Source organism: Diorhabda carinulata, chromosome 8, assembly GCF_026250575.1.
Source record: "Diorhabda carinulata isolate Delta chromosome 8, icDioCari1.1, whole genome shotgun sequence".
In the NCBI taxonomy this organism is placed as follows: Eukaryota; Metazoa; Arthropoda; class Insecta; order Coleoptera; family Chrysomelidae; genus Diorhabda; species Diorhabda carinulata.
In genome coordinates, this window is record NC_079467.1 from 2635581 (window position 1) to 3612982 (window position 977402).

At 32.9% G+C, this 977402-nt stretch overlaps 27 protein-coding genes, 3 long non-coding RNA genes and 1 other non-coding gene across 57 annotated transcripts; 10 read left to right on the plus strand and 21 right to left on the minus strand.

The window, feature by feature from the left end:
* Positions 1-3692: 3692 nt before the first annotated feature.
* Positions 3693-4873, minus strand: LOC130897634 (KRR1 small subunit processome component homolog). The gene has a single exon (XM_057806585.1). The coding sequence runs from the start codon at positions 4729-4731 to the stop codon at positions 3706-3708; it is 1026 nt and encodes a 341-aa protein (XP_057662568.1). The 5' UTR covers positions 4732-4873; the 3' UTR covers positions 3693-3705.
* Positions 4874-5178: 305 nt separating this feature from the next.
* LOC130897542 (WD repeat-containing protein 20) lies at positions 5179-9798 on the plus strand. Its single transcript, XM_057806458.1, has 2 exons — positions 5179-6357; positions 7477-9798. Exons 1-2 carry the CDS (start codon positions 5356-5358, stop codon positions 7768-7770), a joined length of 1296 nt encoding a protein of 431 aa, XP_057662441.1. The 5' UTR covers positions 5179-5355; the 3' UTR covers positions 7771-9798.
* A 1687-nt stretch (positions 9799-11485) lies between these two features.
* On the minus strand, positions 11486-21550 carry LOC130897541 (dipeptidyl peptidase 3). Its single transcript, XM_057806457.1, has 8 exons — positions 21057-21550; positions 18145-18438; positions 17161-17459; positions 16157-16383; positions 15120-15272; positions 12657-13021; positions 12348-12583; positions 11486-11751 (listed from the first exon to the last, which is right to left on the minus strand). The coding sequence occupies exons 1-8, from the start codon at positions 21384-21386 to the stop codon at positions 11550-11552; spliced, it is 2106 nt and encodes a 701-aa protein (XP_057662440.1). The 5' UTR covers positions 21387-21550; the 3' UTR covers positions 11486-11549.
* A 3118-nt stretch (positions 21551-24668) lies between these two features.
* LOC130897099 (paired box protein Pax-2a) lies at positions 24669-73792 on the minus strand. The gene is made up of 5 exons (XM_057805690.1): positions 73626-73792; positions 57853-57894; positions 43057-43277; positions 27418-27637; positions 24669-25197 (listed from the first exon to the last, which is right to left on the minus strand). The coding sequence occupies exons 2-5, from the start codon at positions 57863-57865 to the stop codon at positions 24728-24730; spliced, it is 924 nt and encodes a 307-aa protein (XP_057661673.1). The 5' UTR covers positions 57866-57894; positions 73626-73792; the 3' UTR covers positions 24669-24727.
* A 25621-nt stretch (positions 73793-99413) lies between these two features.
* Positions 99414-102362, plus strand: LOC130897215 (uncharacterized). The gene is made up of 2 exons (XR_009059673.1): positions 99414-99662; positions 102128-102362. It is a non-coding gene; the product is annotated as an uncharacterized LOC130897215 (long non-coding RNA).
* A 2509-nt stretch (positions 102363-104871) lies between these two features.
* LOC130897248 (uncharacterized) lies at positions 104872-108809 on the plus strand. Its single transcript, XR_009059678.1, has 2 exons — positions 104872-105068; positions 108622-108809. It is a non-coding gene; the product is annotated as an uncharacterized LOC130897248 (long non-coding RNA).
* Positions 108810-114063: 5254 nt separating this feature from the next.
* On the minus strand, positions 114064-116364 carry LOC130897407 (uncharacterized). Its single transcript, XM_057806244.1, has 2 exons — positions 115912-116364; positions 114064-114183 (listed from the first exon to the last, which is right to left on the minus strand). Exons 1-2 carry the CDS (start codon positions 116362-116364, stop codon positions 114064-114066), a joined length of 573 nt encoding a protein of 190 aa, XP_057662227.1.
* A 9510-nt stretch (positions 116365-125874) lies between these two features.
* Positions 125875-133737, minus strand: LOC130897408 (protein starmaker-like). Its single transcript, XM_057806245.1, has 2 exons — positions 133635-133737; positions 125875-126494 (listed from the first exon to the last, which is right to left on the minus strand). The coding sequence occupies exons 1-2, from the start codon at positions 133735-133737 to the stop codon at positions 125875-125877; spliced, it is 723 nt and encodes a 240-aa protein (XP_057662228.1).
* Positions 133738-151851: 18114 nt separating this feature from the next.
* On the plus strand, positions 151852-163467 carry LOC130897046 (skin secretory protein xP2). The gene is made up of 3 exons (XM_057805546.1): positions 151852-151983; positions 156656-157510; positions 163056-163467. The coding sequence occupies exons 1-3, from the start codon at positions 151933-151935 to the stop codon at positions 163269-163271; spliced, it is 1122 nt and encodes a 373-aa protein (XP_057661529.1). The 5' UTR covers positions 151852-151932; the 3' UTR covers positions 163272-163467.
* Positions 163468-194658: 31191 nt separating this feature from the next.
* LOC130897200 (dynein regulatory complex protein 1-like) lies at positions 194659-216421 on the minus strand. Its single transcript, XM_057805939.1, has 8 exons — positions 216135-216421; positions 214735-214895; positions 214138-214531; positions 209967-210581; positions 206828-207163; positions 202849-203048; positions 199542-199751; positions 194659-194998 (listed from the first exon to the last, which is right to left on the minus strand). Exons 1-8 carry the CDS (start codon positions 216296-216298, stop codon positions 194706-194708), a joined length of 2373 nt encoding a protein of 790 aa, XP_057661922.1. The 5' UTR covers positions 216299-216421; the 3' UTR covers positions 194659-194705.
* Positions 216422-224185: 7764 nt separating this feature from the next.
* On the minus strand, positions 224186-237564 carry LOC130897018 (proteasome subunit alpha type-5). The gene is made up of 5 exons (XM_057805492.1): positions 237432-237564; positions 237076-237347; positions 236811-237016; positions 236527-236756; positions 224186-224332 (listed from the first exon to the last, which is right to left on the minus strand). The coding sequence occupies exons 2-5, from the start codon at positions 237345-237347 to the stop codon at positions 224252-224254; spliced, it is 789 nt and encodes a 262-aa protein (XP_057661475.1). The 5' UTR covers positions 237432-237564; the 3' UTR covers positions 224186-224251.
* A 2343-nt stretch (positions 237565-239907) lies between these two features.
* Positions 239908-245128, minus strand: LOC130897019 (ras-like GTP-binding protein Rho1). 2 transcript variants are annotated; one of them, XM_057805494.1, is made up of 2 exons: positions 244875-245128; positions 239908-244358 (listed from the first exon to the last, which is right to left on the minus strand). In XM_057805494.1, the coding sequence occupies exon 2, from the start codon at positions 244351-244353 to the stop codon at positions 243775-243777; it is 579 nt and encodes a 192-aa protein (XP_057661477.1). In that variant the 5' UTR covers positions 244354-244358; positions 244875-245128; the 3' UTR covers positions 239908-243774. The 2 variants fall into 2 exon arrangements, with proteins under 2 accessions (XP_057661477.1, XP_057661476.1); XM_057805493.1 differs by lacking the exon at positions 244875-245128 and adding an exon at positions 244477-244660.
* Positions 245059-251100, plus strand: LOC130897017 (tRNA selenocysteine 1-associated protein 1). Its single transcript, XM_057805491.1, has 5 exons — positions 245059-245307; positions 245363-245717; positions 247562-247827; positions 249944-250037; positions 250832-251100. Exons 1-5 carry the CDS (start codon positions 245269-245271, stop codon positions 250954-250956), a joined length of 879 nt encoding a protein of 292 aa, XP_057661474.1. The 5' UTR covers positions 245059-245268; the 3' UTR covers positions 250957-251100.
* A 1220-nt stretch (positions 251101-252320) lies between these two features.
* LOC130897325 (uncharacterized) lies at positions 252321-259400 on the minus strand. The gene is made up of 6 exons (XM_057806111.1): positions 258598-259400; positions 257675-257877; positions 256089-256327; positions 255190-255405; positions 254717-255132; positions 252321-254067 (listed from the first exon to the last, which is right to left on the minus strand). The coding sequence occupies exons 1-6, from the start codon at positions 259199-259201 to the stop codon at positions 252866-252868; spliced, it is 2880 nt and encodes a 959-aa protein (XP_057662094.1). The 5' UTR covers positions 259202-259400; the 3' UTR covers positions 252321-252865.
* Positions 259401-260343: 943 nt separating this feature from the next.
* On the minus strand, positions 260344-261455 carry LOC130897162 (phosphatidylinositol-glycan biosynthesis class X protein-like). Its single transcript, XM_057805829.1, has one exon. The coding sequence runs from the start codon at positions 261365-261367 to the stop codon at positions 260651-260653; it is 717 nt and encodes a 238-aa protein (XP_057661812.1). The 5' UTR covers positions 261368-261455; the 3' UTR covers positions 260344-260650.
* Positions 261456-263527: 2072 nt separating this feature from the next.
* On the minus strand, positions 263528-282680 carry LOC130897052 (dimethylaniline monooxygenase [N-oxide-forming] 4-like). Of its 5 annotated transcripts, none has more exons than XM_057805559.1 (7): positions 282536-282680; positions 267089-267278; positions 265803-265941; positions 264852-265151; positions 264569-264719; positions 263977-264140; positions 263528-263916 (listed from the first exon to the last, which is right to left on the minus strand). In XM_057805559.1, the coding sequence occupies exons 2-7, from the start codon at positions 267274-267276 to the stop codon at positions 263611-263613; spliced, it is 1248 nt and encodes a 415-aa protein (XP_057661542.1). In that variant the 5' UTR covers positions 267277-267278; positions 282536-282680; the 3' UTR covers positions 263528-263610. The 5 variants fall into 5 exon arrangements, with proteins under 5 accessions (XP_057661542.1, XP_057661545.1, XP_057661544.1 ...); XM_057805562.1 differs by having other exon boundaries at positions 267089-267295; positions 282536-282582; XM_057805561.1 differs by lacking the exon at positions 282536-282680 and adding an exon at positions 282125-282340 and having other exon boundaries at positions 267089-267295.
* On the minus strand, positions 275455-282141 carry LOC130897051 (GPI ethanolamine phosphate transferase 1-like). Its single transcript, XM_057805557.1, has 2 exons — positions 281857-282141; positions 275455-280960 (listed from the first exon to the last, which is right to left on the minus strand). The coding sequence occupies exon 2, from the start codon at positions 280947-280949 to the stop codon at positions 278268-278270; it is 2682 nt and encodes an 893-aa protein (XP_057661540.1). The 5' UTR covers positions 280950-280960; positions 281857-282141; the 3' UTR covers positions 275455-278267.
* A 4909-nt stretch (positions 282681-287589) lies between the features above and the next one.
* On the plus strand, positions 287590-312394 carry LOC130897449 (somatostatin receptor type 1). Its single transcript, XM_057806305.1, has 8 exons — positions 287590-287632; positions 289623-289861; positions 295518-295640; positions 300538-300705; positions 302590-302773; positions 308059-308203; positions 310565-310821; positions 312038-312394. Exons 2-8 carry the CDS (start codon positions 289690-289692, stop codon positions 312342-312344), a joined length of 1356 nt encoding a protein of 451 aa, XP_057662288.1. The 5' UTR covers positions 287590-287632; positions 289623-289689; the 3' UTR covers positions 312345-312394.
* Positions 304628-304948, minus strand: LOC130897455 (uncharacterized). Its single transcript, XR_009059702.1, has 2 exons — positions 304732-304948; positions 304628-304686 (listed from the first exon to the last, which is right to left on the minus strand). It is a non-coding gene; the product is annotated as an uncharacterized LOC130897455 (long non-coding RNA).
* On the minus strand, positions 305368-305441 carry Trnan-guu (transfer RNA asparagine (anticodon GUU)). The gene has a single exon. It is a non-coding gene; the product is annotated as a tRNA-Asn (tRNA).
* An 11454-nt stretch (positions 312395-323848) lies between the features above and the next one.
* LOC130897454 (uncharacterized) lies at positions 323849-401798 on the plus strand. Of its 3 annotated transcripts, none has more exons than XM_057806319.1 (5): positions 323849-324014; positions 372000-372100; positions 384485-384619; positions 391047-391194; positions 399858-401798. In XM_057806319.1, exons 3-5 carry the CDS (start codon positions 384489-384491, stop codon positions 400035-400037), a joined length of 459 nt encoding a protein of 152 aa, XP_057662302.1. In that variant the 5' UTR covers positions 323849-324014; positions 372000-372100; positions 384485-384488; the 3' UTR covers positions 400038-401798. The 3 variants fall into 3 exon arrangements, with proteins under 3 accessions (XP_057662302.1, XP_057662300.1, XP_057662303.1); XM_057806317.1 differs by lacking the exon at positions 323849-324014 and adding an exon at positions 366746-366974; XM_057806320.1 differs by lacking the exons at positions 323849-324014; positions 372000-372100 and adding an exon at positions 372434-372836.
* Positions 333221-459565, minus strand: LOC130897446 (probable beta-hexosaminidase fdl). 9 transcript variants are annotated; one of them, XM_057806296.1, is made up of 6 exons: positions 459409-459565; positions 349192-349349; positions 339797-340680; positions 337536-338043; positions 334223-334501; positions 333221-333545 (listed from the first exon to the last, which is right to left on the minus strand). In XM_057806296.1, exons 1-6 carry the CDS (start codon positions 459430-459432, stop codon positions 333470-333472), a joined length of 1929 nt encoding a protein of 642 aa, XP_057662279.1. In that variant the 5' UTR covers positions 459433-459565; the 3' UTR covers positions 333221-333469. The 9 variants fall into 9 exon arrangements, with proteins under 9 accessions (XP_057662279.1, XP_057662278.1, XP_057662280.1 ...); XM_057806295.1 differs by lacking the exon at positions 459409-459565 and adding an exon at positions 440795-441170; XM_057806297.1 differs by lacking the exon at positions 459409-459565 and adding an exon at positions 435966-436112.
* Positions 436023-479382, plus strand: LOC130897451 (uncharacterized oxidoreductase YjmC-like). 4 transcript variants are annotated; one of them, XM_057806309.1, is made up of 11 exons: positions 436046-436145; positions 460304-460846; positions 460914-461368; positions 463077-463202; positions 466510-466665; positions 467512-467700; positions 471366-471481; positions 472647-472745; positions 474799-474994; positions 475101-475255; positions 478953-479382. In XM_057806309.1, the coding sequence occupies exons 4-11, from the start codon at positions 463091-463093 to the stop codon at positions 479109-479111; spliced, it is 1182 nt and encodes a 393-aa protein (XP_057662292.1). In that variant the 5' UTR covers positions 436046-436145; positions 460304-460846; positions 460914-461368; positions 463077-463090; the 3' UTR covers positions 479112-479382. The 4 variants fall into 4 exon arrangements, with proteins under 4 accessions (XP_057662291.1, XP_057662292.1, XP_057662290.1 ...); XM_057806308.1 differs by having other exon boundaries at positions 436023-436145; positions 460304-461368; XM_057806307.1 differs by lacking the exons at positions 436046-436145; positions 460304-460846; positions 460914-461368 and adding an exon at positions 462347-462621.
* On the plus strand, positions 467916-470465 carry LOC130897450 (adenylate kinase 7-like). Its single transcript, XM_057806306.1, has one exon. It carries the CDS (start codon positions 469068-469070, stop codon positions 470415-470417), a length of 1350 nt encoding a protein of 449 aa, XP_057662289.1. The 5' UTR covers positions 467916-469067; the 3' UTR covers positions 470418-470465.
* A 5212-nt stretch (positions 479383-484594) lies between the features above and the next one.
* Positions 484595-535959, minus strand: LOC130897452 (phospholipid phosphatase homolog 1.2 homolog). 6 transcript variants are annotated; one of them, XM_057806314.1, is made up of 4 exons: positions 535549-535959; positions 497052-497229; positions 488461-488939; positions 484595-485627 (listed from the first exon to the last, which is right to left on the minus strand). In XM_057806314.1, exons 1-4 carry the CDS (start codon positions 535600-535602, stop codon positions 485334-485336), a joined length of 1005 nt encoding a protein of 334 aa, XP_057662297.1. In that variant the 5' UTR covers positions 535603-535959; the 3' UTR covers positions 484595-485333. The 6 variants fall into 6 exon arrangements, with proteins under 6 accessions (XP_057662297.1, XP_057662298.1, XP_057662295.1 ...); XM_057806315.1 differs by lacking the exon at positions 535549-535959 and adding an exon at positions 518624-518815; XM_057806312.1 differs by lacking the exon at positions 535549-535959 and adding an exon at positions 505789-505943.
* Positions 535960-553754: 17795 nt separating this feature from the next.
* On the minus strand, positions 553755-670557 carry LOC130897445 (myosin-10). 2 transcript variants are annotated; one of them, XM_057806293.1, is made up of 26 exons: positions 670131-670536; positions 656872-657018; positions 652128-652383; positions 620006-620155; positions 615503-615599; positions 609054-609109; positions 592552-592776; positions 592066-592392; positions 585685-585977; positions 579155-579412; positions 576511-576664; positions 576174-576440; positions 575966-576118; positions 575585-575913; positions 575342-575530; positions 575046-575241; positions 574765-574985; positions 573864-574650; positions 572993-573721; positions 571874-572134; positions 571628-571812; positions 571392-571449; positions 570359-570952; positions 568131-568291; positions 566307-566454; positions 553755-564829 (listed from the first exon to the last, which is right to left on the minus strand). In XM_057806293.1, the coding sequence occupies exons 1-26, from the start codon at positions 670412-670414 to the stop codon at positions 564737-564739; spliced, it is 6618 nt and encodes a 2205-aa protein (XP_057662276.1). In that variant the 5' UTR covers positions 670415-670536; the 3' UTR covers positions 553755-564736. The 2 variants fall into 2 exon arrangements, with proteins under 2 accessions (XP_057662276.1, XP_057662277.1); XM_057806294.1 differs by lacking the exon at positions 592552-592776 and having other exon boundaries at positions 652128-652395; positions 670131-670557.
* A 4585-nt stretch (positions 670558-675142) lies between these two features.
* Positions 675143-850868, minus strand: LOC130897401 (protein Wnt-7b). Of its 2 annotated transcripts, none has more exons than XM_057806237.1 (5): positions 850784-850868; positions 728191-728426; positions 686552-686823; positions 677637-678000; positions 675143-676128 (listed from the first exon to the last, which is right to left on the minus strand). In XM_057806237.1, exons 1-5 carry the CDS (start codon positions 850807-850809, stop codon positions 675977-675979), a joined length of 1050 nt encoding a protein of 349 aa, XP_057662220.1. In that variant the 5' UTR covers positions 850810-850868; the 3' UTR covers positions 675143-675976. The 2 variants fall into 2 exon arrangements, with proteins under 2 accessions (XP_057662220.1, XP_057662219.1); XM_057806236.1 differs by lacking the exon at positions 850784-850868 and adding an exon at positions 823037-823512.
* Positions 850869-867321: 16453 nt separating this feature from the next.
* On the minus strand, positions 867322-869256 carry LOC130897025 (ataxin-10). The gene is made up of 4 exons (XM_057805501.1): positions 869012-869256; positions 867998-868961; positions 867870-867933; positions 867322-867560 (listed from the first exon to the last, which is right to left on the minus strand). Exons 1-4 carry the CDS (start codon positions 869140-869142, stop codon positions 867370-867372), a joined length of 1350 nt encoding a protein of 449 aa, XP_057661484.1. The 5' UTR covers positions 869143-869256; the 3' UTR covers positions 867322-867369.
* Positions 869257-870533: 1277 nt separating this feature from the next.
* LOC130896974 (60S ribosomal protein L15) lies at positions 870534-872629 on the minus strand. Of its 2 annotated transcripts, none has more exons than XM_057805420.1 (5): positions 872571-872629; positions 872171-872351; positions 871980-872116; positions 871806-871916; positions 870534-870775 (listed from the first exon to the last, which is right to left on the minus strand). In XM_057805420.1, the coding sequence occupies exons 2-5, from the start codon at positions 872340-872342 to the stop codon at positions 870581-870583; spliced, it is 615 nt and encodes a 204-aa protein (XP_057661403.1). In that variant the 5' UTR covers positions 872343-872351; positions 872571-872629; the 3' UTR covers positions 870534-870580. The 2 variants fall into 2 exon arrangements, with proteins under 2 accessions (XP_057661403.1, XP_057661404.1); XM_057805421.1 differs by having other exon boundaries at positions 872575-872607.
* Positions 872630-873376: 747 nt separating this feature from the next.
* LOC130897304 (protein MIX23) lies at positions 873377-874352 on the plus strand. The gene is made up of 3 exons (XM_057806080.1): positions 873377-873488; positions 873629-873895; positions 873952-874352. The coding sequence occupies exons 1-3, from the start codon at positions 873459-873461 to the stop codon at positions 874051-874053; spliced, it is 399 nt and encodes a 132-aa protein (XP_057662063.1). The 5' UTR covers positions 873377-873458; the 3' UTR covers positions 874054-874352.
* Positions 874353-874893: 541 nt separating this feature from the next.
* On the minus strand, positions 874894-969994 carry LOC130897303 (phosphoinositide 3-kinase adapter protein 1). The gene is given in 18 exon segments (XM_057806079.1): positions 874894-875113; positions 876240-876312; positions 878888-879025; positions 881542-882104; positions 882203-882361; positions 884388-884457; positions 886247-886300; positions 886302-886447; positions 886545-886686; positions 888007-888303; positions 890619-890797; positions 892534-892772; positions 895806-895941; positions 899236-899462; positions 900781-901011; positions 906472-906622; positions 912615-912720; positions 969828-969994. Coding segments are annotated over 17 exon segments (2946 nt in total). The 5' UTR covers positions 912625-912720; positions 969828-969994; the 3' UTR covers positions 874894-874982.
* Positions 969995-977402: the final 7408 nt, after the last annotated feature.

The following is a 977402-nucleotide window of genomic DNA, read 5'->3' on the forward strand; positions in this document are numbered from 1 at the left end:
TTCTCTCTAACCTTTTTTAACCTTCAAAACCCAACTATATTATTTTTCTGTGCTGCCATTTATTATGGGGTTTGACAACTGTGTCTTCACCTTTATTTTATATTTATATAGATTTCTATTTTCTAACAGTATAGTGCAAGCAGTACAGTGAACTAGTCCTCAAATTTGGGCGACAAAACTAATGCCATGTACAAAGAATTTAGTCGTTGATTTTCAAAATATCTCCTCGATTTTATTTATTCATTTTTTTTCAAAGCCAAATCGCATAATTCACTACAAACAATTGAAATAAAACCGCAAATGGCTAGAAAAGAAGATGATTTATGGTGTAATTTGAGAAAAATCGATAATCATTTAAAAATTTGGAATTTTGATCTTGGTGTCGGTCTTGTGAAGAATTGATAAATATAGTGGAGTTGCACATTAAAAAAAAATAAAGATTTAAGATTGTTATTTAACTATAGCGGCTTAAAAATATATCGGACGTAGTAGGATTAAATAAAAAAAACAGAATTAAAGAGATTAGTTGATTGATCGATAAGTTTCCATACCCATAGATGAAGCAACCTTTTTGAAACGTGATTTCTTGTAATACATCTAGAAAATATAAGTTGAAAAGTTGAGTAAAACATTATATGCAATAATATTAAAAAAAAACATTAATTTTCTACGTTCAAACTGTATTTCAGTTTGATATAATCCATTTACTAACAGCATAATTACTTGATAATATCATTACTTTCAAAATGGTTGCTAAAACTAAATCTTTATTGTAGAAAGAGAAGAAAATTCGCAATGGAAAAAATATATTTTATTATTATAATTACATTTTATAATCTTGGAGGTAACACAAGGCTAAATGTAATTTTACCGATTCATTTAACAATTTTTGTAATAAAATATGTTAATGTAAAAAAGTGTTTCAGTTAGATTAAGTTTACAGCTTGTAAAACGTAGAAAGCCCCATTACCTAGTAAATGCATACTGAACACACTATCTGATGCGCGTTTCGATAACCAAGTTATCGTCTTCAGAGATTGCAGAAAACTAAAACCTATTAACTGGATTTACCTATTTTACACTAAATTTTCCTACCAATAAACCTTCTCCCGCGAACAATACTATTAGTATAGTGTAAATAGTGTGTTCAGTTTGAATATCACCAACGGTTCCAGAAATTCCAACTCAGTTGAAGTCGGTAATTTGTTTATCTTTGTTATTACCTGGTTACCAACGAAAATCAAAATGAAGAACAAGAAAACGTTGCTTTGATACCTTTAAATCTTGTTTATACATAGAGATTGGAATGAATTAAACAGAGTGCGTTCAGAATTGGTTTATAAATCTAGCTCTACATCGAAACAATTATTGGGTAATACCAAAGTATCAAATATGGCACTTATTTAAAATATCATTGGACCGAACATCGAGTATTGCCACCACGCTGTCAGTTATAATAATGAAAACAATGTAAATACTCGGAAATTTCCTGCCAAAGAGATTTTTCCTACTAAAATTATTTTTCGCGGCAGAAAGCTTATTGATGGAAAAATTTAGTATTGATATTGATAGTTAGGTCAAGTTGATAGGTTTTTTCGTCCTACATGCACCAGGGCACTCCGGGTCGTCCAAAGTACTCATAGTGTAGGTATATATATAATAAACTAACCTGACCAAAAATTTTATTCGTCCCCAATTTCCCCAAACAAGATATGCCACAAGTTTGAAAGTATTAAAAGTCTAACCCACTACATTCCCTCAAATCCGTATGTTACTGATGTTTGTTCAAAAATAAGAGGCTTAAGTGGTGTTGACTCAAGCATTAATGCAAACCACGTAGCTACCGCCATCTATCAGAAATATTTCAAACTTTCTTATACATAGAAAAATTAGTAACTCTATGAATTAAGAACTATCTATGACTTGGAAACTTTGTTGTAGAAAAACTCACCTTTATATCTTAAGAAAATAAATTATATCACATTTATTATAAGGGATTGTCTCTTACAAAAACAATTTATATATTTATAATAACATAATTCACAAATTATGAACGTTACAAATCCTACAGAGTGAAAATACTGAATGAAATCAATTTATTATTTCGGTTAAGTGTGGAGGTGGGGTCATAGATGACCATGTCCACCTATTTAAGTTTGGCAAGAAAGGCAGAAGGTCCATCAATGTGCTCCTTAGATTGTCCCATGCCAGGTATTTCTATATATTTCTACAGAGCCTGCCTTGCAAGCAAACCATTGAGAGACGTAATAACAATTCTTTTGGCTACATCAAGAATGAGTTCTGAGCCTATTGGCGGATTTCCAGATTTCAAAGTGGTGAGCGAGTTCGCTTCGTTGTTGCCGTTGCCTAACCTAACTACTTAGTAAATGCAAAGAACTCATTCTTAAATTGTATTAGTCCACTTCATATCGTTGGTATAGTCCTAGTCCTGGATATTAATTGAAAATATTTCAGTTTTTAGATTATTCAAAAGTGATTTTGCCAAACAATATGCCATTCAAAAGTTTTAATACATCTAAATGGTGAAATTATACCTAAACAATGTATTAGAACTTTTTAAGCAAGGAGCAGAAGCTGGAACTCTCATAATAAATATCTCCAAGTGATTTTGGAATATCCAACATCGTAGTGGTCGACCAAATGAAGTGAGGACTCCAGAAATGTTGAAGAAAAAAGAATTTTTGCACCGTTTCATAAGCACTTCGCATTCGAAACAAAATAACAATCAAAACAATTAACTGAAAAAGGCTTCAAAGAAGGCAAAGACCATTCCATCTACAGGCAAGGTCATGGCGTTTTTTTGGGATGTGTGTGGGATAATTTTCATTGACTATCCTGAATAAGGAAGAAAGAGTTGTTTCATCGAGACAATGCACCAGCTCACACATCCCTTATTGTAATGGCCAAAATTAATGAAATAAAGTTTGAATTGCTACCTCATGCACCTTATTTGCCAGATTTGCCCCCTTGGATTATCTTCTATTCCCAGACTTGCAAAAACGGCTCGGTGATCAAAGAATTTCAACAATTTTCTTATTAAACATCACTGGGAAAATGTATGGAGCTAAAAGGAGATTACATTAAAAAATATATTTTTTTCCAAGATTTTTGTGTTTTTCTTGTTGGGACCATCCTCGTATATCTACTATATTCATCCACGTTAAAAGAAAAGAGCACCAAAGTCGCTTCACTATTACAGTAGAACAATTATCTCGTGGAAAGGTGGAGCTTCCAGAGTGCAAAGAGAGAAAATGTTCAGCCAGAAAACTTTAATTCTTCAATTGTTAACTCTAATGTATGTCTTTCCCACCTTTTATTTGGTCCTCGGGCTATAGGGTAGTGTAAATAAACAAATTCACATCAAGATTGTATGTATCACCATATAAAAATATGAGCTCAAAAACTATTTTGAAAAAACACGTCTACATGAAGTATTGACAATTTGAGTGATTTTTTAAGTTAACTAGGTTAATAAGTAGTAAAATATACAACAAAATACTACAAGAATAAATGCAAGCGATAAATCTATAAGCAAAGAAAATTATAGCACGTCTAAGGAATATTAATTTTTCTCAATATTCTATTAAAATGACATCAGCTGTGTATGTCTCATTTACAAGTAGATTTTATCATATTGATAGAAATAAATACAAGAGTATAAAAACACGAAATAGTTTGTTATCATTATTTTTTATTAAATATCTTTGAACCTTTTCTAGCTTTCATAATTTTTTCTTTCAATGCCGTTATATCTACTTTACTACTTGAAGTAGGTTGAGAGCTTGATGGAATTGGTTCTTCTGGAGGAATAAAAGCTTGATTTCTTTTCTCTTCCCTTTTCTTGGCAGCTTCAGCATGTTTATCATCTTTTTCTTTCTTCTTTTTGTCTTTCTTCTGAGTTTTATTAAGAAAATATTCACCAGTAGCTAATTCTTTATCAATTTTACTTTCTTGCTGCTGTGGTGGAAAAGGTGTGTATGGTTTCTTTTGTTTCTTATTCTTAGGTTGTTTACGTTTACTAATGTTTTGATTAACAAATTTGGGTAGAAATCGTTCCCAATTTTCATTTTTCAGTTTTGGATCTTTAGCAAGTTCCCTTTTTATCATTAAAGCTTTAATATTGTAAATAGGGTGTATATTTTTCATTGTATCTTCCACAATTTTCCTTACTTGCTGTAATCCCTTGTAAGGCCCTAAAGCTGATACAGTCTGTCCTTGCACCAAAACATAACAATTAGTTAATATCTCTATTGACTTTAAAGTAGAACCATTTGGCCCTATCAATCTTTGACGTCGTTTAACAAATTTCTCTTTATTTCTTGTGATTTTTCCTATTTTTATTATATCACAACCAATATCATCTTGGAGCACACGTTTTGCTTGTTCATAAGGCACACTTCGAGATATTAATTTTATCATATCTCTAGCTTTAATGATAATATAAGGATCCCAGGTTTTTCTGGTTGTACTAACTGTCATACTACCTTCTACAACATCCAATTCAGCTTTAATATGATGTTCTCCTAAAGTTTTTTTAACTAATGGCCATATTTCGCGTATATACTGTTCTCGGTATTGAGGAAATAACGTGGCAAAACTACTTTCTTCTAGTAATCCATGAGGGTTATCTTCTGGTTTGAACTGTGGAATTTTCATTTGCCATGCGTTATCTATAGGCCCCATAACTGTATCATCTTCTGATAGAGACATTTTGAAATGTGTTATAACAGAATTAAAACTTATAAAAAACAAGCTAATATTTATGTTTCGTTATTTATATTACTATCAACCGCAAAACTTAAAACTGAATCAAAAATTGATGTTCGAAAAAGAAGTACAAATATACTTTCTCTTCTTCTTTTTCATAAACTACGATTTACACTTATAATTAGAGCTCCCAACTTTCAGAAATCTATCTCCCTAAAGCCCCATTCAAAAACCCCTAAAATCCCCACAATTTTTAAATAAATAACATTAAAAACAATAAAATAGTATTAAGCAAATAACCTAAATATTTGTTTTATTTTAATAAAAAATAAATATAAATTATATTTTTCTCAGCGTTACAATATAGTGGCACAACAGTATGTAGGATACATGACGTCATTACCACTGACTAGTATACTGACGCATAATTAGGAATGTGCTTTAAAAATTAAATATCCTGTGTCATACTTGAGTTTATAACCCTCAAAATTTGACAAATGGTTATTATTGAATCAATGATAAAGAAAAAAATATGTAGAGAAAATAATTTTCACGTAGCAATTGTCTGCAATGGCATTGTTCATTTGAAGCATAAATTTTATATTAATTTATTGACAATCTGTTAGAATGGCACGGCCAGATACTTTGTGTAATCAATCACTCCTTGAAGCTGGTGATCGGTCTCTAGATAGAACAATTGGAGAACCTGGAGATGTTAAAACACAATTTGTTACGAGAGAAGGAACTTATAGACTTTTAACTCTAAGCGAATACTCTAGACCTAATAGAGTAGGATATCAGCCACAAGGCCAAACACCACCACAAGTGCGGGTATCTCTTGTAACTCTTCCAGATCAAGGAGAAAGAATATGTTTTAACCACGGTAGAGAATTATACGTTTACGTGTATAAAGGTATAAAGAAAGCACCAGATTTGAGTAAACCTTTAGAAAAAAAAGTATATAAAGGTACAAATCCAACCTGCCATGATTTTAATACTACATCTGCTACTAATGAAAATGTGAGTTTACTTATCGGTTTTAGTACTGGACAGATACAGTTGATTGATCCAATAAAGAAAGAATTAAGTAAATTGTTTAATGAAGAAAGGTTCATTGATAAAACAAGAGTTACCTGTTTACGTTGGGTTCCAGGAAATAAATCATTATTTTTAGCAGCCCATGCTTCAGGACAGTTTTATGTATACAATGAAGAATTACCTTGTGGTTCAGCAGCACCCCATTACCAACCATTTAAAGCTGGAGAAGGTTTCTCTGTAAATACATGTAAAACTAAGTCAACTAGAAATCCTCTATTTCGGTGGTTGTTGGGTACTGGTGCTGCTATCAATGAATTGGCATTCAGTCCTAGTGGGTCTCAATTAGCTGTAGTATCACAAGACGGTATGCTTAGAATATTTCAGTACGACAGTATGGAATTATTAGGATTTGCAAGATCTTATTTTGGAGGATTACTATGTGTAGCATGGTCTGGTGATGGGAAATTGATAGCAGTTGGTGGGGAAGACGATTTGGTTACTGTTTATTCAATGGAACAAAAGAGGGTGGTGGCTAGAGCTCAAGGACATAGGTCTTGGGTTTCTGCAGTGGCTTTTGACTGGTATTTAGAGGTAAGTTTCATTTATACATAAAATTTCTAGCACAGTTTAGTAAAGTTTACTTGAACTATATGCAGGGTATAATTAAACTTTTTTGCAAAACAATATGATTGTAAATCTGTGGTCGACATTTAAAAAAAGTAGGTAGATATTCCATATTTATGAAGAATGGCTTTAGAAAATTTTGGAACACATTATTAAGGATTTTTAGAATCCAAATTGACCATCGACACAGTTATAGTTTAAAAAAATACATGTTGAGACTATTATGTGTACTTATCTAACAGTAATAGTAACAGTTTTAACAAAAAAATTAAGGAATGCTGAGGCAAGACAGAAGTCCTACTGTTTGTATTCGTAGATTTGTTCTTACTTAGGTTGATACATTCAACAGATCTTTGGTTATATTTTCCCAGAAAAATTTTTGCCTGTCTCAGCCCCTGTAGGTTGTTCCAATAATTGGTTTTGCTCATATCTACCTTCTTCTCCAGTGCTTTTTCCATTGTTATGTAGCTAGCACAGAAGGGTTCGGGTCCCATGAAGGGATTGTCTGTGTCCTGGATCCAATGTGGGGTAATTTTATATTTCTTGCCTAGCTTGTTTAATTTTTATAGGCAATCCCAAACGAGTTTGCATTTTATGATATTGGAGCTTAGAGCTCTGATGGCTGCTTGACTATTGGATAGGATGATGATCTCCTGTTTGCAATAGTTGCTCTCTATATTGAACTGAAAACATTTTTCAATTGCATAGATTTCTGCTTAAAAAATGCTTGTTGTGCTGCCCAGGCTTTCATTAGTTTTAGGCCCGTAGACACTCCTATTCCAGTTGCCTGTCGTTGTTATAGTAATGACGAACTGCATTCTTCTAATGCTTACCTAGATTTCTACCTACTTAGTAGGTACATACAATGAAATTAACGTATTTCACTTTCCTGTCTAATCCGGAAAGAATGTACTTTTCGAACTAGGATGCTACGCTTTCTCAAAGAAAAGCGTCAGGAAAATAGGTTAATTTTCTCTTTAGTTTGTTATTGAAAAATTTAAATAATAGTAATTAACCTCCTTGTGAACTTAATTTAAAGTATAAATTTTATTATATATGTTTTTATTGAGAATTTATATTTTTTAGGTGGAATCTTGCTACCGGTTAGGTTCAGTAGGTCATGACACTCAGATATGTCTTTGGGAACTTCCAGAAGATAATCTAGTCCCTCCTCGACCGAGAGTAAAAAGAAGACCGGATCCATTACAATTGGTTGGAACACCAGCTTGTCCAAGATTAGATGAGTGTCCAAATCTTGAACCATTAGTTTGTAAGAAAATTGCTCACGAACGTCTAACAGCTCTTGTTTTTAGGCCAGACTCTATTATAACTGCGTGCCAAGATGGATATGTATATACTTGGGCGCGTCCTACAACGTAGAGTACAACATTGTAAATAATATTCATGTCAAATTAACAAGGCTGCAAATTGAAACCCATTGTATATGAACAAACATTGAAATTTCTTTATTGTTTGATCTTTTTTAGTTTATTTAGTGAAATATGTGATAAAGTATATTTATATTTTAGGAATATCAATTAAATATTTTTGTAGTTCTTACAAAAATACAATGAAATGAAAATAGAACAAAAAGAACTGAAAATTTATGGAAGATTGTTTTCTTTGAGATTAATTCTGAACTTCATATTCAGAATTTAGCCACAATTTTTGGAAATAATAATAGACTTTTTTTTTAAATATGTATAATTGTAATGAAAATGACTTTACTTAGATTGTGACTAATTAGATTATGTACAACTGAAAAGTCACATTTTCATTTAAAAATTATTTCGAAAATAAAAAAAATTGTGATATAAACATTTTATTTATTATTTTTTAAAATATTTGGACTAAAATTGTTGGATATTAATGTTTACAAAAAGCCTTCTATTTAACTATAATTTTTCTATAACAAACTTTTATTAAAAATCACAATATTTATTTAAATTCACTCACAAATAATGGTAATAGACAATCAATTTTTACCGTAAAAGATAAAATGGAATATAGATTCAAACATGTAGATTCTATATTTTGCTTTAAAATACCCTGTATATATACACTACCGGTCAAGTTTTGCTCATCTCAAAATCCATTCATTAAATTTCAAAAAAATACACTCTTACAAACCAAAAATAATAGTGTCTATTATTTGTTTACTTTATACTTCAACTGCGAATTATTTCTTCGGTGTTTATGATTGTAGTTTAGTCCAGAATTAAGTTGCTCTCGAGTGTAAGATAACCTGACATCTATAATGTCTTGATGAGATTTACATCCAGTGAAGTAACCTCTAATACCTCATACTAGGTCTATTGGCCAATTTTTTCAGTCTTTTTGCGTTTCTGGGTCTTAACAATTCCTCTAGTAGTTGATTTGGGTGGGTTTCTATTATTTTGTATTGTTTAATGATCCTTTCTTGGAGTTTTAGATAATCTAATATCTATAATGTCTTGATGAGGTTTACATCCAGTGATGTAACCTCTAATACCTCATACTACATATTTTGACGGGAGGATACTTAACTGAAAACTAGGGTGCTTTTCCATTATTAAATCAGCTTTTCACCAGAATTTGCGAAAAAAATGTTTTTGTAAAAGATAAAAATAAAAAAACAAAAACTTGGTTATTTCAATATATAGATCTTTTTATTATCTACAACTTTGCTATTTGACTTTTTTCCATAAGATTTCTAGTTTCACCAGAAATCGAGATAGACCGTTGTTTATCCTTCAAACTCACCCCCCTTATTTTTCATTTCTATTATAATCTCCTTTTTCAATGAGTTTTATCCTACTGTTATTTTTTTGTTTTAAAAATTATCGACCCTGGTGTATTTGTTTAATCATGAACACATTTTGCAAAACCATTTCCGATCATATATTTTTAAAAACAGCACTTACCATATCTTCTGTATGGTTAGTCTTAGACATTGACAGTATTTTTGCCGAATAATTAGCTCATTACTGATACAAATCTTCTATTTACGAGTAATAAAAGTTCAGTAAGACCCTATGTAAGTGTGGAACATTCCTATTATAGTTCATACGAGGGCTGTTCAAAAACTAACATTGGTTAGCGTTGCCATCTTGACGTTAGAATTTGAAACTAGACTTTCTAATTGATGTTTTCACACCCTCATAGGTGACAAATCGAAAAGATTGTAACAAAATTACGATACAACTCTAAATTAGAATGGCGATTATGTCTTAACTTTTTGCAGAGCCCTCGTGACTATTTTATTTGTCACACAGTAAGTTGATTTGACATGAAGATAGGATATATTTTTCTAATCTATCGAAATTTTGTATATTTTTTTGTATAAATGTTGCATTTTGTAAGTTTTAAATTATTTCTAATGTAATTAAATTATGTATAAATTTTTTAATTATACAATACAATAATCAATTCAGTTTTTAATAACTTGTTCCACTTTATTATGCTCAATACTATGATTTTATAGTCCTCAGCTGGGGACACTTTGTGAAGAAGTGATAGTAAGCCTCAGTTAAAGTACTCCAGTGGGGTGAATAATTTTGAATTGAACCTCACCAGCTTCTTCACAAAACGAAATTAAAATAAAGAAAAAAACGTAGAAAGCTGAAGACACCTTTGTAAAAATCGAATTAGTTAGAACTATCACCTAAAACGATTTTCAAAATATACACAGGGGACCAAATGTTTACCCTAAAAACAATAATCAAGACCAGATCTAGAACTACATCTACCGTTCATGGGTTATAAGCAACTTACGGTACAATAGAGAGGACAAAGTTGTATGGGGCTTTAGAATTCTTAAGTGTCCCAAAAAATGGTGAAACTGACTCCGGATTGAACTAAGATCAAAGTAATGTCTGAAGTAGGGCTTTAAGGTTAACTTTTTAAGGGAAAAGAAGGCTGAAGCAGGGGGACCCCTTATCCAATTTTTAACCTCACATTGGAAGTAATCATAATGTTTGTTCTATAACTGGATGCATATGCAGACAACATTGTATTACTAGCCAGATCCCGGGGGAAGTTGGGAAAAGTCTATAATAGATTGGAAAAGGAATCAAAAAGATTTATCCTCAGAATGAATGACAAAAAGATTAATACGTGGAAATGGGAATGTAAATTAAAAACCAGGGGGAAAACAGACCTTTCAAGAAAACGAGGAATATATTTAAAAAGTTGAATCCTTCGACTAACTGGGTAGTAAAACAACGGTATTCTTGAATGAGATTCTTAAAGGAAAACGAATTCTCCAAAGCAGTAAAAAACGATAATTAGGCCAACTGTACTGTATGGGTGTGAGTTCTGGGTACTAACCCTGAAGAGAGCTAAAAAAATATAAATGTGGGAGTCAAAAGTACTCCGAAAAAAAAAAACTGGGGGACGTGAAAATGAACAATGAGTCATGAAGAAGAAGGGTTGAGTTGAAAAATATATAGAATAAGCCCAATATTACGAAAGAAGTCAGACCCTAAAAGGCCAAGGGGGAATTGATAGAAAAAGAAATGGATAGGAGAGGTAACATCTGATTTGAGAAGAGTTGGAATAACTGATTAAAGAGAAAGAACAGAAGACAGAAACGGATAGAAAGGTATTATAAAAACATAAAAAACGAATACAAGCAGTTAAATTGAGAGGGTCTGAGGTTCGTTAGTTTTTTTGTGGTTTGGAAGAGGACCTTATTTCTTTATTTGTCTTTATACTAATATACATCTGAGGATTTGCAAATTATCGACGAGCAAATATGAGTTGATCAGCTGAAGTAGGACTTGTTTTCAAAGTTGAAAGAAAATAAGATAATTCAAAATATTTTAATAATCGAAAATTATACAAATCCATTTGAAAATATAAGAAATTGAAAAATGTAAATTATGTATATAAATATCTGTTAAAAAAAAACAATTTTTCACCTTTTTATTATTTATTCTTCTTTTTCGAGATACCCCACAAAACACGCCGAGTGGGTACACTCTCTACAGTTTAAGTTAAAATAATAATGGTATTAAAGGCACTATTCCCATATCAAGGCTAATATTAATAGCAATGAACTCGAATGGGTTTAATACTTAAATAAAAAATAATTTCCTCTTAAATCCACTAAAAATTGTTGCATCAATAAGGTTAATTAATTATCGATAGTAAAACATAATCTGTTAACAGGAAATTTCTTAAAAATGATTCGCGTCTGCTTTGGAAAGGTCTAATAAGGCTTTGTAAAAACTTTGCGGTTCTGAAAATCTCTCTACCCAAGATTGCACCAAACCTTCCAAAGATGCATCATAATATTTCAATTTTACAGCATTTTCTTCAACTGAAGTATTCACTTGCACAAACATTTTTCTGGCTTGTTTGTTTGCCAACACTATAGACCTAAAATATAAACAAATTCGTTAAAAATTGTTAATCAATAATACATTTAACAAAAAATGGTTCTATAATTGAATTACTGGAATAACCTAAAATGAAATCGTTGAATTATAAATTTTCCTTCAAATTTTCTTCACTGGTTTTTGTTAAGACGTGCAAAAGAATTATGAAATTTAGTAAAATCGTAGAAGAGCAGCTGGTAAATTCAGGAAGGACGGGATAAGAAATGGCAGAATAAGGGAATCAGACACATTTTAATCGATAACATCAAAACCAAATAACTCACCTGGTATAGTCATGTAAAAAGGTCAGAGAACAGAATACCTAAAGTGGACACCACAAGGAAATAAAGAGGAAGACCATGGAAGCTGGAGACATACAATATCCTAACCTCCAACTTAACCAAGGTTCCAGGACATCACAAGAAAAAAGAGGAAGAAGAAGACCACTGAGAAGCTGAAAAGAGGGCATAGAAGGATAGAGATAGATGGCGGTTAGAATATCGGATGTATTCGGTAAACATTGTAAACTGATATGTATTCAAAGAAAATATGTATGAGAAAAACACTTCATGTATTCCATCATCAAAGTATCCTTACCTCCAACTCAACCAAGGTTCCTTTACTTCTGCGTAATGATTGTATAGAGCTTGAGCTTTTTCCAAATCGCCCGTTGCTTTATAAACTTGTAGCTGCAAAAGAAATTGTCCGATAGCGATTCTACCAGCACCTTTAATAGCCGAACGATCTAAAGTTACCAAGAGATCAGTTTCGGTAGGTTGAGTAACTGATGCTACTCCAGCTTGAATTAAAACCCTAGCCAAAACAAAACGCGCCTGAAAAGATATTAGATTATTAGTAAGATATTAGATTATTATAGATTATATAGATATGAGAAAAAAAACTAACTTGTGCGTGCGCTTGTAACCATCCTCGACCGGGTTCCCATAGTTCAAGTCCCTTACCAGCCCCCGCCCAAACCAAAGACAACCAATTCACATAAGTAACGATATCCGCTTGTTCGCCTTCGTGACCGAATATCTTTAAAACGTTTGGTTCGAGACTTAAATACAGTCCTACTGCTTCCGCTCGACATTCTTCGTAACTTGAGCTTAGGGGTCCGAATTTGGTGTCGTACGTATCGCCTGGTTCGTAGAAAGAAGAAGGTGGTTTGCCTGTTAAGGGGTCTAATAAAGTCGAAGGAAAATTAAAGGTGCCGTCAAGTTCTTTTCTCAACAATTTTCCAGAACCGTGTCCAAGAAGTTCGTGGAGTCCTACCTAGTTAATTAAAAGAATTTTTATTAAATCGCCTTAGAAGTTGCTGGTAAATCTTGAATAATTTACTATACATTCAATATATAGAAAGTCTGACAATCCATAGAGCTATATACTAATTAAAATATACTTCTTGACCCGAGACACTCACGTTATGAGCATCTCCCATACGTTGAATTTCAAATTTAATGATTTATTTATCTATGGTCCTCGATAGTTGAGTTCTAAGGTACATTTTTAACGAACTTTGCGAATAGCGGTTGCCACCCACTGCACTACGCCCCTCAAAGAGCCTTGGCCTCGTCCACACATTCCCCCAGTCATCACGGTCCAACTCTCCACCCCCTTACACCTAGCTCCCGAAGATCCTCTTCGACATCAACCACCTATCGTTTTCGCGGTCACCGACCCTCAGGCTTTGTGTACTCCCCGGTCCTCAGACATATGCTCCAAGTAGCTTAGCCATGTGAGTATGGTCCTCTTGACTTCTGTCACCAGGTTTACACATGCGCCTTGCACCAGTTTTACATTTTTTGAGGTTAACTCTAATTGGGTCATCTTTTAATATGGATACAAAAATGAACGATGAATTTCTTTCGCAGAAACACTATTTCAGATTATTTGAAATTCAAATACTACAAATGATAACTCAACCTAGTGGGAATATGTCATGCGAGGCACGAATTTCAAAATCTTGGGAGCTTCCAACTTTTGTGGACCGTATCAGCACGGTTTTGAGTCATGAAATGTTCTTATGGTTAGTTGATTGCATAATTGAAGATGGTAGCCATGATGAAATATTGAGAGCATTTTCGTTGAGCACCAATCGTAACGAATTGTGGTTATAATGTCTGTACTGTAATGTATCTTCGGGCTAACCAATGATTTTTGACCATATTCTTTATATTAAAACTACTTTGGAATAAACTATTTATTAAACAATAAAATGACTAGTTAAAATTGGTTTCAATAATCCAACGACCATACTCGACGAATGCCATACCTCGTATCAGTTTCCAGACCGCTTTTAGGCACTAAAATCCTATTGTACAAAAGGTTATAAATAATTATATATATGGTCGTTAGAGTCATATCGATATAAAATAAAAGTAATTTGATACGTTAATGGAACTTCAAGTGTCTAAAGAACACTTGGAGAAGTCAATTAACTATGATATGGGTCCCCATTAAGATAGTGTACCATAAATCTTAATAAATACAATAATTTTTAAGTTATGTAGTTTAACAGATCCTAATGGTTCCCATCAGGAGGCGAAAGACACAAGAAGTTGTATCTCTGTCTGCAATGTTTTTAAAATTAAATAGGAAATTATTATGTCAAAACAAGTATTGTTAAAAAATTTTGATTTTCTCTGTAGTCTAAAATATTTATTTAGTATCAATCAACACGGTAATAATACTACAAATGAGTGAAACTTCATAATAAAGCTTTGATTGATTATCCTAAGTAGTCATATCGATTCGAAATAATTAATGTCATTATTCGTGACAGTTCAATATGTCTCACTATGTACTCCGGCATCTGTTTGACTTTGATGACTCGTACTGGAACTTTAACTTTGAGTCTTGTGCACAGGAAGCTCCTTTAGTTTTTTTTTGTAATTAACCGTTTAGAATCCTTTAAAAACTATATAGAGTTCGGGGTTTCTTTATTCATTTTCTGTAACTTTCCATTTGGGCTATTCATTCACTAATTATACTTTAGAATTTTTATTTACTTTTGGTTACTCCCTCTATATTTTTTCTCCCGCCTTTTATATATTTTTCAACGTTCTGTCATGATGTATGTTATTAGTAATACACGTAATCGTAATTTTTCTTTTTTTATATAATTATAAGGTCACTGAATTGACAATGTAAGATTCAACATTAATATAATTGATTCCTTCATCTCTATAATTAATTCTATGTAAATATATAACCTTAATTTATCATTATTATAAGGTTCCTCAAACTATTAATTTTTCTGAAACAGAGTTTTAATTATGTAAAGAATTGTTCAGTTCTAGTATTTCATTACCTAAAGGGTAAAGCATGCGTAGATATCAAGATTTATCACTTATTAGCAATAATTACCTACCTGTAGTTCAAATGCAGGAACTCTCCATTTCTGAAAAAGTTCTGCATCTTCAGCTGTTAAAAATGGTGTCACAGCTGACTGATAACTAGCTGGAATGACATTTCCTAATGAAACATTTTTGAATCCTTCACTTTGTCGAATTTCATCATCTGAAATTTGGATCCACTTAAGAGACTTGTGAGGATTTACAAGAAACAATAAACCAAAGAATAAGTAATATAATGTCTCTACAATTCGGTTTATAAATATATAAAAAAAATATTAAACAGTTGAAAACAAAAGTTAGTGTGATCGTGATAGTTTCAGTTGATACAACTCCATTGAACTGTTTCGAAAAATAATTGGAGGAAATATTTGAATTTGAAGTACGTCGTCAAAAGCAGAAACGAAACTATTGTTCGTCATGTACGTTGAGTAGTGCTCATGACCAAGAGATGGCGCTAAAACGAGAGCTCGAGTTGGCTGTGGTTCATCTAGGGACTACCCCTCCTATATCTAAGAGTGAGAGATGCAATCCTCACTTTTATATATTACAAGAATTTTTTACAGCTGCAGATTCAATGATAAATTGTAGTCAGGATTCGAACAATTCTTGTAGTCAAGCGTTGTGCTAAAGAGCTGCTGTGCGTTGTGGATGGAAGTTTGGAATGGATAGACGAAAGAAAAGTACATGGATTTTAGAAAAGTTTTGTTTTCACTTTGAATTTAATTTAATTTAAATAAACCAACTATAGTATACCTAAACGGTTTATTATGTTTCCGAATAAGATAAAAAATTAGTTTAAAATATTTGTAGCGTCAATCTCACGTAAGGGGAAAGGAGGATCCAGGCAAATCTCACCTAAGGGGGAGAAGAGTGTAAACTGATCGAAACATGGTTCACGTAGTCACTAGATGCCCCCTAACAGGCTTTTAATTTTTGAAATATTCCTTTAAATCCCGGTTTTGTGATAAATATACAAGTAAAACATAATTTATGTTACTTAAGATCTCATAATGTAAAACTTTTTTAGATCTTATATGTTCAACTTACAATTAGGTATGTTGATACCAGCAGGGATACCACTGCCAGCAAAGGTGAGAACGTCCAGAGATGTGAAATCAGGTTTTAAAAATTTGTCTTTTTCAAAACCTTTATTCCAAGGAAGTAAAGTTAAAAATTTCTCCGCATTCGATACTAATGTGGAAAATTTGGCAGACATCGCCCTATTTACAACAGCAACAAATCCCTCGAATTCTCCTCGAACTCCTGCAGGATCCCTGTAATAGAAACAAGTTTCAAACATAACATAAACAATGTCAAAGAAAGGGACAAAGAAGAAATAAATAAAGTATTCCAAACAGGAATGTTTATGTCATTAGCATCGCATCAACTTTTTTCCAAGTTCTATTTAGTTTTTTCCGAAATAGGGGATGATTTGTAGGGGTCGAAAATTATAAATTAAAATTAAAGTCAAAAGAGATAAAAATGGACATCATCTAAAATAAATAAATCATCAAAAAGAATAGATACGTCTAATAATTGTCAATTTAATATAAGTAATCTACCACAAAGTAATTAATTGATATTTTTTTAATTTTATATTAACCGGGGATGCATTATAAGGGATGGAATACATCAAGCACGGTTGAAAAATTATAAATACTATATTAAAGCATTAAACAACTTTTATTCAAACCTTAAAAGTGTTTTTCTACTCATTATATGCTTATACTTATAATTTTATTGATTTTTTGCACTAAGAGGTAGTTTTCACCCCTAAGAGTAATAATCACATATCGGCATAGGGTAGATTTTTATACAAATCGATGAAGGTTCATGAAAATTGGAGATAAAACCTCATTTTTACCTTGATTGCCTGAACTATTTTATTTCAAACTCTAGTTACAGAATGTAGATAGGTAGAGGACGTTTTAGTCACGAAAATGTAATTTTATTAAATTCTTCTTGAGTCGGTTCATAGTGGTATATAATGAAAATATACATAATACAATACACATTAATTAAATTTACATGAATTCAATACAAGTATTTACCTGTAAGTTTCTATAAAACCTATATAACTTTCCACCGCAGGTCCCTTATCTTTAATCCAATACCTAGATCCCAACTTATGATCATCTAACGAACCAGTTTTGAAAGAGGAAATGTACGCTTTGAGCATATTAACTTCATTTTCATTTGCTGCATATTCAATAGCTTGTTGTAAGTCTTTAGCTACTTGACCTATTAATGGGGAATAATCCCCACAAGTTATTTGATATGTTGTATCACCTTCTGTATGAGTCTTTAGAAGTTTCTTCTCTTCCGAAGCCAGTCTTATTTCGTATGTAGTCTAAAAATAATTAGTTACATGATTCGTTCATATTATATAAATACATAGTTGAATGTAGAAATAGATTTTCTAGTGAAAATTTAAAATAAAATTTCCGTTTTTCTCTCGGTTTGTTTTCACATATTCCCGGTTGAAATTTCGTACACTTGAACATTTATTTTAGAAATACAAGTATAATAAAACAACAGAGTTATTTTTTAATTTAACAACTACTGTAAGCTGTTTTTGAGAATTACACCAGGGTCGATAATTTTTGAAACGAAAAAAAAAAAAAAATAATAGTAAGATGAAACCTATTGAAAAATGATGAGAATATAATCAAAATGAAAGGAAAAATGATGAGAATATAATCAAAATGAAAGGAAAAATAATTTACGAGCGATTTGAGATCAGGAAAGGAAAGGGGGTAAGCGTTTAAGGGTTAAAAACGGCTTATCTCGAGTTTATAGAGTGTTTTGATGCCGCGCAATCAGTCCTCACCAGCAATTTGTTCTACATCCCATGTTAACTGGTTATTTCTATTTATATTATTATATTATATATGCTAATTGTCTTACGCATTTCTTAGTTGAGCCAATTGATTCAAACTTTATTCAAACATGTATTGAGATCATTTCGAAAGACTCTAAATTCTAATAAACTTTGTTTATTTTATATAAACGCACTCAATTTTACCTGAAATTACCTTATTATCAGCAGATACAGTTTTAAATAGTCTTGTATTGTAACATTCAATTTTTTCAGATTTGAGCCAGTTTTGTACCTTCTCATTGTCTTTGGGGGTACAGTTATGAGATAAATAAGTGGTAATTCCACTAGGGCCGTATCCAAGACAACTTTTACCATTTTCAAGATCATACAATGAGTCTTTGAACTGTTTCCATAAAGGTTCAAGTTCGGACCAAATTGGACTAAGTTTTAATAGGGCTTCTAAACGCTGTTTTTCAATATTTGGAATAAATTTGGTGTCTCCAAAACCCTAAAACCAAAATAAAAAATTTAAACATAATGCTTACTCTTTACTATCACTACATACTGTTTACACTATCAGTAAACAGTATCCGTTATTTCCAAAATTGGATTTTGTTCTGTAAACACTCCTCAAATTTTTAGGTTGTGACCTAAAAAAATATCAGACCCAAACTAGCTCTTAATATTCACATTAACCCCTACCTAGATCAAAATACATTTTCTATTTAAATAACATTGAATTTTTGTAATTTTTGAAGTTAATTTTTTTACACTGAAACAAATGTAGCTGGATATACTTGAACAGCTATTTATTGTAGATTTTGTGCTCTATAAAAAAGATGTAAGGGCTTTTTTCGATAGAATTAACTGTTTAAAAGTTATTCAATAATAAAATTGTATTAAAATACAAAAAAATGTATAAAACAATCCCAAGCGTTAAATGCTATTTTTGATGAAATTAGGAAAGAAAAAAACTGTACCCAGAATTTGGTTTTATCACTTACTACTCGTTGGGGTTCGCACTTGTTTTGCTTATAATCGATGTCTGTTTGTAAAGAAAGTCTGCCTTGAATGAAGAGGTTAGTACTGGGTCACGATAAAAAACAAACTCTCTTGAATGACCACAGCTCTTTTCGAACCAATAGTCAACTGGAATTCAAAGTTAAAAAGCAACAAAGACACAATACATCTGTGTTTCACAGCATTCAGTGAAATTTAAGAAAGGTTAGTGAAAAGCTTACTGTTCTCAATGTTACAGAAAAGTGAGGAGGAAAAATTTATGGATACACTTAAGTCTATCCTTAAAACAGCTCTTTTAGAGTCAAAGGCGCAAGGTTGCTACCTAAGTACTGAAGAACAACTTGATGCCATTGAATACACAGTTAGCTTCACAAGAATCTCACATTTCTTTGATGATACTATTTCTCCAATAATGAACAGTTGCTTATTGCAATTGAGACACACGAAGGGGTGTGGGCAAAAGATTCCATTTGGACTGTTTCATAGAATGTAACACCTGTCTTTTGGTGGAAGGGGATTATTGGTGTGATCAGTTATCAAAAGTGGCAGTGAAAATTCTTCCTGTATCGGGTACTTCAGCTTCTACTGAGCGAACTTTTTCTACATTTTCTGCAGTTTATACCAAGAAAAGAAACAAGCTAACAACTCAGCGTGCAATAAAATCTAGTACAACAAACATAGGTCCATGGTTTAATGTTTTATTTTAATTTAGGATAACAATTTATTTGTTGATCTCTTCAGTGAAAAAAGGGAGTAAACAGCATGTTCAATATTATTAAATGAAGTTTTATTTCCATCAATTTTCAATTCAGAATTATTTTTATGAGCTTTTTAAGAATTTGGTCTATACTTATGCATGTATTATATATAAGTTGCTCTCCAATTTATTAAGCACTTTGAGCACAAAACCCATGGACTCGAAGCTCATAAACTTGGCACACAAAAATCAATTAGAACAAACCCAGTAGGTTTCATGTCAAAACATTTCACATATTATTTGTTTATTTGTTGCCATGTCAGAAATACAAGATACTTGATTAACTAAATATAAAATACAAATACTATGGCAGCAGTTGAGATTATACTTTTTACTATAAATACCTTCTTAGGCCGTTTTTATAGTCTTCTTAATAAGTAATAATGAACATTCCAAATTTGTTTCTGAATCCATAATATAAGAAAATTTTGTCTTAAGCAAACACAAATTAGAATTTAAATAAATCGAAATGACTTTGAACATCGTTTCTACAGTGTGTGTTTAAAGCACAATTTTGAAGCTAATGAAGCCCAAAAATTTATCAGGTGTTCGAGGAAAATTTAATTGTGCTCAACACACAGTTCTTCAAAATGACAGTTTGCTAGTGGGTTTGAAGCATTGTGCACCCATGTGCTCAAATTGTGTGAATGGAATTCAAGGATTCAATCCTTGTATTGTGTTCAATTCGTATGGTTTAATAATCACAAGAATGCTTTACACAAATATTTGCTTTGTAATTTTCCAGAAAATAATTAACATAAAAATTATCTATAAATAAACTATTTGTGAATCGTTGATAAAAGAATGTAACTAAAAACATGTTTATAATACTTGAAAATAATGGTTGATGACTTGGGGTTTTGTGGTACTATGTTTATACAATGTTATCTTATTAAAATTATTCATATCATTTGATCTTTTTGCTTTATGGGTAGTGAGCATTGTCATTGGATTCCTAGAAATATTTAGTACTTTTTATTCAATTATTAAATTGATATCTTTCCTAATTAGGATCTTGTTTGCTTTTGTTGAACTGTAGTGGATATGTAAATAAAAACTACCAAATCATTCAAATAGTTCTTACAAACAAATATAAAATAATAATGACATAACTTACTATCTGAATCAGAATTTTCTTTGACAAAGTGGCGATTAAATAAATTTGGTTAAAATGTTCAAGTATGGGAATACTAATAAAAAAATTATTTCTATCAATGTATGGACATTTCAAACGAAAAATTGATTTACTCAACTAACTTAGTTATTACAAATAGTTATACATTATTTATTAAATTAAATTGATTTTTACTTATTTATGGGAGATCTTTATAAATGAAATAGTTTCTTACCTTGTAATTTCCAGCGTTGGTAAATACACCACATGCATAAACGAAAAGTGCTGTTATTTCATCCTCAGAGAATCCCGAGTTTAGGGCTATACTTTTGAATTCAGTCGGTGGTTGAGCAGATAGGAATTTATGTAAAAAAACAAAAATTGGACCTGATTCTGGACTAGTTTGTAAAAGTGTTATTAAGCCACCGTGCCACGAAGCTTTACTGATATAATGTGCATACAGTTTTTCTTTTTCAGTTAGGCCTTCGAATGCGGATTTCACTTCTAAAGACACTACAGGTTGGTCATTCGGGAGAATATATTGCGAATTATTCTTGTTACTCATTTCTAAATAAATTTTATAAACGTATTATGCTAAAACCGAACAACTTAAGATAGTTTCTAACTTTGTTCTATAATATGAGATGTTAGATGGACGATCCTGTCACAGGATGACAGAACACTATAATGTCGTCTGTCAGACGTATTGGGTCTTGATTGGTTAACTATACTAAATCTATCATGTTTTTCGCCCTTATTGCTCATGTATATAAAGCGAAAATTGAAAAAGGAACAGTGAATATATAGAATGTAAGTTATACAGTACGAAACCATTAAATCTTATACAGGCTGTACTCGCGGTAGACAAAAATACTAGTATATGTACACATATTTTAAAAAATAGAAATTCAAGGATGATATTATTTACAATTACTGTAAAATTATCGATTTATACTTTTCTATTCTTAAGCCATTACAACCATGACGAATTAATGAAAAACTAGTACATTTCAGGCCTTTTAAACTAACCAGGGCAAATGTCAAAAACCCGTTCTGTATTGGTAAAACTAGTAAAAATGGTCACCTTAATGGAAAGTCATATTACGAATGATGAAATTAAGCTCACCACACGTTTTGGCAAATATTACGTTGAACAATATCGCTCTTTTTATAACTAGTTGCGTAAATAACTAAAAACAAAGTAGTTTTATTTATATTTATATTGATTTAACAGTTTCACAAAGAGTAAGGTTACTACAATTAGGCAACAAATAAAACTCTACACTTTTTGTCTTTTAATTCAAAACGTTTTTGTTGGAACAAGATGTAAGCCAAACTTTGAATCAACTTGCTATATATGAATAACATAAATTGTCTTTAGTTGATTTTTATAGAAACTTGGATCATATCTTGTCTCTCACTATAATTCCTACCTTACATATTTACAATTTAAATATAATATTTGAAACGATGGTTTTGTTTAATATATTTTTTTACTGTTGTAAACGTAAATATATACAGAGTATGTTCAATTATAAATGTCTTAATGGAATGAAAAAATTGACACATATTCTTTCCAGAGGAATGAGTTTGTTTCAAGATAATTTAAGATATTGAAATATATCTCAATTTACCAGATTTATCTACTGATAAATTTTCATAGATTTAAGTATAAATATACGATTTTTGTCTCAAAATAAATATTATACCAGACGTGTTAAAAAACAGCCGAATGAATTTCTACAGCAGCAATTACTGTTTCAACTAATGTGTCTTTTATTTTCATATGATTAAACAAGCAGTAAAAAGATTGAACCTATTGATCGACTCTGTCTAAGGTGATGATGTAGAAGCAATTTGAAATGTCAGTTGAGGAATGCTAGGGGCGTCCATCAACCTCAAAACAGATGAAAATACACGAAAGATAACAAATTTGTTCATTCATGTGATCAACTATGGGGATTGGGTATTTGATTATGATCCGGGTCTTTTCCTATATCTACGTCATTATCAATCATTAATATGATCCAAACTGCCAAATATCACCGTTCTGGAGAGATTGAGGGCAACCGCTTTCAGTGTGTGATCCGAACTCTCAAAGACAAGATTTTGCACTACAACAATGCACGAGCCTTTTCCTCCTGTAAGAGCTTTCGTCATCATGTTGGAGTAGAGATGGGCAAAGAAGCCGTTACCGGTTCCAAAAGAGTTTACGATTACAAACACTTCTTTGAATCCTTCAAGTTAGGTTAGGATTGTTTTGAGTTGAACAATATGTTATTTATTTATGATTTCTGGAATTTAATCGAAGTGGTTAATTAGTTTTCGAAGTAGTAATAATGTAACTGAAATTTGATAGTCACGGGTAGTTATCACCGACTATCTTGGGAATCTTCTTCGTGGTTTGCGACTTGTAGTTATTTATCCAGATACAGATTTTCTCGGTAGTTTCGGGTAGTAGGAGTGTTTGATTATAATATGTAAACAATACAAGGAGTGGAAATGATGCTGTAGTACTTCGTATGTTTACTATTTTTGTGAAGAGAATATAATTAGCTCATTATTATCTTAGGTAATTGCCCTTGGTTAGGTGATGTGTGCGTAGACGTTTGAGTTTCCTTGCAACATGGCATTGTTGACGTTCTTTGGTATGGTATTCAGTTCATCATTTGGATTCTTCTGTCGAAGTAATCTACTCTTAATTTTGGCTTTCTTGTAAGCGTTTTTTCTTACTGATATACTCTTTGGTTGAAGTAATAATAAGTCAAGTAATAAATATTTACCTTACCTATTAGAAAAATTAACATCTTAAAAAATTAATAATTAATTTTAATTTCATTATAGCATATTCTAAAGCGAGAATCTTAGGTCTATCACAATAAATAGAAATAAATATTAATCTTGAAATTTTTATAAGAGCAGGTTCCTAAGTGAATTGTTTATTAATATGATAATATTTTTTTATTTATGTTCCAGTTCACACGAGTTTATAGGTTAAAAAAAAGTTATTATATATTTTCCAGTCATTTCTAAATATTTTAATTTTGAATCCACGTTAATACAACAAAAGATTCATAAACTTGACTTTGTGTTAATTTTTTACGTTTCCGGCTACGTTTAGTTATCTATTTATAAAAAAGCATCGAAATGCAGAAGAGTTTTTCCCCTCTCATAACAAATTGTGTATTATACTACTAACTTTTAGCTTTCGGCTTTTCGTTTTCCGACGACCTCGAGCTAAAATCTAGTACTTTCTCTTGCCGGGATTTCGCTTTTCGTCCCTGGTATGCGGGACAAAAGTGGCCCGGAAAGAAATTTCTTTTGATCCCAACGACTATTTCATCGAAATGTTCACTCTCGATGACAGTTTCCTTTACACGACATTTATTATTTATTATCGTGATAATTTAGATGATTCTAATGATAGTGAATAGTAGGAAAGGGAGGAAAGTAGGGCATTTTGTCACCCGAGCCGAGCCGAGCATCAACTCAACTTTTGTTATCTTAAGTTGAATCGATACAAATGTTGAAATGGATTATTTCCAATTTTTGTATGACTATTTCCGTCAAATAATACATTATGATTTAATTTTGACGTGACTTTTGACATAACGATTCAATAAGATCATTCCATCGAATTATCAATATTATTCAATTGACAATTGACAAGAGTAAGAACTGTCATTATTTGTCAATATTATTTAGTAATCCATAGATCATGTGGTAGTTCTAGATTGAAACCATTCAACGCAGTTATGTCATATTTTATTTTGGAAATCCCTGTATGTAATGACTATCTGTCATATGATATTCATTTAGAAATAATATACTCGAAATATTTTCAAAATAAAATGAAACCTGCTCTAATATTATCATCAATTGGAGGTTAAATATCTAACAATAAATTTAAACTACTTCTATTTTAATATCTTGTTCTTGTTCACTATCACTTTCACTATGATAAACATTAATTTCCTCATTATGAACTAATCCCCCATAAGGTTGATGAACTCCAGTACAACTAAAATTAAAAGGTTTCACCCTCGTGACAGGTTTCTTCAATAGCTCCTCTATTGAATAAGGGTTTTTCTTTTTCGGTTCTCTTTGTTCTGTGTCCGTCGCGGAAATATCCTTTCTGTTTTCATCCACGTAAGGAGAAGTTTCTTTGGTTGTAGAAGTTTGATAAGGAACAATCAGATTCGACCAGTTAGTTGAAGGAGAAATATCTAAAGGAGAGGTGGTGGCTATGTGTAATTGCCGTTGAAGGGAGGAGTATCGGTTGGTTGTTGTTAAAGAAGGGTCGTTTAGGGTGGGATAATAAGGTATTGGTGTTGCAGTAGGTGATACGGCTTTGGAGTAAATTTCGCTTCCTATATCTGAAAAAAAAAAATATTATATTAGTAAGGAAAAACTAGAGCCGTAAGAATTATAATGATTATTACTAACTTCTTATTACTTTCTCCATCAATAAATTCTTCTACATTCAATCTTAATTTGTTTTTGATGATTTTTTTGCCAGATTATCCAATTTCTGTCGTAAATTGGAGTTATTTTGGAAAACTTGACTAAATTCGGATCTATTTTGAACTACATGCCGATTTGTAAGTTTGATATTAAGAATGTTCAGGCGCTGATCACAATAATTTAAATACATCATTTTTTCACGAATTTTTCAACAAAAAATGATGATTTACTAAACATCAACTAATAGACAAGGATAATAAAGTTACCCCGCAATCGATTCCAGAATAGGTACACTGGAGTGAAGACGTAATAGCTGACAGATTCGTTAACTTTATGGGACCAGCTACAGAACAATAAAGAAAACATTGAAAAAGAAGACAGCTAGAGGTAAAACCAGCTACTGGGACAATCTACAGTAGTTGAGAGAGGCAAAGACGCTAATGGAAACTATAACCATAGAAGGTTTGCTGTATGTATGAACCTAAGTAAGGCAGCCTACGAATACTACAAGTCTTTGTTGTTGATTCTGCTGCTCATAGGAAGAAACCTCTATTCACATTCTCTCGAAGTGTGATGGAAGACCAAAGCATTACACCTTGGAGCTTATGAAATAAAAGACGAAAATTTTTGGGACAACTAGAGAAATTCTACATTCTGAACTTTATAAGAGGAATGGTATTATAAATGAGCTATTGGTGGACATAATAGATCCTTTGTGACCAGGTATACATGGTACTCTAATACAGACTCTTCTTCTTCTTCTTTAAATAGGACCAGGTCCTGTTCAATCCTGTACGCTTGGCCCTCTTCCTAAGAAGCTGAACTTCAGCTCTCGTACCACCTCTTTGGTGGTCTGCCTACAGGTCTGCGTGTGTTCGGTCTCTGAGTTTTAGCCCACTTTGCCCATCTGTCTTCTAGTATTCTTTCTACGTGAATCCTTTTCTTGCCCTGACCCATCTCACCACATCCTGTACGCCCATTTCTCCTCTTATGTCATCACTCGTTATTCGTATTTCACTTCCAGCTAGTTAAATCTTGATACCTGCTGTATTATTCCGTTATCGATTGCCAATTTGCGTCTAATAGGATTTTTTGATATTACCATTGATCGTGTCTTGTGTTTCTTGTGTCAAATATACTTTAACTAATATTATTGAACGACTGAGAACTGCGAGATCTCCACAAATAGATGATTATCTTCCCTCTGGTAATAATGGCTTCCACATACAATTCCAATCATTAAACTACTATCTGCAAGCAAAAACTACTTGAAAAAATTATGTCTTTCCATTCTCGAATTTGTTGTTATTTCGTAAATTTCTAAAAGAACGTACAATGTTACTTAGTGCTTTAATCCTATTGACTGCGCCACGAAAGGAGGTATATGTAATTATCTTCTGAATTCACACCTTCATCACATATTAAGAAAACTGATACGAGGGTTACTGGTTAAGTTTTGACATATGACAACACTGATGCGAATATGTCAAATCTGACATCGCCATCATTAAGTTTTGACAGTTTTAATAGTAAAAATACTCAGAACGTGTTCTAATGCGAGTGAGATTTTTTTTGGATTTCGATGTGGATCAAACCAACAGCGGTGTGCCTATCAGCGCTCGCTTCGACTTTTTTAATGAAGCACCATCTCGAACCGCCGTGTGTTGTTCGCGTTGGATATCGCATAATTTGACAATCGCTCAAAAAATTCAATCGTTGTGCTTCAAAAGATGTTTACAAAATCGTCACAGGCGACGAATTATGGATCTACGCATATGAATAGTATTTTGAAGAACAGTAAAGCAACATGCAACTATAAATATTTGTTTTTATCCCAAAACTTGAGTAGCAACCCTCGTAGAATAGAAGTATCCGTATTCGAAAATATTTTGAGCTCTTGTAAATAATAACCTATGAAGTAATGTAACCAGGAGTCTGGAAAATAGTATTTAGATAATGTTTATAATCTTAAGATACTTCATCCAGAAGCCAATTGCTTTTACACCGAAAGTAGTTTACATTGATTGAAAATAGAAAATTTATCGAAGAAAACGGTACTTCCCGGCCCCCCTTTGTACTAAATACTGATTTAGATCTGTGGTATTTTAGAGTAGGAATTTAACAAATCTCACCTGAAGGATGAGTGACTCTATGATGTAACATATCCGATGAAGGATCCGGCCAAACGCCGCTGTTCCTCAAAATGCGATTTACTGAACTAACTGACGGGATATTGTGGGGTTCGCATATCCTTTGGGATATAAGTTGTTCTCGTATTTCCCATGCAAACATTCCGGGATTTTCTTGTTTGAATCGCAGAATTTTTTTGACAACTGTTGGAGTAGCTACTTGCTGAAAATAATATTTGCGTTAATACATTATATTTCAGCAATTAATTTGCAGAAAGGATAATCGCTATTAGAAACCATGTCAAAATTTATTTTATTTTTGATACTGATAGTATAAAAATACGAAAGTTTCTTATCAACTTACAACTACTAAATACAAAAAAAAATAAATACGAGTAGAAGTAGGAACATTCTCATTCGGCAAAAAAGGTTTTTGATTCATAACACACAGAACCTTTTTTTTTGTAGAAAAAGCAATCTAAAAAAGGATGCTCTTATGTGTGGTGTATTCCCAAATGCTCTTAGCTGCTTCTACCTAGTATACAGTTATAAGTAACTAATAACTTCATACAGAATAGAGAAAGCACGTCTCAAATATCGAAAACATTGTCTTCTTCGGCTGGGTGTCAATTATCTTCTTCATCTGCATCTGTTCTTAGTGGGATAAGCCGCTATAAAGTTGCTTTATCTTTGTATAAACTATCAAAGCTTCATAAATAGCAGACTTCTTCCAATTTTACACAGTTTAGAAACACTGTGCAGTGCTTGCGGGAGGAATGTTTCTAGTTTTAAGAAAGAGTCAAATTTTTCATATCCAAACGAAAACCATCCTGTAAATTGTCTGTTTGCGCCAGATCTTGTAATGTTGAACTGTTGAAATAGAGTCAGCTTCATCTTTTTTTTTTCACCAGGCATCAGTCCACTTCTAAGTCGAGATTAATATAATTTTCGTCTAGTTTAGGATAAACAGCACTTGTAAAGGTTTTCCTTTTTGCCTACAAAACTTCAAAATGCGTGTAATTCCTTTCATCAACTTGCTGGAACAGTGTGTGTCCTAAGATCCAAGCTAAAGCATACTCAATGTTTTTACAAGTTGTTAGCTTTCGACCATTACTTATAAGGTTTCTAGCCGTGAATCAAGATTTGCTGTCAAAACTTCCATTAGAGATTTCTTTGAAAACAGAAATAAATTTAGAGAATTTACACTGTCTTCACTGATTAAGAATTTTCCATAAACAACACCATGTTGCATCAAAATCTATGACGAAATTAAAGATCTTCATTACATCTGGTTAACTCACAAATCGATAATATTTTTATCATGAAGATTGATTCCCGGCAACTAAAAAATCAGACACCTACGATGCACAATTTTCGTGTTAGGTTAGGGTTTATATGTACAACGTCGGTCTGTTACATGTTTCTCTCGTCTGTCGGCATCTTACTGACAAGCCACAAATTCCTTTCAATCATGCATGTGACATTTAATGGGTTAGTAAAGAGAATGATCAAGACAAATCATGTCCTTCCCATAAAGTGTGTCTAGTACTGACATTTTGATCGATGCACCAGCTAAATCTGAGAGTGAGGCCAATTCATCAGAGGATGAATTCATTCCAGGAAGACGAAATGAACCGCAGCTGTTTACCAAAACAGAATTAGATGATTTGGTTAAAGATTTAAACGGATCGAATGAGGAATCTGAAGTTTTAGGCTCAAAAAAAACTCAATGGCCCTCTGTTGTAATATTCCTGATCTAATGAAATGATTCGGCATCACGAAACGTCTGAGTGGAGATTTTTTATTGATTCTTCATAAAGTTTGAAAGAAGCTCTTCTATATAATGGCAATAAATACGCCTCCATTCCAGTTGCTCATTTTGTTCACTTGAAGGAAACGTATGAAAATGGTGAAAGCCTATTGGGCAATATCAAATATTCGGAGCGCCAATAACGTGTGGCGATTTCAAAATGATCTTCTACTAAATCAACAGCCGGGTTATAGGAAAATGCAGTGATTCTTATGTGAATGGGACAGTTGAGCTCTTCACAAACACTGTAAATAAAAACTGTGGCCTTAACGATGAAAGTTTTACCGTTAATTGACCCTAAGAAGATTTTGCTGCACATAAAACTCGGATTGATAAAGCAATTTGTGATCGCTTTATCAAAAGAACTGCTTCAAGTATCTTTCAGAAAAATTTCCTCGCATTACCTCAGAAAAATCAAGGTGGCAATTTCCGTGGATCCACAAATTTTGATGGAAGACGCAAATTTTGAAAAAAGTATGGATCAGAACGAAAAACTAGCTTGGATGAGCTTTGTGAAAATCGTGCGCGGTTTCTGGGCCACCTTGAATATTTCCCTGATAATTTAGAGGATTACAGTGAAGGGCAAAGTTAAACGGTTCCACCAAGACATAAAATAAATGGAAAAACGGTATCAAGGTAGATGGAATGAAAATATGATGAAGGACTACTGTCGGAATATCAAGAGGGATTGCCAAGAAGCCCATGAAATCAAATAAACGAATGTTGGAAAGCTGAAATAAGATAATTTTATGTTACTATTTTATCTAGGTTCACATACTTTAAATTACCTTCATGATTTTTCTTAAATTACTCTATACACGTAAACTAATATTAAAAACAAAATTTGTATTGTTGATGTATGAAAAAACGTGTTTTTATTCGTAAAATAAATGAGGAAATCAGTATAAAAAATATTTCAGAAGCAACTATTACCATTGATTTATGTAAAATTTTTTGGTAATTATACACTTTCACGGTCACCTGGTTTTTTGGCTCTAGAAAATCGAAAAACGGATGGATTTTAATGATCTTGGTCTCAAAATGTTCCATTTTACGACGAATTTATGAAAAACAGGGGGGTAGTGGCTGAATTTGCGGTTTTTAATAGTTTTAAACCTTAAATAGTAGAAAAACTTTTTTTTTCTTCAAAATATTCATTTTTTTATGTAAATTGCGAAAAAAAATATACGAACTTGATTCCACGACGTCAGAAACAGTTACGAAGTTACATTTTTTTTTGCATTTAAAGTCATGAAACTGTAAAAAATATTTATTTTTTTTAATTTTCGTATTTTTTTTTATAAATCCGCCGTAAAATGGAACATTTTGAGACCAAGATCATTAAAATCCATCCGTTTTTCGATTTTCTAGAGCCAACCTAACCTAACCTAACCAAACCTAACCAAAAAACCAGGTGACCGCGAAAGTGTATAATTACCATAATTTTTTGTAAAGGATTATTTTACAAAACCGTTTTTTTACGATTTAAAACAGTAAAACTATGAGAAATTTTCATTCCAGCTATTTCTACTAATTTTTTTTATAAATCCGTCGTAAAATGGAACATTTTGAGACCAAGATCATTAAAATCCATCCATTTTTCGATTTTCTAGAGCCAACCTAACCTAACCTAACCAAACCTAACCAAAAAACCAGGTGACCGCGAAAGTGTATAATTACCATAATTTTTTGTAAAGGATTATTTTACAAAACCGTTTTTTTACGATTTAAAACAGTAAAACTATGAGAAATTTTCATTCCAGCTATTTCTACTAATTTTTTTTATAAATCCGTCGTAAAATGGAACATTTTGAGACCAAGATCATTAAAATCCATCCATTTTTCGATTTTCTAGAGCCAACCTAACCTAACCTAACCTAACCTAACCAAAAAACCAGGTGACCGCGAAAGTGTATAATTACCATAATTTTTTGTAAAGGATTATTTTACAAAACCGTTTTTTTACGATTTAAAACAGTAAAACTATGAGAAATTTTCATTCCAGCTATTTCTACTAATTTTTTTTATAAATCCGTCGTAAAATGGAACATTTTGAGACCAAGATCATTAAAATCCATCCATTTTTCGATTTTCTAGAGCCAACCTAACCTAACCTAACCAAACCTAACCAAAAAACCAGGTGACCGCGAAAGTGTATAATTACCATAATTTTTTGTAAAGGATTATTTTACAAAACCGTTTTTTTACGATTTAAAACAGTAAAACTATGAGAAATTTTCATTCCAGCTATTTCTACTAATTTTTTTTATAAATCCGTCGTAAAATGGAACATTTTGAGACCAAGATCATTAAAATCCATCCATTTTTCGATTTTCTAGAGCCAACCTAACCTAACCTAACCTAACCTAACCAAAAAACCAGGTGACCGCGAAAGTGTATAATTACCATAATTTTTTGTAAAGGATTATTTTACAAAACCGTTTTTTTACGATTTAAAACAGTAAAACTATGAGAAATTTTCATTCCAGCTATTTCTACTAATTTTTTTTATAAATCCGTCGTAAAATGGAACATTTTGAGACCAAGATCATTAAAATCCATCCATTTTTCGATTTTCTAGAGCCAACCTAACCTAACCTAACCTAACCTAACCAAAAAACCAGGTGACCGCGAAAGTGTATAATTACCATAATTTTTTGTAAAGGATTATTTTACAAAACCGTTTTTTTACGATTTAAAACAGTAAAACTATGAGAAATTTTCATTCCAGCTATTTCTACTAATTTTTTTTATAAATCCATCGTAAAATGGAACATTTTGAGACCAAGATCATTAAAATCCATCCATTTTTCGATTTTCTAGAGCCAACCTAACCTAACCTAACCTAACCTAACCAAAAAACCAGGTGACCGCGAAAGTGTATAATTACCATAATTTTTTGTAAAGGATTATTTTACAAAACCGTTTTTTTACGATTTAAAACAGTAAAACTATGAGAAATTTTCATTCCAGCTATTTCTACTAATTTTTTTTATAAATCCGTCGTAAAATGGAACATTTTGAGACCAAGATCATTAAAATCCATCCATTTTTCGATTTTCTAGAGCCAAAAAACCAGGTGACCGTGAAAGTGTATAATTACCAATTTTTTTTAATATAAATGGTGATGCAATCGATGTAAGAACTTTTTGGGCCCCCTTGGACCGGCGGCCAGTCTGGGTCTGATGAAATTCCATACCACTGTAATTACAATACATTTTATAATTTTATAAATGTACGTACAACCATTAATTTTCTATCCCTAGTGCCTTTTCTATACAAATTACTGCCATTTTCCGAGGACACAACCCTTTAAACGATAAGCAAATATAAAATATAGTAAAATAAACACTAATAGACTGCCGGATAATTATACGAATGACAACACGTTATACACCGACACACGAAAACATTAAGATCATCTTCAGTTGATAATTATTTTTATTCATCGTCACGTCATTCGCTTTTTACATCAGATATAACACTTTATCACTAACCCTGTCAAACTTCAATATCTTGTTTTCATAATGGCGAGGAAGTTGTACGATATATAATGAATTTTAATTGTATGGACATAAAAGTTACTTTATAGTATGAAAATTCGTCGTCTTACTTACAAAAGTCCGATTTTTACGATTTATATATAAGATTTTGATACAATTGTTTAAAGCGGCATCTATCGGACAATCGCGAAACCTTTTCTGTCGTTGCATTTTGCATTCGGTCGTCATTCTTCAAAATTTGTTTATGATTTTAAACCAAATACAAAGAAAAATTTAAGAAAGTTACTGTTTTCATAAAGTTAGGTAGCTATAATTACCTTTTAAATGTAGACTATTGGATTTTAAGTTGCTAGATTTGATTTACGTTGTTTTATGACAAAATATTGTTGAAGAATAGACTTCTGTGGTTTTGATTCAAACGATATGATTACAATCTAACTTGTGATATGATGTTAATATTGAAAATTACATAAAACTAATGGCATTTATTAAATAGAACTATACAGGATTTCGGTCGAAAAAGTCAAAAGTAGATACATTTATCAAATTTCTAAAAAAGCTCCGATCTCCCAGTATTTGACGAAGTCAGTAATTAATGTTTAGCTTTTGTAAGTCATTTTAAGATTACTTGTTGTATATCGCTGTAATATTTGGCATCGTAGAGATGATCTTCAAAAATTGAGTATTTAATACATAGAAAAAGTAGGTTCAATATTAATTAATATTACTATTGAATTAATTATTTAATAATAATTAATATTAACTCGACCTCCTGGACGACCACCTATAAAATGGTATGAAAGCTGGTCCTCAGCATCCCAACTACTTCTGGCGAACCCTTGGTGAAAATACAGGACCTAGTCCTAACGTAAGAAGAAGAAGAAGAAGAAGAAAAAGAAGAAGAAGAAAAAGATGAAGAATATTATGAAAGTACCACGTTCAAAAACTGACAAGGAATAAAGTTTTGTTATTAAAGATGAGACTGAAGAAGGATTAAATTTGTTAAATAATGTTTAAGTTGAATTATTCCTAATTACTAGCTTCTAACTTTCTCAAAGTTAACCGAGAGTTTGATTAATTATTAAAATTTTGACCTTAAATTACGCTTTTTATTTTTCTACACCTAAATTAAACCTTTTTTTTCATGAACGTTGAAAAAATATTGTATGCAAACTCGGCATATAGTGGACGCTTACTTTTTGCACTTGTTGCGTGAACAATTATTATTTCATTCTTCTAATTTCCTTCGTTACTCAATTATAATTGGAATATGGTCAGTGTTGTGAACGCACCTCGTATATATGTATATTTCTTTCGTGTTATGAATCTGTTCGCCGTATATACTGAATTTTGTTACCATGGCAACAAGCTGTATTGTGGTTTTTATACTTAGACCTTTTTTTTGCTTGTCTAGTCGGTTAAAGCTGGGCCAAAAGATAAATAGAAAAAGGAATGTAACACTTGCTTTTTGGCCTTGGTAGCGTGTGTGTGATTATTGGCGCGCTACTATCTTATATGTAATATATTTATATTTTATGTATTTTGGTTGATGTCAATTAGCAAGAGTGTATAAATGTTTTAGTTTCAATGTACAATTTAGTTAAACAGTAAATACAGTCCACTACTTATTGGTTTATGGTTTAATGATGTAGTAAAGGTGAATAAGAAGAAAGTTTAGTGTTTTATTTGCCATTACAAATGAACTAAAAAATAACGTAATCAGGAATCTCCTGTACAGTCAGAATTGAAAACAAATAAGTCTCTAGAACGTCTGGCTATAAATTTTATAATTATATTTTTTAGTAGAAATCATTCTAAACAAGTCATAACTAACTATAATTATTGGTTAATCAAAGATCAGTTCACATAGTTAGTGTATCGCACCTCATACATGTTTCTCATAAAATTAGTCAAAACTGACTTAGGAAGTTTTGAAAGTAAGTCGACGCATTGTTTTTTGACTAAATGAACTACCGCATCGAGATGAAAGTATTCGTCTCTATGGTACGCTTATTTTAGATGAATATTTTAAATTTTACTTAGTTATAATGGTAAATACTATATCCATTTCTGACCTTAATAACGTGTCTTTTTTTGAATAGCTTTATATAGACCACTGTACCACTATTAACAGTCAAAAGTTTTTGTCCATCCCATTATCCCCTACATTAAATTTCAAAATAATAATACATCAAGGTTCTCTTTCATCTTGTTGAGCGAAAGTCGAAACGGTGTATTAAAAACAAAAAACTTTTCACGACCACATATTTATTATATTATAATCGGCGAGTGCGACAAGTTAAAACGTGCAAGTACCTAATTTGTTTATTATTCTTCAACGGTGAATGATTTCTTTGGTGTTTATGATTGTAGTTTAGTGCCAGTTAGGTCTGTGAGACGCGAGAACGTGCTGTGATTCGTAAATTCAGACTTGGAACTATCGGTTGAAACTTGTGCATTAATCGCAAGTATTCATAGTCTTGGCAAAATGCATCCATTATGAGCTTTGGCAATAGAAAACGTTCAGGACGGACTTGAAAAACCCCCACCGGTGAAAATAAACGTAAAATAAATCCAGAGATAGCAGATCAGATCAATACATCTAGGAATCTGCCTTTGAGTACTTCTACAGTAATAAGGAGATTAAGAGAAGCTGGGGTTTTTGGAAGATGACAGTGAGGAAACCTGTCAAAATAAAAGAGCTGGCTAAAGAACATAGAAATTGAGCGCACGAAGAGAGGGATAGAGTTTGATGGAGTGATGACTCAAAATCAAAAAAACGAAATGTGTACGAAGGTCAGAGAAAAAACGGATGATAGACTCATTTAATAATGCCGACTGTAAAATACGACGAAGGGTTCGTGATGGAATGGCGATGTTTTGGTGACTGGAGACCTAGTAAAAAATTAATGGATTTTGATGAAAGAAGGTTAGAAAAATTTAGTAAGTTTTGGCCAGCGCCTGATCGCCAGAAAATTTATCTTCTAGTATAAAAACGTATGCGGAGACACAAGGAGATCTAATGGAGGAGAGGGACTGGAAGGCGAAGGCAAGAAACAGAAAAGAATGGTAGAAAATTATTACCACGCTATGGGCCTAGATGGCCTGTGTGCAGCCTATTTTAGACCAATCTTTCTATGATCTTAGATAACGTGGGAAGGAGTGCAATTAATTGGGTGATAATTCGATGCTTGATTTTTATCTCTTTATATTCAAAATTTCTATGTATTTGAAAAGTAAAAACCAGTGTTTGGAAAACGATTTATTACCTATTCGTATATTTAAAATTTCAGCCCAACAAAATTACATACTTCAATAATTCTATAAATGCAATGAAGTTTCGTGTATTTGTGAAAGTGAATTTTTCAGTAAAAAGTTTTAATTTCTAAGCACATCAATACTCGAAAATAAGAGTTTAATTAATTAATATCTACCTCCAGAATCAACAAATATCTTTATTGTGAAGCAAATTATTTTTGCAATTTAGAGATAAGCTATAACTTATATAGCTTTTAAATACAGTGTGTTCATAACACTGTATTTAAAAGGCATCTGTCCATTGGAATTATGCAGGGCGATTTTTTTTGTGTAACCTAAATATTAATCTTTTTCAATTCCAATCGGAGTTTCTATTGCACGTAATATTTCTTAGATAGTTTCAAAAACAACTAACAGTCTAAAGTATAGAACACGCTGCATAATAATTATAAAAGGAGACCTTTGAATTGGTGGGTCCAAGGTGGAGAGCCCTAACTAATAAAACCACGGATCAATAAGAAATCCAATCAGGGTATAACTGTCAAATTTCTTTCAACATCGTAATATGACATCTTTAAAAAATAAACTTACTTGCCTCACCCAGTTTCATGTACTACATATGAATAACTATGATTGAGGTGAGAGCTTAGATTGAGCTTGGAGGTCCAATGACAACGTCATTTCGATGGCGTTGAAATCGTTGTTTGGATATAAAACTGATAATCGATTACAAATTAATGTACGAGTGCTGTATGCCTTTGCAAACAGACATTAATTTACAGTCTATACTATACCAAATCGTAATGATCCATGTATAAACAAAATATGAGAAATTAGGGTTTCGGGTGATATTCGTATATATATATGATTGATGATGTATGTAAACTGCACGAAATGTTTATTTTTACCAGTCAACGTTGATGTACATAATTTAGATTTTAACGCGATAATTTATTTAAACATGAATATGTGAGTCTTGTCATGTCTTCAAATATATTTTATTGCCATTTTACATAATTATAGATGTTTGATTTTGGCTAGGTATATATTTGTAGATATTCATTGCTAAAAGTCCCCAGGACCTCCCGTACGTGGGTTATATTCTAACGATTTTCGTCCTCAGTGGAAACAACAGACTAATTGTTATTTGTTGAAAATTATAGACACAAGCTTTGTTGCTGTTAATCCTTCGTGAGGCATGTTTCAAAACAACTTGACTGAGTTGTCGTTCGAGCTCTACTATAATAAAATGGATCGAAGCAGCAATTTAATATAACATTTGGAGATGAATTTATTAAATTTATTTTAAATAATAGTATCTTTGGAAGAAATTCATAACCTAGACTACAAAAATTAAATGCATTTCATAAACTAACTATACGAAACAACCTAACCTTATCTAACCTATAAAAAGTCAACGTCATTCATAGTCTAACCAATGAAAATTAATAACGATTTTTATAGTAACCAGAAACAATATTGCAGCCAATTAATTCTATGAAGCGTTAATTTGATTTATGAATTTTGAAATCCACGAATGTAATGTTTTTACAAGTGTAAATCATAGTATCTTTGGAAGAAGTTCATAATCTAGACTACAAAAATTTAATGCATTTCATAAACTAACAATACGAAACAACCTAACCTTATCTAACGTATAAAAAGTCAACGTCATTCATAATCTAACCAATGAAAATTAATAACGATTTTTATAGTCACCGGAAACAATATTGCAGCCAATTAATTCTATCAAGCGTTAATTTGATTTATGAATTTTTGAAATCCACGAATGTAATGTTTTTACAAGTGTAAATCAAAGTATCTTCGGAAGATGTTCATAATCTAGACTACAAAAATTTAATGCATTTCATAAACTAACAATACGAAACAACCTAACCTTATCTAACGTATAAAAAGTCAACGTCATTCATAATCTAACCAATGAAAATTAATAATGATTTTTATAGTTACCAGAACCAATATTTCAATCAAGCGCCAATTTGAATTTTGAATTTTGAAATCCGTGAATGAATGTTTTTACAAGAAATAACACTTTTTTAAACCACAAAATCTTAATTATTGTTAAAGATATATTGAAGTTTGTACTAATTTTTCCAAATTCCCATTACGTAACCGTAAATTATGAACGTTTTCGTATTAGGATTGTGGCAAAATAGTACACCAATGTGTACTAACTCTAATATATTTCCGAGTTTTCGAATACCTATGTATTTATCGTCTGGAAATTAGTTATTTGAGAATTGCGGTGTTTTTTCTAATATATTTTTCAGAATCAATAAGTTTAATATTTTTATCAAGTGTCAATTTGAATATTGAATTCTGAAATTCCGTTTTAACAAGAAATAACACAATTACAAATTACTAATTATTGTAAGTGAATTTTATTATTGTTATACATTTATAAATATTTTTATATTGTACTTGATCATAATGTTAGTGCCAGACGATGAATATATTATCATTCGAAAACTCGGAAATATATTAATATTAGTACACTTTGGTGTTTAATTTTGCCAAATTCCCAATACGAAAATGCAAATTATGAACGTTTTCGTTTTAGGATTGTGGCAAAATAGTACACCAATGTGTACTAACTCTAATATATTTCCGAGTTTTCTAATACTTATGTAGTTATTGTCTGAAAATATTTAAGAATTGCGGTGATTTAAATTTTGTAATATATTTTTCAGCATCAATAAGCTTAATATTTTTATCAAGTGTCAGTTTGAATATTGAATTTTGAATGAAAATATATTACAAAATATAAGATACCGAAATTTTTAACTAATTAATCCTTTTCAAAATTCGTCTTGTATTGTATGCAACCGTTTTTAAATGGTTAGTTGTAACTACTTTTGTTCGTTATCAAAATTAGGCTATATAATAACAGTAATTTAATTTTTTCGATCGTGGCAATAAATGTCATTTGAACAGTTAGAATATATTCATTCACCGTGGTAAAATGTTTAAATGACCACTTTCCCCAATACAATTCTATCTAGATGGACAAGTTTCACGAAAGAGATATTTTAATAACAAAATTAATAATCTCTATAATCTCAATTCGTAAAACATAACGTGTACCCATAATGTTATGAACGATGTTCTCGGTTATTTTGTCTCATAATTATGTTTAGGACATGGAAAAACTTTGTGTTGAAAAACAGGGCTGGACCTGTCGATAAAGCTTAAAAAAATATTTATTATTCATAGAGAAAAATTGTAAAATATGTCTTTCATGTAATGCGCATGTGAGACTGGAAAAAAGTTACAGGGTGATCAATAAATAACTGGATATTTACACATATTAAGAACTAAACTGCAGTTTCTGGAATAGTTGTTTATATTAACACTGTATGTACTATTTACTAGTACCACTACATAAAGTTATTGTTTTTGAAAGGTAATTAATCTTTACAGACATTAACTTGATTCTTGGAACACGCATCAGACAGAGTAATTGTAATTGCAATCTTCCAAAACATCCCCAAAGAGTCTCAACGCGTTCTGAGCGTTTAATATTTGGTAGAATCTTTCAAATCATCCACATTGAGCCTCAACGCGTTCTGAGCGTTTAATATTTGGTAGAATCTTCCAAAACATCTACAAAGAGCCACAACGCGTTCTGAGGGCTTAATATTTGGTAGAATCGGGTATAGCTGTTGATGATTGGTAAATAAATGAAAGATGCATAATCATTGACATTATATTGTTATTTAAAATTAATGGTAGATCTAAGAAATGAAATTAAATTATTTTTGATAGTAAAATTATTGTATATTTATATTAAATTTATACTGATTGTAGTCTGCGTTAGCATTAGTCTTAAATTTCTAATTTTCGTGTTTGTCGATTGATTCTGCAACTTTTTCTGAATTGGCTTCTGTCTCTAAAGTATCCAGTGACAATGGCGGAATGGTAAATTCCGCGTTGTGATCTTTATTATGGCCACGACGCGACGGGGTTCTCTGCGTAGAGCCACGTCGTGTTATGAATGTGTGAGAAAAATCCCCAAAACTGTCACTGGCCGGTTTTGATTTTTTGTCGTAACATTTATATCGAAAAATATTTCTTTTCTTTCATAATGTCGGTTGATTATATTTAATTTCTTTCTTTTAACATACTCAGAACATTTATTGAAGATTACAGAATAATGCTGGTCATAGTATAAACAGAATACTGTTCAAGGAATTAATCTCTTATCCAAATTGCTATATCAGGTAATAAATACTCAATTACAAATGTCTTAACTTGCGTAATCTATTTAGACATTATCAGTGTGCTTCGTTATTGACGCTTTTCGAAAGCATCTAGCTAAAGTACCTCGATCCGATCAGTACTTTCACTGTTGGTTGTGAAAGCGTGTAGCGAGGATTTTTGTTTACTAGAAACTGAATTTGAAATTCATAATCCAGATCCGAAAATATTTGGAAAACTAACAGCGTTTTTTATACGCTTCATTATTGTTTATTGTGAAAGGTATATCTAAATGAAATTGATCTTCAACTTATAATTTGTGAAGAGTCGAATATATAAAGCCTCAAAAGTATGTATTTATACAAAAAATATTTAAGTTTGAGAAGGTTTTGTGCTGATGAGATAATCATCGAGAGTTGTTAACTCCTGGAAAGTATTTATTCGTCAAACCTCCCTCGTATACTCACAAATGACCTTGGAATTACATAAAAACAATTCTCAACTATTATTTAACGTATCTAGAATTACTTAATTCAAACAATGGTTTTCGAATTTTAATAGAGACAATAATTTCGAATGTATAACAAATGTAATTATGTAATTGAATGAAATAAAGGTATTTGGATAATAAATGTTTAACTGATATCAACAAAAAACGATGTTTGCGAAAAATCCTGCTAAAGAAAATATTATATTGCAAATTAGTTTCGAATTATTTTCGTATGAATATCGAGATTAATTTTATTTTGTATTCGATGGCTTAAGCCAATCCTGTCGAAACGGAAGCCATCTCTAGATTTGTTCTTATGATAAAATGGGGGTTGACATTACAAACACCGGTCTCATGTGATCTTGTCACGACCGACGGCCTTTGCTAGTTAGCTCCACCGACATTGGACATCGCTAACTCACTTAAGCATGAAGGGTTGTTGCAGGGTTCGAAGCACTCGACTAGCAAATGACCTAATAACGACGAATAAAACGTTGACGATTCAAGGTATATTAATTGTTGGAAGTTATTCGAATCTAAAAAATTGTGAGAAAATAAAAAAATTATTCAATAGGTAATTAATCGAAATATTTGAAACGTACGCGGAGACCAAAACAAATAAGTAACCAAGTAATCTGAGTCTGGGAAAAGAAAATAATCCGAGGGGGTTAAATCTGGCGAATAGGGTACATGAGGTAGCAATTCAAATTTTAAATACAGTGAAACCTCTCTATCTTGTACATCTTTGGTTCCAATTATTTGTGTACAAATTTACAGTTACAAAAAAATTAATCCTCCAACAGATAAATAATTAATTAACAGTTTTTAAGACATCACTAGCTTTTGCTTGTATCATATTCTTTTTAAATATACCATGTAATTACGGATTTTGTCATTTTTTATGGTAATTTGTACAACTTGAGAGGTCAAACGAATCATTTTTATGGCGAAGAAGTTGTACAACATACCAAGACAGAGAGGTGTACAAATTCTCCCATAAAAGTCAATGTATTTCATTTGGTTCTATCAAAATACGTACAACATAGGGAAGTGTACAACTTAAAGAGGTGTACAACTTGAGAGATTTCACTGTATTTAATTTTGGCTATTGCAATAACGTATGTGTGAGTTGGTGCATTGTCTTGATAAAGCAACACTTTATTCTTAGCCAAATGCGGTCATTTTGCTTGATTTTTTCGCTCAAACGTTGCAATAAGGTCCTCTTTCAACATAGTCAATAAAAATTAACCAACTCGCATCCCGAAAAACAGACGCTATGACCTCGCCTGCAGATGGAACAGTCTTTGGAGCGGATTCTTCCTTTTCAGTTCATTGTTTTGATTGTTCTGTTATTCCGGGTGTAGGTAATGGACCCACGTTTCATCCTTGCTTATGAAACAGCGCAAAAATTCGGTTTTATTACTTTGTAACATTTCCAAACACTCGATGGAATAATCACGACGCTGTTTTTGTTTCATTGTGAGCAAACGCGACACCCATCTTGAACACAGCTTTTTCATGTCCAAATTTTCAGTTAATATGCGATGTATTTCACTTTTTGAAATGTCTACTGTGTCTGATAGTTCGCACACTTTCAATCGACGAACATCCAGTACCGTTTTGTGGATTTTCTTCAACATTACACTGGGGTCGTCACCTCATTTGGTTGACCACAGCGACGATGGTCTTCGCAGACTGTAAGTAGAGTAGAATCTACTTTAGCTTTTATATTGGTTGGATGATGACTTGGTGGATGACCAATTTTTCCACGTTTACTAATTCACTGAAAGCGTTCACTATTGATGATTGCCAAACAGATTCTTTATAGATTGTGTACTTTTTAATACAATAGTACTTTTAAGCAACTACCGCCATCTCTAGGTCAGGCCAGGTACTTCTGGAACCATCCTCGTATATGATTCCAATATCACGGATTTTTGAATTGGTTTTCATAAATTCCATTCAACGTCGATTATTGATGGATTCTTCATTATTTTTTTGAGTATTCATAAATATTTATTGACGATTCTGAGTTATTAAAATTGTCCAAATTCTTCATTGAAATCTACACTGAAATTCACTAGCATTTTTCAATTTTTTCTTTATCTAAAGAAAATTAATAAAATTTGGTGGAAAAGAAATGTATATAATATCTAAATGGAATTAATTTGATACATATGATATATTTTGAGTGTCAAATGTAATATACTTGACCACAAGCCTCAAAAGTAGGTTTTGGGCTAAACTTTCATTTTAAATAAGTGAAATGGTTATAAGGTGCTCAAGTAACTAAAAAACAAATAATTTTATAAATAATTAATGAGAAATATGTCACGTTACAAAAAACCAAGAAAATGAAGTACCTTAGTTTTGGAGCCTCCAATGGATCCCGGCCTAATCGATCCAGTTTCATAAAATCTAGTTAAAATTTTAGAAACGCAACCGTGTGATACTAAAAGTTGCCTCGAAATATCACATGGTCTCACTCCCAGTAATGCCAATTCGACAATTCTTCTTCTTACGCAGTCTGGTAAAGGTCTGCCGTTGACAAAAACTCCTCCGAGTTGATTAACGCCCGCTTGTCCTACAACAATAAATTTGATATCAAATTCGAAGAAATTCATTGATTTTTCAGATTTCTTGGAAATTCAAATGATAACTATTCGATGAAAATGATGAGTTCATGAAAACCGAGTTATTTTGTGGGTCTGGACAAGCTTAACATTATTTTTGGCAGCTCAATATTTTCTTTTCGAACAAAAAGTCTTTATTACGTATCTTATTTAGACTAGAAAAATGAGAAAATATACGGGCAACTTTTGTCTTTTGGAAAAGGAGAATATTCTCTGGAACCTTGTGGAACGCTGTCGAAATCTAGCGAATATTTTGAACTGTTTCAGAAGTATTTATTAGGTGGAATTTCCAACGCATGGCTCATAGATAAAAGCATGAAACATCTTTAGGGACGGGACTTGCATTGCTTTTTGATTTTTAAGAAAAAAAAATTATTTTTAACGTTAAATTATGCTAATATTAAATAAACAATATGGTGAATACATTTATAGGCCTCTCACCTTTAGTATTTTACTCATAGATGTCACTATAAGGAATAAAGAAGATTAATAATTTTATTAAAAAAACTATTATGTAGCAATGACTAAATATCAATTTATATTCATGTATCTAAATATTCTTGATTTTAGTTCTCTTTTGATTTAAAATTTAGTTTTTTTAATAATTTTTGGAGGATAAAATTTGACGTTTAGACTTTTCTTTGAGTATTTATCAAAATATGATATTGACACTGACAATTTACATATTTATATTGATCATTAGATCACTTTCATCATGATTATCAAAATAAGAATAAAATCAAAATAGAACTTTGTTCTAGAAAGAAAAATGAATTTTTCCATAGTCCTTACATCTTAAATATTGCTACATATGGAAAAATTCATTTTTCAAAGTTCTATTTTGATTTTATTCTCATTTTGATATTCATGATGATGATGGAAGTGATCTATTGATCAATATAAATACGCAAATAGTCAGTGTCAATATCATATTTTGATAAAGACTTAAAGAAAAGTCGAAACGACAAATTCTATCTTCCAAAAATTATTAAAAAAATAATTTTAAATCTGAAACTGAACTGAAATCAAGAATATTAAGATGTATTAATATATCAAAAGGTATAAGAAATAAGATATTAAAGAAATTTTACCAATATATATTGACTGTTTAATACTATTAATCACATTAACAGGGTCTGATTAAGATTTATAAGGCCCGAGACTGAAAGAATCGCGGATACGTTAGATTTGTGGTATTAACACATCAAAAAATGCAGAATGTTTTCCAAATGACAGGGTCCTCTTGGACCTGGGGCCAGGGACAATAGCCCCCAAAGCCTCTAGCTTAATCCGGCCCTGTATACTAAGTATGAGATCATAATATAAGAATTTTGGTGCTTAACGATTTGAAACAAAATTGCGATGTCGGTCACATTTCAAGTGATCGCGGTCTCAAGTCTTACTTTTTTTTATCTATAAATTACATAAATTTATTGTAACTGCTTATAATTGTTTTTTACACTTCTTTCTATGTTAATTCAACTTAATCGATTATCTACATATTAAAAGTGATAAAAATCGCTTCCTGTCGGTTTTTTTTATTACTTTTGCTAACGTCTAACGAATCGTACGATATAAAGAAACGTTCATGCAAGGTACATAAATGGGGTAATTATTATCTATGATCAGGGACAACATTGTGCAACGTATGACTTATTATGTTTTTTTATTTGTTTTGAAATGGTAATTTTGAAAAAATTGATAAAAGCAACGGGTAATTGTGCGAAATTAATTTGAAAATTTTACACATTTCATTTTCTCCTATATCTATACCTTTGACAGCAATAGAAAATCCGGACCTTTTTTATCGTTCAAGAAAATGTCTTTTATTCATAATCAGACTACACATAGTCAGTAGCTAGAGCGAATAAGGTCATAGTCAGAGAAAGAACCGAAAACATCAGACGATGGATAGGATCAGCGAATGGGTATCACATCGAAAAAAAAAAAAAATAATGAAACCAACATATAAGTCGAATGATAGACGATAGAATGGTGGAAATAGCAAGGGATGAATCTCCAATTGGAACAAGCAGTAGATGACGACCACGAAAGAGGTGCAGTAACAATCTAGAGCTAGGATGTGGAAAGATATAGTAAGAGGCGTTAGGTCTATTATGGAAGAAAGAAGAAGAAAAAAAGTCTGGTTGATAACAAACTTTTTTCGTTTTTATTAAAAAAATACATACTTTTTGAGCTATTGATTTTTTTATAAAAAATTTGACCGTTGCAGACCCTCATAAGTTATTTTTTTACGAGGATACCCTTAAAGATATGAAAATGGTTTCTATTCGATTCCTTTTAGCAAGGTCAGGCGTATTCATTTCATACAGGGTGTGTATAAAAAGTGTTCAAAGTTTAATTTCATAAATATCAAATTTCTTTATTTTTTTAAATAGAACCAACCGTTTTTTTTTCTGTTTTATTGCATTCAGAGGTAAATTTTTAGAGATGCAGGTGTGGTCTAAATTTTATTTTGACCCGTTGATACAAGCACTAAGAAATAAAAAAGTATTTTTCTTTATCTTGTCAAGGTCTATGAAAAAATCAAAATCAAAATCGTTGAAATGGCTCGTTCTCAATTTAATAACAAAGATTATGTAAATTTGCTTTCAATACATAGACCACGGCCAAACTCGCGTAATTTTTGGAACAAAATTATCGCCTCCAGAGACTGAATAACTAGACCTACCTACATATACTAATTTTTTTCACTAATGAACCTCTCACGAAAAACAACAGGAGAAACAACTTCGGCAGAAAATTTTACTCAAGTCTCTAATCAATAAACTATAGAGTTAACTGTACTTTTTACTGCGACGCCCTCCCATAGTCGGGCCAGTGAAACTTTCCCGGATTTCCCCATTTTAGTAGATCTAGATGAATGTTCCGTGCTTGCGGAGCGCGAGATTTTTAACATTTGACTGCCCATTTCTGTTAAATCTCTTAATGCACATAATTATAGAGAAAGTATCATCACTAAATATGAGATACCGAATGGGACAGAATAAAAGAATCAGCATGGTATGCTACGCCGACGATGCAGACAGAGACAACTACACAAATTCTGCCAGGTCAGCCAACCTTTGCTAAAGAGCCCGTACGATGTGAGCTGGTAGTTCAGGACAAAATCATCGAACAAGTCTCACAATTTAAATACCTGGATATGGACCTGTCGACTTATTACGACCCAGCGAACGACCGAAGAAGCCGGATCACCAAAGTGACTGCCATGTAGGGCTGCTTAGGGCAGATAATATGGGCGAACGAATACATGCGAAAGGATAGCAAAGTCTAAGACTTGTATCAGGCCAATCATGACATACCAATAGAAACCAGAGAGGTAATCAACAAAACGAATAGCATGTTTCGGGTAGCCGAAATGAAAACGCTCTGGATTGGAAAAAACAAGAGTAGATCGAATCAGGAACACTGACATTAAGGAACAATGTAAGAAATCGTAGAAGAATGGAAAGAGTAGACTGCCACGCATCGTACTTGAAGGGAAACTAATAGGAAAAAGATAATCCGGACGACCACAGACAGAGAAACCTGCAAAACTAACAGATACAAGTGTATTTCCAGATTCCATTGTTACAAAAGAAATTAGTAGTTTTGACAAACAAAAATCGGTATTTTTGACTCTAGCTGGAACTAGTAAGAACAATTTAACACCTTTGGAAATGGTAATGTATCGGAATATAATAGCCAAAATATCAAAATTAATAAACTGTTTGAAGAATAACAAAGATCAGTTGAAGATATTGAAGAAGATGTTTCAAATTTGAACATTTGAGTGCAAAGAAGAAAGTTTAAATAATGTAAAGAAATAATTCATAGTCAAAGTACGGCAAATTGATACGGATTATACAGGATACAACTTTTGCTCTTTATATGTACAAAAGAAGTTTCTAGAAACTTTTATTTCAACTGTAATAAATTGATATAGTTTAGTCATTTTATTGCTGTGATCTTTTATGTATATATGGTACCAATACTGCTCATTTTTGACACATGTTGGTGGACAGATCGACTTGAACCTTTTAACGTACAGTTTATGTTCTTTGGCTCACTTGTATTGCAATATTTTTTTGGTTAGATCTCAAAGTGATACTCTTATATCATTGTAGTAGCTAGTATTTTTCTTATTTTCCATATTACACTTTTCACTTTGCTTGTTAGAAAAATCTGTGTGGAATTGTAATGTTTTCTACTAATTTTCCTTGGTTTAGTTGAACGCGTGTCAGTTCTAGGATAGTTTTTATCGTGAATTCGGGAAACTGCGGAATCAGAACTGGGTGGAAATGAATAATATAGAATACAGTAGATATTCTGTACCGTAAATTTAAATGAACCGCGAAAATTAATTAGTTCTGCCACGTTCCATCGAGGGTACTGGCATAGGAGATCTGCCATGTTGTTTACATCCACTAAGTTTACATTTTTTCTTAGGATATGCTTTGTGGTTCATGCCGATTCGAATTAAAATGAAAAATTGTTTGCTCAAGCACAAAAAACTGCTAATATTAATTCAGAAAATTATTCCATGAAACACTTTCTGAATTGAAAAGTTGGTTCAAAAAATTAAGCTTCAATTTTGATATCTGTTAAATTGACAAGTAATCTAGATAAATATAATTTTGATAGATGAATACTCAGAATTAAAATAAACCGAAGCTGGCGTTCCTCAAGTTTTTATAGTTTTTCATTTACACCTCGTATTTATTAATTATTACACGTATCTAAATTACTTGTCTCTCAACAATCGAGCTCTGCTGACGTACCTTAACAACTAGAATAAGTATGTACAACCTTCCTAAGATTATATATACGTAATATTGAAAAAAATTTCGCGTGATTCAAAAGTAGACACCTGCCCAAAGGCAGAGCGCCCAGCGTAGATTTTTTAGTCGGTAAAAATTAGCTGAAATTGAGATCTGCAGTTGCCCCTATAATTACAAAATTCTAAAACCTATCACACATCAGAAGGAGCGACTGTCGTGTTTAAGTGAAACGAAGGATTCATTCAAATGTGTAACAACATTAATTATAATTATTTATGTCATTCAAGTACATTTTATGAATGATCTTCGGGTACGTAGATCAAGATTGTCCAATTTCAATTTGTTTCACATCCTTCAATTTTTATGTTTTAATCGATTGTTATAAATTACAAAACATTTGATCACCCACCCGTTATTTACTAAAATAGATTAAAAACAAACATTTTTTTAAGATATTTGACGCTAGACTAATGTTGCTATAAGTCAGGCAATAAATTTGCATTAAGAGAAAAAAATGTAACGTCAAAATAAATTCATTGAAAGAAATTATTCGAAAAAAGGGTTACTTTACTGTAAGTGTTCAATTTGATGCCTATCTTGATCAATACATTCGGACGTCGGAAAAGTGCATGGTCTTTGAGAAGGTCCCACAAGAAGAAATCACAAGTTATCAGTTCACATGACTTTGTGGTCCACCCAAAGAATCCATTCTCCAAAATAAACATTAAGGTACTTCCACACGCATAACACTCGATCCTGCATGAAATGACGGATGTTCGCGAGTGTTGGATCGTTGTCCACGTAAATCTTCGAGCATTTCCAGCGAAATTTGACCCTCAAAAAAGTACGGACCTACGAGATCTCTCTACTACCTACCTACTCACACCCCAGGAAAATTCAATCTTTCTTCAATGAAGTCGTAAGGAGGATTCTTGTCGTTCCAGTACATCCAGTTATGTCGATTGACCGTACAGTTCAGCTTGAAGGCTGCTTCACTCGACCACAAAATGGAATACTGAAACTGTGGATCATCCTGACTGCATCCGAGGTACAAATCGCAACATTCCAATCTGCGATCAAAATAATCCTCGTGGAAAAGACGTGGAGGCTAAACTCGATGGTGCATTCGTCATAAAGAAGATCGGATATTTGAAGTACTCCCGTTAGACTTACGTTACGGCTACCGGCATACAGAACGCGGCGCGTCGGCAACAGAGCTCGTTTTAAGGATTTCTTGTACGTCCTCCACAACTATCTGTATCACGAACATGCTTCGTTTTAATCTTTTTCGACACCGTTGCCAGACTTATGAGCCTAGCCTGACTTATGCCGACCATTAACTAGTATGCTATACATATTATAATTAACGGTTCTAATTTTTCAGTCTCAAGCGTAACTTAGAGATGATCATTAGCAATACATTAGTGAGAAACCGCTCCTATTCAGCTGTTTAATTGCGACTTAAAATCGTTGAAATGATCAGTGACACTAGACTGAATAGGTATCGCCAGGTGTAATTCTTAATTCAAAAATAATAACATATGGGCCATAACCTGCTTATATACAGATTCTTCTTCTTAAAAGGAGTTTTTAAATAAACATTTGAATTTATTAAGATTGTTTTGCTCTTGAGTTTGTTGTTTAAGGTAAAGAGAATAAGTGTCAGCTGGAGACTAGTTTGAACAAAATTTTTTTTCAAATTATAATTTTAATTAGTGACGTAAAAGGATATGGGGCTTAATAACGCAAATAAAACCGATGAAATCGATCTAGGATACATTGTAAGCAATGAAAAGAAACTTTTTTTGTTATTAGGGGTATAATTTGATTGAGTTTAGAAAGACAACATAAAAATAGAATCTTCACCCATAATTTTATTTAGCTGTTTGGGTACTTTAAAAAAATTTTAAAATCTTGTGATTTTAGTGAAATTTCAAGTGTGTTGCGCTAGCTGGGGGTTAGGTATATATTTTGGCCCACCCTAGCATACAGATCTTTTTATGAGCAGTTTCCGAGTTCCAAATCAGTCCGCGATGTTCTGGAAGAATCTGATAATACCGAAATTGAAGAGTAAATTTGTTTTTTATGTATTATGTGTTTTCGATGAATCGTTTGTAAAATGTAACTAAATTACTTACCTGATTATTTACTTTCCATTATTTATATTATATTTTTAAGAATTTATTGCCTTATCTTGTGTTTAATAAAAGTTTTTGGAGTTTACTCTTTAAGAATCGATTTGCATATATAAGGGGCCCGGTATGAGAAAAATGTGAGGAGTAAAATCTATCGATGAATGACCTCGTTACGTTTTTGGTGCGCAACTTTCTAATTTGTCAGTGTCGACATACTTATATTGTTGTTTTTATTATAAATATCAATAATTAATATTGTTATTGTGAAGTTTTAATTTTTATCATTGTGTTCCGCTAAAGTGAACTGAAAGTATTTTCAAAAAACTGTGGCAGAAAGAGGTGTAGACGATATTGCCGGAACGTCTAATAAACACGTGGTTGCAAGGTACGTTATAATTCATGTATTATATGTATGAGCATGTGCAATTTGTATTTATTGAATATTTTAATAATTATCGATGTAGTTCATATAAATATATATTTGAAAACAACACATAAAATTAGATAATCAACCCAATATGAATTATCGAGCGCATCTACATAAAATAGAAAATTTCTAACCTAACCAAAAATTAATTTTTTTGTCGATGTCTATAAATTCTTCCACGTTATTATGATTTATTTTATAAATAATTTTTAAATACTAACAACTGTAGTCAATAATTCGATAATATTATCAGAAAAATCGACAATATTTTTTCATTATAATAATGTTTTTATATAATTTTCTTTCGAAAAGTTATTTTTTAGCTTATTTAAATAATTTTCATGTACTATTTATTATTGTATGCAAAATATTTAGTGACATAATTATCTTTTTATAACCATTTTTGTTAATTATTAAAATAATATTATATTTTAAATAAAAAATTAATTATAATAATTTAAAAAAAATGTTTATAAAAACCTTTTTTTATCAATTTTCTTAAAGTCGGTTAAAATTTTTATAATTTTCAAATTTTTTTTTATATTTTTTGACTAGGAAAAAATCTAAATCTCCAAAAACTCCAGCCGAGAGACAGCGAGCTTACAGATTAAAAAAAATTAATGAAAGAAACCCAAAATATTCTGGCAATCAATCAATCTTTTTTAAGTTAAGTAAACTCTTTTGCGTCTGGTTAGACTATCGAACTTAAGGAGTAAACTCCAGTCGTGCGTCGGAGCTGACACACACAATTTTTTTTTTAATTTTATCATTCATTATTATTAATTTTTATAGCAATTTTGTATCCTAGATGAATGTAAAGTATCGAAAATGAATGACATGAAACTTCATTGCAAACTATCGAATATTTTCTAAAATTTCGATACTTTACCTTAAATTCAGTGACTTTCGACCAAAAATTTCCATTTTGGTAAAGTAGCGAATATTTTTAAACAATTATTATTGATAATTTTACAAATAATTAAAATTAAAATGATACCTTCAAACGATAGTTTTATACTCAAAGATATCTATAAAAATTGAAAATAATTAAACGCGTCAGGTGGGAAAAAATTATATTCAGTGTTTTGTCTAACCAATTTTCACATTCGTAATTTTAGCATGGTGCTGACGATAATTTAAAATTAAGTAAATTAAGTTTCTATACCACCAATTATATTTTGGTTTAATTTTTCATATTATACTTTTTTGACGTGTGTGACTGACGCCCAGATGGCGCTGCCATTGTCATATCCATATAACGGTTATTATGAAGTATAAACATTCAAAAGACTACGCGTAAAATTTCATGACATTGCGATTAGTCAGAAAAAAGTGACAGCCATTTAAGTGAGGTTACTTTTGTTATTTTCAAAACAATTTCGTGTATTAATTTATCATTGCTTTTTGATGGAAAAAATACTGTACAAGCTCAACAATGGCTTCAAAAGTGATATCTGGACATCGAAAAGAAACATTTTTAACATGGTCGTACGGACACCATTGATTGTGAACGTTCTGTTCGTCCAATAGGCTTGTTTCCACTAAGAATAAATCGGATGGCTTTGAGTTTCTATTGATTAACCATGATAATTAGTAAATAAAAAAACTACTTTTCTACAATCACGTGACATTAAACACCAATTAGAAAAGCGTGATGTCACACCTCGCGAAACACTTATAGAAATAATTTGTGGAATTAGATGATAAAGTATGAGCATATTGCCTCTTTGCCATTTTTTACCACTTTCTTCGTATTTCTTTATTGTTTGGAACGTATATGAATCATTTGTCTGGCGTTTTTATCATTGTACTTTCACATTGGGACACTATACAGTATTTATAATACGAGGAATACATTATTTATTAAAAAAACTCAATTGACTGTCATAAACAAAAACAAGTGTTTCGCGAGGTGTGACGTCATTCAAGACGCCATGACAGTCTTGGCCTTTTTCGCGGTCAATTTCAAATTCATTTCTAAAAACTCAAAATCTTAACCTATTTTTCTTAAAACAATATATTTTTGGGGTGAAATAGAAGCTAAGCTATAGTTTTAAACTAATTCCCAAATTTTGTCAATTAGCCTATTGTGGTGGTTACTCCAGAAAACATCAAAAAAGTCCAGAAATTGGTTATATCTAATCGTAAATTGAAATTGCTTGAGATAACTGAGGCCATAAAGATATCAGAAGGCAGTGTGTACACAATTTTGCATGGCACTGCCATGTTCATATCCATATGACGTTTATGAAGTACCAAGTTTCAAAAGACTATGTGTAAAATTTTATCACATTACGATTGGTCAGAAAAAAGTGACAGCCATTTAAGTCAAGCAACTATTTTCAAAACAATTTCGTGTGTCAATTTATCATTGCTTATTGATGAAAAAAAAAATACTGTACAATCTCAGCAATGGCTTCAAAAGTGATATCCGGACTCCGCTCCATCGAAAAGAACCATTTTTAACGTGGTCGTATGGACACCATTGATTATGAATGTGAATATTATGTTCGTGGTGGTTACTCCAGAAAACATCAAAAAAGTCCAGAAATTGGTTATATCTAATCGTAAATTGAAATTGCTTGAGATAACTGAGGCCATAAAGATATCAGAAGGCAGTGTGTACACAATTATGCATGAGCATTTGATCATGAGAAAGTTTCTTTCAAAGTGTGTGACGCGTTTATTGATTGATAATTCAGAGCAGGGTTTGACCATGTTTACACCTAATATATAAAATTTTTTGCATCGATATGTGACAATAGTTGAACCATGGATCCATCACTTCATTCCGGAATCAAAACGATCATCATCTGATTAGACTACAGCTGGTGAACCACGGGTAGGTAATGGCTTCTATATTTTGAAATACGCTTGGAATATTGTTTATGAACAGTGTTCTTACATTGCATTTATCTATGGTTAATTATTGCCTTGCGACAGATGATGCGCCCATTTTTTCCAAATCTACAAATTGTGATTTATGTGAATTATGATAAAATCTTTGATTTAATGTTCATTAATAAATTATGTAAATATACCTTGAGTTTTGAATATCAAGTACCCCGCATGTAATCTAAAATACTAACTCTAGTAACTAAGTAGGTATTTATAATTTTTTAAAACTTCCGTTAAAATCTATTTGAATCGTATTTTGTTAATAGTATAAATGTCAACTTTACAACAGCCGTGATAGATGTTGAAATGTAGGCGGATGTTGATGCGAATGCAAAAAGGGCAAAGGTCTCGATTCTATATGCGGGAAAAAACGTTAAAATTTATAGCTTTACAAGGTGTTTGGGAAAGAAATTAAGTTCGATACATTATAACGACTATTAAAACAAAATATAGAGGATGCCACTTGAGTTCAATTAATTTTTTCATGTAATTGTTACAAAACATTGTAAATTATTGTTTAACTATCTTCGTTTTCTATACACTCTACTATTAATTGTTTTTCCTTGACATAACATTGAATACAAAAGTACTGTGCCTAAATCTAATACCACTGGGTCATTAGCGTCATTAAGGTTTACAAATAATGCTCTGTTTAATTGAATTAAATCTAATTGAATCTCTGACCATCTATCGATTTTGAAAACTCTTTCAAATTATCCACATCAGATGAAGATCCCAAAACTTTTTAGCCAAGAGACCCCTTTTCCTAACTTAACTGATATCTCAGACCCCCGCGATTACTTTACAATTAATTAAAAAATTCTATCTCTATTTTTTTTTTCTATTGATACAAAATACTTATTTTTTGAAAAAACATTTAAATCGCAAAGTAAAGATAAAAAAATGAAAAATTCAGTGCGATGGATGAATCTGGTGACTATCTACCAATCTAGCTAAATTCGGTTCAATATTGGTGAGTTGCAGCCTTAAATCGCCACGTCCGGTACCTTTGTTTTGTCAAAATGTTTGTAACCACACTGAAGCCTTTTTCGACGAGGTAAGTTCATGGAAAAGCGATAAGGTATTTATCAGCAATGTTCCAGAATTCAGGATACTGTGTTTTTATGTTACGTTGCAACCACAATTTCTGATAGCCTTGGTCGTCCTTAAGATCCTCGTCCGTGCTGATGGTAATCATATCATTTTTTTTTGCACGTTAAATGAAAAAAAGGCAGAAGTTCGAAAGATTTTTGCGATTTCAGAGTGGAGCACAGCGAGGCTGAATTTTTTTTTTGAAAAATCGCGTCGACAGTTTCGAAGAGCCCTTTCGATTCGCTTTTTTAGAAGCTCTGTACGATTTTTTTTGCCCGAGAAATCTACAGTATTATCATTCAAGCTCCGACGAAATAGAAAACGCAAATAATGCACTTTTAACATAAGTGGCAAGCGTGTCCTATAGTCAAATATCCGGAGCATTTTTGGACTTTGACTTAATCATAATCTCGTTCGGGTTAAATTGCGTATATGCGCCTAAAACGCCGTGCAAATCAAACCATGCCTGAAAGATTTATACGCTTGAACGCATTATATTATCTTACAGGAATTTTTCACGCTTTTTAAAAAGTTAACACGGGCCGATTTTTAGACGTCGTCGATTCCCAAAAACTGTTTTCGTTGATGTCGACCCCTTGGAAACCGATATCGACACCAAGAGGTCAATATCGACCACCTTGGGAATCTCTGTCCTAGAAGGTCTGATAGTTCTCCAGAAAGAAGTTGCGCCTGTTGCAGTTTGGTTGTTAATTGGGAACACTGAGTAACTCCATTTTGGTTTAGTATCCTTGCTGAAAAGTTGGCCGTGAAATAGCTGGGTGGTGGATGGCCAAGCGGTGGACGAGATAGCAGTACTTGGTCGATTTTTAGGTATCGTAGACCAGGGCTTTGTTTTTTGATTTTATATCCGCACTCAAAGTTTTCGTTGTGTCGCTTTCTACGGCTTCTCTAGCGTATTTGTCTGCTTTTTCGTTACCATGTATTCCTATATTGGATGGGATCCATATGAAAGTGAAAGTCTTGTAGTTTTATTCAGTAAAATAAAATTCTTTCTTGATTAAAGAAATAATGGGATGTTCTGGGTAAGTGGATTGTGTGGCTGTTGATGCAATCCAGAAGAATGATGTGGTTATTTGTTTCAAATGCATTTATAAGGATCAAATCTAGATAGTACATACAGTTCTGCTGAGTAAATAGAGCTAGTTGATGAAAGCTCAAACATAAGAGTCGAAGTTGTTGTCACTACAGCTATTCCTCCTTTATTGGAGAGCTTTGAAGCGTCAGTATAATTGTGAAGGTTATTGGAAAATTTTTTTAGTATGCTTTTCAGCCTAGACTTTTCAACGTTATAGTTCACAGAATATTCATTCCATCAAGGTAAGCAAGATTGGTGATACAAGTTGGGGACGCTTCCTGTGACGCAATTGTGATATGTAGGGCTGGAAATGTTTTGTCTTGTTTTAGTTGTGTTATATACCAGACTTAAATACGTTGTTCTGTCTTCTAGAGATGGCTCTCCAGCTTGACTGTAAAGGCTCTCGATTGGTTAGGTGTCGTGTAGGTAATTGAACCATACTCTAACATGGATCTGATTAAAGTGCGATGTTAGTTAGTTAGTTAATTTGTTTTTGACATATCAGAAGATTATTTTTGTGCCATTTCCTGGTGAAGGGTTCGTTAGAAGTCATACACGAAAATAGATGATTTCCATACAGGTATAAAGTGAGGTGCTCTTAAGCTTTCTTCTTCGAGAAAATGATGAACTAAGATTTTTGAGTTGAGAAGGTAAAGCCTGTTGGTTCTGTCCAATTTTTTTGAGGCTATTACTTTTATAGTGAAGGACTGGGTCATGGGCATATAAACGAGCTTTCAAAGGCAGTTTTCATCCTTGTAGGACATCATTCATTGCAACTAAGAATAGTGATGGACTCAGTACTAAACCTTGCGGAATACTTTTTTTGTTTTAAGTCAGATATTATATTGATTACTTTGACTTATCTATCTTAAAGGATTTTTCTGATGAAGAATAAAAAGTTTCCTTGTATGTTCAATTATATAACCACACCGTGTCAAATGCTCTAATAATATCGAAAAGAAGAGCTAAAATTTTACTTTTTAGTGCAAACGTTTCATTAATGTCTCATTCAAGATCGAAGATGTTGTTTAACGTTGTGGCGGGTATTTCATTGTATCAATTGGAAGATTTTTCCAATGTTATAAACAATATAAATTGTGCTAATATATAACGAGTCGTTAGTGAAATAAATTCAACGGAAAATGGAAGATTTTATTACATCTATAATGTATACTCTAATCAATTATAAAGACATAATTTATAAAGAGGAATATGATAAATAGATTCAGTTTTGGGTAGAAAAAAAAAACCAGTTCAGTTTGTAACAGATGGTAACGAAGACATCGAAGGAAGTTGATGTTTTTTTATTGGTAATTGGCTGATTATCAGAACGAGATTCAATGAAGTACATTTGATAGTTTGATTTAAAACAGTTGCAATTTTGCTTTGGTTTATAAATATTAATGTTCGCACGACATTATGTATATTCATTTAAATCGATTCGCGAACAATGTGGTAAAATAGGAAGTAATTTGAAAGAATTTAAATGAAAAATAATAACTTGTAGATATTTGATTGGCACATATTATGTGACTCTTCGATTTTCATTTCCCATTTTTTGTTTTTGTTTTGTTGAAGCAGTTTCATTTTTTTCAGTATAACACGCTGTCCTCTTTAATCAGCCACTGAAAATTTCTATGTCAAAACACATATTTATCTTCAGGTTTCAATGTAACCTATTCTGAATATATTTACACTAGAAAGTGACAAGTCTAAACCTGTTAAAGCATGCCTACTGTAAAAGACCAAGTCACTGTATCAAAAATATCACAAAAAAAAAGTATCACAAAAATAGTTGAAAATTGTGGTGTATTATACCATGTGTCTACTCGACGCGAACGTTTTTTATTATGACACAGACACAACTGTCTGAAGCACGAATAGGCTCCGTTTTGATATTTCTCGACAGCGTTGTCAGACTTATGAGCGTTGCCGGATTTATGCCGAGTTTTCGGGAGCTTTGCCTGAATTGTGCCGTCCTCTGTATGATAGTTTAGGTAGGATAATTTACATGAAGATTTGAGGGAGACATTCTATTTATTACGAGAATTTATTATTACTGAAAACATGAATGATATTAAAAGAAATACTTACCAGTGTGTGGCATATTGGGAATAGTTGAATATTGCAGAATATCTGAAACAAGAATATTATTGTACATGTCAATTGTCGAAGAAAATATTAATTTTCTTATATATTCCAGACTTGGATTTCGTCCTTGAGTTGTAGGGAATCATTTCTAAAGTACGCGAGTCAGTGGTCAAAATTAATCCATGACTATAAAATTTCAGATTCCTAATGTTATATACATATAGACATTATAAGGTATAGAAATCAATTATATTTCATCCATTTAAGCTACAGAATCACGAGATTTGTCTGAACTACAAGAAAATTATTCGCTGGCCCTCAACATCCCTACCCCTATCACAAGAGTTGACAGCCTTCTTCCGAACTTGAAGACCAGATTCCTCGACAAAACGTCCACGACAATGTGTTGGAATCCAACATGAAGAAACTGGCTATGACCCAGATAGCGAGTAACCAGTTGGATCGGCGAGACGTCAGAAACATGGTAGATGTGATATTTCAGGATACCAGTGTCCACATATTAATTTGCGGCTATACACCCCATCAGCAGCACGTAATGAAGACGGTGCCCCCTGTTATTTCCATATGACCGAAAAGTGCAGGAATGGGTCCAGTCCCGGCTATACATACGTTCCAGAAAGAACTTTCTTCTAAGGAGGGAGTAATGTTATGAAATAATCAAGGACATGAACCCTGAAAGCCCCCGAGCCAGGTACAAATTTCCAATTAGAAGAATACAGTATGTTATGACCGTTTTTGAAACAATTGATAGGAAGGTTTTTTGTTTGTTTATTTTCTAGAACCGAATTATCAAGAAATCCGTTTTGTATAAATAGGCGTTCGTTTCACAGCGAGGATGTCAATAAATAATCTGATGTCATCCTCAACACATCGGAATAGATAAGTAAAAGACGATTTGAAATAAATTAATATGTAAAAAATTAGATAAGTGTTATAGTGATAAGTTTTAGTGTGTAGTTTAGTAAATAGTGACTAACTTAGTGTACTTAGTGAGTAAGAAACGTTTATATAACCCCACAGTTAGAAACATATATTTTATTGCATGCAAATGAGGAAGCGTCTTGAAATAATCAACAGCTTCCTAGAGGACATGTTCCTTGAAGAAACTTCAGTGTCTTACAGGGGTTACTTAGAATACGTGAACTAGTAATCTTCACTACTTTTGTCGTGGGAATGATTATTATGAGCGCTTCTCTAATACTCGATCTGGTATATCAGTCGGTATTAACTTTTTTTTAGAGTATAAGGGTCGTAAATGGATTGCGTCCAAAAGACCTTCCAAAGAATGTGGTACTAAATACTTTTATAAACTAATTAGACTTCACAGGATTATCGATATCTAATTATCGAATTCTGGTTAACCATTTTCTTACATGAAACTAAAATAAAATCCGTATTACCAACTTATTAATTAAAACACTTCCTCTTATGTTGGGATAACTACCATGGATGGAGATAAGTTTAAAGTAGTTGGTTGAAATTTTATGTTCACACACATAACCTAACTTAACCTATGTTGGTGTAATTCTTAGTCCTGTAGATAAGAAAATGATTAAGCCAGACGCAACTTGTATGCAGCTCTATTATATTTTATTTGTGGTATTTGTGAAAAATTTGGTCCATCAATTTCTGTCGCTATTGTGGTAAATCTTATTATTAACTTCGACCGTCACAAAATGCTGTTTTATTTATTTATGATTTTCTACTTTTAGCGCTATTAGATCTAATCTATATAGACGCTTGTAACTAACTACAAGTTATACAAGGGTATGACCGAATAACATTAAATTCGTCGTCCAAAATTATAGGCCCATGGATACTCGTGTAAATAGTCGATAAAATCGTCTCATTCATTTCAAATCAATTTCAAAAACAGTCTCTCGCTATTGTAAACAAATAAGTATAGCCGTAGCTTGCATTCAATGCGTGTTTGTCATGTGTTTACGAGCAAATTTGATGACCAAATTCAGAAATCCGAGCAGATGCAACCTTCGATTAATAAGTTTTGGTACAATTGTTAAAATAAGAACCATTTTAACATGCAAAAAAATATGCCAAATTGATTCTTGAAGTTTCATGTTTGTATTACAAGAATCGGAGTAATGCCTTTTCAGTCTGTGCAGCTATGTGTTTTTTTTACCTTTAAAGTTTTCTACGTATTCCTCTGCTAGATAAGTTGATTTTGATCTTTCATTTTTAGATTTTAAAGGTGAAAATACATAGCAATAATGATATATACGAGGATGATCTCAGAAGTACCTAGCCTGACTTAGATAAGACGGTAGTTGCTTGAAAAATACCACTGGATTAATAAGTAATGAAGTACGCAATATATACAGCATTTGAATCAAGTTTTAAGATGCCATAGTGACTGTTTTCAGTGCATTTGAAAACATGGAAACAATACAATACTTTTATTTGAAAGGCTGTAGTCCAACCAATATAAAAACTGAACAGGATTCTACTCTGGGTAAGACTGCTCGTTATCAACAGTAAAATATTGGATAGCCGATTTAATGAGGCTGTATGACCTGCGAAAATGAGCATCGTAGTGGTCGACCAAATAAGGTGATGACTCTAGAGAATCCACAAACATAGTAGGCATTTCAAAAAGTGCGGTACATTGCTTAATAACTGAAAATTTGGAATTTGGCCATGAGGAAATTGTAATCGAGATGGGTGCCGCGTATGCTCACAATGGAATGTCGTTTTATAACCATGAATGAAACGTGGGTCCATTACTTCACATCCGAAACAAAAAACAATCAAAACAATGGACTGAAAAGGAAGAACCGCCTCCGAATAAGGATATTACCGTTCCATCTGTAGGCGAGGTTATGGCGTCGGTTTTTTTGGGATGCGCGAGAGGTAATTTTCATTGACCATTTTGAAAAAGGAAAAACTAATAACGGCGAGTATCATGCGACCTTTTTGCAACGTTTGAGCGTAGAAATCAAGCAAAAGTAGCCGCATTTGGCTAAGAAGAAAGTGTTGTTTCATCAAGACAATGCACCAACTCACAAATACGTTATTGCAAATACCAAAATTAATGAATTAATTACTTCTCGCTAGATTTAGCTTCCTCTAATTATTTTCCGTTCCTAGACTTGAAAAAATGACTTGATGGTCAAAGATTATCAAACAATAAAGAGGTGATTTCTTCAGCTGATAAATATTTTGAGAAGCTTGACGATTCTTATTATAAAAAAAGTTTCAAACTTATTGAGCATCGCTAAAAGGAGAATAGTTCAAAGTTTAACGATAAGGTTTAGATATAGGAAAGTATAAATAGATTTTCCTTATTTGTACCCCTGAATACATGAAAATAGTAAAAACCGGGTGGTTCTATTTATAAAAATAAAGAAATTTGATATTTATGAAGTTAAACTTTCAATACTTTTTATACACATCCTGTATAAAATGACAACTTTTTCAACATAGATTCGAATACATAGGACCTTGCTAAAAGTAAAGAAATAGAAACCATTTTTATATCTTTAAGGGCATCCTCGTAAAAAAGTAGTTTATAAGGGTCTGCAACTGTCAAATTTGTTACAAAGAAATTATTAACTCAAAAAGTATGCATTTTTCGAAAAAAGTTTTTAGACAAAAGTATACTAAAAGTTTACAGTGTGTTCTATTAAAAACAACAAAGTTACAGTCGAATTCCGGTGGAACCATCTTTGAAAACATAATAGTTAAAAAGATCATATCCGAAAACTCGAAAACATGTAGAAATTTTCATGATTTTACTAAAAGTATTTTGCCATATACAGATAGTTTTAACTCGTCGTGGGACATCCTGTATAAATCTCTGAAGAAACTTAATGATGAAACATTTTTGTTACGAATCTATCTATTGAATGAAGCGCCTTTCCTGTATTTCATGAATTATAATCAAAATTCCTACAAAATTTTCATCCAAGAAAAAAAATTCAATTCAAATCAAAGTTTAGAATTCAGTAAATCGAAATAAGGAATCTCAACTCAAATTATACAAACTTACTAATATATGACGACTAACTGGCCTATAATACATATCAAAACGATTAAGGGTAGAAAAATGCGTGATAGGGGATGCAAATGCGAGTTAACTACCTGAATAATTTTAGTAGAACACGTTGCGCTTATGATTTTGATTTACATTAATTTCATATTTTTCAGCATAAAGGGTAATCAATATTTAAATTTACACAGGCCATAACTCTCCACCGTAACCTGTATAATTACGGTCACGCTTTTTACGACTACTAATTTTTTTCGTGTACAGTTGGTATGTCTGTGAGTGTTCGTGATTGTAAAAGCTTACATTGGTTTAGTCTACACTTTTGTTTCGTTTTAAATATGTGTTGCCGAATGTGTTGCAACTTGAATCCTGATGAACTTTTTAATAAAGAATTAGGTGTTATTACAATGTGTTATGTGTTACAGCCAAAGTAAATAAATCCGGATAGTATACTATCCAGCCTTTATTTGGATAAATGATCTTTGAATGTAGAAAAATTGCCAAAAACCTACAAAAATCCATAACTCCACGTTGAATGTCCGCACCTAGCTCCGCTCCAACTCAACCGATTTAAGAGTACAAGAACTCAAAAGAAAGAAGGTATCTCAGCGAGTGTTTTCAAACCAAAACGAACTCTGTAGCTATATTAGAACCTGAGATATAGATCTTTGAATGTAGAAAAATTGCCAAAAACCTACAAAAATCCATAACTCCACATTGAATGTCCGCGCCTAGCTCCTCTCCAACTCAACCGATTTAAGTGTTCAAGAACTCAAAAGAAAGAAGGTGTTTCAGCGAGTGTTCTTAAATAAAAACGAATTCTGTAGCTATATTAGAACCTGAGATATAGATCTTTGAATGTAGAAAAATTGCCAAAAACCTACAAAAATCCATAACTCCACGTTGAATGTCCGCACCTAGCTCCGCTCCAACTCAACCGATTTAAGAGTACAAAAACTCAAAAGAAAGAAGGTATCTCAGCGAGTGTTTTCAAACCAAAACGAACTCTGTAGCTATATTAGAACCTGAGATATAGATCTTTGAATGTAGAAAAATTGCCAAAAACCTACAAAAATTCATAACTCCACATTGAATGTCCGCGCCTAGCTCCTCTCCAACTCAACCGATTTAAGAGTACAAGAACTCAAAAGAAAGAAGGTATCTCAGCGAGTGTTTTCAAACCAAAACGAACTCTGTAGCTATATTAGAACCCGAGATATAGATCTTTGAATGTAGAAAAATTGCCAAAAACCTACAAAAATCCATAACTCCACATTGAATGTCCGCGCCTAGCTCCTCTCCAACTCAACCGATTTAAGAGTACAAGAACTCAAAAGAAAGAAGGTATCTCAGCGAGTGTTTTCAAACCAAAACGAACTCTGTAGCTATATTAGAACCTGAGATATAGATCTTTGAATGTAGAAAAATTGCCAAAAACCTACAAAAATCCATAACTCCACGTTGAATGTCCGCACCTAGCTCCGCTCCAACTCAACCGATTTAAGAGTACAAAAACTCAAAAGAAAGAAGGTATCTCAGCGAGTGTTTTCAAACCAAAACGAACTCTGTAGCTATATTAGAACCTGAGATATAGATCTTTGAATGTAGAAAAATTGCCAAAAACCTACAAAAATCCATAACTCCACATTGAATGTCCGCGCCTAGCTCCTCTCCAACTCAACCGATTTAAGAGTACAAGAACTCAAAAGAAAGAAGGTATCTCAGCGAGTGTTTTCAAACCAAAACGAACTCTGTAGCTATATTAGAACCCGAGATATAGATCTTTGAATGTAGAAAAATTGCCAAAAACCTACAAAAATTCATAACTCCACATTGAATGTCCGCGCCTAGCTCCTCTCCAACTCAACCGATTTAAGAGTACAAGAACTCAAAAGAAAGAAGGTATCTCAGCGAGTGTTTTCAAACCAAAACGAACTCTGTAGCTATATTAGAACCCGAGATATAGATCTTTGAATGTAGAAAAATTGCCAAAAACCTACAAAAATCCATAACTCCACGTTGAATGTCCGCACCTAGCTCCGCTCCAACTCAACCGATTTAAGAGTACAAAAACTCAAAAGAAAGAAGGTATCTCAGCGAGTGTTTTCAAACCAAAACGAACTCTGTAGCTATATTAGAACCTGAGATATAGATCTTTGAATGTAGAAAAATTGCCAAAAACCTACAAAAATCCATAACTCCACGTTGAATGTCCGCGCCTAGCTCCTCTCCAACTCAACCGATTTAAGAGTACAAAAACTCAAAAGAAAGAAGGTATCTCAGCGAGTGTTTTCAAACCAAAACGAACTCTGTAGCTATATTAGAACCCGAGATATAGATCTTTGAATGTAGAAAAATTGCCAAAAACCTACAAAAATCCATAACTCCACGTTGAATGTCCGCACCTAGCTCCGCTCCAACTCAACCGATTTAAGAGTACAAAAACTCAAAAGAAAGAAGGTATCTCAGCGAGTGTTTTCAAACCAAAACGAACTCTGTAGCTATATTAGAACCTGAGATATAGATCTTTGAATGTAGAAAAATTGCCAAAAACCTACAAAAATCCATAACTCCACATTGAATGTCCGCGCCTAGCTCCTCTCCAACTCAACCGATTTAAGAGTACAAGAACTCAAAAGAAAGAAGGTATCTCAGCGAGTGTTTTCAAACCAAAACGAACTCTGTAGCTATATTAGAACCTGAGATATAGATCTTTGAATGTAGAAAAATTGCCAAAAACCTACAAAAATCCATAACTCCACATTGAATGTCCGCGCCTAGCTCCTCTCCAACTCAACCGATTTAAGTGTTCAAAGACTCAAAAGAAAGAAGGTGTTTCAGCGAGTGTTCTTAAACTAAAACAAAGTCTCTATCTTGAATAGAACCTGAGATATTGAGGATAGAACGTGTGTATGTGAAAAACTCCCACAAGTAATGTACAGGGGGAAATCGCATTTGAGTATAACTTGAGAATGGTGAAAATTAGATGAAATCCGATGGTTGATGGCTGATCTGTGCATCAATACCTTCCATTGAAAAAAAAAAAAATTGAGCAAATCGGTTGGGTAGAACGCCTGAACGGACTCGGAATGGAAATCATCAATTTTTTTAATATATAAGTTTTCAATATACCGAAGAAAACCATAATATAAAACCATGATACAAACGTAGAAGGCTTGTGCTGCAAGGAAATTGCAGCACAAGCGGTAAGACCTCTCATATCATAAAACAACAATAAATACTATAGCTAAGTTGAACCCAATTCATTATTTTGGTGAAATTTGGCCCGCAATTATGAATATTATCCGGCGAGAAAATCTTGGGGACGACATAGTTATAAAATTTAAAAAAAATAATTTATTGAAAAGCGTGCTTCGACAGATTTAAAGCCTAAAAGTCGTAGAAGTATGTTTAGAGACAGAAATACCGTTTGTAGTAACACATTCAAGAAAGAACAGAATGAGCAACAGGAAAAAATGATGATTGGCCCAGCATAATGAAAATTTCTTCGAATGTTCTATTGATAATTCGAAATAAAACTTGTATTATATCGAGCAATCAAGTGTGGAGTCAAAACTGTTCTCTGAATTTACTACAGAGTGTAACAAAATAATAGTTAGTACAAATATGCATACACACACATTCCAAAAAGTAAATTGGTTTTTCCTAAAAAGGTCAAGGAAAGTTTAAATAATTAGAAAAATGTCTAGCAAATTTTCCATTATTGAAAAACTTATCAGGTGGATGATGATGATTAGAAAGATTCTAGGTGAGTCTAGGAATAGTTCAATGAACGAAAAGCTATTTTTGCAGGTTAAGTTTATGAAAAAATTGTCTAGGAAGCTTCTAATAATTATCCTATAATTTCTAGGTAGAAATTTTTGAATGATTTATAGAGTATCTATTGTGTGTGCTTAGGAAAGTTGCCATTATTAAAAAGTGTCTTGTAAAGATTCATTTATAAAGAAGTATCACTAGATGATCAAGCAATATGTGTATTAAGTTCAGTGGAATGCACTTGAGTCCAATCATGTAAATCCTACACATTAATTTGCTTCATCTACAGGGTGTTTCTATATTCGAACGACAACGCTCTACCACATAGAGATCTCAATAAATGATTCATTTTGATATAGGAATACGATTCCTTACGGGGCCTATTTGCTGAGATATAGGGTGTTCAAAATTTTTAATCAAAATCAAAAATTTGCCATAAATCTAGAACGCCTCCAATTTTTTGTTCAAATTTCGTGACTTTAATAAAGTAATATTTTGACATAAATAAACTTTGGAAAAATTTAACCAGTGGCGCGCTGTCGGGGTTGATTGTCACTATTTTTAACGCCACTGGAGCAAATTCTTTTTTAAAAGTTGTTTTAAATTGCCTGATTATTTTAGTTAAAAAACTAATAACCTTTTGTAGAGCTAAAATGAACGATGGGATTGAATGATTTCTGCCGCAGCTTGAATTCTAGCCATTAGATCTTGTTCAGATTGATGATTGTTTCGTACAATGAGGACTTCATATAGCTCCATATAAAAAAATCGCTAGGATTTAAGTCAGGTGATTTTCGGGGCCAATAATTGGGTCCACCGCGACCAATCCATTTTTCTCTAAAACGTCTGCTTAAGTAATTTCTTGCCACTGCAGCAAAATGAACAGATGCCCTATCGTGTTGAAACCACATGTGATGTCTAATATTTAACAGTGTATTTTCCAACATTTCTTCAAGAAAGTGCGAAGAAATTGCTTCATTTAACTTATATGATAACATGTAAGGTCCGATTAAGCAATCTCCAACCATACCCACCCACACATTAACAGAGTATTTATGCTGAAATCCCCTTTCAGGAACAATTGAAAATTTTGGAAAATTTCAATCTTCACGAAACTTTCGTAAATATCAGTTTGAAAATTCCATGTGCACCTGAAAATCTCTAGGTTCTAATGCTTGAAGACTGGCCAATTTGTATGGATTTAACACTTGTTTTTTTAAAACGTTCCATACAGTAGAATGATCCACTCTTAGGCCTCTTTTATGCACGCGTTTTTTGTCGCTGGTCGCGGGGCGACAAGAAACGCGGTGTTATTTTATGAAACAATATCCCAGCGTTTCTTGTCGCGTGCCGCTTTCAAATTTGATCAGTTTCAACTGTTGCAAGTGGATCACACAACGGCAGTGATTAAAAATGGATCCGTGTGTTTTTTACGTATTTGATATATAAAAATTTCATTGAAAAAAGACGCCAGAGACGTTGGGGTGTGCATCCAATTGATATAGCAAGATTTTTCAGAAAAGCTAAAAAGCACTTTTATTACAAATGTGGAGTTGGTACGGGAATTTGCTTTAGAACCAGGGGAAATGTTATCAATGATGTTGAGGTAAGTACAAACAAAAGACCATTATTGAAAAACAAAAGGTAAAATAATAGTGTTAATGAGTAGATTTGTTTGAATCAATAACAACGAATTCGGGAATGATGATTTCGTTAATTTCCTTTCACGCATCTCTTTTCAATCGCCTGTTTTTGTAATCTTCTGATGATTAATCCCACAAACATGTTTTTTCTTTTATTGCGTCAATAAAAAATTCAACGTCCAGATTCCCATGGTACTTCTTCATACATCAATACAACTCTGCAAACTGACTGACATTTAACAACATGCTTTTAGAAAACGTCGCGTTTCTTGTCGCCCCGCGACCAGCGACAAAAAACGACCAGCGTTATTTCTTATAATTAACAAGCTTCCGGTTTCTTTCAGCCTTCTTTCAATACTTGCAAATGAAGAATGATGTGGAATTCGACGATTGCGAAATCTTTGTTGGTATAAACGAGCTGCCATTCTACAGTATTTAAATATCTAAAGACTTTTGTTTAGAGTCTAGAGCTTTCATTTTAGCTCCATAAAAGGTTATTAGTTTTTTATAAATGAATTTACTCCTAAATTTTTTCAAAGTATGTTTATGTCAAAATATAACTTTATTAAAAAGCGTATTGGTTACCAAATTTGGAAAAAACATTTAGAGGCGTTCTTGATTTATGGCAAATTTTTGATTTTGATTTAAAATTCCTCGTATTCCTATTTCAAAATGAATTTATTGAGATCTCTCTGTGATTGAGCGTTGTCGGTCAAATATAGAAACACCCTGTATGTACTTATTTCAGTAATACGTTCAAACACCTCATTTTTGTTGGTATAATTCAATATAACAGAGTAACTATTATCCCTGTGATATTTTCGGGTGTTTGTTCGATATTTTTTTTGGTATAAAAGATAAAATTGAAAAACAATTTAGAAATAGCTACCGTCGTTCACATACATTTAACATAAAATAACCATCTAATCTCAGCGTGATATGCTATTCAAAAAAAAATTTGAATAATTTATTTGTGGGAACCAATCGTCGACATATAATTATATAAGTTACGGTAATAATTAACTCGAGTGGTTAATGAAGCCACCCAGTAGCCGTAACGATATATTTCAATAATTGAATTATTTATATGACGTTGTCATAGTAACAGACATATTTTATGTTGGTATGATTGATAGATATTTGATTTGTCTGCATAATCACCGCAGATATATTCTATGATATTTTGATTAGGTATACGTTGGAATTAATATTAATGCTGTTCGTTTATAAATGTTGCTTAAATTTACATATTTTGACTAATATGGCATTCGAATTTAATGCGAAATTCTTTTTATTTTTTTGTATAATGCGATACCACGTTATTGTCAACAAGATATATACAAGGTGTTACAAAATAACTCTCTTTCCATTATACATCATCGATCTACTCGACAAAATTGCAAACCCGATCTACACACTACCAGTTCCAGAACAGAATTTTTGTACATCACCAAACGCCACTTGATAAGTTCAGAACAGGTCGGATATGAAATTGCCAAAAACCTCATAACGGGGGCGCGTGAAACCTTTTGTAACGTGGGGTAAACCTCAAATAAGCGTAAGAAGTTTTGCAGGCCGGAAAATCCTCGTAATTTTTTTTAAAACGAGAGGGATGATTGGGATAAGTGAAGAAAAAATTATGACCAGCCTTGGATGTTCATTTTATATTATTTACGTTTCTGATGTTAGAAAATTTTACTTAATTTTATTTGTTGATCATACAGCTCTATTCTATTCCTTTTATTATAATATTGTATCTAAAAAGGATCATAATCAATTAAAAATGAAATGCCAGCATTAGATAAGTAAATACTTTAACGCATTTTTGCAATTATCATCTTGCCTCGACGTTTCTCAAAGTTTCTTGGGGTACCACGAGTCGTTACTCAATACTGAGCAACTTTATCAAAAAGTATAACTATTTCCAGGAGTTTTCAAAAAAAAATTTACTAAAATCAATTGATAATTGGCGCAGTAAATGAATTTAAAAAAATTAGAAACCCGTTTTTTGCGTTGTTGACGGAGTAGGTGGAAATATAATAAAAAATAATTATATTTCAGTGAATTTTCATCGTATCCTGATGATTTTTTTTTAATTTCGGGTAGATCAAACAGATATTTTGAGTAGAGACATCAAAAATAATTTTCCATTAAGCCGAATACGAAAAATTTTCATTTCAAATACACGCCGATTTTCTTCAATTTTTTCGGAGGTTTAAAAGTGGCGTTTGGTGATGTAATAAGTTGGAGCCGCCAGTTTACAAGCTTAAATGTACCTTATCGACTCTGTTTTTTGTAGCCAGCTTCCCGTCTATACAAACTGATGTCGTCGTTCAAATAAACCAACACTAAAATCTGTAAATAGCAATAGATCATCATCATCGAACTCGATCTTGAAAACATTCTAAATAATCCGGTAAATTTAGACGGTCGAAGTTACATAAATTCTCATCAAGCTGAAAATCAGTAAAATTATTTAAAATACAATTGAATATAGAATTTGAATGTTCCCCATCATTTCCGTGAATGGATGAAAATTGTAGATCATAAAATTGTCTACAAAAAACGTATTAATACTTTTTTCCTACTGTTTCTGAGATATAATTTTTCAAAAAGTTATAAAAGTTGTCGTATTTAATGGTTTCACCAATATATTTTCAGTAGGAAACATTGAAATGAACCGAGACTTGTTGTATTTGTAAAAAATTCATCAAATAAATTATCAATTGACGAAGATGTTGCTAAAGTTCGAAGATGCTGTTCTGCAGCTTTGGTATTTCTCATGCAATCATTATAACCATTAAATACGACAGTAAATCTGAAACATTATAACTTTTTGAATCGTTATATCTCAGAAACGGTGGCTCGTAGAAAAAAAAGTATTGATACGTTTTTTGTAGATAATTTTATGATCTACAATTTTTATTTGGAATATTTTTATGATAAAACTTACAGTTCTGCTGATAATCGCAAAAAACTCATTTAAGTTTTATTTTTAATTGTATTTTAAACAATTTTACTGATTTTCAGGCTGATGGGAATTTATGTAGGTTCACTCTTACTTTTTGGTCGAATTTGACCGGACTAAAAGTGGAGAGGAAGTAATCTAATTGAGTTTAATGCAGTAAAAACTCAGATTGTTGCATTTACAAAGAAAGCTGGAACTGCAGCTCAAGATTTGGTATTCAGAACGTGTTGTCATGGAAAAATATGATTGAATCGCGGATAATTTCGTGCATTTTCTATAAATCTCAACGTGGATTGAACCAACAGCAGTGTACCTATCAACACGCTTCGACTTTTGGTGATGGAACAATCTCTCCAGCTACAGTGTTCCGAATTCAATGTGCCAAATCCAATAAAAGTTGGACAAAACACTTGCTGATGCGAATGGTCGTTTTTTCGGAATAGCTGGACATGTTACCACCGTTCCATTAGAGAAACGTAGAACTGTCAATTCTGAATGGTACACCAGCAATTGTTTGCCAGATGTGTCCGAAAAAAATAAGGTAAACCAATCGCGGAAGACGAATCTTTTTCCACAACAATAATGCGAGCTTTCACAAATTAGTTCATTCAACGTTTTTCAACAGTCAAAACAACTGAATTGAATTTATCTATTTTATGAAATATATATGATATATATAAACTTTTATAAAAAAAACTTGAAAAGATATAAATTATTCCAATTATTACCAATTAAGATTTAAACATACAGAATTTTTTTTCTTTCGGTGTGGTTTAACAGGTGATAGTTGAATGGAAATTGAAATAACTCGATTAAAAAGTACCACCAGAAGTTTAACGTCGACATAGCAATTTTATATCGTACTCAACATCTTGAATTCATTAATACGGAATTCGTATTACCATAAACACGCATATATTTATTATGATTCAGAATGGATTTTTGGGAGATTTGTTTACTTTTTAATTCATTCTTTCGAGCAGTAAGAAGGAAGTTATTTTAACCAGTAATTTATTAATATTAATTTATGCTTCTAAATGTTTTTGATTTTAAGTATCTTCTGATTTAAAATTAGTTCTTTTCTAATATTTAAGATAGATTCTATACAGATAAAAATTTGACGCTTCGACTTCTCTTAGTCTTTATCAAAATTATAGTCGAAACGTCGAATTTTCATCTGAAATTTTTATTATTATATGAAAAAACTAATCTTAAATCAGAAGAGACCTAAAATCAAGAACATTTAGAAACATAAACATATGAAAAGGTCTAAGAAATAAGAAATTAAAGAATATTAATTTATAAATTTCTTTAATTTCTTATTTCTTAGACCTTTTCATATGTTTATGTTTCTAAATGTTCTTGATTTTAGGTCTCTTCTGTTTCAAAATTAGTTTTTTAATAATTTTTGAAAGATAAATAAAATTGATAAAGCCTTGAAGAGAAGTCAAAACGTCAATTTTATCTATGTTTAAAAAATTTTGCATTTTTGCAAGACTGAATGACAAATATGGAGAAAACAAAAATGATCAAGTAACTTCTGATAGGCAAATTGAATCATATTAACACAACTCTAAAGTGATTTTCATGTTCAAATCTTAACAAACACAGACCGAAACGATTTATGGTTTTACCGAGTTTCGATTACTGGAGAAAATGCATTTAAAATACAAGCGAATCCGAACACGTGAAGTTAGATTAACTTAAGTTACGATGACACGCAGAGCTGTCAACCATTCAGAACGAAAAAAACTAGAAAGAGTCGCCAAAAAAATATCTAACCGAGAGTCGGGATTATTGATGACAGTACTGAATGACACGCAGGGCCGCAAGGTACTCAGAACCAAAAGAAAACTAGAAAAAGTTGCTGCAAAAATATCTAACCCAGAGTCGAGATTCTTGTTGATAGTACGGAATGACAGGTATGGCCGCCAGTCACTCAGAACGAAAAAAACTAGGAAGAATCGCTACAAAAATATCTAACCGAGAGTCGGGATTATTGATGACAGCACTGAATGACACGTAGGGACGTCAGCTACTCAGAACGAAAAACAACAAGAAAAAGTCGTAACAAAAATATCTAACCGAGCGTCGGGATTCTTGATGACAGCACTGAATGACAGGCATGGCCGCCAGACACTCAGAACGAAAAAAACTAGGAAGAATTGCTACAAAAATATCTAACTGAAAGTCGGGATTATTGATGACAGCACTGAATGACACGCCAGCTACTCACAACGAAAAAAAAACTAGAAAAATCGCTGGAAAAATATCTAATCGAGAGTCGAGATTCTGGATGACAGCACTGAATGACAAGCATGGCCGCCAGCCACTAAGAACGAAAAAAAAATATCTAACCTATAGTCGGGATTCTTCAACAATTTCTAAAACTCCAAATGGTAAATAGAGAAACATGGAACAATGGTTATTCAGGAAGTTTCTTATTTGGAGAAAATAAGCATAAAAAATTGTTTTATCATCAATGTTAGGCTGGTAATGTAGTACAGGTAATCAAAATACAATTTTACAATTACCTTTTCTATTTGAAAATTTTTCAATCGAATGAATAGATGAAAATATGAAGTTTCGTCGTATTCTAATGAATTTTCTGTTATTTCTGAACAGATTTGTCCTCGATAAATATAGTAATTACAAAAATATCAGTTCTCATTTCAGTATTTCAATACGGAAAATGGATATTAATAAAGAAGTTGATTGATTCCTTTTATGGTAGAAGGACATCGTCCATTTAGCCACGAACTACATTGTTGAATATATTTTCAACTACACTAATGAAGAAATTTGAAGCATAACTAAATATTGAAGATTACACCCATGGGTCTTTCAGTGCAAGTCGCAGAAAACGTAGACTTTGATCAAATTCTTTACGATAAATAACAAAGGAGTCGTTGATATTACAGTTTTAGATTTAATTTTTATTAGTTTTCTATATATTTCAGAATTAGTATTTCAAAAAAAGTTACTACAATTATTATTATTATTGTGACCTTGACCTGATGTTTCACGGAAGCGTTGTCCGTCTCCATTTTTCCACAACGAAACAAATTCTACTTCTATCCACTTTTTTCCAAATCTTTTAAAATATTTTTGTGATCATCGCGTATTTAAAAAAATATGACATGAAAAAATAAATAAACTTTTCCTATAACTTCAACATCCTATGAATGACAAGTATAACCCCTGGAGTACATGGCTGTGTTTGATAAATGTCTCCATTTTAATTTCATTTATTTTTATTGGAGGAATTAATGAAAAAGGAAACAACATGAATGAAATAAAGAATTTCATTTTAAAGTTTAATTAAATCATTTAAATGTACGATAAAAAAATAGTATCTTACCCAAAATACTCCCACTACAGCACAACTCTCGCGTTGGCAGTTCAATTTCGGCACCAGGAACGGGATATTATTGAGTAGCAGGATCAGGACATGCACTTGTGTGTCGTATAAGCGCGACAATAAACGGAAGACCGGCAGTCTCTGTGACGTCCACGGTATATTCTAAACGGTCTTCTTCTTCGGATTCGGAACAACCGTGTCCGGGAAGCGTGTGCGTTCCGAGGGTCGTGCCATTTGCCCGCCCCTTTTCGATGGGCCTGCCCTATAAACCGGCGGAATATATCGTCGAGGAGATTCCGACTCGGATGATGGTCTCATTTCTTTGGTGATGGGTAGATATAGTTTAAATATAAATAAACGGTTAAATATAAGCTAATATTTACTAAATAATAATAATACCTTGTCCGTTATAACCAAACTGAAATAGAACAATTTCAAGTTTGTTTCACTGAATCAAAAATAAGAGTGTGGGGACAAAAAATCCGTAAAAATCGTATATTATAATTATACACATTAAATTAAGACATACTGAATCTGGTGTTTTCTCAAAATTTTCTTTTTTAATTATTCTGGTTTAGCTGCTTTCAGTTGGGAAATTTCCTTAACTTCTGAACGGAATATCAAGCTAGGCAGAGGCTCCCACAGCGTCGAAAATTTCCTTCAGGATGTTTTTTGTTATGAACTGCATTAATCTAGATCTAACAGACTCGTTTTTCATATATTTTAACGATTACAGAGCTTCCAGAAGGATGATTGTACGCCGAAGAGCGACAACGAGAAGATACCGTCAACCCTAACTTGAGTTGAATTTTTTGTGTGTTTTAACTTTCTAATTCACTTCTTCGCTTTTCTGATAATAATAAGTTTAATTTTCTTCCGTCTAAAGTAAAATATGACTCGTCGTCGATAATTATTTTAAAACCTGAGACTAAGTTTTAATTTTTGGTACATTTGGTGCTACTCAGAATCTTTGGGTGTCGATTTTCTTTATTTTTTAACTACAATTGTTAGTCACATATTTTTCAACGATTTTGAATTTCCTGCGCAATTTTTCGCAAGCTAATTCCCAGTTTTCTGTGAGTCGCTTTAACCAAAGCTACCCTCGTCTTTTTTGTACTTTTTGGGCTCCATCGAGTGGAAGTAAACAATACAACTTTGTGGATTTTCTTCAATGTTTCTTGAGTCGACCACTGCGATCCTGTCTTGGCTGTCTGCTATCGAATATTTTACTGTTGATAACGAAGGAGCATTTTCACCCTGTGTAGAATCTAGTTTGGTTTCCATTGGTGGGGCTAAGGCTTTTCCATTAAAAGTATTGTATTACATAACGATTACCAATTTGTTTCCATGTTTACAAATTTAATGGAAACGTTCACTATTGATGGCTGCCAAACAAATACTAATCAACCAGAAAATCAGATATTGTAGATCACGCTAAAAGTCATTAACATAAATCATTGCAGTGCGTCATTTGAAATTTTCCTTCCTCTATACCCAATATTCCAACGCAAGATTCTTCACTCTGCGATACATCATAACTTAGATGAGTCTTCAGCTAGACCAGTAATCTTCCGATTTGGTGATAATTGCAGCTTTCTGGGAAGGCATTAAAAACACTTCTACTTCAACTAAACAGTGATATGCTTCGTTCGTACCATTGTTTCAATCCAACTGTTGTCAATTCTCCTCGCCAAAAGTCCTGTACGTTGATTTTATTCTGTGGTTAATGTCTAAGTCTTTCATCTTATCCAAACACTCTCTTAAGATCTCTTTTTTTCCTAGCAACTCCACTCCATAGATCACTACTATATTACCTGGAGTTTTCTTGAATGTCCAGGTTTCGCACGGCTCAAACGCTCTTTATTTGTGGTATCCTCAATTTGAATATGATCTTCCAGAAGCGCGCAATGTTAATTTGACTCGTCTATCCTGATCAGTTGATCCAGATATGGGTGATTCCGTTCTAACTGTGATTTTTTGTATTCAAAATTTCAAGATTTTAAAATTTAACTTTTCTAACTTTTTTATGCATATTATTCATCTATTTTACTGTAAAAATAAAACTCTAAGAGGAATTTACTACAACTTCAAAGTATCACGAGCAAGACACAAATGTCGGATTTTGAGTTCCACGGTACTGACTCATTTATCCACGGTACTGACATGGTAACTTAAGATATTAAACAACAAGTGCATCAATTTTCCTCAGTTTGATCATAAACATTAGAATTTATAAGGTAATTAGTTTAAATCATTTGTTACGACAAAAAAAATTAATAATTTATCGGTAAATTCTAGGAATGGACATGACACGGTACTGACATTCAAGTGATGTAGTATAAGTTTTCTTTAAGTGGCAAGTTATATTGTATAAAAATAATGTTTAAATATCTTAAGAATTATTCAATTAACACAAAATTTTTATTAATTGATTATTAATTAATGACTAGTACAAAAAAACAATACAGGACATTGAATATCACAGTTAGAACGGAATCACCCATATGTATTCTTCCACTTCTTCCAATACCGTATTCTCCATTTGTACATCAGTTTCTTGCTACATTCACCAGATCCATTTTGAGACCTACCCCATTACTCGCGAGTTTAGATCATTGATTTGTTGATGTAACTCCTCAGGACTGTCTTTAAACTTGAAACATATTCTTAGAGCAGTCATTGAAGTGAGAAATAGTGTCTTATCTCCGAATTTTTTTACTGTGAAGCAATTTGCATGAAATTTTGGAATTAGGTTCACCTTACCCTTAACTTCAAAAGTGAAAATGATCTGAGCTCCGCCTATTATTTTTAAGGGGTGTAAAGAATCCCTTAATGGAAAAATTGACATTGAGCCATTTTAACGGTAGAAAACGTGTTTAATATTAAGGGGCGAAGTTGTAAATACAATTACCTTATAATAAAATCATTTTCAACCCCTTATAAACCTTACAACGCTTGCAAACAACCCCTAAATTGGAAAAATCTCAAAAAATTACTTTGTTATGACATAAAAAGATTTAAATATAGAGTAAATAATATTTAATGTTCTCTATCTTAATTATCGAATTTTTAATCCCCTTTCGATCCTTAAAAACAACCCTAATTGATAAAAAATTATCTAAAAATGTTATTACACGTTCTCGAAAATGATTAACATATTCTCAAGCTTTTCAACCCTTTAAACCATCCCTAAAATAAAACGGTAAGTATATATGATTACAAATTTAAAAATAATTCAATTATAGAGTAGGAAATCATCATTTATTGAATTATAAACTTACAAGCTGTCTAAAACTGTACCAGTTTAAATTAGTAATATATTTTAACACGTTGACTGCCAAGGCAATTTCCACAATTCCATTTAATCGCATTGAATCATAAAAAATGTTAATTTAAATAGAAAGTTATCACTGAAAATGTGGGATTTTAAAAAAAATCTTTTATTTCTTAGTTGAATTATGTGAAAAAAACTCTTCAGGGGAGGTGAATTATGAGTTATTTTGTAGTTGGCAGTCAACGTGTTAAAAAATTTTGCAACAAGAGCATGAAAGTGCATAAAAAACTCCGAAATTTTCAGTTTAAAAAGTAGAAAAAATACTATTATTTTTTGGACCATAACTCCTTCAATTTTTATGCTATCACAACTTATAAACAACCATTTTAAAGGTAATTAAAAAAGCTATAATAATATATATAGTGAAACACCTTTTATTTCAATACGATGAAGTGTCGAAGGTCTATCTTTCATCATTTTTGATATATTATGGAAAGAAGTTGTTTTTCTTAAAAATTCGAAATTTCTTTTTTCTTATAATCCCGATTTTTTTGAAAACTATGTGTCCTAAAGAAGCCAAACTGCAGCAATTTATCAAACTCTTTATATTATAGTTAATTCTAGACGGAATACGATTAATTTCAATTTTGGTGGAAATGGCACTTATGAAACCCGTTGATTTAAAAGAAAAAACCATTAGATGTTCCAATTATTTGCATTACAGCTCACTCATTTTATGTGCAAAAGACTTTTAACATCACTCATTTTAAAGCTTATTTCAAGCACTACAAAATCCCATTTCAATAGAATACATAAAATGTATCTGCTTGCCGCTAGATGGCATTAAATACATCGATTAAATTTCAGACAAAATAAAAAACTGCTTTGATCTTTAATATCTCGCTTGATATTGCATTTAGAACACTTTATGAAAAACAGATTCGTTCAGTTTTTTACCTGATACGATTTTTTCATCATAAAATTTTCGTTAAAATGTAGATATTTGCAAAAAACCGATGAAAAATGTGAAAAAATTTCGAATTTTCAATTGCCAATAACTTGAAAAATATTGGTTGTATTGAAAAACTTTATACAACATTTTTTTCTCAAAATTAGGCCTTCTATCGATATCTGAGGTTATTTTGAGAACAAAATTGGTGGTAACCACCCCCAGAAATAACGCTTCAATGACTGCATTATCTGTATAGATTGTATATTTTCTAATACAGGGGTATTTTTCAAGCAACTACCGCCATCTCTAGATCAGGCCAGGTACTTCTGGGACCATCCTCGTACATTCATAATATTAGTAATTTTGTGAAAAAAAGGTGATAAATATGTCACTGTCGGGACGAACCTCTAAGTCGACAATGTATTGATTCATATTAATTTGGGGCAAATATCGAGATCTTGGACATTATATTCGTAAATTTGAATCAAATATTGTTAGAATGTATGAAAATGTTTCCAGAAACTTAGTGTATTAATTGCTGAATGCTCAGTGAAGTATCAGCATCTGATAGTTTCAGAATTGGATTTTTTTGAGTCTGTAGAAGATTTCTTTCAATTTTTGTCTCAGGGTTATAGGTACAGACTTTCGTCGTCAGTTTTTATTTGGATAGTTATTTCCGGATTTACATGAAGACGATATGAGAATGCCATACAAATAAATACACGATTTTCGTACACTTTTTTCCACATTTTCATCTATTTTTCTCAAATTACAACAAAATTTCATGCATTTGAATAAATACAGCGTGAGTAATTGCTGCTTTAAGAAATCATTCACTGTATTATTCACGCATTCACCAATATCATTTGTAGAAACAAGCTCTTTCGCCAAAGTTTAAAATATTGATTGATTCTATACAGCGTGACTCATTTATTATAAAGATACCTATACATGTTCGTTATTTGAAGAAATTTATATTTAATTGATGTTAAAAATTACAACGGATTTAAGAAGATTGCCTGAAAAGCTGCAGACACTTTTTTTTTATAATAATTTTTATTATTCCACATAGTTTATACACTTTTTGAGCATTGCTCCAACTTTTTTAAACATGATGATTATTGCCGTCTTTCTATTCAAAAAGGGCGGTGTCGTAGACGATAACGTCCTCGTTCGATAAAAATCTCTCTCCCGAAAATAAAATTTAAGGTTAGAAAATAGCACAAAGTCTCTGGGGGCCAGATCATATGAATAAGGTGGTTGATCAACCAATTCGAAGTTTAATTTGTAAATTTTAGCCACGGTAATTATTGAAAGGTGAGAAGGAGCGATTTCCTCGTGGAAGAGTACTTCGTTTTTCTTCATATGCGGACGCTTTTCAACAATTTCCCCCTTTATCATATAACCCTAAGACTAGTGCCCATATATTTTCCGTTTTCTTGGATTTGAAGTAGATTAAACCCCTTCGAAAAACTGTTCTTTTTCAACATTGTTAGTCATTTTGTTAACAACTAAGTACAGATTTATAGAGTAATAAACTAGTGGCAGAGACGCTAATTCAAGAATAAGGTTATATTACATTCAAATAGGTCACATGACTGTATAAATATAGCCTATTGGTTAAAATAGACTTCGTACTTTTTGCTACATTTTTGGATGTAATATACTTTAGCACACAATCGATTTTAGTTCTATTATTTTCAAATGGATGTAATTGAAGTTTGTATGGCGTGAAGGAGAGAAATCTTAAATAGACAACACAAAATAGAGAACAAAATAGAATTTTTGTAGATTTGGTACGTTTTGGAAATAAGCTTCTAAATGTCAAGAGGGGTTCAAAGAAAAATAACTTGCTTGAAACAAAAAGTAGTGCGATTTAAACTTTTCAAGAACAATCAAGTAGAGTAGATTTTGAAATTAAAAATGAACGGCGACAAGAAAATGTAACTCGCACCAATAGTAACATCTGTTTTAGTAAAAGTGACTTTTCATTAAAATAAATGAAACTACATACAGTTGCCAAATTGGATTTTTAGACGACGTCATTTGAAAGTTGTACATTCTGTATTCATTTACATACCGAAAGTTGCGTTTTGAGTGTTCCATGTAGTGACATTGACAGTTCCGTACTGCAAAACACTTTCGGGACGTTCTGGAGTAGCCACTTCAATGTTGACAGTTGACAGTATGATTTTGCATAACTTTCTTTCACCACAAATAAGAATCAATCAACAAATTGTATCGAAATCACAAACGCATCTACAGAGATTCCGTCAACATCTAGTAGAGATGTACATATTTCATCTGCATCCAATCCAATAAATATTAATAATTGTCCTTGAGGTACATTCAACATTACTTTTTGCAAATAATTAATAAATTAATAATGACATTGCAGATATATTAAGTACATTATATTGTTCAATAAATAAAATGTTTATAATTCTCTATTATTTATTTTCTTTCCTCAGTGTAATTGACAAAGTTTTGGATCTTATGCGTCGTCTAAAAAATGTTGTGTACGCCGCGGCTGCAATACTACTTTGTTGGACTATTTCACTCCCTTAATCTCTTATTGGAAGAATATATCGATCTAGACATGTATAAACGATGAAATAATCGTCTTGATAGTGAACATTGAATATTTAATACCCTGCAAAACGACTAAAACCATGTTTAGTAGATAAACAAACGTTCACCCCTTCTGGTTACGCCCTATTGGTGTCGACCCTTCCCATTCCCAACAGACAAAAAATTGAAAAAGAATCAAAAAGCGTCTGCGTTCTAAACCGAAGCTTCGACAAGACGGTAGCCCGGAAACGAATTATTTAGCGATGAAACAGCGTCATCGCCCCCCCGGTCGTAAAAGGGTGTTTCGCGCGTGCCACTAGCTACTCACGATTGGTCAATCGAAGAGTGGCGCGCGTCTTATTGGCGGCGCGTGCCCTTTATGTTAATCTGTCGGCCTTGCAGATGCGGACGGATGAATTATTTGGTACTTGAGGTCGAGTAGCGAGAACTGGAGGAATGTTTTAATTGTGTTATAGACACGCGTATTCGAAACTTGATTCGAACAAAAAAGTGTAAACTGAAATAATACGTTAAGTGTGAATAAAAAAAGTCGATAAGTCGACAAAATTAATTATTAAGTGGTTTGCTTTTTATAAAAAACTTTTTAAATAATGATGATAATAATTTAGAATCTCCGATGTAATTCACCGATACATTGAAAAATCCTTAGTCTACTATAGAACCAAACAAAATTTCAATGTCAAAATATTTTATTACTCAACGAATTCTCCTCTTAACCAGACCTCCACAGCTTTTATTACCTCCTCGTTGGAAGAGAATTTACGACACTTGAAACTTTTTTTCAGTTTAGGAAAGAGATGATAGTTGGACGGAATCAAATCTGGTGAATAAGGAGGGTGTTCTGGTAATTCAAACCCTAAATTACGAATTTTTTGCACGGCAACATGAGATTTGTGTTCAGGGGCGTTGTGCTGCAAAAACAAAATACCTTTGGATAGTTTTCCGCGTCTTTTCTCTTTAATTTTTTCCCGTAGAGTGGTCAGTGATCTCGAATAGTAATCTCCAATTATTGTTCTACCCTTATCCAAAAAATCAATCATGATTACTCCACGGCAATCCCAAGAAGCTGAAGCAAAAACTTTTCCAGCAGATTTTTGAACACGAAACTTCTAAGGTTTTGGAGAATTAGAGTGTCACCATTCCATCGAATGTTGCTTTGTTTCTGGATCGTAGAATTGTACCCAAGTCTCATCCACGCGTTCGTATGAAATATTCAGTGCTTCAGATATCCGTTTTAGTCCAATTCGACGGTCTGATAAAGTCATGTCATGAACTGCATATTTTCGGGGACTGACACAGAAACTAGCCTTTCCTCTTTTGAAGCTTGCAGTCCAATTTTTTCACGGTCGCATACGAAGAACATTAATCACAAAAGGTATTAAGCAAATCTTCGTGACTCTGCTTACCTCTTAACCCTTTTAAATACAGGTACTTGATGATGGCTCGATACTCCAATTTTTCGATTTTCACAATTTCGCTGGACACATTTTTTCTTTTAATTTATTGTACAGCCCGGGTTTACTTTTTTGACGTCAAACTTTACACTTACACTTCACTAAGTTATTGTTCGTTGCTATGGTAACGCAATATTTTGTTTATGCATGGAACTGGTCTAGGCTAACTAGATATCAATACATCCTCGTATATTGAAATATCCTTGATACAGTTTCTCAAATTACTATATGTATTGTGTATTAATCTTTATCTATAATCAAATCATCGAACGTGCATCGGCGTCTACATCTGATATAAAGCAATAAAACGAACGACGCAGCTTTCATAATTATACTCATAACAGACACCCTTATTACTATTGATATTTGAAGCAAATCTAATCATCCATTTATATTTTAAACATTCTTTAGTCGAACTATAAATCGCTAGTTTCTCAAAGGTTTCTGCTGTTTTTCTGTAACATGGTGAACTTGTTCATCAGCCAAATGGCCCATGGTAGGGAATAATTTAGACTCAGCTGTTTCTGCCCTTATACAATTCCACCTACTCAATACAATCCAAAAGCTCTTTATTTTATTGACCCATTTTGTTGGTTTTTGTTTTATTGTAATTTTCTTTCCTTAAATTCAAAGTTCTACGTAATAGATACGAGTAGCGTACGCACACACATTTAGTCATCTCATCATCAAAAAATCGTCCCAACTCCATCCTTGCAGAGGAGCAATTTTTCCTATATCAGGGCTATTCCTAAAACAATCATATCCTGCAATATAATGCCTCTATACTCCTCAATAAAATTATTTTGCTCACGTTTTTGTAGCAACGACGTTCTTTGGGAAATTTCAAAGACGATCTTTTCATCTTGGTAGAAGAAAAAATATTATACGCTCCACGGGGGAATAGTAGAACATCTGCGCCCACGTTATTATCATTTTGGACTTTTGCTCGTGGGCTGGGGATGCCCTACTCTCCGTAGAAGCGTAGGGTATATACGTTACAACCATTCTTTAATAATTTTAACTTTATCACATTCTACGTTGGTATCAATAGCAGATTTTTCGGCAAATTATTAGAAAGTAATCATGAGGAAAGATGTTTATGCCTGTTTTATAGACTACGAGAAAGCCTTAGATCGAGTTAATCATATCATCCTCCTGACATTACTACAGAAAAAAGTAGTACATATTTAACCAAGAAATAGACCTTGACGAGGATTAGAATGAAAATTAACGGCAGGACATTAAATAACATAAGCTATGCAGACAAGACGGTTATCATTGCAGACCATCCAGAAGCCTTTCAACGTCTAATCAACAAAGTTGTAGAAATAGGAGATCAACTAGGAATGAAAATTAATGTAACAAAGTCAAAAGTAAGGGCCATAACAAGACTCCAAACCCACAACTGAGCATAAACATCTATGACACCGCAATAGAGAAAGTTGCATAACGTCAAATGTAGACCATGGCGTCGAAGTACAACTACTATAGAACAAGTTAGAGCCTTGACCTTAAACTTAAGAAACGGTTTTGTATGGAGCAGAAACTTGGACATTAAAAGTGGATACCAGGAACAGACTCGAAGCTTTTGTAATGTGGATCTTCGGTAGACTACTAAAAACATCATGAACTCAACAAATACTTAACGATGAAGTGATTAGACGTATGGGAAAGGAAAGAGTTACTTACAACACTGAAGAGGAGAAAGAAACATTCATGGTTGAAAAACATACGCGATTGGACATCATCTTTAATTCGCACCACTCAGGACCGAAATTGTCACCAACCTTCATTAAATGGAGATGGCACCTGAAGAAGAAGAAGACAAGGATAGTATGAAAAATTTCCGACATCATTACAAGACATTCATTTGCATAATAATTTTATTTTTTCACGTAGTGCGTCTACTATTTCAACCAACCTTTTTAACACTTTCAAATAATAGTTGCCGTCTTTATCTTTAAAATAGGCGTTTACGTATGCGATAAAATCCTCGTCTGAACTTTAAGGCTAGAAAACAAGAAAAAGTTGTGGCAACCATGTGCACTGGATTTCAATAATAATTAATATAGATACACATTTTTCCGAACAAACTTCTTCTATAAAACGACAATCCGTCCACCCTTGACTGACCGATACCTGATCCAGGAAATTCTAAGTAACCTTCTTAATGTCCAAATAGCATATAATTGAAAAACTGATCCTCTCCGATTTACTTAAGCTTAAAAGGTGGAATAGGCCAAAAAGTCGCGCGCCGTTTATAAAAAAAATCCTTATGGAAATTGGGCTTGAGGAAATTTTTCTAAAATTTGACACAATGGTAATTTGAAAAAAGCTGATCAAAAGTCTCCATGGGCACGAAACCTCAAAACCCCCAGCCCCTGAAGTATCAGAAGGTACCATGGGAGGAAGGGAATTGGTTTTGACAAATTGTTCTGTAATGGGCTCCCTGGTTAACGCCCTTATTTATGAGCGTTTTATCTCACTTTAATGTCACTCTTATTTAGTATTATTCATATGAGTTTTTTCAATTTTTTTGGATATCCTTGTCTTCCGAATTCTTCTGTTATTTTCTCTCTTTTTATTGAGTCGAAAGCACTTCTGAAGTCAATAAAGACTATATGTATTTCTCTTTTATATTCCGCTAACTTTTCTATCATTTGGTCTATTCTATAGTGTGGATTGCGTCTATAATTGATCTTCCTGGTTTAAAGCCGTTTTGATAATGTCCTAGTTCTGTCTCTGCTAATTCCTTCAACCTTTTATTTATTAAATTTGCCTGTATTTTGTAGGCGATATTTAGCAGGGCGATGACTCTATAGTTCTCACATATTTCTTTATTACCTTTCTTAAATATTGGGGTGATTATGCCTGTGCTCCATTCGTCTAGGATTTTGTTTCGTTTCCATATCTACTCCTACCATTTTCTCCACCATATTTAAGAAGTTTCCATCTTAATAGTTTCAACAAATAATTTTCAGTGAATCTATACTGTTTTCATTTGTGATTATTATTATTTCTATATTATGAAAGACTTTAATATTGATTCCACTAATTATAGATAACGTGAGTAGGTACATCGAATAATATAATGAAATTTAAACGGCGTTTTTGTATATAAAAGCTGTGCAAATTACGGAGATCCTCAAAACGTTTCGACATTCCAACATGACGTGTAGATTCTCGTATCAATACCACTTTTTGACGACGACCACATATTTTATTCTTGCGATTGATGTTCTGAAAACTGTTGACTCGTGCACGTTGCTGATGTGAGATAAGATAACGCCGTACCGGCCAGGATGACTGAAAAGGGCAGATATTATTTTATGTTTTCGGGCTCTATCTCATTTCTTAATCAACCCTAATTAGGTAGGTTGGAAGGCGGGTGCCAAATTGATGAGCACGTTAATGTACCTTTTGGTATTTCTTTACACAAAAGCAATTAAAACGTTACATTTATTACAATAACTTTTTAGTATAAAAAGCGTATTTTTCCATCAAAAAAATATGTTCACAAAAATACAGTTTTCATAATAAATTCTTTTTTATATTACGCAAATATTTTGTAAAGAATTTTTCTGTAATAAACGAAAACTTTGCAATACTGAAAGCTTATCTATTGCTCATGAAAAACAAGGAGTATTCAGCAAAAAAGAAAATATTTTTGAGTCGTATATGGAGAAGTTTTTCCATTGTCAACTGGTAGTAGCTTTTATAAGGATATAATGTAAATTCATTTCTCTATTACCATCTTATATGCAATGTAACGGAACAAAAAATTTAAATGTAAATTCCGTTGACGTGAGTCAAGATGTGCAAAATGTCTAGTGTTCATAATGAACACACTGTTTAAACTACCACTACACCAACATTCACAATTCACTAACTTACGCCCGTTTCGATAACCAAATTATCGTCTTCAGAGACTGAAGGTATAATAAAAGCTGTTAACTTGTTTTACTTGTTTTATACGGGATTTTTTCACCAATAAACCTTCTACCGCGGAAAATAATTCGTTAACTTCTAAACTATAGAGTAGATCAGGAAAAGGCTACGTATTGTTTCCATTTTATTCAACATAAGATGGTCAGTCGCCTTTTCTTGGTACATCGTTTAATAAACTTTCCACTTAACATCGAGGGATACAATGAGGAATAGACGATGTAGCTGTACTAGGTTACAGAAATCTCCAAGTGAAACCACGATTCTCCAAAATCAAAATGAAAAATAATAAAAATTGGATCTGGTACCTTTCAATCCTGTTTATACAAAGGGATTGGAAGGAATTTATAACAGAGTGGGTCTAAATTGGTGTATAAACCCCACAATACATTAAAACAAATATTTTGTAATCTTAAGGATAAAATACCAAATTATATATAAAATTAGCTGTGGTGATTGTGACGGAAATTATATTGGGCAGACTAAGAGATCCGTTTTTGTCCGGTTTAAAGAGCACATAGCTCATTTCAAATATGCAAAATTGTTGAAAATGGTGTCCAATAATAAATTGTTGGATGCATTTGAAAGCATTGAAATTGCTTGATATAGGAGTAGCTTAGATGAGGACAGAGGGCCGATTTCTTACAGCCCTTTCTATAGTTTAGTAATCAAGGAATTAATGTGAATCCTAAAGAGGTTTTCCCGCTGGAATTCGTTGTCGCGAGAGAAGGTTCATTGGTGAGAAAATTCAGTATAAGATCGGTAAGTCAAGTTTAGTTTACCTTCAGTCTCCAAAGACGATAGCTTTGGAAGTTTAGAAAATGAATTGAAAAATTTTGTTGTATTTCAATTTAGAAAATATGGAGTCCAAGAGTTTTGCCACTGTGTGGGAAAATTAATCAAATGGTCTTATAATTAATTTTCTGGGGGTATATTTCTTGTTTCTGAATGTTTGAAAGTTTTATAACGGGCTGGATTATTGAAACTGGACATTAAATATCTTATAAGATAATCCTGAGATCCAGCATCAGGATCGTTGGTCTGTAAATGTGTCATGCAGGAATCTAGGCTGACAAATAATTGGGGCATTTTTTTGATGAAACAGTTGACGGAGAAATATATTTAAACTTTTTAAGATACAGTTAACAGCGGTATTAGACAAGGAGACTCTCTTAGTCCCATGTTATTCCACATAAATAACGGAAAAATTCATAAAAAGTTACGGCTAGTCGAAGGCTGCGGAATGAGTGACGGAGAAATCAAAATCCTGTGCTATGTGTCCATAATATGTGCCGCAAATGAAGATGATCTTCAAAGATAGATACCTTTGATCTTACACGAAAACATTAGACACAACAGAGTAGAAAATAATGAATCTAACATATAAATCGAATGACTAGTTCAAAATAGCGAAGTATGAAGCCAGGATTAGGAAAAATATCGAACAAGAAACAGTCGATGGATCTTTTATGGAAGAAGAAGAATTGCTACTTCATTTAGAAGATCATCTAGATATTCGTCGCGACATGTTCCTACAAAATGATGGTTGCCCGGAATTTTTCCAGATTAAACAACTAGAACAAAGAAAAATACTTTTATCTTGTAGGTTATAAATGCAGCATCTTAATATAAACTTATTTTGAATATAATGAAGATTTTGAAATATCTCATGCTCTCTAAAGAATGTCCATGTTCTCTCTCTACTGTGTTGATTATCATGAAAGCCCGAAATTCGTCAGAAATAGGAGAGAATAATTTAAACTATTGCCGTTCTTGGTGAAGGACAGTCAGAAGCCTCTACCGTCTAGCTAACTACGTCTGGCTTTTCGGATTTAGTCTTCTTACAGCAAGCACAAGAGGGTAAACTCTATTACACTCGAGTAGTTCGAGTGGTGTCTGCCTTGTGAAGATACCTGTGGATATTGATCTTGAACTTCTTCTATGCTCTAAGCTTTCCAAGTCTTTTGTCAATTTTGGATCTTCTATAAGTCGAACTGCTCTCTTTTGAATGGAGTCGAGCTTCTTCAGGTTATGCTTGGAATCCGAGCCACAAATGTGCTAGTAATATTCTAAAAATGGACGAAACTGGGACTTGGTAAAGGACTAGAAGCTGTTATGGGGTATATAGCCCATATATATAGAAGTTGCTAAATCTAAATACCAGGACGTATTGCTTCCAACTTCAATACCCAATAAGCGAATTTACACTGATGGTGGTATGTTATGTCCAAACAGCACCAAATAGTATCCTGGGTCTTCCACCTCATTCCAGAGGCTGATTTGAACGACCAGTGTGCTATAGTCGGCGAAGCTATAGATCGGGTTTGTAGTTTTTTTGAGGAAATCGTTGATGTACAAGAGAGTTTCTGTAAGAGCTAGAATATGAGGTCTCTTCGACTGCAGATGCTGGTGTACAGCACTTATATTCGTATTAAGACCTCGTATATTGAAATATTCCTCAAAATTTGTTATATAGATCTTTTAGACCAGCCTCCACCCGGAGATTCGAACTGAAGGCTAGTTTAGCTCCGGTATATTTTGGTCTAGAAAGTGCCATCATGCTATATTCGTTTTCCCTCCCTGTAAGCCGGAAGCATTGGAACAGTGACGAAATTTGGAACCCTTAGAACCAATTCACGTCGCCTAGATCTAGCAGAGCGATGCGAGTGGGTTACATCAACCACTCTATAACAACAGTTTATCTAAATTCTGTTTAATTTACCAGAAATATTTAGGAACATTCTAGTACCTCCAAAACTATCAATTCTACCTTCCAGTTTGAACTTATGTGCCGTAATTTGCTTTCTCAGTCAAATAAACGTCTCGAACTCTATATTCTGACATCTTGAACAAAAAAAATCAACTTATATAATCCAATAAATCATTTTTACAGGTTTTTATATCAATTAGTATATTACTGATTACCCCGGTATAAAAGAAAGCTCAAATAAATCGTATTCCTTTAAATATTCGTATTTTTTAGATATTTGATTCTTCGACATTAGGTCCCTATTATAAAGATGAATTAGCTGGCCTATTTCGCTGGGTTCTTCGACTTAATGACAATTTTGACAGTAATTATAAAATTGGACGTGCAAGGAATGGGATATTATTTTCTCAATTTGGCCAGATAAGTAGAGAGTCAAACTTGACACGCAATGATTCTTTGTTATTATTCAGAAAATTACGATTGATTTTAATCATTATAAACGATGTTCACCTGCCGAACAACATGCAAAGAAAAGTATTTTCAAATTCTGGTTGGTGTTGAACTCCTTTCCGTGAATGAGGCATCAATCACTACGATTTTCTCACAATATAATAACTTTGATTATAATATTTCCTACAACTCTTCTTCAATTATAGTCCGGGAGATTGAAATGTATTTTGGTTAAGTGGTTAACAACATTTTATTTACGAATAGCTACCAAGACTAATCATACCTTCACAAATTTTACTGATATAGGTAATTGAATATGATAACAACCATAATGTATCATTGTACAAAATTTTTGGATAAAAAAGGCATTTTTATATTCAACAATACGTTTATACACTATTTTTATAAAATATCAAAAGTTGATACTGCTTTTGATTTGTTCACGACTGTTGTTTGTTTTTATTTTAATATGTAGTCGTTTATAGATCATCAAAGGAGTCACCCTTAGGGACAGAATAAGGAGCGATGACATAAGAGAAGAATTGGGCGTACAGGATGTGGTGAGATAGGTCAGGGCACGAAAAAAATTCAATGCCAGAAAACAGATGGGGAAAGTGAGTTAAAACTCAGAGACTGAACACACGCAGACCTGTAGGTAGACCACCAAAGAGGTTGTATGAGAGCTGGAGTTCAGCTTCTCAGGAAGATCCAGGAAGAGGGCCAAACGTACAGGATTAAACAGGACCCGGTCCTATTGAAAGAGGAGGAAGAAGAAGAAGACAGATTGGCAGTTTACAACTTGGACAATCAAAATGTTCTTTGTTATGTTTGGGAAGAAACTCGAGGAAAAAAAGGATCAGTTGAGATCTCTTCTTACATTCTTGCAGATCAAAATAATATTAAGAGGTTCTCATGATGTCCCTCGCTTGGGGCCTTCAAATTTTCTCAACTCATCCTACTCTAAGTTAAATTTTTTGAAACTAAGACACACAGAGAAACTAAGTGCGACTCAATACATTCAAAAATAGAACTGAAAACCAAATACTTTCTATTGTATTCTGCAGAAGGTTGGACACAGAAGACTTTCTTAATTTTAATGCGCGTGGGATAATTTTCATTGATTATCTTGGAAAAGGAAATGAATGCGAACTTTTGAACGAAACAATCAAGCCGAAACGGTCGCATTTGGTTAAGAAGAAGCTGTTGTAAGCTGGGTAAGACAATTAATGGTATTAATCCTATTCGCCAGATTTATCTCCCAGTATTGAAAATATGGTTCGGTGCTCAAAGACAAGGTGATGTCGACGGTTGATGGCTATTTTAAGGATCTGGACGATTCTTATTATAAAAAGGGAATCGAACTAACTAAACATCGCTGGGAAAAGTGTACGGAGCTAAAAGGAGATTATGCTGTTGGGCCAGGTAATTCTGTTACCATCCTCGTATATTTTAACAAGGTAAAGTATTGGTTAGTGGTTCAAATTTACTCAGCAGTACAAAATTTAAACTGTTAACTAGTTATCACAACTCAGAAATGACATTTCTGTGGATTAGGAGTATTCACCTCTAGAGCGACGATTTTAGGGGGTGGAAAGTTTTATATCAGAGGAAATAACTAAAACATAAAACACAGTGGAAAGTCTTATACTACATAGTGGAGACTACCACCTGATATTAATGTGGTTTTAGTTGCATAATGTGATATTTAAATGTTAATAGATCTAAGAAAACTAGATTATATATAATGTTGGAAATTCCAATATAATATCGAATTAAAATTACTGGGTAAGCGTGAAAATTTCGAATAATTCGTATTGATACAGAGACGTCTCCATTTCATTGGTTGCTAAAGGTTAGAAAATTTTCAAATTAGATTTTACAAGTTCTATTTTCGTTTTATCTTTTTTTATTTCATATTGAAGGAAGTAATGGTTCAGACTCAACTAAATTGCAGAAAACTGAAATATCGGAAGTATTTGTTAGATCACACTTTAATATTTGATAAACACTGTTAGGTAAACAACTCCTCGTACGTAGTTGGATGGTCCAAGAAAAACCTTCAACAAACTTTAATAACCGTTTAATCAAATTTAAAAATAATTATTTGTCTCCGTAAAATAAAAATATTGTTATAGCTATAGGTTAATTTTATTATTTATTATATTCTCTCCGCGTATTTTCTCGATATTTGTTGGAATTGTAGATTGTGATTAAAATAAATTTTCAACCAATCTGAACTTGAGTGACCTTTAATTTTTGCAATAAAATCTTGTATAATAAATTATTCATGATTTAAAAATCTCCTCCTAGATAAATAGCTCTCCAATTCATGATTATAATTTATTAGTTTTCAGTCAGCTCTACAGTAACGTAATAAGCTGAAGAGATTTATGATTTTTTTTAAAATTAATAGATAAAATAACTTAGTTGATAACTTAGAGTTTTTGATAATAAAAGTATGTGCATTTCAAACTGTCTATTTCCTTTATTATAAAAATGTTTTATTATAGAATGTCTATCAAGAGCAGTTGGAAATAGTTGCTAAACATTGATGCATAATTTTTATTTTTATTATAATTTTCGAGACAGTTTTGTTGATAGTGCGTTTAGTTTTTGTCCTAATTTTATTTTGTTGTTTGCTTTTGTATTTTCAACGAAGATAAATATAACTCAATTTTATAAGAATCGTCTTCATCATCATCGTACGTTAGTCCTGTGTTTGGATCAATGGTTGCCTAGCTGCAGCTGGGATGGTGAATACCAGCTTTCATATCATCTTTACATGGTCGTTCTGGTGGTCGGGATGTATTCGGTTTTTTTTCCTTTGCAATCTTTGCCAACCTGTCATCCTGACATTCTGTCCTCGTGGTCTCTCCATTCCCTTCGCCGATTTCTTGCCTATCTCACTACATCCTGGATGTTCTCTGCTCTGATCTCTATCGAGTATGTCATTACTGGTCTTATACATGTCTTGTATATTCTGAATTTGCTCCTGGTAGTCATATATTAAGTCCACCAAATTACATCTCTCATTTACCCTGATATTAATGACACCTTTGTTGTTTGAGCTTACACTTTCTTTACTTGTTATGATCGCTACTAGATATTTGAATGATATCACTTGTTCTACAGTCTGATCCTATATTGCGAGATTACATCTTCTCGGTTCTCTGGACACTGTAAAAGATTTGGTTTTCTTCAAGGATATTTGCATGTTGAAAGCTTTCGCTATTTGTTCAAGCCTATACAGTAGCCAGGATTTTCGTCTTCTCAAATAACCACTGCGTTATGAACATATTATTTTTATTTCTTTGTTTCCTATCCGGTATCCTCTTCCAGCTTTCTTTATCTCGTTTATAATGTCATCCATTTCACAAGAATAATGGTGTTTATATCAATAGTATTCAGCATTCAGAAAAGAATTTCCTGACAAGTCCAGGGATGACGTCAGAAAATTTGGAAAGGAAAATATGGAAGTTCTATCTTTTAATTTGGACCTACAAGCAGTTCTTACAACACCAAAAGATCCAGCAGGTCAAATTTTTTATTTGAGAAAATGAGCCAACTACAATTTGTCAGTTTACGACTTGGTCAACTAAGATGTTCTTTGTTATGTTTGGGAGGAAACTCGAGGAAAAACAATTCTCGCAGATCAAAATAATATTAAGAGGTTCTCATGATGTCCGACGCTTGGGGCTTTCAAGTTCTCTCAACTCATCCTACTCACAAAATCAAATTTTTTTAAACTGGTCACAAAGAAGCTGAGTGCGACTCAATACATTCAAAAATAGAAGTGAAAACCAAATACTTTTTAGTGTATTCTGCAGAAGGTTGGACACAGATTACTCGTAGTGCAAATCTGACATCCGTACGAAGACTTTTCTTATTTAATGCGCATGGGATAATTTTAATTAACTGTCTTGAAAAAAGAAAAACTATCAACGGGAATGCGAACTTTTGAGCGAAATAATCAAGCAAAAACGGCCGCATTATGGCCAAAATTAATGGATTAAAGTTATCCTATTCGCCAGATTTAGCTCCCTCGGATTTTTTCTCCAAGAATGGAGAGGTGATATCGAGAGTTAATGGCTATTTTGATAAGCTTGACGATTCTTATTATAAAAAGGAAATCGAACTAATTGGATACTGGATACTATAAAAGATTTGGTTTTTTTCGGGGATATTAAAAGCATTCGCTATTTATTTAAGCCTATATAGTAACTAGGATCTTCGTCTTTTCAGATGATCACTGCATCATCAGCATAATATACGGTTTCTATATGTTTTTTTCCTATCCGGTATCCTCTTCCAGCTTGCTTGGAATAATGGTGTTTATTTCAAGTCGATAGGATTAGTATTAACAAACTTACAAAGTTTAGAAGTTTGGTTATATTTTGTACCGTCCGAGATCCGTCCGTCTGAGATCAGCTCAGATAGAATGAGGCACAAGCAAGAAGATTCTATGTGTATGGAATTCAATTTAGTAAATGCCTGATAACTAGCAAAATATGTCAACCAACTTACATAGAAAATGTTGTTTTATGAAAGTTTTTATAAAGAAAAGAATATGGCCGTGCATTTTGACGATTTCTTCATGAAAATCAGACATATGGTATTGTTTAATTAAAAAATACTCTAAGGGTCAAATTTGTTCTATGTTAAACAATAATTTTAAAAATTATTAGTTCTGAAAGGTAGTGTCCGTTTGAACCTTAACAATATTTAGGTTAAATCTCGTATGACAATGAAAAAGAAAGCAAAAAAATCAAATCACAATTAACACTTTGAATCACTACATTAGTGTTATTATAGTACGTCAAACCCAAACCCAGTATCGTAAGTTTTAAGTTTTTAATATACTATTTAAAAATTGAAAATACCTACAATCCACCCAATTCTGCTTGTCCTGACAGAAATCACGGGTGTAATAAACTCCGTAAATTCAACTCATTCCTGAATGGCTCAAACTGAATAATATGATAGATTTGTATATTTAACAAAAAAAAAACCTTCAGCTGCATGTAGGATGACGGAAAGTCCTTCAGCTGATACACTGAAGGTCCCCACGTATCAGATAATTTATAGAGTAATTCACGGGTAGAAAGTATTTCAGTTATGCGATCAACGCTAGTCATGGGGACCTTCAGCGTATCAGCTGAAAGACTTTCCGTCATCCTACATGCAGCTGAAGGTTTTTTTTTGTTAAATATACAAATCTATCATATTACTCAGTTTGAGCCATTCAGGAATGAGTTGAATTTACGGAATTTATTACACCTGGATCAAATGGACTCGGAGCTACCTTGCTAGCTGAAGGTCATTACGTTCACTCCTAAGGTGAGTTCTGTCAGGACAAGCAGAATTGGGTGACTGCAGCTGGCTCCCGGATTATTAGGATTAATTTCACTTTAAAAAAATTCAATTTCTTCAGTTGGATATTTAAAGAAAAGATTTTTATTTGGTGTTACTATCGTATTATATGCAACAATGCTAAGAGTGTAATTTGGATTAAATTATAAGGATTGTTTTTTTTAATCAATGGATTAGTATTATCTATTACAATTTTCTACATAACTACATACAACAATAATGGCATCACTGTCCTTTTTATCATTATCTTCACATAGTATATAAAAATGTACAAAATTATAGAAAACGAGTAATCAACTTATGGCATTTATTTATTTCTATCAAATAAACGCTTCAATATTCTCCCATTTTCTAGTAACAGCTAAAAATTTATCAACACTCACTTTGTATTGGTGCTTTTAGCTCTTCAGCATTTGCCGAGTTGATCTTGAAAATTTGGCTTTTCGAATACTCATGTATGAAAAAGTATAACGGATGGAGATCTGGAGATTTCGGTGGCTATAGAGTAGAGCTTCTTCAACCATCTTCCTGGACATAAAGAATCGAAATACCCATTATTCAAACTAGATATATCTATTCGGGGCCAAAAGCACCAGCTAACGCAAACAAAGTAACTCTAATGTCACTATTTGGCCTCGAAGGTTAACTAGGTAATGAGGAAGTAGACAACCTCACCAAAAAAAGTGATAACGGCAAATTTTGCACCAGAGCCTCACAGTAGTTTGAATAAGTTTAGGAGAAATATATATTTCAATCGGTTTTATGAGGTTGTAGATCTTTCGATGCGTGATTCCCAGACATCTCTATCATTCTTGTAATTTGTCCTTGTTTTATGATTTATTTTGCTCAACAAGTTTCTTCTAAATCTTTCTCTTCTTCTTCCCCTTCCTAATTTTTATTCGGTAACTTGCCAGTTGTCCGTCTTTGAGATTTCCCACTCTTGTATGTTTTGCTGCAATTACAATGTAACGTTTTTTGTATTTATTCACATTCTTTTTATTCGTGGAGTGAATTAATAAACACTGTCTTTTACATTCTTAATTTATTTACACACTATACTATACACTTAACTTCTAATAATTTACTCATAAATATCACTTAAATAATTCTTGCGATTACTTTTACTAATTCGTTATTTTCATTACCACTATTTATTTTAAACTATCCCTTAAGAATTGACTTATTTGTTTTGTTTCTTTTTGCTCCTTTTTGGAAATTATTCAAAAGAAACAATGTAAATAAACCACTTGCTATAAGAAATTGTTTACACTCAAACATCAAACAAAAATTTCAAAATTCCATAGTAGGTGGACAGGGCCGGCCCACGGGACCATTTCTCGAACTTGTTCGTAACAATATTTCTGATTTACTCCGTGCTAGATCCACTCTTTGCGATCCAACCGAAATCATCTGTTTAATCATCCGTCGATTATTCATTATATTGTTACTTACCAGATTACTCGCTAAGTGCCATTTTTTATATTTTTATTAGAGTCTTCCTTTGACCCAAACGACATCTTTTTTGTGACATAACCATGGTAACTGGAAAGCTTAGGAGACAAATCACTTGCGGCTCTGACTAATTTCCTATAAATTTGAGACATTATATTCCATTGAGAGATTTATCGAAGTATATTTGTCTTGTAGCTTGATTTTTTTACATTCTCTACCCAAATAATCACTTTTCCCGGGCCTTTTCTCATCTAGCGTGGATTCTCATTCATCCAATATCCACATAAAATGTCTCCTTCTAGAATCTATAATGAGTCTAGTAGATCTTTATTCTAACAACAGAATCTTTGTAGATTGTAAATCACAACAAAACATCCCCTGTTTGATATTTATACTCTCGGTTTATCAAAAAAAGAATATGTCTTAGTGTACATAATACAGAGAACTGGAAAGCAAAATGCCGGAACCGAAAGGAATGGAAAATAATAACAAAAGCAGCCAAGAGAAACGATAAACTATAAAGAAAACTAAAATAGAAAACAAGGATTAATTTACTTCAAAAAAGGATTTTTAAGCGCTAAAAGCCATAGCCATAATCCAAAGGATTGAAAGACTTGATGATGATGATGATGATGATGATAAAGACACAAAATTTTTCAGTTTCAGCTTAGTCATAACTCCTTATGAATAATTATCAAAAGTAATATTTCCATTGTTTCTTAATCGAATAAGTAGTAAAACCGATTTGTTTTTATGATCTACTTTACCTTGAGATAATCATATTATGCAAAAAGAAAAACCCATCATAAAAATTGGAAAATGTGGTTAGATAAGTAGAAATATTTACATTACCGAGGAAATGTGCCGCATACCATTCTGACATTATTTCAAAGCGCATTAAACAATCTACCGAGATTACGAGGGATTTTGTTAAATTCTCTATTTGAGTATTTATATATTATACAACTTTCATAATTTTATCATAGTTCATAATAAAACTATGATAAAATGAATGCACCATATCTTGACGACGAGAATACCTGAAATATTTGGAGACAAAGTTCGAGAGCACATTGAGTGAACATTATTGCTGAATGGTAGTTGTCAGTATGGTTGAACATCTACTCAAATAATACTGATGTTATTACCTTTACTTCGAGAGGTAAATTCCTGCCTTTAATTAGAGATTCTGTGGTGGACTAAGGTACTTGAGGTTATCAAAGATCTTCCTACTCATCTGGTGATAGATGAATTAGTCCATCAGTCCTAACCATCGAAAAGAACTTTACCATTTACCACCCAAATTTTTAAAATGAATAAATTGATTCTGACAGTGAAACTGCTATCTAAGCACCAAGCTACCACGCTGTCTTTAGAAACTGAAAAGGCCAAAATAATGAAGTTTATATAGTGCGAGTATCTATTAATTCCAAAGAAAATGAATGGACAGATACATTCACAAAGAAAATGCTTCTATCAGGAAACGTTTTGGAAGAAAGAGAGAATCTTTCTTGAGGTACTGCGAACATAAATACTTATTAATAGATCTTGCACAACTCCTGATATATCTTATAGTCGTTAGGTATGTAGATGTTGAATTTATGAATTAAAAAGCTTCCAAAGCAAAATCTTTTTTGGCTTTTATTGAAATACATGCTAAAGATGCACTATGTAGTATAATTAACAAATTGGGAGGTTACACAATTCACAAGCACTCAAAAATTAGTAAAGTTAAGTTACTTTGTCTCAGAGGTTTAGATAAAAATATTCCACTGTGCCCACCATGAATAGTGTTTGTGAAAAAAATCATATATTTGAATATTTCGACTACATAGTTCTTAGTCACTAGAACCACCATCATTTAAACAATAATTTTCGTTACTTCTATGTTCCAGATTTCATATAAAAAAAATTTATCTGATTGATAATGGCAGTACTAGGCTTCTTATTTTAAAATGACAATCTTGTATTTTTCAGTTTTACAAAGTCCTTGCTTTTCTTACAGTTTTTAAAATAATATTGTCATGGTATTAATTTCCAAATAACAGAAAAAAAATGCCATCACAGTGTGAATTATGTGATTATTTTAAAACTTGAGAAAAAATTAGAAAAAATATGGCTTAACTTCCAAAAAACGCTAATGAAATTTTACAGGTTACGTCGATATTTTTGAAATTCAAGCTTAAAACATTTTTTATTTTTAGGCTCTCATATTATTCAAAAATAACATCATCCCAGACACATACCCTCCCAAAAAACCTTTTTAAAATAGCAACAATTATGTCAACAGAGGCTCAAGCAAAAATTTGGGCCGTCAAAAATAATCTTTTGTCAATAGATGGTGCAGCAAGCACAACCAGTTAGCTAAATGGTATGATGATGGTACCGTTTTTGACCACTTCAGATGTTTCGAAAAAATCAAAGGCAGATCGTTCCACCATAAAGGTTCAACGGCAGAAGACACATGGATTTTAATTTTCATTTGAGCAGATGATAAAAGAGGCCTCAAACTTGGAAACAACAGTTTCGTCAGAATCAGTGAGCGACGTCTTCAACTGTGCCCGTGAAGTTTGTATGGCCAGTTTAGACCGAGCATATGAAAATGAAGGCCAAATTGGTGGGGATAGTTGCGTCGTTGAAATAGACGAATGTAAAATCGGACGAAGAAAATACAATAAAGGGCGCATGGTCGAGGGTCATTGGATATTAGGAACGATCGAGCGTGGCGGCGACGGCTACCTATTGGAAATATGTCCTGATAACTCTAGAAGTGCCGAAACATTGATGGAGCTGATAAAGAAGCATGTCCAAGTCGGCACTATCATTCATACTGATTGCTGGAAAGGATATTTGGCGCTAGAAAGTGAAAGCTACCAGCACTTTACAGTCAACCATCAAGAACACTTTGTTGACCTTGAAACAGGGGCCAACATCCAAAATATTGAAACCAGCCGAAAGCACATGAGAAGAAGAATATCGAGGGGGGGAATCTGAAATAACTTGGACCTGCATCTTTGTGAATTTTTCTGGAGACGGCGAGTCCAGCGAAAAAATGTGGATCCACTCGATGCAATCATTGTAGATATAAAATTTTTGTATCCTGGAAAGAATGATCGACCTCCTATGGAAAGGGATGAGGAAAGTGACTGAATTTTTGTGGAATATAATTGATTTTCATTTATTTCTATTGCTTTTATTGCTCTTTCGGAATCGGGATGATGTCGATTCGGTCAGGTTAGGTCAGGTTAGGTTAGGTTAGGTTAGGTTAGGTTAGACCCGGTGCGTCTACTGTGGTATTTCTATTTTTCTTTCCTTTTTCGTGGCACGAATAGTCTTTTTTGACCGAATTTGTAATTCACGTTTGTGTCCTTATTCGATTGTGACCATTCCCTATCATTTTTACCTTCGAACTCCTCTTGGCGTTTTCCGGAAGTTTGTCCAAAAATATAATTAAAGTCTCGGGAGTACAGTTAGAGTTGACTTATTTAAAATCTCCCTTGTATACTATATTAAAAATATTATTACTATTTCGGTAATTCACAATAGTCATAATGGGTAGTTAAAACACCTAATAAGTATTCAACGTCGTACCGTAATGTAATTTCTCGGAATTAACTACAAATAAATAATGGAATTATTATTATTGAATTCTATGCAGGATTACAATGTATATAAGCAGTACCTCGAGTTAGTATTGGCATATTCTTCTTTTTTACCTGGCGATAAATACATTCTACAAATATGAAAACTTTGGTTATTGTTGCTGCAGTTCTTCTTTGTGTTGCTTTAGTTTCAGCAACCGATGATAAAACTACAACAGCTGATGTGAAAATTCTGAGTAAGTGTTTTTTATTCATTAAAGAGATTTTGAAATGAATTTTCATTGGATAGATGTTACTCATTTATTATATATTAACAAAAAACTTCGAAATCGATGCGTATAATTTGAATATTCTTTATTTCAAAACGCCTTACTCGAACTGATAAAATTTTAAAGTTAATTTTTTACGTAGAAAATTTCATTTTTGATAAATTATTTATCTGTTTCAAGATTTCTCTGTACAGCAAATTATTTTAGATTTTTGAACATTGGTAACAAGAAAATTTTCATCTGTTTATTCGTACAATAATTGATGTTCACATAACACGGATTAATTATTATTGAACTCATCATTGGTGTAAGAAAGGTTCATTTTAGAACATGAAGTGTCATAAAAATGTCTGATTCTACTTTACTTACACGTTCCCCCTTACACGCTCCCCCTTTTTTCATTCTAATGTATAATTTCACATACAAAACATTTACTTACCCGTTACAGAATATTTTATGAATTCGTGAGTTTTTTATAAGAGGATGCTCCCAGAAATACCTGGCCCAACAAAGAATTTTAGAAAAAAATTTATTTGGTTTTCATCATGATCTCCTTTAAGCTCCGTACACTTTTCCCAGCGGTGTTCAATACACTTTTTATAATAAGAATCGTCAAGTTGTTCAAAATTGTCATTAACTGTCAACATCACCTTTCATTGTTGGAAAATCTTTGACCACCGAGACATTTTTTCAAGTTTGCGAACAGAAATAATCCTAGAGGACGAATAGGATGCATGAGGTAGCAATTCCTTAATTTTGGTCATTGAAATAACGGATATGTGAGCTGGTGTATTGTTTTTATGATACAACACTTTCTTGTTAACCGTATGCGGCCGGTGTTTGCTTGATTTCTTCGTTCCAACGTTGCAATAAGTTCGCATAATGATCGACGTTGATAGTTTTTTCGTTTTCATTGTAGTCGATGAAAATTATCCCACGCGCATCCCAAAAAAACAGTCGCCATGAACTTGCTTGCAGATGGAACGGTCTTTGGTTTCTCTTGAACCGGTTCTCCCTTTTCAGTCCATTGCTTTGATTATTCTTTTGTTTTGGGCGTGAAGTGATTGCCAAACACTCGATGACGCTGTTTTAGTTCTATTGTGAGCAAACGCGGCACCCATCTTGCGCACAGCTTTCTCATGTCCAAATTTTCAGTTAATATGCAACGTATTGCATTTTTTAAATGCCTACTGTTTTTATTAGCTGGCGCACTTTCAGTCGACGATCATCCAGTACCGCTTTGTTGATTTTATACAACATTTCTGGAGTCGTCACATCATTTGGTCGACCATAGTGATGCCGGTCTTTGCAGGTCGTACGGCCTCGTTTAACTCTGCTATATTATATTATACTGTTGATAACGGAGGAGCAGTCTCACCCCGAGTAGAATCTCAGTTCTATATCGGTGGAAATTCACTAAAAACTACCACCATTTCTAGGTCGGGCCAGGTACATTTGGAATTGTCCTCGTAGACCTCACTGCCTACTAAACAGTTTCAATAATTCTATGACAATCTAAGCCTGATTTATGACATGATTTGAATATACTATCAACTCATGATTTTGAAGGTGCTCTATAGGAAAAAATCGAAAGGTTTAAGGTCCAATCCAGGTCTTCAAAAGCAAGCAAATAAATAGTTTTAAATGCGACACACTCACGTTAACTTATGTTTCGGGTATTGTCTTCCTTTCACAGTTTGAAATCAAAATAGAAAGTTCTAGATTTGGATTAACTACTTTTTGATCTAGATCATCAACGCAAGATGCAATAGAAATCTGCATGACATGGAGCAAGATCAAATTGCTGTTAGTCTACAGAAAAATCTAGTTACTTTTGATTCAACAACCAATAAAATGTTTAATAAATTTGATGATTTATTGGAGCACTTTTATAAAACTAACTTTTTGTGTGTTTTGTGGAAAATTTAAATTTCTATAATTTTGGATAGCGGGAAGCCATCAACATGATACTGAGTATAGTTAGTGGCAGCTATGAGGCAACGACGTATTGTTAAACAGCGTGCAACATCCATCATATACAATATTTCATGTTATTGTCTTGCTCTATATCAAACGGTGTTGAATCTGTTTTATTTGTAGTTCAAATCACTTGTTTATTGATCCGTACAATGTTATTTATATTCGCAAACTGATTTTAATATTTCATCAATGTAATTACGGCTAAAAGACATTGGTAATCATCTTGTATTACTTTGAGGATACAGAAGACTCTATCTACGAAAGACTTTATCAAATTTTTTATCTACAATTTCAAACAGTTTATTTTTATTAAAAGGAGACATAAAATTAAGACAAATCATCACGAAAAACATATAAAAAGGTCTAAGAAATAAACAGTTAAGAAAAGAAATATTTTAGACAATAACTATCCTTTGAAATACAACTAACTCTCATTTTTGTTTCTTTTACAGATGAAGGTGATCCATGTAAAGATGAAAACGGGAAACCAATACCCCAGACACAATGTGGACCAGGCTTAAGATGTTGTGGATATTTCAAGAAATGTGTTAAAAACGATGAAAAACATTAAATATATTTGACTACACTTTCTCATAAAACCATGCTTACTTTAAATATCATTGAAACCAAATAGTTTCTTTTAAATGTGTACTAAATAATAGTTATAATAATAAAGAATCAAAAATCTCAAGTTTGTTTCAAGTATCATTCAATAACGTTCAAAATTTTTTATTAGAGAAAATCTTTTTAATTAGCTGACCAACAATAGTCCCGGCTTCAACATTTCGTTCTTATAACTTCGGAAGAAACTTTTCGAAGCTTACAGAAGCTTCTGGAGTTTCATCCAAGATTTTAACAAATTATTCATTCAGCACTAACCGGTGGTGTTAACATTTTTCTCCATTTCAACAATGAGCTCTCACTTAACGTTCTGTTTTTCGACTCAAAGTTCTGTTATATTCTATTCCATAAGCACAGATCTTCTCTTCATCCGCTTTGCAGTACTATTACAAATACCACTGTCTTAAAACCTCCAATCAGTTGGAAATTCGCGCTACTCAACAGATTCAAGCAAGATTCTCAAGCAAATTCTATCACCTATTGAAGCTTTAGTTTTTAGTCGTTGAAATCTTCTAAAATGAGATGGCGTTTTGGTTGTTCTAATATAACTTCTTTTAGAGCTAAGATATGGGCTACCCTTCGGCTAAATTTCTGTAATAATGAAGATTTCAACATGTTTCTGCTCTAAGGTAATCAAAGGTAATCTAAGAAAACAGTTGATCCACGTCAAACTGGTGACCGTGGGGCAAATAATTGATTTTCTCGTACATAGCATTGTTGGCGGCCAAGGGGCCGTTGAGCACATAGGCCTTCAGATAGGCCCTCGTGCCCCACTTGTTACCAAAGGTCGATGTCCTTCTAGGAGTCGATCAAGCGCTTTGGCTTGAACATTTTGTGTGATAGCTGGGTACTCACACATGACGTGGCCTGCAGTTTTTATGTACTCGTTTTAGCTTTTTTTTGTTTTGAGAATTGTAGTGTCTTTTCAAAGCAGTATCATACATTAATTTCAAGTCCACAAATTCCAGAAAACTTAAATTACTCCTAACCGTTAAAACTAATCTGAATTGCTTCGTCCTTTCATTTAGTTTCCCAGCACAAAGACTCATGAACATAATGATAATCCTTCTTTGAATTAATGTAATTGAAATAACAATATTTTCATATATTTTATACCTCTCTTATCACGTGCTGCTTTTATAACCAATCCAATTCTTTAATCTGATCTTCAAACACATTCTTCTAGATTAATCAATAACTGCGTAACCATATATGCAAAGGAAAGTTGAAGCGAATAGAAGAATCATGTACGAGGTTATCCTCAAAACAAGTTCCGTTTGGTTTTATAAGAAAACGTTAACAGATACAGAAAAAATATTTATTGGACAAAAATCTACAACTAATTTTCTACATAGCTTCCGACATTTTGCGCAGTACAAGTTTTTGTGTGCCTTGTTCATAGAAGGTTCTTTGAGTGTTGACTACCAAGGAAAGATCTTAGATTCGCTAGGAACGAGATGCAGGCTGTATCAAAGATCTTCCATCACATTCCAGTCAAATGCATGTAGGAAATTTTTATCCAATTTATAGTGTGGTATCGGGTGATATCGTAAAAAACAACACCATTTAATAGTAATCCTCGATTAGGTGGTTCGATGGTTTTTTTAGAGTCATCAAGAATTGCTTAGGCTTAACTTTCGTTGTGGTCGAAGTGGCCTCCATTCCATTGATTGCCGTTTGGTTGCTGAGTGTCGTAAAATATTCAATTTCATCCACCATGACTATCCAAAAATCATCCTTTTTGTATTGTTCGGTATGAATTTTGAGTACCCAGACGTAAAGGTCTACCTTTAGAGGTATAAGCTTTTCAAACTTTCTGTCGTTTCTTTTTTAGATAGCTATAATAATATATTTTGACATATTCATAGTCTAAGAACCAGTGAACGGCATACCACACAAAATTTAGAAAATCTTAAAGTTTCCTCATTAAGTCTGTTACACCTACCGTCCAAGAAATGGATTATCACATCTGTCGCATCTTAGTGTAGCTCGAGCTACCGTGAACGTGCTTAGCAGCTCCACATCTCAAATAACAGAAATTTTCATGCTTTTTTAAATTATGTGTGGTCTGCCGTTCACTGGTTCTTAGACTATAACGAAATGCGTCAAAATCGCAATTTCTAGACTTGTTGAAATCACATTTTTGAGTACAATCTAGCGGTTATTTGTAGAAGTAAAAACTTCAATTTGATCGCTTAGTATTTCTGAATCAAAATTTATTAAAACATTCAAAAATGAGTATCATAAAAACCAAACTTCATACTAAAAAAAACTATTTTCTTTTTGTTTTTGTGTATAGTTAACCGATAAATAAATTTTAGGATAAAGAGTGAAATTTTTTTTGGCGTTTTATCCACAAATTATAATTGTTTTTCTAAAATATAATATACGATAATAACTTTCTAAATTCCCTGGTATTGTTATTGATTCAGTTATTTCCAATACGATTAAGAGATATTTAAAAAAACCGTGATAAGCATTCATTGGCACTTGGGAAAGTTTTTCTTAAAATAATTAATTAAATAACAATAAATTCTGGAAATTCCCAGTATCATATTTTATGCGGAATTTCAATATATATATATATATGCGAGTATATATAGCTGGTAACCCCAGTAAGTATTGACTATATATATTTATTGTCTTTCAAGGGTAAAGAACATTCAGCAAATATGAAAACTTTGTTTATTTTCGCTGCAGTTCTTTTTTGTGCTGCTGTAGTTTTGGCACAGAGCGATGACAATTGTCCACCAAATGATTGCCAAATTCTTCGTAAGTATATCGGTTTAGATTTAGAGTTCTAGCTGAATAATTAAGTATTTGATTAATTTGTTTTGTTAAGGATACATTTTTGATTGAATTTACTGTATCATTTTGTTGCGAAGAAATGTCACTTATGTATAACATGAAATGTTTTGAGAAAACTTTTTATTTGAATATTGGAATATAGTAAGTTTTCTATCATCATTTGGATACAAAATCTATTTTGTCTTGCTCTGTTATAAAATATATTAGTTCACTATAATGCAATTGTTAAATATTTCTATACTTTAACCGGAAACAAATTGAATTAGCCACCAAAGAAGCAAGAAATTCATAATATACTACCATGAAATATTTCGACAGTTTATTAATAAGACAAATTGAAAACGTTTATCATCATTTTCTGAGAGTATTTAGAAAATTAAATGAAGTATACATACACGAGGAAAAATTAAATATTACTTTATTTATATATATTTATTTTGTTGAGGTTCCCTTCATCGTTCTTTTTATGATAATTTTATATATTAAAAAAATTGATTTCCATTCCGAGTCCGTTCAGGCGTTCTACCCAACCGATTTGCTTAATTTTTTTTTTCAATGAAAGGTATTGATGCACAGATCAGCAATCAACCATCGGATTTCATCTAATTTTCACCATTCTCAAGTTATACTCAAATGCGATTTCCCCCTGTACATTACTTATGGGAGTTTTTCACATACACACGTTCCATCCTCAATATCTCAGGTTCTATTCAAGATAAAAACTTCGTTTTGATTTAAGAACACTCGCTGAAACACCTTCTTTCTTTTGAGTTTTTGAATACTTAAATCGGTTGAGTTTGAGAGGAGCTAGGCGAGGACATTCAATGTGGAGTTATGGATTTTTGTAGGTTTTTGGAAATTTTTCTACATTCAAAGATCTATATCTCAGGTTCTAATATAGCTACAGAGTTCGTTTTTGTTTAAAAACACTCGCTGAAACAACTTCTTCCTTTTGAGTTTTTGAACACTTAAATCGGTTGAGCTGGAGAGGAGCTAGGCGCGGACATTCAATGTGGAGTTATGGATTTTTGTAGGTTTTTGGAAATTTTTCTACATTCAAAGATCTATATCTCAGGTTCTAATATAGCTACAGAGTTCGTTTTTGTTTAAAAACACTCGCTGAAACAACTTCTTCCTTTTGAGTTTTTGAACACTTAAATCGGTTGAGCTGGAGAGGAGCTAGGCGCGGACATTCAATGTGGAGTTATGGGTTTTTGTAGATTTTTGGCAATTTTTCTACATTTAAAGATCTATATCTCAGGTTCTAATATAGCTACAGAGTTTGTTTTTGTTAAAAACACTCGCTGAAACAACTTCTTCCTTTTGAGTTTTTGAACACTTAAATCGGTTGAGCTGGAGAGGAGCTAGGCGCGGATTTTTACTGTGGAGTTATGGGTTTTTGTAGGTTTTTGGCAATTTTTCTACATTCAAAGATCTATATCTCAGGTTCTAATATAGCTACAGAGTTCGTTTTGGTTTAAGAACACTCGCTAAAACACTTTCTTTCTTTTGAGTTTTTGAACACTTAAATCGGTTGAGCTGGAGAGGAGCTAGGCGCGGACATTCAATGTGGAGTTATGGGTTTTTGTAGATTTTTGGCAATTTTTCTACATTTAAAGATCTATATCTCAGGTTCTAATATAGCTACAGAGTTTGTTTTTGTTAAAAACACTCGCTGAAACAACTTCTTCCTTTTGAGTTTTTGAACACTTAAATCGGTTGAGCTGGAGAGGAGCTAGGCGCGGATTTTTACTGTGGAGTTATGGATTTTTGTAGGTTTTTGGCAATTTTTCTACATTCAAAGATCTATATCTCAGGTTCTAATATAGCTACAGAGTTCGTTTTGGTTTAAGAACACTCGCTGAAATACCTTCTTTCTTTTGAGTCTTTTAACACTCAAATCTGTTGAGTTGGAGAGGAGCTAGGCGCGGACATTCAATGTGGAGTTATGGGTTTTTGTAGGTTTTTGGCAATTTTTCTACATTCAAAGATCTATATCTCAGGTTCTAATATAGCTACAGAGTTCGTTTTTATTTAAGAACACTCGCTGAAACAACTTCTTCCTTTTGAGTTTTTGAACACTTAAATCGGTTGAGCTGGAGAGGAGCTAGGCGCGGACATTCAATGTGGAGTTATGGGTTTTTGTAGGTTTTTGGCAATTTTTCTACATTCAAAGATCTATATCTCTGGTTCTAATATAGTTACAGAAATCGTTTTGATTTAAAAACACTCGCTGAAACATCCTCTTTCTTTTGAGTCTTTGAACACTCAAATCTGTTGAGTTGGAGAGGAGCTAGGCGCGGACATTCAATGTGGAGTTATGGATTTTTGTAGGTTTTTGGCAATTTTTCTACATTCAAAGATCTATATCTCTGGTTCTAATATAGTTACAGAGTTCGTTCTTTTCCATTATAATGATTTCTGATACTTATTTAATGGATTCTATGCGAGCGAAACCGCGGGTAAAAGCTAGTCAATTATTAATTAGATAATAGGTAATGTAAATAAACTCAAGAGTCGCCTATCGATCTTCACCCACGAATTTTTTCAAATAAATTCCAATTTCCTTGAGCAGCTATTTTTAATGCTTAATTTTATTCCATAAAAGTAGTTACTTTGTTTTCAGATAAATTGATTATATAAACAGTTATATAGAGTGTTTAAAAAACCTTTCTCTAGTATACGCAGAAAACTAATAATTTGGGTTTCATTAGTGAAAAAAGTATACATTTTTTAAGATTTTGTCTTAACTACTGGCAACATTGTAATAAAATTTCATATGAATATGTTCTGGAAGCCGAAACATCGCACGAGTTCGTTTTTATATCTGACTGTCATAGAGGGCGCTAGTTACACAGTATGTACCAATTTTTTCAAGCTGGTGAAATTTCAAATCAGTTCTACACCAAAAGGTACTCTTGGTAAGCCCTATACTGTTTCCGAAATATTATTAGTAATTAGTGTGTATTATGTGTAGAAACTTGGTGAAAATTGGTGAAAATTTACCTTAAATCTCTGAAGACGGGTATAGAAAGGCGCGTCAAACAGTTTAATAGTGTTTTTTTTGGTGGTAATGTAAACACTAGGTTCCGTACGATATATGAAGAAAAAAATGGAACAACGGCTTTCGTTTCATCCAAACAACTCACTATATTACAAGTTGATTTGAATTCGGGGATTTTTGTCCGCCAAACGTATTCCTATGTGCCATGCCCATAACCATCTTTCTCGCCAGATTTAGTACCATGTATTTCCCCAATAAGTTGATAAATATAGTCAAACTTGTATTCAAAACATTTAACGCCCCAATGACATTTCGACTGTTTGCTAAGGTTTATTTTCTCACTCTGTATAATTAATACTAATTACTTTTAGTAAAATGTGCCTTTTAGAAAAATATCTTTTAATCTTATAATATATGAAATGAACATTTTTCTCTTTCATATGACTATTCATAAAATCTTATTTTTTCTAAAATATCGCAGATCGCTGTGATAATTTTTTTTTTAATTTATAGCTCTTGATGCTCCTTGCAAAGATGAAGGTGGGAAACTAATCCCACATACTAAATGTGAATCAGGACTAAGATGTTGTGGATATTTAAAAAAATGTGTTAAGGATGAACATAAGCATTGATCACTATCCCAATTCAACGGTTTGGTTGTTTTCGATAATTAGTAATAAAATATTGAAAACATATAACAATCTTTTCTTATCAACCTATAGAAAATGTTTCTACATACGGTATACATTGGTTATGAGACAAATGTACAAAGTTTATACCAATATTTTATGATAATACCGAGATCAACGACAAAAAGATTATGATTAAACTTGACCTCTACAAAACATAAATTGAGTATTTATGTTGATTTCGTTTTTAATTTATTTAATTTATTTAATGTAATTCGAGTTCTTAGTGTTTGAAAAATATCTTTAAAAGCTGAATAGAACTTTTTTTTATATTTTTTTCTTTTTATCTTTAACTGGTGTCGTACTGACACCCAGTACGATACGCAAAATTTGAAGTTTTACTGTTGGCAATGATAACTTGTCACTGTCAAGTGTCAAAAACGTCTTTTTCATAAAACTGACGTTAAGAGTGACATTTGTTAATTTATAAAACACTAATTACAAAATTCTGTATATTTAACATTAACTTGTTTTATTGCAATGCAATACGTTTATTTGATATAACAAGTATTTTGACATGTATTGTTGCTTCTTGAAGATGGTACTAGTTCAGAGCGCTTTTTATCCCTGTTTAAAGAGATTGCAGCTGATGATTCAACAGGACACTCATCACACAGATTGGAAACGGAAAGAATGCTGCCAGTAACTTTATTCTTATTACCTCAGCATTCATTGAGGATTTCCATCCCACGTTGATCATCTTTAGAGCCAGTTCCTGAATTAGTAAGTGAAGATGCTGTCGATCTTCGAAAGCAATCACCAGTACAGAGCTTCGAATCGGATCATCATCATGAAATAAGCTTCATTTAAAAATTTATCGATTGGTTAGGTTAGGTTAGGTTTGGAAGGAATTTGTGCTATTTGCTGATGTTTTTTCTTTCTCAATCATCTAACTGGCTTTTATCATGGAATGATTGGACCACATTGTTAAAGATTTCTACAGCCAAAAATACAGTTTCACCAAACTTTCCTTCAATTTAAAACCGTTGCTCTGTTCACTGTCTGTTCGATGTCCAACGGTTCTGAAAGAGTATAAATCCTATGTATATATGGATATGGATATGGATATGGATGGGGTATTATGTACACGAACACCCAAAGGATCCCTTTTTTTCACCCCTTTCACGTGAGATGGCTACCAGAGATCTTCTTTTATTTCATACGCTCCCAGATGTAGTCCTCCGTAGTGTTTCACACTTCGAGAGAATGTGGATGAAGGTTTCATCCTTTGTACAACATCTTTAGATCTTCAGATGTTTGTTGAGGGGACAGTGCCTCGCTAGGACTCCTGTTAGAATTCGTACATTATTTTTACTTGTTGTTGATACATTCAACAGGTTCTGTAGTTGTGGTATTGCAATTGTATGATGATAATGATGATGATGATGATGATGAAGGACATAAAATGAACTACCGTAAAACGAAATTCATGGTAATATCGAAAACTAGTATTAATAATGTGTCGCTGTCAATTAATAACCAACCCGTAGAGAAAGTCGCTTCTCACAAGTAATGTGGCTCTTTAGACGGATCCTTAAAATACCATGAACGGATCGGGTAACCAACGACGAGGTGCTAAGACGAATAAACAGAATGCCTTGTTACAGCTGATCATGGAAGGGAAGATAGAAGGCAGGCGCGGCCTGGGTAGAAAAAGATTTTCATGGTTGAAATACCTTCGAGATTGGTTCCACATACGTGATGCTGTATATCTAAAACGCATGACTGAAGATCGTGAGGAATTCCAAAGGATGATTGCCAACCTTCTTTAGAATGAAGCAGGCACTGGAAGAAGAAGATGATGATGATGATGATGAATAAGTAGTAATTAGAATAAGCAGCTTTCGATAAAAAATTCTGAGATTACTACTTACAAACAATATTCCAGGTAATCATTTATATTTTCTTGGTAATTCGGACACTATGTATGATAAGATTATTCTTCATCATTCTCTACCAGTTTTATATACTCGTATATTCGTATCTCAAAATTATTTATTTTTCAAATATTTGGCTGTTGGCATCTACACCTTGTAATTATCATTCTGTAAATACGGCTATTTTGACAAGATGTGTTCACAAATGTCTTTTTTATTACACTACCGTTTTCAAGTAACATTACCAGCAGAAATAATTTTTTTACTTCAATTTTGGACACAGCTGTATGTACGAATATACATAAACTCAATATTAAGCTGATATTAATTGGAGGTGACAACAAAAAACTTTTAAAAAAACTTGCCAATTTTATTATAATGATAATTGAGGAGCAATATTCCGAGAGAGAACATACTAATGCAATATATATTTAATTATATTCGTGCGTGGCCAGAGTGAGAATTAGTTTTTCAAGGTTAGGTACGTTCTGTTAACTTAAAATCGACTCTTTGCCTTTAATTTCAAAAAAACGATCGAAATTATTATGATATGAGTGGTACTTTACGCGATTTTCACAAAAAATTATTGATTGATTATTCAATTTTCGATATAATCAAAACTATTAGTTAAATTGTATATTATATTATTATACGACATAACATGAATAAATTTACACACTATATTATGGATTATATGTGAAAATTTAAAGTTTCATAAGATTTAACAATAGAAAAATTTCTTAACTACTTGAAAATAGCTTTTTGAAAACTATTTCGAAGGTCTCTTGATCCTAGTTTGAATTCAAAATAGAGATTTATGTACAAATGATGGAAAGCTATCAATTCACTGGCCGACAAGACACAGGCTAAGCCTTAATTTTTAAAATGAAAATACCCGTCGAATAATAGAAAAAATATTTATTAAGCCCTAGCACGTACCACTTTTCAATAGCTTAATTATTCCTGTAATTTTATAAGGGTGCGGTTAATATCGGTAAATTTTATGGCCGAAAAAATACCTGAACTGTATTATTCAGAATGAAAATAACTTTAAATATAAGTAATCTGTTGAATTTCATAATAAGTGGTTTTCTGTTCATAGTGCAAAAAGTGATTATAAAGATGAAAATGTTGAGTCAAACGCGCCGCAGCTGCCAAACTTCTCCTGACAAATTTTGCTATATTTGTAGAGAATTTATGGTGAAATTGCAAGCCAAAATGTGAAAAAAGCCTATTTCAAAAATTTTGATACTTTAATTGGAGACCAAGACAAGTATTGGGCCCCCACGCGTGCTGTGTTAGTTCTGGCTTGTCACAGGTGCAGTGGATGAATGGTAAGCGAAAAAGCACGTTTTTTGCAATTCCAATGGTATGGCGGGAACCCACTAACCATTTTGACGACTGCTATATTTGTCTAACAAAGACTGAAGGTTATTCTAAGAAAGGGAAGCACATAACGTAGATTTACCAGTACCGATTGCGTTTCGGGCAGTTATGAGATTTTTGACTAAAGAAAGACTAAGGCCCTCCGCACACGAGTCTACTCATTTGCAATTTGAGTTTGCAACTTGATTGCGCAACGCGCAATCGAAATCGTGCAATCGGAATCGTGCAATCGGAGTTGTGCAAGTGGAGTCCGTACACAGGGGGGCCATGTTTGCAACAATTTTACTTTATGTAGTGCTAGTTTTTGAAAATGCATTCTTGCAGTAATGTGTCTGAGGTAGAAATGAGAGATTACTATTAGTAATCTTTTTTCTTTGAATAACCAGGAAGGTGGTAGTTGTACATGCTTCTCCACCTCTTCAGCTAAAGAAATATTGATTGATTCAGATTGATCACCCATTTTAAATAATATAAGGCCCTCCGCACCCGTGATCCTCTATTGTACGGCACGCAACTACACTACTGAGATTGCAGGCGACCGGGAGTCAGCGTTGCGTGCAACTCAAGCGATTCACGTTGCCATCTGGATTTGAGTTTACGACTGGCAGTTGGCCCGTGTGAGGACTCCCACTGTGAAACACAAACAAGGTTGCGCGTGACTCCCATTGACAACTCGAATTGCAAATGAGTCGGTTTGTGTGCGGAGGGCTTAACACCAACATAAAACAAAAATAGGCTGTTTAAGGTGACTTGTGTCCATCATTTTCAATAATTCAAAATTAATTTAAGTATTATTAGATGTTGATCTATGTGCGGGAGGTCCTGTGACGGTGATTACTCCAGAACACATTAAATTATTGGTCTAAGTTACCGGCGCTTAAAAACAAAAAAAGTAGCAACACAAATCGGCATTTCCAGATACTACATGAGCATTTAAAAATGACAAAATTTAGTTCAAAGCGGGTGCTTAGACTTCTTAGTACAGTGATTGTAAAATCAGCGTCGAGTAAATTAGTGATCGAGTTTTAGAGCTTTGCTGCTAGGGCCAAGAAAGTGTAATTCGATGGCCATCTTCTATGAACCCACATTCAAAAGAAATTCGCTCCCGTGGTCGTCTATCTTGGTTCTGTAATGCGAACTACCTGATCTAAAGACATCTACTGATGATAATAGGTCAAAAGTGAATGTCAAAGGAAAAAAATTCTGTCGTGCGACTTTCTGAAAGAACATAATTGCTATAATCTACAATTCCTGTACTTAATAGCTACTTTCAAGTTTGTTTTTACAAATATATATATAATATAAATATATAAATAATATATAGTAACATATAATATAAAGTATCGGCTTTTGATTAAGAGAATGGAAGACATTTAGGAACAATATTGTAGAAATCATCCAAGCAGCAAATATTGAGTTTAAATTTGCTTCTTCAATCCTATTCGAAACTTTGTTCATAAACATCCAAGAATCTTCATCATTTTTCAGGAAAGAATCATTTTGCATTTCTACTAAATATTGGAATATTAATTGATAATTTTTTTCTCATGCACCCGTAACAACTGTCATGACTGAGAATAGTCGTATTGTTAGCACCCCGTATCACTAAAATGTAAACTAACCATAATATTTGATAGGGTAGCAAGTATTCAAAATCGGTGGTGTATGACACTGTTAACAGTTTGAGGTCTCGCTACAATGAACACTCTATATCCCCGAACGTGTCAACATTTACAAGATACCCTATTTATACCGGATAATAAGTTATGTTACTCTTGGGTTTCTATCGAATAGCTATATAACCATAATCATTTAGCCCAGAAGAGACGATGTAATTTCTAGCGAGATCACTCACATTTAGAATTAAAGAGGAAGCTTGAGTGTAGATAAATCTGTCAAAAATATTAACAAACCTAAATTAAACAAATCATATTTTTGAAGTATATAATATTATGTATCTCTAAAATAAAATAAAAGTCATTTAATATAAAAATAGTTATTATTTATTGCTTTTGACAAGTTCCATTTTTTTCCGCAGAAAAGACGTTCTGCACATTTACTGAAAGTTGGTGCGAAACTTCGAGATAAAAGTATTTGAGGTCGTTTGCACTTTTGTCCTTCATCTGAAACAATACAATACATAAAAGCGGGGAGGTTTCATGTAAATATTATGATAAAACATTGGAACACAAGCCATATTTATTTAATTTTTGATTCGTTATAAGATCCGAATAAAAAACGAGAAAAAATACCCTATCATGCATGACGAGGTAACGAATTATATGGTACGATAGAAGATGATACAGAATTGTTGTTACTTAGAATATGCGGTAGGTTTATGGGTGTTTCAATAGAAGCGCAAAATTTGAATCACGCGCCATGTTTGACAGTCATGATATCACATAATTATGACATCGAAAGTTGACAGTTGGGAACATAGAACGTCTTGATTGTCAAAAATTATTATCAAAATGGTGAACGGTGATTGCTACTATTTGTAAAGTGCGTCCAATGTGCCTAATTCATCTACTGTGAAAAGTAACAGTTTGCGAGAGTGTAACAGAAAGGCCAGAGACGTCAATTCGCTTTCAGGCACAAGAACTAGACATTTCAACAGGCACCCTTCAGAGCATTTACAGCTGCATGCCTACAAAATCCAATTGACCCAGCAACTTATGCCAGTGGTCCCTTGTGAGACGTTTATAATATGTAATTACTTGGAGTAAACGACTTTTATCTTTTTTTATATTACATTCTTTACCTCATTTTGCTTCGTCACTTTGATGTGAGTGAATCCGTAATCTCGCAACACAATTTTGAGGTATTTAAATACCTCAAATCGTTTTCAACAATACAAAAGTTTGATAATTCATATTAAACCTTTTAAATTTAACAATTATATGTTTACGTTTAATTTCACCTTATTTTTCGTCGCACGATGAATGTTTCAAATATCTGTAAACAACTCAAATAGCACAACACGTTTTGAGTACGTCCACCATTAAAAATGTCATTCACATCGGTGTTGCCATATCTCAAAACTTAAGTAACAACCCTCGAGTAACTAATACCACCTCGAGAATATATTTCAAGTATATGCTAAAGTCTTCACTCAAAGAATTTTACGAAACATATCTCTCAAAAGTCGGATGTAGAACAAAATATTGTCTATGACGTTGTTATATTACAACTGAACTTATAACGATGAAATTTCACTTTCTTGTACAGATATTAACAATCTTTGATGAAAAGAAAGATAATAATATGTTGAAATCGACGAAGCATAGCTAAAAATTCACTTTTATTTTAGTATGCATATGATTTGGATAATTGTTGATAGATTTACCATTCTTCATATTAAGCTTCTAAAGGCCGCTTGACATGATGCAAGACAAAGTGCAATGCAATGCAAGATGCAATATTTCTTGATCAAAAGCATGCGCAGATGAAGTTCAGCTCATACAAGATGTCGCATTTGCAACATTATCGGTTTTGCGTCATTTTTGTTGCGTACAAGTTGCAATTCTAGTGAAAAATCTAGTTACTTTTTACACAACAACCAACTTCTCCATCAGGCTCTAAAAGTAAGACAGCAGCAGATATAATTATTGACAGCGATTCACTGACCACTTATTCACTTCGTTACTTACTTAGAAGAATTGTCTTCTTCTTCTTCTACTTCTTGGAGATCTGTCGATCTGTTAATTCTGAAGCTGCCTCTGCATCTTTTCCTGAGAGTTGGATTGCCAACTATCTTTCCATCTTTTAGGTGGTCTCCCGGGAGGCCTTGAGTCGGGCGGGTTGTTTTCTAGGACTATTCTCGAAAGTCTGTTCTTGTCCATCCGTCTTACATGGTTGTACCACTGCCTCTTACGTTGTCTTCCCCATCTCATAATGTCTTGTATCCCGCATTGCTCTTTGACATCTGTATTTCTTACTCTGTGTCTTCTTGTTTTCCCCACTATTGTTCTTAGTGTTTTCATCTCGGCCACCCTCAGCATTTGCTTCGTCTTGTTGTTGTCCTCGCGGACTTCCGTACCGTACGTCGTGATGGGTCTGATACAAGTCTTGTAGATTCTAATTTTGCTATCTTTGCGCATGTACGGGTTGGACCAGACTATATCTCGTAGGCATCCTGATAGTGAGGATGCTTTGTTAATCTGGCTTCTTAGGTCTTTAACTGGGTCGTGAGTATTTGATATATCTATGTCCAGATATCTGAATTGCATAACTTGTTCTATGGGATTGTCCTCCACCACCAGCTTACATCTGAGCGGATCCTTCGCGATTGTCCGCCTGGTCATCTGATGGGTGGATTGAGTAGCTCTTCGGAAGACACTGCCGGTCCTAAGCTTAGATAAAGAAGGAGGTTCTCAGGCGAGGTTAGCTACCTACCTGGGGTAAAAGAACCAATTGGCTCACAGAACTGAAGATACAGCCTAGATTTGTAATTCTCATTTTCAAACCGGCCAAAAAATATTGAACAAAAATTGAGGTTAGAATTTGTTTGCTTTTACTAATAGAATTTTTGTTGGTGGCAGTCATAATGCAATGGAAAGAGACTTGCATAATACCAAGTGACGTGCAATATTCAATTTCTTTCACGTTGTCTCGCACCATGTCAAGCGCCCTTAAGTATGGGTCTATAACTTAATTCGTGCGGTTTGATAAGAGATGACGTAACTTGTATAATATTACATCGTTCCAATATTCCGAAACTGCGTTGAAAAGTTACTGTTATTGTACGTCTTTTCAGTATATGTCATTAATTTGAAGCGTTAACAACAGTATTTTTTTTTTCACTCAAATATGTCGAACTTTGTTCCTAAAAAAGTGTTTTTGCGGGGAGTTCTTCTTCATTACTTCAATATGAAAAAAAAATGCTGCCGAAAGTCATAGTTTTTTGGTGGTTGTTTATGGTGAACATGCTCTAGCTCAGCGAACGTACCAAGTGATTTGCACGATGTAAAATTGGTGATTTTTGGCTTGGAAGACGATGAACGTCCTGGGCAGGCAAAACAGTTTGAAGATGAAGAACTGGAAGCATTACTCGATGAAGATTGTTACCAAACACAAGACGAGATCGCAGAATCTTTGGGTGTCACCCAAGCAGCCATTTCAAAATGTTTAAAAGCAGCTGGATATATTCAAAAGCAAGGAAATTAGGTTCCACATGAACTCAAGCTGAGAGACGTCGAAAGGCGATAGAAGGAATTCATTTTTGCATCGGATTGTTACTGGTGATGAAAAATGGATCCATGACGATAACCCCCAGCGCAAAAAATCATATGTGAAATCCGACCAACCAGCCAATTCAACGGCAAAGTCGAATATCCATGGCGCGAAGGTAATGGTGGGATCCGAAGGGTGTACTGTATTATGAGCTGCTAAATCCGGGTGAAACCATCAATGGAGAACGCTACCGAACAGAATTAATCCGTTTGAAGTGAACAGTAGCCGAAAAACGCCCGGAATGTGCAACCAGACACGAGGCAATAATTATCCATAATGACAACGCTCGGCCCCACGTTGCTATTCCAGTTAAGAACTATTTGGAAAACAGTGGATGGGAAGTTTTACCTCACCCGTCTTATAGCCCAGACCTTGCCCCTTCTGACTACCATTTGTTTCGGTCGATGCAGAACGCCCTCACTGGAAAACGGTTCTCATCAGAGCAAGATATCAAAAATTGGCTTGATTCATTATTGGCTGCCAAGCCGGCGCAACTCTTTAGGGATGGGATCCACAAATTGCCAGAAAGATGGAGAAAGTACATAGCTTCAGATGGGCAATACTATTGTACATGTTTTTCTTAAAGAAACGTTCAAATTTTAAGAAAAAACCGCACTAATTAAGTCTTCTTCATTTGATATGATTTGACAATAATTTTTCAGAATTTATTTTATTATTTTGTACAGTCTAAGCCCTGAATCGAAAAGATATTTTAATTTGTACTTACCATTGAAATATTTTCAGATCATTGTCATTGCATCTTGAATAATAAATTTTATTAAAAAATTGGAGCGTTCAATATTACTTCGCAGTTTTCCCCATCGCCGTATTGATACAATAATTAACAGGTTGATTATTACTCTGTGCTACACCATTTTCTGGTCGAGCGATCACCCCCGATCAAGTCACATCTGTTGATACCATATGAATAAGATTTTCGTTCATTTCGCTCACACTGGTCATTATAAATATGATAAATATATCCGCATAACACGCTGTTGATTCGGTTGGTGGTTTTAAATCGTGGGGGAGAGTTTTTAATAAAAGAGCAAAAACCTTGAAAATATAAAAGAAATGAGTATGTCAACACTTTATAGGATATCTGTTATATTTTCATTACCCAATCAAGACATAGTGATGTGAACGTGCAGGTATAATTTGATTAGAATTATTTTGAACAAGAATATTAGTCCGGGCGCTGGCTACGGGCTCCAGTAGCCCTTTATGGGTCGCCACGAAAAAATGATCGATATCTATGTTTTTTGACCCGGAGGATCGATTTTTGGGGGTTGCGACGCCGGCACCCTGGTTAATTTTTTGTTATTAACATTAATTGTTTAAACGTCCATAATTTATTATCTGCAATGGTTACGGGGTTTCGGATGAAAGAGTCTGGTTGTAAATTTTTTAAGGAATAATTCCGTTTTTGAATTTTGAAAAAACATTTATTAGAATCAAAATTATAGGCAAAGCAGTGTAAAAAATGCAAAAATGCGCTGATTTCTCTTTCAATCGGCCGTATTTCGGTCTGGGCAAATTCAAATGAGGATCCATTTCAAAGGAAATACTTTTCCCTTCAAAACGTACATTTTCAAGCATTTGTAACAGTTTTATAGCACTAGGAAAACAAAATTTTTATAGGAAAATGATACTCTTATCTATTTATAGGCCAAAAAAGAATATTAGAACAATATCGGAGTAGCTTTTTGAAGCTATATTGTTGAGCCAGGTTCATTTCAATATGGGTGATTCCGTTCTAACTGTGATTTTTTGTATTCAAAATTTCAAGATTTTAAAATTTAACTTTTCTAACTTTTTTATGCATATTATTCATCTATTTTACTGTAAAAATAAAACTCTAAGAGGAATTTACTACAACTTCAAAGTATCACGAGCAAGACACAAATGTCGGATTTTGAGTTCCACGGTACTGACTCATTTATCCACGGTACTGACATGGTAACTTAAGATATTAAACAACAAGTGCATCAATTTTCCTCAGTTTGATCATAAACATTAGAATTTATAAGGTAATTAGTTTAAATCATTTGTTACGACAAAAAAAAATTAATAATTTATCGGTAAATTCTAGGAATGGACATGACACGGTACTGACATTCAAGTGATGTAGTATAAGTTTTCTTTAAGTGGCAAGTTATATTGTATAAAAATAATGTTGAAATATCTTAAGAATTATTCAATTAACACAAAATTTTTATTAATTGATTATTAATTAATGACTAGTACAAAAAAACAATACAGGACATTGAATATCACAGTTATAATGGAATCACCCATATATCAATAAGTGCGCGTAAGGATTAAATCAAATAAGATTGTAGTATTATCCTTTTATGCATAATGCCTTTTTTAAAAAGTTGTTCCTTTCGAGAAATATTTTGTGTTTCTAAATTTCAAGAGGTGGTGGTAGTTGCTTGAAAAATACCACTAATAGAAAATACACAATCTATACGGTAAATGCTTCAAGTTTGAAGACACCACGTTGTTTAGTACTTCATTGGCAGCTATCAAAAGTGAACGTTTTCAGTGAATTAGTAGCTAATGGCTATTTCGAGGAGCTTTTTATAAAAAGGATATCGGACTCATTGTTGAAAAACAATTATATTTTCTGTTTTTCTTTGTCAGATACTTCTGGGACTGTCCTCGTATTACTTTCATAAGATGGTGACTAAAATTGAGTTTCTATTTTCTTTCTAAATATGTACGGTTATTCACGACACGTTGGCTATGTTTTTTGGCTAGAGTTGGTTATTCATTCATTAAGAATAGTATTATTTTTCACTCATTGCTAGAAAACTTTTAAATAATGGTATTTATTTTTTCTCTCTGCAGTTATTGGTTTTGGAAAACAATTTTAAAATGAATCAATATATTCAAATAAAACAAGTATTCGGAGTTCTTTGCGAGTGCACGAAAATTACAGAATCTCAACTTTCTAGTTTAGAAAAAAAATTAACAAAAAGTCAATTTTATTCATCACCTTTCAAGAGTGATATTTTGTAAATTGGTGAGAAAAAGAAATTTTGTTTTATAAGCAATTATCTCCTGAATACTCTGTTCAAACTACCACTACAGACTGCTGTATACGTATAAAAATAACCAAACGTTCAGAAAATTCCAGCTAAGGCTGAACCTGTGAAAACTTGTAGACAATATGTTGATTATTCAAAATTTATTCCAGTTACTTCCTTGGCGTGTCTTTTATAAAACCAAGTTTCTCTGCAATGATTCTATTTTAGCCTGGAGAATGATTTAAGACCTGATGAAATAGGTAAAAATTTGAACCAATCAGAGATGGATTTTAGGAAAGATTCACGATGAACAAAATATTCGATGTTCGATAATATCAAGAAGTGATGATGGTCTCCGAGCATTTTACAAAATATCGCTACTGCTAGCAAAACCAAAACAGCCCACTTTTGAAGAAATATTTCCAGTAGCTCCTTAATTTACCTTAAACTTCATGCCTTTCTAAATTTTCAGGTTCAGGAGTTGAATTATTGCGTGGGCTCCACTTTCCACAGCTTTCCACATTCTTTTCTTTATTGAGTCTTTTGTTTTATTTCCATTCCTTTTATTCACCTCCTCCCCAATCTTACTTACTTGTTTTTGTAACTTCGAGCTTCTTACATCTTTCTTCTAGCATTCTCAAGACGTAGACAAACCTTCGTAGTTCACGAGCCTCGATTTGTTTTAAAATTTGTTTTCGATTTTTTCCCTTATAATGCCATTCTTTTTTGTGTTGTATCTTGATTTATTTCAATATTTTTTGTTAGAAATTGCATTTATGTAGGTACTCTGTATTTTCCTTTTCTGGTTAAACTTAACTACTTTCCCATAAATTTCTATTTCAATTTGCTTTTGCATTTTTTTTGACTAGAAAGTATTTCTTAATTACGTTGAATAATCTTCCAGTTGTGAACCTTTCAAAACACCACAAGGATTTCGTCAAGGCGACTCTCTATCAATAGAAATGGTATTATATTTAACAGAAGTCATTAACGCTTAGCTTATGCCAATGAAGGAAGCCTGAAGAAACACAAAACAAGTATCAACAGCAGCCGAAGAGATAGGCGTACACTTCAATAATCACAAAACAAAATTTATGGAAATAAAGAACAAATGTGGAAGAAATTTCAATATAAATATGTTGAGAGGTTAATAGAAAGTAGAAAATTTCGTGTATTTGGGTGTACTACTAGATGATAAATGACCAGAAGAAAAGGAAATCGAAGTAACAGCTATACAGGTAGCCTTAGAAGAATATTAATATAGAAAGAGATATCCAGGCTTAACAAAAATCGAATTTATGAAACAATTTAGAGACCCACCCTAAAAACCTGAGTAATAACGAATGAAACTAAACAAAAATTAGAAATCTGGGAAGGAAAAATATTTAAGAAAAAATGTTTGAAGGAAAGCATACAGAGTTATGATGGGAGAAAAGATCAAACCATGAAATTTACACACTTTTCAATGAGTCACCAATCAACGCGTTTATAAAGACAAGAAGGTCACTTAGAATGAATGGACGAAGACAGGCTCTTGAAATGACTTGCATGGGAGATACCAGAAGCAAGAGGTAGACTAAAAAACGGTGGAGGGAAGTTGTGGAAGAAGACTTTAAAGAGAAAAACATCGAGAACTGGAGAGAAAAAACGAGGGACCGAAAGAAGTGGAGAGAAATTACAAGGTTACGGACCAATGGTCTACGTAGGTCTCTTTTCATTTAAAATTAGATTCTTTCATAATTTCTCGAAGACAGATAGAAATTTGACGCTTAGACTTCTTCTTAGTCTTTATCAAAATATATTTGTCTGGTGGAAAAATATTATAATCAAATATTTATTATCATCATCAAATAAATTCCAAATATTGAAAGATTATTATGAAAGCAGCAGATTTTCTACTAGTTGATGTGAAATTTTATTGAATTGATCGTCATTATATTAAAATTTTGTAAGAAGCACAGTTTTTTTATTGACACAACTTTTTCAATATTATTAGAAATTACTTCTCCCGATTAATAAGCTTATTTATAAGTCACTTTCACATAACATTTATACTTTATAAACATCTGTTGTTCCTGAAAATTTGTAAATTCAATGTATACGTATTTGAAATAAGTCCAATATAGACATATACACAGCATATGTTTGGCGAAATCAATAAAAAAAGGAAAGTTAAACAATTTCAACAATTTTATATAATACAAGCACTTGCACATTGGATACATACTGTTTATCAGCATAAAAAATATATTTTTGAATTAATTACGAGGTCTGGTTATTAAATAACGAGACTTTGTACCTAGAGGGCGTCCTAGACGGGTGAGTAATTCGTTGGGTATCTAGAAATCTCGTCTATGCACGTTCCAAAACACGTTTCCGTCACTATTATAATATTTGTGTAGTAGCGATTTCAAACGAACGTGTCTTTTTCTCGTGCCGAAAACCATCTGTGACGAAAAAAATCTCAAATTTCTCGTTAAATTGAAAAAAGCTCCAGCTGAGTGCTATAAATTGTTGCTAGGAGACAATTCTCTATCTCGTGCGCGTGTTTTTGAGTGGTGTAAGCGCCTTAGTGAGGGACGAGAGAGCACTGAAGATGACCGGCGCCCAGATGGCCCTGCGACTAATTAAACTCCGGAAACAGTGACCAAAATCAACCAAATTGTGCGTGCAGATCGTCGAATTACCATCCGGATACCATCCGGATGATTGCCGAGGCTGTAAATGCCGATACAGAAACAGTTAGAAAAAATTTACACGAGGAATTACACATGGAAAAAAAGCCAAAAAATCTGACTCCTTACCAAAAGCTTTTGCATCAACGGATCTGCTCAGATTTCCTTAGAAAAAGATCTGCTTTGAAAGGGACCCGTTTGTCAATAATGGAAAAAGGGCATACAAAAATATTTGTATTTTTTACGATTCACATTATTATAAATCATAGATACTATTGAGTCATCTTCTATATTAAGAATGGCTAAACTGTTCAATCGTTCTGCACTGCAATTTGTTACTGCAGTGCACAGAAAAATGATTCCTTTAAATCCTTTTCCTTAATAAATAGGTTGAATTGCCACAAACTCATTTTGTTTTCACACGTCAAGAATCGTTTTAAAAGATCACATTCTTCTTGTAATTCATCCGCAAGATCCAGTGGGTATAATTTTTGGCAGTTACTGCATCATAAGAAGTTTTGCGTCTTCTCAACCCGCTCACCAATTGATCCCATATTGGGAAGGTATTAATCTTAGAATGATAACGTCTTTCTCTTGTGAATACTTCTGTATTCTTATGAGCATTTTCTTTTATCATCTTCTTTACAAGCATGGAAAGATCCCCTTTTGTTTCCTATGAAAGTGATGAGGGACTCGTAGAGCCTGGAAACTACCTCTACATCTACCTCGACACCTTGTCAAAGTTTAGAGACTATATTAAATTGTTTTGATACAGATCTCCAAAATTCTATAATATAGTCATTTCTAGACAATTTAGTTGTGTCAATAGCCTTAATTTGCCTGTACTATTTGTTAAGTCAGTGCGTAGAAAATGAAGTTTCATTAAAACTTATTCTCAAGTGTGTGAAACATTTCTATATTATTGTTAAAAATTGGAGATAAATCTCACTTACCAAACATACATGAAAAAAATTTAAAGTCTGCAATCGTTATCTCTAGAAGATTCTATTCTTAACCATTTATCTTCACGTGATTAGAAAGATATTTACATGGTATTATAAACTTGAACAACACTATTGTTTTCTCAATGTACCTTGTCCTAGATTTCTTTGAAATCTAATTATACTTTAACGAGTCCTTGAATTCTCTTTTTCTTATTTTTTAACGGTGTAACGTACAGATTGTGAAGTAATAGGATATTTGTACCTCTATTTCAATTACAAATAACGAACGAAATTATCGAGAGTAATAAATTGTCTCTAATGAGATTTCGAAAACTATTTGTTACCCAATGTCCAGTTTATTCTTATGAAATTTACATTGTTACCAAGTTCGCAATTTGCTCTAGATGGAGAACTGCGAACCATAACATGCAGATAAATCTATTCTGAACAAATGGACAAAGTATAGTCGAGGAAAATGGAGGTTGAGCAGTTTAATGTCCTCATTGCAGTATCATATATTTATAACGACAAAATCTATCATAAAGTTTTAATACTATAGGGAAACACAGAGGTCGGCATAAGAAAAATCGGCAAAAGTCCGGCAACACTCATTAGTCTGGCAACGTTGTCGAAAAAGATTAAAACGAAGCATGTTCGTGCTTCAGACGGTTGTGTCTGTGTCATTATGATACGTGTTCGTCGAGTAGTTGCATTTTCAAAAAAAAGGTTTTTTGTTACGTTGTATCTGGATATTAGCAACAATTTCCGAACTCGCCGCTTCAATCAATCGTTCAACAGTGTGGAAGACGTACCAGAAATTCTTAAGAACGTGCTCTGTTGCCGACGCACCGCATTCTGGACGACCGATATCTGTTACTTTTTGAGGGTCACGCGACGGGCCAAAGTTATCTGGAAATGCTCGAAGATTTACATGGGCACATCGATCAAATTCTCGTGAGCATCCGTCATTTCATGCAGGATGGAGCTTCGTCACACTACGCGTTATGTGAGCGAGAGTTTCTTGATGTTCATCTTGGAAAATAGATAGACGAGAATTCATGTGAGCTGACAACACGTGATTTCTTTTTGCAAGAGGACCACCACCCTTCCCGACCTCCAAACTGCAATTGAAGAAGAAGCTGAAACTCTTCGCGGACAGCTTGACATGCTTTGCCGGACCTACTTTTCCGTTGAGAAACGTTGCCGTAAATTGATCATCATGGGCATCAATTTGAACACTTCCAGTAACCATCTTTCGAATCTTTTTTGTAATTTCTTTAGATACATTTATTTTGACGCTGCATTTTTTGCTCTCAATGCAGATTTGTTGTCTGACTTTTGCCGACATGTAGAAATATGATCTCTTTGAAAACCATGTTAAACTGCTGGACAATCCTTTGAGAACCGGTTTTATAGAATAAGATATTTTATATATATTTCAAAATCTTCAATTTCAGTACTAATACAAGTTATAAATTAAGTCGCATGAAGTGATTCCAAAAGAATCAAATTTGGTTTAACAAACAGAACAGTGAATTTTCTCATTTGTGATTTCCGTTTCGGTTACTATTAATTTTTTCTAGGATTAGATCTCCCGTATGTCTTCCGTTAAATGTGTGACATTTCAAAATAACTTCAACTCTGTTAAATTCTTCATTTAAACCGTGCGTTGTTAGACTTAAATAACGAAATGTTTGAACTTGGTTTACTCCAAATGTCCGTTGTAAATGAAATTTTGTCATATTGTTTCAGTGAATAATTTATTTTTTTTGCCAATTTTGCATACAATTCTCCACAAATATGTTTTGTAAAAAACTGTCTACCCCTTAACTGGTACTTCGCCACCACTAACCGCATAAGACGTTTAAATCCAATGCCTTCTACGAAATTAGGACAATCTTGGGAACAAACCATTTCAGAAATCGATCTATCTATTTCCATTGATTAAGAATTAAAACTGCACATACTTCTTCAGTATCTTCAGTATCTTCAGAATCTTCAGTATCTTCAGTATCTTCAGTACCTTCATTATCTTCAGTATCTTCAGTATCTTCAGTATCTTCAGTATCTTCAGTATCTTCATTATCTTCAGTATCTTCTGTATCTTCAGCATCTTCAGCATCTTCAGCATCTTCAGTATCTTCAGTATCTTCATTATCTTCAGTATCTTCTGTATCTTCAGCATCTTCAGTATCTTCAGTACCTTCATTATCTTCAGTATCTTCAGTATCTTCAGTGTCTTCAGTATCTTCAGTATCTTCAGTATCTTCAGTATCTTCAGTATCTTCAGTATCTTCAGTATCTCCAGTATCTTCAGTATCTTCAGTATCTTCAGTATCTTCAGTATCTTCAGTGTCTTCAGTATCTTCAGTATCTTCAGTATCTTCAGTATCTTCAGTATCTTCAGTATCTTCAGTATCTCCAGTATCTTCAGTATCTTCAGTATCTTCAGTATCTTCAGTATCTTCAGTGTCTTCAGTATCTTCAGTATCTTCAGTATCTTCAGTATCTTCAGTATCTTCAGTATCTTCAGTATCTTCATTATTAGTGACTTTAATAAAATGTCACATAACATTCATAACAAACTCGAGATTAAAAAAAATAACAAATGAACCGTTTTTCAAATACGAAATGACAGGTGACCAAGTAATTAACAGAATGCGTACGGCGGGATTTTCCGCGTGACAAGTATAAACCTGTTCAGACAGTACACGCTGCCTATTTCGTCGTCTGAATTAAAAGTATCAGAACTGAAGTCGAATTCGGAGTTTTAATATCAATCGAAAGTTCTGACTTTTCGGAAGTGGAGTCGAATTTCCGTACACATAAAAATTTTCCCAATGAATATACTTAGTAAAATAGAAACTAAGCATCCAAAATGAGTGGAGTTTTAGTGAGTCACTCAATACCAGCGTATATAAATAAAGTTCTGACGTTTTTTCAGGTCGGAATTTTCAGGTAACCCCGATAAAAATTTTTAGGTGAACAGCATTCAAACCAATTTAGTAGGTAACTACGAGTAGAAAGCAAGTTCTATTCGTTCGTAAATTAACGTCAAACTGATATTGATTAGAGAAACAAAAATATATGATGTACATTCGTTATATAAACCAGATTATTTATTTATTAGGTAATAGGTTAAAAAACAAATCAAGTATTCTCAATCTAACTTCCAGCTGACTAGTAGATGAGAATTTATAAAGGAACCTATAATTAGTAAATAAAATCGTGGTTTGGAAGTTAGCGAATGCTTCGATTATTGCGATTGGAATTATCAATGAATTATTACTAACAGATTAAATTGATTGATTGTGATAGCTACAGAAATAAATAATTATTATAAAATATTTGGCATGGCTGGTGTTCATCAAAAATTCCACCACAAATTTTCTTCTATTCTTTATGGTTTCAGTACTAAATTGTCCACAAAATTTGAAGTTTTCACATTTTTAAAGCGATTATCTTCTGAGATATAAGACTTTAAAGTTGAATATTCGTTTTATTATATGTCTAGTTTAAGTAATTTCAATCGCGAACGCAATCTCGATTTTTTCACAAACGAATTAATACTTTTAGAACATTATACTGTAAATTCATATCAAAATTTTTGTTATTTTTATTTGTAGGATTTTCCAAATAAAATCATGTATTTTCTTCGCAAATCATCATATAATGGTTTAGTACTATGAAAAGTTCAGTACGATTCATTTCTCGTTATTTCTTTTTATTTCTATCAATTTACAAAGAATTTGTATAGACACTGTGAAATTTTTAAGTTTCTAAAGTCATTATTTTTCGAGATATAAGACTTGAAAGTTGAACATAATTTTTTCACTTGATTTTTCATGTGTCTACTTTAACGCTCTGTATCTTAGAAATTTTTATCACGAACGCCATCTCGATTTTCTCACAAATAAATTATTATTTTTAGAACATTATACTAACAAATCAAATCAAAATTTTTGTTATTTTGTATAATGACACGGTCCTAATTTGAATAATCAAAAAAATTAGTGACTGATACTAATACAGCTGCTTGTACTAGCATAGATATAGTAATTGTAAACAAAAAAAGTTTTGGCTCTGTATACATACATATTGATGAAATTTGAATAAGAAAATTTATAAAAAATATAACTATTATTTTTAAATACCTACCACTTTGTAGTTATTATAATTTATTGAATCTCTGTTCTTTATTGAAGACTTATTTTAATAAATAACTGAACGAAAATTATTTTTTTGTACAACTGCAATCAAAGTTGAGTTTTGTAATAATATGACGAGGGAATCTTATACATAGAGGACCCTTGGTCGGCCTAAATAAAACACTGGTTTATACCCTTTTGACATTTGCTCCAAATATTGATATATTTTGTGAAAAACTGGAGAAATTATTATTCTTTTTTGATATTAAAGTCTTGTATATCAAGGAATATTTAGCTCGAGGTAATTTTTTCGAGTAGGTCGTTAAAATTTCCCACAGTTTCGTTAATATTTTTTTCAGTATTTACTGATATCCACTTCAAAAATTAGTCATATGCTTTATGTATAAGTCTCCAAACTTTCTCAGTTTAACATTAAGTTTTCAGCTTTTACTTCGTTTTCGTCAGAGATTTCTTATATAAATCCGTTTTTGATTTTTGAGGTTGGTATAAGAAATATTTTAATACTAACTAAGGAAAACACATTTTTTTCCCAAAAATCGATTTTATTCATTAATGTGATCTCTTTCAGAAGCTATACAATCATTCCAGCGCTTTCCTAATTTCTCGATGCCGTGCTGGTAGAAGGATTTTTCTTTTGCCTCAATATAGGCTTCAGTTTCAGCAATCGCTCCTTCATTTGAGCTGAATTTCTTACCGGTGAGCATTTTTTTGAGATCAGCGAATAGCCAGTAGTCACTGGGGACCAGATCTGAACTATAAGGTAGATGAGAAAACGATTCGAAGTGTAATTCGTTCAATTTAACCATCGACTTGTAAATCAGAGGTTTTTTTTTCGACATATGAGGCCATTTTTCCTTGATTTTTCCATTCAAACGATCCAACAACTCTATGTAGTATTCTGTAGTGCCTTTGGACGCTTCGGACGTGGTTTACCAGCTGCTTGTGTGAAATATATAGTTCAAAATTTCTGTCTCATTTTTTAAGCTTCAAATTCATCGGGAATAAAAAGTCGATTTTTTTCTCTATTCCCAGATAAATATAATCATAATTTAGTGGAAGAGAATGAAGAATTTCTGGTCTTAGTCAGACGGTTGGATTTATTTCCTTATCTAAATAGGTTAATTTAGATTGAACATGTCTCAGCGTGTTGCCGTTAGATTATTCATGTTATGGCACATAGAAGTTGTATATTTTCTCTCTAAAGTTCTGTTATATTTTTGGTGAATATACAGTGAAAAGTCAACAAAGAAATATAACTGATTTTGTGTAGAAGACTTATTTTGCTTACTTCAAATTAATACTTGGTGATCAAGACAAAGCATGAGCTCCTCATAATGTGTGCAGAAGATGTGAGGAAGATCTGCGCTTGTGGTTCAAGGGTAAAAAAACTGCATTTCGTTTTTACTTTCCTATGATATTGCGTAAACAGAACCGACTGTTATTTCTGTTCGGTAGACGCGAAGGGATTAACCTTGATTCAGCTATTTGTCCAGTGTCCAGTTCCGCAACCACCTTCTAATTTGCAAGATATCCCGCGTGATACAAAGGACTCCCCAGAACGAATCTATCTCAGATTTCTCAGTTGACGTGGAACTTCAACTTTTTCCTTAGTTTGAGCTCGATGACCTAGTAAGAGACTTGGCTGTTCTAAAAGATGCAGCTGAATTACTAGGATCAAGGCTAAAAAAGAAAAACCTTCCATCATCTGATACCTCATTTTTCTGGTATAGACATCGAGAGAGAGAGAGAGAATTTACTCAGTATTTCACCAAATTTGGTTTATTAAAAAGATTCATCGGAATGGTGATAATTCGTTGATTCATCCATAACTAGCTTCAAAGTAGTCTTGTTCATAATGGGAATGTATTTACATATTTTCCAAAGGAACACTCAGTTCATATGGAAGGAAACTATAATGAATTGCTACGATTCTTGAGAGAATCAAATATGAAGGACATCAATGGTTGTTGGGTCAACAGTGAGGCTACACAAAACTTGTTTTCTATGTTTGTGGGATAGTAGAGCCAGAGAGCTCCACTGGACAACAACTGACTGGCTATCCTCTTCATAGTAAATTGGGGCTAATTGAGCAGTTTGTGAAATCATTGTAAAACATGGGGATTTGGTTAAATATATATGCTCCAAGTTGCCGAAATTGTTTGAAGAAAGAATTTTCAATGGTCTCGACATAAGGCACATTTTGTCCGATCCCTTCTTCTGAAGGGATTCTCCTGAATATAAGACGTATACTGACAGCTTATAAAGCTCAAAATAGTTCTGTATAAAATACGCAAGTGCATTGCAAGTAATTCCATACTTATAAGTTGTCATTTTAGTGTAAAAGGAAGATTGTTTTGAAGGTAAATTTTCGAATGATGTTATTTTAGTGATCCCCACATCTAAATTTTCAATCTATAAAAAATTGGATGTAATTAAAACAAAATATTATAGTACGATATAATGTAGTTGTAAACTATGTTATAATCATGGGGTGAATAATAGAACTGATTAAAAATCTATTCAGGAAACGTTTGCTGTCGTTTTTAACGAAGTTCATGCGATGTAAATGATTTAACATTAAATGGTTATTATAGAGAGATAAAATTTGTTTAAGCACTTATAACGTATTTTTCGTTGAAAGCATCCTTTCAAAACTAATGGCGATTTTGCGAGATAACGTACCTAATAAAATAAAGCAAGTTAGTAGCAGCCTCGTAAAACTTTTATGCTCTTCAATGTATTGCAGGTGTATAATACAAATGAAATTTTCACAAGAAAAATTTTACTACAAGAGAGCTCATTGTGCAGTTACATTATAACACAGTTTACTAAGCGTTAAGAAAAATAGTAACTACTAAAGATTTGGAGAGGAAAGATTTATTTTTCAACGTAATTTCCTTTTGGCTCCATACACTTGTCCCAGAGATGTTCAATAAGTTCGATATCCTTTTTATAATAAGAATCGTCAAGCTCCTCAAAATAGCCATTAACTGTCTACATTACCTCTCCATTGTTGAAAAATCTTTGACACCCGAGACAAGTCTGGGAACAGAAAATAGTCCGAAGGAGCTAAAGCTGGAGAATAGGGTGCATAATGTAGCAATTCAAACTTTTGTTCATTAGCAATTGTTCATGCAATAACGGATGTGTCAGCTGGTGCATTGTTTTGATGAAACAACGATTTCTTCTCTCAAACATTGCAATAAGTCCGCACAATTCTCGCCATTGATAGATTCTGCTTTCTCAAGATAGTCAATGGAAATTATCCCACGCGCATCTCAAAAAACCGATGGGATGACCATGCCTGCAGGTGGAACGGTCTTTGCTTTCTTTGGAGCCGATTTTCCCTTTTCAGTCCATTGTTTTTTGTCACATTGCCAAACACTTCATGGAGACGAAGCCCCCATCTTGTGCACAGCTTTCTTAAGTTCAAATTTTCAGTTAATATGCGATGTATCACACTTTTTGAAATGCCTACTATGTCTTCTAGCTCGCGCACTTTCAGTCGACCATCATCTAGTTCCGCTTTGTTGATTTTCTTCAACATTTCTGGTGTCTTCACTTCATCTGGTCGACCACGGCGATGGTGGTCTACGCATGTCTGTTTAAACTCTGCTATCCAATATTTTACTGTTGATAACGAAGGAGTAGTCTAACCCAGAGTAGAATCTAGTTCAGATTTTATATTGATCGGACTGAGGTGTTTCAAATAAAAGTATTGTTTCATATAACGATGACCAATTTTTTCCATGTTAACAAATTCACTGAAAACGTTTACTATCAACACGTTGACTGCCAATTAAGAAATAATTCCTAATTAACCTCCCCAAAGAAATGTCTATCACTTGATTCACCCGAGAAATCTTTTAATATTCTACGTTTCGGATACCTTTTCGTGATAACTTTGTGTTTAAATTGGAAATTTTAATTATATAATACGATTAAATAAAATTGTGAAAATTGCCTTGGCAGTTAACATTTTAATGACTGCCAAACAAATACTAAACAACGTGGCGTCTTTAAACATATATTTTTCAATATAGTGATATCTTTCAAGTACCTACTGCCTGCTCTAGGTCATGCCAGGTACTTCTGGAACCATCCTCGAAGGTCCATGTTTGAGGAAAAAATATTAATAATGCATCAGTCCTGACAGAAAAAACTTATTTGGAAACTACGATCTAAATGCATTGTTAATAAAACTACGAAAATTTATATAACTTTGATCGGTGCCAAAGACCATAAGACTTCTTTACACTTTACACTGACACTTCTAATAAGTTTTTGTTCGTTGCTATGGATTGATTACAACGAATTTTCACAAAGAGTTCCATCAAATATTAGACATATAATTTTTTCACGCGATGTTTTTAGGTTTTTTTATAACTAAATTAACGTTATATGATTTCTGGCAATTTTGGCGATGTTAACGACGCGAGCTGTAGGGATAAACGAAAATTTTCAGATGCTATCATAAATAAAGGCCGATTTCAATTTAAATTTTGATAAAAAAACCTAGCATTTTTATATTTATTCTTTAAAAATGTCAAAACTTAATGATTCAATTTCATGAGATGAATCGGTATTTTATTAGAAAGACAGTTATGAAAAATGTCTGAAAATATATTTATGTAAACATTTACATTTCCTATTCGCAGGTGGGTGATATTTCATGCTTGGGGTAGTCGAGATCATCCACTATATTCACCGACAGGTGTGTTTTATAAAAAAAATTATAACAATTTCATACCAAAACGATACTTTTCAGTTTACACCTATTGAACTTATCATGAGGTACTAATAACGCAGATATCGTTCTCATGGCGTAATTTGGGATAATTTTATAATTTGGCACTAAAGGGGAAGATTTTACGAACCCGTGGGGCCTGATAGGTTATGTATATATTCGTAAACGGGCAAGGTGCACTTTTAGCAAATTGGTAGGAATTTAGAGAATTATTATGTCAAGTTTATATGAAGCCACCGGGCACTCTGTTAGTTAATTATTATAAGAGATTGAAATCAACTATATGATGACACGAATAAAGAGATAAGTTAAGTAATAATCGTTTATCGCAATTTACTAGTTTGTAAGTGCTACTTTACCCCTATAAAATAAAATTAGAACATTAAATATTCAACAATATGTAGGTATATTTCTTCATTTAAGTATTTTTATGTTTATTTTTAAATTTTACAAGCTTTTGTCTATAAATTGTAATAATTTTTTGACTATAAAGCATTTCTCTCTCCCTCTTTCTTTCGTTCAAAGATATTTCGACTGATTCACTACATTGGTATTGTCGTTGGTCAAAAATATATTAATTTCTTCTTTATATCATATTTATTGTCTGACCTAATGTTTTGAATCCCAACTTTAAGTCTTGTTACCAAGTTTACTAACTCGTGATATCCACAGATATCAAATAACGCGTCCACCCCGTAGACTTCTTTTTCATTTCTGGGTTATTTATAAAAATAGGGATCACATTTGCAGATGTCAAGATTTTCTTAGTACGTACTCAGTGAGCACTCTTGGTACCATTTTAGCGCACATTCCGATTTGGCCTTACTCGAGTTTTTCAGCTGTGGTAATCGAGAATGGCCGTCCAGCGCGGTTCCCATAACCCACTTCTTCTCGACCTTCTAAAAAAGCCTTATGCCACCCCAAATACTCGCCAATCTGATTTGAGACCTCCTTCGTACGCTATATTGAGCATAGAAACAAACTTTGATGAGTTTGTTCCACGCTAAACATGATGGCAATTATTTTTTTTTATACTAGACTTGTTTAAGCTGCTCCAACGTGCAGTTGAGTCACAATGAAGATTACTTTCAGGACATATAAAGAACTTTGCATCAGGAATCAAAAACTACTCACAACAAAATATAAAAATATCTGTACAATCAGCCAATTTTTTTTGGAAGCATGTCATTAAGACCAAATGCTGAATCTGTTGAATTGGGAATTGAAGATAGAAAAGGCAAATGCTAGAGCTTGCCATTTGCTATCCACTTTCTTAATTAGCAGCCTATTTTATTTCATATATTGGGACAATTCTCCAAATAACTTTTATCTTAAGATGAATCCCTTCACTTCTCTTAGAACGTTCCATTTTTGGTTCCAGTTTGTTCCTTGCATATTCAGGGTATATCTGCAGTCCTACATTTTGTTTACATTGTCAAAAAGTACCTTTGAAACCCTTAAATTACTTCAAATATCGCTTTTCACTGTTTCTTGTAATTCATCTTTATCTTTGTCTTCTTCGCAATTCAATATTAATTATTTACATTTTGCTATTGTTAATTCGATTCCATATTCATTTAGTTTTCTTCTATAAAGAATTTGACTTTTATTCTCGAGACAGTTGAGGTTAATTAACAGTTTGAGGACTTGATAGCTCAGAACGGAAGAACTCATCTCCCCAATTAAATTCTGATCTTATTTTGTTCATAATATATTCTGTTAGCACATGGAAGATTTTTATTTATTGCAAGATTCTTGAGATGAAATTTTACCCATATTTGTTTTCTTCAAACTATAGAAGTCTGTTCTAATTGTATATTAGATTTCTTATAGTTACATGCAACTAGTAAGTGCGATGATGATCCCAGAAGTACCTAGCTTGACCTAGAGATTGCAGTAGCTGCTTGAGAAGTACCACTGTATCAAAAAGTACTTGTTCAGTATTTATTTAGTAACCATCAATAATGAACGTTTTCAGTGAATTGTAAACATGGAAAGAATTAGTCGTCGTTATGTGATACATTAATTTTAATTGAAAGACCGTAGCCCATTCAGTGGTGGTCTACTAAATGAGTTGACGATGACGAAATGCTGAAGAAAATTCTCAAAGTGGTACTGGATGATCGTCGATTGAAAGTGCGCGATCTAGCAGTCATAGTTAGGCACTTCAAGAAGTGAGGCACGTCGCATATTAACTGAAAATTTCGATATAAGAAATCTGTGCAAAAGATGGATGCTTTCATCATCAGAACAATGGGCTGCATGAAAAGAACCGGCTTCAAAGAAGGCAAAGACCGTTTCATCTGCAGGCAAGGTCATATCGTAGGTTTTTTGGGATGCGTGTGGGATAATTTTCATTGACTATCTTGGAAAAGGAAAAACTATAAGCTAAAATGAGATTTCGTTGAAAAATAAACATCTTGTTGTCTTTGTTAAACCAGAAACTTTTGGAACTATCCTCATATATAGTATATTTATCTATAATATATATAATATAATTCAATGTTCTCGATCGTTTTACCGTTTAGCTTTTCCCTTTAGTAAACACGTTTCTATAAAACTATATTTCTTTGGTGGATCTTCCTCTTGATATCTTTCACAGTACAATATTTTTTTTTAAATATGTATAGGTTATATCGATATAAAAGATACTTTAAATCCTCTGATAGTGTCTTCATAATTTTTATCTACAATAAAAAATCAATTTAACCGACTGATTATAATCTTGAGAACGGAATTACAGCATCGGAATGATCTGCAATATTATAAATCTCACAGGTAACCATTATCAGCTTTTACTGTTTTCACAGGTAAAAATTGTGTAAAATAGGCGCTACTACATTTCTTTCACCTGTCTAGCTAGAGGCAATCTCACATGCTGGATAATATTTTTTTGTTAAAAAGCGATGGTCATTTAAGTGGAACAGTGTAGTCACATCAGTGTTTATATTTGAATCAGAAGATATTTCCTCAATAAATCAACTAACTTACACTCAATATCCTCATAAAACCAATTATACCAAGTGAAACCTACCCTACTACATTCATACAATTAAATAGTTGTTAAAAATAGTTGTTTGCGTACGTGGTATGTTTATAAAGTAAGTTTGATTCCAAAATACGATAAATATTAATGTATCTAAATGTTCTTTATTTTTGTTCTCTTTTGTTTTAAAATTAGTTTTTTTATAATATTTTGAAAGAAAGATAAAATTTGACGTTTCGACCATTTTTCAAAATAGCTCATACAAGTTTTTTTTGTGAATTGAACGATTAGATACCATATTATTCTAGCTCGATATCGTTGCTATACATACAGAACAAAATTTCAGATACCGAAAGTTCCTAGAAACTACGTCGGGATTCGATAACGTGGAGCCCACATTATTTTCATTGAATCCTCTCATCGCTTTTTCTTTATACATTACATTACAGATTTTTCGACAAATTTCAGTTACTTCGACGCTTCTTGCGTTCAAAAAACTAATCCCTGCAGATTTCTCTCTACATTTTAAATTAGCTCTAATAAGTGCACACAACCAACAGCCAGTTCCCAATGGCATTTTGTCGTTCTGGTTAATACCAAGTGACTACCAAGGACAATAATTGGAGCAATAGATTTTCCACGATTCTCTACTTTCGTATCTCCGTGACCTCTTTAGAATATGAACGTCACCGTCACCGTTAGTTTTGATCAATCTAATCTCATTATGTGGAATATATGAGAACATCTGGAATGAGACACAGATAGCGCGAAATTCAATTGATACGATCATCCAAGCCGCCATCTCTATGCCACTGGTCCATGGAAATAAAGAATATATAGACCACGTTCTGGGTAAATAATCAACACTTTTATGTGTGAGATTCAAACATGAACAAGGCTTAAATTTTGTTCAATAACGTTAAAAGGTTCAGGCCAAGGCGCCTGATTAGCTTTCCAAAAGACATAAACCTCTGGTAGTTTTAGGTAGGTATGCAACAAAGATGATGAGCATCATAACTTTGTTTCAAGAGGTCACACGATAACTAAAGAATACTAAGTATTATAAAAGCTATAATTGTTTGCTTCCCACGACAGCAATATTTGAGAAAACACCAAAAAAACTAATGCGTCGAATGCATTGAAGGTAATTCTAAAAACTTCAATTTTTCCAACAGAACTGACGATGAGAGAAGAAAAGCTGAAGATTTTGCAAACAATCACGGACTAACCCAACTCAACAATGAACCAACCAGCCAACCAAATGTTTCTAAATGCTTCTAGCAACAGACTCTGATCTATACAACGTGACCGTACAGCAACATGCGAATAAGAAATCTAAACTCATGATCCACCTAGACTACGTAAAGTTTGGCATTATAGATCGGCCAAATAAAAGATTTCCTTATTATGTTTGCTTGTAATGATGTTTCTTTCCATTCCAATGATCCTTCAGTGTATGCTTCTAGATATGGAAGCCAATATTCCTTAGGGTTTTGCCGAGAACAATCCATGGTTTGATAAAAATTGCACCAGAGCAGTCAACATTAAAAATGACTTTCCAATCCTAGTACCGAAAATCTTCGTTGTCTCAAAAAATATCTGCAAGCAGACCATAGTTGCTTGCAAGGAACGATATAATAAGAGAGTGAAAAAAAAACTTATCAATGGTCCGAATGGATCAAAATCTTTCTGGTCTGCAACAAATACGGTCAGGCAATGCTTTTGTAAGTCAAAAATTCCACCTTTGACTGGAGAAGATGGGTCAATCGTAATGTCCGCAAAGGAAAAGGCGAACTTGTTGGGTCCCGTGTTTGCTTCAAATTCAACCCTTAATTTGTAGAAAAAACTATCGTCCAACCTGTCTGGTGTTGGTAGATCTATAGCAGAAATAGAATTTCGATACCAAGATGTGGCAAAAGGTTTCAAAGGCATGAATAGCAATGAAGCGACTAGCCCAGATGGAATACCACTAATCGTATTGAAGAATTAAGCAGCTCTACTAACAAAACGCTTTTCTCTATCATATAAAAAAGGTCTCTTCCCTTGTAGATTGGAAAATTGCTCGGGCTCAACTCATACCAAAAAAAAGATAGTTTCCAATAACTACCGCCCAATTGCTTTATTCCCAGCCATTACCAAGGTCATGAAGAAATTCCTTAACAAGCAAATCTTGAGATATCTTGACTCTGCTTACATCATCAGCGACTATACCTTTAACTGTCTTACATGGGGATTCGCTGGTCATAAGGCATCTTATTTGTCAATTCACTGGAAGGTATCATGTTCGATACCGTAATTGATAAATGTTTCATCGACGCTACTGAGAAATCAGAATTTACATTCAAATATCAATCTTGAAATAACGATATTACGTAACAATTAGAATTAGAGTAAAATAATTTCACTTAGAAGGTTTTAATGTTATTACATAACATTATAGATAATATATCATTCAATATAAAATCAGCATCCTACATTATATCCTCTATTCCAATGACTTTCTTGTAGCAAGCAAAAATAAATTCAATGTAGCATAAATCGAAACAACTAATACGTATTTTGAAATATTTATCACACTAAGAGTGCATTCTAGAATCAATATGGATAGAAACATTTATTTTTCACAAAATTCACACTACAAAAATACCACGTCTTCAAGTATGATTCTCTAGAAAGTTACGCTTCTCATTTATAGAGCAATAAAGGACTTAGTGCGTGGTGGGGCAAATCGAAAATTTATCAATAAACAAAAACAACATTTAATTTTAGATCTTGAATATAAACAACAATCCTATAATTGCTTCCACGATTCAAAGTTTCCTTGGTAATCGTCTGAAGTTATTACATTTTTAATCATGACGTTGAGTTCCTACGTGATTTTATCTCAAGATATAGACAAATTCGGAAGAAGGGGCAGTATCGGGACTATATTCATTCAATTCATTCATTCAATCACCTTCACTTTGGTTGGATGTTCCTCAGCCATGCCAATGCTAACTGGTCGAGTACGAGTACTAAGTATGCAAAATTTTGAAAAATACATTTTTCAATATAGTCCAATGACCAATCTACGCTTCAGGTTCTTTAACAGAACCCTAAAATTTATTGGACCCAAATTTCAGTTCGAAGAGTGAGTTTGGAATCAAAAGAAGTCGCACTGGGCTAAATTTGGAGAACATGTTGCATAGAACTGCAGTTCGTAGCCCGAGTTTTGCATCGAATAGACGATTGACGATTGTAAATTATACCTTGTGAATCTTATAAATTAGTGGCCATCATCTTACCTACTAATAGGAAAATTTTCGTTTTCTTTGCAGTACCTTTGCCGGATGAAGTCCACAGTCTCTGATCCTTAGTCTCTGGTGTGTACCAGTGAATCCATATTTCGTCGACTATACGACGTAGTAATTTCTTCAAATTTGACTAAAACAGAGTCAAAATTTGCTGTGAGGTAGTCTTTCCGTTGCGCTAGTTGATCGAAATGCGCAAACGCGGTACCCATCGCGTTAAATATCTACCATCTTACCTATCTAGCGTATTCTCAATCGACGGTCTGTCCTTACGAGACAGTAGATTTTTGTAAGGCCAGGGTGGACGTGTTTCATAAAAAATCGACATACGACCACGTTAAACTAATTTTTGACAATTTCCATCAGGAAGAATCACCATAGACTGCATCCAGGCGCTGCACGATTTCCGTTCGAAATCAACACTGACTCAATCAGCTTCAACCACCGTACTGATACCGGTCTAACAAACCCCTATAGATCCCTTTTAGCATTTGTTTGTTACCAACTTGTTGGTGGTTTTTCTATTGATATTGAACTCATCAGACAATGCACAAATAATTAGACACCGATCAGATGTGCGCGCAAATGTTTGATATTCGCGTCGGTACAAATGGTTACAATGGTTACAAGAGTTCCGTCAACAAGTTTTTTTTTATGTACACTTATAACCACAAGATTTTTCGCCAGATTTCACCATAAGTTGAATGAAGACAAGTTGTACATTGAACATTGAACATTAATCAAATTTTTTCAAAAAATACGAACGAAACACGAAGCGAAAGTGTTCCTTTGACAGATAGATGTGGTCAAAGTGACGCAGGGTTACTAATTCTCGAATTAAAACTAAATTCCTTGAACTGAATAATATTGTTTCAAACGGCTATCTAAGGGAGAAGAAAAGACGATGAAGCATCTGGTCTGCATTGATAGAGAAACTTTATTCAAAAATGCTTAGAAAAAGTTATACAAGTTAGGAGGGTAGTTAGTTTGTTAAAGAGTAATACAATGGTCCTCAGGTCTTCAAGAGAACAATCTAGATCAACCTAACCAAAATTTTATATAACCTGAAGGTCCATCTACAATAATTAACTGCAGAATAGAAGCACCATATTTTAAATAGATTATGTGTAATGTATTTCACCAGATTATACTAGCACCAGATGCATCTTGACCAAACAAGCCGTTCTTTCTCTTTATCCAGCATTCTCAACTATCTATACAAAATCTGTATGTCTCATAATAGTGAAAAGAGATTGAAGAGGTAACAAAGTTTAACTATCTGGTAACTTGGTTATGTGAAGACTTGTCAACAGATGAAGGGATCAAGTTCCGGATAGAAAAAGCAAAGAGGTCATTCATAAAATTTGAAATTGAAAAATGTGTTTACGAACTCTGACTTTGACCTCAACCTCATTCACAAATTGCTACGTATGGTCCGTGATATTGTACGGTATGGAAAGCTGCACACTGAAAGTTAACGAACGAAAAATTTTGAGGAAAATAAACAAACGTGAATTGCTGGGCTCGATAAAACGTACGAAAACAGCATACTTAGGACACGTGATACGAAGCGAGAGGTACCGTTTTCTTCAACTGTTGATAGAGGGAAAAGTAGAGGAAAGAAAGGGATTGGACATAAAGAGGATATCGCGGCTTCACAATATTGAAAATTGGACAGGTGTAAGAACCACAGGAGCATCAATTCATACCACTTGAGATAGGATAAAATGGTCAGAAGTGAGCGCATTAATAGATAGCAGAAGAAGAAGAAGAATATGGAATATATCGTCCAAATGTTTAATCAAAACTAATTTTAATTTCTAATTATTAATAACAAATGTAAATAGTATACATATATTACATATATAATACCTTCATGGTTGATGAAGTTTTGAAAGTTGCTTCAATGAAATTTGTAAAACCACGTTAATGAATTCAATTTAATTAAAAAGAAATAGTAAAGTTCCTAAATCAATTTATTTAACACGTGCATATCAACAATTTAATATAATTAATTGAAGTAAAGCGGATAAAAATATTCCGAAAGTTTTTCATCGAGTCTGTATCATACTTGAGGTACAATATTTAATTAGAATGAGCCTTATAATTTCCACGTGAAAATAAATATTTATGACATAAATACATAATTGGAACATACTTTTCCCTTTCATTAACTTTAACAGTAAAATTATATTTTCACAATTAGAAATTAGTACATAATGTAACTTTGATTGGCAAAAATGCTGTCAGTTTTTGCTGTAAATCAAATATTGAGTCGATATCAGTTAATTTTTCACCATCTAAGAAAGTGACTAGCTTCCAGTTAATATATAAGATGCAATATAATCGACTTTACTCTTGACTTGATCCTAACAAGATCGAATAATGGATTATCTCAACGCTTTTGTCTGTGTCAGTTCATTTCGAGCCATGAAACAGTGTGTATTATAAAATTGGAAAGTGTATTTCAAAATGTCTACCAAACAGCGCAAATGGCTTCGCGTTGCGCTAAAAATTATAGTGTTTACTTAAAGTTAGTAAAACGAGGCCACGGAAAATACTTTTCATTGAAAGACACTTTTTTAATGAGTATCCCTAAAAGTACAGTTTGGAAAATTGCGAATAATTCTCTACAGGTTTTTAAAAAAACACGAAAAGTTAATGATGATCCAAAGGGAATTAATTTCTTCGAAAAAGACTTAATTCGGCGAAATTATCAGGAAAAACTATGCAGAACAAAAATTGCCATTGTCAAAAAAAAAAAATTAAGAGGGATATAGCCAAAATGGAAGAAAACAGATGGGTGAAAAGGGCTTTAAAAACGTGGAAAAGGTACAAAATTAAGGGCGTCCACGAATAGCGAACTGGCGCAATGCAGTCATGAACAAAGTTGGAGAAAAGACTTCAAGCCATGGGTTCATAAGGCCTACTGTGCTGTTTTTAATAATACGACATAATACATCTAATAAGGAATGGGTTGTGTTTAATGAATGTCGTAAATCACAAAATAATATACACAAATCCTATATTTTTTCATTATTTATAGTTTGTTGTTATCGATTCACTTGTAGAATTATAAACAATAACAGTTTCTATCTATTTGGAATCATTTATATACGATATACGATTCTAGACCTCTAGATCTTTTTAAACTTTACCTTATAGTCTGTCATTAACGTTATTCGAAATTAAAATATCAAACCGCATCAAAAACAACGTAGAGCTATAAAATCTGGAATGTATCGTACAATGTAACAGACAATATCCTGCTGTAAAGGTATTTGATAATACCTAGAAATTAATTTTATATTTAGTTAGGTTAAGATACTTACTTAAGTTACACTTACTTAACACGTTGAGCCCCGGTGCAGTCCCAAGGTCCGCAACTGAACTTTCCCCACAGCCCAGAGCGGTCCTGTGGACTACACGACTTATTTTACTTGAAACCTTCTCAATGGCTCAAGGGAATATATTTAAATATGTGTAACAGTGTAGTTCGACCGTCCTGGTACTCGAAACTTTACCCTACACTTGGTCTAATTGATTTTTTTGCATGATCTTCAACTCCATTGTGAAACCATTACTCATCATGTTATTTTCTTCGACATAATTCGAATAATATTTGGCTAAAATTTTTCATTTGTGTCAGCTTCACGTTACCTTGATCTCATATAACTTTTTTCAAAATACGTCGAATAAATCAGCGTTCAAAAGATGAAAAAGCAAACAAAATTTTGTTTTTTCATACTGCAAGTATGGTGGAACTTTAAAGAAATATAATGCCAAGATTTATTTCGAGTAAAAAGTGAAAAATATGATATTTTTTGTCCATATGACTAGCTCTAGGCACTGGGGAAAGTTTATCAAGTTTGGTTGGGGCTGAATGTGTTAAGATATCAACGTTTCTAATAAATTAATTTACCGTATTTTTTTACCGCACCTCGTATATAGTACAAAATTAAGTGAATAACGAATTTTGAACATTGTAGTTTTTGTTAGTTTCTTTTAGGTTGTTTTTTCTTCTTCGTTAACTTTTTGCTCAAATTATTTTGTTTGTATATTTGGGTAGGATAAAGAAATTTTTTATCGAGAGGAAGGTTTATTGAAATTTGACCCTGATATAGGAGTTGGTCCTCTGCAGAGCTGGGGTTCTGATAATTTTATTCATGATTGTACTGTCCTGGCTGAAAAAAGAAGGAAAACGGATAACCAAATGGCCAGAAGAAGACGCAAAAAGAGCTCCAGCTTAAGTCAAAACGGTTCCTTCCAATTTGGGGATACATTTTGTGATTTTTTTGTTGTTTTTCTGTTTTTTTCGTTTTTTTTTTAATAGGCCAGCAGGTAATTTGGGAGCGAGCGGTTACAGCTGCGGATGCATCATCATTCCTTATCGTAGGCCATTTGGCTGATTATAGGAAAACCGCAGAAAACATTGACGATAGTGTCTAGGTTCAAAATATTATTTATTTACCTATATGTATATGATTCCCTCAAGGAAATAAATAAAATATACCTCCGATCGCTCCGTGCAAACACTACGCGGGCAGAAGAAAGCGGGCATGCGCTGTAGGAGACTGCGAAGCTCTCGCACTACACACTCCGCCATTGTTGTTATTCAGGCGTCAGTCGGCGTTGTGTTACAGCCACGTAAACATGTCCGGTATTATTGATACTCCCGCCAAGTGTGAATTGCGTAGTGTGATTCATTTTCTACAGGCTGAAGGTCATAGCTGCAGAAATCCGTCGGAGAATGAGTCGTGTGTATGGAGAAAACTTCATGAGTGATGGTGTTGTTCGTGAATAATGTCGAAAATTTAAAAATGGTCGTAAGTGCATGATGAAGGGGGCCAAGGACGCAAATCTATCGTTTTAGATGACCTGGTTCAACAACAAATTGACAGATTCATCATTACTGCTTTGTCTACGAAATTACCAGAAGTTTCGAGGTTTGTACTCTACTTGTATTCATTGGCGGTAACTTTCTTTAAAGAAGGTATTGAAAAGCTTGTCCACAGATATGACAAATGTCTCAATCACCAATCTTTTGGTAATAAAATTATTGTTTTATATGCTTGCTTTTTATTTATAGTCATACCGACGTATTTTAATGAAGTTTCTTTCTATTGTTAGTCCGACACTGGTTAAAGACATCACTTTTCTAGTATATCACCGTCTCTAGTCTTCACTTTGCGTTATGCCATGACCGAAAGCTAGGAAGCAATGCACTTTTTTTCAATTCAGGAAATAATTCAAGTGTCTGCTTGAAATAGATAATTGTGGATTTAATGATTGCAATACCAATTATGGTACTATTTTTAGTGAAAGAGAATTAGAGCACATTATATTAGTAGTAATTTCACATTTTCATTAATATTCATTGCTCTGCACGATATTACCACGTTAATTTGTTATAGTAACTAACAGGCAAGAAATAAAAAGCATTAAATATTATTTAAATCATAGAAAACGTTTAACAGTGATGGACTTGAGCTCAAGTCCAGTTACAACACTAATATACATATTTCAACGTATTGTTACGAAAAGTTTGCAAAATGGTTCCTTAGGCCAGCCCTGTCCACCTACTATGGAATTTTAAAAAATCGGCGAATTCGCACGGCATCTTGCACATTTTTTATAAATGACGGAAGCGTCTTTGATGTTTCCTCTTAAAACTTTTTCTTATAGCAGACTATATATTTATAGTATTTCTATTTTACTAATAACTTCTATGAAAGTCAGAGTTGAATAGTAGAAAATATTTATTTCGATATATGACTTGTTGACTTGATTTTTCATTATTATACAATTTTTTTCATCAAGAAACATTCGCGATTTTGAGATCGGAATTAATGATAGTAAACTTTCCAACCAGATTCAATCAAGTTTTAGCGAGTCCCCAAAAATTCGGAGTGATAATTAACGATCGCTAATCATAGGTCAATAAAAATCTCCCGCAAGCTCTAAATCTATCTCTCTGGTACGCATTCGGCTCGAAATTGGCTCAAGGAGATGGACTGGGTACTTCTGGATCAAAAGACATATCTCTAAATATAGGAACCCCGCTAAAAAGTACATCTACATTCTGTCAGACAGCTAAGCGTCCTTGAAGTACTCGAAAGCTTTTGAGTGCACATTCAAATTAGTGTGGGAATGCAAAAAAACTTTCAAAGCTCTAGATGACAAAAACAAAATAACCTAATGCGGTTTCCGGACCACCAAGATACACCAGGAAATAAGCAAGTACCCAGCCTTGCCAAAAAAGGGGATACCTTGGACCAAATCCCTAGAGGGAACATCACGAGATACCACATCAATAACGAACTAAACGAATGGCTAAAGAATCAGATGAAGACTTACTGGAGAGACACTTCAGGCCTAAGACAATCCAAAATATTCATAATAATATCATCCAAGAAGTCTAAGAAACTACTCGTGTTGATCAGAAGTGACATGAAACTGGTGGTCGGTCATCTGACAGGTCAAATACCACCTTAAGACGATGGGCATGGTAGAGTACGACAACTGAATATTCTGCGAGAAAGCCATGGAAACAGCAGAGCATCTTCTTTTTGAATGTCCTGTCCATTTAGCTAAAAGTGTTGAGTATCATGAAGGAGTAGGAAAGTCGGACAGAAGAACGCCAAAAAAGTTGGCTTTTTGGGAGGAGCTTATGTATTTTGGAAGCAAAACAATAAGATGTAGATTCTTATCTATCTAGATATGGGTACAGAGTGGCTATAAAACCAAAACGACTTTCCAAAATAATATATTAAATAACGAGACTGGTTACGAAAAAGGTTTTATTATAAAAATTATTCCATATTTGAATGTTCCCCTTCAATATACTCCCCATCCATCGCCACACACCTTTCCAAAAGTTTTTTCCATTGATCGAAGCAGTGCTGGAAGTCTTCTTTAGTGAGCGCCTTCAGGATCTCTGCCGTTTTCTGCTTTACCGCTTCCATCGACTCAAATGGGGTCCCTTTCAAAGCAGATCTTTTTCTAACCTTTCTAGCCTTCCAAGGAAATCTTATCAGACCCGTTGACGTAAGAGCTCTTGGTCAGGGGTCAGATTTTTTGGCACCAGTTTCGCTTCGCACAGACTTTTGTCATATGTAATTCCTCGTGTAAAATTTTACTAACCATTTCTTTATCGGCGTTTACAGCCTCAGTTATTATCTGGATGCTCATTCGACGATCTGCACGCACAATTTGGTTGATTTTGGTCAGTGTTTCTGGAGTTGAAACAGTCACGGGGCCACCTGGGTGCATCTTCAGTACTCTCTCGGTCCTCACTAAATCGCTTATACCATTCAAAAACACGCGCACGAGATGGAGAATTTTCCCCATAGGCCTCTTGCAATAATTCATAGCACTCAGTCGGAGTTTTTTTCAATTTAACGAGAACTTTGAGATTGATACGTTGTTTTTCGTTATACTTGGTGATAAAAAACACGCTCGTTTCAAACCGCTAGTGCACAAATACTATGATAGTGACGGAAACGCCCTCTAGGCTCGCAGTCTCGTTATTTAATAGCCAGACCTCGTATCCCAAACCTTGCAATAGAGTGCCCCTAACTAGAGTTACATAGTTTTCAAAGCTAACTTGACATTTTGTTTATAAATTGAAATCGAAAAATATTAGTTTACAGAAGGCCCAGTTTATAGATGTACAAAATTTCAAAATGTGTCATTAACTAATTTGGAGTAGGTACTACACCTATCAACTACGACGAAATGAAATAATTTCGGTTAAGGTTAGTTTTCAATACTGCCACAACAAACACTGATGAGTCACTACAAGAAATATTTTATTCGAGCTTTCGTCTTAATGTTAGTCTTTCGGGTCCTAAAAAATCAGTGCCACAATGATTTTATTTAACACAATATGTTTAAAGTTTTTATTTACGAAAAGCTAATATTAATAAATCACCTTTTTATACTTCAACTGATCACCAACTTATTTTAACCCCTATGTGAACACCCAGTCGTTACAACGTTGTTTAATAACCAGAGTATCTTTGTACCAGCATCAGTTATTTATTCCATTAATAAATGCCTGGACACTTTAACTTTATAACTCATTTAATTAGAGATTACTTATAGCTAGTTGACTGTCTAAGAAATAATGTTTCCACAGAAATATTAACCTTTAGAAAGGAAGAGGTAGAAGAGTAGCTGAAATTTTTTGTAGCTGCTTAGTTTGCGTCACGTATAGTGGTTATTTTCAAACTACTTGGAGTAGGTACACGTTTAAATATTTTGTGACCACTTTGTGCATATTTTTCTGGAAATTATTTCATTGTACATTTTTTCAGTTAAATAGATATGATTTAAAATAACTATTCAAGCTATAACTATAACTATAACAAATCAAGCATCAATGAAAGCATCAACTGTTTCTTCAGGTGCAGATCAAATCATTGGGTGTCAAACAAGGACTAATGTATCGCAAGTCACCGGTTAAAAAACCGAAATTGTATTTTTCTAAGCAAAATCTCAATGTCAATAGTTTTAGCTACAAAATAATATGAAATATTATGTTTCTTTCTCTCACAATATGTTTTGATCGATGACCACTCTATATATACTTATAAAAGGTTATCTACCTGACCCACCACTATCAGTTAGTCATCATACGTCAATCGATACACACAACAAACAAGAATTCTACCTTAAATTGGGCACAACAAGTAATAAAACTGCCCAATCAGTCACCCTATTGCGACAAGGCCAGAGTCAGCGATAAGTGGCCAATGCGCTGAACATGAGTCAGTCTACTGTTTCCAGAGTTTACCGTAAAGATCAGAGAAACGCAATGAATGACTGCGAGTGACTGGTCAATCAGGAGAAGGCTTAAAGAAACAAAAAAGGCGAGCTACTGGCTTCAAATTAACCTCAACCCATTCACCATTTGCCATAAAACACATTAATTAGCCTGACGAATAATGGGGCTCCGTTTTCTTGTTAGAGGAAAGGAGATTGTGTCTAGAGATAGGAGAGGACGAGTTTACAGAATATCTGAAGAAATATTTACGCAGTATTACAAATAAGAAAACAAACGTGGCTTCCAAAGTAGGTTCGTGGACGGTTTGAACAGGCATTTCAATAGAAGCAAAAACAGAGAAATTACTGCCAAAGCGATACATGAAAAACATTTTAGGGAGCTTGTCCACATACTGGAGGTTCCGTACAGCAATTTTTAAAGGGTGTCGAAATTGCCGCTATGGATTGAACGGACTTAAGTCTCATAGACCACTCATTATAAAGCTAAGACTAATGGTTTAGATATACTAGAATCAGAAAAATAAATCGACCTCTCACTGGGACTAAAGTCCAACAAGAGTTCAGAGAAACGCCATGAATGGCTGTGAGTGGCTGGAAAATCAGAAGAAGGCTTAAGGAAACTAACCTTGAGCCTTGAGCCATTTGCCATAAAACACGTTAATTTGCCTGACGAATAATGAGGCTCCGTGTCCTTCTTAGAGGAAAGCAGAGTGTGTCTAGAGATAGAAGAGGACGAGTTTACAGAATATTTGAAGAAAGATTTGCGCAGTATTACAAATAATAAAACAAACGTGGCTTCCAAAGTAGGTTCGTGGACGGTTTGAACAGGCATTTCAATAGAAGCAAAAACAGAGAAATTACTGCCAAAGCGATACATGAAAAACATTTTAGGGAGCTTGTCCACATACTGGAGGTTCCGTACAGCAATTTTTAAAGGGTGTCGAAATTGCCGCTATGGATTGAACGGACTTAAGTCTCATAGACCACTCATTATAAAGCTAAGACTAATGGTTTAGATATACTAGAATCAGAAAAATAAATCGACCTCTCACTGGGACTAAAGTCCAACAAGAGTTCAGAGAAACGCCATGAATGGCTGTGAGTGGCTGGAAAATCAGAAGAAGGCTTAAGGAAACTAACCTTGAGCCTTGAGCCATTTGCCATAAAACACGTTAATTTGCCTGACGAATAATGAGGCTCCGTGTCCTTCTTAGAGGAAAGCAGAGTGTGTCTAGAGATAGAAGAGGACGAGTTTACAGAATATTTGAAGAAAGATTTGCGCAGTATTACAAATAATAAAACAAACGTGGCTTCCAAAGTAGGTTCGTGGACGGTTTGAACAGGCATTTCAATAGAAGCAAAAACAGAGAAATTACTGCCAAAGCGATACATGAAAAACATTTTAGGGAGCTTGTCCACATACTGGAGGTTCCGTACAGCAATTTTTAAAGGGTGTCGAAATTGCCGCTATGGATTGAACGGACTTAAGTCTCATAGACCACTCATTATAAAGCTAAGACTAATGGTTTAGATATACTAGAATCAGAAAAATAAATCGACCTCTCACTGGGACTAAAGTCCAACAAGAGTTCAGAGAAACGCCATGAATGGCTGTGAGTGGCTGGAAAATCAGAAGAAGGCTTAAGGAAACTAACCTTGAGCCTTGAGCCATTTGCCATAAAACACGTTAATTTGCCTGACGAATAATGAGGCTCCGTGTCCTTCTTAGAGGAAAGCAGAGTGTGTCTAGAGATAGAAGAGGACGAGTTTACAGAATATTTGAAGAAAGATTTGCGCAGTATTACAAATAATAAAACAAACGTGGCTTCCAAAGTAGGTTCGTGGACGGTTTGAACAGGCATTTCAATAGAAGCAAAAACAGAGAAATTACTGCCAAAGCGATACATGAAAAACATTTTAGGGAGCTTGTCCACATACTGGAGGTTCCGTACAGCAATTTTTAAAGGGTGTCGAAATTGCCGCTATGGATTGAACGGACTTAAGTCTCATAGACCACTCATTATAAAGCTAAGACTAATGGTTTAGATATACTAGAATCAGAAAAATAAATCGACCTCTCACTGGGACTAAAGTCCAACAAGAGTTCAGAGAAACGCCATGAATGGCTGTGAGTGGCTGGAAAATCAGAAGAAGGCTTAAGGAAACTAACCTTGAGCCTTGAGCCATTTGCCATAAAACACGTTAATTTGCCTGACGAATAATGAGGCTCCGTGTCCTTCTTAGAGGAAAGCAGAGTGTGTCTAGAGATAGAAGAGGACGAGTTTACAGAATATTTGAAGAAAGATTTGCGCAGTATTACAAATAATAAAACAAACGTGGCTTCCAAAGTAGGTTCGTGGACGGTTTGAACAGGCATTTCAATAGAAGCAAAAACAGAGAAATTACTGCCAAAGCGATACATGAAAAACATTTTAGGGAGCTTGTCCACATACTGGAGGTTCCGTACAGCAATTTTTAAAGGGTGTCGAAATTGCCGCTATGGATTGAACGGACTTAAGTCTCATAGACCACTCATTATAAAGCTAAGACTAATGGTTTAGATATACTAGAATCAGAAAAATAAATCGACCTCTCACTGGGACTAAAGTCCAACAAGAGTTCAGAGAAACGCCATGAATGGCTGTGAGTGGCTGGAAAATCAGAAGAAGGCTTAAGGAAACTAACCTTGAGCCTTGAGCCATTTGCCATAAAACACGTTAATTTGCCTGACGAATAATGAGGCTCCGTGTTCTTCTTAGAGGAAAGCAGAGTGTGTCTAGAGATAGAAGAGGACGAGTTTACAGAATATTTGAAGAAAGATTTGCGCAGTATTACAAATAATAAAACAAACGTGGCTTCCAAAGTAGGTTCGTGGACGGTTTGAACAGGCATTTCAATAGAAGCAAAAACAGAGAAATTACTGCCAAAGCGATACATGAAAAACATTTTAGGGAGCTTGTCCACATACTGGAGGTTCCGTACAGCAATTTTTAAAGGGTGTCGAAATTGCCGCTATGGATTGAACGGACTTAAGTCTCATAGACCACTCATTATAAAGCTAAGACTAATGGTTTAGATATACTAGAATCAGAAAAATAAATCGACCTCTCACTGGGACTAAAGTCCAACAAGAGTTCAGAGAAACGCCATGAATGGCTGTGAGTGGCTGGAAAATCAGAAGAAGGCTTAAGGAAACTAACCTTGAGCCTTGAGCCATTTGCCATAAAACACGTTAATTTGCCTGACGAATAATGAGGCTCCGTGTTCTTCTTAGAGGAAAGCAGAGTGTGTCTAGAGATAGAAGAGGACGAGTTTACAGAATATTTGAAGAAAGATTTGCGCAGTATTACAAATAATAAAACAAACGTGGCTTCCAAAGTAGGTTCGTGGACGGTTTGAACAGGCATTTCAATAGAAGCAAAAACAGACAGATTAATGCCAAAGCGATACACATACTGGAGGTTCCATACAGTAGTTTTTAAAGGGTGTCGAAATTGCCGCTGAGGATTGAGCGAACTTTAATCTCATAGAGCACTCATACATCCATGAAAAAACGTTTGAAAGTTATTATTAGGGCCCGGTAATAGATACTAAATATTGAAAGAATTATATAAAATTATTATCTTGACGAATTTAAGCTTGTATAATTTTCTTTGCTGTTAATTATAGCCCCTTTTCATTGTTTGAGATTCTTTTAGTTTAATAGTTTTTGACCGTGATGGTGCAATTTTTTTGTTCACTAGTGTATATGGTATTAGGAGAGATTTATCATTCTAAATAAACTTTGGTTTTTGAACGACAATTTGTAGAAAGATTCACCTTATAAATAGATACGTTATTTACAACATTTGAAATATTCGAAAAATTTTCTGTGCATATTCACGATACGCTCGTTGCTCTCATTGCATAAGAAGAGGATATGGAAGTGTAATATATTAACCAAGTGGTAAACGACGGTTTTATAGAAAGTATGTGTTCGGGAGATAGGTATATATAAACCACAAAGACGAATGATATATACACAAAGCCTTCCTTCTCTTGCGATCATCATGAAGGCCTTGGTAAGTGTTATAGTGATTTATGTTGTGATTAGTGGTAATACGTGCATTAAATTTTTTCGGAATAATACAGTGTTCTTAGTGCAATCTATCTATAGATAAAGTGTATCATTAATTTAATATAAAGAAATTGATTCTAAAGATTTTCCTATGAATTTTCTTCAAACTTTAGTCAAATATTTATAGCCTACAAATTTTTTTAAAAAACGATAGCGCTCCGAAATATAATTATTTTTTTCCTTACATTTTTTAAATTTTCTTTAGATGAAAACACATTTTTCTTCAAAAGAAATTTCTTAGTTTTATAACCATATTTTTCTTGCAATAACTATTCATGAAGTGGAAGTTAATTGATTTCTATTAGTTGTATTTTTAACCCAGATATAAAAAATTTATCATTCGATCATCGAAAAGGCTATAATATACCGTGATATTGAGAAACACTTTAGTCTTGAGGTGTATGCACTAATTTAAACACTTGGGAAAAATTTATAAGAAAAACATTTAACGTTTCTCTAATAGTCTGGCCTTGACTGATATTTAAACATATGTAGAACTATAACAGAGTATTATTTTATTTTTAAATGCTTTAATATAATTATAAATATCACAGTTTCAGAACTTGAGCCTAAGCTTAAGTTAAAAAAGTCTATTCAACATCTAGGGAAACGACGTTGAATAACTTATGAATAATTATTTCCTAGGAATTAAGAAATTGAACTAGGGCTGTTTATTCTTCAACTTTATTGAATATATACGAATTTAAACTCTTTTTATTCATTTATATAGTTAAAACAAAGCTTATATAACATATTCTATAATGAAATTTTCTTGGATAAAAATAACTTTTAATTATGTACAGTTAGTATCTGTTAAAATATACTAAATGACATTAGAAAATGATACCAATTGAAGTTCTATGTCCCAATAACGATACGTGAAAAATATTTAACCAGATTTGATACAAAATCTATAGTTTACCTCATTGTATAAACCAAAACCATAATTAAATCAATTTTTTTCTTACGCGGATATAACCACTGAGTAAACTCAAATTAACTTTTTTGCCCCAATTACACGCTTGAATTCTCGTTTTATTTACATAAAATTTTTCAACAAGAACGAATTTACAGACGGAATCCAATAATTTAATGTTTATGATGCTTCCAAAAAATCGCTAGTTGATTAAAAGTATTAGTTAAATATATACCTGTTAATGCAATGTTTACTTGATTTGACCTATATGGGCACTTTTTATTTTTTAATTTGAAAGAAGTCTTTGGTTTCAAATCGAACATATTTATATTTTCTTCCAACTTTTCCTAGTATTAACGTAATTGGTTCACATAGACATATTTACAACACTGCAAGCCTTTAAATCCCATAACTTATTTTTCTTTTTCCATAGATCTTCAATTTATTTTACAATTTTCTTTATTTTTGCATTGGAATCCAGTTGTATCTACATTTTTCTACTTTTACCTTCTTTTATCAAACTGCATCCATCCAACTTTTTGAGCTTTCATGAAATCTGTTACTGCAGAGCTAAAGATTCTTCAGTTCTTGCTTAGTAGCTCTTCTCCAAAACCCACCATTAATTTTTATTCCTCCAAAGATTCTCCTCAACACTATCCCTTCCCTTATAACAAGTTTTGTTGTTCTAGATAACTCCTGCTATACTATTAACTAACTCAATGATCCTGTGGTAGTCTTCTATTTATTTTGGTCCGTTCTCCATTTTTATTTATCAATGTAGATCTCGATTATTCTAATTCAAAACTTTTTCCCTCTTAAACTTTCTCTTCTCTCATTAATCTTTATATATTTCTACCAACCCCATTCTGGCTTAGTATCCCACTTTATTGGCCAGTGCTGGGGTGCAATAAAGTCCTACAACATTTGGTGAGTGATGACTGCAAGATTCAGCTCCTTTGGGTGCTTGGTCACTAGAGCAACAAAGACAACTCACTCGCTAGACCGGGATTGGTGAACTCGCCCAGAACCTACACCTGGTGTAGCTAAATTGTTGTTAAAGTGACTTTTAATGGTCTTCGTGCAAGACGGGCTAGGTAGAGATAGAGACACCTGTCATGAGTCAAGCAAAGGTACACAAAGATGGACCTTATACGTCTCACACCAAATAATTACTCCAATTAAATAAACGCAAAATCCAACTAGTGACTGGACTTTTAACCGGAGTGTCGCTGGTGCATGAAAGAGGATGAAACTACAGTCCCAGTCATTTGTGAATACCCAGAACTCACACGAGCGTGGTTCAAAAACTTGGGCAAGTTTCACAGCTTACCTAATGACATCAAAAGGTTTAAGTCAAAGAAACTCGGCTTCTCAAACGACATCGGTCTTCAATAACGTCAATTCTACTATGAACTATGAATTCTACTTTATTTTCTTGGTCCATAATTTGTTAAAGCCTCTTTCAGTTTACAAAATGCTTTGGATATTATATTGCAAATATGTGTCTGAATAATTCATATTCTAAAATTATATTAAGATTGTTTGACATGTTTTTGAAAGAAACTTTGAATTTTTGAAGGTTACACGAACTTATCTCTTCCTTTTTTGCCTGTCAACGTAACTATAGACTGGTTAAATTATTCGAATTTTTCAATATAATATCTCGAATTGTAATATTTCAAGCAAGTTCTTACTTAACACTTAGTGGTAATTGAAGAAAATAACCTATTTAATCTTTGTTTACATTTCTAACTTTTCCGCTTCCATCGGGAGAAACTTTTATAACCATAAATAGATTCATCATTACATTAAACAGGGACAGAAATATCGAAGTTCAAACAATTACCACATCTAGCATATGGTAAACACATTTAACACTTTCTCTTCGTTTTCATTCGAAAATATATTGATAGCTACCAATTTATACTATTTTTAATCTACTTATTTTCCTAATCAATCTTTTTCATTGAGATAATCTGCCTGTCAATTTGTTTTTATTTCAAATTTATTGCTCCACTTTCACTTTGAATACAAAATTGAATGATATTATACTGCACTTATTAAATGAGGTTGAATATTTCAGTGCTACGATTTTCTCCTGCTGATTCTCGATTCAAATACTCAAATGGATTTAGGTGGTTCTTCAAAATTCCTATGTCAGCACTAATTTCTCTTTCTATTTACTACTAATTCACTTAAATTCATATTCAATATTTGAGTATAGACTATGATGTTTTGTTAATTTCAATATCCCAAAATTTTGAAAAACGATCTAGAATTTATTCTTCGGTTAAACACCTAACTAATCCATGTAATATTGGTTCGCAAATTATTGATAAATGATAAAACGTTTGATCAAAAATTGATTGAATTTGTCCTAAGAAACATCGTGGATTGTTTGAACAAGTTTCAAATCGTCCTGGTAATTATTTACAAGATGATATTCATTAATTAGTTTATTAATGGTAATAACAAAGACATTAACAGCTAACATATACACTGAGAAATAGTACCTAGGTAATTATTTCTATGATCTATAAATAAATAAATTTACCGAATTTGATGCTCAATGCTTCAACGTTTAGAAGTTGAAAACTTTTAAGGTTTTTAGGTTATAGAAAGAAGAGATCCTTGTTTGGTTCAATCACTGCGCTCAACTAAAAAAAATCTTATTAAGATAAAGGCTTTGCTTTGCTTAAAAAGTATTGAGGTAAATCTTCTACAAGAAAATTAACAATAAATAACTAGTATGTGGATATAAAACGTAGTCACGAAAATGTTTATCGGTCCAAAATAGTAGGTTAAAAACATAGTCAGGAAAATCGTGATAAAAAAACATAAACATAATGCGGAGAGTTATCATATGAAACTGTGTACTTCCTAAAGAAAAATTTGCGTCAATAAGTGATTATTGATGAAACGTGCATAGACCACAAAACGTTTGCATCAAAACGGCAATCATCTGAGAGGTTTGGACCCAGTGAGAGCCGTCAATGTGCGAGCAAAAACGCAGCACTCACCTGGCAAGGTTAATGCCTCAGTATTCTGGTAAACACATTCATAGACGAAAAAGACTATGATTGTATACTATAGCATCGACTGGAAAAGGAAATTATAAGTGTTTCCACGTGCACAAAAACACGTTTTCTTCAACACAACATATCGTGTCTTCATTCAATTGAACCGATGATTAAATTCAATGAAGTACATCTGCAATTAGTGCTGGGTCAGTGCTAATGTAGGAAATATCAATTCAATAAGTAAGTCGTACCTAAAACAGAAGCCTATTTCTAGACCAAAGAAAAATCATTAACCATTAAAACAGTTTAGAAAAGGTATAAGGCATTGGACTGATTATATCACTAGATACACTTAAAAAAACTTTTTTTTCTCGTTGAAATACAATTTGTCAATTGGAGCAGGCTCTGAAGTTCCATACCCAAAAATAAATATTCTCAAAATTCTCAATATATTTTCGACATCCTATGGATATCCAGATTGTGTGAGGTATTGATTGATAAACTTGAAGCGATGTTGTTTTTAATTGTCGACCAGAAAGAAATCACGCGGTTTTACGTAATCTAATCATATAATATTAATTTCTATCGTTTTTTGCAAAAGTTTTTAATGTTATTACCACTATTCACAACCTCAAATGAGTTATGAAATTATTTTAAAAATTGTGTCCATTTCTTTAAAGGTTATCCTAAGCGTTGGCTTATGCTTAACTCTAGCTGCGGAATCCGAGAAGAAGGAGATAGCGCAGGAGAGCAAGAAACAAGAAAAACGCGGCCTTTATGGTCTTGGAGACCATGGGGGAGGATTCGACTTTGGCGGCCATGGTTACGGAGGAGGTGATTATGGAGGTCATGAACATCACGAGCACGTCAAAACAGTAGTGGTAGAAAAGAAAATTCCAACTCCTTACGAAGTAATCAAGCACGTACCTTATACTGTAGAGAAAAAAGTACCTTACGAAGTCAAAGTACCGGTACCACAACCTTATGAAGTTATCAAGAAGATACCAGTGCCAGTAAAAGAAATCATCAAAGTACCAGTAGTTGTACCACAACCTTATGAAGTAATTAAGAAAGTTCCTTACGAAGTGAAAGTACCAGTACCCAGACCTTACGAAGTTAAAATCCCAGTACCTCAGCCTTACACTGTAGAAAAGAAGATTGGAGTACCAGTCAAAGTGCCAGTTCCACAACCCTATACTGTTTACAAGAAAGTACCTTATCCAGTCAAAGTTGAAGTACCAGTACCACAACCTTACACTGTCGAAAAGAAAGTACCATATGAAGTGAAAATCCCTGTCGACAGACCATACCCAGTCCATGTACCAAAGCCATACCCCGTTACAGTTGAAAAACATGTACCTTACCCAGTAGAAAAACACGTTCCCTATGAAGTCAAAGTACCTATCGATAAACCTTATCCCGTTATTGTACATAAACCAGTACCTGTACATGTGAAAGTACCAGTACCTCAACCTTATTCTGTAGAGAAAAAGTATCCAGTAGAAGTTGCAAAACCAGTTCCAGTACCAGTTAAGGTATTTATTTTATACACTAAAAATTTTTAAGCCTGTTCATACAACACGTGTTCATAATGTAATGTTAGTTAGTTATGTTTTTAGGTTAGTTATGTTAGGTTATGTTCTTTTCTCTTATGACTTTGACTTGACCTTTGCCTAAATGATTAAGCGGATATCGTATAATATATGAAGATGGTCCCAGAAGCACCTGGTATAACGCCTTTCCAGCGATGTTCAATAAGTTTTTTATAATAAGAATCATCGATCTCTTCAAAATAGCGATTAACTTGTATTGTAGGAACATCTTCGAACCACCAGCCATTTTTTCTTGTCTGTGAACGGAAAATAATCTGAGAGTTCTAAATCTGGCCGGTTTTGCTACGCGCATACCAAAAAACCGTCGTCATGATCTTACCTGCAGATGGAACGGTCTTTGCCTTCTTTGGAGCCGTTTCCCCCATTTTTTTGATTGTTCTGTTATTTCATGTGTGAAGTGATAGTTATAAAACGGCGTTATTTATGTGAAACATCACCATACATTCGATGGAAACATCTTCACGACACTGCTTTTGTTCCATTGTGAGCAAACGCGGAACCCATTTTGGGCACAGCTTTCTCATGTCCAAATTTTCAGATAACATGCGATGTACCGCGCTTTTTAAAATGCCTACTATGTCTTCCAGTCGACGATCATCCATATCGTTCTGTGGATTTTCTTCAACATTTCTGGAGTCATCACCTCATTTGGTCGACCACTACGATGATTACCTTCGCAGGTCGTACGATCTTGTTGTTAACAAAGCAGTTTCACCCTTCTTGGACTATCCTCGTACTGGATGCGCCGTGATGGTTGAAGATTGAGAGATGGGTTTAGAAACAAGTCAAAATTTCAAGTAGAAAGTTGATTTTTCTTTTCAAATATAAGCTAAAACCTCCCATATTATTCAAGGCTTGTAGTTAATTGCTTAATCTGGAATAATTGATAATTTTTTCTGTTTTTATTCAAAAAACTAACCTTAAAATGAATTCATGATAAAATATAAATTCCTGATCTTCATTCAATTAAATTTTACATTCTCCAAGGAATAATCAAGTCTTCTAAATCTAGTTATGATCGAATTCCATATTTTTTCACAACCCAAATATCATAGAATTTGAGAATTGCAATGACATATTTCCAATTTTCCAAAATATTAACATCAAAATAACTATCCCTATATTACTTAGTAACTAAAATTATAATCAATTTACATTTAATCTTATCTTCAAAATTCCACTCGTATTTTTCTTTGATCATTTTTGCCAGCTCTGTTCGATTAAACATAATCCTTGTGGTGCATTCAATTAACCTCATAACACACTGACCATTTGCGTAAATATAAATAATTTTTTACTTGACATATTAATGTACCAGCATGATTAAACGGGGAATGTAAGTTTTAGATAAATTTTCACCTTACTTTTAACCACCCATTGACAAATAAGACTAATTATTTGCATCTGCTAAAACTGGCATTTAAACGATACTATTAATAAGCACAGAATTGCCCCTATGCAAAAACGGTGTTATGTTCCGATAGAGATGGGGAATGCCTTTTTTATTCCCTACATTTTCGCAATTACTACGATTTGATAAATGTTAAAGTTGCTGTCATATCATTTATTTTCACCTTTATCATTTTAAGGATAAAAGTATATCTCATTTAAGGTTATTATCTTTTACAAACTTTGCGTTCACATGAAAGTTTTATAAGAACGGAAACATCTTTCAATAAGTTCCCATATCGTACCATTTTATTCATCCCATACAGCACAGGTTGGCTACATAACTATCTTGTAAATGCGTAACTTGACGGCTCTTGAAATATCTTTTAATAGTCCTCCTAGAACTCCAAAAGTTTTGTTTCGTCTAGTCCGGTTTCACCTCCTTCGTCTGTCACTATCACTTCCAGGTATTCGAACTCCTGGACTTTATCAAATCTATTGTATTGCTCTGTCGTCACTTTCAATTGGTTGCAGCTCATCAGATCCCTTTCCATCTCCATATATTGGGCCTCTTGTTCACTTATGCGCAAGAACATTCTTTCTAGATCTTTTTTTGTTCTCTTTATAAGTACCACATCATCTGCGTAGGCAAGGCTTTGTGTTTTGTTATTGTAAATCATCCCCTGGGTTCGGATGCCACTACATCTCAGGATCATTTCTAATTCAAGGTTAAGTAGCACTGTTGATAGTGGGTCTTCTTGTTTTAAACCTCTTTTTGTACCAAACTTTTCCGATAGGCTTCCTTTGGCAGCTACTTCATTCACGGTGTTATTCAGTGTCATTTTTATCAACTGTAATATTATCTTAGTTATTCCGAGGGCTGCGAGCTTGAAATCCACAAAGAGAAGCTTCTAGTTCAATCCTTCTGGATAACCTCCAAGCTTAAAATTGTTTAATCGATACGTTGCGCAGACTCCATAGCGTTACTAGTTTCTTTACATTCCTAGTTCAACACAAGAATTCGTCAGAAATTGTGGTTGTCAACATTTTCTGTAGATTTGATTCTGAATAATGTTATATTACAAATAACTCCAGTATCTGAAGTCGACTTCAAGGAGGATTTTATTGAAGACTGTTTGTGCGAGTGATTAAAGATGGAATTGAGTAGGGGGGATACAATTATATTCAAATTTATTGAGGCATTAAAGTCTGCATGCGTAAGAAATTTCGAAAATGTCTAGTACTGTTATCCAGGGATAATATATTTAGTAAATGGCTTCCACCAGATTCATTTCTATTTACATACAGATTCTGCAACACTTTCTTCTTCGATTAATCCTTCTTTTTAGTAATGAGTTGATTCATAATGATGAAAACGACACAGTTTTTATTTAATTCTAATTCAGCCATTAGATCAAGAAAGACCAAACTTGGAAATCTCACAAATAGTAAATTTGCTTCACGAATTTGTGTTACGGCAGTTAATATGTCCACATATACATCACTATGTACCGCAAATCCTTTGACATTTATTGGAAAACTGGCAACTTCCGGATAAAAACTTTTTATACTAGTCTAGTTCTGGAAGAATCCCTTTGACTTGATTTGAAACTCTTCCTTCTTTCGGACTACTTTTTTGGCAAACATATTTGGAGTTTACAATCTTTTCAATATATGTAAACAATTAATATGAATACTCAATTGAACCTAGTCAAAAGGTCTGTCGGTTTGAAACGTTTTAGGCAGCGCACTTCACCTGTTGACTTAAATAACTCACTCGTAATCACATTTGGATGGGATTTAATCCTATCTCTATATCTCTCACTGCAGCGTTGTATTTTACTTTTAATATTGTAGGTCTCTTTCTATGACAGAATTTGACACGTGCCACGAACATTAACTAAAATTCTCAGAACCTTATTTTGAAATCTTATCTATATTTCTTATGTCCAAGTGGGCTTTATAATTGTTTTATCATATAGGTAATACTCCTACATGGACAGTTTCTATAAGTGGGAGCTGTTCCGACTAAGGAAGACAGAATTATAACGATTTCTCTATCCTCCGAGGTTCCAGCTCGGTTCGGCGCATTCTCAAGCATACGCAGTATATATAAAGTGTCTCGAACGAGAGAGAAAATGAATATTATTAGTACCGCAACGTAGAGACGTTTTTTCCCATACCAACTCTCCATATAGGAGTATTACATAAATGGGTTTTATAAACTAGAATTTTATTTTGTACCAATTACCCAGTAAAGCTCTTGAAGTCCAAGTCCCATTTGCTTTCTTTTATTAAATATGTATGCATACGCTGACAGTTATTTAGTGTGACTGGAGGGCACTGGTCTCTTTTCAATGTAAATGTAAGATTTTAATTTGTTGCCGTTTATTTTCCGTTTCTTCAGCCATGTTTCTTCTTTGTTTATAATATTTTATAGATTTCTGTTTGCTATTTCTGGGTTCTATTGTATTTGGCAAGTCTGAGGTGAACAACAAGTCCCAGAACGCTTCCTTGGTATACTCCGGACGCAATTTGTTAGTCAATCAGTATATTCTGACTTATGCTTTACTAGAAAACATCTATTAAGCAAGTAGGACCCCAATATTTCATAAAAGTGATATCGTAGCATTTTTTTATTATGTTGTACAACACACTTGGAAGCCATACTTCGTGAAAGGCTAGGTTGATATCTATGAAGGCGGCGAAGCAATACCTTTTTTATTCTAGGTCATTTACCTGCTTGAGTACTTGATAAATTTGCTTCATGCTTTTTACGAAATCCGAATTGATAATGAGCAGTAATATTTTTGTTGAGTAGTATAGGGTTTTTCAAAAACTTTGGATCAAATTGGTGTAAGGCTTTTGAACCTTTACGAAATCAGTTTTGTTGTATTTTTGCCAGGCTTCGGGAGTATTATTACCCCAGCAACTTTCCATTGTTGGGGAAAATGTTTGAGTCTAATAACTGCTTTGAATATTTCTTCAATTACTTTTATTTTTTCTCTTGTTAGCTTCTAGAATACTGCCAATCATGAGATCATAACCTGGTGCTTTTTTACGATTGATATCTTTTAGAATCGTTTCTTTGATTTCTTGGTGACTGAAATTCTTTATAGGTTTATCAATTTGAGAAGTAATCATTTATTTCTTCCATGTCTTCTTTATGTAATTTGATAAATGTTCAGCAGACCCATCAGCTTCCTCTCTGTTATTTCTGGATTATTTTACTGTGGTATATTTAGTTTCCTAGTTGCCCGCCACAGTGATTAGTTGGTTGCTTCTATTGGGGTTAAATTTTCAAGTAATTTTTGTTATTTAATAATAACTTTTTAGATATCTGCTAGCTTTGTTTAATTTTTGCTAGTTGGTTTGTGACTGTTGTCATATCTTCCGAATTCTTCTTTTTTCAGCTATTTCCATCTTATATCTTTCCTTACATCTAACAAACATATTAACCGCGTCGTTTACATTGATTCCGAATTCCTGGGAACCAAAATTGAACATTCTTTCGTTAGGTTATTGATTTTTCTACAGATTTCTGATTTCGATTACGTGACAAATCATGTCTTGAATAATTTATGTACATCATTGTATGAACTAATGCTGGAAAAGCCTTCTGTTACGAGTAGTTTATACTATTTTCTCTGTTCCGACTTGTATATACATTATTTATTCATAGACAAATTATTGAACATAGACATTAGGGAAATTACACCGTGACCAGGTAGTCGGTTGGTACCACTGATTCATGTTTGACGGATGGATTTGGAAATTTATGATACATAACTTAAATATATTTAAATATACTGAAATTTCTTCACTGTAAATTTGTATGTTTTGTCCATATTTGATAACTACATTTACTTTGTTCAAATAACTTAAATTGAAATATCCTCACACATATGACCGATTAATGCATCGTCCAATCTCCAATCAGCTGTCAAAATGAAATTATTATTCAGGGGTATTAACCCGCTATAGATATTACTAAAAATCGTTTAAAAATGGAGTCTAATGAATGAAACGGAGAAATTGTTTTATTTAAGCTTTGACACAAATCACGATTAATTTTCAGGTCCACGTTGACAAACCTTATCCAGTTATCAAAGAAGTGCCTGTTCCAGTAGAAAAAGCCGTACCTTATCCCGTCAAAGTACCAGTAGCGGTCCCTGTACATGTCCCTCATCATCACGAAGAAATTGGAGGTGATTACGGCGCCCAATCTGATTTTGGAGGTAACGGAGATTACGGCAGCCACGGAGACTTTGGTGGTCATGGTGGTTACCATTAAAAACTTCGTTAATGTTGTTGTTAGGTCTTTTAAATTGATATATAGTAAATAACAATTTTGGTTAGTTAAATCGACGTAATCAAAATTGTTAAGTACTATAGAAAAAATGCCACATTCTCGTTATGCGATGTTGTTAACATTAAGGAATACTCTATGTCGATAATATCTAATTTTCGAATTTTCTCGAAACCAAGAAGCGTACAGTATTATTGATAGAAACTGTGTTATTTAGTATATTTAAATATAAATAATAAATAAAATATTTCTTCAAACTTTCTTTTATTGTTATCATGGTGCATAACTAAACATTTCCCAAAGTCTTCCGCTTCCTTTCCCCTAAATACCCTCCTCAAATCATAAGAAACGACGGTTTTAGGATTTTTTTAAGGTGTTGATCTTAAATTTTCTTAATTCTGATATTTTTAGATAATTTTTGGGTATTTTGTTGTTTCTAGAAAGTTTTATTGTGGCAATTCATTCATACCCTTTATTACATGTGGAATTTTTTAAAAAAACCTAAATGAAAGTTTTAATTTTTGACAAAATCTAATTAGTAATTAGTGATAATACCATAACAGGTTAGTTTCCGTGGTCTTGCATATGTGATATTGGTCTTGGACTTGCACACAGTTTTGCACTTTTTCGGTATATAGAAGGCATTTTTTACGAAAAAAAAAATGGAAATGAAAAGTTTTCCAAGTGAATAAAGAAATGAAGAATGAATTGTTGTTGGAATGAATATAAAAAGTTTATAGAAATGCGTGTGAATTATCTTATATAGGAAAGTTTTTAGTAATCGGACACAGTGAAATGCAATGTCCTATACATGCAGCCAAAGTCAGGGAATTCAAGCATGCTTGAAAGATAAAAGATAAAAATACTGTTGCCAGAAGTTTGGAAGAATACTGCGCACTAATGTTGTAGAGTTGTCAAGGACACGCAACGCAAGTTGAAAAAGTGAAAGATTTGAAAGCTTTTCTCGAGCAACTACGGCATTTCATCACAGCCTCAACAAAAAACAGTGCAGTGAACTTTTCTTCTGCCAACCGTTGTTGCCTTAGACGAACACAAAAATATGCTATTATCAATAGTAGCTTGGAAATAAAAACTACGAGCAACAGACTAGGGAAGGCATTTCAATGAAGGTTCATCACACCCCGTATAGATGAAGGTGCGGGTGCAGAAATCTTGGATTGTACTTCAATTTCAGTTATTCTGGGTGCTCGGATGAAGACTGCAATAATAGTCCCCCAGTAATTGAAGAGGACGAAGACGACATCGACTTCGATGAAGATAAAATTATTGAGCCAGGTTTGTAAATTTCCTTGTATGTAATGCGTGACTATGTATGTAAATGTATATGTTAATATATTTTTTTCTTTGGAATTCTACTTTCTTTCTTATTAAATTATATAATAATTGATATGTTATTAAGGGTTGAAATAGCATGAAATTGTATCCTACAGCATACAACAATCCTTATTCAACTAATACAAGCCAAATTTGACCCATGTTAGGGTTTAAAATTTTATTTTTTACATTTAGGGGTAGTTTTCAACATTCCAAAACAAAAATAGTACAACGGCACAATATAAAAAATAAACTAGAGGGTGAAATGAGTCTAATCCCAAATTTTTGTACAAATCAATGCAAGACAAAAAGGTTTTAACTTTTTTGAGATTTATTCCCTGGACTAAAATATCTATATTCCTATTGATTTTGCACATCTGTGTGAAATTCATCAAATTTGGGAAACGTACGAGAATTTTCCTTCATATTTTGACTCAAAATATCAACTAGTATCTTGGTAATACTGGAAGTTTTTGACACAAAAGTAAAATTTCTTGCTATGAATCTCCAATAGGAAACAAATCGTTTCAAAGAAACAGAGCTTAACTCTTTTTTAATCTTTCAACATTACAGATCTTGAATTAGTGATAACTAAAGAATTGTGACGTCTCTAAGTCGATCTGATACTATCATATTCATCAGCCTGGTGGATAATGGGAAGAAAATAATTTTAATGCTGTAGAAATTAGTTAATCTTTGAAAAAGAAGGTGTATGATAATGAATTATTTAAAAATATATTTGTAATGCAAATCCTATTAGAAAATTTGATATATTGGGTAAATTTTTTGAGTTGACAGTCGAAACTATTTGAATCGTTGCTGATATTCATAATAAACATGCTCAACACTCAGTCCAATTACACTGGAATGATTAAATACAATTCGTACCACAACTAATACTCTTCAAAAAGAAAATAACTTTCAATATTTAACACCAGCATTGTTCTTTATTCAACTGTGAATAGAGATAAGTTTGTTTAAAAAAATTCCATTGAACGTTTAAAGAGAAAACCATGTGACTGAACAGTACGTTGCATATTCATTATTCTACTTTAGTTTCGTCATTTATTTTTTTTTTATCGAAATCAGGAAGTGAACATTGTTATTACGGAGAAATTGTTTTAATTGGTGTGTGTATCAATTCCGATTTAATTACAATCTTATTGCGTTACTAAGGAAATACGAGAAGTAAAAGTAGACTGCGAATGTACATACGAGATCACTTAGAAATGTTTATGTAACTCTATGACCCAACTCAGTTTAATTGGGATAGTGATAAATACAGATATAATCCAATGGATTGATCCGCAGTTAACTTATTAACGTCTTTTTTTATTTTTTCCAGAAAAAAATAGGTTTTCACACTTTTTAAAATTATTACCGTGAAAAAAATTGTTTTCCAATCTTTTTTATTTTATATTCTCTAAGTTCTCTAGCTTAGTTCAAAATCGCTATGATCTTAGAGAAAATTATTTGATTGCGACTGCTTTGTTTATTAGTAGTTCTTTTTATGATGATGGGCCGAGAATCTCTGGTTCATCATTTACAATAATTTTCTCCATTCTGCAGTTCTCAAAAGTTTGGTTTCAGCTGCTGCTCGAGGTTGAACACCTAAAATTTTTGCCAAAAACCACTTCCATCTTCGTCCCCTCAATCTTCGTCATTTAGGATGCCGGTGGTTTAATATTTCTAGTGATTTTTCTATAGTTAAGCACCTTTACCAGATGGTAACACCTTATTTTGTAACTCTAGCATAACGAATAACATATTATAAACCTTTTTTTATAACCTCAAGACGGTTACAATATTTTTAAAATGGAAAAGTATATACTTGTACAAAATTTAACTCTATGGAATTTCCTTGTACTAACCAAAAATATCATGTAAACTACTAGATTGATGCCCGGTCTTCATATGGATTTTTTTTGGTTTTCACAACTATTTTGAAACTGCAACGAAAATATTTAAGGGGTTCTACACTCGTGTTAAAATTTGACCGAACGCTAGGCGTTAATGGATTAATAATAAAACAAAGAACATGAATTTTTTTTATGATTGACAAGTTTATTGTTATCTTTTCTTCTTCATTTTTTTCCTGATATGATACTATATAAAATGCAAAATTTTTAGAGTTGTTTTATACCAGTGAATAAATTTCCTTTTTTTCCCTAGTATTACAAGGTCTGTTGAATAAATCGACTATTCACTGAAACAACACACTACTCCTGTCAATAGACATCTGTCATATGAATCTTGTCAAAATTTGAATAAACTACGTAATTTAGTTTATGTTTCATAGATATAGATGGCAGACTAGCTCGTGATTTGAAAGGAATATTCTGAAAGACCAGAAGAGGTCTCTGTCCCGAAATAATCTAAATCAATGAGGTTATAGTATTAAATGATACCATAGTACAGTGTGAGAGATTCAGGAGTCCATAGGCTTCTCGGGTGGCTCAAAGGTAACAATATTACTAACCTTAATATCAGAAATCATTCCGCAAGATGGGTACTGCGTTTGCTCAGTCACAAAAGCAATTTTGTGACTTTTCAGAAGAGTTTTTGTGGCGTTTTATAACCGTGGACAAAACGTGGATTCTCTCCATTCATCAAACAGCACTCAAAACAATAGGTTTCTCGGTGCCAAACAGGCGCCAAAAAAAACCAAGGTAGGTAAGGTTTACCAAAAAGTTAGAGAAATCAGTTGCAATTAATAAGCCAACTCACTTGAACGATTTGTATATGTATAACTATAAAAACCGATAATTGATTGTCTGCAAAAGTATTATAAGCAATTATAAGAAATTTTCCGACGTTTTGGATTCCACTTTGAAGCCATCATCAAAAAAAGTGTCGTTATACTTTCAATGATCTAAAAAGTTATCCGATTCCGTGGGTCTTCTCTTATTGGAATAGAGAGAGATTGCATCGGAAATGCATCGATCACAATTACCTTGTCTGACGCGCGTTTCGATAACCAAGTTATCGTCTTCAGAGCCTGAAGATAAACTGTTACCTTCAGTCTCTGAAGACGATAACTTGGTTATCGAAACGCGCGTCAGACGGTGTAATTGTCATTGTTGGTGTAGTGGTAGTGTAAATAGTGTGTTCAGTATGTTCTAAGATTAGTTGCAATCATTATTTCGTCTTAAGCAATTATGGATGGTGTTTGTCGTGTCGCGGTGTTTGTAATTGAACTCCTCCGAAACGGCTTGAACGATTCTAATGAAATTTTATGTGCATATCGGGTAAGTCTGAGAATCTAACAACATCTATTTTTCATCCCCCTAATTGTTAAGGGTAGTCCGCTTTTAATTGTTTTTATTTTTTAGATGAAACCCTGTACCATCAAACCTTATTTTTTATTTGTTAATTATAAATAAAGATTTTTATTTTGTCATGACTAAGTATAAAGAAATTCATATTACTCTCAATTCAATTTTTCACCCTTCTACGATCAACCCCTAATATTCCATCGCGATTTTTTATTTTATCCACAGATCCGCAATGGGATTGCAAGATGGCAATCAAACATAATAATTATAGTACGATAAATTCTTTTGATTTTTCTTCACGTTAATTTTATTCTCATCGTAAATTTATCATCAAGTTCCAGTGCAATAATTATTTATTAATAACTTAAAAGTCAGTTTTTACTCTCATGTAAATAAACACGTGTTATGAGCTCCCACTAACAACGCCCATTATCGTACCTGTACATATTGTACTTAACATTTTTTGAAAATAGTTTTGAATCAGAAGCAGAAACTTATACGTGATTTATTATTGCGAAAGGCGAGGGAAATAATAAGCAAACGACTACAATATTGAGTCACTGTTTTTCTCCAATAAATATTATAAATTGATTTATTGAGACCAATTCGAGTCGTCGAACAATCAAATCTAGAGTCATACGAGATGTATCATATAATCACAATAACAAGAGGCACGAGATGAACGAAATCAACAGAGACAATTAGAACGAAAAAAAAAACGCGAAGAATCATAGTAAACAGACTTAGACGATGCCAATAAGTTCTTCGAGTATTTACATCAGATTTACTCCTTCCACTAGCATTCCAGTATGAGTCTGATGTAGAATATTAGGCTCCGTTTAAAGTGTTTATTGAGCAATTATATATGGGATATTCTTCTCCCAATTGGTAGTAAAATTATGAATAATCAAGAATTTCAATTTTGCCGGGTCAGCTAGTTTATGAATAAAATATGGTATCATCTAGTGATGGTCTAAGGAACTCTATAAGGATCATATTCGAACTTCAAAACAAACCAATTCCCTTCAGATTAAAATGATTCATAAAAGAAATAGAGTATAAAAAAATTTTATATAATAATCTTCCCTGTAATTTTAAATCACGTATAAATTTCTGTTATAAAAAAAAATGTTTAGCAATACTATAAATAAATAATTAATTTTCGCTTATCTCGAATTCGGAACCGTCTGCCAGATGTTTTGCATTTAATTATTATTGATTGCGTTCACGATATTCATAACTCCATTACCTTTTTGGATCATTTACGATGTTAAACATAAATCCAACATGAACGTTAATTACATTTTGTTCGGATTGATTTGGTGAAAGTAACACCGACGATAACGATGCCGCAGGTAGAGAGATGTATCATCCGTTTCGAACTAATTATGTATTATGTTGTGATTCTGATAATAATTCTTCAATACTTAACAATTCGTTTCGCCATATGTCACTTGTAGATTTAAAAAACTTTGTTTTATTAGAACATATATATCAATTAGAAAATTATGAATAGTAATATTTGGATAACTTAAGTTGGCGGAGACAAATAAATTTTTTTTCTAAATCGTTTGTTCTTGATTGTTCGATCAAATTTGATGTTTGTTCGAAATTCATTTTTTTATAAATTATTATCAAAATTTTGGCCTTAACCCTTAACTCAAACTCAGTCAGTTATCGTTTGTTCGGTCAAAAAATATGTTTGTGCGATCGTTTTATTCTTGATAATTAATTTTTCAATCCCCTAGCAATCCAATCCACAAGATTTCGCGGTTCATTTGAATCTTGTTCATAACAATCAACGTGAACAATAATAATTTATTAAATATAATAATAATCAATCAACAAAAGACTAGGATTCTGTATGTAAGATTGAAGATGTGTGAAAAATAAGAAAAAATTTACTTGGGTTCCGAAAATTGTTCATTCAGGAAAATTTGAATGTTTCGAAATATTTTTTGAGAAAAAAAAAAAAAGAAAATAATTCACTAGTCAAAATTTTTTTGTGTATGGTTGAATTAGAATAGAATTATTATTGTTAAAATTATTTCTTTTCTACAAATGATTATTATTTATATGATTAATAATTAATTGAATGCGGGAATATGAAACGATCCGATTAATGTTTTCATTTTTAACATTATAACAACTTCAATTTCTAGTAATTTTCAAGGATTTTTTGCTATTGACACAGACTTTATTTAGATCCATAAAAATCTATAAAATGTTTTACATCATCAAAACGCAATATTCTACGATTTTTTAACATTTATTCAGATTTTATACGATTTATGATCAAAATAAACTTTAGACTTATATTCGGCGGATCAAAATGCATGATAATCATATTGCAAAAAATTTTTTTATTACCATAACTGTCGAATTCTCTATATCTTGCATTCTCAGTGGAAACCTAATTTTAAAAAAAAAAAAAACAAAATTTGAAGTCGTTGAAACTGCGAAAAATAACGAAGCACGTGACTTAAATGACCTACCAGAAGGAGACTTCCAGCACTTTTTCAAACAATGAAGGGTTTGCGTGGAGCGTTGTAGGGATTGTTCTTGATTATTCTTTATAAACCCGGCAGATGGCGCTGCAGTCAGTATCTAGGTTATTTATATACAGGTGCAATCAACGCAAGTCATTATCTAATATTTTATTTTTATACACGATTAATTTCTTTTTGTCTTAATTATATTTTTACTTTGTAGGTGCAAAAATCAGCAATAAATTGAGCGAGATGAACTTCTACGCATATCGGTTGATGAAAAAATATGGTATAATAAGAAAAGTTAAATTTTCCTTAGTCCTTACGTCTCAAATATGTAGCAGTACTCAATTAATCAAATTATTTGTAGTTTTATTAGAATTTGCAAAATATAGCTATAAATTTTACTTAAATTATTAAGGTCTTTTATTCCATTTACACCTTTTTGGTTCTTATGAATGTGAATCATTTCAAAAAATTCTCTTTTTCGTGCATTAGATTCCGTTTCAAGAATTTTTGAATCTTTATAATTGAATTTATGTTTTTTTGATATTTAATATTTCATGGTTCGTAAATGCAGTTTTATTTTTATTATCATATTGATGACCTTTTAGTCTATTTTCTAAATATTGAGAGGTCTGCCCTATGTAGACAGCGTCACAATTAGTGGTAAGGCAAAATGTATTACTTCACAATCTTGTTATTCAAGAGATCAGTCACTCTTCAAACGATTTGCCTAGTTTTGACGACCCCCTGAAATTAAAATACTTCGAAAGAAAGTAAACACTATTGAATTTCCCTTGAACTTTCACGACAAGTGCAACTATAATGTTGAAACAACCCGAGATAACCATCTACTAGTCAATTATAATTCACGATTTGACCTAAGGTGGAATAACTAATAATTCCTTTTTATTCATTGAACAAGCTAAATCATTGTCGATTACAATACAAAGAAGGTAAAAGAAAGGTAATAAGAGATCAAGTTTATTTATTTATAGAAAATCGAATGCAATTTATGGATTGTAAATTAGCAAACATGAGAATACTATTACTATGTGATAAAAATATTAAGTAATAGGTACCGAGTGCTTAATTTCAATACGCTATAATATTATTTATATTAAACTCATAGTTATAAAAGATACATCAAATGAAATATCAGCTCATCAAGTTTTACATTAAAGCCTACAAGTGTTTTAAACTCTCCCCAAACTTTCCTCAACAAAGCAACCCTTTTCATTGGGTCCTTTCTAGTACGTCCAGGATTTAAGCCATCAGAGTACTTCCATATGTCTCATTAACTTGCTCAAACAAAAAATTCTCGATTCATCTTCTTCCGACTGAAGAAAGAGCCATAGTACCAAGTTAAAATTACTTCAGTGAAAAAGTGAATCTCATGACAAGTGTTCAATATTTAAGCAGCGTCACACCTCGAGATGATATTCCAACTTCCTCTCGAACAATTGTAGCAAAAGCTGCTTCAAAATTTAAGAGAATTATCTGATAATGCAGACACAACCTTCTATGAACATCCAAAAGGAAAAATCCCTCGGCGTCAAATCGAGTAGCCGTAGTGGCTATGGACAACAAGTCCTGTCATCAAAAGTTTTTGGTTTTGATATAATTTTATTAGTTTAACGGATTCGATGTGTCTCAACGTTCTAGTTTCAATTTTGGAGGCACGTACTAATGAAGGAATGTATCCGACATCGAAATTTAATCTGTTTGCTTTTTGGAATTCTACTAGAATGCAATGTACTGAAAACGATACAAAAATTAAACATCTTCTTCTTGAAATGTCGTATCTTAATGAATATAGGTGATCAATATATAATTTTTGGTCAGATTTGAAGTCTTTGAAGCTCCTAGAATCTCTTCGGCAGATCTTACCTCCCTTGATGGATTTCTACTAGTACATCTAGTTCTTAATCTCTATTTTCATCATAATTATATGGTTAGATAATCGACCCCACATTTTGAAAAAATTAAGATAATCCATCGATTCCTTTGATTTAGTACGTCTCCACTTCATTTCTTATAATTATGATTTATTATTAAACAAAGACAAGTTGAATGAAAAATTGCTCCAAATGAGTTGGAAGTTGTTGGAAACTTCATTAAAGAAAAAAGGAACAGACTATAATAAAATCGAAAACATTTGGTAAGTACACAACAATCAATAAACAATAAGAAGAAGAAACCACATAAATAGGTGGAGTATTCAATTTTTTGATATGAGATGAAACGTGAAACCAGTTGAGGAACCATCAAAAGACAATTTTTTTTGTTTAGAAGAAGAAAATACATAGTAATGAAGAAAATGAATGATATCAAGAAGAAAATAAAGAAACGACGAAAAAGCACAAAAAATCAAAAACGAGAACAAAGGAATGAGAAGGGAAATTCATTTACTAAACAAAAAAGTGGAAAATATGGAAAAGAAGAATAGAAAAGGAAATTTGATTATAAGAATTATATCTAACAATAAAGATAAGAAATAAAAATATAAACAAAAAATTAAAGAAATTACAAATAGTAGTCAGTGTTTATAGAAAAAAGTATTTCGGCATATCTTAGCAAACTTAGCACTAAATATGAAGCATCATCTTAAATTGTACAGTAGAAATGATCGAGAAGGAGAATAGACATTACGAAGAACAATGAGAATGTAAAAATCAAAGAAAGAACGTAGAAAAGAGACAGGACAGAAAACAAATAAGTTATTGGACTACTTCTATTTAGACTATTCATGGATACGACAGTAAAAACATTTGAAGAGGCCAACCAGGAACTGGAGATAGTAACTTGGTTAGAATAGTAGTAGCACAGAAAGAGAAAAACAAAAAAGACGTGAGCAGCAGTCAGCAATCTTATTTCTTTATATGGAAAATTTGCTATTCCTCAATAACTTTTCATTTCACAAGTTAACTCTCTCGCTCTCTCGAATGAAAATTCATAATTTCAATAGACCCGGTGGTCTCGAACCCTCTTGTTCAATCCCAATTGACAACAAAGAAAAAATTGTCATAATGACAAGAAATTTCGAAAATGGGAAGTAAAAAAAATCACCCTAGCAATGATCATACTCGTATTATTCATTAAATAGGAGGCGGTCCAGTTCAACAATCACAACGATCAAAATGATTTCGGGCGTTTTGTGATAGAAAAACTGAAGAAGAAAACTTTGAACTTGAGAAAGACAATTCTTCAACATTGCACGCGAAGTTCGAACCCTCTAGTTAAACTTTTTCTGGCCAAAAAATAAGAAAATATAACAAAAATGACCATAAAATGGAGAGGGGTGGAGATGGAAAGTTTCGACTTTAGACAGCAAATCATCTCGCAACTAATTGAACCTGGTGAGTGAGCAAAGGTCGAAAACCACTTTTTTTGCACTGCGACCCCTCGAAATATTCATTTGTTTTCAACCAAACTCTAATAGCATCAATCCGCCGCCAAAAAAACCATGTATGCTAATTTTGAACCAAATCGGACCCATAGTAATTGCTCGAGAGACGAAAATAAACTACAGACATTCGAAATACCATCATAATCGTGTTCAGGAGGTCTCAAAACATGGGAAAAATGATGTGCTCCCCATTTTTCTTCTAGTCATGCCTATGAAGTAGTGGAAAGAGTCCAAAAATGGATGAAAGTGAAAACTCATACCCCAATACTCTGATACTCAAAAGGGAATAGGGAGTTTTGGAGAAGGAGAAAATCCTTACAAAAAAACTGTAAGTTTCGTGTCACATTTGTTTACTAATAAATTGCTTGTGGTAACTCGCATTGATAAATTATAATGATAATAAAAAATGTATATTCTCTTAACATGAAAATCATGATTATACCTTTTTTATCCAATTCAATCGAGATATGCACACGTTATAACTATCACCAAATCCTTTATTACAATTTCATATCAATATTTACAAACTCACTTCAATGAATGACACAATACAAAAAAATTTACAAGCAAAAACACGTTATTGTATATTGTAATTCAAAAACGCTTTGCTCTTTTATATTAAATATTTAATCCATTCAACTAACATAACAAGACACGCTAATCTCGCGTTAAACGCCCTTCGTGCACGTGTAATGTTTAAAAAACCATCCCTAATCTCAAATTCGCCCCTGAGAAAAATACAGGACAAAAGTCACCGCAAATGCTGGGTGCAGATAGTGCAGAAAGGATGCTCTCAAGTGTATTAAACGATGACAAGAGGTTGACAACCAGGAGTGGAATGATTATGAGGGGCGTGAGTGCCGCGTGTTAGGGATTGACCTGTTGACATCAGACCATAATCTTTTGTAAGGACATCCAGTTATCTTCGATGACCAGAATATCCTGGGAATTGTGTAAATGATCACTCATGATTTTATTCGTTTTATATAAGTTGATACAGCGACGTACCATAATTTTTTCTATAAAATATCATCTGGTTGATTCAGAACACAAAGAGTTTATTCTTACTTCTAATCGGGTGCGTTTTCCGATTTTCGACAAATCAACCACAATTAGACTTCCTTTTGTTAAAAATTTCACTTGGAACCTCTTCGAAATGGAATAGTTGTACTGATATGAATCTAAACGTAAAAAACCTGTTACCTAATAATCAACTGTATTTTAAATTTTAGTGGGAAGATTAAATCAAGATCTAATTGATTACCTCTTAGTGAATGTTGAGGATCGTTTTAATTGTAGGTAAACTCTTTTGACTCTAATTCCAATGCTTTAAAAAAATTAGGTCTGCTTCTTCATATAAAGAGCTGGGATAAAAGAATGAACATAATATAAAGACATTTAGAAGTATTTTTAGGTTAGTACGTGGCTTGAGGTAAATTCTATTCAGTGCCACGGTTGGTGTCACATCTTTGATTAACGGGGGGGAATGGAACAAGTGGACGTTTGACTGCTTTCAAGTTCATATTGAGACATATGTTATACCTCGTTATACCTCTAATCTTGTCTAGGAACTGGATGAGTACACGAAATCAAGAAGGATCTCGAAGAGCAGACCAAATTCGTCAAATAAAGCAAAATAGAGATCTGCTTAGACTATACGAGGATATATTGAAAAATTCTTAGCCTACTATAGAACCAAACAAAATTTCAATCTCGAAATATTTTATTGCTGCAAACCAGACCTCCATAGCTTTTATTACCTCCTCGTTGGAAGAAAATTTACGACGTTATAAACTTTTTTCAGTTGAGGAGAGAGATGATGGCCGGACGGAGCCAAATCTGCTGAATAAGGGGGGTATTCTAGTAATTCAAACCCTAAATCACGAATGTTTTGCACAAAACACCTTTGGATAGTTTTCCGCGTCTTTTCTCTTTAATTTTTTCCCGTAGAGTGGTCAGTGATCTCGAATAGTAATCTCCAATTATTGTTCTACCCTTATCCAAAAAATCAATCATGATTATTCCATGGCAATCCCAAAAAACTGAAGCAAGAACTTTTTCAGCAGATTTTTGGACACGAAACTTCTTAGGTCTTGGAGAACCATAGTGTCGCTATTCCATCGATTGTTGCTTTGTTTCTGGATCGTAGAAATGTACCCAAGTCTCATCCATAGTAACAATTCGGTTTAAGAAGTCTACATCGTTTTAAAATCGAGCACAGATCGAACGCGATGCTCCTACCCTTGCACGCTTTTGGTCAACATTCAAACAGTTGGGGATCCATTTTGCAGTAATTTTTCTCATGTCCAAATTGACGTGAACTATATGATGAACGCGTTAGTATGAAATATTCAGTGCTTCAGATATCCGTTTCAGCCCAATTCGACGGTCTGATAAAATCATGTCATGAACCGCATCGATATTTTTGGGGACTGACACAGAAACTGGCCTTCCTGATCTACCTCTTTTGAGTCTTGCAGTCCAATTTTTCACGGTCGGATACGAAGTACATTGATCACCAAAGTTTTTAAGTATATCTTCGTAAATCTGCTTACCTCTTAACCCTTTTAAATACAGGTACTTGATGTTGGTCCGATACTCCAACTTTTTGATTTTCACAATTTCGGTGGACATCTTTTTTCTTTTAATTTATCGCGTAACTCTGGTTTACTTTTTTGACGTCAAACTCTACACTGACACTTCTAATAAGTTATTGTTCGTTGCTAGGACATTTGAAGGTCGTCGGGTTTTTCGTACAAAACTGTTTAATATCTCATAGTTTTTAATAACAAACAATTCACAATTAGAATGATATACAGTCAAATAATTCAATACTAAAGTCGATTCTTAGAACTCGCTGAATGAATAGGTGAATGAAATGTCTAAGACTGATCACTACAATGTTCCAAATTGAATTGTTTACATTTATCAAATGTATCAAATCAAATCAAATCTGTCAAATGAAAGAATTTTTACTTTTTAATATTTACGAGGATGCTCTTAGAACTACTTGTTCCAACAAAGAAAATACAAGAAATTTGGAAAAAAATTTATTTTTCACCGTGATCTTCTTTTAGCTCCATACAGTTTTTCAAGAGATTTTGATAATTTTTAATAAGAATCGTGAAGCTCCTTATTAATTTAACCTAATTAAATTAACTGCTGATAACACCTCTTCACTCTTTGATCTCTTCGACCATCGAGCCATTTTGGTCTGGGACAGAAAATAGTCCGAGAGGGTGAATAGGATGTATGAGGGAGCAATTCATAACTTAAATCATTAATTTTGGCCATTGCAATAACGGATATATGAGTTGGTGCATTGTCTTGATAGAACAACACTTTCCTCTTAGCCAAATGCGACCGTTTTTGTTTGAATTTTCGCTCAAACATTGCAATATTTCCGGAGAATACTCACCGTTTTTACTTTTTCGATGAAAATTATCCCACACGTATCCCAAAAAACCGATGCCATGCATATAGTGGAAAGGTCTTTGCTTTCTTTGGAGCCGGTTCTCTCTTTGGAGTCCATTGTTTTGATGATGAAAACATCTTCACGACGCTGTTTTTGTTCAATTGTGAGCAAACGCAACATCTATCTTGCGCACAGCTTTTCCGTGTCCAAATTTTCAGATAATATGCGATGTACCGCACTTTTTGAAATACCTACTATATCTGCTAGCGCACTTCCAGTTGACGATCATCCAGTACCGCTTTCTTCAGCATTTCTGAAGTCGTCACCTCATTTGGTTGACCACTGTCAACAGTACAGCTTCGATTAAACTGAACTACCTAAGATTTTACTGTTGATAAAGAAGGAACATTCTCACCTGGAGTATAATCTAGTTCAGCTTATATTGGTCGGGCTGAGGCCTTTCAAATGAAAGTATTGATGGCTGAAATGAAAGCATTTTCACACAAAATCTTATCAAAATGTTGCCGAAATCGTGAATATCAATATAATATTAGACCTATTCATAAAAAAATTGGTAAGGAAAACAATAAAGTCAACAGAAAGTTGTTGGATACGATTAGCATTACGTTTTGCTTGAATCCTTCACAGCTTCATTATGACAAACGAGAAATTTTGCTAATTCATCCCATTTTTTTTTAATTTCTACTTCTTTTTGTAATAACTTTATCATCAATTCCAAGACTGGAACTTCAACCTCATCAATGCACTCGATGCCTCGACGATCTTCTGGATTATCTCAATATTTTGGTGGTTATCATCAGCAATAAATCCTCTACCAGTATCACAATTTGAAATTTCTATACATTATTTTCTCTTGCACAGATTGGTCTCTGTTCATATGAAATTTTGAACACACATTCGTTATTGTACTGGCCAAAATAATGTACCCGTGTACACTATTCGCCATATTCAGCCCCGTCGGATTATTTTCTATTTCCAGACTTCAAAAAATGGCTCAAAGATCAAAGATTTTTCGTCAATGAAGAGGTGATGTCGGCAGTTAAAGCTATTTTGCATCTTTGTACTTCTGTGACCATCCTCGTAGTTGAAATGACATAACGTAATCTAACAAATCCACATAAGCAATACACAGATTTTTCTCCGGCCTTGGTGATGTTAATTTGAGAAATGTATACCGGGAATAATCTGATTCTCAAATTACAAAATATACGCGTGCCCGTAAAACAAAAAAAAAATGACAAATTGGTCCAACAAGCGTTAAAGTTATTTAGTCGAGCACCTTGCAGAAAAATAGAAAACCAAACTAACCTTGTTAACTCAGTTTTGATATAATGGAACAGATTATGGGTATAATTTGAATTAAAATTACTCCTCAATAAGCTGACGACTTTCAATTTCGAGCAGATTAGTACATAGTTGCATATAAATGGCTTATGAAGCTCCATTTAATTATATACGTACCATGTTATTAATCGTTATAGGATATCTTAGAGATAAAAGCAATTGCTTGGATGACAAAAATACGATATTAATTCAGAATACTAAAACGTTAATATCGTTTGAAAAATACTATATTCAATTCAATCAGGTGCAAACTGTTGATTGGGGATGATTACCTTTTCAAAACAATTCTGACGAAAATAAAAATTTGATACCTGATTATCAATCGTAAACCATATGTTCAAAATAGCTCGCAATATACGGGAAATGGATAAAAAAAACAAATTTTGAAAAATACTAAATTTTTCAATGAGCCTTTATCAACCAATCAAATGTTTTAGTAATTTCGTTTCACATTCCAAATATTCCAAATAAATTTCATATTTCTGGGATTGTAGATGTTGTCGTGGAAACTATAATGCGGACGTTATTGAAAGCCGCTTCTATGTACAATAGGCTTGTTTCCACTAAGAATAAATCGGATGGATTTGAGTTTCTAATGATTAACCATGATAATTAGTAAATAAAAAAACAAATTGTCTACAAAAATAATAAAAGAATAACAATATTTTTGAAAAATAAAATCGACAAAATGAGGCGCTTAATCAAGTGACATTAAACACCAATCAGAAAAGCGTGACGTCACACCTCGCGAAACACTATGTTGTAGCTGTCATTTTCGTATAAAGTGACCAGGTTATTTCTAGTTTTCAACAATTATTGTTAAATTGATAAAGTTCGTTTTTAGTTTAATCTTGAAAGACAGGTATAATTTGTCATGAAATCAGGATTTAACAAAACAGTAATTTGTCCAAAATTGACGCCGTTATGCTTGACAAATTTTTTGCATTGCAACACCTACTTTTGTTCAACGAAAGTCCGCAGAGTTAAAACTTATATGTAAGTTTTATGTGAAGAACAAACAAATTCTTAGATATTTAATTAGCACTTACCAGTCAGAGAGTCGCGTTTACCCTCTGTGGAATGAAAATTCTTAACTGATTTTGAGGTTAGCGAATACAAAGTTTCAATAACTTTAACTTAATTAAGTCGTAACATTTTATATGTTATGTGTGGTATATTATAGTAGATTTTCCAAAATGCATTCCTTTTACTATACATTTACAAATAGATACATCAAGTTTTGTTTCATACTTACATCAAAATGATCTTTTTCGTATTTCTTTTTTGTTTGGAATGTATATGAATAATTTGTCTGGCGTTTTTATCGTTGTACTTTTACATTGGGGCACTATACAGTATTTATAATACGAGGAATTCATTATTTATTAAAAAAACACAATTGACTGTCATAAACAAACAGATATTTCGCGAGGTGTGACGTCATTCAAGACGCCATGACAGTCTTGGCCTTTTTCGCGGTCAATTTCAAATTCATTTCTAAAAACTCGAAATATTAACGTAATAAACCTATTTTTCTTAAAATAATATATTTTTGGGGTGAAATAGATGCTACGATATAGTTTTAAACTAATTTCCGTCAACTAACCTATGCAACGTACTTTATGTAATCCAAATAAGCAAGCAATAAAAAATTGTACTATACAAGAAATAAGACTATTGAAGACACTGAAGCTGCACTGAACCGAATTCATATTTTTGAATAGCGAAATGCAAGACCAAGACTGAGTTGTGCAAGACTTTTGCAAAGTCAAGGTTGACCTGCAACATTTTTGCAGTCTTGCTTTTTTTCATTCATTCAACAATTTTCCAAATTAATTTTTACAAAATGTGTTTTTTACCTCAAAATATCATGGAAGCAATTTGAGTTTTTACGCGGCGTCTTCAAACTTGAAACATATGTTGTGTAGATTTTCTTACGGTGGTATTTTCCAAGCAATTACCGCCATCTCTAGGTCAAGACAGATACTTCTTAGTACATATATAACGTTAAAGATTTAATTTATAGATTTACGAAAATATCCTAGCAAACCTAAAAATTTCATTTCGTTGCTTGTGGAATTGCGCATTTTTTTCTGGATATACACCGTCTGGTATGACTATGACTATGGACTGCAATGCATTTTAAACGCCATCGATTGAATAGGAAGAGAGATGGATCTAAATATTAACTGTTAACAGACAAACATATTAAAGAGTGTCCAGTTTCAGATATCTTGATTGCTATCAGTGGCCGCCTAGCGTGCTTTGGAGAGTCCTTGTATCAAAATTAGTTGGGGGGCCCAAATGAAGGGTGAAATTTTTTCACAAAAGAAACAAAAATGCTTGCATTAAATCAAAATAAATATTTATTGATTATAAGTTATCGCTTTCTCCTAGAAATTGAACTAGCCAAACAATTCAAATTCAATGTACAATTTTCTTGCCTTTTTTGGCAAATTGATTTATTAAATCATCTATAGCTGAAGACGATTCCAGTTTTTCTACCATTTCTACCTCTATAGACAATAGTGACAAGTCTGCCGTTCCTACCCCATCGAAGTCCTTAGGTAATTTTTTATTTTAATTTTGAAAAACTCCTTTCAGCTGTTGGGGTCGTAACTGGAAGTGTCAAAAATAGAAAGCATGCTGTTATTACCTCTGGAAATCTTGACGCTAGGCTATTGAATCTTATCAGCAATTATTCCACGAGTCCATGAAATGAATTTTTGAATTTATTTAGCCGACAGGTTTCCGGTAGCATTTCTTATCACTTCGTTTGAGAAGATAGGAGTTGTAATACTTCGAACATATTACTCAAGTCACAAAGGCTCTCAAATCTTTGTTTAGTTTCAGAAATTAAATATCTAAACAGCCATAGTATACATTGACTTTGAAATTCTCTCATCTTGTGATAACTCATCAAAAAAACGCTTCGTTATCTTTCGTCTTTTATTTTTAAAAACAGTTGTTACTTTCCATTCTTTTACTAAATCTCTGGACTCATTTAGCGAAACTATTGAATGAATTTTGATTTCTTATTTCGCTCAGATAATTTAATAAAATACTAGCTTTCTGTAAGTTATTATTTTCATGCTGTAGAGCTTCAGAAACAGGATTAAATATTTCAAGTAGTAAAGAAACAAATGTGACAAGCACTAAGAAATCATAACTCTCTAAAATGTAAATTATATTTTTAAATTCTTCACGTTCATCTTTTTTAGTAGAAATTAAATTTAGTTGGTACAAAGTTTTAATGATTAATAATTTTTTTATCGCTCGTTTTTTGAAAACCATCTAGTAGGGCTTACCTTTTTAAAGGTAATTTTATATTTTTCAGATGAATCGTTACTCAACATTGCCCAGCGTTTTATACTATTGCTAAAAAAAGTCTATTTTCTAAATTATCGAAAAAAGTCGACACTTCAATAACATGTTTCGCAGCATTGTTTAAAATTAAATTTAATGCGTGTGCAGCACAATGAACATAATCGGCATTCGGAGCATGCTCTTTATTAAGGGCTTGTAATCCTCCATATAAACCCGACATAACATTTGCTCCATCATAACCCTGTCCTCTACATTTGGACAAATCAATTCCATATTCTTTAATCGTATTTAAAATTTAAGTTTGAAGTCCTTCTACATTGGAATCGGATACTGCTATAAACCCCAAAAACGACTCACAGATTTTTAATTCTTTAGGTTCATTATCATCATTTTCTGTTATCGAGATGTATCGAAAAACTACAGAAAGCTGGTCAATTTTTGACAAGTCTTGTGTTGTATCCAAAATAGTTGCCAGAAATGGAAATATTTCACTAATTTTTGTTTACACACGTTAGGGGCCTCTGTTGCCCGGGTTCTCTGTATCATTGATACGGCAGTAGCTACGCCCCAGATTGCTACATTACTGAATAACTGGTTCCTGACAAGGAAACAAAAAGTAGAATAGAAATCTACCATTAATCGCTTAAAGGCTTTTGAAAGAGACAACAGACCAAATGCGGTTAGTGAGTTGGTGGATAACATTAAATGTAGGAAAACAGCTTACTTGGGACACATGATACGTGGTAGCCGGTTTAATATCCTCCAGTTAATTACGATGGGTGGAGTTGAAGGTCGTAGAGAAATTGGAAAGAAACTAGCCTCTTGACTGAAGATTATTAGAGAAGCAGGACAGTTATTTAGACTAGCTCAAGCTAGAGAAATGCCATACTGATCGTCAACGTCAAGGAAACTGGATACGGCACGCTAATAAAAAGAAGGTGTAACAATGTGACCAAGGAATGCAACTTTATCTTTCAAAATTACAAATTTCTCTAGCTTGTACCTTTAAGTTACTTTCTCGTATTATCTGTAAAATTCTCTTTTAATTGACCATGTGTTAGATAGCAGATTTTATTTATAAATTCTCTTAAGATATTATCCATTACTCTTTGAAAAATTGAGTGCCCGTTTTTTATTTCAAATGGTAATCGAAGATATTCAGTATCCGTTCTCTATACTGGAAACTCTTTTCTTGATATGATCTAAATCGAATAAAAAGCACTAGCAAAATCAAAAGTTAAGAAAATTGACCGCGATCAAGTTTATCGAAAAGAGATTAGGGTTTGACCAGCTTTTTGGTCTAATTTCTGTTAGTTGTTTCTTTGGAATTTTAGTGTTGATTTATACTGAACCACTACACCAACACTCACAATTACATTTTCTGACGCGCGTTTCGATAACCAAGTTATCGTCTTCAGAGATTGAAGATAAACTGTCGAACAGTATAATTGTGTGTGTTAGTGTAGTGGTAGTGTAAATAGTATGAATATCAACAACGACTCCAAAAATTACAGCTTTGCATTGATTCAGTTATCTTGCAAGATTGTTTATATGGGTGATTCCGTTCTAACTGTGATTTTTTGTATTCAAAATTTCAAGATTTTAAAATTTAACTTTTCTAACTTTTTTATGCATATTATTCATCTATTTTACTGTAAAAATAAAACTCTAAGAGGAATTTACTACAACTTCAAAGTATCACGAGCAAGACACAAATGTCGGATTTTGAGTTCCACGGTACTGACTCATTTATCCACGGTACTGACATGGTAACTTAAGATATTAAACAACAAGTGCATCAATTTTCCTCAGTTTGATCATAAACATTAGAATTTATAAGGTAATTAGTTTAAATCATTTGTTACGACAAAAAAAATTAATAATTTATCGGTAAATTCTAGGAATGGACATGACACGGTACTGACATGGTAACTTAAGATATTAAACAACAAGTGCATCAATTTTCCTCAGTTTGATCATAAACATTAGAATTTATAAGGTAATTAGTTTAAATCATTTGTTACGACAAAAAAAATTAATAATTTATCGGTAAATTCTAGGAATGGACATGACACGGTACTGACATTCAAGTGATGTAGTATAAGTTTTCTTTAAGTGGCAAGTTATATTGTATAAAAATAATGTTTAAATATCTTAAGAATTATTCAATTAACACAAAATTTTTATTAATTGATTATTAATTAATGACTAGTACAAAAAAACAATACAGGACATTGAATATCACAGTTAGAACGGAATCACCCATATGTAGTTATTGATAATTTGTATTATTAGGGTATTCATGGTTTAAGGCCGGGACTCACCCATCATGCATCCTTCCGATCCGACTACGATCATACAGTCGGACGAGTGTCTGAGAGGGAAAAGAAACTAGATTTAGAACGACACGTGTCCTATCCCAATTCTACACGATTTCTTTCATACGTCCGACTGTTTAACAGGAACTAGTATCAAGTTCTGTATGACCAATAAAAAAACTAGTACCGAAACGTCGACTACAAAGAACTGATCTGCGTTTACCTCTGTTCTCCATGAAATGTCTCAGGTTCTCTTCATCTTTCTTTTATACACACATACCATGACTAAATCGCAGTGGCTGAAATTGTTGAACATTTAACGTACAGATTTTAATTGAATCAAGGAGGTGAATGTATAGAACCGGAGCTGTAAATCAAAATATTTCGATAAAGACTTCAAGGAAAGTCGAAACGTCTTCGTTCTTTCTTTTAAAAACTATTAAAAAAAAAACTAATTTTGAAGAAATTTATATATATCGTGTTTTATAAATATATCGTGTATTTCAATTAATCACTTCTCCTTATTACATAATTCAATTTCCAATCTAATCAAGGTACAACAACTCTAGAAAGCCTTATGGGTACGTAATAACCCAGTTTCTAAAATAACTTGGTCAATTTATTGCGTTATAACACAATATCAACTAAAGACGCAATATTCCCATTTTTTTTTATATGAATTCATTAATAATAATTGTGACATAATGATTTCAGAACGAGGAAAAGAGTATAGTAATTATTAATTTCGAACCACTTAAATCGAATCGGTAAGTAGGTCTGTCAATGAGGCGGGCGCATTTACATTCACATATCGTGCCAAACTGCAATTACATGATTTAAATTATGAGCTCGATTCGTAGTTTTGCTAAAAATTGTCATTAACAATTATGTTTGAAGAATTTCGGAAAGTCGTTCTACTGCAATTCATCAGTAATTCAAATATTGGGCGAGATCGCGAGTTTTATTGGAAAACCTCCTAATTTTCCACAGCATTGTTGTAATCAGGATGTACTTGAGGTTGAACCGATGTTTTGAAAATTCTCACGTGATCGGGAGATTTCTAGGAATTTTGGTTTTAGCATCGGGTAATTTTATTAGAAAGGCCGGATTGGAGTTTTGCATGTCATCAATTTTCAATATTCGACGTTTATTAAAAGGCTAAACCAATACCTAAAGCAGCCTAAAATAAATTAAGAATTAAAACTATTTCTATTTTCTTCCTATATACAATGCGGTCCATATGTACGGAATAAATCCAATTTTAGCGTTGTATTATGTGAAGATAACCTCAATTTTTTTCAATTTGGTGCAATCATAATAGAGAAAATTTAATTTTTAAGATATAAAATTTTTATAAGGTCTCCAAGGTAATAATTTCGCATAATATTTAGAATGTACTTTCCAATGTACATTACTATTAAATTAAATGTTCAAAATGACCACTATTTACTTCTTGACAATGACCGAGGCGATTTTGGAATTCACGTACAACATTTTGTTAATTTTTTTCGTTATCCCAACTTTTAAATCAGCAATCTTGTCCGGTCCATTAAAATATACTTTAAATTCTAAATAACTCCATAAGAAGTAACCGAGAGGAGTCAAATCGGGGGATCCAGCCGGCCATTCGATCATTCCACGTCTTTCAATCCACTTATTGGGAAAAAACTCGTTTAAATAATTTCCAGCTGTACGTGCAAAATGCACGTTGGAGTTCCGTCTTGTTGATAGTGATTTATAGATCGATCTATCCCATTTTGATAATTAATATCAGGATAAAGTTTTTGTAATGTAAGCACTAAGAAGTCAATTAAAAAATCTAAATAAACCTCACCATTAATTTTATTGTTAATGATACCAACCTAAACGTTTTTTTTTTTTAGGATTTCCACTGCTCCATTATATACAATTCTAAGTTGGAATTTCGAAATACTAAACAGTTTACCTTCGGTCTCTGAAGACGATAACTCGGTTATCGAAACGCGCGTCAGACAGTGTAATTGTTAGTGTTGGTGAAGTGGTAGTGTAAACAGTATATTTAGTATCTACAGTTCTGTTTGTTAACCGTTCCGTTTAAATGAAACTTCCCTTCATCAGAAGAAACTATTTCGTTTATGAACTACTAATCTGCGTTCATTTTGTCCATTTTCAATTCACAGAATTCTTGTCTTCTATCAGGATCATCTTCATTTAACTCCTAAAGCAACTAAACTTTGTACAATTTATGCAAAACTCTCAAAATAGACGATTTACTCACATCATTGTCGATGGCAAGCTGTCGAGTTGTCTTAAGCGGTTTTACGAAACTTTTTTTCAATTTTGTGTAGACTGCGAAACGTGTTGACCAGGGTATTTACGAGGTCTGGCTATTAAATAACGAAACTACGCGCCTAGAGGGCACCATAGACGGGTAGGGTAGTGTGTTGGGTATCTAGATATCTTATCTATGCACCTCCCACAACAAGTTTCCGTCACTATTATAGAATTTGTGTAGGATCATATGTGAAGGAGCAACGTATCAATCTCAAATTTCTCGTCAACCTTTTCACTGCGACGCCCTTTTATAGTCGTGCCAGTGAAGCTTTCCTTGCTTTACCCCATTGTAATAGATCTAGACGAATTTCCTGTGGTTGCGGACCATCCCTAAAGTCACACTCAGGATTTTCAACATCTGACTGCTGCAACTGATTAAAATAGTCCCATAAACGCATTCTAATGGAATTAGGAGATTATCGAATAAGTAATACCAACAGTGAAAAGGTTAAACTCGATGTTGAAACAAAGATTAAATCATGGTAAATTGGGTTTCTTATCTGATATCAACAATGCTCTAAACTGAGAAAGAAGACTGAATGAAAATATCAATAATTAACAACCATATTGGAAACATTTCAAAAGTTTCCAGCTCAGGTTGTGTAACAGGCTTAAATTAATCTAATTTTGCCAGTGAAGCTTTCCCGGCTTTGTCCCATTGTAATAAATCTAGACGAATATTCTGTGCTTGCGAACCATCCCTAAAGTCGAGCGCAGGATTTTCAACATTATTGCAACTGCATAGTCCCATAAATGCATTCTGATGAAATTCAGAAATTATCGAAAAAATAATACTAGTAGTGAAAACGTTGAATTGAAGAAAACTCCGCCTGAGTGCTATAAATTGTTGCAAGAGTCCTATGGAGACAATTTTCTAGCTCGTGCGCGTGTTTTTGAATGGTATAAGTGCTTTAGTGGGGGGCGAGAAAGCACCAGCGCCCAGATCTCCCTGTGACTGTTTCAACTCCAGAAACAGTGACCAAAATCAACCAAATTGTACGTGCAGATCGTCGAATAAACATTCGGATGGTTCCCGAGGCTGTAGACCCCGATAAAGAAACGGTTAGAAAAATTTTACACGAGGTATTATACATGGCAAAAGTCTGTGCGAAGGTGGTGCCAAAAAATCTGACTCCTGATCAAAAGCTCTGCTCAGATTTCCTTTAAAGATTAGAAAGGTTAGAGAAAGATCTGCTTTGAAAGGGACCCAATTTGAGTCGTTAGAAGTGATAAAGCAAAAAAAGGCAGAGCTTCTAAAGGCCCTCATCAAAGAAGACTTCCAGCATTGCTTAGATCAATGGCGAGGAGAGGGAAGTATATTGAAGGTGATCATTAAAATGTAGAATAATTTTTATAATAAAATCCTTTTTCGTGACCAGTCTCGTACTTTGGCCGATTACCATTTTCCGATGAAGTTTTCGCATCCAGTTCTCTTCAATCCTTTTCAAAATAATAAAATTACTTCATTGTAAGTCGGGATCTACATAAACAGACACAATAAATAACAAAAAGAAGTGTTTGTTGTAACGATAATACCACTAAGGGTATGTAAAAAATATGTCGTGTATTTTTACCAATATTAAATTGCAGAGTAATGGGCGCCCGCACAATTACTGTGAAATAATGAGCCATAATTTGAATATATACCCACACATCAAGATGTAATTAAAAATATTTTTTCATTATAAAGTACCAATATGGAAATTTTTTATTTTCGAAATATATCGACAAAATTTTTTTGGCTATGAAAGCAGCAGATTCAGGAACTGTATTTTAATGTTTTTTTTTTAGTTATTTAAATGGGGTTAATTAATAAACAATGTCTCTTACGTTCTTAATTATTTAAATACTATTCACTACACTTAACTAACTTATAATTTTTTTTATATTTAATATATAATCTAATTTGGTCTGTCCACTACGACTATTTATTATAAACAAACTAAACTGCGCTACACTAATTCGTTATATTTCCGCCCGCTGTAATAAAAGTTTATTCAAAACAAACATCAAACGGATTCCGCGGTTAATAAAAAGTACCACGCGCCTTCGCCGAGATTTAGAATTTCACTACATCTAGCCAGGACCGGCTCCAAGGTGGAGACGCGTTCGTAACACTATCAAATTTTAGGGTATAAGCTTGGAATGTGGATGGTACGTAAGTTTTGGGATATGGCAACACTAATGGAAGATTTACGTGCGATGATTTTCTATGACTTTCGACGTAGATTAAGCAAACAAGTCGCTTCGACTTTTGATAATGGAGCACCATCTCCAACCACCGTGTTTCGCTGAATTACCGAATCTCAATCGTGGTCGAACTTTGCTACAAGATTCCGTGAAAGTCGTCCAAAATCGCCACCGTTCCATTAGAGCAACATAACAAACATCGAATTAATGGATCATCCTTCATTCAGTGTTTGTTTGACACCCAATGATTCTTTCTTATCGTAGATCGAAAATAATTTGCAAGGTCAACGTTTTTTAACACCCGAAGAAGCGGTTGATGCGTTCAAATCATATGTTTCGGAGGTTCAAATGCATGCAAACATTTATTGATCGTAATGGAGATTATTTTGAAAAATAATAGAGCCATATCCAATTATAAATATTTCTTTTCATTTGTCAATATCAATAATTGGTTTTCAATCAAAGAATTTCATTAACATACCTAGAATCAAGAGATAAACTACACATTAATGGATGCATATGATTTCAAAGAACCCGCAAAAAAGGAGGAAAGGACAAAGTTTTCACATAAATGCAGGATGAAATTGGAATTGCAACGAAATGATATGGAAGAGTAAACAACAACGACGAAGTATAGAATGATGTTTAGGATAACAAGAAGAGAAACAAATATGGTAGCTACTTAATAGAAATCTAACTAAATAACGAATTAAAAATAGGAAATAAAGCACATCTCAAACACAAATTGATTCACAAATCCTCTTCCCAACTAAACAAACAGTATATAATATAAATTAATTACTGACTATTTGATTAAAACGTTGCTTTTTCCAGGCCCGTAACTCGCTACATTTACAAAAGTCATATGTTTATTATCAATAAATCATCCAGTGACTTCCGCTGATTAAATTATTAATGGTTTCGTTGGTATCAAAAAAAACTTGTACTAAAAATGAAACAGACTCTCTGAAAGAATGCTAATGAATTAAACAGTTAATGGTCATGTATTTACGTGTAAATACGAACATTAATTTACGGCCGTGTATCTTTAAATTTATTGATAAAAGGTGTTAATATTCAGGTAATATTGACAAGATATATATATATATATATACTCAGTTATAATATCAAGAAATCTTCAAAAACGTAATCTGTGAAAAATCAAAAGAGCATAGCTCGAATGGCTTTTCAAAGATTACGTCGATCCAGGCCAAGATCGACGGAGAGCTCACCGAACCAATCCCTGTGGAAGAGGAATACGACAGGGCGACTCACCGAGTCCATTCCTTTTCAAAATAATTATGGATGAAATAACAAAGCAAGTAGACGATGGTGTGCTAGTTGCAGAAAACGAAGACGACCTTCAAAGGCGGATAATATCGCTTTAATTGCACAGCAAAATCTCTAAATAAGATGGTTTCTGCATCCAAAACAAAAAGCCGGACAACATCAAAAATATCTCTTAGATGCAAGCTGGTCGTAGAAGAAAAAATAATCCAGCAAGAAATGAAATTCAAATATCTGGGTATAGAACTATCCAGATATGGTGATATTGAGACAGAGGTAAGGCAGCAAACAAAAGCAGCAACAAATACATAAGTATAGAGGCCAAGTCAACAACCTACAAAACTGTAATCAGACCCATAATGACGTACACAGCTGAAACTCGGCCTGATAGAGCAAAAACAAAAAGGCTCCTGGAAACATACGAAATAAAAGTCCTACGAAAAATTACTGGAATAACGCTCCAAGATAGGGAACGTAGCAACGACATAAGGCAAAAATGCAGAGTGGAAAATGTGGTACTGAGCAAAAAGCGCGAATGGGACGAACACATAAGTAGAATGAGCGAGGAAAGAATAGTAAGGATAGCACGAGACAACTCACCACCGAGAAGAAGTATGGAAAGACCACGAAAAAAATGGAGTGATAATCTTACCATCAATTGAGGCAATAGGCAAGCTGCGAAGAATTAACAGAAAATCTGGCTAAAATGGAGTAGGAAGAAGACGTTTTTGGTTTTGGGTTGAAGGTCCTGCATAGACAACGTGTTCTCTTTAAAGCAGTTGATAAAAAAGAAAACAGAAAGAAATAGACCAGTTCACCAAATGTTTATAGATTAACAAAAAGCCTACGACAACATACCAATATCAAAATTATAGGATGCTCTTGAGCATACAAACATGAATCATATCCTCACAAAGACCATTAAGAGTTTATAGAAAGCTATAAAGTGGAAAATAAGGAATTCTTCACAGTGAACAAAGGCCTGAGACAAGGGTGATGCATCTCACCAACACTTTTCAAAATATATGTTTTAAAATCTCTAATAACTAAATGCAAAGAAATAATGATTCAAATCGACGATGCTACCTGTTCATAGACCCTCCAATTTGCAGATGATCAGGCATATGCAAACGACAGAGATGACTTAGAATACATGGCACGTAAACTAAAGGAAGAATACGGAAAATGTGGACTGCAGATGAACGTAGAAGAAACACACTTATATATAGAAGAGGATACAACCGATATACAACTAGGAAACAGAGCTGGGACATATGATATAGTTGAAAAAATATAGAATGAACAGAGGAATCACTAAATGGAATACTGTGGAATACAGATATCCAGCACATTTTTCTTCAAACACATTTGCTTTTGTTGAAGATAGTAGAATCCCATGACTATTCCAAAAAATGTTCGCAATCACTTTTCCTGCCGATAGATTCACTGGAGCAGGTTCGCTCTTTCGATCCACTGTCTTGACTGATTTTTTATTTCGATAGTGCAGTAGGGTAACCAGTTATAAATTGACGCAAATAATCCAACTTTTTTGCTTAGACTTCGGAAATATTCATTCAAATATATGGCAAATACATTCGTTTGTTATGCTGATAGCCTCTTTGATCTCTCTAACCTCTATCTATTGGTCATCCAGCATCAATTAGTGAACTTTTCGGATAATATCTTTGGTTGCCGCAGTTTTTTCACGGACCAAAACGGTCGTCGTCAGTCAAGTGATATATCCACGTTTGGCTGTTAAAAATTTCATGGTTCTAAATGGTGGCAGTGCTCAACTATTCACATCAACTCACTTATACGATTGTCAACTAGAAACTAAGCGTCCAAAACGGCTGAAACTTTTGATTGGTGATGGCATCTTCAGGTCGAGGTCGGAAACTTTGCAGACGAAATCAAAAATAAAGTTACCGATATGTATTTTGACGAAAATTTTGTTAACAAAATATACGAGAACATGTAGTAGAATTTTCTGTTAAAAACTATGGATTGGACAAAGTCAGATAGTGAATGAAACTGAAGAAACATAACTTACGTTACTTAGTCACCGAATTTTGAAAACAACGAATTTCATTTAATGATTGTAGTTCATACTTTGTAAAGAGGGTCTTGAGATTTCAACTAAGAAATTATCCTAAATCCTAAAACTTCGAAAGGAGTAATTGATTGGAAAACAAGTTGATAAAATCGTAATAAAAGGCACTTAAAAAACGATAATACAAACGTTGACAGTATTTTATCTTGAAATATATTTCCACACACTCCAGATAACAAAATCCACAGTTGAATTATTCTGAAAATATGAGAGCAATAACAAAAGCATTGAATGTGAACTACTCTGACGAGTGGATCGATTGAAAAATAAACGCTGATGCTTTTCAATTAATGTTCAAAAATGGAAAATCCTCCTAAACCGTGCACCATTTCACTGAAACCAAAATGAAACTGTCACAAACTACGCCCGACCAAACGAAGTAATCGTTATAAAAAGTATGAAACGTGTGTCAAAACTTGTTCGGTCGAACGTTAGGAATAAATTTCAATTTACGCGATATGACGATAAGAATTGAGCGCCATCCAGTGGCTTTGTATTCTTTAGTGCTGCCAATTACTCTGTTAAACTCCGAAATCCCGGTTACAATTACAATCGATTTTTTCATCTATTAGAGAACTTCCACCAACATAATTTAATATTTACTAAAACTAAAGATAACGGGAATATCATTAATATTGAGAAATTGAGAAAGTGAAATTCTATTTTTGTCGTTGCCAGGTAACTAGAAAACAACGAGCCTAGACCAGTCTTGCTGGATAATCCTCTACTTCCATGGCGTGCACTTTCTGGATTTGAAAAGGGTAAATAAGCTGGAGAATACGTTAAATTGTGGTGACAATTTGCCTAAAGCTGATGTCGTATAGTTCGTAGAGAAAATATAGTTAGACATTAACTCTGATATCGCAACTTTAAATGCCTATAACCCAGAAACGAGGCGTCGTATGAAAAACTGTTTTTTATGTCACAGCATTATTTTTACATCATCTGATCATTCCCGAATTATTTGCATCAAGTCCCGGAACGCAAATTAAACGTATATGTATACAGTGGGTTCCGTGACAATATGAGGAAAATTTATTGGAATTGGCCCCGATATAGGAGTAACTCCTCTGCAGGGTTGTGATTGTGGTTATTTGTTTGTGATTGCACTGCCAAACGGGGGAAGAAATAAGAAAAAAAGAAAACCTCCAGCCTAAGAAAACGTTTATTTCCTGATTTGGAGATATATTTTGTGATATTTTTTGTTCTTTATTTAATAGGATAGCGGGTAAATTTGGGAATGATATCGTTACTTATTTTATTTTTATTTACAGGTTCTTGTCTACACATTGTGTACAATTTTTTGACAATTAAGCATTCTTCTTCTAGCTCACGTCATTTATTTATACTAACTATTTACTAACACTTACACGTTAGCTATTCACTAACACTTAACACACTATACTATTCACTAACTCTTACCACACTTATTTATTCAAATTCATCGTTCAGTTTACTTTTCACTATCCCGATGTATTTACTATGAAAATAACTTGTGCACTAACTGCTCGAGACTCATTTATATACTATCATCCCTTCCCAGAATCTTCAATTTTCTGGAAATATCAATTAGCCGTGAAAGAAATAGGAATACCTTCTTAGAAATTGTCTCTATAAGAACATACTTCAAAAAAGCTTCTTACCATCCAGGATTGGTATAACCGGTGCAATCACTTTTAGATTTAATTAGCATATTAGAACAGGACTGGCTTCACTGTCTATATCAATCGTCTAATTCGTACTTTCTCAATCACTTTCGACCGTATTTATTTTAAATTTTCTTCTAATACTTTAAGAAAAGTAGAGTCAAAAATGAACTTAACATTAACTACATAGTCGCTGTTTATGGTTTTACCTTTTTTAAGACGGTCAATGAGTATTACATCATGCGCATTCCAAAATACTGTATTTATGACCTTGCCTGCCAACTTTGGCATCTTTCCATGCTTTAGAATCGTTCATCACGTGCTTTCCACTCGGCTGAGCGTCGATGGCACTCCGGTTTGGAATGATACAATCAAGTTTCATCCATTGTCACATATGGAAACAAAAATTCGGTGTAATACGATTGAAGAGCTCCAAACAATGCTCAGTAACATCAAATTGTTGTTTTTTGGTCGATTTTGAGCAAGCGCGACACCTACTGAGAGCAGAGTTTCCGCTATTTATATTTAGCACAATCGTTTGATATCTTTAGGGTCTTAGCTGATCGAGATCGAGATCAGCTTCACTTTATGGTTATACGAAATTATTTTTTGAGCTTTCTCGATATCGTCCTCGGTTCTCATCTCTAGGTTCATCTCGTGTGAACCACTTCTCAAAAGTTAATCTTCCTGAGGCTAAGCTGAATAATGTTCATCATGACAAGCTTTGGCTACAATAGTATTTTTTTATATACGTGTCTTTTGAAGGTTAAAATCGTATGGATATGACTAGATGCGCCATCTATGTATCAGTCTACGAACTTTATACTCGCTACAAAATATCAAAAACTGCACGGGGAATTTATACCCATATACATTCAAAATTACTCGGTAGATATGTTTATTTTTAAAATAGACTTGATAATGAGTAAGAAATAACTTATCGTGTATAATTATTGACGCAAATTGGCGGCAACAAAATGCTACGGTCCTGATATCTTGCTAATTTTTTCTTCAATTTTGCATTAACTTTTCTCATAGCTGTTACTTCTAATGCTACCGTCTTCCTTTCTTTCAACACCTCGTGGTAGTACTTTAGGCCTCTTAGTAAGGCATCCCACACTTTTAAACGACTTTCGTCGTACATAAGGCGTACTCTTTGCCAGTAATCTTCTATTTCTGAATCTTCTAACAAACGAGAAACCGTTAATCTTTGTTTTCTCAATCTTTCACCTAAAAATCTCATCGTTAATACAACAATATGGAAAAATGAGCTTAGTAGAGTCTAACTGTTCATTTAGATCAGGTTAGATTAGGTTTGGTTAGTACAAAGCGTTGCTTAGAAGAAGGGAAGATTGTGGAACAGAGATTAAAGTAGCTAGTGCTGAAAAAAGAATCTAACACTATAATACAAAAAGAAACCTAATATATTCCATTCGATACCAGATAATGATTAGTTATCAGTATTACTAAGGTCATCTTCAGAAGAATCGAAGTTATCGTTATCACTGTTGATGAATATAGTCAGTCCATCAACAACTTTTACCATCAAAGGTTTTCTCTTCATGAATTCCCTTTCGAACTGCTTCGCTTTCTTACAACGCGATTTCTACTGCTCCACGGAAAGTTATTGAAAGAATACATCCACGAGATTTACTTTTTTGCATGTTCTTGTAAACGTCAACGTACAACACATCGCGTTGGTTCTAGAATACAGTACACTTAATCCTACCCGCCCAGCAGACCTGACGCCTCTTCTTCCTTCTTAATCTAATCTCTGGACGACACCTTGATATCTGGAGTGTAGTAATGTATCCAAGTACCCATCTTCCGTCTGTGGTAAAAATTAAAAGTTTGGGAACCCATCGCGCTGTTGTTTTGCGATATTGAAGGTGTTCGTGGATGACATTTTTCGGCCCTCCGGTCGGCGATCATGCGGCTCATTCCAGACTCATTCAGGCACTCACTACCGAATTGATATCCTAAATGCCGAACAGTTTTCGTGTTTTTGATGTCTTCCCACACCAAAAAATGAATGACAATACGTTGCGCAACAGCGGTCAGCACTTGACGAAAACAAAAACATTTTTAGGTTAATAGCAGCAACGTCAAATTCACGAAGTGTAGATATAAGGAGTCTGAACGGTATCGGGTTTTTCATAGTATTCATGTACATAAAAATAAATCTAAATCATAGTTTTTGAGCTAACTCGCGAATGTTAAAATGAATTAAATTAAATATGAAATTTTATCTCATTTACCTTATATATTAAAAAAATTGATGATTTCCATTCCGAGTCCGTTCAGGCGTTCTACCCAACCGATTTGCGTAATTTTTTTTTTTTTTTTTAATGAAAGGTATTGATGCACAGATCAGCCATCAACTATCGGATTTCATCTAATTTTCACCATTCTCAAGTTATACTCAAATGCGATTTCCCCCTGTACATTACTTATGGGAGTTTTTCACATACACACGTTCTATCCTCAATATCTCAGGTTCTATTCAAGATAGAGACTTCGTTTTGGTTTAAAAACACTCGCTGAAGCATCCTCTTTCTTTTGAGTCTTAAACACTCAAATCGGTTGAGCTGGAGAAGAGCTAGGCGCGGACATTCAATGTGGAGTTATGGATTTTTGTAGGTTTTTGGCAATTTTTCTACATTCAAAGATCTATATCTCAGGTTCTAATATAGCTACAGAGTTCGTTCTAGTTTAAGAACACTCGCTGAAACACCTTCTTTCTTTTGAGTTTTCGAACACTTAAATCGATTGAGCTGGAGTGGAGCTAGGCGCGGACATTCAATGTGGAGTTATGGATTTTTGTAGGTTTTTGGCAATTTTTCTACATTCAAAGATCTATATCTCAGGTTCTAATATAGCTACAGAGTTCGTTCTGGTTTAAAAACACTCGCTGAAACACCTTCTTTCTTTTGAGTTTTCGAACACTTAAATCGATTGAGCTGGAGTGGAGCTAGGCGCGGACATTCAATGTGGAGTTATGGATTTTTGTAGGTTTTTGGCAATTTTTCTACATTCAAAGATCTATATCTCAGGTTCTAATACAGCTACAGAGTTCGTTTTAGTTTAATAACACTCGCTGAAATACCTTCTTTTTTTTGAGTTTTTGAACACTTAAATCGATTGAGCTGGAGAAGAGCTAGGCGCGGACATTCAATGTGGAGTTATGGATTTTTGTAGGTTTTTGGCAATTTTTCTACATTCAAAGATCTATATCTCAGGTTCTAATATAGCTACAGAGTTCGTTTTAGTTTAATAACACTCGCTGAAACACCTTCTTTCTTTTGAGTTTTCGAACACTTAAATCGATTGAGCTGGAGAAGAGCTAGGCGCGGACATTCAATGTGGAGTTATGGATTTTTGTAGGTTTTTGGCAATTTTTCTACATTCAAAGATCTATATCTCAGGTTCTAATATAGCTACAGAGTTCGTTTTAGCTTAAGAACACTCGCTGAAACACCTTCTTTTTTTTGAGTTTTCGAACACTTAAATCGATTGAGCTGGAGTGGAGCTAGGCGCGGACATTCAATGTGGAGTTATGGATTTTTGTAGGTTTTTGGCAATTTTTCTACATTCAAAGATCTATATCTCAGGTTCTAATATAGCTACAGAGTTCGTTTTGGCTTAAGAACACTCGCTGAAACACTTTCTTTCTTTTGAGTTTTCGAACACTTAAATCGATTGAGCTGGAGTGGAGCTAGGCGCGGACATTCAATGTGGAGTTATGGATTTTTGTAGGTTTTTGGCAATTTTTCTACATTCAAAGATCTATATCTCAGGTTCTAATACAGCTACAGAGTTCGTTTTAGTTTAATAACACTCGCTGAAATACCTTCTTTTTTTTGAGTTTTTGAACACTTAAATCGATTGAGCTGGAGAAGAGCTAGGCGCGGACATTCAATGTGGAGTTATGGATTTTTGTAGGTTTTTGGCAATTTTTCTACATTCAAAGATCTATATCTCAGGTTCTAATATAGCTACAGAGTTCGTTTTGGCTTAAGAACACTCGCTGAAACACCTTCATTCTTTTGAGTTTTCGAACACTTAAATCGATTGAGCTGGAGTGGAGCTAGGCGCGGACATTCAATGTGGAGTTATGGATTTTTGTAGGTTTTTGGCAATTTTTCTACATTCAAAGATCTATATCTCAGGTTCTAATATAGCTACAGAGTTCGTTCTTTTCTATTATAATGATTTCTGATACTTATTTAATGGATTCGATGCGAGCGAAGCCGCGGGTAAAAGCTAGTTTAAAATTAATTTTAAGAAAACAACGGGAAGGTGTTGTGCTGTTCATGGTTGTCTTAGTGACTGAAAGGCATGTAAGAATGTAGGAAAAGTGGCATGATTCAAAGTACCAAAAGTGAGTATAACCTCAAAGTAATATTCAAAATTTATGTTATTAACAATTAACGCGATAAATTTATTGAATAAATGCATAAAGGTGCGTTAATTTATCCTAGTGAACAATTATTTAATTTAATTAGAAACTTGGAAGAAATAATATTGATGGTGGTTGATACAGAAACATTACAGATTGACACAATGTTTGACATATTAGATGCTGTTTTGTCAAAAAGAAATATCTCGTTTTTTGTTAGCTGTAATAAGCATAAGAAAGAATTAACGAAAAAGATCATCGATAATTTCTTAATGATGCGAGGACATTTTCTTGTCAAATGTTTCAATAAAAGTGCTACAGAAAGAAAAATTGAATTTAAAAAATCTCGTAAAAATTCCAAATTATATTATTAATAAAATTTATCACTTTTAGATAAATATTTAATTGGATTTTTGAATATTTAACATGTTTTGTTTGTATCTTATACTATTTTAATAAATAACAAGTTTGACAATAATTTTATCAATTATGTTTATCGTAATACTGAAAAGAATAGGCAACATTTGGTAATTTTCAAAAATATGTTAACTATTAAGTTTCTTAGAATATTTTTTACAGAGAGGTGTAAATAGCAAGACTTCCCGCGTAAGAATTTAAACGAGTAGGTACTTCTTAAAAAATGGCGCACTCTACCGGCAAAAAAATCTGTCCCATATATTGAGACCATTCGTTCAACATTACGTTCAAACTCCTTATATCTATACCTCGTGGTCAAGAAAACTCAAGCTTATGAATCGGCCTTTATACTATTTTTATAACATACAGAGTTGACTCTTGTAGTCTTGTGATCCGGCCGGCATTATGGTGGTATTTATATTAATGTCAGATATTCCCTTTTTCCGGAAAAATAATGAACTTTGTTATTTCAAATAGATCACCCCGTATTTTTTTCGCTTTTCGAAATCCTTAAGAAATACTTATTATTTTTCATCTTGTTCCCTATATCTAAATGCCATAATTTCGGAGTTATAGCTACATTTGATTGATGATATTAGGATATGGGGATAAGCGTAGAAGTCATCGATAAACGTTTAATAATTTATATCCTAACCGAAAACCCATAACAACATCTACTGTCAGTAGATCAAAACGTAAATCGGCATAATTGTAAATGAAAAATAATAATTATTTCTCAAGCATTTCGAAATGCGATAAATATACAAGTTCATTATATTTCTGGAAAAAAAGAAAGGTCTGGCAACAATGTGCGTACCACCATAATACCAGCCGCATCACAAGAAATCGTACAAGTCGTTTCCGAGATAATTTATGCGTTTCATACATAAAATTCACTCTGTATTGTTAAAGGGTGGATATTGGAATTATAAACTTGAATGATTAAAATCTACTAACCAGTGGTTGGTACAACGACTATATCTGCATAATAAGCTTCCACGAACTGCCTTAGAGCTGTTAGTACATAAATTGTACTTATAACCAACGGATGATGAAGCTCACATCTCAATTTATATGTACTCGCATGTACTTTCCTTCTTGGCATCAACGATTTTCTATTCGATATACTTTGCTCTTCATCTCCAGGAATATTTAATAGAGTGGTTCCTAGAAATGGTACCTTTTAATTTGTCTATTCTTCTAATAGGGAATAAACATTTATTGTTTTAGTACTTATCTACCACAATTGAAAAAACTAAATACGTCTAAAAACGTGCGAAAGAGAATACAGTGGAACTCGAACCGAAAACCTCGAAAAACTCGAAAAAAATTCAATGTACAATCACAGCCTGAAGAGATAAAAGTTAGAATTGAAATTTCTGGCAGTACATTTTATAAAATGAAAAACCTCAATAACGAATTAAATAAGAGAATGATGAAATAAAACATATACTCGATCCTTCTGTACGGAATAGAGCCCTAGAAGCAATAATGAAAAAACTGGAGCCCTTTGGAATGTCAATATTGAAAAGAATACTACGAATACCATGGACAGATAGAATCGCAAATGAAGAAGTTTTACGAAATGGCAACGCAAAGAGAATTATTGACCACCATAAAAACCCACAAATGAGGGGACAATGATACGAATTCCAGAGATTGATTATGCTAGGAAAGATAGAGGAAAAGATAGGTATGACGACCAAGATGGCACTTTAATAAGATGAGGAATGTTAGAATAATAATAAAAACTTCAGGAACACAAGATTAAACAGGATATTTCTTCCAAATATAACCAGCACCCTGTTTGGACCTCCATATATCCAGTACATCATGACCAAATTTGAATTTCGCTCGCTGTACTTATTAATCATCATTTAATACAATTGAGAACAACGGAAGTAAGAAACCAAGCTACAAGAGCCTCAAGAGCAGCAGCATACCTAAATGACACAATCTGGAGAAATAAATACATTCGAACTGAAGCAAAAACCCGCATATACAAGACCGCAACCAGATCTATATTATCCTATGCAGCAGAGACCCGACCTGAGACCTCCAAAACGAAACGGATATTGGAGACTACAGAAATGAAAATAGTTCGAAGAATAGCAGGAAAAACACTAATGGATAGAGAAAGGAGTGAAAACATAAGACGAATATGCGGGATAGATAATATCAATGACTGGGTACTGGATAGAAAGATAAAATGGAATGAGCACATTGACCGCATGACGGAAGAACGAATTGTGAAAATATCAAGGGACAAATCACCAGCAGGACAAAGAAGCCTTGGAAGACCTAGGAAAAGATGGAGTGACAACCTCCCAGGTGACTGAGCAGAGGCAATGACGTGAAGAAAAACAGGCAATGATGCCTATACACAGCAGGAAGAAAAAGAAGAAGAAGAAGAAGAAGAAGAAGAGAACAACTAAAACGGAGAGATAATTATTACAACTATAATGTCTCCGAGAAAAAATAATCGAGTTTTAGTGCGGGCATTCAAGCTCAAAATAATGTCAAACCTCCGAATTCTTTAATGCTGCCCCGATTTTCCTAAAAATTTAGAAATAAGCTCATCTTACCCTCCATATCAAGATCTACATGGTCGCAATGTGTGCAAATTGTTTTTAAGGGGTGAAAACCACCCCTTATCGAAAAATACCAATATTATAGTTTTTCCTACTTTTTTTCAATTCAAATGTTTTTCGTTTATGCAGCATAAATATCTTAACATATTGTTCAATAGAAAATTTGTACATTTTTGAGTATCAACCCTCAAAAATCTTTAAAAAATACCCTTCTGATGAAAATAATATAGAAAAGAATCTTTTAACGATTTAAAACGTTGCAATTTCATTTTTACTGCGAAAAATTCATAGCAATTTAATAAAATTCAATTGGTTATTAATTTTTATTATTCAACCCTTAAAAACTACCCCTTTGAAAAGAATGAAATAAAAATAAATCTGATGACTGCCAACTTTCAGATTTTGCATTATTTTTGATATTAAAGTTTCTTGTCTCTACTTGAAGTAATTTTTATTTGACTATACCCTTTCAACCCTTAAGAACCACCCTTTTGATAAAAAATAAAAAAATTTTAATCACTGTTAATGTTTTGATATTGAATTCTTTCGGTATTCAAATGTATTTTCCAAACACGAAGTGATTTTTCATTCTCTACACCCTGACACCCCTTGGTACTCTCAAATGTACCTCCAACCAACTTAGCATCTATAGAAAAAATCCGTGCGCCAAAATTTGGAACTGTTTCATATCCTATTATTCACGAAGAAATTTCAAATCATTATTTTTTTGCAACTCCGAAAATTTTGAAGCTGTCACATCCCACAAAAAACCATTTTGAAAGTAATTTCTATGGTTACAAGTCTATGTATGTTAAAAGGGCTGGAGGTTCTCCACATTTGATTAATAAAGGGTCAAAGGGCTGTGGATAAGCAATCCTCCCACTATGGTGAAATATTAATTTGGTTATAACTCCGTCAAATTTTATGCTACAAAAAAAATAAAAAAAGCAAAATAATCGTCATAGAAAATGCTTTAATTTGATTATTTATTTGTTTTTGTATATTTTCTAGTTATCGAAAAAAAATGAGCAAAAAAATTTTTTTGAAAAATAAAAAAAAGGATTATTTAATGCTTATTTTTTTCGAAATTATACATTTCTAATCAGCCAAACTTTCAAATGTCGTGAATAACAATCAAATAAAGTATTTCGTATAAGAAATAAGTTTAATTTTGATTTTCAGTTTCAGTTGAAACGACTTTTTGTTGAAAAATATACCCTATTACTTGCTTTAGGTAGAACATTCAGATCTTAAAATATAGCTCAAATTATTTGGTTTTTTATAAGCTTAATTTTTGTGTTCATTACACTTCGATAAAATGCATCTTTACAGAGTTATACGTAAAAAACTATTGAGAAAATGCGTTTTTTTTTACGAAAAATCGTATTTTTCAATTGCAATTAACTCAAAAACTATTGATCTGGCGAAAAAAGTTTATATGATATTTTTTACTTCAAATTTGCTGATATTTCGATTTCTGGAGTTATTTTGGGGGGGTTGTTCACTTCGGCCCATATAGATCTCCCTTTTTGGATACACACCTATCATCTCTCAAAATTTCAAATAAATCGGTGCTGCATTAAAGAATTCGGAGGGAAAATGCTTGAAAACCTGGCCTATTAATTTAAGCTACATACAGATTCCCTATTGTGAAAAAATATTCGGTGGCATACCCAACGATATTTCACTATCAGATGCTAATGGTTTCACTTTAACATCGGTAGCAAGTTCCAATACGGCAGATTCAATTGCATCCATGGATCCATGCGTGGATTTAAAAGCTTCACTCAAAGTCGAAATATCACCATAAGCCATAGGACTTCTTTCTGTGATTGCGATTGAATATGAATATGTCAGAGCCGATATTTGCGATCTAAAAATTAGTTAATTTTTAATATTTTACGTGTTTGCAAATTTAAATATCTCATTGTTTCCAATAGAGTAAAATCAAACCACCAGTTGTAGGATATCTACTAGAAAAGCGAATGTTTTTCAAATTATCGTTTAATCTTAGAATTTATTTTTATCCTTCCATTATAAAAAAGCCAAAGATTGATTCTGACACGTTTTTTTTATGGAACAATCCTTTATTTATAACTTTTTTTCTATAGTACAAATAAATACAATTCTCTAATCAGTACTTGAAGCACTGGCCTTGAGATTTTTAGTAATTTGTATGTGAAATTAGATACCAAGGCTACTACAGTAAAAGATTTATTCACGAAAGCTGAAAATCTTACTTTCTATTTGACATTTAACAAATTTATTGTTTTTTCTTCACTACTTCTGTAGACAAATAGTACAGGTAAAATAGGATTAAACCCGAACTTAATTGGGCGCTTCTGATTTTCTAGATTCTCCAGGGTTTTCGGTTACTGAATGAACCTAACAATTCTTAACAAAATTACATGCAAGGGTTTTTGAAATTTTAACTTTTAACTCAAAATTTTTTTTAAACGCTAATAACTCGAAAACTGAGAGAAATTCGAAAGAAATGCCTAAATAAAAAATGTAGAGCACACAATTTTCTATAAAAAAGGTTTGTAGTAATTTTTTTCGTTGGAGCACTAATTAAAGTAAATCTTCTTCAAAGCCAAAAGCAATTTACGTTTCAAAAAATCAAAATACATCATGATGGTTAAAATCTCTATTTTCTACTCGGGTAATTTAGCATGATTTTCGACTTGGGAAATCTTCGACAATCTTGCGAGATCATCATTGTCAATATTTTCATGTATATAACACAAATGAAATACTTATTGTTGTCAAATGAATTAACTCTTAAAAAACGCGATCCTTCTCAGTTGATTATTATTATTTCAATATTAACAGACTTCTTAATAGTTTTTCTTTCACATAAATGTGGATACTCATTTTGAAGTTTAGAAAGCTTAGACACATTCTCGGGATGATGTATCCTTATTTTTACAATTTTGAAAATGTATAGAGAGTGCAAAATGTCCTGTTTTTTCGTATATATGTTCTTAAATATCCAAGAGTAAGTTTATTCAAAAATTTTATGTTGTATTAGTGAAAACACGTTACACACATCGTAATCAGATATTTGGTTTAACACGTTCAGCCCTTGTGCGGTCCATAGGCCCGCAACTAAATTTTTCCGCACAGCTCAGAGCGATCCTATGGACCACACAACATATTTTATATGCAATAAATAATCACTTTTTTACTTAGGACTTCAGAATAATTTTTCACTGTATCCTACACCATCTCTTCTCACCTTTTGGCTTAGACCTTCTTTCTTTACCAAGCAAGGTTTTTTTTTTTGGTTTTGGAGTCTCTTGATCACCAGCATCCATAGTTTCTTTCTTCGATAACTTCTTTGCTGCACTTAAAAAATCAGTAATTGCTATATTCTCTTTCTTGTTATTCTTTTATGAAGAATATTGCTGTCAAAAATAACAGATCAGTAGCAACGTTCCTAAATCCCATCAACGTTCTTCTCAAAAAAGTGTTGTAACTTGCCATTTGGTCAGAAAGATATATACAAGATTTGCTTTTGTTACAATCGATCACGGTTCGAGGCTTTACGAGTACAACCACTCTTGATCGTCTGTCAATTCTTATTGTCTGAAAGTCTAGCGGTAAAATTTACTTCGAGCCCAGAGGGCGCCGATGAACCGAACACCAGAAACTTTATTTTTTCGTACTTTCTATTTCAAATCAAAGTTTATCAATTCTGGTTGGGGCTCAACGTGTTAAGAGAACGAACTCGGGATGGGTATCGATGGTTCGATATTATCACGAAAACATCGATGTTTTTTCAATCGATTATTTTCTTTCGATGTTTTGCAGTTATCGATGGTTTCGAATAAACATCGATGTTTTGGTAATTTCAATGATTACTAGTTGTTGAAAAGCTACTTCAATTAATGAATTTCAAATTAGCCAAGACTAATTATTCCATTATATGAATAAAGAAGGTTGTGGTACGTTTTGAGTGAATTCAGAGCACATGGCAAAAAAAGAAACAATCGATAAATCAATGCTCGAAGAACTTTTGTTATACTTAAGTTCCCCAAACGAGAAGATTTAACAGAACCCTCTGGTTTTCTGGAAAATGATGAAAGACACTTACCCTACTATTTTTCAATTAGTATTCAGTATGTGCCTGTGGAAGCCACTATTCGCCCAAGCAGGTCTGATTTTGAAATCTCTCAGAAATCGCCTCTCAGAGGATATGAATGCGAAACTTTTCTGCATGAACTAGATGACAAATTTTTGGCAATTTAATACTCAATATTCTTATTTCAAAATTTTTATCTTTCTAATATTAATTGATCAAGTGTTCTATATTGTTTTTTTTTGTTTTTAATTATTATTACAACTTGAATTGTAAAATTTATTTCTTTTTAATAAAGTTTGTTTTGAAGCTCATAATCTTGTTTTTCTCCTAATTATTTTTGTGTAATAATGAGTGAAAAATTACAGATGATTATTAATTAGGTAATACAGCTAAATACACATTAAAAAGAACTGGGTTTCGTTTTCAGGATTTTCTTTACCAATGAATTTTAGAGAAACAAAAACTTGTATTTACCTATCAGCTATTACGCAAAATCAGTTAATTTACAAACCGAAAAATCAGTTATTTTACAACGTTTCTTTCATATTTTCATGAAAATATGATCTTAATTGTTTTTTTATTCCTTTTTTATTGTTTTAGGAAAACATCGATGATTTTATTCCGATGATTATCAACCATCGATGTTCAAAAAATGAGAAAACATCGATGACAAACATCGATGTTTTGTCTATAGATACCCATCCCTAGAACGAACGTTTTCTTCTCGTCTCTTGTCCAATCTTGCCACCTGCAGAGATGATCACCGACAACCACGAGCGTGCGCAGACAACGCGACGTGTTAGAAGTAAACAGAAACCGAGTCAGTGTTGCCAGAGCTAGTACATTTTTCCTTTTTTCTAATACATTTTCCCACTGGGAGCATGTACTATACCCGAGGCGGGATTTTTTTTAATCAACGTTCAGTGTTATGAAATATAGAATACAATTTTATTTTTGAGTCTGAAATTTTTTTTTCATTTCATTACTTACCTTTTATCTTTATCGTTGATTTCTGCAAATATAAAGTTATTTTATATTTTCGTTTAATAAAATATACTAGAAATTGTACTAGATTGTAACAATAATTACAAAACAGAGCCAAGTTGATTTATATTTAGATCGTGAGATTTTTGTACTGCATTGCTAATTTTATCGGTAAATATTATATAAATTTTTCATCCTTAAAATAATAATTGACACAGTCTATAACATTTTTGGAAAAAAAAAATTAATTTAAACTTATATTTATATATCTTTCTATAATTTTATTAAATTTGTTTGAAGTTGGTACAATCTAGTACATTTTCTAGTTCAATTTTTACATTCAGCTTTTAAATTGTGGCAACACTGAGCCGAGTCCGTACTGCATTTGTTACTTTGATACTGATTGATTTCGATTTAAATAAATAGGATACTTAAACAGTGGGTAAAATGTAGTGGAAAATGTTTATCATAATTTCTCAGACGACAATGTATTGAAATTCACTCTGGTAGACTGTTGAAATTGGAAAATAAAAATAACTGAAACAACTTAACTGTGGGTAATGAGGAGAATATTGTTTACTAACCCGACGCTCCTCTCGATTTGTTCACCATAAGAACAGAACCGGCAATAACAATACGGTAAGAAATATTGTAGAATAATATCCAGGTACTTCTCGTCCATAATATTCAATGAATGAAAGACGTTTTCTAAAGTTACCATACTCTGCTGTTCGTCTTCATAACGGCTTATGAGGAACTTCAGTCGTTTTTCTGTCAAAAATCCTGATTTGTCTGATAATTTCGTAAGAATTTGCTTGAGTAATTTCTTGTACAAGATCGATTTATTTGCTGGGAATCCTTCTAAACTTTTCAAGGCTTTCTCCATCGGTGTATTCGAATTTATGAAAGATAATGCTCTCCTGAAAATATTTTTATTATTTTTTTTCACAAATTGTACTGAAAAGATCCCGATCTAACAAAAAAACAAGACATAAATACAGTCGCCGTCTTCCTCCTAAAAATAGACGTTTTCGTATGCCATAATGTCCTTGTCTGATTGGAAATTAGTCCAGTTCCCAGAGGATTTCACCTTACAAAAGGTGGGGTGGAAGATTTTATTTTTTGATTGCATTTTAATATGGGTTTAAAAAGTAAAATATGACTAAATCTGGGCTCGGCACAACTTTTGGTAGCCAAAAAACCTCGAAATTTTCGGAAATTTTTCGATTTTTTTCACAATATCTCGAGAAGGAGTGGTTCTAGCAAAAAATTCTAGCATTAAATTCCCTACGACTAATAGGGAGTGAACTACAGCATCTCAAAGATGGACCATTTTTCTCAAAGATGGACCATTTCTCTTAAAATGATAAAAAAACCAAGTAACGCCTTCTTGTGTGTGTGTTATTGGAACCAATTCATTCTTTGATTCTATTTTTGACTTAGATTTTTGTCGAATAAGGTTCTCCAGACCCCCCCTTCTCCTTAATTACTATTAAAACAATGAAAAATTGTCCAATGAAAAGAGAAGTTAACAAGTTCGCTCCCTATTAGTCGTAGAAAAAAATTTGTAGGAAATTTAATGCTCTACAACTTTGTATAGGAACTATTTTTTGCTAGAACCACTCCTTTTCGAGATATTGCGAAAAAAACCGAAAAATGTCCGAAAATTTCGAGGTTTTTCGGCTACCAAATTTGTGCCTAGCCCAGATTTAGTCACATTTTTTATGTTTTACTCTAAATACCCATTAAAAAGGAAATATAAAAATAAAATCTTCTACCCCATCTTTTGTAAGGTGAACCCCTTTTTTGTTCTCTGGGAACTGGACTAAATGAAACTTTACGATACAGGAAAAAGTTGCCAGATGATGCGGAATACGAGGATCGTCCCGGAAGTACCTGGCCTGACCTAGAGAATTGCTTCAAAAATACTTCTGTATTAAAAAGTACACAATCTATCCAGTGTATGTTTCAAGTTTGGAGATGCCACTTTGTTTGTTGTTTGTTGGTTTGGCAGCCATCAATAGCGAACGTTTTCAGTGAATTTGTAAACATGGAAAAAATTGGCCTTAGCACAACCAATATGAGCTGAACTAGATTCTCTTCTGGGTGAGACTGCTCCTTCGTTGTTAACAGTAAAATATTGGGAAATTTTGAAAAAAATCCACCAATCGTCGACTGTAAATGCGGGAGCTAGCAGGCATTCGAAAAGGTGAAGTACATCGTATATTAACTGAAAATTGAACAAAAAAATTGTCGTAAAGATGTTTCCATCGAGAGATTGGCAATGTTTCAAACAAATAAATTTTTTGCACCGATTCATAACCATGGATGGAACGTGGGTTCATCACTTCATATTCTAAGGAAATGAACAATAAAAACAATGGACTGAAAAGGGAGAACCGATTTCAAAGAAGGCAAATAACGTTCCATCTGCAGGCAAAGTCATTGAGTCGGTTTTTTAGGAAAATTTTCATTAACTATCTTGGTGAAGGTAAACTCATTAACAGTGATTATTATACGAGCTTATTGCAATGATTAAGCGAAGAAATCAAGCAAAAACGGCCGCATTTGGCTAATAAGAAAGCGTTGTTTCATCAAGATAATGCACTAGCTCGCAACTCCGTTATTGCAATAGCCAAAATTAAAGAATTAAAGTTTGAATTGCTACCTCATGCTCTCTATTCGCCAGATTTAGCCCCGTTGAATTATTTTCTCTTCCCAGACTTGAAAAAATGGATCGGCGGTCAATCGTACATCTGTTGTCTATTAATTTATGAATTTTACAGTTGGTGGATTTTATATACGACTATTCTGTGTGTGAGAAGGTGCGTTGTCCTGACAAATCCTGCATTTTATTTTATTTTTAAATGCGATGACTTTCTTGCAACTTCCTCATCTATTGTTTCATCTTTCTGAAGATAGTCGAAGTCAAATGGAACCGTTCTTGTCTTTTTCTGATCCTTTTGCAGTCAACTGTCTTGATTGTTCATTTTAGGATGTAGAGATGGATTGAAATTTCATCTACAGTTGTGAATAAATGCGAAAATCTGACTTATTACGTTTAAACCGCACCAATAAGTTCTAGAAAATGTTTCCAATACACTTTTGGTTCAAAGAGACCACAACGCGCGGATAGCTTATACATAATTCCTCAATGATATGACCAATGCCTTCTTTTAATATTCCGATGGATCCTTTTGTATCTCTAACCTTAATTCAATACCATTTAGTGAACTTTTTCGATGTAGACGTACATCGTGAAAAACATTTGCAGTGCATCAATTTATACCACTGGTGAATCTTTAACAAAAACTGGTTAGATTAAGGAAGGTTAAGTTTCACTTGGGAGCTGCAAGGCATTAAATTTGATGGAGAAGCTCAGTAAGTATCTCTTCTCGAGGTAGTGAAGCTAAGAAACAGATCAAAACGCTCGGTGAGACACTGATTAGTTCACTATACCGACTAGAGGAAACTGGCCTGAAATCTGTTTAATATTGTATCCCAAATTTCATTCTTGACAGATGACTTGACAATAAAAAATGGGATAGGAGTTGGTGTGTTTGTCGAAGGAACAAAACATCTGAAAGTTTAAGGTCTAAAGGCTGCCAGACTGTTAACGGAAAATGGTGAATGGAACAGAAATACACAAAAACGTCCGTAGTATTAATAAGTTTGATATTGAATCAGCATTATCTAGATACAAAAATAATATAAAAACGTTACCCATAACTTTCCATAGTTGAGTTGTCCATAGAAAGACATCTCGGAGGTAACCACTCTACAGCCATCTGTTGTTCGTGTAATATTCTATCGATATCCATAATTTTATTCAAGAGATCGAGACATTCTTTCTTATTAATTTCCCATAATTGATGAAATTTTCTATCATTAATCGAACTGAAGTTATCAGCTTTTACTTCAATATCTAGTATACTTTTTTGTAGCTTTTTGATCGTTTCTTTATATTTCTTTATTTGATTGGAACTGGATTTCTTGTAATCGTATACCTTCTTTTTCAAATCTGTTATTATATCTTGTAATTTATTGATCCTCCTCTTCTGTTGTCCTTTTAGAATAATATTCTCCTCTTCCCTGCATGATAATATCATGTAGTTGTAGTCCAACTTTTCGCTGTTAAGTAAAGCGATACTTTTTATAGTCTCAAATTGCTGTCGTGATGTATCTATGACATTGGATAGTTGAAGATTCCTTTCTCTGAAAAGTTCGTCGAAATTTTCCCGGATATTTTTCATTCTCGTTTGGAATTCTTCTAGAGCTCGAAATTGATCTTCCGAATGTTTTGCTTCCATCGCGCACATTTCTTGTTGCATTTCTGACCTATCGAGAAGACAATGCCGTTTAACATTAATAAGTAAAAATCAGAAGTGTTCAATAGCTGGTTTCGTAGGCATACCTACAAGAAGAAATCATGATGGGAAGATCTGGAAACGAATATGATGATAAGAAAGGTCTTAATTGTATACTGTTAAACTCCACCATATACACAATATTTCAATGAGTGTTCCAAATACTTTTAGAAAGAGGAAACTCTGGAGTTTTACGTTGTTTTCGCTAATTAGCAATAGCTTGCTTCTATAGTTACCAAAATGGTGGAACAAGATTGTACATGTAAGAAAGTTTTGAGATGGGTAGCTTCCTATACATTTTGGTGACTTTTATTTCAAGTTTTTTATTTAAGGGTTAGTGCTTATGGATGTGCTAAAATTACAGCTCAAGGAAAGGATAAGTGTTGTTCATCCATGACCTTAGATGCTCCTTTTTCTCTGGAGTTGGGAAACTTACTGTGGTTGAATGGTTATTCCTTTAAGAGGAAATAGTGTTCATTAATAAACTTCACAGATAACCAGATAGATTTGGCTTCAAACTCTCACAATATATACGAGGTGTATGATATTGGAAAAGAAACAAAGTTTTAAAGTCATCGCCATTGTACACAACAACCTTTTGCCGGTTTCGCGTTGTATCGTTCACCTCCAAGTTTACCGGACCTTACTATTAGTGATTTTTTTGTGAGTGTTTGTGAAGAACATTCTTTATCTCATATTGAGCACTTGTTAATGATATCAGTTGTACGAGGGTTACATACATCCTCGTAGCATTTCTGAACAAAAAAGATAATCATCCCCTGTAGAATTGTGATATATTGCGACCCATTTTTTTCTGTCTTCAACCTTTCCCAGAAAGATCAGGTGCGCGTTGTGATATTTGATAGCTACCTGGCATCACATGTCCGAAATAACTAACCCTTCTTGATCTTATTACACTTAGGAACTCATTCTCGGGATTTTGAGGATTTCCGATAGCATCACATCTCGAACGCTTCTATTTTATTCATGGTGCTAGCTCTAAGCGTCCATGCCTCACATCCCTACAAAAAAATACTCCATACGTGATAGCAGTTTTCTTAAGCGCATCTGAACTGTGAGGTTTCTATCAGTAAGAGTTGGTTTCCATTTGCTGAATGCCTTCAACAATCGCTATTATCTCTTCGTTGCACGTTCTGTCATTGTTCAACTTGCTACCCAAATATTTGAATTGGTTGTGTTTATTCTAGCATCCATTCCGTTTCTCTGATGTTCATATTAATACCCTATCCACGAGCAACCTGACGAATTTCATCCAGCAGCAATTGCAAGTCTTCCAGGTTTTTTGCGATGATGGCAGTATCATTTGCGATGTTCAAAATTTCTCTATCCCTCTGTTCTGCCATATAAAGTCTGACAAAATATGTTCTTTGAATAAAGATTGATCTATAGGGGTAATAAAATGGTTCCCAGTCGTTTTATTGATTGATTTGTTGTTGTTGATAGTCTACGTTACATGATTTTAAATATTGGAAAAGTTTCGTGTGTTTGACTCGACCAAACTCTTTTTCATAGTCGATAAAGTATATTTTCGAGAAAAGGGCGTCGCGTGTGCCTAGTCCGCTACTAAATCCAAATATTGTGTTTATATTTGGCATAAATTCTATTGAGGAGTATGTTTAACTAAAATTTAGTAAGCATGGTATATTACCTGAATAATTTAGACTTTTGTTCTATTTATTTAACAAAATATAATTTACAAATTCAATACGAATGAATATCTACACCATTATAGAACTTATGTAACTACCCGATTTCATTGACTCTCCTAACTCATTTATATGAAATTTGTTAAAAAAGCTTCCGTTCCTCAAAGCATGCATTTTGGAAGAGTTTGGACTTGGTATCTGAATGTATTTGTTAAAATTTTCCATGATATTCTTCTTAATATTGTGTACGTTTTTCCTTTATTTCTGTTTTTGAATATTTGAGCTACCCCCAAATTCTTCTCATAATTTTAATCCACGAATTGTACAATTACAATTTCAATTTAGTTCTTTTGATAATAATTTCCGTTATTAGAAAAAATATATGATATAATATTGTTACAAACTAGTCATTGATATAGACCGTGAAACCGGTCCTGTCCTAATGTTATCGAAGCTAAAGTATGGTGGATAATTTTTTATGAAATGTCTGTTCACCTTTTTTGTGATTTTTTTTCTAGAGGCAATTTCTAAGAAGTTAGTTTTGTTTGTTTACGTCAATTTAGAGATTTGAGAAATTCGAAGGTTCCAGAAAGCAGTTTCAATAAGTCGTAAGCCGTAAGTCAATAAATAATTTGATGACGTAGAGAATACATGGAAACAGAGACAAGGCTATATATATATATATATATATATATATATATATATATATATATATATATATATATATTAATAATAATAAAATAAATTAGAAGTTAAGTGTAAGTGTGTATATAAATATCTGTGAATAGTTGTCGTCAGTGAATAGTGTGTGAGTGTGTGTGTATAATCTAAGAAGCAGACTCAAGTGAGAGATCTGCAAACAGTATTAACATAACACCACTTTAAGTTGAATGAATTGAGCAAAGGTCCAAAGGTCAAACTTCTATATTCTAATTATATTAAATTGCTCTAAATGAATATCTTTAAAAACATGATTCGATTTCTAAATACAAAGAAAGTTGAAGCAATAAACAAATCTACGAGAATCAAAATATGGATCAGTTAGTTCAATAAAAGACTTGATCACGTACACCATGTGAACGGATGTCTTTGGTTACTGAAGAACTGGTTCACGCAATCGGATAGAAATTAAAGAAAACTGTAAGTTTACATAGAGTGCTCTTGCTAAGGGACTTTTACAAATCTCACGATCACTAATGAGAAACTGAAATTTCGAAAACTCTGCTAAAATTGGGTACTGAAAATTCTTACTCAACAACACGAAAGACAACAGGTCAATCACCTCAGTTTTTGACATACTACAATGATTTTCTTGAATTATCAATTCAATGGTCGAAGAAGAAAGTTAAGCATAAATAAATGAAAAGGCATTTTGCTGATTCAAGTCTAACCACGAGACCAAACAATCAATGCATTTGTTTACTGCGCGACCATTAAGAAACTGCTTCTTGTTATGCAGAACAAGCTCCAGGGATTACTATCAAAAGGTGGGTTTTTTTCGTTTTTTTCCTCGATAATGGCTGAGCTCACACTGTGAATATGACAAAAAAAACACTTACAAGGATTTGTTTCGGTAGTATGATCATCTTCCGTACATCCCGGACTCGCTCCTAGCGACTTCTGACATATAAAATATTTACTTGGTGATCAACACTTCAAAATGATAACGAGCTGAAAGAATATGTTACCATTTGGTTGAAAATACGAACGTCAACCTTCTAGGAAGAAGGCATACACAACCTCGTGTAAAAAATTAGTTCACAAGCTGTAGAGTTTTGAACAATACATATTTTTTATGTAACCAATCGGAATTTGCTTCCTGAATATAACTCATAACTGTGTATAATTTCAGATACAAACCATTTAGTGTACGCGCTCTCTACATAGTTTCCTTTTAGAGCTAATACGATATCCGATATCAAGTTAAACTGCGTCTTATAAGCAGCCTTGGAAATATTTAACTGTTTCTCAATTTTTCTTGTAAGTTCGTTTATATCTTGTATCTGCTTCGCTTGCTCTTTATCATATTCTCTCGCGGATTTCAACAATATATTTTTCAGTTCTGCTATCAGTTCGTCTTTACGTTTTATCACACTCATACAGTTGTCTTTTTGAGTTTCGATATTTTGTTGAATGTGATAAGGGTCATTGAACTTATTGATGAGAGACCATTTAACAGCTATTTCCTCAAAATCATTTTGAGCGTTTCTTGCTTCTTCTTCTAATCTTTCCAACAATTGTTTTTTATTGACACCTATAAACCAAACCAAATAAATTTGAGGTAATTGAGCTGCAATAGAGTTTGAGGATAGTGAATTATTTCTTAACAGAATGAAATAAAATAAGAAAGAACAATTCTGATAGCTTATGAAAATACAAAATTATATTTGGAAAATATGTAAAGTTTTATGATGATAGGTAATATTTAGATAACATTCAGAAAATTATCAATATTACCATCTTTATCACGTTTTTCAACTTCTCTATCATTAACCTCTATTCTAGCCTTATTCAAATCTATTTCCATATATTTCCAGTTTTTTTGTAAAAGTTTTTCACTTTTTAATATTTGTTTTCGTATATGTCTATTTTCTTCATCGAAATTTATTTGGTTTGTTCTAAAACAATGGTAAACAACTTTAAAAATTATAGGAAAATTGCAATTTGATCCTGGATCCTTCTTATTTTATAATTTGGAAAAAAAGTCATATGGACAGAAAGGTATTTATCGGCCAAAAGAGATTTGTAGTATCATTATTGAGAAGGAACATGATTCCCTTGGGACAAAAAAAACAGTGATGGGCTTTTTAATGCCGGCTGAACCACTGGTCTGCGACTGAGACCTCCAAATTTATGTCTTGTCATTAGCTTAGGCATTTTTTTTTTCAACTTGAAATTAAACTTAATGGTACTTAAGTACTCAGGATACATGCTTCACGACAGAGAACCCAACCACATCAGGTTTATCCATATACGTCGCCCGTACCTCTAGAGGAGTTTCTTGAGATCCTTACAGTGAAGAGTAAGTTGAATTATCTTTTCTAATCAATCTTATATGCGCCAAAATATTTTTCACAAAGAGAAATCTGCTGGCGTGTTATTTTAGTAGAAGATCCAGCATGTGTTGGCGAGTTCGTGTAGTACACAGACAACGTACGATGGAATATCAACAAAAAAAACGATAAGCTTTGCAATCAATCATAACATTGATATCCTCGCTTTTGTTGGACGTTCTTCGGCCATTTCTACTCACTGCCGACTTGGTTTATGGGTTCGCAATCCCTCTCGATTATCCAGGTCTCATCTTCAGTTATGACCAGCTTTTGTGGAGGATCTAAATGTGGCATTTTAAAATTGTTTCTTTAGAAAAAGACATGCTGTTGACTTCAGGTTTAAAGGAAAACTGGTGAAGAGAGCTCCTTTACTAGGCGAATGTGGATGAAGTGACCAGTTTCCAGGTTCACAAAATAATAACAATGCTTTTCTTCAGTTTCCCACCAGTGTCTTGGACTTGTTACTGGAAAAATCGTAGGCTACTGGACATTTTTAAATGATTCCTGGCATCTCTTACTGATCACTATAAATGTGAATGAACTCGTTTAAATGGGAGGTTCTACCTTATCCACCCTATAGTCTTAGAGATCACCACTTTTCACAAGAATGAAGAACTAGCTAATAGTACTTTGCCTTAATTTGTTTAAGATGTACGTATTAATTTTTTCCTTCAATTTTTAATTATTCAAAACGTTCTTAACATTATGATTAGTCCTCTTGAGTCTTCTAAAGGTTTTTCCTTTCTTTATCCTTGCTAAAGTTATTCCAAAAATTGCCCTCTTTGTAATAATAACAATTCTTACTGTGATTTAGTTAGTGATGCGTCCGAAGTTTGATTATTGTGTAAATTAACCCTCCTTTCTATTCTCAATCTTCTTGCAAGTTTCCTTTCTTCAGGATCGTCGGAATCAACGCGCAATTCTTCGTGTTTAATTAGTATTTCAGGAGTATCTGACGAATGATGCATTTTATGATAATAAATTATTTTCCTATAAAATAAGACTGTTTCGGTTCGTTATATATTTGTATGTATATGAATCTGTAAATTATCAAAAATTAAGCAGAAAAAAAATATAATAATACATGTCAAATTGACCGTATGTCAAACGTAAACTATTATATCGGATCAGATAAATCAGCTGATTGCAGAACGAGATTATTTTCAAAGTTTCCGAACGTTGCGTTGATGATAGGTGGAAATTTCCAATTTAAGACTGAATTCAATTGATTTTTCCATGATATTTCATGTTCGTAGACCTTTATTATTCAGTTTTATAATAGATCCTATGTGTACAAATATTATCAAGCAAGTATCAGGGATTTAACTACACACACTAATCTCACATCAAATTTTAATACCAATCAGCTAACGATAGTAGCCATCACTAACACGAAGGATTCTAGATAAGTTTTGAGATAGATAATTAATAACAGATATTTATTGGATTTGGCTTTAATGTTTTTCAAAATATTCTGAGATCAGTAACCTTTTGCATGCGTTTTAACCAATTGTCAAAGCATCATTTTTTCCATTCTGATTGGGGTATCTCTAAAACATGTGATTTGGATGCATAAACGACTCCTCCAGATGTAGAAAAACGTTGACTCCGCATTTTATTTTGATCTGCAGGAATACAAAGGAATCATTAGGTTTCAGACAAGAACTGTACGGTTGATGACCCATCAATTGGGTTTTGTTTGAACTGTGTGGTGGGAAATGATCCGATTGATTTTCCTTATTCTTTCGAACATATGCCGATGTACCATTCAGAATGACTGTCCTACATTATTCGGTGGCGACGTCCGAACTTCGTGCCTTGTGCACGAGCAACTTTTATTAGATTTAGCTCGTCTTGAAAGACCCATACAGTCAATTGATTTTTGGTTTCGAGTTCATATGCATAGATCCATAATTCATTGCTTGTCGCGATCTTATAGACGTATTTTGAAGCACAGCGATTGAATTTTTTCGGAATTTCTTTGCACCAATCAATAAGAGCTTCTTTGAGAAATTTTAAAATTATAAGGTACCAAATATTTTTGACAGCTAAATGTTCATGCGATATTGAATGTTAGCTAGTGGAACTAATGCCCAAATATGCCAAAGTTTGTCACATGACGGTCTCACAACATCAGTTTAAGCCCCGCATCGATGTTTTTTGGCACAACACCCAATTTTAAACGACCTTAACCTGAACTTAAATAGCACTCGTATGACAACACGTTCTGAGTACGTTCATCATTAAAAATGTCAAACTCTATGATGATTATGTCAAATTTGACGTATTCATATCAGTGTTGCCATATCTCAAAACTTAAATAGAAACCTTCGTATTTAAACTATAGAATTAAAACACCTCTCTTCAGAGGGCTATTCAAAATACTAGGAGATTCGAAATATATCAGCTAATCCTTATTATCGGATTGACCACTGGTCACTTATACACGGTGAAACGTCTAAATAAAATATAAATTTCATTAATTTCTTATTTCTTACACCTTTTGATATGTTTATGCTTCTAAATATTCTTGATTTTTGGTAGCTTTTGTTTTAAAATTAGTTTTTTTCTAATAATTTTCGAAAGACAGATAAAAATTGACATTTCGATCATATTTATAAATAAGTCGAAACATTGATTTCAAAAATTATTAAAAAAAAAACTAATTTTAAAACAGAAAAGACCTAAAATCAAGATATTTAGAAGCATAAAAAGAAAATTATACTAGATGTTCAATGTCCAAGGTACAAAGGTAAGAAGGACACTCCAATCTTCGTATTTTTAGCTGCGCTCCTTTCCGGTGTAGTTGAAAGGACATCCAGGGGGAGAACATCAAAATTAAGAAGACTTCTTTGCTTCGAATACGAAATATGTCTATATAACTTATTATCCAATCCATGAATTGTCCTTCAGTGAACTGGGATACCATTACTGAATTCCAAATTAAAAAACTAAACAATCATCAGAATATATTGTTAATTTCCTAATCTTCTATTGCTATACCTTGAGACCGATTTGGAATATGTGCAAAAATGGTCAGACCCTAATTATTCCATATTTACATACAGGTAAAATTTAATGTCTTCTAAGGACGCAAATCGTATGAAATCAATCAAATAAATTGTTTATAATCTGTCATTCTGATTTTAAATAAATATTTTTTTGAAAATATCAATTAATATGAGAAACTTAAATAATGCGTGTGCTAAAACACAGCGTTAAGGATTTCATATTAATTAGATTTTAATTTTATCCAAGAAGTCAGTAACTTCTCGATCGACCAGTATGTATCTTTAGAAATTGCGACAAGGGTGAAAGGATAAGGCCCTCGCTTTAGGCTTTAATGAGTGATTTAGTAGCACAAAGCATGTCTCTGGAGGCTTCTATCAGACAGATCCAGACGCGAGAAGACCCTGGCACGCCTCTATTCAGGACATTAATAGAACCTCTCGCTCGGTATATGTCTGTGATGCCATCAACCATGAATTAAAATGGATATTTTGGAGAATTAACTGTCAGTCAATTTAAGGAGAAGTATTAGTTACAAGTTCTTGCCGCTGATAATATTGTATATAGTGTCTCCATAAATTGAAATGATGAAATAATACAAACAATTTTTTGATGTTTTGAATTGAATTTATTATTCATTTAAAAATAAATTTCATGAAAATTCCTAGCAGCAGTTGCTGGGGTTAAAATGGTATATTTAATGGTACAGAATATATGTGAGGATACATTTTTTAACATTGATACTGTAGATATATATTTTCTATATTGAACCATTAAACATGCGGTGTATATAGAGTATACTAATTTTTCAGTACAATCCAAAAATTCTAGATATTTCTAGAACATTTTAAGTCGATCATAATAAATTGCACTCATTTTGGAACTTGCAGACCATTCGTGAAATTTGTAGAACGTTCTCGAACATTCTAAATAGTTAATAATAAACTTCACTCAGTTTGGAACTTTCTAGATCATTCTAGAAATTTCTAGAGCTTTCTGAATCGTTTTAGAAATTTCTAGAACTTTTTCGAAGATTCCTAATCGATCATAATAAATTGCACTCATTTTGGAACTTGCAGACCAGTAGGGAAATTTCTAGAACGTTCTCGAACATTCTAAATCGATCATAATAAACTTCACTCAGTTTGGAACTTTCTAGATCATTCTAGAAATTTCTAGAGCTTTCTGAATCGTTTTAGAAATTTCTAGAACTTTTTCGAAGATTCCTAATCGATCATAATAAATTGCACTCATTTCGGAACTTGCAGATCATTCGGGAAATTTGTAGAACGTTCTCGAACATTCTAAATCGATCATAATAAACTTCACTCAGTTTGGAACTTTATAGATCATTCTAGAAATTTCTAGAGCTTTCTGAATCGTTTTAGAAATTTCTAGAACTTTTTCGAAGATTCCTAATCGATCATAATAAATTGCACTCATTTCGGAACTTGCAGATCATTCGGGAAATTTGTAGAACGTTCTCGAACATTCTAAATCGATCATAATAAACTTCACTCAGTTTGGAACTTTCTAGATCATTCTAGAAATTTCTAGAGCTTTCTGAATCGTTTTAGAAATTTCTAGAACTTTTTCGAAGATTCCTAATCGATCATAATAAATTGCACTCATTTCGGAACTTGCAGATCATTCGGGAAATTTCTAGAACGTTCTCGAACATTCTAAATCGATCATAATAAACTTCACTCAGTTTGGAACTTTCTAGATCATTCTAGAAATTTCTAGAGCTTTCTGAATCGTTTTAGAAATTTCTAGAACTTTTTCGAAGATTCCTAATCGATCATAATAAATTGCACTCATTTTGGAACTTGCAGACCAGTAGGGAAATTTCTAGAATGTTCTCGAACATTCTAAATCGATTGCAATAGTTTGCACTCATTTTAGATTTTCCATATCATTCCAGAAATTATTAAAACATTCTAAATCAATATCGCGCCTAGATTATTGAATGAAGTTTTTCAGTTTAGTGAAGAACAATAAGAAGGTTTGGATTGGTGAAAAGCTCTATATTTTGAAGATTACATAGCCGTATCATGAGATGTAGAAGTACCTATTTACCAAGAAAAGTGACAAAAAAATTTATTTTGATTCCAAGAATCTTTTTCCGACAATTTTCTCGGAAAATACGATTTTAGGGTTTTTCATAAAGTGAGGAAGTCCAAGTTCCAAGTTAGACTTGGAAAATAGTTTTGAATTAATCATCAAAAAATTCAAAACCCTTTTATACCATATTTATATATTATATTGGTCAATTTTCTAGTGCTTTGATTGCCACATTGAATCTGCCATTTTAAGTTTGGGAAAAATAATATCAAAATCATAATCTGCAAGTTCAAAAATCCTTATTAACCATTTTTTGTTCCAATCTAACCATTTTGTTAATTTAGATCCGCCATTTTGAATCCACTATTCCAAATTTGAGAAAAATAATATTGAATTCACGAACTGCTACTTCAAAAAGCCTTATTAACCATTTTTTGTTTCAATCCAATCATTTTGTTTATTTAGGTAAGCCATTTTGGATCCGCCATTTCAAATTTGAAAAAAATAATATTAAATTCATAATCCGCGTCTTCAAAAACCTTTATTAACCATTTTTTTCTCAATCCTATCATTTTGTTTATATATTTTCGCCATTTTGGATACGGCATTTCAAATTCGAAAGAAAAATAATATTACATTTATAATTTGTTACTTCAAAAACCCTTATTAACCATTTTTTGTTTCAATCCAATCATTTTGTTTATTTAGGTAAGCCATTTTGGATCCGCCATTTCAAATTTGAAAAAAATAATATTAAATTCATAATCTGCGATTTCAAAAATCCTTATTAACTATTTTTTGTTCCAATCTAACCATTTTGTTAATTTAGATCCACCATTTTGAATCCACTATTCCAAATTTGAGAAAAATAATATTGAATTCATGAACTGCTACTTCAAAAATCCTTATTAACCATTTTTTGTTTCAATCCAATCATTTTGTTTATTTAGGTAAGCCATTTTGGATCCGCCATTTCAAATTTGAAAAAAATAATATTAAATTCATAATCCGCGTCTTCAAAAACCTTTATTAACCATTTTTTTCTCAATCCTATCATTTTGTTTATATATTTTCGCCATTTTGGATACGGCATTTCAAATTCGAAAGAAAAATAATATTACATTTATAATTTGTTACTTCAAAAACCCTTATTAACCATTTTTTGTTTCAACCCAATCATTTTGTTTATTTAGGTAAGCCATTTTGGATCCGCCATTTCAAATTTGAAAAAAATAATATTAAATTCATAATCCGCGTCTTCAAAAACCTTTATTAACCATTTTTTTCTCAATCCAATCATTTTGTTTATATATTTTCGCCATTTTGGATACGGCATTTCAAATTCGAAAGAAAAATAATATTACATTTATAATTTGTTACTTCAAAAACCCTTATTAACCATTTTTTGTTTCAATCCAATCATTTTGTTTATTTAGGTAAGCCATTTTGGATCCGCCATTTCAAATTTGAAAAAAATAATATTAAATTCATAATCTGCGATTTCAAAAATCCTTATTAACTATTTTTTGTTCCAATCTAACCATTTTGTTAATTTAGATCCACCATTTTGAATCCACTATTCCAAATTTGAGAAAAATAATATTGAATTCATGAACTGCTACTTCAAAAATCCTTATTAACCATTTTTTGTTTCAATCCAATCATTTTGTTTATTTAGGTAAGCCATTTTGGATCCGCCATTTCAAATTTGAAAAAAATAATATTAAATTCATAATCCGCGTCTTCAAAAACCTTTATTAACCATTTTTTTCTCAATCCTATCATTTTGTTTATATATTTTCGCCATTTTGGATACGGCATTTCAAATTCGAAAGAAAAATAATATTACATTTATAATTTGTTACTTCAAAAACCCTTATTAACCATTTTTTGTTTCAACCCAATCATTTTGTTTATTTAGGTAAGCCATTTTGGATCCGCCATTTCAAATTTGAAAAAAATAATATTAAATTCATAATCTGCGATTTCAAAAATCCTTATTAACTATTTTTTGTTCCAATCTAACCATTTTGTTAATTTAGATCCACCATTTTGAATCCACTATTCCAAATTTGAGAAAAATAATATTGAATTCATGAACTGCTACTTCAAAAATCCTTATTAACCATTTTTTGTTTCAATCCAATCATTTTGTTTATTTAGGTAAGCCATTTTGGATCCGTCATTTCAAATTTGAAAAAAATAATATTAAATTCATAATTCGCGACTTCAAAAACCTTTATTAACCATTTTTTTCTCAATCCTATCATTTTGTTTATATATTTTCGCCATTTTGGATACGGCATTTCAAATTCGAAAGAAAAATAATATTACATTTATAATTTGTTACTTCAAAAACCCTTATTAACCATTTTTTGTTTCAATCCAATCATTTTGTTTATTTATGTTCACCATTTTGGATCCGCCATTTTGAATTTTGAGATAGCAATAGATTCATAATTAGCTATCTTGAAAACTTTTGAATACCGACTACCGATTCGAAATCTGTCATAAAATTTACAATGTCCTTCAAACCTATCCCTATGACCCAAGCTACTTTCCTTTAATAATAGGTGAGTTGCTTTTTCCACATCTGCCCACAGTCCCTGCGGACTACACATCTCCCATATTCAACCAAAAAATTTTATTAGATTTTTGGCGTCACAGTCTGGACTTCACCACGTTCTTCTCCTCATTTTTCTTTTTGTCCTCTCTAGGGCGTCCGAAATATATCCATCATCCATTTTCTCCATCTTTTCCCGTCTGTGTCAGTATCATCATTTGATTTATTGTCTGTTGCTCTTCTATCCAAATTTTTACTAATACTTCCATCTTTCTGTGATTCTCTGCCATAATTACTTTCTTTGGTATTCCATCCATTGTGATGATCAATAGTGAGCTCAGACTGACCCTTATTTTATCCCCTTTTCCACTATAACCCCTCTGATCTTTATATAAATCATTTCTACTTTCCCTTTATAAACTTCTGTGATAGTTATTATCTTTTTTGCTCCAATTTAATATATTCCACATGTTTTTTTCTGGATTGAGTTGAATGCTGCTCTCAGGTCTAAGAACGTCAAATGTAGTATTTCTCCTATTTGGTAACGTCTTTCAAATATATTTCTTTTCCTTTTCAATATACTACTTGGTCCTCTTCCTACTTCTTCTCTTAGTCTTCCTTCCATTATCCTAGTTTATATCTTGCAGAACACTATAGATATATTGGTCTGTAGTTTTCCCAATTTGTTTGTTCTCCTTTCTTGTGGATTGGAATTAACAAATTCTCCTTCCACTTCTTGTGCTATTATTTCTGACCACCATGCTTCCTTTATTACCTCCCATAACTATATCTTGTCTTCTTCTCCCAGATATTTAACCATTTCTGGATCTATTTCATCTGCTCCGTCCATTTTGTTAATTTTGATCTACGTATTGCCTCTTCATAGTTGATTTACCCCACATTTGCATTTTTTCCTTCTTCCTCTTCTGCCATGTTGTATGTTTGGTCTGCTTCTTACTATTTCTTTGAGTTTTGTTCGAAGTTTGTTTTCTATATATTCAATTCCTTACTTTTATTTCTCCCCAATGCTTTTATGCTATGCCAGAATTTTCTGTTGCTATTATCATATTCTTCGTTAATTTCTTCTTCTTCTGTTTCGCTTATTTTACTTTTTTCTTTACATCCCTACTTTGTTTTTCACTCTTCATTCATTTCTTTTTTTTTTCTTGTTTATTACTGTTCGTATTTCTTTTGTGTAAGGGGTATATAAACATGAAAATACAATTGGTACGAAAGTTTATTAGTGAAAAAATACATTAGAAAAATCAGATAAAAAAATGAGAGATTATATAACGTTAGTAGATTTTTTGAATGTGCTCAAACCTTGGGGATGTTCTGGTTCCACACGTTGCGCTGTTTTAATAGCCTGAAAACAAAATGGTAATTAAAAACAATGCCTACAAGGAAGTTGTAGATCTACAGAATGTTCAGGGATTGAGTAGATGATGTGAAAAAATAGACACGGATTGTTAACCATTGGACATGAGCCGTCTCTGGTCTTCTGGTCGGATTTCGCAACTTTAAAGGCATATAACTCAGAAACGAGGATGTTTCATGTCGCAGGATTATTTTCACGTCATCTAATCAATCCCGAATTTTTTACATCAAGTACCAGAACACACTCTATAAAAGAGTAAACAAATTATTAAGTTACTGCAAAATGTATAATTTAATAATTTATTCAACTCTTGTTATACCAACTATGAAAAAAATAAACAAATTAGTGAGTTATTTCAAAATATTTTCAATTTTGTTGGAATATTTTCCATAATTTGATTGGTCTTTTTCAACTATTAAAAGATCTTTAAAGGGGTTACACGAAGAAAAATGAAACGTTTTCAACTTGTATAATTGTACTTTAGGTTATGTACATTTGGGGGAGTCACTCATTGACGGACACTTCGTTGAAGAATCTCGACGCTATTTTTGTAGCGGTTGTTTGCGGAAATTGCGGTTTTTCGTTCCGAGTAGTTGGCTGCTCTGCTTATGACATTTAGTGCTGTCATCTTGAATTACCTTTTCACTCCAGATGTTCCTATTCGCTTGTATTTTAAATTCAAATACATAAAACTCGATAAAAAGCGAAGACAAATGAAACGTTGTCAACTTGTATGACTGAGATTTAGGTTATGTACATTTGGGGGAGCCACCCATTGACGGACACTTCGATGAAGAATCTCGACGCTATTTTTGTAGCGGTTGTTTGCGGAAATTGCGGTTTTTCGTTCTAAGTAGTTGGCTGCTCTGCTTGTGACATTTAGTGTTGTCATCTTGAGTTACCTTTTCACTCCACATGTTCCTATTCGCTTGTATTTTAAATTCAAATACATAAAACTCGATAAAAAGCGAAGACAAATGAAACGTTGTCAACTTGTATGACTGAGATTTAGGTTATGTACATTTGAGGGAGTCACCCATTGAAGGACACTTCGTTGAAGAATCTGGACGCTATTTTTGTAGCGGCTGTTTGCGGAAATTGCGGTTTTTCGTTCTAAGTAGTTGGCTGCTCTGCTTATGACATTTAAAGCTGTCATATTGAATCACCTTTTCACTCCACATGTTCCTATTCGCTTGTATTTTAAATTCAAGTACATAAAACTCGATAAAAAGCGAAGACAAATGAAACGTTGTCAACTTGTATGACTGAGATTTAGGTTATGTACATTTGGGGGAGTCACCCATTGACGGACACTTCGTTGAAGAATCTCGACGCTATTTTTGTAGCGGCTGTTTGCGGAAATTGCGGTTTTTCGTTCTAAGTAGTTGGCTGCTCTGCTTGTGACATTTAGTGCTGTCATCTTGAGTTACCTTTTCACTCCACATGTTCCTATTCGCTTGTATTTTAAATTCAAGTACATAAAACTCGATAAAAAGCGAAGACAAATGAAACGTTGTCAACTTGTATGACTGAGATTTAGGTTATGTACATTTGGGGGAGTCACCCATTGACGGACACTTCGTTGAAGAATCTCGACGCTATTTTTGTAGCGGCTGTTTGCGGAAATTGCGGTTTTTCGTTCTAAGTAGTTGGCTGCTCTGCTTGTGACATTTAGTGCTGTCATCTTGAGTTACCTTTTCACTCCACATGTTCCTATTCGCTTGTATTTTAAATTCAAGTACATAAAACTCGATAAAAAGCGAAGACAAATGAAACGTTGTCAACTTGTATGACTGAGATTTAGGTTATGTACATTTGAGGGAGTCACCCATTGAAGGACACTTCGTTGAAGAATCTCGACGCTATTTTTGTAGCGGTTGTTTGCGGAAATTGCGGTTTTTCGTTCTAAGTAGTTGGCTGCTCTGATTGTGACATTTAGTGCTGTCATCTTGAATTACCTTTTCACTCCAAATGTTCCTATTCGCTTGTATTTTAAATTCAAATACATAAAACTCGATAAAAAGCGAAGACAAATGAAACGTTGTTAACTTGTATGACTGAGATTTAGGTTATGTACATTTGGGGGAGTCACCCATTGACGGACACTTCGTTGAAGAATCTCGACGCTATTTTTGTAGCGGCTGTTTGCGGAAATTGCGGTTTTTCGTTCTAAGTAGTTGGCTGCTCTGCTTGTGACATTTAGTGCTGTCATCTTGAGTTACCTTTTCACTCCACATGTTCCTATTCGCTTGTATTTTGAATTCAAGTAAATAAAACTCGATAAAAAGTCATAAATTATGTAAAAAATTTGCTGATTTATCGATAAAAACAGATATTCGTGGGATTGAAGAATGTTCTTTTTGGGAAAGATTTCGTTTCGACAGTACATGGTATAAAGAAAAATACCAATTGCCAAAAACAAAACTATTTTGCCAATCAGTAATTTTACGAAGGTTTCGCGATTTTGTTATGTGAGTTTTTCTTGTAAAAATATTTTAAATAACGAAAAATATATCATTCCAAAGAACAAAATTGTATGCGCCATAATAATTCATTCATTAGTAGCTAATCATAATTATAACTTATAAAAACACTAACATACCAAGACGTAAAAAACATGCGGGCGAAATTGTGATATTAAAATTAATTTGAAAAAAACAATCACATGTAATAAATTGAGCAAGTACGCAGTGTGTATTTCTTTCAAGGACATCATGTCTGGAGGATTCAAAAATGGGTTAGGAAGGGTATGCAGACAAAAATAAAGAGGACGTTGAAATAAACATGAGGGCATCCAGTATCGGAATAAGTTATAGAAATGTTGCAAAAGAACTCGATAAAATGAGGATTTAAATTACCATACAAAAGAGAAGCCTACATTTTCTAATATATATTAATTTGAGCGTAAATTCAGAGGGTTAAGTGTTGGATTCCAGGGTAATTCAATTACGAGAAAAAAAAATTTTTGATGCTCGAGAAAAATATTAATCTACATATACAAAAAAAAATTCTCACCAAGTTCGAGCCCTTAATGTCAATTTTGAGTACTTACAATTTAAATATAAAGTTTTACCATTTGGAATTTATGCAAAAAATATTTTTTTTCTTCACTGGGTCACCAATAGGAGAAAAGTCTTTTTTTCAAAAACTGTACTGTAATGAGTCCTATTGGTGAACCAGTACGAGTTATACAAAAAAACTTCAAAGCGATTTCGAAGAGCATAAAATTCCCCACAATGTGCATCAAACTGATTTGCATTATTGTCAAAAGTGATAATTATTAGAAATTTGGAAAAAAATTTAGAAGTAGAAGCCGTACGAGGTTAAAAGTTGTATGAAAATAGTAATAGGTTAGGTTAAGTTAAGTTAGGTTAGGTTAAGTTAGGTTAGGTTAAGTTAGGTTAACACATGGCATTTAACGTGTTAAGCAAAGTGAACTCTAAAAGATTTAAATAGGAGACAAAAACAGAAAGGAACAAAAATAAGTGAAAGACGAAAATAACGCAAAGGAAAAAACTTGAAAGAGGAAATAGATAAGAGTAATCGAAAGACTACAACAAAGGATATGACAAGAATTTATATTGTATGTTTTTTTATTATAAATACGCGGTATGAATAATTACGTTCTATAAAGCTAATACGATCCTGTTTACTTTTATAATTAGTTAAAATAAAGTCACCGATGTTATTGATGCTTTTAATTCGAATGATTTAAACGTGCTAAATTGCTTACTAAGCAACAACATTTTTATTGTAATTGAAGTTTTGCTTTTACCTTTTTTATACATATGTGGGTCGCGAAGATAACAATAACAGCAGGAAACAGATGGTTGTGTGGGTACTATTTCAACGAGAGCTTTGAGAAATAATAAATAATTATATCGAAGATTTAAGAATTACACAATTAGAATCGTCAAGAAATTGATTGTAAGAAAAACATCTCGGTACATTAATTACAATCGTCAATACCGATTTTGTTGTTCTTGATATGAGAATAATTTTTAACATATTGATGGTCACAATTTAAAAAACTGATATTAGTTTTTCAAGATTCGGTCTCGCTTTTTTTGAATCTTTATTTGATAGTTTGAAATAGGTACAGAGGAAAAATTCCACTACATATGTTATACTTCAATGAAACCCCTTTCATTCTAAAAATCAGTAGTCCTCTTTGAGCCCAAAAAAATCTTCTAATCCTCTACGAGGCCCAGATTCGTCCATCTTTAGAATATTGCTAGCACATTTGAAGCTCGGCTCCCAAGCATACCCTGAAGATGCTCAGTTCAATAAAGAAGAGAGCTGTTCATCTTATGGGCGACCTAGAGTTGACCAGAAACTTGGACATCTAATAGTATAGAAGAAAAATCTCTGAACTGACTCGGTCCAACAACCTAGAGCAGTTTTTGCAAGACCTACTCTACAGGCAGACGTGGATCATGAGTTCGCCTGCAGACGCCAAGAACGTCAATTTATCGGAACGTGCAAGCGTGTGGAATCAGCTACCAAGACACGTTTTCCTCCATCTCCTCTTGCCTTCATGTCACAATTCCATCGACCTTTCCACCACCACATTTAAATCCTGTTGGAAGCTCGGCATACCCTGTCAAGGATATGCAGACGACATAGTCATCTACGCAAAAGGATGCTTTTGGAATACACTCTATAACATAGTTCAAAGAGGATTCAACTATACAAAAAGGTGGTGTCGATCGGTGGGCCTAAACGTCAATCCGAACAAGACCTATCTAATTTCCTTCACTAGGAAGAAAAAACTCAACCTCAAGCCCATAAAGCTAGACGGGTAAGTCATCGAGTGGCAAACAGAGGGGAAATATCTGGGACTCACACTAGACTATAAACTTCTGTAAAAAACACATAAAAGCCCTGATGGTGTGCAGAAACTTTGCAGGGAGGAATTGGGGTTGTAGCCATAAGATGCTACGGTGGATGTACATGGCAATTGTAAGACCGATCATCACATATGGGGCAGTGGTTTAGGGTACTAGTACTAGTCTGAATACCACGAGGAACAATCTATCGAAGGTACAAAGACTGGCTTGCTTATGTGCAACTGAGGCCATGAAATCTTGCCCAACAATAGCACTAAATCTCTCAACTTTCCACATAGTTCTGGAAAGCGTGGGGGAGAAAACGTAACTTAGAATGTTCAAAAACCTGAAGACGCTAGACCGAGCAGATGATTCAGCGTGCAGGTTTTGTTGCACAAAGAATGATACCTCCAGAGCACTACACCTGGGAGCGTATGAAAAAGAAGGAGATCACTGGCAATTAAAGCCATTATGTATCAGCTGTAAACACTGGGTTCTGCAGGATCGCAGAAAGATAGGGTAATAGAATAGATCCTTTGGGTCGTAGTGTTTACAAGACCCCAAATCCATACATACATACATTATACTCATATTTGCTCCTATAATCTGCAAGTTTATCGGCTTATTTTACAGAATTTCTTCATAATTTGAGCCTGTTTAAAGCGAACCTTCACAATTGAGTTGAACATTATAATGTTCTATTGCTTTTTTTAATAATATAAAGAAAATGAGCCAGCAATTATGGAAAAGGAATCTCAAGATTTGAGTATTAGCGTAGGTCAGTAGCATATTTACCATAGGGCCATGGGGACCATGGCCCGGGGTGGCAGGCTAAATGGGGCGGCAATTAAACAAGCCAGTGCTGTCTCTATAGTGGCGCAGGGAGACAGTAACAAAATACAGAACACGAGACTATGGTCAGCCCAGGACAAGTTAATATCGGTTCAGAAGATATAAATAGTGATTCCACAGAAGGCTTTAGTTAAAAATGAAGCTTTTCGCTCAATTAAATTGTCTAAAAATGGTCATATTATCGGAATTTTGAGAATATAGTCTCTAATCTTACAAGGTGTTGACGCAGATGTAGGGCTCCAAGCTGATCACTTTCATAGAAACAAAAGGGAATCATTTGGTGCTTTTAAAGAAGCTGCGGAAGGGAAATGCTCAGAATAATACAGAAGCATCCACAGGAGAATAATTAAAAGGAAGAAACTAGACAAGGAAGTAACCATTTTAGAGTCGATACCTTCTTCCCAATATGCGATTGTTGAGCGCAATTATTCTTATGATGTAGTAACCGCCAATTTTGCATTTGTAGGCAAATTGGATGCAATATCTGAACCGAAAGTGAGAGCTAACGTCATAAGACTCCAAGAATTATACCCACTTGATCACGAGTTTAAGGCAACTTAACCTATTTATTAAAGAAAGACATTTGTGCATCACTAAAAATGTAAATAGTTGATAAATGGTGTTATTTCTGTTGTTGGCTCCCGGACTAATAAATTATTTAGTTTAGACGAATTGAAAGAACAACTGTTGTGATGATGGTACAATTATGACGCTAATAATATAAGTAGTACATTAATGTACTACTATTATTTATACGAAAGGTGTGGGTTCATTTATGTTCCAAAATACAAAGAATTATCGATCCGTGTATTAATTTTTAAAATTTTACCGGCTTTAGATACAGCACTATCGAAACAAATTCAATTAGAACAAATTATAAGAAAATTAACATCATTTGAAGAAACTCAATCACGCCAGTACTTTTCGATTAATGCTATCTGTACCATCTAGCGTCGGTTTTCCGAAGTATATTATAATGTGTACCCGATATTTAGGAGATACCTGTTTGTTAATAATAATCAATGTTCGCGATAATTACGAAGTGAACAACATCTGTTAATTTTATTTCAAACTTTAATATAGGTGATTAGCGAAGCTAGAATTTTATTGTTTTATAAATAATGGCAAACCAACAACCTGCTGGCCGCGAGCAAGCATATCTATTTAAAAAATTTTGCAACTTGAAAATTTTTACGAAAAAATATGTTTTGGAAGCTGATACATCCATCAAATGAATTTGTTTTAATGCCTGACTCTCATAGAGTATTGAACATAACTTTTTCAATATTAGATTTATTAAGCAAAATTTCAAATAAACATCATTTAATTTTACACTAAAAAGGTACTCTTGATGAAACTCGAAATATTGATAAAGTTATTAATTATTATTACACTGACGAGCAAAAAAATTGAGGTCACTTCGCAAATTGCGAATAATTTTAGCGTCAATATTGACAAGAATTAGTAGGCGTTAAAGTAAATTTTTTCCAAGACTTGACAGCTGTCATTATCTGTCATTCGATGTATAAGAGTACGACTTTGATGAAAAATGTGCCTTGGTGCTAATTGAACATTCACACTTCCCTTGCCTGTTTTCCAATTTACTGTTGATTCTTTGTGTAAAACCTAACGATTGCAAAGTGTAGTCATTTAACAAGCCCATAACGCCTTTAGATCCGATTGTTGTGGCAAGAATTGTGCTGTTACAAGATGGTCGGGGGCAACCTGAAACTGCAAGAACTGTTGGTGCTAGTCTTTGTGGTGTGCAAATGGTGTACCAGCGCTTTCTGGAGACTGGCCTGATCACAAGAAGACCAGGGTCTGGGCGAAAAAGAGTTACCACTCAACGAGATGACCGTTTTTTGATGTCCACAAGTTTGCGACATAGGACAGCTACTGCGGTTTCACTGCGGGATCAGTTGGAAGAAGTAAGATATATAAACGTTAGTGAATGGACTGTTAGAAGAAGACTTCACGCTGCTGAACTGTCATGCAGAAGAATGGCTACAGGTCCCCCGTTGCAACGCCAGCATCGGTCTGCAAGATTGACGTTCGTTGGAATGATGATGACTGGAGTTGGGTATTTTTCTCAGATGAGTCGCGTTTTTGCCTTACTAGGTCAGATGGACGTCGACGAGTGTGAAGAAGACCTGGGGAAAGATATGCTGAAGTTTGCATTGACGAGCGTCTTCCATTTGGCGGTAGGTCAGTTATGGTTTGGGCGGGAATCCCTGCACAAGCTCGTACAGAGTGGGTCCTCATAGAAAATGGCTTCCTAATCTCTCACAGGTACATTACGGAGGAGCTAGAAGACCATGTTATGCCTTTCATGGTGACTATGGGGGATTTTTATGCAAGATAATGCGGGACCATATGCAACCAGAATTGTCAGGGAGTATCTGGATGAGGTAGAAATTAGGCGGTTTGACTGGCCAGCCCGCAGCACAGACATGAATCCCATAGAACATGTCTGGGACGAGTTGGGACGACTCGTCCGCAGACACACGCCAGCACCAAGAACTGCTCAGGAGCTGAGAAGATTGCTGTTGCAGGAATGGGATAACATCGACCAGAATGTGATTCGCAACTTAATTTAAAGTATACCGCGTCGACTTCAAGCAGTCATCAATGCAAGCGGAGGGAATATACGTTATTAGTGTCAAGTTTTTTTATTTTGTTCGCTTCATATCTTCCCTAACAACAAAATGTTGAATTTCGCCCAAAATGTTAATTTTTTACTTTTTCAGAATAGATCATTAAATCGAAGAAAAAAATGCATTTTTCTTTAGTATAGAGTATCACATTCAGCTTACAAAGGCACATGCAATGATGTACAGTTTGCGAATACTATCTGAGAACGTAAAATTTCAAAGAACATGTAAATTTTAAGGTGGCCTCAATTTTTTGCTCGCCAGTGTATTATTATTATTGATTAGTAAGCATTTTGTGAATTAATTGAAAATTTTGAGTCGTGGAAATGAGACCCCATCGATAGAAGATATATATTAAAAAAAATTGGGACTGAGGGCTTTCGTTTCTTTCAACTTTTCACAGAAATCCAGTCTAATTAGTACAGGATCTTGTTTCTCAAAGTATGGGCACTGATCTATTGAAGGCCTTAGTATGAAACAAATAACAATTTGATGATCATGTATGCGAGACTCAAACTGTTGTTTGTTTCGTACTAAGGTCCCCAATAGCTGAGTACCTATAATTATTTAACTTTGAATTTTACAGGGCAATAGCATTTTCTCTGAGTTTGTTACGGAAAACTGTCATTCATTGATAGTTATGACATTGAGTCAATAATAATTCGGAAACCTTGTTATTTGTTCAATTAGATATTGTTAATCAAAATGTACTCAAATTTGTTATTAACATTAGACGAGCGTTTGGGAAACTCTAATGCTGCTGTTACACGTTATGCGGAAAATTTTTCTTGAAGAAACTTACCAAGTAAAAATACATTTAGAGCCATTGAACGACGTTGTCGAGAAACTGGGAATTTCTTTAATTTCTTATTTCTTAGACCTTTTGATATGTAAATGCTTCTAAATGATCTCGATTTTAGGTCTCTTCTGTTTTAAAATTAGTTTTTTTCGATAATTTTTAAAATAAACATAAATTTTGACGTTTCGACTTTTCTTTGAGTCTTTATCAAAATATGATATTGACACTGACAATTTGCGAATTTATATTAATCAATAGATCACCTACATCATTAACATCAAAATTAATTTTTTCTTATTAGAACATTTTCTATTTTGATTTTATTCTTATTTTGATGTTTGCTTGAGTCTGTGAAGTGGTTGTTGATGCTTCAAGCGGGGATTTTGTCTTTTAGGGGACCAATAACGACAATAAGCGCTTGTTTCACTTCCATTCCAATGAAAATGGGCTTCATCACTCCGAAAGATAGTGTTAAATGAATGAAATTTAAAATCCTTCTTCAATATTTCGTGCACTATAATTTTTGGAAGCCCCAAGGCAGCCGCTCTCTTGCAAACGAATTGACGCGAATTATCGCGCAAACTTGCCGCGACGAGTTCAATGTTTTCATTCGTTCTCGACAGCCTGCTGGGTCCCGGTCATGGGTCGTTTTCTGCTGAACTTGTTGCTCGGAACCTTCGCACCAATGATCTAATCAAATCGTCACGTAATCGTCGACTATGGTAACGTGAACAAAAACTTCTACGAGCAATTGCTTACGAATCATTAGCTTCGATGGCAAACGCACGTTGTTCAACCGTCCACTGCGACTTCGCGACTAAATAACCCGCACAAATGACGATGCCAACGCTGCCTCCTCTCCGCCCCTCCGATCAAAAGTTACGGTGAAATTCGACATTCAAATCCTAATTCTGCCACCGGACACCCTTTACAACTCTCTTGTATTTGTAAGTAATGCTAGATTGGCCCTATTAGGATAAGCAGAGCCATCTATGATTACCATTAGAAAACCACCATTTTAAATCTTGACTTCTTTTTAGCTTGACTAATTATAAAAAAATACACTCATGATGAGAAAATCGACAAGATAGCATATCGAAGCAATTAGCTTCATAATGAGTGGTCTACGTTGTTAATGAGTAATTTTTTTAGGGGTTATAATTGACAGTAAATAAAATACAAACTTAAGTACATCAAAATTTATTTGAGAGTAACCTATCAATATTTAATGTTCCCTTCCCTGGCCCTAACAACAGCTTCCAATCGCCTATTGAATCGAATAAGTTTCTTTACTCGATCTGGTTCGATGCTTCCCCATTCTTCAGTAAGCGCCGTTTTGAGGTCCGATTTCGTGGCTAATGCAGGATTACTAGCCCGAAGTTCATAAATTCTCGATAGGATTTAAGTCCGGGTCACGCGCTGGCCATTCATAGCATCAATTTCGACATCCTGTAAATACTACCGTACATAAACTGCAGTATGAAACAGGCGTATAGAACGACGTGGTCTCCTAAAATTTCTTCTTTGGATGGTTCGTCGTTAATCCCCTCGGTCCATCGCCAATTTCGATAAAAATCAACTCGGTTTTTGCTTCCGTTGAATTACCCGCCTAAACCGTCCAGGAGCCTCCTCCAAAAGTCACGCAACACTGCAGGAATCTTTCTCCATTTCTCGGAGTCTCGTCGTTCATCAGTTCAATTAACTTGTTCTCTGGAACATCGTAGACGGCATGCTCGTTGGGCTAAGGTTCATTTGAGACCAGTAGCTGGCTTTTTGGCCCAAGATTAGCTTTCTTAAGTCTTTTTCTGACTGTTCAGCCACTCAAAGGCATTCCTCGAGTTTCACTAAGCTCTTATTTGACTTAAACACCAATAAGGGCCAGATTTCTCAGCGTTGTGCTGACAATTAATCGGTCATCTCTCTTGGATGTGCAGCTTTTTCTTCCGGAACCTCGTCTTCGATGAAAGTTACCAGTCTGTTGGTAAACTCTATAAACAGTAGATTGACCTCTTGCTGCCTCTGACCGTGTCGCAATAGAGTGATGACTTGAGCAGCTTTTTCACTTGTTGTGTCCATTAATGGAGATGTATATCAGTTGACGTTTGATGGCTAAATGATAGTGGTGAGTCAGGTAGATCACCTTTTATAATGATTAGTCGCCCTTAATTAACACTATTGTTAAGAAGTATAATATATTGGTGGTCTCTCCACCCCAAAAACCCCTGAAGAGTCCAAGGGTACTTTAAGAGGAGGAGTTTCGGTCAGATATTCTGAAACTTGACACGATGATAATTCAAAGCAAACTTATTAAAAGTCTCCATGTGTTCAAAACCCCAAAACCTTTATAACTATCCATGAGGCGTCCAAGGATACTTTGTAAGGAGGGGAATTGGTTTAAGCCAAACTTGGCATAATGCTAATTCAAAGAAAAATATTTATAAGTCTTATATAAGGCAATTAAATCATGTAAGAAAAGATTTTTGACACTTTTGATAAATCAGTTGAATTGAGACTTTTAATTAGCTTGTTTCAAACTATCATTGTGTCAAGTTTCAGCAAAATCGACCGAAGCCTCTCCTGTTATGATACCCTTGAACTTTTTAGAGGTATTTTTGAGGCTTTTAAACAACTTACTCCAAACTCTAAACTATCAAGTTTCAGAAAAACTAACCAAAGTCCAATTTCTATAAGGATTGAGCACAATCATTTTATAAATTTCAAGTATTTTAACTAAAATAAGTATCTACAACATAATTTAATATGTATGTATAATAATATATGAAATATAATAAAATGAAAATAATGGTATAAAATTACACACTCGAGTCAGAAATGATAAAATATTAGTTTCATGGACCTACATTAATAAATTATAAATGTTCAAATATGATTTGTAGACACTGGGTATTTTGGAAAGAGGAAAGGTTGAAGAATTTCCATTTATTCTATTTTTTTTTTATTGTGTATAAAGAAATTCTTATAAACAAATCTCATTTACTCCCTCTTAATCATTTTGAAATTCTTAAAAATCTACTTAAGTTTAGCAATTACCTCTTCCACCTGTTCCTTAGTAAACATATGAAACAAATCTTTAGGAGTCATTGTCATAACTTCAACATTAGACGAATTAAGTTTTTCTTCCATTACTTGCTTCAAAATTGTCAAAGCAGTAGTAGTAGCTTCTTCCAAAGTCATACTACGATGGTAAGCTTCTTGTAAGCTTTGTTGAGCTCCCTCTGAACCTGATCCAATAGCTTTGGCATCAAACTGTACATATGTACCTGAAAATTAATAACTTTAGACATATTCAGTCATCTTGGTATAATTTAACATACCGGAGGGATCCATATGATATAATTGAGGTCCTTTTTCATCTATACCTGCAAATAAAATGGCCACTCCAAATGGTCTTGACATAGCCGCACCATCATCATCTGAATCACCAAACTGTATAGCTAAATTTGATACTCCTTGAGCACAGGATTCTACACTTATATTTTCATTGTAGACGAACCAGTGATTCTGACATTCTACACGGGCTCTGTAATCAGAAATTTTCATTATTATAGCTGTGAAATATCCCTTGTAGTGATGATTTACCTATCTATCATGGTCCTTGAATCAGCCATAAGACCTGACACTGCACATCCAATATGCTTGTCAACTTCCACAATTTTTTCAATGGTAGTAGCTTCCATTAATGGAGAAGTAATACGTTTTTCCACTGCCAATACTACCCCTTCACTGGTACATATTCCAATAGCTGTAGAGCCTAATTTAATAGCTTCTATAGCATATTCTACTTGAAATAGTCGTCCTTCCGGCGAAAAGGTGTTTACTCCTCGATCATATTCGCTTCTAGTTAGAAACATCTTAAAAATTAGTAGAAATTAGGTTAGCTAAATGACAAAGCGGTAAAATACGGTTTTCAGAATATTCCTCAAACGAAAACTCACTTTGAAGACTGATCAAATAGAAATAAGAGGTGCTTCAAAAATTAATTCAATAATTGCCCAAAGTGTAACTTGAAAACTAAAAACAGCTAAAAATTGCAAGTAACAACTTTGAAATGACAAGGGCCACTTCTTCTTTTTCCTGTAAGTAAACTCGTATAGCGTTTAGATTTTTATTTACAGCTACTATTGAGCTAAAACTTGTAACATTTGATATAAGGAAGACACTCCTTTTTCTGTAAGTAGCTAGATTTAATTTGTACATCTTTACATGGGCTTTACTAATATAACTATACTAATATTGATTCAATAATTATCTAAAGTGACACAAAAAACAAAAAACTTCTTCTTTTTGTTGTTAGTTGAATAGTTTTTTTTTATTTGAGGTTTAATTTTTGTAACTAATGAGTTGTGAAAGAAATAATTACATGACGAACAAAATTTCGGATTCAAATTATATATTATTTATTTACCTGACAACAAACTATAAATTTACCTAGCTATATATAGTTGATCTATGTAAATGTCATGACTGTCATATTTTGTGACATATTAACGTGAACCTCAACAATACGTTCCATGAATATCAAAAGAAAATATTTCCGTATTTTAATAACTTCTCCCAGTATTATCTATCCGAATATTTCCTCAATATGTGTTTATCAATTTTTGGATTCATACTAATATTGGTACTGTATAAGTAGACCCAAAATTTACATCCCTTTAGTTTAGCTCACTTTATGTACTTACTGTAGCTTTGTTAATGAACTTTGTTCTGGCGAAAGAAACTGTCTAAGACAATTTTAAAGTTAATGCTGAATAAAAACTAATATTTCTCAATATATAAACTACAATCATAACTCCACATGCATATACACCTATTTTGTAAAATTTTTATTTAAAAATAATGGATTTAAGTACAGATAAACGATAAATTTTTATTTTGCAAATTACATATTTTCTGCGCTATATCTACGTAATTTAAGGAAATATGTTGTTAGTATCCCACTAAAATGTATTGGAGTGTTACATTGTTTTTCGCATTTTGAAAATAAAACTATTCTTTATTAAGATAAAATTATCTTGATACCAAAATTTAATAAACTGTATATACACATTAAAAAAATTTATTTCGGAGTAATAATTGAACGTTTTCACATTATAACAAAAAAGTAAATACTATACTTTAATGTAAATAATAATCAGATGAGTCACAAATAATTTTAAAGCGCTGCAGAGCCGAACTAGCGACATTGATGAATAAAAATTTATTTAATTAGATAACATAACATTGTATTGTTTGAGCAATTTGAATTATTTTTGTAGTCACAGTAATTTGAGGAAAGATATGAGTAAATTTTAAACGGAAACATTTTCTTCCGGAGATTTCTTCTATTGATTTTTCCAGAAAATGATGCATTTGCAACTTTTTTCACAGAAACTCTTCTGCGCGCGCATCAATAATCATGACTTTTCACACACACATAGATCTTGATGAGATTTATTAAACAAAGTTATCCATGGTTCGATATCTGTTAGCCCTTCTGAGATAATGGCCATTTCTGGTATATCCGGAAGTAAATATTTGCTCATAAAATAGATATGATAAATTTCTCCTATCATCAATAGTCTATGTATAGAGCTTCATGATGATCGTTGTGGAGTGGCTTATCATACTTGTGCCTATTTATACTAAATGTAAATTATGAAACACGAAACTTAATTTAATGGAAACCTAAAACTTAAAGCTTCATCTAAATGTATTATGAAACCAGCCGTTAAACTAATTACTAAAACTTTCTTTGAAGTAGGGCTAAATAAAGTGTTTTACATTAAAACCCAAATTTCAATCCTGGATCCGCCCCTGGTTGATAATACTGATTAATTTCAGGTCTTAACAAGATTAGAGACTCCTCATTGATGATAAATATACTGTTGTATCTGCACCTTTTTGTATATATATTAATTTTTTTGTAAATATTGTTTGTATATTTTATTTCTTGACTTAATTACTTACCCTGTATAAGTTTTGTTAATACATGTTTTTGGTAGCATAAAAATCCAGAGGGTATTAACTTTCGAACTGTAACCTTGAATTTTAAGATTGTACATACCTGTTGCGTGAGTCATCAGGATGTTGAATCAATAAATTATTTTACTATTTACCAAGGAAATCTTCTGTTTTTTTTTAAATATACAAGCATTATAGGAAAACAATTTAATTTTCATTTTTAGAATACATTATATTGAAAAATTTAAAGCTATTACAATAATAGGCAACTGGCTTATTACATTTCTATAAATGTTGCCAAAGAAAAAAATAAATATTCTATGTAAAAAAGAATGGTAAATATCTAGGTTAGGTTACACCCCTACGATTTCGTTAAAATTTTAGTTTGTTATATAGAAAATTACGCCGAACAAGAATATATATACGAGGCCTTTTTTTTCAACATCCGATAGATAAATAAAAGACAAGTTCATATGAAACAATAATTTTATTACCAAAACATTGGTACTTTTCGACATAATCACCAAAGAGATTGAGACATTTGTCATATTTGTGGACAAGCTTTTTAATACCTTCTTAAAACTTCTGAAAATTCCATAGACAAAGCAGTAATGGTGAAACTGCGGTTTTCTTTAATCATTCTGTCAACTCGTTGAGGTCATCCCCGTAGAAAACGAGTTGGAGGTTGGAAAAAAAAAACAAAGAACCAAATAATTGTAATAATTTTTTAGTGATGGTAATATTTAAGTTAATTCTTGAAAGAAATAAAAGGGAGACAGAATAGGACAGTGTAATAAAATTGGCCTAAACTTTAAACATCCCCCTTCCCTCCCCAAACCCTACCGGTTTGTCAACTATTAATTTTTGAGTAATAATTTAATCAAATTCAACGATTGTTTTATAATAATCGATAGTTAAGATGGGTAAAAGGATTTGGGGAAAGGGAGGGCGTTGTTCAAACTTTAAACTAATTTTTTACACTGTCCTAATCTGCCCCCCATTTTATTTCTTTCAAGGATCCATTTAAATATTACAATTACTAAAAAATTATTTCAATTATTTGATTCTTCGAACGAAAAAAATTACCTGAAGGGATGGTTCTGTATATCAGATGGGTGTAACCTAATCTAGATAATTACCAAAAGAATACAGAAAAGAAACCATTTTAGAAAGTACATTCCATTATTTTTTAAATAAATTTAAATTAAGCATAAATTAATCTCCTTTCAACAACATCCTACTTATCACAAATTGTTCAAGGAAATGTTTTGATAATTTTATACTGATAACTACTACATTAAGCAGAATAAAGTATATCATGAATAATTAAAAATATCCATTGTTATTTGTAAATTTATGCTTGTCGAAATTTATAACAAAAATAATTAGGTACCAAAAACCAACTAACATGGTATCTTTAAAGACGGTGGTCACAAAGCTTTCAGAATAAGTCTTTAATCCACTAGATTCTTATCAAACTCGATTTAGACACAAACGTAACAATATAAAGTATTTTTAATACAGATATTGTTGCACTAAGGACCACTCGGATTAGATCTTTTCTTACCAAAGAAGGTTAAGAGGGTTTACGAGGCAACTAAAACACACACACATTAAAACGTCCAGACTAAGAAGACAAGAATGTATAGCCAACTCTTAAATAGATAGACTCTCCCTTAGAACTCAGAGGAGATGAAGGAAGACCAGACCTGTCAAAATGACAGAAGGTGGTGGATCCATTCGCGGATTTATCACATGTGTGTGTATATTTTTGCACCCAAGGATCATAGTATGTCTTCACGACCTAGCAATATTGTCGATCGTCAGAATGGTCGAGGAATGTGGAAAGTTGTGTAATTATATAATTTGTTTATGTTTGGAATAATTAGTTTTCAACTGTATACAACTAATGAGAAATATTTATGACTTGCAACAGGATTTGTGTTAAAAATACTGTAATAATAAGGCCTTAGGATGAACGCTATAACCACGGGTTTTAATTTGAATATCTGTAAATTATATAATTTTCTTAAAATAAATTGTTTGGAATACATATTTAATAAAAATAAAAGGTGGTCCTGAACTATTAACATTAATTTCTAGAGAACATACTACGTCTAAAAATAAGGGAAAATCAAGATTTTAACACGTTAACTGCCAATGCAATTTTCACAGTTTTATTTATAGGGGTATACTGATCTAGAAATTTAAAAAAAAACATTTTTTTTGCATATTTCCAATGTTTAGACCCTTAAGAATGTCTCCTTGAACGGATTTTTAAAAATTCATTAGATGGATGGAGATACAGTAGATTTTGTGAAATAGCATCTAAGCTGGACGAGTGGAACGAGTTATTGTTTTGTAAACTTTTTGTTTCTCAAATTTTCTGGAAACTACTATATCTCTCTATCGCGTGTAGCTTGGATTTTAAAAAATTTCAATTTTGAGTATTTTTAAAAATTTTGAAAAGGTCAAAAAAATATTTCATGTCAAAATCATTTTTTTGTTTTAGATCACTACAAGAGTTGGAATCATGTCAACCAAGGTGCACCGTTTTTTTTGTAGCCCCCACTTTATCGCCCTGTAATTCATTAAAATTCTGTTTTGTTTACAATTTTTTATTACATTTTCAAAAAATTAATAAAAATCATAAAAAAATGGATAGTAGAAGCCAAATTTAGTATTCTAGACCAGAACACCCCTTTAATTTCATAATTAAAAATACTAATTTAAATCATCACTGAAATGTATAGAAAATGTAGGCTTTTCAAAAAAACTTTATGAGTTATTTTGTGCTTGGCAGTCAACGGGTTAAAATTGTAAATTGAGACACTAATTAGTTGCATTATATCTTCGAGTTTAAATATATCGACAATGATATATATTGAAGTATTAACACAGCATCTTTTAAGCAGAGGAAACAATTTTGAAAATAATTCCTTCCAACCCACCCACCGATATTATCCTGGGTTAATATGATATGATGTAGTTGAGACATGAAATTATCTTAGTGTATTAACGGAGCTCGTTAATCAAATCTATTTGGACAACTATTGTAAAAAAAAGTTCTCAATTTACCCTTTCAAAGAGTTATATTATTCTTATTATTTAAGAAAAAAGTTTATTTTTGGACATACTATCAGCTATAGGAATTAATGTACCAGATTTCTCTTCTTCAAATTGATCTTCCATTTAACTTTGTACAAAAAAGATACAAAAATCGAATATATTTACAATGTGGATAATAAATTGAATGCAACTACAACTTTTGAAAAACCTATTTTTGGTAGCACTCTTCCTAATAATTTCAAATATATATTCGTCTAAAGCTTCAATTAAATATCTCAACAATTTTTAAAAAATTACCACATAAAAACCTACTGGAGAAATAAATAAGTAAATTGGAAAAAATTGCTCAAAATATTCACAATTATTAAAAATTTGTAATAGTTTTCAAAATAAGAGACAAGTCCATATATTTATGAAAAAAGTAGCTATTAAAAAAGTCATTGTAAAAAATGAGAATGTACTCAATATATTTTCCACACCAACATGTTTTATATTGTGAAATGGTTTTTGAAAAAATTTTACCAATTTGAACAGCTTTTATATATATTTTTTATTGTATTATTAATAAAAAAAATCATGGAGTCAAATTGTAGTGAAATACCAGCACTTAATTCTGGATCACCTTGTATATATTATATAAAATGAATAATTTGTTGGTTGTATATTTTAATTAGTACTATAGATGACCTAAGTGGACGTTTGTACATTTTGTGCACATGACACTTTTGATAATCGTTGAAAGTAAAATGGAAACTACGTTAGAGTTACATTCCTACTTGATTATATTCAATATTTAGAGAAACTCACAAGCTTTTTATAAGAAATCAATTTTTCTGATTATTTCAACTCTTTCTAATTGTAAAAATACGTGATTTTTAAAATAAAACATGGATGAATAATAAATTTCTATTTCACATAAATACAAATTCAGTGAAAAACAATCATTTGTAACAAAAATATACTAAATATTGACAGGTTTTCAACTAGATATGTTTGTGTTAAATCGTTGTGTATGTTTATTAAATGAAAATATCATTTAAGTATGTAATTAGGTTTTGTAACTCTAACTCTAGCCACAAAAAATGGTTAGATACAAATGATAATAACTAAAATAAACAGTAGTCCACTTTAATGACAAAAATAAAAATAGAATAGAACTAAAAAAAGAAAAAAGGGGTTTATTTTGTTAGTCAATACATCATGCAGAAGCCCCCTTCAAATTATTAACACACAACGATTAATATGAAATATAGAATATAAAGTTTCTTAAAATATTACACAACGATGCTTCTTCCTCTTTTTCACTTGCAATGCAGCTCTAGTAGCATTTTCAAATACTTCTCTGACACCTTCCTTACTTTTAGCAGAACATTCCAAATATGCAAAAGCGTTAATTTTTTCTGCCATGGACCTTCCATCTTGAGGCTTTACTGGTTCCTGTTTCATTTTTTTGAGTTCGTTGATTGTATTCGGATCATTACGTAGATCTTTTTTATTCCCAACTAGAATAATGGGTACATTCGGGCAAAAGTGTTTTACCTCGGGAGTCCATTTTTCCGGGATATTTTCTAACGAATCTGGAGAATCAACTGAGAAGCACATCAAAATTACATCTGTGTCTGGATATGATAGGGGTCGCAGACGGTCGTAATCCTCTTGTCCTGCGGTATCCCACAAGGCGAGTTCTACCTGCTTACCGTCCACCTCAATATCCGCCACATAATTTTCGAAAACTGTAGGTACGTATACCTCGGGAAACTGATCTTTACTAAAAACTATTAGAAGACAGGTTTTTCCACAGGCTCCGTCACCAACTATCACCAATTTTTTTCTTATTGCAGCCATCGGACCTACCAAAACACACAAGTTAACGCCTATTCAACTACCATCTAAAATGGCGGACATTAAATATAAATCACGAACAAGAGCGGGGATAACGGGAAGATAACGATCATGCAAAAAACGCACCTTTTCCGTAGTCCTCTTTATCAGAACAGAAACAAAACATTCAGGGCACTTGTTAATTTCTAGCAAGTAAACACCCTACAGTTGCTTACTACTATTTTTTATACTGGAAAATGAATTCTTAAGATAAACAAGTGAAATAAAAACTTGGTTTTGATTGTCAGTTTTCTGCGTTTGCGCCAACGATTATTTGGGATTTGCTGTCATTATCTAACAAACAGATTAATGCTCTTTTCCTTTATAGCAATCTCGTGAATAGTATGAGATCATGTTCTTATAATAACCATGGTTGAATAACTAACAATCATTAAATATACGTTTTCTTTTTATGAGTAGAATCTGCATATTGAATGGATCACAGATCACCCTTCCAACAAAACTTATAAATTATTAGAACTTACCTTTTTTATCAAATCGTTATCTTCGTTAACATTGATATCAACATTACAAACAAGAACTTATTTTACAGCGCAGCTATATTAATAAGTCATAATGCATGTTTTAGATAATATAAAGTTAAAACACTTGTCAAGTCAAACTACATATAAACAATGATAAGTATATTGAGAGCTACTTTATTTTGTAATCCTTAATTTATAGTGCTTATAAAATATATCTATGGTCATTATAATGCAAGTTCTTTTGGCTATTGCCTTTTTTGGCATTTACTTCTTGGTTTAAAAAAGAAGAATTTGATATATATAAAAAAGAAGATTCGTGTCAGATTTGTATATGTTTTACATTAGAAACATAAAATAGTACCCGGTTAAGAAATTATTTTAAAATAAAAATAAAATGACTAGTATGGTACATTGTCAGTTGTGGATGGGCAACGTATGTATTTAATCCGTGGTATGAAATTATAATTATATTTTAGAAATTATTTTAGTTGGAACCCTACATGACTGAAACATTCATATTAACGGCTTTTCGAAAAATGGGAGAAAATCCTATAAGCGTAAAAATTATGCGTAGTAAATTTACTGGTGAACCTGCTGGATATTGCTTTGTACATTTTGCTAACGACGAAGAAGCTATTGATGCTATGCATAAACTAAATTCAAAACCGATTCCCAATACAAATCCCATGGTTAGGTTCAGACTAAACAATGCTAGTAATACAGGAAGGTCGCTTATCGATAGAGAATTTTCTGTTTGGGTTGGAGACTTAAGCCCTGATGTAGATGACTATAATTTATATAGAGTATTTTCTTCAAAATATAATACAATTAAAACAGCTAAAGGTGAGATTTACTTCACAAAGCAGAATGCTACGGTGTTTTTCTTAATTTTAATCAACAGATTACTTGTGAGTGAAGTTTGATCTGGATTATATGAACCACCATTATATTAAATATAATAAAGTAAATGCCAATTAGTGTAAAGTACCCGGATATTTATAAATCTGGGTAAATAACGTAGATATTTTGCAAATTTCATTTAAAATCATATCAATCAAACAAAATATTCTATTTAGGATTTTTTTTATTTATAGAGAAAATGAATTTGAATTTCAACATACTTTTATGTGAAAAAAAGTAAACTGAATTTTTAGAATGAAAACTTAGTGTAAAAATGGACTCTGATCTGAGTCTCATCGCTATCAATGCTGCTGTCTTCAATTTCCTCTTTGCTGCGTTTTTGCTTTTATTTTTGTGGTTTTTCAATTTTATTTAGCAGATTCTGTTCAGTCCCTTCAGTTGTTAACTGATTCCTCTTTTTTTTAAAGATACTAAAAGCACTTTCAGTGGCAGTAGATGTTACTGGAGCACCTAAAATTCTTAGAGCAACATCAGCTACCATACATGCTCCCTTCAAGCCCCTCCACCACAACACTGGACTATTTTCTTTTTCGGTGTTTTTTAAACCTTCCCAAACAAAATGTTTGTTTAAAGTTCATTAAACTTTTCTTCCATGCTACTGCTAACTTTGTAAACAAACTCAATAACCTCCAGTATTCCAAATTGCAACCTTAAAACTAAGGATTTAAAAAGTCTGCAGTCAGATGAGATTCAACTTATGCCAAATTTCACATATCTTTTAAGATAATCTAAAAAGGTTTTTCTTTAGATTCTTGAACAGAGTATTTAGGAATTTCTTATTTGAGAGTATTTTGCAAGCTGTTAATTTTGTGTACACTTTATGGATCATCTGAGTGTAATAATGATTGTATCTAGGATGTTAATTAGCTTTTGAACTCAAATCCAAAACACTCCATCATTAAGAAGCTTTTTTTCTAACAAACTTTGTAGACAAAACAAGTCTCACCTAGTTTGCCCAGGAAGTTTCAAAGAAATTTTGCTTTTGAATTTTTGGTTCTATTGAATCTGATCAAATAACACTTTCAAGACATGGCTATTTTTCACACTTTTTACAATGCTAAAAGCAATTACCCTGAATGATTTTATGGTGCTACATTTTAAAATATCTTCTCATAAAAGATGCAAGAGTTGAGCAAGGCAACCAAGTGATTATGATTATTATGATTAATGGATAACGGATAACTGAGACCAAAGCAACTCGCATGTTGGAAGCATTATCTCTAATAATTACTAGATACTTATCAGAACCATATTTTTGAATAACATTGATTATCTGCTCAGCTAAGTGTATTATCTCATTTGTTGCTCCACATAAAGTGGTTTTGGTTTTGAGATGAAAAAATGACTGACTCATTTCTGATCTTACTCTAACCGTCACAATGTAAATGTTAGTGTTTCAAATCATTGAGACTTCATTTCACATTTACGTTTACTGAGCTATGGTTGGTGAGATGGACGAAGCTTTTGAAAGAATCCTAATCACAATGGATGTTCTACCATTGATAATGAAGCTTTGGTTAAGGCTTTCCTAAAAAAATAAATAAATACCCACATTATTAACCTTCTGTTTGTGCACTGAAAATTTAGTGTTCACAGGGGTCTAACGAATATATGAAATAATCATTGGGGACCCTGTGCACCGATTCAAGATTAAGCATGTCATATTGTTATCATAGGCTACAAAGTTCAAAAATTGAAAATATCCTTATTTTGGGTATTTAAGAGATCACTGTGTAAATACCAAATTTATATTCACTGTGTTTCAGTAATTTTGGATAGCAGTGGATTCAGTAAAGGGTATGGTTTTGTAAGATTTGGCAGTGATGAAGAGATGAAAGATAGTTTGAGTACAATGAATGGGTACATAGGTCTTGGAACAAAAGCTCTGAAAATATGTAATGCAGTACCTAAACCGAAAGGTGCATTAACACCTGGATCTAGCAACTCAAACACAACAAATCAAAGTAGCACTGATTTCAGCCAGTATTATGATCCGACTACATACTGGCAAAATTACGCTTCTTGGCAACCGGTAAGAACAATAATCAATCTTTGGAAATAAAATACATGTATCAAATGTACTTTCTTGAGGATGTAGTAACAGAAACATGAATTTTTAATGAAATGCTGGTTTTGTTGTACTTATTTGGCACATATTCAGGAACTTGCACCATTTTTTTAATTAACAGGCGTTTACAAAAATTTCCGTTATTATTTTTTAATCTACGTTTAATTCTATACCAATTAAAATTAACTTACCAAAATTGTTACTGTCGCTCTCACATTGACTTCTTAATTTTTTTAGTTTTTTTGTAATTTGTTATACTTCATGCTACCTCAAGGTAATAATCGAAAACACTCAAACCAATAAGGTTAATAAAAAATTGAAAGAGGATGTCTAGAAGGAAATATGGAAAGAATTTAACTCTGCTAGGCCTTTATATCAATGTGATATTGAAAGTTGAAAATGTATTATGAAAATAAGAAAAATCAGGAAAGAATTGAAACGAGAAACTTTTATTACTGGTGGTGGTAGTCCACCATCTTCACTTTCACCCTTGGCTGAGAAGATACTTGATCTAATGAAAAAAAAATTTGGACTTTCTTTGGTTAGGTTAATGGTGATGATGCAAACCCCCAGCAAGCTCAGTGTAGTGGTAGTAACTGTTGTAGTGGCATACATTATGAATTGATGTCTATGGATGGTGTTATGGTTTTTATTTTAAAAATTTTAAAACAACTATTGTTGTACAAAAGCCTCGAAAGGAGAGTTGTTAATCTCAAACAACAAAACATGTCCAATGGACATTTGTTATATACAGAAGGTTTCTAAATTCATGCGTCAAAATTCAGAAGGTGATTACTCGTGTGAAGAAGGGTCTTTCCTGTAACAAAATTTCCTCAGCCCACCCCTTTCTGAGATATCACTCTTAAAAGATGGTGACTAAAATTGAGTTTTTATCTTTTTTTCTTTTTCTAAACGTGTACAACAATCCATAACACGCGGGCTACGTTCATATATTTCAACTAAACGAGGTGGTTATTTCCAGCATTTATTATGAGTTGTATTAAAATTTACCTCTTCACTGTTTTCCACTCAATTTATTGTTTTTCTCTGCAGCTATTGGTTTTGGGGAAATTTTTTTTATTAAAAAAATATTTTTAAATAAAATAAGAATTTCAAGTTACAATTTTATTTCATAAAACTTCATCTTGAAAAAAAGTCTTGATATGAAATAAAGTTGGGGTTGCTAATTTTTTCATCCACGTATAATGTAACAGGAATATTAAAAAATTACCCATAGTTATTCCTTTGTGAGTGCACGAAAATTACAGAATTTTAAGTTTCTAGTATTATGAAATTTTAGGGAAAAAAATGAAAATTCAATTCTAGTCAACAGGTTTAAAGGGTGATATCTCTGAAAGGGGTGGGCTGAGGAAATTTTGTCGCATGAATATAGAAACACCTTGTATGTATATAGAACGTTTTAACCATAATTGGACTAATCTGGATGTCGACTGTACTTCGTATGCATATTTTGGATTCATCATAATTATAATATATGTATAATTCTATATACCTACAAGTTTGGTATATTATATTCCAAAGTTTGCTCTATCATTCCAAGAATGAGGGCTGCTATAAGTTTGCTAACTCCAAATGTTTTGAAAAAGATATAATTGGCCATATCCCCCCAAAATATATCGTGACATGGCGTTTTCTATGCGGACCACCACTTCCAAGGAATTCAAAGACTTCTAAATCATCGTGAATTAAGTCGCCCCCTATACAAAATTCAAAACTTTTCAAATAAAACTGAATAAAATTTAACAAAAATGCCATATAACCTCAAAAATTATTACTACTACTACCAATGGCATTACGGCCTTTAAAGAGCAAAGAGCCTTGGTCTCGTCCACTACATTACTCCAGTTATCACGGTCCAATGCTCGGCGTCTCCAATCCCTCACACCTCTGTCACCAGGAAGTAGTCTTCATAAAGCCGGTAGAGCTCTATTAGAGTATTAACTTTCAAATTGAACCAGAAAAATTGGGCGTTTCAAGTTGAACTACAAATAATTTATGATGAGGTGTTTAAAATCAAATGATACAACTCACTAATTATGTTGTAATATGCTATTTTCAGCAAGGTTATTATGAGCAAACTACTGATCAACAAATCACTCATGAGGGTACAAATTCATATGCCGAGAGGAAAGAGGATGATTTAGATTTAATCGGTAAGTTCATTTTCTCGTTTTGTTTTGATATCCATGTTGATAATGTCAACTAATATATTGAAAAATGTCAAAATGGAGCTTAAATAACAAAACCAGGGTGTCTAGAAGCCTTGAAAACCAAGAAAAAGACCGGAATTTTCTAATAAACCAGGCAGTAGTATTAAAAACGACTACGATTGCTCTGGGATCCCTACGAAATTCTATTCAGTACGATGGCTAGAAAACATACCGGTTTTGGTCACTATACCTGCACTTGAAAAAAATTCATATCAGCCCTGCAAAACACGAATCAAAAGCCATCATGTGAAAGTTTTAAAACCGTGATAAAGTTTTGGATAATGAACTACTATTGGTTGAAGTAGCATTTTTTCAGTCCTTACTTGAAGAACTAAACCATACCTTAAAAATTTTCAAAGTAATTGACCCCTAACTCTATTTCTTTATATACTATAAGAATTCATAGTATCTAGAGTTTTGTAATGGGAACGTGGTAATATAAAATAATTGAAAAAAGAACATAGATACTATCATAGAAAAAATATACCTACTTTTTAGTAATTAAACAAGGCGAGTTATAAAACATTGAATTTTAACTTTTGAAACAAAACTCAACATTTTAAAGGGTGAAATTACCTCTATTATACGACCAGCTAGTGAAAGTGCATCATCTTATGGTCATTATTTTAATCTGATGTCTTTAACAGGACATTATATTAAGTCTTCTTCAAAAAGTCAAACCCCTACCATGTTTATAATAAATTTATAGCTACTTTGTTTAAAATATTGTGTTTCAGAACATACTACCCCTTTGGATATAGATAAAATGAATAGGGATAAAATTGATGCAGATTGTAACCTGTGGGATGCTCTAGAATGTTCAAAATGGTTACCATATGAAGCATTAGAAGCTGCTCAATGATTTCTAAGTATATATTCATACTTTTACTTAAAATATATGTCAACATAGTTTATTTGAATTATGTCACACTAATCTTGTAACAAATTAGTAGATATGAGATTATTGTGAAGTTAATTTGTAATATATTTTGACCCCAACTCAAAATCTTGTTTCATTTCATCTTCAATCACTTAAGCGCTTGTCAAAGAGCTCAGTCTAGTTAGTAATTAAGCTAAAACTGTGTGGAGAGTGGACGATCCAATAACAAATAATGAATCTTATAAAAGCGGTAAATAGATTCAAACATCTCGAAAAATATAAACAAGCACTGCCATACAAAGTGTGAACCTGAAAAACAAACTAATAACAAAAAGAATGAAGTTAAAAATATACAGGACTCTAATAAGACCAATTGTAACCTGTGGCAGTAACTGTTGGATGATTACACAAAGGGATAAAGAAAAATAAAGAATATTTGGGAGAAAAATTATCAGAAGAATATATGGAGTAATTAGAATGAACGAAGCACGACTGGAGTATCCGAAATAATAGAGAAATCAATGAAATACTAGGCAATGAAAATATCAGTTGATTCATTAAAGCTCAGAGGTTGAGATGGTTTGACCACATTCAAAAAATATACAGCAGAAGAAAAGTACAAAAAGAGGCAGACCCCAAATCAGATCAAGTTCACGGAAACTTTTACACTGAGCCATAGTGCTAATAGGGTACTTGCTTGGTTTGAAAAAAAAATAGTTTTGGATAGTTTATATACAACTTTTATTATAACTTTTTTTAATTCTTTGATCAATAATTATAAAGTAAAAAATATTGACAATTCAAAAATTTAATAGGTAGTTCAAACATTTCAGTAAGGCCGCCATATTGCGTGACGTCATAGGTATAAAATAAATACTGAACATATGATACAAAGCGAATAAAAATAACACAAAAAAGCACCCGATAAAGTTTTTTTATGATGATTTTTGTTGACAGGATCATTTTATTGTAAATCAGATTCAAATTTAGTCCGTGATTTTCTGCGAATCAGGGAAAAATGCCCAGAAACAGTTACACCCAAGGGATGACCTGTCAACATTTTTTTATTATTTTGAATCAAATATGTTTGATTGGTTCAGTTGACAGGAATAAGAAAATCACGGATAATCGATGACATTCCTTGCATTTTCATACATCTTAGAATTCTTGCAACTCTCGTACCATAAAATTTTTCATAATAAACTCTATGACATCCTTCTATTAACTTGGCAGGAATCAGAAAACTGCGGCAGGATCCATTTTTTAGCAAACAAAATCTCTATTTCCCAAGAAAATGTCAATGGTAACTTGAGGAGCTTTCCACGAATCTTAAGTATTTTCTATACTTTTTCAGTAGGAATCAGAAAAGATTTCTAACGGCTAAGATGTATGAAATATCATCGATTTTCCGTTATTTTCTGATTTCTACCCACTAAACCGATAAAACATATTTAATTAAAAAAAATTAAAAAAAAATGTTGGCAGGTCGTCGCTAGGGCGTAACTGTTCCTGGGCCTCAGAAAATTCTCACCACAAGTTCGTAATTTTCCGATTCCTATATTTTTATGCCTGTGCAAATCACGGAATAATCAGGGGAAAATTTTCCGATACCAAGCAATAAGGACGACCGCCAACATTTTTTTTTTATTATTATACATATGAAGGATGATTCTTAAAATGCGGTTACTTTTACACCTATACAATGTTACCTTTTGTGGTTTGTATTAATTTTTTGATATTCAATTTACTGTTCATTTAAACAATCACAAACGTTACAATTCTCTTTTTTGGTCATATACAGTGAGTTAAAAAAAGAACACAGCTCTATAGGTAGTAGAACAACCAAAATTTAATGTCATGATCTATACATAGTCAAACTTGAGGATTACACCTAGGAACTATCCAACACTTCTGTTCTTGAATTACTCAATTCACCTTCTAATTTCATACTAATACCATCATTATCGACTTCTAAAACTATTTCTGAATTCATAGATATAGAACCCTCTCCTTGATTTACATAAATAAAGTCATGATTCAAAGTAACAGCATCCGATTTTGTAGCTATAACTTGAGCATTTTGAGAGTTTTTATCTTTTTCTAAATTTCTATGATCAGTCAGTGGTTCAATTGAAATAACTTTGACAAGCTCTTCACTAGTATCTTCAATTTCATCTCTATCATCAGTTTCTAAATTATTTTCCACTGTGTTGTCTTCTGAACGACCGATATCTCCATTAAAATTCTCCTCTTCAATAGTTCCTTCAGGTAAAACTAATGTGCTATCCATACTGCTTTCTTTCTTTTCAGTTTCAACATTTTGTTCATCATTGTTGTCAACATTTTGTTTAATTTTATTAATTAATTCACTTCTAAGTGTGGTAACGTTTTCATCAGCAGGTATAGTTATATTAGTTTCCATATTCTTATCAATGTTTCTCATAGTAGTTATGTTTTCATCTGCCGATATTGTAATGTTATTTTCAGCAATAATTTCTTCGTCGTCTGTAACATTGGCAGATATGGTCATGATGTTTTTGGCGGACATTCCTTTTTTGAGTTGTATAGCTTCGGCAACATCAGAGGGTACATCTAAAGGAGTAGCTTTTTGTTCGGGCGTAACCATATAAAGTTTGTACACAGGTTCTCCATTAGGACCGATTTCGGTGATAACCATTATTGATCCGGGTTCAATGTTTTCTGGACGATCTTTATCTGGTATTTTGTTTCGTTTCATTAGAGATGCTATGCTGGAAAATTCATTGTCATACCTTTGGGTTGCTTTCGGTACTCTCCCGGATCTAGTTGGTTTATTTGATAATACTACATCTTCTTCTGATTCACTTTGAGTCGCCATGTCCGATTCATCTGCATCACTATCTGACATGTAAGTTTTTATTGATAGCTTCTGCTTTTTAGATCTTTTAGGGAGTTTAGGTCTCGAAGAATTGTCTTTGTTTGGTTTTTCTTTTTTCGTTTTTTGTTTCAACGGTACCTTTTCTTTTGTTTTCGTTTCCACTAATTTTGGGATATCTATCTCAGAAATTGGTTTTGGTTTTGGAACATAAGTTTTCGGGTTGTTCAATTCGGCAGCTAAAACATATATTATAACTTCAATTCTAATGTGATAAAATATGGAAAATTATTTTTGGTTGGCAGAATATACAGTAAGAAACACAACAGAACAGGAAAAATTTATAGACATCAAAGGGTAGAACTTAAATAGATAAATACTGATTTGAGGAGCATGAATATTAAGAACTCAGATAAAAGCGAAATATAATTATGCAGAAAAATAATGATATAAACGTCAAATTTAGGGAGGACCTAGGGGAGCTGAAGTTCCAGGCCCCGCAAAATTATTACTTTGATCATTGATTTTAAAAGCAATATTGGAATCCGCAGCAAAATTCGCATTTTTTTATTTTGATTTTCTTAAATAGGCTCCAGATAGATTTCTTAATCCAATACTGAATGAGAAAGTATTTATGTTCGACTTTAAGTCAGATTCTCAATTCATAAAGTTGAAATTTTATTGATAATTTCATTGAAAAAAAAATGTTGTACCAAGGTATCGAACTGCAGAGATCATCTGCCACTGCATGGAAATTTATTGTCATTTATATATCTTAGAAGTCATTATCATATCATATGAAGTCAGAGTGGTTAAATGTATTAATAACTTGTAAATTATTTACAAAATTATCAATATATCTTAGAAAAACTACAATTTTCCCCTCACCTTTTCTTTTTTGATTTTTCTCTGTGAGTAATTTCTGATTTTCTTTAGCCACTTCTTCCTTCAATTTCTTCAGCTCCTCTTGATGTTTTTTAATCGCTTCCAATTCTCTTTCTTCTAGTTCAATTTCATTTTTCAAATCTTCAAAATCAAAATCGCATGGTTGTGTTAAGGCTTTGTCAATCAAATTCCTATTTACTTTTTCTTCTTTCTTGAATTTTATTTTCAGTTCCCGTCTAGTTCGGTTTGGAAAAAGTTCGCACATTAGAGTAAAATCTGTTCCAATGGTATTTAGAGCTTTGTAAAAATAAACTGTTTCGCTAGCAGTCCAAAATTTTGTTCGTTTGTGTTTTTTGTATATTCCATAACCAGTTTTTATCTTGTCTACATCTAAGACTTTAGATTTTTCCATTTCCTCTCTAAAAACAAAAGATAATACAGTAGATTAGTACTTATTTGATTTCATTATGTGTCACCTTTTTCTTTGTACTTCTTTTCTTTCAATCACAAGACTTTGTTCATCAAGGATAATCTCTCCAGATGGACCGATCTTTATTTGTGGTACTGGCATTTCGTTTTCTTCATCACTTTTTGTGTCATTTTTATTACTAGGATCATCTACATTTTCCTCTTCATTTATGGTATTATCTACTTCGATTTCAGTGTTGTTTTCTTTAGTATTATCTTCATTTCTAAAATTTCACACGAAAACTAAATAAAAAATACTATATTACTTCACAAAGATGTTTTTTCTTAACTTAGGTAAATATATATGAATCAAATTGTAAGTAAAAAAAAATATCTGAATATTTTATTTTCATTGCATAACCTGTGAACAAAACAGGATCAAAATGGAACAGAAACTGTCATCAAACATTTCCTAATAGAAACTTGTCATGGAAAGAATTTAGAAAAAGTACAGAAACCATAAAAGTTTGTTAATGAGATAGCATGATTCCACAACCAATAACTGAGAAAATCGATTTCATATTATGTCATCTTGATAAAACACTACCAGGTTCCCTTTGCTTGATAATTAAGGTCTAAAAAGGGTTAATAGAAGGAATTATGAAAATACAACAATTTCTCTTATTTAATGGGTTTTCTACCAACCTTAAATGAAATGAAATATGAGGGAAAGAAAAGTTTGAAAGCAAACAATAGAAAAATATCAAAAAGCTCCTGATTTCATATTTACTTTAATAAAAATGAAGATTAGAATGAGAATGATCAAAATACAACCATTTCTCTAATTTTATGGGTTTTCTACCAACCTCAGGTGAAATGAAATATGAGGAAAAGAATTTTTCAAGCCCAAACAATGAAAAAATATCAAAAACCTCCTGATACATATTTAATTTAATAAGCTACCTACACCATTGGATTTGTATCTGGATTATAGAAAATAAGATCCATCATAGTGAGTCTATTTCTTTCCGGTTTGTTAAATCCAAATCTTCTAACAAACTCTCTTCGGGCTTCCGCTATTTTTCTTGTTTGATCTGAGCGAACTGTACTTTTTTTCGGCTGAGAAATTGCTATTACTTCTTTAGGGCGTTGAGGCGAAAAGCATTCCGTGATTGATTCTGTGATTGCAGATGTTGTTGAACAAACCTGTAATATGTTAGATATGTTAGATTCCATGTAAATTGATGGATAAATGTTACACAAAATGTATTTGCTAAGATAGACAGATAAATGCTTCAATGCTGTTCTGACAATATCATATTAGAAACTATAGATCCTCTTTGTTTTATTTTGATACTAATGGTGATTAAACTAAGGATGTCCTTGACTACCTAAATATCAATATGTTGAGTAAGTTGTTTGAATCAATTTTTATAAACTTTTCTATTTTGTATACAAGCAAGTGTGGAAGATATTAATCTAGAAATACCAAAAGAAGCACATGTAAAAGAGTAAATTTGAATCAGCCACCCCAATAAATTCTGCTAACATCCAAATCTGTAGGTAGTAACAAATCACTACCATCAATACCGATCTCGTTAACATCCTTGAGTTGGTTGGAAGCAATTAGATTGAGTTTAATGTGGTAAAGACCAAGGCTGCTGTTTTTATAGAGAAAGCTAGCACTGCGGCTCAGGATTTGGTCCTACATGAACGGAAATACTACAACCTACAGAAGTTCAAGATCAATATCCACAGGCATCTCCACATAGCAGAACTGTTCAATTGTAATAGAATTTGCCCTCTTGTATGGAAAGTACAACAGAATTGACAAAGATCAAGAGGCTTCATGATGGAAAAAGGGATAAAACAAGGGGACAGTCTAGACACCTAAAAATGAACATAGGAGACCATGATCCCAATAAACAGACATAAAGATGGAAGCACTAATAATATTTTGGATAGAAGAGATAGAAAAACTGCAAAGGGATACTAACAGAGAAAAATGCAAAAAAATGATCATAAAAAACATAGAAACAAAGTCAGACTAATTTTGATGAACAAATATAACATCTTTTGAATATCTTGGAATAGTAATTACAGACGATGGCAAAATATAAGCAGAAGTTCTAGTAAATATAGAAGGAAAAACTAGGATGGATAGAATAAAAAATGGAATTATAAGAAGCAACTTATGACAAGAATCAATCAAAGAAAACATTGATAATAAATATATTCCCGACGCCATAGAGAGGGCAAATGGAAAAATGAGAAGAAGTAAACAAGTATAATAATTGAAATTTTAAATTCGTTAACATATACACACATTAAGCAAATTTAAGCTTCTTAGTATTTTATATTGTATATGTACCTAGAGTTAGATTAAGCTAAAATACTATAAAACATCATAAATCAGTATATGCAAGTATTTTTTCACCCTAAAGAAAACCACCTTGTGCACATTATTGTAATTTTTTCTACCTACTGAAGGAATGGACTATAATCATTCAATTATCTAGTCAATTTTGAAATAAAAAAAATTTCTATACTTACAGAATCATTCCTGTTTCTATTAATTTTTCTGCTCTCATCTTCAGATTCACTAGCACTAAAACTAGTTTTTCTGTGTGCTAGTCTCGGTATAGGTTTTATCCTAGTTCTATTGGCTTTATTAGGACTGGGTGGAGGTAAAGGATATTCAGTATCAGAAAGTGAAGTATTATTAATTACTGATGCAGGTTTTTGGAAAACATTTTCTAAAAATTATAATTAATATACATTAATATTCAGCTGACAATTTTTGAAAAAGTAAAATTATAAAAATATAATTTAATCTAAAATGAAGTTTGGTTCATGCATCCAAAATTGAAGTTAACATTAAACTAAATTTTCTTGGTGGGAATTTTTTGATTTATGCAGTAAATTAAGGATCATAGTAAATTACTAGTAAACTAATAGAAATTCCTTATATGGAACTGCTCAATCAAGAGCTTTTTGACTAGTTCCATGTGGTCAATCCATGTTCTATTCATTTTTTTTTAAACTACAGTTCCTTGCATATTTTGGCTTCTTCTGCTATTTTTCTCCATTTTTTTCTGTCTTGGGTGTTACTCCACCATCCATGGACTCTCATTTTGTTCACATCATTTAATACTTGACCTTCCCATTGCTTTTTGGTCTTCCTCTGGCCCAGTTTCCTAAGAGTTTCCATTCTGTTATTCTTTTAACTTCATTATTATTTTTCATTTGTTCTATGTGTCCAAACCATCTTATTTGCTGCAGTTTTATAAGTCTGGTGATAGTTTATTCATTTAAGTCTTCTCTAATTTCAGGTGTGAACTACAAGTACCGTTTCAGTGTCTTTTAACTACTAATTTAATTTATTAGTTTAATTTTTGCTGCATAAACCAAGCTTAAAATAAGAATTCTGTAAATTGAATTGAACTTTATCACGGCAAAGCAAAAGATTCATTTACCTGTTTTTTTTGTTCCAGTGGTTACAATACTTTCTGATGTCGAAATTGTAATTCTCGGGGTTGTGTCATCAGGCTTTTTTTTATTTTCGGTAGTAGATAATTTTGGAGTTTCCGACTTTACATAATTTTCATTTGATTTGCTCAAATTCTCCTCAGTATCAATTTCTTGTCTTTTTTCGGCAACTGATCTTACTTCTTCAGTTTTTTTCCTCTTATGAATTGCACTTAGAGACACAGAACCTTTTAATAATTTTCTTTTAAATGTAATAGGTGGTTTACTGCTTGTTGGAGGTACTTTTACTGATGGAATTTCCTCTGTAATAGTTTTTTTCTCAAAAGTTTCCACATGGTCTGAGACACCAATTAAAACTTCATTAGAGTCGGTATGTTCTTCTGAAAGATTGGGCAATCCTTTATCTTCTGAAAGACTTTTCGTCGTATCATCGTTTATAATAGTTAAGTTGCTATCATTTACCTCACATTTAGATTCCAATTTAGCTTCAACACCTAATTGATCCTTTTTTTCTTCAATTTTTTCATTTTCTGGTTTACGTCTCTGAGGAATATTTGCGATCCCTTTAATTCTACTTCTTCGTGTAGTCATGATTATTTTTTTCTTTTAAAATTCCACCATGTTCATGTTATTTTAATCTTATGTATCAGATTCCATATGGAACAGGCAATATCATAATCTTATTAATATTTGTATGAACAGATAACTAATTATAGTGTACTGCATGATCAATTACTGCAGTGTTATTTTTGAAGTCCACGATGAAGTATTCCCCTTTATGAGCTTTGATGTTCGCTATTCCTCTTCTTTTTTATGTACTCTAATTTCATAAGTCTCTAGGCATCCTGAAAATGAGTCACTTCTAAATTTTATATTTTTATTTTATTTCATTTTGAAAACAATTCCCAGAGAACTTCATTACATTTTTTATATGAAATATTCAAAATTTAATTATTCCTAGCAGCATAAAAGCTTTAACCTTATAATTACATGGAATAGGACAATCTACCTAATAAAATCTGTCGGCAGGGGTGTCAGATCTCATGATTTATCACGAGATCTCACGATTTCATTTTCTATGCTACGATATTCTCATTTTCACGATTTTTTTATTTTTGAAAATATAGATGGTAAATTTATAATACTCGAACAACATTGACATAAATACATGAAACCAAAATTAAAATTTTCTTACGTGACCTGCATTATTTGTTTTCTGTCAGACAATTTAACGACATCTTTCGACTCATGAATTGGCCCCATGGACTCTATACTATATGAATACTATAATATTTTTAGTTTTGGTTTCATGTATTTATGTCAATGGTGTTCGAGTATTATGAATCTTTTCAAAAATAAAAAAAAAATCGTGAAAATAAGAGTATCATAACATAGAACATGAAATCGTGAGATCTAATGATAAATCATGAAATCTGGCACCCCTGCAGACAAATTTCTTAGATCGTCCTATTCCATATCCAGTCTTTCCAACGTATATTTTTGTAACCATATTAATTTGAAAAAAGACCCAATTAAACTTGACCCAAAAAACTGATGCCAAGGTGTATGTGCAAGCACTGTTTGCAAAGCTTATTAGAAATGGCCTAATTTTACATCAAAGTGCGTGCCACTTCGCCCACAAATTGCATTAGAAATGTACCCTAAGAGTTTTTGTAAATGCTCATTAAGATCATTAACTGTAATGATATTTGTTTTGAAAATAAGAACAATAATTGAAGTGTTGAGACTTTTATTTCAAGCTCTTAAATTATACAATTTTACAAGTCTATACTTTGTTGGGCTTTATTCAATAGATGATTCAGCTTCAAAATACTTTTCCAACTTAAGTAAGAAGAAAATTATGTCTTGTTGCAAATTGTATTTCAGATCTTTAGTTATATCATAATGTTATATAACTTCTTCAATAATAACATTGTTCATCATTAGTTATTTCATACCACCAGTTAATCTCTTCTTCAGCTACTCGTTTAAGTAAGAAGCTATTATACTTCTTGCTTATTTGAAATTGCTAGAGTTTTCTTATAAATGAGAGCTTGATAACACACTTAAAATGTAAATGCAACCAGCACAGCCTAAAAGTAGAGTAACTATCGATACTAGAGGATAATGGTCTAAATCTCCTACTGGAACAAACAGTTCTACATTATCAAAGTAAGAAGAATAAGAAACATTTCTCCATATACATAATTCATTATTGTTTTCATCACAGGGAGCTTCAACCTTGAGACCTTTATTACAAATTTGATTTAAGCCTTTGGGGCACCTAGTAAGTAAACTAGGATTTCGAAAACCCACTTTACCATAATCACCTGCAATTTGAGCTCTTTGATATCGAAGATGGAATGGTACAAAAACTTGCATTTTATCAATCATTGAATTATTCAAAAATATATATAACACATGTTCGTTTGCTTCATGAGCAGCTGCTTCTATATCTATTTGGCCAACTATAAGTGCACACAATTCTCCCATTCTTCTCAATTCTCCAATTTCATCTGGATTTATAAACATACCACTAGTAACATCTAAGCGAAGAATGAGTTTACATTCTGAATTTAACCAAACGTCTGTGCTAGGTTCGGATGTTTCCAACAGCCACCAAATTTCCCTATGAAAACCTTCATGTTCAATTTTTTGAGTTATTGAAGTTTTTAACGTTAAGCAATCTGATGATTCACACGTCACTTTTAATATTTTTATACAAATTATGAATATCGAAACTACCAAGGAATACATATTAATTACTATTAGTAGTAGATAGGTATATTAATATATAACATTCCAAAAACTTCAATGTTTATTTGAGGTTAGATGGCTCTTCTTATTCGGGATTAACCTTTGTCATATTTGCTTCAAAGTTTCCAATTAGAATGTGGGTAAATGACTTAGCATTTATGTTCCAGACCAAGGCCCAAGCTACAGATACCGATTTTTTCAGGTTTTATAGATGGTGCTTACTGACAAACTTCAGTTTAAACGTTACTAGCGGTCTGTTTAGTCAGTTTAATATGAAACGGAGGATCCGAACATAACTTTTACATATTGTTTACATTTTTACAATATTATAAAGGGTAGAATGATGATTGAAGATTCGCACTTTATAGTTGATGAACTCGACGATGATGATGAAATTCTTCCTTCCTTCGAAAGCAATTCCTTGTCTTTTTTCACTAGGTTAACCAAAGGTATGACTTCATTGCCAGATAAATTGCATTTAAAAATTGTTTTTTGTCCATTTTTGTTTATAAAACTTTCTCAAACAATTATTCATCTTTAATTAAAGAACGAAGGAAATTTTGAGCATTATTACTTACTTCTTACTACAAGCATCCAAAGGATCTAAAAGTACATTCGAAATATTGACTAGGATCTCAAAATTCTGGCATTTTGCCGCCCTAGGACTGGGCCTCACAAGCGTAGGTGTAAATCCATCACTGTATGTAAGGAGAATTGATTGCTTCGAGCGCTTTTTGATTGAAATTATCACTGTGTATATAGAGAATTGATTATTTCGAGGCGCTGTTTTGATCGAAATCATCACCGTGTAAACAGAGAATTGATTGTTCCCATCATTTTTTAAATCTAGATCATCATCACTATGCGTATAGAGAATTGATGGGTCCGAGCGCTTTTTTGATCGAAATAATCAAGGTGAAAACAGAGAATTGATTGTTTCAAGAGCTTTTTTATTGAAATCTTCACCGTGGGTATAAAAAATTGATTGATTCAAACCATCACTGTGTGTATAGGGAACTAATTGTTTCGAGCGCTTTTTCTATTTAAATAATCACTGTGTAAATAGAAAATTGATTGTTCCGAGCGCTTTTTTGATATAAATAATAACTGTGCATATAGAGAATTGATTGTTTCGAGCGCTTTTTGAATGAAATTATCACTGTGTATATAGGGATTTGATTATTTTGAGCTTTTTTTTATTTAAATAATCACTGTGTAAATAGAAAATTGATTGTTCCGAGCGCTTTTTTGATACAAATAATCACTGTGTATATAGAGAATTGATTGTTTCGAGCGCTTTTTGTATGAAATTATCACTGTGTATATCGAGATTTGATTATTTCGAGCTCTTTTTTTATTGGAATCTTCACTGTGTGTATAGAAAATTGAATGTTCCGAGCGCTTTTTTGGTCCAAATCATTACTGTGCATATAGAGAATTGATTGTTCCGAGCGAATTACAAATTGATAATTATTTTTTAATAATATTAATATGAAAAATGCGCTATATTTTCTCGCGCCGAGAGATCGACGACTTTTTTACTTCTTTGGGTTTGTTAATGTTTCTATCCCAGTTATTTTCGTACTTTTTCCTCAAAATAATGTTTGGTGAGCACGTAAAACCCAGTATCAGCACATGTAGCAGAGTTATCTGGGATTTTATGCCTCTATGTTTTGATAAAATTAAAAAAGGAAACGCCATCGACAATTCAAACACAAATAACACCATGGTACGCCACACTAGAAAAATAATCAGTAAACGGTTGATTTTGGATATCGCTGAAGCGCATGTCTGATCATCTGACCTGGTTACTATTTTCATTTGGCTAGGCTCTGGAACGCGAACGTCGAACATAAAAATTAGTCATCTAGCAGCGCGAATTTGAACGCGAGCGTTTGTGTTTGTTTATGAATGACACTTCGTAATCTGTTCAACGCAGGAACGAGGCCGTCAACGCGGGAACGAGGACGTCCACGCGGGAACAATGTTTTCAACGCGGGAACGAAGGCGCCACCTCAGAAAAGTGGGCGCCAACGCGGGAACGAGGACGTTGACGTGGGAACGAGGACGTTGACGCGGGAACGAGGACGTTAACGCGGCAACTTGGCTTAATACATGTTTGTTTCCTAGTATTTTTAGTGATTTAAATAAAAACGTTACTTAGTTTCAAGTTTTGTATTAATGCAAACATGGCAGGTTACATTACAAGAATATTATGTCTGTAATTTGAATTTTCAGTTACATTAAGATGACGTTTTTTGGTTATCATCTACAACAATAAATTCTTCATCGTTAATTATTTTATAAGACCAATGAATTTTTCCTTTTCCTATGTCATGTACGTATCGGTACATTTTTGAATACACCGGAGGAATTTTTTTAATGTTTGCCGTTGTTGCCAAGTCGTCCAGATAATCTCTTTGTTCTATTCCTAATAAATGAGAATGGTCTGAATTGTTTCGTGTCTCCATATGTTTTTGGAGATCTTCCAACATTTCTTTTTTGGTGACCGAAAAATTCCCATTCAGATATGCCAAGAAGAATCGGATCTAAAAATAAAAAAAAATCATTTCACTTTTTGAATACCATTTAATAGTAATATTAGTCACCTGAATACCAAAGAGTACAAATGGAAATGTCCTAAAGGGAATCCCAATGAAAGCCATAGTAGGATGGTTGATATTCATAATTTGTTTGTACAAGTATTTCACCCATCTACCCTCTACTTCCATACTACATTCTTTACATAGAAATGGGTAGCTATATTTATAACCTAAAATGATACAGTGAATAATGAAATATACTCCAAATTCAACGACAATGTAGAATATACAAAGTGAAATATAGCTCATAACTCGTACATACAATCATTCCAATGTTTCTCTAACTTCTTGATTTGAGCATTTGAGCCCATGCGCTCACTCTAGTCAGTATTTCAAGAGCGCCTACCCAGCTAGCAAGCTATAGTCGATTTGATGTTAAATGTCTTTTTGGTCAACTCACGTCAATGACATCAAAAAGACATTACGAGAATGTATTGATATCTAGTTAGCCTAGACCAATTCCATGTATAAACAAAATATTGCGTTACCATAGCAACGAACAATAACTTATTAGAAGTGTAAGTGTAAAGTTTGACGTCAAAAAAGTAAACTAGAGTTACGTAATAAATTAAAAGTAAAGATGTCCACCGAAATTTACCTGTGCAGAGTATTACATCATCAATAGTTGCCTCGGAACCATCCGAGAATAAAACAGAATGTTGACGAAATTCTTGGATACCAGTTTTTCTCTGGATACCATCTGGTAAAGGAACAATTGGGTTGATGGGGCTCCTGTGACAAATAATTACCTGCAGATATTTACCTATGGTTAAATTGAAAGTCGTGTATTATTTGTTGGAGCGAATGAAATTATCACATTACTATAATATGAGGATGAAATTTTGTGTTCTATTTAAAAAATAATGTATCCTTCTACTTACAGTATCTGCTACTTCTTTAACTAGTCTAGATATGTCAATTCCCGACGATCCGCTACCAATAACCAATACTTTTCTATTCTTATAAACGTCCGATTTTCTAAAATCGTGGCTGTGGATTGTTGTGCCTTGGAAATTTTCTAGTCCCGGAAAAGTTGGTATTGATGGAACTGAAAAATTGCCGATGCACACGACAATTGCATCAAATTCTTTGGTATCGACGGTCTTTGATTCAAGATCTTTGACATCTACAGACCACCTTCCTTTTTCCAGAGGAGATACTTTTAATACGTGTTTAAAAAACTAAAAAAAAATTACTTGTATTTGATTTTTTATGTAGTATAACACAATTAGTTCGTTGGACTTTTATATCAGAAGTTACAGGTTATATGGCTACGAACTCCCCACTGATATAGACCGTGAAGCCGGTCCTGTTCTAATTTGTTATCGAAACTAAAGTTTGGTGGAAGCGTCGATTATTTTTAGACATCTACTTACTTTTTGTGGCTGATTTTTTAGAGACAATTCCCAAGAAACGACAATATAGAGATTTCAAGAATGGGAATGTTCCAGAAGATCGTTTTAATATATAAAGCAATAGTTTACCAACCGTAAGGGAGTCAACCATTTGATGGTAGGTATATTGAATACTTAGGGACAGGAAATGGATTTGCCGTTTGCCATTGAAATACTTTGTATTGTCTGTCATCTTTTGTCGTGGGTCTGTTGGAGTAAATTAGATCTTTTATTAGGCTCCACAAATAAAAATCGAAGCAATTTAGGTCTGGAGATCAGGGTGGCAAAATAAATAAACTTCCACGTTGTGTCTTTGCTTCAGAATAATAAACGTTAATCGCACAACCGAATTGAGCGTCTGTATACCAAAGAGAGAAAAATAGGATTCAAGGAGACTCAGATATGAAAAATTTCTATCGTAGTGCCAGTAAAACTTACCTTAATGTGGGGTAGCAAATTGAAGTGTGCAGCATAGTCATGTATATATTGTAGAACTTCGGGTTGCGTCACATATGAATGATCGGGTTTAGAAAATGGGAATCCTTCAAACTGCATTAGCTCCTTTGGTAAATTTGTCCTGAAAATATTTCCCAATCAAAGGATCTATGTAGCCAATAAGAATGGTTCTCGGTCATATATCCGAAATTAATTAGTTTTTTTATTTAATACACCTTTTACCAATGGGTTATAGTCGAAGAAATTAAGTAAAAAAAGGGCAAAACCTACGAATTTCGGATCAAGATACAAGTACATCTCGAATGGTTAGAGAATGAAAAATTTATAACTCCGGAAATATTGCCAGAAATGAGTTTAATTTTACTACCTTACGGTTTACGAAATCGCTGAAGAGGAATATCACGAAAAGGTCTATGATGTACCTGGTGCACAGGACGGCCGACATCTACATCGTCTACTGAAGTCCCGTGGACATGAAATATACCCTGGAGGTTTTCGAGATTGCTGAATACGAATATCACGACGGCGATGACCTGCGAAGTACCAATATCGTTCGAATGAGCTTGAAAAGAGTTTAATTACAAGTGCAAATGTGGCTATGTGGAAATCGATGCAGCGAGATTCCCACTGATTAGGAATGGGAACTGAAAGCACCACATCGAGCGCCGTGAATATATTGTGCAGATTAAAACCGATTGTAGAAATGCATGTGGATGCAGGAAGCGTGGTTTATATTGCAGTGTCGCAAACATAGAGCATTAATTGTACAAATGTTGAGAATTATTTTGCCAAAAAAACTGCAGAGGAAGAAAATGAAATGGGAGGCGAATAAAATTGAGAAACAAAATTATACTGCACCAAAATAATGAACATTAAATAATTTTTCGTAAAAAATAAATGAATTTTTATAATGAAAGATGAAACTGAACTAATTACTCTTAAGTTAAGCGACCTCCGCGAATTTCCACAGGACTACAGTAGTCGACGTCAACTTGGGTACCAGGTACATTACAGGTCATTGCAGGTCAAAAACGAATTGGGTACAAAAAGGGCACAGTTCACGTCTGGTACTTTGTTTAAACCAAACACCCTTACAAGCAGGTACATTTTACTCGTCTATTTATTTATAAAAATAATAAATTTATAAAATGAGGTATCTAATTGTCGGCAAGGGTTACGGATGATTACTGATATATGATCGAAAGCCATACAAATTTCTATTAATTCAAATTAAACTAGAAAATATTTGTTTCTGTGGTAAAATGTACCTCAATCCTTGATACATTGAAGTATGAATAGGTAAACCATATTCATCAGATCCAGTTTTGTCGGTATAATTCCACGTGCCTCCTATTAAACCGGTCTGTTCAAAAACTTCACAGTTATGATGTTCATCTAAGCTGTGCTTCAACGCTGCCAGTCCAGCAGCTCCAGCTCCAATAATACCAATCTTCATATCTGTAAATCAACCGAAACTGAAAATGATTCACAAATGAGTCTCGATAATCAGATAATTCACAACTTTTAAAGTAGTCCACTACTTGTGTGTTTTTTACGTATACATTTATATTAGGTATACTTTCTACGAGAGGTTTCAGTTATATATAACTATAAATTTGGAAATATAATATTTCAATTACAAAAATCAAAAACTTTTTCTGTATATGTATCAACTTAATAGATATTTCTGGTTTCTAAGCAGCTTCTCCTACGCTTCAAGGTGAGGCAGCAGCTACTACAAGAGTAAATTGTTATCGTACAATTTATCCATTAACAATATAGAAAATGGAGAAGCAGTAAACTACGTGAGGCATGAAGGTGATGCAAATAGAGGCGCTAACCTGCATATATAAATTTATCGAACGATAAAACTGGTAAAAGACTAAAATTCATCTTCTTTTCTAACAACTGCAGCGGTCAACAAATGAACAAGTACGTTTTTGTGATATACACGTTGTGTTTAAGAAGATTCAAAAACATTGACTCCATTTCTGATAAGTTCCTTGTCACTGGTCATACGCAAAAAGAAAAAGCAATCAAACGGACAAGAAAATCTGGACGAATTCGTGTTCCTAGTCAATTTGTATAAATAGTTAGAACAGGAAAAGTTTCAGAGCCTTTCTACACCACAAATGAGCTGAGCTTCAATTATATTGTTGATTTTATAAACGCGACCAGCTTTTTGGGGAACAGCTTCAATGTGGATGATTTCAAAAGCAAATTTTCATTTTCTGGAATAAAATTTTTCATGATAACTAAAGAAAATCCGAAATTCTTTTGACTCTTCTAACATCCTCCATCAAGCTACGTCTCAACCAGCTCAAGTCCGGAGAACTACAAGAAAGAAAGCTTACGGATCACCTATTGGTATTTCTCAAAACAGAAAGAATGACTTATTGACTTTAGTAATCAGTGGAGTTGTTGTTGAAATATATCGAAAATTTTACGAGAATCTACCAATCCAAAAGCTCAATTAGAAGAAAAGGCCAACTGTATCAATCGAAGAAGACTGATTTCGTAATTATGTATATTTTACATTTTGTTTTAGAGCAAAGTACCCGCTGCGACAGTCCTCAAATTATTGTTTGAGCTAATGAAAGACTGAATCCATGTTATGTTCCTAACGTTAACTATTGTTCCTTTAAGTTATGAAAATAAGTTTCTTTTCAAAATAAAATATTGATTTTAATATTACTCTTAAAAAACTTATAGTTTTTACATTTCCTAATTTTTATATTTTTATACAATAAAATTTTAAAAATTCGATATTTGTTATTTATTTTTCCTATATTTTGACTATTTTTCCCATAAAGGAGAAGGTGTAATATGTATTATTAAAACAAGTTTATAATGCTGAAAAAGTAATAAAAAATATAAAACTGACATCACAATTTGAACCATACTTTCAGTCAAGACTATGACAACTCAAAAATTTTTTGTTAGTTTTTTAAAAACCATTTTTGATTGAAAAAATGTGAGTTATCTCAACTTAAATAAGGCATTCAGCTAAAATATCGGTTGAATAAGTAGAGAAAAAATCTTTCACAAATGCTAAATATCCATCTTGAAAGAACTGAAAAAGTCGATTTTCTTTTTTGAGTTGTCACAGTATTGCTCTCAACGTGCGATATTTTGATAAACTGAACGAGTTGGGGATTTTATAAACTAAACGGTAAATTTGATAAATATCAAATAATTTATCACATTTACCAAATTCCCGATTTATGATTTTTACTGTAACATATATAACTTCAGCAATATCTGAAACTAATGAGAATCCTATAAACCAATACCTGCAGACCTAGATCTAATCTAATTATATGTTATAAAGCAAAGTTATTAGCGATTAGATGCGAAGGGCTAGATGGGGATACGAAAATTAGGAACAAGTTTGAAAGCAAATGTAACTTGAAGAAGAAGACAAACATTAACTATGAAATAATCTGCAAAGGAGCGAATGATAAGGAATGCCGAGTTGATCAGTACTTAAAACAAATACGTATGATGTTTTGTGTACCATAGATCAATTCAGTAACTGGATGTGAAAGTCGCATCAGTTATTTTCTATCTGGAAATTACGGTGATGAAATGCTGTTGTCATAAAAAAAATTCTCACAGTAAATAAAATTGACTTTCTGATTATTTTCCACAATATTCAAAAAAAAAAATTCTATTAGCAATGCAGTATTACCTTTTCGTCTGCTCGTTAGACATCTTTGTATTTCTTTATCTTTCATGTAGTTTTTCCTGTGCATAGGAATTATCCAAAAAGGGCAAACAAACTGATAATTTGGTATAGTCATTACTAGTAATTTCTTAATTTTGAATGTTTAAAAAATTAAAGTAAAACCCGAAAAAAATATATCTTTCGAACAATAACATTTCATTTGTCATATCAAGAATTCATCATCGATCGATATAATCGATTATATTTACATGGACAAAGTGACGTTATTCGAAATTTGATTTCTGTCTAAATGACGTTAGATTCAACCGTATATAGATCGAGTACCAACACAGTCTTACCAACAGATCTTAAAACGAAGGTAGTGTGGCATATATTCGTTATCTCTCTCGTTCGAGACACTTTACGTATACTGCGCATGCTTGATTTCTGTCTAAATGACGTTAGATTCAACCGTATATAGATCGAGTACCAACACAGTCTTACCAACAGATCTTAAAACGAAGCTAGTGTGGCATATATTCGTTATCTCTCTCGTTCGAGACACTTTACGTATACAGCGCATGCTTGATTTCTATCTAAATGACGTTCGATTCAACCGTATATAGATCGAGTACCAACACAGTCTTACCAACAGATCTTAAAACGAAGCTAGTGTGGCATATATTCGTTATCGTTCGAGACACTTTACGTATACTGCGCATGCTTGATTTCTGTCTAAATGACGTTAAATTCAACCGTATATAGATCGAGTACCAACACAGTCTTACCAACAGATCTTAAAACGAAGCTAGTGTGGCATATATTCGTTATCGTTCGAGACACTTTACGTATACAGCGCATGCTTGATTTCTATCTAAATGACGTTCGATTCAACCGTATATAGATCGAGTACCAACACAGTCTTACCAACAGATCTTAAAACGAAGGTAGTGTGGCATATATTCGTTATCGTTCGAGACACTTTACGTATACTGCGCATGCTTGATTTCTGTCTAAATGACGTTCGATTCAACCGTATATAGATCGAGTACCAACACAGTCTTACCAACAGATCTTAAAACGAAGCTAGTGTGGCATATATTCATTATCTCTCTCGTTCGAGACACTTTACGTATACTGCGCATGCTTGATTTCTGTCTAAATGACGTTAGATTTAACCGTATGTAGATCGAGTACCAACACAGTCTTACCAACAGATCTTAAAACGAAGCTAGTGTGGCATATATTCATTATCTCTCTCGTTCGAGACACTTTACGTATACAGCGCATGCTTGATTTCTATCTAAATGACGTTCGATTCAACCGTATATAGATCGAGTACCAACACAGTCTTACCAACAGATCTTAAAACGAAGCTAGTGTGGCATATATTCGTTATCGTTCGAGACACTTTACGTATACTGCGCATGCTTGATTTCTGTCTAAATGACGTTAAATTCAACCGTATATAGATCGAGTACCAACACAGTCTTACCAACAGATCTTAAAACGAAGCTAGTGTGGCATATATTCGTTATCGTTCGAGACACTTTACGTATACAGCGCATGCTTGATTTCTGTCTAAATGACGTTCGATTCAACCGTATATAGATCGAGTACCAACACAGTCTTACCAACAGATCTTAAAACGAAGGTAGTGTGGCATATATTCGTTATCGTTCGAGACACTTTACGTATACTGCGCATGCTTGATTTCTGTCTAAATGACGTTCGATTCAACCGTATATAGATCGAGTACCAACACAGTCTTACCAACAGATCTTAAAACGAAGCTAGTGTGGCATATATTCATTATCTCTCTCGTTCGAGACACTTTACGTATACTGCGCATGCTTGATTTCTGTCTAAATGACGTTAGATTTAACCGTATGTAGATCGAGTACCAACACAGTCTTACCAACAGATCTTAAAACGAAGGTAGTGTGGCATATATTCGTTATCGTTCGAGACACTTTACGTATACTGCGCATGCTTGATTTCTGTCTAAATGACGTTCGATTCAACCGTATATAGATCGAGTACCAACACAGTCTTACCAACAGATCTTAAAACGAAGCTAGTGTGGCATATATTCATTATCTCTCTCGTTCGAGACACTTTACGTATACTGCGCATGCTTGATTTCTGTCTAAATGACGTTAGATTCAACCGTATGTAGATCGAGTACCAACACAGTCTTACCAACAGATCTTAAAACGAAGGTAGTGTGGCATATATTCGTTATCGTTCGAGACACTTTACGTATACTGCGCATGCTTGAGAATGCGCATAACCGAGCTGAAACCTCGGAGAGTAGAGAAATCCAAGGTTACTAGAATAATAGAAGGTTTGTGACATGCACATGTTTTTGTAAACAAACGATCCGCTGCTAGAACACCAGCTACGTCATTATGTTTACATTTTTGTTTTGTTTATATTTTTATTTCAAACATAACCTCACTAACATTATGTTCGAGTTATGAGGATGTGTGTTATCTCTTGCTGATCTGGCTATACAAACGAATATACTTCTAACTAACGAATTCATTGAGACTAAATTGATGAGCAATAAAAATTTTGTACGCCTTTATTGCTCTATTAAATGAAGGAATGAAACGTAATATGTAAATTCATATCAATCAATCTTATATGTATGCAAATTTAATATTAAGGACATTAATTTAATAGTGTCTGTCTGTATTCGCTGTTCAAGAATTTGGAGTATTTAAAACGGGAATAGCATTTGTTTTTAAAATGAATTTTGGTTTGAGATTCAAGGGTTCTGCCTTTATATCACGCACATAATCTTCCTTTAAAAAATGGTCCGAACAAATCCGTATACTATTGATTTTAACATTCGATCGCAACTCACAGATCAATCGATGGTCGACAACGACTCCTCAAAATTGAGTGCTATTTATCTAGGTCAAAAAATAGAACCATCTATTGGATTAAATCTAAATTTTATCAAGTGGTAACATCGTGTGCATCTTACCAACACTTTTCAAAATATCTAACAACTTGGAAGAAGAAATGCAATGGAATGGGGATCCAAATCGACGATTGATATCAGTTTATATACCCTCCAATTTGCATATATTATGACCAAATGACAGAGTTGTCTTAGAATATATGGGATGCAGATGAACGTGGAAAAGACACAGTACATATGTGTAGGAGAGGAGATGGGACAGATGATATAGAAAAAACATGTAGAATGAACAGAGGAATCACTAAATGGAATACAGAAATTGGAAGACAACGAAAACTACACTGCAATGATTGGAATTCCGTTGCATACAGATCGAAAACGTGGGGAGTAAAAGAAAAATAAAGAAAAAAGAATAGAATCCATGGAAATGGACGCAAATGAAGCGACAAAAACAATTTTAAAACATATTGAGGAAGAGCAGTTGATTTTCTGCGGGAACGTTCAGAGGATGGGAGAGGAAAGGTGGCCAAAAATTGAGTTATCAATTAGATCCCACAGGAGAACAGAAAGAGAGGAAGACCACGATTATCATGAATGCATGAAATAAGAAAATCACTGAGTGTACAAAATTTGAACAATAAAAACTGCAGCGATAGAAAAGAGTGGAAATTAGGCATCGGATGACGTCGTAGGACTCGAACGGCTTAAGGAGACGATTTCTTACTGTTGATGACACAATAAAGCGGTCATGACGAGCGGTTGTAAATCGCCCCAGTCTTCTTTTAACGCCGACACACTCTTCGAATCGCTGCGCGGGTCATATCAAATTGTTCAGTAACAGCAGCTTGTTAACCAAGTCCATTTTCGATTGAAACCATAACTTGGGTGGCTTTTTCTGGTGTATTATGCATTAAACTAACACACTTGAACACTATTGAGATTAGAACCAATTTATATTCACACTAACTGACCCGGCAAACGTTGTTCTGCCATATAAATTATATTTATGAAATATTTTTCTAGTTCAATACAAATAACTAGCTTACTATAAGTGTATAGGGATGTACTTGTAATCGAAAACGTTGTAGATAATGAAAATATGCATTATTTACGTTAATAAATCTTAAATTACAATTCTCGATCGCTATCTAAACATCAAAAATAATTATTCATATTTTTACTATTAATTATGTCTCAGTGCATTAGAATGTACAATATTCTTGGTTAGTACGTCTTTAGCCAACACAAACAAACTGGATGGTTTTCCCACGCGAGAACATGTCCGTGTCCGTGGTGTTTCCAAATCTAAGCCACATACAGACAATGTCTGGCCTTGTGCCTTATTGATCGTCATAGCCAATGCCAATCTAATTGGGAATTGAGTGCGTTTGAATTCAACTGGCACATCTGTAGGAATCTTAAAGATTCGTAGCATTGATGGCTTCAATAACGTTTTCATTAATTACACAGTTGTGATGGGTTCAAAGTTACGAAGCAGAATGATCGGAGATCCAACCTTCAATTGTAAATGGTGTAGTGGCATGCCTGACAAATCCAATGAATTTAAAAATTCAATTGGATAATTCACACTTTCGTTTGGTATCGCAAACTGCATCGATATATTTGTATGACACCAAGTCCCCAGGCAACAACTGTTGTATCTTCAAATTTAACTTATTGACTCTTTCCGTCAGCCACTTATGATTTTCATATTGTGTGTGTACATCGGGAAATATGTTATCGATGAGAATATTTTGCGATACGATGATTGTGCCGCAGTCCGCCTGTAATTTTATGGATCATCCAGTATTTTCATGTACAGCAACTTTCCCATCGCCAATATCTAACAGTTGTTTAGAGAAAGTTTCGGCGGATGGATCCTGAAGCATTTGAACGCGATGGTTTTAAGCAAGCGTCTATTTCATCAGCTTACGTGGAATAACGGGATGTGTTTGTCTAAAATCACCTCAAAAGAGTAACAAAATGCCGCCAAATTGTTTTTTATATCATTTAATGTCCTATATGCCATAATGCATTTATCCCTGATAATAATTTTACATTGTTTCAGCACTGTAGACATAGACGATTGTTTTTTATGTTGCACACTGCATCTGAATATCTTTGAATGTCCAATGGCAGCTTAAATGCTGAATGAGTTGTTCTGTCTACAGCTAATAAAGTTTCTGCGATACGAGAAGACGCAACGGCCAATGCGGCGCCATTTTGTGATCGTTTCGCGGCAAGAAGTAACGAAATAAGGAACGTTTTGCCAGTTCCACCTGGTGCATCCAAAAAAAGAATCCTCATTGTTCTAGCGAATCTGCCAGCTTAATGCGGTCGTAAATAATTTTCTGTTCATCATTTAATAGTGAAACATTGGGACAAACAATGCCTGCCATTTCTACAGTATCGTACTGTAGTTCACGAATCACATCTGTAATGAATAAATCAGATGCGTTCCGATTCGGTGTACCTTGTACGATGTCGATACAATCAGTCATTGAATCTTTGTGATTATTCCTAAACATGTTTGTTTCTGTGCAGTTTAATGCTGCTCCAGACTGTCCCAATGATTGTCATCTTCTAGCAAGCCTAGTGCAAGGCGTGTATATCTTGAAATGACAGTTGTCCGGTGACATTAACCAACAACAGTCGCAGATCAAAGCATTCAGTCTGTCTTGGATTGACTGTATATACGCGAGCCAAACTAATTGATTTGAATAAACCGGGGCACGCATCAACTGGTCCCTTGAAAAATATCGCGGTGGAAAAATAGGGGTTGATCTTAGAGGGGTGAAAAATTCAGAGTAATGATATTTTTTTCTTCTAAATTTCATGAGGATCGGTCAAGCCGTTTCGGAGGAGTTCAATTACAAACACTGCGACACGAGAATTTTATATATTAGATTAATAAAGCATATTAAATTGTCTTTTAAACAGCATATTCCTTTTTTTCTGATAGTTAAAGTCAAAAGTTTACAGTGGGCCGATTTCTTTGATAACTTTTAATGACCATACGATCAGAAATAAAACAATTTTTTCAACAATATAACTTTATTAAATAATATAAAACGTACAAAATATACAGAAGATAGTTAACTTCTCCAGACCAACAAGTTGCTTATCCAAATTTTAATAAACATCGAATTGCCGACAATAATAGAAAATATTTAGAAATATGAACTATGGACACTACGAATTTTTATGTTTATAACTCCGATGGTATTTCTCTAACTTATTCGGTATATTAAAGCAAAGTTGCCAGATGGGAATTTTGGCAGAGGTTTGCAATATATTGGAAAGTATCGACAGACTATAAAAATCCACTGGAAACCGACCAAAAGGAATGTCTCTTATTCAACAACTCTAGCTACTAGAAATGGTTAGACAAAGCTTACTACGAAAAGTGAAAATTTTTTGATCAAGTTACTTGTTTCACATAGGAAAGGAAAAGTATGAAAATTCCTTCATGCATTGAATACGCAACTGCTATAGACACAGACAAATGTCTAAGTCAATAACCGAATCACATAAACAATTGTTTTATTTCTATTAATGGATTCACGTCAGGTGTTTGCTTTTATTGTGGCATACGAAATTTCCCGAAAACGGAGAGTGAAAATAATTGTCTGTTGGGTGAGAAAATGGGTGGATAGAAGAAATGGATTAGGATCGTGTTCCACACACGTAAATGAGCTGGAAGTAAAAGATGCGCAATAATTTAGAAATTTGATCCGGACGTTTGCAGTGCATTTGAAAACCTTCAGACTCGAAATGCGATTCCTCCTCAGATTAATGGTTACATTTCGATTTATGGTTTCAGGTAAACATGATGATTATTATTATTATTATTATACAGGTTTCGTCAAGTGTGGATTTCCCACTGACCTTCAATCCCGTAACAATTTTGTCAAAAAGTGATTTTTATACATTAGGTATATGTTGGATATTCCATAAAAACTCATGCTCCTCATAAAGATGAGCTCCTTGACTCGTCCATCCACACTCTTTTATCTTTCATCTCTCATTTTAAAGAACAAATTTTCAACACTTAAATCTCCAACACTTCTGAAACTTTTCCAACACGAACATCTGCGACTCGAGTCTCGAGACTGTTTTGTCTCAGATGGACAAGTACCTTAGCATGATCATTCCTTTGTAGTATGTCAGTAATATAATAGAATGTTTGTACGATAACACATCGTCGAATGAGCATCAGGATGATTGTCGAGGCTGTAAACGCCGATAAAGAAACGGTTAGAAAAATTTTACACATTACAAAAGTCTGTGCGAAGTGGGTGCCAAAAAATCTGACTCCTGACCAAAAGCTCTTGCGTCAACGGATGTGCTCAGATTTCCTTGAACGATCTGCTTTGAAAGAGAACCGATTTGAGTCGATGGAAGAGGTAAAGCAAAAAACGGTAGAGCTTCTAAAGGCGCTCACCAAAACAGACTTCCATTACTGCTTCGATCAATGGAAAAAACGTATGGAGAGGTGTGTGGCAAGGGGAAGGAAGTATATTGAAGGGGAGCATTCGAATGTATAATAATTTTTATAATAAAAACTTTTTTCGTAACCAGTCTCGTTATTTAATAGCCAGACCTCGAAGTTGCAAAAAATTCTGCTCGTTTACTGCAACTACCATTAACAGAGGAAGAGCTCGAATGATATTTTTTGATGTTACCAAGAGTGTTTTATAATTTGTTTTAATTTTTTTGTTATTGCGTGCACTGAATTGAACTTTTTATCTTTACTTAAAAATTTATTTATAAGTGTATTTACTACAAGTACGTCTTTAAGTAATTGTGTGTAATAAAGCAATTTAAAAATAACAAAAATTTAGATAATTACCCCAAAATTAACCCGACTGTAAGATTTTTTGGGCTCGCCCGACGGAGGTTAAACCATTACCAAGGGATGAAATGAGCAGAAGAAAGAGAAGAACCTCCCACAGAAAATTGGATAGAGTGCAAATAAAGCAAAAGATGGGCACACGAGAATTGGGGGAGGGGTCGTGCAAAACCGATATGTTGAAGTTTCACAGTTTTTATTAGGAATTTGCAAAGACTATTGTTGTTTAGAAATTTTTTTTATCATATTCCAGACTCTAATTACTCAAGTCCCTCAATGTAACGTGAAATCTCACATTTTTCGTGCGGAAAAATCGAATTAACAACTAAAAATTGTACGTAATGATTAAAAAAAATTGTTTTCGACTTTTCTGAAACAGTTTACTATGATGATGATAAAATTTTTCACACCATCAAGAAGTAGAGATTTTAATAAATAGAAAACTCACCAACTTTTTCAAAAAAGCTGATATTTTGACGGGAGAATTTTCGTTCGAAAATTAGGGGGCTTTTACGATATTATGTCAAATTAACGCGAAAAAATAAACATTTCGTGTGTATATGGGACCTAAAAAGGTAACTTTTCAAAAAATTTCGACAAAAAATGTTTTTTGGAAAAAAACGAAAAACTGGATTTTTTTAATTTTTCATATAAATTTTGAGGTTATGTGAAAAAAGTGTGAATACAAAAGTTGTAGATCTTCTTATTGCCTACAAATTTGCTATTTGACTTTTTTCCATAGGACTTGTAGTTTTACCATAAATCGATGTAAACCATTTTTTTTACCCTTAAAAACTCACCCCTGTCCCATCCTCACCACAGATCACCCGTAAATTATTTTTACTTTCATTATATTCTTGTCTTTTTTCAATGGGTTTCATCCTACTACGTATTTTTTATTCTTTTCCTTAATATATTTGTCTTGCCCGAGTTTCCCCTACATTAAAAATTTTGGTACAAGTTTTCGTGTGATAAAATAAATTTTGTCGAGTAGTGTTATTTGAAACGATAGTTTACAGTGGTCAAAAGATAAGCAACTCCATAGAGTAACAATAAGACTGTTACGAAAGCTTCCATTATAATAAAATGAGACAAACTACTACCAATATCTAACCAAGATCCGACGTTAGTGATCAAATACAAAAATTGTAATACCATCAAATCGGAAAAAATTAAAATGATACAAAATATATTCATGACGTTCAATTTACCTATTTCGTTAATCGCACGAAAAATACTACAACTAAATATGAAAGGAACAGTGAATTTTAAAAGAATTAGACCCATCATTTTGAATGGACTGAAGATGGTGAGGAAAGCTCTAACCCACATTGGATCAAAGGAGTTCATACTCGCTATATATCCTGTACCGAAAAATCCTACGAAAATAAATGCCATGAACAAAAAGGCTCTTCTAAAATCGTCGGAGCAAATGGAAGTTCGACTACTGTATTTATCGAAACGCAAAAAGTAAATAATTTTATGGGAAGACTTATATCGGAATGTTTTAGATTCAATCAACAACCAAGTGTAAAGCAAAAATATATAAAATACAGAACACAAAACTTCATAATTAGGAGATACTAGTAAGTAGAAAGGCGCGAAACCAAATACTGTTGAAATTAGTCTTAATGCAATAAATCTATCAGTTAAAGGTATAACTAACAAAGGAATCAAAGTTATTAACCAAGATAAATACTTCCAATTGGAATCGGACGAAATATATTGAAACTCTATCAAAAAAATGTACACAACCGATAAATGCAAAAAGAAAAACTGTACCAACAAAATATTATATTGGAAATTAACATTTTCTAACTTTTTATAATATTTTAAATCAACGAAATATATTTTGGCAAACATTATTAAATACCCCGTATATCCAGCGAGATACATGGGGACATTAAAAGCAGTTTTCATAACAGGTAAACACGGAAATACAGATAATACTAAACTACAAATAATCCAACAGATTTTTTCTGTTTTTGATGAATTATCTCGAAGGGATTTAGACACAGTCACCCAAGTAGCAACCAAAATCATAACTACAGTAAACGAGGCGCGATTAAAAAACCCGTACACAAGCAATTCCAAACCTACCAGATAATATACCGTTTGAAGGAGAGCTGATACCGAGAGTTTAAAAGGAAGTTTAGTATAATCTTTATCTCTAAGTAATATAAAATATGCTAAAAATGGAAAATTGAAATATAAGTAATAAGAAAAATTAAAATTACTTACAGCACATAATACAGTGATTACAATTACGACTGGTATAACGAACTTGTTGCTCCTATTGTACACTTGTGAATTTTTTACATCAAAAATAGACACATATAAAAACACTATCCACACTATAAATCCTAAACTAACAGTTATTAACACCGGATATTGATAATAATTGTGATAATAATTTATACCATTGATGAGAAAGTTCATAAATTTTTCATATTTCTCAGTTTCGATATCATCATCATCATTCAATGATTCACTTTTAACCAGCAAATTTGATAGTTCCTCATTCAAATATCCATCATCGACGTTTTTGTAGGGTAGATAGATTAACGCATGTTTTTTGGTTCTTTTACGTTTTCGATCGAATATTGAAGCTAATTCCAATACGTTAGAAAACAGCATTAATCTTAGATTTTTAGTACTGGAATCGATGTAATCAACAGGAAGTATACCTAAAGAATTTATAGGGATATTAATACCGATTAGCGATGATAATAACGGAGCTATATCTATCTGATTAACATCTCGTCTCAGGTGATTCTTGCGTATACCAGCTCCCCAAGCTACTAATGGCACTTCTGTTTCATGATTTGTTCCAGCACCATGGGAACCCCAATCAGTCATTCCATGATCAGCAGTAAAAACAAAAGCGGTTAAGTTATCTTTATAAATAGAATTGAATAATTTACTGATCCTTTCTACATTACTATCGACTAATTTTATATTGTTTTTATATTCTTTTGAATGAGGTTTATACCCGTGTCCTGCTGTGTCAATTCCAAGTAAATGGAGAAAGTAGATGTTACCTTGTGCGTAATATGGTTTGCAGTTTATTATGCACGTTGCGATTTCAGTCCTCAAAAATTTGTCTACTTTTTGAAACACCCAAGTATCTAGTAGTCCTGTATCATTTTTACCAAAGTCTTCTATCCTCGAATCATAGGAATGTATATGAATGTTCGGTAATTTATCTCTGTTGAATATAGTGACTATATCTGGACTTCCCCAAGCCCAAGCATTAGTACTTTGATTGATGACAGAATCAAAATTAACTGGATTAGATTTCCAACCTTTTAAAATTGCACTGGGATCTTCATAAATTCCAGCAAGCATTGCGACATGTCCCGGTCTTGATTCAGTAGGTACTCTAGTGTGTGCTAGTCCCCAACTTCCTTCATTTTTCAATACGTGAGTTAGAAAAGGTGCAAGTTTTTCGTTTTCCTTTCCGAATATCGCTTCGGCTCTTAATCCATCCGCGACAAAAAGTACAAGTCTTTTAGCTGGCGGATTGAGTGTACTCAAGACGGGAGACATTCCATGGTCAATTGGACTAGCAAAGTATACATCGAATACAGCCAAAAGTAATAAGAAGTGAATTAATAATCCGGAAACTATTATTTTGTACCTTTTAAATTTACCATCTGTATCATCTTCCTCTTCCATTATGAAGAAGTCTACAAAAAGAAAATTCATTTCAGGGGTTAACTGTTATACCAAATGAGATGAAAAGATAAACTATAATGAAATTAAACAAAAGTTTAAGTACCGGCTGTTACTACTAAACTTGACAGTATCTGTGGGCTATTATCTAAAAAAAATTGTCTCACCACTTTATCAGAACAGCAATATTTAGAAAAATGTCTCATATTAATATTAAAAATGGTCTAATGAGTACTTTTAGTTATGTATATATGATTCACATTACAAGGTATTAATTTTGACACACAAATAGGAAATGAATAACTGGAGAACTTGTTAGATTGTTAGTATTTGAGTTTAAAGCACAAGCAATGCTAAATAAAAAATGAAAAACAGTGAAAAAGGATTAGTTAACAAAAATAAATTAATCAGAGCTAGTAGTAGAAGCGTAGTTAAATAAAACCCAATGAAACAAACATTGAATTATTACAAAATTTTTCTATTTTTCAAGTTGTGTGGATTTTAATTGTATATTTTTAATATGTTCAAATATATTATAATATATAAAAATGATCTTTAGATCTACTACAATCGAAACAGCTTGTATAATATACTTTAATATATATATTTTTTTAATTCAAAGTGCTTGTTTACTTAGCATCAAATTACTTAAAGTCTTTAGCACATTCCTCATGTTTAAAAAATTTATAATCCACTAGAATTTGTGTTTCAAAAGATAATATTTAAATTACATTTTCGTATTTGTAGATGTGGAAAAATTATTATCTCATATTTTTTTATCAATTGCATAATATGAAATTATTAGAAATTGTGGAAATTATTTATAGTGTATAGATACAAGGAAAATCAACATTTTTATAAATAAACATATATATATTATTACATTATAAATATATATAAATAAACTCACCTGTTTTACTCAAAATAGAAATAAAAACATGACAGATTAACCTCACTTATCACTGCCGGGCACTGTGTAATCGATCAATGTCGAATAACCATGACAACATAGTTGTCATGAACCAGGAAACGTTATAGAATTATAATTAAATAAATCATAATTAACCATTTTATCAATAAACTTTGCGTTTTAATTAGATGTTATTATAATTCTATTTTAACACTTACATATTAATATCGAAATATTTCAATAAATATAATAATTGACTGTAACTTACTTTTCTAAAGCGGCAACACTGTTATTGAATATACCAGATGTTTTATTTGATTTGTATGAAAGTATATTATCTACGAAAATATACAATTGTTGAAAGTAAAGGAAGTGGAATATTTATTAAGTATAATTCGGAACATAATGCAAAATCTAGTTTTGTTTATGCAAATAAAAAAATTGTTAATAAACCATGAAATTAGTTTGCCCGATTATCGAAAAATGGAAATTTATATTTATCCGTGGAAAATAAACATTGGTAATCGACATATTATAGTACGAGAAAAATAATGTAAAAAATGTAAAAGGGAAAAAAGACCTTGAAAGTTATATAATCAGTACAGCGACGAGTACCGGATTTTAATACGTATTGGAAAATTGTAATTGCTGAAAAATGATATAGCGTAATGTTACTTACTTTTGTATTTTTTCGTCAAATCAAATTGAAAGACTTTTATTTATATCTAATTTAATGAATTTAAAACTGAATATTTATCTTTCTTATCTGTTAAAACATGATAACTCTTATATTTATTCATATTCGCTAACAAGTCCGCAATTTCTATAGATATAAAAATGTTGCACTTTAAACTTTTTCAACTAACAAGATACAAAGGAAGGTCATTTCATAATTTCGCAGTCCCCTCGTTTTTTTGGCTCAAGAAAATCGAAAAATTATCCGATTTCGATGAATCTTCTTTTAAAATCTTCGTTTTTACGGCGAATTTACGAAAAATATTATGGGAATAAAAAAATGAAAAGTTTTATTCGTTTCGGGGCTTAAAATTTTCTTGAAAATGCACTCGTTGTATAATTGTTGATAATTTTTTAACAAATAATCAAATAAAGTTGTTATATTTATACAAATATGTTGATATATCATGTTTTTACTATTAAAAATAATAACAATTTCTCTTAAAATTCACCTTTTCTCACATATAATTGTTTGTACCTTTTTTATTAAGTAATCTTTAAAGTTATATGAACAAAAACATACTCAAAATATATTTAAATTGTTAGGTTAGGTTACGTTAGGTTAGGTTAGATTGGGTTAGGTAAGATTAGGTTATGTTATGTTAGGTTAGGTTAGGTTTCTGCAGCGCATACCGAACTCTATCGTCAATAGCGCTGCAGTAAACCGCGGGGGCTATACCCATACACATTTTAGTGGACGAGAGGATTAGGGTGCATGAAAAAAAATATAACAACTTCATTTGACTATTTGGAAAAAAGTTATCAACAATTATACGTGAATGAGTGCATTTTCATGAACATTTTAAGCCCTGAAACCAATCTAAGTTTTCCGTTTCTTTTATTCCCATAATTTTTTCCATAAATCCGCCGTAAAAACGAAGATTTAAAAAAAAATCATCAAAATCGGATGATTTTTCGATTTTCTAGAGCAAAAACGAAGAGACCGAAAAAATCATTTAATGAAGGACAACTGTTTTCATATGAATTTGAATAATGTGGGTATTATGAAACAATTTTTTTTAGAAGTAAAAGTACACTAGAAGTAAAAAATAACGACAGATTAGTATCGTGAAGACAAGGTTGGTATGAATGGCGTTAAAAGTTGGTAATAATTAGAATTAAAAATGTATTACAACAAAACCAAAAGTGTGGGCACTTTATGCCATGATAAGAGGGCTGCTACTCAATTTTCGAAATAGAAAAACAAATAATTGGATATAGCTTTCTTGCTTTTCAAAATATTTTCCATTAAGATCAATACCTACACTTTTGCATGCGTTTGAACCAATTGTCGAAGCATTTTTTCCCATTCCGATTGAGGTACCTCTAAAATTTGAACAAACAAACCGCTTGGATGTAAAAAAATTAAACTCGCAATCAATTTTTGATCTGCGAGAATAAAACGAAATCGTTGAGAGCCAAACAAGGACTGTACCTATAAATTGTCGTTGAGGAGAATAATTCTTCTTCTGCTATTGGTTTCTTCTTCTGGCAAACAATTGCTGGTATACCATCCAGAAATGACCTTTCTACGTAGCTCTAATGAAACGGCTCATCGTGGCTCATACAGTCGACAATCCGGAAATAGATAATAATTTGTATTAAAAATCAATAAAAACATTAAACCAGTGCGTACTATGTTCTGAATCAAATATATATATATATATATATATAAGTCGTTTATAGAGGAGAATAAACTTTCCAGTGAATATGCCTTCAAATATTATAGATTTGATTTCAATTGGCAAATGATTGTGCATATTTTTGCATTGTATACTATTGAGCCCTTAACTAATGATGAACCGTGTAAAAATCTTTCTGAAATTGGAGAAGCGTGCTCACGAATTAGACAACCGGACTCAAAGATGATTATGGAAGGAAGCATTAATATTTTGAATCTTTCAAAGAAATCCCGGTTGTAAGCTCTGCAGAAGAAACAAAATTGGTCGTAGTACTGAGCCTTGAGGCACTCCTCATTCTATTGAATTGTAAAAAGGACATCGTTGTATCCCTTACAAGCTGATTTTTGTTGGTACGGTATCGTGGCGAGATACTGAAACCGCAGTACTGCAATTTTTTAATTAAAATATTATGATAAATACAAACGAAAGCCGTAGAAAACTCCGTTGGAAGAATTGCCCTAGGGCCATAATTCGATGCTTGATTTTTATCTCTTCCTTTATGCAGAGGTATATTTATTGCCGTTTGAAGGCAATTCGGAAAAGTGCCATTTTAAGGTGATTTGATGTGGATTCCTGCAGACACGAAAACATTTTCAATGTAAGTCCTTTAGTACCAGATGAGGATTTATTTCTGATGTCATTAATTGTACTGAAAAGCTCTGCTAAAACGACGGGAATAAAGAAAAAGCTGCATAAGTTAGCATTAGGATCAGGGAAATATGATAGCGGATCATAAATTTTTGGCTACAACCACAAAGTAATTATTATGGTTATTAGTTGATGTCTGAAAAAAAAGGCCCGGGGCATAATAGAAAAATACAAAGGATCAAAACTGACGTTGAAAAAAACGCTGTTTCCCACTATTTTGGTCATATGAGTGTAATAAACATGAATCACCTTGTGCATGTAGGACAAACAATGCGTGACGGACCCCGAGTGCGGTGGGGAGCATAAAAATCTGAATATTGTGAAATAGAGCAAACCCCAAAGCACCTTAACCGATTGCAATCCCCAGAAAAAAGAATGGAATGTGGAATAGAGCAAGGTCGCGTGCTCTTGTTCAGAAAAAATTGTTAATGCCTCTACCTAAGTCTAATTATGCGTAAATTGTTTTTGCACGATCATTTTGGGTATTTGAATAAGATAAAAAACACAATGAAGTGATTTTAATGAGAAATTACGCTTATCAATTATTTCATTTTTAATCAAATCGTTTATCTTGATATAAATATCTAAATGAGCATTTTATGTATCTATACCACTTGTTATCGTAGTTACTACGGATAAAGAGAAAAATTAAAATAATTCTCTGTATAATTGTACTGATTCTATCGACTAACACTTGTTTCATACATAATCTACGTATTTTACTTTTTAGTTAACCGCACAAAAATGAAACAGAAAAAAAAACATAAAATCTGGTCGTACTGCTGCATATTTACTTAATCTAGACACTGAAAAAATGATTGAGTAAAATATTCTGAAAAATCGTTAGTGTAGTAGTAATGGAGTGTGTTGTCGTAATGCAGTATTATTGTACGTTTGAAAATGAAATATTTCATCCCCGAACCTGCGTTTTATCAAAATATTTGAACCACCTTCGTATAAACATTACCGTGAAGTTGTTGCTTGATGTAAATAGATGATGTATACGATGATATATAGAAAAATTCTTAGAGTAAAATAAAATTTCAATGTCAAAATATTTTATTACTTAACATATTCTCCTCTTAATTGGATACATTTATTACTGCGATCCTGCAACATCTCTAGACCTTTCAAAAAAAATGTTTCTTCTTGCTCTGCAAACCAGACCTCCACAGGAAGAATATTTACGACCTTTTAAACTTTTTTTCAGTTGAGGAAAGAGATAATAGTCGGACGGAGCCAAATCTGGTTAATAAGGGGGGTATTCTAGTAATTCAAACCCAAAATCACGAATGTTTTGGATGGAAACATGAGATTTGTGTGCAGGGGTGTTGTCTTGCAAAAACAAAACAACTTTGGATAGTTTTCCGCGTCTTTTCTCTTTAATTTTTCAGTGTTCAGTAATGTCGAATAGTAATCTCCAGTTATTGTTCTAATCTTATCCAAAAAAATCGATCATGATTACTCCATGGCAATCCCAAAAAACTGAAGCAAGAACTTTTCCAGTAGATTTTTGGACACGAAACTTTTTAGGTCTTGGAGAACCAGAGTGTCGCCATTCCATCGATTGTTGCTTTGTTTCTGGATCGTAGAAATGTACCCAAGTCTCATCCATAGTAACAATTCGGTTTAAAAAGTCCACATCGGTTTCAAATCGAGCACAGATCGAACGTGATGCTTCTACCCTTGCACGCTTTTGGTCAACATTCAAACATTTGTGGATCCATTTTGCAGTAATTTTTCTCATGTTCAAATTGACGTGAACTACATGATGAACGCGTTCGTATGGAATATTCAGTGCTTCAGATATTCGTTTTAGTCTGCATCGATATTTTCGGGGTCTGACACAGAAACTGGTCTTCCCGATCGGTCATCGTCTTCAATGGAAAATTTACCTCTTTTGAAGCTTGTAGTCCAATTTTTCACGGTCGCATACGAAGAACATTGACCACCAAGGTTATTAAGCATATCTTGTTTATGCATGGAACTCGTCTAGGCTAACTAGATATCAATAAATCCTCGTATATGATTTAGTTTTTTAGAGAAGCGACAGATCGTATCGTTTATGTGCGTGTCTGCGTACGAATTAACTCGTAGTTGGCTTCCGTGAAGATTTATGTTACACCTTTTTAAAAAAACGCACATTTTGTATGCTTTTTATGATAACTATGCACTAGAATTTGAGTTTTTAATAATGTAATTAAATCAAATTTTCATTTTAAACGGAATTCTGAACTTTGCCGTGGCAGTCAACGTGTTAAGAAGTCGGTACCCATTTCCATATACTTGGTTTTATGTTCGTTGACACGTAGGCCATATTTTTTTTCATTTGGATTCGGACAACAAAAATTAAAAAAAGCGTTTCACCGTGGAAAACTTTCCCCTATACATTTTCACCAGAAAAGATACAAATACCAAAATGTATATTAACTAATTTAATAATAGGTCCATACGAAGTATTTCTAAGTATGTTATTTTTATATTTATATGTTCAACGATATGAATATCCGTTTTTATCCGAAAACATGGAAAAGTAATTATTCAAATGATGTTAACAGAATAATCTTAATCATATAAGCCCACTCATTACAAGGGAGTACAAACATTTAAGCCATTGATTTTTTGATATGTATCTGCTGAACTTTTAGTATAGTAGTAGTATAATATAGAACGTACATGGATTAATCAAAATTGGAATAATTCCATATGCGGTAAGTGAAAATCATTTTTGGAAAATTTCAAGTTGAGTAAACAAAAAAAAAACTACAAGAACCTTTGGAGATCACAGTTTTTGCTATGATGTGAATTTTTATAAATAGTAAGAATTACTAATTAACCAGTAATGTTGAAATACGTGAATTTATTTGATGTTAGACGTAGCTGGCTAATAAATCGAAATTTTTATCTCCAACCCCCTTGCTGCAAAGCTATCAACATTTTTATTGAATGCAATATTATATAGTGTGTAGAATTATTGGAAAAAACTAGTCAAAAATCTAAGCATTATTTGTCTTTTACTCATTTTGTTATTGGGAAATGAGAAAAGATTTTTTTGGAAACAAAAAACTTTCAACTACATATAGGCGCTAATCTTAGTTTCGAGCATTACGAAGAGGTTGTACAATCAAAGTTTCATAACTAAATTAATTACTTTCACTAGAGTTATTACTTAAGTTTTGATAAATAAAAACAAATCTTTAGTGTCCATTCTGATTGAGGTACCTCCAAAACATGTAATTTGAACGCATCAATCGTCTTCTGCGATTTGTTTCCCTGATTTTTTCGATCATATCTGGCAAAAAAATGATGGTGTCTCATCCAGAATTTACCATTCTACGTTGCTCTAATAGAATGGTGGCGACACGTCCAGTATTTCGAAAATTCCATTTACTTCGAAGTATTTCGGTATGTCGCATGTCGATTCTGCAATTTGCAGTTTAGGGGGTCATCCCATGTATAGGGATTTTTTTCTACGACCAGTAAGTATAGATAGAGCTTTAACTTCTAATCTGTGAGCCTAGATGCACGGAATGGATTATTATCAAATGAATCTACAAAAAATTGGACTTTGATTGAATGTGCCCTATAAATTTCAAGTCATTCGGTCAAGCCGTTTTTGAGATACGATGGAGGAAAGTTTGAAAAACACAGTTTTGAGAAAAACGCGTTTAAAGTTTCGAGTCCATTTAGAAATATGGAAATCTCAACTTACCCTCAATCTGCGATGCCTGGTCCATAGAGTATTCCTTACTCTTGCTCTTGAAACTCTTGTTAAACTTAGTTAAAAACTTGTCTAAACTTGTATGAATGTATATATGTATAAAAGGGGGGCCAGGTATAAAGTCGATGGTACACAGACCCCAACTGCCAGCTCAGCGCTCCGAACAGCTCTTTCTTCTACCAGCTGTAGTTTTAAAACGGCTTCGAATTTTCACAAATCACATTACTACCGTATTGTAGACACGTGGAGAAAGCAATTTATTGAAAAAAAATCGATTCTTTGAGCCCATCACATGGGATGACCCCCTTTACGCACACCATCGATGTTTTCTGGCACAACAGTCGATTTTGGAAGTAGTGAAGTGCGACCACTAATGAATTTAGCAAACCCGCGAAACACGTGCTTCATCACCAAAAGTCGAAGCTAATTGATTATTTTTAGTCAAACTTAATGATGATTGACATATTCCCATTAGTGTTGTCATGCCTCAGAACTTAGGGAGCAACCTTCGTACAAAACTTTGAATCGCCGATGGTTCCAACTTTCGACCAAAAGTTTTTTTTTTTCTTGGGATGAACTCAAGCGACGAATTAAATCCTGGTCTAATCCGATGATCTTGTAAGTGCATTTTTTCCTATTCGTTAGTTATATTGATTGTACCGAAAGAGAGAGAGCCGATCTCTTAGGCAAGAATGTTGGTAGTCGTAAAGAAATAAGACTATTTGCTGGTTGTTGGACTACCGCACCCGCACAATTAGTCATTTTCGCTGTTGGCGGTTTCCCTTTCACGAGAAACGATCCGAGGAACCATCACTTCACCTAAACCCTTCGCGGTACATACATTTTTCGCCCATGGTACTAACAGTACCAACTCTTCAGCAATTTAAGAACCCTCGGCTTTATAATACTGTAGCTTTCAGTGCATAATTATCAAACTACTACCTTTGATACATGAATAACTATTTCTGTTTGTTTAATAGGGACATGCGAAAAATATTTTAACCCAGAGTATTCTGCATCCAATTTATTACTTTGAGAAGGAAAAAAATGGGTACTTCTTTCCTCTTATTTGAACAATATTTATATGTTTATCAATGTCCACCTCGAGAGCATTCCCCTGATTGGGATGAATATTCCTTCGAATTTAAAGATCATTGGGAACCATGTCATGATCCCGATAACAGGAATGAACCTGATTGGGCCGATGAGCCGAAAACAAGTAAGTGGAAACCTTAATTTTTATGGTGAATCTTCATGTTTCATATTTATTTAACTGAAACGTCATCTAGAGAAGATTATTTAAATCGGTGTTTTCCAGTCTTCTTTAAGCCATGGCCCACCTCAACATTTCTAAAATTTTTGTTTTCCATACATAATTTTAAAACAAAACCCAAAAGGCTGCTCGACATAATTAGTACAGTGAATCAAGCAAATCACCTCGCAATTTTAAAGACGTTCATGGTTTAGTTTGAAATTTTGACAGAAGTTCAAAAATGATACAAATAACAAACCTGATTTGGTGCCAATGTATGCTTCTACCCCAGTGGTGAATTCCACCCTTATTCGGGGGTGGAAATTTCAAAATAATACCGGAAATCGATAGAGAATTGAATTTTATGAAGAAAATGTGGAATGAAGTTTTTTATTTATCACAATAATTTCTGAGTTATTCGCGATTGAAAATTAAAAAACAACACAACATTTTTTCAGGAAAAACTCGAAAATTACGCATTTTATGGAAAAAATTATTCTTATCAAAATTGAAGCTTATAAAAAAATAAAGGAATTAGTCAGTTTAAATTACATTTTGTAAATAATAATCAGAAACTTATGAGTCCCTGAAAGCCAATTTTTTCTTTTTCGTAAATTTATGCAGAGGTTTGAGCTCAAATAACGGAAAAACGATCAATTTTTCATAAAAAATTGTAATAAACATTTTTAAAGTACTTTTTCAGACCTTTAAAATGAGCTTTTATAAATCCGTCTAGCATTAAAATTAACCGAGTTATGATGAAAATAAGTTAATTAACTCGAATTTGCGGCAAAATTAAAATTAATCGTAGCCCATGTAAAATTATCTTTGTTTAACCCCTAACAACACGTTCCAAATGTTTGACTGGCTTGGAACACGTATATTTTGAAAATAAAAGTTGTTTAATGTGAAATTTTTTTTCGTTTAAAAAAAAAACGTTATTTTTTCAAAATACCTCAAAAACTATTGGATCAACGAAAGAATTTTTCTATAACTGAAATTTAGCTTTTATTTTACTGAACATTTTGCTTTTTTTTAAAACTCACGTAGCTTGAAAATTACCTTTTTTACAATTTAACATCAAAATTCTCTGAAGAAAAGGGCCTAGGAAGGTTGCACCTCTCATGGTTTTGTAGCTTATGAAATTCACTACAAAATGATGTTTAGATGAATGCAAAAAGCTTAAAATTATTATTAAAAAACTAATAATAGATGTATATTATGAGTTAAAGATATAAAATAAAGGTGTGCTTCTTCCGTTGTAATTCTTAGAGAGGGTTTTCAAGCTTTTTGGTGGTTGCATTATTAAAAATATTGAGGGTCAGATTTTTTATACAAAATTCTCGTATTACGATCCAAAATAAAAAAAAATTTCATGTTTTTCACCACATTTTTTAAATAATCTTTGTATGAGGGGTTGTTTTTAAGGGTAGGTGAGCTGTAAAATATCAAAATATTGAAGTCATGATACAAAACAATCAACATTTATTATATTTGAACATAACTATAGCCCATTACCGCTTTAATTCATTAGTTTTAAATTTATTGGAGTAAGGGGTGATTTTCACCCCTTAAAAATAAAAATCATACTATGCGACCAAGTGAGGTTTGAAGAGGAGGGTAAGATGTACTTAATTCCAAATTTTCAAGAAGATCGATGAAGGTTTTTGAAATTGCGAGGTTTCGGTTGATTTTTGGCTGTACTAAATGCACGTGCAAGAAATCGCATGCAAGTCTCTGTAAACAGTACAAGTAAACAAATTCCTAACCTCAAATTTTTACTAATATTTTGTACATAGTTTAACAATGAAAATAACGAAGCTAAGTTTTACGAAAGTCAGCTGATCTGCATGCTTTTGATCAATAAATATTGCATTGCACGTTGTATTGCATCATGTCAAGGTTAGAAATATAAAAGATAAGTTTTAGGAAAAAATCACTATTAGATTGTTATAAAAACATCGTAAGTAAAATTTCAAAACATATAATGAAAACTGAAATTCAAAATAATTCATTTCAAAAACAACTCAAGTCAAAAAAATCCAATTTTTCAGTTGAGACAAAAGGGTAAATAAAATAAAAACAATTTTAGTTTGATAAACAACTTTCTAGTTACTAATATACCATCCCTTTTTTTGTTTGTGTCCTATTTAAGACCAATGTATAAAGACACTGCGACACCTTTCGTCCAAAACATTCATTCCCCACATATTTTTTCTTGTAATATTCCACCAAGTGTTAAAATCCAATATCTGAGATGTTTGAATCATCAATACAAAAAAATTGGAGCTTGCTTTCGCCACCATAGAGGAGTATTCTTCTGGAATATATATTCCATCGATATATAAATAATATATAATAATAAAATATCATTTTTTGATAAAGATTAAAAGAAGTCTGAAATTTTTATCTGACTTTCAAACATTATTAAAAAAACTAATTTTAAAACAGAAGGGAACTAAAATTAAGAACATTTAAAAAAATAAACATATCAAAATGTCTAAGAAATAAAAAATTAAAAAAAAACATCTTTTGTCATAATTGAAAATATGCCATTACGAGAAATATTTTAAACAAAAACAGAAATAAGAAAATTAATTATTTTTGAGGTATCACTAAGAACTTCAAATTATCTTCAAATATTTGAATTACGCACTATAAAATTTTCTAGTAAATTATGAAGGATAGTTTTTTATTATAACTTATTATAATTATCTACGAAGGTAGTAGTGCTTTCTAATCTCTTATATAACAACAGTTCTTCAGAAAAAAGCCCTTCATCAATGTATCTTACATAGGTTATCAATACTGCCTCACTGTCTCTCAAAGTTAGTACATCCATTTGTACAGAGAAATTTCTTGTTTTTGGCTATTCAACAAGTTGTTTCTCAATATCTTCACTCATTTCGTCTATTCTTCTACTAACAGTATTGTTCCTAAGTGGCATAGCTTTTACATAGCAAGTGGGATCAAAACACCATACAAGGAATGTCATTAAATGGTTGGATCAAAAACAGGAATAGGAGTGAAGGGTCCAGAACCAAACACTTTGAAAGTCCGGGCAGTGCACCAAGCATTTTTCAAGCAAAAATCTCTTCAATTGAAAAATGTGTTCAGTTCAATCTAGAGAGGAACTATCGCAAACAGGGAATCATAATCCTGTCCGATAGTCAAGCAGCTATTAGAACTCTAAGTTCCGATATCATAAAATCGTTTGGGATTCTCTAGAAAAATTAAACAAGAAAGATAAAATTACCCTACAATGGATTCCACTATATCGTAGAAAAATGAAATAGTTCAAGCTGGGACAGCTAAGCCCTTCATGGGACCCGAGCCCTTATGTGGTATCAGCTACAAAGCAATAGGAAAAGCACTGGAAAAGAAGATAGATAGCAGCAAAACCAATTATTGAGACAACCTCAGGGGATGAGACAGGCAAAGACTCTTCTAATACTAACAGGAGTTCTATCGGGACAATGTCGCCTCAACAAACATATGAAGACGCTAGACCTAGCAGAGCCATCTGACTTTTTAAGAGGAGAGGGTTTGATGGATCAGCTGTAAACATTGGGTTCTCCAGTCTCGCAGCAAGGAAGGAGAATAAAATAGATCCTTTGGGTCGTAGTGTATACGAGACCCCAAATCTATATATATACATAGCTTTTAGATCTTTTTCATATTTCCCCAGAACCATTTTAAGAAATGTTGATATTGTTGAAATTCTCTCCTGCAGTGTGATTTTTTTTCCAGTTTTAGCGATTAATAAAGAAATTTGATAACTATCCTCTGAAAAAATCGGCTCAAGACGACTTCGTTTCATGGATTAGATGGTCAAGCATTTCTGGCATAAAAGAGAAACGGCAACCGTTCTTCGTGAGCGGTTGTTTACCCAAATTTTAAATATTCCTTCCAATATTTTTGTGTTTTCTTTTATTTCTTCCACTCATTTTATTATGGGCTAAAGAATCAATTAAAAAACAATATGTGTTAAAATTAATTCCATATATACGTGAAGAAACATATTTATTCAAATGTATATAATACGTTACCGATCTTTTTTCTTTCACTTGATAAAATTAAAAATATTTTTGTTGAATCAACGATTAATTGACGGACACTTATTTCAAATTAAAGGCCGCTTGACATGATGCAATACAAAGTGCAATGTAATGCAAGTCGCAATATTTCTTGATCAAAAGCATGCACAGATGAACTTAATCTGATTTTTTCATTCATGATCTTGACATTATCAAGTTACAATTTAGTTACATTTGGCATAACAGATCGGGTGAATTTCGGAAAACTTAGCCTCGTTATTTTCATTGTTAAACTGTGTACAAAATATTAGAAAAAATTTGAGGTTAGGAATTTGTTTACTTGTACTGTTTACAGAGACTTGCAGGCAATTTCTCGCAAGTTATATTGAATTATGTCAATCGGTCACGTTCCTGATTGAAATTAAAAGGATTTATAAACATAGAGAAATTACAGATAATATATAGTAGATATCTCTATAAATAGAGTTGTCTTGAAAATAAAAAGAGAAAAAATTACCTATGTATTTGGATCTCTTTCTTTCGTTACGTATTGCACATGCGTGATTCTGATTCAATTGATTCCACGGACAAAAGTGCCTAGCCTGTACACCTGTAAATAAATATCTAGAGTTACTTGGTTAAGGACGTTAACTACATTTAGTAACATTCGTCAGGGATGTACAAATTGATTTTTTATAAGGTTTGGACCGTTCTTGAAAGCGTTTGATTTATATTTTCGCGCAACGGTACTTGTTATCAGTAAAGGAAACAGAACTATTTGTATAACTGTAACTGACCTTTTGGGATACGTAATCTCGATATCAAGGACGGTACTTATGCGAAATAACAAGCATAAAATATAAAATTATTTCTTAAAAATGATATATGGAGTTTACTGAAAACATTTTGACCCATTTTTTGACGATGGTCTCCTTCAATTTGGATATAATTTTGTTTCTTTCACGCAGATTCTACTTTGAAAAAAACCGCATGAAAATAAATCAGCTAGAGATAGATTTGGGCTACGGGGAGGCAGTGGAATATTTTTCTACTATTGCAACCCCTTAAAATGATGTGGATCTGTGTAAAAAATATCTTATAGCAGTAGTTAGTGAATCATCACGTGCTTTTCTATCTATCTACTTTTAATACACTCACACCTTTTAATACATTATGCACTCATTGCATTTGAAATCTTACGATTAATGCTCGTTTTGAATTCCTTAATTCCCTATTAGAAACTATTTTAAAGAATGTGCCAATGATTTAATAAACGATGTTTACTCTACGGCGCCCCGTTTAAGAATGATAGCTGCTACCACGCATTCAAAGCTCAGAGAAGATTCGTTCCAACCAATCAAAAAACCGTCCTTGGTATGGTGACGATTCTGCGCAATTACATGTTCAAACCGAAGTTTCTGTTTTTTGTTCCAACCACTTAGTTATCGTTACAAGAGCCGTGCGGAAATTGCGCAGAAAATATCATTTAAACACTTTCAATAGCCGTTCCAAGAACGGTCCAGATTAGTAGATTGGAACAAACCTAAGGTGTAGCTAAGTTTTTGTATTTAAAACAACAATTTTAGATTTGATCCTATATTCAGTTGTGACAACAATAATATGCTGCTTTGGGATTCTTGGAAATACTCTTTCATTGATGGTTTTAAGAAGAAAAGAATTTGTGGGATCCGTATATACCTATCTAGCAGGTAAGTTAAACTGATTTATTCGATATTATACAGTGCTGGTAATGAAAACTGAAGCTACAATCACCTTTCGTATGTTACTGATTTAATTCTTTTGGCATGGTATCTTCATGCTTTCCTGATTAGTTCTTGAAAGATGTTTAGTAATTATATTGACTCTGTGTCATCAGTAGCTTAAACAAAAGGTCTAAAAACGAGTATTGATTTTACGTTATATTGGATGTATTATCGATCAAATTTTTTTCTTTTCGACTACTTAGCAGCTGCAATGCAAAAGTCTCCCATCCTTTTTTCCTAGTTTTGGGTTTATAGGAAAATAATGTTGAAAATAAAAGCGTTACAAATGCCTTCTTAATGCTCTTGATAGCATTAAGCATAGCATTAATGTAGCAGATGCTGAAAAAGTTCTCCATAGCTCCGAACAGCTTCGGCTGGAATGTTATTTGATTCTACTGTAATTCCAGTCCAATATTAGCTAGTCTGTTTTGCTAAACATTATCTTCTAGTGATCCTCAAGGTAAATTATCTAATAGAGCTGAATCTGGGGATCTTGGTGGCAATTACAGTGATACAAAAATGTAGAGAAACTATTCTGGTTCACTGTACTCATTCTTATTGACGATACCTCCCCATATATTTACTTTCTGAGGACGATACGTATCACACATACCAACTGTGGGATATATCTTTAGTTGAAGTTTATTATTCTCATTCTCTCCTCTCAAAATTGCAAACGACAGTTTCCAAAAGCTCTTGGTTGAAAAATATTTTATATGGGTGATATTTTTTCTGTTTCTATATATTCGTGCAGATTCAGCATAACATTGGACCTATGTAACCGTTGACAAATGTGAATATTTCTGCAGAGATAATGCGATGTCCAATTTATGGTTTCTGCAGGCAATTTCTGACCAAATTAATATTACTAACAGTATTCTATGACATACAAACTTTATTTTATATAAAAGTTTTATAACGTTAAATTCTGCATTGAATGATTTGTCTTCCTTTCCCATACTATTGCACATCACAGTTGGAGCAGCTTTCACAATTTTCGAAAGTTGTTTTAACGTTTTTTCGTTAATATTATCTAAATCAATCTAATTATTGTTAAAGTAATTATCATAAAAGTTGAAGAGGAAAATATTCTGAGTAGATTGAAACCAACAATAAACTTTTTCGACCAACCATCTCCGTACAATATAACTTTAAATTAAGATCCTTTCTTATCATAGATATGATGACAATTGATATAAAAACGGAAGCGGCATAAAAAAGAATATAATACTCATTATTAATTTATGATGATTTTTGGTGAAAGTAGATGAAAAAATGAAAGGTCGTTGGATCACACAACTCCTCTTTAATACCTCTTCGGAGTCGGTCGCCACATAAATGTAGTCCAGATCTTCTGGCTCTTCAATTTCTTGAGAGAACTTGAGAAAATTGGTGAAATCGCAATTCATTCAAATTATCTTGTTCTCTACCATCATAGAGTGTTATTCAAAGAGGAAAATCAGATTCGACAATAGCTTCATGTTGAGTGTGTTGTTGTTCGAAGAAAGGTTTGATTTTTTCGAGAAGAGATTCATTTTTCTCCAACCTTTTTCTTACCGAGCTTACCCTTTAAATTTTTAATACCTCTTCGAAGTACGTCGCCATATAAATGTAGACCAGATCTTCTGGCTCGTCAATCTCTTCAGGCTGGAGGGAGTTGGTGCAGAAATTCCTTTTGCAGTTGACACAATTCAACTAGCACTTAATTCCAACGAAACAACACCCACAACTACCTGCACACACCTTGTTACATTTGCAGGAAATTGTCGAAAGAAGTAACTGGGGAGGTAGCAAGATCAAGATCAAACTTTGAATCCTGCTAGCCCAAGAGAAGTGGATCCATCTGATGTCCCAGCACCAGTTGTACTTGTATGTACGTTCTCAAGCTATGTTGGTGGTTGTTGCTTCGGATGTTGGTGGTAGGAGTGCCAGGTTGATTTTAAACTCCAATTAAGGACTTGAGAAAACATGTAAAATCGCAATTTATTCAAATTATCTTCTTCTCTACTACCATAGAGTGTTATTTAAAGAGGAAGAACAGATTCGACAATAGCTTCATGTTGAGTATCGTGTTGCTCAAAGAAAGGTTTGATTTTTTCGAGAAAGTTATGTGCATAAAATTCACTATTTTTTGTCTATGCGTTATTTTTTTTTAACAATAAAAACACCAAAAAATCGGTACAAATTGTTTATAATTTGGTTAATTTTAAATATAAAGGTTTCTTATTCACTTAAAACCGAGATCTAAAAGTACTTAATTAATGCTCTAAAGATGGGCCCTGCGCTCTTATAGTTTCTACAAAATGGCAATTAAACCGTAGGAAGCCCTTTTTTTCAAAGGGCCATTCTTGCTCACCTTGCTATCATCTTTTGGAAAGTCGCGTTGGAAAGAAGAAGAGTTGAACTGAAAATCCCTCATCTCAGTTTTTTGATTTTTTTTTACCTCAAAAAGTGTTCAAAAAAGGGGTAAAAAAATTTATAAACAATGTATTGTTTTTTAAACATTTTCTACTATTAATTTTGTCACCAAAAACCTTTTTTTTCGTAAGTGCCCTGGCCTAATAACATAAAAAAACATTTTAAAGGAAATTTTAAGATCTATGAGTTCATGTAAATGAAAAATCTTTCAAATCCTTAATTTTTTAAAGGGAAAGGATTGAAGGACTAGAGACAGGTCATTTTTCCACTAAAGTGCATACTTTAAATGGTAATATCTCCTTTATTTTCGAAGTTACAGAAATATATAGAACCAAAATATTCGTTAAAAAAGCTACATTTTTGTTCTTTATAATTTTTATGTATCTTTCATTGTTTCAGAGGTATTAGCAATTGTGGCAATTTTGTTTTAAAAATTAAAAATACGTTTTCAACTTTTACCGTACATTTTTCAAAAAATACATTTTCTAAACCGGTCTAACTTCAGGACGCTATGAATAACACTAAAATAATACTAATTGTATGAGGTCTAGGTTCAATTTTAATTCTGATGGAAATGATACAGCTGCAACTGCTAATTTTTCTTTAAAAAATATGAAGAACAAATTATTTTTGATTATAACTTCTTCAATTTTAATCCAATTAACTTTTATAAAAGCTTATTTTAAAGGTATTTTTGAATACTACAAAAAACTTTACAATTATTATGCATGTAAAATTAACCTCTTTTCCATTATTTGAAGTTGAACCCATCAATTCGAGCACTCTCCCCAAAATAATTAATTCTCTTTTTACTAATCATATATTGCTTTGTATTGGACGTAGAACATTTTTTAAAAAATGATTTTCTTAGTTTTTTCATAGGATATAATTTTGTTCATAACTTTTTTTCTCATTAAATGCGTAGTTTTTGGGTTATTCGCGAAAAATACTTTAGAAACGTGGTTTTTTCACACAAAATTCCAAGTTTTCCATCATGAATAACTAAAAAGCTTCTTTTTATTCAGAATTTGATTCTCTATGGATTGCTGACGTTATTTTTTAAAAATAATTTCCACCCGCATAGGGGTGGAAGCGTCAATCGGCGCTATGTCACTAATCGGTTCTGTTTCTAAAAATTCGGAGGTGAAAATCTTCACTGACTGCACTATAAGTTTGTCTGGAAATATTTCTAGTGTAACATTGGCATTAAATGAGAGCTTTGCTTGGTAAGAGTGCAATATCCTCTTTGGATTTGCATTAGCCCCAAGAGCGGATATAATTCCAATGATTTCCTTTAACGACGTTTTGCTGGCAGCTTCGTCCTCAATTTATTTTTCTTGATTAAACGACCTATTTTGAAATATTGCTTAAATCATACGGGCGGTGGGATTTATAATAAAAAAGTAAAGATATAAAAGGGATCATAATAATTCAGTGTATATTATACAAGGGCAGAAAGTCGGAAGAGTTACTTTACTGTAAAAAAATATTTTGTTGTCAACGAATTTCCTTCGTAATGGTGTACACAAGTGTCATCTACTGTAATATATCGACGGAAAAGTTTATGTCAACATCTGACGTCTATTACGAGGTCATGAACGCAGATAGATTTTCACCGTGGTTCCACATCCACCCAGCAACGTGTTGAGGATAAGTCAATTAATGTAATTCAAAACGCTTTCTGTCCAAGTCTTCGGTATCGTACGTGAAAAATGATGATTCTGCTACCAAAGCAAAGTTAAAAGTTTGATTAAATCTATTGTGGTTTGAAGGAATAGAATTTTGTTTCGATTTTTGGATAGAGGGTAGTCTTCTATTTTGTTGACTCCTCAAAAAGTTGATTTTTATGATTATCGTAGGAGATACATTTTTGCAGGGCTTAATCGAGAGAATTTATTTAAAAATGTGATAAATATTCACAATATGGCTCGTTAATACCAGTGCAAAACGTTTTGAGAGTAATATTTTCAAAGTATGGGGTTTTGAAATTTACAGTTTCTATATTATCATTAAGAGCTATGTGTTGAAGCAAATCATTTAAATTATTAGAGATTCTTTGGTGATATTGGTCATAGGTCTCATTATCGTAGATAATTGAGTTAGTAAAATATCTTCGGAGCGTCGATCTCCGTATTTAGATAGTAATGCTGGACGTGCATCAGTCCAAAGTTTTAAATTTGTGTAGTTTAAAAAATCTCTAACTAGAAATAACGCGTTCTATGTGAAAATGAATTTAAACTTTAATAGATATAGAATACAAAACTCAAAACTTCAAAAACTTAATTGTTTGTCTCTACACATTAGACGGACAATTTGCAATAAATAGATGCAGAATAAGTGATTGCTGATATAGAAATTCATTCATCTGAGACTTCTGGTGGTAGCTGAAACTCCGTCTGAAACAGTACAACGATCAATTTTTCAGTTTTAGCTGCTACGGATTTAGCGCTATCAATAACTTATTTCTTGGGAGGATTGGCCCATGGAGTTTTTCATTCAACTTCCTGGGGTGCGTATGATGTCTTAATTGGCTTACCTCTAGGAGGAGCGATTAACTCTATGGGAGTATTGGCCACTGCTGGATTAACAATTGGTAAGATGTATAACTATCAACAGCTCTGTTTCTTTTTGAATCTTAATAATTTGAATACAGAGCTGATTTTTATTATATTTACTAGTAGAAATGTTTGAATTCTTTATTTAAATCAAACAAAGCAGACATTTTGTAACTTTTGTAATAATACTTCCATCTTAACTGTATCGAAAGCTTTTTGAATCTGGAGGGAGGGCAACTAAGAACGACCTGTCCCAGTTTTTGGTTAACTCTAGATCGCCTGTAGGTTGAATCGCTATTTTTTCTATTGGGTCGATAATCTTGATAGCCGAGCTACAAATGTACGAGCAATATGTCAAAGATGGACGACTGGGCTATGTAGAGGATTGAAAGCTGTTGTGGATTATATAACTTTCTGGTCTTAAGAACGGCTCCAAGTAGCTGAATCTAAATCTGTACGTGGTTATGCCAGGACATATTGCTCACAACCACCCTACAAGCGAATTGGCGATGATGGTGATATTATGTCCAGACCTGACCAAACAGCAGCGTTAAACTCAATCAGATCGTCTCCAATCCACTCCAGAATGTTTTTAAGATCGGTATTGATGTTGATGATCTGTTGCTGTCTACGGATTTGGGTGTTTGCCTAGTTTATTGAGGCAGTTGATTCGAACATAATGCTGTCTACATCGAATAGATTTTGTGTATATTACCAGTATTCACACTAAACTAGAAGGAACAATAAATTCGATTAAATAAGTCGATTAGTTATTTGTATGGCCAACACACTGTATATGGGCTTTTTAATAACCAAATTATCGAATTCAAAGACCAATGTACGAGGTGGTCTACCGAATTTAGCGTATATTGTGTCGACTTAGAAGAACTCGATAGGATCACCTGAAATATTATGATTTGTATTTTGAGAATTATTTTATTGTTTATTAATATGCTGATCTCTAGAACGTTCGGTCGAAACATCATTTCAGTAGCAATTTATTGGATTATGCACCATAGTCCGGTCAAATTCGACCAAAAAATAAGAGTTAAGTTACATAAGTTCCCATCCCAAGCTGAAAATCAATAAAATTGTTTAAAATATAATTAAAAATAAATTTTCAAAGTTCCCTATCATTTCCTTGAGTGGAAAAAATGTTATTCAAGGTCAAAGGTGAAAAAGATAAGTTTTTCGCAATTTTCAGAAAAACGGTTGGTTTTATCAAAAAAATATTCAAGACAAAAATTGTAGATCATAAAATTATCTACAAAAAACGTATCTATACTTTTTTCCTTACAAGTCATCGTTTCTGAAATATAACGATTCGAAAAATTGTAATCGTCAAAAATGCAACTTCAACTGAAAAAACTAGCTCAACATCAATCGGAAATCTATTAATCAAAAAATTTATCTACTTTTGGAAAGTGACAAAATCATGTACTATTTTTACACGCAATAACTGTATGTGACATGACATCTGCCTTTTACAGGAAGGGTAAAATAACAATTTTCAAAATGTTTGAAAAACAAGATTTAATTCAATGTGCTGAAGTTTTTAAAAACAATAATTCAACTCGACAACCTGAGTTGCTGTTCATCAACATCTTTTTCGAGTATATTAACAAGTTCAAGTGTGGCTTGGTTATCAGCTAGACTCTACAGAGTTGGTCAACAATACGTTAGAACCCGTTCATACTTTACTCCAACCACACACAATTTTTTGCAACCTCATAAGGGATGTAGTGCTAAATGTGATTGCAAAAAGTCTGTTTTGTTCTCTGAAATATGAAATCTCTTATTTGCAACAAACGTATTTACCATCAAAAATGACTGATTGGAATAATTTCAATTGCTGTATATTGATATCTTAGAATGCTGGGGAAATTTGTTGAACTCAATGTCTTGATTAAAATTTGTTTCAGACAGAGTTCTCTTTCTTTGGAATCCGGTTCAATGTGTAAAACCAAAATTTTGTAATCCAAAAATTGCCAGGGCTCTTATGGCAAGTGGAGCAGTCCTCTCAGTTCTACTTAATATACCGTATTGCTTCATTTTTACTTTGAAGTTTGATGGAACATTGGCACAATCAGATTTTTATTTTTCTAGGTAAGTTGATTTAACTTATTACGAGCTGGGCGTGAAGTTGTTCGTTCGATCACTGGATAAAAGTTGAAACAGCTTTAAAATGATCTATTATTTTATTTACTCCGATATATACATACACTAATATTTACAACAAAGTCCAATGTTCTTAATCTTCACACCAATGTCTACTGTACACTAATCCTAACTGTCTTGCCTTCAACACTGTCCGATTGAAGCTCAATGTTAATTACTTTCCACTAAATGTCGTCAATAAGCAAATAAACTCACAACTCAAAGACAAGGCACAAATTGCGACACGTATAACACGTGTTAGGTAGCGTGACACGACTCGTACATGGAACACGTGCTGCGTGGTGAACCGAATGTTGAGACACGCGTTTTCAAATAGAAAACGGTGGGGTTTGGATTTAGATTAGCAGATCGCGATTAGTCGGCATCAAAAAATGTCTGTCATTCTTGAAATCGAACAAAACAATTTTTATTATTGAATTTTAGTTAAGTTAAGAATCGGATGATGCTGAGGACGAAATATTGTTTTATTCCTTGATGAAGAAGGAATTTTCTCCTAATAAATTTATTCTATCGAAGAAAAATCATTATTTTTGGTCAGATTACAAAACTACGTGTTATACTACGTCATATCACACGTGCTATACGTGTCCTAATTGACGCCTTGCCAAAGACAACTTACAAATAAACACACGCTGTTACGAAATGTTCAGCCTTCGTTTCTTAAAACTCACATGTTATTATTTTTTATTTGTATCGCTTTTACTGATCTTTCTTCGTTTTTTCTTTACCTTCAGTTAGTTTTTAAGTGTATCGCTGTCGAATTAAGACTATGAGTCAGCTAGCTTTGAGCCGGGCTCAAACGACTTGTGTAATTGGAAATTAAACAATTATTTGAGCACTTGGCTAGTATACGAACTGCTGCGACAAGCAGAGCGCTCGCACGACTTGCTCTATTTACGCCTGCGCGAACGTTTGACAAATGATGTGTCAATATGGATACTATCTTCGCTCTATAGAGTCTTAACAGTACCTGTGTTACTTGAATCAGAAAAAGTGTCGAAGTGTTCTGAGACTCGTGATCATTGTATTCGGGCCGACCAATATGAAAAGTGGAGAACCAACTTTCATGAAGACTTCCAAATAATATTATTAAGCAATGATTAAGAGTATATTAAGGGAATGTATAATATGTCTTCCTTCTACGGCCATGTCTGTAAACGTCAAAAATCGCACTGTCAACATTCCTTGTAAATGACATTTGTCTACGCCCATGTCTGTAAACGTCAAAAATCGCACTGTCAACATTCCTTGTAAATGACATTTGTCTACGCCCGTGTCTGTAAATGTCAAAAATCGCACTGTCAAAATTCCTTGTAAATGACATTTGTCTACGCCCGTGTCTGTAAATGTCAAAAATCGCACTGCCAACATTAAGAATAACATGCAGGTAATGAGATCTCATAACATACACGTGCGTTTCGAAAAAGAAAACTTAAACCTCTCGTTTTAATTAAATTAAAATCAAATTTTTATTTACGTGAGGCTTTATTTGGTCTATTTACACAAATTTAGTAATTTAAAAAACATTAAAACTTTTGGCATTACGCACTTATGAAATTTATGCACCTGCCGCTGCTCATGCGTAATGGATTACTTACAATTCTTGTTACGTAATATACTATTTCGTTCGCAATGCATTACAAACCAATCTGTTACGTATATGACACTTCACAGTGCCATGTACTAGCTTGAATGTTCTATGGTCATCTGGCAAGTGACAGTTGGGAAGCGGGAGCCTGAGATAGTTAGGTTAGAACATATAGAAGATCGAAGTAAAACGTGTTCTCAAACTAATCGTGTTTTATTTAAATAATAATATCAAAGCTAACCTGAAACACAATCTAAATAAGAAAATCAAATTGTTCAATATAAAGGGTGTTCCTTACTTAATATTATGGAAATTTGGTTCGAGATATGCCCCTCAGATGTAGAATATTATCGCTTACTTTTCCCGTAGCTTTTCTTACTTATACTCTGAATTTCGATTATGCAACCTTCAAGGATTCTATCAATATCGACGCTTTCCATTTCACACCGAGTGTCTTACGAGGTAAGACCAATTTTGTCAGGAAACAGTATTGAAATTGACATCTATGAAATTTGACATTTACGAAATTTGACATCTACAGAATTTGACTTAATATTTGATAGAATCGGAAATCGTTAGTGTGTACGTGCAAAGAAACGTTTTGCAAAGCTGTGTTGCCAGCCTGTGACAATAAGTTAACTCAAAAATAAACGGAGATTTTAAGTTTAATGGGATTACATTTAAAGCGACCCCGAGAGGTCCCTTTAAGTGCGAGACCGTGAGGGCCCACGCTTAGCTACGCCACTGTATAGATCTCTATATTTATAAGTGGATATGAAAAGAGTTAGCGCTTGTTGATGATGAATAAAACAAAATAAATTTCAAATAAGCATAATTGTGACGATTTTTTCAATTGAACAAAAGAAAATGATAAAAAAAACTGTCTAGTTTATAAAGAAAAATAATATAAATTTCTTTATAATATAAAAAAAACCGCCCCCGGGTGGGCTCGAACCACCAACCTTTCGGTTAACAGCCGAACGCGCTAGCCGATTGCGCCACGGAGGCTACGACAATGATTGTATTTTTACATATATAATAAATATGCAATTCAGATCTTTATCAATATAAAACTTGAAAAATACAAGGCTTGTACTCATTTTAAAGATAAACCAAGATAATGGCTACAGTTCTAAATACTTAAAGTTTACAATTATACTCTATTAACATTTAGAAAAATTCTCCGGAAGTGTAGAAGTTCTAGGTGGCCACTTCGAACATTTATTAGTTTTTTTTTTAGATTTTATTTGATAAGTTGTAGACTACCCGACTGATATATTATTATTTTTCATCCATTGCCTTGCATTTTCAGTGCGTTTACGATTATCTTATGGTTAGACATTTTATTATTATTTATACCAGTCCAGTGTTTTATTTTGCGTAAGCATGGCATCAATTGGGGTATTATATATCTTTCTCTTCTAAGAACGTGAGCCAAGTATCCAACCTTTAACACCTTGATCAAGTTGAACAACTCTTTCTCAGTCTTCGCTTTTCTTAGTACATCCTCGTTCCTTACTTTGTCTGTTCATGGTATACACAACATTCTTCGAAGGGTCCGCATTTCGAGAGCTTCTAGTTTATTGATGTACGATATCTTTTACATTTTTGCATATTACGAAGAAAAGAATTTTTAGATAGAGAAAAACTAGTGGATTTGTTGCTGCAGTATTGCCTTCTCTTGTATCGAGTATTAAATTTCAGACTAGGAAGGTCCAGGAGAATTTTGATATTCTGGTTTTTAAGTGACTGTTGCAAATACAATATTGGTAGTTCAAGTATCAGTGCATAATTAGCATCTATCAGATATCAGAGATGGAAATAACATCACCTTGAATGGTTGATCGTGAGTGTAGTGATGAATTTTTACCTTGGAGAGCTGAGTAATAGCATTTGATGATGTATCTGGAATTGCGAGCAATACCTCTCGCATGGTTTAAGTCATACTTTACCATCATAAGTCAGCTTGTAAGGGTTGATACAACGATGTCTTCGTGCAAGCCAATCGAATGTGGAGTGCCCCAAGGCTCAGTACTGGGCCCTATTTTATTTCTTTTGTTGATTGACGTCGTTGAATCTGTAAAATTCTTAGGGTTTGTTTGGACATTTCCTTGAGATGGGAGTTATATATTGCCGCCTTATCTAAAAAATTGAGTTCCTCGTATTTTGCGCTGAGATCACTTTCCAAAGATCTGAACTTATCCACCTCCTTAACACTCTATTATGCCCTTATTGAGTCGCATCTTCGATATGCCTTTCCCTTCTGGGGTACGTGTGGTACGACTCAATTTGAGCGAAACTTCAAACTACACAAGAGAGCTGTTAGATATTTATTCGGACTAAACGGCAGGGCTCACTGCAGGGACTTCCTTAATAGATTGAAAATTCTGACTCTTCCTTATTTATCGTTGAATCCGTTTTCCTAATTCGCGGAAGCATGACCTTTACCTACCATCTGCACGTTCACAATTAGTTAAAGGCTCAATCTTTTACAAAGGAAAAAATGCACAATCATTTACCAATTGAAATCAGATCGATTTTATCTTTTCCTGATTTCCGCAAAAATTTGAGAGTGAATTTACTGGAAAGTGTCTTCTACTCTGTAAACGACTTATATTCTGATAAAAATATCACAATCCGGTCATGTCGCAAACTGGTTTAATTTTGCTATGGACTTATATATACTAATTATTACCTATTACCTATAGTTTTGTTCCTCATTGTGGTTTTCTTCTGTATATTGAAATTTCATTTTATTTGTTTATTTATTAAATTAATCTCACCAAGCAACGCCAATGGTTATAGCAGATTCTCTTGCAGAAATATATGGAAGAAATTTTGTACATACGGCTTCGGCCAATAGAAATGTGGGTGATTCCGTTCTAACTGTGATATTCAATGTCCTGTATTGTTTTTTTGTACTAGTCATTAATTAATAATCAATTAATAAAAATTTTGTGTTAATTGAATAATTCTTAAGATATTTAAACATTATTTTTATACAATATAACTTGCCACTTAAAGAAAACTTATACTACATCACTTGAATGTCAGTACCGTGTCATGTCCATTCCTAGAATTTACCGATAAATTATTAATTTTTTTTGTCGTAACAAATGATTTAAACTAATTACCTTATAAATTCTAATGTTTATGATCAAACTGAGGAAAATTGATGCACTTGTTGTTTAATATCTTAAGTTACCATGTCAGTACCGTGGATAAATGAGTCAGTACCGTGGAACTCAAAATCCGACATTTGTGTCTTGCTCGTGATACTTTGAAGTTGTAGTAAATTCCTCTTAGAGTTTTATTTTTACAGTAAAATAGATGAATAATATGCATAAAAAAGTTAGAAAAGTTAAATTTTAAAATCTTGAAATTTTGAATACAAAAAATCACAGTTAGAACGGAATCACCCATGTATTTATGTGTACGATTCGATGTTTTCTTTGGTAAAAAGTGATAATGAGTCCACGTGGACTGGCAGTGTGTAAGATGTTTACCGAATTTTATACGAGGACTAAACATTATTTTTCATTTCTCAATTTATTCGCGTCGAATAACTCGCTGCATGAAATCAATGTTTTGACATGACACAAACAATTTATGTTATGTTTTTCAGGTTATATGCTAGTTACAATTGGTTTATGTTGATTATTTTCACTATTATACCAGGATTAATATTAATTTTGGGAAATGGAATGTTAATATTATCGTTGCATAAAGCAAGACAAATTAGATCGCGATGTACAGGGAAAATCAAACGGGTATGTAAAAACATTACATCTAATTGAAATTTAAAGAAATTTTTAGAAAATCCTTAGCATTAGGCATCAACGATTTCACCATGATTCAACTACACTCGGGAGCAAAAAAATCGACTCAGGCGATAACTCTGTAATCGCAAGTCATTAGCAAAAAAACTGAAGATATAGTAGCTTCAAAATAGAAGATGCAGTTCCGGAAGAATCACGTGCACAATCGAGAGAGATGACCGATTCATTATCAGCCAATCGCGAAAAAATCGGGCCTAAACTGCTGTTCAAGACCAACAAGAGCTCAGAGAAACGTGACTGGAAAGTCAGAAGAAACCTTGAGGCAGCTAACCTTGAGCCACTTATTGGCCCCACATTAACCTACGATTTGCCAGGGAACACGTTAATTGGACTGACGAACAATGTGGTTCCGGTCTCTTCTCAGCTGAAAGTGGAGTGTGTCTGCATGGTAGCGATAGAAGAGGACGACTTTACCGAAGACCTAGAAAAGATTCGCGCAGTGTTGCCTAAAAGAAAACGTGACTTTTGGAAGAAGTTCCTGGATAGTTAGGTTAGGTTAGGTTACCATAGCAACGAACAATAACTTAGTGAAGTGTAAGTGTAAAGTTTGACGTCAAAAAAGTAAACCAGAGTTATACAATAAATTAAAAGTATCGAGCTATCAAAAAGTATCTGTATTTAAAAGGGTCAAGAGGTAAGCACATTTACGAAGATATGCTTAAAAACTTTGGTGATCAATGTTCTTCGTATGCGACCGTGAAAAATTGGATTGCAAGCTTCAAAAGAGGTAAATTTTCCATTGAAGACGATGATCGATCGGGAAGGCCAGTTTCTGTGTCAGTCCCCGAAAATATCGATGTAGTTCATGACATGATTTTATCCGTCGAATTGGGCTAAAACGGATATCTGAAGCACCGAATATTTCATACAAACTCGTTTATCATATAGTTCACGTCAATTTGGACATGAGAAGAATTGCTGCAAAATGGATCCCCAAATGTTTCAATGCTGACTAAAAGCAACAATTGATGGAATGGCGACCCTCTGGTTCTCCAAGACCTAAGAAATTAAGTGTCCAAAAATCTGCTGGAAAAGTTCTTACTTCACTTTCAGGTAGAACAATAACTGGAGATTACTATTCGACATTACTGAACACTGAAAAATTAAAGAGAAAAGACGCGGAAAGCTATCCAAAGGTGTTTTGTTTTTGCAGCACAACGCCCCTGCACACAAATCTCATGTTGCCATCCAAAACATTCGTGATTTTGGGTTTGAATTACTAGAATTACCCCCCTTATTAACCAGATTTGGCTCCGTCCGACGATTATCTCTTTCCTCAACTGAGAAAAAGTTTAAAAGGTCGTAAATTTTCTTCCAACGAGGAGGTAATAAAAACTGTGGAGGTTTGGTTTGCAGAGCAAGAAAAAACATTTTTTTCAAATGTCCAGAGACGTTGAAGGTTCGCTGTAATAAATGTATCCAATTAAGAGGAGAATATGTTGAGTAATAAAATATTTTGACATTGAATTGTCGTTTGGTTCTATAGTAGGCTAAGAATTTTTCAATATATCCTAGTAGCTATAGAGTTAATATTTGGATTGGCATTAGTCAATGCCAACATCTTACATTTACTCAATATACTCAAAACAAAACGTCCATTACCAAATTCCGAGAAGAAGTTATCAAGGGTCTTATCAAATGTGAAGAAATCCTCCAGTATGAAGAAGAACAAGTGCCTGGACACATCCTAGAAGAGCGAGAAGAAAAGATAATGTTACCGATATTATGCTCAAATTTCAATAGAATCTGGTGGTCAAGTCGCAAAAAATTGAACATCAAAGACTAAATTTCGCTGTAATATATGCCAAAAAAACCTGTGTTTCAAATGTTTCCTCGATTTTCACGTTGCATATTCTAAATAAATGTTTTTTTGGATATCAAAAAAGCTTATATTTGATCTAAATAAATGTGCTTTCAAAAATTAATTATGGATCTATTATTTTTCCGTTTAAAAATATGTGATGACATCTAATGCTAAAACCAAATATATCCCCGTTTTGCCCAAAAACATACTCAATAACATCCCATATCACTTACACTGAAATATTGCATCAGACGCGACCAGAAATATTCTTTAATATGTCGGATAACATCGATCCCCCATAAGGGGATAAGGTTGATTCCCCATGGCAGTTTACGTGTTAAGTGACACATTGTAGATATAGTACACGTTGTTTTAGATTCTTAATACATACTACTGCATACTAATTGACCAGACTAGTGAACAATACCAGTAAACTCTAAGAAATTTTTCCATTTTGACTATTTTTAAATCAAATCTTTTCATTTTAGGACAACAAAAACCTCACAATAATACTAATTTCAATAATTGTTCTATTCATTCTGGCCGAAATACCTTCTAATTTAATTTCAAAAACAAGGGCTGTAACTTTGATTTATTTTGGAGAATATGCCGACGATGAAAATTCAGTGGTAGACATAATTAGAGTAATTTGCACCTTATTGGGCGCGTTTAATGTGGCCGTTAATTTTTTATTCTATTATCTGTTTTGTCCCACATTCTATAGAGCCCTTAAGAAAATGTTCAGGTGAGTTTTTTGTGCTCATAATTTTTAATCAACTCAAAAAAATATAAAGTTAATGATATGGTTTCTTGCAAAATGACTTGAGGCGGGTACTATCCACTGATGGGTCTCCGTAGGTTTCCTGGCCAGCGCCTTTTCAATCTTCTCTGTTCCATTGGATCAGTGGAAGGCCCGCCGCAAATTGAACCAAGCCCACGCAGAGCATACGCGAGGGCCAGACCCAGCACATGTCCACGTTTTTTAATTGTAACGCATATTGAACACAGCCCACGCCAAAAGATTCATTATGTTGCAACTACCAACAAAAAAAAAAGAAGTAAAACAAAGGAGTATTTAATTCTTTTGTTATGTTCTCCCACAAATCATCCTTCAGTTTTACTCTCATATAATCTTCATGAGTAGAATCATAGAGTACAGGAAAGGATCTCACAATTTCGATTAATTTCTCCATTTTTGAATCAAAAGAAAAACTGTTTGGTAATGGATGGTTTATTTAAAAGTAGCTACCTACGACCCACGAAACTGTGTTGCAAGTACAACTCGGTACCACGCGAACCAGGTTGGGTCGGAGCTGGCCGTGGGCTGGGTTCAATTTGCGGCGGGCCTAAAGCTTGGATATTAGTGGATTTTGAAGGTTTCCGTTGCGGTTTTTGTTTGGAATACTGAGGTGTGAATTGTGTGGTTGCTTATAAACCATGGAGCATTAGCGAAGTATTTTAGATTGAAGAGTTTGCAGTAACTTGGTGTTCGATGGTTTACTGCAACCCCATACCTCTATGCTATATATCCATATTAGTTTCAGGATGATTTTGTATCTTATTTTCCATTGTTAACTGCGATCGTCTGCCGATTAGCCACTTCATATTTTGAAGTTTTAGCTTTAGTTGTGTTTTTTAGCTTGTATATGTTAACTTATGGTCCAAGTGTAGTTTGAGGTATTTGACTTCTGTTTTCACTGGAATCGGCATATCGTTAATGGTCACAAAAGGGGACAGACACCTCGTTTTGTGGTGAACGTGGATTTGTCACTGTTGACTTCCATTTTCCACTGATGTAGCCATTCTTGTAGAACATTTAGGTGATATTGTAGCTTTTCTGATACTCTTGTAGGGTCTGTACCTGAAGACATTATTGCAGTATCATCTGCGAAGGTAGCGATTAGTTTTTTACTTGTGTTTCTTGGTGGCGACTGCAAGATATAATAAATACTTTTTTTCAGGGGTGGAACTTCTAAGAAGACGGAAAAAGTCCATGTTAACTTTATTGTGCTTAACGAAAATTTAAACATGAAACATATGAAAGCTAAAGTAATTGAAATTACCAAAAGTCTTAATGCTCCTCTATACAAAGTAGACGAAAAAAAAGGTGACGACGTGCAGAATTGCTGTTCAGAACAGATGGATTCGGAATATATTGAAGTCATCGATGAGTATAAAGGAAACGGATTCCTTTCTGGAAGCTCTTCACAACCCCTTGGTTATGATAACGCATCAGAAGTCACTATTATTAAAGACGGCTATAAATGAAATTGATAGTTGTAATATTTTATTGAATAAATGCATATTATTTGATTAAATGTACTCAGAACGTGTTTACGAGTGCTATTTGAGTTGTTTACTGATATTGGACAAAAAAATATTTTCGTGCGTTGTTCGATTTTTATAAACTGATATTGCAAGATAATCATCTGACAAACCGTGAGATTGGGGCATATTCCAATCGTGTATCTATTTATATGAACTCGAAACTCAACAACAATTGACTGTTCAAGACGAGCCCAATCCAACAAAAGTTGTTTGCGCACTAAGAACTTCGATACAAATAGTCGCCCGTTTTTTGGATTGACTGGACATGTCATCACCGTTCCATTAGAGCATAGAACATAGAACATAGAAATTCTGAAGAGGATATGAGCATTTGTTTGCAAGAATATTCTGAAAAATCAGGGAAACCAATCGCAGAATCATTCTTCATCATTCTCACACATCAACTCAAACCGATAAAATCAAAACATCGAATTAATGGGTCCAGGTCGTTATCGATTGATATACCTCATTAAGGTCAACAATGGTATTCCTCAGGGATGCATCTTGTCACCTACTCTTCTCTTCCAGTACATCAACGATCTACTTGACAGAACTTTAAACCCGATCTATAGCTTGCTGATGATAGCACTCTGGTGTCGTCGTTCAAATCAACCACCCCAACTACTACCTACTACAGATCATCACCGATCTTGAAAACATTCTGGAATGAGGTGGAAGCAATCTGATTGAGTTTAAAGCAGTAAAGATCCAGACAGTTATTTTTACAAAGAAAGCTAGCAGTGCAGCTTAAAATTTGGTCATAAAATATCACTATCATCGCAATTTACCCTGGCATAGTCACGTAGCCGATTTATCCAAGGTAACTTCACTTGGAGCTCTCTTCAAGATCAAAAAGATATACATCTGATACAGCTTATAATGCTCCCAAGGCCCAGATTCGTCCGTCTTCCAAGCGTACTCTGAAGATGTTCGACTCAATACAGACGAGAGCAGTTCGACTTATAGGCGATCAAGAGTTTACTAAAAACATGGACAGCTTAGAGCATAGAAGAAAGGTCGCCGATACTAGCACGGCAAATGCTTTTCCGAGTTGTTCAACATATCCAACCTAGAGCAGATTTTGCAAGACCTACTCGACAGACAGGCGCCTCGAACTATAATTTATCGAGACTGATTTCTTTGGAGGAATGCAAGCCCGTGGAAACAGCTACCAAGGCACTTCTTTCCTGAGCACCACAACCTAGAGAAGTTCAAGATCAATATCTACAGACATCTACGGCTGTCACTACTCGAATTACCCTCTTGTTGTACAGGAGTTCAAATATGTGGTAGTGTATTGGAGTAATACTAATAATTTCAGTTGTAGTATCAGCAGATTCTAGTAAGGGAAGAATTTGAATTATTTTGCGAGTAAATTGATGCTAAGGGAATTGAAATGGGAAGTAGAAAAACAAAAAAGTATCAACAGTTAGTCAGAATTACGATAGACGAAATTTTATTTAACACAAATTGTTAAAATATGATCCTTAGTAAAAGCAAACTACAAGTCAAGGATTCTTATCTGAAACTGTTAATTAGGCTAAAATGTCAAGGTATTAGATATAAAAGAAAAATTGTGTACAAGCGTGGATGAAATCTCAATCTATATTCTTTCCGGGGTCACGAAATATGGAATAAGAGTTTTAGCAAAATTTGACTTGTCAATTATATCATTGTGTCGAAGAATAACTTTGAGCGGAGAATTGGATTAACGTTACGTAAACGAAATTCTATAACGTTGCGATATCCTATGCGCTTCTATATTCTAAATTACCCCCTAAGGTAAAGAAGTTTCGTCGACAGGTTCTCGAAGGACTGAATGTTACTGCATAAAAATTGAAATTTCCATATTCACTTTCTACCAAATAGAAACGTGGAAACAAAAGTAAATTAAGTTTTATGTTTCAGTGTTGTGTTTATTTGAATTTTGTTGTGATATATCTTTAAAAGTAGCAGGAACAAGGTCCGATTCCCAATTCTCTCATCAATTCGGTTATATTTATCTTGGTGATTATGAAGAAAGTTTGAGAATCAAGTGAAAAATATTAATAAACTTCTTTTCACTATACAAGGATGGTCTCAGAAGTACCTGGCCTGACCTAGAGATCGGCCGCATTTGGCTAAGAAGAAAGTGTTTCTGTTCCCAGGCTTGAGAAAATCCCTCGGTAGTCAAAGATTTTCCAACAATGAAGAGATGAAGTTGGCAGTTAATAGTTATTTTAAGGAGATTGACGATTATAAAAAGTGTATCGGACTTATTGAACATCCTTTGGAAAAGTTTATGAAGCTTAAAAGAGAATACGTTGAAAAATAAATATATTTTTTCACCAAAATTTTTGAGCTAGGTACTTCTGGGATCATTCTCGTATATACCATTCATTTTATGGATAACTGAAGAACCTTTTATGTGTTTTTGGAGAACAGAATAAAATGTGTTGGTTGAGTATTTTGTTAAGGCAAATCTTCTCCATAACAATTTGGAGTTGAAACCTAGCCGGACAAGCACAACGACAATTAGGTCGTTACACACAAAAAACATAGTCCTAAAACTAGACACCGTTACATTAGTTTTTACACATCCTCATAGTTTAGCGAAAACAACAACAGATTGATTATTGAGTGCGTTATTTGGAAATTCCGTTTGGAAAAGAAAGATAACTATTGGATTCACCACAACACTGAATCAAAATGGTAGGTACTTGATTCGACCGGGCGAAAACCATCCAAAACGTGCAAATTAAAAATTACTGCCTCAAAATTTTCGATAAAAATAGTATATTGATAGAATGGGAAGAAACTATTTTATTAATAACTATTCACTATGCGTTGTATTATTCACGAATATGCAATTGGTCTGAAATTATTGTGATGGGAAGACATCTGCAGGTACTAATTATAATTTATTGTAATAAGTAGATGGCTCCATCTTCGCCATGTTTATTTGGTCATGAAGTCACTCAATGGCATGCTTTAAAAGGTTAAAAAACAACCAAAAGTAGTAGGTTTATAGATGAAGATGATTATGTTTCCTTGGAGGAATAGTAATGATTTCTTTTTTCATATCCTATCGTATTCTGTATTCATATATTTTTTTGTATATAATTGTTCTAACTTATCCAATGTTTTTATCAAATAGTTTTTAATATCTAACCTATTGGTAGTGTGAATGCAATTGGGATTAGGAACAACAATGACTGTTCAGAGAGTAGATATTTTACTAAAGAACGAGGTTGTTGATCATCACTATATCTTACTTCAATAGCCTTCTTAATGAACATTTTTTTTTTCTACTGGTACCAGTCACTTTCTTAATAACTGGACATGTCTCCACCATTCTATTAAAGCAACGGAGAACGGCTGATTCTTAATGGTACACCAGCAATTGTTTGCTAGAAGTGTTTTGGAAAAAATCAGGGAAACCAATCGTAGAAGACTAATCATTCTCCACCACGACAATGCGAGCTCGCAGATCAAAAATTGCTATGTCAACGTTTTTCTAGATCTGAAGAAGCGGTTGATGCGTTCAAATCACATGTTTCGGAGGTACCTCAATCTGAATTGGAAAAATGCTCCGACAATTGACTCAAAAAGTGCATTGATCTTAATGGTGAATATTTTGAAAACAATAAAGTTATATCCAATCATAATTATCTGTTTTTATTTGTTTATCTCGAAACTCTCGTATTTAGCCGCTCATTACGGACTTATTGAACCGCGATATGGTGCTAGCAGTAATAAATCCGGCATTATATTGACATATACGCAGACGCAGTATAAATTTTATTAAAGTTACTGCTAGACTTAAGCTATGTTGGAATAAAGAAAGCAGTATTTTGACATCTACCTAATGATTAAAAATAAGCTCTTGTATTTTTCCATGGAAAGGTAAACAAGATTAAAATTTACTTTCGAAGATGATGTAATTTATTACAAACAAACCCATTGTACATAATACAAATTGGGAAGTAATACAAAAGCAGTTATCCATTATAACAGGAAAAGTATTTTCCATTAGAACCATAAAATAACATATTATGCTGCTAATAGAGATTTTTTTGAGAAAGACAAAAGAGGAGGAAGTGTGGTAAGTTTTACCACCTACCTATATCTATGTGCAGGAAATTACACTTTAATTTTTGTTATAAAAAAACAGAAACCAGCCTCTCGCAAAGTAAATCTGTAACTGAAAATATTTTATTCTTGTAAGTTTTCACATCTAAATGGTATTTATAATAAGGTCGGGTAAAGAAATGCCATTTACCGAAAAGCTACTACAAGAGGTTTCAAGTTTATGCCGAGAAGCCAACTACAGTTTTAAAATACCCAGAAAGAGATCCGCACTAAGTAAAGAGCAACAGTTGTACGAACTAGGAAAAAAGGCAAGAGATGATATTTGTTGTGGTTTTAATAATTTGTGATATTGATTGTGTTGATTTTCCAAATATCTTCCTCAGTTCACTTCACCGTGCAAGATAAGAAAGTCTTCTAACAAGAATGCACAATGTAGTTAAACCTGAAATAAATAAGGGTGTGTGTTGAATTTCCTGACTTTCCCTGACCAGATCAAAAAATTCCGAAACCATTTATTTAGAAACAAAGTGATGAATAATTAAATATAGTTTTTAACATTTTCCTTCAATTTTTATCTAAAATAAAATTCGTGTAGGACTAAAATTTGAGTGATTCATGAATTGTGTCCCAGCTCAGGTCAAAAATGGGATGAGGAGGTAACTACTTCTTACCATCTACGCGATCACCACCTCCTGAAATAACTATATGGGTGATTCCGTTCTAACTGTGATTTTTTGTATTCAAAATTTCAAGATTTTAAAATTTAACTTTTCTAACTTTTTTATGCATATTATTCATCTATTTTACTGTAAAAATAAAACTCTAAGAGGAATTTACTACAACTTCAAAGTATCACGAGCAAGACACAAATGTCGGATTTTGAGTTCCACGGTACTGACTCATTTATCCACGGTACTGACATGGTAACTTAAGATATTAAACAACAAGTGCATCAATTTTCCTCAGTTTGATCATAAACATTAGAATTTATAAGGTAATTAGTTTAAATCATTTGTTACGACAAAAAAAATTAATAATTTATCGGTAAATTCTAGGAATGGACATGACACGGTACTGACATTCAAGTGATGTAGTATAAGTTTTCTTTAAGTGGCAAGTTATATTGTATAAAAATAATGTTTAAATATCTTAAGAATTATTCAATTAACACAAAATTTTCATTAATTGATTATTAATTAATGACTAGTACAAAAAAACAATACAGGACATTGAATATCACAGTTAGAACGGAATCACCCATATCTGGAATTCTTAGGTAAAATCTTAGTAATTCTAAATGTTCCCTTCTAGAGCGGAGATTATTCAGAATTTTTTCATCATATTCCGCCTGCCAAAATGATTGCTTCCAATGCTTCTTCCATTATCAGGAATAAATAAATTTTAAAAAAAGTAAACACTCATACAACACCTACATTTATAGGTTAGAAATAAAAACAACTTTAAATGAGAGTCTCAGTAACTCTCTTTGTGAAAAGCCCGTTAAAGCTTAGCACTATAATAATAAGGGATTTTCTTATTTACTGCCAGCACTATATCGCGGTCCAATAAGTCCCTATTATTTACTTATCGGGGACAAATAGTTTTGCAGAAATGAAAGCGTTCTCTGGGACTATTTGCTACTAAACACACTATAACAATATTTACAATTACAAGCGTGGTCGATAACCAAGTTATCATCTTCAGAGACTGATTGTGACAAGAGCTATGTTGGGCAAACTAAGGGATATGTTAATGTTCGGTTTAAAGAGCACATAGTTCATTCGAAATATCGGGTAACGCCGAGCACGCTGTTAGTTATAGTTATCAAACAAATATATACAATGTAAAAATGTGAAAAATAAATCCCACAATAAATTTGATTATAATATCTGCTTGGTTCGTTTATTCAAATCTTTTGGCTTTACAAAACTAAATTCCCTTGCTTAGATAGGCAATTTTTGACATGGATGGAAAGTCCATTCACTTTCCCAACACTGTTGGGGTTTCTAATAGCATTTCTTTTGTAATTATTTCTGTTAATAGTTTATCCTATTCAGAAATCATGAATTCTTTTATCATAGCGAGAAATGAATCATCAGATATCCATATTAATGTTGTAAAATCAAAATCGTATATTATGTTAATTCATATAAGAGCAAGATTGATTTCCTGTTTGTTTCCTTAATATAATCTGGTTACAATTTAATTTTTTTCAGTTTAAGTGACGGGGGATGTACTTAAATCTTTAATATTTTACCAAAATCTAGATTTGAAGAGGCTGCAATATGACTTCTTGGTTTGTTACAGAATATTGTCTTGTTAATAAAATTTTCATTTTGGTGCTTTTAAATGCGGTTAGTAGAACAATCCTAGTCTGAGCTCGCTCCTTCTAAAATGTATCCGTCAGAGAACGATGCATTTCGGGAAGAGCTTCTTTCTGGTCCGATGGGATCGTCAGTTTTTTCTGCTGCTCCCTTTCCACCGTACTTTTAGTGGAAGTGTCCGCATATCATGTTTTCTTCATGGTATTACAATGTACTTTACTATTCTTTTTGGGGCTCTTGTTGAGTGGGTGTTATTCACAGCATCTACCAATTATTAGTCTTGTTTAACCCTCTGACCGGGAAATAATTCTGTATCCTGTGACACGGAACATCAGTCATAAGACCGCTATGTCTTAAAAGACTATTTATTATTAGTTGTTTTCTTTTTCTGGGGAATGTAATCTTTGTCAATCAATGTTTCTTCTTCAGCTACTACTTGGGGTATTAATTTAGAGCTTCAAAACGAATTTATGTTTCAAATAAGAACAAATCACACAAACAAGAACCTTTCTTACTGGTTACGTGAGGAGTAGTTACTTATAAGAAAACAAAACTTATCTCAATAAAAAAATAAAAAAGAAATGAACCTTGTTACTCAAAAAAATCACATTAATCACCAAAAATAACTCTGATGGCATGTTTCTGGATTTATACCTTCATATAAAGTTTTTGCAAATTTTTCTTATACATTCAGCACATGCAGGCTGGTCACACATTTATATCCTCCCTTTTTATTCTTTTGGTAAGGGCAAAATCGGCAATTTACTCTGCTGTGAAGTTGATCTGCTGAAGGTGCGATAGAAGATGTTTCTTAACGTGGGTTTGAAGCACCACTGTCATTTCAATTTAGTTGCCTCTTTTGACGTGAATCTGAATTATGTTCTAGATGGTTTCAAAGAAACTCTACCGATCCTACCTGCGTGAACCAACTGGAGCTGTCAAAGAAGTCCATCTCGCTGGTACCAATACTAGCATCCTAAGCAGTGATTATAGTCAACCAGATGGTTAAGTTGCCTCTTTTAGTTGGTTTCAAAGAAACTGTACCGATCCTACCTGCGTGAACCAACTGGAGCTGTCACAGAAGTCCAGCTCGCTGGTACCAATACTAGCATCCTGAGCAGTGATTATAGTCAACCAGATGGTTAAGTTGCCTCTTTTAGTTGGTTTCAAAGAAACTCTACAGATCCTACCTGCGTGAACCAACTGGAGCTGTCACAGAAGTCCAGCTCGATGGTACCAATACTAGCATCCTGAGCAGTGATTATAGTCAACCAGATGGTTAAGTTGCCTCTTTTAGTTGGTTTCAAAGAAACTGTACCGATCCTACCTGCGTGAACCAACTGGAGCTGTCAAAGAAGTCCAGCTCGATGGTACCAATACTAGCATCCTGAGCAGTGATTATAGTCAACCAGATGGTTAAGTTGCCTCTTTTAGTTGGTTTCAAAGAAACTGTACCGATCCTACCTGCGTGAACCAACTGGAGCTGTCACAGAAGTCCAGCTCGCTGGTACCAATACTAGCATCCTGAGCAGTGATTATAGTCAACCAGATGGTTAAGTTGCCTCTTTTAGTTGGTTTCAAAGAAACTCTACAGATCCTACCTGCGTGAACCAACTGGAGCTGTCACAGAAGTCCAGCTCGATGGTACCAATACTAGCATCCTGAGCAGTGATTATAGTCAACCAGATGGTTAAGTTGCCTCTTTTAGTTGGTTTCAAAGAAACTGTACCGATCCTACCTGCGTGAACCAACTGGAGCTGTCAAAGAAGTCCAGCTCGATGGTACCAATACTAGCATCCTGAGCAGTGATTATAGTCAACCAGATGGTTAAGTTGCCTCTTTTAGTTGGTTTCAAAGAAACTGTACCGATCCTACCTGCGTGAACCAACTGGAGCTGTCACAGAAGTCCAGCTCGCTGGTACCAATACTAGCATCCTGAGCAGTGATTATAGTCAACCAGATGGTTAAGTTGCCTCTTTTAGTTGGTTTCAAAGAAACTGTACCGATCCTACCTGCGTGAACCAACTGGAGCTGTCACAGAAGTCCAGCTCGATGGTACCAATACTAGCATCCTGAGCAGTGATTATAGTCAACCAGATGGTTAAGTTGCCTCTTTTAGTTGGTTTCAAAGAAACTGTACCGATCCTATCTGCGTGAACCAACTGGAGCTGTCACAGAAGTCCAGCTCGCTGGTACCAATATTAGCATCCTGAGCAGTGATTATAGTCAACCAGAGGGTTAATTTGCCTCTTTTAGTTGGTTTCAAAGAAACTCTACCGATCCTACCTGCGTGAACCAACTGGAGCTGTCACAGAAGTCCAGCTCGCTGGTACCAATACTAGCATCCTGAGCAGTGATTATAGTCAACCAGATGGTTAAGTTGCCTCTTTTAGTTGGTTTCAAAGAAACTCTACAGATCCTACCTGCGTGAACCAACTGGAGCTGTCACAGAAGTCCAGCTCGCTGGTACCAATACTAGCATCCTGAGCAGTGATTATAGTCAACCAGATGGTTAAGTTGCCTCTTTTAGTTGGTTTCAAAGAAACTGTACCGATCCTACCTGCGTGAACCAACCGGAGCTGTCACAGAAGTCCAGCTCGCTGGTACCAATACTAGCATCCTGAGCAGTGATTATAGTCAACCAGATGGTTAAGTTGCCTCTTTTAGTTGGTTTCAAAGAAACTCTACAGATCCTACCTGCGTGAACCAACTGGAGCTGTCACAGAAGTCCAGCTCGCTGGTACCAATACTAGCATCCTGAGCAGTGATTATAGTCAACCAGATGGTTAAGTTGCCTCTTTTACTTGGTTTCAAAGAAACTCTACAGATCCTACCTGCGTGAACCAACTGGAGCTGTCACAGAAGTCCAGCTCGATGGTACCAATACTAGCATCCTGAGCAGTGATTATAGTCAACCAGATGGTTAAGTTGCCTCTTTTAGTTGGTTTCAAAGAAACTGTACCGATCCTACCTGCGTGAACCAACTGGAGCTGTCACAGAAGTCCAGCTCGCTGGTACCAATACTAGCATCCTGAGCAGTGATTATAGTCAACCAGAGGGTTAAGTTGCCTCTTTTAGTTGGTTTCAAAAAAATTCTACCGATCCTACCTGCGTGAACCAACTGGAGCTGTCACAGAAGTCCAGCTCGCTGGTACCAATACTAGCATCCTGAGCAGTGATTATAGTCAACCAGATGGTTAAGTTGCCTCTTTTAGTTGGTTTCAAAGAAACTGTACCGATCCTACCTGCGTGAACCAACTGGAGCTGTCACAGAAGTCCAGTTCGATGGTACCAATACTAGCATCCTGAGCAGTGATTATAGTCAACCAGATGGTTAAGTTGCCTCTTTTAGTTGGTTTCAAAGAAACTGTACCGATCCTATCTGCGTGAACCAACTGGAGCTGTCACAGAAGTCCAGCTCGCTGGTACCAATACTAGCATCCTGAGCAGTGATTATAGTCAACCAGATGGTTAAGTTGCCTCTTTTAGTTGGTTTCAAAGAAACTGTACCGATCCTACCTGCGTGAACCAACCGGAGCTGTCACAGAAGTCCAGCTCGCTGGTACCAATACTAGCATCCTGAGCAGTGATTATAGTCAACCAGATGGTTAAGTTGCCTCTTTTAGTTGGTTTCAAAGAAACTCTACAGATCCTACCTGCGTGAACCAACTGGAGCTGTCACAGAAGTCCAGCTCGCTGGTACCAATACTAGCATCCTGAGCAGTGATTATAGTCAACCAGATGGTTAAGTTGCCTCTTTTAGTTGGTTTCAAAGAAACTGTACCGATCCTACCTGCGTGAACCAACTGGAGCTGTCACAGAAGTCCAGCTCGCTGGTACCAATACTAGCATCCTGAGCAGTGATTATAGTCAACCAGAGGGTTAAGTTGCCTCTTTTAGTTGGTTTCAAAGAAATTCTACCGATCCTACCTGCGTGAACCAACTGGAGCTGTCACAGAAGTCCAGCTCGCTGGTACCAATACTAGCATCCTGAGCAGTGATTATAGTCAACCAGATGGTTAAGTTGCCTCTTTTAGTTGGTTTCAAAGAAACTGTACCGATCCTACCTGCGTGAACCAACTGGAGCTGTCACAGAAGTCCAGCTCGATGGTACCAATACTAGCATCCTGAGCAGTGATTATAGTCAACCAGATGGTTAAGTTGCCTCTTTTAGTTGGTTTCAAAGAAACTGTACCGATCCTATCTGCGTGAACCAACTGGAGCTGTCACAGAAGTCCAGCTCGCTGGTACCAATATTAGCATCCTGAGCAGTGATTATAGTCAACCAGAGGGTTAATTTGCCTCTTTTAGTTGGTTTCAAAGAAACTCTACCGATCCTACCTGCGTGAACCAACTGGAGCTGTCACAGAAGTCCAGCTCGCTGGTACCAATACTAGCATCCTGAGCAGTGATTATAGTCAACCAGATGGTTAAGTTGCCTCTTTTAGTTGGTTTCAAAGAAACTCTACAGATCCTACCTGCGTGAACCAACTGGAGCTGTCACAGAAGTCCAGCTCGATGGTACCAATACTAGCATCCTGAGCAGTGATTATAGTGAACTATATCTGTCAAACGACGGATGTTGCGATCAGAGGGTTAAGTTGTTCCCACTCGAGATCCTGGCGATCTACGGATTGGTTCGGTGGCCTCTTTCTTTGCATTGTTTTCTCCAATTTGTTAGCTTGTCATAGTTATTCCATACAAAGTTATAAACTCGTGATTAGTCTGTAGTATATAGAACTTGCGAAGAATGTGGTCGAATAAAATAATTTTTAGATATCGAGAAAATTTTGTCTTTCCAATGAGAATATACTGAGAAAACATATTATATCAATTGAAGTGAACCCTTCAAATAGATAGATATAAGTAAAAAGTTGGAAAATTTTATTATGTGACAAAAAAATTGATCTACGAAATTTTGTCTAATATTTCTTATCTATGACGTACTTCTGAAACTGTTTACGTAATCAAAATGCGTCTGCGTCACGTGTACGAATGCTACAGGTGGCAAAAAGAGGCGGAAGGGCCACGCTCTTTCGAATCTAGTTTAGTATTTAACTCCCTCAAATTATGGAAGGTTTCACGAAAGTTTGAAATTGTATTGTCGCGAGTGAAACACGTGACACGTTCGAATTTTCAATAATTCATCCACGATCAGGTAAACGTGATATTGAAAAGTGGAAGTTTGTTTCGAGAGAGAAAAATATAGTGTAAGGTAATTTATTAATTTAATTTCTTCAATTTCTCATTTCCTAGATTTAAAATCAAGAACATTCAGATGCATTAATTTAGCAATTTATATACATTGGAGAGTAAAAAATTGAGGTTACCTAAAAATTTTCATGTTCTTTGAAATTTTACGTTTTCAGATGGTATTCGCAAATTGTACATCATTCCATGTGCTTTTTTAAGCTGAATGATTTATTCTGAAAAAGCAACAAATTAACATTTTGGACGAAATTCAACATTTTGTTGTTAGGGAAGGTATGGAACGAACAAAAAAACTTGACACTAATAACTTGTCTTCCCTCCTCTTGCATTGATGACTGCTTGAAGTCGACGCGGCATACTTCGAATTAAGTTGCTATTACATTCTGGTCGATGTTATCCCATTCCTGCAATAACAATCTTCTCAGCTCCTGGGAACTTCTTGGTGCTGATCTGCGCATCAGTCATCCCAACTCGACCCAGACATGTTCTATGGGATTCATGTCTAGGTTGCTAGTTAAACCGCCTAATTTCTACCTCATCCAGATACTCCCTGACAATTCTGGCTGTATGTGGTCTCGCATTATCTTGTATAAAAATGCCACGTTTCCCCATATTCACCATGAAAGGCATAACATGGTCTTCTAGCACCTCCGTACTGTACTTGCGAGAGGTTAGGAAGCCATTTTCTTTGAAGACCAACTCTGTACGAGCTTGTGCAGTGTGTGAACTTCAGAATATTTTCCCAGGTCTTCTTCACGCTCTCCACTCGTTGACGTCCATCTGACCCAGTGAGGCAAAAACGCGCCTCATCTGAGAACAGTACCCAGCTCTAGTCATCATCATTCCAACGAACGTGATCTCTGGCAAATGTCAAACTTACGGTCCGATGCTGGCATTGCAACGGGGCACCTGTAGCCATTCTTCTGCATGGCAGTCCAGCAGCATGAGGTCTTCTTCTAACGATCCATTCACTAACTTTGACATTTCTCATTTCTTCCAATTGATTTCGCAGTGAAACCGCAGTAGCTGTCCTATTCCGCAAACACGGATATCTCGTTGAGCGGTAACTCTGTTTCGCCCAGTCTAGTCTTCTAGTGATCAGGCCAGTCTCCAGAAAGTACTGGTACATCCTTTGCACACCACAAAGTCTAGCACTAACAGTTCCTGCAGTTTCACGTTGCCCCCGACCATCTTGTAACAGTGCAACAATTCTTGCCACAACAATCTAAAGGCATTATGGGCTTGTTAAATAACTACACTTTGCAATCGTTAGGTTTTACACAAAGAATCAACAGTAAACTGTAAAACAAGCAAGGGAAATCAAAGTCGTACTCTGATACATCAAATGACAGGAGTCAAGTTTCGGAAAAAATTTGCTTTAACGCCTACTAATTCTTATCAATATTGACGCTAAAATTATTCGCAATTTCTGAAGTAACCTCAATTTTTTAGCTCGCCAGGGTATTATTTATATTTCATAAAAAATTATTTGAAATTATAATAGAATGGGAATGTATATAATTGGGGTCATATATTTTACTTATACTACTAGCATTTTAAATTGTAACAACTTTCTTAGATTCAGGTAATCTTCTAAAATCTCTGGTTGTTTCTTGATCTTGTCAAAATCTGACTTAATATTTATTACTATTTTATATTTTCTACTCCCGAATTCCAATAGAAAGCTTTAGATCCACTACTTTTCAAACAAAAACAAATAATATTATGTAAGTCCAATTATAACATTTTCGGTTTTTGAAAAGTTTCTTTCTGAATTTTTATAATGAAAATGTTATCTCCAGGAGATCAAATTGAGTATAATTGAAAAATTTCTATTCTAACAATCTATTATGCATTGAATTCAATTCTATAAATTTAATTAAATGATTAACTAACAACAAGCAATCATTCTAATTACATTTTAGACAAACTAAAGATATTGTGTATGCTCAAATCTTTTTATAAGTGTGCTGAAGTAATTTGTTTCAACAGTTGCACAGTAACTTTGAAAATGAAGTAATATACAGCTCTGAATATTTTATGCAAAACGAAATAATTTTTCTTCGAAACAAACCATTCCTTCTACCAACATATAGGCTACGTTTCCTTTTCCTTACAATTTTTGATTTAGTTCCTTTAATTTTGCTGTAGTGAATTTAAAACTATTGCAACCATTTGTCAGGATGATTTATGCCTAAACCATCTAGGATTGTATCTATTTCATTCTAGCAGAATGCAAAACGTCTCAACACTACACCTTTGGAAAGCCATCACACTTTATTAAGAAGATGGAGGTCAGGATACTGAACCTCCATTTCGTTTAATAATTCTTTAAACTGGCTATTAACAATATTGATTACCAAACTTCAGAATTTTTTGGTTTATTTTGCTCTGAAGAATCTTTGTTGCCCCATTATTTCTTCATGTCATACTTCTTGCTCAAGCAGTTGTTACCCAATTGATCCTATTGTCTTTTAGTCATTTTTTCACGGCATTCTCTATATCTTCTCCTCTAGTTTCTCCCGAAAGCCGTATCAATCCTAGAAGTTCTTGTTTTGGACTTGGGGAAGACATATATCTAACAATAAGAGCAGCTTGTGCCGTGTCTTTTATGTTCCATGACTTATCGATAGCAAGTGATAAGGCAGAACAAACTTGAATATCTTCCACCTTCAAATATGTTGTTACATTTGAAGACATTTCAGCTTTACCATCTTGTATTGTTTCAGCGGGAAATCCTTTTCCAAATTTCTAGTTTGTTCTCGAAATTACGAAACAGTTTTTTAGATTCACCATCTGTGAATAGTTTTTCTTTTCTCGCAATTGCCAAGGATACCACAAAGCTTGCCAGATTAATACTATTTATTACTGTATTTGTTGTTCTCTTCGACAGCTTTATTTTGTTCTTCGTTGGCTGGTGGGTATGATTTTTAGTGAAGTGTTTTTCGTAACTTGATTTCTTATTGTTTGCGAGTTTTTTGCGGCATATGAGACAAGCCTTTGAGTTGCAATCCCGTTAATAATATTAATAGATTCAGAACGATTTTGAAATATCTTTTTGGTTGATATTTGCGTATAGAATTAAAGATCTTGTGAATAAGGTTAATAAACGCTGAAAATGAAATTGAAGTGATAGATGACAGGCTTTTCAGAAATCCATTATGGAAAACGTAGTCAAACTAAATGAAACATTTGTACGAAATATTCACAACTAGAAGTTACATTTCAGTATCTAGGTTAAAAATCTGAATAGAATTACATTTGGTTTTTTTTGCACAGCTCTGTCACAGAGTAGAGTTGATTTGAATTGAAATAAAAGTTTACAAATCCGGCTTTTGCTACTTTTATATGGAAAACACAAATTCCAAAAGTCGTAAATGCATCCTTTAAAGATTAACTTATTGTAGTTTTATAATATACTTTTAGCAAAGTTGTTAATCATGCAGATGTTTGGGAATGTTTATAAACAGATTATAGGAATTTATAGAAATATTTTTGAATATAAAATTTTTTTACCTTTAAATTTACGATCACAAAGTGCATTATGGTGAATTAAAAATATGAACTTATTAACTAAATGTCAAATTTGTTTTTTATCGGTGAAATCTTGTAATTAATTTGAAAGCTTCGAGCTATATGAGAATTCGAGTTTGTGCGACATCATTTTGTAATTTAATTTAAGTGAGGACCTAGCGGGAAATGAGTTTTTTCATTATATAAAAAAGAAAAAAGTCCTTAATATTCGAAAATAAGGTTATATTAACACATAACAAAATTAGGGACAATATTCAGATTTATTTCCATAAAATTCACGTTTATAGGTTAGTTTTTTTGATGTTAGACTTATTCCGAACATATTTATGCTCAAAAATAATGAAACGATCAATACATTCGGAAGATTTGCTTTGGTTTTATGTTAAATTTTAATATTTATCTCATAATACGTTCAAATCCTAACAAATATAGGGTGTTTCAAAAAAAGGTGAACCCGTCTTTAGGATAGAGAGAAAACTGGAAAATATTTAGGGTTTGCTCGGTGAAAAATTAGGGATTAAAAGGAATTAAAATCGCATGACCAAGGTGGCCAATGAATCGGAGCTTCTGCACCTCTACTGATCCATCGATTCGGAAAATGGTTACTCAACCAATTACGACACCTTCTATCAATGTTAATAACTATCTAATGTTAATAACAAATTTGAGTACATTTTGATTAAAAATATCTAATTGAACAAATAACTAGGTTTCAGAATTATAATTATTATTGAATCAACGTCATAACTATCAATAAATGATAGTTTTCCATGGTAAACTCAGAGAAATTGCTATTTTCTTGTTGGTTCTCAGCTATTGGGGGCGTAAGTATGAAACAATTAACAGTTTGAGTCCCAGAATCACAATATATGATCATCAAATTGTTGTTTGTTTCATACTAAGCCCTCCAATAGCTCAGTGCGAATACTTATTTAACTTAAAACAAGATCCCATACTGATTAGACTGATTTTTGTGAAACATGATAAGAAAGGAAAGCCCTCAGTCTCAATTTTTTTTAAATGTATCCGTTTTATCGATGAGGTCTCATTTACGCGACAAAAAATTATCAATTCAGATCATGCTTATCAATTATTCACCAATACTTTATACCAGCAAATAAATTAAATAATTTTAATAAACAAAAAATTAAATCTAAAATATACATATTTTTCTACCCTGTTTGTTGATGTGGTCGTTTGGTTTCTTTTATGAACATTTTAAAATCAATTAATAAGCTCTGATAAGTAATATTTTTCGCGTGTCTTTTTTCTTTAAAATATATTTCATCAGCAAAAAACAAAGCTGTTTGAAAAACTGAAGAGTGTTTGATTTACTCTCAGAATACGTCAATTTTTAGTGTTCGATTCGACCACTTAACAGTCGGACATTTTTGAGAAAAATGGTCATTAAACCACATTTGTACTGTCCAGTTACTAAACCAATATCCATCGTAGGTTTACATATAATTACAAGATACTCTGCAATTTTGGAACCCGTTGTAAACGTTTTACAAGGAAAAAGTATGGATTTGGTTGTGATGAAGAAACATATTGATAATATTCTAGATGTAATCAAAAAAGATCGAAAATGTTTCTAATGATTTATTTAAAAAATCACTTGGTATCGGAGATAAATTAGGGGTTGAGCTGTCAGTACCACGAGTCACTTAAAAGCAAGTACATAGAAGTAATCCACCATCTGAGTCTGCAGTTGAATACTGGAAGCTTTCAATAATCATCCCCTATCTTGATTGTTTAACTTGGTCTTTGAATACTAGATTCTCTGACGAAAATACACCTGCTTTTGCTTTAACTTATCTTCATTCTTCAAACATGCTCAGAATGGCTTCAAAAGATTTCAAAAATAATATAGAATCTTCCATGGTATTTTATGAGTTGGGTGACGTCTCTGCAGAATTAGATTTGTGGTATAATATGTGGAAGAAAAAGAATTTAACAGAAGACGAATTAAAGGACGTTGAAGCGGCTGCACTATGGAGGAAGCTAATGTTTTTTCCCTGCGACAAGGCACGCACTGCTAATATTAAGTGCTTTTCCATCCACTACTGCTACTGTGGAAAGATCGTTCAGTGCCATACGAAGGGTGATAGCCTGGCTCAGGAGTACAATGGGTGATGATAGACTCACTGGGCTGGGTTTGGAGGAAAATCAGGACTGTATAGTGAAAAAAGTTTTAGAAAAATTTAGTTTAAGCCCAAGATAAATGTTATTACTTTAATGTAAGTATAATTAAAATCTCAAAGTTTTGTTTCCATTTCTTTTTATCCTAAAATTTTACATTTTGAACGACCATGGACTATGACATGGTTTGCCCCCCCCACTGTTATAAATCCTGGCTACGCCCATGTACCAGCATCGATTATTACTTCATAATTTTCAAATCCATATATTCCGAAAACGGTATCGATGATCTATCAAACACAATAAATTTTTAAAGAGCTATTATAGAAGTTTGATTAAAGAAACGCTCTGCTATTTCTGATATGACCTCGAAGATCGTGATATTGGATGAGATATCAAAAATTAGTAAGAATATTTTGGAAAAGATGGACGCTATCCACAAAATCCAAACCAAATGTCTTGAAGACACCAAATCTATTTAAATAGAAAATATTGTTATTATGATATATATTCATAGCAAGGGGGATGTTTATGTTTTCATTATTATGATGATTTACTAGTTTCTAATTAATTAAAAACCGAAATACGAGGTGGGGCAATTCAGGAATTTAGTCCTAGCTTACAACATTGCGTTACGTCGTCCACAGCTTCCTAGTAAAAGGTTTTTTGTTCGGTATCACCTGTAATCATCAGCATGTTTTGTTTCTGTGAATGCATATTTCTCTAAAAAGTTTAGCTTAGGAACAAATTGGGAGTAAATGGACTAAGTAAATACTTCCACGAAATGTATGTAGTTATTATTTACATAGTACATTATTCGTTATTCTATATATATATAAAAATGAAAAGTAATTTGATAATATTTAAAAATGCTAGTTAATAAGCTTGCTAAATAAATTCGCGCATAGTAGCTGAAATTCTTCACTTCACATACCTACAAAGAGATCGAGTGAGTTATTTTAAGGAGACATCACGAACCAATTCAATGTATTTTACAAAGAAAAGATAATATGACACGCTCATCGGAGTACACTGTGACCGTTAATTAGTATGTCCTTTCTTCTACAAAGCCGCAAAAATTATATATTCATGTTTATATCTACAATATTATGACTCCTCTGATATTCTGTTTGATTTGAATTACACTATTCTAGACCGTATTCGAATCACTTATAAATTATTCAGTATTTTCACAGAATTGTTTAAGTTAACTACTAATTTGGACAATATTCATATATAGGGCGTACCACTAACTAAAAGTCATGAGTTTTTAATCTTCTAGGTCAAATATTTCTGGCCAAAAACAAGATTCTAGACTTGACAATTTTTCTACTAAATGCTAGATCATTATGGATTGTTATTCATCTGTAGTTGAGGAGAGTTTGGTAGTAGCCCCACCAAATTTCCAGAGTAATTCTTGGGGCGCACTTTTACACAAGCCAAAAGCCATACAAGTAAATTGAAACAGTCCACGACTCATGATTCAAAAACTCTCGAGATCAAGAGATATTTACCAAACGAAAACTTTTTTTAACAGTGAAAACATTGTTGGGTCATCTGCCGTACAGTCCTTGTTTGACACCCAATGATTTCTTTTTATTACCGCAGATCGAAACTAAATTGAAAGGTCAACGGTTTTCTACACCTCAAGAAGCTGTTGATACGTTCAAATCACCTCAATCGAAATGGAAAAAATGCTCCGACAAATGATTCAAACGCATGCAAAAAGTATATTGATCTTGATGGAGAATATTTTGAAAAACATTAAAGCCATATCTAATTATAAATATTTGTTCTTATTTGTCTATTTCAAAATTTAAGCAACCGTCGTATAACAATGTAAAACAGATACAGGTTACGACGCCTGTCGCCTGTTGCTTGTCGCCTGTCGCTTGTCGCCTGTCGCTTGTCGCCTGTCGCTTGTCGCCTGTCGCTTGTCGCCTGTCGCTTGTCGCCTGTCGGTTGTCGCCTGTCGCATGTCGCCTGTCGCTTGTCACCTGTCATACACCTGGAAGTTTAAGGGCGGTCTTAGAGAGAGAGAGAGATTCGTTTGTTTGGAGTGGGCCCTGATATAGGAATTGCTCCTCCGCAGGGCCTGGATTGTGGTGGTTGCGTAGGATTGTCTTTGTTAACTTTTCTGAAGGAAGAAAGGCAAAGATTTAGGATTTTTGACTGGAATAAGTCGAAAAAGGAGTGGGCATATAAAAACGTTTGATTTTCTTTATTTTTTTGAAACATTTTATTTTTTTTTATTGTTTGGAAAATGTTTTTGTTTATCTTAAATTTAAAAGAGGTCGGGGGGTGAGAGTACAGCTGCGGCTGCTTTATTCCCTATCGTCGACCATTTGGCTGAGGACGGGGTTCACCAGGTTACAGGGAAGCCGCGGAAAATCTGCAACACTGACGATCGACAAAGAGTGTGTGTGGGATGTACTTCAGTGGAAGGTAGTTGCTTTTTGGGTTGAAGCTAGTAACGGTACAGTTGTATCCGTAAAAAGGGGAAATGAGGCGTTGTAGCGTTTCGGCTACTAGCACGTTAGATGTGGGGATGGCATTCATTATTGTGGTTACCAGAACTTTGATTAGGATTTTGGTATCGGTAGAAAAGTCAAGTCAAGACTGGGGCAGTTCCTTGGGGGACACTAGGGATTTTTAGCCTTTTCGGACAACGTGAGTGGCGCCCTGAGACTATTAAGTATTAGTTATATTCAACTGAGACGGATCAAATTTGTAGCGTCGTCGATCAGTAGGAATATCAATGGCCTAAAACTGCGATACCTCGTATCTGATATTTTGGCGATTCTTAGATTATCCGTGATTCAAGCAAATTGAGTTGCCTACTTTCATGGTATGCTGTCAGCTGAACACATGGGGCGGGAAAATCGCAAAATTTTAAAAAAATACCCCGTATCTTTCTCCTTTAAAAATCTCTAGAAAATAACCCGTTTCTGTAAGTTGGTCAATGGTTTTAAACTTGTGTGTATCACTTGTACAACAATTTTTGAGGTTTGAGCTGTTTAGTCAAAGGTAAGAAGGGTTCGGGTCCCATGATGATCTCCTGTTTTCGATAGTTTCTCTCTAGATTGAACAGAACATATTTTTCAATTGGATAAATGTCTGCTTGAAAAATGTTTGGTATGCTGCCCAGTCTTTCAGAGTAATTGGTTCTGGGCCCGTACAGTCCTATTCCAGTTACGTCTGCTGTTTTAGATTCATCCGTATACCATTTAATGGCATTTCTGTTCATTTCTTAATGGTGTTTATCCCACTTGCCTTTACAGTTTATTATTGAGGTGAAGTTTTACTCAAAGTTAAACTTTTTCGATGCAACGTCAACATTCTAAGTGATGTTTTCTATGCCACGCTTTCCAGTCCTATGTGGAGAGGTGGTAGATTTAGAATCACTTCTAGTGCAGCTGTTGGGCAAGATTTCATGGCCCCGGTTGCACAGTTGTTAAACATTATCATACTTGTAAGAAGTCCTTCTGAAAGTTTAATAGTGTGTGTGTGTGAAAAATAAATAAAACTACAATATAAAATTTTCAGTAACATTTTATTATTTCTATAAATATTAAATCCTATGAAATGTTTTTTTATTTCCTAAAAATATACTATACAAATTTTAAAAATATGAGATCAATCTCCAAAACAATTCAGTCATGAGAAAGCACTCAGCAACAAAATTCCATTGTGGTAATCGAAAAATGTTTTTATATTTATTAAACTAATATCACTTGTGAAGGAATAAACTTTGAAGATATCTTCTAATGTACGCTTGATATGTCAAAGGCACATACCGGGATTTTGGGAACACCATTCCGGCCAAAGAGCTTCAGCACGAATGCCCCTTTTCACTAACCTGTAACAATGAATTGTGTTAATTATTTCACACCACTTTATTTACAAATATGTTTTGCATTGTGTGCACCTCGCGGTTTCATCTCAGGCAGAAACATTTTGGACGTTATTGGACAAAGAATCTAATATTAACTCATACATCATTGCATAAGGATGAAAAGAAGTAAAAACTAGCATGTATGAAGAGTTTAAGTTTACAAAGTATTAAAATTGCAATAGCGGAATGGAAAAGATAAATATCCAACTAGTTAATGAACTCATTTGTATACCAAAACACAAAAGAAGGTGCCTACATGATCTGGATGTATAGCAGATGGGTGTGGAGCTGAAATGATACTGTATACAAAATGTATCTCAAATACGACCTGTCCTTTTTTGTGAAACCAATACAAAGTTTTGCGTGTTTTCATTAATAATATATATATCGTAGGAATCCCTGAAATGTTAAGGATGTAGGAACGTATTTGATGGTTGTTATTTATTATGAAATACAGAAAAAAATGTCTATGAGTGTATTGTTCATATTGATTATCCTCGAAAACTTAATTAAACTCCAGCTCCCTAATAAACCATTCAGATACCATAGCTTTGAACAAGAAGAACCAGAAAATTCCTTTTTCTAACATGATAATAAAGGTAAAGAGGAAAATTTGTAATAAACGTATATTTTACACCTACCTATCTCTGTGAGTATTTAATCTCGTGTATACATCTTCTGGAATGGAAAATGTGGAAATATCGATTTGAGGATCGCTCCACATTCTTTCTCCGAATGCAGCTGCTCTAGGCCATAGTCTCGCATCTAAAGATCCTTCGTCGAACTGCTCGCTCCAAAGACAAGCTTCTCCTCCAAGAATTAGTTGCTTATTGAGATGCAATTGCTGCCAGGGTCTGTGATTATAAACAGTTTGCCACGGACGGTATGGGTCACAAGCGGCATCACCAGTTTCTCTCCAACTTAAAAATAGACATGAATTATATGTTAATGCGATCTTCATAAATATACACCCCACAAAAATTATCGCATCACTCATTATTTTTTAAATATTTCAAATGTGTTGCCTGTTTGTCGAATTTTTTTATTATTACGAATTAAAACACCAATAGATACGCCTTTTGCAACATTTATTTTATATCATTTTAATCTACAGAGGACAAAAAGTTTGATTTTCCAAAACATAGAAAATATCAAAAAAATTGTAAAAAACATCTATACAAAAAAATGAACGGTGTTTAAACTAAAACCAGTCAATGAATTTGTAATAGCGTGTGTTGCCACCCCTCGCTCTAATTACAGGTTCCATTCGTCTTGTAAGTCTTCTAAACAGGTTCTGGACGTATCCTTGCGGCATTTTTTTCCCAGAAGTTAAAAAGAACATTTTGAAGATCATCTAGTGTTCTTATTGGTGCCGGATGCTGCTGAATTTGCCATCTTAGATGGTCCCAGACATGCTCTATTGGGTTAAGGTCCGGGCTACGTGCAGGCCAATTCAGGATGGGTATCTCGACCTCTTCTAAGTACTACCGAACTACTCTAGCAGCGTGTGGACTAGCATTATCGTGCATTAGCACAGAATTATATATGAGGCATATAGGGGCACTATATGGGGCTCTAGGATATTGGTTATGTACCTGTCAGCATTTAGTCTTCCATCATTCACTGTTTTCCGTGCGACCCTCGAAAGAAATTCCTTCCAAAACCATGATAAAGCCACCACCAAAGCTTTCAGTTTGACAAATATTAACCTGATTGTGCCGTTCACCACGTCGCCTATATACTGGTACACGCCTATTTGTTGAATACAGACAAAATCTTGATTCATTCGTGAATAAAATATTGGACCAATCTTGCGTGTTCTCGAGCAAATTCCATTCTTGCTACTCGATGATTTCTGCTAAGACATGGACCTCTAGCTGGCACTCAGGCTCGTATACCTGGTTTTTTCAGCCTATTTAGAATTGTTTATAGGCTTATTCGGACATTATGAGCAGCCAACAGATCTGTTTGCAGCCTTCGAGCGGTGGTATGTCTAATTCTTAACGTTAATCTCAAATAACGATCATGTACTACCGAAGTTACCCTTCCGGGTCCTCTGGTTAGCTGCCCTGTTTCTTGGTAGCGAATAACAACTCTGGATATGGTGCTTTGTTGAATTCCAATTACCCCGGCGACGTATCTTTGACTGAGGTCATTTTGTATGAGCGCGATGATTCTAGTGGCTTCTTCATTCGTCACATGTCTCATTAATCTTTGAAGCACATCCATTATCAACAAAATAAATTTTCACCATACAATAACACAATTTGCTTAGAAACTTATCGATCTCAATGCATTCACCAAGACAGAAATGATTTTACTCGAGCATTTTTGTTTAAAAAAAAATTTGTAAAAAATTGTGATATTTTTTTGCCCATGATAAGAAACCAGAAATATCTATCAAGTTGATACATATACAGATTGTCCCAAAAAAACTAAAATTAAATATTAAAAATATCCTAAAATACCAGTGATGCAATAATTTTTGTCGGGTGTTTATTTTGGTACAGAAGAGTATCACCAAAATTTTGATCCTCAAAATTAGTGGCGTGTTGTAACTATAATGAAGTGATTTTAGTAATGTTGAGTTTATAACTTTTCTATATAGCAGTAACAGCTCTAACTGCACTTCTGAAATTGCCATGAAAATATTGAAAAGAATATGAAATGAGAAACTATTTGTTTAAGATAAAATCACCGCCATTTCACAGCTGGAAATCTGTTTGATACATGGCGCCGGGTATGTTACTCATCTCTTGCTGGATACTCTTCATTAATTGGAGTATTGTTCTTGGTTTTTTCATGTAGACTCGTCTTTTAACAAGAGCCCCACATAAAGAAATCAGCTAGAGAAGAAAGGTCTGGGTTGCGGAGAGGCCATGCAATATCTCTTCTGTAGAAGATCAATTTGTTTGAAAACATTTCTTTAATTAGAAGAAGCTTTTGTGAGTGGTTTCGCTCCAAAATTGTGTAACTTCATAGTACGGTCAATTTAGACATAAAAATAGTGGGAAAACAAAAAAAATTCCCGGAAAGCCAAATATTGGTAGAGATCTGGGGTTTACCATTAAAAAAAATGAAGTTTTAAAAATCCCCATTGATCCTATGTGTACTACAAAATTATTTGGGGTCAAAGGTCAAAATTTTACGTGTTTTGAACGTTTCTCGAAAACGATGAATTTTATTAAAAAAAACCTCAAACCAAAATTGTAGATTTTCAAATTCTTTACAAAAATTAGATCCATATTCTTTTTTCTAAGAGTTACCATTCCTGAGATATCGCGATTCTGAGTCACTTTATACATGATATGCACATCAGGCTACAGTGATTCGACAAAGAATATTAAAGCTGCACCTACAACACGTTCAGTAACCTTAAATATGAACATAATATGAATTAATACTTTTCCGCAGTTTTTTGTGTTCAAATACTTGACAATAAAAAACAAAATTTTGATGTTTTTGTGAATGCTTGCAAAAAAATAGTTTCAACAAGGATTTAGATACATTAGCCTTAAGTCCCAAGTCTTAAATTTACACTTTATTTCTAAACGACCCTTTTGTCGTATAAGAGTACAACAAAAATGAATAATTTCACGCTGAAATTTTTGCTACGGCACTGGAATAGCTGCGAGGTGAAGAGCTTACTGGCACAAAATGAGCTCTCGACATATTCCGATCCACATGACTACCGCGCATCCAAATCTCAAGTCTCAAGCTACACTGGTCGATGTATAATTAGTAAATCATTGATTTTGCACGCGTTGCTCTCCCGTGAAGCGATCCGTTGTAAATGAATTTTGGAAAAGTATCGCACCGCGAGAAAGCAAAAGTGCAAAAATTTATAGCCCACCCTGTATTGACAAAAAATGGGTAATCGTAACTACTTTTGGCAAGTTTTTCACTTATTAATTATTATTATACCCTGTATTTAATATCACAAATTGTAATTACCGTCCAAAACCGCAATCCAAATACCAAGCATCTACGTGTGAAATGATTACTTTATAGCCATCAGCAATCAAATCTGGGGTATCACTCCATTGACTTCCTCCCCAACTTTGTACAACAATTTGCGATTTATCCAAATATTTAGTGAGATAAGGTCTTTTAGTAAGTTTGCTGGACCATAGTATAACGTGAGGTATTTTCTTTCCACCATTCGCCGCTGTCAATTTGTTCAAAGCTTTCACTGTAAATTCCCCCCATAGATCATGGAGATCTGTATAATTATAAGCAGTACTCGATTTTTGCATATGCTGCGACCAGCATTCTAAATTGACTTCATCACCTCCAAGGTGGAAAATCTCAGTCTCACCACTGAGAACCAGTAGATCTTTATACAGTTTTCCTAAAATTTCGTATACGTGTGGGTTCTCGGGATTAAGTTGACCACAAGGTGGTTCACCGCAGTATAAGCTCCATGGACGTTCGTTTATACAGACTGCGAGCTCACCTAGTCCTGAAACATAATATTGCAGAAAACTTATTTAATGAATTCTCAGAACATTAGGCAGCAAGATTATTAGTTTTTTTCTGGTGGATGAGATTATATGATTCGTGATTCTTATAGCAAAACTAAATGAGAAAAATAAAAAGAGTCAAGTCAAAAAATAAATTTATTGTTTTGAAAAATCTCTGGTATTTATTACTCCAGTTTTATTATCAGTAATAAAATGTTTCCTTTGACCATTTCAGTTAAAGATTTCACCATTTCACTTGAAGACCAATAATAGTCTGCAAACATTGCTGGTTACCATTTTCTTTGGTAGCGTTTTTCAATTGTAGCGATATCTTGATGGAAGCGCTTTCCATGCTGCGTTAGCGTCCATATTTACCGAAAAATCTTTATGAGGGAATGTGAAAAGTGTATTTTCAAGGACACATTAAATCACAATTTATAATATGCATTGAGCATTTCTTTGATGAGGTCAGAATATTGATCAGATTTGTAGATACCCAAAAAGTTTTCAGCAATTTTGACAGACCACTACCAAGCTTCTCTTTTTTTCATTTAAGATGGTAATGAATGCTGAGATCTTTGAATTTGAATTGACATCGAGTCCAACAAATACACCTTCTTTTATTTTAGTGTCACTAAAATAAAGAAATTTTTTTTCTAAAAATTTGATACTAATTCCTTCTTTGTCCATGGCTTTCACATTTTTTTTAATTACACTAGTTTCATAATGACGCATGTTTCTGTTAAATTAACTCCGTAAGCTAAAGATAGTGATTGAAAAAATATTTCCGTTATGGAGATGTACAGACTTGACTTTGAGGAATCAATGAAGAGTCTCCATTCCTCTGATCTATGTTTAACATCAATCCCTCAATGTCTTTACCGTACACTGAGTCATTATCTTTAGAAAACAAATCAACTCATGAACTGTGACGTTTACTGTATATCGTAACTTCCGTCTTAAGCAGGCTTCAAAGGTTTTTCTTTGAGCAAATCCAAATCTCCATTGAGATCGTTATGCTCCAATTGGTTAATCAAATGAGGTGTTTGAGGTCTGACAGGAGCTGTAATTCTGTTTCAATTTCTTCGTTTTCGGAATTGCTTTCTTTAACACCATAAACTGGAGAAGACACAGCAACTTGTGAATGAGGGATTGCGTGAAGACACCTCCGCGTATTGTATCGTATGCTTCGATTGCCCCAAAAAGCCGTTGATATTGGTGAAGCAAAAATAATATTCGCTTAAGTGACTGGTAGATTCGCGCCAAAATCCTGGTTCACCAAAAGGCTTTGCTGAATCTTGTCCATTAAACTAGCCGGTTTAATAATAGCAAATTTGGAGCCTCTTTAATAAAGAAAGGTCCGATGATACTTAGATGTATGAAACGATCCCACAAACATTCACTTTTTTGAAATATCTTCTTCCTTCAATTACTTAATGAGGATTGCCATCGCAATTATTAATTTATTAAAGCTTCGGTTTTCTAAAATTGACTCTATTAAAGAACTGTAAACGTCTTGCTCCGTCACTCACTTTTTTTAAAGTGTAACAAATTTGGGATACGTTTCACTGTTTAAAACAATATCAATCACTGGACGCTTCCAAGGTTTTCCTTCCAATGTTAACATTGTATTTAAAAAAATTGTTACAAATTAATCTTTAATCAAGCAGAGTTATACCATAAAATATGAATTTGTCTTTTCGGATAAATAACATAATTCATTTTTGAAAATTGGATTTTAGTCTTACTCACCTTCAGTGGGTCCCCAATCCCATCCATTACCAACGTGTCCAGGAGTATCAACTTCCAAAACGATTCTTATACCTTTAACATTAGCGTATTCTACTAAAGCTTTCACTTCTTCAGGACTATACGTCATATCTGGTCCGTAAGACCCAGTTTTCGATAGCAAAGGTACACTAGGTACGACCAAAGGGAAGCTTTGACTGTCAGAGATATGCCAATGGAACACGTTTAGTTTACTAGCAGCCATACCATCCAAAACTCTTCTAAGACTATCTACAGACATAAAATTTCGGGACGTATCAACCATAAGGCCTCTGTAAGGGAAGGCGGGTTTATCTTGCACCGTAGCGCCTTTTATAACTTTAAGCATTCCACCATTTGTATATGGATCCCACCATATCAATTGGGATAATGTTTCCAATGCGCATCTCGCTCCGAAAAATGTTTTCGATGTAATGTTGGCCTTAATAGTATTTTCCTGCGGTTTTAAGATCAGAGTATAACTTTCGTCGGTGCGCAATGTCAGTTTAGTAACATCCGGATGAGTTATTTTAACTTTTATAATAAATTGTTTCAAATCCGATTGATCTTTAACGTAATCAGATCTTTCTACTAAACTTATGATATTGTTGTTAAAAGAGGCGAAAGCTTCTTGAAGTAAATAAAAAGCCGGTTTGACGGTTTCGCTTTCGAAAATAAATTGATTATGATTGAATGTTAGTGCTCTGCTACCTAAAGTAACAGGGCCGGTAGGCTGAGGCCAGAGCTGCGTTGAACTGCATAGCATGCTGCATGTTGCTAAAGAAACGGGCTTTTGAGAGTCTTTCGTGTATCGTCTTTCGCATCGTTGATTGATACAGTCCCATGTCCATTGCGAAGGAATGGATTTCCTGAAATAATACGGATGTTAGTCTGTAGTCGTTCAAACATTGTTCCATGTTCTAATATAAACGAATTTTGCCATAAATACAGAGTCAAGGACTATAAAATACGTCGGGGTATGCTTTCACTTCAAATGTATTGAAGTATTTTTGAAAAGGATATAATATAGTAAAATATAATTGATAAAGGATATATTGACTAATTTGAAATACATACTGAAGCCGGTCCTGTTTCATTATTTCAAAAGAGAGTTTTTCGAATGTTGACATTCTCAGATAGTCAATTCACATGTTTTTATATACAGCTGTGTGTTTATATTTTTCACTTTCTAGAACCGAATTATCAAGAAACTCTTTTTGTATAAATAGTCACTCGTGTAAAGAAGCCTTTGAATTTGATTAAATTATAAGAGTTGGCGAATAGTCAAGCATCAACAAGTAGTTAAGTGTTTAGTGCCTAGTTTATTGTTTCTATTGTAAGTTATTTAATAAATTGAGCAAATAAGAAACACTGTGGGGGTAAAAATGGTTAAATTAATGTCCACTGTCCACTGATAAGGGGCGGGATATGGTGAATATTTATACCAAAAAAGTACACCGTGTATATTTTTAGCAAATACTAGGTATGTATTTGAGCTATCTCGTACTGCCGCTTGTCATACGTCTTATTGATTAAATAATTTTTCTATCTGTGAACTTTTCTTCAACAACCCCTGCTGCCCTTGAAAATAAAGTACTTAACCTCCATTTAGTTTTGTAAAATACTCACGTGAGGTGTTTTATTAGTGGTTTCTGTATAATAAATTGAAACTTGTGAGTAGATAATTCATTTTAAACTATCGTGGCTAAAAAACATTCAGTTACAAACATATTTTTGAAAAAAAAAGTTGAAAGAAATATAACCCTGATGACAATAGGGCAGTATACAAATATATTGAATAAAATAAGAGAACATCATCAAAAAAGGCCAATGAAAACCTAAGTAGTCGCCTAAATAGATTCGAAAAAATTTTATTGCGAAATATGAGGTCAATGACGTGGTTCAATGAGGTATTATTAGTAGGTTAGTGAGGATGGAATTTCAGAGAGAGCTTACGAAAATATCGGTCACAAAAGATTAAGCTAAACAGCTAAAATGTACTGTGATGTATCCAGAAGCATCCATGAGGAATATTTGATGCGAACTAAACTAGAAATCAAAGCAGAAAGGGTTAGTACTGCGATCAATAACTTCGACAGGATTTAACAAAAGAAAGCAAATTAATTTAATCGCTATTCAAAGCGAACCGGATGGTCTCTATAATTTTATACTGAATTATCTAGACCATTTCCTAAAAGGTGTATTTCTTAGAATTTTCAAAACTTATTAAGCCTAGGATTGTTTATAATATTATGGATATTATTAGTACTACTGGTCCCCATGTGCAGACATGTCTGAAGCAAAGGCCGAGAATACATTGATAGAGTAAACCAAGATTTGCTCAATCGCTTGTTTGCAAGAATCTGTCATTTAAATGGATTGAAATTTGCGTCGTTGGAGAAGGACTAATCGCTTTACAGAGACATCCAACATACTGTGTACAAGGTTATATTTGGCATTTGATTTGACAATGTTTGACTGAATCAAATATTGAGGAGTGAAGGAGCTAGGAGATGAGAAATACTTATAGACTTCAGGCGACTCTAAGCTTCTTTACCAAATAACGATAACGACACCGACGGAAGCAGCAGTGATTTAACAAAAGATGAAGATACGCAACATATATATGAGCTAGGAAATAATGCAGCAAAAATTCATTTACTGGTGTAATTGAATAAAATAACAATTTTATTCGATTATTATCATAATAATGAGGAAAATTATTTTATATAGAAAATGAAACTCGTCTAAAATTAATAAATAAACATTTTTATTTGTCTAAAAAGGACAAACGTAGAAAATGAATTTCAGGTTGGTTAATAATATATTTGGATTTAAAATTGCTTTCAATATTCTTGTTTTAACAGATTTGATTCCCAAATAAATGCTCATAGATAATTAGATATACCAAATTCGAGACAGAATAAGGAGCAATGAAATTAGAAGAATGTCTGACGTTCCGGATATAGTGAGATGGGCCAGAACTAGAAGAAGAGCATGGAGAGATCATGTCAATAGAATGGACGACGATCGACTGGCGAAAATCGCAAAGGAAGAGAGACCACCAAAGCGCTGGTGTCTTAAAGTCTTAAAATAAGAAGAAGAAGAAAAAGAAGAAATTCGGTTTGTGGACTTTGTTGCAAAATAATCCAATTCTTCTGAAGGTTTTCTTCGATGCAACTATCATAAACAATGTGGTGGTAAATGTGTAAAGAATAAGACGGAATGTAATAGTAAATTGTTGGAAAAAATAATAGAATAAATTGAGGTTAGGTTGTTGATTGACAACGGAGTGATCTAGAAATCCGCATTCCGTACCATGATCAAATTACGTTGGACAGATACATATATGTATCATTGTTTTGGAATCTGGTGAGTCTAGTAAGGACAAAAATCGCAAAATGTCTTCGACCACGAGTCAGATTCGTCATCTGTCTCTAACATGTGCATTGTATATGTTTCTTCATCTATTTTGAGGTAATGGTGTATTTTTTGTTTTCTCATCTCAGCTTTAACGGTAATTTAAAGGTTATGAGTTATGCTGCAATGACAATTCAATTTCGTCCATCTATTACAGATAATTGGGGAGCACAACAAAGATAAAGATATCTTCGTCTAATTACTATCACAAAAAGTAGTGCTTTGATAAGTCTTACCTTCGATTGTTCATCCGGTATGTTGACTAAGACTGTTACATTGAGCAACGTCAGTACTGATTGTACATATGCCAATTGGCAAATCTTTATGTCTTACGAGATAATGTTTGTCAATAAGATTGTAGATAGGACTTTAAAATAATTAATAAAATAAATATTTTTGATTTTATGTAGGAGTTAATTGTTTAGAAGTATTCTAAAATATTTAAATGACGAAACTATGTCAATATAGTCTATGTTGCTGTTTGAAGACCACCACAACTTAAAATTTTGATAGAATTCGTATTTTCTATTAACACAATTACGTGATACCAGATTTCATCTGGTGTGGCTGATGAAAAAATAAAAAAGACGCGTTCTTCGTTTACCTGAAATATCCCCGTGCCGAGTTGGCGCATCTAAATTTTACTTCCAAACTCAAACCATCCATAGATTACTATGGAAGGAATGGTTTGGACACATTTATCCTATGATGCACAAAATGGAAGAAAATATCCAAACCTGATTTTAATTTAGATGTTTATGACCTTTTTTTTCGAAGGAACATATCATCGGTGTTGATTATAAGGATCATACATACGTCTCAAAATTATAAAACGAAAAGAACAAAAACGAAGAAAAAAAACTGTGAACTGAATGTTTAATTGTAGACAGTACAAAAAGAAATGTAAATGTAAATATTGGTAATTTCTATGAGATAAAATTTAAAATGAGAAATCCTGTAGCCTGCGCTGTGAAGACACTTGAACAAGACAAGTTGAAGGGTCGAAAAGAAACGAGAATAAAATCTGATTTGCACCATCGAAGGGACGTAGTATGAAATTTTTATCTATAATAACTCAGCATTTCTTTGAATAAGCTCTATGTACTTGTGAGTGCGTGAGTATCTAAAAGAAGTTTGTAGTTGCTTTATAAGTGACAGATTTTGGAATGGAAACTAAACAAAAATGATACATTAAATATAGAAGTAACTGTTCGAAGGATGTGGAGTAGCCAATATTATATCACATCTTGAGAATGTTATAAACATAATAACAACAAATATGGACAAATTAAAACAAAAACAGAAAGTCTCGGAATTTTTGACAAAACTGCACAGTCTTGTTAATAGATTTATAGTAATATAGATCAAATGTTCATGGAAACATATCATGCTCCAACAGACCAATACACATATTCATGAATTGGCCGAGATTAATAGATGGATGTGACAGTATGCAAATAGATTCATACATTCAAACTCTATTCAAGAAAAGATACTATACGAGGGCTGCTACTTAAGTTTTGAGACGAACAAATGAAAACAATTAATTAAAATTGGATATGTGTGAGGAATGTCGTGGTGGAGCTAGTGCACTATCTAGAATTGAGCTTTCTACGTTGCTCTAATAGAACAGTGACGATATGTCTTTTGAAGCACTTTGCACCAATGGATATGAGCGTTTCTGAGCCTAATCTAATCTAACCTCACCAATGGATACCAGCTTTTCTGAGCGAATGATAAATTATGGGGTATCCAACGAGAACAAATATTTTGCAATATTAACTGTATGGGAGGAGGTTTTCTGACACAAGAGTCGATTCCCGACGACCTTCATGAAATTCATCCTATAGCTAAGTGTGACCATGATTGAATTTAGAAAACCAGGATAACTGAAACAGAAAAGAAACCAGACACATCTCGACCTCATGGACGACCACCTATAAGGTGGTATGAAAGCTGGTCCCAGCTACTCCTGGCAAACCCTTGATGAAAATACAGGACCTAGTCCTAACGTAAGAACAAGAAGAAGGAAAACTCGGTGGCTAGAGATGATGTTATATCACCAGAAATCCGTTTTTTGACCAAGATGAATGTTTTAAGAATCTGTAAACAACTCAAATAGCACTCGTATGACAACACGTTCTAAGTATGTTCACTATTAAAAATGTCAAACTTTATGATGACAATGTCAGATTTGACTTATTCCCATAAGTGTTGCCTTATCTCAAAATTTACGTGGCAACACACTGTAACATACCATTCGGCTTGTTTGGTTCTTTTTTAAACATTTTGAATATTGTTTTGATTACGTATTGTGGCACAGTTTTTTAAAAAATTAAATTGTTATCGACCTCCTACTACATTAAATAAATCCGATAAAAACTCGGAATGTATTCTAAATCGTCCTCTACCTATCAACACTCAAGTTTAAATCAAAGTGAGTTCTAGTAAATTTGTGGTGATATTATTCTTTATATCTGCTTTTCAAGTTTTCAAATATCTTCTCAGCTTTTTTATTATAGTGCTCAGAAGTCATCTACTCACGAATTTTTTGCATCAAGTCCTGAAACATCTTTTATATTACCAAAAATATAGATGAAGCAGAGGGAGAAGAAAGTACACCAAATAAGAGACAAATGAGATTAGAAGGGAAAAACAGATTGGCAAAAAGAAAGGCAAACGAAAATATTACAAAAGGAAATTAGAAATTCAAAGAAAATCGTCAGAGAGCAATGAATTAATTAGAAGTGCTAGATAGAGATACAACATTAAACAACATACTAGTCAACAACATAGAAATGGAAACGAATAACGTAAAAACAATTTAATTGACTGTAATATATCATTCGGCTTGTTTGGTTTTTCTTCAAGCACTTTGAATATTTTTTTGATTACGTATTGTGGCACAGTAGACACTATTTCAATTCCTACATTCCAGTTTTTTGAAAAATTAATTTGTTATCGACCTACCACTATATTCAAAAATTCACTAAAAGCTCGGAATGTATTCTAAATCGTCCTCACCTATCAACACTCAAGTTTAAATCAAAGTGAGTTCTAGTATATTTGTGGTGATATTATTCTTTATATACTCTGGTGATTTTTCAAATTTTTTTCTATTATAGAGCTCTGAAATCATCTACTCAGGAATTTTTTGCATCAAGTTCTGAAACTTTTTCCTTTTATATTACCAAAACTCTAGATAACGCAGAGGGAGGAGGAAGTACACCAAATAAGAGACAAATGAGATTAGAAGGGAAAAATCTCAAGTTTGAATTTACCTACGAGTATTATTAATAAAAAGAATCACTGGACTATTTTTCTTGAAATTTTCTCATATTACGATCTCAACATACAATACTTTCCATGCCCTTAAAACCTCAAATTGGTCGTTATTTCCATGTTAATAATTTACGACCAATGATCAGATTACACGATCTCTTACTTCGGATGTCGTTGTAAAGTAATACGAAAAGAATAAAAAATGATGGTTGACCCCACGTGGAGATTTTCCAAAACAAGCCTAGAATGATGGTTGAAAACATTTTATAAGGGGGTATAGTGAGTCGTATTCTTAATTAAATAATTCACAATGGCTATTTCGGTCTGAAGTTATTTTCTAATATAAAATTTACGAGGAGAATTACTTATATAAAGAATTATTTGCATGCGTAATATACAGATACTGTCAATATGAGAACTTGTATAATGTATGGAAATAATTTGAAAATAATGATCATGCAGAAACAGTGGCTGGTCTTCCACAGCTGGAAAATAGACGTTTCGATAAATGTATTGGTACGACCGCGCTATGTATTTGAAAACACAGGTACAGATTTCCCCGAACAACCCAATAAAACAACAATCATTCTAGCTCAGAATTCCAAAATGTCTTCTTTTGATAATTCCAAGTTATCTTTCTTTTAAAACCTTATTATTGATATCCTAATAGCATACAATTCACTTGATTCTCTCCAATTTAAGTGCATGTTTTAGGAAAAACCAACTTATTTACATCTTTCTACCATCCTATTGTTTCCTACGTACACGAGCCCAAGTAAGACGTTTATATAAAAGAGAAATGGATTCTGTGGGAATATTGAAAGCAAAAATCCTTTTTTTTTACTTTCATAAAATTGATTTTAATATGATTTTTGAAATAAAGTGTTTTACTTTGAAACATAAAACACATTTTAACCTTGTCAAAGAATATATTTTACAAGGTTTTCGAGCTACAGGTCATAAAACCAGGTATAGGTTTATGTAGAGAATTGATAATAAAATCCAGAAATGTATAAACGTTAGGAAGTTGGTATTCTAGTTCTCTCCGACCATTAACGTTGTAAGGACATACCTCCAAAACTCAAAGTGAAATAATCTTCCAATTGATAATGTATTTATTTTTTTTTATAAATACACTGTTACTTTATTCATAATTTTAACAGATTCTTTCTCGAAACAGCGAAGCGAGCGGGTCTCGAATGCCTAGATCTCTGCAGAGCTACGCTGCTCCTGGAGATTCAACACGCGTGAGTTTTCCGAATGTACTTTTGTGGATATTATTTAACAAATGTTACCGATGAGAATGTCAGCGCTGTAGAAAAACTCACTTTGGAAGACGGACGTAGGACTGTACGCGATACGGGGTTAAAGAATTGGGCCTCAGCCTAGTTAGTATTGAAAAAATAATTCATGGCAACAATAAAAAAATACTTCGATTTGCTCCCACAAACGACTATTTTCAAACATACTAGATAAAATATCCTGAGAAAAGGAATATCAATTGAATGAGGAAGTTTGTCGATCAAATCGCACAGATTAACAACTAGCAGCGTTTTTATACGATTGCAGTACAGATTTCTGCGTTCGTATTGAACCAATTAATATTGTTTACGAATATTGCGACGCATTGAAGATTTTTTAAGAAACACCAGAAATTTACGCTCTAGTGAGACAGTCAAATTGCCATTATTAATTCTGTAAAATGAGCCATTACATTTATTACGTCGTGGCGAAATACTTGAATAAAGAAATTTTCTAGCAAACACTCAAAAACACAATGGTTGTTTTCAAAAGATTAAATCCGACATTTAAGATGATGATGTTCCGTTTCCGAGGATCCCTTGGATCCCAACCAATTTGCCATGTCCATGAACAAATCACAAGTACAATATTTGAGATGTTGTGGTCTGAATTTAGAAAATCCAAGTTTATCCCATGGTAAATTAGATTTGGCATGTTCACGGGTGGGAAGACCATCTGCGTTATTTGTTCTTGCGTCTGATAATGAAGCAGAAAATATCATCTATCACAAGGTGCGTCTAAGTTAGCTATCTACAGTTTTAAGCATGAAATCGGGTGAGTGTACACGAAATTATAAATCACAATGGGAACGGGAAGGTTAGCTTTGAAAAATGCACCAACCACAATTGTGCAACGAAACGCGCTTGGTGGCAAATAAATTGACGAACAATGTGATTTACGTAACGATACTCAAGAGAAAATTTGAAAGTTATGATGTTCCCTTTCAGAGGATCCTGATGATCGCAACCAATTTGCCATTTGAGTTTAAAACAGTTGAATTTTCCGATCCGTCTTGCATTCGTTATGACCATGAACAAATCACAAGGCCAATCTTCGAAAGTTTTTAGTCTTAATATAGAAAATCCTTCCTTTTATCATGGTTAATTATATGTGACATGTTCATGGGTGGGAAGACCATCTGCGTTATTTGTTCTTGCGCCTGATAATAAACCAAAGAATGTCGTCTATCACAAGGTGCTTCAAGGGATGCACCAAAATACCTAGCCATAAATGAATCATTGAAATACTCGATTTTTTTATTCATATTTATTATTCTGATGAAAAACTGAACTTAATGTTCAAGTTAAAGTTCAAATTCTGCTCATATGAGTTAGCTAATGCATATCTAAAGTTATAAGCATAAATATCTTACTAACTTTGAAGTCGGGTGACTGTACTTGAAATTATAAATCACAGTGGGAACGTATTTGGTGGATTGTTGCCAATATAAGTAGAAAAAAAGGAAAATGCAGAACAGGATAACAAGTAGAAGAGTCCGTCGCAGATCTCCTTGCTTCATCCTTCCGCCTGATCTCTGAAACAAAAAATATATTACTATAAATTATTACTAAGTAACTGTTGATTGGTTATTTGTTATTGAATCAATAATTGAAATCTCATCTGTTGAGCGTCAATAACTTTCGTACTATTTGGTTCTCTACGATCAAAATAGTTTTAAATTTCATTTAATATCTTTCCGTGGAGAGATACAGATAATTATTTTGTCAGTACTTCCTCACCTTTAATTATAAATAGTCAATTTATATAACGTTTTTATCAATTATGTTTTTAATTTTAATTACATTCTTTTCTTCATTCTGCTTCGTTGTTTATGAGTAATTGAATCCTCAGTCTCTCAACATAATTTTGATTCAAATAATACTTAAAGAACTCATTTCCTTTCAAACTTGGAGTTTGAAAAATTTTCTTATAGTTCGATGTAATCAGACTTTTTTATTTAATATTTTAGTATCTTCAAGTATGACTAATTTACTATTCTTAAGGCTTAAACATTTCATAATACATAGTTTAGTTCATGGATAGCGATGGGCATGCACACGCAACGTCTCCATCGTGATCCCTTAGAAAGGGCTAGTATATGATGATTACAGAAAAGCACGTGTTTTGCAAAGACATCTTTTATTATCCACATCCTTCAAATATTCAGGGGGTTCGAATTATGTTGCTGAAAATAACTAATATCTATTAGAGGTACTCCGGTGTTGCTGTCTAATTGTATGGATAAGAAAGACTTCCTTTGGAATCAAAGGTAGAGGTAGAGTATTTGGAAAAATACCAAAAATTGGGAACTTGAATAGGAAGAGACAAATTGGAAATTGGAATCTACCTTACTGGTCATATGAACACTCATAATGTGCGGATTTGGGCTCAGAAAATCCTCAATGCATGTTGTGAGTTCACCCTGATATTTTTTGTATTATATGCCATCGGAAATATAATTGGCTTTACTTTTTAGCACCTCAAATTCTTATTTTGATACTGTACTGTGTTGGTTGTTTTCTCATTTAAGTTGGAAGAGAAGTTACAGAGCTTAATTTTGAAGCAAGATGCTGGATCTTATACTAAGTGATTTCTATTAATGAGGATTTATGAAAAGAAAGTTGTTTGCGTCTCTACCATCAGCTGACCTGGATCAAAACTAAAACTGAAATAATAATTACTGTAGAAAAACTGTTTAAAGGTACTCACATTCAACGCTTATGGCTTTCACGTACGATTCTTTGACTCGCTCTGTTTTAGATGGATGGTTTTAACAATTAATCGTCACCTGTTTAATTGGAGAAGGAACTTCCAAATTTACCAATTGTCTTAATCGTTTTTCATCATCTTATATAAATTGATAAGAATATTTCGAAAACAGAATACAACGTTTTAATAAATAAAGGGGTTTTATTGCTTGATCATATTTATCATGTTAAATACGAGGATGGCCCAAAAAAGAAAACACAAAAATTTTGAAAATTATTTTTCAACGTTATCTTCTTTTAGGTCCATACAATTAGCTCAGCAATGTTTAATAACTTCGATACCCCTTCTATAATAGGAATCATCAAGCCATTCACTCACCTACTCATTGTTGGAAAACCTTTGAAAACTTTTAATTCATCAATTTTGGCCATTACAATAACGGATGTGTGAGCTGGTGCTTTGTCTTGATTAAACAGTACTTTCTTCTTAGCTAAATGCGGTCGTTATTGCTTGATTTCTTCGCCCAAACTTCACAATAAGTTCGCATAATATTCGCCGTTTTCCATTTTTCAGTATAGTCACATCACAAAAACCGATGCCGTGATTTTGTCTGCAGATGGAACGGAATTTGCCTCCTTTGGAGCTGGTTCACCATTTTCAGTCCATTGTGAGAAGTGATTGACCCATATTCCATTCATAGTTATAAAACGGTGCAAAAGCTCAGCTTTATTTCTCAGAAACATTACCAAACACTCGATGGAAACATCTTCACGACGCAGTTTTTTTCCATAGTGAGCAAATGCAGCACCCATAGTATGTTTGCTATCTCGCGCACTTTCAGTCGACGATCGTCCAGTGCCGCTTTGTGGATTTCCTTTTTCTGAAGTCGTCATCTCATTTGGTCGGCCACTGCGATGATGGTCTTCGCAGGTACGACCTCGTTCAAAATCTGCTACCCAATATTTCACCGTTGATAACGAAGGAGTAGTTTCACTCATAGTAGAATCAAGTTCAGCTTTTATAGGCCTTTCAAATGAAAGTATTGTACCACATAACGATGATCAATTTTTTCCATGTTTACAAATTCACTGAATCTCTATTGAAGGCTGTCAATCAAATACTAAACAGCGTCTTTTTCAAGCAACTACCTCCATCTGTATGTCAGGCCAGCTACTTCTGGGAACGTCTTCGTAGTCTAACGGATAGGGACGAGTTTTGCACGTCATTGAACAGTGGTGGAAATTTTTGTTAATACTACTGCTTGGGTGTTTTGAGGAATGTTTTTTAGGGTTGCTGACAGGGAATAAGGGTTGAAATGAAGTCGCTTACATAACATGATATCAATCCTCCAAACCATTCCTAACAACACCCAAACAAAAATATAGAATAAAATCTTCACAACTGTTCGATAACTCGTCTCAATCTTTTAGACTATTTAATGTGGTCAAGCGTTGAAACCCCGTTATATATTTTTGAGACCCGGTATTTGTATATCATTTTATTTTCATCACCTCATTTAAGGTGTGTAAAATGATTAAGACAATGGGTAAATTTGACGATTAATTGGTGATACCGCGATAAAACTGATTATCCTTATACGCCAAGCTAAAATTATCTTTGTGGCTGGACCGGACTAGTTTCGTTTGTGTTACTCGACATTGTAGTACCAAGCTTCAAGTGAACATTTTTTTAATAGAAACCAAACAAAAAAATTTGTTTTGGAGACTGCGACTTTCAGTAATCCCTTCAAACTAACAATATTGAGAGCTGTTCAGCTTCTTAACCTAAACCAATTACTTTAGTCAATCGCATATAAACTAGCTTTCCGTATAATCAACATTTTCTTCGCAAGAAACAGCTACATTTCTACGTAATCTCTTCTTCTATTATATATTTTTCCCAACGAATGTTCCAGTCGACGGTTGTTGATTTCGCTCCCAAGTGCTTTTGAATAAAAGGTGCTACCAGTTTCTGCTACATTGCAGCTGTTGTTTGATGTTTCGAGTTGCCATAGACTTTACTTTATTCGCAGACAATCGTGTCTTTTACGAAGTTCTCTTCGTTCTTCTTTCTCTACTCTATACTTGCATGCTTTGATTCGAAACTGTGAACGAATTCGACTCAATTGAGAATTGAGAACTCGAACTGATGACGATTCATTTGACATTATCCTAGCTGCCACCGAGTACTCACAAACTTTGAAGCTTTAATCTTCCAATTCTTCCATGAACTTACTTAGATTCGTTTCACCAAATCTTTATTCTTGACATAGTAAAAGTAACTTCCCCAGTATGAAAAAGCTTCATAATTACGCGTTGCTAAATGATGATGGACAAATTCTTTTACTAATGAAAACAAATTCTTAAATCGAAACGTTTTTTGGTAAAAATCACCAATCGAATCAACATCTTTGGTTTACCTTCAAACTTCAAACTTATTTGCCTACAAACAGGGCTTGGAAACAATTTCTAGTTATTTATATATTTTATTTAGAGGAAGGGCGGCACTTAGGACTATTTGAGGTTTCAAATAATAAAGTATAATTAAAGAAAAATTGGTTAAATGTATATACAAATTTGTATTTTTCAAATAAAATTTAATGAATCGAAATATAGTCCTCAATATTTAATAAAAGAGTGAAATAAAAAGTGAATTTTAAATTTTTATTTCTTGTATTTGAAGAAAAGTTCAATTATTGACAATTTACGCAATTTAAATTTAGATTGGGAGAATGTTTCTGCACAGTAAAAGCAATGAGGATTATTGTCTGTATTATTTTCAGAATCACTGCTATCATAAGTTTTTAATTTTGTTCTTGCCCTCTATTTTATTCCGCATTTTTTATTTTCAGTCAAATTCTTGCATACTTTTTTTAAGTCTACTAGTGATTCCTCAAGTCGTTTTCGTCTTTAGCTATCATCAAATTTTTAAAAGGTTAATTCTTCAGAATGTTGAGGTAAAATTCAATAAATCGAAATATCACATAATCAAAATAGGCCCCTTTGTGCCCCAAAGACAGTAGTTGCGAATAAATCACGTGACTAGTTTATAATAAAATATTAGTTATTACAATCATATACTATATTCTTATATGTTGTAGCTCAATCACAAAATTCGTTTTTAAGTAATTATTATTATATTAATTTGCGTAAATATAATTCAATAAATTTTTTTACGAACGTACAATGGCGTCTGTACAGTGTTGCCACGTGGTTCCCAAATTCATTTTAATCAATTTGGTTTGAACTGAATAGAATAGAAATAATTGTTTGTCATCAACCTACTGAACCTTGATGGTTTTAACACCATGGACGAAATATTTCTACAAATAAAACCGATTTGATGAAATTTCTTTTGTAAATAGTATCTCAAGTTATTAGTTTTAGATCGTTACAATATTTCAACAAATTCCAAACCTGGAGTGGTTAGTGTACGGTTCATTACAGTAATTTATTTTTGTATGGAAGAACAGGGAACGTTTGATCGTAAAATTTTCATTTCACTTAAATTGAACCAGTGAATTCCAATATTTATGATAGTTTTATGGTGCGATCGTAAAGTTTTCAAATGAAATGTCGGTTTCTATTGAAGATATAAGGGTGTCTCTGTACACAAATAATGTTCGCGTTTCCATCGGGTTCAAATACATGTACAAGTTTTTCATGTAATATGAGATTATACAGAGTGTTTCAAAAAAAGGCGATCTCGTCTCTAGGATAGATAAAAAACTGAAAAATCTTTGTGGTTCAAGATAAAGGGCGTTGATTAAAAAAATATACAGATTTTATACGATTTTGCCTCAGCTATTGGCAACATTGTATGGAAATTTTATACGAATATGTTTGGGAAGCTAATACCTCCAATGAATTTGTTTTTATGTCTGACTCTCATAGAGGGGGTTAGTTACACGATTCGTATCAAGTAGTATTGAACATAACTTTTTCAATATTAGATTTATTTAACAAAATTTAAACTGAACTTGAACATCTTTCAATTTTAGACCAAAAAAGTACTCTTGGAGAAACTCGATACTGTGTACCGTTATCGGAATATTTTGGTTTGAAAATTATAATTATTATCATTCATCAGTAAGCATTGAAGCAATGAAAATTTTTTATTTATTTATAGGTATTTATAAACACAGGTAGCTAGTTCGTATAACTCTTAAATGAATTATTTTTTAATTTATGAATTGTTAAATTAGTTTGGACTTTTATTAAGAAACTGAGACGTCTCCTTTGGGGCATTGGAACACTGTTTGAAGATCATAGACCGCTACTGAAATATTTTTGTTGTTCTTATCTCTTTTCAAAACGAGAAAAATTCTTTTCCTCAAGTTGTAATTCATAATCTTTTTCTTAGATTTTTTCTCTTCATCTGTGATGTTTTTATATGCTTCGCATATATCGTATGGATCTTTTTTAAGAGTGAAAAACGAAATGTTGAAATCTTGTGTGAAAATACGATAAAATGTGAGGTAGATTCCATAGGGGACGTTATGGGATTTGCATTTTTCGACACAATCTCCATGAAGATCTGTGACTAAATTTCTATTAATACATATGTCTTCCATATCCCCCATATTAGCAGATTACGTATGTTGAGGATATAATTATCCTTTCCATATGAAGAAATTCATAATTAGCTATTTTACTTTAATAGTTTCCATCTTCATATATTATTATGGTGTCAAAAGCTGTAGGCCTCAAGTAAAATCTATTCACTAACGCTTTGAACTCATTATGTATCTAAATTGAAATAAATTGCAAGACATTTCAAAAGAAAAAAAAAACGTTTCCAATTCTGTAGACTATATTTCAAAGATTCCTTTATGAGTTATGATGGAGAATGTATAGGAGCAATTAGTAGTATAATGTGGTAGTATTATTATTTATTAACGACTATTTTAAGTAATTCATTTTTGAAAAACGAATAAAAATGATATTTTAGAATGACGATAAACACTAAAAAATAGATAAACTGTTTCATATCCATATCCATTCCTCTGTTTGAATTGGGAATATGAATTTCTCAGTTACTGCCATGTTCTGTATAAGATAATGTTGAAAATCTCATTAAATTATGTGTTTATATGTTTTTTCTCATTAAAACGATACAAAAGAGACATTTTCTGATAAAATAAATGCTTCAATAAAAAGAATTTTGTCTTGTCACTTTATATTTTAGTGAATAATCTACAAGAATCATCTTGATACACATATCAATGATATAACGTTCAAGACACAAAATAAACTGTACGTTTCCAACGTAATTTTAAATTATTTGAATTGGTGGTCTCTTTAAATAGTTGTTCTAAGAAGAAAGTGTCTTATTATTTCAATGAGTAGCCTCAACCTACTCAAACTGTGCACGATACACACCCTTAGGTTAATTGTCTAAAAAAATTAATTACATACAGAGCCACATATTGTCGCTTGGGATACTGTTATTGTCTGAAAATTTCTATTACTCGTAATGAAGATTTTTAAAGTAATTGAAAATACTTGGATGTGGAAATATGCGAGCCAACTCAGATATAATACTAGTTTCTAATAAACCTAAATACGCCGAACCATTCAAGTTACCCTATATGAAATAGGGACAAATTCTTTTGTCGCCTATTATTCCAGCACATACATTCAGTTTACGAGATATTGGGTGTGGGATTCACGCATCCAACGAGGATTGTTACGTGAACAGTATCTACAATTATGTCGATTACTTGAAAAATTTGTATAGTTTAGATTGTAACATTTTTCAATCATTAGGTCTGCAAACTCTTCACGTTTATCAAAATCGTCATTTGACAACTCTGGAACCAACGTTACTTTATATGGATGGAATTTATTATCACGTAAATTTTTAATTACAGATGATTAATAAATATCAAGTTCCCTGGATATTTGTCTAGTACTCATTGTGTGGATCATCTTCTAACAGGACACAAACATCTAAAGATTTATTTTATTTCAGCGCCCTGATTTGGATAAATCTTTTACTGAACCAGTTTCGTAAAACTTTTTTACTAATTTACTGACAATAGATCTTGTTATGGGACTTCGGTTAGGATATATATTATTAAAATTTGTTTATTTTATCTTTGGCGAAGATAAAATGTAGCTTAACTCCGAAATTACGACATTTAGGTATAGGGAACATCGGATGACAAATAATAAGTATTTCTTAAGGATTTCGAAAAGCGACAAATATACAGGGTGATCTATTTGAAATTACAAAGTTCATTATTTTTTCGGAAAAAGGAAAGATCTGACAACAATATAAATACCACTATAATACTGGCCGTATCATAAGACCCTTTATAAAAATCGTTGTTTCCAAGATAATTAAGGAGTTCCATACATAAAACTCACTCTGTAGGTCAATTATAATGTGGACCTAGTAAACTATTCTAATTATTCGAATTTCATTGATAACATCGGATTTTCTATTTCAAATTTTCAATATGAATGTTTTCTCAATAACTATGAACAATTAATTGAGTACCACAAACATTACTAAACAATTATTATCCTGGCGTTTAAACCAACATAGAATTTTTTTTGTTTTGTCATTTAATGGAAAAAAAATGTTCTACACCATGGCAATTGCCTCTATGACGAACTTGTTTTTGTATTTTTACGAGATCGTCCCCGACATGAAGCCGGCACTGTCCCGTTATAAGGGAATTCTAGGATTTAGCCTCTTGATATTTTTTTAAATAAGTTTTTTCATAGCATGCGATTTGCTTACATTGTTTCTTTTGAACTAATTTATTTGCTTCGTTTTTTCATTCACTATAATTTTTGAGAACTTAGTTGTAGATATATAAACGAGATTGTTTAGAGTTAGTTGGTTTATTATCATAAAAGTTAGTTATGTGTAGTGTAAAGTTTTTAAATAAATTTAATAAGTGAAAGACAGTGTTTATAAGTTCACCAGACGAATAGAAAAAAAAACATTACAGTATAAAAATTAATGGCTAGTTTGATTAGAGCTTTCGAACGAGAAGGTGTCAGACCGCTCTGAAGTAGTTCTATCAGATCGAAACCGATCAACGAATTGACCTCATCTCCCCCAACTTTTCTTCGAAAGAGATGTAATTCAATATTCATTGTTTTATTAGCCAAGAAAGTAGTTGTTGTCTCCAGTAGTTTTTAAATTGTTAAAATTCGGAACAATACAATTTAAGTAGTATTTATTAATTATTGCCTGTGTTTTGCTACACACAATCATCCAATATGAGGTTGCCTCTTTGCCAAATAACACTTTCAAATAATTTTCAGCTTATATCTTCAGTTTCGGCTTTTATATGAAATTTATAAAAATGAAAACGTTCGCTATAAAGAAGAATTCTGAAGAAAATTATCATAAATTAAGTGTTTCTGCAAAATTTATAACTTCTTCGTTCATACCTATATTAGGAATGTAGACAGTTTTATAAATTACGTTTATATCTATTCTGTTATAATTAAATAGTTCAAGGAATCACAAATACACTTTATTCATATAGTAGAATGCAACGCTAATAAATAAATTCTAATTAGAAATATGAATTATACGTTTTTTTCATAAATTACACATGAGCAAAGTTTGGAGCTGGCCGCTATTATAATGTGGAAATAAAAAAATCGTCCATATGTATTGCGTGGAACAACGATGAAGTGGGTGATTTGCGGTAATTTGCGTTGGAGGTTACATCGATTAGATAATGATGGATGAACATACAGATTGCAATTAAAGCACTTTCTCAATATATTCATGAGTAAATCCATCTTCCTAATGGCGGGTTAACACCACACAGATAAAACAAGAAACAGGATCAAAACTGTTCTGTGAGTGTGAGTGGACAGTTTTTAAAACATTTTCGTCTTCCAAAACTGTTTCAGCAAATAAACAATTTTTCCATCTCGAGACGGTAAATCAAAAAAGATCAAAAGGAAGTACAAGGTTCGTTCTTCCTTTTGATCTTTTTACTTTTCATAGTTGTTCAATTCAAATTCAATGAGTTCATCAAATAACACAATTGAAAACAAGGTGCATTGAAAGAAAGATGAACTCTGACTTTAATTGAACTATATCGTTAACACAATATTTTATGGGACTGTAAAAATAGGTTTAAAAAGCAAAATTCACTCAAGGAAATAAGTGATATAGTTCAAATGTTCACTGACGAAGTTGATCGGGAAATAAAAAACTTAATCAGTCAATACGTTTTTTTCTTTGTCTTCTGCTATCTATTAATGGATGTTTACGATCACTGCTGACCATTTTATCGTGTTTCTGATGGTATGAATTAATTCTCCTGTGGTTTTTATCCCTGTCCAATTTTTGATATTATTTCTTTCTTTCTTCCTAGAGTAGAGAAGCAAATGGAATCACATGTCCTAGGTTATGCTGTTCTCCTACGTTTTATCGTGCCCAGATATTCAAGTTCTGTTCCCGTTCTCCTCAAAATTGCTTCATTTGGTTTCTCTTGCAATCCATGGAACCTTCCGGTAGATCCTTCACATCTCAAATGCCTCCAATCTGTTCATGGTGTTAATTACGTACAGACCATACGTAGCATTTTGTGAATCTTATTTTGAGGTTGAGGTCAAAGTCAGAGTTCGTTAATACATTTTTGAATTCCATGAATGAGCTCTTTGGTTTTTCTATTCACCATTTGATCTCTATATCTGATGGCCAGTCTTCACATAACCAAGTGACCAGATAGTTAACCTTCGTTATCTCTTCGCTATTATGTGATAGTTTAACATTCTGGAACTCATCTAATTTGCGGGCGATTAATAGGAATTTTGTCATTTTTATACTTATATTGATTCTCATAAGCGATTGTGTATTCCAATTATGTCCAGGAGCGTTTGGAGATCGTTTATGAGTTATCTGCTATCAGGATTGTGTCATCGGCATATCGTATATTATTAATCCATGTGCCATATACTTTGATACCTATTTGTTGACCCTAGAGGGCTTTTTAAAGATATTACTATATCTTTCTGGTCTATGTCAAGTCGCCTCAGTATTTTAAAGAGTTTATGCTGTCACACTCTGTCAATAGCTTTTTCGTAGTCTACAAAACCAGTACTTGGATTTAAAGTGCCTCTTTAGTACCGAGACCCCTTTTACATCCGAATTGAGACGAACCAATTGTAAATCAAATCGTTACTACAACAATATCTACCTCGTAGTTTTTTATTTTCTAGCTTAAGCACTGATCTAGTTTTGGAAGAGTCAGATATGCAATTATATTAAACTATAGTAACTGAACCATGTTGATTGCCTTCAACAAACCCTTGAAGATGTTTTTTTATGTGAAAAACAAGCATAAGAGGGTAAACCCTATTACATTTGAGTGGTTCGAGTGGTGCCTACAGTAAGAAGATGTCTGTCGACATTTTTATTGACTTGTGTAGGCTTTAGAGGGCTCCAGGCTTTTGTGAAGCTAATTTGACCACGTGATTATGCTAGGACATATTGCTACCAACCACAACAAGTGAATTTACGATGATGGTAATATTTAATTTCCAGACAGGACCTGCTCCTGAGCTGCTCTGCAAATCTTCTTTGTAAAAACAGCCGGGTTTATTAAGGCTGTTGATTTGATGAGTGTCCATCGATAGTCACCTGGATGGATCGGTCTTTGAGAAAGCTACTAAACCAGTCGGTAAGCGAGGACGATAAACCGTACGATCTTAATTTATTTAGTAGAAGATTGGCATGCCTTCGATATGTCGAGCGATTGCATTGGATTTTTAGCTTTAGTCCATAAGATGGGGACATGGGCAAGGAGATCCTCGGTGGATCTATTGCCGTATTGATGGTTGCTGATAATGTGAGAAGATTCAAGATATGTCAAGATTTGCTGGTTAACGACATTGGTAATGGATGGGACTAAAACAATCTAACGGTAATTGTCTTTATCCTCTTTATTTATGTCCAAGCCTTCGAGAAGTTTTGCCAAATCTCGGTGACAAATTCTATTTCTGTCATCGATGTACCAACCCACGAATCAAGAGTTGAATTTTAATGAACGGTGGAATTTTTGACTCATGAAAACCACAGCTGATTGCTTTTCACTCTTTTATTATATGGTTCCTTCCGAGATTATGGTCTGCTTGAAGGTATTTATCGTTTGAAATGCAGAAAAGACTTCTTCGTTTTTAGAGACATATTTTCACTAAAAGGAACAGAGTCCTAAATGACATACTGTTTATCTAACTTTCAAGTCGAATGCATTCGAAATCGGAATTTAGAGATTCAATGATAATCCAAGACAACATCTATATCAACAGACAAACGATGAATTAAAGTTTCTGCAACTTGTTTTCAATCTTAATTCTGTGACAGCTCTATTTTCGAGGATCACTGGAAAAAGCACACTTTCTATATATTGACTTATTTACGGATTGTGTTTGTCAATAGTAATAAAATATCTTGAAAGAGTACGCCATCAAGAAGAAAATAGGAAGGTCTAATTCAATTCATTTCCGATCGTTTTTTTGAATATAGAGATCGGAAATATTTAATCTTATTAAGAAAGTTATTTTGGAACTGGTCTGTAGTTATAAATTATGAAAATATACAAGTATAATATTTCACAAGTCGAAATCTACTTTAGAAATTGTTAAAAAAGTCAGTAAAAAACTGATAAAGTCATTAAATCGGTATTTTTTGCTTCAGTTTGTATTTTAGTTGTATATGCTGGCTTCGAATCAGGAATGGTTAGTTTCTTATTTCGTTTTGACCATTGGGTGTGCGTCTAAAATTTTGGAAAACCCAATAAAAATCAAACAATCACAGCCTTATTACCGCTCTGTCAATTTTTGATAAATCACTCGTATATAAACAAATCCTGAAACTGGTACGGACGGTATTCAACTATGGGAATATGCCAGCGAAAACAACACCAAAATAATCCAGAAATTCCAAGATAAATGAGTGCAGTTAATGCACCCGGGTAAATTAGAAATAACGATCTTCATCGGGACCTGGAGCTAGACACTGTGAGGCAGGTCTCCACTAAATTTGTCAAGAGTCACAAACATGTGAACATCGATGCAATCCAGCTGCTGGTCAACACCAACCTAGAGAGATGACTGAAGAGGGCGAAGCCTTTTGAGTTAGTGCTTGTTGTAAACGCAGAATGAAGTGCGGAATCTCATATATCAGTGTTAGTGTTAATTATAATAATTGAAGGAGCTTCTATTGAGTAAGACCCTTAATTTACAGACAGTTAGAGTAATTTAGGATAGAACAAATTTATTCATTGATCATTATGATGATCAGATCACAATGGTAGGGAAACCTTCCAGGTTTCCTCAAAATAAACATTCTTCAGGAAGAAAACACCTGCATTTCATCCCACATATTTCGCCACGATCTTCTTTTTTTCGACTTTAGTTACATTCGGCTTCCGTTTTAGTTCAACACGAAGTTTTTTACGCGAAGTTGCCAATTGGCAACTCATTTTGTTCCTGAAAAAGATTCCTGTCTTTTGATATTTGTGAGCGGTCGTTGTGAATGTGTTTATTTAGTTTAGCCTGGAATTGAGAAGCTGGATGTGGATGAATTTAAACTGGAGGAGGATGAACGTGAGTTGGATGAACTTGAAGTACCCTATGATGATGATCGACTACTCGTCGGCATAATGTGATACAATTGAATTCGATGTAGTCATATTTCCTCATTTGATTTGTTTCTACATTTAGACTGACATTTTCAGCTGATATCTCAATCATTATCAATATAAAATATTAGTTACAAGAAGAATTTCTAGCAAATACCAACAACCAATATCCATGATAAAATAAATTAGTTATTTCCATCTCTATGCCCAAGTTTCCTGCGAAGATTTTCAAGTACTTTGACGAAAACTTGTAGTTCAGTTAGTTGAAGTTATTTATTTTATGAAATATGGTTAAGTGATTAGGATCTAACTCTTGATAGCACAAAGTTACTGATTAAATGTGAAGTTTTCTGGATTTATCTATCAACTTTTCTCTTCGTTAAAAATCAGGATCTTATTTTTTGCCAGAAAAAATTCATTAAAGTAAAGAAGTTTCAATGTAATATAGGGTTTTCAGGAACTCATATTTAGGGATATTTTCTTAATTATACGTAAGAAAAATAAAATTTTCAAATGGATGATAACGTATCTTCATGAAGTGTTTGACGGAATAAATAATTATACACTACTATCTGAATAGCAGAGGCGGCTCATGCCCATTGGTTAACAATCTGTAACTTTTACAAGGACAACCTGTACAATCTAAAGATAACAATAATAATTTTTCAATCATTTTTGGGATAAAACTCGATAGAATGTACGGTTTAGGAGATATTGTTCATTTTTAGATCGTTGTACATATCAAGGAAACCGTTCGTTATAAAAATACATTCTAAAGAAAAATATCATAAATTGGAATTATTTATTGAAAATAATTACATCATATTCCCAAAAAAACAATCCTTTTTTGTTAAAAAATCATTTTTACTGTATTTATATTGTACATGTTGTCCTTGTAAAAGTTACGGATTGTTAACCATTGAGCTTGAGCCGCCCCTGGCCTTCAAATACTAGTGTAGAATTATTTATTCCGTTAAACACACAACATACGTAATCATCCTTTAAAAATTCATAATGTTCGAATGTATAATCCTGAAAATATACTTCAATATAAGATCTGATTTCTCAACTTTAAAGGTTTATAACTCAGAAACGATGAGCCGTGTTTTTTCATGTTACAGCATTATTTTTATGTCATCTAAGCACGAATTTTGTGGCCGGGACACCCTGTATATCTAGAATCAATACATACAAATACTCAATAATAAATTCATTTGGAAAATATACAAATCAACACTTATTTGTTATCACGAAAAAAAATGTGTTGAACTGGGAATGAAATAATATTTGAGAAAGCCTATACTGAAGATATGGTTTGTTTTCTGGACATTTAACTTTTTATGGCACCACAATATTTTTATGGTACAAATAAAAATGACATGGACGACGACATCATCATTTTTTTAAAGACAAGAATTATTACCAGTTTCATCGATACATTCGGTTATTCGAGATAATAGTCCAGTGAAATTAGATCTCCATTCCTCCACTATCCAAGAATGAGCTATATCAAAGATGTAAAAGTAATTTTCGTGTCGTTTGTTTTATTGATATGAAAAAAAAAGGTTAAAGAAATGACTAGGTTCAAAATATAGAGTGAAAACGAAAGAGATTGTTGGATGTGCATGAAGTTAGGAGAATATCAAAATTTTTATATATTTGGGTGATGTACTGATGGAGAAGAAGGAAGAAAAAAAATAAATAAGGAGTTCTAAGGATGCTGATGAAATTGTTTGGGAAAATCAGTCAGCATTTTTTGACATAAAACTGCAACAGAATATTTATATACTTGTGTGTTATGAAAATTGAAGGAGTAGAAGTTGAGAATGTCAAAAGAACATTTATAAACACGCATCATGTGAATACTCAGCCAACTCGTCGTTTAATACCTCTCAAAAATCTCCCAGAAGAGCAGGAAAGACATCGAAGACTATTTGGAACACAACAACAATAAAGGCTATCACGAAGACTAAAAAAGTTGGCATAGAAAAGAAGACGATGCTCATCTGCTTCTTTGATAGCTATGAGGTGCTCCATAAGAAAAATCGTTCCACCTGGACGTAATCATGTATTCTATCACAAAGTACTTGCTAGATTTCGAGAGGAAGATTAAACATTTGGGTGCCGTTTCACGTCAATGAACCCTGTCACTGGGTAGTGACGCAATTTTCAGTTTACAGAAAGATTCCAATGTAACCGCAATCATCTATTCGCTTGATCCATCGCCCTGCAACATTTTGCTCTTTCTTAAAATCGGAAACGTGGTCGAATGAACGCATTTAGAACCAATTGAGGACAACGAAAGAAATATGGCGAAGAGAATGTTGAAAGTTGTAATTTTAAACTTTTAAAACACTTGGAAATATCACATGGAATCGGTATATTAAGGCGCATCATGTTTAAAATTTGCTTTGGAGGTATATTTTCCATAAAATTTGGAATATTTAGTGCAGGAAAAATAGTAAATCTTCATAAACTTTCACTGATTCATTTTTCCACTGTCTTTATAATCAAATTATCTTCCAAAGACTAGTTTTTTTATTTCATCCTATATACGTTGTATCTACTATCGTATTTTTTTAATACTGAAACGAACATTCTAATATTTGTATTGAATAGAAATGTATAGAAATTAGATAAAACTTTTCCGATTTGCCACGTCACTTTTACATTTTTAATCCCTTCATGGGAACAAAGAGATTGTAACTCGACAAGTGCTTCCTGAATTATGTATCTAATCTATAGCGGTTATAAACCAGTAACTGAATCGTGCATTTATCGAAGCGGTGCAGTATCCATCAACTGTTATCGATAATAATATTAAAAATCGTTTACGTTTGGATTGCATCCCATGAATCGTCACGGATGTTTTTAAAATAATCATAAAAAATTTAATAATTACTCTAAAATAGTTTTACTGGTACTGAAATACTTTTTAAATCATAGCATTTGCAAGTTATGTCCAATTTGGGCAATGGATTGTTGTAGCCTTTGACGGAAATTGGCCTCAATTCTTTTCAGCACACCAGACAGTCACCTTTGGGCTATGAAGTAGTCTCTCGTGAAGCTGATGTGGTGGATTTCTTTCTGCCCAATACTCATTCACACTCATTAACATCATATTTTCATTTTCTTCAAAAATGGTAAGTATTTGTCGACAAAATTGTAATCGCTGTTGGGAATCTTGCTCTTTTAACTGCTGCACGACGGCTATCTTGTAAGCATGGAAATTTAGATCTGTATGCAGAATTCGTCTTACCCTACTTGTGCTCATTTGAAGTGCTGCCGAATGCCTCTGAATAGAGCGGCGTGGGCTTCTGACAAACCCTTCCCTTTCGTTCGTTGGGGACCTGGTGGTTTTTTCTTTAATATTGATCCACTTGTTCGAAGGTTGTTCACCCATCGCAATATTGTGTTACGAGAAGGGACACTTGCATCGATGGATATTAAACTGACGACTAAAATCTCGCTGAACAGCAGTTACGGATTCGTCATTTCGCACAAAACTGTCAAGCGTTGACATAGCGTCCACGGCTCCATCTCAATGACTGAAATGTAAATGCTATGAAGAAAGGAAACGTTGGATACCAGTCAAGTGCTCCTCCCACCATGAGCACCCGAGTACAACCCACTTCAAAAACATCCGGTTCACGTGAATGACCCTGTATGAAACAACCATAAATGGTATTTGCCACTACGGAGTCGGAGCATCGATACTCACTCGGTAATGAGCGCGCTATTAAGATGTTAGTAAACATAAACGTAGTTATTGTGATTGAAAGTATGTTCTCCGGCTAGTTGGCTACCATCTATTGTCGAGTGTAGATTGAAAACGGATTGAGATTGAAAATGAATTTGGACACGATGAAAAGAGTATTTGAGGAAAACCTAACCTAACCTAACCTAACCAGCGTTGTACAGAGTCGACTTCGTACAATCATCTCTGTCCGAAGTCCGCCAATCTCGGCTTCGTACAAAATGGCTTGTACAGATCGGACTTCGTACAAATTCATTGTACGAAGCTCGACTCCGTACAAGATCGGGCTTGGGACGTAACATATACATCAAATAGATATTAACGTGACCGTCCGTAATATCGTACGTCGATAATATAGTATTTAGGGTTTGAACTTCATTACTGTATGTTAGATGGCGCTGAAGTAGCAAAATGTTGATATTTGTTAACAAAATGCTTTTTTATTTTTGTAAAAAATATTTTTTTTTAATAAAAAGAATACTATGTTACTTCTAGTACCTCCCAGAATATGTGTACAAAGTTTTATGATGATTCGTCAAGTAGTTTTTGCGTGAAAGCGTAACAAACATCTACGCTTCCACATTTATAATATCAGTAAGGATAATGTTTGTGTCTAGTTGTAATGATAATGCATTTTGCTTAATATACAGTCACATTTGAAGTGAATTTGAAAAATATTCATCAACAAACGAAATCAAATGAACATATTTATATTACCTTCACAAACCATTTTAGATAGATAATTTTTTTCTCGGTAAAAACACCCACAGTCACAAAACCCGCACATTAACAGTAGTGCATCAATTTGACGCGGTATTTTTCACCTTTGATTCCAAGCTTGATCTGAATAGTTGTAGTCAATAGCAACTGATGTAATAACATTACCATTTACTGCCCCTTAACCTGGACATATTGATTATTTCTGGAAAAGTCAGTTCGGTTCCTACGTTCGATAAGGGTGTAACACGGGCAACAAGGGAGATTTTAAAATTAGAATGGAAAATTTTTGAATAAGTTTCAATCGTATTATTTATTTCGATACGATTTAAGTGCGACTTTACCTGGTGGTGAGTAATTTGTATCTTGCTTTATTTCTCGTGAAGTCATTCTACTGACGCTACTCGATAACTACAAAAGTCTACATGAAATATGAAAAATTAGTATAAAGGGTGTCTTAAACTGATATTTTTTTACTTTAAACACTAACCAATCATTTGAATCGTTTCCAAAAAACTCCTTCATTATTAAAATTAAAATTGTGGTGTCGTGAGTTGGCTCTAACAACTATTGTACAGATTCTACTTCCAACTTTTTATTCCTGTGTTGATCTGGAAACATTTTGATATTCTTTGCATTTACTTTCGTTTTTGTATGTTCAAGTGTTATTTTCCTTAGGTTTTTTTTGGAATACTAATATCGTTCATAATGCTGTAGAAATGTTTACGGCATCGTAATATTTTTAGGAAATCTATGAAGACTAAGTAAACTGGTAGATCCTATTCATGTGGTCAGTGACTGATCTTCTCGATCTAAATCCGCATTGGTAGTCTCCGAAAAAGTATTCTCCATATTCTCTCAGACTTTTATCTTAGTCAAAATTTTGTAGGTTGTATCTGGTAGCGTTTCTGCGTTTATTTCTTTTCCTTTCATGTGTATTGGTATCATTATTGCCATTTTTCACACGTTTCTGGTATTATCTCTTGTTTTCATATACTGCTTATTAAATGATAAATTCTCGTCTTTAGTGCAGTTCCACAATACCGGAATAATTTCGGCTCTAATTCGTCCTTTCCCCCGTTTTTTCGCCCCTTAATTATTTCTAGTATTTCCTCCTTCGTTTGTGGCAATATAAACACCCCGCAAAAATTATCGCATTACTGGTATTTTAGGATATTTTAAATAATTAATTTTAATTTTTTGGTACAATCTGTATATGTATCAATTTAATAGATATTTCTGGTTTCTTATCATGAGCAAACAAATATCACAATTTCTTACAATTTTTTTTGGAAGCAAAAATGCTCTAGTAAATCATTTTTGTCTTGGATGTAATGCATTGAGATCGAGAACTTTCTAAGCAAATTGTGCTAATTGGAATTCAACAAAGCACCATATCCAGAGTTGTTATTCGCTACCAAGAAACAGGGCAGCTAACCAGAAGACACGGACAAGGCCGCGGAAGGGTAACTTCTGTAGTAGATGATCGTTATTTGAGGTTGGCGGCGTTAAGAAGGCTGCAAACAGATCTTTTGGCTGCTCGTAATGTCCGAATAAGCCTATAAAAAGTTTGAAATAGGCTGAAAGAAGCAGGTATGCGAGCCAGAGTGCCAGCTAGAGGTCCACGTCTTACCAGAGAATATCGAGTAGCAAGATTGGAATTTGGAATTTGGAATACTGATAGGTACATAACCAAAATCCTAGAACCCCATGTAGTGCCCTATAGGCCTCTCTCTGTGCTAATTCACGATATTGCTCGTCCATACGCTGCTAGAGTGGTTCGGCAGTACTTAGAAGAGGTCGAGAGACCCACCCTGAATTTACCTGCACGTAGCCCGGACCTTAACCCAATAGAGCATGTCTGGGACCATCTAGGATGGTAAATTCAGCAACATCCGGCACCAATAAGAACACTAGATGATCTTCAAAATGTTCTTTTTAACTTCTGGGAAAACATGCCGCAGTGATAAGTCCAGAACCTGTTTAGAAGCTTTCGAAGACAAATGGAAGCTGTAATTAGAGCGAGGGGCGGCAACACACGCCATTAAAAATTCATTAGCTGGTTTTAATTTAAGCACCGTTCATTTATTGCACAGATGTTTTGTAAAATGTTTTTGATATTTTTTATGTTTTGGTAAATCAAACTTTTTGTCCCCTGTACATTAAACTGATATAAAATAAATGTTACAAAAGGCGTATCTATTGGTGTTTTAATTCGTAATAATAAAAAATTCGAAAAACAAGCAACACATTTAAAATATTTAAAAAATAATGTGTGATGTGATAATTTTTGTGGGGTATATATTTTCGATATTATTGCAAATCTTGGATTGTAAGCTCCGCGTTTATTTTAGTCGATTTTCTGAGACCCAATATTTAATACATTAAACCTATAAGTTCGTAACGGTTTTTCGTGAAAAACCGCTTGAAGCGCAAATTATTTTACAAGGTTTTTCCAGTAACACCTTTTAACAATATTGAAATATGTAGGTCATTCAGCTGGTTCGGTTTTAATTAAATGCAAGATCAATTAGCGTGAGATACTTTGAGTAGTTCTAGTTTTAAGTCGAATGAGCAAACAACAAACAACTGTTTTCAAATTGAATTGAACTAAAAATAGATATGGTAAAATTAATTAACCGATCTGGGAATTATTGTGTACTGACCATCAGAGTTATAATAAATATACAGTTTGGTGGATCAAATAAATTTTAAGGAAAAATGAAACCCGTCCATGTTTACTCATATTATTAAACAGACTATTCGTAAGGTACTCAGAATTGTGTTATGTTTGGAAATTATTTCCAGTCCTTAATTGCTTGCTTTGATAACATTCCTAAATAGAGAATGAAGAAAACTTTTAAAATCGATATTTCACAGGTCTATTTGTAACAGAACTGGAGAAGTACACATCATCATTAGAAGGTTGAAGGTATCGATCGTATTTCCAGGATAAATAATGTCAATCTATAATTTATGTCTTACAGGATTTTCTATTAATATATACAGTAACGAAAATAATGAATCTATTCCATTTAGATTTCACACACTGTATATATTCAAACTTTGAAAAAATGTCATAAAAAATCGGTAATTATTTAGTTTAGGTTGCATACGCCCGATTTCCTTGATATTTTAGTATGTTATACAGTTTTTTATGCTGAAAAAGAAAAAAAAATGTATAACATACTAAAATTTCAAGGAAATCGGACGTATGCAACCTAAACTAAATAATTACCTACAAAATCTGATATCCAAAATGTGAATAGTGATTAGATTAGTATTATCTGCCCTAACCGACTCCTTTTTTGCCCCGTTTGCTAATTATGTGATAAACACTACAGGCTAAAAGTTTGAGACCACCATAATTAACGTAGGAAAATTAAATAAAATTCGCTAAGCTGAATCTTATGTTGATAGTGTCTTGTGTTATATTTCTTTCCGCGAAGATGGGCTTCAATCACCTACGTTCCTATCAAACTCTTTCAATCGAAGTTCAATGGGTTGAGATCCGGAATTTGAGGAGGCTGAATCATGTTTATTAATACCCCTTGTGCCTTTTTCTTTTCCCAATATCATTCTCAATTCATTTTTGATCAAATCGCCAGTTCTATCGCTAGAAAAGCAGCCATAATATCACCATACTTGATTGTTGGGACTACACAGTCTATCATAATGTTTTCTTGGGCACTGCTATAACGTAATTTATTCATTTAGAATCGAATATCTCAAACTTGGATTCATCGGTCTACAGAACTTTTTTAAAATTTTCTTTAGTCCAATCTCAAGGTGCAAATGTCCACTGCATCCTCGTTTTTTGTCATAAGCAAAGGTTTTTGAACGGCGACACGACTATACAACTTCGCATCTCTTAGACACCGTTCCACTATAATCAATGGTAAAAGTTTATATGGGTTTTGTTTCCTTACATGCGGATTTCTGGTGCTGTTAACAAAAATGCAATTATCTTCACTTGACGTGGTAGCTCTAGGCCTTCCCGAGCGTGGACGATGTCCCTGTATCAAGTTATTGCGCTATAATATTAACGATATTAACAATAGAATATGCAGGTCTCTCTGTCTGGCATTGCGCCGGCTTTAAAGGGCACACCCAGTGTGAAATTTTCAAAAAAATCGATATTTCGATAGGTTATACCATTAAAAATGACATACTAAAATTTTAAATAGATATCTTAAATAGTTTTCGAGTTACAGCCATTTAAAAGAGTAGCCGCTCGGCAGTTAGATAGTTGCATTGGCTACGGAACATACCATTATTTTATCTTTAAACGCGTTTTACTCGAAACAGCATTTTTCGAATTTGCTGGAGTGATTACGATGACCCTCCAGTTTTTTGATCTGATCAAAAATCGAATTTTGGCAGACCAAAAACGACCAAAATTTTGGGTAAAAATCAACTTTTTTTTTTCAACATGCCGCCATTTTGTCAATTTGTGATTTTTTTGTTCGCCCGAGGGTCATCGTACAGACAATATGTTTTACTTTAACGAGAATTTTTTTTGTTGGGTTTTATTAACGGAGAAGGCTGCAATCAGGCCAGCAGTGGAGGACCTTTTTTTGGAGCCGCCGGAGATCGCGTGTCATTTCAAAAATATCTAATATTTTATTTCAAAAATTTCACTGTGTATTCTCAAAGCATGTATAAATATACCCTCAAAATTTTAAAACGATTGATTCACTAGTTTTTTTTAATGCCCAAAAATTGCCTTTTTAGGCTGTCACACTAAGTGTGCCCCTTAATTTGAGTACATATTCTTGCTGTATTCAATACGCCTCCAGGTGTAGACATCTAAGATTCTTATTGTGTACAGATATTTCTTCTTCTATCTGACAAAAATATGCAGTAGTCTCTTTCTGCTAGTTTCAATTTCCTCACATATCTAATCGCCGAAAATATTCCTTTAGAATCATTGATAAAACTCTTACTGCAAACCTGCTTTGGCTAATACATTCTTACGATATATTTTGGTCGTAGGTACACAGTAATCGCTTGCAACTAAGTACCTCCAGTAGTCCTATTCCTCTCAAAATTGTATTAATGTTCTTGCCCCTTCATTTTCCAGTTTACTCCAGTGTGAACTGGTAACCACATCATCGTAATAATTAAATTCTTGCCTATTTAGCTAAGTATAAGAAGATCATTTTGGATTTGCGTTTTAATGGCAACGCAAGCACCTGTCCGCTTGGAATATGCTCGAGGTTTCTAGTTCGTGATTGATTCTAGTAAATATTTTTTATAATTGTACAAAAAACCTTCAAAAATATCATTAAACAATTCTATGCACGTCCCTGAGTTTATCGTCCTATTCCCGTCAAGGGTTTCATTGAAATTCAGTGGTGTTTTTCTGGTTTCAGAGTTTGGAGTTAAGAGTCCTTATTACATTCAGAATGATCTCTGAAATATTGAAGAACAGTTGACGTGCAAAAAGGAGCAGCAGTACGGCTCTCTATAACAGGTACTAAATACTTCAGTAAACAAGTTTAAACTTAGTCCTTACTTTGTTCTTTTGTAATATACTATTCGCCTTTTGAATTTTTTATGCTACATTCTTGTACTTTATTCCTTAGCGTGTTTTTGGGAAATTTCATAAATTACAAAGTGTCGTTTTTAGTTCATTAGATTTCAATATAGAAAAACTATGGGAATAATTATAGATTAAACTTTATAATATATTTCCTTATACGACGGTTGCTATTTGAGTTTTGAGAAACAAAAAAAAATATTTATAATTGGATACGACTTTATTGTTTTCCAAAAATATTCTCCATTAAGATTAATATAATTTTAGGTGCCAACCAATTGTCGAAGCATTTTTTCCAATCCGATTAAGGTACCTCCAAAGCCTGTGATTTGAAGGCTTCAACCGCTTCTTCAAGTGTAGAAAAACGTTGATCTCGCAATTTATTTTTGATCTGCGGTGATAAGAAGCAATCATTGGGTGCACGGCAATGACTCATCAATTCGATGTTTTGAAAAACGTTTTTTTTTGAATTGTAGTGTGAGAGCTCGCATTGTCGTGATGTACCATACCAAATGCTGGTGTACCATTGAGAATTGGCCGTTTTTGTCGATTTTGAACGACCTTCACGAAATTTATCCTGTAGCGAAGAGCGACTACGATTGAATTTGGAAAACCAGTTAAACGCGGTGTCTCAAGATTGTGCTTCAACTGTAACCAACACTTTATAATGGTAATGTCAGATTTGACATATTCACGTCCATGTTGCCATATCTCTAAACTTTATTAGCAGCCCTTGTAAATCATTATACATAGAAAACAAGTTTCGATGGCATTGTTTATTAGATTAATCAAATGTATTCCCAATATTAAAACATGTCAGATTTGTCTACCGTATCAACCGAGTTTCATATCGATTTTGTACAATGTCGTTATAAATTATATATATACTTTTTCAGGAAAGTTTTTGCGCTTTTTCTGAAATTTGTGCTCTCATATTTGACTGCTGTTCGTACATGTTGTCATGTGGGAGATTTCTTCAAGCAAATATCAATTTCGTCAGCTGACTTCAGATTGACAAATAATTCAAGCTTTCGTCTTATAAGATTTCTTTCGATATAATCGCTTTGTTTGTCCAAACTGTTCGTAATAAGATTAGGTTACATTTAAGCCCATTGAGTCGTATTTTTAACGTAGATTCATCACTGTAGACAAAACCTGAATCCACTTGAAATGAAAAACAGTGGGTTGTCAATGGCGAACCTGCTCTAAATGAAGTAAAGAAGGTTTCATTAGCCGGAGAAGTGCTGGCAACAGTTTTTTATTTGGGGAGGATACTCATGGACTATTTTCAAAAATATGATAATAACAGAAGAGTATTAGGCATCATTACTTGATAAGGTAAATGAAGAAATTGCATTTGAAGAAAAATAAAGTGATCAGGACAACGTACTGTCTCATTCATGCACCTCGAATTGGTTGACCATCTATATCCACCAGATCTAGCTCCCAGCGTCTTTTTACTGTTTCCGTACCTCGAAAATTCACTTGCAGGAGAAATATTTTCATCAGAAAAGGTTGTTATCGCATCCGAGATCTTCTATTTTGAAGAGAAAGTATTAAAATTTACACTTAAAAGAGTATGTTGAGTAATATAAAGAATTATGGAAAAAAATGTCTTGTTTCTATGCTAAGTAGAAAACTTCTTAAGCAACTCTCGTATAAATGTCACTGATCTAAATGAAAATAGATGAAACTACTGAATATCAAAATATATAGTAGAATAATTATTCACTGCTATAATGGTTAGTTTTCAGCACAATCTCTCTGTAATCGATCGTCAAAATGTGCGTGTAATGGATTATTTCTGCTGGAGACATTTTCTATTTATCAGGAGGCTGAATGAATTAATTTAGGAAAAGTTTATACTTTATGTGAAGAGTTTTCTTCCTTACATCACGAACAGATCAAACAACTAGACTCATATACATTTGTTATTCAAATATTTATATAGTTTTCGGATTTATGGAGCATTGATTTAGTTTCCAGTAAGGATATGTTTTCATAATTTATGTTTTACTACCTGTTTATGTCACAAATAACAAATATTCAATCACACTTAGATTTTATTCAAATTATGTTGTTGGTATAGTTTTATGAAAATTTGTTTGTGTAGAAAATCACTTAGCCGCATTCATTATTAGATGTTTCTCCAATTAATCTATTTAGGCAACAATTTTACATTAAAAGAAAATAATGAAGCGTCAAAATGAATTTATTAAAAGAAATTATTCGAAAAAAGGTTACCGTAAGTGCTCAAATTCATGCCCATCTTGATCAATGTATTTACAGCAACGTCTCTCAATGGAGAGGCAGATCCACCAAAGCATGTCAAGCTATCCGCGGAGTGTTCCAAATTCTTCTTCAATTGCAGTTCGTAGGTCAAAAAGGGTGCATGGTTCTCATGCAAAAAGGCGGTATTTGAGATGGCCCCACAAGAAGAAATCACATAGTGTCAGGTCACATGACCGGGCGTGCCACTTAACGAATCCTCGTCTGCCTATCCGTTCTCCAAATTGAACATTAAGGTATGAACATTAAGAATGAAATGATGGATGCGAGGGTTGGATCGTTCTTCATTAGCTCTCAAAACCTTCGAATATTTCCAGATAACTTTGTCTCGACCCGCATGGATACCTGCCCACACACACACACCCCAGACAAGTTTAATTAAGACGTGAGGATTCTGTTCGTTCGAGTACACGCAGAAAATGTGTTTCAGCATTCGTCGTAAAGAATGATCGGTAAGTTCTCCCGATAGCTGAACTGCAGATTGGTTCGACTGCTCAACTAACACCAGAGCTACTGTTCCCATGTTTTCGTTAGTTGTAATAGATACCGGTCGATTAAAACACGGCGCGTCGGCAACAGAGCCCGTTTTCAAGAATTTCTTGTACCGGTTATTCATTCTGAAAACGCTTCTACTCGACGAGCACGTATTATCACGACACAGAGACAACTCTCTGGAACACTAACATGCTTCGTTTTAATCTTTTTCAACAGCGTTGTCACACTTATGGTGACCTCTGTACTATAGCTCCACCGACGATAGCACACTGGTGTCGTCGTTCAAAACAGCCGCCCAAATCCGTAGGCAGCAACTGATCTCCACCATTAAAACAGATCTTGAAAACATTTTGGAGTGGGTTGGAAGCAATCTAATTGACTTCAATGCACCAAAGATCCAGGCTGCTGAATGCTGGCACTGCAGCTAAGGATTTGGTCCTATCTGGACATCAAATATCGAATTAGTGTCTTTTTGTTGGATCAGTTGTTTCAAAGTATCATGTATTTGAAGTTTTTTGAATAAGTATTTTCTCCAAGTTGGTGTTTCAGATATTTTTGTAATAATTCTATCCTTTCGTTGCTTTCAAAATTTATAAATGGACACTTCTATAACTATATTCCGAATATTTTATTGAAATTTTCATACAGAAGGCCATCATCTACCGTACTTTTAACATTTAAGTTGACATATGCACGATTAAATTGAACTTTAATTTCACAGGAATATAATTAGATGCTAGTGCCATTTTTATGACATAAATTCAATTGATTAATATCGCTTTTTATTGCTTATTATTACAGAATGAATAATTCTACGTATCATAATTTCACGACTGTACAACAGAAATGTAAACAGTAACTAAAATCATTTACAATCGTGATAATACGATCTGCCGATCGTAAATCTTAATTCGTTCAAAACAAGTTTAGTGCTAATTGGTTTGATATTGGATAGTAAATATTTTTCACTTATTATGGTAACATACAGTTGTTCCCAACTTCAACCTGAAGATGTCAGCACTCGATAGGTTTGTTCCAATCAATCACATAATCGTTCTTGGTACGTACAGATTTAGGAATCGTTTGTGAATCGTTTCCGGGACTTTCTTCTCGAAACTTGGTTGATAGCAAGTACTGTTACAAAAATCGTGCATAGCCGAATATTGCGCAGAAAAAAAAACATTTAAATGCTTACAATAACCGTTACAAGAACAGTTCAGATTATCAGGTTGGAACAAACTATAAGTTGAGAAATAATTTGTTCAATCGTTCACTAAAATTTCAGCCATTTTGGTCACTTAGTTTCTGGGAGACCATCGTTCAAGTAGGTCGTTGTGGAGATGTTTTTGAAAATGGAAAAAATCGGAACGGTCAAAATTTGCGGCAATCAGCGGTATCATCGAAAACTTCCAGCTTCCATTGAATCTGTTCAAGCAGACCAAGTCGAAGTAATAATTATAGATGAAATTTGAATCCCTACTACACTCCTGAAACGAAGAAACTGTCAAGACATCGGATTGGAAAGGGTGATTCTGCTCCGAGAATAACAAAAACGATTTGATCAGCCGGAAAAGTGATTCCAACCGTTTTTTTTTTGGGATATTCATGAGATTGTCTTCATCGTCTATTCTCCAAAAGCTAAAACGGTAACAGGAGAGTATCGAGCATATTTGCTTGATAAGGTGAAGGGAGAAATTATGGAAAACCGAGCGTATTTGAAAGAGACAAGAACGTGATTTTCTACCAGGACAATGCACCTTCTCATACGGTGAATCCTATGGCTAATTCTCACGGATTATATTTCAACTTGGTTGACCACGCGCCGTTTTTCACTAGATCTAGACCCTAGTAACTTTCTGTTTCACAGTAGATAGAATCTCATCTCTGGATTGAGTGTATAGACTTGAAAGGAGATTATGCGGACAACTAAAAATCTTGTTTCTAGTACTTAACTTGTTTTATTGGATGAAATAACTAGAAAATTTAAGAGAGGAATAAAGAAAAGTGTTTATCCAAACAACTTCTACCATTTTTCTCTTTCATAATAGTGTCTTGCATTAATTCTATACAAAAAATTTCCGATTCCAAACTTAATCAACTGGTTGTATATATATTTTTTATATTCCTTAACATTATTAAATCAGAATATGATACTATTTCTGCCTTTTATAATCTCGTTAAGAAAATATGAAATATTAATGCAGACCATATCCATCAAGTTCAAATTTTAATGCCACAATAAAATGAAAATAGACTGATAAGTTGAAAGTAGTAGGTTGTCATCATATTTTATAGACCTTCATGGTTGAACTTTAAAGAAAGGCTCTATCTGATGTTAATATAAGGAAAATAAGAGCAGAAGTACAAGAAAATATGAAAAGAATCGGAGATTAGAATTTATTTCTAGGCCAGAAATGTTTTAGTTCACTCGATTAACTTGGAAATATGATTTTTATTTTACACCTTAATCTTGACATTCTAATAGTTGAGTCAAACGTCTTCTAAAATTTTAAAATATACTGAAGGTCAAAGATAAAAACGAAAGTATTACTTCGGTTTCTTTTGCTCCAATGACCTATAGTAGAGTTTACAAAGAATCATACTTGGTAATTTTTTTTCATGCACTTTAACGTACTAGAGGTGACAACACTGGTAAAGAAGGTAGATAGGAGCAAAACTAATTATTGGTACAACTACCAGGGGCTGAGACAAGCAAATACTCTTCTGGGAAACTATAATAGATCTGCTAGATAGAGTAGATAGATACTAACAGAAGTTCTATCGGGGCACTGTCGCTTCAACAAACACCTGAAAACGCTAGACCTAGCAGATAATGCGGCGTGTAGATTCTGTTGCACAAAGGACGAAACCTCTATGCACATTCTCTTGAGGTCTAAAACACCAAGGAACTCTATACCTGGGTGAAATAGATGACGAAGATTTCTGGCAATTAAAACCATCCCGTATTCTAGACTTTTTAAAAGGAGTGAAATTAATGGATCAGCTGTAAACACTGGGTTGTCTAGTATCCCAGCAAGACAGGAGGATCCAATAGATCGTTTGGGTCGGTCCTTCGTATCTAAGAAGTTGATCATGTTGGATTTGCTAATTATTTATAGTGAAATATATAAATATCAATACTGAAAACACATATTTTTCATATCAACTTGAATTTGGGACTTCTGTACCAAGCATAATCCAAAATTATTAATTCTAGCTCGGGCATGACCCCTCAAAACACAAAGCCATCACCAATCCGAATATTACACTGCTCAAAGTAATAAGCTAAACACACTCCGCCGCAATTATCCTGGATGTCTAGGTAGCACCCAACTAGATCTATTCTCAACGTACCGTTCATACTACCACTACACCAACACTCACAATTACACTGTCTATATCAACGATCATTAATTAAGTATATAAAGACGGTAACTGTCTATTTTATTATCCATTTCCTACCGAAGTCAACTTTATAGATGAAGAAGTTCCTTTTTCGTATTGAATATACCTGTACCGTACCCTGGGAAAATACTGAAACTCTTGACTGATTTGCTTTTCAAAATGACTCATAAATACTTCAGCCAAAAACGGTAATAGGCAAATGCCCATGGTGTTTCCGCGTCTTGTTTGTAGAATTCCATACGTATTTTCGTTAATTGTAAATATTCTTGTATCACCTCCCATATTGTTAGATCTCAGTAAGTCCTGAAGGTACTTCAAGCTCTGCAGGATCGGCGCATCGGGAAATACGATTTATACCAACACTCATGATTACACTGTATGACGAGCGATTTGATAACCAAGTTATCGTCTTCAGAGACTGAAGATAAACTGTCTCTGAAGACGATAACTTGATTATCGAAACGCGCGTTCGATTTCCTTCGTTAACCATCTGGAAATATTATAACTAGGTGTATAAATAAGTCTCAGTGCCTTTCAGGTCTATGAGTTTTGGGAAGGCATTAGAACTTTGACTTTGATTTTTAATATGTTGTTGTTATCTTCTATTCAGCTGATTCTTTGATATTTTGGTGTATGTAGAAAAATTTATTATAAAATAGGCAAGTCATGTTAATAGTATGAAAGTCTATTGTGAAACTGCTCAACCATTTTCTTCCTTAACTAGCGTTCTTTGGAGCTCTATATTTGCTCTAATTGTATAAATCATTCATACGTTTACAATCGGGGATGCACTAGATCCGGAAATTCCGGAACCAGGACCATATCCTTTTCATGAAATTTTCCGTAACTAAATTGCAAAGCGGCTGCCCTATGTCCTCGATAGCCTCACGAATTCCATCTTTGAGGTCTTGAATCGATGCTGGACTGTTGGCGTAGACCTTATCTTTCACGTGGCCCCAAAGGAAAAGATCTCGGTGGCCAATTATGATCACCTCTTCGAGAGATAACACAGTTCGGAAATTTTTCCCGTAAAAGATCGATGGTTTCGTTGCTTGTGTGGCACGTAGCGCCGTCTTGTTGAAAGTAAACGTTGTCCAAATCAATACCATCCAATTCCGGCAATAAAAAATCATTAATCGTCTCTCGATAGCGCAATCCATTCACCGTAACTGTTGCTCCAGCCTCATTTTCGAAAAAGTAAGGTCCAATGACACCGCCAGACCATAAACCGCACCAAACAGTCACGCGTTGAGGATGAAGAGGATTTTCAACAATAACTCTTGGGTTTTCCGAGCCCCAGATTCGACAATTTTGTTTATTGACGTAGCCACCAAGGTGGAAATGGGCCTCATCAGTTAAGATGATTTTTCGATGAAATTCCGGATCATTTTCATGCATTTCAAGGACCCAATCAGCAAAGACACGACGTTGTTGATGATCGGCCGGCTTGAGTTCTTGTGTTAACTGAACTTTATAGGCCTTAAGACCCAAGTCTTTATGCAAAATACGATGTTATGACATTTGTGGAATGGCTAATTCCAAAGATCGACGAGAAATGGACAAACCTGGGTTTTCTTCAACACTTTGGGCTACAGCAGCAATATTCTCAGTTGTTCTTGAGTTGTTCTTTAATAATTTCAATGCGTTGTTGAAGCGTGTATCGTTCTATTTTCATTAATGGCGTAGTTTCTACTTGTCAAATGTCAAAAAATGACATTTACCGAAATAGCGGGCTGTTCAAAATAACACCTCTTATTGGAAAACCCTTTATTATTGTGAAAAAAGCGTCTGGAAGCACAACGTTCTAGGCACGAGAAATTTGGAATAAAGCGCTCCACGCCTTTTTCACAATAATATTAGTTTTTTCATTCATTATTATTTTGAGCTTATTAATAAAAAAACTTTTTAGTTGATGTGCTTTAGAAGGTTTTTTTTTGGATTTTTAAAACTATTTTAATTTTACACTTTTTAGTTCGATTTATTGTCAATAATAAAAGTTCTATTCATTAGTTTGGTAAATCTCCAACAGAAAACAGACAGTTGTGATTTTTTTTCCTTGTAAACAGAAAAGTTACATTGATAATTTCTAATTTGCCGTAATAAAATTACAGCGTGAACGGGATTTGAGCCCACGACCAGCGAATTCGGAGGAGACGCTCGGCTAACGAATGCATTTAAAGTGGTGGGATATAGTAACAGTATAATTAATTTTGACGTTGTTTTTTTTTCTCTTAATGCAAATTTTCGCCAGCCTTATTTCGACTTCTGTAAAGACAGAGAAGATTTTATATTTATTGAATCTATAAATGAATGTTTGTAAAAAGATAAAAGCTCATCGTAACTATTCAATTAACAGCTGTCCTCAAAGGTGGTTATTGTTCACATGATATGCGTATGCATATGAATTGTCTGAAGCCGCAGACTACGTACAATTGTAATGGAAATAAGGCCTCCCACTGTGTTAATTATTATTATACTATTGAGGGTTCAAAAGTCCTAAACAATAATAAATATTACTTTGGAAGGCTGAATACATCATTAAATACGAGGTGTGATGAAAATATTGTCAAGGAATGACATGATGGGTTTTTTCACCAGATCAGAGGTGGGTATTGTTAAGTAAATGTCCAAATTGTTTGCCAAGGTCATGTACAGACCATTAGGTAGGAAACCAAATTATTGATCTTTCATTTTTATGTTTAAAAAGAATAGGCAATAGATGGATTTTCATTGATAATAGCTATTTTTAGAAAGCTAGGCAAAAGCCCATGATGATGATTAGAGAACATAAAACGTTGATTATCACTTCTGAAAAATTTGAAAATAACTTAGCTTATAATCCATCGACGCCGCAGGAAGTCTGATCTGAGGCAGAGATTGTCGAACGGATTTTGTTTCTCAAATCATTGATAACAGACCAAATTTCTTTATAGGAATTGTTAGCTCTAGAGATGCGATTGTTGTAATAGTTTTATTTAAAAGTTTTGATAGTGCTCTGATAAAATAATTGATATTTATTCATATAATTGAGTATATGAGGATTGTTTTGAACTTTTTAATAAACAAGAGTGATCTCATATTCTTGGATGAAGTACGTGTTCCTTTCGTAGACCATGATTTGTGATGATTAGTTTTACGAAATCGAAGGGAAAGTGCTGTATTGAAACACCTGAAAATTTTACCGAGAAAATCCGGAAATTTAGAGTCAATATCTTCAGAAAGTTTAATCTAATCATTTGCTAAACATAAGTTATGAAATTTGGTGAAGTTTTATTTAGAACAAATCCTCACCAACTGCGTGTTTTTCTTAAGAGGTATTAGAAATCCGGCGAGAGCTGCTTCAAGGTCAGAGAGATCTCAATCAATTACTGATTGATCATATCATATTCACCTGAATATTTACCAGAGACTCGAATATCACAATAATTAGTAAAGTCAATGTTAAAGTGACCGCGTTTGCTCTTAATAGGCAAAGTGTCTAGTAAATTTAGAAGGTTCTCGAAGGAGGAAGTCTATAAACACAAATTATATATAAATCGAATAATTTTGTGGTAAATTTACGAAAAACTTAAAAGTATTTTTCTACTAGCTAGAAATCATAATTTAATAAAGCCGAGAAGTCCTCGGTGGAAGACAAAATTAGAGCTGAATTAATCCTCTCATATCTGCTAATAACTTTGAATCTTTCAATAAAAACTAGTTCATTTTCACGTAGCCAGTGTTCAGCAATAGCAAATAATTTCTCCAAAAACAAATACGAGTACAACTCTTCCGTTTTGTCGCGTATGGACTGAATAATAATTAGAACCATCTCAATTTACAGTCCTTAAAACTAAACGAGGATTTTAGTTCCTCTGGACATGTCCTATTATCTAATTATATATATAGCCTTGTTAATAGCCAACGTTGGCAACGGATAAAGCAATGAATAAAGAAGAAGCAAGTTTATTGATGTCTAGTGATGAGCATTTTCATCGAAATGTCACTTTACATGTTTTTATTATATACGGTTATTGCTCACTTAATATCTATTATGTCGTTTTCGAATTTTATTGTTGGAAAAGAAGATTGGAAATTTTTAGTAACGTTATTTATAATATATCAGATTTTGAATTATTTTCATTTTATTGAACTATATATTCTTCAACAAATAATCCGTTATAGTATGAAGACGTGTACACGAAATCAATTTAAATCAAATTAATTTGTTACGCTCTCATAAAAAATTATAACGATTTCCGTTGTTGTTGTTTGTGTATCATTATAGCGTGAAAAAATTCCTTAACAAGGTAAAAAATGAATGACGATTCGACAAATTCAACATAGGATTTTAGTAGTCATTACCTACTTATTTGAATGAAATTATATCGATTTTTTCACACAGAATGATAATTTAAAGATAGGAAATAATGACACTAAGATGTTCTGAGAAACTTCTTTGTTCTTTCGATAGCTTAAACCCCCAGGGTTATTAGTAAGAGAAGACACAAATTTACAATATGAGTAAGGTCCCAGAAGTACCTTGTCAACAAAGAAAACATAAAAGTGTTAAATAAAAACATATTTATTTTTCAATTCAATCTCTTTTTAGCTCCAAACATTTTTCTCAGTGATGTTCAATAAGTTCGATACCCTTTTTATAATAAGAATCATCCAGATCCTCAACATAGCCATCAATTACCGACATCACCTTTTTAATGTTTGAAAATCGTTGATCACCGAGCCATTTTTTCAAGTTTTGGACTAGAGAATATTCCTAGGGGGCTATATCTGGCGAATAAGGTGCATGAGATAGCAATTCAAACTTTAATTTATTCACACAAACTAAAAGGAACAGTGTAGAAAAATAAATTGCGAGTTAAACGTTTTTATACGTTGAAAGAAGCGATTGATGCTTTCAAGTCACACGTTTTGCTTCGACAATTGGTTTAAATGCATGGAAATGTGTATCAAACTTAATGGAGAATATTTTGGAAAATCCGCTATAAATATTTACTTTTATTCGTCTCAAAATTCAAATAGCAACTCTTATTATCGTTGCACAATAGGGTACTTGACTGATTTTCTTGGCCAAAAATATTTCTGATGTTTAATTCATTTTATTCGATTCGATACGCTGAAAATAGGTAATATATGAATATAGGAATGGGTTTTAAGAAAATAATAGAGTTTTTGCTGTTTTAAATAAAAAATATCTATTAATGTTAGGTATAACACGTTTATTTTCATAAATAAAATTAACTATCAATGTTCACCGACTAGATTTCTTCTACTACATCATTTGCGTCCATTCCTTCTTTATCAGATAATTCCTCGTCGTCAGATGACTCATCTTCGTTAAATGACTCATCTTCTTCATTTAAAGAAAGAAAACAATATTTTGCTCCGCAATGCCAGGAAAGTTATATTTCTGCTCAGGTGGTAGAAGCATGTCTATGGTTTCCTTCAGGAAGGATTTGGTTTTTTTTCCTAGGTAGCGACCTCAATCCAGTTAAGAGAGGATCTGAAGTAAGTAGAAGCCTATTTATGACATTTAAATTGCAAGCTTCTGTCGAAAATTTTCTTGAATAACTCTGTCGGTAATCAAAGTTCTTATTTCTGGCTTCGGCTGCTTCTTCTTATAATTGCTCTATAGGCAAGATAATTGGCCCATGTACTAAAATCTTGTACAAAGTTGGTGTCGTAGGATGCCAACCATACAACCGGACATACAATTTAGCTGTATTTGTTGTATATTCTGGAAATTTTTCAATATGGATACGATGACCACTGGAAATATTCATTTTGATGCGATTTATGAAAGTCTAGCCCAGTTATTTCGGCTGCTAACATTGGGTCTGCAAAGAATCTTCGACTCGTGCGGCCGTCATTTGTGTTGCCGAAACCAGGCTTAGGGATTTGTAGGCCAAATGTCCAACGCGTTGGACAAATGAAACCTTGACTAAACAAGTTGTATTATCGGTAATGTTCAATATTTATGAACTTAAAAATCTTTATCAAAACTTTATAAATTCAATAAGATAGTTTAATGGTTTGAGTTTAACGGTATAATATTAATTTATATTGAAATACCATATCAAAACCTTCTATTAAGCAAAAGATAAAATAAGATTAAAATTTGTTTTGCAGGTGCATGTCATCGATTAAAAAGTTTGCCCTTTTGTCAGCTGTAAGACAAGATGGGCGATTGAATTTTACCAATATGAACCCCACACCAGGAACACCTCCCGGTCCGGTGCATGGGGTCAACGTTATGTTGGGAGGGTAAGTATAATAAAATGGGATAAAACCAGAGCGTGTATATATTTCATTCTTTTTCAAATTATATGATGAGATTCATACTTTGTATCTTTAGTGAGTCTCTATAAATTGTGGATGAGGAGTACTACGAAGCTCCCTGCTAAGAAACAGCTAGCACAACGACGCTTGGAAAATAAAATTCCATATAATATTCTGCTTTCAGAACTTTAACATATGAGCTCTACTACACTTACCGGCGCCGCTGGAATATCAGCAAATATCGTAAACTTTTTCCACATTTCATCACTATGAAGCAAACCCTCAAAAGAGGAACTTTCCCACCCTGAGATCAAACCTTTAGGTTACGATAATGAGCAGTTTAAACGTTATTTAATATTATTATTATTCTTCTTCTTCTTCAACGTATTGTAAACGTTAGGCCTGTAGTTTCAAACTTGTCATCCTTTAGGTGTTGATATCCATGAATCCATCCATCTTTTTGGAGATTTTCCTAAAGGTCGTCGTGTCCCTGGTTTACCGTCTCGCGTGATCTTTACTTATCTTTCTCTGGTCATCCTTTCCACGTGTTCGTTCCAAGCTCTTCTACGTTTACGTCCCCATCTGACCACCTCACATTCGTGTCTTATGTATATGTTTCTCTTTCTGTCTCTTAGTGTGTATCTGAGTAATTTCATTTAGTTTTTAGTTATTTTGTTGTCCGTTTTTGTTTCTATAGCATATGTCAATATGGGTCTAACGCAGGTTTTGTATTTTCTATTAATAATAAGGAATTTCGAATGTTGTCAATCTCTGAAAAGTATTCTTTTGTCAAAATGCTTTCATATACGATGATGGTACCAGAAGTACCTAGAGTTAGAGGTAATTGCTTCAAATATGAGAAAACCACGTTGTTTGATATTTGTTTGACACCCATCAAGAGTGAACGTTTACAGTGATTTTGTAAATATGGAAACAAATTGATGATCGTTATGTGGTAGAATACTTTTATTTTGGAGACCTTATCCCAACCAATATAAAAGCTGAACTGGATTCTGCTCTGGGTGAGACTGTTTCTTCGTTATCAACAGTAAAATATTGGGTAGCAGAGTTTAAAGGAGATCGTACGACCTAGGAAGCCAAGCATCGTCGTGGTCGACCAAATGAGGCGACTCCGGAAATGTTGAAGGAAATCCACAAAGCGATACTGGAAATAATGGATCGAAAAGAGAGAACTGGATCCAAAGAACGTAAAGTCCGTTCCATCTGCAGTCAAGGTCGTAGGGTCGGTTTCTTGGGATGCGCGTGAGATAATTTGCATTGACTATCTTGAAAAAGGAAAAACTATCAACGGCGAGTATTAGTGAACTTATTTCAACGTTTGAGCGAAAATATTAAGCAAAAACGGAGCATTTGGCTGAAACGAAAGTGTCGTTTTTTCAAGAAAATGCACCAGCTCACACTTTCGTTATTGCAATGGCCAAAATTAAAGAAATGAAGTTTGAATTGCTACCTCATGCACCCCCTTATGGCCAGACTTAGCCTCTTATGATTACTCTATGTTCCCAGACTTGAATGAATGGCTCGATGGTCAAAGATTTTTTAACAATGAAGAGGTGATGTCGGCAGTTAATGGCTGTTTTGAGGACCTTGGCGATTCTTATTATAAAAAGGATATCGAGCTAAAAGGAGATCACTTAAATATATTTTTTTTTCAAAATTGGAAAATGTGGAATCACTGAAATGAAATACCAACTTTAGTAAACAATACATAACAGCGAAATTTTTCTATCAAGTAATCAATTTATTGGAATCGATTATGATCCATTACCTCCATTCAGAAGTTGCTCCAATGAATGGTTAATTTCTAAACGAAGTTTTTCCGTGCCATGACTACGTTGAGGAATTGAGAAAACTTGTTAAAACTTTCGCGAACAATAATGTACAGACTTTTGTTATCTTACTCAGTACTTTGTTACTTACTAAAGTTTTTAATATTGTAAGGTTTGATTGATATTTATTTACTATCTAAGACCAAAATAAATTAATTTTTCTTCATAATTTATCCGCGGTGAACATTTATGTCTATTATCCTCGATTAGCGTTGAGTGATAGATGCTCGTTATTATTTAAAACATATTCAATCATCCGAAACAGTGATTCTCAAACATCCGCATTAAACTTGGGGCAAATTGGTATAACAATAACGGATGTAAATTATAAAGCTAAAATATTGTGAAATATAAGACCTTGAGAATGAAGTAAATGGTGTTTTAATGACACAGGGAGAAGTTTGCAAAACTCGCGAAATACAATTGATCATTTTTCACTTTGTTTTCTTCTCATCCGGTTGTGCCATTAAGTACCAGATAGGAATATAATTGATATAAAAACTAATATGAATTGAAGATCTTATTCGATGACGATTTTGCAAGCAAATAGTTTTGGATAGTTCATACACAATTTTCAGTTTATTTTTTTTTAAAATTTTTTTCATTATTTACATAGAAGATTATAGAAAATGCGAAAATTTTGTAGGTAGTTTAAATATTTCAGTGAGCCCGCTATATCATAAATATAAAATAACTTTTTTTTCAAGTCGGTTTTTTGCACTTTTCAAAATTATAAGATGCCGCAAAAAATTCGATCTTATTCAATAACGATTTTGAGTCAAATAAAATAATAAGTTATTTGCATGGTTTGATAAGCAAATAGTTTTGAATAGTTCCAAACTTTTCTTAAGATTTTTTTATAATTCTTTGATCAATATTTATAGACAAGAAGATTATTGAAAATTCAAACATTTTGTAGATAGTTTAAACATTTCAGTGAGGCCGCTATATTACTTGACGTCATAAATATGAAATTATTTTTTTTTCAAGTCGGTTTTTTGTACTTTTCATAATTATAAGATATCGTAAAAAATTTGAATTTCGATTTTTTTTGTTTTACATTACTAATTTGACTTCCTATAAATGAATATTTCTCAAAAAATACTTATTAACATAACCAAGCGGCTCTGAGATCACTATCGTCTACGGCAGTGAGATCTAGGTCAGTGGTGAGCTGTCGCGAAGCCCTGTCATGGATTCGTGACTGAAAGGTTACGCTCTGCTGGATACCTAGACACACCAATGTAGAAGGGAATCGTATGGCAGACAAACTAGCCAAATTGGGAACGACCAGGAGCGGGGACGAAGCAGTGGGCTTGCCACTACCACCGATCAAATTGCTGAGAGACACGATAGATAGAATATTAGAGGGAGAGTACGGCAAGAGATGGAGTGATTCAGTAAAGTGAATAGAAACATTTATTTTATTTTAAATAGAAAACGAGCGCGATTTCGTTAATATGCCATGATAATAGAGTGTGGCAGTAACTCTAAGCCTCAATTGATTAAAACAACCCATTTGACTAAAAAAAATTTCTTCAAACTGATTTACTTGAACAACGAAGCACCCATATTTTTATTTATTTGGTTTTTCTGATGAATAGCAGTATCGGAGTCAATCAGTAATCTGCTATTATTAAATTTGATGAATTTAGTATCTACACCGCAGATCTATTAGCAATTCAATAGTTATTTGTATGCCAAGGACTGAAAGTGCTACTTTAGAGTCTAGCAGAGTCAACAAAGTAGTATTTCAGCCGCGGCGTACACCACATTTTTTAGACGACGTATAAGATCCAAAACTTTCTCATTTACACTGAGGAAAGAAAATAAATAATAGAGAATTATAAACATTTTATTTATCGAACAACATAATGTACTTAATGTCATTATTAATTCATTAATTTTCTTTTTCATCATCATTCATTGTTATTCATTAATTCAGACAAAACTTCGGATAAAACAAATAATTTCAGAAAATAAAAAATTTAAGGTTATGCAAAATCATCAAAGTGAAACTGTAAACTGTCAACTGTCAACATTGAAGTAGCTAGAGTCACATTTAAGGAAGTTAAAATTGTCTACTCCAGAGCGTCCCGAAAGTGTTTTGCAGTACGGAACTGTCACTTTCACTACACGAAACACTCAAAACGCAACTTTCGTTATGTAAATGAATACAGAACGAACAACTTTCAGATGGCGTCGTCTAAAAAATATATTGAAATCTAATTCAAATTGACAGATCTAAACAAATGGCAATATAAATAAATTGGTTGCAAACATATTATATTCTTTATGTGATTGTATACTAATCTAAATCATCATTGACACTATTAAATATAAACGTTGGAAGTATTTGATATACGTTAAACTCTTCTAGATTTAAATGATAGCTAAACCACTTTAACGGATTCGAAGGAGTACCAGATTTCAAAGTCATAAAGTATAAATTCAATTTGTAACATCGTCGATCAGTTGTGTTGAAGAATTTTGCAAAACTATTGCTGTGGGAAGTGACGTAAGCTATTGAAGAAGACCAGGAAGAGAGATTGCATCAGAAGAAGAGGTGGTCACGGAATATCTCGTCTCGTTTTGGATTAGCTTACTGATAAAGGCAAACAAAATTATAAAATGACACTATATATTCAATTTCATTGTTAAACCAGAAGGTCGTTAAAAATGTTAATTGTAAGCTACAATAAATCAATATACGTGTAATTCGCGAAGACCCAGATGTTTACTGGGAAACTGATATATCGCCGAGGTGACATTGCATGGCTCCGAGAAGAAATAGCAGCTATTCCCCGCGCAATGTGCCAGCGTGTTTTTACCAATTTGATATCTAGATTCGAGGAATACTTGCAGCGCGATGGTGCACACCTGGAGGAATTTCTCGACAAAACTTTTTTTTGTTCCATACGCGTTTAGTAACTAAATTTCTAGTGTTAACTAGGCTTTATCTTCAACGGTTCTTAATCGATATTTTAACTTCATTCATGTTTCATATAAATTTATGTATTCAAAATAGATGAAATTCGTTACAAATAACATTATGAAATGTCTATTAGGAAATTATAAAGGGAGGAATTAGAGCGTGGCGTCAGGAAAACTAGAAAACAATTTATCATTTAGCTACTAATATTTACTCTTGTCTTGTACATTATAAGATCAAAAAGTGTCCGTTCAAAGGGAGCAAATTGAGGTGAAGCTTTAGTAGTAAGAAAGTAATAAGATTTTGAAAACTGCATCAGAAATTATTAGAGTAGGATAGTAAATTTAATTATTACTTAAATGTAAATAAATTTAGAACAATATAACTACTAAGGTTTATAAAAAGCGTGTTAATATCAATTCACTAGCCACGTTTTGTTTTTATTTTCAAAGGTTTTAATCAAGGGAGATGTGCCCGAGAATTATTTTTTTTTCTAAGTTATTTTTGTGATTTTTGGGCTAAAATTTTTTTGTTAAATGAGAAAATACCTAGCTGAACAATATCAAAAATTAATAAAACCCTAACTGGGTTTTTAAGTTGAGTACTTTAAAAAAAACAACTGGGGTATTCCTAGTTATACCTAGTATACCTCGTTACTTGAAGTTAATAAATATAATATTGATTTTATTTGTCAAATAAAGATTATTCAATCTGAAATTAACCGAAGTTAAAAATATAGAAAACATAAATATTATTGATAAACAAAAACCAAGTTACAAAGTGAGGGAGCTACTAAATACAAAATTCACATAAATACTGTTTTGTTTTGATTTGGAGCGAGAAAATAGTCCGTTGCAAAAGATGCAGGCTGTATCATCTTCATCCCCACTGATCTCTCTGTCTGATTTATCTTCCATTGTTGATATTAAACTAATCGCAATTATAGCAGATTTTCTAGGTGCAGTATTTGATCTTTATGCATCATTTAGTGATAATGCAGCTTTTTTTAGCAATATTGCTTGTGTCTTTAGCTTGAAGAAATATCCATCCTTAAAGCTATTGAACTGAAACTAAGCATTCTGTTTACTACAAATAGACCAACACTCCTCATAATTACACAACTAAGTTATCGACTTAAATTCACCTTCAGTATCTAAAAACGATAATTTAGTTATCGAAATGTGCAATATTGTTGGAATAGTGGTTGTAAACTGTGTGTTCAGTATGAATATTCAGATTTTACAGCACATCAGTTTTATCACTTTTTCTTGAAGACATGAAAAAAACCTCGAAGTTAACACGTTTCATTGGTTGAAATGCATGCCTCTCGTACGTTTTTCTCAACAAGATTTTTCTTCTCATAACTTAATAAATGTTTTTTAACCAGCACTATAATGGCTTTTCATAGTTCTTTAGCTTATTCAAAAGTACAGATATTTAAAAAATAATTCCTAAATGCTTCCATTAGCATGAAGAAAACATAGAAAATTGGAGAAACCTAGTAATACACAATTCAGAACTAGAGAGAGAATTTGGAAAAATTTAACGAGTATGCGAGAATGAGATAGAAAATCCTGAGCAGATAAATGAGAAAAAATGATTTATTAATATAAATTATTTGTGATTTCAGAGCAATGATTAGTGGTATTCTTCTAGTATTATTCATTATGTGTTATTGTTGCAATAAAACCAATAGAAAATCACAGCCACAATTGGGAAGTTACTGGAGAGATCCGGGATTATCGATGGAAATATATACCGTCGAATCAGCCCAAAACGTAAGTAACTTATAGAACTTATAAATTCCAAAATTTATTAAACAAGTTGCCTCAATTAAAGTATCTGTTTACAAATATTAGTATTACAAAATGACACATATCTAGAACTGAGTCAAACAGCATCAATTCAATCGGGGTTAATAACTAAATTTCAAGTAAATTACAGGATAAAAAGAGAAGTAAAATAAATCGTATAAAATTTCAAACCTTACATTACGAGGATGGTCCCTGAAGTACCTAGTCCAACAAAGCAAACTCAAAAATTTTGGAAAAAAATATATTATTTTTCAACGTAATTTCCTCTTAGCTCCATACACTTTGCCCAGCGATGTTTGTCTGGTAACAGAAAATAACCCGATGAGGCTAAGTCTGGTGAATAGGGGGCATGAGGTAGCAATTCAAACTTCAATTCATCAATTTTGGCCATTGCAATAACGAAAATGTGAGCTGGTGCATTGTTTTGAAGAAACGACACTTTCTGTTCAGCCAAATCCTGCCGTTTTTGCATGATATTTTCGCTCAAATGTTGAAATTAGTTCGCTAATACTCGCTATTGATAGTTTTTCTTTTTTCAAGATAGTCAATGAAAATTATCCCACGCGCATCCCAAGAAACCGTCGCCATGATCTTGCCTGCAGATAGAACGGTCTTTACGTTCTTTGTAGCCTTTTCGTCCTTTTCAATTCATTATTTTGATTGTTCTTTTGTTTCGGGTGTGAAGCAATGGACCCACTTTTCGTCCATGGTTATGAAACGGTGCAAAAATTAGGCTTAATATCTGTGAAACATTGCCAAACACTCGATGGAAACATCTTCACGATCCATTGTGAGCAAACGCGCACAGCGTTCTCAAGTCCAAATTTTTAGTTAATATGCGATGGACTGGAATGCCTACTATGTCTGCTAGCTCGCGCAATTTCAGTCGACGATCATCCAGTGCCGCTTTGTGGATTTCCTTTTTTTGAAGTCGTCATCTCATTTGGTCGACCGCTGAGATGCTGGTCTTCTATGATGACAAGCAGTAATTGTTAAATTTTGAACGACTATCATTTTACTTTTACAGTCTGGCTAAGCTTTTTTCCATAATATGTTTCCTTCATATTCTGCTGTATTTTGGTTTTACGTTTTGGCATATGACACAAACATCACACTGATATTTCTTCGGCGAGAAAAGAAAGATTGTATGAGTTGAAATAAGTATGGCCAAAAGCTAATTCCTCTACATTTTGATAACTATATATCATCACAATCACATATATCATATATATATATCATCACATCACAATCAAATTGAAGGCTTGAAATGATTTCGGACCATGTGTCAAAATTATTACTTTGAGGAAATAAAAGTTTTTGGTTTTCACAATTTTTTTATCTCTTAAAAAGTTATATGAATATGAATGTATCTATTATTGATATCAAGATCAATATGTTTTCGAAATTTATACAATACTAAATATAAAAAAAGTTTTTGTGAAACTACCGAACTGAACATTCATGAAATGGAAACCTTTTTTTAATATCAGTGTATGCATTAATAATTTGATGTCAATCACAATGAGTGTCAATCAATCATTTAATTTCTGTATAAATACTGTAACCTATATCACTGTCAATCTCTTTAATGAATTCTATTCCCCAGAATTATATAATACTAATATACCACCACTCTTGTTACTGCACTAATTAATTTTGACAAAACTTTTAATTGAATAGCTAATAAATTCTATGCGAAATATTTATATCATTTTCCCTCGAGTGATAAGTTGATATGTTTGTTCATATTTTTCTTATTCATAGTTATTCACAAAAAATACAACTTTTTCCGAATGTTGGATTTTATTATCCGATTCGTCCGTACTAAGTTGGCATTTTGGCGCTCACAATTACACTGTCTTACGCGCGTTTCCATAACCAAGTTTTCGTCTTCCCTGAAGGTAGACTTTTCTTTTGACTGGTAGCGTGATCGGCAACACTCGATTTTTTAGTTCATCCATAGTTTAAATGAGCTATGTGCTCTTTAAACCGGACATTCATGGATCTCTTAGACTGTCCAACATACTTCCCATCATAATAATCACAGCTAATTTCTTAGATAACACTCTTTTCTCCAAATTTGTTATTTCATCCTTAGGAATAATAAACAGTGTGTGCAGTACAATTCTTCATCATTCTCTATACTTTCGATTTTTATTTTCTATATTTTCATTGCTAAGTATTTTCCTAATCCCATCCTAGATCGTTAATCATTTAAGCTTTCAACTAGCTTAAGAATGATTAATGTGGAATTCTATAATTCTGCTAGCTCTATATAGGATTCTTCTCTTCGGTAGTGTTTGGTTGAAGACTTTTCTTAAATTTTACGTGTGATGCATATTCGTGACGTATACTATTGTTGGAATAAACTGTAATGAGGAAAATATAGATAGAGAGGCAGGTACTGGTACCTTTTTTGCAGCAAAGACACTTTTTTTTAGTTTCCTTCTTTCACCGGAATTCTATTCCATACAAGCATTCTTCTACTTCACAAAACCATAGAAATAGACGCCTGTGATCCTTTACTAGCCACTCTATGATCCTCTTTATTCCCGTATGTCCCGGAACTCTAATTAAAGAGACTAATATTTAGACCTACTACATTAAGTTTTCTACAATAGTTCCAACTCAATTTTGAGTCCATAGAAATGTTTTATTTCTAACTGTAAGAGCCTAACGATGACACCAGTTCCAAATACTACAGCCGTAAATGTCATAAAGCACGCCATAAAGAAAGTTATGATGATCTATAGTCTAAATTAAGATGAATAAATAATGAAAAGTGGATTAGAATATTAATATATACATATATGATAATATTCAAAGAATTTTGAATTTTATTTTAGTATTTTATAGTATCGACTATAATCATTTGGCAAAATTTTATTGAAAATAGTGGTGTGTGATTAATTTCTCTTTCAGTCAAGATTTATTATCGTCTGTAAAGGTTCAATGAAGCATAATATTTTTAATTGGAAATACTGTCAGGAGTCTTCCGAATCTCTTTGATTTCGTGATAGAATATATTTAACTGATTTATAACAATGTAGGCTACAAATATATCGATGTTTCTACCCTTATTACACAATAATGATATCAGATTGAGATTGAAAATAGCTCATGTTCGGCTTTCAAGTTCTCAAGTGATTAATAGCAGAAAAGAGACAGGCTCTAGTAAAGTGGAAAAGGAGCCACGCTCCTGCAAACAAAAACAACTATAATCGTTACAAATTTGTTGATGAAATTGATGAAAAATTCACAAAAGCGTAAGATATCAACCCTACCTGTATGAATAAACGAGCCGTGGGCAAGAAGCCAATAGAAGATCACCTCACAACCGGTTTCCAGTCACGAAATAGATCAAGAAGTAGACCAAAACAAAATCCAATAAATCAATGAGTACAAAAGTAGTACATATTGAAATAAAACTACTAAACCCGACCGAAAAAATCATCTAGTAACAACCTAATAATCGCCAAAATGTTGTATAAATTACTAGGATAATGGCCAAAATTATTTAAAATTGTACAAATTGATTGGTAAACCAGGCAAAGACCTGTTGTCTAATAAGCATGTTTGTACTAACAATGTACAAACTTCTGGAAAACTACTCCAACATTCTTCTAAAGGAAAGCATCCCCTGCCATCAATTTGGATTCAGACATAAACAATCGACAGTGCAACAAGTCCAACGACTCACGCTGAAAATAAACAAAGACATTGGATTTTTACATAGTGTGACAACAAAGACTGCTTTTCAAAATAAAAATAACTTTTTCCTTCAACCATTATCTACCTCGAAAATTTTTCCAAACAAATATTAACGAGGAAAAATACAAACTTTTTCATATCAATCAAGAACCATTAACTGGAAATATCACATCACAAAAAAACAACTTGATTTAAAAGCAAGAAGAAAATATCAAAATTCTCACTAGATAACAAAGCCCTTATCTGCAAATCTTTCATCAAGCCTATATAGACATAGAATTGAGCTATGGGGTTGCGTTTTAACATAATCAGATCCAATCGACTCCGTAAATTAGTAGATAGATTCTCCATGGTATGTATCGAGTTCCACCATTTATGTGGATCTGGGAGTGCCCACAGTACAAGAAGTTATCCAATAGAGGATCACCAAACATCATTAATCCATAGAAAATCACCCAAATCCATTACTAGACAAATTGTTAAGTCCAGGAAACGCGAAAAAACTGGAGGAAAATTAGCCAATAGACCTAGTTTAAGGTATTAGGAGTTACATCACTAGATGTAAACCTTATTAAGAAATTTCGGATATTGATTGGTAAACCAGGTAGAGACCCAACCAATTTGTCTTCTCACTACTCCAACTTATAATCACTGAAAACATTCCTCTGAAAATCCCGCTGAAATATATAAAGCCCTGGAGAAAAAAAAATACTGCTCTGCTGTTTTTCTTGATATCGGATTAGATTTTGACATAGTGCGACGCCAATGACTGATTTCCGAATGTAAAAGAACTTTTTTCTCAAACCACTACCTATTTCTAAAATATTTCCGAACGAAAAAGAAAAAAAGTACAAATTTTTTCATATTTCAGCAGGGTTGCCTCAGAATCATTAACTGGAAACATCACATCTCAAAAGAAAACAACTTGATATAAAAGAACTACTTTGGTTAATAGGGAAAAATCCAAAATCTCACTAGATAACAAAGCAAAACTTTCATTAAGCCTTCATTTTGTATATTCCTTTGTTCACGTACTGTGACACAGTAGTCACTTCTGATTTATTTATTCTAACATTCAAGTTTTTGAAGAGATTAATGTGTTAAGGACCTCCTATTTCACTCCAAATAAAAATAATTTTGTGGTGATTTTATTCATTATAATCGCCGGTAAGTTTCGTCCTTGCCATTTTTATCATTGTGTTTACAAAAATACCAGTAATCATTATTAATTTCCTTTTTGTTCTAAGCAAATTTTGTATGATAGTTTCCATATAAATTCGTATTTTCTATTTATCTGGAGAACAGAACGAATAGAATAGGACAGTTTTCTGTATGGTTACCTTAAAAAAAATATAATTTCGATTTTTTAATATTTTAGAGCATTCGAAAGTCCATGCCCATTGTAGAAATGTTAAGCATTTCATTATCTTTTTTTCAACACACCGTATATAACATCTCATATTTTGATCCAGTTTACCGTTCCAATGTTTCATTTTTTTAACTTAGTATCAGAATAAATAAATCCGTGACTACTGTCCCACAATAAGTGAACAAAATGTTTGAAGAAAAACGGTACACGCCGAATGGCATGTTAAAGCCTATATAGACATATAATTGAGGTGTGAGGTTGAGTTTCAAAATATTCAGATCCAGGATCTCAATAGAAAACTAGTAGATAGATGCTCCATGGTATATATCGAATCACACCATTCATTTGGACCTAGGCCCTAGGCCCACAACACAAGTTATCCAAGAAAGAATCATCAAATATCACAAAACTATGGAAACTCATCCAAATCAACTTCTAGGAAAATTGTAAAAATCAAGAACGTAAAAAGACTGAAAAAAATTAGTTTATAGACCTAGTATGAGCCCTTAGAGTTCACATCAGTGTATGTTAACTTCATCAAGACATTACAGATGTTAGATTATCTTACAATCCAAGAAAGCATCATCAAATATCACAAAACTATAGAAACTCATCCAAATCAACTACTAGGAAAATTGTTAAAATCAAGAAACGTAAAAAGACTGAACAAAATTAGTCAATAGACCTAGTATGAGGTATTAAAGTTCACATCAGTGTATGTTAACTTCATCAAGTCATTACAGATGTTGGATTATCTAACAATCCAAGAAAGCATCATCACACATCACAAAACTATATAAACTCATCCAAATCAACTACTAGGGGAATTTTTGAGATTAAGAAACGCAAAAAGAATGAAAAAAAATTAGTCAATAGACCTAGTATGAGGTATTAAAGTTCACATCAGTGTATGTTAACTTCATCAAGTCATTACAGATGTTGGATTATCTAACAATCCAAGAAAGCATCATCACACATCACAAAACTATATAAACTCATCCAAATCAACTACTAGGGGAATTTTTGAGATTAAGAAACGCAAAAAGAATTAAAAAAAATTAGTCAATAGACCTAGTATGAGGTATTAAAGTTCACATCAGTGTATGTTAACTTCATCAAGACATTACAGATGCTAGATTATCTTACAATCCAAGAAAGCATCTTCAAACATCACAAAACTATATAAACTCATCCAAATCAACTACTAGGGGAATTTTTGAGATTAAGAAACGCAAAAAGAATTAAAAAAAATTAGTCAATAGACCTAGTATGAGGTATTAAAGTTCACATCAGTGTATGTTAACTTCATCAAGACATTACAGATGTTAGATTATCTAACAATACAAGAAAGCATCATCACACATCACAAAACTATATAAACTCATCCAAATCAACTACTAGGGGAATTTTTGAGATTAAGAAACGCAAAAAGAATTAAAAAAAATTAGTCAATAGACCTAGTATGAGGTATTAAAGTTCACATCAGTGTATGTTAACTTCATCAAGACATTACAGATGCTAGATTATCTAACAATCCAAGAAAGCATCATCACACATCACAAAACTATATAAACTCATCCAAATCAACTACTAGGGGAATTTTTGAGATTAAGAAACGCAAAAAGAATTAAAAAAAATTAGTCAATAGACCTAGTATGAGGTATTAAAGTTCACATCAGTGTATGTTAACTTCATCAAGACATTACAGATGTTAGATTATCTAACAATACAAGAAAGCATCATGACACATCACAAAACTATATAAACTCATCCAAATCAACTACTAGGGGAATTTTTGAGATTAAGAAACGCAAAAAGAATGAAAAAAAATTAGTCAATAGACCTAGTATGAGGTATTAAAGTTCACATCAGTGTATGTTAACTTCATCAAGTCATTACAGATGTTGGATTATCTAACAATCCAAGAAAGCATCATCACACATCACAAAACTATATAAACTCATCCAAATCAACTACTAGGGGAATTTTTGAGATTAAGAAACGCAAAAAGAATGAAAAAAAATTAGTCAATAGACCTAGTATGAGGTATTAAAGTTCACATCAGTGTATGTTAACTTCATCAAGTCATTACAGATGTTGGATTATCTAACAATCCAAGAAAGCATCATCACACATCACAAAACTATATAAACTCATCCAAATCAACTACTAGGGAAATTTTTGAGATTAAGAAACGCAAAAAGAATTAAAAAAAATTAGTCAATAGACCTAGTATGAGGTATTAAAGTTCACATCAGTGTATGTTAACTTCATCAAGTCATTACAGATGTTGGATTATCTAACAATCCAAGAAAGCATCATCACACATCACAAAACTATATAAACTCATCCAAATCAACTACTAGGGGAATTTTTGAGATTAAGAAACGCAAAAAGAATGAAAAAAAATTAGTCAATAGACCTAGTATGAGGTATTAAAGTTCACATCAGTGTATGTTAACTTCATCAAGTCATTACAGATGTTGGATTATCTAACAATACAAGAAAGCATCATGACACATCGCAAAACTATAGAAACCCACCCAAATCCACCACTTGAGTAATTTTTAAGACCAAGAAACGCAAAAAGAAAAAAATTGACCATTAAACTAGTATGAGGTATCAAGACATTACAAGAATGTAAATAAATATTCCGATTGTTATGAAAGAATTTCTACATAGAATGTACTTGTATGGATCTGCAATATATTGCAGATTTCGTATCATTCATATAATATACAACAGAACATTAGTTCTGTAGAATAGTTTTGTACATATCACACGAAGCAAATGTACTGTGAAACAAAAAATATCCTGACAGAGTCTCGTTAACTTACCATAAATAGGTACACGTTACTGGAATATTTGAAAAATCCTACGAGAGTTCCCTTCCCGTTACGGAAAGTTCCGTTGTCGGTAGCTAAATTTGAAGTTTACTAGTTGAAATGTCAGAATGCTATTCCCAACTCCCGACTTTCTGAAAGGTCAACTTCACGTCATTGCAAATGCAGTTCCAGAATAAAACTGAGTTGGTAATTAAAGTTTATATCTGATGCCACAAATGTACGCTTTAAACATTTGACTGACAGTGTGACGATAAAAAAATTTCTTTAAAAATGTGAAAATTTTCGTTCGGAATAATTGTAATATGTGACATGGAGTTTTTTGTTTTGAATAAGTCGACGAATATATTATTAATAAGGATATTAAATGTAATGACGAACGAAAATTCATAACTTAATCTAGCTAGGAACTGAAAACCTGAATACTTCTCACGTAATTTATTATTAAAATTTCAATTGGTGTACAAAACAAATAGGGAAAAATGCCAAATAGGAGAATAGAGAGATTTTGGTTAAAGCTCAGTAGCCACTACTGAAAATCAAGGAATCCATAGAAATTTCCAAATATACAATAAATATCAGATCACTAGTGCCATTTCTCCTTATTAGTCAATCAATGTGTTCAGTTTGGATTTTTCACCATTCTTTCATATATTAGTTTCATTTTTTAAAGTGTGTAATGACTAACTGCATTTTTGGTTTAGTGGCTGGTATCAGAAGACCTCTGCAACGAAATTCATCGACCATCTACGCCTGGTCCGCCACCAGCGTATGAAGCAGTTGTTCCAATTCATACTAATGACCAACAAAACATCAAACAAGATGACAGCGGCCTACCGAGCTATGAGACTGCAGTGCAGCATCTAAAGAGTTTTAAATCATAATTTTTATACTAAACTGGACCATAAGTTGAGAGTTATCAGTGATTGTTTTTTCGTTAAATTAAATACGTCAAAAAATTGAAAACAATAAGAAGTTTTTTGGATAATATTCACTGATATCATCACCAGCTAACCTAGTTGTTTTTTACAGTCTTATCTATTTATATATTATCCTTTTTATGTATAGAATAAATGCGTTTTATATTGGGATTTCATATTGGGATGCACAACATGAATCATTTTAATATTTGTTTACCGTCCAATCTGTACCAAATTCGAGGCGCATTCCGAAAACGGAAACAGATAAAGAAATTTTTCCTTTTGTTCATGAGATAAATGGAAATAACTTATGTTTAGAATTTTTTTTACAACGTATATCCATCTGACGATTCGTACACCCAACGAAATTTTAAATACGGACCTAGATTTTTTGAATTCTATCAATCACCAATTTAATTTTTGTTAGATATACTAAGTTGGGTTTAAGAATTTAATCCGTAATCAGTCATGATGATATAATTATGAGTGTTTTCAATACTACCTTTCATACACTTTTCTATAGCCGTAATCAATCAAAATCAAAAATACTAATAGTCCGCTGAAATAATGTAACATCAACTTTTCCCTATAAGGAGTATTATGTCCCTAATCAACCCACGATTATTATCTAAATTCACTGAATACACAGTTTACATGATCACTACACCAAGTTATCGTCTTCAGAGTTTACCTTCAATCTCTGAGGACGATAACTTGGTTATCGAAACGCGAGTCCGTCAGTGTAATTGTGAGTATTGGTGTAGTGGTAGTGTAAACAGTATGAATATCACCAACGGTTCCAGAAATTACAAATTCTTCAATAAATTTCGCTATAACTTGCGATTTAAAAAAGTATTCAACCCTTTATTTCACGAAAACATGGAATAGAGAAGCTGGCGTTTTCCAATTCTGAACATTCAAAATAGCAACCACGTAAAGTGACTGTATCATTTCATGAAGATTAACAATTTTGAGTTGTAATTTAATAGATTATATGAATAAAATTTAAAAAATTTCATTTACAATTCTTTTTTGAACTTCAACTGAAAAAGATTTTCTGTTGAAAAAAGTATCTTCAAAAACTACAAAATTTGAAAGAAAAATCAATTTTGAATACGATCAGTGGATAAAAAACTCATGAACGAGATTAAAAGTAAACATTTCCAAAATTATCTAGATCGAAGCAACCGACCACTCACTGTGGAAACTCAAAAAATATTTGAGGCCTCAATAAATGGAACATCCCCAACGTTGGATTTAGGAAGGGTCTAGGAGGGGGCTGAAGCCCCAGGCCTCAAACAGGTAGAGGCCTTGCAAAATATTAATTTGAATTATTTTAAAAGCAGTATTGAATCCGTGGCAAAATTTACATTTTTTCTAAAAATTGTTTGAAATATTACGTTTACAAAAGTTCGGAATAATTTTAATTTCTTTAAGTACGCCTCGAGTCGATTTTAACCCCAGGACTCCTCTACTTAATCCGACGCTGAACATCTAATTAAAAATAAAGATAGAGACTAGGCAAAAACTAATAAGGATCAAGCAATAGTATTCAAGCAACACTTGCAAATTGTACTTAAATCTTTTCCTATGGGAACATCTCAATAAATGACGCAAGAAACAAATAATAGTGTAAATACTAAATATCAAAAAAAAATTGAATGAATTAAAAAGACGTAATTAAAAACTTTTATTCTACACAATCTACTAATAAAGCTACACCAATATTCCATGCAGTATTAAAACTGCATATTTTCCTAATGAATGCAAAATTGTCAAAAAATCATGAATCCGAAAACAAGTAAAGCACATAAATGGGGTTATGAAGTGCTTGTATTGAGTGGAGTATCCAGATTTTGTTACGATTTTGACTTTTAGTCTGGAACTACAAACCATCTTGTTACCTTCTTGTTCTCAAAGAAGAACACCTTGCTGTTGATTAGGGGACCATACCAACAAAAGCTCCATCAACTTTAAAACAACACAACGCCAAAAAACCACATAAATGGGGTTATAAAGTGTTTGTATTGATTGGAGCATCCAGATTTTGTTACGATTTTGACTTTTAGTCTGGAATTACAAACCATCATGTTACCTTCTTGTTCCCAAAGAAGAGCACCTTGCTGTTGATGAGCGTATCATCCCAACAAAAGCTCGAATAAATTTGAAACAACGCAACCCCAAAAAACCACAAAAATGGGGTTATAAAGTGTTTGTATTGATTGGAGTATCCAGATTTTGTTACGATTTTGACTTTTAGTCTGGAACTACAAACCATCATGTTACCTTCTTGTTCCCAAAGAAAAACACCTTGCTGTTGATTAGGGGACCATACCAACAAAAGCTCCATCAACTTTAAAACAACACAACGCCAAAAAACCACATAAATGGGGTTATAAAGTGTTTGTATTGATTGGAGCATCCAGATTTTGTTACGATTTTGACTTTTAGTCTGGAATTACAAACCATCATGTTACCTTCTTGTTCCCAAAGAAGAGCACCTTGCTGTTGATGAGCGTATCATCCCAACCAAAGCTCGAATAAATTTGAAACAACGCAACCCCAAAAAACCACAAAAATGGGGTTATAAAGTGTTTGTATTGATTGGAGTATCCAGATTTTGTTACGATTTTGACTTGTTCCCAAAGAAGAACACCATGCTGTTGATTAGGGGACCATACCAACAAAAGCTCCATCAACTTTAAAACAACACAACGCCAAAAAACCACATAAATGGGGTTATAAAGTGTTTGTATTGATTGGAGCATCCAGATTTTGTTACGATTTTGACTTTTAGTCTGGAATTACAAACCATCATGTTACCTTCTTGTTCCCAAAGAAGAGCACCTTGCTGTTGATGAGCGTATCATCCCAACAAAAGCTCGAATAAATTTGAAACAACGCAACCCCAAAAAACCACAAAAATGGGGTTATAAAGTGTTTGTATTGATTGGTGTATCCAGATTTTGTTACGATTTTGACTTTTAGTCTGGAACTACAAACCATCATGTTACCTTCTTGTTCCCAAAGAAGAACACCTTGCTGTTGATTAGGGGACCATCCCAACAAAAGCTCCATCAACTTTAAAACAACACAACCCCAAAAAACCACATAAATGGGGTTATAAAGTGTATTGATTGGAGTATCCAGATTTTGTTACGATTACAAACAATCTTGGGACTAGTGGTAAAGTATTTCTTAATAACTGGATGACCAGTGTTTCATTACTGATATATCTAATGAAAGAGGGCAAAAAATGTATCCCCTATCATAGGTACCAGTCTAAGGAATACTTTGCAATAACATAGGACATCTCCTGAATGGCACGACGATCACCGGAAATATAAATGAAATGGAATCGATTAGTTTTCTGTTATAAATGCAATGATACTTTAACAAGAACTGAAATTGTTGAAGACGTTTTCACTTGGATTACTTTGAATAACATTAACAGAGTCAATAAGTACCTGATACAAGACATATAAAGAAATTTTTCGAAAATAATGGTGAGTGGTTAATTTAATAAAGCAGTTACAAGCTATTTACACTGAATTTGGTGTTTTTCTTTTCAAATTTGATGTTCTCAAAAATTTACAGGCTCGTACTGAAAACAATTCTAATTATATTGTGTCGTAACAATGACGACAGTTTAAATAGGAAGCAATTTTTCTAACCTATACTGCTTTAAATGACTATATAAAGCACTGAATCAAAAATCCTAGCAGACTTGTTTTAAGTTGAATAATTAGGAACTAAATACTTGGAATATTCCTTAGATTCGACATTTTGTGACAATTCAATCGTCTCTTTATGTTTTCGAGATCGACCGACTAGAATTTGGAACAACTGGTACAGTTTTAGAATTATTATCGATGATTCATTATCATATCACTGATAACTTTGAAAACGAGTATTAAAATAGTGAGAATATAAATCTTGACTAATAAACATGGAAAAAATAAAAAAAAAACAATAAAAATTAATTGTCACAATCAGGAACAGGAAATGCGGGTGAACGTAACCAAATTGATTAGAGGTATAAATTCAAATGAAGCTAAATCTGCATCTGGTTAATTCACACACAATAGAATTGATGTAGCACGTGTAGAAATGATGAGCACACATTTTTTAAAATTAAACCGTTAATTTAAAAGTATTTTTTTTTGTTTATTCACAATTACGAGGATTTTCATTTTGAACAAAAAATCTAATAGCAGTAATCAATTATTTATAACTAACTGTTAAATTAGAAGTGAAACTGTAGAAAAAAAATGATAAATAATAAAAAAATAATTCGTATATCCAAAAGTGAATTATTCTTATATTTATCAACAATTTTTTCATGTTATTTGTTGTTTGTAAGCATTATAATCAAGTAAGATGACACTATACAGCATTTTTTTACGCATATACGAGGGTTGTTTTCTTTTTCAACCGCCGATCGTACAGTATGAAGTCCAGGAATTTAGCAGGTGAGTAGTAGGCGATTCCGCATCCTGTTGAGTTGCAGTCACATAAACATGGCTGTCGATATTAATTGTCCCGCTGAATGTGATTCCCGAGATGTTATTCGATTCTTGCTGTTAAGGATGGTCAAACTGATGTTCTTGATGAAAGGGTAAAGGAGGCATGTCTGTCGCTACAGATGACACTGTTCAGTGAGTTGATCAAGCGATTAGGGAAACTCAAGGTTCATCATGAGTGAATTATCGAGGCAATTTCCGAAGTTGCTCTACAAAAAAAATTGCGCTCGCTCGGTTCCAACGATGTTGAAGGACAACCACAAGACTTAATGGGTACAACATTGGATGCACGTAAATTCTTCGATGAGACCAAAAAAATTCGAAGGAACCTTCAAAATAAGTAGCTTGGATCAAAAAATAAAGCTTACGGAGAGATATTGAAAACAAACGAAGAGACAAGCTCACTTCTGGAATTATTCTGATTCACAACAGTCGTGTAAGTGAAATATTCGAATACCCACCGTACAGTCCCTTGTAATTTTTATATTTTCTTTAATTTGAAGCAGCGGTTTGGAATGCGGCGCTTCCAAACTAACATGGAGCTCAAAGAAACCGTCAAAAGTGATTTCCAATCATTTGCGACTAAATATTATGAAGAAGGTATTGGAAAGCTTGTTCACAGATATGATACATTTGATTATAATCTTTTCTACATAGCTCATTGGTTGAAAGTTGAAAAAGAAACAACCCTCGTGATTACTTGAACAAAATACTAGAGCCAGATCGAAACCAGTCCAAGTAATTGCCTGCCACCAGGTATGTCAATATCAACAAAAAGTTCTTTAACGATGTAATTCAATATTCATACTAATATTAGCCAGGAAAATAGGTGATTTGTCTCTCAAGGAATAGTCAGACTACATTTTAGAATTCTTAGAAAGTCAAAACCAAATCAGAGACGCTTTCGTGATTCTAGTCATACCTTTCATCCAACTGAAACCATTTAACGCATTTAAGAGTTGTGGCAATCAATTTTTTATACACTGGGTCTATAATGGGGCGTCTAAATATAATTTAATAATAAATATTATAGCAGGAAACTAGTAGGATTACTTGTGAAATTTTTTGGTAAACTCTTTATTTCAAATGACGATTCATTTGATTAGAATTATATGTCTGAATTTTTGCAGAAATAATTTTTTAATATTCGCACAAATAATTTTTCAAGTAGTATTTAATGTTACTGAGAAATATTCATTCATGACCATAGTATCCGGAATTTTTCCATAGGTTTATGTTAAGGAGAGAAAATATTATTAAACATTATACATAAGTTGGAATCATATAACTTACTAGTACCTCTACAACACTCACAATTTTTTTAATGTAAAAAGCAGGCACAATATAGTGAACTCTTTCACAATCGAGTAATTCCAGTGGTGCCTGCCGTGTGGAGATGCCTGTGGATATTGATCTTGAACTTCTTCTATGCTCTAAGCTGTCCAAGTCTTTGATCAACTCTTATAAGTCGAACTGCACTCTTCTGTATTGATTCAAGCATCTCCTGGGTATGCTTGGAAGCTGAATTTCAAATGTGCTAGCAATATTCTAAACATGGAGGAATTTGGGCCTTGTAGAGGATTTGAATCTGTTGCGGAGTATATAACTTTTTGGTCTTTATGATGACTCCAAGTTGATGTGAAGCTGCTTTAGTTAATTCTGCCACGTGACTATGCCAGGACATATTGCTTCCAACATCCAACAAACGAATTTACGGTGATGGTGAGCTGCAGTGCTAGCCTGTAAAAATCAGATCGCTTCCACCCCATTCTAGAATGTTTTCAACATGTATTGATGGTGGTGATTTGTTGCTGGCTAGTGTGATATCGTCGGAAGAAGCTATAAATCGGGTTTGTAGTTTTGTCGAGGAGATCGTTGATGTACAGGAGAAAGAAAGTAGATGACAAGATGCACCCAAGCGTTGACTTCAAACCTTTCAGAGGTCTGTTTATCGAGAGCGATCTGGAGGATCTTTGATAAAGTTAGTGAGCCAGTTGATAAGTTAGGACGACAAACCATAGAATCTCAATTTATTTGGAACGTTGTCATGAGCGTTTCCTTTCCCAAATGATCGTCTCCAGAGACAGAAGTTCAATTGTGAGTGTTGGAGTAGTGGTAGCAGTTAACAATGTATTCAGTAAATAAAATAAAGTTCAAGATATTATAGCCAAATTTATAGTTTTCTCTAGTTTCGATATAATTACACCAAGTAGTTTTATTAGATTCGATGTTGCGGCGAAATCGTAGAAAATATGTTTTTATATAGTTTTCAGTTGTTTTATCTATCCTAGAGACCGGATTACCTTTTTTTTAAGTCGATTATGGTTTAAGAAAGTGAGAACATCTGTGATAATATTTCCGCTATTTGATAACCGGTATTATACATTTGACAGTCATGTGGTAGTTGGGGTATGAATGTATGCTGAAGGTTAATCATTATTCACATAATCGAATCACCATATTTTTCTTCATTGCAAGAAAATTATTCACATTTTTTTGTACATGATTCACCTGAACATGTTCTGGTAAACAGATCTCATAATCTTGTAGATATTGTTGTAGAACATTTCGATCAACTTTTATATTATAAACATATAGTTTATCGAATAAAATCTAAGAACATAAATGACCTTAAATAACACATTTGTAGTTTTACAAACCATGATTAAGATCGTCAGTACAAAAATGGTATTAATAAGCTTTGCAGCTTGCATGGACTCTGCAGGAAATAACTAGACTTGCTGTAATTTTCTTTTTTGAATTGCATCAAAGGTATTATAGTTAAACACATGATGTAATGTTAAATATAGGACTGTTGAATGTGATAAATATAATTTATTTACTTTTACCATTTAACGCAATTGTTTTTTATATAATTATGTTATAAAAAGAAAGAGGTAGTGCCTTGAGACACCTGGTATCAGATTATTTGAACTATAGTGTACCTTATTTTTGATTTTAAAAAATAATATCAGTGTCATTGTTAATAAAATACTAAATTTGTATTTTGAATGTTTCCACTTGAGTTAGCACAAACTCATAAGTAAGTTAAGATAGAGCACTCTATTATTTTTTATTAAATATATATATATGTTCCTAAGGGTGGATCTTGAAAATGGAATTTATTGAAACGTCCTCTAAAAAGCTTCTTTTTGATTGAAAAATACTTGGATTTCTTTTTTAATTCAAAGCAACACGTGCCTTTACACGATCTAATTTAATTAAACGTTAAACTAACGCAAGAATGCAAAACAATTCCTCGTTCAAATCTTGGATGGTTATAGAAGAAAAGGCATTATAAATACTAAAGAAAGCTTACTTGGGGCTTTGAGTGAATAAATCTAAATATATCTAAATGTTTGTACTAATGTAATTTGAAAATAAAAATATCTATTTGAATATCTTTCATTTGTTTATTGAATAGGCTGGATCAACTGGGAAATTTTTTTAATTTAGATTTTTGTTTACAATTTGTAGACAAAAATTGTGAAAAGTAAACAACAAATATTGACATAATTAGATAAAGATACAAATACAATAAATAGTTTGAAGATTCGCTCAAATTGAGTCGCACTACACGTACCCCAAAAGGGTACGGCATATCGGAGATGCGACTCAATAAGGGCATAATAAACTGTTAAGGAGGTGGATAAGTTCAGTTCTTTGGAAACTAATCTCAGCGCAAAACAGGAGGAACTTAATTTTTTAGATGAGGCGGCAATACGCAACTCCTATTTCAAGGAATTGCCCACAACAAACCCTAAACAACAACGTCAAGAAGGCATCGTTGTATCAATCCCTACAAGCTGACTTCTGTTGGTGAGGTATGACTTAAACTATGCGAGAGGTGTTCCCCTGAAACCGTAATACTCCAATTTGTTAATTAAAATATGATTAAAACAATCGAAAGCCTTAGAAAAATCACAAAAAAAGTTGTTGTAGTGGAGGCTGTTTAGGCTAGAGTAGACATTATTTATAAGGGATAATATAGCATCATTTGTGCTTTTGTTACTTAAAAACCAAAATTGATGGATAGTAAGTATTTTAGAATTAAAAAACAATCTTTCCATGATCTTAGACAATGTGGAAAGGAGTGCAATTGGGCCATAATTCGAAGCTTGATTTTTATCTCTTCCTTTAGGCAGATGTATAATTATAGCCGTCTTAAGGCAATTGGGAAAAGTGCCATTTTGAAATGAAACGGTAATTTAAGTAATAAGATGATTTAATGTGCAATCGGGCAGACACGAAAATATTCAGTTCCAGATGAGAATTTATTTTTGATGTCATTAATTGTACTGCTAAAATTACGGACATAAAGAAGAAACTGATTATAGCGAAAAATCAACTTAGATCACGTAGAGGCACGTATCATTTTGATTTTAAAAATAAGTTGAAGTTTGAAGGGCGTTGCAAAATGCAAAATATTTATTTTTTAACGACCACCCTAATGTTTCCGTTCTATATCATTGTACCAAAAATGACGAGATTTGTAAATCGGGATTGATTAATTACGAAATTTATTTAGATCTTAAGATAAAATATAGATGTAGTTCGAATGTTTTGATTTCAAAATCGTATTTTTATAGCTATTCATAATATTGCAGTGATAAGCGCTATCTGTTTTTCAAACTTCAAAATATATAAAAATTAATCCATTAATCCGGGTCTAGAAATTTTTCATTAGGCCTGATTCTCTAGTCAAAATCTCGCCGGCCGCAGTTCATTTTGGAAACACGCAGCGTTACAGTTGGATGCTTCACTTCGCATATATACCCCCACGTCAGAAAATCCATCTTTCTGGCGATATTATGTTAACTTCGGTTGTATATCATAAGAAACTTCTCTATGTTTACAGTCATTCCTATTTAAATTTTTTTGTTTCTTATAGTTGCTTGAAGATGTATCTTGTTTGCTTTTTAGAAATTTGCCACGAGGGTCTAGAAAGTGTGATCTTCTACTATGATACGATTTCCAGGAGAGATTTGATGGAGTGGAATCGGAAAGAAGAGCACGAGCTAAAGAAAAGCAAAAGTCACGAAAAGCTCCAAAAAAATGATAGCTACAACATTTTTGAACTACGAGAATATCCTTTTGATTAAATACAACCGTGACGGGGCATATTATTTTCAATAAGGCATTGCTTTAAAAAAATAATGAAAAAAGGCAAAATCAGCCGAGAGGAACGCTTGCTTCATTAAAATGCACTGCTTTCCTTTTCAAGGCTACTATACACGAATGTGGCTTCAACAAGATTGATCATCCACCATAGAGCCCTGATTTGGCTCTGACTGTCTGAAAATTATGACTCATTACCTCATTACCTTTCTTTCTATTGTAGGCTAAGAGCTCATGGACCGCACTACGTAAATATCTATTTTTTTAATGCTACAGGTAAACTCAACCAATTAGATCGAAGACCTATACTGTTGTGAGACCTATTAACCAGCAAAACTAGCAGAACCAGCCTGTAGACAACGAGAAACAACTTCTCCAAAATCAATGGGTGATCTTCATATAAACTACAGAAGAAATAAAAACATGTTATACACGCTTCTGGGTGGAAAATCCATCCGAAATAATGGAACACAGAGTGAGTAGACATGGACTCGCTAGTCAAATAGGAATCCTCGAACAAACTGCAGGATGGAATGCAAATATGTATAAACAAAAAGGAGTGGAGGACATTAGGTCATTACTCGACAGGGAAGGAATATCTTCAAATGATAGACAGACGATTCAAAAACAAAAAAATTAACGCGATTGGAAGAAGCACCTAGTTAGATATAGAAGACAGAAATACAGGGTGATTCAATAAGAATGTCCAATCTCTGTAGATTCTAGACCTCAAAATATGATGATTCTGCTCAACATGCCCTATGCAAATATTGCTGGTTTCCAAGATACGGGGTGTTCAAAGTTTAAATTTTGATTTTCGCAATAGTTTTTACGTTTTTAGGCATGAGGAATCATAATTTGCATTCTAATATAACATTGCTAATAGAGGGCGCTAGTTACACTTGTTTGTGTTAATTAAATCAAAGTAAAATTTATTTGGGCTAAACTCACAACTAAAATAATAAAAAAATATGAAAAAGCGTTAAATTCTACAAAAAAAGTTACTCTTATTTGATTCGTGTAACTCAATCGGCTATCGAATTATTTGCTTCTAAAAACTTCAATAAATTTTAATTTTTCCATAAAAAAATTTTATTATTCCTTAAATATGTAACAATAACAAATTTGTAAACAAACACTTAGCAGACGAAGAATATTTAATTATAAAAATAATCATTTGTGGGATTCTGAAAATCCACATGCTATGAGGGAAACACATTTTCAGCACGAGTTTAAGGTTAACATTTGGTGTGGTGTAATATGTGGGTATTTAATAGGTCCTTTTGAACTGTCAACCAAATTAAATGGACCTCTTTATTTAGATTTTCTTCAAGAATATTTACACGAATTACTAGAGGATATACCTCTCGTTTTAAGACAAAATATGTGGTTTTTGCACGACGGAGCACCACCACATTATTCTTTACAAGATCGTTAATACTTAAACGAACAGTTTCCGCATCGATGGATTGGTCGTGGAAGTGAGTTTGCTTGGCCACCTAGAGGGCCTGATTTAAATCTTCTATTTAAAATAGAAGAAGCCGCGGATGTAATTAAAAATAATAGACAAGGATTATTTGATATTAACAGATCTTTACGAAAGCGGATTATGAAGTGTATTAATAATAAAATTTTTTTATGAAAAAATAACTCGATAACCGATTAAGTTACACGAATCAAAGAGGAGTAACATTTTTTTTATAGAATTTAACGCTTTTTAATATTTTTTTATGATTTTAGTTGTAAGTTTAGCCCAAAAAAAGTTTACTTTGATTTAATTAACACAAACAAGTGTAACTAGCGCCCTCTATTAGCAATGTTAAATTGAAGTGCAAATTATGATTCCTCATGCCAAAGAATGCGAAAATTGCCAATTTTCAAAGAGAAATTGTGAAAACATAAAAAATTATTGCGAATATCAAAATTTAAATTTAAACTTTGAACACTCCGTATCTCGGAAGCTAGCAATATTTGCATAAGGCATGTTGAGCAGAATCTACAGAATATTTTGAGGTCTAGAATCTACAGTTCAGAGATTGGACATTCTTAATGAATCACCCTGTATAAAAGGCAGATAATAATAATCAGGTCGATTATTCAAGTATTCATTAAAATGCTAAGTTTATCTGTAATTAATTCCAAAAAACAGTTAGGAATGCTTAGGCACACTTAACGAACTAGACAACAATAACATAGTTACCCTGTTGTGTGTATCACAAGGAAAATATTTATCCATTTAGATAATATAGTAGGAGTAAGATACTGCTGAAAGTATCCAAGTCAGATACTGCTGAAATACGACATTGATCAGAGCCGACATGTGCACTAATGAGGTTCGAATAGTACATTGCTATCTGGTGGACACCTCAAAAAACTAGTGAGAGGAGACGTTTACGGATTCTGCGGGTTAAAGAAGACATGAATGTCAGGTATTATAGGACTCTCACGACTGAATACCTGGGAGCATATGAGAACTAGAAGACACACCTAAACTGAGGCTGAGCTACTAGTTTCACTATAGAGGAGACAATCCATATGAATCGAATTGATATTAATATCAGTACATATAATTTCAGTTCTCACAAAGTCTCTCACTTCATTCTATTATATGATTTCGATTTTTGTGGATTCGATTTATATACATATAATTTTATATGGATATATATTCGATTGGTATATATACAGTGTGTTTCTGAGGAAACCGGCCATACAATTTCCCATGTTACCATTTGAAATCCTTGTTAACTTCGGGTCGCCTATTTGCGTGGCCTTCTCGCTTCGGGGTCGCCGAACTTTTCGGGTCAGTCTTTCTATCTGAATTTTATTGTTGATACATTAAATAACAATTTTTTTTGTTCATGACGCTATGAAATTACATTTATTTTGGTTTTTGAATGAAAAAAATCAAACAACGTCAACAAATGACAGGTGCGATTAATAGCTTGAAACTGTTTAACGCTACTTGACTGAATTTTCATTTTGTTAATTTTTTATGTTTTTTTGCTTTATCCAGTTGGAACTTTCTTATTTTATAACAATTTATTTTAATATTCGATCAGAGAAAAGTTAAAATTTTAGTATCTTATAAAGAAAATTACGCTGAACAAGAATATACGAGGCATACTTTTTAAGTAAGTACCGTTTTGCGATTCCGCCGCCGCAACCCCAAGGCCGGCGTTCCGCACATGGTTAGGTTAGTTAGTGCTGGTTACCTACATCTTGTCTACGCACTGACGCCATTACAGTCTGATTCTTCATTGTGTACGTTGTTTACTGAGTGTTTAAGATGCCTCCGACAATCTTGAGTCCCGCCGATTGCGAAGTACGGGCTGTTATTCGATTTCTTAGTGCTAAAGGCGTAAAACCGATCGATATTCATCGTGAGATTTGTGAAGTTTACGGACAAAACATTGTGAGTGATAAAATGGTAAGGAAATGGGTGGGAGCATTTAAAGATGGCCGCACAAATGTGCATGATGAAGAACGGAGTGGGCGTCCTTCGGTCGTTAATGAAGATTTGGTGCAGAAAGTGGACGTGCGACTACTTTCCTTAATATTCTCGTAGTGTTTTGTATCGCATTGTGACCGATATACTTGTGACTTGAAATAGCGGAAATTGTGTTCACGTTGGGTTCCAAAAATTTTTAGGAATTCGCACAAAACCCAACGTTTAGGCAGTGCATGGACTTTCCTTGAACGGTACCACAATGAAGGTGAAGATTTTTTAGACCAAATTGTTACTGGTGACGGAACATGGGTGGCCTACGTCACACCAGAATCGAAACAACAATCCATGGAATGGCGACATTCATCATCACCCAAAAAAGTGAAGTTTAAGCCAACAATTTCTACCCGGAAAATTATGTGCACAGTTTTTTGCGACAGATAAGGAGTATTGCAATTGGAGTTTCGACCTTGTAATGAGACAATCAATGCAGCGTCTTATTGTGAGACATTGAACAATCTGCGTCGTGCAATCCAGAACAAAAGACGTGGCAAGTTGAGTAAGGGTATGTTTTGTTGCATGACAATGCCCGTCCACATGTGGCTAATCGGAGCAAAGATCTCATCAAATCTTTTCAATGGGAAACGCTAGATCATCCTCCCTACAGCCCTGATCTGGCGCCCAGCGACTACCATTTGTTCCTGCACTTGAAGAAACACCTGGGCGGTCAGCGTCTTCAAGACGATAACGAAGTTAAAACAGTTGTGATACAGTGTTTAACAAGTCAAGCCGCACAATTTTTTAAGGAGTGTATTCAAAAACTGGTGCCACGTTATGACAAGTGCCTCGATATTCACGGAAATTATGTAGAAAAGTAGATTAAGGTACAGGCTTTCATGTAAAAATAAAATTATTATGATATCTTCTTGTTTTAATTCCAAAACGGTACTAACTTAAAAAATATGACTCCTAAATATATATATATATATATATATATATATATATATATATATATATATATATATATATATATATATAGGGCGCGGAAATCATCCCTTCAAGTAGTTTTTTGCGTTTAAAGAATTAAATAATTGTAATGAATGTAATATTTAAATTAATCATTCAAACCTAACCTAACCTAACCTAACCTGACCTAGCCTAACGTAATCTGACCTAACCTGACCTACAAAATGAAATCCAATCACAAGCAGGGGTTGCTGTTATCGAAAACTCTTCCATAATTTTTTCTTGATGAGGTGGTCGACAATAAATAAAATAAGCGATGATTCTACATACAGTTTGTATTTCTATTTGAATTTGATTAAACCAAGTGCCATTTAAAGCACTTATTGCCCAATTGCACCACCTTTTTTTTCTTCCGTTTTCGCTTAGCACTGAAATATGTATAAGTACAGCGAAACTTTAACGTTTTACGATTTAGTGAAATCATGGAAACACTTTTATAACAAATAATTTCACTTCTTATCACTTTACAATCAATTAAATAATTTATTAATTGATCACGATCATCAACTATAGCTAAAAATTCGTACAGTTTCATCTTTCACAGTGTCACGTTTAAGAGTGATGAATCGTGTACAAATTTTAACTAAGAATATTGATAGAATATCAATCAATAAACAGCAATACACAAAAATTCATAGAACTAGACTAAGTTCTCTGCAAATTTTATGATACATGATGACATCATTAGGTAATGAAGACATGCGAAACTATGATGTATAAATTATTTTTCTTTTTCTGGAACTTCAAAGTTGAAAAACTATGTGAAGGGATGATTTCCGGGCCCCACATATAAATATCAAATTTTTCAGTATATAAATGATATTTCATAGTGTTTAATAAAATAGCATTAAGAAGATAAAAAATTATGAACAAAAAAATTATTATTTAATGTATAAACAATGAAATTCAGGTAGAAAGACTGACCCGAAAATGTCGACCGCCCCCCCGGAGAGAGAAGGGTCTGGCCGCGCAGGTAGCCGTCCCGAAGTTATCATGGAGTTTAAATGGTAACATCGGAAATCCTATGGCCGGTTTCCTCAGAAACATACTGTATATTCCCTTCACGTAGATTTGTTTCGGATAAGTTCAATTTATATGAAATACGTCCTTCGTACATATCTGGTAATCATTAGTTATCAACAAAATCAACAACTGTTCAAATATACAAGTGGTATTTGTTAACACTGACTAAATAATCGGTAAATTCGCGCATTCATATGCCGTTCCTTTTTATTTAAGTGGTCGTCCGATAGTTGGTTTTCCGAAAAGCTCTTCAAACTATCATTTCCCAATTCGAAAGCCTTAGAGCGCTTGTTGACGTCCGTTTCTTTCACCGGATAACGGACCGTGGTTTTTGCCGAATTCTCGGTGGTCTATGATTTATAATGTATGTGTGTAGATGCACCGGACATCGGTCCGGCGAACTATATGTCCGGTACATGTAGACACAAACTACCTTATTATAATGACAGAATCTTCAACTTATCGTCTTGGGTTGAGTTCACCTTCAATCTATTGCCATTATAATTCCTGGAAGCTAATTTGCTATTGTTTGGTTCGTTTTTTATTTATTTCAATCTAATTAAAATTATTGAGGACTTTGTAAAATTATGTAAAAAAATAGATTATACTAAATTGTTATATGGAATTTATTTAAAAAAAACTGTTTGCATTACATCAATTTTTATGAATCTTGTCCAAGCAAGGCAAACAGAAATGAGTTTCTTCATTACAGTCTCTAAGAATTGTCACCACTTTATTGACCTGGTTTTTCCTTTCTCTGTTGTTTCTGATAACATCTTCTACAGTACTTTCTAATTCTATGGAACTGAACTTTTCTTTCTGAATCTGTGTGATTGAAGAGACCTCCGCTTGGCCGATGTTGAAGCTTCCGCTTGCACTTCTACGCAGTAGCCCTCGTAAAACTTCTTTGAACTCCTTAAAAATTATCAAAGCGTTGACTCAATGACTAATTTATGATACCATTCCACAGTACGTCCGTAACTGGATGGATACAACGACATCTAATCTGAAGTAATTTCACTTTTATTGTATTTAATGACCATTTTAGGATTTATCACTTTTTGATCTCGTTTGCGTTACCCCTCCACAAATTCTTTACTATGTTTTCTTTCCTTTTCGATACCACAATTCCTCTATCCATTTCTCTAGCCACAATTTCATCCTTCTTCAATTTTTTAATTGTAATCTCTTTGGGATTACCTTTTCTGTTGTAACGAAGAGTACCCAGAAGATGATTTTTCCTATCTAATAATCAATTTGCTAAATTGGAGGAGTTGTGATCAGTGACAATTATTGCTTTGGAATTTCATGTGTATCCATGTAAAGTTCAAAGTTTGAAGACCTTCACCACGTACTCACTCGCTTTATTTGGTATGAACGTCTTATCGCCAATTGATCTCTAAAGGATACTAAAGATTCGTGTTGTCAATACAGATTATTGTGATTGTGCATTTTTTTGCACTCTCAAATATTGAGCCCTTCACTAAATCTGAACATGGAGTATGTAGGTGAAGGTCGTGCTCCGCGTTCCTAAGTGGATAGCCGTGCAGCGAGCTTTCTGAAATTGGAGAAGCGTACTCATGAATTAAGCAAGCGGATTCAAAGATCTTGATGATGATGAATGTATGAACCTGTCGAGTTATCACGACCCAGTGAAGGACTCAAGAAGCCAGATCAACAAAGCGACTGCCATATTGGGCTGCTTAAGGCAGATAATATGGGTGAACGAATACATGCGAAAGGATAGCAAGGTTACGATCCATAAGACTTGTAACCGAAAAGCATGCTTCGGGTAGCCGAAATGAAAACGCTCAGAACTATAGTGAGGAAAACAAGAGTAGATCGAATCAGAAACACTGACATCAGAGAACAATGTGGGGTGCAAAACATCGTAAGATGAGATGCACAAAAAAAAAGATACTGTTACGTCCACGTGAGAACAATCGAAGAGACTTGACTGCCACGCATCGTACTTGGAGGGAAACCAATAGAAAAAGAGAACCCGGCTGACCACCTAAGAGATGGATGGATATCTGGCGATCCACTTCTCAGGAACTGATCCAGAGGAACCTGCAAAACTAACAGATCATGAGATCTTCAAAATGAAGAAGAAGAAGGATGAATGAGGCAGAAATAATAAGAATTTCTAATCTTTTAAAGAATTCACTGCACTATTTAGTCCAAGTAAATATCTAACCGCTCTCTTTTGTAGTTTGAAGATTCGCTCAAACTGAGTCGTACCACACGTACACCAGAAGGGAAGGGCATATCGGAGATGCGATTCAATAAGGGCATAACAAACTGTTAAGCAGGTGGATAAATTTTGTTCTTTGGAAACTGATCTCAGCGCAAAATACGAGGAACTTAATTCGTATTATATGTAACTCACATTTCAAGGAATTGTCCAAAACAAACCTTAAGAGTTTTGCAGATTCAACAACGCCATTGGTGGTGTTATTCAATAAAAAAAGCAGCAATGTATTTCCATATGATAAAATTTTAAGACAGAGAAGTCTCGAATCGAAGCATGATTTAAAGGTGATTATGTCACTAGATATGGTCCTATGAAGTGTCGTGAGATCAGAGTTGCTCCAAGAGAAACTAGTATTGTCTCTAAATAGACATAATTTACAAAATAGGGCATAGTACTGAGCCTTGAAACACTCCACATTCTATTGGTTTGCAAGACATCGTTGTACCAACCCTTACAAACTGGTAAGGTATGACTTAAACCATGCAAGAGGTATGATTAACACAATCGAAAGCCTTGGAAAAATCACAATAAGTTGTTGCAGTGCAGTGATGGCTGTTAAGGCTGGAGTAGATATGATTTAGGAGGGAGGATATAGCATCATTTTTGCATTTGTTACTCAAAAATAAAAATTGATGAGTGGAAAGTTTTTAACATTTAAACGGAAATGATAAAAGCTTCTTTTTGACCAATTTTTCTATGATCTTAGATAACGTGGGAAGGAGTACAATTGGGCGATAATTCGATGTTTGATTTTTATCTCCTCCTTTATGTAGAGGTATAATTAAAACCGTCTTAAGGTAATTTGGAAAAGTGCTATTTTGAAATGAAACGAAGGATGTTGTAAACAAAACAATAGCACCCATATTTAACTAATGTATTCTGTGCTCATAACCTCACAAAATTAAGAAATTAAACTAAGAAGTTGAAAGATGACGAACTCTTAGTTTAATTTTATTTTACTGTTAATTTTCTGCATAAAATACAAGTAGAATCTCAGTTTCTTTCAACTAGTATTTTAATTTGTTAGTTTAATGGTAATTTTTGAATGTTGCTGCATAAACCAAGCTCCATTCTAAATCACTTTCGCCCTCTTGTCAAATAAAATTAGTCACCAGGAGGTGGACGTTTATTTTCTATATTTTTATTATGCTTAATGCTCGATGATTCTACTCAAGTATGTGAGAATACATCCTCGATTTAATTTATTTAGTTAATTTGTGGATGTACTTACTTTTTGTTTTATTTATTTTTAAAATTATTCTTCTGAAAAACTGTACGTAATATGACGTTCCTGTTTTGTGAATTTATGAATTTTCAATCTGTCACGTTAACGATTATGTGCAGATTCTTATGGCTATTGCTTCATTCATATTGAAAATAAGGAATCACTCACTTGTTTTTATTTTGTTAAAGGCGCGCGGCGTACACCTTGAAATATCACTACACAGTTAATTTCAAACAATAGTTGACGCTTCTATTTCCGTTATCGTATTTCTTATCTCTGATAACTGTACAAAATTAACGACAGTCATTAAAAGTATTTCAAAAACGCTATAATAGTAACCATAATTTTAAAAAAGCATATCGATAACTTATTTATGTAAAAACAATTATTTGAAACGTGTTATTGATAGTGCCTTGAATCATGATAAAAAAGCGAAGCTACGGGGGGTATCTATAATTTTTTATGTTTCTAAATCTTCATGATTTTAGGTATCTTCGGTTTTAGTTTTTTTTGATAATTTTTTAAAGAGAGATAAATTTTTTTTATCAAAATAAAGACTGTATGTAGTCGAAACATCTTTCAAAAATTATAAAAAAAACTAATTTGAAAACAAAAAGATCTAAAATCAAGACTATTTAGATAAATATATCAAAAATACCAAAAGGACTAAGGAATAATAAAGTAAAGAAATTTATAATTATTCATACATTCATTTGTATAATATGTTTAAGCGGGTTCTTCAAGCCCCGTATTTAGATAATGATACCTAATGAAATTTTTAATGTAATCAACTTATTAAATTATTTATTTATTTCATTCGAACATTATCTAGTGAAGTGTGGGACACTTTGTTACAATTTTTAGCAAGGTGTCAATATGACAAAAATAATCATTTATACATTTGATTTTTAGTTGACAGTTGACACCTGACACATGTCATTGTCTACGTCATTCAAGAAGTCATGACATTATTCAGCGTTTTCAAGGGAAATCTGAATTGTTATTTTTAAATACTAAATACGCGATGTAATTATTGCTTTTTCTTGAAAATTTAGCTTTTTTGGGAATATAATTAAGCAAGTTTTCAAATTTAGTCATTCATCCTAATCTACTAATCGTTAAGTGATGAAGACTTAGTGCTTAGACGCAAATTTATTATACTTAAGTAGCAGACTAATTCACACCAATATGGAAACAGTTACTTTCAATCAACTTAACGAGCTAAAGATATTGAGGTGAGAAATTACTCAACTTTTTTGGCTTATTTTAATCAAATCCGTTATGAAAATAGTAAACGTCAATATTTGTGCGATATATCAGTTTAAAGTGCCTCGATATCGCTGGCCATTGCCATAAAAATAATCACATTATACATAAGTTAAATAAAGGACTGTTAAAAAATCTATTATAATACATAAATTAATTATATTTTCTCATACAGCTTGGTAGCGTTAAGAAACTACGTATAATTTTCTTCATTTCTGACGGACTGTTGAGTGTCTCCTTGAAGTTGGTTTTCATATCAAACTGCTGGTATGCAGAAGATTATTCTCTGCAGTTAGTGAGGATGTGCTTAACAGACACAGGAAAGTCACAACTTTGGCAGACAGGACGACTTTCTGACGACATCAAATAGAAGTTTTGTGTGGTTGATGCGGAGTCTTCTTATAGTCACAGCTCCTCTCCTACTCAAAAAGCTTAGGGAAAGGTGAGAATTAGATGGGATGGAAGCTGAACTGGAATTTCGCGAATTCTTTAGCATAGCGATCTACAGATTCGTTTCCAGCTATTTCAGTGTGCGATGGAAGCCAGATGAGAGAGACTGTTATATCAAGAGCAATGAGAGTTTCGTAGATGTCGTAAATTTTTTGAACTAATGGATGGTCGCTGAATATGGTTTTGATTGACCGAGGAGAGATAAATTTGAAAGCTTGAAGGTTACTGTATAATTCATTCGGTGTAAAATAAATCAGAACCCATAGTTTAGGAGCTATTTTGAACAGAAGTTTCTTATGTCAAGAAAAAAGTTGTTGTACCTGCAGTCTGTTCAGTGAACGATGTTTATAGTTTACCCAAATAGAAAGATTCTATTTTTAAAATTGTTTATAAACTAACGAACTTTATTTCTAGTTTTAGCTACTGCAAAAATTTGTACTCAATACCATCGACGATATTCCCATGTATGAAATTATGAAATTCCCTGTATTTTTTAGACGTCAAAAAATTCATTAGGTACATATTGTAAATTAACTCAACATTAAGCACACACATATTTAATTAGTGTATGTACCAAATTGTAATAAAAAAATCCTCTAAGCACTGGAAGCTTAAAAATGCGATAAAAGTATTTATATGTAGCATTGTAGTAATAGAATTTGTTAGGAATTGTATAGAGGACCACTAAGGGTGAAAGAAAAATCAAGTTATAAATTCAAATAATTTATTTTCTTATTATTAATATATTTCTCGTATCAAATAAACTAGAATTAATATACTTCATTCCCGGGTACCTTTTTCTAAACAAATAAATTAATCAGAAGATTGAAACCTGAGAATTATACTACACATATACAGGGTGACAAATGGAAAGTTGCCTAAAGTATATGCATCTCTTTCTCCCTCAACTCTACCATATAAGGCTGGGCCCACGATGGTATATTTTAGAATGTTGTCAGTTGTAGGTGTATCTATTCGAATGCTTTTATTTCGTACCAAATTTGGAAATAAAAGAGTACTCAGTAAAAATGGCCTTAGAATGTAAGGATGAAACAATATATATTTGACTCGATGGTATTACGAAGTTTATGGTGAACGTGTCATCGATTTAGAATATCCCTAGTTGACACACACAGGTATATAATGGCCCCCGTATTCACTAGACTTAAACCCGTGTGATTTCTTCTTATGGGGCTTCCTGATTGATTACTGTTATGCAGAAAAACCCAAGACTAAAGATGAATTGGGAGGAGCCATTAGAAAAGGAATTTCTAATATTTTTTCATCTACAATTGAACAAATTTTCTATACTTTTCAAAAACGATTTGAATATTGCTCAAGTTCTCTTCGAAAATATTTACCATTAATAGTAATTATCTAGCCAAATTTTGTCATTTTGAATGGTTTAAACAGTAAAATTTGAAAGCGCTTACTGAATATCAGCGCCTCTAGCGGCAAATATTAGGAAAACGGAAAGAAATTTCGTTTCTACGTCGATTGTCTTTTATCATCTTCGAAGTTGTGACATTTAGAAGTTTATGAGGCTTGTTCATTTCCAAATAATTAAATATTGGACTATTTTGGCAATTTGGGATCAAATATCGGAAGAGTATATCCGGCATTGCATGTTTTTTGAGTTTCACAAGGGTATTAAAATTTCTCAAACTCCAAAAATTAGACAACGACATGTTAAGGGAAGAAGTAGAAGCAAATCTATGCCATCTATGACAGATAAACGGGGAGCTCTCAAGCACCCTTAAACAACTTTGTTCGACCATCCATTTGCAGCATGGAAAAATAAGCAAAGAGAACAAAGCCAACCGATCCATCACATGCAACGTATTGCATCAATGGCACCATAAAGAATAAATTTTTTTATTGATTGATTCATGTAGACCATATGATAATCTAAAACGCATAAGGCAGTAGCTCTCCCCAAGTGCATAGGCACGAAGTACTGCGAAGCAGGATTTACATCCCAAAACAACGCTTCTTTGTATTTGTTTTATGATAAGTTTCTTATTTTGAAGTGCGAAAACTCATATAAACTGTTAATGTTAATTGTTGTGAACAATTAGATCGAGTGAACTCCATCCAGCGCTGGTCAACAGAAAATACAGTCTGCAACACGACAATGCAAGACCACACGATGATATTTTTTTGATAAAATCAATATATAAAAAAGTTGTTGCGCAAAAAAGGAAATTTTCTCACTTTTTTGCTGTTAATTTTCTAAATTTTGGATTTATGACAAAAAGTTATTAAAACATAATTGTAGGCAAAGCAATTTGATACAAAATATGTCTCCACAAATTTTTTGCATGATTGATAGTTTCCGAGATATCGCGAAAAAAATGTTATCACCTCTTTTTCCAAGATAGCTGGTGACAAAGGTGGCACAAACTTGGGGTTAAGCTTGTATCAATCCCCCCTACAATAGACTAGATCACAAGACATTATTTTGACACTGATGATCGACTTTTCAACTTTCTGGTTATAATTGGTAAATTTTTCAATTTTGTCAAATATGACTAATAAATTTGGTAATTGAACATTCAATAATTTAATTTTTGTACTATTAATTCAAATCAATAATACATCCATAAGGAAAATTGTCATTTAATAAAAGAAATAAAAATTGTTATTTTCTCAAATTAATTAATAGAAATATATTTTAATTTGACCACCACATCTAAAATCTTCTAGTTAAACGACTGATAGGTGAAATACATTAATTATGTTATTCTTCAAGGTTCTTTATACAATTATATTCATACAATTTTTTATTATTATTGATACTGTTTACGTTGATAGCAATATTAGGTATACTAGTTTTCGTTGTATATAAACTGTTTCAATATATGAAATTGTTTTACTGTTAAGATACATGATGTGATTAGAATAATTGGTACTGATGGAGTTTTAAATAGATCGGAAATAAACGTTTTTTATTACACAGTCATTTTTATTGTTAACAAATATCATACCAACAGTAAAATAAAGCACAAGGTCAAAAATAAATAGTTTATGTTACAACTAATCCCATTAAAATTTTCATAGGGTTTGTAAAGTTGTATCTGATTCAATTTTCTATTATCATTTTCAAGAAAAATCAAATTGAACATCGTCATGCTTTGATAGTAAATAAAAAATACCATAGAAGGTATCGATTTAAACATTTATCAAAAATAGAGAAAATATTAAAAATCGAATATAAGGAATCAATTTAAACATTAGAGAAATAGAGAGCCAGATTATAAACGTTCATACAAGGTGTCCAGAAAGGGTATCGGGTATTTGTAAGTTCAAATAAACAAAAAATATTTATAAGCAATAAAAACTTTTATTGGTTTTTGATACCATATGAATTGGAAAATTATTTGGAAAAGATGATGTTATACAAATGATGACCGTTACGTTGCTGGCACTCTTCTAAACGGGAACGAAGATTGGCGATAACACGTCGACACAAAGCTCTTGATATTGCTACCATTTCTGACCTGATGTTTAACTTCAATTGGGTTAGGTTCGTTGGATTATTTTGATAAACCTTACTTTTAAGGTATCCCCTTACAAAATAGTCAAGCGGGCTAAGGTCGGGGCTTCTGGGAGGCCAGTTGATGTTACCCTTCCGCAAAATGACTTTATTAGGGAATAATTCATTCACAACTTCCAACGAGTCATTCGAGGTATGGCAAGTGGCCCCATCTTGCTGGAACCACGTTCTTGAGTTGAAACCTGCAAACTCCTGCAACTCTGGGACCCAAAAATTTCGCAACATATCGTAGTAACGGTCACTAATCACATTGATTGCTCGGCCTCGTTGATCTTCATGAAAATAAGCACCAATAATTCCTTTAGCAGACATAGCGGCGCAAACAACGACCTTTGGGCTGTACAGGGGTCGTTCATGCTTTCGTCTCGGATTCTCGACTGTCAGTACCAACAATTCTGCTTATTAACATGACCATTCAGGTGAAAATTTGCTTCGTCGGTGAACAGTATGTTTTCAAAGTTGTTAAATCGCTGCATCATTTCGTTCGCAAAATTCAGTCGATTAGCATAGTCCGTATCCTTCAATTCTTGAACCAATTAAATTTTATAGGTTTTTAAATGCAAATCTTCCTTTAAAATCAAATGTAAGGACGATTTTTTGAACTTTAACGCTTGGCTTCGCTTTCGGATGGATAAAGATAGATTTCGACGAACCGACGCCTCAACTTCTTCAATTGTTTCTTCATCGCGAACTGAACGAGGGCGACCAGAGTTTTGAATTTTAACTGTTGCACCTGTATTCTCGAACATTCTGATCCATTTCCTAATGCTACCGTCACTTGGCGCGTGGCGTGTACGATATTCCGCACGATACAGACGTTGAGCAGTTACTATTGAATCACCGTTACGATAATACGCTCGTACGCAAAATGCGCGATGCGTCCCCGAGTACTGTTCCATCGTGACTAAAACTCCACAAAATGGCGGATGCCACGAGCCCCTTCCCGCTCCCTTTCGTCGCTCCGTTTCGAATGTGGCGCGAAAACAAATACCCGATACTCTTTTTGGACACCTTGTACAATGAGAACCCCGGAAACCAGATTCAAATTTCCGGATCATGGCTTAACATTGTATAATCCATCATTAAATTATAAATATATAGCAGCTCCTTGTTCTCTAGCATGCCTGTCCACTTAACTAAACTGCTGTCCTATCCACATTTTATAATAAAGCCTCATTCACACGACTTGAGACTCTGGGCTACACTTGCGATGAATATTTACATCAGACTCGTCAATAAAGTCTCCTTCATTCTCATATTTATTGAGGAAAATCGCGATCAAAACAATAAAAACAATTTAACTTTTCACTAATCAAAGAGTATTTTGATGCTGGGATTTACGACACTTTACGTACTAAAGAAGAAACACAATTAATTTTTTACCTTGGGGGACTTCCATTAGGATCCTTTTCTGTCATTTTCACTATTTATTTTCACAATTTTCATTCAACAATTAACGTTAAAACTTTACACGTGCACTAATAAGATGTCTTTTGCCGTCTGTCTGTTTTGCTCCGAGGGCGCCCTCTACACCCGTAGAATCTTCGGCTGATGTATTGAAGAAACTCTTCCAGTAGAAAGAGGTTTCTTTTTTGTAATGGATACCTATATAGAGGTTGATGCGTTAAAACCAAACCCTCGAAAATCGCTAAAAGATTTAAGAAAAAAATGTCGTTTTGAAGCTCTTGGCGAGTTTTCAAATTTTTGATAGGAAACCGAAGGTTTTACTAACTTATTTGGGGAGGAAATTGAAGCCCGACAACTCAGCTACAAAATGTATGCTTTAGTTTTCTCATTATTTTGCGGAAATGGCTGTTATTCAACAACTTATAAAAAAGTAACCAAACTTGTCAACTATAAAAAAATCTAACATTAGTAAAAGTAGTTTTTTTCCTATCACAGAGTGAGTTCAAAGGTATAATTGGTCTAATTTTAAAAGTAATTGACGATCTCAAGCAAGGGTTCGCTGCTGGGTGTAGCAGAGTCACAGACACATGTGTTTTAAGTTCACTCAGGCAACCAGCAAAAAACAATACCGTTCGTGTTGTTTTCCAAAAAAATTTCACAAGTCTGAATTTTTTTGCAGATGCAGTTGAAAAGTAGAGACTCTAACGAGTAAAATGCACTTTCTTTCGTCCCGAAATGTTGAGTTTTCGAGGAGCAGTTTCTTCTTCAGCCGGGGACGTAATTTCCCTCAGACTCTACGTGGCGCGAAAACTTTTCAGTAAGATGCGACCCCGAAGTTTGAGCGAATTTTACAAAGAAATTATAGCTCTTAGGGAAAAATCCCAAGGAACCTTTTTTATAGAAAATGTCTAAAACTATATTTTTGATCCTTCGCTTTTTCCGAAATTTGGCATAGATTTCGAGTTATTTGCAAAATTCGGAATTTTGAAAATTTAAACAAAAATATATCGCTTAGCGGCTAAAATTTTGATGTTAACTTTCACTGTATCGATAAAACACTCTAAGAGCTACCTAAATCTAAAAAATTAGCATAACATAACTAATTTTCGTGGGCCAGAAGCTGTGATCCCTGGACTAATTGAGATACATCAATAAAAAACGTAAAAAAGTAATAATATTCAATTATTCAATACTGAGCGCACTTAATACCAACTTTAATATATTTCGCAGATTAACAAATTATATTGGGAGGAAAATTATTGTTATTATATCCCGTCTTGCGACGACCTTCAACATACATGCACCTATATTAAAAAATACACAGATTAAAATTGCTATCTTTTCATTCGAAGGTAACTTTATGACTAAATAACAATTATGTACATGATTTCACAAAATAATTGGTTCTGCATGCTTATTGTTGTTTTCATGATTTCATTTTTAAAAAATACATGTTAATATATCGGGAGTGGCATTGCAGTTAATGATAGACATAACAGCGATATCGATAGAACTCTAAGAACGTGGTAACAAAGATTGTAGAAAGAGATAACGAAAGCAGAAAAGACAAACCGCCTGAACGGGTAGACTGCGAACATCGCACAACTGACTACATCTTAAGTTTTGTCAGAACATGGGATGTTCCGCCTTTATGTGAAAGTATTTGAAAAACTATAGACACCGTGGAATACTCTATTTTCAATTACATTAATTGGGAGCGCAATAGGAACGAAGCATGCCGAATAAATCGCGAGATAACATCGAATAACGATGATAAGAAACAAACGAACAACCCTTAATCATCATTGATGAAAGGATGCAGGAGGGAAAACACCGATGCCATTCTAAACAGCATCTACGCGGGCGGTTCAAAAGGGCCACTTGACTAGAACGCGCCTTTAAAAAAATATAAATAAACACATTTGCAAAGTGAATATATCATAGGACTGTATTTGAATACAACAATTTATAAAATGATAATGAGAAAGTGAAAGTCTGGAAGTGACAAGGCCTAAGCTTCCAGTGGAATCCCCTTATAACATCTTGAACTATGAGAAAGGAGAAAAACTAAACATGGCAGACAAAATAGGCCGTGGAAATACTGAAAATAAATATAAGAGAAGTAAAAACTATGGTAGGCCCAATTAACAACCGAGCGAAAACTCTGAGGTAGAAAATCGTTGGTTTAAAGCCAGCTATTCACGGAATATTCTCCAATTCTGGATATATGTGCGGAAAAAATTCTTTATCAGACTTACATTCAGTAATTCACGCCTAAACGAAAAACTTTGTGTCATTTATTGCAAAATAGCAGATATAACAACAATAAAAATAACAAAATCTATAATTTTTGATACGAACATCGCTAAAACATTTAAGAAAAAAATGTCGTTTTGGAGCTCTTGGCGAGTTTTCAAATTTTTGATAGGAAACCGAAGGTTTTACTAACTTATTTGGGGAGGAAATTGAAGCTCGACAACTTAGCTACAAAATGTATGCTTTAGTTTTCTCATTATTTTGCGAAAATGACTGATATTCAACAACTTATAAAAAAGTAACCAAACTTGTCAACTATGAAAAAATCTAACATTAGTAAAAGTAGTTTTTTTCCTATTACAGAGTGAGTTCAAAGGTATAATTGGTCTCATTTTAAAAGTAATCATCTGATTGACGACTTCAAGCAAGGGTTCGCTGCTGGGTGTAGCAGAGTCACAGTCACATGTGTTTTAAGTTCACTCAGGCAACCAGCAAAAAACAATACCGTTCGTGTTGTTTCCAAGAAAATTTCACAAGTCTGAATTTTTTTGCAGATGCAGTTGAAAGGTAGAGACTCTAACGAGTAAAATGCACTTTCTTTCGTCCCGAAATGTTGAGTTTTCGAGGAGATACAGTAGGAATGTATGAAAAGATTCCGATCTCCACCTGAAGATAACAGCACTTCTCAATATAATTTATATTTGCGAATGCGTTGAGATATTCTCACTAAAATTTCAGCCATTTTGGACGCTCAATTTCCGTTTGACAATTTTAAAAGTGAGTCGTTTTACTAATAATGGGAAAAATTGAGTATCCAGATGTTATTAAATATTTTTTATATTGTCTGTGTACAGGAACTTTGCACAATTATTTACAGCCGTATTGTGTTATTAAGCAGAAAAATGCAATTTCAATAGAAAGTTTCCAGATATGCTTCCAATTATTTTAGTGTAGTGTATTTTTATGCAGACTGACTAAAAACTACTGTTTTTAAGAAAAAATTTGAACGTATTCTTTTATTAAGACTTTTATACTAGTCTCCAGATTGGGCCACCGCCACTTCCTTTTGAAAAGACCTGAAAAGGGAGAGTTACGACTATAAGAATAACCCAGCAGTCAAAGACAAAACCTACTAGAGATTTCCACAAATAAAAAAAACAAGTTCAACGAAATTAAAATGAAAGTAATTGTAAGTCTAACTTTAAAAATAGAATCAGCTATTGAAAAGGAACAGGTTTCTTCCAAATATAGTCTCATTTTATTGTTTACTCATATATAAAACCAACGCGTATAAACTGGGAAATCTTTTACATCCATGGCAGGTACCTACTTTATTGACTTTGCGTATGTACAAGTAGGTTATCATTGTTGGCAATGTAATTTATTGATTTTTGGCCTTCTATTACCGTTTCTGGGATTTATATCACTGAGTGACAGTTAAGTTTTCTCCAGAATTTTTGTATTTACAAAATATGACTTACACACTACACATAATACGAACGAATAATGAAATTACTTCTAAACCATTCATTTTTGGAGTTTCAATTATTATATATGAAGCGTAATTTTGATTTTTACTGTAGATTCATGTATTCTGACAAACACTGAGCTAATCTGTGATTCTTCAAAAATATTTATGTATGAAAAACAACGAGAAAAATCAAGCAATATAAATATAGGTCAAAAACAAATTGATACGGGAAAAGAAAGCAATAAGAAGACCCCTCCGATTGGCTTCAAATATACCAAATACTCCATCACAGACTAGATGATTGTACCCGAAAGGATTTTTGACGTCTCGCAAAGAAAGGGGATAAAAAAAAATATTTCCTAACCTAACCACGCTACTGATATTTAGTCCATTGAAATGTTACATCAAAGAAATTTTTCTCTATATTTTTTTTTTAATTTCATTCATTCAAAACGCTGTTACAGCGGTCAAAGTTGATATTTAACTTATTTTTTATTTTTTCTTATCGTAAATATATTCTTAAAAAAATTTTGTTAAATTCGTACAACTTTACTTATTCATTACTAACTGTTTTGCTTACCATAGAACTAATCAAATTTATTTAATGTTAAGCATTTAGAAAAGGTCTGATACAAACGATTTGCCAAGACAGTGACTAAAAATTCATTTAATTTGTCATCGCTACCTCCAACACAAGATGCAGCTGGTTTTCACAGTCTCCGAGTATATCATCAGGTACAGTTGTGGCTAGGAAGGTATCAATATCCCGAAGATTGGGGCTGGAAAAAGCATGCAAACGTTTGGATGCCAATCCAAATGTAAAGGAAACTGTGGAGGCATGTGTGGCTGCAGAAAAGCAAGCCTGAAATGCTCTACAGTATGCCTCCATTGTTCTAGCGAAACATGCAGCAACATCATGGAAATGTCAAAGTTAATGGAATAAAATGAATGAACTTCCAACTATGATTCCAATTGTAACTCACATCATTCTTCCAACTTTCACATTTGACATTAATCTAGATTCTAAGCCACAGCCTAGACTACGGAAGAAAAGTAGATTGGAGTAGCTAGCTAATAAGTGATATTATGATGTCGTGAATTACCTTATAAACAAGATGTTCGTAGAGTAGACCTACTGGGGATATCACGTAAAAAAACGAGCCTACAGACTCTACCTCCTAGGTGGCGGGCAAAAGAGTTAAACATTTCCTGTTGACTAGATTCTCATGAGCATTGACGAACCCGGTCAATTTTGCAGCGCTGTTACAGCGATTTAAATGGATGGAATTAGAATTACACCGAAAAATTTTCTTCAAAATATCATCAAATTTTTTTGTAAAATGTATAGATAAAAAGAAAATTTTTTAATAAAAATTTTCTTACTTTTTTGCTTATAACTTAATTTTATATTTAGGACAAAAAGTTATATAAACCTATTTGTAGACAAAACAATTTGCAACAAATTATGTCTTCACGTACTTTTTTGTAAGACGCATAGTTTCTGAGATATCGCGAAAAAGGTTAAGCTTTTATTGACCCCCACACATGTTCGAAAAATAAAATTGCGTCCTCTAAAAAATGCAATAAGCAATCCTTTTTTTATGACACAAAAAAACTCCGCAAATTCCTTTATTGTGGATTGTCAGATTTTTTCTATGCTTTTTGCAATTTTTTTTTTAGATAATAATCCCATTTTTTTACACAAAAATATTTAACTAAAGCTGATTGAATGACAAGATGATTGAATATATTTTGATGAAGACTGAAAGTAGTCGAAACGTCAAAATTTTTATCTATCTCTCAAAAATTATTAAAAAAAACTAATTTTATAACAGAGACCTAAAATCATGTCGATTTAAAAATATAAACATATATAAAAGTTCTAAGAAATAAGAAATTAAAGAAACTATCAATTTATTGATGCGAGGAATGTTTGAAAAGATTCTGATCTCCACCTGAAGATATCAGCACTTTCGGGGGTCGAAAACTATAAAAAAAATTTAAAAAAAAAAATTTGACTCCCTTCCCTTGCGAGATGCAATCAATCCTTCTAAGTACAATCATCTAGTGCGTGATAGATTATCTGGAGCTCATGGGTGAGTTCCCGTATGAAGTTTATCTTCAGTTATAATCATCAGTATTTGATAAATAATGTTTTTACCTAAGTCTAAGCTCTACAATAAATTCAATTATAGTTTCATTTCAACTACCTTAACGCTTTTTTCTTCACCTCAAAATATTTCACTCACTCATATTATCCAATCTAAATGAAACAACCCCTGTATCTGTTCACTTACCTAAAAATGATTTTCAAATTCACTATCACACAAACCACTTTCTGTATATACGAATAATCGTTTTTACAACTATAAAAATAGCATTAACAAAACATCCGTTCAAATAGTTTTTAATTCGAGTAAAATATAACAATAGATAAGTGCAACAGAATCGAAGCACTATGATAGATGTACTGATGGTAGTAACAATAAAAAAAGGAAGCTTTGCGATACGCGATGAGGATGTCGTATTCACTAGATATCATTTCCTCTATCTGTTGTTACATGGATGAAACGAACACAGTGATTAAAATAGGTAAATATTTGCACATAATTTATACAAGACAAACGATGATTTATAATTAACAAAAAAAAAAATAAAAGCTGAGTTTCCACACATAAACGATTTTATAAATACACTCGCGGTCAAAATTAACGCACCACCCCGATTTCTGAAAATATTTATTGAAATTAATATTGCTATTGTTTAATAGTCCAAGGGGCGACCGCCGTGAAAGGGTGGTTAACCAGAATAAGTACTAAAATATATTTTATTAAATTTTGAATATTAGATTAATAATAAACCATTGGTCTGGCGGTCTTTGACGTGTTCAAATTTTGTTATTTTAATAAAATTTCTAATTTATTTTTTCGTAAAATCGATCTACGTAACTTAAGTATAATTTTTCAGTTTACGATGGCGTTTTGACTAGATAAATACAGAAATTCAAGTCTGACGTTCTTGTTCTTGACGCAACTGTGTGACAGTCAGTCCCCAACAAACTTATAACAACAACAAATTTTCTATACAAGGTATAAAAAAAATTAAACGTCAAAATTTTTATCTTTTATTCCTCTTTCAAATAGAATTGGTCTGGTACGTGAATACTTGACCAAAAATTTGCCAGACCAAGATTAAATACGTTCTTCTCTCCTACATGTTAAACGCGAGGTTTTTATTTTTTAGTCTATTGATTTTTTTATATCTTTACAATTTTCGAAGCATATTTGACGAACGATTTCTACAAAAGCATTATTTTATCTTCATATTAAAAACGAAAAGATGGATTTTGTAAGATTTTTTGCAAAATTCTATCTTAACATTGTGAGAAATAATTTTGTAAAGGTTAAAAAAGTTTTCTGCAGTATTTTAAAATTTTATCTTCCAAATAACTAGATTTGTATGGGTCAAATTTAATATCATTGGAATTTTTGTCTGCCATTTCAATAAATAGTGCTTTGTAAAATTTAAATATGTCAGAGAAATAAAATACTTTTTCCTGGTTAATTATCTCCTTTTTAATATATTCGGAAATTGCTTCAAATGCGTCTTTATGTATTTCTCTAACTTTGTGCCAGTTTGTTTCTTCAGTTAAAATATCTAACGTTTTTTTGTATTGTTTTTGGTATTTTAATCTACAAATTGCATGATAGAAAAATACTGAACGATTGTTGAGCTTCTCCAATAATTCAAAGTCATCAAACGCATTTGCATAAAGTTTGATGTTATTTAATAGCTTCTCGGTCGTACATACTGATAAATTTTGTCTATTACTTCCTACTCATTATCACTTTGTTCTATTTCAGGTTTTAATCTATTAGATGATGTATTTTGCTCCGGCTAAAATTTTTAACGATCATTCAAATACTTTATATTTTTGAACTGTTAAAATTTTATCTATTCACGAACTGAAAAAAGATAATTACAAATTTAATTTACCAATTGATTTATAGTATTGTCAACATTTTCATCTGATTGTGATAATGGTAGTATTTTAGATGAACCAGCAGAATCGGTAACAACGTCAGTTAAATTGGAAGAAGTATTTAGTTCAGCCTAAGAATATTAAATGCACTTAAATAAATCGTGGAACGATCGAGACAGTATATACTTACATTAACAAATTTATCTTTATTTGTATTGACTTTTTGTGAAGATTTATTATATTCGTCAACAACAGATTTTTTTTACTAGATTACGGTAACATTACAAATGATAACCTGCAGATGTTTGTAATTCAGGTATTAATATTAAATCGCCGTACTTGAAATGATTCTGTTTTCTTATTTCAATAAACAAAAACAAAAAAAACCTCGCGTTTAACAAGTAGGAGAAAAGAACTTACTTAATCCTGGTCTGGGAAAATTTTGGTCAAGTATTCACGTGCCAGACCAATTCTATTTGAAAGAGGAATAAAAGATAAAAATTTTGACGTTTACTTTTTTTTTATACCTTGTATAGAAAATTTGTTGTTGTTATAAGTTTGTTGGGGACTGTCTGACACACAGTTGCGTCAAGAACAAGAACGTCAGACTTGAATTTCTGTATTTATCTAGTCAAAACGCCATCGTAAACTGAAAAATTATACTTAAGTTATGTAGATCGATTTTACGAAAAAATAAATTAGAAATTTTATTAAAATAACAAAATTTGGACACGTCAAAGACCGCCAGATCAATGGTTTATTATTCATCTAATATTCAAAATTTCATAAAATATATTTTAGTACTTATTCTGGTTAACCACTCTTTCACGGCGGTCGCCGCTTGGACTATAACCTCTTTTCAATCATTTAGACGCAATAATTAGAAATGTGTAGTAATTTTATGTTATGTTATCGTAAACTTCCGATCATGAATTATTTTTAAAGTATTATATAGATCTCAAGCTAGAACGGCTGCCTTTATACAACGCGAAGTATTTGGCTTACCACCTTAGGGGTCATCCATAAATTACGTCACACGAATTTTCTGATTTTTCCCCTCCCCTCATCCTTGTCATAGCTGGTCACATTTCTGAGACTCCTCCCCTCCCTATTGGTGGCGTTACGTTCATATTTTGTAAATTTACATTTAGAAATTACCGAATGAAATCAGTTTTATTTCCATTTACTTTATTTTCTAATAAAATTAACATCAAATGAAACAATTAACAAAACAAAAAACGATTAATTATCTTAATTAAGGAATTTAACAAAATAAATAACATTAATAGAATTATATTAATTAATCTTCTAAATTTTGAGTCCATGGACTCTCTTTTAAATTATTTACAACTGGCATAGCAACCACTTCGTTCTGGTTTGGATTGTTGATGTCAAGAACAGTTGTGCCAACATATTTTTCATCTGATCATCCAGCATCATCGTCATCATCCACACAAAGGAGTCTGGCAGAAACTTCGTGATAGGTAAAACCTCTTGTGTTTCTTATGTAATTGCTTGTGTTGATTAGTGGATTTATATAGTGCCATCATTCGGAACTTGCTTCAAATGTGATAACTCTCGAAAATACGAAGCTAACTGAAGTAATAGTGAAGCGAATATACATTCGGACTAATCTTTTCCTGAAGTTACGTACCCGTTTGACGTCTGACTAATGTCTAGTATCTCTTGGCACATGATCGATTGGCTCCAAATATTGCAATGCATGCATTCGCAAAGTTTCGCTTTTCTAACTCTAAATCAATAGTTCGATTACTAGAAATGTGAACTGAAATTGTCATGTTTGAATACAACACCAGTAAGTTCGCATCTAAGAGGTGCCATTCGTCGTTCCACGCTGTTGAAAACATTTCCTCCCGGAGTATTTATAGCATCTAAATAAAAATCTTTAAAATGTTGTATAGCGGAAACTATAACTCGCCCGTATCGTGGATTTTCGTCATTGCAACTTTCCACTACGAATTGATATGTATGTAGACCCAGAGTGTGTCGCAGTTTCAGGTTTCCCTTCACCATCTTTCTTTATTACTATACCTGCATAGACAAAGGGAATGAGTTCTTCTATTCTTCTGAGACCATAAGATCATCGTCATGTTATGTTACATAATATTTAAGGTGCATAGATATTGGTGCTTGTGAGTTTGCTGCTGAAATACCAAATTGCACGCGTGTTTTATCTTCCAATGATAAAAAGGAAACTGGACCCAAAATTGAGGCTAATGATTCAATGTTTCTTATCGTAGCAGTAGAGAATCGTATCTTATATTTACACACAGATATAGTTGTACATATATGTTTTTGAGGTTTTTGTAAAGTAATAGTTTATAGTTGGTGTTTTGAGAGATTGAGAGAGAAATGCTTTATTGTCAAAAAATTGCTACAATTTGTAAACCTATTGTCTACAAGAAGTCCCTGCAGTCAGCCCTGCTGTCTAGTCCGAGTAAATATCTAGCAGCTCTCTTTTGTACTTTGAAGATTCACTCAAATTGAGTACACGTACCCCAGAAGGGCATATCGGAGATGCGACTCAATAATAAACTCTTAAGGATATGGATGAGTTTAGTTCTATGGAAACTGATCTCAGCACGTAACATTTATATTATAATAGATTTTGAAATTTTTTTAGATTTAACTACGCTGATGATTGTCGAATGTTGAATTCAAGATATATTTTAGTTTGTCCTAATCTGCGCGTTTAAGATTCAATAATCTACAAAAGAACGAAATACCACGACATAATATAATATAAATACGGTTTATGTTTTGATTGTGAACTAATGTATTATATACTTCAGTGAAGTAAAAATGTATTACGAAATGCATTGCTAATAATAATTTTAGAATACTACTACTTGATACAGATATCACTTACTAGTTTTAACCGGAAACGCATATTTCCATCTATATAATTGGAAATGTGTTATTGAATGAAAACATTTATTCGCGTTAAATTTGTAAATGAAAATGTTAATCACATTCTCATTATGACTGATGTGAAACTGTGTCGAACTATAACTGAAAGAAGATTAAGGAGAAACCTTATAGATTACAGGTTAGTAAAACATTGACTCACTTTCCATTGTTTAGAACATAGTTCTAGTTTTTTTTTTATTTTTAGCAAACATTCCTATTCTTAGAAAGCAAACAATAGGTTTCCGTTTGTCATTAGAAATAAATTAATGGGAATGTTTTATTGTTTTTTGTCTGCTTTTATTTGGATTAGACTAGTCTAAAAATTATTCAATGTATGACAAATTTTTTATGGCATCATAATTACGAAAATTCAAGGTTTTCTCTTATAAATGATCAAAAATTACTTAACGCTGGAATTAAAATATCTAAGTTTTATCTATATTTATACAGAAAAAGACAGATGTTAACAAATTATGTATGTTTTTTGTTGGTTGGCAAAAATTATCTAAATTAGGTTAGGTTCTACTCAAGAACACTATTTATACAACATCTTTCAGTGCTCTTGTAACACCCCCGCCACATCCCTCGATTCTTTTCTTACCCTATTTTACCCATAAATGAATACTTATTGAATTTTCAATTATAATAAAATAATACTTACTTACCTCAATAACTGTTTATAATTCCACTGAATTAATTTCATATATTTTTCATAAATTATTTTCACTATTTAGCTATATTTTTTGTTTATATATTTTCAGATAAAATTTATAATTTGTTTGCACACGTAATTTCGAAAATGTCATATTTTTATTCTTTAGCCCTCTCTATTTTTTAAGAAGGGATGACCGACGACTGGAATAATTTTTTTAGTGTTCAGTACACTTTTCTTCATCACCCCCCATAACCATAAGTCGATAGGGGGTGGGGGATGATTTTTAGATAATCACCAAATACTATACAAAACAAAAAGAAAATACTAGATTTTATCAATACCGTAGTGTGTTTGATTCTATTTTTTTAAGTAGAAGTATCTTGCCCAACAAAGAAAACACAAAAATTTTGAAAAAAAAAATGGATTTATGTTTCAACGCAATCTCCTTTTAGAATAAATACCGTCAATTGATCAAAATATGAAAGACAGAGCTAAATAGGAAAACGAATGGTTAGATTAGGTGTGTGGTGTACGAAAGGCGGGATGCGAAAAAGAAAGCTGTAGACTCCTGTTGTAAATATCTCTTTTATTTATCCTACCACGATTTCATTTTTCAGCAGTAATGCACGCAATCAATTTACTAATTTATTATCTAACGAGCGGAAATGTTAAATACTTCAACACGATTATAATAATAATAAGATACAAATACAAAGAAAAAACGTTTATTCACAAATATTGATAGTTTCCTATAACATTTCGTTGAAAGTTTCAATTGTTTCCAATGTCATTTTGTTTATCAATAAAAAGAGGTTTTTATAATAAGTAATATGAATTGCGATCAATATGAAATTTGGTTAAGATATTGTAGGAAACAAAAAGTTAGACTGGTCGCAATAGCAGCAAGGAATATACAAGAAATTGAAGGCAAAGACACAATTAATGAACTAACGGCACAGCGTCGATTTGAACATTTTAATAGTGGAAACTTGACGAAGATCGTTCGTTCTCAGATCGTCCAGCTGCCTGTCTAAAGATACCACACCAGTGTTATCCCAGAAATAACTGCTTCAATAAAGAAAACATAAAAATTTTTGGAGAAATCATGTTTATTTTCCACGTAATCTTCTTTTAGCTCCATATACTTATCCCAGTGATGTTCAATAAGTTCGATACCCTTTTTATAATAAGAATCGTCAATTTCCTCAAAACAGCCATTAACTACTGGCATCACCTATTCATTATTGACCACTGAGCCATTCTTTCAAGTTTGGGAATAGAAAATAATCCGAGGGGTTAAAACTGGCGTATAGGGTGCATGAAGTAGCAATTCAAATTTCAATTCATTAATTTCAATAACGAATATGTGAGCTGGTGCACTGTCTTAATGAAACAAAGCCACATGCGACTTTATTTCGTCACTCAAACTTTCCAATAAGTTCGCATAATACTCGCCGTTGATAGTTTTTATTTTTTCAAGATTGTTAATGGAAATTATCCCACGCGCATCTCAAATAACCGACGCCATGACTTTGCCTGCAGATGGAACGGTCTTTGACTTCTTTGCTTGTTCTTTTGTTTCGAGACGACTAGAGTAGTGGACCCACGTTTCATCCATAGTTATGAAATGGCCAAACACTCGTTGGAAACATCCTCACGAAGCTATTTTTCTTCTATTGTGAGCAAACGAGGTACCCATCTCGCGCAGAGCCTCTTCATGTGCAAATTTTGCCTACTTTGCCTACAAGCTCCCTCACTTTCAGACGACGATCATCCAATTCCGCTTTGTGGATTTTCTTCAACATTTCTGGAGTCATCATCTCATTTGGTCGACCACTACGATGCTGGTCTTCGCAGCTTTAATATACTTTGGACCAAGGCTTTTCAAAGTATTGTATTATATAACGATGACCAATTTTTTCCTTATTTACAAATTCACTGAAAACATCTACTATTGAAGGCTGCCAAACAGGCTAGATCAGGCCAGGTACTTCTGAGACCATCCTCCTAGTCAAGGGTCGATGATTTTCTGTTTATTTTCTCTTAGAGAAGGTGCAAATAACATATCACTGAAGTTAGCAGAGCAGAATGAGCAGATAGATGTTAGGTTAGGTTAGGTTAGGTTTAGTTGAGCGGAATATTAGAGCAATGTAAGTTAAATGTGCAAAATCAATAGATAATAAAAGAAGAATGCTTCCATAATTAAATGCTTGATTGATAGAAAAAATTTTTTGTTTTCAAAAAATTTACTATTTACTATAAAATTGGTGTCTATTTTCGGAGATATCTAGAAAGGTCTGTAATTTTTCAATAATGATAATGTCTCCAAATTGAAATCTAGGCTGTATAGATTGTGTACTTTTTAATACTGTGGTATTTTTGAAGCAACTGCTGCCATCTCTAGGTCAGGTTAGAAATACAGTACCATTTTGAGGAGTTGTACGATTCTCATTTTAAAAAAGGATATCGAACTAATTAAACATTGCTAGGAAAAGTGTAGGGAGCTAAAAGGAAATTACGTTGAAAAATAAATATATATTTTTTTATTTTTTCCAACATTTTTGTGCCGAGCCTGCTAATATTGGGACCATCCTCGTACATACAGTTGTCAATTTTAAGTGAAATCTAATCGTTTTACTTCGTCCTCGTCCTCAGCTTATGAGGTACAAAATTAAAAATTCCAATGTCAAATGTTTCGTACTCGGAATTTACAGTAGTTCCATATAAAAAATAGAAATATTACTTACATTATAAAGAAACAACAATTATTTCACATGTTTGAACATAATGAGCCCTATAACTGCTCCCATTTAGTAATTTGCAATTTTTTTCCATTCCGAGGGGTGGTTTTTGGTGGTTGTATTATTAAAAATATTGAGGGTCAGATTTCTTATACTAGAAAAAATTACCATCTTAAATTCATGATTTTCACTACATTTTTTAAATAATCTTTTTATGAGGGGTTGTTTTTAAGGGTAGGTGAGTTGTAAAATATCAAAATATAAAAGTCATGATTCAAAACAATCAACATTTATTATATTTGAACATAACTATAGCCCGTTACCGCTTTAATTGATTAGTTTTTAATTTATTGGAGTAAGCGGTTATTTTCACCCCTTAAAAATAAAAAACACACTTTTCGACCAAGTCAGGCTTGCAGAGGAGGGTAACTTAATACCAAATTTTCAAGATCTTCTTTAAAATTGCGAGGTTTCTGTCGATGTTAAGCTTGAATGGCTGTACTACCAATAAACTCTCTAAAAACGAGTTTCATCAAAACGTTTTGATGACTATTTATCGCAGTTGATTTAATTGGTAAGGGATTTAATGTTTTTGACAACATTTGACACAGATTCTTCGATTAGATTTTTTTTTAAGAACAAATTGCCAAGCGATCCAAAGTACATCAAATTTCTATACTTGTCAAAAAAACACCTTCTTAACAAAAAATTAGAAACAAACACACTGTGTACTGTATTGATAAAAACAAATATTTTATTTTTGTTATGAAATGGACATGAAATCAATTAGATGATGAACGTTTTCCCTTGCTGGATAATACATATTAAATACAGTACTTTTTGGTTTTAGTTCAAAAAAAGACAAAAAATTAAATAGGTTCAAGTTTTATACAACTTGTCAAAAAAACAACTTCTTAACAAGGGTAAGTTAACACCTTCTTAACAAAAAATTAGAAACAAACACACTGTGTACTGTATTGATAAAAACAAATATTTTATTTTTGTTATGAAATGGACATGAAATCAATTAGATGATGAACGTTTTCACTTGCTGGATAATACATATTAAATACAGTACTTTTTGATTTTATACAATAACAGCATCTCTATGTACAGAGTATGTTGAAAAAAATACGTATGTAATTATGTAAAAATATATTTGTTTAAATAAATCAAACATAATTCAATAATTGTTTCAAAACGATACAGCAGCACATCCTTGAAAGGGAATGGAAAGCCCCATCATATTATCATGCAAACAATGAATTTTGTTGCTTGAATTTAGAACCGTCATATAAACAATTCACAATTGTAAATTTTTTTAATTAGAAATGTTAATGTTTAGGTAAGTCGCGTTAATGTATTTGCCATAATAGTTATCGTCATACTTACATAAAACTTTAGGATAATTAATCCCAATACACACATAATCAGTAATTTTTTCAAGAAACATACTAGCACAATCTACGAAACTTTTAGAACGTACACGAACAGATATAGTTCCTCGAGTCTCGAAAAAAAGCAAGAGATAATTTCAACTTTATCGAGCGATCTAATTTTTAATTGGCACATAAATGAAAATTATGTACGCGGTAGACAGAAGAGTGAAACTCTAGTTCTAAATGAGTTAAGCGATTCGCGCTGTAAGATTTATCTATTTTTAAAAACTTGAATGTTTCTTAAAGTTGGCAACCTTCGTAAGTACATTACACTATTATGGATGAAAATTCAAGTTAAGTTAGACATAGAGAAAACAAATTGTAATGTTGTGGATTCGCTTTGTTTGTTTATGTAATGTTCGCGGTCGGTATGATTCAACCAGATCATGGATTAAAATAGAATTATAGATACGAGTCGAAAATACGGAATCTAAAATTAATGGAAGTAGTAAAATACGCTACCTACACAGGATGTTCAAATACAGGGTATGAGTTTTAAAAATAATAGGAGACAAATTAATTACAAAGGGCATGTGAAAAGTATCCGATATCTTTTTGGTAATAAACGATATCTTCACATAGTTTTTTAGGTTTGAAAATTGAAATTTTTATATCTTGCAAACATTCAATATTCGTGAAAATATTGTTCAGGGCGGGGCTGGGGGCTAGGTAAGGTTAGGTTTTTCGTATACAGAAAGAGAAAATGCATTTTTTAACGAAATGTCGGCAGTGTATCCTCTAAAAATTGATGATTTATTGAATAATTAAAAGAACAAATAATTGTAACCACGATGATGTCAAAGCGACGTTATTGGTATATGTGGCAGAATTGTTTAAAGACGGAATTGAAAAGCTGTTTTATTATTGGAAAAACTTTTTTCGAACGATTGTGTATGAAAATGTCATTAGTTTTTTTTTATAAAAATGCACTTAAAAACACATTTCGTCTATTTATGGAGAGTTCTTCATTCCACAACAATAAAGAAAGCAGAATTTTTTATTATTGCTAACTTCACCTGATATAAATTAACACTAAAATGCCATATGATGAAACACATCATATTTGTGAAGGTTTCATCCTTCTTATCCCTTAAATGGATATAAATTTTGTACAAAATTACCAATATTTTACTGAGTCAATCTACATGTAGAAATTAGAAAAATAGAAAAATGATAGATCCAATTTGGAGAAGCTATTAATTTTGAAGATAACTAGAAATAAGAATTTCTAAAGTGACTACTAGAAGTTTTATTTTTTTTTATTGATACAGTACATCAACACGTCGATAAACCAATAAAAATATCTCTAGACTGTTCCGACTTGTATGTTTATTTTAAGTTTTGATCCCAATCTCGCTACTAGAGTAGAGGGTAACCGTTGACGTTGTAAAACATTTGATGTTTCCGTCATAATATGTGGGTGTAACTATGACGTTGTTTTGGCAGTTCGCCTTTCAAAAGTGCGTAAAAATGAGCGATACCCATATATCATACGCGAGGTAAAGTAAAAGTGAAACCTACGGTATATAACCGAATGATATTGATTGATATTTAGTTTAAATAAAGTGATGAAGCAATATGATAAAAAGCACTAAAAGAACAAAATTTTCACAGAATATTTCTTATCATACATTTATTAAAAATATAACATAATGTGGGTATATAAATCTGAGAAAATTATGGCATTTCGATTTCCACAATACAATGATACACAATGATGATTCATATATTTAGTAGACTGCGGTGGAACTGATTTTCAATCGTTCTTTTCACGAATTCAATTATAGATATCGTCCACAAAAACTCAATTCTGTTTTTCCCATAAGTCACATTAAAAAAAATACCATCGTTACCATGGGTGTACCTTGCACCCTGAGGTCATCTTCCCGAATTTTTTGCGAGGAACCGATAATGACCACACCCTGGTAAGGTGAAGGTTAGTATAACCTGACAAGGACCTGATGAGGATGTAACGCAGATCACTTACGAGGTCCTGATAAGCTTTACCTCATTATGGCCCTTTTAGGATTACCTAATATGGTCCTGATCAGAAAGGACTCATAAAATCCTTATCAGAATAACCTCATGAGATCCTTATCAGGATTACTTTACATGGTTCTCATCCGGATTGCCTTGAATTGTTATAATCAGTATATCAATATAATATTCAGGACGAATTGACTTCTCCAAATTATATAATTTTTCCAGTAAGGTAAATCTGAGAAATTCCTTGTAGGAACATGATCAGGAAGACCTTATGACAAATAATTCATTTAATGTGATCCTAGTGTGGACTTCGTCAGGATACTAAAATATAAAGACTATTTCTTATAAGATTATAACAAATTAGAGATTCCTTGCGAGGAAATGACCAGGATTGCCTGAACAAAAATCAATTTATTTTCAATAGGTTCAACCTAATATGATCCTAATGTGGACTTCGTCAGGATAACCTGATTAGAAATATTTTTATTTTCTTTTCTTTATACGGACATGGTCAGGAAAACCTGATTGTAAATTAATTTATTTGAATTAGGTTTATCTGATGACCTTGTTAACCTTGTCTTGACATGATAAGGTCATTTTGTCGCCTCTATCGCTCCGTTAACACAAAATTTGAGTTGAAAGCATCAAATTCATAAATTTAAAGTACAATTAAAATGACACTTTCACTTTTTCTTTTGTGTTCATAAGTACTTTAACTAAATAAACCCCAAATATAGTCTCACATCATGTTTTCAAATACATTGGTCTTGATAATGTTGTTCGAATCTCATAAAGTCCTAATGCAAACGTTCTCCTTGCTCCCATGTTTCTAAATTTATCTGAATCAGCACGCCTGCCGCATAGATATGTACTCAAATATTCAAATGCTTCTGAAGTTTCATCCATTTTTCGACAAATTTCTTCTGCGGTTCAAATTCCACCATTCAACTGGACAATGGAAAAATGTTATTCACTAGAAACGCAGGGTATGTTTTCATGTTATTGCAACAGCAAAACGTTAATAATGTCTCTTGCCTTGTCCGCTCATCTAACAGCAAATAAAGTAAGGAGCTATGTGTTTGTTCTCACTAATTGTCTATTCTTCATAAAACTTTAGTAGTACTTATCTGTTTTAATTCATTTTGATAACTTAATCTGACCTGACTCACAAAAAATATGAAAATTTCCGACTTAGAATAAAATAGTTATCTACCTTCATAACTTTTATAGTCTTTACAATTTTCATCTTCTGAAATTTTAGCGAGCTCTACTAGATGGTTCTTCTTCAAATGTATTTTTTGTATCTTCATAATCTTAATTCTTTCCAAACTGTCTTCTCCAAAACGCAACATTTCTTTCAACAAATAAAAATTTAACGAATAATAGTCACCAAACATCGAACAAAAATAAGCGCGTGAAATAATTCAAACTCTAGAAAGATTATAAGTGAAAATCAGTATTTGTTAATACTAATTGAGATATTTGCACAGCATATTCCAACTCAATTTCTACAAATGTTTTTGGTCTTTTTGGACCATTTTTCAAATAGTAATAATAAGTCGATGCTGTTATGAAATTGTACCCATTATTTTTAGATGTTAAATTTAACAGGACACATTTGCAGCACGCAGTTTGTCTGATTAATTATATTAACTGTCGTCGCATTCTAATAAAAACTTGGTATATTTTGGACCACACAATTTATTTTTATCCCGACTTACGTCACCAGTATTTTCTGAATATAACACATCAGACAATACAGACCAGTCTAAAAAATTCTCAATGATTCTCGTCAGTTAATCTAGTCATTAATTATAGTGGGAACAGGCTCAATATTATCATTCAACTAAACGAAATCGAGATCTAATTTATTGTGATAGATATCTGAGCTGTAATTCTATACCAAAGTTGATTATTCTTTTCATAATCTATCAAGATTTGTATCTTGTTCAATGCCATGTCGATACGAATTTTGCATCGTGGCAAATAGATCCATCGAGTTTGCCAGGCGTTAGTTCATCGATGCCATTTAGACACAGACATGTGGCAGACAAAAGTCCTGGACATCAATAAAGCCACTGGCCCCGCTTGAATACCAATCCTATTGAAGAAATGTGCAGCTAAGCTAAGAAATTCGCTATGGGAAGTCTTTTCCTGTATACATTTTTTGTTTGAAAACTTTTTCCGAAAAATGCATACTTTTTTGTAAAAAATTGGACCGTTGCAAACCCCTATACATTATTTTTTTACGAGAATACCCTTAAAGATATGAAAATAGTTTCTATCCGGTTGCTCTTAGCAAGCTCAGACGTATTTGAATCTATGTTGAAAATAGATTCATTTTATACAGGGTGTGTATAAAAAGTGTTCAAAGTTTAACTTCACAAATATCAAATTTCTTTATTTTTTTAAATAGAACCTCCCGGTTTTTTCTCTTTTAATGCATTCAGGGGTAAAAAATCGAGTATCTAGTATTTCCACTTTCAAGTTTCAGTTATATATTAAATACGAATTTACCGTATCGACGGAAGGAACATTAAATGTTTGACCCACGAGTTTTCTGTATGGAAAAAATTTATTTCTTTTATTTATTTTTCGTCAATTTTCAAATGGGTCCAGTCGTTCTTGAGATACAAATTTTCGAACAAACCCGAGTTATTTTCTTATATTAGTTTATAGGATAAATCTAAGAACTGGCCTAAATAGAGTAGCGAACTTACGACAGACATACTGAAAATAAAAAATGTACCAGGCACTTATTTTTGACTGACACAAAAATGTTTTTAAGGAATACCTGACGTCAAATCTGAAACTACTGCTAAGTAATTACTTGTGCTTTTAGTGTTCCAACAGTTACATAATACATTCGGCATAGAGGTGGGAGAGTTATTTTATAACGGAACTGGCAACAATGCTTTATTTGACAAATCAATCATTGAACAGCTGATAGTAGCTTTTTGTTAAGTTTGGTTTGACGTTTCATTACGGATAGGCTTGAACCAAAATGAATAAATGCGTATCCATCATCAGGGATATAATCAAACGATGCGATAAAACAAATTTTTCATAAAATTTTGAAATCCTTATGTTCAAAAAACAACATTCAAAATGACAATGAGACATAAATATTTCATAAAAATTTAATTTTATCCCAATTCTGGTTTAATTATTTCCTTGATGATGAATACGTAGTAATTCGGAAGCTTGGAATGCATATTATAAAGAATAAGTACAGTTTGGTGTGTGATTGCCACAGTCCCACAATATTATCCCCACATCATTACGCTTAAATCAAAAAAACAATAATAACTTAAAGATTTTCTCGCTAACTGTAATTATAAAGAAAAGAAATATATTTAAAACGAAATTAGTTCTATTTTCTACATCTTCTGTTTCAGTATGATTTAAGTTCTGGTTTCCATACCCAACTGGTTGGCAAAGACTTGGGTTTCTTCTATCGTAGGCAAAATGGGTACAATCCACACGTTTTTTAAAAAATCATTAATATTTTCTTCAACCGAAATAATTTTCCCTCTTTCCCCTACGAAACGAATAATAAAATCATATGGTAATATCTGTCGACATTTATTTATTCATCAGTGTGTAGAAATGATTTCAGGATTGGATTAAATACTTAATTCCCTAATATTTCGAAACAAAATTTTGGTAACATACCTCCAAGTTATTTTTCTTGTTTAGATCTTAGTATAACGACTAACTTTTACCAGCGGCTTCGCTCGCATCGAATCCATTAAATAAGTATCAGAAATCATTATAATAGAAAAGAACGAACTCTGTAGCTATATTAGAACCTGACATATAGATCTTTGAATGTAGAAAAATTGCCAAAAACCTACAAAAATCCATAACTCCACATTGAATATCGGCGCCTAGCTCCTCTCCAACTAAACCGATTTAAGTGTTCAAAAACTCAAAAGAAAGAAGGTTTTTCATCGAGTGTTCATAAACCAAAACGAACTCTGTAGCTATATTAGAACCTGACATATAGATCTTTGAATGTAGAAAAATTGCCAAAAACCTACAAAAATCCATAACTCCACATTGAATATCGGCGCCTAGCTCCTCTCCAACTAAACCGATTTAAGTGTTCAAAAACTCAAAAGAAAGAAGGTGTTTCATCGAGTGTTCATAAACCAAAACGAACTCTGTAGCTATAATAGAACCTGAGATATAGATCTTTGAATGTAGAAAAATTGCCAAAAACCTACAAAAATCCATAACTCCACATTGAATATCGGCGCCTAGCTCCTCTCCAACTAAACCGATTTAAGTGTTCAAAAACTCAAAAGAAAGAAGGTGTTTCATCGAGTGTTCATAAACCAAAACGAACTCTGTAGCTATATTAGAACCTGACATATAGATCTTTGAATGTAGAAAAATTGCCAAAAACCTACAAAAATCCATAACTCCACATTGAATATCGGCGCCTAGCTCCTCTCCAACTAAATCGATTTAAGTGTTCAAAAACTCAAAAGAAAGAAGGTATTTCATCGAGTGTTCTTAAACCAAAACGAACTCTGTAGCTATATTAGAACCTGAGATATAGATCTTTGAATGTAGAAAAATTGCCGAAAACCTACAAAAATCCATAACTCCACATTGAATGTCCACGCCTAGCTCCTCTACAACTCAACTGATTTAATTGTTCAAAAACTCAAAAGAAAGAAGGTGTTTCATCGAGTGTTCATAAACCAAAACGAACTCTGTAGCTATATTAGAACCTGACATATAGATCTTTGAATGTAGAAAAATTGCCAAAAACCTACAAAAATCCATAACTCCACATTGAATATCGGCGCCTAGCTCCTCTCCAACTAAACCGATTTAAGTGTTCAAAAACTCAAAAGAAAGAAGGTGTTTCATCGAGTGTTCATAAACCAAAACGAACTCTGTAGCTATATTAGAACCTGACATATAGATCTTTGAATGTAGAAAAATTGCCAAAAACCTACAAAAATCCATAACTCCACATTGAATATCGGCGCCTAGCTCCTCTCCAACTAAATCGATTTAAGTGTTCAAAAACTCAAAAGAAAGAAGGTTTTTCATCGAGTGTTCATAAACCAAAACGAACTCTGTAGCTATATTAGAACCTGACATATAGATCTTTGAATGTAGAAAAATTGCCAAAAACCTTCAAAAATCCATAACTCCACATTGAATATCGGCGCCTAGCTCCTCTCCAACTAAACCGATTTAAATGTTCAAAAACTCAAAAGAAAGAAGGTGTTTCATCGAGTGTTCATAAACCAAAACGAACTCTGTAGCTATAATAGAACCTGAGATATAGATCTTTGAATGTAGAAAAATTGCCAAAAACCTACAAAAATCCATAACTCCACATTGAATATCGGCGCCTAGCTCCTCTCCAACTAAACCGATTTAAGTGTTCAAAAACTCAAAAGAAAGAAGGTGTTTCATCGAGTGTTCATAAATCAAAACGAACTCTGTAGCTATATTAGAACCTGACATATAGATCTTTGAATGTAGAAAAATTGCCAAAAACCTACAAAAATCCATAACTCCACATTGAATATCGGCGCCTAGCTCCTCTCCAACTAAACCGATTTAAGTGTTCAAAAACTCAAAAGAAAGAAGGTGTTTCATCGAGTGTTCATAAACCAAAACGAACTCTGTAGCTATAATAGAACCTGAGATATAGATCTTTGAATGTAGAAAAATTGCCAAAAACCTACAAAAATCCATAACTCCACATTGAATATCGGCGCCTAGCTCCTCTCCAACTAAACCGATTTAAGTGTTCAAAAACTCAAAAGAAAGAAGGTGTTTCATCGAGTGTTCATAAACCAAAACGAACTCTGTAGCTATATTAGAACCTGACATATAGATCTTTGAATGTAGAAAAATTGCCAAAAACCTACAAAAATCCATAACTCCACATTGAATATCGGCGCCTAGCTCCTCTCCAACTAAACCGATTTAAGTGTTCAAAAACTCAAAAGAAAGAAGGTGTTTCATCGAGTGTTCATAAACCAAAACGAACTCTGTAGCTATATTAGAACCTGACATATAGATCTTTGAATGTAGAAAAATTGCCAAAAACCTACAAAAATCCATAACTCCACATTGAATATCGGCGCCTAGCTCCTCTCCAACTAAACCGATTTAAGTGTTCAAAAACTCAAAAGAAAGAAGGTGTTTCATCGAGTGTTCATAAACCAAAACGAACTCTGTAGCTATAATAGAACCTGAGATATAGATCTTTGAATGTAGAAAAATTGCCAAAAACCTACAAAAATCCATAACTCCACATTGAATATCGGCGCCTAGCTCCTCTCCAACTAAACCGATTTAAGTGTTCAAAAACTCAAAAGAAAGAAGGTGTTTCATCGAGTGTTCTTAAACCAAAACGAACTCTGTAGCTATATTAGAACCTGAGATATAGATCTTTGAATGTAGAAAAATTGCCAAAAACCTACAAAAATCCATAACTCCACATTGAATGTCCACGCCTAGCTCCTCTACAACTCAACTGATTTAATTGTTCAAAAACTCAAAAGAAAGAAGGTGGTTCAGCAAGTGTTCTTAAACCAAAACGGAGTCTCTATCTTAAATATAACCTGAGATATTGAGGATAGAACGTGTATATGTGAAAAACACCCATAAGTAATGTACAGGGGGAAATCGCATTTGAGTATAACTTGAGAATGGTGAAAATTAGATAAAATCCGATGGTTGATGGCTGATCTGTGCTGATCAATACCTTTCATTGAAAAAAAAAATTAAGCAAATCGGTTGGGTAGAACGCCTGAACGGACTCGGAATGGAAATAATCAATTTTTTCAATATATAATATTGTTTTGTTTATTGTCGTTATTGTGAGACTGTGGCAATAAAACACACCAAACTGTACTCCTTTTTAACAAGCTTTCGAATGAATATGTATCCATCATCAGGGTATTATTATTTTATAAAAAATGTACTCTACCGCAATAATGGTTTAATTAATTCTCTAATGACGAATACGTAGTTATTCGAAAGCTTGTATACATATCATTAAAAGTAAAAAAAAATTATTTATACAAAAAATAATCTTTCAATCATAGGAAAAATTGTCATGGCAGTCAGGTTTTTCAAAAAATGTGAATTCTTCTATACTTTACCAAGGTTTCGAACGAGTCTGCATCAATTGTCAAGGCTGTAATAAATACCAAAAAAACTGGTTCAAATAATAGTGATTTACTGAAATGTCATAACTTGTACTTGAGATTGTAAGACAAAACTCATGCCTAAAAAATTTATAAGGAAAACACATAATTAAAAATTTGTTATGAGCCTTCAAGTTAAAACAGAATTTTGATTTATGTATGAAACATTTTTTCTTTTTCAGGAATTTTAAAAAAACTAATATTATTCATTACCTCCGATTTGTTGACAACTTATTTTGAATCTATTTAAAAACTTATATATTATATTTATTTAAAAATTATTGCACGGAGTGGGAGTTTGATGAGAAATTGTTTTTCTTATTTTTTAAGATGTAAAATAATAGGTTAGTAAAGACTCTGACAAAAAACACTTTATTAAAGTTGAAAAATTTTATTGTTTGCGTCCTAAAAATTGATAAAAACAATATTTTTCATTAAACTCCCACTGCGTACATTAATTTCTGAATACTCACAGTGAAGGAGTTTCCAAATTGATTCAAAATCGAAGGTAATAAGTAATATTAGTTTGAAATTTCTTCCAAAAAATTATTTTATACTTAAACCAAAATTCGGTTTTAATATTGATGCCTAGAAGCTCACAACAATTTTTTAGTGTTTTCCAGTGAAATTTTACGTCATGAGTTTTATCTTACAAAGTGTCAAGTACAAGTAAGTTTCTTTGGTATTTATTACAGCTCTAAAAAAGGATGCAAAGTCGTCCGAAAGCTTGATATAGTATAGAGGTTTTCACATTTTTTAACAGCTATTTAAATTTTTTCCTTTACTGCTTTCCCCATTATTGAAAGATTGTTTTTGTAGAAAATTATTGTTTGGAAATCGGCAGTAAAGAGAAGCATTAATGTCTATTGATCGCTAGAAATCGTCAGTGAAATTACTTTTTAGTGCCTAGGTACTGAAGTAACTGACCTGCCATCCGCTCCATATTCGACAGCAGTGAATTACATATCAACTAGCTTACAACATTTTAACATTACGGATAATCCAAACTGTTCTTTTACCATTAATATAGATAAATGAAGAGAAATAATATTTGCATGTCAGTTTTGTAAAAAATAATCATATTATTCAACTGTGTAACTAGACAAGGGACTCATAACCTTTTCTGCTTGCCTCAATTCGAAATATTTTTGAATTTTTTTTGAATATGGGCGATTTCGAAAGCATCAGCAACTAATCTCCAGTCTCGGACCAAAAAGTACGACTTCAGTACCTTGATATATAAATTACTTTTTCATTATTTTGTTTTATAACTAATCCGTCGTAACTAGTATAACCATTTCTTATACTGAACAGGCAAAAAGGATACAAGCCAAAACTTTGTTAATATTTTTGGCAATTGAAATAATTTTTTCTCTTTTTTCATATGAAACGAATAATAAAAGCATATGATGATATCTGTCGATTTTTATTTATGTAACACTATGTAAAAATGATTCCAGGATTTAATTAAATATCTCGAAGCAAACTTTTAGTTACTTTTTTCCACCAAGGTCTTCAATTAGAACCCCTCCGCCGATACCACTTGAATTCAAATGCTTTTAATTACTTATAATGTAGTTGAATTATTTAATTTCTAGTTTAGTAGCCTATAAAGCAACCTAAGTGATTCTTAGAACTTATTATTCAGACTACTTATAGTGCGGCAACTACGGGAGGTTTGTTTTTTAATGCGTAGAATCGATTTTTCGAGGGTGCCGAGCCCAAATCTAGTCGAGTGATTTGTTACAAGCAATTTAATTGTTTATAAAGCTATAACTCTTAAATAAAGAACTATATGAAATAATGTTTGCAGTAAAAAAGTTTGGTTTCAAAAAGATCTATAAAAAAGATCTTCACAGTTTTTTGCAAAAAATCAATATTTAAAAAGTTATCGCCAAAATAATGCGAAATTGTCGTTTTTTCTCATTTTATCAGTTTTTACTTGGTTCTTACATGACGTAGAAAGATTTAAAGCAGCTCATTTTAAACGTTAAAGCTTGAGCTTCAAAATGAGATTTGAAATATCATCTGTTTAAAAGTTACAGAAAGTTGAATGTACAAATTTTTATGAAAAAAACACCGTATTTTGTATATATGTGTTTTAAGGGTATATAAATTAAAAAAAATATGAAATTCCCCTTATAGTAACTTTACATTTTGACCACTTCCAATTATGTTTTCGACTCTTAGTTATAAAGTTATGCAGTGCCCGCGATTACTTGTTTACAGTAATTTAATTGAAGTTCTTTATGATCTCAAAAATTTTTTTAAAACTTATTTCGACGAAAATTACGACAAACATTTTAGTACCAGTATGTTCAATCTATTTTCGTATCATAATCGTTTTTACAAGTGTTTGTTACATTTACAATAAGACAGGCACGGTAATTGATTAGGGTATATTTTAAGAAAAGTTTACTATGCGGCCCTTAACCGAAAACTAAAAAAAAAGATAATTTTTTATTATTGTGTTGATTTGGTGCCTGTACTGTACTGTAAGTAACTAAGTCATGATTGAATGGTAGAAAATATTTATTATTAAAAAAAAATTCTATTCAAATATGTGAATAATATATTATAGTTTTCAAGTACTGCAGTGTAATAAAGATGTTAGTTTACAGAATATATACGTTGTAGTATTATTTTTCTTTCGAATATAAAATGAGTTCAATTTCAGAGCTACCCGTTTTGGTTTCAGAAGTACTGACTTTCACAGAACTACCCGTCAGAATATACCTTGTAATTTATACTGTTTACATATACTGTATTACATTTCATGAAATTACAATTCAGTGGCAATTCATGAGCTGCGAAGCTACTTTTTTTGGAATTAAAATAGTTTCATCTATCTCAAATCCAAAGTCTTATGGGTTTAATATATTACGTTGTCATTTTAAAATGTTAATTTGCTCGTAAGTAGCATAGAAAACTCTTGAAATGTGGTATTTGATAGAATTGGATGTTGATGGCAATTCCATATAGTCCTACATTCAAAAAAGTATTGCTAACACGTATATTTAGTACGCCCAAAGACCGAAAACGGCCAGTGGCCGTTTAAACAGCCACAACGCGCTCTGTGCAGCTTCCGTTTGCCGAAACGCGTTGTGGTTGTTCTGATATAGCCAGAACCCGAATGAAATTATTCAAGATTTGGAAGACGTCAGCCCACGTAATATGATACTGCTTAATAATAACAATAATTTGATAACAAAGTAGTACAACACTCATTATTTGAATGAATGTTCAATGACAACGGTTTTATATCCATAAAGTCAATAGTTAAATATAACTAACCTAACATAACCTAACATAAAATTCAATCAAATTCAAAATGCCACAATAATTCCTTAGGCAAAAACAAAAAGTTACATTAACTATTGACTACAAACTATGGATTATTAACTGTAGTTTTAATGTAAAAAAGTATATGACTAAAATCAATCTTCGCTGCATATTCATTTATTTGTTTTTCATAGGAATTATTGTGGCATTTTGAATTTGATTGAATTTTATGTTAGGTTAGGTTAGTTATATTAACTATTGACTATATGGATATAAAACATATATAAAAACCTTGTCGTCAAACATTTATTCAAATATTTATTATTGTAATATTTTGTTACTAAATGATTATAAATAAGTAGCATTTTATTACGTGAGCTGATCGTCTTCTAAATCTAAAATAATTTCATTCGGGTTCTGGCAATATCAGTACAGCCACAACGCGTTGTGGCAAACGTAATGCATACAGAACGCGCGTTGTGGCTGTTTTAAACGGCCACTGGTGGTTTTCGGTCTTTGAGCGTCACATATATACGTAATAATTGAAAATGTTAGGTTTTGACCAAAAAGGAAGTTAATATATTTAATAAAAATGTGGAGATACGAAAATACCAAGTTCTGAATTGAATTTTCTAAAAAAATACTCGCAAGGATAATTCTGATGCAACAAACGATTAAAATTATTAAATTTAGATTTAGATTGTTTTATAAATTAAAAAATAGATATTTGCGAGGTGCAATAAAACAATGAAATAATAAATATATTGTAATAATAATATATTTTTGAAACCATGAAAAATGAACTCTAATTAAATTACTGTAAATAAGCAATTACAGGCGCGCACTTTAGCATTTGATCACGCAGTTTAAAACGTAAATAACTTTACAAATAAGGGTCGAAAACATAATTTGACGTGGTCAAAATGTTCGTATTTATAAGCACTTAAAGCTACTATAAGGTGCATCTCGTTTTTTCCAAATTAATATACCCTTAAAACAAATTACGGTGTTTTTTTTTCATGAAAATTTGTACATTCAATCATTAGTAACTTTTTAACAGATGATATTTAAGGGGTCTACTATATCTCATTTTGAAGCTTAAATTTTAAAGTTTGAAAAGAGCTGCTTTAAATGTTTCTACTTATATAAGAACCAAGTAAAGACTAATAAAATGAGAAAAACATCAATTTTGCATTATTTTGCCGATAACTTTTTACATATCGATTTTTTGCAAAATCTGTGAAGATCTTTTTTATAGCCCTTTTTTTAAAACAATTCTTTTTTGATATCTATTTTTGAATAAGAGTTATAGCTTTATAAACAATTAAATTGCTTATAACAAATCACTTGACTAGATTTGGGCTCGGCACCCTCGAAAAATCTATTCTACGCATAAAAAATAGGAAAACACTTCAAAACTAAAGGGTGTATGAAACAACTATGGGTTCCCATAGCTTTTGAAAAATGTTGTGTGTTTTTATCAGTTCAAAATGTTGTATATTTTATTTCAATAATTATTGAAATAACTTATAAATCTAAAACATCTGTGTACTCTCAACTAAATTGTCGAGTAATTTCAAAATCACTACAGAATTTTTTAAATACAACTTCTTTGAATTTCTTGGAATTAACTACCTCCCTCAAAGCAGCATATTAAGTCAATAACCGCAGAATTAGTAGTTAAAAATTATAAACAAACCGTCCGTAAATTGATTCGAATATATAAAACAAGTAATTTTTACTTACAATGAAAACCAATACCAATATAGATTATTTGATTAACACTTAACACAAAATTTCACGTCAAAAACCGGCACTTCTTCGGTAGCATGTCTCGAGAACTTGGCACTACCGTGTATACTACCATCTTAGTATTCTTCTTGCACACCTGAGAGCAGGTAAACAACTTTAGAAAAAAGAAATGGCTGAGCTGGGCATCAACCTTGTCGGGCAACGCTTGATTTCACGACTAGCCGGTCTTTTAGTGAGTTTTTATGGTTTTGATTTTACTATTACGACGCCAACTTAATCCTCTAATCTTATTATTGGATGTATGAATGTTGAATATTTAATGTAAATCATCCTACCTTATTGTAAGTCTATATTTGAAGTATTTTAACGGGAAATTAAAAATGGAATAATAGGCCACAACAATAACTCATTTCTGATACCGCTAATTTACTAAACATATTTCTAAAGATAGAAGAAATGTTGTAAGCAATTTTAACCACAAGAATTAATATAATTATCACCATTTTACATATATATGCATATATTATAGAACCAGATGTTAGTCATTGTTCAGATTTCACAATATCATATTATATGTTTTTACTTAAAGTCCTACGCTCTCTTCTATCGTAAACAAATTATTTCGAAAATCAGAATTTGAAAAAGGATATTAGAGATATAAAGATATTAACAATGATACCAAATTTTATGCAACATACAGCAGATTAAAAGTTTATGGTTTCAAAAAATAAAAAAGAAAAATATTTGTCCATCTAGCTTGGCTATCTTTCAGATACCAGTCAAGAACTTTGGTTGGAATTTCTGGAACCGTTGGTGTTATTCATACTACCACTACACCAACACTCACAATTCACTGTCTGACGCGCGTTTCGATAACCAAATTATCGTCTTCAGAGAATGAGGGTAAACAGTTTACAGAACGCGCGTCAGACAGTGTATTGTGAGTGTTGGTGTAGCGATAGTGTAAACAGAGTGTTCAGTATTCAAGAACTTATTCACTTTCTTGATAAAGTGTACCTAGTTCAATTCTGTAGAACTCTATGAAGTTTGACATAAACAGTAATATATTATACGAGTTCAAAAAACAAACTAGATTTAACTAACTCTAAATTCCACACAGATTGGTGGTGATTGTTTACCAAGCGAACTTTGTGTATCAAGACAGAATCTAAAAACATGATGATCTATATTCAGAGAAGGAATCTACTTAAAATGGTGGCATATAGAATGGAGAGATTGAAAACTTGGTTACTGATGAAGAGACTGAACCATTCTGGCAAAAAAGTGCGAGAAAAGCAAAATAATTCGAGAATAGGATTACACAGTATTAGCACTAGAACTACCAAAAGAAAACACCATAAAGAGGAGTGATCATCCTTTTTATTATGGTCAATAGTGATTAATAAGATTGTAGGAACACTAGAAGGAAGAAGAATCGAAGCAAAAGTGATGTAGATGTTTCAATTTCAGATAAGCACCCACAAATAATTAGCGACATCATGAAATTGTATTGGAAGATATCACCTTGCGGGTGGAAAATAACAGACTGGGATTCAGATCTAAAAGCACGGATTTAATTTTGTACACAAGAAAATACAAGGTAAGTTCACGGTACCAAATGTGAATGAACAAGAACTTTGCCTATCAAATGAATCTGAATACGTATCATACTAAACTCCAAACATTCATGGATACGGAATGAAGAGAATAGAATGAAAAAAGACATTATAACTTTCTACATCCGTAGGTGGAAAATGAGGACTAAAACCAAAAATGATATATTGGAGGTATATAGTAATCATAAGGCCTCTCATGATCTGTTATAAAAGGAATCCTAAGCCTTTAGCCTATAAAATCGTCCATAAAAGGTGTAGCATCAAAAAGCGCTTTCCGGTTGAGAGAAAACAACCTTTGGAGGGAAAACGAGATATTGACATACAACTATACCGCATGGAATGAGAAAAAGGGGAGAAAAATAAAAGATCTACCAGCTTAGGAGACTATACAAAAGATAATCTGTAATGTTTTACCATTATTAGTCACAAATTCTTTTTATAAACCGTATACGGGATGAACGTCTACGGGATGAAGAAAATCAATACGATTGGTTGTGATAAATCTCATTAAAAAACACTCCTTTTACTTCTAAGTATGTAACCGGTAACCATTTTGACCAATAATCGTCATCTGTTTGGTTCCATGAGTTTTTTGGGATATTCCTTGATGTGAAGTCGAAGTACAACACTGCTTTGTGACTTCCCTGTCCTATTTGTCCAACAACAACTCAATCAGACTTAAGTCGAGCAACTGTAACGGCAAAATCATTGCTTTTAGTACATTCTTCAATTCCAATTTTTTCAAATACTCTTTACACACCTTCAAGGAATGCCTGGGATCGTTGTGACGCTAGAAGATTTATTTCCTGCCGATTAGACGCTGCCCAGTACATACCTTTAATATTTTTTTCATAGCTTTCAAAATCCTTTCAATTTTTACTAGGAATCCAGTCGCTCTTCCTCCAAAATATTCTCAAAACATCACCGAGCCTTCACCGTGTTTTACAGTCGGAATTACACATGAAACTAACATCCTCCTACTCTTCATGAGTCTGATTTTTTTGCTCTGTAGCCCATTGCAACTTCTCAAAGTAGATCCTTAGATTCATTGATCTCAGCTACTATCTCTGGACCCGTGAGTCGTCGATCAAGTTTACTGATCAATACAATATGTATGTCTTGAGCTTTTGTGGTTTTCGGAGCTGAATGTTTTCTATCGGCAAAGCTCCTGATGGATGTAAATTTTTTTACGTCTACGGTACCTGGAGATATTTTTAATTCGGCGGCAATGGTACGGTAACTTTTGCCTAGACTATGAAGACTTGCGATTAATGCACAACGTTCAGCCTATAGTTCCTTGGTTTTACCTATTTTAAAACTTACAAGTGTGAATTTGCAAGAAAAAAAATTCGTATATGAATTTTACAGATGTCTTAGTCCAAAAAAGTATAAATCACAGCACGTTATTGCATCTCACTGGGAGGAAACCTCAATTAAAAAACCCGCAAAAAATAATATAAATAAATCAACCGGTACTTGCAAGTTTCAACTTGTCGCACTCATCGACAATTTTTGATTATTTTAAAAGTTAATAAACGAATTATGAGGTGGCCAAAACTTTTAACCAGTAATTTGTTTGTTTTCTTATAACATAATTTATATGATAATATCATTTGAGATTAGGATCTAAGTGTACTCCTAAATGTTTTATAATTGTTGTATCATATATTTCAATCTCATTTTAAGGAAAGTTATTAGTTTAAGTTGGAATGTTTTGGAACCGTTGGTGATATTCATACTGAACACACTGTTTATACTACCACTAGATTTACATTCAAAATTACACTGTCTGACGCGTGTTTCGATAACCAAATTGTCGTCTGCACATTTATGATATATAGTATGCCATCCGTAACTAAATAACCAACTTATGGTCTTCAAAGTGAAGGTAGTGATTCAGCAAGTGATTATTTGATATGGAGCAATAAAAACTTACTTTTTCCAAACTTTTGCCTACTGTTTTGAGTGGAGCTTTCTACCCACAACACATTTTGAGTAAATTAGCAAATCCCACAATAAGATTTGACGACAAAGGTCGGACATACAAGAAAGCCATCGCCTTATGGGTTTTACGAAAGAACTATAAACAAAAAACTATAGTCTATCTATTCAGTGTGATTTTACATGACTAATATAGGCACGAAATTTTTGGGCCTGCTTCCAGGGCCAGATTAAGCTAGGGGCTTGGGGGGGCTATAGCCCCGGGTCCAAGAGGGCCCTATCATTTGGAAATCATTCTGTATTTTTTGATGTGTTGATACCACAAATCTAACGTATTGATATTATTTTGTGAATTTTTTCGGGTTTTCGAATTCCATAAGGGGGCCCCGTCATTATTTTAGCCCCGGACCTTATAAATCTTAATCCGGCTCTGCCTGCTTCGAATAAAAGGGAAAGATTAATTAACTGTATTGTTGTACCATATGTTTATAAAATTGTTGAATTCGAATAAATGTTGCCTACTACTTTCAATTGTCTTGTACAAAAATATGAATTCAAAATTAAAATATTTTGTTTTTAAATACCTGAGATTATTTCAGAAACAGGTTCCGAAGTGGGATTGACAAACAGAGATTCTTCAAATGCAGATCGGTTTACTATACATAGTAAACTAACTTTTAAACATAACCATGCATCTTTTCGTCGATAATTTGTATAAATATTAATCAACTCAATTCAAAATTTTGAAAGCTCATTCATGTATGTAAATATTTACTTGTGATCGGCATAATTCGGCTTACCCGAAGTATCCAAAGCGATGACATTGGTAGTGTTCCTATCGAACTAGTAACTAAAACGACTTTTCAATAAATTCTTGAAGAAACATAACAGGATAACATTTAATAACAACAAAGGATTCCGCAAAATAACTGAGGTTAGAAAATCATTCGTAAAACTAGGCATATGTGGGTAGGTCATGACCATCTTGAAAAGAAAGATCAATGTCGGTAACGCTTGCTCTCTTCTAGCCACTGTTGTCGCGTTTAAAAGGAGAATATCCTTAGATTTCAGTTCTTATAAACGAAAATACGATTTGACATTATTTAACGGGATATTTTTTATCACAGTTATTTCTAATTGAATATAAATGAATATTTTTCTAGCGTGAAAGCTGCGGCTTAATCGTTGAATGTCTCTATAATGAAATATTCTTTTCAAGTTCACGTACCAGTTAACTTTATATCAGTATCGATTGAAGTCTTCTTATCTTCTCAATTCTCCTCAAAAACATAGCGCTTACGCTCATAATTGCTTTTACTCTGTTTACTTCCATGCGACAGATTTGTGTTACACCGATTTTAACTGGTTAAAACGAAAAGTTTATATTTGGCGGCGTTTTTGTCTTATGATTGAAGTTCGTAGTAACGAATTTCGTTCTCTTCTCAATGTTTGAGTCTTACAATGACAAAAAATCGTAAAAATTGGTCCAAATGTTATTAAATGAAGTTTTGCATGCATAATTATTTAAAATAGGCATAGTACTAAAGATTTTACAATAAAAATGCTAAAAATTCTCTGAGGTTAGGTTTTAATGTTGTTGTTTGGAATGAGTGTCATATTAGTAATGCCCAGGAGTTAACATATACAAAATGGAGAAAAACGAGAGTACCTAACGCTGGTATATTTTCATTACAGGAACTAAGCAAAGGAAAAGTCTGACGGAGAAGAATCTGAAGAAAGTAGCATCGATGAAAAGCAAGGTCCGTCGAATATCAGTAAAAAAACCTCTTCGTCGGGTTTGAAATGGATTAAAATGCAATTTGAGTGAAAAGACTTGCCAAAAAATTTCACAAATGATAATGTAGCCGGAGGTTTGAGTCCTTGAGGTTACTACAACAAATATTTAAATGACATTTTTTCGAAGTTGGAGCAGTACCGACATCTAGATATCATTTATAGCAAACTGGAGGAGAGATAAAACCAAAATTACTCTAGAAGAGATCAAACAATTTTTTGGCACGCATGCTGTCATTTGGTGCTTTAAATTTCCTAGAACTCATAATTACTGGAGTATTAAGTATCAGCAAACAATTATTGCCGATGTAATGAATCGGGACAGATTCTAAGAATTTCGTACAAATTTTCATGTAGTAGATAACCTTGCGGTCTCCGAAGATGTCAAAAAACTGAACCACTTGTGAAAAATTCAACCAATGATTGATCAAGTCAGAAACACATGTAAAGATATTGTCAGGCCAATTGGGGGGAACTTTCTCAATTGATGAGCTAATGATTCCATTTTTAGGACTCGGTAATTTGTAAAGAATAAGCCAAGACCCTTAAATTACTGAATGTGAAACATTTTTTTAAAACCAGAAAATGTACATTTAAAACATTTAAAATAGCTGGATGGAATATAGAAATGATTGCGTAATGAATAAATTCAAGTCCAAAGATATCATGGATTTTTTGATATTCCGTTTAAGTTTAGGAGAGTTTTTAGATTGTGGCATAAAAAAAGGGAAAGAGAAAGTGAAGACACTGATGTAGGAGAAGAAGATGCGAGACCAAGTTCTAAGAAAGCTAGATGTGCTCCACTTCCTTGTGAAGACAAACGATTTGATGGCTTCAATCATAGGCCAGTTAATGAGAACCAAAAAAATCCAAACATGTGTATGGTGATTTTGTTATTATAAAAGACAGTCCATTACGACAAATGATATAATTTATTTTCGTAAGACAGTTTCTAAAGACATAAAGGTGAGTTTTTCTACAAGGAATTTCTAAGGTCATAGATAGTTATTAATTCATAGAACTTTTAATTTTTCTGTGTTTAAGTAAGTTTCAAAAATTTTTTATAGATGGCGGTAGCTACGTCGTCTGCACTAATACTTGAGTGCTCGCCACTTAAGCCTACTATCATTTTTATGTTCACAAGAAAGGCGAATCACCCAATATACTAAAAATAAGTAATACAAATTTACGCTGATTTTTGTCCTGTAATTTTAAATAATACAAAATTACCTTTTAACTTTTGGGTGTCATAGGTTATATGGCCGTGCGTCAACTCGTGATTTTAATACCCTTCATAAAATTTTAACATCTGTTACAATGTGCCAGCTCGTGATATTGTTTGTCGTGAAGATTAGACAACTCCTGACGGAAGATTATGTAGCTAGAGATTCTAATCATGAAATGAGCTCAACATCATTAATTACCAGCAATTTGTTTCCTTACTAGCCTAAAATCTACTACTAATGCAATTTTTAACTTGTCACAAACACCCACAACACGCTATCTGTTTGAAGAATGAAGAACGGAGCAACGAATTTATTATTTTAATTTGACAAAAGGTGGTGGTAATATTGGGGATAGAATTTTTACTAATTGCAATTGTGCAAATTTTAAAAATTCATTTCCCTATTGTATATTTATAGTCCTACCTATGTACCTCAATCACGAGTATTATGTACTCGAACTACCTTTTCGTTTACCTGAAATATCCCCGTTTGGAGTTGGCGCATACTTATCCTAACGTTTTAAAAATCGTTCTGTAAAAATCCATCTATATCGTTCTGTACTTAATTTAATAATCTCTAATGATTTATTTCAAACGTTTTCTTCACAGCAACAAACCGTGAAATATGAAAACATTAATTGGTAATAAATACTTACATACCACGTATTTTGGTACAGTCTGGCAACATCTGTATGACGTTACACACTTGAAATTCAAACTAGAAGGTCAAGTATGATACAACTATTAACTGGAGTTCAGTACAATATCATTTTAAATTCGTTCATATAAACGATTACGTTGGTATTGTTTGAAGTTTATATATTGTTGCTATATTCATGGAAAATCTTCGCTAATTATTTATCAAACGTTTATAGCAATCTGCCAATATCTATTTCAAACTCGAAAATAATAATTTCATTAATACGGTTCCGGAACTGGAAGGTGACTATAAAATTTAAATAAATAATAAGCGAAGATTTGGAACTTTGAAAATGTGAGTACAAGTGTTTTCTATTTGATACATTGTCAAATCTTTCATTTATCAGAAAATGTAATTAATTTGTTTTTAGACTTATGAGAAAATTACTGACAATATTTCAAACAAAATCACATGATTTTTCAGTTAAAACTGAATGAATATTCAAATAATATTAAATGAATAATATATTTTTAAAAACGTGAACGCATTACAGGCGATTATAGAGTTTGAAATTTCAGTGTACTTCAATCCAACAAACAAAACTTTGAAACATTGTAATTAATGTACATTAGAATTAATTGATCTTATTTATCATTATTCTTGGATTAGGGCTTTCCTAATATTTATTTTTAGAAACCGTCCACAACAATAATCATTATCAATTAATTATTTCATTCAACTTAGGTTTACCGTTCTTATCTCTGTTTTAATACCGATAAGCATTTGTAAATGATAACCTTTTATTTTAGACTTATCATTAAACATGTCATCAGGAATCAAATTATTAGTTGAAGCCAAGCCACTATTTACAAGTTATTGTAGGCGAAGGGCAGTAGGATTATTCCATAAAAAAATGTCCTCATTAAAGACTAAAGGTAAATCGTTTATTCAATTATTATATATACAGTATAATTCACTTTATGAAATTGAAATTAATCTGTAAACAAATCTAGCTATCTTTGTTATTTTTCGTTGAAAATAATGCCATTTGTTACCAAATGGTTATGAGAGAAATGAAATAACTTTCCGTACAGAATCCTCCTGTGGTATCAGCTACAAAGCATTGGAAAAGAATATAGATAGGAGCAAAACCAATTATTAGGACAAACTACAGAGGCTGAAAAAGGCAAAGACCCTCCTTGGAAACTATAACCAGAGAAGATCTGTTGAATGTATCAACTTAAATAAAAATAATCTACGAATGATAATCAGAGTCCTATCGGGGCATTGTTGCCCATACATAGCAGATAATGCAACGTGCAGATTTTATTGCACAGAAGATGAAACCTCTATCCACGTTCTTCCGAAGTGTGAAACACTACAGAATTCCAGAGCACTACACCTGGGAACACCTCTGATAGCTACAGCCATCCGATATTCCGGTTTTTTATAGAATGGGTGGGATTAACAGATCAGCTGTAAATACTGGTTTAATTACAATTCGTCTTAACATAATTTGTTGCCTTTCAGCATTTTCATCATTATCAGGTTTTTTCCTCAGATTCCCATTTGGAATTAAAAAAATACGTTGATACTCAACATATCAATATTGGTCATCAAATATGATCAATTCATTCGACTATAGCGCCAGATCAAACGATTCCCGTATTAGTTAACAGTTTCACTTTTGCTCCAAATCAATGTTTGCCTAATATTTCATATTTGTGACATTTATTAATCATTTAATAAGTAGTGATAATAAAAAATTTTATCAGCTTTTTACTCAGTGGACAACATAAGTAACTTAGTTTGTGCTAATGAAAAAAATTTTTCATACCAGTTTATTTCTATTTATCTATTTATTTTAGTACCCAACGATTTAAAACGCCTTCTAACTGATAAATATATTTTTTCCATATCTGAATAATGATTGGTCAAAGGAAACTATTGAGAATCAAATAAAGGATAAGCTCAAGGGATAAATATCTTCCCGTATATACTAGTCAAATTAACAGACAATGTAACAAACCAATAAACATAATGATATCCAACCAATCCTTTACCTGATGTACCTAGCCGATCGACTCTCATAGCACCATATATGACACTCCTATGATAAAATTTCCCAGTGTTCCAAACCTGGCCTCCAACATCCTACAAGCTACCCTGAACAAACTACAGTGTTGGCTGAAAACATGAGATAGCAAAGTCCTACAAAGAGAAATATGTCCACTGGTAAAGATTAACAATAATAAACTTCCACAAGCATACTAACTAGGTAAGCACTTGGATAAACGTCTAACCTGAAGGATACATACATTTACAAAACGTGAGCAACTAAGCATCAAACTAGATCAAATATAGAAGCTTATTGGCCAAAAATCGTAACAAAATTTTGTTATATAAAACTTCCTTAAAATCCATATGGACATATGATGTAACTATGGGGTACCGCCATCCTTTAAAGGTTCCAAATCAAAGTACTACATGCAATTGTCGATACACCGTATTATGTCCGTAATGAGGTATTTCATCATGACATCCTCCTGGGATCCGTCAAAGAAGTAATCGTGCGAGATTAGTGAAAACGTATCAGCTCATCCCAATGTGGTAGCCAATCATTTGAATGTGCGCGACAATAGTGAACTACGAAGGTTCGACTTCGAACTATGATCACACACATCAGCTTAGATATTGATTAAGATATATAGAAACGAGAGAAAAACTCCAGAATACGATTTAGATTGAGATTAATTTGAAAGAGGTTACTCGGTAGAATAATTTTGCACACGTCATCCTTTCATTCATATCAAGCTTATTGCTATAAATTTACAAATCAGCTTTTCAAGAACTTCACAACCTAAGACTTTACTGAATAAAGAAGGACAAGAAAATTGCTAAATTGTCACCCTGTTATATGATACTGCAGGTTGCATTGAAATTAATTCTTGTGAACGCAGGTATTAAATCACCGCGCATTGCGCGACACGATTCTACATTAGACACGCTCTAAAATTCAGACTTGTTAGTTTCTGAATACAATGTTTAAACTACACCGATACTCACAATTACATTGAACTAAAACAATTTACTTTCAGTTTCTGAAGACGATAACTTTGTTATCGAAACGTACGTCAGACAGTGTAATTGTGACTGTTGGTGTAGTTGTGATGAAAACAGTGTATTCCTTACTTAGTTGTCAGTTTCTATACATAACGTTATGATGAATAATTATTTTAATCTTTAAATGGTTCAGGGAGAGGAAGAATCAGGACTGGTATATCTCACAACCTAGATTCCTCTATAGTTTCATACTTATTATAATTATCATAGGTGTTTGGTCTATTCTTAGTACCATTATTTTGATACCTGCAGGATCTTTAGAATAATGATAATAATGATAAGTAATCACATTATCTGGTGAGTCTAAACAATGTTATCAACAAGGGAAAAACTTTGAAGATTGGTTTTTAAGATGTTATCTTATCTGACCAAGAACTTGTTTTGATACAGCCTCTAGGTCTGATAATACTTTCAAGTAGATGATATACAACAATGGTAACAATTCCTGTGAAGAAAAAAAAATGAAGAAAACGCGAAAAAAATGATTATACAGTAACACTTTAAATTTATCTATTTTGGATGACAGTTAAATAGTTATTTGTATGTCAAGGACTGAAAGTGCTACTTTGTTGGAGGAGTCTGAACAACAGACGAGTCCACCAAATTAGTATTTCAGTCGCGGCGTAAACAACATTTTTTAGACGACGCATAAGATCCAAAACTGAGGAAAGAAAATAAATAATAGAGAATTATAAACATTCTATTTATTGAATAATATAATGTACTTAATGATATTTGCAATGTCAATATTAATTGATTAATTATTTGCAAAAAGTAATGTTGATTGTACCTCCAGGACAATTATTAATATTTATTGGATTGGATGCAGATGAAATATGTATATCTCTACTAGATGTTGATGGAATCTCTGTAGATGTGTTTGTGATTTCGATATAATTTGTTGATTGATTCGTATTTGTGGTGGAAGAAAGTAGTACCGAAAGTGTTTTGCAGTACGGAACGTTCACTACATGGAACAGCAACTTTCGGTATGTACTTAAATGAATACAAAACGCACAACTTTCTTGGGGCGTCGTCTAAAAAATGTATTTGAATAACTGTGTGCTACATTTTTTATTAATATTGAATTTTCCATTAAAATACTTGTTTTTGTTTTAGAAAAGCCAAAAATTACCCCATTGGAAGAATCTCGCCGATTTATGATAGATTGTTTCAAAGCAGTCGGCTGTAATCAAAATCACGCCGAAATAATATCGGCAAATTTATTAGAAGCAGATTATAGAGGACACTATAGTCATGGAATGAATAGACTGGGTACGTAGGAACGTGTATGTATAGGTTTGAAATACGAGTATAAAGAGTTTTCCCAGATTAAAAGAATAAATCAAATTAAGATATTTGTAGAATACAAAATAATTATTAACCCTTGTGCAGCGCACTGGCCACTTCTCGCTTATTCTGGCCTCGATGCAATAGGGTGATCCCTAGAGCAGCTTCATCTCTTGTTTTTTCGATTTTCAAGTAGAATTCTTGTTTGTTGTTACCGGAAATGTGTATCCGTTGCAGTTAGATGGCTAACTGACAGTGGTGGGTAGAGAGAGAGAGAGACTCGTTGTATATACTTTGGCCGGGATGAGGAATTTTTTATGGTGAGTAGGATTCATTGGTATTGGCCCTGATAAATCAATTTCTTCTCTGAAGGGCCGGGTTGTAGTTCTTGTTTGTGGCTGCATTGATTCAAGCCGAAAAAAAGAAAAAAGGAACGATCAAACAGGGTTTGAAGAGAAAAGAAAAAGCTCCTGCCAAAAAAACGGTACGGTTGTTGGTTTTTTGTTGTTTTTGTTTTAAATTTTTTTATTTTCTTGTAGATAACCTGTTATAAGGGTCCGAGACCTCTAATTAGCCCTATTGAAAGCAAGCATAAAAAGGGTGGTTATCGATCATAAATATTATTGGAGGCCTGAGTCGATTTTTTTGCTCACGAGTGTATATTCACCATTATTTTCTCCAATCTTATGTTAATTAATTATCATAGCAAATTAATTTATGCCAAGAGTTCATTACAAAATAATTTAAATAGATTCTCATTTATTTAGATATTTGAAAAATTCCATACTTATTAATATTTTAAATAGACTTAATTTGCCTTTTGTATTTTAGAAATGTATATTAATGATGTTAAGGGTGGTTTAACCCTTCCAAACGCTGTACCAACTATTGAAAAAGAAACAGTAGCAACTGCTGTTGTTAATGGAAATAACGGATTTGGAGCAGTGGTGGGACAATATTGTATGGATGTAGCAATAGAGAAAGCCGCAAAGGCAGGTATTGGTCTGGTTGTCTGCCATCGTAAGTACATTTTCAAAATTAGTACAGAAAGAATATTGGTTTTATGATAAAGAAATTTCACTTCTTTGTTGTTCTAGACATATTCAAGAAATGACTCCTCTGTTTTAAAAGATATTCCACGGTCTTATAAGATGTGATAAGAAACAATTACATTTGATATTAAATTCAAGCAGAAAAAATCATTTATTGGTAAATAATATTTATATGAAAACTTATTAAACTTTGTTGTAATCATTTTCTTTGTGATTTCCATACTGATAAAATGACAATTCTCTTGTAATAGCCTAAATTAAATGATGAGCGTAGATAGTGACATTTAAGACACGAGTGGCAATGTTTATGTACAATATTTCTTCCAGGAACCACACGCCATTGATTACCAGTATCTTCATGATTCAGTTCAGTCGAGTTTTTTTAATATTTAACCATCGGATTTGCTGTTTAGTATCAACCATCAAAGACTTGATAAATATTAAGAGTGCCGTGTCTGTTTTGTTTGATTTTCTTAGATAATAATTGTACATACACATTTTCGGAAAAAGACTAATTGATTCCTTTTTATTTTCGCCATTTTCCATGAACTGATTATAGCAAATTTGATACACTTTCGCAAATTCAGGAATGAATGTGAAATAGCCACGCTCGTCAATGAGCGTTACTAGATGATGGTAGTAGGGATTAGTACGGTCCCTCAAGCAGGTATACTTAACTACTATTGTCAGTTCTATTGTTGAGACTTGAGACTTTTCAGTAAAAGATTCAAAGTAGTATTCTTAGCCTCTTCTGTGATATTTGGCGATGTACATTCTACTAACCATTCATCACTTGAATCCATATATATCCATATTTTTATAGGATACAGCCCCTTAAACATAGACAAAAATATATTATTCGGTATATATCTACTTGTTCTAGTTTTGGAATCTCATCTGAATTTATCTGAATTCTTATTGCCACTCATATAATTTGCCTTCAGACCTACAGGTGCATTAGAGTCAATCGAATATGAGTTGACAGATACTAACTTTTACTATGTCGTGCTTTGTATTCCTAACATACGTATGCGTTAGGAATTTTCAGACACTTTCTTATAGGGTCGTGGGAAAAAGTAGATTTTGATTATATCGAACGGGACACCTTATTTCTATCGTCTAATTTTTAATATTGTTTGACTGTTTAAAGAAGCTCTGTCATTATAAGTCTTCTTAGAATTCGATAAATTTAGTCTAACTGATTAGTTTTTGCATTTAGAAGTTGCATCCTTGTATTTACTTAAATATTATGAAAATACCGTAAATAGCTTATTACCATAGTTATCGCCCTGTCAAGAGGTATCATTGACATTAAAAAGTGTCGATATTAACACGATGCAAAAACGTCCAAGCAAAGAACTCAAACCCCTTAAATTAGTACTTTACGGCCCACCAGCTTCAGGCAAAACTACTTTGGCAGAAAGAATATGCCGTCGATATGGAGCCCATTATATTTCAGTCAAAACTATGATCGAAGAAACTCTAGAAGAATTAAGAGAAAGCGTCAGAAAGGAGACTCAAAAACTTCAAGGCAAAATAGAGAAAGATAGAGATACTACTACTGATGAAGAAGATGAGGAAAAAGTATCGGTAGAAGAAGACGAAGAAGTCGAAACTAAAGCTGCAATAGAAGATTTACAAGAGCAAATAAAATATTTAACTCATACTATGCAAAAAAGTGTTAATAAGAGACTACCAGATGAAGTTGTGGTGCGTCTTATGAAGGCATTTTTGGGGAAAGATATTTGTCAGACTCGTGGTTATGTCTTAGATGGATATCCGAAAACTTTTGACCAAGCAAGAGAACTATTTGGACAAGTAGCTGAAATGGATCAAAGTGAAGCTGCTCCTAAGGTACCTTTGGGCATTGGAGCTGGAGAGGGAGGTGAACCTGGCGAAGATCAACAAGTAGGTGATTTGATCGGAAATGCTAGCATCAACATAATGCCTGATTATGTGGTGAGTTTAGAGGCTACAGATGAATTTCTTTGCGAACGAGTTATGAAACTTCCTCAAAAAATGATTGAAGGGACACATTACGATGAATTCAATATGTTGAGAAGATTAGCAGAATTCAATGAGTACAATTCACAAGATAACACAGTCTTAACATTTTTCGATGAAGCCGAAATTCATCCAATCGTAGTTAAAATTTTTGACGAAGAGACCGGTAAACCATTAGACACAGATTGTATTTTTGATTGCGTTTATGAAATATTTGGGGAGCCTATCCCAGGATTTGGGTTAACTGCCGAAGAAGAAGCAGAGATAAGAAAACTAGAGCTAGAGCAAAAAAAATTATTGGAAGAAGGCGAAAGGCTGGAGAGAGAGCTTTTGGAGAATAAGGCTAGGAAGGAATACGAAGAAAAAATGGAAAGATGGACTGAAACTTTGGAAAAACTTCAGATAGAAGAGGAAAAAATTTTAGCCGCACAAAGCGAACCATTGAGATTTTATTTAATGAAATATATCTTTCCAACACTATCTAAGGGTTTGGTTGAAGTGGCTAAAATAAAACCAGACGATCCGATAGATTTTTTGGCTGAGTATCTGTTTAAAGAAAATCCCGAAGGAAAAATGTTTGATCCGTCTTACACTCAAGAAGGTGAAAGAATTTTACAGCAATATCAAGAAGAAGTAGAAGAAATAATAGATCAATCAGATAGACACAATGTTATGGTGTGATATTAACACATTTGTGACATTTCAATAAAGTTTTCAATTTCCATTGAATGAAGTAATTGAACTTATTACAGGAGAGAGGATGATTAGTAAACAGATTATCTATATTTAACTGGTTAATGACAACTTCATTTATTTCCACTATATTGACGCCATCTAGAAGTCTAAACATTAACTACCAATTTGACATCCGTCACTATATAATTAAACTTTATTAATAGAGCGAAATTCAAATGTTATTATACGGTGGTTGGTGCCACTAAGTCAGAATAAATACTTTAACATTCATAGTTCCTCGTTGTGAAAGAAGGCGATTAAGCACGTAGGCCAGCTAATAGATCCGTTCTGCCTTACTCGAAAGTACTAAAGGCATTTGTTCTTGGAAAAAGTGTGAGTGCTGGGCACATACCGATGAAGTGGTGTGCAGTTTCTTCCTCCATACACCAACGGATCATCCATGAAGCTTATAGCATGGAGTTATCTTCTTAGATGACCGTGTCCGATTAAAAAACCAGCCAATAGTTTAAGTGGAACAGTTGTGTGATACGACAGGCAGATGGTCCATCTATATCTTATCTTGTCTCATGTCTGGTGTTTTCACCCATCTTCTTGAATACTGCTTCACGAGTAATCTTTGCTGAGATGTGATAGCTACACTTACTACTATTTGAAGTTTACTCTGGGACCACAGGTGGCTTTGTTGATCCCAGTCTGGCAAACGAATCTGCTAGAGGAGCAGGCACCCAACGATCAGCTATCACAGCTCATGTTGAACTTTTTAGCACACCAGCACGAGCCTAGAGATGTTATAGCTTTTATTGCAGCTCGACTATCTGAGTAGATTGAAACGATTCAGTGTGAAAAAACGATTGTTAGATTTAATAAAATTTAGGATGAAATAATTAGGATCAAACATTTGTTGCTTAGAATTTCTCGAGTTATGTGTTTTAGATTCAAATCATTATGGGATAGCCGGGATGTATGCGTTGCAAGCTATCAAGAAAGGATACATAGGATTTAGTACTACTAATACCTCACCTCTAATGGTTCCAACCAGAGCAAAGCAGGTAATTGCGTTTTTTTTTTATAGCGGATGTTTATAGTCTTGGGTCTATCTGGACAACCAGGCATGGCCCAGAGTTACAAACCATGTGAGGGACATTATTATCATCCCTGAGTTTCACCAAGCCTGGTCCAGGCTTGCAAACCAGTCTTGGGTCTATCTGGACAACCAGGCTTGGCCCAGGGTTGCAAACCAAGCGAGGGACATTGTTATCATTCCAGAGTTCCGCCAAGTCTGAGCCAAGAATGACTTACAAGCCAGGTCCAGAGTTGTACATACTTGGCACAAGTTTGGGCCTTACTGGGCCCATAGTAAAATCCTATATGGGAGTTTACGGGTGCTTTAAAGGTTTTTTGGAGGAAATTGATTCGAAATATGAAGATTTGTTATTACATTCTGGAATACGATGGTTAAATCGAGGCAAAGTTCTTAATAGATTTGTAGAGTGTTATGATGGTATACAAATATTTTTTCACGAAATTGGTGAAAATAATCTTGAACTCAGTGATAAACAATAGTTTTTAAGATTTTTATTTTTAACAGACATATCGAACCATTATAATAATTTCAACGTACGACTCCAAGGAAATAACCACACAATTTTGAAAATATATAAGGAATGGAAGAGTTTTACTTTAAAATTGATATTATTTGAAAAACTAAGAAATTTAATTTCTTTACCTTATTTAAAAGGAAACACGAAAAAGAAAATATCAATGAACGCAATTTAAATTTGTTCGAAAGTTAGATTTAGGTCATTAAAACTGAATATGAAAGACGGTTTCAAGGTCTTAAGAAACATGGAGACAGGTTTACATTTATAAATAGAAATGATGGATTTTAAAAGTTCAACATTATGGATGGATAAATTCGACCTACGACGTTTTCATCATGGATTTGCCATTTTGTACACATTCGGATCCACTTAAAAATGTGAGCAAATATTTTCACAAATGGATTTTATTTTAAGTAAAAACAGGAGCAGGAAAAAATTCAGTTGTGTTCGACTTAAAACAGCTAAATATAAACCAGACTTGACTAAATTGACGTCTCAAGTTCAACATCAGGGTAGATATGGTAGAAAAAAATTATAAATAAAGTTCGTAACTCCTTAACCAGACTCCTGGTTAAATGTATTCGTATTATTATATTTGATATTTCATTTTTAGGCGGCGCTAGGAACAAATCCAATAGCTTTGGGAGTGCCAGCACTCAATGGGGATAGTTTTGTTTTGGATATGGCAACTACAGCGGTTGCTTTAGGAAAGGTGAGGTTTGTTACGAGTACAAATATTTCTTTAATCAATTTAAATAGCATGTCGAAGCGATAAATACCCTCAAAAGCTTTATTAACTCCAATGAAAACTAAATATACGATCTAGAATTATTGCCTTTAGGCATACCACATGCCACTCTGCATCCTTAAATTATGTGGCTTTTTTTTAAATTAAACAGTTACAAAATTGTATACAGACAAAAAATTACAAAAACATTTTTTTATTGGTATATTCAGTGTTACTCTACGTCCTACGACTATTCACAGAACTTGGAACAGGGTTCTATTAGCAGACATCGACGAACTCTTATTGTCAAAAGTCTGTAGTCAGCTATAAGGTTGTTGAAAACTATTGTTACGAACTCGTCCACGTCATGGAACGTGAAGCCGGTCCTGCTCGGTTATAATGGAAGTCTAAATTTTGACGAATACGCCGATTCGTTTGATGTTTGTTTTTATACATATTTTTATCATATCGGCGTCTTTGATATATTTCTTATAAATAGCGGAGAGTTGTTCATATTATTTCCTTTAAAACTAATGTGTAGAAAAGTCTTTTTATTTTTTTGTTTACTTTCTAGAATTCTAGAAATTCCTTTCTGATATATATTCGAGCTCGTTTAGCAACGAAAGTTATTTTATAGTTAAAAGCCATAATGAACAAAATATAAAAGTAACTAGTAATAGCTAATTATATAAGTTAGTTAAGTCTAGTTTGTTTAAATGAATTACGTAAGTAGACAGTGTGAATAAATTTACCCCATCGTTGAAAAATAGACGTTAACAGACGTTAAGAATATTTTTCACAAGTTTATAATTTTATTCTGGATGTGAGGCTATTATATAACCAGAAAATCAAGGGAAGAATCATTCTTTATGTATGTAAAACATGCAAATTTCACTATTTTTATAGAAATTAACCAAAGGGGACTGGCAGGGTTTTTGATAATTCGTCAAATAATCTCTTAGGATAAGTTAACAGTCTATTACCTCACATTAATTGCTTTGTGAGTGTGCCTTTTTGTTTTTTAGCGAGATTTCAAAAACTTCATAACGATTTTTTGTTAAATAAATCTTTTATATACGCTTTTAACCATATGAGATCACAAATGCAAAATAGCTTGTCTAGCTCAATGGTTTGTAGGTGCAGCTTACAATAACGGGTTCGGTAATGAAACGGGAAGATTTGGGGTGAGGCTTGCAGCGCGCGGTGAAGTGGTAGGGAAGACATTTAGTCTACAATGGAGCGCTGGACGGATAAGCATCGCGGCTAAGCAATCAAGTAAACAAACAAAATTTCAGATACTGGGGGGAGGGGAACCCTCGTTTGCTTCATGAAACACCTCTTCATGGAAACATCGGTCCGTATTTTTTTGAGGAAGAGGCTGAAAATGCCGTTACCGTTAATTCTGAGTGATACGTTCCAATGATTCGGAACATCCTAACACCTGAAGTTCAGCGCTTTCCAGTTAATGAAAACACGCTTTTTCAACAAGACGTTGCAACAAACCACACTGCAAGAATTTCAATGAATGCGGTGAATGCTTCGTTCCTAAAGAGTGTCGTGTTTAGAAACGGGGATATCGCTCGGTCCTCTCGGACTTACTGTGTGCGACTTCTTTTTATGGGATTATCGAAAAACGAATGTGTTTGGAACTGATCTACCCCCAACGAATTCGTGACGAGATTGCAGCAATACCTGTTGATATGCTGTGAAGAGATATTCAGAACTTTCAGGCTTGATTCCATGAATACAGGAAGGTGGCAACGGAGGACATTTGGCAGATGTAGTTTTCATTTCCGAACCCTACTATGATTGCTCCCTCCTACACCTTATTCTCAGGAATCCGCCCTACGTGATTATTCCTTGTTTCTAAGTAAATCTAGTTTGTAATACAGAGGTTTGATTCCAACGATGACATTAACTTATAAACAAATACCTATTTGATGACCTCGACATATCTAATTAATCTACAAGTATTGACTCGTCGTCGAATTTACAATTTAGTATCTCAAAAATTTAATTATTTTATATATGGTTTTAGATAGAAATAGCACGAAGGAAGAATGTCCAAATTCCTGAAAGCTGGGCATTGAATGAAGAGGGTAAAGTAGAAAGTGATCCAGACGTAGCGTACAATGCAACTAGACTGCTCCCACTTGGAGGAGAGGAACTCAATTCCGGCTATAAAGGATATGGATTGGGCATGTTTGTTGAAATATTTTCTGGAATTCTATCAGGTATGAGTAAAATGATATTTTTTTAAGAAATTTGAAAAATCTATTGTTAATTTAGGAATATTATTTTTCTTTTGCATAATCAATTTACCGGCTTTTCTTCACTTAGGTTCAACGTATGGTCCAAACATTAGACACTGGGCGAATTACGAAAAAGAAGCTAATTTAGGACAATCATTCCTGGCAATTGATCCAAATGCGTTTGCTCCTGGTGTCGAACATAGAATGAGCGATTTAATGAATCATATGAGAAATATGGAACCTGTGAGTATTTCACGGTTGTTGTTACTTGTTTTGCTAAAAATTTTCAAGAAAACTAACTGTAGCATAGTTCAAATTCAAGTTTATAGTTCCCGGATGGAACCTACTCCTCAGGAACTGCAAGTTACAGTATACAGGGTGTCCTACGACGAGTTAAAACTATCTGTATATGGCAAAAACTTTGTAATTTTAAATAGAACACCCTGTATATTGATACATTTTTGAAATCTACGTAAAATTTTAGTATACTTTTGTCTAAAAACATTTTTCGAATAATGCATACTTTTTGAGTTATTAAATTTTTTGTAACCATTGCAGACCCGTATAAATTATTTTTTTACGAGGATACCCTTAAAGATATGAAAATGGTTTCTGTTCGGCTTCTCTTAGCAGGATCAGACGTATTTTAATCTATGTTGAAAAAATTTTCCTTTTATACAGGGTGTGTATAAAAAGTGTTCAAATTTTAACTTCATAAATATCAAATTTCTTTATTTTTTTAAATAGAACCACCCGGCTTTTTTCTATTTTAATGCATTCAGGCGTAAAAAATAAAGCAAATTCATGTATATTTTCCTTACCGTTATCAAGATAGTAAATGTTATCTGTAAATTTTTAGAGATGCAGATGTGGTCTAAATTTTATTTTGATCCGTTAACTTTTGCTTAACATGAACCGTAAAGCTTCAAATTGTTGAATATTCTTTTCACAGTATGCGAGTTTGGTCTTATTGGAATTGACTTATGACAGTTAAATAAGTGTCATTTATTACAAAGCCTACTAAAAGTATATATAAAAAATGAAAACTTGTTAAAAAATAAAATAATAATTTATAACCTCAAATATCTCGGAAACGACTAAAAGTTGGAATAGGATTGGTAAATACAATTTGATTTGATTTTTTTTCACAGACCTTGACAAGATAAAGAAAAATATATTTTGATTTCTTAGCGATTTTATCAACTTGCATCTCTAAAAATCGGGTACTCAAAAAGTATGCATTTTTCGAAAAAAGTTTTCAGGTAAAAGTATACTAAAATTTTACAGTTACAGTCGGTAGAACCGGAACTCGGTCATATTGTCATATTTTAGTTAAACCCAAACGTAGAAATTTTCATGATTTTACTATAAGTATTTTGCCATATACAGATAGTTTTAACTCGTCATGGGATACCCTGTATAACTGGTAATTAGATGGGTATAACGATAAATGTTAAATTGGACACCATCACCTGTTCAACTAAACCAAATATACACACAAAATGGGGAAATAATGGAAACACCTCATAAATTATTCACTTTATTTATATTAGGAAAACTATCCCCGAATTCGATTTCCAACATCAATATTTTTTTCAGCACCGACAAAAAATTTACTAATTAACATTATCTTATTACGAGTCATAAAATTAAAAAAAATCACACGACAGAATATTTTTCTAGTGCTGTCAAAACTGAATATTGAGGCAAATTCTTTGGACAGACAATTTTGACCCGTTATTGTCAGTAGGTGTCTTTAAATCGGGCATTACAGAACCAAGATGGACTGGGAGGGAAATCCTGACATGGAAAACGAAGGTAGGTGTATAGTACTATCAAACTTTTTGAAAATTGTATTCTTTGGAGTTTGCTGACGAAACGAGCACATTTTTCTCTATGGTCTTCTGCAGTTGGAGTCCTATACAACCTCTTACATTATAAGAGTACGTCGCATGGATATTTATCACCAGCGCTGTCAACATTTTTCGAGAAAAATAACAAAAAACATTATATTTGCATGTTGCCGAACATAAATGCCTTGGAGCTATAGTGACACTGTTGTATGTTCACTGAGATGGGGCCTACATGTATGCTGCTTTGCTATCTTTCGTGTTACATGCGCTTAATCTTCACCGAGGTCAGCGCACCATCCTTTTGTTGAGAAGAGACACCAAGCGTCGCAAAATTAGGGGAACCGAAGGAGTGGGTAGGTTGTGGCGCGAGGTTCAGCCGACAAATAGTTACATGATTCGTTTGTGATAGCAATTATAGATCGTTGCATTTTATGGGGATACCTCCTCTTCCTTCTCTATAATAGACTTATAACTATGAGTCAAGAATTGTCGTGTGGGAAAATAGAATCGATGAATAGAGTTACTGAAAGAAACATCGGAAAGGACTTGATTTGAAACTTTCGGAACGACTAGAATTTTTGTAGCTCTATGCGATGAAGCATTTCGTTATATAATAAAAGTAATGCCAAGAACAGCTGCTTCATGGAAACTATAAGTGATTTATACGCTGCGTTACGCCAATATTCTGTGCTTTTCACGAAAAACGTTAACATCACAAGTCATAAATGGGTGATTCCATTATAACTGTGATATTCAATGTCCTGTATTGTTTTTTTGTACTAGTCATTAATTAATAATCAATTAATAAAAATTTTGTGTTAATTGAATAATTCTTAAGATATTTAAACATTATTTTTATACAATATAACTTGCCACTTAAAGAAAACTTATACTACATCACTTGAATGTCAGTACCGTGTCATGTCCATTCCTAGAATTTACCGATAAATTATTAATTTTTTTTGTCGTAACAAATGATTTAAACTAATTACCTTATAAATTCTAATGTTTATGATCAAACTGAGGAAAATTGATGCACTTGTTGTTTAATATCTTAAGTTACCATGTCAGTACCGTGGATAAATGAGTCAGTACCGTGGAACTCAAAATCCGACATTTGTGTCTTGCTCGTGATACTTTGAAGTTGTAGTAAATTCCTCTTAGAGTTTTATTTTTACAGTAAAATAGATGAATAATATGCATAAAAAAGTTAGATAAGTTAAATTTTAAAATCTTGAAATTTTGAATACAAAAAATCACAGTTAGAACGGAATCACCCAAATACCCATGCGACATACTCTCATGATGTTGAAAGGTGCATACGACTAAAACTACAGAAGATCGGATTGAAAAATGTCTCTGTTCGACCAGAAAACTGAAAAGAGTACAATTTTTAAAAATTTTTACAACACGATACATTTTCCGGATCCAAAATACCAACTACCTGATCTAAAAACACCTACTGAAGATAACCGATCAAAAGTGATATTACCTGGAAATTAAGTTTTATCATCTCTAGAAAAAAGTCTGTTGCGCGATTTTTCTAATTTTTTTATTTTCTAAAAGGGCAACAATTTCTCAAAAAATTCTGTAATTTTCGCGACTACAAATGTTATAATTTATATTCCTGTGCCATCTTCAATTTGCCACAGATAGAATGGACCTATAAGGGTCTAAACATCGATATTCAGAGGTTGTAGTAGATAGAATACTGCCTATTATTACTTTTAGACATGCTCAAATTTCTGAAGTTGTCCATACCCGAGATTGGATCAGAGATTCCGTCGTGCTACCACCAAAGAATTACTGTTATGCCCGATCCAAACTTTTTACGAGGCTACACAAGGACATGCGATTGCGAGGGTGTATACAGGTCGCTCGTGTCTTCCTCCTAGTGTCGAGAGCTTACAGGAGGCGCTTCGCAAGAGTCTGGATCGAAAATCATGGATTTTTACCGTCTCTTCGATAGACTCTACAAATAAAGTTATGAAATCTATACTAAATTTCACATATGAATATTAATAGATCGATAGATTCGATTACTTATGGTTGATATTTTAGTATTTTCAACGGAACTTTTGTTACAGGCGGATCCTAAATTACCTGTATTAGCGCACGGCGATCCTGAGAGGATTCACATGGAGAAAGTCCATAGAGATGGAGGACTATGCTACGTTGAAAATCAGCATGAAACCAATTTAAAGTTGGCTAAAGAATTAAATGTTTCTCCAATGGTGTCTAATTAAGAAAATATTTTACAGTTTTCATAGGAGAATTTTAATAACTTTTTTATATCGGAAATTTGTATGTATTCTACCTTAATTTTATAGATACGGATATATCAAATATATACAAGGAAAATTAGCAACCTTCATTTTATCTATTAATAAAAAATTTCGAGATTTAGTTTAATAAAAAAAATATTGTCTGCAATGCGTGTTTTTTGATCTTTGAAGTTTTTTCTAGTTTAAATAGGGAATGAAATAAAACGTCTAATATATTGTTTTCTACCGTCAACACGTAGTTTAATTCTTGGTAAAGAATAAGAATCATTATACAGGGTGATTCGAAACGTTGGCATGCGAGTTATATCAATGCATTAAGCGAAAAGAATCGATTAAAAATCACCAAACAATCACATGTCTATAACGCAAAGTTCAAAAATGCGGCAGCAGCTAAATACTTTTATGGCTCTCTCGACCGCTCGATAGGGAGAAACTTAAACGTTCCACAAGCTTTGATTGGCTAAACCTTATTGATAATTTGCGATTAATCTATGCGTTATAGACATGTGTTTGTTTGGTGATTTTTTATTGATTTTTTTCGCCTAATGCAGTGATATAACACGCATGCGAACGTTTTGAATCACCCTGTATAGGTATTTTTCTTTGTTTCTCCAAATATAATGGTTCTAGGAGTGTCGACCATAATACTTCACCATGGGAACAAAGTGTGAAATAAATTTTGTCGGCGGGATCCAAATCATCGTTATTTGCGCAATGGAAATATTTGAAAATGGTTAAGATCAGTCCAGGCGCATAGAATATTTTACTAGCATGTTGCCCATATCCTTGCCTGAGTCCCAATAAAATTTCTTATCAATCAAAAATTTATATCCAGATAAGATAAAAATGGCAAAAAACGTTTTTATTTCATCAGTCGTGAGATTTGAAGGCGGAACAGTTTTTTACTTTCTCAACAACCAAGAATTCAAAAATTTCGGTGGAAGTTAAATTTATAAATAGCTTCTCCCTAGCGTTAATTTTTTGGAACTTCTTTATATTGTCGTTATTGAGGTTCTTGCTTATGTAGGTTCAAATTTTCTTCAGCTTCTCACTCAGTTTCGTTCGTAGTGACTAGTGAAGCTTTTGATTGGTTTCTCGATGAATTATCGACCATATCGCCGCCGACCTCGTCTCCAGAATCTTCCTTGCAATTACAACCGCCATCCGGAGGCTCAATGTAAATCTTATCTACCTACAGATCATCATCAAAGCCTCTTATAAAGTTAAACCACCTCTGGAATAAAAAATATTTGATCAGTAACGGATGTATCACATTTAAAAAATAAAACTAAGTTAGTAAACAAAACAAAAATCTAATTATTAGCTATAAAAACTATGGCATGTGAAAAATATAGTTTTTTTAAAAAGTCGACAGTCCAAATTATGAGCTTACATAATTTTTTAACATATTTTATAATACTTACATGAGCTTTGAGTCCATATTTTTAGCAGTAATTTACAACTAAGAAACATAAACACCCCCACTGGTCACAAACATGCGATTTACTAAAATAAATCACGTGCGGTATAGTACAAACAGGTTCATAATAAAGTCCGCAGCGCTATCTCTTGGAAAATATTACAAGTTCACAAACAGGAGCTGATTTACACTGTGGCTTGTTTTTTGTTATCAAATGGCAACGCCAAATCTTTGAGGGTTAAAAAACTATGTATATAAAATCAATGTGTTAATTATATATTTAACTTTCGAAAGTTTATTTTTAAAAACTTTATTAACACAAAAATTTTTAATTTTACAAATACTGAATGAATATAATTAATCTCAATGATTGAATTAACTATTCATTGAAAAGTGTTTACAGCAAAACTATTTTTATATAAAAATAAATACTTTTTAGAATAATCTAGATTTTTCGTTCTGTAAATTGTCTTCCTTTCTTATATATCTTTTTGGTACAATTAAATAAATTACAATTAAATATATCCAATGGCTGATTACTTTCCTAGTTATTCCTTTCCTTCCAATCTCAGCTTAAGTACGTTTTTCTGGGTGCAAAATAAAATATGAAACTTTAATAAAAAATATTTATTGCATGGGGTGATATGAAAAATGAGTTTATTGAATAAATAGATCTATTCTACTGATGAATACTTCATTTATTTGAAGTATAGATGTTTTATAAAAACATCTATGCTATATACAAATGTACAAAACATCAAGTTATGAAAATATGAACATTCTTACAACTTAAAAAACAAATAAAGAAGATTATATACATTTTAATGAGAAAAATTTAGTTCTTTTTGTGCAAGAATTACAATTAATCAATCAAATATCATTATCCTTAAATTTTTTGGAAAACACAGAGGTTTTAAAATTTTGTGATTGCTCGAATCTTAAAGATTGAGTTTAGATTTTTAAAAATATGTTTTGGAATGTTTTATTTTAATTATTTAGTGATGGAATTCGAGCAAATTTGAATATTAGAATAAGTTATATACTAGAGGTGCAAGCTTAGAGACATTTACACCTACAAGAGACAAACTCTTGAACACTGGTCCAAATAATGGATTACTTCAGGTTCGAGGTGCTTATTTACGGCTGTGCTACGATGGGGTCATGCATTATCGTCGTCGTGAATCGAATTTTAACATGATATATTTGTTTATTTATAATTTGATTCAATAAAAATGTATTCTAACATGATTTAGTCTATGATCATGATATAAATGTGTTTGGGAAAAAATGTTTGACTGTTGAAAACATTTATTAGATCTCAGAAACGTTACCTTCGGCTTGGTACACTATTCTCTCGTTTCAAAAAAATGTCTCCTCACTTGCAAAACAATCTTTTATTGTAATGTGATATATTATGTGAAACTGAAACTTTATTAAATTATATTTGACATATACTAGGGGAACTGAAGACAAAACGGAATATGCAGGTAAAATGGAACGGTTAAATTACTTAGAGGCTAGTAAGGCCATCTATTTGTTGAGTAGTGTACCTAATGTGGGTCAGTGGCAGTGAAAGTGTTAACAGCGTAATTTTATCACGAGAAGAGCTTTTTTCTTATTTTTTATCAGCCTGTATTTTTATTGTATTTTAATATCTAGAAAATGAAAATAGGTTAAATACACAATCTCAAAATTTCACATTGATTCACCAGTGCCTAAGTGGTTCGTGATGCCTTCATAAAATTGGAACGTTGATTTGAAGTTTTGTTCTATTAATTGTTCTAGATGTTTAACAAATATAGAGAAAAACTAATAAGAGAGTCATGGGACGAGGAGGATATTAGAAAAGCTATCATCGAAAATTTAAAAAATAAAGAAATGGGATTTTAAAAGGCAGACGCAATCTATAACGTACCACAGTCTACATTAAAACGACGATTCGACACATATAAAGGAACAAAGTATCTAGAGCATCAACAATGAAAAAACTAGAAAATTTCAAGCAATTTTTTAGCAAGAAGCAAGAAAGAGAACTGGGTTTGTATCTTAAGGATATGGAGAATCATTTATTCAGCTCAACTTCGAAGACCTCAGGAGACTTGCCTATGGTGTAGCAGAAAAAAATAACTTTTCTCACAATTTAGAACATGACACAAAGATAGCTGGTAGATAATGAGGTTGAAAATTTGGAAATAAACAAGCGGGTTTGTTGATACCTGCGGGACGTGGCCAATTGGTAACCGTCGTATTTTGCATAGAAGTTGATGCATCCCTCACGCCACTAATGTTTGGTTTCCCACGAAAAATAATGAAGAATGATTTAATGAGAAATGCTCCACGAGAACCTTGGACTGTGTTATGAGTGTGGTTAGAAACAGAAGGATATATTCACGACATGGTTTAAAAAATTCATTCTGCGTTAACGAGCATTTCCAGATAATCCTGTAGTGCTCTTACTTGCCAGTCACGTCAAAAATTTAGACGTTGTTGAAATGGGACGACAGCACGAAGTACATATCCTGTCATTTCCGGCGTATTGCACACACCGTCTTCAACACTTCCCATTTCCATTGCAGATAATTTGCCAAAAATGAAAGGAGGATAAGATATAAATTAATTTAAAATTGCTGATCTGGTTTCAGAAGCTTTTCAGGAAACTGCTCACTACAGCTTCCAGTGCGTATGAAAACGTCTCTTTAAATAGGAATTGTTTCAAATAGGCTGATTTTTGTCGACTTCTACAAATGATATTGCATCAAATGACAGTGACACAGTCGATGAAAGCCCTGATGGCTAACAAACCCCAGCTACTTACTACAAGTAGAGCATCTCAGTTCCGTGAAACAATTTGAAATAACTGATTGATAACGAGCCCGTCCACTTTACGAGCTACTCAGGACTCTGCAACAGACCAGGAAATCATCGTCTCAGCCGTTTACTTCGGTGGATTTTAGAGTCACAAATCAAGCAATATATTACTGGCAATTGATAACAATGTAAAAGATTTTTCATCAGAAGAACCACCAATTTCAGCATTATCTCCATTTTTAACCGATTGGAATGAAGAAGAAAATAGCTAGTTTCTTGTTAGTCCAAAAATGACAATGCCGTTTCCATAAACATCTGCCCCTATAAAACTATAAGACTTGGCAAAATAGCGGTAGTATATCATATCAAACAACTGATTCTGAGAGTGAAGAAGAAATTGGATGCTAAAAAAACACCAATAAAGGAACAAAGATGAAAAAAACAACACAAAAGCAGGAAAAAAAAGCATGAAGGGTTTAACATCTGATGAAGAGGAAGACACGGGGTGCTTTTATTGCTCTTACCTCTTTTTCGAATAGAACGAAGGATGGGTGGAATGCCCGATTTGTCTCCTCTGGGCATATTGTAGTTGTGCCGGAGTTGACGACGACGATGAAAACACGAGATTTGTATGTGAAAGGTGTTTCTCAGATTATGGAGGGTAGAGGTAAAGAGAGCCATCTCTGTGCTACAGAAAGTGTCCATCAAATTCTTTACATTAAGGAGGCGCTACTATCGCAAGAGTATAAAATTTAAATAAAGCGCTAGAAATTTAAGAATATTCAATAATAAGAACAGAGACAGAAAGAAGTGATAAATGACACTTTCTTTCTTATAAATTCACAATAATTAATTAACATTCAGCGTTATCTCACAGTAGTTTTTCTAGGTTTACATTTACAAAATTATTTTGTACCACGTGAATAGTTTAGAATTTGTATACCAATATTTAATTAACGATTCTAGTCATTTGAAATATAAAATTTTCTAACATTGCATACTTCACTCTACCTAAAATAACTACGTTCATATGATATCTCGTCCGACAGGAGCGCCATTCTGGTCTGAGATGGTCCTCCTTACCTCTACCCTCCATACCACAGATTTGTCTGCGAATATCCGTCTTTAAGTCCATTTTGTTTTTTTTACGTGGTCCATTTTAGAAGGCAAAATTCTCTGATTTAATTGAAGTGTGATTTATAAAAAATATAGACTAATTACTAATAAGTATATTTTATAAAAATTTCCTAAAATAAAGATATATTTTGTTGATTTTCTTAAATATATTATTTTACCTTCAGTTCCCCTACATTTAATTCGTATCATATGACTAATTCAATCCACATTCAAAACTTGTCGAGAAATATTACAAAGCAATATAGAGAACCTAATTATATTTATTTTCATTACACTTTTATTCTTAAGAGTCATATCGAAATCTACGTTTTATATTTAGAGCTCAGTGACAGTCTTAGTGCGAGATTATCATTTTTAATACTTCATATCATTGTTTAGAAGTGCAACTTTTGGACCTCTGACATACAACAATAAAAAAACATAATATACTCCATATACTAATAAATAATCATCAAATTTGATTGTTAACTAAAACATCATCAACATTGAGATACATTTAATTACTTAATCAAATTAAGTCAATAAAAAAATAATACTTTCAACAATTTTGAAATATTAATGATGTCCTTTACAAAAAATTAATTAAAGCTAAATTATTTTTTGCAATGTTCTTCCAATAACTATGAAATATTGGAATTTTGATGTTATGTTATAAATATTTCTCTCATCTTTCCCTAGTTAGAACATCTGAGAAATATCATTTACTTTCAGACATCAGTTGATCAGTAGAGGGTTTTATAAATAAATTAAACATATTAAACCTCTCTACCAAATAAATATTCTCACTTCATGACAGCAGATTTAAAAAAAAAGTAAACTTATATGATAACACTTGTTGCATCTTTATTTTTAATATCTAAAAGTGTCGTAGTGGATGTGGAAACTTTAGTGATTTCGTCTGTTCCGAAAATCTTCTTGTGCACTAGTTTTATTGTATAAAAGGCTCCAAGTATGCCTAAGGCTGATCCAGCTAGAACGTCCCACCAATGATGCCGTCTATCAGTTATTCTTGTCATGGAACATAAAAAGGACCAACTAAAGCAAATCGCTATAAGGAATGGCTTTAGCAACCTTCCAGTGTAAATTGTGGACAACCTTGTCTGGATAACATACTGAAATAAAGAAATATAATTATTTAAAAAATGTACTGAATTTATTACTATATATATTTCTGATTTATTAATGCTTCTAAATGTTCTTGATTTTGGGTCTCCTCTGTTTTAAAATTAGTTTTTTTTAATAATTTTTGAGACATTGATAAAAAACTGACGTTTCGACTTAACTTCAGTCTTTATCAAAATATATCTTGATAAAGACTGTAGTTTTTATAAATCTCTCGAAAATTTTGAAAAAAAAAACTAATTTTAAAACAGAAGAGACCTAAAATCAAGAACATTTAGATACATTAATATATCAAAAGGTCTAAGAAATTAAAGAAATTTATTTCTGATTTTACAGCAAAAAACGAGTGTCTTTAGTAGTTGTGTAAACTAATTCTATGTTTTTTCTAAATACCTTTCGTTAAAATTAATATACTTCTCCCTACAATTGGATCAATTTTGAAGCACTTTTTTTCAATCTAACTGAAGTTGTTCCAAAATACGCGCATTTATTGCAAAAAATCTTTAAGTATTTGATATTAAAAACCGTTGACCATGCAGTTTGTTTTTGATGTGCGAATTTGGTACCCAAAGTCATTGGGTACCAAATTCATGTTGTTTGATCAACTCGTACTTCTGGATGGTTTCAAATTCAATTTTTTATTCCTCAGTACTTTATTTTCAAAAACTCTTGGCGAATAGATGGTTTTGAACCAATACAAGTTGACATTTATCCAACACTACTGTTGCTTCTTCTTCTTCTTCTTCTTCTTTCTAACATGGATGACCATATTAATAGGCTACTGCCTGTTCATTCCCAGCAAATCTTCCCTGGAAGACGAAGTCCAATATTCTCGAGATCACTTAGATGGTTTTCTTTCTTCTGAATTGTTCATTTTTGCGTTCTTAACAAATTTATTGTCTTCCATTATTTTAATTTGTTTGTTCCAGAATTTTCGTCTGTGTCTCACCCACCTTCCTATATCCTGTATTCCGATTTACTGTTCAATATATTCATTCTGTATTCTGTCGTACCTTTGCCTTGTATACTTCTTAGTATTTTCATTTCCATTGTTATCATCGTCTGTAGTGTCCTACTCGTATCTGGTCTTGTTTTTGATGCATATGTGTTTATCTTACTCTCTTATAGCTCTTATAACTCTAAGTTAATTAGTCTTTTCTCTAAATATTTCTAAGAAATCATTTAACCTCAGTCTGTTAAAGCTTTGGTTATATCGCCAAAGCATATACATATTTGCAGATTTATTGTATTCAAGAGATTTTTCGGATACCTGATTTTCAATGAATATTGCGTCGATGATGGATCAGTTCTTTCGGAATCATTGTTGTTTTTCTCGTATACTTACGATTTCAATGATTTCTTCCACTAAAATTTTTGTAATTGCTTTGGAAGCGCTCTCAAGCAGTGTTATTTCTTGAAAATTTTTCTGTATTTTGCCTCGTTATCGGTAATCATTTTTTAGTAGCGACATCATAATGAGGTTATGTTCAGCAATGTACAAGTTTATGTTGAAGAAAATTCACAAAGCGGTACTGAATGATCGTTGAGTTATTATGCGTGAGCTAGCAGACATAGTAGGCATTTCCAAAAGTTCTTCACAGCATGTTAACTGAAAATTTGGACATGAGAAAGCTGTGTGCAAGTTGGGTTCCGCGTTTACTCACAATGGAACAAAAATAGCGTCGCGACGATGATTCTACCAAATGTTTGGCAATGTTCAACAGAAATATAGCAGAATTTTGGGAAGTTTCATAACCATGGATGAAACGTCGGTCCATTATTTCACACCCGAAACGAAAAAACGATTAAAACAATGGAATGAAAAGGAAGAACTGGCTCCGAAGAAGGCAATTACCGTTCCATCCGTTTTTTGGGATGCGCGTGGGATAATTTTCATTGACTATCAACGGCGAGTATTATGCGAACTTATTGTAACATTTGAGCGAAGAAATAGAGCAAAAACGCATTTGGCTAAAGAGAAAGTGTTGTTTCATTAAGACAATGCACCAGCTCACATATCCGTTATTACAATGGCTAAAATTAGCGAATTAAAGTTTTAATTGCTATCTTTTGCGTCCTATTTGCCAGATATAGTCCCCTTGGATTATTTTCCGTTTCCAGACTTGAAAAAATACCTCGGTGGTAAAAGATTTTCCAACAATGAAGAGGAGATGTCGGCACTATTTTAAGGAGCTTGACGATTTTTATAATAAAAACTTTTTGTTTTAAATTTTTGTGTTTTCTTTGTTTGCTAGGTACTTTTCACCATCTTCGTATTGTGCTATGTTTGGACACAAATACATTTTTACGTTAATGTAGTAGATGAATCATTATACTTAAGAAACAGAAATGCGGTCTCAACATAGATTTCATCCGAGAAATATGATTCCAAGAACAAAAAAATCTTTTTATTAGGCCATAACCACAGTATATTTGGGATCGAGATATAATATTCATTAATTAGTTAGAAGAAGGCATAAATGGCCATTATTATGCTAATTTGCCAAAACATTTTATGGTCCTGTTCATTTGTCTGCTATTGGTGCAGAAAAATTAGCCGAATCGGCTTGGCGCGTTCAAACTAAGGGATGAACAAAGACAAAACGTTTGAACTTCCGAAAGATGGTTTGTTGGATAGTTGACGAGAAGAAAAAATTAAGTGTCTAGAATTGATGGGAGATTTTTTCACGGTAAAATGAATTTAATCATTGTAAAGAGGCTCTTCCCCCATAACCCTTCTTATAACTCTCAGTGATATATCATTATTGTAGTTACCCATTTTAATTCAATTAAATTTACATATATTATAAATATAATACTTACAGCCGAAAAAGTGCCTATGAACCAGGATATGGACGAATGGCCGGATGGAAATGATCTAGAACTGTCCACCAGAAAATACTTGCTATAATTAGGATTTGTACATGTGTATGTGTCAATGTACTCGGAAGGAAGACAGTTTTTAGCTGTATCCGGTGCGCAAACGTCAAAGAAATGTGGTCGATGTTCACCCACCAGGATCTTCGCCACTTCTGTCAATAGAAGTACTAAAATGCATCCAGTCGCACATTCTCGATAGTAGTACCATATTTCACGGTAGTTAATTTTTTTAAAAGTCTTTTTCGATAATACTTCACCAGCTATTAATGCTAATAAGGGGATTAAAAGGGATCCGAGGCCTAATATTAAAGGCGATATCACCTCCCCTTTGTACTTGTGGGATATTAACGGATCTTGGCAATAAAATCCTAGCTTATTCCCTGGTATAAATCCATATTCCAAGAGAATTAGTAGAGCCAAAACTGAAAAAAAAATTATCAATAGAGCTAAAGAAAAAATATTTTAGTTAATAACCTAGGAGAAAAAATATGAACTTACATACGAAAAACCTGTCGATCCGCATATGGATTGCCACTTTTCTAGAAGGCTGAGAAAAAATTTCGTGTTAAAAACTTATAAATCTGTTGTATCTTTTCCAAAGCGTTTCAGGTTTATAAGTGATAAGTGCTGATGATGCAATAGATATGTGTTGACTCAATTGAAAGCGTATATACAGAATGACCCTACATCAATGAGGAAATGAAGAAAAAAAGAAAACAACGTCGCTTGGTATGAATATTAAAAAAATCGTTGAAACTGAATATCCAGTTTTCAATATTTGAAAATACATGAATACGAGGATTGCTACTCAAGTTTTGAGATAGACAAATAAACAAACAAATACTTGTTTTCCAAAAGATTTATTCTTGAGATCAATATACTTCCAGAACGTGTGATTTGATCGCAAAAACGTTGACCTCGCAATTTATTTTTGATCTGCGACAATAAGAATAATTCATTGGGTACCAAATAAGGACTTACGGCGGATGAACCATCAATTCGATGTTTTGACTGTTTAAAAACGTTTTTGATACTAATATATGAGAAATCGTTTAGTCGTAGTGGAGAATGATTCTTCTTCTACAATTGGTTTCCTTGATATTTTCGAACACGATACAAATTCGGATGTAGCATTCACAATTGACTGTTCTACGTTGATTTTTTGAGTCAAATTATGCGATATCCAACGAGAACAAAGCATTTCGATAGCCAAATCTTCACTGAATATTGAATGTAGAACTAATGCTCAAGTATGCCTCAAACTCACAGGATGTTAGATGACTATCTTGCAATATCAGTTTACGCACGGCGTCGATGTTTTCTGGCATAACTGCCGATTATGGACGACCTTCACGAAATTCATCCTGTAGCGAAGTACGACAACGATTCAATTCAGAAAACCAGCGCTCAAGATGGTAGTTCGTCACCAAAAATCGAAGGGATTGGATCGCTGTTGGTTTAATCCACGTAGAAAATCATCACACGAAAATATTCATGATTTAATTCCATTTTTCGACAAACATGAAAGTTTCAAGTATCTGTAAAACTTAAGTAGCAACCCTCGTACTACATGAGTGCAAAATAAACCTACTTCTAAATTGTGGAATATATAGACGTTGTTGAGTCTCTACACAAAAATAAATCGAAATAAACTGATTTCAAAAAACGAATGCCTTAACATTGCAAACACTGCATTATTCTTTTAACCATTTTGAGCGAGGTTCGTCCGAATAGAAGAGAATCGCTTCCCAAATTTATATGTTGTTATAGTTGAATAAAATAATATCAAATATGTTCAATCTTTTTATGTATTAAAGAATTTCTTTTATAGAAATCATATAGTTTTATTTCGGAGTAAACCGTATGGAAAACAACCAATTTTTAGCCCAAAATATGCACATTTATGTAATAAATCTAGAACTCGGATCTCTAATTATCTACCGTCCCCTCCAGATTGCACCCTTCGAAAAACAATTCTATGCAGAGCTCACAACCACCCCTATTTTATCCGAAGGGGTTGCCAAACTTTGCGTCTCATACTTTTATGTATTTGATGGATGTATCTGATGATCCTCTGATTCTTTTCAGTGTCATGAACCTTTTTTATTCAGTTTCGACATTTTCGTTGAGTGTGTGCTTTAACAGACGCACTACGAGTAAAAACGATCTAAAAGAAAGAGTTTACTAGAATTATCTTTAATCAAAAGAATATCAGGTCATCTAGTCATCTTCATTCTTGTTTTTTTGGTGTTTTTACTGGTAGTCATTTAACTATTATCTTGGCATTGAATGACTGACATAATCGGTGTAGTCGATCAGCTCCACAAGTCTTCGAACCTTCGAACTCTTAACGATTTTGTATGTCATGCTAATCTTTTTTTGTGCTGTCGAACTAAGTAAGATCTCTTGAGATGTGAATATGTCTTACTTGACATTGCCATCATAAGCTTTGACATTTTTAACTCTAGAGAATCAGACCGTCGTAATATTTATGAACGCGCGTAACTTATTTATCGCAGCAGCCTGTTGGTTTCAATATCTTCTTTGATTCTGAAAAACTATATGCTGCTGTGGTTAAATAGTTTCTTGAGTTCCACAATTTAGGATTATTGACTATTTCTCATAAATATGACGACGGTTTGGTGCTTAGGGAACACTATTTTTTTTTGGTTGTTTTAGTAAAAGGTAAGTGTTTCTTTTGCATTTTGCGTAAGATACAAAAAATGGCATTCATATAAAAGTATAGAGATAACCGACCTCTTACTGATGCAGTAATTTCGGCAGAAGTCTAAAAAATAATGACTGGTAGAGATGATGATGATTCAATAAATTATTCTGAGGATTGTAATGATTTATAAGACAATAATATCAGAATAAATCTTATGGACGTGGATGACTTTTTTCATGAAATAAATGAAATGATCGATTCAAATAACGAAATTGTAGAGTCGAACAGAGATGAAGAGAAAAATATTCCACTGTCTCGCCTTATCAAATAATCTACGATAATAAAACGTGGCAAAACACAATTGAAGGGTAAGAATAAGCACAGATGGTCAACAATACAACTGTCACAATCAAAAAGGGTATCTAATATAAATATAATTCATTTTATCCCAGCGCCGAAGGGTGCAGCTAAGCAATCTTCTGTATCCTAAAGAAATTTTTTTATATCTTATAAATGATGGCGTAGTTGGAAAAATAATTGTATTTACAAATCAAGGAATTTCGCGTAAAGCAGCCAAATACAAGATTCAATGACTTCAGAATCATCTAAAGATAATATTTTGGCTCTTTTGGGTTTATTGATTCTTACAGCTGCTATGAGAAATAATCATATGAATGCAAATCAGCTAGTTGACCGCATTTTTTCGGGAAGTTTGTACAGGGCAACAATGAATGGCTTTCGTTTTCGTTTTCTCTTAGATTGCTTAGAGTTTGACAGCAAACTTACTCGCAGAGAAAGATTACAAAACGATCTATTTGCTCCAGAAATTCGGGATATTTTGATATCTACTTGCAAAACTTCATACACACCAACATCCTACATTTCAATTGATCAACAGGTTTCCGAGGTCGATGTGCATTCAGAATGTATATTCCTAACAAACCATCTAAGTATGGACTGAAGCTTGTAATGACTTGTGATTCCTCAACAAAATATATGATAAATACCGCGCCATATTTAGGAAAGAAAACTTATCACGGATGTCTGCCTTTAGCTAATTACTATGTAAAACATTTAACAGCAACTTTGTACAGTACCAAGACATATAACCATCGACAACTGGTTTAGTGAAGTGCTGATGAACGAGCCTTATAATTTAACTATATTAGGCACTATGAGGAAAAACAAAAGGCAGATACTTCGGGAAATGAAAAGTAAAACACTTGTCTCATTTATGCAGAAGAGAAATAAATTGGTACTGCTACTGACGACTATGCATGAAGGTGCAGTGTTAAATCCAACAACAAATAAACCAGAGATTATACATTCCTATAACGCTGACACAAGTGGTGTTGACTCATTTGACCAATTATGTTTAAATATGAATTGTGATAGGAAGACTAGATGCTGGCCATTGACAATTTTTTACAATATGTTAAATATTGCTGCAATCAACTCTTTCGGAATTTATAACTTCAACAGTCATAAGGTAAACAATAAACCAAATTCGCGCAGAAATTTCATCCTATAAATGAGAAAAGAACTTATAAAGCTCTGATTAGAAATGAGCAAAAAATGTAAAAGTTTGAGGCGACCAATATTACAAGATATTCATTTTATTTTAAATCAAGATAACCCAGAAGATACACCAACTAATTATTGCATTGACTGCAAAAAACCCATATGCGGTAAGCATCGCGCTAATTGTTGAGTGCTTTGTGTAATAGACTGATTTTTTTTGCAATAAATATATCAATTCAACATCTGTATGTCTAAGCTAATAAAACTCAATAAATTAAACTCATTAAACTATTTCAAACTGAAGACATTTGTCTCAATATCAGTTATCTGGTAATCGGTACACTTGCAGATAGGTCTGGTACTCTAAAGTTAATGGTAAACGTACTCAGAACGTGTTGTCATACGAGTGTTTATAGATACTTGGAACATTCAACTTGGTCAAAAAATAAAAAACGCGTGAGATAATTTTCTACGACTTTCGACATGGATTAAACCAACAACAGTGTGCCGATCAACTAATTTCGATATTTGGTGACCAAGCACCATCTAGAGTCAACGGGTTTTTCGATTTCAATAGTGGTCGCACTTCATTACAGGATGAATCTCGTGAAGGTCTTCCTAAATCGGCTGTTGTACCAGAAAGAGCCAAATTGAGACATACTTGGGTATTTCTACGACTTTCGACATGGATTAATCCAACAACAGTGTGCCGATCAACTAATTTCGATATTTGGTGACCAAGCACCATCTAAAGTCAACGGGTTATTCGATTTCAGTCGTGGTCGCACTTCATTACAGGATACATTTCGTGAAGGTCTTCCGAAATCGGCTGTTGTACCAGAAAGAGCCAAATTGAGACATACTTGGGTATTTCTACGACTTTCGACATGGATTAAACCAACAACAGTGTGCCGATCAACTAATTTCGATATTTGGTGACCAAGCACCATCTAGAGTCAACGGGTTATTCGATTTCAGTCGTGGTCGCACTTCATCACAAGATGAATTTCGTGAAGGTCTTCCGAAATCGGCTGTTGTACCAGAAAGAGCCAAATTGAGACATACTTGGGTATTTCTACGACTTTCGACATGGATTAAACCAACAACAGTGTGCCGATCAACTAATTTCGATATTTGGTGACCAAGCACCATCTAGAGTCAACGGGTTTTTCGATTTCAGTCGTGGTCGCACTTCATTACAGGATGAATCTCGTGAAGGTCTTCCTAAATCGGCTGTTGTACCAGAAAGAGCCAAATTGAGACATACTTGGGTATTTCTACGACTTTCGACACGGATTAAATCAACAACAGTGTGCCGATCAACTAATTTCGATATTTGGTGACCAAGCACCATCTAGAGTCAACGGGTTTTTCGATTTCAGTCGTGGTCGCACTTCATTACAGGATGAATCTCGTGAAGGTCTTCCTAAATCGGCTGTTGTACCAGAAAGAGCCAAATTGAGACATACTTGGGTATTTCTACGACTTTCGACATGGATTAAACCAACAACAGTGTGCCGATCAACTAATTTCGATATTTGGTGACCAAGCACCATCTAGAGTCAACGGGTTTTTCGATTTTAGTCGTGGTCGCACTTCATTACAGGATGAATCTCGTGAAGGTCTTCCTAAATCGGCTGTTGTACCAGAAAGAGCCAAATTGAGACATACTTGGGTATTTCTACGACTTTCGACATGGATTAAACCAACAACAGTGTGCCGATCAACTAATTTCGATATTTGGTGACCAAGCACCATCTAGAGTCAACGGGTTATTCGATTTCAGTCGTGGTCGCACTTCATTACAGGATGAATCTCGTGAAGGTCTTCCGAAATCAGCTGTGGTACCAGAAAGAACCAAATTGAGACATACTTGGGTATTTCTACGACTTTCGACATGGATTAAACCAACAACAGTGTGCCGATCAACTAATTTCGATATTTGGTGACCAAGCACCATCTAGAGTCAACGGGTTATTCGATTTCAGTCGTGGTCGCACTTCATTACAGGATGAATCTCGTGAAGGTCTTCCGAAATCAGCTGTGGTACCAGAAAGAACCAAATTGAGACATACTTGGGTATTTCTACGACTTTCGACATGGATTAAACCAACAACAGTGTGCCGATCAACTAATTTCGATATTTGGTGACCAAGCACCATCTAGAGTCAACGGGTTATTCGATTTCAGTCGTGGTCGCACTTCATTACAGGATGAATCTCGTGAAGGTCTTCCTAAATCGGCTGTTGTACCAGAAAGAGCCAAATTGAGACATACTTGGGTATTTCTACGACTTTCGACATGGATTAAACCAACAACAGTGTGCCGATCAACTAATTTCGATATTTGGTGACCAAGCACCATCTAGAGTCAACGGGTTTTTCAATTTCAGTCGTGGTCGCACTTCATTACAGGATGAATCTCGTGAAGGTCTTCCGAAATCAGCTGTGGTACCAGAAAGAACCAAATTGAGACATACTTGGGTATTTCTACGACTTTCGACATGGATTAAACCAACAACAGTGTGCCGATCAACTAATTTCGATATTTGGTGACCAAGCACCATCTAGAGTCAACGGGTTATTCGATTTCAGTCGTGGTCGCACTTCATTACAGGATGAATCTCGTGAAGGTCTTCCTAAATCGGCTGTTGTACCAGAAAGAGCCAAATTGAGACATACTTGGGTATTTCTACGACTTTCGACACGGATTAAATCAACAACAGTGTGCCGATCAACTAATTTCGATATTTGGTGACCAAGCACCATCTAGAGTCAACGGGTTTTTCGATTTCAGTCGTGGTCGCACTTCATTACAGGATGAATCTCGTGAAGGTCTTCCTAAATCGGCTGTTGTACCAGAAAGAGCCAAATTGAGACATACTTGGGTATTTCTACGACTTTCGACATGGATTAAACCAACAACAGTGTGCCGATCAACTAATTTCGATATTTGGTGACCAAGCACCATCTAGAGTCAACGGGTTTTTCGATTTCAGTCGTGGTCGCACTTCATTACAGGATGAATCTCGTGAAGGTCTTCCTAAATCGGCTGTTGTACCAGAAAGAGCCAAATTGAGACATACTTGGGTATTTCTACGACTTTCGACATGGATTAAACCAACAACAGTGTGCCGATCAACTAATTTCGATATTTGGTGACCAAGCACCATCTAGAGTCAACGGGTTTTTCGATTTCAGTCGTGGTCGCACTTCATTACAGGATGAATCTCGTGAAGGTCTTCCGAAATCAGCTGTGGTACCAGAAAGAACCAAATTGAGACATACTTGGGTATTTCTACGACTTTCGACATGGATTAAACCAACAACAGTGTGCCGATCAACTAATTTCGATATTTGGTGACCAAGCACCATCTAGAGTCAACGGGTTATTCGATTTCAGTCGTGGTCGCACTTCATTACAGGATGAATCTCGTGAAGGTCTTCCGAAATCAGCTGTGGTACCAGAAAGAACCAAATTGAGACATACTTGGGTATTTCTACGACTTTCGACATGGATTAAACCAACAACAGTGTGCCGATCAACTAATTTCGATATTTGGTGACCAAGCACCATCTAGAGTCAACGGGTTTTTCGATTTCAGTCGTGGGCGCACTTCATTACAGGATGAATCTCGTGAAGGTCTTCCGAAATCGGCTGTTGTACCAGAAAGAGCCAAATTGAGACATCCTTTGGGTATTAGATCCATTGGCATACATTGAATATTACAGGCTGGCAAAAATCTTTTTTCGCGTTAGATACCGTATAATTTGATAATCCGTTAAAAAAGCTCGTGACGATAGGTGCAAAGAAAAAACGTCGATAAGATCGTGACAAATAAAGAATTTCTTATTGGGAAAGTATTTGAAAATTTGCATTTATCTAAATGCCATTTAGAGATGGTTTATTCGAAAAACAAAAAACAAATTTATTCCTTGGAATTTTATTTAAGACAGTGACCGGTTCCTCTTTGTATCTTGGAACGAACTATATGTATTAATTATATTTCTAACGATAATTACATAATCCTAATACTCACCTTTAATAAAACGATTATTTATAAATACATTCAATGGGGTCATAATTTAAACTAAAGAATAATAACAAAAGGTATTGTTGCAGCTGAAATGAATCATTTTACCCGAAACATTTATTGCAGTAAAACAACGTCATTGTTAATAATTACCAATAACGTTGACGCAATTTACCTGATAAGCGATTCATTGTCATATTTCGTCACAAATCCATAACGTGAAAACAACAAATCATATGATTGAGAAAATTACGTAAACACAAAGTATATTTCACTAAATAGCACAATTTTTTGGAATAATAATATTCTTACCAGTTAAAGCGACGATTAAATTCGATAAAAATGGAACAGTTATTCTCTTGCGCAGTCTTATCTTCGTCGACTGTTTATTCGGTGTTTTGTCGACTACTGGTGTTGCTGGAATATTGACTCGTGCAGTCGGCGAACTCGTACGATCAGAGGGCGCTGCGTTAACCATTCCCTTATTGTCCTGCAACAATATTTCTAATTAAGGACGTTGAGAAATCTATTTTCTCTGTTATTTCATCCTTGAAAATTATTCATTATAGTTTTAAAACTTTCCACCGGTCCTTTTTTCAAGTGAAACTTGAACGAGTAGGAAAGTATGAAATATGATAATAACTAATATAAAAAATATATTTATAAACGACATGAATGTCTGAAAAGCACTTTTATAACAATGTTTTGAATATACATGAACTCTATATGGATATAAGATTAAAAAATTTGAATCACCCAGTTATTTATAAAAAATATTCTGGTACATACGAAAAATTATCCTTTGGTAATTGATACATTTCTGAACTATAAAATATATTACCTTGAAACTGTTAATCATGTCTATCTCAGATGTGAGTCTGAAATGTTGTCGAATAATATAGATCCTTAAAAGGTTAACGTCGCGATTGCAAAAAATAATAACACGAATTAGATGAATCAATGATTTGATAAGATATGTAGTGAGATTATTGAATTTTTATATTGTCATTAAATTATTGAAATGAAAATCTCACAAAACCCTTATTGCACATTCTTCGGAAGCCTTTTATAGGAATTAGAAGCTGCTTAGAACGAAGATTTCTACAATTATTCATATTTCTAGAGGACCTGACAGACGTTGTGCTGCATCAGGATATTAAACAAAGTATGAAATGAGAGAAAAATAATATAATAGATTCATTATTCTTTATTTTGAAATAATATCAATTTTTCTAAAAACAATTCGTTTTAATCGATGACGTTTGTTTAATTTTATCCTAATTCGAGTTGATGAACAAGACTTGCCGTCAATTCCTAAGGAGTATAAATGAATCATTTTTACGGTTTTCCAACTGGAGTCCACGCCACATGTAATTGGTCATGTGAAAAACCATACAAAAAATTGAAATGTCGTGTTAACAAAACAAATTCGATATAATACACTCAAATTAAAATGGCAAAGAATGAAAGAAATATATATCTGTGTTTCAAAAAAGGTGACCCCATCACTAGGATAGAAAGAAAACTGAAAAATATTTGGGGTTAGCTCAGTAAAAAATTTTCGTAACCCCATCCGTATTCAAGATAAAGGGCGTTGAAATATTCTGAAAACGGTACATAGTATTGAGTTTCATCAAGAGTACCTTTTTGGTGTAAAATGAAATGATGTTTATGTACACTTGAAATTGTGCTTAATAAATCTAGTATTGACAAAGTTATGTTCAATACTACTTGATACGAACCGTGCAATTAGCCCCCTTTATGAGAGTTAGACGTAAAAACAAATTCATTGGAGGTATTAGCATCCAAAACGTATTCGTATAAAATTTCAATACAATCTTGCCAATAGTTGCGGCAAAATCGTAAGAAAAGTGTGAAATTTTTTTCTTCGACACCCTTGAATACGGATACCCCAAATATTTTCCAGTTTTCCATCTATTCTGGAGACGTAATCAACTTTATCTGAAACACCCTGTATAAAAAATTTAAAATGATAAAATAATATATTCAACATCAACTGCCTTTAATGGTACTAGTATAGATCAATAATCCAAAAACGGATCCATTCGTATGCGCACAAAAATGCAACGCCATCTACCATGCTGATTTAAGAATGTAAATTTTCCAAGCCACTAATAAATAACCTAGAGACCAACTGCAACTCCACCTGCCGGGCTGATTTATGAATCTAAATCATCCAGGTCTCCACTTGAATGCATACACAAAAGTTCATTCAAGTAAATCCAGTTGTTTAGTTGCAATATAGATAAATAACCTGCAACATCATCTGCCGAACTAATTTGTGAATCTAAATCATCCAAACGCATACAAAAAAATTCATTCAAATCGATCCAGCCGTTTAAGAGGAGTTGTGATATCACACGTAGAATAGAATTATATATAGAAATATTTGAAAAATCATAACTTGAATTATGGCAAATATATTTTCTATTACTTAAAAATATATATACAATATAATATATTGTGTATTATTCTCACCTCTTTTTATGTACCTACGTTAAAATAATTTCACAAATTTGCAAATTTGCACGATTACCTTGACAAGTCGGCCAGTATAGCATGTAACGTAATCTTATGGTTGTTTTGTCGCCCATATAAAATAAATATAAATTCAAATTTTGCATACTTGTCAAGGATCGAAGCTAAATTAGAAATTCTGACCCATAGTCCTTATAAAGTTCATAAGGTTTATTTATGTATCTATGTATTAGGTTGCCATGTACACCGCGACCCAAAGAATCTCTTCTGTCTACTTTCCTTTCTGTGACTCTGGTAATCTTCATGGTTTACAGCTGATCTATTAATCCCACTCCTCTTAGAAATTTCTGAATGTAGGATGGCTCTAGCTGTCAGAGATCTTCGTATTATATTTCATACTGCGAGAGAATATGTATAGATGTTTCATCCCCCGCGCAACAGAATCTTCACGTAGCTTTCTGTGCTTAACCTAGCACCCTCAAGTTTCCATTGCAGCGATAATTTCCCTTCAAGCTTCCCAGGAATGTGTTTACTTGTCTCAACCCCAATAGACTGTCCTAGTAACTAATTTCACCACTATCTACCTTTTTTCCAAAGAGTTCTCCATAGATCTGTAGATGATTTTGTTAGATATTTTGTTTCGCTCCACTCCAGTGTGACCCGGAATCCATTGGAAGGTAACTTTATTATTCTTATCTAGCTCATTTAGTTAGTACAGGCATTCTCAAACCAGTTTGGATTTTATCACATTGGAGCTTAGAGATCTAATGGCTAATCGGACAAGATGATGATATCCTGTTACAATAATTCCTATCTAGATTGATTGAAGGATACTTGGTGTGTCGCCCATTTCAGAGTGTTTGGTTCTAGGTCCATATCCTCCTATTCCTGTCTACTGTTTTGGAAATCTCCTTATACAATTTGATGACATTTATATTCTTTTCTCGTATTTTGTTTGCTTGTGTAGACGTCGACAGGGAGTCTACTATAGTACAGAATAGATGAATCAAAAACTTAAAATATATGGCGTTAAATTAGTAGAAAAATTTATGAGTTGGTATCAATCCTTTAGAAAGTGCAAGGCTAATTATGCTATCAGGTTTTGTCTGTTTGTTGTCTTGTGTCTTGTGTTGGTGTACGACTAGAATAACTTGCTATTAGCTCCATATAAAGGTGAAGCATTACGTGAATTGATGGGATTGCGAAAAATTCATAAAACGATCTGATATTCTAGACATGATTATAAGAAAGAACACTGAAAATATGGTTTTATAGTCAAGAAAACTTAAAAATGGAACTATATATAAAAATAATATTAGCATTGAACACCACACGTAATGTGATGTAAACTTTTTCGTCATTCGATTTATTCTTATATCAAAAATTATTCCCAACCTTTTTATTATTCCATACTGCACTAAAAACAACAAAATTTTAGCTTCATTTAGAGACATCAAAGATTTATTAGAGATTTTGAAAAATGCTAAAGAATTTGTCATTAATAAATGATGCGGCAGTAACACCAAACATTTCAACAGCCTCTTTCGTGAGGTTTTTATAGCAAAAAAAATCCAAAAAACAAGAATTTAGTATATTTATTTGCTTTGCAGACTTCAGTTATATTTACTATTAGACACGGTTTTAAATCCACTTGAAATCTCAGGAAATATTAAAAAACAACCCCAGAAACTATTGAGGATATTTTCTGTCAAAATAATATTTGATGAACTGTGACAAACATTCGGATTGAGATAGTTTACTAATAGAAAGCTTTTGTGAAATTAAACTACACGTACGAGTAAAGTATCCAGTTCAATAACCTCAATCTGCTTTGGAAAATCGTAATTTTCATCTTTGACACTTTCACTTTCAGTCGATTCTGATTCTTCAAATTTTTGATTTTGGTTAGATTCCTCAAAATACTCTTTGGATGGCACTAATGATATTCGATGTATTTCAAACTTATACATATCACTATTAAATGTCTTAAAATCAAGATTTCACTATTCCTATTGTATTATCATACTGATTATAAATTATCAGTTAATGGTAGGGTTTAGTATTTAACACAATTGTAAACGAGATGATCTTATTGATAAGATACAAATATTTATTTAAACCTTATTTACAATGTTTGCAAATAGGGACTATTTCAAAATATAGATCAGACAAAATGTATTTTTCATAGTAATGATTCCGAAATCTAACACGAAACATTTATCTGGCATACGAATAAAACTGTAAATCCTTTATTTTTTAGTATAATCAAATAAGCTTCTATAGTTAACGAAAATTAAAACTAGAAATATTTCTCAATATAAGAGTTAAAAGATTACCTAAAGATTGAGCCTTCTAATTCTTCTATTCGTATACTATCTAAGCATAAAGCAGAGTTTAACACGGCCAGTAATTTTGTAGAGTTGCAAGTACTTTAGTATAGTAGCTTGGAAGAGTAGAATCCATCACCACGTCCAGCTAAAGTGCCACTAAATCAAGTCTCGGCACATCTTTAGTCAAGCTTATTCGTTTACAACACAAAATAGCAAAATTTCGCGCTGGAGACATTCAAGTTTCTTAATAAAAATTCAAATTCCACGCATATGCCATATTGGAAAAAGCCATGAATATTGCTGGATTTTCGGGAAAAGATATAGAGACCAAATTAAAAAATATCAGTGCAACATATTCACTAGAATTGGAGGAGATGTAGGAATGTAGATGAAACTATGATCGGGTTAACCACATCATGATCTGAATCTTCGGAAACTAAGGTAATCGGGTCGTAGTCATATGATATGATCTTTTCGATTCTAGTAGATAAATGCGACGGGTTATTTGATTCGTCTATGGTTTTTTGAAGTTTTAAGAGTTATTTATTTCTCTCAACTAACTATTTACTATTAATTCTCATGTATAGCGTCATTGATAGATTACTGACTTTTAGAATATTCTAGCATACCCTACAACATTATAGATTTGCTTAAGGCTACTGGATATCGATTTGATATGTCTTAGAATGATTTTGAAGCATCCTATATCATTTCAGATCTTTTTTCTCGTGTTTTGATTCATTATAAAGCCTTCTAGAAAACTTTCCAGAATTCTAGAGCCTATTAGAATATTCAAGGATACCCTACAACATTATAGATTTGCTTAAGACTACTAGATAGCGATTTGATATGTCTTAGAATGATTTTGAAGCATCCTATATCATTTCAGATCTTTTTTCTCGTGTTTTGATTCATTATAAAGCCTTCTAGAAAACTTTCCAGAATTCTAGAGCCTATTAGAATATTCAAGGATACCCTACAACATTATAGATTTGCTTAAGACTACTAGATAGCGATTTGATAAGTCTTAGAATGATTTTGAAGCATCCTATATCATTTCAGATCTTTTTTCTCGTGTTTTGATTCATTATAAAGCCTTCTAGAAAACTTTCCAGAATTCTAGAGCCTATTAGAATATTCAAGGATACCCTACAACATTATAGATTTGCTTAAGACTACTAGATAGCGATTTGATATGTCTTAGAATGATTTTGAAGCATCCTATATCATTTCAGATCTTTTTTCTCGTGTTTTGATTCATTATAAAGCCTTCTAGAAAACTTTCCAGAATTCTAGAGCCTATTAGAATATTCAAGGATACCCTACAACATTATAGATTTGCTTAAGACTACTAGATAGCGATTTCATATGTCTTAGAATGATTTTGAAGCATCCTATATCATTTCAGATCTTTTTTCTCGTGTTTTGACTCATTATAAAGCCTTCTAGAGGACTTTCCAGGATTCTAGAGCCCATTAGAATATTCTCGGATACCCTACAAAATTACATACAATACAATCTATACTACAACTTAATATGCATCATGGAAGATATAACGCACAAAAAAGTGATAAAAATCAAAAGTTTCGGTAGATCCTGTTTTGAATTAAAATTTTCACCGAAAATTGAACACAACGTTCGGAAACTGTGATCTAAACGTCGTTCTATGTTGTAAGTTTCGAAAAAGTCCTCAATATCCGGCACCGGGACTGATTCTGTTTTCCTATCAACGATAAACTGGTTTCAAATATCTGACGATATATTTCAGTAAATTAATATGAACCCAAAATGATTAGTGGATAGTTGCTACTAAACTAAATTACTCGCCATCTGACTAAACTAATAGTCGTGTCTGAGCCTGGCGTAAGTGCTACTACATGAGTTTGTGCAGTAGTGAACAGCCGGGAACCAAAATAATGAGCAGTATAATCAAGACAGACATTTTGTGGAATATTGAGTTGTTCTTGTGTATTGCGAAAGTTTTGAATGAGGTTGATTCTGCTAGAAATAATTTAGATGTGACCAAATAAGCAAGTACAGCTAAAAACGTCCTAAGTTCTTCTCAGAACGAGCTGTTTGATATAACCAAATACCCACACCGGAATTATTACAGGTGTAGTAATGAACGAACTGTTCATTCAAAGTTACTACACGTGTTAAAGAAAAACTATGATTCCAATGTATTATGGAAAATATTCATACATGAATGATAGTTCTCATCTTGAAATATTTGTTTTTCTTAATTCTCTTTATGATGAAATATTTTCTATTTAATTGCATTGTAGGCCAATTATTCGGTAGAAGAAGAAAAACCTTCAAATATTTCTCAAATTTATCTATTATAAGATTATATAAGAAGTTATATTAAAGACTTTAATGTTTTGATGAGTTTCGTAACAACGAAGCCCAATTTGAAATTGTTGGTTATCAAATAAAATTGCAAGTTTTGGAGTATAAAAAGTCCTTAACTAAAACAACAAAGATCTTTACTAAGGCGATGGTTGAAGCAGCAAAATCGTCAAAGGGCATAATTGGAATATGGTAATTCAGTAACTGTTTATTTTGTGGAATATATTAAAATTACAGGTTTTCGAGTAGAAAAAATCCTAAACTAAAATACTAAAGATCTCTACCTAGGCGATGCGACGGTTGGATCGGTAAAATCTGTAGAATCAATAGCTATTTACTCTGCAGAATACGTGAAAATAAGATTTTTTGAAACCATAGTTACACTATTTGGGGATTCCAAGAATACACCATGGATGCAGAAAGATCGGGCAACCTGCCATACATTCAAAGAGAGTTTAGTTATACTTTAGTGTAATAACATATTCAATGGGATTCATGTCTGGTGAATTTGCTGGCCAATTCATTATTTGGATATCTCCTTCTTTATTTTGTACCATTTCCGTGAGATGTGGTCTAGCATAATCATCTAGAAAAATTAAATTTGCTCCATATGCATTGCGCAGGTGCTTAACTATCGGTCTTATAATGTTTTCAGCGTATATGATACCTATCATTGTTCACTCAACGCAAACATCATGGATCCGCCATGATAGGAACAACATTTTTGGTTAAATTGAGTCGTCTCTGTCTACCTGGGTCCCTCCAAACCCTTTTCCACCGACTATCACTGTGGAAACCAAATCAGGACTCATCGGAAAAGAGAACGTGATGCCATTGTTGTAAAAATCAATCCCTGTTCTTCGCCTCATTGGAGACAGGCAGCTATGTGTCGTTGTGAAATATAGACACCCTTAAGGGTCTTCTAGCTATTAGATTCGATGAATATAATCTCCTTCTGATAGTACTTTTCGAAACTGCCCTTCGGTATAAATCGGTTTCCTCGGATAGAATTATGTAACGCTCTTTCCTCTCTGATGTAACTCTGGGGCGGCCTTTGACCGTTCTTGTGCAACGCTACCAGTTTCCTGGATAAGTGCCACTATCCGCCTTACCGTGACATATTCAGACAAAGGGCAATGTGGTGATTGGATAAACCTTCTTGATGATCAGAAATAATGTTAAATCTGTTTTCTTGTAGAAAAATTCATATATTTACGGAAATAATTTTTTGTTACGATATTCTTTTTATTTTTATGATGAGCAGCCAAAAAATAAAAAATGGGCTCTATACATAGGCAAAGTTAAAAGTTTACAAAGAGGGCCAAGACTTTTGGAGATGTGTGTATTATATATAAAGTACCTTGTAATAATTTTATAGTTGCGTTCATAGGACAGACATTTCAGTATTTGGAAAATAAATTAAAAGGTTATCTATTTGGAAAAAATTAAACTGCGTCAATAAAAGTTGAAATATCAACATATTTTCTGTAATAGAAAATGTTTGCAACAGAATCAAAGAGAGGATTGGTTCATATACCTAAATAGGAACGAAAAAGCTGTCATATTTCTGTTTTATAAATTTGAATGTAATTACGAATACATTAATTGATGGCTACTACATATTTTTCAAATATACCAAGCGAGAAAAAATTATTTTTTGATTTAATCGGATTTTTATTTTGACATTCAGCTTGTAGATGATCTATTGATTAATTTAATTATCCAAGTTGTCAATGTTAAGTAATATTTTAATAAAGACTGAAACAAGTCGAAACGTTAAGGTTTTAACTATTTTTAAACGGAGTTTCAATTACCAAAGACCCAAAATCAAATCAATCCAACAACTAAGAAATACTATAAAAAAAACTAACCTCTAGTTCAAATGAGATGTTGATATTCTCCGAGTTTGTCTTATTAGCCATGCTTAAGTCTACTAAAAACCAAAATTGGAAGAAATATTCACTCAACTACCAAACACTGTAACAAATCCGAACATTTCCTTCTCGCAATGAGCCTACAAATGGCCAATTAGCAACACTGTTCAGATTCAGTTGTAGAGAGGATGTATACATTTAAACTCTTATAAAAGGGTTAAATATAAAATTATTTGTTTGGATTGTTTTCGAATATTAAGCACAGAGAAAAAGTACCTAGAGTGTGCTGCTGTTATTACCGAGTGAACTGTTTATTATCTACGTCCAAGATACCTAAATCATATTGATCGGGGAGAAGTGTGTGTAGAATTATTAAAATCAAGTTTTAATAATTGACCAATCTTAAGATATGTCTTTAAGAATACAAAGCGACAGTAAATCTAACAAAGTATTGTGGTCTATAATTTAATTCGTGCGTTTTTTTTTTTAAATTGAACGTGTATTTAAGAAAAAGTATTGCCCATCTGAAGCTAAGACCTTTTTTAAATAAGTTAAAAAAATGTTCAAACAGTGAATAAAATGGCAAAGTGAAAATTGAGCATTCGAAAGTTATGTGAAGAACAATGTACGAAGAAAAAGACTTGTAAAATGGGTAAATCGCTTTATTATTCATCATGATAATGTGCTGTACCTATTCCCGAATATGGGAAATTTTCTTTAGAGGAAACTGTTTCGATACTATTATTGACAGAGCAAATGAAACGCTTACTTCCTCACGACCAATCTAAAAAGATTGATCTCAATTTTCTGTGATTTTAATTATAAGTAAAATTGACATGGAAGTGAAATCCTATTTGGAGGATTGTCGTTTCTTTGTCCAATGTTGAGATATATAAACTAGATTACATCCATTCATCTCAGGAATATCACAAGGAAGGATTCTTGGATATATACTCTATTTAATTAATTCTTTTGACTAACCAGAAATAGCAACGTTTGATGATGATCCAGCAATTCTTGCAAGACACATGTCCACTGGTGACACTAAATAAAATTGAGATAAATCAAGAAAATTAGACAAAATATCTGGGTGTACTTGCTACTTGGCAAACGCACACGATTAAACATTGAAAATGAGCTAATAAGAACCTATAGGATTCAAATTTTCGGTATTGTAAACAACTCTTAACACTTAAATCCTCCTAAGAATAAAAGACTTAGATCTACTGTGAACGTCCGCGGTACGTGTCCAATTCCATTATCGAAATTGACGTTCAAATACCTTAGAGATGAAGCAATAGTTTTAGTTAGTTTCAAAATAAGTGCCTAACCTGATGCAGGAAACAGAAGAAAACGTAGAAGTACGTCGTCCTTAAAAGATTCAAACCAAACGAACTTTCTGTCAACTGTCAGTTATAACGTATAGTCAATCCCATGTAGGAGCCCCCAGACTTGAACGACGGGGCTTTTTTTTATTCTAAATTATCCATAATAAATATGAATATGAATTTATGAATGGAATTCTTTTATGCATAAAAGACAATAATTATTTCTTTATATGTGTAATTATTTAACCAATATTTTTATGCACATTAATCAGTAAAGTGTATTAATGGAAATTTGTCATAAATAATTTTATTAACAATATATTGCAAATCTATTTTAACAAAGAACCAGCCTGGCCCAGGGTTGCAGACCAGTCTTGGGTTTATCTAGGCAACTAGGCCTGATCCGGGCTTGTAAACCAAGCGAGTCTGGGCCTATACTGGGCCTGTCGTAAAATCCTATATGGGATATTGTCATGAAAAAATATCAGTGTAAAAAAATCCTTAAAAGATGCTTCCAGCAGTCTTGATTAATATAGCAAGTACTTATTGTCCTATTAAGATAGATTGCACGATACATGGTGGTGAATTAAAAATATTATGTCAGCTTATTACTATTATTTTTAAGAAAATAATTCACATTGAAACAATGGAACAAATTATAGAAAGAGCTATTAGGTTTGTTTCCACAGGCAAATCCTGGAAAGTACAGTTTGAATCAAGTCTGTGACTTATTTCTAATTTTTGTGCTCTCTGAATGGATTAATCATATGTCGATTCGAAAAACTAGAAAAATACCACTCTATAAACATAATCTCCATTATTTGTATTTAATATGGGTTCCATCTATTGCGCCCATAACTTTGGAGAATCCGTTGACTGGAAACTGTATATGCATATGCATTTTCTCTTCAGCTGTTGGTCAGGTTATCACATTAACAGGCAGATTGCTTAAAGAGTAAGCTGTTTTCTCCACAACCTTTCTCAATGCACTGAGTGTAATGCCAAATTGGTCTGAAACATCTCCATAGGATGCTGATTTATGTCCAGCAAACCAAAAAATATTACATTGAAGTCGTATTCAGCAAACTTTATTCAAAGAAAAAATGTGATTATTTTCAGTTTTTCTGCTATTTTAATTGGAACTGGCACACACTGTGTAAAGATTCAAATCAGCAATAATCATTCAAGACCATAGAAAACCACATTGGTTAGAGGTTATTTCATGGTAAATATCACAAAAATGCCAAATAGGCATTAATGCACTTGCACCGGATTGAAAATCTTTACCATTGTCCAAGGATATGTTGGACTTATTCAGAACACGTCCGGAATTAGAAATCTGTGCTCCACGAACAGAGGATTCTAAATTATTTACTGTTAAGAAGAAATTTATTATATTGACAAGCTGTGCAAGGAACAGGGTCACACTCCACACTCTTCTTAAACTACCTCCTTACTATTGCAAGTTTAACCCTATAAAGTTAAAATCAGAATTACGAAAATGCAATCAGTCTCAATAACTGAGTGAGTTGTTATCAAAGAAGAAGATGAGTATGTGATATCACCCTCTTTACAACCCTTCATAATTCAATCAAATGATGTCTCAAGTTCAGACGATTCTGACTACCATTGTTATTTATAAAGATACTTTGGAATTGAAATGTTTTTTTCTTCTGTTTTATTTGTAAAGTATTTATTTTCTTGCTTTCAAATTTCGTTTGCCGGAAAAAAAATAATGGGGCAAGAAAGGGCAATTTATAAAATGAGGTATCTACGCCTATGGTAGATCAAACAAAATTGTCGGCAAGGGTTTTTATAATCCGCAATTGATATTGGAAGAACTATAACAGCAGTGAGGATAGGACAGTGTTGTTTATTTTGAGTACATATTCAGTAAAGCTCTTTAAGCTCTATAAACTATAATATAACATTTTTTTTGAAGAAATCTTATGATCACACTTCGTGAATAGAATAATAGAAAATATTTTATGCATGATATTTGCCAAATTGAGTAAGTACTAACACCGATAGTTTTAGTTTGCAAGAAAAAATATAAAGCAACAAAAATCATATTTAACAACGGTAAATATTTAATTTGCTTCTAAAAACCACAACAAAATTATAATCACTAAATCACAGAATTACTTTACCTACACAATACATTTCAATTATGTATACATATATATCTTATCGCATAATGAAAGTATTTAAATTTGTGTGAATCATTCCTTAATTGAAATTCTTGCGGTGTGTTTGGTAAAGTATGTTTTCCTAACCTCAAATTATCACTGCAGTCTTATTCAAGAGACCTTCTCTTTCGATTTCATAATATCCAAGGTGCAATTTTGTATCATACAAGGTGTCTCAAAAGGAAGCTCACATTTAAAAAAACAATTTTAAGAAACGTAGACTATAGTTGATCGGAAGAATGTATATTACATAATAAAATACACTGTTTGAGAAATTATTTCTTAACAAGAACATCGTCCAAATGTACACATTTGCGTAAATAGCATTCATTTAATCGATCTAATTACCTACGACGACTAGGCACGTATTCTCCGTGATGGCTGCCATTTCGTGACGGATATTTTCTTTTAATTTTGCGAGGGATGTAGATATCTTAGCGTAAGCTTTAGATTTGACAAACCCCCATAAAAAAGTCCATAAGTGTTAAATCGGGATTGCGTGGACGTCATTTATCCTTGAGATCAATTTCCCAGGTGCTCGTGGCTTAAAGTTTCTCCGTTCTGCTAATACCATGTTCTTTGGTTATAACCATGAAAGTTCAGGTACGAAGAAGTCGTCTAACATCTACACATAACGCTTTGAATTCATTGTAGCTGTCATTTCATCTTTCATCACTTTAGTCAAATGTAGGGGTTTCTGATGTTTGTGTTTTGGATTGCTTGCACTCCGAGTAGCGGCGATTTTGTCGTATCTATTAACATGAAAATGAGCCACATGCAAAACCAAGATGTTGGTAAACATTGAAAAGCGCTCAATCATCTCGTTTTCGAAGTCAAACTTCTCACTAGCATTATGAGACTTAATTTCTTGCATTAACTAAATTTTGTAAAGGTGAAACCACAAAGCTTTGTGTAAAAATGCGTTCTAAGCACGTTCAAAGTAACACCACGCTTCCGCGTTAACAAGGTAGGCTCGTCATGAACAGTCCAAATAACACTGTCAACCATTCGTCAACGTAGCTCGTTTCCGATCATTTTAAAACACTTTGGATGCCCGGATTTTAGTTATCTTCCAACTTCTTGGCCCATTTTCCAATCATTCGAGCTCCTGGTGCATCATTTAAGTGATGAACAGTCGCCGAATCACCTTTTTTCTAAAACTCACGCACGTACAACATGGTCCGCTTCCGACACACACTTCATAGTGACTAAATTCCAATTGGCATACCTTCGAATAGGTTCGTTCACACAATAAGCGTCAACTACAGAAGGATACTTCTCTTGGCGGACATTTAATTTTTTTGTGTGTTTCTGTGTCTAATAATTCATTATACGTGAGTAGAATACTATACTTTATCCACAACTACTAAATATTTTTGTCGGAAAATTTTATTACATTATTAGAAACTATTTTTTTGTACTAACAAATATTTCATACAATATATCATTGTTCTTATGTTATAATATATACTTTTCTTGACTCTTCCGGTAATAAATTTAATGAGGCAACTTAAGGAGTTTCTATAATTTATAATGGTGTTAAAGGAAAATTGCTTTCATTTTCAATATTATTTTTAGTTGTTTTTCTGACATATATCAACACTGAGAAATCTAAATATACAATAATTTTGAGAGGTTTAAGTTAAATTTATATTATTTCAAGAGGTAATACAATTTATAAATTTTTCTAAAAACCATAGTACGTTAAGAAACACATATAAGACGAAAAAATTCAATGTCTCTGATAGGTGTTAATCCATTAAATCTATAGGAGATAGGTTTGAGTCTGATCTAGCAAAATTAACTTTTAGATTTTTTGATGTGTACAGAACTAAATTAAAATTCTTTGATGGGTATTATTAAGGTCGAACATGTTGACGTATAATTATACAACAGTCGTGGATGAAATGTATTTATTTGCAACGTAACAAATATCTAATTTTAAATCGAAATTACTTATGAAGATGAAAATGGATTATGCATATTCTCTTGACGATTCACCAAATCTTTTAAGTGCAAGTTGCCGCTTTTATGTGTGCTTTTTCTAGAGTGAAGAATTGAATAAAGTTTATGAAGTCACATTTGATAATGATCTACAAACTAAACATCCTCTATTATTCGGCCTAACGAATAATAGATTTTCACGGTAAATACTGAAAAGCAGCTGACACATACTAAATTATTGTCCGACAACTTCGCCTGTCTGTTCAATCTCTTTACCCTGATAAGTGCCTATTGAGGGTTATAAACAAATATTCCTAATGGTTTCTGTTGACCTGTGTCTGTACCTGCTTAGGTAGAAATAAATCTGCACACCTTCTCTACCAATATAAGAGTGAGATTGATAGAATAAAGTTTCACAAAATGAAAAGAATTCAATGTTATCAGTTGAATGGCGCCACAAAATTTTTATCTAAAGGAAATAGTTGTCAATGTGATAAGTTATAAGTTTCATGTATGGTGTTTGAATTTATTGATTTGAAAATAGGAGAAAGAAATTTTTATCCAATACATACATCTGTTTATAAGCAAATTTTCAATCAAATACAAACTAGATACGGCTTTTGAATACCCGTTAAGTATTCGTACTATTGTTGGAACTGTAGGAATTGAAAAAAAATCCGTGCCGCCAACATTGCCTGAACTTGTCGCATCTGATTAACAAGAAACTAGCAGATCAGTTTCTGCTTTGAACGCCGCTGAAAATGACCCAAAATGATTGTGAAGAATAATAACATAACATGCTTTACACTTGAAATAAGAGACCGTTAAATTTGTGAAAATAGCACGCGTTCTGAAAGGCCTGACACGGCAAGATTTCCATCATTGTATTCATAATAAAAGATTCGGATGGAGTGTTATAGGGATAGAGGAGATGAGAGCAAAATATTAACTAATTTCATGGGTTGAAACACGTTTAGAACTTCTAGAATCTCGACGTATAGCTACTTATTTTCGTGAAATTTTTAAGAGGTTTTGACAAAGAGGCTTCAATCGGTTTTCTCCTAGTTTTATAGTTTTAGAGTTTCAAAGATTTTAACGACAGTCTGGTATTGGTAGAATCAGTGAAAGTACGTTGTGCGGTCTAAAAGTTCTTGGTCCCATTTAGTAGATAGAATCCATTCGCACAAAACTTTTAATAAGTCTCAACAACCTTTACACAAATTACTTCTTTCAAATTGCTGCTTCGATCAATGTTATTAAACTAGACCTCACACGACCACTCAGTCAAGTTTTTTTTAAAATGTCACCAACACAAATTGATATCAGAACGGAGGCTGTTTAAGGTGATTTGTTTCCATAATTCTCAGCAATTAAAATGTTGTGCGCAGCGCAAAATCAGAGTGGAGCACAATGTTGTGATTTATGAGAATAAGTCAAACTTATGAATATTCTGTGAATATTTTGTTAAAATATTCATCTAGAACTTACCTTTTTTTCTTTATTAGAAAGATCAATTTCACCAAGGTTCACGTATTGAAGTATAATATTCAGTTTGAATGAGTCTTTTGAGGAGTTCCTCATCATACAAAAACACTTCACGATATCGAGACGTCAAACTGAAGACTGTTGAAAAATCAGAGATAAACAAATTTTATCAAATTTGTAGCTGTTGTGGTAAAACTCATTGTATTCGTAGATTACGTTTATTAGTTGTGGAATATTATATCGAAAATGGGAAATAATTCGTTTTTAAAATTAGTCATAATATAAAGTGACTAGCAAATATATTCCGGATGTTACTCCAATACTTTCATACAAGATCTGGGTCACGTAAACAGTAAACAAAAATTTCCACTATTGCAAATTGTAGTTATGTATTTAGATAACTACGTGCACGTTATTTATAGATTTACTTGGAGAATTTCATTCTTTCTCAACTATATCTTTCCACTTATATATCCTAGCTCTTATTTCTCTTTTTTATTTATTCTTTTGAATTGGAATAGCAATCTCTGACTCCTTACAATTTTGGCCTGGCACACGTTTTCCGGTGTAACCGTCAGGTAAACCTGAACTACTTATGTTAAGTTTTTAGCTAAATCAAGAGATGACGAGATTCAAGTTCAGATCCTACCGGAATTATTAGATGAAAGAAGTCGACCAAAAACGATAATATCAATACAACCGGAGGAACATCGACGCTCGCTACTTAAGTAATTAGCCAGAAATATAAAAAAACCGTACAGGCATGTAGGATTGACACACACCTACGAGGATAAAAATAATTGTAATTCGACATATCATTACGTTTTCTAAACAAAGATAGATAAGCTTTGAAGGCAAAAAAAAAATAATAGTAGGACGAAACCCTTTAGAGAAGGAGGAAATAGGAGGAGAAGTTTTATTTTATGGAAAACGTCAAACGAAAAGTTGTAGATAATTTTTTCACATAACCTCAAAGTTTATTTGAAAAATTTTTTCACATATTTTGGTGAAAATTTACTTTTTCATGACCCAAATATATTGTGGTTTATTAAATTGGATATATTTATTTATTAACTTTTTTATTTTATTAACCTAAACTAACCAATTTTGAATTTATATCGAGAAAGCACCCTAATTGGTAATTATACACTTTCAGGGTCTCCTGGTTTTTTGGCTCTAGAAAATCGAAAAATGGATGGATTTTAATGATCTTGGTCTCAAAATGTTCCATTTTACGGCGGATTTATAAAAAAAAATATTAGAAATAGCTGGAATGAAAATTTCTCATAGTTTTACTGTTTTAAATCGTAAAAAAAACGGTTTTGCAAAATAATCCTTTACAAAAAAATTATCTCATTATCAGATAAAGTTCTTTCTTTTTTTTGTATTCTACATAAATTAATAAACAATTTAAAAAAAAATTCAAAAAGAATGATTTTTTCAGTTTTTATAGCTTAAAATGAAATCGATGAAAAACAATCAATTTTCGTGAATAGTTTCGTACTATATTCTTCAATGTTAATAGTTTTTGGACCATTAAAAATCGAAAAATAGATAAATTTTATAATTTTGGTCTCAAAATGTTCCATTTTACGACGAATTTATGAAAAACACGGGGGTAGTGGCTGAATTTGCGGTTTTTAATAGTTTTAAACCTTAAATAGTAGAAAAACTTTTTTTTTTCAAAATATTCATTTTTTATGTAAATTGCGAAAAAAAATATACGAACTTGATTCCAAGACGTCAGAAATAGTTACTAAGGATTATATGTAAAAAGTCATTTTTTTTTTAATTTAAAGTCATGAAACTATGAAAAATATTTATTTTTTTTAATTTTCGTATTTTTTTTATAAATCCGCCGTAAAATGGAACATTTTGAGACCAAGATCATTAAAATCCATCCATTTTTCGATTTTCTAGAGCCAAAAAACCAGGTGACCGTGAAAGTGTATAATTACCCCCTAATTTTCTAGCGAAAATTCACCGATTAAAATATCAGCATTTTTTAATAAGTCGGTGGGTTTTTTATTTTTTGAAATCTCCACTTTTTGATTGCGTAAAAAATATTACCATCATCGTGGTAAATTTTCTTGGTGCACTTTCTAGTTATTTATCAAAATTTTACACTCTAAATACACGAAAAACGTGAGATTCCATGTTACGTTGATATACATAACTAATAATAATAAGAGTTTTTCTCGTTTTTTTTTGCTTTTTCTGATAAAATTTACAATGGTGTTGCTAATATGCTTTTATACAAACATAAAGTAGAGATGTCAACAAACAAAAAACTCACCGACTTTTCAATAAAAGCTAATATATTAACGGGGGTATTATCAAGTCAAAATAAGATGAAAACCTGAATATTTCAAATCAAATAAATTACAGTGTGATTAGATCATATTGAGGCGAGTTTCAACTAAATTTCATGAAAAAAAATATTTTTTGTAAAAGATAAAATTAGAAAACCAAAAACTTGATTATTTCTATTTCCCACATAAATTTTGAGGTTATGTGAAAAAGTGTGAATACTTTGTTACTAATTTTTTTCCATAGGACTTGTACCGTCAATCGAGATAAAACTTTTTGACCCTCTAAAACTCACCCTTATCCACTTCCTGATCTCATATTACCCTCAAAAGTTTATTCTCTTATTTTTATTATATTCTCCTTTTTCAATGGGTTTCATCCTACTATTATTTTTTTCCCACTTTCTATAATTTTGCAAGGATTCTATCCTGGCCTATATACAGTAGACTAGTACATGTAAATCGGAACGTGGGCACATCAGCGGTTTCTCTTACTCCCCAAAAAAATTGGAAGTAAGAGAAGCCCATGAATATTTCATAACATTTGATTATAGTAACCCCAATAGTCCATTAAAATGTTACAATTTTAGTACCCTCGCCTTACGTTTTTCTAAGGACGCAATTTTATTTTAGCGGGGGGGGGGAGATCAAGGAAAGCTCAACCTCAAGTTTGTGTGGTTCCACTCCTTGTACCTTGGCCGCCATCTTAAATAAAGGGGTGGATATAATTCGTAAAGACATAAATTGTGGCCAATCGCTCTGCCATTAACTTCGATTTTAAAAAGTTATGAGTAAAAATTATGAGTAGAAATTTTGTAACTCTTGTAGCTCATAGAGCGCTCCAAAAGTGCCGGGGAGCGTCTTAGCTCACCACATTGCGCCGAAAACAAAATATGTTAATTTAATATTTAATTTTTTTTATTTTTCTCTCCTTTACAAATTTTTCTGAACAATTATATATAATTCATTATTTTTAATCGACTCTATTCCCCGCTACATATGAGGTAGACTCCGTAGGCGCGTTTTTTAAGTGGTATCCCCAGTAGGCCTAATCCACAGATAAGTTATAGATGAGAAAGATTTGAATATGTACTACCTAGTCTATTTTAGTTCTTTTTGATGGTCGAGGTTGTGTTTCAGGGTCAGTATCTACATCTGTGTCAAAAGTACAGGTTTGGGGAATGACGGGAGTTAAAATTGGAGTCATAGTTGGAAGTTCATTTTCTAATTCGTTTTCTTCTGTTAACTTTGATATTTCCATGAAGTTGCTGTAAGTTTCGCTAGCACAATGAAGACATACCGCAGAGCATTTGAGGCTTGCTTTTCTGCAGCCACATATGTTTTCACAATTTCCTTTACATATTCAGAAAATTAGAAACATACAGAGTTACCTAGTGGTGCCGCACTCTTTTTGTTTGAAAAAGTTGATTCTTCTTTATTGGTTCTTGTTGATGAACGTTTATTCATAGTATAATATGGCGGTAATAAAGACAACTTGCGATTTAAACGATTTGCCAAAACTGTGATTAAAAATTCATTTAGCTTATTGTCACTGCCTCCAACCCAAGATTTAGCTCGTTTCCACAGTCTTCGAGTATATCACCAGGTCCAGTCGAGGACTAGGATATATCAAAGGTCTGAAGATTGGAGTTGGAAGAAGCAAACGAACATGTGGATACCAAAAGGGGAAAAGAATCGTTTAAAAATAATAAATTATACATAAATTTTCAGAAAAATCTGTAAAGAAAAGAAAAATAAAAAAAAGTGAAATGATAGATATTTTGTTTTTTGCACAATGTGGTAAGCATAGAGGCGCCCCGGCACTTTTGGAGCGCTCTATGGGCCACAAGAATGAATGGAATTCAAAAAATCGACATTTAAAATTAATCCTCAAAGAACGATCTAAAATATTGGTGGTTCTATTGAAAAATCGAAAAATTGAAAGTTATTGAGCGAAAAAAAATTGTTGACAAAATTTCTGTACTTTGTTGCTCATAAATTTTTAAATTCGCCGTTAAATCATAAAAAGTGCCTACAAAATTGTAGGCAAAGCTATTTGCCACAATTTATGTCTTCACGAATTTTTTGTAGGGACAATAGTTCGCGAGATGTCGTCAAAAATAGCTTTTCAACCCTTTATTTAAGATGGCGACCGGTGGTCAAGGGGTGGAACCCTACAAATTTGGGGTTAAGCTTTCCTTGATCCCCCACATATCGATAAAATAAAATTTCGTCCTCAGAAAAACGCAAAGTCCATTGTAACATTTCAATGGACTATAATATTTACAAGTTACTGTATTATCCTTGGTATTAAATAAATGATGTCTTTTATAGTTAGTACAATGAACCTGTTATTTGAAATACATTCAATAGTTCGATATTCTCAATCACGATGTTATAATACAATTAATGTATACCGATTGTCCCAATTCAGAGATACAGTGTCATCGATGTAATATTTAAATGGCAGCACATTGTTATCGTTTTCTATACAATATGTAAAGTAGTACGTTCTTACCGAATACCGAATTTTTTGCCCTTATCAATTTTGAGAATAATATACCTTGATTTTTATTTAAACAATAATTATTTGTAGGAGAGGAATGTGAGATTTCAAATAATTCATGAATTTTATCTAACCATTCTTGAAACTTCAATAATAATTGATTTTGTAAATACTTATTCTTTACTTTACTTTGCTTTTTTGTTTGTCAATAGCATCGCAACACATTTTTCATTTTCCTTTAGTAGTATTTATACACCTCAAATCTCTCTGAAACTTAAAACACTTAAGCCGGTACTACACGATGCGTCCAATGTTTGAATCAACATTCGCGTTCCAACGTTGACTGATAGTTGTAAAGAAAGCTGGATACAGTGCTGCAACTAATCCATCCAACATTTACCTTCCAACGTTGGCGGAACATTGGGCTAAGGCTGGAAGTAACGCTACAGACAAGCTTGAAAAAATATGATCCCCGATTGTTCACCAAATTAATTTGGTGCTTCATAAAAAGCACGTAGCGTTCACGCGCAAGAGGATAAGGTGTGTGTTTAGTTGTACCTCAAGTGTTGGTTCCAACTTAGTTTCAATATTTCCATTGTCAACGTTCCGTTGGAAGCAAAACATTCGTCGAATGACATACGTAATACTGATACCAACTATCAACGTTGGAAGCATTGGACGCATCGTGAAGGACTGGTTTCACTTCAATTGGATGTAATTTGGTATTCTTCTTTGATTAAAGAACGTCACTTTATAATTGAAAGAAGTTCTAAAATCTCAACGTATGTATGTTTTGTATAAATACTTACTTTTGATGCTTGATATTAAGTCTTTCATACTTTACACATGATATATATATCATTTATTTAAAAATAAATTTACTTAGATACATTTCTAGTCAATGGAGTTGTATATAATCACATACTTACACTACTTGTAATTTTAGTTATGATAGGAGGTTAATTTCTTGAATAGTTATTTTTTGTACTAAGACAGAATCATTAATAGTCTAACAATGTAAAAGGCAAATTCATTCTTAGATGTTATTTTTGCTAAAATTTCTGTACTTACTTCTACAATTTTTGTCAGTCTATGTCTTGTTGGTTGTTATGGAAATGTACATTTTTTCGCTTAACGTAAATATGATTCTTATAAAAATTTTTGCTACATCATGAACACTAATATTTTCACAGATTAAAAAGTGAGAAGAACTATAAATATATCCATAATAAACCGGTTGCAGCGTCAATGTTTCACCTTGATTTCATGAATTCTTTGAACGATTGTAATCATTTGTTAGAATATCTAAAAACCGTATCGTTTAAATTACGGGATTCAAACGTGAATCATTTTCCATGGTCATAAAATGATAGAATTCCAATGTTAATAATTAATTACTAATTTTATTATACATAATTCTCTTCACATCTTGAGGTCTCCTTAGGATTAGAGGTAATGTGACGTCTCAAGCTACTAGTAGATATATAAAAATCGAACTTTTGATTTTTTTTTAACCAAAATAGTTATTTATGTAACAAGTGTTCAAAAACAACTCTTCTCTTTGGTATGCATAAATGACCCCAAAAAATAATTATTACTATATAAATAGTGAAATAAAAAATTGCTTGAGCACGATTTGAATTCATAGGATTGAAAATTCAATATTCAAAGTGACGTTACTTTGAATATTGAATTCTATGAATTTAAAATTTTTACAAGAATTTATACAATTTAAAATCACCACAAATTTCAATTAATTATTTCCCTGAAGCTCGGAAAATATATTAAAGTTAGTCCACTTTGGTGTTTCATTGCCACGTTCCCAATAAGAAAAAGTTATATATATATATATATATATTAATTTCTTTAATTTCTGATTTCTTAAACCTTTTGATATATGAATGCATCTAAATGTTTTTGATTTTAGAGCTCTTCTGTTTTAAAATTAGTTTTTTTAATAATTTTTGATACAGAAAATTTGACGTTTCTTTGAGTCTTTATCAAAATATGATATTGGCACTGACGACTTGTGGATTTATATTAATCCATAGATCACCTACATCATAAATATCAAAATAAGAATAAAATCAAAAAATAAAATAGTCTAATAAGAAAAATTAATTTGTAGTTTTATTAGAATTTACAAAATGTAGCTATAAACTTTACTTAAATTATTTAGGTCTTTTTTATCATTTAGAAATGATTCATATTCATAAAAACGAAAAAGCTATAAATTTTTCTTATTAGAATATTTTATTTTTTTATTTTATTCTTATTTTGATATTCATGATGAAGGTGATCTATGGATTAATATAAATGCACAAATAGTCAGTGTCAATATCATATTTTGATAAAGATTTGAAGAAAAGTCGAAACGTCAATTTTTGTGTCTTTCGAAAATTATTAGAAAAAAACTAATTTTAAAATAGAAGAGACCTAAAAAAATATATTAGGGTTGCAGCAAATTTTGGAATTTGTGTACTCTTTATTAAACTAAAAATCCAAGCTTTCGGGAAGTATTCTTCTCATCATCAGGGAAAGTTCAATTTTAGGATTAATTCCTAGATGTTATCATAACGCAGAAAATCATGTAAAAAATTGAGAAATTGGATTTCACATTAACAATGCATGTTGTAATTCACATAAGATTAAAATTCTTTAATACGTAAACATGTTTAAAATAAGTAATTGAAATTGATTGAATCATTGAACAATGCACATATTTTCACAAAATACCATGTGAAGTCAATCATTGAAACTGATATTTTAAGACATTAAAAATATATTATTTACCGATCTATCTCTAGCTCAGGACGGAATGAAAAAATTTTCTTTAATAAAGAGTACACAAATTCCAAAGTTTACTGCAACCCCAATATATTGGTTTTTATTATACATATTATATATTAATGCATCTAAATGTTGTTGATTTTAAGTCTCTTCTGTTTCAAAATTAGTTTTTTTGTTATTTTTAATCATTTTTGGAGAAAAGATAAAATTTGTCGTTTAGACTTTAAGTCTTTATCAAAATATGATATTGACACTGACAATTTGCGTATTTATATTGGTTTTTTTATTAACTTTTGAAAGATTGTTAAAAAAATTGACGTTTCGGCATTTCTCTAAGTCTATCAAAATATGATATTGACTGGTTTCTAAAAATTTCATCCCTACAGAAGTAACTTCATCCGCCCCGCGCTTAGCTTGATCTTCAGTCCATAAATACATTAATCTTTTCTCATTTGTACAGCCGTGAATTCCTAGGTTATAAAGCCTTTCGGCAGTAAAATGCAGGACCAGTTGCTAGTTTTGGTAAGGGCATACTTTGTTAAAAATCTAAAGAGACTATAAATTTTTTTTCAGCAGGTGTGTTTATTTAACTTTTAAGCAATGTTTGAATTGCTTCGGCTCGAATCTGGTGCAGGTTCTAATATGGATTTAACATATTTTCTAGCTCTCCATTATTACCTTCTTTTGCCGCCTTTATTTTAATGTTCGGCAAGTCTTGCAGGTATCCGATATTGGTAGTTTGAATCCTATGAGTACAGAATATTTTTCTGCGAGAGCTCTCTTCGACTGGATATATTGTTCTCAAAACCAGTACATAAAAATCTACCTAACCTTACTCAGTATTAGTTTTTACAGACTTGAAGTTGTTCATCTGAACATCTATTATGTTTACCGCACCTATCAGCTTATGAAAATCACGTTAATATAATATAATCTTGTACGCAGATTATTAGTCACTACGAAGTATTATTCGATGTATTTTAAGTTCCGGTATAATCACCGTAATACAATATATTCAGTAGATAATAGAATGAGTCATTTCCTAAAAGTATTTGCTCTTTATTCTGACTGCCTTTTTAATTACTTATGACGGTTTACGAATTAAAGCTTTTAAGACGGTTAACGCTTGTTCAACTAGACCATGATTATAATTATGTAATAGAATGAATGACTTCCTTATTTGCAGGTTGCGTATTGAGTTTGATATATTTATTTTTAAGTAAACAAAAATCAGATCTACGAAGAGAAGTTAAATGTATACTGTGATTGTGTAGGCCGATAAAAAAATAGACAAACAGCGTATTATTTAATTATTTTGTTTGATTTACGCCTTCTGGTGCTCTAATTTTATTTATTTTTCCATTCATCAGAGGCATGTTGCTGTTTTTATTTTTGTGGTATAATAACTACATTCTCTTGTTTTGACATGGAAGATTTATTAAGATTCTATAAGAATACTTCGTACCCCCTATAATCACAATTGTTTACAACAAAATACTTGCTGATTTCCAACAAAATCAGTTTCGAAAATTGTTAAAATGGCTCGTTCTCAATTTAGTAACTAATAAATAAAATTTAGACCACACCTGCATCTCTAAAAATTAACAGAAAACATTTGATATCTAGATAACGGTAAGGTTAAGATATGGGAAAGTATACATGAATTTGCCTTATTTTTTACCCCTGAATTGCATTAAAATAGAAAAAACCGGGTGGTTCTATTTAAAAAAATAAAGAAATTTCATATTTATGAAGTTAAATTTTGAACACTTATTATACACACACTGTATAAAATGAAACTATTTTCAACACAGATTCAAATACATCTGAGATTGCTAAAAACAGCCGAACAAGAACCATTTTCATATCTTTAAGGGTAAAGTAAAGTAAAAAAATAATTTATAAAGTTCAACTTTCAAAAAAAAAAAATTAATAGCTCAAAAAGTATGCACTTTTCGAAAAGAGTTTTCAAACAAAAGTATACTAAAATTTTACTTAGGTTTCAATAATGAATTATTATACAGGGTGTTTCATTTAAAATAATGAAGTTATAGTCGATTTTCGGTAAAACAGGAAGTCAGCCATCTTTGAAAATATTTTAGTTAAAAAGATCGTATCCGAAAATCCAAACGATAGTTTTAACTCATAGTGGGACGCCCTGTATAATATTTAAACAAAAATTCATACGTAAAATCATAAAATATAATAAATACTCATTCCAGATGCTGTAACTCGATTTATTATCCCAAGTCATTTTATTACAGAATAATTTTAACAATGCAGGTAATGATGATGTTTACGTTTCATCAACTATCGGTATATAAAAACTAATATATAGAGGATACTGTGGCGGTATAACATTAACATTTTTCACAAGGAAATCAGTGGTTGACCAAAGCTTTGCCCGTGTTATATATTAACAAAAAATATTACTGAATACAACTAAGTCAACACAGCCGATGAAACAGTAAATATTTGTTTTAAATTTTATACAACTAATAAAAGTAGCTAGTCGCCTTGCTATAAATTGATATCCGTACCGCCAGAAAGGTCTTAGATTAGATTATTACTGGGTCGATATCCTTTAGTTTCCCACACAATACCCTGACCTTAAATAACATCAATCAGGATAAAATCGTATTTGATATTATGCTAACACTAAAGTGAAAGTATGTTTACAAAATGGAGTGATACTTACACTGAAGTGATCTCTAAAACTGATCGATTTAAAATCTCATTTTTAGCCACTAGTGGATTTTCCGCTCATTGGTGGATATTCAAATGTTCAGTTTACAAAAAATCCTTGTTAGATTGATTTGATACACACTAAAGTATTTAATTGTTCTCATGATATTTTAGTAAAGAGATTCGGCCAGTATTTTGGTATTCAATACACCACGGAAGGTTAATATAAGGGATGATAGTTTGCATCCTGTTGACTATTCCACTGAATCAATTTTTTTTCTATCATTAAGTAAAATAATCTAATGACATGAGCATAAAGGTACATCCACACTGGAGCAACATATGGCAACTTGTAGCAATTTTAAGTTGCTAAATGTTTAAATTCATTAAACATTGACATAAAACAAACTCCTAGTCCTCACTAGTGCAACAATGTAAATGAATGTTGACACTTGTCGAATCTCAAATTCAGTTGAGTACAACATTCTGTCCACACTGCTGTAGTTTTGTGACATGATGGAGGAAGACTTAACTGCTACAGCGTGTTTTCTAATTTTGTGTGGTGATTCACGAAAACGGAAGCGTAAATGTTGGGTCCGTCCAAGTTTGAACAAAAGGAAAGAGTATGGTGGACAGGAATTATTATCGGATTTAATTAAAGATAACGTTTTATTAGAACTTCGAACCGATGGGTGCTTCAAAAATTTTTTCCGCATCAGATATGGAATTTTTGCTGCAAAAAATTGCACCAGTGATTAGAAACGCAGATACAAACTGTAGAAAGGCTATACTCAATTTGCTACAGGTCTCAACTCGCAACAATCCGTCAACATCGAAGCAATGTTGACAAATGTTTCACTTTGTTTAATATTATTCTTTGATCTTTATAAAATGGATTTATGCAACATACTACAACTTATGTTGAATCGCAACACCAACTTTATGCAAAGCAACACAACATATTCCAACAAATATAAACATAAACATTTCATGTTTCTGACAAGTTTTTGTTATATTATGTTGGAAAATGTTGCTCCAGTGTGAACGCGCCTTAACATAACGGGTGAGGGAGTATCGCACACTTATAAAAAATAAAGAAAACTTCAAATTTCCACAAACCTCAAAGTCGTTGTGAAAGTTTAGTATTTCAATAAAAAAGATGAAAAATAGTTTCCTGATCTTGCTTTTTTACATTAAGAGAATATATTGGAGCTCTAAGAGATATAAAATGCATTCTGATGTCATTTAGAGAAGCAATTAACTTATTATGAATTAAAACAAGAAGACTTTGAAAATATTCATAATCTAACTTCCAGCAAATATATAAGATGTTCATTATTACGTGAGCTTGAAGGTTTGGCTAGTTTTATGTCTTTCTCGGTACTATAAGTTTAGTAGACTTGGAAATGAGCCTTAAATCTTAAGTCACTAGTGTTAGATGGTAATAGTAATAAATATTTAAATATTCGGACAACGGTTGCAAGTAGAAATGTCTTTATGTGAATAATAAAATAATAATTTTACAGAAATAAAGTCTAATTTTTGCGCTGTTTCGTAAACAACGATAAAACTTCACACCCATAAAAAAATAAAACAATGAACTGATAAGGAAGAACCGGCAAGGCGAAAAATATTTTATCTGCAGGTAAGGTCATGGCGTCGTTTTTTTCGAATGTACGTGGGTTGGTTTTCATCGACTATCTTGAAAAAGGAAAAACTATCAACGGCGAGTATTATGCGAACTCATTGCATCGTTTGAGCGAAGAAATCAGTTAAGAAGAAAGTATAGTTTCATCAAGACAATACACCATCTCCACCATCCGTTATTGCAATGGCTTAAATTAATGAATTAAAGTTCGAATTGCTACTTCATGCACTCTATTCACCAGATTTAGTCCCATCGGGTATTTTCTGTTTCCAGACAAAAAATGGCTCGGCGGTCAAAGATTTTTCAATAATGAAGAGATGATGTCGCAGTTAATGTGTATTTTGTGGAGCTTGACAATTCTTATTACATATAAAAAGCTAACGTTGAGAAATAAATATATTGATTTCCAAAATTTTTGTGTTTTCTTTGTTGGGCCAAGTATTTCTGGGATCATCCTCGTAAATTTCAGTTCTATAGCTTTGATAAATTCATTTTTAGGTATGGCTGTGTATTCTTTAATTCTTTCAAAATTGTAATAAGAATATTTGTAGATAAAGAAACTACATCTAACGAAATGAATACATATTTTTATAATTTATATATTTTTCCTTTAAAATTCCATGTGTTTTGATTTAGTATTTGTTATGGTAGAAAAACGTTTTTACTGCCTGAAAAAAGAAGTGTATATTAAAAGGTGGTGTCAATAGCAGCCTCTTTTCACAAACCCCTCATCATTTGTACCTTTGTAATCAACATATCATTCACACAAACAACCTTTATTTTCAATTCAACTGAAACAAGAATTCCTTCCAGGGACGATTACATCTAGAACTGGTTTTTCTGCAAGTTTCGTATTGGCAGTTTGCTGAGAATATTGATTTAACCTTATAGTGAAAGTAAAATCTGATTCAAAATTAAACCGTTACATGAATGACTTTTCGTATGATTTGAAATCCTCATTATTCACTTATTTGAGTACTATAAGAGTCCAAACAACTAAACTAAATACAAGGTGGTGCAGATTATGTACAATTTTTACCAGAGCTCATAGTCCTTCCTAATATTACCACTCAATATACATTTTTTTAAATTTGAATAAGAGAGATATAACTGAAGAAATGAATTGCGAATCTTATTTTTTCTTTTACAATTTTTTTATAATTGTGTTAGAAGGTTAACTACGACTATAAACAGTCTTAACTACTTTATCACAGATTTTAACACATTTTATTAGCTTCTTTGGTAGTTTTTCTATTCAACTAATCTAATCTTCATATAAATGTTTATTATAATATTATTTTTATGTTATCTACTATCTACTACACTCTCAATTTCTTTGCTTCAAGTACCGGAACACCCTGTATGTTAGAACATGAAAAATCAGCTATTTTTATGAATTACTCTCACTGTAAATATTTGGTGATGATTTGAAAATGTAATATCTTACAAAGCAATCTTTGTGGAAGGTAGATTTATTAGGAAATCAGAGATAATACGTTTTTTCGTATAATTTGGTTAATTTCCAATTTAGTGGAGATCTTTCCGAGGTTTCTAATAGACAGGATATATAAACTGTTATTTAAAAATATAGAAGATACATAACATCCTTGTTTTTATATTCTGAAGTTGTTAATGATTTATTTTATAGCCACTTTGCAATAAATGCAAATGCCCTGTTCTAAATGAATTTCCAATTCGTCTGCCAAATAATTTCCTTTTTTTTTAAATACATTTCATTCTTCACTACGCTAATTACAATGGTATTATACATTCAGGCGCCTGTTAAATATAGAAGAAGATAAAAAATGCCCTACGATATACGGTAAGAACATAAAAGCAAAAGTGTCTAGTTTGGAAATAAAAATATCATACGAAACAAAACCATATGTTTCACTTCCTACAACCGCTGATTTGTTTAGAAAAAAATCTTAAAAATGGATAGTTTTGAAAATTGATCAATAAAACAGGATTGTATTATATTATATTCTACCAATTTCCCTTATAAGTTTAAGCATGATACATTTTTTTTAAATTAATATTTTTTTCCCAAAACAAAACCCGTTACTATTCAAATTATATTAGAAAAGAACTAATCAGTCATTTAACACTCCATAAAGAAGATATCCGGTGTATTGAAAACCTATATGTCCGATACCATATAGATCCAAAGGGAGATGCGACAAGAAACATAAATTTTCGCCACCATAACATTTAACGCAATGCCCTTAGAGAGGGTGCATAAAAATCAGGGAATCTGGCTCCTTGAAGACTGGGCATCAGACAAAGAATAAAATGTCGCATTGAACAAGCCCGACAGGCATTCCTGAGGTTTCGAAGAGTGCTTACTTGCCCCGATATTCATCTTAACCTACGATTGAGGTTTGTGAAGTGCTACGTTTGGTCGGTGCTTCTCTACGGCATGGAAGGCTGGACATTGAAGACAACTGCGATTAACAAATTGAAGGTTTACGAAGGTGCCTTGGACGGCTAGATCTAGGGCACATTATACGAAACAACAAATATCAATTTTTGCACCTATTGATCGAAGGTAAAAAGAAAAAAGAACTAAACCATCTTTCCAGTTCTTTGAGAAAGTTCAACATGAGTGTCAGATTATTTGAGAGGCGGCGTCATACCGTTGGAAAATTTTATGTTAATAGAATTTCTATTCATTATTTTCATAGATTCCTTTACTGAAACAAATCAAAAACAAATAACAGAACACTCACTAAAATAAAATAATTACATTGTCTTATTTAAGGTAATTTTAGTTTCATCATTGTACGATACGCACTAATTGTAGTAACCATTTCCGTTTTCTATTGGAATGCGGCGATAAGAATGTACCTAAATGTGAAAACTTAAAAGTTGTGGGAAAATTGCCAGGTGCGCTAACAATGATTTATCTTGTGAATAAAAACTTTGACCGGTCGTATATAGCAGCAATTACTTATAATAACATGATTCAAGTTTAGAGACCGTGAAGTAATTTACATTCAGAACTATGGGAGAATAAGGAGAAAATATTTTTATATCTAACAAAGGTTTAAAATATGGATGATTGAAAAAATGTATCTGTTAACTCTGTTATGATTATCTAGATACTTATACACTCATAACTATTTCTCACAGTTAGCTATTAGATTTTTGTTGAAGTTATTAACTTAATGAATATTTAAAACAGTTTATTTAGCGTGGATGCAATTTGTTCCAAATGTAAAATCTGAAGAAATATCAGAACTGATTAAAGGAGAATTCTCTAAATTTGGGAAGCCTCTAGTAAAATAGAAGAACTTTGTACCTTTTCAATTATTTATCAGTAGAATGTACTACTTGGAATCGTTATTTTACTATGAAATGTGAGGATAAATTTTTGATTGGAATGATTATATAGTGGAGTGGAAAGCTCTATTGAATTTTCTAGTGTTATATGTCTCTAAATTGGATTCAACAACTACATGGAGCTCGAATTTTCGTTTATTTCTTTGGAGTCTATGGACTTAGGGTTTTATAAGTTTCTTTTCATCAAATTATTACTCACACCCAGAAAGTTTGAGGTGTTTCTTTCTATCATATTACTAATCACACCCAGAAATTTCAATGATTAAGTATCGAATTTCATGCGAATACAACACCCAATATTTATCGCTAAGGGTTAAATATTGGCACACATGTTGTCCACAAAAATTAGCGTAATCTGCCTTTTAGAAAATCCTACACTGCTCAAAGAACCGATACTTTGGCCTTGGAAACAGGACGGATCTCTATTATGCGATACTCAAAGTTATAATTAATAATGTATCTAAATAGGAAGTTCGTAATCTTGAACATACCAAGCAACACACAGCTTACTCTTTTACCATCGAATTGTTTGATAAATATCATGTAACTGCTGTGTGAAACATATAGGTTCGTTCCAACCCATCAAAAAACCGTCCTCGAACGGTGACGATTCTGCGCAGTAGAAAGGAATAGATAGATTAATTGTTCCAACCGAGGTACCGTTATATGACTTTGTTTTGTGTTCCAACCTACTTAGGTATTGTTTCAGAACCGTTTTCGGGACGGTCTTTTCGATACTTGCTTGATAGTGCGTAGCCGGAGATTGCGCAGAATACAATAGCCGTTCCGAAAACGGCCCATACTAGCAAGTTGGAACAAACAAATTGGTTTTTAAGGGTAATTTGGAGTACTTATTAGCTTTATTGTTATAGCATATTACCAGTGGTATGAAAAATCTTAGATAAACACATATACAACCAAACAAGTGAGTTCGTCTACTCGTCTATCATTATACCAGATAATTAATCAAACTATAGGATATTTTCCGGTACGTCAACTAATTTGGTTAAATTGGTAAATGGCATAAGATCTAGGAAAAATGTAGGAGAGGCTACCTGTTTGTTGCTTTTTGATTTTAACAAAGTATTCGATACTATTGGTTTTTTCAAACCAGCTACCCACTTTTTCAGATCATATCTACATAACATATGTAGTTGCGATTTTATTAAAAATCTAAAACTAAAAACGGAAGTGACCCCAGGCTCCAATATATTACAGTATGCAGATGATTAACAATTATACGTTTCCTTTTAAAAATCCAATATTCCAGTTATTCTGGATCGAATTAGTGATGACCTAAATAACATAAAATTATTTTCAAAAAACCAGATTTTAAAACTTAATGCGTCAAAGTCTTGTGCACTGTTGTTTGTGCACAACTACCTTATGTAACTACTAATTTTGGCATAACTTTTGATTACGAAGTACTATCTTTGTAACAGTCTTCTATTTGATTACGGAAATATAGTTTATGTTATACTCTATCCATTTTTCGTTTAATTTACCTTAACTAGCTCTAAAACTCAACAGTGACTTACTACGACCTCAAATTCGATCAGTGCCCTTCAATGGTATGTACATGTAAAAAAAATTATCCTCTGCTCGTTGTTCGAATCGCATCCTTGCTATTGTTTGCCATTTTGGGGGTCTTGTCGTTTGCACCTCTTCGATCTATTATCCGATTACAAAAAAGCACTATTCGTTATATTTTTGGTTTGAGTAGTAAAAAGCATTGCCATTTCTATTTTAAAAAAACACAAAATTTCAAATCTCCACGCTTTTTTCAATTTAGAATCAGTTTGTTTCGTTCGAAAACACTTTTACAACTCAACTGAGATACCCTTTTATACCTAGCCTACTAGAAGAAAGAATTTGGACATTTACTCAACTATACCCACTTCTGATCTGGTTATCATTTGCATCATCTTCAGTGCCAAACAATTATTCAATCAGCTAAATTCAGAATTTAAAATAAAAATACATTTAATAAGTTCCGAAGATTGACAAAGGCATTTCTGCTTGAAAGACCTTATTATTCTCTGACAGAATTCTACAATCTACTATAGACTCAGTAGAATAACATAATTCAATTTAGTGTGAGGTAAGGAATTTTTATATTATCTGATATAAAATTGTAAAATTTTCTAATAAAAATAAAGCTTATCTCTCTCTCTCTCGAAATCACAGAACACCTCACTTAAATAGAAATTCCATTCTAAATATGAAGAATCACAGGGAACGAAATATGTTCAGTTTTATTTATAAAATAATAAAAAGTGTTCAAACTACTTATTTGTTCAATCTATTCTATATGCTCGACCATCCTCACAATACAAGAAATATTAGAATACTTCAATATCGCAAGGCTAGCTTTCAAAAATCTTTTTCTTATACCTCGGATCAAACGTGGAAAACTATAAAATCTTCTCATTCAAATCTTTTTGGTTGTGGATAGAAAAGTATTTTCTAAGTAGGCAAATGAAGTAATAACACTAAAACAGATAAAAAGTTATCTTACAAGAAAGTTGAGTTTGCTGGTTTTGCTGGATTTACAGTTTTGGTTCCATCCTAGTATCTAATATCTTCCTCGCTCGGTGCTCTGGTATATTTACTGTCTATATAAAACAAAAGTCATTTTTGGGCTTTGTACCATAAGAATAGATCCTGTTCTTTATTGAATCGTTCTTTTTAATCGCTGTTAAGTCCATTTGTCATCCGGCGGGTGTAATTTGGGCGCTAACAATCCTTCTTTACCTGTCTGACCAAGAAGGGTAGATAATCCGACATGTATTTTCGGCGCTAAGAAGTGCAGGTAGGTCGAGTCATAAAATAACCCAATAGAGGGAAAGTTGATGGATTTTTAAGTAGGTTAGGTTAGGTTATGTAAATCTCTTATTTTATATGTAATATGTACTTAAGTACTAAATAAAAATATAAAATTTACTTTATTCTGTAGAGTGTTACAAAAATGTTGTGAGGAAACTTTATTAAGGGCAGATTTTTCATTTAAAAAAAGTGCAATGTAGCCCCCTTTAACGGTAAATTTTTTCAGACCTTGATAATAGGTCATTTCTCTTATAGGAAAATCTAAAAATACAAAAATATATCTTATTATAAATGTCGGTGATTTAATAAATAACTGTATTTCATAAATCATGTACCTCAGTCGGTTAGCGCCCAAAATACACATAGGATTAAAATGACCCTTCGGTCTTGGCGCCTAGTTGACATGTTGTAAAAAGTACATTAATCCTTTAGCGCCCAAATTACATCCGCTCTTGCCATCTTTTTGATTTTTGTGGTTCTTATTTAAATAATAATAAATTTTCGTAAACATATATTTTATTTTCAAGCAAATTTTCTATCATATATAGTAATGTGATGTTTTTTTATGATTCTTTCTTTCTTTCTTTTTATCTTTATTGTCTCTGATTTTTACCGAGGTATAAAATGCGTAAAAATACCAACCAACATAGTATATATAACTTAAAATTATGGTTATCACAACTAACCAATAATCTTTATGCCATTTGGGTAGGAAAGTATTCTGTATATTCTTATTTTGTCAAGTGACATAACGGAATTTATACTTTTATAGGATTGTTAAATTAAATTAAATAATTTTCTATAACGTGACTGTATCTGTCACCGAGATAATACCGAGAACCATCATCTGTGATGTATGAATCATATTTTTGAATATGAACCTTATTATATAAAAGGCGAATTGGAAAAGTGAGATACGAATGCATTGAAAGAATTTTATGTATTCTTGTTAGCAGGCAGTAACAACAAAAGTTCCGGATTTTATTCATAAAGTACGAAGAGTAATAAATGACCGCATTTAGAAATAGTTGTCCCACAAAGAATCATTTAGTCTAGATTATATTCATTGACTATCTTTCTATTTATCGGAAATGAGTTCGGTGCCAATAGATTTTAATATGGTTTGCTGGATATTTCCGCCGTTTTTGAACCCGTAGAGCAAGATAATCTTTAAGTAGACGTTGAAACGAACAAAATAAAATAAAAAAAAACATGTTAAGTAATAAGGTAGAAATTTCCTCCCTCAACCGAAACTTGCCTGACTCTCCGTACCAAAAAAATTGGTTTGCGTAATTTTTTTCTGAAAGAGAATGAAATTTTCTATCGAATACACTTTAGGCAAACCATTTCATACCATGAGAGAGAAACATTTATAGATTGTTTAAAAAAATTTTCCAGCTTTACAAATACACGCAAACCTCGCGTTTTTAGTTACTATAGTTTTCTGGCTCCTGGACTATTAACAACGATTTGTCAAATACAAGGAGACCGTCTTGTAATTATGGATAAAAGATAAAAAAGAGTGTGATTGGTAAAAATTGTTGTCAGACTGTGTTTACAGATTTCGACATATAAATTGCTTTGCAATTGTACAATTTGAGCACCTAATCGAGCAAAATGGGTGCACAAAACTTCAAACGCATGTTTCAAATTGCCGTTTTTGAGATCTGTTTATTTTTCTAGTTGCTCTTCAAGCTCCAGTTAAATCTTCATGAGCTTCAAAATTTTGCTTTAAATACAAATGCTAGAATTGAGGCTATGGGTTCAATTAACCGATTTGTGTCGTAGAAACGGCAACAAATAATTTGTATTGAAATGACCTTGATACTTGACACAAAGCTCAACGAATTCATGCAAACCCCGCGTTTTCAATTCCTATAGTTTTCAACTATAAAAAAAAATTACATGCACGGTATGAGCTCCTGGACTATTAACACAGATTTATCAAATACAAGGAGACCGTTTTGTAATTATGGATAAAAGATTAAAATTTTTGAAACACGAGTGTGATTATTAAAAATTGTTGTCAGATTGTGTTTACAGGTTTCTACCTTTTCTTTTTTTTTTTTTCTTTTTTTTAGTCATCAACCACGCAGGGTTATTAGCGAGTATTTGAGGTTTGATACATTCGATCGTTAAATCTAGATTTTACTACTTAATTTTCAGTCTCTCAGGTAGTTCAAAGTTTCTTTGGGTCTTCTTGAAATAGCTTCTCCAGTGAATATGGTAGTTGATTCATTTTTCGTTATATTCGCAATATTTTAAACAATTTCGACTTATATTGAAATACTAGATAACCTTACAAATTTAACTTGAAGTATAGAGCAATCTGGAATGTCTCACTAATCGAAAAATGAAGAGACAAGATTTTAATCAGTTTGTATGGTTACCAAAATACATAGTGACGAGCGTAATGATTGCAGTTATGGATTTTCTTAAATGGAATACCCTGTATATTGAACAGTTTATGGATTCTTTAAACCTCTTTATTTTGTTTAAGCTAGCCTATACGTAAATTCTGCGGTTAAACAGAAATATAAAAACCTAAAGTATTGCATATTCAAATTTTGTGCTTACGCAAATTATCATTACTACATATATTGTGGCAACCCTTCAATACGTGTTAAATGATTTGTTTTTATTTGCAGTTCGTTACATTTGAGATATTGGGTCTTAACACGTTGGGTCCATAGGCCGTGACTGAATTTTCCTCATGTCCTATGGACCCCAGGACGTATTTTATTTCATAACTTCTCCACAGCTCAAAGCACCGTATTTGAATGTGTTTTAAATTAGTTGTTTCGACCTGGGTCCTCAAAATATTGCCCTACACTTGGTTAACCTGATTTTTTTTCATGATCTTCAACTCCATTGTAAAATAAAAAACCTTACTTTCCATATTTTGTCTATCACACATATTTCTATTTTCTTGGATATGGAGTGTAAGAAAATGAACATTTTTTGAGTCCAGGCAAGATTTTATCTATTTTGGTTAGTTAGAACGCTTAATGGAAACAATAATTTTGGATTCATCGCAGTTTTCCATTGTTTTTAATAATTAAAACGTAACCTCAAACTTTGAGTGGAAAATCATCATCCATTTGATTTAGAGGTAAAAATGGAAATCACCATATCTCCAACGATTTATAAAGACGCAAGAATAAGGTGCTATCACCCTCTGATGCCAATTTTTTCTTCACGATAAAAAATATACTCTCTACAAAGATAAAATGTGTAAGATGTCCTGACAAAGAAACGTTGTACAGTTACTGGTTAGGAAAATATTCCCAATTGTACAATTTGATCACATAATCGAGCACAATGGGTGCACAAAACTTCAAACGCATGTTCCAAATTGCCGTTTTTGATATCTGTGCGTTTTCTCGTTGCCCTTCAAGCACCAGTTAAATCTTCAGGAGCTTCAAAATTTTGCTTTAAATACAAATGGTAGAATTGAGATTATGTGTTCAATTAACCGAGTATTTTGTGTCGTGGCCACGGCAACAAATAATTTATATTAAAATTTTATACTTGACACAAAGCTCAACGAAGTTTGTTTCAATTGATTCTTGTGTACTAAGCTAATGAGCTTCGTGCACATGGGTTTCGTCCACAAAGTGGAAAGTAATTATAATCAGGTGGGAATGGAATCTACCAAAGGAAGAAATTCTAAGGAATAGTATGCAAAAATGGAATTTATCGAACAATTCAAGCTGTAACAAAAAATTTTGTTCTGTTGAACGTAGTCACTTTAAAATCTAGCTCCTTTTCCAACATAATATGACAGTGTCTCAATTTTGTTACTGATAGAAAAACAAAATTTTCTCTTTGTCACGTAATAAAATAAATAAAACTGCCAAAATCCACTGAAAGAAAATTGAATTTTTTAAATTGCTGATTCCGAAACTTGACACTTGATAGAAATATTGAATATTTCTATCAAGCGTCAATTGAACATTGATTTTTGAAATCGATGAAATCAATATTTCATAACAGAATGATTTAAAACCGCCGCAAATCTTAACTAACAATTTCCCAGACGACGAATACATAAGTATTCGAAAGCTAAGAATATATTAGAGTTAGTACACTTTGGTGTTTAATTTTGCCACATTTCCACTACGAAAACGCTCCTAATTTAGCTGACAAAGACTTTCAGACGTTTGGCTTCCAACGTTGGCATCCGTCATCCAGTTGATTCCAAAAGAATTTTCATCTATTGTATGCTGTGCATCACTTTGTTGCCATGATTTTATTGTATTAGTAAGGTTCCGGCCTTTGTCCAATGTTCAGCCAACGTTGGAAGGTGAATGTTGGCGTGTAGTCAAAATTCACAAAATCATTTGGCACGTCCAGTTGTCAAATGATAGGATCTGATCACTTAGAAAATCTTAGAGTATTTGATCCGGAGAATTGGAAAGAAAAAACGCTCACTACGAGCTTGATTTGTAATTCTCAAATAATCCATTATACTATAACCTAAACCTAAACCTGTTTTCTTTTAGGGGGTAACTTAACATTTGACTATATTCAATTTCCATACATAGCTTTTATAATTTAACAGTTTAATTCTTTTTTTTTAAGATAAGTTGTGAGCAATTGAAAGGAAAAAATATTTAGTTGATCTTACATAAACAAATATCAACGATATATTTACAATAAAACTATCATATACTACTGAATAATAAAATAAATAATTACTTACAAAACACATATCTGTCCGGTTGGGATAAAAGCCTGTATGGTAAACATTATTCATTTTCTACTATTTGATAACTATTCTCCAAACACTATAAACATGAGAAAAAACTACAAAACTAACGTTAAATGCGGTAGCACTCGATCGCACCGGTCATTTAAAACAAAACGAGAATTGTATTTACTTTCCGCAAGCGAATCGAGTCACTAAATCGAAGGTAGCTACGCGAATGATTCATAATTTCCTTTAAAACTCGACAATCCGTGGAATCCAGTCAGGTATGTCGAAGAAGGAGGAGGAATCTAGCAGGACACGAATAATTTCAAAGAGTTTTTCGACGTTAGACGGTGAGGTTATAACGTTCGGGGACGACTTGAAGGCTTTAACGCCACCTCACAACTAGAATGTCTGGTTTGAACTCATTTACTCATTATTTTAAATTAGTATTTAAGTAGGCTGTGGGTCTTAGGTGGCTTCTTCGACGAGATGGGATCGTTATATTATACATACGGGTAACACAGTGAAAGTTTAAAGTATTTAAACTATAAAAAGAGTATCATGACTAATATGTTCGATATGTTTACAATAATATTGACTAATATAAACAAAATGCTCCATCATATTTTATCACTTCTATCACAATAGTTTTAATTATATTGTGATGGAAATTGATTTTTTCATACATTCGTAAAAAAACAATTACAATATTTATTTTTACTTACACAGTCATCTTTGTTTTATCTACAATAATAATCGATGTAAAATAGCAGCAGTTATGAACAAATTATTAGTTGTAACATTTTAGATGATTGGTGTTTTTTTTTTGCTATCATGAAAAACCCATACAATGTGTTCGGAAAGTTTATATTTTCACAAATTTTATACAAGTTTTTTGACTAAACAAGGGGTGTGTTTCTGTTATTAGTATTATACAAAATAAAATCAAAGTTTTTCCTGTAGGTACTTAAAATAGAGGGACGGAGGAAAGCTTTATTGTCAAAAAATTGTTACTATTTGTAGACAAAAACTTGTAAAAACTAAAATAGCAAACATAAAAATAACTTAGACCTTTTGATATATTAATGCATCTAAATATTCTTGATTTTCGGTCTCTTCTGTTTTAAAATTGGTTTTTTCTGATAATTTTTAAAAGAAAGATGAATTTTGACTTTTCTTTAAGTCTTTATTAGCTTTCACCCGCGGCTTCGCTCGCATCAAATCCATTAAATAAGTATCAGAAATCATTATAATAGAAAAGAACGAACTCTGTAGCTATATTAGAACCTGAGATATAGATCTTTGAATGTAGAAAAATTGCCAAAAACCTACAAAAATCCATAACTCCACATTGAAAGTCCGCGTCTAGCTCCTCTCCAATTCAACCGATTAAAGTGTTCAAAAACTCAAAAGAAAGAAGGTGTTTCAGCGAGTGTTCTTAAATCAAAACGAACTCTGTAGCTATATTAGAACCTGAGATATAGATCTTTAAATGTAGAAAAATTGCCAAAAACCTACAAAAATCCATAACTCCACATTGAATGTCCGCGTCTAGCTCCTCTCCAATTCAACCGATTCAAGTGTTCAAAAACTCAAAAGAAAGAAGGTGTTTCAGCGAGTGTTCTTAAACCAAAACGAAGTATCTATCTTGAATAGAACCTGAGATATTGAGGATAGAACGTGTGTATGTGAAAAACTCCCATAAGTAATGTACAGGGGGAAATGGCATTTGAGTATAACTTGAGAATGGTGAAAATTAGATGAAATCCGATGGTTGATGGCCGATCTGTGCATCAATACCTTTCATTGAAAAAAAAATTAAGCAAATCGGTTGGGTAGAACGCCTGAACGGACTCGGAATGGAAATCATCAATTTTTTTAATATATAAGATCAAAATATGATATTGACACTGATAATTTGCTTATTTATATTGATCTATAGATTACCTTCATCACGAAAAAGGGAATTTTTAGAAATGGTTCACATTCATAAAGACGAAAAAGCTATAAATGATAAAAAAGATCTAAATAATTTAAGTAAAATTTATAACTCTATTTTGTAAATTCTAATAAATTTAATTGATTACTGCTATATATTTGAGATGTGGAAACCAAGGAAAAATTAATTTTTCTTATTGCAACAAAGTTCTAAGTTGATTTGATCCTTATTTTGATATTCATGATGAAGGTGATCTCTAGATCAATATAAATAAGCAAATAGTCAGTGTGAATATCATATTTTGATAAAGACTCAAAGAAAAGTCGAAACGTCAAAATTTATCTTTCTTTTGAAAAATATTAAAAAAACTAATTTCAAAACAGAAGAAACCTAAAATAAAGAACATTTAGATGCATTAAAATAAAATTTCAATATACAGAAGAAAACCACAATAAATAACAAAAATTATAGGTAATAGTAATAAGTAATAATTGGTATATAAGTTCATAGCAAATTTAAACCAGTATGCAACATGCCCAGATTTAAATATTATTAGAATCGAAGTCGTATACAAAGTAGAAGACACTTTCCAGTGAATATACCCTCAAATTATTGTGAAATGCGAGAAAACATGATATCGATTTGATTTCAATTGGTAAGTGATTGTGCATTTTTTTAAATTGTCAAATATTGAGCCCTTAACTAATTCTGAACGTGAAGTAGGTAGATAAAGGTCGTGCTCCGCGTTTATAAGTGCAACGACCATTCTGAAATTGGAGAAGCGTAATTAAGAATTGAGCAAACGGATTCAAAAATTAATAAGGAAGGAATTGTCAGAATTTTTAATATTCTAAAAATGTCCCTACAGTGAGCTCTGCTCTTTACAGCTCTCTTTTGTAATTTGAAGATTCGCTCAAATTGAGTTGCACCCCACGGTAAGGGCATATCGGAGATGTGACTCAATAAGGGCATAAGAAACTGTTAAGGAGGTGGATAAGGATAAAAACATAAACAACTCTAGTGCAATTAAAAAATTGCCACTCTCAAGACTCGCCTTTATACAGAAGTATTGAAATCTAAAACAGAATACCGCAGACAATAACAGAGCAAGATGTTTTGAAAAGAATGTGCTATAACCTAAAAAGTAATCTCCTGAAAATAGACTAAAATATTTATTCACTAAATTATAAGAAATTTGTTAATTTGATTTTTATTTCTGTTATAAATAAAATATTTTAGTTGTTGTTAAATTTTAGGCCCTGGTGCCAGTTGCACCAGTTGCAATTGCTGCAAAATGGATCCCCAAATGTTTGAATGTTGACCAAAAGCGTGCAAGGGTAAAAGCATCGCGTTCGATCTGTGCTCGATTTGAAAACGATGTAGACTTCTTAAACCGAATTGTTACTATGGACGAGACTTGGTTACATTTCTACGATCCAGAAACAAAGCAACAATCGACAACAACAACAATGGCGACACTCTGGTTTTCCAAGACCTGAGAAGTTTGGTGTCCAAAAATCTGCTGGAAAAGTTCTTGCTTCAGTTTTTCGGGATTGCCATGGAGTAATCATGATTGATTTTTTGGATAAGGATAGAACAATAACTGGAGATTACTATTCGAGATTACTGACTACTCTACGGGAAAAAATTAAAGAGAAAAGACGCGGAAAGCTATCCAAAGGTGGTTTGTTTCTGCAGGACAACGCCCCCACACAAAAACCTCATGTTTCCATGCAAAAAATTCGTGTTTCGTTTCTAAGGGGCACTAAATTTTTATGTCGTGTTAGCATTTGGCCGTAAAAAATTTGAAAACAAGATTTTGCTACCATAATCTGTATCTTTACTTCCAAGGAAAACCTTTGGGTATATAAAGAAAAAGTGATTTTTCAGCAACCAGTTGAAACTTTCTAGCCTACTAACACTTAGTGTTTGCGGCTTGATGTGAAGTTGATTATTCATATTTATTTGTATAATATGGGAATTAACAAGTTGAAAATATTCGTAAGGGCTAAATAACTCCACGAATTTAGAAAATTGTGTAGGCAAACTGGTTTGCCGTTCTCCTTCTCGAAACTAAAAAACGTTTCAAACCCTGACTAACATAAAGTAGTTTCGTGAAGGAAACGTAACTAACATTTACACAGGGTGAATCATAAACCCTACAAGTACGTCGAGAATTTGATTAATTACTCAATCAAAAGTGAGTAGTCTTACAAAAAACTCATCTGTACCCAAATCATATTCAGCGACTACATCCTGGAAAATGAAATCTGGTTGGAAATTTATAGATTGATTAACAATCATCGACCAACCCTGTACAGGACACTATTTACAGATGAAACTCAATCTACAAGAGACGAGATAAATAATTCCCATAATTCACAATTCTTGGCAGAAGAAAATGCTATTCGAGAATATCGTTTCCAGTTAAGGTTTTCGGTTAACGTGTGGATTGGTGTCATAAATAACCTAACCAATTAGTAAGACCTTACTTTTTTATGATCCTTTAAGGGACGGGTCTATTTGGATTTAACAAAATATTTGGACGCTTTTTTTGCAAACGCTAACGTTGTTTTCCGAGGGATGAAATTTTTACTGGCAGTCAGATAATATTTAAATAATGTTTATGGCAACAAGTAGATAGTGAAAGCCTTTGTATTTCGAAAGCAAAAGCTTCGACCTATTGTTTCAATATATTTGTGGATATCATAAATCACAACACTATAGAATGTCAGTCAAAAGTATAATTTGTATACCCTCATCACGTGCATCCCTCATTGAATATATTTCAACATCTAATCCTATTCATTTATCACCATTATTGCTCTGCCCAAGGAGAAGCCACCAGCATTTCATAAACGTACCCATATACGGCTCAAAACTACCCGTCGTTAACTTGAATCTTTTATATCTACAAACGTGGATTACATAAAAAAAGTTTCCAACTTAAGAACAGTAATTTTACAATCAACAAATTAACAATATGCTTAAGATAAAAAACCAGAAGACAAACCTTTTATATAGTTTGTAATCTGAATAATTGGATGTAAAATCTACATTGTAGATTGTTTCGTTGTTTCGAGAAGAACGAATATTTTTTGTTCCCTACATTTGTTTGTATGAACTAGTGTAGATAAAATTAGAAATATCAAATTAACAACAGACTCATAAATAAACAAACAAATTGGTGAATGATAAACAAGACAATGTAGTGTTGGTATAGAAAAATTATCAGGTATAATTTTCATCCTCCTAAAGAGTAAGGTTAACTATAGGCCAGAATAAATCAATAAACGTCCATTTCCACTGAGAACACACGTACCATTAGAATATAACATCACAATTTTATCTTGTATCTATATAACGTTCACCTTATAAATAATAAAAGAGGAAAGATCACCAAGGGTGCAAAAAACTTATTGTGAACTCTGTGATACTTCGGCAAGCACAGAAAGATCACCGGAATTACACACTGCTTTCGTAGATTACAAGAAAGCGTTTGATAGTGTACCTCATACCTGGCTTGTGGAGGTACTGCAGATTTAAAAAGTCCTTTTTAATAACGATGAAGGAATGGCGAACAACCCTACATCTGCAAATCGGTCATAACTACCTCAGTACTGACGAAATACCCATTCGTAGGGGAATATACCATGACGACTCCTTGATTCTGTTGTGGTTTTGCCTTGCAATGAATCCCCTATCTACCATGCTTAATGATACAAAGTACGGATTCAACATCAAAGCAAACAGAGACACCAACTGTACCATTATCCATCTTCTTTATATGGACGATATCAAGCTATACTCCGTCAAATCAATCACCTTCTCGATATAACGCAAACATACATGTAGAGTTTGGACTGTCTAAGTGCAAGACTCGACATATATCTAGGATTTCAATGGACTAAGTAACTGGACCACAAGCAGACAAAACTAGAATCCAAGATCAATATACCAAACATAAATAAAATAAATCAAAACATAATTGAGTCTTTCCCTTTAATAAAATTACCTCAAAGAACGACTCTCTCTCATCGATTAGCTTTAAAAAACAATTTTTCTGTTACATCCACAACAAATAAGCAAAAATATATTAAGCCACCATAAAAATCACAAGTTTGGGTTATCTGTAGTTGAATAGAATATCGTTACTGTGAATAAATATTAGTCTCCATCTCTAATCCATTGTTGGCTGCATGTGGTTGATTTCAAGTGTTACTGAAGTGCATTAATTCAGTTGTAGATGCAGGGATCAAGATGAAGTTTTGCGTCATATTCATACAGGCAGATGGTACTTGAAGGGTTCGGATATAGTGCTTTGATGGCTACATCTGTGTCGTTTTCTGTTAATTAAAATGATTAAGTAATTTTTTTTATAAGAAGAATGGTAAATCTGATATGCTAACAACACACGCCACTTGTCATAATAGAAATAATTTCAATAGTAATAACAGAAATAGTAGTATCTTATTTTTTTAGTGGATGTCATAGGGAGAATAAAAATGAAAAATTACAAAGTTTTTAAGCTGTTTATAATATTTATGCCAGATGTTTTGCTATGGGAGACTCACAAAATAATACTATTAACGACTTCTGTTTATATTTATTGATTACAAATTGTAAACCGTTCGTTATTTATTAACGATAACTTTTATTGGTTAAGGTATACTATCAAGATATGGAACACAAGATTAGATAACACGAAATTTAGTTCATTAATACAATAACCTCCTGAAGCCTTATTTTTTGTTACTAATTATAAATTATTGTGAAAAAATTATTAGAACTGAATATAGGCATAGTAGATGAGGTTGGATTGGTGATCGGAGCTTATTTACAAAAAGTATCAACTCTGTCGAATGATAATTTTCAGGTATCAACTTTTTTCTTGGGTTTTTCTAAAAGTTTAATGGCTTAACATATAAATTGAATCAATTTTACCACGAAAAACTAAACTTTCGTGCATAGAAATCGCCCCACTGTAAACTTTTGACTTTAACTATATATTTTTTAAATTATTCATCAGATCAAAAAACGAAATATACTATTTGGGAGAAAATTTAATATGCTTTAATTTGCATATTATTCGTTTTTTATAATTTTAATACCGTTCAATACAGCTCCGTGAGATGCGAAGAGTGACTATTAGGCAGTGGACAGTAAAATGAAAACTGCAGGAAAAAAATAATGATAAATTAAAACACCTGCGATTCGTCCAAAAACTTTGTCAAGTTCATCAGCAAGCACAACCAGGATCATCAGAATTGGACGTTGGAACAATTCAAAGGAGGAGAGTGTGACGAAGACCAAGAGAGCGATATGCAGATTGCAACTTTGAAAAGCGGAGTGATTATGGAGTGCAATTTCTATAAGAGCACGAACCGATCCTGTGGTTATTCGTAGAGATGACCTTTCATTAAAGAATGTTTTTCTAGGTTATCTGAGGACGTTCCATTATGAAGTCTTAGGTTTGATGAGGAACAAGATGCGAATTCCAATGAAAGTTCAAATTATTCATATTCCGTAATTGGTTTAATAATGTACAGTTTTCTTCTTTTTCAACTATTAGAGGTGCATATTAAAAAATTCAGATTTTTACCTTGGTATAGCCGATTTAGACGACTTTCATTGGGTCCAGTCCACCTAAATCACCGCTTTTTTGATGCTTCTGGAGTTTATAGATCGACGCAAAATTTTTAATTATTTTGCCTAAGGGTGAAATGCAATTGATACGTTGTTATTTCTTTTCCATTGTGACGAAACGCAGTTTTTATTTGGATTCAACTTTTTTATGCTCAAACGCTGGTTCCTGAAAAATAATCTCATCAATAATACTTTCCAAGCCAAGTCTTTACAAGGTAAAAATATAATTGGAGCAATGGTACATTCAAAGACGTCATATTCAATACTTTTTATCAGTAAATGAAAAAGTTCGACATTTAAGAGGTCGATAAACCCAAATGTAAATTCTATTGTACTCGACTTTACTTTTATGTATTCAAATGTAAAACATAGCCTTGTTAGAAGCCTGTTTGTTGTTGAGAATTAATTTTAAGATATAAGGTCTCTTTGTATATATTTTATGGTTGCTTTTCACATTACAACAATAGAAAACCAGATTCCTATCAATGGAAGATAAATGCGTCGCAATTTATTCTGAATGTGTAGAAAACTGTAAATTTCGAGCCAATATCAATTTATCACTTGTGATTTAAAATTTGATGGAGCCGGATTTCTACAAAGTTTTCGGTCACTAGAATGGGCAACCTCTTAGATTAATTGAGATATACACGCATGCGGCCCATTGTTTTATCCTTTATTTTCCACAGATTGGGGAATGAATTTACTGTATAAACGCCTTTCCGTATTTCTCTTTCTGTAGCTTATTTTTAATCATTTCAACCATGACTAGGTATTGATACAAATAGAAACTAAATGTTATGTGTGTTATTCATTAATGATAGAATTATTAATTTTATAAAAATCTGAAAAACAAGCAGAGTGGCACTTTATATGTACTGCACTGTCATATAGTACAGACTGGAGATATCTTAGTGCTACAATTACAGCATATTTTTGATGTGGTCCCTTCAGGTTGATGGCGACTGCATTCTAAATGAATTTCTTGAGGAATTGTTGATTTGTGACTTTAATATTGTAGAGCCTGGAGAAGAAGCTGGGAACTACGGTTGCTGCTAATTGCTGATTCAAGCGTATTTTTGACATATGCAGGCGCCAATAGACCCTAATATATACTTCGGATCCGGACGTGAAAAAGACTTCAGTTCCTTATAAATCAAAAAAGCATTGATAACACAACACTCAAGAAAGTTGATGCCACGATTTGTGGAATTTTCTGTCAACAGCATAACTTTTAGTTTATTAAATTTATGGACGAAATTCATGAAAGCGTCTATGACGTGCTCTGGACAGGAAACTTTAGTACTAGAATTATATAACTCAGTTCACCAACTTGCTTTTTAATAATTTAAAGTTATAAATGGTTACACCAATCTTACTGGCGTACTAGACGAATTTCAGTTGATTGAACAAAATATTAGTTTCACGGGCTTCTTTATATATTAGTTCTTATCTTATACCATAATAATTATAAAATTAGATAAATATATTCATGGTTCATTATTGTCACATTAATAATAATTAACTGAAGACGATACTTCAATGGGGTTGACGTGGAAACTATAAAACTTACAGACAGACTAAACATATTCAAAATTTATATCAAGATAACTCAAAGAGGTTAGAGTTTATAATAATAAATAAGTAATTGATGATGATGGGCCGCTGTGAAGAGGGTTGTTTTGGATAACTTAACTCTAGTACCATCGCGCTCTCTGCGGTTAACATATTTTTGTCTTACTAACTCGGTAATCATATTGCACTCTTCGTAAATGCTCGTTCTCTTTCAGCGTCGGCAAAAACTTCTGTTGGAATTTACCTTTCCACAGGCTAAAATATTAGACTCACGTAATTACCCTTGCAGAGTAGCTGTTGAAGTAATTGTCAAAATATACTTGATATATACATGATTTTTACCCTTCACCTACAACTTTACCAGTCAGTTTCTACGTTAGTACCCTGTTTACCAGTGTAAATATCAAAATCTGAGAAATAACCTGACTGTGCACACATCCTCCAAACCTTGTACTCTCGTTAAGTAATCATATATTGTTTTAAGTAGTTCCTGTCTTTAAATTTGATCATGCTTTCATCAACAGCAACTCTTTCCGATGGCTTTCAATTTTATTGAAACTTTTGTTTTCATTTTTACAGAATGTCAAACAAAGGTTTAGTTTGTCATAATCTGGGCTATTTCCATTGGGAATTGCAGTATTGTCATTTACGTGCAAGTTATTCGAAAATCAATTGAATAAAAGCAACTTTTCAGTTGTAGTAATGTAAAAGGCTTTCCGGATTGAATATCGTAAGTTAATAGTTGTAACGGATAGTTTATTGTCGAGTTGTGAAGTGAAGGGAAACGAGCGCGCCGGCACGCTCTCCGTCATTGATGAAGGGGAAGGAGAGCGTGCCGGCACGCGCACCGTGAGTGGGTGAGGAATAGAACAGCGCGCCGCTACGCTCTCCATTGGGTTAATATATGACAAAAATTAGATAATCCGAGACGATACGTTAATGGATCATGAAATAAGAAACATATTGTATAACTTATTATACGGTCAGAGCCGGACTTTGAGTCATCGTGGCCCCCGGGCCAAAATACTTAAGGGGCCTCCGAAAAATCATATTTAAAAAAATGAACTTTTAAAATGATTGCGCATAAAAAAATTTATGTTGATTCTGAACATTGGCTATGGATGTATTTTTTCGCTTGCATTCATATGTTTAAAAATCAATCATATGGCTCGTCGCGAGGTCCCCCCGCAGCGGGGGCCCCCGGCGCACGCCCGGGTTGGCCATGCCTAAGTCCGGTTCTGTATACGGTAAATATATTTGAATTCTTATAGCACAATATAAAAATGACATATCACGTCATTTTCTCATAAAATAACATTTTTTCTTTGAAAGTAAATTGTATATTCAACGTTTCTTGATTATCTTTACTTAGAGGAATCTTTTCCCTGTTTATGAAGATATTTCACACTATTATTATCAGATTTATTATAACGTACATTAAAATGTGTATCAGAAAGCTTCGAATCACATTTTTCATTCAATATACCGCCAATCGTTCGCACCTTGTCAAGTATAGTCAGAAAGTTGATGCTAATTAAAACCGTTTATCGCTAGATGGCGTATGTAGATTATAAAAAATCAGACTGAAAGAGTTAAATCAAAATTAACATAATCCGATTTTGTTATTTTAATTTACATCGTAGTAAGCAACATTGAAATTATGCAGAATAGAATTTTCGCAACATCTATCGATCTTGAGAGTTAGCAGCGTTAACATTCTTTTACAGAATAAGCTCATTAATCGCCTGGTTTGTTACCCTTCACTTTTTCAAACACCGCTCTTAAATCTGTTGCCACCACTAACTTTGTTTATTTTTTAAACTTTATTGTTTATTGCTACGTAGCCCATTCAAAGTTATAATATTGTCTGTGTATAAATCATCTCAACAACTTTTCAAGTGGAACTTTCGTAATATTAACAATCGTCTCTTATGGAAACGACAAAATTTAAAAAATAAACAACTGAAGTGACGATGATTGAAAATCCAATTTGTTTCAATCAATTTCGTACCCTAGTTGAAATCATAATTAGAATTTGTTTCAGTTTAACATGAGGGTGTAACCGTACTTAATTCCAATTGTCATTTGGTAAGAGCATATCAATCATTGAAGTAAAATTGACAATCATTAAAATTGAAATTTACAAGTAAGTCAGCGAAGTATTATTAGAAATATTTGGAAATGGAGTTCAAATCGAGAAGTGATTTGAAAAATTTAGAGATAAGAGAATAAGATAGAAATTATTTTTAGATTAATTGATTATTATTGATGATGGAACGGACGGGTGAAACAGAATGAGATTTGTCAATAGTATCTGACGAGTTCAATAACTCAATTCACAATATCACAAAAAAAACAATTTATGTACCAAAAAATGGAATGAATGAAGTTCCAATAATCTGACTAGTTTACTCGACGAATATCAAACTATTAAGAACCCAGTGTTAGTGTACAAAATGCCTTCTTCTTCTTCTAAAGCCTTGCACCTACAGTGCGTTGGCGATTATCTTATGGCCAGACATCTATTTGTAGCTCACTGGTGTTATTTATGCAGGCCAGTGTTTTATACTGCGCAGCCATGACATTTGTTTTCGGCCTACGCCTCTCTTTCCTTCGATCTTTCCTTATATGATCAATTGGGGTATTATATATCTTTCTCCTCTAAGAACGAGACCCAAGTATCCAACCTTTAACACCTTGATCAGTCCCCGCTTTTCTCGTTCCTCATTATGTCTTTCATGGTATACTCATCATTCTTCGAAATGAAGTGAGATATTTTATTTTTTTTAGGAAAATGCTTAAATCATAGAACAAAATGTTGTTTGATGTCAGTAATGAGCTGGAAACGTTTACTTCCTTTTAAACACATCCCTTCAAACTCAACGAAATGTTTAAATGAGGCCAAATGAGCACCGAGAACGATACACGTAGTGGACGCCCCAAAGAAGCCGTTACCGAAGAAAAATCAAAAAAGTTGACAAAGTAATTTCGGGTAGCCGTGAAATGGATCTGAATCTGAATATCGTGAATGAATATATGGGTCTGCGAAAGCTCTACTCAAAGTAAGGGGCACGTGAGCTTCCAAATGACTAAAAACAATATTCGTGATAATTCTATTCAATTGCAATACATTTCTGCGACCATATGTAATAATAGACGAAATTCAATTAAAGCTGAACGAAGTACACGTGATGAATTGCCTCCAAAGCGTGAAAGAATGCAAGATGCAAGGTCATGACATCAGTATTTTGCTTTTGAAGGACAAAATCATGTCAAAAATCAATGAGAACTATAGCAAAACTAGACTCTTTGATGTACGATATCTTTAATGTCCATGTTTCCATAAAGTTATGTGTGGTAAAATTTACCACACATAACTTTTGACCATTCTATACCGAAGGTCAAAGGAGATATTACTGTTACACAACATCGGTTTAAATTTAATGAATGCCTGTTTGCGGTATTTAATTTCCTACTGAAGGTCCATTTCTCATTTATAGTTATCCCTAGATATTTAAACATCTTCATTTGCTCGATAGGCGTGTTATTTATATGCAGTTGGGCACATAAAATTGCATTTCTACTTATTGCCATGCACTTGGTGCATATGCACAATATTTTTATTTCATCCAGTAATAATTGCATGTCCGGTACGTTGTCTGTATCCATTAAGTTTAACGCCATAATCAGAGCCCTCAAGAGCCTCAGCAAAGACATTTCCTGCATAGAAGTTGAACAGCATAGGAGACAAAATACACCCCTGGCGTATCCCTCTTAAAACTTTGAAGTCTTCTGTGTTGATTGTCTGATTCAGCCTAACCCGTGCTTTTTGGTTCCACTAGAGGTTTTGATTAATTTTTATATCACTGCTGTCGATGTTGGCGCTCTGCAGCTTTTTTATCATAGTGTCATGCTTGATGGTATCAAACGCCTTCTCGTAGTCGATGAATGTGATGTAAACGTCTTTTTGTTGGTTAATGCAATTTTGAACGAGGGTATTTAGGCAGAAAACTTCTTCGCGTGTACCCATACTGCTTTTGAAACCAAACTGGGTCACTCCACTTAGTTCTTCTAACTTTCTGAACATCCTTGTGTGAAGGAGACGGAGGAATAGCTTGAGCATATGACTCATTAAACTAATCAGTCGATGATCTTTGCATTTTACCGTTTTTGGTGTCTTAGGAATCATTATAAAAGTTGAGTAGAACCAATCGTTTGGAATGTGGTCTGTGCTATAGATGCCGTTGAAAAGGTTTACCAACATGTCAATGTTATTGTCTTCAACAGCTTTATAGCCTCGGTGGGAATGTCATCTGATCCAGCTTTGTTACTTTTATGGCGTGTTCCACCTCAGTTCGGATAATGGGAGAGCCGGATAAGTTTTCAGTGGGTAGGCTTATGCTAGGATGTTTTGGTCTGTCATCACTGAATTCGGATGAAGCGTAATCCCTCCATGTCTTAACCAATTTCTCCTTGATATTTCTTGTATACAAGCGAGATCTCTTTAACCTTTTTGTGTAGTCCGAAGCTATCGCCTCTCGTTAGTAAGAGTTAAACTTATTTGCACCAATCCTTTAGATGAATTCTAGTGCTGGGCAGAATAGAAGTCGCCTCATTCTGCACCGAGCTAGCTTTCTACTTTTTCTTTTATTTTCACAGTGCTACCTATTGTCCATTTCAGAGGGTGAGTAATAGGATTAAGAAAACAAAACGCTCCCTTGACACTATGGAGCAGGCAACATCGGCGGTAATCAATAGAGAACTGGGTTTAGAAAGAGCTTCATCTCAATTCAGTGTACTAAAATCAACATTAGGTGGATAGGTCAAGAAAAGAAAAAGTAGATAAGAAAGCTGGATTATAGATGAACAGGAACTTGAGTTGGCAATCTGTCTTAAAGATATGGAGAAACACCTAGTTAGTTTATCTATGTACGTAGATTGGCGTACAAGTTGGCAACTATAAATAATATTTCCACAAATTTAACAAAGATCGCGAAATTACTAGCAAAAATTGGATTGGTGGTTTTTTGAAGAGACACCCCGTTATTGGTCTACGTTCACCAGAAGCCATTTCGCTGTCTTCGGTGTCACGGGCTATGGGGTACAACCGCGTAGCTGTGAATCAATTTTATACATTGCTGACTGAATATATGGACAAACATAATCTAACAAGATTTCCAGCTGTGATGAGACGGGAATCACAGTGAATTCCAGTCATTTTAAAATAAGAGCGTCAAAGGGAAAGTGACAAATTAGTGTTATATCTCCCAGTGAAAGAGGTCAGACAGTAATTTATGTTTCAGCTAGGGGAGGTTTTATGCCAACTACGATGATCTTTTCACGTAAAAAAAGCAGCAAGAGTTTTAACTGCATCTGCCACCTGGAGAATGGGCTGAAGTAAGTGAAACTAGTTGGGTAACATCAGAAACTGTTTTATCCTGATTCAAATCTACAAATGAATCCATCAGTTTATCACATTTTGTCAGACGTGCAAAGTATATTGATTTTACTGATCTTGCTCGAGATAATAGATTGATTTCACTATGCTTTCCATAGTACTGCTCCCACCGCAATACACCCTTAGACGTTGCTTCATTGAGACCTGTTAGCGTTTATTATGAGAAGGAAGTTCGAATCTGGAATCATGGGAAAGTGATGACATTATTCTAAATTTCTACTTTACTTGGAGCTGCATTTATTCGAGCATGTACGATCCATAGTGCTTTAAATGGCTTCAGGACAACAAGAATTTGGTCTCCTGATAACAATTTTTCTACTTATGATGATTTTTTCCCTGCAGCTACCACATACATGGAGCTTCCATAAAAAATTACTGAAAAGTTTTATTTACAAGTGACGGGTGATGGATTGACCGATCTACCACAATGCTTTTGGATGGCAGATGTAGCAATAAAGAGCGTTTCCTTATTGGGAACGTGGCAATGAAACACCAAATTAGATTAATTTTAATATATTTTCCCAGCTTTCGAATACTTATGTATTCATCGTCTGGGAAATAATTAATTGAGATTTATGGTGGTTTTAAGTTGGATAAAATATATTAAAATTAGTCTACTCTGGTGTTTCATTGCCACGTTCCCAATAAGAAAATGCTCATAATCTAGCTGGCAAAAAATTCGATACAATTCATATATATGAACATAGTTTTTCCCAAAAATAAATTAAAAATAATTTAATCAAAAATTCTAGTGGTCAAATTATAAATAGGCTTAAAAAATTGACTTTTAACTGAAAACCGATGAGTGCACTAACCCTGCAATCATATCTCGTACTATAATATGTTAATTGAATGTCCTTTGCTGATTAAAAGAAAAAACTATAGATGCCTCTGTTTACAAAGTCAAGAACTTATAAATAATAATGGCCTTTTCTTCACCTTCATATAAACAAGAAAATAACTTATGGATTCAATTTATTGATTATGAAAATATACGACGAAATTTCCAATAAAGAGAAATTAAACAAAATCGGTTCGTTGTTTATTATTCAGACCGATAAAGTGTGTAACGATTAATTATTGTCAATATAATTGAATATATAAATTGTGAATCATTTTAATCAAATAAATAGTGCATATTAATGAATTGTTTTTTATTTAGCAATAACATTGATTCATCAATACTATTGTGTAAAGAGAAAACGACTATCTGCAGGTTAATGAACTGTTAAGATACAAGAAACATTTTGACGTTGACGTTGAAACATTTTGAACGTTGAACCACAAAGTACATAAGTTCTTAGCCTAAAACAGAAGGAAAGTTACACATAATAAAAAACTGTGAACATATCCTCCTTTATTTCTACGAATTATCTCACCACTCCTAATAAGAACCATTGGGATCTAATTTAAAAATCCCTTTTTTTAACATATCGTCTAGGATTACCTAATTTTTGTGACTGTAAAGAATCATCAATCTACCTATTTAACATCTAGTTACTATTGTATTCGTTAAGATTTATTGTAAGCTGACCTTCCTCTTACGGGAACCAACATCGTAGTTAAGAGATTCCATATGACCCTTAGACACTTGAATGTTATTACAAAGTTGTGAATTGAGTAATTTAACTTTCCCACTTTTCAGAACATCTGACTAAGCTTTGATGCCACTATTAAAATATGATATATCTCCAAGAGTCAAAATGTTACAGAAAATAGAAAATATCGAGTGGAACATTGACCGGCTAATACAATTTTGAAAAATATTGAAAATTTACGCGTGTTTGTAAGATACTTCGGACACCAATTGTGAAAAAGAGTTGTAAGAGAAAGTGTTATCAATAAGTAAATGAGATAATAAGATCTTCAATTCAACGACTTTAGCATAAGTTCAAAAAATGCAGTGAAAACCAAAATTAGATCACTTAAGGAGTGCTACTACTCGAAAAAGTGAAAAAATCAATAAAGAGTAGGACAAGAATAGAAGTGGAGAGAAATTGGAGATCATTCTCAAAAATTTGGAGTACTATGTAGGGTTTTCATTTGTCTCTTAAAAAAGTATTCCAGGCACCAGTATTTTCTCTTCTTCTGATATAATTTCGAACCCACAATGTCCGTATTTTTTTATTAAGTCAGGCAACTTCTTTAAATCAATTCTTAAAATGAGTCTCAAAACACTGTGATTTAAATGAAAAGAAAACATTTTTGAAAACTGCAATAACCGATGTGTAGCGCTGAAATTAACATCAATACTACTAGCCACGTTTTGATTGGAATATTAGTTGGTAGTAAACTATAGTCGCGTCAATGAAGCTGTAAACCAGGCAATCTTCGAAAGTCCTCAGAAACAGCTCCGATTTTGAGCGGTGAAAAGACCGTTTTCACCTACCGCGACGTGTCATTTCACCGGTAGTACAAAACCAAAAATTTTCAAAAAAAAATCAAAATCGGAGCTGTTTCTCTCTTTCGAAGAAAAAGCTTCATTGACGCGACTACTAGCCAAGTAACTGAAAGGATGGGTTTAATCAATAAATCAACTAATTAAACAAAAAATATTTATTTTACAAATAACTGGTAAAAATTATATTTGTGAAATGAATATGGTAAAATTTTGAAATGGTTAATCAAAACATCATACAACTATTCGCTAAGTCCACTGATCAGAATGGATAAAATTATTGATAATATCTACAAAAAATCAAGATCACAATTCCTATGGTTCATTTATAACCGCAAAGAGAAAACTTTTTAGTGACATCTTGGGACATTTAATTAAATTTTTTTTATTATGCTAAATAATTTCACTAATTATTGTAACACTGCACTATACTGGGTGATTTGAAGTTTTATTTTGCGAATTACAAAGTAATTTTATTGATAATCATTAATTATTATTCAAAAATATTTCTTTAACCAACTTAATATCCTTAAATGATACAAATTAATATTCATCAAATAATTTTCAAATAACTTGTTGAGTTTTCAGATGAAGTCACTATTTTATCTAATATTGTATTGTTTTCGAATGAAATATATATATATATATATATATATATATATATATATATATATATATATATATATATATATATATATATATAAATGAATTGCTGTTAATAAATATGGAAATGCTCGAAATTAAATGAAAAATTTTGTTTTTCCCTAATGTTTTGTCACGAATTAAATTTCTGAACGCAACCATAATATTTGACATTTGACAACCAACTATATGTAGATTGATAAATTGATAAAGTTTTGTCACAAATAAAATTTCTGCACGCAACCATAATATTTGACATTTGACAACCCACTATATGTATGTTCATAAATCTTAGGTTTTGTTACAAATCAAATTTCTTAACGCAACCATAATATTTGACATTCGACAACCAACTAAATGTAGATTGATAAATCTTAAGTTTTGCCACAAATTAAATTGCTGAACTCAACCATAATATTTGACAACCAATTAAAATGTCGATCTATCCTCTATGTAGATCGATACCTCAGTGCATCCTTCTATCTTTGTGAGTAACTTTCTTTACTTCGGTGATTCCTTATGACAGTGACATTTCAAGTTGTGTGCTTTTTTTGTTAATCTTTGGTGATGGTGACTCTTTACTGCTAATTGCGCAAAAACTTTGATTAATTACAATTCACGATGCCGAGGAGAAGACTCAGGTCGTCATATACCGATGATTCCATTACCATTCGATTTTACACGTTTACAATTTCCAGTACGTCTGGCTTTTGCGATAAGCATAAATAAATCGCAAGGCCTGTCATTAGAAGTTTGCGGAATAAAATCGGAGTTTTGCGCATGGACAATTATAAGTCGGGTACTCGCGCGTCCTTGTTTATTCACACAAAACAAAACAAAAAATATATTTTATCAGAAAGCTTTAAATTTAACAGTCTGTATCATAACTGTGTGTGCCTGTCAGTATCAAATTGAAACCTTATAAATAGCAAAAATTCCAGGAAAACTCTGTTTTGTAAGTGAGCAACATCATGTGTAATTAATCAAAAATAATAATAAAACTTTATTCATACCGAGCATTTCTTTATTTGGATTACTTTTGTTTGTTTCAAAGGTATTTGATATAGAAGTTTAAGTCTTTTATTTATCGATTAAAACAGTACGAAGTTTGCCGGGTCAGCTTATTTTAAACAAAAATTCAAGTGTTTCTACCAAGAACATTTAAAAATTGCTTGTAATTTTAGGCACGAAAGCTATCTATTAAGACGCGTCTCCACTTGTCACAAAGCCGTAAAATTAACGTCATAATGACCGTGAAGAAATGAATTCTAGAAAAGAAAGAAAACCGCAAACATTGCGGAACATAACCTGTTCCATTGGTAGTCGGCTTTGTACAGTCAATTCAAAGTAAATGTTGCGTGCATTGTTTTGTTCCACCTCGTTCCATTGATGGTCGGTTTTGTACAGTTATTTCAAAGGAAATGTTGCGTACACTGTTTTGTATTACCTCGTTTCATTGGTAGTCGGTTTTGTACAGTTACTTCAAAGTAAATGTTGCGTGCACTGTTTTATTCCACCTCGTTCCATTGGTGGTCGGTTTTGTACAGTTTCTTCAAAGTATATGTTGCGTGCACTGTTTTATTCCACCTCGTTCCATTGGTGGTCGGTTTTGTACAGTTATTTCAAAGAAATGTTGCGTGTACTGTTTTATTCCACCTCGTTCCATTGGTGGTCGGTTTTGTACAGTTACTTCAAAGTAAACGTTACGTGCATTGTTTTGTTCCACCTCGTTCCATTGGTGGTCGGTTTTGTACAGTTTCTTCAAAGTAAATGTTGCGTGCACTGTTTTGATCTACCTCGTTACATTGGTAGTCGTATTTGAACAATTAATTCAAAGGAAATATCGTGTACTGTTTTGTTGCAAGTGGAGACGAATATATGATAGTATTGTAGGTAGTTTCTTCTCTTCGTTTGAAGAAAATAATTAGTTTGGTTTGCATCTCATGCAGAAATAACGGTTTTGTTTTCATTTATGAATTGTTGTTCATACTCTACTTATATATAGACTGGTTACAGAAGGTAATTTCGCAGTTAATTAAGATGTATTGGTAAAAAAACTTATTATTAAAGCTTCCGAGGTACAAAATTCGAGTTTTGTTGTGTTAGCCTTTCTTGGACAGAAATTGACCTTCTCCATTTTGTAAGTTATTTGGAAATTGGATAAATGAAATACTCCAACTTAATTATGAATAATTCGATAATATTGAAATTTTTGTAACCAATTTCTGCCATTAATAAGTCTTTGGGAATAGATAGTTACTAACACTATCTCATTCATCTGTTTTTGCGTTTTTCTTTTTATTGATGCGACCATAGCGAGTTTTCACGTCGGCTTACTAATAAAAATTAAGAAGCAACGTTTTACATAATAATAATAATAATAATAATTGATAAGAAAATCGGATTTACGTTCACTACACTGTTCACGAGGCTGTATATATCTCCTTGAAGTATTCTAAAAAAAAACTCTTAATCACGGCGCTGTTTGAACCAGCGCATCGTTCGGCTAGAGTTGTTGTTGCGAGTGGGAATGCGCCTTTAGACAAAAGATTATGTTTTCCTCATCTAAATTTTTTTTTATTTTCTTTAACTTCTCACTTCTTGAACCTTTTTATATGTTTTTCGAGATTATTTATCTTAATTTTAGGTCTCTTCATATAAAAACAGGTTAAAGAAGAAAACATTTGACGTTTCGACTTACTTCGATAAGTCATGTTTTAATAAAGACCGAAAGAGATCGAAACTTCTAATTTTTACTTCTTCAAACTGGTTTTGAATGAAAAGATGCCTAAAATCAAGACAATTCAATACGGAAAATATAATTAATCAGTTGTTATGATCATAAGCATCCAAATTTTATAACATCAATTCAAATAGTTGCGACAAAATTCAGGAGGTTATTGCTCGTATGATTAAGATGGGACTTTCCTATAACAAAATTTCCTAAGCCCACCTCTTTCCGGGATATGTTTTCAATATTCCTGTAACATTATACGGGGGTGAAATTAGCAATCCTTACTTTATTTCATATCAAACTTTGTATCAAGATTAAGTTTTATGAAATGAAATTATAACATGAAATCCTTGTTTTAATTAAAAATATTTTGTATTGTTAAACTTTTTTCCCAAAACCAATAGCTGCAGGGAACAAAAATAAACTCCATGATTAATAATTTTCTTAATAAATTGAATGGAAAACAATGAAGATGAAAAATGTTATACGATTCATAATAAATACTTAAATTAAGATTTGCTACATCCATACCCGCAATTAGTCTATTGCGAGTACACGAAAATTACAGAATTTAAAGTTTCTAGCTTGAAATTTCAGAAAAAGAAATAAAAACTCAATTCTAGTCACCACTTTTTAAGTGTGATACTCCTGAAAGGGTTGGGCTGAGGAAGTTTTGTTATAGAAAAGACCCATCTTAATTTGAAACAAGCAATCACCTCCTGAATTTTGTCGCATGAATTTAGAAGCACCCTGTAATTATATAACAAGAGTTACAATGTATTGTTTTCTATATTATCTTTACTAATAAATCTAGAAGATCCTTACTAATACAACCAGTGATGTTTGGATAAGTTGTTATAAAAGTAGTTTGAATTTCGCAAAATATTCTTTTTTCGCCCGGTCTATTTTCTGAAATAAATACATAGAGTAAAAATCCAAATCTCCTTCTACTACATCTACTTCTTAACGATCATAATCCAACCATATAATGGACACCAAAGAAGCCTTTTAAGAAAAAATCACAGAAAATAATTGATACTCTTATTTAGATGATACCAGAATATCAAACGTTGTTGTCATTATTATCAGTACAGGGAAATGAAATTTTAGAAAGTTCGCTGAAATTCCTTTGGGGCAGAGATTCTTCTCAATTATCTGGATCAATGGCAGATTAGTGCGATCCAAAACTTCGTTTATTCATGACGTTACTTCCAGTTATTGCTGCTTTTTACATATCTATTCAAAATAATCAGGTTCGAGAAAATTTTTTGATTATTTATTATGTCATTTGCATGCGTTGGATTTTCTCCTACTTGTTTCTAATAAACAACTTCTCAGTACCTACAAAGGGAAATGACGGAAGTAGAGAAAGTGACGTGCCCATAAATTTGCTTCGGGGCGAAATAATTTTTGTAAATGGTGCTGCTTCGGCTTTTCAGAAGGTGATACCTGCAGCTTAACAAAAGTAGATTTTCTACGAAATTATTAAGCTGAAAATTATTTATATGATTAGAATTTATATATTAGAAGATATGAATTATTGTTATAGAACATTATTATATTTTTTGGGTTTGGAGACGGGTCCGGATGCGGCCGTTCCCCGTCGACACACCCCTAGGAGTGACAGACATGTTACGGAGCTCTGGAGCATCACGAAACTACTATAAAACGATGTAAAAATAATTATTATGAGATACATATGATAGTTTAAATAATAATAATAATAATAAATATTTCTTTTTTCATTTCTGCATCATTCATTGGTTTAATAACTTCTTCTTTTTGTGTCTAGTCTTTAATAGAGACTAAGTCCTATGTGTGAGTTGAGCTTTGCCACATAAAGAAAGGACCTAAAATTTTAAGGCGGATTCGAGCGTCAAGGTTGAGAGCCTTTATTAGACCCTATAATATACTGTCTTTGGTTACGAGGTAAACTCCACTACATCGCGACGACTCCATAAGGGGGCTTAATCATTGATGAGGTATTTGGAATAATACATCAAATATCATGCATAGAAATGATGTACAAAATGTTTAGACTAATTATATAAATTTTATTATAGATAATTCGGATCTCTTCGCCAATGTCGTTTTCAAGTATTCAACTTACTAATTTCATTTTTAATTGCTATATTTTCGAATCACATTGTATTCTGCGGAACATGTTATGATGTTAGTTTTTTGAAAATTCGACCTTACTAGAGATACTTATGTGTAGGAATGAACAAATATATTCTGTGATTTTTGCTTGACCTTGGAGCAAAAGGCTGATTGAACTCAACAACGCTCATATACTCTTATGATAATGGCACGAGATGGCAGTGTCGCTCGGCCTATGATATGAATAATGAATAAATAAATTGATATACAAGGCATTTGGAAATCGTCCAATTGATTAAACATCTTTGATGTACCTATATAGGATGTTCGATAACTAACAAAACATATTGAAGTTCAAATAGAATAGGACTGTTTTTTTTTAAATTGTCAAGTTTATAGAAAATAGGTGTTTTTAAAAACTCACTGCTTACTATTACTAAGTGTTCTAGTTTTGTGAGTGTTAATGGAGATGTAGTAAGCACTGTGTTTCATCAATGGTTCCAGAAATACTGAGTGGTGAAGTTTTTAATATAATATTTATTCTACAAATTAGTTGCAAATCAAACATACTAAGTGGAAAATGACTTATATTTAAAAAAAGGATATTTTAGGGTGCAGTGTAATTACAAATTATAAGAGAATGTATTGCTGCAATTCTTCAATGATTTATATGATCACATTGCAAGTAGTCTTAAAATTAATAAATTTCATTATATTGTGAAGCTCCGTTGAAAAATAATGTACCTATGTGAGTAGCTACCTCCTCTGAGATGAATTTGGAATAAAAACAAGTCTTATTAAGTATATTTAAATAGAAAAGAAGTTGCGAAACTCATATTAAACATATCAACACAGAATATTTTTAACTTCAGTGCATAGACCCGCTGTAAACTTTTGATTGTAACTATATATGTTTTTATCAAAAAAAGAAATAAGCTATATGAAAGAAAATTTAATCTGCTTCGAAGGGAGCATAAATTTATCAGCAAGGCTTATCGATTATATGCGTAGCAAACGGTTAATAAATGAAACGTGTTTATGTGGTAATTGTAACGAAAATAACAAATTTGTCATATATTATAATTATTGCGTTTGCATTAGAAATTTGCATATGTTTATAATCTCAATTGTATTTAAGTATGTTAATTTAATATATACTCCATCACAAAAAGCCGCCCAATTTATTGCCTCAATTGAAAATGAACTTAAGTCAGGGGGCTGTTGCTAGATAATTGGATATGACCCGCGTAGCGGGTCGAAGAGTGTTCCAAGGTTATGAGGAGACTGGATCCTTCCATAGGCGACATGGATTAGACAGAAGGCGTCACTCGTCACTTCAATGCAGTTCAAGTGCAACGACAAGGAGTGACTATTAGTCACTAGTTAGATGTGACCAGAATATGCCTCCATGATAGCGACCAAAGAAGGAAAGTGTACCGAAGACCAAGAGAGGGGGCACGAACCGATCCTGTATTCATTCGTACCTTACGCCGACTGACTCAACCTTATACATGACAATTCAAAGCCGCACACCACCAGAATTGTGCAAGATTATATTGCAGAAGCCGGCATTCAGGTTATGGAGTGGTCAGCCCTAACCTAAATCGGGTAAAACATTTATGTGATGAGATAAAAAGAAGGAGAGTGTTGTCAATTGTCAATAACCGTAGTTATGCTTATAATTAATAAGTTTGCTTAATGCGACAAATTCACTATGTTAAATACAGAAAGTCGAAAAAAGTTCTCATAAATTCATATTCACATCAAAGGATATTTTTTTATTCCAAATAGCATATTTTTTGATCTGATGAATAATTCAAAAAATATATAATTAAAGTCAAAAGTGTGATCATAGTTTTATAAATTTTGAAGTTATTTAAAATGTGTCGGTTTATAATTGAAATTTTGTGTTCCAATATGTTCACATTATCTATAAAACATCCTACATTCATATGAATAGAAATCTTTTATATTAAATTTAATCTTAATTATGGGCTTTTTACAAAATAGGCGTTAATTTTAAATCCAGGTGCAACTCATACGATTGATATGAAATAGTTTGTGGAATGTTTTTTCTTCAAGTGCGCATGATATTTTTTTAGTACTGTACGTTAAAAGTTGCGCCTGGCTAAAGGGATGAATGCAATTAAATGTTTCCAAAATTTTGGGACTTGCTATAAAAACATAGGATAAAGAAAATGATCAATGAACAATTGAAGCTATTGGGCATAACATTAATTTTGTTAATGTAATCACAAGAAAAGAAAGGGATTGTAGTTGCAATAAATACATTTTATGAATTGATAAGATTGAAATTCGGTAACATTTAATTAATCTCATCCTGTATAATAGAATATTCACACAACATACCTACGCAATAATAAATATTACAATGTTTGCGGCCCTTAATGATACTGTTATGTTACAATTGCTAACCATATTAAGTTACAAAAATGATAGCCGCTTATATTTTAAATGTGATAATACGATTGTGGAAAAAACGATAAATCTTAAATAGAGAAAATACGATGTGCGCTCTTGATAAAACAATTTGTCCATGCGATATTTTGTACTGGGTTAATACGTGATAAAGGTGATTAGAATACACTGACTGTCGATACTTAATTAATGATTTGTTCCTTTTGACATACAACGAGAAAAAGACATGATTTTGTATTTAAACATAGTAGCTAGATGATACAAAAGGGATGGTTATGAAGAAAATAAAACAAGCTTATTTTGACAACATATATCAAATAAAATAATTTATGAACAACCCAGAGGTGTATGTGTTATGTCCCAAGACCGTTTCAAGCAGTATCACTCGTTGTGGATCTTTCAGAACATGCACAACGCATCGTGCGGCAGTTATAAAAAAGCCAAAACGCGTTCTGAGCGTTTAATATTTGCCAAAATCTTCTGTAGCTATTTTGGGAGAGTTGCTACACGAAATATATGAATTAATATTGAAATAAAATATTAGCCACTACCTAACCTAAACTAACTTAGCCTAACCTAACCCAACCTAACCTAACCTAAGCTAAACCACGCTTGCCGACGTTAATCAGATTATAGTAAATTGGTTAGGTTAGGTTATGTTAGACTAGGTTAACAGCAGAGGAAAAGACAGATATTGTTAAGCGTTGTTCACTCGAATCTGTTTTATGGGGCGCCTGAATGGTAAGGAGTGATGAGATTGGAGAGATAAAGATGAACAGAGAATGGTGAGCGTGCAAAGGAAAATGCTGATCGAGGAAATAAAGCTGCTGTATAAAAACATGTAGGGACACCTTTCCGAAGTGCGAAAAGCGATAAGAATGGTGATAAAAAATGAATAGAAGAAAATTTTGCAAGTGTGAAGGGAAACTGTAGCTTTAGAAGGACAGGTTACTATATTAGTTAGTTCCTCACAGTCCACTGAAAATTAGGAGTATACTTGAAACGCATAGGCAATATTGTAGGTACGAAAGAGAAGACGCAGAACTTACTGTCTGAGATTCCAGGATGAAAGAGCAAGACTAAGTCTATTAATGGATTGTATAGTAAATCTATAAGAAAACTAAAAAGAGAATAAAAAATAATTAGTAAGTATTGAGGAAATCTATAACGAATAAATCATCACCTTCACGAGTAGCCAGGAATCATGGGTAGAAAACGGCCGACGTGGTTTAGCTGATAAGTTCTCAGATGGTGGCATCATCAAGGTGGAGTGACCCTCCAGGCTTGTCCTAAAAGGAACGCAACACTACTGGGTGAATCCGCAACTAGGGATTACTTCCTTAGATCTTAATCGAAAATTTAGTAAATGAAAAGACCATAATCGATTGTTCATTTGCAGTGAATCAATAAACCAAAATACTGTATTTAGTAAGCAACTTAAATCTAATTAATAACATGAGTGTATACTTATTTCAATCAATGAATGTATCTTTCTTTTAGTGTACACAATAGAATTTGATCAAATGATACAGAATTCAAACTTGAACTTTATCAAATGATGAATCCAGACGTTTAATTTGCTCTGATTGTATCCTTGCTAACATTTCTAATGCGTTCAAAGTTGTTTTAACGTCTGCTGCCTAGTCCAAAGAAATTTATTCAAACTTTTCGATCACATGGGTAATCATTAGCGGGTTATGACACTTTCTGTGCAAGTCTCAGGTGCTTTTATGATGATAAATATTTGTTGTTAGGAAAGGATAAGACCATAATCAATTGTTCATTTGCATTGAATTAACAAACCAAAATACTTTATTTAGTAAGCAACATAATTAATAACATGCGTTTGTACCTATCAAGGAATGTCTCTTTTGCTAATCATTTTGAAATTTAAGCGAACATTTTATTAATATTTTCAAACAAGCATAATATTTATCAACTTAACCCAATCGATAGTAAAATTTATATGATTCAGCTTTTATTAAATAGAGTGCATATCACTCTATACGACACTAGCATGTATTATTGTTTAAAAAAAGTTAGCCTTTTAACAATAACATGAGAGAAACTTAAAAAATATTGTTGATAAATTTGTTTAGAATCTTGCAAACTGGTTCCATTGAAAACAAAACTTGGCAATATACTTTTTCTATAATATTGTACTTAAAAATTCATTATACAAAGTAAAAATACAATATAATTTAACCCTTTACCGGAAGGGGGTAACTTTGAGTACACCATCTGAAAGATGGAGTCTGAGAGACTACTATTGTTGGGTGCTAGGAAAATAACTAAATTTGAAAAAAAAATATGTAATTTTCAATAGAAACCGATATTTTGTTCTTATTGTAAGACAAGTATATCAATTTTTTGCAAAAAACTTTTTCAACCCGCCACTAGATACACATAAATTGTCCTGTAGTACAAATAAATTCTGTAGACCACTTCGTTACTATGCAAAAAACATTGAAGTAACACATTAATTTTATTTAGCAACAAAACTGTCTTCCCATCAATCGCTAATTTTCACTTATAGAAATGTATGAATCACACAGTGGCTTTGAGCGTTGTAAACACTTTACCCAAACATATCTGGTCATTCGATGAACAGCTCTTATATGATTCCTCACTCCAAGCACTGCGCGAGAGCAGTTAAGCGGGCAACCTCAATCCTGTATCCTCGTGGTTCACAAGGTTCAGTACCCTATATGTTTCACAATTAGAAAACATGATTAAACAGCTAACCATTCTCACATATTTCACAGCTTATTTTCAAGAGTTTCCCTCTAAGAATAAAGTTCTACTTTTTCTCTTTCTAATTCCGCTATATTTGAGGCAATCTACTGTGTGTGTAGCCTCAATTAACGTCGTTTTGTCACCGTTTTTGATTTTTTATTAGTCAAATCGCTTTAGGTATCGTGAAAACACTTCTGTTTAACCATATGTTCTGATGTTTGGCACTGATTCCTGTGTCATTAGAATATTTTAGCAATTCCATAAGTAGTAGCACTGTCTCTGTCTCTTCGGAATCCTTTGCCCTCGTCCCACTTTCAGCAGCTACCCAGCAGAGGATAACTTTTTTATCATTAATCTAGTAGATTGTTTCACGACAAGTTTTTTTGTTATATTTGATTCACCTATTTCCCTATCTAACTGCTTTCTCTGTTTTTAGTCTGTATGACTTTTGGATGGATCCTGCTTCATTCTGTTATTAACTCATATATGAAAATTTAGATTTCTTAATCTAAACAATGTATGAAACTAATATTGAGGTGGCGTCGTTTACAATGAGACACACTGTAGTTTGCTGCTGTTACAAAAACAGTTATGCTTAAATAACTATATTTTGTCAATGTTCCTTCAGCGTGTTCAATAAATTAGGAATTTTCACTAATTTAAGATCTGAAAACTAATCAAATTGGGCCCTTTGGAGAAGAGACAAATTGTATCAAGATGAACGTTTGTAAAAGTTTAGGAATTTATACAAGAATCCTAATAAACACATTTTACGTGATTATATTACTAACAGGCTCGTTTCAATGACTTTTTTTAAGTATACGAGGAATCAGCGTATGCAAAACTATTCTTCATAATTAACAACCACTGAAACAGTTTTGACAGAAAAAATTATATGATTTAAAGTATAGTATTATAACGGCAGCTACAAAGAAAGACCCTGTAGATTAGATTTGAAACTGAAAAGATTGAAATAAACTTGACATACCTATATAAGTGAAATCTATTCACGTGAATAAAGATTTCTTACTGTTATTCAACAATATGTTATTGCAGAGTTGATAAAAAGGAAGTAACAAAAAATTGATTGAACAAAATTCCAAATAATTAAAAGTAGTAGAGTATCATACTAGGAGAAAATTGAAATGAAAAAGAGATACGAAGCAGTTGTTCATTATCTCTAACTAAAAGATATAGTTATGGGTGATATGTAATTATGAAGAACAGTACATTTAAAGTGATTTAAGATATAACACAACCTATATAGATATTTATTTAACAATTATGCCCCATTCCATAATTATTGTCATTATCTAAATTTGACAAGAAAACAATTAGTTAACAACATTAGAACTAGCACATACACATTAAAAGTTCGTATTTTATAACTTTTATCTATGTTTCAAAAAGGCAGTGCTTTTTTTTAAAAAAAAATCGACATCGCTTCTCGATTTCTATTTTTTAAAAGGTTTTGCCCGACTGGCAAGTTTTTCTTATTGCTGAGATCACTGGAAGTATGTTACGTCATTTGGATTATGTTTGGTCGATTTCTTCGGTTGAAATTAAAGATACAGGAAGCTCATAATCTTCGTTAAAATCTTCGTCTATTGAAACACTTAATTCAACCTACAAAATTTAATTCAACGTTAGAAATGATTGAGAAATCATAAAAAATACCAAACTACTTAAATTTGTATAAATGCACTAATATTCGAAGATTCATTCGCAAATTTTCAAAGCATCACGTTAAAAATATTTTGACTGCTCTGGACGTATATGTTCGTCAAGAAAAATTTTGTTACGTTATTCCAATTAGTGTTCGCAATATAAATTCAACCACTGATTGTTTCACGACCAATTTACACATTTAAATTGAGATTCAAATTCAGCGACAAATTTTTTATTGAGCAAATAATCAAAATTGATTATTAAGAAATATACACTTTTATGTATCTTAACACTTTTTAAGATATCAATCTCTAGCGTTTCGTTTTCAACTGACTGTGCAGCGGGAGAAAGTCCTCTAAGCATCCACCCCCGGATAAATCCACGGATGGACATTCTACAACCACCTGTCATTACGACAGTTGTATGTTCTGGGGGTATATTCAGAGAGATCTTTTCTTTTTGTTAAGAGTTAGCCTGTTGGCTCTGTACCCTTGTGTGGACGTCTTAATATGTATGTGAGTGTTTCTGCTCTCTGGGTAAACCCTTTTCAACCTTCTTCGACAAGAAAACATCTAATCCGAGTAGTACTTATGAAGTACCTTGTTACCATGTCGAGGGGTGTATCCTTGTGGGTTTACTCGGGAAACCTGGGGTCTTTCCATATTCTGCAGCATACTCAATGGCTCAATGACTCCGTGCCCTGCTGGAGCTGGCGTTATATTAACAGCTAGTATGTAGCTATCTCCTAGTTGTGTGATAGAAATAATTGATCATTATTGGACCCCAAAGTGGTTTTAGTTAACACCAACTTCTGAATAAATAATCCCAAGATATTTGATTTTGAGGCTAAATCATTTTACTGACAATTATTCAGCGCTACTTCAATTGTTGTTGATAATTTGAAATATATATTTAGAGAAAATTTCAGCCCATATCAAAATACGTGTATTGATGAAGTTATTCAAAGGAGGCTTGTTCTTCAGACATTACAACCATCAAAATGTTACAGTTTCGATATAAAATTCTTCGTTGTATGTGACTGCAAAACGTTACAGCTTGAACTTTATTATTAACACATGAGGTACTACGAAAATATGACATTTATAAATCGGATAATATAGAATTAACCCTCATAAATGCATATTGGAATAATGTCTATATGTATGTCTATAACTGGTGTACAAACCCCACATTATTTTCCAATTTTTTGCATACAAAAGAAAAAACGTAAAGAATCTCGTTACATATGTGAACCGTTGAATTTGTCCCCATGTATTCTACCCTGCTTTGAGGTTTTCCAAACTAAAAAAAGCACAAAGTTTTGAAATAAATTTTCTTTATATATGTGTGCGTAACCACTAAAATCAATGCGTAAAATCACAAAACGCCTGGCGCAGTCAAAAGGATCAAAACTGTATCTCTACTAGAATCTCACCTCCTCTTTTAATTTTTCGAGCAATCGACGTTTGTCTAAGTGAAGACGATCTACCTCTTCAGCTTGATGGGCACTTCTTATTCCAGATATTTCTAATAGAGCAAGATGAGCGTCTTTTTCGCTTATTGCAGCTTGTAAAGCTTCACGTCTGAAAGTATAATACGTAGAATTTGACTTTGAACAAAGAAATTATTACAACTTTCTGAAGAATATAAACCGTATGAGGTTCAATTTAATTTAATGAAATTGGCACATTCAGAGTCGTATGTGCTATTGAGAATGAAGAATTGAGTAGAGGACACTCGTTCCCGTAATAAATAAACTTTAAATGCAATAAATTACTGATTTAGTATCTTACTGAAAATGACGAGCTAACTTTGAACATTCTGGAATACAATTTGCCAACTCAAATCCCACACGAGTGGTTTCACTGTGAATTTTTGTCTTTTTCTGGTTTATAGGTATTGTCTCGATACGAGGATGGTCCTAGGAAGTATTTGACCCAACAAAGAAAACGCAAAAATTTTGGGAAATAAATCTCCTTTTAGCGCTATACACATTGTGAGGCTTACACAAGTGTTTAAAACGCGCTTGTGTGAGTACTCTTACTTTTATCCTCCTCCATGCATGAGCGGTACTCCGGATGATTACCGTGTCCGGTTAGAAGTCCGGTCACTAGACGGATTTCACGCCTATTTAGTGGGAGCAGTTGTTTGGTGTAAGGTCTATCTTCATTGGCCTTTGCTTGTCTCATGCCAGGTGTTTCTATCCATCTCTGCCGAATCCGCCTTGCAATCAGACCGTTGAGAGAAGCGATAGCAACACTTTTAGCTACACCAAGGATGGGTTTGGCCCATCGGTGAATTCATCGATCTCAGTTTAGTGAGTGAATATGCCTCATTGTTGCCATTGTTGTCCAAATGACCAACACTCCAAACGAACTGGATCTTACAGCCATCACTCACTATATTTTGGATTCCAGAACCAGCCTAGAGCACACCTTTTCGGCCGTTATGGTTTGAATGGCAGCTCAACGAAAATTGAGATTACTGTGTTCCTGTGGCGTTGATTGAGTATCGAGTATCCACATTCCATCGCAGCGAATACACGGTAGCGTGTTCTTCAAGCGATAGGGATTCGCTTATTTTTGGGTGTCCTCTGCAAAAACCTGCTTCGGTCAAGCCATTCCTCCTGGAGCGGTATGTGTACCCGAAGACTCCATGTGATCAGTATCAAGGGCATGGAGTCACTGATCCATTGTTTCTACTCACTGATGTGTGTTATCCTTATTGTTAACGGTCGTAGGCGTCATTTAATCGCTGCCCATCGAAACTATTGGACATTCACCTGTGGCCTGCGTACAAATTTTTGCATGACCAGTTGATCCAGCCTTCAGTTCTTTGTAGATGTTGTACGCTGTATGCACATGGCTTCGCTAGAGCCAAAAGTGGGACGCCCATTAGGACTTCAAAGGCCGTATACCATTGAGATATAAATCCAGTGTAGAATTTTTGGTGAAATACTCCATGTACAGCCAAAGGCAGTTATGCATGCCCCGAGGGCGCATGTGGCCTTTTTTATTTTGTTGTCCACGTCTACGTGCCAGAGCAGATTTGTATCTAGAGTTACTCCCAGATATTCAGATTGGTACCACCTGTCCACTAGCCGCAGGGTCCTTGTCATGGGGTCCCGCGCGGTGGTGAGGTTATGCAATTAATTTATGAAGTTGCTACTTTTAGAAATGGCAGGATTACAACATAAACATTAAATTCTATACACAGATAAATAAAGAGAATAGTTTGAAGAAAAATAATATATTCTTACTTCATATGAGCTAATTCCTGCAAGTTCTTTTTCCTTACACTTATTAGTTCAGCAAGTTTTGTTTCTAAAGTTGTCATTCTTGATACATAGGGTTTACAAGAATGACACCTCAATGCTTGTGCTGACTGTAAAGATAGTAGCCTTTGTTCTAGCTTGTATACCTAAATTAAAGAAAAAAACTCGCATGATGAAAAAATTCTACAAGAATGTAATTTGGTTGATGGTGCATTCTGCGCATAATTTTAATAATACGCATTTCTACAATTAAAAAAATATATCAATTTCATTCATACAACAGCAATAGCTATATTATATACCTACATATGTATATGGTGGTGCAAAAAATGCATGGTATCTTAAATAATATAAATAAGTTCATTTCAATCAAATAAATATTTGGATTTTGTTCATTAAGAATTCTAAAGAACACTTTTTTGTTCAAATAGTCCTTCTTTCATATTGAAATTATTTTCAAATTCTCACATAACTGTTGTCAAAGTGGAGATGATGATGATAATTTTCCACATAATTTTGATGATGATGAAAACTGAGGTTATGATCTTTTTTATTATGAAAAAATAATTGTCAGATACATCTTTTTTGAATCCTATTTTCCAGTAAATTAAAAAGGACAAATACACTTGTCGTGATCCGTGAAAAATTTCTACCTGTTTCAATGAACATTGTTGGTTTACTGGGATCATAAAATTTTATGATTTCCAAAATACCTACCTACTTTCATTATTTTACAGAAAAAAAAATGCTAAATATTTCTTTTAACTTCTATCACCAAAAAATTTATATAAAATATTTTAATAATAAATAAAAATCTCATTACACATAACATTAAGTTGAAAAATTTAATAGATTAATATTAGAAGCAGTAAGAATATTTTAATAACGTATTACTGCTGAAAAATAGCAAACAATTTTTTAAGCGCGTCGACGGCCTTTCTCTCACTCATCTTATACATTGAGATGGGAGTGAGATAGAAATACTTCTCTCTCGAAAGTGTCTGCGCGTAAGAAGCATATTGTTATAAATAAAACATATAAAAAAACAAAATTCTTTAAATCTATTTAGGTTAATTTGTTTAAAATATTTGAAATCTTAGATAAAAAATTTATAACATTTCAATTTTTTAGGTATATTATTTAATTCAGGAAAATTAGGATTTTCGGCGATTTTGAATTTTAAAAAATTCATAACAATTAATGGGTTGGATATACGATAGTGAGTGCTGGGACTTTTTCCATTCGAAATATTGTAAATTAATTTATTGAAAAAATGCATTTTTTCTGGCTTATTCAGTTTTTTGTTGTTTAAACAATAACATCAAAAGATATCAAGTATAATCTTACAGATTGATAATCAGGAACACCTCCCAGACATTTAAAAAAGAAATTTGGAAACGAATGCGCCGCTAAGCTCCGGTCTAAAATCGTGAGATTCATTCTTGGACGATTTTGTTAATTTTTGAGTACATATACTGTTTTAGCTAAAACACTTATCCCTAACCAAGCTGGAGTTTTTCTTTGTATTCTTCTCTATCCCTTTTTTATATTAATGCCGAGCCACCTTTGATGTATTTGCTATTTCATGTAACAGTTCGTAATTTAGAAACTACATAAATTGTCATTATATTGACACTTATTGTTTTTTTAGGGGTTGCTGAATTGATTTTTCTATTTTTTTGTTATTTATTCATTAAAAGTAAAGATTTATTCTGTATGTTTCTTGATCTACAATACTTAAGAATTGAGCAATCTAAAAAATTGTCAAAATCAGCTGATGCCCATTTATAAATATCTGTGGGGTGAACAAATGCTTCCCCATAAGTTTATGTGTGGTATGTAAGCTTGTTTGTTAAATTTCGTACCTTATTATTTTCATTTTTATTGCGAAATTGCTTCTAAAAGAATTGCAACTATAAGACGTGGCAAATTCCCCCCGGAAATGTAGCTTTATCGTTTCTTTCACTGTACAGTATTTTTCTTAGTGTAGGCAAACGGTAAATATAATCAGAAATGCAAATATATCGGGAATGAACCTACTCATGTTTGATATACTTGCAACAGTGGAAATTAATGTACAAAAAACTCCCGGATTTCAGCATAAAATAATCTCATATTAAAATATTAAAATTTTCTTAACATCATCTACGTGTTAATATTGTGTGTAGTAATATGAACATTATTAGCTTATAAACAACTGATGATCAACTTACTTTTTGTATAATTTGCTGCCTTTTCTTTTCTTCTTGAATAAGGACCATTTCCCTTTCAGTCGAAATCTTAATACTCTCTCTAAGAGCACACTCGAGTTCTTTTATTCTTGCATCTTTTTCGACCAACGCATCACCGCCTTTTTCGTTATCATGGTCCTCAATAGTTCGTTTTTGTTTTTCGAACGACGATAATAATAATTCTTTATTCTCTCTATTTTTGAGATTATGTTCAAGTTCTCTTATGTAATTTTCTTTTTCCTTCAAAGTACTTTCCAGAACTTGTTTTTCGTATTTGGTTTCTTCCAAAGTAACTTTGTAAGATCGTAGTGTAGATTCCAATTGTTTGATATAATTTTCGTCCACTTCGTTCGTTTGCTCTTTATATTCAGTGAGTTCTTTCAAAGTTGTTTCCAACTTTTTTCTTGACGCTTCACTTTCTTCAAGAGCAGCTTCGTAAGATTTAAGAGCAAGCTCGAGTTGTTTGAAATAATCTTCGCCGTTTTCCAGTTTGCTCTGTTGCAGAGTTTTGAGTGTAGACACCATTTGCTTGAAATTACTGCCTATATTGACATCTCTGATACTGTTTTCATGTTCCTAATTTCAAGCAACGAAACAGTACAAAACATTGCAATAACAAAGTACATATGCATTTATACAAAAACAAAAAAAATAATGGAATTTGGAGCAGATAAATGTTGGGAATGGGGCAGGATTGGTGAAGCGACGTGGCAAGACTAGAAAAAGCTTTTCAAGAAGCCAGCAGGACCAGCCTGTATTTGATACGTACGTTTTCCAGTTAGCAAGGAAAATAGTTAAAAAAAAACTGTTAGTTGTTTGGTATTTTGTAATATTATACGAAGGTTTTTGTGATTTTATTATAATAAAGTAGAATGGTAAGTAGTAATATATTGATTATTGATCATTTGAATCTAGATCTGCCAAAATAAAATTTCAGTTTTATATAATTATAATCAACAAAAACTTTTCGCACTTTTTTATAATAATACATTAAAAATATTTGAATCAATATTACCTCTTGTTGTGCCTGTTGTTGCTGTTGTTTCAATTTTGCCTGTGCATTTTTGAGAGCCCTAAAAATAGTTTTATTTCAGATAATTCTACAAAACATCAAAAGATTTTTAGATTTTTATTCAATACTCTCTTTCAAATCTCTATGGTTCTAATGTTCATTTTAACTAAGGTATGATAAGTTAGATCTTTTTTAAAGAAAAATCAGCCAACCACTACAAATTATAAATAAATTCTTACTGCTGAAGATCAGAAATCTGCTTCTCTTTCGCATTTTGTTCTTCCTGACTCATCTGAACTAGTTGAAGCAATCTTTCCATTTCGGTTGCTGATCGTTTGGCTTCTTCTTGCGCTTGTTCCATTTTCTTTTCTGCTTCAGATAATTTCTTATTCAATTCACCTACTGCCGCAGCGTTTCCTCCAGCCTAGACATTTTCAAAAAATGTATCATTCATATTACATTCTTATCTTCAGTTAGCGACTTACTCTCTGTAGGGAATTTTGTAATTGGTCCAATTGCTGCTTTTGTTTTTGTAATTGCTTATCTAATTCGGCTAAGGCTCTTTCTTTTTCTTCAACTTGTCTGCTCTTATTTTCTATTATTCTTCGTTGCTCCTCGAATTGTTTCTTCGCTTCCTCAATCACCTTTCTTTCTTCCGTCATTTGTTTCTTTTCTGCGGTATGGTCCTCAATGGGTTTCTGGGTCCTTACATCTGTAGCTCTTTTATGAGCTTCTTGAAGCTCCAGCTAGAATTGTTCTAATATAAATATTTATCCATAAAAATAAATTTATTCAAGGTTCATTAGTAAAATTTGACTGTTAAAATAAGGGAAACATAAAAAGTTTTGTATTATTTAATATGAAAACATTTTTTTTGAATAAGTTTAAAGGTAATTCAATACTGGAGTTGGTGAACATAAGCTAAAACAAAAAACATGTTAAAATACTTTAATTTTACTTCATGTATGAAATTTGTTTTCGATGGTAGACAAAAAACTGATGCTTCCAAGTCCCTTTGTTGCCTAACGAATTGTGAAAGAAGGAGAGAAATAACTTCAATTGCTGTCAGGTGCTTCAATATAGTGGACCAATATGGAACAGGAAGATATCCAATTTGTGATAATTACCTACGTAGAATCTAGTACTAACTAATTTACAAGGTATACAGCTTCGTGTATAACCTTATAATAGTAATGAAAAGATTTATCTTAGTTCAAAAAATTTCAAAACATGCCACTTGAAAATTAAGAAAAATATTTGCAACTTATGGCAATCGAATAATGCAAATAACTTAAGAAGTTTGACTTGGCCATGTTATGCAAGTACTTTCCTTTTTTCAATGTGACAGTGCATCGTGAGATAAAATGGGTAGATAACCTAACAAAAACATTATTAGAGGTTAGTTTTAGTAAAATATAGATATCTGATGACATTTTGTTTATGTAAGACTAAATCTGACAATGTTTATCATCACAAAGTATGCAACACATATATCACATTCGAAGAATAAATTTTCTAAGCTATTTTTTTCATAGTATCCTGATGTGGCAATTCTCAATTTTCTTTGAAATATACATTTTTTCTACTTTCATTTCAAAATATACCTGATTTCTTTCCAGTTCCTGTACCAACATCTCCAGCTGCGATTGTAACCTTTCCTTCTCCGTTGTAGAATTCTTCACTTCGTTATGCGCTTTCTCCAATTCTCTTCGTAATCGAGCCAACTCCTTGTCATCTTGTTGTGGTGGTTGTATTCCTCGTTCTTTCTGATACTGCGCCATCTGTTGTAATTGTTGCTGCAACTGTTTCTCCATAACTTGGATACGTTTTTGTAGATCCTGAGCTGTTTTTTCGGCTTGATCTGCTCTATCCGTTTCTTGCTGTACGACTTTCCTCCATTGTTCCAATTCGGAATCACCCCTGGCTCCCGATTCGTGAAGAAGTTTTTCCGCCTTATCTGCTCTTTGTCTGTGAGTATCTCTTTCTTTCTGTACTGCTTGTAATTGTTGTTGCAATTTGGCTATTTCTCTATCTCTGTTTTCTATTACATCTTTGGTTCCCCTTTCTACATCTTGAGTCATTTTCTTTTGCTCCGCCTTGAGTCTTGCAACTTCTGCTTTTTGTTTTTCTAATTCTGCTTCACTTTGGTTTAATTCTTGTTGGAAGTTCATTAACATATCTTGCGATTTTTCCAGTTGCATTACCAGTTGGTCTCTTTCCATAGTTAGTTGTTTTATGTCAGCTTCGTATTTAACTATCTGTTTCTCTATAGATTCTCCCTGTCTGCCTTGTTTGTCGAGCATTGCTGCCATTTTTTCTCTTTCTCTTGATACCTAGAATGGAAAATTATGTGAATATTCTAGAAAACAAAAATGTCAGCAATACGATATAATAATTTGTTCAACTAAAGGACTTATTAACGAATTTAAAACTTTGGAAAGTTATTATAACCACATAAGTTTAGAAAAAACATACTTGTGCCAATTCTTGTTGCAGTTTTACTATAGTTTCTTGAGACCTATGATCGATTGTCCTTCGTTGCGAATCCAATCCAGTTCTTATTTGTTGTAGTTCTGCTCGCAAAACATCCCTTTCCTGTTCCATAGTCTTCCAATCGAGTTTATCTCTTTCTATACGCTCGTGCATTCTTGCAAGCTCAGTTGCCATCCTTTCGAATTCAATCTTAGTAGCCTCGTTGGTCTGTAAGGCATTAGCTAAGTGCTGTTGCGATTTTTCAAGTTCTTGAGCTAATCTACCAGCTTCTAGCTCGGTAGCGTCTCGAGCTTGGATAGCTTTTTCTAATTTCTCCTTCAATTTCTCAATTTCTAATCGTTCATCATTTCGAACTTTGTCTGCGGCTAGAGTTTGACGTCTATCTGCCTGTGCCACTTCCATTCTTAATTTTTCGTTATCTTTCTCTAATTTTTCAGATTGAGTTTTGAGTTTTTCGTATCTGTCTCGTAATTTTTCGCATTCTATTACTGCTCGCTCCAATTCAAGACGTTGCTTGTCTTGTCCACCTGATACTTTGGAAATTTCTTGTCTAGCTAGATCTAGTTGTATACTAACTTCATGTAATTTCGTTTCTAATTGTTGATTCGTGTTTAGTGTCCTTGAGAGATCTTCTTTGAGGCGTTCTATTTCCGCACCTCTTTCTTTTTCTTGTTCATAAGTGAACTTGCCTCTCGTACTCTCTAGATGTGCTATTTCCTTTCTGGATCTATCCAACTCTCCTAGTGTTTTGTCTAATCGTTCTCTTAACCTACAAACAAGTAATCAGATGAAATTAATAATCTATATTATTTATTCCATGGAACAAAAGGTTTTGAAACAAAAGAAATATCTAAGAATATGATTTAAACGAGATAAAACTCACCTGTCGATCTCGGCACGTAATCGATCGCTATCATCTCTCGATCTCTCTTCTCTATCGTATTTCGAATACCGTTCTCTTCCTGGTGCAGTTGATTCACGTAAGGCATCATACTCAGCAATTATTTTTCTGAATTCAACTTGTAATTTGTCATGTTTATCACGTGCTTTTTCTACTTCAACTTGCAATCGGGCTGATTCTTCTTGACATTTTTCGTAACTCGTCTGAAAAGAGTTTCAGAAATTATTACATATGTATCAAACAATTATACGTATCAAACTTACCTGAACTTTTGCAAGTTGTCCATGAGTTCTTTCAACCTCGTATTGTAATCTTTCATTATCGGCGTGTAATTTTTCTTTTTCGCTTTGGACTCGTCTAATTTCAATTTGGGCTTTTTCGTATCTATCTCTTACCATTTCGATATCAATATTTAATCTTTCCAATTCTTCTTTGGACTTTTCTTCCAATTCTTTCGATCTACAAACAAAAACATTAAGACGATTAGATGATTTAGACCAAGGTGTCTATAGATCTATAGATTGATAATATTGATAAGAGTAACTGTAAAGAATTTTACCTTCCTAATTGCATCGCTACTCTATCGTACATTTCTTGTGTTCTCTGCATTTCATCCTGAAGTTTTCGTTGTTCGTCTCGCATTTTAGCTACAAGTATTTGTTGTTTTTCTACTTCTAGTTCGAAACGTTCTTTTTCTGCTGATACTGTATCAAGTTTATTCTGTACTCTGTATAAGTCGCTTTGGGATCTAAAAAAACGATAAAACAGGATAAACAAATACAGTTAGTGTTATTGCACTCACCTTTCGTATTTTTCTAATAATTTATCGAATTCTTTGTGCATATTTTCACGTTCGTCCATTGCTTTTTGAGATGCATATATTGCTTTATCTAATTTTTCTTTGAGTAAATCTATTTCTGAAAGAGCATCATCTCTTTCAATTTGTAATTTTTGTTGTGAAGAATGGGCCTTCTCCCATCTGTCTTTGAGTACGTCAAGTTCCGTTTCTATATCTGTTCTTTCTCTTTGTACCTTTGCTATTTGTGTCAATTGCATTTCTACTCTTTCTTTCAATTTATCGCATTCATCCTGATAGCAATCTCTCTCCTTCTGAATTCTAGATATAGCATTCTAAAAAAGAAGAAATGAGCTCTGGTTATACTATTTAATCCGATAGACATACTTGGGTTTTTTCTATTTTATCTCTCAGCCGATCTGACTCTGCTTGAGCTGATTCCTTTTCTTTCTGTAGACGAGCAGACTGGGCGAGAGCCTTGTCCAATTGCGACTGGATATTCTCTAAATCGTATGACACTTTTTCTTTCTCCAGTTGTATCTATAAACATTAAACAAAATTTCTCACGCAATTAGAAAAATGAATGATTACACACCCTTCTGGTCTCTCCAAGTGACTTGTCTAGTTTTTCTTGCAGTTTGTCTACTTCTGTCTGTGCTTTGTCTAGGGCGTTCTGAAGTTTGTCTTGTTGTAGTTGAGCCTTTCCCAAGGTCGCCGACGTACGCTCCAATTCTTCTCTTGCTTTCTCCAACTCTCCATATGCTCGGTCCTTGTCGGAATGGAGTTTCGCTGTTGTGGATTGTGCTCTCTCTAGTTCCTCCCGAAGACTCTCTTGCTCTTGGTGAGAATTTTCTAGTCGGGCCTAAATATTTTTCAATAGATTATATACACTGATAAACATATGAAAGGTGAAATATTCCAAAATTCATTACCTTGAGGCGATAAACTTCCCCCTGAGACTTTTCAAGTTTTTCTTGTAAAGCTGTAGCCTCTTGGCGTGCTCTTTCGCTATCTGCTTGTGTCACTCTCAATTCAGCTTGACATCTTCTAAGCTCAGATGATGTTTTGTCAGCTCTTTCTTGCATTCTGAAATGTGGTAATCAGAAAATAATTAGTAATTTTTAGGATAATTTTATATAAATGGAATAAATGCACAATAGAGTGTAGATGAAAAGAATTTATGAGGTAATTCATACCTTAACTTGAAGTAAATAATAAATTTGAACCAGTTCTGATTACGAAAACCAGCAACAAACATAACCGGGCAAGTATCAAATTATAATACAACAGGCAAAAGAAAAAGAGGTAGATCTGTATGAACATGAAGAAGGATTATCTAGAAAGAACTGCAATAAACTTAACATGGAAATGATGCTACAGTAATGGCCAAAACAGAAGGAAATGAAGAGACCTTGGCAACAAAATTGGAACGATGCATGAGGAAGCGCCCTCAGCCCACAGCTCCTGAAATAACAATAAATTCGATATTTCTGAAATTGCGTTCTAGAGTTATGGTCAATAACACATCAGATTTTATTAGGAACTAGCTTTTAGTCGCGATTTCGTCTGAGTAGAGCTAAAGCACCTACGCTAGTATTATTCCTCGTACGTGAACATATATTTTTATTTTTACGAGGCAGTATTGCGTCTTTGTTTTATAGTTTTGAAATTTTGAAACTGAAATACTGATGGCGGGGGAAACACTTCATTAAAGTTGGTTGTTTGAGTTGCAGATTGGCCAAATATTCTATCAAACTTCCTAGTTCTTACAAGCTTTCTCGTTTTACGTTATAACAAATCAATTTTGGAGCGGCATTGACTTTTTTAGCAGCTGTTCCAGCCACTAATAGTTTTAGAGATAATATTTAAAATTAAGGCTTCCAGCCTTTTGTTTTGTATTGGATTTTCAAACAAAATATTAGTACTATAAAACATGTAGACGGTAGAAAGTACATATTTATACATATTCTGTCCATTTCTGTACATTTCAATAGACTAAAATCTGTGGGTATTCTTGGTCAAAATACTGTATAACTTTCCCGCATCCTGATGTACGAAATTTTTTAACATTTCTTTGAAACGGCACTACTCGAAATCTAGTACCATTGCAACGTGTCGGTGGGTAATAAGATGCCAATCGTAAAGTTTTTGAGGGAGTAGGTAGGTACAATTATTTTGTTTAAAACTTGTGTTGAATAATTAACATCCTGATTGCAAACTCTATTGATAAGATAAGATGTGTTTGGTCTTTACAAAAATGCAAGATTTGAGTATACTACTGACAAGGTCTAGTGGGTAGTTATATACGAGAACGATCCCAGAAGTCCAGACGTACCAGGCCTGACCTGACGCGGTAGTAGGTGCTTCAAAAATATCACTATATTAGAAAATACGCAATCTATACAGCGGACGTTTCAAGTTTGAAGACGTCACGTTGTTCAGTATTTGTTTGGCAGCTATCAATATTGAAGGTTTTCAGTGAATTTATTAACATGGAAAAAATTGATCATCCACCAACCACCAACCAATATAAAAGCTGAATTAGATTCTACTCGGGGTGAGACTGCTCCTTCGTTATCAACAGTAAAAACTGGGTAGCAGAGTTTAGAGGAGGCCTTACAACCTGCGAAAACCAGCATCGTAGTGGCCGATCAAATGAGGTGCCGACTCCAGAAATGTTGATGAATATCTACAAAACGATATGGATGATCGGCGATTGAAACTACGCGAGCTAGAAGACATAGTATTCATTGCAAAAAGTGCGGTACATGGCATATTAATTGAAAATTTGGATCAGAGAAAGCTGTGCGGAAGATGGGTGCCGCGTTTGCTCACAATGGAACAAAAAAAACGTCGTGAAAATGTTTCTATCGATTGTTTAGCAATGTTGCATCACTTTAAATCCGAAACAAAAGAACAATTCAAACATTGAACTGAAAAGGCAAAGAAGGCAAAGATTATCCCATCTGCAGGCAAGGTCATGGCGACGGTTTTTTGGTATCAACGCGGGATAATTTTCATTGACTATCTTGGAAAAGAAAAAACTATTAAAGGCGAGTATTATACGAACTTATTGTAACGATTGAGCGAAGAAATAAAGCAAAAAAGGCCGAAGGCTAAGAAGAAAGTGTTGTTTCATCAAGAATTTGCATCAGTGCACACATCCGTTATTGCAATGGCCAAAATTAGTTTAAAGTGCTACCTCATGCACACTATTTGCCAGATTTGACTCCCTCGTATGATTTTCTGGGAAAAGGATATGACGTTGAAAAATAAATAATTTTTTTTGTTGTTTTCTTTGTTGAGCCACATACTTCTGGGACCATCCTCGTATAGTACTAGTCCCTTCTGGATACCTTCTCTCCCCTACAACCAGAATAATAGTAGAAATATACAAACTACCTTAGAAAACTAAATAGTTGACACCCCAATTTCATTTATTTGTATAGATTATTTTAAATTATGTCTCCTAAAATTTCAAATTCTTGATCACGATAAATCTAGCGAAATAATTTTTAAAATGAACATCAATCATATCAAAAATAATAATTTCATTATTTTTCTCTTCAAACTCACCTATCTAATTCATGCGAGCTACTGAAAGTGACTCTGCCAAATGAACTACTTGCGGTGGTGCTCTGAGCTCTTTCGAGGTCGCCTCTGAGACGTTCGTTATCTAATTCCAATCGGGTTAATCGTTGTCTTGCCGCCTCCCAGTCTGCTCCACTTCTTCCAACCTCGACGGCGGCTTTGTCCAGCTCGGCCTTGGATTTACCCAATTCTGATTGAGAACTTTCCAACTTCGCTTCCAAGCGATCTCTGTCATTTTGTGCTCTGAAATCAAAATATTGAACAATTATCGGAATGATTAACGTTTTTTACCTGGAAATACTTTTAATTTGGAGTATTCAGGAATTCAATTTTCGTTTTCAATTCATAGAGAAAAGAGAAATTACTTTCTGATTGCTCTATTATCATTTAATAATAGATTCTGATCACTTGAAATCCATTTTAGAACTATAAAAGGATTGAAAACGCATTTCGATACTTTTAGAGTCATTAGAAGCAGCCAAGGAGTATAGAATCGTGCATAGTCGTGCCAGATCGTTCTGTCGTTAATATTTTTAGAGGCTTTGCTACTTTCTCGACCGAAGTAACAGTTCATACAACTATATCTGAGGAATACTTTTTACTTCCAATTCAAGCAAAAATGCTAAAGTTGTTTTCGCCTCTACCAACTTTATTTTCAACATATCTTTTCTCGTGAATTTTTAAGCTCGGATTACAACTTAAGACTAAATTCCGCACCTTTGAGTTCGAAAGTTGATAAAGATTTGTAAATAAATATATTAGAGATAGATAGAAACTCTTTTCCTAATAGCGCATTGTCAATAAAACTTTCTTTAGGGTTCAGGAAAATATATTCATTACATTTACGTTGTGAACAGTCGCCGAGAATTTTATTTGTTTGTAGTCAATCTTTTAAATTAAATTTGTCTTTTGAATCACATTCTAAGCTATTCTATAAAGCATTTTATAGCTCGGAAATTCGCTCGAAAAATGCAGATTGTTGTTTTTTGATCTACCCTCCAAGTAATTTTGAGGAAGTAGAAGACCCCAGTAAAAAATCACTAGTTCCATTTAAAAGGAGAAGGAAGACAAATATAAGTACAATTACGTACAACATTTATTTGGAACAATCACCTCGAGAATGTAATTTTAGAAGTCATTCCGACTATATGCATATTTGCTTGACATGGAGATTAGAGCCTAAAATGGTATGCTAGATATATCAAACAGTCATCAAACCCATGTTCACATATGCAGCGCTTGTTTGGTTCTCGAAAATTGAACAAATAACAACTTAGAAAAAAACCAAACAATAATCAAAGTCTAATCTGTCTAGGTATAACAAGGGTAATGACCTAACTACAGCCCTAGAGGTGCCACTGAACCTGCCACCTCTTCACCTCATAGTGAAGGAAGAGGTATTTAGCAACGCCCACAGGCTGATCCAGATAGTAAATCTTAAGCCAGAAAATCTAATAGGTCATCTAAGGATTATAGAGCTAATAAAGTAAAAAGACGGTTCGAAGCTAGCGCAAGGAGCTGGACCGGGCGTTTTTGGACCAAAATACAAGCTCTCCATACATATGGGAACATAATTCGCCATTTTTCAGGTAGAGTTGCTAGTAATAAACAAATACGCTCTGGAGTGTTTGGATGGAAACCTCTCTAAAAAGCACATCTACATTCTCTCAGATAGCCAGGCGGCATTGAAGGTACTGAAAGCTATTGAGTGCACATCAAAAGTAGTGTAGAAGTCAGCAAACTGCCTTGTCAGAAAAGGACAATCACACCATACCTTAGACCAATATACGATACTAGAGAACCCAGTGTTTACAGCTGATCCATCAATCCCACTCCTTTTAAGAAGCCCAGAATGTGGAATTGTCTTTTATTTTATACGCACCTAAGTGTAGTGCTTTGGAGTTTCATAGTGTTTAACACTTCGAGAAAATGTGGATAGAGGTTTAGTCCTTTATGCAACAAAATCTGCACGCCGCATTATCTACCAAGTCTAGCGTCTTCAGGTGTTTGTTGAGACGACAGTGCCCTGTTAGTATTCGGAGATTGTTGTTACTTAGGTTGATACATTTAGCATATCTACTCTGGTCATAGTTTCCCAGCAAAGTATTTGCCTGTCTCAGCCCCTGTAGGTTGTCTCCATAATTGGTTCTACCTTCTTTTCTAGTGTTTTTTCCCTTGTTTTGGGATTTGGGTCCCATACCTTGTACCAATGCCCCACTGTGGTCTCACGAGCTGCCACTTCAATAATGAACTAAGTGAAAGGCCAAAGAATTAGATAGAGTCTTACTGGAGGAACACACCAGGTCAAAAATAATCCAGAAAATTTATAAGCATATCAGCTAAGAAGTCTGAATAATTGCTCGTAGTGACCAGAAACGACGTGAAACAGGTGGTCGATGACAGGTCACTGCACTGTCAAATAGCACCTTACAACTATGTGCAGCAACTGCAGATTCTGCCAGCAAGCAGAGCATCTACTCTGTCCTGCCCATTTCGCTAAAAGGCTTTAAATACCTTGAAATAATATTACTAATACCTTAGGAGGTGGGACACAAAACCCCCCAAGAAATAGTTTCTTTTGAGAGGAGTATGTGTATTCTGGAAGCAAAACAATAACATGTAGATTTTTGTTTAAGGTATAGATCCAGAGTGGTAAAATCAAAACGACTCACCAAGACAATCTACAATCTACAACCTCAAAAAACAAGCATGATTAGTCATTCTTGGCGTTTATTAGCAAGGCGTTGAAAATCAAATAAGTAAATTTACCAAAATCTACTAAAATTATGGTGTTGGAGTAAGTAAATGAGTGCTCTAAACACGTTGAGTACGATCTACTGGATTTGGAACATTATGTTCTATGGGCTTTTTCTAATCTAATTTAATCTCAAAATTAAACAAAAATGACATTATAATGTCCAAATTATTAACCACCAGCAGCCCAGAGGTGGTGAATGACAGTCAAATTTCAAACAGTATTTTTCTATTTTCTACTATCCTGAACTCATCTTCAGCTTCAGAATGACTACAAAGCTTTTTTAATTAGCTTGTTATAACAAACATGAGCCATTTGAAGTGTTTATACTAAGAATCTAAAAGAATTTCAATAGACAAGCTCTAAGAGAGTATTATACCTATTTTTGATACTTTTTTTTACCTTTCACCATTTAACGTTGCATGCTTACATTTGGATTATGTTTACTATAAATAATCAGTCTTTTTTCAAGGGGATAAAAATTTGATTTTGAAAAAAACCATAAATAATATGAAAAATTGATGAAGTCTTTATTGGAATCGATAGAAAGATCAGTATAATTTAATGTTTGAACATGATTTCATGCAAATGTTGGCCACGGCTCCGCTTTAGATAGCCCATGCGCAAGGTTCAATTTTGCACACTCTCTCCAACGTATCGGCCGGTATTTCACGAACGAATGCTTCAATATGGGCTTCTAGTGCGTCAATCGTTGCTGGTTTATCCCTGTAGACATTAGCCTTAGCATGGCCCCACAAGAAATAGTAAAAAGGCGTTAAATTTCACGATCTAGATAGCCCAAACGTGGGATGAACTGTTTACAAGAGGCGGCTTTTAATTTGGCCGTTGGTTCGCGTGCCGTGTGGCATGTGACATTGTCAGGCATGTCCAATTCTTCCATTTTGGGCCAAAAAATCGTCTATCACCACACGTAGCGCTCGCCATTCACGGTAACGTTCGGGCCATCGTCGCTTTTGAAGAAGTACGGCCCGATAATGACAGTGACTTTTTCGGGATGCATTGGTAGCTCTTGGTTGCATTGGTAGTGGATCTCATTCCAACTTTGCCAACGCCCATTCAACAAATGTTAGACGTTGTGGGAGATCATATGGCTTCAATTCTTGCAACAGCCGTATCTAATGAGGTTTTACACTCAAATCCGTTCGAAAAATTTTCCATGTAGTGGAATAACAGAGGCCCAATTGGGCAATATTTTCTTCGGTCTTCACTGTACGTTTACGTATTAGTGGTTTAATGTCCAATAGTATAAAATGGGTTCGAAATTTAGTCACAAGCTTGAGAATAGTTCCATCAGTAAGCGTTGTTCGTTCGTAAGTCGATTCATTATTAAATTATACCAAAAACAATTTTGATAATGACACGATTCACGCGTGATCTGTCAAAAGTGTTGCCAAAAAGATACCAGCAAAAAAATCACTCTTTAGTTCATATCATTACGAAATGTTCACTATTAATTACTAATAGCTATAACATCTTATACATCTTTTATTTTCAATCGATAAATGTATCCCAATTATCAATTACGTAGTTTGAAAACAGATTTTTGTAGTTCAATTTAATAGTTAGTTTTTATTTGAGAAGTTTTAAAAGCATTTCTGTGTTGGGGACTAACCACCAAAGTACCAAAATATAATAGTTCTGGTCATGCTGTGTCTTTTTAAAATGCTTGTGATATAATAGAAACGGAAATAGAGTTCATAATCTGAAATGAAACGTTTGATGTCGATCTTGTTTAAAATATTTCCCCAGTGTAGCAACGAATAATGGTGTAGATACATACCGAAAACCAATTGTTAAAAGAGTAGATTAACAGTCGTCAGTGTATACTGTATAATTTAGTCAAGATATAAACTCATTCAAATTTAAGGACTTTCTAAATCTAAATTGATCTACCATTAGAGAGAAATTTAATGAGTAATATTTTTACAAGCTGGACATGATTTTTAAGGAGTTTGATTGATTTTAATAATGCTTAAAAAAACATCAACTATCGAAGTGTTTTCTCGTGTTATTGGATGACTCGAGGCGATCCCAGCACGACGGATCGACGGATGTTACAAATCGACTAAATGTGTTTCGATTCAAGAATGTTTAATCAGTTCCAGGGAATTAGAATAGTCGCCTTAGGACGAAGAACTGGAAGACTCAAAGTAATAACTGCCAACGTTACCTAAGGGTTGCAGAATCCTGGTAATGAAGACTTTTTCATCGGGAGTTTCTCTATCGATCTCAACAATAACGAGAAGTATCTTAATCACTAGTAAATATCCAGGAGACTTTTAAGTTTTAAGGAATATAAAATCAGATCACTTGATCTGAATCCCATAGAGCTTGATTGGCATCAGTTACAAAAAGCTATTTACGCAACCATAAATCATACTTGAGCTTAGAAATATTCATCCAAAACTTTGGGCAGAATACGCACAAAATTCATTGGACAACTTGGTGGAACGTATCTAGAAGATGTGCTGTTAAGATAAGTGCATATAGGAGTCAAACGGAATATTAGTTTTCGTTTGGTTTTTTTATTCTTTATTAAAACTTGATTTATTTTCGAAAAAAGATGTCATGATTCGCTTTTGGCATTCAACAGCCGAAAAAATAATATGCCCTTCAATCAATATCGATTATTTCAAAAGCTGTTTATTTTGTTCATAATAAAATTGGTCTCTGAAAGGTTATAACATGACGTGAAGTGTAGAATTGTGAGATGAAAAAAGTTGATTCAGCCCAATTTACCTATTTCCAAAATCATCTTATTAAGTTGGTACGAAGATTGCTATCAAAGTTTTGAGATATGGCAACACTGATTTGAATATGTCAAATCTGAAATTCTAATTATAAACTTTGTCATTTTCAATGCTAAATGTACTCAGAACGAGTTGTCATATGAGTGTTATTTGACTTGTTAACAGATTCGACGTGGATGAAACCATACCGTGAGACATTGAGACATACTTAGGCTTCAGTTCCACTTGCTTACATTCAAAATGGCATTGGCTGTCAAAAAGATATGATCGCGTTGGATCATGTGTCGATGGGGGAAAGAAATGATGAAAAAATGAAATCGCGTTGCTTCAAAAGACGTCTATAAGATCGTGGAAGCTGAAGAATCATGGAACTATGCAGATGAACTCGAAGCTAAACAACAATCGATTGTATGAGACTTCCAAGACGAGTCAAATCCAACAAAAGTTGTTCGAAGCAAATGGTCGCTTGTTTCATTGCATTAGATTATACAAAGAGAGATAATTATCCACTACCCATTCATAAGCCATCGACAAGGAAAGTATTGGTGAAAACTGGAGATTCAAATCATCCAATGTGATTTGTGGACGCACTCACAAAGTTTTTTGTAATTCTCTGTAGTTCTCAGGATTATTGAAGAGCATCATCTATGTTCCTTTCACCATCAAAGTGTACAAAAGTTCTTAGTAATAGATATCGATTCAATGCATGTACAGAACACAACATAATTTCTCAAAATAGCATGTGGTTTCTCCATAACTGAGTGCATTCTCATTGTATATCGTCTGTGCGGAAACACACACAATTTCCTACTATGAATTGAAGTATCATTGTTTAGAATTTTTCCCAGATGAAAACGTTTACAAGAAAACGTTCAAAAGTACAGGCATTTAACATCAAATTGACTGTATTTATACCCACTAATTGTCAACCGGATTACCTTGAATTCCTTAATACCTAAATAACAATGGATTTTAAATTCATAACTTACCTTTCTAATCTAGCTGTAAGTTTCTCAACTTCACTATTAAGTGCGTGTAGTTTCATCTTGTACTCTGCTATTTCTCGTTCGTGCAGTTCACGTTCTTCATGTTTTTCTTGTTCTGCGCGATCTCTTTGTTCCCTCAATTGATTCATCTGCTTTTCTTTATCTCCGATTGCTTCTTCCAGTGAAGATAAAGCACCTTCGGAGGAGCAATGATGAGCTTGCATAGCAGACAAACGAGCTCTCGCCATATCTACTTGATTGTCTTTTTCTTTAAGAAGATCTTCCAGATTTTCAACCTAAAAATTCGCATGGATTAAATACTTTTCGATTTTGAATTTTAGTCAATACTTCAATGGAAGTGTTAATTATTTCTGTTATTAAAACGTGAGATTAATAGTGTTATAAACAGATTGATTTTGAATTCATGCAAAAATTAGAGTAAGGATGATCAACTTTTCCTGAATTTCTTTAAGTTTCTCTCACGCAGAGGAAATAGTATTTCTTCAGCTTAATTCACAAACTTCGTAACTCCATAGCACCAAATTTTAACGTTAATAAAATTGGATAAAGACTTTACCTTTTTTTTAATAAAGGATAAAAGTACTGGCCAGATGTCAAATTTCGAGAAAATAATTGAAGAAAAACAGTAGGTAAATTAACACGGATTGCGGTTAACTTTAAACAAAATGGGAGTCTGGAGTTGCGATGTTTTCTATTTAGACTTTTAGACTAGACTATTTAGACTGGTATCAAAATGTTCATTATAAGAAAATAGCGGAGTTACGTGGTTTACCGATGATGTACTTATGTTTTGAAAAAATTATCAATTTTTGAATTGTAATATTTTGAGGTATAATAGCGAATGAAGAGGACAAAAATATCATTATGAGAAATTTATATATAGCTAGGCAGATTAGTTGGATATATAGGAGTGCCAAAACAAAACATTTAAAAAATAGTAATCAAAAAGAAATTTCTAATAATCTATTGAGAAAGAAAATATAAATAGAAACGTAATTCGCACGTGGAAAGTGGGAACTTCGTAAAATGTAGTCGAAAGCTTACGAAATTTAGGAGAAAAGAAGTTGGTTATGAATTCCTATTTCACTCCAGAAATATCGATTGAGTTTCAAGAAAACTGATCTGCCGATAACGAATTAATGAAATCTTTCTATTTCTTGTTTAGATCTTTTGCAGATGATATTAAATAGATTTTCTCAGTTATAAGTAAATTACAAGTTGAAAATGACATTTAATATCTGTTGAATATGATGAGAAAGATTGTGGTCGTTCATTAAATTAAGTAGACGATTGAATTCCAGTGTCTGACAGTTCTTCAATAATTTACTACACAATAATTACTCAAATTATTGTTTTAAACAAGGTCTGTTATTATGTTATATCTCACAGTTCTGTTCTGATTGAAAGAATAAAAATATTTTCATCAGGACTAATTTCTTCTTAAAAAGGAAGTACGGCAGGACGACTCTTATATTCTAACACTTACCATATATAAGATAAAGAAGTCCTTATTACATAGGGATTTGTAGTTTCACTTTTTGTTTTTCATAAACATATTCTATTTAGTTTTTTTCCAAAATGTAATGCTCAGTGTGTTACATTATTTCCAATATGGAAACCACAAAAAAAATGAGAAAAACTCAAATAATTCCACAACCTTTATTCTTATTTTTATACGCGTTCTATTGAAGGTATAATATACAGAGTGTGCCATTGAAAAAAAATGAGATTTTGTTATTGACAAAATTCGAAACTCATATAGCATGATTCTATGTAGACTCGAAAATTGAGAGAAATCAATAAAGTTTTGTGTTTGAAAATTCATTTTGCAAATGATGCCAGTGCGCCTCATTTTTATTTTGCGGAATTTTCCAAATATGTTGAGTTTTCAATAAAAATTTCAAGTAACCTCATATATTTCCTAAGCCGTGCTGTAATCAAATAGGTCGGTCTTTGAAAGTTTTTACCACTAAATTAAAAAACGCAATAAAATGTAGGGTGTTATATTAAAAATTCCAAAGTTGATGTCGATACTGAAGAATTGGGAGATCCTGTATAATCCAAGAGTCAATAATCTAAAAATTCTTTTAAATACAAAGAACTTTTGTAATGAAATTTTTTGATCACTTTTACAGGTTTGGATAAAATTCCATGGGTCACCTGTATACATTGTAAATGAAGTTTGACCAATTTATGGGTTAGTACTTATTTGTTAGTGAAGCACTAATCAATTATTTGCACTTACCGTTAGCATATATTATTATTATGTTTCAAAATCACCTCACACTTTGGTCGGGAAAAAGTTTTTCCTCATTTTTTGGAGTACAATAAATTTTCAGAACGGTCTGGAGTATTCTGGATGTATTTAAACATCACATAGTCGGAAAAGAATATTTGTTTGTCCTCTTCAGGACAATAATATTTAGAAAATACTCTACAGACAATATGGTTCATGGTAAAAAAGTACAGGCCAAGTTTTTTAATAATATATCGCGTGTTGAGAATGAAAGTGCCAAAGTGAAACTATATTCTATTAAGAAAGAAAACTGTAAACTGTAGGTAACTTCAGTACTGAAAAAATATGAAAAGTAGTGAGTTGAATGAGTTAGTTTTTGAATTTCTAAGTGATAAAGTGCGAGTTTTTAGGTCCATGTTGTATGAACTCGATTTTCTTGAAGTCTGGATTAAGGTCACAATTCTCAGCGCGCGATTTAATCGCATACTAATAAATATTTATAAGGAAAATGAATATGCTCTAAGAAATTATTGAGAGATGCATTAATATGCGTACTACAGAGTGGATAGAGTAAAATATAAAGTACTCTATCTTGGAAATTATTAGTCTTAGAGACTTGCGGTTAAAAAATGTTGACAAAAACAATTTTAGATTTAAAAGTTATCGGGGGCCTAGCCACTATAATGAAAATTTTTTGGCTATTCATTGAAATCCACCAATCAAATTGTACCAAAAAATATTTTTTCCTTATTTTTGAACACTTCATGAGGTATACAAGTGTTTGATACCAAAAATTCGGAGTAAGTAGATGAGGCAAAAATAATGCTGTGATATGAAAAAAGCTGCGAAATCAGAACTTATATTTAATTATATTTTTTAAATTATTATACATTCCAATATTATGAATTTTTAATGTGTGATTTTGAATGGAAAATTTCAAGATATTAAGTTGACCAATCGAAGAGAATTTGTGGCGGTACCTCACAAGCTTTTCTACATATTGATGCACGTTTGCTCTGAATCTAATGCAGACGCAGTATGAAAGTTTTCTGATTGAAAGCATGTTCCGCAGAATTATTCGCGATTCACGAGTTGAATATTATTAAATTTGGCCTTTGCAATAACGGATGTGCGGGCTGATGCATATTCTTGATGAAACAACACTTTCTTATTAGCCAAATACGACCGTTTTTGCTCGATATTTTCGCTCAAACGTTGTAATAAGTTCGCATAATTCTCGCCGTTGATAATTTTTTCTCTTTCAAGATGGTCAACAAAAATTATCCTACGCGCATTCCAAAAACCCGTCGCCATGACCTTACCTACAAATGGAACAGTCTTTGCCTTCCTTTTAAATCCATTGTTTTGATTGTTCTTCAGTTTAAGGTATGAAGTGATGGACCCACGTTTCATCCACTGTTATGTGGATTTCGGCTTTATTTTTGTGAAACATTACCAAACACTCGATAGAAACATCTTCACGACGCTGTTTTTGTTTCATTGTGAGCAAACGCGGCACCCAACTTGTACATGGCTGCCTCATGTACAAATTTCAAGTTAATACGTGGTGTATCCCACTTTTTCAAATGCGTATTATGTCTACTGGCTCGCGCACTTTCATCATCAGTACCGCTTTTTGGATTTTCTTCACCATTTTTGGAGTCACCACTTCATTTGGTCTACTACTGCGATGCTGGTCTTGGCAGGTCGTACGGCCTCGTTTAAACTCTGCTATCCAATATTTTATTGTTGATAACGAAGATCTAACTCAGACTAGACTCTAGTACAACTTTGATATTGGTTGTGCTAACGCATTTCAAATAAAAGTACTGTATCACATGACGATAACCAATTTTTCCCATGTTCACAAATTCACTTGAAACATATGCTGTATAGATTGTGTACTACATCAAGCCAGGTACTTCTGTAACCATCCTCGTAATGTAATTCTGCGGAACGCTGGTTCTTTGACCATTTGTAGTATTTGCCGTTTTTTAACCACATTATAGACCTGTTTTTGCGTGCCTATTTGTCACCGTGGATAAAACGTGGTTCTACCATAAAACACCAGAAACCAAACAGTGGGTTTATTGGGGTAAATCATAATTTATGAAGAACTAATAGCGTTTGTTTCAACGAATAAATACTTATTTTGATGATGTTTACAAATTTCTTTTCTGAAAAAATTAAAGTAGTTTCTTTTGCAGTCCATTTTTTGTTGTTGTTGATGTTTATATATTTAATATTATCGAAAAATTTATTTTGTGTCAGTTTCCAAAGTCTAATTTAGGTGGCAGGAAACTTCCAATAATCGTATTGATAATTCTCTTTTGCCCTATAAAGATTAATATGAGCGCTCATAATATTAAAATGTCGAAGCACAAAAGATTGTATTCCATACATGAACTGTCGCTATTAAATATCATTAATTAATTTTATCGCTATCATAAAACATGTTCACAACCACCAATATCATTTGTTAACTACTTTCGATTAGTTCCATATTACAACAAAATTTTCAAATAAATTGTTGAATTATACTTTGATTTTTTTATTTCAAATTCTACTTCCATATTTTTTTCTGTTTGTTTCGACAGTTTTTTAATATATTAGAATTATTCATACCGTTTTGTGTTTTGTCGGAAAGTTGTCAACAGTGACATTAGATTTGTCGAACCGAGAAACAAAATTTTTTTAAATCATATTCAAATTTACAGCCATCTATGACAACACTTTCAATCATTGACACTCATGAGTCTAAATGGTGTGGGAGCAAGTAGTTATGCGAGAGTGTTTCCCTAATGTGCGTTAAATTAGTGTCCAATGTTTTGAAGATAGAAGCAAACCTGATAGTACACGTACAGTTTATTGACAAAAACAAAAACTGAAATTTTGACTTTTTTTATACAATTCCCGCTCTGTTTCGGTCATCAGCGTCTTCGGTATCTTTGAACGTTTTATCGAGAACAGAATCTGCTACTTCTGTACCGAGCATAATATAATTCCAAAACACCAATTCGGATTCAGACCCGAACACTCCTCGCACAACGTCATCACCAATCTTCAAATTATCTTGTCCAAACATCAGTACGCCTCCGACATTTTCATGCATGTCTAGAAGGCTTTCGATCAGGTCTGACATGCCGGACTTGTAAGGAAGCTTCTGACTATCCGATTGCCACCTCCTACAATAAAATTGTTATATTCATAACTCTCCAATCGCTCCATTATCGTCAAAGTTTGTCATTGCCTATCCAAACCATTCACCCCCTTTACCGGCGATCCACAAGGCTCCATTCTGGCTCCAGTCCTATATATTATTTATACGTTTGTCACCCTAGACCCTCTTGACTTCACAGTAAAAGCCCGATTGTATGCGGACGACAAGAAATGCGGTTCCTCAATACTAAATCTTCTGAATTAATTTTTGGATTGGTGCAGGAAATGGAAGGTAACTCTCGATTCCCAAAAAGTTCAAGCCATCGTCTTCACACATTATGTGTGCAAATATCAACTCCAAAACTTCCACCTGAGACTTTGGGGAAAGGTGCTCGAAATACGAAGAGAAACCGTTTATCTGGGAGTGAAATTCACTCACACATTCAGTTGGGCGGCCGATGATCAAAAATTCCTTAAGGGGAGCCATTTTTGCACACAGGCGCCAGTAGCCTTTACGGGGACCTAACTCAACTCAAGATCAGCAGTGTTAGTGTTAGTGTCCACGGTATTCTGGATGGTAAGCATATTATAAAGCATGTTTTTTGTTTCGGGGTGATTCATTGCGTGAAGAAGGCAAATTGAGACCACGGAATCACTTCTTGCCATTGAATGAATAACCATTATTTTCTCTTTCTTCGTTATATGGAAAATTTCAATGATTTATATTAAATCTAAACTTTTAATGCGGCTTTAGAAAGAAAATGTATGAGAACTTCAAAAGATATGTCAGTGTTAGTGATAAAATTATTACTTATATGATATAGCAGCCATAAAAATCTTTCGTAAAAACTTAACTGCTATAATATACATGATGGTTTACGAAAAGGAAAACCAATTAAATTGAATTTCTATGACACTATTGAATAACTATTAAATAATATGAATAGCTATTGAGAAAAAATACTCACTTTTCTTTGTAGAACATTGATCTTCCTATCCTTGATGTCCATATGCTCCCTCATCTCGGCCATTTCGGCTGCTGCTCTGGCTCTCTCCTGTTGAAATTGCTGTGCCTTCTTCTCCGCGTACCTGTTCTTTTCTTCTAATCGCTGCCTTAGTTCTTCGACGTCGGTCTGTAGCATATTGTAATGTTCTTCTTTAGCACACAGCGATTCTTTGAGTACCGCAATGTGCCTTTGGTAGTCTTGGTGTTGTTCCTCTAGCGTCTTCATCTTGGCGCCCATGGCGAGGATCTCCTGGTCTCTGCGTTGAATCTCGACGCGGAACTCGTCCAGCTGCACACACGAGCAGTAGCATGCACTATCCATGCGGGGTATAAGCGACAGTGAGGTGGTAAAACTGAACTTAAGCGGCCATAGAGTCTTATTACCTAGTTACATTCTGATAACTGATCCATCTTTCCCGACTTGCACGTCGTTTAACAGAAAACTTACTTGGCGCTTGATCGGTGGCGGTGCCATGGCGCAGACGACGGCGGAAGGTACTTGTGGTGTCAAACGCTCGACCTCGCTCTCTAATAGCCTGACTTCGCGCTCTAACGTCGCGATTCGTGCATCTTTTGTATCAAGTAGCACTTTAACCGTGCTACTAGAGGGCGAGGGGACTAGTTCCAGCTGCGTTTGAAGGGTGCGCAAAGTTTCGTTTGCTGCTTGTAACTCCTGCAGAGGGAATGAAGAGGAGCTGTCAGATGCCTTTCTCGTCTGCCGGCCGTTCATTGCTTTACCACCACCATCGGAATATTTTTTTGACACATTACCAAGAATACCCACCAAATCGAAACATCACCTTTCAACTACTTACGGCTTTTAGAAAATTGAAATAAATCTTTCATTCTTTGAAGATATTAATAACATACTTTCTTCTGAATTTTTAAGATTAATAAAATTATGATAAATTGTCATGGAAATTTAGATGAAATGGATATTTGTTAAAGTTCAATTTTGGTTTGAAAAATATTTTCAGTTTCTAATACATATTTTATTTCATTTTCCACAGATAATAATCAAAATAATGAGATCTAATTGGTTTGGAGATGGAAATAGATTTTTGATTTTCATTTAATGAATTCTCATTTTATCAAAGCATCTGAAGTTGAGATTGGATAAGTTTCAAGATAATTTCATCCCAGCGTGTGCAAATTTCCGATTCAGCTTTATGTTTCATTAAGATGTATTATAATTATGTATAATACCACGGATTTTCATCTAATTTGAAGATAATTACACAAATACAGAAACAACAAATGCCCAAATAGATATCTATGTTTGCAGACTAAGGACACTGAATATTTAATTTATCTTGCTGCGAGATTGTGGGCTCAGGCTTTGTGAACTATTTGTGAACATTCCCACTCTTATTTTGATACTAATCTATTCATATTCTAATTAGTACGTTAGTCAAAAAGTGGAGTGGGGCTCGAGGTGAACAGTTTGTTATAATTTACTGCATTTATACTAGTAGACTGGATGTGAGTTTGTGATGGTGCATGGAAATAGCTACGTTTAATATACGTTTAGTCCAGTTTGGAATATATGAACGCAATAAATCGGAAATATACAGCCTTAAGGCTCGTTCAGACGGTGACATTCATGTCGTGGCATCAAATGCTGTGACAGCGTTTGACATTGGACATTATGACACCAAGTGTTCACACGTACCAAGACTTGTGTTGCGATATACTATTATCAGAAATGGCAGAACTCGTAACTGCAGTAGCAGATGTATTAAATTAATTCGAAGTTGAGGCAAAAACTGAGAAGGCGAGTGTGGTTAAGAAAGTGGATTAGACGTAGGAACACATTAGGTGCATCAGGAACACTGCTGAGGGAATTGCAATTAGAGGACCCCAAGTCTTTTTACAATTTGCAATTCAAATTCTTCGTTTTTTTAAAGAAAGACGTGAGCAAAATTATACCAGTGGAACTTGGGATTATAAATTTCATCAACACCAGAACCAGTTGTCATTGAATTTTTCACCTCTCGAAATTCATTATTGTATGTTCCTCGAATTGATCTAATTTTTGCCCTCAATGCTTTCACATTTTCTAATTTAAAAATGTTCAAAAGCGCTTCTTCCGCTTGATCCCGTTTATTTCTATCCTTTAATGCTGAAATTGACTTATCCCACAGACAAGGGTATTGCTGGTAACATTCCAGTTATGTAAGTATATCAAACGAAGACATTATCGAATAACAAACAGCAGATTCGCGCCAAAAAATACGTATTGTAGTATCAAACTCTCAGTACTGTCACCGTGGAAATTATATTAGAAGAACATATGGCGTTCCAGATAGTGAGGTTTGCCAAAACCTAACCAATCAAAACATCATGAAGGAAGTAAAACTGAACACCTTGACAAGATATACACTTGAAATATGAAGCAAAAGAAGAAGTACCACTACGGTCACACTAAATAGACATTTCTCATCAGAATAAGTTTGTTTTTCAGTATTTAGTGAGAGTATGCTTGATAAACCTAATCCAAAGCGTTAGTAGTCAAGCAGACATCCCCGTAGACTTGGAATTCTAATACGAGCAGTTGATCTCAAATATTCGTGACATTCGATTGCTATAAGAGTAAGTAGAGGTTTATTTTTGATTCTTGATGCGTGATTTACTGGTACTAAAATAGTGGTTTTTAGACGTTTTTGATCCGAAGATATTGTTTATAACATCTGGCAAAATTCACAACTGAAAATAACGAAATTTCAATTTCCTCTTGCGATAAATCTCTAGTATTTCCTTCAGTACTGTTTTTTTGTGTTTATTTTCTTTTAGTTGTTATATAATTTTGTTATCATGGGGAAACGATATTTCTATGTGAGGTGAGGAAAAACATTCGAAACTTTCATTGGGTGCAACCTTAAACTGATGGATTGTGAACTGAATTGAATGAAAGTAGATTTTCAGAGAATTGTGAGTATGTCAACTTTCAAATCGAGTTATTAACAGTTTATACATAATTTTAAATACACAGGGAGGCCTAAAATAATGGAAACTGTTTATTTTTAGATGAGAAAACTTGTATATATTTGAAAGCTTCTTTAAAAATATTGTTATGTAGAGTATATTTTGAATAATATTATTTCCTCAAGGAATCCAATTAATTAAATGCATCAAATATATTAATACATTAAAATGTAGTTTATCTTGTTGATAAGAATCACATCATCTCATATACAAGTTATCTCAAGCATTGTTAGGCATGAAATAGTTCCACACAAAAAATATCCAGCAGCGTGAGGTTTGGAGAAACACTTTTTCTAGGTTCTCACCAAGCAAAATACTGGAACCCAGCATTCGGAGTCATCTAAAAGAAATACTATTTGATATAAATATTGGGGGTGTCTCTCACGCGCCCTCTGAGGTCTCTCTGTTGACATTTACAACTCTTGTACAATGGAACTGTTTATAGGAACAAATAGAACCAGAATTATGTTATTACTGTTCAGTTTATTTATCAGTATTTCGTAGAATTATATTCAACGGTAGGCACATAAGTTAAGTTATATGGATTCGCTTTAAAACTTAACAGAATATCATTTATCATGAAGTCAGCTTTTTATTGGTTTGACCATCCATGTTCTCTAAATTGCGCAAGAAGTTAAAGAAGGGTACCTTGTGAGGTATTGAACAACTAATGGAGTACAAATCTAAGAACAATGAACATAGAGGTCAATGTGGGATTGGAGTTGATGCAAGTAGAATAATTAACGGGACAGGTGACAGAGCAAACGCTAAGTTTGAAAAAGAAAACACGCAAGGTTGATTAGGTAAGGAATGTGGAAAGAAACTGGAGTGAAAGAATCTAGTATGACTGAAGACACTAAAAAATAACTTGACAGAAGCCAAGTGAAAATATTCAAAAATCAGGAAGAACACAAACTGGGCAAAAACAGAAAATATGCTGATAATTGTTTATAGTAATTTAGGTTAAGGGCCTTTTTATGTCAAAAGCTAATCAAAAACCGAACAAAAAACCCAAATAATTTCTAAAATTACGGGGTGACCGTAATTCCATCTAGAAGTTGTAAGTTTTTTCTCTCAAATGATAAGAAACAAATTAAAAGTTGAAAAAAGAAGTTGTACTAAAATAGTGAAAATATCTATGGCAATTATTATTGATTCGCAACCCAAAATTCTATATTCTTATAATTATTTCGAAATACATAATAAAAAAATAGAATTGTGAATAAATATTATTATTTCGACAAAAAGGCGCATGCAAATGCAAGCTACTCATGATTGATACTTACGAGAAATTTCATAGTACTCCTTGTTAACTTTCAAAAATATTATATTTTGATTCTAATTTGATTAGATCGTGTTTGGTAACTAAACCAATGCAGATAAGGCAGTACTACGTTTTTATTTCTGATTCTTATGATTTAGAATTGGAATATAATACTGGTTTGGTCTCTTACGTAAAAGAAAACTTCAGAGTTTCCATTGAGGTGTTTCGGTCGTGTTTGGAAATTATTTTTCAATCATAATTTTACATGGTCTATGATGATCTCATGTTATTAAAAATATGTTATGCTATAGAAATTAATGAAAATATTGCCTTAACTGAGTTGTTCACACGGAATATCACTTTTTTTTATATACAGTATGAAAAAAATAAATTCATTATTTCGTAAGCCGGCGACTTTGAGGAAAAATCTTCAAACCCGTCGATTTCTATCATCATCGTAATAAGGTCATTGAACAGAACCTGGAGATTTCTCAGAATGTGGAAAAACGCATTGAATTTCCATACAATATACATACCAAAAAATCAACCACCTGTAAGCTTTGATTTAAATATAACCCAAAAGACGTAGAACTCCATAATTTTATCGAATTGACTTATAGTGACTTGAATGTGGATTATGTTTTCGATTTCAGGTGTCCTCACAAAACTAAAACACTCGTTCGCAATAAAGATCAAAACGAATGTTTGGTTAAAATAAAACGTAATCCAAGTAAATTTAAACTTGTATACATCATGAAACCTAAACAAAAATATAGTCGAAGCAATGGACTTCATCTTAAGAACCGGTTCGTAAGAAACCAGAAACCGATTAGCAGGCGAATACAGTCATGACATTTATGTTTTGGGATTCCAATAACTAACTATTATTGTCCTGATTTTCTGACGCATTTTTGAAGCAAAAACAGGACCAAATGTACACAGAAATAAAAAAATGCTTTGGGGAAAACGACTTCAGACAAAGCAAAGATAAACGTTTATACAGATATGTAAAATTTTATAATAAAGTCATTTTTTTGTGGAAAAATATATGTTTCATCAAGCCGCAATCGTTATGCCAAGAATTTCAAATAGATTTAAAACTTTGTGAGATAAATTAACTTTTACCAAGAACTATAGTCATAGCAAACGAAAAATTTACTATCTGATAATGGATAGAATTCTCTTGAAACAAATTAGAACAAGTATACTCAAATGTGAAGAACACTGCTTTTTTAGATATAGGCAATCTATGGTATGATAAAAAAAATCGATGAACAAAAGTGACTGGATAAGATAAATTGTTTTAATAGTTGTCAGACAACTTTGGTAATATCCTTTCTTCCAATATAAATTTACAGACTTGAATTCACTTGAGGTATGAATTAAGAGAAGCTCTAACTTTGATACAACCAGGAATACTGTCAAAATTCCTATGGGTTTGTAAGTTCAATAGTTTCAATGAATTTGACAGGGAAATCTTTAAGTAGATTCTGACGATCATAGGAGAAAACTACGAAGCAAAATCTATGTCACTGCAACAGTTGAACAAATGTAGCGATACTTGGTAAGGAACTACATGAAATATTCAGTCTCCAGTCTGCTAGGATTTATTGAAAAATGTAATATATATTTCGAAAATCACACTAGATACAAATATGTGGTAGTGGAATATGTTGAATTAATATTTTTAAAATGGCTAGTTAAACAAAAGTGACTGGATAAAATAAATTGTTTAGATAGTTGTCAATAGCTTTGGGAATATCCTTTCTTCCAACATAAATTGACAGACTTGAATCCAATCGTAGAGTTTGGTATCAGCATTCAAACATAGAAGATCAACAACTCCGCAATTTTGAAAATTGAAACCACTTATTGAACAAGTCGAAGTCATTTTGTTTGACCTATTTCTTCAGAGTCACTTGAAGTATGAATTAAGAGAAGCTAAAATTTTGATACAACCAGGAATAACGTCAAAACTCCTATGAGTTTGTAAGTTCAATATTTTCAATGAATTTGACAGGGAAATCTTTAAGTAGATTCTGACGATCATAGGAGAAAACTACGAAGCAAAATCTATGTCACTGCAACAGTTGAACAAATGTAGCGATACTTGGTAAGGAACTACATGAAATATTCAGTCTCCAGTCTGCTAGGATTTATTGAAAAATGTAATATATATTTCGAAAATCACACTAGATCGAAATATGTCGTAGTGGAATATGTTAGAATTTATCACCATAAAATCTATCTATCTATAACTAAAAAACAAGAAATTATGGGACTACTACATGTAATATTCTTCTTTTTTAAAATGTATCAAATTGTTTTACAACAATAAGAAATAATACTTAGTCCTCACATTTCTGCAGAGATAAGAATATAGTCGATGTAATATTCTTTTTTGGAAAAATTTTTAATTATCATGCTTGTTGAAGTTCTATGCACCAAACCAGTAATTAAATAAAAGTAAAGATCAAATAATTAAATCGATTGCCTAAATTACGATGTGTAGCTAACTACATAATGTCGAATGATGGTGATTCGATTTGGCTGTAGCGAATTAGTGGATTAGTTACAACTATATACAAAATGACGACACCAAACATGCTTGATGGTATTTCGAAGGCAGTGTACTCAGCTGCATCAAGAATAGCTTCACTTCAAACCGATTTTCCAAACCTAATGTACGTCTATCAAAATTATAGAGACGTAATTGATATTTCAATAAAAAATGAAAATTTTTGTCAGGATAAATGAATGGATATCAAATTTTTCAATTTTTAGTAGACGTTAAAAAAGATAAACGTATTTGATTGATTCTAAGATATGTAGAGAATTTCACATGTATCATATAATTGCTTTAATAATCTAGAATTAGTAGTTTTATGATTTTATTTCTGAGAATATTCTCTCAGAATATTCATTGAACGTAGATGCGACTAATAGGGGATTTATTTGATTACCAGTCAAATGTAGAGGCGATATCTGGAAGTTTATTACAAGTTTGAATTGGCAGTAGATTGTGGGTGATTGTTTTTGGTAAAACCATATTTAGAAATGCGCTCTAAAACTAAGTAATAAATTGAGGCTGTCAGATTCTTCTTTAGCCTTGTGCACACCGCAAAAAAACCTCAGCAAGCCTATGGAGAGAGTGTTTTGTCAAGAGCATACATGTTTCGATGATTTACTGCATTTTCATAAGGGCCAGAGTTGACAGACGATGAACTACGCTGGTAAACTCGTCAATTGTAGAAACCCATGAAGATGTAGCTAGAATCCCGAAACTCATCTGGTTAGATCGACGGCTGAATAAAAAAATGATGATATGTTTCAGGTCAATAAAATCTTCATATTATTCCTCAACCTTGTTACTTGTAAATTACTGCTTACAGAAGAGGTACACAAGGGGGAGTCGCATCCCCACTTCTGTGGAGTTTAGACAAACTCTTATGCAGGCTGACTGAACTCGACGACATAGTCATATACGCAAGAGGATGCTTTGAGAATACACTCTTTGACATAGTGCAAAGAGGACTCAACTATACAAAAAAGTGGTATCCATCTGTGGGACTAAACGTCAACCTAAATAAGACCTACCTAATTTCCATCGCAGGAAGAAAAAGCCTAAAGCCCATCATGCTAGAAGGACAATCATTGATTAGAAAATACAGGTGAAATATCAGGAACTCACACTAGATAGTAAACTATGGAACAAATACGAAGAGGAGATAATCGCTAAGGCCACAAAAGCTCTGATGGAGTGTAGAAACTTTATGGGAAGGAATTTAGGTTGTAGCCCAAAGATCCTACGCTGGATGTACACGGCAATTGTGAGATAAATTATGACATAAGGGGCAGTGGTTTGGAGTACTAGAACTGAATACCACGAGGAACAATATTTCGAAGGTACAAAGAATGGCTTGCTTATATGCAACTGAGGCCATGAAATCATGCCTATCAGCTGTACTAGAAGTGATTCTAAATTTCCTAACTCTCCACTGTACTGAAAAGCGTGGCAGCTAAATAATGACCAAACCTGGGACGAAAAAGTTTAGCTTTAAGGAAAAACTGACACCATAGAAGAAATGAACAGAAAAACCATTAAATGGTATACTGGAATAGGAGTGTAAGGGTCTAGAACCAAACAATCTGGAAGTATGGACAACAAACTAATCAATTTCGAGGCAAAAAATTATGTAATTGAAAAATGTGTCTAGTTCATATTAAAAAGCAATCCATCGCAATCCAATATCATAAAATCCAAACTCTTTTGGGATTGTCTAGAAAAATTGAAAGAGCTAGGTAAGAAAACTAAAGTAACTCTACAATGGATTCCGGGAAACATCGAATTGAAGGAAGATGCAAAGCTGATAAGCTCGCTACAGCGAGGGTTGACATGTCCTCCACGGAACTTGAACGCTTCCGTGATAACCGCTACAAAACAAAAGAAAAAGCATTAGTGAAGATGGTAGATGGGAGCAAAACCAATTGGACAATCTACAGGGGCTGAGACAAACAAAGACTTTCCTGGGAAATTATAATCAGGTAAAATCTGCCGAACAATCTACGAATACTAATAAGAGTCCTATAGGGGCACCGTCACCTCTACAGACACCTGAAAACGCTAGATCCAGCAGATAATGCGGCGTGCAGATTTTGTTGCACAGAGGACGAAACCTCTATCCACGTTCACTCGAACTATGGAATTCCAGAGCACTACACTTGGGAGCATATGAAGTAGAAAACGAAAATCTTCGGCAGCTAAAGCCATTCCAAATTCTGGACTTTTATAATGAGTGGGATCAACAGATTAGCTGTTGAAAACTTAACTGAAGAACATTCGAGAAAAAACATATGATTGTAATTGATTAGCTGAAGTCTATTTCAGTATCCGAGCTCCAATGCCAGTTATAAGAAGTGGAAGGATCGTCTATAACTCTACCTTGCTTCCCAAGAGAATTACTTTGAAGAAGCCATAGTTGGATTGTAAATATTATTTTTTTAAATTAATTCAAATATTTCCCATATATCTTACACATATAAGAAAAACATGAAGGATGGTATATAAACTATGATGTTGTAGTCTCTATGTGTTTGTGAAAACAACTCCCATTATTTGACTACGATAATTAGTTTTGAATTCATCAAACCCGTGGAAATCATTGATGGTAAGAAATGTTGTTTATCAATCATCATTGTTCAGTACACTCAGGAAACTTTTCATGTCACTACTTTCTAAAAACTAATGGGATACGTTAACCTTCAATCTATATTAACGTTTTATTCCTGGCTATGTTTACTACAACCAATACTTTAATCTAGTTTGTATGTGTTTGAAATTACTAAATTTTTAGTTGTTTATTTTGTTTTCTTTAGCACATTCCAATAAACGACATCACAAATCATCCAGCTTTATTCGCAGATCAATTTAGAATCGATTCCGTATCAGTTTGTAACCAATTTCAAATCGTATGCGTTCGCTCTCTAAACAGATTCGAAATCAGACTCGTGAACGAAGCTTCCTGATAACTTACGTTTGATTTAAATTTTTTATTCGTTATAAATATGGATAAGCAATAGATATAAGAGGATTAGGACAAGGAACGCTTCAATTTAAAGAGAAGATGGAAGCTCTCTACCTAAATCAGACAAACTTTAATCGAGATACAACTTTTTTTATACATTTATAAGAAACAAGAAATTCTCTACACTCTGTTTGGCATTTAAATAGGGTAGTGAACTCTTAATGTGAAATAAATGGTACACCGCCCTTACGGTATCTTGATTATGTGCCAGATGATATGAACATTAACCACGGTCACACATTCTCTCATATATACTTCTACGTTCATCACGTCCTCGAAATTTATATAAGTATATTATGACTGAATAAAATAATGAAAGGTATCGTTATTTTTGGTGGAATGGTGTGCTATCATAAGACAAAAAATTCAGAGCTTTATTAATTCATCATAATCGAAAAAACTCTTTCAAATTTTTATTGTTAAAAAGTGATAATAATGAAATTAGTTTCTAAACGAACTTTAGATGTTTACTATTAATGCGAAACAATCGAAGTGACTTTAGTTGAAATAACTGAACTCAAGAGCTGGAAAACATACGAAAAATTTCAGTTATTGCCAAGCACTGTCCAGTTTTTGAAGAAAAATTTTAAATTGTAGTGTAGGCCTTTCCTCTTCAACTTTTTGGAATTTCTGTTTTTCTTATAGCAGCAACAAAATTTGAATCGAATAATGAGACATCTATTATTGCATTGGCAATGAATTACAATTTTTATTGCTACCTCATGCAACCTATTCGCCAGATTTAGCCCCCGCGGATTATTTTCTGTTCCCACACTTGGAAAATGAATAGGTGGTCAAAGATTTTCCGGCAATGAAGAAGTGATGTCGACATTTGATGGCTATTTTGCTATTTTGAAAAAAAATAATGTTTTCTTTGTTAGCCCAGGTATTTTTAAGACCATTCTCGTAGACACATATTAACACTTTCCCTCTGTAGTTGAAATATTTCTTTGCTTTCATGAATGTAGTTGAATCAACTTAAAAATTTAACTTCGTATATATTAAACATATACAGATATTAGAATTTATATTTACACCTCCACTATTTTGGATAGGCAGGCAACTTATAAAACCAGATTTTGTCCGATTTCCGAAAAGGAAATTTCTACTTTACTCGGTAAATGTCACGATGAGTTTTGAATTGAATTGTCTTGTAAAACGTTTGAGTGTATACGGCGTTTCTCTGTAAACTGGGCAACTCGTTCTAAGGAAACTGTCTAGGCAACTTTTTTGCTCATAAAATAATAAATTTTATTTAGGGAACAAGTATCCGTCTATTTAATATAGAGCAGATGAACTACAAATATTCCCATTACTTTAGAAAATATTAAGCATTTTCTGAAAGCCAGAGGACTGTGAACTTAAATAAAAAAATACAACTTTATTATCGAAATTATATGTTTTTATATTATTATGAACTTTGGAGCTTAAGAATTCAGTAACTGAATAATAAAAAAATTAAAGAATCAACTATCTTTATGTAATATTGTACTTAGCACTGTAATCTTAATATTTACTTATTATTAAGTAAAATCCCATAGATTGAAAGGACTATCAGTACTTTGAAACTTCCACTACAGAATCAGTCTCGAAAAATAATTAGTTATTTTCAAGATATAGCATAAATAGGTTATAAAAAACAGTATTTAAAGTCTCATTTTTTCTGGAAAACATCTACAGGTGAATCAAATCTGTAAAACAATCTATTGCCTTTTAAAACTATGTTTGTATTGGACAGCTTCTGTACCACTTGATCTATTGTGATGTCTGCCACATCACCATCATCGTATCTCAATAATAAGCTTTTATTATCACAGAGCCTCATTCTCAGATTCTGAATCAGTGTACACATCTTCTACATTAATTTTTGGCTTGTCATCATAAATTATTTTTCCGATATTAAAGTGCACACAAAAGTCATTGTCGCAAAAACAGTTTAAATTTTTCATCACTATCTCAGTAAAATTTGATTTTATTCACGTTGAATTGAAGAATTTTCCAGTGACTTGATGGACTTTGAGGATGCCAACAAAATTTTTCATTTTGGTTAGTTCTCGATCGATTTCAGCGCTAATTTGGTATAATGCTCAAACTAATTCCAGGACATCTCTTTTCAAGGCCTCTACAAATTTTTCCAGATTTTCGACATCGCCTCCAGTACCAACCAGGTCCTCTTGCAGGTAGCTCCAACGCCGTCTGGAGCGCCTTTACCATGCCCACTTTCCGTATAGTTTCAAGTAAAATAATAAATTTATATATTCATTATTTTATCGTAAACTTGATGAGACATCTAGAATAGTTGTTTAGTCTAGAAAAATCTGGCTTAACAAATCATTATTATCAAACTGGCCAAGATACAAATAGAAATTCCCATCTCTATAAAACAAGTTTCTACGAGAAAAGTAAGACAAAAACTCACTGAAATTTTTCATATTATATTCTAAATTCAGTAGTTTAAAACTGAAATTGCTCTAGAAACGAGAATATGTTAAAGAAATTGTTGAAATGACCATTGGACAATGAATTATCGTCCCATACTTTCAAATTTATCTAGACGTTCAAAAAATAGTTAAAAATTTAATTGGTAAATAATAACTTGGTTGAAGTTGATATTTCTACTCAATAAAAATATATTTTCCAAAAACAAAATAGCAGATACCAAACTATTAGATTAATAGGTACAATTCTATATTGTAAGGAAAATTTTTTATCCAGAAATCATTAAGCAATTATTCATAAGGGAATAATCAAACAATAATTCGAAATCTAAGCATATTGTGCCTGTGAGAGACCCATGTACAAATAATAAACTATAATACTAATTATTTTTGTTCGCCAAATGTTATTTGTTCCCTTTCGATTGTGAAAATCTTGGATACAGCAAACCATAAACATTTAAAAAGTATATTTATGTTTACTAAAAGATGTAATATCAATATTTATTTTCGCTACTGAAATAACGGTACAAGTTTCATTTGTATGTAAACATAACAGCAAATATGGGTGATTCCGTTCTAACTGTGATTTTTTGTATTCAAAATTTCAAGATTTTAAAATTTAACTTTTCTAACTTTTTTATGCATATTATTCATCTATTTTACTGTAAAAATAAAACTCTAAGAGGAATTTACTACAACTTCAAAGTATCACGAGCAAGACACAAATGTCGGATTTTGAGTTCCACGGTACTGACTCATTTATCCACGGTACTGACATGGTAACTTAAGATATTAAACAACAAGTGCATCAATTTTCCTCAGTTTGATCATAAACATTAGAATTTATAAGGTAATTAGTTTAAATCATTTGTTACGACAAAAAAAATTAATAATTTATCGGTAAATTCTAGGAATGGACATGACACGGTACTGACATTCAAGTGATGTAGTATAAGTTTTCTTTAAGTGGCAAGTTATATTGTATAAAAATAATGTTTAAATATCTTAAGAATTATTCAATTAACACAAAATTTTTATTAATTGATTATTAATTAATGACTAGTACAAAAAAACAATACAGGACATTGAATATCACAGTTATAATGGAATCACCCATATATAAAAACGGATAGATAGAACTTACAATATCCCAGACTCGATTCTGTTATTTTTATTGCATCGTTTTCCCAAGGTCAACAGATCAGGATATTATGTTGCCTATTATTGCAAAATGATACGGATAAATATCATTCGAATAGAAATATATGTGCGCTTTCCATAACTTTCCAAAAAAATAGATATTTTAGGTAATAAGTGTGAAAATTACATAAAATTTATATCAGGAAATAAGGACTATTCTAATTTATTTACATCGATTTATGTAACAAATTTATGTAACTCTTGTGAAAAATCTATTGTAACATTCCGTTACAGATAAAATTATATAAGCACCACTTCTACAGATATTTTAGCATCTACGAGGGTGATTTGAAAGTAGAGTGATTTTTGATAAGTTGACACTTTCCCTATAATAATTATACAAAGTGAGTTTTACGCATCAATTATCTCGGCTTGTTTGATTTTTAAAATTTTTGTGTACAAGGGTCTTGTGATACGGCGGTATTATGGTGGTATTAACATTGTTGTCAGATTTTTCCTTTTTCCGGTAAAATAATGAACTTTGTTATTTCAAATGAATCACCCTGTATATTTTTCGCTTTTCGAAATCATCGAGATATAATTATTATTCTTTATTGTATGTTCCCTATACCTAAATGTCATAATTTCGGAGTTATAGAGGCTACATTTTATCTCCGCCATAGATAAAATAAATAAATTTGACGTTTCATTAATCTATTATTGTTGAAGTTTGTTTAAAGTCATAATGGATCGTTTATCTGAAAAAGAACTAATTGATATGAGGATATGGTGATAGGCGTAGTAGTCAACAACAAACGCGGAATATATTTAATAATTTATATCCTAACCGAAATCCCATAACAAGATCTACTGTAAGAAAATTAGTAAAATAGTTCAGTGAAAGATTTATCCAAATCAGGGCGCAGAAAAACTGCATCAACTGAAAACAAATCTTCAGATGTTCGTGTCCTGTTAGAAGACGATCCACACTTGAGTGCTAGACAAATATCCAGGGAACTTGATACCTAGCAAACATACATAATGAAAATTTTACGTGATAACAAATTCGTACAAAGTAACGTTGGTTTAAGAGTTGTCAGATGACGATTTTGATAGACATGAAGAGTTTGCACACCTAATGATGGAAAAATGTTACAATCCAAACTATACAAATTTTTTAAGTAATGGAAACGTTAAATGGCATAATTGTAGATACTGGTCACGTAACAATCTTCGTTCGATGCGTGAATCCCACATTCAATATCCTGAAAAACTGAATGTACGGGCTGGTATTTTCAATTACATTAAAAAAGAACTTTTTTATTAGAAATTTCCAGACAATATTTGGTTACAACAAGATGGTGCCCCACCTCACTATGCGGGTATGGTAGGCAATACCTAAATGTAAATGTGATTGTAGCTATAACTCCGAAATTATGGCATTTAGGTATAGAGAATGTTACAGGAAAAATACTTAGTATTTTGAAATAACAAAGTTCATTATTTTTTATTTATAAAAATCGTACAAGCCGTTTCCGGGATAATTTAGGCGTTCCATTCATAGAACTCACTCTATATATAGTTCGAGCTCTACTTTGGATGTAGAGAGATGGCGAGAAAATAATGTATTAGTGTTTTGATCCACCCTGTGTTAAATTCAGTGGATTTTCACTACTATTCGAATGTTTTGGCCACAACAGATCTTCATTTTCCAATTTTTTTGTACATTGCACAAGGTATTCAACTTGTTACGATTTTTATGGAAACTTGATTATAACTTTTTAAATACCCCGTAGAACACATCACAACCCTATATTAGTGTACGTGGAAAGTTAATATGATTCCAAATATGGGTATTTCATTAAAAAAAATGTATATTTGATATGGCACATCTAAAATACCTTTTAAAATTGTGTAAAATTTACAAATTGATATTTCAAAGGACAAAGGAGGCACAAAAAATAAAAATTGGTTCTGCTGGTTTCTTCAAAACGAATACGAAAAGAACATAAAGGATTTTTCCTATGCCGGAAAAAGAATAGTCATTTAGGTAGAATCCTTCAAACTACAAACTTTAATATACCTCTATATCAAGTATCAAGTATCAGGGTTGAAAGTTTGTAATAATCTTGCAAACTAAGGAAAACAAATTCTCATTAATTGACTTTAATATTTTATTCAATTCTATTGATTTAATTATTAATAATTTAGGTTCAGGATTTCTGCGTATAATATTTACACTTACTAATAATATCCTGTATACAGTGTTCCGGGAACTGACGCAAAAAATTCGAGAGTGAGTAGATGACGTGAAAAAGTTACTCATACAACCCCCCGTTTCTGAACTTATATTTAAATTTATTTTCTAAATTATACATTTGAATTTGAATAAATAATTCTACAAGCTCAGTGGTTAACAATCAGTAACTTTTACAGAGACAATTTGTAGAATCTAAAGATATTAAAAATTAATTTTTTGAATGTATTTTCTAACAAAAAGGTTCTTGTTATTTATCTCGATCAAATTTGTGGTTTAGGAGATATGTAGATTTTTAAATGGTTGTACATGCTAAGAAAAACCGTTCGCCATAAAGAGACATTCTGAATAAAATTATCATAAATTGTAATTATTTATTGAAAATACTTATAAGAGATATTAAAATACGATCAAACATTTCTATCCGAGCTGCATACTGTCTAACATCGTGTTTTTCATAAGGAAAAAATTGAAATGTAGGTATATGCAACACCACCAAACACAAGAAACGAAATAATAGATAGAATAAACTTCCATTATGATGCTATAAGGCATAATCTTGGAATGCTGTTTCATATTCAAACAAATATCCTCCGTAGATTCTGGAAGTGTTTAAAAGTGTAAGGTACCCACTTCAAACATTCATTCAAGTGTTTTTTGTTTTTATTTGATATGTTATAGACTAACCCACTAAATTTTTTTACATTTTATGAATAAACCGATGTTCAACAGTATGTAGTTCAATTAGAAATGTTTTATTGTGTAAGTATTTCCAATAAACAATTACAATTCTTGGCAATTTTCTTCAGAATTTCTCTTTATGGCAAACTGTTACCTTGGCATGTACAACGATCTAAAAATCTACATATCTCCTTTCTATCGAGCTAAACAACAAGTAACATTATAAATTCATATTTTTCGAATGTATAATTTAGAAAATATACTTAAATATAAGTTCTGATTTTGCAACTATATCTCAGAAACGAGGAAACGTATAAAAAATTCACAGCATTATTAACACATTATCTACTCTCTCCCAAGTTTCTTGCATCAAGTCCTGGAACACCCTGTATACCACAAAATAGAAAGAACTAGATCTCTTCATAAATGGGCGTTATTAAATTTTTAAAAATTAGTTGGATGATATGTACTTCAGAAAAAATGGTAAAATGGGTCTGTCCCGGTTTCGAAATTAAATAAATGCCAATTCTGAAATAAAACTGAAAGTGATTTTTCGAGGACGTGACGAATACAATGTAATTAGAATTGAATAATAAGCACCTGCTTTTGAGCCATAGCTTGCATTTGTTGGAACATCTGTCTCTCTTCCTCTTTACCTGGAACAGACCCAACACCCCAAGCATTAGTCCTAGCTGGAGCCCAAGAATGAATTTTGTAAAAATCATCTCCTACACATAGTTCACTGTTCTTTAAATTATATTATCTTAATATGTAGCGACGGTTTTAAATAAGTTCATTACATTTAACGAAACAAATCTGACTCTATGAACAGTATATATGTATCTGGAATAGAGAATTAATTCAATCGCCCAGCTTATATTCACAGATATACATCAGTATCCTGGCCAGTGGTAACGATGTTATGAATAAACATCATACTCTTAACTTATTTCGTAACATGTTGACAAATGCTTTGAGGTCATATCTGAGCGTCCATAATGCTCTACTTTGAACTCTCTACATTGACATACATTTAAAAGAGTTCACTGTCTTCTAAAGTGATTATGAATGTGGCAAAGTAAAATTTGGACTACCATCAATTCCAAAAAAATTTAGATAAACTATTACAACAAAGTTGTATCATTTGTCTCATGTAGCTATTCCTATGATAACAAAAGAAATTTTGAAAAAATCACAATTTTTACCAAGCTAAATTTTGTTATACGAAGGTTGCTACTTTTGTTTTGAAATAGGCAAAGAAAAATTCCAATTTATAATTGGATATATAATTTATTGTTTTTTTCCATTCCTATTGAGGTACATCCGAAACACATCAACAGTTTCTTCTAGGGTAGGGCAACGTTGATCACAAAAACATATTTTTGATTTGCAGGAATAAAAAGAAATCATTGGGTGCCGAACAAAGACTGTACGGTGGATAACTCTTCAACTCGATGTTTCGACAGTTCAAAAACGTTTTTGTTTGAACGTGTGGTGACATGTTCAGTTATTTGTTGTGCGAACAACTTTTATTGGATTTGGCTCCTCTTGAAAGACCCATATCGTCGATTCTTATTTAGTTTTTTCCCTTAACGATCTTATAGGCGTCTTTTGAAGTGGAAATAATAACCAAGAATGCCCCACGATCTGGTAATATCAGTAACGAAGTGCGAGCACGATTGAAGTAGGAAAACTGTGGCTCAAGATGATGCTTCATCGCCAAAACTCGAAGCAATTAAACCCTCATTTGACAATACGTTCTAAGTACGTTAATTATTAAAAATTCCAAACTATATGATGGCAATGACAGATCTGACGTATTCACATCAGTGTTGCCATATCGTAAAACTTAAGTAGCAACCGTCATAAAGTTTATCTATGTTTCAATTTCTTCACCACTGTTATATGGTGATGACCAGTGTACTGATGTATATATAAAAATATGAGCGTAGAATACTGCAAAGAATTATCATGAAAATAAAATGCCTGCTGTTGATACGAAATATTTCCCTAAAATCAGTTTACGACATTCATTTGGTCTGGTTAATTGTGGTCAGTATTTTTATTTTATTTTATTCGTTTTGTTGGTCAAATGGAATAAATTCTATAAAAAATGAATGGGGGCGTGTTGGGAAAACACTTGGGTATGTCGATTCTTATTTTTAAATGGGTGTCATTTGACAGTTTAAATTCAACTCGATGTATATTGTTTATTTTTTAGATTATTTAGAAAATTTTCAGACTTCATTTATGTACTATGTCCTATACATTCAACTGTACGAGAAATATGTAATTTTTTTAGATTTATCACAAAAATTGTCAATGCGATGTTCAAGGTGGTCGCCGCGAACGTCTTGACAACTTGCTGTTACTGTGTGACTGATCTAATCGCAAGCTCGCTTCGCCTTCACATATTCTCACAAAAAGTTTAATGGCGTAAGATTAGGAGATTATGCTGGTCGTTCTATCGATCCCCGTTTCCGTGTTCACCGATTTGGGATAATGTGATTCATGTACTGCCGCACTTTTATTTGGTAATGGGGTGGTACTCCATCTTGTTGAAACCTTATTATATTCGTTGGAACTTGTGGTTTTCCTGGATCAGTTTATCAAAGTTGGCACGATATTATTTCGCAGCGTTTCTAAATATTCGTGTCTATTTAAGTTGCCATCAATGAAAAATGGATCTACAATTTTTTTTCTTGCTTTTGCGTATGTTCTTTTCTTATCCAATGAGAATTTTTTTTAGACCTATAGCGACAATTTTGACGATCCTTTGACCGTGCGTAAATATGCTCTTATCAGAAAACAGAGCATCTTATTGGAACATATTGTTATCTTACATCTAAAACAGTAGGCTTTATGAAAAAAACCTAAACCAAAGTTTTTCTAAGAGTTACCATTCCTGAGATATCGCGATTCTAAGAGTCACATTTTACATATATGCACATATAAGCTAAGTATATACAAATCAGGCACTTGAGACAAGTATAAATATATATTTGTATTTAAAAACAAGCTCAAAATGACGCAGATGTCCTCATAATTGAAACAGCAATAGAAAAATTTAATGCAACAAACACAACAATTGTAGTTGGTGAAGATGTTGATTTGTTAGTATTGCAAGGACTCAAATGGATAAAATTATTTATTTTCTGAAACCTGGAAGGGCTCGATAGTGAACAGAAATATATTTTTCAATAAGTTATCTGTGAAAACAGGCTGCGACACTTCGTCATCAATATATAGAAGGGGCAAAAGATCAGTATTTAAATTATTCGAATAAAAGATTTGATTGACAACGTTAAAGTATTTACATAAATTGATTCCACATCACAAACAATAATTATAGAAGTAATTCGCTTTCTTCTTGCGGTTTACGGAGCTCCAAAAAAATTACTCTCATTGATAAATACCGATACTTAACTTTTGTAGTATAACTATCATGTCTTCCTTCAACATCGGCATCTGCTCTTCAACACTTGTATCGAGTATATCATCATGTGGTTAGGAAATCAACTGAATCCAGAAGATTGGGGTTGAAATTTGATAGATAACACTCTGGAACCTGCTCCAGAAAAACTCGTCAACACTATTTTTTACAATTGCATAAAAGGTTGTAGTGCCAAATGTGGCTGTAATAAAGTCGGGTTGCTGCGTTCTCCAGCGTGTACCAATGGCCAAGATTTGTCTTGCTCAAATATCCAGTTGAGTACAATAGAGGAAGATTCCTGCGATTTTAATGAAGAGACCAACGACTCAGCCACATTTGAACAATTTAACAATTTATGAACATCTAACAAGAGGAAGAAATCGAAGGATACATTACTGTTGAAGTAGTTCTAAGAGTATGAATCTGATTAAAATATCTAAAGAAATCAAAACATTAGAAAACAATCACTAAAACCATTTTTGTAGAGAATTTGAAGAACCACAACTTTGGTTTGAGGTTTTTTTTGGATAAAACCTACCGTTTTTGAGGAAAATCCAAAAAACCTCAAATTTAGACCTTTGACCCTTTTGTAGCACACGTAGGATCGATGGGGATTTTTAAAACTTTATTTGTAATGGTAAACCTCCACCAATATTTGGAGTTACTGAGATTTTTGTTATTTTAAATGTCTATATTGACCGGACTATTGAACTTGATGTAATAACGTAAGATTTCTGATATTTTACTCATTATTACATAGATTAAATAAAAAGAAACGTTCTAATATAAAAATGGTGTTTCAACATAGTTATATATTAGTAAATTGTAACAAAACAAATAAAACTAATTGTAATTTTATACCAGGTTCAGAAGAAAGTGATAGTGATGAAGAGATAAATTTATTTTAATACTTTTGGGAAATAAGAATAAAAGTTCAGGTAGTGATATTAATATTAACATCACGTGAATTCTACGAAATTTTTATTTGGGAAATATTAGTATCGATCGATTGTGGCAATGAACTATGAATATAGATTAATTTTCAAAATTCATTCAAGAACTCGTTTAACACCGTTACTAAGTAGAGTGCAGTCTAACACCATGTGCTAAAATATTCAAATAGGGTGTTATCAGATTGTGCCTCGACACACTGTAACTATGTCTTAAGGTCTTATTTGAGTTATTATTCTCTATGAGGCCGCCATCACCGTCAGATGTATTGGGTGTTTCAATTTCAAAGATCATTTTTTTTCGCAGTTTGGATACATTTTTTATGAAATTATTCAAACGAATCAAATAAGAAATAACAATTTTTCACACATAAAAATTTTTGGATTTTATTTAAAACCTGAAGTCAAACAGAAAAATAATATTTAATAAAAAGAATTGAGTACAAATAGATTCAGAATGTATCAATAGAAATCAGACAGTAGTAGAACAGCAGATTTGTAAAGATTTGATTGAGAACATTTAGCTTTGAAAGGGGTGGCAAGTGGTGAAAAGAAAATTATCTAGAAAAGATTGAGGAAAGTTTGTTAGAAATTATAAAGACTTCTCGGATGAAATATGTAGAATAATCCATTGTAGAAAATTCAAATTCAAAAATATGTTTTGGGTAGACCTTTCATTAAACATTAGGTAATGTCTTGTTGCTAAAATTGTCCATCCAAGTATGTAATTTCGAATGTTGCTGCGGGTTGAGGACTAAAAATAAAAATTTCCCAAGAGTTTATTAAAAAACCAACGTTTCGATCTTTTATTTGATTTTTATCAAGGCTGAAAATATATGATACATTATAACTAAAACAATGATGAAGATAAACAAGTAAACAGAAAAATTGTGAAATTAGAACTAAAACAATAATTAAATAGTATGAAAATATAAATATCTATACATGTTTATATAAATGAAATGCATCTAAAACAAACTATATAACATAAACAAACAAGAACATTGTTGTTTAAAACAGAAGAATAATGAAAAGTTATTTAAAGAAACCAATACATAGACATAAGAGTGAAAACCTGTGCAAACAACATTCTTCTCCTTCTTCTTCAGATGCCATCTCCGTTTAATGAAGGTTGGAGACAATTTCGGCATACTTATTTCGTTTCTGAGTAGTGCGAATAAAAGATGGTGTGTTTATACCAGTTCAATCGCGTTTGTTTTTTAACCATGAATGTTGTCTGCGACAGTTTTCCTTTCCTTTCAGTATATCATACTTGGTGTTACGGTATATGTGGCCCTGATAAGCGGCCTTTCTCCTTTTTATTGTTGTAAGTAACTCTCTACTACTCTACGGAAGATCCTCATTTCAAAAGCCTCGAGTCTGTTCAGGGTATACACTTTTAATGTCAATGTTTCTGCTCCGTACAAGAGAACATAAATGCATTTATATTGGCCAAAGCAGTGAAAAAGCGTATGTACACAATTTACACGAAATATTCCTGCCAGACAGTCTGCGATAGGCAGTGGCGGCGCTAGGTTAAAAATATCTTTAAATAAATAGAAATATGGCGTTCTTTATACCATGTGCGAATGAAGACAATGAAATTGCAGAGTGTGGCAAGAATAAAGATTATAGTTTAATTAAGGAGGACGCGGTTACGACATTAGAAATAATTCAGCAAAAGGTAGCAAATTATCCAGAATACAATTATACCTGTTAAGAAAAATTGCGTCAAGTTTTGTCAGCATGTGGATTTAAACACAAAAAACTGGATAAACGGATGGTAATAACTGAATCCTCAAGGATCGTCGCCTAGATCAAACAAAATTGTCGGCAAGGGTTTTTATAATCTGCAACTGATATTGGAAGGACTTATATACTTATATGCGTATGTATTGGTTTCTTTAAATAACTTTTCCATTGTTCTTCTGTTTTATACAACTTTGTTCTTATTTGTTTATGTTATATAGTTTGCCTTAGGTGCATTGTATTTTTCTGTTTACTTGTTTATCTTCATCAACGTTTGTGTTATACTGATAAATATCAAATAAAAGATGGACGTTGGCAAAACATTGGCATTTTGAAAAACTCTTGGGCAACGTTATTTTCAGTCTGTAAGCCGCAATATCAATCCAAATTACATTTAGTAGGTAATGTCAGTTTATAAAATATCGTCAAAATATTCAATTTGAAATAAACAATCATGTATGCATCAAACTTAATTAACTCAATTATTAAGTTATTAACATTTCAAAAAAAAATTGTAAACGTTCCAACTTGAAAACGTGTTCAAGTAAAATGAATTCCAAGAAATATCAGATAGTCCTGATAAGTAAATAAGACAACAAAAGATGACCCATGAACGGAAATAGGAACAAAAGGTGAGATATCGAATTTACAGATTTAAGATAACTTTAGACCCTATAAGCTCGTTCTATTATCCAAATAATGATACTTCAATTTAATGTATAGGAAGTATTTTAATATAATCGAATTATTTCTATGTATATTATTCCAGAAGATAGAAATAGATTCAAGATCAAAAATTGAAACACCCTGTACAAAACCACATGAAAAATATATAAACAAGAGAACATCAAAAATGTGAACAGATGTGCAGGGAAAAGCAAAAAAAGAGGGGGGCCAGATAGAAATGACACACTTACCCATGCCTTTGTTCTGGAGCATCTCCAACAATTTTTTTATACTTTCATCTCGTGCCTGCAGCGTTTGTTTTTGTGTCTCTATCCGGAGCTCTAGTTCCTATAAAAATGAATGAATCTTACGGTTTTCTATTCAAAAAATATGTATAATTTAAATTACACTTTTTTAAAGTAATTGCATTGCTCAAGACAACAGTTACGAGGTTTGGTTACAACAGCATCAATAGAAGATAAATGTCACGGAGACTCGCGACAGTAGCTGAATTAAAAATTTTCGCGAAGATTTATAATGAGTGGATGCAAACAATATCAACTCACTATAAAGTAGCATTTTTTATATTTCAGCTAGCAGACCCGGCAACGCATTGCTGTGTCTGAGTGATTCGATTTGAAATAATTCTAATGACAATACAATTGCTTTATCTTCTGCTTGTTCAATGAAATTATACTGGCATCGAGTTGTTACACCTTCTTCACAATTGCCCATAAAATAGATCTGAAGAAATTTTGGATCTTCATTTGGCATTGGCATCAATGATCCAATTTTATGATATACCTGGCCTTGAATTTTGAATATTTTCTCAAAATTACGACAAAAAATTTTTGGCCTCCTTTCTCTTTCTAATTTCAGTATTTCAGAGCCATAATACGTAGGCTTGTGAGTGGTCTATGTTGTTATTGGGTTATTGTTTTGTCAAAGAAGAAAACTAAAAGGAATATTAAACAATAAAAAGGTTTATAATTAACAGTAAAGAAAATACATCCTCAATTTATTCGAAAGTAACCTATCAATATTTAGTGTTCCCTTCCATGACTCTAAAACAACTTCCAATCGCTTTTCATGGATGGGATAAGTCTCTTTACTTGATTCTATTCAATGCTATGCCATTCTTCAGTGAACGCGCCCTTTTAGGTCCGATTCCTCAGTTGGTGCTGGATTATTATCCAGAACTTTTCTTTTAAATTAATCCCATTAATGTTCGATTAAGTACGGACTACGCGCTGGCTTATCTATAGCGATAATTTAGACATCCTGTAAATACTGTACTGTGCAGTAAGTGGAATGGCATTGTTCTGCATTAGGCATGATTCCCTAAAATTTCTTCTATGTATTTGTTTGCTGTTAATCCCCCCGCTACACCTCCAATTCGGTTTTGCTTATTTGGAATGGCCGCCCAAACCATCCAGGAACCTTCTCCAAAAGTCACGTTCTCTTTTTTGCCACACTACGTAAGTCTTTTGTAGACTCGTTCTCTCCTATCGCTACCTTGCGAGCACACTCTGCTTTAGTCTACAAAGAGAACGTAGTCTCACTGTGCGTCAATACAATTAACGTGTTCGCTTCGCTGGGGTTAATTTGGAGCCAGTAGTTAACTGTCCTAAGTCTTCTTCTGACTGTCCAGCCACTATCAGCCACTCCTCGCATTTCTCTGGAATCTTGTTGCATTTGAATGCTAGTAAGGGTTCGATTTCTTAGCGATGTGGTGACAATGAATCCATGAAAGTTACCAGTTACCGGTTAACTCTAAATCCAACAGACTGACTTATGTTCAGCGCACTGGCCTTTTCTCACTGATTCTGGCCTTGTCACAATAGGGTGACCACTTGAGGAGCTTTATCTCTTGTTGTGTCTAGTTTCATGTAGAATTCTTGATTGTTGTTAACGTAGGGCCGTTTGGGTTGACGTGTGTGATGGCTAACTGATTGTGGTGGATCAAGTAGATAACCTTTTATAAGGGTCAGTTAACCCGAATAATGATACTATTGTAAACAAGCATAAAAAGGGATGGTTTCTAATCACTACAATATTTTAAAAAATTCTGAAGTTAATGCCATTAGTTTTTAACTCTTTGAATTATCTTATTTCCCGTACTTAATACATGTAGTTGTGTATTACATTGATATGACTTTTGAAATTAAAAGTCGTAGTTTATTATTCTGGCAACCATAAAGCAAATTACAATAAATGTAATTAGATGATCTCGCCAAACTGACTTTATGATGATGAGCCGGGAATCGGCTCAATTATGATCTATGTATAATGTGGAGGGTTTGATGATATAAGAATAATGTGAAATAATATTACGTAGAGACTGATGAATTCTATGGTGATTAGATTTTGATGATGCCTTAGTACAGAACGGTTTCCATCTGAATAATTTTCTTATATGCGTTGGCACTGACCCCTGTTGGCACCAATAGAGTACCATTCATATTGTCCTTTTCTGGTACAGTTAATACTGAGCAAAATTGCATCTTTATGATGATTCTGAAGTATGAGTTTCATGAAGGTGTCAATTTTACAATTTTCAATATATTTATGAGGCAGTTAACACGTTAATGATATAAAACTCATCATAATAATTCATGTATTATTAATTTAAAGGTCTCAATGTAAATATAGCAAAGTATTATAACACATCACTCAATAAGTCGTGTAACTAAATAAGAAAAACACATTTTTTTGTTAAAAATAGATGTAATCTCCTTCAAGAGCAATACAATCATTCCAACGTTTCTCTAACTTCTCGATGCCGTCCTCGTAGAAGGTTTTGCCTCAAAATAGGTTTCACCTTCAGCAATTACTTCTTCATTTGAGCTAAATTTCTTACCGACGAGCATTTTTTTGAAATCAGCGGGTAGCCAGTAGTCACTGGGGGCCAGATCTGGACTATGCTGTGGATGATGGTACAATTCGAGCGTAATTCGTCCAATTTAACCATGGTTACAGTGATGTTTATTCGATATGAAGTCATTTTGTTTGATTTTTGCATTCAAACAATTCATCAACTCTACGTAGTACCCGTTATCGATTGTTTCTACCTTTTGGAGATAACCTTACCAGCTGGTTCACCGACTGCAGTCCACTCAGATAACGCTCGTTTTGATTCCGGAGTTAAGTGATGGATCCATTTTTCATCCATTATCACATATCGACGCAAAAAATCTCATTTATTATGTGCAAACATAAGTAAACATTGTTCTGAATCATCAACACGATGTTTTTTTTGATCGACTGTACGTAAACGCGAAACCCACTTTGAAAAAAAGCTTTCTCATTATCAAATGCATATTGTAAACACGTTGCTTTCTGATATCTTTAAGGCTTCAGCTATCTCACGAAATTTTAATTTTCGATTAGATATAACCAATTTTTTTGATGTTTTCTGGAATAATAACCTCAATTGGACGACCAGAACGTTCACCATCATCGGTGTCTGCACGACCACGTTTAAATTCGGCAAACGAATAATAAATGATTCTTTTTGATGAAGCAGAGTCCGGATAACATTTTGAAGCCATTGCTGAGCTTGCATAGACTATTTTTTCATCAATAAGTAAATATAAATGAGCACAAGAAATTGTTTTGAATTCATTGTTTCGGAATTAACAAAAGGAGCTTCACTTAAATGGCTGTCACTTTTTTCTGACTTGACTCGAAATGTCATGAAATTTCACAAATAGTCTTTTGAAAGTTGGCACTTCATAAATTCATAAACGCAATTCATCTGAGAGATCAAGTACATTTCTTATTATGGTTCCCTTAAAAAAAAAAAAAGGATTAAAGTTTTAATGACGGTAGGTTACTTGAAGCATCAGTTACATTTAACGAGACCAGGAATAAAATTGCCGTCAATAGAAGACAACGCAACAGAAAATGCTTTGTAATAAAATATTAGCAGTCATTTGTAGTAAATTTTTTGAAGAAATAAAAACTGTACCCATACAAAGTTCCTCTTGTTCACGAACTCTTGAGAATTCTGTGAAATATTCATGGATCATTGTGATGAAAATCCAAATTATCTAGATAACGTAGTATTTTCAAATGTTTTGTTCAAGTGGTACAGTAAATATACACAATTCTCCCAACTGGAATTTGGAAAACCCCCACTGGATTCGATTACACCCAGCGCCCGGAAAAAATTATATTTATGCAGGGAAATTTATTGGTCTATATTTTTTTTTGGGAATTTAACAGCTCAACGATATTTGGAACAACTTTGTATGTCAGTGCTTCTAATTGCGTCATTTCCAGATCGAAATACTAGGTATCTAATTGGACTGATTGGACCTTATGGTGGACTGCCAATTATTCTGGTGTTAATATTATCAAATCTGGTGCACGTCACAATAAATTTTATTCCCTTATAATTAATAAAACCATTTCACTCAATATCCATCCTAACCTCTCAGTTGTTGCAAGGATTGCGATCACTCCTTAGTGCCTCAACCAGATAGAGTAATTCGAAAAATTCCTTGAATTCAGCTACCTCTGTAGGTTTCCTATCTCTAACTCTTAGAAAATTATGGAAAATGGAAGATAGCTGGAAGGTCTACTCATTTTATAGATTAAATGCGCCCGACGAAAAGTTAAAAACTGAAGTAATCATGTACAAAATCTATTTTATTTGGTATTAAATAATATGAAAGACGAATTTTCAATTATATTATTAATTACGAGAAGTGGTAATAACTGGTTAACGTTACTCAAATTATTATTCTTACTTTGATAGTATCGCGTAATATTGCTATTTCCCTAGTTAAATGTTCGTTTTCTTGGAATAGAGCCTCCATTTGCTGCTGGATTTCGATGCTTGGTCCTCTCATCCGCATTCGCAATTCTTCTTCTAATTGACGTACTAGCATAGCTTGTTTCTGGAACAAAAATGTAATAATATTTAAAAGTATGAAAAAATGTTTCAGCAGGAGAAAAGTTATAGAATATACAGTGTGTCTACTTAAGTTTGAACCACATGGAAAACTTTTTTATTAGTGATTTTATGAAAAAAAGTTATCCCTAATACAAAGTTCTGCATGGTCTAAAAGTTAAAATGCAACCATCAGATATCAATTTTCTAAAACAGTATACGAGGTTAGTCGAAAAATTTGAATTTGTGCAAGAGCAAAGTATCTTTATTTTTTACAATTCAGAAAAATGTTATGGAGTAAAGTTGTTTTGGATTAAAAGTTATATTGAAATATGCGATTACAGCCATTTATTATGAAAATTCAATTTTATTCAATTATTCTGGTTGGATATAATTTATCTCTCTTACCTGTTAAAAATATGATAACCTTTATATTTATTACTGTTTTTGAATAACCTTGCAATTTACATACGTAATGAAGGAATAATAATTATTTATTGTAGAAATTGAAAAATCCATACATAGGATATTTATTAAACAGAAGCAAACATAATTAAATTTAAATTCAATATCCTACAGCTTCGACATTTTCACCTACTCTTTGTAAACATTTAATTGTTGTTTTGTCTAACTCTTGTTTCACTTTCCGTATCATATTTGGAGTAATTTTTTGGCATTATTCAGAAATAATCCTCTCCAAATGGTCCTCAATGATAAACCTGCTGTTTTAAGTAACCCCATAAAAAAGTCGATGGGAGTCAAATCAGCAGAGTCAGAAGGCCAAAAAATATCTGAATATCTGTGATTCATCTTCCCATTAAACATATTTTCAAAGAGTAGTCTAACGTTTAATGTACTATGGATTGAAACACCGTCTTGTTGGTACCAAATTGTCATACGTTTTTGTAACAGAAGGTCGTGCAAAAAATCCCTTGATTTTCTAATAATTGTAAGTATTGTGCGGCATTTAAGGAATGTCGAGAAAAAGAAGATCCAGCTAATTTATTTTTGCACACACCACACAATACGTTCGTTTTAAAAGAATGTTGGTTTCGAATTTTTATTACAAAGTTTAGATTACTGTTAGACCATCAGCGACAATTTTGTGATGAGACGGTTCCGTTTGAAAAAAATGTTGCGTCATCGGAAAATATTATAGTTCTTGTAAAGAACAGGTCTTCATCCAACTTGCCCTGGATCAGAGCGCAGAATTCAAAACGAATATCGCAATCCCTTGGTAGTAACGTGTGTACAAATTGCGGTTTGTATGCATGATATTTATTACCTTTCAAAATATTTGCCACTGTATCTTTACTTACTACATAGAGTAGTTTGGATTGCAGAGGGCCTTTTTCTTAATGACATTTTTGGGTCTTGTACGACACAAAGTATCACTTCAAATTTAGTGTCTTCATTCGCAAACCGTTTTCGTTTTTATTGTACTGTTATAAACAACAACTTAATCTGAAATTCACTGTCACTTACTTCATGTCAGGGCATCCTTAGTACAGCTAATCACTTCGCAATTTTAAAGACCTTCATGGATTAGATTGAAATTTCCACAGAAGCTCAAAAATATTATAAATAACAAACCTGATTGGGTGCCAATGTATGCTTCTACCCCAGGGGTGAATGCCACTCGGCGGTGGAGATTTTAAATTTCAAATTAATACTGGAAATCGATAGAGAATTTAATTTTTCGACGAAAATGTGGGATGAAGTTTTTTATTTCACTCAATAATTTCTTCGCGATTGAAAATTGAAAAAACAAACCACGTTTTACAACATTTTTTCACGAAAAACTCGAAAATTACGCATTTTCTAAAAAAAATCATTCTTTAGACCATTTTTTTGGACCTTTAAAATGACCTTTTATAAATCCGTCTATTATGAAAACTAAGTGAGTTATGACAAAAATAAGTAACTCGATAACAACACGTTCCAAAAGTTTGAATGGTTTGGAACACGTATATTATGAAAAAAGTTGTTTAATGTGAAATTTTTTTTCGATTTCTCAAAAAAAAGGTTATATTTTCAAAATATCTCAAAAACTATTGGATGTACTGCCTAGATTTCGTTAAATTTTAACCCGCCAGAATAATTAATACGGAATAATTAGTAAATAATCACAAAACTCGAATTTTCATAATAAATGGCTGTAGCTTTTTAATTCATAACTTTGCTCTATAACATTTTTCTGAATTGTAAAAAATAAAGATACTTTACTCTTTCACAAAACACAAATTTTTTTACAAACCTCGAATACTGCTTTAAAAATTTTTTTAAATAGTTTTTCATATGGTCCCCACTTAAGTATAAGAATTCCCTAATTAGCCTTAACGCACCTATTTCTTCAATCATTCAACATTATTTATCTTTTAATAAATCGTTCCTTGACGTCTGGTACAATATAAATGACATATTTGTATTTATTAAACGATCTAACAATAATACGTTCACCAACTTTTATCAGGAGATACGCTCAATGACTGCAAAATCCAGGCTTCCATTTATTATGTGAACTGAAGTGTCCCTAAACGTTTTTATCTATACTCCATTACCCACAACATACAAAGAAAATTTTATTATACTACTACAAAGTAAGCTTTCTTTAATAAAAGGATAGCAAACTTTTAGTAGATGATTCTTAAAATCGAAATATGATTATTTATAAACAAAAAAATGAATGTTATTTAATTGAATTTACGCTTACAAATTACAATAAAACAATGCTGAAAGTATAGTAGTGGAAATGTCTATCCATCTACTGTCTCACATTTAAATCAAATTATTAACAGAATTGTAAATAGACAAAGATAGGATGGAAACACTCAAACGTTTAGTATTGAGTCTATTCTGGATTTGAAAATATTTATCTTAATTCCTTCCTCTTCTCTAGAACTCTCATGCCCTTTCGATCGTTAGAGTATTGGTAGAGTATCTTAATATAAGCCTTTTGAATATATGATTTCAGTTCTAAGTACAAAATAATTTGCAAATTCAGAGTTGAACTGCTCTTTCCTCTTCTCTAGAACTCTTAATGCCCTTTCGATCGTTAGAGTATTGGAATTTTAGTTTTAAATTTTTCTTCATCTATTTCCGATCCTTTTAACATTCTATCCATCCTCGTTTTCCCTACTATTTTCTTCAGTTGCTTCATCTCCGCTGCTACTAATCTGAATATTTTTGTTCATCACCAAGTTTCACTTCCATATATTAATGTAGATACAGTTAATAAGCCGTGTACTTTTGTTTTCATGTCTTTTCCTATTTTTTCCAGAAAATTATCTTTTTAAGACAATAGTTTATTTGATCTGTTTTTGTTACTCGCTTGTTCGCTATATATTTTCACGTCTTGTTTGAAAATGACATCCAGATATTCAAAAGTGATTGTCCTTTCAATGTTAAATATTCCTCACATTCTTCTTTTGATTTGTCACTATTCATTTGCATTTGTTGATTTTTACTAATGTCTTCTATTGTCTCTATCATGGTTACCACGGAGTTTTTAAAATAAAATTCCCTGACTTCTCCAGATTTTCCAGAGATCTAATTTTAAAATTACCTGACTAAGTTTAAAAATATTTGATTATATGTATGATTAATAGATAACTGTATTTAAAGAATATTACTTAGGAAAAGTGCAGTAAATAAGAAGTTACCAAAACACTTTTATTTTATTTATATTTATTAAATAAATATGAAAAATTAACACTTTTAGCGCAAAAAAAACCATATGTAATACATGTATACTATTTTCTTTAACTTACATTTATTCATTTATTCTTTAATTTTTCAATTTATTTTATCTATGGATGAAATATCTCGACGACTAGTTTCGACTAGAGCTTTCTCTTTATCTAAAAGACTTTTCAATTGCTGTTTCTTTAAATATTTATTCTTACTATCAAGATCATCCAATTCTTTATCTTTTTTCATTTTTTTTTTAATTTTTCTTCATAACGGCTTCTTGAATTCTTAACCGACTGAAACAGACTATTCGATATTTCAATATTTTTAATGCCAACATTTCTCAATTAATCATAAATTAATATTTGGGCAATGAGCGAATCTTCTTGAAGATTTTCAATTTTATTAATAGAAAATCCTCGTTCAAAAGATGAGTTACCATGAAAAAATGTAAAAATAATTTTTATGTATTTGGTCAATTCTTTAAAATCACACATCTAACCACAAACAATTTAGTTTTTTATCATCTGACTTGAAATAATTTAGGATTCCAACTTGAAAGGATGATCTTCTGCATAACTTCTTGTATTAAGTATTTTATCAGCGTCAACCCCGCTTATCCAATTATTTTCGATTAAAATATCAAGCGAAATTCACAAACGTTTTGCTCCAATATCTAAATTTTGTGCGACATTTGGATCCAAACAAGAAATTCCTTCCACTAATTTGTAGTTTACTGGAGATCGTTCAGTAATTTTTCAGTCAAAGCAGTATATGCTTGACGACAATCTTTTTTATATCCTAGAACATCACGTTCTTCAATGTTTTAGCATTCTTTGATAGCTCTTTTAGTCGCACAACCAACGTTTATGTCATTATAAAAAATCAAATTTTCAGATGTGTTTAAATCTATAGATTTTATATTTGTAGAATCAAGAAGTTTCGCTTATTCAAAGTTTTGCATGATATCGTGTAATGAAGACGCAATACTCTTATAAAGTAAAGGTGCTAAGCAGTCATCTGATTGAAATTGAACCAAGAATGGTTCAACAAACGAAGCAAGAAATTGAAAAAAGTTTGCTTTGCTTTCAAAAACTTGTTTTCTATTGCACAAACAATCACATTTGAGCTCTTTTTTGTCTTTCTTTACTTCTTGATCATATTTTACGACAAAAGGTAAAATTTTTCCACATTTTTAGAGAAATTCCCTGACTTTTCATTGACTTCTTCCGTTTCCAGGTTTTCCAGTTTTGTGGTCACCATGTCTATCCATATGTCTATTTTTTCCATTTTCATAAATGTATCTGCTATGATATCAGATTACTGAAGCCAATTTTTTATATTCCTTTTTTCCATATAAAAAGATGAGAACTAAGATTATATTTTTGTTTGATTCCCATTTCCATTCTAACTCCGTCGATCTCCTTATCTAATCAAGTACCTTGTACTGATTGTGACGCTGTCTACATAGGGCAGACATCTCAATATTTAGAAAATAGACTAAAAGGTCATCAATATGATAATAAAAATAAAACTGCATTTACGAACCACGAAATATCAAAAAAAACATACATTCAAACATTCTAATACACGAAAAAGAGAATTTTTGGAAATGATTCACATACATAAAAACTAGAAAGCTGTAAATGAGGGAAAAGATCTATCAATGCACGAATAATTTGATAGATGGTTGCTACATATTTTTTAGACATAAAAGATGAGGAAAAATTAATTTTCTTAATTTTTTTTATTTTATTTTTGTTTTGATTTCATGATATAAGTGATCTATTGATTAATATAAATACGCAAATGATATCTTTATACAGATTGAAAATAGTGAAAACGTTTTTAAACGTAATTTTAATTGATAGAGACCTAAAATCAAGATAATTTATCAACAAAACCATATAAAAGAGGTCTAAGAAGTAAGAATTTATAATATATTACTAAAAATAAGGAAATATACCGATAAAACTTGTAAAATATCTTTCAACTGCGACTTATATAGCAATTGTGTCGACTTTTAGCAATGATTGATCTACTTTGAGAATCGAAAAATTCCAAGTTTCGAATTTTCGCGCGGTTTCCGTCCTTGTAGTGCGCGTGCGTACCTGTCAGATATGTCACAAAGTCGAGTTTACTAAAATCTGTTCCCATATTTCCCTAATATGTTTACATATTTTCAATTTCGGCTTATAAGAAAGGTTAAAATTAATAACAAGCATGGTCTAATAACTAATATTCGTTCCATTTGATTTAGTTATTCCTTATTTCTGGCGTAGAAAAAATTTTCATTCGATAATGGTTCGATATTTAGGATCCGATTAAAAAGCAGACGAATTAATCATCATTGAAATCTTAATGTATGGAAAAAGAGCTGTATCATAAATCAAAACTTTTGACAGTGAGGCTAATTGGAAATGTTTTATATTTTTCCTCTAAAGGGCGTTCAATTATTTTTCTATTTTGGGCAATATACATTATGGAGGTTATCAATAAAGATCAAACGAACATTTATAAATACGTACAAAGACATATTTTTCTCTCCTTATAGAAACTGGATTTTTCTATTTTCTATCCTCAATTCAATTACAGAAGGAGGAATATGGAAAGAAAATTAATCAGAATAACATTTTATTTCAACGAAGAGTTTTTAGCCAAAGTAAAAGCATTCAATTTTCTTTAGAGCATCAATCGATACGAGCTTTTTATAAGCGATTGTCAAATCTTCCGAACAAATCTTTTGACAGCCAAATATTCATGCAATATTCAATGTATGCGAGTGGATCTAATGCGAAAGTATGCCTCAATTTTACGGTATGTCACATGACGATCTGGCCATATCAGTTTACGCACAGCATCGATGTTTTGTGACATAAAAATTATTTTGATACTTCATACTTCTAATCGATTTATGCAGAAGAACCATTTTAAAATGTAATTTCATATTATTCATAATACGGAACAGTTAGAAGTGAATTTCGAAAAGCCCAATACCGAATCGGCCACCGGGAAATGTGGTGTTGGGAAAGATGAGTTTATCACAAGATAGTGACGCTTCTAAATCCCTCTTCAACTAGGCCACAGTCCAAAGGGGTTATCAAACCCGTAGCGACTATCCCCATTATTTATTACAACAACGTAATTAGTAAAATTGTTGATATAATTAATGCCAACAAAATCTTCTAGATAAATTCATACTACGGACATTGCTGACAATTTAATAGTTATCTTTGTTTTAAATCTTAAGTCGTTTTCGTTTTTAATTAGACTTCATATTGTGCCATAACTGTAATCAAGCAGGACCATCCTTCCTGCGGAAGACAGCGAACACTTTTAGTTGAAGTTAGTGACCCAGATATAATCATGCGATATCGTTGAAAGTGAAGCATTCAATGTACTTATCGATTACATATTATTTCCACGTATCCTCGTGAGTGTTATTTGTGGGGTTGAGTAATAAAAAAAATGTGTTTATTTATTCAGTATCTATGTTATTACTACGAGGGTTGCTACTTAAGTTTTGAGATAGACAAAAAAACAAATATTTATAATTGCATTTTGCTTTATTAATTTCCAAAATATTTTATTATTAAGATCACTGTACTTTTGCAAGCGTTTGAACCAATTTCCATTCCAAAACATGTGATTTGAACGCATCAACCGCTTCTTCGGGTATAGAAAACTGTTGACCTCGCAATTTATTTTTGATCTGCAGGTATACGAAGGAATCATTGGGTGCCAAACAAGAACTATACGGCGGATGACCTATGAATTCGATGTTTTGAAAGTTCATAAACTTTTTTGTTTCAACTGATTTGTGAGAGCTCGTATTGTCGTGGTGGCGAATGATTCGTCTTCTGTGATTTGTTTTCATGATTTTTTCGATCACTTCTAGCAAACAAATGTTTGCGTATCATTCAGAATTAAACGTTCTGCGTGGCTCTAATGGAAACGGCGGCGACAAGTTCAGTTATTCCGATAACACAGCTGAACATTTGCTTCGAAGTGCTTCGGGCGCGAATACCTTTTTTTGGATTTGGCTCGTTTCGAAAGACCTGTTCTCGGATTCACATACACATGATTCGTCGCCTGTCAAAATCTTATAGGCTGTTAAATTGTTTCGAGCTTCTTTTGAGCGACTGTCAAATTATGCATTATCCAACGCTTACAATTCTTTTTGATACACAAATTATAATGCAATACGCGAGTGAAACTAATGCCCAAGTCAGTTTACGCACAGCATCGATGTTTTCTGGTAAAACAGCCGATTTTGGACGACTCTCACGTAATTCATCATGTAGCTAAGTTAGACTAGGATTGAATTCGGAAAACCAGCAACACCCGGTGGCTCGAGGTAGTGCTCCATCACCAAAGTTGGAGCGAGTTGAAAGTAATAGAAAAATCCATGTTCCAAGTTTTTGTAAACAACTCAAATAGCCCTAGTATGACAGCACGTTGTTGTTGTCAAACGTCAAATGGCAAATTTGACATAATCACATCGGTGTTGCCATACCTCAACCATCGAATTCAATGTGAAATATAGATTTTGAGGTAGTTTCAAATATTTTTAATAATTGATTTCCAATATCACTATTGACTAAATAATTTCATCATGTTTTTCACTGAAACCTTTGTAAGCGAGAACTTAATTATATTATTTTCAGAAACTAAACAATTTTCGAATATTTTCCTCAACCACAACTTTATGTTTTTGGATAACCTGCTTAGAGATTATGAAGTGTACTCAAAGCAGCATTTACTCAAACAGTATCTACCTTATCTAGAACATTGTTTCGCAAATTGTGGCTCATACCCCACAGGAGGGTAAATTGATTTTTAAGAGGAGCAATTTGAAAATGTAGTCAACACGAGTTAGCTCCTGATCATTTAAATGAAATTCTCTGGGATCTTTTTTATAGTGGTCTTCAAGGAAAAGGAATACAACGTGTGACAAGTAATAATTAGTGAAATCGCGGATGAAGTGTAGACAGTAGTGTACAAGAATATAATACCACTATTTAAATCGAAAATGCACAAATTGTGTCGAAACGAGTGACAAATATCCCAAACGAAACTACGCGATATGAAACGGGAAGTGAAACCTTGGACGCCGTCTATCACCTCAAGTTAAAATAACACTCATATTATTTAATTAATAAGAGTGAATCTCCAAAGTGTGGATTAAGAAAGACACAACCGAGTTCCCAAAATTTCAACAATAAGGATCCGATAACAATCTTAACAACAGTGTAGAATATTTATTTGACATAAATTGGGATACTCAGAATCTCTTTAATGGTAGATGTGACTTAGAATAATGATTTATAGTAAATATTTATTATTATCACACATCAACCAAACAATTTGGCTTTAAAGTTTATTATTTTCCCTGTTACTCCACTAAAACAAAACAATCTCTGATATGCCATCAATGACACAAATGGGTTTTGTTGTTCGTGCATGCCAGTGTAAATTTATATATTTATTTTTCAGGAAAACATTTATTTTTAGTTCCATGTGTGAGTTCAAATTGTAATTATTATTTATTATATGAATTTCTTTTCTCTTTGAACCAAACAGCACGCCATCGACGATTTGGTAGGAATTTTTATATAAACGCTCAAGTTTTTTCTGAGATTATCCAAAATAGGTCTATAATCTGGTGATACATTATCATGAAGCACGCAACTTTACTTCATGACGTTATATATATTTAAATTCATTAGAAATATTGAAAATCTGATAAGCGAATAACTAATTATATAACTATCGTTGACAGTGTTTATTTAAGTTGAAATTTCTGGAACCGTTGATGATATTCATACTGAATACACTTTTTACACCACCAATACATCAACACACTGTCTGACGCGCGTTTTGATAACCAAGTTATCGTCTTCAGACAATGAAGGTAAACTATTTGTATGTATTCAGTGTTTTTCTATAACACTCAAAAATACGAAATGCATCTTGAACACTAAAAGGTTTTCTTTTGCAAATCTGAATACTTTATTGAAACAGAATTCATTTCCGATGAGCAGAAAATTAGGGTCATCCCACAATGTGAAATAATTCGATCTAATGAGTTCTACAAAAGTTATTTGGGGTTGAAGGTCACGATGTTTTTTGAATTTTTCCTCTTTAGGCCTACTCCACTAACTGTTATGACAATTTTAGGATAATTTAAGGGAACAGTACCCGTCAAGTTCTGGATATTACCTTATTATTAATATTGCTATTGATTATTGAGTTAACTAATGTTTTGATTTAAATATTTTAATCAGTTTTATACTCTTGAAAGTCTACTTCAACAGTAATTCTTCCTCTTTCTCTTCCTCTTGCTAGATGTTTATAAATTTGCCCTCTCTGTACATTGCTGACGAAGTATATTGAACAATATATTTCTGATCACTATCGAGCCCTTCCAGGTTTCATAAAATCTTCACCAACTACAATTGTTCTGTTTGTTGCATTACATTTTTCTATTGGGTAGGAAGGATTCAGTGTTCTAGCGGTCCTTCGATGATTTGTGATTATCTGTAGATGAACTTGTGAGGACATTATCCACAAATTTAGTACGTTAACAATAACTTTGTCCCCGGTATATAGTTGTGATTCCCAGAATGTTTCCGAGAAGGCAACATGGTAAACGTTGATTATAATTCGTATTTGTTTGTAAGATTTTTAATTTACGATGATTGGGGTGTTAAATTTGCAAATTTTACAATCAAGATATATGATTATCGGATGCCGAAGTCTACACCCACTGTCGTTGATATCTCCTGCACGATTTGCGGCTTTGAGCTTTTCACGAAGATCTTTTGGTAGACAATAATTGTAAAATTTGTTGAGATTTTTGTTATGAAGTCTTTGACAGTGGGTATTTCGGCTACATCATGCAACCAGGATATTCTTGGAAGTTATGGGTAGCACGAATGTTTAATACCCATACGGAGGCACTTGTTTTGTACTACCTCCAGGGAGTGGAAATTAAGTTTGGTTCGTATGTAATAAACTGGGACTGCATATGTTCAAATTAGTCTTACGATTTGTTTATTTGATAGAAGTTTGTTTTGCCTGGAGAGTTTACTCTGTTTGTATATTAGAGGATTTATTCTGCCCATTGCCAATTTCGCACTTTTTACTTGTTTCGCGATGTGTATTTCCTCACACAATTTACCCTAGGTACTTTAGGATATTACTTGGAGGTTTGTTCCTTAATGAGAAGCTGGTAAAATTTTGGTATCTAAGTGTGTTCAATGTACGATTGGAATGTTTTGTCGATGCTACAAACCAAGTGTCGTCAGCGCGTACATGGCTGTTATAAAACTAACCCTTGCGAAGCTCCGCCGTGCTTTCGTTATTTTTAACGTAAAATTTTCTATGTATCGAGTAAGGTTGTAGAATTTTTAATAAATGGTTTGGTATATTCAAATTAATCAGTTTATAAATTGAACCCTTGATCCATACGGAGTCAAAGGCTCTTTGAATGTCGATTGAGCGCGTGATTTACTAGTTTTTGTCCTGGAAACCTTCTCTAATTAAATTGAAGACACATTATTTGAGCAATCGTACTGCCGACTCTGCCCGTATTGCTAATAATTCATACTACAAAGAACGTCTAATTTACATGTCTAAAAGCACCTTATAATCATTAATTTTAACTCTAAACATGTAAAATTAAATATTTAGTTATAAATATGAATATTAATAGTACAATTTTTAGAATCATGAGCATTATTTACAATATTTGGTTAGGTTCTCAATTTGTGTTTTCAATTTGCAGACGTTGTTTGGCGCTATTCCTTCAAGTATTGATGCGTTGCTTCACAATAGGTGAGCCAAAAGTTTGGTAAACTAGGATAAAAAAAAAAACAGTTTTTGATAAATTTTGATTTTATTATTAATATGATGACTTGACTTTCCTGTTTTATACTGAATTTTCCCACCAATACACCTTCTCCCGCGAAAATTCATTCCATCGGGAACACCTTCTTGGCAGGAATCTTTACATTAATTCCTTGACTTCCAAACTATAGAGTGGTAAAGAGAGTAAATGTAGAAGTAACAGATAAGTCAAGTCATTAGATTTTAGTTTACCTTCAGTTTCTGAAGACGTTAACTTGGTTACCGAAACGAGCGTCAGACAGTGTAATTGTGTGTGTTGGTGTAAACATTATATTCAGTATAACTATCACCAACGGTTCCAGACCAACTTTTTTAGGGCGATACACTGATTATAGCGGCCTTACAATTATTCTATAGTATTATTATAATATGATTTGTCTTTAGCCTCAAAATAGGATCCACTTTTGGCGACAATCTTTTCAAGGCCATATCTGGAGAATACGGTGGATGCGGAAGCGATTCGAATCCTAATTCATGCAATTTGAACAACGTTTTTCTTGATTTATGACACAGTGATTGCCTTGATGGAACAAAACTTTTTCCTCTTCAAATGGGGCCGATTTTTGTCCTCCAAACGCTCCAATAACGCTACGTCATTGTCGCTGTTTATTGTTTTTCCATTTTTAAGATAATTGGTGAATATTATATTATGTTCATCCCAAAACACTGATGATAATACTGAGGAGCATTTTATAGGTATTTTTAGTTTTTCCAGGACACATTGGGCCGAAAATAAAAAATATTTTCTAATCTGAATTTGCAACTACGATTTTAATGAATATTTTTTTATCGAATCAACTAGATAATTCGGGGTTTAGATTTTCAGAACGAGTATTGAAAATTATTTCGATTCATATATATTTTTTTAATTTTTCTCCGAATATTTGTCTGCTAGTTTGATGGAGTTTGTACGTAATAAAGTAAAACATCATCAAATCATTGTTTTATTTTCGGTCGATTTTAAGTCCGCGCGGCATACACCTAAACAGAGTTTTCGCATACTCGAATAATTATTCACGATCTGACTAATAACTTCCTCTGATATATTTAAATTTATTAACACACGAAATTCCTGTTTATTTATTTTTTCAAACCATTTCATTACTATATACCTTTCTGAAATAGACTATAGTTTCACTAAAAATTCTATAACTCCGAAACTAATAGTACGAGAGGTGTGTAGTCTAGAAGCGCCATCTATATATCAGCCTACGAGCTTTTTGGTTCACCTAAAACCACTTGGTTGCTAATTCTTCTTTATCCATTTGGCTATTATAAAAATAAATACATAACTTCAATTTCTCTCAATTTTGATAATAAACTGTCAGCTTGATGTTGTTTATATAAGAACGGTGCTATGATTATATAGAAACCGGTTGTCCATAATTTCATTTGAAAAGTATAGAATTGAATTCAAATAGATCGAAAAACAAGTAAAGCGGAAAGAAGAAAAACTACTTCACAGGTTGTAAGTATATATGTATATACTAGTCTCAAATTTTATTGGTATTTCTATAGCTCAGGTGTAAAATCTTTCTCGACTATTAAATGATACTTACATCCCTCATATTATCCAGAACTATAATTAAAACTGAATATTTCTTTCATACATACATACATACATACATACATCTACTCGTATATAAAATTTATGATTTATGACTACAGCGCATTATTTTGAATCCTATTACAAGTTAAAGTAAGGGTCTTCCCCTTTTTTTATGAACTACAGTTTATTCTTTATTACTTTCTTGGTATTCCAAAACTGGGAAAAATACTTAAGTGTGAGAGAACAGATGTTGTACAAATGTTTTGTGCACATGATATTTATTCATTTACTGTAGTTAAATATAAATAACTCACGCCCAGTTTTAAGTTTCACTTTGATGGATTCTCTACTTGTGAACATTTTTTCCAAATGTATAAGAAAATCTAAAAATTATTTTTAAAAATATGTAAACAATCAGTAAATCAGTAACACTAAATGGATAGATAATTTCGCGTTCCATTGAATACTTGACTGACAAAAAACGTTGCTTTTCTTATATTATTGCGACAAAGTAATTTCGATTTTGTTGTACATAATAATAGTTGATTCCGCACTCATGAAATTTCTGGTTCTTATCAGCAAAAAACTGAACCAGGTGCGATTGAAAATCATCGTCATTTGTGAAAATTTGACCATTCAAAGAATTCCGCAAACTTCGAAATAAATGTTAATCATATGGAGCCAGATTATGGCTGTATGGGGGATGTGGCATCACTTCCCAACCAAGTTTCAATAGTTTCTCACAAGTTGGCAAAGATGTGTGAGTTCTTGCATCATCATAGTGGAACACTAAATCTTTCCAATTTGGTCATCATCAACTTCAGTACGCCGACCACAAAGTTTCTCATCTTTGATGGAAAAATATCTAGAAAGGAATTTTTTATACCAATTTTGACACGTGCGCTCTATTAATCAATCAGCACCATAATCTTCACATATTTCTTGGTGGGCCACAGCAGCTTTCTTTTCCTCACGGAAATAAAAAATTAAAACAACTTGGATCTAAAGATACGTCTCTATCAGTAAAAACCAAAAGTATTTAGTTCCCAATCTTATATAATAAAAAAAATAGTTCTTACCTTCGTATAATCATTTTAAAAGTTTTACTTGAATAAAAAGAAATAATGTTATTAATTGAATGTTATTGAAAGTAACGCAAATTCTACTTTTCTTTCATTATATTTTCAGTTAAAACAACAAACTCAGGTTTTAGCTGCAAGTAGTAAAACGAGGCATACTCTAGATCATATTTTAAATAATATTCCGCATAAGATTTTCCCATTTCAGTATCAATATGTCACAAAGAATTTAATTCTGAGCTGCAGCTACACCTTGTGATTTCCAACTCTCCAAAATGATAAAAAGCTTTTCGTTCAGGACCGCGAATTATCATATATAAAGGTTGGGCTTTCTCCTAGATTGTAAAAGTACCAAAAATCAAACTTCGTGTGGGGATCAAAAGATATACATCCCAATAGAATAACTGATTCTTCACAAATGGATATCGTCTGTCTATCTGAGCCTGAGACAGAATTTCAAATCCCCTATTATCCAAAATATTCTACTTTGCGATGCTGTGTTAACGAGGAAACGGCGATACTGCAGCTCTAGATCGAGAAGATGATTTAGCAGCATGAAGTTGCCGTCACATTTGCTAATTGAATGCTGCAGAATTAGCATTAGTCCAGCATTTGATTATACAGGCCCTAACAAGACCACATGAGTCTACAATTTTTCACCAATGATAATGTTCGGCTGAAAAAACTAAGAAAAGGTCAATTTTTCTCGAAACATCTCCAAAAAATTAATTTATTCTGTAGGATTTAGAAGGCATTAGTCTAACGAGGCCACACATCTAAAAATAAAAAATTTTTTATACAAAATTTCTATCGCTGAACAACGAAGCATTTGATTAGCATTTAGTTATAAGAACTTCAATTGTCTATCGATTTTGTACATTTAACTTGGTTTGCTCTACTTGTTTCTAAAGTTAGCATATCAGCCAATTTCTCAAAAACTTGCACAGAAGAAAATTTCGTAATATTAGGCACTTAATCAGATTTTAATCAACACCCAATTTTCCGCTTATTGTTTTTTTCTGTCTGCTCATACTGCTTTGCTTTAATTTCATTATTCAGGCTCCCTCCGATTACTTTGTATTCCCAAATTTAAAGAAATGCTTAGGGCTTTATCATACTAGCGAATTGCGAGCGATGGCCCAACGTTCACGCCGCGCACGCCGAGCTTGGATGCCCCATTCCAAATCCAAATCCAAATCGTTACGTAATATGGATCCAAAAAACCAAAGAATTTAATGAACGTAATTTAGAAAAAAAGGAATGGAAAGAGGTTAAACTGATTACAAAGTTAATGTTAATGATGGACAAGAGGATGAATAAAGGCAGAAAAAGTGTTGAAAGTGAACCCAAATACAACTTTACGTTGTTTCTGGTTGATGATTTAACAATAAAATTGATGCCAAAAGGGAGATCATGGAAATTTTGATAAACTACAAGCTAAGCTCCAAACTATCCATGATATTTTACATGTCCAGGGCCACCCCGGATTAATTCATTGCAGCCAATTAATTCTTGACCAAGTATTTATTACGAAAATAGTAACGCTGAAGATACGATTTATACTGATTTTTTTCCTAAATCCTGATACTTGCCATCTTTTGTCCATTCTATTAATGTGTGTGCTTTCCACGCGTCCGCGAACTTCGCGACGCATTCGTTGTGCGCTCGCTCCGCCACGCAGCCGCTCGTAAACTCCTATTATGATAAGACTGTAAGTCGAAAGCGATTTTAGACAAACGAAAAAAGAATAACAGAAACAAACCTGTATTTTGTGGACCTTTTGAAAATATAGGAAACTCGCTGGACTAAATCACATATTGAAAAGTGAAATATTTTCTTACAGTAAAATAACTTGTCGTTGAAAACTGACTCTTCCTAGTTTTTTTCACATCGAACGAATCGACAATAATCTACGAAAGTGTCTACAATCGAAACAATAGCCACAAATAATTTAAAGCTCTAATCCGGGTCAATACAAAGCTGGAAAAGCATAAAAAACAGATGGGCAATTTCGTTTGTAGTACAATCAGTTGAAAACGGTACAATTTAAAATATATATGTGCATATATACGGAATACATTCATGCTATAAATCAAGATATGGGAATATATCTACATATTTTATTTCGGGTATTTTTACATGTCAAGAAACCCTAACCAAATATATTGTTCATTCCTATCCACACGCATTGCAACGATGTTAATAAAATACAAAAATAAAAAAGGTGATATAAATGTAATGCTTTTTTGGTTGGACCTATAAAATTTTGATAACATACCCATTTTTAAAGAGCACGGTCGTGACAATTACCCTTGAAACACCCTTCAACATTGAATTACGAAAATAATCGTGTTTTTTGTTGTCTAATAAAAAATAAATATTTTCTAAGTTAATTTTAAATTAACAGAACATATTTGATACATAGTAAAGTATGTAGTTCTGGTTTAATAATAAATATCTCACCAATTATCATTTCCGAAAATAACCAGACACGCGTACTAATTAATAAATGGGAAAATTATACATATATTATCGATATACAATACGGGAGTTGCTACTTAAATTTTGAGAAATGGCAACATTGGCTTTGTGAATGTGACAAATCTGACATTGCCATCACAACGTTTGACGTTTTTAATGGTGAACGTATTCAAAATATGTTGTCATGATTTTCTATGACTTTCGACATAGATTAAATTAAAAGCAGATCAAATTTAGAATTTTTAATCTTTTAAAGAGGTCCCGATTAAATATCTAACAGCTTTCTTTTTTAATTAGAAGATTCGATCAAATTGAGTCGCACCACACGTACCCCAGAAGGGAAAGGCATATCAGAGATGCTCAATTAGGGCATAATAGACTGTTAAGGAGATGGATAAGTTCAGATCTTTTGTGTGATCTCAGTTCAAAAGAGGAGGAACTTATTTTTTTAGATAAGGCGGCAATATTTAACTCCCATTTCAAGGAATTATCCACAACTAACCATTTAACAGATTCAACGACGTCAATGGTGGTGTTATGTAATAAAAGAGGCTGCAATGTATTTTTATAGAATAAAACGTTGAGACAGAGAAGATTAGAATAGCACCATCATTTAAGGGTGATTAGGTCACTAGATAAGGTCCTATGAAGTGCCGTGAGATCAGGGTTGTTCCAAAAGAAAGAAACAGATGTCGTTTAAAAACAGAAGAAACAAATAGGGCCTAGTACTGAACCTTGGGACACTCTACATTCTATCGGCTTGCAAGAAGACATCAACCCTTACAAGCTGACTTCTGTTGGTAAGGTATGACTCAAACCATGCAAGAGGTGTTCCCCTGAACAATAACAACGATCAATAACGATTAACACAATCGGAAGCTTTAGAACAATCGCAAAAAGTTGTTGCCTTATTTCTTAGCTCATTCACAATAGATTAAGTTTAGCTCAGCTCATTTTTCGTTATTTTCCTCTATATATGGTTATCTTTTAGAATCTTTCGAAGTTTTCGAATCTTTTACTATTCCTCCACATATTTACTTTTAATTCAATACTTTCATCGAGACTAAAAGAGAAACAAATTATCGCTTCACTGAAACGTCTTATAAAATTATAGTTGGTAATGAGATACATCTACTTTTGCCATTGAATATTTTTCCACATCTGTTCACAAGGATTGAAAAGTGGGACAGCCCTCATAGAACGACGTCACGATCAATATTCGTAAAGTTCAACGGCACTTCGCCCTATTTCTACCCCTACGTGGTGTGTTTATATTGCCTTTTTTTCAGAATTTCTGCAGAGAAGGTTTCTCCTTATTGTATGTGAGTACGATTTAAAGTGCCCTAAGTTGTTTGCTCATGAAGTGGACGTAACCTGTTTACTCTACGGTAGCAGGATTAATTAACAGTTAAAAATAACTGTAATTTCGTAGGGAGTCGAAGGACTATTTTTTCAAAATATTTTTCCATGCTTCAGGAGATAAAGTGAGTTTAATGAGGGACAATAAAAGAAAGCATGATTAATTTAAGGTATAATAACGTATAAAACGTTTCTTTTCAGTTTCATTCAATTTCTAGCTCTTTCTTACCATACCTCTAATATCTGATTATCATTTTCCATGTTTTTAAAACTTTTTATCCGTTTGTAAGGGTGACTTGACATAAGGGGCATAGGTAAATAACTTTTATCTTCAGGTAAGCACGAAGCACAGTTCTTGTAGCGAAGATTTATATAAATATTGATATCTTTTAACTTGATTTTAGTATGACCACACTGAAAACCACAAAGACCCAAAAGCTTCATAAATTGTTATAATAAATATAATTAGTGTTTGTTATTGTAATAATAGCCAAGCAGTTTCTATACGGTTACTACTGGTCCTGTTTCTATTTTCTTCCATTATTTTAATGGTTGACAAATATTTCAAATTTTTCGCTGTACAAATCACTAAACTTGGCATGTAATCAATATTTGTTCACCAAACAGATGCTCGAAATATCCAAAGAACGTTTAGTTCACGGGAAAAAGTTTTTCCGACTGTATTGAATTGAAAATGTGTGAGAGAGTTTTGAGCTGTTTATTTTCTATATCTGGTACATAGTTTCAGCTAGGTAAATATATTAGAAAACAAAATAGCGACTTGAAGACGGAATCTAACGCAAGTTTTGTAAGATTATTATTATTTTTCTGTCATTAGTTATAACGATTTTTAATGCGATTCCATAATTAACGATGGTACTGATCAAGTACCGTGTTCTTAAGTAGCTATTTTGCAAAGACATACGTAGTACGGTCCACGAGTTCTTGGTCTCATATAATAGAGAGTGTGTTGGCAAAAAAATTTATGCACGATTTAGTGCATAATTTTGTTATAGTAGGGCTCAAACGACAACACTCAAGTTATTTTGAAAAATGTCTCAAATTGAGTTTAGAGTTGTTATAAAATTTTTGACCAAATAAATATTAACATCAACATAAATCAAAAACGGTATACGCGCATCAATATCAGGAATTAAAAATTGGTCTTAGTTGATTTGATGGGGACGAGAATCGTCCGAAGTTAATCCACGGGGTAAGATCCAGTGGTGGTGACCATTTCATAAAACATTAAATTAGAGGGATAAATTGATCATCATAACAAATTATGTGTACTGGCTGTCCTCGTGAACTATTACATCGTATTACTGGCAAGGGTTGTCGTTAAAAAATTCTTTCCAGAACTATTCATTCAAAACCCAAATATGAACTGAATAAGACAATAAATAACCTACGCTATTAAATCTTAAACTCAAATTTTATCTCCAACAAATAGCTGAGTTATCTCAAACAGAGACTGGAGATCTGTTTACTTTACTCTCAATCCACAGGCATGTCATAAGATTTAGGATCGATTATCACCTTTGCCTCTGTTGAAAAAGAGACACTTAAATATTTAGATTGCATAGCTAATCGTGGATTACGCATAATTACTGGAGCTCCCATCGAAAGTTTACAAGTAGAACTAGGAGAGCCGTTAGTAGTTAATAGAAGACAATACCTAACATTGTCATGTGCCAGTACTATAACTACAATAGCAAGTTGCAAACAGATATCAATGCACGTTCGAATTCAGGGAAAGAGTCGACTATTCCTTTTATCCTAGAGTTTCTAAGCATATCAGAAAATTAGATATGCAGTTTTCTCCCATTCTACAATTGAATATTGATATACCTTCCTCATGGCTGATTAAAACTCCGAGCATTGACAAAAGTTTGAATATCTTTAACAAGGCAGAAACCTTGGCATCCATATTATATCAGAGCTTTCACTCGAAACTCTCCATGTATTGTAACTTTCATAAAATATACTCTGATGCATCCAAAGCCCCCAATGGGATGCTGTTATCACTTCTCATAAACCTTCCTTGAAATATAAATTACCTCACATAAGCTCTGTATATTCAGCAGAAATATATACTATACTAAGCTTTGGTCAAGATTCAATCATCAAGCCTACAAAAAATGTATATTGTGTACATACAGCTTCGGCCAATAGAAATGTATTTATGTTCACGATTCGATGTTTTCATTGGTAAACAGAGGAGATGATAAGTCCGCGTGGACTGATGTCTACCGAATTTTATACGGGGAATTAACATTTTTTTTTTCATTTCTTAATTTGGTATGAGTGCCGAGCGTATTTGCGACGTGGATAATATCTGTAAGTATCTGTTAGATACGTCTTCAATTGACAAATTTTGATTATATTACCAAATCCATCGCTAATAACCAATATGGTTGATGCAAAATAGCTGCTTTTTCGAAGAAAAACATAAAATTCCTGCAACATCTGGAAAACTAGTTGATATTTTTATATTACTGCCGTTTCTTGTACATTCGACTATAAAAGTGGAAGTAAGTTACACAGAAGAGAAATATTCTTTATCGTACAGATAAGCTATAAACACAATATCGATCCAAGTTTAATGCAAGCCACATGTAAGAAGGTGACATTTGACATTAAATAAAGACGATAGAGTCAAGAACTATTTTTATTATATCATATAATAAAAACGGTAGCAAATTTACTTGGTCGCATTTATTTTTTTCATTGAAATACATTATTCAGTTCAAGTAAAATCCCAGTTATTTTTGAGTGGAAATAAACGTGATTTATATATCGAAAAGAACAAAATAAAAGGAAAATTCTGGATACATTCAAATATTATTTTACTAAGAAAGTATGTGGGTGGTTCAAATATAAACCGGAATGTTACAAAGCTGAAAATTGTTTCTAAATAGTATCCTTCACTAGGGTTGCCAGCTTTTCTTCAGCCTATAAGGGTCAAATGATTAAATAGGCAAAAATACGGGAATTTAGTTTTTTATCCAGGAAAAATAAAAAACAATATTGTGGAGTGACATTCTTTATTTATTTTTATTTTGCTACGAGGAGCAAGTTAGTTTTAACATATTTTTATTGGTTTAAACATATTTATGAAAATCAATACAACTAAAATCGTAATTAAAAACTCACTTAAGTCCATTTAAATACCATCTGTGAAAAAACTCTTTCCACAAAACAGTTTGAGCTGAGTATACTAAAAACGAAGTATAAAATTCGGAAAATGTTAAGGATTTCGGCACTGGAAAACTCTTTGATGGATTTTTTCCAAATTTCAATCGCTCCCATAGCTTCACACTCTTGCCATGTCTCCGGAAGCTTTCGTATGCCTTTTTCGTAATAATCCCTCGGCTTGTCATGTGTCATCCGCCTCTTTCAATGGACATAATGTAAAACAGTCTCAGTGAGACAAATAGGGACTTTAGGGAGAGTTTTCCAGTGTTCCCAACCAAATTCGATTAATAATTCTGTCGTAAGCTGAGCTTTATGCTGTCTGGCGTTGTCTTGTAGCAAAATCGCACCTACAGATTCAAATATCGCGTCGTTTGTATCTGTGGAAACGTTTAACCGAATTTTTTAGGAGATTACTAGAATACTGTATCTTCATAGTTCATTGTCCAGTAAGAAAATCAACCGCAATCACTTCTCTCATCTTCCGAAACACGGTACACAACACCTTCCTAGCTGACAACCTAACCTTAGTTAGTTTTAACTGGTGCGTCTTTGTCTTTCTTCCTCCACCCAATAAACTCGTTTTCTCTCCGGTCTTCCAAGTCGCGGCTGTAGTGAATACCCGGTGCAATAAATTATCTGCTACCTCTTCATAACGCTACAGGAGTCGCGTGCAAACTTCGCAGCGTGTGAATTTTTGCTCAAAATTAAGAAGTCTTGGCACTCATCTGGCTATGGCTAAAATGTTGCGGTAACCGAGCAGTTCATGGATTATTTGCGCAATACTACCTAATTCTTCTGCCATTACACGCCTTTTTCGTAATAATCTCTCGGCTTGTCATGAGCCATCCGCCTCTTTCAATGGAACAATGGACAACTCATACTTAGATCAAAGTATCTCCCGAGCAAATTGTAGCCACTTTTTTCGTTTCTCCACTGCTATAAGCACGCGAATAAAAAGTTTTCCAGGTGCTTTCAATGAAATATAAAGCCAGTACCACACGATGGATCCAATGCTTCCGACGTTGGATGCTGAATCAACGTGTAGTCGTCATTCAATGTTGGCATTGGAACGTTGGCCATGGGAAGTCGGTTTTTTCTTAACCCACGTTAAAGGAGTACCTAACGTTGAAACTGAGCTAGAACCATCACTTTTGGTACATCTACACATACTTCTGGTCCTTTTGCGCGTGAATGCTACATCTTTTTTATGAAAAAGCAAGCTACCAGTTTCATCCAGTTTATTTCTATCTACTGTATGCTGTTTTTAACTTTTCTGCACAGTTTTCATTTCTTTAGGTAAGGTTCTAGCCTTCGTCCTATGTGCAGCCGTACGAATATTTTTACAATGTTGGATGCATAGTAGTACTGGATTAAGCATTTTTTTTTACATTTTATATTAGTTTTAAAAAACACTTTATACCAGAAAACAAGCTAATCATATTTCAACGCCTGCGAATCGTTATATTAGTAATGAGAGTTTTAGCGGCAAGTTTAAACCGAAAATTTAAACTGTTGATTTTAAATGTAACGATAAAATATTTGGATAAGGTTATGATATTGAAGGTTTGCATATCCTATAAACCATTTTTTCAAAAGCTCGTTAAATTCCCAAATTAAGAACACGATTTTCCAATGTTTATTGATGAATATCGAAAAATAGATGGCACTTATTTCCGATATTTCAATAGTTAAAATAATATGAGAAAAATTACGCAATGGACACTAATCATGCTACTACTATGTAAGTCACTTCTTTAAAATCGATTCGATATATACTCATGAGAAAGCAATTTAGTATTTTTTTCTTTATTATAAATGATACGTGTATAATTATGACAGATATTAACATCTTTAACAAGTTTGTCCAATCCACAAGCCTTATTTCACACAAAATTGTAGAGCGATTCTTAATTCTCTTTTTTTGATTTCATACCAACGATGAACCCAACAAAGCACGCCTTACTTTTATATCTGTCAAAAATGAACGAAAAATATGAATTGGGTAATATTGCGTAGTTGTGGTATGGCATTAAATGTACTTTTTATTATCACAGAGGTTCTATTTTATAAAAAGCGTGGCTACAGCCTAACAGTACAAAAACATCAGACGCCACACACGCGCAATTGAAAAGAAACTAATTTGGTTGCGTTCCATTTCATTAACAATTTTAATACATATCATCTTAAAAACATGGATGAATAATGAGCTTTTAAATTTGAAACGTTACTTATTTTATGAAAAAATCACATAAGGTATAAATATCATCAGATAGGAGTTAAACTAATTTGGTAAGTTGTCAAAATTCTATAGATTATCAGAAAAAATGTTATAACAAATCATAAGCTGAGATTTTCACTTGCACTTTTGCCAGCGTCAAATTTCCTGTTTGCCTAACCACATTTTGTTTATTTTCCTAAAAATGACAACAATGTAAACCTGATTTGGACAATAAATGTGCTAACTGTAATATCCATGCACGAATTTTAATATAGTTCGAATAAGAGAAATTTCCAATGAACTTCATCTTTTATACATTGAAACCAAAAAGGAAAATCATTTCAATTTGGTAAGGAAGCCGTTGAAAATAAACTATTCGAATCATATCAAACACTTGAAAATGATTTTCATAAATAAATGTATTCGCAAACAAGGAGCAACAAGCTGTTTCGAACAAATTAATCCATTGCTCCCTCTTAAATCGCTTAGAGCCATTTTAATCTTTCGCTCGAGCAAATAAGCGATTTAGTTCCATTATGACGACTATGCTTCTAACCGGCAACGTTCAACGTTGACGATTAAGCAGTTTTGTTAGTTTAATTGCTACATTTGTAACAGAAGAGCTTATAAAGGGTTTTATCACAAACATATGTTAAGAAGATGCTCAGACTTATTTACATTTTCCATTGAAGATGTTTTTATTTTCAGCAGCTGGTCCACTGCAAATTCTAGGTTTCCTTTTTATTTAGATAAACCGGTGGTTTGGCACCAATTATAGTTTTACTATAATCATTGTTATCTCCTCTGAACCTTTACTGGGAAGTTTTTCTCACCACTCACAAGATTCTAGATGATTATATAGGAGTACAATTAATCCATTTTTATCATGATATACCATTTCTAGGAATATGCTCTCCATTAGAACCAAATTTTTTTGTAGTTTCCTTCTTTCATACTATGATCGAATAAACACGCTAAAAGTTCCAGTGAAGGGAAACATTGGTTGACTCGCTATTCAATTCAAATTATATTCATAATTGGATCCTATCCATTCTGTTTCTAAAGCCATTCCAAGTGAAACATTTTGTACTTCCTACCATATTATATCTTTTTATATATAAAATTTAAATCATGAAATCGAACTTAATTTGAAAGAATCTGGTAGGCTAGTTACTCTACTCAATACATTAGTAGAAAATTAGACGGACACAATTATGGACTGTGACAATAAAACCTTGCTCTTTTTCATATTTCTACAAATTCATGTTATACAAAAAATTTTTTTAATAAAATATGCGATTTGGTTATCGTAGTAAATCAAAAAACAACAAGTATGGACCCAGAAGTACCTGGCCCAACAAAGAAAACACAAAAATTAGTTTTTTTAAGAATGTTCAATATATTCGATACCCTTTTTATAATAAGAATCGTCAAGCTTCTCAAAATAGGCCTTAATTGCGGATATAACCTCTTCATTGTTGAAGAATCTTTGACCAATCAGCAATTTTTTCAAGTCTGGGAACAGAAAATCATCCGAGGGAGCTCAATCTGGCGAATAGTATGCAAAAGGTAGGAATTCAAATTCATTAATTTTGGACATTGCAATAACGGATGCATGGTGCATTGATTTGATGGAACAACACTTTTTTCTTAGTCAAATGTGGCCATTTTTGGTTGATTTCTTCGCTCAATGTTGCAATAAGTTAGCATAATACTTGCTGTTGATAGTTTTTGCTTTTGCAAGATAATCAATGGAAATTATCCCACAACCATCGCAAAAAAACGACGCCATGACCTCGCCTGGAGGTGGAACTGTTTTCTCCTTCTTTGGAGCCGGTTGTCTCTTTCAGTCCTTTGTTTTTATTGTTCTTTTGTTTCGGGTGCGAAGTGATGGACCCACGTTTCATCCATGGTTATGAAACGGCGCAAAAATTCGGCTTTATTTCTGTGAACCATTGCCAAACATTCGAAGCTATTTTTGTTCCATTGTGGGCAAACGCGGCACCCATCTTGCGCACAACTTTCCAAATGTTATTATGCCTCCTTTTAAATGCCTACTACGTCTGCTAGCTTGCGAACTTTCAGTCGACGATCATCCAGTATCCCTTTGTGGATTTCTTCGACATCTGTACGACATCATCGACGACATTTCTGTAGTCGTCATCTCATTTGGTCGACCACTACGATGCTGGTCTTCGCATGTCGTACGGCCTGGTTTAAACTCTGCTACCCAATATTTTATTGTTGATAACGAAGAAGCAGTCTCACTAAGGTTAGAATCTAGTTAAACTTTTATATTAGTTGGGCTAACGCTTTTCAAATAAAAGTATTGTATTACATAACGTTGACAAATTTTTTCCATAGTTACAAATTCATTGAAAACATTCACTATTGATGACTGCCAAACAAATGCTAAGCAACATGGCGTCTTCAAACTTGAATCGTATGCTGTATAGATTCTGTACTTTCTAATACATTGATATTTTTTAAGCAACTCCGCCATCTCTAGGCCAGGCCTGGTACTTTGGGGATCATCCTCGTAGAGGAATTGAATGTTTGTGCAATGATTTCTAAAAATAAGAATGGATTTTAACAAATATAAAAGTAATCAAAACTCAATAATAATCAGTAACCCAGACAATATAAATGAAATAACTTGGGAGTAGGTGGGCTTAGTCCGAGTCTGACTATTATCTATTTAACATCAAATTTCCGGAGGTTGTCACAAATGAATTCATATGTGACAATTATTCAGCTTTGTTACCATACGAATCAAATCTTTGTATATTTGATGTAATGTGGATTAGTACGATCCTGTATACTGTTTATTTGAGTCGGATGTAATGTCTTGTTTATTTTTAAATTAACGACTCTTATAGACAAAATTAATTCAGCTGGTTTTGATCTTTATAAACGATTATATTGTTTAAATTACCGCACTTTGTGAGTTATAAAAGGCTATAAAAACGATACTGGTATATTATCTTAATGATACGGGTTCCTGATTTCAAAGAGAATTGATATTTGAGAAAATATTCTGAAAATTTTGGGTTTATACAAGAATTAAGTTGATAAATAATGATCTTTGAAAAGAAGAACGATTCGTCGTGCCGCTAAAACTCTCTTTTAGTACGAGGCGTCTTTAAAGAAAGTTCACATTTAAAAAAACAAATTTAAAAATAGTACGGAGTTTATTGAAAAATTGTTGCATATTGAAATACACTGCTTGAGAATTTAGTCATTAAAAATTACATCGTCCAAATGTAAACAGTTGCGCACACGGAATTCATTTAAGCGAGCACTAAAATTGCCTATGACTGCTCAGCAGTTATTCTCCGAAATGGCGGCAATTTCGTGACGGATATTTTCTTCTAATTGTGCCATGAAAGTCGGTTTTTTAGCGTGAACTTTAGATTTGACACAACCCCCCAAGAAAGAGTCCATAGGTGTTGAATCGGAACGGCGTGTAGAGCAACTTATGTCATCTCGCTCGGAGTTCAATTCGATAGGAAAAATTCACGAGCTCGTGGCAGAGATCTATGAGACGTATTCTTTAGTTATAACAATAAAATTTTTGCAATTTAGGCACGTAGAAGTCGTATATTATCTGTACATTACGCTATGAATTTGCTATGACTGTAATTTTGCTTGTTGACGTGCCCATTAAAACGAAACTGAGCTTCATGATGATCTATGCACGCTTAGGAAAAGACAAATCAGGCGTATCCCTAACATACCAAGTACTATTGTCTATATTTTTAACTGTTGTGGAAGACCTTGAACGCTCATTTTGTTTGCCAGTGTTGATACATCTCAACCAATATTCCTATAATCGAGCGCCTGGCGGGTCATTCGAGTGACGAACATTGCGAGGTTTGTAGAATTCTCTACGCTCTACAGTCGCCGAATTACCGTTTTTGTAAAACCCACGCACGCACTACGCACGGTCCGCTCAATAGCGACTAAATTCCCAAGAACCAGGCTATGAATTGACATACCTCACGCACCCAAAACGCAATACAAAGGTGAACTTTGTTTTGAGACACCTAGTATGTATTACTAGACAAATGATATTCTCAAAGGTTAAAGGAAACCTTATTTATTATACATCAAAGCTGTAGCAATTATTTGTGACATGAATGTAAATAGTTAACTCCTATAGCCACGACATGGTTATATAGCCCAAAAATGAGAAAGATGGGAAAATGATTATATTATTTATGATAAAATGGGCCAATAAAAATGGTTTAATCATTTTGATTTTTCAATTATTCCAACAATGTGTAACCACATCAAAGTCTCTCAAAAAGTAGAAAAAAACCTCTTAAAATCGTACTTTTTGAACGACTTCCTGCAGCTTTTTCATTGGCAAATAAAAGACTTTCAAACTGAACAACTGTCCCTGTTTACTGTGTAAACTGGGTAGAATAATGTTTGTTTGGATCTATTAAAAATTTATGTTTGATGTTCATTTTGCCCAGAATACACTCGTTTCGATAAGGCTATTATTTTCTGATGTAATGGTCCTGTTATCCCACAATCAAAGGAAATAAGAGTATTTGGAAAGTCTACTTTGGAAACCAATGACTTTGAGGTTGCCACACGCTTTCCAATGATACTTCTCCTACTTTATCAGTTTCTTTAACATTTACATTCATTAATAGCTCTCTACAATTTACTGCATGTTCTATTGGTACACGCAGTTTTTTATTCTTGTTGTGTAATCAGGCTATATTACGAAGAATGAACGCTAAAGCGCCAGTCTGTGTTATTACATTTTTTATTCATTGCTTCAAAATGTCCCGGAACTTTCTTATAAAATATGATGTTAACAAATTCCTCTGTTGTGAGCGAGATCCAAGAATATCTGGTATAGATCTTGATAAGTGTTATTTTCTTCAATTCAATTTGTTTAATTAAATGTATAATATTTTTTGGAAGAAACGAATCTTCCGACTTGAAAATTACATTAATTGAGATCTAATTTTTTCTGACTTGGGTTGATGGGACAAATTGGATGCGGCAGATCTTGTATGTAGATGTAGAAGGAGACGGAACATCGACATACGTAATACTTACCTTATATTTTGTATTGAATTCCTCTTTGTAACACAACAGTAGCAGTTATTTTCATGGTTGCCCTTTAGCAAAAGAGTTAACAACAATGTAACAAAGAGTTAATACTTTCTCATCAATGCGATTATAGTCATAATCTCCTAACCTAACCTGACCTAACCTAACCTGACTTAACCTAACCATTCTTAAATTAAAAAGCTTTTTTGAGGAAAATTCAGAATACGCATTTTTTTGATTATTTTGAACCTAATACCAAAAATGCACTCATTCTTAGAAAAAATAATTTTTCACCTCAATATTCCATTTAATATATAACATTCGCTCATTTTGGAAAATCTTAGATGTTGCTGATGATTTTTCGTTTTGTTTTAATGATAATAATTATTCAAAAGTTCGTACGTTTGTCCATCTCTAGGACTCACTTCGGCAGATAAAATTTTCTTGTGCGCTCGTCGAAATGCACGAAATGTTTTCTAAATGTGTCTGTGCGCTCGATGCAAGTCCCATACCGATGGGACGTCAGTCATCCAAACTATAAAATAAGACATGAAGACTTATGGAAATAACAGTGCCGTTCGGGATTGAAATCTAAGAAGTAGAAAAGAAGATTGAAAATTGGCTAGGGAAAATAAGAAAGAAATAGATTCGAAGGAGACCGGTTCAGGTGCAGAAGATACATATAAAAGCAAACGGTTTGCTTAAATTGTGTCAATATTATGTGGATCGACTAAACTATGACACGTTCAAATGTACTGGCCAATTTGGACGAGCCGAAAGTCGATCGACATAGTGTAAACACAGCTTTATAGAGTATTTATGCAGAGATTTTTAGGTCTAAACGTGTTAACTTCTGTTATAATTAAATAACTCAATTCACCAGCTTTTTAAAAACAAATTATTCAACAAACTGAGGATTCAATAACTTAAAGTAACAAGTGGTTACCCTAATCTGACTGGCTTATAGATTAATATCAAATTGATTGAACCCAGTATTCGTTTTACAAGCTTCTTTATATATAACTTCTTGTTTTATACAATAGGAATTATAAAATTAGATAAATATATTTATGGTTCATTATAGTCACATTAATAATAATTAAATAATAAATAATTGAAGACGATACCTTATTGGGGTTGAAGCTGATTCTATAAAATTGACAGAAATATCAAACACAGATAATTTATAGTAACGATAACGTTTATGAGGTTAGAGTTCATAATAATGAATTGATGACGATGCGCCGCTGTGAAAAGGGTTTGTTTGCAGTCAATTTTTTAAATCATTTATCTCCTCATAACTTTTATTTTCATTTTAACCATCAAACACAAAAAGTAGAATGGAAACTTTCATTACTTCTTACACTAACCATTGCTAGTATACTTTTCTCTCCATTTTATTTTAAATAGTTTTATATCATGTCCGATCTATATGTGGTGAATGTCTATTTCTATTTCTAGAAATTTTATTAATTGACTAACAGATGTGCGATCGGAATTTGTTATTTCGTTTGCCGATTTTCGAGGTTATATTATTTGTTTACGAAATTTATAAACGACGCGAGCTTTGCTTTAATGTTTAAAATCCATATAACGCCGAACAAAGATAACTAATTTAGTTCGTTATATTTTCTTATAAATATTTTAAAATCTCAAAATGTTTATCGTGATGTACAAAGAATACAACAATTGTCAAAAACTGTATATCAACAACTCCGAAATATATCAATTTCTAGTTATAAAATGTGACCTAATAATGATAAACTATGATATACATACATGACGGAAAAATTGTTTGATATTTTATCTGGCTTTACAGGAAACGAAATTTTATTTTAATGTAGTTCGTCTTTTTAATAACGTACGAGGTCTGGCTATTGAATAACGAGACTGTGCGTCTAGAGGGCGCCCTAGACGGGTGGGGTAAAAAACGAGTAGTTGGGTATCTAGATATACAAATTGTTGCAAGTCTAGAGAGCACTGAAAATAACCAGCGCCCAGGTCGCCTTGTGACTGTCTCAACTCCGGAAACGGTGACCAAAATCAAACAAATTGTGCGTGCAGATCGTGGAATGAGCATCCGGATGATTGCTGAGGCTGTAAACGACGATAGAGGAACGGTTAGAAAAATTTCACACGAGGAATTACACATGATAAAAGTCTGTGCGAAGGTGGTGCCAAACACCAAAAGCTGTTGCGTCAACGGGTCTGCTCAGATTTCCTTTAAAGATTAGAAAGGTTAGATAAAGATCTGCTTTGAAAGAGACTCGATTTGAATCGATGGAAGCGGTAAAGCTAAAAACGGCAGAACTCTTGAAGACCCTCACCAAAGAAGACTTCCAGCACTGCTTCGATCAATGGAAAAAAACGGGAAGGTGTGTGGCGAAGAGAGTACATTGAAGGGGATTCAAATGTGGAATAATTTTTATAATAAAACCCTTTTTCGTAACCAGTCTCGTTATTTTATAGCCAGACTTTCGTATAGGTACAGGTACATATGTAATTTTTAATTATTTCATTAATAAAATTTTCTTATCTTGATTCAAACGATGTTTGATGGAGGAGTAAATTTTAAATAAATAAGTTAAGACCGATTGATAGATTTGACATTTCTTTTGCTGTTGCCGTTCGACGTCTATTGACCCTATTCATAAATTTGCTGCCGTTAACCTGAAAATTTTGTTATTCATTTAAGGCGTGTACTGCATTTTGTTTTCATGATATTTTTGTGGTTTTGTTTGTATTCCAGTATTTATGGACGATATTATGGAAAATATCAAAGAAACGGATGGGATTGGCTCTTTTCTATTACTACGAAAGTTGTTACAAACGGCCGACGGGAAAAGGTAAAATTCGTTTTTTTTTTTAAAGTCACCAATGACAGACGGCGACTTTAAACGGCAGCTATGAATGGTCTTATGCATTTTAACTAAATTTTTTAACAGCAAACGTTAACGGCAATGGCAAACAGAAAGTCAGATTCATAAATCAGCCTTCATTCTCTTCATAACTCTATACACCAAAAAAATAATATTTCGGAAGTTTAGCATATAATACATGTTTGTCTCCACTATTACCACTCCGTTATTCTAAAATCACTTTCACTTAGAAAGTTTAGGAATAGAGAGTGAGGGAGCCAGTATATATATTTCGTACACTGACAGTGTCACCAAAAACGTTTAGTTCATCTAACAGAAAAATAAAAGTTGGTTTTATAGAAAGGTAAGTTCAATGTTCAATCTAATCAAATATTGTAAGATAAATATAAAAACTTTGGGTGTAGAACACTTCCTATCATTTTGAATTAACCCGTCGATACTAACAAGGTTTTCCTGTAACATGATCAATGTCTCTAATTTTGTTAGCGGGCTAGAGACCCCAACAATTAAAGCTAACGAAGTTAATTTGCTGGAATACTAACCTGATTCTCGCTACTTAGTAATTTGAGCTGGTCGTTGATTAGGCTGTACTTGGCAGATTCCTCTTTCCTTAATGCTCTCTCTTTCTTCAATTCAGGACTCCAAAACGTTTTAATGGAATGCATAGATGATCCTAATTTTTGGTTGGTTAATTCCAATTCTTTTTTTAAGTTTGCGAGGTCTCGTTGAAGGTCAGAATTTTGATGCTGAAGTTCTCCTATGAAAGGCTGATGGGAGGTGGGTGACTGACGGGCGGATCTGGAAGTAAAACTGTTCAGATGTTAAGAGAGATTAACAACAAACTGGAAATTATTGAAAAAATTTGTCACTTGTTGGCACATAGCACGGTTTTCATTACAAGTCTTCAAATATAAAATAAGATGATTAATTAAATTTGAAACAAAACACAATTTATTTGAGGGAAATAGTTTAAAATATACGCAGAAACAAAAAGATTGGATGTATTGATTATCCCTTGTTATCAGTAGATAATACATTGAGTTGTAAATAGGGACTCCATGTAGTTGTACAGTTATTCAATTGACTTTTTGTTGGAATAACGAAAAAAATTACAGCAATCGAATGTTTCTAAATATTTCATTAGTATTCGATTGGTTTGAAACGAGTAACGTCAACATTTATTTACGCTCTTCAATCTAATAATAGATTGCAATAACATCTGAAATTATGTTCGTGATATGACGGTTTAAAAATAACACTATCATGTCAGTAGAAATCCGAGAGAATTGGCTACTAGGTAAATTAATAAAATATGTATGTTCAGAGAGAAAACAATGAAAATTGTTAGGTAAAATTAAGTCACAAGATTTAGTAACCATTCATGCCAAAAAATGTAAAATTAATCTGATTAAAGCCACGACAAAACTGCTTTGTCTGTAACTACTTGATCATGCGCTATATGAAAATCGCGTTCCAACAGTATGAAATTCAAAATGTCCTGCAACAAATTGAACTTGTTCAATGGTAGTTCGAGACGAGCAAAAATGTTTGCAATAAATTTTGGTTCACGCACATCCAAACATATTTTAGAATGTGCTATGCTATATCAGACTATTGAATATTTTCAAAATGATAATTTAGTTAGGTAAATCGAAAAATAAAAGAAAAATCCATAAGAATCCATACTGTGTGGTCTATCTACAGGGTATTCATGATCATCCCATGCTAAATCTTTGATATCCTATCTTCTAGCTGAGATTCTTCTAGTGACGTTTGGTAGGTATATCATTCAAATCGGGCGACTAGGAATCGAGGTAGTTCGATTTGAATTTGAGAATTTCTGAATATTTATTAGTTGATTCAGAAATAGGGCTTTAAAGCTCATCTATATTCGTTCAATTTCAATGTTTAAAAGCTTATCGGATAGCTGAGATTCTGCTAGTGATGTTTGGTAGGAATATCATTCAAATCGGACGACTAGGAATCGAGGTAGTTCGATTTGAATTTGAGAATTTCTGAATATTTATTAGTTGATTCAGAAAAAGTGCTTTAAAGCTCATCTATATTCGTTCAATTCCAATTTTTAAAAGCTTATAGGATAGCTGAGTTTCTGCTAGTAACGTTTGGTAGGAATATAATTCAAATCGGGCGACTAGGAATCGAGGTAGTTCGATTTGAATTTGAGAATTTCTGAATATTTATTAGTTGATTCAGAAATAGGGCTTTAAAGCTCATCTATATTCGTTCAATTTCAATGTTTAAAGGTTATCGGATAGCTGAAATTCTGCTAGTGATGTTTGGTAGGTATATCATTCAAATCGGGCGACTAGGAATCGAGGTAGTTCGATTTGAATTTGAGAATTTCTGAATATTTATTAGTTGATTCAGAAATAGGGCTTTAAAGCTCATCTATATTCGTTCAATTTCAATGTTTAAAAGCTTATCGGATAGCTGAGATTCTGCTAGTGATGTTTGGTAGGAATATCATTCAAATCGGGCGACTAGGAATCGAGGTAGTTCGATTTGAATTTGAGAATTTCTGAATATTTATTAGTTGATTCAGAAATAGGGCTTTAAAGCTCATCTATATTCGTTCAATTTCAATGTTTAAAAGCTTATCGGATAGCTGAGATTCTGCTAGTGATGTTTGGTAGGAATATCATTCAAATCGGGCGACTAGGAATCGAGGTAGTTCGATTTGAATTTGAGAATTTCTGATTATTTATTAGTTGATTCAGAAAAAGTGCTTTAAAGCTCATCTATATTCGTTCAATTCCAATTTTTAAAAGCTTATAGGATAGCTGAGTTACTGCTAGTAACGTTTGGTAGGAATATCATTCAAATCGGGCGACTAGGAATCGAGGTAGTTCGATTTGAATTTGAAAATTTCTGAATATTTATTAGCTGATTCGGAAAAAGTGCTTTAAAGCTCATCTATATTCGTTCAATTTCAATTTTTAAAAGCTTATAGGATAGCTGAGTTTCTGCTAGTAACGTTTGGTAGGTATATCATTCAAATCGGGCGACTAGGAATCGAGGTAGTTCGATTTGAATTTGAGAATTTCTGAATATTTATTAGTTGATTCAGAAATAGGGCTTTAAAGCTCATCTATATTCGTTCAATTTCAATGTTTAAAAGCTTATCGGATAGCTGAGATTCTGCTAGCGATGTTTGGTAGGAATATCATTCAAATCGGGCGACTAGGAATCGAGGTAGTTCGATTTGAATTTGAGAATTTCTGAATATTTATTAGTTGATTCAGAAAAAGTGCTTTAAAGCTCATCTATATTCGTTCAATTCCAATTTTTAAAAGCTTATAGGATAGCTGAGTTTCTGCTAGTAACGTTTGGTAGGAATATCATTCAAATCGGGCGACTAGGAATCGAGGTAGTTCGATTTGAATTTGAAAATTTCTGAATATTTATTAGCTGATTCAGAAAAAGTGCTTTAAAGCTCATCTATATTCGTTCAATTTCAATTTTTAAAAGCTTATAGGATAGCTGAGTTTCTGCTAGTAACGTTTGGTAGGTATATCATTCAAATCGGGCGACTAGGAATCGAGGTAGTTCGATTTGAATTTGAGAATTTCTGAATATTTATTAGTTGATTCAGAAATAGGGCTTTAAAGCTCATCTATATTCGTTCAATTTCAATGTTTAAAAGCTTATCGGATAGCTGAGATTCTGCTAGTGATGTTTGGTAGGAATATCATTCAAATCGGGCGACTAGGAATCGAGGTAGTTCGATTTGAATTTGAGAATTTCTGAATATTTATTAGTTGATTCAGAAAAAGTGCTTTAAAGCTCATCTATATTCGTTCAATTCCAATTTTTAAAAGCTTATAGGATAGCTGAGTTTCTGCTAGTAACGTTTGGTAGGAATATCATTCAAATCGGGCGACTAGGAATCGAGGTAGTTCGATTTGAATTTGAAAATTTCTGAATATTTATTAGCTGATTCGGAAAAAGTGCTTTAAAGCTCATCTATATTCGTTCAATTTCAATTTTTAAAAGCTTATAGGATAGCTGAGTTTCTGCTAGTAACGTTTGGTAGGTATATCATTCAAATCGGGCGACTAGGAATCGAGGTAGTTCGATTTGAATTTGAGAATTTCTGAATATTTATTAGTTGATTCAGAAAAAGTGCTTTAAAGCTCATCTATATTCGTTCAATTCCAATTTTTAAAAGCTTATAGGATAGCTGAGTTTCTGCTAGTAACGTTTGGTAGGAATATCATTCAAATCGGGCGACTAGGAATCGAGGTAGTTCGATTTGAATTTGAAAATTTCTGAATATTTATTAGCTGATTCAGAAAAAGTGCTTTAAAGCTCATCTATATTCGTTCAATTTCAATTTTTAAAAGCTTATAGGATAGCTGAGATTCTGCTAGTGATGTTTGGTAGGAATATCATTCAAATCGGGCGACTAGGAATCGAGGTAGTTCGATTTGAATTTGAGAATTTCTGAATATTTATTAGTTGATTCAGAAAAAGTGCTTTAAAGCTCATCTATATTCGTTCAATTTCAATTTTTAAAAGCTTATAGGATAGCTGAGTTCCTGCTAGTAACGTTTGGTAGGTATATCATTCAAATCGGGCGACTAGGAATCGACGTAGTTCGATTTGAATTTGAGAATTTCTGAATATTTATTAGTTGATTCAGAAATAGTGCTTTAAGCTCATCTATATTTATTCAATTTCCATTTTTGAAAGCTTATCGGATAGTTGAGATTCTGTTAGGGTTTGGTAGTTAGATCGGTGAAGCCGTATCAAGATATCTCGGCTTGAAATTAACAGAGAACCACCCGTATTTCAACTGCTATTTTTCAATACTGATCGGATTTTTTTTTAAGTTTTCAAGCTGACAGCAATATTAAAACAAAATGGTAGGCGTATATTTTTTATTGCTAGAAATGCAAAACGAACACGACTTTCTAATTTTTGGAGATCTAAATCTCGAAGATGGTTGATTCGTTTTAGACCAAATTTTAAATACAAGTTTTTTGTATGGCCAAAAATCAAAAACATTGAGTATTATAGGGGCTTGAATTTTCGCTCTTTATATGAATTTTTTTTATAGCGATCCGAAGATGAATTGTTCTATGAATAATGATGAAGAATACGGTTTAATATATTCTTTTTGTAATTCATACAGTTTTACGAAAAAATATATTTCTAACTATATCCAGTGAAACCTAAGAAATTTTTTTGTTTAGTATATTTTTCTCTTCACTGGGTATTATACTATTAGAAAATATATAGTGAAAGCTTTTTAATTTTACTTACCTTGAGGTATAGGGTTCATCGTCGAAGTATAACCCTCTATCTAGAGATCTATCCCGTCTATCTCTAATAGGCAAAAATTCTCGCTCGTGGTCCATTGTGGGTCCCCTATCTAATGATTGGTATCGCACAGACATTGGATTGGATGGTCTGAAAACATATTAATATATAGCAAATTGATATATTATCAGAATTTTAATAATGTTAAATTGTAATTATACCTCAGTTATTTCAATATTACTTCACCTATGAAACGGAGTTTAACCTAATCTGACAAAGTTCTTAATTTAATTTGTTGTAATCGTTATTTTCAACATTTCTTTTTCACCAATAAATAATCGGCATCAACTACAATATAGTCTTCAATAATACATAGCGATAATTTGAAAACGCGCCTTCTACATTCTGAAATCAAATCATAAACATATACAAATGGAGGTTGAGTGATGACTTAATTTTAAATTAAAATTTGCAAAGGTATGATAATTTTGGTGAAATCAAGTAAATCTTTGAGAAATATCAAAATATCATAAGAAATAATGAAATTTTCCATTTTTTTCTCATTATTTTCCAAACTCGCAATTTTGTATTCACTCGCCTGCGCTGCGCTCCGCCTCGCAACTGCAAATATTGCTCGTAAAAAAAATATGCACTTTTAATCCTTATAATATAATATACTATTATACCACAAAACCGAAATTACTTTGTTTTAAACTAATAATATATCTAATTCAAGGTATTTTCAATCTCTTGGTAGCTACAGCGACTTGAAGAGTATGCAGGAAAAGTTTTGCAGTGATTGGAATGTTAGATTTTCCTAAAAACTAAAAGTTGGAATGAGTTCAAAACTTCGGCAATTTAAAATAAAATGCTCGTATTGTAAATATTGAAGAAAAGTTGAAAAACTTGAACATGGTTGTTGTTGTTAGACAGATTTTGCTACAAATGGCACATTTATTAGGGCGAAAATGGAAATTCTCTTATTTTGTGTGATTTCCTTATATTTTATATATATTCTTCTAACTCTGTCATATATTTGCCATAACTTTCATTCTCCTAATAGTATCTTGTCGTTAATTCATGTGTTGACAAAAACAGTGACAAGTTTAAACACGTTGCAACTTATCATGCTGATACTATAGCTGCTTTATCCTACCTAATACAGTTTATTCCTGTAATAAAATTATCGTTCCAAAAAAAAACAAAGATGGGGGGTTATGAAGTATGGTGGTGAGCTTGAGGAACAAATATATAATTTGATAAAAAACATATGGAGACGAGAGCAGATATCCAACCAGTAAGATAAGAAAATTTTCTACCCCATAGTTAAGAAGAGGAATGTCACATACTACGTGAATTATAGAGGTATGATTCAATGAGTAGAAAACATTCAGGTGCTAACAGCACTCGAAATTCCTAAGAAAATACTTATTTGGTGAAAATGACAGTAAATATCAACGATAAAGAATTAGCTGTTGAAGAAAGCCTGTCGGAAAACTTTGAAACAAAAATAGATATAAAGCAAGGAGACACACAATCAACAGTGCTGTTTAACCTTGTACTAGGAATGATCCTTGCCTAAGTAGATGATATGATATAGAAAAAATGTTCCTACTCTTTGAAAAGAAAGCAAATAATTGCAAATCACGCTTAAATGGTCCAAATCTGAAGTGATCTGAACAACTTTAACCAATTGAATGTGACGACAAGGCAAAACAAGGATTATAGATTTGATAGTCCAAAAGTGACAGTGACAAACAAAGAAGGTGAAGCAAGAAAAACCGAGAAAAAATGTATGAGAGAGTACTAACGAAAATTTTCGAGTGTAGAAGCAAAAAGAGTGGAGGAGATGAACGTGCGGTCAAAGTACCATATGGTTGAGGTGTGGTGTGAGCAAAATGATGGAAATATCAGTGTTGTTTGGAGGTAAATATCGATCATTCACACACTTACCTACACTCAGTGTATCCCGCCGTCAAACCGAACCTCGCCGATCGCAACATTGAACTTCGCGTTATTCGCATTGAGTGATAAAATTAACATCAAATTTTCTAATTTTTTCAAATTTGTTTGCTAACCATTTAAACAATAAGTGATGGTAGCAATATATAATAAATTCAGTACGAAATTGAGAACTACCGTAATTCTAAACAAACTTTCCTATTGGACCTTTTTCCGAATTCGATTCTTCTATTCACCATACGTTGAAATACAAATTCTATGATCCAAAAACAAATTTTTACCTGTCGGGAGCTAGCGGTACTTTTATATAATAAAAAAAAGTGACTTCCCTATTTTTCATGCATCTATTATAAAGATAGACGAAGGTACTATCTAAAGGTACTTTCTCAATAAAAAACAAAGTGACTGTAGAGTGACTCAAGGTCTGACAAATCAAATTATTTTCAGATTCTTCTTCTTCTTCTTCCTGTTTCAATAGGACCAGGTCCTGTTCAATCCTGTACGTTTGGCCCTCTTCCTGGATCTCCAGCTCTCGTACCACCTCTTGGTGATCTGCCTATAGGTCTGCGCGTGTTCAGTCTCTGAGTTTTAGCCCACTTTGACCATCTGTCTTTTGGCATTCTTTCTACATGAATATTTTTCTTGCCCTGACCCATCTCACCACATCCTGTACGCCCAATGCTTCTCTTATGTCATCACTCGTTATTCGGTACCTAAGGATAATTATTTTTGTTGTTGATGTCTCGGCTCTGGTATAGATTTTATAGATTCTGGTCTTGCTCTGTGAGCTTATCGCTTTGTTTCTCCACACAATATCTCTCAGGCAGCCACCGACTTTTGATGCTTTCATCTCTTGTGTTCGTGCCTCCTCTGTCAGGTTTCTTTCACTAGATATATTGACTACCAAGTAATTGAATCTTGATACCTGCTCTTGTTCCTGCAGTCTTGTTAACTGAGACGCTCATATTACATTGTTCGGCAGAAATTTTCATCTTACATAGTAGACGTTGCAAGTCGTCTTCATGTTCTGCTACGGCAATACCATCGTCCGCATAAAACAATACCTTTAAGGAGAGGTGACCCATTCTGTATCCTGCATTGACTTTATTGAATAAGGTTGGGCTAAGACTGTCTCCTTGCCGAACACCAGTATTAATTTGAACTTCTTCAGAGAGTCCTACCTTAGTTTTAATTCTTGTTCTGGTTCCGGTATAAAGTTCTTTGATGAATCGTTGGTACTTATAGTCTATGTTGTTTTTCTCAAGACTCCTAATCACGTCTTCCAGGCTTATTCTATGAAATGCTTTGGTGAAGTCAACAAAACAGACAAACATGGGTTTACTGAATTCTATCGACTTTTCCACCGCTGACGAACTATGAATATTACGTCCACTTTTGACCTATTAGATCTGAATCCTTGTATTATACATTGACATATATAAAAAAAGCTTCGCTATTCCTTTATCACTTTGATCCGAAACATCTAGCTTGGGTTTGTGAGGGTGAGAAATAGGAGGTGTGACATGAAACCTTATGGAAGATAGAGGGATGTAATTGTGGTGGTTTTTCCTGAAACGTGATACCCGGTATATCGGAGAGAACTAAGTAAATTGCATACTGTTAGGACATTAAGAAGGAATAAAGAATTTGACTTGAAATTCCAAAAAGAAGGCAGTCTAGAATTTTCTCGATTAGGTATTGGTCGAGAGATTATTGTTCTATTGGAGAAGTTGTTCGGGGAATCCGGTGGAGAGGAGGTATTATGTATTTTTGATTTTGCGACGACACATGGCACGGTCGCCACAGTTTAATGTCATTATTAGCGTCAATTACATACTCTACGATTGCAGACAAAAATAAAATTTGAATTAAACAATAATCCTAACAAAATTCTGAGATATACCAAAGAAATCAAGAGAGTTTCAGAAATCCTTGAAACTCTACCACAAAATATGATTAACTATGTCTTGTGATAGTTTCCAATAATTCCTAATAAACATAGATAAAGATACAAAAAAACCTTTTTTTATCTTGTTATATTCTTATCCTTTCTGAAGCTTCATCAACCCAGAACTTTTTATCTATGGATAATGCCTAATTCATTAATACTAAGTTTTCTAAAGAGAATTCTGTTAGTTATATTTTTTTGTGTGTACGATTACTGCAAACTTTTGATTCTGATGTGGAACATCATCAACAATTTATTATTTCTACACATTTTTTTTATTTCATTCTTAGTTTTTTGATCTCGATTAAAATAGAATGGTGAAATATTGGAATAATTTCCACGACGACATAAAACGAAATCAAAACGTGCAATACACGAAACTATCATTTAGAACAACCTTCATCCTGGCACACTACTAATTCGTCTATTTGCTGGGGTTTTTAGCTGTCCCAACTAGATGAAGGCTTGTGACACAATCAATGATGAATTGAAATCGAAAATGATGAACTATAATTCATGGGAAAGTTTATCGAGGAAAGTTGAGTAATTTATAAGTGGTTCGTGTGAAATTTAATGTACAAGTAGGTGATACCGATTTAATTTTGATTGATAAATTGAATAATAGATCAATCTTCATATTTTCTCAAATATATGAAAATGTTATTTTACTGCTAACTTAATTATTGTCATTAGTTCAAATTTACAATTTTTCACTTAGCCCAAGACCAGCAGTGATAGTGGTAGCCTCCACGGTGTTCTTTATGGTAAGCATATAACCTTTTATTTCTATTCTAGTTATTTCATATTTTTTGTTTCGGCTTTTGATTTCTTCGGTGAAATTACATGGAGAAGCCAGATTGAGACCTTGGCATCAACCAGAAAAGAGGTGATTGATTCCACACTCATTTAAAGTTAATGTTTTGGCAGCAACTTTAGGTAACAAATTAATAGGTTATCACATTTTACTATCACTTCGAGATATTAGAAGATGTAACGATAAACGAGGGTTTTTTATGCACGATGGAGCTCCACCACACTTTGATAGAGGTTGTCGTAATTGGTTGAGTAAACATTTTACGAATCGATGAATTAGTAGAGGTACAGAAGCTCCGATTAATTGGCCTCCGCACTGGTGCAATTTTAATCTCTTGGATTACACAGTTTGGTCGTATCTTGAAGAAAAAGTTTATGCTACAGAGGTAAATTCACCTCAAGATTTGGAAGACAGAATTCAACGACAAGAAAGATAGTCTATTTTGTGTTAATAGTCTTTTTTTTTAATTTTCATCTTGTGATTTTTTGTTTAATTAATATATTGATCATTGCTTCAAGTCAAAATATTCCGAAATATTCCGGTATACGATTTTTATCAAGAGTACCAATTGATGTTTAAGTTCACTTGATATTTTGCTTAAGAAATCTAATATTAAAGAAGTTATACTTAATATTACTTGGTACGAACCGGGTAACTATGACAGTTAGACACAAAAACAAATTCATTGGATGTATCAGCTTCAAAAACATATTCGTATAAAATTTCAATAGATTGTTACCAGTAGTTGCGACAAAATCTTAAAAAATGTGTATTTCTCAGTTTTCTATACACCCTGTATATATTTCTTCAATTTCTTAGAAATTTTGATATATTTATGGTTCTAAATGTTCTTGATTTCAGGTCTCTTCTGTTTTGAAATAAGTTTTTTGATAATTCTTAAAAGACAGATAAAAATAGACGTTTCGTCAATTTTGTAACATCTTGGTATATATCTACCATTGATTTCTATTTAATAACATAGGAATTCAATCTAAAAATATAATTTTTGTCTTTCTTAAATGATTGATTTTGATATTACATTTTGTTGAATATAAAAAAATTAACTTCATTGGCTGAACCTTGGATATGTTGTTGAAAAGGAAACAAATATTATAGATAAATGAGATGTTTTCATATCTAGTGACCTAAAATTTCAATTAATGTGCGTTTATTAATAGACTTTGAATATTTTGTGTCTGGAAATATAATTATTCGGTTTATAGTCGGAACAACTACGCCATCGGATTATTAAAATTCTTATGGACAAGAATTCACCACTTTATTTAGCGCTTTAATGGAAAAAGTTTGAAAATAATAAAAAGTATACCAGTCGATATAGAGAAATTAATTTATAATTGAACCTTGCTTCTCAAGCTGTTGGTTTGAACTTTGCAAGAAGTTAGTATATACCTTAAGGTAACTTCTAATAAGTGGTATTTACTTCGGACACGCGACTGGGCTGTTATACAGGGAATTGTCTATCCACCAAGGGCAGTTTTCGAAAATCGCTTAAATTTCCATATGTATTGCTGCAGACATATCCCTACTGGTGAGAAACATTATTTTAGATTGTCGTAATATAGCCACGTTTATAGCTTATCCCCACAACGTCATGGGTTATCGGGTTGCCTAATCATCAAGGAGAATTCCCTGTAATCGACGAAACGTGTATAGTTCTTCCCATATCAATTGCAGAAGACAGTTATGCGAGGAACAATCAATATTTCATAAATACGCACGGCACTCATACCAATTTAAGAATATAAAATTCGGTAAACATCTAACAAACTGTCAGTCCACGTGGACTCATTATCTCCACGGTTCACCAATGAAAACATCGTATGTACACAATTTCTTTGAAATATTGCTGCCAGAAAGTTTGCGATAAGCATTGGCGTGGCTTAAATTTAATTCATTCTTTAAATAAATAAATAATATGGCGTTCTTTTAGACAATGGGCGAATGAATACAATGAAATTGCACAGAGTAGTGGATTGGATTTACAAACTCAGCAAGTTATTTTAAATATGTTCGATATGTTCAAAAAAGAGAAAAATATTCAGCAATCTGATAATGCAATCATGATCAGAATTGCTGAATTAACTAGAGTAAATAAATATTCCATTTATTGGGTATTCACGAAAGGGATTACTGTGGATCATTCACAGAACCGAAAAACATGTGAAGAAAAACTGAAATCAGTTAACAAAGCTACTAAAGATTTTATACGTAGGACAATTCATATAAGGAAAACAGACTATCCAGAATACAATTATACCAGTTTAGAAACGTTGTGCCAAGTTTTGTCAGCATGTGGTTTTAAACACAAAAAACTGAATAAACGAATGGCAATAACCGTCAAGGAACGTTCGATGACGACAAGATTATTTGCGAAGGCTACCGAAGTTCTAATAGACACATAATGTATCTAGATGAAATTTGGTTTGAGTACACGCTGGAAGCAAAGACGGTTTCGTGCCTAATCCTTTATTAATATCTGATAAAAAAATTAAAAACTGTGCAGCTGATTATCATGAAGATACTACAGCCGACTATGCCACATATTTCGCGCTTAGACTGTACGACTCTGAATCTGGCGTCTCATAACGATTTAATATTCATTGATTCACCCGATCGATACACACGTGGAAATTCCGCCTGATGGGTAGGTAAACTGACAAACCATGACTTTGTAGGGCTAATAATACAACTTGAAATAAGATTTTTGCCTTATAGGGCAATATCTGTAGTACTATAGAGATATGTCAATCAGCCCAATCGCGGGCTCATGGTGGACACCACTTCCTAAAAGTTACCTTCGGGTATGTACTAACTTTGTGCAAAGTTTTAACCCAGCAGGTTGAAATGCAAGGTTGGCCCGAATTTTAACTCAGACTATCACAAGTAGAATACTCGAATAAACCACAATGGATTCAGCAACTAAACTAAAAGAATAACATGGGCATTGTTCTTAATCTAATAATCAAGTAATAGTCAAGATAAGTGAACGCTTTTTAATTAAGAATAGAATTCATTAAAGGAATTAATTCTTGGCTTTAGCCAACAGAAATACCAAAGCACGTCTCTCCTAAGTTTAATTTTGTAGCTAAATATATGCTTCAGGGCACAATGCAGTGTTTAAACCAGTTTGTTTCAAATTGCATTATAACTGTCCTGAGGGAATCTGAAACTAGATTCTACCTACTAGAACATTGTTTTATTTTGTTCGAAGTCAGTTTCTAGAACTGACCCACTTCTATTAAAGTTGGATTTGCTCAGCAATTTGATACTAACTCTCCAATTCCGTATCCCAAACGAGCAACGTTTTCAAGAATACATCTGACAATAATTTTTAAGAGCTGTTAAATTTCAAGGTCGATAATGTCTGACAAGCGAAGTCTAATTTAAATTGTAGAGGTTCTATTGAAGTATTTGTACGTATGTCGCATAATTTCGTTTTATTTGAGATAAGTACTAGGAAAATAGTTAATAAAATGAATCAATTCTTATTATGAAAATATCTGCAAAAGAGGCGATATTTGTGATTTATAATTAACAAAAAATTCAGTTTCACACATGATACAAACCAAACTACTACAAGAATCATGTTTAATGCGGTATTCATATTTTCAGCCTGGACGCCTAGCATCTAAAAGGAATTTCAATCATTTGCCCAATTCTATGAACGTTGATGTACCCATTTAACCAAATTTTTATCAAACAAAAGGCATAGAAACATCACAGGACGATACTTTCTCGCTTAGGTTACTTTCCTTGTTTGTATAATGAATTAAAAAATACCAAAATGTGTAACGTCTTTCAAATTTTCCGCCACTTGAGAATATTTCATTAAATTACTGCTATGATTTAGATCACAGATATAAAAAAACCATAAAAAAAATTTAGTAGTAAAATATGGAATGATAATAAGGCATTATATAGAAAACATCTCTAATTATGTTATCTAAAAGAACGAAAAATAAGTCATTTCAGCCTAACGAGAAAAGAAAAAGACGGCTTCCCGTAAATCTAATTAATTTCGATCCACGTGTGGAAGTTGTAACACTACCAGCTTGCTTCAATCAATGGACCAGGGAGTCATTGAAACATTTAAAGCGTACTACACAAGGCGGTCATTTGCACATCTTCATGAAGCTATGAGACAAAACAATGAGCTTTCTTTTAAATACTTTTGGAAGTAATTCAATGTTTTAGATGTTGTAAGAATTATTTGACAATCTTGGTTTCACTCTCAAACTCTCCATGGTGTCTGGAAAAAAAATGTGTCCATTTTTTTCACCATTGAAACCCAAGAATCAGTTTCAGATCCTGAACAAATCGATAGCATAATAGAAGAAGTGGTCGATATTGCGCCAAACAATTAAATTTAGAGGTCGATAATGATGACATTGATGAATGCTAGATTCACACAATCAAGAGTTAACAAAATTGACGAGGTCATATAAATGCGTAAGTATGAGCAAGACATTGAACAAACTGATTCGCTAGAACCAATTCATAACAATGTAAATTGTTTTATTATCTCACACTTTATTAAACATTTTTCTTCTAAATTATTGTTTTCTTTAACCTCTGGTCCCGATTAAACATACTTTATATGTATTTATAAGCAAAGTTGAACCCCGACTTACGCAACTTCGACTTACACGGCAATCGCTCGGACCCAACTACCCCGTAAGTCCGGGGTATTAGTGTGCGTTTACATTGGCGATGCTCAAGCAGTGAGCGTCGAGCGATGCCGCTTTTGCGATGTCATCGCGCGCGTTGTCCTTTTCAAATTTGTTAAGCGTCGTTTTAGTTATTTCCTAACTTTCGAACCAAAAAGTCGTAATGAATTTGGTATCCAAACGATTATTACTTAAAGAAAGTACACGACTGCGAAGGCTAATTTTGAAGAAAAGCAAAAAGTACAATACAATACATGAACTTAATAGAAAAAAAGTTGCTTATGGCGAATTCCATCACCTTTATCATGAACTTCGCAGTGATCCAATAAGATTTTTTCAGTTTTTCAGTGGAAACGTTTGATTACATTCTGGGAAAAATCAAGCATAGACTTCAAAAGAAAACAACTAATTTTAAAAAGCCTATTTCTCCGCCAGAAAGGTTGTATTTTACACTAAGGTAAGAGCGGCGGGTGTAATTTGGGCGCTAACCATCCTTCTTTACCTGTTTGACCAAGAAGGGTAGATAATCCGACATGTATTTTCGGCGCTAAGAAGTGCAGGTAGGTCGAGTCATAAAATAACCCAATAAAGGGAAAGTTGATAGATTTTTAAGTAAGTTAGGTTAGGTTAGGTTAGGTAAGGTTAGGTTATGTAAATCTCTTATTTTATATGTAATATGTACTTAAGTACTAAATAGAAATATAAAGAAATATAAAATTTACTTTATTCTGTAGAGTGTTACAAAAATGTTGTGAGGAAACTTTATTAAGGGCAGATTTTTCATTTAAAAAAAGTGCAAAGTAGCCTCCTCTAACGGTAAATTTTTTCAGACCTTAAGTGATAATAGGTCATTTCTCTTATAAGAAAATCTAAAAATACAAAAATATATCTTATTATAAATGTCGGTGATTTAATAAATAACTGTATTTCATAAATCATGTACTTCAGTCGGTTAGCGCCCAAAATACACATAGGATTAAAATGACCCTTCGGCATTGGCGCCTAGTTTACATGTTGTAAAATGTACATTAATCCTTTAGCGCCCAAATTACATCCGCCCGGTAAGAGTTATACATTTTTATTTGCATGTTTATAGTAATTACAATAAAACTAAAAAAAAATAACAATTACCAGTTAACACAAGCTTGTGTTTCTGAAGAATATTCTGGAGGCACTGTATATTCTTGTTGGTTTTATGGAGAATTTGTCCTTTTAAGCATATCGTGGAGACACTGAAATTGTTGAGGACCAATATTTCCCTGTTTGTTATTTGTTTAGAAAGCATCTATCATAACATTTAAGACGTGCCCTCACTTGAAGCTTTTCCAAGGAATTAAATTCAGAATTATATGGTAATAAACTCACCAGAAAGTGATAAACCGGATTATTCATTAAATCGTCATTTTTGTTGATCATTCTGTAATAGTTCCAATTTTTGTCGACTCCATACTGAATAAAAATATAAACATGAGCGCACCACAAAGGTGAAGCCCTTCAAAAAAACGAACTAGATCGAAGCTCGAGCGGCGTTGAGCGGTAGTCTTTTGCAATTTGAACACATTCATTCAAAGTCTATAGCCAGAAAGATTTTTTAACACCGCTGAAGCGGCATCGCTCGACGCTCATCGCTTGAGTGTCGCCAATGTGAACGCACACTTATGTATTCTAAAATCTTAATTCACCTATACAAAAGTTTAGTCTAGCTCTATATCGCCCTTGTATTGAATACCAAATCAATCTATTTGAAATTATTTATTGCTAATATTAGAGAAAAAATAGAGTAGCTTCATTCTTCGCTTTTTAGATTTGATTTTTGGATTTTAGAATTGTTTATTTTTGGTTGTATGAAAATATAACTGCTGTACAAATTTTTTAATAGTTTCGATAATTTCAGAAATGCTAAAAAGTAAATTAACTATCGAAAAAATCTTCTCAGACTATTAAATTACCAAAGGTGTTATTTCTATCATGCTTAAACGGTTCCAACAAACTAAAATTGTTGCCAAAAAACCTATAAAACAACTGCCAATGATGATCGTTACCTAAGACATACGGCTGATATCCTCCTAATACCTACAGAATTGTGGAAAAACTAATTAATGCTAGAGGTGTTTCTTTATCGATCTCGAGAAGAATATGTATTGCTAAGATCTAGAAGACTTCTAGGTATAGCATCATTGACTCCTGCACTTAGGCAACAAAGATTAAATTAGACTTTGGAAAGCTAGTACTGTTGTAATGACGTGCGGAATTTTTTGCTTCCAAACAGTATGCGAGAACGAATATAAATAAATTCATTGACGCTTTTGTAACAACGGTCTGTTCAAAATATTCACCCTTTTCCATAAGGGCCGAGATTTGTTTCAATGAGTTGATTGTATTGAATAAATCGCTGGAATGGAATGTGGACGCCATGGAATCACAGTAACCTCAATCTCCTCAGACAGCAGAACTGACATAGAAACCATAACGTCCAAAACGGTACGCTCTAGGCTTGTGTTGGAGTGTAAGAAAGAAATGGTTAGCGATGGCTGCAAGATCCAGCTCGTTTGATTGCCTAAAAACTCGGGTATCGACGAAGCGGAATCTTGGCGCATCTACCAATAGTCGTTGTCTCCAGTATCTTCTAAAACAATATTTTGCGAATCGGTACTGGTAAATCTTCGTTATGGGGAACAGGTCGTATTGCAGACGGCAAATTTGGATACTCGATCTTGTGCTTTCCTTTCTTAGAATAACCTTCAGTCTTTGTTAGACAAAAATAGCAGTTTTCAAAATGATTAGTAGGTTCCCGCTATACCATTGGAATTGCAAAAGGCATGTTTTTTTCTTCCTATTCATACACTGCACCAATGACACGCTACAACTAACACAGCACAGCACAACAAAATTTGTCAGGAGATGTTCTGCAACTGCAGCGCGTTTGATTCGATATTTTCGTCTTTATAATCACTTTTTGCACTATCAACAGAGAACCACTTACTATTTTCATGTTTATTATTCTGAATAATACAGTTCGGGTATTTTTTCGGCCATAAAATTTACTGATATTAACCGCCCCTTTATAAAATTACCTACCTGCTAATGTAAACAGGGATAATTAAGCTATTGAAAAGTGGTACTTGTTAGTGTTTAATAAATATTTTTACTATTATTGGACGGGTATTTCCATTTTAAAAATAAAGGTCTCGCCTCTTGTTGGCCAGTGAATTATTAGTATAAATTGGACAAGGCTACTTACAAAATTATGTTGTCAGACATTGTTGGAATGTCATTACACGCGAATTCGGTAAATTTAGAAACAGTTTATGTCTGGTATTTTCATTCATAACATACTTTCCGCGCTTGTGTATAGTAAATACAGCATTTTCGGGAGTACAGGAACTACGAAACAATTCCGTTCCCTAGAAAAACTTATCTATACAGCGCCAATAAAACTGTATCTAATTAATACAAATCTTCACAAATTACAAACGATATCTGAATGTATATATCAAAAATATTTAGTTCCTCACAAAAGTGAATCTTGAGTTGTATATTTTTTAATTAAATCCTTAACTTATACCCATTTGATATATGAAATGTTAGGGATGTGATTTAATTTGTTACAAATATATCAATATATAAATATTATCGATAATAACTAATTAATGTAGCTTTGAGTAAAAATAAACTAGCAGGTGATATAATTGATGAATTAGTATTAATCATTACGTACGAATCAAGTGAATATTATATTTAAATAGAAAAAAAAATCATATAAACTATATTTTTGGTGAAATAATATTCTAAGATTTCCAATTAATTATTAATGAGATTCATAATAAATAAGATTTTTTATTTATCTTACCTCGTAGCACTTCTTGAGCGATGATGTCCAGGACCAACAGTCATAGGCCTACCTCTCTCCTCTAACATAGGACTACCTAAATCCTCGTCTCTATAATACGGCGAAGAGTGATGGTATCCGTAACCGTGCTCCGGAGAATTATTTCCCGATCTCGTCTGCCTCAACGGTTTCCGACCTAGGGGACTGCCACCGGGGTAAGCTCCCCGGCTGGGGGAACGGTCCACAGTGGGTAGTCTCACGCCTCGCGGAGACCGGGTGCCCCCGACATACGCGTCCCGGGACATTTCATGACATTTTACAGCATTTCAGGACATTGTCTCACACTGACTCTCTCACAGGGGTTGGAAGTTTTCTCACGTCCGCGATCTCTAGTCGATCCGCGCCTCTTTCGGCCACTCTATACACTGAGCTCGCTGATCAATGAAACGGGCGTAGTGTGTGGATGCGTGCGCAACTTACACGCGACTCCTACACTCGTTCCAAGGGCGGAGAATATATACATGGAAGGGACCAGGAATTGGGATATTCTCGTTTAAAAATTGAAATGGTGGAGAAGGACTATTGGTAGGGCAATAACAACTTAATTCGGCTGTAATAATTATGTATATTGACTGTTTAAACACCGGAAAGTACAATTTTCATAAAAATGTCACAACTAATGTGATAATTAAACATTATGAGTAAATTATATTTTTCTAGTCTGTTCAAATATTTTTGAGATCTATTTTAAATAATATCTCTTCTATCTATATTATTTTAATAAAATTTTCTGTTAAGTACTATTCAAGTGGTCAAACATGTGGATATTATTGTATTAAAAATTATAAATTTTAATTAATTGGAATAGAAAACACATAAGCTATGTTAGGATGTTCTATAGACGAAAATATAACAAAATTATATTGGAAAATCATCCTAAACCTGTGTAATATATTTTTCTTCATTAATTTATGCCTGTGTAATTTCATTGTTTTCAATTAAAATGCCCTTTGGTCTACTTCTTGTAACGTTACTTCTCACATTTTTGCACGATTTGACGATTGCTAAAACTTTTTCGGTAATATAGCGTTTGGTTTATATATTCAAACAGATTGGTATCTAAGCTCAATATTTATATTATTGCCCGATACGAATCTGTATTTCATCATTGACTCCATGACCCCCATGCTGGGGATTTTTATTTGAGGATTTTTTTTTCTGTATGAACTACCATAAAACTATAATTACTACTAATGGTTTCGAAGATATCTCAAAAATATTACAATTTTTACCGTTACTTTCCATATTCCCAATTAATACTAATGAATAATTTTTTTACTTTTCTACGCGATGAAAAATTACTTTTTCTCTTTCGTATACTGATAATCATTGAAGGAACATCTTATGCAGAATTTCATAATGTAATTGGTTTCAAATATATGAGAGACATTTATTATTTGGCTATAAAAATTTCCCATGCTAAAATTTCTTATATAACTTGGGTACGCCACTGCTTGGCAGAAACCGATTGCCAATTTCATTCAAAGGTATTTCTCATCAACCACCTGGATTGGTTTAATTTCCATCTAATAAAAATCCTGTTGCTCTAAACTGGAAACGTTTATATAGATATTTATCAATTATTATAAATTGTTTCTCGAAATTTTTTTATCATTAAAAAAAGACAAAATTGAAATTGATAAGTACTGGTCTACAAAGCTTTTATTGGACCTGGAACTCAATCTTAAATAGAATCCAAGAAAGATATGGATAAATAATTACCAATTACTTTTATTTTTTTTTTGTCAGATTAGTCCAGTAGCAAAAGGATCAAATCTATTTTTTTTTTGTAATGACTAAATATGAAAAAATTATATCTTGTTATGGCGTTTTGGTTGTATGGGGTTGCCTCACAAGAGGGATTTTGATAATTATTGGTTATAATATTATTTCTTATTATTCGTATTTCCATTTGAATTTTTAATATCTGATAATACAATATCTGATAATAAATCTTTTCAATAAATATCTAAACGAGTGCTATGCTTTGTAGTATAATATAGTAGCCCAAGAGTTAAAATAAAACGTGAACTAGTAAGCATGCAAATAAACCGTTAATCAATATACACAAAACTCCTATTTTTTTGTTTGTATGCCTCTAGAAGAAATTTGATGAGGTTATGGATAATAAGTGCATACTAAAAACGTCCATTTCGGTAAACTTAAACAAATAGAGGAACCTTTGTTTTATTGATATTTATATCCTTGTAGTTATGCTAGTACATCATAGATGGTGTGTCAAATCGTTTGAAAAGGAATTTCAATTATTCAAACTACTTTTTGTATGTACTCTACATACAACATCGATCAAATTTGTTTCCAATATTTCTCATTATAACTCGACTCACTGATTTATTATTAATATACTTTAAATTATAAATTACCTCTCAGTTTTTTTATCATTACAGTTAGCATTCATTAAAATTTTCATATAACGCGGTATAGCTTCTGATTAATAGATGTCGCTGTATTAATTGTTTTGAATATCTTATATCAAATAAACATTTAATAATAAAATTATTAAGGATTCGGATATTGATCGATACTTTGTAAGATTGGTCAAAAAGTGACTTTTATCATTTTTGTTCATATTCTCCCTTGTAAATAATGTCTATTGTAGCCTAAACAGCCATCACTCCACTACAACAAGTTTTTGTGATTTTTCTAAGCTTTGGATTGAGTTAATCATAATATTTTAATTAACAAATTGCTGTACAGTTTCAGAGGAACACCTCTCGCATTACTATTACCAATAATTTTGTTATTCATTGTGATTGTCTTCTGTATATTGAAATTCTATTTTATTTGTATCTTGATTTACTTATTTATGTTTGGTTTTAGTTTTTACAAGCTTTTGTCTACAAATTGTCACAATTTTTTGATAATAAGGCATTTCTTCCTCTCTCTGTAAGTGAGTTCTATAAATGTAGGTAAGTTGGGCCGTAGAAAAAATAAAACACATATTATGGAATGTAATAGCAATTATTACATAGCTTTATAAAGTGTATTTATACTAAGTTATAATAAATTACTTATTACTAAATTGATATAAAGTTCGTAGTTAATAAATAATCGAGATTCTCATGTTACTAAATGTATTCAAATACAATAAATTTTTAGAGATTATTTCAGACTCTCCACTGTCCTATTTCTCCACTGAATAAGTTTTAATGCGACTTATAATTCATAATACATCTATTAGGCCGGCCGAATAAACACGGATCTATTCAAAAGAAACTCATTTATGACGCAAATATTTAACCAGTTTGCAATGAGTAACAACCTTTGTATTGGAATTGGGAACTACAGACAGGACAACTGGTTGCCAAACAGTCGGCAACGTGTTTAGAGAAACCCGGCCGTTGAATCGCTGGCAGCTTGAATCACCCACCTATCAAAGGTTTCATCGGACGAAGGTTATTTTGTTTTCAATCTAATGACTTAGTTAGTTAGTAATTCGTTCTAATAAAATTACTGGCTTTATTTTATTTATTTTTTGTTTCTTGGAAGTATATTTGTTATTTTTTTATGTTGAAAGCAAGCACAAGAGTGCAAGCGAGTTATTCGAATGGTGCCTGCCGTGTAGAGATCACTCTGAATATTGAACTCGATGTTCAGGTCTTGTAAAAACTGCCTGGGATGTGAGATTGTGTTTGACAACTCAGAAGAGCATTTGCTATGGTAGTATGTATCGGCAAAACAGAGTCAGGTCAACGACCTTTCTTCTACGCTCTAAGCTGCTCAAGTTCAACTGGTCAACTCTGGATCGCCTATAAGTCAATTTGCTCTCTTCTGTATTGAGTCGAGCATCTCTGGGTATGCTTTGGGGTCGAGCTCCAAACGCACGAAGAATATTGCAAAAATGAACGAATAACATAGTTTGTACATTTGCAAAAGAAGTTTGGACTGGATTGTTTTATTCGACGCTGACCTAAATAATTTTTTTTATAGTTAAATTTGAAAATGGGATGTAAAATAGGTTCTGTCAATTTGTTGAAATGAGGAAATAAATATGTTGTTCTAATTATTTATTATTTATTTGAAAAAAAGTATAGAAAATTCAATATTGTTAAAAATTTTAGTTACCTCGAATTGTTATAAAGCAAACTGAACTATTGTTTACTTTTGAGTCAGTCAGATTTTGGCCATAATTGAGTCTGCTGTGCTGAGCAGACACATGTCACCAATAAGTTAGCGAGCAGTTTGTTATTTCCGTCACTTTTTCGAATTTGGTTTCTTTTCAGTTGCTCCACGTATATTTGGCCTTAGATTTATCGATATGATAACTGGAGAAATATTGGTGGCTTATCTGTTATGGTATTTCTACAGTTTTGGTAAAAAATTCGAGCTTCTTCAATCACGATCAATGAAAAAACAACATAAAATCAAAGAAAAGAAGTTTTTAAACAATTTTGTGAGATTCTTCTAATAAATTAATTTTTCATATAATAGTTCCTTATCAATTTGAGAAACTGTTTTATGTGGATCAATCGAAAACCCACTTCGCTAATGTAGGAGTATATAAAAAGTAACGGAACGAAAAATAGTATTTACTACCTGGATACACTATATTATTACAGGTGTTCTGCGGTTTCCCTGCAACCTGGTGAAGCGGTTCCTCAGTCAGATGGCAGAAGAGCAATTCCTATATCAGGGCCTACTCCAACAAACTCTTCTCCTATTAAAATTTTCCTCATCCTACCAAATTCTATCCAACGTATCTCTCTCCTGGATACTTTCAAAGATAGAAACCACGGGAAAACCTACTCCATTTCTATCAACAAATCAATTCTTTGTCATCAAAATATCGACAAGTAACTCTTGTCAGAGGCATTGTATCAAACAGGCCGGCCGCTCTCCTACACAATCGGCGCTGATGACGTGTAGTACTTCGGATCTCGAACAAACACCATTATTCTTGTAAAATTAAATTGTATTCATTCTCGTTAGAAAGGATTATATATTTTTTTAAATTTTCCAATCACATTGATAAAACCATAAGTTCTAGCCCAGTGGAATTTCAACTACACGTGTAAAAATAATTGGCTAAACATGGAGGTACTGGTGGAAAACGTAGAGATATTTCGAGGCAAATATAGAAATTGAGAAATGGAAAACGAAATTTCTCTTATCGGTTGAAAATGTTAGATAAGCTGTTTTAGAAGATTTATTGATGAAAAAAAAAAATAAATAAATAAAACGAAAGATCGTTTTAGGAAAGGATGATGTAGATTTTGTACATGATTTGCTTTAATTTTTGTAAAATTCTGTTGAATATTACAACGAAAAAATTATTGGTGATGTTTTTTAAGAGTATTTCTATGAAAATCCTGATTCACTTGCTATTTTTTGCGTTATACATTTGGATAATACCATTTTGCGAATGGAATACGATCAAATTTTTTGACAAGTGATTCAAGAGAAACAAAAAATGGGGGAATTTGGAATTAGAGTAAAACAAACTATAGAACTATTTGACGCTTCGCCCTGAACATATACTTCAAGTTAATCTTCATTAATTATCTACGGATGTATTTATAACGCAAGCAAAGATACAATGTGATCAAACTAAGAACTGTTCACTATTTTTATTGCTTTTCATAGATGATTCTATGTTAATCGAACGGACTACTATAAATTCGCATGGTGAACTTTTTATCCTGTCATTTCTTCGTAAATGAAAAGCACGATACTAGTACAAAACTATACAAATACAAAAATGTAGTGCTTTCAACAAATTGATATTTACTGTTTGATGTGATGTACTGTTACTATGTTAAATGGATAATTGTCACATTTTTTCAGGTCTATTTACACATATATTCTTCAGTCCTTTCACTGCACGTATCACACTCCACTTTGCAACACCAGTGGAATTTACATCTGCACTGGTAAGTTTTTGTGTATTGGTGTGTGTTGTAACCTCGCCCGCAGCACATTAAGTCACAACCATCAGTACCTGAAATGATAGAATTATTAGATATTGTTCATTGATCAATTCCAATTCAATCAATATATTTCACGTGATAATCACGTAATTGTACGAGGGTGGTTCAAATATAAATCGGAATTTTTAAAAAGACGCGCGAAAAATTTAGTGTCGTAGTACTGACTCCAACTCCTCCGTTTCTGGAAGTAGTTCGGGTTATTTTCGACCCCCTATAACTTCGTTGTGGATTAGAAACTAAGCAAGAATTGTATAAATACGTTATATTTCAATCAATCATTTCAATCAAGTAGTTTAAGAATTACAACTAGTCAAAGTTCTTAACATTGTCACTCACTGACTGACTGATCATAGGCACTTCTAATAGACATAGACGCATTAAATTTTGAATACAAATTAGTGTTTAGTGTATGGTATTTGATAGTTTTTCCTTTATCAAAGTAGTCAATGAAAATTATCTCACGGACATCCCCCAACGTCAAGACCTTGCCTGAAGATGAAACGGTCTTTGCCTTCTTTTTCTCCCTTTTTCCCTTTTCAGCCCATTGTTTTGATTGTTTTTTTGTTTCAAGTATAAACTGATGACACGCGTTACATCTATGCGTACTAAACGACGCAAAAATTTCCAAACACTCAGTGGAAGCATCTTCACGCCGCTGTTTTCGTTCCATCTTGCGCCCAGCTTTCTCATGTCCAAATTTTCATTTAATATGTGATGTACCGCACTTTTTAAAATGCCTACTATGCGTACTGGATCGCGCACTCCAGTACTGCTTTGAGGATTTTGTTCAACACACTGAAGTCATCACCTCATTTGGTCGACCACGGCGATGTTTGTCTTCGCAGGTCGTACGTTTAAACGTTGCCTTGTAAAATTTTACTGTTAATAACGACGAAGCAGTGTCACCTAGAGTAAAATCTAGTTCAGCTTTTATATTGGTTGGGATAAGGCCTTTCAAATAAAAGTATTGTATCCCATAACGATGACCATTTTTTTCCATGTTAAAAATTCACTGAAAACGTTCAATATTCAAGGCTGCAGAAGTATTTTTGAAGCAATTACCGCCATCTCTAGGTTAAGCCAGGTACTCGTATTCCATGTTAAGATGGATGATAATTATTGCAACTGTGTTGATATATCAAAATCGGAAATATATATACCAAAAACTTTATTTATTCCATTCTTAATTTCAATTTCAGGCTGCTTTAGCTATGATATTGGTCTTACAGGTCCACCAGAGAGTGCTGTCCCACAAAAGGGACAAATATAGAACTCAGAACTCAAAAGAACTAAAACTATATCTAGTGCCAGTTTGAGGCGTGAAAAGAAAAATAATTCGTACAGTTTGCTGTCTGACATGTTTTTTCTAACTATAATTATATATATGTAATTTATGGGCAAAAAAAATACCAAAATCAAACAAAAATACAATATACTATTACTTTCTGGAGGATTTGATATGATGCAATAACCAATAACTAGTGAATCTATAATATCATGAAATATTTTCGTTACTCACCTCTGGAGGTTCTATTACATTGTCTTCCTACTGTTCCTAAAGATCCGGCGGCCAAATCTCTCTCGCAATAATTGGGAGACATTTGCAAAAAGACTAATTCAGACATCTTTGGCATTTTCTTCACTGGTACCTTTCCCTTGGTCAAAACTAAATGTTGTCTTCTGACCTTTCTCGGAAAGTCTATACCTCTAGGTCCGTGACCGTGCTGATTGTTAGCAGCGACGGGTCTCGCTCGATAATATTTCTTCATTAATAAATCTCCGATTTGTCGGAACGTTGGGAGAGTCTTCCAGCAGGTTTTCATGGTACAACTTCCTGATACTCCGTGGCACTTACATTCTACGATTAGGCTCATTTTAACAGCCTGGAATAATATGTTTTTATAAGCGATATTTTCGACACAAAATTTAATACATAGTTTAAAACGTTCAGTTAGACAAGTCGTTTTTTTAAGTCAGTTGCATTAAAATATTTCATAAGATCCCTAAGCCTGACATAGCTTACAGTTTCAGAAGCATTTACGTATCGGTGTATATTAGTTAAAAATATATTTATTTTTTCAATTTTGGCTGTAGACAAACAAAACCAAATATTCAAGAAACCTTGTAAAGAACTGTAAACCAAGGAAAAAGAGGAAGAAAAGGTAGTTACCAAATAGTGTAGATAGAGCGAAATAGATAGAAAACTGTAAAGTATATGAAAGTAGTGACCAAACGCAAAAGAAAAAAGTGAGAAAATCGGTGGATCGAGACACAATGATCAAAAAGATACAGCAAGAAGATGAAGAAGGTGCTTTTCCATACATACCACATAGTGGTGTGTGGTCTAAATTTGCAGTTTTATACTATATACAAATTTTCTCTATTCGATTTTATTAAGTCCTCTTATTTTTGCATATCTTCAAGTAGTGCTTCTTTTTCCAACTATATTATCAATTAATTTGTCCCGTGTCGCTTTAGGTCTTCGTCTTTAATTGTATTTGCCTAATTTTGCTTCCTATACTTTCTTAACTGGTCTTGAATCTTCCATTCTCTGTATAAATGATCCCACCAACTCAACCATCTGTATTCAATGACTTTTATGAGAGACATAATTTCTAGAACTCGTTAATCTATCATTTTTCGTTACATATCCCATATGCCTTAAATATTTTATGTCTGCATCTTGCAACGCACTTTTTTGTCTATTAGTGAAAGTACATGTTTCGCAACTATAATATTGGTCTGTAAATTGTTTTATAAACATCTAGTTTCGTATTTCTCGAGACTTATCTTCTATTGAACAGGTAACTGATTGTCCTGTGATCTGACATCTTTAATTCCCTTGCTTTAATGTGTTCCAGATGGTGTGTAGATTTTGGAAGTTTCCTGCAATAAGATATTTATCATATCATCTAGAAATATGTTTAACAGTAATGGACTCCAATCACCACCTTATATTACTTCTTCTGTGGCTAGAAAAGTCTCTGAAATCAGGTTTTTACTAATAAAATGGTTGAAATTTCGTCAAGCTTAAGATTGCATTTCATCAGCAGTTTCATACGAAGGCTGCTACAAACAAATATTCATAATTGGATAATGTTTCATTGTTTTTCAAGATAGAAGCATTATTTTTATTCCGATTGAGGTACCTCCAAAACACGTGATTTGAACGCACCAACTTTATGTTTAGGCTTAAAAAAAGTTGATCTCGCAGTTTATCTTTGATCTCCAAGATCATAAGAAGTCATTGGATTCCAAACAAGGACTGTACGGCGGATGACATATCAATTCGATATTTTGACTGTTCGATAATGTTTTTGATTTAATTAATGTGTGAGAGCTCACGTTGTCGAGGTGGAGACTTTTTCGAACTCTTGTATTGACCGTTCTATTCCGCTCTAATGGAACAGTGGTGACCGTTTGCTTTGAAGTGTTTAGTGCCTGAACAACTTTTATTGGATTTGGCGTGTCTTGAAAAACCTCTACAGTCAATTCTTATTTAGTTTCCGATTAATAAGAGAACACATTTTTTGTCAGCCAAATTTTGATGCAATATTGAATGTATGCGAGTGGAGCTAATTTCCAAACGAAGTGCTACCATAATTGAATTTAGAAAACCAGCGAAACACAGTTACTGATCATCAAAAGTCGAAGCAAGATGTGACTTAATCCACGTCGAAACTCATAGAAAATCATCGCACGAAAATTTTCGCGATTCAATTCTATTTTTTGACCAAGATGAATGTTCCAAGTATCTATAAACAACTCAAATAACACTCGTATGTCACCACGTTCTGAGTACGTTCACTATTGAATATGTCAAACTTTATTATGGCAATGTCAGATTTGACATATTCACATCAGTGTTGCCGTTTCTCACAACTTAAGTAACAGCACTTGTATCAATTAACCCGTATCTTGAAAATGAGAGTTGATAGAAAAAAATTGAACCCATTTTAGAAATTGGCACGGCGAATTTTGATTTTTTACGTATAAAAGTTTTTCTCTCCACGTCATATTAAAAGTACTTGTTTATTTAATGTTGTAATCGTTTTATATAAGATTAGTTTTGTATCATTTGTGATTTATGTTGTCGTCGATGTAACCTTCGTAATTGCCGTTGAGTTTCACCTCCATAATTTTTTCTCAGTCGCGATTTCACAAATCCTGCTCACTCAAATTGTCTCCGATTACGCACGTGATGGATCTTCCAGTTTTAAACATACTAATTTGTTTGCCATTAGCAGTCAATTCATTCAAGCTGTTTGTTATGGTGTATTGACCATTTACTATATCTTCAATTTTCATGGAAAGTTATTAGTTCGTGTAGCAGGCTCCCATTGAACCCATGATTGATTCAAAACACACCATAATAATGCATTATGATTTAATTTTGAATCACACTGTGATTTGTGTAGATACAGATGTTTGTTTGTTTTAATTGTACCTTCTTGTGTGGCGAGAAGCTCGTCTTAAGTGGAGTTCAGTTTACACGTGGTTAGGTAATTGCATAAAATAACCCATCCTGTAGAATGATTTCTGATCTTCTTGACGTGTGTACGCCTCCAGGGAGCTCAATTAAGTAATTCTCTTTCGAAAAATTAGCTGTGGCATCTTATTTACAAAATTATGCTCTAATATATTACCATCTAAATGTTGGCATAAAATCAGTGTCGGAGTCGAAAACAGTTAATCGAATTCCTTGATCATTAGTATTAGTTCTTTAACAAAAAAATTTATTAAGTTCACTTATTTAAAAATTGTTCTTACGTCCATGTATGGATCGATATAATATTATTATAAAATGTCGTAATTACTGATTCTGACCGAGATATCTTGAGAAAAAAAAATAAGAAAAACGAGATTCGGCGGAGATACGAATTTTTTTCTCAAAATAATTAACATGAAAATTATTTCAGACTGTTATTGTTTATTTCTAAAAATATGATCATAAATAAATAACTTCTTAATTCGAATATGACTTAATGCTAATTCATTTACAATTATTTATCGCCTACTTATATATGTCATCATGAGAATGATTGATTAGATAGGAGGAGTTGCATAGAAGTAGGTGATGAATTATTGGTAGACAAGTAAATAAGTTTCCACCCATTTTATATTTTCTTAGAAAAAAATGATGTAACTTTCTACTAAATATTCATACATACGTAGCATATGTTATGATATTTGCATTATCACAAATATTCAAAATTTTCAACTGGCGTGAGTAAATGAGTCATTAAACTATAATCAGTAAGTGAGCTTCAGTTTGATGTACCTAATTTTAAGTTTTAAAGCAATGACAATCTGACACTGTTAAGTGTCAAAAAAAAAACGGTTCTGTTAAAGTGAAATTATCATAAAATCATCTCCAACTCCGAATATGTGGACAACAAGGATGATTTTTTATCTTTACTCAGGATTAAAAACCAATGTAATGTTTTTCTTATTTATTTTCACTATTATATATATTCCAAAAGAATTTTCAAAACTTCTAGAAAATAAAGAAAGAAAACAAATAAATAAATACACCTTCAGAAATTATCCAAAAGAAACAATATAAATAAACCGCCTGCTATAATGAAAAATTTATGTAAAACAAACATCAAACGAATTCTTGGTATTTCCAACGTACATTAAAGTCACCGTGCTTCCGCCGAATTTTAGAATTCCACTACAATCGGATGGCACCGTCTCTAGGATCCTTGTAGCGGAGATGCTAGAATCGAAATGTCTGATAGTCATTTTGGTAGACGGTGCGCATTGGAAACAAATTATTTATGCCCTCTTTTGCTACTTTATGTAATTCTGGAGGTCACCTCGTTCTTCACCTATTTTCTTGTATTTTCAAAACTTTGGATTACTTTATAATTGGCGCAAATAGAAAGTGAAGGTCAAAATAAAAACAAAAATTGTATTAAACTTGTTTTTGTCGCACTCGTTGATCTAAAAAACGCGTGTGACAAAATATTATCGTATAAAATGTGTATAATAAATATTTCTAAACATTTGCTAGAAGTACTGACAGTAGAATTTTACAATTTATGATTTCTTCTCAATACTATTCAAATATATAATCAGCTTAACCATGAGACAGTATTTGATCTAGATTGAGATTCACATAGGAGGCTTGTATTCTTTCAAATCCAGTTCACATTCTTTGATCATAGTCATCTTATAAACTTATATAGACTCAACCTTTCATAATTTTTTTTCTAGTATTATCTATGTCTAGTAAAATGAATGATATGTTTGTCATATTGTCGCTATATCATAGAATGTGTTCCGCAGTTTCTCCCTTTGTTAATATCATCAATTTCAAATTTTTAATGAGCTTACAACTGTTTCGCTCTTCGACTTCTTTCTATTTTCTTAAGACTTAGTCTTGTTTCTTCTACTATTCAGCCTCTTAAGAAATAGATGTCAAGCTTTCGTGACATCTCTTAAGAGGTCGTTCTGGAGGTCTCCCTGACCATCGATCTTCCATCATTATCTCGACGTGGTCTCTCGAATATCGTCGTTTCGATCTCGTGAATCGTACTATATCCAGGAGTTTCAGTAATTCTCCTATAGCTTAATTTCTTATTTAATCTCTTTCCTTTAGCAGTTTTCAATATTTTTATCTCTCCGACGGACTGTCTCTGATATTATTACGATTATCCGGCATGTTCAGAGCATACTGACAATCTCAAATTAACTTGGAGTTGGAGTGTCTGCTTTCTTGTACGCGGTTAGTTATGTCACCAATGATATAACAGTAAGTTGCGTGGTTTTCCATACACTTATATAGTTTTAACTTTTTTATAATACAAATAGTCAAGCTCCTCAAAATAGCCATTAACTGCCGAAAACACCTCTTCATTAATGGAAAACCTTTAACCACTGAGGCATATTTTCAAAACTGATAATGATCCTAGGTTCTAAATCGGGCGAATAGGATGCATGAAGTAGGAATTCAAAATTTAATCCATTAATTTTAGCCATTGCAATAACTGATGTCTGAGTTGTTGCATTGTCTTGATGAAACAACATTTTCTTCTTCACCAAATGCGGCCGTTTCGTTTGATTTCTTCGTTCAAACGTTGCAATAAGTTCGTATAATACTCGCTGTTGATAGTTTTTCGTTTTTCAAGATAGTAAATGAAAATTATCCCACGCGCATCCCGAAAAACCGACGCCATGACCTTGCCAGCAAATTGTCTTCTTTGGAGCCGGGTCTCCCTTTTAACTCCATTGTTTTGATTGTTCTTTTGTTTCGCATATGAAGTGATGGACCCATGTTTCATCCATGGCTATGGAACGACTTTATTTCTGTGGAACATTGCCAAACATTTTCCGCATAGCTTTCAGATATCCAAATTCTCAGTTAATATGCGATGTACCGCACTTTTTGAAAAGCCTATTATGTCTGCTAGCTTGCGAACTTTCAGTCGATGATCATCCAGTACCACTTTGTAGATTTTCTTCATTTTTCCTGGAGTCGTCACCTCATTTGGTCGACCACTGCGATGCTGGTCTTTGCCACTGATGGCTGCCAAACAAATACTAAACAATACGGCGTTTTCAAACTTGAAATATACGCTGTATACATTGTGTACTTTTTTCAAGCAACTACTGCCATCTATAGGTTAGGTCAAGTACTTCTGAGGTCATCTTCGTACAAATTTTAGTGAAGGTACGGATTGTTTCTCATACAACAACATTTTCGATTGAACTTTATCGTATAAATACGAAAAATGGAGGGTAGGGCTAGAGTAACTATTTAGATCGAAGGGAAGAAAGGGAACTCAAGTTGCGGGTAGTGAATATAAATTAGTGAATAGTATATTTAAAATATGGAATGGGTAAGTTTGTAGTTCAAATGTAGTACGTGAATGAATGTGTTCAAAGTGTAAATAAATCTAAAATAAATAAACTAAACGAAAGATACTGTCAATTATTTAAAAAGTAGTAGAAAAATAACTAGATTTTACAAAACGCCGGCTCTGTTGCGAAGCAAAATTCTGGGTGCAAATTTCTTGAGGCTAACATATCTTGAATGTTATAATGAGACCTGTTTCTAAGTGCATAACGACCTTAATTTATATTATTAAAAATTTTTTAGAGGTAGAATCCTAAGTGGAACCTTCTCGTTATTAATAATAAGTTGTAGAAGAAATAGCTGGAGGGCCATCCCTATAATTGATGAAGTTAAGCGGTTAGCAGTACCATCAATTATGTTACGATCCGTCATTCTCATTTGGTATCACAGTAAACCTCGATAAGACAAAGACCAAGGGAAACGTTGAATAATTTGAGTTATAGAGGTTCGATTATGAGCTTTGTTTAGGACTTGTAAAGATAGACGAGGAAGGTTAAATGCAGATACTGTAATTTAGTGTATTGTTTGAAATCATTTGGTGAACACGTGTAAGCACTGGACATGAACAATGGTCTACAAGGAACCTTTTTTGTTTGCGCATTCATTCAAAATCATTCATTGATATATAATTGAAGTTACAAAGGTCGTCGTCGTTACAACTTTGAGTTATTGAGATGCGAAGCCCAAATTATACATTTAAGTTATAGAGGGCTCGTATTTTAAGTGAAATAGATTTTGTGTTCCAAGGGGAAGGAAACACAACATTTTATGAAATTATGTGGATCAAATGATATACATTAAAGTTATATTATGATAAAATAGTGGTGTAAGCGCTTTAGTGAAGATGACCAGTGCCCAGGTCGCACTGTGAGTATTACAACTCCGAAAACAGTGAACAAAATCAACCAAATTGTGCGTGCCGATCATCGAATGAGCATGAGATGATTACCGAGGCTGTAAATGTCGATAAAGAAACGGCTAGAAAATTTTTCAGGACGAATTACAGCTGACAAAAGTCTGTGCGAAGCTGGTGCCAAAAAAACTGAATCCTGATCAAAAGCTTTTACGTCAATGGGTCTGCTCAGATTTCCTTGAAAGGTTAGTAAAAGATCTGCTTTGAAAGGGACCCGATTTGAGTCGATGGAAGCGGTAAAGGCAGAGTTCCTAAAGGCTCTCACCAAAGAAGACTGCTTGGATTAATGGAAAAAAACGTATGGAAAGGTGTGTGGAGAAGACTTCTCATCAATAATTATCACATCGTATTTAGAGTTGCAATTTGGTGGAATTTGCCTTCAGTGAATATGCTGACATGAATTTAATGGAAACCAACAAAACGAAAAGCATGCTTCGGGTAGCTGAAATGAAAACGCTCAGGACTATCAGGGAACAATGTGGGGTGCAAGACATCGTAAGATGGGAGATACAAAGAAAAACATACTGGAACAACGCTCAAGTGAGAAGAATGAAAATAAAGAGATTAGACTGCCACGCATTGTACTTGAAGGGAAACGAATAGAGAAAAGAGAACCCGGACGACCACCTAAGAGATAGATGGACAGCTGGCTCTCCACCTCCTAGGTGGACTGATACAGAAAAACCTGCAAAACTAACAGATCATGAGATCTTAAAAATGAATAAGACGAAGCATTTAATGTATGGTTTGGCTTCTGGAAACTTGTCAGAAGCCAGAAGATTGTATGCTGAAGGCTTTCCTGACAGAATAATACCCGACTGTGGAACTTTTGTTAGGGTTCATCGCAGCTTACTGGAAACCGGTTTGTCTACGAAAATAAAGTAAACTAGTTTCCATTATTTTTAATAAAATAATTTAGGAAGTTTCCTACCAAAAACAAAGTGGCGAAGGTCGATAACGAACTATACGAACGTCAACTATAGAGAAAAATGCAGTTGATGCTCATCCCACAACTAGCGTAGGTAAAATGTACAATTTAACGTATCAACGACAACTATTCATAAGATTCTCCAGGAGAAACTTCTTTACCTCTTTCACATTCATAAAATATTTGCCATGGAAGTAGTTTACTGATGAAGCTGGTTTCACACGAGATGGTTTCATTGATTCCCAAAATTTCTATTTTTGGGTAGATGAAAATCCTCAAGGTACAATTCAAACAAAGAATCAACATCGATTTTGTGTTAATGTGTGGGCAGGAATAATTGTATGAGCAAAAAATGATTTAATAGTAGTTTGATAATAGCCTGAGTGGTCAGTGATCCTTAGACTTTCACGAAAATGATTTTTCGACCATGATATGTGATATTCGCAGAGACATAAATATTATGAATTTTTAATGGATGATTATCCATTGAAAATTCATAATTCATAATGTTCAAATGTATAATTTGAAAATTTTAATAAATGTTCGGATTTCTCAACTATATTTTTTTATATCACAGCATAATTTTCACGTCATCTATTGACTCCTGATGTTTTTGCTTCAAGACCCGGAAGACTCTGAAGGTTGACGACGTAATGAAGATCAAATTCCAAATAAAAACTATGATTCATCAATTGGATGACAAAATATTCTATCCATAATTTGATTCACCTTTCTTCCAGCTTTATTATTGTGCAAGTTCATCAAACTCCTTGCATCGTTCTCCAATTCCCTCGCATCTAAGAATTTTCTAGCAAATCGGACTCCATAATTAATGTCTACACTACATCCTCCCCATTTCCAACCGGCAGGCGTTGGTTCCCTAGGCTTAGGACCTGGATCGCAACCACATGCTGATATGTTTCCTCTTGCACATGCTGCTGTGACTGAGTAAGCAACTCCTGCGCTACTGATGGCGTATGTAAAAGCTGCCTCTCTAGAACCTGAAACAATACAATACAAAATGAGTTAACGTGCAAGTATGATAAAATGAGAAATATATTTATTAACAAATTTAATGCGTTCTCTACAGAAATATCTGCCTGTCGACTTGTACTTTGGTATTAAGTTGACAAACTAATGCACACTGAAGGATTTCCATAGAGAACTGTTGTTCACAAAAGCGCAATTTTCAGTAGCTTGTTATTAGAAAGTATTTTTTTATTTTGTTTATTTTAATGAGGAGCTAATTCTACTGAAAATGAATGAGCTATGATCTCTTTCTGACGTTTCTAGTTCGTGGGGAGTTTCGTCTTTGCCGTTAAGCAGGCTAACAAATTTTAAAAATCAGCTGAAGCCCATTTAAAAATACTTACCGGGGGTAAACAAATGCTTTTATCGTAAGCTTTTGAGTGGTTTTTCAACTTATTTGTTCGAGTTTTCTTACGAAATTGCTTCTTAAAGAGTTTCCACTGAAAGAAGTGGGAAATTTCCTACAGAAAACGTAGCTTTATAGTCTTCTGTCCACTATGCAATGTTTTGTATAGTGTAAGCGAGCGGGAGATGAAGTATATTAGAAAATGAACAGGATTCTGCTTAACTCCACCTTAAGCTTTAAGTTTTTCCTTGTACTTTCCAGCTGCTACTGGGTTATCACTTTGCAACCTTAAAAAGTATTCACTCATGTTTAAAAAACCATAATAAGAGCACAAAATAAATACACGTATCCTAAGTTTTGTAAACTGCTTGAAAGCTTACTTCAAAACTGCAAAAAGACTCAGCTTCAGCTATATTAGTTTTGTGGCGACCACACCGTGTACCCTCCCATTTAATAGATAATACAGATACACATTTCTTCGACCAATGTCCTCGATAAAAATTGATCTTGTGACCCCGGGAATTTGAAGTTACCTACTTCTGGGAATTTCAAACCAACATACTTACATGAACCCACGCGAGATGTTTTGAATCGCAGGGAGGATCATTCAGTGCTGGAACAGCGCTGCTCCTAGAGATTTGGTACACGCGACTCATGTTAATTTTTTGCTTTCTATATATTTTTGTGAATATTGTATGTTTTCATATTTGTATATATATAGTTAGTTTAAGTATAGTCAGTTTAAGTAATTATCAAACTTTTATTATTGCACTAGCTCTTCACCATTCCTGAACTTAAGATTAGCACCCATAGTTTTACTGAAATAGAAGTAAAAAGAATCCATGGAATCTTTTTAACACCAAGACAAAAATAAACAAAACAAAACAACCCTCACTATCGGAAAAACCAAGAAAAACTAACACGGATGCATACGAGAAAATTAGACGTAGATCAGCCTAAATGATAACAACAAAAATTTAAATATAGTTTTGTTTGCGTATATGGAATGACGGTTCTGATTTATCATCGTTATACGTCATTAACTGAGAAATTAAAAATATTATTCATTTATTTTATTATGATCAGTAAACAATAAGATTGATCGAAGTTTTAAAACGTATTCAACCGAAAATGAACATACATGAAATCTTTCTCTCTTCATTTTCTATGTTTGGATGCTTCGAATCAATTTATCATTTGATCCCAACAAAAATATATGTTGTTACGATAATTATCGGTAATCAAAACTAAAATAAATCAAGTGATGCTAATGATTGGCGCCTCCCACGGTCGATATGGCGTCAGTCAAAGAACACGAAGATCGCCAATTAATACTTCATTGCGTGACTTTATATACCCACATTTACTCATCACGATGTTCACTCACGTTTTCTCACCTTCCCACATATTTTTTTCATAATTTTAGGTATATTTTTTCGATAAAATTTATTATTTTTTGTTTAAAAAGACATACAACTTACAAAACAAAATAAAAAACTAATGAAAACTCCCATCAGTTTATAGTCATATAGGTGTTTTACTAAAATATAGTTTATATTGTTTTTTACACTAGCTACGAGTTAAGTCTGAAATTCGCAGAAATGACTTATTTAACTTAATTACGTTGTGATAGAAGCATAACTCACATAAATACCAAGTCAACTTGGTGATTTTTAGGTCATTTAACTAAAAAACGTTAATTTTTCACTTGAACAGTTTTGATTGTAATCCCACGATAAACGTTATCTCCAGCTGACCATTTTAGTAAAACAATTCTACAATTTTGTGAGTCTTGGTACGCAATAGGAAATTCAAAAAAATTAATCTACTACTAATCTTCTTTGAAAATGTTTGACGTTGAGAACTGACGAATATTTAAGTCACGTCATCAGGTAGGACAATTGAAAAAAATTGAAAATATGTTGGCTAGTGTTATCAATCGGAATATATCAATTCGTCGTGATTTTTATCATTATATGTCTATTTAGAAACGAATAAACACTAACGATTAGAACAATTTTCGATTGATATCAGAGAAAAATCAAAATATACTACAAATACCGTACTACTCCATATAAATAATGTTATTTCTTTATATCTATATCTACTAGACATTCCCATACCTTGTTCGATATAGTTTATAAGACATGTAGATCAAGAAGTTGCATCTCAGTCAGCAACAAAATACTGAGGGAGTGGAAGAAATCGTAAATATTACAGATATAAAAGAGACAATGTGCGGTGGTTCTGGCTATGAATGATTGTCTGTATACGGAACTACTGACGTAATTTATTATAACTTGACCTACGTACATCAGATTACTTTGAGGATAATCATCTGAACATAAATGTGTATCCCGATATTTCAAATATCTTTATTTACTTGATCACTAAATATTCACCTAAATGTCACTAAATATTCACATACATTTCCTAATTTTGAGAATACGTTCCAAAAAAAAATACTATGACACGTTTTAATGTCTTCATAAAATATTATTTGTGCACAAGCTACTTATACACAAAGTGGCTGTAGGTTCATCGAATAGAAATGAAACCCAGTGTTTATAGCTGATGTATTAATCACAATGTCCTTGGAATATTCAGAATGAGGGATGGCCCTAGCTGCAAGAGATCTTCGTCTTCTATTTCAGGTATTATGCCCTGGAATTCCGTAGTGTCTCACACTTCGAGAGAATCTGCGCAACAGAATCTTCACGCTGCAGTATCTGCTTACGCTGATACATTTATCTTGTTATAATTTCCCAGAAGAATTCTTGGATGTCTCAGTTATTGTCCCATATATTGATTTTACCTCTATCTACCTTTTTTTTGCTTTTTCTATCGGCCTGTTGCTGGGTAACTTTATTTTTCTTGACTAGCTCATTCAATTTATCGAACCATTCCCACCCAAGTCAGTATTTTATGATATTGGAGCTTAAAGTTCTAATGGTTGCTTTGATATCGGACAGGATAACGATTTCTTGTTTGCAATAGCTGGATTGAATTGGACAATTTTTTTAATTGAATTGTCTATTGGCAATCGTAATTGATATTTTGAAAATAATCAAATATTACAGTATACATATTAAGTCACAAACTTGTAGTAAAAATACATGGCTTGGACACGTGTGGTGCGACTCAAAATGAGCGAATCTTCAAACTACAAAAGAGAGCTGTTAGATATTTACTCGGACTAAATAGTAGAGCTCACTGCAGGGACTTTTTTGAAAGATTAAAAATTCTGATTTTTTCTTCCTTATTCATATTAGAATCTGTTGCCTTATTCGTAAGCACGCTTCTCCAATTTCAGAAAGGCTTTCCACTTAGAAACTGGGAGCACAACCTTTACTTATCTACTCCACGTTCAGAATTAGTTAAGGGCTCAATATTTTACAATGCTAAAAAATGAGCAATCACTTGCCAATTGAAATCAAATCGATATCATCTTTTACCGCATTCCGTAATAATTTGAGGACATATTTACTAGAAAGTGCCTTCTACTCTGTAAACAACTTCTAATAATAATATTTAACTCCGGGCATGCTGCATACTGATTTAATTTTTGCTATTTTATATACGACTTATATTCTAATTATTACCTATAATTTTGTTACTCATTGTGGTTTTCTTATATATATTGAAATTTTATTTAATTTGTATCTTTATTTATTTATTCTTATGTTTGGTTTTTAGTCTTTTTCTACAAATTGTGACAATTTTTTGACAATAGAGCATTTCTCTCTCTCTTACTTTAAAGCCTTATGATTCAATGGAACCCTAGGACTAGAAATAATATGTTATGAGTTTTCAGAAGACATTTTGACCTTGCCGAAACTATAAATAAACTGTACGGCATGGTTACAAAATGAACTGTCTGATCTTACTGGATTTTATAATTTATGGAGGTAATGTGGACGATATAAATAGTCCTCCATAATTTGTACTAACCTCAAAAATAATAATTTTCAATAAAATACGACCGCTCGTTTGATTATTTGCGATTGTCGTGAAAATTTATCATACCTAACTTCTTATGAAATATGTCTTCCAAGATTTAGTTTGTTCTCACATTTTATAGTTTGAATGAGGATTGATGTTATACAAACCAATCCAGGTGAGTGAAAATCGGAAGTTTAGTATGAGAAGTTTAATAAGTTATCACATAATCGATATCTTTTACAATATCTTTTACAGGGTACACTCAAAATTGGAAGCCACTCCTTCGAACATAATAAATTATCATGGCTTGCTTACGATATATCTAAGATTTTTATCTACTACATCATATAACGTTAATGCGATATATGAAGTCAGAACTTCTTGCTTACCATGGCAGTATTCATTTATTTATTACCTATTACCTATCTCGAACGGAGCAATATCTGGTAAATAAGGGGGGTATGATCAAAACACATTTGGATAGCTGTCCGCGTCTTTTCTCTTTAATTATTTCTCGTAAAGTGGTCAGTAATGTCACATAGTCATCACCAGTTATTGTTCTATCGTTATCCAAAAAATCAATCATGATTACTCCATGGCAATCCCAAAAAATTGAAGCAAGAACTTTTCAAGCGGATTTTTAGACACGAAACTTCTTAGGTCTTGGAGAACCAGAGTGTCGCCATTCCATCGATTGTTGCTTTGTTCCTTGATCGTAGAAATGTACTCAAGTCTCATCCATAGTAACAATTCGGTTTAAGAAGTCTACATCGTTTTAAAATCGAGCACAGATCGAACGCGATGCTTCTACCCTTGCACGCTTTTGGTCAACATTAAAACATTTGGGGATCAATTTTGCACTATATGATGAACGCGCTCGTATGAAATATTCAGTACTTCAGATATCCGTTTTAGCCCAATTCGTCGGTCTGATAAAATCATGTCATGAACTGCATCGATAATTTCGGGGACTGACACGGAAATTGGCCTTCCCGATCGGTCATTATCTTCAATGGAAAATTTACCCCTTTTGAGGCTTGCAGTCCCATTTCTCACGGTCGCATACGAAGGACATTGATCACCAAGGGTATTAAGCGTATCTTCGTAAATCTGCTTACACTGACACTTCTAATAATTTATTGTTCGTTGCTACGGTAACGCAATATTTTGTTTATGCATGGAACTGGTCTAGGCTATCTAGATATCAATACGTCCTCGTATGTGTATAGGAGAATAATATAATTATTGATTCACTGATTTTTGCGTTTGCACCAACAAAGGAAATACATAATCTTTCTTTAGTTACGTTCAATAAATTTTATACCCTTCTTTAAATCAGACTATTGCTTTTCAAAGGAATCATCAACTGCTGTCATCAATTCTTCATCAATGATTTGACCTCAGAGCTATATCGAAAAGTAAAAGGGAAATAGCAATATAAAACTGCATCTGGCGGCTGAATGCGCAATTCAAACTTTTCGACCATTGCACACGAATTGCTGAGCTGGTGCATTTTCTCGATGGAATAACCCTTTTTCTTCTTAACCATCTTCTGTTATTTTTGCATTATTCTATTCAGCAGAAAGAATGAAAATTATATCAAGCGCATTCTAGATACACCATGAATTTGCCTTCAGTTCAGTCTTTTGGTTTTACTGTTATTTCGTCTTGGATGTGAAGGATTAGAAGAATGTTTCATTCGGGGTTATGAAACGATGCTAAATTGTGTTTTATCGCTGTGAAACTCTCTGGAACATCTATTGAAGCATCTTCACGATAAAGTTTTTGCTCGTGTCTGAGTAAACGCGGTACTAATCTTTCACACAACTTTGGGATAATATGCGATATAACTTTTTCGAGTTTTTACTGTGTCTTCTAGCTTTTTGGACTTTCTTCTTTATTTCTAGGTCCAACCATGAAACGATGCTAAATTCCGTTATGTTGCTGTGAAACTCTATGAAACAATCAATTGAAGCATCTCCACGACATCGTTTTTGCACGAGTCTGAGTAAACGCGCTACTCAGCTTTAAATTAAAAATTTTCTAGGATGGAACAACACTTTTTTCTTAACCATCTTCGGCTACTTTTGCATTATTTCTTTTTTAAGTAATACCATCAACTTGCCTGGAGTTCAGTCTTTTGTTTTTACTGTTATTTCGTCTTTGATGTGAAGGAGCAGAAGAATGTTTCATCCATGGTTATGAAACGATGCTAAATTCCGTTTTGTTGTTGTGAAACTCTATGAAACACTCAATTGAAGCATCTTCACGACATCGTTTTTGCTCGTGTCTGAGTAAACGCGGTACTAATCTTTCACACAGCTTTGGGATAATATGCGATGTAACTTTTTCGAGTTTTTATTGTGTCTTCTAGCTTTTTGGACTTTCTTCTTTATTTCTAGGTCCAACCATGAAACGATGCTAAATTCCGTTTTATTGCTGTGAAACTCTATGAATAAGTCACTGTAAGCGTTAACTATTGATAGATAAAATATACAAAAGAATTTTATTAGAAAACAGAGTCATTCCACTATAATCGCTGAAAATCTCATTAAGAAATCTACAATATTTTTTTCAAAAATATTTTTTTTTTTACTTTAAAGCAACGTAAATGTTTTATTGTAATTATAATTTTGGTGTGGATACTTTAGATAATTATATATTAATAAGTGTTCTATCATTGAAGTGAAGAGACGACTTTACTTTACTTAACCTGATTCACAAGTCAAATCGTAGAACTTTTATTCACATTTATATTTATTTCAATATTGATGGACATTTTGTTTATCTAAATAAAAAGGTTGAGACATGCATTTCGTATAACAATTCTTATCTATTACTTTGTTGCGAAACTTGATACAATGTTACCTAACACGATAGTAAATTATTCTACTGCTCTTTAATACACAAAGTAATAAATAAATCATACGCGTATCGGATTAAACTACCAATAGGTCAACCACACCTATTCACTTTCCGTAGATATATATTTCATTTACTTACCTCGTCATCTTCCTATCTAGATACTTAAAATATTCTAAAAGTATCAAATAATTGGGCGAGTGCGATAAAATCAAATGAGAAGTTTTAATGTAGGTAGAAGTTTTCTTTTAATCATATTTACATCCCGTGGGCGGAAATAGTTTTTTCTGTCCGTTAATTTTATTAATATTATGTGAGATATTGCTAGTGACAGTAATCTTATTTAATTACGTGTGAAACACTGTTTTTTAGTGTTTCGAAGTGAATAAATTGAGTAGAATTTTATGTTTTCTTACGATGTCACTGCTACCGAAACAATATGAATGAATATTTTCATGATCGAAATATTTAACATTAAAACTTGATGTAAGGCGTAGTATCTGAATTTTTTAATTGTTGTTGTCATAATTCTTTGCGGCGCTTAACGTTATACAGTAATACGAGATTTCAAAAAGTTTTTTATATAAATTTTATTTTATGGTCGATGGTATTAATTCATTACATTGTTCTGGAAGCTGTTGCAGAACTTTTGCTCCCGAAACTATATTAGATTATACCATAATTAATCATCGAAACCTGGAGACCTAAAGACGGGCACCCCAACAGTCCTAAGGAAACCGCAACTTGTCAAACTGATTCTGTTCTTGGATCTGAACTATGGAATTTTCATCTGTCCACAAATTCCACAAATTGCAGCTTGAAGTATTATTAGTTCACAACGAATTGACGACCACATTCACAAAAAACAATGTACAGGGTTATTCTAAATGATGGACCCATTTTAAAAAATTCTTATTTATTAAAGTCCAAATGCTACATGAATAATTTTTATAACAATGAAAAGAGGACGTTCCATAGTTTTTTTAATGCATTCAATGTGGCCTCCAGCTGCTGCACATCCACACGGTAGCCAAACTCATCCCACACACGAGCAAGTATATCTGGGTCCATCATTTAGAATAATCCTGTATTACTAAGAGAATATTCACAGGTAGACTAGCCAAAGTAGTCTACAAATCATTCAAAGATTTACAAACAACGTACTGAGGAACACCTTTAGTACATTTTGAACAGTAGTCTCCACAAGGATCTGGATATAGTCACTGTCAACTAAAATGTAGTGAAATTTACTAGGAGTCATGAACTACGCCTTCATCACCACAACAATGTTCAGGTGATTGACATTGACATTTATTTGAAACTCAAAGAAATGAAAGTACTCAAAATGCAAGTAAACAGCATCTAGAATATGAATTAAATGACTGGTCACGCCTTCGTGTTCGTTGTAAAGATTCAATTAATTTAAAATTAAGTTTCTCCTCCTACTCGAACAAGAAAACTTTCATAATCTCATTAAAAAAAAATTTTACGAACTTGGCAATTACGTAGATTCCTCTGGTTATCGATTGTTAATTTACGTTAATTAATAATAAACACCCACAAGGAGGTATTTAATGATTTTATGATGGGTCTGTGAATCCTGAATCTGAATCTTTTATTATCATTGACATTGGGATTGCGTGTTTTCTCTAAGTTCTGACTCGCTTTTTGACTATTTTTAATTCGCCCATTTCATGAGAGTTGCTACTTAAGTTTTGGAATATGACAACACTGATGTCAATATGTCAAATATGACATTGCCATCATAAAATTTAACATTTTTAATGGTGAACGTACTCAAAACGTATTGTCTTTATACGAGTGCTATTTGAGTTGTTGAAAGATACTTCAAACATTTGATTGACTATGATTTTTTACGTGGATTAAACCAATAGCAGTGTGCCCATCACCTCGCTTCGATCGTGTTCTATTTGTGTTAGCCACACCAAAAAATTGCTTTTCATTATAACAAATGGTATGCTTATCTTATGACTTTATGGAAATCAAGATAATCATCTGTAGTTGCCCTATAATTGACCAATTTGACGAAGATCTCTAACAAGTATTTTTTTACGTCAAACTGCATAAACCAGTAATCACACGCAAGTTATTTGCACGACTCTTCCTAAAACGAATGAGCACAATTTCCAGATACACGTAATCTATTTACTCTGTTGCCAAGTGTTTTTCTCTGAACTTTATACTTCCGAGCGACTGCTTGAATTCATATACTTCTTTCTATTTTATTAAGAGCTTTCGTGAGCTACTCCCTATTATAGTTTGTGTAGACAACGCCACAAGAAAAATGAGATGCTGTTAACCACAACTGTGTACCTTAACTAATGGAAAACATTCGAAATACCTCAATTTCAGTAATTTCTCACGATAAAAATCTGTGTGTCACTGTTATTATTTACAAATTGAGTTTATCTATGATAATCTAAAGGATTCGAAACTTGTTAATACAGATGTTAAAATGTTACTTATGATTTGAGCTTACGAAACAACTCTAGTGACAAATAAAGTAACTTATATAAAATAAAAAGTGTGAATTTAATCGACTAGACAATTATACGTAGAGTTGAAGACAAATATTCCCATCCTTATTGCAGTGCCTCAGCTCGGACAATGGGATATCGTTTGCAAATATCCCAGAATTAACGCCACTCACATAAGTTTTCTATTTAGAGAAGATAAAAAAGTCAGTAGGACTTACATCAGGCGAGTAAAGCGGTTGAGGAGCCAAAGGGCTAATGCTTTTTATTGGCCACAAACTTCTTTATTGAAATTTCTCGTCCCTTATTCATTAGTCAAATTTTCTGAAGCGATGATGTGATTCAAATTTCATTGTTTCCGTTCATTTTTCTTTGACAACCAATGATTTCAAAGGACTTATTGTCGGACATTTTTCCTGATTCTTGCAAGCCTTTACGAGGCTCATTTCCTATCGAACTTAGTCCTTTGGAAAATGTCTATAATCACCTATTCATAGGTCTGCTAAAATTTTGCAAAAGTTTCTGTTGCAGTGTGCATAAGTTTAAGAGGAAGCTTGTTAGCCTGTTAGCTGTTATTCGAAATCACCGTCACTAATTTGCGGAACGCTTAGACTAATCACTGATACAATCAGAATTGACTTTTTTTAGCATTTATTTACAACAATCGACGCGAGCTTCTTTTTTAGCGATTGTCAAATTATGCGGTATCCAGCGCAAATCAATTTTTGTAAAGATGAATGTCCATGTATGCCTCAATTTGATGGTATATAACATGACGATATTGCAATATTAGTTTACGCACAGCATCGATATTTTTGACAAAAAATGTCTCGTGTACCATTCAGTCACATGATAATCTTGCAATATCAGTTTAGTACCGCCAATTTTGGACTACATCTACGAAATTCATATTGCAGCGTAGTGCGACCCCGATTGAATTAAAAAAAACCGACAAAACACCAAAAGTTGAAGAGAGTTTGGCACACTGCTGTTGGTTTAATTAACGTCGAAAGTCGAAGAAAATCATCGCACGAAAATTTTCGCAATTTATATCCATTATGACCAAGATGAATGTTTTAAAGGTAAACAACTCCAATAGCAATCGTATGACAACACGTTCAGAGTACGTTCAACATTAAAAATGTCAAACCTTATGTCAATGTCAGATTTGACATATTTGCATCAGTGTTGCCATATCACAATATTTAAGTAGCAACCTTCGTATATAGTTCACGCGTATGAAATATGAAAAGTTGTCTATGAGCGAACCTTGTAATTTTTTGACGTTAACTGTCTAATTATCTGAAAAATATGTCACTATCACATTATGACGCAGCAGTAATTTTCTGATTTTGTATTAAATTAAAATAGTTATTTGTATCACATGGACTGAAAGTGCTAACTTGAGTCTGAAAATTCAGACGAGTCCAACAAAGTAGTATTTCAGCCGCGGCGTACACATCATTTTTTAAACGACGCATAAGATCCAAAACTTTTTCAAATACTCTGAGGAAAGAGAATAAATAATAGAGAACTATAAACATTTTATTTATTGAACAATATAATGTACTTAATGATATTTGCAATGTCAATATTAATTATTTATCTTGTTGTATTGCGAGAGTACTTTTAATCATCGAGAAAGTAGACCGTAAAGTACAACTTTTCCAGATTTTAGATTTTTCTGAAAAATAAGCGCGAGCACTACGTTTTCCGTTGAGTTTTTCACCTTTTTCTGGTGACACCAGAGCTCATAAAGAGCTCGTACTGTTTTTCGTACCTTGCACGGGAATTAAGAACGGCTACATTGCTTTCTTCGGTGAGATCAGGTGGCGTTGATTCGGGTAACTCTTCATCACTGATGTTTTCTTTTTCATCATCATTCATTGTTATTCATTAATTTAGACAAAGCTTCGGATAAAACAAATAATTTCAAAAAATTGAAAATTTACGGTTATGCAAAATCATCGAAGTGAAAATGTCAACTGTCAACATTGAAGTGGCTAGAGTCACATTGAAGGAAGTTAAAGTTGTATACTCCAGAGCGCACCGAAAGTGTTTTGCTGTCACTTTCACTACATGGAACACTCAAAACGCAAATTTTGGTATGTAAATGAATACGGAACGAACAACTTTCAGATGGCGTCGTCTAGAAAAATGGAATTAAAGTAAAATCTAAGTCGTAGCTTTTTCGGAAAACTTCTGAGGATTGTCTTGACAAATAATTTTCTATAAACTGTAGTTTAATTTCCTATCAGGTCACTCATTAACGTAACTTATTAATATATCAAAAATATATCTATGTTATAATTGGACAATTCGACACATTTTCTAGAACCAATTAACGTAAAAATATTTAGACCAATGTATGATAGGTATATAGACTTACAATAATCGGGCGTTACCTACAAACGTGTGTAGTTTCTATATTGTGATAAAAAAGCACATAACTCGAGATAATAGACTTTTTATACCAGGGGGCGTGAATATATTTAGGAATAAATAAAAAGGAGGGCATGTCGGTATACTTCAAAAGATCAGAATAATCAAATGCCGTATTAACATCCCTCAACTTCCCACGTTCTTGTTATTACAATAACACAATGATGCCAATAGTTCAGGAATTTTAAGCGAATTTTCCGCTGAAAAAGCATTTTTATATAAGAACTAAAAAGTTCACACATTCAGATCAAATGTATTGGTTGGTTTTGCAGTATAAAATAAAACGCTTTTCAAATAATAAAAAAAAAAATTTAACCAACTATATATTTTCCATTATGTTCAATGACCTTTTGCCATCTTTCTTTCAGCTTCATGATTCCGCGCTTATAAAATTTCTGGTCTTTACCAGCTTAAAACTGAACCAAGTCCGATTGAAGGTCATCGTCATTTATGAGTTTAACTATTCAAAGAATACTGCAAAATTCGAATTAAGTGGTAATCGAATGGTATCAGATCAGGGCTGTATGGAGGATGTGGCATTACTTCCCAGCCAAGCTCCTATAGTTTCCCACGAGTTGCCAAAGATGTGTGAGGCCTTGCATTATCCTGATGGAACACTAAACCTTTCCGATTTGTGAATTGTGGCCATTTTTCTTGGATTGCTTCATCCAGTCTCATCAATTGTTCACTTGAAATATTATTATTTTCTTTTTCGATTATTCTTCCATAGTCCGTATTTATCACGGTTTGCGATATGATTTTGACCAAAAAGTCTTTGAAGAATAGAACTGAGTTACAAGAAGATTAAGCTTTTTAACCATAATATACGGGTGATTGAAATATAAACCGGAATTTTTAATTAAATTGTGGCAGCACTGAATTTAGACTGGTCGGTTACGAAGTAGAGAATAAACGAAAATGCGTTATATCACTTAATTTGTCTGTACTAGAGTCTGTTGCGCAACGCACCATTATTCGTATTTGGATCAAAAATAATTTAAAATCCTCGGAAATTTTCGAAAATTTGGAAGTGTATGAATAACATGCCTCTTTTCGAAAAGGCCACATGCGTGGGAATTAGTATAGGTAGCGAGGTAATTGTTTTGGGACACGAGAGGATTAATTGCGGTTGATTTCGTCACTGAAGAATGAGCTCTGACCGTTCAGTATTATAGTAACCTCCTTAAAAACACGGTGATCAAAACAACGTGATATTCCAATCCAGAATGCGATATTTCCCATTGGGAAACACTGGAACATCCTCTTTATAGTCCGGATTTGACGCCATGCGACTATTGTTTATTCATTGGAAGGGGTACTTGCCGGACTACGATTCGAAAACAATGCGGAGATAGAATCCTTTGTGTGCGAATGGTGAAGTGATAAGCCTTTAGATTTTCACGAAAAAGGCATCCGAAATTTTTCGGTGGGGTAATCAAAGTATTTAGAGTGTGAAGGAGACTTAAATAGAAAGACCCTGAAAAAATAATTCGGCTCTGTAACTAACTGTATCAAAATTTCGGTCTATATTTGAATTACCCTCGTATAATTCGACACTATATTTTGAAAGCATCGAAAGCAGTTTGGTGGGATTACAATCGTGTTATGTTTTTTGAACTGCTTCCAAGGAACCAAACCATCAATTCTGATGTTTACTGTGAACAATTGATGAGACTGGATGAAGCAATCCAAGAAAAATGGCCACAATTCACAAATCGGAAAGGTTTAGTGTTCCATCAGGATAATGCAAGGCCTCACACATCTTTGGCAACTCGTGGGAAACTATAGGAGCTTGGCTGGGAAGTAATGCCACATCCTCCATACAGCCCTGATCTGATACCATTCGATTACCACTTAATTTTTGTACTCTTAATTATTCGTTGTCAATGAATATAATTTCTGTAAAAAGATTTTTGAATACCTTTTTAGTATACGAGGTCTGGCCATTAAATAACGAGACTGCGCGCCTAGAGGGCGCCCTAGACGGGTGGGGTAAAATACGAGTAGTGTGTTGGATATCTAGATATCTTGTTTATGCACGTCCCAAAACACGTTTCCATCACTATTATAGTTTTTGTGCAGTAGCGGTTTGAAACGAACGTGTGAAGATAACCAAGAGCAACGTATCAATCTCAAATTTCTCGTTAAATTGAGAAAAAAACTCCGACTGAGTGCTATAATTTGTTGCAAGAGGCTTGTAGGGACTTTTTTCTATCTCGTTCGCGTGTTTTTGAATGGTGTAAGCGCTTTAGTGAGAGCCGAGAGAGCACTGAAGATGACCAGCGCCCAGATCGCCCTATAGCTGTTTCAATTCCGGGAACAGTGACCAAAATCAACCAAAATGTGCGTGCAAATCGTCATATGAGAAATCGGATAATTGTCGAGGCTGTAAAACGCCGGTAAAAAACGGTTAGAAAAATTTTACACGAGGAATTACACATGACAAAAGTCTGTGTGAAGCTGGTGCCAAAAAATCTGGCTCGTGACCAAAAGTTCTTACGTTGACGGGTCTGCTCATATTTCCTTGAAAGGATAGAAAGGTTAGATAAAGATTTGCTTTGAAAGGGACCCGATTTGAGTCGATGGAAGCGGTAAAGCAAAAAACGATAGAGCTCTCAAAGTCCGTCACCAAAGAAGACTGCTTCGATTAATGGAAAAAACGTATGGAAAGGTGTGTGGCGAAGGGAGGGGGGTATATTGAAGGGAAGCATTCGAATGTAAAATAATTTTTATAATAAAACCCTTTTTCGTAACAAGTCTCGTTATTTAATAGCCAAACCTCTTACCTTCAAAACATGTATTCATCTCCAAATTTTGGAACGTGACTCGGACTATCAAGAAGCTTAGCCACCTTTGTCTAAAATACTTAAATGGTCATTGTCTTGATATTCTGCCATTTCAGCACTGTAGCAACGATCGGATATAGGCACATTTCTATCAAATCGCATATCCCTACTAAATAGATCGTATGAAGCTGTCTCCATTTGTATCTACATATGGATATCAGAAATCGATCACCTTTGTATAAAAATTAATTTCCTGTTGAAATTCAATATATTTCCTATAAAAAACTTCAAGTAATCTAGTGTCTCAAATAACACAGAGGTGGATTTGCTTGTAGTCCTATATCGATACTCTCACCTACACATGGATCGTAATTTTACGAGGGTTGATCTAATAGTAAGATCAATAATCTTTGTTGAAGACCAAACTTGATATTTTAATATCCTATCTATTGATAGTAGTTATATATCAAGATATTGTGTAGAAGAATTACAATATTTTGAACCGACTGCAACGAGATGTTCTGATGAGTAAAGTGACCTTATTAGGCCTCAATAATAATTTATAAATATCCTGTTGCCAATGAGGTTGCCACCCGAAAAGTACGCGAAAATATTTTATTTCGCATTTTTATGAAAAAATGTTTTATTGAATCAAGTTTATAGTCAGATATGTGCTTCTATTGACTCCAAAGGAACGGTAATAATTTTATAAACTTCTATAGCCAATTCCAGTCACGTCAGTATTCACAAAAACAGTTTTTTTGCAAAAAATGAAACAAAGCGTATCCAAATTTGATCAAAATGAATTACTCATTTACTTTAATTTGAATATAAACTGTAAATATGCCGTGTGATTGTTTAATAGAGATACTAATGTAATACTAATTGCAAATAGTGCCATGAATCTGTTTTTGAACATGAACGTAATCTCCTTTTAACTCCATGCACATTTTATAATAAGTTTCTCAAAATAGTTATTAACTGGCGGCATGACCTCTTCATTGTTGGAAAATCTTTGACCACCGAACCATTCACCAACGAAATAATCCGAGGAGGCTAAATCTGGCGAATAGGGTGAGCTAGTGCATGAAACAACACTGTCTTCTTAGTCAAATGCGGCAGGTTTTTCAATATCTTCGCATAATATTCGCCGTTGATTTTTCTTTCTTTTTCAAGATAGTCAATGAAAATTATCCCAAAAAAACGATATGACCATACCTGTAGATGGAACACTTTCTTTGGAACCGGTTCTCTCTTTTCAGTTAATTGTTTTGATTGTTCTTTCATTTCGGATGTGAATTGATGGACCCACGCTTCATACATGATTAGTATGAGGTGCAAAAATATGTGAAACACTCGATGGAAACATCTTCACGGCGCTGTTTTCGTTCAATTGTAAGAAAACGCGGTACCCATCTTGCGCACAGCTGTCTTGTGTCCAAATTTCCAGTTAATATGCGATGTACCGCACTTTTTGAAATGCCTACTATGTCTGCTAGCTCGAGCACATTCAGCTTACGTTCATCCAGTACCGCTTTACTAACAAATACTAAACAACGAGGCGACTTCAAACTTAAAACATATGCTGTATAGATTGTATACTGTCTAATACATTAGTATTTTTCAAGCAACTACCGCCATCTTTAGGACATGCCAGGTACTTCGGTGACCAACCTCGTATATACTTTTGTTTCTTATCTATAACAACCAATGTAGTTCAATTTCAAAAAAAAAGGTGACAACCATGACACAAAGTTTCTACAGCTCAATAGTATTATTGTATTTTAATTATTTCATTAATAATTTTATTTATATTCTAAAAAGAGAGATAAAACTTTTTTTCATGATTTGTAGTTGAATAAACATAGCTTAATATTAACAACTTATTGTACAGTTAATTTCAAATTATAAGAAGACTTCCAATCTTCATACGGCCGCTACAACACATTTGATTAAAAATGATCGAGCTAAGTCACATATGTAATTAAATAGATTAATATGCATTTATTTATGAAATAATGTAAATAATAAAACGTGACCTACCATTAATATGGACAGCAATCAATGCAAATTTGTATTTAATGACTAATCTGCAATCTTCTGGTGTAATTGAATATGATAAAAATCTCACTAATGACCAAGCTGTTTTACTTATGATCCTCGACAAAAACCTGTCACAAATATTACTTGAGCTCGTTATAGAATATGTAATACTTTTCTTTAAAAGTCATTTAATTAATAATAAATTATTATTTAAACAAGCCGCTATAATAGTTGATAAATTGAAGTGTTAAAAATTGACAATCTCCATTATTTTTTTGTGGTTATTGATTAACAGTTTTTAATTTTGAAAATAAGTGGAGAAATTATCATTGTCACAATCACAGGGATCTTAACAAGTTCATTTGAGCAGTGGTGTATCCTTTTCTCTCATTCCCATGATTTATCTTATAAGTTTATCTTACCAAACAAGCTTTAATACTACATGCTTACTCATGATAGTGAGTGAGGGCAGAATATTAAGTTCCATATAGATTGGAAAAAAAGGTTTTATTTTATAGTTTGAGTGATTTAATTTTTCATAAAAGTTCCTCGGCTTTTTGCTCTAATGAAGTCCTCTAATAAGGAACCTGCTTCGATTGAAAGTATTGTTACACTAGATAGTCGATCCTGCTTCATATTTTTTTCTTAATTTTTAATTGAGTACTGAATCACCTGACTGGCGTCTTCAACAGATTGTGCGGTATATCAAAATTGCAAATGTTTAAGATTTGCGAAAAGTATATCTTCGTTAATTTTGGTACGTTTCAAATTCTAGAGATAGATTGATAAACGTAACTTGTCAAAATATTTTATTACCTAACATATTCTCCTCTTAATTGGATACATTTATTACAGCGAACATGTAACGTCTCTAGACCTTTCAAAAAAAAAAAATTATCTTCTTCCTCTGCAAATCAGACCTCCACAGCTTTTATCACCTCCTCGTTGGAAGAAAATTTACAACCTTCTAAACTTTTTTTCAGTTAAGGAAAGAGACGATAGTCGGACAGAGCTAAATCTGGTGAATAAGGGGGGTGTTCTTGTAATTCAAACCCTAAATCACGAATTTTTTGCATGGCAACACGAGATTTGTGTACAGGGGCGTTGTTTCCCGTAAAGTGGTCAGGTAATGTTGAATAGTAATCTCCAGTTATTGTTTTATCCTTATCCAAAAAATCAATCATGATTACTCCATGGCAATCTCAATAAACTGAAGCAAGAACTTTTCCAGCAGATTTTTGGACACCAAACTTCTTAGGTCTTAGAGAACCAGAGTGTCACCATTCCCTCGATTGTTGCTTCGTTTCTGGATCGTAAAAATGTACCCAAGTCTCTTCCATAGTAACAATTCGGTTTAAGAAGTCTACATCGTTTTCAAATCGAGCACAGATCGAACGCGATGCTTCTACCCTTGCACGCTTCTGGTCAACATTCAAACATTTCAGGATCCATTTTGCAGCAATTTTTCTCATGTCCAAATTGACGTGAACTATATGATGAACGCGTTCGTATGAAAAATCCAATGCTTCAGATATCCTTTTTAGCCCAATTCGACGGTCTGATAAAATCATGTCATGAATTGCATCGATAATTTCGGGAACTGGCACAGAAACTGTCCTTCGCGAACGGTCATCATCTTCAATGGAAATTTAACCTCTTTTGAAGCTTACAGTCCAATTTTTCACGGTACTTCACCTTCTAAAATCTGCTTAACCCTTTTAACTGGTCTAGGCTAACTAGATATCAATACATCCTCGTAAAAGGGTAGAATATTCAAATGGAAGAATCCTTCACATAATTGGAACTTTCAGCAAAACTAATAGAGTGGGGAGCTTCTCAATATTTTAGAAATAATTATAAAGATAAACGATGATGACGAAAATGATATATAACATATAAATTATTATAGAATCTAGTACGTATCATTACCGGATAAGGTGAGTGAGAAAATTTAAAGATAGCGAATACATTTGGAGAAAAAGAAAGGGTTTTACTCGCAGAGTGTTTTCACAGCTCAGCAAAAAATCACGAGTTGCACTACGAATTGATTGACCATCCACCGTAATCATTAGATTTATTTCCCAGAGACTTTATTCTGTTTCCTAACTTCCAAACTCAAATTCCAGAAAAGGCACGGTGACGTTTTCGTATACGCAAACGAAAGGGTTAAATCATCGCTTAAAAAGTATATATTGAAGGTAAAATGATTATCAAAAAATGAATTGTTCATTTATTAGCTCGGAAACTTTTCAGAGAACCTCTTACATCATAATGTGATTGTAAATAATTAAATTTATTAGTTCTAGATTGAAATGTTCACAAAATCTGTAACAATCACTCAAATCATGTATCTTTGTTAAGTAGGAAACTTTTCAGACAACGTATTAGTCTAGTTAGTTCATTAGTATAGGGAGAACATTAGAAAGATTATGCCGAGCAATTAAAATAAGTACAGATTGAATAGAGGTTATAAATCTGTCCAAGAGGTCTACTTGTCTCACGCACCCGTATATATCTCACAGTTAACTTCCTCTGTTGGAAATTTTGCTGATTTTGAAACGAAGACAAATTTCTCTTTGGCTCCCGAGACTAACGTATATTGTGACAAAATAATATCGCTAACGTTGCTCAATAAATTAAAAATTTTAAACGAAATTCGTAAAAAAAGATAATCTGCCGCACCATTGTTAAAATCATGGCTAACAGAAAGCTATTAAAAGCAAATTGAAAAATATACGTTCTACTAAATGACGAGGAGACGAGGAAGAAGAAAACGACGAGGTATTCCTTCTACTGTTACACACACACGTCTCCTGCCAATTAGCTGCCGCAGATTTATTACTGATGTTTCGATACGCCGTATCGGAGAACAATGGAAGACACATTTGTAAAAAAAACGACCCGAACTCACACTATGTGACTAGAATGCTAAAAGCTATTTTGTGTCTTGATGATCTTCCAGGAAGACGGTGTATTTTTTGAAAGTTTATGTCTCGTCTTGTCTACACTCTTTTTAGTTTTGGTTGAATTTTATTAACAAAGCCGTGACATTGTCTAGTTTTAAAAGTTATTAGGTAGTATTATTATTAATATAAATAATTGTTGCAAACTTTATCCGGTACAAAAACAAAAACAGAGGCAACGATATACTAGGACAATCATTATTATATATTGAGAGGACATGCAATTTTTCTATTACTTAAACGTCAATTCTCAATATTTTCAGCGTCATTATAATATTTTTTGAAAACATCACAATCTATAGCAATGATAACATAATCAACTTTTTATCGATAAGCACAAAAATAAATTTTTTATTTCAATATATTTTTTTTATTCTAATTAACGTGTCTCGACAACTAAAATCATTGACACATGGTACAAATATGATACTTTTATTAGCTATAACTATGACCTCAACATTAACATTAACAAATTGTTTACATAATGAATAAAATACATTGAGAATTTATATTCTGCCATATAGACCAATAGCTTTTAAATTTATTATTTAAACAAACTTCCTTGGAGCCAACTTCCTAGCTGGTGGCTAGGGCGCTTATTGGAATATCGTGGACAACTTGTATGCTTGACTGTCAGTGGTATTTTTCAGTGCTTACATTTGGTAGGGGATCAGAAGCGGTCATTAAATGTCCGTGAGTTATTCGAGTATGCCTGATGCGTTGTCTGCGTACAACAACTGAGTCTCTATGACTCATGGGAGGTAGCTTATTGTTGCAGCTTGCCCAGTGGTTTGCCCATCGGTCACGTACAGAACGTCTTATGCTAGCTATGACATCATTGTGGATTTGTATCGAGTCGCTGTGGAGGTTAGGCGTCGAAGCTTCTTTTGCAGTTTGATCTGCAAGTTCATTGGAGCAAAAGATGGTAGATGATATCTTTGGATTATTTGATGTGAATTGACCTCATATTTAGATTTAGATCAGTATACAGGATATTATTATAGTGAGTGAAATTGATAATATTTTGAAATCTTTGTTACAGTATATCGATGTGTGTTTCATGTTTAGGGAATATGTTAAGAGATGTTTTAAATTTTGTTTGTTGTCATTTCCCAGGAGGATAGGATGGGATAAGAATGGGGGCTGTTTCAGGTAGGTTGATATTGATATTGGATATGATGATAGGATTGATGAAAGTGATTGGTGGTAGAGGTGAAAGAATTATGATTACGGAAGCTGAACTCAACAGACTTCAGAATTTTTACCAGGGATTGACAGAAGATTAAATGGGTCAACAGAGGTTAACCTCCCACTTTTGGAGAGGAAGTATAGTTGTCACGGAATGAGGGAAAAGACGCTATCCTAAAGAATACGATTGTTGTTATTTAAGTTTTAAGATATGACAACACTGATGTGAATATGTCAAATCTTACATTGCCATATTAAAGTTATAATGGTGAACATACTCTGAACATGTTGTCATACGGGTGCTGATTCAGCTATAGATATTTGAAACATTTAACTTGGTCAAAAAATAGAATTAAATCACGAACATATTTTTGCGATGAACTTCTATGACTTTCGACGTGGATTAAACCAACAGCAGTGTGCTGATCAACTCGCTTCAACTTTTTGTGATAGAGCACCATCTCGAGCCACAGACAATTGCTGGTTTTCCGAATTCCATCGTAGTCGCTATAGGATGAATTTCGTGAAGGTCGTCCAAAATCGACTTTTGTGCCAGATATCAACGATGCTGAACTGATAATGCAAGATCGTTATGTGACATACCGTGAGATTGAGGCATACTTGGGCATTAGTTCCAATTGCATACATTTATTATTGCATGAACATTTGGTTGTCAAACAAAATTTGTTAGTATTGGATACCGCATAATTTGTCAATTGTTCCAAAACAAAGCTCGTGTGGATTGTTGGGATCATAACAGGCGATGAATCATCGATGTATGCATATGAACCCGAATTTAAGCAACAATTGACTGTATGGGTCTTTCAAGAGACAAATATAAGAAAAATGCTCGCACATGAAGCACTTTTTGGCAAATGGTCGTTTGTTATTTCAGAATAACATGTCATCAAAGTTTCATTAGAGCAACGTAGACCGATCAATTCTGAACGATACACCTCCAGCATATTGCCGGAAGTATTTGAAAAAATCAGAGACACTAATTGCAAAAAACAAATCATTTTTCAAAAACGACAATGGTTTTAGGATTGTTTTAATGGTTCGTGTACAAGCCAATTACTTCATCTAAATAATTCTTCCCATGTCAGCAAAACAATGAACGTCTCCTATTGCTAATCGAGCTATGGAGTTTGTTCAAGAAGCATGCGCCAAGGTTTTGCCATGGCCAGCTCTTGTTGTCTATCAAACATCTGTGTGGAGTTTGATTGATTTTTTCAAACGTTGAGGAGGTAAATATTCATCGACGAACTTATATATGTAACAACAGATCTACCAACTAACCTATTTTACTCAGTGGTAGCCGACCGGTACTCCTGATGTAGTATCACATCGTGAAGACCCATTTTTCTTGCCATGTTCTAGGCTTCTGTTTCTCCCTAGCTCTGTTCATGTCTTGATATGCTTCTCTGTTTCGTCCTTTTCATTCTCTGTTGACACTTCTGTTTTTAAGCACGAGTTGCAACGTTCCATATCTCTTTCATGTCAATAATTTTTTCGTTAATCGTCCAAAGGGTAAGTCCCTCCACATATTATGCGAGATTACTCAGAGTTGTACCAATTGTTCAAACCAGAAGAAGGTTTATTCGATCGACTCTTTCTCCTCCCAACAAGACGTACTTTGATCACCTCTTGACTTTCCGATCTTCTTCATAAAGCTTCGGTTATACACATGTTCCATTAGAAATTCCGCCAGGTAATAGTTATAGTTTTTTCTCTTCTTTTCCTCATATTAACGCAATTCTTGTTTCCTCTGTGTTTCTGTGGTGATTGTCATTTTCTCTACTAGTAGAGATATAAGCTTCATTTGAATAGGTAATGGGCCAATCATATTCGAGATGAGTCGATCATGCTTTCCATTCACTGATGCGACTTTATCCGACGTTTACTTGCTATGTTTTCAAAATTTCAGCGCCAATAAAACCAAATTCATAAGAATTGATGCGATTCGACTTCAATCGCCGTCAATAGTCATAAGTTATTTCCAATAAACATAAAGTGACAATCTACCTCAATCCGTTTCAATAGAGGTAAATCTGATATATCTGACAGAAGTGAACGCCAATACACTCAAATATATAAGAATTGATATAATTCGACTTTAATCGGCGTTAATAGCCATCAGATATTCTCAATCAACAAAAGTGACTTTAATTGGCTTCAATGGATGTGAATCGAATATATCTGACGGAAGTGACAGCCAATACATCCTAATAGATGAGAATGTCTCTAATGTCACTTCTAAGTACTTCACCGTAGTTGCACCATGATGGTTTGATATCCGACATTTACTTGAGATATTCGCTCAATTTTGGTGGTTAAGATCACTAACTCCGTCTTATTGATAGCCAGTGACAGTAATTGGTACCCCCCTTCACTCTGGAGTAGTTAATATCAAAGTTATTTGGAGCTAGCTGCCACAAGAATAAATTAACCTCCTCCGTTATAAGATGCGTAGACGGGTATAGAAATTTATTCAGTTGTGGGGTTACTAAGCTTAGGTTTTATAAATTTTTTTTGAGTACATTCTGATATAATGTGGTGCAAAAAAGCCTTGCCAAAAAGAATTTCGTCAATTTGTAATATTTCTAATGTCACTGAGTATAGTTTTAATTATTGAGACGTTGAACTTTCTCGTCGATAGACGGATAACAGCTAATTTTATATCGTAAATTATGTGTTTTATTGCACTAATAGGATAACACGTTAATTCTCAAATCTGTCGTCCTTCCTCTCTAATAATTCACCAACTTGAAAACCAATAACTTAGGATTATTTTGTTAGAATTTTACATGCTTATTCAATTTGATTTATTACCGTGAGGTAGAAACTTGTAACCAATTCATAAAAAATTAATTTACCAGTGAAATAAAAATTGGACAAATTGTCTGTACCTAATCATGAGGTACAGTTTCGTTAGATAAGGACAATTCAAAAATTTGTTGATAATGAAAATCACTATCGGTACATACTATTGAGGCCTTTTACATTTGACAGTTATTAAGTATATATCATATGATCAGGATTAATTTTACTTAGATATATTTCCACTTTATTAGTGTAGTGACATGAAAAAATTGGTATTTTGGGCAGTGTTGCCAAAAGAAGATTTTAGAGGTTGGGAGCCCCTCGAAATTTCCGTAGGAGGGGCTGGGGGTCGATTTTTGAGGTTCTACGTCCCGTGAAAAAGTGGGGTGAGCAATTTTGACATTCTTGGGGTCGATTTTACATATTTTGACCCTCCTGGGCATTACTTTCAAGATCCGACCTCGAGAAGTGCCCCAAATTTCAAATTGAAAATTTCCCAATTTTCCTATTTTTGTGAAAAATACGTCAAAATTGCGGTTTTTCTTCAATAGACCGAATACATTTTTCAGGATCGAATTTTCAATACGATATTCGAGTAATAGAGTTCAAATATGACATTTTAACGTATATATGAGCTCAATATGTCGAGGTACCGCAAGTTGAATATTTTTTTTTGAATATTTGCTTCTCTCTCTATCCCTCGAACAATGAGCCCATAATTTTTGTTTTTTCAGAGTGTATTCGACGGATCTTCAGTATTGGGATCGATTTCAAAATTTTCAACGTAATAACCTGTTATTAAAACAATAATTCATAGTGGAGGTGTAGCGAAATCCTTTTGACCACTTTGCAGGGGCGCGGGGAAAACAAATTTTGGAATAAAATTCAAATTTTTTCTAGTAGAAAAGAACTTAACTTCTTTCTTTCGAATTTTTATTCATTTTTCTTATACTTTTTTTAAGTGGTGGGGAGATACGAACGTTTATTCAAATTTATTCCCCTCCCTTCCAGAAAATTGACCCCTGCGTTCATCACCAAGCTTAAAAGCTTCACACTTACAAGCTTGAGACATTGCATTATGATGAATTAAATTCCCTTACTATAAACAAGATATATGTAGGTAATATTATCGAGCTCATATATAGGTTAAAATGTCGGTCTATTGAAGAAAAGCCGCAATTTTCAATTTGAAACTTGGGGCACTTCTCGAGGTCAGATCCTAAAAGTAATGACATATTCATGTTCAGGAGGGTCAAAATATGTAAAATCGATCCTAAGAACGTCAATTCTCTCCTATGGCGAATCACGAGAGCCTCCCGATCTCTAAAATTTTCTTTTGGCATCATTGCCAATTTTCATGCTTCTATCATTAATTGCCACTCTTTTGCAGTTTGCCACTGCACTATATTTGATTAATCCTTTTTGACTACGAAAATAGTATTTCACAATAATAGTATAATATGAAACTTTTTTATGTCTGACTAATAAAAATAATTTTAGTTTTTGCTCTAATTCAATTTCCAGTAAACAACAATCAGACAATTTAATTTGGTAAAAATTACTTGCGTGTAAACGCTTAAGTGAAGTCAGCGAAATTAGCTATGGTAACATTTAGTTTTTAGCTTAATCAACCAGCGAAGGTGAATATCAGTGATGAGAAAATTAATGAAAATATGTGCAATTTTAATTTATTTAACTGACGCAAGAAAAAAATGTTTGAATACTCATTTCTATTGTAATATTTTACGTCAGGTGACGTCTAGTAATTGAAAAGAAGAAAAAGATCGTTGAGCATCAATCGTGACGAATTATCGTACACGATACAATGTGAAATAAAAACAAACTCAATGGAAATATCAATAAAGTGTATATTTTATTCATATTTTCATTTTTTCCTGTATTTCAAATATGTAGTTTCTCTCTCCGTGAGTCTTTCTTATAGTGTGAAAAACTTTTATGATTATTTGTTATTATAAATTGTCGTTATTTACGGTCTGTTATTGATGACAGATTATGACAAATAGTTCTAAAATTTGACATATCTGTGAAGATTATTTTATCGATGGTGGAAATTTGTAAAATTGAATTAAAATTTTTCATCCTATCTATGTCTAATGGTTTATTAGGATGATCTATATAACAAATATTTATATATACGTTGACAGTTCAGTCCAACATGTTTCAGTATGCATTCAGAAGTCCATTTAGTATTGAAACTCCCCGTTTAGTTGTTTCGTCACTACACTCGAACTTTTTTCAAAATATTTTTTTTTATAAATGACTGTTTGTTTTTCCGATTACTACTAATATTCTCGAAATTTTCTCATCAATTTTCGTAACTAACTCTTCGATTGCTTTTTTTCTTCGTTTTTATTGCTTTTTCTAATGATTGTGACTTTTTTTAATTATGTTCTTTTCTACGATGTCTGTTTATATATGATAAATTTATGTGATTTTAGAGAGAGAGAAAGTCCATAGCAAAATTAAACCAGTATGCAGTATACCCGGAATCCAATTATTAGAATAGAATTCGTTTACAAAGTAGAACGGACTTTTCTGTGAATATGCCCTCAAATTATTGTGGTGTGCGGGAAATATGATATCGATAAATTCCACTTCATCAATTATTGCACACCATTAATAAATTAAATTTGTAAGCTTAGATTTCCCGTCACGATGAGTGTATGTAGTAGATATAGTTACAGAAAATTCTTTACAAAAATGAATCTGAATTAATTTCACTTATTCCCGTGTATGAAAATTTGGAATTTCAAAAATTTCGCCGCCCCTCAAATCTCTTCGCCCTTGGCCCGGGCTTCGTGGGCCTAGGCGTGAATCCTTGACTTATTTTTTTTATAATACCTGGTTTTATGTATGAAGATATGAATAAATTTTGGAAAATAATGTAGGAAATCAATTTTTTTTCAATGAAGCTAATGATAAATGAAGACCAATTATTATGAGAGATATATCTCGATCGTAAATTAACTAAGTTGTATTAATTAATTATCTTTTATTGCTTATTACAAATGGGCAGTGTGGGTGAATTTACCATTTGCGGCTACCATTATTTACGACGATAACTACGATAAATCTCTATATACTCATTAATTGAGAATTTTATTTTTATTACGTGACCAAGAACTCAGCCGGTGTGTTATTACAACTTGTTTCTTTACAAAATAATAAATACGGCGAGCTTCTTGTTCTTCTCCCCATGATATTTATACAGTGAGCTACAAACAATGTAACAGAATGAAATATAATGAAGATTTAATCCAGGCTAACCAAAAGTCTTTTATAATTACTTATTTTTAGATGATATTTTGTTATACAAAAGACTAAACTTCCAATTTCTGTTATTCTCACAAATAGCAGTACAAAATAATCATAAGCATCAATATTGAAGTTATACTTAGAATATATTGTTTAAAAAAGTAAGCGTTGTATCTATGTATATGTCTCCGTAAAATTATAAATAAAGTTAGGTTATAATCTATCTCGCTAGATTGTAAACTGTCGAAGTCTGTCAACTGTCGACAGTACAAACAGTTGACAAAATGGCAACGATTTTTCTATCCTCCAAGGCTCCAGCTCGGTTGTGTGTATTCTCAAGCATGCGCAGTATAGATAAAGTGTCTCGAATGAGAGAGAAATGAATACTGTCGGCAACGTAACGTTTTTTCCCATACCAACTGTCCATATAGGAGTATAACATATATGTCAAAATCAATGAAACGGAACGCACCACGCGAACTGATTGGTCGAATGGCATATGTCCCGCGCCGCCATATTTGTTTGTTAATTCGTTTGTTGTCGAATGTAAATATTGTGTTGGTGATTGTGAATTGATTTCGTGTTGTGGAAGTAAAATGAATCTATGATTAACCAAAGAAGTTTAGTTTGAATTATAAATAAGTTAGTGTCATTAACCGAACATAATCTAAATTACATACATTTTCTGATCTCATGTTCGATATTGAACCATCAACAAAACTCAAAAATACCAGCTATTGTGAATCAGGAAGAATTTACCATACAATTATAAAGCTATTACAACGGGTATAATAGAAATAATAAAAAGTGTGTTGAAATGCTTAGATGAGTGATTTTGGATACCATGTGATGTCTTAATTATTGATTATGTACTAAATAATAAGTAGATACTTCATGTTACAATTCTTGGAGTACATTTATTTTATTTGACTGACACCTGTTTCGTTTCTAATTTAGATTGTCATTTAGCATTTTTACTTTGATACATTGAAAATCTACCGAAAAATAAAGTGTAAAAAATCAGTTTCTTATCGACCTCCCACTTCATTTCAGTAAATTTTTGGTGATTTTATTGTTTATATTCGCTGGTAATTCCAATTATCTCTATGGATTTCCTTTCGCTTTAAACAAATTTTGTATAATAGTTTTCACCTAATTCGTATTTATTTATTTGGGTAACAGAACGAATCAAATAGAACAGATTCGTGTATGGTTATATTTTAAAACAATTAGTTAGAGTTAGAGTTAGAGCATAAGCTCCTTTTTATTCAAATCTCTTCTTTCTACTCGTTCCTTCTTCAGTAATTTCCAACTGTGTTCCCGTTTCCGTCCTCATTTTATTTGTCCCCCGCAGTTCTACAAATGCTAGGTTGGGGTTTGAATGCCAACCAGGAATTCAATCGAGGCGGCACAATCTCACCAACAAATCCAATATCTGGGAATCCAGTTGACGGCTGCAGTTTGCAATCTCATCTCTAATACATATATAATACTGAGTTGCTTTTAATTTGTAACTGCTTTTTATTCGTTCTACTCTTTTAGATACGCAGTTAATGCGAATTTATTATTTTTTTTTAATAAATTTATCTGTTGCTAAAACATTTTTTCATTATTCTTAGCAATAAATATTAATTTGGATAATCATGTCCGGGGATAGTTTTAGTTTGTTTAGGTTTTATTATTAATTTAATTCTGAAGGTGTTTCGAGTTTTTCCGCTTTTTTTATTAATTTTTAACATCGTTCGTTAAAAAGCTGATGGCGTCCAATTTGATATTAATGTTTCACCCCATCTGAGTACCAGTTATTTATTATAGTTATATTAGTTTATTTCAAATATGCAATAAAATATAGGGTGTTTCGTTTAAACAAATTTAACGTCTATATGGCACAGCATTCTGAAACACCCTGTAAGATTGTAAATAACTCTAAAATCTGAAGACTAATGCTTCAGATTTTCAAATTGATATCGCAAAGCACAAAAAAACTGATCTTTATCACACTAATCGATCAGCTTGTATATAAGGATTTATATTAATTTTTGAATATAAGTATGAAATTTATACCACACCTGTACAATTCTAACGAACTTTAATTATTGTTTTCCTTCATTTTCTTATTTTGATTTTCACTTTTGCTAGTTATGTGAAACTTGGCTTGATTATTTTGATAAGCGGTTTGATTAAAACGATATTGTCTCCCTGATTTTCTTCTTAATCACACATTCAGCCTGTATCTTTTTCAAATCATGATAAATGGATGTTTCCATTCATAAAGTGCATAATCGTAGACTACTGACCGCAGAGATTTACATATATTTTATAAAATTCCATGACTAATAACTTATCATAATTTAATTTGATGGCATTAATTTTTTTCGTATAAGTAGACAGCATTTCCTAAAATTTAGTAACAGGAAATACCGGCCATTGTCAACAGTCAGTTATAAGCCTCAAGGTATTAGTAGGGTAATATAAATTAAAAAGTAATAAGACTTAATTAATCATTGATTCATCTGAAAATAGTTATATTCAACTTCTGAAGAAATTTCTAGATATATAGTTTATTAATAAATCATTACGATCATTGCGGAAACAATATACAACTAAACTTGAAACAATCTGTAAAATTTTACAATGAGCAAATAGTTTGAATGAATTTAAATTGTCTGGTTTTATCTGGTTTTTATATTTAAATCGTTTTATTGAGGAATAACCATACAACACATCACTATGACACTATAATCTGTCAGGTAAATTACATGGAAGATGCCTTCTAAGCATTCGCTGGGTGGAAGGTCTCATTAGAGGTTGACCCAATGTATTTGGATGGGTTTACACGTGGTGAAAATATTGACTATTGGATACATACTAAGAAACATTTATAATAATGTGTACTTTCAATTGAAATCTTTCTAGAATTGCTATACTTGAGTTGGATTTAGTGCCCCATAGTTGAAAATCATAACTCCAAATGGGTTTTAGTGTGAATTTGTTTGTTAGCAGTTTGTTGTCGATTATTAATTGGGATTTTCGCCTATCAACAAGTATAGTTTGCTAAATTTTAGACCTAATTGCAATTCCTAGATATTTTGCACTCTCCTTTTAATGCAGAAGATGCCCGTTTAATAATACAGTTGGACAGGTTCCTCTCCTTTATGTGTAGGTAACAAGCACAGATTTATTTTCATTTACTTTTATTCTCAAAGTTTTCGTCCAAGTTTGTCTGCAATATATGAGAGGCCATAGCTGGGTCTTGGTGAGATGCTAGACTCGACAGTGTCATGGGATAGAGTATCGGGCCAAGTGCACTTCCCTGTGGGTCTCCTGTTCCCTGTCTGCTCTGCAGGTGGAATTTTAGAATTTGGAGAAGGTTGTGCGGAAGATTTTACCTGATTTTGTATAGTAGTCCATCGTGCCTAACCTTGTCTGTATACTTTTTATGTGACTCCAAATTGGTGGTTAAGCATTAGTCTGTTAGCTTTTAGAATCGGTTCTATTTTCTCAATTTCTCAAGTTTCGACATAACTGGTGATGGACTTATTGGTCTGTAAGATGTGGTGACTTCCAGAGGCTTAGGGATTAGTATAATTAGACTCGGAACGAGAGCAATTATTGAAATTAATGATAGTTCAATTTGTGCATCACAAATATTGTTAATCTTCTTGTCAGCGTCGTGCCTAAGACCCTCTAAGCCCCAATAACTAACACAATTTTTGACTAATATATTTTTTGATAAACATATTTCAGTAAGAAAGCATCGAAAATGTTTAATAATTGATTTTAAATTATGTCCTCACTATAAAGATGTATATTCGATGTATTGAGGGTGGACACATTTTATAAAAAGAGGGCTGCGAAAATAATGGTTAGTAGTTATAGTTCTAGCTCGTCATAATTGTCTCGCTTAAAAATTTAGTACCATTACATGATTTTACGAATTGTATATATTCATATTTTGGAGAACAGCGTGGGCGATGGGATCCTAACAACATGATTAACTGATTCGAGATAAACCTCGTCTGCTACTCCTCATCGTTAATTTCGCCAAACAAGGACAGTTCTGGTCAGACGTTTCTTGAATATTTATGTCTGAATATCCAAGCAAAGTACTTTATACGTAAGTTAGTATTTGGTTTTCAGAAAACTAGCTTTCGTAATTCTTTAATATATAGGGTGATTTCAATTTAACGAGTTTCAACTTTGAGATGTACTTCGTACATATGGTAATATGATTATAACAATGTTGCTGATGAAGAAAAAATATGTATATAGGCAATATATCTGGCTTTTTAGTTCTCACTTTTTTACAGAAAATAGGGATTTTACAGATTTTCCGCATGTCTGTTGGTCCGCCGAAACTACGAGTCATAGAAACGAAATAATGGAAAATATATAAAAAGTGTGTGAAGTAGCGAATGTGAGTATTGTATTCGCATGAGTCGAAAAAAGGTCTTTACACACGAATTGCATACAATATTTTCTCTACTAGAGAAATTTTTATCAAAATACAGAAGTTAATTGCTAATTTTCTATATAAAATATATATTTCTTAATGTTTTGAACATTTTAATGAAGATTAGAACAAATTAACAAGAGAACAGACGAATTTGTGTTATTAGATTTGTCAACTCTGGCCTTTGGCATGCATAAATGCTACCTAAGAATAATTATTACTATATAAGTAGAAAAATAAAGAACGACATGAGCGCGATTTGAACCTGAGACTTCCTGCATGTGAGCGTGAAGTTTTACGCACTTGAAGGTATCTATGAAGTACGTACTTTACGCATTGTAGTAGAAAATAGTTATTTTTGTATAAGTGTATAAAATGAGAATTGGTTAGTTTTAACTTTGTGCCAACCGCAAGTCGAGGCTAAAAATTCTTTTGTATGTGTGAACGCATACTCGCATTTTATACATGCAAACAATATATTTTGTAGAACGGTGAATGTGAAGAACTTACATAGTCTCAGATGTTTTTAAAATAAATACTTTCAATACATATTGACGTGGTTTTTTGTCCTGGTGGTAAGTCATGGTTTTAAACGACTGTTGTCTTGAAAAACAGTCCATAAAACGTCCCGATGGCTGAAAATATGTCTTCGTATATATAGAAGATAGTTTAAATAACAAAATTAAGATTTCTAACTAAATATTGAATTGTACATCTTTTACCAAACAAATTAAAATATCTCATAAAATTGTAGAATCAATCAAGAAATATATAACGTTTCTGATCAGTAGCAACTTGGGACATTTTCGGGAATTTATTTTGGAAGTGATTGTTCAAACTGTAAATTATTATTCCAATACATGAAATTGTTTTATGATCAATAATCAATAATCTAATGATTGACTCTGTTAATAATAAATCCTTAGAAAAGGTATATAATTCATGTTTATTTTGGTAGTGAAAAAAGTAAAAATTGTTTGACAATTGTTGGAATTATACAAGGTAATAACTGAAAGATTGTGTTTTATATTATTTCTATTAGAGTTTCGAAAATATGTCGTCACAATGTTAAGGATCAGAAAGAACTAACTACTAACAATAATTCTACAATGGTTGTCCCTTAACTTAATATTTTGGATTTTTATAATCTATTCCATATTTAAAATTGTTTATATTCCAAAATACATTCTTTTAAAAGTTGAGTTTACTCCCAAAATTGTATCAAATATAAAAGTATAGTTTACTCCCAAAATTATATCAAACTTAAAATATAAAAGTATAATTTCTTGAAAGAATGATTTTTGCACTCAATATTTCCACAATAGTTGTACAAAAAATGAGTTTTGTTTCTTGCCACTGCTGGTTCTATACAAAAATTTCGGATTTTCGGTTTAGGTTGATAGAGTTAATCACCCGCAATCTATTCAGCTTCAAAATTGAACAAAGAGAATTATCACATGAACACTTTGAAATAATCAGTCACGTGGCTTATTGACTTTTGGGTTATCGATTTGGATCAACTTTTTTTCTTTCACAATTTTTTTTGAATTTTGAGGCACTTACTACTGCACACATATTGTTATATGATTCTGCTAAGAGTATTTGCTTGAAGTTTATTATTTTTAAATTTCCTTTTTTACCTTCCTTCGTTGTTTGTGAGTGAGTGAGTAAATTCCGCGATCCAATCTTTTGTTCCTTATATTCCATTTTGATTAAAAAAGATAAATTTATCTACAAAAGCTGATCAAAAGAAGCACCATTTCAACGTGGATTTTTTGCAAAATACATAATTTTGAAACTTTTTTTTACACCTTTTACATTTGACATAGATCATCGTTTTCAGAGTAATTTCACACAAATGCCTTTGATGACTAAATTAGATCAATTTTTTTTGAACTGTAATAAAATACTTCACAATAGACACACACAATGAAGCTTTTTCTCGTCTGAATTTCAAAAATCCTGTCAGTTTTTTTGCTGCCAATTCAAATATTCGCCAGTAATTTACAAATTTGAATTGAATTTTTACTAAAAGATAATTAAAACAGTCCGTTTTGTTTATGCAGGCGCAGAGCACTTATACAACTGACGAAGGGACTGATTTTTTCGAGGTTTTTGGCTAGATGCCTCAGCAGGTGTCAATAACTACGTTTTTACCAAGACATAATTAAATTTTCTAACAATGTAAAAGGTGAATTTAGTAGCTGAATATTAAAATATTTGAAAATATCATTTTTATATGGTGTTATTCTTAGTATGAAAGGAAATAATTTTTATGATCTAAATAAAAATAATTTTTTCATTTGTGTGCCTTTGTTAGATAACGTCTATGAGTGAAGCAGTAGCATAAAATGAAAATTGCTAATTTTATCTCTGGACCACGCCATTTTTCTATTCATAGAGAAAGGATTCATTTTATATACAATTTTTTTCCATTAAATATTTCACTATTTAAGCTTTTTCATAACTTTTTTTGTCTAATGTCTTGTTTTTAAATATTAGATGTAACTTACGCATATTTTGAGGAGAAAATGTACATAATTAGATACATGTATTACAGCGAATCTGCAACGTCTCTAGACATTTCAATACAACTTTATTTAAGGCTTAGTATGCCTAAAAATCACCATTTTTCAATTACTTCACATTTTCGAACTTTTTGGACACATGCAGCCCTCTACTAAAAAAAATGTATTTCTAAGTTTAAGTGAGTCAGGTCTAATATTTTTGAGATTTGGACAAATAACACTTACAGCTTTCAAAATCTTCGAAAACATTGACAAAAATTTATATAGGGTGCCGAATTTCGCTATCTAAAAACTTCGAAAACTCAATTTTTTCAAATGGCAACCACCATTTTTGTCTTTACCATTGGTTTCTACGCTTTAAATTCATATATCTCAAATCAAAACTATGCCTTTTATAAATTTATAGTGAAATTTCGCGTAGATTCCAAAAATTTAATAAAACTATAGCAGAACATTAGTCCCAGTACTTTCCCATATGCATATCGATTTAGCTCGTCGTTAAGGACCCTGTATATATGAGCGATTCTTCAAATTTCCTAATTTGAATTCTTTCTTTTCTTCTAAGCTCACCAGTTGACGTTTTGAATGATATAAATTATAGATTAGAAATGCAATCATACTAAAATATTCTCATACCTATCTCTAAACATCTTCAAATATAGACTTAAATGGCATGGTTTTGAAACCACCAAATAACCAGTGGCATTCGACAGATTTAAGATCCAAGAGTACCTCAAGCGTCATTTTCTGACGTACATATGGCGTAAAACGGTTGATCGGAATTATATTTTTTGGATCTTCATCGAAGAAAATTACCAAAAGAATAGTAACTTGATAAATAAGAATAACAATGATTAGGTTTATTAACTATGAAATAAAAAAGACAAGTATATAGTTTTTAATAATAATAGAGACATTAAACATTAGTTGTAGGAGGTTAAATGATCGCCATAGTGAATGCAAATGTCGATAATAAATCGTGCGATTGTATATTGTGGGTTTTTGTAATTCTAAACCTCGTTTGAGAATTACATCAATCTGACGCCTTCGTTAGAATTTCGCGAAAAAAAACTAAGTATAGTCGTTTCATTGTTTCAGCATTTTAATATTTGTCAGATCAATTTTCAGTCAATTAAAAAAATTTATGCCAAGGATTGCCTGCAGTGTAGCGATTTGTTCATCTAAGAAGTAACAAATATTTTTATCAACCGTATCTCACTATTCAAATTTTCCCGTCTTGAAATTAATATTATATATTATATGTTCCTGAATCGTCTTGATTTTAGGTCTCTTCTGTGTTAAAATTAGTTTTTCTTCATAATTTTTGAAAGTCTGTTGACGTCTTTAAGAAAGAACAGCTCACGATTTGGTCCTGTCTGCATAAAATATCATCATCATCGCAAATTTGCTGTTTTCTGTTGTGTGCAATATGTCCTGTCAGAGTCACGTGACCGAATTAGCTAAGGCGGTTGCACAAAAACTGAAATCTCTTAAATACCAAAAACCATTTTGGTCCGCAACAGCTTCTAATCCTCTATAAGGGCAAGATCTGTTCATCTTTCGAGTATTGCTCGCACATTAGAAGATCGGCTTACAAATATACCCTTGGGATGCTCGACTCAAAACAGAAGAGAACAATTGGACTTATAGGCGACCCAGAGTTAACTAGAAACTTGGTCAGCTTAGAGCATAGAAGAATGGTCGCTGACTCCAGCATAATCTCACCTAGAGCGGTATTTGCAGGACCTACTCGACAGGCGGACGTAGCCTATGAACACCAAGTTCACCTGCAGATACCCAGAACGTCAATTTAGAGAAGTGCAAGCCTGTGGAAGTTTAAGGTCAACATCCACAAGCATCTCCACACGGCAGGCACCACTTGAACTGTGTAGTAGGGTTTACCATCTGGTGCTTTCTTTTTACTTGAAAAAAAAGATAATAAATCAAGATGAACCAGTTGGTAATGTAAAAAGATTGATTATTTGAACACTTCCAATCAGTTCGCACAAACTGTCCTTATATTGGAGTTGATTAAGAGAATTCATGATGAGGAGCTTACTTGAGGAAATGATCGGAAACAATGAAACCTTAGGAAACCCCTTCCAGTGAATATAAGTTTGTAGCTTTCTGGAAATATATGAAAATAAATTTCAATGTATAATACATAAACGATAGATATTAAGACGATGAGTAATTTTTTGTTTTTGACTTCGAATATTTTATCTTATATGTGAATAAAGTGATTTATCATCTAAATTGGATAATAATTAGCAATATTTGAATTTTGTTGATTATAATCAACATTAAATAGGTCAACATCTATTTATATTCAGCATGATATGTAAAGAATATAATTGATTCCAATGGATATCGAGTGTTAATCCTAAGGATGACAAATCGACCAAATTAATTTTAAGTAGGTGTAAGAACTAAAATTTGACTTTATCATATTTATCCTAATTAATTACAGTTGACATAATAATCTTAATTGAAGCGATTTGAATAATAAAGGGAAATCAGAATATCTGATAAATTGCCATTTCACTAGTTGATATCCTAAAACTAGACATCGAATAAGGCATTTTAATAAGAAGAGTGAAGTTAATAAACATCTGGTGTTGTAGAGAAGAAGAAAAGAATGAAAATGGAAGTTAACACAAAAAGATAAAACCAGTATTTTTTTCTTGGTTGCACTCTAGAAAGGGAACATATTCAGTCCAAAGATCGTTGAACTGTTTTTTATTAAACTTAAAAGTCAGATATTCTGATTTAAAAAACTGGAAAGATTATCTCGAACAACTCTTTTCTACACTTATGAGACATACATTTATGGACTGATAGAATAATGGAATTGATCCTATTTTAAATTTCGTTCACATTAAGTCCATACTCAGTACAGCGCTGCTCTTAGTATACCAACCAGTCTAGCCATTGTGGGAACCATCCCAGACATTCTACGAAAAAATAAGTTCCGTTAAAAGGACCGAGACAAAGACAATACACTAATGGCAACAGAGTTATGGTATTAAGAACACTGTAGAGCTGAGGATGAAGAAGTAACTAAAAAGTTTTATGGACGAAGAAACAACCACATGAAATAACAGCAATATTATTTGCATTTCATGACGTGAACAAGGCGAAACCAATAAAGAGAAATCTCCCAACAGATCACTGAACGATAAGTAGAACAAAGCAAATCCCAATATCGATAGGATCATCCATCTTGTATAAGTAACGCGAGTCCAGTATGGAAATCTCAAGATTTAGCTGTAGGTGGCTGGTCGTCGCAAAAAAATGCTTATAGTTGTCATTGGGGAGGACTAGTAACGGAAAAGCTTACGATTCTTCTTACTATATCAAGCTTATTAGATATACAATCTTCAACGAAGAGTCTCCATTCGGCATGTTGTTGAAAGAAGTGGAAACCACTTTCTGAGCAAAATGTTTTCCATTCTAATTCTAATTGTGAATAGAACATTGCACGAGGATTGCTACTTAAGTTTTGAGATATACAAATAAAAATAAATCTTTATAATTATATATGACCTTCTCAAAATATTCTTTATTAAGATCAATACACTTTGGTATGCGTTTGAACCAATTGTCAAAGCATTTTTGTGATTTGAACGCATCAACCGCTTCTCCAGGTAAATGAAGTTGACCTAGAAAGTTATATTTGACCTGCAGGAATAAGAACTAAATCATTGTCTGTACAAGTACTGTACGTCAGATGAAATCATAAATTCGATGTTTTGACTGTTCAAAAATGTTTTCGTTTGAACTGATGTGTGATAGATCGCAGTGTCGTGGTGGAGAATGATTCGCCTTCTGCAATTGGTTTCCCTGATTGATTCTGAATCGACCATTATACGTTTCTCCAAGGGAAGGGACATGTCCAGTTATTCCGATAAAACAAGCGACCATTTGCTTCGAAGTGCTTCTTACGCGAACAAATTTTTTGAAGCACCGCAATTGAATTTTTTAGCAATTTTTTTGCACCAATCGACGCAAGATTTTTTTTGAGCGAGCCAAATGTTAATGCAATATTGAATGTATGCGAGTGGAACATACAGATTTTGAAATATCATTAAACACAGCATCGATGTTTTCTGGTACAACAGCCGATTTAGAACGACCTTCACGAAATTTATCCTCTAGCCAAGTACGACACGACACCACACGAAAAAACTAACAATTCTTAATAAGTAAAATGGTTTAGAACTATAGATATAGGACTTATACAAATCACTATAATCTATGTGTGAACAGAATAAATTTATTCGCCATGATGTGAGGATCGTATGGACTCAAAAATACAGGAATATTATCATGTAATGTAATCGGTGTAGGATCATTGTCATGCGTATACTTCACTTATCATGAGAGATACATAAAAAGTTCATTCTGTAGACAATGGAGAAATATTTTATCGATGAATCTTTATCAGTAATTTTGAAAATCAAGTCTGCCAGATTTGAACTTCTTACACTTCTAGTTATTTGAAAATTCAACTACAATAAGGCTGTAATTTACTGCGAGACATTTCGGCTGCTATTTGTATAACACTGCATATTGTCAACTGTATGAAAACTGAATAATAATACAGTGAAAATCAAAATTACAAAAGTCGCTTGCGATATACATGCTCTTGTTGGTTAGATCTTTATAACTATTAAAAAATTGATGGTTTAGATAAATTTCTATATCATTTCCACAAGGAATTGTCGTTGTGTACCTTATCACATATTTTTGAGCTCTGAGCTGACAGTAATTTTCGTATCACTTTGGTATAGTATATCTTTCCTATACATTTATTTTAAAAAATGTCAAATGTAGGCGATTCAATTGAAAATCATCGGATATTCAATACTTAATCATTTAAATGTTCTCATCACAAATACGAAATACCCTTATAAATTACCGCTGGATAAGGATCTACCTCAATAACTTTCATAAAAACACGCAAAAAATGATAAGTGCATTAATAAATCCCCCAAAACGAGACATTAAGTCACTATGCTGGCAAATGCTCATAATGTCTTATGTCAGTTTGTGTTTACATCGATGTTATTTTGTCGCGGACAAGGCCGCGTGGGAGGCATCAACACACCTGTGGAATCTACTACCAATGATCAAACTAAGAGCATAGTGATATACCATGAGAACGTGGGCGCCTATACCATGAACGATGATGGATATGGAGCCACTAATGTTACTCTTTGTATTAGGTGTCTCATTAAGTAAATATATGTCAAACATTTTGAAAAAGTACGAGTGTACATTTTGTACACAATCATTAATATCGTGAAATACTACATTCATACGTTTATCTATTGATGAATTAATTTATTCAATACAATTATCGATTCATAAAAAGGATGGAGAGTTCTTGATAGTTTACTGAACTTTATTTGTGTTTATGCCCACGAAATTAAATATTGGTTCTAATGAAAGCACTTGGACTATAAACATTTTCCAATAATATTTCCTTATTCATTGATCATAATTTCTAATACTTTCGCTATAGACTTTGGTAATAAACAAACAAAAACTATTTCGTGTTCTATCTAAGAAAATCATAAATCTCAAATATTCTGTAATATTTATAATAATATTCGGGTTAAAAATGTCGTCCGATACCTAATCGTCACTCCTTCTTGTTGCTGCAGTTCTCATAGCTCAGATTTCGTACACTCATTCATTTCCTAATTTCATGTATCCACGATAATCTTTGTCTTTCTCTCGTTCTGTTCTCCTGTGGGATCCATTTCATTACATTCTTTTGGCAATCTCTCCCTCCTCATTCTTTGCACGTTCCCGTATCAAATCAGCTACTTTTCCTCAATATATTCTCAGTTGTTTCTTTCAGATTCATTGTCTATTTTTTCTTCTGTTGTTATTTCATTCTCCACGTTTCCGATTCATACAGCGACGTACTCTCAATCATTGCATTGCATGTCCTCAGTTTTAATTTTTTTCCTATTCCATTATTCCATTTATTGTTCTTGTTCTGTATATTCTTCATTCTATTTCTGTATCATCTTTGTCAAAAATAGTTTGCACATATCGCTATAATTTCGATGTTTCCTAGTTATATATCGGGTGTATCCTCTCCTATACATGAGTAGTGTGTGTTTTCTATGTTCATCTGCAGTCCCTATTTTCCGTATAATTAATATTAATTTATAAAACGTAAAGCGACGAGTAAAATGTACCTGCCTGTATGGGGGTTTGGTTTAAACAGGGTACTAGACGTGAACTGAGCCCTTTTTGTACCCCAATCGTCTATTAGAACTTCAGTAGTCTTTTATTTGACGCAAATAATATTGTCATCTAAGCTTATATAACTTATATCATTTTTTCTTTACATGTTTTTTGGTTTCGGTAAATGATCAACAGCAACCCCTTTCATGGATATTCGATAAATGGGAAAATTTTTTACACTAGTTAATTCAGCGATTCTTATTATTATTGCTGAATTGCTGATAATTTTCCTTTTTTAAACATTCGAATATATTTGAAATAACTTGCTGTATTAACACTACACCGGCAATTCCATTGTCTTCATTCGCTCATGGTCTAAAGAACGCCACATTTCTATTTATTTAAAGAAATTTATGAATTAAATAAATCTCATCGATCAAAGCCACTGCTTATCGCAGACTGTCTAGCTGGAATATTTCAAAGAAATCGTGTACATACGTCTACCGACAGCTTTGGACGATAGAAATGCATTTATGTTTACGATTCGATGTTGTCATTGGTAAAAAATGGAGATGATGAATTCACGTCCACTGACGGTATGAGTGCTGTGCGTATTCATGAAATATTGATTGTTCTTCGCATAACTGTTTTCTGTAATTGATATTGAAAGAACTATACCTAATTGGAAGGTGTAAACAGGTATAATCGTCAATTTGGATCCTCTCCAAGGTGTTGAGCACCCTTGTCACAGGCATTTGTTAACTGTAAAGGATTCCAATACTTCATTTTCACTGCAGACTCCATATCTTTATATTAGTTCTTGATGGACTTTGTGAGAGTATGGTTGATGTTGGAATTCTAAAGAACTTCCCATAATTTTGAAGTTGGTATGTTATCGTACGTAGTCAGTAATATTTAAGTTATCTTAAAGTAGATTGATTATCAATTTATACAAAATATACAACTTATCATTAGAATTTGAACTTACCAACAATTACTACGTGACCAAATGATGATGGACTTTCGATTCCTGTACAATTCCATCGGTGTTGCCTAAATTGGTATTTACACTCGTTGGTGGCCATCCTGATTCCATCACCAACGGCAACCATAGCATCCGGTGATGCCCTACACATATCTCTTTGTCTATGAATCAGTCCAGGACTATTAGTACAAACTACTTCAGCTCCAAAATCTATTACACTTATAACACCGAGCACCACCCTGTAATAAAACAGTTAAATAAGTAAGTATATAATGAGTTATAATGTGGAAATTATTACTTTGAAGTGTTAGAAGTTCTGTTTCTGAGAAATAGCTTTTTATCATACAGATCAAGTAGTTTGCTGTCTTTTTCAGCAAGACTATTGACTCTGTTGTCCTACGGTGCACAATTAAAGACGGTATGAATACCTAGAGTGACCATTAAGCATAGCTTTCGATTGACCCAAATGACATTTTGATTCTTTTCACTTTATCTATTGTTTAAGGACATATATGGTTGACTCTCCCTATATAAATCAAAAGTTATTGTATTAGATAGTCCCCCACTATTCTAAATACTCCTCAGCAACCTCAGCAGATATACAAGCAGTCTTCCTATGCAGTTTAATAAGTAAATTGGCCTGAAACTCAATTTATTCTACTCAGGTTTTCTGAGTTTTTGATTTAGAGCAAGATTAGAAGTAGAAACATGATTTGAATATTTTCCAAAAGGTTCCAGTATAGATTTGGATCCTCGTGTTCTTGGGAATTGTACTCATCTCTCAGGTCAGGGAGCTTTTGGTAACATGTGTCGTGGTGGTCGTATTTTTGCTCCTACCAAACCATGGTGTCGTTGATACAGAAAAGCTAACATAAATCACCGCCGTTATGCTTCAGCTTCGGCTGTAGCAGCTAGTGGTGTACCAGCTTTGGTTATGAGCAAAGGACATGTTATTGATCAGATTTCAGAATTGCCTCTGGTAGTTAGTGACAAAGTAGAGGAAACGACCAAAACTAAACAAGCTGTTTAATTTTTGAAGAGAGTTAGGACCTGGTCTGGTATCCAAAAGGTAAGTTATATTTTCCTCATACACAGAGGTTTTGAAAACTATTTTACACTAATCTCCATTTGATATATTGAAAGGAATTCATTTGTATAAAGACGTATTGATGAAATATGCTCTGATGTTGAGAATGAAGCATTATTATTGTCATTTGCACAAATTCTACTTGTACAAATTTTGTAGACGAACACTGAAAATCAGTGGTAACAGATGGAACTCCTGCCATGGTCGGGCAGTATCTTGGGTTTGTAAGACATCTTAAAAGAATTATACCAGAGGTAACTGCACTTCACTGTGTTATCCATCGACAACATCTATAACTTTGAGTAATAGATTGCACCAATATAGCTTCAATTTGTAATTAATGCAGTTAACAAAATAAGAAGCAATTATTGAATACGCACTTATTTGTACAATTGTTCGATGAAAATCATGAAGAGGAGTTCATGTTTATCAAGATTTCTGGAAAGTGAAGATCCTGATTCAAAGGAAAACCTGATCAAGATATTCAGACATTCGTTCAACATTTGATTGTTCTGCATGATGATTTCAAAATCAGATTTGGAGATATTCTGTCGATGGAAATACTACCGTGGATCATAAATCCATTTGTCGACATGGAATGTGATTTTACAAGAGGAGCCAATCGAGCTTAGCACTAATGAGAAGCTGAAAGTGACAAAAGAGGGTATCAAAAATTTTAGTTCTTTTTTTTTGGAAAACTGTTAATTCTTCGTTGAAACTCAGCCACAACGCAAGTTCCCATAGGTAGAAGATTTTCACATAGTGGAAATAGGGAAGGTTAAGAAATTCGTTTGTTTTTTTCTCAGAGATCCAGCAAAATTATGAAAGTGGTCTATGAAACAAAAAAGTTTGGGAACCATTTATTTAAACCAGTGTGTTAGCATGTGGGTATCTATCGAATTCGGGCTTCAAAAGGTTAATTATTTTCAAATTGTATTACGCCTTTATGTATCTGAACACAGTTAACAAATTTCATAAAATTGTTAAATAACCCACGACACGACGCTCCGATAAAGACAGTAAATACATAATTTTGAAGATTGAACGGGTATAAAAGAATTTAAATGACTTATTTAAAAGCCACCGAAAATACTTGGTCGACGATTAAAATGATAGTATACCTGTGACTTTAGATCGTGCACGATTTTCAAATATTCTAAGTTGGATTATAAAGATAAAAATGTTGTCGCGTCCCTATACGGAGAATTCCATTATCTTATTGTTAATAAAAGTGTAGCGATGCATACCAATCTGTTTAATTTCTTATTATAATGGTATAAAAGATGCTACATCTCAAATAACTCATCCATTCCATTACCATATCTAAGTATTAATAAAATTTATTGCCTATTTAGCGCTCGAATAGTTATAAAGGTTGTCCCAGATTTAGAGTACTACCCCAATTTATATAACATTACGTCAGAATCCAAACTGGTTATTTATTCAAAGTTCATTTCTTAACTTTCTATATTTCCACTCGTTTTTAGAGATATCTAGATTATCTATTTAGAACTTATTTATGTCCTCTTGGATTCCTTTCCATTTGGATTTAATAACCTTATGAAAGTTTACGCCCATGATTTTGCAAGATCGTCATAAGACATACTGTGAGTTTGAGGCATACTTGGGCATTAGTTCCAACTGCATACATTAAATATTGCATAACCATTTGGCTACCAAAAAGATTTGATCGCATTGGATATCGCATAATTGAACAATCGCTCAAAAAAAGTCTCGTGTCGATTCCTGCAAAGAAATTCTGATGAAATTCAATTGCGAAATTTGAAAGATATCAATGAAATCGTGACAGGCAACGAAGCATGGATCTATGATTCTGAAACTAAATAATCAACTGTATGGGTTTTTTATGAAGCACTTCGAAGCAAATGGTCTCCAGCTTTTTCGGAAAAACTGGACATTAGGTCAATTCTGAATGGGGCACCGGCATTTGTTCCCCAGAAGTGTTCAAAAAAATCAGGAAACCAATCACAGGAGATTAATCATTTTCCATTACGACAAAGCGAGCTCACAAATCAGTTCAAACAAAAACGCTTTTGAGCACTCCCAACATTCCCGGAGATCAAAGATAAATTGCGAGATCAACGTTTTACTAAACCTGAATGAGCGATTTAAATCACATGTTTTGTCTACTCAAAACTTTGGTAGCAAATCCGTTCTAATCTAATACAAATTCTGTTTCTAATAATTTATTTTCCATCGTTTATGATGACTGCCAACAATATACAAAAGGTGATTGAAGAGTAGAAAGATCTCATTAAAAGTATTGTCTTCAGCTAAAAATAGCATCAGCACAACGTTCGATTCATGACTTGAAGTATATGAGAGTTTCTCTGGACAATGCTTCCATCCGGTTTATCGTGAATTTCTCAATAGAGTATTTGTGTCAAAACGTTCCCCATTTGCACTGTTTTACTCTAGGGAAATGTGGAACGTCGCAAGTTGTTAAATCTGTAAGGCAGATTTTCAGGTCTTCGTGTATCGTTTCACAAACATTCCAGTAGCTCAATTGCCTTTTATAATAAACAATCTCATCTATTTTTCGTATATTTTAAATTCCGGCCGTTTCTACTTCTTATTTAGCTCAAACTTTTAAATCGTAAATAGTTTTCAATATTTTGATTATCCATGTTTTTAACATATAGTATCAAAACCAGAAGCTAAACGGACTCAAACATGTTACTGCTTGCCTTAATGCATGAGGTTGGGAGATATATTTTTCATTATATCTCGTACAGTCACTTTAAAATTGCTGATCCGACAACTACAAATATTGTATTAAAAGTAAATGAAGGATAACAAGTAAAAAATTTTAAATTAATTCCATTATTTGATTTCCAAAGAATATAACAAGCTTGAAACATCTATTTTCAGGCAATTACTGCTCACTATTGACTAATATGATGAAAATTGGAAATAGTGTTCAGCATCTTCACATTTGCGTTCTCAATCTTTATCGAATGTTTTAATTATATGCACAAAATGGTAGATCAGTTAGAGTTGATCTATTACCAAGAGAAAATGAACATCATTTGATAATTAATAACTATTTGGGAATCCTTTGAAGTAATAAAAAAAATACAACATACTAAAGAGTTTGTGGTGATGACTACTTCAGCGTTAACGTTGTGAATATTATAACTAATACTGCGCGTGTACAATTTTAACTAATACTTACTAGCTTTTACCCGCGGCTTCGCTCGCATCGAATCCATTAAATAAGTATCAGAAATCATTATAATAGAAAAGAACGAACTCTGTAGCTATATTAGAACCTGAGATATAGATTTTTGAATGTAGAAAAATTGACAAAAAACCTACAAAAATCCATAACTCCACATTGAATGTCAGCGCCTAGCTCCTCTCCAACTCAACCGATTTAAGTGTTCAAAAACTCAAAAGAAAGAAGGTGTTTCAGCGAGTGGTCTTAAATCAAAACGAAGTCTCTATCTTGAATAGAACCTGAGATATTGAGGATAGAACATAAGTAATGTACAGGGGGAAATCGCATTTGAGTATAACTTGAGAATGGTGAAAATGAGATGAAATCCGATGGTTGATGGCTGATATGTGCATCAATACCTTTCATTGAAAAAAAAAAAATTAAGCAAATCGGTTGGGTAGAACGCTTGAACGGACATCAATTTTTTTAATATATAAGATTGCTGCGAACAAAAAAACTATATCTATATTGTGTTACGAAGGGGTTAGTTTATTAAGTAAATTGGAAAATGAATATATAAGGTTATTTCCTTTTCCTTCCTTTTACTAATCACATCCATACACTCCATTTCATATTTATCCTTTTCCTTCTCCAGTTTCTTTATTCTATTTATCCCACTTCCCTAGATCTGCTCTTTTTTTCTATCATCTTAATACTCAGCTCTTTTTTCTCGTTCATACTAGGTACTCCACACAAATCACGTTCACCACAAAACGAAGTGTCTGTCCGCAAGTGACCATTAACGATATGACAATTAAAGTGAAAACAGAAGTGAAATACCTCGGACTGCACTTGGACCAAAAGTTAACACATACAAGCTAAAAAAACACAACGAAAGCTAAAACTTCAAAATAAGAACTGGCTAATCAGCAAACCCATATGGACATATGGCATAAAGCTATGGAGGTGTAGTAAAACATCGAACACCAAGATACTGCAAACTTTTCAATCATCGCATAATAGCTTATGCTCCATGGTTTATAAGCAACCAAATATTACACACAGACCTTAGTATTCCAACCAACAATGAAGTTATCCAGATATCAACGATAAGGAACAAAAACCGCAACGAAAACCTCAAAAATCCACTAATATCCAAGCTTTACACTGATCCAATGGAACAGAAAAGATTGAAAACACGCTGGCCAGAAGACTTCATAGAATGATCTACGTAGACCCATCAGTGGTCAAGTCATTTACTGATTAATTTTTTTTAGTTCATTGTAAATTTGCAATTAAATTAGAAAAAATTTATTCTGTTAGATTCCGTCAATTAAAAAACAACTTTGTAAAAACTATTTATTAACATAAAATATAAATGAATAAAGTGGTTTCAATAATCTGACTATTGTACTAGTTGGAAGTTAAAACTATTAAGAACACACTATTCGTGTATATGCTCTCTTAAATACTGATCCTATTGGATACAAAAACTATAATTAATTATATTTATGGTCGTTAAAGCCACATCAATAAAAAAAATAAAGGTAAGTCAATTGATAAGTTAACGAAACTACAAGTGTCTAAGGGACATATGGAATCGGTTAACTATGACGTTGGTTCCCGTCAAAGAACCATTGGTTTACAATAAATCTCAATGAATACAATAATATCTGGAAGTTGATTTAGTAAATTCATGACTCTTCAGGGTTACATAAATATCAGACAGAAATTAAGTAATCCGAGACGATATGTTGATGGGGCGTGCAATAAGGGATACATTGTATCACTTAATATATGATTAACAGATCGTAATTTGTTGAATTTCATGTTTTGTTTCCTATTTTTCTCTATTTATGGCTGTTTCGAATACGGAAATCCCGGCAGTAAATTAACCATACCGAACGATGAATTTGCCTTGTGGACGATACTGAATATACTAATTCGATCCAGATTTATCGATTCCAACCAACGATCGGTAGTGGTATATTGATAATGAGGACGCAAACATATTACAAAAGAATGAAGGGGTAAATAAATCATAATCACTCACCAATAAATATTTACTTTTCAAATATATATATATATATACGTAATACAAATTGATTTTAACACATTTAAAGTTACATAAACTGATGTCAGTTAAATCAAATTTATTACCTTTTTTTATTGCCCACTTATAAGCATGGTAAATGAGCTAAGTGAATTGCAAACAAAGAATTTTGAAAGGTTCATAGAATATCAATAAAAACTTTCAATAGATCTCTTATTTTAATTGTATGGTTTTTAATGTTGATTGACGTAGGTACTTTTTAAAATTTCTCGTTAGATCTCGAATTAATGGCATCATTCACAATTGATATTTAGACGAGATATTGCCCTTGTCCTAATCTCAGCTAATTGTTCTTATATTGTTTTCAACAAGTAGTTAGATTTGATAAATGTTTACTCAATATTTATTCTATAAATATAGAGATCCGACAATAGCTTTACAAATCATCGAGAAATCCGATTGATTGAAGCATGAAGCAGATAGACATAATTAGTGGAGATCTTAATTTTTAATGAAAATATTTCTATACCAATCATAAATAAACGTTATAGAATAATTGGTAGTTATCTAAAAGTCATCCCCCATCCCCTATCGACTTGGGGTTATGTGGGGTGTTAGAGGGAGGTTACAATATATGGAAGGTGGAATTATCTGTCGGTTATTGTTTTTAAGTTAATTTAAGTTAGGTTAGGTTAGATTAGTTTAGATTAGGTTAGGTTCTACTCAAAAACACTATTTATACAACATCTTTTCGTATTTTTTCAACACCCCCCCTTCCGACACACCCCTTGATCATCGTAAGATAGATAAATAAGTAGTTATTGAATTTTCAAGTTTTCCATATGTATTTTTCTATGATATAATAATAATTACTTATGGTTACGTCAATTTTAATTGTTCATAATTCCATTCAATTAGTTTCATATATTTTTCACACATCATTTTCACTATTTAACTGTAAATTTCGCTTATATATTTTCTAATAGAATTTATAATTCCAAAAATGCCAATTTTTTATTCTTTAACCCTCTCTATTTTTTTAGGGATGACCGAGAGCTGGAATAATTTTTTTGTGTTCAGTACAATTTTCTTTATTACCCCCAAAACCCCAAGTAGATAGGAAGTGGGGGATGATTTTTAGACAATTAACGGATAATTAATTGATTTCTTGAATTCAATCATTAATAGATATAATTAAGAATATAATCCGTCTTTATACGGTCTCTTTTATTATGGTATACGTCAAGAGATCCAGTTGGTGAATATTTTCAATTTGATTTCGTGTGCAATAGTCTAGTTACATAAAAGTCATAATGCAAAACCATCAAGATTATGGGCAAAGTCAAATTTATCTGATTTTAATTTGTGTACGTTACTATAGACTAAACTATATTGTTTTTTGTTATTTTGAATTAACCTGAGATAGACTTGTACTATCGAGCTTTTTGGCAGAATTTGATAAAGATTTTTTATCGGAAATGAAAATTTCTAGTTGCGATATGATTACTAAGAACGGTGATTTTCCAAATTGAAATAGATACGTCCAATTTTCTTGAGTTAAGAGGGTCACATAGTTTCTCGGGTCGAAAAAATCTATTTTCTTTCATATCACATCTACGACGTGTGTAGAGAATGTGCACCAAAGGATTTTTCGATATTCGAAGTGGTTGCAGGAACTAAGCTTGTATTAATATCCCTAATTCTAAGTGCTACCTGAACCTTTTGTGAATTAGGCCCAAAGTTATAAAGTTAATTTATGAGAACTTATCCAAAAAAGAATTGAATTATAGTGAGTTTCCGCTCCCAGGCATCTATAGATTATGGCAGCGAGAAACGTGGTGATTTCAACCACTTTGAAACAGAATGGGGGTGCTTTGGAGAAAAATTCTAGATTAACGAACTCCAAAGCACCAAAGTATCTCCATTCTAGGCCAAAAGTGGTTGAAATCACCACGTTTCTCGCTGTCATAATCTCCAACGAAGGATTCGAATTTATCCAGAAGATCTTGGAAACCATGGAACCATCGTCCCACAAGCTAAAGGATATGTTCAACAGAGTGATAGCTCTCGGATCGACCGTTCAGAAAAGCTCACGAGTGATGTAAAACAGTCCCGAATCGCGAAAAGGGAAGACGAAGCAGCTCTGCATTCCTTCCGATAAGAAGAGGAAGGCCTATTGTATGGTCCAGGCATAGCAGATTGACAGTAAGATAAATTTTTCAATATTAATCCCATGCACGAACTTTCAAACCGTTTTCGAAACGGTAACTACGTTATTTCAAATTTATGCAGCATATTCAATATGTAGTAGGCTAGCAATTGAACTAGGATTTTTATGATTGCTTTGATAGTTTTTTTTCTACTAGCGAAAAACTTGAATAAAAAATAGAAGGTTATTTTCAAAAGTATATACAAAAGTCAATTCTTTGTAAATCAGAATTCACTCTAGTTAGTTATTCCCAAATATGAAGATTAAAACGTCGCCGTTCAGTTTTTTGATTTTAAATAAGCAGAACAGCCGCAATATTGGTCAATGTCAAGCACCTTTTTTACTTGATGTCTTCCTGTCAGCAACTATAACTTTTATTCTATTATGGTTTTGCTTGTAAGAAATTGTTGAAAAGTCGAGAAAATAGAGGACCCCCTTAAGTTAATACACTCCTCATGTCTTTCTTCTTGTATATCGTTTGTTTGTGATTTGAAGTAGTGAATAAGTGTATGTATTTCCCACTCATAATATATAATCGTTTGTTATTCCAATAGGAACAGTAACAGAGATCTTTGACTCATTTTTTGGGGTGATCTAGTCCACATTCTAATCATTTTTCTTTTTTAATCTAGAGTTCCTTGCATATTTTAGCTTTTTCCACTATTTTTCCTCATTTTTTTTCTGTCCTGATTATTATTCTACTCTTCCATTTTGTTCAAATCATTTGTTACTTGACTTTCACATTGGTTTTTGGATCTTCCTCTGGGCCGGCTTACTAAAAGCTCTCATTCTGTTGGTTTCTTGTATCCCAGTAATCGCATTCGCTGCTATTTTATAAATCTGGTGATAATCCGTTCATCATCTAATTTTTTGGACCATATATTCTTCTTATCAGTTTTCTTTCGAAGGTGTTAAATTTTTCTTCATCAACTTGTTAGATTCTCGTTTCTCTATAGGTTACTGTTGGCTTTTTTGCTGTTCTGTAGATTTCCATTTTAGTAAGTCTACAAATTTTTTTGCATAGCATAGAATTTATGGTATTCTCGGACCTTTTGAGTAATTTCTTCTACTATTCCCTACAATAATCTATCACACACCATAGAATCTACATATTTTCTTATGGTTATTTTATAGATGATTTCGTTATTGTTTCAATGGTTTTATAGAGACAATCTGTAAATTAAATTCTTAACATGGTCAGGAATCACCACTAGAGCTCCATAATAATCGATTATACACGGATAAGGTATAAATAATAAACTAGCCAATAAACTATTCGAATGAATATACAGCTAAACTATTATAAATTTAAATTAATGAGTACTATCGAAAAACTCTTCAGTCCTTTAAATATAATTTTATTTTATAGAGAACTGATAATTGTTACTGACATTCGTATAATTTAGAAAAAAATGACGATAAGGTTCATGCAGGACTGTTTATATGAATATTGTTTTCCAAACAGATAAAAAACCAATTACAAACATCATCAAGAGGCGTTTTTGATTCTCGCTCGTTAAGACGACTCCAGGATCATCTACAGATGACGAAATGTTCAAAGCAAGTCGTAGGTACTTTGAGAGGTTTGAAGAAGAGCGGGTAATCGCAGCGTTATGAGACAAGACCTGAGACCTGATACAACGCAACAAAATATTTCATCGTCGACTTCAAGAAACTCATAGATTACGAAGGTTACCTCCTGCAACAAGTTTCTAATTGTGATAAAACGAGTCTCTCTTAGAAATGTCAAAGGAACTTATATATTAGTGGAGCTTTGTCTGGACACAAGTCAATTAAAGATCATCTATCGCTGCTATGATCAATGAAAGCTTCACGAATATTTAAGAAATGTGATATGGAGATCTAGGAACAAGGCTTGGATTACACGCGTCATTTTAACTGATTGGATCAATAAAGTTTTTGGTCTTTCTATGAAAAAATGTTTACTAGATATGAAACAAGATCTCCATGTCTTACTTGATATGGATAACGCAGCTGTCCATGCTCGTAGTCTACAAGATGACCTCATTGAAGATTAAAAGTCCATGGATCAGCAAGTAATGTATGATAAGATACGAATCTTATTTTCGCAGAATTTTGAAAATATAAGTTCGACATTATTGCCTATCATGAAGATAATCGAAAAGGCGTTGGACGGAATTACCAAGAAAATTCTCACTTCTACTGGAAGAAGCATTATCCAGTAAATAATGATAAGCGGGTTGAGAGAGTATCGAAGAACCCTGCAGCCCAATATCTTGGGGCTTGGGGTGAAAAATATGATCTGTGTGAGCTTGTGGAGAAGTACATCCAAGAGCTGATTACTGAAAAGCTGATGAAGTTGAATTGCATTTCACAAGAATAGTTGAAGAGAGGTTTCCCGTGGATGAGGAGGCGATAGCAGGTAATCAACAACGGTGAAACAAGAGAAATGCTAAATTGCATCGTACATTGAGACCCAATAAGAAGGTGGTTATGCACGTTATAATGTGCTGTCAAATTTTTACCAAATACTGAGATATTGGCAAAAATAAACGTCTCTTGACAGTTTTCTAGCATCTTACTAATTATTTCGATGTCTTTGTCTTCAAATATTATTTTCTATCTAAATTGATTCAATCTTGGATTGAAAGAAAATGAAATTTGAATAACGGTTAGGTGATAATTAATATATAAGTCCATAGAAAAAATAAACCAGTAACCACTTTCCAGTAAATATGCCATTAAATTATTGCTAAATGCGAGAAAAGATGCTATCGATTTGATATCAATTATCAAGTGATTGTGCATTTTTTGCAATGTAAAATATTGAGCCTTTAACTAATTATGAACGTGGAGTAGGTAGTTAAAGATCGTGTCTCGCGTTCCTAAGTAGATAGCCGTGCAACAACCTTTCTGAAATTGGAGCAGCGTGCTTAAGAATCAGGCGAACGGATTCAAAGATGATTAAGGAAAAAAGAGTCAGAATTTTCAATCTTGTCCATGCAGTGAGTCCTGCTGTTTAGACTGAGTGAATATCTAACAGCTCTATTTTGTAGTTCGAAGATTCGCTCAATTTGAGTCGCACCACACGTACCCCAGTAAAGCAGGTCATAGTAAACTGTTAAGGAGGTAGATAAGTTCAGTTCTTTGAAAACTAATCTCAACGCAAAACAGGAGGAACTTAATTTTTTAGATAAGACGGTAATATCTAACTCACATTTCAAGAAATTATCCACAACAAAGTATTTTACAGATTCAACGATGCCAAGGTGTTGTTATTTAATAAAAAAGACAGTAATGTATCTTTATATGATTAAACTTTAGTTTTAGAAACGTTGGGGCAGACAATCTTAGAATTGCACCATGGTTTAATGGTTTAACTGATGTCTAGATGCGTTTATAAGCAGAAGAAACAAAATAGGGCCTAGTACTGAGCCTTGAGGCATTCCACATTCTATTGACTTGCAAGAAGACATTGTTTTATCAACCCTTACAAGCCATGTAATATTAAAGCCTAAATTCAAACAGAATAATAAGCCTTATATTTTCCGCAACGTGCGCTAATCAATGCTGCGAAACGTCAGGGCTTGTGTAAACAAAGGAGCTGTACAATTTGAGCAGCTGCTTTAATTTATTATGTTTCACCTATTTTGTGTTTGATATGTGTTAATTGAATGTATCATTTTTATTCTGCACGATTTATTTCTTAAATTATCATTTGAATGGCATTGGGGCTAATTAAGAATTTCAGCGTAGTAGAAGACACTTTTTCGAAGAAAAACTGTAGTTTAACGAACAAATATTTTTGTAGGACACCATTAATCTATCGATGTAAGTTAATTTCTGTATTTTTCGAAATAATCACAAGAGTGGTCACAAAATAATGTTTTTCTCGAAAGCGGTTAATTTAAGTGTAGTCAAATGTTATTACTGTTTTATCTGGCGGAGAATTCAGGGGTGAAAAAAGGTTGTTGAACCCTGCTGCATGCTTATTAAAAAACTAGAAATTTGTTAGAACAACTGATCACACTAAATCAAATTTATCGTTTTATTTTTAAAACTTTAAAAGCATGTATCTTGAAAAGGATTCGATCGCGGACATAAGTTCCCTATCCCGATAGGGATAATTTGACTATAGGAGCGTTAACAGTCTAATTTAGGGACACCCTGTGTATATAGATAAAGATTTGAACAGTAACTGTGTTTTCATTTTTATTTCATTAGGAATATTTATTTAGATTTTCCAAACATCATCAATTTTGCTTATTTCCATAGGTTCCGACGTATACAAAATATTATAATCATCTAATAGACTGCAGATATTTCAACATATTCATAATCGGGGCAAGTTTCATGTGACACAAATAGTAATAGTAAATATTGTATAAATGTTTGTTTATTATTGCTATAATAAAATATCGTGATTTTATTAACATTAAATAAGTATAATTGATTTATAAAACCGCATTCGTTTAGGAATTATTAGAATAATAAATTTAACTGTCTAAATAAGCTTGAAATAATATTTATTTAGAATGTATATATAGTAAAAAAAATTACAACATATTCTGTATCAGAAGTATACCATGCAATGAATTGTTACTTTAAAGGATTAGAACGTTAAAATAAACAATAATACATCTGCTTGTATTTATATTTTCTCTAGTTCATGTTACTTGTAGGAAATTCATCTTTATTTCCTCAGTGGCATTAAAAGTATTCCATACAGAAAAAATTATTTATTTATGTTTCTAAATCGTCTTGATTTTAGATCTCATCTGATTTGGAATTAGTTTTTTTTTATTAACTTTTTAAAGGCATTCTGATAAAGACCACAACAGGTTGAAACGTTATAGAATAAAACCAATTTCTAATCAGAAGACCCCTGAGAGAGATATTGTCTTAAGAAAATTTCACAATTTTATCGACACAATTTTACATTAGATAATAAAAAAAATATAACAATATAAGAATTATGGAAATATAAAATAACATTTTATCTAATTATAATATGTATAATATCCTACTTCACACTAAATTAAATTATGGGTCTTTGGTAAATTGTAGAATTCTACCACAGAAGAATGAGGTCTTTCAAGCAGAATTGTCTTTGTCAATCTTCCGAAATTATCAAATGTATTTACCATTTTTAATTCTGGCTGTATGAATAATATTTTGGCGCTGAAGAAGATGGAATTTTTTACCAGATCAGAAATGGGTATAGTTGAGTAAATGCCCAAATTCTTTCTTCTAGTAGGGAAGGTATAACTCGCAGTTGAGTTATGAAAATGTTTGCGTACCCAACACACAGATTCTAAAATAGAAAGAGCGGGTAGAGTTGAAATTTTTTGTTTTTTAGAATAGAATTCGCAAAACGTTCTAATATTCAAACCAAAAACATAACGAATAACTATATTTTGTAATTTGGACATAGATTCCAAGACCCTCAGAAAGGTAACCATACCGAAGATGCGATTGGAACAACGAGTAGTAAGTTGTTATACACAGCAAGCAGAGGATAATTTTTTTTCTACATGTTCAGACCATTGAAGGGCACTGTTAATATGTGGACGAAAAAACTAGATCTAATTTGAGGATCGTATTAGTTTTCTCAGTGTTAAAACAGAGACCGTTCGCGTCCGATAGCAGCACTTAATGGTATAATAGCCTATAGTAGAATGTAAACCTTTTATATCTGGTTACATTGATGTCATCTGCGAATAAAGTTAATTTACCATTAATTTGTAAGTCTGCGACATCATTAATGAATAGCAAAAACAGAACTGGACCCAAAATTGAGCCCTGAGGTATACGGTATACCACTGCTAGCTTAAAATTTACTTGAAACTTTGCCATGAGCTCTTGAGCCATGAGATGAAACCAAAATGATCCAAAGATGAGAATAGCATTTCAAAAAAAAACATCAAGCGCCGAAAACGAAGATGGAAAATGTGTGGAGCTCACAACCCAAAATTGAAATGATATTGAAAAAATATTGCCGCCAACCCAACAAAGGAAGAAATACTAGAAATAATTCAGAGACTAAAAAACGGGAAGTGCTCTGGTGAGGTTTCCATAGCCTCAATGCCCTTTCTCTAATATAACCTACAAATGTCTTCTAGATGTGCTTTTCATATTTGTACTTATCAGTACAAATAAATTAGTGTTGTCAAATTTGAAACACACGGGTTAAGTACCTATAATAATCATTTCAATATATTGCCCCCTTATTATGCAGTTAGTTTGCGCAGTTTTTATGGTGTTCAACTAAGTATTATTCTTAAAAATATTCTTATTTTTAAAATAAATTGGAATAATCTTTTCTCAACTTTTGTTCTAACAATATATTCCAGTTATAATTAATTTTATTAATAGAAATATTTATGTATTAGATTTTTTTAACATAATTAATTGAATTCCAGTAAATCTTGCTAAAATTTACTTCATTACTGAAAGAATATTCATATATAAATTCATATCAAATGTCATTTTAATTGAAATAAATGGTTAACATTAAACTTTTGAGGTCGCTATTTAATTTTATAAAGTACCCAAGAAACAAAACGTTGTCTTTGTAAAGCGACATGACAACTGTGACAAATGTAACTTTATTCTTGAACGATTCCGTTGACAGAAGTTCTGGGTGGTCTAACAATGAGGTTTTCAATTTATATTCGTCAATAACTGCACATCTTTGCGAAACCCCGTTGTACATAATCCCTTTTTCGAACAGTCGTATACATACAAGGATGAAAATAATAACGGGAACGGCTTAGACATTTCGTAAGGTAGAAATCCAATTGATAAACAGTGGTTTTGTTGCCCTTGTTATACTGTTTGATTTGTACAGGTTCATTTTCAAATTTTTTCATTTTGTAACATGGCTTTCGACCTGTTACGTTTTTTTTTCAAACATTTTGAATATTCCTTTGTTCATGTATTGTGGCACAGGAGTCACTGCTGATTTATTTATTATAACATTCGAGTTTCTAAAGAAATGAATTTATTTTCTACCTCCCACTGCATTTGAGAAATTCAATAAAACCTCGGAATATATTCAAAATCGTTCTCTACCTATCTACACTTCAAATCAAAATAGATTTTAGTAAATTTGTGGTGTGAATATTCTTCATATTCACTGGTATATATTTCAAAAATCTTTTTGATTTCATTTTTTTATTATTGTGTTCACTAAAACTTTATTTATTTTTGTTTTAACGAAATTTTGTTTAATAGTTTCCGTGTAAATTCGTGTTTTCTATTTATTTGGAAAACAGAACGAGTAGGAGGAATAGATTTGAATTAAAAGGAACTTATGCTCTGACATATGAAAAAACCGAATTTATATATTTTTTGAAATAGATCCAAAATATGTTCTATTCTATCGACTTGAATCAAAACGTAACATATCGAATGGGAAGTCACAATTTTCATCATACATCACTAAAATCGATAAATTTGAAACAAAGCTAACAGTATACTTCATAATTTCTGGATGAAATTGGAAGGAATAATTTTGTATGAAATTGAAAAGAAAATGTAAAAATTATGTTATATTTCCATGAAACACTTTAGATGACTGAGGAGACCTAACCAGATACCATGTTGTTTAGTATTCGCTTGGCAGTCCTCAATAGCGAATGTTTTCAGTGAATTTGTAAACACGGATTATATTGGTCATCGTTATGTGATATAATACTTTTATTTGAGAGGCCTTAGTTACACCAACCGTACAACCTGCGAAGACCAGCAGTCGTAGTGGTCAACCGAATGAGGTGAGGACTCCAGAAATATCAAAGAAATCCACAGAGTGGTACTGGATGATCGTAGATTGAGAGTGGCTATCAGATATAGTAGACATTTTAAAAAGTGACGTATATCGCTTGGATATGCACAGCTTTGTGAGGATGTTTCCATCGAGTTTTTGGCAATGTTTCACAGAAATATATCCGAATTGTTGCGCCATTTCATAATGGAGAACCAGTCCAAAGAAAGCAAAGACCGTTCCATCTGAGAGCAAAGTCAGGGCGTCGATTTTTTGGGATGTGAGTCGGATAATTTTCATTATCTATCTTGAAAAAGGATAAACTATTAACAGTGAATACTATGCGAGCTTATTGCAACGTTTGAGCGAAGAAATCAAGTAAAAACGGCCACATTTGGCTAAGAAGAATTCATCAAGCCAATGCACCATATCACACATCCGTTATTACAATGGCCAAAATTTTGTTTTGAATTGCTATCAGACTTGAAAAAAAGAGTCGGTGCTCATAGATTTTCCAACAATGAAGAGATGATGTAGCCAGTTACTGGACTTACTGGATCCTCATTATAAAAAGCGTATCGAACTTACTGAACATCGCTGGGAAAAGGTTTTTCTTTGTTAGGCCAGTTACTTCTGGGAATATCCTCGTTAACAAAATATACAAATGAAACTATTCCATTTATTCTTTCACAAATATCATAATTAAGCCACATATTTGATGTTGTCTAGATTTTTTCTGATCTGTGTATCCGTATCTAGCAAATAACCCTGTAAAACTTCACATGAATACATTATTTTATTGCGGTTTGCAAGTGGACAATAAAATCCCCATAATATATACATATCCATCAACCTTGAACATTCACTACCTCATTACAATTTCATTAAATAATATAAGTTTTTTGCTAAAATCAATTTGTGTAAGTACCCAACTCGTATATTTCTCTCGTTGTGGTAGGTATCAATAAAATCTAGATCAATTAACTAGATGGTTCACAACTGACGTTAACGTTAATTCAAGTATCCGTTTTACTGTTACTTGTTATTTTATCGAAGAAAATTTATTTCTTTGTAAAATATACAACTTGATAGTACAGGAAATTTACATCTGTACATCACAAAATATTTGTTTTTCATTATGGATGAAAAGTCAACCCATGTTCAAAGTTGATACTACACCAATTTCATTTTTCGCGTATCTTGACTAAATAACGTTTAATTACACCTGGTACGTTACTAAAATTTGGCAGAGTTGTCTAGTATAGGGTACATACCCAATAATAAGGTCAACTTGCATGTAAATTTCGGCAACGCAAATTTAGTTCTGTCACTGATCAATCGCGGCGCTACTATAATAAAAATGTGTCATTACTGTCAGTGTCAATTGTCAAGATAAATAAACGTTTTTTTCAATTTCTCAAATGTGTTTCTGATGTGTGGTCTAAATGGGAACAATTTTGTAAAATTCAATACTCAACATTAAAGTATCGCTTGTAGGAAAATCACTTTCTGGACAGTGATTTTACAAATTTCAATAGAAAACATTTGAAGCCTCAACATCTGAAATTTACCTATAGAAGATTTTTCAAGTGAATTTCCAGATTACATTGTTATAAAAGATATTAGTAGTTTTGACAATCAAAAACCAGTTTTTTTGGCTAAAGCTGGAACTACAGGTATAGTAGACTCTGATATGATCGTCGAAGAGCATCAAGTTTATAGTCCGAGTGCCTCAACATCTGATAATTTACCTATAGATGATTTTTCAAATGAATTTTCAGATTCCATTGTTACAAAAGAAATTAGTAGTTTCGACAAACAAAAATCGGGTTTTTTGACTGTAGCTGAACTAGCAAAAACAATTTAACACCTAGGGAAATTTTTTCTTGGAGTATGTTCTGTGGGCTACAATATTGTAGTTATTGGTAGTTCTATATTGTGGTGCAAATTCGATTCAGAGCATCCTGTATAAATTATAATTTCAAGAAAATATTGTTATTATGCTCCTGTACAAAATATTATTATGTAAATATCTAATAAGGATACTGATTTAATAATTGAGAGTAATTTTGAACGAATATCCCATACGGCTGTACTATAATTTTATTGAATAAAATATTTTAAAGAACTTAAGCAAGTAGGCGGTTTTAATGAAAGAAATAATCAACAAAGTCTTTGAAATTGTCGGTCTTATTAGTAACAGATATCTCATGTCAATTAAGGCATGCCTACCAACTGCACAAAGAAGAATAATAAACGCTTCAACTGATATTCCTGTTTTGTATTAAACCGTAAGTCTTTGAAGAGTGGCATCTCTATACTGGGAAAATAAGGTCTGCATAGAGTTGCTGATGCTCCTTTTATTTTATTTCTCATTTGTACCAAGTAGTTTGTGACTGAATATTTCTCAGAATAAATTAATATGCGACAAGTCAAACTCAAAATATTTGTTTCAAATACGTTCGACGAAATCAATTTACAGCCAAATAAAACATCCATACAATGAAAAACTTTTGGAATATTTATTTTCAGTCTAAAATGTCTTAGATTTATTCCGCTCTTATCTGTACCTATAGGTTCATATTAACTAATACTGCACGTGGTGTGACATAAATATTTATTTTAATTTAATAATACGAATTTGGGGTTCTGAAACCTCACATGCAGTAGTCGAGCTTCAACGAGATAAACCAAAGATTAATGTGTGGTGTGGGCTTATGCACAACCAAATCATTGGTCCTTTTTTCTATGGAAACCACAGTTACTGGCTGCGTGTACCTGGATATGCTTCAAAACTTTGCTCTTCCTCAGTTGGAAGAATTACATCCGATTGTTTACTTCCAACAGGATGGTGCACCACCACACTGGTTGACAGCAGTTCGGCAACACCTCAACGAACTTTTCCCAGCCGACCAAGATCTCCGGACATCTTGTGGGGTTATTTAGAGGACATTGTTTTCTGGACACCGGTTAATCACATTGATGACTTGAAACGCCGCACATTACACAAGCTTTTAGTACAATTACAGGCGAAATGTTACTGCGTACATGGTTTGAAATGGATTACAGACTGGAAGTGCTTAGTGAAGTGTACTAAAAAAAACTTTATTAGTTGCAGTGATACATGTAAAAGACAGAATATAAAAATCTTGTTTATTTTCGAAGTTATGAATTTTTGAAGTTGTAAAGATATTTTTGGAACACACTGTATATGAAAAACTATCAATTTTGAACTATTATTATTTCTTAAACCAAAACTAACTATTTTTTAATATGCTATTTTCTCAAACGGTTAGATTTGAAATTAATATTTTGATATCAATATTTTCATTAAAAAATTATTCTAAAATCTCTATATATTCCTTCACATAAACTATTGTATTGATTAGGTTTATTTACTTTGGAGAAGCATATTCCAATAAGTAAGAAGTTAAAAGCTATTCTTTGAGTCGTTATCTAAATGAAAATCAGCTGATATGTTGAGAGGAGATGTAATAAACCAAAAAGTTACAAGGTTCAGGCAGCAGAACTAGAAACCCACTCGTTTTCACTGCATCAGATAATAGAATCAGTCAGTGTGAGAATGGAGTTAGACTCGACATTTTTTACTACCGCGATTGTTCTCGTAATCACGTGATTTTGTTTAACTAAATTATTTTAATAAGTACGTTCTTTTATGCAATGGATAACGAGACGCACAGATTAATTGGGTTTTACCTGATAAAATGTATTTCGTAATTTTATTATGAACCATTTACGAAATGTCGTAATACGTGAATAACGGCAAAGTTTTAGAATTAGTTAATACGAGAATGGTCCCAGAAGTACCAGGCCCGATTTACAGATGGGGGTAGTTGCTTACTGTATTATAAAGTACACAATCTATACAGCATATGTATCCAGTTTGAAGACGCCACTTTGTTTAGTATTCGTTTGGTAGCCATCAATAGTGAACGTTTTCAGTGAAGTGGAAACATGGAAAAAATGGATCATCGTTATGTACTTTTATTTGAAAGGCGTTAGCCCAACCAATTTATAAGCTGAACTAGATTCTACTCTGATTTTAAACGCGGTCGTACGACCTGCAAAGAGCAGCATCGCAGTGGTCAACTATAACTCCAGAAATGTTGAAGAAAATCTATTGAAAGTACGCTAGCTAGCAGACAAACACGCACATTTCAAAAAGTGAAGTAGATCGCATATTAGCTTGGACATGAGAAAGCTGTACGCAAGATGGGTGCCGCGTTTGCTAACAATGGAACAATAGAAGCATCTTAAAGATATTTCCATCGAGTGTTTGACAAAGTCTCACAGAAATGAAGCTGAAGAAATTTTTGCGCCGTTTCATAATCAGGGATGAAACGTGGGTCCATCACTTCACACTCGAAACAAAAGAACAATCAAAATAATGGGCTGAAGAGAAAGAACCGGCTCTAAAGAAAACAAAGGCTGTTCCATCAGCTGGCAAGGTTTTTTGGGATAATTTCCATTGAATACCTTGAAAAAGGAAAATCTATCCATGGGTGAGTATTGTGGGCGAAGAAGTCAAGCAAAAACGCTTGCATTTGGCTAAGAAGAAACTGTCGTTTCATCAAAACAATCCACCAGCTCACGCATCCGTTATTGAAATGGTCAAAATTAATGAATTAAAGTTTGAATTGCTACCTCATGTATTAGATTCAATCCCTTCACATTATTTTCTGTTCCCAGATTTAGAAAAATGGCTTGGTAGTCCAAGATTGTCTAACAATGAAGAGGTGATGTAAGGAGTGAATGTCTATTTTAAAGAGCTTGACAATTCTTATTATAAAAACAGTATCAAACTTATTGAACGTCGCATTACCGCGTTACGTTGAAAAATAAATAAATTTTATCCCTTGTAATACAGAAAATTATCGATTCGTATCGTAGAAAATATTTTGAAATTGATGCGTTATTTTTCGAGAATATTTTCCAATTTATAGTTCTTTCATCTTTTCTATTCAATATTTCAATCAATTAATTCTATCAAGCGTCAATTTGATTATTTAATTTTGAGATTTGTGGATTTATTGCTTTTACATGAAAATACACAATTTGAAACCAACATAACTAATTATTTCCCGGACTATGAATACGAAAGTATTCGAAAGCTCGGAATATATTGAAGTTAGTACATTTTGGTGTTGAATTTTGCCACATTCCCAATACGGAAACGCTGAAAATCTAGCTGGCAAAGATTTCGTTTTAGTTTTACATCACCAGTTCCGTTTTTAAATAACCAAACTTCGTATTACTGAAATCGAATCGAGAGAAACTCAATTCCACAACAAAATAAGGAACTTTCTTTTAGAAACAATTATACAACTACATCAATCTCTTGCTAGAGTAAATCACACCAAAAAATTAAGCCCATCAAGCAACCTGTTGTTTATTTTTTCAGCAAAATATTTTGGAAATAATAAGATAACAAATATATTGGAAATGATAGAAGAGATAAATAATCCGAAAAAGCAGTTGACACAAAACTATGAAGGAAATATTCTCTAGTCAAATAACATTACCTCATCTTCTGATTGTAATTGATAATTTTATTATGTTTGATATTAAAATTTTCTATTGCATTCATCTATAAATTAAAATCCAGTATTAATCAGGCAAGCCCATAAATATACGGTTGTAATAAGTCTTGAAGGCGTGACATCAAGTTGCCTGCAAAATGGAATCTTTAATTGTAAAGAATTTGCATTGCATTATGCAATTTGTTCCAATCACAACACGAGGTGTACAAGTATGGGTGTTAACAAGATGTCATTAGATTTAAATCACTTGAAATACTTTTCTACATTTACAGCTCTATTGGTTTAATTGCAATGAAAACTTTTTTTTTAAATGCTTTGTTTTCTGTAGCTCTGTCAGTAATTTTGTTAATCGGAGTGTTAAGAGTGTTAAGATATATATCTTGATTTCAGTCGAAAATATTCACTACGCGTTTTAAAACTGAACGTACTATTTTAGACCACTTTGTAGTTTCGAATAACACATTACCCACCAATTTGAATTTTTAAGTAACAAATGCACACATTATGCTATATTCTATCTCCTAAATAATGTATACTCTAGCTTAAACAGGCATTTTTCTACGGCTTTCGTTTGTGTTTATCATAATATTTTGATTAACAAATTGCAGTACTACGGTTTCAACACCTCTCGCATGGTTCAAGTCGTACCTTACAAATAGAAGCTTGTAAGGTTTGATACAACGATGCCTTCTTGCAAGCCAATAGAATGTGAAGTGCCCCAAGGCTCAGTATTAGGCTTTTGTTTTTATGTTTATGAACGACATCGACTATCTAGACCTCAGTGGTGAAATATGTCTATTTGCAGACGACACTAGTATCTCTTGGAGCAACCCTGATCTCACGGCACTTCATAATTCATAAGCAGGCTTCTCCAGTTTCAGAAAGATCGTTGCATAGCTATCCACAAACTTTATCTACCTACTTTACGTTCAGAATGAGGGCTCAATATTTTACAATGCAAAAAAATGCACAATCACTTGCTAACTGAAATCAAATCGAAATCATCTTTTCCCTCATTCCGCAATAAATTCTATTCAAATAATAATATTTATTTCCAGTCATGCTGCATACTGGTTTAAACTAATTATTTCCTATTACATTAACTATAATTTTGTTACTTGTCATTGTGGTTTTGTTCTGTATATTGAAATTTTATTTTATTTTTTTTTTATCTGCATTTAGTTTTTTTTGTGTTTGTTTTTTAGTTTTTGTAAGTTTTTGTCTACAAATTCTAACAATTTTTTGAAAAAAAGCATTTCTCTCAAATAGTGTTCACCCCAAAGTCATCAATTATATTCTCTATCTATTGTTACTTATAATACCTATTCCCATAAAAAAAAATAGAGAATTTCATTAATTAGTTGCCTTTGTAAAAAATCAAAGTGAGAAAATGAAAATCAAGATAAAACAAAATCGAAGAAGGACAATTAAGATGATTTGGTCATATTGTGAAAATGAGAGAAAAACGTTTAAGATATACGAAGTACGAACAATAAAAATGGAAGACCGAGGAGGAGCTGGACAAAAGGAACTAGGATAGCAGAGGAAAATCTAGGAGTAAAAGGCAGGATAGAAAAGAATGAAAACTGCGGTGGAGCCCACGTAATTCCTCGGCATTCCTCATACCTGAAAAGGTAGAAAGGCCTCTGGATTAAGTACGTAAGTTTTTTCAGAATATACCATAGAATAATTTGAGAAAAAAATTTGTGTTCATCAAGGAAATTATAGCAACTTTTGCGTTTTAATTGAAAGATTAATGGATGTTTCTTAGATATCAAATAAAATCTCGAATATCTGGATGACATGTTCTCAAGATAATTCGGATACAACCATATTGGATATTACAATACGTCTCCTTTTGCAAAAATATTGTTTAATTATATCGATGGTTTTGTTAATTGCGGCAACTGTTCTTATATCTTTAACTTTTTTTGATAATCAATTTTGCGTCAAATAGTCTTTTTCACTTCACAAAATTGTTGAATTTCTTGCTTCCAAAGATTGCAATAACTAAATAAAGGTTGGCCAAAATGGATTCACGTATTTGAGTAGTGGAAGACAGCCGAGGGATTTTGTAGGAAATTGCGTCCAGTTTTGTTGACATCATCGTGAGATTGTTGTTGAATATTATTTGTAATCGAGAGAATCTGCTATAACTGCTCAATCCTCTCGTGAAGATTTTAATGTCGAGTGTAATGGTTCATTACTTGATCACAATATAATTCGTTAGGTCAATACAAATAATAAATAGACTTGTCATCGTCGTATGGTGCGATCTTAGCAAAATGCTGATAGCTTAACAACGCGAGAATTATATAGAAGCTTCTCTGATGAAGCTTATTGCTTTAACTACAATACATTTCCATTACTATGTGCTATAAGGTCTCAAAAACTAGTATCTAACGACTTTTTTCGAAGACATTTGTATAACTATTACAGTTAATTGCTAATCTTCTGTATCAACAAGATGATACAATTAAATAAATCAATTCACCTACTTGCTTTTTAAAAACAATTTATTTAGAAAACTGAGGATTTAATAATTTAAAGTTACAATTAGTTACACTAATTTGACTGGCGTACTAGACGAATATCATATTGAATGAAGCCAGTATTAGTTTTACAGGCTTCTTTATATACTAGTACTTATCTTATACAATAATAATTATAAAATTATATAAAATCTATTTATAGTTCATTATAGTCACATCAATAATAATTAAATAATAAATAATTGAAAACGATACCTTAATGAGATTGAAGTTGAATATATAAAACTGTCAGAGAGACTAAACACAGACAATTTATAGTAACGATAACTTAATGAGGTTAGAGTTCATAATAATAAATAAATAATTGATGATGATGCTGTGAAAAGGGTAGTTTTGGATTACATAACTCTACCACAGCCCACATGATTATTATGTTTCACTTGAAATTGGATGTTTATTGTTGTAAGTCCCGTTCACTCGAATGACATAGTGTTTTGTAGTTGTAAACACCCATTTCTTAAATTTGCGTCTTCATTGATTTCTGGATTTTTTGTTCTAGTCAAATTTGTATGCATTTAATTAAAATAATTATACAGATAGCAATTTAAAATACATGCGTTGATATCACCATGTGTCTAAATCACCTGAAGTAACAGTATTAAATTAACAACTTTTACTAAAAAAAATTTTCAATAATAATTTTTGATAATGGACTGATTATAGTGACAACGAAAATATCTGTAATTGTGTTTAATTTTTATGTAAATGTTTTCTGTTTTCAAGTTATGATTCCATCTTCACGTTGACCTGGAAGTTAGTGTAATAATTTTTGAAATGGTATACATAATGATCTGTTACAGTTTGTTCGGCAAATATTAGTGTCCCAACAAAGACGACGATCTTTTCAGAACCGCAACGGCTTTATCTCAATAGGGAGTCTCAAAACAGGCACTTGAAATTTCACAAAGAGGCGTTGAGGTGTAAACGATACCTATACATCTAGCTAGAATGAAGTGGCCATTGACAATGATATCTATTTCAAAAGATCAAATGAAGACCCTTTTAGAATACAATGATTCGGAAACGCTCCATTTTACCGGGTGTATATCATATGGACAGATCAGAATTTTATCAAGGAATAACTTTAAAATTATACAGGGAGAAATAGAACAGAGAAACATATTCAAAAAGCATACTGTTTTCATTTGTCCTGATTTCAAAAATTCATAGTTGTCGTTAGTAAATTCTCAATGTTTATTCAAAGGTTATTAATAAGTCATATTCGGAATTACTTCTCGATTTTCTTCTTAATTTATTGAGAAAAATACTACGTTTCACTCAACAGCGACATAACAAACGAGTTGAGTTATACAAACCTCACTTTTCAACCCATTAGGACCTACCTAAGTAAAGTTTGCAGCATTCGGTTCACCTTTAATAATTATGTTAACGATGTTAACGATGCAGTTAGGCCCAATTTTGTAAGTGAAAGTTAAACCTCAAATGTCGGTTTATACTACAGATACCGTTTGTTTCACGTTTTTTAGGTGGCGTTTACTGACCAACTTAGGCTTAAACATTACCAGCGCTCTGGGGTTAGTTTAATCTTCAGTTTAACATGAAACGGAGAATCCGAATCTAGCTTTTTCCAAATTGTTTACATTTTATAGAAGGTTTTGATAAATTGATTGAAGTTTCACAACTTATATTGAAGAATTCGACGATGATGATGAAGAAATTATCAATATTGTCGACGCAGTAAGAACACACAAAGATACTTGTCAACTCCTCCCCAGTTATCTTATAACTTTTTTTAGATTTGACATTTTATGTATTTTTTCTCAAGGAAAACTAAATGGATTACTACATAGAAATTGCACGATTTTCTTTGATCTTTTTTGTTTATAGAACAATTTTATTTATTCTTGGCTTAAATTAGAGTTCAAACAGTTTAAACTCCAGTCTCACCCTAGGCTGTGAAATTGGCCCTTAGTGTAAGTGGTTGTTTGTTTACGAAGAAGTTGGCATTCGTTTCGTGTAAGTATTACGAAGCAATTCCGATTTAGTTTGAATTTATTTCCGCAGTTGATTTCTATAGTAGAATTGTTGTTTCTTCCATTAGAAAATCTCATTTCGAATAAAAAAATTAGGAAACCTTACTTTGGAACAGCTTTTTTCGAACGTTACATATAAGTAACGTTAGGCGACATATTATTTTGCTTCTAGGGCTTCCGAAACGATAAAAGATGCAGATACCAGATTCAAACTTCCTTACTGATAAGGACTCTGCCGATGAGGACCAAGTTGGGAAGTTGGATAATCTGAGTGGCTGTCAATTTCAATCTCAAGTTGAAATAGAGCTTTCGAGTGAACAACGCATTTATATAAAGCCACATAAATTTTGCTAGAAAAATTTGGTCTCAAAGATAATATTAACTGAAGTGAAGATGGGGATATAGAGGAATGAAGATGTCGGACTCTTTCTGACGGGAGTTATAAACCATTATGTGTGAAAAGTCTTACTTAGCTTTACATATATGAATATTTTGCTATCCATGTAAAAAATATATATACAAATGATGTTAGATACTTATAAAGATTGTCATTGGCCACTAACAAACTTTATTTGATAAAAAATAAATGGAAAGAAATCTCGGTTAAATTGGATTAACTGAAATATGAATAATTTTTTTCATGCTGCATGATTCAGAAATACCAAATGAGGTATTAAACGACTGATCGACTAATCCTGAATCATTCAATTAGCCTTAATTAGCCAGCTTTTATCTCTGTGATACAGAATTTCCTCTGAATTAAAAATATGAAAGTTATAATGTACTTGTAGAAGACCTTCTGCTACAATTGGAAAAACTTAGGTTGCAATAAGAGCATGAAACTCCATAAAATCAAAACAGGTTTTTGGAAAGGTTGTGAGTATAATTGTTTTCTGTTATGTCATTTACCAAAGTTTACACATCAGAGAAGAACATTAAAACGAAATTTTTTAAAACTCAATAATTTTTTCTTTTGTAGTCAAGTTTTTCTTAGTGAATCTAGTAAAAACTAGAGCTAAAAGATAGAAATCTTCTAGTTATATTTTTGAAAATAGCATCAGAAAAATCTCTTCAGCAACCGATGTAATGGGAACCCTTTCTACTGGCAACACTCATAGCACAACTTGGAAATATTCTTTTTACTCTATTCATAGGGTTAATTAGGTTAATAGGAAAAGGAATTTCATACTATACTCACAAATTATCTAAATTCTATCAAATTTGAAGTGTTTGATTAAAATCCAAATCAGGAGATAACGGATTTACTTACAAACAAAGGAACAAAGTAAGAAAATAATGAAATAACTACTTTCCTTCGAGATCTTGGAATCCATGTTGCTAATGCTAAACGATATTCATGGAAGGCATAAAGGCAATTACTAAAAATAATTGTTAGAAATGAAATAAGTAAGTGTTTTAATGAGAAAATAACTTGTTAAATGTTAATAATTAATTGGGAACAATATAGTTATATTCCTAAATTTCATCAGACTTATTATTATTCCATAGATAACACATCATATAATACATAACTAAATAAGTCGTGTGACTGATACACAGATGGGGCTGTCTTATGACGTTTATGAAGTACCAACTTTCAAAGGACTATTTGTAAAATGACATTTCGATTAGTCAGAAAAAAGTGACAGCCATTTAAGTGAAGCTACTTTTGCCATTTTCAAAACAATAGATTCAATTGGAGCAATATAGAAAAAATCAGGGATACCTATCATAGACAACGAAACATTCTCCACTGCGATAATACGAGATCTCGGAAATCACTTCAAACAAAAACGTTTTTGAACAGTCAAATCATAGAATTGAAGGGTCATCCGTCGTACAGTCCTTATTTGGTACCCAGTGATTTCTTCTTATTCCCGCAGATCAAAAATAAATAAAAGTCAACGTTTTTCTACTCCTTAAGAAGCGGTTGATGCGTTTAAATCACATGTGTTGAAAGTATCTCAATGGAAATGGGAAAAATTCTTCGACAATAGGTTCAAACGTTTGCAAAAGTGAATTGATTTTAATAGAAAGTATTTATAAAAACAATAAACCCATTTTGTTTTGTCTATAATATAATGTAATATGCTTGATTTACAACAATAAATATTTTTAAGATTTGTTCTAATTGATTTTTACAATATAATTTGGGAAAACTCACTCTATTTGTCTCCATATCGCCTTAAAATTATGTATTAGGACATATTTCAATGTAGAATTTAATGATCTAAATAAGTCGTGTGACCGACACACAGATGAAGCTGCCATGTGATGTTTATGAAGTTCCAACTTTCAAAAGGCTATGTGTAAAATTGCATGACATAAACAATTTCGTGTGCTAATTTATCATTGCTTCTTGATGTAAAAAAAAAGGACACCGATGATGGTGAACATTCTGGTCGTCCAATTGAGGTAGTTACTCCAGAGAGCATCAACAAAGTCCACAAATTAGTTATATCTAATCGCAAATTGCGTGAGATAGCAAAGGCCGAAAAGATATTAGAAGGCAGTGTGTTTACAATTATGCATGAACATTTGACCATGAGAGATCAGTGATTGGCCATGTTTACACGTGATAAATCAGATTTTTTGCGTCGATATGTGACAATAAATGCAACATGAAACCACCACCTCACTTCGGAATCAAAAAGATCATCATCTGAGTGTACTGCAGCCAGTGAACCACGTCCGAAGCGTACAGAAGCACCACAGTCAGGTGGAAAAATGATGGCTTCAGTATTTTGGGATGCGCATGGAATATTCGACATCGAGTATCTCCAAAAAGGAGAGACAAATAATAGCGAATACTACATTGGAGTTGAGTTAGGTTGGATCGTTTAAATGCAAAAATCAAGGAAAACTACCTCATATGTCGAAGAAAAAACCACTGTTTTACTAAGACAAAGCACTGATTCACAAGACGTTGGAATCAATGGTTAAATTGAACGAATTACACTTCAAATTGCTTCCTCATCTACCGTATAGTCCAGATCTGGCCCTTAGTGACTACTGGCTATTCCCTGATCTCAAAAAAATGCTCGCCGATAAGAAATTCAGCTCAAATTGCTGAAACTGTAGCCTATTTTCAGACAAAAGACAAATATTTCCTCAAGCACGGCACCGAAAAGCTAAAAAAGCGTTGAAATTATATTGCTCTTGAAGGAGATTACAATAATATTGATAAAATCGATTTTTGGCAAAAAAATATATTTTTCTTAGTTAGTCAGCCAACTTATTGAGTGATGTATACAATCTGTTTATAATTTCAGACTGAAAACCTTGCTACATCTTCCTACGCCGATGGAAATACATGATTGTAAAAAATTAGGTTACAGATATTAAGTATTTGTTCTGGGTGGTCTGATAATAAGAAGCATTCCTGTTGTTCTCTTACATCTGAACCTTGTGGAACCCCGCTGACCTGATTATTGACATTCAGATGATTAGACCTATGCCAGTAATTGAGCCGTCAACATCCCAGTTTGTTAAATAAGAACATTTATTAAATGACATGATTTGCATATTTTTGTATAAGATGTGGGCTTAAAATATTATTCTATTTATAAATACGAGGTGTACAAACGACGGATATATCAAAAAATATTCAAAACTATAACCTATTTTATTACAATCGAGTAATGTACGTTCCGAGGTATAGCTGTAACAACTAAAAACGTTCATCTGGATTTCACAGATGAACACAGATGTTACAAAACTGTTCCCAGTATAAAAACAAAGTTGTTTTATTCAAGTAAAAATTCGAGAAGCAAATTAGCATGTATTTGGCATTATTTTTTAAATGCTATATATTTACAAAACAACCTTATCCCCTTCAAAATAATCTCCTTTACAAGTAATACATTTATGCCAGCGGTTCTTTCACTGTTCGAAACATTGTTTGAACTCATCTTTAGAGATGACTGCAAGCTCTTGTCTCGTTTTTTTCTTGATGTACTCAATGTTTTCAAATCGCCGTCCTCTCATGCCCCTTTTCATGTTGTTTGGTCTCGTGGTAAGAAATCAATCAGAAAAACGCTTGTTATGAGTTTCCATAGTGCTTTAGTTAGTGACGAAATATACCTCCATAACATCGATTACTGTTCAGGTCTTGGGGTGTCGTAATATGAATTTCAAATGGTTTAATATTTTTTGCATATAGAAAACGACTCGCAAATCTGATTTCACATTCGGAAGCATTTTCAATTAAGGCTGACAAGAACCATTACAAAAAAAAATAAAAAAAAAGAAACGCATGCTCGGAATTGCTATCACGGCGCTTCTTTAGATAGTAATAGAAACGGATGTACCTCGTATCTACTATCAAAGCTGCAAATCGTAGAATTTTCTTCTCCAAAACTGTTATAACAAAAATCAACATAATTGGAGCAATTCACAAAAACCTATTGATCTTGAATAACTTACGAGATAGACGCGAGAGTACTTATTGTCTCTAAAGTCACTTTATTAATCTGTTTTTGAGTAACAATTCTTTAATGTAACATAAAATGTTTATTTTTCTGTTAAAATGATATTTAATTACGTAGGTTGGACAAAACTAGGTCAAAAAAACTCATAGCGATGTTATCATTACATGAATGGAAAAAATTTAATGAGAATGAATCGCATACATATTATTCTTGTATTGTTTCGAACGACCACGCACTCCGCTGCGACCCATAATTAAACTTACTTATTTTATTTTTTATTTGTTCCACAAATAAAATTGCACGTAGGAATCGATTTTTTCATTCGATTTTTATATTTGCTTCGAAGTGGGAGATTTGAATGTGAGCAATTATCTATTATGTTAACTAATTACCATTTGATTCAGTTTTTTATTCAACTTTGAGGTAAATGCTACCAAGCAGTTTATATACATATGTACTAGCGGACCCGACAGACGTTGTCCTATACGCACATTTTAGCGAAAACAGAAAGATGACAATTTCGGCAAAATTATCAAATGTAGTCGAATATAATACAGGTATGGGAGGCGTTGATAAACAGGACCAATTGCTAATGTTCTTAATGGATGTTCGCGACCACATTTTTCATGGCTTCTCTATCTCTAGCGGTATGGATCAATGTCCGAATATCTTGTATCCTCTCTTGCCTTCAATCTTGCCTTCGACTATCAGCTGAAGGAATTGATATTTATGGCCTCGCATTATATGGCCAAGGTATGCAATTTTTCGTTTCTTCACGATTTTAAAGAGTTCACGGTCTTTATTGATACGCCTGAGAATATCCTCATTCCTCACTTTGGCAGTCCATGGTATCTTCAGGATTCTACGATATACCCACATTCCGAATGCCTTTAATTTGTTGATGTTTTTTACCTTAAGGGTCCAATCCTCCATATCGTAAAGAAGCACTGACAAAACGTGACACCACACAAGTCTCAGTCTAAGATCAAGATCAAAGTCGGTACATGTAAATACATTTTTAAATTTTATTAATGCACTTCGAGCTTGTTCAATTCGGCATTTTATTTCACCGTCCGACGACCATTCTTCATAGAGCCATGTTCCTAGATATTTAAATTTTTCTACCCGTTCTATAGGTTTTTCTTTATATGTTACTCTAGATTTTCTAAACGTATTCGCTTCTCTGTTGTGTTTCATTCATTCATTGAGTTGGCATTATTATGACCCGTAATTTTTATAAGCTCTTGCTCTTGTAGTCCAATTTCGACCAATCGACTAATCACGGTCGATATATTAGACGGATTATCAATTTGTTTTCTTGATATTCAAGCCAATCACTTCAGTAGCCGAGACGGTTTTATCCAATTTTGCAAACGTTGGTGTTTTCTATTGAAAACTTGTTTCCAGTACACATTCTTTAACCACCTTGGCTAATCATGCTGAATACAGAGTTTTATTTAACTCGATTTGTTGATTGATTCGATGCAAAAAAGTCACTCCAACAAACAGCTATGTGACAAAATTTCCGTTGCCTTTATCTCCTTTACCTTCAGTGGTGTTTCCATTCCATAAAGTCATTTTTCATTTCCATTTGTCCGTTATTTCTTCGGAACTTAATGCTGCCGCACTTTGTTTCCTTTTACAGTGATCTGATAGCAGTTTTCGATTAATCGCGGGCAGCTCCGCTTGGTGAAATATCTTTTGAATGGGTCAATAATAACTTTTATTTCTTTATAATATCTTTCTTACTTGTTAAATTCCACATGGTTTGGCCATAGCTCTTTTAACTCTGTACCATTTTTTCTTCTCATATAAACAACCCAATCCTTTAAAATCAACGTCGATTCTTCCGCCTTCCGATTTCCATTTAATTGATACATTCTATCATTGCCAAAGTTCATGGATGCTTTTTACTGTAATTGGTATTTTTTCTTATGTTCGATTCTATAAATTCATTGATATTCTCGTCACTAATGCAATCAAATCGTGAAATTTTGAAAAATTAAATATTTGAAATGTCAAAATCGAAATATATCACTATGTACCAATGGCAACCTCCAAATAATCTATTTTCAGCATAATGTTTTACTGATTGGTTTTATTCATTTAGAATACTACGAATTAACTGATTTATTTGTTTTTCTACAGGAGCAAAACATTTTCTTGTATATTGTCCAGTATGATTTTCTCAATATTTCTTCATTTCTCGAATTGTGATATTTAGAATATGTTTGAAATTCCTGCTGCTCGCCGTTAAAAATCGATAATAATCTTTGTTTCATTTTTAACGACAGCTGCCACGATTCCCATCCATATAAAACAACAGTCTTGAAAATTGTATTATCTATTTCATGTTTTTTTTTCTGTAAAGGTTTTATTGGACTATAGTAAGGAGTTCAATGATCCAATGATTTTTTTTTCATTTTTTGTTCTTTTTCTGGTTCCGTTCTAACACCGCTTGGGATTTTCATTCCTAAATACAAGTATTCTTCAGAAGCTGGTATTTGGCTGCCGTCTTAAAATATTTTTCATATCATAATTCTATTTGTGATTACACCTTGTATAGACTCAGAAGCCTAACTTGCCATTTACTAATTCACTGAATGGTACTAAAGTTTATATTTAAGTCAAATGATACAACAATGTGTAGGTTCCAAATATGATCACAGTGAACTTATAAGGTATGTTAATGAGGTAGTTTATTTTAATAATTTGACAATAATGGGTCTTGATAAAAAAATGTTGTTTTACTAATTAATCAGTATTTTGGAATTTTAAATGTTTTTATTTGTAGATAAATTAAAAAAATTAATTAATTAGAGCGACTAGTCTTAATTTTGAATGAAATAGAATAAGAAATGTAATTCTTATTTTTGTCATAGTTATTTTTATCAGTTGTTTTAATCTTGCAACAATTACAAGTTTTCCATCACTCCTCTGTGAATGTAAAGAGGAGTTAAATCAATATTTCCTGTAGATATGAGAGTTTGAACATCTTGAAAAGGCTTCAACAATCAAAACGGATCAAATATAAATACGCAACCTTAGGAAAATGTACTGTGTGATCTGGTTGTGCATTTTCGTGGAAAAGCAAGAGAAAAGCGACGATTTATATATACGAGTATGTATGTATGGATTTGGGTAACCTGCCCCTGAAAAATTCAATAGGAATGGTGATTCCCATACTCATCGAATTTTTCGAGCATAGAAAAGCAATTAACAGAAATAAACGGCCTGGACTACTCACTTGAGTGATTTTGCTTAGGTGTCCACAGGTCTCAAGAATAACAGAAAGCGTATTTGTTATGTTACAGGGGTATCAGCTTGACTAAATCCTCAAGTCAAGTCGTTTTGTTACTTCAATATGTTTGACTGGCTCTTGTTATATGCCCAGGGTTTCTTCTGAAACTCGTCAAACGTTTTTGATGAATTCTTTCCAATAAAAACTTAAATTTCACCCACATCCTTGTTTTATTTGAACACTTCTCGTACAAGCAGAAATAGTATTCCGGGGAGTCTAAAGATAAGTACAGGCACCGACTTTAACTATCGATGCAAGTTCCTATAATCATAATTATAAGATAATGTTCTTTTTTTTAAAAAAGCAATTGTTACTGACAGCAATTGAGAATTCCAATTCAAATCTTCGTTTTAACCATTAAAATCTGTTCATAGTTTTCTTATATTTTACGTTTCACAAATAAAATTTCAGTTCCTTTCATAGCAACGTATATGTCATACCGCTATAGGTTCCATTTTTTGCCGCCACTATCGCTGTGGGCGGATTTAGGTCTTGGGATACCCCTGACATCTTCAGTCAGCTCCCGGCGAGTGTGTTGGGTACACTAGCGATAGAGGGGTACGCTCAGTATAGCGTAAAACCTTAAAACCTTGACGGTATGGAATTCCGATGCATATGAGACCACCTTATGTCAATCTGACAAAAAGTTGCTCGTTCCTACCTAGTCTGTTATACGTTTAGCTCAGTTATCTTTTAAAACCAATAGTAATATAAAATGTGACAATTGGTTTACATGAATTGAGCTAGCTGAAGAACTTCTGAAACGCCGTATTACTGTTGTTGGTACGAAATAAGCCTCAAATTCCAGGGAAGTTTCTTCAATTGCATTGCAATTTTCTTAAGAATAAAACTTGCATTCTAAATAATAAAGTTCCTATTTTTAAAACGCTAGTAGCGTGTATTTCCGCCTCTGGATATAATTGTTGCTAACATTCTCCTGGACATGCTTTCAATTAGGTGCTGTATTACTTCTGGAGGTATGTTCTCCCATTCCTCTAATGCCGCTTGCTCAAGCTCATTTAAATTTTGAGGAGATGAATTTTAACGACGAATACAGCGTTTTAAAATGTCCCAGACATGCTCGATAGGATTCATATTTGGACTTTTTGGTGGCCAGTCCAGGGTATTAATTCCTACTTCATCTAGGTAATTCAGAACATCTGTCACAACGTGTGGCCTAGCATTATCATGCATTAAACTAAAATTATCACCAATAAATGTCCCAATCGGAACGACGTGATTTTCAACAATGTCAGTTATGTATCTTGCTGCGTTAAGGGCGAGTCTAGGGAGAAACACTAATTCTGTGGGAGCATCAAAACAAATTTCTCCCTAAAACATGATAGACCCTCTTTGGAACGGCTCCCTGTGAATGATACAAGACTGCGCAAATCTTTTTTCCTTGCTGGACCTCTTAGACTGATTCTTGTCTCATCAGTAAATAAAACTTGGCACCAATTTTCTAAATTCCAATTTAAATGTTGCACTGGAAATCTAGCAACACGATGCTGCCTTGTTAGTAAAAGTGCCTGGAAAGCTCTTTTATTGTGTAGACCAGCATTCTGATGGTGTGGTCTATTAGAGATATTTACATTTCGGAATTCTCGTAAAAGGCTGTTGAGCTCGTCACTTGTCATGACCAACTTCTTAATGAATTTAATTGCAAGAAACTGTCATCTTGAGAAGTAAAAACTGAAGGACGTACTTGTCCAGGCCTCCTAGAATGAGAATCGGTCTCTCGAAATCTTAATCAATCTGCCAGTGGTTGTGTGGTGTACGCCAAAGAGATTCGCTACTTTACGATAACTTTGTCCCTGTCCAACTACTCAGCTATACTTTCAGCTTCGCGTTCACTTAACTGTCTAACTCTATTCATTTTTTGTTTATCTAGTCCGACTTTAACATACCTTGATTGACTTAAATTACTGCTGTCCACAAGTTGGTACAACAATAGAATGAAAGAAACATTAAAATACGCGTAAAATTAAAATTTTAATAAACCAAAAAAACAGTTAATTGCTGATAAGAAATTTTGCTACATTTTATCGCTAGCATTTAAGATACTTCAACTTTTTGTGATAGAAAAAAAAACATTTTAGGTTCTTATATTGAATACAGGGTGGTGCGTTATTTATGGCCACGAATTTACCTTGTGATATTGGGAAAATGTAGGTACCTGATTTGAGAATGAATTTTTTAGACGACGCCATACGCCATTTGGAAGTTATTCGTTCTGTTTTCATTTACATACCGAAATTTGCGTTTTGAGTGTTCCATGTAGTTAAAGTGACAGTTTCGTTCTGCAAAACACTTTCGGGACGTTCTGGAGTAAACAACTTTAACTTCCTTAAATGTGACTCTAGCTACTTCAATATTGACGGTTGACAGTTTCACTTCGATGATTTTGCACGAAAAACAGTACGAGCAGTTTATGAAGTGATGTCACCAGAAAAAAGCGAAAAACCCAACGGAAAATGTAGTGTTCACTTATTTTTCAGAAAAATCTAGAATCTGGAAAAGTTCTACTTTACGGTCTACTTTCTCGATGATTAAAAGTATTCTCGCAATAAAACAAGATGTTCACATCAACAAATATTCAAAACTCATCAATTTTCTGAAGAATACAAAACAAAGGGTACACTGCAATAAAATCAAAAACTTTTACCAGAGAAAATATAATAGAACCCGATGAGATGAAACTATGTATTATTACTTATTAGTTTTAATCTTATACGAAGAGTGATTTGTCTAATAATAGCTGTGGCTGTAGCTCAAAATGAAAATGATGTTTTAATTATAACAGTACCAGAAACCAAAACTAATAAACAACTTATCTTTAGTGTAACAAATAAAATTTGTCTTGGTATAAATCCCATCGAATTGTTTCGTAAATATTTAGCATTGAAACCTCCACACGCAAATCATTCAAATTTCTTTCTCAGCTATCATAAAGACAAGTGTTCAACCCAAGTTGTGGGAATTCATAACTTTAGGATACCATGTAATATTGCTAAATATCTACATTTACAAAATCCAAAGATTCTAAAGGCCACTGTTTTAGACGCACTTCAGCGTCCCTTTTAGTAGTAGTAATGATACTGGCGCAGACCTTCTGATGTTAAAAAGGCATGGTGGATTGGCTTCTTCCATCGTAGCGGAAGCTTATAAAGATGATTCAGAAACAAATAAGATTAAAATTTCTAACAGAATAATTTCTTACACCACAAATACAAATCGATCAACAAATTTTATCGAAGACACAAACGATACAAATTGTATCGAAATCACAAACACATCTACAGAGATTCCATCAACATCTAGTAGAGATATACATATTCCATCTGCATCCAATCCATTAGATATTAATAATTGTCCTCGAGGTACAATAAACATTACTTTTTGCAAATAATTATTTATTTTCTTTCCTCAGTGTAATTGAAAAAGTTTTGGATCTTATGTGTCGTCTAAAAAATGTTGTGTACGGCTCGGCTGAAATACTACTTTGTTGGTCTAGTCTGAATTTTCAGACTCATTCAACAAAGTAGCACTTTCTGTCCTTATAATACAAATAACTATTTTCTATGATGTAGGTATGACTATACTAACTGATACTTTTTTACTCGAATAGAATTGTATTTTTGTATTATTTTATATGATTAATTGCCGTTTTCTGAATTTTTATTAAAAAATATATGTTTTTGTTCTTGTTGTAAACTCAAATTTTTATTTCTTATTTACCCTTTTATATTTCTGAAAGCAAAAACTATCATAAAAAGGGCGAATGCATGAAACATTTGTGCAAAAAAACATGACTTTTGAAAATAGCGATATAACACACCCTTTCCGGCAAAAAAAGATGTTTACACAGCATTGTTAGGTATGGAGTTTATCCCAGAAAGTAGAGATTCTCGATAAGTGAAAATTATCCAAGTGGTGACTGTTTTTCATTAAAATGGAATTTAGTACAATTTTTATCTACCTCTGTTGTGCGATTATCTTTATAGATATTCATTCATTATTTTTAATATTAATGATTTAGTCACTAACTACAATTATTTCTTGCAATTATAATCAATTTTTTGTCGATTTTTACAAAACAAAGATTTAACTTTATGGAATTGAGGGTAAACCGGTATCATTACCCTGAACCCTTTATTCAACATGCCTTTTATGTAAATGATCCAATGTGTATCACCGCTTTTAAATTCAAATAACAACCACCATAAACATTGACTACACCCTAAATTTTTTCTAAAAACATTTTGTTGAAGGTGAGACAACTGTCACAATAGATTCATCCTTTTTATGTATTAACCTTTATCGTATAGATAAGAGCATCAATACGGTAAGTGCCTAATGAGGTTTACACCCCTAAGGACCATAAATTTGTGGTAAAAGATTACTGACATCTGCAAATGTGTGTATAGACCCTCATTTATAACATACAATAGAACAGTTTAAGAAATCCACTTCGGCTTGTATCCAAAATTATAAAACAATGCTTTAGTATATCAATATGATTGATTACCATGACAATATGTCATTGCCTGAAATAAGTAGCTATTGGAAATCGGGTACGGCTAATCAAAACAATTAAAGGTCTAATATTTTTGGGATTTAGACAAATCACACTTACAGCTTTCAAAATCTGTGAAAACCTTGACAAAAATTTATATAGGGTGTTCATAAAATGCCGAATATCGCTATCTAAAAACTTCGAAAACTCAATTTTTTCAAATGGCCACCCCCCTTTTTCTCTTTACCAATGGATTCTACATTTCAAATTCACGGGACTTCGTTAATAAATTCACATATCTCAAATTAACGGTTTTTGTAGCAACTTGAAAAAACTGATCACTTGGTGCGGTGCAAACATTTGGAAAAGGGGTGTTCAATGTTAATCTAAAGCTCAGCTTCACGAAGGACCCCACCAATATCTACCTCCATTTCCAAAAAAGTGGTATTGTTGTTTAGTGGAATTTAGGAGGAATATTTTTAACAAATCGTAGGAATAAAAAAACTATTACAAATTGTTTTTGTGTTTTGAGATATAAAAACACTAATGTGAACATGATAAATCTGACACTACGATAAAGTTGAACATTTTTAATGGTAAACGTCAGAACGTGTTGTCATGAAATTAAATCGCGAAAATTTTCATGCGATGATTTTCTATGACATAAATCAAACCAACTGCAGTTTGCCGATTAACTTGCTCCGACTTTTGGTGCTGAACCACAATCTCTGCGCTACAGGATGAATTTCGTGAAGATATTTATGTGACATACCATGATATTGAGACATACTTGGATATTAGTTCCACTCGTATAAATTCAATATTACATGAACATTTGGCTGTCAAAAAGATTTGTTCGTGTTGGTTACTGCCTGATTTGACAATCGCTCTAAACGAGCTCGTGTCGATTAGTGGAAAGCAATGCTGAAAAACTTCAAATATGGTGCTTTATATGCAATCTATAAGATCATGACGAGCGAAGACTAATAAATCTATGCATATGAACCCGAAAACAAACAACAATCGACTGTGTGGTTGCTTCAATCCAATAAAACTTGTTCGCGCACGAAATACTTCAAATCGCAAATCCTCTGTTTTTTCAGAATAACTGGACATGTCGCCACCGTTCCATTAGACCAACGTAGAACGGTCAATTCTAAATCGTTCACCAGCATCTGTTTGCTTCGACAAAATCAGAATTTGAACAAAAAACTTATTCCATCAGATCCATAATATATTTAGAGGTTAACTTTTTTACTCACCTGAAGAAGCGGTTCATGCGTTCGAATCACATGTTTCAGAGGTACATCAATCGGAATGCTTCGACAATTGGTTCAAACGCATTGAAAAGTGTATTGATCTCATTGGAAAATATTTTGAAAAACAATAACGCCATATCCAATTATAAATATTTGTTTTTATTTGTCTATCTTAAAATTTAAGTAGCAACCCTCGTAGAGCGAGTTTTGGTGGAAAAAGAATCTGAGGTGATTGGCATAAGTACGTAATTCTTTATGACATAAATGCGCCAAATAAGAAGGGAAATTGTCCCTCAAACTATATATCCTCCAAATATTCAGATTTGAGTGAATTGTTTGAATCAAAATCAGAAGAATTTTATTATAGAGGATTGTAATGAATTGACTATAACAACGGCGACTATATTGTTCAAATTTACGACATTATTTTTCCAATGCAATACAAGAATTATTAAGAAAAAATTAATTAGATTTTGATTCACAAATAATTCAAATGTTTTTCCATGAAAATTTATGATCTTGAAAAAATTTAATGAAATACAATTTGTGTGCTGAAATATTCCTATAAATTCACGTCGCTATAAATTCCAACAACGATATAATGATTTCGAATTTTTTTGAATGTCCTGCGATGGTCCATAGAACATTTCTTTCAATACGTTTGTAAAATGAATATATTCGAGATGTCACAGCATACCAACAAAAAAATCTCGACGACTGGTTCTCATGCCAGTTGGCATTTCTCAGTCCACATATCAAAAATAAAAATCGAGTATTGTGATCCAAGTTATGTGTATCCTCAACTGAACTGTATTCCGAAGTGGAATACGAGTACGCATTTTAACTAATATAGCCACAAAAATATTTTTCTATTTGCTATCTTGAAATTTGAAACTGAATCTGCTTAAATTTATATCTGCTATCTGTATTTGCATATACTACAAAAAAATATTGCAAGTTACATAAAGAAAAATCTAGTATATTCTAAAATTCTATATATTAATATTATTTGCATTGGAAACATTCAAAATGATATGAGTAATGAAAAAAACTGTCATTGCCTACTAAATTTTGGAATATGATTGGAAATACCTGATTTTCCGGTCCGTACATATTTCACAAGAGCGATGTGCTCTTTAAACCGGACAATAACAGATCTTTTCGTCTGCCCAATATACTTTCCGTCACAATCACCACAGCTAATTTCAAATATACAAATATTTTCCAAATTTGGTATTTCATCCCTAGGATTGCCCAACAATTGTTGTAATGTATTGTTGGATTTATAAACAAATTTCAAACTCACTCTGCTAAATATTCCTTCCTTTGAAGCTAGAGAGTAAACTAATTTCTAAGCTATTGATTAAATTCCAGTTGAAACCAATAATAAACAAAGCTGCTCTATTTCACAGTTGAACATATATTTGTTGTCAGTGAAAATATAACTTTTTCTAGAGAAAAAACGCGAACAAAAATGAAAAAAAAAATATTACGCAACTTATCCCACGATGAGGTAGTGCATGTTCAAGCATAAGAAGAAAGTTCATGAAATCACTCGACAGCACTCCGAATCTGTAGGTCGTATCTCTTCATTTCTTAACCATAACTGATTCATATAAAGCATCTTCCCAATATTCTCAGAAATCAGAAATATCGTATTATTTGGAGCATTTTGAAAAAATTCTGGAAACACTAACTGTTAACTTTGGCGAACTATAATAGAATTGAAAAACGAGATTCCCTTCAAAAAATCGTCTGTTTGTTTTAGTATTTTCGTCAAAAACAGCCAGAAATTCTATTTCAGTACAATTTCCAATTCATAAGAATTTGAGAAAAAACATGCAGTCAAATACTATTGGTTTATTGAGTTTTCATAAATTTTTTAAGACAAGACAAATCAAACAAAAGCACTTCAAAGCAAATGGTTGCCTATTGCTTCGGAATAATAGGACATGTCGCCACCGTTCCATTGGAGCAACGTAGAACGGTTAATTGTGAATAGTATACCATCATTTTGCCAGATCTGTTTGAAAAAATCAGGGATACCAATCATAGAAAACTAAACATTCTCCACTACGATAATACGAGCTCTCACAAGTCAGTTCAAACAAAAACGTTTTTGAACAGTCAAAACATCGAATTGATGGGTCATCCGTCGTACAGTTCTTGTTTGGTACCCAATGATTTCTTCTTATACCTGCAGATCAAAAATAAATTGCGAGGTCAACGTTTTTCTACTCGTTAAGAAGCGGTTGACGCGTTTAAATCACATATTTTGGAAGTATCTCAATGGAAATGGGAAAAATGCTTTGACAATAGGTTCAAACGTTTGCAAAAGTGTATTGATCTTAATGGAGAGTATTTGGAAAAACAATAAAGCCATATCCAATAATAAGTATCTTTGTTTTGATATATAATACTTAATTCACAGCAATAAATATTTTTAAGATTTGTTATAATTGATTTTTATAATATAATTTACGAAAACTCACTCACTATTTGTTTTCATGTCGACGTAGAATTTTGTATTAGGACATATTTCAATGTTGAAATTGATTATTTAAATAAGTCGTGTGACTGACACACAGATGACGCTGCCATGTGATGTTTATGAAGTACCAACTTTCAAAAGATTATGTGTGAAATTTCATGACATTTCAATTAGTCAGTAAAATGTGACAGCTATTTAAATGAAGCTACTTTTTTCATTTTCAAAACAATGGATTCAAAACAATTTCGTGTGTTTATCATTGCTTCTTGATGTAAAAAAATGGTCGTACACATACCGATGATGGTGAACGTTCTGGTCGTCCAGTTGAGGTGGTTACTCCTCAAAACATCAAAAAAGTCCACAAATTGGTTATATCTAATCATAAATTGAAATTATGTGAGATAGCAGAGGCTGTAAAAATATAAGAAGGCCGTGTGTGAATAGTTGTCCATGAGAAAGCTTTTTACAAAATGGGTGCTGCGTTTACTCAAAGTCGATCAAAAACAATAAAATGTTGATGATTCAGAGCAATGTTTAGTCATGTTGCAAGTAATATTTCAGATTTTTTGCGTCCATATATGATAATGGAGGAAAAATGGATATATCACTTCAATCCGGAATCAATAAGATCATCATCTGAGTAAAATGCAGCCGGTGAACCACCTCCGATTTGCCAAAGGCACAACAGTCAGCTAGGATAATTATGGCTTCAGTATTTTTGGATGCGTATGGAATATTCTTCATCGATTTTCTTCAAAAGAGAGAGACAAATAATAGCGAATACTACATAGAGTTGTTGGAGCGTTTAAATGCAATAATCAAGGAAAAACTACCTCATATGTCGAAGAAAAAACCACTGTTTCACCAAGATAATGCACCTATTCACAAGTTATGACTAAGATGGTTAAATTGAACGAATTACACTTCGAATTTCTTTCCAATGCACCGTATAGTCCAGATCTGCCATCCAGTGACTATTGTCTATATACTAATTTCAAAAAACTGCTTGTAAAGATGTTTGATTAACAGTAACACAAATTGTATTACGTATTATAGCAAAAAGACCAGAAAAATGATTGGTTTTTGATTATGTAAAAAAAAATTGACGAATTATAGGAACATTATGTGAAATCTTTCAATTTCGAGATAGGAATTTACAAAGTCAAAAGTTCAAAGCTAATAGAATATAATAAATATTAAAACTAAATGTGAAGGTAATAAACATTTTTAGTAGGAATATATTTTCTCTTTCAATCAGAAGGAATATAAAACAAAAAATAAATAAGATCTGATGATCCTGTTTCTACAATTATATGCCTTTAAACCACATAAAATCGACTAAAATAATTTTTATGTGAATTCATTTGAATAATAAACAGTCAATATTATATAAACTTGTCTTTATTCGCATATTTCTAAACGTAATATGGGTATATATTCCGCATTTTGATCTTGTTATGTACATCTTGGATATTTTATGTTCATGGTATTGTGATTGTTATTACCTTAGTTATTTTGCTGTACAAATAACTGGCCAATGTTAAAGGGTATTCCAATATTTGTTACATAATATCAACTTTCCATTTTTGGTTCCCGTAAAGTATGTCTCCATCAACAGCTGCATCATATTATCTACGATTATAGTCAAAGTTAAATTTTGTTTTTCTATTCCATTTTCTTTAACTGTTAATTTACTGCTTCAATCTGTAACATCATACAGTGCTTCTAATAAACTGTCCAATGAAAAGAGAATTTCATAAATGTTGTCGTGTTGAAGAAAATGTTTTGTTGATCCAAGCTTTGTCTGTAGTATACAGGGAGTTCCGTGACTTGATGCAAAAGGTTTGGTAGTCTGTAAAAAATTTCCTCTCGGTTATGAGTTATAGGACTTCAAAGTTGCGAAATCAGATTTAAGTATATTTTCTAAATAATCCATTCAAACATTATGAATTTTTAATGGACGATTACGTATGTCTCTGTACTCGTACACTCGTCAGTTATCAATCTGAAAAATTTTAACAATGCGTATTCTTATAGGGAATTAAATTCTAGAAAAAAAAACTCTCTTAGTAAATATATGTTAGAGAAGCCTTAAATATTGATTTATTTTTTGAATTTGCGTTTCGATAAAATGTTTTATCATCATGAATGAAATTTTTTATTCTCTAGATTTTTACCTTGTCGAATGTCTGAGTGGTACCTAAAAAAACAGCCGAACAGTACTTTTTATTTTCAAAAGATTGATACACTTTTTTGTGACCTGATAAACTGGTTGTATGGATGCATATTTCTCTCTAAATCCAAATTGGTGGTTAGGTATTAGTCTGTTGACTTTTAGGATCGATTCTATTTTCTCTATATTAGTTTTTCATGAAGTTTTGACATAACTCGTAACAGGCTTATTGGTCTGTAAGATGTAGTGTCCTCAAGAGGTTTGCCTGGCTTGGGAATTAGTATAATTTGGACTACCTTCCACAAAATTGGAGAATAATCCGTTCTTAATACTGCATTGTACGATTGTATTAGAAACTTCAGACCTTTATTTGATAGTTCGTTCAGATTTCTTCACCTGCTTTACGGTGAATTTTTGGAGGAGGCTCTAGTTGATATAGAGCTTACATAAAATCTTTGACTTCGATCTCAATATTGAAGTTGTCCTCTATGGGATTGGGATGGAAGACTTGTTCTAAGTGCTTTGCAAACATATCGCCTTTATCTTTGCTGTTTTGTAGTACCCACTGTCTTTCAGGAGTGCGGATAGGAGGATTTCTTAGTTGTTTATTTAGTTTTTTCGTTATTTCCCAAGTCTTTATTAGTTGCTTCTGTTGCCGTTTCATCATTTTTATTATTGTGGAGTAGAGTTTTTAGTTCTACAGTTGCCTGATTCAACTTACTCTGGTCAGTAGGAGCGTGTGTTCTTTCCAATTTTCCTTAATTTCCGATCGTCCATAATTTTTTGTTTAATTATCCTCCCCCGATAGATTGCTGTTTGGATTGATTTTATAAAATGATCAAGCATATTATCAGCATTTTCTTCATTTTTCAAAGGAACTTGGAGATCCAGCAAGCTATCCAAATGACTACGAAAGTCATTCCAATTGGTATATTAGTTGCCTAATCTTGGTGGTATTTCTTTCACTATTATTTGGGAGCAGACTGTGATTAGGAAGGGAGTGTGTCCAGAAGATAGTTCAAAAATATATTGTACACATTCTTCTGGAATGCCCTTGTAGATTTCGAAGTCTACTAGATCAGATCAGCCCTCATCAGTAGCTGTCTGCCTTTTGGAGTTAATAATCTAGAGCCCCATTTGTTGAGTTTGTTTTTAATTCGTAATGTTTGATTGCAGACTTAATGATAACAGCCGAAGGAGCAAAGTAATTTAGGATAAATACGTACTCGAAAAATAGGCAAGGCAAATTCCTGGAGACAATGTGAATAGAGGTCAGTATTTCATTCTAAAATTACTTAAATATTCAGTTGTTTAATTTGAATATCGTATGCTAATTAGCGTATTGTGTTTGTCTATCGAATTGATATTATGCTACTAAGTGAAATGTTGCAATCCAGCATTTGATTTAATTTTTAGGTGATATAGAACAAATAAAGAAAAAGTAGAGTAGAGTGACGGCGTGAAATAAGTCTTACTGGCTACCCAATAGGGAATAAGATTGTATTAAATTATAAAAAAAGTGTGGACGATTCTATCATCAGTATAATTCCAATGGAGAAATATTTGAAAATATTCAAGAAATTTTTGGAAACTTACGATCTTTGTGGCCGGCTAACAATTATTGAACATTTTTAAAACAAACTTTAAACTTCAAAGAAATCCATTGAACTATTTGTTGGCCTATACCATAGGATAATCTTTTAAATAGGAAATTCATAATGTTGCTAAAGAAACATGGTCCATTCTGAATGATTTTCGTTGAGCACAAAATCTAATCCACCTGATAACCTTAATAATTACTTTGTGAATATATCCAAAAATTCTATAACTCCTTCTCATGATCCGATTTTATATCCCGCTGATGCTTATACCAACTCACACAGTTTCTTGTTTATACCCGTAGTTTTAGCAGTGTTTCACTGTTCAATTAATGACATCAAAAATAAATACTCATTTGGAACTGATGGACTTCATTAAAAATGTTTCCGAATCTACCCGATTGCACATCAAATCACCTTACCAATTCAATTAACACTTCATTTCAAATTGGCACTTCTCCCACTCCTCTGCAACAACTTTTTGCACCCTTTTCTATTAAATCGTTTTACGTCGTTGAATCTGTAAAATTCTTAGGGGTTGTCGTAAGCAATTCCTTGAAATAGAAGTTACATATTGCCGCCTTATCTAAAAAATTAAATTCCTCCTGTTTTGCGCTGAGATCAGTCTCCAAAGAACTGAACTTATCCACCTCCTTAACAGTTTATTATGATCTTATTGAGTCGCATCTCCGATATGCCCTTCCCTTCTGGGTTACGTGTGGTGTTAGATATTTATTCGGACCAAATAGCTGAGCTCACTGCCACGACTTCATTGAGGATTCTGACTCTTCCTTCCTTCTCCAATTTCAGAAAGATATTTGCACTTAAGAACACGAAGCACGATCTGTACCTACCTACTCCACGTTGGGAATTAGTTAAGGGCTCAATATTTTACAATGCAAAACAAATGCACAATCACTTGCTCAATTTTTGTTACAATAATATTGAGAGATTTTTATCTTTGCATGTTATAGAAAAATTGTCAACGTAGCAAGGTGAGTCGAATGCAAAGTAATTCACTGTAGACCTCGACATCCCCATGTTGAAAGCAGGCTGGAAAGAACCAATCAATTATAATAGAGAATGAATTGCATAAAAAAATCGTATGTCAATGTCAGAGAAAGCGGCAAAAAACAAAGAGGCAAGGACACATACACTCACCAATGTAGTTGATGTCCCAAACCAGTTCATACTATTTGTGGAGATTCTCGTGGAGAATGAGGTTATGAATTTCAAGTACAATTGACTGTTAATATATGATATCAAGATCATAGTAGGATTAAATGTGCTGTAGAAAAAATCATGATCAGTTGTTCATCGTTTTCTGCCTATTCCAGATCGACTATCGTAGAATCTAGTTTCCTGCTAACGTTGGCATATATGCTGAATCCATTTTCAATTAAGTCCATTACTTGAGCAGCTTTTTGCAGTGTAGTATGCAATGAACTAACAAAAATTCTTATTAGAATCACCACATAAATTTGTTATGTTGGTTTACCTATTGCTATGCGTATATGCGATATAAACTTTTGATAAATTTTATAAAGAGACATATTAAGTTGTCTCTCAAACTGCATTTATTATTTTTTATTTGATGAATAGTTGCTAAAAGAAATGAACAGTCCAGTCATTTTAGGCATTTGAAATTCCAATCTGGTGAGCTGAATTTCTGTATACGGTGAAGATGTGAAAAATCGACATCGATATCTCGCCGGCTAAAGAAGTTATAAATATCGAAAGGTCACGAAAATCATCTTTTCACGAATATCTCGAGATCTATTGCTCGGTCGATATCATAAAAATTGTTTCTAGTGAAATTGTCTACAAAAAATGTCTCAAGCATTTTTCAATAACCAAAGCGTGGGTGTATTGCTTTCTAATATATTATCTTATGGAGGTTTAGGAACTTAATGAAATTTACTATAACTTATCCAAATTACCTTCACTGGCAGACGTTTCGAATGTCATTACCAACAGTTATAATATAAGATAATCTTGAGGTCGTTAAAAAATTTCGCGGCCATGGCATACACAATATTTTTCGTGCAATCGTTAGAATTATTTAACTAGATAATTGTAAATGAATATATTGGTCTAAAATCAACCGCATTTCAATTTATTTAAACACTGTTTGTTATGGAAGTGATATATTTCAATACATACAAATTATTTTTTATACAACGCCATCTGAAAGTTGTTCGTTCTGTATTCATTTACATAACGAAAGTTGCGTTTTGAGTGTTTCGTGTAGTGAAAGTGACAGTTCCGTACTGCAAAACACTTTCGTGTAGACAACTTTAACTTCCTTAAATGTGACTCTAGCCACTTCAATGTTGACAGCTGACAGTTTCACTTCGATGACACAAACACATCTACATTTTACTGAATTCCAATGAAAATTTATTTATTCTCGAATAAGAAAACCTTTTATTGAATATCATGGATTATGCCTACGGGGGAAACCATGTGAAAAAAAGCGCCTTGCATTCTACCTGCATTAGATTCAGGTGGCTGCACCATGTAAGAAGAAGGGATGAAGAGACAACAATAACAAGAGTGTGGAGAGGTCAACCAGAAGGGAGGCAACCACTGGGAAGACCTAGAGCAAGATGGAATGACCAAGTGGGTGAATGTGTAAGGAGACTTGGTGGAGAAGTAGATATGGCTGAGGATAGAAAATTATGGAGGCAACTTGTTGGCGAGGCCAAAAATCAACTTGGATTTGAATGGCCACAGTAGAAGTAGTAGTATTAATTTCAGTATTTCGTTTATGCCTTCTTTTTTCTCCAAAAGCGCAGAAACTGCAGATATTTCCACTGCTGATTCTAGGGTACCTATTTATATCAGCAGAATCGCCATCCGTTAGAATCATTTGCAAATCCTTGCAGTATTTTAAGAGAATTCCTTTAGACATGTTTTTTAGTCGAATATATTATACAAGAATTGAAAATATGTTGATTACGTTGTACTAATATAGTATTCAGTGCACTCCACGCTTGTCTATTTTATACTTTTCTTTAAGATCTTTTGCTTCGTATAAAAAGTTGGTTTTCTTTCTGGTTACTCGGTGTCGTGGCATTGTGGATTTAATAAGTAATAATAGCCTGTAATTTTTCAACAGAACGAAAATTATTTCTTCCGTTCCTTTCGATCAAATGACACGCAGTAATTCTAAACAGTTCTTACGCCCACGTTTTTGATTTTTTGATTTTTTTCAATTTTGAATTACAAACAAATTCGGTACTTACCTTTGAAAAAAGAAATCACAGATGTCTCAGAACTAAAATTGCTAAATATGAAATATTTTTCTATAAACTCAGACTCTATGCAATATAAATATTAATTTACCTTCTATATCGATGTAGTTTTGAAAATAATTTTGTGTAGCAAAATCGCCCGAAATATAAGAGTAATAAACGATGACAAATATTAAATATCTAGTAAATATTAAATATCTAGTAAATACAAAATATAAATTTATGTTGATTTTAACTAAAGCAACAAATATATATTTTGATTAACTGATTATCAATATTTTAGGTCGATAACGACCAAAATGTCGCCCTTTGGATTTGTTACCCCGGATAGACATCCGGGTCAGCCGGACCTGGAACGGGCACTGAAATATTCTCATTAAACAAACTATAATCAGATAGAGTTTGTTTGTGGTACAAAATTATTACATTATTATTATTTCAAATAATGTGAGACACTTGTAGTGCCAATGAAATAAATGTAAACGACCTACGGGGTTTACAATTAGCTTGGCATTTAAATTAACTTTTCAGGTAAAAAACGAGCCAGTTTAGTTAATTGAATGTGCCTCAGGGTTGGTTATAAATCATGCAACAATCTTAACAATCTGCTAAAGAAGCCATCTAGACTATTTCACGGCGGCAACGGGTCTCATTTGTTTCAATGCGGTATGAACAAATTTTCAAATCTTGTAACTTCATCTAAACAAGCAAGAACGACGAAACTATTTTCACATACAAGGTACACTTGAAATGTTAATCCATGTTAATAATCACTTTTAACTAATATATTTCTATATAGTTCAAGTTCAAGTCTTATAGATTTTCTTTGACATATATCTGTTTATTAAATGTATTATATATCTTCAATATTTTTCTGATCGCATTCGTCATATTTAACAATATTGTAGATTGGCTACAATTTTATGTAGCATGCAAAGAAAATATAGCGTCCACTTTGTTAAGATGCCTATATTGTTTAAACTGTTATCTCAGTCTTCCTTTTTATCAAACTTATTTCCATCCATCATTCTCACAATAATCTGTTTTTTACTTAAAAGTGAATATTCTTCTACAACGTCTCTTCATCTTTTCGTCAGTCGTCCACGTTACGTGCAAATTAGTACCTAATGTCATCGCTTGTTGATGTTTCCTTATGAACTCAGTCAAAGTACTTTACTTTAGTATTTGTTTAACAGCCATCAATATTGAACGTTTTCAGTAAATTTGTAAAGATGGAAAAAATTGATTATCGTTATGTGATACAATACTTTTATTGGAAATACCTTAGCACAACCAATGAAAGCCAAACTTGGTTCTACTCTAGGTGAGAATACTCCTTCATCAACAGTAAAATATTGGATAGCAGGATAACATCCCATTGGTCGACCAAATAAGGAGACAACTCCAGAGATGCTGAAGAAAATACCGACTGTAAATGCGCGAACTAACAGATATAGTAGGCATTTCAAAAAGTGCGATACATCGCATATTAACTGAAAATTTGGACATGAGAAAGTTGTACGTAAGATGGGTACCGAGTTTACACACAATGGAACAAAAACAGTGTCATGAAGATGTTTAGCAAAATAACCATATATGAAACGTGGGTCCATACCTTCACACCCGAAACAAAAAAACAATCAAAACAATGGACTGACAAAGGAGATCCGGCTCCAAAGGAGGCAAAAACGGTCGCATTTGGCTAAGAAGAAAGTGTTGTTTCATCAAGAATATGCACCAGCTCACACATCCGTTAATGCAATGACCAAAAGTTTGAATTGCCACCTCATTCGCCAGATTTAACCCTCTTGGAATCTTTTCTGTTCCCACATGTGTCGGTAGTTAAATGTTTCCCATCTATGAAGAGATGATGTCGGCATTTAATGGCTGTTTTGAGGAGCTTGACGATTCTTATTATGAAAAGGATATCGAACTTATTGAACATCGCTAGGAAAAGTGTATGGAACTAAAAAGAAATTACGTTAGAAAATAAATATATTTTTTGTTTTCTTTATTGGGCCAGATACTTCTGGAATCATCCTCGTATGTTCACCGATAGGAAAGTCCACATATAAAAAACACTGAGATCTCTACTTACAATCATAAAATAAGAAACAATGCTATAAGAGAAGATCTGAAAATTCAGGATATAGTCGATTCACGAGATCAATACGACGAGACCACGTCGACAAAATGACTGAAAATCGATAAGCTAAATAGGCAAAGGATGAAAAATCAGGTGAAGAAGCTATTCAGAGGTTGAAGGTTGAAGCCAAAATGGGAATACAGACATTAACATTGATTTGCAAATTGAGCTCCTTTTTATGAATGTTAACCGCAGTGGAAGCTCAATGTCATGAATCAAGAAAACAATTTTATTTTCTATAGATCAATACATCAGTCGAATTACCACATTCGTATTAATTTTTCACCACCAATCTAAAAACTCAAAAAATCAGGAACACATTTTGCAACTTTTTTCCAAAGCAAAATGACTATTTGGTAACAGTTTTCATTCTACCTACGAACAATCACTTTTAGTTTCATAATCTATACCAATAAAATAATTATTTCAATTAGAAAACTACATTAAAAGTTTCACTTTACATTGAAACAAAAGTAATATCTATTTAGGAACTCTCGGCTGTGATTTGGTAACAGCAATAATAACATAAAGAGACATTATTCAGTCTTTTCAAATAACAAAGTGAAGTACTTTTCAAACCACTTCTCTAACTAGCTATAGGACTATTCGGTTTTAAAAACATATTTGATGAATAACAATCAATAAAAATAATTAAAAATAAACCAATGAAAAAATTCAATCACAAGTAATAAGATACTAATCAGAATGTTCATCATTAGTAGCACATTTGGGACACGAAATCATTTTGTGTGCTCCACATAAACTGCTGTTGCATTTTGAACAAAAATTGTTGTCTTCTTTTCTGCTCTAGGTTACTTATTGGTGCTAACGATTGTGGCGATTCCTTGCCCAAAATGTCTCCTATTGCGAATCGCAATTCTCTCAAAATACTTTGATTCTCGAGACGATGATTCATATATGGTGCAGCCAGTCCAAAAGGAAGGCTTTTGAGGAAGTCTGCACGTACGTGAACTGAGAATTCTTCACAATCTAAGTTCCATTTGAATATTATAAATGCATTTACACCTGCCATGTCGAGCGTTCGATAAAAATTTGTCATCTCCTGCTCTTACTTTTCGTTGTTTTATCTACACCACCTTTTGTTGAGTTAAAACTCAATTGTCTCCGGTTTTCCTGAGTCACCGTTCTCTTTCCCTCTTTGGTGCATCGTTGACAGAAGCAGAATCTTTCGTCAGGTTTTGGTGCATGAACAAGAATCATTTTGTTATCTTGGTACAGGTAATTGGTAGAGCCCTGAGGAGCAGCAGATAATAATGAGGTTTTTATCTGTGGTTTATTTTTACGAAGTATACCAACGATTATCAGTTTTCGATTACAAAAGACTTCTGCTAATTCGAAAGAAGTGAACCAGTTATCAGTGGTTACATTCCAAATAGTTCCTAGTATTTTTGAGGTGAGCTTTAGAACATATTGAGCAGGAATTGGAAAATCAACTTTCTTATTCGTTATCTTCTTTCCAACGTACGGGATACTGCTCATAAAATAGAACAACTCAGCGTCTACTGTAGGCGTGAAAACTAGCTTCAGTTATTGCAATATTACTTAGCAGAACAGTGTATCTAGTTCCTAGCGTCCCTCGAGGCCAACTGATAGGGCTATCGTACTACAAATAGTTGGTGGGGGGATGAGACACTCAATATGGAAGGAATGGGTCGGATGTGACCCCCACCTTACCGTTAGAGGGTTAAGAAAATGTGTTTATCGTGGTTAAAAATAAAGATTTTATTTCAATGTTCCAATACACTTATTTTTAAATGAATGTGTATAATTATTCATAATTTGCTGTATGAAACTGCAAATTATTTCTTAATTGCGGAGTGTGGTCCTGTAGCATGCTCGACTTTGGCGTTTTCAACACTGATCACGTGCACTATGCTTGAATACGTTTTAATTTAATATATTTCTTCGTTAACTGTATCTATCTATAATGATATGGATGATTTACTCTTCAATCGATAAATTTTGAAAGCACTAAGAAAAGTTTTAATACAATAAGCAGAAAGTAAATGAATAATATTACAACCTTTTGGGAATATCTCGAATAGAAGCGAAAAGCTGATTGCTCAAAACAAATCTAATAGCTGAGCAGGTAGTGCTTTTAACGGTATCGTAAATATTCTTAATGGTCTTATCTTTGAAGAAGGCTCTTAGATACACTCCATCCCACGATATACATTATAGACGAAGGTGTGATTTTGCCACCGAGTACGTTATACAATCCTGAAAAGATCGTGTTATCCCAAAACAACTTCGATATATTTATATTTGAAACATTTCGTATGGAAAAGAATATTATTTTCACTAAATAATGATATCTTGTAACAGTCACATGATTCCATTTCAATCATATACATTCGATTCGAAAATATAAAGTGTTGATAGTGAGTAGATGATGTGAAAATAATGCAGCGACTGTTTGTTGCTGAGTTAAAGGTATTTAAAGTTGCAGAATCAGAACTTATATTTAGGTATATTTCATAAATTGCAAATTCGAACATTATGTTTGTATTATGGATTTGATAATTTGGTTTTGAAAGGCGAGTCTACCTCATATTTCATGACCATAAAATTTCGTGCAGCTGAATTAAAACGTGGCCGTATCAGCTTGACTAATGACAAACGTTGGGGTCAGCCAAAAACTGTTAAATTATACTCGATAATCAAAATTGCATACGACTTAACATTTCTCAGGCCTTATTGACGCAATTTAATGAGACTTTAGGCATCGACTACTAACTCTAGATGAAACCTGGCTGTTGTACTACATTCCTAAAATGATAAACAGTGGATTGCAAATGAAGAACTTATTCCGAAAAAGGTAAAGACGGTTGTTTCATCGGCCAGAAAAGTCAATCGAGGAATTGGAGAAAAGGAAATCGCAATTAAAGCAAAAGAAATAATTTTTTCGTCAAGAACACGCACCTTCTCACAGTTTCACGAATCACCTACCGGGCCTGGCTCCCAGCGACTTTTTCCTGTTTCTTAACCTCAAATTTTCACTTAGAGGAGGATTTTCATCAGACGAGTATGTTATCGCATACGTGAGGAGATGAGGACAGCAATTACAATTTCCGAGATAATGAGCAGAGCAGATCTTTAATTGGAATGAGTGATTGGTTATCAAATTTTCTTAAAGGAATAAATTAAACTGAATTGAATTTTTTTCAATTGCCCTTGAAAGATACTAGGTTCAATTTTCGAAAATTAATAGTTCTTGAATCAAATAGAATAATTATAAACAATACTTTCTTTATCTGTACAAACTAAGATTTCGATTTTGAATAGTTAAAACCCTCTGCATGAATCGATTAGAAGTATACAGATGAAAATGTTATTAAAAAATGACAGTACAAGTCATTTCCATTTTTCATATTCTAATAAATTAAAATGACTAAATTTAATATTTTTCAAAGTTACAGTCGTTTGAAATTGAACTTATTAGAAAAATGTTATTACGAATTGGTACGTACATCAGTCATTAACTGTATTTAAATATTTATCTCTCATTGCCATTAGTGAAAGTTCTTTAGTGTAATTGGTTACTTTCAAAATTTAATTATGTCGTACTGAACAGAAAAGAAAAAAGATTCTTATAATGAGAAGTTACGATGATAGTAAAACTCACGATGACTTATTCAAAGATGCGTATCTTAATCGCGAAAAATTGCAGTTTGGAGGATTGTAAAACTAGGTACAACTCGAATTATTCTTAAACTGATTGAACATAAATTTTAACTGATGACGAAAGATCCGTTGTTGTTATGCAGTTTTGTTAGAAATCCTTGTACATCTATTCGGAGAAGTGTATTGGAATATTATTTTAGTGAATTTTGTCAAATGTTATGTTGTTGATGCTTTTTCAACAAGTTGAAATGTCTACTTAAATATCATATTTGAATATTTTCAAACTAAATTTTTATCAAAACCAATCGTCACATATAGGACAGTTGTTTAGTGTACAAGAACTAGTCTAAATACTACGAGGAAAAATCTCTTAAAGGTACAAAGATTGGCCAACAGCTGCACTGAAAGTGATTCTAAATCTGCCACCTCTCCACATCACTTAAATGTTCAGAGACGGAATCGCCAAAGGAAAACCGTCCCTAAATAACGACCAAACCTATAACATGCCTTAGGATAATGCATCTAAGAAGTTGAGAAAAAATTTACCTCAATACTAAGCTATAGAAATAAGTGGGATAATACAATAATTGAAGAGAAATGCATTAAATGGTATATGGATCTAGAGCAGCAGACAGAACTAAAATACAAGTGTACGGGCCCAGAATTAAACTCTCTGAAAACCTGGGCAACACACTAATATTTTTCGAGCAAATGAATCCAAACTCGTTTGAGATTGCCAACAAAAATTGAACGAGGTAGGCAAGAAAAGCCTTCAGGGGCTGAGGTAGACAAAGACTCTTTTGGGAAACTATAACCAGAGAAGCTGCTGAATGTATCAACCTAAGTAAGAACTATCTATGAACAAAAACGGAGTCCTATCGAGGCACTATCGCCTCAACAAAAACCTGAAGACACTAGACTTGGCAGATAACGTTGCGTGTAGTTTTTTGTTGCACAGAGAACGAAACCTCTATCCACATTCTCTAGAGATGTGAAACTCAACACTGGGAGCGTATGAAATAGAAGACGAAGCTTTCTTGCAGCTACAGCCATCCTACATTCTAGACTTTACAAAAAGAGTCGGATTAAAAGATCAGCTGTAAACACTGGAATCCTCAGTATTGCAGCAAGAAACAAGGACACCGTAGATCCTTTGGTTCGAAGTGTATATAATACTCCAATATCCATAGAAAAATCATCATCAATTCTATCTACATTAGCATTAGTATCTACATTAGCAGTTTGCCAATCGCTCTGTAAATAATAAATCCAATAATTCATCAGTTCAAGTTTAAGCTAAGACTTAATATCAATCCTTACTTCACTCCATATATTTATATTAATTCCTAAAATCTGTAAAAAACAAGCTTAAATTTGTTAAAATCTTTCTTTCAGGTTCATCCCATCAATGCTCGATAGTCACTTCTCGCAGACTCTGGCCCTGTCGCAATAGCGTGACCGTCTGCGCAGCTAGATCTCTTGTTGTGTCCATTTTCAGCTAGAATTCTTGTTTGTTGATGACCAGCTGATAGTGGTGGGTCAGTTAGATAACCTTTCATAAGGGTCAATTACCCCTAATTAGAACCATTGTAAACAAGCATAAAATCATCATCATCTTATTGTTGTCCTCAGTTTTTTGCCAGTGACTTCGATTGCTGAGTCAGTTTATGCTCACAAATGCAGTTCAAACCAATCTATAATAATTCTGTAACATAATTGAGTAAACTAACCTTCATACTTCTAAAGTAACGCTAATACAAGAATCATCTGAAGACGCAATTGGTACTTATTAGTAGAATAACTTTTGTAACAGAAATCGAAATATTAGCAAGAAACCTGACTTTATGAACACTCTATATACGAGACTAATTGACATTCATTGAAATAGCATACGAATATTATATGATGCAGCTCTAAAAACCGCATTTCTTTAAGCCTGTCATTTAGGTACTTGAATTTAGAAGCAAGTACTATTGGATTATTATCAGAAACACTCTTGAAATAATCATCATGAGAAAGTTTTAGGGAAATTTCTTAAAAATCCTTCTCCAGAGCTGTAATTCTATTTTCATATGAACCAGCGACCATTAACAAATATCTATATTTCACAACAAGAACTCCACATCTACTAAAAGCTAAAATATATCCAACTAATTAGTACTTTCGAATTATAGTAGAAACTGAGTGGTTGCGACTGTCTTATCTGAATTGTTCATCTTGAAAAAATAAGCAGAGGCGTTAATTTGCCACTGAAATAGCAATCATAAAATGAAAAAAGAATCCGGTGATAAATAATACCGTTTAATATCTCTCCCCACGAAAGTTTTTCATCTTCTCTTATTATCAACTTACATAAAACCTAATTGGACAAAAAAGTGATAATTTTTTAAGATTAAGAATATATAAATTTGATGGTTTTCAACCAAGTTTGGGTGGCTGATAATTATATTCGACTTTTATGATTTCGTTATTATTTTTAATATGGAAATATCATAAATAGTATTATTATTTTCGGGTGTATTTAGACAGACAAAATTTACTCGTATGAAAAATTGCAGATTAATACCTACACGGTGTGTACGAAAAAACTAATAAAGTAAAATAACTTGTGAAAAAAAATAAGTGGTATATTTTTGAAGTGAAAACTTCTTTAGTGTCGTTTTACACTTTTTTTGATACTGGGTAAAAAATGCCTGCGCCTGCTATTTCGTTTAGGCGACGAAAATTACTACTCATAGAATATGATAAATATGATGAAATCACAAATCAAATTCTCAAAATCTATTGGTCAAAAACGTGCAACAAAATTTAGATACGACATTCCACGCTTGAAAATCGACAAAGACACTGTTCCAATTTCTTTACAATCATCGTTAATGCCACTCAACAAAAATAAAACTATAGTGGCAAAAATAAAACATTTTCCATTGATTTCGGCTTTGGCAATGACAATTCACAAATCCCAAGGAGGTACTTTCGATGCTATTGTTTATGAATACAAACGTTCTCATTCAAGAGAATTGGTGTAAGTTGCGTTATCAAGAGTAACTAGTATAGAAGATTTGTTCTTAGTCACTGAAGAAAACGCAAGGGCGAGCTGGAAATTTTATCATGGCAGAGTAGGAAACGCACAGGTAGAAGAATCAAACGGAAAAAAAAAATGAAAAGAGATCAACAACTCATCGAGAAGATTTATCAATTGAATTGAAACGATTACGTGAAAATCCTTTGCAAACCATTACCAAAACAATTCTATGAATGTGTTAATTTTATCATAAACTCATATGAGTAACGATGAAATAACTGACATTCCGAATTTCAACTTAGTTGCGAGTTTCAGAAGAAATAATCGTCCAGCGGGAGGAGTAGCTATTTATCAAAATATGAACACAGTTCATTATTGTACAAATTATATGGATGTGCATGTGAAAAACAATAGCATGTTTAATGCTACTGTTTCTGATATCGGTATTATTTGTATAAATCGTTGCCACTCTGGTGATAATCAGTTCATTATTACGGTTGCTGTTTATATCTCTCTAGATAAGTCATTGCGTCCTATACGAGATTTCTTGTACGAAAATTTATTCATTTACTCTCATGACGCGTCTGAAAAAAAACTTGGAAAAAGCTTTGATGATTTGCCAATGATTTTGAGTGGAGATTTTAATATAAACTTTGCAGACGATAAAAATCAACTGTTGATTGAATTTTTAAATAATGAATTTGGTTTAACTATGTCAAATGAGTGCAATCTTAGCACAACGAAATACAAAACAACTATTGAAGGTTGGAATCAAAACTGTTCGTTTGTTACTTCAGCTATCATAAACCGATCGTATCAATTCTAGAAATTGGCGATGATGGTTCTTGTAATAATGATGGTGAAAAAGTCGTCGAAATTATGGATGGAAGCTGATTTTTCGTAGAGATAAACTTTTTAATGTAATATAAATTGTCATATTTGTGTACGATAGCGCAATAAATAAATATTGTATTCTACCACATGATGATAGTACTTTTATACTGATAATTAGAGCAATTCGTGCAAAATTATTCCCTAATCTTTCCAAAATATCAAAAATGCACAACGTTAATATTCCAATTCTGCCAGCACTCCCGGAGTGCAACCCGTCGTTTTTTTTATCAATTTTTTGAATAAAAAATTTGATTACTTTAATATTTTGATATGATTCCAGCCATGTGGCTGCTTAGGCATAAGCGGAAGTATTTCACCAATAATAAGTTATTCCAAGATTTTCTAGGTCTAGCTTTACAAATTTACAGAAAACCAAAAAAAAAAAAATAAACCAATACGGTGGAATCACAGCAACTGGGTGGACAATTCATTGAACCATCACCATATTCTATCATCAAGTTTCTTGACTGTAACATTCGGACTCCGACAGATCAACAAGCATTTTAATAATGGGGAGTTTTTTCCACAAATCACTCAATTGATGAAGTGATTGTTTAATATTACGGCCATAATAGATTAAAACAATTCATACGTGGTAAGCCGATTAGGTTTGGCTACAAATGTTGGGAAATTTACAGCTTTAGTGATTGGTGCTATAATTTTTTTGTATACACTGATAAGAGTACAACAGACGACACTGCTTGACTAAATTTAGGAACCAAAATTGAAATCAATAACTTAGAATCTGTCGCTGTACCTCAGGATCACGTGGTGTACTATGATAATTTTTTTATCAATCGAGACCTGCTAATACATCTAAAAAATTTGGAGTTTAAGGCCACTGGTACAATACACGAGAAATGTACAAAAAATTGCCCACTAAAATATCTAAAATTATCAGAAAAAGAACAACGTGGTTCTTACGAAATCGAATGACAATAAATGAGTCATCATGGATACGAACCTCGAGGATATTGAGCTACTGGGACGAGCTAGTCGTTGGACCAGTGCCAAAAAAAGAGAAAATAAAATGTGCCTCGAACAAATCTCATTAAATTTTAGAACCAGCTTATGGAAAGAGTGGATCTTCAAGATTGGTTTGTCGGAAAATATGCAATTCAGATCCGAGGAATAAATGGCTGGCCAATATTCTTTCAAATAAATTCAATTTTAACTTTATTATATACTATGTGAAAAAACCTGAAATAGGTCGATTTTTATTCTTAAATTGACAGTTTATACTATGAAAATATTATCACCCTCTACCACCCCCTCTGAATTATAAGCACCACCAATATTCTAAATAAGAAAATTTGTCTTATGGCATCTTACGGAAAAGGAATTTTAGTCCTCTGTCTCTCCTTTTGAATTTGGTGCAGTAATAACTGAGAAAATTAATTTTTAAGATGTAAAATTTTGATAACGTCTTTGATAAAGGGTATCAAAAAACTTTAAGTAGAATAGAGATAATAATAAGTTACTAAAAGACGTAAGTATGATATTTGTACGCGTATTAAATTTAATTATGGCTCATTTGTCCAAGACTCCAAGATGAGACATTCTAATTATTATTATTGGTTGTGGTAATAAATCAAGAACTCAAAAAAAGATTTTGTCAAATTTCTAATAATAAATACCCTGGTCAACACGTTTCGCAGTCTACAGTTAGCTTTTTGAAACTGGTCATGTAAAAAATATTGAAAAACTAAGTAGAAGTTTACTGATGAAAAAAAATAAGATGTACTTCTAGGGATTGAGGAAAATCCACATAAGACAACTCGAGAGCGTACCACCGACAATGATGTAAGTAAATCATCTATCTTGAGAGTTTTGCATAAAGAAAAATATCACCCTTACAAGGTTCAGTTGATTCGGGTGTTAAATGAAGATGATCCTGATTGACGGCAAGAATTTTATGAATTGATGATAGACAGAATATAACAAAATAGTTTTTTCTGATGAAGCAATGTTTCATTTAAACGGAACGGTTAACAAACAGAGCTGTAGATATTGGAATAGAGAATATCCTGACCGGATGTATGAGACTCACACTCAATAGCCTAAAAAATTGAACATTTAAGCTGGTATCGTTAGCAATAAAATGATTGGCCCTTATTTGTTTGAGGGCACAGTTAATGGTGAGGTTTATTTAGATTTTAATCATCAATTCCTTAGTGCTCACATTACAAATACTTTTTCCTGATGTTAATCATCCAATCTACTTAATCTATTTACTACCAACAAGAAGGAGGTCCACAGCACTTCGTACGTACAGTTAGTAATTATTTAAACGAAGTTTTTCCCTATAGGTGGATTGGAAGACGTGGAATGGCCGGCTAAATCCCCCGATTCGACTCTTCTAGATTACTTCTTATGAGATTATTCTATATCTAAAGTGTATTTCAATAGACCAGACAATATTGCTGATTTGAAAGTTAGGATAACGGAAGAAATTAACAAAATAACCCCTGTTTGGATTTCGCAAGAGCAAACGCTGTTTCAAATTTGAAACTCAACTACAATAGTACAAAAGGGAAAACCAATGTTACAGGGGTGGATTCGGACGTTAGGAACGACGAAAAAAATTACTGGAATTAACGCAGATACAGTCATAGAAGGTGCCAATATAGAGGATACCAGAAATAGTTTTTGACATTTTGCTCTTAATGTGGTTTTATATTGTGCATAGAATGTTTTATACCGTTAAACACAAAATAATGTTTTATATTTCGTGGTTCATTTTAATAAACTATTTTTCAAAAAGAAATTGGTTCTAGTTTGTCATTATTTTTGATACCAGTACTTATTAGGATATTGTTGCTGCGCTGATATCGTGCCGTTCTGCTCACTAAAATAAGCACCACAAAATAGTAAATTCAAAATTAATTCAGATGAAACGATTTCAAAAGAATGTAAGAATAATAAACAGTAGTAATGGAAAAGGTTAATCCAATAATTTAAAAAACAGGACGAACAACCTGTAATTCGTGTCATATTTCCAAATTCAAAAATATCTAAATTATCAAGGTAATTTGTAGAGAAACGATAAAATAAAACACTGGTTGCTAAAACTTAACGTAATAATCTACACAACATAATTATATTTCATATATGTTTTGACATCTGAAATTTGCATACATTAATATGAATTTTAAAAAAACAGACGAAATATTTTTTTATTTCTTCAGCAATATTCAGCACCGTGAATGTATAACTATCATCAACAGTTCTTGTAATTGTACAAGTGGAACTTCATAAATGTAAATTAACTACATGTATCCGATTTGGATCGTGTTCTCTCACTTACATATACGGATATTATAGAATTATTTTCTTTGGAAATGATTATGTACTGCAGAAAGTGAAACTATCAACACATAATTACTATGAAATCAGCTAATAATACGAAACGCAAATGAATGGAATCATAATCATTTTCAAATCAAAAAAGAACAAAACTTCATTGTTTCAAGGTATTGTTAGAAGTTGATTCTAATAGATCAGTCAAGTGATGTCACTCATATTCAACGTACTGTTGCAGTCTTTTCCTGAAGTTCTGACTAATTCCGCAGTTATGGAATACAGCGAACTTCATAGCTAATTGTATGTTTCACATAAAAAAAATGAACGTACCGAGTCAAATAAAGCGAGTGTCCAACCATAGAATGTCATCATACCGAGAGATCAACGTCTGGGGAACATCTCACCCATCTACAATAATGGGCTGTGGTGGTCCCAAGTTAATCTGCTGATCCAATCAATTATGCCTTCTCTACTGATTGCACATCACAATGTTATTTTTTCAAGTTAAGTTAGGTTAGGTTAGCTTAAGTTAAGTTATGTTTTTGGTCATAAAACTTCAACAAAATACTTCAAATATATCCCCATCCATGGTAGTTATCCCAACATGATGAATAAGTTGGTAATATGTATTTTACTTAAGCTACAGGTAAGTAAATGTTTAACCGCAATTCAATATGTAGACATCTATAATCCTGGGAAGTATAATTAGTTTATAAAAGTCTTCAGTACCAAATTTCTTAGAAGGTCTTCGTGACGCAATTCATATACCACCTCTAAGTAACTCGGATTAAAATTGGTTCGCAGTCGTATGCAACCCTTCAGAAATGTGAAAACGCTCCTCCTCGAAACAAAACACGTGAAAATTTTATATCTTCTGATACGGTAAATTTTTCATGGAGCTCGGACGGACCTCTAAGATCTGAGTCCAATCCTGATTCTTGTTATATAGTTGTTAGTGTTAATTAATAAATGAAACCCTGAAGCTATTTTTAATCAGAAAGTTTGCATAAGATATAAATCAATATTACCATGTTAAGTTTTTGCAATGATATTAGGAATGTTATTAAGCATCGATCAATCTATGAAAGTAGTACAACTAAAGGAAAATGCTATTAGCAATGCGTATATTAATTAAAAACAATAATCAAGTTTTCTGCAATTTATACATTATGCATTAATGAAAAAAGTTAGTCAGTTATATCGGTAGCACAACTGAACCATTCTTGGTTGAATGATATCAACTTCTATTGCAATTGCACCGATGTTAACGAGAGAAGAAGTGCCGATCTCGTCGACCCGACCTGGCATTCGCAGTTATCAGTGTTTATACGAGGTTGTTGCAAAGATGTGACGATTGAAACTAATACATGTTCGCTTATTAAAGTGATTCACATCTTTGTGTGTATTAAAAGACCAAAAAGTTGTCTAATTTGTGTATATTGTAGTTCTCAACAAAAAATTTAATGTAAAAGTAATAATGTGTGAGATTTATAGTATATAAAGTATATAGAATGTCGCAAATAACAAATATAGAAGAATATGGTCAGTTCTAATTACTTCAATTCGTCTCTGTACCAACACTTATTTATTTATTGATTTATTTATTTACTATAGTAACAGTATAATACATTACAAAGTACTACAAATTACAAATTAATCCGATAGAGGAAAACGAGTTTCCTGTTTGTCAGTCCGAAGATGCGAGACAACCATGGTAAGTTCTTAGCTTAGCCATGTTCGTTTACCTTAAAACCTAACTTGAAACTAATATAAACAATTATGTTCAATGTAATAGTATATAAAATTTTTTAATAAATTTATTTATTATTAAATAATTTCATTTTAATAATATACAAAACTTTTCTATATAAATCTCTCTTAAATATTTATAGACATCTTTCAACGTTACACTCGTTGCTGCATTCGCACTCGTGCGCGATTCGCGCGAAGTGCACGCGAAGCATGAGTATCGATCCTATTCGCATATTCTTCGCGGCTTCGCGACTCGTTACGCGAAAATTGTCGATTGTTGTCTCGCGATAAAGGGCTCGCAGTCGCGAAGCGCACGCGAACACGACGATATTCAACACATGTTTTCGTTCTTAGTCGGTATTATGGGACGATAATTTGAAAAACTATAAAAATAAATTGAAACAGCACGATGCTCGGATGCGGATAAGTACTGTGATGAAAATACCAATAGATGAATGGAAAAAGAAAAAATATTCACGATTAAAAAGACCTACATACGCGCAAAGAGCGCGAACTATACTGTGAGCTCGGCGCGAACCTGCGAGTGTAGTGTGTTGGCAATCTTATCAGCGATTCGCGACATTATTTACGCCGTGATTCGCTTGTGAGTGTGGATCCGTCATAAGCGCTCTCAAATTCAAGATTTGCTTCCAACTTTGACATCTAAAAACATTAGTAACAACTCCATCATTAGATAGTCATTTGAATAAATATATCACAAAAATTTAACAAAAGATAACATAAATTTTCACTTACTTCATACAACAAGACATACAAGCGATCGAGGGTGTAGTCTAGAGGGACTCTTCTTGTCTTGTTAATAATCGGTGTCAATTGTTAGTAAAAAAAAGATTTGAGAAGAAAAAACTAACCGTTCCCTAACGGGAACCAACGTCGTAGTTAATAGATGCTGTATGTCCCTTAGAAACTTGACAACTTATAAAACCACTTACTCTTATTTTTATATTGATGTGGCTCTACCGACCGTGAATATAATAAAATATAGTTTTTGTATACAATAGGATTAGTATTTAAGAGATCATATACAGGCATGGTTTGTTCTTAATAGTCTTGATATTCAACGAAATCAGTAGTCAGAATATTGAAACCACTGTATTTATTTATATTTTTTGCTTAATAGATAGTTTTTTACAAAGTTGTGAATCAAGTTATTTAACTAGAGTAAAAAAATAACCAAAACCAAAGGTAAACTATAATTACAAAAAGTATATTTTAGTTATTCAGCCCACAAACGTCTCTTTTAAATTAGATTGTTCAAATTGTAAGATAATATAGATGTATAGTTCTTCCAATAGCAATGGCAGAACACAGTTATGCGAGGAATAATCAATATTTATATATAAATTAAGAAATGAAAAATAATGTTTACTGCCCGTAAACAAATCATCTAACAAACCGTCAGTCCACGTGGACACATTATCTCCACTTCTTATCAATGAAAATGTCGAATTGTAAACAAATACATTTCTATTGGCTGAAGCTTTGATATTGGAAGAACTATAACTAATACTCTGTAAATGTTATTTGATAAAATTATATAACTAAAAACTAGCATTAGCTGTAAAAAGTTCTCACATCTCAATAACTGCGTAAAAGTGTTTTTCGAGTGAACCATTATTAAACCGATCAATTTAGATATTCGAAGTTACATAGATTCCGATTAAAACACAAGTGATCATAGAATTTGAATATTATTTTGTTCAAGATCAAAGGTCAAAGAAAATGAGTTTTCCGGAATTATCAGCAAAACGGTGTATTTTATCATAAAAATACCCTTAATGAAAATTGTAGACCATAAAATTATCTAGGAAAAACGTATCAAGACATTTTTTCCTACGAGTCACTATTTCTGAGATATAATGAAGCAAAAAGTTGTAAAAGTTGTATTTAATGGTTTCATCAATATATTTTCAGCAGTGAACTTTTCTTACAACATTGAAATGAACCGAGACTTGTGAGTAAGAAATTTCTGTTGACTGGTTGGAACTGTCATAAGTTCATCAAATAAATTGACGAAGATGCTAAAGTTCGACGATGTTGTTCTGCAGCTTTGGTATTTCTCGTTCAATCATTATAGCCATTAAATACAACAGTAAATTTGAAACATTATAACTTTTACAACTTTTTAAATCGTTATATCTCAGAAACGGTGGCTCGTAGAAAAATAAGTATTGATACGTTTTTTGTAGATAATTTTATGATGTATAATTTTTACTTGAAGTATTTTTATGGTAAAACTTACCGTTTTGCTGATAATCGCAAAAAACTCTTTGAATCTTGAATAAATTTTTTTCTATACACGGAAATGATGGGGGATATTCAAAGTTTATGTTCGATAGTATTTTAAACAATTTCGCTGATTTTCAGCTTGATGGGAATTTATGTAGCTTCACTATTATTTTTTGATCTAATTTGACCGGACTATATGATTATTTACACTGAGTCCAATTAAAAAACGACAAGACAAAATTTTACTAATCATCCGTTACGTTTCCACACCTACATAATAAAACGCCATAAACACATTTACCTACATTAACGATTCGAAACCATAAATTTTCGTAACTGTCATTAGATCATAAATCATAAATGAAATCATCAAAACGGTACTTACCAGAATTGCCGCCACTTCGATTTGTATATAAACACCTTCTATCTATTTGTATATCTAAAAGATTTAGTTGAATATAATCTGATGAATATTTATGGTTGGCGAGATTTTGATATTGAGACACTAAGTTCGTATTATGTAAATAGTCACTGTTAAATTGGGCGAATAAGAATTTTGTAATAGTAGTGACTGCCGATAAATAAATACCTGCAGGCTTCCGTGAGAATCATTTTTCAATATTTGATATTTTACCAATTCGAGAAAGTGTATTTATAATTTGATACAGTTCATCAACCTATCCAAACGTATGTTTAATATTTAAACGATAAAACTAACAATATTGTCGTTAACAAATTCGAATTAGTTACTAAAAAAACAAAATATTGAAATTGAAATATTGAAATCCCGCAAGGCAAGCATTACAAAATGTTAAATGTCAGTTAAGGACGAAATTATCGAAAAAATCAAAGAAAAGTTTGTGTTAACAATTGATTTTGTGTTGTTTGCTGCAATTCCAACTGATTTGAATTTTCATGATGTAAAATGCAACGCATGAAAGTTATAGCCTAGAAGAGGCGGCTTTAGGCGAAAATAAATTTAAAAAAGTATGGTAAATCCAAAAGTACTCGCCACGAGGTTTTTCTTATTCTAGAGTATCTGGTAGATACTCGGCACCAAGCACACTATCGCACGAGCACTACACTTTTCTAATTTTCATTTCTCAAGAAAACTAAATAATGGTGAAACTCAACGTCGTCGCTGGTTGGATTATTCAAGTTCTAGAAATATAATTTCCTGTTTTCTATGGAGACTATTTAGCAATTCACAAACTCAATTGGTACAGGAAGGGTGTTGTGATTGAAAATACTTAAGTGATATTTTACACAGGCATGAGAATACTAAAAAACATATAAGTTCCAATGGATAACATTAGAGAAGGTAATAAACCAGAAAAACATTAGACCAAGAAAACTAAAGCTCAACCTCTCATAATATGGCATTCAGAGGTCACAGAGAATCTCTAAAAATGAACCGAAAAACTATGAATTCTGGTAACTTCATAAACTAAAGGCGAATTCTTGAATCTCATAAACATTGGTACAATTTGTTTGAGAGATTAATTGGTATAATAAAATGCTCAGCCTCTCATGATCTGGCATTCAAAGGTCACAGAGAATCTCTAAAAATGAACGAAAAAACTATGAATTCTGGTAACTTCATAAACTTAATAGAAAACTAAAGGCGAATTCTTGAATCTCATAAACATTGGTATAATTTGTTTGAGAGATTAATTGGTATAATAAAATGCTCAGCCTCTCATAATCTGGCATTCAAAGGTCACAGAGAATCTCTAAAAATGAACGAAAAAACTATGAATTCTGGTAACTTCATAAACTTAATAGAAAACTAAAGGCGAATTCTTGAATCTCATAAACATTGGTATAATTTGTTTGAGAGATTAATTGGTATAATAAAATGCTCAGTCTCTCATAATCTGGTATTCAAAGGTCACAGAGAATCTCTAAAAATGAACGAAAAAACTATGAATTCTGGTAACTTCATAAACTTAATAGAAAACTAAAGGCGAATTCTTGAATCTCATAAACATTGGTATAATTTGTTTGAGAGATTAATTGGTATAATAAAATGCTCAGTCTCTCATAATCTGGTATTCAAAGGTCACAGAGAATCTCTAAAAATGAACGAAAAAACTATGAATTCTGGTAACTTCATAAACTTAATAGAAAACTAAAGGCGAATTCTTGAATCTCGTAAACATTGGCACAATTTTTTTGAGAGATTAATTGGTATAATAAAATTCTCAACCTCTCATAATCTGGCATTCAAAGGTCACAGAGAATCTCTAAAAATGAACGAAAAAACTATGAATTCTGGTAACTTCATAAACTTAATAGAAAACTAAAGGCGAATTCTTGAATCTCGTAAACATTGGCACAATTTGTTTGAGAGATTAATTGATATAATAAAATGCTCAGCCTCTCATAATCTGGCATTCAAAGGTCACAGAGAATCTCTAAAAATGAACGAAAAAACTATGAATTCTGGTAACTTCATAAACTTAATAGAAAACTAAAGGCGAATTCTTGAATCTCGTAAACATTGGCACAATTTGTTTGAGAGATTAATTGGTATAATAAAATTCTCAACCTCTCATAATCTGGCATTCAAAGGTCACAGAGAATCTCTAAAAATGAACCGAAAAACTATGAATTCTGGTAACTTCATAAACTTAATAGAAAACTAAAGGCGAATTCTTGAATCTCATAAACATTGGTACAATTTGTTTGAGAGATTAATTGGTATAATAAAATGATCAGCCTCTCATAATCTGGCATTCAAAGGTCACAGAGAATCTCTAAAAATGAACGAAAAAACTATGAATTCTGGTAACTTCATAAACTTAATAGAAAACTAAAGGCGAATTCTTGAATCTCATAAACATTGGTATAATTTGTTTGAGAGATTAATTGGTATAATAAAATGCTCAGTCTCTCATAATCTGGTATTCAAAGGTCACAGAGAATCTCTAAAAATGAACGAAAAAACTATGAATTCTGGTAACTTCATAAACTTAATAGAAAACTAAAGGCGAATTCTTGAATCTCGTAAACATTGGTACAATTTTTTTGAGAGATTAATTGATATAATAAATTTCTCAGTCTCTCATTGCTTGCACACTTGCACACCATTATCTAAGCAAGGATATTCGAGATGAATTAATTACAGTAGAGTTGAACAAATGTCGATCATCTTAAGATATTGCAATACATCAACTGGAACCATAGAAGAAAATTTTATCGGATTCCTTTCTGTCACTGAAGCGACTGGAGAATATTTGGTTAATGCAATACTGGAAGAGCTAGAAAAAAATTACTTAGATACTAAGAATTGTCTCGGCCAAGGATACGACAATGGTACAAATATGGTAGGCATAAATAGTTATAACTCTAATATTAAATTTAAATCCCAGGTCATATTTTACACCTTGCGGTTGTCATAGCTGGTATCTGTTGTTGGTAAACGCAGCTAATTCTTCGTTGACAGCAAAAACATTTTTTGGTTCTATTCATAAGATTTTTTTGCTATTTTCATGTACCAGCGAACGCTGGAAAATAATCAAAGATAAATTAAAGCTTACTATGAAGCTTTTATCAAAAACAAGGTGGGAAAACAGAATCCAGGCGGTGAAGGATGTGTTATTGCAATTTGATGATGTTGTTGAATGTATAGAAAACTTAAAATGCAAAATGCAACAATCAGACACACTCAGTGATTGCGATTCCGTTTTAAACGAAATATTTAGTTGGAATTTATCATATCATTACATTTATGGTATGAGTTATTAACGCGTGTCGATACCATAAGCAAATTATGGTAATCTGTACAAGTCCATTTAACCCGCGATCGGTTGCTATGGTAGAAAAAATCTGAAAATTTCTATATTCTCACACGTGACTGATAACGTTTAATAATTTGTTAGAGTAATTCTAGTTAAGCGACCTATCACGTTTCAAAAATTTAGTTTTTGTGGTTTGAATTTTTTATGTTTTTGGTAAGTTTGCACTAATATTTTCCCAATTTAAAAATGAATAAGAAAGTTGAAGAGCAACTATGGAAATGCTATAACGAAATTCCAACTGACACAGAGCCCATGGATTCAGACGACGACATAAGTGATGCTCCGTCTAAACACAGTTTACATAATACTAACACTGAGCAATCAGACGGGGATGATGGCGTTACAATACGGCCCTATTTTTTTAGGTAAAAATCTCAAGGAGTGGCTAAAGCACAAACCTGTCATTCCTAGAAAAAAAACACGTCTTCACAACCTTATAACACAACTACCTGGTGTTAAAACTATTGCCAAAGGAGCTAGTACTCCTTTAGATTGCTGGAAACTATTTTTCCCAGACGAAACCATTGGCAAAATTGATAGTTTCACGAACCGATATTGCGAGAATTATATTCACGCATTTCTTGGGCTATTATACATGGCGGGCGTAAAAAAAAAGCTCAACACTTAAATATTTCCGATTTATGGATTACTGATGGTACGGCCCCAGAATACTTTGCGGCTGTATGTCGAAGAGAAGATTTCACGTGCTAATTTGGCATTACGTTTTGACGAAAACAATACTAGAAAAGAAAGAGCCAAATATGATAACCTAGCACCAATTCGAAATCTATTTGACAATTTTGTAAAAGTATGCTATTCAAATTTCTCCAATTGGAGAGTATGCTACGATAAACGAAATGCTGGAAGCGTTTAGAGGAAAGTGCAGTATATTGCTAATAAGCCTGCAAAATATGGGCATAAAGATCTATAGTCTAGCAGACACACGAACGTTTTATACGCACAATATGAAAATATATGCCGGAAAACAACCAGAGTAGTGAAACGTTTAATACTTACTATTAATTAGACTGAACGAAACGTTACAATGAATAATTACCTCACATCGGTTCACCTTGCTAACGATTTACTTCTAAAACATAAACTGACTTTAGTTGCTACCTGCGAAAGATCGGGAGATCCCATCCGAGTTTGTTCAAGTAGATGGGGTAGATGTTGTAGATCGAATAAAGTCCGAATATTCCGTAGCACGAATTAGTAATCGTTGGCCACAAACAGTTTTTTATGCTCTATTAAATATTGCTATTGCTGCTCAAATAATTCAAAAACATAACACGGGTGATAGAAAAACAAAGAGACTTTTTATTACAGATCTCTCAAAATAGTTGACATTACCTCATCTAATGAGGTGCTCTTCTATTCCAAACTTGTCTATTCCTCTTCAACAAAAAATTTGTAACGTTATTGGCAAAAGATCAACGCAGCTCCGTTACAACATCAGGAGGTTCAGCAAAAAGTAAGATGTAAATATTGCCTCAAAAGAAAGAACCGATTTACACAACAATTCTTCTGAAGAATCTTTGTAGTTTATATTTTTTTTAAACCAATATTTTTGAACTGTTCTTAAAAATAGTTATTACAAAAGTGTAATTTGTAATAATATTCATAAATAAACTCATTAAAAATATATTTTTTTTACATTAATGACTTTAACTCTAATTCTTAGATGAAATCAAACACGCGACCTATCGAGTTATGAAAAGAGTAGCGATTGCTCTCGAGTTAAGCATTACTCTTGAACATTTGGGTACATTTTGTGACTGGATTAAAGAATATCGACAAACTGGATTCAAAAAATGCTTGTCTGACGCTTGTCAGTTCGCGGTTATGATTTGCCAAGAGATTTTGAAAATAAAAGAGTAGCCAAATCGAGATTTATGTCTTTGAATCAACATTTTGAAAATTTTGGTTATCTCTATGACTTAAGCAAGTTAAAACAAAAATTACAAAAGAGGAAATACTAAAAAATGTCAGGATTTACACAATGTCAAGCAAGTAGGTGGGAGCAGAGACTTCCAGCCTTATGAGGAGTTACAAAATATGATCCCATCCATTAAAGACGTGAATCATCTGCTCCAATATATCATAGAGAAAGATTTGAAAGATTTCGACCAAATATTAACATTGTCATTAGAATTTTGTTAACAATGCCTGTAAGTACTGCTTCCGCTTTTCAAAATTAGAACTAATTAAAAATATCTAAGAAATACCTACTATGGGTCAAGAAAGACTTTCAACTTTGGCAGTTTTATCTATTGAAGCATTTAAGATAAATTAAGAACCAATCATTAAGGAGTTCAGTAAAATCAAAAGTAGAAAATGTTTGTATTTTTAATTGATTCTTTTTTTTCCATTTTTGTTTAATGTTCCAAAGAAGTACAAGTAAAAATCAAGTTTTTTTCTTAATGAATAAAGAACTATTTAATTTCAAGTACCTTGCCCACGTTAAGTTTAGGTCTTGCGTCGCCACTGTTTATAGGATTCGAGAATGATTAGTTAGCAGTTCATATTGATGTTCGTTAATTGATTCAATATTAGTTTTTCAGATAAAAAAATATTTTCTTCTAAATACTAATGTAAACAGTTAGTATTGCCATTACCAAACAAAGCCTGTATCATTGTATTGTATATCATTCAAAGTGAATGAAATTATTAAACGTATCCTCAATGCGCATTTTTGATACGACTTCATTCGATGTGACCGAAATTTGCCACTAGGAAGATGCGTTGAGAGGCGAAGCAACCTCATAGTAATCCAACTTTCGCTTTCAAATTGTACGAAAGCGTTAAATTTGAACAGTGTATTTTAGAGTCTAGTTAAAATGCCATCTAATATATAAAATTCTCGTGTCGTGGTGTTTGTAATTGAACTCCTCCGATTCTCATGAAAATTTTTGTGCATATCGGGCAGGTCTGAGAATCTCCCTAAATGTTAAGGGTAGTCCACTTCTAATTTCTTTTTCAATTTTTAGATAAAATTTTTTGTATGACACAGAATTAACAAATACCCTAACTTTTCAACCCCTATTTTTTACTTTTTGGCAAGATTTTTATTTCTTTTGTCATGACTATTATATTACTTTAAATTTTACACCCATCTACGAACAACCCCTATATACCCATCGCGATTTTTATTTTATCCTCAGGACCGCAATAGGATTGCAAGATGGCAATCGAATATAATAATTATAGTAGGATAAATTCTTATTTACAATTTTGTATCATTTTGATTTTTCTGTACAATTCTGATGTTAATTTTACTCTTATCGTAAATTTATCATCAAGTTCAAGTGCAATAATTATTTATTAATAACAGAAAAGTCAGTTCTTACTATCATGTAAATAAGCACGTCCATTATCGTACCTGTATATATTGTACCTAACATTTTTTGCAAATAGTTTTAAATCAAAACAGAAACATGTACGTGCTTTTTTATGGTGAAAGGTAAGTCAAATTTTTCACAAATAAGTATTTTAACTTTACACTTTCGATTATAAATACATCCCTATACCCTTATAGTATGTTAGTTATTGAACTAGAGGATATATTTTATATGGCATAACAACGTTTGCCGGATCAGCTAGTAATAGTATATTATTCTATGAGTGGGTAATAAGGGCTATTAGTCGTGAGAACTATTTTTGGTAATTATACACTTTCACGGTCACCTGGTTTTTTGGATCTAGAAAATCGAAAAGTGGATGGATTTTAATGATCTTGGTCTCAAAATGTTCCATTTTACGGCGGATTTATAAAAAAAATTAGTAGAAATAGCTGGAATTAAAATTTCCCATAGTTTTACTGTTTTAAATCGTAAAAAAAACGGTTTTGCAAAATAATCCTTTACAAAAAATTATGATAATTATACACTTTCGCGGTCACCTGGTTTTTTGGTTAGGTTAGGTTAGGTTAGGTTAGGTTAGGTTGGCTCTAGAAAATCGTAAAATGGATGAATTTTAATGATCTTGGTCTCAAAATGTTCCATTTTACGGCGGATTTATAGAAAAAAAATACGAAAATTAAAAAAGATAAATATTTTTTACAGTTTCATGACTTTAAATTCAAAAAAAAAATGACTTTCTACATATAATCCTTCGTAACTGTTTCTGACGTTGTGGAATCAAGTTCGTATATTTTTTTTCGCAATTTACATAAAAAAATGAATATTTTGAAAAAAAAAGTTTTTCTACTATTTAAGGTTAAAAACTATTAAAAACCGCAAATTCAGCCACTACCCCCGTGTTTTTCATAAATTCGTCGTAAAATGGAACATTTTGAGACCAAAATTATAAAATTTATCTATTTTTCGATTTTTAATGGTCCAAAAACTATCAACATTGAAGTATATAGTACGAAACTATTCACGAAAATTGATTGTTTTTCATCGATTTCATTTTAAGCTATAAAAACTGAAAAAATCATTCTTTTTGGATTTTTTTTTTAAATTGTTTATTAATTTATGTAGAATACAAAAAAAAATATAAGAACTTTATCTGATAATGAGATAATTTTTTGTAAAGGATTATTTTGCAAAACCGTTTTTTTTACGATTTAAAACAGTAAAACTATGAGAAATTTTCATTCCAGCTATTTCTACTAATTTTTTTTATAAATCCGCCGTAAAATGGAACATTTTGAGACCAAGATCATTAAAATCCATCCATTTTTCGATTTTCTAGAGCCAAAAGCTCCACGAGCTCAGTGAGTAATAAGTGATAAGTAGTATTTGATATCAGAAAAAAATCCAAAATATTAATTATACTGGTAAACACCACTGTTTTTGTCACACTACTTATATATATAATACAAACAAACAAAAATTAAAATATCTGATAAAAAAATTCATGAATGAATTCCAACATGAATCCAGATCAATATAAGTATCAATGGAAATTGCGAGGTAATTATTTAATTAGATATTGAAAGAATTTTGTACAATATCAATCTAATTTGTGTAGCTATAAAAATAAAAATTTACTCATATTACTTGTATTAATTAACATGTTGTTGAATCCATTTGTTGTCCAATACGTTTTTCATCTTTTAATCAATACTTCGAACTATTAAACTAATGGCGAAACATTCTATTTCAACAAAACAAAAAAGCTTCCACTATTTTACTGGTCTATAAAGTCATCAACAATAATCTTCGGTATTATAATTTTTATAAAAATACCAGTTTGTGAAATCAGGTTTTTAATCTCAGATTTCATATTTTTTCATTAACAAGCACGACCAATCATAAATTGTTTTTATTTAGATGATGATACAAGTATTTACAGTAAAACATATAGTTTAAACGCTTGGATACAAATACCAGGACCGGCTATTAACTTTTAACTGTACTACACTAGCACTAATTAAAAATATAAAACTCAAAAACCGAAAAAAGTTTACAATTAATTTATATTATAGTGGGCCAAAAAAACTTTTGATTCTTTTTAGCTACTACGAAAATATCGTTTAAGATGACGAACATAAAATTCTGGTGAAGTTTGAGGTGTCGCATCGTGATTTTTTCGTAATTTTAATGTATTTCAACGAATTATTGTGTAGTAAAAAGAAATAGATATTTTCGAAGGAAACTGTACGGCCTACGAAAAAGTTCTGAAATCATTTTCCGCTAAGTCAACTCGGTTGAAAGTTATCGCAGTTAAAGTTCAACCTAAAATAATATGTGACTTTCACATTTTTTCATAGTTTTTTACAAAGAAATGTTTCAAAAACATAAAAGAACATATTTTTCGTGATTTTTCTCACTTTTACTTATCTTTTATCAACAATTATACGTGAATAATTGCATTTTCATGAACATTCAAAGCCCTGAAGCTAATATAAGTTTTCTTTCTTTTTATTCCCATAATTTTTTTCGTAAATCAGCCGTAAAAACGAAGATATTAAAAAAATTCATTGGAAACGGATGATTTTTCGATTTTCTAGAGCCAAAAAACGAGGGGACCGCGAAAGTATAAAATGACCCTTTTTCGTAAGCCGTTCAAGTTTCTACAAAAATATCTATTTCTTCTTAATACACAATAATTAGTTGAAATAAATTATAATTACAAACAAAATTGTGTAAATTTAATAGGAAATCAAAAATCACCATGCAGCACCTCTAAATATTCATATTAGAACAGAATGTTTTTCGATTACCAAAGTTTTTTCGGCCCACCCTAATATATGGACTGCATGGTGATATATATTTATTTGAAGAGATAGACTAAACCTTGTGGAATGAAGAAGGCGTATAATTTTATATAGAAAGAGCCACTTGATTAGGTCAATTTAAAAAATTCAACCCTCTAATGGTGAACCTAAAATTCTGAAAATAATTTCCACGTGTTTCTCGTGTTATATTTTTTCTCAGAAGCTTCAATATAATCCGTATCTGAGAAATGGCCCACGGGCATTCTTTATTGTCCACCCAGTGAAGATAAATTCCGATAGTAAATATCTAATTTCATATAATAGCTGCCAATATACCAAAAGTAGTACCACAAAGCATTAATTGAAGTTTTTCGTCACTGAAAGTTCCAAAATATTACAGAATAGTACTGTAATAAAATTTTTATTTGAATACATCAATTGAATAAATTAAATTCCTTTTTCATTTGTTAAAAAATTAATAATTCCGAATGATTAAAACTGTCCAAACTTTCATTAATTTTCAATAACAATATACTTTGATATTTACCTTTATTTACTCATTAAATCATAAACTGAATGTTCGTGTACACCAGAGGTGTCAAAATAAAAAAACATGATTCTTTTTTCTTTAACACATTGCGATCGCGGGCCTTATTGATAGGGCCTATCCGTAAAATTTTTATTGTTATTAAATGAAAGTTAAAAAGTCGTTAAAAATAACGACTCAAGAATATTCGAATTAAGAGCAATAACAAAATTAAAATATTTTTTGTAGTCAAAAAATTACCCAATTGAATTAAGTCCTAAATATATCGCACCCTCATTTCAATAGTGCCTGAAAAAAATTTATATTGACATTTTCCGTCCAAAGTATATTTAAGATTTTACAGGACTTAATGATGCCATATCACTAGTACTAAAAGATTCCGCGTGAGGCGCCAAGTATCACTATTACAATGAGTTATAGTTATTCCAATATCAAAATTAAATTTGCAATTCATTTCACTAAAAAAGATATAGAAGATGACGAGTGTAATGCTTCAAAAGTCATTGAAACCGAAGAAGAAGTAAACATATTTGTCAATGTCAATGTTTTATTGTCATTTGTCAACTGGTCTTCGTCATGCCAAAGACGTGTGACTTGTTTACTCATAAATAATTGAATATTGTTTGTTGTGTAAGGCAAAAATTTTTGCAATGTTTATAAATTTCCAAAAGGGACTTGACAAATTTTTAGTTTGTGAACGCACCTTTTCACTTATCATCGAACTGTCACTGTCAGTTGATTCAGTAGACATAACCTTTTCATCATTGTGAAGTACACGAAAGAACAACGTTTGCAAATCGTAAAAATTTACTATAGAAATTCGGAGTCGGTGGCCGCTACTCTAAAAGCGTTAACTCTGATTTTCGATCATAATTCTCTACATATTCGTTGTGTGATGTTGCCGTGCCAGTGAGTCTATGGGTTGGTCGAGATGTCAAAAATATCGCTGCCGTTGAAAGGTCCTTAGCATGGTGATCGTTATCGCGCCATGGTTATCGATTATTTTTGGCCTGAATTGGAATATATGGACTTGGACAGCATATGGTTTCAACAGAACGGCGCCACAAGCCACACAGCACACGTTACCATCGATTTATTGGAGAGTAAGTTTGATGAGCGTCAAGAAATGAACCGTCGATTGGCCGCCTCTAGATTTTTTTCTTTGGAGCTACGTCAATACATTAGTCTATGCTAATAAGACGACGACGTTGAAAGAGATCCATGCCAACATTGAACGCGAAATAGCAGCCGTTTCGGCCGAAATTTGTGGCCGAGTTATGGAAAATTGGGTCCAACGAATCAACTTCTGCAAACGTGCCCGCGGTGGCCATATAAGCGAAGTCGAGTTCCATTCATAAATGTTTTGAATGTACTTCAAACCGATAATAAAGTTTTTGAAATATCTCAAATGGTTTTCATTTTAATTTGGAAAAAAGTTGTCAAGTCCTTATTGGAAATCCCATCACAAGCTCAAGGTTTCTGAATGCTAAATATGATTGTATAAGTCGAGATTCGGTAATTTTGATCACTCTGACACCTTTTAATCAAAAAGATCAACAACACCAGATAACGACGTGCTAAGAGTAGAACTGAAAGCAAATCCATGTTGTTAGACAATAAAGGAAATCCCAAATAGTCTTAACCAATTTAGTCGACCATCCAAGAATGTTTGTACTCATTGGAAAAATAAGTAGAGCTGGGGTTTGAGTTTCCCTTTAGTTCTCCGAAGATAACAAAGCCGATCGATCCTTTACTAGCAAAGTATTGTTTCAACGGCATCATAGAGAAATGTTTTTGATCACTAAACATGCCAGGTTTATATCACATATATATATTTTTCCATTTTAGTAGATCTAGACTAGCTTGCGGACCGCTAATAAAATCGGGCGCAAGATTTTCAACATTTGACTGCTGCAACCGACTAAAATATACCCATAAATGGATTATAATGGAAATCAGAAATTATTCATGAAATAATATTGGCAGTGAAAATGTTAATTTCGATCGACAGAGCTCGTAGACTTTCGTGGGCTCACGATAAGGTGCAGCGCACGAAAGCTGCACCACCTCATCCTGCCTCTCCACGTTCGCTATCATATTGAATCCTATTGACTTCAAAAATCTAGGACTATAATGGACAGTGAATTTTGTGAGGAAAATGTATAAAAATAGATATTAGAATTTATTTAGTCCGAAAGAAATCGTTTTCTTTATTCAATCGAAAAAAATGTCCGTAACAATATTCCAACAGGTGATACTAAAAATTCTTCAATTTATCATCTTGATTTAAGTTATTGTTCCACATCAAAAATTCTTTAAAATATCATAACTTTATATAGAAAAAAAAAATAATATAAATTAATCAAGCCAATAGTAGTCGACTAAACGTGCCATTTTAAGTTAATTTAACATTAAAAAATGCTATTTAGAATAATCTTGGCAATAAATTGGCACTCAATCAATTTTAGAATCACTAGTTTACTTTTCGGAATAGCTATTTTATTGAAATTTTAATTTTACAGCAACAATTTCGTTTATTTTGTAATTTAAATTAGCTTTTTTAAATTTATGCTTCGTCTGAGATCAAGGTCATCGGCCAGTTGGCTGTAATGAAGAGCAAATTTAAATACATATATATTACGAATGTCAAAGGTGCCAAAATTTAACAAAATCAATTTATTTTCAATATTCTCCACATTTCGATGGTTGGAGAAATAATTCAATAAACACAAGCGTTGCAAGAAACTTTTACTATAGGAAACTCAATAGAAGATGAAGAAAGGCTATCAATAATCAATTCAACTATCAATTTAAAAATTATTTGAAAATCAGAATTTTCATTTCCAAATTATAAGAAATAATAGGTCAGCCACCTTGATGATATTTATTATTGAATTAAATTCTTTTTATTCACAAAAGCTTGGCCTGAATGGTGTTTCAATCAACATTTCTCAATTGAAACTGTTTGTAATGAACTGTCGACAGAGATCAAATCTATTCCTTCAGTTATCTTTGCTCAGCTTTGATAAAATATGTCCTCAGTTTCTAGTGCCTACTTAGAATTTAATTGCCTAGCTCGCCTAAAAGTAGCTTCTATCTAATTCCGCTATCAAATGTAACATTTTTCACAACCTCCGTATATCAGTTATGAAAAGTAGTTATGTAAAAACCGTTTAAGTTTCAAACAATAATTTATTAATTACTATAAAAACTGACAATTAACTCATTATTTTATTTCAATAGTATTTTAAGAATTATAAACTTTGGAAACAACATTATTAAAGACAAAATTATTTAAAATAAGTCCATTTTCTGGTTGAATATGCTCTTGAACTTTTTGTCTAATGTTAATTTCATTTGGAGCTGTGATATCTACATGTATGCCAGAGACTTGGCCCAGAAAGTTTTCTGAAAATCTTCTTCGGCTATGCTGCGAATTTCCATCCTTCATTTTCAGAATTTCCGCTGCCAGAAGAGGCGCTGAAACAATGTCTTGTGTTGTATCCTTTAACATTAGATAGGTCCAGGTCCAGGTACTAAGCAATCTTTGCTGGTAATTTTCCAATGGTATTTATGCTCACGGGTTGTATAGCACATTTTCCATTATAATATCGAACAAAACTCTGTAGTGAGATGAAATTTCTGGAACCGTTGGCGATATTCATATTGAACACACTGTTTAGACCACCACTACAGAAGCACTAACAATTACACTGTCTGACGCGCGTTTCGATAACCAAGTTATCGTCTTCAGAGACTGAAGGTAATCTCAACTAAAAACAATTTATCTTCAGTCTCTGAAGACGATAACTTGGTTATCAAAACGCGCGTTGGACAGTGTAATTGTTAATGTTGGTGTAGTCGTGGTGTAAACAGTATATTCAGTATAAAACTCTGTACAACAGGAAGTCCAATGATTCTATACTTTTTGAGGAAGTCCACAAGATTGACACCAGCAATATTTCAAGTAGTGACCAGAAATTCGCGAATAACCTGTGTTTTGCTTTCTGGAATTTCTTCTAGGAACGTCAGTTCAGCTTTCTTACAAGCTTCTGCAATCACTATTATCATTGCGACCTAAGGAACAGATTTAGTTAAGAAATTATAAACATAAACGTAAATTAAGTCATTCTTTCGCAAATAGATAGTCTTCAGCATCTTTTATAAATCTTTCTAAACTCTCCTTCGTCAAAATCTCCGATTTTTTTTCATAGTATCCCGCTGACCGTGTCTTCAGCCAAACGATGCACGATGGGTTTAGATCGCAGGATTGAAAATGTAGTCCACAAAGTCGACGCCTTTAATGTTTTTAAATTTTAAAAATAAGCAAGTAGCAATTTTTTGGTAGCAATACAGAGAAAAGTAGCAGATTATCCAGATTACAATTATACTAGTTTAGAAACAATCCATCAAGTTTTATCAGCATTTGGTTTTAAACACAAAAAACTGATTAAACGGATGTAAATAACCCAATCGTCGAGGATAGTTCAATGACGACAAGATTATTTGCGTTAGATAAAAGACTACCGAAGTTCTAATAGACGAATGGGGTACAAAAAGGGCTCAGTTCACGTCTGGTACCCTGTTTAAACCAAACTTCTTTACAGGAATGGTACATTTCACTCGTCTTTATACGTTTTATAATTTAATATTCAGCTGTATCAAGTTAACGAGGTATAATAATGATTTTTTTTAAGTTCTGAGTGGGATTAAAATTAAGTGCATCTGTCTAAATAACGGCGTACGATGCAGTTCAATTTATAATTATTCGATTGCGTTTTAATGAACACTTTCTCGCATAAGATATACATATTTTTAAAAGTATTAAAATAATAAATTTATAAATTGAGGTATCTACGCCTATGGTAGATCAAACAAAATTGTCAGCAAGGATTTTTACAATCTGCAATTGACATTGGAAGAACTATACATTCGTCATTAAAATTATTTTGTTATTGTGATTTTAGAAATTCCGACGTCTCGTTTTACTTATTTTATATTGTCGAACCGAACCTTTTCCATAATAAATTAATGTTAAATTACATACTATGGGGTACGGACATCTTCCCATGACTCAGAATATTTTCAAAAATAGTTTATTATAGTGTCCAGGTACATGTTCACAGAAATGTAAATTCATAATTATACTGATTAAAAAAGTTGTTTCAGTAACAATCAACCGTATTGATGAATGGGTTAAAAGCTCGCGTGATGAAAATCAGTTTAGTATTCAACCTTGGAAAGATATTTTTATACATATTTTTTCACTTTTGGAATGCTATAATTAGGGGATCCTAAAAGCAAAACGTCTATTTCCAATTAGTTATGTTTATTGATTTTGTTTTGATATACAACACAAAGTATCTGAGTGATAAATAACCATCGTCTTGGATGAATACTAACTTGTTCCCACGATTCGCGAAGAAGTTATCAAAAAATTTTCTATTAAGTAATTCTTTATGAATTCATCAATTATATTAAATGTGAATTATCGAAACTACTAATAATTACTCCTTTTCACTCCATGAATGAGTCCGTTTTATGATTTTTGAAAATTTTTTTCCATAAACTAGTCTTCAAAGTAAAATTGCTTTCTATTCAAAATTTATTTGGAAATTACTTCTACATCCAGGAACATTGGAGATGTTTTTCTCTAGAAAAATTACAACAATACTCAATTTAGTTGTAAAAAATGTCCGTGGTTTTTAGATAAATATTTTTCAAAGTTTTGAAAAATATAACAACAGGAACCGTGGTGCTTGCTGCCCTTCCCATTTATCTCTCAAAGTATTCATCTTTTCATTAATATTTGAATTAGTTTGTTCAAAATAATGCCAATATAGATAAAAATATTCGCGCTCTCATATAGACTGTGGTATAGTCTTGGGATTCCAACGATTGGGAAGCTTGAATCCAAGCAAAAAGTTTCCTCAAATAACATTTGAAGGAGATTAGGGAAAAATATCGGTAATTTTTTTATGAAAAGGGAAGTACACTCGTGTGGAAATGCCTGCTGATATTGATCTTGAACTTCGGTAGGTTGTTGTTTTCGGAAATTCCTTCGTTGGTAGCTGATTCCACAGGCTTGCACTCCTCCAACGAAAGTAGTCTGTGTCAAACATCCTAATGGTATACTTGGGAGCCGAACTCCAAAAGTTGATCAATACTACAAAAATGGACGAATTTGGCACTTGTAGAGGATTAGAAGCTATTGTGGAGTATATAGCTTTTTGGTCTTGAAGAGGTCCAGACAGGACGAAATTATGAGCTGCAATGCCAGTCTTATTCATAAAAACAGCAGCCTGGTTGTGATCTGTAGCATCCTACGGATTTGGGTGTTAGTATTGGAGCGACTGATTTGAACGACGACACCAGAGTGCTATGGTCGGCGAAGCTATAGATTTGGTTTGCAGTTTTGTCTAGTAGATCGTTGATGTACAGGAGAAAGAGAGTGGGTGACTATATGCATCTCTGGAGAACACCAGCGTTGACTTCAAATATTTCTGGGATGTGTCGATCGACAGCGACCTGGATGGATCGTTCTTTGAGTATGCTACTTAGCCAGTTGATGAGTGAGGAAGCAAAAATTGTGTTTGCTACCAATGGAATCATGAATAGATTTTTTGGGGATTCCAAAGATAATGTTTATTTATACATAATAACAACAACAATAACAAGTTGCATAATAAAAAGTACAACATTATTCCATCTGGCCATCTGAATAAAACTGATTATGTGGTATAGAATTTTTGTATGCGGTAGGTAAAGTTTTGGTCAGATAACATAAAACAAGTTGTAATTCAGAATATTTATACTAATTAAAGTCCATATTTCTAAATTCTAAGTTTTGAAAATTCCATCCAACATTTCTGTTCTGATTGAATCTTGATCCAATTAAATCAAATTTATTCCATCAATAAATAAGGAAATGAAATTTCGTAGCTTTTATTTTTATTAACTAGACACCAGGCCAATGAACACACTTCTATAACCTTGGATATTAGAAAGCTTCAAATAATAAAGTTTTTGCAAAACATAATAAAAATGTCATATTATTTATAAAGATGCACAGTATCGTAAATTTAGAAAAAATTGGGATAGTTATCAATCTGTTTACAATATTATCCAAATATTTGCCTTTCACTTGATGTAATATTGAACAAACAAGAAGATCGTTAAATATGTACACAATATTAAAAGGCTTTAAAACAATTTATTTTTTTATGAGTTTATACGATGAAAAAAATTGTAGAATGAGAAAAAGTACGTCGTTTATGTCCTTGACCCTCTATAATATAAAAACGAATTGGGAAATGTTCAAATTGTTTATTGATATTTATATTATAACTTAATTAATTGTTATCATGAAATTATAATCTAGTCCCTAAAGAAGTCAAAGTACTCAAAGTATTAAATCAGGTTTTTATTTTCTAAGAAGTGTTAGATGAGGTATAAATGAAGAATTCAGACATATAATCGTCGTACTAAACTAGAACATCTCCTGAAATGATTCCCAACACCTTTATTTGATGATGTTGAATTGATCTTTCTCAATGTACTGCACTATGCTGGTAATTCACTGATCCCAACGTTAAATTCATCAGAAATGATTTCTTGGAGTCTTGTTTCATCTACCTATTCCGCCGTCACCTTTTCAATGTCAGGACTGCCATCAAAAAATTTTACATGGTACTAAATCTGATCAAAAAGGCGGATATGTAGAAATGGAAAGCGAAAAAATTCACGAATCAATAGCAACTTATAACACGGCGCGTTGACTTCATGAGGATTAATGCCGTTAGCAATTCTTCTGGTCTGTTTCCTCCCACATCCTCTTGCAAAAATTTCTGAACCCCCTTGTAAAATTGGAGTTTACAGGATGTATACGGATCCAATTGAAAACGAGCTTCCAAATCTACTGATAATGCAAACACCATTTCACTCTATCCGTTATACTTACAAACTGACAAGTCAGAACGTGTTCAAACTTGCCAGTATTGTCTCAAAATATGTGACTAAGAGAGTCACTAGTTGAAATAGATACAGCGTACTTCGTGTTAGTAATTATTTTAGAACCGTTGCACAACAGTATGGTGGCTATTAATAATGATTATATGAATAAACATGTAGGGAATCGACAAATTACATATTTATAACTTGGAAAGCACAAAAAAGTCCATCAAGAGATTTTAAAAAAATGTATGTCGATTATTGTTTTAAGATTTTTCCACCGTGTATCTACATTTATTTAATGCGATCATTCGATGAAAAAAATCCATAAAATCGAACCCGCTATATTGTGAAAATTATAGAAGACGATTTATAAATGAAACAAGTCTATTAAATCTTGAAATGCTTGAAAACAAAAAACCAAAAAAACCGTGTTTGTTTTTAATAAACAAAAATTAAGTCAGTTTTTTTGTCCTGGATATGAAGGGGAACCAGAACTTTATAATAAAACGAATTATTCTATTGAATTTGTTGAGAAAAAAGGCTTCAGTTTGATATAGATAAATAATTGCGAATAAGTTTCAAAATCTTTAAAAATAGAATAGATATATTGTAAATATATCAAATTTTATCAAAACTATTCCTAGTTTTCTAATACTAGGGAATAAACTCCTAAGAAAATCAGCAAATTAAACCTAAGATTCATATTTATGGGATTATTAAAACAAGGTTTTGCCGCCCACAACTAAATTCCTTTATTTCATATATAATTAAAATGTGTCATAACTCCATTGATGTGCAATACATGGTATTTTCACATTCGAGGATAGTTCCAGAAGTAGCATCCCAGACCTAGAGATAGCGGGAGTTGCTTGGAAAAAATTAGACAGTACACAATCTATACAACATATGTTTCAAGTTTAAAGATACCACGTTGTTTAGTATTTGTTTGGCAGCCATGGATAGTGAAAGTTTTCAGTGAATTTGTGAGCATGGAAAAAATTGGTCATCGTTATTTGAAAGGCTTCAGCCCAACCAATATAAAATCTAAACTAGATTCTACACCTTCGTTATTAATAGTAAAATATTAGGTAGCAGAGTTTGGCAGCATTGGTCGACCAAATGAGGTGACGACTGCGGAAATGTTGAAGAAAATCCACAAAGCGGTACAAGATGATCGTCGACTGAAAGTACGCTAGCTAGCAGATATAGTAGGCATTTTAAAAAGTGCGATACATCGCATATTAACTGAAAATTGGAACATCAGAAAGCTGTACGCAAGATGGGTACCGCGTTTATTCACAATGGAACAAAAACACCGTCGTTAAGATCATCGAGTGTTTGGCAATGCTTCACAAAAATGAAGCAAAATTTTTGCGCTATATCATAACATGTGTCCATTACTTCACATCCGAAACTAAAAAACAATAAAAACAATGGACTGAAAAGGGGAACCGGCTCCAAAGAAGCCATCCATCTGTTGGCAAGGTCATGGCATCGTTTTTTGAGATGTGCTAGAGATAATTTTCATTGATTATCAAAAACGAAAAACTATCAACGGCGAGTATTATTTAGTATTATGCGAAATTATTGTTTGAGCGAAGAAATTCAACAAAAATGGCCACATTTAGCTAAGATTAAAGCACCAGATCGAACATCCGTTATTGCAATGCCCAAAATTATTGAATTAAAAATTGAATTGCTACCTTATGCAAACTATTCGCCAGACTTAGCTCCCTCGGATGATTTTCTGTTCCCACACTTAAAAAAATGGCTCGGTGGTCAAAGATTTTCCAACAACGAAGAAGTGATATCGGCAATTTTGAAGAGCTTGAAGATTCTCGTCATAAAAAGGATATAGAACTCATTGAACATCACTAAAAAAAGTATATGGAGCTAAAACGAGATTACATATATTTTTGTCCAAAATTTTGAGTTTTCTTTGTTGGAACAGGTACTTCTCGGATCATCCTCGTAAAAGTCTCAATTGTGGTGTCGGATCGTGATTGTGCGTTTGTAACTTTTTATCGCATAGAGTTAACAAAACAAAAATTATGATTGTAAAAAAAGAAGATAATTAACTGTCAAAATGAGTCTAAATTCTGGTACTCTTACTAAAAACGTTTTAACTTTCAAAGATTTAGAAGCACTTATATCACAATGGGCGTTCGATACAGATGAATATATTAGAAATTTTTGGATTCAGAATGAAGAAATGAATAAACTATTATTAGAAACTTACATTTGCAACGAAAAACTATACCCGATTTTTCAGTACATTGAACTTGCTACAGAATTTCAAACTGTGACAGAAGCCATCATTAGATATAATTATGGAGCATTATTGGAATTGGAAAAACTCATATCTGTACTTGAAAAAGATATTTTCTGTTGTTGTAATGATATCCTGATTGATCGGTACAGGTAAATATTCAAACAGTTTCAATTTAAAGTGGGAAAGGCTAATTCAGATCAACTATATCATTTTATCTGTCAAATAATTGGAATAGACAGACCGTACTTAGTCAAAGTAAGATTCTAAAATGTTTTTTTCTCATTACTCAATTGCAAATAGTGGTCTGAATCAATCAATCCTAATCCTTCTGAAATACATAAACGTTTTTTGTTACAAATTTATCGATAGGTTGTAAAAAAATTTTTTTTCAATTATTGTTTGACTTTTTAATAAACTTTCTTCATACTATCATTGACGTTTTGCGCTTTTTTGAATTGTTGTATATTTCTTTCGGTGTAGAGCTCCTGTAGTTTAGAGGAATTTGATTTATTGCCCAATTTGTTCCATTAAAAGTTCTGCAAAGATAGAAACAAATCGAAATCATCAAATATGGCCTGAACTTGTCGTGGTGGAGAACAGCAATCATTCAGATAAGTATCTCTGGGTATTTTTCTTAAATTTCATCCTGAATCGACCATCTGGTTCCAGTTTTTGTTTATAATTTCCTCCGTGTCTTAATAGAGTAGAATAATACACAAAGCATCACCTTTAGAGTAGTCAATCCGAGTTTTGCAGTCATTTGCGTGACTTTCCCACGTTTTGGCCACAATTAACATTCTCCATTCTCATATTTAATCCATTTCCATTGCCCGTTATTAGTATGATTCTACAATGTTTAATGTTCATTACATCAGCAATATATAATGTGGACAGATAAAATGTCGATGTATCTGGATTAGTTGCAAAATTTCGTCGGTTTTTCCTGTAAAAAATGGGTTAGAGCCGGGTAAATCTTTCTCAACGAAAGTTCCTTCAAAGAAACGTACAAACTAAATACGTACGAGGCGATTAATTACAGCAACAGCAACTAATTCTTCACAAGGTCTAGATTCGTCTATTTTTGTAGAATTGCTCGCACATTTGGAGCTCGGTTCCCATGCATACCTTTAGGATGCTCGACTGAATACAGAAGAGAGTAATTCGAGTAACCCAGAGTTGAACAGAAACTTGGACAGCTTAGAGCATAGACTGATTCTGTTTTACCGATACTACTACCGATACTCCACCTAGAGCAATATCTACAAGACCTACTTGACAGGTAGACGTGACTAATAAACACCTATTTTCCCTGCTAATGCCGAGAACGTAACGTCGATTTATCAGAACTCCCTTCATTGGAAAAGCGCAAGCCTCAGCTACCAAGGCACAACTTTCCCAATCACTACAACCTACAGAAGTTCAATATCAATATCCGCAGGCATCTCCACATGGTAGAATTAGTTGATTGTCATAGGGTTTACCTTATGGTGCTTTCTTTTTACATAAAACAGCATCCTTATCGTAAAAAGCTCGAGTTTCTGTGTGTTAGTTTTTAGTGAAAAAGTTTCACGAGGTGTATTTATTCTGAAATTTCAATGGTTTCCAAAAGTTCATGACTTTTAACGTCTTTGATTGAAATATCTATCCAAATCGACGTCTTTGTAATATTTAGAATGTTTTTCAGTAGAAGCATTTCAATACAGGTGTCACACGTAAACTCCTATTTCAATATTTTATTATTATTCTTAAAAGTAAAATATCTACAATGTTTCTTAGGCCAGTATTAGGTAGTGACAGCTTAAAACTTTTCTCAATAGAAGTTGTAATAGGTACCAGAATACATCAAAATCTGTCATGCAGCATGACTTACTGACTGTTTTTGACTCACCACTTGTTTAATTTTAACAAGATTTGAATAGGACTCGTTTTAAGAAACTTAACATAATGTTTATTAAGCAGATTGATGAACAATATACCAATGATACCATTTGTCGGCCAATTTAGACACATAACTCACTAAATTTTGACCCTATTCTAAAGGGAGAGCGTACCGGCGCGTTCTTCGATTCCCTTCACTTTACAACTTGATACCAAACTATCCGTTACAACCAAAGGACTCAGCTTTGTACTTCCTTGATTCTCGAAGAAACAGTGTACAATACGCCGTTTGCCGTTTTAAAATCGAAAAAGTGAAAGTATGCCTTTTTTTAAATTGAATTTCAGGTAAGTGAAACACAAATTTGACATTTTTAGTTAAGTTAAAAATATTCGTTCAGTCTATTTTATAAAACTATTTTTGATAAATAACTTGGCAAGTTGTAGATTCTTCTAAATTGGACCAAACATTCATTTTTGAGACCATTTTTAGAATTAACATTATTTTTAGTTTTTTTTTGGCTATTTTTCAAATTTTGGGATATATTCTGTTTTTATTTTTTCTAATTTCACTTTATCCCATTCCAACTTTTAAAAACAATTTCGTTTCTACATTTCTCACAGTGTATTTTTGTCCAAATAAACCCCCCTTGTGATTAGTTAACTGTTTCGTAAACTATAATAAAAATATGGAGTTGTAATTGTAGTACATAAGTGTATTGTTTGTAAATATATTTTTAATTGAATTTATATAAATTGTCTTACATTAATTGTTGAAAAATTGTACATATAATAAACGTTTTATAAAAAAAATGTAAAAGGTTGTTTATTTATTATATTTCCTACAATAATTTCATTTGATTGACAATAAGAAAAAAGGTGAAATATGTATATTATTTTAAGTAATCGTTAATGCAATTTATATACACAATTATATTTTTTGAAAATGTCGTTTTCGATTTTTTTTATTGTTAGTTTAATTTCTGGGTCTTGGAAGCAACAACGAATTAGTTACAAGGTAAGTCACGAAGTTAGGCTACCCACTACAAAGGTGAACTGATCCCTTTACCACTGACGGAGAGCGTGCCGAGACGCTCCCGCCTAATTATCGGAAATAGGACCTCGGGATTTTTTTTAATCATATATTAGATCAAATTTGTATCAAAAAACCTTTGCGTCAGAGCCAAAGGTTTATCTCCAATAGCCCCGTACTCAGTGATAATCTGTGAAAATGGCTGCCGTATTGAATGGGTTAATCGATTTCGTGGCCCACGGACGTAGAAATTAACACTAGAAATAAGCGCACTAAACACGCCACAACAAAAGCTTTGTTTGTTACCTCAACCCCTATCCAACATTAGCTGAAGCTGAGAAACACACGAATTCTTGTTCCAGATTCCAGATATAGTCTATTTTTAAAAACGAGGGAGTAATAGATACCAATGTTCAATGAAAAACTTAGTACGGTCATTTTTAATCGTATAATCTAAATATTTCGTCAACTTTTCATAAATGTACCCTTGTAAATACTAGTTTTCGGTTTTTATTAGTCTTTTATACCAATAAGCTGTACAGAACAAAAATAATGATTTGGATAGACCAAATGCCCTTTGTATTGAACATTACATCATATTCAATTGTTTTAAATAATTAATAGACAATAATTTATGTAAAAGTGTTGATGACAAAGTGGATTTAGTTATAGATATAGTAGTGCGCTTGCTGTTGGGAATCTCGATTTACAGTATAATTATTGAAAATGTGGCACGCAAAGTTCAAGAAAAACAAGAATTTCAAATAGAAAATTATTGGGAAAAGAAACTTCGAAGGAAAGTACAAGTGATTTTCCTTGGAAAAGAATTTCCGACAGTTGTCACGATTCGATATGATAAGGATGATCCTGAGCTGTGGAAAATTTTAAAACAAATGGGTTTTCACGGCATATATTCCAGACAGTTTATTTTAATAAAAAGGAACAATATTGTAGTATCCAGAACAAATTTAGATGAAACATGAATCAACGAGGAGACTGATAATTGTAAACATCGGCAGTTCTCACACGGCATCTACCCATACCGTTGCCTATCATTTGGGTTTAATCATGCAGTCTTCAAATAATGGTCCACCAAATGATAGATCTACTTCCTCAGAACTGTCTAATAGTAATCGATAATGCAAGTTACCACTAAAAACTTTTAAAAAAATTGCCTACAGCTTTGGTTAAAAAAATATTTACAGAATTCAAGCAATAACAAGTATCATCCCGGTCCTGAGAGGAAAGAGCTGTATTCTTTGCGTTCCTTTCTTGAAGAAATTGGATAAAATCGTGGAATGACGCTGGTCAGATCACCACCATATAAATACCTATTTAACGAGATTAACAACACTATGTTCTTAAGAAATTTTATGAAATAATAAAACATTCTATAAAAAATTGCACTTTTTTACCTTCAGCTATTTAGAATATAGAAGTTTATACCCGATATTCATTCAATAAATTTATACAAATGTTATTTCGTGCGAAAATACTCGAGGTATAACTTTTTTGTCTACTAAAGGGAGTGATGTTATTGCTTTATTATTTTAATACTCTCTCATACATACAAATAGACTATAGAGTATGGAGTTGGCCTTCATTCTACAAAAATTTGTTCGGCTAGACAATTGTCGCTATTAAAAGGCGAGCCTGAATTATTGACAAAAACATTTACTAACATTATCAATCATGGAAATAAAAATGTATTTTCAGGTTTTTCCAAATCGGAATCAAATCTATTTGTACTATTTTTCTAGGGAAGATATTTATGGAAACGTAGAAACTATAAATGCCATTTTAACAAATCTTTCTCAGTCTCTTACGCTACTAGAATTGGAAGTTTGTCCGATAGATACTTTTCCGATCAACAACTTTGGTGATTTGATGTATGTTTTGAACATCCAGCTGAAACAATTGGAGGATATTGAATTGAAAATAAGACAAATAGAGAGTAAACTCAATGAAACTGATTATAATTTTGCCAAATTTAAGTTTTTATCCCGGAACTAGTTCTTGAAATGTTTGTCTCTTATTTTGTGTAATATTTATTTTCATATTCAATTTCTAAATAAAAAAATGAAAATAACCGCTTGTTGCATAAAAATGAAGTCATTACTTGAGAAGTATGACTCGTTTTCTTAATGACGTTTTCTACATGGACCATATTAGTTCGAGATATATAATGCAAAGATTTATTGGTGTTTTGACAAAAATTTTCATATTTTAACGTCATAGCAATATTCATCAATGAAAAGATTAAGAGTAGAACCAGTTTCAAAGAGACGGAGTATAAAATTTTTGCTCTCAGACGACATTTCACTTTACGCTGTTTATGGTAGAAAACTTTAAAGAGCATGTCAATAAAATATTTAATGACATCTCAAACAACGGTTTTACAACATTTTAAGCATATTTGAAGTGTTTGTCTCTGTCTGAGAAGGTGTGTCAGGAAATAATAATTAGACAAATCGTTGTAGTTAAGAATAACTGTGATCGTTTATAATAGTGGAAATGCGGAATAGGGCAAATTGTACATTGCGTACCTAGGTACCAAGTTGATGAATTTTCCACATTGATTAGATCCTGCTTAGCTATTCAAAAAGCAAAAAAATGAATTGATAAAAAATAATTATGTAGAAAAAATTATAAACAACATATTCAAAAGAAAGTTAAACATATTCTGTAATCAAAACAAAAGCTGTACATCAAAACATAAAACATTTTTCCTTACCATATGTACAAGGACTAGGACAAGGACTATATGATATTAGTATAAGTCATAAAGGACATAATACATTATCCAAATATTCCGCTAAACTAAAATCTAGAAAACCCAACAACAAAAGTAATAATATATTGTACTGATTATGACGCTGTCTACATAGGGCAGACAAATCAATATTCAGAAAATAGATTAAAAGGTCATCAATATGATAAAAAAATAAAACTGTATCAACCAACAACGAAATATCAAAAAACAAACATAAATTCAATTATGAAAATTGAAATATTGTTGGAACGGAATCAAATACACGGAAAAGCGAATTTTAGAACTGGTTCACATTCGACATAGAAACGAGAAAGCTATTAATGATAAATATGACCTAAGTGATTCAAGTAAAATTTATAGCTCTATATTATAAATTTTAATACGATTTAGAAATATAAACATGTCAAAAAGTCTAAGAAATGAGAAAATGGAGAAATTTGACGCTTCTAGATATTTCTTTTTTGATTATTTTGCCCGATTAAATAAATAAAAAATCATACAAATAAATTAGATCGATATACTGAAAGGACATAACATATTATCCAAATATTTCACTAAATTAAACTCTAGAATACCCAAAAACAAAAGTAGTAATATATTATACTGATTGTAACGATGTTTACATAGGGCAGACAAATCAATATTCAGAAAATAGATTGAAAGATCATCAATATGATAAATAAATAAAACTGCATTGATGAACTATGAAATATCGAGAAACCAAAAATACAATTATAAAAATTGGAATATTCTTGGAAGGGAATATAATACACGGAAAAGAGAATTTTTAGAAATGGTTCACATTCGACATAGGAACCAGAAAGCTATAATGATAAAAATGACCTAAGTGAGTTAAGTGAAACTTATAGCTCTATTTTGTAAATTTCAATACACCTTCGAAGAATTTGATAAATGGCTTCTACGAGATATAAAAACTGAGAAAAAACAGATTTTTCTCGTTAAAACGATTCCAATTTTGATTTTATTTTTATTTTGTTATTCGTGATGTAGTTGATTTATTGATTAATATTAATACGCAAATTATCAGTGTCAAATCATATTTTTATATAAACTGAAAATAGTCCAAACGTTAAATTTTTACTTAAAAAAACTGATTTTAAATAAGAAGGGACCTGGAATCAAGACGATTTAGAAATATAAACATGTCAAAAGGTCTAAAAAATAAGAAATTGAAGAAATTCGACGCTTCTTGATATTTCTTTTTTGATTATTTTGCCCGATTAAATCGGAAATAATTGCTTTAATTTACCAAATATAACTAGTGCAATGTTAAATTGAAAATTGGGAATCATTATGCCAAAAAAACGTGAAAAGTATAAAATAAAAAGTTATAACTAATTTTCTCATAAAAATAAATGGATATACTAAAAGGACATAATATATTATCCAAATATTTCACTAAATTAAAATCTGAAACGTCAAAAAACAAAAGAAGTAAAATTATATATCAAGTGCTTTGTACTAATTGTGACGTTGTCTACATAGGGCAAACATCTCAGTATTTAGAAAATAGACTAAAATATAATCAATACGATAAAAAAAATAAAACCGCATTAAAGAACCATGAAATCAAAAAACATAAATTCAATTTTAAAGAATCAAAAATTCTTGGAACGGAATATAATACACGAAAAAGAAAATTTTTCGAAATGGTTAATCAATTTAAGTGAAATTTATAACTTTATTTTGTAAATTCTAATAAAACTACAAATAATTTGATTGATTACTGAATATTTGAGATTAAGGAGTAAGGAGAAATTTTTTTTATTAGAACAAAAATTCTATTTTGCTTTTATTCTTATTTTGATGTTAATGATGTGGGTGATCTATTGATTAATATAATTATGCAAATTGTCATCAAAAATTATGAAAAAGAACATTTAGAAGTTTAAACATATCAACGGGTTTAAGAAATTTTTACTAAAAGATATATAATACTTATCGAAAATCAAGAAATAATGCAAATTTTTTAAAAAAATTACCTGACACTCCATACAGAGAAAATCCACACCAAAAGTGCAAATCCCTTTATCCTATTTTTTTGGCTAAGGTACATGCTGATTTCTCAGCCAAAACTGTTTTTTCAATTCACAAAACATCACTGAGTCCACCACAAAAAATTTAAATATTTTACAAGACTCAAATCATATTCAACGGCGATGTATCGCACTTTAAACAGTTTAACTAGAAGTGACATGAGCACAATAAATTGTTGAAAGCGCCGTAAATCATTATTTTTCTAGCATTAACAACTATTATAAAATGAGGTCTTATATAAAATACTCATAGTTAATTGTTTTCGAAAAGCAGCGAAGTTAATATTTGATTTCCGCGCCGAGATGGTACTCGCCCGGTACCCAGATTATAGATGGACCGATACTTGGTCAGTGATGCTGTGTTGTGTCAGTCTCACCTGCTTACCGTACCTGAGATCTGGGCCAATCAAATCTTTCTTAACCCCTCCCGTTTCGTTTAAGTTGGATATAATTGTGATTGCGATAATGACAGTTAGTCTTCATCTCGCGAGTTGGTCGGAAAGGCACTAATAACTTTTTGACATTTATTTCTATATATTACGGGAAAAATGTAATCGAATATCTGATAAAAAAATTAAAATTTACTCGATGAGAAATGTTTTTTTTTGAAGTTTGTATAAAATTAAAATAAAACGAATGAATATCTAATACATGATCAATATGTACGAGGTCTGGCTATTATATAACGAGATTAGTTACGAAAAAGGGTTTTATTATAAAAATTATTATACATTCGAATACTGTCCTTCAAAATACTCCCCTCCCTCCGCCACACACCTTTCCATACGTTTTTTCCATTGATCAAAGCAGTGCTGGAAGTCTTCTTTGGTAAGTGCCTTAAGGAGCTCTGGCGTTTTTTGGCATCAACTTTTGTTTCGTGTAATTCCTCGTGTAAAATATTTCTAACCGTTTCTATATTGTTGTTTACAGTCTCGGCAATCATTCGGATGCTCATTTGACTATCTGCACGCACAATTTGGTTAATTTTGGTCACTGTTTCCGGAGTTATAACAATCACAGGGCGACCTGGGCGCTGGTCATCTTCAGTGCTCTCTCGGCACTCACTAAAGCGCTTATACCATTCAAAAACACGCGCACGAGATAGAGAATTGTCCCCATAGGCCTCTTGCAACAATTTATAGCACTCAGTCGGAGTCGGAGAGATTGATACATTGTTTTTTGTCACACATGGTTTTCGGCACGAGAAAAAAACACGTTCGTTTCAAACCGCTACTGCACAAATACTATAATAGTGACGGAACTGTGTTTTGGAACGTGCTTAAACAAGATATCTAGATACCCAAAGCACTAATCGTTCTTTACCCCACCCGTCTAGGGCGCCATCTAGGCGCGCAGTCTCGTTATTTAATAGCCAGACCTCGTATCAATATGAGATTAGCTCTAGTTCCCCTTAAAAAAATGATAAAATATGAAATAGAAGGGAATGATATGATTATTGGGAAAAAGGAAAATAAAAACTTAGACATATGGAATAGGAACAAATTATAGAATTAATGAATGCATGGTAGAATTTGTTAAAATATTTATGAACATTAATGGAGATAAATAAAAAGCTCTAGATCTTATGAAATTACAGGGGAAAAATGCTTATCATGAAATCACGCTAACAAATGTATAAAAGCATAAAATTTACAATTTAACATTTACTACTACATTAAACTTGCAGTTTCTTTTCAGCATGAAATATTTTGAAAATATTTCACTAAGATAGAACATCAAAATATGTTCCAGAATTTTAGAAGGATACCTATTTATAGAAGAGATTGTGAGGAGTAGTTTCCTTGCAGCAAAAGAACTTTAACAAATTTTGGTAGTTAGATAGAGGATCATTAACTAGCACAGGTACATAATACAGATTTTAGAGCCACATGTTGTTCCTTATGTCCCATTTACAAGCTATGACTTTGTGTTAATACATGGAAACGCACGTCTCATGTCTCTAGAATGGTACACCAGAACCTTCAAGAGGTAGATATTGTAGTTTTAGACTGGATTTTACGCAGCCTGGACTTAAAACCTATTGAGTAAGTACAAGACAATATTTACAGATTTGTGACCAGTTAACCTTCAACAACTGCAAGAGACGTAAATAAATGAGTGAGAGATTTACAAAATTACTAAAAAGAATTGATTAGAAATATGCCAAGACATTGTAATTTGATTGCAGCTCGAGTAGGTAAGACACGTTCCAGAATTTAATATATTTATTTTTTACTGATATAATTTTTCGATTCCAGAGTTTCTTTAACTAATAAGTATACAATTATATAGTTTTATATCACTTTCTGTCTGTTATTAATTTAAAACAATGATATAATAATATTTATTCTATCTCATTGCAATGATGGGAAATTATAGCAATGAGATAATTTTTTGATTAAGTCCTACATGAAATTGTTTTCGTTCTTGGGTAAATATGGAGAAAAAATAATTTCGATTGTTATTAAACATATTTTTTACTGTGTTCACATGTTTTGATGCCAAACTTTAAAAAAAACGACCGCATTTGTTAAAGAAAATAATTTTCTCACTTTGAATTCCGAAATATAAAAAAATAAGGTGGTGGAAAGCGATTTCATATAAATGAAGAGGTGATCGTAAGAAACAAGAACTTATTCGTCGGAATTTTCGTAAGATTATTTTTTGTGGCGGTCTACAAACTAAAAAAAGGTTTAGAATAAGGGACGAAAGGATATTTTTTACAATAAAGTAACTTTTCAATAGGAAAAACAATATGTTATATACTATCAATCACTCGAAAAAAAGTATATTCGGCCAGATAACAGGTAGATAATCTTTTGGTGTGATAAATTTCACCAGATAAATTACTCGTACTAGATATAATAAAATATTTCAATTGAGTAAACCTAGCAACCGTTTTCACCATCCTAACCTAACTTCTGACAATTTTTGGAGGAATTTACCATTGAATTTAAATTGACCTTTGCGTATTTGGCCGAATTTACATTAAATATAGTAGGTTCTTATAGAACCCAAAAAAGAGTATGTCTTATGAGAATAGTTTTTGTCCAAGCAAGACAACATACAGGGCTAAGTTTCTAAATAGAAAAATAAAAACACAATTCTCCATTAGGATCAATACACTTTTGGATGCGTTTGAACCAATTGTCGAGGCATTTTTTCCATTCCAATTAAGGTACCTCCAAAACATGTGATTTTAATGCATAAAAGGTTACTTCAGATGTAGAAAAGCGTTGACCTCGCAATTTATTTTTGATCCGCGGGATTAAGAGGACATCTTTGAGTGCCAAAGAAGGACTGTACGGTGGATAATCCATCATTTCGATATTAAATGATGTCGCGGTCGTGAATGATTCGTCTTCTGCGATTGATTTACCTTATTTTCTTCGGACGCTTCTGGCAAACAAATGCTGGTATACCAATCAGAAATGACCGTTCTACGTTGCTCTAACGGAACGTTGGCAACATGAGCAGTTATTCCGAAAAAACAGGCAACTATTTGCTTCAACCTACTTACAATGGGAATGTGAACGAAGAAACCATAAAAAACTAGATGTCAAAATCCCTAATGGATATTTTATATATATTTTAGAGATTTTTTAAACAATATCAATTCATATCTGGCTCGCTAAAACAATGAAAAAAATCAACATAATTAGAATTGTTATCGAAAACTTGACTATAATATAGTATACTGATTATTTAATTAAAGAATTTTACGAGGGCTGCTATTTAAGTTTTAAGATATGGCAACACTGATGTGAATATGTCAAATCTGACATTACCATCATAAAGTTTGACATTATATAGATTATAACATTTCGACGTGGATTAAACCAACGATTAACTCGCTCCAACTTTTGGTGTTGACGTACCATCTCGAGCTACATGTTGAATTTTGTGAAGGTAGTCCGAAATGGGCTGTGCGTAAACTGATATTGCGAGATGGTTATGTGACTGAATGGTACACCAGCATTTGTTTATCAAAGTTGTTCCAAAAAATCAGGGAAACCAACGCAGAAGATGAATCATTCTCCACCACAACACTGGGAGCTATCCTACAGCAGCCAAAACATCGGATTGATGGGTCAGTTCTTGATTGGCACCGAATGACTTTTGGATATGCCCGTAGATCAAAAATAAATTGCGAGTTCAACGTTTTTCTACACAAGAAGAAGTGGTTGATGCGTTCAAATCACATGTTTTGGAAGTATCTTAATCGGAATGGAAAAATTGAAATGAATTTATATTGATCTTAATGGAGAATATATTGAAAAGCAATAGATCAATATACAATTATAAATATTTGTTTTTATTTGTCTATCTGGAAACTTGAGTGGGAACTCACGTATCATGGAAGAATTAACGCACGAAATAGTGATAAAAATTGAAAGCAACGTTCGGAAACTGTGATTTAAATCTCGTTCTGTGTTAGGATCTACAGTCAACTGATCAAGTGATCTACCTGAATTCGGGTTGTAATTGAAGAATATGAATAATTTTGTTTCCAACCCAAAAGGTGTCTAATTTTCAACAACATGAAATAAATCATCAAAATCTTCATGAGAACTTGTATGGTAAACGCTTAATTAACGGAACTAGTAGTAGTTATTTGTAAACTATCATTTTTTTAATTTAACTATATTCCATTTTTCAATGAAAATCTAGAAATAAATAAATTCCAAAAATATGTGTTTTTGCTTTAATATTAACGACAAAAAAGCATTTTCTCTTTGACCATTTAATACAAAATATTATTTCAATCTTATGATAAAGGCATTATTCAACAATTATGGGTGCAATTAACTTTCCAATTCATACATTTCCATTCAAACTAAATTATTCAAGTTACTTTCCCCATTAAACTCTCCATGGATAATGATAAAGATAATAATCTGTTTGACGTATGACTTGTTGATTTTTATTGATGTCTTTTTTTCCATTAAAATCGTGTTGGTTGCCGATAAATTGTACCGTGTTATCTGATTTCAGTGGTGGTTATGTAAACTCGCAATTCACGTGAGACCTTATCAGATTTTCAAACGCGAATACTTGATCACTTTTATTGTTTTTAATAATGAAATACAGTGCGTTAATTTAGTACCACTCTTAATGTTGATAGTTTTTTTTTTTATTACGCCTTAGAACTCAATATCTCTCTAATTTCATAACGAGTAACAAAAATTTCGAATTTATTAGAAGTTTGTTTATCCAAACACAAACACGACAAATAGAACCATGGAAAGAATGTGATAAGAAGTTCGAGCTAAGTACGCACAAGAATTAAATATTCGGGTACTTTAGGTACGTTTCCATTGACACTAAATACACTGTTTTCACCACCACTACACCAACTATCTTGCTCAGTCTCCATTTCCTGGTACATCGGTTAATCCACTTACCATCGAGAGATACAATAAGGCAAAGACTTTCGTTCAAGATGTAGTTGTACTCAACGGTTATGATGAAAAAATTGTAAATAGGTTAATCAATCGTCATAGGTTTAAGAAATTTCTATTTGAAACCATTTTTTTCCAAACCCAATTAAAAAACAAGAAAAATTTCCTCTGATACTTTTCAATCCTCTTTATACAAAAGGATTGGAGGGAATATTTAGTTTAGGAGGGTTAGTTTAGGTGTGGGTTTTAAATTGGTTTATGAATCCAACAAAACACTAAAATAATTGTTGGGCAATCCTAAAGATAAGAAACCAAATGTGGAAAAGAGTGGTGTGGTAATTGTGACGGAAAGTACATTGGGCAGACTAAGAGATCATTTATGTCAGGTTTAAAGAGCACATAGCTCATTTGAAATATGGACGGACCGGAGAAACATGACATAAATATTAACAATGTAAAATTGTTAAAAAATGTATACAATAATAAATTTATTGGATGCATTGAAATTGATAGATGTAACAGTAGCTTAAATAGGGACAAAGGGCCAATTCCTTACAGCCCACTCTATAATTTAGTAATCAAGGAATGAATGTGAAGATTACCGTCAACGAATTTTTTCCCACTGGAATTAAGTTTCGTGGGGGAAGTTCAATTGATGCGAAGTCATTAGATTTTAGTTCTGAAGACGATAGCTTAGGATATCGGGTTACAAAAATTTACAGTTACGTGGGCCGTTTGCTTTTCTCAACCTCCGATAAGCTATAAATAAAAGACAAGCCTGTGGACAAGCTTCTCAATACCCTCTTCAAAGAAAGTTGCCGCCAATGAAGCCTAACCGTTCAGGAACAAAATAGACCTTGAAACTTCCGGAAAATCCGTAGACAAAGCAGTAATGATGAATCTGTCAAGTCGTTGAACCAGGCCATCTGAAACGATAGACTTGCGTCCATGGCTTCCTTCATCATGCACATCATTACGGCCATCTTTAAACTTTCGACATCATGCATGCATAACACCATCACTCATGAAGTTTTCCTCATACTCAGGACTCATTATCCGATGGACTGTCGCAGCACAATGGCCCTCAGCCTGTAGAAAACGAATCACACTCCGTAATTCACACTTGGCGGGAGCATCAATAATGGCGGACGTTTTTACGTGACTGTAGCACAACGCCGACTGACGCCTGAATTTCAACAATCGCCTACAGCGCATGCCCGCTTACTTCTGCCCGCGTAGTGTCTGCACTACACCCTCGTACAAGTTTTAACAATTTAATTTTATACAGTTTTCTTCCATTTTTCCGTATTAATAACAATTTTCTTTGCTTCGTTCCATGTCAGATTTTTCTTCTTGAAAAGATTTCTTATCAAGTCTCATGTTTCTTTTGGTCTTCCTCTTTTTTTTTGTCCCTTGGCTTATCTACTTTTTTTCACTTGTTTCGAATTGCCCATTTTCTGTAAATATTCCCACCAGATCAAATTGCCTTCTTCCAATGAAATCGTTGATTGGTATTGTTTCTTGTAGCTCTTCTCTAATACTATCATTTCTAATTCAATATCGTGCTCGGTTAAGATCAAAATTCAGCTGATAGGTGATCTACCTGAACCTGGGTTATAGTTTCAAGATAATCAAAATCAAATTTAATTGAACAATAGAGTTAACAAACAATGTTTTGGTTGTTTGTTGATTCGGACAAGTTTTTGGTAAACATATTAACTAGTTTGTTCAAAATTTATCATGACAAACAAAAATGCAAGTGTGCAAAATTAAAATTTGCAGTTAAATTAAACTAATCAAATACTATTTTGAAGATCTGTTTACGAAACTAATATTTATTCTAATTATTCTAAAGTAGACAATCAAAATTGTAATGAACTCAATGTTACTTACGCAACTGTTATCTTTTTAAAACAAACTCAAACAACACCAAACGTGTTTTTAGTGCAATGAAGCAATATAAAAATTTTACATACATATACACAGTGTCGGCTGCTATGCTATATATCATGTTTTAGATTTCTAAAAATCTATGAAAACGCGAGTCATTTTCTGCTCAATAAAAGTCAATCTCAAATTTAGTGAATGCATTCTCAAATCATGCCAATCTCACTAGTGTTGTACATATTTCGGGACTACTAATACACCAGTTAATGTTTCTTCACCTTTTTGAATATAGTCAATGAACACAATCTCAAAACTATTTCAACTCTCAATAAAAGATCACAGTCACTTTTCTGATCGACGAAACTATAATAGCCTTCTACAGTCTAGTATCTTGACCATTTTTCGGTTCAAAAATGTAATGGCTCCATATACGGTTATAAATTGATGTCAAAAATCCAACTATTTTTACTTAAGCTGCGCCAATAACACAAGGGGAATATTCATTCTAAAGCGATTTCGGTTCAAATTTAACAAATGCAATAGCTTTCTCTCAAACCTTAATCCAACGGCCTTTTAGTACTATTTTCCGGTTATATAGCTAGTTGTCATAGTTCCCACACTAATGTGATTATCTAACAGAAACTTAGCGTCCAAAATGATAATGACAACTGTCAACGCATGGGTAAATATATTTCCAAACTCATATTCATAAGTGCTGACATCTTCAGGTTGGAGGTCGTAACATATCCAGGTGCGAATTTAAGTACTTCGCAATTTTGTATCGCTTATATTAGTATTCATGAATAATTTCAAGGTATCTTCTTCTTTTTTATTTCATCAGGTCTAGCGCCTGTTCCTTCTTCGATATCTTTCCTCATCCTAGCTCTAGATTGTCCTTCCATCTCTTTCGTGGTAGACCTATACTCCGTGTTCCAGTTCTAAGGTATGTTTATAGTTAATGTTTCTATGTATTTGTTCTTGTCTTATGTTTTATAAACTACAACATAACCATAATTATTCAGTAGAGAAGAAATTATGGATATAAAATATGGATGTAATATGGAATACCTCGATTTTGATTGAACCAAATGCCGCCCCCTATCGAATACAGTCTAAACTTATACTTGTTTGTCACCTCAATTGTAGGAGATCTACCTCGCGCCGTTTTAGTGTAATTTTAGTTCTTGAAGTATGCACATGTGAATGTCGCATATGCAGTTTAATTTTTTTATTTGCCACTGTAAACAAACTAAAATTAAAGATGACGTTGCATTTGTTTCGTTTTTTGTTATGATCTTAGATCTAACCTAAGGAAAAAGTGGTATTCCATATTCATACTACGTTTTTATTTTTTTTTTAGTATTTCCCGAACAAGTTAACGCCCTTCTTACAAAGAACACAATATAAGGATGAGGACATGGCTAGGGAAGCACAGGCATTGAGAAAAAAACCAATGAGGTACCTCAAGGCATCCAAAATCTCATACAACGCTATTTCGTTCGAGTGAAATTAATATATTTGCACCAGATAAGGCTGCAGCAACCAAGAAAATGAGTTTTGGGACCAGAGCTAGAGAAGCTACTACTACTACATTTTAAAAAAAAGAGCCCAGATTTTAGCTCACAATGACAGATCTGAAGTGCATGGCTCTAAGGAATAAAATCAAATACATATTTTCTAAATCTGGATTTGCAAGCAGAGCCTAGATTGATTTGTTTGCAAAACAACATCCAAAATTGTAAGGAAGGAAGCCAACGGGGACATCATATGCAAGACCATCAGGTTTATGTAAAGAAAGTGTTTCCGGATTTTTTGACCTCATTGAAGAGCAAATGCGCTTTTCGCCAAACATTTTCTCTGCGATTACGTTGAAAATTTAAGTTTGCACATTAATGCATAATAAATCTAGTCTGGAAGAGAAAATTGAGATTGTGCTAATAGTGGGCTAATAGTAAAAAACATTTCGAGAAGCAGCAGATATTTTTAATTTCCGACATCAAGATAAAAATTTTCACAATGAAAAATATTTAATAAATTTAAGACTTATGGAGATGTACATAATAAATTTAGCAAAAGCCAAAGCATCGTAGAAAATAATGACGTTGCGTTGCAAGTAATGCTCTCTGCAACTGAGCATTCTAAATATCCTTTTCGAAAAAGGGCATTTTCATTGCCAATGGATATAAAAAAAAGTATAGTTCCCAAGATTCTAAATAAATACAAATATCACCCTTACAAACCTCAAAAAATTCATACTTTAAGACCAGGAGATAATGATAGACGATTTGAATTCTGTTGTGACAAACAGGGAATCTTAGTAGAGAACTCATATATATCAAGGTGTATTATTTTTACGGATGAAGCAACATTCTCTATATGGGACAGTTTCTAGCCAAAACTGTCGTTGGTGGACTGATACAAATCCGTTGAAAACTCGAAACCAATATTCGTTCAAAACAAACGTGTGGTGCGGATTGTATAAAAATCGAATAATTGGACATTTTTTTATCCGAGAATGCTGATCGTTATTTGTGCTTTTTAAAAAATAAAATGACAGATTTTCTTGACAACCTTCCCTTACTTGAACATATGGTTCCAGCACGATAGTGCCCCATGTCACAGCAGATGAGATGTACGTCGATACATTGGAAATATTTTCAATGGAAGGGTTTCTCATCATTTTCCGGAAATTCCTTGGCCTCCGCGGTCTCCAGATTTAACCCCACTCGATTTTTTCTTGTGGGGTTACTTAAAGCAAAAAGTTTACCTTCAAAAGCCATTTCAAGATGTTGACCATTTAGAGAGAATAATTGCAGAAACGGTTCGTAATATAACTCCCCATATGGTTGGCTATATCTTTAGAGAATTTTGTAATAGAACTGTTACAAGTATAAACAGAAATGGACCATGCAGAACTTTTTATAAACAATAACATTTTTCATAAAATTAAAAATAAAAAAGTTTCCCATATGCCGCCAAATTACATGGACACACTATATATGATAACGTTGTCTCTATTGTCTCTACCTTGGCTATTTTTCTTTGCAAAAATATGAGCAAGCACCTCATGAAGTACATCCATCCGGTTTGGTAAAATCCCATATTTGCATCCAATGGTTCCTACACTTCATCCAGTTCACTAAACTGAAGAAACCGATCCTTCTGTTATCCTCGACGGCCATTACAGCCACACTTCCAATATCGACGTTATCGATCTTGCAAGAGAAAACCATGTTAATATTTTATGTCTGCCTCCTCACTCGACATACAAGTTCAAGCCTTTGGATAAATGATTCATAGGACCATTAAAAGTCTATTATAGTGACGAAATTCGTATTTGGGTCCGTTAAAACCAACAGGCTTTTCTTCCTTTTAATATAATGGAGCTATTTGGTAGAGCTTACGAAAAAATTCAGACATACAATAGAGGCTAATGGTTTCCGCACCATTGGTATTTACCTTTTTAACAGCGATGCTTTTTCCCAAGCTCACTTCTTTGCTGCGAAAGAAGAAGCAACGAAAAGTGGAATTACCATCATTATTCAAGAAGTTAAAACAACAGAAGCCTCTAATACCCCTCTCGATAAACCTTCAGTGAAGACAATACACCTGGCTGAATTCAAGCTGTAAACCAAGATCAAGATGAAGATTACTAAGACCAAGATAAAAACGTATATTCAACTCAGACGTTTGTTCCACCGTCGAAATAGCTTCAGTTACAAACGAAATCGGCAAAAAAACCAAAATAGGACGAAAAGCAATTGATTCTATTGGGATTATTTTTCAAAAAAGAGCTAACTGAGTCAATAAATAAAAAAACTGAAAAGGAGGCAAAAGCGCGTGGCATTAAAAGAAACTTGGAAAATTCCTAAAACAAAAAAAATCTCAAAGACAGAAGTAAAAATACAAAATGAGAGATCAAAATAATGCTGATGAATCTGACAATGATATGGAAGATACGCCGGGACAACTGAAATTGAATCGATGCTCTTTGAATAATTTGCGACAGTGTTTCGTCAGAGTCAAATTAACACATTTGCACCACATTTGGCTGCACCAACCGAGAAAAACTGCTCATGAAGGGAGTTCCTTTTGGATTCGTAGAAGTTGCACATCCATCCGGTTGAGTATAGTACCATATTTTCATCCAGTAGCTCCGTCACTCTATTCATTACATTAAACCAAATGAAGAAACCTATCCTTCACGGCCATTGCAGCCAGACACGCAATATCGACGTTATCGATCTTGCAAGAGAAAACCATGTTAACATTTTATGTCTGCGTCCTCACTCGACTCACAAGCTTCCAGTCTTTGAATACGTTATTTAAGAGACCATTGAAAGTCTATTATAGTGAAGAAATTCGTATTTGGATCCGTTGAATCCAACAGACTCTTAGGTATATATGATATAATGGAGTTGTTTGGTAGAGCTTAGCAAAAAGTTCAGACATACCCAATAGCGGCTAATGGTTTTCGCACCATTGGTATCTACTTTTTTAACTGGGATGTTTTTTTCCGAAGCTGACTTCATTGTGCTGAACAAGAAGCAATGAAAAGAGCAATGACCGTTAATATTCAAGAAGTCAAAACAACAAAAGCTTCTACTGCCCCTCTCAATAAACCCTTTCGCTCTAAACAAAGACACTGCACCTAGCCGAATTCAAGCTGTTGAACAAGATTAAGATGAAGATCATCACGATCAAGATGAAGACGTAGATTCAACCCAGAATTTTGATTCACAGTTCGAAATATATTAAGTTACAAACGCAATCCGCCAAAAAACTAACAGAAGACAATTGATTCTATAGTGATAACTTTCGAACTAAATGAGTCAATAAATAAAAAAAAAACTGAAAAATTGCTGATGAATCTGATGATTTAAGCGAAGATGTTAAACTTGACGATTCTGACAATGATTTGGAAAATACGCCAGGACAACTGAAACCGAATGAAAACGATGCTCTTTGTATGTTTTGCGACAGTACGTTTTCTGCTAATAAGAAAAGAGAACTTTGGGTCGAATGTTTTAATGTGCTTAACGTGGGTTCGTAATGAATGTGGAAGTGCCGAAAAAGTCGATTAGGTATTTCTCCCATCTTTTCTAAGGTGGGAATTTTGTAATTTTTTATTTTTAAAAAACTGTTCACCATAATTACACATTTTAGTGTCTAAGTTTCTAGTATTTTGTCCTTAAATTGGGCTTAATTCTGTCCACTAACAAAATGGTATTCCATATTTGCACCTTCTCCTCTACAAATATATATGATGTAAACTTAATGTCTGGTGAAATCATATCTTTGAATTAATCTCTGTTCGGTGGTCTGTTAGAGCAAGCAAATTATTATCAATGAAGTAACATAATGACCATTCATTATACCTGTTATGAAAGGAATTCGGCAGACTGAAGGGAAATGGGTTGTGGTTCCGCTTTTTTGTATCTATAGGAAGTGTACACATTCATTATCATATTTTTTTTAGTTTTATTATATTCATTTGATTCATTCTTTGATGAGCTCGACTCATCGTTCTATATATAGTTTTCAGTTCGATATGTTGAAAGACTTGTAAATTAAAACCGTGCCATTTATCTACCCTATATACAGTGCGATTCCAAAGTAATTTGGTAGATTATTGTGATCGTTTAGCTATTTCATTTAAAGACAAAAAGTTCTGATGAAGAATGGTGATAAATTTTGTTGTTAATGAGTTACAGGGCGTTGAATTATTCTTAATTAACAAACTTATGCTCCAAGTGACACTGTTCACATTCAAAATCAATAAGAAAAGACATGGTTAGGTCACCTTCAGAATTTGATAATAACCGTATCAAACATGAAAAATACGCAAAACTTCAACAAAATATATTTATCAAACTGAATATTTCTATTATTTAATAACTAAATAGCTAATATACACGTTTTGTATGGATTGACGTGAAGGCTTGACATATTGTAACCTTTCTAGGTTCATCAACTACTCTCTACTGTGAGCTCATACTTTGCACCGTTCCAGAACAAGTTAAAACCTTCCAGAATGTCTAGTAATACTAAACCTTCTTTCCAGAAACATCTTGGACATAGTTCAATGATTACCCAATAGATGCAACCACCCACCAATTACTTATAGTTTCCACTAATATTATTGAAATATTCGTTTACCCCAATACCGTAATTAAAAGCAACCTTCAGCACAATAAAGCCACAAGTTTTGACCTCATCACAAGAAAAGGAAACTCAAAATAAATACTGGCAATCTTTCCAAACGACGGCTTTTCCCAATCTAACTTTAATGTGAACAGAAAATCAAATGTTATTATCTGGAAGGCTGAAATCATATTTTTTTAATTCATTGAAGTGATATATCGTTGATTTTTAATCAGTTATGTATAAGTTTCGATTTTCTATATAAATTCAATGTTTTATTCAATAAAATCCCATTCCAGTGAAGTCTTGAAGTTACTAGCGCCATCTCCCCCGCAATTACCCTAAATAGAAATGTTGCGAAATAACAAATGATAAATTTATTTAGCTTGTTCAATTTAATTAGTTCAATCGTTGAATTAGTGAAATTTTGTGATTGGAATGAATAAAATTTTAAAAACAGTTTTCCCCTGATGAAATATAAACTTGCGTGCATAGAAATCGGCCCACTGTAAACTTTTGATTGTAACTATACTTTTTTTAAAGTTATTCATCAAATCAAAAAAATAAATCTGGTCAATGATGTGCGAGACTGGATTCTTTCATATGCGACCTGGAACAGACTGGAGGCAACAACCTCTCATGATGACCGCTTTATTATGTCAACAACTCAACAACTGACAGCTCCGTGCGATTATTAGTTATCGGACAGTATGACGAACACTGCAGGACAATAACCTGACCCTTGAAACACCTGCGATTATTCCAAAACTTCCAGTTCATAGGCAACCACGCCTGGTTTTGCACAGGATCATCTGAATTTAATGGGGAGCTTATTGAGCTAACTTGATTCGAACTATGCCTAATCGTATGAGAAATGCTATTAGGGCAAGAGGTGGTAATGATAATTATTAAGAGATTAAGTGTTAAATTTTAAATTGTCAATAACCCTATTTGTGTTAATAATAAGAAAACTTGATTTGCTAATTATATTAATTTCATTAAGTTAAACAAAGGAAGTTTTTATAAATTTATACTCACATTAAAGCATATTAAATTGTCTTTCAAACAGCATATTTTTTTTTTATTGTTGAATAATTAAAAAATATATATATTGTTAAAATTAATATTTTACAGTGGGCCGATGTCTATGCACGCAAATATATAATTCTCATCACATGAATTAGTGATTCATCAATATTGAATATCAACGATGTGTATTTTCATGGAAAAGATTACATCATCCACGATTAATTCTACTATTTTAGGTCACCTTGTATAATGATTTTCTCGTTCGTTCTCATGAAGAATTCTTTCAATTTTTGTTGGTTTTAAAAGTTGTATCCATTTAATCTCTTATGCTCGTAAAATATTACGAGTATTACCATATCTTGGGTAAATAATATGTGTAGTTTTAGATTTATTGTGTATCTCATTCATCACATTACATGCATGAGTTTCAATCTAAAGACACTATTAGTTAAGTTGGTAACTGCATTAAAATCAGATTGAAATGTATCACAAACGTTTTCTTTATTGAATAGACACTGATTTCTGGGTATTTAATTCAATTTCATACAATATAAACAGATTTTTAATTGGAACTTTTATGTACAAACTAGAGAAACTGTGTTTTGAATAAAACCATAGATATCTGTTTCATGAAAAACATACGTGAACGTTCTTAAGAAGCTTTAGAATTCACAGATCATATTTATCGATAACAGGAATAGACAATATCAATATATTCTAACGCTTTGTAAATTCAGTCCCTAGTCCAAAAGCCCCCACCACAAAAGTAGGTTCTGAAAAAAACGTACGTTTCTTCTACCTCCAACACGAGATACGGCACGCTACCAGTAATTCAGAGTCTACCACCAAGTTCAAACTTGGCTTGGATTTTATCGCGACGCTGAAAAATGGGGTTGGAAGCGAACTGCACAAGGACTTGAACCAATTCGAACTGCAATGGCTCCCGCACCGTCGAGTTTCTTGCAAATAATATCGTGCAAATGCACCAAAAATTGCGGAGCTGCCTGCGGATGCCGAAAAGCTGGTTTGAAATGTTCCATTATTTGCACCAATTGCAGCGGCCAAACATGCGACAACATGCCTGATATATTAGATGTCATCGGAAACGAAATCGGAGAAGACCCAACCTTCGATTCGTCTCCTTCAGATATGGCGGAGGCAGAAGAGACAGATTCACAAGGCGATGAGTGTCTTCCGTCGATATCGAAAAAAATAAGACTCGTCCCGTAAAATAATGTGCCACTTTTTATATTAAAACAAATATCTGAGTCCGTTTCTTTGAAGTAACATTCGTAAAATTCTTTTTCTTTTAGTGATTTTGACAACAATTTTAAACAAAGAAAATAAAGTGTAGACGAATATACAGAGTATTTTACAAAATTTGCAACAATTAAAACGTTTTAGCAATTTTTCGAAAAACTCAATTTCATGTTATATTTAAAAAAATTAAAAAATTGGATACCAACTTTCATATTTTACTATTAAAAAAGAAATCATTTTTAATATCACAATATACAATATAAAATAGCATAATACAACGTTAATTAATAATAATAATATTGAGAATAACATGAACAATTCTTACGATGTAGCGTAACTAAATATTTAGCAAAAATCATATTGAAAAAAGTTTGGAGCGCTATAATTAAAAACTTATGTGTTATGCAAAAAAAAGTTTTAAATAAAAAAGATGGCAAATATTATTATCTACAATAATGATCTCCACAATTTTTGTCGTACGATGCGTGGTTCGCGAGATATTTAATAAAACGTATTTTTCAAGATAGCGGCTGAAGTGAAGCCTCCCCATGACGCCCACTTGGATTCACATTCAGGGGACACCCCTCAACATATTAAAAAAAAATACCTGTTCCCGTACATTTTTTACAAAGAAAACCTGGCTCTTGGCCTAACCATTGACAAACCGAAATTCAACGAATTAAGTTCGCTGCAACTATAGTCAGTCTTGATTCAAACAATATCGCGACGGTCTGTGGGGAAAATGAATCAAACAGTATTAATTGTGATATAGCAATGATTACACAACTTGTGGAGAATACCAGAAATCGCAGGCTTTGGAAATATTCTGCTTGGAAAACGAGATCTACTGAAGGAGATTATCCAATTTCTCCAATAGTTGTAGAATGTCGTATCGACAACAAAAATGATCAGCGACACGCAACCCACGATACACCGAATAGACTGCACAATCGAAACATGATCAAAAGCAAGATCGGAGACGGGTTGGAAACGGTTCGGAGACGTTCCGAAAAAATGTGAATTACAGCGCTTGAACCCAAGTAGAATTTACTCCGACTGTGTGGTATGATCAGAGTCGGATCGGAAGTATGTGTGATAAATAAGTTCATTCATGGACCCATACACATGAAAATAGACTTCATCCGTAAGAAACCTACGACAACATGTCACGTTCTGACCATTCCTGCACGATTGCCATCTTGTATAAATGGAAATGGAGAATTATCCTCACAGAACTATCGGAGAGTGTTTGATTAGACTTATGTTCGCTCGCAAATCTCCAAGGTGATCTCAACATGGAAGCTCTCTTTACCTCAATGTTTTCAAGTTATCTAACGGGCCGATGGATACCAGTTCTTAACATATATAACATATCAATTGATTTTCAGTGCAGAACACCGTGGCTAAGTTAAAGCGTTAGTCTACGGTCACAAAACGTCCGCTCAAAAACAGGCAGTTCGAAAATGAAGTTATGCTGCCGCTCCTTGTACAATAAAATTAAGTGGGGTAAATCCAAAATACTGATACATCCAAAATACAGTGAATCTAATCTATGTTTAGTTCTCGTTACTGCTGCTAGCGCTTTTTGAATATCGGAAAAAGGAAATTCATTTTTGTTAAATAATAAAAATATTTTAAAAATCGAAAATCTCATTCATTAGATTGTTTTTACTAGAAAAATAAGTTTGAAAAATAGCTTTCCGACGTTTATCGCTCTTATCTGGTTATTTGGTAGATTTCCTTTCTAGGGCGTTCCCAATCTAACCTCAAAGTGAGCAGGAAATCAAATGTTATTATCTAACAGACAAAGTAGCACATTATTTCTCATTTAAACATCTTAAATAAAATTTATTACATTTGTAAAAAAATTTCCGTTACTTGATGTTTATTTATTGATCTTCTACAGATCGTGAATTTTACTGCCAAATTTATTACATATTATCTAACTGCAAATTGTACAAGTTATAGCCTTAAGAAAGGCACATACGCTTCTTTTAGTCTATGTGTGGTTATTAATTTTATTAAGTAATAGAAATACTTCAACTTTTTAAAACCATCATAACTTACTATATACCACAATCCAAAAAGAAATATCCAGTGGTGTAAAGTCGGGAGATATAGGAGCTACAGCTTTTTCAGTGTATATGAAATTAGTCTTGAACCGTGCTTGAATGCACCATCTAGCCGACAATACAATACGAGTAAGAAAACGAACTGCATCTCATAAAACGAGGATGTATTGATATCTAGTTAGCCTAGACCAGTTCCATGCATAAACAAAATATTTAGTTACCATAGCAACGAACAATAACTTATTAGAAGTGTAAGTGTAAAGTTTGACTACAAAAAAGTGAACCAGAGTTACGCAATAAATTAAAAGAAAAAATATGTCCACCGAAATTGTGAAAATCGAAAAATTGGAGTATCGAGCCATTATCAAGTACCTGTCTTCAAAAGGGTTAAGAAATAAGCGGATTTACGAAGGTATGCTTATTACCCTTTCGTATGCGACCGTGAAAAAATTGGATTTCAAAGGAAATAAATTTTCAATTGAAGATGATGCAAAATGGATCCCCAAATGTTTGAATGTTGACTAAAACGACGTAGACTTCTTAAACAGAATTGTTACTATGGATGAGACTTGGGTACATTTCTACGATCCAAAAAAAAAGCAACAATCGATGGAATGGCGACACTCTAGTTCTCCAAGACCTTATAAGTTTCGTGTCCGAAAATCTGCTGGAAAAGTTTTTGCTTCAATTTAAAATGGAGTAATCATGATTGATTTTTTGGATAGGAAGGGTAGAACAATAACTGGAGATGAAAAAATGAAAGAGAAAAGACGCGGAAAGCTACCCAAAAGTATTTTGTTTTTGTAGGACAACGCCCCTGCACATAAATCTCATGTTGCCATGCAAAAAATTTGTGATTTAGGATTTAATTAACTAGAACACCTCCCTTATTCACCAGATTTGGCTCCGTCCAACTATCATCTCTTTCCTCGACTGAAAAAAAGTTTAAAAGATCGTAAATTTTCGTCCAACTAGGAGGTAATAAAAGCTGTGGAGGTCTGGTTTGCAGAGCAAGAAGCAACATTTTTATTTGGTTCTATAGAAGGCTAAGATTTTTCAATATATCCTCGTATATGAAAATAGTTATTTCCTCTTGTATGAAACTAAATTAGATTCACCATAATCATTTATTATATTGGTTGATTAGTTGCTCCGTTCATACCGTTAGAATAATTTACTATTTTCGTCGTTAATGTTTCTATTGCCAATATATGGTTGTCTAATATGAACAATGAGCATTTTAATTAGCTATATTCTCGATAAGGTAACCTATCATGACATTTTGTCTAATAATTCAAGAGAATATGCAACCGGTAAATATCATTTGATTCACGATAGAGATTTATTGAACGTTTGTATTATAATCGTATCTAACAACAAGTGATAAATGCCATGTCGTTATCAACTCAGAATTTAATTATTTATCTCCCAAACAATATAAATTGCAAGTGATTCAACCATTTTCTTATTTGTTTAATAACTAGTTTTACATGTGTTTCGTTATTGATGATGTGGTTGTATTAACTGATTAGTATTTACTACCAGGGCCGTGTATATTATAGTGTCGATATAGTTATGAAATAATATTCATTATATGAATATTAATAACATTAATAACTCATTTTTCTGGAGGAAAATATAAGAATAAAGGTTTGGTGTCCATAATGGACGTGTTCATCGCAGGATATGGAAACTCGTTGAAGCGAGAAAATCAACCCTTAACGTACTCTATTGATTCATTAGTACAACTAATACGTTTATAGATTTGACAGTAGGTTACACTAGGGGCCATGATGTCCAGCCAACCACAGGATAGCATTGACATTTGACATTATATAGCGGATGCGTAGTTGATCCTGTCCACCAACAACTTGTTAATATCATTTTAGCACGTTTTTAGTGTTAAATTGTGGTCAAACAACTAAAAAATGTATATAAGGATATAAATATTTACTAATCTATATTTCTATATTATATATAGTTTTATATAAAAGAAAAGTATTGGTTAATTATGTTGAGGTTTGAGAATTAAGAACGGTTTGGCTAACCAGAGTCGGTTTTATGGGCAACATAACAGGAAATTTGAAAATATGCCCTTTATGTTTAGAACAAGATGGTTACAAATTGGAGTTAAAAACTGTGATAATCATAACACGTTTCAAAAACAAACTGACTTGTTAAATATTATAATTAATATAATTTTAGTCAATTATGTGAAAAAATTAACAAAGTTTTTAAATATGTAGATGAAAGATTAAAAGAAGATGATCTTTTGTTAAACATGGCAAACAAAATCTCGAGTAAATACGAAAGAATAATGAATACCTGAAGACGTAAGACATAAACAAAAACAAGAGGACAAAACTTGTATCCATATTCCCTCAAAGTGTGAGACACCTCGGAATTCCAGATCACTACACCAGGGCGCGTTGAAAATAGAAGAAAAAGGTCTCTGGCAGTTACAACCATCCCATATTCTAAGATAAGAGTATTAATAGATCAGTTGTAAGCACTGAGCATCCGTTATATCGCAGCAATAAAGGGTCACACAATAAATCCTTTAGGTCGCGGTGCGTACGTCATATATTTATCTTTATGTCCATTTTGTACTTGTTAGAATGCATTAAAGAACTGTCGTTTCTCTCATTTTTTTTTTCATTTCTGAAGACTCATTCTTACCATAATTAGGAATGAAAGTATATTCAAGACCATTCGACACGATCGGGATCGTTTTGATTGATACACATCCTATTTCCACGCATGAAAAGAAATGTTAAAGGACACGGAGTTCACAAAATTGAAAAGGCCAAGAAAAACAAACGAAAAAAGTGATACAAGGGTTGCTACTTAAGTTTTGAGATAGACAAATATTTATATTTCGACATGGCTTTGTTGTTTTTCAAAATATTTTCCATTGAAATCAATACACTTTTGTAAGCATTTGAACCAATTGTCGAAGCAGTTTTCCCTTTCCAGGAACCTCCAAAATATGTGATTTGAACGCAGGAAATCACTAGGTGACAAATGAGAACTGTGCGGAAGATGATGTTGTGGGAGTTTCCATTGTCGTTGTGGAGAATAATTTTTTTCAGTGATTGTCAAATTTGGACAGCTAAATCTTCATGTAATCTTCATGTAATATTAAATGTATACGAGTTGAACTAAATCCCAAATTAACCTTAATCTTATGGTATGGCACATGGCTATCTTGCAAGATGATTGTTTTAAGTGTCTGAAAGCAACTTGCATGACACCATGTTCTGAGTAGTTTACCATAAAATGACAAACGTCATAATTGCATGGGCAGATTTAATATATTAACCTCAGTGTTGATATATCTCAAAAACTCTCATATCATCGAAGGAAGGAAATACCGCTAGGATGGTAAATGGCTCGAAGTTAGGCGAAAGTTAATTCCCGTTTTTTATCAATATATGACTAAATTGTAGTCAAGCAACTCGAATCTTATATATTAAAAAAATTGATGATTTCCATTCCGAGTCCGTTCAGGCGTTCTACCCAACCGATTTGCTCAATTTTTTTTTTTTCAATGGAAGGTATTGATGCACAGATCAGCCATTGACCATCGGATTTCATCTAATTTTCACCATTCTCAAGTTATACTCAAATGCGATTCCCCCCTGTACATTACTTATGGGAGTTTTTCGCATACACACGTTTTATCCTTAATATCTCAGGTTCTATTCAAGATAGAGACTTCGTTTTGGTTTAAGAGCACTCGCTGAAACACCTTCTTTCTTTTGAGTTTTTGAACACTTAAATCGGTTGAGTTGGAGAGGAGCTAGGCGCGGACATTCAATGTGGAGTTATGGATTTTTGTAGGTTTTTGGCAATTTTCCTACATTCAAAGATCTATATCTCAGGTTCTAATACAGCTACAGAGTTCGTTTTGATTCAAGAACACTCGCTGAAACACCTTCTTTCTTTTGCATTTTGAACACTTAAATCGGTTGAATTGGAGAGGAGCTAGGCGCGGACATTCAATGTGGAGTTATGGATTTTTGTAGGTTTTTGGCAATTTTCCTACATTCAAAGATCTATATCTCAGGTTCTAATACAGCTACAGAGTTCGTTCTTTTCTATTATAATGATTTCTAATACTTATTTGATGAATTCGATACGAGCGAAGCCGCAGGTAAAAGCTAGTCATTTCCTATCTTTAAATGACTATAATTTTCGGTAAATTTCAACAGCAGAATTCAACACCAGATACTGCTACATACAAAAGCTAGAGCTAAGAATTTTTAGCTCCAATAAATGAAGAGGTAGAAAAATAAGAACCTTTAAATCAATAAATGAAGCTATGAGAATTTTCAATTAAGCTGGAATTTCTGGAACCGTTGGTGATATTCATACTGAATATACTGTTTACACCACTACTACACCAAGAGTTACCTTCAGTCTCTGAGGACGATAACTTGGTTACCGAAACGCGCTTCCGATAGTGTAATTGTGAGTGTTGGTGTAGTGGTTGTGTAAACAGTATGAGAATTATAATCAAGTATCGAACTAAAAATTCTTTTTCAATGGAATAAGATTGTATATATCTTCAAAGATTAATTCAAAATTTTAAAATTATTGAATATGCGCATTACATCAGCATTTAAAACTCTTTGCCGATATGTTTTCTAAATTAAACCTGATTAAACTTATCACAGCAGGCTGCTTCATGAAAACGACCAATTAACTAGGATGCGTTGATGTTGAAAAAATCTCGAATAAATACAAAAGCAAGTTTTACATTTGGTGTAGGGCAATAAAATATTTTGAATATTGTACTATAACAAAATATTTTGGATAATTTGTTATATTTTATTTTGATATGTGCGGGCCCATCTCAATTTTTATTAAGCCCACCAACCGTTTTGGGTTAGGCATCCCGGCAATAGATTCACTCTGCTTTTGATTACAGAGACAAACACGTTAAGTTGTGTTGTTTAAACCGAATATATTAATCATAAACTATCTGTAGATTAACAAATTCTTCTGAAAATGGAGCCAAGGGATCGATTTTTATGTTCTATTTTTGGAATTGCAACTATCTTGTTGAGACATATTGCTGTACAATGTGCAATGTAATGCAAAACGCAATATTATTTGATAAAAGCATGCGCAAAGGAAGTTCAGTTGATTGTTTCTTGAGAGAAATCTAGATACTTCATCGGGCTCCAATAGCAAGGCAGTGGCAGATATATTAATTAACAGTGATCTACAGACCACTTTTTCACTTCCTCACTTGTTTATTTACTTTTGTTACTCTCATTTTTGAACCGGTCAAAAAATATTACGATTAGCAGCCACGAAGCAATGGCAAAGAAACTTGCATAATTTCCATTGTATTCTAAATTCTTTAGATCATAATTGCCTAAACTGTTGACGTAGACTAAAATCAAGATACAGAACATATTTCGACTCAAGATTTATCTCTTATGAAATCTATATCTTGGCCTCATATTGTAAACAGATTGAGTTCGCAAAAATCTCCATACACGCATCACTGATAAGTCTTAATAAGCTTTACACAAAGTTTCAATATTCAGCTTCGATCCATTTTATTATAGTAGAGCTCGAACGACCACTCGGTCAAGTTATTTAGGAAAATGTCAAATTGAGTTTCGCCTATTATAAAATTTCTTAAGACTTAAGAAGGAATGAAACTAACAGAAATTTAAAACAGAATATGTTTAAGGTGACGATCCATGATTTTCAACAATTAAAATTGTTTCGCTGGGGACGAAAATCACTAAAATATGAGCCCCGTGTGAGAGGCCCCGTTACGATGTCTGTTTCAGAAAACACTAAATTAGTGGAAACAATTGTTCTAAGTAACCGCGCCAAAAAATAAAATAAAGTAGAACAGACAAAAAAATTCAAAAACAAATATAACAAAAATTAGTGCAAGTTAAGTGCAAAGTCACCGTTAAGTAGAATGTTGTGAGAGCTTTGTCCAACAGAGATTCCGTAGAGTGGCGTCGGAAAAGAAAGCCCATACCCAAAAAAAAGCAAAGATCATGAGAAGGATCAGAAAAATGATGGTTTCAATATTTTGGTACATCCAGGGTATATTATTCTGATTTACTATGACAGTTTATTATTATTATATTAATTATCGAAGAAAGGCGCAGAGTATCATCCGAGGTCTGAGCTTACTTCTTGACGATGCTCCGGTTCACACTGCTTCGCTTTCCAAGGCTACTGTACACGAATGTGGCTTCGGAGAGATGGAATACCTACCCTGATCTGGCCTCGTCCGACTATGTTCAGTTCGCAAAGTCCGAGTTAAACGATTGAACAGCATCATATTTTTATAGTGGCATAGAAGCTTAAGTTACATGTTCAGAAAAATAAATGGAAGGGAATATATTGAAAGAAAATCACAGTTTTATTATTGGTGACTTTTTTCTCTATGTTAAGTAGAAAACTGATTAAATACACTACGTATCATTGCCATTTATCTCTCCATGGCAATTGAAGAGAGACTCAGTATTCATCTTTATTTTAAAATACTTATTGCAAAGAATTTCTGCGAAACTATGACTAAAAATATTCAAATATTCAGTTTTTTACCACTACCACTATTAATCAAAGCAAATAATAATCGACGCAACTTGGCAATCATTACAATGATTAATTTATTTTGTTTTCGAAATGAAGATTCTTCTCTCCACAATAGAATTGTTACTATTAAATTACTTCCAACTCAATTATCAACTACGAGAAGTGTAATTCCATGTATGAGAAAACTGCTATCAGAGCCGTTCCTAACGGGGTGCAGCATATTCACGAATAAGGAGTGCCATATATTAAGGAGCGGCATTTTATCTATATTAGTGTTAATAAACATCCCTAATGAAAAAAAAAATTAATATAGTTTAGAAAAACTTGAAGCCACAAGTTTTTTCCACTTATTAGTTAGATTTAATGTAAAAAATAAAATTTTTCTTCAATGCCAAAATTACATGGTTTTATATATTATATCAAAGTCCTCCTTTTTGCATTTCTAACACAATATTTCTCCATTCCTTTCTGTTCACAGCTTTTTCTCTCCAATTCTGAACATTATTATTTCTTAGGTCTTCCATTACAAAGTCATATTATCTCTTTCTTGGTCTTCTTTGCAGTACTAATTTTCAACATGTCCCATCCATCTCACTCTCTGTCCCTTATTAAACGAGCTTCTTGTAGCTTCACCATAAAGTTCCTCCAATTATTTATTAGTTGTTCTCCTCCAGCCCTCTTCTGTGTTTACTTCTCCGTAGATTGCTTTTAGTATCTTCCTCTCCCATCTTTCCAACATGGCTTCATCTGCCTTTTTTCATATCCGTGACTCACATACAAATGTTTTCTCCTCCGTATTTTAATATTTCAGCTGTAATTTCACTTTCCCCTGGTTTCTCGTTGTGTTTTTCTTCTGCTATTATGGATTTCACTTCTTCTTCACTTGGTACTTCTACTTTAATGCCGTCTTCCTCTATATCCCTTTTTTCTATTTCCCTTGCTTGTTCTGCTTCATTTCCGTTTAGTAATGCCTGAAAGTGCTCTTTCTATTTCTGAATTACTTCTTGTGGTTCATGCACCATTGTCCCTTATTCTGTTTTAATGTAGCTGGTTATTCTTTGATACCCTCCGCATTTTTTTCGTTTTTATAAAAGGATCTTATCTCTTTCTTCTGAAATTTGTCTTCAATTTATTTCAATCTTCCTTCGTTATTTTATTAATTCTAGAGTAATACTGATTTAAAAGAAAAATTTGTCGAAAGAACAATTTTTTTACTCCCTGAACGGGATTTGAACCCACGACCGACGAATCCGGAGGTTGACGCCGCACACCGGATTTTTATCGGCCAAACAATCAGTCGCTTTGTTATCGTATTATCTTATAGGACACTTCGACAAAGAGAAGATGGAATCACCAACATATCCCGGCTTAATCGGACCGCCATGAAAAGGTTAATCACTATCTGACCCAGATGATCTCCGTATATGGATATTTTAGGGAATACCTTCACAGGTGGAAACGTGAAGATTCCCCCGAATGCCCAGAGCTAAGGCGTGTTGTTAGTAAGTTTTTTTAACTTCTTCAGAATGTCTATTGTATCATTCGACGAAATCCATAAGAGGTTCAAACAGGCACTACCAAAATTGATTTATTTCACTGAGCAGAGTTTGAGATATATTTGACATTAGCTCCAATCGCATACATTCGAGCATGAAAATTTAGCTGTTAAAAAGATTTGTTCGCGTGATTACGTATAATTTGACACTTTGACAAAGTGCAAAGAAATGGTGGAAAAATTCAATCGTGGTACTTCAATGGACGTCTATAAAATCGTGACAGGCGATGAATCGTGGATCTATGCTGGAAACTAAACAGCAATCGCATGTTTGGGTCTTTCAAGACGAGCTAAATCTGACAAATTCTAAATGGTATACCAGCAATCAGGGAAACCAAACGTAGAAGACGAATCATTATTCACCACGACAATGCGAGCTCTCACACAGCAGTTTAAACGAAAACGTTTTGAACAATCAAAACGTGCAGTCCTTGTTCGGCACCCGTTATTCAAAAATATATTGCCAGATCAACAAATGAAGAAGCGGTTTATGCGTTCAAATCACATATCATGGAGGTACTGCAATCATATCCAATTATAAATATTTGTTTTTACTTGTCTATCTCCAAGCTTAAGTAGCAACCCTCATATAGTTTTTTTGATGTTATGCTAGACTCCAGCTGCAAAAGTCCAGAGAGAAAAATTTGTCCGTTTGACAAGAAACAACCTGATCTAAAGATACCTACTGACGATAACCGTTCGAAAGTAATTGTGAAAGGAAATTGTCTGAAAATTAATGTTCTGAAATAGCATGAAATTCTGAACAAACCCTGTAATTTTAGCGACTGCAGAATTTATTCCAACCTAGCAGTCGTTATTGAGCTATTCAGTTGCGATCATTCAATACTGCTTTGTGTATTTGCTTAATCGGTTCTTGAATCGTCAATACTTTAACGCACTCTGACATGTTCTACATGAGCCAGCATTCATGCTATAAGTTAGGAATCAACTTTGGGGATAACAAACATTCTGTCATGTGTTGTTGGCATGAAGGAATGGTGGTAACTAGATTGCATCTTGCTTATTACGCGTCTTGAATATGGGCTTTACAGGAAAAAGGAATGTTGCTGCGTGGAGCGATAACTGTACTGCCCAAGATAAAAACAAAATGATGGTGTTCATTTATGTATTTTTAGTGAGTTGTGGACTGTTTATTACTTGTCAGTGATCACAGTTTTCTTCAGTGCGATAGGGATTTCGCGTTAATCGAGTAAAGAAAGCGTAAGTGCACTCAGATGGTACCTGGACAGGATTTACACAATGTAATACTGTCAAGTACACACACGGGCCAATTTGAAATACTAGATATGGCACAAGAAAAATTTTTTGATGTACAAGCGGCAGCTGACATGATGTTAAATCTCAAACAAGTGCATATTGGCAAAGTTGTACGAATGAAAATTGATTCTCAAAAACCTGGCTTTTTGTTCACTGCTGAATCTTTTTCTGAAAGAGCATACCGAAAAGCAACGCCGATACTTAAAAGAGGAAAACCTAACAAGATGTAAAAGGTATCTCAATTAACCAGCTACCAAACATAAATAAGATTGGTGATAGCAAGAAAAAGCACTTAAGATCCGTGATTCCGTATCTATAAGATCATAATCACAAAGAGTTTAACGGAATAATGTATTGGCACTTAGCCCATTTCTCAAATGTTTTACTTTTTTGAACAATTATTTCGAAATTGTTTAGCCGTAAGGCAAATAATATATTAGTTTTTGTTAATTCTACTCCTTAATTGTTTACACACGTTATAACTTACCGCATCCACAATAAACGTAATTCCATCTTCGTATTTTTCTCACAACTAGCACTGTTTTTCTAAATAAAACACTTCTTCAAAACATAACAAAATATAAACAAACACAATAATTAGGAAACTTTTGTGGAAGTAATTAATAACAAACCCGCTAGTTTTGGATAATATTTGCATAAAACTATTTTTATTTTATATAAAGCGCGTAAATGATACCGGTTGATGGCGCTAGAAAACTAGATCACGACGATAATGCTGATTGTTATCTATGAAGAATATCTCAGCTTCTGTCCAAATTAAGCCTGATACTAAAAAGACAGGATGTTACCTAACAATAAAGTACGCACGCTTATCAACCCCTTCTCGTAGAAATAGACAGTGGCGTTTCCTGAATATAAAAACTATATAAAAATAAGAACAAAATCGTAACTAAAGATATCGACAAATTTTTTAAAGGTAACTGATGTAAGCAGCATAACCAGACGTTGATTAAAAATTACGGCCGTATGTTGAACCGAAGATGCAATAATATGTCCGACTAGCGCAGTTTACTTTGTAGTACACCGCAAGATTCTAAATGAATATTCAACTCTATACGTGAGGTATGACGGCTGAAAAACAGACAGGTGCGTGCGAAATCGACCGATTGACAAACTCGGGACGTTCAGTGTAACTTAGCCCAAAGTTATTAAAGTTTTACCGAGCAAATTTTGCAGTAAGAAGATGCTAAATGTATTAAGCTGGTCTTACACCAAGGCAGCAATTGACTACATGTAGCAACCGACGAATATCACATGTTGCCATTGACGCATGCGATGTTGCTACAAAATATTGTCGGTTGTGACCGATCCACAACAAAGCGAAAAAATGTCAACAATTCATACGGTTTCAAATGTATATTATTGACTTTTTTATGTAGTCAAGGAAGTGTTACGATAAAACTCTAATGTTTATAGAAGATTATAGAAATAACGAATTTCTCTGGAAAAATAAAGATATTTCGCAAACATTCGGAACATAAACTAGCCAGACAAAAAAATTTGTGGAAGTGGTCAGTATCCAAAGAACAAGATTGTTTATCTTTGCTATTGAACTTTGATAGGGAACATCTAGCCACTTCCCAGAAAAATGTTGCGTGGAACTTATTGCCAATTGTTGCCTTGGTCTAAGGCCGGCTTTATAGAAATAAATAACTCAAAAAATTAGTGTTTTTGGTTTAATTCCACACTATCAGTTATGCTTATGCTGCGTACCTTCAATATTTCGTGGAAGTATATAATATTTTCAGAAATTTTTTAATGTCAGTAACAAACTCAACGCAGCTCTACACAATTCCGTCTTTTGTAGAAGTAGAATTGATATTTTTTCGATATATTCATACGCTTAAATACAAAGTGACTGCAATAAACATTTTCATATATTTATGTGTATTTCCGTGATAATTGAATATAATTTGAAACTAAAATAGAAGCCATATAAACATTTAAAGTAGCGCTGAATGTTTAAAAAAAAGAAACCAACCGGTAAACCACCATCAACACACCAAATTCAACTCTAAGTTCTTGGAACTCAGTTAAGGACTGCAACCATGCCGGCCTTCCAAAGTTCCAGTTCATATCTTTGATATATAGAAATCTAAGTTGTTTTTAATTCCATAACTGTTTTCTATTCGTTGTGCTCTCTTGGATAGGCGAATTTTATTTCTTCCCTTTCAAGTACCAGTTATTTATATACTCTAACTAAGGCCGAATAAGTGTAAAGTAAGATTATAAATTGGCAGTCTTTCGCTGTGGTAATCAGGGATAGTTAAACCTATTCTCATATCGCTTTAAATAAATTATATGTCCTATAAGTTGAAAAAAAATAATCAAAAATAGTCAAATAATTAATAATTAAAAGTAATTAATTGGTTAATATCATAAGTTAACCATATAAAACTTCCTTCACGCTCCTAAAGTGTTGTCCAATCATCAGCTTCTCTGAAATGGTATCATTAATAAGCATAATTGAAATATTGAGTTATTCATTTGTTTTATCTCACACTGTATATCTTCGACTAGATACAGAATCTATTTTAACATCTGAACAATGTTAAATTGTCCATAAATCTTTTTATTTTAGTATTTTCTATTTAACCTCGACTTTTATAACTTAGCTCCATGCTAACACTGAAAGAAACAACAATTATAACAGCAAAACCAATTATTACAAGTAAATCAAACTACTGACTGGGAAAGCTTCAAAAATGACTTTAAAAAACTCAACGTAAAAACTTAAGAACAATGGAACAACTGGACAAGGATATAACACAAATTACAAAAAAAAAATAACTACCTATTGAAAATCACAAAATAATTAAAAGGAAATAGGAGAGTTAAACGAAGATGACAATAGTCAAGAGATACTTCAGACAAAACTACACTGAACAAAATAAAAACTCTCAAAAAATTCATATTCAAAAACCAAGGTTCGTAAAATCCAATAAGGAAAATATAACAGCAGATACTGAATACTCCTTGTGGAAACCATGAAAAATTAAAAGAAGAATGGCCAACGAAAAGGGATTAGGGTTAAAAAACAAAAAAAGTGAATTTTTTGGTAGAATATTTAACGTACATTAAAAATAATAGAAAATAACTTGTTATACCAAAATAAGTAGCGGAAGAAGTAACAACAAACATAAAAACAAATAGGATAAATTCTTGAATATCTATTTAGAAAATAGATAGTTATATTGACATAATTAACGCAGCCGTGAGTTTAAAACATGCACCATCCAGCTGGAAACTGGCTAAAATTATCTACCAAAACCAGAAAAATATCCACATGAGGTAAATTCATACACGCCAAGTTCTCAGCAGCCAATTGTTTATAAGCTATTGGGATTAAAACCAACAAATTTGCTACAAAATCGATCAAGTACACCGCACTCCAGATGTTATTGAACAAGCTCTATGAGACAAAAAGGTTGATTAGTACTATACCTGTATGTAGCACAAGCAATTCATGAAGTTAGACTCATCTATAAACTTAATAAAATGCTACTCAAAAAGTATGTAGATATTTTAACTCGAACACATTATTCTGAATCAAATAAGAGGACTCGTAGCCCAAAATATAATAATAAATAGAAGTAGGAGCACCTCGGTAAAGCACTCTTTGACCAATTGGCACAGGAGCTTTTGAAATACTATATAAATGGATCTGCAAATCAAATTATATGAACTTGAGTTAAGTTAAGATTCAATTAATAGTAGATTAAATAGCCTTAAATGAATGGTAACAAATTTCCGAAGAGGATCGTATGAAAACATAGCAAAACATTTTTTACTCTGGACGCCAAATGGATCCGACAAAAAGTTCAAGATATCGATACGCAATAAAATTCTATTCTAATACCAAGAATTCAATCGAATTTGGGTGTGTGTAAGAATGCAATAAAAATAGTAATAAGTAAAAACAGTCCACCCAAAACAAATTGTCATTTGTCATGGTGTGCTCCGTGGTGTGTAAGAAACGAAGGAGACGGACTCCACCTCCATGAAAACGTAGGACCTCTTCAGCTACTTGATAGGCAACATCATATCCAAAGATTGTAAAGGAACAAACTCAAATTAGTATACAAGTAGTACATAAGAAGTCGTGGGTCCGTTATAACCCAATTCTTAAAAAGCCGAAACTTTGTTAAATCAAGGAACCACTTGACTATCATTAAACAATATACAGGACGGACTAAACCATAGAAATGGTTGCTAGTATGTCTGAAATTGGTGAATTTAGTGGTTTCATTTTAACTATAAGTGTAGTGAAGGAAGAAATTGATGGGAAAATAGAAATTTTAAATAATTCTTTGAGTAATACAATTGAAGTCTTCTGAAGATGAAATATAGGTAGTATACGTAATAAAATTCGACTTTAGGCGATGAAGCACCATCTCGCTGGTTTTCCGAATTCAATATTGGGCATACAATACTCGCATACATTCAATATTGCATGAACATATGGCTGTACGCATTGGATGGCGCATGATTCACCAATCTGTCAAAAAAAAGGTCGTATCGATTGATGCAAAGGAATGTTGAAAAAATTCAATCACGGTGCTACAAAAGACGTCTATAAGATCGTTACAGGTTAGGTATCGACTGTATGGGTCTTTCAAGACGACCCACGTAGCACATCGAAGCAAATGGTCGCTTATTTTATCGTCACCGTTCACTGACATTTGTTTACCAGAAGTGCTCGAAAAAATCAGGGAAATCAATCGCAAACCACGACAATGCGAGCTCTCAACATTGTTGAACAGTTAAATCATCGAATCATCCACCGTACAATCCTAGTTTGACACCCAGTGATTTCCTGCAAAATTTCTACACTTGAAGAAGCGTTCGATGCGTTCAAAACATATATTTTGGAGGTTGCAATGGGAAAACTGCTTCGACAATTGGTTCAAACTCATGCAAAAGTCTATTGAATTTAAAGGAGAGTATTTTAAAAAATCAATCAGCAGAGAATTGTAATCTTCATTGTGTTAGTTTGTAAAAAAATTCTAAAAAAGTCAGTGATTTGAATAGAAGTAACCAGAGAAACGCTCAAAATGTTATACACGAGACAAACGCTATTAGATCAATAGTTGTTGTTTGAAAACCCCTCACAACAAAACCACAGTACATTTGTTAAATTGTTAATATTACTTGTGACAAAAAAAACTTATTTCAAATAACAACTGAAACAAAATCTGAGAAAATTTCATCAATATTAAACCAAAAATATTAGAACTACGTTCACTTCAATGTTTTATAACTTTTTGTGACGCTCCTGACATTCCACGGAACGCCACCAAATGTTGTCTTGTATTATCTTATTAATCTCACGTTAAACAACGTAATTACGTTTTGATATCGGTGATGTTAAGAAACTCTATACTTGTTAGTTGGTAATGCCTTGGTTTTTTCTTCCTAATTGTAATCTGAGTACGGTAGTTACGGTTTCAGTTTTGAATTTCATTAGATACGTCAGATACACATAATTACATTTTCCTCTATAATTTGTTTCTGTGATTTTGGGTTTCTACTAGGGTACTTGTAAAGAAATATTTAATAGGCAATTTGACAACGTTGAAAAGTTGGTAATTCTATCAGTTAATAGTCTGAAAAAACATATTCTTCTTTTTCAGATCTCAATTAGTTATTACCCATAATAAAATACAGTTAATATTAAAATGTTGTCTACAAAGGCAACGTCCTGTCATGGTTGGTAGCTCTCGTGATGTCGTATGCAAGTAAATATGGTTTTTTCGAAAAAATTTTGTTTCCAAAGTGTTCAATTCGATGTGTTAGTAATGACTGGAAAATTTTTGCACAAGTTTCTTATGAATCTTATAGCTACTGAATTAACTATTCGTTTCAAATCAAATTGGAATCAAAATTTATGTGAACCGATGATAACAGCAACGCATCTAATTACGAGAATTGTTACTTAAGTTTTGAGCTATGGAAACACTGTTGTGAATATATCAAATATGACATTGCCACCATAAAGTTTGACATTTTGAGATACTTGAAACATTCATCTTGGTTAAAAAGTGGAATTAAATCATGAACAGCCATGTGCTTATCAACTCGCTTCGACTTTTGTTGATTAAGCATCATCCGAGTCACATTGTTTACTTGGGTTTTACTTCCACTTGCATACATTCAATATTGTATGAACAACTATCCGTTAATGCTGAAAAAGTTCAATGGCGGTGCTTCAAGAGACGTGACAGGCGACGAATCATGGATCTAATCTATGCTTAGAAACTAAGTAAAAATCGACTATATGGATTTTTCAAAACGATCTAAATCCAAATGGTCGCCTATTTTTACGGAATTACTGGACATGTCGCCCCCATCTCCCATTGGAGCATAGAGCATAGAACGGTCAATTCTGAATGGTACATCAGCAATCAGGGAAACCAATCGCAGAAGACGAATCATTCTCCACCACTACAATGCGAGCTCTCACATATCAGTTCAAACAAAAACGTTTGAGAACGGTTTGAAAGCGGTTGATGCGTTCAAATCCCATTTTACGGAGGTACCTGGATCGACAAAGCTTAAGTAATCAAGCAATCCTACTCAATAACTTTTTCTGTCATAGCATCATCTTTTTCCAAGGTTTCATCTCGGATTTCAATAGCACTTTAACTTTACAGACATACTGCTGCAAGTTCAGCTCCTCGACTTTTGAGAAACTCTTCTGAAAGACCTATCAATCAGCCATCTTGTGCGAAATTTTGTTGACAACATAAAAAACTATGAAGAATTAGGTACACAAAATAACAGATAACAAGTAAAATTTTGGAAAGCACTTTATTCAGCTAAAATTCGTCATTCTGCTGCAACTATATAATTGAGTTTGTTTACGTGCTCTTTGGTAGTCTTCGGACTAATTGTAAACGCGCGAGTCTTATGGTCGTGGATGGCGGAAAGCTTGGCACAATAAACAAAGTTCGATAAACTACTTAAAGCTTACATTTATATGCAGAGGTCTTTACATTAAGAGAAAAAAGTGCAGTGCAAAATGAATTACTGTAATTGATTCCCATCTTGATCAAAACATTTACAGCAACGTACAGAGGCAAGCCCGGCGAAGAACGTCAAGCTGGCCGCGAAGTATGATGTTAAAGATGGGAACAAGGAAGCTATTGGCTTATTCCTTGGGTCTCTTTCTTCGTTAACTTCTCAAATAGACAATGGAATTTTTGAATTAACAACTTTGTCCACTTAATTTTCATTTGTTTGTGAAATCAAATAAAATTTCGTGGTATAAAAATGGTTAACAACCACAGAAGTACCTTATTTTGGACTAGTATCACATAACGGGAACTTTTGTACCTAGGACATTTTCCGGAGAAAAAAATAACAAAATAAAATATGTAGATAAGATTTAAAAAAGATTTTTGAATTGCAGTTCGTAAGGATGCGTGGTCCTCTTGCAAAAACGCGTTCCTTGAGAAGACCCGACAGGAAGAAAGTCTAAGTCTCAAGTCACATGACCGTGGGGGCCACTCATCGAATCCTCCTCTGCCTACCATTCTCCTAAATTAACATTAAGATACTCCTGCACGCATAACGTGCGGCGAAGCTCCCTCCTGCAAGAAATGACGGATGTTTGCGAGTGTTGGATTGTTGCCCATTTGCCCATGTAAATCTTCAAGCATTTCCATATAAGTTAGGCCCATCACGCGACCCTCGAAAAACCACGAATCCACGAAACCCACTCATATACACACACCAGGCAGGTTGAATTCGTTCATCTTGAATAGAATGAATGGAATGCTGGAACCGCGGATCATCCTGACTGCATCCGAGGTACCACTCGCAAAATTCCGATCTGCGATATAAATCATCCTCGTGAAGTGCCTACTGAACATACTGTTTACACTACCATTACATCAACACTAACAATTACACTGTCTGGTGCGCGTAAACTGTTAACCTTCAGTGTCTGAAGACGATAGCTTGGTTATCGAAACGGTGTAATTGTCAGTGTTGGTGTAGTGGTAGTGTAAACAGTGTGTTCAGTATGAATATCACCAACGGTTCCAAAAATTCCAACTTGGTTTTACAATAATGGAATGTGTGGTACAATCGAAATATTAATGCTTATATCACAAAACGTAGAGATAAACAGAAAATTTCATAACGAATATAACAAATATGTAAAAATGATAGTAAAATGAGTACGTACGGTGAGTTCTTAACGTTTATTTGTACCTATACTTGCATAAAAATGATAAAATCGGGGTCTATTTAAAATGATCGTTGTTACCTATTCTACTTACATCTGTCTTAGATCGAATTTCGTACAATTGTATCCGTCAAAAAGGTAATATGTATAACAAATTAGTAGTAGACCACATTTTTTTTTCTATAAGGATTATATGTTACTCGATATACTTTAGATGGTGACACTAGAACAGAGTCGGCCTGGTTCACGGTATCAACTATTAAAGTTACTTCACTTCACTCAGATCAACTCATTCCCGTGGGAAACAGAAGTTGAAGACAGAAATGTCCTAATCATTATAAATAATCATAAATAATCGCCAAAATCAGTACTTTGTACTTATAGATATTGTATTATATATACTTACTGTAAAGTTTAATTGTAAAAAATAAGAATGAACAAAGGACGTTGAGCGCCAATCTTTATTAACGAAATGTCTATTGGCACCTTCCACGGAAAAATCCGTGACTCTAAAAATGTACGTGTGTCTATGGTTGAAATTAGAGAAATGAGCTGAATGAAGCTTTATCCGTGAATGTTACAATAATAAGCTTTAACTCACGGATCAATATTATCCACGGATAAATACCACGTACAGATGAAATCTGTCATCTTATATGCCATTTAGAACGAATTATAGAAAAAATTTATTAATAAATTAGCAGACCCGGTAACGCGTTGCTGTGACTGAGTGATTTGATTTGAAATAATTCTAATGACAATACAATTGCTCTCTCTTCTGCTTGTTCAATGAAATTATACTGGCATCGAGTTGTTACACGTTCTTCACAATTGCCCATAAAATAGATCTGAAGAAATTTTGGATCTTCATTTGGCATTGGCATCAATGATTCAATTTTATGATATACCTGGCCTTGAATTTTGAATGTTGTCTCAAAATTACGACCCTCAGATGACAAATCACAAACTTTGGATGCTCCAAACGACGTCATTCGGAAGCAAGAATTAAATTTTCGTGTCTTACGCAAAAATAATTTTGATTCATTTGGAATGCCAGAAAGAAGGTTCAGGTGGAGTAGGGAGTGGTGACAATACAACTTTTCCTGATGCGCAACACTTGCCGGGTGTTTCATTGCGAAATTTAAACGCCTGACAATAATTGCATACTTGGTCCATCGCACCAATAGTAACTTTGGAATCAACCGAGTAATTGATGTCTGGTAATAATTAAATGCAGGACGAACTCGGCTTTGTTCTCTATATGAATCTATATGTTGTTGACGTGCTATCCTGGTTCTCAATACATATTTTTGCCGTCGATTATCACGCTGTTCTCATGCATGAATTTTAGCTGTGCGAATTCTTTGAGCTGTATTTCTTTCTGCTCTCTGTTCGAATAATTTATGAGCTCTTTCAACACATGCACATCGAGTTTTCTTGCTACGGGCATTAAGGTTGGATTTTTTGGGTGGCATTTTACTAAAAATAGTAATTGAATTTTTTATGTGAATGAATTTCGCTGTTCTCTAAATAACTGTAAGTTAGAAGTAAAAAAAAATATTCGAAGTAATGTACGCAACGAAGACAAAATGAAGAATGATTTGAAAGAAGCGATGTTAAGTGGTATAGGCAAAATAAGACATGTATAGTGTGTAATCTAAGAAAATATATCTCATCTATGAGGTGCAAAGGACAAAATTTTACAGTTCTCTGTAAAGAAATTCGCTTAAGGCGCCATCGGTTCCAGACTTATGGAAACTACGATTAGTAACAACAATCAACGTTGATGATCAGTTTATTATTAATTATTTATTAATTATTGAGACCATTAATTTGAATAATAACTATCCTATCATTTAAATTGGACCGAATTACATATATATGCCAACTTTCATGGATATCAGTTGACTCGTTTTTGAGTTCATTCAGAACATACACACGGACACTGAATTTTTATATATTAAGATTATTTGATTATAAGAATAATCTTAGTAATAATTAATTGATGAAAGTGCCTATGTATATCTCGTAATTTATACTCTGATTCTTTTTCTAAGCTTGCTGATAGTGCACAACGTTAAACTAGTGACTAATATCCTTGGCAATTGGATACAGTTGATTAAGTTAGGTTAGGCATATAAACAAACTTAATGGGAGTATTAATAAGGTGTGTATCTCTCAAATTTTGTTTTTTGGATTTTACTCCTTAAGAATCGATTTGCATATATAAGGGGCCCGTTATGAGAAAAATGTGAGGAGTAAAATCTATCGATGAATGACCTCGTTACGTTTTTGGTGCGCAACTTTCGAATTTGTCAGTGTCAACATTCTTATATTGCTGTTTTTATTTTTCGTCAACAAAGTAGTGATACTAGAAAATTTTGATAAGGAACAGTGTTTCTCTCTTTATAATATTGTCGAAATTTTGATTAATTGTCCTAAATAGTTATGTTTTTTGAAATAATGATCTAAATCAAATATTAAAACAAATTATTATGAATTGTCATTATGATATATGTTGGATCTAAATATCAAACGTTCATATTTATGTGACATTTCAGTCCAATATGTTCTACAAGTCTATTTAGCTTTGCTTTGTGGCTTTACAAACTTCTGAAATGTGTTCTTTTTTTCCTTTTATTTTAATTAATCGTTCAATGACCACTCCACAATTGATTTTCTCGACTTATTATATAATGTAATTTCTATTTTTTTCCGTAACTCACTGTTTGTTTCCCGATTAGTTTTAGGGAGTATCGATACGTTTGGTTTTCTCTTCCTTTTATAGTTTTTTAACTGATTTTCACTTTTTTAATCATGTTCTTTCACGATATATTTTTGGAATATACTGAGAATTCACTCTCTTAATTTATTCTTTCTTATTCACATAATCATAAGCTTACAAAAATTGATAATGTAAATTCAACATTGATTTATAGTCTATAGTCTTCATGTTTATTAATTCTATGATCATATATAATCAGATAAAAATTAACGTCGAATTATGGCCCAATTGCACTGCTTTCCACGTTATCTAAGATCATAAGAAGAGCAATTTTTTGTGATTTTGATTGTATTAATCATGATATTTTAATAAAAAAAATTCAGTACTACGGTTTCAGGAGAATACCTCTCGCATGGTTTAAGTCATACCTCACCAACAGAAGTCAGATTGTAAGGGTTAATACAACGATGTCTTCTTGCAACCAATAGAATGTGGGGTGCCCCAAGGCTCAGTACTAGGCCCTATTTTGGTTCTTCTGTTTATAAACGACATCGCTTATCTACACATCAGTGATAAAATATTTCTTTTTGCAGATGATACTAGTTTCTCTTTTAGGACCATATATAGAGACTTAGTCACACTTAAATCATGGTAGAATTCTAGTCTTCTCTGTCTCGATGTTTCTAAAACTAAAGATTTATCATATAAAAATATGTTGCAGCCTTTTGTATTCAATTCCTCCTGTTTTGCGCTGAGATCATTTTCCAAAGAGCTGAACTTATCCACCGCACAAAGTGCTAGCCATGAACCAAGGAATTGAACGGCATAATGATGAATAAAAGATGAAAAATTTCTCATATTATTTGATTATATTTATTTGAACACTCATATTGGAACGTAATGCCGAATTATTAAAAATACGTCACTTCTTCTCAAATGAAAATATGTAGACAGATTGTTAATATGTTATAATATATGTGATAATAATAAAATCAGTTAGCAGTTAGCAGAGGAAAACCTGATCAGATGATGCATCTAAGTAGGCAACAGACGTTTCCGCCTAGCTTCTACGTAATAACTTTCAAAGTATCAGCTGACACCAAGATACAGTCAGCTGAACCATATATTTATCCACAGCTTATAATCATCGGATGAATTTTTATTCGAGAGGAAATCATTGATAGTAGAGGAGAGTGTCCGAAACCGGACCCCTGTTTTGTTTTTGAATAAAATAGGAAGTAATAACAAATTATGTTTTAAAATCATCTAATTCAAAATTAGTACAAAAAAAATTATTTTATTAAACCTCAATTTGTGATATGGTTGCTGAAATCGGACCCCTTGTCAAAATAGCGGTAAAAAAATTTTAAAATGGTATTAAATCAAAGAATACTCATTCTAGTTTCAAATATAATTGGGTGATTCCGTTCTAACTGTGATTTTTTGTATTCAAAATTTCAAGATTTTAAAATTTAACTTTTCTAACTTTTTTATGCATATTATTCATCTATTTTACTGTAAAAATAAAACTCTAAGAGGAATTTACTACAACTTCAAAGTATCACGAGCAAGACACAAATGTCGGATTTTGAGTTCCACGGTACTGACTCATTTATCCACGGTACTGACATGGTAACTTAAGATATTAAACAACAAGTGCATCAATTTTCCTCAGTTTGATCATAAACATTAGAATTTATAAGGTAATTAGTTTAAATCATTTGTTACGACAAAAAAAATTAATAATTTATCGGTAAATTCTAGGAATGGACATGACACGGTACTGACATTCAAGTGATGTAGTATAAGTTTTCTTTAAGTGGCAAGTTATATTGTATAAAAATAATGTTTAAATATCTTAAGAATTATTCAATTAACACAAAATTTTTATTAATTGATTATTAATTAATGACTAGTACAAAAAAACAATACAGGACATTGAATATCACAGTTAGAACGGAATCACCCAATTATAATTTAATAATCACAATATAATATAATGCAATAAGATGAAAATTTTAATAGCAGATAATAATTTAATTCCTTAGCGACAATAATCGCAGATGTACACTTCTTTTTCAGCACCAGCACAATCAACATGGGCCCACAGTGAGCACATAACCCAAGGCTCCCCTTTAAAATCCTCCGATAATTTTCTATCACAAAATATGCACCAAGTGTCAACATCTTTTGATGAGGAAACTCCCGGGAAAAGCTTCAATTCTTCTCCGACAACATTATAAATTCTGTTTGGCGTGAACTTTCCTTTCTCATAAACATCTTCCAGAAGATCATAAAATTTCTCTGTAGTTTCCTTGCTAAACCCAAGAGCCCTGCTATACGAAGGTCCAGTATGTTTCCTTTCCGATAGTTTTGATTTGTGTCGTTTTAGAAAAAGACTAACCCATTTTTTCCTAGCAATATAGCGTTTGAATGGGTGTTCGATGTTATTTCTTTCTGTCAACCTTCTTTCTGTAATGCCATTCTTCGTAATTCACTACGAGTAAGGCCAAAAAAGGAAGCTTCCATAGTAAGGCAATAACGAACCAGCTCTTGTTCAAGATCTTCAGGTGTACCGTATTTTAAGTTGGACAACTTCATAAGCGTTGTTTTCGGAATATTAAAATTTTTACTGGCCTTCTTCCACATTGCTTTCGTCATTTTAGAAGAACTCTACTTTCTTTGATCAGTTTTTCCCATTATCCTTTTGAAATCTGCAACGAAATTTCAAAAGAATAAGCGTGAGTACAGATTTAGGAGACTTTGAACATGAAAAAATAAGGAATCCGGCTTAGGCAACAAGAGGGGTTTAAGCGACTAAAGCCATCAGTTTATTAACCCGATTAATTTTGAACCAAATATCTAAATGAAACGTTTTGATGATAAACAATAAACTTAAAACTTGCCATTTAAGAATATATATTGATATAAAGGCTTACCTGAGAATATCTGGGAAAAATAACTAAAACTATAGCACTGATCAAAAACTTTTTTCACTATCAAAACATGTAATGGTGAACTGATAAGCAACAGGTGAAGTGGGCTCAACTACATAGTGGTAGATGCTTAAACTACTGTTTACAGTTCAGGAGAATGCAGTATCAGAAGACCAGAGGTCCACTTTAGGGGTAGAGGTCCGGTTTAGGGTACTTCCCTCTATATATTTTTCTAATAATCAACGCATCAGCTGATATTAATATGTTATATTCAGCTAATTGATTTTTTCTCGAAATAATGGACAATTTCACAAATTTCTATCTACGAAGAAGCTTACCCATCCCACTGAGTCGTCCACGAGGCTTTATAATACAACTGGCTTTTGAATTATTTCTCTTTTAATAAAATTGACTAAATATTGGTTTTGCTAGATATATTTTTATAGATTTATGTTTTAAGACCGATTCTGTAGCGTTAGAACATGAAATTTGAAACCCCTGTGTACCAGAAACACCAGTCACCGAATATTCTTTCATATTTCCGCATCTTCGATTAGCTTTGGAAATTCTATACAGAATTGTGATTTTTTTTAAGTAACAACAAAATAACGAAATATTATGAGCGTGTATACGTTTCTATTTACCTATTACCATTACTTTATACAGTATGTTCGTAAAATAACATAATTTGCTAATTCGATTGTTAAGTTAACAAAAAAAAATGTTCCTCCAGGGTCACTCCAAAATAACCTATCACCATATTTTTTTAAATGGTACAAACTCTATACAATGTGACTCTAGAGAGGCGAAACGACTGTAAGAGAAAAATTTCCCGATTCTAGTTTTTGTTTTTTGAGCTGTAGCCCTGATTCGCCAAAAGACCCTTCTCTAACATAATTTAAGTTTTGAAAAGTATGTCGATCAACTCGCTTCGACTTTTGTTGATTAAGCACCATCTGGAACCACCATGTTTCGCTGGTTTTCGTAATTCAATCGTGGTCGCACTTAGCTACAGGATGAATTTCATGAAGGTCGTCCAAAATCGGCTGTTGTACTGATGCTGTGCGTAAACTGATACACTTCTTAAAGTGCCATCTTCGAACGAAGTTTGGCGACCATCATGACTATTTTTATTTTATTTACAGCTGCTCTAAACAATTGGTTTCATGTGCAGTTAGACCACTTCTTTAAGTTTCGCGGCCATAATATTCTTCGTCGACCTACACCTCTATTTCCCTGTATCTTTCCTTACAAAATCAATCTCTGGAATTCGAATCGTTGTCCCCTAATTTGCGGGACTTTATGGTAGTCAACAATTCTCTTTGTGTTTCCATTTTGCGTATAAATTAATCTTCCTCAAACACCCTAGAGTAGTTCTACCGATAGTTCATCAGGTCCAGGTGCCTTGATATTTTTTCATATGTTTGAGCGCATGTTTGATTTCTTCTATTGTTATATCTAAATCCACTTTCCAAATTCTTTGTTTCTGATGTTGATCTTGCTATTCCGTTATCATCAAAAAGTTGTTGTGTATATTGTGTCCCTCTTTCTGAGTGTCTATGATTATTTTGCCGTATGTGTCCTCTAATAAGATGTTCGGTATTTGCTTTCTGGTTTCTACTATTTCTCCAACTTCATTACGAATGTTGAAATTGTCATATTTTCGTTCTAATTCTTCTACCCCTTCACATTTCTCTTTTGCCTCTATAATTTGCTTTCTTGTTGTACATTGTATCTCTTTGTAATTGTTTTCATCGACACTTTTAAATCTTTTTTCTTCCATCAGTGATAGTATTTCTTCGTCGCCATCAATTTTTTTTCAAATTGATATCTCAATGGAAAAAAGAGACACTGAAATTTATCACAAGCGTACAACGTTCGATACACATCAATGTTCAACGAAAAGGGCTAATCGAAGTTATCTTACTAACTAAATTTGTATTATACCTTAATACGAGGTCTGGCTATTAAATAACGAAACTGCTCGCCTAGAGGGCGCTCTAGACAGGTGGGGTAAGAAACTAGTATATGCACGTCCTAAAACACGTTCCCGTCAATATTATAGTATTTGTGCAAATTTCACGTTAAATTGAAAAATGTGCCATAAATTGTTGCATGAGGACTATGGGGACGATTCTCTATCTCGTGCGCGTATTTTTGAGTGGTGTTGATCACTTTCATTGATGACTAAATGGGTTCCAGTGGGTCAGACTGTCAACCAGACTTACAATTTGTCAGTTTTGGCTGCCAGATTGAGTTCGTAAAAAACTGCCCGATTTCGCATCGGCCCATAATGCGCTATGTGTGAAGCAGTATTTGGCCAGTAAACGCACTCCAGTGTTCGAAAACCCGCCGTACTCACCAGATTTGGCACCGTGCAAGTTTTTTTTGTTTCCGTATATAAAATCTGCTTTAAAAGCCGATTTGAGTCGATGGAAGCGGTAACCCAGAGTTTCTCCAAAGAAGACCTCCAGCACTGCTTCGATCAATGGAAAAAACTTATGGAAAGGTGTGAGGCGCGGGGAGGGGAATATATTGAAGGGGAGCATTCAAATGTAGATTAATTTTTATAATAAAACCTTTTTTCGTAAACAGTCTCGTTATTTAATAGCTAGACCTCGTACATAAGATCAAACTCAACTCGATGAAAAGACGTTTTCACACAAAGTTTGTTGGGGATATTTTGATCACTATTTTTGGTGAATAAGACTTCTATATTATATTTAATATGGAGGTCCGAATTTAAATCAAACAATTGTTTTTTTCTTTTATTTAGAACGGGTTAACTTGAAATTTATGATCAGATTCTGCGTGAAGAATTTTAGAAGTTTGCATTTTCCAGATGAATTTTCCAAACCTATAGACAATCCTTTAAAAAAGTACTTGGAATATTATCAGAGTCCATTTTCAAATTAGTCCTGACAAGAACTGTTTTTATATCTAATAAAACAATAACAAAAACAACAACCCAAGAAAGAACAAAATAGACACTATTTACTTGGGATTTATACAAAAGTACTGTGTAATTGACCAATCAGGAATCTACAGAATTGCCAACTTAAATTCAAATCAGACCACTTAATTTAAAAAACGGGGTATATCTGGTTTTAATCGAGGTAGTTCTGTAAATTGGCAACCATAAAAGTACAATATCAATTTTTAATGTTTAATTTTTTTAAAAATAATGTTTAAATAATTTATTATGATTGTAATGAGTCTAAAGGTACAATTTTCAACTGAGTGTCATTATCTCCCTGTAAAGTTAATCCAAATTCTTCTAAAACTGAGGATGACACCGTTCCCTTCTTCTGCAGACCTCCAATCATTTTCTGATTTTCCGGATTATTCTCACATAAATTCCTAATGGCAAAAATGCACCATTGAATAATAACTAAAAATATTTAAGGAAAACTTTCATTAAATATGATAATGAACTCGAAACGAAAATGACCAACAAATATGATAAATATCACAAATAATAACTACCTGCTACCATAAATAACGAAATCCTGAAGGGTGGTGTTTTAAACCACAAAGAGGCCTTTCCTCTCCTTCCCTCCAACAGAAATAATTGTTGGAGAAGGTGGGATTAAAAAATATATATAGGATCATATTCGCCCTTAGTACAAGCATCTCAAACAATTTTTTTAATATATAATTAATGTAGTTATCAGAAAAAATTCATATTTGTAAAGGATACAAGGATTGTTTGCATCAATGTTACAACAGTCTAAAATAACTGGAATGACTTCAGCTTCTCGTGCCTAAAATTTTTTAGATAAATTCCAATTTGATATATATTTGTAGTAGAATTGAAAATAAACTTACTAAATTTTTCATGATATTATTCTTCCAACACATATTTCCAATTAATTGAATCAAATCTGCTTTCAAACCAAATACAGGATTAGCTGCCTCGTCGCTTTGGCTTCCTGATAATTTCTGAACAGGAGTAAATGAATTATTACCGCTTTTTCCCAAACGATGAAAATTAATAAGTAACGCAGAAGCTGTTACTAAAATATTCTTATTTTGTTGAAGTTTATCAATGTATTTATCCTTACTGGATATTGAGGATAATACCCCCAACAATAATGATACTTCTTGTACTTCGTCTTGTTTATATACATTAGTTATTTTGAAAAAAATGTCTGGACTCCTTAGGAAGCAATCTATTAATATTTCCAATCCTGAATCGGGAATATTAAAATCCTTATTTTGTATTTGATATGTTCTGATAATGTTTAATATCGTTAATTTATGCTTATGCCTCAACCCTTTATAGAAACTCCAAAAACAATCATCTGATATACATTTCTCAAGAAAAAAACAAATAAATTCATTTTGAGTTTCACATTCTTCTAGGTTTAACATCATTTCAAATAAATTCATGTCTATGGGATTGAACAAAGACATGTTGTATATTAAAGCTGAGCATTCATATGTATACATCTTATGTTCCATGAGATTTTTAACAAAATCCAAGAATTCTGAATATACTTTTTTAGATGCTACCAAGTTTGAAGAAATTAAATTTATTAGAAATTGCAATATTATTTTTAAGCATAAATGCAATGGATTTGATGTTTTGATATAATGCTGGGTGGTTTGTAAAATATTAGTATTTTCAACTATGAAATCCTGGACATGTTTATTCGTAGTGCAGTTTCTTAATGATCTGTAGAGCTCAGTTACTACTTCAGCAAATTCTTCTTTATGTGAAGAGCTCAACTGTACAAAATGATATAAGTATTTTTCTATTAACTGTAAAGCTTCGGTAGTCGCATCAATCCTGAAAATTTATAGAAATACATCAAATAAAGAAAAAGTTTTGTTACTTACTTATAAACTTTTCCATTTTCAAATATTTTGAATGTTTCCTTCAAAAACATTATCAATTCCTGTGGATTTTCATAACATTCTTTGAAATCTTTTTTTATATTTACATGTTTTATATCTTCACTGAATTGCATTATTAATAATTTATATTAATTGACTTATTTTAAAATATGTTCTTAATATTATGGTCGAGTTTAAATATGTTTAGAAAAATATCTTCTTCTTTTTTATTGTAATGTCATAAAAATGAATGATTTCAGCTAAATATTAATCAACATATCGATGGCCTAACTGCAATACCCCGTATCTTGAAAAATGCAACTATACAAGGGAAACAAAACACAAATTCAAATAATGGGTAATTATTAGTATGTTACATAACGAGTTTGTAAAGTGATACATTTCAAACAAGCTACTGTTATGCACGAGTCGCGTAGAGGTGAGTGCTGAATAATAAGGAGTGCCAAGTACACTTTCGAAAGAGTTGTGCACAATATTTTCCCTACGACCACGTAAAAAATTGTTAAAAAAAATTTTTTTAATAAGTTAATTAAACCATATCACACATGTGTTGAAAAGTATATAAACACGTGTGGTGAAAAGTTGAAAAATCCTACAAAATATTTATTTTGTAATAGTAGAGACGACAAAAACTAAAAGAATGATTATTAAATATTTCATAACTAAAGAACAGAAAAAAAAACCAATAGAACAATAAATTTTTTGTAACTCTATTAGATACCTAACAATAATTAAATAATTATTAATGATTTTGTTTTACATTTTTTCTGAGACGTTATAAAAGTGAAATGTAAACTTATTATAATAATTACTAAATCGCAGTGAATTTTGTAAATCATATTGTTTACTTCTTCAGACTTCTTACATTTGGCCTTTTGCCTTTCGACACCCAGCCAGTTCATATTTATTCGCATATTCCCTCTATCGTTCGAGGCCATATATAACATAAGAATAAGAAGCATTTCAATACATGTATGTTTTGTTATTTTTTAGTACATTTGTGAAATAAACTACTTTCTTCGGTAAAAATGAGTGAAACACTAGGTAAATCCAGAGCACTACAGTTGGAAGGGAATGAAATAGAAGACCTCTAGCAGCTAGAACCATCCCATACCCTAAGTTTTTCTAATAATTAATAGATCAACTGTAAACACTGGGCTCCCCAGTATCTCAGCATAACAGGTGGACACAATAGATCCCTTAGGTCGCAGTGTATATCTATATACATGAGTTGCAAGTTAATCAAGATATACATATTTTTCTCTTATATTTAAATTACAACAAAGTTAGCTATAATTTGCAATAGTAGATAAATATGTAAACATTTTTCTTATATACTTCAACATAGCTTAAGTAATATTTTACAAATATTAAACCTGAAACTATTAAAGAGTTTACATGAGGCCCATGAATAATTTTCATTATGATCATATGTTCACTTGAAAGTAATACTTTCCAATTTTGATATGTAAGGAGCTACAGAGGGAAAATTAATAAAAAAATATAACTTGAGAATAAAGTTTATACGTTATAATTATAAAAAAAGTTACATTAACGTTTTCTACGTAATTGCAAAGAATTCCTCCTAAGCCAAGCGGCACGTCTGGATCCTCCTTTAGTTTGAGAGAACCTATGTCCTTTGCCCAAACCACGAGACGATTTACCAGCAGATGTCTTGCCCCGTAGTTCTCTGTGTTTGTGGACAGCATTTACTATCCAGTTAACTTTAGCATCTCTGCGAATAGCCTAAAATAACAATGTCTTTGTCCAAAAGTAAAGAAACTGCAGTTTGATAATGTTGATCATATACCCTTCTATAACAATAAACAAGGAATCCACTAGATGCAAAAAAGCACGATACTAGTTGCAAATAGCATAGTCATATTTTTTGTCAAAAATGTAAAGTCCACCTTTGCCTTGTAAAAAATCACAACTGTTTCATAAATTTCCATAGAAAATAAGTCTTATTATATAGAAATCTACATTCTTTTTTTGTTACAGTACAATTCTTTGATGGGTTAAAAAGGTTGATAACATCTTGAGCTATCCTACTATCTCAATATTTAGTATATAAGTAACAGGCAGCAAATCTTGAATTTACTTTTGCTTGTCAATTATTTATGTTTCTTTTCTGTAGTCATACTATTTTTTTACAGTGAAAAAGGTGACCAAAAGGCGATATTTTTTATGAAAGGACGAGTTGAGGCGCTCAGAGCAGATAAATATTTTATAAGACACTTCAAAATCAAAACTGATGAAGATGTCATAATGTATTAAAATATATCAATTCTAAGTTTTTAAGCGCCATTTCTTATTTTCATACATTATGGGATGCATAATTTTCATGAACTCGGATTCTCCTGACCTTCATACTTTTAGTTATTCACAGATTACAAGTTATGACTGATTTATTGCTCTGTGAATGAATACACACTTTACATCACGAGTGTACTTTGGGGTTTACAAAAATATTTATATTACTTGGGTCAAATTCAAATTAAAAAAGGAATAGAACTTTTAGCATTGTAATTGAAAATGACTACACATACCAAATGAACATCATTGTCAAAAAATAAATAGTTAGAGAAACGTTTCCTAGAAATCAATATTCCAACAGTAAGTTTATTGTTATCTAGTGGATAGTTCCGTCAATACAGAATAATTTGTTGCCATTATTTAAAACAAATTGTTCCCTTTATTACAAATAATTATTCTGCCTGAGGTTAATACATTTCTATTAATCTATTAAAATTTATTAATGATTACAAGTACTTACTTTGTGTGATGGGTCAACCAAAATGACTTCAAAGTATTTGTAAGTTGAGTCTTGACCTACCCAATAAGAATTAAGAACTCTTAATCCACCACATCTTCTACCAACACGTTCCTAAAACCAAAATATTGTATGTATTTAAAAGAAGTTGAGTCATATAAATACAGGAATATTTACCTCAGCAATAGCTTGCAAGTTACGGACTGGTTTCAATTCATTAACTCCGTGGCTTTTTGGTTTACCATAGGTAGCACCTTTTGGTACGGGACGTTTGCGACCTCCACGACGTACTCGAATACGATAAATAACAAACCCTGAAATATAAGTACATTCAACGAATTAGATTAATTTTAATTTAAATAATTTACCTTGCTTAGCCCTGTAACCTAGTCTTCTAGCTTTGTCGGGACGGCTGGGTCTTGGTGCCCTATGCAATTTAGTTAACTGGCGATATTGCCAGACTCTCACCCTAAGTAAAAATCTAAGAACATCACTTTGTTTTTTCCGGTAAAGTTCTTGAATATATTTGTAGGCTCCCATTATTTCAACCTAAAACAATATGCACTGTCTAAAAGATACACATAACCACACTTTGATTAGACTACAAATAATACAATGAATTTTATTTTTAATTTAATCATACACACAAAAATACAACTACATAAGTTTTGTTTATCCTAAATTACATCTATTATGAATTACAAATTGAATTTAATATTATGGATTGCAATAATTATTAATAATTTAAAATATATTTAACTACTGTACCTACATCGACATCGACAAAAAAGAAAGCAAGCACGCAAACTCAGAACTTAACAAAAGTTGACATATGACAGCTCCATAGAACAAATATAAATAGATAAAATGTAATCACACAAATACTAAGTGTCTCAAAAAATGCTAAGACTATCTTATTAATTTTACGAAATGTATATGACAAAATTTTCACACTAAATATATTATTATCATTTGCCCTATTGTTTAGAAGAAAAATTAGTTTATTATCGTTAAAATATCCCAGCAATTTATTAACTTATATTGACATAAAGTCAACTATTGCTATATATATTTCAAATTGCACCATTCCATTTAGTCTATTCATGTTATTACCCATATCGTGTACAATTTCTCTAATTATGAGAAGTTTAGAGGAGCGAATGATTAAACAGTAAATAAGAAGGTAGGGAGAAGGAGAACAATCTGTATATTAAAACTGTCAGTCGAAATGTGTTAAATGAAGGTGGCGCTACGTTAGCAGCTGGGTAAATTTTATAGTAGACGACAAATATTATTTATACCTAGGACAACCTTTCACACTTATACAATATACACTTACAATTTATTGCTACATTTATACCCTTTCTATACACCCGCGCCATTCTTAAAGATTTTTGAATTGTTATTTATTGAATACAGTGGATACTTTTGCAGCGTTTCTCCCATAAAAGATACTCCTTCTTTCTATCCTCCAAAGTGTTTATACAATTCATTGGATTCTGTTACCTAAAGTTTTTGGAAATAATCCAATTCACGTGCAGTGAACGCACCCTAAAAATGTTCTGTGTCATTTCACAACATTTATTGAGGTTATGGAAAAAGTTCCGTAACACGTTTAAAATTAACTAGATATTAATCAGAAAGTGAATTGCTGTAATGGAATGTGTCGATTTTAGCGAATTTCAGGTATCTGGAGCATTTTGACATAAATATATTGCGTTAATCAATATTATATCTGTACATTTAGCGGTTATCACATAATCTTGTTTTGGCAAAGTATTCAATTAAGGTTATCTTCATTATCAACTTAGGTTAATTTGTTTTAGGAAACCTTGAAGGCTATGAGGAAACCACACGATTTAATAATTAACACAATAAATAGTACAGTTCCAACAGATTCTTTTCACATAGACCCAGTTGAAGCATGTAAAAACTTACATGAGAGTCTTGAAAAAGGTAATATCCAAAGGGAAGATTATATTAAAAAATGTATTGCAATCACTACTGAACGAGTTAAAAGACTTAGAGAACAAAGAGAACAAAATTCTGATGATATTCAAATATCCAAACAGTTGAGAGCCGATCAGACTACAGTAAGTTCGTGTTTATTATTTTTTAATAATAAAGATTTATTTGTATTTGTTTTCAGTTGAGAGTATTACAAGTCGAACTTACTGTTGAAGATTTAATTAGGCAAAGAACTGCCAAAGTATTCAATGAACGATGTAGAAAATTTTACAAACCTTTATGATTGTTATTTATAATACTTAAAGAAGTCTCAAATGTAGTGTTCATATATTAGAATTTATACTATACAAAATTATTGCCTTTATTTATTAAAGTGTTAAAGTAAATCATCTGGGAACTTGAATAATTATCTTATAATCTTCAATTTCATTTTTATAGTCTGTTATTATGATTGAGAGAGTAATAAAATGATGAAGAATGTAATCCATGGGTGTATCAGTTGTTTTACTAGACAGATTTTTCAATATTTTTGTATGAAATAACATTTGTATAAACATGATGAATATATGGGGTATTCAATTATATTTTCATCTAATTAACCTGCTAATAACTTCCAAATAAATGAAGGTAAAAAAGTATAATTTTATTATTTTATTTTGTCAGCAGTTTGGTCTTGATCAACTAACTGAATGTCTGTTGTAGTTGCTGATTTGGCATCCTGATAACTTTGTTATCAGGATGCCAAATTCCTGTTCTCCCGAAGACATTTAAGTGGCTCTGCATTGTACATGCTTGAATAAATGCAGTTCCAAATAATTGTAGAAATTTGAAATAATGTCTTCAATTTCTCATCTCATTGACCAATATTCTTTGTGTTTGTTGCATGCCCATCAAAAAGTAATAAACTGTGGATTTTGAAAAAATTATGAACCAGGCTAAAAAAATTCAGCCCACCCTCCAGGTGGCAGATCCAGTTCAAACTTTTGCTGCATTTTCACGTGAGAAAATCAGCGTAGGTGGTAAGGTTAGGTTAAGTTTAATTGAGATTTTTAAAATTACAAATTATTATCTGCTTTCAGTTGTTAAAACTGATAACTTTAAATAGAAAAATAAAAAACAACAATTAAAAAGGTACACATTATATTTCTTTAGATAATACAAAAATGTGATGTTAAATTAAATACAACATAAATATATAAAAACACATAGGTACTAAAGTGGTTTCGCTAAATTTGGTACTTTAAAATTCATATACTCATGAATCTCATTGCTAGGGGTACTAATCTCGATGTTGGAGTAGTCGTTAGTAACTTTTCGTTCTTTGGTTTGTATATCTTCAAATCCTGAAAAATAATACCATATTTATTAGTATCTGTATCGGGTGGGCAACTAAGAACAGCTTCAGGGAAAAAAATTATAACAAAAGTGGACTCGAGAAACACGTGGAATTTTTTTCAGATGGCATATTTGAAAATATCACTTTGAGAAAGCATTTTTTCAATATGCTCAATTAAGTGGCACTTTTTATACGATAATCATGCTTCAACAAATTCTGCGTATTTTTTATTATACAATTTTTAATCTATCTCTTCAAATAAGAAGTAGGGGAGAGTGGGAACCTTGTTATGAAAAAATGCTTGTAAGTCCGGTTCTGCTCAGCCGATTTTAGTATCATTTAACGTATCTTCATTACTGATAAATATTTCAAAAATAATGAAAGCTTGGCGGCCGCAGATGGAGAATTTTATTCAAAATTGGGTCAGAATAGTGATTCAACTCCCCAGAGACAGGATTTGGTGAAGATGCCAATTACACTGGTCGTTCAAAACAAAGTATATAAATTCTAAGCAATTAAATTGGCAACGTGGGCGCTGTTTCATATATTTTAGACCCAATTCACATTGAAATAGCGAAAATTGCATGTCAATATCTTTTTTCTGCTCTGAGATATCTTAAGAAATGTGTAAACGGCGAGAGTTTTTTCTCAAACGTTTATGTGTCGCCCAAACGAAAATTGAATATTTATTCTGGATGGAAAATTCTTACATTGGTCTACCTAAACAGTTTTATATTAAACTTAGTATTACCGCTAGATGGCGTTATCTAAATATAAAGCTAATATTACTAACAATGAGAACAAAGCATTTAATAAAGTACATAACAAATGTAATAATCAACATATTAAATTACTAACTACGTAATTAGTCATATCCTAGATATTCAACGTATTGTCCATCATTGTCTATACATGAAATCAGTCGCTGAATATTTTCGAACTGCGGCCGTTCAAACTTTCATTATTTTTAAAATTTTGTTTAGTTACACGTTGTTCTATCGTGTAACGCTTCATTTTTACTAATCCTAAACTGTCAGCTGTCGATTCGTTTTTTTTTAATATTGCCATACTGCATAAATGGCGCCAAATTTAAATCTTGTGTTCATTTTGGGACACCCTTTATTAGTACTTACCAGGAATGGGCAATCCTGATGGTGGATACTGAATATAAAATTCATTGGTTAAATTCTGTGGTTGTGGTGATCCCTGGAATTAAAAATAATTATCATTTCAGTTCAATAATGACGCTCAAGGGGAATTTATTTATTCATCAATTCGAAAAGGTGGAATATAAAGTATTCTGAAATGAATCAATACACAACTATCTGAAACAAGTTGTAAAATCCGAAATAACCTCAGTTGAAAAAAATATTTACACAAGTTTTAATAACTGTTCGATTCATCAATGACGAGGTTTATGACATAATACTATAGCCCCCACTACATTACTCGCTCCGATGTTTGGACGAAGTTAACTGGAGTTCGAAGCGCGTGTCCATCGTGCAATCTCGCGAGAGACTCTCAAGGTCTGCGCACTTGGCAACATGAGCGTTCAAATAGCAGCTGCTATGGCAATGTGCACTCTCTCTTGTTATAATTACTATTCATTTTTCATGACTCTTTAAACAGGATAAATATTTTAGAGAAGGAAATTGAAGTGAGTCAAGTAGTGCAGCTACACGCCTCGCAATCGAACTTCATCTTATGTCAAGTCCTTTAACTCGACGATGATGGGAAGTTGAGTGTGGCAAAGCAAAGTTGCAAGAAGCCAAGCGAAGTTTATCTCCACATTATCTTATTTCGTAAACTTCGATCAAGTTTGCGAGTAGTGTAGTGGACGCTTACCTATTAACATGTTCTAATTATTCCTAGTAACATAAATAAAACATAACCTACAATTTCAAAAGTTCCTAGATTCTTTGACTACGTACAATGGTATTTATATAAAAAATATGGAGGATTGAGGCTATGAGGAGTATCTCATATGCGAGAAAAGTGCATCCAACTGTATACGACAAGTGACAGTTCATGAACCTTCTAGAGTGGCGCTGGTGTAGACAATGAGCATGTTATGAATGTAGCAATTGTAGATGAATTGAAATATGCTGAGTTAAAAAATTCAATAACTCGCGCTGTACGAAAGTGTGAATAGTTATTCAGGGGGCAAATAATATTTGGTGCTTCCTTTAAAATTTACTTCGATGCTAATGCAGCGCCACCCGTACACAGATTGTTCTCTTTACCTCTATCGTCTGTGATTAAAAGTTTTTTAGTCTTTTTAGAGTACGTGCCATTGAACACTCGTTCGCGTTTCCTAAAATTCTCGTTATTTTAACATAAAAAATCCGCGGGTATTGAAGCTAAATTTATAAGTGATCCTAGCTTACAATATGGCGGCTTATATAGATTAATTGTTTTAATTTCCTCTAAATGTTATATTCTAATATGATACTGCCATCTATATATAAATATTGAAGTAGTAGTTGACAAGGTCTACAGCGCAGTCGCAAACCAATGCTGTCTGAACATCTGTAATGGTGGGTAACAGTGCAGTGTCGATCAATGTAAGATGGAGAATAAACCGATGATGTAATTAAGCTGTTCTTGGACTGTAAAAATGACTTGCATCGTGGATATTATGCATTGAAATTATTAAAATTCACTATAAAAATGGTGAAAGTTTGGCAGAGACGGTTCGTAAAACTAAAACATTTTTGGGTCGACGTGAAGCACCTTCTCGAACCGCAATACAGAAATTGGTGGAAAAATTTGAGCTGTTGGGACAAGTTAGTGATGTGAAGAATAAAACCCGTGCACGTCGCTCAAGAACAACTGAGAATATTGCTGCTGTAGCCCAAAGTGTTGAAGAAAACCCAGGTTTGTCCACTCCTCGTCGTTCTTTGGAATTAGCCATTCCACAAACGTCATTACACCGTATTTTGCATAAAGACTTGGGTCTTAATGCCTATAAAGTACAGTTAACACAAGAATTCAAGCCGGCCGATCATCAACAACGTCGTGTCTTTGCTGATTGGGTCCTTGAAATGCATTGTCGAATCTGGGGCTCGGTAAACCGAAGAGTTATTGTTGAAAATCCTCTCCATCCTCAACGCGTGACTGTTTGGTGCGGTTTATGGTCTGGCGGTGTCATTGGACCTTACTTTTTCGAAAATGAGGCTGGAGCAACAGTTACGGTGAATGGATTGCGCTATCGAGAGACGATTAATGATTTTTTATGGCCGGAATTGGATGGTATTGATTTGGACAACGTTTACTTTCAACAAGACGGCGCTACGTGCCACACAAGCAACAAAACCATCGATCTTTTACGGGAAAAATTTCCGGACCGTGTTAACTCTCGAAGAGGTGATCACAATTGGCCACCGAAATCTTGTGATTTAACACCTTGCGACTTTTTCCTTTGGGGCTACGTGAAAGATAAGGTCTACGCCAACAGTCCAGCATCGATTCAAGATCTCAAAGATGGAATTCGTGAGGATATCGAGGACATAGGGCAGCCGCTTTGCAATTTGGTTACGGAAAATTTCATGAAAAGGATATGGTCCTGTAAGCGCAGTCATGGCGGCCATTTGGCTGATGTTGTATTCCATTATTAACGGCATACCTTCCTCTTTATAATGAAATAAACATCCGATCATTTATCTCAAAAAATGGCATTTTTCTTTGAAGGGACAGAAAGGGTATTGCAATCTTTGCGGCCGTTATGTTGAAAAAACTATTGATAGTATAGGGGGAAAATTAAGATTAAATTCGATCTTACCTGGATTAACTCATAAGAATGTTCTTCTCGCGTCTTGACGAAAGGTTTCGGAGCGGGTAGTGTATTGTAATTCAATTCTAGTACTACTTTGTTCAAATCATTCCTTATTTCAACGTCTTTGTGTTTACCGGGCATTAACTGGAAAAATAAGATAGATTATGATCTTTTAAACATATGGATATGTTAATTTTATTCTCTCTTGAATCAATATTTGAATGTGTTTTTTAAGACTAATTGGCGTTTCGATCTATAGATATGGATTATGAATAGGAGGAAACGTTGTACTGCTATCATCGTAGCTAGACTATCTAAAGCTCGCGATCCAGGATCAGAATACTATGGAAATTCATTATCTGGAATGGCTGCAAGGTCGCGATCTAACTCTTCCCCAGTTTCTGCTAAACTTAGTCTCATTAGGTGCTTCCTGATGTAGCTGTCCTAACAAAAAGCCAGTGAAAAGAAAAAAAAAGAAAAAAAAGTAATCATTTGTCTTAGATTTTGCTCTATCAGTCATAAAAGAAATTTTTGTAATGGAAGAATCGGCCAGTGTAAATTTCATTCAGATTTTTTGTTTCACCTGAAATGCATTGTAATCACATTTTCCTAATCGCAGAAAGGTTTCAGATCAGTGAAAAGCTTTTCGTCTCCTTTTCTGGTATTTTGGTAAGTATATTAGGTTCCTCGTCCCTCTTTAATCCCGAATGACCGGGGATCTAAACCAAAAAGCTTTTGAACTTCTTGAACTTAGTAGCTGATTTCAAAAGTTTGCACTTCTCCAAAGAAAGAAGTATCGATAAATTGACATTTTGGGCGTCTACAGGCGAACTCGGTGCTCATAAGCTACGTATGCCTGTCGAGTAGGTCTTGCAGATATTGCTTTAGGTGGGATTAACTTAGACAGATCGCTAGCGCATCTGCGGTGGTAGTAAACAGAGTCAGATCAGTGAACTGTCTTCTATGCTCCAAGCTCTACAAGTTTCTGGTCAACTCCGGATCGCCTATAAATGGAATTGCTCTTATCTGTATTGAGTCAAGCATCCTCAAGGTATGCTTGGGAGCCGAGCTCAATATGTGCGAGCAATACACCAAAGATGGACGAATCTGGGTCTTGTAGAGGATTAGAAGCCGTTGCGGTATACATAGTTTTTTGGTCTTGACGCTGGCTCCATGTTTTTGATACGCTGCCTTAGCTGATTCGACCAAGTGACTATTCCAGGACTTATTACTCTCAGTTTAAACTCTCAACAAGCGAATTTTCGGTGATGGTGAAATTTTATGTGAAGACAGTATCAAATCATGTACTACAGTGCCAAACTTCTTTGTAAAAACAGCAGCTTTGGTCTTTGCTGCATTAAACTCAATTTGATTGCTTCCATTCCACACTATAATGTCTTCAAGATCGCTATTAGTGGTGGTGATCTGTTGCTGCCTATGAATTTGGGTGTTAGCCGAGTTTGTTGCTTATTTAACGACGACACCAGTGTGCCATCGTCAGGTTTGCAGTTTTATCAGGAGAAAGAGATGAATCACTGGGAAGCATCGGCATTGACCTTAAATCTGTCTGAGGTGTGTCCATAGATAGCGACCTGGATGGATCGGTCTTTGAGAAAGCTACTAAGCCAGCCGATAAGTCAGGAAGATGTACGATCTTGATTTATTTAGAAGGTTGTCATGCCAAATCCTGTCAAACCCTTCGATATGTCCAGTGCGATTGCTCTGGATTCTCCATATTTCTCTATAGCTTCAGTTCATATGTTAGTGATATCTGCCAGGAGATTTCCGGTTGATTTATGTTTACGAGAGCCGCTGATGAGATTAACAGCCTGAGATATCTCAAGATTTGCTGGTTAACGACTTTCTTCATCACATTACTCCGATGAAAATCATAGTATTGACTGTATTTTGGTTCCTGGGACAGAATTTCAGAATAATATTTACTAGTCTCGGCTTAACTTTAACTTGTTTTCACAAGTGGATCGAAAAAGAGGAGTATTTGCGGAATGCAAAATGTGATAATTATAAAAATAAACACAAGCAAGAAGCTGTATATTACAGATTAAGAGATTCTGCCACAGTTCAGTACCCAAACTTAACAATTCAAGATGTGAAAAATAGAATCAAAAACATTAGATCGACTTTATTTATCAGGAGTAAAAGAGAGTAAAGGTTTCAATGGTCACTGGCATTGGGGCAGACGACGTCAGTTATACAGATGGTAGTGCCATCAAGAAGAAATATTCTACATTCAAAGAACCACAGTACCTTCATCTGAACTCACATGCGAAAAAAGCATGCTAGTAAATACTCGGCCGAGTATACTCATGCAACAGATTCATTATTGTGCCAAACATTGATCCGGTAAACGTTTAATGATGACCGATCCGCTGGATTACCAAGTACCAGATTTATTCTATACAAAACTTAGAAGTTTGATGATCTTTCGCATAGAAAAATATTTAGAAGTTAGCAGTTCTCATAGTTCATTATACTGTTTAACTGCTAGATAAATTTTTTGTAAAATAATTTAGCAATTTCCATATTTTCTGATAATCTTTTAAGTTCAAACCAAATCCAAATACACCTTTGATAAGTTAACATAAACTTTTTTTTTAATTGTGATAGTAATAAAGAAGTTATATTGAAAAAATCCTCACCGCTCTATCCTCATTATCAGAAATAGTACCACTATCGCCTAAACTACATCCGCTAAGAGTACTGATCCTTCCTGATGAACCTGAACTGGAGCTGCTTAAACTTCGAAGGGGCCTATTATTGATAGAAGAAGAATCAGAGTTGGAGCTCGTGTAAGAAACCTTCAAGTTATTTTCATGCTTCGGTTTAGAAAACAATTTTTTCATTCTCTCAAACGGAGTTGGTTTTTTCATTGCAGATTTCATTTTATTTTGAATTTGTTCGTATTTGAGTCGCATTTCTGTTAGTTGTTCTTGCTTTTCCTTGAAAGACTTTTGCACATCGTTCCTGTTTTTCCACTCTTCTACAAGTTTTTCGGCTTGAGTTATGGAATGAATATTGTTTTTGAAGTCTGTTATTATTTCTACTAGTTCTTTTTGTACTTTATCTTCAAAATCATCAAATTTTTTATTGGTTTTAGCGTGTTTTTGTACTAATTCTACGGGGGTTCTTGCTCTAACGGATTCTTCTTTATTCAGGAGATTATTTGTTGGTTCTGACGTTGAGTCTTCGTGTATTGTCGTGACTGAAATAACATAAACACGTTACTTTGATCTATTATCACAAATTGCATCGTAGTTTATCAATATAAAAACCATATCAACTAACTGCTAAAAACCTTACCAGGCTTGTGCATTGGTATGTATTCTAGACTACTAGCGGGCCATTCATTGCCGCGACCTGTTGGTGAAGGTAGATTTATGTCTTTCACAACTGGTCGTGGTGCAGGACATACTTTGTAAAATTGCTGCATACTTTTTGGTATCATATAACCGTCAGCATCTACAAATGTAAAATAATTACGAGATTTTTCAAACAGTTTTATCAAATAAAATTGTTATATAACAAGATATAAGATATAGATATACGACTAGTGTCGGTAGTGTAGTGTATAAGGGCGGTTTTTTTGTTTTGCCGTAAAAATGAATCGTCGTGAAAATAGAAAAACGGTTTTTTGTGAATATTCACATGAAACTGGGAAAACCTGGGAAAAACTTGAAAAAACTTGAAAAAACTTTGAATAACTTGAAAAAATTGGAAAAACTTGAAAAAACTTGAAAAAACTTTGAATAACTTGAAAAAAGTGGAAAAACTTGAAAAAACTTGAAAAAATTGAAAAAACTTGAAAAAACATTGAATAACTTGAAAAAACTTGAAAAAACTTGAAAAAACTTGAAAAAACTTGAAAAAACTTGAAAAAACTTGAAAAAACTTGAAAAAACTTGAAAAAACTTGAAAAAACTTGAAAAAACTTGAAAAAACTTGAAAAAACTTGAAAAAACTTGAAAAAACTTGAAAAAACTTGAAAAAACTTGAAAAAACTTGAAAAAACTTGAAAAAACTTGAAAAAACTTGAAAAAACTTGAAAAAACTTGAAAAAACTTGAAAAAACTTGAAAAAACTTGAAAAAACTTGAAAAAACTTGAAAAAACTTGAAAAAACTTGAAAAAACTTGAAAAAACTTGAAAAAACTTGAAAAAACTTGAAAAAACTTGAAAAAACTTTGAATAACTTGAGAAAATTGGAAAAACTTGAAAAAACTTGACAAAACTTTGAATAACTTGAAAAAATTGGAAAAACTTGAAAAAACTTGAAAAAACTTGAAAAAATTGGAAAAACTTGAAAAAACTTGAAAAAACTTGAAAAAACTTGAAAAAACTTGAAAAAACTTGAAAAAACTTGAAAAAACTTGAAAAAACTTGAAAAAACTTGAAAAAACTTGAAAAAACTTGAAAAAACTTGAAAAAACTTGAAAAAACTTGAAAAAACTTGAAAAAACTTGAAAAAACTTGAAAAAACTTGAAAAAACTTGAAAAAACTTGAAAAAACTTGAAAAAACTTGAAAAAACTTGAAAAAACTTGAAAAAACTTAAAAAAACTTTGAATAACTTGAAAAAACTTGAAAAAACTTGAAAAAACTTGAAAAAATTGGAAAAACTTGAAAAAACTTGAAAAAACTTTGAAAAACCATGGGGTTTAAAAATTGATATAGAAAATGGAAGTGACTTTTCTTTAACACCATCAGAAATTAGAGTTGTATAATCAAATTTATTGCCGGAAAAGTCAAGGAAAGTATTTAATATGGCATAACTATTTTGATTTGGCAACAGGGATGATCATATAAATAAGTAGCATCATATTGTAAAATTAGAGTATATATCAAACTAATACATAGGTTTTCATGTTGATTATTATCATAATTTTCGATAACTAAGTACTAAGTTCAATTGAACAATATTGTATGGAATATTCATAAGAATAAAATAATATTGTTAATTTAATAAAAAACTACAACAAAAATATTTAGTAGTCGTAGATAAAGTATAGTATTCTACTCGCGTATAATGAGTTATTATTCACTCGTTGGCACTCGTGGCAATAAACCTCATGAATAATAACCTGCATTATACGCTTGTGAATAATACACTATACGAATATTAACATCTAGAATCTATTATACAAGTGAATAAATGTCACGAAAGAATTAACGCACAAAAAACAATAAAAAGTAAACGTTCTTGTAGATAATGAAATTTCAATCTAAAATTGAACGCGACTTTCGAAACTATGATCAAAATCTGGTTTTGGGTTCACAATCAGCTAATAGATGATCTACCTGACCTCAGGACATAGTTTCGGAAAAGCCCTATCTTGTGCTAGTGGTTTTATGCAACAAAGATTTATAAAATATCTTTCCTCGTGCAAAGTATTCAAGAAATTTGCACAATTTACAATTGCATTGAATAAAATCTTCGGAAGGCAAAAAATAATTGATAAAGTTATAAATAGTAGAATTTATTTTAGTTACCTTCATTAGGCTTTGGCTGTAAGCTCATCTCCATCAATTTGGCGTATATACTAGTAAATTCGTTGATATTCTACAAAAAAAAATAATAAAAAGAAAATTAATAATTAATTTTCGTTGAAATTATGCTTTTTAAATACAGAACAAAATGTGGGTTTTCTAAAATGATATATGTATCTAACTTCTCATTATGAAAGCAAATTTCCAAAAAAAGGAAATCTGATTAAACGTTAGTTACGGCTATAAAAATACGAGGGTTGTCCGAAAAGTTTCCGACCTAACAAAAGAACAAGACTTTTTGAGCCTAGACACTCAATCTACAGATACTCTAACCTTTTTAACCTTTAAAAATAATAGTTACTACCTTTCTTTTCAAAAGAGGCATTTATATTACGTCCTCGTCTGATGAAAATATCTTTCCTGCATTTGAAACTTTAATCAGGAATCAAGAAAAAGTAGCTGGGAGCCAGATCTGTTGAATAAGGCGGCTAACCAATTCGAGGTACAATTTTAGGTTATTGTGATGACCAGAGTGCGTTGTCCTGATGGTAAAGCACTTTCTTTTTTTTTAAATATAGTCGCAATTTTTGCAATTCCTTCCTTTACTTCATGATGCAATGACATACTCTTCTGTTATGTTTTTCACCTTTTTGAAGAAGATTGATGAACATAATCCTAAGACTATCTCAAAAAACGGTCGCCATAAGCTTTTAAACCGTTTTAGGAGTAGGTTTGTTCCTTGGAATCCACTGTCGTAGCTTAGTAATGGATCCAGGTTTTATCTATATCTAGTTATGACTCGTATTATGAAATCGCTTTTGGTTCAAACGAGCCCAGCGCGCGGATAGTTTACGTATTCATAATTTTTCATTCAGTATAAGGCAAATGAATTATTTCGACTGACTGACTGACTTTTGACTGTCGTCCAGTACCTTTTGATGATTTCTTTCGATGATATCACTCGTTGTCGTAGTTTTGACTGTCTCGAACGCTCGTCATTAAAAAAGCTGAAACGGCAAGAATTGAATTCATGAAGAATGGAAAAAATAGAAGGAAACTGAAGTTGTATTGAGGATCATAAAGTTTGAGGAGACTGATATGATTGAATTGATGGAAATTACCACAACTAGGAATATATAGGAAAGAACTGAAGCCAATTAAAATTGTGAAGATAAGTAGTATGATTTTATTTCAAACGTAAAATTGTGTTCTGCGTCAGTATGACTCACAGCTCAACTCGATTTCTACTACCTATACCATCAGTGAAAGATAGAAAACGTATGCAGAAACGGAGGGGGGACAATATCACAAAGCGGATGAATACAAGTTGTCTTGGGGCTTAAGTAATCTAAGCAAAGATTTTTGGCAATTACTATTAGAAGTTTTCACTCGAATTAAAAATTAGAATTCAGCAAATGAATATTTTTGATTATAAGTAATTTTGAAGCATTCTTATGACGCACCACCAAATATTTTATAATCGCCGCAGAAGATATTTTGATTTTACTACTATTTAAATCAGTTTAAACACTCCATTAAACAATTCAACTCAATTCAAAGCTTTCGCTTTATTTTTCCATTTTGCCATTCGCTAATATTTATCCCAACACAACGCTTCGTAATCCGTTCCACTTGGGTTTACGAATATAATGCTCTGGACTAGGTGGAATGGAAAAGATCGTGGTCATAAACGTGATTGTCTTGAATGCTCAGTGGAAGGCACCCTTAACAAATCATCAGGCTTCAACTAATGTCGCACTAGTTCCCAAACAGTATCCAATAATTATTATTTTATAGGACAATTATCAATTATAAAAATGCAAAATTTTTGCTACAAATTGGTATACGAAATAAAAACTTACTATGAAACCTCTAAACATTGAAGCTAAGTCGGAGAATCCATTAGCTTCTGCCATCTTCTGCCATCTCTAATGGAGTCAAATCATAAATGTTTCTAGTTTCATAGGCTACATCAGCTCCGGGACATTCCAATAATTGCATTGCTAATTTTTCCAGTCCGAATTTGGCTGCAAAATGGAGAAGGGTGGGAAACTCCTCATGGCCTAAAAAATATAAATTTGAGTTACTAGATAATAAAACATGAAATAATACGTTGAAAGACTATTGTAATTTAATATGAAATAAAGATGTCGCACTTACTACGTTTGTGGCCGGGAATTGCAGTTGGATGCCTTGAATCACCGTGAGCCATTACATTGAAATGTGGAGGGATATTTTTTTGAAAGTTATGGACTAACCAATTGTCTATATTATCTCTATCGGCTGGGTGGAAGCCTATTGCCTAAAATATACATCAAATACTAAGTTTATTTGGTTATTCTGAAATTAGTAATAAATAGACGGATAAATTCTTAGTTTAACTAAATGAGAATCAACAATAGTTTCCAAAAATGTAGATACAACTTTCGCATTTTGAGGTAATGTTTTTGACGAAACTTCGAGCACTAATTACTTAACGTTGTTTTGCCATATAAATTTTTTAGTTCAATAAAAATAAATAATTGACTGTAAGTGTGTAGGGAAAGCGTTTTAGACAATGAAAGTATGCTTTATTTAGGTTAATAAATTATTCTTTATCAAAGTAACGAATATATTTCAAATTAAATGTGCGAGAACGTGCCGCATACAGTTCTCCAATAACCATTTTGACATGAGTGTCACATTCAACATCAGGTGAAATAATCAAGAACCCGGATCATGATCTGAATGTTCGGTAAGTAACCCGGATCACGATCATTGTTTTTTGGTAACTGATCTGTTAATTCTCAAAAGCGTTGTGTTACGAATTCGTCGACGGTATAGGCCGTGGAGCTGGTCCTGTCCAGTTATAATGGAACTTTAAAATTTGGCGAATGTGGTGGCGCCTTTGATATTCACTTGATGTTTGTATTTATCACAGTGGCAATTTGTTTATATTGTTTTCTTTAGAACTAATTTATAGATAGGTCTTATCATATATTTGTTCATTTGCTTTTTTTCTAGAATTTTTGAGAAATTCATTTTTGGTATATAAAAGAGTTAGTTAAGTCTACTGTTTAAATGAATTAAGTAAGTAATATTATAAATAAATAAGATAAACATCACAATAGGCTACTGAGGTTTGCGGATTTGATACTAATAAAAAGCTAATTAGTTTTAAACTTCAGTGTAAAATCCGCGAGAGGGGGTAAATGATAACTACCCAATAGAAAATTTTAAACATCTATAACAACTAAATAAATATCATGATAGAATTAACGCACAAATAAATAATAATAATTATGTATCAATTATGAAATTTTCACCGAAAAGTGAACGGTGACTTTCGGAAACTGTGAACTAAATCTCGTTCTGGCTTACGATTTTTAATCAGTCGAAAGGTGATTTGCCTGAACTCACGTTATAGTTTCCGAAAAAGCCACAGAGTAAATTTATCTCGATAAATGAAATATAATTGAAGTAAACCGCCTTCTATTTCGAAACTATTTGAAAAAATGTAATACTTCAATAATTGTGTTATTAATACCATTGGGTTAGTAATTATATTTCATATTTTTATTTGTTAGGTCTAATTATATTAGCTTTAGTAATTTTATTTACATTTAATAATCACATTATTTACCTGGCACATAAATTGAATGGGATTATTGATACTCCTTAATATTTCTTCCAATTCTCGCACTTTACTTTCACATTTCATGGGTCGACTGCCTATGATGCTACCATTTTTCTCCACGAGTATATTCACTATAGCAGTAACTTCCGTCAACGATTCCGGCATCCAGAATTTCATTAGGTAGGGATTACGTCTCTTTACATTAGGAATTTCGTAAAGCTCTCCATTTTTTTCAACGGAAATTTTAACTATGTCTTCTTTTTGAAGTGGATAGGTTAGAATTACGAAAACACTATTCTGACCCTGGAAAAAGACATCATATAAATTTCGGACTCCCTCAGCTGCAGATAACAACATATAATACGAAGTCTGGCTATTATATAACGAGACTGGTTACTAAAAAGGGTTTTATTATAAAAAATATTCTACATTCGAATGCTCCCCTTCAATATATTCTCCTCCCCACGCCTCACACCTTTCCATAAGTTTTTTCCATTTATCGAAACAGTGCTGGAAGTCTTCTTTGGAGAAACTCTGGTTTACCGCTTCCATCGATCCAAATCTGGTCCTTTTAAAAGCAGATTTTATCTTCGGAAACAAAAAAAGTCGCACAGTGCCAAATCTGGTGAGTTCGAGCACTGGAGTGTTCTTACTGGCTTCACAGATAGCGCGTTATGAACAGGTGTGTTGTCCTGGTGCAAAATCGGGCCGTTTTTTATGAACTCGCTCTTGCACCGTTACCAAAACTGACACATAGTAAGTATGGTTGACAGTCTGATCCTCTGGAACCCATTCAGTCATCACGATACCGATAGTGTCGAAAAAAACGATCAACATTGCCTTAAATTTTGATTTGTTCTCTCGGCCCTCACTAAAGCATTTACACCACTCCATAACATTCGCACGAGATAGAGAATTGTCTCCATATGCCTCTTGCAACAACTTATAGCAGTCAATCGGAGTTTTTTTCAATTTAACGAGAAAATTGATACGTTTTTTGTCACATATGGTTTTCGACACGAGAAAAAAACACGTTCGTTTCAAACCGCTACTGCACAAATACAATAATAGTGAGGGAAACTTTTTTTTGGGACGTTCATAGACAAGATATCTAGATTTCCAACGCACTACTCGTTTTTTACCCCACCCGTCTAGAGCGCCCTCTAGGCGCGCAGTCTCGTTATTTAATGGCCAGACCTCGTATTATCACTATTACCAACTGATCGGTCCAATGACAACAGTACAAACATCGAAACAATCAAGCCTTATATTTCTACAAAATAATTATTCAACTAGCAGTTCGCCATTTCCAGCTCGTTAATTTTTCATTTCAAGATTCTGATCCTTTTCAAGCCGATTCAAATGATTTGCCCCAGAAAGTCAGTTCATGGAATTTTAAATCCTCCGAGTTTATTGGTACTGACGTAACGCTTGCGCGTTAGTACAGAAAAAAAATGAAATAGGATATCTAACACCATTTCATATAAATGTTTCCAAAACACCAGTTTTTTTAATTGCAGTGCTCCAAAACCTAGGAAAGGGGGTCCCAAAAATATTTTCCATTTCCGAGATTCAGTTGCCCCAAAAATCAGTGGTTTCCGTCCCTCACTCCCGTCAACACCCAACACCGTGTGTGTGTTTTTGGCATGATTCAGACGTCGACACAAAATAAAAATAGATTTCAATGATTTGATTAAATTTTTATAAAAATTGAGTCATCCCATTCATTAAGGTGACCACGTTGCTTCAAAAAACGTCATATGTTGTAAAATGGCGGTTCCCTCGTTTTTTGGCTCTAGAAAATCATCCGATTCCGATTATTTTTTTTGTAAATCTTCGTTTTTACGGCGGATTTACGAAAAATATTTTGGGAATGAAAGAAAATGAAAACTTATATTGGTTTCATGAAAATGCACGCAGTAATCATTGAAGTTATATGTACAAAAATATTTTTAAAATCACTTATTGTAGTCAAGTGTACAATATTAAAAGTTAACTTTGAAAAATTGAAAATTTCACCATTAAAAAAATGGTATCTTACTAAGGTTGACAGTTGAAGAGAATTTAAAGTCATAAAACCATATAAAATCATAAAAAGAAATATTTCCTACATTTTTTACATAAATTTGCCGTAAAAACGAAGATTTTGAAAAAAAATTCATCGAAATCGGATGATTTTTGGATTTTTTAGAGCGTTTTTGATAACAGTCAGAAAACCTTATGAAATCTTTAAGTGAGATAAAAAATGAATAAACAAACATTTTTCAATTTTTTTTCTTCTAAAATGTACGTTTTTTGTGTAGATTAACAAAAAAATATATGAACTGCGTTTGATGCTTTGTAAAAAAGTTATGAACGTTTTATATGCAAAGAAATGCGTTTATGAACATATTTAAAGTCATAAAACTGTTTGAAATCTCCAGTTGAGATATTTCCCATATTTTTTTTTCATAAATTCGCCATAAAAATGACGATTTTGAAAAAAAAAATGATCGAATTCGGATGATTTTTCGATTTTCTAGAGCCAAAAAAAAAACGAGGGGACGGCGAAACTATAAAATTACCGTAAAATGTTTTATTTGGAAAAGAAAAAATTCTTTATATTTAATAATACTTACTTGTCGAATTTTTTTGGGAGTTATAGAAAAATAAGACTTTTCCTGTGAAATAATAGAAATCTGTTGCTTCCACACTCTCGACAAAATTGCCATGGCTTGTCCTAAGAATTCTTTAGTGAAATTTTCGTCCTGGTCTTGTCCTACACACTTTCTGTGCCATTGATAATATGTTGGTAGAACTAAAAAAAAATCATACAGATGAGGATAATTAAGATTCAAGAGTCGTTACAAGGCGTAATCAAAAATTATTTGATCAAAAATAAAGTAAAAGGAAACATAAAATTTGAAATAACCTTCAAAGTACTGTCCCTGGATAACATTGCACTGAAGCCAACGTTGAATCTATAACACTGCAGGTTGTCTCCATTCGGAAAGGCTTTCATGTGCTCTACCTTGACTTTCAAGTAGTTCCCTGCACATGTTTTATTTTCGGAAAGAGAAAGGCGGTTTCGTGGGACTAAATCTGATAAATAGGGGGTGGATTGAGAGAAATACTTGCGACTTGTTGGCACGGGGCATTTTCAGGATAAAGCTGAAGCTTGAAATTCACCGATGGCACACATTTTACAGATAATCAACAGGTATAAATAGGTATTATAAAAAACAGATTTTTTTATAACTTTATTTGTTGTTGTCATACATAATGATACTTATATTTCAGTGTAAAACGTGGGTGTCCATAGTTTCAACTAATTTCTTATAATTGAAGAAATATTTAGAGTTCCCGGTCCTTGAACAATTATCTAAATGTGAGTCATTAATCTTTGTTCGGTATTTTGATTTCAAATATTTCATATTTGAGAACAAAGACTCGCAATTGTATGTTGTTGCACAATATAATTAAAATTTTAGCGCACGTTTCCTCAAAATAGGATACTTATTTTTATCGAACAAGTTCCAAAACATTTTATCATTACTTTTAAAATAATATCACTTTGCAAGTTTATTATTTCTAATTCTAGGTCTTCGATATTATGAAGATTGAAATACACTGAAACTATTTAAAGGACATAATCTTCAGTACCATTGAATGGATTTATGGAAAATCTTAGAACGGGTTCTAAAGCTGCAAAAATCTTCAAATCTAGAAGAAAACTCTTCTATTAGCTTATCTACAGTTTCTAAATATGATGTAGCAGTAAAATTTCCATTATTCAAATTCTCAACAGTACATTTTGTATTTGGGAAATGTGATAATGATTTTTTCAATACTCAAACTTGCATTTGAATGCATTTACTGCACTAATCATGTCAGCGATATGCTGATTTTTCCCTTGTATTTTTAAATTTAATTCAGAAATCCGAGGTCGATTAGCCAATCCTTATTTTCTAATTGCTCGTAATTTGCCTCTTGATGAAATAAATTCCTTTATTTGTGGCAACAGCGTGATAAACCGCTCAAGTATTTTATCTCTGCTCAGCCACCTCACTTCAGTATGTAAAAGAAGATTTGTGAACTGAACGTCCTCATCTTCTAAAAGTAATTTAAACAATCTGTGTTTTGCATAGCTCCCGATCTTATGGAATTAATAATTTTTGTTAATATCGTAAATACTTGTTGAATATTTCCTGATGTATGAGGCTATGATAAGAAATAAATTTCGGGAATAAGGAAATGCACAATGAATTTAAGCAAGATAAAACCGTAGAGAGTATCTGTAGTAGAAGAATGAATAGATAGCATTGAATATAAGAAATGAAATAGTGAAAGAAAAAAACGAAGAAAGAACTGTAAGCAGTGCTAAAATGAACTAAATTAACTGTTTACAGACGTAGATGGAACAGAAGTTATAAAAGAAAGGAAAGAATATACATTTAACTAAAAATCAAAAATACAATTGTCCAATTCTTATGGTCATGAGTATTTTCATTGTTTTCCTCATTCTTGATTAAATTATGGGTTTGTTACGCTTACCTTTTTTATGGCTTTCAGTAAAATCTTCATCTACAACTCCCAATAAAAGAGCCAATGTTCTATCAGGTAATAATAACTTTCCTAATCCCATGCAATCTTCAGTGTGCTCAGCTACCATTTCCATAAAATTTGGACACAACACAACCAATTGTAATTTTACCGCTGAAGCTCTCGAATTGAATTCCTTATATTCCTGTTCTGATTTTGTCATTATTTCTTCTAATGAGGCGTATTGTATCCTATGAATAAATAAAACTAAATACGACTTATCCAATAGGTGACAACTGAAAATTATTTTTTTTCTTTCATTTGTTGGCAAATAAAAACTATAAAAACTTTAATGATCAAGATAAATTAAATGATTGTAGTGCCAAATCCATTTATTGTTAACGATCAAAATAAATCAATATTCCCAGCATGTGTTGAGTCGATGTATAAAACTTTTGTATGCAGTGATAACATGTAGTCGCTAGACCATATACGAGGGTTGTCTTAGAAGTTTCTGATTTAATAAAGAAACAAGACATTCTTTCCATCTTTTCAACATTTTTATTTTTCAATCGTTTATACAATTAGTCCAGTGATGCTTGAACCTGTTTAGCCCTTCCAAATAATAGTTGCCGCCATTTTTCTCAAAATTTACGTTTACAACAACAACAACGGGTTTACTAGGGGTTAGGGTTGCTAGGGGCCGGATATGCTAACTACGGTGGACATTCGTGAAGTCATGGCGATCACTGAAGTGTGAGAAGGCTCGTTGTCCTTTCTTTTTCTTCAAATGCGGTCGCTTTTTGTAATTTCTCCCTTCACCTTATCAAGCAATGATCCTTGATATTATCCTGATCCTTTTTTCACCTTTTTGAAGATAAGATGATGATCCCAAGAAAACGATTGCCATCGCTTTTCCGACTGTGAAACCTAACCATATTTTTCGGAGCAAATTCGCCATTTGAAATCCACTGTTTTGACAGTATTTTTCGTTTTAAGATCTTAGTAATTGATCTAGTTTTCATTTATAATCATGACTCAATGCAAAAAATCCAAATTATATTGCTGAAACTGCCCTTTTGGACCAAAGTGAATAAATGCGGCACCCAAAGCACGGATACATCAATCCGATATTGTTGGCTGTCGCACTTTCTGGCCATCCCGAACGCTCGAGGTGAGTCACGGCCATGTTTGAATTCCGCTGCCTAAAATTTTTCGTTCGTAAATGAAGTTGTTGGGTCTCCGTACGCAGTATCCAATGATTAATTTGCATAGGCAGATTGTCTCAACAACAAACAAGACAACAGAGTCGTTAACCATTGAGATATTTTGAGTCTGCTAACATCATCAGAGACTTTCAATACGGCTTCCGTAAATATAGATCAACCAGGGATCTCCTAGTCTATGTCACCAAATTATGGACTGAAGCTATAGAAAAATATGGAGACTCCAGAACAATCGCACTGGACATATCGAAGGCTTTTAACAGGGTTTGGGATGACAACCTTCTAAATAAATCAAGATCGTACGGTTTGTCGTCCTGACTTATCGGCTGGCTTAGTAGCTTTCTCAAAGAACTATCCATCTATGTTGCTAATATTCCCCAAGGATACTTCTTGTCACCTACTCTTTTTCCTGTACATCAACGATCTACTCGACCAAACTGCAAATTGGTGTCGTCGTTCAAATCAACCGCCCCAATAAACCTTCCAAGCTGTTCAGCATAATCAAACCTAGAGCAGTATTTGCAAGAACTGTTGGTAAAGTTCAGATTCGCATATGGCACAACAAAAAACATGAAAATTCGTCGAGAAACCTTCTACCCTAATTTTTTTTGTCAAATCTTCCATTTATTTTCGTTGTGCTTCTTTGGTACCTTTCAAATTTGGTTTCATTTCAGTCAAAGGTCAAAACATTCTATTATATCAATTCAAATTGGTATTCTCATTCAATAATTATTGTTACGAACTCGTCCTCGACATGAAGGCGGATCTATCCGGTTATAATGGAATTATAAAATTTGGCAATCCGCTTGAATATTATTATTATAGCAGGCTATTTGTTTACATTGTTTATTTGAACTAATTCCTAGAAAGGTCTTATTATTTATTTGTTTTTGTTGGTTTATTTTCTAGAATTCTTGAGAAATTCGTTTTGGGTATATAAAGGAGTTTGTTTAGTGTATAATAAATAGTCATAATGAACGAGAAGTATCTGGTAAATATAAAGAGATTATATAAGTTAGTTAAGTATTAGTGATAAGTTATAGTTCTTCCAATATCAATTGTGAGAGGAATAATCAATATTTCATAAGTACGCACGCCATTCATACCAAATTAAGAACTGAAAAATCATGTTTACTCCCAGTCTAAAATACGGTAAACAATTAACAAACCGTCAGTCCACGTGGACTTATCATCTCCACTCTTAACCAATGAAAACATCGAATCGTAAACATAAATGCATTTCTATTGGCCGAAGCCTTATGTACACGATTTCTTCGAAATATTCCTGCAAGAAAGTCTGCGATAAGCATTGGCGTGGCTTGGTGAGATTAGTTTAATTTATAAATTTCTTCAAATAAATAGAAAGAAGGGTTTTTATAATCTGCGAATGATATTGAAGGAACTATAATTATTATCTAAGTTAATTAAGTATAGTGTAAATCTTTAAATAAATTTAATAAGTAAGGGACATTGTTTATATATTAACCCCACCAGTATAAATAAATAAGAAAAGCATTTGGAAACTTTGGCAGGGAACTCGTTGATAAAAAATAGCTTTTGTTATGACATGAAAGATTATAAAACAGGCCATGATATATATGAAAATTTTTTAATTGCATTCATCTGAAGGTAAATTACATCGAATCCATTAGAAAACAGAAACGTCAATAGGAAAAAATTGAAAGGACAATGAGATTTGTTGAGAATTTACCACATATAATCTGACAGGATTCCGCTTTATAAGCATGTATCAAATCCTATACATACAATTTTATTGCACAAAAAAAACAGATGCTAATATTTTCGAATATTTTCAATCTACCTTCTACAAAATTCCTATGGTGTTGGTTTACATTTCGTTCGTTTAAATTCCATATTTTACTGTCGAGGTACAGGCATCTACGCATAAGTTGTGTTTAGGATAAATTTTGAAATTAGTTATTAAGCTTTAATCACTTTTATGGCCGCTAGGTATTTAAGAAAATCAATAAAATGTCGCAAATACACCGAGAGCAGATGAGTGACAGCAGTCTTTAGGCTATTGACCAATTTACTTACTTAAACGGTTTCCTGTTGGCATGTTTACTTATCTGCTGGAAATAATTCGAGAAGTAATCTACCCATAACGACGCTGCTTCGCTTCTCCTTGAGGAAATTATCAGGATATCTTCCATATTTATATTCTTTGTGTTTCCTTGAAAAATAAATTAATATAATATTGTTATAAATATAAATATCGAAGCATGAATAACCGTTTAATAATAGTAAGTACTTTTTAATAACTTTTTCAACACTTTAAAGGGTTATATCATAACTGCATTAACCCGGCATTAGACAGTTGGGGTATGACAAACCCCAGCGCTTGAAGAATGCAGAAGAATGCAGAAAATAGGATCCTTTCTACAAGCATGTTCTTTATTTTTATCAACTATGGTTATTATTTGTGAATTATCGCTTGTATTAGCTCGTGTATTGATGGGAGATTACAAAGAAGATCAGAGACGTTTCCAAGATGTAGAAAATAACGAAAACTTTATCGATGAGGATGATTCCGAAGAAGACGACGAAATAGACATTGTCGGCATCTATAGTGATTACCCTGACTTAGAACAGGATGCCAAAAAAGAAAACCTAGAAATGCAGGAGATTGACGACAAACAAAATGTCGCAGACTCGGTTAAAATCCATAAATTTTATGGAAAAAATGGAATGACAGGATAACGTAAGAACCAGGTTCGAAAATATTATTACCCATAAAACATTGAGTATGGAATTGATCAAAGACAAAGGCTGTCTAAGTCCAGGCTTGCTTTCGATTTACGCGGCAATATCAGAAAAATTTTGGGTAGAAATCCTGAACCACCTACCAAAAAAAAACAAGGCCTAATCAACAGGGAAGATGCTATGCATGCCCACGTTCACGTGACAGAAAAACTAGATATGTTTATGAAGCGTGTTCCGTATTTTTATGCCTCGAGCATGCAGCCATCTATTGCAAAAATTGTACTAATTGAATACCCAATAACTTTTTTGTTTCTAGCGAGAATTATATTCGTTTTGTTTATGTTTGAAAGCCTTTAGCTTTATTTATAACACTCTGTTTCGATTTGTTTGGTATCTTTATCGAAAATTTTCAGCAAATAAATAAAAAAAGCATCTCAATTTTTACTCTAAAAGAAAGAATCTACTTTTGTGCAATATCCAATAAAAACAAAAAAAAATATTTTTATACAAAAGTTTCAATTTTACCTACTAAGAGGGCCCAGAAAAGCACTAAAATCAGAAAGGCATCGCTGACCGAATCAATTTGGGGTTTGCTACACCCCCAAGTGTCACAACTCTTAACTATTTTTGACCTGTCTAATGCCGGGTTAAGAAAAAATACTATGACTAAGTAATAAAAAGAAATACTATGCTTTCAATGGTACGATTAAAATAGAAGGAAATAAAAGGCCAGTGTTTTCATTTTCTTTCTATTTTCAGAAAAATTTTCGATGCAGATTGGTATTTTTAATTAAAAAGCAGATGTTTTATATTAAATGGGTTATATAAAATGTATTTTTACTTAATTTTTGAATACTTGAGAGTTTTGAGATATGGCAACACTGATATGTCAAATCTGCCATGCCATTATGAAGTTTAACATTTTTAATAGTAATCTTGTTGTCATACGAGTGCTATTTGAGTTGATTACAGATACTTCAAACATTCATCTTGGTCAAAAACCATCGATGCTGTGCGTAAACTGATATTGCAAAATTATCATGTGTCATACCGTGAGATTAAGGCATATTTGGGCATTAGTTCGACTAGCATATATTTGATACTGCATGAATATTTGGCTGTCTAACAGATTTATTCGCGTTGGATACGCATAATTTGACAATCGCTCAACAAAGATCATGTCGATTGGTGCAAATAAATGTTGAAAAAATTCAATCGCGGTGCTTCAAAAGACGTCTATAAGATCGTTATAATGGACATGTTTCCAACGTTCCATTAGATCAACGTAGAACGGTCAATTCCGAATGGTACGCAAGCATTTGTTTGCCAAAATATCAGGGAAACCAATCGCAGAAGACGAATCATTCCCCATTACTACAAGTGAGCTCTCACACGCCAGTTCAAATCAAAACCCTTTTGAACAGTCAAAACATCGTATTTATGGATTATCCGCCGTACAATCCATGTTTGGCACCCAATGACTTCTTTTCATTCCCGCAGATCAAAAATAAATTGCGATGTCAACGTTTTTCTACGCCAGCAGAAGCGGTTGATACGTTCAAATCACATTTTTTTGAGGTACCTCAATCGGAATGGAAAAAATACCTCGACAATCGGTTCAAACGTATGCAAATATGTATTAATCTTAATGGAGAATATTTTGGAAAACAATGAAGCCATTTCCAAATATTTATATTTATCTATTTCAAAACTAAAAAAGTAGAAACCCTCCTAGGAATCGATGCTGTGTCATTGTCAATTTTTTTCCATTTACAAATATTTGCAAAGTACACAATAAATGATAATCATACGGTGCAATATCCTAGTTATTCGGTGGCTATATTGAAACTTCCTACTTAATTCATACAATTGTTGATGAGTCATCAACAAATTTTGTGGCTGGTGTTATCTTAGCATACAACACCCATCATTTGACCAACTCCAGGCGCTCCATTTGAGTATTCTGCTGTTATCTGGTGAATTATTGATAGTACAGTACTGAATTGACTGTTTGACTAGGTGACTGGACGTGACTCCGGGCTTTGCAATGCTTAACATCACTTCACCAATCTTCCACCATAGTATGCCTTTATTTTTCTCATATTTCATTCATTCTTTTGACGAATGACTTCATTTAATTGTGTTTTAATGAAAAATCGCTGATTTTGATACGCTTATCTCATGTTGCGTTTTTCTGTATATCCAGTTTTTTCAAATGATTGGGCACTATTTGATGTCTAGTGCATCAGCGATGTTTTGACAGCTCACATGTCGATCTGTCTCAATGAGTCTCATTATTTTATAGCTGGTTAGCAGAGGTACTCCAGCAGGAAGATTCTATATGTTAAAACTTATACCGACGACAAAATTATCTTACAACAGAAAGCTCGTGAATGTTGTTCTGGTTAGCTAATTGCTATAGAAATTAACAGTGAAGCCAAAAACATTGAATAAAAACTTTTGTTTTGATAATAAGTTCATTTATTTCAACGGAATTTTCAGTTAGAGGATGGGCTAAACGAGTCAATTCTTTCACTACCATGTTTATGATGTGTCATAGGCTTTTCTATGGTGTAATTGATTCAATGGGACTAGTGGTTCTCTTATAACATCAAGTGTGAAAATCATAAAATACTCTATAGATAGCCTTTTATTCAAATTCGATTAATTTATAGTGGGAAAACAAATCTAGTGAAATACTCACTAGAAAGAGCTTACAAATAATTGTGCTAACATTTATGAAGAGAATTAAAATTTTGCTTACCTTTGGTACACTTTATACACCTTTTCCTTGGAAAAGAAGCATGTCTTATTGAATGGTCATCAAGATCATCCCTATGTACAGTTTCGTTAACAACTTTTGATGATTTATTTGACGATTGACTTATATCGTTGGTTTTTTGTACTGGGTCATCTGTGGCGTGTACAACGAAAGTGCCTATAGAATGTCTCCTCTGATTAGATCTGTTTATTGCCGGAAAATTATGATATCTGAAAAAATAACGAGGCTCAAAGAAAATGTCTATAGATTATCTGTAGTTTGAATTGGCTAGTGCAATTTTTGCCGATTATAGTACTTGAAATAATTTAAGATTAATTCGAGGTATTCTTCAAAATGTGTATAATTTCTCATTCTAACACACTGTTAATTTTTATGTATGACAGAATATTAAGGATTAATTATGGGTCACAAATCATGGCTAGTGCGAACGTGACATTATATTCTTAGTGGAAGGAGATGGATCTGATGATACCAAATGCAGAGCTAGGGAATCTACGAAATTTGCTACAAATTGGTTGGAAAGTATGGAGCCGGAGGTAGTAGCAAAAAAAAACAGAGTAGAAAATTGAAAATATCTGGAAATAATGATTAACAGTAATAGAGAAAGAAGATTAGAAATAAAACATAACAAATTAGCTACTCATAGAGCAAATCATGCAAGTAATAAGATGCATAAAATCAATATATTAAATAAAAAGAACACAGTGGATATTTACGAAACATAAGATGAAACTTATACTAATGCACGGCGAAGAAATAAAGACAATGACAAACAGAGAACAAGAAAAGTTCACAATAACGGAAAGAAAGATAATAAGAACAATTAAGAGGATCAGGATTGAAGACAACGTATAAACTATGGAATAACGGAAAAACTAGAAGAGGAAAATATAGTTAACTTAATAAAAACACAAAAACTAAGATGGCTAGAGCATCCGTCAAAAGAAGAAGTAGTTAAGAGAAGTAGAGGACGCCTCGAGAAGAATTGGAATCGTGCGATGGAAAGAAAAGACCAAGAACAGGACTTTTGTGGAAAACTAATTTTAAGAATAACAAAGTTTTCCTATCTTATAAATCTGGTGATCTGATAACTAGGTTACAAGTAAGTTGGGTTAAAAAAGGAAGTTAAGTATTTTGGAAGATACTAAACTTGTTATTTATTATACTACATACTGTAATTCATAATATGGCATTATAATTTGAAGTTTGCCTTATCCATGTAACCTTTCTCACATTTAAGTAGACTTATAAAATCATTCCCAGATTTGTCTTTAACAAATAGATCACAAATTTAATTTCTTCTTCTGATTGGTCATTTTGTTATACTTGACCTATTATGTGAAACGATCTTTGAATTGGAAGACAAAAGGTGAATAAACAGTAACCGGAATCTTGTATAAAACATGATTAAAATAATGAAAAATAGGAAAGAAATAAAATGAAGTACAATCCTTTTAATCAAATACTAGTCTGACTATTCTATTCTGCTCTAACTAGCATATGTAGTTGTTGCTAATTAATACTAACCTTTCATAATTATTATCATCAAACACCTCATTTTCACAAAAATCATCACTATGTTCTTCAGTTAAACAAGTTGGAATATAACTTAGATCGTTACCGAAATCAGTCTTTTGACTTTTCACAGAATTTGATCTGCTTGGAGGATGTTTGATTTCGGGTGCTATGTCGCTCAGTCTTGGTTCTCCCATTATTAATAATTCTTGATTAGATTCAGCTGAGTTGGTACTTACCGACCTAAAATTAAAAGTACAATTATTTTGATGAAAATATCAAATATTAAAATGCCATTAAATATGTAATTTAGAAGGCCAATCCCTTTACTACTGACCCAATTACAATGAACAATTCTAATTTCTCAATATAGTCTCCATTAAGATTAACATATTTCCCTAATGATGTTCTTGAACCACAGATCTATCGCTAATATGACTTTATTATTATCCCAAGAAAATCATTTACCACGAAATTTTTCTGGAACTTCTGCAATTTTAGTGAATAATGACACTATTTTCAACTACTCCGATCTAGCAACACGAGATCAAGTATGGTGGTGATTATGGGTGCCTACATCTACATCTTCGACTCAACAACTTGTCTGTTTACCACATCTAAACTCACGACTCAATCTTTTCGCTATGCTGTCTGATATTGCAGATATCTTTAATCTATCCAGCAACAAAACTTATATCAACATGTGTGAGAGATTACGGAAATTCGGATGAAAGTTTTGGTACATAGAGCTATCCCATATCTGGATCTTTATGAAATTACTGGGATTAATACATCAGTTGTAAACATTGTGTATTCTCAATACTAACAATAACAACAATAAAGATGATAACTTGGTTATCGAAGATCGCGTCAGACAGTGTAATTGTGAGTGTTGGTCTGAATATCACCAACGGCACCAGAAATTCCAGCTTAGTATAATGTAATATGGATAGATCATGGACAAAGAACAGAGATCAGCCTCGTAGAATCATATTATTTTTATGGAGGAACTATAAAAAACGATTGGGTACTAACTTTATTATTTATATTTATATGGAATTTATAAAAAAGGTTTTTGTGAACGTATCAGACAAATAATTAACTTAGATAATCCATTTACAATTGTAGAAGTTGTTTTTATAAGGGGAAATCAAAAATTCACTTAGCTATATGAAAACTGAAGAAAACAATTCAAGAAAAGCAATTAAAGTTGATAAACATGCGTATAATTGAAAAATATTTGGTTTTCAATCATTTAAAATTGTGAATCTTAAGGTTAAACACATTGTATTGGTCAAGCATCGTAACATGCCTGGAAGATACACATCACTCAATGAGTCGTGTGACTAACTAAGTAAGACATTTTGTTCTTGTCAATAATCGGATTTAATTAATCAATATAATCTCCTTCTAGAGCAATAAAATAATGCCATGCTTGTAGAAGGATTTGTCTTTTGCCTCAAATAATCTCAATTTTCAGCAATTGCTTCTTCATTTGAGAATTTTTTTGAGATCAGCCAGTAGTCACTGGGGGCCAGATTTGGACTATACGGTGGATGGGGAAACAATTCGAAGTGTAATTAAGTCAATTTAACCATCGTTACCATCGTGAATCGGTGCATTGCGGTTTTTTCTTTGACATATGAAACCGTTTTTCTTTAATTTTTGCATTCAAACTATCCAACAACTCTATGTAGCATTCGTTATTGATTCTCCATCCCTTTTCGAGATAGTCGATGAACAATATTCCATGCGCATCCCAAAATACTGAAGTCATAACCTTCCCAGCTGACTGTTACTTCTTTGGACGTTTCGGACGTGGTTCACCGGCTGCAGTCCACTCAGATGATATTGGTTTTGATTCCGGATCGAAGTGATGGATCCATGTCCTTCCATCTAGAAATTTGACGCACGATATCTAATTTATTACGTGTAAACAAGGTCAAACACTGCTCTGAATCATCAACATGTTGTTTGTGATCGACTGTGAGTAAACGCGGCACCTACTTTGGAAAAAGAATTTTCATGGTCAAATGTTCATGCATAATTGTAAACTTCGTTTTGATATCTTTTTGGTCTCAGCTATCTCAAGAAATTTCAATTTATAATTAGATATAACCAATTTGTGGACTATTTTGATATTTTCTGGAGTAATCACCTCAATTAGACGACTAGAACTTTCAACATTATCCATTGTTGAGCTTGTACAGTATTTTTTTGATTAAGAAGCAATGTTTTGAAAATAACAAAGGTAGCTTCAATTTTACACATAGTCTTTTGAAAGTTGGTATTTCATAAACGTCATTTGACAATGTCAGCGTCAACTATGTGTCAGTCACACATCTTATTGACTTATGTCATATGTCATTAAAATATTACATTTTCTTTTAGTTCTTCATCATTTTCTTTTCGACCACAGATCGCTACTAAATAGTAAAAGTATAAAGAGAATAAGATTATAAAGTATAAAGAGAACTATTGATTCCTAGTACAAACCAAAATGTTAGTGATAACAAATATTTAATAATCAAAATATAATTATTTCATAGTTTGTTTGTTTTAATAAGCATTATCATTAATCTATATTAAGGTTAAATACTTTCATGTTCACAATAAAAATTCATTTTCGTACTTAAATACTAAAAATATTGTAGACCTTGAAACTTTACCTTTGAAATGCGATTATATTTACTTGGTCCATTGTAACATCACATCCTAAATAACTTACTATTTATAATGAACCGTATAAAAAGCTTTTACTCCACTTAAAATTGATCGAAAAGTTCATAAAAATGTACGCGGCAGTTTTATTTTATTAACTTTGTAAAACCGATTCGAAGTAACGATCATTAAATTGACTTTTTGTTGTACCGGATAGAGTTTCCCGTTAATGTCTTTCGTCTAACTGCTTGTAGCCAAATTCCGGTTGCATTGAACAAATATAATGTTTACTGCAAATAGCCACCTAACGATTACGGTAAAACTTCAACACTTCCGTTTCTTAAAATAACAACGTCAGAAAAATCAAACTTATTGCGAATTATAAGCACGTGTATACTTATAGCGAGGTGCATGGGTTTGAATCTAATAATTTGCGGTTGATATTCGTTTTTTATATACGAGAATGCGTCTTGTTTTATAATACTGCACACTACGACGCCAAAGAATAATATATGACTGACATTGTGTTGGCAACTATAAAGATATGACGGGAAACTAAACTGAAAAAAAAACTGAGTAATATAATGTTTTATTGACCATTAAGTTGGTAATCAGCTGTGATTATTTCCATATTCACAATTGTATAATTTAATTCGAATCAATTAATTTTTTAAGTTAGAAATGTTTCCATAGTGTAATCCGTATATTTCTATATGATTAAAAGGGTTAAATTAGCCATAACAAGTTTTGTCAGCTATAGTTCCATCCTTAGTATGAAACAATCAAATGTGGTATTAAATTTAGTTTTCAAGGTATCAGTTTCGATTACTTTTAATTAGAACTAACACTGATTTTCATCCATTTTGTAAGGTATCCGTGTGGTGTCATTATGACTAATTTCTGGAAGGATATTTCGAGAAATCAAAAAGTTTATGTGAATAAATACGTAGTGCGATCCATGAGTTCTAAGCCTAGCATAGAAAGAAAGATCATAAATACAAAAAATTCAGTAGGTCTGACTAAAGTTTCTGAGCCACTATAAAAATATTATTCATCTTTAATATGTTCAATTTCATCGTGGCTCTTAAATCTTTTAACCATCAACCCAGCGATCAGATTTGGTAAAAAAAAATTGTCGTATGTAATTAGAGGATTATATGGTGGATTATATGGTGGGTGTTCAATCTCTGTGAAGCCATATTCGTGTACATTAGCCTTGAAAAGCGAAGCAGTGTAGACTGGAGCATTGTGATGAAGCAAGCGCCCATTTCGACTGATTTTGCTACGCCTTTTTTCGATAATTTTTTGACGCAAGTAAGACAGAGTAATATGCCGCGTTCACGGTTGTATTTAATACTTCAAAAAGGTACCATAACCTCCCCTTAAATATTTTAGTCATAACTCTTTTGGTACTTTTCGTGACCTTTGTTTATTTTGACTCCTTTCTTCTTTGTGATGCCACTTCATGGAATCTCTTTCGGATATCGGATCATAGTAAAAGACTATAGTTTCATAACTCGTTATAATGGATCGGATAACATTTTCTTCTCGAGGCAAAGTTTTAAAAATCGATAATTCGAGGCGTCAAACTTGCACTATTTTTCTTCATACATAAATGTTTAAGAAGAATCCTTAGAGCAATTGTTTTGTAAATACTTGTCTGTGCTGCAATTTCTTTTGTTTTTAGGCGCCGGTCACTAAATTTTTTCTTGCGCAGCCACCGTCATAGGACTTCCCACACGTGGCTCATCTTCTAATGATTCTTATCCCCAGCAAAACGACTTAAATTTCTTTTAATTGCTGGAAATAATGGATCAAGTTACCGCGAACAGCCTAGCCTCAATTCTGTTTCTGATTTATGTTGGTGTTAATCCTTCTTTAGTCAAAAATTTTATGATTACGTGAAACTCAGACAATTTTAAAACAACTTGAAAGAGGTGGTCCTCGAGCTCTACTATAACAGAATAGGTACGATTACTATTTCCGTGGCGCCTGGATTTGATACTTGAAGTTGGAAAAATTTATTTTTATTTAATATTTGTATATATCAACCTAACCTAACCTAACCTAACCTCACCTAACCTAACCTAACCTAACCTAACCTAACCTAACCTAACCTAACCTTCTCGTGGTGCACTTTGAGTGCAAAAAGCTCAAATTTCGTGAATTTTTTATAGCTAAATGATTATTTAAGTTTTATTTTATTATTATAGGGGGCTTCGCAATTATAAAACAAATGAAAATAAATAACTTTTGAAAGCATTCAGAAAGTACTTTATGCTCGAAAGAGGATGTTTTTACATTAAATTACTAATTAAATCTGCAAACTATCATTAAATATTTTTTTCATTTTATAAATAATGAAAAAACAACCAACAATTGTTCATGAAAAACATCAAATTATTCATGTATTTATCGTATGTTAAGTTATATTCACTACAGAGTGATGAAAGTTATCAAAAATGGCTCATTTTGCTATAAAAATCTGTTTTTTTCAATATAATTTTGGAGTATCAGGGTAAATAATATAAAAATTAAATGAAAAATCTTTTGTTTATTGAATTACAAGATTCATATTGAATTTGAAGTGATAAACTATTCATTTGAAATGAAGTATTGAACGTCATCTGTTCAATAAAGCGAATTTTGAACTAACACAATTTTATTCTTGATTTTCGATTTATTTTGGCCTAATTAAGCCAATCGTACTCTCTCTATAAAATGAACAAGTCGAAGTTCCTTGCAAACTTTGATCAAATTTATTACTGATGCGTGAATAAGGATTTTTGCAGCTACAGGAGTGTTGACGTCACAAACCGCCATTGTTAACGCAGATCAGGGATCACTTTCTAAACGCTTTGATAAATTTTTCAAAAAATACCTTCCGGCACAACACACATGTTAAACATCAGTCAGCTAATTAAATACTTTTTAAATAACTTTAAGTACACACACTACCTCACAAATTTTGTTCGGAAAGGGAACTATAACAATATGGCGACCGTGAATTCACGCTCCGGTTGTCTAGTGTAATGCACGTACCTTAAATATACTCTTCTTTCTTTGTTGTACCATGATCCTCCTCTAGGTGGAGTTAGTTGCTTGAAAAAAGTATATTCAGAGCTGTTCCATATTTCCTTTTTTTCTAGACTGTTTTCCTTTCCATTAGAAATTGAGAAATACGACGGATTATCTGGAAGAAATTTTTGAAAATATATTTACATTATTATAAAATAGAACAAAAAACTAGAAGTGCTCAAGTTGGTATAATTTTTATTCCTTTAAGTATTATTCATTTCATACACTTATAACTTAACTAATAATAAATTCGTTTTCATGGAAATACACGTATCAAGAACACGTAAACAAATAAAATTGCCGCTACTGGAGTGCAACCAAAACAAACCACAATCATCAGAAAGTGGCAGGATGGGCTACGATATCAGCTCGAGGAACTGTAGGCGTTTACTTATGAAGATACACACGTATCGAGTACTTCGATGAATATGTCGATCAATCTAAGTAATATCTGGCATAGTTAGAATCAAAAATCCATCACATACTATCAGAAAACTATTGGGTTACAAAAAAAAGCACAATTTGTATGTTTTCTTTTAATACAATTAAGGATATTTGCGATAATATTTTCCATTATTTCTTGTAACGTGTACTAACCACGAAATATCGTGTAAGCCTGTACATTGTCTGATATTTCACCCAAGACAAGATATTTTCTTCTTCCAATCCCTTCAATCTTGTCCAAAATTAATAGTTGCTGGGATTTATATTTCGTATTCCGAATTATATGCTCTAAGTATGCATTTTACTGTTTTTCAAAGAGTTTTCGTTGTATAAAGCAATCACATCATCTGAAATAAGGATTCTCATTCAAATAATTGACAATTCACTTGGAACTTCTCGTAAAATATCTAAATTATTTTGGCAATTGAACCAAATAAGTTCCGTAATTCTTATAAAATCATATGATCAATACGACATTGAACGCTGTCTAATTGGAATATCCATTAGTTCAAAAATTGGATGTAGGCATTTATTAATGCAATACTTTCTAGATTTTTAGGCGATAGATTAAATACATACATTTAACAGAGATGGTTAGTGGCAATCCAAATGCGTTTATTGCGACAATTCTTACAAAGTGTTACCAAAGAAATTTCACCTATTGCTGTATCTCGGGGAGCGGAACGAACGTTGTGCAAGTATCAATTTAACAAAAACAGTCATTCGGTGACTGTATCACGTAGAAAATTCTGCAATATTGGCAATGTTCGGTCACTTAAATAATGCGCCAAGCGCTCAACAGAAGTTTGAAGACTGGATTAACTCAAATCCGGGTGTCCACGGTCTTTTAGAACGGCCATAACGTAGATAGTGGTATATCAGTTCGTGACGAGCCTGCTTTATCTATTTGGAAACGTGCTGTTACTTTAAACGTACATAGATGACAATTATTTGGTAATTTACACAAAGATTTGGGGCTGCAGCCTCACAAAATTAAGTTGATGATGATTGAGCGCTTTCCAACGTTTACAAACATATTGTTTTGGAATGAAGCTCATTTTCATCTTAAGGAACACGTCATCTTACAAAATTGCTGCTATAGATCCAATGAATCTCCGTCACGAAATGGCATCGATCACGAAGAATACTTGCCTAGTTGTCATAGGTAATTTTAGTGCTGGATTAAATTATTGCCGTTAGAGCAACGGTTAACATTTGCACAATGTTTTAAATGCTTTAAACTACATAGATGACCATTATTCGCATTTTCCAGAAAGATTTGGAGCTGCACCTTTACAAAATTCAGTTGGTGCAAGGTCAGAGGCTTGATTTCATAAACCAGATGATGATTTAGCGCTTTCCAACGTTAAACAAAATATTGTTTTGGGATTAAGCTCATTTTCATCTTACGGAACACTTCAACAAATAAAATTGCCGCTACTGGAGTGCAACCAAAACAAACCACAAGCATCAGAAAGTGACAGGATGGGCTGCGATCAGCGCGAGGAACTATAAGCGTTTACTTATGAAGATGAAAGGGTACACACAGTTACAGTGAATTCATAGGGTTATGTGCAGACTTCTTCGTGCCTGAACAGCATAACTTAAATTGCTATAACCAAAGATCATTATTCGAGCACGTCGGACCAACACCTACTGACGTCCAATAGATCTCTTCACGAGTTCGTGAAATTTTCTTTGTCAAATTGATCACCAGGAGCCGTGAAATAAGTTGGCCTGCACGCAGTTCTGATGGAATACCTATGGACTTGCAGATAGAACTACCACATCGCTTTATGCGTTCGGGACATCACTAATGTGATTGAAACATGATCACTGGTATCACCTTTTAGCTTAGGAGAATATTATAACTGGGTCTAATATCAAAGAAGTTCAATTCAGATTAACCAAAGGGAAAGAAATTAAAACAACATGGGAAAAAAGAGAAAAATATGATGGGTTCAGGCTTTTGGACGTGTATATCAGATTATGACATACAAGCAGCTTAAACCGTAGAGACACACGAGGAAACGTATCTGCAAATATCTTTACTTAGAGAGTTGAGATGCTTTGTGCTATGGGAGGTCTTTTATTGTAAAGTCGAACAATGATGTGAAACATGTACCTTCACAGAAGACACTAATACCTTCAATAAATAAATCAAATTCCATCTTCCATCTGATCTTTGATCTTTTTGCAAAACAGCTCACTGAGTTTTATTTAAACCACATAAACTCGTGTTTCATTACTTTCCGAAAGGATTTTTTGGTTCAGGATCATTTTTGAAGAAACTTTACTATTTAGTATTCTGTTATTTTAAAATTTTTTAATCATATCATTACAAGTCGTGCCCAGCAATCAACAAAGCTCGAGTTTTGTTACACGCATCTTTTTGATTCACAATTTTATGCAGCACTGAATTATTTGTAGCGAAATAGAGAAGATTGCAACTACCAATTTCACAAAAAATATAGTATACAGATTAGGGATGTCGATTCTTTGTAAAAATATCAATTTTTAAATCGATTAGAATCGATGTACCGTTGTATGTATAAAAAATGAAGATCCAAAAGATCGATTTCTAAAAAATCGATTTTTTTCAAGTTTGCACATACAATCTAAATGTGAATCCATTTTATGAAAAATAAAAATTATACTGTGATAAACAATTTCTGGGATTTCTTATCAGTAAAATCAGGGACTTTTTAGTTCAGGGAATTCAATAATGTTTTTACCATATCAAATATCAGATCAGGTATAAATGAAGACAAATATTTTCTAAATGTATTTTCTATATTTAAAAGTTGCGCTCATCACTTGCAATGTTGCCGACAATTGAAAAAAGACGTTCACGAAAAACAGTTTAGGATCAAACTTTTATAATTATTAAATTCTTCTTTTAAGCCCTTTCCAGTAAAAGTGTATTAACATATAGAGAGTTGTGTTTTTACAAGCAACGAAAACCAAGCACACAGTTTTTGAGTAATTAACTCTTTAACCGGCAACACCGTAATATAACAAGTTTATTCAACTAATTTAATGGTTTTTACCAAAACAGAAAAAATTTAATGTGGATTTTCAATCGATATAGAACAATATATCGATTTCAAAAATCGATTTATTTCGTCCGACGAATCGACTCTTCTATTAATCGATTTCACATCGCCATGTCTAATACATATATAATAATCATCCATTTTTTATATGATTGGGAATATTCTTTTCAAGTAATACGAGGGCGGTTTGATAGAGAAGTTACTTTTCAGGGGTTGACAACACTTTCATTGAGGTGATTATACTATTTTCGGCATGTTTCCGATGTCGACTGTTAAAAATTTTCCAAAAATCTTATAGAAAATTAGTTTTAATACTGATATAAATAAAACTGTTTCAGGTGTCAATTGATTCAAGAAGTTAAGGAAACGTTACATAAATACTTAGTGGGTGGTTATATTCTTTCAGAAATGGCCATAATAACTCCTGTGATACTTAAAGTCTGGAACCGTCTTTTAGTGTAACTACTCCAAAAAAGGGTCAATCAAATACTTGCCCTTATAGTTACTAATCGTCGAATAAAATCTAATGAATTAAACTGGTATCTAATGTTTTGAATTGAAGCTATTGCTTGAAACTGATGAAATATCGTTTACATTGAATGAATGTATGAATATTTTCACATGTTATCTAAGTGCATTTTCTCATAAGTCATAATAGATGAAACTTGGGTACATCATTATACCCCAAAAACAAAAATATAGTAGAAACAATGCACTTCATTCGATGAAAGTACTTCCAAGAGTGCTTTGTGATCCCAAATCACTTTGATATTGATAGATTAGAAAAAGACACGACGAAGACTAATCAATACGAGGATATATTGGAAAATTCTTAGCCTACTATAGAACCAAACAAAATTACAATGTCAAAATATTTTATTATTCAAGATATTCTCCTCTTAATTGGATATATTTATTACAGCGAACCTGCGACGTCTCTAGATCTTTCAAAAACAAAAACGTTTCTTCTTGCTCCGCAAATTAGACCACCACAGCTTTTATTACATCTTCATTCGAAAAAAATTTACGATTTTTTAAACTTTTTTCAGTTAGAGAAAGAGATGATAGTCCGACGGAACCAAATGTGGTGAATAAGAGGGGTGTTCTAGTAACTTAAACCCTAATTAACGAATTTTTTTTTACATGGCAACATGATATTTGTGTGCAGGAACTGGTCCTGCAAATCAAAACACCTTTGGATAGCTGTCCGCGTCTTTTCTCTTTAATTTTTTTTCCGTAAAGTGGTTAGTCCAAAAAATCAATCATGATTACTCCATGGCAATCCCAAAAAACTGAAGCAAGAACGTTTCCAGCAGATTTTTGGACACGAAACTTCTCAAGTCTTGGAGAACCAGAGTGTCGCCATTCCATCGATTGTTGCTTTGTTTCTGGATCGTAGAAATGTACCCAAGTCTCATCAATAGTAACAATTCGATTTAAGAAGTCGAACGAATGCTTCTAGCCTTGAACGCTTTCTGTCAACATTCAAACATTTGGGGATCCATTTTGCAGCAATTTTTCTCATGTCCAAATTGACGTGAACTATATGATGAACGCGTTCGTACGAAAAATTCAGTGCTCCAGATATCCGTTTCAGCCCAATTCGACGGTCTGATAAAATCATGTCGGGAACTCACACAGAAACGGGCCTGCCCGATCGGTCATCATCTTCAATGGAAAATTTACCTCTTTTGAAGCTTGCAGTCCAATTTTTCACGGTCGCATACGAAGGACATTGATCACCAAGGGTATTAAGCATATCTTTGTAAATCTACTTACCTCTTAATCCTTTTAAATACAGGTACTTGATGATGGCTCGACACTCCAATTTTTCGATTTCCACAATATCAGTGGATATCTTTTTTCTTTTAATTTTGTTGCGTAACTCTGGTTCACTTTATTGACGTCAAACTTTACACTTACACTTCTAATAAGTTATTGTTTGTTGCTATGGTAACTAAATATTTTGTTTATGCATGGAACTGGTTTAGGATAACTAGATTTTGATACATGCTCTTATTTTACTGTTTTTCTAATATTTTTTGATTCCAAACGCAATAAAAAACGACCGCATTTGGTGAAAAATAATCAATCACGACAATAGACAATACCTCTGCCGATTTGTTCGTTTTTCTAGTAGAAAAAATTAGCAAAATATATTACTTTTTATCCGCCAAATTTAAATGGCTAACTAAGATTACTTTTTATTACAAACTTTAAAAAATTGTTTGGTAAAAATCTTTTTTATATAAAAATGAGGTGATGGCAGATACTCACTCGTATTTTAGGAATTTTGTATAATATTCTTTTTGGAATGAATTTGCAACTCACTAAGCTTGTTATTTGGAAATTATAGTCATGAACATGAAGAATAGAATGATTTATATTAAAATTAAGTAAAATGTTCATTGAAAAGTCATTGTACCGTCAAACCGTCTTAGTATATATCCACCGTACCTGTAAAGTTTTGTTTAAGAAAAACTAATTTTACACTCAGTTGTCTGCAATTATAATTATAGTTTTTTAAACAAATTCACACACCGTATTTTCTCATGATCTTTCTAATGATAAAATATACGCACCAAGTTCACATTAACACTAACTTACCGAAGTCCATTGTTGTAAACTCGACGTAAGGACGCCTATTATGTTTATCAAACCTGACTAGAAAGAGTCATTTGAGCTTCCTCCTTTTCCTTGACGGATACTGGAGCTGAAACAACAACAGAATTTTTTATTAGAATAATAAGCAGGCACCAGGAGATATAAACGTATAATGCTAATGTTTGCCGGACGATCGAGACGCAGAGGCGGACGTGGTACAGTTGTAAGGGATCATTAAATCACAAGTGACCTACTTGAAACTAATTTTGATCGGTAGATAAATGTTAGTAAAGTAAGTGACTTCAAGTGTTTGTGTTGCAGACCTTCCCTCGAGCTGAAATTGACGAAACCAATATGATCGTCACAAAATTTCCTACTCAAATATTGTTTATACATAAAGTGATTTGAAATTAATTGCTCATTGTCTTAATTCTATTTGGTTACCTCATTTGATGACAATTTTACAACAATTCGAATGAATCCAAATTATTTTTTTTTATCTAAATTAATTCTTGTCACGATTTCGTGTCTCGTGTTTCGATTCAATCGCTAAGATGTTTTACATCGAATATTTTTATTTGATATCTATGATAAAACAGACATTTTTTAAATAAAAAATCTTGTACCGTGTGAATATTTTTAATTGTTTCAGACTATACGAGGATGGTCTTTAAAGTATCTGACCCAAAAAAGAAAACACAAAAAGAAAAAAATATCACTGACTCTTCCAAATCATCAGACGGAGCTGCTCTTCTTCACACAAAATACATACTTAAAATTCATTTTCAAATCAGTGATTTCTACGTACATTGCAGAATTACATGCGAAACTATAAATACTCATTCAAATTAACAGATTCACAACAACTATATACCAAAAATCTAATCGCCTTACTCATCAAGGCAAAATTAGTGTACTTAAAAAATGATGATACCACCGTTGAATTTATGTTTGCACCATTACATTCTAATATAAATAAAAATTAAATATTAAGTGTTTAGTGCTTGGTAAAACAAAATAATACGAAAGAAATCAAACTATCAGTGAATTCTTGGCCCCAATCAATATCAAATGGACCACACCAAGTGAGAATATTGCGCTTACGACAGGGTCATAGCAATTTAGCCCATAAAAATGTTATCAACCAATACCATAAAAGTTTTTTCATGCCAGAATTTCAAAAATGCTGCCAGTTTTTGCTGTTTTTTGTTTCTAGTAGACAACAATCAAAAATGGAAGCGACTCATAATTTTTATAAATTTTTTTATTTTCTTATTTCTTATATATTTTATAACAGACGAGCTAGAAACATAATTTTTATAAAGAATGTGCAGTAATTAATAATTTAGAATAAATTTGTGACAAGTAGAAAACGAATTTAATTTATTCGAAGACTTATTCAAAGAAACTGGTCGGTGTAATGTCCATATATATAATTGAATCACAGTGTAGAAATAAATAGCAATTCAAGACCTAATTTTTTGTGTTATATACCGTTGCGAACGCATCTCTGCCCCGGAGCCGGCCCTGTCCAAATTTAGTAGAATTCTAAAATTTGACACCGCCTTCCATGCTTATTTTTTTAAATAACTCTTTATTGTAGCTGACGGTTTATTTACATTATTTCTTTTGAATAATTTCTAGGAAGATCTATTTAATTATTTGTTTTTTTTTTCTTTATTTTCTAGAACTTTAAGAAACTCCTTTATATATATATATATATATATATATATATATATATATATATATAAAGGAGTTTCTGTGCCATAGTTCATTTAATTCATATTAAATATTCAAATATTCATCGTGAACAGACCGAAATAGAAAGTAATAGAAGAATATAAATAAATAAAGTCAAGTGATAGTGATAAATAAATTATATAAATTAGTTGAGTGTAGTGTAAAGTATTTAAATAAATTAAGAATGTAGAAGACAGTGTTTATTAATTCACCCCACGAATAGAACTCGTACAAATAATTTAGAAAAACATTACAATATTAAGAAGTTTGCGTTTATTTTCCGAATATGCTTTTTATTGTTAGAATGGGATTTTTTCTATTTACAATTATTGGTAGTTAATCTTTGATTACACGTCAGCTATAATGTTTTTATGTGAGAGATGAGATAGGAGTATCTTAACAAAATAATTTTGTGCCATGCAAAGAAACGAAGCTAACCAGAAGTTAGTGGAATAAAAGATGGTTCACAAAATTACCTTGAAAAGAAGAAAATTCTAATTTGAATACTTCTTGAAATATTGATATTAAATTTACTTTCAGGTGTTGAAAAAAAAACTTTTTATTATAGCATGCGGTTTATTCACATTGCTTCTTTTCAATAATTTCTAGGAAGGTCTATTTATTTATTTGTTTTGTTTAATTATTTTCTTTTTTTGGAATATATATAAAGGAGTTTCTGTAGCGCAGTTAAATTAATTTATAATAAATATTCATAGTGAACAGATCGAAATAGAGAGTAATCGAAGAATTTAATCAAATTATTCAAGTTAGTTAAGTAATAGTGATAAATAAATTATATAAATTAGTTGAGTGTAGTGTAAGGTATTTAAATAAATTAAGAATGTAAAAGACAGTGTTTATTCTTTGATTATAGCTCAGCTATAATGTTTTTATGTAATAGATGAGTATCTTAACAAAATAATTTTGTGCTGTGGAAAGAAACTAACCTAACCAGTAGTTAGTGGAATAAAAGATGGTTCACAAAATTACCTTAAAAGGGAGAAAATTCTAATACAAATAATTCTTAGAATATTGATATTAAATTCATTTGAAACTGTTGAAAATATTAAATGTAACTATTTGAATTAGTAGCAATAAATTTTGGAAGTGTAGAATGAAAAAAGTTGTTAATTGATTTACGAAACTTGCTCTTTCAGACCGAATTGGTCGAACTAACTAACATCGATACTGGCGATGTAAAGCAAATCCCCCAACGATAATATCCCTTGTAAAAAAAGTAGATAAGATGCCAAATCTCAAAGTCACTTAACTCTCGAACTTGGTGTCCACTTCTCTAGATTGTCCCCGTTGAATATCGAGTTTGTTTTGATGGTCGAAAATTAAATAAGGTTATCATTTCTGATTCATATCCAATAGTACAAGTTGATTATTCTTACTAAACTCCTAGGTGCAAAATTCTTGTCGTCTATTGATTTGGAAAAGGCTTTCTTGCAAATACCTTTATCTGAATCTTCTCGTCCGAAAACTGCTTTCGCTATTTACGGCGTAGGACTTTTTAAATTCGTTATTACCCCATATGAATAGTGGAAAATCAATTCATTAATCTGTTTCCAATACGAATTGTTATTGGTCGATTTGTACATAACAAACGTACCCCATAGATATAATAAAATAATCACAGGAAACTGATGAAGAAAATTCAATTATGATTGTAATACAAACTTTCTCTGTATTTTGTATCGTACCATAAAAATAATAATTTTATTGTTGTTATTAGTTTATAAACCTTCCGATATATATTTCTCAATATCTTATAATAAGAGGAATCTCAAGAGGAATGATCTCTAATCAGAAATCATTAATAACGGATTTATTATCTTCCAAATGACTCGATGTCGCTTGCGCACTTTAGTAATAATGATTTTCAAGGTTTTAATGCTTTCTTAGTATTTAGTATATAAACTTTGCGTTTATACAATAATAATATTCTATTAATACAGTATCTTTTTTTTCTCATTTTTGTTGATTTGTTAAATTGTCAATGTTTGTCTATGTTACTTATTTTCACATGAATTTTTTGAAAAAACAGAAAATATGCATTGTTAGACACTAAATGAATTTGGTATATATATCGTAGATCAATAGACAAGTTGGGAGTATTAGCTATATGCCGGGGGACTTTGGCTAAAATTCGGATAATAGAATATCTATTGAAAAAGGCCAAATTGTTTAATAGTCAGAAAGATAATCGCAGTATATGGTATAAAGAACAGTTAGACAAAGTAAAGCAAATTTTACTCGCTGGTCTTCCACAGAGAGAAGCTGGACCCAAAGCTTACAACACTGACTATCATTATGTGAATAGCTATGAACTATTGCAAATCGAAAATGAATGTCACGTAATCGTAAAAAGAAAAAAAACTGTGTACCTGAAGAAGATTAGACTGGTTAGGTTAGGTTAAGTAAACAATGTGGAACAAACCGGTGTTCTTGTTTTAAAAATAAAATAAAATGTAATTTACAATGTCACCAAGCCTCCACGTGTTGCAATAAATGATTGATTGACATGCAAAAAATAAATAAATAAGACTTCTTTCAGCCTATTTTTCTTATCTTATTCTGTCAACTCAATAGTCCGTTATTCGAATTTTAGCTAAAGTCCCAGGAGAATAGACAAATGCTTGGTCATTTTTCGACGAATAAACTATTGTCCGGCACTCAGCTAATACTCCGGGAGAATAAGCATGCGTGGCGCGCCATCAGCCAACTGTATATTGTCCTGGGATATTAGCTAAAATCCCAACTTGTCTATTGACCTACGACATATATAAAGATTACAGTAAATGAAGACACAGCATCTTAAAGAAACAAATACTCTTAAAACTTAAAAAATATTTTTTGTTTTTCAAAATATTCTCCATCAAGATCAATACTCTTGTGCATGCATTCGAACCAATTGTCGATTGAGGTAACCTGTAATTTGAACGCATCAACCGCTTATTCAGATGTAGAAAAACGTTCGCTTCATAATTTATATTCTATCTGCGGGAAAAAGAAATCATTGGGTACCAACCAAGGATATCACGGCGGTTGAGATCCATCAATCCGATATTTTAACTGCTCAAAAACGTTTTTGTTTGAAATGATGTGTGAAAGCTTGCAATCTCGTGGTGGAAAATGATTAGTCAACTGCGATTGGTTTTCCTGATTTTCGCGAATACTTCTGGCAAATAAATGCTGATGTACTATTCCGAATTGACCGTTCTACGTTGCTCTAGAAGGTGGCGACATGTCCAGTTATTACAAAAAATCAGGCGACCATTTGCTTCGAAGTTCTTCGAGCGCTTCTTCTTCTTGTTAAATAGGTTTAAAACCTGTTTCTTCTTCAGTTTCAGCCTCCTGGATCCAGATCATCGCACCATCTCTTTCTCGGTCTCCTGCTACTTTATTTGTTTTGACGACCTGTTGTCACACCTCATTCTCGACATCTCCACGCTCGTTATGTCTATTCTTAAATATATAAATGTTAGTATCTGTTGTATTATATGACCATCAATTTTTATTTTGCAGCGTATAGGTTCCTTAGACGTTGTCATGCTTTTTGTTTTCTCAGCCTTTTCATCATATTGTACTATTTACCTACTGTGTTGAAGATGTGTACTAGTCTCTGGAGATCGTCCTCGGATTCAGCGAACGATACGGCATCATCCGCGTAGCAAAGTATTTTAAGTTGTTTGTTACCCATCTGGTACCTTTTGCCCTGTCGTACTTTTTTTATAACTTCGTCCATTATTATATTGAATAAAAGGGGGCTTAATGAGTCACCTTGTGTGATACCGACATATTTACAGGTACAGCATTTGTCAACTTGTTATTAATTCTGCCTTGGACTTGGTTAAGGGAATAAAATAAAATAGAATAGAATATGGGTCAAACGCTTTCTGATGGTCTATGAAACACAGATATGCTGGTTTTTGTATACTCTATGGATTCTTCAACTACTTGTCTCAATATGAATACAGCGTCCACGGATGACCTTTCAGATTTAATAAAGCCTTGTTGTTCTTCCGACAAAGATGTAATTGCGTCAATTTTGTTTGTTACTACTTTTGTGACTAGTTTCAAAGTTGTGTCTAATAAGTTCATGTCCCTATAGTTATTTGGGCACTTTTTATATCCTTTTCTAAACATTGGAATCATTGTACTAGTTCTCCATCTGTTAGGTATCTTGCAGTGCAATATAATTTTTTGGGTCAAATTTGGTAAGTGCTGTAATTAAACTTTAATTGAATTTGGCTCGTCTTCATTGATCCATGATTCGTTGCCTGTCATAGCTGTATGTTCATGTAATTGTGCGAGTGGAACTAATGCTTAAGTATGCTTCAATCTCACGGTATGTCACAAGACGATCTTGCAATATTAGTTTACACACAGAATGTTTTCTGGCACTATAAACGATTTTGAACGACCTTCACGAAATTAATCCTGTAGCGAAGCGCGTCCACGATTGTTATATTTCAAAACTTAATTAGTAACTCTTATACGTGGCGGTTAATTGGATAAATTAAAACGAACTCAAAATTAGTAATCAGAGAGTATAGTCAATAACGTATCCATTAATGTTAACATATTTTTACCATGGATGTTCTAGCGTTCTAATTTTATTGTTCAACCTCTCCAAACTGTGAGTATTAAAAACAGATGGTAAGTGCTGGCCACCATATATGGAGAATATGGTGGTAGCTCAACTAATTCTTAGAAGAGAATAACTTTGCACCACTTTCTCCGGTGCTTTTCTTTTATCGTCTCAATTAACTTATGAAACTAAATTGGTATAACATGCACCTGCAGTAACCATTTACAGCCAATCTACAAAAATTACTCCCTCAATATACCACAATATGGTTAGCATGACCTTTCTCCTGAAGGTTGCTTCTTGAATTTTTTCGATGGTGGTGATCCTCGATGTTTCCGCACTCCTCCTTACTTTGCATAATAGTATCCGCATCATAGTGATAGATCCATTGACTCATCCATTATTACCTTACTTTAACTTGTTTATACTGCTGGACTTAGGGGACACTGTCTATAGATATCCTTTCACCTCAAACGACTTCTGTGGAAAAATGACGTCCTTGTATATTTATTTAGTATCATCTCCAATATATACCCCTCTTGTACCCCATGCAAATCTTCCGTTGTCAAATGAAAATTTTGAACGTGGTAGTGCGTAAATCATTTTCAACATCTCTTGAAAACGCTTAAACCACTCAAAAACACGTGGACGTGACAAATTATGAGTTTCAATAGCAGTTTTTATATCTTTACTTCGATTATTTTCACGGCAAAACAGAAATTTCTATACAAACGAAGGCGACGGCTATACTGGTTTGTCTACACACACGGTAGACATCGCATTCGAAACAGTAGACAGAATTTTTGATAGCTAGACATGAGAAAGTTTTTTTTCGTAGTAAAGTGAAATTTAGCCTAAATATACGATGTATATCGAATGTAAAAAGTTCAAATTGAGTCGTGAATTTGAAGTTTATAGTTTTGAAAATTGTTTTGTAGACACATACCGTGGAGTTATTGAAGTACGGTAATTACTTCATTACAGCAAACTCTTCGATGAGCTAAGCTCTTTAATATTTCGTATCGATCACTAAATAAACTTTTTTATTGAACGACCCACTCTGTAAACAATTTATAAACAGTCCATGCAGTTGAAATATCTGAACACTTTTGATTTAAACCAGTGCTTGATCTAAAATTAAGAATTGCAGGCTATAATCATACTTACAAGAGTTATATTTTAAGCGTACCAAGAATCGATATGATTAATTTCTCAACAATAGCTGAATATTTTCGTCTTCTGTTTTTCTTTTCGTTATTATACGTACCAACATTTAAAAATAAATTGTACAAATCGCAACCTTAAACTTCAAGACTATGTTGAATAAAAATAAGTAGACTCAAAACAGAGTTTTTGAGGACAAGGTGACGTGTAGACTTTGAACATTTTATAGAAGTAATTATAAGATATATGTTACATTTATTATTTTTTTATTGAAATTTGTGCAAGACTACGAGGGGAATTAAAGTATCATACGAAATATCAATTTTGAAAAAGTCCTTTATCAAATTATTTGAATCTCCACATACTAATGGGTCGCCCCGTATAAACAATCATTGATATAAAAGAAATCTTATAATTTTTTCAATCTAGGATCGATGTCATGAACGTAAAATTAGAAAAGTTGGAAATAACGATTCTCTATTTACTCAGCTTCATTATTCTATTTAAATAAAACACAATCTATCAAAAAAAATCTTACTTGTGGTATAAATGATATGAAATTATGAAAACAAGAAAAAAAGACACTCGTTCATTTTAAAATAAGTTGTAGTGAAGTAACTGTAGATATTTCTATTTAGATTGAGGGTTTTCAACAACCGACTGTCAAATGTCGCTTTGTATATGTTTCTCTACACATTTCATGATAAATATATAATACATTATAAATAATTTAAAATTGTTGATCGCCGTTCAAATTTCTTTTTATACATACACAATTAGGGTTATGTTTATTAGCGAACCAGCGTCATTATCGCGTTCATTCTGTACAGCTTTAAATTTGGGGTGTATTTTTAACTTTCATGAACGTCTAGAGCGCTTTATGTTCGCGTTCATTTTGTATACCGCTTAAGACCGTTCATAGTTGCCGTTTGATGTCGCAGTCTGCCGTTGGTGACTTACAACATATTTTCCTGTTGGCCGTTCGCGGCAACTTTCGTAGTAAAAGATGAGAGCCAATCAAATCCTTTGGCGTTTGTCTTGTGATTTTGCCTAATGCTCCCAATAAAAAAACTCGTTATTTTCCATAATATCGAATCACAAATAATAACCAGAAAAAGTAGTACCACACATCAAAAATAATAACAAAATTTTTAGATCAACTGCAGCAACGACAAGTTTATGTAAATAGGGTTAAGAAACGTCAAACGACAAACGTCACCTGTCAAGTTTATGAATCGACGTTAATAGTACAGGATCCCAAAGCTTCGATTAAGGATAGGTTGCCTTGAAAAATTAGACGCAGCTATGTGTTTTTTCAGTCAATCTTACAGCATTTGAATGAAAATGATGTCACAAATCAAAATAAACATGGTTGTCAGCTCTCAGTCGGCCGCAGCATTACGGTTGCCATGTGTAAACAGGTATGTTATTAATTAACTGCATTTACCGATTTTATATACATTGAACATGAAAATCCATGGTTGCCATGTATTTTTGTAGACGGCTATTGCTCCAGGTAAGTGGGAGTGCAAGAGAGAAGGTGCACGCATTGTTACGTGCTGTTAATAATAGTACAAAGTTGTGAAAATTAAGTTTTATTATTTTTTCACTTATTATTTATTAAACATAAATTTTTGAGCATAATGACAATTTTCATCGCTTGGGTAAAGACCCATTTTTCATTGAAAAAGTTTTCTACAGAATCTTTAGAGAAAACTGGAGTTTTTCTATGTTCATGGATACTTAGATTTTTGTTTTTATCTCATTAAGAAGCACATTTGCTTTTATTATTAATTTTGTCAATATTATTTTTTATTGAAAAAGTAAAAATCCATTTCGTTTGCAAGTTATTTCTCGGACATTAGGCTGATTTTAAATGCAAATCTTATAATTAAATACATCTTTTATTTTTCTTCTTCATCGTCTGTGTCAGTATCAACATCATCGGAATCATAACAGCTATTGTCTATTTCTATACTTTTCTAAAGCTAATTATTGGGATGCTAAAAAGATGTCTTCGACAGTCATTGGTGTGCCAATGAATCACGTTGGTTTTAAATTTCCTTCAATCACTGACCAACCGTAGTCTTCTGGATTGAAGATGATACAATTTGGCTCAGTTGCATTTTGCCACATACAATTTATGAAAATAGTTGGATTTCCATGTTCAATGTATATGAAACTTTAATTTTGCATAAAAATTTGAAAAAAAAACCGATGAATGCAGTTAATTAATAATAATATACCTGTTTACACCTGGAACCCTAATGCTGCGGCCGACTGAGAGCTGACAACCATTTTTTTATTGATTTGTGACATCATTTTTTTCAAATGCTGTAAGATTGACTGAAAAAACATATAGCTGCAAGTCATATTAGTATATTAATGACATTAAAATGAATTACAGGTAATTGCGGCTAATTTTTACAAAGCAACCTATCCTTAATCCATTCCATACATCCTCAAGATTCCTTTAAAACTAATTTCATCAAAAAAACAGATACCTCCAAGATCAAGTGGTGGGATCTTAGACTATAACACTCACATCATAAATAACTATTCTTCATATGTGTATTAAAATTAATGTATTTGCAAGATCTATTTGAAATTTAGCAAGCTTAGTGAAAACTAACAATTTAAACAGTGTAACGAATCGCCCTCGTATATCGATATTTTGATAAATAGATTTTTTTTTCTCAGATTGAATCTCTCTTTGTGTTCATTCCAGCTACTGAATTATTGCTGATGTTTCTTATTCTTAGTTTTCTTTTCATGGCATCTGGGAATACAAATAATCTCAATAACAACCAAGATCGTTATTTTATTTCTTTGTCGTGTTTTTTGTAGAATAAAAAGGTATAATACTGTTATAAACTTTTAATGAATCTCTGAGTCTTTATAAATTTATTTGTAAATTGAATATATATATTCACGTTTGATGGTCATAAATCAAGTCAAAAAATATATTGTTAGAAAGATGAATCAATGAAGAGTATCCGTTTGTAAAAATAACGAGCTAAGGTGTTTCTGAAGATGATTACAGAATTACTTGGCCCAAGAAAGAAAATACAGAAATTTAAAAAATATATTTACTTTCCAACGTATTCTCCGTTTAGCTGCATACACCACTTTTTTCGCTCAAGCGTTGCAATCAGTTCGCACAATACCCGCCGTTGATAATTTTTCCTTTTCCAAGATAGTCAATGAAAATTATCCTACGTGCATTCCATATAACCGACGCCATGACCTTTGCCCTCTTCAGTCTAATGTTTTTATTGTTCTTTTGTTTCAGGTGTGAAGTGATGGACCCAATCTATGAAACAATGCCAAACACTCGATGGAAGCCTCTTCACGAAGCTGTTTTGTGCCATTGTGAGCAAACGCGGCACCCATTTTGGACACAGCTTTCTCATGTCCAAATTTTCATTTAATATGCGATGTATCGCACTTTTTGAAATGTTTGCTAGCTTACGCATTTTCAATAGACGATCATCTAGTACCGCTTTGTGGGATTTCTTTAACATTTCTGGAGTCGTCACCTCATTTGGTTGACCACTGCGATGCTGGTCTTCGCAGGTCGTACGGCTTCGTTTAAACTCTGCTACCCAATATTTTACTGTTTACTATTTATTTTACTAATGAAGGAGCAGTCATACCCAGAGTAGAATTAGTTGGGCTTTCAAATAAAATTATTGTTTCGCATAATGATGACGGTTGCTAAACAAATACTAAACAACATAGTGACTACAAACTTGATATATAGATTGTGTACTTTCTAATACGTGGTATTTTTTCAAGCAACTACCGCCATCTCTAGGTCAGGACTGGTAATTCTGGGACTTTCCTCGTACTATAGACCGCTTCTCTACAATGCATACTTTTCAGTGGGTCTATTAGGATTTGTCGAATCAAAGTTAAGAGCTAGAAGAAATCGATCCATATGTCAAATAAAAAAAAGAAGTTTCCATAAGTTAAAAGAAATACAAATACAACGGATTATTTATCGCAATATGGGTAAAATAACGGTTTATTTACAAATTCCTGAGATCCCCATTTCTTTGAAGATCGTTGAAACGAATGCCGTTTTAAAAAATATTTTTAAAATCTGTTAGAAAATGTTATGCATTCTACTGTGTTAATGGCTACTTCATGTGAAAGCCGCTGTTTCCTCACGCTGAACTATTTTGAGAATTTCTGTGTAATTGATTCGGAAAATTTTATACTTTTAAAGAGAAAAACGTACATTATTCCTCACTATTTCCGATTAACGAACCGTATACTGTTACAAAAATAGAAATGAGTTATTTTGTTTATCAGTTTCATGGTGTTTTATATTTTATAGATCCATAGACTCTATTAACAACCTCGATTTATTTATAAGAATATTCATTCAATTTTTTATGGTTAATATCACGAACAAGTCGTTTCAGTTTAGTCACGGTTTTGAGCGAAATTTTCGGCAGTTAAAACTTGTCTCGTAATCATTCTTTTAGAATTCCGCATGCTTGCTAGTTAACAAATTAAAATTACTGAAAATTAATTTTTTAAATGTATTCAATGTTTATTTATTGGTTCGAATATGCTACTAATGAATCAATATAATTATAAATGATGCAATATTATTTTGACAATTTACGGTGGGTGAAACTAGAAAACAATTAAAAATAATTGACGTACACTTGACGAAAATGATGTGATTTGGAAAGATTTTGAAAGAAAACAAAATTGCTCAGGAAATGCCGGTCTATGCTGCAATTTCTTTTATCTAAACGCCGCACGTTATAACAATTTCTTCCATAATTAAATATTTTCTGGAGTTGCCTTCTAATGCAGTCATGTTAAAGATACGGCCCGCGGGTCGCTTCTGGCCCCCGGGCCGTATCAATAAGGCCCGCGATCGCAATGTATGACAGAAAGAAGAATCGTGTTTTTTAGAACTTTTAGACTTCATTCGATTCCTCTACGGAAGGTAAACCACTGTGTTTGATTTGTAATCGAACAGTTGCTGTTTGTAAGGAGTTTAATTTGAAGAGACACTATGATACGAATCATAAAGCAATATTCGATTGTTACACTGAAAAAACTGAATCAACATATTGTCATCTTTAAAATCTTCAAAGTCAACAATCGATGTTTACTAAAAATCGCGAAAAGATCAAAACCTTTCACTAATGGTGATTTTATTAAAGGCTATGTTGAAATTTGCCGATGTTTCATTTCCTTCTGAAAAGTCAATAATTCAAAATATTTCGCTTTCAAGAAACACTGTTGCTTCAAGAATAAATGATTTATTTCAAAATTTGGTTCCTCAATTGAATGAGAAAATTGAGGAATTTACAAACTTTTCACTGGCTGTTGATGAGAACTCTGATACTGTTGATACAGCTCAACTTGCTGTTTTTATACGAGGTATTAAGAAATAACTGAAGAACTCTATTAAAGTGGTACTACAACAGCAAATGATATTTATTCTGCAATTGAGCATTTAATAGCAAAATATGAACTCGACTGGAATATACATACTTTAAAGCAGCACAACTAAGGACAGCCGGCAAACATTCGGGCGTTGTAATTAAATTAAAACAAAAAACATCGGGGAATTTTGTGGGATTTCACTGTATAATTCATCAGGAATCATTAGCGTCCAAACATTTAAAAATGGACCATGTCAAGCAACCTATAATTAAAATTGTAAATTTTATAAGAATTTTTATAAGGCAATTTTCACAAGATTTGGACGAAAAGTTTTCTGATGTCCCTTATTTCATCGAAGTTCATTGGCTCAATGGAGGAGTAGTTTTAGAAAGATTTTTTGCATTACGTGACCCTAGCAAACAAATTGATTATGACAATGATTGGTGGATTGATTGTGCCTTTTTGGTAGATATGAATAAACACTTGATTAATCTATGATAGAAAGTTACAGGGAAAAAATCTGTCACTCAAATGTATTCATGGAATATTCGTGGAAAATCAGGTAAAAAATCAAAGTTTGGACCATTTTCCTCATTTAAAATCATTTGGCACAGTGAACCAAAAAAAATTTAACGAATATTCTCAACTTCTGAAAAAATTTGATTACAAACAATTTAACAATCCTTTTGAAGACTTTCACAAGATGAATGAAATGGAATTCCCAATGTTCAACATTCGGACAGTATTTTGAAAGAAAAATTTAATGAGATTAATGCTCTTACATTTTAGACACAATATTTTAAGAGTTTGGATTGGAACATCGCACAAAACTTACGAATTAACATCTCCAATCAATTCTTAAAATAACTACAACGAATATGATGATACCTGACATCAATGAGCTTGTGAAAAACAAGAGAAGTCAGGTATATCTGGATTCTCGAGCTCAACATAATTACCTAACATCTTTTATAACTATGATTTTTAAATGTTATAATAATTCAGTTCATTCTTTTTTATTTTCAATCTTGCCCATCTACGAATTCACAATTTAATATATGCCCCTCTGCAAAATTGAGTTCTAATGATTCTCGTACACAGCAAAACAACTTAGATCAATTGTTGAAAATTCTGGATGTAAATCGCCGTAAACAGCCTACATTCTATTTTTGATTTGTTTTGGTGTTATTTCTTCCTCAATCAAAAATTTTATAACTCAATACTTAAGATAGTGGTAGTTCGAGCTCTACTATAATAAAATAAATTGAATCAACAAGTTGAAACTTTTAGTAAGGTTTGCTTAGACTTGTCACTGACGCGTCCATAAAGACTTTTGTGAACGCACTCTATTTATTATACGAGATCAAGAATTTATGAACGGCAATTGATCAATTTTTCAATAGTATTCCAAAATATGACTGGCTACAATCTCTTAGGTTGAGGAAGTCAGTTGGTCAAAGTAAACGACTATATCTTCCAAAGTATCTCAGAGAAAAATCATAACCGATGTAGATATTCTGTTTTTTCTTTAGTTTTATTTTCACAACGTGTGCAACTCCACTGTCCATCATTTCTTTTTTGTTTTGGACTACTGCCACTCATGATACAATTAGTTCAAAAAATAATTGGTGATTAAAAATATGACTTTCACATGTCTTATATAAACATAGTCGTTACAGCTGGAATTAGTTCATTTTCTACATTGAAACTGTTTAAATTTAGAGCCAACCATGTTAATTCATGAAATGTCAGTTCAAGTCCCACTAATAAGTATTCAGCGGCGAAATTTCATACTTAGATATAAATATACAATCAGGTATAACAAATGGGATTATTTCAAACAACATTTTTTCAAGTTTATTAATTTCAGACAAGCGAAAGAGGATGAAATAAACAAGTTTTCAGTAAATTTACGAATACACTCAAGTAGAATTTATTTTAAACAGTTGAATTGGAGTTATGTATATATTACGTACAAAATTACTTGTGAATAATGTATTTTGGGTAAAAAAATATATTATTCACAACTAAAAATTTTTGATAGTAGTTTAGATTTCAGAATTTTTCTCATTTTAAAATAGGCACTAAAAATAGAATAAGAAATCACTAAAAATGATGTAAAACAAGAAACTAGAGGCAGTTGTGGGTCTGAACCTAGGATGGGAAAATGGACAGTAGCGTCCTCTTTTGGTTCATGAGCACAACTAATACGTTTATATACTTATATACTTGAGAATAGGTAACACTAAGGGCTATAATGTCGAACCAATCACAGAATAACATTGACATTTGACATGTTTATTTTGTTTTATTTATTATAAAAAACTATTGTTTATCCCATTATTTGGTTCCATTTCTAAAGCTCAATTCTTAAAAATTATAATTAAAAATGAAAGTATGTTTGAGACTAACTTTCTACCAGTTATTTCACCCTGAAGTTGTTTTAAATACTTCCGATAGAAATTACAAGCTGATTATTGACAAAGGTCAATACCTTTAACCAGGCAATGATATAACATCACTCAATAAGTCATGTGACTGACACACAGTCAGTCGTTGTCAAATCCATATGACGATTTTGGAGAATCAGCTTTCAAAAGACTATGTGAAAAGTTTTTTGACAATTAAATTAATTAGAAAAGTGACAGCTGTTTAAGTGAAGCTACTTTTGTTATTTCAAAAACAATGGATTCAAAACAATTTCGTTTGTTAATTTATCATTGTTTCTTGATGAAAAAAATACTGAACAAGCTCAGAAATGGCTTCAAAAGTGTTATCCGAACTCGGCTCCATCGAAAAGAATTATTTGTTATTGGTCGTACAGACACTGATTATGGGGAACGTTCTGGTCGTCCAATTGAGGTGGTTACTCCAGAAAATATCAAAAAAGTCCACACTAATCATAAATTGAAATTGTATGAGAAAGCTGAGGCCGTAAAGCTATAAGAAGGCAGTGTGTTCACAATTATACATGAACATTTGACCATGAAAAAGCTTTTTTTCAAAATGGGTGCCACGTTTACTCACAGTCGATCAAAAACAACATGTTGATGATTCATAGCAGTGTTTGGCCATGTTTAATCAAATATTTTGCGTCGATTTGTAGATGGATGGACATGAATCCATCACTTCGATCGGGAGAGACAATAGCAAATACTACATGGATCATTTGAATGCAAAAATCAAGGAAAAATGGCTCCATATGTCGAAGAAACAAGGCAATTAAAGTCGTTGGCAACGATAGTTGATTCGAACAAATTACACTTCGAATTGCTTCCTAATCCACCGTATAGTCCAGATATGGCCCTAAGGAAGCCAATTTTGAGTCAAAAGACAAATCCTTCTACAAGCACGGCATCGAGAATTTAGAGAACCGTTGGAATTATTCTATTGCTCTTGAAGGAGATTAAATTGGTGAATTAAATTGATTTTTGGCAAAAAAATATATTTTTCTTAGTTATTCACACGACTTATTGGGTGATGATTTTTTAATAATGTTTTGCTGTTTGTTGATTACATATTGAATAATATGATACATCCATCATGCAATTGAGACTGAGCCTGTTTTATATTTTTTGGCAATCATTTTTTTATTGAATTGTTTTGCCAACTTGATCGCACAATTTTTCACTAATTATTTTATCACTAAAAGGTTTCCTGGCTTTCACAATTATTGGGAACGTGGCAATGAAACACCAAAGTGGACTAACTTTAATATATTTTCCGAGCTTTCGAATACTTATGTATTCATCGTCTGGAACTGAAGTTATAAACAAATACAATATAAGAAATATTAATAATTATAATATACAATAATTAATTACGATTTTGGGTAGTTTTGAATCGTATTCTTGTAAAAAATTTTAAAATTCATCGGTTTCAATATTCAAATTGATTTTGATAGAAATATTGATTAATTGAAATATTACGTACCGTTGAATTGTAGGGTTAATCTGAGATTCCCTAGTATAAAATTTGGTACCATCACTGATACTTTTTAACCGGATAGACATTTACCTCGAGCAACGTCCATCCGACCCTGTTTAACAGAGGAAACGAATTCTAGAGACGTGTCAAAATTAAACTTTCAAATGCAACTCGGTCCTTCTTTTTTTATATTTTTTAATACTGTTTTTAAGAAAATGTGCAGGTAATTTTGAAAAGGCTATTTTTTATTTCATATGAATAAGTAAAATGTGAAGGTAAATAACATAAAACCTTGGTAGTGTCACTGGAGATTATTATATTTTGTGAGGTTAGTAACTTCTTGGTGATGTCTTCAGGAAGTCACGTATGCGAGTAAATCAATAATAGCCTTTGGACGGTATGAAACGGGAAGGAAATTTTATATCTATTATATTGCAGAGGTACTATCCTAGACAACGTACATTAATTTAATGAATTAATAATAGAACGCGTTTTTTATGCAAAGCAAAGACTGTTAGGGAAATACTGTATAAAAAAGTTTCACTTGATGAATATGAAATAATGAAAAAATAGTTATTATTTATAAATAAAATTCGGAATTCGATTTTTGACAATTATTAACAACTCCTGAATAAGTGAATATAATAGGTTTTATTTCAACCTATTAATCTGGATCGTTCTTGGTACTGTTATTGAAGCGTTTATACATATTTTCTGCCCAATTTCCGGCCATGTACGGTTCTGGTAACAGTATTTGCTCACAACCAAGTATTGAAGAGACTGTCCCGGGAACGGTTCACGAACTATGCCTAAGTTGGAACAAAAACGGTAACTGCCCGGTTGGAACCGTAATCTAGATTGCGTAGAATCGTCACCATACCAAGGACAGTTTTTTTATGGGCTTGAACGAACCTAATGCTAAACACTATAATCGAGACACAACTGATCTTCTCTATCGTGTTCGGTAATTTTGTGAATCATTTCTATTTGTAGTAAAATTTTCGTATTTTTGATTAATACTCTCTTCAGAAGCTACAGTCCGAACAAAATTCTAGAAGCTAAGATCATCCGCAATTCAACAGATACTCTTCGTAAATTGCTGTTGAATAAAAATGCCTTTATGTCAATATTCATTCGTTCTGGGTTCACAATTTCCTACAAATGTTTGTAAACATCTGGAAACATCTCAACTGATAATGAAAATGTAGAAAATTCGTAGATTTGTTAGTGTTATTTGTTTAAAAACAAAGGATATTATTTTTAGTTTATGTAGTTAGTTTGCATACCTGTAATATATTGTAGTATACTAAAAACAAATAATGAAGGACTTGAGACAAATAATGAAGAAAATGAAAAATCAAACATACCAAAAAATACCGTTTGCAGTAAAAAAATTATATGAAAAGATTTTATGGACTTATTCAATGATACAGGGTATCAATGAGATGGAAATCGGACGGTGGAAGAATTGGCGTTGATTTTAAGAGGGCTGTGAACATGAAATGAAAAAGTGGTTTAGGAAAACCACGGTTAAAAACCATGTAGAACCTAACAAGTAAGCTGTATTTCAACAAGGTCGTGCTGTTCGCTATTCTGTAGGACGAAAACTGTATCTTTGTGAAAGGAAACAAAGTTTGACAGCATCAAGTTCGGAAGAAATAACGAAAATGATAAATTATGAAATGAAAATAACCCTGAAGGGCTGGAACGGAAATTCTCATTCAAATAGCCGTGATAGAATTACCTTGGAGAGGTGGGGAAGCTGCTGCTTCCTTGACTGACTTTTTTATATCGAACAACGACGGTTCTGTAACAAATCGAGTTTAATATAATCCTAAATTCGGTAAGACGTTCCAAGATGGTTAAAGAATTGTACTTATAATAAAAAAAAAACAATGAAAGCAATGTTTGTCAGAATATTTTAAAAAACTATGTCAAAAAGGGGCTCAAATATTAAAATCAACACATTATTACTAGGAATACATCGTTTTATCGTTATAAATAAGTTTTTCGAAGAGCACCATCTATATAGAACTCGTGACGATGCAAACATCAACCCCAAAACTTCCACTTGAGACTTTGGAAAGAGAGGCTCGAAATCCAAAAAAAAAACCGTCTATTTCTTCGTCGATTATCGGTGTAACGGTTTCCCTAGCCAAATGGCCGACGATAGGGAATAATGCAGCCACAGCTGTACCCGCCCGCCCCCTTTTAAATTTAAAATAAACAAAGAAAAACAGAAATTACTCAAAATAAAATAAAACAAAATGGGGAAGAGCCGTTGTGTGTGTGGATCTACCCCTATATCAGAGCTTACTCCAACAAACCTCCCTCGTTACAAAAATCCTCCTTATCCTACCAAATTTTAACCAACGAATCTCTCTCCCTCGTGACGATTTTTAATCCATTGAGATAAGAATGTGCCAACTCGAAACGAGGTTATTTCAGGTAAATGAAAAGGTAGTCCGAGTACATAATGCAATTCGTGACGAACTGATCAAAAGTACTACAGGGAATTTAGTACCCAATCCACTTTTAATATTTAATATTTTTTGGAAAGTTTAAAGCTCTCTAAATATATTCACAGTGTTAGTTTTTGACAACTGTCTAACTAAACTGTATATACTTTATCGGATATCTAGCTTGTACGTCATAACTAACTGAAATGACATAGGAAAATTGAAACATTATAAAATCTGCATTATCAAAGTTATTTGGAATTCAAAGGCAATGAATATTTTCCTTTATTCATCTTTGCTTTACAATTCTGTATATAGACGTTCAGAAACATCGACTTTGTGTCATTTTATTTTCGACAAATTGAAAAACAGTGGAATAGATTGATCTTTTCTTAATAACCCACGGGTTTTTTCATAAAATGAATTCCAATTAAAATATTGTTAACCCAGAAATTGCGCGTTCGTTTTCTCACCACTGGAATTTAGTGTATTATGACATTCTTGTCACGGCAACGATTTTGTGGTAACCGATTTCACGTTAACGAAATCCGGTGGGTTCGTTTCTTTATAATGATGCAAATTTTTAACATTCATATTGAAGAGATTCACTTACAAATTTCGCATTTTCACATTCACATTTCAATATCTTTTTATTCTTGTGGTTGAATGATGTTCTATGAATGTTTCTTACTTAATAACTAAATTCTGTAATGTGAAAATCGTGATAATTTCTGTAAACTAGTTAAATTCGAAAATTGAGCAAATAACATAAAACGTGGGTTCAAACTACATACATTAGGACATTTATACCCACACTCCTACTAGTAAATTCCTATCTTTAATAAAGTATACATTAAGGTCAAAGGCTCGTAGACTAAAAATAGTCTCCTGCAGATTTTGTAACTTCCACACTTTGTTTGTTGATCCTTCGGTAAAATTAGCCATTCGCAGATGACTTCGTCTTACCTTTCCAGCACGAATAAAGCGCAGGTGACGTTTCAACCGTTTTCTCTCGTTAAATGTGTATTCGATAGAACATAATAAATAACAAAAAAATCATTTGCATTGAAAAACTTTCGTGGAAGCAACGAGAAAAAATAACTATTTCTGGGATGTACAGTACATCTCAAGTCGAAGTAAAAGCGTAAAAAGCAAGGTTGTCAGTTCTATTTTCTAAGCTCACCATACCATATTTAATAAACTAATTATTTCGTGACGTTTTTGTTTGTGTTTGTGATTCTGTCAATCCAGGGTATATTCAGGATGCGTCTATAGAGCAACATCTCAAATGCCTTAAGTTTTTTTGATCATTTCAGTATTCAAGGTCCAGGTTTCCACTCTGTACAGCAGTACTGACCACATATAACATTCCATGAATCCTATTCTGACGTAGAGGCTTTCGAGTCATTTCAATTCTGATTTTGATTTCTTCGTCTGGATCCATGTGAGTATAGTAATAAATAATTTGGAATTGCTACAGAAATAATTACTTACAATAACATTGTAGGTATTATAATTTTAAAGAATCGGCATGCACGATCTGGCAGCCGAATCAAAAGAAATAATAATAGTACAGTCATTTCAGGCATTTTAAACCCCAATATACGGAAAAATTCTTAGTGAGCTGAATTTTTGTATACACCTTTAGTGGATGTGAAAAATCGACGTCGATATCGAGAAGGTTGAAAAAGTTATAAAGATCAGAAGGTCACGAAAATCAATTTTTCACAAATATCTATTGCTCGGAGGTGACTATCTTCATCTCACCTAACCTTTAGTGGACCAGGGTTTATTTTGCTTGTTTTTAATACGCCTAAGGGGAAAAGAATTGTTGCTAGACTAGTTAGTGTTTTTATGAATATAGAAAATCATGTTCCAATCAGTTGTTTGACAACGGTGCTTGAAGTTTTGAAATCTTTTTACCGAAAAGATACGGCATAATTTGCGAGCAGAATTTTTAGTATTGGTTATTACCGAAAATTTTGTTAACACTGCTTCATGATCGGAGAAACCTGAATTAAAGATAGTATAGTTGGTGGATTCTGAATCAAACGATGACACGATATAGTCTATAGTACTAGAACTGGTCTTAGTTATTCTGGTTGGTTGGCCGTTATATGTATGACCATTCCAAAAGATACAAAAATTGATTGAAGACATTCTCGATCAGCGCATACGCTGGAATAATCAATATTAATCATCAATAATCAAGCTACTTCGACGTACGCCAAAGAAATTGCTTCTTCCTGTCTGTATACGGTTCGTATATATTTTAAGAAAAAGTATCATTTATTGCAAAGTTGAAATCTTGTTAGTAGTCCGGTCAAATTAGAACACAAAAAAAGAGTGATGCTACATAAATTCCCACCAAGCTGAAAATCAGTAAAATTGTTTGAAATGCAGTTGAAAATAAAATTGTATTCATTCAAAATTCAAAATTTATCATAAAAATATTTCAGACAAATATTGTAGATCATAAAATTATCTACAAAAAACGTATCAATACTTATTTTTCGACAAGCCACTGTTTCTGAGATATAACGATTCAAGAAGTTGTAAAAGTTATAATGTTTCAGATTTACTGTAGTATTTAATGGTTATAATGATTGAACGAGAAATACCAAAGTTGAAGAACAACATTTTCGAACTTTAGCAACATCTTCGTCAATTTATTTGATGAGAACTTATGACAGTTCCAATCAGTCAACAGAAATTTCTTACAAACACTCACAACAAGTCTCAGTTCATTTCAATGTTGTAAGAAAAGTTCACTGCTGAAAATATATTTGTGAAACCGTTAAATATGACAACTGTTACAAATTTTTGGATCATTATATCTCAAAAAACAGTGGCTTGTAAGAAAAAACTGTTAATACGTTTTTTGTAGATAATTTTATAATCTACAATTTTTCTTTGAGATATTTTTATGATAAAACTCACCGTTTTGCTGAAAATTGCGAATTTTTTTGACCTTTGATCTTGAATAAAATTTTTTCCATACACGGAAATGATGGGGAACATTCAAATTCTATGTTCAATTGTATTTTAAGCAATTTTACTGATTTTTACTGATGGGAATTTATGTAACTTCGAATGTCTAAATTGACCGGATTATAGATTATATAATTAGAAAACGCGCCTGGTTAACATCCTTATTAAACCTGAAGATAATCATTTTTTCATATTTATTTTCCCAATTTATTCCAGAACATTTTTTTATCACTATATAAACCCATATTTTTGTTTGTTATTTTTAAAGCTTAACTATTTAAACTTTAAATAAAGAAGTGTGCTTTTCCGTGTGCTGAAATTTCGTTGAAACTTTGTTTTCCATCATCTAACAGCTTTTATAAATCAAGAATATCATCCTCCGTTACGACCAATCGCAGATGCGGGCTTGTACACATGTTTTTGTTTCTGTAAATTGCTCATGCGGTTTTTTTTTTGTTATGTTTTCCTATACCAAATATATCGAAGACATTTTTGAAGATTGAATCATATCAACGCTTCACTATTTCGTTTTTTTTATATGGGTATGAATGTATTAAGGAATATAAACAAAATGATTCATAGTAATGAGGGGTTTCATATTTAGTGTATGGTTTGATAGTATTTTATAGTTTTTTTTTGCGCTTCCAACTCGTCACTGAAATAATATGAACGCACATTTTTACATTTTAATATTTTATTCTACAAATAATACTGTGAATAATACTATTATAACCAGATATCCGTTTACTACCAAAAAATAAACATTTTGAACATCTTATCACAATTAAGTTTTAATTCAAAAGTTTTGTACGATGGTGGTTCAAATATAAATCGGAATTTTTGTATAAAAAATTTTATTATTAAGTTACAGAGCTGAAATATCTTATAGTTTTTCTAAACAGTCACTGTCACACCATACATACTTTTGCGACATCTCCGGAAACTTTCGGATGCATTTTTCGTAAAAATCTCTCGGCTTTTTACTTAACCATTCGCACACGAAGGAATCAACCTCCGCGCATTGCTTTCGTATCGCACTACCTCCAAGTGCCTCTTTCAATGAACCAAATAAATAATAGTCGCAACAAATAGAAACTATGAGGAAGGTGTTTTCCAAACCAATTCGTTCAACGTTTCCATCGTAATCCGAACTGTATGCGGTCTGGCGTTTTCTTGGCATCATTTTGATCTGTGGATAGGCTTCACCATGTTATTTAGGAGGTTTATGTAATGCTGATCTTTCTCAGTTCGTTGTTCAGTAAGAAATCGCAATTGCTCCTCTCATGTTTCAAAATACGGTACACAACACTCCCTAGTTGACGTTTACCTTCGCTTAAACTGGCGCATTTTCGTTTTTTTTTTCCTTCACTCCATAGACGTGCGTTTACTCTTCGGAATTTAGTGGTGTATCCGAGTCTCTTCTTTGGTGAATTGCTGCACAAAATTTAGAAGTCTTGGCACCCGCCTGGCTAAAATTTTACTGTAACCGAGACATTCATGAATTATTCGCTGATGTAAAATTCTTTAGCCATATCGCGTACAGTACGGCGGCAGCGGTTACCCAAAACGAGTGTTTCTACAGCACTAACTTTCTCATCGGTAACACTTAAGTATTGGAGAGATTGCTTGACTGTAGGTACGCTACCAAGAAAGGTTTTCTACGCTTCATAATTCCAGTGCACCCACTTTTACGGTAATAAATTTTTCGCCAGGTAATTCACAATTTCCTGAATATATTTGTACCACCCTCGTAAATACTTAGAATGATCCTAGTAAATTACATAAACACAAATTTCCTATCAACTCTGCACACTTAGTCTAGCGAGTTCACAATTGTTTTAAGCCATTTTAAAATTAATTTTAAACTAATTTTTTAAGTTTAAGAACAAAATAATAATACGAGGTAATTGATCCTCTGAAACCACATTCTTGGACATTAGCAAAGCCTTAAACCGTGGCCTTACATACAAGATGAGATTGCCCTGACGAAGCTGCTACACCACTATCTAAAGAATAGAAGATTCCGGATAAAGCTTAACAGGTCCAGATGCGACCTAAAATGGACGAGGTAGGAGAATGTACCACAAAGAGCAGTTCTTTCACCGGCATACATTCTCAAGAAGGACTATACCCTGACGGTCCTCTACGCGAACAACACTGCCATAGATACCAGGAGTAACGAACCGGCAAGAGTAAAAAGATGAACTCAAATAGGTCTGGAATAAATCTACAACTGACCTACAACGTGAAAATAAACATTAAAGGGTAGAAGACCGAAGCTATACTCTTCAAAAATAAGAAAAAGAATAAACTAGAAGACCACGTGAACATTCAACTATACGAATGAAGAGTCTCAAGAAAAACACACAAAAAACTACGACAGGCATCACAGAAAGCTGCTACAACGTGAATATTCAGTAATCCAAATGAGGAGCTGACGGAATACACAAAAGAAAACTATGTCAGGCATCCAAGAAAGCAGCTAGAACACGAGCCGAAGTGAAGAGAAATAAAAGAAAAAGAACAAAGGAAGAAGGGGGACCGCCTATTAGAGATCCTGTCAATCCAAGAATCGGAAGGGTCTCAAGTAGGAACAGCTTTAGCAAGCGTTAAAAATCAAGAATACAGCCGGACACTTCCACTAAACCTGGAGTTATAAAAGAATGCGAACAGTAGAGAAGACTGATGACTCCATCGGAAGACATGGAAGGGATGGATGGGTGGGCTCTTCCCGAAATGCATCGTTTAATGGGGGATACATATTGGCACTTGCAGGTAGACAGATCAGGTGAATCTGGAGTTGGAAGCAATAAATTGTAACGCAGTTCCCTAATTTTTCTGTAACAGTAGCATAAAACAAAACTGTTTTATTCAAATGAATGCGTTTTTCTCTTAAAGTCACCTTGTTATTGGTCACTTATTTTTCATAATAATCGATAGAAACTGCACTTTTGTAATTAAAAAACGGGTAGTTTAACTCTCCTGAGAACAGTTTCCTTGAATGAGTCCATTATTCTCACTGTATTCTTGTTTCTAGGATACTATGGTGTAGTGAACACACTATTCACCACAACACCAACACTAACAATTACACTGTCTGACTAAAGGTAAACTAAAACCTAATGACTTTGACTTACCTCAGCGGGAAAGCGTAAGGAATTGGCCCTTTGCCCCAATTCCTCACAGCCCACTCTATAGTTTAGTAGTCAAGGAATAAATGTGTAGATTCCCACCAAGGTAGTTTTCCCATTGGAATTAAGTTTCGCGGGAGAAGGTTTATTGGTGGGAAAATTTGTTATAAAACAGATAAGTCAACTTGATATGTTGGTGTGGTGGTGTGTTCAGTATGAATATCACCAAAGATTCCAGAAATTCCAGCTAAAATTAAGCGAACCAAATATTGACGAACCAAATATCACTTTGAAGCTTTGTTTAAACATTACATGATACCGAGATGTGCGAATCTATAAGGATCAATCACTGCTCGTGAATTGTTAATTCGAGTGGTTCGCTCATTTAGAAGTGTTTCTGTTTACTCTCGTAGTAGACTCACGTAAAACATTACGAGTTTGTACGTTATAATGTATCTGCGTTTAAAGGCTTTCATTGAGACGGCGAATGCGAAATCTAATTTCTTAAATTTATTATCACCGAGGATGAGTCCGGGTCCTTTATCTTATCAAGGAAATTGTATTTGGAGGATAAACGAAAAATGCTACAATATACTTTGAAATTTTGACTTATGAGGTTACGAATCTGGTATCCACCAAAAGGTTCAAGGTTTTCTGTTCACAACAATGCTAACCTTTATAGAGCAACTATTATTGAATAATTCTTCGAAAAAAAGGTTGATACGAATTAAAAATTCATCAGATTCGGCTGATTTAAATTTTCTCAGTTTCATCCTATTTCCTCGACTCAAATTCGCTTTGAGAGGTAAGAAACTTTTTTTCTAATATCCAAAGAAAGGTAGCCAGAAATTTATTATATCTTATATCATTTTTAGCAGGTTTCAACGAAATTAAAGGTAACTATTTCAAAGAATAGTTAGGTAACTGTTATTTACGTTAATGTTATAGAAATATTCACCGAACTTTTTTGTAAGAGGTTGTATTTTTCATATTTATCATTTTTGTAATCATATAATTAATTACTGATAAACATATAATATGTCTAAGATCAAATATACACTCAGTGGTAATTAACATCATAGTACAATCTATGAAATACAGTGTGATAATTATTATGATGATAAATACGTAGGTCAAAGATCTGGTAGACAAAAGACTGCACTCAATTTCAGAGAAATTATGTAGGAAAATATTATTGTACATTGACAGATTTCTAAATTTATATTTAACGACATTCCATATTTAGTTTGTTGACTTACCTTCTTATATTAAATCTTTATGCACAATCACAAGTCGTGTAATATATGGTACATAGATAAAAATTTTTTATGAATTTATCTGAAAATAATGTTGGGTTTAAATTTTACACGCTTAACACTAATTTTACAATATACCGTCTCTAGTACTCATAATAGCTCTAATATAAATTTTTATTCCTCCCTAATTTTTCCTTGTAACGCGCCAATCACATGCTTACGTCACCAGCGCCGATCGAATTTCGTCCACCAAGCTACAGCAACATGCGCACCACGTTTTTTTTGTTTTACCATCCTATCACGTCGTTATAAATATTGTATTGTACCAATATGTACCAACATCACCATCCAAGTACTTTTAAGTGTACTGAGAATAGTGGGGAAAACAAGAAGAGACAGAGTAAGAAATACAGATGTCAAAGAGCAATACGGGATACAAGACATTGTCAGATGGGAAAGACAACGTAAGAGGCAGTGGTACAACCATGTAAGACGGATAGATAAGAACAGACTTCCGAGAATAGTCCTAGAAAACAACCCGCCCGGCTCAACGCCTCCCGGGAGACCACCTAAAAGGTGGAAAGATATAGTTGGCAATCCACCTCTCAGGAAAAGATGCAGAGGCAGCCTCAGAATTAACAGATCGACAGATCTCCAAGAAGTAGAAGAAGAAGAAATAGCATAGTCAATTGTAATTTGATTTTTGTTTTTCTGCATTGGCGTGACGTCCAAACGTAACCTGAATATTGTTAAAAAAAGGGGCACTACCGGTTTTTTAGAACTAACTAATTTTTAACCTTCACATTTAACATGGTACAAATTTAGCAAAATAAGTAGCCATTCCATGGGAATCTATTTGAGGCAAGTTTGTCTGAAGAACCACGGAAAAAACCAACTCCATTTTTATGAACAAATCAACTCTTTGTCGTCAAAATAGCACTTTAGTTAGTAACATTTTGTCAAACATGCAGGCTGCTCTCCTACACAATCGGGGCTGGTGACGTAATATACTTCTTCCAATATCAATTGCGGAAGACAGTTATGTAAGGAAAAAAGGTTAACTCCCCGTATAAAATTCGGTAAATATCTAACAAACCGACAATCCACTTGGACTCATCATCTCCACTGTTTACCAATGAAAACATCGAATCGTAAACATTGGCCGAAACTGTCGGAAGGCGTATGTACACAATTTCCTCGAAATATTCCTGCCATGCACTCTGCGATAAGCAGTGTCGCCGATTGGTGAGATGAAGCCATACAAGCCATCATAATTCAATCAAATGATGACTCTAAGTCAGACGATTCTAATTACCATGATTATTTATAAAGATACTTTGGAATTGAAATGTTTTTTCTTTCGCTTTATTTGCAAATAATTTATTTTCCTTTATAGTTTTTGATTTGAAATTTCGTTTCACAGATAAAAAACGAATGGGATACAAAAAGGGCTCAGCTCACGTCTGGTATCCTGTTTAAACCAAACGTCCTTACATGCAGGTACATTTTACTCGTCTATTTACGTTTTATAATTTAATATTCAGTTGAAGCAAGTCAACGAGGTGTAATAATAATTTTTTTCTAAGTTTCAAGTATTTATAAAAATAATAAATTTATGAAATGAGGTATCTACGCCTATGGTAGATAAAAAATATTGTTGGCAAAAGTTTCGAACTGGTTTTTATAATATGCAATTGATATTGGAAGAACTATACATACTTGGAGCGGATCTCGGAAGATATACTTTTTTTAAAATTTTTCAAGCCCATTAAAACTTCTGGAACATGTACCTAATATCTCAATTGATATTCAAGAAAGTGCCACTGTTCAAACTTCTTTTTAAATCCTCGAAGAATATAAAAGTTTCGATTTAACGAGCATATTTATCAAAAATTCGAAACAAAAAGTAAATAAACACTTGTATCATTCATATAGTAAACAGTTGTTCAACGTAATTATTCATGTTCTTGAAAAACAATCTGTTACACAAAACATATTTCTATCACTACCGTTTCATTTACACTTGTCTGTTCGAAATAAATGTGAATGAAGAATGAGATATGTAGTACGTGACATTATTAACATTTTTGTCTACCTACATTAGTACAAAAGAAAAAGAGTTAGGTCCTGTGCGTTACAACTACCGATACAGCTGGAATTCATTTTGACACAGACCATAAAAAGTCAGTCTCAGAACCACATTGCCTGTTCATGGTAATTTTCTGTATCTTGTATCTACCTGAAAAGTTGTGACAGATGAGGGAATGTGGTATCAATTTTATAAATAGAAAATTTTAATATTGTCGGGATGATATATGAAGAGTTTAGTAACTTTATACGAGGGCAGTTTTAAAGAAAAAGTCACTTTTCCACTATACCAGCGGTCGGCAACTTGGGCTCGCCAGCCACAACGGCTCTACGCAAATATTATTGATTTTATCAAAAAAATAAAATACTTGAAAATCATTCTAAATCTATTAACGAGGATTAAGCACCCATCCTATTTCTGGGCAACTTGTACTCGCTTTTATTAGCCTTCTCCCAAGAAAAAAAAAATCTGAAGAGAATCGGAATTGGATTGAGTCATTTGCTTTCATATACCTCTCAGATGGCCTTCAGGATTGTTACATATGCAACGAAAAACTCGCAAAGAGTAAGAAATCAAATTAACAAACACCCGGCAGACAAAGAACGAAAAAAGCTGACGACGAGCTCGAAAAAAAAAACAGCAATCAAGTTCCATGTTAAGTAATAATAAAAAATATATACCAATGGTGTTATCTGGAAAGTATCATTGGAAACTGCAAAAAAAAGGAAAACCATTCACAGATGGTAAATATGTCAAGGATTGCTTCATATGAGCATCTGAAGAACTGCTTCGTTTTTTCAAAAACAAACCAGAAATATTGAAAAAGACCATTTGCCATTCTCCGTTAAAACAGTTCAAGATAGAATAGCTAAAATGTCTTCTAATATAACATTCTTCTGCCTTATCACTTGCTATGGATGGGTCATGCTACATAAAACACACGGCACAAGTTACTTCCCAAGGTCCAAAAGAAGAACTTCTAGGATTGCTACCGCTCTCGGAACAAACTAGAGAAGAAGATATAACGAATGCCGTGGACAAATGTTTCGAAAACAATTCAAATAACATCATTTTAATAGCAAATGATGGAACCAAAAGTTCGACAGGAAAAAATAAAGGAGCAACAACGGATTTGTTAGAGCAAAAGAAACCTCGAAATTCTGCATAATACACCAAGAAGAAACATTTCCGGTCGAAATAGTTGTGGTTGTCAAAGCACTCTACCATCGTCAGTTTAAAGAATTGTCAAACGAAATGGAGACTCAATATTCCGACCTCCTTCTTCATAATAAAGTGCGATGGCTTTGTGCGTGAATAGAATAAATACATTTCTTAAAGGCATTAATCACCCCGAGTCACAGAGCGACAAATGGTTGCAAACAATTTATCTTTATGGTTATATCACAGCAAATTCAAGAAATTGAAACGCAGCCTAAGATCTAATTTGTTTTGAAGAAAAGCTATTTCTTTTTGCATAAAATATTTAGAGCTGAAAATTACTTCTTCGGCTGCAATTGTGCAAATGTTGACACAAATTACTTCAGAGCACTTATAAATAGATTTCAGCTACATTGATCTAATTGGAATTGAAGCTGGATATTTAGAAATGCAATTATTCGATTTAAAAAGTAAAGCTTTGTGGAGTGGAAAATTTACAGAGTTGAAAAGCAACAAAAGTGGACAGCTCTGAAAGAAATGCCACGAGTTGAGGCTCTTATGTTCGAGGTATGGAATAGTCTTCTAGATTGCTACAGTGAGGTGAAGAAATGGGCATTTGGAGTGCTGACTATTTTTGGATAGACATATTAGTACGAGCAAGTGTTCTCTTTTGAATATAATTAAAAATAAAGTAAGTAGCCACCTAAAATATGAACATTTTGAATCATGTTTGAAACACAAAACAAGTTATCAGCCAAATTTATCCAAAATTTCTAAAACCATGCAAACCTAACGGTCCCATTGAATTTTTTGCTCAAATGTTTGTTACTGAAATGCAATTAAGTGTTGTGAATAAATTTTTAATTGTTTTATTTTTTTTACTTAAATGATAGGTAATTATCTGATGATTTTTTAAAAATATTTATGTCTATTATCTAATTTGTTGTGAAAACACTATAAATATATGAATAAAATATTTTGTGGCTATTTAAAAACTTTTAGGCTCTTCTGACTTAAAAGGATGCTGAGCCCTGGACTATACTCATCTATCCAGCGAGATTCCAGTTTTTTTAACCATCCAGTGGTTTTGGAAAATGGCTTTTCACCAAGCAATAAGTTAGGGAATAGAAAGTAATTGAAGTAGCCTGTACAGGAAAGTCTGGCGGTTGTGGCAATAAATCCTTACGCCTTTCGGTTAATTTCTCTAATATAATGGAAGACGAGAGAGCAGGAGTATTCTTATTATGAAACACAACGCTTTTAGCAAGAATGGTCAATTATAAGTTTCCTTTTTTTGTAAATAACCAATGAAGATTACATATTTCGAATTTCAAATTGATATAGCTATGACTATAGACCGAAAAAACAGCTTTTGCTTCTTTGTGAGCGATTTCCGTGGTTGAAGTTCATCGCTTGACTTACATTTTTGTTCTTGTGATATAATGATGTACGCTAGTTTCATCTACTGTGACATATCGATGGATAAGTAGTAAGTATCAAATAATGGCAGTCCCGGTCCCTGACGTTCAATATCATCTGTGTTCAAGTGGACACCATGTTGTCTGAAAAGTTACTTTTTCGTAAAAACGCGCTCATATAAGTAGGAACAACTTCTATATGTTTGATATTATAAGAATGAACTATAACTTTGCAGATTGTGTTTCAAAAATATATAAATTGTTCACCGCTATTCCTTTGTAGAAATATTAGCTTTATGCAATATCTCGTTGAATAAAATCTATACTAAACTTCAAACTATCAGTTTTAAAAACTAATTATAAGTATCCTGTATTCAGTTCTGATCAATAAGATGTTTCTTTTAACGGACAAACTACCTGTCTGAAAGCAATAATAATAAACCTGCATACATCCGTTTATATAAAGTTTCATGGTTGATTATCCTCATAAATCTGTAACTTTATGCGTACAAACATAAGTTTAGACGAAGCTTTAATGCTTCAAGTATTCTACTTACGTAAATATATAAAAGTTCTCAAAAATTGAGTCAAATAACAAACGTATTGATATTTATAATCAGTTAAACGAGATCACCTTCACTCACTTCAACAACGGTTTCAAAAGATATAACATTTGATTCCATACTTCCCTACATCATATCACCCATTTGAGTGCAATTTTTGATAATGATTTCATTAAAAGTTAGCTAACATCATCGAATTTAATAGGCATTGTGTGACGATCTACATAATAGAGGCCTATGCAAGAGGCCTATGGGGACAATTCTCCATCTCATGCGCATGTTTTTGAGTAGTGTAAGCGCTTTAGTGAAAGCCGAGAGAGCACTGAAGATGACCAGCGCCCAGATCTACTTATGACTGTTTCAACTCCGGAAATAGTAACCAAAATAAATCAAATTTTGCTTGCAGATCGTCGAATGAGCATTTGGATGATTGCTGAGGCTGATAAATAAACGGTTAGAAAAATTTTACACGAGGAATTACATATGATAAAAGTCTGGGTAAAGTTGGTGCCAAAAAATCTCTTGACCAAAAGCTCTGGCGTCAATGGGTCTGCTCAGATTTCGTTCCTAAAGGCATTCATCAAATAAAACTTCCAGCACTCCTTCGATCAATGGAAAAAACGTATGGAAAGGTTTGTCGCGATGGAAGGGCGGTATATTGAAGGGAAGCATTCAAATATACAATAATTTTCACAATAAAACCCTTTTTCGTAACCAATATAATCACCTCGTATTGTATATCAATCAAATTCCACATATAAGTTTAAAATGGATCCTTAAAATATATCAAAATGAAATTTTAAATAGCCTATTTTCACTTGGGTAATATAACTTGGAGTTACTAGAGTTTTTTGGAGAAACAAACATTCCCTAAAAACTAAAACTGGAATTTAATCAATTACGAAAAAAAGGAATTTTACGTGATATATCACACAATAACGGTTAACAAAGTTTATTTATCTGGGAACTTGGTTGTGTGAAAAGTGGTCATCAGACGTAGAGATCAAGTGCAGGATAGAAAAAACAATGAGCTCATTCATGAAATTCAAAAACGTATTTACGAACTCTGAGTTAGACCTCAACCTCAAAATAAGATTCACAAAATGCTACGTATAGTCCTTATAGAAAGCTGGACACTGAAACTGCACACCATGATCGAACTACCGAAGAAAAACCAACGAAGAAATTCTGAAGAGAAGGAAGAGAGCATGAATGGCTGGACATGATAAAACGTATTAAAACAGCATACCTGGGACATGTGATACGTACCATTTGCTTCAACTCTTGATAGAAGGAAAAATATAGGGAATAAAGGGATTAGGCAGAAAGGGGATGTCGTGGCTCCACAATATCCAAAATTGGACAGGGATGAGAACCACAGGAGAATTAATCCATACCACTAGAGACAGGATAAAACTGTTAGAAGTGATCACAAACTTCCATTAATGGATAGTAGAAGATGAAGAAGTCAGTACTCAGTATTGATAAAACATTTTCGATTGTTTGTTTTTGCTTATTGAGTTAAAATAAATAAACCTGATTCCTGATGATAACTTTTACTGCTTCATCAAGTTTTAACCTGGTATTATCGGCAGTTTCTATAATTAAATGTTTACTTCGTTTTTTAAACACACTACTGGCACTTATTCTCATTCCTATCATATTTGTATATCTTGAAATTACATTGCGAATATTTTTATATGGGTAGTTACAGCTATACTTTAAATTGCAACTTTCTCATCGTTTATTTCTTATGCAGTTCTGCTGAGACTTTACAGTTTACTAATCAAAACCATCTTTTTCATTTATGGAGATTGGTCTGTTCAAAAATACCAATCCAATGATTCCTGTTTCGAGCTACCTTTTGATCATTTAGTGTATTGTAATTGGACCTTGGCTGTGTTGGTCAAATAAATAAATTAATGTCCACCTGTGCAAGGTAAATATTATCTTCATTTCAAACTATTATTATCAAACTTCATTCAGGTGAAGTTGCTGCGCACGCTAAATGGATGGACTTTGATTGAAAAGTCTTTTTAGTACTTTTACCGGAAAACTGAGAAAAATCAGTATTTTACAATTTATGGAAAATTGAATGTCTGGGTATGGAGAACGTGGGAATGTTAGAAACGAGAATAAATTAAAAAACATAGTAATGTTGATGTAAATAATTTTTTTGAACATATCGAATCGCATGTTTTCAATTCATGAAAAATTGTGAAGTATCTTATCACGTAGATTCATTATTTACAAATTTTCTAACCAAAAAGAATGTAGATCTGTACTATTACGACGTTTTCCATATTAAGATAGACAAATTATATTCTATTTGATATAAAACACTATTTTCCATCAGTTAAATTTGGTTATTTCTAAAAAGAATTTCAGAGAATTTAATAAAATATAGGCATCATTTCAATCCATCCCTCGTATGATTTTACTGACCCATACATTGAAAGCTGATACATTTGACTTTGGAAGTCTGTTTTAGTTTTTGTGGGAACCATCATAAAATGACCTTAAGAGGCTGAACACTTGTATTTTAAACCCAATATAATAGGAGACACTTCATAATTGAATATTGCAAAAAGAATACGGGATGATTCCAAGAAAATCTATCGTTTGAACAATTTATATTACGATTTTAGATCTTCTTTGTTTCTTGTTATCTTTTTAGTTTTCAGTTAAGATGAATATGCTACAAGGAAAAGAAGTCGTGTCTTGATTTATATCAAATTTTAAGCAATGAATCCTTCTTTAATGCTTGTAAATATTTCTCTCGTCGTCTTCTAATATTAAATGTTGTTTATTAATAATTTAGAAAACTGAACAAATCAGAGTAATTCTCCATATTGAGATACGTAATGTCGATTGTTATAATCTCTCATTATTTTCATATCGAAATGCAGAGTTAGTTTGAAAATATACAAAGTACTTCACGACTTTAAAGCAGTGGCGTTTTCTTGTCAGTTATTTTATTTTTACATAGAGAAATTCCATATTTTTTTAAAATTATAAACCACAAAAGCGGGTTTTCAGTATAGGTAACTATATTTATTATTTAAATAATAAATAAATCTACTGTTAGTCATGAGCAATTAGGTTTTTCTGTAAATATAGCATCTACAGAAAGTTCTACTACTTAAGCTTGTCCAGTAGCAAAAAGTCTAGAATCTAGATAAACAACATGATCAACCAGTTGACTTTGCTTCTTGTGGATGGTTGATGCACTACTCAGAACGTCAATTTTAAATCAGTAAATATTTCTTTCAGTTTTTCACCATATTCTGGCAGCTACTGATTTATTTATGCCGCAGGCACAGTAGACTGGTTTTCCCAAGGCAGCGCTTCTTGCAGAAAACCATTAATACTGATTATAAAATTAGTGTATTGTCATAGGTCCTTAACGCGTGAAAAATTTGAAATGTGTCTTATAATTCAAAGTGAGTTAAAATCGAGTCCAAAGATTCCGTTAGATACTCCCCTGGTGATTTATTTAATGTTTTTTTTTGACAAAATAATGTAGGTTGATTAGGTAAGCTCTTCATTGATATACTTAAATCAGAAAAATTTCAGTTGAAAATTGATTAAAACAAGGTCGGCATAAGTCAAGTAACACTTTCGAAAAATCAGCTTACGTCCGGCAACGCTCATAAATCTGGAAATACTGTCGAAATATATTGAAACGAAGCATACTCTGCTTAAGACAGTTGTGACTTTATCATAATAATACGTCTTCCTCCAGTTTCCGAACTCGCCATTACTAAATCGTTCAAAAGTGTGGAAGACGTAGCAGAAATTACTAAATCGTTCAAAAGTGTGGAAGACGTAGCAGAAATTCTCTAAAACGGGCTCTGTTGCCGACGCGCCGCGCTCTGAACGACCGATATCTGTACCAAAACTTACAACGAATGCATTACCGTATCTGCGTCTCTACTACGCACTTCACGAGGATGATTTCGATAGCAGATTGAAATTTTGCGAGTGGTACCACGGATGCAGTCAGGATGAACCGCAATTCCAGTATTCCAGTTTTTGGTCGGATGAAGCAACCTTCAATCTGTACGGTGGTACGGTCAATCGGCACAAATGCGTGTATTGGAACGACTTATGTCATCATTAAACCAGAATTAAACCTGCCTCGGATGTGTGTGTGGGCTGGTATCCATTAATGAGGTCTCGTGGGTCTGTACATCTTTGAAGGTCACGTAACGGGCCAAAGTTATCTGGAAATGCTCGAAGATTTACGTAGGCAAATGGACAACGATTTAACACTCGCAAACATCCGTAATTTCTTGCAGGATGGAGCTTCTCCGCACAACGCTGTATACGTGCGGAAGTGCCTTAATGTTGGAGAATGGATAGGCAGAGGAGGATTCGTTGAGTGGCCAATGAGGTCTTCTCAAGGACCGCGTTTTTGCAAGAGAACCACGCACTCTTCCCGACCTTCGAACTGCAATTTCTCTTCGCGGACAGCTTGACATGCTTCGCCAGTTCTGCCTCTTCGCTTAGACCCTTTTTCTAATCCCTTTTGTATTTATTTTAATAAATGAATTGTTTTCTCTTGATGCAAATTTTTTAAAGCTAGTAATCAAAGCGGGTAAATGATTTTTTCGTTCAACTTACTGTTTTATCAAATCAGATACGAGAATTTAATACACGTGTGAACTAGTGAACTTATTTCTTTTACGACTCTTGTTTTATTGACGTACTATTCAATATATAGGTGAAAGACTAGCTGCAACTTTGGTTTTGAATGCTTCATATTGGCTTTGCCTGAAGTCTTCTATCTTTCTATGTATCGGAATCTTTGAGCTAGATTTTGCCACTTCACTTCACTTGTGCACGATTTTTTGATTATCAGAAATCAGAGACAATACAAGAATTTCATGAAATTCTACGATTACAGCCTTATCGATTTTCCTCGATGGCGTTAAATTAATAAAAACATTTATAGATTGAAAATTGTCATTCTGATTTAAACATCGACTATCGATGCAATGCTATAAGTTAAATATGCTGTCGTTTATTTAGTTTTTCAATTGGTTACTGCTGAACAAACTTATGTAGGAGCACTTAGCTGCTTACGGTCACAAGTGCAATAACAGGAGACCTTGGTTACTAAAACTTGGTGGGACAATAATAAAGTGATTGAATTGCGACATAATTTATAATTTTTGCATATATGATTTATTATTTTAATAAATTATAATTGAAAAATCTGAAAAAAATGATATCACATATTAAAAAAATTTATTTTCGAGTTTTTTGACCAACTTTAAAACTTTATTTTATTTTGTTTATTTGAACTTTATTTTATTTTCAAATTTATAATTAGTTCAAACATTTCCTTCTAATCCTTTTCGTATAAATCACTTCCTCATCAATTTATATATTTATGAATGTCATTTATATCAGAAATGAGATAAGCTCACGTGTTGCGGTTTTTGACAACTCGCTAAATTGTAGTACTGTAAATATTTTTAATAAATGGTTTGGATATGGATTATTATCAACTTAGCGGTACGTTAATAGAATGTTAACTAGTTTTGATGAGTCATAATTATCTAATGTTGTTTCAAGTATGCGTTATACGTTCTACTTGATATAAAATAATTAATTTTCAATTAAGTATGAGATGTATTATGAACGTAAGTCAGATATAAGACTGTGAAAATCGTGTATAATTCGTTTTTTAATCATACAACCCAGTATTTGAATAAAAAGCTTCCATACTTTGTATGAAACGCTTCAATAGTCTTTGAAACGTATTGTATGATTTTTGAACATTTTAGGTTGTGAGTGGTATTAGTTTTTCTGGAAATACTGTATTATACGAAGTATTTGATGAACACAATCTCATGACTGTCCAAGAAAAAAACGTGGAAATACACCGTGTTTGCCTATTTTTTTTGCAAACCACTGACAACTACAATTAAGAAAAATTAATTAAACCGCGTCAATATCGCTTAAGAGTTATTCATTCGAATGTGCTTTTGGTCCAAAGTGGGTACAGGGGGCATCCAAAATTCATTATTTTGATTTGCCGATAGCCTCTTTAACCTTATTACGTCCAGTACTATTTGGTGAACGTTTTCCATAATATTGCTGGTTGTTCCAATATTTAATCGTCAATTACACTAATCAAAATTTTACGGTGGTAAATAATTTGCTTTTCCGAAACCTACATTTAATCACAGCTCGATACTTGATTTGTTCCAATTTCAGAAAAATATTTACAATGACTCACTTATACGATTGTCAAACAGAAAATAAGCCGCAAAATTTTAGTGAAAGTCTCTCACGGTATGTCCAAATATTTTTACCAACTTATTTTGATGCGTGCCAACAACTTTAGTTTGAGATCAGACATTTTTCAAACAACTTCGTTTGTGGTAATTATCTAAAATTCTTAAACGTACGTTTCCATAAATATGAAAAGTAACCTCCTCGAAAAACGGTTTTACTCAAAAATTTTGTTTTATAATAAACATCAACATTACTAGTTTAATGACACGTTAAAGTTGTTGTTGATGCAGCCATGGCCATTTTACTTATACGTTGAATATTTCTATTATAATTTTGATCACACTACAAACTCTTTGCAAACCAAAATTTATGAAAGGTTTGGAAGCTATTCCGGGGATAATTGAGGAAATCCATAGTTATATCTCACTCTGTATAATTTGAACTAGGTATAGAGTTTCCAGTGTTATTTTAGACGTGAATTATAATTTAGCAAAACATTACATGTTTTTCGAAAATAACACTCCATTTACCAGTGAGAATTATTTTTGGTTAAGAAAAATTGATAGACAATGAGTCAATGACCAATTAAAAGTTTCTTATTAAATTAATAAGACAAGTACTCATTATTAAAAAAGTATCAAGGTTTAAAGTATCTATTTTCTTGATTTAGTGTCGACTAAATCTTCCTAAGCACGTTTGTTGTGGTTTCATTAGACGCCACCACGGTCATCAAGTTATCAGTGCAACAATAATTGAATTATTCAATTGAATTAAGTACTCAATTTCAGTATCTAATTATTTATAATATGCTACTTGACACCAATGTTTTTATGAAGCTTTATCTATGAGAATATTTCACTGATGTGAAGTTTTCGTAATATATCCGACATTTTCATAATTCTAAAAATCAAAGATCATCACATAGGTGACTTGTGGTCCTCCAGATCTAGATATTATTGACTTTATGCTTACAATATCATGCTAATAGCAGCAATGCTTCGACAGTTTTTCTGTAGGTTTTTTTTGCCTTCGACTTGGTGAATTCCTCCACCATAACATACATCGTCCATTCTTCCAATAGTTGCTTTGGTTATTTATCTTGCAACGAAGCAGAACTGATCTAGTCCAACGTATGTTATTGAAGCAGCTTGTTTGGACACTTCGTTGCCACTTATTTCTCTCGTCGCTCTGTACCTAGTCTAACATGACTTTACTATTGCCACTCAGTGTATTTAGAGTATATTATCATCCTATACAAGCTTAGAGTTCATTTCTGAAAAAAATGAGTTCTTTTGGCTCGCAGTTAGAGTTAGGATCATCTTTTTGTACAAAATACAAGCTCTCCATGAGAAATATCAGTCACTGGTGATAAAATATATATTCGGGAGCTAGCTAACACCAACGCCAACCCCAATATGATTTCATCTGGCCACCAGTGTATACTAGGAAATGAGGAAGTAGACAGTCTTGTCAAAAACTCAACGACTCCAAATTTTGGACCAGAGCCCTACTAGGGCTTCATGAGATAACACATAAATGACGAGCTATAAAACAAAAAAAATAAAAAAATCAGATCAGAACATCTATTCTACGAATGTACCGTCTATTTCGTAAAAAGGCTTAGGTGCGTCGAAGAAGCAGTGAAATTAGAAACATTAGGAAACTAGCCTCCTTTGGGAGGTATTTTGGAAGCAGAATAATGAAATGTTTTGTACAAAATATATTTTAGATATAGGTGCAAAGTGGTTGAAAAGACAAAAGGATTTATAATCTACCATAGGCTACAGCTTGTGTAACTTGTATACAACGAGAAGGTCACTTAGAATCCCCCAGTTATTCCTACAGATATGTTTTTCACACCTATCCAACAACAAAGCCGCGAGTGATTTTCAATAGGTGAGCCTGTGATTGGAATATACCTCAATGTATTCTATATCTTCGGCAAATGTAATCTTCGTTAAAACTAACAATGGTTGTTCAGAAACTGACCATTACCTATAAGTTCCTCTTATGAGACCATTAATCAAGAATATCTAGACTAAATTTAAAAATGCAGAAGTAAATTGAACATGTAGTTTTTTCTCATTTAAATGCAAATTTATAATCTACTCAAAAAAATACAGAGTAATAAGTAAATGATATGGTTTCTTGCTAAATGAATGATGGGTCTCCGTAGATCAATCCATGAGCTCTTCTGGGCAGCGTTTTTTCAATCTCTGTTCCATTGGATCAGTGTAAAGCTTGAATATAAGTGGATTTTGATGGTTTTCGTTGAGTGTTTTAGCTTTAGTTGTCTTTTTAAGCTTTTGTATGTTTTTCTTCCAAGTTAACATTTGGTCCAAGTATAGTCTGAGGTATTTGACTTTTATTTTCACTGGAATCAGCATTTGGTTAATGGTCAGACACCTCATTTTGTGGTGAACGTGATTTGTCAGTGTTGACTTTCATTCTCCAGTGATGTAGCCATTCTTGTAGATCATTTAGGTTGTATTGTAGCTTTTCTGGTGCTCTTGTAGGGTCTGTATCTGAAGACATTATTGCAGTGTCATTTAGAGTATCGTCGGTAGTTGGAATATCAGCAGTATACATAACGTACAGATAAGAGCCAAGGACACTTCCTTGGGGAACGCCTGGGAAGTGGCAAGTATGAGCTGGATTCATAGTAAGGTTTTTGCTAACATCTGTGCATACTTCTTGTACTTGTATTGGATAATGATTAATTTGTAGTATTCTATTGAATATTGTGGTGGTTAGTACGATGGCTTTCCTTGGAAGATGTTTCAATAATTTCCTGGTGATGAGATCATATCCTTTGTTTGGGCTTAACAATTAAATTTCTCCGATGGGGTGATTGAGAGCAAAGAACATGTAGTTGAAAAAAACTTTGAATATCAGGGTTGCTACTTAAGTAAATAAATAAAAACAAATATTTATAATTGGATATGGCTTTATTGTTTTTCAAAATATTCTCCATTAAAAGATAAATATTAGTTAGTGTACTACTGAAAGATAATAATAACTTTAGTTGTGTTAACAAAGTTTTTTAATTTGCTGCTTTGCTTCATAAATATATCACCCTCTTTTTGTCCTTCATAATTCTTTTTATTGTACAATTTTTTTAAATAAATACGCTAAACCCGATTATATAGTTTAATAATGGGCTTAGTTTGATTACAAATTAATGAAGTTCTTGTACTTATTGATATAAATCCTTTAAAGTTCGTGAGATTGTTTGCAGAATGATGTCAAACGATTTAAATCAATTACAAGTAGATTATTTCAAAATTTTCTATTTCCAAAGCGATCAAATTTATCCCACATTCTAAAATTTATGTATAAAATAATTCGATTCAGAAATAACAGCTATGCCTGAAATTCTGGTATATGATTCGTATTTTTAGTATTTATTGGAGTTTTTACAAAACATGTGGAACGAAAACGACAACCTGATTTTATTTATAAAAATGAATATGTATGTCACTGATATTCCCGATAATTGAAATTCAGTTGTTAAAAAGTTCATATAGATCTTCTAATATCAATTGCAGAAGACAGTTATGCGAAGAACAATCAATATTTCATAAATACGCACTCATACAAAATAAAATTCGGGGAAAATCTAACAAACCGTCAGTCCACGTGGACTCATCATCTCCACTGTATTTCTATTGGCCGAAGCTGTCGGAAGGCGTTTGTACACAATTTCTTCGAAATATTCCTGCCAGAGACAGTATGCGATAAGCAGTGGCTTCGTTTGGTGAGATTTATTTAATTCTTCAATTTCTTTAAATAAATAGAAATATAGCGTTCTTTAGAATGTAGTAAGAATAAATACAGGTATGAATTTAAAAATAATAGTTTAGATGTAGAAACACAGCAAGTTATTTTAAATATATTCGAAGGTTTAAAAAAGGAAAATATTCGGCAATATAATGACTTACTAGAGTAAATAAATTTTCTATTTACGAGTAGTCACGAAAGCAGTTGCTGTAGATTTTTCACAGAAAAACAAGCAAAGAAAAACTTAAGTCAATTGACTAAGATACTCAAGATTTTATACGTAGCTCTAGCAGCATACCGCTAAGAGCTTTGGAAAAACTGTGTTGAACATGTTATCAAAGAAGAGGATGTGTATGTGGTATCACCCTCTTTACAACCCATCATAATTCATGACTCTAGTGCAGACGATTCACATTCTGATTATTATGATTATTTATAAAGATACTTTGAAATTGAAATGTTTTTTCTTTTATTTTTTTGCAACGAATTCTTTTTCCTTTATTGTTTTTGCATTTAAATTTCGTTTTCCAGAAAAGAAAAACAAATGGGGTACAAAAAGGGCTCAGATCACGTCTGGTACCCTGTTTAAACCAAACTCCCTTACAGCCACGTATATTTTACTCGTCTATTTACGTTTTATAATTTAATATTCAGTTGTAGCAAGTCAACGAGGTATAATAATAATTTTTCCAGTTTTTGAAGTTCCAAGTAGAGAATATAAGTAAAATAAACATATTTTTAAAAGTATTTATAAAAATAATAAATTTATGAAATGAGGTAGCTACGCCTACGATAGATCTAACAAAATTGTCGGCAAGGGTTGGAAGAACTATAATAAAATAGTATTTGCCCTTTTCGGCTTGTATTCGTACATACATTTCTCGAAATAGGTATCGATTTTTTCCTCTCAATTCAAATGAAATAAACTATTTCGAAAAATATTTGCAACTTTTATTGCGACTCATAAAGCTACAAAACATTAAAAATTCATATATATTTAGCCAAGGATTGATCTATGCCTTTTCTCGGAGAAATATTCAAGTGACTTCCAAGATTTTTGAAACATCTGCCGCGCACGTTGAACAGGGGTACATCGAGATCCTAAAATTCGTTTTATGGTGAGATATGGCATCAGTAAAATATACAAAGATATTGATTCCGATATTCAACAATGCTACAGTGAGATTAGTCAATTCTTATTTGTGACACCGAACAACAAAAATATTATTAATTTTTAATTCTTGATTAGTAATTTTTATAGAAAAAATAAGATTAAGAGAGGTGAAAAAAAAATTGAGTTATGTGACATTTTTGTGAGAAATAAATTTATTGTTTTGAAAAATTTAACTATTTATACTCCAGTTTTATTATCAGCACTAAAAACATGTTTTCTGAGACTGTTCACATGTCTTTTATATTCGGAGTACTCAAAGTCTCTAATTAAAAACCAACAGTAAAATTTGCAAGCCTTGCTGGTTCCTATTTTCCTCGGAAAGGCTTTTCAATTGTGATGTCTTGATGTAAGCGCTTTCCATGCTCGTCATTTAAAGCGTCAATATTTTCCGGAAATGTAAAAAATGCATTTCCAAAGATTTAAACATCCCACAAAAATTATCACATCACTCATTATTTTTTAAACATTTCAAATGTGTTGCCTGTTTTTCGAATTTTATTCTTTTTACGAATTAAAACACCAATAGAAACGTCTTTTGCAACATTTATTTTATATCAGTGTAATCTACAGAGGACAAAAAGTTTGATTTACCAAAACATAGAAAATATCAAAAAAATTGTACAAAACATCTATACAAAAAAATGAACGGTGCATAAACTAAAATCAGCCAATGAATTTCTAACAGCGAGTGTTGCCGCCCCTCGCTTTAATTACAGCTTCCATTTGTCTTGGAAAGCTTCTAACCAGGTTTTGGACGTATCCTTGCGGCATGTTTTCCCATCTAGTGTTCTTATTGGTGCTGGTTGTTGCTGAATTTGCCATCCTAGTTGGTTCCAGACTTGCTCTATTGGGTTGAGGTCCGGGCTACGTGCAGGCCAATTCAGAATGGGTGTCTCGACCTCTTCTAAGTACTGCCGAACCTAGCAGCGTCTGGTCAAGCATTATCGTGCATTAGCACAGAGTTTTCACCGATATTAGGCATATAGGGCACTACACTGACAAACATTAACCTGATCGTGCCGTTCACCACGGCGCCTATATACTGGTACACGCCTATCTGATGTATACAGACAAAATCTTGATTCATCCGTGAATAAAATATTGGACCAATCTTGAATATTCCAATTTGCGTGTTCTCGAGCAAATTCCAAAGCAAATCAAATCTTGCTACTCGATGTTCTCTGGTAAGACGTGGACCTCTTGCTGGCACCCTGGCTCGTATACCTGCTTCTCTCAGCCTATTTTGAACTGTTTGTAGGCTTAATCGGACATTACGAGCAGCCAACAGATCTGTTTGCTGCCTTTGAGAGGTGGTATACCTAATTCTTAACGTTCATTGAAATTAGTTACTCAAAAAGTTTTCGGTAACTTTGACAAACGCCATCCAAGGTTATCTTTATTTTTCATTCGAATCAGTGAATAATTTTTTGATGTAGGGTCCAAGAAATGCACCTTCGTTTATTTTAGCATCACTTAAAGAAGGAAATTTTTGTTTTAACAATTTGAAACCAACTCCATCTTTGTCCACGGATTTCATAAAGTATTTGATTAGTCTTTTTGGGGTTAAATTTGATTCATTTCTCACATTTTTGAACGTAAACAATTCTTGATAGCCCTATTCGTTTCATATCATGTTCATTTCTCCCTCGGCTTTTCCAAAAGCAGCAGCTTTAAAATCTGCACAGATCAACCATTGAACCCGTTCTAAAATCATCTAGCACTCACTGTAATTGCAGTATATTAAATACTTCTTTTTAGGGAACCAATTAACTAATGAACTGTGATGTTATTAGTACCCGGTAACTTTAACCTTAAGTAGATTCCACTGTTTCAGTCTTGAACTTGAGCTTTTTCTTTTGGGCTAATCCAAATCTCTTGTGAGATCATTAAGCTACAATTGGTTAATCAAATGCGGTGCTTGAGAACTGAGAGGAGCTGCAAAGTCCGTGCGTTTTTTCCGATTTCAGGACTGTTCGAACTTTCTTCAACACCATAAACTGAAGAATGCACAGGAAATTCTTCCGAATGATGATTTTTTTTGTTACAGATGACACCTCCGCGTATTTTACCGAACGCTTGATAGACTAGACTAACTTGTGAAATTGCTGTGATATGAAATACAGCAAATGTGTGGCATCAAATATAACGATTCAGCTGTCATCTAACTTCCTAATATGAATTCGCGAAAATAATTGGTGATAACTCTGAGCTGTTCACATAACTTACGAGAGAAGTAATAATTTTGTGATTGAAAGTATTGAAACTATTTTAGACACGAATGACAAAAACTTATATTTTTCTGTTAACTTTTGAGGCACTACCAGTAAAATGCATAACAGATTTGGTTCGGATAAATTCTAGATTCTAGATTTTAGATTCTAGATTCTAGCTATAAGAAAGAATCTTATCTTGAGAGAATAAAATATTAAACCTACATTGTTAAACTATGACAATCATGTGGGTTAAGAGACGGTTCCAACTTAATCACTAGCTAGTAATACATAAAACTTAAAAATGTATCGATACGTCGAAAAACTTATTGAATTAGAAGGTTTGCTAATTATTCACCATAGATGCTACTTAATTTGCTAAAAATTGTCTGAAAAGTGATTCAAAAGTAGCTCATTACGTTAAATGTATATTTATCTTCATGTTTACCAATTACATCAATTGTATCTCAAACAAAAATTCAAAAATTATTATAATCTTTCAGTTTCATTTACAAAGATTATAGTTCACATAAAAAATATGTCTTTCAAAGCTATTATCTAATGTAATTACCTGAAAATTCAGTGTTGTTATACATCTTACAGTTTAAATTATTGATTAAAGAACTAGCGCTGCTCATAATATTGTCCTTCTAATGTGAAGACTAAAAATGCTAAAACTTTCATATATTTTTGTGTATAGAGATTGCATACGAATATAAAGTTGGAGTACTGATGTTTCTATACCCGATATGAAACATTCAGTTAAAAAATTTAGGACTTCAACAGTCTATTTATGCATGGATAACTTTGAACGTTTTGGTTAAGGTTCATTAAATGCTTGACATCTTACAAAAGAAACAAAAAGCAGATTATGTAAAACAATCATTTGACATACACAGCAGAGACAAGACCCGATACAACTAATACAAAAAGACTAGTAGAGACAACAGAGAAAGTGAAAATATATATTGGTCGATCGGGAAAGAGATGGTGTGATAATCTGGATCCAGGAAGCTGGAACTGAAGAAGAAACAGGTTGTAAGCCTACCATACAAGAAGGAAAAAGAAGAAGACATGTACCGTTGAGGTTTACTATTGTTGCGGTCTTCCTCTCTTAATTCTCGCTCGCTTATTGATCGTTACTTTCTGTGGCAGTCTCTCTTCTTTCATTCTGTGAACATGCCCGTACCATACCAATTTTTTTTTTCTATACATGTTATAACTGTCTCTTGTACACCCATTACACTCATTTGTTCGTCAATTCTGTCATTAGTCACTCTTTCCAATCTTCATGTCCTAGATGCCCTTCTTATTACATTCATCTCTGTATTTTTTATTTTCCTTTTCATTTGTTCTTTTATAAACCACATCTTTGATCGATATATTAACGTACTTTTGATCATGGCATCATATATTTTCATTTTCCTTTGTTTGTCTATCTCTGTACTCCATAGAATTCCATTAAGTGCCTTTATCATCTTATGTTATGTTTATTTTCAAATTTATGTCGGCGTCTTCCGTATTTTCCGTATTTCTACAGGTGCCAGGTTGGAGTTTGACCATCAAGGACTTAACCAGTGTACCCATAGTCAAGCCAAATAATTATTTATAAAAAAATATAAGAACGGAAACGTGAACACGACTGAAAATTTCTAAAGATTTAACGAGTAGGTGAAACAGGTTTGGATAAAAAGGAGCTTTTGCTGTAACATATGAAAAAAACTGAAATAATATATTTTTTTTTAAATATATCCATGTAGGAATCAGTATTCTATTAGTTCTGTTTCCCAAATAAATAGAAAATACGAATTTATCCGGATATAAATTTAGAAATTTTGCTTTAAAAGAAATTATTGAAGATAATCGGAAGTCACGTTAAAAATATGTAAGAAAATCTTACCAGCGAATATGAAGAATGATATCATCACAAATTTAACTGAATTTACTTTGATTTAAAGACTTTTAGAGAGTACATAGATAGAGGACGATTTAGCAACGAAATTGGGGCTTTAATGAATCATTCGATTGCAGTGAAAGGTCAATAACAAATTAATTTCTGCCAAAATTCTAATGTTAGAATATATAAATCAGAAGTGACTACTACGATCCTTGGCTAGTTTTTTATTGTTTCATTTTATCCAGAACAAGATCCGCGATCTCTCCACCAATGCAGAGATATTGTGTTTTGTAATATGGATTTGAATACCACATTTTTCTTACTCTAAGTTTTCTCGCCATGTATTCAAGATCCCCTTTCCCGTTTGCACATATTGTGGAGTGTAAAATCAAGTATTACCTTTGAAACAACCTACAGTTTAAGTCGAGATTCCTCGTTTTCTATTTTTCATAGTTATGTCATTGATTTTCAATTGTATATATATGTTCTCATATGAAAATTGTTTGAAAAACTTTAAAGTTGCGAATTGGGTGTACTAATTATTATTTTTTTAGAAAATTTTCAGATGTAAGTCAGTAGATATAATTGAGTATCAACTTAACACCACTAAAACAGTTCGTTATAAAATTAACTATCATGAATGAAACCTACATATAGCTCTCGGGCATAAGCGTGTAAAGGAATGTTAACTAAAACGAAAAGATCGACATCGAGACAGTTTTGTAAGATTGCCAGAAATATCTGTGAAAGAAGTAATATTAATAAAATATACACAAACTGAAAGCTTTAGTTCAAGGCGTGAAAATTGGGAAAAATTTTAATATTTTTCACATAATCGTGTAGTCTAGAATAACAAAAAAAAAAAAGAATATAGACGCAAACGTACAAAGCAGGGTCCAATGAATGAATATATTTCATTAAAAGTTTGGAAAAATCTATTTTTGGACGTATAATGAACGATACATTTTATTATATCTATGGAAAAACATCGTATAAGAATTAAATTTAGGCATTGTTTTATTTGCAGTCAGTTTAATTCATGTTAGTTTTAAATAATGTATTCCAAAAGAAATCCAGATATTCCTCAAAATATATTAGAGCTATCGACACAAGCCAGTTTTGATTGTTACCAGCAAAATCTAGGAAATATTAACGAGAATCAACTTTTCATGGAATGGCGAGGTATCAAAAAAGTTGATGATATTCTCTTATTTTATTTATTCGGTCGAAAAAGCCAAGAATATGAAATTTTCTAGGTTATGAAGTCGGTTCTCAACGCTAAAGAACTGTTTAGATATAATCAGTGATTTTTTAAGAGGTATAGGATTCGATTTTGACACAAAATTGATGAAATCTTTATTGGAATCGATAGAACGAACAGTATAATTGAATGTTTGAAGATGATTTTATGCAAATATTGGCCGTGGCTCCGCTTTAGATAGCCCATGCCCAGTATTTCACGAATAAATGCTTCAATATTGGCTTCTGTTGCTGGTTTATCCCTGTAGACATTAGTCTTAACATGGCCTCACAAGAAATAGTCAAAAGGCGTTAAATCACACGATCTAGGCCAATTGACGGGCTCCAAACGGGAGATGAACTGTTCACCGAAGGCGGCTCTCAATTTGGCCATTGTGTGACAGGAGGCACCGCCTTGCTGGAACCACATGTCAAGAATGTCCAATTCTTCCATTTTGGGCAAAAAAAATCGTCAATCATCACACGGTAGCGCTCGCCATTCACAGTAACGTTCCAGCCATCGTCGCTTTTGAAGAAATACGTCCCAATGATGCTACCGGTCCATAATCCACACAGCCACTTTTTCGGATTGCATTGGTAGCTCTTGCAATGCTTCTGGTTAGTCTTCACTCTAGATGCGTCAATTTTGATTGTTGACGTATACATTCAACCAGAAATGAGCTTCGTCTCTGAACACAATTTTTCGATAAAAAAGTGGATCTCATTCCAACTTTGCCAACGCCCATTCATCAAATGTCAGACGTTGTGGGAGATCGTGTGGCTTCAATTCTTGCACCAGCCGTATCTTATGAGATTTTACACCCAAATTCTTTGGCAAAATTTTCCACATAGTGGAGTAACAAAGGCCCAATTGCGGTGAATCGGTCATCAGTAACACTGGCCGATACAGCCGCAATATGTTCTTCGGTCCTCACTGTACGTTTGCGTTTAATGTCGAATAGTGTAAGCTGGGTTTGAAATTTAGTCACAAGTTTCCGAATAGTTCCTTCAGTAGGCCCACCAAAGAAGTGCGCGATGCACTCTCTTAACCGAGCATGAATTTTAATAGTTAAATTCAATAATTTGCAAGCATTGTTTGCTCGTAAGTTGATTCATGATTAAATTATAGACCAAACTGAACAAGTTTGAAAGTGAGCAAAAATGATTTTAGTGTTTAAGATCTTTGGCGCAATATATCAAGTGCATAAGTTTTACCATCACCAAAGAGGGATGTAGATTCGAGACCTGTGTACTTTACCGTCTACGGACTAAAAATATCAGCAGCAGAAGATTCTTTGTTGCATACCGAAACGTAGATGTTACGCTCAACATGTTACCATACCAACAGCACTGTTACAAAACTTGTTGCATAATACCTGAAACTAAAAATCCCGAAGAATATGCCGGACATAGGCTTATGCTAAATTAGAGTTTCTAGAACCGTTGGAGATATTCATATTCATACTGTTTACACCACTACACACTCACAATTACACTGTCTAACGCGCGTTTCGATAACCAAGTTTTCGTCTTCAGAGACTAAAGGTAAGTGTTGGTGTAGTAGTGGTTTAAACAGTGTGTTCAGTATGAACATGAAAAAATGCTGAAGTTTCGATTTCAAAACAAACGATGTGTGTCAATTTATTCTGTAAACGAAATATTCGTCTTAGAAATCCGTAGCTAACTTCACATGGGTTAGAAACTGTACTAAGAGAAAATTCGAGTAAAATATTTTTCCTGTACTTAATACCATCATTAAATATTTAATGGGACAGTCTGTATATTTTGTTTATTTGTAAAGTAAAAGCAGCATATTTCAAATGGACTACTAATTCGAGACAACGGTCTATTTTCGTCTGCGTATGATTAAACCTTATGGGATTCCGAAAATTTCTTAGAAAGCATTGATGTTCGTAATATATATTGCTGTGCACGTACGCGGTCTAATGTATAGGGACTAATTAATAGTTTATATGTGTACATATTTTCGTCTTTTTGAATATTATACAAAACCTATATACATTAAAACATTGGATTTTTTTTATTTTTCATTCTATCATTATGGATAAACTTGCGAAAAACGCCAAGAGGAATTGGAAGGTAAAAATGATAGGGAATGGTCACCATCGAATAAGTACTAAGAAAATATATCTGGGATCCTCTTCCGTTGGAGGTTCGATCATTCTTTCCAGGATACAAATATTTTATATCTACAATAATTTCATCGAATGGATCCACATTTTTTCGCTGGAGTTGCCGTCTCCAGAGAAATTCACAAAGATGCAGGTCCAAGCCTTCACTTTCTAGCGCCAAATATCCATGCAGGTCCAAGTTACTTCTGATTCTGATATTTTGGGTGTAGGTCCCTGTTTTAGGGTCAACAAAGTGCTTTTGATGGTTGACTGTAAAGTGTTGGGCGCCAAATATCCTTTCCAGCAGTCAGTAGATTAGGTTAGACGATTCCAATTACAGACGTTATTTCGGTGGCAACAGATGGAGCTCCTGCCATTATCAGGCGATAACGTGGGTTTATAAGCAATCTAAAAAGGATCTAGTAGCGAAAAATTTGGGTGATAGATTACACCAACGATTGCTGTTACATACCGAAGTACGCTGGTTGTCGAAAGGTTCATGTTTATCAAGATGTACTATACTTCTTTTCATTACTCCAAATAAAATTTGTGAGAATTGATTGTTTCTGACAAACCAGAACGAACAGAATAAATGAAGTAAAAGGACAAGCAAATAAAGTCAGTCGAATATCAGGGACATTATCTGAAATAATACCAATATGAACAAAAGGGCAAAAGTTGAAATATACAAAACCTGCGTAGACCCATATCGACATATGCTATAGAAACAAGAGCGGACAACGAAAGAACTAAAAACTAAATTAAAATACTCAGAAATATATAAACACTAAGAGACAAAAAGATAAACACAGACATAAGACACGAATGTGAGGTGGAAGAAATATTCAGATGGGGACGTAAACGTAGAAGAGTTTGGAACGAACACGTGGACAGGATGACCAGAGAAAGACTCCAAAAAGATGGATGAATTCATGGACATCAACAACTCAGGGATGAAAAGCTGGAAACTACAGGCCTGAGGCCTACAATACGTTGAAGAAGAAGAAGAAGAAGAAGATTGGTTCCCGTGCTGTGAGTCACGGTAGATTTTAAAAACGTATAGTTGGATGGAGTCACTTTTTGGATTAGCCTACTTTGCTTTTTTGATATCCACTTACAGTACAATCAATTAAAATTTAGTTTAGTTCATTTTATTATCAACTAACTCTATCAAGCAATCAATTCTAACTGTTAATTCGTCGTTGAAAGTCAGTTTCTATAGATAGATCTATAGATTTACACTTTTTTCGAAATTTGGGAATTAGTAGTAGGAAAAAAGTTTTGGAACCAATGGTATAGATGAATCTAATTATTTTTGGATTTCTTATAATATCTATATTAATCATTTCAAGTAAAAATCGTTTTCCAATAGAAACGAAACAGTCATGAGAATGACGGCGCTAATTTAAATTGCTAATTAAGAGTTAGAAATTTTACTTCACATTATACTGTAAAAGTTAATTTGGCCAGGAGATTAATTCGAATTTGAACCACTTTTGAAACTGATGAATGCAGTGTCTCTTAACCACTGTTTTGTAAACACTATAAAAGTATCAACTAAACACCAAATAAACGTTATGCAGTTTGAATAAAATGAGTTTCGTTGTTACACAAGTAAATATTTGGAAACAACTTTCGTAAAGTTCAACGATCGATTCTAGTTTGAATGGCTTATGTGCGATAAAAGGAAAACTTATATAATTTTCTAGCAATCAGAGTTGTTGTGTATTTTCTATCAAATTCTTTGAATCGTTATTTATCTACGTATAAGATGGAGGCTCCAGTCTGTATGTTTAGCAGAAACGGATGAGTCACAAAAACATATTTTACATCGAATAAAATTTTTTTGTGAATGCGTATAAATGGTGGAAAATAAAAATAAAACACATGTTTATGAATTGACAATTTGATTCAATAAATGTTAGTTCATATATTTGACAAATGATTTGGCTAATTAACAAATAAATATTGTCGTGAGATTATTATTTTATCTATTCCTTTTAATTGATAGTATCTATCAACTATCAATATGAGTTATGGTAGATATTACAATATACTATTTACGAACCGAATTTGATATTTGTTGCTCTATACTTTTAAACAAGATGATATGTCGAAAAAATTACATTATGGTAATTGGAAAACAAATAACGAAACTACTGATGAGAAATATCTGGTGACAAAGTTAGTAGATCTCACAATAATTCAATAAATCAATTACCTATTATTTGAGGTTATTTTAAATTCAAAGATAGTTGGAAATGTTAACAAAAAAGACAATTAGCTAGTATAATGGGTTACAAACATTTAGAACTAGCTAAACTAGACAATTTATTATGTGCGGAAAACATAGTTTTAATTACAAATTCAAAGAATATGATGATGATAAATATATGGAAAGAAAAATGAAAGAATAGAAATGGAAATGAGAGTAGACAATAAGACAAAAATAATAAACGAAAGAAACAAAGTTCAAAGATAAAAATAGTAAAGAGAAATTAAATTCAAAGAGTATCAAGTTTTAGAAAGAGTATCAGCACATGTCTACATCTAGGTACAATTATAAAAGAAGACAAGAACAATGAGGTAGAATTTACAAATAGTGAATATAAAGGGCATAGGCCACAAACAAACATATATTTAAATCAGAGAGAGAGAGCCAGAAACACAAACACATAAGGAAAATGAAGACGCGATCAATTGAAAAGCTGAAAACCAATAAAATAGTTAAGAAAGTGTGGAGTTTTTTCCACTACATATATCATAAACATTTTATATAAAAAAATGCTTTTGTATTGTAACAGCATTATTTTCTATATATTGAATTGAAAGATTCAATTGCTTCGCTTTTTCCAAAACTTGAAGCTATTACGAAGCGATTTTTTTTTAATTTCAACTTCAGTCTCTGAAGACGATACTTTGGTTATCGAAACGCACATTGGACAGTGTAATTATGATTGTTGGTGAAGTGGCTACTTTATATCATCTTAAAAAATCATCGATAATTTTATTAGTAACGAGATGTAATCTGAGAAAATTCATGAGAGTGTAGCTCGAGTGGTTTTATGGTGAATTATGATTGAAAAACAATAAATGATTAGTTTCTATTGCTCGACTGGTTTTCTTCACAACCATATAATGATTTTTGCTTTCCACAGTACAACGAAAACTACTAACAATCGCAGTTCTGCGTTTTCAGGCTGTTCAGAGTCGTTAAAAATCCAAAAGCTTCTCTTATTTCTAAATTTAAAGCTATTCCGAAACGTATCATTGCGATTTTAAGACATTTTCTGACTTTTTCACATTAAAGCACGTCATATCAAAAAACTTCTTTATCAATTGTTACACAATGTTAAAAATTAATAAGTAAAAACAGTTTCTTCAGTTGAAAAACGTGAGCTAGGATAAGAAGAATAGTTATTTATACAACAAGTGAGTAAAGTAATACTTTTTTTCACGAGTAAGACGATGTTACTTTACTCACAAGATTCATACAAAATGTAGTCTACGTCCGTAGACATAAAAAAATTCGACAAACTTTTATCAATTTTCATTTTGTAATAGTAATATTAAAAGTACAACTGTGAGCATTATTAATTTGAAATGAAGTAGAAGTTACATTACTATTGGTACTATTGGCAACATTTAACGAGTTCAAAGAAATAACATCGTCTGTAGTTTTTTTTCACTGCGGAATCCTTTTAGTTTTTTATTGATTCGTCTACGTAACCCTCCGCAACTGTGTTGGATTTCCACCCACCGTGATTCTTTAGTTTATCACCACCGAAAAGCGTCGAAATGTATGCCAAGTGTAGTTTTTTGAATTGGGTAAATTCAAATATGTTGCGATAAGCGAGGGAATTTTTGAAAAGTTATTGACACCTACAACTTGGGTTTTGCATTTTCCATTTTTATACTGCAAAAAGAAATGATCTCTTTTAACATTTGTGGGTCGTTGGAATTTATATTTTTTATAAATGTTCACAAAATTCAATCTATTGTCAGATATTTCACCAATAACAGTAAATCGACGTTAAACATGAGTTTTTGTATCAGGTACTGTGATAATTAAAACATTTCCGGTATTATTAATACCGTTTTATACAATTCCTTCCTCCGCAGAGCTCCTGCGATTCCGAATATTAATGCAACCTGAAAAATGTTACAAATATCTAAGCATACATTAAAATTTGTTGCTGTCATACCTTAAGCCTGAGATAATGATTGTCTGGAGCTTGCAACAGAAACTTATAAATTTCTTCTCGGGTGAATGTTTCAGATTTTTTGGGTCTATAGCCAATTGATTTATTTTTCAAATATGCAATGAGTTTCGATGTCTACGTCGTTATTTATCATTAGTAGGATGCCTTTCAGTTTTGAATAAGTCGACCAAAGTGTTGAAGACTTCCACATTTTGGATTTAGTTCCAAAGTAAGCTATTAACACTCTTTCTGTAAAGCTGTTTATGCTTTTTTAGTACGCCAATCCATAAAAGAATTAATTATATTCCTTTATCATATTCATAGTCGCTGCAGTTGCCGATACAACCACATCTTCTGGTGTGCAGCTTAAACTTTCTTTACTATTACTCTCCATCACTAATAATAATACTACACGCATTTTAATTAGACACAAAACAGATTCTCTTAAACGAAAAAAAGAAAGCGTTCACAGCCTATTGTTTTTATAAAACAGTTTCATAATTGCGTTAAAAAATGACGTACTTTTTTTATGCTTTTTTACCAATTCAGAAATAACATTCTCTATGAATGCAAATGAATGAAAAAAATGATAATGATAATTAGTCATAGAAGATTTTCAGGAAAATAATGAAGGTGAGTGAACAAATAAAGTCCAAGAAGATAAAAAAAGCCCTGGATAAAAATGAAATTATATTGAATAATGGAAAAATGAGAGGAAAATGATTCGACACCTAAAAAAGCTAGATAGTATTAGAAAAAGTTAGTAATGACAATAAGTTAATGATTAATAACACTGGTAAACACTATTTGATGTACCCTCATTCAACAAAAATTATTATTTCACTTCAGTGATATCCAGTTTATTTGTGACAACTACATATTCTTTTCTGACCTCATTTACTTGTTTTTGTTTAAATAACTTTATTTAGGAGACTGTATAAGGATTGCATTCAACCAAGTTACGTTTGTTACATTCTAAATATGCCGCGAAAGTTTTCTAATAACTCGGACAGTTTTTGTTATGTGTGTGAAGAATTAACTCCTACATCTCACCGTCAAACATTTACGTTATCAATTGAAAAATGCCATATTTCAAAATATTTCATGTTTCATTTGCGAATGGGACAGGCGACACAGAAAAAGTCACTACACAAAAAAATGATGGCCCAAAATCCTTTAGTGAACTCTGACAACATACTTGGCCTGATGTAAAAAAATTTTTTTACCTAAAGATGGTAGTGGATTCTTATACCTGAAAGAAAAATTTGGAGGGAAGCTGAATGGTCAGGAAAAAGTCGCCTGGAAATATTATATGAATGTTGTTCAAAATTTCCTAGGAAAGCATAAAGCGTAAAATTACGAAGACTTAATCAATGAGCTTTATATTATAAATTTCTTTAATTTCTTATTTCTTAGACTTTTTGATTTGTTTATGTTTCTAAATCTTTTTGATTTTAGGTCTCTCCTATTTCAAAATTAGTTTTTTTTTAATAATTTTTGAAAGATAGAGAGAATTGACGTTTCTACATCTATTTAAGTCTTTATCAAAATATAAAATATATGAAAAACTAATTTTGGAATAGAAAAGACTTAAAATCAAAAAGATTTAGAAACATTCATATTATATATATGTATAACTAGCTCATTTAAATATATTGCGATAATCCGGTGTAATTGCAATATGTTTCATCTTTTTCTGTCCAATGTTTCTTTATTTTTTAATTGGAATTTTTTATTCAAAGACACATCACTTTATATATGCTGATTTGGAATGAAATATTTCGTAAATAATTCAAAATTTTAGTAGTTTTATTAAAAGCGCATCTCTCATATAATTTCAGTGCATTAATAATTGTTTTTAGTAGATAAAGTTTTGAAAAAATTTTAATTTAAAAAAACGTATTTGCATGAATTTTTAAAAAATTGTGAGTGTATCTTTATTTATTTTTCCTTTTAAATGAATCGTTGATTTAGACAGCTACAACTTCCTACTCCCAAGATCTCAATCAAGAATCGTAATTTATTTTCCAAATTTATTTAGAAATTGGTTTAGGTGGCGAAAGAAGCCTCATTTCAATTTCCGGTAAGTGTTCCTAATAGCTGAAATTCGTTGTATAGACGCATCTTACACCTACTGTGCCATTTAAAAAAAAACAAAATTGAAAACGGAAGCTGTTTAGACTGAATAACCGAACAGAAAAAAATTCAATAAGACTCTGATGAATTCCCAGAGAATCAGATTCAAAAGGTTATCAATTATCTACTTTAACATAAAAAAAGTTCTATTAAAGACCCGCCGGAAGTTTTAATATACGATAAACTAGTCGTTAACGTCTTGCGCGAATTGAAGATGAATACTTGATACAAATAAAACTAATCACAAGATTGAAAAATGAAAAAAAAAAAACAACTAATATCGACTTACCTTCAAATTTCCATACACTACCCGCCAATTATGGTATAAACACAAAATAATGTAAATAGATTTTAAAGTAACGAATGACGTTTCTCGATTGCTCAGTAGGTTCTGACTGCGCGTTGCGCGTAAATAAATACTAAGTGAAGCCTCCTTTAATCTCCAGACGGCTCTAGCGGGAAGCGGGGCACGCGCGAGTGAAGTCTCATGAATGTGTTTTTGGGACTCGAAGTGTGGGTGGGAGGGAGTAGGCTACATATGTAAAAAATACAGACGTTTCATTGAAGGGAAACGTCCCTGTGCAGGGTCGTTGTCATTGGTGGGGTTGTAAAGAAGAAAATAACACATATATAAGGGTGACAGAAATAAAATTATGAATGTAGCCTATTGGGTTATCATCCAATAGTATGTCAGTACATAATTTATACAACGAAGTAATTTTTTGTTTTGTTACATATGACACTACTTGATAAAAAGTTGTCGTAAACCGATTTCTAATTACACCCCAGTTTAGTGTATGATGTGGATTTCAGGATTGAGGAAACGCTACATAAATTTGAATTAAATTTATCCCTCGAATTGAAATTATGACCCTCAAAAAGTTTACAAAAACGCCCAAATACAAAACTACTTCTAAAAGTTTAAGTATTCTCTAAATTAGTGATTGAGGCAAAGTCTTGAACACCAAGGGGTCCACGGAAGACTCAATAAATTACTACACAAATATGCTTGGAGGGTTTTGATCTTCCATATTTTTTTTAGAAGTGTGGTATAAATGTAACAGCAGGGTGTCTTCTGATACAAAATTTTCGTAATGTTCTACAAGGATCATTTATTTGAAAGTTACTGTTTTAAAGTATTTGAGAAAATATTTCGTTATATTTATATTTCTGTCTAGCACGTAGGTCTTTTGAATATTTTCGTAGTTCTTCCATTTAGAATTGCGGAGGCTGTTTTTATAAGGAGCACTCACACTTCGAGTATAAGTGCAAAGTGGATTTGAGGATTGAGGAAAGACTACATAAATTTGAATCACTCATTTATCCCTCAAATTGAAATAATGAGCCTCAAAAAGTTTACAAAAAGGCCCAAAATCAAAACTACTTCTAGAAGTTCAAGTATTCTCTAAATTAGTGATTGAGGCAAAGTCTTGAACACCAAGGGGTCCACGGAAGACTCAATAAATTACTACACAAATATGCTTGGAGGGTTTTGATTTTCCATATTTTTTTTAGAAATGTGGTATAAATGTATTATTGTATGTGTCGTATTATTATTTGGTGTCCAGCTAATTAAAACGGTAAAACGTATTATATTAGTCGAACGTATAAAGAATGAAGACTAATTAATCACATCTTTATTGTTGAAAACTTCTAGCGTCAAAAACAGTGGTCTATGTACCGTGAGAAAAAAATCTACTAACTACCACTGAATTATATTTTCGTTAGTAAATTCTAATGAAATTAGCTTCAAAATTATATTGTGATGCTTTTTGCTCTAACATCGTATTGCGACAAGGCCAGAGTTAGCGAGGAGTGGTCAGTGCGCTGAACATGAGTCAGTCTGCTGTTTCCAAAGTCGTTACTAAGACATTGGTACTTACATTGAAGAACGTGGTTTCCGAAGAAAAAGGTGGACATTCAAGTCCAACAAGAGCTCAGAGATATGCAAGGAGTAGCTGGACAGTCAGGAGAAGATTTAAGGCAGCTAAGCTTGAGCCAAAAAGGACAGGTACTGGCCACAAATTAATCCCTTCCTACCGAGCAGCCCATCTTCGATGTGTGAGAGAATATTTATTGGAGTGACGAGCAATGGGGTCCCGTTCTCTTCTCAGACAAAAGCAGGCAATGCCTGAGTGGTGGCTATAGAACAAAACGAGTCTACAAACGACATGAAGGAAGATTCGCGCAGTGTTGCATAAAATAAATCGCGGCTTTCGGAAGAGGTTCCTGGATGGTTTGGGCGTATTAATTGGAAGCACAAACCGAGCTGGATTTTATTTATGGGATGAACTTGAGAAAAAAGGGCTAGAAAGTCTGAGCTAGCCATGAAATACCTTAAAACGGCGCTCAATGAAGAATAGGATAGCAAAATCTTTTTGTTTGGATTTTTTTGTCACTGATTAATATCACGTAAGTCACGTCATAAATTGTATTTTTGAATATAAACCTCAAATGAAGATAATTTATTGGAGAAAATTCATATAAAGAGGTTTTGGAAGTAAAAATTCATATTATACATTTGAAATATTTTGCAACAGACTCTTTTTCTATTCTGTATTTCTGATTTTAAAAATTATTCACGAAAATTTGAGAAGAAGAATATATTTTTGGTCTTGGATTCTCTTTACATGTCGATTCTTCTTATTTAAAGTTCAAAAATAATCCAACTTTGGAACGAAATAATATATTTTTCTTTACAAACATTGTAGTTTGTGAGCCCTAATTTCTAGTATGGAACAATTCTTATAATCATATTTTCCTTCGGAAATCAAACGATATAAGAATATAAAAATGTAGTTAATAGACGATGATTTATTTCTCTATAAAATTTTTATTTAGTTAAAGTAAATATATAAAGCGAAGGAATTGAAGAAAAAAGTAATCCCTCATAATATAGCTCAAAAAAATAAGATTATACTCACTTAATCCTAATTTTTTCTACCCTTGCGTGTGTGAGACATGTGCGGCGTCGAGCTACATTCTTTTCTATCTATCACCTTAAGTTTTAGTCCATTTTATTAAATGTTTCTTTTTGCCGCGAACTCAAATTCCTGTTCCACGTTTCTTTGATAACTTTTTGTTTTTTGTTATTATTTTGACTTACTTTTTTAACCACTAATTTAGCTGCTTCTCTTCTACTTTGGTATCTATAGCTTTTTATAGTAGATTTTTCCTGTTTGTATTATTTCTCATCCTGTCCAATCTCATTTTACCTTCTATCTTCTTTAGATACCTTATCTTCATGCTCTGTATCTTATATCTTTGGTTTGGTGTTAAGTACCATGTTGATCGTCCAAAAGTGAATCTAGGAGTTACTACTCTTTTCAAAATTTCTTTCGGTATGTTTTTCTTTGCCAAGAAGATATTTTTGATATTTTTAAAGAGTTTTCCTGCTGTTCTCGATCTCTCTTTCAATCCATCCTAGATTTTTTCGTTATTCTTGACTTTTTAAGCCTTCCATCTGTTTTAGTTTCATTTCCATTTAGTTCTGTTTTATGTACTTTTTTATCGTTACTTATAATCATTATCTCCATCTTGATACTTTCAAACCTTGCATTTTATATAGTTTTTTTTACTTAGTTCTTAGTTCTACATTCCTGGTTTACTATTCTTGTTATCCTGAATTTTTTCGAAATATTGTGTTTTTCAAGCATTTATATTTTTGAATACATGATTTTGATTCTAAGTACATTTTGATGTATAACGTGTTTTTATAAAGAATAGATATTAGAGGTAATAAAGTCGAAACATTTTCTTATGTTACAAAACACGTTATTAATTAAAATAGACCTAAAATTAAGATGATTTATTGAAGAAAATATTTATAAATATATGAAAAATCATAACAACGATAAAATATCCAAATAAACGGAAGTTGGAAATATAATATTGCTCTCCTTTTTATAAAATCTTCATTGGTACACCGCTGTTTGTCACTTTACTGTAAAATCTGTTCATGAATAGTAAAATAGAGGTATCTAGAGTCTATTTACGGCACGCTTCCGCTGTCATAAGGAAAAACTTCGTATCAAACTAGAGTCAAACAGAATATGGACAACTACATTATGCAAAATAGTAAAAAAATATCGGAATGTCCAGAACCAGACTGGCTCACCGAAAATAAAAATTAAGTTCATGGAAAAATACCAGTTCTACTATCATGTAAATTTCAGTTTTACTCAATACATTTTTTTTATTTTATTCTTTCCGACATTGAATTAACAATGCATAAAATTTAAATAGGAAGAACAGGTCTATAATAGTTGCCAGCTTATTATTGTTCACTATAGAATATTAAATCCTCTTATTATTATGCTAGTCATAGTCCGATCGAATTAGTTATCTTTTATAGGCACAGTCGGGTACACTATTTATTTTTTTGAGCCAAGAAGAAATATATTTTGATATTAAAATTTAAAACTCATCAAGTTCCTTCTCCGTCGACAAGTTTTTGTTTGAAATGTACTAATTTATTTTTTAAATTTGATATTGATATTGCAGAACATTAAAACTTATATAAAAAATTATTTTATTGTCAAAATATATTTGATTTGTCGAAATAATCTCCTTCTACCTCTTCACTTAAGAGTGTGGGTACAAATAATCAGTACGTTTAGCAAGTAAATTAAGCATTGGCTGAGAATGTTTCTCGTAATTTGGCAGTTGTCGAATGTCCCAAGTATAAACGTTACTCTGCTAAAAGTTTAATTTCAAGTATGGAAAATCTAGGAGTACGGTTCTGGCAAACGGAAATATACAAGTGTAAAGTGAGCGTTTAGAAAAGTTTAAAAAAGTAATAGAACAAAACAAAAATCTAATACGAATATCAACATAACAAACATAACTGAAGAAAAATCCGCTGAAAACTCCAAAAAACTGTCCAAATAGTGAGTACAAATAACATATAGCTGAATAAGTTCCCAGTGGGATCCGTTTTCCTAACTTTTCTCAAATGTTGCATTAAATTATGAAATACTGAATCTGGTGTTTGCCACAGTTGACTCAAAATTTTTCTTTTTAATTCTTCATTGTAGTTGCTTCCCAACCTTCATTTCAAAATTTGTCAAAAATGTTCAATTTGCATCAGTTGGGGCACATCAGGCTGCTGTTTCTTCATGAACTGCATTAACTTATATCTCACACACCAATTTGGACATACACTCGTGGTCAAAAATAACGCACCAGCCCGATTTCTGAAAATATTTTTTTGTTTAATAAATTTAAATTAATATTGTTATTGTTTAACTTCTTTTCAATCATTTTGACGCAATAATAAGAAATGTGCAGTAATTTTGAGTGATTTTTAATGAGTAACAAAATAAAAATAAAAACATTGCAATAAAACCAAATTTTCTTAAAAATAAAACTAAAATTCTAAAAATTACGTCCTTTCTTTTAAAACGCTAGTAGCGTTTATTTCCCCCTCTGGATGTAATTGCTGCTAACATTCTCCTGGGCAAGCTTTCAATTAGGTGCTGTATCACTTCTTGAGGTATGTTCTCCCATTCCTCTAGTGCCACTTGCTTAAGCTCATTTAAATTTTGAGGAAATGAATTTTGACGACGAATACGGCATTTTAAAACGTCCCAGACATGCTCGATAGGATTCATATCTGGACTTCTTAGTGGCCAGTCCAAGTTATGAATTCCTACTTCGTTTAGGTAATTCAGAACATCTGCCATGCATTAAACGAAAATTATCACCAATAAACGACGTGATTTTCAGTCAGTTATGTATCTTGCTGCGTTAAGGGCGGATCTAGGAAGAGACAAAACATGATAGACCATCCTTGGAACGGCTCCCTGGGGATGATAGAAGACTGCGCAAATCTTTCTCCTCGCCGTCTTCGAATTTGATTACGTCCATCTGGACCTCTTAGATTGCTTCTTATCTCATCAGTAAATAAAACCAATTTTCTAAATTCCAATCTAAATGATGCGTTGGAAATCTTAGTCTAGGAACACGATGCTGCCTGGTTAGCAAAGGTGCCTGGAGAGCTCTTCTGCTGTGTAGACCAGCATTCTGAGGGTGTCGTCTTATTAATGTATCAAAGATATTTACTTTCGGACTTCTCGTAAAAGGTTGTTGAGCTCGACACTTGTCATTGACCGATTTCTTAATGAATTTAATTGCAAAAAACGGTCATCTCGAGGAGTTAAAACTGATGAACGTCCTTGTCCAGACCTCCTAGAGTGTGAACCGGTCTCTCGAAATCTTTGCATCAATCTAACAATAGTTATGTGGTGTACACCAAACAGATTTGCCACTAGTCTCGACTTGATTGACTTAAATTACTGCTGTCCACAAGTTGGTACAACAACAGAATGAAAGAAACATTAAAATATGCATAAAATTAAAATTCTAGAAAATCACAAAAACAGTGTCTTGCTGATAAGAAATTTTGCTACATTTTATTGTTAATATTTAAGATACTTTAACTTTTTGTGATAGAACAAAAAAGAAGCCCAAAAGATTAACATTTTGATATTGAAATAAAGGGTGGTGCGTTAATTATGGCCACGAGTTTATAATATACAGTGAATCACCCTGTATATTAATTAATTAATTATTAATTAAGAATATCTAATCTCTGAACTGTAGATTCTAGACCTCAAAATATGATGATTCTGCTCAACAAGCCTTATACAAATATTGCTAGTTTCCAAGATACGGGGTGTTCAAAGTTTGAATTTAAATTTTGATTTTCGCAATAATTTTTTATGTTTTCAAAATTTCTCTTTGAAAATTGGCAATTTTACGTTTTTTGGTATGAGGAATCACAATTTGCACTCTAATGTAACATTGCTAATAGAGGGCGCTAGTTACACTTGTTTGTGTTAATTAAATCAAAGTAAACTTTTTTGGGGCTAAACTTACAACTAAAATAATAAAAAAATATTAAAAAGCGTTAAATTCTACAACAAAAGTTACTCTTCTTTGATTCGTGTAACTCAATCGGTTATCGAGTTATTTGCTTTTAAAAAGTTCAATAAATTTTAATTTTTTTGCATGATAAACAAAATGTTTACCCAGATTTTCTGGATACAATTCTTTTTACTGATGGGGCAATATTTACCAGACGAGGAATATTTAATTATAAAAATAATCATTTGTGGGATTCTGAAAATCCACATGCTATGAGGGAAACACATTTTCAGCACGAGTTTAAGGTTAACATTTGGTGTGGTGTAATATGTGGGTATTTAATATGTCCTTTTGAACTGCCAACCAATTTAAATGGACCTCTTTATTTAGATTTTCTTCAAGAACATTTACACGAATTACTAGAGGATATACCTCTCGCTTTAAAACAAAATATGTGGTTTTTGCACGACGGATCACCACCACATTATTCTTTACAAGTTGGTCAATACTTAAACGAACAGTTTCCGCATCGATGGATTGGTCGTGGAAGTGAATTTGCTTGGCCACCAAGAGGCCCTGATTTAAATCCTTTGGATTTTTCAATTTGGTCGCAAATGAAGGCATTAGTTTACAAAGAAAAAATTATTTCTCTTCGACAACTGCGACGGAAAATAGAAGAAGCCGCGGATGTAATTAAAAATAATAGACAAGGATTATTTGATATTAAGAGATCTTTGCGAAAGCGGATCGTGAAGCTCATTAATAATAAAATTTTTTTATGAAAAAATTAAAATTTATTGAACTTTTTAGAAGCAAATAACTCGATAATTGATTGAGTTACACGAATCAAAGAAGAGTAACTTTTTTTTGTAGAATTTAACGCTTTTCAATATTTTTTTATTATTTTAGTTGTAAGTTTAGCCCGAAAAAAGTTTACTTCAATTTAATTAACACAAACCAGTGTAAATAGCGCCCTCTATTAGCAATGTTAAATTAG

Coding starts and splice junctions, on each gene's coding strand:
- LOC130897634 (XM_057806585.1), bottom strand. CDS start 4,731: ATGTCTCTATCAGAAGATGATACAGTTATGGGGCCTATAGATAACGCA.
- LOC130897542 (XM_057806458.1), top strand. CDS start 5,356: ATGGCACGGCCAGATACTTTGTGTAATCAATCACTCCTTGAAGCTGGT. Junction 6,358..7,476: donor CTTTTGACTGGTATTTAGAG/GTAAGTTTCATT, acceptor TATATTTTTTAG/GTGGAATCTTGCTACCGGTT.
- LOC130897541 (XM_057806457.1), bottom strand. CDS start 21,386: ATGAGTAACAAGAATAATTCGCAATATATTCTCCCGAATGACCAACCT. Junction 18,439..21,056: donor CCAACGCTGGAAATTACAAG/GTAAGAAACTAT, acceptor TTTTGGTTTTAG/GGTTTTGGAGACACCAAATT. Junction 15,273..16,156: donor TGGTATCAACATACCTAATT/GTAAGTTGAACA, acceptor TCCAAATTTCAG/ATGATGAAATTCGACAAAGT.
- LOC130897099 (XM_057805690.1), bottom strand. Junction 27,638..43,056: donor TTGGAGGCTCCAAAACTAAG/GTACTTCATTTT, acceptor TATTATTTTCAG/CAAGTAGCTACTCCAACAGT. Junction 25,198..27,417: donor TAGAGTCACTCATCCTTCAG/GTGAGATTTGTT, acceptor TTTTTTTTTCAG/ATATAGGAAGCGAAATTTAC.
- LOC130897407 (XM_057806244.1), bottom strand. CDS start 116,364: ATGACCAGGCGGACAATCGCGAAGGATCCGCTCAGATGTAAGCTGGTG. Junction 114,184..115,911: donor AGAGGCAGTGGTACAACCAT/GTAAGACGGATG, acceptor GTATTGTTTCAG/ATGAAGGACAAAAGTGCAAA.
- LOC130897408 (XM_057806245.1), bottom strand. CDS start 133,737: ATGGGAACCGCGCTGGACGGCCATTCTCGATTACCACAGCTGAAAAAC. Junction 126,495..133,634: donor GTACCAAGAGTGCTCACTGA/GTACGTACTAAG, acceptor ATTTTATTAAAG/TCACTAATAATGAAGATACT.
- LOC130897046 (XM_057805546.1), top strand. CDS start 151,933: ATGATATATACACAAAGCCTTCCTTCTCTTGCGATCATCATGAAGGCC. Junction 151,984..156,655: donor CGATCATCATGAAGGCCTTG/GTAAGTGTTATA, acceptor ATTTCTTTAAAG/GTTATCCTAAGCGTTGGCTT. Junction 157,511..163,055: donor CAGTTCCAGTACCAGTTAAG/GTATTTATTTTA, acceptor ATTAATTTTCAG/GTCCACGTTGACAAACCTTA.
- LOC130897200 (XM_057805939.1), bottom strand. CDS start 216,298: ATGCATCATTCGTCAGATACTCCTGAAATACTAATTAAACACGAAGAA. Junction 199,752..202,848: donor TGATAGTGAAATATCGTTGG/GTATGCCACCGA, acceptor TACCATTTCTAG/GAACCACTCTATTAAATATT. Junction 194,999..199,541: donor AGTCGTTGTACCAACCACTG/GTTAGTAGATTT, acceptor TGAGATTTTTAG/GTGAAAGATTGAGAAAACAA.
- LOC130897018 (XM_057805492.1), bottom strand. CDS start 237,347: ATGTTTCTAACTAGAAGCGAATATGATCGAGGAGTAAACACCTTTTCG. Junction 237,017..237,075: donor TCAAGGACCATGATAGATAG/GTAAATCATCAC, acceptor TTCTGATTACAG/AGCCCGTGTAGAATGTCAGA. Junction 236,757..236,810: donor ATATCATATGGATCCCTCCG/GTATGTTAAATT, acceptor ATTAATTTTCAG/GTACATATGTACAGTTTGAT.
- LOC130897019 (XM_057805493.1), bottom strand. CDS start 244,516: ATGTTTTGTTTCTGTTCTGATAAAGAGGACTACGGAAAAG. Junction 244,359..244,476: donor TAAAGAGGACTACGGAAAAG/GTGCGTTTTTTG, acceptor GTGTTTTGGTAG/GTCCGATGGCTGCAATAAGA.
- LOC130897017 (XM_057805491.1), top strand. CDS start 245,269: ATGACTAGTATGGTACATTGTCAGTTGTGGATGGGCAAC. Junction 245,308..245,362: donor GTCAGTTGTGGATGGGCAAC/GTATGTATTTAA, acceptor AAATTATTTTAG/TTGGAACCCTACATGACTGA. Junction 245,718..247,561: donor TACAATTAAAACAGCTAAAG/GTGAGATTTACT, acceptor ACTGTGTTTCAG/TAATTTTGGATAGCAGTGGA.
- LOC130897325 (XM_057806111.1), bottom strand. CDS start 259,201: ATGACTACACGAAGAAGTAGAATTAAAGGGATCGCAAATATTCCTCAG. Junction 256,328..257,674: donor ATAGAAACAGGAATGATTCT/GTAAGTATAGAA, acceptor AACATATTACAG/GTTTGTTCAACAACATCTGC. Junction 255,133..255,189: donor AAAGAAGTACAAAGAAAAAG/GTGACACATAAT, acceptor TTTTGTTTTTAG/AGAGGAAATGGAAAAATCTA.
- LOC130897162 (XM_057805829.1), bottom strand. CDS start 261,367: ATGTATTCCTTGGTAGTTTCGATATTCATAATTTGTATAAAAATATTA.
- LOC130897052 (XM_057805558.1), bottom strand. CDS start 269,623: ATGACTATACCAAATTATCAGTTTGTTTGCCCTTTTTGGATAATTCCT. Junction 267,279..269,511: donor TCTAACGAGCAGACGAAAAG/GTAATACTGCAT, acceptor GTTGATTTACAG/ATATGAAGATTGGTATTATT. Junction 263,917..263,976: donor TTGTACTCTTTGGTATTCAG/GTGACTAATATT, acceptor TTTTATTTTTAG/ATCCGATTCTTCTTGGCATA.
- LOC130897051 (XM_057805557.1), bottom strand. CDS start 280,949: ATGGAAGAGGAAGATGATACAGATGGTAAATTTAAAAGGTACAAAATA.
- LOC130897449 (XM_057806305.1), top strand. CDS start 289,690: ATGGGTACTTCTTTCCTCTTATTTGAACAATATTTATATGTTTATCAA. Junction 300,706..302,589: donor CACTGCTGGATTAACAATTG/GTAAGATGTATA, acceptor AATTTGTTTCAG/ACAGAGTTCTCTTTCTTTGG. Junction 308,204..310,564: donor GTACAGGGAAAATCAAACGG/GTATGTAAAAAC, acceptor TTTTCATTTTAG/GACAACAAAAACCTCACAAT.
- LOC130897454 (XM_057806319.1), top strand. CDS start 384,489: ATGTCATCGATTAAAAAGTTTGCCCTTTTGTCAGCTGTAAGACAAGAT. Junction 384,620..391,046: donor GTCAACGTTATGTTGGGAGG/GTAAGTATAATA, acceptor TTGTGATTTCAG/AGCAATGATTAGTGGTATTC. Junction 391,195..399,857: donor CCGTCGAATCAGCCCAAAAC/GTAAGTAACTTA, acceptor TTTTTGGTTTAG/TGGCTGGTATCAGAAGACCT.
- LOC130897446 (XM_057806295.1), bottom strand. CDS start 440,830: ATGTGTGTATTGGGATTAATTATCCTAAAGTTTTAT. Junction 349,350..440,794: donor TAATTATCCTAAAGTTTTAT/GTAAGTATGACG, acceptor TTTTTGTTTCAG/AGATCAGGCGGAAGGATGAA. Junction 338,044..339,796: donor GGATTGGGGACCCACTGAAG/GTGAGTAAGACT, acceptor ATTATGTTTCAG/GACTAGGTGAGCTCGCAGTC.
- LOC130897451 (XM_057806308.1), top strand. CDS start 463,091: ATGTCATCAGGAATCAAATTATTAGTTGAAGCCAAGCCACTATTTACA. Junction 463,203..466,509: donor GTCCTCATTAAAGACTAAAG/GTAAATCGTTTA, acceptor TTTTTGTTTTAG/AAAAGCCAAAAATTACCCCA. Junction 472,746..474,798: donor CAGCGGTTGCTTTAGGAAAG/GTGAGGTTTGTT, acceptor ATATGGTTTTAG/ATAGAAATAGCACGAAGGAA.
- LOC130897450 (XM_057806306.1), top strand. CDS start 469,068: ATGCAAAAACGTCCAAGCAAAGAACTCAAACCCCTTAAATTAGTACTT.
- LOC130897452 (XM_057806311.1), bottom strand. CDS start 501,208: ATGTATAAGTTTGAAATACATCGAATATCATTAGTGCCATCCAAAGAG. Junction 497,230..501,034: donor TTGAACTGGATACTTTACTC/GTACGTGTAGTT, acceptor ATATTGTTGCAG/GACAATAAGGGAATGGTTAA. Junction 485,628..488,460: donor TCATAGGCACTTTTTCGGCT/GTAAGTATTATA, acceptor TCTTTATTTCAG/TATGTTATCCAGACAAGGTT.
- LOC130897445 (XM_057806293.1), bottom strand. CDS start 670,414: ATGTCCCGGGACGCGTATGTCGGGGGCACCCGGTCTCCGCGAGGCGTG. Junction 576,441..576,510: donor GGGAAGTTTATCGCCTCAAG/GTAATGAATTTT, acceptor AAAAATATTTAG/GCCCGACTAGAAAATTCTCA. Junction 575,531..575,584: donor TTATTAGAAAAATACGAAAG/GTGAGTGCAATA, acceptor TCGTTTTTTTAG/ATCCCAAAGCGACTTATACA.
- LOC130897401 (XM_057806236.1), bottom strand. CDS start 823,110: ATGTACCTTAGCCAAAAAAATAGGATAAAGGGATTTGCACTTTTGGTG. Junction 728,427..823,036: donor TTCTCTGTATGGAGTGTCAG/GTAATTTTTTTA, acceptor GTTTTATTACAG/GGTGGTGCTCGGTGTTATAA. Junction 686,824..728,190: donor TGGTCACGTAGTAATTGTTG/GTAAGTTCAAAT, acceptor GTATTGTTTCAG/GTTCTAGAGAGGCAGCTTTT.
- LOC130897025 (XM_057805501.1), bottom strand. CDS start 869,142: ATGCAATTCAGTGAAGATATAAAACATGTAAATATAAAAAAAGATTTC. Junction 868,962..869,011: donor GAAAATGGAAAAGTTTATAA/GTAAGTAACAAA, acceptor ATAAATTTTCAG/GATTGATGCGACTACCGAAG. Junction 867,934..867,997: donor ATAATATCATGAAAAATTTA/GTAAGTTTATTT, acceptor AAAAAATTTTAG/GCACGAGAAGCTGAAGTCAT.
- LOC130896974 (XM_057805420.1), bottom strand. CDS start 872,342: ATGGGAGCCTACAAATATATTCAAGAACTTTACCGGAAAAAACAAAGT. Junction 871,917..871,979: donor ACTTGCAAGCTATTGCTGAG/GTAAATATTCCT, acceptor TTTTGGTTTTAG/GAACGTGTTGGTAGAAGATG. Junction 870,776..871,805: donor TGGTTGACCCATCACACAAA/GTAAGTACTTGT, acceptor TTGTTATTTTAG/GCTATTCGCAGAGATGCTAA.
- LOC130897304 (XM_057806080.1), top strand. CDS start 873,459: ATGGAATGTGTCGATTTTAGCGAATTTCAG. Junction 873,489..873,628: donor TCGATTTTAGCGAATTTCAG/GTATCTGGAGCA, acceptor AATTTGTTTTAG/GAAACCTTGAAGGCTATGAG. Junction 873,896..873,951: donor TGAGAGCCGATCAGACTACA/GTAAGTTCGTGT, acceptor ATTTGTTTTCAG/TTGAGAGTATTACAAGTCGA.